Consider the following 1,072,500-nt stretch of genomic DNA (forward strand, 5'->3'; position numbering starts at 1 on the left):
CCGCAGGGATCTACCTCTGCATCTCCATTACACACATACACTTGTAAACAGACCTGTAAATAAATGTACAGAACATCGACATAGTTCAAAATATTCAAAGAACACAAAAATACTCTGATGCACAGCTATCGTCTGTTATCTGTCGAGATTTTAACTTGGTGGTGTGTGCATAAAGTATGATTGTGTGTGAGATTGATCAGAACATTTGCTCTCCCATCAGATCCCATATGTGCACTGGGCCAGTATCCGTCCATCCGATCAGTGATCATATTATCTCTGTTTACAAACCATGTTTTTTCCAGGGCATCAGCAAGAGGAAATTAATTTTCAGGACTCTCAATTTCATTGACATGGCTAATTTGGGTGAGAAACTAGCAAGTCCAAATAATGTCAATTGAAGCTCTCTCTTCAGATAACAGGAGGTTCAGGAATGTCTCGTTTGATTAACCGACTCACTGCCTCATTTAATTCCTCCAAAACAGCCGTGTGTGTGTGTGTGTGTGTGTGTGTGTGTGTGTGTGTGTGTGTGTGTGTGTGTGTGTGTGTTTTAGTCTGTCTGAGTGCCAGTGTTATCAGAGTGATTATCTATCCGTCACTGTCTGCTTCAAGGTGCTTGTACTCCCAGCATTCCTCAAATCATCTATCAGTTGTTAGCTACTGATGTCCTCTGACTAATCTTTTACCTGCTCATTACAAGTTGTTATTCTGCTCTTAACAAGAGTCTTTTAGTCTAAATGTACAGTAGATGCTTGTGGCCTTGATTTTTGTCCATAGTGATTTCTATCCTTTAACCACTACACCACAAAACATTTTACATGGCAGTACCATGGTACTTTAAAACATACCATTATACTGAAAGACTATTCATTAAACATGGTACCACCTCCAAAAAAATAAATTTGAAAACATTGTCCATGGTCCAGTGATGAGGAATGTCTCACTAAGGTCCTTTATAGTATAGCATATTTATTGGAACCCCCACCAATAATATTTTTTGTCCTAAGCCCTGTGAATTTTAATGACAACTATTTTCTTGCCCCTAGACCTCTCTTGTTCTCCTTGTCTCTTCCTAGTTCTCTCTTAGCGTGCGAGTGTCCTTGGCGTCTCTTAGTCACGTTTATTTTCAGTCTTTTCCCTGGCTGCCAGACCGATAAAGCTCTGCTTGCCTGGCCATGGTGGTGGAGGGATGTGCGTGCGTGTGTGTGAGTGTTGTGTTTGTGTGTGAGATGTGAAATGTCTGCATATGCGAAGTGGTTTCATGCTATGTTGGGGTCTGTTTTAGCAGCAGAATTATGATGTTGACCCCAACTTCCCTCAAGGGATGGTGTGTGTGTGTGTGTGTGTGTGTGTGTGTGTTTTGGGGGCCAGGGGAGGGGATTGTACAGTACTTACTGGGTTACAGTAGGCACATTGCTGACATCTATGTTGTGTTCCATTTTGTTCAGTCTGTCAGGAGTTCCTGAGGAGAAGAGAAGTCTCATCATGCAGAAGGGTAAAATGATGATGGACGAAGACCCAGAGGTGCTCGTAAAGGGTGAGAAAGAAATTCTGATAATTAATAATTCTCTTGCACCATAGTTGTCATTATGGCTATAAGACCAAATGTATTTTTTGCATGCATTGGTGCATTTGTGGGTATTAACAATATCCATTTTTAACAACAATTATGGAATCAGATTGATCTGAAGCGTGAAGAGTGCAATTTCGAAGATGGCGTGAAAATCGAAGATTTGAAGATAGCGTGAAGATTGCAATTTCTAAGGTTGAATTGGTTTTAACTTTATGACATTCTGGTAGCTTTATCTGCAGTGAGATTATCTCAAATCTGTCTCACAACTATCTTCCTATAAATCAGAGTGCAGCAGGCTAAACAAATGTACACACACACACACACACACACACACACACACACACACACACACACACACACACACACACACACACACACACACACACACACACACACACACACACACACACACACTCTCACACACACACACACACACACACACACACACACACACACACACACACACACACACACACACACACACACACACACACACACACACACAGACACAGACTCACACACAGACACACACGCACAGACCTTAATTGGGGACATACCATAGATTTCTATTGTTTTTATATAAAGGCATTTATAGGCTAAATTAATATACTGAACAAAATTTTAATTGTTTTAAACATAATCATTATTGGTAATTATCAGGTTTACAGATATTACCATTCAAAAGTCTGGGTCGGTAAGATTTTGTAATGTTTTTGAAAGAAGTCTCTAATGCTAAGGCTGCATTTATTTAACCAAAATTACAATAAAACAAATTTTATAAAAATATTATTATATTAAATATGATTATTTTAAATAAATATTATTACAATTTAAAATAACTGCTTTCTGTGTAAATATAATTTATACATGTGATGGTGATCTGAATTTTCAGCATCATTACTCCAGTCTTCAGTGTCACATGATCCTTCAGAAATAATTCTGATATGATGATTTGCTGCTCAATAAACATTTCTTATTATTATCAATTTTGAAATATAATCGGTTATTGAACACTAATAATCATTATTGTTATTTGATGTGGAAAAAATATTGATCAATCTGACACAAACCCTACCATCAAAACAATTATTATGCATATTTATAAATAGATTTTCGAATGAGTAAGAGTACCCAAATTATGTTTTTGTCATCTTTAGCTCACTTTTGTGTACAGTTTTGTCCCCAATCTATAGGGAAATCCACACACACATGCATCAGTTATAGCTTGCAGTATTATCAGTGACACACAGATTGGCAGACACACTGCACACCAATTGAGACAGTTAGACATTGTTAACCAACACCTAAGTTGCTGTCCACAGGTTTAAGTGTGTGTGTGTTATTCAGAGTTGTCTGTGATCTCAGGGTGTGTAAATGTGAGCACTGTGCAGTATTTGCTGCACTGGAGTGGTAATAATACTTAATCACATGTAATGAGTAATAATAAGCCAGGCAGAGTAATATTAGTGTAGAGGGGTCCAAATACTCCGCCAGCCTGTCTCATGCTGGCCCGTGGAGCTGCTAAATAAGACAGTCTTCCCCCAGTCTGACACACACACACACACATACACACACACACACACACACACACACACACACACACACACACACACACACACACACACACACACACACACACACACACACACACACACACACACACACACACACATTCAACGGGAAAGGTAGCAAGTGCAGTACATCTGCAAGCAGCAGCGGAAAAAGGTAACATGGTCCGGGTGTCATGAGGGTTTCCCCAAAAAAAGCAGTTTTCCCATGAAATGTCTTGATTATTGGCTCTGATACACATTTGCGCATAGCCAACAAACTTGGTTTGAAGGTCTGGAGGGAGATTTTATCCCCAGTGTGACCTTAACACAACCCTTTACTAAGATGGGTGAGCGGTGGTTTGGTACGCTGCTCTCGATTGGATGTGGACGGGCTGGTTTGTGCTGTCATGCCTTTTTCCATGAGCACTCAGACTGACTCTGCACGAGCGCTGTGATGCTCTGGATCTCAAAAAAGTATATTTCAAATTAAACAATTTATTTCTGTTAGGTTTTGAAATGGAGCCCTCATATTCTCAGATTGATCTGTTGGAATATTTATCATGTATAATGTGGGTATTTTTCTCGTTCTTTTTCAGGCTGGCTCCTGCGAGAGGTGCAGGGAGGCTGGCTCCGGCAGAGGAGGTTCTGGTTCGTGTTAACAACCGACTCTCTCGATTACTACAGCGGCTCGGACAGAGATGCTCGCAGACTCGGCACGCTTGTACTCACGTCCCTCTGCTCAGTGCTGTGGCCCGATAAACACACCTACAAACAGACAGGTGACGCACCTGCAAATAAACTGGGACAGTCACAGTCACCATTCCCTTTCATACACTCTCTAAAAATGAGTTGCACAATAACTTGTCACTGGAGCAGTCCCCTTGAAGGGACAACTGTGTGCCTTTCCCTAAATGATACATAGTCGTACCTTAAGGCAGGAACACACCAAGCCGACGGTCGGCCATCAGGCAGTTTTTGTGCCTCGGCCGACTAAGTTTTCTCAGTGTGTTTCGCACCGTCGGCTGAAATTGGTCCTTGTCGGCTTTGTAACAGCCGATTCGACATGTTGAATCTGCGTCAGGCCGTTGGTGAGAGAGAGAACTCTGATTGGCTGTTCAGCTTAGTGAACGAGTCAGTGCACGAGAATAATAGCAAAACAGAGAGCAAAGAAGTCAAAACGGTACAGATAGAAGGCTGCTGTTATGTTACGTCATCTTATATGAGTGTTCCTTGGCAAATATTTAAATATTAACATGAGTGGAGTGGAATAAAGAAAGTGTTTAACAGGATTGATATTCAAAACGGTAAGCACACACTGCTTTGTTTATGGTTTGTGTAACGTTATCTGTAGCCTGCAGCGTCGGTTTCTCTTTTTGAATGTCGAATATAGATGAATATATCTGCAGAAATAGACAGTTGTCTCATTGACACGCAGGCGCAGAGCGCGCATTCTAGCTAACAGTCGGCAGTAGTTCTCTCGGTGTGTTCAAGTACAGATGTTTAACCCGACGCGAGGCGACAACACAGTTGGGTTTCATCAGCGCTAGTTCATCGGCGTCGGCTTGGTGTGTTCCTGCCTTTAAGGGTACAAATTACTTTTCTAAAGTACTAAAAGGCACTTTTAGAGGGTTCACCCAAAAATTAAAATTATCCCTTAATTTATTCACCCTCAGACCATCCTAGGTGTATATGACTTTTTTCTTTCAGCCAAACACAATTGGAGTTATTTTAAAAAATATCCTGTCTCTTTATAATGAGATGGAATGTTACCTTAGATTTTGAAACCCAAAAAAGCACATCATCCATCATAAAAGTAATCCATATCCGTCTTCAGGGGGTTAATAAAGGCCCTCTGAAGCGAAGTGATGTGTTTTTGTAAGAAAAATATCCATATTTATAATATAACTATAATCACTGGCTTGCGTAACGGCCGTACGCGAGTCGAGTTCAGGCAGAAGAATGACCTCTGACCCGACTCATGGCGTATTGACGCATGTGGAAGCATGGAGGATAGAGCAGAACAAAACACCGATGACGAATTAGATGAGAATTTTTCAAGAGAAATGTCAGAGGATTTCGATATAAGAGAAGAGGAGCTTGAGTTTGTTGCACAGCCCAATTTGTTTAATCCGCGAGAGGCGTCTACTCTCACCTAAGCTTACGCTACTCCTACATCCCACATCATACATCGCGTCAGGGATTACTCTTCAGCCGGAAATTGACTCGCATACAGCTATTACCAGAAAGTCAGTGATTATAGTTTATGAAGTTATACATATGGATATTTTTTCTTACAAAAACACACTGCTTCGCTCCAGAAGGCTTTTATTAACACACTGGAACCGGATATGGATTAATTTTATGATGGATGGATGTGCTTTTTTGGTCTTCAAAATCCCATGTACCATTCACTCCCAATATAAAGCTGGGAAGAACCAGGATATTTTTTAATATAACTTTGATTGTGTTAGGCTGGAAGAATAAAGTCATATACACATAGAATGGCTTGAGGGGGAGTTTTTGGATTAACTACCCCTATAAGGGGTAGATAAGGTACAAAGTTGTCTTTTTAAGTGTTTTGCCCTAGTGATAAATGGTACTTATTGCATATTTTCTTTCTGAGTATATGGAAAAATATTTTCTGGTGAACTATTTAGCATTTTGTGGTTTATAAATGTTTTTTTGTTTTTTTTTACATTTTATTTGTGCATCATTTTTACCTTTGAGTATGTCTTTAAAAGAAGGTTAAAAACAACCAATCAGAGCAGTTCTCTCTGTTTACACTGAAAGAGTTTCAAACTAAAAATGCATTCCCTTGTATTCATATCTTCTGAAATGCTGTCATCATTTGGAACAACATTTATCATGCTATTCCAAACCCAAAAGACCTTTTGTTCATCTTCAAAACATAAATAAAAATATTTTAAGTGAAACCTGAAAGGTTTCTGTCCCTCCATTCAAGGTCAAGGTAACAGAATCATCCAAAAGATCCAAAAGGTCATAAAGGCGAAGGACAACTAATCTATATGAATTGAGCAGTTTCATTCGCTTTCAGTCTCGTGAAGAGATATGATCGCTTTATATGAGGACATTTACGTTTTATTTACATCTAAACAATCATCGACACGCATACATAGAGCACGTTACATATGGTAAACATGGAAGCCCATTGGTTATGTGAGAACCAATGTGGTTTGTTTAAGCATGTGACGCACATACAAGTTTCCATGGTTATCATATGTGATGTCCTCTATGTATGCGTGTTTATATGTGAATTAAAGCATATGTTCGTATGTAAACAAAGCCTAAATGTTACAAAATTGTAATTTTTGGGTCATCTATCCATTTAATCCCTTTAAGGTTGTCCTTTACTGTACAATATTCAACATTTTTCAATCTCTCCTCATCCATGTTTGACAAGAAATATTTTTTTGCAGAAATATATTTGCAAAATCGCTTGATACTTTTTGGTATCTCGGTTTGTAAATGGTGTGAACTTGCCTTTTAAAGTCCAGTGTAAGATAAACATAGTATTTCACTCACTATTTTAGGATTTGCCCTCACAATGAAATGCATTTTTTTCAGAGAGAGCAGATCTTTTGGTGAGATCACAGGCACAGAGCAGCCGTGTGACTGCTGATCTCTTTTCAAAATTGGCGTGAAATCTTTCTTGTGGGAAGACTTTGATCACAGAAATGAAATGCAGGATTGTTTGAGAGCAAAAGCGAAATGAAGGCAGACAAATGTCATGCATTGTTGTCTGAGGAGTTGGTAGGCAATGACCAGACAGACTCAAAGACTTAGTCATACTGTAGTGTGTGTGTGTGTGTGTGTGTGTGTGTGTGTGTGTGTGTGTTTTTGTTTTTGTACATATTCAGCTGGATTTCTGAATCACACACACACACGCACACGCACACACAAACTTTCAACCAGCACAGTCCACAAAACTCTAAACTTTTCCCAGATTAACTTTCCTAGATAAAAGTATGTGTGTATATGTCTGAAAGTGTGTGTACAAGGGCAGCAGTTGGTCAGGAGTCATTCATTATCCAGCACAGCGGACAAGATGGAAACGGTTTCTTCTTTTAACAAACAATTCGTCATATAATATCATGTCTAATGGCTTGTCCACATAGTAAAACAGCTCTTTTAAAAAAAAAAATTTCAACTGCTTATATACTTTTTCAAAACTTTACACACAAATCCAAGAATTGCACACACAAAATACAAAATGCCTCACATCTTTTGCAAAATGAAGTACTGCATTCAAAATATCACAAACACATCTCAAAAGCAAACATTTGTCTTACGTTGCAAACATCTTTCTTTTGGATATATCATATACACAAACAGTTATTCAAAACCTAAAGCTCTTCTTTCATGAGCTTCTATGTACATTTCTGTACAAGATTGAAAGTAATTGGCAGAGAGATGTTGAAAAATTCACGGTAAACACAAAAGCAAGATGGATACCAAACTATTTAATTTTTTACAATAAGCGTTTGTGGTTGTGAATACAGTATAACAAAGTCCGAAAAACCTATAACTTGACCTTTGGCCTATTTATAGGCCTATTCTAAAGCCATGATTGGTTGGTGTTAAGTAAAGCAATGAGTGTTTGCACATGTGGGGAGTGTGTGTTAGGCACTGATGAATTACTGTGGCACTTTGATAGGTTGTGTTTGAAAAAGGAAATCAAGTTACTTCCTGTTAAATTTTTGTGTGTTACATGGAGAATTATGTTGTGGTTTGCAAACAGTGTTTTATGAAATTGAAAACTGAGTTGAAGGCTAAGAATTGGCGTATGGTTTTGCAGATTTGGTGTGTGGTTATGGTGTCAGGTTTCAGAAATTGTGTGACAAGTAAGGATTTTGTGTGTAAGCAGTTGAAAAAAACTGTAATGAAAATGTTAATGAGGTACATTTTCATGGCCAAGAAATTCAAGAAATTGAGTTGTTTACAGTGGACAGCGAATATTTTGGCCTGCAAATCTTATAAACACAGTGGTCTTGAAATACCTTGAAATATCAAGGAATTTAACCAAAATTAATTACAGGAAAATTTCTACTGTGAATATACATTGTTCTGCTCTAAAATATTTCATTGGCTATATATTGTGTAGAGCGAAATCTTGCCTAGTCTAGAGAGATTGGTGGTGGGCTTTATGGAGTTTGTAAAGAATTGGTGTGTCTTTTTATATTATTCTCAGTTTTGAACCAATGCTTCATTCTTTTGACTGCCAAAGTTAAAGGTGGGGTATGTGATTTGAAAAACGGCCGGCAGATTTTGAAAATACACAACTCATAAGGTCCTACCTACTTCTCCTCCAACGCTGGCTCTGACTCCACCCATTCGAAAAACATGGACGCGCAATCAAGCACGAGCGAAAACTCAGATGCCTATACATAAATACAATCGCTCACATCAGCTTCCTCCCCAAACAGGTTGTTTAGCTAGCTAGTTCTACATATTGCTGGGCTATAACGTTAGAACAGCTACAATTCTCGTGCGCATATCGTCTGTAAAGACAGTTCCCTGATTAGTAGTAAATACTACAAATTAATCGGCTTCTCACCTGTCAGAAAAAATGCCACAGCCGCATCTGTTGGTAGTCCTTCCTGGTCCTTCAGTTGCCGCCAACGTTGAAAAGCATCGCCTAGAATGACCCTTGTTTTAGACCTTTCTCTTTCGGCCGTTTTGTTCGCAATTGCTCTCTCGAAAATAGATTTCCTTTTCTGTGATGGTGTCTTGTCTGACATTCTCCAAATGAAAGCAACTATACCTTCTCCTTCTCTCTCTCTCTCTCTCTCTCTCTCTCTCTCTCTCTGTACCGGGGCGACTTGCACTTCCTGTGACTGGGTCACGAGCTTTGAGTATGCACACGAACGGGACACGCGCGCGAGGGGGGTGGGGGGAGGGGGGCATGGTAAGACCGTTTGAGTGACGCATTCTCTGTCCAATGATTCTAGACGGTCTTGAAAATGATTGGCTGGAGTTTTTCGAGTCCTGCTTGTCCACAGATGATTAAATTGCTTAATTTTCATTTCAGTGCTTCTAATTTACAGCCAGCAAGTGGGTCAGGAATAGGATTTCAAGTGATTTTGAAAAAATGGTCAAAAAAGAAAATCACATACCCCACCTTTAACAACAAGGGAGAAATTATGTATTAGTAAGATCCTCATAAAAGATCCAGATCTGGCTTTAGGAACATCTAAACACATTTACTGCAGACCAGGCACGTGAAGTATGAAGCTTTCAGAATACTGGAGCTCTAGAACATTTGTCTTTAATTAGAAATAGTATAAGCACATATAAGTTTTATTGCATTTTTTGACTTTTCTTTATGTACATACTCTCATTATTTGTTAGGAGATACTATTTTTGCATTGCACAGCTTCTGTGAACTTTTTTTGAAGAGCAGCACTAAAATATTTGAAATGTGTGTGACAGGTTACTGGAGTCTGACAGTGTATGGCCGCAAGCATTGCTACAGACTATTCACAAAGCACTACAATGAGGCAGTGCACTGGGCGTGTGCCGTGCAGAAAGTCATCGACAGCAAAACGCCGGTGGAGACGCCAACACAGCTCCTCATACGAGACATCGAGGTAAGAGAACACACCTACATAAAGCGATAATAAATAGAGGGATTATAAATGTCAGCTTTGTGTGTATATATATATATATATATATATATATATATATATATATATATTCAGTGTATAAATTCAGTGAAAAAATGTTACATTTTATTAGTTCATTCAGCTTAGCTCCGAAACAGTCCATGGTCAGGATGGCACACATACACAGACACGGTGTGTAAACCGTCTAAACCTCACCCACTGTCATCTCTCAGGCCCAGTATATTATTATTAGTTTGTTGGCTAGGGATTTTACACTTATAGATGTGCTGCTTGGTATTTCGTGTCCCTGGAAATAGTTTTGAAAGCAGCGAGTAGCTCTTCAGAATAACCCTGTTGTTATGATGTAATGCCGGCTCTCTCGGAGAGATCTGTATTAATAGGATGTTAGTTGCTAGCCCACAGAACTCCCTGGAATCCCATTGAGGTTGCACTTAAACAGACATACAGGCGTGAAAACCGCAATGGTTGAAATGTTAAGTGGCCAGACCCCAAAAATGATCTTGCTAATTGCTATATTACTCTTAAAGATAAGTTATGTATGGATATTAAATATTGAAGCAATAAGGCATGGGAGGCTGTGCTATATTCTCAATATAGTCATGACTAAAAGACACTATATTCTTGCCTTATTTAAAAAAAAAAATGAATAGTTAACATGTAAATATAAATATAGAAAATTTAGTTTTGATGAAGATATGGTTCCTGACATGGATACTGTAAAATTGAGTTTACTATACTATTTATACTATTATTTTATGATACTATTTATTTGACTTCTCACAAACACAAACGCAAAGTACATAGTGGTAATGGCAGGATATCTTGTCATGTTTAACTGCTCTTGGGTTGGTTTATCAGGTCTGTTATAAGCAAACATCCCACAACCAACATTAACAGGCCTTATTCACCCTTGAAATGTACACAGCAGCTTTCATTAACACACACATACACAGAGCAGACATTGACCAGGGTCTATAAGCTGAAATTCATTTCCCTTTCCTTCATTTCTCTCATCCGTTTCCCCAAACAAAGCATTTACATTTGAAACATCATTTCATGATCGACCCCATAACAAAGATCTGTTTATGGGGACATAATGGTACACAGAAGATATATCTTTCTTGAGTTTATTTATTTCAAGATGTTTAATTGTCCTTGCATTACTATATGTGTGTTTATGAGCAATGTTTTTGTATAGGAAAATAAATTCAATCCAGAGGTTGTGGAGCACATCTATCAGCATAATCCCATCCTGAGGTACACGCAGAGCCCCCTCTACGCCCCACTGCTGCCTTTCCCCTACGGCAGCTTCCACCACACACGTGAGTCAAACGTTGGCTCTCTTTATTTAACTCTGTCTTCCTATTTCTTTCACTTCATCATAAAATAAAAATGGACAATTCTTGTTTTTTATGGAAAAACATAAACGTCCCCTTCCCCTCGCAAGGCCATCTCCAGCAACCTGTCAATTACATAAGGTTGCAGCGATTAGCAAACAATAAAGATCTACTGATCAAGTAGTTTACTGACGGAAGAACTCAAGTCCAGCCCTGCATTTTTTAGTCTAAGAGAAGCGATTTCACTCAGCTATACACTGATGAGCCAAAACATTAATGACCACCTGGCTAATATTTTGTTGGTCATCTTCGTGCTGTCAAAACAGTGCCGACGAGACTATTGTCAAAACTCTTCAAAACCCTGAAGATGTCCTGTTGTATCCGGCACCAAGACATTAGCAGCAGTTAGACATATGTGCACGTTCATGTGGACGTCAATTTCACATATACCACCTAAACATTGTTGTTGACCAGGTACACCTCTTCATGACAATGTTGTTCCCTGGTGGAAGTGGCCTATTTCAGCAGGAAAATGCACCCTGCCATATGGCACTCATTGTTCAGGAATGGTTTGAGAAACATGATAAAGAGTTCAAGGAGTTGCCCTGGCCTCCCAATTCCCCAGATCTCAATCCAGTTGAGCATTTGTAGGATATGCCAGATCAACAAGTTTGATCCACGTGTGAAATTGACGTCCACATGAATGGCCGGACCCAGGGTTTCCCAGCAGGACATTTCCTTGAGCATCACACTCCCTCCACCGGCTAGTCGTCGTCCCACAGTGCATCCTGGTGCATCACTTCCCCAGGTAAACATATGTACACGGCTGTCCTTGATTTGTCAAAGAAAGCAGGACAGGCAACCTTCTTCCACTGCTCCAAAGTCCAGTTTGTGGTTTGTCGCTCTCGATTGTTGGCTTATTATCTAATCTAACCAGACCGTAATATGTGGTCCTGTTAGGAGATGATCAACGATATTCGCTTTACCTGTGACTGGTCATAATGTTTTGGCTCATCAGTGTATGTCACAATTGAGAAAGACAATCACAATGTCAGTTTCATGCCAACTTTAAGGACGTTTGGCTGTGTAAGCTGTTCTTGACACATTTTGTATCCTCCAAACTCATGAAGTTTATCTATCAAGCTTTCAGCATCTGGCTTAACAAATATAGACTGCCGCTCTGAATGTGCATTAGACTAAGGCTTGATATTCCAGGACATTTATTGCAGTTTTGAGGTAGTTCTGCCTTCCATAAAATGTTTACTTTTTTAAAATAAACTGAATCACATCTGATTTTAAATCTATAGATATTTTTGAAAGTTGAAACACCAAACATTTATTTTGACAGAAAACTGTAGGGAGTCCTTAAAAAGGTTTATATTATCCTACTCGATTTTTTCCTGTCTCTCTTCTTCTTAGATATGGCTGGTAAAGGCTACACATCCGTCCGCGAGGAGGCGGTGAGGCTGTTTAACTGCCTCCAGCAGTTAGAGTCGGCCCGCGAGCCCATTCCTCTCATACAGGGAATCCTCCAGACCTGCCTCGACCTCCGGCCGCTCCGAGATGAACTTTACTGCCAGCTCATCAAACAGACCAGCGTCACCAAATCATGTGTGCAGACGCAGCCAAACCCGCAGCTCAGATACTGGCAGCTGCTCACCTGCATGAGCTGCACCTTCCTGCCCAGCTGCAGCATTCTCAAATACCTGCGCTTTCACCTGAAGAGGTCAGTTACACACGGATAATACAAAACTCTCAGACAGCAGGGCTATTCTGAAGAGTAACATCAACATAACTCCTCTGGATGTGTATGCTCACACACCCACCACAATGTCAAAATGACTTTTTGAAGTTGTGAATTCATAAAATATATTTTTTATATGAAGTTTTATAAGTAAAAAGTAAATTTTATAAGTAAATACAAGTTCAGGTTTTCTACATTAAAATATCACTTTTAATTCAATGTGTTTCTTGCCGTTTTTCTGGCAATTTCTGAATGAAAATTGTTTCTACACCATTTTGTTTTTTCAATGGACCTGGATCTCAACATACACATATAAACATTACCTAGAAGGTAATTTACCTTGAGTATAAAGATGCACAACTGTGGCTGAGTGTGTAGGAAATATGGGCTAATTGACTCTTAAAGTACTGGCAGGCCAGAGGATAGACAGGGGAGAAGGGCAGAAAATAAGAGAATGGCTAAATAAACGAGTGTGCCTTGAGGAAATGGTGTGTTGACCACAGGGCTTTGATTAGAGGCGGCTGGTGTAATGGAGACGGAGGAGTCTCTGTTCTCCTGAGGCCTCCGGACGCGTCCCGCATGTGTTTACTTAACACAATTAGGGCCTACGCCATGCATGTGATTACCAAGTGGCTGACACTTCATATCGCAAATAGACAAACTAAACAGAGAGGCCACACAACTTCCCCCTGATTTTTTTGGAGGGAAATTTTGTGGTTTGTATGTGAAATTCTGTAAATGGTCCCAATAAAGTTTAAAATCTCTTTCTTTTATTATCTTCCCCCATGTATCAGGGTTCAAAGTTTGAGTGCGGACTCAGAGGTGGAGAGCTACGCGTCCTTCATAGCCCAGGCTCTAGAGAAGACACGCGGCCGTGAGTGTGTGCCCTCTTGGGAGGAGATCCAGGGGCTGATGGGAAGGCAGGAGATACTGTGTACTGTGCACTACCCTGGACCAGGCTGTTGCCAGATACCAATCACCTCGCACACTACAGCTAATGAGGTATTACATCAATCGTTTCCTCTACAGCAGGGCTTGGGAACCTTGTGCCGCTCATGTGTCACTATTGGCACACAAAGAAGTAATCCTTAGCATACAAACCTAATAACGAGAGTTTAGTAGTTAAATTTTTTTATTAGTTTTTTATTTTATTTTTTTATTCTCTTTTAGCAGTTATCCTTCCACAAAAATGTATTGATTAATTCATTAATAGAGGTAAATGCATTTTTTGTTGCGTATATTCATTTAAGAAAATATTCGACAATCTTTCTTCAATTGTTTTTTGTGGTCTTAAATTGTTTTTGTCAAAAATGTTACCAACCAACTCCATACCAGGCAACTCTACTACCACAAGTAGAAGTGATATGCTTACTGTACACACATTGTTGCATTTTCAAATAGAAACAAAGCTTTGTGAACTCTTTGACTGTGTTATTTTAACATGGATTTTTCTTTCTTTTTCACTAATTATTAAAATAATTAAATGCTAATAAAAATTGTTTTTACTAATTTAAATAAAGCTGAAAATAAAATTTTAATAAATAAATATATATATATATATATATATATATATATATATATATATATATATATAACAAAATTACCAGAACTTAAATAAAAAAATTAAATAAAAACTTAAAATATACAAATAAAAACTAAAATAACTCTCTTTTTTTTGTCCAGGTTGTGAGGAAGATGGCGGAACGCCTCGGACTTCAGGACAGCCGAAACACATTTGCTCTTTTTGAGCAGAACACATGCTGGGAGAAAGCTATCGGAAGCAGCACCATAATTGCTGATGTCATCACCAGATTTGAAAAGTAACTCAGTCTAAATTTCTTCAATCAGTTATATTATGTGGAATACAACAAATAGCTAAATTTACCAAACCTAAAGTACCACCTCAATACCATAGTTGGACATTGTACTAGGGCATTACAATGTTTTTTTAACATGTACCATGGTAATACTATGGTATTTTTTAAGTACTGTGTAAAGACCATTTTACATGAATATGGTAATCATTCAGTACCATAATATACATCAAGGTACCATGATATTACCGTCCACGATTGCGCCACAGTACAGTACAGTGCAGGTCTGTTTTTTCTTTATCTTTGATTTATTCACTTACCAACACTTTATCACACTTTAACCAACCCACCTGATACACACACACACACAAACTGTGAGAATGGACAAGCAGCTCTTTATTAGTATTCAGTAAGCCAACAGGGATCTCAAGGTGAGACTGATGTCATCGCGTTAACTGATGTGGAAAGCAAACTGAAGGAGAGATAAGCCCAGCCAGCCAGAATTCAAGGCATCAGCTTTATTCTGGGAAGTGTGTTTGTATTTGTCTGTGTGTGTGTGTTTTTGCACGTCTCCGTGCCAACTCTTCCCAGAAGTGGGTTCATGGTCACACGCCTAGTCTTTCTCTCACACTCATCCATGTGTGCAGACACAAACACAAACCCACGCGGGCAAAACTGCACATGTAGCAGGAAAAGCTGAGTGAATCAGGGTGTCATGTGATTGAGAATGATAACTTCGCTCTGTTTGGGTGATTTTAGTCGTGTGTTCAGGGAGCATTTTTAGGGTGCTTGAGAAGGGTTTAAAGGGATAGTTCACCCAAAAACTGAAAATTATGTCATGTACTCACTCCATATTTTGAAGAATTTCAGTAACCGAACAGTTGGTCAGTGGGTTCCATCAACTGTTCGGTCATTTTTCTCAGTATTGTTAAATTAAGCCATTCTTTGTGATGCACGTTGGACCCCTATAGTGTGGTGTGCATTTTTTTTTGTTGTAGCGTACAGAGTTGTATCTATAGTGCAAAATGTATTTCTGATCCATATGCATGTTCCATTAACAAATCTCTGTCTTTCTGTCTTCCAGCTTGTCAGCTAAAGATCCAGACTCTGACTGCCAGTGCCGACTCTGCTTCAAACTCTATTGTCTGTTGGACACCGATAACATCAGTACCGATAGCATTGAGTACCTCTTCTTCTATGAGCAGGTAAAACAACACGAGACAGGCAGGGACGAGCAGAAATGAGAAAGTTGAATAGATTATTAAGTAAAACTATAGGCCGAAAGAGAAGACTAAAAGAGAAATGACCTTCTTGTGGAATTTGTTTTATAAAGACCTAATAATGGATGCCTTCTTCAGATCATTTATATTACAAGCCATTAATTCCTACTGAATAATATAAACAGGGGTAGTGTAACACGACTGCTGCCAACCTAGTTTGGATCTGTCCGCAAACGTCCATTTAAGACTTTTTATATGTGCATAAAACAGCAAAGAGTTCCAGTTCTTCCTTTCTGTTTGTGTTTAATGTTGACTAGTTTCACACTTGTGTGGACAGATGTGTGCTATCGTCTTTATCAGTCGGATGAAAAGCAAACAAGCAAACACAACACACTAGTGAACTCAGTAAACTTTCCCTTGCTTGACTTCCTCCCTCCCTCCCTCCCTCTATCTTTCTGTATCAGTGTCATGAGATGGTAGTGCGTGGGCAGCTGCCAGCCTGTGAAGATGACCTTCTTTCTCTGGCCGCACTGAGACTGCAGTGTCTGCTGGGAGATTTCAGCGCCCTCTCTCCGTACCCACCGTTGGAACAGCTCTTTCCGGCTGAAGTGGTGGAGGCCCGGGCCCTGCTGGCCCCCGTCGATCCCCCTGGCTGCCCCTCCTTCCCCGGGGGTCTGCTGGCTGGGACATTGTGGGGGCACAAGCGACGTCAGGAACAGGACCAAAGACTGCGAGCCAGGCTGAGAGAGGAGGGAGCCGTGGTGATGTCGACCATTTTAGAGCACTGGAAAGCCCTAGTGGGATACAGTCGCAGAGACAGCATGGCCGCCTATCTCACCATCGCCCGGCAGTGGTCAGGGTTTGGCTGCACGCTCTATGAAGTGGACTTCTACATTGTGAGTGGATAATTGTTACTGGTGAAAATTTGGGAATCATTAATTCTTTCCCCACGAGCCACCGTCAGCCGTTTTGATTGTTTTCACAAAATTTGCATGGCCTCCTGAATATTTTGTTGTATGAATATCTGAATATGCAATATATCAAAAGAAAGAACAGACCCTCTTCTTTAAACAAAAAAAAACATTTTTTATTCTAGTTTAATACATTATTTTTCTATCAACACTTGAATGTGGGTATAAGTTACATAAAAAAGCTGCAATTCGAGCAAAAAGCTGAGAAAATAACGTTTTTGTCAAAGACTTGATTGAGAAAGATGATCAAAACATATATGGAGTGGATCAAGTCCATCAACACCCCAAAGCTTGCACAGTCATGTAGCTCATCCTGGGTCGACATTTCATTTCAATAACATTAGGCAGTTTTGATTTATATGCGGTTTAATGTTGATGATCGCGCTATTTTACATATGCATATGCTTACATATGATATTGCTTGTTTCTGCTTCTTATTCGCTTGTTTTGATCATTCAGGAGATTCAGTAGTCTTTCAGAAGATGTGTAATAGCGCCCGCTACCGTATAACAGTGAAAACACAGAAAGCCGGAAATGTCCGTCAATGGCGGGGGAAGCGTTGTCTCATAGTTGACGGACATTTCTGTCAATTGCGGGGAAAGAGTTATGATTCTTTTATGTTTTGTAAAAAATAAGTCTCTTATGCTCACCAGGTCTGCATTAAAAATACAATAAAAACAGTAATATTGTCAAATTCCACACAAATATTTAGCAGCACATCTGTTTTCAACACTGATAATAATCAGAATTGTTTCTTGAGCACCAAATCAGCATGATAGAATGATTTCTCAAGGATCACGTGACATTTTGACTGGTAGTGTAGAAATGGATAATTTTTCCAGAGAATCACAGCTGTGCCTAACAGCCTTGTGTTTCTTGTAGAGCTCGACAGGAAGCTTCTCTCAGAAGTTGTGGCTGGGTGTGGCGGCTTCCTGCGTGTCTCTGTATCGTCAGGGTGAAGCTGAAGCGTTGGAGTCTCTACCGATAGGTCAGATCTGCTCCTATGGCGTCTCTGATAGCAACACATTCAGGATCACTGCTGGAGATCGAGACCTGCTTTTTGAGACCACAAAGGTAAGCGAGCTCGAACTGGTATCGCAATGTTTGTGCTATGGACATGAAATATTCTTCAAAATATGCAACTTGTTGAAAATATTTTTTTTGAAGTGGCTGGAGTTACGATATTAGTCTGTTAAGCAATTAAAACACAACATAACTATGAGCCAGGAATTATGAGCCATACAAGCCAGATATTCCTGCCATAGGTTTACTCTAGCAATAATTTGCAGATGCAACTTGGCCTTCATGTTATCACCATGCGTGATACTGTTAGGCCAAAACACAAGAAATTATAGGGAAGGCATATACCCCTAGCCGAGGCAGAGTGTTAACATGAATCGTGATGCTTTTAGTCCTAAAATAGAATGACGTTGATGTCAAAGGGTTTTTATCATGTATACTTTCCAATACTCGCACAATACAGGTCAGATCAGCTGTGACTTTCAGTGTGCACACATGTAGAAACACTGAGGCAACCAGTTTATCTTCTCCTGATATCAGCTGCAGGCTCACACCCATCCTGTGCCTTCAGTCCTATACGTTTGAACCTGAAGAATCTCTTCAGTTTTCATGCCAAACTACATCTGCCTGCCTCCTGAGTGATGCATGAATGTGTCTGCTAGCTCACACATACAATATTAATAACATCTAGTCATTGACAGTCATCAACCATCGCCCAGAGTTGTTCTGAACCCGAATAACTCTTCAATGTGACAAATTATAAAAGTTAAGATATGACCAATTAAAAGTGAGGACATCTGTCAGTTGCTGTTTGATTTAATTTAAATTCATTTATATAGCACTTTCCACTATATTTACCAAAAATATTGCCGCTTATAAACTTTTTTTTTAAATTATATATATACTGTATTTATTTGTGTATTTTTTAAGATTAATATTTATTTTGTTAGATTTAATTTTAATTTTGTTTTATTTAATGTAGCAATTATATTTAAATACATATTTTTTATTTAATATTTATATGTAATTATGTTAAATGAGTAAAGCATTTAGTTTATGATTGGTTGCCTCTTGCTAAAAAATAGCTTAAACATTCTACCGCATTATTCCACACTACATACAATACCGAATTTTATTAGAAATGAATACTTTAATTCATCAATGATGCAATTTGGTTTCCACAAAAATATTAAGCAGCACAACTGAGTTCAACACTGCTGCTCAAGAAACACATCCGATTATTGTCAAATTATCATATAAGAATGATTTCTGAAGGATCATGTGACACTAAAGACTGGAGTAATGATGCTGAAAATTCAACTTTGCATCACAGGATCTTAAAGTGCAATAATATGTGCGTTTTTTTAAAAACTAATAAATAGAAAAATAAATGCAGTTTTTGGATCATATGAAACTTTTTTCAAAAAAGTCATACTGACCTAAAAACCATGTTAACCCAGGTTTAAGTGTATTGTACAAAGCCTTCTTGAGCATAACAGAGTCATTGTACTAGTGTAAAGTGCATAGCACTGACAAAAATATCTGTAACAAATTTTACAGTGGAAATTTACTAAATCTCTCTCTCTCTCTCTCTCTCTCTCTCTCTCTCTCTCTCTCTCTCAGCTGACTGAGATCATGCAGCTGATGAATGCTTACTTCAGTGCCACCCGTCGCCAGCTAGGCAAAGATGACTGCATCTCCATAGAAACAAACCCTAAGCTCCACCCCTCCCTACTTGAGCTCCCCTCTCACCCGGTGTGAAGAGAGAATGACTCGCTCGCTCGCGCACACACACACGCACACACTGACACTGACTCTGACTGATGTGCATATGCAGTCCTGGCTGATTGCTTCCCTGCGAGGAGCTTTGCAACGAGGACGAACTCCGATGAGACTGAAAGGAGCAGATGCTGTGGAAATGGAAGAGGAGTGGAAGGTGTCCAGGGAGTCACAAACAGGAGAGCATGTTCAGGAACTCAATTGCTACACCGCCAGCCAAATCCAGAAAGGACACGGGGCCCTCAACAGCCCCTGCCACCTGGGAGCGCGCCAAATAGCACACAGAGGAAAATAGCGTGACTTCAGATATCAACAGTGCAAAAAATCATTTTCTTAAGGAGAATTTTGGTCTTGCTTTTTAGTATTTAAATGTTTAAACATCCTTCAGACAACATGAATACACTTAATTTGAAAAATTAAATCAATTTAAATAAAAGTTTTCAAATCAAGTTTTACGTCAACTCATTAAATATTAAGAATCATTTTTAGACCCTCTTTTCAAGGAATTTACCTCGAATTAAGTTCCATTTCTCATCTTGCTTCCCATTATAGTTTAACATGTTTTAGGGATGTTCATATATTTTTTTATTGGAAAACAAGACTAAAATATTTTTCTTTTATTTAAATTTTTTTGCAGCAATGTCTTTGTATTGCACTACAGGAAGACTACACAAACATGCTGCCGTTGCACTCATACATACGCAGTTGCTGCGCTTTAAACGTTCATTTCGAGACTCCTGCCTGGCTCGCTGTTAAACTCATTCATCAAACTCTACATGACTTTGAAATGAAAGCAGGTGGAAGTCACTTTCACACCGACCTTTAGAACTGTCCATTACCGAACTGATGGTGGTGCATGTGTGCGTGAGAGACATATTTGAATATTTTAAGCTGTAGAAACCAAAGGATCCTTAGCTCATCTGAATGATGCAAGTGTATTTGTGAAAAGCTTTGAGCCCGACCTGGTGCTGCTTGACTGTGCTGTTAGCTTACGGTAACTCTGCACTGTTCGCCCTGTAGCCACAACAGCCTCAGATCTTTAGATCTGGTTAAAACCAACTACCTTAGGCACCCTATTGCATCCTCGTACCTGTGAGGGTAAATGACATTTTGACAAAAAAAAAAGACAATTTTGGTTCAAATCAAGCTTCCCAGACCTCTCAAACACTGAAGATAGACAAAAAATCAACACTATTGATATGCAACATTATCATCCCATATTCTAAAGAAATTACAATTCCATTAATAGGGATAGTTCATCCAAAATTTACAATATTGTCATCATTCACTTATGCGCATGTCGTTCCAAAGCTGTATGACGTTCTTTTATCTTGCTGAACACAAAAGAAGACATTATTTTTTTTATTGGTTTTTTTTTTTTTCATTTAATGGAAGTCAACGGGGTCCTAAACGTTATTGTCTGGACCTCATTGACCTTCATTGTATGGACACAAAAAACACTGAGACATTTTTTCAGAATATCTTCATTTGTGTTCCACAGAAGAAAGAAAGTCATACAGGTTTGAAATGACACTAAAGTAAGTAAATGATAACAAAATGGTCATTTTTGGGTGAACTATCCCTTTAAGCCTAACCTGTAGCCTCTGTCTGTTGTGCTATGTTATGAAGCCTTATGTCGGCTTTATGACGGCTCATTGTCTCCTTTAATGTGTGTTAGTTTCTACTAGTTTTATTTATGGCTGTCTGTTGAATACATTGTGTGAAAGTGAGTTTTTTATTGTCCTTTTTACTTTTGTTTTATATATCTTTCATAAAGACCTGTATTTGTATTTTAGTGCTTGCATTGAAATAATTACAAAAGAGCTGATGATGTCATAGGTAAATTATGATGTCATAATGTTTATTTACTTTTTTGGTTATTTGTTTATTTCCCCCCGTCACGAATGACAAATAACTTGATAATAATCAGTTTATTATGTAGATCTAAGAATTTTTGAGATTTTGTCATAACCAAAAAAATGAAGAGTCATTCGCCCTTTTAAAGTCACATGGACCAAATTTCTTGGGGTCTTTTCCTTTGAATGACTGCCGAACTATCACAGTAGCAATAAAACCTGCCCAGTTGTCCTGAGCATGAGCCCATGTTCAGTATGATGCTTCAGGTTGCCTTTGGAGGAGCCACTAGTGCCTGTCAGTCTGTACAATCTTTAATTCACTCATACTCCATAATCAGGCTCAGTGTTTCTGTATTCATAGAGTATTTTGGTTCTGCACTATCTTTGCTCTACAGCAGTTTGTCTGCCTGATTACAAATTTGAAAAAAAGGTTGCCAGCTACTTGAAGTTCAAAGGTGGGGGGCAATCACGTCTTCAATGTTTATATTGTTTAAAGAAGTTTATTTTGCCCAAACCATGTTCCTCCTACAGCCCCTGTGACGGCAGTAGTGGTTGTCACATATGCTTGTCTTCTTTTCATGTCACTCTTTAGCTGCAGGCAGCTCTGACCCAATGTCATACATGTAACAAAACTTGACAAACTCTGATGCTTTGGTTTGTATGCTGCATGGTACCTTTGTTATGTTACATGTGTACTAATCAATTGCACTATTGTTTGTACAGCTAACTTAAATGTGCAATAATGCAAAATGATGAATACTGTATGTAATAAAAAGCAGCACCATTACATCACTTGAGTGTCTGTTATAATATTGGTGGGAATAAAAATCTATATTTACACATATCCTGCAGTGTTTAGCTCCAGTCCTAATTAAACACACCTGAACAGGCTAATCAAGTTCTTCAGGATTACTAGGGCAGGGCAGGTTGGAGCCAAACTTGGGATAGTTCACCTAAAAATGAAAATTCTGCTATAATTTACTCAAACTGTTCCAAACCTGTAAGAATTTCTTTCTTATGCTAAAAACACAAAAGAAGATATTTTGAAGCATGCCAGAAACCAAACTGTTAATGAGCTCCATTGATTTCCGTCGTTTTTTTTTACTCTCCATACCGTTTAACGGCATTCTTCAAAATAACTGCTTTTGTGTTCAGCAGAAGAAAGAAATTTGCAAAGGTTTGGAACAACTTGAAGGTGAGGAAACAATGACAATTTTCATTTTTGGGTGAAATATCCCTTTAAAGGGTTAGTTCACCCAAAAATGAAAATTCTGTCAGTATTTACTCACCCTCATGTCGTTCCAACCCCGTAAGACCTTCGTTCATCTTCGGAACACGAATTAAGATATTTTTGATGAAATCTGAGAGCTGGATCACTCCTCCATAGGCTTCAAAAGGATTGAAACTTGCTGGCCTCGAAAAGTTATTAAAGACATTGTTAAAATAGTCCAAGTGACTACAGTGGCCGAATCTTAAGTTTATCAAGCGACGAGAATACTTTTTGTGCGCAAAAACAGACAAAAATAGCGACTTTATTTCAACTATACATTTCCTTCTCTGTTGGCCTCTAGTCAGTTAAACTAATGTAATTGCGTAGAGCTACGTCACACGTAGGCTCACTATTGGCCGACGCTGGTCATGTGTGTGATGCGTGTGACGTACTACAACAGAAGCGTTATGCTATTACACTAGTGAACTGACTCGAGGCCCACAGAGAAGGACATGAATAGTTGAAATAAAGTCGTTATTTTTGTTTTTTTGCGCACAAAAAGTATTCTCGTTTGATAAACTTAAGATTGAGCCACTGTAGTCACTTGGACTATTTTAACGATGTCTGTAATAACTTTTCGGGGCCTGCAAGTTCAATCCCTTAAGAAGCCTATGGAGGAGTGATCCAGCTCTCAGATTTCTTCAAAAATATCTTAATTCGTTTTCCGAAGATGAACGAAGGTCTTACGGGGTTGGAACAACATGAGGGTGAGTAATTACTGACAGAATTTAATGTTTGGGTGAACTAACCCTTTAAGGAGCAAGATTGGATTCAGTATGTCCTTGATTCAGTTTATCAGTATCCATCAGCTGGTTAGGTCAAGAGATGAAGACCAGTTATCAGAGGTAATAATCTGTTGTGAGTGATTCTGACATGACTGCAGATGGTCTGTTAGTAATCAACACAAATGGAAATGTTCTTGTACAAAAACATTTATTCAGTCTCATGAACTTCAAGTAAATGCATCAAGTCTGACAGCAAACTATATACACAGTATAATATTAATAAAAAGAACATGTGGTAACTGAGGAAAAGAAAGCACTGAGAAATGAATCTGGCATGAGAGTTTCATGTGAAGGTTCTATCACTTCCCAATACAATACAAAATATAAAGAGAGACCGGAGCAGAAGAATAAATTATTCAAAATACGAAATGTGATATTTGTTGGGATTTGTGTATTATTGAGTCTGCCAGACTTTGAGGTAACATCACTGATTGAATTGACTAGAAAAAGAGCCCGATGAGGGTTCACTGATTGGATGGGATTGAGGTACAGCACAACACTTGACTTACTGATCATCTCTCAAAACTCTGAGATAATCTCCTAGAGTGATGCATGACAATAAGACAGAGGAAAATTGATTCAATCACACAATCTTAGTCTATCCCCTGAAAGCAAGCGCCTTGTGTCTAAAAGCATGCATGCGTGAACGTGAGGGAGTTAGATGGTGTATTCATAAGCTGCTTCAAGTCTGATCTTTTCTAAGAGGCTTAATCTTTCACACTCCCTCCTACGGTTACATTCATCTGAGACCACCCAGTCTTATCGGTGTAGACGTACAACGTGTGTGTGGTCAGGGAAGTTTGTGTGCAGGCCACCTTGACATAGATTGATGTAGATTCTGTGCAGAAGAGTGCCGAGTGCAGTACAAAAATAGATTAAGACGGAGCCATGAATTCTCTGATCAAAGATAGGAAATTTACAGCTCAGGATAGAGGCAACAAATCATGAAGAACTTTTGATAGGCTTCTAAACATGAGAAATCACATTACATAAATGAGTGTCTCTTACCATAGCAGTAATGCAGAAATAGGCTCTGGAGGAACAGTATGACGAGCCATAAAAGATTTATTGACACGAGCCTTAAGAAGTGCATTCACTACTGAAATTCTATTGTTTGCTCCTGGAGTCATTCTTTCTCTGCTGTTTAGGGAGTGGGCGGAGGGGTTTTTACTGCTCTTGTGTGCCCCAGGAGATGTAGTCGGGACGCGTGGCGGCGCTGTACTCATCCACAAGCTGTTGAACCACCTCGCGAGAGTTATCCAGCTCGTCAAAGTTGTCCTTGAATATGTCCTCCTTCCTGAACTGCTCGAGGAAGGCCTCCCTCTTCCTCAGCTTATCATACTGACGACAGGTTCGCTCAAACAACTAGGAGTGAGGGAGAGGAGAACAGAGATTAGAAAGTCTGCCCACATTTTGAGCAATGCATTTCAATGACTTTTTTCAGTTTTGTAGTCCATGTGAAAATGGATTTTAATGTTGAAATAGATTAGACAAAAAAAAGAAAAATCAAAGTTGTCTAGTGCATATTCTTTCTAGCATTAATATTACGCTACTATAGCAACATTTTGGTTAAGGGCTGTCTGTTTCACAAAGTCGCATTTTGATGGCATCGTACTTTTGCCACATTAACCTACGAACTTCCCGTGTCATGAAGGACGCAGCTCTACTGAGTAGGCTAAAAGTTCAGGCTGTTCTAAATTACTATAAAATGATGCATCTGTTAAACGCATCACAATGAGTGTGTTTTACAGTAAAGCAGACAATAACTTTTGGTGGTGGTGGTACTTAACTCTATTCATGGTAAAACAGCTGAAATTGTGTATCTAAAATGTATATACGTATATCTTTTTGTCTAAAATGTGTACATATGGATATCGATGAGTCCATTTTTTATTTTTTTATATGTTGGTCTAGGCAAATTTCATTTTTTGTTTTAGGGAGTAATATTTTACAATGCTCTGCCATCTGTATTTGCTCAGTAGCGTGTAGTTTCTTGTAGGAGCGACAGGTTTGTATATGGTCCAACAGATATAATGGGCCACATATGTTTTTCTAGCTGGGGATAGTTTCTGACTTTTCGGTGATTAGCTGGCGCTGGCTCTGCTGAACATAGATTTTTTCAAACATTTTATAGCAACTGCACTCATGAATAGTCTAGCTGATGAATTAATCAGAAATGCTTATATCTGCTAGAGAATTTTCCAGGCCTGGATATCACAAGTTTAAAAATTCACTGATATTTCCTAGTTTTCCATACACATGGAAACCCTGTTCAGTGGTGTTTTGGGATTCTGAGAGAAGAACTATGGGTTGATTAATTATAATTAAATAATAATAAAAGAGGAATACATTATAAATAAATAATTAAAGGGTTAGTTCACCCAAAAATGAAAATGATGTCATTAATGACTCACCCTCGTGTCGCTCCAAGCCCGTAAGACCTCCGTTCATCTTCAGAACACAGTTTAAGATATTTTAGATTTAGTCCGAGAGCTTTCTGTCCCTCCATTGAAAATTTGTGAACGGTATACTGTCCTTGTCCAGAAAGGAAATAAAGACATCATCAAAGTAGTCCATGTGACATCAGTGGGTTAGTTAGAATGTTTTGAAGCATCGGAAATACATTTTACGACTTTATTCAGCATTGTATTGTCTTCCGGTTCTGTTGGGGATCCGCGTTCAGTGACGCTGCTGACGTAAGACGCTACTGACGTGTGTCTGGTGCGCCCGAGCTTCGTTTACAGTCTGAGGGAGACGCACGCTGGAAACAAAACAATCTTCACAAACATGTCTAAGGATTTCCACACAGAGGAAGACTTGCATTTTTTTGCCCAGCCATATTTATTTGAACCCGAATACACGGACGCACCAGATACACGTCAGCAGCGTCTTACGTCATCAGTGTCACTGCGGACTTGCGAACGCGGATCCCCAACAGAACTGGAAGACAATACAATCCTGAATAAAGTCGTAGTTTTTGTTATTTTTGGACCAAAATGTATTTCCGATGCTTCAAAACATTCTAACTAACCCACTGATGTCACATGGACTACTTTGATGATGTCTTTATTTCTTTTCTGGACAAGGACAGTATACCGTTCATACATTTTCAATGGAGGGACAGAAAGCTCTCGGACTAAATCTAAAATATCTTAAACTGTGTTCTGAAGATGAACGGAGGTCTTACGGGTTTGGAACGACATGAGGGTGAGTCATTAATGACATCATTTTTTACATTTTGTAAAATTGATATTTTGAGATTTGCTAAAGATTTAATAGTGTTATTTAACAGTGTTAGATAGCTAAGGCCCTGTTCACACCTGGTTTTAAGATGCATTTTGGTTGATCGGATCACAAGTAGACGAGGGAGACGCATTCCTGTTCACCCAATGTGTTTCAATCTGTCTCTTTTGTTCAGTTTCAACCACTTCTGTCCTGATTTCTTTGTGGGGAGAGTCCACGGGCGGGTAAATTGATGGGCTTTTTCAGATCCTTCTGCTTTGTTTCTGCTCTGATAGCCACAGTGAACGAAGTGAACATTTTCAACTACCTCTGGAAGTGGTTAAAAGTTGACAAGCTCAAATCTATTTAGATCCCATTAACACCTCTATTTAGTGTCGTCCACTTGTGATCCGATCGACCAAAACGAAAGAGTCCTCTTTCAAAAACATTAAAAAAATCTTACTGATCCCAAACTTGTAAACGGTAGTGTACATCCAATACAGATTCATCCTGATAAACTATTTTTTGAGCAGTACATAAATTAAGGTCAGCGCTTACTGAAGAGATGCTGGTGTGATTAGCCATCATAAGTCCACTGACACGGTGAGCTGAGGGCAGGTAGGGAGATCTGCGGGACAGTGCCACCTGGATACTAGCTGGACCCCATGGGATGAAATTAGCTAACTTCCTCTCCCTGATTCTCTGCAGACTCTTATGGACCTGCAAGGACACATAAACATAAGGGCATGCACACCTAAGGCTCAGAATGTGCTGTGTTTATCTAGCAAGCTCACACCTGTGTGGGGTCCACCTCTCCCTGGATGATGTTGAGAATGGCAATGTAGCAATGAGTGGTCTGGCGGTCTCTGCCTGTGGACACCATGACATTTTTAGGCTGCAGGAGTCTCCTCATCACATCAAGAACGGTAGTCTTCCTCACACTTGCCACCTAAAAAGAAAGGGAAAAATTTACAGTATGATTTAAAGCGCATTCATTTTTAAGAAAAAATATTAAAACCAAGGCAGTGGACACAAAGTAAAAAGAAATTAAATTAGATTTTTCATCCTTTATTAATAATGAAAGGGACAGATGAACAAATAGAAAGAACAACCGACATAGATAGATAAACGACAGATAGACAGACAGACAGATGGACATAGATAAATAGATAGATAGATAGATAGAAAGAACGAAAGACAGAACAATAGCTGTATAGAATGACAGACAGATTAGATAGTTCCATGTAATTAAAAATGGATCTTTAGCTTAGCAACATGCTAACATAAGACTATTGGAGTCAACAGTGAGTTAAAGGGGCATTCGGCAACCCTAGCTATTTCTTCGCAGATTTTCACTTTTGTTGTCGCATGTTTGCTCAGCGAGCTCCCCTACAGCTGTGAGGCGTTTATTTCACAACGATGTCGTAAAAAAACTCACTTGCGGCCCCTCCTCCCCCTTTCTACCACTGCTCATGTGCATTTGTTATTATCGGAGCCGGCCAACTTTATCGTGTGGAGTATGTCTACCGAGGTGGGTAATACATCATACACACTGAGGGCGGCGTGTGTGTTTATGTCGAATTGCCGTAAAGCAGTTTGTGTTTCTCGCTCGTTCTCGCTTCTCACGAGACTTCCTATTTCCAACTTACCGGGACGTTAATCCTCATGTTGCAAGGTTGGTTTTCCGCCTAGGAACGTTGGGGGGAGCGGGGAAAGTCACCATTCTCACCAGAACAGGTTATTAAACCATCCAAATGATTTTTAAACGGTTTTATTAAGTTGTAATAGTTGCCGAATTCCCCTTTAAACAGAGAACTGCCAATGAAGAGAGTTTCAAATCAGTCACTTATGAGGCTCCATTTTGGTTTGGATGTTGCCTAAGGAGGTAGTTGCATATATAGACTGCAGACAGAAGCTTACAGTACTAGACTTTAGAACAGAGCTACAAAGCTTGTTTGCATTTCTGCAAAGAATCTTTATGCATAGTCTCATATTTGAACAACTTACGGACTGATCGGTGGTCAGTGGTGTGTATCCAGTCATGAGGAAGTGGAGGCGGGGAGTGGGGATGAGTGACGCAATGAGACCAATCAGATCATTGTTCATATATCCAGGGTAACGGAGGGTTGTTGTGCTTGCTGACATTATGGTGGACACCTGTTGGAGAAAAGGAACACTTGTCTTTTGACAGTCTAGGTGGATGGGTGACAAGAAGAATGTGAAAAAAATCAATCAAGTTTTAATTTTATATTGTGTCGTCTTAATTATGTGGGTGTGCTAATGGTACATTTGAAACCTGTTCTGTATGTAAATGCAGCCGGTGTTTAAGAACACAATAGCCTGGACTGGTGAAACAGGTTTTCTTATAGCACCCTTCACAGAAATCTATGCACAGTACTGTGAAAGTTGAATATGACATATGACACATTTCTATTAGAGGCGATAAAGACAGTGATGGATGAGTCGGCAAAGTGAACTATTCACCATGGAGCAGGGTGCTGTAAGAATGGTGTATAAGAACAAAGCATAGATGAGCTCTGAACGGGATGTCACTGGTTATTTATTATCTCCTCATTAGAATGTGACATGACAGCTGTCAGGCTCCTAAATACAACTTTCAGAACAGGCAACTCCCCATGTTGCTTCCTCCTGAAACTGTGCTGTTTCAAATTTTGTGGTTTAGCTTATTCACTTTCTTGACAGCTGCGTATATATATTTTCCAACCTCATGCTTTCATTTGTCTCGTTACCTAATAAACCCTTGGTGGTTTCACAGTTAGGTTGGTTTTCTGATGTGCTGATGTTTCTGTTGTCTGAATTTTGAAAGTGCATGTCTTATCGTAGGAGAGCTGCCAGCGCCCAACTGTGATAAATATATGAGGAGTGACTGTACTGTCCCAAATCGAATCACACCAGGCCAGTCCCTCTCTGCTGCAGGGAAGGGCTTTAAAATTAAAAAGACACTAATATTAAATTGACAGAATGGCATCATGTTGGGGCGGTTTATTTAATTGGCAGAATGGCGTCATGTTGGGGACGGTTTAAAAATGTTTAGGATCGATGTCAGTGAGTGTGTTCATCAATGATGCCTAAAGGGGTCATATGATGCTTTTTAATGTTTTCCTTTTCCCTTAGTGTATAACGTATCTGTTTTTGCATGTATACGATCTGGAAAGTTACAAAGTTCATCCAATCTGGGAAGATACAAGTTATCCTCAAATTTTTCCCTAACGTTATATTCTAAGAGGGTTTCACAGAGAACAGAGGAGGAGGATAATAGAGTCATGGAATTATTTAATATGTATTTGTTTTAAATAATAAAATATTGGTAAATGCTCGAAACGAATAATGGAAAGTGGCATGTTCAAGCGTGCCGCACAAGCCCTGAAAAGTGAAGCCAAAGCGTCTCGATCACCCCCCGGTGACTGGTCCTAGTATAGCTCATAAACCCCGCCTCCCCGTGTTATTCAATGGGACGTGAGACCAACTAAACAATTAAATTACACTTCACATAATCACATATCTTTTTTCCAAAGATGGTTTCTGTCATTTACTGTAGTTTTCATCACGCTGATGTAATTTCAAGTGTTTGTTTTTAAAATAAGTTTGTTTTTAGTTAGTTATTTGATGCTATAAAAACGGTGCTGTGGCGTACATGATTGACAGCTGTGATTGACAGGTTCTCTGAGCAAAGTAGTCACTGAAGCAACAACAGACTTTTTTCGGGATCTTTGGAGGACTGAGGAGATTGGAGCTTTAAATTTAATATCTAAATTTCTATAATTAATTATTTCACACCGACATAATGGTTTGTTCTGCAGCAGAGGCGCATGCTTGCGCTTGATTCAGCGAGAGTGAGGGCGGTACCAGAGCGGGACGTTGATTTCGCGGCTTTACTTCCTGCTCACTACAGCGCATGTCTGGTCCCGAAATCGCAACTGCGCAGACTCAAGTCCCAAGATGTCAGCGCCATATCGGGACAATGGCGGCTTCACTTCTCATTAATAGAAGAGAACGAAGGGGCGTTGTCCATCTTTTTTTACAGTCTATGGGCATGTTTAAAACATTCTCGTCTTCTCAGATCCATGCTATAAACATCCATAATCGCATACTTCAGAAGGCAAAACTGTTCAGAGATTTACAGTAAAAGTTTATCAGTGGTTGTGTCCTCCTAAAAGAGAGATCCGATACAGGATGTCTCTTAAAACTCACCAGTTGGTTGATCTGAGAGAATGAAGGGTTCTGAATGTGCAGCCGGTCGGTGGCGATTCTGTTCAAAGCCGTGTTGTCCAGCACTACCTGAAAGAGACATGGAGAGAGAATGAAAAGGAAAGAGATAACTATGTCAGGACTGTGTGTTAGAGGTGTTCTTGGGTCCATAACGTCGTTATGGAATTATTGAGTATGTATTAGTTTTAAACCATAAAATATTGTTAAACGCTAAAAACAAATAATGGTAACTAAGTTGGCATTTGTAAAAAAAAAAAAATCAGGTCTTCTTGGGTAAAAACATTCATTTTAAATTACCCGAGACCCAAGTGGAGCCAGGAGGACCTACTATCGTGCTATTACAGGATTTGAATCGAAGTAGCAAACAGGATGCAGACTAGAGAGAGAATCTTGCAGAACAACTCAACACTTAACTGGAAGAGCATGACACTAACAACGGTGTATTGCCAGAAAACACACAAACAAACATAATGTATACCTTAAAAACACTGCAAGTCTCTTTAAATTAAAGGGTAACTAAATCCTAAACCAACTTTTTTTAGTTAATGATCTGTAAGAATGGGGCTTTATTAGAGATGTTCATTGTTTCGAGTAACTTTTTTGACATTTGGGTATAAAGTGTTTTAATTCTACAATATATGGTGTAAAAACATCTATTGAGTGCTGCCCTCTACAGTGTTGGGAGTAACGCGTTACAAAAGTAATGCATTACAGTAACATGTTACTTTTTGCTGTAACTCAGTAGTGTAAGGCATTACTTTTCAATAGAGCCCGACCGATATATCGGCGGGCCGATATTATCGGCCGATTTTAGGCATTTTCCTAACTATCGGTATCTGCATTTATAATGGCCGATAAATGAATATTTTAAAAAATGCGGGTACGGTGATTCATGTAAGGGTGCGCTGCCAATAAAGCACCTAAAAGCTGTCACAAGAATTGGCAAAAATAATGATTATGAATACAACAAATATAGCAAGGAGACATTTTAATTGTTTATTAATAAACAAGTGTTTTCAGTCAGTGTCAGCCAAAGATGAAGTTGACGATGCTGACTCGCGATCTTCAGTGAGCGCGCGCCAGAGAGAAATGCACATTTCATACGATTACATGAGTCTGTCTGTCTTTCGTTTTGAATTGTTCTGTTTAAAAGTAGACATTTCAATATAGATATATTTCAATTCTCAGGTCTATACGCTGAGTTTCGGTTCATGAGACGAGCTCCAGTTCACCCGCAGGCGCCTCCGTGTCGAGATTATCTATCGTCTGCTAAATTTACTTCTTATAAATTAAATCCAGGCAAATGGCTGATGAAACATTGATTAAAATTAAGATACAATTAATACAAAACGAAATTCACTTTGAAACGAAAGGTTTTGTGCTTTCTGTTTGATGTCTATGTGAAAGTTTCAAAGCATTAGTGCCGCTTTCAGAGCGCTCACGTCCGTAGTGCTGAACTGTCGCGTCTGTAACATTGTTTTTTCCTCATAAATGCAAACACGAAAAATAAAATAAAATAAAATAAAATGAATATTTTATGTAGCCTGTGGAGACTGAGAGCCAACCCTTCTTCATCCGGTGGGTAGTAGCCTACTTGTGATTTGCGCAGTGTAATTCACAGAATTGATTTCTCTGCTACAAGCCTCTGTCACGTATTGTGTGAGCTTGTGACTATTGCAAGCGCGCAGCTGAGAAGTCCTGATTATATTGTCTGCTATATTTAGGCCTTCTTCTTATTTATTAAGGCAATTGGTTGATGAAACATTGATTAAAATGCGTGGCGCGAGCGATCTCCGACAGTAAACTGATTCTGCTTTGTCTAGGGTAAACAGCTGTTGCGACGCGAGCAGTAACGGCCGCGTCCGGTGTAGACACAGTGTTAAAGCTCATTCTGCCTGATAACGCTACGTTACAACATCAAGCAATATTCCAAAAATGTATATAATTATAACACTTTATATAGGGCCATTTTGCATTAAGAGTAGCCTAGTTTCACTTTTAGTACATTTTGCTTACTAATTATTTAAAATAGTATAAAAGTACTGTACATATGTAATTAAAAACGTTTTCATTATGATATTATTCATTTTACTTTAGTAAAAAGATCTGAGTTCTTCCTCCACTGGTAGAGATTAGAGGAACTAAGAGTAAAAACAGAAGATAATAAGGTTTTCTCAGTGACACTTTTTATATATTTATTGATACAAGTTATGACTAAATTAAAAGACAAAGTCGTCGTTAGTGAAGATTATGCAACAGTATTTAGAATTTAATATAATATAATATAACATGCAATGCAAACTAGTTTGGTTACAGCTCAGCTGTATAATTCTCATTCTATCATTCCCCCTGCCTCCATTACATATCTGTGTCAGACAAGTGTTTGATTACCACATTTGAGTGATCATTGCAAAACGTGTTTATAAAATATATTTATTCTGTTTATAGCTACTGTGTAAAGTACCCATCAAAAGTTTGTACACACCAATAGGAAAGTGTCCAAACGTTTGACTGGTATACTGTACTATAATACACATAAATAATATTGCTACTGTATTATAATATACACATAAATAATATCGGCCGATATATCGGTATCGGGCTTTTTTTACTCCCTAATATCGGTATCGGCATCGGCCCCCAAAAATCCATATCGGTCGGGCTCTACTTTTCAATTTTCAGTAATATTTTACTCGGTACATGTTCAGTAAGGCTTGCGTTACAACAGACTTTTAGTTTTAATTGTAAAACAAACAACAACAAAAAACAGCAAGACCGCGAGACATTAACGAATGAAAAATGCAAGTAGGCTAAATTACCTGTTCGTGGTCAGTCAATAGCCGCGTGTGGTGTCCAAGTCTGTAAATAAAGACTAAATGGCAGCGTCTGATATATTTGTATAGCGATTTTTTTTTTTTACAGGAGTGCCGTGAGGTATGATTTCGGACTCTGTGCTCGCGCTGGCCAGAGGAAAAGCGGCTAATGGTGAAGATGGCATGAAGAAGACTATACATTCGCGAGATGGACGTATGCGCATTAGGCTATTCGTTCTGTGTTTTCTTTCTAAACAGTTAGGCTATGTTTATTTGGTATTTTTCATGTTTTCATCACGCAATCATGTTTTTGATGCGGTGGTGACGCGTTCATGTAAAGGCGGCGGCGCTGCCAATAAAGCACCTAAAAGCTGTCACAAAGAACCGGCAAAAGCAATGATTATGAATATGTCAAATATAGCAAGCAGACATTTTAATTGTTTATTAATAAAGTCAAGATGAAGCTGACGATGCTGACTCGCGATCTTCGCCGTAGTGAATGCACCAGAGGAGAAATGCACATTTCATTTCATAAGCAGAGAGCATGTTTTCTTTCATTTTGAATTGTTCTGTTTACAAGTAGGCATGTCAATATAGATATATTTTTCAAGTCCGTGAATAGGCTATACTTATACGCTGAGTTTCGGTTCATTTATGAGACACACTCCAGTTCACGCGCTTAAATCCAGGCAATTGGTTGACGAAACATTGGTTAAAATTAAGATACAATTAATACAAAACGAAATTCACTTTAAAGAAAGGCTTTGTGTGTGTAAGGTCTCTGTGAAAGTTTTAAAGCAGTCTTTTAGTGCCGCTTCAGAGTGGTCGCGTCCATAACGGAGAACTGTCACGTCTCTAACATTGTTTTTTCCTCATAAATGCGAACACGAAAAATAAAATAAAATGAATACTTTATGTTCTGTGGAGAGCCAACCCTTCTTCATCCGATTTGCGCAGTGTAATTCACAGAATTACAACAAAAAAAATAAAAAAAGAATAATAATCGTTGCCTCCTAAAAGTTAAAGATTTTTTTTGTCACGCATGACTGTCTATTTCCCTAATATTAAATATAAAACGCATGTGTAGACTGATATTTTTCTAATGTCTGGACTCCTTTCAGGGAGGAGCCTATGGATAAAAAGACGTTTCAATATTTTGGTATTAATGCATTTTCTGAGAATTTAAATTTCAAGTTTTGACTGCAAATGTCATGTCCATAACGCTGGAATTCCCAAATTTTAAATAATTCATCCTCAACTAGTTTTGTGGTGTAGGTCTACGTATTTTATAATGTTAAGTTAACTTCAGATAATACTAATAGTAATTTAAAGATGTGGTAGCATTGGATCTGGACGGTGTGGATAACGCTGGGAGTTGGAAGGGGTGTGTCGCGATTCTGCAGGTTCATGGATCGGAGTGTCGCGATTTCGGTTTCATATGATTTGGCATATCCTTACAGCCTTAGTCATTTTAGAATGTTAAGTTCTACTCCTGTATAGTTATTTTGGTGAAAGTAACTCAAAAGTAATACAGGAGTAATGTAACAAATTACAATTCTGAGACAGTAATATTGTAAGGTAATGAATTACTTTTAAATAACAGTAACAAGTAATATATAATGTATTACAGTTTGGAAGTAACTTGCACAACACTGGTCGCATAAGGTGTCTTTTTCCCGCTGCTTGCAAAAGGAGATAGTGGATTTCCATTAATTTGTTGCCCTGATTCTTGTACGCACTACCCGCGAATACACTGCAGGATCGATCTTGCTCGTATCCAAGGTAAATCATCAACACTATAATCCCTTACATGTGTTTTATTTAACTAAATACATCATAATCGGCTAAAACGCATGTGCAGGATACTTTTATTCCTGAACAAGTGCGCACCCGCCGGGTCCGTGTTGCTTTCACATACACGCGAACCGCAGCACGATTCGGGAGCAACCGAACTCAGACCACCTCCTCCAGGTTCGGTACCCCAGCGGGCACCCGGGTCCACATGACAGCGTTCACATTAGCGATTTTTCATACAAACCGTGTCCCGTTCCGAACTTAACTGGCAAAAAACTGTGTGAAAGCCCCCTCAGAGTCTGACAGCTGCTGTCATAGAATCCGTCACTGCGGGTCTCACGTGCACGCCCCCCCGCTCAGCCCCGCCCTTGAATCGTCCCCTTTATCTCCGCGGGGCTCTGCCCACTTTTCCAGCATTTTTCAAATATTGCCAGTGGGTGGAGTTACGCTCTGACCAGGTGTTTAGTTACCCTTTAAGGAACTGGAATCAAAATGTAAGAAATTCAAAAAAAATTCTGTAAGAGTTTAATCTAGAATTGCCATCTCACTTGCAGTCAGTGTAGAACAATGTCAATATTATTTTTACCATAGTATTTAATATCAATATTTATATATATATATATAATTAATATTTTTAAATAAAGTCATCTGAAAACAATGTGGTGAATGTGTTATGCTGTACGATCAAAACCCGTAAGACTTTCGTTGATCTTCAGGACACAAATGATGATCTTTTTAATGAAATCTGAGAGCTTTCTCCATTGACAAATACACAACTACCACTTTCAAGCCCCAGAAAGGTACTAAAGACATCAAAAAAGTAATCCCATGTGACTCCAGTGGTAAAACCTCAATTTTATGAAGTGACGCAAGTGTTTTGTTTGCCTAAATGTTTTTTAATTATTATACCACTTTATGTACAAAATATTCATCTCCAACACACGTCCAGAAGAGCATGCGTGTTGTGTTGACGCAAGAGCAGACGTTGTTGCGTGAATGCGCATCGGAGATTAATATTTTAACATTTGGGTGAACTGACGCTTTAAAGGTGCAATGTGTAAATATTTTGGGTATCTATTAACAGAAATGCAATATGACATCCATAACTATGTGTTCAGTGGTGTATAAAGAACTTACTTAATAAGCCGTAATGTTTTTATTACCTTAGAATGAGGCATTTATATCTACATAGGTGCGGGAATCCCCTTCTATGAAGGTCGACATATTGTGACGTCATGTTTCTACCGTAGCCGACAGCGAACAAACAGCGTTACAGAGCGCGTTTCGTCAATACCTTGAAAGAGAAGCCGCAGAAAGCTAGAAGCTGGCCAAAAACACCGTGAGTAGTGACTTTACCCTTGTCAGTGGTGTAAAATATGTAGTTGGATTGTTTCATGTAACTTAATTCTTCTCCCTTGCTGTGTTATGGCTTTGCTATGTGGGGATAAATGTGCTGGTTACGTTCGTGAGACAGCTGATTAGTACTCTTGTCATTGACCGTAAAACAGTTACAGGAATCACCAACCCGTCGATCTTGGAAGCATTTTAAGTCGATCGAGTTTCCAAAATCAGAGAAAAAAGCCTATTGTGTGTAGTAAATGGTGTCTAGGGGATGCGGAGGCGCGCGCTGTTACAATCACGTTATTTTTGCCGCACGCACCTTTGGGCTCATGCGGACGCGTCCAGTATAAACAAGGCTTAACGCTTTAACCAGCTCAGCCACAGTAACAGCTCATATTAGCCAGCTAAACTTTTACTACCCTGTTAGAAAAAATATATAGTTGCATAGTTTCATGTGGTTCTTCTCCCTCACTGTATTATGGGTTTGCTATGTGGGGAGAAATGTGCTGGTTACGTTCGTGAGACAATCAGCTGATTACTATTATTATATTATATATTAAGACCCTTGATCCTCACCTGACTATGGCTTTGTAAACTTTATCCATGATGTGGTTTATAATGGACTGTGGTACAGAAACTTGGTTTACTCTGGCTATTCTCTGCCGTCTCAGACGACGATGTTTGTCCCGTTTTAGCCACCGTAGCTTCTTCGAAAGGGAGGGGTGAGCGGTGGGCTGAGCCCTTAGTGTAAACTTGCAACCGAACTGCTAGATGTTGCTAAAAGTCACACACTGCACCTTTAAGTGTTTTTTTTTGCAAAACTTGTTGAGTACTACTGTAATTCAACTTAAGCCCCTTTCACACAGAGATTACAGAAAATACAAGGATAAAGTGACCTGGGATTTGACCCGTCCACACTGCCAGTGATTTTCCAGAATCGGAGAGTGCGTTCACACACAACCCGTAAAAATCCCGTAAAGACACGTGACATCGATGTGACAAGTAATGTCTCAGCAGCATCTATAGTTTGCTTATGAGCTGAAACCATGCTTGTTATTTTTTTTCTCTGATTCGATCATAAACTAGCACATTACGTACCATTTCACGCTGGCGAATGATCCCAGATTCAGCGCCATCATCATTACGACACGGCATCGATTACGGCTTTTGTTCACACAGCGTGTGTTCCGGGACTGATCCCGGGAATGTTACTAGGTCCCCAACCCGGCATCGATCCCGGCATCAATCCCGGGTCGTGTTCTGTGTTCTGGCAATTTCCCGGCAATTACGCGGGATCAATGTGCTGTGTGAAAGGTGCTTTACAATAGTTCAAATTTCAGCTAATGAACTGAGAGCAAACCGGTTTTTAAAATAAAAGTTGTCCCTAGTTTGTATTACATTGACACAATACTTACGCAATATTTTTTGAACAGAAAGGATCACTGCATATTTTGTACGACTAGAGAATGTTTTCCTCTTAAGAGTAAAAGGGATAGTTCCCTTTAAGACCTTTACAAACTTTTTGAGGCCTGAATGTTTTAGTGAAATAGACTTTCAAAAAAATCTTTCATTTTAAAGGTGACCAAAAGTCTTATGGGTTTAGTGGTGAATAAATGAAATTTTTGTCATCAACAAATTTTCATTTTGGGATGAACTATCTTTTTTAATTAAAAGTGAAGCTGGCATTATTAACGTATGAGACTTGGAGTTAAGTCTAGATCTGTATTCTCAACAAAGAAAGACAGAAAGTCATCTACCTCTATTAACCTTCTCATCTTTTGTGCTGACTCTCTCTTACTATATAAGCCAGAAAAGAGAATGAAGCTAGCAGACAGCTGCAAGAAATACTTGCTCCACTAAAGCTCAATCTATTCTGAACCGCGGCCCTTACACATGAATATTTGCTGGTGATATGAATAATGATGTATTTACTGGGGTGATCAAACCTAGCAATTCTTATAAAGCTCAAATAAGGATATAAGTAATTATTGGCCCCTCAGAGAGTCAACAGCATGTGTTGATTGTCAAATACATATCTGCTTAATCATGTGCTGATGGTTATCAGTCAGAAACCAGCAATTGTTGACACATCTATAAACTTCCATTCCACATCTACAGATATGACAGCACTCTGCATGGTTTATGGAATGATTCAATAGCTTGGTCCATGTTAATAAGGAGGAAATGGAAGGAGAGATGTGGATAACCACATAAGACTATCCTCCTTTTCTCCACCTGCTGGTGTTTGGGGAATGAAAGCAGGAGAGAAAGAAAGAAGGTCTGTTTGAGGAGGTGGATTGTGTAACTGTGAGGAAATGTGCAGTTAGAGTAGCAGGCTGTGTATGAGAAGGGCTCTGTTTCAAATAGAAACACATTCATTTAAGAACTACAACCTAGGAGTGTGAGTGTGTGTGTGTGTGTGTGTGTGTGTGTGTGTGTGTGTGTGTGTGTGTGTGTGTGTGCATGTGTTCATTCACTCACCACACAATCTGCATTCTGGGTCAGTCTCTTTAGTGTCAGAAGAGAATTATATGGCTGTACGACAACATCACTCATCTCATCCTGGTTAGGAAAGACCGAGTAGGTCTGAACTAGTTTTTTAGGATACCTAAAAAAACAGAAGATAGCTAAAAGTTTAAGGCACAAGAACACGTGCACTTGAGGTTGCACACGCAATGGTATTAAACACATCCCTAAAGAGACGTAATTACACCCGGCGATGGCTGCTGCCTGCATCTCCCTCTAATTACACTGACTGCCACCCAAACGCTTCAGGACTGCAAGTCTAGACGAACAATGCGAAGGGTGTGGATTTACACTTCATGAGAGGGACTGTAGACAGCAAAAATCAGTCAGAGCAGAGGGATACAAAGTCCTCTTGAGACCTATATCAATGAATTGTGTTTTCTCACCTGTCGTTCAGTCGTTCCAGTAGGTAAGATCCCAGACCAGATCCTGTTCCCCCGGCAATAGAGTGGCAAAGCACAAACCCCTAAAAATAAAAAATAAAACCCCCACAAAAACAGAATGTTAAAAATATACACAAAATACATGTATATGACTAAGGTGCCATCTAAACCCAGAAAGAATAGTTAAAGTTGTGCTGCCCACTATCTAGTGTCAGTTTATCAAGTAGGAATATTTACCATACAAGAACTTTTTACCATTCTAGAATTAGAACCATACTAAGGGCTTTTTAGCCTTTACGAGGGCATTTTCTTTTACACCATATTAAAACACACAGCATTTACAGTACTGTACAAAAGTTTGGGCCAGTACTTTTTTTTTTTAAATAAAGCAATACTGCAAAAAAAAAGAAGCAGCATTAAATTGATAAATGGTGAAAGTAAAGACATTTTATAATGTTACAAAAGATTTCAATAAATGCTGTTCTATTCATTCAATAATCCTAAAAAAAGAATCATGGTTACCACCAAAATATTAAGCAGCATAACTTTTTGTTTTTTACATTGATAATAACAAGAAATGTTTCTTGAGCAGCACATCATCGTATTTTAATGACTTCTGAAGGATCATGTGACACTTAAGACTAGAGCACTGATGCTGAAAATTCAGCTTTGACATCTCTGGAATAAATTATTAATAATAAAAAAAACAGTTTTCAAACAGTATTTTAAACTGCAATAATATTACACACTATAACTGTTTTTAAATTATTGCATTTAAATAGATGAACATGGTGAGCTGCTTTAAAAAAGAAAGAAAAAAAGAATTAAAAATCTTCCTGACCACAAACTTTTGAACAGTACAAGTCAAATAATTGAACAGAACTTTTAATTCATTTAATAATAATAATAATACATTTATTTTGTATAGCGCCTTTAAAATTTGCTTTCTCAAAGCGCTTTACAGACAAACATAACAACAGAAAAGAAAAGCAACACACTTTAAACACAAAAATAAGCAGGTAAAATAAATAAGCAGGTAAAATAAGTAATCAGATAAAAGCAATCCTAAAATAAAATGTTTTAAGAAGAGATTTAAATTAATTAAGCTATGCTGCACACACGTGCATGCAACTAACTGACTTTTAACATCATTCTCCAAACCACTCCCTAACCTCCACTTAGATTCAAGTCACACACGCACACACCAGTAATTGTGGGTAATAAAGTGAACGACACAGATTACGCAGAGAGGCCCGAGTCTGTTGTTTTAATGGGAGGAACATCTGTATCTTGTATATTAAGAGTGCAAAATAAGGCATTACAATAGCACTTTTGTTTAACCCTCTATGACTTTCACACACACATATATATGTATATATATATATATATATATATATATTTTTTTTTTATACACAGTTCTATGTAATATAGCAATCTAAACGAGAGTAGACAGAGCACTGTAAAAAGGGGTAAAAGAGAGAAAAAAAGGGATGGGAAAAAAATGAAAGTACGTCAAATAGTACGTCACTTTACCATCTGGAGATCATCAGAAAGCATTTTACTTTGTTTAAAAATATAATCTGTTTAAAAACCCAAATATTCCCAAAGTCAGAGAAAACAGTATTAATGAATGACAGAATAAAAGGGTAAAAACCAACCTATTCATAATACATCATTACTTTCAACATTTACTTTAAGCTACTTTTTCAGCATTCATTTCTACACTAACTACATTTAAAATTGTATGTTAAATCACTCAATCACCGAAAAAATAAAATAGCATCCAGATAGCGAAGTGTACAGTAAATGGGAGTCATACCTCAAGACTGTCACTGCCATCTGCCTCTCTGTCAATGATGTCAAAGATGTCCTCGTGGATTTTTTCTCCCTGAAATGAACAATTATGTTGACAACATTTTAATTATAAGACAAAACCTAAAAAAGTTGTCAAACATGACAGTTTTACTGTTTTGGCTTGTCCAGTATTTATGGGTAGTTGATATAATTTTGCCAAACAGTGACAGCTGTGCAATCATGTTAAAAAAAATAAAATAAAAAAATAAAAATAATAATATATAATATATTATTGCACAGTTATATATGCAGTTTGTATGACCTCATTGTAAATAAGAGACTATAATGAGTCTGTATAGCCAGTATTAGTATCCGTTAAAAATGTTTTATTGTCACACTATATTAAGGGTGTCCAAACTCGGTCCTGGAAAGCCACTGTCCTGCAGAGTTTAGCTCTTGCCTCAACACACCTGCCAGCTAGTTTCTAGTATGCCTAGGGAGACCTTGATTGGCTGGTTCAGGCGTGTTTAATTGGAATTGGAGCTTAACTTTGCGGGACAGTGGCCCTCCAGGAGCAGAACTGGACACCCCTACACAATGTGAACAGCAAATAAAGTGGTTAAACATAGTGAAAAAGAAACGATAACCAGTTATAGAACCTAAAATATAACATAAGTTTAATCTAAAATCTTGATAAAGAAAAAAAATAATCTGATGTCTAACATTACTGTACCTGAGAGAAGCCACTGGCCCAGTTGTTACCAGCTCCACCGCCGTGCTCCGACAGGTAGATGTTCTCCGGGTTGTACAGGTTGGCGTAGGGGGAGTTCAGGATGGTGTGGATAACACGGGGCTCCAGGTCCAACAACACAGCACGAGGAATGTAGTGCTCATCATCCGCCTGAAGGGGGTGAAACAATAGAAAAAAGGATCAATGGAAATTGCATTTTCCTTAAGTGCTTCTCAATACTCATTACAAGAAAAAGACGATGCACAATTTAAGAAATGAGAAGCAGCTCAGGTCTACTCAAGATGCTTGTGCAGTTTAGGCCTGCAAAATAACCTTGCAATGTGTGATATCAGCAGTAAACTGACTACTGCTGCTTTATACGAGTGGTCGACCAATATATTGATACGGACATATTGGCCAATATTTGGCATCTTTTTATTATTAGCATCAACAGCATCAGCATCTAGCCGATAAATGTCAGAAAAGGAACTTTTATTTTGACCGCGCTGAGAAAGCGGGCTAATTATTCATAGGAACGGTGAACTCCATCTTATTAGGAGACTTTATTAATTGATAAAGTTATTTGCTGGCATAAAGTGTGGTTGTTACCACAGAAGTTTTACATTACAAATAAGGTTAAAGAAATATATTTTAAACTCATTCACCAATTTTACCCAGCTAACAATTATTTACAAAAATTTAAAAAATATATAAATTTAAACTCTACGTTTATTTTGGCATTGTACTATTCTGTTATATTGTGGTGTAAGGCACAGAAATGAATTAATGAAAATATTCCGTGTTCAAGACCTGTCTCTCTCTTACAGCAAAATGTTCTCTTTGGTTTCATGGATCATCCTGAAGATGATGAAAAATGCTTTTATTTAATTAATTAATTTAAACTTTTGAAAAAATTTTATATTCATAAATATAAGTTTACTAGTCAGAAACCCAATTTTATTATTTTGTTGACTGAAGTAATGTATGTAGACAGTATTAGAGACTCTTTGAATAAGAAAGCTGTCAAAAAATCTGAGCTTTACAAAATATTTATTTGATATCTTTATACCCCAATGCACCTTTATTCAGATCTTTATGTTCTTATCTCCTTTGTCACACTTTTCATTTCTTCTTTATATAGTTGTTTTTCTCTTTACTTTTTTGTGTTGTATGCATAATGTTTAATACTTGCATTTGTACAAAATGTATGTTGCTTAAATAAAATAAATAAATAATAATAATAGAAAGGCAAATGTAATAATACTTTCTCATATAATGTCATCATTCAGGAAATTCATATCTATATTTTTTAAACAAGTCTTTGAATATGTAATAAATATCTAATTCCACCAGCCACACAAACTTTAGTGAATTCAGCTCAAAGTGTGCATTTGTACCCTGCATAAAAATGTGGCCAGACTATTGCTGATGTGTTTTACAGTCTCTTTATCACTATAATATGATTCCATCAAGATGATATCTATTCTAAAGTATAAATCTGTTTATTTTACATGTTAATTTTATATTACGTTCAAATATTTTTTTTCATATTGATTCATTTTGAAGTTATTTGTTTTAATTTAATAAATAATATATAAAAAATAAATATACATTTATTTGCAGCTTGTGTTATTTATTTTCTATAGATCTTCAGCATCACCATAAAAATGGCAATAATACAGAGGAAATTACTATAATACTGTGACTCACACAATCCGTGAATCAGTGACAATTCACATCAGAAGAGCTGTAACATCAAAAGTCTTTTATTAAGATTTCACCGCAGTTTCACTGAAACATCATTTAGGTCTTTAATTAGAATAATCTCTTAATCTGACTAATGAAACTAGGAGCTGAGCTATTTATTTCAAATTAGTTGTCCATCAGATGGTGAAAAGGCCTCCACATAATGACTGCAAAGAAACAATGTTGACTTATGACAACTGAAAACGTTTGAACATGACTCCACCTGGTGGTAAACTATGTGAACTCCTCACTAACAATGTTGAAGGGATATTTCACCGAAAAATTAAAATTCTGTCATAATTTACTCACCCTCAAGATGTTCCAAACCTGTATGAGTTTCTTTTTTTTCCTACTGAACACAAAATATGATATGTTTAAGATTGTCGGCAACCAATCAGTTGCTGGGCCCCATTGTATGACAGAATTTTAATTTTTGGGTCAAATATCCCTTCAAGTTATTTACATACTGTACATATATTTGATTATTTTTTATATTATTTTAGTCATTACATAGCACATAATTTTAACACTTTTATTGTTATTTATTATTAAATAAATATATGTATTATTTAATATTGTATATTTGTTTTTAATTGTTACTTGTTTTGTGTATAATGGATTCTACCATGTAAACACAATCATGCCAATAAAATAAAAATCGTCCACACTGGCCATAATGGCCCAGCCAGAAGCCAATGTTAAGGTCACAATCAGTATTTTGGCTGATGCCATGATGATACTGCAAGTTTCTAAATAGCAACTCCATGATTCATATATAATGATAAATAAAATTTTGACTTTAAAGTAGCATTCTTGATATGATGTGATTGTGGCTGATGATTGGCACGCTCTGAATGTATAATCAGCCTGTATTTGTGTAACTTACCTGATAGAAAAAGACATCTTTCCGGTCAGTGCCCTCAGTGGCGAACTCCTCTACGATGCCCTCTGGGCTGATGCCATGCTCAGCACAAAGCTGCTTCCAAAACTCAAAACCAACTGCACAGAGACAATAAAGACACGATTCAATTCAGTCCATTAATGCAGGATGCTTAAGAGCACTTGTTAAACAGGATCCAAGCTTCGTCAAATGCCATTATATATTGCTGATTGAATGTTAATAATATAATGGCAATTGTATCACATCTTTGTTAGAAGTTACAAAAAAACTTGCAAAATGAAATGATCACAATCAATGATCATTTGCTGACCGGATTGCATGAACCCCATCTTTCTCAGAGTAAAACGATAAACACAAAGTAAATATCTCAATCTAAAACTATCAGACGTGACGGTAAATAATAAAAAGCAACGTTTCGAATTATGCGCATACGAAAACACAGTAAGTTAACTTTAGCGGGCCAGGTTAGTTAACTTACACTAAAATTGTATGTTAGCCTATCTCCAACTGACAGCATGAAATATTTATCAGTATTGATTAGCAAACAAAAACGAATAGAAATCATTAATTAAAGAGTTATTGGTTTCTTGCAAATGGGTATAACATAATAAGCCCCTGGTCATATTAAATGTGTTTATTAATTGTGTCGTTTTAAAGCTGACCAGACTGATAACGTTAGCTAGCTAGCTAACTGTTTATGTACTGCTACTGCTAGAGAAGATGGCAATCTTAATAGCAAACAGAATGTAATAAAGCGAATGTCTCACTCTGATTCCCGCACTGCCCGAGCTGCAGGGTGATGATTTCTCGAGGCATGCTATCCTGTTATTTCAGCTGTATAATCACTAAAGAAGAGAGATGTGCTGCTGTCAGTCAAACACAATCCCAGGCTGTGCGTGTTCCCGCTCCAACAGCAACGGCCTGGCGGAGGCAGTGCGCATGCGCAGACTCCGGCCACGCTAAGGCCAGCAAACATGAACGGATCAATATTTGTTAAAATGTACCAAAATAACTATTTATCGAAAAGAGCGAAAAATAGATGATACATACACAGAAAACAGAAAGAACAGACGTAGAGAGCATAACTAACGTAACGCATGACGTAGTACGCGTTTACATTAAACAACATCAAGGCTGCGCGTCAGTTGCGCAAACAGATGGAAATGTGCCTATCCAGGCCATGTTTACATTTTAATTTTCCTCTTGCCTAGTAAAATATATTCACAAAGAAAAACTAATTACTAATTAAACTATTTCCCTAATTTACTTGCAAAATTATTGTGCACTAAAAGGTGCCAAAATTATTGTGCAATTTTTCATGCCAAGATCTCCCAAATATGACGATCTCACTAGTGAAACGCTTTCTATTGTTTATCTATTTATTAAAGCACACACACACACACACAAATTATAAATAGGTATAAAGATACCCATTTATAATGTGTGAGAAATTTTCTTAAATATTGTTTCTAATATTAAATAATCGGATGCATTAAATATATGATCATTGTACTAAAACCAAAATAAATTACTAAAATATTGTCTGGAGAATGGAGAATGACACTTTTTGACCCTCTAGAGTAGACTAGCCTATATTTGTATGAACATAAATAACAAACAAATAATAATTATAAAAGTTATTTTGTAAATAACTTCAAATGATTATAATAAATATATTGGGTTTTCTTTTGTATTACTGTTTCATTAAAAATAATACAGTAACATATTTCCTATTCTGAAAAACCCTACTTTATATAACCACAAACATTGCTATGACAATAATTCAAATGACATCTATTTATACATTACAAACTGCCCTTATGACACGCTTTTATAACATAATAAAAACATTGGAGCTGGGACATTTGGAAAGTGATTCATTATGAAATATCAGTGAAGGCATTTGAAGAGAGATTTCGCTGATGTGTTGTTTGTTATTCACCAGCTCTGACTGTAATAATCCTGATGCCATTGGCCAGATCAAGCCCGTCCTCCATAGCGCTCTCTCTCCCTCTCTCTTGTTGCTCCCGTGACAAAAACAACGATTGGACATGACAGCTGCACAGTGACAACATTAAAGAAGACCCGTCCTGATCCATCCTAGTATTGATATTGCAAATTAGACCCAATAATGGGTTTTATTTCACGTTTGTTCCGTATGGACGGCGGCAGCCTCTTGAAAACACGAGGTCTGCCTACACTTGCTCAGTCCTGAGCGGCTTCAGGCTAAGCTAGCTCGCGATCTCCAAATTATTGCTAAAGCTCGGGTTTTATTTCTTAGCATTAACCTAAAGTATATTTTGCTGTTGTTCTTGCCGTCTCGTGTTTAAAACACGCGAGTATGGCTCATACGGGTGGAGCAGCGGAATACGCGACTGAAGGCAGCGCCAGCGTCGGCCTCAGGAGCGGCTCGTGCTCCGACGAGAGGCTCGAGCAGCACCGCGCGGTGAAATCAACGCTGCTTGAGCGGCTGGGACCGCACGAGCGCCTGCTCACCTATCTGCAGTCTGTATTGTTGTGGGAGAGACCCTTTCACAGCGTCCTATTGTACACGGCCGTCAACGTCATGTTCTGGTGAGTGGATGAGCTTTATCTCCATGGATTTATCTCTACTCGGGCTCTGTTTACAACCCGGTGCTTTCAGTTGAAACGTTTACATTATTCATGAACATTTTGAGGATCTTGTATAAGCCTTAATTGTTTTTATCTTGATGCATACGTTTCTTGGTTGTTCCAGACGTTTTCCCCTTTATTTAAGATAAGTAATAGATGGTCAGACTGAGTGTCATTCTCTCTCTGGGTGCTGCCTATATTTAGACAATGGCTGTGGTGGTGCTACTGTAATCACAATGCTGTCATTGCAACACTTTGTACATCTGAGTTGTGATTCACCGAACCTTGTATTGGTTACCATGTTTGACTGCCTTTACTAATGCATATAGAGCAGAGATAAGTTTGCACTGTTTAAAAAAATATATATCAATAAAGTAGTACTGTGTTTCTTATATAATGTTGAATAGCTTGTCTTCCACCTCCCACTGTCAGTTATTATTGCAGAGAGTAGATTACTACATAGCACCATGACAGAGACGCTGCATATACACACACACACATACTGTATATATATATATATATATATATATATATATATATATATATATATATATATATACATACATACATGCATGTATATTAAAGTACTATGTTCGCAAACCGATTGGTTGGGCCTGGTTTTACAGGGGTGTGATCTTGTTGGTCACCGTGATTTGCCAAGTAAGACGTTCCTGGATTAACATGTTTTGTTGTTCCTAGAATAACATTCCTGTCCAAAAATTGATCTGATATAGAAGCATCTTATTCTGGTTGTAATCGTAAACTTATCATAAACTGTAATCTTGCCCATCAAATCTGATTGGTTGATTGTAATGTTGTTCCACCAGGATCAACAAAGATGTTATTCTAGGATCATGTTGTACTTTGTGAAATCACTGTTCATGCCTTAAGTTTTTTCATAGGCCAGCCTAACATAGGAAGCCATGTGATATGTGTACACACTATGACATCTGTGCTTCTAAAATCAATAACAATTCAAAATGGACCCTATTTACTTTCTTAATACATATCCGGGTCTTATTATGAGTGATTCATCTGTGCATTTTATTACAGGGAAAAGTTTCAGTTTTGTACTGTAATCTTTAATCAGAATGTAATAACTTGCTTGTCCTCTTAAATTACCACTGCCCTTTTCTGCTGATAATAATAATAATGTTAATCAATAGCCAATAGCTATTTAAGCATTTGTTATGCAAACTTGCATTCAGTCTCCATTCTGATATTGAACTCTAGTTTTCACCCAGATCATTCCTTGATGGATAAAGTCCTGATTATATTTCCTTTTTTCTGGAAATATGTGACAGTAAAGAAGTAAAATGGGCTGTGAACGAGATTTCGTGTTGACTAAATGCTAAGAAACTATTGTTAAAGGTTGAATGTCCCTCTCTTTTTCTTCACTGTTCAGGCATGCAGTCTTCATTCACTTAGTGCAGTCACCCTCTCCATCAGAGGAATATTCCCCCTGATCTTAGTTTCTCCTTTTATTTGCCTCAGTGAGCAGCAGAGGAACACTGCTTGTGGTATTTCTGTGCCTGTAGAGGCATTTATTTATCTTGGAGAATGGATACTGAATGCACTGACTGATTATTATCTGGGGATAAATGGTGTACTCTATACTTTTTTATGATGAAAGACATTCGTTTTTCTTTCATTCACTAAATGATAAAATCTGCCTTATTTCTCTTTTAATATTAGGTCTTGGTTAGATCTTGCCATTTAAAAATCATATTCCACCCAGACTGGATGAGTCCAGTCCATTCAGAAATAAAGAATCGCCAGCCACAGTCTCAGAATATTTCAACCACCCTTGGTTGTAATGCTTTTGACAGGTCATGTGGTTTTGTTGTTTGATCTAGTCATCAAACAGCATTAGCTGTCTTATTTCACACCGAGTGATCAGTAGGGTTCAGTCTGGTCTCAGCGCTTGCTCACCTTTTGGTCAAGTAATGTTGCACATACATAGCTGTAATTGTCCATGCTGCTGTGAAACTGTCAGAAATCACAACTGCTCATGCAGCACATGCCGTCCCTGAGATTTGCACAGGAAAGACACCGGGGGCCGGAAACACCTGTGGAACAAAGGTTTCCTCACACGTGACAGATGTCATCACAAGGTTTTGGTGAGATAGTCCACAACAGAGAGGTAGTGTTTCAGAATAAAGTGTAATACTTTGTAATTGTTTTTTTATTCAGGTTTTTTGCTCTGAGCTCTTTGAGGTCGCTCTTTCTGCTGGCATCAGGTCTGGCCCTGGGAGTTTGTGTCGACACATGGAGGAATAAGATCTGGCCTAAGATCAGAGGTAAAATTGACCTTCCTCTCTTGCTTGTGTACAACTATTACCCACATATATAAGACTTTGTAGTCTCATCTTTCTTCCATCTGTCTATCTTAATATTAATACTGGCTGTAATTAAATCCTCTCTATTCCCTGTGCTGTGACCCACTCAAGTTTCATTTTCTCTCTTCCCATTCACTCAGCTCCTAGAGAGTTATGAAACTAGTGACGTTTCCTAGCAGTGCATTTCCAGGAGGTGCACAGTATCGACCTGAATCAATATTTTGCATGCTGCCGAAGCCAGTGGCTTATTAGCATTTGATCTACACTCTGGGACAACTTTAATAGAACTAAAACCAAATCCTAAATCACAAGTCAATGTTATTCTCTGAGAACTTGCTAATACACTCATCTTTTTAAAGGAAGTGAAAAAGTAATTAAGCAAATGTTTAAAAACTAATAACTGAGTCTTCTAACACTCACAATTGTGTCTGAAATTGTTTTTAATCTCTTGCAGTTAAAAGACCAGATGAGAGTGAGAATGAAAGGTAATGTCTGGTGTATATGTTTACTCTTTGAGTTTTTTCTATGGTGTTTGATACAAAATTGTTTAATTGTTAATTCTCTTTGCTCGTTTCTGATTGGTTCACAGCTGGGGTCTGGTGCAACCTGGGACTTTGAGTGTGCCTGAATTATGCCACCACCTGGCTGAGATTTGGGTTACAGGGTCTTCCTTTGCAACAGATATTGTGCAGTTCAAACGGCAAAATCCAGGGAAGGTGAGATTACTCCCAACTAGCAACACTGTTAAGCAGGGGTGTAACCATACCCTAATGTCACAATTCGATACATATCACAATATTGATACAATAATCCAAGACATATGGTAAAAGGTTAACAAAAATTTACTGTTGATTAAAATGCTAAATTTGGTATTACATTGGGGGTGGAAATGAATATGTTTGGACTTAGTGAAGTAACCCAATGCACAGGACAACAGGTGACACCAGATTAAAAATATTCAGGATTCTGAAGCTGAAAATACAGAATTATTTTAGACGAATACGCTTGCTCTCTGTCACTGGCTAGATACATTTAAAATAATGTAGGCCACTTTTTACTGGTAACATAAGAAATTTGCCATTATCAGGACCCCCAAATATTCCATCATTGCATTATTATACATGATATATACTAGTTTAATGTAGTACTGACACTAAAACTCTGTAAACTTGAATTTTTTTCTAACACAGAAATTACAATATACTATTATACAATATATATTGATGCATGTTTGTATTGCAGTATATTGTGACACAATATATTTTTACACCCCTACTGTTTAAGATCAACTGTTAAAATTGTATAGTCATATTATCAAGTCTATAGTCTTGTGTAGCTAGACATTGGACGTCTGGTCCAGTTTGCAGGTTACTCTGGACAAGAACTGCCCGCTTAGACATGGAGAGACTTTCTGAGCATGTAAACATGTAAAGTGACCAACCACAGTGTATTTTGTTTTTACATGCCATATAAGGCCTATAATTATTATTATTGCTTTTATGACTTGTATATTATTATATTGTTAATTTATAATAAATTGATAATACATTTCATTTTCATTTCATTTCATTTATAATAATTATTATTATTGCTTTTATGACTTGTATATTATTATATTGTTAATTTATAATAAATTGATAATACAAAGGCTTTTGTTTTAATTCTAAATGTTTTTCAAATCCTAAAACTCCATTCTCTTCCAGTTTTGTGTGCTGTTTTGTGGCCTGTTCTCCTTAGTGGCCATGGTGGGGCGCCACATCCCTGGACTGGTGCTCTCATACGTGGCTTGTGAGTAGCAGAAATCCTTCAGGGCCAACTTAACTTCTCCAGTGCCTTAACAACTGCAAAATATTTACTTAAATGTTTTCTCTGTCTCTCTCAGTGCTGGGTGTGTTGCTGTGCCCACTGGCATTGTATTATCGGCTATGGCAGCGTGGATGTGTGAAGCTGGAGCCAGCGCTGCAGTGGCTGGACTTCAGCGCCAAAGGCTACATGATGTTAAAGCCCATAGAAAACCCGTGTAAGTACATGGCAGATCTAACAAGGCGTGGACTGATGGTCATGCTGAGAACAGTTCCTGCCTTTTTAGAGTTGTATTTTAAAGACTGGATTGTTCTTGTGTCATAGGGCCTGTTTACACCTGGTCACTAATGCGTTTTTACTGATCGGATAACTATCGGTTTTGTTAAAACTCTTCCATTTACACATGGCCACATAAATGTGTCTCCGCAAAAAGGACATAAACCCTATCTTCAATTCCCGCCCTATTTGCAAATTCAAGTTCACGTTAGTGCTGCACGATTAATCATATCGAAATCGCAATGTCAAGCGATCCTTTGGCTAGTGTTACATTATCCCGCTCTTATTCGTGCACATGCCTTTAAACCATTCATACGCGTGAAGACAAAAGAGAGAGCGCTGCCTGAATGTCCTGACTGTGACTCGCAGAAAGACGCACGCCAGTATCATGCGTGCGCACAAGACAGCACGCCAGAATACAGTTCTCTTTCGCGGTTGAACGAACATTAACACACACAATTATGCCAAAATGTCGTTTTGTCGAGTATCTTCATAACATAAGAGCAGTCTTATGATGAACGTAAAGAGTTGTGAGAGAATGACGCACGTGTGGGATCCGCGTCTCTGTCAGCAGCGGCTGCTCTTAAAGGGCCATCAGCCAAGAAAGCTTTCTGTCAGTAAAGTTAATCAAAGAACAAAGGTAACACAGAAAATTACTCTCTTCTCCTGACTAAAGAACATTTGTAGCTTTAATAAAGATTAGTCTATATATAATTTATAATTTTATGCAGCACAGACTGTTTGATAACTTTATTAAATTTCTACCTGTTAGTCAGGAAGGGCACAGGTAAATATGACATTTATTATGGGTTTATGTGAGGATTGTTTAAAGTTCACTTAAATTAAAAGCTGTTATATTTTTTGAAGCCTAATAAATGTTTAAAAATTGATAGCTTTCAATTGTAATGACGGAATCACTGTAATGTTGGATGGCTTTATATTACCAGTAAAAAGATGGCTCATTTTTAACCAGACATCAATGGCTTATTGATCATTATAGGTGTTATCAATCATTTAGTTGTTGTTGCTAGTTTGAGTTGAGAAATAGACATTATATAAATTATCACTAATCTGTGTGTGCATTTTGCTTTAGGACCAAGCAAGTTGACTCATGAAACCATTTGTTTAATGTATCGCTATCGCAATTGCAATATTGACCTCAATAATCGCAATATGACATTTCCCCCAAATTGTGCAGCCCTAGTTCACGTCAACAAAAGCAACAGATGTGAGCTGCAATTTATTTATCTTTAGCTGATTTCAAGGACAAAGACTGCAACAGGAGACACACAACTAGATGTGTGTTGAGTTTCAGAATGCAATACCAAACTTCCAGTTTAATTTGCTGCAGTCTTGCTGAAGTCATCTGCGGCTGGCCATATCTGCAGTGATGTGTGTTGCAGTAGCGCTCTCATATCTGGCTACCGGGAGCTAGTAGCCTATATGCCCTCTCACACATTTAGTATTTAACATTTTGGGAGTAAAATTTACATATGTGGCTTCAACAACCAGATGCGTTTACTCTTGTCCAGTTTCATTCGGAATGCGTCTCTGTTTTCGTTTGAGCAATTGGATTTAAATCTCTCAAATGCATTTTGGAGGGTATTTACACCTTTTTCTATTTTTTTTCTCGATCCGATTGATATCCGGTCAGAGACAAAGCATTAAGTGACCAGGTGTGAACAAGCCCTTCCAAAATGTTGGAATTTTGCCAAATTTGCATTAACATTTTTACAATCTGGTTAAATCTTTCAGATCGTGTGGATTCCTATTAGCAAATCGAAGTGTTGTTTAGCTGATGCTCTTTTTCTACAAATCAATGTAGGATTTGTTTCTAATGATGTATTTATAATGATGTATTTTTTTGTTGACATGAAGAATTTGTGATCCGTCGTTAACAGCATATTACAGCTTTCAGAAGTTTTGATAAACCCTTCTGTGTTTGTAGTTCTTCGTAAGCCGATCAGGAGGGGGACCTCAGATGATGCTAGTGACAGTGAAGAGGAACTGGCTGCGTTCTGCCCAACGGTGAGGCCAGATACAGGGGTTATTTATTACATGGGGATTTAAAGCAGCTGCATGGTCATGAGGTTAGAATATCTATAGAGGTTCACGATGGTAAAAAGCAAGTTGGAAGATCTCATTGTTTTTTTTAAATAAGCTCACACTTCTCTAAATATTCCTCACCTGTAGTTTGATGAAGCATTGGTTGCTAAGGAACTGGCACTGACTGACTCTGAGCACTCGGATGGAGAGATGTCGTACATGGATAACGGCACCTTTAACCTCTCCAGGGGTCAAACACCCCTCACAGAAGGCTCAGAGGGTAAGACACTTTGAGCTCTTCTACTCTTTAACTCTTTTCTCATTCTCTGTATACATATAAGTGTGTCTAGAATAAAGAAAATTCTTAGAAATATTCTCTTTTGTATTCATGATGGTTTTGAAAAACCTTTTACCATTTTAAAGAAAAGTTTTAGTTTAATGATTCTTGTGGTGCAACCAAGTAAAAAGAACACGCTAGTTTACACATCTATTCATAATCATTATTGTAGTGTAATTGAAGTGTAAATATATTTGTACGTTTAATCTTTCTAGATCTTTAATCTAATATTGAAGTTATTGTATGTATGAATTCCATTTGTAATATAATACTGTTAAAATTAATTTTAGGGACAGGTCTATGAGAGTAAAGAAGAAATTTTAAAATGACAAAACATTTAATATCACACATATATTAAGTAGCACAACTGTTTTCGATATAAGAAATGATTCTTGAGCAGAAAATCAGCATATTAGAATGATTTCTGATGGATCATGTGACAGAGTAATGATGACTGGAGTAATTACATTTTTAAAATATATTAAAATAGAAAACAATTATTTTGAATTGTAATAATATTTCACAATATTACTGTTTTTACTGTATTTTTGATAAATTAAATGTCTCCTTGGTCAACAGAAGAGACTTCTTTCAGAAACATTTAAAAACCTTACCAGCCCCAAACTTTTAAATGGTAGTGTATATTGTTTAGTTAATTAGTAAATGGGGATAAAAAGTGTCAAATAGTGTCACGTCATTGACACGTGTATCATCTTTATTTATTCACCGAAAAGATTTAGACAGGCACAGTGATCCAGAGGAATCATTTGCCTGTGGGCTTCCAGACTTTCCCTCCATCAACCCAGATGCCACCCTGATGGAGGACGATGATGATGCCAGCTTCGGGCTGCCCAGTCTCAACTCAGCCGGGTTCTCCGGCCCTCGCGGCTCTACTACCTCCGCACTGCTGGATCTGGACACCCAGATGGACTCTGATCAGGAAGACCTCGACCCCGAGATCTCCCTAGGCTCCCTAAATACTACCTCTGACCTCGCTAGTAACCTGGCAGGGGTCATAGCCAGCAACATGATCCAGGCAGCCATCGCAGGAGCCATGCAGCCCCGGCCACCGCAAGGTCCTCGGAGAGAGAGCGGCCCACGGCCAGGAGCAGCTCCGAGGGGATTCAGGAAGCAGTCGAGCTCGGAGCTGGACACAGACCTGGACTTTGATGGAGAGGACTTTGAGATGTTGGATCAGTCCGAGCTGAACCAGTTAGATCCTTTGGGAGGTGGGCAGGGAGGTCAGAACAGAAACCAGGGGTCGAGTTTCCTGTCCAACTTGCTGGGGAAGCCACAGTGAGCCCATCTTACAGATGCTACCTCTGTCTGTCTGCTCCTAATGTCCTTGCACCTTGATCCAAGTAGAAGTTGTTTGCAGTGTTGGTTTGAATGTCTACTGAGATGCTTTCAATTTATTGGAGCGAGTGAGAAAGAGAGAGGGAGAGTGTTTGTTTTGCACTGTTAATGTAATATTAGATTCTCTCGCCCGGGTTTCCTCCAGGCTCCAGTTGATATCACTGTGAAGTAATCTAGTCTGGATCTTCTCCGTTTATGCTCCGTGAGCTTCCTTCCTTGTCCTCTCATTTATGTGAGTGTGTGTGAGACTTGTGTGTAAAATACTCTGATTTACTTTGTAGGCTAAGCAATAGCACAACAATCAGAAACATTTAAAATGATCCGAAATTTCTTTAAGTTCTTATAAACCAGCAAACTGCATACAAGTCTTATAGATCTTTCACATGTTTCTTTTTCATACAGACTGTATTGTTGTTGTCTTCAATAATAACACATGGGACCAAATCAGACATTCCACCATCAATGCTGAGTCAAGACAATTAATGTATACAAAATATGAAGTTGCCTGTAAGGAAGGTTGTGAAATCTACAGTCAAGACGTCGTTGAGCAGAGGAGTCTAAAGAAGTAGCAGTGACATATTATCTCATGCTGTTATTATAGGGGATAGTTCACCCAAAAATGAACTTTCATTTACACATCCTCATGTTGTTCCAAACCTGTATGACTTACTTTCTTTTATGGAAAAATTTTTTATGATTTTTTTTTCCACAGAAAAAAGTAAGTCATACAGGTTTGGAACAACATGAGGATGTGTAAATGAAAGTTCATTTCTGGGTGGACTATCCCTTTAAGACTCTGAGACATGAGTAATAAACAGCAGTCAGGTCATCTCACTTTGCCATGGATTTGCTCCTGAGGTTTTTTTCCAGCCTCAATTAAAAACATTTTTTACATACTAACAGCACATTCTTTTCATCAGGTCTGTCTGATGGCAATGAAAATACATATTTCTTAAAGCAGGAATAGCATGAAAAAAGTACATAGTCATTCATTGCCTGGTCATTTCAACCTTAACATGCTTTTAAAAACTGAGTAGTCAAGAAATGTTTCTATGTCATTTGGCTCACCACAGTGACATTTACATGTAAGTTCATGTGGGCTGGATTTTCTTTCTGCGTTTCTTGAAAACCAAGGAATAGGGTTAACAAATGACAGTAACTATTTCCTAATGAAGATCTTTGTTGTAAAATTAGGGCAAATTTACAGTATATTGTCTTTCAAATGTCTGTTCATCTGTCAAAAAAAGAAGAAGAAAAACAACAACAGCAATTCTGTCCATCTGGATAGTACGGCAGTACATTGATTTTGTTTGTAATGACTCTACCTCAAACAAGACAGAGCTGTAACTGCCACCTGTTCCAACACAGCCTCCTCTCTTCAAAAACACCTTTAACCGTTCTGACTTTATACAGGAACTTTTATACAGGTAGCAGCAGGAAAACTGTAGATCTCCTCTGCACCCTCTCTTCTGGTCTGGTCTGATATGAGATTTAACATTCAGTACATTACTGAAGCCCAAAAGGATTTGAGAAACTACCTTTCTTACTTCCTTTCTTGTGTTATGATGGAGCTGGTGGAATTAAATCAGTTGAATTTGCTGTTTCTTTAGTAGATGCTGACCTTTTTCCCAAGTTCAGTTTCTGTTTTTGACCCAATGCTAATAAAGACTCATCATTGCTGGCTTTGATCATTGTGTACACTGGAAAGTAGGAAACACACTGGGAAACTGCTGTACCAAGAAAAGGCATAAAGTTACCAGGGATCAGTGAAGTGTTTTCTATTTTCCAAGCGTACCATTTTTTTTCTCCCTCATTTTAATTTAAAGTAGTGGAGCGTTGAAGAAATATAATGAATCTGCTTTTATCTTTCTCACGGTCTGTCACTTTCTGCTATTCCAATTTGTTTATTACATTTCAAACAAGTCTTAATCCAGCCAACTTGAGTTGGGTTAGAAGTGTTAGTACTGTTTATTGGAATGTGTCATCTTTTGCAACTTTTCATTTGTCTTTTTTTCTGTCTTGTTTTTGCTTGGTTGTGAGCCCTAAGATTTTGAATTGCTGATATTTTTTTGATTGCTGTGTTTAAAAGGTTTGAATTTGAAAATTTTGATTTCAACTTTCAAAAGTTTTTTATTTTGTTGAGGCAATTCATGTGTAATTTGTGGGATACTTATTTTTGGAAAAATGGTTGAAGTATAATGCATATTTTCCCCCTTTTAACTTTTATGTTTATTTATCATTATTAGTAATGATTTACTACTTATATGGACACACTTTTCTGTTGAAGTTTTTTTTTTTTTTGAAAATTGATTTGATAAATTCTCCATATTTATTTTGAAAAAGCATCAAACTAATTTTTTTTTGTAAGTGTGTCAGTGTGAACACCATTTAGTGGGAAAAATCTCGGGACATTTTAGCCTGTCTGTTCACCTCTTTGTGGTCAATTTAAGCAAACGTCACCAGCAATTCAAATGGGACAATGTGGTGGTTTATACATAGAAACAAAATTATGCCCAGTGTCATCTATTGATGTTGTATTGATGTTAGTGATTTAAAAATAAATCAGTTAGCAGTCTGCCATGTTAGGGAAAAAATGTAAAATACAGAATCACTCATCTTTTCTTTCTCTGTGTGAGCGTTACCGGAGTCTTTCTGTAGCTGGATTCTGCAATGTCAGTGAATTTTAAGACAATAAACAAATGAATGAATATATTTATAAGTACAATTTGTAGTTATTGATGACTTAAACAGATATTTTGTGACCTACTGAGATAATCAAAATTAGTCTATAATTTGTCCTGGTAATAAGGACTTATTATAATAGAAAAACTAATTTTGATAAAATATATATTTTTTTCATTATACATTTACAACAAAACAACTGGTCAGAATGACATTAAAAAGTTGTAACAAATAGAAGTTATTTGATTATAATTTGTACAAAAAATAATTTGCTGTAAAAGCAGGGCTTTCACTACTTTATTTTAATATATATATATATATATATATATATATATATATATATATATATATATATATATATATATATATATAAGTAGTGAAAGCCCAGCTTTTACAGCAAGTTATTTTTTGTACAAATTATAATCAAATAACTTCTATTTTTAATGTCATTCTGACCAATTGTTTTGTTGTAATTTGTTTCTAAATGCGCAGACTTGTTTTGAAAAACGTACATTAATAGATTCAATGTTTTACCTATATCGTAATATTATAAGCATTCTTATAGCCTGATTATTAAATCAATTTATAATATTTTTTCTTCTATCCAATTCTGTTGTCTAAAAATCAACTAACAAAATTTAAAGATGTATAGGAGTTACAGTGGCAAAGAGCACTGTTCAATAGGGATTTGTATGCACATTAGAAGGTTATTTATATTTCATAGTAATGACAAAATGTTTTCTTGGGTGATTTCTTAGATAAGCTTAACTTTGGTATATATTTTTAATTGGAAACAGATTTAAGCTCACAAATGCACCTATTACACATAATCATAGAAAGAAAATCCAACACGTTGCACGTGGGCAAGTTCCAAACGGCATTTTTGCGAGAACGACTGGATCCCTTCACGAAGGGCCCTTCCACAATATGGTCATGTGACCCAGCCTGTGATTCATTTTAAAGCCAGATGGCGGGAGAGTTCGAGTTAACTTACAAACAGAGCAAAAGTTGTTTTGTCACATTGTTTAAATACGTTTCATAAGTAAGAAATGTGTTATTTAATGCAGGCAGTATCTAAAGATGGGACGGTTGAGAGCTGAGAAATACACACACACACACACAACGCATATTTAAAAAGCTTTTTATATATAAAATGTATATTTATTTGCAACAGTTATGTTACCAGCAATTAATACATGTACATGTATGTCGTAAGAACAGCTGATGGACACCCATATCTATGATGGACACCGATCAACAACTGCGTTGTCATGGGAACATCCCCCTTCGCCAAGTGCGTTCCAAACACGAGACTACACTTTAGTCATCAGACTCATCATCATAGAACATAGGTTCCAAATGGCACGCAACTGACGCAAGAGCCCCCTAACGTACTCATTTTCAAAGTCCCCACTTCAAGGAAGTGCCCATCGAAGGGAGTTAGGGCATAGGGACAATATTATGCTTATGGCTTCCACCCACAATTTGTTTTACTGGACAAATGGCGCCTTCGAGATGACGTACGTGGCGTCATCATCGGTAGACCCACAATTCAACTCGGCGCGCGAAAGCTGACTGAAGTAAACAACATAAGAGTGCAGCAGATCGTTGACAGATCTAGACTGAATAAACAATGAGCAAAAAAGACAGTTCAGGTACGCGATGTTTCTTTAACTTACACGAGTTGACGTGGAATGTCTTTATTTGGTTGTAATTTAATTAACGATATAGTACTAACGTTACGCAGTTAGAAAATAATAATCTTTACATCCGATTTGCATCTTTGTCTCTTTCTCTCTCTCTGACACACACAGGTGTCGCACAGATCCTCGCTTACCTCAATGAGAAAAACAGACCCTATAGTGCTCAGGATGTTTTTACCAACCTACAGAAGCAGTGTGGTCTGGGTAAAACGGTAAAAAAAAAGCAACATTTCGGATTAAACACTTTTGTCCAGTTTTGTTTTGATGACATTTGTCCAGCAGTTAATAGTCTGTGATATCTCAAAAGCTCTTTGTGGTATTCACTGTATGCGTTAAATGTGGTCATTTGTGCAGTTGTTTGATTGAGTGTACTGTATGATCACTATTGGTCACTATTTTTTTGCCTGCACTTACACAGGCTGTGGTCAAAGCGATGGATCAGCTTGCCCATGAGGGAAAGATTAAAGAGAAAGTCTATGGAAAGCAGAAGATCTACTTCGCAGATCAGGTCGGTGTGATTCCACATATAATATAATTCCAGGATGGAATAGTGGAATAGTGTTTGTGAATCAGCCTGACGGATGTCCCTTCTGTCCCTTCAGTCTCAGTTTGCAGATGTGAGTGATGCTGAACTTAAGAAGATGGACAGTCGTATTGCGGAGATCAGCACTGAAGTACTGACCATCTCACAGAGCTGCAGGCAGCTTGATACAGGTGTGCACTTAAATTGTAGCCTGGTTGTACCAGACTCTCGTACATTTCATTTGTACAGAGTCTGGCACCGCTCCATTGACAAGCGTTAACTTCCTTGTAGGCGGGTATTCTATTGAAGTCTAAAACTATTGGATCTGCCCAGAGTCACTCTATCTGCCATAACCAATCGCTAACGTTTGGTCGTGACATATGTCTTTTCTCGAACCCCGTGGGAGGATAGCCATAAACACAAAACTAAGCAAAGATTGTTCTTGCTCCGGCTTTAACTTCTTGATATTCGGCAGCGTTGCCACAACGGACCGAATGGCTTCGCTCGCATCTTTCTTATTTTGAACTACAACTCAAAATAACGCACGAGTCGACATCAACGTCATCGTTCTCAGCCACTCCCTCTGTTCGCTGATTGGCCCGGTAAAAAATTGATCGGAGAAAACCAAAGTCTACAGCGCAATCCCAGACTTAGTACTGAAGGAAAATGAAATTGAGCGGAAGTGCGTAGGAGGGCGGAGCCAGGCTACTTAAATTGTGCTGCTGGGAAAAGATGAATGGTTTGAACTTGTGCACAGACTGCCAGTGTTTGATAAAAAAGTTCATATTTTTGCCCACAGAGCTGAAGGAGTTGAACAGCTCATTAACCACAGCAGAGATGAAGGCACAGATCCAGGAGCTGCAGGCAGAGTGTTCTGGGTACAGAGAGAGGCTGGATAAAATCAAGTCAGCTACAAACCATGTGACCCCTGAGGAGAGGGAGAAGGTTCGAAATCACTGTGTTCTTTAATGTCTGCTGATCTTTTGGCCTTGGCTTGTCAAATGCACGATGCAGGATCTAGTCTGGGATAGGCCTGCACTATTAATCACAATTAACATGAAATCGCGCTTAAACCGATTTGGTTTATTGCGATTGTGAAATTGCAAAGGCTTGTGATAATTTGTTATGTGCAGCTTGTCAGTGACGGACGACTCTGTGATCAGTAGTAAATGCTGCTTCATCTGTTTATTCAGCTACAGCATTAGTATGATGCCCATAGGGATTTCCTGGAATGATGTGTGTTGTGTACTAGTGGTGAACGAATCGTTCTTTTTAGTGAACCGGTTCTTTTTAGTGAACCGGTAGTGAAACAGTTCGGGTCTTGAGTCAACGCTGATCCACAAGTTACTAAAGTTACTCAATTTCGGACATGCCAGTCCCTCCTACTCGAAATAAAACAATATCCCGGAGTATATTTTACTCCAGTAAATCCAACAGTTCAGTGAACTGAACATGCACGAACTACCGAACGCACAGGTACAGCGGTTCTCGAATCACCAGTACCGAATCACCAGAAATGCGTGCACATTTTTCAGAGGGAAGAAATGCATATTTTGTTGAACATCAATAATTGCAATAAAATAAAACATGTTGGAAACATGTTAATCACATAATTTCTTATCTTATCACTGTATTATTTTAAAGATTGGAAACACAATTAATGGATTGTAAAACTTTCAAACTAAACATTTATTATTATACTAAAACATTATTTATAGGAACAGCTAATTTAATTTCTAAGTAAGCTGATATAAATCTTTGACGTAAACTCTTGCCAAGGATTTAAGGGTGCAAAGTAAATGTTTATAATGTGTTAATCAAAACATAACGTATTAAACATACTGGAGACATGCATCGACTTTTTAGTTTTGTCGACTGAATTAAGGTTTCAGCAGTTCTCAGCAGCAAACACAGGCCTACCGGTTCTCGTGTCAATAACTGCAGTTGTTGCAGCAGTTCTCAAATCACCAGTACAGAACCGAGACCAGTTTCTTTCGGACTCGTTCAATACGGAGAACCGATGAGCTGGAGATACTGAGCATGCTTGATGGCACTGTCTCTGACCGAACTTTCTTTCGGCCAACTTGTAAGTTTATTTAATAACAAATGAAATTAAATTGATGAAGACCAGTGTATTCACTTTATATCTTTAAGACATGTTAAACATCTGCGTTTGCACATCACCTGTTAATTTGCAAAACGTAAATGTAAGAAACTTATCCAAGATGATTATGATGATGTTTACTATTATTGAAATGTTTGTTATAAAGTTATGATTACAAATGCCTTTATTTGAATGGATTTTTATCTGCCGGGATGATGGAATTGACGTCATTACATGAGGATGTAAAAGAACTGGTGAAACGTTTTTTTGACTTCCCATCACTATTGTCTACTTCTCTGGCGTGGCATATTTGGAGTTTCTGAGTGAGAGCGCCCTCTGGTGTTCAGATGGAGCACCATTTACTACTGATTACAGAGCTGTACTTCACTGACAAGCTGCACATAAAATAATGTCAGCCTTTGCCTAATTATGTGTGGTTTCATTTCGATTGATCGTGCAGCCCTAGTCTGGGATCAACAGTAAGGATTTTGTCTGCTAGCAGACTAGTAGTTCATATTTTTACTTACCCTGCCAGCATTTTTGCTCTTAGACCCCCCAAAAATGGATGCATTTTATTTTTAGGAACATGCATTTTTTAAAGAAATAACTATCATTCAAAAGTTGATCAATATTTTATTTTATTTTATGATTAATTTGAAAAGAAGTAATATTTAATTTAAATAAATTAAGTTTTTATTCAGCAAGGATTCAATAAATTGATCAAAAGTGACAGTAAAAAATTGATATTGTGACAAAAGTTTTGTATTTCACATAATCAAATAAAATCTTTCGAACTTCCTATTCATCAAACAATCTGAAAGAGCTTTGCCATTACATGAATAAATTGCATTTTAAAATACATTCAAATAGTCATTTTAAATTGTAATATTTCACAATATTACTGTTTTACTGCATTTTTGATCAAATAAATGCAGCCTTGTTAATAAGCACAAGATAATTCTTTCAAAAACATAAATCATCCAATCCCCAAACTTTTGAATGGTAGTGTATATATTTTAACGTTAACTTTGCTTTACAATAAAAAAAACTAATGTTTCTGTAATAGTGTAACTCCATGACAGCTACAAATTCTTTCATGCACTTTTGCGTGCGTCAGTCCAAATCTGATTATTTGTGTATCCGATTGGAATCTGATCTAAATTATTGACTGTCCATATTTTGTATCGCAACTGATTTGTATGTCCCATGCCGCTCTTTCGGTTTCCGGAATATCTGCATTGGTTTCTATGACAATGGGGTCGCGTTGGTTCTGTAGATATACCCCAAAAAAAAAAAAAAAGAAAAAACGCAACATGGAGGGGTTTGTAATACAGATGCTGTCTTATTTACAACATGACAACGTGTAGCCGCTGTGCTGGACTACTGCATCTTATGAGGCAGCAACAGAAATGTAGGACACTGGTATGCGTGACTTAATTCTGTGCTGTCGTCTCAGACGTTTTCAAAACATGTCTCCGTTATTATATAAGTTTCTGCTCGTCCGGCACTTTGCAACAACATAGCTTTTCTTTCAGCCACTTTCAGCGTGTTTGCTAAAACAACGTTTTACATCACTAGAAATCCGACCAGAGCAGTCAGACTGAAACGGATTTCCATAAATGCCATCTAAATTGTATTTCAAACCACATGTGAATGTAACTCGAAAAGGATTTGTAAAAATCGCATTTCATGTCTTTTTTATTTTTTATTTGCCGTTCACACTAGCTAAATCTGATCGGATTTCAATCGGATAAGCACAAAAATCGGTTTTGGACTGAAAGTCTGGACGTAGCCAAAGTTTCGACATTTTTAAGCAGTTACATGTCATTACCTTAGTGACATTTGAATTAGCTGATTCTACAACAATATTCAATACATGACAGAAAACCAAGTGTTGTTGCAGCAATTGGCAGCCTTATACATGATTAATGAACTCAAAATGTAGTGCCGAATCAGTGCAAATGACTGTTGCATCCACCAACTTGAATCTCTCCCACACTGGCCCCAAGCCAACCTTTTTATTGAGGATTGCCCATTAAATGTTTTTTTTGTTATTCAAAAAGCCCAAACTAAAGCCTTCTAGCATCTCTGGAATATGTTTGATTCATTAGGTGAAATTTATGACGATAATGTTGTCTTGAGGCAGTCAACAATATATTATGTTTATGTTGCTGACAAATGTATTTCTTGCCCCCCAGGTTTCCAAGGAGAGAGAGACTTACGTGAAAGAGTGGAGGAAGAGAAAGAGAATGGTAATGATCCATAAAAACTTCAATTTTCAACTTCAAATTCTGCGCAGGAGACAAAATGCCTGCTAATTTTTAATGATTATGCCTTTATGAAAGTACAATAATTTCCAACTTCCTTTTATCAACACCATAGTTCATTAATGTACAAATGGAAACTGCACACGGGCCTCAACTGAACTGTCCTAGCAAACAATACCTGATACTCCGGTGCTATATAACCTCCTACACTATCCAGCTATTTAGCTTGAAAGGCTCTTGTACCCTGAAATGAAACTCCAAGCACTGCTTTTGAGTAATTTTTTTGTCTTTTTACCTACCAGGTTTCTGATATGGTTGGAGCTATTTTGGAGGGGTATCCAAAAAGCAAGAAACAGTTTCTGGTGAGTCATTGCCTTTGAGTATTGTTTTACTGGCAAATGAAAAACTTTTTTTTATTGTTAATGTTGCCTACCTGAATCTTCCCTTTTCATCTTGTGTATGTGTTTGAAATCAGGAGGAGGCTGGGATTGAAACAGATGAGGACCATAAAGTGACAATGCCCAACATCTGATGGAGGACTCACTGTTTAAATTCAGATGCCGTCGCTGGGACGCCAGACTTTTGGAAAGGTTGGAAAGTATAGCAGAGAATTCTATGACACGAAGATAACTGTTTTGTTAAAAAACAATTGATTAAAGTTATGTTGAAAAAGAAAGAACAAAAGCGGTACATAAGTTTGTATATTGTTTATTTTTCAATTAAAAGTACACTGATGGAAAAATATTTCAACTAGATTCTCTCGCTGGAGTCAGAAATGCAGAAGCACAGGTCTAGTTTAGCATGACGTAGCCTCGTTTCTGTGAGCTAGCATTTCGCGTCACTGTATGGCTTAACTTGTAAAGAAGTCCCTTATTCCAGCACAGTTCAAACAGTTGATTTGTACAATCATCTGTTATTTAAAAAAAGATCTCGATACATACAAATAATCTGTGTCCTGAGTAGACTTTGATTCAAATTTGTATCATGCCTAAATTAACATTCATTAAAACACAAATAGAATTGGGCCGGTCACACCATGTGAAGTTGCTACAACGCATGGAAGCGACTGTGTCTTCAATGATAGCTTATGCAGCACAAAACATACTGATCACAAGAGCTCAAACCATTAACAAATGTAGAATAAAACACTGGACATTATTGCGCTACATACAGCTGAATAAAAATGTACATAAAATAAGAGGTTTATCTTCCATTATTTGTGCTTCGACACTGCAATCTTTGGTCACAGCATCCCTAAGGACAGTGGTTTAAAAGATGAACAAAGATGGCTCAGCCTTGCCTAACTTTAAATATATTAAAGCATGCGGGACAGCTGTTTTTGGGCGTAAAAACCAACTGACAGAGATGCATCACAGTGTAACTACTGTAGACCTCTCAGCTCCCCTTTCAGCACTAAGCTATTCGCAGTGGTGAAAATGTAGTTGTGCTTTGGAAAATGACTTAAACATGAGGTAAAGATAATAACTGAATGCAACACGCCAAGCATATGCAATACAATGCAGCAAACTGAGACATCTCACACCTCGGTACTTGGGGCGTGATTATGTCGGACATATTTGTATTCCTCTATTCCTCATATTCAGCATAACAACTGCATACTTGTGAAAATATGAATACTGATGAAACTGTTCTTGCTTTAGATTATACAAATATGTATGATTAAACTTTAGGACTGAGGTGTGTTTGACAACTAAACAGAACTTGCATGGTAGGTGAATGAAGGTGTATGAGGAAACAACATGCAATATCGAACATCCCCTCTTATTAGAGGAAAACCTCTTACTCCTTATTAAATTATTGCATTTCCACACTTATTGATTGGAATCACTGCTATAAACACTTCACAAAATCAGTCAATACTTGAGCAAGCGCTACTTCATCTCTTCAGAGTTCTTGAACGCAGTCCAGTCCAGTTGTGTGTGTGTGTGTGTGTGTGTGTGTGTGTGTGTGTGTGTGTGTGTGTGTGTGTGTGTGAAAGAGAGACTGTGTTCTTGAATGAGAGGTTAGCCTGAGGGACAGACAAATTGCCAATTTCAGTAGAGCTGACTATTGACCTGCTGCAGCACAGTCACCACATACTCTCTCAGCGTCTGTCAACGATACAGAAAAACATGGTCAGTCAGGGAGTTTTCAAGGTTTATCTAACTCTGTGCTGGTGAATGACAGAAAAAAACGAAGCTATCTGATCATAAAAATAGCAAGTGTAAATGTCCTATAAGACCTCTGTGAAAAACATCTATGGAACCTCAAGATTAGTGATTTAAAATGAGCTAAAACAACACCAAAATGTGATATTTCTTATTTAATTTACCCCCTCAACAACTTTTTTTCTTCATCAAGGTTCCCACTATCTAGAAAAACCTGGATATATGAGGAAGCCTAATTTTAAAAGTGTGATTTCAAGACCCGGAAAAGTCATGTAAAATATAATCAACAAAATTTATATATATATATATATATATATATTACGTATTACGTAACTAGTGGTGGGCCGTTATCGGCGTTAACCATAGACAGTATAAGAAGTGGACGGAGCCATCTCATTGGAACTCAGTTGAGACAGTTGAAGCCCATTTTTAGCAATTTTTGAGCACTTCCGTTCCTGACGCGCAGACTCAAACCGACTCAAACTAAGCTTGATGACGTGAGCAACCTGTCTGACAGACGTAAATCTTCTAGTAGCTGTGCGTGAAAATTGCCAACGTTAATCACTTCGTATGCATCACTTGCCACATACCGAATTATTTCCAATTCCCCAAAAACGTTGTTGTATTTATTTTTTCCCGTTGCTTTTATGGACTCATTATCTATGGGCTTCTCCCTTGACGGGACGTCCCCCCGATCGCCTGCGAGCTTCTCCTCCTGTCTATACGGTAATGTCTCTATTGTGCGACATAAAGTCGCGTGGTTATGACGCAATCGTTAGCCTGTTTTTAACAAAAACGGCTTCTACTGGGCCATAACGTAAGATACAAAGTAATGGAGCCTTTTATACATTGTCGTGTTTATTTAGAAATAAATAATAGACAAATTAAGTCTTTGGACGCCTCAGATGTAAAGTTATTCGCTGTCAAAGTGACGCCAAAATGAATGGGAGTCAATGGAATGCTAACAGCAGGTGAAGTTCTGCTACAATGGCGGCTCCCGCGAGGCTTCAACTTCCGGCTGATGGATTACCCCCTTGCTAACGTGCTGCGTTAACGTGAGACTCTTATCGGGCGACAAAAAAATATCGCCGTTAATCTATTCTAAAAGTTGGGTTGGGATCATAAATCAGCTTTTTCGAATATAGTTATATTTTCGCGCAATTCCATTTGTAGCCTAGTATATTTGACATAATTGACGCCGCGCCTACTGTCACAGATCGCTCAGCAGGGTATTTTCCTGTCAGGGACACATGGTGTATACTTTTACATGTTACGTTGGGCGACGTTCCTCTCGTTGCTTTATTTTAATGCAATTACATGTTGTTAAATGAGTTTATTCCAAGTGCGCTGTATCTTTTTATGGGCATGAGCGATGCTCAATTTACAAATGAATCACTCTTTTGAGTCGATTCTGTTCAAAGACTTCATCAAACAAGATGGCAGATCTGTCTAAATCGGTTCGCGAATCAGTCTGAATGATCTTTTCAGTTCCTCACGCACTGAATCGTCTGAAGCGCGTTCAATCACACTCGACTCGGATTCGTAACAGGAACATTTAAAAAACATCAAGAGCGTTGGATGAAGTGGCCGTGGCCCGTGGATCTACAGTTTAGTCTAGTGAAAGCAAATCTGCAAATGCATCATATTTTTGCCAGCGATGAAGATCTTTATTAGTTGAACATCTTCGTATGCCATCTGTGAATGAATGATTCGAGAAGACGATACATTCGATTTCATTTCATTCAGGTAATACATTTTACAACCAAACAGATTATTACGCCATGATAGCACTACTAAAAAGTATGACATTATCCGTTTTTTGGACATATACATTAATTTATAGGCTACAAAAAAACGCTTCAGAGCGTCGGCTCACTGGCAAAGGTTAACAGGTTAAATAAGCTACCATTGTGTACAGTTTATGAATTGAACACCCGCCATCCCGGGGTAATGTGTGTGTATTGCGCAGGGGCATAGTCAAAAGAATAGTTTACATTGATTGAAAACTAATTTGTTTAAAAAGGAGGAGGCTATTGCCGGTAAAGGCAGGTTCACATAAAATAATTATGACATATGACATTATTTTATATTATCCAATTAGTCTACTACGTTAAAAAAACGGCGAAAACATGTTACTTGTTCAATTAATAAACAGTTTGTTTGATGACAAATCGCTAAAGATGAAATTGGCCTCCCTTTCTGTCATTGTGAGTGTGTGGTTTTTTCCCACGAACGATATTAGACTTTTGCTCCTCTATTGTCGAATGGCATTTTTGGCAGAAATTCACATCCCTACCCGAGGCGAACTTTTCTCAAAGACTTACTTTTAGTCATTATTTGGGTAGCACACATATTCTGAATGCTTTCTGCAGAATTCAAATGAGCCATTTTAATCTAGATTAATTCCAAGATTACAGTGACATTAATCTAGATTTAAAAAAATAATCTATGCCCACCTCTAGTAATAACGCTTATATACCATGGTCAATTGCCATCATTGACAACATAAATCTGTTATTGATGTTTGCAGCGCAATATTTGACCAGAAGAGCAAAATTGATGGTTATTTTCATCAGTTACGGCTCTTTAGATCTAGCATTCTTCCCATTTTGAATCAGACGCAGAGATAAATAGTGTGTAAGATTACATTTATTTTAATGAATTATAGCATTTATTTGAATTAATTGTTGAGAGAGAGATGCGTACCTGCATCTCTCTCTCTCTCTAGGAACAACGAAGCTGTGAGTTTAATTACTTAAATAGCGAAGCAACCCACTTGTTGCTGAGAATATAATGTAGCAATTCAGTAGCGAAGCCTTTTTTTTATAACTGAAAGTAGCTGGGCAGCGTTGACAAGTTTCTGTGCTCCTAATGTTTCTGTGTGTGTGTGCAGCACGGACTCTGTGTGCGAGTAACGCATCTGTGTGTGCGTTTCAATGAAAACAGCACATTAATATAGAACGGTGATTCAACTGACTTGGAACTACATGTGCATTAAACTGCACACCTTCCAGCCATCAGAATCGAGTATTATGACAGATCATGATCATGGTCATACCAAGCTCTAAAATATTTTATCAAGTAGAAATTCTAAAAACTATTTAAAAAAATTCTTAATCCTTATCAGTAAATCAAATCACTAGAAAAGTCATGGGGCCTTTGAATATTGTTGTGGACAATGGTGGGCCTTAGAGTCAAAAATGTCGGAGCCCCTGCTCTAAGACACATTCAAGACAAAATGGTGCTGTGCAAGTCATAATTCAGCTGTGAATAGGCCTTAAATGTGTGCTACCTGTGGCTTGCAGTGTTCCTCGATCCAGCTGAAGACGCAGGCAGAGAGATCCTGAAAGTTGGTGACTGACACTGCAGCATTGAAGGACTGGAATAGAGAGTCCATGATGCTCTGAAACACGCTGAACTTCACCTGATCTGAAACCTGCTCGCTGCCCTGCTGAGGGTTATTCTGATGGGCCTTCACAATGTGCTCATAGTTCCTGAAACAAACAGCACAGAGTGTCTATTAGGCCACATTTTACATGGTTCAAGTGACCCAATTCAGATTTTTTTCCCCTCCCATGTGGCACAGATCGGATATGACCCACGAACGTGTGTTTAAGAAAAAAGCGCAAGGATTCTGATATTCTCAGATCAGCCTTAGGCCTCATTCATATGTGGAAATAAATTTGATCAGATATTCCCGTCAATGCAAGTTATATGTCAACTCTGGTGGACACCAACCATGATCACATGACTCTTTTCAATGGCGCAATGGAGGAGGACGAAGGCTCAACCCAGTGGAGTGAAGTTTATGTCTTTTGAGCAACTTTTAAAGATGGTACAGAAAGCAAAAGCTTGTATTATCATTTAGTCTGCATCCATTGCAAATCACGCCATTTTAATTTGCTTTTCAACCTAAGCTTTTCTGGGCCAAGTGTGTAGTGTAAATGCAGATATCAGAAATAAGTCACTTTTAAAAGATTTAAGCTGGTCGTTGAAAACCCCCCAAAAAAACTCTAGTTTCGTCAACACATTGGAATTGGCCATCAACACCTGCAGTTTGCCTTAGTGGTCACTGGTCACATTAGTTCGTTTGGTTGTTTATTAAGTTTTTAATGCCATGTCAGCATCAGGGCTGTTTGCATGGCAAACACAAGGTCAATATCACAATCCATAAAATTTTAATTATTATATAAAACATTTTAACCTGACAAGTTAGAAATTGTAAAATACATTCGGGTGATACATTCTGAAATAATCCATGTTTTCTAGCAGTTTCATAAAAATTACAATTCATCAGAATATGTTTAACAATCGACGCTTAACAGTCAACACAAAAGACATAAAAGAGGGACTTCCACATTAGAATGTGAAGACTTCTCCCTCTCTCAAAGGTCTTAAAGGGTGTTATCTTTCTTGGCAGAAGAGTGACAGTGTCAGATAAAGCCCTATGTCACCCAAAAACAGCCCTGCAGGAGAACTAATATATACTAAATATAATAAGTGGAACTATATTTGTCAACTTAAACAGCTAAATATGTTTTCGGCCCCCTCTGAATAACCAACCACTCACGTTTTCATAATTTTCAGCGCCATCACCTCCTTCCTAAGTGTGGAAACATCCTCTTCCTGCTTCTTCTTTTCTTTGTGGAGAAACTGAATGTAGTCGATTGCTGTAAACACACACACACACACACACACACACACACACACACACACACACACACACACACACACACACACACACACACACACAGAGTTTTGAGCTTTTCCATTCCAGACTAAAAGACATGTTACAAGGAAATATTAATAGGCAACAATGAAGGTCCTCACTCTTCTGCAGAACTGTAGCTTTGCTGATCTTCTGTGTGGCCATGGTGAAGTCAGACTGCTGCTGGCACGTAGGCACTATAGACTGCAGGTCATCATAGCCTTTCTGTGGGATAGAGATCCATACGAGACACTTTTGAGTGATGAGCTGAACATGTGAAACATGGCACTGAGTACTTTTACACATGGGGAGCTCATGATACACTGTGTTTAGTGGCTCGGTTCACAGTATCTCTGCATCTGCTCTGAGTTTGGGTCGCTTATAACGGGCATTTGGGAAAACAACATGTGCCTACCACCTTCCACCGTAAGTGCAAGAAGCGCTTATGAACTGGCTGTTGAAAACAAAACAGAAGGGCTCCCTGTGGTTTTCCGTCAATATATTTAATGTTAGAAAATAAAGAAATGGAGACCATAAAAAAATCGCATTGTAATTTTAAATTTTTCTTAAATAAAAGCTGCAGTCCACGCTGGTGTGGATACTGTCATTCGGAATCACAGATTCTATTTTTTGGAAGTATGACCAACATAAGAATTTTCACCGTCATCTGAACAAGTAAGTAACATCCACTTTTGTTCTGACCAACTAAGGGGAAAAAAGCATTGCAGTAAATCATGCTTTTTTTCTTTTGCATTTTACAACGGGTGAATCTCCACTTGTCACTGGTGATTGTCGTTTGAACCGTTCTGGATCCGCCATCAAATTGATAAGTTTAATTATATCAAGTGCTGTGAGAAAAGGCTATAAATCTCCACCTCCAACATCCTCACACACACTATAGCCTACAAGCCGAGACTCCTTCTTTATGTGTACAGATGTGACGTGATGATGCAAAGACATGCTTGAATTTCCTGTGGAAATCCACCAGTACCACTGGGCTTAAAAACATTATTACCGTTTTGAATCAAGCTAAGGCAAGAAGATAGTTTTGAACACAGGCTGGTTATGTACTCGCTCAAAATTTTATTTTGGACAATTTTAACCCAAAAAAGTTACGGAATGCAGCTTTAAATATATTTATTTTACATTGAATTATTACAAAAGTAATATTTCTTATTTTATTTTGTTTAATTTTGTATTGTTGTTATTAATAATTATTATTATTATTAACAAAGCCCACAAAATTCCATTTGCATTCGATATTTTCCCCATTGAGAGCAGCATTATTTAGTCAATGCAAAGACAGACATCATTGCAGTCTTCTGCCATTTGTTTTAAGACATGTCAAGTTAAACATACCGTACTTCAACTTTTAAAAACGCATCTCAAGGCACGGTCCCTTTTCATTGCATCAGGCTCGCTCTTTCTCCCATTTTTTAAACATAACGTGTCCCATATTTACCCTCTATAAACAGATTTGTGAACACCGTTGCTACCCTAAACTGTGAGTCACCGTGTACATCTGCTGTCAGAGAAGCAAATCGAAACAAGACCACCATCACAATATTAAAAATGAAATGTTTTGAAGTAATTGTGCTTTTATGATTGATCATTGCCGTAACTTCCAAGTACTTGGGTTCCCGTGGCATCTGTAATATGAAATCAGAAAAGATGTCCATGTCTTGTCTGTTAGCCTGAAAACAATCTGCTCTTCTCAGTCTTACCTTGATGGCATCCCTGCGTTTCTGCTCTGCCTGTGTGTGTGCCTGTCTCCTCCGGTCTTTATATGACTCCTTATAGGGCGTCTCATGTCTGTTGTCACTGTCTTCATCATCTAAAGCAAAGGGAAGAACAACCATCTGTTAGCAACTAGCCTAGTGGTTATGATTTATTGACTGTCTTTAAAGTATCAACACATCTTTTTTTGTATTATGATGTACATCCAAGTCTAACAGATTATCGAAAAAGAAAAAATATAGGACAGAGACTTGGCTGATTGGATCAGAAAAACGGAGGCAATCAAATGCTAAATGATTAGAAAAATCCTGCATGTGTCAGAGAGAAGATACAGTTTATTAAATGTTGATACAGTTTATCAACATTTATTAAAAATTACAAGGTCAAAAACAAGAAGAATGAAATGTATAGATGAATTGTTCACAATAACGATTGACATGCATTTACAAAATAGATGAATTTCGATTTCTTGTCAACTGTAACAGTGGAAAACCATCCAGAGAAGGGGAGCAATTTTAGAGCAAAGGGTTTATCAATGTTAAAAAATGTCCATGTTTGATTTGTAGTGTCATCACCTGTGTTTGGTACTGAAGAGGCACTTGTGGATCCAATGCTGTTGGCTCTTGACACCAAATTTCCTTTGCAAGCATTTTCGGCAAAGAAACCTAAAGATAAGGAAATTTAAATATGTGTAAATATATAACCTAGTGTTACTCATTGGTTACTTACTACAATATTTGACTCACAGTGCGAACCAAGTAGTTTCAGTTTGTCAAATCCGCCTTTGAGGTACTTACGTTTATATAACTGTCCCCATATAACCTATCCTGAAGTCTAACCTTTATCTAAAAAAAACACAATGTAGTCTGTAACTGTGTAGTTGAGTACTCACTGTGATCGAAGCCGTTGTCGCTGAAGGCGCCATCTGTCTGCTGAGACATGGTGACAGAAAGACAAACAGAAGCACAGTCAAAGCCAGAAAGACTAAACATTCAGAGACCAGCCAACTAATGATCACATATGCAAACAGAGTCTGACCTGTCCTGCCTTTTAGTAGGACACCTCTAACTCCCCACTGTGAGGTGTCCCAAATAAACCCCTTTGAAAGGTAATATTTAATCTACATGCATAATGTGTCTCCAAACTCTCAGATTGAGCAATCATTGTCATATTGTCAAGCTGTCATTACAGTTTGTGGAAAATAGGGCATATTTTATTCGTTGCTTATGAAAATGCGGCAGGAACTCAAGAGAATAAATATAGTGAGGAACAAAAGACAACTGAATCGAACCGTGTCCCTCTGGAGAGTCGATTCAGTCGTTCGATGCCCAAAAATGATCTTTCTAATGTATGTTATGCGTTTTGAAACAGTCAGAAAAACAGTCAATGTAACGTTATCCAACAAGCAAGTTAGCTTAGCGGATTCAACTCTTAAATATCTATTACACAGCTTCCACTCGATAATTTACAACATGAATGGTTATTTTAAGCACAGGAGCGTTTTTGGCCGAGTTTCTGCAGTGATTTGTTGTCTAAATCACCGCTAAATAATATACTACATTTAAAGATCACGGACATGTGAGAAGCTGTAATTCTTCTTTTGACTTGCTGAACTTTAAGGCTAGCAAGCTGAGCCAGAAAGTGAAACCAACCGTTGCAGACCTAAATAGATGAATAGAAACACACGATACGAAGTCGATTTTGAAGGAAACGGCTGTTAAAAATCAACAGACGGTCTTTATTTGAATAGTTTTTCTTACTTTAAGCCAGGGATCCTCCGGCGACGCGCTGTTTTCCGTCATTTTGGAATAAACAATGACGGGATATTATTACGAACTGTGCCCCCTAGTGGCCATTACCTGATCCTCATTCAAGACTCATCCTTCAGTCTGTCCATCTCTCTTTAACCCCACGTTTCCTTGAGACTTTTGATAAACTTGATAAGTTAATTGATAATTTAACGAAAATGATTATTAATTCTTTTATTCGTTCATTTTTTTTAACATATCGCATTCTATGTTGCTATTGCCCATAACTTACTTTGATCCATCTCCTAAACGAGTAAGATGAACACAAGGTGTGTATGTTTAATCATTCCACATGGTGGTGCTATAAGATCGTTTATCGAACTGCGTGTTAAGAAAATATTGGCAATATGACTTAATAACGGGATGGATGGATAGATAGATGGATGAATAGAATTATGGATGGATGGATAGTCATGGGCTAAATCCGAAATCGCCCCCTATAGGGCGTTATTTATACTTATTCAATCCCACAATGCACCGTAATAACGAGTGTAAAACCAATGTACGCTCAACGGCTGTCCGAATTCGCTCACTCCTTTTCATTTACTCCTTCAAGTGAACAGCATTAGTGGACTAACGAAGGGAATAGTGAATGAGGGGCTTAGGGGCTATTTCGCATTCAGCCACGGTTTTCTTTGTAGGCTACTGTTTTGTCTGTGTTCATCTTTAGTTGTCATGGTTTCTGATTAGTCCTCACCTGATCCCTGTTTTGTTAATGATCATTCCTTGTGTGTTTAAGCCCTCAGATTTCCTCAGTACATTTTCTTATGTTAATGTTGTTGGAGTTTGTGTAGTTTTCTCGCTCGCTAATAAATATTGAGTTTAATTGTTCATTCTGTCATGCGTCATCTTTCTTGTATTATCTACATAGCTCACCATGACAAACTTATACATAAATTCACACATGAGTAAAGTGTGATGCGTTGCAGGACATCTTATTTTTCAAATACAAACAGAATCTAAACTGACACACCCATGCAGTGCTCTGTCTCTCTTTCTCAGTGCGAGGTGTTCAGGAAGCTTGATGCTTCTGCTTTTTTCTGTGGTTTCCTCCTGCTCTCAGACGGCTTCTCTCTCATTTCTGTAACACACGCCAGTGTGCTCGGACAGGTGCCTTCGTAAAAATTTACCAACATCTGTTTTTTCTTTGGAAAGAAATTTCTGTAGGCTTGATCTGAGGGAGTGGAGTTGTGAGAAAGATGCTCCAACATCTGAAGCACTCAAAAGAGAGGCAGACTCGTGGAGAAAAGGCCTGTTACACCGGTAATCAACACACTCAGCCGTACTGAGAGGCTAAAGGAGCTGAGCTTTTAAATGACTGGATTGTCTTTAATGTGAAAGTATTAGCAGAGGCCTTTCTTGTTTCTTGTTCCTTTTTTTGTCTAAGCAAGACTGAGTATATCAGTGTTTTTTTAGCAATTTTCTGATAGTGAGTTGGATTTTTTTGTGAATTTTCATCTTTTTCGAAATCAGTTTTTGTTCAAAAGGAGTTCGTATTTTCTGACACTATATGTCCCAATGGAGTCTATGTGCTTCCACCTACACTGGATCTAACTGACTAGAAAACTTTAAACACTTCAGTGGATTTTGACCTGTGGATTGCGGAGAGATTCGTCTGGGTTTCTCCAGAGTTTGGCCTATTGGAATTGTCAGTGGTTGATCCAGAATCAGTTCAGTATCCTGGAATTTCTAAGGAAAGTTGTGATGGGTAACGCAGCTGGTGGGTTGGAGCAGATGGAGGGGCAGGAGGCCAAAGGCTCAACAGGAGGGTCAAACCCTATACCCTCCACACCTAAAAAGAAATGTGCCCCTCCTAAACTACCCATGCCCCCCGAGGAAGAGCTAGAAGAACGCTTCAGTGCGGTTTTGGTGAGCTCTTTATACACAGACATGTAAACAATATATAGCAACACAACTAAAGCAGCTAATCTTGACACTTCCTGTCAGCCACTATGTTAGGACGTTAACATTGGTTTGTCAGTATTAAATTCTCTGTCTTTGCATTTTGGAAACATATATCGTAGCTGTAGAAAAATAAAAGAGTGTTCTTGTTGTGTAGACAATGGGCACAACGGACAATCAAAAAGATCATCAGATTTAATATGAGCATTTCAAAGCATGCAATCTTCGGTTACACTTTAAGGTGTCTTTGGTAATAATAATTAACTCAAGGATAGGGTTAGTTGCATGTAATTATGCACAATTTATAGTAATTACATATGTAACAAGGACACTAAAATAAAGTGTTGCCCAATCTTCCACCTGAAATGCACAAAGTCACATTTGGAAAAACACTTCTGACTTAATGCAATCCGATTAGTCACATTAGTTCCACATGGGATTTTGGTACAGGAACTGCTAGTGGTGGGATGACAAATTAGGCAACTTAAGAGAAGTCATAAGACAAAAAGAGGCCCTTTATTCTTGTTGATGACTGACCTTTGATTCGACTTTCATTTCAGTTTAAGACACCAGTGTCAGTTGGCTATCCTCTGTAGTGTTACAAATTTATTAAATGTTTTAATTTAGGTTCCAGGACAATAGTATAGAAACTAAGAAAGTTTAGTAGACTGAATTTAGCATTTAAGGTTATGATCGTGATGATATTTGCTGTGAAACAGTTTCCAGCAAGAGAGTCCGGCAAATCCTGTTTACTGTCAGATTACTGCTCTCTATCGAGCCTGCCATTCCTGTCTCTCTCTATTGTAAGTTAAATGAATCAGATTACTGAAACTCTTGGTGGCTCTTGGGAGCTTTTGTCTCAGCGGGAGAGTCCTGCCATTCCTGTTCTCTAGTCTGATTAGATTGGAATTGGTAACCCTCTCCGTATAGGGCAGGTTCCTAAACCTGTATACATCATTTACATGCTTTGTTCATCACAATGTTAAGTCCTGCCTCTAAATGTATATAAATTGTAAGAGAACGTTTCCCTTAGTCAGAATCGAGAAGACTTGGGAATACTACAGCGATGAAACAGCAATAAAGAACTCTGCTTAACAGATACCCCCTGAGTCTCCTGCTCTTCGCTTCTGAGTTTCCTACACTTTAGAAGAAAAAGATATGTATCAGTATGAAAAAGTATGAAAGCTCTGTATGAAAAAGATATACCAGATATGTCATCGCGTTTGTTGGGCAATTGGTTGTATCAATTAATTGATGCTGAATGAAAGCTCAGTTGTCTTCCATGTGGTTCCACTCACTTCAACTACAAAAAATGTAAGCCTGTTGCCATCTCAGAGTAAATTATTGTGGCTTTTCATAAATGCAACTATGTCCCAACATTTCTTGTTTTGAACTTCATCTCAAAGTTTCTCTGAGCTAGAAATGGGCTATCAAACGACCATATGATCCTTCTGAAAATACACAATCAGGTGATGAGGGGGACATGCTTACACTAAACCTGGCATTATACTGCTGAGGAATCGGGAGAGTAAGGGACATCCTACTGTATTGTCCTGGACCTTTTAAATTCGAGCGACAGCTTTGGTTAGAATATGAGAATGTAAAACCATTGCATGCCAATGGATATCACATTTTGCAGTCATTTCCTCATCACAGGCTATACTTCCATAAGCCCTGAACTTAACATTCGGTGCATAATTATCAACTTAATCTAGTCTCCGCTTTATTCACACTGTTGTTAAGTACCAGTAGACCACAGTTAGTCCCCCACCCTACCCTGTACCCCACCCTTCTCTCTGTTCCTCCAGTAACCGCTCAAAGCATTTCGCTCTTTGCGCACATGAAAAAAAAAAAACCCTACTCAGAGCGGAAACGTCTTACTGCTTTAGGAGGAAACACCCAAGAACACAGTGTTTCTACATTCAACACCCTTTCTTTTTTTGACAAACTCACCCTCTTAATTTAGTTGACAGAATCAAATTTCAGGTGCAAAAAAATTAGGTGTAAAACCTGTAAAATAAAACGTAGAACTAATGATAGATGTTAGTTGCTAATAATGTGTTTAAGTGCAAGACATGAAGCAACTGTTCCATCTTTTCAGGAAGTCACATTGCGTCAGACATGACAGCATATGATCTTAAAGAGAAAAACATAAACTTGAGGGTCAATTATTTAATAAGATATGTACATAACCTGATAATTCACTAAAATAAAAATATATTATTGACTAACCGTCATGTTGTTCCAAACCTGTTTGACATTTATTTCTCTCTTCTGTGAAACAACACAGAAGACTATTGACTTTCATTGAGACATTTTACAGATTTCCACAAAAGTCATACAGGTTTGAAATAAAATTAGGGTAAATAGTAACCTAGATAATGACAGGATTTTCATTTGGTTGAACTATCCCTTTAATATCTGTAGTCTAAAGAAGGAACAATAATTGCATCATAACACATTTTGTAATGTAGACGGTCACATTTCCTTCTCATGCATTAGATATAAATGGCAATCATCATTGTTACATATTCATGATGTAAATGGCAAATCATATGGTATTCGAAACTGTGTAAAGAGTTCATCAGCTGCACTATACTTGTAAATGTCAGTCTGCTTCATAAATCATCCTCAGACTTTGCCATGCTATTACTCCAGAATTCAGATGTTGTCATTAGCATCACAAACTAGTTAGTATTATAACATTGACAACAACTTCTTTTCTTTTTATTGCACAGTTTAAACCGGATTCTGGATTAAGTATCACTGGCGGCAGTTATTAAACGATTTTGATATCCAGAACAATGGATCCGGCGTTTTGTTTGTGATGTTTTTTTGTTGTTTTTTTACTTGTAAGCTTCAAACATTCATACTGCAGTCATTTGAATGCGTCTGCTGGCATGTTTGTACAGTTCTGCTAGAGTTTTGACCTGATGTTCTCTCATTTCTCTTCTCAGAGCACCATGAATCTACCTCCTGATAAGATGAAGCTTCTGAGTCAGTATGACAATGAAAAAAAATGGGAGCTGGTTTGTGATCAGGTGAGATACTAATATTGTCATCTGTCGATCAACTTTATGTTTTTTGTTTTGTTTTTTTAAGATTTTTAATAATGACAGAAAAGTAGAATTGAGAGTATGCCTACATCTTGATCATTTCTCCCATTTACTTCTCATTTACGGAGTGAGTCATTATTCATTCTGAAATACGTAATGCATGACTCATATTGAAATATGTAAGTCACTTTATTTTTGAGCAGTTTTTCTCTTTGAATTTCTATAATACCTCATGTCTGTATAGGTGATCTTTGAGAGGAAGTTGTCTGGTAGACTATATTGAGATACATACCAGAAGCCCATATGAGAGCTGTACACTGTGATAAAAATGTCAAGTTATATGAGGACTGTAACTTCATTTGTACATATTATTTTTGGGGGTATATTGCATGATATTTAGCAATATGAGCAGTTTATACAAGCGCTTGAAATGCAATGAGTAAAACAGCATTTTTTAGTTTGAAAAACTACAAAGAGATTACCCAAAAATGCATCCAAAAATAAAAAGTCTGTCATCATTTAGGCTACTCACTCTCAAGTTCTCCCATACCCCTCTCCCTCCCAAACCTGTATGAGTTTCTTTCTTCAGTTGAAACACAAAAGATGATATTTTGATGAACAGTTGATGCCTTCCATAGTATGGGAAAAAATACTATTGAAGTCAATGGGGTCCATCAAACGTCTGGTTACAAAATATCTTCTTTTGAGTTCAGCAAAAGAAAGAAACTCAAAAAAATTTTGAAACAAGTTTAGGGTGAGTAAATGATGACAGAATTTCCTTTTTGGGTGAACTATCCCTTTCATTTATCCATCCAATCATATATCAGAGAAAATATTAAAGACCCAGTTTTTAAAGTGTCTCTAGTGTTTATTGAAAGATGCTTCTCATTTCAATGATCTATCCTGTTTTTATTGTTCTGTTCTGGGAGAATTCAGTTAAAATACAGGTTGAGGCATTTACTGATCTTTTTTAGAGAATGCATCAGGCTTTAATATAGCCTATAAGAAGGGAAAAAACCCCACAACAGCCTCTTTATGTAAATGTATATTATGTAGGCTGAAAAATATGTTTTTTTTTTCAATGACAGTAAAACATGATTGCAAGTGTGTGGTTAAAGCGGATGATGTAAAGGTTGATAGTGATCAAGACACCTCAACAGGAGAGAAAGAATTAGATGTAAAATATGAGCAGCGGTATGAGGTCAGACTCTTAATGTGGTGAAACCTTGTCTACGCACTTCCTGTGTTAATATTTGTGTCTCTATGACAACTGTGGGATGCAAGCTTTAGCTATGCAGAGAGTTGTTATGGTAGCGTTTGCACACAGCAAAATTTCTTACCGTGGGCATTATGTAGGCTATATTCCACCTTCAGTTACAAAAATAAATGAATACATCTGTCGCACTTATATAGAATCTTAGATGGATATAAACTACCGTTCAAAAGTCTGGGGTCACTAAGATATATATATATATATATTTTTAAAGAAATTAATACTTTATTTATAAGGATCCATTAATCAAAAGTGACAGTAAATACATTTATAATCTTCCAAAAGATTTCCAACTCAAATAAATGCTGTTTGATTGCTTTTGAACTTTCATTTTATCTAACAATCCTAAGAAATGGATCATTTTTTTCACAAAAATGAAAGCAGCACAACTGTTTTCAACATTGACATTAATCAGAAATGTTTCTTGAGCAGCAAATCATCATATTAGACTGATTTCTGAAGGATCATGTGACACTGAAGACTGGAGTAATGATGCCGAAAATTCAGCTTTGATATCAGGAATAAATTACAATATCACTGTTTTACTGTATTTTGATCAAATAAATGCCTTGATGAGCAGAAGAGACTTCTTTCGAGGACATAAAAAATATCATACCAACCCCAAAATTTTTAATTGCAATGTATATAACTGGAATGTATTATTTTATGGTACTAATGAGCATTTAAATATCTTCTAAAAGTCCCCATCAACATGGCTGGAAATTAGTTCATTCATAGTTTGTCTTTCTCCCAATGTCTCTTAGGAGCGTTTTCAGGTGAAAAACCCTCCCTCGGCTTACCTGACTAAAATCAAGAGCTTCTACCAGGACCAAGGTGGAGTGGCGCGCAGGGTCAGTTCTTTCCCTCAACACCTCCGTACACTCTCATTTCTCTTTTACCCCATTTCAGTGCTGACACCCACCTGTCAAAAAGTCCAGATGAAAACACGTGAATGATTGTCTGTCACTCTGTGATTCATTCTCCACAGTTTAAGAAGCGTGTGCAGGAGTCAACTCAAGTCCTGAGAGAGCTGGAGATCTCTCTTAGAACCAATCACATTGGGTTAGTGGCAGCTTGATTTTCTAGTAAAGTGCAATGATAGACTTCATTGCTACTCCTGAATAAAAAATTAAAGATAATTTTGAACTTGAATAATAGAATACTTCCATAGGGACATTTCGAGATAGGGCTACATGAAAGTGGTTAAATTAATCATGATTATTTTGGTTTTAGGTTAATGTTTTTTTTACCTTATTTGGTAAAACCAAAGATAGTTCACCCTTAACTAAACTTAACAACCTCACTAACTATTAATAAGCCATAATTAGGAGTTTACTGAGTCAAAAGATAGTTAATTGTTAGTTAATAGTGAGAATTGGACCCTAATCTAAAGTGTGACCGAAACACATGAACATAATTTGGAATAATTGTAATTCTTAATAGGAATTTCACAGTTCTAGCTTTTGAGAGCAGCTTCTCAAAGGGATAGTTCACCCAAAAATGAACTATGAAAGTCTGTCATCATTTACTCACCCTCAAGTTGTTCCAAACCTCTATGAGTTTCTTTCATCTGTTGAACTAAAACTAAAAATAAATAAATAAAAAACTACCATCAACTGTTTTGGGACCATCAACTGTTCGATGAACATCAACTGTTCGATGACCGAAATTCTTCAAAAAAACCCTTTGTGTTCAGCAGAAAAAAGAATCTCATACAGGTTTGGAACAACTTGAGGGTGAGTAAATGACGACATAATTTCCATTTCTGGGTGAACTATCGCTTTAAGGAGCTGCTCCAAAAGCTAGAACTGTGAAATTCCTTTTAAGAATTACAATGATTCCAAATTATGTTCATGTTTTTCGGTCACACTTTAGATCAGGGTCCAATTCTCACTATTAACTAACAATTAACTGTCTTTTGACTCAGTAAACTCCTAATTATGGCTTATTAATAGTTAGTGAGGTAGTTGTTAAGTTTAGGTATTGGGTAGGATTAAGCGATGAAGAATATGGTCATGCAGAAAAAGGCATTAATATGTGCTTTATAAGTACTAATAGCTAATATCCTAGTAATATGCATGCTAATAAGCAACTTAATAGTGAGAAGTGGACCCTAAACTAAAGTGTTGCTTGTTTTTCTACATTAAAAACAAAAAGTACTTTGTATTGTAGCACTTCTTCCTATCGTGATATTACTTTTATTCTTTATAGGTGGGCTCAGGAATTTCTGAATGAGGAAAACCAAGGCTTAGATGTCCTGGTGGACTTCTTGGCATATGCTCAAAGTGATGCACCGTATGTTTATTCTGTATACTAACATTCCACATGAACACCATTATTGTCATCTAATGAGTTTGCAATAATTGTCTAAGAAGATTTTATAACTAAATCATAGATTCTGAAAAAATATGTAATTCACTCACCACATTAATCGCATAGTCTCTCTGCAACAAAGAAATGACCTCAGATCCTGTGCTGGCGTGTTTCTCAGGTTTGAGTTGGAATCTATGGAAAATGGGAGCTCTGTATTAGACAACAGGAGGTTGTCAGAAAGATCAGTGGAGGATCTAGCCAAAAATGTCAGCCATTCTCCCTCACACGGGATGACCAGAGCAGCACGTGCACTCACTGTCCGGTGAGTCAGAACACACCCTAAATTACAGCGATTACATGTTTAGATGTTCTTCTCATGCAGATAAGTGTATTTGTTAATGTGCTCATCTTTTGTTCATTCTGTGCTTTTCCACATCAGAATAACTTCTTTGGCCCATAGCAGAAAAACTATGCGAAATGCCCGATTGGCCAGTCAAAGAGACGATGTTCACCTCTGTATTATGTGTCTGCGTGCGATCATGAATTATCAGGTACGTAGAAGTGAGGAGCACATAAACACGAAAAGGCACAGTTACTCAAAAGATCATTTTAGAAAAACCTAATGTGACTTGTCTGTTTTTTAACAGTCTGGGTTCAATTTAGTGATGACGCACCCCAGATGTGTCAATGAAATCACACTTAGTCTCAACAACAAAAACCCCAGGTAAGGGTGTCTGTACAGGGTATGTGGTTTGTGTGTGTTTGTTGTCTGAGTTGGTAATAAACTGCAATACACTGTCCATAGGACTAAAGCTCTTGTGCTAGAGCTGTTGGCGGCAGTGTGTCTGGTTAGAGGAGGACATGACATCATTATCTCAGCCTTTGACAACTTTAAAGAAGTAAGATGACTAGCCTTTTACACATTTACATACACACTTTTTTTATAATGGGATTTTGCAGTTGTTCAAGAAATTTCATTTCAATATCTGCCCAAATATATTCCTTAAAACATTGAAATAACTCTAATCTTTTACTTCTACTTAATATATTTATGTAATATTCTATACACTATCATTCAAAAGTTTGGGTCGGACTATAAGATTTTGTAATGTTCACAAAGGCTGCATTTATTTGATCAGAAATACAGTGAACACTGCAATATTTTAAAATATTATTACAATTCAAAATAACTGATTCTATTCAAATATATTTTAGAAATGTACTTTATTCCTGTGATGTAAAGCTGAATTTTCAGCATCATTACTCCAGTCTTCAGGGTCACATGATCCTGGAATAGAAAATTCAAAAGCATTTATTTGACAGAAATATTTTGTAACATTATAAGGCCTGGTTTCACAGACAGGGGTTAAATTAAGCCATAATTAAGCCTTAGTTCAATTAGGACTTTAAGTACACATGCCTGCTGTAAAAAACACTGCTGTGCATCTTTAGACAAAACAATGGCACTGGCATATTTTAAGATAGTTACATAAGTTACATATATATCACAAATTGTGCTATCAATACTACACAAATGCCTCCCACACACAAACAAGTCTATACATTTTGTAGCATAGAATAATGTGGGTGTCTTGCTCAACACTTACATCTATGTGTGGCCCACCTTCTCACAGGTGAGTGGAGAGAAGAACCGCTTTGAGAAGCTAATGGAATACTTCATGAATGACGACAGCAACATAGACTTCATGGTAAGCTTTGGCGTGAATCACATTCATTTTCAGTTAAGAAGATGACAACAATTGATGAAATATGAATGATTTTGTACTATATTTATTTAATCTTTTTCTTCAAAGGTGGCTTGCATGCAGTTCATAAACATTGTGGTCCACTCAGTGGAGAACATGAACTTCCGTGTGCATCTTCAATATGAGTTCACCCAGCTGGGTCTTGACCAGTACTTAGAGGTCAGTCTAGTGTTACATACATCTTACACATACTTAACACAGTATTTCAAATGTTTTCTATGCAGTGTGTATTCATGAAGCTGTGCATGATCCGTCTGACGTAACTCACAACTGCTTGTTTGTTTGTATGGGTGTGTGTCAGCAGTCCTTAAAGGAAATGGAAAGTGAGAAGTTGCAGGTGCAGATTCAGGCGTACTTGGATAATGTGTTTGATGTTGGAGCTCTTCTGGAGGATGCTGAGAGTAAAGGGGACATAATGGAGCATGTAACAGAACTGCAGGAGACCAATGCACAGGTTAAATATACACTTTCCACACAAACACATTTGCACATAATCATCTACCGCATGGCACACATGCCTCATAATGTAGGTAAGCTGTACTTTTACTCATAAGTGTGTGTATATTCTTGTGCTGTAGCTGAATGCCAGATTGCAGGAATATGAGAATGGAGCTCTGGAAAAAATGTCAGAACTGGAGAAACAACTAATGCAGGCCACTAAAGAATCAGCACTGCTGAAGGTATTAAACTGCATTTATCTATGCTTTGCAGTGTATATATTTAGCATGCCAAGTGCAGTACAAACATGTAATGTACTTAAAAAATAAAAATAGCGAAACAGTCACTGACCCACTCTAAACCTTTACCTGTGTGTGTTTGTGTGTGTAACAGGAGAGCTTGCGAGAGTCCTGTACCCAGGTGAGCACTTTGCAGCAGAGAGAACGAGAACGAGAGATACAAAGGGAGAGAGAACGAGAGCAGGAGCATATGTCGCAGCCCTCGCAAGTTGAGAGAGAGAAAGTGAGTGAAAAGGAGTCCAAACTGGAGGTGAAGCTGGGGGAACTGCAGGAGAAAGGCTTAGTCCGGCTGGAGCGCACAGCCTCTGGAAGCCTGGATATTGAAGTCATTCCAGTCACCATAGAAAAAATTGTCACTCAAACAGGTAGGAGCACTTCTGCAAAAGTTCTGCTAGTGGTTGGCTTATAGTGAACTGAAAATGTTTACCTTTAGCTAGCTACATTGATGATAACATACCATCTGTTTAATGTTCACAGTGACTGTGTCAGATCCTGCTTCTCAAGCCACGCCCCCTCCAGCTGGAGCACCGCCTCCACCTCCTCCACCTCCTCCACTGCCTGGCGCTGCAGCGCCTCCTCCTCCTCCACCACCACCACCGCCACCTCCTCCTGGAAGTGGAGGTATTCCACCTCCCCCTCCTCCCCCCCCTCCTAGCGGAGGTCCCCCACCACCCCCGCCCCCACCTGGCTTAGGGCCGCCACCCCCACCAGGAGCTCCTCCTGCCCTTGGGGCTGAGACAGGTAAAGGGACAAAACTTTTTACAATTACAGAAATAAGCATACAGACAGGCAGCTTGAGCTGGGTGACCATATACATTATTCATCTTTTCAATTGTTCTACACAGGACCCAAGGCACGCAAACCAATTCAAACAAAGTTCAGAATGCCTCTGTTAAACTGGCAGGCTTTGAAGCCCAATCAAGTGACGGGAACGGTGTTTAACGAGCTAAATGATGAGCAAGTGTTAGAGGTAACAGCAAAGAAATCCTGCACACAAAAATGAACATTCTGTCAGCATTTATTCACCCTCATGACATTCCTGTATCACTTTCTTCAGCGGGACAAACAATTATTATTTTGAGGATCCATACAACTGTTTTTGTTCATGCAATGAAAGTCAATGAGATTAAAAAATGGCACTGGACCCCATACACTTTCATTGTTTGATAAAATATTATTTCAAAATACCTTTGCCCAGAAGAAAGAATGTCATACAGGTTTTTGAACGACTTTCAATTAATCTATTACACTTTCGCTTTCTAAGGAGATGAATATGGATCTGTTTGCGGAGCAGTTTAAGACCAAGGCTCAAGGTCCTGCACCAGATCTTTCTAAGCTCAAGGTTAAGGTGGCTGAGAAGGCCCCCAGTAAGGTGTCCCTGCTGGAGGCTAACAAATCCAAGAACCTTGCCATCACCCTCCGTAAGGGAGGCATGAGCCCCAATGACATCTGCACAGCCATTGAAAGGTAAGAATTAGCTCAGGTTTTGCACCAACAAAAATGGACTAGCATGTTAACTCAGTTCTCTCTTTCTTTCTCTCAGATACGATCAACAATCTCTGAGTCTAGACTTTCTGGAGCTTCTGGAACGTTTTATCCCATCGGAGTATGAGATGAAGTTACTCCAGAACTACGAGAAGGAAGGGCGGCCACTAGAGGACCTGAGCGTTGAGGACCGTTTCATCAGCACCTTTGGTAAAATCCCACGCCTTGCTCAGCGAATCAATACCCTCACCTTCATGGGCAACTTCCCTGAGAGCATGAAACGTCTGCAGCCGGTCAGTTCGCATCACAATTTGGCTATTGTACCTGACATAATGCTTATGTTTTATTAAAAAAAAAAATCCTTTTGTCCCACCTGTTTCTGTAGCAATTGGATGCCATCATTGCGGCTTCAGTGTCCCTCAAGTCTTCATCAAAGCTAAAAAAGATTTTAGAGGTGAGCAGACCTAATTTGTGCACAGATGATTTAATTGGGCGCTCCTTCAGTGCGACTCACTTTTCAATCTCCTGTTTCAGATCATCCTGGCTTTTGGGAACTACATGAACAGCAGTAAAAGAGGAGCAGCGTGTGGGTTCCGTCTGCAGAGCCTTGACCTGGTGAGTGAGCCTGGAGATTGTAACTTCAAGGGTCATGTTTCTGTTACGCAGGGCTTCAGTATTATGCATGCAGAAAGTTAAAGGCCTAGGTGAGAGTTTTGGGAAGCTCTTTTTGTATTAGTTATGAGAGATGGCTGAACTTGCACATATTGACCTTTGATGTAGAGGCATCTGAAACAGAAACAAAGAGGCTAATGGATTCTAAAGAAAACTTAATCTATCTCTGCATCTGTCTTTAGTGGCAATAGTAAAACTCAGCGTCCTCACTGTCTCACTCTCTTGTGTCTTTCAGCTTTTGGATACTAAGTCCACAGACCGCACACAGACTTTGTTACACTTCATTGCGAATATGGTCCATGAGAAATACCCTGAGCTCGCCTCCTTCCACACTGAACTCCGTTTTGTAGACAAGGCTGCGCTAGGTAAGACATACAGTATGAATGGTACAACATAGTTACATCGCATGATATACTTTACATACAAAATGTGCAATCCCTGCTTATCAATAATAATGTAGTGTCTCTTTTCTCTTTAAACTTTGCTCTCTCTCAGTGTCTTTGGACAGTGTGCTACAGGATGTGAGATCTCTGGAGAGAGGGATGGAAGGGACCAAGAAGGAGTTCCTAGTGCAGGATGACATCCCAGCGCTGAAAGAGTTTGTTAAGGCCAACAGTGACATATTAGACTCACTTGTTAAAGATGGCAAGACAGCACAGGTGAGACCACAGGACCATGCATGCACACATGCACATGAACAAACTATTTGACAAACTAATTCTTGCTGACTTTTTTTTCTTTTCTGCCAACAAGGAGGCATACATGTCTGTAGTTGAGTACTACGGAGAGAACCCAAAGACAACGCAGCCTTCCATGTTCTTCCCACTCTTTGTCAGGTTCATCAAAGCTTATAAGGTGAGATACAGTAACATTTACCAACAGGCTTTTGAACATGTTCATGTCAAAACATACCATTATTTAAAGCTGTTTGATCGTTTACATGCTTAGAGGAATTCTTTGAAGTACATAAAGGAATAAAAAGTTAAACAAACATTTTAAATGAGCTGAGCTCTATACAAAGATCTGCACCATTTGATTATTAATTACCATGATGGCGTATTATTTTTTCACACAACAGCAAGCAGAACATGACAATGAACAGAAGAAAAAACAGGAGATTGCAGCAGAAGAACAGGCAGCAGCCCCTTCCCCAAAGAAAAAAGATGCCACCCCTCAAAAGGTTTATTTACAAAAGACATTATATATATCAAATGTTTTAACCCCCATTGCAAATCAGGTTTATTGGCAACATTTACAGACTTCAGCTGTTTGCAATAAACAAATCTAACAAAAGTAAAATAGCTCAACACAACAAATGTTTCAAGTGGTTTCCCCAAATTTAAAAATGCAACTTTTAATGACTTCCAGTCTCAAAATTATTCAACTCCTTAATGGCAAGCATCTTTAGTACTTACTAGAAACATCCTTTTTCTGTTATGACCTGCTGCAAACAAGATGAATAAGCAGACACCAGCTTCTGGCAGCGTTTCTGAGGAATCTTAGCCTCTAGTTCAGTAAAATCCTTGGTTTGCATGCAACCGCAACTGCAACCTTCAAATTCCACCAGAGATTTTCTATGGGGTTCAAGTCAGGTGACTTTGATGGCCACTGTAGAATCTTCCAGAACTCCTTCTGCAACCAAGCCTAGGTGGAATTTGAGTTATGCTTGGGATAATTGTCCTGTTGGATGGTCCAATGACACCCAAGCTTCAGCGTCCTCACTGAAGGCATGATGTTTTCTCCTAAGATTTCCTGATACTTCAATGAATCCATCTTGCCTTCCACACGCTGCAGGTTTCCAGTGCGAGAGGATGCAAAGCAGCCCCAGAGCATCACCGAGCCCCACCATTTTGAACTGTAGACAGTGTTCTTTTCAGCATATGCTTCAATCTTCTCATCCAGACATACCGCTGATCCATAGGGCCGAAAAGATCCAGTTTTGCTTCATCGTTAAACAGAACAGAATCTCAAAACTTCTTGACTTTGAGCCCTTTTCTTGTGCTTTTGGGTCAGTAGTGGTGTATGTCTTGGAGTTATGTTATGGAAACCGCATGCGTGTAGTACGTGTCTTACTGTATAAGCTGAAACCTGTTGCCTGTTGCCACCAAGTCTTGCCGCAGGTCCTATGCTTCCAACGGTGTCTCTAGGAACATTTATTGCCTTCACTATATTTTTGTATCCTCTTCCTTGTTTGTGAAGGGCGACAATTTCTTCTTTTGAAACATTCTTTTGACTTTGCCATACTTCTAGAATGTAGAAAAAACCTGAAACTCAACAAACCTAGCCAGTTCAGATATTTCATGTGTTTTAGCTCAAGCACACCTGATGCGACTAATGAAGCCCTTGATTAGTTGCATCAGATGTGCTTGACAACACCTGTTTTGCAGATTTGTTCTGTTTTGAAGGAATCTATTCAGGGGGTTGAATAATTTTGAGACTGCATCATTAAAAGTTGCATTTTCAGTTGAATTTGGGGAAACCAATTTAAAGGTTTGTTGTGTTGTGCTATTTCAATTACTCTTGTTTGATTTGTTAATTGCAAACAGCTGAAAGTCTATCAATTTTGCAGATAAACCTGATTAGCAACAGGGGTTGAATAAACTGTATATATATATAGCAAGACAGATGGGGATTCCCGCTGTAACTTTACCCAGTTTAGAAAAAAATAATTTATATAATCTCTTGATTTATATATACTTCTTTGACAATTTGTAATATGTTGTTTTATTTTTGTAATATTGCTTCTCATCCCATTTTTTGATGAAGCACTGCCTCCCCTGCTTCCTCAGAGGAAATTCCCTATATATATATATATACTGTATATAAACTATATAATTTGATTTAATTTAATTTAAAGCAATGATTAGAACTGCACAACTGAAGTTATTCCCCTGAAAAACTTTCTCCTACTTCGATCAGGGTCCCATGATGCCCAAAATGCCTCAGATGGACTTGATTGCAGAGCTAAAGAAAAGACAGGTGAAGCCCCAAGTCACAGACGGGGCCATTGAGGGCATTATCACAGGTAAAAATGTGTTACGAAAGTTGTGTGTTACAAACCATAAGCACTTTCCTTTAGGTGTAAACTGGGGTGATTTGCCACCTACTTCAACTATTCTATATTTTAGGTCAGGTAGATTGAATATCTAATATATAATGTGTAATAACCTGAATGGTAAGACTCTATGTTTATGTGTGTTATTAGATTTAAGAAATTCACCCTACAGAAGAGGTGATGGTCGGAGAGCAGCTCCACGACAAGACAACTGAGGGTTACCTTAATATACTTCTCTCCTTCCCGCTGGACACTTCTGTACATAAAAACCTGGTCTTATTCTTTAAATATTAAACTATTTTCAATCTGTGCAGTGAGAAAATAACTCTGGAAAACACATACATACAAACACACATTCGCAGAAAATGCACACACACAAACAAACACACTAACACAGTGGTTCTCAACTCCAGTCCTCGGGACCCACTGCTCTGCATATTTTGTATGTCTCTCTTATCTGACACACTCAGTTCAGACCAAGGAGTCTCTCCTAATGAGCTGGTGATCTGAATCAGGTGTGTTAAATAAGGAGACATAAAACATGTGCAGAGCAGTGGGTCCCGAGGACTGGAGTTGAGAACCACTGCACTAACAAACACATTCCATGCTCTTAAAATGAGAATCTGTTAAAAGCCATCATAATATAATTGTACATAAGGCGTAAAAATAATTTTGTGAACGTGAACAATTACTTGAGCTTAAATTTTCATAATTTTGCTAATGAAATTGTGCTCAAAGATGGCAACAATACTTTTATACAGCCTATATATGAAACACAAATCGTTTTTTTGAACAATTCTTAAAGTCAAAGGTTAAAAAAATGTACAGTAGTTTTATATATTGTGTGCTCTCAAAGACAAAAAAAAAAGACTCAGTGTAAATGTTGTCGTAGAAGAGAGCTTTACTTTATTAGACACACAACCACAGCAAGTATGTACAAAAGGTCTCAGCTCTCAACATTTTCTCACAGGAAAAAAAATAATAAAGTCACATTTCTCACAAAGTTATCATGGCATCCACACTGACAAATTAATTTCATTTTCTTCTGTATCTATAGGTGTTTATATATCTTATTTGTATATAGAGCGATTCTCAGTTGGTACATTACTCTAGTCTATATGGGAGGGTCACAGCGTGGGAAAAGGGCTCGCACCATTACTGGAGCGTTGATGGTTAGAGCTGAGTTTAAGTCATTGAGCTCAGTCATTCAGTAAAACACACTCAGAGCTTGCCAATCAAGTCTGGTTACCACATCACCACAGGTTACAGTAAGACTGGACATGCCTGAGCCACAAAGATATCAGACATATAAAAAGTCATTTTTTCCTACTTGGACACTACAACTGTGAACCTCAAATCAGTGCACTTGATCTCACTATTCTCTCCGTTGACTCTTTTAAAAAAAACATGTAGATAACTTTGTTTTTTAAAATCATCTGCACCGTGCGATTGCTTTTAGTATGTACATGCATTGCTATAATTCTTGTTTTTAGTATTTTAAAACTTTTAATATATAGCTTATAACTCCATCTTTTAAATAAAACTTTTTTTTCTGGACATAATTTTGTAGGACTCTAATAATTACGATTTTATTTACATGTTATAGTCTTATTATGTTTCTTTTTTCTTTTACTGTTTTGTAGTATTTTATTCTTCTTCTTTGATGTCAGAATTTTGTAACATCCACACATCCATGTAGAAAAATCCCATTTAAGGGACTAAAGAGCTCTGGTAAAATATTCTACATAAAGTCGTTCCATCATAGAGCATTTAACAAAGAATGTGCTTTCTACAAATTACTATTTTTGGCTAAGTAAACCAGATATACATACTATAACTAGCAGAAGCATCCAGCTCTTAATTCCTGCTGTCTTTCCAAAGGGGGAAAACTCCAACCTGCAAGTCAAAATTTGCAGATTGTGTCAGAAGCACTGAAGTTTCACTGACCAAGGCATTTGAACATTGACTCAATTTAAACATCTGTTTGTCAGTAGTGTCTCACTGAGGAACTACACTATAAGCAATGAAGTTGCAGACTTAATCCCTTCCACTAGAGGGCAGACGAGTGCTCTGCCATTTCATGTACATGCCATTATTTCCAACTTTTTAATTTCACCCAAAGCAACAAATTAACAGTTAGAAAATAACATTCTCAGGTCACAATACAGATTCATAAGTATCAGCAATAAACCAGATTCCACCTGGATCACATTACTTCAAAATTCTTTTGACTGGCTGGCTGGATTTTTTTTTTTTTTCCAGATTCACCCAACACTTAAAACAACTCAAAAAAATTATAATTAAGAAAACTGTAAACCTGTGGTTAAAATGCAGCTATACATTGTACATGAACTGGGCTGTACAGAGTAATATTTTCAACTCAATATACAAAACACTTCTCTTATGAATAAATAATTTTCTAGTGTGCTATATATTTCCTCAGGATTACAAAAACAAAAATATGTACAAATAAATCTCAGTTATAAAACCAATGAACAAAAAATATACAAACGCAAATCTTGCATCATACATTTTTACTGTGTTGAGTGAAAAATAAATGACTAACTTTTAAGATGTACATATCATGTGTGAGCACATATCATGTGTGAGCTGATGTCTTCGTATGTTTTGAGAGAGAAAGATCCTATTTTTAAAAAAGGGAGACTTCACCACTTTCCTACATGTGTTCATCGCAGTCTCTGAGAGGGTCAAGAAAGTATTTTCTTAGCTCACTTACTAAGAGGAAGTACTGTAGATTCTTAGCCTCTCCATTCAAGCATGAAAACCACTTCTCGTTTCTGAGAAATCGTAGCCACAAGGGTAACATTTTGATCGTTTGAGTGCGCTCACTGCAGCATGAATTGCTAAATTCGTCTCATTTGCTATTTTGTACAAGTAGTTTGGTCTGGGTCTTTAAATAGGCCCTTAGCAGAAGAGCTGTGAATATGTTGCTTAGCTTTCCAGACAGGACTTAAAAAGATAGAGTCTGAAAGATCTGGAGCAAAAATCAAGAAAAGTATCAATCTTTTTGGACAAATGTGATTTTAAGAAGTTAGCAAACCAGTGAGCCACCTGATTGTTCAACTTGTAATGTAACTAGCAAATCCAGACATGAATTACAAATATAGCATTGCTTTTCTCTTTCATTCACAGATGTTCAATTAAATTCAAACAACACTAGTCAAGCCATGCCTTAAACGAAGACGTTTCCATGCATGTAACAGCCTACGCGTGACCTTTTTGCCTCTCACAGGACCTCCCTTGTGAATCATTGTGAACTTCGGACATTAATTACTGGCCAATTTGGCTGCTAGACACGGAGTAATACCACTAATCTCTCTCTCTGGCCATTTACTCTCGCTGTCGACCTAGTGCTTAAGCCATTATTTTAAACCCTGCACCACGAGCAATCAATTTCACACATTAATTTTGTCAGAAAGTTGGAAAAATCTCCCATTTTCCTCTATTCAAACTCATTCTATTCTGCTTTCACTCACCTTTTCAAATTTAAATTCACTGCGCTCATGAGGAAACCTGCAGGTTGTGGCACTGACAAATTCACAACATAGGAATACCCTTATGAGAAGGAAAAAAAGCTTTAACATTGTGAGTGCGTGTGTGTCTGTCATGAGAACTGGAATCATAAGAAAAGATGAGTGGGAATAAGCAGAGCATCAATGAAAAACAACAACAAACACTCAGTATGAAACATAACCAGATTACATAACGTATGTGACATTTTTTTTATCCCCATAGCTAATCATAAACTGGCACACAATTACCTTCCTAAAATGATTTGTGTCTGTGGTTTTGATAGAAAAGTAATCAACGGTTGGAAAAAGGATTGCTCTGTTGGAATGCTCTAGCGCACAGATGTCTTTCACTCGATGGTTCACTTCCACTGGCATTCATGCTGTGGAATTACCCTCAGTTATCTTGCTTGTGCAACCCCTACACGGTGAACCTAACCATCTGTTTGTTCATTTTATATTGGAATTAAATTTCGCAATCCGGGAGGCCAAAAGGTTAAGACAGCTTGTGCCGAACGTTTGATGATTGTCAGATCATTGTACTTTAGCCTCTAAAACCTGTTGTGCTTCTTTAATGACAACTAGGGATATATCCTAAATATATCCTTACATAGGGAAACTTTGACTGTTAAGAACTTGAAAAAACAGCACCAAAACCATCCCGTAATATACTATAGAAAGTAAGCAGGCTTCCAGTTACCAACAATTCTTCTTTTGTCATGCCAAACTTGTTAAAGTAAACATGTAAAACTGCTGTATGAAGACCTATTTGAGAATAAAATTTGAATCTTAGGCAGTGCATGTGCATTAAAAGGATATTTTACACAAAATTTAAAATTCTGTCATTTACTCACCCCCATGTCTTTCTAAACCTGTATGACTTTCTTCTGTGGAACACAGAAGATGATATTTTGAAGAATGTTTTTTGACCGCACAATGAAAGTCAATGGGGTCCAAAACAACACCCATTGATTTCCACTGTACGGACAAAAAATAAAAATAGAAATTCGGAAAGAAAGTTTGGAACAATGTAAGAGTAAATAATGACAGAATGTTCATTATTAGGTGAGCTATCACTTTAAGGGAATGTATAATCAGCAAAAATGTTAATCATAGCACCAATTTCAGTTATTTTCTTTTAGCAGTATGACTGATAGCCAAAATCTACAATTAGAACGAGTGATGTTGCCTTCACATTAAGTTTTTGCTGTATTTTTTTTTAACATTCCTTTTGTTGATATAGATAATAGCAATAAAACGTCTCAACAAACACCAACTACTACAGTACTCACTTTCGATTATTGCAACTCTACTTGGTTTTACATAGTCTTACAGTCTTGATTTTACACTTGATGGACATCTATCGAACTCAGCTAGATCTCCAAAATGTGATATTTGGCAAATGGATGAGGGTTTGGGTAAAGAGTCCTTCCCCAGGCCTCCCGTGGGTGGTGTGATGCTGGCTGCGCGGTGGAGCTGGAAACAGGCTGGTGGTGAGTGTCCAAGCCCATCTGTTGGTTCTCTACTTGGGGAACTGGCAGAAATGTATGGTAGGTAGGGTTTACAGTTTGGATTTGCTCACAAACTAAAGAAAAGGGAACCCACGAGGCAGAACGGTAAGTAAGTTATCTGTCTCAGTGCACCACATCTCTGTTATCCACAAGTTGTCTTGGTAAGGATAACCAAGGAACAGGGAGTCAGAAACAAAAGCTACAGAATCTAAGCCCCACAAAACTTTCTTTTAGGTCAGTTGCATTTCATTTCATCTACTTGTGCTGTCTGCATCCTATATATGAAACAATTCCAGCAACTTCCTTCCTTATTCCATGTCATCCCGAGTCACCGTCTTGGGTTCATTCTTGTCCCGTTCCTTGTCAAACTCTAGGCTGTGGATGGCGGAGGGTTTTAGGGCCAGTGAGGACAGACTCAGAGAGGTGGGAGCCGAGGGTGATGAGGGCGAGGAAGAAGACGTGGGTGAGGTCGGAGAGGGAGGGGAGCGGCCATTGGAGATGGGAAGAGGAAGGCTTGAGGAGTCGAAGTTCTTCTCTCTCAGTAACCGGTGGTGTCTGAAGGTGGACGAGAGGAGGAGGGCCTCGGCTGAGAGGCTGGACGCGGAAAGGCCAGCCAGAAGTGCTTTGGCCTGGTTAGAGGAGGCAGTCAAGGAGGACAGCGCCACCTCCTGGGGGTACTTCCGTAATCTGGAAGGCAGGTGGCCAGAGAAGCTAGCGGCTCTGTTGCTTGCGAGGAGCGACTCTGTTGCTCTGGCTCTGCTGATGTTCAGACTTAGAGCCTGAGGGAACGGATGGCGAAGGCAAAGTGAGGGGATAAAGGACAAAAGAGTGGGTAGAGAAGAAAACAGAGCGTAAAAAAAAATTGAATAAAGACATTTTGTGAGATGTTTAAGGTTTGGTTTAGCTGTATTGTGCCATTAATCGCTCCCACAAGACAGTTTCTCTAAGGAATGAATCAGGCTCTGGAGAATACTGACAACTGCATGATGTTTTAGGCCATTTAAACCTATATAGGATCGACAAGGAGGAACTGGGTAAAGGATTGTAGGCTTCAGTCAGGAGATGTTGATAAAGAAGTTGTGGTGAAGACGGCAGAGGAGGAGGTGGACAAGCCTTGGTCAGGTCAGGTTGGTTTGGGTTGCTAACTTCTGCTCACTGGATCGAGGGGTTGGACGTGAATGGTTGCCATGAGGGCCGACGAAACGATGGCAGGTGACACGCAGGCAGGTAGCGGTGACAGAGGACAATGCAGGAAGAAGGGGAGGATGGGAGGAAGACAAACACAGGACAACGTTATTCAGGTTAGGATCATTCATGCATGATGCTAGCCTGGTACACAATTCTACGTGTGGATTTCATCACATAAGGGCGAATCCACATACATTTAAAACACTCACAATGCACTATGCTAGAAGAAACTGACCATTCACTTGGTGGGTTTATTGAACATGAGCATATACACATCTCTGTTTCCATCAGTCACTCACAAACACTCTTTCGGTTCCTCTGTGACAGGAATCTGAAAGTGTTCGACTGAGATCTGCTCAAACTCTAAGCAGTTGTGAGGGAGATGGATGGACAGGGTGGGTAAAAGGAGTGAAGAGGAGAGTGATGGGGGTGAAGAGAGAGCCCAGAGAGCCTGGGTCTTTCCACATGAAGTGCCAATTATTCCACCCTGATAGAGCAGAAAAAGACTCTCCATCCCTCTCTCGCCTGTATCTCTCTTCCCCTTTAACCTTCTCCCTCTCTTTTATTTCTCTCACTCTTTTCTTTTTCACCCAGCCTTCTCAAAAAGTCCCCGGAGAACACAACTATGGTTGGAGATTAAAATTTGCAATCTGAATAAAACAATTTGAGATATAAATAAATAAAAAACATTAAAGAAATATGTGTAACAAGGATTTTGTACTAAATTTGAGAAAATTCCTTTTATTTTGCTGTAATGTATTAGAGTTTCTACACAAATATTAAGCAGCCCAACTGTTTTCACTATTGACAATAATAAGATGAAGGATCATATGATACTGAAGAGTATAATGGCTGCTAAAAATGTTAAAATATATTAAAAAAGAAAACAGTTGTGTTGTTATACATTGTATAGAATATTACTGTTATTATTATTATTATTATTATTACTGTAGAACAATAATACTATAGTGCTGATCAACTAAATTCAGACTTTTTTGAAAAATCTTACTGAGCCTAAACTTTTAGTGTACATTTAATTTTCACTCAGTTCACACTTCACCATTAGTCTAAAAAAGACAAGGTCAGAAACAGCAAGTGAATTAGACCAATAAAGACTGTATGAAGTATTTGTGGAGCAATGATGTGTTGAATCACTTTTAATCTATGTGATCAACCAGGGGCCGCAATCATTTGAAAGATAAAAGTCTTTTCAGAGAAGGCTAAAGTAGAAAACTGAATTAAATGTGGATCAAAAGCATACAGGATGCAGAAAAAAAGGAATAAATGAAATGAGTGTGTACAAAGTACATAAATGTTTGTATCCATTAGCAGCTAGAAAGTTAAGAAAAAAAGGAGATATATGCAGTCCACTTCAAAGGGAATAATTAGTTGTTACACTGACAAGTCTAAACCCTGATCATATCCAGCTTAGCAGGAGTGCCTATAACATCAAATATGTTCTCCTGTAATTATAGTAGCACTGAACCCTCTGATCTCACTCGTTCTCTTGCCAATATCTGTTTCTCTCTTCCTTCCCCATAAAAGATTAGATTATTTTCTAATATTCATGGCCTGTTGAACAGGGGCCAGATTTATTAAAGTGAGTAAGGAGATTTACAGCACACCAGCATATCTATCTTCTCCTTACCTACAGCACACAGGCCCTCAGCTGTCTGTGTATGTGTGCGTCTTTTTCTCCCTCTAATCCATCTTTCAAACCTCCCCTGTTTTCTCCACCTGTCTCATTCACTTGGCTTATGTTTTAGAGCTCACATTTCCCAATTCTCTGGCTTCATGCTTCCTTTCTCCCCCTTCTCCTGAGGCCCACCTGTCTCTGGTTTCTTTGTTCTGTTAGGGGGTTTTAAGTGCACTTTAGAGTCCCAACTGTCTGTGATTGACGCACCAATTCAGCTTTTTCAAAGCGCCACTCCCATCACTGCTACAAAAGTTCCCTCCCAGCCTCACTTGACTTGTGACTGACACACACAGACATATGCACACATGAACACACACACACACACACGCACGCACGCACGCACGCACACGCAAGCGCGCACGCACACACGCACGCACGCACACCTCCTAAAAGCTCTTGGAAGTAGTGTGAGCTATGGACTGTTACTGAAATGCCTTCAGACAAACGTTTGAAATTGGTTTCAAGCAGAAAATTATCTATAGCTTTCAGCATACTATTTTAAGTAATACAAACTAACACAGCAGTAAGTCTAAGAAGAAGACTAAATCCGTTTAAGACTGAGTTAAGTTAAGACAAAACTAGGACTAAGACTTAAAACAAGAACTTAAATATTTTAACTTTGATAACTAGGCCTAAATAGATAGAATGTTAGACTGCAGAATGATAGATAGAGCGTTAGATTGATAGAATGTATAGAACAATAGAATGTTAGATAGAACAACACAGACATACATGATAGATGGATGGAACCCTAGATACAACTATAGAATAATAGACAGAACCATAGAACAATAGATAGAATGACAAAATGGTATAGAATGATACAATGATAGAACAGTACAGTTTATAGAAATAACTATAGATAGATAAAGATCATACCTGTTGTTGACCTTGGTTCTTAAGGAATTCGTCTCTCTGTTTGCTTGTTTTGACCTTTTCTGATCCGCTTTGCTGCAGATGCTTGAGACGAGACAGCGCTCTAGCACCACCAGTCTGAGATTGACAAGAGAAAAGAACAGATGTTCTGTTCACTATATTTGGTAATGATTTCCATCAAATTTCCAACAGTGTTTTTGCAATCACTGGCAGTCAGAGGAAGTGCAGGAGGAGAACAGTGCAAGAGGGTGATGTGTTTTTAGAACACATGCAAGCATCTCGGCGCAGTCCTCTCTGTCTTTCATACGCACACATACACATATTATTATTACCTGTGATTTCTTGTATTAAATTCAGAAATTATCAATCCTATTGCTTCTGCACAAAGTTTTCAAAAACTCTCAATAATCACTAATGACCACTTTCTCTAGTCCTTCCTTGCTCTTCATATATTACATACACAAGATCATACACTAGACAAGAGTCACAACCAGCCAACAGTCCTTTTAAAGCTTCAAGGAGGTCCATTAGCTTTGTGTTTTATGCAAATGTTCGTATCACTGAACGAGGGGCTTTGTAAGAGGATCTAATGCCTGCAATCATGTGGACCTACGGTTGCCAGGCTCCATCTGTCCTACGAAAGCAGCGTGCATCGACCTAGAGCTAGGGGCTCGAACACCATGGTTAGGAGGGATGATGCAATGCTGGCTTGTGTAATGTGTGGGCTGAGAGCAACACAGTGGAAAACACAAGTGGCATCGTCCAAATCCTTCCCTTCTGTCACTCACAGAGATCAGCCGTGTTCTCAGCGGAGCTGAGTAATACACATGACGTCTGGTGGATTGCTGCTTTGTATCGTGCTCACTCAAAGGTGGTTTACCCTGACAACTACTTTCCAAAGACAAATGCGAGAGAAGACAATAGCACATAAATTATGCAACAATATCACTTGAGTAGTTTTGAAGAGCTATCCTGGACTTTATCTTTTTATTGTAAGAGAAAACCACATGAAAATGTCCAAAGTACCAGAGAAAAATAAGACAAGGGGGAAGTAATCAAATTGCAAACTCATTTTAAGGGGGGGGGGGGGGGGGGGGGGGGGGATTGGGAGAGTGTGCTAATGGAGAAGAGGAGGAAACAAGAGAATTTATTGTGCGAAAGATACAATAAGTTTTTCTGCAGATGCTGGAGGCAAACAATTCATCAAAGCATTTGCAAAAACAGCACAAACTGATCTAGTTGAGCAACCCAGCAGAAGCGACCAAAATCTTCCACCAGAGAGGAAGAAAGATGGCTGAGAAGATTGAAAGAATGAAAGAAAGACCAGGGATGAAGGAGATACTGAAGGCTATAGGTTGAACCTTGGCTGTGGATGAACTGATGCAGGACGGTTTGGGTGGGACAATGGGTCTGTTTGTTTCTCCTCCGTCTCTATGGTTTTGTTCTGTATGTCGAGTGCTGCCGGATCTCTGGGTGGAGGAACTCTGCGTCTGGGCAGACATGGGCAAGATGTCTCCTGTGTGAGGATCAGTGTTGAACTCCATCAGGCTGAGCTCCAGCTCACGGATGGTTTCCTCCAGACTGTCCAGTCGACGGTACGTGCTGTGGCAGATGTCATCCTTTTCCTCTCCAACGCCTTGAGTGCGGATCAAACCGACTTGAGATGTCTCTACGGGCCCATTTTGCTGCAAGACAGACAATGTAGTGTCCGACTTTCTCTTTTGCTCCTCTTTCGGTTCTGTCGCCGCCTTGAGAGACTCCTGAACCCGTGGCTCCCTCCTCAGGGGCTGTTTAATTGCTCTCTCCCTTGTTAAATGCGAGCACGACTGGGTCAAATCCTGGACAGGACTCTGGAGTTCCCTCTGGGCAGCATCCAAGTCTTGTATCCGACAGACTTTTTGGCTGGTTGTCAAGTCTTGTTTCCACAGCGACAGACGGGGAGTCCTCACAATGTGGCTGAAGTAGCTTACTCTGATGTCGTTTCCAGTGTTATTGTCTTTTATTGTCTGAGCACTGTCAGATGGTCTGGTCTGTGCTGAGTCCTCAGAAGGAGACGTGGGGAGAGAGTTACATTCAGTCAAGACTATCTGGGGAACTGGACTGGAGGTCATCTCATGCTGCATCTGAAACATACCAGGTGTTATTTGTATAAATAACCCTAAAATGTGATTCATAAAAGTATGAGATTCTAAAGTTAATGTAAATGTGAGCCTCTTACCAGAGGTTTCTCTGTAAAATCACTGGAGTTTTCATGTAAACCAGACTGAGGTGCAATCAGCTGCTGGTACATATATAGCATAGCACACATAAAGATACAAAATTATATAAAAAAAAACCACATAAATATGCAAACACATAAGGGAATAGTTCACTCAGAAATAAAAACGGTGTTATCATTAAATTGCGTTCATGACGGTCAAAATCAGTGGTACACATTCTGAAGACTGTTCTAGTCACTCTATTTTAAGGCAATTATCATGTCTTCAAGCTTCGAAAAATACAATAGAACCATAAAGTAGTCCAAAAAGGGTCCATTTGACATGCTATAGTCTTGTTTTGTGAGGAAATTTCTAAAATCTACACTGTTGTTCACTGATAATTTTTCCCTCCATTGCGATTGTATCATTGAGTCAGCGTGATTTGAGAACAAATCATTCATTATTGACATCTAACTTTCTAGTATTAAAAGTATAATGGATTTAGAAGACTTGAAATATAGTGCTTGAGTCTTATGGACTACTTTTATGATATATTTTATGCTTTTGCATACTTAGTTTTTTTTAACTTTCAGTCCCCAATCATTTTAGCTATACAGGTCCTTCTCAAAAAATTAGCATATTGTGATAAAGTTCATTATTTTCCATAATGTAATGATAAAAATTAAACTTTCATACATTATAGATTCATTGCACACCAACTGAAATATTTCAGGTCTTTTATTGTTTTAATACTGATGATTTTGGCATCAGCTCATGAAAACCCAAAATTCCTATCTAAAAAAATTAGCATATTTCATCCGACCAATAAAAGATTGTGTTTTTAATACAAAAAAAGTCAACCTTCAAATAATTATGTTCAGTTATGCACTCAATACTTGGTCGGGAATCCTTTTGCAGAAATGACTGCTTCAATGCGGCGTGGCATGGAGGCAATCAGCCTGGCACTGCTGAGGTGTTATGGAGGCCCAGGATGCTCCGATTCCGGCCTTAAGCTCATCCAGAGTGTTGGGTCTTGCGTCTCTCAACTTTCTCTTCACAATATCCCACAGATTCTCTATGGGGTTCAGGTCAGGAGAGTTGGCAGGCCAATTGAGCACAGTAATACCATGGTCAGTAAACCATTTACCAGTGGTTTTGGCACTGTGAGCAGGTCGTGCTGAAAAATGAAATCTTCATCTCCATAAAGCTTTTCAGCAGATGGAAGCATGAAGTGCTCCAAAATCTCCTGATAGCTAGCTGTATTGACCCTGCCCTTGATAAAACACAGTGGACTAACACCAGCAGCTGACATGGCACCCCAGACCATCACTGAATGTGGGTACTTGACACTGGACTTCAGGCATTTTGGCATTTCCTTCTTCCCGGTCTTCCTCCAGACTCTGGCAGCTTGATTTCCGAATGACATGCAAAATTTGCTTTCATCCGAAAAAAGTACTTTGGACCACTGAGCAACAGTCCAGTGCTGTTTCTCTGTAGCCCAGGTCAGGCGCTTCTGCCGCTGTTTCTGGTTCAAAAGTGGCTTGACCTGGGGAATGCGTCACCTGTATCCCATTTCCTGCACACGCCTGTGCACGGTGGCTCTGGATGTTTCTACTCCAGACTCAGTCCACTGCTTCCGCAGGTCCCCCAAGGTCTGGAATCGGTCCTTCTCCACAATCTTCCTCAGGGTCCGCTCACCTCTTCTCGTTGTGCAGCGTTTTTAGCCACACTTTTTCCTTCCCATAGACTTCCCACTGAGGTGCCTTGATACAGCACTCTGGGAACAGCCTATTTGTTCAGAAATTTCTTTCTGTGTCTTACCCTCTTGCTTGAGGGTGTCAATGATGGCCTTCTGGACAGCAGTCAGGTCGGCAGTCTTACCCATGATTGCGGTTTTGAGTAATGAAACAGGCTGGGAGTTTTTAAAAGCCTCAGGAATCTTTTGCAGGTGTTTAGAGTTAATTAGGAGATTCAGATGATTAGGTTAATAGCTCGTTTAGAGACCCTTTTCATGATATGCTAATTTTTTGAGATAGGAATTTTGGGTTTTCATGAGCTGTATGCCAAAATCATCAGTATTAAAACAATAAAAGACCTGAAATATTTCAGTTGGTGTGCAATGAATCTAAAATATATGAAAATATATTCTAAAATATCTAAAATATATCTTATATATATATAAGTTGAATTTTTATCATTACATTATGGAAAATAATGAACCTTATCACAATATGCTAATTTTTTGAGAATGACCTGTATATAAAAGAGCATAATAAAACAAAATTTCTTATTTTTTTCCTCAGAAGTCATACGTGTTTGGAACGCCATGAGAGTGAGTTAATGACAAAACATTCATTTTTAGATGAACCTTCCCTTTAAAGATCACAGAGTTTTGCCTCTGTGCTCATATACAAATTTAAAAACAGCAAAATACAGAAGTCTGGGTGAGTGCTACCAGAATAAAATATCAAACAACCTTTAGCTTCAGTGGAGGAAATTGGGCATTTCAACACACAAAGTAGACATGCACTGGCAAGGCCACACACACACTTTATAGGTGGTGAATGTTTAATTGTGATTGTGCTCACTGTGATGTGGGAATATCTTTCTGGTTTGTTTGTGTGTGTGTGTGTGTGTGTGTGTGTGTGTGTGTGTGTGTGTGTGTGTGTGTGTGTGTGTGTGTGTGTGTGTGTGTGTGTGTGTGTGTGTGTGTGTGTGTGTGTGTGTGTGTGTGTGTGTGTGTGTGTGTGTGTGTGTGTGTGTCTGAGAGCATCTCTCTATACATGAACATGACTAACATTTCAGAGGGACACATTGAGCATTTGGTGTAAACTATAGATGCATGTGTGAGTGTGCATGAGTGTACAACAGCAGTCCACAATAGCTTGCAGTAGTGGCTGTTACCTGTCCAGCTGAGGGTAGATGGGGCAACAGCTGTAAACTAGAGGGAGGAGGGTGTTTCCTGGGAGAGGGCAGGGGGGGAATCAGATATCGCTCAAAGAGCTGAGCGTTCAGGGAGATTGAAGAGAATGAACGAAAAAATATGGGATGCACAATATCAGTTCAAACAGGATTCCTCATGAAAAGTTCTAGAGACTCTGAAAGTCAATCATTAAGGACAAACACATTTACATACAGGGTTGTAAATCCCATAATTCAAAATCACTTTAACTGGGTGGAACATGTTCTTCCATCAGAAATTACACACTGTACCTTGTAGCTCAGATATTTATTCATCAATGCTGAATGTAGAGTGTGGGTGAGTATTGTGTTATTGAGTTATGGGTTTGTTTTGAGACGCAGCTTGTGAGGCTCATTAGGTTTGAGAGGGAGGTCGGCATGGTGTCACTGCAGCAGTGCTCAGATCTCCACAGGTCTCCACAGGGTTTCCAACAGAGAAATGCAGTGGGGATGGAGTACAAGAGACATCTGCTCGCTTAACCTGTCATCCACTCAACCAAGATAACAAAATCGGTGTTAATGAGCCTTGCAGTTTGTGTGTCAGTGTTTGTTTGTGTTTCTGCCCTGAAGCAGGTCAAGGAAGCTTAAAATCAACACCAAGTGGAAATGCACTGTAGTGAACTCCTGGCTAAATAATAATATGTAAATGAGATGGCAGGGGAGAAAGTTTAGAATTTAATTGCGCATCAATTAAAAAATACATTAAAAGATTTGCTGCATGTTCTGAAGTAGAATTGGGCAAAAGTTGGAATTTGAATTGGTAGTAGTAGTACATAGGATGCTAAATTGGAATGATAGTTTTGGAATTGCAGTTTAAAGAAATTTAGCACAGTCCTTTAAAAGTTTTGTGATGAATAACTGCATCATTACATATGTGTAATTTCTCTAAACTAAGGTTAATACCGTCAAATCTTTGAAAAACAGAAAAATACAATTTTCCATACAGTTTATATTACATCCAATGAGTGGCAGAAAGACAAAAAAAATTTGCCGTACACAATATTAATAATTATTTATGATTATATATATATATATATATATATATATATATATATATATATATATATATATATATATATATATATACTTTATAGAAATAAAGTATATGGGTGAGTGATGTGGCATATTTTAGGTTTTATGGTTTTTGATTCAATGTACAGTTAAATTAGACACAAGCGGTATCCCACAATACACTCACTAGTGCTTAACTAACAGCACTTTACCTCAGTACAGCACAAGACATTGTCAGACCACTCATTTGAGCTTAATAGGTCATGAGCCAAAGAGCACAGACAGAAGTTCACATCTCCTACCTGCTAATGTGTGCTTAATGAATGAGCAAACCATCCAACTGGTAGAACTCGCCTATGTGTGTATGAGTGTGCGTGTGAACGTAATTGCATTGCTCTGTGGGTGTACAGCAGACACATCTGGTGCTTGTGGCATATGGACATTAATCAGCAACATTAACACTTCAGCCGTTAGGGCACAGACGGTCTGATGTGATTCCTCAGGTAAAACATGTGCTCACCTCCAGCTCAGCTGCTAACTTGTCATCGTCGCCCTCTTCTCGTTCTCCACCAGCGATAGTCGGAGGGGTGGAGGCCGATCGGGGGGCTTCAGATATACTCCTCCGAAGCTTAACATGTGGCTTCAGAGACTCGCTCTCCTCTGATTCTGACTTCTGTTTACATACACAAATATAAAAAGGACAAATCTGAAAATACAGTATGCACCTTAAAATGTAAAACACATTTTTTTCTTTTGAAATAAGTTTGATGGAGACATTCTCTTTGTATATACATAAACAGTGACCCCAAAAATTATTTTATATGGACTCTAAGTCTCAATAAAAAACACCCGAACAAGAAAATATTGAATTAAATAACTAATCAGTTAAATTTTAAGCAATTAATAAATGAATTGACCAATATTATGAAATATAAATATTTACCGATTTATGTATAAATGTATGCATGAATGAATCTTGTTAAACTCAATTACGGTTGTTTTGAGTAACATTATAATTGACTTCCATAAAATAATAGCAAAACGCCTGCACTAGTGCACAATATGTCCCACTGTAATGTAATGATTAAATCCTAATTAATAATAAACACAAGGGAAATTAACACACAGAACAAACTAAATCTTTCTCAATCTCTCTCAAATTCACCTGTTACGATCAGGTGATTTATCACCATAGGAACAGTTAGGGTGATAAAGAAAATATCAACCATAACTAACACACCCACAAACACAGGTGGCTTTTATGAGTTGCCTGACATTTTTGAGACCCTGCACTCAAATAAAAGTGATGTAGTGTGTTCCCCTGATTCCTCTCTGTGTGTTTCTCTTGCAGGAATAGCTCGCATATAAATGTTTGAGCAAGTTTGCATGCATAAATGCACACATGCAACATAATCTGTGTGTGTGTCATGTATTTCTGTATGTTGCCAGTCACCTTCATACTCTTTCCAGGAATGATCATCTCTCCGCTGCGTGTAGTAAGCCCAGGGGAGGAGGGGAAACTCCGGCGGGGAGGTGGAGGAGGGGGGGATTTTGAGGGCTTCTCTGTACGATACCTTGCCACTGTCAGTTCATCCGAGCCTCTTCTGGATCCGCCATCTTTACTGGAGAGTTTATGCTGAGGTTTATTAGGCCTGTGTTCAGGTGTGGCATTGGTGCTAGATGGACTCTGGCTCTGGTTTTGGTTTTGGTTTTGATTCTGGTTCTGAGCAGGTTTGATCTGCTTGGCGGCAAAGTCCAAGTCAGGAATGGCCTTCATGAGCTCAGCCTGAGTCTCCTCCAATAGTCGATTAATGTCTTGAGCACTGTACTGTGTTAGACTGGCCCTCTTCTCTTCCCAGTCCCGCTCTGCTGCCTGAGGAGACACAATGATGACATTTTATAAGATCATTAGTGTTTTAAAACAGCTAGTAAACAAGCTCTTAAAGCCTTTTCATACCAAGAGTGAATTTTCAGCTCTAAAAACATTTAAACGATTTTAAAAGCAAACTATAGATACACTACTGTTCAAAACTTTGGGGATTGTAAGATGTTTTAATGTTTTTGAAAGGAGTCTCTTATATTCACATCAAGGCTGCATTTATTTAATCAAAAACACAGTAAAAACAGTATTAGTGTGAAATATTATTACAATTTAAAATAACTGATTCTATTCAAATATATTAGAAGATGTCATTTAGTTCTGTGAATTCAAAGCTGAATTTTCAGCATCATTACTCCTTGATCCTACAGAAATCGATCTAATATACTGATTTGATGCTCATTTCTTATTATTATCAATGTTGAAAACAATGGTGCTGATTAATATTTTTGTGGAAACCGTGATAAGTGATTTTTTCAGGAGTCTTTGAGCAATAGACAGTTTTTTTAAACAAATCTTTTGACACTTTTGAATAATTTGATGCATTCTTGCTCAATAAAAGTATTAATTTCTTTCAAAAGAAAAAAATCGTTTGAATTGTAGTGTATCTCTATGAGCCCCAAACTAAACGCAAGTTCTGTCACTTTTGCACAATGAGAATTTTAAATCAAAAATTTAATCGTTGTCATTCTTTTCAGCAGCACAAAGGTTCATTTTTACTTTTCTGAATACTTTATTCAGAATGATAAAAATTTGACATTGGAATAAATGCCTTAAATGTTACAGATATACCTTCAATCAATTCAGACTCGGACTTTACATATTAAAACAACATTACTAAATTAAAAAAGGTATTGATATTCCATACATTTAAAACGCACTTATTCAACAGATAAACAATTACTCGCATCTTAAATCTAATTCCTTACCAGTCTCACTTCCACAGACGAGGCCTTATCAGACCCGCCTCGCCCCCCCAGCTCCTCCAGGCCCCGTCCCTTCAATGAGCCCACCACCCCATGAGAATCTTTCTCCCGCTGAGCATGAGACGGGTTAGAGTGGGCGTGGCATTGACCCGAGTGAGGGCTCCAGTTAGCCAGGCTGGTCTCATTGAGGTTTAGCGGCGGGCTGGTTGGAATGTCAAAGTCTGAGTTCTTCCTGTAATCGTCCCCTCCACCGAGTTTAGGAGAGGGGCTGGAATACTCATCCTGGGCTTTCCATACTCCCTCATTCACCTGCCTGATTAAACCATAATACAGCACTCAAAATGATGAAGAGCAAATTGAGACAGAGTCAGACCATGTGGCTAGACTAGGAATGATTCAACCATTGCAGTCAGTAAGTGTTTGTCTACCTCCTCAGCGTGGTGAGAGTTTCTGTGATAGATTTGCAGCGTTTAAGTAGGGCGTCCAGTCTGTGTGGCTCCTCTTTCAGGAATTTCACGGCTTCCACTTCCACTCGCAACACCACCCGCATTTTACTCTGGAGCCCTGGGAACTGATCTGAATGAGAGAGACAAAGAGAGAAACAGTGAACGAGCATCGCTGACTCTCTTCTGTAACTAAACAGAGCTGAGGTTCAAGTGTCTGGATGTGAAGGACAGAAATGAGTCTCACTCTTCAGCTCCGTAAGAGTCTCTCCCAGTTTCCGCAGCAGCGAGCTTTTCTCCTCCAGCTCCTGCACTGTCACATGTCGGTGACTCACAGACATCTCCTTTTGTATTTCCTCCACTGACTTTTCCAGATCACTGTCAACACAAACATCCTCTCATTAGTTTTATGACATATTGATCGTTTCAGAAAAAGCATAAACCCGCATGGTTTGTTAAATGTCACTAAATTAATGACTTATTACTGGAAGTTATTATAAAGGATCTTCGTTTTATTACACAGAAGGGAATCTTGGATGTTTTGAGGTTTATGACATTTAAAAAGTTCAAAAATGTAGAACGAGATGAGTGAAAATCCCAAGCCGGCTACAGCGTCGGCACACATTTGAATAAGTGTCAGTGCAGCAGGGTGTATTAGCACTAAACGACAGAGACACAGTCAGAGTGTTTACACTCAAAATCCAATTTAACCACGTCAAATAAATCCAACCCCCACAAAATGGTTTGTTACATACAGCATCCCGTTAATAATTGAATCACATCAACTGGCAGTTAGCTATACTTAATAAGCGCTATCAATTAAAAGCAACACGACTGATCTGGCAGTGAGTTGAAGAGGAGGATTTAGTCACCCCGCTGCTTTTAATTGGAACAAAATAAATCAATGAAATGCTGTAAGTTGTTGTGGGTCTGCAGGTCTTTAACTGAGACTGTTTATACCTCATTGTTATGCATCTTTTCACTTTCAGGTATGAGTTGATCACAACCTGTGCAATAAAAATAACTGGGAAATATTTTTTTTCGCCCATTATGCAGTAATGGCACTACGCTAGCACCCCAGAACGGCATTATCAGCACATTATGAGCACATATTTTGTGTGAGACGCACTGCAGTTGCTGTATAATGAGTTCTTCCTCGTTCAGGTACTTGAGTCTCTCCTCTTCCACTAGGAGGCGCTGTCTCTGGAGAGGGTCTTCCTGTTTCCTCAGCGCATCAGACAGGCGGAGACTCAGCTCTGCCTCTGTCCTCTTCAGCAGACTGCGTATGGAGTCCTGGTTCTGCAACTACACGCAAACACATAGACATTTTAAGAATGACCTACAACATCATTGCATTTGCTTAAAGGGATAGTTCATCCAAAAATGACAAGATGCAAACAAACACAGTTTTTGTCCATACAGTGAAAGTCAAAGACGGGCACAACAACTTTGAAGCCCACTTTTATTGTACAGACAAAAAACAGTGGAAACATTCTTAAAAATATCTTCTTTTGAGTTCCAGAGAAAATAAATCCTTCGGAAACTATCACTTTAAAGCAGTGGTTCCCAACCAGGGGGCCTCAGCAAACTTTATAATGGGGCTGCAGGATGACTTTAAAATAAAAAAAATAAAAAAATAAAAATGTAAATGCTTAAAAACAAACCATTAAATCAATAACTATACATCTATTTATTCTCCATTCTCCTTTGTAGGCGTGTAGGAAATCAATAACTAAATATGAATAACTATTATTTTACTGAAGAATATACAGTTCTTGAAACTTCTGTAGTCACAAAACGAATCATAGTTAATTTGTTAAATACATCAATATTCTTGGTTTCTGATAATAATGTTTGAAAACAAGCAGCTTTGCCATAATTACAACAGGAATACTGTAAATATTTCGCTTATGTTGGGTTGGACAGTGGAGGCTTTCAATTCAAATAGTTTGAGAATCACTGCTTTGAACTGATTTATACAATGTAAGACATGTTCCTGGATTAACTTCCTATGTTGTTCCAGGAGCAACATTGTTGTCAACCAATCATGTCCCGTCTAGGGTAAGTATAAGGCAATAAATGGTTGTTCAGCATTACGGTCTTCAGATGTTTCAAGTCTATCAGTGTGAGAGCTTTCATGGGTGGCTATGTTGCTTGGGAGTTCAGCATTTTACAGAAGGTCAGCTGTCACAATCTTTCACAACACAGCCATCAGATGACTCATATATGAGCGCATACGTACCATTGACCTGTCTTTGACCATATGCAGCTGTCACATTTAATGTGAAGGTATGATATCATAGAATAGTCTGTTCGCACAGCATGTCCTTGATAGTGGATATTATTCGTTTAAGGTCTCTTGAATGCCGCAATGACTTTTTGTAAATGCGTATCCATTTCCTTGAGTTTATTTTCTAGTATTTTACATCAGTGTATGTTGAAGAACTTGTGGTAGTTAGAATGCCAGACATTACCATCATTTTGTGATGCGTAAGCATTCTGCACACAGTGTTTGTTTGCCCTGAGAGGAAAACCCGCTGGACTTTGTGACTTGCATAGTGCCGATAATAAGAAAAGTGTGTGAAACTGTGTTTTTGTACACTGTACGTGTGTGTGTGTGTGTGCGATTCGATTTTAGTGCCGTTTGGTGGTAGTTCCTCCTCAAGCTGAATTATTTATGAGTCTCATGCATTATTCAACAAATTCATGTCTCCTAGGTAACGGGATGAGGGCAGGGGCCGTGTCTCGAGCTCTGGCATTCAGGCAGGTAATTGTCTAACTCAGCAATCTGCTGTTGTCATGACACCAGTGGCTTGGCTCTCGACACCAAAGCAATTGACACCAATCTCGCCATCCCCACGCGGCGTGCTCCCGGACTGTCACAACATCTCCTCTACTCTTCCATCCATTTGCCCCTTTGTCTTCCAACTCACATCCACCCTAAAATTGGGGTCGATTATTATACGTTCCTGAACTGCAAAAATTCATCTTAATGAGTTTAATCAGTCTTTGGGATTTATTTTCCCATTTAAAAATCTCTTAAACTAAGACCAGTTTACAAGAGAAGTAGCATTGCATAAGATATTAAGGCATTTCATGGATTGTATCTTTAATGCATTTTACACTATAAACTTCTTTATACTTACTGCACTGGCAGATTTTTCACTTGTTTTAAGACAAAATACACTATTAATTTAAGTACAATCAACTTGGATGGAAGTCAGTTCAACTTAAATTGCATTAAACTGCATTAAAACGAGTTGAACCTTGTATAACTTATAATGTATAACTAAAAAGTTGAAAATTGCATAACTTATTTTGGTGAGTTAAAGCTATGTAAAAACATGTTGTTATAACTTATTGGTCATATCATTTTTTACAGTGTACATTAAAGATATAATTTATGAAAAAAAGTCTTAATATCTCACCTAGTGGTGCTTCTCCGGTAAATGTACCTTGTTTTAAAATCTTATTTTAACTGAAAAAATAGTGCAGTTTTTGCAGTGTGGGGTTGTGTTTCTTTTGCAAATGCAGATTCTGAATGGCAACATGGACAGATGGATTTGAAATTAATAAGACCTTTTTTTTTTCTTCAGCATTCCATGAACTGAAATCATGCAATCAAAAATCAAAAACGTTTAGAAATACAGTAGGGTCCAAAAGTCTAACAACACATTAAAAATCTCATGGTTGAAAATTCCATATAAACCTGGAAATAAATGATTTTAGGCTTTTGAAAAAGGGACATGTAAGAAACAATCAGGAATATTTAAGATTCTGCACGCTTTCTTTTCACTAATCGAATATGCAAATTAGTGGCATTAATCACGTGAACTCTGTTGTACAAAAGATCAAATTTCCTTGCTCCACACAGTCTGTAGAACCTTCATTTCCAGTTTTTCTACTCTGTTTATTTAGAGAGTTCACGGGTGAGATGCAGGTGTTCACTCATGAATCACACCGGTTGCTATCATTCCACAGTCAGTTTTCATTAAAGCACTGCTGACTGAAAAGCTGACCTGATTTCAGGCCGGCTCCCTCTCTTTCTCCATCTTTGCATCCCTGCTGGCCCATACCATTTCATCATTGAGTATGATATTAAGAGTTATCGCCTGCCCCGCTATAGGAGTAAATCACACACAGCAGCAGCTGGGAAATTGATGACTTGTTGAACACATGCTCGCTTACACATAAACACACACACTCACGCTTACTTATACACAGTAGAGTAATAAATACTGCGTTCCTACACGTTTTTGATCAATTAATTTTTACTTCAAGATTTTTACAGTCATGGTTCTAAAATATGCGTATGTATATACCCTACTGTTCAAATGTTTGTGGTCAGTAAGATCTTTTTAATGTTTTTGAAAGTCTCTTTTGCTCACCAAGGCTGCATTTATTTGATCAAAATACAGTAAAAATAGTAATATTTTGAAATAGTATTATATTTTCAAAATAACTGTTTTCTATTCTAATGTATTTCTAATGTTTTCAGTGTTACACGATCCTGATCCACGTTCTGATTTATTACTCGACATTATTATTATTAATGGCGAAAACATCCTTTCTGAATTCAAATATATTCTGTATATATACATATATTAGAAAGGAAAGAGTATGACAGGCACACAATTCAATAGGATCTGTCAGACTGTAAGTGTGCCGTTGCTTTCAGTCCTCCCTAAAGCTCTCTGCGCATTCTCCCTTTCTCTCCTTCACACATTTACTAACACAAACATTTCCCTTTATCATACTGTTCAACATGTCACCATGGTAATCTGACAGCTGTCCGTACAAGGAGTTTCAACAGTTTACAACAGTATACACATATATTTTATTTAACATATTTCGTCCCAGTCGGACATCAGATTTCTACATCCATCCTGCTCGTATGAGACGACTGCTGTCTTGGGCTAGTTGGTCTATATCTGAAAAAGATTTATATACATTATATCTGTCACTATATGAGCTATATGACTAGAAAACATTTGCCAAAAAAACATCTGTTGATCTGATTGTCCATGGGCAGGAATACAAAAATGTAGAAGTCTGATCTGTATATTTAACAAAAGCCATAGCTGTCAAAAGTCCACTGGATGATTCAAAATGACTGGCTTTACATATACTGGAGACATTGTAACAATGCAAAGCTGTTTAATAAATAAGATAACTTATTCTTTTAGTCATTTAGTGTTATTTTGGATCCAATATTTCCAATGTGGTCTTTTGCAAATTTGTATTAAAAACATCAGAAACCCAATTAAAAATGCTCAAAAACATTTGAAAAGGTTTGATTTTATCATCCAGTCTTTTGGTTTTTAATCTAGAAGTGTGTAATGCACACCAACTTTCCATACTGAACTCTAAACATGACAACTCAATTTCTTCCTCCGCACCACACACACACACACTGAGCTCTAGGGGTGGTTAATCTGTCTGATTTCCCGATTCAATTCGATTACGATTATTGAAGTCCCGATTCGATTACAGTCAATTTTCGATTATTAACGATTCTCGATTAGCGATTATTGATTTTCCATTTCACAACAGTAAACGAAAATACACTACAAAGTGATTGCAGTATAAAAAAAAGTCAGCTGCTGAATTACTTAACTCTTTTATTGAGTAAGAACAACTCAAAGCACTTTCTGTGTCGTGTAGTTATAACTTAAGAATTATTTGTATGTAGCTTATGTTCTGTAGAACACAGAAATGAATACATCACATTGTGTTGTGACTCATCAAGTTGAACTAAACAATAACAAATAAATGAAAGGCTTATTTCCTTTAGGAAGTAGATCAGAACCAACATACTGTAGAAATTGGACAATTTTCTTCTAGAAAGACAAGGTGTTGTTCAGGTGGAGGAAGACTGTAGGTTGCAGTCGAAACATATCAAGGTAAAGAAAAGGTTTTCTCTCCACCTGAACACCTTTCTAGAAGAAAATTGTCCAATTTAATCATTAAGAAGACAAAATGAACATTTTTGAACAACTTACTGTAACTTCAGTAACACCTATAGGCCTGTCATGATAACAAATCTTGCTGGGCGATAAATTGTCCAAGAAATTATTGCGATAAATGATAATATTGATAATAAAGTCGTTCTGAGACCATTTTCTTCTAAAATAATGATAATGGCATAATAATGAAGGTACACCTTTTCAAAGATCAATAAACTTTTATTTATAAAGACTATTTAAATGAACAAAACAACCAAAAACAATAAAAGCAATGGACTCTGTCTCTGTTAACAAAAAATGCACTTACCAATGTGTGATTTCTGTTCACACTGAGAATCATATCATGTACTGTGTGAGCATGCGTCTCAGATGAGTATGTGCGCTAGTTTGTGTGTGTGTGTGTGTGTGTGTGTGTGTGCTCGCGTCTCATATGAGTATGTGCACGGAGAGTTTGTGTGTGTTCCGTCTCATTGAGTTTGTGCTTGAGTTTGTGTCTCCGTCTCATTGAGTTTCTGTGTGTGTGTGCTCGCGTCAGTATGTGCGTGGAGAGTTTATGTGCGCGCGCGCGTCTCATATGAGTGTGTGCGCGCATGTCTCATGTGCGTGGAGAGTTTGTGTGTGCCACGCGTGTCTCATATGAGTAGGCTATGTGCGTGGAGAGTTTGTATGTGCGCGCATCTCGTGTGTGTAGAGTTTGCGTGTATGTGCGTGAGCGACTTTAGGTGTGTCGTTGTGCATTTCATATGTATTTGTTTGAGCATTCATCAGTATACATGTATGTTTGACTACTTAATATATGTGTATGCAAGTGTTTCATATATGTGTGCGTGAATCAAGTTTGATATAAGCCCTAAACGGCGCCTCATATGAGGGTAAGAGAGCGCGCGAGAGAGAGAGGAACGAGCGAGAGGTAGTGCTTGCGCTACGGCCCTCTGCAATCAAATACGATTGTAAATAGGCTCAAACAGGCTTTTACACACCTGCTCTAACTCGCTCTGGCTGGTTACACCATAGACAGTGCGTTACACGCGCTTGCTAACTGGAACTGGGCGCGTTCGTGACGTTCAAGTTCCGGTATAATTTTTTTTACAAAATAAAATAATGATTTTTTTTTAAAAATAAATAAAAAATCGATTTTTGAAGAATTAATTATCGATTCATACTCGTCCATAACATATTCGCGATTAATCAATAATCGATTTTTTTCACCACCCCTACTGAGCTCCAACTGGACATAAAGTAACAAATCTGCCTTAAAAACCAGGCCATTCAGCACCGTCCTCTTTGTTTTGCTGCTGTGTGTAAATAAATTACACTGTGAGATATCTGAAGACTACAAATCAGTGCTACTGTTCCTGCTGTCTGTACCACATTCTGTATTACCTCCTTAAATCGTCCTCCATGTCACAGGCAAACATCGAGATGGTTTGCAGTGTGACGTGCAAGTTAGTACAATCCTTCATACCTCAGCATTACTCAATTCTTGATTCTGATCGATTACACATTTCAAGGTGCTGATTAATATGGCTACAAAGTATTTCCAGGTTTGCTGACCACATTGCAGTTAACTTCGAAGAACGTTTTAGGGATGGAAACCAAAGTCTAGAGATAAGCACATGTACAAGTGATTTCCGTGGGATAATTGACTCTGAACTGCTTGAGTGTTGAAATTTCAATGCACACCTGAGGTGTAACAGCCAATTTGATTTGCATCATGCCACATTACGACCTCAGGTATGCATTAAGTTTTCAATATTTCAGCGGTACATCATCAATCAGTCCAATTTTGAAAGGTCTTGTGATAATGACAATGCGTGACCTTCCAACTGTGCCACAGTGTGTTTCTACAATTGAGCAGTTAAAAAATACAACTATCATAATCTATAGCTATCAAAATAAAGTGATTTGGTGCAGGATTTTGTGCATTGAATGTGTCACCATTTGCATTGATTCTGTGAGCGTTGTGGTCAATAGACAGGAGTGAAATTACAAAGTTTTGAGCATCAGGAAATGTTTGTGTCCTCAACACTGAGCTGAATAATGACACAATTGTCTTCTGTAGAGCTGCTTGAAGCTGAATTGAATTTGTTTCATAATTGATGAATTATGCAACATTAACGCTGTTATTTTCTTGTTTATTATTATCAAATGTGATATGACTTTGTTTGACTCCCTGAAAGCTAAATGCCACAATAAGCCATAAAACGACAGCCAATCAGAAGACCTTTGAGGTTTGATGAAATGTTTTAATATCCAGCTATGCGGAGCAGGATTTGGACGGTCACCCGCAGTGAAGACAAAAACTCAGATTAACATGAAAGAGATGTATTTTATTGCATGCTGCTTTATCTGGTCATGTCTGTTTAGTGCACAACATTGCCTGCTGTGTGTAGAGATGCATGAGATTGTGTGTTTGCGTGTGAAGTGTTACCTGCATTTTACGGAGCTGTGAAAGCTGTTTGCGCAGATCGGTGGCGTTCTGTTGTAAGTCGTGCAGGTGAAGCTGCATCTGTAGCCTGGAGACGGTGGAGGCCTGAGAGACCCCAGATGAAGGCGGAGGCATCAGTGCCAGCGGGGCAGATGGAGTCAGTGCTAATAAGCACAACACAGGAAAAAAGAAAAAAAGGAAATCAACACTTTGAGCTCGAAAGACACACTCAATTAAATTTGAATTAGTTCGCACTTACCCATCTACACCTTCTAAACCAGCATCGTTTAGTCCTGCTTCTGGAGATCGACCTTCCAACAGAGTTTCTGCTGCGTTCATGTTGCAATGAATGTGTTTAAAAGTTGAGCGTATATGAATGCAACCATAAAGTCATATTTAATAGATTTTTTTGGTAAATAATGCCTTCAAGTGCACCTGGGAAGCTGCTACAGCCATTGCTATTGCGAAGTCACACATTCAAGGTAAAAATATGGAACAACTGCAAAAAGCTATTTTTTTCTGTTGAATCAGTGGATAATCATATGTAAATACCCCTGATTTACTTTTACACAACTTGTATGATGCAAGCATGAATCTAACAAACAATTGGCATGCGAAAAGCAAAGATAAAAGTGATAAGATTTTAGTTTTTGAAAGAACTACATTTATTTGATCAAAATACAGTTAAAAATGTTTTATATTTTTTTGATCACATGAACCTTCAAAAATACTTCTAATATGATGATTTGCTGCTCAAGAAACATTTCTTATTATTATCAATGGTGAAAACAGTTGTGCTGATTAATATTTTTGTGGAAACTGTGATATTTCCCACTTGAAGGTCACATAAGCCCAGACATTTCAAGTTGAGGTTAGGTCAATTAAATAATTACAGAAGATATTTATTATTCATAGTAAGCTTTGAATGTTGATAGTGCAATATAGTTTCTACATATTCTGCATACTAAAGTTGAATAATTATAAAGCTTGCCAGAAAAACAGTTAGCCGGTTTACAAAGAGATCAATGTACTTTTCCCATCATTCTCCATGAACGCACGGAATGATAAAATACACAGATAAATACACTATTACACACCTAATGTGCATCCTTTGCTCTTTATTTTGTTTCATTATCTCTAAAAAATCTTTCTGTCTAAGTTGGTAAGTGAAAATAAATAGAAAGAAATATGAAATTGCTCAGCGAGTTTATTTGACCAAAATCACTTCATGTAATTATTACAATTTCCGAACTTGTAAGAAGGAACTTCCCAGGAGAAATGAACACATCATTATTTCCAGCCCTGTTTTAACACAGCTGGCTGTAATTTACAATCAAGTGAACCCCATGACCTTGACTAGCTAGATTGTGTGCGTTTGATTAGGATTGAAGCTAAACTCTGCGGGACGGAAGATCTCCAGAAACCGGATTTAGCACTTTTGCTCTACACCCATCCGTCCTTGTGTTTTCAGACAGAGATACACTAACCCGCACACACACAAAGCATGTCGTCACCTCCAGGGTCCACTGAGGAACATGCTGTTAGTGAGGAATACCAGCACTCTCCAGTCAGTAGTTTTTAACAAAAGGGTACATGTGCTGATTCCCTAAGATTAGGGAAATCTTTCATTGTGTGAATGTGCCAAGTTTAGGAGTGAAAACAGACTGAGGGAGAGAAATATCTAGTGCAGGCAGGCCGTAGAGGATAGATACCATAAAAAGCTGCAGTGGGAACAGGCATTAAATAAGCAGAAGGATCACATTTTCGTAAAAACAGACACGCACACTACATACACCGGGAAAGACACGCCAATGCACATTAAACATGAGAGAGCAGAGACAAGGCTACCTTTCTTCTTCAGCCGGCCAGCTGTAACATACAGTAGAAGCTGTCAGCTTGTTCCAGTTAACTAAATAGGCATAATGAAGTAAAGAAACAGAGTGCTGAATGGGACCTGTTGTGGATCAGATTCAAAGGGGGAGACACATGGGAAACCCTCATGGGATACCCTTTCGATGGCCCTTTACTGAGGCGCGAGTCGATTTAGACTCACCTCTCAAACCTTGGAGAATCTTCAAAGACAAATCTAGCAAATCAAAACTCTAGCTGCAGCCTTTGAAGGGCTGACCACTCAGAAGACATTCTCTGAGGACGCCCGTTACAGATTTGAGAAGGAGAACGAGAGAAAATAATTAAAAACAAAGAAAAATAAAAAGTACTGAACTCTACTCTGTCAGAATAAACTTCATGTTTTCACGGATAAAGAAGAACAAAGGAGTGAAGACAAAGTAGGGTCCTTCATTCAAGTGAACTCTGATAAAGAATGTAATGTGTGTTTGTATTAATACATCCAAGCCTAAAGGCCTGTATGAGATCATCAGTGTTTCAAACTTGGGCCAGCCTGATCTACTAAGAACACAGTATTAGAGATATCAGACATTAGTTTTGCCTCACGACTGTTCTGGACAACCATAGAGAAGTAGCTGGACTCACTTCCTGTGGCGGAGCCGTCGCTGGTGGATTCGGTCTTCTCGCTGGAAGAGAAAGGGAAGGGCCGTGAAAAGTCCGCCCCCTGGTCCGGAGGGCAGCCCGCCATCATGCAGAGACGCAGCAGGCCGCATCTGAGGATCATACAGCCATGATACTACCACTGTACTACAGCACCTAACACTACACTGACACTACACTACTCTAGCATGCACTGTTCTACAGCTATAATACACTAGCCTCCGCTGTGCCTGATAATGGGTTACGCTATACTATATCATGTTTTATGCTACTACCAAAGCACTGCTACTGTGCCACACTTTACAATTCCTCTGAGGAACACATCTTTATTTAACCAATAAAACTGTTGAAACACGTTCACTACCATTCCAAAGTTTGTGGTCAGTAATTTTTTTTTAAATTAATAATTTTATTCAGCAATGATGCATTAAATTGATCAAAAGAATCAGTAAAGACATTTAGAATGTTACAAAAGACTTTAATTAATAGAAACGTCAATATAATTAATTCGAAATTGAAGAATCCTGAAAAAGCAGCGCAATTGTTTTCAACAATAATAAGAAATGTTTCTTTAGCAGCAAATCATCATTTTAGAATGATTTCTGAAGGATCATGTGACACTGAAGACTGGAGTAATGATGCTGAAAATACAGCTTTGCTATGACAGGAATACATTACATTTAAAATATAGTAACATTTATTTTTGATCAAATAAAGGCAGCCTTGATGAGCATAAGAGACGTATTTCTAACACGTTAAACAGATCCCAAACTTTTGGATGGTTGTGTATTAGAACTGAGGTATTCAACCCAATAAACTACTGAACTATATTGAACTAGCTACCTTTATAATCGAAAACACTTCAAATGCTATGCTCCACCACAACTGGCTTTGATGATGTAAAAGAATAAGCAATGGACTCTCACATAACACTATCTTTAAGACCTACTGTATTCACATAAAGTCACAGTTATGAGCACAAAATTGTAACAAAGATTTGAAACGAAATCCTTCTAAACAAAAAGTGAAACAGGTTTGCACTGTGATTGTCTGATGTATTTCTATTTTAAAAAATAAAATAACTTCACTAAGCAACAGTATTTGCATCAGGAGTAGTGTCAACAGCTTCTACCCTAACTCTACCTAAAATTAATTAACCCTATTTACTGAATTTTCTCTTTATACAATGCATTTGTTTCTTTACTCTTTACAAATCTCTACTCAACACTCTATTTTGGAGGTAATTATCTAAATAATATGAACTTCCTTACATACTGTAAAATATTCCGTAGTTGGCGTGAATGACTTGTCACATCGAATAATGACAATAAATGTCCAGCAACATCAAAGCACCAGTACAAAGAGACTCACCACAGGACAAAAAAGAAAATACCACCAGCACACACAATTTCAATACAAGCACTTAACATTCAGCAGGTGAAGACATATTTGCAAGCTTTTGAAACATAAGAAAAACATAGCAAACATGAGAGCTTATTACTGCATGAAAGAAAAATGGTTCCATGCCAACAACACTGAGTATTTGTGAAATGGTTGAATGCATTATTTAAACTGGTATTATTGTTAAGTGCATTTCACAAGGTTCGCAGGTCCACATGAGAGGTAGTATGGAATGTGTTAGCATAACAGTACTCACTACTGCTTTAGCTCTATGCTAGAGAGCAAAGACACGCTGCATCTCTGATTTATTTACTGTAAATAATGTTTTTCATGTTGCATGACCAAAAATGACTTAAAATGCCATTTATTAGTGCCATTAATCTCCATAAAAGTGATATTTCCCCATAAAATAAGTTGACCTGGGAAATCGCAGTTACTGCGTACCAGTACCATGTTCAATGGCCTTTATGTGTCAAATGTTTAATGTGATTGGCACATCAGAAACCTGTCATGGCTGATGGTCTGTATGAGTGCGATGACTTTTATAAGGTTGGTTTTGTCAATGAAAATGAGCATCAGATTGGCTCTGGTTTCATGTAAATAAATCATAGATGGCTCTATGGGTGTAGTGACATCTTACGTGCTGTCGCTGTCTGGTGCTCGGGTTAGGACGCTCTGAACCAGTCCAGTCAGACTGGCTATCTGCTTCTCCATTGCCTCCATACGATCCCTGCTAACAAGACAGACAAAAAACTCACCTTTTTACATTGGCCTTCCCGGCATCTTAATTGTCTTATTCTGCTAGGTTTATAATTAAGTGTTTGTCTCGTAATGTGGATTTAGCCTAAATCACTGATTTGTAATTGTATTTGACTTTATTTTATTACCCTGTTGCTACTGCGCTATGTACAGCACTTTGGTCAGTGCGAGCTGTTTTAAATGTGCTATAGAAATAAACATTACTTACTTACTAAAATGGATGTGTACACTTTTAATCATACATTTTCTAGGGGTTTTCACTTAAACGTTCTCCTAAATATTATGTCCTGTAGGCGCGGGTTAGTAGATGATCCATTACCTATCGGTTCAGAGACAGCAACATTTCTCCTAACCATGGATTGTTTAGGGGCATCACTCAATATGTCTCAGTACACAAGTTTCATAATAATTGTGAAAAAAAGTTGCAAATTAAAGACTCTAAAAATGTAATGTGGTGTAACCATCAAGTAAACAGCAATAGTTTTTTTTAAATGTTTTTAGGTTTACAGTTCAAAGAGTCACGCCATGTGATATTTTATAACCTAATAAACCTAAACTAACCTTTTAATAAAAAGACTGAATTATCTTATAATTTAAGAGACTTCCTGGCTTTGACACACAGTCATGAGGGTCCCCTCTATGATATCATTTCCTGTTTTTTTGGTTGCACCAACTTTTTGAAAAACCTTTTCCCCCCAAATATTAATAGGCAGTGAAGCGGTTTAGTAAAAAACAAAAAAGTTTTAAATGTTCCTGCATTACTACACCACAGTTAAAAAGTTTGGTGTCCGTAAATTTTTTTAAGAAATGGCCCTACAATTCTGATTAAACCATCACAATTTGAGGAAAATACTTTAAATATGAGGGAAGAACAAGGTATTCATATGTCAAAATTTTTGTTAATGCTTCCTTTTACAGTCCTGTTCCCCATGTACATACTATGTTCTTATTATAGTAATTACCATAACTGGTTAATAACTAGGTACTAACCCTGAACCTACCGCTAAACCTAAACTTAACCCATGTACTTACCTTATATAACCCAGTACTTTCTTAGGTAAGTACACTGTGAGTACACATAAGTTAACGCACTGTCAAATTAAGCATTATTACCCAGTACTTTCTTAGGTAAGAACACTGTAAGTACATGTAAGTTAACATACTGTAAAAGGAAGCGTTACCAAATTCTTATTTTATATGAAAATTCGGTAACGCTTCATTTTACAGTCCTGTTTCCCATGTACATACTATGTACTTATTATAGTAATTACAATAACTGGGTAATAACTGGGTAATAACTAGGTACTAACCTTGAACCTACCCCTAAACCCATGTACTTACCTTATATTACCCAGTACTTTCAAAGCTATTTTTTTTTTTTTACAAACACCAAACTTTTGAACAGTCGTATGCTCAAGGATCTTTCTATCTGGCATTTGCAGTGATAAATTTTGCTTATAAATTTGTTTGTTTAGAGTCTTTAGACTGATATACACTTCTTGGCAATTAAATTTTTTTTTTTGACCCTTATTTAACCAGGATAATCTCGATGATATTAAAAATCTCTTTCACAGAGGTGTCCTGGCCAAGAATGGGCAGCAGTTACAATCACAAACTTACAGATCAAAACAACAAGTATAAAACACTTAAAAACAATTGCACATAATCTTCTTCAAGTGACTGAATAATAGATTTAAAATGTTCCATAGACACCAGAGTTTGTAATTTCAATTTCGTTTGGAGTAGATTCCATTCAAATGGAGCTGCATACATAAAAGCCCTTTTCCCCAGTACAGTTCTTACGACTGGAACAGAAAGAGTATAATAATTTTGAGACCGGAGGGAGTATTTCCCAACACTTTTCTGTTGAGTAAGACAACCTAGATACGAAGGCAACAACCCCAGAATAGTTTTATAAATAATTAGGTAATAGTGTATTTTCCTTCTAATGGACAGAGAGGGCCAGGCTACTCTGTTATACAATATACAATGATGAGTTAAAGGTTTACAATCTAGCATCCAAAGAAGAGAGAAGATGAGAAGGAGCAAATTGATACACCACATCACTGTAATCAAGTACAGGCAAAAAAGTAGCAAAAACTAACCTCTTTCTTACATTAAATGAAAAACAAAACTTGTTTCTAAAAGAAAAAACCCAAGCTTTATTTAAATTTTTTTCTTTAATCGAGTTATGTGAGAGCCAAAAGATAATATATCATCAATAATGATGCCAAGATATTTATACTGTTTTACTAACTCAATCACATTACCTTGTAAAGTCTGGAGAGGAATAAGATTGTCTACTACCTTTTTTGAGCTTGAAAATTAGCATCCTGAATATCATAATCAAGACTATTTATGTAGATGGTAAATAAAAGAGGCCCCAACACAGATCCTTGAGAAACACCTTTAACAATCTCCAATAGTCCCGAATGTTTACCTTCAGCCTGAACACATTGAGTTCTTTCACTTAAAGGAGAACTCCGGGCAATTTTTAAGTTAATCTTGATCGTTAGAGCTTTGTGAGTACTGACTATAGAAAAAAAAAACGAACCGGATTGGTGATTGCTACGCGGAGCTGCGACCGCGAATGCCCAGAGCTCCCACCCAGCTAAAACGGCAGCTATGGGGGCATGGACATAAAGAGCGTTTTTGAGCCTATTAATAGACACAAAATGCAATTAAAATGTCTGTCCAACATGAACAGGGACCCTACATGTGAACAAGATGCGTTTAGCAACTTAACCATTGTTTCAACTCACCTAAATAGTCTTTTAGACGGCAAGCTGTAGTCTCGCGCTGCAGTCCCGTGCTGTAGCCGGAAAAGGTAAACAATGTCCAGGTGGGAGGAGCGTTGATCATGTGCGACGAGTCTTCGTACATGGAATGGCATTTTTCTTCAAACGGCCCCGCTGTGTTGAGTGTGTGTAGTCATCCTTGTCAAAGTGTTCACTGCAAATGCGGTAATCTTTAGCGCGTAGTACTTCTACGGGAGTTTGCACATCAAGTTGAAGTACAACTAGCCACAACTGCAGAATCTCGAGGTCATGGAAAGGAAGACGATGAAAATTTAAGCTCTTATATTTTCGCATTCGGTTGCCACAATTCGGAAAGGCACAAACACGAACCATTTCTTCTTCACTTGTAAGCAACTCTGATCATAACTCGTCGCACATGATCAACGCTCCTCCCACCTGGACATTGTTTACCTTTTCCGGCTACAGCACGGGACTGCAGCGCGAGACTACAGCTTGCCGTCTAAAAGACTATTTAGGTGAGTTGAAACAATGGCTAAGTTGCTAAACGCATCTTGTTCACATGTAGGGTCCCTGTTCATGTTGGACAGACATTTTAATTGCATTTTGTGTCTGTTAAGAGGCTCAAAAACGCTCTTTATGTCCATGCCCCCATAGCTGCCGTTTAGCTGAGTGGGAGCCGATTCGTTTTTTTTTCTATAGTAAGTACTCACAAAGGTCTAACGAACAAGATTAACTTAAAAATTGCCCGGAGTTCTCCTTTAAATGATTTTTAAACCAGAAACTAACATGATTTGATAAACCAACAATCTCTAGTCTATGCAGCAATATTTCATGATCCATTGTGCATTTGTCAAAGAAAAAGTGCATAAATGTCCTCACATCCACAAACTCACAGTTACCCTGTACCACATACATGCATATACATACATACATTTCCAGTGCTTACCGTGCGTCCGTCTCGCCCCCAGACAATTGCGACCCAAATCCAGGTCCCTTACTCCCATCTCCTAGTGGTTCAGAACTGGAGCTGGGTCTGGACTTCGGACTCTCTACAAACACAGAAGAGGAAGCGGAGTCCTTGCGGAAGGTCGTTCTCACAGGTGACCCTCGGCTTGGAGATCCGGTGAACGAATCCCTGTCACGCAGCTGCACATCGGGAATCTTCTGCGGCGAGGAGGGCGGCAAACGAAAGCCCATGCCGAGCGTAGAGCTGCCATATGTATCAGAGTATAGAGAACCTCCAGGTTTATACAGGCTGTCCTCTAGGTCGTTTTGCAGCGCTGCGGCTGAGTACGTACTGAGAGACCGGACTGAACCTCTGCGGTACAGCCCTCCTGACACAGGGAAGCCGAAGGGGTCAGCGATGGTGGCCAGGGACTGAGTAGAAGCGATACTAAGTCGACCCTCGTGCATCAAGCTGTAGGGATCAGCATAAAGACCTTCATTCTTCAGGAGGACCATGTTTTTGCCAGACATCTCCTCGTCAGGTTTGACATCACGGCGCTCCAGGATGGCCGAGGAGGAGGCGGTAAGGCCTTGAGCCTGTCCGTGAGAGGGAGAAGGGTGGTGGGAGTGGGACGGATGCTGGGAGCCCTGAGGGTGAGGGTGACCCGGGCCAGCGAAAGACGGGGGACGACCTCCGCTGTAGGAGAGACGGGATCGGGAAGGGGAGCCGGAGGAGGGTGAGGCCGTGGAGGAAGGAAGAGTGTTGAGGCGACGGGTAGGTGACGAGTCTCTGGATGTGTAAACCATCTCTCTCTAAAACAAGACAGAGAAAAAAAATTATAGCATTTTATGACTAAATCACACGTTCTAGGAGAGGTAAAAGACTGAATACATGAACAAAGAAATGACGTAGGGAAGTCATTCCATTTGTGTTCATAACATTTTAAATGACATTATGGAGAGGAAGTGACATCATTTGTGTTTTCAGGGCAGCCAAGTTCATAAATTGTCCAGTTCTAGTCTGATTTAACATTTAGAATTTGTTAAATTCTTCAGACGATCTGTCAAGCAGAACATGTTTATTTAACTTTTTCTAAAAGTGTTTGTTTTCTACTATTTATAAGAGCAGAATGATTTAACATATTAATTTGTATTAATTTACATTCAGATTGCAGAATAAAATCTATTGGCACTTATAGATATTATTTGTCTGATAGAATGGTTAAAATCCTACAGACATTTACTGTAAAACCTTTAAAAAATGGAAAAGGCATTACTTTAATAGATTGTTAAACTCATAGTTAGAAGTGTTAAAGAGGAGTGGATATGTGCCAAAAATAATTTAAACGTGGAGCTGACAAATTAAACGTCTCAAAGCAAAAGCAATCCTCTGAAGTTTAGCACGAAACCAAGAGCAGAGCTCTAGACTCATTGCCCCATTCTCTAGTTCTCTCTCACTCTTTCTTTTCACCGGTCTGTAATTCAACTCCCGGGAGCTCTATTCACCCTATTCACTCCTTTCACCCAGCCTAGCTAAAGCTACTGGCATAACATTGGATTACATGACACTGTATTCAGATTTCACCACCACTTCTGAGTGAGCGCATATATTTTACTAAGCTACAATGAGCAGAAGAAGAGCTTTTAAACTCTCCATTCACAAACACCAGGAAACCCACACTCATCTATTAGATCCCTTTTTCTGCCTGGCTGCATCTCAGTACTTTTTCTTTTCACCTCTTATTTCCAATCCTGCATATCATTTCATAACTTCTACATCTGCTTGTTACTTAACTTGCATTTACTGTACGCCACAGCTTGTTTTGTTTAATCTTAAGGCACTCATCCATCTTTTCTTTATATACTTTGCTTCTTTTCCCCTCTTCCCATCTCTGTTCCCGTCTCCTACTCTGTGAGTAGTCAAACGTATTGAAGCATTGTTAGCTATACATAGATACATTGAAGTAAACGCAACTACTGTACACACTCCAGGGAGCAGTTGACATGTTCTGTCCAGAGTTCTGCTGTATATTTTGTCCCCCTACACTAACTCTATCCATAAATCTAGGGGTATGTGTCATTATACACATTGTGTCCTCATACATCATAGGAACACACGTACACATAAACAGCGAAGGGCTGTAAGGGTTTCAACTCGAATGATAATTTAAATCAATTTTAAGTAGTCAAAAGGCGAGCAAGAAGGTGGCTGGCCGCACACTGGATTCAGTACAGACAATTAAAAACAACTGAACAGAAGCAAACGTTACAGCACATTGGTATCTTCAGTGCTCGTAATAGTCAAAAGGCACAATGAACTTGTTACTGCCGTTTGACAATTTCGAATCACTTTTATTTAATTTAAAAAATAAAAGCAGCAAACTAACCTAAAAAAATAGGGGTTTTCAAACTAGGGTCATAGGGTTATAGAAGGTCAGTTATTTTTGGACTAGTAAAACAAACATGTTTACTAAAAATATTAATTACATGTTGTATTTATTCATTTTTAACACACTCAAACAGATATTAATTTTTAATCAGAATTACTTTATCCTATAGACAGACGACTTATATAAAAATATATATATTTTCATGATTTAATTTTAAAACATTTTAATTTTAAAAAATTACAAAATATATAATTCAAAAACTTAAACTTGAGGGGAAAAAACATTTCATTTTAGAAACATGTTGTCTTTATTATTCTACTTTCCCAACCCTCATAAATAAAAACAGAATAAAAAAAGAAAAGAACAAAGAACAGAATAAACACACTCAGACATGATTGTGCACTCATACACCCCCACAAACAGACAATAAGCAGAAATGTTTGCATACATTAACAGACTCATTTCATGTCTAATGTTAGCTGAGAGTGAGCTTGACACTCTCAGAGAGTATGAAATGGTAAAGACGACTCGCACCAGAGAAGAAAAAATGAACATTTGATCAACAAAGTGACGCAACATGATTGCATTTCAAAGTCAATCCACATCAAACTCCTGTGGTAGCACAGCGAGCTCACAAAGTGAAACCAACTCCCAAGTGATATGCCAAAAACTGAGCATAATTCAAAAACCTCTGGGTTCAAGAACATCCAAATCTGAAAGACGTCACTCAATGGATCAACACCGGGTACTTCCCTTTAAATATTTAACACGCAAAGAGGACCGCGACGTCGATTTGAAGGTTAGGTTTGCCTCCGATTTTGATGCATACTGGGATCTAAATCCATAACCTTGTAATTTCTTATTTTTGACTTGGAAAAGAAAACATTCTTTAAATATAAATCATGCTCGTGCCTTATTTTACCCATAAGCCCATGCTGGGACAATGTAAGATGTTAAACAACCTGAATCATTGAATACGGTAGAAATATCTCACCCTGAGGTCTCCGTTGGCCAGATGTGCCGCAGGATAGGAGGCATAGATGGGCTCTTTGCGATAGATTTTAATGATACTGCGGTCCTGTATGTCTCTCACGTCCTCCAGCTCGTAGAAGACGTTCCTGGCTTCATCTTTGATCAAGATGGCCGTGTTCGGGGACTTGAGCATTCCGGCTGTCAGCTTCTGAGGGAACATGTGCACGATGAGGGCGTGCAATGTCTCTAAACTGTTGAGTTCATGAGTGATATGAACACGCCTGGTCTCATCTCCGAACTGCAGGAAGAGGACACCTTAGGAGACAGAAGGAGAGCGGTAAGAAGAAAGTCAGGAAAGAACGCCATGATTAAGATTATGTATTTGAATTGCATATAAAATCTCCATCCATTTGGATTACACAGTTTTAACAAACTAATAAACTGGATGTTATGCATATTTGTAAGTCATACATAAATGAAAGGGTAAGAAATAAGTAAGATTTCTTGAACAGTACTAATAAACTGAAAATCTAATTTGTCAATCTCATACATATTTGAATATGGCTTGTTGCACAACTAACCATATTTCAACCATGTTCATACTGAATAAATGTAATTGTTATGCTGATTCTAAGCAATTTGAAAGAATGCATTTTGATCATTTCACACCGATGCAAATAGTTAATAATAAACTGTGGAGTTGTGTGACTAACATATATTAAGTGTGACAAGCATCACATTAAGTTTATTAATTTATGTTAAAACTGTGTTAAAACATCCTAATGGATGGACATTTTATAGGCAATTCACAAACATCCCTTGAATATTTTTTGAGTGCACTCCAAACCACTGTGAGAGAGAGTGACAGAGTCTCATGTTTACGGCTGCTGAACTTCTCCTGCAGACATTTTGTCATCAGTTTCTGTCAGTTTATCTCGGCACACTTCACACTTTTAAACTTCCTGCTGATGGGACAATAATCTCTCTGTGGGGAACAGTTCAAATCGAATCACTTTCAGCAAATACTGTGCGCTTTCTGCTAACACGCACACAGAGTGAAAGTTCAAGACTAAGAGATTTTTCACACCATGGAACCCAAAGCTAAAAAACAAACTGTTGAAGGTCAGTTTATGTGAATGCATTGTACTTCTGTAATTAACACACTGCAATTAACAATCAAAAAGTAGAAGCATTTCACACTATCTAATTGCAGAACAGTGAAATGTCATCTTCAGCCGAAAGAAAATCAGTAGGCTACTGTGGAAATGATTTACATGAATTATCCAAACAAAGTGATTCAATAGAATGAATCAGACTTTCCATCGCAATTAATGTAAAACACGAGAATGTGTTTAATATTGTGTCATGTCACTTGACTGTAAAGCTGCTTGCATAATACAATGTGACATTAAAACAGTGATGTAGCACTGTCTCATTAAAATAAAAAAATAGCTTATCATTTAAAAAGCTACAGTACTTTATAGCTGAACTGAGAAAACACTTCTGACAAAATGCATTACTTTTAGCTAGTTACTCCCCAACAGGGATAATGAGTCAAATACAAGAGGTGGTCTACAAACTTTCATTTATCCTACACATATTTCTTGAGGTTAATGTGCTGATGTTTGATTCATTGCAACATGAAAAAAAAAAGTTCTGTGACTGAGTTATTTACAAGGAAATGTTTATCACAATGAATACATAATTGTCTTAAACTTCCAATTTCTGCATAACCTTTGGGTTAATGTGCACATATTAACAAAGCTTCTTGCTTCTTAGTTGCACCCTGAAATAGTTTCTCGAAAGGCTAAAATGGTTTTCTGTGATTTATATTTGTTTATTATTAGTTACAGCAAGTTATACAGTGGATTGGATGAATAAGAGGCGCTAGTGAAGTTGTCTATTATTTATGGACTCTGTGAGTCATTACATGACAGGACAGAGGGGGAAAGGAAATTAAGTATAAAACCCATGTATAAAACTCTAGTTCAGCCACTGCTTATGCTCGCCAAGGCTGCATTTATTTGATCAAAGTACAATAAAACAGTCATATTGTGAAATATTAATACAATTTAAAAGAACTGCTTTCTATTTGAATATATTAATCCAGTCTTCAGTGTCACATGATCCTTCAGAAATCATTCTAATTCTGAATATTCTAATATGATGATCTGGTGCTCAAGAAACATTACTTATTTTTATCAATGTTGAAAACAGTTGTGTTTCAAAACAATAGTTTTGCAGGTTCTGTGATAGAATTTTTACATTATATACACATCTTTAAAGTCACTTTTGATCAATTCCGCATCCTTGCCAAATAAAAGTATGAATTTCTTAAAGAAAAAGAAAAAGCTTGCTGAACTGAAACCAGGATGCATTTCTTCAGTATTCTTTGATACATAGAAAATTCAAAAGAACAGCATTTATTTCAAATAGAAATCTTTTGCAACATTATAAAATCTTTACTGTCACTTTTGATCAGTTTAATGCAACTTCCCTGCTGAAAATCCAGCATTAACCAGCATGAATTCCATGCTGTACCAGGCTGGTTTGTGCTGGTTTATGCTGGTTGGTGCTGGTTTATGCTGGTTGGTGCTGGTTTAGTGCTGGTTTAGCTGGCGGACTATCATAACATGCTGTTCTCAAGCAAAACTGAGCTGGTGAAGCTTGTCTCGCAGGGTTGAGTGTGAGCAGGCCAGCTGTCTGTATACAAGCAGTATTTTGGGGACAACCATGGTTTTTGCTTGTATATTTCTATATGTAAGATATTAATGATGTAAATGAATAATTATATAATATTAGAACATATGATTTATTGAAATAAATAATTATAATTAAATTGCTGTCCATGGAGGGGTCATTTTTCAACAGGGCTTGCATAATAATATTAATTTCTTTCAAACAAAAAGAAAAAATCGTACTTTTGAACGATAGTGTAGGTCGGACTCAAATCTGCATAACCATTGGAGAACATGTTAGTCGTGACAGCACCACAGCACTGTCTCAAGTAAAGTTGCTACTTATTCTTGTGTGTATGTGGGGATAAGTGTCAGGGTAGTCTTTTGAGTGTAAGGTAAAAGGGGTCATTTACTGTAAACGGTCGTTTAAAACTCAGATAAAGTGTGTATATGTTACCTGGAGAACGAAGTTTATTCTGGCTTGCAGAGCGGGAAAGGGGGAGGCTCTGACGGAAACGGTTCATGCGGTTGAATCCCAGCGGCATGTCGGCCTCTGACATGGTCTCCAGAGACTCAGCAGATGCGAAGGACAGTTTAGACGCCTGGTCTGCCAAACCTGACTGAGTGGACTGGGAGTGACGTGGACTACGACTCTAAATGACAGAGACAGAGAGAGAGAGAGACAGAGAGAGAGAGACAGAGAGAGAGAGAGAGAGACAGAGAGAGAGAGAGAGAGAGAGAGAGAGAGAGAGAGAGAGAGAGAGAGAGAGAGAGAGAGAGAGAGATTTTCAGCATTTTAAACGGCATGATGTAAAAGACAAACATTACTTACACAAGGAGAAACCAATAGCAAATTCCTCCAACCAGAGGAAATTGCACCTAAATGTGTCAAGTTTGTACAAAACAAGTCTCACAGAACAAAACCTCACTGCTCAATTGTGAGAAAGCAAAGCAGATAATGTGTACCTGATTCTGTGTGTGTGTAATGATGGGAAAAACAGAAATGCATTGATAGGAAAAATCACTCACAGGACAAACAAGTCTCTGTGGATACATCTCAACAAACAGACTGAGACGCTAACAATTACACAGAACAAACCTGTCTGCCTCACTATAGCATATACAGTAACTGTAAACCGCACACCTGTGGACTTGTCAGATGTTTCAGTATTTCAGTATTGCTTGTTTTGTAGTATTTAATGAAGAAGGTTCACACAAACGCATCGTGGTGTGTTTCACAAGCTCAGAGACACCTGTAATGCGCTCCCAGGGTGCACTGGGAAAAGACTGGCAAGCTGGTTTGTAGAGAAGGACACATCCACAGAGCAACACCGCCATACATCAGAGCAATATCCTCTGTGCTGCAAAAAATCACTCTCTTAATTGGTATTTTTGTCTTGTTTTTCAGTCAAAACAGCCAAACATCTTTAAAACAAGATACATTTACTTGATAAACACATTTTGAGTAGCATATATTATTTTCAGAGAATAAACACATCTATTAAAAAGTTTGGGTTGGTAAGATTTTTTATTTTTTGGAAAGGAGGCTCAGTAGAGGAGCCATAGGAGTGTCCATGCATTTGTGACTGGACACCTTTGAATTTCATTCGCTATACTGGCAGTTTGATGCTGATTAAAATTTGATTTCACCTTTTGTTGAACGAGGCATTTATTTTGACATGCGACGGCATGAAACATTGTTAATGTTTATTAATTGTGAATATTAAGAAAAATCTCGTGGCTATCACTTCTACCTCTAATCAGCCATCATAGGATTCATTCATGATATATTTGATGCTAGGTTATGTTTACACGCTAATTTTCTTTCATGGTCTATGGACCACCTTATGTAGCCTCGGTCACTCCATGTTTAAAGCTCTAGTTTTGCCACTGCTTATGCTCGCCAAGGCTGCATTTATTTGATCAAAAATACAGTAAAACAGTCATATTGTGAAATATTATTACAATTTAAATAACCAATTTCTATTTTAAAATATATGGTAAAATGTAATTTATTCCTGTGATCAAAGCTGAATTTATTCATTACGCCAGTCTTCAGCGCCACATGATCCTTCAGAAATCAGTCTAATATGATGATTTGTTGCAAGAAACATTTCTGATTATCAAGGTTGTAAAGTTTTTGAGAAAACAATGATACATGTTCAGGATCGTCTGGTGAATAAGAACAGCGTTTATTTGAACATTGATGTAAAGGTTTTTACTGTCAATTTTGATCATTCATCCTTGCTGAATATTAAAAAATATATATATTTATCTTACTGACCCAAACTTTTGAACAGTACATTTTTATAGTTAAACTTATTGGCAAGTATTTTTCTTGTTTTAAGCATAAATCAAACAACATTTAGAAACAAATAACAGAGTGTGTTGTTTACACACAGAGTTCGTTCACTCACTCACTCTCTCTCTCTCTCTCACACACACACACACACACACACACACACACACACACACACACACACACACACACACACACACACACACACACACACAAATGGTGAGGCACAGCGGCTGTGGCATAGTTGTCTGAGCACAAAGGGCCAGAAGTGAGCTGATGGATGACCCCCCAGTGTGACTATAAAGGGGTCATTTGTCCACAACAGTGAGCAGTCCAGGTGCTACACGCACACAAACGCACATACATACATCTACAAAATAAGAGGATGTTTATCTACACAAAGAGACACTGCCAAATTTGCCATAGCTATTCTATGCTAAGCTAAATGCTATAAATAGAACTAACCTGCACCAGCTATCAGGTTTGACTGCACAGTATATGAGGAATTTTGTAAAGAGAATCAAGATCAAAATAAAAGAAATGCATTTCAGGGCGAAGATGGGTAAATATAGAGCAGAGGCAAAGGAATGAAGGGGTAGATTGCTGCAGGTAACAGGCACAAACAGACCTAAATGTGTAAACTTCAGATAATTACCGTACAGATTAAATACATTTGAGCTTTTCTACGTACTTTGATGAATTCTGACCCTTGGAAAACAAAATGCAAACTCTCCTTGTTTTGGTGTGGTTACAAACCCAGACTGCAGGGAGAAAACACACCACGTTGCTCTAAACAAACTATGAGTGAAAACACCCTTAAGACCATCCATGTAATCAAGATCTCCCTCGCTCTCTTGCGCTAATGTGCTTTCAAATGCCTTTTTGTCAAATGCAATAAACACACAAGCTCTCACTTTCGTTTCAAATGTGTATTTGCGTCAATAAACGTGTCAGCTTGTGTGTCATATTACCTTCCTAAAGTGCTGTATTGTCTGAATTAAACAGAATCAGGGATCCCTAGGATTCAATGCAATAAATCTCCACCTTCATCGCAGACACGCGCACTTCTGTTCTGTTCCAACATCTGTTCCAACGTGCCAAAATTCATCTGACTACAAAATGAAATGAAAGTAACAGAATCTGACAGGACTGTAGTGTGAACTGCATACATTTATGATAAATGCATACAAACCTAGGAAATCCACTTCAACAATAAAAAGCAGTGATACTGAATGCAACATGAGAATGAATAGCCTACATGTATATGAAATCACTTAGTTATTCGCTCATTCAGTATAGTGAAAACCACGCATTCTTTAGTTGTTCAGAGAGATGTGCATACTGGAACATTTTAATACACAAATATTACTCTTAGATAGTTCAGAGGACATGATCAAATTCTCCGCTTGTGTTTAATTCACCTGTTTTATAATCCTAAGGTGTGATAGTGGTAAACAGATGTGGCTTGCTGGATTTATTATTTTATTACTATTATTATTGTTTGGCTATATTATATTATTGTATTATTATATATGATATTATAATTAGAATAAATGTGTAATAGGTTGGTGAAGGCATGTTGGATTAATGAGGTAAGCAGATAGGTGTTATTGTAATATGACTGACAGGATTAGATTAACAAAATGAACCTCCGAAAATGTAGTATAAGTACAATAACTTAAGATGTGTATCCTAAAGTTCCTTAGGAGAAATTAAAATACACAAATAAGACAATTGCTGAAATACAGTAGAAGCATAGTGCAGTAAAATTAACATGGCTATCATAGTCCAAATCAAGTATTTGATGCAAAAAATGTGCTAATTTTGAAATCTGTATTCTAACACAGAGATTACTACTATCTATTTTTCATGAGAAAAATACAAAAAAAAATTTGAAATCTGAGAAGTATGGACACTCCAGCAAAAAGTCTCCGTTAGTTCTCCATTTAATTTCATGCCATCTAGGAGTAGCAATTAAGATATTACAGAAACCGCTTTTATGTGTGTGAAAAAAGAAAGAGAAAGAGAGAGGCATATTTTCTTTTCCATATTGAAAGAAGTGTCAATTGCAGATAAGTTGATGGAGACATAATATATAATATAATGCATAATGTGCACAATTTTATTAAAATAACGCTATTAACTATTACAAAGAGACAGGCAGATGAAGAAAAGCAATGATAGAGGGAGTGAGAAAGAAAGAAAATAATTGCTCTTGAGAATAATCTTCCTCTCTCTCCTGCTATTGTTAGACGCAGGCTGAAGGCATAGCAGAAATTGCTCCGGCAAATTGCAGTAGATTGCTGTCCTATTCTGTCCTATGCTGAGAGAAGCAGAGAAAGCAGGGAAAGGGTAAGCTGGTAGGTGGTCATAAAATGGCGGCATTCTCCGCAGTTATCGTTGCGGACTAATAGCGATGATGATGACTGAAATGATAAGAGGAAGAGACGGGAAGAGGAAAATTGATTAGTTTAGCGCACCTTTACTGTCTGTTGGAAGACAGGCTGTGAGATATCTCCCAAAACAAGAGATAATGTGTGACACTGTTTAACAAAAACATCAAAAAAACTATGCTAAACTGGATATCCAGGCAATGCGAAGTGTGTCCGTCCGGTGTGTTTCTCTGTTTGTGTGGCACATGAGTTTTATGATTACTTGAATTCACTCAACAGGGCAATCTGGTAATGACTATTTGTGGAGAAGCTATTTTAAATTGCAACTACGTTGTAGTTCGCCATGTCACATTACTTTAGTTACCCTTTGGAAAATAAATAGGCTAATTACATTGAATCTACATAAATAAACATTATTATTTCTTCAATTCCCTGTAGTTTCCAGTGGAAATGACCACTAGTGGCAGTAAGACACCAACAACTTTTATTCCTTTTCACACTAATGATTACAGGGGAAGATTATCGATTATTTAAGACTTATTTTCCTTGCAAAATACTATGCTATGACCCTTAAAACATTTTTAACTATAGAGCATGATTTGTCAAACTACATATATTTTACATTTTGGCAATTGCATCACACAACCATCTCTATAAGTATGGCTTTTCTGATATAGTAAACTTGAGATACGAGTCCCGTGGTACGAGTCCCATGAAACGCGAGTCACAAAAAAGAGCTCAAAGACTCTGAAATTGCATGGTTGCTTCATCAAATGCATTTTTTTTATCTCACATTATCTTTTGTTAACACTACCGATTAGGTTTAGGGTATAGGGTTTGGGGTACGTGGTAGATTATTTTCAAATGTGATAGAGCACTAACCTTTTAATGCCACTCACCAGACATTTCATTTCTGAACTGCCATGGTACGTACAAGAAAAAACATAATAAAATGTTTAATTTAAGTTTAAAACATTCATTTTCATCTGTTTCAGATAAAACTAAATGTGCTTTTTGCGCCACTCACTAGACATTTCACTTTAAAAATGTTGTGAAAAGTGCAAGAAGCAAAATAATACCTGTAGTACATAATACTTTGCAGAAATGTTGTCACACGTACGGTTTTCCAATGAGCCTGAGTTGTATCTGAGAAATATATAACCTGATAACCTAATCATACAAATCACTGTGACTGATAAGCAGCAGAATTTAGCAAAACATTTCACACAAAAAAACATGTTATGTTGGAATCCAGTAAATCAATTGTGAATCCTCTCAAATGGATTAACTAATGAATCAGACTTCCAAGAGCTACCTGAAAAATGATAATTACTTGAAAAGCTAGACTAATTGGAATACAACTGAAGTATTGTCAAGCTACTGAATGTTTATCTTCATAGCACCGCAGCTACTCCCCAACACTGTCAACGACAAGCTTTGGGCCCTCTCTTCACTGTTAACATATCACTAGCCCCAACGATTTAAACCTATGATAGTAAAGAACAAGGCACCAAGAATGAGAGAGAAACCAAATCGACAAACCACGACTCTGACAGTAATTTCCAGAGAGGCTAATTTTATATGGCGTAACCAGCCAGGGGAGATGTTGGCTTTTAACGGGCATCTGTTTAAGGCTCAGCATCAGCACCTAAAGGAAAACGTCTCGGTTACGTATGTAACCCTAGTTCCCTGATAGGGAACGAGACGCTGCGTCAAACGCTGCGGGAACGCCCCTGCGTTGTGCGTCATGAAGCACGTATGGAATCAGCCCAATGGAGAGATGAAACGTCATAGGCGGGTGACGTCATCGACCAGGAAACTATAAAGCACCCCAAAAACACAAGCGCATTAGCTTCTGATAGGCTTGAAGGAAGCGCTAACGGGAGTGCCGGGAGTATGGCGGAGCGACGCAGCGTCTCGTTCCCTATCAGGGAACTAGGGTTACATACGTAACCGAGACGTTCCCTTTCAAGGGAACTTCGAGCTGCGTCAAACGCTGCGGGAACGCGAATACCCACGTCGCCATAGGACCAAATGACCGTCATGTGAGACTAGCGCACAGAGGACGAGGGCACCTGTGCCCCAGGGGTAGAGCTTAAGTCTAGGTCATAGAACTTAATAAAAGTATGCGGTGAAGACCATCCAGCCGCATCACAAACATCACTCAGGGAAACCCCCGACAAAAGAGCTTTAGAAGCAGCCATACTCCTGGTAGAGTGAGCTCGGACAACCAAAGGTGAAGGCTGGCCAGCCGACTCATAAGCAAGTGAGATAGCCTCAACCACCCACTTGCTCATTCTCTGTTTAGACGCCGGACACCCTTTCCTGGGTGGCCCGAAACATACAAAAAGTTGTTCTGATTTCCTCCACAGGGCAGCTCTGTGGACATAAGCGTCTAATGCCCTAACAGGGCAGAGTGAATTAAGTTTCTCCTGGTCCGATGACATAAATGGAGGAGGACAGAAAGCCTGCAGAACCGTAGGTCTAACAATATTAGTAGGAACCTTAGGAACGTAACCTGGTCTAGGATGCAGAAAAGCTTTAACCATGCCAGGTGCAAATTCCAGGCACGAGGGTGAAACCGACAGAGCCTGCAAATCTCCGATTCTTTTTAGTGAAGAGATAGCAAGCAAAAAGATAGTCTTAAAAGTGAGAAACTTCTCGGGAACTTCTTCGATAGGTTCAAAAGGAGCTAGGGAAAGACCTTCTAATACAATGGCCAGATCCCAAGTCGGCACCCTCGTACGAACTGCTGGCCTCAGCCTCAAAGTGCCACGGAGGAAACGAGTTATAAGCGGGTGTCTCCCAAGAGAAACTCCACTGAAAGGGACGTGGTAAGCAGCTAGTGCCGCCACATACACCTTTAGTGTGGAGGGGGATAACCCTGTGGAGAAGCGCTCCTGCAGGAATTCCAGCACTGCACCCACTGGGCAGTTAACTGGGTCCTGCAGGTGTTCTCCACACCAAGAAGTGAAAAGTTTCCACTTCAAGGCATAAAGCTTCCTCGTGGATGGAGCTCTGGAGTTAAGAATGGTCTCAACAACCTCGGTTGAGAGACCGGAGTCTATGAGCTGGGCCCCCTCAGAGGCCAAGCCCACAGTTTCCACAATTCTGGGCGGGGGTGAAGTATCGTGCCCCCCGCCTGGGAGAGTAGATCCCTCCTGACCGGGAGCTCAAAGGAGAACCGTCCAGGAGAGAAATCAGGTCCGCAAACCATACTCGGGCCGGCCAGAACGGGGCTACTAGTAGTAGACTGACCCCGTCCCGGCGGATCCTCTCCAGAACTCCTGGTAACAGAGCAATCGGGGGAAAGGCGTACAGACGTGACCTCGGCCACGGCTGCACCATAGCATCCAACCCCAGGGGGGCTGGAAGAGTGATGGAGAACCACCGATGACAATGAGTGGTCTCCTTGGAAGCGAATAGGTCCACCTCGGCGCGACCGAAACTCAACCAAAGGAGCTCCACCACCTCGGGGTGGAGTCTCCATTCCCCTGGCCTCGGCCCCTGCCTCGACAGGGAGTCTGCTACCACATTCAAATACCCAGGGAGATACATTGCTCTCAGAGATAGTAGCTTCCCTTGGGACCACAGGAGGATCTGACGGGCCAACTTGTAAAGCCGGCGAGACCGCAGGCCCCCCTGATGATTTATATAAGAGACCACCGACGTGTTGTCTGATTGAACTAACACATGATGGCCTCTCAGGTCTGTTAGGAAGTGTTTCAGAGCCTGAAACACAGCCAACATCTCTAGACAATTTATGTGCCACGAAAGATGATGATCCTGCCACAGACCTTGGGCTGGGCGACCACTCATGACCGCCCCCCACCCTGTGAGGGAAGCATCCGTCGTTAGCGTTATGCGACGACAAAGAGCCCCCAGCACAGGACCTTTGGATAGGAACCAAGTTTCTCTCCACATGACCAGAGCACGAAGGCAGCGCCGCGTGACTTTGAACGTGCGGAGCGGATTTCCCCTCGGGGAGAATCCCTTGGTCCTGAGCCACCACTGTAGCGGTCTCATGTACAACAGGCAGCAAGGTATAACGTTGGACGCTGCTGCCATCAGACCCAACAGTCTCTGAAACTGCTTGACAGTGAGTAGCTGGCCTAGCTTCACTTGTTTGACAGCTGAGAGAATCGAAGCGATGCGGGTCGGAGAGAGTCGCGCCCGCATCGATACCGAATCCCAAACGACACCCAGAAAAGTGGTCTTCTGGGAAGGAGATAATACACTTTTCTTTGCGTTCAGCCTCAACCCCAACTTTCTGATATGAGCGAGGACGACATCTCGATGCCGAACCGCCATCTGCTCGGTCTGAGCTAAAATCAACCAATCGTCGATGTAATTGAGAATACGAATGCCCTGAAGCCTCAGAGGCACTAGTGCTGCAGGCCAAACGGAAGAACCCTGTACTGGTACGCCTCGCCCCCGAAGGGCGAACCTCAGGAACTTCCTGTGTTGTGGAAGGATGGACACATGGAAGTATGCGTCCTTCAGATCTATCGTGACAAACCAGTCCTCGGACCTGATTTGAGACACGATCTGCTTGATAGTGAGCATCTTGAATTTTAGCTTCCCTACCGAGCGATTCAATATGCGCAGGTCTAAAATTGGACGCAACCCCCCATCCTTCTTTGGAACGATGAAATATCGGCTGTAATAACCTGACTCCAAACTGGGAGGAGGAACCCGTTCTATAGCCTCTTTTTGAAGGAGCGTTTTCACCTCTTGTTCCAATACCAGAGCCTGCTCGGGGCCCACCACTGTGTGCAGAACCCCTCTGAATTTTGGTGGACGACACCTGAACTGGATAGCATAACCCTTTTCTACTGTCTGCAGGACCCAATGAGATATTTTTGGAAGGCTTTTCCACTCTGCCAGAAATTCTACTAAGGGTACCAGCCTCTCGAGACTGGCCTCTGGTGTAACTTGAGCAGCAGACGCAGCGCCCTGTAACGGCGCACCGGCAGGGAACAACTGGTCTGACCGCTCTGAGACCCTCCTCAGAGGGAGCGAGCGTCCCTCGGGAAAGCGCTCGCTGGGATCGTCTGTGCCCCGGCATAAAGGCGGGGTTGGCAGAACGAGCCCCTGAGGGCACCGAGGAGGAATGGGCACCGTAAAAAGAGGTGAACACCTTTCCGCCTCGGTGGGGACCACCCTCAGCATCCTGAACGGCTTGGCGTCAGGACTTCTTCTTAGCCGAAGCCTTCTTAGCCAATATAACTGTCCTCAGATCAGTTCTACTGGGAGAAGGCTTCGGCTGAGAGTGTCGCGGCTGAGCCCACTGTCCAGCAGGGGGAGCACGAGACGCGACACTCTGCCTCTGCTGCGCTCTATGTGATGAGCTCGAAGACGGCCGGGGCTGCTCCCGCCCAGCAGCCCCAGGGACATGAACTTTAAGGGGAAGAAACTTTTTAAAAGCTGCAGTTTGTTTCTTTTCTTCTTGGAATTTATCGATAACTGAATTCACAGCATCACCAAACAACCCCATGGGAGAAAGAGGAGCATCTAAAAGAAAAGCTTTTTCTCTCTCTTTAATATTAGTCTGATTTAACCACAAATGTCTTTCTGCGGCCACCAGAGCTGCCATAGAACGACCCATTAATTTGGCCGATTCTCTGGTGGCACGCAGGGATAAATCAGCAGCCTGACGCAGTTCGCGAACTACGTCAGTACTGACCTCCTCACTCTCACTCATGTCCCTTAGCAGATCAGCCTGGTATGCCTGCAAGATTGACATAGTATGCAGACATGACGCAGCCTGACCTGCTGCCGAATATGCTTTACCCACCAAAGCCGAAGTGTTTCTTAAAGGCTTGGTGGGTAATGCCGGTGCCTTAAAAGATGATGCTGCTTCGGGGGAGAGATGGCTCGCAAGCGTCTCTTCCACACGAGGCAAAGCACCATAACCATGAGCCTTGGCTCCCATAATATTAGCGTATGTTGAAGTCTGGGGACTAAACACTCTATATGACACCGGTTTTCTCCATGATTTCGACACCTCGGTGTGGAGATCATGGAAAAACGGCAGGCACCGGCTGCACACGTGACGGCAAAAATCTCTCATCCAACTTTGATTTAGAAACAGACTCCTGTCTAGTCACTGGCCATTCAATATTAAGTTTTTCAACAGCTCTTGTTAACACCTCCATAAGCTCATCACTCTCAGGAGTGTGGGGTGGCGAATCCTCCACATCTCCCTCAACACTAACAACATCAAGTTCCTCAGAACTGGATAGCTGCAGCATTGGTGCCTCAGCCCGAGCGGAAGAAACCGCAGCGCGTGCTTCCGAACCCGGGACTGAGGCACTGGATCTCACAGGTGAAGGGAGAGATAAGGCAGAGCCCGTCTCAAACCCCGCTGTGAGATCCATCTGCGATCCCCACGATAAGCGCCGCCGCTCTGCCTCGGCAGAAGCGGGACCCGAACCGCGGGGAGCGCGCACCGAACCGCTCTCCTCAAAGAGCGATCGGCGGGAGCGGAGCGTCCTTAACGGCAAACGCTCGCAATGCTCACAGTCTGCTCCCTCGAGAGCAAACTGGGCATGCTGAACTCCCAAACAAACAACACAAAGATCATGTGTATCCCCGCTCGTTAAATAACGCGAGCAGGGAGGAACACACTTTCTAAACTGCTGTTCGTCCGCCATAATCTCTCAATATATATATATATAGGGATAAATTGTTTGTGTGGTGCAGGGTATGTAAGACAGACAATATCACACAGGGACAGATTCACATGTAGCGCGACTGAAAGCACAGAAGCTAATGCGCTTGTGTTTTTGGGGTGCTTTATAGTTTCCTGGTCGATGACGTCACCCGCCTATGACGTTTCATCTCTCCATTGGGCTGATTCCATACGTGCTTCATGACGCACAACGCAGGGGCGTTCCCGCAGCGTTTGACGCAGCTCGAAGTTCCCTTGAAAGGGAACATGTTCTGAAAGCATCTGACAATCCATCTTACCATGACAAGAACAAGCAAATAAGACCTAGAATAACCCTAACCCCTAACATCAGGAGAGGAGAGGATTATACATGTCCGAGTATACATAACCTCGAGTATCTAGAGCAATCCTGCTCCTGCCGATCGACTGTCCAGCACAGTTCATCTCCAACCCAAATCAAACACACCTGCCTTTCATTTTCAAGTGATCCTGAAGACCTTAATTGGTTGCTTCAGGTGTGTTTGATTAGGGTTGGAGATGAACTGTGCAGGACAGTCGATGGGCAGGAGCAGGATTGGGCACCCCTGATCTAGAGTATCTGGGTATCCCATAGGCGACAACCAAAATTTCCTCCTGACATTTCTCACAGAATGCCCATATTTCTTGAGGGCATTAATAAAACAGTAAATGTTAAGATCAAGTATTGGATAAACGAGAGTTTGAGGTGTATAATGTTGCGGTGGGTCAGATCAGAGGAAGTCCATTAGTCTAGAATGACAGACACAAATAATATGATTCACAAACCCTGACTGAGACACACAACACGCAGACAGACATTGGCATGAATACACAGCTAGACCTGATTAGTCCCAAATCAAAGTTGATATGCACTCAAACATGCTGTTTGCATGTTATAGTAGCTGGATTTTTCATGATAACAGTCAAATTCCCCCCAAAAACATTAATGCTAAACATAGAGAATGAGTGTCTGTCTATTGACAGGAGGAGTGTAACACAAGTAAATAAGTGTGAGAGTGAATAAGAATGAACGGAATCAGGAGGATCCGATTACCGAGTCTCGATCTAACGACACGTTTATCACAGCCTGAGGCCACTTCCTGTGTCCTTGTACAATTACACAGACCCATCTCTAATCACATAACATATAATAGAAATTTCATCCCTGTTAGAATAAATATCTTTCACAATATAATACAGGTTTAACAACAAGGGATTTGATGGAGTGAGTAAGTAAGTATATATGTCTGTTTCTGAACCAACATCAGCGTACTCACTGTTGTGGCTTCCTGATGATTTTTTCCTAGAGTCTTGTGCCATGGGTTTTTAAGATGCTGTGACAACAAAGAAGTTCAGTTTTTAAAAACATCTATAGAGACCCATGTGTTTGTTCTATTAAGTTGACTTCAGCTGTAAGGCTTAATAGTTTGATGGCCAGGTATGTAAGAAAATGGAAGCAAGTAAAAGAGAGATAGATGGAGATAGAAAGAAAGAACAGGGCAATGAGATTTAGAAGATAAAAGCCAGTGAAGCAGATCATCACAAATCAGCCTCAGACCCGCATGACCCACAGATCAATGACCTTGATTTATCTCACTTTTGGCTACAATTTTGTCCTTATAGTACAGCTAAATAATCTCTCACACACACACACACACACACACACACACACACACACACACACACACACACACACACACACACACACACACACACACACACACACACACACACACACACACACACACACACACACACACACACACAACACACACACAAACACACACACACACACAGAAATGATACAAGAAAGCCCAAGAAAGTAGACAGTTGGATACTTACTCATCTCAGCATAATCAAATTAGCTAAAATATTTAATAAACAAACACTCAAAGTGGGATGTATAGAACTTGGTGCGGATTCAGTGTGGGCCTGCAACAGACGTCGAATCACGTGTACATACAAGAACATATAAGAACACAAACACATATTACAAGAACAGAGCTTTTGTGACAGGAACACACAGAAGTAGTCAAAGCACTGACCTTAAAGCTCCAATAGTTTGGCTGTTGCTATGGAAAGGAGAAACGAGAGAGCGTTACTCAGACATTTATCTCTGTGTGTGGTGAAACCTTATACACAGTCACAATCTCCAACCATGTGACATCTTTTGTGATAAAAGAATGTGAAGGAAGATATGAACAGAGAGAGGGCACATCCCAGGAAGGATATTTGTGAGAATTTTGTGAGAATTTGGACAAACATTCACTTCAAATCACTCTAAATAATATTATTTTTATTTTAATGTTACTCTTTTATTTATGCCCAATTTATATGTACATTTCATATTTTCATTTAACATTTTTAATGTTTTTGAATTAAATCTCTTATGCTCATCACGGCTGCTTTTATTTGATCAGAAATGCAGTAAAACAGTAATATTGAGAAACATCATAACAATTTAAAATAGTTGTTTTGTATATGAATGTATTTAAAAATTACTGTATCCCAGTGATGGGATAATATGATGATTTGATGCTCAAGAAACAAAAATACTTTGATGAATAGAAAGATCAAAAGAACTTGAAATAGAAACATTTTGTAACATTATAAATGTCTTTACTGTCACCTTTGATTAATTTCATGTGTCCTTGCTGAATAAAAGTACTAATTTCTTTATAACAAAAAATACCCCAAACTTTTGAATGGTAGTATACTGTATATGTAACAGACTTTTCACAGCACATATCCAGCTTCAAATGCAGATTAAAGATGGCATTAAAGCACATGGTGACACAGTGACACATAATTCCTCTAGTCTGGTCGTCATATGGAGCTGTTCTGAATGGGCTGGACCCTATAAATGAGCCAGCATGAAGGTATTTGGAGGTTTTCTCTCCTCCGTGCATCAGCTGTCCTGCCTGAATGACTAACTGACTGGATTTCCGCAAATGAGAAAAAAATTAATTAAAAAGATCCCCTCTGTGTCAATGCTTGGCAGGCTGCCCAGACCTATCAATCATACCGAAATTGGTCAACTGTCAGAAGCTTTCACCTATCTTTCCCATTTCATCTGAGAACTTCACTTTTACAGAAAGTCAGAGATGTCACCAGCCAAATCCGTTGTAGTCTTTTTTTCTTGGTCACTTTCTCAACTTTCCCTGTAACTCATTTGGTTACATTGTTAGAAGACAAATTAAATAAACTAGTGAGAATGTGAGTTAATTTTCTTAATTCAGTTTATTAAAGCCACGGGACCTAAAGTGCCCAGAGGTCCTTTATATTCTTTGAATAAAATTCAGACTGCCGGTTATTTGATGAACCCTACCCTAATCGATCAAGACCTTTCAATATTTAATGTGCAAGTGTAGACTACATCATCAGCTGATTAAAAGGGTGTGTGTGTGCAAACATACATTTGGGGAGGAAAACATAATTAAAAAGCTTGAAGCTTATAAACATCAGCTAAATATTTCCTTCTACACAAGGCTAAAAATATGTTGAACAAATTCCCTTGAACCAGGATGTTGATGTCAACGGTGTTCATATAGCAGTAGTTCAGCATTATATTTCTAGTAAAATAATATTAATATTCTGTGTATTCATTCACCTGCTTTAAACTTTGTGCAATTCGTCCTGGTTATGAGCACTGCCCTAGGGATCAGCAATATGAAAAATATTTGCAGCATGAAACACTACAGCAAACCTGTTTTCATAGACTGACAAATACACAAACACCCACAAGCTGAGGTTAAGGCACCAGCATACACATTGCATCAGTCAGTTCAAAAAGGAAATACCTGGTACACACACACACACACACACACACACACACACACACACACACACACACACACACACACACGTTGGGTTTTCATGTTTTATGGGGAGTTTCTATAGACATAATGATTTTTATACTGTACAAACTGTTTATTATATCCCCGTACACTAACCCTAAACCTAACCCTACCCATCATAACAGAAAACTTTGTGTATTTTTACTTTTTTCCCAAAACATGTCCCCACAAGGTCAAACATATAAAATATTTCTAATGTATTACATGCACACACTTATACATATATATATTAAAAGTGTATATATATTTTATATAATACTTATATTTCAGTGTTGGTCAGTGTATCTCTCTGGGAAACCAAACAACCCTTCTCAAATTATCCTATGTTTTTTTCTGTTATGGAGCAGGTTTAACTGGTTTCTTTGTCTGGGCTGCTTTAATGATTGATTCAGCATGCTCCTCCTGACAGAATTGGCCAGATAGAAGTGCGGGGCCTCACCTATGGGGCCTGATTCTGGGTTACCTGATGTCAGGTACCACTGAGCGGCAGATGGACCTGCATTGCTGCCAGGAGGTGTTCTGGTACTGAACTTCAGCCTAAAGCCAAGCATTTTGTGCAGTCGATGGTCAATCCAGGGGATAAACTGTACTTTGAAACAGCTTGAAGAGCCCGCTCATTGACGTAATATAAAATATTCCCCAGCAACATTTTCAAACCAAAGCACTCTAATATTACGTGGGACATGATTGTCTCAAGCATAAAATGAACGAAAGTGTAGCCAGTCTATACAACACTTACATTCAATACACTTACAAAACATTTATTTAAATCTAAATGAAATGGACATTAAGTAATTTTGTGTTCAATATTCATTGGACGATAAAACAGTGGACCTTACCCAGGCAGCAACATAGTGTCGGCCCAGATACGGGCCACATCTGGTACATGTGTATTCAACGCGTACCAGATGTGGGCCGGATATGGGCCGACACTAGGTTGCTGTCTGGGTAAAATGACACCTATCAGCATAGATACAATGCAAACGCTTTTGGCTATTTCTATTCCTATTACTATTTCTTTATCTTTAAACCCTACTCATAAAATGCAACTGTATTTCAAGTTAATAATGAAAAGTCTCTTTATGAATCTCTTTTTTTTCTATTGTAAAAAATGCCATATTTTTAGATAAAATATCAAAATAAATGAGACTTATCCTCAAATTCATAGTAGAATCTACAAAAGCAAAGTAAATATGTAAAATAACTATACATGCATATATATATATATGGTCCTTCTCAAAAAATTAGCATATTGTGATAAAGTTCATTATTTTCCATAATGTAATGATAAAAATTAAACTTTCGTATATTTTAGATTCATTGCACACCAACTGAAATATTTCAGGTCTTTTATTGTTTTAATACTGATGATTTTGGCATCAGCTCATGAAAACCCAAAATTCCTATCTCAAAAAATTAGCATATTTCATCCGACCAATAAAATAAGTGTTTTTAATACAAAAAAAGTCAACCTTCAAATAATTATGTTCAGTTATGCACTCAATACTTGGTCGGGAATCCTTATGCAGAAATGACTGCTTCAATGCGGCGTGGCATGGAGGCAATCAGCCTGTGGCACTGCTGAGGTGTTATGGAGGCCCAGGATGCTTCGATAGCGGCCTTAAGCTCATCCAGAGTGTTGGGTCTTGCGTCTCTCAACTTTCTCTTCACAATATCCCACAGATTCTCTATGGGGTTCAGGTCAGGAGAGTTGGCAGGCCAATTAAGCACAGTAATACCATGGTCAGTAAACCATTTACCAGTGGTTTTGGCACTGTGAGCAGGTGCCAGGTCATGCTGAAAAATGAAATCTTAATCTCCATAAAGCTTTTCAGCAGATGGAAGCATGAAGTGCTCCTAAATCTCCTGATAGCTAGCTGTATTGACCCTGCCCTTGATAAAACACAGTGGACCAACACCAGCCGCTGACATGGCACCCCAGACCATCACTGACTGTAGGTACTTGACACTGGACTTCAGGCATTTTGGCATTTCCTTCTCCCCAGTCTTCCTCCAGACTCTGGCAGCTTGATTTCCGAATGACATGCAAAATTTGCTTTCATCCGAAAAAAGTACTTTGGACCACTGAGCAACAGTCCAGTGCTGTTTCTCTGTAGCCCAGGTCAGGCGCTTCTGCCGCTGTTTCTGGTTCAAAAGTGGCTTGACCTGGGGAATGCAGCACCTGTAGCCCATTTCCTGCACACGCCTGTGCACGGTGGCTCTGGATGTTTCTACTCCAGACTCAGTCCACTGCTTCCGCAGGTCCCCCAAGGTCTGGAATCGGTCCTTCTCCACAATCTTCCTCAGGGTCCGGTCACCTCTTCTCGTTGTGCAGCGTTTTTTGCCACACTTTTTCCTTCCCACAGACTTCCCACTGAGGTGCCTTGATACAGCACTCTGGGAACGGCCTATTTGTTCAGAAATTTCTTTCTGTGTCTTACCCTCTTGCTTGAGGGTGTCAATGATGGCCTTCTGGACAGCAGTCAGGTCGGCAGTCATTCCCATGATTGCGGTTTTGAGTAATGAAACAGGCTGGGAGTTTTTAAAAGCCTCAGGAATCTTGCAGGTGTTTAGAGTTAATTAATTGATTCAGATGATTAGGTTAATAGCTCGTTTAGAGACCATTTTCATGATATTCTAATTTTTTGAGATAGGAATTTTGGGTTTTCATGAGCTGTATGCCAAAATCATCAGTATTATAACAATAAAAGACCTGAAATATTTCAGTTGGTGTGCAATGAATCTAAAATATATGAAAGTTTAATTTTTATCATTAGATTATGGAAAATAATGAACTTTATCACAATATGCTAATTTTTTTAGAAGGACCTGTATATTCTTTGTATTATATTATACATAATATTATTTATTTAGGAACAGCTTCCGCTTTTGTGGACATCCCTAAAATGAATTTTGTCAGCTTTAGCTAACTCTCTCTCTCTCACACACACACACACACACACACACACACACACACACACACACACACACACACACACACACACACACACACACACACACACACACACACACACACACACACACACACAGCCATTTTTTCAATTTGTGCTGTGGTCTCCGGGCCAAACCACAGAGGAAGTGAAAAATTCACAGCAATGAAAAGTCTCCTAAATCATTTCAATGTGACAGCCCTAAATTTCTCTCTTTGACATAGCTTTTGATAAATAACTGAAATAACAATAACTATCAACACCATCATATTGGATCATAATTGAGGGGCGCTTCAGCTTCTTATGGATTTATGCACTGCAAGGTACCGGTGAGCTGTGGCTTGATGTTATTTTCCCCTAACAAGCAGAATTCCATGGAGCAGTTTGAGGCCCGCGTCCTCAGTTGCTAAGAAACAACTCTAAATGGGGGATAATTGGCTGTCTAAGCTGCGGCTGCTTTTGCCAGCGGAAAATCAACAGCATACTTAAGGGTTAATAGATAATACAGCTGCAACTGAAAGGAAACAATTAAAAAAAGGAATGAATCATGAACAACATTTTTTTTCCAGTACGTTAAGCTCCTTCCCTACATCACACAGACTGGTACTGGCATTCATTCTATATGGACAACTACAGCAATAAAAGAGGGTTCAAATAATTCAAATCACTTATGGAAGCAGTCAAAAATGCTAATCTGCTCTAAAACAGGTGTTTCTTTGCCACTCATGTAAAATAACGGTCTAACTTTCTCCAAATTTGCCTGACATCAACATGCAGAGACATAGATCACATAGGCACAATCCAAGGTACATTAATTCAGTTGTTCAGCTAACATAACTGAAAATTCTGCTTGTTTCTTGTGAGATTTAAATTAGGAAGTACATTTTATAACAATATTGTGCCTTTCTATCAACATATGCAGTGAAGCTCTATCTTAAAGAGTAATTTATGTAGTCACAAAATCAGAGACCCTCATTACAAATGGTCACAAGAAACGCATCAGCACTGAATTGCTTTGGTACATGGAACTTAACCTATCAGAGTTTATTTACATAACCCAACCCTACATTCTTAAAGGTACAGTAACAAGAAAAGCTAAACTGTTTGATGTTAAATGCTAAGAGGGTTAAATGATATTGAAATACAAATTATGACTGTTTTTTTTGTGTGCAACAATCCTTGACTAGCATTATTCAAGTGGAAAAATAAAATACTTCAAAAGTGCATTAGAGCATGTCCCCTTTAAATCCACCTCCTGCATGCATCTGAAACGTGGTAGCATTTGTTTGCAAGTCAAATGCCCCCATGTGCACATATACATCAGCAGTACAACCCAATGCATTTTTATTAAAGCAAAAGCACATCCTCATGTGCACTAAACACAACAATCAGGCCTGAATACTAGTTGGATCTGATCCTGGGGATTAGTCTCCATCTCTCAGAAACATGTGTCAGCCCAGCAAGACTACCGGAGCTGTACACCACCTGACCTGCATGCAAAACAGCTCTTACCTTCCCTCTCACATGAACAACATGCACGCACGCATACAAATATTTTCACACATTCACACATGCTCCCTCTCCCTGACATGCACATTCACACACACACATACACTCACACTAGTCACACACATGCAGTTAGTGTCCATCTGCATGCAGTCACCATGTCAACCAATCTCGCAATAACCAAACAAATGAAGTCGTCAGGTTGAATCTCACCTGCACCTGCATGCGTGTACGCTAGTGAGTGTGCGTCCTCCCTACACACACACACATGCACACTATCTAGATGCCTTCAGTCTTAGCAGCTGGCTGTCAGGTGTGCAGAAAACTCATTCTCTGATTCCTGCCCTCTCTCTCTGTCTCCAGCACATGCGACGGCAGGTTCTTTATTTAATTCATTACAGCATCGACTGGGTACTGGCTGCTGCTTTAACTCTTCCGTGCTGGAGTCTCGGGAAAAGGCTGGCAGAGGGTAATTAACTCTCCTCCTGCCGGTTTACACACCGTTGCACTCATCTGTCGGCTCTTGTCCTCCTCTTCCCCTCCCCCTTTCCATTATTCCACACAGGCTGCAGATAGGCAAATAAATAAGGAGGAAATTCCTGTGATGCGTCTTCCTTCAAGGTTGAGGATATTCCAAAACCCTTCCCCTTTTTCTTCGCTCTGTTTTCTCTCTCTCTCTCTCTCTCTCTCTCTCTCTCTCTCTCTCTCTCTCTCTCTCTCACACACACACACACACACACACACACACACACACACTGTTCATTCCTTGTTCTCTTGCTTTCTCATTCTCTCCAGCCTGACCTTTGCAATATGATATCACCAGTTTCCATATAAGGACGGTGTTGCCTTGGCAACTATGGACTCCACCTGTCTCTCACCCAACCTCTCTCTCTCTCTCTCTCTCTCTCTCTCTCATTTGATCCTATCATCTCACAAACTCGCCAGGTATTACGGTCACACACAGGTATATACTGTGATGGGAATCAGATACATGAGGATGAAAGAGCTGTAAAATAGGTGATAAAAAGACAAAGAGAGACTTTTGAAACAGAGCTGCTGAACAGACTAGCTTTCCATGTTTATGCTGGTTTGGTGCTTTAGTTTAGATAGTGGACTACCATAGCCATGTTGTTTGCCAACAAAACATGCTGGTCAACCAGCTGATCAAGCTAGTTAAAAGAATAGTTCACCCCAAAAATTTTTCAAACCTTCATGAATTGCAGTGTTACAGAAGGATTGTGTTGTTCGCTATATGGGTGGCTTTCAAGCGTCAAGTAACGATTTAAATTTCAGTCATGTAGTAGTTTCAGTTTCATGTAGTAGTCAGTCATGCAGTAGTTTTATGATCTCTTACTATTGTAAAATATAGATATAAAATATAGATGCCTTGCATCTTTTTTTTATGCCAGTCAATGTAACTGCATGGAAGAGAGTAACATTTAAACTATTGGTCAACAGAAATATGAAGTGTTCAGAGCCAGACTTTTATTTTGGCAACATCTGGACTTTCATTTTGAAAGCTTCAAGAACTTTCTCATTCTTCATCTTCATTAGTTTAATGTCTTTTTTTTTTAACTGTTCTGTCTAATAAATTAGATTAAACAGTATATGAAAAAGTATTATAGGGTTTGCCTTTCTATTTTTAGTAATAATACTTTCTAATTTATCATCAACATTCAGCAAATACACTTTTATATAATTTCAACAAGCCATATAAATATTAATTCCATGAACAGTGTTGGTTACAGTGTTTACTTTCTTTGTAGTTATGTTCTTAACAACAACAAAAATACTATAATAAGATTAGAGTAATAAAAAGTTAGACTTTCAAACATTTTTTTTTCATATACATATGAAAGTTTATTCATTTTCAAATTATTTAAAATTTTAATTGTAAATAACAAACTTAATTATAGCATGTTTTATTCTTTCAAATAAATAATGTAATGTATATCGGCTTTACATCGACCATTCTGCTCTCTGAATGACATGAGAGTAAATAAATAAATGGTAGAAATTTCATTTTTGGGCTACCTATCCTTTAAAACTAGGTTAAGAAACCTGGCAGGGACACCGTTATACAAGCTACCACAACAAAGTATATGCTGGTGACATAAGGCTTGCACAGTAAATAATTTTCTATATAGAAGATATATAGATGGAGAGATAAAGGTCTGATGAGTATAATTAGAAGACTGAAGCAATAGAGCCTCTTTTTCAACACTCATCCCTCTAAAAATATCAGCGCAGGCGGGTTTTGACAGACTGGAGTGTAACGTGTCTGTTACCTGCGTCTCTCTCTCTCTCTCTCTCTCTCTCTCTCTCTCTCTCTCTCTCTCTCTCTCTCTCTCTCTCTCTCTCTCTCTCTCTCTCTCTCTCTCTTGATGCAGTGACATCATCCATATTTGAATTCAACATTACGTCACCCTCCTCCATAAGAACCAGTTGTTCCACTCACAGAGTGACTGCTGTTTCGCTGGCATACAACTGCCAATTTTCTATGGAGAGTACAAAATGTTTCAATGACAAGCTGTGTGAAAGCTGGGAAGATGGGGGTACATTAAGTCTATGCCACTAGTGACTGAAGTGTTTATATCTACACGTCAATGTCTCCTTCAGAAGACCTCTTAGATAGTTAGAATTTCAAAACACTGTGTTGAGCATCTTGTGTGTGTGAAAGTGTATCCATGCATGCTTAATGTAATTTACATCAATTACATAAAGCAGCATATGTTCCTGAATCAACATCCTGGAAAGATATTCCTATTAACCAATCAGAGACTTAATCTTAAATAAAAAGGCAATAACAATAACTAATCACAGCCCTCACCCTTACATCACCTTAAATCAGACGCTAACACTTGGTTGATAACAGTGTTATTTTAGGAACAAGCAAGGATGTGGAAAAAAAAAACATTTCCGATGTGTGAAAATTTTTCTGATTGCATGTACACGGACTATCAACACTGATAATAATCAGAAATATTTATTGAGCATCAAAGCATCATATTAGAACGATTTCTGAAGGATCTTGTGACACTGAAGACTGGAGTAATGATGTTGAAAATTCAGCTTTGACATCACCGGAATAAATTACATTATAAAATTGTGGTGACATCATATTTCACAATATTTCTGTTTTTTACTGTATTTTTTTTTATCAAATAAGTCTTGGTGAGCATAAGAGACTTCTTTCAAAAGCATTACAAAAATAAAATAAAATAAAACTTTTGAACAATCTAACATCTAATATGCTATTCAATGACATCCGCTTAATAAAAAATAGATTGAAAAAATGTATAAAAAATAAAAAGCTAAATTAAATAAACATACAAAAATGTTTAAATATAACTACATGAATAGAACATACTGCATATCCAAATTTTTATTATTAAATAATCAACTAAAATGAAAAACTTGATTCAACAAAAATAGTCATAATAACATTAATAACAGTTATTAGTAGTAAGAAAATAAAACAAATAAAATGTTATTAAATAAAAAAATACAAAACTAGACAAAATAATGAAATATAAAATAAAATAAAATAAATATTGAATTCAAATCTGTATCCCCAACCATTAACCATTAACTACTTCTACAACCATGCGGGTTTGATATGATTTTTGTTCAAGCCCCAGCCCTAAACTTGACCCTGGAATATGATTTGTGAATCAGGATGTTGTACCATCACAAAAATGTTTATCCAGCAACATCATACAAGGGAAGCCTTGTACATACCTGTTCACGTGCGCTTCTCTCTGAGGTTCCCCTCATGCTGCCGTGTGAGGGGGATGGAGAGGGCGGTAGGGAGTGCTGGGGTGGGTACTTGTTCTTCAGGTGGTCCATGAAAGCGTCCCGCTTGCGTTCCATGTCGGCCTTGTGCAGGTTGGTGAGAGCCTCCAGGCTCTGGGCAGCGATGACCGTGTGCCGGTGCTCAGAGGTGTGGACCAACCCCACGTTGGAGAAGCGGCGCGTGCTGTTTCCCAGCGTGCGATATTCACGCGGGTACTCCAGGTCATCGGTGGAGATCATGTGACCTCCGCCACGCTCCGGGTCTGGTTTGAGAGAGGGGTGAAAGGGGGACGAGGAGTTGAGGAATGTGAGAAGTGTGGCACCAGCACACACGCATTCATACAGTCATGCACGACCACACGCACGCATGCAACAGCGCAAATGCATTCACAGAGACAGATGGTGGAGGAGAATGGGATGAAGGGGAGGAAGAGAGAGAAATGGGATGAGATGTTAGACTTATTACAACAGAAAAGAGCACAAGAGCGAGTGTCTGATCCCTGCAGAGCTATTGATCTCAGGTTCAGTCGAAAAGAGGGAACTAAGGAAAAGTAAAAGCACTGAGCTATATATCAAAGAAAAGAAGGGAGACAAAATTTCTCTGTAGGAGATTACATTTTGCTTTGCCTGTCGGTTCGCCTTTGTCATCTGAAGTGGCGTTTCTTGCCTTCTGAGGACACATGCTAGATCACAACCCTCCGCATGCACAATCATGTATACACACACGAAAAAATATGTTTATATATGCTGGGAGAGAAAGGCATTGAAAAATTTAACTACACAGGGAGTCATGTACAATTTTTTGAGAGGGCACCGGTGGCAGTTCTGGCTCACTTTGTGGCCTAGGCCAGATGGGACATGGCCAAAGGAAAAACACACAAAAAACAAACAAACTTTTGAGCAATTTTAAGCAACTTTAGGATAGTTCACCCAAAAAAATTTAACTTGTCATCATTTACTCACCTTCATGTCGTTTCAAACCCATATGACTTTTGTTCATCTTTGAAACTCAGTGAAGATAGTTTTAATAAAACCTGAGAGATTTCTGTCCTTCCATTGAAAGTTCATGCAAACAAAACTTTCACGCTTCAAATTAATACAATGCAAAAGTAACCTTGTGCATGTGTTTACCATATTTGATGTGCTCTATGTATACAGTATGTTAGTTGATCAATGTTTATATGAGAAATTAAATCTGATCGTCATATAAAGCGATCCCGTCTTCTCAGACGACTTAATTAAATCGCATTCATATGGATTACTTTTTCAATGTCTTTTTGTACTTTTTATGCGTAAACGTTTTGGTCGCGTGGACTTTCAATGAATGGGCAAAAATTATGAGTGAATATTGAAAATAACTTCATTTGTGTTCTAAAGATAAAAGTCTTATGGGTTTGGAACAACATTAGGGTGAGTAAATGATGAAAGAATTACATTTTTTGGGTGAACTATTAATTTAATAATTCACTTAAGAAGTGTAAGATGGGGGTAAAAAACATACATATGGCTACTTTTCAAAAACTACTATGACACTGAATATAGTGAAATATCTGTGACTTAAGGCCTCATTATGCTTCTGCGTCAACTCCACGGCGTAGCTACGCTGTCAATCCTACGGCGTCGTGGCCGTTTTATGGTTCTGTGTCAGGTTGAGTTGCATCGCGGTGCATCTGACCAATCACAGCCCTTGTGGTCTGCGTCGCCTCGACGCGTAGTTACAATTTTTTGGAGGTGCACGTCGAGCTACGCGGAGGGGTTCGCGGCGAAGCAGAGGGGTCTGCGGGGGTACGTCGTCGATTCGACGCAGAAGCATAAAACAGGCTTTTTTCTATCAGAATCCACAGATACTTCCAAATGGCCATCAGTGAAGAAAGATGCAGTTAGACTGTGTAGTTCCAGCATCTACCAGCTAAACCATGCTAACCAGCCAAAACTTGACACATTGGTTTACGTGCCCCCTCAGTTTGAATGTGCATGATGCCTCTGACAGAGCAGCACACATACATTCCCAAACTGCCTCCAAGCGGAAGAGGCACAACCTAATGCACATTTACTTTAACGCCCCTCTGCAATTTCTCCTTCTTTCCCCCTCTCTCGTTCATAAAGACGGCCCAGGAGAGCAGCTAACGCACATGACACGCAGACAACACCCATTCGTTGTGGTCGGGCAGTATATGGAGACAAAACTTTGACATACAATTGACAAAACCAGAGGAACAAAATGACAGGCCAACCTGATTGGCCAGAGGCAGGCCGACATGAGGAGATATGGGAGTGGCTGGTGTGGTTACCTTGCTTCGGAAAGCAGGCCCCAACATTAGCTGGAAAAAAAAGAACATCGACCATGGTTAAGCTCCTCATTCTCTCCATCTTTTGTGCTCTCTTTCATTCCCTTTATCTCTCTTTCATACACATGCACAATAATTGCCTTTGGTGCTGTTGGAAAGAATTGATTCCCAAATCATCTCTCTCTTTTGTATTATGCCAAAGGAATAAGAAACATTGTTCAGTCAGTAATACAAAAAAATGAAATGTTACAGCGAGGCACGATTCCCCAATAGAAAAAAAAACGTTTCACATTGCTGGTGTCGTTTTGTGTGTGGTTGTGTGTGTGTGTGTGTGTGTGTGTGTGTGTGTGTGTGTGTGTGTGTGTGTGTGTGTGTGTGTGTGTGTGTGTGTGTGTGTGTGTGTGTGTGTGTGTGTGTGTGTGTGTGTGTGTGTGTGTGTGTGTAAACAGAAGCTTTCGGTAAACATCCTCAATATGATAGGGGTTCCAAGCGAAAACCTTCTCAAGAATTCTGTCAAGAGTCTCACTGTCAGATTCCTGAACGCCTGAACAAACAAATACACACACCCACACAAACACTAAATTTAAAAATATTAACCATTCCTCTAGCCACTGCCCTTTACTTATTTTCTCTTTGTTAACAGATTCAAACATAACCTCTCATGAGCAAACCTTCAGTATATACATCTTAAAATAATTGAGTATATATTTTTGATCTGTGGTGTTTGTGTGAGTGTTGGAAAGTCAGAAAAGTTTCCAGCAGGGAGTGAGGTCAGAAAAGTATGTATTGGTCCTGATCGCTTGAGTGGAGTAATTTTGCTAATAAAATGTTCATGAAGTTCCTGAATATTTTAGTGGACTAAAATCTAGCCTCTAGTGATGTATAATTACTGCATAAAAACCCTGCATACACAGAGCATAACAAAACTGCTGACAGCTGCAGGTGCCTTGATTTGATACGCTATATCTTCATTGATTTGTCTGTTCATATTTTCATTAATTTATTCATCTTGACTTTATAGATTCATTAATTCACTTATTTATACATTCCACAGTTCCTTAATAATAAATGACTGTTGGTTTTCCAGCTTTTCTGCAATTTGCCACCATTGACAAATTGTTCTAAGCTAAATCTTTTGCCAAATATACAGAAAATGTCCGCCAGGCAAACAGCTCTATGACGAACTATTAGCAAGTATACACACTACTGTTCAAAAGTTTGGGGTCGGAACGTTTTTTAACGTTTTTGAAAGAAGTATGTATTTGATCAAAAACACAGTGAAAACAGTAAGATTGTGAAATGTCATTACAATTTAAAAAATTATTTGAACATTTTTAAAAAATTGTCTTGTGATGTCAAAGCTGAATTTTCAGCATCATTACTCCAGTCTTCAGCGCCACATGATCCTTCAGAAATCATTCTAATATGATAAGTTGATGCTGAAGAAACATTTCTTATTATTATCCATGTTGAAAACAGTTGCACTGCTTAATTTTTTTTTTGTTGGAAACTGACACATTTTTTCAGGATTCTTTGATAAACAACAAGTTTAAAAGAACAGCATTTATTTGAAATAGAAATCTTGTGTTGTTTTGACTGTCAATTTAATGCATCTTTATTGAATAAAATTAGGCATTTCTTTACTATCAATCTTACTATGCAGACTTTTGATTTGCAGTTTAAATATATGCCACAAGTAGCAAATGGCACAAATTATTTGCAACAACTAATTATTCATCAGTTTGTCAAATTGAAGTGTGATTATTCATATTCTTTTAATTTTGTGAATGTAATTTAAGTCAAAGCGAGAAACATTTGAGAGCTTGCCATTAAAAGTAACCCTTGTAAAATATTTATTTGTGATGAAATGACACTTACACGCTTAATAAATTAGATTTAAATATGCGCCATTCTAAACTGGAGATAATAGAATGAAGACACAAAGTCTCTCTCTCTCTCTCTCTCTCTCTCTCTCTCTCTGAAACATCATATCATGTACTTTCAACTCAATGGGATGTGAATCACTCTTTTCACCGTCTCAACTGTCTCCATAGTCTCTCAATTGCCCCTTCACCCCTTTTCAGGAAGCTTGGGGCTAAAAAATACAGAATTAATTATTCACATATTATTTAAAGCATTGAATCTGAAAGCAGCTGGTATGTTATTAAGCAGAGCCTGATGCTTTAAACAAACATCAGGGTTGTTCTGGAGTAATAGACAGCAGCAGTGCTCCTGAGAAATGGTTAAATTGAATGACCTTGTGGTTAATGTTGTTAGCATTGAATTCTTTAATAGCACTCATACTTTCCCGAGAAGGAGCATTATCTTTCAGACAGCAGCCTGTTGAAGGACAGACGGAACTGATACCGACTTACCATAATACTTGCTCTAGGGAGTTTTAACCACTAATACACCCTGACAATGTGACTAAACTGTGTTAGCTTTAGCAATAAGAGCTTTGAATGGAAGCAAGAAGGACATGTTCAATTCACTTAAACAGGCTGCATAATTGAGTGATATCACTTTGTTGAAGATGTTTATTGGTATTCTGTTCAAAGAACATTTGCATATTGGTGACTGCACTAATAAAACACAGCCAATAGTGGTTTGATGGTTGATTGCTGATTTAAACTGGTTTTGATGGCATAGATAGATAGATAGATAGATAGATAGATAGATAGATAGATAGATAGATAGATAGATAGATAGATAGATAGATAGATAGATAGATAGATAGATAGATAGATAGATAGATAGATAGATACTAATAAACTACAATAGTTGAAGTATGATTACTATGCAATAAATACAGTATTAAATTTACTATTATGTATGATAAATAATACATAGATAGATACTAATAAACTACAATAGTTGAAGTATGATTACTATGCAATAAATACAGTATTACATTTACTATTATGTATGATAAATAATACAATCACATAATGCTCTGCTCTTAGCTATATTACATTAAAATACGGCAGTTGCAAAGGGGACCGCTTTGGCTGAATTTAAGACCACAACGGACCAGATTAATGCAATAAAGTCAAAAGCCTTGAAGCATTGATTCCAAGAAAACTGCACCCGTTGTCTCATTCTCTCATCTCAGATCATATAATCTCTGCTAACTCTTCCTCCTAATAAAGAAAAAATGCTGTAGCAAAAATAACCATCCTGAGGTTAAAAAAAGGAGAGGGCATTGATTTGACCTGTGCATGGAAGCAGATATCATCAGCAAAGAAAGTCAGCCCATCTGACGTGCTAAAGCAGGTAACTGCCGCAGGCAAAGAGAAAAAGAGAGAGAGAGAGCACATAATGCCGGAATTGGAGACAAGTTGTTTGCCTCCATCCATCACAGAAGCCAAGCTAGAATTACCCTGACATGCTAAATCAATGCAAAATAACAGCCTGAGAATGTGTTAGCAAGACCTTTTCAAAAAGTACAAGAGAACAATGATGTTTAGCGAGCAAGAGGGAGTGAGTGAGAGAAAATGAGAGTGAACAAACACTAAACACTAAAGCCATCTTTATCCCACTGTTATGAACAACTACTGTGTGCAAAGGCAGTACTTCTGCTGAATGTGTCTTCATAGAAAACATTGCATCACTGTGTATTTATTCAAGAGACCTTGTTGTATCACAACTATCAAAGACAATGGCGCCGCGTCAGTCCCATCTTTAGCATCTCTACAAAACGACACTGTAAAAAAAGAAATCAGTGAAATTTATGGTAAAAAAAAGTCAGCTGTGGTCGCCAGAAATTTACCGTAAAGATTTTGCCGCAACCGTTTTACTGATTTACTGATATTCATTAACATGTGTAATGCTAATATACCAACCTACTGAAGTACTAAGTACATGTAAAAATCAAACATCACAATTAGCTTTTCCACAAGCTGGGGAAAATATCTTGTTCAGTTATGAAACTCTAGAGTGCACAGGCTGATAGGTCCTTTACATGCAATCAGCAAGCAAACACATTAATACGGCATGGAACAAACTGATTGAGATTGTTTGCTCAACATTTAAATAGTCTGGTTTAGTGTTTGCTGTAGAGTATTCCTGCAGCAAGCTATCAGAGTTCCTCTGAAACCCTCCACCTCCACCAGCTCCACCTGCCTAATCTGCTAATGGACTTATGTATGTCTATTCATGCAGCAGCATATCTTACATGTTCACAGCAGCGTGTCTGTGTATCTAATAGCAGTAGCAAGTCCATACTCGCTCTGCAGCAATAATCAACAGCAGCAGGCAGCAGCGTAGCAGATCTACAGTAGTCCGCCAAAACTAAATACATTAACATTGCCATATTCAATAACATGCTAAAACTATTTAAGAGAACTTCCCATGAACCAATTAACAGGTTTTTACCATATAGCCTTTTTATAGATTGTAATTAAAATTACAATAATTTTGCAACTGAAAAATACTAGAAGTGATTTTCTTTTATAATCTGCATTGTAGTAGCCACACTAGCATGTTAACACAATAACATTATTTTGGTAAGAGTGCATGACTTCTAACTACAGTAATTGGAACTGAATGGTAGCAGCTGCATGCATTCATTCATTCATTTAAAATAATGAGAGAAGAGATAACTCCTGGCACATTCTAGGACACTGGCAGTGAAGAACCAGCAATAACTAAGGCTACATACTTTGCATTGAAGCACACAAACAGTACTTTAATTTGAGCAACTTGAACGTACATTCTTTAATGCCTCCCTTCTCATCTTCCCCTGTCTCTTCTTTAAACCACAGTGAAATGCACTCATGCTGCCATTAGGGAGACAAGCTGGCTTCTGCTCACCTGGGAGCCAATCAGAAGCATATGGAGAGGAGAGAGGAGGAGGTGGAGCTTATGAATGATGGGGAGGCAGAGGAGAAACAGGAAGGAAACAGGCGGAGGCGTCATGCACTAATTGGTTTTGATGGGACATCAGTGCTAGTCCTGATATACTTGGACATTGGCTAGATTGAACATATTTATATAGTTTAGGCTTAGTCATTTTTTAAGGAATACTTAAAAACATTATTTCACACAAAGCCAGTACTAAACATTGGAGGCTGTTGTTTATCTGTGTTTTAGTGCACACACAAAAGCAACAGTCTGTTTTACAATGGCCTCTAGAGTGAACAATCACCCCCCGTCAACAAAACCGGACAAGCAACAGCCCCCCCCCCCCCCGAAATTCCCTTTTCGCTTTAGCCATCACAACCAGAAAGAACAGTAAGAACTATTTGAATTAAACTAATTCAATCCAATGGTATTGTAAAAGCTGCACATTTCACATTCAAAACATTATTTTTAAAAGCCAAAGGGATACTCTAAATGGAGCCCTATCAAGTGTAATGACTAGTCTGGTGGATATACACAGAGAATAATCAGTTGAAACAAAAACAACAACAACAAAAGGCGACAAATCATCTAATTCCAAGAGATATGTAAAATCCATCCAGTGGGAAAAGGTGTCAGTGGTCAGATGTTGTTAAACAAACTAAACCACTGCAACTGTTCAATCACTCCACACTCTCTGTTTGTCTCTCTTACTGCGGTTGCAGACAGAGCAAAGAGACCTTTCTTCGCTGTTGTATAATTGCTATTACCGCCTAGGGGCCATCAAACTGACTGAGAAACAACTTTTTCTCTAACAAGTCCATTATGGATGAGTCACACAATCAGAAACACATTCACAGACATACACGGACTGAGAAAAGCAAACAAAAGTAGCAGCACACAGTGACTTCTCAACCTACTGCATGCAATTCTGTCTCCCTGTTTTAAACATCAGATGTTTGAGAAGAGTTCATTATTTAGATCTGCCCTGGAAGATTTGATCAGACTCAAACAGTGAGATTGAGAATCAATCTGGTTTTACCACTGATGTTCACAATACCGTTACACAAACATTCACTTACCATGGTTGGGGCGGATAACCAGCTTGTTTGCTTCCCCTAGTGTTAATAGCAGCCTCTTTAATTAAACTAAACAAGAGATCGCCATCCCCCGTCTCTCTTTCTCAGTTACAGCGGAGACTCATCCCACAAGTAATTACAATAACAAGACTGCTAACTATGTCAATGTTTGATGAGATAAAGGCAGTTTTAAAACCAAAAAATGAATTTTAATACACATAAATGTATATGTGTGTGTGTGTGTGTGTGTGTGTGTGTGTGTGTGTGTGTGTGTGTGTGTGTGTGTGTGTGTGTGTGTGTGTGTGTGTGTGTGTGTGTGTGTGTGTGTGTGTGTGTGCGTCTCTATGTGGGTTTTATCTTTAATATGCTTCTGTAAATCATCAGAGACACCATTAAAGGATCAGTGAAAGAGAAACATTTCATCTGCTGGCAGATTTGCTCCACAGATCTCCAGGCTAGCAGAACACTGTTGTTGCAGAGTGGTTTCAGATAGCAGTCAATCAGAGATGTAAATTAATGTAAAATCAAAGTAAATCTGACATATAATAAATGAAATATATAAGTAGACTGTACCTGTGACCTAATCACAGTCGAGATTATATGCTTAGACCTAGAGCGCAATCGCCAGTGTGATATTTATACAACAGTTTAATGAACAAGTTAATATTGAGTACCATGTATAAGGCTACGTTCACACTGCAGGCTGAAACAACCTAATTCTGATTTTTTTGCCCCTATGCGACGTGTATCTGATCTTTTCATGACAGTCTGAACGACACAGATCCGATCTTTTCAAATGCGACCCAGGCCACTTGGGCACGTGGTTCAAATCCATTATGTATCCGATCTTTTGAAATGCGACTTCAATCTGAACGGCCAGGTCACATGTATCCGACCCGCATGTCATTGATATGCGACAAACGTCATAATTCTGCGTTGAAGTGAAACAACAAGTGATGCGTTGACCGTTGAGTACTCTTCTGCGCATGCGGGTCACTTCTTGGTCATTTCACGTTCACGTTCACACAGGAGATCACAAAAGGTCGCATTTAGTTGGAAATGTGAACGGCCTTGCAAAAAAATCTATTTTTTTCAAAAAATCGGAATTGAGCATTAAGCCCCTGCAGTGTGAACGCAGCCTAAGCATATAACCAGTTATTTTGTACCTTTTTGCACTGACGAATCTCTGATCAACACATCTGTAGTGATTCGTTTGTGAATAAATTAGTTTTAGAATAAATTGGTTGAGTGAATGATTCAGTGACTCACTTATGAGGGCAGTCACTTGTTTTGCTCTTAAATTAATCATTGTTTAAATGGACAGATTGAGTGAATGATTAAATGACTCACTTATGAAAGCAGTCACTTGATTTGTTCCTGAATAAATCAGTGTGTTTCACTGGCGTAGCCACGGGTGTGCCAGGGTGTGCCTGTGCCACCCACAGTGGCAGCTGGCACACCTAAAATAGACAATAGTATCCAGCTGCAGACCCGCAGCACCACCAGTTTCAGAACCCCAGCGCCAGAACCGGAAGTAAGGGGCGGACCTTACGTTCTAACACCAGCGCCAGGACCGGAAGTGAGGGGCGGAGCTTACGTTCTAAACCGAGTAACGCCACCTAACGTTTTGGAGCGTAATTTGCTTAGACACGAAACGTCATTATTACACACGAAATGTCATACTTTATACCTATTATAATGATACATTAAGGTATAGTACAATAAGCATTTAAAACATTGATTTTGTGTAATATAATTCTATATAGTTATCCGTTTTATTGTATTATGAGAGTTACTTCCTGGTCGTGAAAATAATGCTTGAAACTTGTGGTCATTTTATATAAAATATACTTTATTTCACAAGAACATGTGCAGCATGCATTTTTCTTTATGTAAAATAATGTCAAAAATCTAAAAAGAGAGAGAAAATCCGGCATTGTTTTAAAAGAAACCATAAAAATGTACCGTACTTCAAATAATAGCCGAGTCCCAAATAGACGATTGTCTCTTTTCACGCCTGGTGTGGCTGCAGGTCTGGGTAAATATAAGTCCGGTCTCAAATAGAGGTCGGGTCTGTTTTTTAGTTTCAGGTTGTATTAAATCTTCTAAAACCCGTCAGATCGTCCGCTTTTTGGCGGAATAGAATGACTGCTGCGCATGACAGGGCGCTTAACGAGCAGAGAGTGAGAGAGCCCCGGCCGCGCGCGCGCACTCTCACGTCTTCAAACAACACGAGCACTGTCTTGCTCTTTATTTGTCACATACCAGTTATAGTTCATACAACGAGCAGTGACTCACTGTGTAATAAAAACATACCCTAAATATTATTTAAAAGGTGCAACAATTTTTTAATATTTTTAAATACTTGCAAAAATAACCATGCTTGTGTCATTGTAAATAATTCCGCCCCTCCCTCACTTCCGGTTCTGGCGCTGGGGTTCTGGCACTGGGGTTCTGAAACTGGTGGTGCTGCGGGTCTGCAGCTGGATATATCTCAAAATAGATGCAGAATTATTTTTTAAAGTTTTAATAAAAACGTTTCCTAAACTTGGAATATTGTTGTTTACTTAAAATATTTGTACATTTAAAATGTATTTTAATTTTTAAATTATTATCGTTAAAAAAAATATCTGCCGACATTCTGACTGCCAAGTGCCAACCAATCCGTAAACAGCCGCTGACTGGTAATACGGTTGTGCTGTTGAGGCTCGCGCAGCTCATGAGGAGAAATGGAAACAAATGAGCGCAGATCACACAAAGAAACTACTCGGTTACTCACGTAACCTCAGTTCCCTGAGTTAGGGAACGAGTATTGCGTAGCTATACGCAGTGGGGGAAACTCCTTTTCCTCGATTTACTGAAGCCTTTATGTAAAGCGCATTTGCAGCTGCACAGCTAGAACATGAGCGTCTGGCTCGCTCATAGGCTGCGCTGCGGCAACTGCACATCCAATGGCGCAGGCGCCTCTGACGTGCAACCAATGAGATAACTCTGCGTCATACACGTCAGAGCCCGCCAAGGGGGCGTGACCTCAGTCTATAATAGCCCCCGAATTCGCCATTATAGCAGGTTTAACGACTGAAGCGACAACTTGCCATGTTACCATAGTGCGGCTGGCTACGCAATACTCGTTCCCTAACTCAGGGAACTGAGGTTACGTGAGTAACCGAGTAGTTCCCTTTCGAACGGTCACTTCGTATTGCGTAGCTATACGCAGTGGGGACGCCATGCAAAACGCCGCACTGAGTAACTGGCTGTCACTGCAACTCAGGACCCCTGAGCGTACAGAACAAGCCATAACCGCATAATTTATGTAAAAATAGACCAGACACCGTCAGATCTCCGTAGTATACATCAGTAGAAATACCCAATATACTACACCAATGAACCCAGACTCTGTCGGGGTTATTAGTATACGAACATATACCCAGTCAAGTGGGTTTATATATGAAATCTTAACCAGCTAAAGCGGGTTGATATCTGTTATGGAATATAACCGGCCGAAGCGGGTTTTATATATGTATGGAATTTATATATGTCATATAACCGGCCAAAGCGGGTTTTGTATATGTCATATAACCGGCCCAAAGCGGGTTTATATATATATAAATATAACCAGCCACAGCGGGTTTATGTATGAACTACAACCGGCCAGCAGCGGGTTTCATGTATATATGTGAATGTGATTGTGCACAGTAATATATGACAAGACCGGCCACCCACGGGTCTTAATCATACCGAAAGCACCTTCGCCTGCAGGGAAGGCACTTCCATATTATAAAAACTCATAAATGTGGAAGGCGAGGACCAGCCGGCCGCATCACAAATATCACTAATGGGAATGCCAGATGACCAAGCCCATGACGAGGCCATACCTCTGGTTGAATGGGCCTTGACGCCTATAGGGCAAACTTGACCCGCTGCGGTATAAGCCATAGAAATAGCATCCACTATCCATCTAGACAGTCTTTGCTTAGTGACTGGATCCCCCTTGGATCTACCACCAAAGCAGACAAAAAGCTGTTCTGATTGTCTAAAAGACGCAGAACGCTCCAGATAGATTCTCAGCGCTCTGACAGGGCAGAGAAGATTAACCTCTCCATCCTCTGCAGAAGGAGGGAGGGCTGATAACGTCACCACCTGTGCTCTGAACGGTGTTGAGAGCACTTTAGGAACGTAACCATGTCTGGGCTTGAGGATGACTCTGGAGTCATCTGGACCCCACTCCAAACATGCAGGGCTCACAGAGAGTGCCTGCAGATCTCCCACTCGCTTGATAGATGCCAAAGCCATAAGGAGAGCGGTCTTCAGCGAGAGGGGTTTTAGATCAACCGATTGGAGCGGTTCGAAAGGTGGACCTTTCAGAGCCCTCAGGACCGTGGAGAGGTCCCAAGATGGCACAGATGGAGGTCTGGAGGGGTTCATTCTCCTAGCACCTTTAAGGAATCTGACGACCAGGTCGTTTCTTCCTAGTGACTGGCCAGCCACCAGAACATGATGTGCTGCTATGGCTGCCACATACACTTTGAGCGTGGACGGGGAGCGACCCGCATCCAGCAGCTCCTGTAAGAATGAGAGAACTACAGATATCTCACATGACTCTGGGTCAGCCTGATTTTTCGAGCACCAGCTGGAAAAACCCGACCATTTCGAAGCGTAAAGGCGCCGAGTCGACGGGGCCCTGGCTTCAGATATAGTGCTTAAGACCTTCTCAGGAAGGTCTTTGGGTACCCGTTGAGGGGCCACACATGGAGGGCCCATAAATCGGGTCTCGGATGCCACAATGTCCCGTTCGCCTGTGTGAGGAGGTCTTTCCTCAGTGGGACAGGCCATGGGATTGTGTCCGATAACTGAACCAGTTCCGGGAACCACGGTCTGGTTTTCCAGAGAGGGGCCACCAGAAGGACTGGGCACCCGCTCTCTCTGACCCATTTGATGACTTGTGGAATCATCGAGACGGGGGGAAAGGCATAAAGGGGACGGTTGGGCCAGACATGGGCCAGCGCGTCCCTGTCCTTCGAGAAGAACAATTTGCAGTGGGTGTTGATTCTCGAGGCGAACAGGTCGACTTCGGCCTCGCCAAACACCTTCCATATCAGACTGACCGTCTGTGGGTTCAGGGACCACTCGCCGAGGGGAGTGTTGCCCCGTGAAAGCATATCCGCGCCCACATTCTGGATGCCCGGTATATGCGCTGCTCTCAGAGAGCTCAGGTTGGTTTGTGCCCATAAGAGGAGGTCTCTCGCCATCGCATGCAGGTTTCCTGACCTGATGCCCCCCTGGCGATTTATGTAGGCCACCACTGATATATTGTCTGTGCGGACTAAAACGTGGTGACCCCTGAGGTTCGACAGAAATGCTTTCAGGGCCAATCCAACTGCTTTCATCTCCAGGCAGTTGATATGTAAGCTCTGCTCCGTGCTCGACCAGAGGCCGGATGCAGGCATGCCCTCGTGCAGCGCTCCCCAACCCAGGTTGGACGCATCTGTAAGAACCATTTTCCTTCTGGAAATTGTTCCCATTGTCACCCCCTCGTGGTACCAGTTCTGCGCTCGCCAGGGAATCAGGGTTCTTAAACAACCGTGATTTACCATAATGCGCAAGTTGCCTGACTGCCATGCGTGAGTTGGCACACGCCGTTTCAGCCAGTGCTGCAGCGGGCGCATGCGCAGTAATCCCAAGCGGAGTACTGGCGATGCTGCTGCCATGAGACCAAGCAGTTTCTGAAATTTCTTCAGTGGCGCGTGCTCGCGCGCTCTGAAAGTGCCTGTAAGCGCTCGCACTGAGAGCGCGCGCTCTGGTGTGAGTCGCGCTGTCATCGCTCTCGAGTCTAAAACTGTACCCAGAAAGATCACACTCTGGCTGGGGGTTAGTTTGCTTTTTGACACATTGATTGTGAAACCCAGGCATTTTAGATGGCTGAGAATCAAATCCCTGTGAGCTAATAGCTCGGTTCTCGACTGTGCCAGCACCAGCCAGTCGTCGAGATAATTTAACACACGCACTCCCTGATGTCTCAGGGGAGAAAGCGCTGCATCCACACACTTCGTGAATGTACGGGGTGCTAACGATAGACCGAACGGCAGAACGGTGTATTGATAAGCTTAGCCCTCGAAGGCGAATCTCAAGAATGGCCTGTGACGAGGGTTTATCTGAATGTGAAAGTAAGCGTCTTTCAGATCCATTGTGACAAACCAATCCCCCGTGCGCACTTGCGCGAGGATATGTTTGATAGTTAACATTTTGAACGGCCGTCTCATGAGAGCTTTGTTCAAATGTCTCAAATCTAGAATGGGTCTGAGACCGCCGTCTTTTTTCGGAATCAGAAAATAGCGGCTGTAAAAACCCATGTGTTTTAGCGCGGGGGGGACTAATTCTATCGCCCCTTTTGCTAATAGATTCTGTACTTCGGTGCGAAGCACGTGACCCACGTTGCTTCTCACCGAAGTCTCGAGAACCGCCTGAAATTTCGGGGGTCTGCGAGCGAATTGGAGCGAGTAACCTCGCTTTATAGTGTTTATGACCCAACTCGACACACCGGGGATAGCTTGCCAGGCTAGAACACGTGTGGCTAGGGCTTGACACACTGACTGGGGCTGGTCGCCTAATGTAGGGGGACCGGATACCCTTATCATGTGATTTGTGCATACATTGAGTATTGGACTGACTGTACAGGCATTCGCGTGTGGGGAAGTCAGTGTTACAACAGGGGAGGGGCCGCCTAGTGAAGGGGGACCTGATACCCTTATATTGTGATTTGTGCACACATTGAGTATTGGACTGACTGTACAAGCATTTGCGTGTAGGGAAGGCAGTATTATAACGGGGGAGGGGCCGCCTGATGAAGGGGGACCGTGAACCCACGTGTTGTGTTTGTGAAACATACTCTTTTTGTGCTTTATATGGGTCGCCGTGAAAACGGCGTTTGTTTGCAAGAACGCGCTTACTGTTGCGGGCCTGTTTGCAGTAATAAAATCCCCAGCCACCTGAACTGAACAAGGGGCTGTGGGAAGTTTTGTTGACTTCTTCGAGGGTGGTCCGGCGAGTGCGGGACCCGTGCCCTCTCTCTTTCCCCTGCATGCTAGGACGACTTTGGCGGCGCTGTGTGAGGCGCGGCGCTTGGTCTGGGGCCTTGGCGTCGGGGAAGCGGGAAGCGCTTGGTTGCTCTCGGCTGGCGCTGGGCATCAGCCGCAGGGCGGGGCTGAGAGGCCTGCTTCGTGGGCTTTGTTGGCCGAGGCGTCGGCGGGGCTAGCTTGTGAGCACTCGACGCCGAGCTAGAGCGCTTAGGCAGGAAGTGACGCATGGCCTGGGACGCTTTCTGTGCCTCGGTGTATCTTTCTGAGAACCCCTTCACTGCCGGGCCGAAGAGGCCGGTGCTGGATACTGGGGCGTCGAGGAACTTTGTTCTCTCCACGTCCTTAATGTCGGTGAGGGTAAGCCAGAGGTGGCGCTCGAGCACGACCAAACTCGCCATATTCCTCCCGATAGCCTGCGCTGTGGCCTTAGTAGCTCTCAGGGCCAGGTCTGTGGCGCTCCGAAGGTCCCGAAAAGCCTCAGGGTCCGGGCCAGCCTCGTCCATAGACCGGAGGAGTTTGGCCTGGTAAACCTGCAGCACGGCCATCGTGTGCAGGGCCGATGCAGCCTGACCGGAGGCGGAATACGCGCGTCCGGCGAGGGCTGAAGTGCTACGGCACGGCTTGTTGGGATGCACAGCTCTAGTTCGCCAGCTAGCAGCTGTGTTCGGGCAGAGATGAGCGGCCAACGCCTCTTCGAGGGGCGGCAACGACTCATAGCCTTTTTCCGCTGCTCCGTCCACGGAGGAGAGCGTCGCGAAAACTGCGGGGCCTCGTGTGGAATAAGGAGTGCGCCAGGCCTTGGTAAGCTCCTCGTGTACCTCAGGAAAAAATGGCGCTGGCTTGTGACGAGGGGCCTGTTGGTGCCCTGGCAGAAACCAGCCATCCAGCCGACTTCGAGGGGGTTCAGCGGGCGCGGCCCACTCGAGCTCGAGGTCCGCTACGGCCTGCGTCAGGATCCGAAGCATTTCCGCGTCGGAGTTAGTCCTGGTAGCTGAGGCGTTGGGCGTTGGCTGGGAAGCCATGACGGGGTCGAAAGAGCCCGGCCATTCTTCCTCAGACGCAGCGATAGACAGGCTGTCGTCGTGCTCGCTAGGCCCGCCGAAGGAGACAAGGCCCGCCACGTGGGGGGGGGCGCTGATCTCCCTCGAACAGGACCGGAGATGAACGGGTTGGAGAGAGTGAGGCACGCGGGGACGAGGCCGGCGTGCGTTCACTAACATCCATGTTCTCCGGCTGCCGTTGGCTGCGGCGCTTCTTCTTCCTTGGCTGAAGTAGGGCCGGAAAAGGAAGCGCGGGAGAGGCGGCGTCGCCGTCACGGGAGAGGGCTAGCCGATTTCGCAGCACGGAGATGGGCATGCTCTCGCAGGCCGCACATCCGCCGGCAGATAGTGCATTCTCCGCGTGGTGAAGTCCCAGGCATGGAATGCAGCTAGCGTGTTCGTCCGCCTCGTGCAGCTTGCATCCGCACGTGGCGCAGGTCTTAACACGATGCATTTGAACAACGCTCGTACAAATAATACAATATACAAAGAGCAATGAAAAGGATATCGCCGGATAGCCACAGGAGAGACGGCGTCAGGAGAAACACGGTGAAATGTGTCGTCTGCTGAACTGTAGCTGGCTCAGGCTGAAGGCTTGTTCGACGGCGAAGGCTCAATAAATGGTCAGAGACGTGAAGTTTGTCGCTGAAGGAGTAAAATCTGCTATAATGGCGAATTCGGGGGCTATTATAGACTGAGGTCACGCCCCCTTGGCGGGCTCTGACGTGTATGACGCAGAGTTATCTCATTGGTTGCACGTCAGAGGCGCCTGCGCCATTGGATGTGCAGTTGCCGCAGCGCAGCCTATGAGCGAGCCAGACGCTCATGTTCTAGCTGTGCAGCTGCAAATGCGCTTTACATAAAGGCTTCAGTAATTCGAGGAAAAGGAGTTTCCCCCACTGCGTATAGCTACGCAATACGAAGTGACCGTTCGAAAGGGAACTTAATGAACATAGAGCGGTTAAAAAATTAATGTGGAGTTTTTATATTTATAATATATGATATGATACAGTTAAGCAACATCACAGTGACCAAGAGTGGTGAATACCATCACGATTGAAAATATGACACTGATTTCATATGACAGTTCAATAAACAAGTAATTAATATGAACGAATCATTTGAATAAATGACTCAATAACTCACTCATCAAGACGGTCACCTGCCGCCCCCTACTGGTGGTTTAGTTTCGAGTTTAAAAGTAGGCTATCATTCTTTCCAATATGTCATGTTTGTATCTTCAAAAAATATTTAAAACAATCTCATAACATTATTTAATGCAGTTGTAATTTTTCAGTGTAAATTAATTAATTTGATTGGTAACAGCATAGTGTCTTATTATTTCAATTGAATACATTGATCAAATCTAAGAATTTAAAATGAAAGATGAAGAATACATTTAAACCGATTTCTGGATTTTTACTTGGACATGAGAATGGCCGATTTACTTGTTCGAAGGACAAGCACATGTAAAGCCTTAATGTTGAGCCCTGAGTTATATTTTATATACTGTAGACCTAGTATTATGTTTATGTGGCAAGCCAGTTTTACACACATCAGCCCAGTCTATTCTGTAAAGTTAGTGATAAGCCGGGTCCGAGTTTTTTTGCACATTAATTTGACAATAAATGTGGCACACCCAATTTTTCTTATGCACACCCAGAGACGCTTTTCTTGCTACGCTAGTGTGGATGAATCAATTAAATGATTGACTGATTCAACAAACATGTTAACTTTTGTACAATGTGTACTTTTAATGGGATCTGACTGGCTTCGCTAGGATTCTTGCAAAATGCTTTAAGAACATATCCTAATGTTTATTTGACTCTTACAACCAATGTCAAATAAGCTACATAAACCAGAAAACAAGAAAACATCCACACAAGTAGCATGTGTTCCTGTTTCTATCAATTTACAATTATAAAGGTCTGCTACAAGACTCGAGCCAAAGGGTACCCTGTAACTGTACCAATATATAACTTCGGGTTTGTAATTAAAGAAAAACTAAATTGATATTGTAAATATTTTATGTTTTAATTTTAACGTGTTCAATGCGCATGCACTCACACCTTAATGTATTGTTGAGTTTAGAGAGCTATTAGCTCGCTAAATCATGTGTCTGGGTCTATTAAAGAGGAAATAAAATATTGATTTATTCTGGTCTGCAAATTTGACTGTACCAGTCAATCTCAATGAGTTTAGGCTTCAGATAATGCCAGCACAGAATAATCTCTCAAATCAGAAGGAAATGATTGCATTCTCACACACTGACATCAACCTTTTCCCACCTGCATGACTTAAATTCAGTTAATCACTGTCTACATGAGACTTTATAAGCTTGAACCTTGCATATAAAAAAAGATAATTTCCTGAAACAGATCTACACGGATAACTTCTCAAACTTCATGAAAGCAAGCACAGACAGGAGAGAGACATGAGCATGTGTTTCATGCAAGTTGAGTCACACAAGGTTCTGCATCTTATTTAACCGTTATACAAGCAAAGAGCAGGAAGGTCTAGCATTAAAACAGGTTTATTTTGGACAGGATTGATACCAGCAGCAAAGTTTCTTTCTGCTTCTTTTCCTCTCACTCCCTCTCTCTTTGTAACATGCTGAAATAACAGGGTCTGCCAGGTCAGACGTGTTGGAGTGCACGCGTGCTTCTTCCCTCATCTCTTTACCTCACAGCGAAGAAGCAGTCGGAAGAATCGACCCAATTTTTAAAGTTCTCTCAAAAAAAGACAAGTGGTCCCGCTCCATGCTGCCCACTTCAGACGCACACACAAAATGAGCACTGAATTTTTAATTTAGGCCTCCATAATTCCTTTAAAAATCCTTGAGATTTCTCAATACCATTTAGACATGCATCATTTTTCCATCCAATAAGTGATGGATTTAATTTTAAACAACTGAAATGAATAAATCAAAGTGGATGATTAGTTTATTCCTTTATTGGATGTGAGGCGGTAGATATTAAGCTTGTTACAGAAGGCTGAATCTTTATAATAATGATGTCATAATGATGTATAACTTGAGGATAAAACCTGATTAAGCTTTATACTGTGGAATTAAATTAAATTAGTCCCGTGAATCTATACCAATTAATGATTATAGTATGCTATTCTATAACTATCATCTCACACACAAAATCCATTTCACACATTTCATCACTAATATAATGTAAACATAAACATGTAAGACGATGTTTAATAATTAGAGCTGAACAAATCACACATAAATTTGCATCATAAATCACCCTGCAGTTTTTCTGGCTGACCTCTGAAGGAGAAAGGTCGCAGTGAATTAGAATAAAACTAAATTTTACCTTTCTATTGATGCACACGGTTATGAGAAATGAGTGGATGTAAAGACAATAAAATCTAATCTAAATATAGAAACCAGTGTAATTTTAGTATTTTTATTTGTAGGCCTATGCTATTTTGCACTGTAAAAAAAATATTTTTTGAAGTTGTAAGTAAAACAAAGATTGTTGGAGTGTTTTACAAGAGAATACTATTTTAGTCTTTCTACTTGAAAATTTCACATTTAATTGTCAAGATTTCCTCTGAATTGTGTGTGTTCTTTGTTCTAGGACTTTTATTTTGAAGTGTATTTTCTGTTTCCATTGTTCCCTTCTTCACTGTTCATTGTTCCAGTGGTTTGTTCCTGTTTGTCTTTGTTTCTATAGTTACCATTGTTTGTTTCCATGACAATTCATTACCTGTTCCTCATTTTAGCCTCTTGTTATCAAGTATATATATATATATATATATATATATGTTCTCCCATCACGTCAGAACCTAAACCTCTGGGTAGGAGAGGATCCCTCTTGTCCTTTGTGTTCATCACCTGCCACATTAAGGCACATTTTGACAGGATGTAAGGTGGCTCTTAGCCAGGGTCGGTTTACTTGGCGCCATGACCAAATATTGCGATGTTTGGCTTTAGCATTGGAAGGCAAGCGTAGTATGGCCAATAAGTTGCCGCCTGTTCTAGCAAAACATTACACGCAGAAGACAATATTCCGCCACCCAGGCGAGCAACCACCAAGAAAAGGTGCTAACACCAATACTCGCCAAGGACAACTGGAAGCTGCTAGGGACTGGAAGATGCTGGTTGATCTTGATCAACGGCTTATTTTTCCACCTGAGATTGCCACCACTAACCTACGACCAGATATTGTTTTGTGGTCTGGATCAGCACGCATTGTTCAACTGATAGAGTTAACAGTGCCATGGGAGGATGCGGTAGATGAGGCATATGAGAGGAAGAAACTGCGGTATGCTCATCTGGCAACTGAAGCAGAACAGCGAGGATGGAGAGTCCAGGTTTATCCAGTGGAAGTGGGTTGTCGAGGTTTTGTGGCACACTCTACAACCCGGTTCCTCAGAGACGTCGGATTCAGTGGACGGATTCAAGAGTTGCGTCGTACAGTAAAGAACTTATCTGAAGCAGCAGAAAGGAGCAGCAACCGGCTGTGGTTGAGACGGAAAGATACTAGCTGGCTGTGTACAGGCCGCCATGCTACGGTTTCGTAGATTTCTTTGAAACTTGAGGAGTCTGTTGGTTTATTTGTAGAGGTTGTATAGTATTTACAGTCATTACGTTCCTGTGTATATTGTGTGAATGACGGGTGGTTGGGCAGATATTGTGTTTTGCGGTAGGTGGTATGCCATACGGAACCGTTGCCACTGAAACTGCATATTAACGCACCAGTGGGGCTCGACAGCCTTAGTCAAACGGGTTGGCGCGTATGGTTGGGTTGCGGAGAGATTGTGAGATTGTGGTTAGGTCTCAGCAGCAGGAGGGATGTAGAGGTCAGTAAGCTGGGCTGAGTTGAGTGGGGGACGGAGGGGGGTGACTCTGGGACGCCAGAGTCACTGTCGAGCCCTCTTGAGGTGTCGTGGGCTAGTCGACGAAACACTGAGGACGGAAGGTGCCCACTTGAAGACCCTAGAGATGTTCCCTACTCCGCTCAATCCAGAGGGTTGTTATGGGGGGACCGCACTGTGGTTGCAGCCGTTGTGTGTGCTGACGCGCAATACACTGTATTAACACCAGACAGAAGGAGATTCACGTCACCAGATGGAAAGAAAGGTAAATGGATGGAGAAGCATAGGTTACTGTAAAGCTACGTCTTAGTTGGTGATTATCTTGCGGAAAGCCGAGTACAAATCAGCATGAAGTTTTAACACCTACTCACGTGTAATGGAAATCATATATATATTGTGTTTATATATAGTGTTTCAGTTGTCTTTACATGTATGTTTGCATTTCCATTCCTTAGTTGGATTATTGTCTCTTTCCTTCTCCTGTTTGGATATATGTTTCCCTGTTTGCAGAGGTTAGATCCTCACCTCTCCTCTTCCCTGCCAACTGTAACATTTATTCAATTTGTTACTTGCATTTTCTTTGTAATTAATTGGGATAGGCTACTAGCAATTTCTAAATGAAAATTGTAACAAACCAATTTTTTCAGTGTAGTATTTATTATTATTTTGAATTAGCTTTTATTTGTATATTTTCAGATTTTATTTTAGTATTTATTTTTTTGTAATTTTTTGTCATGTCATTTCCATTTGTTTTTCTATAATTTATTTTCATTTTTAATTCAGTTTTACTCATTTTGGTAAAATAGTTTCTTTTAGTTAGATGCGCAGGTATATTCAGTTTCAGTTTTTCTTCCAATATATATTTTATTTTATTCCAAATTTACTTCAAGTACCGAAATTGATTTTAATAGCTTTAGCTACCATAAACAACACTGCTACAATCTTTAAAAACAAGCACAACAGAAGGAGCTCAGATTAGATTGACTCACTGTGAACTTAGAAAAGGCATAGGGAGAGTAGATGAAATGAAAAACCTGGCAGAATTATAAATAGGAAAAAGCTGAGGCAAATATTGCATAAAGTGGGTGTGCAGAATGCTTGTGACCTCAGATAACATCTGATATCAGATTTGCACAATGCTCTAGTAAACCCGTATGCACAAAAGAACATCTTAATTGAACATAATGAATGCATGATTAGTCATATATTCTGGGAAAAAACTAATACTAAAGAAAAAAGTTGTTTGCTGCCTAAGAAATTTGTTCAGTCACCCACCCTGACCACCCACAGATTCAGAAATACTTTTCTATGCCACCTTTCATGCTTACACACAAACAAGCCTATGAAGTCAACTATTATGAGTCAGCACGATTAGACTCAGGTAGACATAGGTGTAGATCGGGTGAACAAAGTTCTTAAAGGGACAATTCATCCAAAAATGAAAAATCTGTCATCATTTACTTTAAAAAAAAGTCAAGGTGTGAACTGCCCCTTTAAGACAGACTCCTAAAACAAAGTTCCCAGGTTTGATCCCAGGTTCTGCCCTTTGACCACTGTACCCTTCCTGCTATTAAAAAAAAATATATCTTATTAATAAACATTATACTGTTTATCAACTAAATGAGGAGATTAGTTTAGAAACAGAATCCTTTTCCAAGAAAAGTAACTAAGGGACCCTTTGACAACTGACAGTTTGATAACTGACAACTTTGAAAATTACAGTTTTAGGAATTGTCATCAGCGTCAGCAATTCACGTCACACATTTGCAGAAGAAACAATGATGAGTCATTGGTGGCTGATGTTGTTTTATCCAGGATGAGGGCACTGTGTGTGTTTGCTCATTTGTTTCTGGACAGAGAATGTTTCCTCCATTGATCCAGTTTTATTGACTTTGGCTCTGAGACTCCAAAATGATATACATGAATGCCTCATGTGAATATATTGAAGTCGAACAGAGGTCATTTTTAGACAGACAGCAAAAGCGACTTATGCTTTTATTTTATGTATTTGTTTTATTTTATTTTAATTTTAAATATTTTATGCTTTTTTTAATTAAAATGTTGGGTAAAAGGCCATAAACAGGGAGGTATAATGTAAGCTGCTTGGCTGAGCAGGAACCCCTTAAAGCAAACATTTCAAAATTTGCCATCATTTACTCAGTTCTGGACAAAACTGTTCATTGTTTCTTGGGCACTGATAAAATAAAAAATAAAATAAAATATAAAATAAGCTTATTAAATACAACAATAAAAAAAATGAAATTAATAAAATAACATAAAATGGCTGTCACTGGACAAAAGGGTTTTGTTTTTCCCTGATCACAGAAGTGTCTGTCAATCTATGTGGAAAGATTTAACAGAGCCTGAGTACCTAGAGGCCACTTTAAATTCTTATTCTCATTCCCTCTGGCTCTTGGTGTCTCTCTCAGTCCCTCATGGTTGCCCATAGGGAGTGGAGCATGGAAGGAGGAACGGGTGGGGCAGCCTCACAGATGGGCTGGTGGGAAGGTTTCTGTGGTTACAGGAGAGGAAGAAGAGGAAGACGAGCCATCTGGCAGTGGTTTGGTGAGATGACGTGTCTTGCCCCTCACCCACAACACCCACAATCCATGGCAACATGCCTACCGCTCCACCAACTGTTATACAAACTACAGGTAGCAGAACTACAAGTACAGCTACAATTAATGAGAACACTTGCTCTAGCAACTGGAAGGAATCAATTACCAACTCGCTTTGTAACCCCAGGCTTTTAAATAAACCACTGAAAATATCTATCTAATACTGGACTACCCACAGGTGATCACAGCGGCACGGGGAGTTAACCAGCATGCACTGCAACAGTGAAATACTGTCATCAGCTGACATCAGTTGTTACTCTAGTATATTCTCGAAATAATCACAATCAAAAATGGGTCACACCTCCATTCTGATAAGATCATAGAAAGGCAGGAGAAAACAATGCTAAATACAAATCATAAAATGCCACTAAATCATAACAACGCATAGTTTGGACAGCAGTAGTTTTGTTTTGTTTTATCTTAACTTACCTTATATTACATTTAAGCTTTTAAAATGAAAGAACAAATGCTCACCATATATTGACATCAAAGGAGCATCCAATCAGATACATAATTTGGCACAAATTAATGTGTCACTCGTTAATATGGTTAATAGTTATACAGTCCAGTGTAACCTTACATACACAAGTCAATCACTTCTGCTGTTGTTTAGATAGAAGACATGATTTTCCTTATGTCATGTTATTAATGCTGCATATTGTTAGGCACTTCACGATCATTTTAATAAACTTCATTTTTTGATTCTGAAGACATTTTTATTTACTGTTGTATGCTAAATAATTTTGGTAAAGTTGAGATCTTATATCTATCAATCAATCAATCAATCAATCAATCCAGGGTTCATACAGATACTGTAAAATGAAATTCCAGGACATTCAAGGAGTTTAAGCACTACTTTTTAGGATTTCAAGAACTACAATCACAGATCTCAATTATCAAACATTATCTTTATCTTTCAAATAAGAAAAGGTAAATAGATAAATAGAAACAGAATAATAAAACAGAATGGTACAAATAAAGTGCAGCACATGCAAAGTATGCAATGACTGTGGCAACTTAAAAGCATGGAAGCATTAACAAAGCCATTGAATTTTCATTGCATATGAGAGAAAATAGAAAGAGGGCATACAACTTCTTACACGATTCTTATTAAAAGATGTAATGAGAGAAGAAAACAAAGGATTTCATTTGTAAAATGTTACATTTCGTTGTAACTAATTCAAGTAATTATATTGCAATTAAATTACTTGCACTAAAAATATTGTTGTTTTTACTCAAATGACAGATTATCCAACTTATTTAATATTAAATACAAAGTTTATAATGGCTATTATTGTAAAAATAAATAATATTTTATGTTAATATTATTATTGTTTTTATTATTATTGGTGTACATGGTATTAAGAAATGGTCTGAGTGGGGTTTATCAACGACTTCAGTGCGAGTTTCACAGTTACGCCAGTAGTTGGCAGCAAGGGACTGACAGTCATTAATTCATTAAAAAAAAACTGTTCAATTCTAGAAGAAAGCAAGGTTGTAAACAAAGAAATAATTTTAACTTTGAACAACAAGGTGCAACCAACAAAAAAAGCAGCTACAGGGTAAAGCTGAATCTGACACATCACTTCAAAGAGATCAATTCATTAACCAGCGCTGTCAGTCATGGGAAAAGCACTTAAACATTGAAAGGATACTATGACAAAGATATCACTTTCCTCATTCAAACTGATTTTCCCCCCATGAATATATGATTGACCTGAAGAATGAAAACTGTATCATTTACTTGAAAATATATGAGCAATATTATGCTCATAGACATGTGAAATGATTCATTATCTATTTTAGACTGGCTGCAGCATTAACCCTCTACTGCACGCATTATTATGCAATCATGGAAAAAAATTTTACAGTGTTTTTTTATATATAAAATAGACTCAAATTAACATTTCTTTTTTTTTTTTTTTTTTTGGGGGGGGGTACTTTTGGGTGCGTTGCCATATGGCAACATTGTGCGACAATGGAACAGCCTGATGCGTTTTCTCCCAAAATGACATGAAATTCATAGATGATTACAGACCTGTCTTTTAGAAATGAAATTGTTTTTATTATTTAAAATGTTTTCAAGAGCTTTGTGTACAAAATATGAAACTAATTTTCAAAGTATTATTTCAACAACATTTACAAAACATCTGACGCAAACTCATAAGAACTGTTCAAGTGAAACTACTCAATGTGAAACGATTATTTCAACAACATTTACAAAACATCTGACGCAAACTCATAAGAACTGTTCAAGTGAAACTACTCGATGTGAAACGCCTTAAAGCAGTTGTTCTCTCTGTTAAAGGTGGGGTATGTGATTTTCTTTTTTGACCATTTTTTCAAAATCACTTGAAATCCTATTCCTAACCCACTTACAGCCACTGAGTTAGAAGCACTGACATGAAAATTAAAAAATTTAATCATCTGTGGAACGGGCAGGACTCGAAAAACTCGAAAAAACTCGAAAAACAGCCAATCATTTCCAAGACCACCTAGAATCATTGGACAGTAAGTGCGTCAATCAAACGGTCGTACCATACCCCCCTCCCCCATGCCCCTCTTCGAGTGGGTGGAGTCAGGGCCAGCGTTGGAGGAAAGAAGGTAGGACCTTTTGAGTTGTGTATTTTCAAAATCTGCCGGCCGTTTTGCAAATCACATACCCCACCTTTTAAGCAGAGGTGCACCTTGCACTTAGAGCAAACCCCTCTGACGATGCCCTTGCAGCCAGGATTCTTGCACCTTCCTTTTGGTGCACCCATCTCTGGCCAGAGATCAAAGCGGTCAAGACGGATATATATTTTACTTTTATACTTTACTTTTACTTTACTTTATAAATATATAAAAATATATATAAATATATGAGTAGAATACAACCATCCAACTATATCAGTACATCCATACATTGTCATTCATACAAAGCTACTCTGCATTAGAATGGGCAAAATATTGTTCCATTACCGCACAATGTTGCCATATGGCAACACACCTATTTTATTAAATAAAAAGGTAATATAAGTATCAAAACAATGTGACAATGATTGAAATAAGATTAGGACTTACCCCAGATGCTTGATGCATTTTTTTATTCCGAAGAAATATGAAAAAAATGAGGAAAATCTTCACCTATACACAAGCACTTTTTCAGCAGCTGGAGTCATCAAAAGTGTGTGAAAAGAATGACGTTGCAAGGGTGTGTGTAATGTCGTGATGTCATCAAAGCATATCATTGGTTACCACCAGGTTCTACCATGAATTTAAGATTAATCAGAGCTCATATTTATTTTCAAATTTCAAGAAATGTCCAAAGAAAGGGTATGTTGCCATATGGCAACACCGTGCAGTAGAGGGTTAATTTTATTTGTGTTTTCCAGGATTTACATTTCAAAAAGTCAAATTCAAATATAATAGAAAAAAAAGATTTATCCTTGTTTGCGACTCCACACACACCAACATGTCCAAACCCATGATCAAATATACGTGAGCAAATTATGTTACATAGTGTCTGTCCAGCAGAATGCCTATCCTCTTCATCCATGACATCCCTTTCAGCATGTTCGCAAATGGACGGAACAGAATTGCCCCCCAGAAAGCTGGGAAATGTCAAATGGCCTGTTTGTGCATGTATGTGTGTGTGTGTTTGTTGGGAAGTTAACCGCTGTGGTCGTGGCTAGAGCAGAGAGTACACTTTTATACGATTTCCCAAACAAAATCCCAATCTTATTTCAAAACAGATCATGATCTGTGTTTGAGATTCTTCAACTAACGTGAATAAAAACAAGATGTTTTCAGCGCAAGTCAAAATGTCAGATCTGAATACACACGATTCAGGATTACTGGAGAAAGTGTGGAGTAAAGAGAGAGAGAGCAAGGAAGGCAATAAAGAACATGCAAAACTGGGACAAGAGGTGGTCAGAAGAGAAAAGTAAGGAAATGGGAAGCAAAACAGAGAAGAATGTGTCATGAAGGTAATGGGTGAACCGAAGCGCAGACAGTATGTAACACTCTCAACATTAATTTATTGACAAAAACAGGGAAAACAAAACCCACGAGGGGGCAAAACAAGACTGGAACAGGAATCACTTAACTAGGCTTGAGACTTGACAAATAACTAGATGAAAAACAAAACAGCAAACATAGAATCAGGATTTCTCTCTGGACAATACACTTGACAAATACTCACAGGGACTCTCACAAAGTTTCACACGCAGATTAGAATCACAATGAACCAGCACAGGACAGCAAACACAAGGGGATAATAAAGGGAACACTAATGACAAAGACAGGTGAAGCTGACTAGACAAGGACAGGTGAAACTGACTAGACAATAATGACGAGACGAGGATAACAAGGGGGCGGGGTGACGTGACGAGACAACACAAGCACATGGCTCAAAACACAAGACCATGTGCTTGCACACAAAACATGATTCTGTCATGATCCTGCCTCAAGACTAGAGAAAATCAAGGACACGAGGGCAGAATCATGACAGAACCCCCACCTTAAGGAGCGGCTACCAGACGCTCCTCAAGGGGACATCAAACACGGGACATGACAGACTGAGACATCGACACAAACCAACAAAACATGACAAATAACAGTAATGGCAAACACGAAAACACAACAACCGGGTTAGGATGAAACATTAAAAATAACAAACAAGGAAGAGGTGGTGGAGGAAACACAGAGTTTATGGGGGGTGGTCCAGGGTGAATGGGTGTGCTGGGGGTCTTAGGTCCACGGGATGAGGACGGGGAACGAGGAATCCGGGCTGGCTTGGAGGGGGACACACGAGGGGGGGACTTGGACAAAACAGTACGGGGTTTAGTGGCGACAGGGGAAACAGTCCGGGGACTAGTGGAGACAGGGACGAACGGGGAAACAGTCCGGGGACTAGTGGAGACAGGGGGTACACCGAGAGGTAGAACAGGAATCCGGACGGGGGAAACAGTAGAAGGCATAACAGGACTCATGACAGGGGAAATAGGTGACCGTGGAGGTGACACTGGGACTGAGCTCAAAGAAGATGGCTGGGATCCCATGCTCCACATCTCCGAATCTGGTATGGCGCTCTCGGCAGCTGACTGGGGTACAGCGCTCTCTTCAACAGTGGGCATAAGACTGGGGGACAGAACAGGACTGGACGGAACTTCTAGGATCTTTGCAAGACTAGACAAATAATCAGAAAGGGTCTTAGCCGCAATGAAAACCGGCATCTCCTGACGAGCAGAAACAGCCCGCAGAACCTCCTTAGCAGCTAGATCGGCCACAACTCTTTCATCAGTTACTGGGACGGGCTCTGTGGCTGGAGCGGGCTCTGTGGCTGGAGCGGGCTCTGTGGCTGGAGCGGGCTCTGTGGCTGGAGCGGGCTCTGTGGCTGGAGCGGGCTCTGTGGCTGGAGCGGGCTCTGTGGCTGGAGCGGGCTCTGTGGCTGGAGCGGGCTCTGTGGCTGGAGCGGGCTCTGTGGCTGGAGCGGGCTCTGTGGCTGGAGCGGGCTCTGTGGCTGGAGCGGGCTCTGTGGCTGGAGCGGGCTCTGTGGCTGGAGCGGGCTCTGTGGCTGGAGCGGGCTCTGTGGCTGGAGCGGGCTCTGTGGCTGGAGCGGGCTCTGTGGCTGGAGCGGGCTCTGTGGCTGGAGCGGGCTCTGTGGCTGGAGCAGGCTCTGTGGCTGCAGCGGGCTCTGTGACTGCAGCGGGCGAAGAACGGAAGGCTCCCCTCTTCCTCCTCTTTCTCCTAGGCCGCGAAGCAGAGACCATCGCCGGAGCTGAGACGGGTTGGGGAAGCTCAGCGGAAAACACCGCAGGTACAGCAGACTCTGCGGAGGAGGACTCTGACGCCGACTCCCACGACAGCCGTCTTCCTCGTTTTCCACAAAGACTGAAGGGGGTAGATGAAGTGCCAGGAGTCGTGAGGGAGCCAGCCTGGTCCCCAAGCGTCGCGACGCCTATAACACGACCCTCCGGGATCACTGACAGCTTGGGTGATGGTGACGACAAGGTGGAACCCCGCGACTCCCTCCGTGACAAACAATCCACCATCTCACCAAACGGGCAGCAGACCAGCTTCTCCCGTTCAGCCAGGGGTGGAGGAGCGTTGAGACCCGCAATGAGGTAGCGGTTGAGGAGGATATCAGGTAGGAAAAGCCTCCTCTCGTTTGCAACCTGGGCGTACTCCCTCAGGGACCGGTCTCCCTGGGGAGGAATTGGCAGCTTGCCATTACTTGCATCGGAAATAGTCCTCCGCCACCATTGTGCAAGGTCATCCGGGTTATGCTCAACAAAAGAGGACATACTGTCTGCTGGGTTCTTTGTTGGCTGGTTCATTCTGTCATGAAGGTAATGGGTGAACCGAAGCGCAGACAGTATGTAACACTCTCAACATTAATTTATTGACAAAAACAGGGAAAACAAAACCCACGAGGGGGCAAAACAAGACTGGAACAGGAATCACTTAACTAGGCTTGAGACTTGACAAATAACTAGATGAAAAACAAAACAGCAAACATAGAATCAGGATTTCTCTCTGGACAATACACTTGACAAATACTCACAGGGACTCTCACAAAGTTTCACACGCAGATTAGAATCACAATGAACCAGCACAGGACAGCAAACACAAGGGGATAATAAAGGGAACACTAATGACAAAGACAGGTGAAGCTGACTAGACAAGGACAGGTGAAACTGACTAGACAATAATGACGAGACGAGGATAACAAGGGGGCGGGGTGACGTGACGAGACAACACAAGCACATGGCTCAAAACACAAGACCATGTGCTTGCACACAAAACATGATTCTGTCATGATCCTGCCTCAAGACTAGAGAAAATCAAGGACACGAGGGCAGAATCATGACAGAATGACTTATGGGCGGCCCGAGCTGGAGGAATAGGGTGTGACAGAGAGAGGCATGAGGGATTTGGTGGAGCACTTGATGTCTTGTTAGTCTCAACCTTCCGTACACTGTGATTGGCTAAAAATATCACATAGCTCATGTCGAACATGGTGCATTCTGGTTTGTGGCACTGGGGCATTTATCATCACATAGCCCCTAAAGTGCCAAACGCAACCTTTCTCTCTTTCACTCTCTTCATCTCTGTCTCTCTCGCTCCCCTAAATCAAACACAGCCATATGCCTCCTCTGTTTATTCCTTCTGAAATCTAGCGCAAACCCAGTGCTAATTGCCTGTTTTGTGCTAGACTCTATCTTTTAATAAAGCCCCATTCCTTTCCCTCTTTTTCTTTTAGCATAACCATGTACCACACCCTTTCTTTCTAGATAATTCATCAGGTAATAATCTGCTTAAAACATCCTTGATCCTTTTATATCTACATATGACAAGAGGCAGTGTTGTCTGTACACACACGCCATATATCCTTACCCTCTCCTCTTCCTCTCCATTCCCCCTTTCCTCTATCTATATTTTGTCTTTCTTTTGCTCAAGATTGTCATCTACTCTTTTTTATTATGTTACTTCCATATGTTCCTTTTTCCCTTTCCTTTCCACAGCCTCCCTCCAGCATCAATGCTACTTAGCTTCTGTCATTTCTCTAAACACTCTGATTGGTGGGAGGGGAAATGGACTATTTCTTTCCACAGATACACACAAAACCCTCAGAGGCAATTTGAGTCTTTCCTCGACCCCTCTATAGTGGACAACAAGACAACATGCAAATATAATATGGGCTTCATAAAAAATAAACAAAATAAACAAAAAACAAACAAACAATTAAATAAATAAATACAATCCTTCAATTGACTTCCATAGCAGGAAAAACATGCTATGGAAGTCAATGGATTCCGTCAACTGTCAGGTTACCAACATTCTTCAAAATATCTTCTTTTGTGTTCAACAAAAGAAAGAAACTCATTTTTGGGTGAACTATCCCAAATTAGTTTTCATGACACTCATCATGTGACTGTTTGTTTGCACAGACAGGTTAGATATTTTTCCATTGAAGCTCAGGACGCTTTTTGGATCATCTCAAATCATAAACACCAGTTTCATCAGGTTTGACAAAAACTTCAGTTTGTGCAGCTCTAGTCCTGCTGTCATTAAAGCAAAAAAAAATAAAAAAAATTACCTAAACTTTTTTTTAATTCTACTTCGGTTACATTTTATTTAAAGGGAACGTTGTTAAATTACTGCTTTGAAACAATCTGTATTGTAAAAATATACATTGTACTTATTTAAATAAGTACCGATTAATATTAGTTCATTACATGTACTTACTATAAAGTTACGGTAAGGGTTTGGTTTAGGGTTAGTTACTTGTAATTATGCATAATTTACTGTTATTACTGTAATAACTACATGTAGTAACATGTAACTACATCATCTTAAAATAAGTGTTACCCAACTTTTCACTATAACATGCTGTAATCAAAAATGTTATATTAAATTATAAAATGAATACAAAATAATAATTTTCATTAGTGATCTCAGATTTTGGACCCCAAATGAACACAAATAATCTTCACAAATAATAAATAGGTGAATAAGAAGCGAACATTTGCAATCCAACCTGGCTCTTCTTGTTCTTCATTGCTCATCACTTTTCCTATCTCTTCTGTCCAGGTTTATCCCGCCATCATTCCAAACCATTCCCAAAACAGTCAACCATATGACTGAAAATTTCTAATGCATTGACAGAAAGAGAGAGAAAAAGGGAGGGAGGACGCGTTGGCTCTAGTTGGTTGGGTTGGTTACAGAAATCTCTACTTCCTGACAATCTCTCTCTCTCCCTCTCTCTCTCTCTCTCTCTCTCTCTCTCTCTCTCTCTCTCTCTCTCTCTCTCTCTCTCTCTCTCAATATCCAAAGCTCACTGCATGAAGAACAGAAAAGAGGAAGAAAAGAGCTTTTCCCCTCCTAAAACTCCAGAGTTATGTGATTATGAGCATGTGTGCGGGAGAAATATTTAATGTGGGTGCGTTTGTGTCTGTGAGAAAATGAGCAGACGGTGGTGTTGTTCAGTCAGTGGGTGATGGATAAGGTGGGATGTGTCACTGAGGCATCAGTAATATCTAACCTGGCTACCTGACAGTCTTACTGAGAAAACAAACACACACACACACACACACACACACACACACACACACACACACACACACACACACACACACACACACACACACACACACACACACACACACTTTCCATCATAGTGGTTACTTTCCATTGACATCTACTGTGTTAAATCGTGACCCACACACAATAACTAAGGCATACTGACAAACTGCATTATTATTCCCAAACTTTCAGAAAAAAAGTGAAAAAAATTGCATCTTTAGGGGTACAACAGCTTGTCACTGGGACATTGCCTTCAAAGGGACACATTTGTACCTTATCAACTCCTAAAAGGTGTATTTTAATACCTTATAGTAGTATACAACATCTTTAATTTTCTCCGTTTTTTCTATCTTCCGCAGAAGATAGAAAGTCATAGAGGTTTGGATCAATATGAAGGTGAGTAAATGATGAGAGCATTTTCATTTTTGGGGTGAACTGTCCCTTTAAAGTGGATGTCTTCATTGTGGTCATGGTCACTAGGCACAGTGATTTGTAAAGCACTTTGGTCAACACCAGTTTTTTTTTTTTTAAACGTGCTACATAAATAAAATTGTATAGTATTGTATCCCAGGTAAATCTCCACAGTCATCTGTCATTCTTTGTGAAACACTGATTTTTTTTCTCCCAAGGGAAATATTTCCAAGTATCAGAGGGTCCCCTTTATACCAGCAGCCTTTATTAACAGAAGACAAGTACAGGCCTATAAAATGTGATCTTTCAGCGCAACACAACAAAAGCTGATCAAAGAAGGATAGTTTCTCTGAATTTCACTTTTCTTCAGACGGCAGCTCCACTGAGGAACTGACGTCCATAATTAACGAGCCCCAGACACATTGTTGCCCTGATTTACCTGTATGCTTACTAACTGTTCCATCACCAAAACTATCTTTTTCAGATCTTCTTTAAAAGAAGCAAACCTTCTGCTGGGTGTGTACACAGGGCATCTTTATTGATGAACGTCTAGTGCGTGGGAGGCTGCAGAGGCAGCGTTTGGATGTCACTAACAGTGGCAGATTTTTTCCTCCTCTGCTTAAAGCAATAATTTCTCTTTCCATCACCACCAAACTCACTTTATTCTGCGGGAAACATTGCCCAGCATGGAGGAGAGCAAACACACTCAAACAAGCACACACCAGACCCCAAATGTAAACATATAATATGTGAAAAGTATGAGAACTGCTTTAGCTAAAAGGCCAAAACACCCATACAGCAACGAGTGACTGATACTTCCTGAAACTTTTCAGCAGAATGACTTTTTTTTTTTGCCCACACTTGACTGCTCTCAAAAGATTCCCACTTTGAAATATTTATGAAAGGTTTGTAATAAAAAAAGAAAAAAAAGAAATCGGGTTGGTTAGGGAACCCTCTTTGCAGCTAAAGAGGTTTCAGTAAATTGGTTAATGATTTTTTTTTTTAATGTTGGTTAATTTACTCTAGGTCTATCACAAAAAGGAGTATGGCATATATTAAAGGAATATTAGGTGGCTAAATAATTTTTTTTGCCACTTTTAAGCATGAGTGCAGGTGTCAGCCGAACATGTACCTAAACATACATTTATATATTCCACAAACATTTAGAATAATTGAAATTAAAATCAGCACATTCGAATGATTTCTGAAGGATCATGTGACTCTAAGGCTTGAGTAATGATGCTGAAAATTCATTGCCCTCACTGGATCTTAAAATATATTAAAATAGAAAACAGATATTTTAAATTGAAATAATATTTTGACCAGTAGTGTGTGCGTATTAAATATTTACAATAATGCTAATAAAATATATATATAAAAATAACTATTTTTCTGAAGTGCATTGTACATAAGATATTTTATATCTGTTTGTGTAAATGAGAGAGTTTTTTTTTGTCTGTATAGAGACAGAAAATAGAAAGAGACAGACTTCAAAAGTTGTGCTTTGAGAAACTAGTGATTAAGTGTTTATTTTTAATTGGGTTGGAGACAGCGAGAACAAAAGCAATGATTTTCAAACGTTGAACTTGAAGAAAGTCTTGTATGTGTTTGTGTTGTGGAGACAAACCATCTTTGGTAAGCACCACTCATACGTTTTCCTCATAGCTCCACAAGAGAATATTGCTTTAGGGAACGAACACTCACACAGAGCGTTTCTAAGGGTCGTTAGATACAGAATCTCATGATTTTCATCAAAAAAAACATTTCTGTTTGCATATTCATCAAGTGATATACATCAAGTGGAACACCCCGGAGGTGGCAAGAGTTAATGTAATTTTCTGTAATTTATATGCATCCTCTTTGAGCACTGAGGTCTGCAGTCTTTCAGCAGAATTAACAGATGATTCTCTAATTAGTGCATGGCTAAAACAGTGTGAGACCAAACTAACAGCCATTTAATTACCACTCACAAACACGCAGCACGGATGCACTGAACTTTAAAAGAGTGAGTGTGTGTATCTCTGGATATCTGATGAAACATTGGCTTTCTTCAACTAAGGCACTTTTATGTCCAAGGGCTTGATTTATATTCAGACTAACAGACAGAGTCTCCAATGCATTGAGTGACCTGAGTTCAGCTCATGGCTCTGCTTCCTGTCTGCTCTCTACAAGGTCCCTTATAAATAAAAGAAAAAATAGAAAAACTAAAAAATTGTCCCACTTTATATAAAGTGGCTTTAAGTATTATGTACTTACATTGAAAATATGTACAAATTACTTATTGTGTTGATGTTGTATTGTAAAACACTTGTGCTGCTATTGAGGTGTGATACGGGTAAGGTTAGGCACTGGTGTGGTGGTATGGGTCGGTTTAAGGGTGGGTTAAGGTGTAAGGGAAGGGTCAACAGTGTAATTACAAATGTAATTACATACATTAATTACAGCTGTAATTACATGCAGGTATTTTTAAAATATAAGTACAATGTAAAAACATGTATATACACAATAAGTCCATTGTATCAAATTATTAGTTTCAATGTAAGTGCATAGTACTTAAAGCCACTTAATATAAAGTGGGACCCAAAAAACAAATGCCTTTTTTTGTCCCAGGCTGATCTTAAAATATGCAAATCTAGAATGCAATGATAAAACCAATAAAATAATTAATACAAATTTAAACAAACAACAAAAAATATATAGAACTTATTTTACTATGAACATCTAATCTAAAGTGAGATCATATCTAAACTTTATAAAAAGTTTAGTTTTAAATTAATTTATTATACTATTATATATATATATATTATACTTTCTCTCAATTTGGCATAATGTCTACAACAATTAATTAAATTTGCCACAAATAAATTGGAATCAATGTGTATTTGTTCACTGTAAAGCTGCTTTGAAACAAGATATTGTTAAAAGCGCTACAGTATATAAATGAAGGTGACTTGACAAAGGAGACAACGGTGTGAAGATCATGCTTGAAATTAATGACATATAACACGTAACGTGAATAACATTATTACTTTATGAACAGAATGATACATAAAATGCAAGCTATGAAATTACCTTAGCAAAATAAATGAATCAGCCATTTTATGCAAAAAAAAATTTAAACTTTAAATAACTGTAATTTCCACAATACATAATTTTATTTGTGATGGAAATAGCATTTTGATGGAAAACTTTTTAAAAAAAAATATTCCAGAAAAAACATTTATTTTTCTAAAAGTGCTCATAGTTGAAGAAACATGTGAAAAAGGAACGTTTCCATGTGAGAGAAAGAATTAGGGACGTAGAGGGAGATATACAGTGTATCTAAAATCTAATGTGTTTTCATGGTTGTTTTCCTTCCTTGGCAAGCTCTCAGGGACCGATAACAAACTCAGAGATACACACACTCACACCTCACCAGACAACACTGTGAGACCACGAAGACTCCCAGTCAGCCCAGACGTCTAGATCCAAAACCGTGCTGAATAATTTAGGGCTACACATGGCAAGGCTTAAGCTTTTCTGTGGACAACAGTGGAGCTTATCAGAAATTTTACCATAGAGCAGCACACGAGGAAAAGATAAGAAAACACGGCTGTGGCAGTGACTAAAATAAATAGCAGCACCTAAAAAAAATTGCATAACACTGCAAAGTTACTGACCATACAGATGACTGTCCAGCAGTCTTTCTAAGATGTGCGTGGGAAGGTTTAACATCTAAACAGGTCTACATACGCTGGCTGATTTATAAATATATAATGGTGTGTGTGAGAGCATATCTCTGTATGCATCTCAGTAAGTTATAGGCCTACACACCATAGATCAACACCTATGAGACTATTAAGGGTAAAACGGGCTTTCAGCCGACAGCCAGTATAGCTCTCCATTTCATGCCAGAGCAAATGGGAATTGAATTTTGGGGAAAAATATGCAGCATAAGAACAGCATGTAATTATCTACAGCTGCCAGGCGCTATCATCACATACAACAATTACGAATTAAATCAGCAAACGTAAAATGGCATTTTGTGAGCGCATCTGCATGGCAGTGCATTATGGGTAAGTGTCTTGGCTGATACAGATAGGCCGAATGTGTTCTGTAATGTCTCATCCTTCTTAAAATGTTTTTCCAAGAATTTTGTTGTATTAACATTAAACATTTATGGCGAGTTGCGCACACACACAAACAAGCACAAAGTGTCTCTGTGCTAAGAATAACAAATTCAGCACAGAAAAAGAATGTCACACATGGAAATCTGTCATGTAATGCATCAGACACACATAAAAACACACATTCCCAAGCATGCACTCTTACGCACACATCCAGACAGCACAATTAACAGGACTGGACATTTTTAAACAGATTTTTACAGTTTTTTTTTAAGGTTAAGGTTGGAAGCTCTCTATTTAAGAATCTGTGTGCGTGCGGTGTGTGTTTGTGTACAAAACCATGTATGCATTACATGTGTCTATGTGTTCTCTGAAAAATAAGGCCATCTGGTGAGACACAAGCTTTAATCTGAAGCCTACAGACTCGAGCCACACAACAACGTGATAAGAAATCATAATTTCTCAGGCCACCAGCATTGAAAAAAATAAGAGTGGCAGTTTGGCACTAATAGTGAGTTGTCATTGTCGGAGAGCTGCACTTGACACACATAAAGCTCAAAATAGTTGAGCTGAATTACCAAAGGACCAAAAGCACACACACTAGAGTTTGTTCATAGTGTCAGATAGACAAGCTCATACAAACACCACAAAACATTATATGGCAGCAAAATAATTAGCCGTCTAAAATATAACACGTCTTGCACATTGCCAAAGACATTGTGCTCATTTAAAAGTTACTTTGGTTTCTTAGCAACAAAAAGGCAGTGATAATGATAATAATATATAAATCAAATTAAGATTTACAGAGTATTTACAGAGTAATAAAACAGATAAATAATAGACATTTTATTTTACAGTGTCATTGATATTCATGTTGCATGTACTTACTATAATAATAATAACAACAACAGTAAATTATGCATAATTACAAGCAAGTGGCCCTAAAACAAATGCTAATCCTAACCCCATATATTATAAATGTCAATTATATTTATACAGAAATATAAAAAATCTGAGAAATAATAAGAGTCAGAGAGCACAAGAAATTAATAAATAGATAACAACATAAGTTGAGAAATGAGTGCTATAGCCAAACCGAGAGTCAGAAACGACTGAGAATGAGTGACACTGATAGAAGTGATTGATGGAAAGAAGAGAGGATGAAAAAATCATAAATACATATACAAGCTTACATGCAAATGCATTACTAAGAGATTGACCACATGCTTGTAAGTTTAGCATAACAGAACGCACCTCTAAACACACTGAGAAAAGCATTTAAGAAACAGGCATCTTTGAAGAAGACTGCTCTGTCACTTACTCATTTGAACCGACAAGGATGATAGTTAGTCCATTAGCTTAGGACATGCTGGAGGAAGCCAGCGTAAAGAATCCATTATTCCAGCGGTGTCCGGCAGCACTCATGAGTCTGTGTGTGTGTGTGCGCGCGCATGAGCGTGCATTAGAGTGTGTTTAAACACTCATGTGAGGATGCTGCCGGTGCGTGAACATGTGAAGAGGGCAGAATGTGACACAAGCGGAACGGGCAGCCAATCAGAGCGTGCGTTCAGACAAACAGGGCACTCTCTCTCATCCCTTACCCTTCTTTCACCTGCTTTCCCTCTCTTATTTCCCTCTCTTGCTTTAGGGGAGAAGTGAAGAGGGTGATAATGGGAGACTGTCCGTCATGTTAGTGGATGACCCAGATTCAGAACAAGAGAGGGAGAATGGAAGAAGGGTTTGGACGGAGTAAAAGAGAGAGAGCATGAAGTGTGGAGAAAGAGACGAAGAAGTGGGGATGATGATTAGATTAGACCCGCTGAGCATGGAGTGGAAGAGATGAGAGATCCTCATCCGAGGAAAGAGGGAGGAGAGAGAAAGAGGAGAAAGGGACACGGAGAGAAAGAGTGTGTAGAAAGGAGGAGGAGTTCTGTGGAAACACACAGCGCCTCACTGTGGCAAGCACACGATACATACACAAACACCTCCTGCTAAATGAAGGCGTAGTATAGTCTTCTGCTGTTTTCATATTTTTACAGCTATTTATAATGGCTACAGTACAGACTAACTTGACGCTTATCTGAAAACGGTGTATTATTTTAATAATTGTTTTTATTTACTTTATTTACAAATAATTAGTACTTTTTATTGACCTCATATATAGAATAATAATTTGTACTTTTAAAGAACTTTGTCACACTACAGGACATTCATAATGTTATTTTAGGACATTTTATATTTCATATAACAATGATAATACTTGTCATCTATTTATTGAATATATTAAACTGTAATTTAATGTTATATATTTTAATGTTATATATATATATATACACAGACATTATATTATATTTAATACTAGCAGCCACATCATCCTGTAGCCCAAGACTGGTTGCCCACTGAAGCTAAGCAGGGCTGAGGTTAGTACCAGGATGGGAGACCTCCTGAGAAAACTAGGTTGCTGCTGGAAGAGGCGTTAGTGAGGCTGTCAAAGATCACCGTCCTTCGGATGAGGCGTTAAACAGAGGTCCTGACACTCTGTGGTCATTAAAAATCCCAGGATGTCCTTCGAAAAAGAGTAGGGGTGTAACCCCGGCATCCTGGCCAAATTTGCCCCATGGCCTCTGTCCATCATGGCCTCCTAATCATCCTCATACACTGATTGGCTTCATCGCTGTCTCCTCTCCACCAGCAAGCTGGTGTGTGTTGGGCGTTCTGGTGCAATATGGCTGCCGTCGCATCATCCAGGTGATACTGCACATTGGTGGTGGTGGTTGAGGAGATTCCCCCTTCCATGTAAACCACTTTGAGTACCCAGAAAAGCGCTATATAAATGTAAAAAATTATTAATTATTATTATATTTTATTATTTATTATATTAGATTTATTTTTCCTGTAAACCAAATTTTGTTTACAGGAAAATAAATCTAATAAAATGTACACTTGAATGAATACATTTAACTGACTATTTGATTATAATTTGGTTAAACATTTTTTTTTACATTTTACGCATTAACAACAAATTTACACAAACCCACTAGAGAAGTTACTTATTTTGAATGATTTGGGCAGTAAAGGAGCAAGCATTAAAATGGACATTTCCCTCAACAGTCAATTATTAGAAAGCCTCAGTCAGGTGGGACCAACACTGACCTCTTCCAACACGCTGAAGCTTTAACTTTGATGCCAGAATGTAAATGTCTAAAAGAGATGAAGGAAATGAGGCAGCAGTGAGACCGCATGACTGCATAATGTTAAACAGAAGCAATGCAGCACTCTTCACCAACACCTATACTGTAAGACTTACATTAAACACGTGCTCTCAGAATGGCATCACTGCATCCAACACAATCTGTGCCATTTTAGACAGCAACAATGCATAATATGCAGTAAATGCAAGCCTTTATGTTAACAGAAAAGTCAGCTTTATTTTCAGCAGGTTAGTCTAGTGTATCAGCACCATGGACAGCGCCCGTGTACCTCTCAATGTAAATAGCAGTTCTATCAAACAAAGATCTTGAAGATCAACAAATGTTTGAGGCATTTTGTATACACAATGCAAACATCAAAGTCCTCTTATGCAAGGGGTTAATAACGCACAAATATGGTGATGGCAAGCATTCTGTCTGGCATGCACAGGATCAGGAAACATTCCCATGAAAATGGGAATCTGTTAGAGGGATGAATGAATAATAGAAGTAATGGAGATTCAGATTGGAAATTCACAGTACGCATGTATGATCATGTAAAGATCGAAAAGATTGCACTCTCTGTGGGACAGGAAGAGAGCAATCTTTCTCAAGCGCCGTCCTTCACTTGCCCTTCACCCGTAGCATCTTTTGTTCTCTTTCATTAAGCGCTTTAAAGCACTTTTTTAAGGGAGGAAAAAATCAGGATTTTGCTGGCTCTTTTGAAATAAAACAGATTGATGTACTAGTACAAAAAAATAACCCAAAGCTTCCCTACCGTTTATCAAAATTAAGCTGCAAAAAGGAGTTGTTCAATGGCATCACTGTGAAAACTCCCTATAGAACCTTTGTTTTTTATGAGTGTATAGATGCGAAATGAGAAAAATAAGTAATTTTATAGTAAATTATGATTCCTTTGGAGACTTGAGATGTAAAATCATGTTAACATGAATAAAAGTGTCTGGGTGAATTCAATAACAGATGTTTTCATGTTCACTGTAAGAGAAAAAAAGACCACAGCAGTGGAAGTGATTTAAGGCTGGGGTTTTTAAAATAAAATGGAAGGTGTATCTGATCGATTCTTTCATTTCCAGGTTGTTCTCTTCCACTCACTTTTTCTCCCTCTTTCTCTCTTTTCTAGTAGGTAGTACCTTTATACTGAGAAAGGCTCCATCACCCTCTCTGATTGTGCTTATCTGTATCTCACATACTTCTGCCTTCTTCTCCCTCCTCCCCTCTCTCTCCTCATCTAAACCAAATATCGCTCCTTACATTTTTCCTCTCATCCCTTGCTTTGTTTTTTGTTCACTTTGGGGACAAAGAATAAGTAATCTCTGCATCTTTTCAATCTGTCACTCAGCCGGAGAATGGCAGAGGAGCGGAAAAAAGGAAGGGAAAAAACACGACTGAGGAGAAAGGATGGATGGGGTCTTTTGATTTTCGAGTGCTTGTTAATTTTCCCCAGCTGTCGTTCACACAGAACGGCGCACGAACTGCTATAGATAGATGCCGAAGAGTTTAGTTACCGTCGTGAGTCACGTTGAAAAGAGCAAAAGAGTTCTTAGAAAGTTGATGAATCTTTTGTGACCTTGAAACCATTGATCTGACATTAGCAATTTATAGCTTCAGTTTGATGTAATGAAAAAGACTAGGTTTGTTTTCTGATATATTTAAGATAAACAATCAACAACAATAGCAATAGGCAATCGTAACACAGTATACACACACATATCACATAAGGAGTGAGTTAGAGGAGGATAGAAGGGAAGAAATATCAGATTGGCAGATGATCTGGTCTAAATTATTCTGGCCAAGAACCACCCACTTAGACAAGAGGCCGTCAGACTAAAGCAACAAGCCACAGCGGGGAAAAAAAGAAAACAAAATTGCTGTGCTGTTTGGAGGCAGATTTGGATTTAGGTGCTGTAATAGATTATAATAAAATATTTTAGACATAATAAAATGACAACATAAAATGTATTCAAATAATGATGCAGGAGTCTCTGTAAACTGTTATGCAGGAAACAATTTGCACAGAATGCTACTACTAAATTATTATATTATATTATAATAAAACAACATTTTTTACACTACCATTCAAAGGTTTGTGGACGGTTAGATTTTTTCTATGTTTTAGAATGAACTTTTATGCTCACCAAGGCTGCATTTATTTGATCAAAATACACTAAATACAGTAATATTGTGAAATATTATTACAATTTTAAAAAACTGCATTCAGCAGCCATAACTTCAGTCTTCACTGTCGCGTGATACTTCAGATACCTCAAATTTGCTGATTTGGTGCATTTCTTATTATGATTAATGTTGAAAACATTGTGCTGCATTTTATTTTTTGTGGAAAATATTTTTTTTTCCAGGATTCTTTATTTAATATAAAGTTCAAAGTAACAATTCTTTTCTAACATTATAAATGCTTTTATTATATATAGATTAGCTCACGACAGTCCTTATTAGTTTCTCTCCGTTCATACATGAAGTCCCCAGGAAGGGACTTTAGGTGGAGGAACAATAGCTAAGTCTTCCTGTGCTCACTAATGTTCTCTGAAAGTCATGACCAGTCTGTTTCCTGTCATCGAATCCCACATGTGACTCATTCCACACAGTCTGGATAGACCGCAGAGCACATAAGAAGAATATAACACCATTCAGATTCAGAAGTTAGCTTAAAACACTTCAAATCATGGGATCCGACAGGGCCTCCAACAATGCTTGGTTATTTTTAATACATAATGAATGCATTTACAATATGCCACTGGTGTCAAGTGAATTGTCTGCTTCACAACACCTGGCACCAAATATTCACCATACAGTTCAGAAAAACATGAATTTTATTTGAAAGCTTACAGTGTTTGCTCCGCCGGCTATATAATATAAATCTCATTGTAAGCAGATCTCTGAAAGAAAACACTTTTACCTATGCAAAGACCGCAGCTCTATGAATGATCTAACTCAATAGGAAGCAGTGGATTGCTTCATGGTTTCCCCTGGTAGTTTGGCTCTGGCATGCTCTTCTGTTGTGCTGCTCTAATTGGCCTGTGCTGTCAAAGGCCACAGAGCATAATATGAAAGAGGAAAGTGCCGGCTTCAAAAGACATCAGCCAGAGCGCTTGTAGTGCGAAGGCTACTCCATCTCTCCTCACTGTCACGTTCATTCCATCATTCTTCCAGATCACTGTTGTACATATTTTATTTCCTCCTTAAAAGGATAGTTCACCCAAAAATTCTGTCCGTATTTACTCACCCTCATGTTGTTCCAACCTCGTAAGACCTTCGTTCATCTTCGGAACACGAATTAAGATATTTTCGAAGAAATCTGAGGTCGATCACTCCTCCATAGGCTTCTAAGGGATTGAAACTTGCCGGCCCCGAAAAGTTATTAAAGACATCGTTAAAATAGTCCAAGTGACTACAGTGGCTCAATCTTAAGTTTATCAACCAAAGAGAATACTTTTTGTTCACAAAAATAACAACTTTATTTCAACTATTCATTTCCTTCTCTGTGGGCCTCGAGTCAGTTCACTAGTGTTATAGCGTAAGCTTCTGTGTTGTACGTCACACGCGTCACACACATGACCAGCGTCGGCCAATAGTGAGCCTACATGTGACGCTCTATGCAATCATACTAGTTTAACTGACTAGAGGCCAACAGAGAAGGAAATGTATAGTTGAAATAAAGTCGCTATTTTTGTCTGTTTTTGCGCACAAAAAGTATTCTCGTCGCTTGATAAACTTAAGATTGAGCCACTGTAGTCACTTGGACTATTTTAACGATGTCTTTAACTTTTCGGGGCTGGCAAGCTTCAATCCCTTGAGAAGCCTAGGAGGAGTGATCCAGCTCTCAGATTTCATCAAAAATACCTTAATTCGTGTTCCGAAGATGAACGAAGGTCTTACGGGGTTGAAACAACATGAGGGTGAGTAAATACTGACAGAATTTTCATTTTTGGGTGAACTAACCTTTTAAGTTCTCAATCATATAATAAATGGGTTTCAATGCTTTTGAAGCACATCAGATTCAGCAAATAATCATTTGTGCCATTTACAGTGGAGTTCATTCTCTAGTTTTTTTGGAGTTATATGCTATTATAGCATCTTCAGATTGATTTTTATTAATAAATCAATAGCACATACACAGTTGAGTTCAAAAGAATGAGACCACACTGAAAATTTGAAGATCTTTTTGTATTTTATAACTAGGAATTAAAAAGAACAGAAACGTTTAAAATGAATATTTTAGATTCTGCACTATTTCTAGGTCTCTAACCCCCAAAAAAGTGAATTAGTGGTAAATTAGGGATATTGATCATATGACTCTTTGTACAGACGTTCAGAACTTCCACTGAAGTTCAAGGTGCTCCTTTGGATCATCTCAAATTATACTGAGAACATGCCGCTCGAGTGCTGCTGTCATTAAGCAAAAGAGGGACAGACCAAATATGGATCCAAACATGTATTTCCATTATTATTTTGTTTATTAGAAAAATTATTCCATTTTAAAGAACACTTTAATGCTTGTGAGTGAGTTAAACCGGCTAATGTTTGACCTTCATCAAGATCAAAATCAACACAGATTGATGCCGGAATGTACGTACTTGCGCGTACACACACACACACACACACACACACACACACGTTGGGTGTTCATGTTTTTTTTGGAGACACACACACACACGTTGGGTGTTCATGTTTTTTTTGGAGACACACACACATACACGTTGGGTGTTCATGTTTTGCAATGCACACAGTCACGCGCACAAACACCCACACGCGCATGCATCAACAAACACCCATGCAAACACACACAAATAAGGAAAATGCCATAGAGCACAACATTTATCTCAGGCCTGCTAATGATGTGTGCAAAAAATTAGGAAAGACAAAAGCTTTTCTATTCTTTGTCTCGCAATAAAAACACAGCACAATCTAATCTGCACAGCAGACAGAGAGAATAAAGCCGCTGTCTGCATTAAAGTTCCTCTATGAATTAATCATATTTCACATTCCAGCACAAACCAAGAAGTAAAACCTCCAGTCACCTGGACCTGATCCAGAAACGCCCTGGTCAAAACTTACTGCATGGAGGCGAGTCCGGTGAGCAAAAGCCCTCCCCATCAAGCCCAAACAGCAGGTAGTCCTCCTGCAGCATGACTATCAGTTCAAGAAGAACAGGATGTGATGTTATGCTACAGCTCACTGTTCAAATGAACACATTTAATGCTCCATCCTCCCCTGTTGTGGCCACATGTATTAGGAAGGGGCTATTCATAATGGTGCTATACATAATGGTGTAGACACGTATATAATTTAAGCACTTACATCTGCACTGTACAGCACGGCTATTCTGAATTGAAAAATGCACCAGAGGGCACAGAAGCACTCAGGTTAAACCCGGTCATTTCTTTCAATAGGACGAGGAAAGGATGACAATTGAAAAGAATGAACAAGGTTATGCTAAATGCATCATATTTTAAATGCTAGATTCACATTTAATTCAATAATTGCAGCAAGATGCACATTTTAGGGACAGTATACTGAAAAAGAGTTCTGTGCATGTCAAACCACCTGCAGTAAAATGGCAGTTCACACACTCACACACGTGCTAAAGGTTGATCCTTGCTTTTAAATGACAGAATTAACCTCTATTCAACCCCAGAGACAATACTGAAAACACATCAACAAAACACAGCAGCCAAAAGCCAGTCATCAGTCGCTCAGTAAACACAGCTCTTCAATCCTGTTCTTTTTATGTTTTTTCTCTCCTCTTCCGCTCGCTGCCAAATTACCTCCTTTCTGCTGCCTCCAATTAAAGTGATTATGAGACTGTGGCGTGCTGCGTCTGTGTGTGCAGAGAAAAGAGGAATAACATGCTGATTACAGCTAATAGAAAATGTGCATGTGGCTGCGGTAGTCAGTGTCTTGAAATGGTGTATCAGAATTTGCCCATCTATCATTTCTACGCATTTATGTGCATGCATAAACTTCTGCCTGTGTGTATGTGTGTGTTTTAAAGTGTGTATGAGTGTGTGTGTGTGTTTTAAAGGCAACATAATGGCATCTTCAGCACATACATAATGATACGAATCTGAAGGAAAATAATAATTGCATAGGACTTCATTTCATCTACTGGGATTTGATTGGATCGTGGAAACATTAGGCAGTCCATTAGGCTATGAAATTATTAGTTCATAGCAGCCTTGGTTATATCATTTCAGAGGCAGACAAAGTTATTTATAAGTGGTCAATTTACCGTAACATGCACTGATGAACACCCTGGACATATATTAAGAAAGTAAATATGGTTTTTAAAGATCTACGTGAGTGTTAGATGACAGCAAAGGCAATCTAAATGTAAAATAGGGAAAATAAGCATGCGTAATTAAATATCTAATACCAGTAATCTATTTTATAACTCGCTATAATATCAGATTTATTGGTATAGCACAGATTTATCGACTTTCTTATATTCGAGCTAAACATGCAGAGAAAACTAAGTCACTAAAACATTGTCATTATATTTACACATTCACTTGGTGATGCTAGAGGCGCATAAATTAAATACGTCACTTCCAGCAGCTTCACAGGTATAAAACAAGTAAAGCAATAATAACTTTAGAGAACACATTTACAGCATAGAAATGACAGGCCCCTTTCACTAGAGCACTGTGCATGCTGAAGGTCGAGTTGACAGAGCACAGCTCACTGCCATGTAGAGAACAGCAGGATCTGTGGCTCAAGGCTCTATGTTGAAGAGTGGGCGGACATTGGCTGTCAATAGTCTTTATGTACACTGAACAAAAGATGGAAGGAACAATCCAGAGGGTAAGAGGGAAGAGAGATGGCAATATCACAGCAATTCTTGTGTCAAATAGAGAGAAGAACAGGAAGAAGGGAGCAGGGAAAGAGAGCTAAATCAATACTGTTTTATATGCCCTGCATGTAAAAGTCAGATCATGCAGGACTGGTGGGGGGATTGCAGACACAAATAGGTACAGTGGTATTGGTGTCCTTGTTTGTTACGAGGAATTCATTCTCACTTACACATTCACAGTGCTCAGTGCCTATGTGTACAGTATATCACTGCCTCAATTAGATCTTTAATTATTCACTAAATCCCAACTGCAAAAGCAATTGTTTAATATTACTACTGTTATTTTTAAGTTGTTACCAATGATTTTGAGGAAGGATTTTGACAGTGAAAATGTGCTGGATATTATTAAAAGGTCAAGTGTTCAGTTTTTATACAGCGAAGGAAGTGAGGATGAGGTTTAGGTTTGAGCTTGCGTACTGTAGTGATGGTTAGGTTAGCACTCAGACAGTGTTTAAGTGTTTTAACTGTTTAAGTGAACTGCAGTGACATTAGCATTCAGAAAGTTTAGGCTCAGTGCAGTGATGTTTATGTTAGTGTTTAGATGATGTTTAGGTTCAGTGCAGTGATGTTTATGTTAGTGTTAAGATGATGTTTTGGTTCAGTGCAGTGATGTTTATGTTAGTGTTTAGATGATGTTTTGGTTCAGTGCAGTGATGTTTGTGTTAGTGTTCAGACGATGTTTTGGTTCAGTGCAGTGATGTTTACGTTAGTGTTTAGATGATGTTTAGGTTCAGTGCAGTGATGTTTATGTTAGTGTTTAGACGATGTCTTGGTTCAGTGCAGTGATGTTTATGTTATTGTTCAGATGATGTTTTGGTTCAGTGCAGTGATGTTTATGTTAGTGTTTAGATGATGTTTTGGTTCAGTGCAGTGATGTTTATGTTAGTGTTCAGACGATGTTTTGGTTCAGTGCAGTGATGTTTATGTTAGTGTTTAGATGATGTTTAGGTTCAGTGCAGTGATGTTTATGTTAGTGTTTAGACGATGTCTTGGTTCAGTGCAGTGATGTTTATGTTATTGTTCAGATGATGTTTTGGTTCAGTGCAGTGATGTTTATGTTAGTGTTTAGATGATGTTTTGGTTCAGTGCAGTGATGTTTATGTTAGTGTTCAGACGATGTTTTGGTTCAGTGCAGTGATGTTTATGTTAGTGTTTAGACGATGTTTTGGTTCAGTGCAGTGATGTTTATGTTATTGTTCAGATGATGTTTTGGTTCAGTGCAGTGATGTTTATGTTAGTGTTTAGATGATGTTTTGGTTCAGTGCAGTGATGTTTATGTTAGTGTTCAGACGATGTTTTGGTTCAGTGCAGTGATGTTTATGTTAGTGTTTAGATGATGTTTAGGTTCAGTGCAGTGATGTTTATGTTAGTGTTTAGACGATGTCTTGGTTCAGTGCAGTGATGTTTATGTTAGTGTTCAGACGATGTTTTGGTTCAGTGCAGTGATGTTTATGTTAGTGTTCAGACGATGTCTTGGTTCAGTGCAGTGATGTTTATGTTAGTGTTTAGATGATGTTTTGGTTCAGTGCAGTGATGTTTATGTTAGTGTTTAGATGATGTCTTGGTTCAGTGCAGTGATGTTTATGTTAGTGTTTAGATGATGTTTTGGTTCAGTGCAGTGATGTTTATGTTAGTGTTTAGATGATGTCTTGGTTCAGTGCAGTGATGTTTATGTTAGTGTTTAGATGATGTTTTGGTTCAGTGCAGTGATGTTTATGTTAGTGTTTAGACGATGTTTTGATTCAGTGCAGTGATGTTTACGTTAGTGTTTAGATGATGTTTTGGTTCAGTGCAGTGATGTTTATGTTAGTGTTCAGACGATGTTTTGGTTCAGTGCAGTGATGTTTATGTTAGTGTTTAAATGATGTTTTGGTTCAGTGCAGTGATGTTTATGTTAGTGTTTAGATGATGTTTAGGTTCAGTGCAGTGATGTTTATGTTAGTGTTCAGACGATGTTTTGGTTCAGTGCAGTGATGTTTATGTTAGTGTTTAGATGATGTTTAGGTTCAGTGCAGTGATGTTTATGTTAGTTTTCAGACAATGTTTTGGTTCAGTGCAGTGATGTTTACGTTATTGTTCAGACGATGTTTTGGTTCAGTGCAGTGATGTTTATGTTAGTGTTCAGACGGTGTTTTGGTTCAGTGCAGTGATGTTTATGTTAGTGTTTAGATGATGTTTTGGTTCAGTGCAGTGATGTTTATGTTAGTGTTTAGATGATGTTTAGGTTCAGTGCAGTGATGTTTCTGTTAGTGTTCAGACGATGTTTTGGTTCAGTGCAGTGATGTTTATGTTAGTGTTTAGATGATGTTTAGGTTCAGTGCAGTGATGTTTCTGTTAGTGTTCAGACGATGTATTGGTTCAGTGCAGTGATGTTTATGTTAGTTTTCAGACGATGTTTTGGTTCAGTGCAGTGATGTTTATGTTAGTGTTCAGACGGTGTTTTGGTTCAGTGCAGTGATGTTTACGTTATTGTTCAGATGATGTTTTGGTTCAGTGCAGTGATGTTTATGTTAGTGTTTAGACGATGTTTTGATTCAGTGCAGTGATGTTTACGTTAGTGTTTAGATGATGTTTTGGTTCAGTGCAGTGATGTTTATGTTAGTGTTCAGACGATGTTTTGGTTCAGTGCAGTGATGTTTATGTTAGTGTTTAAATGATGTTTTGGTTCAGTGCAGTGATGTTTATGTTAGTGTTTAGATGATGTTTAGGTTCAGTGCAGTGATGTTTATGTTAGTGTTCAGACGATGTTTTGGTTCAGTGCAGTGATGTTTATGTTAGTGTTTAGATGATGTTTAGGTTCAGTGCAGTGATGTTTATGTTAGTTTTCAGACAATGTTTTGGTTCAGTGCAGTGATGTTTACGTTATTGTTCAGACGATGTTTTGGTTCAGTGCAGTGATGTTTATGTTAGTGTTCAGACGGTGTTTTGGTTCAGTGCAGTGATGTTAAGTTAGTGTTCAGACGATGTTTTGGTTCAGTGCAGTGATGTTTATGTTAGTGTTTAGATGATGTTTAGGTTCAGTGCAGTGATGTTTCTGTTAGTGTTCAGACGATGTATTGGTTCAGTGCAGTGATGTTTATGTTAGTTTTCAGACGATGTTTTGGTTCAGTGCAGTGATGTTTATGTTAGTGTTCAGACGGTGTTTTGGTTCAGTGCAGTGATGTTTACGTTATTGTTCAGACGATGTTTTGGTTCAGTGCAGTGATGTTTACGTTATTGTTCAGACGATGTTTTGGTTCAGTGCAGTGATGTTTACGTTAGTGTTCAGACGATGTTTTGGTTCAGTGCAGTGATGTTTACGTTATTGTTCAGACGATGATTTGGTTCAGTGCAGTGATGTTTACGTTATTGTTCAGACGATGTTTTGGTTCAGTGCAGTGATGTTTACGTTATTGTTCAGACGATGTTTTGGTTCAGTGCAGTGATGTTTACGTTAGTGTTCAGACGATATTTTGGTTCAGTGCAGTGATGTTTACGTTAGTGTTCAGACGATGTTTTGGTTCAGTGCAGTGATGTTTATGTTAGTGTTCAGACGATGTTTTGGTTCAGTGCAGTGATGTTTACGTTATTGTTCAGACGATGTTTTGGTTCAGTGCAGTGATGTTTATGTTAGTGTTCAGACGGTGTTTTGGTTCAGTGCAGTGATGTTTACGTTATTGTTCAGACGATGTTTTGGTTCAGTGCAGTGATGTTTACGTTATTGTTCAGAAGATGTTTTGGTTCAGTGCAGTGATGTTTACGTTATTGTTCAGACGATGTTTTGGTTCAGTGCAGTGATGTTTACGTTAGTGTTCAGACGATGTTTTGGTTCAGTGCAGTGATGTTTACGTTATTGTTCAGACGATGTTTTGGTTCAGTGCAGTGATGTTTATGTTAGTGTTTAGATGATGTTTAGGTTCAGTGCAGTGATGTTTACGTTATTGTTCAGACGATGTTTTCGTTCAGTGCAGTGATGTTTACGTTATTGTTCAGACGATGTTTTGGTTCAGTGCAGTGATGTTTATGTTAGTGTTCAGACGATGTTTTGGTTCAGTGCAGTGATGTTTATGTTAGTGTTCAGACGATGTATTGGTTCAGTGCAGTGATGTTTATGTTAGTGTTTAGATGATGTATTGGTTCAGTGCAGTGATGTTTATGTTAGTGTTTAGATGATGTTTAGGTTCAGTGCAGTGATGTTTATGTTAGTGTTTAGATGATGTTTTGGTTCAGTGCAGTGATGTTTACGTTATTGTTCAGACGATGTTTTGGTTCAGTGCAGTGATGTTTACGTTATTGTTCAGACGATGTTTTGGTTCAGTGCAGTGATGTTTACGTTATTGTTCAGACGATGTTTTGGTTCAGTGCAGTGATGTTAAGTTAGTGTTCAGACGATGTTTTGGTTCAGTGCAGTGATGTTTACGTTATTGTTCAGACGATGTTTTGGTTCAGTGCAGTGATGTTTACGTTAGTGTTCAGACGATGTTTTGGTTCAGTGCAGTGATGTTTACGTTATTGTTCAGACGATGTTTTGGTTCAGTGCAGTGATGTTTATGTTAGTGTTCAGACGATGTTTTGGTTCAGTGCAGTGATGTTTCTGTTAGTGTTCAGACGATGTATTGGTTCAGTGCAGTGATGTTTATGTTAGTGTTTAGATGATGTTTAGGTTCAGTGCAGTGATGTTTCTGTTAGTGTTTAGATGATGTTTTGGTTCAGTGCAGTGATGTTTATGTTAGTGTTTAGATGATGTTTAGGTTCAGTGCAGTGATGTTTCTGTTAGTGTTTAGATGATGTTTTGGTTCAGTGCAGTGATGTTTACGTTAGTGTTTAGATGATGTTTTGGTTCAGTGCAGTGATGTTTATGTTAGTGTTTAGATGATGTTTTGGTTCAGTGCAGTGATGTTTATGTTAGTGTTAAGATGATGTTTTGGTTTAGTGCAGTGATGTTTATGTTAGTGTTTAGATGATGTTTTGGTTCAGTGCAGTGATGTTTATGTTAGTGTTTAGATGATGTTTTGGTTCAGTGCAGTGACATTTACGTTATTGTTCAGAAGATGTTTAGGCTAATAATTGCAGTGATGTTTATGTTAGTGTTTAGATGATGTTTTGGTTCAGTGCAGTGATGTTTATGTTATTGTTCAGACGATGTTTTGGTTCAGTGCAGTGACATTTACGTTATTGTTCAGAAGATGTTTAGGCTAATAATTGCAGTGATGTTTATGTTAGTGTTTAAATGATGTTTAGGTTCAGTGCAGTGATGTTCATGTTAGTGTTCAGACGATGTTTAGGCTCAGTGCAGTGATGTTTATGTTAATATTCAGATAATGTGTAGGTTCAGTGCAGTGATGTTCATGTTAGTGTTGTTCAGATTATGTTGTAGTTGAGTGCAGTGACGTTACGTTACGTTAGTGTCAAATGATGTTTAGGTTCAGTGCAGTGATGTTTATGTTAAAGTCCCCCTGTGGTGAAATTCAAGGTTTTAATATTGTTTATATGTCTATGTGGTGGTTTCAATATCTTTTAAGACAAACCATGTGTAAATTTATAAGTTAACACCATTGCTGAGTATTTAAAATGCGTTTTGAAATCGCCGGTGTCTCTGACGTCACAAACTACATTGTAACCAATTACGTCAATGTGTGACCGTCAACGAATGGATCTCTGAGCTGGTGTGAGTGAGTGGAGGAGGGGCTAATTTGCACAATCACAGAACCGTGTATACTAAATGAGGCAATGGTGTAGAGTTACATTCAAGATATTTTAAGGCATGAAGATATTTTGGTAATTTTGGTGATTAAAGATGAGTTTTAATTCATTTTATGATTGACTACAGGTGGACTTTAATATTCAGATGATGTTTAGGTTCAGTGCACTGTGCAGTGATGTTTATGTTAGCATTCAGAATGTGTTAGGTTCAGTGCAGTGGAAATTATATTAGCATTCAGATGTTTAGGTTCAGTGTAGTAATGTTTATGTTAATGTACAAAATGCGTTAGATTCAGCACAGTGGCATTTATGTTAGCATTCGGAATGAATTTATGTTCAGCACAGTGATGTTTATGTTACCAGTCTGGGTTTAGGTTTAATACACTTAGTCGCTGCGTTCATGCATACAGGAATTAATCAGGAGCTATTAGCATTATGAGGGAACTTATGGCGCTTTTCCACTGCATGGTACAGTTCGGTATCGCTCGTTACGGCTCGCTTTGGCGCTTTTCCACAGTATGGTACGGTTCGGCTCACTTTTTGGCTCTTTTCCACTGCATGGTACCATTTAAGCAAGCCATACCAAGCCGTACCAACTCGGTTGAGGTTCCAAGCATGCCGTACCGATACTAAAATGTGACGTGTAAACATTGCAGATCACTGATTGGACAGAGAGAATAGTCACTACCCGCGTCATTGGATTTGCGAAATGATACACCAGACCCGCTAGCAGTAACAGCCACCGCAGTATCATTTGTTCACACAACTTTTTTAACCAACTTGCTTTAAATGACTTGAAACTTGAAAAAAGCAATGGGTGAATCGTGGTCAGTAAACGAGGTGCAGACGTTCCTCTCGTTGGTAGCCGAGGAGTGGATGATGTCACGGCAGTAGGCGACGCAACTACTATAGCGATCCCACCCAATTTGACGCGGTACTAACTGCAGTGAAAAAGCAAGCCGAGCCAAAGCGAGTCGAGCCGAGTCGTACCGTGCAGTGGAAAAGCGCCATTACATGAACCTATGTTAGTTTAGTTTGTTTATACAGAGTTTATACAGTGTTTTGGTTTAGTGCAGTGAGAGATGAATTATGTTCTTATTCAGTGTTGTGTTGATAAAAAAAAACTCATGTAAGTTTACTCTATAAATCAAAAACTCCTGATCAGCTCGTGTATGCATGACTTTCCATTCCGTCTCTTCTTCATTTCTGTCTTTTCCTTTAGTTGCCTGTTCATAGTGGTTTAATTCTACTGAAACGACTGCAGATGGAATCTCATAAACTGTGTCTGGCAAGCACTTGTGAGACCTTGTTTCTCAGTGGACAAACACACACATAATCTAATGCACATACTTTCACACTCTCTGGCATTTCATACAGACCGGAAAAACAGGCTGTTTAAATGAAACCCGTAAAACACAAAAGCCCTCCCACGGGAAACACTCACGCAATGCATCAATAATTCCAGAAGTTCATGAATATTTGAAGATTCCAAACCTGAGATGTGGCAGGAACAAAGAATGGATGAGAGAAATGCAACTGAGATATTTAGAGCCTGAGTGTGTCTGTGTGTGACAGAGAGAAAGAGAGATTGGAAATGCCACTACTTTTGTCATCTAAGTGGATCTCTAAGTTACAAGAGTTTTGAACAGATATTGATGTCGTTCCAGGATGGCCAAAAAAGAAAAAAGGAGGAGGCAACTCTTTGAAAAGTTCCAGAAAGTTCACAGAAACTCACCTAGAGCATCTTGCCCAGGCAGATGCCAGCCAGTTGAAAAGACATCACTTTGATACCTGTCCAACTATGATGACATCACATCCAGTCCACACAGGAGGGGGCAACAGATGGTTTGTGTCATCTGCTTTCTACATCGGGTGCTTTCTAAATCATCTTCCGCCCAGCAAAAGCTGTTATGATGGAAGATGAAAAGATGAACACGTGAGGAGCAGAAATAAAAGTGAAGGAGGACTCTTTCAAATGACGACATGATGACAGCATCTGCCTGTCTGAATATGCGTGTTTGAACAATTAAACATGATTTGTTTTCTAAAAGACATCTGAGATACAGTTATTAATATAGGCCATCTGTGATTTTATGCTATCGAAAAGATTAGGATCTCAGCAGTTTTTACTAAAATTGGAGTGTTAGTAGTCCAGATATGAGATCATATGATCAGGATGTGTGCATCACAAAACAGACTCAAATAAAACTTGAGATATGCAATTTAATTATAGTATAATGCATATATTTAAGGGAAGGAATTAATTGAGATGATACAAAATATGAACATGAACAAAATATGATCAACATATGATCAACCACAGATTATACTTGAGTCGAGCATATTAGTGGAATTTAATGTATTATGGCAGAATGTACTTATGTAAATAAACATAATATAAATGATCATGCATTCACGTAATATGCAAGATGAGTATTTAATACATTGATGTGCATTTATGTATTAAGTTCTTATTTTTTTATCCGTATCAATTGTCATTTGAAAATGCTAAACTGAATTATAAATGTCTGTTGTTGATGCTTAATATGAAAATAACATAATTTGGTTATATTAGATGTGTATTTTATCTTATTTAACCGTAATCATAATAGTTGCATTGTAACAGTCACATCTCTCACACCTTATACCTGAGAACAACTTTGTGCAAACCACTCTTGGGATAAATTAAGCTTGATACAAACAACTGGAGCCTCAAAAAATTTTCACTACCCTTATTTCACTATAACTTCTTGCAGTACTGGGGAGTGATACACAAAGACTGGTGAATAAATTTCCCTCTTCACTTACTCTGAAGGGATGTTAACTTATTCCCTATGCCATTTGCAGTGCTTCGAACTGAACATGTTTGCTCCTTTTGGATTGGAATCTCATTTAAGATGGTGGAATACCCTGTGAAGTTCACTTTGCAGGGTACTTACTATTAATTGGAAAGCACCTTAAGCCTACTCAAGTCTCAGCCTGGATTTGGTCTTGAATGAGCTGGGACGACACTGCTTTTTCCTTTTACATCAGATGGTATACTGTTAGTCCACAAAAAGTTGGCAGAAATAACTAAATCCATAATGGAACTGCACCAGGAACTGAAACAAGAAATTTAACTTTACTACAGAAAGTAATTTGCGCTGTAATTTTTTTTCCCAAGGTTGTATGAGAAAAACACACAAGTGTTTGATAAGGACAGGACTACAATAGATGCAAAGTATAATTCTGAAACATGAATTTACCTGACCTCTGCAGGGAAAACTAGTCCAGTTCTAATAGGGCATTACTCCTGCATGCATACACACAAATACACACCACAGAGAAGGAAATACAGTGAAACTGGAGAAGTAAATGGATGGACAATGCAATAACTATTTTCAGAAGCCATCTGATGTAGCTTAATTTAATTGATTTGTGTGTGTGTGTGTGTGTGTGTGTGTGTGTGTGTGTGTGTGTGTGTGTGTGTGTGTGTGTGTGTGTGTGTGTGTGTGTGTGTGTGTGTGTGTGTGTGTGTGTGTGTGTGTGTGTGTGTGTGTGTGTGTGTGTGTGTGTGTGTGTGTAAACGTTCTGGAATCAATCTGTGTTGCACTCCTTATGATTTCGATCTTGACAAAGGCCAAACATTACCTTTCTCCATTCTAATGTCACAAATCCATGGAGAGCATAAGCAGTTTAACGCCACATTACCATAATGCATTGGATGCTAAAGCAGAACATTACCTGACTACCACTTGATCCAAATTTACATGTAACATTTTTTTTCCAGTCATTCACTACACTGCACCCCTATAGCTTTGCTTGTAAACAAAACCCTGGTATCCTTCCTTATCACTGAGCTCAAAGACCAGAAATTACATACGACAATCTGATCTCACAAACAAACAGATTCTCCACACACATGCTTCACTAAATGATTGAGCATGTCACAGTGAGATATGACCGTGATTAGACAGACCGGCTGGGTGGCAAAGGTGAACATTTTAAAAGAATGCGCAAAACAGTATTTAAGTATCTACACAAGAAGCTTTTAATCATTTCAATCAACATTTAAAAAAAATGTAACATCTCAAAGTGCAATTCAGTACCGGGTTGCATATTGTTGTGATAGAAAAGAGAAAATGATTTTCTTATGAAGGAAGATTTAAAGTGCTCCTATTATGCTGTTTTAAAGGTTCCTAATTTTATTTGTGTGGTCTCCAAATAGGTTCCAAGGTCAAAAAACACTTTAATTTCCTCATAAATTAAATGTGTCTAAAAAAATTTTATAAAGGATTCAATCTCTCTAAACCTCTCCTTTCCGAAAGCCTACTCTGCTCTGATTGGTCAGATGGCCCAGTCTGTAGTGATTCGTCAAGCACATACAGCGCTTGTCGGAAACAAAACGTCCATTACCATAACTGAATTTCAGCTCCAGAGGCTTCCTCAGCACGTGCATATACAGTGAAACGAACCGTAACAACGGTGTCAGTTTTACCGTATCAATTCAAGCACGAGTCCTTATCCTTTGGATGTGCTGCAAAGTAGATTTACTTTTGCAGCACAGAAAAAAAGCATCTTCTCGACAACATGAGCCAAACTCTTCCAGGCCTGAGCTTCAACTGCAGTGTTTGATAGTGGATCAAAGTAGACGTTGCTATTTTGACCGATGAAGACCATAGGGTGGCATTATGTACATTTATTACAAACCTGCAGCACAATTGCGAACATAAATGGACAACTTTAAAGGCAATTTTCTCAATGTTTCGATTTTTTGCACCCTCATATTCCAGATTTTCAAATAGTTGTATCTCGGCCAAATATTGTCCTATCCTAACAAACCATACATCAATGGAAAGCTTATTTATTCAGATGTCATGTGATGTATACATCCGAATTTCAGAAAAATGACCCATATGACTGGTTTGTCTTCCAGGGTCACATATCTGAAAAAACATAATAGGGGCACCTTAAGTATTACTAGCAAAGTGTCATGAGTGCATCACCACAGCCCTACCCATAAACCTCTCCGTCCCACACACCTCCCACATCATCTCCACCTGCTTTGTATTCTGGAGCGGCTGCTGTGTACGTTTTTCTCTCTCTCTCTCACTCTCTCTCTCTCTCTCTCTCTCTCTCTCTCTAGCAGTGATGGCTGAAGAACAGAGGGAGGGAGACGAGTTTCAGAGGGAGGACAGGCGATTACCATTTCAGTGCAAACACATTTTCAGTTTCAGAGTGACACAACCAACTTGTGGACATATTCACGTCTATGACGTTTCTGTGCCAGGAATACCCATGGATCCATAACCTTGTGCTGAAGGCCACTATTTAAACATTTACAGATCTGATTCAGCTGTGTGAATGTGTGTGTGTGTGTGTGTGAGTCAAGCAAATCCATGAGTGTTTAAATATGCAGCTGGGGCTGGATGTTTCCCTCCCTCTATCACTCAATATTAAACATCATCCTGCAAAACAAACAGACTAGATGAGTAACTTTGCTCTCATCCTCATCTCTATACTATGACCTCATACATGACAAACAACTTCCAATCATCTATTGGTGGGGGAATTGTTTCATGCAACAATCAAGCATGAAAACATATTCTAGTACACCCTAAAAACAAAATCAAGACGTCGTAAAAGGGCATAATAGGACCCCTTTAATATTTTTGTGGAAACTGTGATATACAGTATGTTTTAACTTCATACATGTCTTCACTGTGCCTTTTGATCAATTTAATGCATCCTTGCTGAACTTACTGACCCCAAACATATAGTACATAATTTGAGATATACTGGAAATGTTCATGAAGGGGGTAAAAAAATGACAAAAAAAACCCTGTTAGAATTGTTAATGGACTATTTAAACAAACTTGTGAGACTTAAGAGTGAGAGCAGGGATTGGTGAGACCCCTCATGGGGTGCTTTTAAAAGCAAATATTTGTCTGCATGGGATGCTCCACTGAATTTGTTCATTTAATTGAGTGATGGAGCGCGGTGTCAGTGGAGCCTCATTGTCTGGTACTAATGGCTAACAGCAAACAACTGTGGGCTCCTCGGACCAGACAAAGTGGTGATTGCTCGTTTCTGTCTGCAGGCTCAGACACAGGCTCCAGTCTGACCTAGTTCAGCTGCTGACAGGAAGAGAATTAAGACTAGTCCAGCCACAAATCGCAGCACTACTTCCAGTCCCGACAGCTGAACAGTCAATCACAGATGAATGACATGGAGAGGGAGAGAGAAGTGATTAAATACATGCATAGAATGGAATAGAATAAAATATGTACCAAATGTGTCTAGCCTTAGCAATATGAGTGAGATCAAGGTGAACCTAGAAGCTCATGTGAACATATTATTTAAGATAAATACATGACAATGATGTGCATGTTTTTTCTACTGAGATCGACAAAGGAACAAAAGAGAGAAACAGTGAGAGAGACGGTGCTCCATATGTTTATATTTAAATATGTAGCACAGTGGTCCTGCAAGGCATGGCATTTTGTTCCACTGTATGCCTCCACGTATAGCAGAATAACAATAAAGCTCACTTGACTTGACTTGACTAGAATATGCAGGTTGCTGCCAAAGTGGCAGTGAGTCTGAAAAAGCCAGTGAGCACAATGACCGCAGGAGAGGAAGAAGAGGCTCAGGCACCTGTGTGGCGTCCGTGGTGCTGTGTGATTGCCTCACTGTTGGAATTATATCAGGTAATGATAAGAATCACTGAAGAATGACATGAGGCGAATATTATCAAGAAGTAACAGCTTCTGAAAGCCTGCTTTCATATTCAGCCGAATATCAGAGACCATTAAATCAGAGCAATAATGGTTTGCACATAATTTAATTTTATATATGGGTGATTCTTCAATTAGAGGAACTTTTCTGTCCTCTAGGATGATTTTAAATAAAAAATCATTATAGGTTTAAAGAAGAGATTACATTAGCTTTTATTGCATCTCTTTACTTACTTTTGGAGCCGGTTTCACAGACAGGGCTTAGATTAAGCCAGGATTAGGCCTTAGTTAGCCTTAGTTAATGGTTAAAATGGTAATAGTTAAAAGGTAGTTTAAGTATAGCTTTTATAAACGTATCAGGAAAAAACATTACTAATGTGCATCTTGAGACAAAACAATTATCAACAATTATGCTTAATATTTTTGTGGAAGCCAGGATACAAAATGTTTTTCAGAATTCTTTGATGAACAGAAATCAGAAAAGAAGAGCATTTCATTTAAATGGGAATCTATATCATTATAAATGTCTTTACTCTTACTGATCCCAAACTTTTGTACAGTAGTGTATATATACTGTATTTACATATATATGTATTCATTTGGTATTTATAGACTGTAAAATGTGGTAATGTGCAATTTTAAACTAACAGTGGTGTAGTGCAGGTGAATTCAAACAAATGAAACTTTTTTTTTGCATTATTTTCCTGTTATCGCTGTAAAGCTGCTTTGAAACAATCTGTATTGTAAAAAGCACTATATAAATAAATGTGACTTGACTTGAATAAACTTCAGTTACAGATAAATTGAAGAATCACCCATAGCTAAATATAGGTCCTGTGTATGGTATTAACTTCTGTTTTAAGTAATCTGATCACAGGTAACTGAGAATACGTTTGCCGGTATTAACATGCATCTCCTGTTTCTACTTGTGATTGAATTTCTAAACTTTGCAAACGAGACTTTAAGCTGAGTGTCCACTCTTATTACAGTGTATTAACAATTTGAGTGATCGGATCAAAAAAATTATTGGACGCCATTTGGACCAGTACTTAGCGCTGTCTATTTGTGTTCGGATCACCCAAGACGACTGTTAATACTAAGTACTAATCGGGGCTATGATTTAATCCAGACCAGTTGAACAAAACAGTCAACAGAGCATCTGAAGGAGCAGTGTTCTGTCCTGACAAAGCAATATGATTGAATTATCATTTGCAAGTTCCAGTCTACGTGTACAAATACAGACAGATGAAGAGAGAGAAAGATGCACAGAGTGGCAGGAGGGGGATACAGAGGACAGGCGGGATGTCAAAGAAGATCTGGCTGTTCATTTGTAGACTAATCGATTCACAGGAGGAAAGTGCTAAGAAAGCATCTGCAGGCTTTCTCTGCTTCCAACAAATTACACACTAACTGATATGGATCCTATAGCCACCTAGATTCGGATTTATGAAGTAAATCTGTACACACACACACACACCTCTGTTCAGGGATGTAATTTTCTGATTTATTTTATGGTTTATCTTGTGAGCCAAGACCTAAAGGCTCATAGTAAATCCTTGTTTATACACAAAGACTAACACATACACTCAAATAGACTGACTCTGACAACTTAGTAAGAGATTTTAGGGCCTTAATTAGCATTACTGCGGAAACACAGAAAAAAAACCTAAGAGAAATCTACCGTCTGCAGAAACAGACAGCGCTCCAATTAATTCAGATTGAGCCAGGAAAAAAATAACTGTCATTTAAGCACTCCTGCTGTTATAAAGCCCAAATGGATACCAGCATGCACCTGTTTGTGTGTGTGTGACTGAGAGAAAATAGAAGAGAACGAGTGAAAGGATAGATGGACACCCCTCAAGGTTACCTGTCACAGCAATGTCATTGCTGGAGGATGGCGTATCCCATGTTGCCATATACACCGGATTAGATCTCTGGCTGATGTTTACACTCTACTTTCCTTCTTTAATAAAACCCTCTGTCCAATCATCAACACACTGTCACAGAACCATCGTCACCGTCAGCCAATCACGGGACAGTTCACATTAAAATATGTGTACAGTATGATGGCAGAACTCTCCTGAGGTTAAATGCACTCAGAGTAATAAGCAAAACATTTATTTAAAATAGGAATATTGAGGTAGTATCACACGGCAATCAAAAATTCATAAGCTGCAGTTATAATGGAAATATGTCCCTGATGATTTTACCGTTACAGTTATAAATTGCACAATTTAATAAGCTTGGTGTTTTTTTAATACAGCCCGAATTAAAGTGCTCTCTAGACCATAAAGTTGTTTTTTTTTGTTTACAAAACTGCTCAAAATTTTGGGGTCAAGAAAAATTTGTGTTTTTGTGAGAAAACTGTGCTTTTATTCAGCATTAAATTAATCAAACGTGACAGTAAATACATTTAAAACAAAATTATTATTTTTCAAATAAATGCTGTTCTTTCGAAATTTCTATTCATCAAAGAAACACAAATAAATGTATCATGGTTTCCACAAAAATATTAAGCAGCATAACCGTATTCAGCACTGATGATAAGAAATATTTCTTGAGCATTAAATCATCTGATTTCTGAAGGATAATGCTTCAAGGATAATGATGCTAAAAATTCAGCTTTACCATCACATGAATAAATCACATTTTAAAATATATTAAAATAGAAAACAGTTATTTTAAATTGTAACTTTACTGTATTTTTGATATGCAGCCTTGGTGTCTTACAAAAACATAATTAATCTTACTGACCTCAAACTTTTGAAGAGTACTTGTAAGAGTGTAAGAGATTACACTTAATTGGTAACAATCGTTTTACAATTAATAACACACAAGTTGGTTTTGCACAGCAGTACCCTGACCTGTTAATCTTTGCGTCACTCTGAAAAAAACATCATTCTGACACTCTAAATGGAGGTTTAGTAATTTCCCGTTATCATTCTGTCATCTACAAAATGACCACCGCTCATCTCTCATTTGAGACTGTAAGTGTGGTTCTATATGATAGAATCTCACTATTAAATAGAGCCTATTTCTCAAACGCTGCTACACTAATTCAAAAATTCATACAGCTATGAAATGACATGTGAAGAAGGGGCATAATGTAAACCCTTTCTCAATCTGTGGCTTTATATTCAGACTGTAATATAATTTAAGGGTTTTTTAAAAACACACTGAAAAATATATAAAGCATCACCAGTACACTATTACAGGTCTTCGGGTTATACTCACGCAGCAGCAGAAAACAGCTCAGTCCTGTTTGGAGTGCTAATGCTGTTCTGCTCATAGACATTTTACAACATGACCACATTTTTAACCAAAGCCACACTAACAACCTTACATTTTCAGCAGTCACAAACAAATTTTGAGAACACGTTGGATGTGCTTTGTGGGTTAAATATTTTTAATTATAAAATATTTATATTTTTAGCTGTCAATAAATATGATTAGGGAATGGGGATGTCAACTTCTTTCAGTTTATGAAGAAATTGTGTGACAAAACTCTCATTAACATTTTAAATGTCCCTGCAAGAAATCGTTAAAGTGCACATTTTATGGTTTTTCGAATATTATCTTTCATGCACTGTGTAATAGCTGTTTGTGAAAAATAATCTGCAAAGTTGTAAAGTCGAAAGTGCACGATAAATAAGGTTATTGTCTTCCAAAAGAATCGACTATGAACCACCAATAAAAGTCGTTTTTTATTCGAATCCTACTGTTTTACGTCACTAGAAGATACATTTGCATAATGCCCGCCTATGTTGTACGTTGTCCGCACAAGAACAACTTGACCAGCGCTCAAACATAATTTTACGGACGTTTTCAGTTCAACGCGGGATTCGCAAAAACGCTTGCCCTTGAAAGATGGGTCAGTACCCAGTTTATTTGAACCAGCTCGCTCCTCGGAATCAACATGCAAGTATGTATATATTCTCTACTGGGTGTTCAAAATATGTAGTTTTGTATTGTGTAAGTTTCCGGCTAACCGGCTAACTCGCGTTATTACTGTCTTACTGATTTACTTCTGTTAAGCAGCTGTGGGCCACTATTACCTAAAACTGTGTCTATTAATGCAGATTGGCTGTCGTTCTTACTACTTTGAGTAAAAACTTGCACCTTGTTTTACAAGTGTCTATTACATCAGTCATTCACGCTAGTGCTGGGCGAACATATGCACCGTTATTAATACAGTTATAAATTAGAAATATGCACATCAGTTTGTTGATGGACGAACTCTTGTTAATGCTGATGATGAGGAACTACAGCTGCAGGAATTAGAGTAGCGTATCACTGAGAAACGTCCTGCTCGAGTCGTCGTTGCGATGGAGGTTCGGGTTGAATAAATAGTTCTTCCAATGACGTCATCGTTACTGTCTTTACAGTTCAATCGCTGAGCTGTAGGAAGCCTCCGGACAGGGCTGACGTCCAGTTATGGTAATGGTTATGATGTTCAGCGGCACTTTAAGGGAAAAAAATCTTCTTCCTGTCAGTGATATATTAGTTAATTGCTTCTTTTCCCATTCTGACCTTAATGAAGAAAATGTTGGACTTGCTGATTAATATGTGATATTATGAAGATTCTTAAAAGAGTCTCCTCGCAATATGATGATGTTCAAAAAATCCAAATAACAAGATGGTTTCCTGCTTAATGATACAGAGGGTAGGAATTTAATTATCATGGATCAGAAAAAGAGCTAATTTGAGCTGGGTCTGATTCACATGTTTTTTATACACTTTTACTCCACTGCCAAACTGTGCTCTATCAACTGGTATCCGAAAAACAGATGCGGAGAGTTTCTGACCTCATACAGATGATGAGCTGTTTAGAGTTTAAAATAAATATCGAACTGTTAAAGAATATTTATTACCGTTGTTTGGCACTAAGAATAGAGGCATTACATGATACGTCCCTCTTCCATGATACGTCCCTTTTGGTGGAACTGTAAAAGGTCATTTGGAAACATTCCACTACCGGACATTCACCCCAAAAACATTTTCTGCACAGAAACACCTCAACAGCACCTAAACAATGAGAAGGGAGGCAAAACTGGTGTGGTTTCAGGACGGCTATTTTAACCTACACTACACTTCACATGGGTAAGTGAAGACACTTGTGACGGGTACTGTATGTTTTAAGTGTATTCATGTTTCAAAAGTAAAAATTGTGAAGTTCTTACAGCTGCAAATTGTATATACTTAGATCCTTTGTACAGAATCTATGATACTTTGGACTTGTACAGTATCTATGATACTTTGGACTTGTATAGAGATTATGTATTCTAGATACTTCAATATATGCTTTCGGAAACATTATGCAACAAGCACATTATACACAAAGTATCACACAACCATCATCATGCATACTCAAACTCTTACCATGAGAATGAAACTAGATCGAACAAGATATCCTAAAGTCTTCAAAGTTTCATCCAGGAACTCTATCTCCATCTCTCTATCCCTTCCTTTCATCCTAGTAGTGCTTTCATCCCCCTCTTTTCTTTCATCTCCACTCTATGTTTTCGTTACACCCACCTGTCTTTCTTGACACCTATGTCTCCTTTTCATTCCTAGGAGCACTGCTGTTACTCTTTCCATCCTCCACATCTTCTACACCTCCACTTTTTGCACTCTTCACTCTATTTAGCTTTTTCTTCATGTTGTTTCTGCCATATTTTACTGTGAAATGGGTAAATGAAAGGACCATGGTAGCTGGTTTCTAGCTGGTCCATGCTCCTGGTCATTAGCTAATTGTTTACTTATCCAAGCTGGTCATTAGCTTGTCCAAACCGGTCTGATCATTACATGGTCCAAGTTGGTCAATAAAATGTCAAAGCTGGTCATTACCCATAATAGCTGGTCCAAACTGACCGACCAGTCAAAATCTTTCAAAAACAGCTTGAACACATTGAATAGATAAAGTATCTGCTTGCAACTGGTTTGTTACTGGTATAAAAGGCATGTAAAGAAATAAAACGCCATGGTTATGTTTATACATTTAATGAATATAATTTTTTCTCGTTATGCCAAGGTCTAAAATATTTTATAGAGTATAAATTGTGTGTACAAACTACTTTTAAAAGTTCTTTTTTTTTTCATCTGAATGACTGGAAAAGTCATGGGGCCTTAAAATTGTTGTAGACAATGGGGGTCACAGCTATACATTTAGGGGATTTAAGGAAAGAGGGAATAGAAGGATTGAAATTGCTAAATGTTCTCAGACTCTTGCTCTCCTGTTCTTCGGATTATCTGTTGTGTAGTTCATGCAATGAAGCATCAGTGTTCTCCATCCTCTGCAATTCCTTCTTTTTTAGGCATATCGGCCCTCCCTTTTGTGTTTACCAAAGCTGGTCTGTCCCAAGAGAGTGTGGGTCTGCCTTCAGCAGCCAGTCTCCTTCTTTCTTACTCTTTGCCTGCCTTCCTCAGTCTCACTCCAAGCAAGCATTTCCCTGGTTTCAATCCATCTCTCATCTGCTCTGTATATGCGTTTTTCTCAGCTGAAGATTTTTCTTATGTTCTCGTGTAGTATTTCTGTCTCAGGCCTCATGCGAAATATTTCTATCATTCTTGTGATGCTTCTCCCAGCTTCTCCCCTTATCATTCTTCTCCCAGCAGACTTCAGGGACAAATGCCTCTAAGCTCCTCTTTGTCCATCTCTCTTTCTTTGGCTTTTTCTATCTTTTTTTTTGCATCCATTTTGCAGCCTCCTCTCCGCAGAAGTGACTTTGAAACTGTGATACAAGACAAAAGAGGAATCTAAAACTAGATTTTTATATTTTCTCAAGAAAATGCAAGTGCTTATCCAGGCAAAACTCACCATCACGATGCTACACTGATGTGGCTGGTTGCCAGGGTGTTGCTATATGGTTGATAGGGAGTTCTGGGTGGCTGCTTAGTGACCTAATTCATAAAAGGCCTTTAAGGGATAGTTCACACAAAAATGCAAATAATATCGTCATATACTTACCCTCATAAACACAATAGAAAATATTTTGAAGAAAACTATGAAGACTATGACAATCAATGGGGTTCCAGTGTTGATTTGGACAAAAACAACTGAATTGTTTTTAAAAATATCTTTTTTTGTGTTCCACCGAAGAAAGCCAGTCATACAGGCATGAAACAGCATAATGGCGAATTTTCAATTATGGTAAAACATGTGAATATGTTTTTGATTGTTTGTATAGTCCAACAGGTAAGTCCAAATGCTTGTAGTAATAGCAACTTCTAAATCAACAAGCCACATTATTTGAGGTTCGTAGCGCAAACAATCCAAGGTAAGTTGCTCAGCTAAGTTTATTCATCAGGGTTCATCAGTAATTATATTCACAAGCACCACAAAATTCTCTCTCAGCACTTGCTCACACCCTCACTCCAACTTTAATGGGTGTGATGCTTCCAACTGTTATTCTTACACGGCCACTGAAAGCTAAAATGCAAAACCACAAATATACACACACTCACAAACGTTCACGCAAAAGCATCATTAGAAGACGGTTGTTTTCCCCCTCTCCCTCTTTCCCATCCTTCTGTTTCTCCAAGCATGAATCCCTCAATTCATCTCTGAGCTTCCACACCCATTGAGCCAGCCTTATCACTCCCATCCCTGGATACCCTGCTCACCAGCAGAGCCTTTAGATCCCAGAGATACTGAGCAATTGGCATGAACCACCAAAGGATCACTATGCACACAAAAACACACACACACACCCTCCAACCCCACCTTGCCCCACCCCCCCACCAAAAGCAAAAGGGGGAAAAAAGCAGCGAATGAGGAAAACAACAAACACAGCAAATAACAAAATACCTGCTACATAAGAACAGATAAATACAAGGTTGACATACCTTGGGATGGTGCATTTCCCATAATGCCTTCACTGCGCTCTGCTGCCTACAAGAGAGAACCACCAGCCTGCTTCCTGATCCACCCTCCTGGTCCTCCTCCTCTCTCGTCTTCACTCCGTGTCGTTAACCTCTCCCAGAGCTGGCTTCTGTTCGCTCCTTTTCTCCGTCCGTCGCTGACTTCCTTTGTCTTGCTCTCTCGCTCTTGTCCTCTGCTCCTCTCCCTCTCTCTCGGTGCGCGAGATGGGCTCGTTCTCTCCAGCTGGTTCTTCCAGGCAGCAGCGTCGTACGCGTGTGAGGCGATGTGTGTGTGTGTGTGTGTGTGTGTGTGCGCGAGTCAGGGAGAACGAGCGTGTGTGGCATGTGTGTACGTCCTTGCTGGCTCTGTGCAATTGAGCTGGCTTACAAGTGTTGGAGAAGCTACAAAGAGCTTTTACTAAACACACAGCTTGTACTAAGCAAAAAGAAAAAAACAGTCAGTGATATGATAGATTAACATGGTTTTGTTGTTCTCCTCTTGCTCTCTCTCTCTCTCTCTCTTAAAGGTACAGTCTCTTATCTGCAGTGATTGTGCTAATCTCTTTTCTCTTTGCCCTTTTCTCTTTCTCGGTCTCCGCAGACTCCTTTGTGGAGGAATATTGTGAGCTCTAGGGATCTGAGCTCTCCGTGGTGCTGAAAGTCACGGGAAGGGCCCTAGAGAGTGATGTCGGCTGGGGGAGGGAGGGGGAGCCACGGAGGTCCCTCTACATACTCAGAGAAACCACCAGGAGGGTAAGGTGACCAAATTTAACATGGTCACAAATAAATGTGGGAAGAACTTAAAGGGATAGCATCCCTTTAAATGATTTAAGATAATGACAGTAATTGAATAAGTAATAATAATTAGTAATTAGTAAATTGAAGTATGAGTGAAAAGCATAAGGAAACACATTGTGATAATGATCCTGTTTGCATGAGGGTTTGGCAAGAGCCCGTCGTGGAAGTGTCAAGGAAGTGTAGCATGATTGCGATGAAACATGACGAGGTTGCCATGACAGCAGAATGTCCTTCTGCATGGGAAGGGGCGTTTTTTTTCTCCCCAAGTTAGCAGATGAAGCTGATGAAGGACAGGACTCTGTGTCCATTAGGTGCAACGCACACAAAAGTCCTTCTCTCATACACACGCACAAAAACATAGGCATACAATAAATATGTCAATAAACAGTCACACTCACACTCTTTAAAATCAGTTGTTTACCTCTGCCACCTTCTCTAATGTAATGACCATTAAAATCATCAAGGTCTTCCAAAGGTCACACAAAAAAAATGTGTCCTAAGGGTGCAATTCAAGAAGTTTGAATACAAAATAGCCACACATTGTGCCACACACTGCAGGTGTGTGACAGCCGGTCAGAAGATATTTGTTGTTTATTGTACAGCAATGCCAAGCAAAACCTTTGGACTAATGAGATTTCACTGTGGATGGGGCTACCCAACGCTGCAAAAATAGAAACCAAGTGATCCTGTCACAGTTGTAGGTAGTTAGGACAAAACCAGAGAGCTTTCATTGCTTGTCATAAGGCACATGTAGAGGACATGGTGTAAATGTGACATCATGCACTACGGGAGTAAAGACATGGAACAGATGGTGGAAATACATGCAGAGAACACATAAGCAAGCACATGCTAAGACAGCACATCATGGTACAAACCAGGGACAACAGCACTGGGTTAACATGCATAATATTAGGGTTGCTTAACATTATATTGAAGGCCATACATAAGTTCTGTTCATACTGCACTGTAAAAAAAAATCCCGTTGTATTTACGGAAAAAAACGGCAGCTGTGGTTACCAGTGCCCGGTTGCATAAAGCACCTTAAGTGTAATTTTCCCTTAAGTTCGCCCTCATGTTTCCCTTAAACATAAGGGTTTTGCAGAAAAAAAACCTTAAGTGTTACTTAAGGGTTTCTTTAAGTGAAACGTCATAAACACTTAGAATTTCCCTTAAATGCTGTTTTTTCACTTAAGTAATCCCTTAAAAAGCGTTAAGTGTTGCATAAAACCCCTTAACGGTCATTTCCCCAAGTATAACTAAAGGTTTGGAAATCGTAACCTTAAGAGTAACGCGGACAAAAATAAGTCGACATGGCTGAATTTATGTAATTTTCGTCTGTCAGCAGAGTGGTTCACCGGGTAGCGGGGGCTCTTTCCCGTCATTTAAACGCAACGGCCAAGCTGTTGGTCAGCTTTGAAACAGCAATAAAGCGAACTCTTCACCACGGTGCGGTGCATACAATCTTAAAAGCGTAGTCTTGCTTAATCTTACCTGTTTTTTGTTGGCTTCTGTCTTATTCAATTCAATTCAATTCAATTCAAATTTATTTGTATAGCGCTTTTCACAATACACATTGTCTCAAAGCAGCTTTACAGAAAGTGCATTTCGGAAATGTACATAGAAAAATACAGTTAGTTAATCATGTATTAATTTATGGCATAACATATCGCCGGCTTTGAGTCGTCTCTTCCCTGGTGTAGAGTCGTCTCTTCACAGGCGTTGGGGCATCTAAAGTCTCCGTGAGAGGCTGGATACAAACTGGAGCTGACGAACGCTATTTCCCTCGGGACTAGCGTCCCGAGATAACAGCAATAAGGCAGATGGGAAATAATTAGCATAGCTGATGTTCATAATGTTAATGCATTCGAACTGATTCAGCAGTAGTATTAAAGGTTAAGCATTAAGTGAATGCTTGGTTAAAGAGATGCGTCTTTAATCTAGTTTTAAACTGGGACAGCGAGTCTGAGTCTCGGACAATATCAGGAAGGCTATTCCAGAGTTTAGGAGCTAAATGCGAGAACGCCCTCCCTCCTTTAGTGGACTTAGATATCCTAGGAATGACCAGAAGCCTCGAATTTAGTGATCTTAAAGAGCGCGATGGATTGTATGGCGATAGAAGGTCTGTTAAATACACAGGAGCTAAACCATTTAGGGCTTTATAGGTCAGTAGGAATACTTTGTAATTGATACGTAACTTAATAGGTAACCAGTGTAGAGATGATAAAATAGGTGTTATATGATCATATTTTCTTGATCTAGTAAGAACTCTAGCGGCTGCATTTTGCACTAACTGTAGCTTGTTTATTGAGGATGTAGGACAGCCAGCTAATAAAGCATTACAGTAATCTATTCTCGATGTCATGAATGCATGAACTAGCTTTTCTGCATCAGAAACAGATAGCATGTTACGTAGCTTAGCAATGTTTCTAAGGTGGAAAAAGGCTGTTCTTGTAATATATGAAATATGATTTTCGAAAGTCAAGTTGCGGTCTAGTATAACACCCAGGTCTTTTACTGTATAGTGGATAAAGTAACAGGACATCCTTCTAAATTAAAGTTGTCTTATAAGCGTTCAGCTCTTTTTTTTGGTGACCAAAGAGATGTTTTCGTATTTTTGAAGGACTTCCTGAACCGTCCTCTTCACGTCAAGATTCATTGCATTGATTTTTTCCGTTATTATTTCTTCCCACTGTTTCTGTTTTTTTTTTGTTTTTTTTTGCTGCAGTTACATTGGGATTTCGTTTACTTTTCAAAATTGTTTTTCTTTTATCATATTCATCAAGAAGAATGCATCTCTCCTCCTCTGTCCAATTAGGCCTTCCTTTTTTTGTTTTCTTTATTCATTCCGATATCCTAGCCTAGACTACTGTACTTTATTTGATTAAAATGCGAAATTGCTAGTGTTAGTGTTTTGCGTATCTATGGCAACAACAGACGTTTATAACGTCAATCCAGGATCGCTGTCGTGAAACACTTAAATGTTTCCCTTACCTAAGAGAACCGTTTAAGAGATTATATGCAACAACCTTAAGTTATTCTCTTAGGTAAGGGGAAAACGCCCCTTAAGTGTCATACGTAAGGGAAAAACTTAAGGTGCGTTATGCAACTGGGCACAGCACTTTACCATCAAAAATACGGTATCAACGTTATTGGTTTTGCAGACTTAACGTAAAATCTACTGTAATAAACCGTATTTCATTATCTGATATTTTAATTTACCAACCTATTGAAGTATTAATATCTGTTTTGCACCATTGTAATACACTGACAACCAACTATCACAGCAGCGATGAAAGTCACATGATAAATTAAAGCTTATCACAAACAATTATTCACAAAAGAGTTAATACTGTTATATAGAAGCTGCAGTGTCATTCGCACAAACATTAAACACCATCATGGTAACACACATGAAATTTTAAAATGCAATAAACATTAATTTAACAACATTAAATGTGACATAAAACCCTAATGTACATAACTGATTAGAAAAGAACTGAGAAAACTAAGAAGAAACAGTTATTTCAACAAAAAAACATCAAATGTGAAGTGTCATGCAGGGAATTGTGGGAATGTCAATTTACGTTTTTTCACTGTAAATTATACGAGTTGTTCTTTTTCACTTTCAAAAACTGTAAATTTAACGGTATTTTGCAGTAAATTTACATTAAATGTACCGTTAGACCTATCACAGTTATTTACCGTATAAAGTAAGGAAACTTTCTGTTAACCAATTAACAGTTTTGCACTGTAGCATTTTTACAGTCTTTTACCGTTAAAATTACAATCATTTGTCAAACTAAGGAGTAAGGACATGATATGAATCTGAGACCACATTAATGATACACCACATCGATATGGATCCATACATCGATCAAATCACAAATTATACGATCAGAGGCGTCATGCTCATTCAAAAAGGATTTTTGAGCCAAATAGATTTTGAATGCAGCTTCCATATTTTGTTACATTTGATACGATCACACAGGTGTGATTAGAACGTTAAGTGCGGTACATTATTAACTGCTGAATTCAAATCTGCATTCGCACTCTGGCCTGCGCAGAACCATAGACGGACACACTCACCTGTCATGAATAACGATCATAGGTCAACTGTTTTCAACCATATAATGTTTATTTTAGGTTTCTGATATTTAAATACACAGTACTAGAAAAAAGGTTTGTAAAATACACACTGATGATGTCTATGAAAGTGCCAATATTAAACCTTCCAAATGGCTTTAATTTAAAGACATGTTTTAATAATATTAGATATAAAGTTTACTATATTCTTTTCCCAGTTAACCACCCACTTACTTTCATGTCTTTTGGGAGAAGTGAATATATGCAACCTACGTGTAAATCCGACAATTCTGAATTGCAGAGGCACCCATCGCCAGTTATAGATCAACTAACATTTCATTAGTCAATAAACTGGTGTTTAAACGACAAAATAGATTTATTTACACGTAGGCCAATTTGAGAATGGGAATATCAGATCTTTCATGATATAGTTAACAAATGTTTTGAATAAAAAAAAGGAAAATGAACTAAAAACGTTATAATAGGACAAATTTGAAATATGCTACTTAATTATATGTAAAAAAAAAACATAAAAAACATAACTTAGTTAGTTACTTTTTGTTCAACGTAATATGTTACGTTAATTTTACGTTACTCTTACTTAACTGGGCTGGGCCAGCCGATCTCACGGCAATTCGTACGAATTTTACGAGGTGGCTAATTCGTACGAACTCATACGACCTCACTCGTATGAATTAGCACGATTTTTGCTAAATCGTACATATTTTACGAGTTGCCCAATTCGTATGAATTTGTACGAATGACCTACCCTGACCCCGCCCCTAAACCTACCCATCACGTGGGTTCAGACAAATCGTACAAATTCGTACGAGTGAGGTCGTGAGATAGCGTTGGCTGGGCTTGCTTGTTTGAAAAAAAAGTGCTGTTTTTGGCAAATGTAAAGGCCCTTTCATGCCAAAAGTGAAATGAATAAGCCTCAGGCTAAAAGAAAAGTGCAAATTCACGCCTGTACAGTTGAGAACGCAGCTCAAACAAAACTTTCAGTTGTGCTGCCAATTCTGGATCACAGACGAATAGAACACAGGAGAATAAAGTTGAACACTCCAACTTCAGCAATAAATAAATAAATAAAAAATGAAACACAATTGTGATGTTAAACTAAAGTCATTTTTGCTTAGCATTGTTGGATCATCGAAGGTCAGCAGCAAAGACATTTGTTAATAAAGTGAGATTAAATACATAAAGGCCCGGTTTCACAGACAGGGCTTAGATTAAGCTAGGATTAGGCCTTAGTTAAATTAGGACATTCAGTGGCTTTTTTGTGCAAGTAAGATGATACATGGTCACATTTAGTCTAGATCTATGATAACCATCAAGTTCACACGGCCCACACAACGCCACTGCACCTTTACTCCCGATTTCTTTCAACATGAGTACAGGAGAGCTGTCAGTCAATAAATGGGAGACCAAAGTAACTTCCGTTACTTATTTGAAACAATAACTACGTTTTTTTTGTTGTAAATTTTTTTAAAAAAATTTACTTTACTAGTTACTTGAAAAAAGTAATCTGATTATGTAACTTCTGTGTATAAATATATATTATAAATAAATAAAAACAATAACAAAGATAATAATAACAACAACAATACAATTTTGAATATGTAATTATTTTAAAAACAATAATAGTAACAACCATATAATAATAAAAAATACATTATTCGTTTTTATTATTATTGTTATTGATATTATTATGTTTAAATCATAATACACACATGGATAAGGAACTGGTTTAAAAATCAATGGCCAAGGGCTTTTTAGTCATACTTCAATCCGGCTAAAGAACGTGCTATGAATATATGAGAGCACATTAATGACACGTTGTTGAATCATGGGTCAGAAATCCTTCTGATCATAACAAAAGACAGAAGAAGAAACCATGGCATGTATGTGTGGGTGAGTTGAGCATGTGTTTTTAAGGATGCTTCACAGAAAGGGCTTGTAAGACTGACAGAGATGGCAAGGGAGAGAGAGAGTTCTTAATGATTTGTATCATTAATAATGTATGGCCAAGCAGGCTCAGGGAACATGACGGCCTTCCTGCAGTCCATCTGGTAAATGACAGGGAAAAAAAGAAAGGAAGACAGGATCCAACCTGCTGCTATACCTCTATTCAAAAAAGAGGGAGATCATAGGAGATCTAAGGCAATGTGCCAGGTAGTTATGCATAGCTCAATATATCACTTGCAGGTCCAAGATTAGTTTAGCCAACAAACTCGTCGCCGGGTTATAATGAGATGAGTCGGATCTGATTGCAAATCAACCTCAGTGCGGTTTCTGTTCGTGGTTCTTACAGAGCAAAAGGAAGGATGAGTCAGATGAGAAATGCACACTCATTAATATGCAGTACCGCACGCAATACAGTTGGGCCACAGGAGTCCATCACACTCAAACACAAGTGCATGATTAAATACACTCAAATACACACATCTTTCACCGTCTCTCTAATCTAGCACATGACGATGATGATGGGGATGATTATAATAGCCAAGTAATTCTCAAGGTCATCATTATCATGATGGAGAACTAAATTGGGGAAAGGGGAACAGACAGTGAGTGTGAGAAAGGGAGAAAACAATATGGATTTATCGGAAACAGCAGAGAGAAAACTGTGAAAGGGTCAGTTTAGTCCTTGAACCCCCTACCAAGTTTGGAACAAACAGGCAAAACCAGCAGAAAACAATGCAAAACAAGGGAGATATTGATGGGGTGGAAACAGCACTCATTATTTGCTATATAAGGACTCAGCAAAAACCGAGCAACTTTTTAGGGTGTTTGTTACTGCTTGTACTTGTGTTTTTTACATTGCAATTCAACTTCTGAATTTCAATGAAGGAGCATCCAAACTGGATGCTCGGCCAAAAAAGCAGATAAAGCAGTGTGCCGTGTTTTTATAATTATTATTAATTTAAATTAACATACGAGTAAGTAAATCTGATCATTTACAAAATGAGAATTCATTTTTTATTATAATTTTTTTTTTTACAAACGGAGTATTTGAAGTGTGTAATGAGAATCATCCTGCCAGCATATGACAAACCTGCAGTGCCCTTTTCAAAATGTATAAATGATCAATGACTCAAAACAACACTAAGGCGGCATTAAAAATGTCAAATGGAATGTCAGCCCAAGCAGCTTTTCCCTTTGAAAGCAACCGAATCATCACAAAGCAAATCTTACAGTGACTTTTGACTTGACGCTAAAGGCATTCATCTATAAAGAGATGTTTAAGGGCCTTTTCTTTCTTGCTTATTCAATCAATGTCATCTGAAGAATACCCATTCCTAAAGGCAGCTTTGATGACGTTATGAGAAAATTACTCAGAACTTCCTCTCTCTAATTCTTTGTGAGATCTTTGCTTGAAAACACCCTGTAATTGCCAGGGAAGCAGTGTTCAGTTTAAGACGACTAAATAACTCAATTTTCAAAGACCCTTTTCTCAAAAAGTCACTGTGGTTTTAACATCATCACCAGTGATATAAAGTTGTCGTTTGAAAGCAAAATGTAGACTAGATGTTTATGATTTTTTTGTTGTTGTTTTGCTCTCCAAAAATGAATGTTTTGAATTAGTTCCTGTTTATGCCATTTAAAGTATCAGTATTAGGCGGTCTTGATATTAAAACTTGTGTGAGAACACAGAACTAAACTAACACAGCTGTCCAAACTTTTATGAGATATTTTATGATTTATTCCAGGGAAACAAATTACCATGGAAAAACTCAGCATATTTCAGCCTATTTGATTCTGGACAGTAATTTGTACCCTTAAAAAGCATCTGTGAGCGGTAATCAGTGGAGGCATGCTGAGACCAACTGAGGGATTTGATTACTGCAATTTAAATATCGCCAGGGCTTTTGAGCTCTACCAGCAAGCACCGAAATTATTTTCTCTGAGAATTTTAGCTCAGAAGACTGAGTGGTTATGACATTCTTTTCTGAGGCAGAATGTGGAGATTCACAGTGTTTAATCCCTTCCTTCCAAAGCAGCACAAATTATAAGGACGTGCAAAGCCGACAGCGCTTGGCTGGCAGAGACTGACCACCGCTGATCATGTTTATTTCCCATGCTGCTCTTTAACTATTCATGTATTCTCAGTGCATCTCACTGAGTTAAAGGAAGAGGTTCCTGGGTTGTTTTAATCTAATACAAATATACCTTTTGCTTTCCATATGGGTGCAAGATATATCCGATTTTTTTATTTATGTTTTTACATAAGCAAACGTACATACACTAGAGTTCAAAAATTTTGGCTCAGCAAGTTAAAATTAAAAAATTTAAAAAAGTATCTTATGCTCACCAAGGCTACATTTATTTGATCAAAAATACAGTAGAAACAGTGAAATGTTATTACAATTTAAAATAACTGTTTTCTATTTTAATGCATTTTAAAATCTAATTTATTCCTGTGATGCAAAACTGAATTTTCAGCATCATTATTCCAGTCTTTAGTGTCACATGATCCTTCAGAAATCATTCTAATATGCTGATACCAATTTTGAAAACAATTGCGCTGCTTAATATTTTTGAAGAACGTTTTTGAAGGATCTTTGTCACTTTAGATCAATTTAATGCATCCTTGCTAAAGAAAAGTATTAATTTCTTCTTTTTTTTAAAGAGCAGTGTGTGTATATATATATATATATATATATATATATATATATATATATATATATATATATATTTATATAAAAGTTTGACTTCTTAATTCAATGCTTGTTTGTTTGTACAATAAATATACAAAAAGCCATATTGATATGTACTTTTTTTATGCTTGTCTCATCCATTGGTTCAGCATAAATGCTCCTGCTCACGTGGTCTGGGTTTAACAACAATCAATACAAGAGCAATTGATGTGCACCATTACATGATTTCTCTCGTTTCTGTCACCAAACCTCCATCTTTCCTTTGCCTGGTTTCCCTGACCCATATGTGTGTGTGGGTGTGTGTATGTCTCATTAGGAAGGTGGTTGTGTTCAATAAAGCACAGAGCGGGTTCCTCCCTCAGGCACTGTGCTTCAGTCTCTCTTTCCCTCCTGCCTTCTAATAACAAGCCATCCCTCCTTCACTGCTCTGACAGCACAGTGAAGCTGATGAGGACAGATTTGAGTGCCTGTGTTTCTTTAACCTTCCTCATCTCTGCTCTCCTCTCCTGATCTACACTTGCCACGATCAGCTCAACACGGATGCTCTCTGTGAACGTGTATGTGGGTGAGCAACTGTTTTCTACTAGTCCAGTGTTTCCAGTGCTGGCCCTCTGAAGAGCGCTGCGCACTAACACAGAAACCTTTGGAGCGGACAGCAGCTCAACTAAAAGAATTTCTCCTTCGCTCCAGTGACAGCATTGCTATGGCAATCGTTAGCCCTCTGGAGGTGGAGACGCTAATGTGAAATGCTGGCCTAGTGGCTTGAGAAGACTGGATCAGACAGGGCAGTTGCATGGGACAGAAATCACTCTCTCTCTCACGGTTTCCATGTTATATTCATTTTCAAAAAACATCATTCTGTATGATTTATAAGCTGCTTTCCTCATGGGGACCAAATAAAATGTCCCCACAAGGTCAAAGATTTCTGGTATTACCATCCTTGTGGAGACATTTTGTCTCCATAACATAGGGAAAACCTGAACCACACACACACACACACTTCTCACAATATGAATAATGATAATACAAAAGGCCCAAAAATATTTTTTTAACCAATATCAAGTGTCAATATCGCCAATATTATTGATACTGATACAGAAGAGTATATTAAACAGAAAGTTGCTTTCTGATAAAACAAAAGGGGTTAACAATCCCTTTTAATCAACATTTAAAAAAACATTGTGACCCTGGGTTTTCCATTTTATCGACAGCAATTTTAGAAATAAAAAAATCAACATATATTGCTTATCCTACACAACTATTTGCTAACAGTCATAACAGAGCAAACTAGAGCCATACTAGACTCAGAACACTTGTTTTTGATTAAGAATTTTGACCTTCTGAATATTCAAGTTCACATTTATTCATTTAGAAATTGTATTAAGGATAATTTTGGAAAGTTATAAGATTGCATTTTTTATATATATTTAGACTCAATCATAAAATTCATAAAATGATATTATTTTTAAATATGTTGTATGTGTATGTGAAATTATTTATTTTTCAAATAGCCTATTGAAAAAGGAGTGGTTCAACTTCTAAATAATCTAGAGCATGAAAACGTGTTCATTTTAATGCTTGTAAATAGGTTTAATATTTTTATTTATTGTATCTTTTTTTTTGTATTTAGACAAATGAGTAAAAACTGTTACACTCAAATTAGTGGCTACATGTGTCTAATTATAATGGCGTTCCCTACAGATACGGCGGAGTTATTAAAAACAGATTACTGCCATTACACAGACTGTGATTTAAAATCATTAGTATTAAACACACACAGAATGTTATCTGTACAACAGTGCATCAGTATGCCATCAGTGTCAAAAGAAATGATACATCAAGATCAATCACTAGTGCGTTAGAGAGAGAGAAAACAAAGCATATTGTGCATCTATCACAGCTTTACCCAGTACAAACACACCTACACAGACAACATGCCATGCGCACAACAACATACATTTGTTTTCACACATCCCTGGGCCACTGCAACAGGCTTTCAATCTTTGCACTTCATTGACATGCACAAACTAGTGAACGTCTCTGGTTTAGCCTTCACATTTTTGCTTATACTATTAAGGCCTTATTGCTTTGTGCCATGGTACAGTGATGAAGAGCCAGGTTGATTGATAACTGTAGAAAAGCACAGTGAGAACAGAGGATTCAATAACCTCAATTCTTCATCACACATCTTCTCACCGTCTGGATTTTTACTGAAATAAGCTTCTCCCATACCAATAATACTCTCTTGTTTAAAAACCTCTTCCAAAAATGGTATGCCATTACTAGCTAAATCCTGCTTTTCACTGGCTTCAAAATTCGTGTTAAGGAATCCGTTTTTGTTTTGTGCTGTAATGGATGAGAATGAGAGCTGTCTGTCTTTTCTTGTGGACCAATAAAGCAAATTATGATGTGCATATTATATGCAATTAGTCTCAGGTCTTCCCTAAATGATAATTACCTACCCATCTCTGTTCAAGACTCATTCATATGCAGTCACCTCAGTTCCCAGTACTGCATTACAATTATTATTACCTTGGAAAACGTATCTCTATAGATTCAAGTCTTATAGTACTCTTTTTGCTATGTAAAGAATGCATTTCCCTCAAATCATAACCCTAAAGCACAGCACACATCATCACCCACCAACCCAGACCTTTGGGTTTCCATGGTGACGGAGATGATGGTGAAAGAAGGGGTTGCTGTATTTTTTTATTATTGCGTGAGACGAAGAAAGTAAAGAAACTGTGGGGAGCTGTGTTTACAGGGCACTGATGAGGTCTGAATGTGACAGGCTATTACAGCATCCATAGCACTGGAAGTATTAGGAGAGGACAGGGAAAAAAAGACAGAGCAGAGACAGAGTCTTGTTTAGTGTACTTGTATGCATGTAAAACCTGTTCACTATTTTCAAGCAAAAATCAGTATTCCAAAAATATATTTAGTCTTAAAGGGGCTTTAGAAACATGGAATCTGTTGGGTCAAAATTTTCATTTTCCCTACTTTGACACTGAGAATACTTTTCCGCCATCACACACTTGACTCACGTACAGTTATTCTTTGAATACACTAATAAATTAACAACTGTTGCAAATGTCAAAAACATAAATTTTCATAATACATATTGTAATGCTGTGATGTCAAAAAACAATTGCAGCATTTACATTTTCAGCTATTATTTATGTGCTTATATACATACACAAATTATAAATTAAATATAGATTAATCCTTCCTAAAGCTACAACCATTATTCAGTCAAGAGAAGTAAGTGATTTTTTATCTCTTTTGTTCTTTGATTAACATTAAATGACATCACAGCGGCGGGTTTAATAGGCTGTTGTCACTTTAAGAGTTGACGCACACTCTATTTTTTTCACAACTCTTTCTTTACGTACATTTAAGACTTCATTTAACTCAGTTAACTGTGTTTGCGAGGATAGACGACAAAATATTATATATACACACACACACACACACACAGGTTGTGCACGAGTGAGAAAGAACCATCACTCAATGTCCCTAGTATAGCTTGCGTGCAAGTGATTGCGTGTGAAGCTGGATGTGAGCTGTCGATTTGATGCAGAGAAAAAATGATTCGATACCCTGAGAGGTCAGATAACCGATGAAATGTTCACAGATGCACACAAATACTCAGACTGAACCAAAGAGCAAAAGCATGTTCCTATAATGTCTATTATAGAAACACAAAATGCATCAAACACTTTATGCATACAGACGAGATCACATGCATATTTACACATGCGTAAACACAATAAATAACTAAAGTGGCACTCATGATAAAATAGGCTTTTCTCTACTCTTCCACGAGACTGAAATTCTTCTTAATTATTAAAAAAAACCTGACTGCCCAATATGGAAATAAATTGGATGGATGAATGGATGGATGGATGGATGGATGGATGGATAATGTGCACCTAAAATGATAGTCAAGAAACTATTTAGTCTTCTAAAACTGAATTGATACTTTATGGCTTTACTAAAAAAAAATAAACACCAATTAAATAAACTCTTTTAAATATGTATTTTATTTTACACATGTATTTTAATATTTTAAATCTGAAAAAATATGTATTAGTTTATCGTTTTGTTATTTTTATTTAACTTCATTTTTCGCTTAATTTTTAAAAAATTGTCTTATTTCCATTTTTATGTTTGAATTATTAAACTGATAACTTATTTGTATCTTCATTGTATTTTCAAGTGTCACTTCTAGTCCTCCATAAAATGAAGGCATGATAGAATTATGAACTGAAAACGTGACAACATGGCCTTTAACATATTTCGATCAGCTATAACAAAACGCTAACTTCGCAAAGAAATACAAAGAAAAATGTCTTCTCAATTATGGTTTGTTCCTTTATGGCAGTGTGGGGAAAGGAGAAATAAACACTCAACCATCCATCGTTCCTCAATTGACGATGGCCTTCAAACAGTCCTTTGGGATTTAGAGGGGCGTTAAGGGAGGAGGAGAGATGCTCTATGTGAAGTTGTCGAGCATGTCAAATGAATAACTGCCCTCAAATTTCAGGACCCATAGGTTGAGCGATCAATGCGATTAATGTCGGGTGAGTGCATGTGTGCGCCTGTTTTCTCTCCTGGGAAACATGGGGGGAATATTTTAAGGCTGTTGCGTGGGGTTAGGTTACTATAGCACTGAACTAGAGGTGTGTGATGCTGAATTCGATGTGAATATTTAAGAGACGTAGCTTACCGATCAAACACCACCCATGTGTGGAGGAAAAAGAAAGACAGGAGCTTTCTCTTTTTTTGTATCTCTTCCAGCTCTCTTCTCTCTGACTCTATAAATAAGTAAGGTTCCGTTTCCAAGGTAACATGTCCCCTGAGACTTGGTCCCTTCTACTATTAGGGGGGAAATGTGTGCAATGAACCAACAATATTACACAACAGGTCTCACAGTCCTTGCAACTTCCACACGTTATCTACTATAGCACAAATAAGCTAGATTCATAAATCTATCTACATGCCCCCTGTTTCCCATCATTCCCAACTGCTGTGTTTGTGTTGCCACCAAAGCATCGTTCCCCGTCATCAGCCCCCGGTAAATTACAGCATATGGGGATGGCTTTGTGCTGATATGCATGAATAAGTGCTCATAAACTGGGTGGAAAATTTACAAGTACACTGCTAGTGCAACAGCATGTCAGGAACAAATGAGAGCAGATACCAAGAGATTTTAATAGCTGCTTCTGCCGTTAAATGTTCATTGCGGTTCATATCTAACTGCTGACTTTGCTCAAATCAGCATTGTAAAGTAAAGCAGGGAAGCTTGAAATAATTTAGGAATTAACACGAATCCTAGTTGTATTTAACTAGCTAGGCCTCTTACCTGCAGGTGTTGTGAACGGCTCCCTCTTGTGGTGGTTTTGGATTTTGGAAGCCGGGCTGTCTCTGGCCTACAACAACAATGCCATTTGGAAATGGACAACCAGGAACAATGATTTGGCTTCACTGGCGATTTGAAAGTCATCTTTACTTGGCCGAAGCCCTGTAAAACACTATAGAACTCATGATAGTCTCATGACGGTCCAGGGAAATGTGCAGATAAGGCATTATGTGACAAGTGATGTTTCCGAATAGCGGGCGTGTAAGTTACGTCGATTGTTTTGAATCAGAACTAATACTGATTCGCGAATGAATCACTCTTTTGATTTATTTCAGTGCATCGGAGAAAAACGTTTAGCAAAACTGTATGGCTCGTTTCGCGACACATTCTGAATCATTCGGACAGTCACGTGCTGAGTCGTTGGAGCGGGTTAACTGGGAGAAGAAGAAAAAAAGAAAACAAAACAACGCTCATTTTGAGACAAAACAATGGTACTGACATATTTTAACCCTCTATGGCATGGTGTTGCCCTCAGGCAACAAACTACCTTTTTGGACCTCACACCGCCCGTTTACCATATGGTGCATTCAAGTTCTCTTGGGAAGTTTGTTTTTACAAATTCAGAAAAATCAAAGAATATGTATTTTATGTGTCATTTATGTTTTGTTGTTATTATTATTATTATTATTATTATTATTATACTGCCACAGAGAATGATGGGAAATGTATTTTGGAGTACACATAATGCGTACAAACTACATTGTACTGTCAGCATTCAGAAATAAATTTATCATGATTGAAAACTATAAAGACTTTGTGGTGGCAGTCATGTGCATTCAAATCGTAATTACAATATTTCTGACATGACTTGAACGCACCAATAGGCATAGTTCATAATGTTTTTGCGATCTACTGATACTTGCAGGGAATGTACACAAGAACATTTTATGGGCGACAGGAACATGATTAGGGTCGTTCCTTCTGAGTGTGAGGAGGACAGTGAGTTTGAGGAGAGTCAGGAAGAGTGGATCCCTGAATCAAGTTTGAGGTACAGTTAGGAGGTCAGGGGTCAGTCAGGGGTCAGTTAGCAAAGTAAGGTGTGTGTGCGTGCACGCGCATGAATATGTGTAGTGCACGCGCATGAGTATGTGTAGTGCACGCGCATGAGTATGTGTAGTGCACACGCAGAGTATGTGTAGTGCACGCGCAGAGTATGTGTAGTGCACGCTAATGAGTATGTGTAGTGCACGCGCTGAGTATGTGTAGTGCACGCGCATGAGTATGTGTAGTGCACGCGCATGAGTATGTGTAGTGCACGCGCATGAGTATGTGTAGTGCACGCGCTGAGTATGTGTAGTGCACGCGCATGAGTATGTGTAGTGCACGCGCATGAGTATGTGTAGTGCACGCGCATGAGTATGTGTAGTGCACACGCAGAGTATGTGTAGTGCACGCGCAGAGTATGTGTAGTGCATGCTAATGAGTATGTGTAGTGCACGCGCATGAGTATGTGTAGTGCACACGCAGAGTATGTGTAGTGCACGCGCAGAGTATGTGTAGTGCATGCTAATGAGTATGTGTAGTGCACGCGCTGAGTATGTGTAGTGCACGCGCATGAGTATGTGTAGTGCACGCGCATTAGTATGTGTAGTGCACGCGCATGAGTATGTGTAGAGCACACGCAGAGTATGCGTAGTGCAACCGCAGAGTATTTGTAGTGCACGCGCATGAGTATGTGTAGTGCACACGCAGAGTATGTGTAGTGCACGCACAGAGTATGTGTAGTGCAATCGCAGAGTATTTGTAGTGCACGCGCCGGATATGTGTAGTGCACGCGCATGAGTATGTGTAGTGCACACGCAGAGTATGTGTAGTGCACACGCAGAGTATGTGTAGTGCATGCACAGAGTATGTGTAGTGCAATCGCAGAGTAGTGCACGCGCATGAGTATATATAGTGCACGCGCATGAGTATGTGTAGTGCACGATCATGAGTATGTGGGCTCACATTTTATGATGGATATATTATCAGGGACCTGCAAGCTCCCAAAAAATTGGGTGAAAGATTTTTTTCCCAAGAAAATAAAAAGTCATGACTTAGAGGGTTAATATATATCAGTTTAAGTTGCTTTCAGTTAAAAAGCTCAAAAAGCCTTGTCTGGGAAACTGGGGTAGGGTACAACGGCGCTAAAGTCATACGACTCACAGCTTAAGAAAAATGATGTGTGTGTGTGTGTGTTTATTGAACATTGATGGAGCAACAGGTTATGTGTGAAAATAAATCATAAAAGTGGTTTGTTTGCTTAAAAATCATATAAATGTATTAATGAGGTTAAAAGACTCACCAGCATGGGGCAAAAGGCACAAATTAAGGATACACATTCTTTAGCTAAATGTTTTGAATACAACTTGTTAAAAACAATCACTTTAGCAAAAACAAATTGGCCTATTTTTATAAATAAAAGAATAAAAAATTTTTCAGTAAATAATATAGGCTACTATCGTTAAAATATGTTGATTTTAAAAATGCAGAAACAAAATTATTTTAAAAAGTAGCAGTAGTAACAAATAAGTGTTTTATTACATGATAAGATTAAAATAAAAAAAGATTCATCATTGTTCCGATTATCTTTAAGTTGGACACCCAATTTGATTTACAATCTGAATCCAACCATGTTGTGTCAACAAGTGGAAAAGTCAGCCATTTTCATTTTAATTATTGTGCCTTTTACCCTAAATACCATACTTTTACATATTCTTCCGTTATTGAAAAACTGTTGCTTTAATTACCTTGAACAAAACTGAAAATCATTAAGACCTTTGTCTCAAAATATAGTCAATAATTTGTTCGATTCTAATACGCTTCATGAATCTACAACATTTTATAAAACATTGTAAATATTAGATCAAATTGTCGCAGAATCAACTTTGCGCTGCTGCCCGTGATAGCGTTAAGGATCAGACAAATTTCCATAATCATAATCAAATGATGCATAATCAAAACTAGTTGTTAAAGACCCCCTGTGGTGAAAGTCAAGTTTTTAATGTTGTTTATGTGGTGTCTTTCATATGCTTTAAGAAAGGTACACATTTGCAAATTCATGTCAACACCATTGCTGAGTATTTTTCTCTTGAAAAAACTGCAGTGATCTCAAGACTACGGAGCCCCGCATATGACATGCAAGAAAAAAAAGTAAATCATGTGCATGATAATTTACTTATTTGTTGCCTCGATTTATAAATTGAGGGAGCGAAATAGTAAATCGAGGCAAAGAAATAGTAAATCCTGCTCACGATTTTGCCCACTATTTTTTTCCCTGCATGTCATGAGCGGGACTTCGTAAAAGACAGTCTCAAAAACGTGGTTTGAAATCGCTGGTGTTTCTAATGTCACAAACTACCTTGTAAGCAATCACCTCAACGTGTAGGCCTTTAGCATATCATTAACTGCAAAACAGGAGAGTCTCAAGAGAAGCCAGGTTATCCCGGTATATTTTTCTGTTGATATGAAAAATCTTGTACATTTAGCAATATAGCGGGTGAATTATGTACACAGTGAACGGGAACTGGTTTGTGTAACATTAGCAACACATTATAAGCTGTCTGATAATATATTCAAGCAAAAGGCTAATCATATTAATTACCGTTATGTGTCTGACTTTGTATAGAGCGAAACCATTTAGCAGCGAATTGGCTAATGAAGCAACTCATTACTAAATGAATAAAGGGTGTAGAGTTACATTCAAGCTATTTTAAGGCATGAAGAATATTGAAATATGTCATTTTGGTGATGAAAGAGGAGTTTTAAGGGATACAGTTGTTGATTACAGGGAGACTTTAAGAAGAGTGCTGAGCTGAATGTTTATTCCATTTAGCGGTTTAAAAGAGAATAAAGTCAAATGAGCCTTTTACCCCGGTGCGCCTTCTGCCCCGTTGTACCTTTGAACACCGTTTTTAATGTGATTAGAGCTAAAGAAGCTGAATATATCATTCCATTGCTGTCAAATTTTAAATAATTTTATTTAATATTAACAGTTTTGGAATTTTTAGGTATTTTCCCATTCAGTTGAATAGGCGCTATACTTGTATGACTAGAAAATAGACTGCAGAAGGCATTAAGATGGCCGCTTGAGTGAACTGACTTTACCTGAACTCAGTAAGTGTATTGAGGCTAAACACTTTCCAGCACTGCCGATTAATATGTGCTTCAGTCAAACAGACTATGTTAAGGTGTTAATGGAGCACACTAGGGAGTATTAGAATACAGCATTAACCTTCTGATTACACACACCAAGTCTAGTGGGAAGAGTATCTAGCGTTAAATCCCTCCTTGTCTCTCCCCTTTTTGATAATGCTAATTAACATCTTTTAGCTGAGCAGATCCCAGGAAACATCAAAGCATACGATTAAATTATCACAATTAGTCCACTGAAAGTCATTATCCAGCGATCATCCTAAATATCAGTCATGGGGATTGGGAAATGGAGGGAGGAGAGATGGGTGGAGAGCCGTTAGGGCGTCAAACAATGCAGTAGAGACAAAAAAAATAGAGATGGAGACGAAAGGGATGGTTCTTCGCCTCAGCTAATGCCTGAGTGACATGGGGAAGCCTTGTACAGGAATAAAACATTCACACTGGATCTATTCAGAGCAACACACACCAGTCAGTGTGAGTAATGAATCCACTGGCTGCATCCAAAATCGCAAAATAGTTGGCGAAAAACAGTATGTGACAAAAGAAGTATGTCCAAATTCACAGTACTCGTAAAAGACTAGGCAAAAGGTACCCGATGACCTACTTCTTCCAGCGAGATTCTGATGTGTGCATACAATGGACACTACTATCCCATGAGGCCACGGGAGAGGATTTATAAATGGCAGTGAAGTGACATAACTGACACTGGTAGGTCACATGATAGTAACAACAGGCAAATGTAGTACATCCGGATTACATTCATACTATATAGAACATACACCTCATACTGTATATGCAACCTGCACCTCATCGTGGTGTGGGGGTGAACACCAAGTAGGGGATTGCTCATTGAGCCTATATTACCAGTGAAGCCTGGGATTACAGGCCTAACTGCAGAGCAGTAATAAAGCGGATAAACTCTGTGGTGACTGACTCGACAGGTTCCTCTAGTAGAGCACTTGACAGACAGGTGAACTGAATTGTTCAAGACTCAACTGCTCGATGACATCATTCATTTCAGATTGAGATTTTGTGTGCTCTTATAACTGAAATAGAAACACACATCAATCTTGCTGTCTGTGGAGTGTTGTGATGAATTTGTAAGGGTAAAAAAAAAAGATGGTAAAAGCCTTTAACAATCTTGCCTGAAAAGAAAATTGCTATATTAGGTGCAAACCAAATATAGTTCAACCTCCATGAAACAATGTGGTGACAGCATGTATTCATTTGAACTGGAGGAACTGGAAAGCTTGTCATTGTCGACCTGAATGGAACCAAATATAGGTAAATCATTTCTGAAGAGCTTGTTTCAATCAGCCAGAGATCTGCAGGATAAAGCCCGGAAGGGTTCAGAAGGGATTCTTTTGTGAATAACCTTAAATTCCAGTGTTGGCTGGTTAATGAATCTATCAGCACCAGTTGTTTGTGAAATGGTTGGACTGCTGGGTTTGCAAGGAATAGAAGAGAATAAGTAACTATATCTTAACCATACGATGTGGTGAACATCAGGCTGTTTCCACAGCATTAGATCCTTCCATCAAAGCTTAAGTTTATATGCATGTTTCATCTGGCTTTTTCCCTTTGAATTAATGAAGGACTTTTCTCAAAGGATATATGGATGGCTAGGGCTATTGTCATGCTGCACTGTTCCATTTGCTGCGAGCAAAAATTAGAATTTCTCAATGCCACATAACATTCCCCCTCCACACTTATCACAGTTAAATGGCCTTCATTTAGCGTGAGTATTACTACTATTCAAGCTTTTTTAATTTTATTTTCTCCAGGCTCTCTGCTTGCAGCCATGCTGTGGGCTTCCCTACATAATCTGCTGCAATTGTGGCCCAGTCTTTGAAGCAGATGGCTGTTAGGTCTGTGCAACTGAAACGTTATTCTATTGACATCGTTTCTCTTCATTCAGTTCTTGGCTGCCAGTTTCATAGTGGACTGCAACAAATGGCAGTTTTTCATATTTTTTAATCCCTTTAATTCATACTTCCAAACTGCTGGTCCTTTGTAAGGTCTCTGGAATGCTGGAGCTTAACCCATCGTCTCAGACCATAGATTATAGTCACTAAATCACTATCAACATGAATCGAGCTATATCTTGTCCTGTCAGCATCAGTTCCACAGCACCACCTTATGATTAACTAGAGTAAAGTGCTCCAACAACAGCAACCATGCAAATATCTGAATATTTAACAAAAGTTCTAAAATAAAGGCACAACAAAAACAATTGTAATAGAGATCTCTTTATTATAGTGCATTTATCAGATGTTACAAGATGGGTTAAAAAAAAAAAAAGAAGCTAAAAACAAAAACCATTTCAGTGAAAGAAAAAAAACATCTGCACACATTCCTTCCTCCTATTATTTTACAGATTTTTTTGAAATTAAAGCTTCACATCTCAACATAGGATAGCTAAATGAAATCCGAAAGCTAAATACATTTTCATACTCAAGTCCATACACTTTAATTACTTGTCATTGATGATGCTTATTCAAATAAATCTATCTACTACAGTTAGATCTGTATCATAACTAAAAGGCCAAGAAAAACATTATTAGAGTTATGAAACATGAATTTTTGGTGACAGACAAAGGGGAAAGAAAAAAAATTAAGAAAATGCATTCATGTTGCCATCAAGTTTCACACAAGGTGAAACGTCAGCTTTTCCCTTGTGAGAGGTCAGCACAGGGGTCGGACCACTGGGATCTTTACAGCCGAATGCTCAATGCTGTATTCAGCACTGCAGTTGCCTTTGGAATATGAAGGGAAGCAAAGCGTTTGTCAGTTTTGGATTATTAGGCTGTGTGTACACGTTCTCAAAGTGAACATCTCTCTGCTGGTGCTTGTTTCTATCAGTGACATGTTTAAAAATGGACCGGTGCATCAGGTAGAGCAGCCATCGACAGATGAAGAGAAATGAAGGAAAAAAGAAATGTGAAATATGGAAAAGGGAGGACTATAGCAGGCTGGAGGAGTTTGCATTTTGACCTGCAGCTGTTCTGTATTTCTCTCATACAAAGAGAACATACCATAGAGACAACCACTGGATCTTGTTGGCAACACTGGATCAGCTGCAGACTTGATTGGATGTTAATCAATATATCAGGGATCTCATTTTCAGATTACAATAAGGAAACCGAATGCATCCCAAAAAGCCCTTAGTGGCCTCACCAGAACACTCATGTGATTCTGACTGTACACATGATGCAGGACACCTTGAAAGAGACCGTAATAACAACAAAAATAATCATCACAACAATAAAAATAAAGAAAAAGAGCTAAAAGAAGAATCACTGGAGTGGGAGCAGCTCGCAAAAGGCCTTACTGCACCAGCAGAAGGCGCTCACTCCCTCCATACTCCCACAAACACTCATCACTTCGGCAGTCGCCTCTTACATGCCAATCAAAACACATGTAGGACTGTTAGTTAGTGCCTGGGATCTGACTGGATGATCATACTACAACAAGACCCAAGAAAGCAGACACACAGGGTCACATGATTTGTTCCCCACAGGCAATAGTTTAAGACGTTTTACAAGCTGACTTTGTGTAAAACAAAAGATTTCACAGGCTTGTGCTTGAATGCGCTTGACTGAGGAAAGCGAGCTGGTGTTCACATGGAGAGTGTCATGTGACGTACCTGAAAGCATTAGCATGATTTTCAAATAACGCGAAGAAGAATGGATGAAAAACAAATGTCACTTTATTGTCTGATTTTTTTCCTTCTTTTTTCCCAACCTGATGCAGGTTACAATGAGTTTTATCAAATGTGGGGTCAAAGGATGGCAACTCACACCTTGTAACATTTTAGTCATGCGTGATTGCTTTAAACATTGGGAAAGGGAAAAATCAGGCCTATAGTCTGGTTTCAGTGTATTAGGTAACAGAAATATTTAACATCCTGGGTCATTCTTTGCGTGCAGAAAACCACGGGGAGAGGAGGGAGAAAAGAGAGAAAGAGAGAACCGTGCTGTACGCTGAGTGTCTATTTTGAAAGGCACAGCAAGGCTACTCCCACCCTCAGTTCACTCACACACACACACACACACACACACACACACACACTTGCAAGTGTATTTTAGACAGCACTGGGCTAAGTCTCTGATGTATACAAGACTGGACAAGAGAAAGATATGAATAAACTGGGCGAGACTGAAACTAGTGCTGTCACCCTTTACACACTCATACACACAGCGCTGACAGAAGAGGAGAGGGTGGAATGGATCATTTAGCGTTTTTGAGCTGGTTGGAGAGCCAGTCGAGCCCTTCGTACAGGCCATCCCCGCTTGTGGCGCAGGTGGCCTGAATGTACCAGTTACGATGACGCAGGGAATGAAGGCCCAGCTTATCTGTGATCTCGGCTGCGTTCATCGCATTGGGCAGGTCCTGTAGGAAACAGACGGTGAGAATGATGCAGTCAGTTACGGAGCTTTGTAAAAACAGATTTTTGATTTGAATGATATTGATTCATAAAAGTCAAGATCGAAAATGTGTTTGTACAATGCTGACCGTCACTTGTGCAGCTTAATACTTTTGTAACAGCATAACAGCATTTATTTGAAAGTAAAATCCTTTGTAAGAATGTATTCATAGTCACTTGATGAATTGAATGCATCCTTGCTGAATAAAAAGACTTTCGAACAGTAGTGTATGTCAGCAAAATCGATAAAAGTGAAATATACCCAACTTAGTCTGAAACATTTAAAATCAGAACTGGATGAATAGCTTGTGAATCAGAATAAAATCAGGAAAACTGTATCGATACCCAGACCAATCAAAGACACAGTCATACATGATGTCAGTCATAGCTGAAGACTGAAAACAAACCCAATAAATACTGGAGCTGCTGATGCTCCTCCTCTCTCTTACCTGTTTGTTGGCAAAGACGAGCAGCACGGCATCCCTCAACTCGTCCTCCGCCAGCATCCTCGTCAACTCCTCTCTTGCCTCGTTCACTCGCTCCCTATCGTTACTGTCCACAACAAATATCAGGCCTGTGAAAGAGACAATGGGAGACTGAGTATGTGCTTAAGAGTAGCTTGATACCTGGTACTCTGTGTGTATGCATAGACACGGACCTTGTGTGTTCTGGAAATAGTGCCTCCAAAGCGGCCGGATCTTATCCTGACCGCCCACATCCCACACCGTAAAGCTGATGTTCTTATACTCTACTGTCTCAACATTAAAACCTGCACAAAGTGAAAGGAGGCAAGTTAAATAAACATTGGCACAAAGAAACAGGGGCAGGAGGAATGAGGGTGAAAAGGCATGAACTGGTCCCGTCTGACATTGAGGCCCTGCTCTAATAACACTATAGCAAGAGGGTAAAAACTTTTTGCCAGAGACCAGAGAAAGAGGGATAAGACTAGACACACCATGATGGAATAAGAGGGGAGACGGATAAAAGTAGAATAAAGAGGTTTTTTCCTAAATGCAGGAAAACTTTAATTTCTGCAAATTAAAGTCTCTAATGTCTGAATTGATTGATCTCACATCTGGTTGGTTTGATTGATGGCTTACAACTATTCATTGATCATTTTTTAAATGCCAATTAGAGATGCACCGATTGATCATCTGGTGATCAGAATTGGCCGATTTTCACGTGATTGGCCATGACCAGCGACCGGCCGGTCAGTCTGACGTATTACGTTTTTATGCCGGTCAAATGCATTTGGGCGCCGCATGATTAACATCGCGCAACATCAGTATCCCAGGTGCACACGGAACGCACATGTAGGGAACCTCGTGAATTACGGCCATTTCACACCGCAAGCGTGAGCAGCGCGTTTTTTCTTTCTTTCGCCGTGCATATTTTTAATCAATGAGTGCATTCACAGGAGCAGGAGCTATGCGTGAGCGTCAAGCAGGAGCAGCGTGTGATCAACAGTGAAGTTTCAACGGCGAACAGTTTCAGCGCAGAGTTTTTTGCCGCGCTGCTCACGTTCAATTAAAGTGAAGCACACTTTTGATGGAAAAAATAAATATGATTTTCCACAAAAAGTGCCCAAAATGGGCAGAATTTGCATGTCTGGTGTGTTTTAACAAGAACTGGAGTAGGCCATGTCAGAAAAGAAAATGAAGACTCAAAAATATTTATAGAAAATGTACCCATTTAAACCGGTTTTTATTATTTCCCAATCCTCGAGCTTACCTCTCTGCACCATGTACAAGCGTTGACTGTGAGCACTTGTTTAGTCTGGCTGGACATGTGGCAGAGAGAGAAGAAACGGATCTGGTGACAAAGTAGAAATGCTTCTGTTTGCGAAGAAAAACTTGCCATTGATGTACAAGTTATTGCAATAGGGCTGTGTGTGTGTTTTTAAAAATATCTTTATACTGCAAGGCTATATTTATTTTATTTTTATTTGTTATTTATATATTTTCTTATTGCCATTACCGGTTTTCATACAGATGTTTAGTTTGCTAAATATATATATATAAAAAAAATTAGTTGGATATTGGATGTGAAAAGAAGGAAACAGTTCTTCCATAACACTGCACTTAAGATGTCCCACACCAGGAGTATATAGTTCTATTTTCTATGCAAAATGTAAAATGTTCTATTAAAGAAAACATAGAAAATAAATATTTGTGTGTACTGTAAAGTGGTTAGAAAAAATTAAATCGGAATCGGCTAAAATCGGTATCGGCAGAAAATTGGCCGAGAAAATTGAAATCGGTGCATCTCTAATGCCAATGGAATATTTATAGAACCAAATCCACTGAAAATAAGGGCTGCATTCATGAGCCGTATACATGTTGCAAAACTAGCATATTTCGCTGTTTCACACCACAAGCGTGAGCGGTGTGTATTTTTTTCGATGTGCATGTTAATCAATGAGTGCTTTTACACCGGGAGAAGGAGAGTCGTATGAGTGTTTTATAAATGATTTACTCATTTAAACTTGTTTTTTTAATTATTCAGTTTGGGTGAACGTATGGTGTATTATAATAAAAAAATAAATTAAACTGGCCAGAAAATATGATATATAAACTTTCTTTTAGTTTATGTAATACAGACAGGTATATAGGCTAGCACTACCCAAACCAAACCTGAGTGTGCGTTTGCTGTCTTGTAAACATATCGAAGTATGACAGAAACGACAAGATCGGAGCCGTTTTCTTGGTTGTGTTTGTTGTTAACCATTTCCATGCGAATGTTGTATACCTCCCCATCTTAAACTTTCAAGACCATTAAGTTGATAAATGACCAACTTCTAAAAACAAATTTATAGTTGTCTTTGAAAATAAATGCTCTCTTATATGTAGCCTTGGAGCCGCTGCTGTACAAAAGCTTCCAGTGTGAATCCTCTTGCGCAGCTGCATTGACGACGTAGTTACGCTGACGCGCTGCTCAAGCTTGAAGTGTGAAACACCCATTAATCTGAAATGTCATCTGAAATATGACTGAAAAAGAATGAATAGTAAATGTGAAAAAGTCACAAACCGATAGTGGGGATGGTGGTGACTATTTCTCCCAGTTTCAGTTTGTACAGGATGGTGGTCTTTCCAGCAGCATCCAAACCCACCATCAGAATTCTCATCTCTTTCTTCCCAAAGAGATTCTTAAAGAGGCCTGCAAACATGTTCCCCATGGTGGCGGATCTTCAGGAAACAATAGAGAGGGTAGATAAGGGTTATAGAGCAAGCAAAAACATATAATTGAGGATGGTGTGACAGTGGTAAAGATCAGAGGTGGAAATAAAATAAAAATATTTAAAAAGAGGCTTAAACCCTTCAAAGGGGTGATACTCAAGCAAAGCACTTAACCAAGTCACTCTGCTGTAAGTTTCAGATACAGGCATCTGATAAACCGTGATGGGAATAACAGCGTTATAAATAAACGGCATTATTTTTTTCAGTAACGAGTAATCAAGCAAATTACTTATTCCCCCGTTACAACGCCGCTACCGTTACTGACAATAAAATGTGGCGTTACTATAATTGAGCTCACTGAAGCGGTTTTCATCCGAGTAGGCTCTCTCTCAACCATAGGCTCTCTCTTTCCATACCTGCAAAGTATGAGGCGCCGGACTGGACAAAAGCGAAGCGAACGCCTCGACAGCGCTCGACAGTGCGCGAGAGAGGCCGAGGGTGTCCGAGCATTATATAGTTTGTTTATAAATAAATTACACATTTCTGCATTGGAATAATCTCTGTAGCCTATTGGTATCATCTGCAACGTTTTAATAAGTTTACATGGTTATAAAAATAAAACCTAAAAATAACAGGGAACGTTCTCTTTTAGGTTATAAAATAAAACCCCAAAATATCATATTTTATTATTATTATTATTTATTTTGGGAACTCTGTTCAGTATTATATTGAAAGCACATCTTGTTAAACTGTTTACTTTTGTGAGGAAGAAAATACTTCAAGTAGGCTACAGTATGTCTACCAGTGGTGAAGTTTTTGGTACATTTCTTAAGCATTATTTATTTTTAGACTTATTTATTGCACGGACCACAACTGGCCAACAAATATTAAAATTTACATCTATTGTGTGTTATTGTTCCACTATAGTAATGATAATATTTTAAATAATATATTGAATTTAATAGGTCTCTCTAACATTGTCCCATAACACAAAAAATAGTGTAGCCTAGATAGATACAATGTTTTATCATAATTTATTCTATTTAGGGTCCATTTCATTAATTTAACATTTAATATTGGAGGCATCCAAGTTATTTGACATATTTTAACTTCTTTTCTTTTTTTAAAGTAACGCAATAGTTACTATTTAATGATGTAGCATGATAATGTTACTTTTTATGAACTCAGTTAGGCTAATATTTGTGATAAGTAACTAGTAACTATAACTAAATTACTTTTTTAAAGTAACATGCTCAGCACTGCTGATAAATAATTACACATTTTTCAAGTTATTTGAAAGAAAGTAAAGACTCAAACGACACAACCCACAATTATTTACACAGGAGCTGATTAAGTGTTGAATGTGCCATGAATGCAGGTTATGCTTGAACCAGATCTGACTCTGGGTAAACAAGTATAGTTCAAGGCTGATTCACATGTGAAGAGAAAGGAGGGAGGATAGTCACAGAGAAACAAAAGGCTCAGTGATGAGGTGAATGCAAGATTCCACCAGTGGAAAGAAGAGTACAGGAGGTAACCAGACACCTGACAAACCTGTAAGAGGAGTCACCTGCCCTCTGAATTAATCAGAATAGGTTAATAGCAGAGAGAGAGAGAGAGAGAGAGAGAGAGAGAGAGAGAGAGAGAGAGAGAGAGAGAGAGAGAGAGAGAGAGAGAGAGAGAGAGAGAGAGAGAGAGAGAGAGAGAGAGAGAGGTCCCCATCGATTGAGTTACACTCTAGTCCCAACTGTAGCGTAAGACATAAACTACTACACAGTTTAGACAATGAGGCCACTACATCCCTATACAGACAAAAGACAGTCAATACATCTCTCCTATCTCGTGTCTAAACAATATAGGACATGTTTGAAAACTCTCCGAAATTATAAACAGCCAATCATAATAATCTGCTTTAAAACCTGTAGTGTTTGAAATGTATACGAATGAAAATCTTCCAAAGGGTAACCATGGCCACGTACACACTGCAGCTAAATTTGGTTGTCTGTTTTTAATTGCGGTTAATCGTGAAATCTGTAATTCGCTGCATCCCTATGTGGAGTGTATCCAACGACAGAAACATAGATTAGCGGAACTGTCTGTTTTACATGTTGAATTTTTCAACAAACCTGCGGCCTGTAAAATCTTGCGTTACCAAGTCAACGACTGCCGCATTTGTATTCCATTCCAAAGAGCTGCATTATCAGTCCCACAGTGGAAAATGAAACCATATCCAGCTGGGCCAGATCGGTAAAGAATGGACCGATTAAAGGGTAAGTTCGGTGTTTTACAAGTAAAAAGCCCTGTTTTAAGAGCGTTTCTGATGAAATCGAACGGTTAAGATTACAATTTGGACACATGCTGCTGCCCCGAGAATTTTAGGTTTTTGTGTTAGCACCCCCCCACCTACACAATGGTTTCATCGGGGCACTGGAACAATCATTCATATAAACGCATTAAACTTTAGTTTACAAAGACGTGAAACTCACCGGTGGTCTGGGGTGTTCACTGATGTGCTCACGCAAAAATCGCTGCAAAAGATGCTTTCCAACAGGTTTTATTGTAGTTTTAGGAAGAATGTCCGGTTGTGAGGCGTTGGAAAAATAGGTCCACAGTTTTACAACGAATGGTAAAACACCTGTTGGAAAGCATCTTTTGCAGCGGGTGCTAACACAGAAACCTAAAATTCTCGGGACAGCAGCATGTGTCCAAATTTTATTCTTAACCGTTCAATTTCATCAGAAACAATCTTAAAACAGTGCTTTACATGTAAAACGCCGAACTTACCCTTTAAACAAAGAAAACAGTTTGGCCCGGCAGCGGAAAAGCGGCTATAGTTTGTTTTAAACAAATGTATGGGAGAGACAAAAACTGATACGACAGATTCACTCTCATTGACATGGTGAATGTATTGCATGTATTTTACTCATGATCCAATTATAATTCCATGATACACTGCAACATTTTAAACCATAACGTATCAGGATGTGTACGGTATTGTGAGGTAGTTAGTGATACCCTTCCCTTTACAAAATGTTTGCAAAAATAATCTAAAAGACTACAGTAGCCGAAATCATAAAAGCAAGTTTGTTCACAAGTAATTAAAGATCTGAAGGAATGTACTCTGTCTGTCTAACGGGTCTAAATGTCTCAAAAGTTAGGTGCCAGGAATTGGTGTGAGAACACACCCACTAAGATGCAAGAGCAGTGTCCTTTGGGTAAAAAGAACAGAGGTGGGTCTTTAGAAGAACAAACCTACTACATAATCCTCAAACTATTTGAAAAACAGCCTTTTTGTAAAAAAAAAAAAGTGCTCCAGAAGGGGCCACATCACTGGAAGACGTCCTTGCAAATACAAGGAAGTGCTACAAAAAACTGACTCATTCTGTGACTTACACATATTTCCACAGGTTGACTCACTGATCAGTCAGATGGGTTGCATTATGGTCAGTGTATGCGTTTCAGATAAAGAAAGAACAGGCAAGTACGGTTTGTGAAAATAATGGAGGAGAAAAAACAAAGATGTAAATTCAAATAGAACCATTTTTTAAATCTGCCATAGGGTACGTCAGCCACAAATTAAGCAACATCAATTATTCAAGGAACCAAAGAAGTTGAATTATTGAATAGAAAAGGTAAAACGAGAAGCTCTTGCTAATTTTGTTGTAGTAATCATAACTGCACACTAATCTCTGTCTAGTGTAAATAGAACTACATTACAAATATTATACTGACCTCTGGTTTCACAGACAAGGCTTAAAGTACTAGCTCACTTCAAAGTGAGAATTCTTCTGTCAGCATTTACTCACCCTAAAGTTGTTACAAACCTGTTTGTGTTCGTTTCTTCTGCTGAACATAAAAGATATTTTAAAGAATATTACCAACATTCTTCAAAATATATTTTATGTTCAGCAGAAGAAACGAACTCAAACAGGTTTGAAAAACCTTGAGGGTGAGTAAATGCTGACAGAAGAATTTTAATTTTGAAGTGAGCTAGTACTTTAAGCTAGTCCCAGTCTAAAATGAATGTTTGAGGTGTTATAACTAAAAGCAACTTGCACTGATATTTCTTAAAAAATGTCAGTGCAATTGTTTTGTTTCAAGATACACAGCAGTAATGTTTTTTTTTCCAAGGCATGTTTATAAAAGCTACTAACAGGGATAGTTCACCCAAAAATTTTAATTAGCCCATGATTTACTCACCCTCAAGCCATCCTAGGTGTATATGACATTCTTCTTTCAGACGAATACAATCTGAGTTATATAAAAAAATGTCCTGGCTCTTCCAAAGCTTTATAATGGGAGTGAATGGCCATTTATATTTTGAAGTCCATCAAATGGCGCTTTTCCACTGCATGGTACGGCTCGGTACGGCTCAGTACGGTTCGGCTCGCTTCGCTTTTCCACTGTGTGGTACGACTCGGCGCGGCACCGCTCGCTTTAGCTCGGTTGCTTTTCCACTGCAGTTAGTACCGCTTCAAAGTGGGTGGGATTATGACTGATCGTTATAGTTTATCCGCTCCTCGGCAACCAACGAAAGGAAAGTCTGCACTTCGTCCACTGACCACGATTCAGCCATTTCTTTTTTGGAAGTTTTTTTTCTTCAAGAAAGTAGTTTTAAAACAGGTACTACAGCGGTGGATGTTACTGGCTATTTAAATCCAGCGGGTTTGATGTCTCGCAACTACAATGACGCTGGTAGTGACGATTCTGTCTGACCAATCAGTGATCTGCAGTGTTTTCACGTCACATTTTAGCATCGGTACGGTACGCTTGGAACCTCAACAGAGGTGGTACCATTTAAAGCGAACCGTACCGTACCGTACCAGGCGGTGGAAAAGCGACAAACTTTATCGACTAAAATAACTAGCTTCCAGCAGGCGGCCAGTCTGGCATAAGTCGACTTACGCCAAAATAGTAAAACTTAACACAGTAACTCCGAAAGCGTGCATGAGATATTCAACGCAACACAATTTCTTTGTCCGTTTGCAACACAACAAAATTTTAATTTTAATTACAATGGTCATGTTTGTGCTTTTTGATTAGGCCTATTATGTGCAACATTTAAATTAATATTCAGAAACAGGTCAAATTACTTACCATTTGTTTTTCTGATGAACTTTTATTAGCCTGCAAACCAAAATAAAATAGGTCTAGGCTACTTTATTATATATATATATATATTTTTTTTAATTGGATATATCTCTGCTGTTGTGAATTAACAGGAAAGTTTCATTTTTGTCGTCTGCACATAAAAACGTATAGCATACGAATAAAAAGAAAAATCATATAAAGATCAAGAAAACCAGAAAAAAGTAAGGATAGGCTATATGATGTTTGACAGGGAACGCATCTCAAGGTCGCATACACAGACTCATGTTGCCGTTGGAGCAGTCAGCACCGAACAACAGACAAATAAAATATTAAGCTAATTAAAGTTACAAAAGTTCAGTGAGTGATTTTCTTTTTCTTTTGTTCTTTGATCAACATTAATGGTGGCAGCGAGTATAGGCTGTCAATGCACTGACTCAATAGACATAGGCCTACTGCTTTTCTTTCTCAACCGTTTAAGACTAAACCGACTGTTTATTGGGATATTTGAACTTGAAAAAAGGTGTGAACTGACGTCTTTCTGTGGTTGAATCAACAATTCTTCTGATGTTTATTCAGGTTTATTTGATGATATAAATTAACTAGGATCATTTTGAGACATAATTGTGTATGTGTCAGTGAGATGCTGCTCTTTGTGCGCTTTGTGAGTGTGCAGCACTGAAAACAGTGCGCATGCAGATGTGTCCTCTCGCGTCTTGCGCTTAAAGAATATTATCAAGAAGAATTGATTTTCTATTCCTAATCCTATTAACTAGCCTATAAAAAAAATGTTTCATTCATGTTATTGCATATGAATAAATATGTGTATAACTATAGGGCTATGTGAGAAATTTCATTTTTTTATATTGACAATTATCGTCTGGAAACAGACTGTTATAATCGGCATCGCGATACTTGCGAGACATCGTCGATATATGATAATATTGTCATATCGCCCAGCCCTAGTCTGAAAGAAGAATGTCATAGACCTAGGATGCCTTGAGGGTGAGTAAATCATTTGGTAATTTTTATTTTTGAGTGAACTAATCCTGGCTTAATCTAAACATTGACTGTGAAACCAGCCCTAAAAAGAATACCTCAATCATCAGTTTACAAAGTCTATATCAGTTTATAAATTATGTTGATTCCAGTAACGGCATTCAATGACTGTCTTAACATTTCAAGATGTCTGTTCTGTTAAGTGAAAGCTTGTTCTTTTTTCCCCACTGTTATTCACTTTGTCCCCGTGTGCAGCAACACAGTAATAGTTTACTTTCAATGTTGATCAAATTAATGCATCCTTGCTGAATAAAAGCATTGATTTCTCCAAATCTAAAAATTAGCTGATCGCAAACTTTTGAACGGTAGTGTACAGTGAGTGTGTTGCTTTAATGTTATGTTGCTCTTTATTTTTCCAGCAGAGTAGCAGCAAACATCATTCCTGACATTTGAAAGAAAAATAATAGTAATAATAATTATATTATATATATATATATATATATATAATAGAATTATTATTATTAAAATTATACATATATATACATATATATATATATATACATATACATATATATATATAATGTTTTATTCTAAATAAAACATTCACAGCTTTGATCAACTGAGATTAAACGGTACATGTAGGATACTTCCCCTATATGAAATTAAAATTATGATCAAACGTGCACAAAGATCAAAGACCGTAATGGTTAAGACAATCCATTTATCAGGCATACTAGGAAGTGAGAGCGTAACAGAGGCTAGAGAAAAATCACATGACAACATACGATCCCATCCACAGTTACAATGTTGCGACAGACACAGCCAATTATAGCGAGAATTGCTTCCTAACTAGAAATCAACACGCCAGTCATTTATGATCTGGGTGACTGCGAGGCTGTGCTTGCTTACAAAACACCTTACAACTCAACAGCAGCACTACAACCACACTTAGAAAAACGGCAATCATCCGACAACATATCTAGTTCTACCATCTGACCAGGAACTGAAGGGGGTTAAAATGAATCATCACTGAAAGCGAACTAAGATTACACTTTCTCTGATTGAATCCATCCATTCATACATCACTGTGGTCACTCCGGGTGTTTGACACCTGCTAGACAAATGAAATACGTCATCAGATCACCGTTTAGCGTTATTACAAATGCCAATTACCGTTCTCTAATGCCAATGACGGTATCACTACTGTTCGCACTTTTCAAATTGCAACCCACCTTCGACCTACATAGAGCATGTTGCCAACGATTTTACATGCATCACTTCTGGTGAACTAACGTTACCCAAAACACCCGAAATAAAGCGAAAGACAACGTCTGCTGTTTCATTCACCAACATTAGAAACGCGGCCTAGCAATTATTCACAGATGACGCACAGTGACTGTAAATGACTCGGAGTCACTGTGATCTAACGTAACAGTCTGTTTATTTCCTCAATCGAATTAAGAGTAAAACTAGATCGCCTAAATAATAACCAGTGTAACGTTAGACTGTTAGCGCAGGAGCCGTTCTTTATCGGGGAGCGTTCAGCTTGTGTCGCGAGTGACGCCTTGTCGTCTGCTATAACTTATGTGCTAAGGGCGAGGTAACTACATCACTCGACTGTTTACATCACTCCTTATTTTACTCTGGTCAGGCCTGAGCATCTATATAATTTGTGTAGAGGGTAAAACGCGTTTAAACAGAAAAATGACCGCTGAAAATGTCTGTATATTCGGATAAGTAGGGGCGAACTGGTTATGCAGTTCCACATCAGCTAAGCAAACATCCGTTAGTTAGCTTGTTAGCCTCCCTGACTGAGATAACCAATCATAACCGAATACCCGTTTACTGTTAGCTACATGTGAACGACAGGTAAATTAAAAGATCCCGGTACAACTTAGGTCAGAATGACAAAGCAAAATGTGTCGTTTCGCAGTATTTACCTTTTGGTGCAGTTTCGCTACAATTTTTTTCCGGTTCTCCTCCTCACCGCTAAAAACAAAATGGCGTCTTTCTCTACTCTGAGGACGGTGGCGTCATGTTTTCCGCCCTCGCGTAAGTACTGTCCAATCACATTGTCTAAAGTGTATACGAAACCCCACCCCTTTACTGTCGTCGTCCAATGACTGTATGGTGGGCGTGAGTGCATAGGGACGCGTGTACAGGCCGCCTCTTCCCATGCAAAATGAAAGATGAGTCGACCTGAATATGTTTAACAAATTTATGCTTCTAATGAAAACCTCTTTTTTTTAGAACCGCGCTAACCAGCGAGTTGAGTAAATAAGAAGTAAAAGGATAAAATTGACTGAAGGTTCTGTTGGAGGAGGACTTTATAGTATGACAGATTAGCTGTTTCGATGATTGCATCGTCTAACACCATTAACATGTATGAGGTTAACGTTACCCTCTAGCGGCAAAGATACTACAACGTGTCAGGTGCCAATAAATATAGTATGATTTATCTTTTTTACCATTTGTAATATCTTGTTGCACTCAATAAAACAACGTAACAAATGCAAATACTTTAAATTATTTTTTTTAAATTATAAAAATAAATCCATACTTGAAACAAAAAAAAACTGTAGGCCTAAACATACTATCTTTAAAAAAATAATTTTCATTACTTTTTTATTAGGCATTTTGTCCTAAATTAGCTTATTATATTATCTTATTATATCTTGTGCATTTTTTCCTAAATCATGACCTACTTGTCATGAATATGAATAGCCTTAAATCAAAAAATCAATAGTCCACCAGATGGTGTAATACATTCTCATTGATCAACTGAGCTGTAGGCCTACTACATAATTCTGCAGATAGACAGAGTATGTTCCAGTCAGCAGAGGGTGCTGCAGATAAGACAAACCAAACAATTGCCCATCCACCGAAGCACAACGCTAAAACTACTGGCAATTCATTGAATATCTTTAGCTACTTTTTGTTGTTAATATTTTTTTATCATTATTATTTGAACTTGTACTTGGATAGCACATAAAAAAGTAATTGTGGGACAAGGTAAAAGGTCATTAATGATTTGAAAGTACTGAGTGCTAAAATAAAAGCTGGAGGAGAGTCTGCCCTTAAGTTAATTAAACTAATTCTATTCATTTAAAATTTTAAGCTTAACAAGGTTTTTTATTTTTTTATTTGTAGGCTACCAATAGTGACAAGAAACATGACCAAACAAGGACTTTTCGAATTCAGACCTGAAAAATCCCTAAAATGTAAAATACATAAATGGATTTCATTTTAGAAACATATAGTAAGTCCTAAAAGTTTACTTCTTTGTTTTGGGAGGTGTGAAGAATAAAATTATCAAGGACTAACTGCCTGAAATATAAGATATAATCTAACAACATTAATATCAGTGGCAGTGTGGTATGCATGGTTTTACTGTCAACAAGATAAAACCATTTTAATAAATACACATAAATTCTTTCAACTTAAGTGTTATCTACTGTATCATATTTTTAAAGACCTCAAACAATTCTGAAATGAACAAATGTATCCCTATTCAAGAATTCAACATGAATGATAGAAAGATGATTCTCAAATGTATTTTATACATATTTTAGGGGCAGAGAATGTCTCCTCCATATTGTTTGGATTGGTCACCACAAGCTGGAAGTGCACCTGACACACCTATGTCATAAAGGTGGGTGTCTTAAACAAAGAAGGTGACATCATAAGGGAAATGCGGAGCCCAGTTGGTCAGTCACTGATGGAGGCGAGAGGAACTGAGATGAAAGATGAGCCATGATTAGCTCATTAAATCTTGTGCTTGGTGATGACAACAGCATCAAAGTCGTCAGTGCGTTAATGATGCTGAGGAAATGAGAATGGAGCCACAGTTTGTAAACAAGGTGTTGGAATTAAACAAGAGTAAACAGACACTCACTATTCCAATTCTGAACTCAAAAGACTTATGCTGAACCGTGTTAAAAGAATAGTATAACAAGTGATGATGACACACAAAAGTCTAAATTATTCAATGTTGTATTCATCAGAGAAAACAAAACGACTAATGGAAACGTCTCTTTCCTATTCACTTCACTTCTTAATTTCCTCTCTATTTACTTTTTATTTGGATTACAAAAGCAGACAAACTATACGTGAAGAAGTGTTGATAATTATTGAAATGGCACATTATTAGTTTATTCACCTAATCTATTTGTTTTGGTCTTGGATGATTAATTAATTGTCCATCCATGTCTTTCATAATCAGAAGGGGGAAAAGTTGGCTGAATCAGCTCTAAGTATAGCCTAAATGTGATCCATTCAGCACTGCAGGGAAGCGCACCTGCCAATCTGTCGGAAATAAGAGTCGTTTCCTTGCATGGCACAATAGGCGGAGTAAATGACTGATGATCCAATAAGTTCGGCGCTCATGCCTCACCCCTCTCGGGACCGCGCCTCCCCAAGGTCTGAAATGAGTTTCTGCCCCTTTAAGAAGTTGCTCTGTCCAGCACAGCTGGGATTTCAACAAGGACAGATAGCGCAATGAAGAGCAGCGTCGACCCGTCATCATGTGCACCGGGCTTCCAAGGACTGCCTGTCCGCTGCGACTTATTGCCCTCTGCATCCTTCTCTCCCACGCAGCAGCCTATTTCGGGTCAGCAGAGCCTTTTATATCCTCCATCTTCTCTGAAGTCTTGGAAATAGCCTCTGAGTGCATTATTGACATATTTTGCATGGAATAGAGTCATTTGAAGTGGTGTCAACAGGTGGAGATATTTGGTGATGTTGGACATCTATCCCATGCGCAATTACGCATGCCTTATTGTTTTATTATGTTTAACAAACATGTTTTAAACCTAAATTGCAGGCTGTCTGTTACAAATAATCATACCATACAGACTAAAATAATTATTTAAAGAATATGGTATTTAAAAATGTTCTAAAATTAACTATTTAACTAAGAAAACTTTTGGCTTGCTCTCGAAAAAGTGCCACCAGTAACACCATTAGATTTCGTTTTATATATTTATTTGTTTTTTAAACATTGATTTGTCTTAAATATCAAAATAGTGTGTTGTTCGTGCTGATTATTGCCATAGAGAGCAGCGCAGTGTATGGATCCAGATGTCTTCCGATGGTTTGGCACCGCGTCCTGACACTCGCGCTACCTGATCATTATGATCTTTCTGGCTTACGCTCACAGGACGTTGCCCCACTGGTGTTTATATTAAGAATCCTATAAACACGTAAAAACTCTCTCCAGTGGGTTTTAACTAAGAGTGCTTACTGAAGATTGTTATGGGCCGCAGGAGTGTATCCAAAATCCAAGGGCGCTCACTGACCAGGGAAACAGCACGTGTAGTTATGAGCGTTCTCTATTCAAACACGACTATTCAAATCAGGTATTTAAACATAGGCTATATTCAAAGCACGCGTGCCATCGCTAGTGCATTCTAATTTGTTGATTTGCTGCCTTTAGTTTTCAAATACAGTAAAAAATAAAATAATTTAAAACAAAGATTTTTTATAACATGATGATTAAAACATTTTACAGTGTAGCCTATCTGATGTTTTAAAAGTTATTGAAGGCTAATTGTATGGACGGTGTGTGTGTGTGTGTGTGTGTGTGTGAGTGAGTGAACTAATCAAAATTAACATCCTTAAAAGTAAATTAATATTTCAACTGTACTGTAGTTTTAGTGACTGTATTGTGTGTGTTATTGTTAGGCTTACAGGTCGCGAGCCCTTGGTTTTACTGCCTGGTCCATTTGCCAACGAGCCTCCGAACGGTAAAGCGCACCTGAAGCAATGCGAGCAGATGACTTTAACGCGCCGGCAAAAGCGATTGTGCCGACGAGAACCGGGGCTGGCGGAGACTCTGAGGGAATCTGTCCGCCTCAGCCTCCTCGAGTGCCGCTATCAGTTCCGCAACGAGCGCTGGAACTGTAGTATGGATGGTCGTGGAAGCCTTTTAAAACGAGGTAAGATTTGCCAGGTGTTTTTAAATTTATTCAGAATATGTGATTTTTAAAAGATAATGTTTTTGAAATATGAAACAAATAGTATTAAGTGTCATTAACATTCCATTTTTCCATCTCAACGGAGGGCAAATGTAAATATTTTAATATAGGTCTGTTTTATTTGAGTCACATTTTTATCCTTTCGTTCAAGGTCATACAATTACAAGTTGTTATTTATGAAATTGTCCAGTTCATAATTTTCCCATCACAGGTGGTTTTTTTAAAATAATCAAATTGTTTGACCACTAAAATTCTATTAAAAACGATAGATAGATAGATAGATAGATAGATAGATAGATAGATAGATAGATAGATAGATAGATAGAAAACTAAATAATAAATTAGGCTAATTAAAATATGTTAAGAAAAAGTAGGCCTAACTGCTGGAGGGAAAACTAACACACAGTAACTGCTTTTTATTGTTAAAGTCGTTTGCGCTTTCGTAAAGGCACAACAAAAAAAACAGACAAATATTGTGAGTTTAAAACACAATTTTACAGTTTGTTGTTTGGTAGTCTTTAAATGTCCTTAAATTACTCAGTGCTAACTTATATGTCAGAAAAGGAAATGTTTTAATATTAACAACGATGCAGAAACGGCCTGTTTCCAAACGGACATGTGCGTAATGTGCAGGATGTGAATGTTAAAGCCATGCGTAGGTCAGTTCGCTGGTAATTAGGGAGTTGGGAAGCGCGGAATCCCTGTGCGGTGAGGCCTCGCGGGGCCAGTTGAAGTATTTTTATCTCGCGGAAAAGCGCCCAGTTCTCAGAGGAAAAGGGCGGCGTGATCGCGCGCTTTAATCTGACAGAAAACCTAGTCAAAATAATAATTAATTGGATTAAAATACACGCCTTGTCTCAGCTCTGATCTAAACGAACAATAATACGAGGATGTTGCAAGGGGGATTATGGTTGAAGGATCATGACACAACGCTGCACTTAACACTTAATGGGAAAAGATATAGGTTAAGATGGATGATTTTTATGTTAGGGAACGCCATTAGAGCGGCACGATGGACTTTTCTTTTCAAATTGCTCAAACTAGATTAAGTGATTTTAAATAATGAACCTAGTCCTGGAAATTTTCTTCAAAAAACAAAGATCCAATAGCCCTTGTTGTGGATATATCAATTATGCTCATACTATATGGACATTTGGTGTATAGGCTACTAATTTCCACTTTTTTGTTGTCAGTATCAATGCTGTCATAGAAATTGTTATTATTTGCAATCAAACATGATTGATTTATTAATTTGTTTATATTAAATAATTCCAATAAAGTGTTTAGTATTTAGCTTTTCTTAGCTAAGCTCCTCATGTCACCCCCATGATGCAACCCACTTCATGTAAAATCAAACAGCTTTTATTATGCTCCTAATATTGCCATCTCCTTTGAATGTACCTAATTTAAAAAGTAAGTTTTTTAAATAAGTTAAATAAGTAAGTATTGTACTTTTTAAGTACAATACTCATTTAAAGCAGTTTTGCACCGTGCTCATTAATAAATGCATCATTTCATCAGGTTTTAAAGAGACAGCATTCCTGCTTGCGGTGTCCTCAGCAGCCTTGTCTCACGCGCTGGCCAAAGCATGCAGTTCTGGACGCATGGAGCGCTGCACCTGCGACGATTCTCCTGGTCTGCAGCACCGCGAGGCCTGGCAGTGGGGTGTATGCGGGGACAATCTGAAATACAGCACCAAGTTTCTCAAGAAGTTCTTGGGGCAAAAACGAGTCAGCAAGGACCTGCGTGCCCAGATAGACTCTCACAACATTAATGTCGGCATCCGGGTAAGATGCAAAAAATTAAAAATATTGTCATGGTACATGGTCCAATTGGTGTTGGCATGGGGCGAAAAACAATTGAGTATTTTCATATTAATGGCTCTATGAAATAAGGGATCCTTTCAATCTCCACCAAAGCTTGTAAGAGAACATCTGTAAGGGTTAATTTCTCTCATACCTTCCTGTTCTCTCTTGGCTGGCGGGTTGTAGTCTCCTAGTTCATTGTAGCCCAAAGGAGAGTTCAGCGAGTGGGGTGAGGCAGGTAGGTGAGCAGGTATTGGCCAGCTCTCTAGAGCCAGGTGTTTCTTCCCCTGGTCCAGGCAAGACAGCGCTTGCTGTGGGGGCCCTTTTCAAAATTAGAGGTCTCCCAATGAGGGCGATTATACAGAGAGGAGGCCTCTGTAATATACAAGCATTTTTTCCACCTACTGTATGCCTCCTGCTCTACCAGTCTCACTGCTGCCGCCATCGCCGCTGCTCTCCCAGACTTTCATAAATCCTCATAACATCCCTCAAAACAGTCCTGTTACCAGGAGACTGGTGGCCTCAGGGAAAGACAGAGGGAACAAAAAAGGGGGAGGGTTTACGAGGTTCGCAGAAAGAGTTAGAAAAGAACGGCTGGACAAACTCGGATCTTATCTTATCAGTCTCCGGTTTTGTTGTTTCCCACAATTGACACCTCAGGCCACAGATGGCAGTTAACAACAACAAGCAAAGGTGGCTGAGGTCTTGTTATCCCCTCCCCTTTCAGATTCTCTCCATTTCCTCACTTCTCCTTCTCTGTATTTCTCAGGTAGCCCTGGGGTGGGAGCTCATACCTATGTAGGGTGGAACACCCCCATCGACCATTTGACCTCCCCATCTCCCCCAGGGCCCTTTTTGATAGACTGATCTGTTCTGCAGCCTCCACCCCATTATGTTAAATAAAGAGAGGAGCCTGAATAGAAGAAATAGATAAACAGTAAACAAGTAAACAATATGATTTGGCTCTCAAACTCAGAGATGCAACACATTTGAAATATTAAAAGAGAGAGAGAATGAGAGAGACCAATAGAACAAAAATGGAAATGTGTTGATAGGAGCATAGATCAGGGATGGTGGTCTTCAAGAGGTGCAGGTCAGAGTTGAAAGACGGCCAGCTCAGACATTCCCTCTGCATCCATCATCTACATCTACACCATGTCAACCTGATTTATTTATTTTTAGCTCAGGGCTATGAAGTCCTTGAACATTCACTCAATTTCTTGTAAACAATTTAAGATAGCATGCGGTACCACTTTTAGAAAAGTCTATGATCATCTCCCTTACCACTTTTGGGGAGATAATCAATACCAATATATTAATGTGACCCCCTAAGTGATCCTCAGTCTTTCTGGTTACTGGATAAGGATTAAAGAGAAAGATTATGTTTTAATCTTGTCTAATAAAGCAACAACAACAACAACAATCAATCAATGTTTTCTGGATGAATCTTATTGGATGACACGTTTTATCATTGTACAAAATAAATAGCCACAATCACAGAAGTGTTAATAGTTCTATAGGAATAAATTGTTTAAAAAATCTTCTTTACCTCCAAATATTCACAGGGAAATTGTCTTAGGCAATCAAAATGTAGGGCCAACTTTCAGCATCCCATTTCTCATATTTATCAATCCTCTCTTTCGTCTTATTTTCACAGGACCGTAGTGTTGTATTTGGCATACTATGTTCATGTCTCCACCTCTGTCTTTCTTTACCTCTCAGGCGGTGAAGAGTGGACTTAAGACTACTTGTAAGTGTCATGGCGTCTCCGGTTCGTGTGCTGTGAGGACATGCTGGAAGCAGCTCTCCCCGTTTCAAGACACAGGCCATCTGCTGAAGTACCGCTATGACACGGCCGTTCGAGTACACATCGTCACTAACTCCGCCACGGGGGAGACGGAGCTGGCGAGTCCTCGGCGCCACAGCAATACGGTTCCCCGTCCGCGGCCCACTGAGCTGGTATTTCTGGAGGAGTCGCCCAGCTTCTGCAGGCCATCACGCTACTCGCCTGGGACGGCTGGCAGACCATGCTCCAAGGACACCAGCTGCAGCAGCCTGTGCTGTGGACGAGGCTACAACACGGCCCTCCACCTCACCACCCTCTCCTGCCACTGCCAGGTCCGCTGGTGCTGTCACGTCGAGTGTCAAACCTGCCTCAGAGAGGAGGAGGTCTACACCTGCAAGAAACATTGACAGACCATGTCCACAGACCATGCAAGAAGGAGACTGGGAGGAAGAAGCGGAAAGTGAGGAAGGTTGAGGATGCATCTACTAGTCAACTAATGAGAGATTTGGAAGGGTTTGGATGTTTTGACCCAGGTTGTGCTAAGGGGAAATTTGAAGGATGATCTGCCAGTCTTACCTGATTCAGAGTGGGTTAGATGACATGGCTAAATGGACGAGCTTCTGGGCTCCCACATGGAGTTCCTAACTAAAGTTCGGGAGGAACATTTTCATTTAATCTGACCTATCAGCACCTGAACAAGAGTATACAAACAGCTGCTTAGCTCTGTCCTACAACAGTCCTTCTACAAAATAGGACATTCCATGTTTCCCAGCATCTCGCAAGAAGTGTAGGTTTGAATTGAACCAGTCTACTCTTTTCTTCTGCAGTGATAAACCAACCTCTCCGAGAAGGCTGCCTTTTGAACAGTCTGTGTTGCACACACGCTTATGTCAATGGACTAGTGATCTGCGACATTTAGTTATACTCTAACTAATAAGTGAGATGGCGGTCTACTCACTTAGATTTCTGACTGCTTGTCTCTCTACCTGTCTATACTGTATATCTCTATTGCTCTGAGAGTCCACATATGGCTTCAAAATATACTGAAAGTATGAAGCACTTATGAATGCATTTATTTGTGAATATTATTGTAGTCTTTTATTTGCGAGGAAGAAAGTAATATGTGTCTGTCATGGTAGTTGTGTTGTCAGGCTTCACAGTTATATTACAAATGGGTGGGGTGGGGTTATGTTGATAAACTGGAAATTTACTTGGACACAGTCTGCTTTCATAGACTTTTAATGAATGTTAGAGCAAGTTATATAATCAGAAATGTTATGTTTTAAATATTGAATGGCCATTAAATGGCTGTATCTGGTATAGATAGGAATGTATTTATTGCAATAAGACATCCGATCAACTGCTGTACCAATTTCAAGTACACTTACTACATTGCATTCATGCAATTACACTTTTTTATGTTAATTTTTACACATTGCTGCATGATATCCAGCTTTTCTATGCAGAAGTATGTCAAAAACACAAGCATTCGACCATAACAATGTGTGTCATTACAGCATGACCCAAACATAACCTCTCCCCACAGCTGCATACAGTATGTGCAAACATCTGGGCTTCTGAGTGTGTAGTCTTTGCTATCCTATCAAGGGCATCATCAATGATAGTGAGCATGTCCCATCCAGAACAAAGGAAAACATCTCCTTCCCTAGTAAGCAAAGCTCTCTGCCCTATAAAGTCTGCAAGCCCTTTCATGTGTGTGAAGCCTTTGATAAAGTCCATTCCAGTCCCTTATTAGCCCATTACCAATCAGAGAAAATAACAGTGCTTTTTTCCAGGATGTGCCTGAGTCGAAAGTTTGCTGGATTCCTAATAGAGAGGCCTTTGTTACAGAGAATTTTTTAATTCCTAGTAAGCAACAAAACCTTTTTTAGATACAAAAAATGTTTTCACACAAAGTGCAAAGTATATTGTGAAAGAGACCAAATAACAGTGAAAATGTTAAAAATCAGTTGTATTGGTGCACTGCACAAAGGCACATTTTAACCTTCAGATGCAAAGTATTACTCAAAAATATTTTCTGTTAAAACATCATATGCTTTTCTTCACTTAACAATAGAAATCTGAATTGAAAGTATGATAATGTGAGCTTGTACGTGCCTACTTGTATGTACGTGTGTATGTGTGCGTGCATGTGTGCATGGTTTTTCTGGGAAGGGAGAAAACTGCAGTAAAATTGGCCACATCAATCAAGTGCAAGAAAGTCCAAGCATTCAGTGACATGCCATTCGGCTGAAGCGTTTGTAATGTGTAAAACATTTGCTGTAAAAGGGTTTCACTTTGACTACTTGAAATTCATATGCATATTGTATGGAAGTTTTGACCAGTAATCGATCAATTTTCTATCAAAGAGACTAAAGAAAGAGAGTTTTCACACTGAGTCAGCATATGCAAATACCTGAAACCCCAATGGTGGCCGTGAAAATCCAAATGAGATTGTTCCCTTCTGAGTGTATGTGCATGCGAGTCTCTTATGTCTGTGTTTCTCTGCTGCAATTGCTGAAATTACAACATTTATAGCATAGACATCCATAATGAAACCTCTGTCAACCTGGAGTCTATGTGTTTCTTTGTGTTGTCATAGCTTTCACAGTTAACAGTGTACTGTTTCACTTTGTGATTTCACGCCAGGGATTTTTTCTACTACCTCACCTGGTCTATGGGGGAAATGAAATACTAAGATTTTTTTTCTTACTATATATTTAAGACAATGCTTCTTTTAAAAGCTTCATCCAGAAATACAAATGCATTTACTCCTGTTTTTATATTGTGACCTATTTACTTATTTAAGAACAAATTTATCATATTCAAATAAAAGAATACATTTGTATGACATTTGTCAGCAGGTTTATCTCTTCAACTTAAATTTTAAAACACAGATTTCCTTTCTGTCTCTTGCTTTCTCTCTTTCTCTTTCTGTGTTTGTGGTCGCACACCTGTCCAGAGCTCTGCACGCAAGCACCTGCTCTCTAGTTAAATCACAGCTAATCATGGAGCTGATGGATCCTGACCTGCAGTATTTTCCTGTCACTACTCTCAACCGGAGCCTCATTCTCATTTCACTCACCCAAAACATATACAAATAGTTGAGTTTGCACATGATGATTTACCACACTACATGTACGCCCACACAAAAACCTAAATAATGGACACGGGTTATCTGGCATGAGCCAAGTGAGAGTCTTGACTTTGTAGTTTATTTGCTTTCATAATAGTGTAGCTTTTTTCAGAAATAAACTACTTTATGAAACCATCGCTGTTTTTAATGTCTGAGCTGAAAGAATAATCAAACTGGCTCACCTCAACGGTCCTCTATACCTCTGGAGTAGTTAAAGGGGTAGTTTGCCCAAAAATGAAAACAATTGTCATTGATCACTCACACTATTGTTGCTCCAAACCCGTAAGGCTTTCGTTTAACTTTGAAACAACAAATGAAGATATTTTAAATGAAATCTGTGAGATTTTTGTCCCTCTATTTACAGCTACACAACTGCCACTTTGACGCTTCAAAAAGTTCATAAAGAGATCACAAAACAAATTCATATGATTGAAGGTTTAGTCCAAATTAGCTCCAGAGATTCAATCGCTTTATATGAACAGATTGAATTTGGGCTTTAATTCGCATATAAACATTGATCAACAAACATAAACAGAAGCTCAACAGTGCATGCTTGATTGTGGAAGCTCAAACGTGCTGCGTAACACACGAGAATAAACCTCATTGGTTTTTCACACGTCAAGCAAACATGCTTGAGCTTCCATTTACCATATCTGATGTGTGCTGTCTCTCACATGAGATCACAGCAATAGCAAACCACAACCACCCAAACATCCAATCAATTTCCTATAGACAAATAAAGTCCTGCCCTACATTTTGCTAGTTTGAAAAGCCGTTTCACTCAGATATACCTCACAATAGGGAAAAAAGACTATTGCAACTTCCGAATTTTGTGCATCCTTTAACAGTCCTTAACTAAAAACCAGTCTTAAGTAGCACGGGTATATATGTGGGAATAGCCAACATTACATTGTATGGGTCAAAATTATAAATTTTTCTTTTATGCCAAAAATCTTTAGGATATTAAGTAAAGATCATGTTCCATGAAGATATTTTGTAAATTTCCAACCGTAAATGTAAAAAACATTTATTTTTGTGAGTGAATGCAGCACAATCGCGAACATGAATGGACAACTTTAAAGGCGATTTTCTCAATGTTTCAATTTTACTGCACCCTCAGATTCCAGATTGTCAAATAGCTGTATCTCGGCCAAATATTGTCCTATCCTGACAAACCATACATCAATGGAAAGTTTATTTATTCAGCTTTCATGTGATTTATAAATCTGAATTTTAGAAGAAATGACCCATAACACTAGTTTTGTCATCCAGGGTCACATATGCAGTGCATGCAATTCATTCTAGTAAATCAGTTCATAACAGTTTCCTCTCATATGTAGCCTGGGAAGTCTGACTCATTCTTGGTTCATGCTAAATGGTCCTTATATTTTAGGAAGTCCGATTCGTTCTAGTGAATTGGTTTATGATCAATGTTCCTTACTCTCATAAAGCGTTGGTAAGCCCACATTTATTCTAGTAAATCAGTTCATTCTAAAGGCTCATTACTCTGATATGTAGCGTGCACAAAAGATTTACCATTTTTAGTCCCTGTCATGTATGTTTTCAACTCAGTTTTGATAATTATTGTGTTTTGTTGTATTGTTGTAATGACAGACTAATTTAAATTGCTTATTGATTGTAACCCTTCATTGTTTTTATTGAGACCAAAATTATTAAATTATTTGATAGTTTTATTTATTAATTATAAAAGCATATCCCCCCCTTAAGTATCTTAAATATAGTTTACTTTTTTGTAGGTTGTAGAGCAGCTAACTCTTCAAAACAGTAGTTTGACTAAAGTGAATATTTCCACAAAGCTAGAATGACCATCATTCATGAAGTTCAACACCTTACCTGCCCCTTTAATGTTAATTTATTAAATATTAAATATAGCTAAATATTCTGGCTAAAATGTCTCCAGATACCGTCTGGGTCTGGTGATATTCATAAGCTGACTCATCATAGAACTAATGTACACATACACTTTATTGTCTGAACATTAAAGCATGCGTGTATTGCTGTGTTTGATGTGTGTAGAGGTAATAGCCCTAATAAGACTCTCTCATTCTCTGTTAAGACGTAATGAGAGTAATAGTTGTGCTCCATCAAACAGATCTGTGCTTTCACTGTCTGCCCAGATCCTCAACCCAGACCTCGTCTAATGACTGTTTATCAGTACTTACCTTTATTAAAGACACACAGAAAAAGGTTGGAGGTGAAGCAGGCCAGAGAATTCATGTTTACAAGACAACAGCCACGTCATGTGGCGGCTTTGCGAATAAAAGCTGATTTGGTATTAAACCAAAGTCTAAAAACAGTTAACTTAAGCCTCGTTGACTACATATAAGCACACACACGCACGCACGCACGCACGCACGCACGCACACACACACACACACACACACACACACACACACACACACACACACACACAGATGCACGCATGCTTCAACAAAGGAATTTCTATCCCTTGGGGCATGTCAAGGAGGTAAAGTTCAGACAGAAGGGAGGGATAAATAGTGAGTGAGTGAGCATATGGATGAATAAGTGAAAAATGTGCAGCAGAGAGATGGCTAATGTGAATAAGTTACTGTTTGACATTGGTTTCACACAGAAGCAACAGACTGCAGATGAATATGCTGCTGGTGAACCGCAGGGGGTCTGTGAGGGATGATACAGCACTAGTTTAATAATGAATCCTAAAGCCTTCATTTCCCCAAAGCCTAGCATCCACAGCCTTCTTCTCACGCACACATCCCCTAGAGAGGCTGCGACGGGGGAGAGAGTGTGTGTGTGTTCCTCAATGCCTGGCTTTGATGTGTCTATTTTTTTTTTTTATCCTTATCATTTTTCTTTTTCATTTGCATATGCAAGTGTGTTTGTCTTTGTGTTGCTGTATATTCAAATATTCAATATTCCAGCGTGTTTTAATTTAATCAGAATGTGTGAGTGAGGTGTGTTTGGTCAGGGAGGTCAAGCAGGTAGGTCTGTTACCCTCTGGGGACAGGACACTTTATCTGCCATCTTCAGTCTGGACAGAAAACAGACACACTACCATAAAAATACAAGTTGGCTCTTTTATAAATTGGAAGTAAATTAAATCTCATTTTCAGGCTCATGACAAGATGAAACCCTGCAGGTCAGCCTAGGACAGTGATATGTACATGATCAGATATTTCTATTTAGGAACATTCTTGTTTTGTGATTTTGTAACACAAAAATAAATATATTTTGAGAAATGCTACAATGAAAGTCAAAACAAAACAACAATAACTTTCAGTGTATGGACAAAATCTTAAAATGTTTTGTTCCACAGACTAAAGAAAGTCATACAGGTTTTGGATGAGAGTGAGTAAAGGATGACAGAATTGTAAAATTTGGGTGTAAAAAAATATTTCATAATCATTATTTTCTGTTGCTTAGCAAATGTCCTTTATCCATAATGGCTTACATAGTTTTACATTGATTACTGGTTTATGCGTTACCTATTGGAACACACAATGATGCTTAGCTCCGTTGCCTTGAGCAAGAACACATTTCTATGAATTTGCTACCTTATATTTAGCTATGCACCCTACAAGATCATCATATGAAATATCAAAGGAAAGGAAAAAAGAGAATTGCAGAAGTTCAGAGGAGTGTTTTCATTTGAGAAGATATGGAGCAATGTAATAAAAAAGTATTGTCTTTAAAAAAAATGTGAGTGAGTGAAAGGGGGTTATAGAGAGAGAGGTGGACGATGGCACAGGGTAAGAATTTGGAATGTGAAATGAGTAATGTTATTGCTCAACCCACATCACAAAGCCACAGTGCCTGGAGCTATGACAAGCTGTGTGCACCATCCATCCCTTCATTCCATCATCTATCTGTACTTTTTACATTCTTTATCCCTTCATTTTTCCAACTGTCTATAATTATACTGTTTTAAGTTAAAGATTGAATCTCTTATATCTGTCGATATAATAAGGCAGGTAAGGGGATCGGTCCATAGAGCACGTTACTGGGTGAAATAAAGCAGCGACGTTCTAAGAGCACTAATATACAGCCCAACAGCAGCCCTGGAAATTTTCACTGTTTGAATCACGCCGCTTGTCCATGTTTGAGTGTTCAAGACAGACTATTAGTTTCTGTATTTCAGTGGTGTAGACTTGATTCTTTCTGTCGGTTACATAGTTATGCCAGTAGGTGATGGCAAATGACTGTCTTTATGAGTGATTCATTTAAATCATTCACTCAACCGATTAGTTCAAAACACTGATTCATTCAGGAAGGAAACACCACTGTGTTGCTCTGTGACAGTTCATTCTGCTTTGAGTTCCTTTGAAATAATTTCAATTGGTGACAATAAATAAATAAATAAATAAATAAATAAAATAATTAGTCAGAGTAACCGGCAATATTGTGCATAAAATGCAAGTTACTCAGTGCTGACTTCTTGTTTTTTTAATTGTTATTTATAAGCAATATTGCAACATCATACCTATGGCAGTTGTGCTGTCAGTGATTTCAAGTCAGCATGAAACTGAAGTTTCATCATCTTTACTTTCCTTTTGTGATGTATATCTGAGTGAAATGGCTTCTCAAACGAGAACAAATGTAGGGTGGCACTTGATTTTGTGCATCGGGAATTGATTGGATCTTTGGATGGTTGTAGTTTGCTATTGCTGTGATGTCATGTGAGTGACAGGTTGTCTCGCCCTCACGCCTGTAAACACGTAATCTGAGAATAGAGGAAATGCTGCTGCAAGAGGGAGGGGAAGTTATTTTGATTATAGATTATGAGGGTACATGAATTAGTAAAATTGAAAGTGACGGAGTCACCCATACACGGAATTTGTCCTCTGCGTTTAACCCATCCAAGTTGGAACCCATCCACCCGGAACAGTGGGCAGCCATTTATGCTGTGGTGCTGTGGTTTACAAACATTTTTGAAAAAAATGGGTCATTCTGAAGAGCTCAGTGAATTCAAGCATGGTATTGTGAAAGGATGCCAGCTTTGCAATAAGTCAAATTGTAAAACTTCATGCCTGTGCGATATATTTTTTTAGGGTTAGGCAAAGACTTAGTTACTTGTACTGTTCAAACTGTTCAAAATTTTAATTTAGTCAATTGCCACCACTGCATTAATACAAAGGGCCCTATTTTAATGATCTAAGTGCATGTTCTAAATCGCACGGCGCAAGTGCAGTGTCCGAATCCACTTTTGCTAGTTTAAAGACGGGTAAAATGGTCGGTGTGCCCGGCGTATGGTCTAACAGCTGTTGTCCCTATTCTCTTAGGGCAGGGGTAGGCAAGTTCGGTCCTAGAGAGCCGCTTTCCTGCAGAATTTAGTTCCAACCCTTATCAAACACACCTGAACAAGCTAATCAATGTCTTCAGGATTATTAAGGCTATAGGCAGGTCAGGTTTTTTTCTGTGTTGGAACCAAACTCTGCAGGACAGCGGCTCTCTAGGACCGAACTTGCCTACCCCTGTCTTAGGGAGTAATGGATGAGCTTAGGGCATATCGTGCAATAAACCAATCAGTCTTATCTCCCATTCCCTTTAAATGCCAGTTGTGCTGGCAGATTTTCTATTTACATGCCGGAATTTGCAAGCGGAAAAACTGAACGCTTCTCTAGTGAGGAAACGGATCTGCTCGTGCACGAGGTTAAAGACCTGCCTATAGGCGCATATTACTAACTTGCTCTTTAAATAACAAAAAAATATTGCGCCATTGACTGTAGACCAGGTTTTAGTTGGTCACTGGCACGGTCTATTTCAGTTCCTCAAAAGAGCAACGTAAGCCTGAACACACCTCATTTTCAGACCAGCCCGCAGAGGGGCACACAAATGGGCATTGATATTAGAACTCCATTGTGTAAGAAACAAGGGGGGAACGGAATAAGGCCGCAAACAATCCAGCTGTTGGAATCCATTCCCCCCCTCCCATGATGAGAGATGTTGATTTAGTGATTTAAAAGATGCTGATTCTGTCCGGCATGTGTATGGAGCATCAGTTTGAAAATTATTAGAACCTCCTTGTATAAGAAACATGGTGGGATTCGGAATCCGACAGCAAAAAATCCAGCTGTCGGAATTCATTCCCCCATCCCCATAATGAGAGATGTTGATGTAGTGGCTTAAAAATGTTGATTCTATTCTGCATATGAATGGAGTTTAACCAACATCAGATTAAAGATCAAATTCTTTGGTGTTTTTGCACCTTTTATTGTGATAGGATAGTATAGGACAGGATGCAAAAACAGAAAGAGAGAGAGGGGGACAGGATCAGGAAAAGTTAACATGCAGGGAATTGAACTCAGGTCACCCAAAGTACAACAGTGCTATATATATCAGCGTGCTAACCACGAGGCTATCGGCGACAACTAAACCGTTTTGGTTTTGTTAATATTAGAACCACATTGTGTAAGAAACATGGGGGGAACAGATTCCGACGGCATACAATCCAGATGTCAGGATCCGTTCCCCCACGTCTATAATGAGAGATGTTTATGCAGTGGCTTAAAAGATGCTGATTCTATTCTGTATGGGAATGGAGCTTAACTAGCATCAGATTAAGGAGTTATTTTTTAACGTTTTTGCCTTTTATTATGATAGGGCAGTATGTAGGTGTTGGTTTTCTTTTTTTTAAATTTTTGTTGTGTTGTTAACTACTAGGCCACCTGATATATTCCTGTTATGAATGCCTCAAACATGGATAGGCGAAGACTTGTACTCAAACTCCTATATTCACTGTGAAACATCCGTTCAGCACTATTGCTTCAAATGCACTAGCCCACAATGCATTACATACTGTCCATACAAAACCGTAATACATAAATAGAATAGTGTTGAAAATGGTGTTGTAAATTAACATAATTTGCTTAACATTCAAAAAATTGGCCAGAATGCATTATTTTTATTGACATCTGCTGTAAGAAGCTGTATAAGGTTTCTAGATCAGTTTTCCACCGCTCATGTTGTCTAGAGTTTTTTGTCTATTTCTTGGAAAGATATTTTTGCAGTGTTCGTCAGCAGAACATTCCAAAAACACATGACATAATACAACCCCCTGAAGATCCCTCTTAGCCTTGCTTTAAGCTCCTGTTAGAAATCAAAGCTGGCGCTGCTGTGAATTAGGTGTATAGGGTTGTTTTTCAGGGGTTGGGCTAGGCCCCTTACTTCCAGTGAAGGGAAATCTTTTTGGATTCAACCCCATTGAACACCTTTGCGATGAACTGAAACAGATCTAACATCAGTGCCTTACCTCACAAATGCTCTATTGGATGAATGGGCAAAAATTCCTACAGAAACACTCCAAAATCTTTAGGTAAGCCTTTCCAGAAGAGTGAAAGCTGTTGCAAAGGGGGGACCAACTCCATATTAATGTCTATGTATTTAGAATGTGATGTGCCTGTTAGTGTAATGGCCTGGTGCCTAAATACCTTTGTCCATATAGTGTATAATAAATACTGAATTATTCCATGAAAAAGGTATTATCCATTTTGATTTCAGGGTGACCTTTCAGGGTGACAGCAAGAAATGAAAATTCAACTTAACAATTTTAATCAAAATGTCATAACTTGATCTTCCAGTGAAATGATAGACTGTAGACGTATGCCAAACTTCTCCAGTCATTTAGTTCACTTAAACCCAGCCGCTTTCTAACAATCGACCTCAAACTCACCTTTAATATTTCTTAATATTTTTAAGTTGCCCTTTTCAATTGGATGTTGTATATCGCAATACAAGCGATCAGATCTGCACTACTTCTGTTTCATCACGAGTTTAAGAATAAGTAAGTGAGCGAATAGTAAGTGAATGATGAGGAAGTTGTCTCTTTGAATAATGCTTAGGCATGTTTTGGTCTACAGACACAGACTTTATTTCTCTCTCACGTGTACACTTTACACAAGAAGCTTGTGTAACTTCTACAAAGACCATAAGTGTAGACGAACAAATTAAATACCTTCTCAACCTGCGTTGTTCTGCCTTGCACGCACACACACACACACACACACACACACACACACACACACACACACACACACGCACACACGCACGCACGCACGCACACACACACACACACACACACACACAAAACCACTTACCAGGGTTTCATCTCCTCTTGATCCTGGCTTGGTGGCTGAGGGCTGGGAAATCTGTGAGGGAGGATTTCCCATGAGCCTTGGCATGGTGTTAAAAAAACACCTGTAGGGTTAAAACTCAAAGCCACCCAGGATAACCTTCATTCCATAATATCACACACTGCACTGCTTCACAAGCACAGAAATATGCTGTTTAAACAAAGATATAAATAAAGCTCACAAAACATCATATTCAGTACCTGTATGATCAGATCCAGTCTTGGACCTGACCTCCATTAGTGCAAAACAAGAGTTTCCCAGACTGATCAACAAGTGCACTGAAGATAACGACAGATTGGAGACAGGAGCAGCCTTCACTCCTCTTCTCTTCACATCAACATTCTCTCTGTTTCATACACATACAAGACATGTGTTCACCTAAACATCTCATGTGATTAGAGGTTTTTGTGTGCTCCCTTTCGTTCCCAAGCCTATCTGTAAAGCACCCATCTGTACTCTTTCTGTGGACAGTCAGCCATCTGCACACTATGCAGATTTATTACATGAGCAAGGATATGAAACATTTTTAGCGTTCATGTGTCAGATTTTGCTATGTTAATGACTTAGCACAAGGTGCTTATTGCAAAGTTAGGGGTGATTTATAAGGAATGAATTTTAAAATGTGAAACAGGGTAGTGGAATGAAAACTTCTAACTTGAGTACTGCATTTTTATAATGTTGTGTTGTGCGCAAGATGCTGCTAAGATGCAAGTGCAGCAGTCAACCGTGGAAAAGCAGCACAGTGGGATTCAAAAATGCATTTTGAAGCAGCTTTACCCGGCCTGTCCACACCATGGACTGTAACGATAAATTCTACTTTTAATGATCGTTCTAATTCTATGAGAACAGGGAAGTCCACACCACAACTTTATCGACAAAGGGCAGCAATGCTGTTGAAATCCCTTTCAGAAATCCCTTTCCCTTTTTTTTCCAGCTGATGAACAATAAAACTTTGACAACCAGGATGTTTGAGCTTTCAAAACAGCAGCTATAACATAACTCCAGCATGAGTTTTAGGGATATACACAATGTTAACGTGCATTAGTTTAGATGCTAATATACATCACTAGTTATTTTTCTTGGTGTGAATGGGCCTTTAGTCTATTCTATAGAGATAAAGAAGTAAAGTTTTTCAATTCCAGCATAAAGCTGTATAGGGGTCATCTTAGATCTCTATTATTGTTATTACGTTTATAGAGATAGATGAAATGGGTGACATGTTCATCTTCAGTAGCAATGGTGCTTTTTTTGGAAGGTGGCATGACCCCACTGTATTTGTGTGTGAATTTGTTCGTTATCCACTGCTGCAAGTTCATCATGCTCCTTAAGCTATAGAAATCCAGACAGAGTGTAAGAGATGTGCAGGCAGAGTTCAGGAGGAGGTGAAATATAGGATTTCAATATAGGATGCATGTATTCTGTATTGTGGTGCAATCAATCACATATTTAAACATAAACAAATGAATAAACAATGCGATGCTTATTTCATAAATGAAACCAGATATGAAAAGGTAAGATTTCTTCACTCAGAAACTCATGGCATAGTTTATTATTAACTATTTGCATTGATTTTATTTAATTTAAATATTCATTTTCAAAATGTATTTTCTCAAATTGCTTAGAAACAGCAAATATCATTGCGCATTTTTTTTGTATTTCTTCAGTTAAAAGTATGAACATGGCTAAAATATGGCTAGCTGTGGAACAAGCAATATTCAATTTGTTATAAACGGAATTGAAAATATATTGGATTTATTTTTTATAAATATATGGTTATTGTGCATTTAAAACACATTCAGTTTGTTAGTATATTAGGCCTACAGAAGTCTTACCCGTTTCATTTATGTATGACTGACAAATATGCATCTGTAACACTCAGGAAGAGAAAAAGGACAAGTTAAGCCAAGCGGATCGAATAGCAGTGTAACTTTAAGAAACAAAACAACAGGAAGTAATCCAACAAGAGAAAACAGTGCGCAATGACAATAGCTATGTTTCCATCACCCTGTTTTAATGGACATTTGGAAGTATTGCAACAAACAAGTGATAGAAACGGCAAATTTCAAAGAATTGTGGAAAAAAAAGGTTTGGGAATTAAGAAAAGCATTTTCCAAATAAACGCTGATGCAGAGAACATTAAACCACGAGACTAATCGGCTGTTTCAGCTGATGATGTTTTATTTTCTGTTGGTTACTACTACTAGCTTACCACTACCACCATCATTCGCTCAAACAACTTGATGGAAACACCTAATTCGGATTTGTGTCTTTGTTATTTCCTTTTTTTGCAAACTTGGAAAAGATTCGCTTCATGTTTGGATGGAAATCCAGCTAATGAGCAAACTGACCTGAGGGCAAATATACAGTGTGAACTCAATGAACAAAACAAGAATCAGGTGTGTGAAATCAGTCAAACAATGAATAACCATGACAGCTAATGAAAACATACTAAGCAACCATGATGACCAAGGAAACACAGAAAACAATGAGAAGCAAACTAAAAGTCCATGAAAGTGAATCTGAAACAATAACAGAATGTGACAGTGTCACATTAATTATTTTTGTATACATGGTTTTGTTTATGTGAAAACTGTGTAAATGGATAGAACTTTTATATGCAATTCAAATACAGAGGTCTCAAACATTATTTTTTGGTTGTGTTACATCACTCTCCACCCCAAGTCGTTCAAAATCGCTCAAAACCGGTGTCATTCGTATGTGCTCGGTTTGTGCTGGTTTGTGCCGTTAAAACAAACATTGTATCTGCTTTCCTTTCGCAGCTATAACAAATTTAATTCGGGAACTGTGACGTCACTCTCCACCCCATTTCTTCTAAATCGCACAAAAACTGTGTCATTCGTTTGTGCTTGGTTTGTGCCGATTTGTGCCGTTAAAATTAACATTGTATCTATATCCCCTCCTTTAGAAATAACAAATATAATTCGGGGCAGTGACGTCACTCTCCACCCCACCTCATCTAAATCGCACCAAACCGGTGTCGTTTGTTTTTGCTCGATTTGTGCCGGTTTGTGCCGTTGAAAGAAACATTGCAACTGTGATCCCCTTTTAAACATAAAAAAATAAACTTCTTAAATACAGTTACATAACTGTCCACGCCATATGGTCTAAATCGTTCCAAAACTGAGCCGTTCGTTGGTGCTCGATTTGTGCTGTTACAATGAACATCATATCTTTTTCCCCTCCTTAGAAATTACACATTGGATTCGGGACAGTGACGTCACTCTCCACCACATGCCGTCCAAATCGCCCCAAAACAGTGCCTTTTGTTTGTGCTCGATTTTTGCTGTTTTGTGCCGTAGAAAAAAACATCATAAATTATTCCATTCTTCAGACATCACAAAATCTTTGGAGGAGTAGTACGTGACGTCACCTAAGCAAGCCACGCTCTCCATCCATCTCGTCTACAAACCTACTGGTGCGTTTGTGCTCGCACAGGGCCTCTGCTGTCATTGTTCTATTATTTTTTAGATACGGAAATGTTTTAGTTTAAATTTGTGCTAGATATTGACATTTGGTCTTTATAAAATCACCAGTGCATTATGATATGTAATGTAGGCCTACTGTCAATACTCCAGCTCCAGGCTACGTGTGACTGATGCTTTAATGTTGTCCAATACATTTAAAAAAAGTTGTGTACTGTCTTAAGTTTTCTGAATAATTAAGCTTCAGCTTATGCCGGGCGTACACCAAAGGATTTTCACAGTCCCAGACTAAAGACCGGCAGTCTTTAGGAATCTTACTGGAGTCTCAGCGCGCTCCCGTCGTCTCGGTCGTTAAATGTGAGGTGAAAATCTGCAGTCAGCGACTCGATTTATGCCAGTCTTTCTCTAGTCTTTCATATCAAACATGTTTGATATTATCGCAAGTCTTTAGTCTGAGACTAAAAACTGTGAACCCAAGTCTTTAGATGTGAGCTGATAATCTTATAAAGTCTTTTCTAAATCTTTTCAAAGTCTTTAGGTGTACAGAAAGCATTACAGACATTTAAAGTCCTTTCTGCCCCCTTAAAAACATTTGTTTACCCTAAGCACTGCATAGTGGGAAAACAAAACAGGAAAAGGCATCTGGCTGTGAAAAAGGTAAGCATGTGCTCTGAGATAAAATACTAAAGAAAAGTACTAAAATCATGTGTGCAGGTCAATATAATTTACAGGATAATTTGAACAAATAAGAAATTGACAGACACGTCAAAGATGTGAAACTTTTATTAATTAATATGGGCAATCAGGTAAATGTATCATGTCCAAATGATCCTCCATTGGTCACATTAATAAGTGTAGACCTATGACATTCTTATGCCATGCAATAAAATACATTAAGTTATTAGTTAAGATATACAGCAAAGTACATTTCATGGCAAAAAGCTTGATGTTATGCAGAGGTAATGACAAAAAGCAATATACAAGTGGAATATATGTTCCATTTAATCCTCTGAAGTCATTGAATTAACTTTACATTGTGAGCAGACTCAAATTTAACTAATTCACAGAAAAGATTGTCACCCATACTGGCCAAGTTCAGTTATTGCTACTTTTCATATAGAGAATGTGTTGTCTTTTCAAGCTCTTTTGTAATGAATTAGTTGATTTAGTTCACAAAAGGATTCTTAGTAAATCTTTTTCTGAACTCATTGACTTGGTGATCCATATCACTGGAATGAAAGATTAACAGAAAACAATGACTTTGAGATTAGATTTTTACTGAAATATTGAAAATACAGTCTGTTCTTTAAAGCAGAACTAAGTAACTTTTTTACCTTAACCAAACAGCTTTGGAGTCATTGTAATGTTTATATTACTGATTTCGTGTTGAATGGTGGTCGTCTCGCACCCCCCTGGTGCCTGTGAGCCACAAAACCACCCTTGCAACTTTGGGCCGGCGGGCCGCCGGCCTCAGTGTTAGGAAGTATCGTGTGATATCAGGTCTCGCGAGGTAACGAATTGCTTTACCGGCACTGCTCGCGTACACGCCCCCATCCAGGATACGGCTAGCTATAAGAACAACTATCGTCCCATGGCAAAGCTGGCATATAAGAAGCTGAAAGCTAGAAAAGCATTGTCGGAGGAACAGAGAAAGAGGAAATGGCAGACTGACCGAGCGAGGAGTCAGACACGAGTAAACATCGTACCTGCGTTTTCAGAATGGCGGAAAAAAACAAAGAAAGCGCGGTCGGAAGAGTCTAGAAAAAGCCTACATGTTGTAAATAGTGTAAATGAGCGCAATTTGCAAACTATTATGATAAATTGCAATAATCATGTCTAACAACATCATAACGGAGATTGTTATGAAATCAGGGCTCTCAAGTGTCACGCATTGAGCGTGACAGTCACTCATTTCGGTCTTTTGTCACGCTCTCCCGCTACACATTGTATTTCTCACGCTGAAAAACTATTTGTAATATATTTAATATGCCAAAACTCTGGCCGCGCCACTTTCACTGTGGAACCGGCAGGAAGCGCGTCTCCTCTGGTGCTGTGCTTCGAGCTACACAATAGCCAATCAGAAAATAGCACTATTGTATCTAGATTTAACGCAACAACCAATGACAAAAAATGTATCTGTCGGCTGGATGTCACTCTTGCCTGTCTTCAAAACTAGAGAGCCCTGCGAAATAATGCGACGTACATGATACACTTTATTGGTGTCATCTGGCATTTAGGTTGGCTCAGGTAAGCCTAACGCGGTAGGCTACTTTATTATTATGAAGTGCAGAGGCCGTGAGTGCAGATACGCTTTGTGTGAGTGGTGTTTACGACAGTAACGTTAAATACAAGTACTCTACAGCGACTCTAGTGATCGCTGTTTGACAAAAACAGAAATCCTGCATAGAGCCGCTTTAAAGCCACCAAATGACAGATTCTTTTAGTCATAAAAAGTAGCAATATCTAAACAGGGCCAATATAGGATGGATGACAAGATTTTCTGAGGTAAATCTAATTGAATGACCTCGGAACAATTGGACTATATATAAGTTATATAGCCCACATGCTTTTATTTCAGGCATTATTTACTTGAACTGATTTGCAAAAAAGATGCAGTTTAAGTGAATATCGAATGAATGAAAAAATATTTGTAAATTCTCCACAGAAATTGCTCTGTTTTTTTTTACATTCATCTTTGCATTTAAAAGGAAACAAGTTTGGATATGTTGTCTGTTCAGCTGAGAGAGAGTGAGAGAGAGAGCGAAAAACTTTAACAAGGTGGTTTGCTGGTATAAAATTAATAGCCACTTCACCCAACAATGAATAAAATCTCTATGACTTTGTTTGTTTAGTACGAAATTACAGAATCCTAAACTGTTCAAAAAGCGGGAAGACGTTAAACCAGCTAAGAACCGCAAACTAACAAGTAACAGTCCTCGATTATTTGCTTTAAAAACATTTTAAACAAACAGAAACCCTGCTCACCTGTCCTTGGTTCACTTTCTCCTTCAGAGATAAAATCAGATTATTTGATCATCTGCAATATAGGCCTAGATAAGGCATTAACACTTTTAAAACAAACTACAGTAGCCTAAACTTCAATCTGATAAATTAAGCTCGATTTGAATAAAAGAACATAGGCTAATAATAACAAAGGGGATTAACTGACGGACAAGGGGCGTGCGTCGCAATGTTCCTACATGCTACAAAGTTCAAAAAGCTGACAAACAACAAGCATTTTTAAACACGCGTCAATCAATCACATACCGTTTTTTAATCTTGAGCTTGAAGAAGTCATTGGCAATAAAACATTTCCGTATCTAAAAAATAAAAGAACAATGACAGCAGAGGCCCTGTGCGAGCACAAACGCACCAGTAGGTTTGTAGACGAGATGGATGGAGAGCGCGGCTTGCTTAGGTGACGTCACGTACTACTCCTCCAAAGATTTTGTGATGTCTGAAGAATGGAATAATTTATGATGTTTTTTTCTACGGCACAAAACAGCACAAATCGAGCACAAACAAAAGGCACTGTTTTGGGGCGATTTGGACGGCATGTGCTGGAGAGTGACGTCACTGTCCCGAATCCAATGTGTAATTTCTAAGGAGGGGAAAAAGATATGATGTTCATCGTAACAGCACAAACCGGCACAAATCGAGCACAAACGAACGGCACAGTTTTGAGCGATTTGAACGACATGGGGTGGAGAGTGACGTAACACAACAAAAAAAATTATGTTCAATATCTCAAACACCAAACCAGCACACGTTCGTTTTTGCGGCACAAATCAGCACAAACGCAGCAGAAACCAATGGCATAGTTTTGGAGATTATTTCGTTTTATGGGGTGCCAACTTCACGGAGGTCTCAGACCTAAATATTTCTTTGAGTGTGCTCAACGCTGAAGAACTCTTACAAATACAGTCAAAAGCACAAAGCCTTTAGGTTTTTACTATCTCAGTAGGCCTAACCTCTCATCAGCTGAAACACAAGTGCGTTATTCTTCTCCTCAAAATAAAAAAGCGAATGAATGAGAAGACCTACGTCTGGCATCCAAAAATGTCTGCCCCTGGAGCAATTTCAGCACCATTCATGATATTTATCGTGACATCATAGATTGCCACTTTTACCTGTTGTCAAGATAAAAGACACCGACAGGAGTTCTTTCCACCAAACATTAAACTTAAGTGGTTTAATAACATATTATTTTCTCTTTATGCATGAGAACACCTTGTGATGTTAATCACCACAGAACAGCAGTGTTGTTGCTATGGTGTCTGTTGTAACGTTGAAAAAATAGACAATTAACCCAATGTTTATTTTGTAGTATTAATTTCTTAGCAAAACAGGTCATCGGGGGCATTCACAAATCACCAGCACCTGACAAAACCCCCTGCCTCTGGTTCACAGGTGCGTGAGTTTGTGTGATGGCAGAAGGTTGAATGATGCTCTGTCGCTGGAGGACAGATTGCTTTGACATGTGTAACCTCTGAAAATATGACCGAAAACATCAACCAGCCTCATTGCTCTTTATCTACTTCCTCTTCCCAGAATAATCATTCCTGTTTCTCTCCACCTCCATTTCTCATGACTCCTGTCTGCTTATTCCTGTTAAAATCTCTCTTTCCTTCCCGAATATCCCTCTTGGCCTCAGGAGGTGTTATGACAGTAAGGATGGAGTGTGTGGAGAGCAAGAAGGAGCATGAAGAGAGATAGTGCTGGGGGCGAGCTGGATGGAGGGTAGACGAGAGTTAAAAAAGGGGCACTGTTTCAGAAATGTAGCCTGGAGAGACAGACATCAACCGCCATTCGGCTTCCATTCAGACCTGCTCGTCTCACCCACCACACTAATGTTTTGGAGGGGGGGCTAAACATCAACACCAGTCAAAACAGGTAGCTGCCCTGATCTTGGGTAACACACACACACACACACACACACACACACACACACACACACACACACACACACACACACACACACACACACACACACACACACACACACACACACACACACACACACACACACATTAATGAACACATACCGACACCCATAATTACACACACCTCACCACTATACACCTCTGAGAGTGAATGACTGAATCATATTGACAGTGTCATACTATGCAGTACAGATAGTGCTGTATTCTTTTATATACAATTATACACATTTCAAAAGCATTTTAAAACATTTTAGTTTTTACAAAAGTTAGATAAAAGCCAGTGTGCTACTCATAATCATAAGCTGTGTTCACTGGAGGAAGTAACCATAGCCAAAAATATTTTTTTAGGTGCTTTCAATAGGATGTATGTTAAAAAAAACATATGCACTGGTATTTTTTTCTATTCTGTGTAGATTATTACACTTTATTAAATTACAACACCGACAGTATATACAGGTATAGGTAAGCTATAAACTAGGAATAATCCGACTGTAATTCGGTATGAAACTGTCACACAGACCTGTCTCTAAATAATTCAGCGATGACATTGTTGAGGTTTTACCACAGGGCAAAAAAACCCCCAATGTAGCAAAATCAATGTCACTTGCATCCACTCACTCGCTTCAAACTGTAATAAACAGGTCAACAAACAACCACCTTGTCTGTCTGTCTCTCTTGTGGAAATTTTGATATCATTATTCTTTTGTCTGTCTCCAGGCCTGGGAAGCACCAGATCTGACTAGTGTTTTCTTATACTGGGCTGCGGAAACCAACATAATTAGACAAAACTGGGATGAGCGAAAGGAGTTGACAAAATCTAGCCCCAAGAAGTTTTGTCATTATGTTCTTCATGTCTGACGCTCCATCAAGGGATGAAAGTCGACACACCTTCCCCCAGGCCTCAAGCTGTAACCATAAGAGTGATGGAATTTGCTTTCATAAAACTAAAATTGCTGTGTGATTCATGTTTTACATTAATGATGAATGGGATTGAGGTTTACATTAATAGCTGTCATTTAAAGGGTTCTACGGAGCAGATTTCTGAATGCAGAGATCATATGGGGAAAATACCTTAATTCACATGATTTAAGATTTAAGCTGCTTGCTACTAATTGCTGTTCACATTCTAATCTAAACTTTCAGATCTTCCTTACAAAAACTTATCACTGTGTTAGTTTCCACCAAAACACAGGGCTGTACAGTGATGTGAATAAGTTAGGACACCCATTCTAAAGTTGCCTAAAAAGAAGAATAAAAAATCATCTTTTGGAAATTGATCTTAATGCCTTAATTAGAAAAATGAGGAAAAATCCAACCTTTAAGGACACCAATTTTCTTTGTGTATGAATAATGTATCATAAAAAAATAAATGTTCTTCCTTAAAATACAGGGTGCATAAGTCAGGACACCCCTGTGTTAAATTCCCATAGAGACAGGCAGATTTGTATTTTTAAAGATCAGTTATTTCATGGATTCAGGATACTATGCATCCTGATAAAATTCCCTTGGCCTTTGGAATTAAAATATCCCACATCTTCACATTCCCTTCACCATACCTAGAGATTGGCATGGGGTACTTTCCATAAGATCATCTCTCAATGCAAATCAAACCAGCTATTAGGCTAACTGAAATAAAACCATGCCAATCTCTAGGTATGGTGAAGGGAATGTGATGATGTGGGGCTCTTTTAATTCCAAAGGCCCAGGGAACTTTATCAGGATGCATAGTATCCTGAATCCATGAAATAACTGGTCTTTAAAAATAAAAATCTGCCTGTCTCTATGGGAATTTAACATAGGGGTGTCCTGACTTATGCACCCTGTATTTTAAGGAAGAACATTTATTTATTTATGATACATTATTCATACACAAAGAAAATTGGTGTCCTTAAAGTTTGGATTTTTCCTAATTTTTCTAATTAAGGCATTAAGATCAATTTCCAAAAGATAATTTTTGATTCCACTTTTTATGCAACTTTAGCATGGGTGTCCTAACTTATTCACATCACTGTATTTTTGTATGGGGACAACATTTTATGAGCCTCAGTCAGCCACACAATATTAAAACGCTGTGTTTCTCTACCATTTTATTGAATGAATGTCTCGTCTTCATTCATTTCAATCACTTTCGGCATTTTAATAATATCTTCTATTTTTAACGTCTTTTTTAGTCTGTAATTAGAAGTTATTAGTGTTCATCTTTTAGTTATAATTTTAATTCATTAAATAAATCTCCATTATATAAATGTATTGCTAAATTTTTATTTAGCTAAATATCATGTAGGACCCTGTAGAGCTGCCTCATCTCTGTCACTGTCCTCTGTGATCTGGTGAGCTGCTGAGAGGCCTACATAAATGTTAATAGGTCTGTAGTAGGCTAACCAGGGTTTTTGATCCTTGAACAAGAGATTAAAATATAGGCTATACCAGGACTATTCTCCAGTCATTTTTCCATATGAGAATCTTTAAATTGAGCCTGTTTTCTTTGTTTAGCCTAGGCTATATGATTGTAGTTCTGAATGTAATTTGACCTTGTTCGGTGTGTTGTACTATCCAGGAATGAATGAATGAATGAATGGACGAATGAATGAATGATTAATACGATGCTGAATATCATCCTCCACAGCTGGCGCTGTTCTCTCGTCTAGTCGTGTTTTTACAGTCAGGCGGTTGAGAGGGCGCCTAAAAGAGGTCCTTTTTCTTGGTGACGTGTATGCTTGATAGCGCTATGTGAAACTAAACGAAACGGATGACAAAACATTGCATAACTTTCGGCTTTTTCCCTTTTTTACCGTGTTTTTGGTGGCGTCTTTAACCGTCTCTGAAGATGGAGATGCTTTACCATCAGACCAATAAGTGAGTTTGTTCATTCAATTTTGAAATAAATTAGCTGGCTTAGCAGTAAACAGAGCTATTAAATGCCGAACGTTTTCATAAGTTAAAGGTTAAAGTTAAATAAAAGGATCTTTGAAATCTATTGTATAGTACTGTGACAAGCTGCTTTGGTCTGACAGCATCTGTTTGCCTTAATGAAGAAGATAATTTTTCTATGCTTTCTCTGTTTTCTTCTTTCTTATGAATTTAATATTTTTGGTATTATTATTATTATGCTTAATTCTGGTCTTTCAGCCGTTAAGTGTGCCAAAAGTGAGGTTAAACTCACTAGAGAGAGACTGTTGTATAATGCTATCATCTGTCTGACAGCAGAGACGTCACACTAGATAGCGGACATCCATATGAAGCTGAAGTCCCCTAATGTTTCTAACACAAGTGAATAATGTAACTTACAGTGTGTTTAACCTCTCTCTCTTCTCACACATCCGTGACTTTCACTTCCAGACAAATTCAGGAGGTTCAGTCTCAGATGGGACGACTGGAGACAACAGACCGACAGTCAGTCCACTGTAAGTCAGTGTGTGTGTGCTTACAATAGAACGAATAAAGACCCTTAGTCCCACTGAGACGATAGGATACAAATAAGACACATACTCTTAATCATTATGATAGTCAGAGCTTGGTAGTGTGGTTTATGAATATGAATCTCACCTAAAAGCTGCTTCCTTATCCTCGATTGACAATGTGTCTACCTGATATATATATAATATAGCCTATATAATAAACCATAAAGCAGAGTCTTAACTGCTAAATGTGACTAAAAGACATGAAGATATTATAAACATTAACATTGACTTTTAAATCCGTACATGACCAAGTATATACCAGGTGTCATATAGGCCGTACTAGACTGACTTATGGGTATTTATTGAACCAGAATGTCAATATTGTAGCACTACATTTACCTTAAAAAATTTTTGACAATTAGACAACTCTTTTTTTTAAACTTATTTCATATCTTCCTACTCTGAGCTGTTTGATGTTCCTGCACTCAGAAATTAGTTGTTTCTGTGGCAATGCCCATAACTATGCCCATTTTTTTGTTGATTTTTAATCACTACATACATTTGCATCTTTATTCTCTTGTAACATATTAAAGAACTGAGAAAGCGCGCCAGGTAACACCAGTTATAATAATGTGGCATACCAGTCCTAGGCCTGGTTTACACCTGCGTACCGAATAACATTTAACTCCACGACCTCTTCGCAAAAATGTATTGACCCCATTCACACCAGTATTTTCCTCTTGTGATCGGATAACCTAGATGTAAACCCACATGCAAACTGTGTCCAGTCCTCGAGCAGCAGGCAAAGTCATTGTGGTGTCACCGGGTGCCACTGACCACCTGATTGTTTATTGGAGGTGGAGCTCATGCAGGGAGCCATGCTGGTGCCACTTCAGGAAGGACAGGGAGGAGTGATGGGGTGGGGGGCATGGAGAATGAATAGTGGATAGGAGGGCGAGAAGTGTGGACGGGTATGGTTTGTGTTTGAGGTGGTGTTGTGGCTCTGTGGTGAGTCTGAATGAGATAACCGTCTCCTACCCATACTGATGACATCATATGAGATGTCATAGGCGGGAAGGATGCGTAACACATGCGTACGTTTGTCTGTGTGAGAGCGACTGTGAGATTGTATTGTCTAAGTGGGTGGGGGTCAGGGTAGACTGTCTGTGTGATTAAACTTTCCCACCAGTCTGTGGTTCTCTCCAAGGAAGCTGCACTCATTCCCAATCATTGGATCTGCATGTCAATGCTTGATTCCATCTGTACCTGTTACTTATTTTAAGTCATTGCAACTTCGTGCTACATTTTCATGTATTTACACTTGTAGCATTTAAAATGGCTAATTGTAGCTTTTAGTGTTTGGTTTAAAAATTTAGAAATAAAAAATAGTTATCACTCACACACTTACAATTTGTTTTACTCATTGTTTCATAATTATTTGTATATCACTACAATATATTAGAAATTAATAATTGTATTCAGCAAGCCTGCATTCAATTGATGTAAATTGGAATTTAGATATTGTTACATAACATTTACATTTTCTATTTTAATTTTCTATTCTATTTTTCTAAAAAAAAATGTTTTCTACAAAATTAAGCAGTGCAACTGTTTTCAACATTGATAATAATAAGAAATGTTTTTTTAAGCAGCAAATCATCATATTAGAATGATTTTTGAAGGATCATGTTACACTGAAGACTGGAGTAATGATGCTTTAACATCACAGGAATAAATTACACTTTAAAATAAATAAAGATAAGTAAAGAAAGATCATTTTAAATAGTTATAATATTTCACAATATTAGTTTTTACTGTATTTTAGATCAAATAAAAGCAGCCTTGGTAAGCAAACCACCCCCAACATGAATGGTAAAGTATGTGAAGTACTTTATGTTCTTGATATGATTGTTATTTGTGTACTTATATTTTCTGATGCTTGTGTTTCTTGCAGTACTTGAGAATGAACTTCAAGCCAGAATTGATCAGATCTTTAATCAGCTGGAGCGACTGGAGATACTAGCCAGTAAAGAGCCACCAAACCGCCGCCAAAATGCCAAACTGTGAGTGCATTAGTAAAAATATCAACTAGTGCCTTCTTGAATCCAGTCCTCATCTTGATCACAGGTTGGTTTCTGGAGAATTGCCAACTAGAGCAAAATATCCTTCCTGTCAGAAGATTAAATTAGATTCCAATTCAATCTTTAATCAGTAAGCACAGACTGATAGCAGTCCAGTATGTGAGTAAGTGGAAGCTGGACTATAGGACTGTTGGATGGATGACTACCTCAATGTTGTAGGTTCAAAGATCAGGAGATTCGTAAGCTTACGCACAACGACAAGGCATGTCGGAAGATTGTCCCTGTAGTAAGTAGTAAGTTGCTTTGAATAAGAAAGCCACTGCCAAATGAAGAATAATGTGATGTGATGCGAGCTGATGAAGGTTAGGAGTGTTTGTGTTGTGTGCGCGCCCTGTGGCAGTGGGATCCAGTGAAAACATTCCTGTAGTCTGCAGTCACATCATCACCAACATTCCTGTTGTGTGTGGCAAAGCTTGGCTAAAGCACTGCACAAACACACCTGAGGCCTACACACCTGTTACTAACTCACAAAACACTGAATATCGTACAGACACTTCCTGAAGAGTGCCTGTCTCACAATGTGAGTGTACGCAACCAGGTTAATGTTGGTAAGTTGGTCTAATCAATGGGAATCCTAGTTTTAATGGAAGGAGCTTCAGACACTTTTGTAATTTAAGTGATTGTTAGACCTATATTTATTTGAATACATCAATGTTTTTCTGTATTTTGTCTGTTGGCCTAGTCAGCCCATTAGTTCAGATTGGTTTTGTCCTGCGAATATTATTATTGGCCATACAACAAAATCAATATTAAAAATATTTTTTTAATATTAGTTTTAAAAATATATAGTATATTTCTTTAAATGTGTGTATGTAATTTTAATGGTATTTTCATAATTTTTAAGAAATAAATACATTTTTAGCAATGTAATTTAAAAACCCATGTAAATGCATACAAAATCTCTAAATATAAACAGATATAAATTAATTATACCATTATTATTTTTAGAATCATTTTCAATTATAGCTTGAAACAATTCCAATAACTGGCCTGGAAATTTCTTTTATTAGCCCTGAGCCTTTGTATCATCCTTACTGTTGAGTTCTAAATTGTGTAAATAAATTGCGAAAAGTTTGATTTGGAATAATTTTTTTAGCCATTACTGAAAGCAAAACCTCTTTATACTTAAATGAGCAGGTACTCTACAACTATTGCATCACCAGACAATGCCTGCGGGCTGCTGTGTGGTCCAAAAGACACTCAGTGTGTTTTTCTTTCTGTAGGCGTGTTGATCAGTTAAAGTATGATGTGCAGCATCTTCAGACAGCCCTGAGGAACTTCCAGCACAGACGTTACGCTCGCGAGGCTCAGGAGAGAGAAAGAGAGGATCTCTTGAGTCGAAGCTTCACAACAAACGTCAGTAGACCACACACGCCTTCTGCATAGTTTCCCAAACTCTTTCACAATCACTCATCAGTCTATAAACGTACATCACACTACAAAGAAGCCATGATTTTGACAACAGTTTTTTTTATGTAGGATGCAGACACCTCCATTCCTATTGATGAAACCCTGCAGTTTAGTAGCAGTCTACAAAACGCTCACAGAGGAATGGACGACCTGCTGGGCTCAGGCTCCAGCATCCTAAACGGCCTGAGAGACCAGAGGAGCACACTTAAGGTCCGTGTGACACACAGAATGCAGGGCGGATTGCATTTGGAGACCAGGAAGGGGAATTTTTTCGTCCTCTTATCAGGGTGTTTCTAAACATTTCAAATAGTGCTTGACTGATTGTTGATAAAGTGCCGATCGCTGGTAATACAGTTTAATGATAGACAAACGAAGTGTTCACAAGATTAAGGAAAAACAATAGATCTATTGATCCATTTCAAATTAAATCATAACAGTTTTAGGCAGTGATATTCTGGCATTATTTATATACAATTATATTAGTAGCTTTTAATTTGAGTTGTTTTAGTAATTTTGTTGATTTTATATATTTTTTTTATATTTCTATTTTTATTATATTTTTTGTTAGTTCTAGTATTTTAACTTCAACTTATTTTATTTCAGTTTGTGGCCACTTTGTTTAAAAAAAAATTCATATAATATTTATTATATTATTTTATATCAGCTTTATTTCAATGCAGGGTTCCTACGCAGTTTGGAAAAGTCTGGAATTTGATTTGAATAATTTCCAGGTCTGGATAAGTATGGAAAAAAGAAAACTATTACCATACTATAAACCATACTAATAACAAAATATTTGTGTTTCCAGACTATTGCCTCTATTCAGTTTTCTAAAATATGAAAATAATTATTTCTAAAAATAAAGGTATCATACAAGCATAGTTTTCATGGCGAAAGTTTAGAGAAACACGAATGAATTCAAGGCACACATTTTCATTACGCAAAACTGTTTATCTTTTATCATAAGCGAGTCTCTTTTGAACTTCACTAAATGAATGAGCGTGTGCCACTCAAACCAGCAACAGAGAAAGCAAACGATCATCTAAATCAGACTGTATTTTGCTGTTAGGTGATCATGCAACATCCAGCCTCATGTACAGCATCAAACTGATACAGAGGTGAATATATGCAGGTTATAAAGTGTTTGAGGTTTCTTATCATGTAAGCGCATGTTATCACTTTGACTAAACCAATGAAAAAAAAAAGAAAAGATTATTACAGGTGACTGTACTATATGCTGAAAATAATGCTGTATGAACCATTTATGTTAAATATGGTCTGAAATTTGAGACTGGAAAAGTATGGAATTTAAATGGAAATCGTGTAGGATCCCTGTCAATTAATGAAAATGTTTTAGTTGACAATAACAACACTGGTTTGAGGTCATGCATGCACATTTAGACGCTGACAGTGTGTTTCCAGGGAGGGGTATGTGTTCTTCCTGAAGCTCGTCTGATTATCACAGAGCGTGAGAGACCGTCTCTGACTGTGGTTTTGGGGAAATGACGGGGGTGATGTGTACCTCAGATGTTTTACTGAGTGAATGAATGTCTCTGTTGGTCACCGTGTTAAAAAAAACTCTGTTCAGAAAACTGCAGATTCTTGGTTACATCTTGCACCTTCTCTCTCTCTTTTTTTAGGGTACCCATAAAAAGATGTTGGATGTCGCAAACATGTTGGGTTTGTCGAACACGGTCATGCGTTTGATTGAGAAGCGAGCAACACAGGACAAGTTCATCATGATGGCTGGAATGCTCGCTACTTGCTTTGTCATGTTCCTGGCGGTTAAATACCTTAGCTGAACTTTCCGAAACTCTAGGCGACCTTGATCACGTCAGTGGCTCATTCCGCTTTTCATGCCACTTGCATCACATCTATAAAAAATTGCAGAGGTGTGCCTAAGGAAATCACACAACTGCTTCTTTGCAGGATGACTGTCAGTCTCATCTTCACAAATCTTTCTTAATCTACTGTATTTTGAAAGACAGTGAATCCTTTCATAACTTTCTGCTCAGCTGACTCTCAAATAAGCAGTTTGAACATTGGTCTCTGCTAGTCTGAACTAAAAAGATCAGTCCTCCTGTAGTTCAGGTGGTATCGAGAGCAAATAGTCATTAAAATATACTTTTAAAATTGTTTAGAGAATTGGTCTGTTATCTGGCTCTTCATCGCAATCTTTTGGAGAACAAACCAAAAACGTTTGGTCGTTCAGTGCTGTGTTGGTTTTGTACTGTATTCCTGACACTTCAAACCCGTAAATACAGATTCTTAGACATTTTTGTGCAATAAACTCATCATCCATATACATCCAACGGCCTTTAAATGTAAAACTTGTTTCGTACTGTTAAACTGTCTTCGCCTGAATCTAAGCAGGAGCCACAGCCCCTGGCAGACAGGAAATGAGACGTCTTATTGGACATCTGCTGCATGGATCTTGACGCTCTGTGTGCACATATTCACACATGCTCAGGACCCCAGCAGCATAATCACCAACAATGTCCCCCTGGAACTGTCACAACAACATTTATGTTTTTGCCACTGTTGACAAGTTCGCTGACCAAGACGAAAAAGATACCATAATGTGACATCAGTTCCTAATATAGGCTTAATTGTAAGTTACTTTATTTTAATTATTTGTTCATAATAATGCTAAATAATTATGCTTTTTGTTGTGAGTGTGAAAATGAGATAAAAATGTGAAAGTAGAAAAAAATGTCACCTGCAGTTCTTTTCCACGACAGTACACAAATTTACAGACTTGAGAATTAGAAACATGTTACAAATGTAGATAGTCATTAATGCTTATATTTACTTAAACACATTTTAAGCTATTAAAACCCTGCCTTGTAATTGAAAGAACTTCATATTTAACATAGAATATTACTTCCGCTGTTTTCTGGTGAAAAATTTGCAACAAGACTCGGCGTTGATAACTAAAGCCAATCTAAGGCAAGTGAAGTACCTTCCAACAGCGCCATCTAGTGTCATTTGGGTGAACTTTGGGGGTGATAAATTAGGGCCTATTTTGCCATCACTAAAATCTACCTATAATAAAGAAACCAGTGTTAGAAGTTCAGGTTAATTTATATGGTTTCCATAATAAGGTAATCCATCCCAGAAGGTGCTCTTTTGTGTGGGTTTTGATCATAGTGTGTTCATAAATAGTTCAAGCACTTTAGTACAAAATTTGAAATGCCTTAGTTTGTTTGGCTAGTAACATTGACAAAAGGTAATTAATCAGTATACGGCCAGTAGAACCTTTCCTAGTGGGTGAGGATACGCATAGGCTACTTTTATTGTCACGTGACTGGCTAAACAAAGATTGATATTTTTCAGGTTATTTCTACGTATACCAGAGCTTATTTATTTTCCCAAATGAAGTCAAATTCAGGCACAGATGACCTTGCAATTTGTCTCACTTATTGCCACTTTCTGATGGCTTGCAGCTGGTTTTGCAATTCCCAGGGTTCGCCACTAAACAGTGAGGGACAGGTCATGGTGGTTTGCAAAACAAATAGCCTCATGTTAAAGTGGAATTTTATTTATTTATATTTCTACATATTCCTGTTTTTTTTGTGCAAACCAAGGCTTTTTTTTGGAGAGAATGTTATAGGTTAACCTTAAATGTGAATGCAAATTTCTGCAGCTTCTAGTATAAGACTGTGAGGGGGTGGTTTGCTTAAGGAACATTTGTAAAATGGTTTTAGTACTACTTCATTTAAACATGGATAATTTTTAAAATAATAATCATCACACCTGTACACCAGAATTACAAGTCAGTCTTTATTTGCTGATGCATCAAGGAGGAATTAAAAAAAACTAATGTCATTTCTGCCATTTACAGTACGTCACCAAAAGTTTTGCCACATTCTGCTGTCCCTCCACAGTTCAAACACACTCCTAACCTCTGTAGTACCAGCCCTGATTAAGTTTCCCCCCACATTTTTAATGTCATTATTTTTTTATTAGCATTTTTAAATGGGTGTTACAAACCTTTATTTTACAGTTTCACTACGTTAACTTTATTTACATTTAACTAAGTGTACAGAAAGAAAACATTTTCCAAAGAAAATAATTTAAAATCAAATAGAAAATAAAATTATTGCAGAATACTACAATCATACAGTTGTTACAAGATGCAAAAACAGCATCTCAATGTACATTTTTTCAGTGCAAGATTTCACAATTTCCATAAGGGATGGGAACCTTCAAATCCCAAAGTGTAACTTGTTATACAGTTTCAACAGCCTGTGACATTATAAAAACTTTTGACATCAACATGTGTGATGTCGGTTTCATCCACTATTTTCAAATAATTTATATTGATTTACAACCAATCAGCAAAAATAGCTTAACACTGTTCAGTGCTGAGTATGGCTTTTATTTTAATCATCTTGTTCATGTTTTTTGATACCCTTTGATCAGAGTATAGTACAATAGTTTTTGATAATTGGTATGATCTGAAAATTACCAAATATTATGATAATCCTACAACAAAACCAATCAGTTTATCACAGCCTGGTTTTTGAATAGCAGGCTTAATTGTATATTTGCATATTGTATCAGTTAATTCATAAACTCTGCAACTTTCATAAATGCTTAGTACACAGAAAATCAAGTCTCCAAGAGTGACCCTTAAAGACCACCCATTACAAACTGTATACAACCACGCTAAAAGCCCACAACAAATATTTTGATTATGGCTTCAGCAAGAGAGCTTCTGGATAAAAGAAACACATCAGAAAAATGAGCAAAAATTTGACATACCACACAAAATGAAACAATACGTCAGCAGTGGTTTCCTAGTTGTAAAGGCTGTCTTGGCCTATAAACCAACTCATACTCCTTGGGAGAATATATATATATATATATATATATATATATATATATATATATATATATATATATATATATATATATATATGTATGGTGTTGCATACCTCAACCAACCATCCTAGCTCCTGGTTCAGGACAAACAATTTCATAACATTACAATCTCAAAAGGCAGACAAGATCTTTTTCTGTCCTCAATTTAAATGCACTCTTAAACAGCCCTGTTGAGGTCACCCTAAGGTAGCAGAGGATGTTGAGGACAGAAGAGGACTATGGGTCGCCAGACTGTGCCACTCATTAGCTAAAACTCTTCAGCCATTCATGCTGCTTGGCCAGGCCCTCTCTTTGAGAGAAGCCTGTATTCAGGAGCCATGGTTTGGAGGGTGCTGAAGGTCCTGCCCTGCAAAAATAGGATGCAGAAGTGGGTGTAACTGTAGGGCAGCTGCTGCCGCAGCAGAGGCTGGCCGAGGGGCAAAGAGCGTTGGGTAGAGGGCAGCATGGGGGAAATGGTGCAGAGCAAGAGGGGTGTGATGAAGGGCAGAGGCTGGTATAATATGTATGGGTTGGCCTGAAAGGAAGGCAGTGTGGTGGGCTGGAATCAGGCCAGTGTGTCCTAAAGAGTGACCCAGTGAATGGCCCAGTGAATGGCTCAAAGAATGGCCCAGTGGTGATAAGGAGATAGGGGTTAGATGATGTTGAGGTATGTGGTGCACCTGGGCTAGCTGGGCATGGGGGTGATGATGATGATGATGTTGGGTATGGGGATGAAGGCCCATGGCAGCAGCGTGGTGCTGCAGGATGGCATGCTGTACTGTGGTAATAGAGGTAGCAGAAGCAGCAGAAACTGTGGGTTGCTGGATGTGCATAGGCTGCAGTGCAGCTGGTGGTGGCGGCGGTGCAGGGGCAAGGTTAGCCGCTGCTGCCAAGTTAGCTGCAGCTGCAGCAGCTGCAGCTGAGGGGAAGCTCTTCACCTGCTTTGCCAACAGTTGCTGTTGAATGTGCTGTTGAGCTGCTTGCTGTAACTTGCTGTATTTCTCCATTTCCTCTGGGGTAAAGGTGATTGGTTGACTTTCTAATGGTGCAAGACCATCCTCTTCAGCTTCCATGCCCATGTCCCCATCCTCCATTGTGGGAGGGGGGTAACCAGGGTAGGCGTGGATAGTAGGTTGCCGTCCCATGTCAGGCCCCATTAGATGCCCATCCAACATGTGATTACCGGAGTCTTGTATTGGCTCCGCTTGGTATTGTGACATCATCATTGCTGGATCCTGTTCATATTGTGGCTGAGACTCATGGAGGGCTGGAGGGTCTGAGGGTGGATGTCTGGTCTCATCAGACACTGCAGCATTTGATACAGCCTCTTCCAATGGCTGCTTTTGTTGTTGTGGTTGCTGTTGTTGAACTGGTGGCTGAGGTGGAGGAGGTGGTGGTGGAAACTCACGAATGGGTTCTACCAGGATTACTTCATTACTATCAGAATGTTTCCCCTGTTCAGACTTTGCGCCCTCAGTTGAACGTGTAAGAGGAAGAAATGGTGACTTCTTTCCTGCTTGGAGCTTGCCAAAAAGAGACAACATACTTTTGTTTCCAAGGGTAGGGGGGAGCTTGGGCCCAAAGTATCCCTGTGGAGGGTCCTTGATCTTGATGCCTGTCTTCGTGCCAGTACCAGATTCATCCCCTCCTTTTCTAGATTGGATTTTCTCCAAGAGTTGTCGAGCTGTGAATGAATTTCGATGTTCTGCAGCACCTCCACCCTCCTTTGAGGAAGCTCCACCACCACTTCTAGTTCCTTGTGCCGATGAAGAGTTGCTGTTTCGGGTATGTGTGCGGGAAGAGGACCTAGGAGATTGGGAACGATAGATTCTGGATCGGTTAAAATCCCGTCGCTGTGTTGAGCTGTCAGATCGCCGGCTGTGACCATGTCGATGTGGAGAGCCCTTGGTGGAGATAGATGAACGACTGGCAGAGCTACGGCTGCGACTGTAGCTGCTGCGTCTGTAGGAACGGGCGCTGCTACTCCTGCTACTACGACTGGAGCTGCGACTACTGCTCCGTTGGTGTCTCCGCCGATGATGTTTCCTACGGCTGTGTGAGCGTGAACGTGAACGCGAGTCTTCCTCTGAAGAAGAGGAGGAGTAATGCCGCCTGTGAGATCGCCCACTATCACGCCTCTCATAGTCTGAGTCCGAGGAGGGTATTCTTGATCTGTGGCGATGTTTTTCATCACTGTAGTCACTGTAACTGTCAGAGTAGCTACGGCTACGGCGACTGTAAGCACTGCTCCCTGCTGAGGAACGCTCTGAGCTACTTGAGTAGGATCGACTGCGTGACTTTTGACCTCTGTGGCGTCTATGGTTGTGGTCTCCTCGACGTGATGACCTACTACGTGATCGTCCAGAATCATCACTGCGGTGTCTGCGCTGCTCGCGTGGTGGTGTGGAGCGACGTCGAACTGGTCGAGAACGTTGAGAGGATGATCCACCATCCTCCTCACTGTCACTGCTTGGAGGTCGACCTCCACTTAAGCTCTTTTGAGCTGAGGCAGAGCAGGAAGCAGCTGGTGTGTTGGTGTCAGATTTAAGACGTTTAGTACCATTGTGTTCCTCTTTAGAGCTAGGCTTTCCTGCACTGCTTTCCTCAACTCCAGACAACTGAGAAATTTTTTGGGACCGTTTTCTCTTTCCTCCCTCAAGGGATGTGCTTACTTCTGATGACTGAGCAGTGGACACTCCATCTTTGTCATCCTTGTCTTTCTCTTTTTCCTTACTTCCAACTCCCTCTGCTTTAATTTCATCAGTGCCACATGGTTTATTTTTGCTTTTCTTTCTTTTATGTTTCTTCTTTTTTTTTGTTTTCTCTCCCGGTGTCTCATTCTCTAACTCCCCCTCCACTGCTGCTTTTTCTTTACGCTTGGAATGCTTGCTTGACTTCTTGTGTTTCTTCTTCTTTTTCTTTTTCTTAGACCCTGCAGACACATCTTCATTACTTTGTAATTTCTGCTCAATGTTCTCGCTCTCAGCACCCTCCTCTTTTAAGGATGATTGTTCTTTTTGAACAGTACTGGGTCCTGCAACCGCTGTAGAAGTCTCTCCACTAGTGTCAGGAGTACTGTCTGTGTGTTCAGACTTAGAGCCCTCTTGTCCATCAGTGCTAACTGCCTTGGCAGGTTTGCTGTTTTTGCTTGCCCAGTTTCCTTTGTTTCTTGACAGTTTGAAGTCAAAGTAAAGAGGATTACAACTGTAGGAGAGAGATGGCTGAGCCTTGGTAAATTCCAACAATTCAGAAGGCCATTGCAAGGTAGTGCTTTCATCCTTACTTAGCACAGGAAAGAAAGGCCCAGTTGCCATGCGTGGACCTGTGTCTGGAGACTCTGATATCCCTGGCTTGTTATCAGCTGGTTGGTACGTGCCAACTACTACTGCTGTTTCACTTTGCCCTGCAGCCGTATTACCTGGTTCTTCCACTGTCTTCACTTCAGCTGATATGGGAGAGGGATTTGTGTTTTGGGCCCGTGTAGGTTCATTCTCAGTGTCTTTTTCAGATGTGCAGCTGCTGACTTGCTCTCCAACATTACCTGCTGCTTCCTTCTCATCTTTCGCTCCATCCTCCTCCTCCTCCTCCTTGCTATCACACTGGTCTGTAGCCTTCATGAAAAGCAGAAACTGGAAATGGGGCTTGACCCGACAATGTGCAGGAGGTACATAATGGTAATACTGTGGTTCCTGTCCAGAGTAACCTTCCTCCTTTTTCATCATCATCTTCAGCTTGTTCAAAGTAGAGGCCAGGGCTGCTCCATCATCTGGTTGTGACTGCTCTTCTTCACCCTCACCCACCCCTCCACCAGCTCCTCCAACTCCACTGCCACCTCCTCCTACTCCACCACCACTACCTCCTGCTTGGGGGATATCAGTGGTAGATGCCACACCTACGTCTTCTCCTTCAGTCTTTTCTCCTCCCTCTTCCTGACCTTCTTCACCTTCCACTGTCTCTTCACCATGGTCTGCAAAGAAAGCTGCAACTGTCTCAAGTTTGACTGGGGCTTTCTTAGCAAAAGAGAAGGATACACTGACTTTGGGAGCCTGAGAGCCTCCAGAGGGTGTTGGAGAAGAACTAGTCTTGTTAAACCCAAAACTGATGGTAGGGCCTGTTCTAGGGGAGTCTTGATCACTAACACTACAGATTCCTTTATCTTCAATAGCCTCTGTGTTGGTATCCACTGTCATAGGCACACCATCCATGGAGTCTTCCCCCTTTTCTCCATCTACTGCCACTGTGGTGGTCTTAAACATAGGGCCACTACCAGCGACACTGCAAAAAAAATAAAAGAATAAGACTCTGTGCTATGACTGGCAACACTTCCAAAAAAAAGATTAGAAGACAGACTCAGAATTTTACTTACTATTCTTGCTGTTTCCTCTGTTCGGCCAGTTCATGAAGCCGCCGAAGCATCCTCTCCTGTTTTCTGCAATCTTTTTTGGAACGGGAAGACACATTTCGAGCAAATTCTCTCTGCTTCAGCTCCTTCAGTCTCTATCGGATTAGACAGAGAGGAATAAGAGGTTACTGAAAATGTTACGAGCTGCAGCTGCACATGTGAAAAAGACATGTTGAATGTTAAGAAAATGATGGCATGTTTAAATGTTGTTCAGTACAGTCATGCCTATGTGAATCTCTCCTACCTGCTTGTGTGCATGATCGTAGGAGTTGATGTGATTGTCAAACTCCTGATGTTTCTGGTATTGCTTATCACACAGTTCACAGTAGAAGTTGGCCCTCAGTTCCTCTAGAGCTTTGGCAATAGCTTTTTCCTTCTCCGCATAATCCTACAAAACAGAACAACATATCATAAAACATTAATTGAAATTAAGGCCCAATTGTAGACTACGCATCGGTTTTCATTTATGTTTCTGCGTCGTTGTCCACGTTGACGTGCAATTACACATGCAGAGGGAGTATGTGAAACCCGAGGGAGGAGTTTTAGCAGACCAATCACAGTGCTTGAGGTCTGCATAGAATTGTTACATTTTTGGAGAGGTGCACGTTAGGGTACGGCGTAGGCTAACCGTGCTACACACAGCCTACAACACAGCTATGGCATGAGTTCGACGCAGAAGTATAAATTGGGCTTTAAGTTGATTGGGTGTGGAAAACTGGCTTGCATAGGCAACATTGGCATTTGGGAGAACGGAATATGAACTTTATAATGTGCTGTACATGTAGGATAGTTTGTCAAGAAAGACATCAAGTTTGTGTGAAGGAGATTAATAACATCATATTAATTATAAGTATATTAAATATTAGTATATTAACATGCTTATAACCTCAAACGGCTTTAGAGAATTACGCAGTTATCCTCAATGATGTTTTTGTATGTTTGCTTGTATTTGGTTGAGCACCAGATGAACGAGAGTAGCTTTGTATCCGTACAAGAGTAGTAACTGTGACAAATCAATCTCAAACTTTCACAAAATTTTAACTAGATAAGACTTGCATTTGATTTATGGAAAATCAGGGTATTGGGAAGAACTGTAAGGAAAGAGAAATTATGTGTATAGGATGTTTAAGACTAACAGAAAAAGACATTGAACCCTGTTCCTGTCATAGAATTTCACCTTGTATTTTTGACGGAGTTCCTCTGTGTCTTCTTTTTCCACTTCCAACACCCGGCGCTTCTCTGTGGCATCTTCTGCATAGTCCAGCTGTGGGCAAACATGTGTACACACAGGTTAGAAGTGAATAAATTAAAATTAACATTCAGAAAGAAAAGAAAGCACAAACAACAATCTTGTCACCTCCATTTCCATTCGCCCCATTCCCATGACGTCATATTTGAGAACGATGGGCACTGGGTCAGTTCGTCCTATGAGGTTGGGGTTGGGGGGGGGGGGGAAGAGGCAAAAAGAGAGAAACATAGGACAGAGGTTAGACTTATGTTCAGATATAAGAGAAAACTTGGGGCGGGACAGCCTGCTTAGAGCACAGGGTGCTGGGTTAGAGAGACTGCCTTCAAGTGCAAGAGACCAGAAAGCTACAGTGAACCAAACTCTAGCCATTCTCACAGCTTCATGTGCAGCTCTCCTCTAAAAAGCCATTCCAGGTGCTGCAATATACCTTGCAATATGAACTGAAGCTAGTTTTAATTGTTTACTATTTGAGTTTGCTGCCAATTTATTTTGTAATGAACAGCATACACTGAAAAAGTACAAGAAGCTTCCACTGAAAGAAGCAAGGGACAGAAAACAAGGAGGGGAAGGTTGGACTGAAGATTTCACTGAATTTGCCGCAGTGTCCCTACAGTGACCTGTCTTATTTCTTACTTTCTTTCTTCCTCACTTTTTTGTCCTGTTATCGCCCTCCCACTCTTTTTAGTCAAGTCTCAATGCTGTATGGATTGTGTTCTGTCGTACTCATGATCTTAACTCAGATGACAGAGGCATGTGGGTTGCCGGAAGGAGTACTTAAGAGAGGGAGGAGATATCAGCATTCACTGCATCTTTTCAAAGTACTGTGGCAACACTGACTACCTGATCCGAAGTGTGTCTCATATTATTCTCCTCTTTACACCCATTTATCTAGATCTAAACCCTCTCTGAGCTGCTCATCAACTTTCCTACCTGGCTAAGTCACACCTGGAAGCAAATGAGGTTTATGTCCCATAAGATATCCTGAAATAGTACTTTCTTTTAGTGATCATACGTTTTATATACACAAGCTGTGAAAAGACCTAGATCAGAGGAAAAGTAACATCAGAAAAAATGAACACAAATCAGAATGAAACAAAAAAGACAATCAAAACTACATTGAAGATTGACACATAATTGCTTAATCCACTCATAACCAGCCAAACGAAGCAGAGAGAGAGAGTGAGAGAAAGAAAGATACAGGGAGTGAAAGACGGAGAACAGAGAGAATAAGGACACAAGCACTGAGCTACAGCAGCAAAGTGACGTCAAAGGCCAGAGGTTGCCATGGTGACAGTGCAGGGTTGGGGAAAGGATGTACTTACCTGGGAGAGTGTGGGGATGGGGTGGGGGTGGCAAACATACAGACACAGAGACAGGAAAGGGTGGGGGGTGGGGGTGGGGGGGGGGGGTCAAATAAAGGAGAAAAGGCACAAAAACAGAAATCATACTAATTTGCGGCTGCACAGGCTAGCACCATGGTCACAGTCAATCAGACTCCAATCAATCGTTTGGATTTCAGTTTTTTTTATGTCAGTCTTCCTCTTTTTTTGTCATTTTTTTGTGGGGAGTTCAAGTTTTAAAAGCAGGATCAGATCATACCCTTGGGCTGATGTAATAATGACAAAAGGCAAGAAAAAAATTGTAAATAACATCAGGGGACAGTTGCATGAACTGCTAAGACTAGTCTTACAAGTTAGTCATCAACTTTTTTTTAAAGTTACATAAAAACATAGATTGGTCAAATTTGATTCCAAAAAATAAGACTGATTACCCCGAACTAACTAGTTGTTCATACTAGTTCTTAAGACACAGTCTTAACATAATGGCTTTGTTTATGCAACTGGCCCCAGGAGTAACTTAATGTAACAAAGGGCTAGGAATTTGACAAAAAAAAAGTAATTATATTAGTGATTTCTTAAAATTATCTATGCATTACCCATGCAAATTGCAATTGTGTGATGCCTAAATACCCTTAAGCAGTGAAAAACAGATTTGAAACTGACAAAAACAGCCCTTGAGCAGAAAGAGACATTACAATTTGCACATTTAAGATTCTAATTTGTGAAAGACTGGAGCTTCAGCCCAGTGGTATAATTGTTCCTGTAAGAAAGTGATAAAGGAGTATGTGCGGAATGATAAGGTCCCGAAGGGATTCCAGCCCCCACCAGAGCCTCCAGGAAAGTGCACTGAGGGATTCATACTACCACCAGGGTGCACAAGAGTGTTTATTATCAAAACAGAGAAACTGTATATAATAAATGAGACAGAAGCAGGCCGTTAAAAGACACTATAACCTGATACCTAATAGGGGTGGGAATCTTTGGTCACCTCACGATCCGATCCGATTCCGATTCTAGGAGTCACGATCCGATTTCAGAACGATTCTTTACCTACCTTTCTCCCCGTTATTAATTCATTAGTTTACATAAGTAATTAAGTACTTTTTAAAAAATAATTACAAATTTTTTTTTTTTTATTAAAACAGTTGTATGTTAAGAATTTATAATATAAAAAATAATAAAGAGGAGCATAGAAAAATATAACAACAAACAAAAAGTGCTTTCAGTAGCCTATAGATTATCTGAACGTTTTTCATTCAAGAACTGTTAGTGATTTTTCTTCATCTTTACTGTTGTTTTTTACTATGACATCATAGACTGCGGGAGATCTATTAAGCTGCATTCACGCACGCATCTCTTTTGAAATAAAATAAGTAATGCGGTGAGTCCTGTCCGTTTAATCCCTTTAGACATAACTGGCTGTGTTTACGTTAATTTTGCACAAGTACATTAAACCACTACACGGAGTCGCACAGCCGTATGCGCGAGCAGTCTCACAAACAAGGCGCGCGTCAGCATTTGAAATTGAAAGCAGCCTTCTGTAGTGAGGTTCATATTTTAAATATATAAGTCCACTGCATTCCAAACCACATAAATGATGACTTCGTAGAGCATTTGTAAGGAAAATACCGACGGGCGAGACAGCACACTTCAAGTGTAACATCAAAGAAAGCGCGCGTCTCTCACAGCGTATCCTGTGCAATGAAGCCCGTGAATGTCCTTGTAATTCGCTTCAACCTTTCCGAACTTTATGAAAGATTATTTTACGGCAGGTTCGAGTGGTGTATGTGTGTGAGGAATTGGAAGCAAGCAGAATACGGGTGTTTCTAAAGCAAACTCAACGTCATCGCACATCTGGTTAAAAACTAAGCTCAGAATCGATTCTGGAATTCTCAGAATCGATCCAGAATCGTTGGAGAGAGAATCGCGATGCATCGATGGATCGATTTTTTCTCCCACCCCTAATACCTAATATCTGGTTATAGTGTATTTTAACATTCTACCATATCTAATTGGAAATTCTTGTATTTCTAATTCTAATTCTCATGTTCTTGTAATGATTAGCATTGATTATCTCGGAATATGTTAGAGTATGTCTGAGAATTCTCTTTAAAAGGTAGGGGGGGGGAATCCCAAAACCAGGCCCCCAAATCAACGATCATTTCCCTTCCCAAACAATCAGTCTTTGGGAACAACATGAGGTCAAGACTAACATTATGCATTCCAGTGAAAGAAAATAGGGAGACTGGACAAAAAAGTGCAATGCAACAAAAAAGGGGAAGTGAATCTAAATATCCCCCAAAAAACTGAAAACAAACAGAATGAGAGTGTTCTAAAAGAGTGCATATTGAACACTAAGAGACGGGCAGCAGAATGAAGACTAATACAAAGAGAGGTATAGACAGTTTAAGCCTATTAAACACTGGTGCTCTGATGATGAGAGTCATATCAAAACAAGAAATGGGGGAAATGTAAAATCAAACAAAAAAACAAAACAAAACAAAAATGAAAGAATAAATCAAAAGAAAATAACCAATTCAATCAGGGGTAAAAATAACATTTACCACTAAGTTTACCATCAGCACAACATGGCCGGGATCATAATGCTGCAAAAAAGAAACACCAATTGGTTAAGCAGGAAGATTGAGGCACAAAGAGAGCGTTCAGGGGTAAGGGGTGGGTTTGGGGGCAGGGGCTTTGGTGTACCCCATACCAATGGGCCTGGGTGATTACAGGGATACCCTCTCACCATCCCTGACTCTCCTCCTATTTTACTGCTAATTTCCAGTACTTTTTGGCTTTTGGGTTCCTCTGACAAAAAAAGGAGGAGTTTCCACTCTCTTCGATGATTGTCTTTGAACATAAATGTAACAAAACCATCACTCAATCCAAAAAGGAGCACTCTCCTTCCCATTTCCCCCTTTCTCCAATCCCCATGCGGGTCCAAGTCTCCACGTGAATGTGTTTCTGAGACAGAGAGGCTGTTGTATACATACTTCATCACGCAGCTGTACGAGCTATGAGAAGCATATGCTGTGAGTGAGCTTTTAGCAGCGCATCGTTCTTATCGGCCAGCAGGACTCTGGCCTCTTAAGAAGACTAGATCTATTTCACAGTCATTTTCATCTCGCCATTGATCTAGAATCAATTCCAATCCGTTTTGTGGTCTATTGCATTGCTTAAAACTCAGCTTCACAAGACTGGGTCTCTACAGACAGCATGCTCTGCAGGAGAGGGGGAAGGAGATGGGTCAGGTCAGGTGAGGCTTTCACAAGTACGTACATTTATAAGAGAAGTGGGATGCAGGTGGGATGGTGTGAAGACTTCTCCCTGCAAACTAAAACACCTGAGCCCCCACCCCTTGTTTTGGTGACACACACACACACACACACACACACACACACACACACACACACACACACACACACACACACACACACACACACATTCCATTTCCACATGTACCACATGTGTACATTCACTTCACGAAAGTGGACGCAGGCAGATAGACCGATCGAAGGCGGAAGGAGGGGGGAGAATGGGCAGGAAATTGAGGCTCATTCTGGCAAGCCATTCAGGGGAATCATGGGAAAGAGGCAGAATCATGTTCACAGCCAATCAGAGGGCCCGATCTCATCTTCTCAGCCAATCAAAACACCCCCATCGCAGCCAAACATACATTAAACTAATATATACAAGTACTATTCTAACATGGGTGAATTCGGAACAATCAAGAGAAAAAAATGGGAAATTAATTTCTTCAAAATATTTACTGATTCCATTTTGCTATGAGTTTCAAATCGTAGCGCTGGTATTTTGAGCAGAGAGCGTTTAGTGATTGTAAGCGTATAGAGAAGAACTAAGTAAGGCCGTTAGCCTACACTGTAAAAGGGGGAAGAGTTATTTTGTATTATTTACAAGAAAAAACATCCACACGCACACTCAAACATACACACAAACATACAGTGGGGGAGGTCCTACAAACCTTACCTAAAAACAAGAGTAAAAAAAAGAAAGAAGAGTAAAAAAACAGAGTCAATACAATGGAAACTCAAAGCATTTGGGGAGACATTTCAGTAAATTCACACTCAGTACCAAGGCTCTTTCCAAAAGATAGAGAGAAAAGGAAAAGGATAAGGTTCAAACACCATGGCATGAGCACCATAATGGGTGAACAGACATGTGTTTGCTTTTTTGTTTGTGTGTGGGTTTGTATGCAGCTGAGTCCTTTGCACTAAGAGTGAGTGTTTTCAAATAATTCCCAACATAACCACTTGACTGGGTCAAAACCTATATGGTCCCTTTTTTCTGAGAAACAGAGTCATTTTCTTTGCAGATTCCACCAAAGCAATTTGGCATGCAATTTGGAGTCCATGCTTTTCACAAGCTCTCACTCTACCCCTCCTCTTGTTTCTCTCCTGCAAGATGGAACTAATCTACTTCCTCAAGCTCGCTGAAAGCTACAGGACTTTATCTGATCTGGAAAATCTCTTTCACTGCAAACAAACTTCAGACACTCAATCTGTGCTGTGTATTAAACACAAACAGTGCGATGAAAGGAAGATGACAACCAAGAAAGGACAAAACTCTGATCTTTTGAGCGTCTTGCCAAGCTACAAAACAGATGGGTGGTGCCGGTGGAACACTGGAAACATTCCTAAACTGTCACATACTTGACTTGGCTGGGATGACAACCTCTGGCTTCGGCTACTTCCTCTGGGTTCTCCGCACTGCGAGTTCTAAGAAAGCAGCCAATGGAGTGTGAGTTGCTATGGCAAAGGCGAAAAAGAGAGCTGCTGTTCTGGTTTCTGCTATCACCGCTTAGGGAAATGCTGTCTCTCTGTGAAGTAGTGCTGGCAATATAAAATTAAGAAATATGGTGAACATCACAATGATTTTATTGGCCCATTAAGCTTCATAATGGTCACTTTACGGTCACTTCCAATCAACTAAATGCATCTTTGCAACATAAAAGTATTAATTTCTAAAATGAATGTAAAAATGACCCTGTTATTTAGTTATTTTTCCTACTATGGTTGAAATGGGATGTTCATGTCCATGGGAAGCAGATGCAGGGAGCAATGAAAACCGATATTATGCCTTTCCCATTTATGCACACTGAGAACTGGATTAAGATTTTGGGCTTTTACACAACGCTGACTTCAGCACTTGAATAGCAGAGCTTAACAGCTGCAGGCCAGTGGTCTAGAGTGTGCGCGTGTGCAAATATTCACAATAAAAGCAGTCTCTAGGGAGAGACTAAAATACTTGCCTGATGGGCCGAATGACCTTGCAAAAGTTAGCTGCCACAAACCTTCACTGTTTGCTTTCAATAGAAGTCCAGAGAGAGAGAGAGAGAGAGAGAGAGAGAGAGAGAGAGAGAGAGAGAGAGAGAGAGAGAGAGAGAGAGAGAGAGAGAGAGAGAGAGAGAGAGAGAGAGAGAGAGAGAGAGAGAGAGAGAGAGAGAGAGAGAGAGAGAGAGAGAGAGAGAGAGAGAGATTCATATTCCTATCATTGATTTATGAGAGCAATTTTACTTTGAATCTAAACCTTTCTGCTAAAATGATTTGTAAAGGTAATTTTAACAAGGCAGCGGGTCAGAAAGGTGTCAGCTGAGATCACCTTGTTGAGAACATCTCATACTGATTTACATGGGGGCAGATCAATTTACATGTTTGTGTGCAAACATACAAAACATCTCATTGCACAGAAGTTGCAATGAGGAATAAAGAGAAAAAAAACAAAAGAAAGATCTAGACCTAAAAAAAAAAAAAAATCACTGTTCTTTTGAAATGTGGTCAGAAATCGAAACATTCTTTCAGGCTATGATTCACTACATTTTGTTCAGCTCTTACTAATGCACTAAGAGGATGACACATACTAGCATTCCTCATTGTGTGCTTTATTTCCTGCAGGCTTTGCAGCGTGACTGCTGCACACATGCATCCTGCTGGGATGATAAGGTGCATATTTGCGTGTGTCTCAAAAATTTTCTATTTTCTACATTTTCTAATTTCTATATAGACCTAAGTATGCCAATGATTGCATCAGCATGAAGTAATGACCAAAAAGAGAGCCTCTTTAAAGCTAACTTCACTCTCTATCTTGGGGGAAAATTTTAACGTTTACTCTGTCCATGAAAAGAAACTCCCTTCTAAGTAATTGTGTTTCCTTACTCAGGGTGTGAGTATTTTTATTTTGCTCCACAAGTCCCAAAATGTAACAAGTACAATTTGCTTAATAAAAAGTCAACATGAAATCTAACACTTTGTACTTCTTAGCTCTGCTCTTATCGCAACAAGAGACAAAGTGATCTTCTGCAGGGAAGAATGGCTCATATGCATGTTATTCTACCAAACAACCACTAAACACAGACAACAATATTGCATATCGCCAGGCCATAAGTCAAGTGCAGGGGAGAAAGTAGAGGGGGAACTGGGTGAGGACAGAGGGATGGAGAAAGAAATCAGTTGCTCAGTTCATTTAATTTGTATAGCACATTTACAACAGCCACTAGGCTGACCAAAGTGCTTTACAGAACAACCAGATTCAAATATAGTAAGACCTGCATAACTTCTTTAGCAAATGCACTAACAAAAGCACAGTGAATGCTTTTATCTGGTGTGACCCAGAGGATCTCATGACCGTTTCGGTTTCTCTTTGATACGGGGTTGCATGATACAATGCATGATACAACTTAATTTTAAGAATTCTTTAATTATATCAAAATCTTATTGCTTTAACCCTTCGGAGTCTTGGGCTATTTTGGCCGTTTTTGAGTGCTTTTTTTTTTTTTTAATTTTGCGACAAACAAATGTTTACCATACCAATGTTTGGTATTGTTTTTTTCAGCACAACATCACCTATATAACCAGACAATTAGTTTTTCACTTTGATGTACTGTATCAACATACTGGACCAAAAATCACACAAAAAACACAAAATCCGAATAGAAAAATTATAGCTTTTCTACTACAAAAAAAACACAAGCATGCTCATTGAAGCATTTTAAAAGGTTTAAAATGTAAACACAAGTTGTAAATATCAACATATACAGGCACAATTCAGATATAATCAAGCTATATACAAAAAAAAAATATGATTTACAAAAAAAGCCATAGGCTTTTTTTCTTTCTTTTTAGCTCAGCCACTTTTTAAAAAATGTTGTGCACACAATTATTTAGTGAGCTATATTTAAGCCCTTGCATACCCAGAGTATGAGGGTTACCAAATAAAAAATGTAAAATGTAAAATTGAGATAAAATGAAACTATATATCACAAAAAGGAGGTGTGGCAATAGGCGTTTTTTCTTTACTTTTTACTTAGAAACTCTACAAAACACTTCATGTACAATTACACTGATAGCTACATTACAGGGCTTTCATTCCTTGAGTAAGAGGGGTTCCTCAATAGTGCAAATATACCATAAAAAAGGTAAAATTAACACAAAACTATACATACAAGTATTTACAACAAATATCAGGTGTTTTTTATTTAGTTTAATTTTTTTAATTAAAAAATTTAAATTACGGGGGGGTGCGGACGAAGACACCTTGCACACGGTCTCTCGCTCGCTTACCTCTCTGCCGTGCGCGCGCACGGTTTGAAGCACAATATCGGTCTCGCATGCATGCTCGCTCTAGATAGATTACGGGATATTTTTCCTAATTTGCAGTATAACTAGTCGATCACGAGTGGCTCAACAGGTAGATATATAGATAAACTCATCTTTCAGGCATTTGACTGACCGGGTTGACACTTCAGCGTGAGAAATCGGGGGTGTGGCCTTTAAGAGCAGCACGGATCCAATATACTGTTACACATAGTGTTTAATTTCTCAACTGTTTATGTTTACTTAACCCCCTGGGGTCGGTGGTCCCGCCGGCATGACCAGCTCGCTTTTTTTCTTATCAGTGCAATAGAGACTCAAAATACTCTGGTAATTTTGATTTTACATATATGTGTTATACATCATTCGATCCTGTTAAGTGTCTATTTTTTGTGTATACTCACAATAAAAACAAAGTGTTGTGCTTTTTGTCAAATAAAGAAAAATAAACATGCGAGTTTTGCCTTCTCTTTGTCAGTGAAGTCAATTCTAAAACGCGTCCGAAAATCAACTGTAACTCTGCGAATAATAGTCATACAGGCACGAGAGATTTTTCTTTATGAAGCTTGAACTCTCTTCTTTTAAATGAAGTAATATATATAAAAAACAAATATTTTAAGTTTATGTAATCTGTATGAAAAGAGAAAGGTGTCAGTCTTTTTCTTTTCAGCTCATTACGTTTTAATTTGACACGCCCACGGAGAGTGCGCGCTATTCAAACGCAAATGATCTGAGGCAAGCCATGCAAACATGCCAACGCCCAAATCAGCTGGATTATAAAACAGATCAAGTTTAATAAGAATCATGTATTTACCTCGTCTTGCTGCGCTGTACGGAATAATACTATCTAATAATCCTGGAACATTACCTCAGAAGTGCTAGTGGTTTCATTTCGAGGAGCAACTGATCCAGCTGATGTATTAAGTCATTTATTCTAAAGTGCTTTGTTCTAATCGCGATACTGAATAGTGTCTGTAAACCGCAAAAAGACTGTTTAAATATGAATTGCGTGTCTGTGTGTGAATGATAAATGATCGACACAGGCGTGCGCGCGCTGTTGTTTACTTCAGTTATACAGCGCGTGTCTGTCATTCATTCACTCTCGCACCTACATTAGTAAACATGTTATTTTTACATTAACACATCCAAACTATATTGCTATAGCCTACTGAGATGAGTAAAAATAGACTGAAATAATGTTGAAATAAAATGTCTGTATATAAGCAACAAACTGCAAATTAACATGTATATGCTATCATAAACATGATATGTTACAGACTAAATATGAATGTTTATACAAAATTTCATTGATTAGTTTTGGATAGATTATAAAGTTTTTACTGTAAAAAAAGACTACTGCCACATTAAATAGGTTTTTGGCGAACTTTTGTTCGCCAATTTCTGCTCATATGTTAAATATACTATAGTATGGGATGTTCTGTCAAAAATAAAGTAGGTATATTGAATTATCAATTAAGATGTTATAGTGTTTGTTCCAACATTCAAACAAATGAATCCTTACCTTTGAAATACGTATGATAAAATGTAGGCTATACTTTTTACAAAGAAAGAATACACTTGAAATATTGTTAAAATTGTAATTGTTGTTGCAATTGTATCCTATTTGTATTTGGTTACAATTTCTAATTGTCATATATATATATATATATATATATATATATATATGTCTTGTCAACCAAAATTTGGTACCCAGTGACACAGCTGTGTGAAAGACTCATTATGCAGCTCATTAAGGGGCTCATTTTGTAGGTCTTTGTCTTCTCAGGTGTGAACAGCCCTTCAGGCATATTGCCTTTCCAAACAAAAAGTGTCTTGTAAAATTTAAATCAATGTACTTTTTTGTGTAAATGGTTAGGCAGGATGATTTTCAGATCATTTTGAAGCAAAAACTCTAGACGACAAAATCCATTAGTCAAAAGTCTTGTGGACACATTTACTGAAATATGAAAAATTTTCAGTAAATTTTCAACTGAAAAAAGCACAAATGTCAGGGCATTTCAAAACATCTCAAGGACCCCAAAAACACCTTAGACCCCAGAGGGTTAAGATATAATAGACTGTTTCTTGAATACTTGCTGAGATCAGCATTTTTTGATGTAATTTTATGTGAATATGTCCGTTCAAGCGCAAGATGATGTGAAAGAGAGCTCAATTCAGCATTAGCACGCTATCTGAGAAGCGGCTTTCTTGGCACGCACTTCAGATGTGTACGCAAACACAACCTTTCACGCTATTTAAAGGGGTGGTAAAATGCCCTTTTCACAAGATGTAAAATAAATATCTGATGTCCCCAGAGTGTGTGTGAAGTTTTAGCACAAAATACCCCACAGATATTTTTATATAGCATGTTAAAGTGGTCACTTTTTGAGGGTTAGCAAAAACACACCGTTTTGTGCCTGGCCCTTTAAATGCAAATGAGCTGCCTCAGTGGGCGGGGTTTCAAGAGCTCTTGTGTGTTAGCAGCTGCGATTACGTCACGCAGACACACTAAAATGACAGAAACTGTTCTGCCTTTAATGTTAAAACAGAGTCAGGCAAAGATGGAGAGACTCAAGAAGTGACAGCATGTAGAAAGCAACAGGACGTCTCTGAATGGTTAGTTCATGAATTTATGTTGCTGATGTGGAGTTAACTAACTTCAATTGGCATATTCTGTCATGATAATCTATAAATAGCTCGTATAGGAACTGTTTTGAGATGCACACAGAGTGACTTTTTATTGCATGTGAAAAGGATGCTAAAGTTTGCGCTGACTCAAAAATGTACTCGTATACAACAACTTTTCCTCTTCTCAACATGGATTTTAGTGTTCCTGGGGGCGGGGTATATGTACATTTTAGTGTTGCTGATGTCACTAACCCAGGAGGAATGTTGTGTAGTCCCTACCAGCCGTTTGTTGTAGTCCTTTTCTTTATCCCTTTCACACGTAAGTTTAAAATATTCTAACTGACCCCCCAGCGTGAGTTTTTCAAGGAGACCGTTATTTAGAACTTGTCACTTTAATGTTTCCATGGTGACGCGACATTGCTTGTCACGTGACACAGCGCAACCACAACACAGCACTGAATGAATGATGATCTGCTTTTATGTATTTTTTTCCTTTTTTATTAAAAATATACACAAATGTATTAGATATAGCATGAAACTGATATTCCGATTGTCAAATATGTGCAAGTGGATGTGTTTTGTTGTTTAAACACCGTTATAACGATCACGTTATTTGAGCTGTATGGGCGCCATGTTAGTTTGTTTCACAGTTCAGAGAATCGGATCTGTTGGATTTACAACATGTCAATTCCTCAACTTCTCACGAAATACATGAAAGTGGCCGGTGAACTGGGAGAAGAATAGGGTAAAATGTAAAGCTACTTACACAATGTGTATCTGATATGAATGAAAGTGTCGTCTTATTATAATGGAAAGGATTATTATTGCCGCTTCCATAGACGTCAGTGTGTATTTTACAAACTCAAAATTATTGTTTTGCTAGTACTTGTGTGTATTTAAGTGTCTGAAACCTAAAATAAACATTATGTGGTTGAAAACACTCAATAGTTGTGATATATGACAGCACTGAGTGCGTCCGACTCTGGCTCAGCGCCAGTCAACACGCGAAAGCACGTTTGAATTTAACAGTTGATCACGTGATGCAATAACCGTTCTAATCACACCGGTGTGGTCGTACGCTCCACGGACCAGCCAAGACTGATCACACCGGTGTGATCGTACGTGCGAAAGGGTTAAAAGCAAATATCTCCCTTTGCTTTGAACTATGAGCATTGTAACTTTGCCGATGTTGTTTATGCTCAAACAGCAACATTTCACACTAGCTAAAGTTAGATAAGTGAAATCGTGTTTTACCACCCCTTTAATTAAGTTCTCTTTTGAACTTAATTTTAAATTGGCATGGCTTAAAAAAACGTGCAATTGGTCAACTTTCGTGATGCAGCACTGGCTCAATTGGGCAAGTGACAGTTGCGTTAACAGTTCTGGTTGACGTTTACGCTAACTGTCCCGAGTACTTTACGCTGGCCCCCGGCCATCGGATAGTCCTTATTGTCAAGCCCTGCCCTCTGTTGAAATAAAAGAGGCAACTTCATCTATACCCAAGGTCTAAAATAAAACAAATGTAATATGGATTAATATCAATTCTGGAATTTAAAAAAATATATATTTTAAAATTGTAAAAATAAAAGTAAATAGATTTTTTTCCCAGCCCAATTAATGACACAGACAACAGCAGGTTTATAAGGCTGATGTCACTTTGAGAGTTGACACATGACGCAGATCTGGGACGCATCTATTTTCTCACAACTCTTTATGTTCATTTAACACTTCTTTAACTCATTTAAGACTGTGCATATGAGGACACTCGAAAAAAAGGGGAATTTTGACAATTTTGAGTTTTTGTCCATTCAAGTGCAAAAGATAATTCAGTGCTGTTTGAAGCGGTATTTTGTGTGCAGATTTCGGGTGTTTGTTCACAGAGAGCTGGTTCACAGACAGTGCGCCAGCACAGTTTTGAGGTGTTTTTTTGCGCATTATCACGCTTGAATGAATGATAGTGTGATCATATACTGTAGCTTAGCCAAAGGATGACAGAAAAAACAGATGCCGCGTTAATTGTGTTACATTTTTAATGCTGTTAAACTGGAGGAAAAAAAAAACGTTTATGTTTGTTTTTTGCAAAGTGAGTGAATGTCATCTCCCACATAGTTAGAAAAATTAAAATATACCATCCTATAAAATCATAAAAACATCTACATTTTTTTACAGTAATAACTACAAAATCACTCAAATACACATCTTTTGTCCATATCAACTCAATACTATAATTCTCCATAGAACAGCTAGTGCACTCAATGCTTATCGGATGTCACCTCATGACAGTCTACAAACTTCTTCATGTCTATCCATCTCACCCTGTCTTCCCCCATTCACTGTATCAACACTGTCCAAAGAAATTAATTCCTCACAGACATCCATTAATGTCAGTACAAATGAGAAATACAAATGGTGTGCTGGAACAGAATAGAGAGAGATCAGAAAAGTAAGAAAGATTTTTTTTTTTTTACAACTGATCAAACCATAGGGCATTGATGCTGTTGGGTGGAAATCAAGAGACAGAAAGAGTGGGAGAGATTGAGCTTGACAGTAAAAGGTGCTTGCTTACCCTGCATGGTTTTGCCCAGGCCTTGACCCAACTTCCAGCCATGTTTCTGAAGGAGCCGGTGCCCAATGTTATCCTGATGTGAGGAAGAAAGGAAAGAAAGACCACAATATTCCAATAATAAGAAGCGCTTTCCTCACACACGCACACACCCACACTGAGTCACAAGTACACATGATAGGCAGACAACTGTCAAAACATCCTCACTCACTGTCATCAACATTAGCAACATCTGCTACACCTTTAAACTCCTTGTCTGATGGGGAGCGGAAGGGAGAGAGAGGGAGATAGATAGAAAGAACAAGAGGAGGAAAAGTCATTGGGCTCTGTAATAAGGTATATATCTGAAGCCCTTACAGTCTAGTGTTTGTTGTGGTGGAGTAATTGAACCCAACTTAATTCTAAAACCTATAGTGTAAAATCTAAACTACAGCTTAATGGGGCATTCCTCAAATGAACAACTAGTTGAGGTAACAGCTAAAAGGGATGTAAGTTTACACTACCAACCTCTGAGTTTACTAACTCGCTTTCAGTGGAGGGAGGAACCTACGGTTATATATGCATCATGACACACAAATACATACATAAACCGTCTCAGGGAGAAAGATTAATGCACAAACAACTAAGGGGGAAGGAACGGCACAGACAGAGTTTGCATACACATACAAACCAAAAACTTTCACAAGCTTTTTGTGAGTTCATCATCATGACAACAGAGCCACCACAAAAAAACACAGTATGTAGCTGTAACGAGAGTGAAAGGAGGAGATCGAGGAGTGAGACAGTCAGAGATAGATTGATAGATTTATAGAGTGACAAAAAAGAAAAGTAGAGAGGGAGGCCTCGGTTACCATTGAGAGGCTCGATCTGCATGTGTGAGTGTGTTTGCATTTTATAGACTGATCTAATGCTTCATACAAAAAAATAACAAAAAGAAAAACGGAGGGTACACTGAAATACAAGAAATACGCATTTAAAAAAATCAAGCTTAAAGTCACAAACGAAAATATAAACAGCTTTAATCTGATCCAAGCATAAAAAAGAAGTAATAAAATATAAAAAATGTGAACACTAAAATATTTTTATCTACAAACACACACACACACACCACAAACAAAGGCTAATATGAACAAAAATAAATAAATAACGAGGTGAAAACCAAAACCATTAACCAGCATGCAGCTTTTTGTTAAACCACTTTAACAAAAAGAGACGGCGGTGTTAGTGGTGTCTATATAGTAGTAAGCATATTCAGGGAGGGAGAGGGCAGCAGAGAACTCATGAAGTTGTTAGAGATGAGGGCGAGCATATTACAGTGGTGATGCATAAGGTCATCTAAACAGATGTCAAAACCTACAGAGAGTGAGCATAAGATGGAGCAGCCATGAGTGGAGTGTGAGGGGCAAGGAGTTGAGCAAGGTTAGAGCATTATGGGTAGGGAGGGAGTGGTTACCCCCACAAGACACACCCACTTTCCATTAGCTCTGCCAATTGTTTGTCACGCCCACGCAATAGTTTGGCCAATTTGGATATTGAACCCTGAACTGACAGCCCTAAATATCCATTTTATAAATATAAAGCCATCAGTCTTACAGTCTGTTATTAGAGATCCGTGAGGCTCGTTTTTAATAGTGCTTCAAAATAGCTACTCAATTTCTTTTCCTTGCTTTGGTGTTAAGACTGCTACTGGGATTTGATCATATTTTCCCATTTATTTAATGGGGTTATTGCAACAGGCCTCCTGAGATGTCCCTAACTCTTTTAAATGACTTAGGACTGAAATGAGAAAACTTGTGGCAAATTTGAGAAGACCATTTACTCAGTTCATTTCACTTTTTGAAATTAAACAAGGTAGAAAAAAATAGCTGTTACAATTTTCTTTCTTTTTTTTCTTTTTCTTTTTTTTTACAGATATTCACACTTTTCTACTTTCTCAATAGGTCTCTAAAGATTTTTTGAAAGTCTCTTATAGTCACCAAAGCTGCATTTATTTGATCAAAAATACAGTAAAAAATTATATTGTGAAATATCATTACAATTTATTCTTCCTGTGATGACGAAGCTGAATTTTTAGCAGCCATTACTCTAGTCTTGATATTAAAAAAAAACAAAAACAAAAAAACAATATGATATATAATTTCTTATTAGGGCTAGGCAGTATGGCGATACCATTTGATTTCAGACTTTGGCTAAGGTATTTTAGAATGACTATTCTACAATTTCAGACGCTGTGCAAAAGGATTGGTCCGCTGGTTAGTCCAGTTATGCTGTCCCATTACTTTTATTCAGTAAATGGGGTTTTCCACATAGTTTATGCTCATGTTTTCATCTTGGATTAAAATAACTGATCAGCCTCAATTGAGCGCATACGTTTTTTATGTGCATTTTTAGAATTTGTGCATGTTTTTTTATGTGATATCCCAAAATGCACATAAAAATAGGTGGATGGAAATATAGCTATTGTTATTATATATGTATTTTAAAGGCTTAGGTCTTTGCTTAGTTCCATTTTTATTACCACAAAGAAATATTCAATCACTCTATTAATCGTCAAAACAATCGACCAATTACTTGTTTACCAAAATAATTGTTAGTGAAAGCCCTACTCAAAACTACAGTAATATTATTGTTACTCAATTTTATTGCGTCAAAAAGCAGAGCTAACAATAATTACAAATCAGTTCTGCTTATTGGTTATCATACCCATACAAAAACAATCAATATTATATCGGTCTCATAAAAGGAATATTGGTTGCGCTCTCTTTATATATATATATATATATAAGCTGCACTAATTCTTATCTTTCACAAAATCCCCTTTGAGCCTCTGGACATCCAAACAGTTATGTGCATGTTCTTCCGTTAAAATTACAGGGATGAAAAAAGGAACTAGACCGTGGGATAACGATCATTTCCTTTTCTGTATTTATAGTCAGCAGAGGAGGCCACAGAACACACATTAAAACCAGCACAAGGCCAATTACAGCTTGCATGTACCTCTAAAGAAATGATGGCTGAACAGAATTCATCATAAGACACATAAGCTCATTGCGTGCAGATGTGAAGAAAGACCACAGGATCAAAAGAGAGCAGGTCCCAGGATCTTTCGTTTACCAGCAGTGCAGATGAGCCTGCAGTAAGCCCAACCCAAAAGGCCTGCAATGCAGTGGCTCTGCAGCATCCTCTGCTAACAACACACAGCATTTCATCATTCTGAAGACTGGCGGAGAATCTAAACAGGGTGCGGATAGAGCTGACCTTACATTACCTCTTCCTGCTGAGTGGAGCACTTTACATAGCAAATGTGAACTCTCTTTCCCAAACAGGAGACCATTAGATCAAGAGAACTTGGGGAAGAAAGCTGTCTTTGCCTAGTTTAATTCTTCATATGAGTCAATCAGAATCAGTCGAGTGTGGCCCAGGGCCAATCACCGGCCCCGTGGATGGCGTGTAAGGCAGACGTGGGAGGCGGGTGGGTTTTGTGGGGACAAACGGATGAATGCACTAAAATAAAACAGACAGATGAAGAGCAACAACGCCGAAGAATCCAACAGCAGTGCAAGTGGAGTGAAAACATGTCCATACGAACCTGGCTTTTAAACCCTGGGCTGTCAAAAGAACAGTCAAACGTCACACAAACTGATGAAACTGGCCAATCTCTACAGCTTTCTACTGGTCACACTGACTCTTTGATCCACTACATTACCACAGTGAATTCACACATCTACACAGCCACTAACTGGCAGTTAATTCATTTAAATTATTAAAAAACAACAACAAAATGTTATATTGTCCAAACATATACACTCCCACAAGAAAAGAGTGATAGAGGGTGATGTTATCAACATAGTAATAGCAGGGAATAGTGAGAAAGGGAGAGGAAGGTGGGATTAAATTAAAACCAAACAGAGACGTGCAGGGCAGCGAGTGGTTTAACAGTGTTTAGGCCTTTGATAGCTTCATTAAGACTGATTTAAAAATTGAGAATGAGCTACACTAAATTTGACGTTTTATACTGTGCAATACTGAAGCGTGGAAAATTCACAGTACCGTCGTAACAAAAACATGTCACCTTGTAGTTAACTTAAATAAACGCACCTCTTTCTCTTTTTGAAAGAAAAATGTGAAATGTAAAATGTGAAAAATGTAAATACGAAAATAGAAAGGACTATTACGTTGATACACTGAGAATTAAAAAAAACATCTTAAAGTGACTAGGAATTGATGGTCTAAGCGACTAATGGAAATGTAAAAATCAAAGAACTATAAGGGCTGTGACACACCAAGTAGACGGTCAGCCATCAGTGCGAGTCTGTCGGGCTAGTTTTCACAGTATGTTCTACACGTCGGGGACGGGGAGGGGAGTTCACCCAATTCAGCATGTTGAATTGGCAGTCGGCAAAAAAGATCCCTTTGGATGGCTGTTCAGTTTAGCGAACGAGTCAGTGCATGAGAAAAAAAGCAAAAGTGATTAAAGTGAGCAAAGAAGTCAAGACAGCAGAGAGAGAAGGCTGTTCTAATTTTACATCACCTTACCTGGGCATTCCAATACGCAAATATTTTGATAACAACATGAGATGCCTGGAATGAAGAAAGTGAGCAGATTGATATTCAAAATGGTAAGCAAGCGCTGCTTTGTTTAGGGTTTGTATATCTGTAATGAGTCCTAATTTCAGTTTATTTTTTTGAATGACGAATATAGACTATTGATACCTGCTGACATAGGCAGTTATTTTCATACATGCAGGAGCAGAACACATGTGCTAATTTGCAGTCGCCTGTAGTCCTTTTTGACTTTGGCTTGGTGTGTCACGGCCTTAAGAGCCAGTAATTGGTGGCTAATGACGAAACTATTTATGAGGTGACAGTGTTCCTGCTGACCTTCATGCTCTAAAGCAGGGGTGTCCAAACTCAGTCCTGGAGGGCCACTGTCCTGCAGAGTTTAGCTCTAGCCAGACTCAACACAACTGCCTAGAAGTTTCTAGCCTATACGACCTTGATTAGCTGGTGGTCCAGGTGTGTTTAACTGGGGTTGGAGCTAAACTCTGCAGGACAGTGGCCCTCCAGGATTGAGTTTCGACATCCCTGCTCTAAAGCGTCTGACATTTTGGTGTCCAGGTACAAACAGAGAGATAACCAAAAACAGCCAGAGAGATCAGAGCAGGGAAGATTTATCAAGTTAAGGTGGGTGGGGTAATGAACTATTCAAGGTTATTTTTTTGGGGGGTATGTTTGTTTGCTAGGGGACCTTGACAGCTGGTGTTGAGTCATTGTGCTTATGGAAGAGACGGAGAGAAATCTAACACATTCTCTTCCTTACTGCCAGAGAATGTACACTACTCAGGTCCAAAAGGGAGGACAGCAGGGAGGCTTTTTAATGTCACAGTGGCACAGTTTTCTTTTGCGCAGTGGCCACAATTGCATTTAGCCACACTTATTGTCTGAATGTCACTGCATTTGAGAGCAAAACAACAAACCAAGAGACATCTGATGCTAGACAATGATGCTAAAGACATTTTATAATTACTTTTAATGAACAACTCGTCTGCAGTATATCTCTGTATAATTTAAATCCCAACTAACCTTTGTTCCTTAATTCATTCACCCTTGGGTTGATATTTTGCCTTTTAATGCAATGACATTAAGTATGGCTAAAGTGTCCAAACACCTTTTGGTGCCACTGAGTTCCTGGAAAGTCGTAGTCTTCAGTATTTAATCCCCGAACTTAATAATAATAAAGAAGAAAAGGAGAAGACCGTGATGATGGAAAATACACCTCATCTATAGGATCATGTCTAAGGGTCAGGGTTCTTTTGAAATGGCAAACCTTGACCTTTCTATCACAACATTTCTCAGTTTAACTCTCACACAGAAGATCAAGAGCTTCATTAAGATAATGTGTGTGCATGTGGTTGCAAAGCTAAACTGTGTGGACTGAATGTTTTGAATAATGTATGTACCATTTTTTAAGGCCTATTAGGTTGGAAATTGTTGTACCAGTGAGATATATCAGTCACTCATAGGCTATGTTTACAGTCAGCATTTGGGATTTACAATCATATTCAAAACCAAGACATTTTTTTCACTGTGACTGTCAATTAAAAAAGGGGACTTGCAGAACACTGGAAAGTCTTGTGTCAAATAAATGTGTCCAATCAACCAATCTCCCACCAATCTTGATTAACGTATATCATTTTTTAAAATATTTATATTTACGTGTTGAGCACAGCGCTTGAGTCTCACACAGATCACAAAATTGATGGGAGACGTGCCGGTGGAACACAGTGATTGGATCTAAAACCTTGGGATATCAAACAGCTTGTTTAACCATCTCTGTGAGTTACCAGAGCTCCAAAAGAAAATAAGCGCAATACACTGACTGATAGACAACTAGTTTTCCAGTGTGGTTTTGTTCACATAGCACAGGTTTACCGAGTCCACTCTAGATGCGGCTGTCCTGAACATTTAAGGGAGTGATGCTGGTCATAAATGCTTTTGTGACTCTCGTCACAACTAAATAATGTGAAAATAACCATATTTAGCGGTGCAAAACAGGACGGACAATAGTATTTCCTGATGTATCAATGCAGTCATGATGCATTCTGAGTTTCCTACAGTATTCAAAGTAAAGCCTCTAGGGAAGTCAGTTACACACCATGGGTAGTGATGACAATCACGTTATGTGTGTGATTTACGTGATATTTGTCATTTGACTTGGTCACTGCCCAGTGCACATCTCCTTGGGTTGGGGGGTGAGAAAAGGAAGATGAGAATTACGCTACATAGTAAGATGAAGGGGAGTGTGTGTGAAAGAACCTAATGCTACAGACTTAACATGCAAACAGACAAACAAAGGTGTTAAGAGAGCAAGGAAAAGGGAATAAGTAGATAAAAGCATATGGGAAAATAAGAGAAGATCCCGATTACCACAAACCTCTAGCTGCCTACAGATCACACACAATGATTGGCAGAGGAGAGGCAAGGGAAACAAGAGCGTGACAAACACAGCGCTCAAACACAAGACGCACACACATTCATGCAGCGATGGCTGTCACCGTCCATCCGGACCAGCTGCTAGGAGTTCTGCGATATAAATACACCAAATGGTGTTTGATGGAAAATAGCCCTGACACACTAGATCTAGAAAAGGAAAACGGGGGGCAAATACACCAAAGCTCAGATATTGCTGTGTGTTTGAGGAAATATTATGCACTGTATACTATGTTCTAAGTGTAAAAAATAAATTGACAGTGATAGCCATTGCTTCCTGCGGTGTGTAACGTCACTGCTCTTCACGAACACTGTGTGTGGCAGTTCTGCTCTCCACACCCCTCCATAGACAATAGTGCAGGAGCAGGAATCATTTGGTTCAGGCAGGCAGCCAGGCCACCTCTCCTGCTCTCTCTTGTGTCCTTCTGACCGGCACTCTGGGACGGTGGTTGCTCCAAACAATACTGAATAGATCTGACCACGAGACCTGAGAAATCTTGATGAAAAGATCTGACCCGTTCATAACTAGACACATGAAAAGATACTTCTACAGCTTGTAAAAAATTATTGGACATGAATACATGATTCAAAGTCATACTTAAAATAATAAAAGCTATTAACATGGTAGATATTTTTTTTAAATTTACTTTTAACAAAACGTTCACCATGTCCAGTATCACACTCAACAATAAGGATTTATTTTTCCAGCCAGTCTGATTGTCCCACTGCACTTATCTTGCTAATATTTACAATTACCCCATAACAAAAACAAATATAGTTTTTATTTAAATAAATTTCTTGCATTGAAGAAATATTTAAAACATTTCTTTACTATTTTAATTTTTTTTGGGGATACTGTCACACTGGCCCCATGCCACTGGGCTATCCTTATTGTTGAGCCCTGACACTAATGTCAACACATGGAAAAGTGGTCCTTTTAATACGAACTGGTGGTTTTTATTAAACCAATGACCAGGGAGAGGGAGAGGGAGAGGGAGAGGGAGAGAGAGAGAGAGAGAGAGAGAGAGAGAGAGAGAGAGAGAGAGAGAGAGAGAGAGAGAGAGAGAGAGAGAGAGAGAGAGAGAGAGAGAGAGAGAGAGAGAACATAATAGAAAGACATACCTGAGAATCTGTTTTTAGTGAATTTACCCTAAAATAAAGTTGCCTTAGTGTAACTGGAGCAGAGAGGACAGCATGGAGAGGAGGAGAGGCATCCGGCATGCAAGCCTCTGGAATACAGGGCGAACCAGACAGAGACGAGAGCTGCCTGCGATATTATCTACATGCCTAGTCAGCGAAAAATGCAGTCCCAGTTGCACAAGCACCATGCCAGCACATAATGACAGAGGGTACTGTACACCGAATCACTGTGTTGGACAGAAAGAAGGACAGAATGATGAGAGAGACAGAGAGAGATATTGAGAGAGACAGACAGAAAGAGCAAGAGTGAGAGACAGAGAGAGTGAGAAAGCGTTACAAGGAGCCCCTAAAGAGACAGGAGGAGGAGAGCAGAGCGTGCAGATACAAACCGGGTCAGAGCTGCTTAGCTAATTGGGGCCAATTCGCTGCAGGAGAGAAATGTCGAACACCCCAAGTTGTGTACAATACTGAAAATATCTGAAATGAACTGTCCTACACAAACACTTACACAAAAAAACAAAAACACACAAGATACTGGGCACTAGTGTGCTCATACACAGTTACACACATACACCACTTCCTCTCAATCAAAAGGCACACATTTCCTTTAGCTCTCCACTATGTGAGGTGGATGACACACTGAGTGGTTCATATCTAAATCAGGTCAGTTTAGCTTGAATTAAACGGAGCAGACACACAGACCAGTTGTGTAATTAAATTGGTAGCTTGTCTGCGTATCAAAGGTCTGCCTCCACGTCTGTCAAATCAGACTAACTCAGAGTGAATGTAGTGATGGAACGCTTTATTTGAACCACTAAATGTCTGTGCATAGATGTATTATTCTAGCTCTGAGAGTTGACACACATGCGCATATTCTAAAGACGCTTTTTTTCTGTCTTTTTCTGTATGCTTAGAGGACTCCATTTGCAAGATAGAGTGAACTAAACAGCCTATTGTGGTTCAACGTCAAACCTATAAAATCTATGCAGCTATGTGTGTTTGCAGCTTGTGTTGGTCAAAACACTAATTACTGATTAAAGGAACAAAGCATAAGCAGATTTGTTTTAACTACAGTTAATAATCATTTAGTGGGAAACTCCTTCAAATCTTAGTCATATTTTGACTGATATTATTGACATTTAAACACCATGTCTAAGCCGGATGCGAGCGGCTCAATGCGACATCAGTGATGCTGTCTACACTGGATGCGGCGCGAAACAAATCCCTGACAGTAAAATGATGCCTCGTTCTATTTCTCAAGTACTCCAAGCACTCTGCTATTTCTGACACAAAGGAGAAATTAATTTTTGAAATGATTAAAATATATGTTTTTTGATCTCTGTTCAACATGTTGCATATGTAACCAGCCTCACCGTTTTCATTAACTAACTTAACTTTTAAAGAAAGAGGGCTAATTGTATTGTGGCATATACTGGATATACTGCGGCTATCATGAGGGCCCTTGGCATCCTCCTACACTGAAGCTGAATCAACGGAGCTCATCCAGGACAACACCCAGAGGAGCCTGCTAATGTATAAGCGGACAAACATTCCAGGTCTGCACTTTGAAATGGCCTTGGATAGGGCAAATGTTGAATTGTATATTGTGACTGCATGTCTGTTTCTACCATTAACCTTTTCTACAGTGTGCCATCCACTTCACATTTTAAACACAAAATAAACTTATTTCATTCAGGAATCCCATCTAACATTCACACAAGCACACAGCCATCCTCACTCACATCTGTGATCCAAAACAAACAAACAAAAAAACAGCAAGCTGATCACAGTGATTGGTACAATCCAACAGATCTGCTTCATCTGTGTCTTTATTATACATTCACACAGGTGATGACACCAGATGTGTTCATTGAAGGCCTGAGTGGAGAACAGGGATTACGTTGGTCTCCAGAAAGGGAGTGTTGACTTATTTATCAAAGGATATGATTTGACTATCTCTAAAATAAGGGTAGGGGCTGACCATAAAGGTGGTGTGGCTATCCCTGACTGGACCAATCATTCACACTCTCACACACAGGAAGCAGCTGTTCTAGTCAATAGTACCAAGTGAGGTGTGCAGGCTTACCGGTTCTATAGGCTTGTCCAAAGAGGCCTGTTCCAACTCCAACTGACCTTCCTCATACTGGTCAAAGTGATTTCCACCCTGAGAGGAGAGAGGGAAAGGAAAGAGACAAGGAAAATGATAGATTAAAGCAGAGCAAACATTCCCTGTAAAATTATTTATGTGCTAAAATAAATGATGTTCCTCAATGTTTCCCCTATAAAAATTAAATTGCATAAAAAAACAGATACTGCAATGTTTCATTCTTAAAGGAAACAGGATCGAAACATCTAGTTTTAATGAACTGATTCTTGGCATCATGCTTAATGCCTAATGCCAAAATCCTGACAAACGGGATCATCATCTGCCTCGATTCCAACAGTAGGAATTTAATCAGCTGAGAAAAATGAGGTCACCTTGAAAGGGAGGAGGGGGTGATTTCCAATCCACCTGCTCATCTTTTTCTCTATGAAATATAGGTCAGTTAATCTAGTAGTTTTCCCTCTTTATTCTAATGTTATTTTTTATCTTTTGCCACTTGCTACTGATTAGAGGAAATTTGCAGGCAGAGGAATGAGAATGGGCTGGAATCAAACCCGTGTCTGTAATATGAGTGTCACAACTTAAAGCCTAGCCATTGGCTTTACAATTGGTCTATTACAAAAAACCAGAGACCAGTCTTAAAGTAAGACAAAAGGTAAAACAACAACAGAAGAAGTAACAGATCTTTTCTTCCAAATTGTGATCTACATCCTAGTGTATTGAGAAAAAAAAGTGGGAAGGGGACATGGAATTATCTATCGGTTGTTGATCTAAATGTGACCTTGAGGTTGATTGCCAGAAAGGAGGAGGGTTTAACCCTTGTGCGTCAATTAAAAAAAAGTTACACATAGGTGCATAGAGGACCAAAATGTCTGTGTCTAAAATCTGTCAAAACATTTTGAAGCTTGGTAGCATAGACTTAAGTTTGGTCTAATTTTAAAGACCCATGGCAGATTATTGTTACACACATACAAACCACACTCTGACATCCATACCAAAACACCCACACAATTATAGCCGCATAATTTATCCAATTTGCTCTATAATATGCATAAGCAGAAAACAAGAATTAAAGCGAGTATTTGCTTTACAGGCCAATCCTGGGAAAATGGCACCATCTGGTGTAGTAAAATTTTTAATTTCGAAGCCTTACCAACAGAATGAGATCCTATTCACAAAGATTGCATCATTTTATAGTTAATTGGCCCTGGGATTAAAAATTGCAGTTTTAATGGATTTCAATGAGGACAATTTTGTCCTTAAGGTTCTGACTGGAACTATTTTGTGTACCTAGTGGAAAATAGAGTTATTAAAGGAAACGGGAGTGAAATGGTAAAAATCCAATAAAAATACACACATGTGCCAAAATTGTTGCAGTTGGCATAAACAGGCAAAATTAACAAAATAACTAAACTGAAAAAGACAAAAATGTCCATAAGGTCGCACAAGGGTTAAGCAGATGATCCAGGCATGTCACCAGAGAGACTTTGTCGTCTTGTTCACTGGAAGAAAGAGCTGTTTTGATTAAAAACAAGCTCAAAAATGAAACAAATAGGTGAATCATTCACGATAAGATGCATTTAGAAAATAGACCAGGTGAATTTACATTTCATGCTAACTTGAAGCTTTGATTTCACCTCTTTGAAACCATTCATCTTAAGCTCATGAAGCACATGATCATTGCAAATGAGTAGACAGAAAATTAATTTTTTTATACAAACAGAAAAAAGACTAACAACAGCTAAAACTGGTTAAGCTGTCAGCTGTTGTTGTTGTACTCTGTGTGCCATCAGAAGCCTCTGCTACAGGGAGTCAACACCTCCCAATGACAGGTCATTGACACCAACACTCAGCCACCTGCATACAAACAGTTTAAACCAGAACTGCTACTACAAGATACTGAAGAACACAGCTATATATTCACTCAACATAGCTTTTGCACTTGACATTTATCTTTTTTTGAACATTTAATAGCAGACACCCACATACATCCAATGGGAATACCATGTGCTCTTACACAAGCAAACAAAGAAAAACTCGCTCTCAGCATTGTCACGATTTGACATGCGCATGCCCTCTAATACAGATCAGCATATTGTGGCAGCAGGAATGCAATATTGAGAGAGCAGAGTGAGATTTGTAGGCAGAAGGATTATGCAGAGGAGCAATTGATGCAACACCATGTATGACAGATGCATGTGGTGTGTTCCCTAAAAGATGGATATCCCTTTATAAATCCGGTGGCTCTATGGCTGTCTTTGTTTAAGCAGCTGCCCCCCTGATAGCTTGCTTTGAGTTCACTTGAACAGCTGATGACAAGCGTCAGGCTCATTATGGGAGGTCTGTCTGATCCCAATGCTTACATTTTTACTGATGATAATGTAAACAAGGAAGGTTGCGCTAATGTATTACACGGTTCTCTGGAATACTTGATTCTTATTGGTCAGTTGCTGCACTAAGCAACTGAGCAGTCAAATATGACCAATGAAAGTAAACATGTTACAATTGACAGCAGTTAAATATCACTGATACTTTAAAGCGGCACTATGCAGGATTTCTGTTTTTGTCAAACAGCGACCCCTAGAGTCGCTGTAGAGTACTTGTATTTAACATTACTATAGTAAATACAACTCACGCAGAGCGTCTGCACTCACGGCCTCTGCACTTCATAATAATAAAGTAGCCTACCGCGTTAGGCTTACCTGAGCCTAAATGCCAGATGACAACAAATAAAGTGTATCATGTATGTCGCATTATTTCGCAGGGCTCTCAAGTTTTGAAGACAGGCAAGAGTGACATCTAGCCGACAGATACATTTTTATCATTGGTTGTTGCGTTAAATCTTACCCAGATACAATAGTGCTATTTTCTGATTGGCTATTGTGTAGCTCGAAGAACAACACCAGAGGAGACGTGATTGCAATTTATCACAATAGTTTGCAAATTGCGCTCATTGACACTATTTACAATGTGTAGGCTTATTTATGTCCTGAAAATTATGTGAGATATTGACAACTGTTCTCATGATAATCGCAGGAATCAACTTTAACAGTGAAAGCCTGACTGAGTGGGACTCTTGTCCGGTTCCTCGCACTGTCAGATTCACGTTACCTTTTTCTAGACTCTTCCGACCGCGCTTTCTTCGTTTTTTTTTAGCCATTCTGAAAACGCAGGTCCGATGTTTACTCATATCTGACTCCTCGCTCGGTCAGTCTGCCATTTCCTCTTTCTCTGTTCCTCCGACAATGCTTTTCTAGCTTTCTGCTTCTTATATGCCGGCTTTGCCATGGGACGATAGTTGTTCTTATAGCTAGCGGGATCCTGGATGGGGGCGTGTATGCGTGTAATTTGTGCAGTGCCGTAAAGCAATTCGTTACATCACGAGAACTGAAATCACGCGATACTTCCTGACGGCGGTCCGCCGGCCCAAAGTTGCAGGGCGGTTTTTCCACTCACAGGCACCAGGGGGGGCGAGACGACCACCATTCAACCCGAAAAGAGAGTCATATAACCATTCCAATAACTCCGAAGCTGTTCAGCTAAGCTAAAAAAACTGCATAGTGCTGCTTTAAAGTAACACCAGTTAACTTTTGCTCTAGGGGTCCCCCTACAGTTGGGAAACAGTATTGTCCTCTACAACTGTCGTAAACTCGGTCATCGTGCATTTGTTGACAACCATAATAGCCCTGAACACTGTAGGAGGAGGTCACATGCAGGTGTTCTGCTTGCGTCGTGTGTGAAATGTCTTCATCCCAGGTACAGTGGCATATATTTCAGCATGTCATATGAATATAATTTCATGGGTTTTACTTTTTTTCTAACGACAAATGATCGCGATCATCACGTTTACAAGCCAGTGTCATTATAGTAGCCTAGTCTATTGGTTACCGTTTTACTGAATCTATATGATACTTCAATGCAATGTTTGAGTGGTAGATAATAACCATATATCGTCAATATTATAATATCAAGCTATCATTAATAAATCTGCAAATTGTACAAATCGATTTGCATTATAGCTTGAGGCAAGACAAATAATCATTACCTGATTCATAAAGATAAACGGAGGATAAGATAGCTTCCGTAACATAGTCAGGCAGACAAAAAAACACCCCAGACTACGGGGTGTCATTGGTTGTTGCGTTAAATGTTACCCAGATACAAGTGCTATTTTCTGATTGGCTAACAACACCAGACGAACAACACCAGAGGAGACGCGCTTGAATTCCTGCCTGTTCCACAGTGAGAGCGGCGCGGCCAGAGTTTTGGGCGCTGCGGCATATTAAATATATTACAAATAGTTTTTCAGCGTGAGAAATACAATGTGTGGCGGGAGAGCGTGACAAAAGACCGAAATGAGTGACTGTCACACTCAATGCGTGACACTTGACAGCCCTGCGATTTTAAGGAAGTGGGGGTTGTGATGGAAGTAACGTATACATGAATATCAGATGATGTCACCAACGTCTCCTCACTGACGTCACTCAATTCTAAAACTTGTCTTCCGCCATCTTGAGTACCTGATCCGGCAAGATCGATACGTCAGTCGCAAAGGAAGTAGAGCTTATTCTCTGGCCGAGGCCGAACTTGCGGGCCGATATTTCCCGTCACTATCCTCGGGCCGGGCTCTTGATCTAGAGATGTGCACTCCCAATGCAAAAGAGTGCGGCGCGGGACTAGATTTGATGGCGAGTGCGAGCGGCAATGCACTCTCTGTATGTGTGTGCGTTGCAGGGAGAATAAAACGATTCGCGGGACTCCCGCAAACTAGAAATATCTATGAATAAAACATATAAATCTAATACATTTTTGCAGAAAAGCAACAAGAACTAAAACAAAATAGAAACGATTTACAGGCCAGAGTTTCCTTTTAAAACACGTTTGCAGCGGTGAGCAATGTAGCCAAAAACAGACATACGTGTTGATTTCTTCAACGCAAAGGCCAATCAGAAGCATTTAAGATAGACTCCCCTCACTGCTCAAAACCTCTATGCTCAAAACTGAATTTTTATTCAAAGCTCTGTATGCTGACAAATCCTCTAATTGTAACAAACAAAGTGTATATATTATGAAAGATTCATTGTGCAGTCAGCTTAATTGATATTAACAGAGATGTGAGATCGCGATTAACTGATGTCCGCTTTTTAGGAATTATTAAGGGAGCGCACTTTGCGCGCATTCAGTCAAAATCCTTCAATCATATCATGCCCAACCATGCACGCAGCTGCTTGCTTTTATGTTATAACAGTGGTTTGTGTGTGCAAACACTCTGTGCAGTGTTCATGTTGTCTGTGGTGAGTGGATGTAAATGATAATGAGCTTACGGTAGCTTAGGGCTGTGCGATATCACGATTTATGATCGTGGATTAAAATATATCCACCATCTGCTTTTGAAGAAATGTCGTAGTATCGTGCATTCTATTAGCCTGACTACGTCAGACTTCCTACTTCCGCTAATTTCATTTCGCTCCTGTAGTCAGTCTGAGATAGCAGCCTATCTTTCTGTTTTCCACCGGCCTGAAAACAGCCTGGCCAATCAACGAACAGAGGGCGGGCTGAAAGCCGTGACGTAGTCGGTAAGCGCCGTGTTTAAGATTAGGTCAGGGAAATCGAAAACGACCGCTGATATGGAGACGCGGATGCAATTCGCTCTGTTGTGGAGAATATTCCCGGCATTAGCAAACTGAAGCCCGAACACGAAGAGTGTGTATTAAACATTTTGAATGGAGGTGATGTTGTGGCCCTACTCCCTTTGGGAAAAGTTTAATTTATCAACTATTACCGATCGTCAGCGAGAGACTGGGGAGCCTTTTGACAGGTCAGTGTCTCTTTTCTTTTCCAGGTCTTAAATACCGTAAAACTTCAAATAATAGCCCGGGCTTTTATTTGCCCAAATCGTCGAACTGCACCGGCTTGTACTTGAGATAGGCGTCTAACTTATATGAGACAGGCCTTTATAGTTGAGATGTTGTTCATTGAGATGTTGTTCCTAGAGTCTATAATCTCTAAAAATCTCCAAATGCTCCACGTGAAACCGCGGTCTTCCGACCTCTTACTATCTTGTCAATTGATTTTTATGAATATGCGCGAGGGAGAGAGAGCAAGACAGCGCTCTTGTTGTTTGTAGACGTGGGAGTGCGCGCGCGCGGCCGAGGCTCTCTCTCTCTCTCTCTGCCCTGTCAAGCGCAGCAGTCATTCTATTACATCACTCACAGATCAAAAAAGTCGTTTACAGCCATGTTCACTCGGGTATTTCGCTCGCATCATCAAGTGTTTACAGTGGAAGTTCGATCATAGATTTGAGTTCGATGCATGATGTCTGTGGTTCGATGCGGCTGTGTCGGCGCATAACATACGTCATAAACAAACTTATCTGATTGGCTTACGGGTAACCAATGATTTTAAACTTCAGTACGCGCCCCCTAGCGAGAGAGAAAACGCTTCTCTATTATGCTATCCCAGACTCTGTGTACGAAGCAAAGTGAAGTAGCAGAGTCTGGTATTACCAGGCTAGCATTCTATCAGTTGCAGTTGTCAAATGTTAACGCAAAGGAACGGGACAATGCAGTTCACATAAGTTCATTATTTGCATGTGCTAACAAGTCATTCAAGTGTTGATGCGCGGTTCTAACGAGCGCTTTTCTGAGCGCGTACACCCGAAGCGCACGCGCACTAAGCCTGTCTAACAACAGCGACAGGTTACTGAACAAAGTTATTTTTCTAGTCTTATTGCGCGAATACTGTCAAATACACACAGGGTTTACATAAACAAAGTTGGTTATGTATAAAGTGAAATCTGCTTCTTAGCTAATGCCGTCAGTATTGTAGACAGTAACCGGCAGGTACTCAAGATGGCGGCAGTCAACTGGAAAAAGAGCGGATGACGTAAGAGGTCATGTGACTGATATTCATGTATATGCCGTAAAGCAGTCGAGTTTTGTAGTTCTCTTTGTTCGCCGGTTACTACCCGAAACCCGAAGTTTAAAAGTACGATTAAAAACGCTACAGACCCTGTCAGGCTATGGCAGACGTGTCACTCAACCTATTGTAAGTCGATGTACCATCACAAGAGACTTGGAAATATATTATGAAGGTTGAAAAGTTACCTGGTGTTACTTTAAAGGACAATTCCGGCCAAAAATGAACCTAGGGGTAAACACATGGGTACCGAGTCGACAGTTCTCTGGGATGCGTTTATGATAATTTAATGTACCCAGTTTTATCTTTAGTTTTTAACATAGATTAGCTTATAATGCTAGTATATAGGGCATAGAATAAGTACAAATAAAAATCGCTAGTTAATACCACTGACAACCTCAAAATAGCCCCACACTAACACGGCAGCATAATGAGGGTCTCTACCTACAAACCGAAGCATTGGGAAACTTTGTAAGTTTACAGACAGATTAATAAGGAGATACTTTCTAAAGACAGTACACATCACCTATATAGGCAGGAGCCATCTTCGGAAAACAGCCTCGACCAGTCGAACCACGAACGCCATCCTATGCAGGGCTCGCAAAATCGCTAGCCCGACGTCCCGGGGCAATTGTGTTTTCAGGTCGGGCTACCAAAATGCATAACCGGTCTGCCCGACGGGCTATCTGAAATAGTGTAATCAAATTCCCCTAAACTTCTGCCTCGCCCCTAAAAATGTGTGATTAAGTGTAAGCTACACAAATTCGTGTTGCTTCAGTCTTGTTATAATCAGATTCAGCACGTTCATCTTCAATCCGCGGCGCGCGAGCAGAGTGCACGTCAGAAAAAGAGGACAAGGGGTGTGTGAGTGTGTGTGTGTATGTGTTGATCTTAGCCTCATTGGTCTGTCACTGCTCGTCAATGTCAGAATATTTGAGATGACCAATCAAATAGGCGGGCTTTATGTCACAGAAGCTGCTGAGCGCGAATTTTAGCAGAGTGACTTACGCTTCAGTTTATGGTCAAGTGCGAGATAAGATGTAAGTGGCTAAACTAAACATTTCATATTTGACAGGTTTTTTTAGGTCATAAATGTTAAACGAATGACAAAAATAATCAGGCAAACTAATAGGCTTATGTAACGTGATTCATGTCATGTAATAATTAGTTTACTGTCATTGTGAGGTGACAAGAAACATTAACAAAGCCGTTTGCATCATGTAGGGCACAAGATTAATAATGAATGTGTACATGTTGAGAATTAATAATACAATTTGTAGCCTTCAGTAAATTAAAAAAGTTCATTTTTCGGAGGGGAAGAGACTGGGCAAAATGAAGAGACTGAGAGAAAAAGAAAGAGTGATGGAGATGAGAGAGCAGGTATTGACAATCTACTGCCACTGACATGGTTTTAAAGCTATTTAATTTCTTATCCTTTTTTGGCCTTCAAATGTCTTGAAATGCACACATCAGAGAAATAAAAAATTTGAACCCCCGGCAACCTTAAATTTAGGACCTCTTTGATAATAAATCCCTGTCTATTGCCCTGTGTTAGGAATAAGATCAATAATGAATGTGTATATTGTGAATGAATTTAATAAACTTAGTTAGGCTACCTAGCTTTCCTAGTAGCTTTCAGTAAATTAACACTTCATAGCATAAAAACCAGAGGATCTAATTAGTGCCATCACTTTATGAGACTGTATGAGAGAAACATGTGACTGCAGACTAATGTTAGCTAACTAGTCTAGAGCTGTAATGTGTATTTTTGATTGACCTGTTTTATTTGTGTAATCATTTGTCTATCCTCTAGGGGCCAGAAGTGTTCTTGTTTATTTGAGTTCTTGTTTTATTAGGAACTGATTTCCTGCACCTGTGAACCTTGGTGAGAGGCATATAAAAAGCCTTGTTGACATGTCTGGACGGCGGGATTTCGACTGCGGTTCTTCTCGCTTATGTCTAGTCCGTTGCCTCAGTCTGCCCCGCTCCGCGCTCAACTCAACTTTTTTTTGAGTGGCATTATAATTATTGACTGGCATAAAAATCGTGCGACACAATGAATCGATAATGAAAAAAGCACACTCTTTTTACGACTAAAATAACAGTAAAGGGTAAAAAAAAACTGAATTCCCCAAAATGAAAACGGAAAAAACTGAATTTGCAAAAATGAAAACGGAAAAAACTGAATTTGGAAAAAAATAAAATTGAATTTGGAAAAAAACTAAATGGATTTTATAGGGCCCTACAACAGGCTAAAAAATCCCAGCGGTCCAACATAGGACAAGCGATTTGAAAAATGGATGGAAAGTGGTCATGTAATAAGCAGGACAACGTACAGCCAGTTGCCCATTCTCACAGTCCTCTCCAAATTACCCTGTTGGGCTTTATTTCTTGACAATGGATGATTGTTAATTATCCTGTACCTAACTAAACAAAGTCATGTCACACAGTCTAATCAGTCTCTGATGTGAAAACAGTCTTCCCCCAGAATCCGTGTTGTAACATAAAACATAAACAAAGGACAATAAAGACAATGAAAACAACGGGTTTGAGGAGTCTGAGGAGAAATTGTTCTCCACATTTGTTCTGGAATAGAGAAAATAATAATACAATTAAAAAAGAGATGATCATCAACACCTAATGATATAAATGAAATAATTCCAGATGGAAAGGAGAGACAGACTGTGACACCCCTCTGGGAGACCTTTCTTGGGAAATACACTTCCATCCTGCACACATTCTACTTTCTACCCAACAATCTACCCGTCTGCTAGTAATGAAGTCATCTGCCTGACGACAGCAGGATCAGTGACAGTTTGAGTCCAGTCCTCTCATGGCAAAAAAGTTGTTTCTATGGTATTTGTTATGAAGAACAAATAAAAAATAAAAAAAGTAGCCTAAAGACATTTAGTACAATACAAATGCACAAAAACTTCTATAGCTTATTAGCAAAAAAAACCAACAGTAATTGCTCCTTTAATACATTCATTGCTCCTTTAATACATTTAGGCCCTGTATCACAGGGAGGGCTTAGATTAAGCCAGGATTAAAACAGTTTTTGCAGTTAAAAGAGCTCAAACATGCATTTTAGTCTGGGACTATCTTAAGCCTTGTCTGTGAATCCGGGGTAAATGTCTACATTAATAATATTAAACATCCCACATTTCTGCCACAATCCCAAGGTATCAGTTCTCAGTAAATCGTGGTAAATGTTGGTGACTTGTGGATTGAAAAGCCTTCTCACTGTATCATTTTGGCACAATATTTCCCCCGTTTTCCATGTCAATGATGTTGAGAAAGTCAGCGCAGTTTTATCTGGCTTTAAACTACTTTAAATCACAAGGCATTTAATTTGCGGTTTGTATGGGAGAACTCTGCGCAGAATCAAACACTTTTCACTGGATCTCACAGCGCTGTTTAGTGATTGGGTGATTGAAATGGACTAATATGCATTCAGTGCGGTGAATTTTGAGCCAAGCGGATAAATGTTCACTGTGGCGTGTGGTTCAAACGTGTGGTTCTTTAACAGCTATGCTTTGTTCAACTTTTGGCGCAATTGTCGTTTAATGTTTCTCATTCGCAACAGAAATGACAGCGCTTATCAGTTATTGCCTGCAGTGCGACGTTCTGCAACAAGCATGTGCAGCATTATTTGCAAACTGCATAAACATTATATCCAGCACTTATTGAACCTTTGCTATAATTTTATCGAGGAAAATTATACTGTGATAATTATTGTTGTTGTTTTATCGCCCAGCCCTACAGCCAAGACATGACTACAATGCAAAAATATGACAGAGAGTTCGTCTGTTGTGGACCAACCAAACAGAACATGCACCTCAGACCGTGCAGCATGATTCATCAGACTGTAAGCTCACCCCACGACCCAAGTTCTGCGACTCATCACAGAGATCCTGTACATACCAGAAAACAAAACCAAACATGGACAGAAACAGTCACAGCAAAGATAATCCCTCTTCATCATCCAATAAAAAACATTCTGCAGAACATCATGCTGAAATTATCCACACATATTGCATGTTGTGATGTGCAGTCATGTACAAGGATAAGCTTGAGTCTAGCCTAACCCACACAACTACTATTCGGGAATGGTGGACTTACAATCAGAGTAAAGAAAGTACTAGAGTTCAACTGATATTGATTCATAACCGATATGATAAATTATTTGCACGTTTATGTGCCCGATAACCGATACAGAACCAATATTTATTGTTTTATTTCTGGTTTTGACTATTATATCAACAGATCAAACTTTAACACTTTTTATACTGTAATTTCTAAAATTTCACTCCCATGTTGCATACAAAGCACTTTACACAATATATATGTCTGAAAGAATGCAAAAAAAGCACCGTCACTAAAGTGTCTTTTATAAATAAAATCTTTGATCAGGAAAAACAATCGTAAGGTTTCTCCCCGAATAAGCTTGAAAGCAGTGAAGACTTAAATTTCTTTTCTTGTTGCCCTTCGACTGAAAATTACAACCAAAAGCTGCACAATGTGGCATCGTATCAGCATTTTATTTTCCGAGTTGTGTTGCGGTAAAAAATAGCAAAAGGTAGTGCCAATAACTCACCGAGTTCAACCATTTGACATTGACGCAGAATGCACTGCGCACCTAAAATGTCACCCCCCATTGTCCACTATGTTTATAAAACAATGTGTATTTTTTAAATAACGTAAATCTTTGATGGGTTTTCTACTTATTTCAGTAAGAGACATAATTTACGTTATATAAAGCCATACAAGTCTTAATAGCCGGGGTTCCCTTTAATAATCCCAGTTGCATCTTTTCATTAATAACAATAGCATTAATTTAACAACAGACAAAATACATTTACAAAGTCTTATGTTTTCATATGGACAACATTAACAGGCTACATGACAGGAGAGTTTATCAACTCCCTATAAAAAAGCATAACGTCATTTGTTTTAAACTAAAGTTTTAAAAGGTTTATGTGTTTAATAGGCTAAAGAGTGACGAGAATGGAATACACTGGAATATTCAATGTAATACGTATACATCCGCTGGAATACACAAAGATAGTCAGAAAAATGACGAAACATCACAATTACCGGGTCCATCTCTTCTGGCATGTTATCAGAATTATTAATACTGTTTTTGTGGGTCTCTAGATTATGAAATACCTGCTGACAGAACGCTGTTTTTATATAATCGTTTACACTGAACTTCACTCACCAAGATAATTAATTTCCAGAGAACTGTAATTATTTAGATGTTAATTAGCAAAATAAAGGTTATGGGTAATTCCAGCGTTATGGATGTGACATTTGAACTCATAATGACAGGTGAAATGTCTCAGAAAAAAAAAACTTCTTACAATATTTAAATTGGAAATGCATATTCTCAGAGCACCCAATCTGGGGAATTGATAGGCAAAATATGTTTTTCTAAAATATATTTAAGCACCCCCAAAAAAGGAAAATATGCATGCGTTATGGATGTGACGGAAAATGACAGAGTTTTTGGTATACTGTTCGATTTCCTTTAAAGTCTGTGAACTTTTAAATCCAATGTATAAATATTGCTATCCACATGATGAAGGGGTCTTAGCTGAACATAAAAAATATCAATGTTTAAAATATATATATTTTTATGAAGTGTATTATGAGGAAAAACCACGTTATGGATGTGACAAAAACCCTGTTATGGATGCGACGCGTCTGAAATACATAGAATCTGTTTGGAAAATCAACAATCAAACCATCATGGCACTTTTGTTGACGCATAATGGCTGTGTTTTCACATTGTCACACCAAAATCATTTCTGTCTTGAAACAGATCACAATAGTCATATGCATGATTTAATATGAAGCGTCCGTAACGGTCACGTCCGTAACGCATTATTATGGTTGTTCAGAGCAAAGTAGTGTGATGAATTGTCTATCCTAATAAGCATAAACATAATTTAGCTTTGTAAATAAAGTTTCAAGTTATTTGCATTTATATATGTCATATTAAATAAACTAAACCTTTAAAACGTTATGGACGTGACAGTGCATTGAAGCGTCAAGACCTCTTTATTATAGCCATTATAAATTCAACAGGCAGTGCTGTTATGACCAAATTAGTATATTTATTTCTCAGGCATGCCTCCATCTTTCTGCAAAATGCTTAATGTTAAAATAAAGTTTAAAAAGGGGGGTCTTTGATACCTTTTTTTTGAAAGCATGAAATATGGCTGGTTGAAAATGTAATTTAAGCATTGTTGCTCACCTCATATCTGGTGGATAAACAAGGCAATTTTCTTAAAAATTTTGTTAAAGCACATTAATACAGTATATTACAGACCTAAATGGACAACTTAAAAAGGGTTTTGTTCTTTTGGTTAAAACTTTATTTTTTCATGGTAAAGATGACCTTTGCATGGAATTGCCCTTATACAGAAGACGTTAATATAATTTAAGGAGTTTTAAACAAGTGGATCTTGTTAAAAGCTGCATATGGTGGCCATGCTGGAGCATTTCCTGATCATCAACCTGGCTCTTGCTTTTGCTCTGGTTGATGTGTGCAAACGCTCTTCCAGGAGAAGTGCCCATACAAGGAATTCCACCCTTTATGACGTAATACAGGGCCATACTCGGAATAAATGTTCCAAAACTTATACGAATCTTGAAGGAGTGTACTTGGCACAGAAATATCATACATCCAACTCGTTTGCCAACTTTGGCCATGTTTAGCATGAGAATCCAACTTTTTAACAGTGTAAATAAGTAGGAATGCATGAAATAGCATGCAGTTGTATTAGTAGGTATATTTGATTATTAAATAAGTAATTTAATTAAATGATCAATCACATCGAAACATTTTACAATCCTACTAGCCCTTTATTTAGATTAAAAAACCCTCCTCAATAATTTGGTGAGGAACATGGCGTTTAGAGCAGCATTAAGGCTAACGATTAATTGATCGTTAATTTAAACGACGATCGATCATGGGAATATGTGAAAATTGACATTAGAGCCCAACCGATATGGATTTTTGGGGGCCGATGCCGATACCGATAAAAAAAGCCTGATACCGATATATCGGCCAATATTATTTATGTGTACAGTAGCAATATTATTTATGTGTATTATAGTACAGTACCAGTCAAAAGTTTGGACACACTTTCCTATTGGTGTGTACAAACTTTTGATGGGTACTGTTTATAGAATACTAAGTATTTAAACAGAATAAATATATAAACGTTTTGCAATGATCACTCAAATGTGGCGATCAAACACTTGAGTGACAAAGACATGTAATGGAGGCAGGGGGAATGATAGAAAGAGAATGATACATTTGAGCTGTAACCAAACTAGTTTGCATTGCATGTTATATTATATTATATTCTAAATACTGTTGCATAATCTTCACTAACGACTTTGTCTTTTAATTTAGTCACGTTATATAAAACAACTTGTATCAATAAATATATGAAAAGAGTCACTGACATTATCTTCTATTTTTAGTCTTAATTCCTCTAATCTCTACCAGTGGAGGAAGAACTCAGATCTTTTTACTAAAGTAAAATTTATAATATCATAATGAAAACCTTTTTAATTACATAATGTACAGACTTTTATACTATTTTAAATTAGTAAGCAAAATGTACCTACTTAACGTGAAACTAGGCTACTCTTAATGCAAAATGTCCCTATAAGTGTTATAATTATATAAATTATTGGAATATTGCTTGATGTTGTAATGTAGCGTTATCGGCAGAATGAGCTTTAACACGGTGTCTACACACCGGACGCGGCCGTTATTGCTCGCGTGAGTCGCAACAGCGGTTTACCCGAGACGCGGAAAAGCACCCGTTACAGAGCAGAATGGGCCATCCGTTTACTGTTGGAGATTTGTTGCTCGCGGCACGCATTTTAATCAATGTTTAATCAATCAATTTCCTGGATTTAATAAATAAGAAGTAAATATAGCAGACAATATAATCAGGACTTCTCAGCTGCGCGCTTGCAATAGTCACAAGCTCACACAATACGTGACAGAGGCTGGCAGCAGAGAAATCAATTCAGTGAATTACACTGCGCAAATCAAAAGTAATAGTCTACTTCCCACTGGATGAAGAAGGGTTGGCTCTCAACAGAACATATAATATTAATTTAATTTTATTTTTCGTGTTCGCATTTATGAGGAAAAAACGGACGTGACAAGCTCTGAAAGCGGCACTAAAGTGCTTTAAAACTTTCACATAGACCTCGAACAGAAAGCACAAAGCCTTTCATTAAAGTCAATTTCGTTTTGTATTAATTATATCTTAATTTTAATCAATGTTTCATCAACCAAATGCCTGGATTTCAGACAATAGATAATCTCGAAATGGAGGCGCCGGCGAGTGAACTGCAACTCGTCTCATAAATGAACCGAAACTCAGCGTATAGACCTGAGAAATATATCTATTGAAAGGTCTACTTTTAAATAGAACAAATCAAAACGAAATACAAACTGCTCTCTGCTTATGTAGGCCTAATCCTTCTGAAATGTACATTTCTCTCTGGCGCGTTCAAAGACCGCGAGTCCGCAGCCTCAACTTCATCTTTGCATCCCACAATGACTGAAAACACTTGTTATTAATAAACAATTAAAATGTCTACTTGCTATATTTGATGCATTCATATTAGGGCTGAACGATTAATTGCATTTGCGATAATATCGCGATATGATGAAATGCGATTTTGTAACCGCAACAGCTGCGATTACACTGGTCATGTGACACGCGAGAGAAAGGCAGTCTGCAAATCAAGCATCAACTTGGCACGCTACGCATAGGTCTGGCATACAGGAAAGAACAGTTTCTTTTTTATGTTAGTGATATTGTGTTATTTATTCTCTCTCCAACAATTCCGGATTGATTCAGAGAATTTCAGAATCGAATCTGAGCTTAGTTTTTAAACACAAATGCGTGATGACGCTGCGCGTGCTTTAGAAACAACCGTATTCTGCTTGCTTCTAATTTCTCTCTGTCTCTCTCTCTCACTCACACACACACTCACACACACACTCACACACACACACACACACACACACACACACACACACACACACACACACACACACACACACACACACACACACACACACACACACACACACACACACACACACACACACACACACACACACACACACACACACACCACTTCCGAAAAATAAGCTTTCATAAAGTTCGGGGTTTAAGCGAATTACAAGGACAGTCACGGGCTTCATTGCACAGGTTTTGCAGCTTTGATGTTACTCTTGCAGAGCGCGGTCTTGGCCGTCGGAATTTTTCTTAGAAATGCTCCACAAAGGCATTATGTCTTTTGGAATGCAGTTGGCTTATATATTAAAATTATGAAAATCACTGAGAAAGCTGCTTTCATTTTAAAATACTTACGCGCGCTTTGCGAAATTTATGTAAACACGGTCAGTTATATCTTAAACCATGAGCTGCCTAAAGATTCCCATCCCTACTGTACAATGATTTATTGCTTGTCTTTGTCGACTAATACAGAAGGTAAAGAACTTAAAGTAATCGCATATTAAATCGCAATCGCAATATTGGTTAAAAAAAAATCGCAATTAGATTATTTTCCATAATCGTCAGCCCTAATTCATATCATTGCTTTTGCCAGTTCATTGTGACAGCTTTTAGGTGCTTTATTGGCAGCGCCACCCTTACATGAATCACCGCACGCCGCATTTTTTTTATATTCATTTATCGGCCATTATAAATGCCGATACCCATAGTTATGAAAATGCCTAATATCGGCCGATAATATTGGCTCGCCAATATATCGGTCGGGCTCTCATTGACATCCCTAGACTGTATCTGTCACAGAAAAAGAAAGACATAGATTGATAGAAACATACCTCATGAATAAAAACGAATCAAAGGCATAAAGGTCAAGCAAAAAAACATACAAAACAGACAACTCCATCAAGATCTGAAAGACACACAGAGCAGCACATTGGTATGCTGACCAGAGTCACCAGGATGCACTGCTGTTCAAAGATAGACACAAAGCATTTGAATTCATAATGCATTGCCTCACCTAAGACAAAGATGAGTAAAAAATATGGGGGAAAATCCAAAGAAGTAGTAGAATGACCACAGATATACACATTTGAAAGTGAGTTCTGTAGAGCATCTATTAAATTTACTTTCAGCTTTCCAACATTTCGTGGGCTTTATAGTTGAACATTTTCACCTGAGATTTGGAGCCAAATTACAGGGGGGCAAAAATTTCTTTAGAAAGATGGCAGCACAATTATTTTATATTTACACAGAGATTTGTAGGTATATTAGTAAAATCTTCTGACTTTAGCAATCTTTGTTACATTAGGCTATATGCCAACAGTAACAATTAAAAATGGAAAAAAGCACTTGTGTTTTTTTGCCCCAAGTTTGAATATCTGTAATGCAAGAATTATTAAATATATCTTAATATCTTTTAGTTTCTTCTTCTTTCAAACATTTAATTTGGTATCTTCATTTTAAATGCCCCATTGGTTCAATCCCATAGGCAAAATATGGAGAGATCTTAATGTGCCCCTATTATAGATTTTTTAAAATGACTTTCATGTAGTGTGTAACATAGCTCTAAGTAAATGAAAACATACTGCAAAGTTTTAAATCTGAAAGTGCACCGTATATAAAGTTATTGTCTTTCAAAAGTAAGAGTCGACTCGGAGTCAATGAAATTAATCCTTTTTCAAACGAGTTTCGTTGTGACGTCAAGACGAAACATTAGCATATTGCCCGCCCACTTATTGAGCGCGCAGACACCAGGGAAAACTTAAACCTCAAACCGGCAGCTGGCTTTGCTCCCGAGATACACCCGGTCAAACTTCCAGCTTGACCCCAGCTACAACTCCAGTCAAGCCGACTTTAGGTTCCAGACCACAGGTCATCTACCCATCCCACCCAGGGCTCCAAATCAAACATTAGCAAAACATATATTTTTTAATACTTACCTGTCACTGAATAAATATATTGATGTTTTACTTTTTCTAAATCAATACTTTATTATATTTTGTGAACCAATGATGATGTGGCCTTATTTGGAACACATGCAGCAGGGCTCGACATAAGCAATGGCCCGATGGCCCGGGCGGGCCAGTGACTGGCCATCAGCAAAACAAACAGCAAACGTCATATACAGTGGCGCGAAGAGTGTCAGTGTTACTTCAGGTTATTTATAACGTGTTAAAATGTCAAAGAACTACGAGGCTGATACGAGAAAGAGGACATTCCTAGTAGGGCTGGGCGGTAAATCGAGTTTGTACAGTATATAGATTTTTTTTTAACGATATGGAATGAGGCAATACCGTTTATATCGATACAGTAGTTTGATACGAGCACATCTGAAAAACAGTGTGAGCTCCTGTACTGAAAGAACATAGTACAAGTTGTCCTAAACATGACACAAGCTTATACAGTATTAAGCGCTTCAAAATAACTGGTAAGATATAGTTAACAAGTTTAAAGCAGCTTGCCCTGCAGATGCTCATTTCACTGGTATATTCTCCATCTGTAAATGTTAGAAAGTCAAACAAATACGTACATTTCACTGTCAGGAGATGACGAGCTTCTGCAAGTGAATCTCCGCTAATATTCAAGTTTCCGTTAATGAGCGCCGCCGCGCATGCGCAATAGAATAGTAGTGCAATAATTCTGACTAAAATATGCATATTCCTAAAATATTTGTTGTTGGAGACAATAAATGTGCCATATAGGGCTGGGTATTGTTAGGAATTTCACAATTCGATTCGATTTCGATTCTTGAGGCTTCGATTCGATTTCGATTGGATATTGATTTATTAGCTTCGATATCGATTCAATAATAAGTAAATACACAAGTAATTATAGTACCTGAGTATATTTTAAAATAATGTGTGCAGTATTACCGAGGTTTAAGAACAAATTGACCCCAGGATGTTTCCTGTCATGGTTTATATAGCAGAACAAACTGTACAATATTGTACAAGTGTTGAATACAAACCACAACTGTAACAAACAGGTGCTTTATTAACACCTCTAAAGTGCATGTAACTGTAAGTAGTAGAAAGTATATTCCTTTCTTCCTATACATTCAAGTTCTAAAAGAAATGTAAACAGAAACACAAAAAACGCTTCGTGAGGCACACCGTGCACATTTGCACACACACGCAAGGACTCTTCCTCTCTGTCGTGCGCACTCTACACGGTTTGGAGCTCGTGAGCTCGTGAGCTCTAGATTTCGGGAGATTTGAACGGACATCAGGGAGCCGCGCTCAATATGCGGGAGACTCCCGGATACTTATTGTTGTTCTTATTATCATTTAGGGGGGCTTAGGAACATGTTGGGGTAGCTTCAGCCCCCCTAAAATAGGCCTAACGACGTCCCTGTTTGGTGGTGCAGGCTTGAACGGAGTGCAGTTACTGTCCGTCATCTTACTGTTTTGGTAAAGCGCGTCTTGTACAACGCTGAACGCTCTCACTAGAGTGTTGCCCACAGTGCCGCCACTGGCCGGTGGGCTGAATCGATTCATAGGATTTGATGAATCGATATTGAATTGAGAAACAGATAATTGCAATGCATTGATGAATCGATATTTTTACCCAGCCCTAGTCAAGTCAAGTCACCTTTATTTATATAGCGCTTTTTACAATACAGATTGTATCAAAGCAGCTTCACAGTGATAACATGAAAATAATATAACAGAGTTTGTTTCTAAAAGAAAATTGAGTCAACGTCCACCTTAAGTAAGGCAGATCAATAATATTATTGAATATTAAATGTCCCCAACTAAGCAAGCCAAAAGCCAAGGCAACAGTGCCTTATTGGGAATTTTAAACCTACAAGTATGTTTTTATGAAAGTGAGCATTATAATGGGGTAATAGTTTAGCCTCTAGTCATTTTAAAAACAAAAGCATTATTTTTGTTTTTAGATTGTAATGTCACAAAGTTAGAATGTAAAGTGATTTTAACCACCTTTTTGCACATAATATATTGCATAGCCTACATTACATTCCCCATATTTGTTTCCATATCCTTCAATATCAACATTGTTGGATATCATTGAGCAGGATATGAAATAACATTTCAATCTTTGAATTAAATGTTAAATGTGTGTAGGTCTAACACCAGTATTCAGAAATACTACAGAAACATAATAAAGTAATCAAATGTAAAATAGCATCATAGTCTTTTAGTTCTGTTTCCTGATTAAATTAAATACATAGGCTAATAATTCTCATTCATTACAATTAAAGCTATCTTTTGTTGTTTTGACGACAACATTAAAGCTGCAGTAGGGAGTTTTGAGAAAATGTTGACTTAGCCTGAAAATTTGAACAAGCACAACTTACAGGTCCAACCCCCTTGCTCTCTGCTGCGCTACAGCCCTCCCTCCACAGCTCCCCCCCCCCACAGCGGAGCCTGCCGTGAACGCGCAGGCTAGTAAGCAGGACCACCGATGACGGCGGATTATAAACAGTTATGGAACATTCACTAATAGGGACGAAACATCAACAATATGCTTTACATTGACTATGACCTTTCATACTTTGACTACAGACTTGGTCCTCAAATCATTATGTATTTTGCAATACATGTAACTTTATAAGGTTGCACTCTTTCTATAAGTTATAGCTACTAAGATAACGTTAAAGGATTAGTTCACTTTAAAAAAAAACTTTTGCTGATAATATACTCACCCCCATGTCATCCAAGATGTCCATGTCTTTCTTTCTTCAGTCGAAAAGAAATTAAGTTTTTTGATGAAAACATTCCAGGCTTTTTCTCCATATAATAGACTTCAATAGGACACAAACGTTTCGAGGACCAAATGACAGTTTCAGCGCAGCTTCAAAGGGTTTTAAACGATACCAGACGATGAATAAGGGTCTTATGCAGTGAAACGATCGGTCATTTAAAAAATAAATAAAAAACTTTAAGTTTTATAAGCACAAATGCTCGCCTTGCTCTGTTCTGTGATGCACGTTCGTGATCCTGTTCGAACTCGTTCATCCAAATGAACAAATCTTTTTTCGAGTCATTCGTTCATTGAATGAACGAAATGACTCCGAAAAAGACTCGTTCAAAATGAACAAATCTTTTTTCGAGTCATTTCGTTCGTTGAATGAACGAAATGACTCGGAAAAAGATTTGTTCATTTGGATGAACGAGTTTGAACAGGAGAGTCACGAACGACGGTACGCGCTCGCGCTGTGCAAGAGAGGGGTGATCAGCGCGTACACGAGCGTGATTGACACTGCTAAGACATTCCTCCAGGCTCTGATTGGTTGTTTCTGACCGGGAGCGGTGTATTTCTGCAAATGGCAGTAGGACCACAAGGAGGAGCCAGAGGAGCTTGATTTTTTTCACAGATTATCTGTCTCATATTCTACTTTCAGGACATAATGAAAGTTAACAAATATTTGTTTACAAAAGCTACCTACTGGAGCTTTAATGACACTTTTAATGTCACTTTTACAGCTAGTGCACGGATCCATTTGCTGTTTTCATTATACTGTCTGTCACACTGTCACGTGCGTTTTATATATAACCGACTGTGTTTATGAGTATACTTACCAAGACCGGAAGTTTTACACAATTTTACGTTTTCCCCCCATTAACCCTCCGGGGTCGTGAAACGCGCCGGCGCGTTTTGCCTTTTTTTTCCACATAGCAGCAACATAGACTTAAAATACTCCGTCATTTTTGGTCATATAAATGAAATCAATACATGATTATAAACTACAGAGGGTCTTCTTTTTTTTGTGTACACTCACATTAACATCAAAACCGTGTGCTTTTGTAAAATGAAGAAAATAAACAGGGTGTGCTTTCTGCCTCTCTGTCTCCGTTAAATTTTTTTCTGGTGCACGTCTCTAAACTTAAACAAAGCTCAGCGAATAATATTCACACAAGCACGAGCAATATATCTTTATAATCATTTAAGTTTGTACTTTTAAAATATCTAAATCAAAACTAAAATAAATATTCTCCGTTTATGTAATCTATTAAAAAAGAGAGAGGTGTCAGCCGATCTCATTATCGTTCTCTCAGCTCATTATTTTGCTAATCTGACACGCCCACGGAGAGCGCGCGCTATTCAAACGCAAATGATCTGAAGCAACAGATGCAAAGTGTCAACGCCCCTCATAAACGCGATAACACAACGAATGTAATCATCAGATTAATGTACTATTTCTTCTTGCGAGGCTGTGTGAGGAATAATCCTGGGACATTTACCTCAGAACATGTGCTGGTTTTTTTCATTTCGAGGAGCAACGGATCCATCTGATAAGTAAGTTCTTTATTATTATTGTTCTAATCGCGATATCATAGTGTAAGTAAACCGCAAAAAGACTGATTAAATATGAATCGCGTCTGTGTGTGAATGAATGAACTGAACAGTTTTTACCAAACCCTATTGCTATACTGAGATGAGTGAAAATCGACTGAAATATGTTGAAATAACGTTAAAATGTCTTTGTATTAGCAACGTATTAAACTGCAAATTAATATTTATATGCCCTAATATAGGCTATCATAAAAACAACAAACGATATGCCTATGTTACAGAAGAAATATGAAAGACAACATTTCGTTGACTAGTTTTGGATAGATTATTAACTGTTTACTGTAGTCTAAACTATAGACTACACTACTGCCACCATTGAATAAGCTTTTGTTCACCAATTTCTGCTCAAATGTTAAATATATTAGGCTATGTTTGTTTTGTCAAAAATAAAGTCATCAACTAGGATGCTATTATAGTGTTTGTTCCAATGTAGGCTTTATTCAAACTAATGAATCCTTAACTTTGAAATATGTATGATAAAATGTATACTTTAGTTTTTACAAAGAAATATTACACTTGAAATATTGTTATTTTAATTGTTGCTGTAATTGTAACCTTTTTAATAAAATAGCAAATAATATATTTACAAGGTAGATGTAAACAAAATCTTAAAAGGTCAATATAAGCCTTCTCTTCAAATTATTTGTATTGTGTTTTATTAGTGACATATTTGGGGAGAGGATACATATCCAAAACTTTCTGAAAATACAGTATGAGAATTAACTACACAATTACTAGAAATGTTCACCTTGGATATTATAAAATTTGCAAGCAAAAATACAAGTGGAAAAATACTATTTTTTTTTAGATGTTTCTAACTGTGAACCAATTATGTAGTATATATACACATTTATTTTCTTGTGTCCTTGTATTCTTTCTTGTGGCTCAGTGACACACCTGTGAAAAGCTCATTATGCAGGCTCATTAAGCAGGTCTTTTGCCTTCATAGGTGTGAATCAGACCATTATACATGAGTCACGCCCATTTCGCATATTGCCTTTCCAAACAAAAAGTGTTTTACTAAATTTAAATCAATGTATTGGTTTATGTGAATGATTTGGAAGGATGATTTTCAGATCATTTTGAAGCAAAAATCCAAGGCGAGAACATCCATTAGTCAAAAGTCTTGTGGACACATATTTAGTATGTGTTTTGTGGCCTTATTTCAGAGACTTTAAGTTTTAGTTTTTTCAATAACCATGCATAAACAATATTCTCTCAAAAATACAGGAGCCAGAGGTACTGTGACTACTGTAGCCTACTGTCCTCGGTTATGAACTCAGTCAGACGGCGGGCCGCGGGAGTGGAAGCGGGATTGAGCGGGATTCTTTATTGCTGCCGATTTTCAGTCTCCTTTTAATGATTGGTCGAACTCCGCTTCTTTTGCTGTTGCTTGATTTGAGGACTGCGCATGCACAGATGCGTGACCAGGTTTTTGCGTAGTTTAGAGTGACAAATTGTACCAGCGTACTTTGAGGTCAAAATGCGTATCCGCTACGCAAAATGCGTACAGGTTGGCAGGTCTGGGTAGTCAATGGCGAGAGACAACAAATATTTGGATCCCGTTTGAATTGTGCCCTGAATTACACATATGATGTTTTTCAATTTAAAAGATACATTTTAAAGTCAAGAAAGTCACAGTCTGCTGTAAAACTGTTGAGGTATAAGACTGTGAAAATACTTAATTACAAAGACTACGAACCCGAGAGGCGCACATGGGACGTCATACCTTTTCTCTCAATGAATGAAGCTAAATTTACTGTCATTTTTTCTATAGTCTAACGTTATAATCGTAACGTTACTTCGCCATGCCTGTGTTTGGTACCAGACTGCACACATACGAGCTTAGTGACGTACATGGTGCGAGACGAGAGATGTAGTTCATTGAGCGATTTTCACATAAAACTAAATGTTACTCTTCTGTTTTATGACAAACTGTGACTTTCTTGACTTTCATAATTATCTTTTAAATTGACAAACATCATTTGTGTAATTCAGCCAGGGCACAGTTCAGATGGAATAAAAAGATAAGTTGTCTCTCGCCATTGACTACCATACACATTTTTTCCAAAATAAGGTCCCATGAGCCGGAAGCGGAGGGGAGAGACTTAGGCTCTCTATAGGTTAGGGCTGGGTAAAAATATCGATTCATCAATGCATTGCAATTATTTGTTTCTCAATTCAATATCGATTCATCAAATCCTATGAATCGATTCAGTCCACCGGCCAGTGGCGGCGCTGTGGGCAACACTCTAGTGAGAGCGTTCAGCGTTGGTGGTGGGCGAAAAAATCGATTCTTAGATGCATCGCGATACGGACGTGGACGATTCTGAATCGATTCAAAAATGTCAAAAATCGATTTTCAAAAAAAAATTTTTTACTTTTTTTTTAGATATGTAGCCTATTTATAATGACGTAATATTGACGGAACGCAAAAGACGGAACTCTGAAGCGCGGAAGTGTAGTGCCAAGACCATCTGTCTGTGGCGTGTGCACATAACACAGACGCGATGGCTGAGCGCGAAATCCAAACACCCTCCTCGTTAAAAGCTGACGTGTGGAAATATTTTGGCTTCTATGAAGTTGAAGGGGGAAAGGAGCTGGACAAGAGCCACACTAGTTGTAAGCTTTGTAGAATAAAACTAAAATATTTCGGCAACACGACAAATATGAGAAGCCATATGACACGTTTCCACCCAGAGGAGGAAAAACACTTGGCTGTACCAGAGACGTTTCTCTCTATGGCTCTGGGCTGTACCGGTGTTCAGACGATTTCTGCTGCCTTGTCGCAAAATGCTACCCAAACGCGAATCGATCACAGATAATGTTGATTCATTCTCTATTGTTTCCATAATGGTGTAAATCTCACAAATATTATGACATCGTTATTTCATTTTAATCAGGGTAAGTGTATGGGGGGCATATTTTGATATTTTAAATGAACTAGCAATTATCACATTTGATATAACAAGTAAAAATGATATTATTATATGAAATAAAATTATAATACAATTCGAAGTTAAGAGTACAGTATAATGTACTGTTTTTTATTTTTAAAACGGTGTGAAAAGTAAAAATTATCATCAAATACTCATCTTTGACCTGTCAAAATTTCCTACAAGTCTCCACAGCAAGGATGCATAGATTTATGGGCGTGGTAAGCAGAAGAAAAATGAGTCTGCAGTCTGCACATGCGCATAACCAGTAAGTAGCACATCTCGATGGGTAGCATGAATCGTCAGAACACCTGTTGTTGTTCTATTATTAATTTACTACAAGTATGCTCATGCTGCTAGTTCAAACACATATTTATTTTCCTGTTGGTTCTTTGCAATTTTAATAAAATATATTGTACATTAATTCTTTATGGGTCATTACTTTGTACTTTTAAAGCAAAGTATTTATATTCACACACTCACACACACACACACACACACACACACACACACACACACACACACACACACACACACACACACACACACACACACAAAAAGATTCAGATAATCGATAATCGTTTTAGAATCGAATTGCAGGCCTCTGAATCGTAATCGAATCGAATCGTGAGGTGTCTCGAGATTCCCACCCCTAGTTCAGCGTTGTACAAGACGCGCTTTACCAAAACAGCAAGATGACGGACAGTAACTGCACTCCGTTCAAGCCTGCACCACCAAACAGGGACGTCGTTAGGCCTATTTTAGGGGGGCTGAAGCTACCCCAACATGTTCCTAAGCCCCCCTAAATGATAATAAGAACAACAATAAGTCTCCGGGAGTCTCCCGCATATTGATAGCGGCTCCCTGATGTCCGCAAATTATTTCAAATCTCCCGAAATCTAGAGCTCGCGAGTTCCAAACCGCGTAGCGCGTGCACGACAGAGAGGAAGAGTCCTTGCGTGTGTGTGCCTCACGAAGCGTTTTTTTTATGAGAATGCACTTTTGTGTTTCTGTTTACATTTCATTTAGAACTTGAATTTATAGGAAGAAAGGAATATACTTTCTATTACAGTTACATGCACTTTAGAGGTGTTAATAAAGCACCTGTTTGTTACAGTTGTGGTTTGTATTCAACACATGTACAATATTGTACAGTTTGTTCTGCTAAATAAACCATGACAGGAAACATCCTGGGGTCAATTTGTTCTTAAACCTTGGTAATACTGCACACATTATTTAAAAATATACTCAGGTACTTAATTACTTGTGTATTTACTAATTATGGAATCGATATCGAAGCTAATAAATCAATATCGAATCGAAATCGAATCGAAATCGAATCGAATTGTGAAATTCCTAACAATACCCAGCCTTACTATAGGTACACTTACCCTATTAGCTGTCAGACATCTTTGGAGAAAAAAAAATCCATACAACGGCTTGCCACTTGGCTGGCAGTGTATAGGATGAGCACGTAGTTGCACATAAACCACTACAGTGCGCACTACGCCATCAAAACTCATGCATAAACCTAAAAAAAATATTGCCGTCCACTGTAGTGACATCTATGCGTGAAAGGGTTCATTCTGACAATTGAAAAATTGCCATTGGCAAAGCTCTCAGTTTGACTGTTGGCTCTAAACTAAGGGGTTCACAATGTTTGTGGGCACTCAAATAAAAGCCTGTTAGTTCCTGTCAAAAAATCAAGAGCAGCCCAACTGCATGGTTTTAGAAACTCTTCTTTCAGAATGGGGGCTGAACTCTTCTTTGATAACATGGCCCACCAGTGAGGGACAAAACTTGCTCAGGCTCCGCTCTAGTTAAAGCAGAAAACCTTCCCAGAAGGACCATTAAGGATTATATTAAGAAACCCTCATGACAAGCAACATATCATTTGTCAAGACAAAAACCACATACCTTATGCATTGCCCAAGAACATCTACAGCAGGATTTCTCAAGAGATGCACAGAAAATTGTATATAATATATACAATTTTCTGTGCATCTCTTGAGAAATCCTGAAAGCATATTATGCATCACTCGATAAACATACACAGACAAATATTAATCAAGACATGTCAACAACACTCCAAATGACCAAGCAGTAAAGATCCCAGATCTGGAATCAGCATAATGCAATAAACATTGTATCTCTTTTATCGCATTTTGTCCAAGCATCAGTACTCCAGACGTTGTAATTGACATGAAAGTGTTTTTGTTTTTTGTTAGCTGGCATAACTTGCAAATCGTGTATGCAAAATGCAGCACAAACATGCCATTGTGCTAATTTAGAGTCAGTATGAGACAAAAACAAATCAAACAATGGCTGTATTATTCGCATATAGTCACAACCGCGAGCAGACACAGGACATCACGGCTAACGTCCTAGCAAAGATAAACTACAAAATGGTGATTAAAAAGAGCTTTAACTAAAAAACTCAACCTTTAATTTTGAAGTTTCACAAGTAAATGCGAACATTTTACATTCAACTCATGCATATTAGAGTCAGGTTGCCGTTAGTCAATGAAATATTTCCTCATATTCTCCTGACTGAGGCGTAATGCCAGGCCGTGTCCAGCCTGCGGTCATCCCACCAGCGTCTCAAATTAACAACATACCACTGTCAACCACAAGGGGTCAAATAACGACACGTCTCATACGTCAATGGCAATTTGGATATTTTTTTAGAAATTCTTAAAAATGTATGAGGTAAACTGGAAAGCGACACGGACACCTCACTGGTCTCGAGCTTGTCAATGCTAAACTGGGACGATATCGCTGTTCTAGTGTCACAGTTGCAGCGCGAGCTCAGCGGTTTAAACAAATAACACCAAACTGCATAGCGCACGACTCTCCAAAATATACAGTGATCCAGCAAGGTTTGGATACGTGCATTTCCTGTAGCTTTTTTTACCTGGAAATCACGTTCTTCGTTGAATCTAGAGAATCTGTCGGCCATTTTCTCTCCTGTTCGCCTCGTCTCCTGCGTTGCGACTTGTTCCTCCGTTGATTGAAACGCCCAGTGAAGTAGGCGGATGAGCGATAGACCAATGGCAGTGATCCATTGTGGATTGATGTGCTGGCTGTCCAATCATCTAAGCGCGTCGTACTCTAAACGCATTGGCTTTAGAAGAGATTGTTTTGAAGCATCGCTGGTGTTTGTTGTTCATAGTATGAATGGTGCAATGTACGACAACTGTGCGCAGAGAAGGGCATTGGACACTTTTACAAATTTTACACATAGCCTACTACGGTTTAAAATGTGTCTTGAATTTGTCTAGTAAGTTAGGCCTACTAGTTTACATAAAACCTCCGTTGATGAATTAACTAATTGTAATTCAACCTCAATGACAACACACATATTTACTTAGTATGCTTTTATTTTATTATTTCTACACATACAGCATTTATCATTCATGTGATTCTTTTTATCAGCTGTCTTTTGTTAGTTATTGTGAGGGCCCCCTCTGGTGCGGGGGGGGGGGGGGGGGGGGGGGGGGGAGGGGGGACATCCATTTGGCTGACAAGCCTGCCAAAAAGTTAAAAAGCATTTGAATCAAATGAAAAACTCTTGAATCTCAATCCACAACTATAACAGCATTATGAAAAAGTAAAAGAAAATATATAGGAAACTTGTGTAGTATTTTAATATGATATATACAACATTTATCCAATACATAAAGGTATTTTCAAAAGCAAATAAGGGGTGAAATTGTAGCAGAAATTATCTATCTTATTAACTGTCTACCTCAAAAAGCAATGAAGTTACTCAACATCATAAGGCCTCTCATATCTAAAATATAAGAGATTTAATTGTTTAGATAAGACAATATCTTGTTGTTAAAAAAACTAAATCAGCACCTCTGGCAAGGTTTGTGACTTTTCAACAATTGAAAGTCAAACAAAGTTTTTTTTGTGGTTTTAGTTTAATCAAAAACACAAAATAAGAAAATAAATGTATAAAATAGATTAAATAATACGGTTTTACATCATTTGATTATAGATCAAATTCTGCATAAACCTTTCCAGGGTCCTTTTATCTGTATTTCATGGGATGGAATTGTTACAGGAGTTGGACATGTTTAAAACATTCCTCAGGATTCACAGGCTGGTGGCTGAGTGTGGCCCATTTTCAAAATTCTATTGTTTTAAACTCTATAACTTTTTTCCACAACCGGATATTTCGTTTCCCAACTTCTATGCAAGTATTTATGTAGCCTACCTACCTGCCAATATGCCAGTAGATGGTGCTGCAGACCAAAATATTGGCAAAATACCACTAAAAACTGAAGATTTATGCACAGATGAAAACAACAAAAACGAACAGAAGTATGGTTAGATAAGCCCATTTCACATTTACATTATTTCACATTACATTCTATAACTACTACTACTACTACTACTACTACTACTATTACTACTCATCATAATAAAGTAATACAAAAATAATTAACACAATTTTCTACATTGTTTGAATTGAGATGCTGAATTTATTATGGTTGTATAGTGGCTATGCTATGGATGTTCCACACAATATGTATTTTTATTGCACTGCTGTGGCGGAAATTCACAAAACAAATTAGAAACAAACACAACAATATGGCCATTTAACGTAAACCTGAAAGCTGCTTTTAGGGAACTTTCTTTCGATATGACTCTTCAGCCGTGCTGTCACATTCTGTGTCTCACAAACTAGTGAACTGCCGCTTGAACGCGATTGGGATGCCAGAACATGCTGTCTAGGTAGGCAGCTCACTAGGGTTTGACACGCAGCCTCAGTCTTCCTGTCTCAGGCTATCAGAAGAGCTCGACACCGTTCGACACAAGACCATTTTCCTTACTTGATTAAGCACAACTAAGGTAAGTCCCCTTAACTTTACTGAATTACCCTTATAGTGTCCATCAGGAACGCCTGTCTTTAATTCCTATATTAACTGAATTCACTAAATTTAGTTTCAGAGTATTTCCCCCCTGATTTGTGCGAAATGGCGGCGCGAAGGAGGAAGTTAAAGCTCTTCTTTCTTTCATCGTTTTAAAACGTATTATGTAAAACCTCATGGCGGCTTTCAAAATATTGTTAATATAACGTTAAATGTCTAAAAGATAACTGAGAAACAATAGTCGTTCATTTTTGAAACATTCACAAATCTGTTGGATGTAAAATGTTAGACAAGTAGCTTAACGTTAGTTTTGTTTTTTTTCCATATTATGTGAACATATTCATTATAGATCATATATATTAAATTGATCACATTTAACAGTTAACGTTATATTGAGTGTGCGAGCGAGCGCGCGCGCGTAACAGTAATACAGCTCACATTCCCTTCATATACAGTAGCTACAAGAGTGCAGATCTCTATTATCATGTGTTTAATGTCTAACAAGAAACTCATTTCTGTAATGCTATGGAAATAGTGTCTCATAGAAACAGCTCTTTATGCATTCTGTGTCTTTTGGTGGCAAGGGGGCCCCTGACAGTTATTCAGGGGGTCTGTTTGCAGTGGGATGATCAACAGATCCAAGTCTTGCAGGCCTCCAGTCCCTTTAGTTTAGTCTTTTGAGCAGGACTTACTCAGGCCAAAAGCATCCTGTTCATGTGTGGGGGCGTGGATGAGTCACGCCTAATCTCTAAAAAATAATGTGTGTGTGTGTGTGTGTGTGTGTGTGTGTGAAAGGCAAGACACTACAGGCAAAAATGTGAATGTTGACATTCATGGAGTGATACAAAGAGATATTTGAAATGATCTTCTCTGTAAACACCTCTATTTTGAGGGATCTAATATGTAAACAAAATGAAATGAGAATTCTGAACCTGGCTTTATGTTCAGATTTTTGTTGTGGAAATGTATACAAATTTGTGTACAATTCGATACCTCCTCATTTGCATAATTAAGCATAGCATTTCGGAAAACTTGTAATACAAAATGTAATGTCTCAATCTACAGTGATTGAGGAAGTATGGTGATATATAATTTATTAGTTAGCCTATTTGTTATTTTTTTCTCTAATCACCTGTGTGCATTATTCTTTGATTTTCATGTTTGCACTTCCGTCCAACTTATTTTTGAATGAGTAAACAAGTGAAAAGGCAGGTTTAGTGATAAAGTGATAAAAACTAGAAGGACTTAAAGGTAATTGGTTTGCAGTAAACAAATACACTACAGTTAATGGTGTACTGTAGTACTGGTCTTTCAAACACAGTCATTGTGAAGTGGACATTCCCGTTGGTTAAACCGATTTGTTTTGTCACAGACTTCAGCGGTTAAAGGCTGTCATTATAGCTCTTAGCATGTGTGTTTTCCTTCTCGGCCCCGTCCTTGGCCTCAATACCACACTGTTACTGTTGAACATCCACACTTCCGTATGCCCTGGCCCGTTGAATCCACTGTCTGTCATTTTGTGTATTGTTCCTCATCTGCCTGTCATTCTGCGCTCTCACTTCTGCAAAAAAACAACAACAACCTTTTATCCTGTTGATAATTACAGGTTATATATGTTGATAATAAACAGTTTGTTTACTAAAAGTTGTCCAATAAGGAGTTTTTGTCCGTTACAAGCCAAACCGAAATTTCCCTGCATGAACTGTTAATTAGTAAAGACAAATTCAAGGTGTGGCTTAACTCCCAGTACTGTAGTAGCCTGAATATAATTGACTGTGACACATGTTTGCAGTGTGAAATTTTCTTTGCTAGTTATATTTTCTCACTTTCTGTGGCTTTGAATAATAGATAAATGGGTGACTATTATGCAGATATTAGAAAGATATACAAAAAAGTTGGGGTTGTTGGTCAGAAGTTTTTGAAAAAAGTCTCCTTTGCTCACACCAAGGCTGCATTTATTTGATCAAAAATACAGTAAAAACAGTACTATTATGAAATATTATTACAATTTAAAATAATTGTTGTCTATTTTAATATATTTTGAAATGTAGTTTATTCCTGCGGTGGCAAAGCTTAATCAACATTCTTATTATTATTAATGTTAAAAACAGTTGTTATGTCGAAATAATTTTTTCTAATAATTTTTCTTTGATTAATAGAAAGATCAGAAGAACAGCATTTATTCAGTTATTTAAAAAGAAAAATCGAAACACTACATTTGAACATTTCGATAGTTCACTTTAGACATTCTACTAATTGTAGGTATACCATTGCAATGATATTTCAACTAACTCTCATTAATTTGCAACTACACATCAACTAGGCTAACTCTCATTACAGTATTAATAAACTGTTAGGTTAGGGTCAGCGGAACAAGTTAACGTGTAATTTCAAGATTCAGTAGAATGTCTTTTAGATGACCATCAAAATAAAGAGTTAGCAGATATTCAGCAGACAGTCTACTTATACTCTAATGACTGCTAGTTGGCATAGTTGCTAAGTTACTTATAGCCTAGTCAACATAATGTCTAAAGGGGATCATCAAAATCAAGTGTTACCAAAAGTCTTACTGAATTTTAATCGGTAATGTATCTTCTGAATGTGTTTTTTGCCATAAAAATGTCTCAGCTTCATTCCCTTCAAAGAGAAAATAGTGATCTGTAATGTAATGAGGTTGTTTCAATATGCAGTAGTGTATTGACATACTTTTCACCTGACAAGATTATTTGTAATTTAAAGAACATCTGGTCAAACCGGTTATAAAAAACAAGAAGTCACAGAAGTCATTCAGGAACTAAAGTTTTCTTTTAGCTGCTACGTTTGTTTGTAATGTTTTAACTATGACTTTGACTATGATATGTGTGAAAACAATTCTAATTCAATTATTAAATGATATCATACTCAAAATTTCTTTAAAAATGCATTAATTGTTATGAAAAAAGAATAGGCCTACTATTAAACATTTGCATTTAAATTACAACTTTTGAATGTATAGAAACAACATTCAAAACAAATACAATCTGAATCTGAACAACATAATAGAACCCATATTAAAGAAAAATAAATAACTGAAAGGATTAAACTGGTCCCACTTTTCCTCTCTTCTTTATTGCCATGTTATAACCAGCATGGACTATCTCACTAGTTATGTTATGTATAACTAGCATGAAAACACGCACGCACGCACGCACGCACGCACGCACGCACGCACGCACACACACACACACACACACACACACACACACACACACACACACACACACACACATTGCTGACCATATATTTATTTTATGAGATTTTTATGATTGACCTACAGAATATTAGGCTGATCAGACAGTCGAAATGAATATAGACCTATACAATAATTTTTTTGTTCTTTGAATTAGTCAATTATTTTAAATAAAATTAAAATCATTCATTATTTCATTATAACATAATAATTTAACTTCTATAGGCTATATTTTTAATGTCAAATGGCAGCAGCTGCGTTTGTATGAAACAAGAGATAGCGAGTCCATGAGACTGGGTGGCATAGCCTAATAAAATAACTGTACACAAAATATTGATTCGACTGAGTTTTAATATTTTATTAGCTCACCAAACGCAAAACTTCCACGAAGAAATCCCGTTCCTAGCAGGCATATCTGAGAATAATTTACCGCTGGATGGCGCTATTGACCAATCCGAATTTTCAATCACACGGGATTAAGTTCACAGACAACCTCCGCAATTAGTACAAATCACTAAGGGTCATCAGGTAATCCTGTGCGAATAGGTTTTAAGTCATATAAAGCCCAAAGTAAACTTTAATTTTGACACATAGTATACTCCATTTAATAGCATGCACGAACACAGGCGGTAAACATACACACTAGAAAGTTTCATCATTGTCCACTCTCTGTGCGGTTCTCCAGAAATTATGACAGATTAAAATGTCTCTGTACTTGTTTAAACTCAAAGTTGTGGTTATCTCTTAACCAGTTTAAACAAGCAAGTCATCAGCATGAGCGTATTTGGTTTGTGGTTGTTCTCTCTCTTTTTTTTGTTGTTGTTGTTATATTGCGAAACAATGGGCTGGGGCAGTGTTTCCACCTTGTAGACAAACTAATTGGTACAAAAAAATTCAAGCCACATGTTCAAGGTAAGCATAGATAATTAGAAATATGGCTGCGTGTTTACAACATGCGTATGCTGATGGCAAAAATGACGTCATGCACTGTACGCATTCCAAAGCGCATGCATAAAATATGTTTTAGGCTTTAGTCTTTGAACATACAGCTTTTAATGTTGAGTTGTCTATTACACTGGTGGGCAAAATTCTGGATGTACTTGGGTCAGATATGGAAATCCATCGACAAATGATTGCCTTGATATCAGCGAATGACTTGTTTTCAGATTTCCGGAGTTCTCTGAAGCTGAAGTCGTCATAATTGGGTAAACTTCTATAGTGCTGAACGAAAACTACAATAAAAATATTTTTTGCGTTCCTATGGCTACAATTGCAATAGAAAAAAATGACGCAGCAGTGTTAACTAGTGTTCTGTCATTTAATGCCAAAGTAAATAATCACAAGGTATGGTGTTATATAGTGTACATTATGAATGTACATTATATTTTAAATAGTAATATTTCAAACTTTGATAGATTTACGCTGTTGAAATGTGTGATTATGGTCTGCGAAAAGGGTCTATTGTGAGGTTATAGTAGATGAGTGCATCACGATGAGCTCTTAAACACCTCTACATACAAATTTTGACATTTTAAACTTCAAAAGCTTTTTGCTTGAGTGATGCCTACCTTCTCACAAGAAAGAATTGTGTAAAACACTTTGAGAGACAATTCTCACAAAAATGAACATTCTGTCATCATTTACTCACCCTCACATTGTTCCAAACCTGTATCACTTTCTTTCTTCTGCAGAACACAAAAGAAGATATTGAAGTATGTTGGTTTCCTTAAAATATTTAATTTAATGTTCCGCAGAAGAAAGAAAGTCATACAGATATTTGAAATGACACGAGGATGAGTAAATAATGACAAAATAAACATTTTAGGGTGAACTGTCCCTTTAAGGTGATAAATGTCACAAAAGATAGATAAGGAGACATAAATACAATCTGTTAAAGACTGTCAGTTAAAGAACAAGAGTCTTTCAGGCAGGTGAAGTTACTGAGAGCCTGACTGCTGTCTCAGGAGGAGGAGGAGGGGAGTGCAGCTAGGGGAAATGCGGATGATTTCCCGTAAATCAGCCCCATCCAATCAGAGCGCTCAGTTTTGACATGGCAGACAGCCAGCGGGATCAATTGTCAGAGGTGCAGCTGACTAATGGAGAGAGAGAGAGAGAGAGAGAGAGAGAGAGAGAGAGAGAGAGAGAGAGAGAGAGAGAGAGAGAGAGAGAGAGAGAGAGAGAGAGAGAGAGAGAGAGAGAGAGAGAGAGAGAGAGAGAGAGAGAATGGGAGGGACCAGCCTCAATAGAGTGTTAGTAAATGATTTCTCATGCTTTTCTCTCTGCATTTGAAGCTGTATTTAAAAAGAGGTATGTTTTCTTCTCTCTCTTTGGCTTTTTCTTGTCTGCAAGATAAAAATTATACTATTCAATTTTCTAATCACCATTGAATACAAATGACTATATTATAATGAAAAGGACTGTCAGTCTCTGCTAGGATTTCATGTGATCATGCTGTGTGTGTGTGTGTAACTGGTCGTGGTGTGAGGAACATTTGAGGAACAACAGGTTACTCGACTGCATGACTTTGTTGCAGCATATTTTCCATTGCTTAAGTTTGAAACGCTATGGGATGATTTTTATGTTCCCACAGTGCTGTTAGTGCTCTCTGAAGTCATTTCGGTGATGTAACAGCTTCTCCATTAGCTATCAAAATGGAGGATTCAGCTCCTTGCAGCCAATAAGCCGTTGGCAGCATCTACACAGTACACACTGTAAGCAGATGACGTTGGTTTTAGACGGAGGCCTGTTTTCTCTTAGTTTAGAGGTATAAAACCTGCAGAGAGAGAGAGAGAGAGAGAGAGATGGGAAAGGGAAAGGGAAAGGGAGAGTGTGGGACAGATTAACTGGGGTCAAATAAAGGCATACTGATGCAACATGCTGCAACTGCGTGAGACCTTGCAGAGTTTCTTCAGGCTGTGAAGATCTTTCCAGCTGTACAGAAGAAAAAGACCAACTTATGAATACCCTAAAATCTGAACATGATTAAAAGCTTTTGGGATAATTGTTTCACTGTGATGAAGAAAATACATTTATTTGCATGTTGGACTAATTTGATAAATGTTACATTACTTAGCTAAATGATTGCACAGTAACAAAACTAGATATTTTTTGTTTATGAAAATGTGGTTGCTGCTTGTAAAACTGGCTGCCACAATGCTAGAGTGCTGAGAGTGGTTGCCAGGGTGTTACTATGCACTTGCTAAGGTATTCTAACTTCTGAGTAGTTTTAGCTTGTTGATGTCCAGTTGCTTAGGTGTTTTGAGTAGGGATAGAGCCGATAACCACGTTCTATGACTCGATCCGTAGTCACTAAATCTGGCCGATCTAATGCCATATCTTTTGATTGCTTTGTGATATCAAGTTTGTCCCAGATGCAGTCGACATAACTGAACAAGCCCAAACTTGATTTTAAGTCCTGTTAAATATTTGAAAGGTTTTCTATCAAATTCTATCAATTGACAGAATTTTAATTTTTGGGTGAATTAATTAAGGCAAGGCACGGCTGATATTACTCTTATGTGCCACCAACAAAATTACTGTATTTCCAAACAACAGGGAAGTAGAAGAAGGGAAAAAAAAGTAACCACACCATCTGCATTTGAAAATGTATCATCGACCAATCAAACAAGGGAAATGATTGTCTTGATACTTCCCACATATACTCGCATTGAAGTAGTGAGAAATAGTCGCTGACGTTAGATTTATGATAACAACCCAACTTACTTTTGTAACTCATCAGAGATACAGCTCTGATATAATGTTCTAAATTAGGACTTTTTCATTACCAAAATGAGTCCTTAGTTACAGTCTGATTATAACTGGTTCGCTTCTTTTAATGTGGATAATCATCTCGTCAGAGAGTGGTGTGAGCTGCACAGAGCACACCTTCATTTTGATAAGCAGAAGACTCATGTTACGCCCTCACAGCAGCTCCTCCAATTCCACAGATCAAGCCTGAGGAGCAGGAAGTGTTAAAGTGAAGAATAGAGTCTTTGTGTTCACTGAAAATACTTAGAGTAGTGTCCTCTATCACCTTCAACAGGTACAAAGTTCAGGCTCAGTGACCAATCACTGCTAGGATGAAGACTAAATTAATTTGTATCACCTCATTTTACATGAAAGAAAATACCCTCCCCTGCCAGTTAGCGTACCCAGCACCAGTTAGTGAGGGCCAGGTGTGCGGGATCTTTTTCCACGGAGCAGTTACGATCTTACTATGTGTGTGCGTGAGAAAAAAAGAGAATGAGGGACCCTATTTAAGATGCACAAGGTTTAGTGATACGCATTTAATGTTACTAGGGAATATGAGACTTATAGATTTATTGATCTATTTCTTTGTTTTGTAGAATTTCAAGATGCTGTCTCAGAGAATTTGTAACTCCACTGTCCCGTTCTCCCGCATGAATCAAAGTGGTAGAAAAGCTCTAAACTGCCTCGGCTCGAACACGGTCTCTCACACAGAGAGCAAAGAAGGAGAGCTGGAAAAAATGGATCGGTTGAAAAATACCTTCTTGTGGAAGGTTATTCATCAGGGAACTGCCGAACCTGAGTGGAGACACGGGACAGAGAAACAGTCCATTATTGCACAGGCAGAATGTAAGTACTGATTTAAAGAATGAGATGATCCATTCTGATGATAATATTTCCAAATATATTTGGGCTTAATTGTGTCTCTCCTTTTTCATAGGTGAGACCCAGGATTCGCAGGAGTTCTGCCCCAATGGCAGGTAAAAACCTGTGACTGTCCCACAAACACGTTTCATTATGTATTCTTTAAATACCAGAAATTAATATATCACTACAACTTGCATATATTTTCATAATTTCAGCCACAACAATGGGCCACGTGTTATCTCCTCCACATCGCCTGTTGGCTCTGTTTCTCGAAGTCTTTCCAGAAAGAAACGGCGTAAGAGACCGCGGCGGAGACAGGTTGAGAAGGACAGTCGATCGAGCGAGTTCGTGGGAGTCACTGGAGTGCCCGAGCAGGATAGCGGCGAGTGCCTGTCATCATCTGTCTTTCAGGTTAGACTGAATTAATTGTAATTTGTGTAATTATTATATTCGATATACGCAACAGTGTGTTGCCATGATGTTTGCTGTCTAGATAGGCAGCTACCCTCAAAGAAAGCATCCAAATCCTCTTTCAAGGGCACATCAAGGACTATTTGCCTCTTAAGTTGTGACATATCGAATACTGTTTCCGCCTCCGCCTGCACACTGTTTCAAGTGAGAATACCATCTGAAACAGCAGAGAATGAGCAGAATTCATTTAAAGCACACGTTTAAGAAAAGCATTTAAAACTCTGAACATACTGTGTACTGAACACCAATATTTTAACGGTTCAGAAAAGATGATTCGCTGTCTGGCCAACTGAGATGTCACTATATAGAAAAAGATGAACATCATGATTTTTTTGGTAGTAGTACAGCACACCGAGTGTGTTTATTAGACTGTTTGTTGTTTGCTTTTGGCATTTGATAGAGCGTTTGAAGCCGAAAAAGATGACATGAAGTCAGACAAAACAAGCGGATTATAACTATAGCTATGCTGTTTTAATAATCGGTTTAATTCTTTGAGAACACTGTAAAAAAGATATGGTCAGTAAGTTACAACAACATATGTTTTAACCTTACTTTAACTCATCAAAATAAGTTAAGCAATTTTCTTTTTTTTAATAAGTAATTCAAGATTTATCTCATTTTTTTTAAGTCATTTTAATATAATTTAAAGTAATAAAAAAAAAATGAATGCAGCAACTCAACTTAATTTTATTTTGGTACAGTGAATAGAGAAGTCCATACAACAACTATACAACTAACTGCAGTGCACACTTATAATAATCAAAACGTTATTGCTTGTTGGTGTGGACACTAAAATAGTTACCATTATTGTTATATTGAGTTTTCATTCTTGGTGTAAACAGCCTGTTAATGCACTAAGCAGTTTAATCTAGCAGAATCTGACATTTGCAGATTCTTAGCAGTTGCTAAAACAACAGCTTGAAAGTAATAAGCACTACAAAGCTAATAATATAATATTGACTAAATGTGTGCATTTTTTAAAAAATGGCACATTTTATATTTTTTGTGCATTTTTTAGTGAATAAAAAATGGATATGATGTCTAAAAATGTAACCTAGGCAGGAAGCTCACTATGTTTTTGAACTGAATTTATATTGTCTTTTGATTTAATTTAAGACTTGGCTGTTGCCTCAGCTGTTAGTTGGTTATGTCCCAGAGGAAATCCAGGGATTAGCTAAATACTGAGTCATGTCTTTAGCTCTCCCTAGAGGCTTGAAGCACTTAAACTAAGGGACACTTTTACAGACCCAAACAGATTTCCCCCCATTAATCCGCATTGATTTGATGTATTTTCAAGTGTTTTTCTCACTAATCCAGTCCAGTCACCTTTGTTGTGTCCTCTTGGTTTAGGTTAGAGACCCAGTGTGCATCAGCAACTGTAGCAGTACATACAGCAGCAGTGGCCTCAGCACGGAGAGGGTGTCCGTGCAGGAAACAGAGGGTCCGTCGTTCTCTTATCAGGAGACCTCCTGTCAAAGCTATGCGCTAGAGAGTGAGGAGCTGAAGTCTCCACTCAAACTCCTGGCTGTAACGGCCCTGAGGGACTACGTTACAACCGAAGATCCCTGCTTTGCATATAGCTTTTTCAAAGATGTGCAGAGAGAGGGGAGGGAGAGAGATGAAGACGAAAGAGAGGAGAGCGACAAGAATGAAGGGATCCTGTTCAAAGAGGTGATTTTAAATGCCAATTAAAACATATGGCGAAAGGCATGTTGAAATTGACACATGGATGAACCGAAAGTGCGTGATGCATAGGTTTTCTTGCACACTAAGATACAAATTTACATACGAAGACACAGCCTAAAAGTCATAAAAGCACACACAACCCGACAATACAGATAAAGATAACATAAGCGGAGAGGAAGAGAGAGAGAGAGTGAGAACCACATGCACACTTGCCTGCATGTACACAGCCAGAGGTTGACTTGCGGTCGTCGATTTCCTGTTTTTCTTGCGTTCAGCAGTGTTTCATGTTTACCTCACCAGCCTAGTTCTGCTTAGGGAGTTTCCTTTACAAAGAGAAATAAGCAAACAGTAAAAAACATCTTCACACACATACTGTGCTAGTCATGTGATTTAATATGACATTTAGAAATTCTAGACATTTTCAGTAATTCTATTGAACCATTTAATTATATAATAAAGATACATTTGTGGATATTGAAGCATGGTCGTAAAAAAATTCATACATATACAGTACTTTGTTCAAAAAATTTAATAAAACACAGAAATAAATAATTGTAGTTTAAGAAGTAAATTTAGGCATTACAATTGTACATTAGGTACATTATGAAAGATGGATAAAAAGTCTTAAGTGAAGAGTTTTATTTAAGAAATTCACTTTTTATTTTTTATGCACAAATGCACATAATTTAGCTATATAATACCATTAAAAAAGTTTGAGGTCAGTAATTTCTTTAAGAAATCAATATATATATTTTTATATATATATATATATGTATGTTTTTTTTAGCAATGATGCATTAAATTGATCAAAACTGTCAGTAAAAACATTTATAATGTTACAAAGGATTTATATTTCAAATAAATGATGTTCTTTTGGATTTTTTGGTAATCAAAGTATCCTGAAAAAAATGCATCACAGTTTCCACAAATTAAACTGCTTTCAACCTTGATAATAATAATATTAAATGTTTCTTTAGCATCAAATCATCATATTATAATGATTTCTAAAGGATAATGTGACACTAAAGATGAAGTAATTATGCTGAAAATTTACATCACAGGAATAAATTATACTTTAAAATATATTCAAATAGAAAACAGTTTAAATAGTAATAATATTTCACAATCACAATATTATTACATTTTCTACTGTATTTGTATCCATGGGGGTATTCTACTGTATCAAGTAAAGGCAGCCTTAGCATGAGGATGAGAAACCGCTTTCTATAATTCTATACTATTTTGTCTTAATAAAAAATAAAAGATTTTTAAAGATTGACTTAAAGTGAATGTTAGATGACGACAAATATTATAACCATATATATAGTACCATGGCTGGAAGAACACTGTATTGCCCAATCAGCATTGATAACGTCATTGTGTCATTTTTTAGGGGCTACAACCGGTGAATTATGAGTACAGAGAGGGACGGGAGTACGAACGCTGTCGATTTGTCAAGCAGGGTTCGTATGGAGAGGTCTACAGCATTAAAGACAAAGGCACTGGGTTCAAGTGTGCTGCCAAAAAGGTATTTCCGACCTCCTTTGTGTCCAGCTTATTCCTCTGGCCGATGGCACTGCTGATATTCAGATGCCTTTTGTTTTCCATTCATTGATCCCTTGATCCTGTGTTTACAGGTGCCGTTGGCGAGTTTCAGCAGTGAGGAGGTGGGCTCGTGGAGTGCCCTGCAGTCTCCTCAGGTGGTGGAACTTTTTGGGGTGGTTCGTGAAGGTCTGTCCATCATCCTCTTCATGGACCTCAAATCCAGTAAGAACTCAGAAGCGCACTTGTAGACACGCAACACACAACATCCTTATTTCCTCATCCATTTCTTATTTCATTATTGGGCATCTCTGGTGTTCTGCACACTGGAAATCTCTAGTGGAGGGATGGAAAGTTTGATCTGCTCTGTTTCCACAGGTTCTCTAGGACAGCTGGTGGAGGAACGAGGCCGCCTGCCAGAGGATCTGTCCCTACACTACCTCCAGCAAGTACTGGGGGCGCTAAACCACCTGCATAGGAAACGCGTCCTTCACCTGGACATCAAAGGTACGTGCAGAATGTAGGCTGGATAGCTAAAAAGGCCTTGAAGGATTTGATTGGTTGATAAGAGTGGAAGCTAGGTGGAGTCTTATAAACAAGTCTAACGCTTTAGCATTTATTCTGTCCTCTCTTCACTAAGCCAGACTGTCTCTTATTTAATTTATGTGGAAAGATGACATATTAACATTTAACATTAACATGTCTTAACATCATTTATGTGGAAAATGGACATCCCTTTTTTGATCTCACTTCCTTCAGTGGATTCACAGTTCTTTGGAAACTGCATACAGGAATGAAAAATCACAAGTGAGATGTCCTTAATATCGCAATTATTTTCTTCTAGACAGCAATTGAAATTAAATGCTGAAGAAATTGAGACTTTTGCTTGTGTCTCCTATTTTAAAGATTTTTTCCTACGTAAAATGACCAAATGACCCTGGTAATCTCACATGTCTCCACATGTGTTCAGATTTTCCAGGATACCAAAAGTCAGACACCTCAAAATGAACTAGTTTCTCATAACTGAACAATAAAAAGTTTCCAAAATTGTGCAAGTTCTTCAAGTTACCTTAATGTAAATTTTAGGAGATACACTTCAGACTAAGTTGATACACACGTGAACCAGTGTTGTTATTGTTAGCCAAAACTATTAAAAATAGTTTTCTGTTATCAAAATAAAAATTGAAATAAAATAATAGATAAATATTAGATTAAAACCGGCAGCTAAATGAAATTAAATAAGTACAAAAATTACTAAAACTTAAATAAAAAAATTGAAGTGAAAACTGAAAATAAAAAAATTAATGCTAATTAATAAATACTTTAATAGTATATAAAAAGTAAGTAACATAATACAAAATAAAATAGTATAACATTTAAATGAACTATAACTGATGGACTTCAGGCCTCCTTATCTAAAAAAGAGCAGTATATGAGCAATAAAATTGCCTTCTGGGTTGTAAGAAACATGTTTTCAAAGAAATCGTCATGAAGCCATAAGCAATCTGAACAATTACAGATATGCAGTTGAAGAAGCTTATTCTAATATTGTGTTTGTGGCTGGGTTTAGTTGTCTTTCCATAGAATGGGGTGAGGCAAACAGCACTTGTGGTGAGAGAGAGAGTACAGGTTGTGAGCAACCCGGGGCTGGGAATTTCCCACAGCATGACTCATGTGGTTCATACTGAGGGGGGGCACTGAAGAAACAAGACACTGACCGAAGAAGTGACCATATTTAATGAAAAAGGACAGAGATTACATGAGCAGCTTTATGTCTTTGTAATCCATTCAAATTGATTAAAGGGCGGTTAAATTCAAGCAAACAGTAAAACCAACCTTTCTACTCTGATACTCTCTACAGCGCCATCTGCTGTCCAAATATTCTGCATTTCATTGATTATCAGAGTTTTAAGCTTGTTTTTTTTTATTTTCTTCAGTCAACAAGTTGTGGTTTGCAATTTAGAAACCGAAAGTTTGTCGCACTCCAATTTTAACTTTTACTGGAACCGGCCAATCACCCCTTTTAGAGCAGAGACTTATGGGAACAGATGTGCCCATTGGAAAACAGCTTGTTATGCTGCTTGATACTGCAAACTGGTATTTCTTACCACATTATTTTAATGTATGGTCGTAATTATAAATACATAAGTTTGTAGTGGAAATAGTTTTATCATTTTCTGCGCTTTGTTATTCGGCTCATGAATCTGAAGTCTTGTACATTCACAGAAAATAGCTTACTTTTGCATTGGCAGGTACTGCTCCCATTCTGAAATCTTACCAATAGTTAATTATTGCCCGGTTTCACAGACAAGGCTTAAGCTTAGTCCCAGACTAAAATGCATGTAATCCTGGCTTAATCTAAACCGTGTCTGTGAAGTTTAATGTCAATGTACTAAAGGTTACGGAAATAAGAGCAAAGTATGATCAATTTAGATAAAATTTAGTAAAATAGACTTTGGGCTAATTCTGGCATATTTACATTGCTGCAAAGCTAAGATGTCCATTAATATGCACTGTCCCTTTTAAATAAATAAATAATTTTACGCTGAAGCACTATCATTGTGATGCATCATCATGATATTCTTGAGGATGATCTTAAACTTAAGTCTCCATTTCTCAATCAAAAAGACTCAAAAGTGGGTGCTGGTGGTGTTTCGGGAGGCGAGAAATATATTTGAATAGCTTGTTTCACTCAAATACACTACCGTTCAAAAGTTTGTTATATTTTGTTCATGCTTTTGAAGGTCTCTTATGCTCACCAAGGCTGAATTTATTTGATACAGTAAAAACAGCATTATTGACAGCATTTATTTGAAATAACAGTAATGCGTCCTTACTGAATACAATTTATTTCTTTTGAAAAAACCAAAAACAACACAACTTACTGGTCCAAGCCCTTTTGAATGCTAATTTAGCTTTTATGTATTTCTCAGGGCTTTCCAAGTTATTATTCAGATTTGTGTGTGTGTTCTCATGTTTGTGTTTTATTTTCAGCGGATAACGTTTTGCTGTCAGAAGATGGGAAAGATGCGTTCTTGTGTGACTTTGGGCATTCAGAGAGATTAGGCAAACAAGGGCTTAGTGAGGGTCAGGGTAAGTACCTCAAACATATTTCAAGTGAATATAGACACATGCATGAGTTGAGCAACTAATTAGGTATGCGTTTAGGGCTGAAAGGCACAGAGACCCATATGGCACCTGAGGTGGTGCTCAATGAGCCCCGCTCTTCAAAAGCAGACATCTGGAGCAGCTGCTGTATGCTTCTGCACATGCTCAATGGCTGTCATCCATGGACCCGCTACTATTCCCGCCCACTCTTCCTCAAGGTAGGCTATGATTGTAAATCATTTAACGAAATGAGGCCAAATAAGGCCCTAACACTTTTAAAGTCACATTTAATTTTAATCAGTGTTTTATGCTCCCTATATGATTTATATTCACTAAACACTTAAGGAATATTGTTTGTTTGCACGGTGACAGATATCAACAGAGCCCCCACCACTGAGGGAAATCCCACGTGACTGCAGTTCCAATACGGTTAATATTATAAAAGCAGGACTGCAGAAAGATCCAATCAAACGAGCTTCTGCCAAAGAACTCGCTGTTAAAACTGCTAAAGCACTTAAAGAAGGTACCAATGAAGAAGCATGCAGCACATACAAATGTCTGAATATTAAATATTATACAATTAAAAATGTCTTCAATTTATTCGCAGTCGGGGGACTTCGCAGCCCTGTGAAAGGAACCTATATGAAGCCACTGGGAAAGCCAGAGAAATTAGACCCCGCCCATTCAGCCACACCCACCCCATCCCACCTCGCCACATCCTCTCATAACTCTAAGCTGCAGTGGATGAGCTCAGAGCAGAAGAAAGAGGGTGATGATGGGGAACGTAATGACAAACCACACAGGGTAAAGCAGAGGAAAAACACAGAGGAGACAAGAAACGATGACCACTCTCCTCCGAAGTCACTGCATCACAATCAGCCCACTTCACCTGAGCTGCCAATCATCAATAAAACCAAGCCAGAACAAGAGATGCGGAGACTGGAGATAGGTGAGCAGCCCATCACATCCGATCATGTGATATTCAAATGAATTCAGACTTGGTGAGCATAAAAGAACTTTCAAAAAATCGTACCAACCCCAAATGTTTGAACAGTAGTGTGTAATACATTACTTGTGGTTTCAGACTAACCATAAAATTCCAGATGAGATTTATTTTATTTTACGTGCATCTAGTATTTTATTCCGTAAATCCGTTCCGTAAATGTTCATCCAGATGTCTTTGTAACAGATAAAAACTGATCCACCTCAAAAGAACATTTTTTATGTTTGTTTTGGAAATTGAATTTGCATCTTGGTGTCTCCAGTGGGGGTTTTTTCTATACCATATCCCAAAATTAGCATCAGAAATACGTGGATGGAAACAAGCTGCTTGTTAATATTCATTCGGAACCGTAGCATTGCAGATTATAATTGTAACATTCAGTTTGTTCTCTCTCTCTCTGTAGATTTTTTCTTGAGTAGTCTCTCCCAGCCTCATTCTGCAGAGCTACAGGAGCAGCTGCTCTCTTGTCTCAGTAGCGACTGCCTCTCCACTAGAGAATATGGGGACAAAAAGGTAAACCCAGGCATCAAGTTCAGAATGCTGGATGTGAGGCAGCCTGTATTTCCTTCTAACCTGATGCATGTCAAGTAAAGACTGTAAAATGTTATTAAGACTGATTGTTAAGACCAAACTTCCTGTCAACTCTCAGCTGTTGGTTGCTAGTGGAGAATCTTACTTTGATCAATTACAGCTTATTTGAAATTCAAAGGGTTTCCCGCTTATTTTTTCTCCAGGATTCAGGACGTTGGTCAGTCGGCACTGGCGATGACGACAGCTCAGGCGTGTTTTCCTACAACAGCCAAGATGTCCAGAGCTTCAGCAGGGACTGGCTCGCCCCCACGCATCAACCTCCGCCCCGCTGCTTTGAGGGTGTGTGAACAAATCCTATTTACTTCAGAGAAATGAAAAGCATCATTACATAACAAACGGTTTGGCAGTGGAATTTTACAATACTCAATATCACTGCAACAAAATATTATGCTATCAAATACACTTTATTTTAAAGTTAAATAAAAGTATAAATATTAACAAATTAACTTAAAACAATGGCATGTACACTACCACTCAAAAGCATGGGGTTGGTAAGATTTTTGAAAGAAGTCTCTTTTATGTTCCCCAAGGCTATATTTATTTGATCCAAAATACAGTAAAAACAATATTTTTACAAAATCACTCTTTACTTTTTAAAATATATTTTAAAATGTAATTTATTCCTGTAATTCAAAGCTGAATTTTGTGCATCATTACTCCAGTCTTCAGTGTCACATGGTCCTTCAAAAATCTTTGATATTCAAGAAACATTTCTTATTATCAATGTTGAAAACCTTTGTGGTGCTAAATATTCTTGTGCAAAATATGGTACATTTTTCTGTCAGGATTCTTTTAATATAGAAAGTTCAAAAGAACATTATTTATTTGAAATAGAAATAATTTGTAACATTATGAATTTCTTTGCTGTCACTTTTGATCAGTTTAATGCATCCTTGCGGAATAAAATTAATTTGTTTAAGAGGCAAAAAGTTACTGGTCAAAAACATATGAATATTCTGCCATTAATTACTCATCCTCATGTCGTTCCAAATCCGTAAGACTCTTTCATCTTCGGGACACAAATGAAGATCTTTTTGAGGAAATCTGAAAGATTTTTGTCCCTCCATTGACGGTTTTGTCCAAATTTTCTAGAGACTCGATCGCTTTATATGATGAACAGATTTAATTTAGCATTTTATTCACACAGAAACATTCATCAACTCACACATCAGTTGTGGTAAACGGAAGCTTAAGCATGTTCGCTTGACGTGCAAGAACCAATGAGGTTCATTATCATGTTAGGCAGCACGATTGAGCTTCAGCAAGAACCAATGAGGTTTGTTCTCTTGTGTCAAGCAGGTTCGGATGAACTTCTGTTATGTTAACTGATCGATGTTTCTATGTGAATAAACGCCTAAATTAAATCTGTTTATCATATAAAGCGATCGAGTCTCTTCAGAAAATTTGGACTAAACCGCTCAATTCATATGGATTAGTTTTACAGTCTCTTTATGAACTTTTCAAAGCATCAAAATGGTAGTTGCGTAGCTGTCAATGGAGAGACAGAAATCTCTCAGATTTCATTTAAAATAGCTTCATTTGTGTTCCAAAGATGAAGAAAGTCTTACGGGTTTGGAACGACATGAGGGTGAGTGATAAATGACAGAATTTTTATTTTTGGGTGAATTATCCCTTTAATAAAGATTTTTTATTTTAAATCAACAGCAGTTTCAATATTATTAACAATATCAGGTCTAGGTCTAATGCACATGTTCCATTTTTAATCAAATGCTTTTTTTTTTGTATAAACCAGTGCTTTTGTCACATATTGGCACATAACTCAGTGAAGCTTTAAGAACATTCACACATTTTTAGATATCATTTATCGTGGCTATTTGTGCCATGCTCACATCTGTTCTTTGTTTCTTCAGGCGTGGATGTTTATATCAGGGACTTTGATGGGAAATGTTTTCATATTCGGGAGACGCCCAGGGTGAAAGTAGGCCACATCGCAAGAGGAATCAGCGATCAGGTAAACAGTGTGTGTGTGTGTGTGTGTGTGTATATAGTGTTTATGCAAAACCTATTTTTTTCTGCATTACTCTTCGTGTTTGCTAGAGAATAATATCTTCTCTCTCGGGCAGATCTCAGAGAACGTGTTCAGTATGCAAACAGAGGATGGTTGCATGGTGCCCCATGACAAAGAGGTCCTAGAGAACGGCCTGTTTCTGCGTTGTGTCCCTGCCCCTGACTCCTGCCACTATCGTCAGTATGGACACAAGCCTTGCTGCACCCTCGGCCCCGACTGCAAACTACCGTGGAGCTGGAGGATCAGGGAGGGGGTGCTGGAGACGAGAGACTGATCTCTCCATCCTCAATCCGTTTCTGTTCCAGTCAAAATACCTTTACATTGAAGTTGAACTGAACTTGTATTCATGAATCTCATCTGTTAAACTTTTGAGCCATTGTCATATTATTGGTTTACATTATTATTATTTTGAAGTAGTTTTGACTGACTATGCAGGTATTTTTTGTGCTGTGTTGTGAAGATCATCATGGGCCTTTCATGGAGTCATTTCATGATTAACGGCAAGATTTAAAGGCCTTTAGCCAGTCAAGTTTATGCCTTAAACCTTAAGCTCTTACGAATTAGTTTACAATGTCAATATGGTTGAGCTGTGGGACATTAAGATGCACATTAAAATTCGAAATAATCTACTCGCTATTAGTGGTTTATCTACATTTTAAAGATTCAATAAAAAACTAATTCTTTACATTTTTTTGCAGTTGTCTCTATCTCTAATTGATAATAGATGTGTTCAGTATTGTGCTTGAAAGCATTACTTGAAAAGCTTAGACTTTCATATATTATAGATTCATTGCACACCAACTGAAATATTTCTGGTCTTTTATTGTTTTAATACTGATGATTTTGGCATCAGCTCATGAAAACCCAAAATTCCTATCTCAAAAAATTAGCATATTTCATCCGACCAATAAAATAAGTGTTTTTAATACAAAAAAAGTCAACCTTCAAACAATTATGTTCAGTTATGCACTCAATACTTGGTCGGGAATCCTTTTGCAGAAATGACTGCTTCAATGCGGCGTGGCATGGAGGCAATCAGCCTGTGGCACTGCTGAGGTGTTATGGAGGCCCAGGATGCTTCGATAGCGGCCTTAAGCTCATCCAGAGTGTTGGGTCTTGCGTCTCTCAACTTTCTCTTCTCAATATCCCACAGATTCTCTATGGGGTTCAGGTCAGGAGAGTTGGCAGGCCAATTGAGCACAGTAATACCATGATCAGTAAACCATTTACCAGTGGTTTTGGCACTGTGAGCAGGTCGTGCTGAAAAATGAAATCTTCATCTCCATAAAGCTTTTCAGCAGATGGAAGCATGAAGTGCTCCAAAATCTCCTGATAGCTAGCTGCATTGACCCTGCCCTTGATAAAACACAGTGGACCAACACCAGCAGCTGACATGGCACCCCAGACCATCACTGACTGTGGGTACTTGACACTGGACTTCAGGCATTTTGGCATTTCCTTCTCCCCAGTCTTCCTCCAGACTCTGGCAGCTTGATTTCTGAATGACATGCAAAATTTGCTTTCATCCGAAAAAAGTACTTTGGACCACTGAGCAACAGTCCAGTGCTGCTTCTCTGTAGCCCAGGTCAGGCGCTTCTGCCGCTGTTTCTGGTTCAAAAGTGGCTTGACCTGGGGAATGCGGCACCTGTAGCCCATTTCCTGCACACGCCTGTGCACGGTGGCTCTGGATGTTTCTACTCCAGACTCAGTCCACTGCTTCCGCAGGTCCCCGAAGGTCTGGAATCGGTCCTTCTCCACCATCTTCCTCAGGGTCCGGTCACCTCTTCTCGTTGTGCAGCGTTTTTTGCCACACTTTTTCCTTCCCACAGACTTCCCACTGAGGTGCCTTGATACAGCACTCTGGGAACAGCCTATTTGTGCAGAAATTTCTTTCTGTGTCTTACCCTCTTGCTTGAGGGTGTCAATGATGGCCTTCTGGACAGCAGTCAGGTCGGCAGTCTTACCCATGATTGCGGTTTGAGTAATGAAACAGGCTGGGAGTTTTTAAAAGCCTCAGGAATCTTTTGCAGGTGTTTACAGTTAATTAGTTGATTCAGATGATTAGGTTAATAGCTCGTTTAGAGACACTTTTCATGATATGCTAATTTTTTGAGATAGGAATTTTGGGTTTTCATGAGCTGTATGCCAAAATCATCAGTATTAAAACAATAAAAGACCTGAAATATTTCAGTTGGTGTGTAATGAATCTAAAATATATGAAAGTTTAATTTTTATCATTACATTATGGAAAATAATGAACTTTATCACAAAGGACCTGGTATATATATCAGTGACTTTTTTGGTCTAATATTTACATCTTATTTCAGCTTTATTGTAACTTATAAAATGTTTAATAGTTTTAATTAAAAAACACTACATTACATAGTCAAGCTAAATTTGTTTTTCATGATTTCAAAGATATTTTAAAAGGCAAGGATTATTCTTAAATGCTTTCAATTATTTTTCAGACAAATGTATGGGAAATGTATTACAGCTAACAAGTGTCCAGCATTTTTGGATGCACCTCAAGAAGTCTCCTAAAATAAACCCAGAGTGAATACTATATAGTTTTCTTTGTTTAATATTCACTACATAATTCCCATACTTTAGTTTGTTATTTCATAGTTCTGATGCTTTTACCATTATTTTAAAATGTGGAAAATTATAAGAAAGAGACGCTGCGTCAAAAAAATCAAAACACACACCACACGTTTAAATCCATAAAAACAATTTATTTTTTCATTTTACATCTTACAAAACAAACTCATGGGCTCACAGCACGCAGACTGCCTTAGGGTGCACAATTTGATACCATTTTACAAAGATGTAGAAAAAGATGAAAAAGGGGTGGCTAGTATCATAAAAAGGCCAAGGCACTGTCAACGAAAGAATCAAAAATAAAAGAAACCGTATCCAAACAACCAAAAGAGAAAGAAACAAGTGTATAAAAAGAACAATTGCATGTAAAGGTAGGACTGTGGGTCTGACGTGGTTAAAATACAGTACTAAGAAGACTTTGCTGAGGGAAAGAGCTCAACTGATCTGTCTGTTAAGTCTGAGATGAGTCTGCCCATGCGCTATCACTTAAACACAGAATGTTTGCACCGCGCAAGGGAAACTAACTGCTTTTCGCTAAGTCTACATATGTGGAACAAAATTTTAGGTGTTTTGATAGTCAAGCAGGACCCTCCACTATTCGAAAAGGAAAATATTTGGTTCTGTAAAAAACGCTGTCTTCATGGCTCAGAGAAGTTTAATGGATGATTCACTAGTATTGTCCATCCCTGTTGTAGGAGGGGCTCAGCATTCACGCAAACTAAGACACGCCCACATACTGCAACCAGAGTGCTGATTGGTTAGCTAGACTGCTCAAACGCTGCTGCAAACACTTCATAAACGGCTAAAATTGTACCTTCAAGTATAATCAACTTCATAGACGTTTCTTAGCCCACGCTGTGATGAACAGGCGAACTATGAAAGAAGAGGAGGAATGAGGAAGAGAAGAAATTCAAATAGCAGAAAAAACAGCCTGAGCCCATTCCAACTCTTTCAGATGACAGATATGCTCAAAAAAAGAGAGACAGATATTACAATAATTCAACACTTATGAGCTATTTTTATTTAAGTCACTGTGACTGTCATTACTCACTTTGAAAATAAAATAAAAATATGACTCCTTAACCAGAACAATGTTAATAAATTAAATCAAATATCAATAAAGTATTTTATATAACCTAGATACCCATAACCCCATACTAATAATAAATAGCTAAAATTAAGCCTAAACCTGAAGTCTTGCGCATTAATCTCTCGTTTTTCAGTGCAAATGTTATAAGTTGTAGATGAGAAAGGGCACAGGCTCAGGAGTAACAAGAGTGGTTCAAGACATCTGCATCATGCTCTCTTTCTTTCCTCCTCTTCTCTCTCTTTCAGTGAGTTGATGTCAACTCTCTTATTTGTCTTTCAAATTTCTTTCTGCCCCCCCCCCCTCCCTCCGTCATCTTTCTGTTCTCTTTTGCTGGTCTGGTTCACCCTCTGTTCACTGTCTTAACCCTCTCTTCTCTCAATCTCCACCTTCTTATAAGTCCTCGTGCTCACATCTTGCGGATCACCACTACTGTGGTGAGAACTCCGGCCAGGAAAACCCCGATAGTTTGCCATGTGGGGGTCCCGAAATAGGAGCGGATTCCCTCCTGAAGGAGAAGAAATGGGATGTTTGAGATGGCAAGAGTGGAAGAGCATTTCATACGGAGAACATTACATCAGCTTTTAAACAAACATTTTTTTTATATATAAGAGTCAATAACAGATAAGAGTGTATACAAGGGAAAAGGGTACAAATATAACACGTCAAGTTCTTAGAAATGTTATTCTTGTATTCATGATTACCTATTTACATATATATATATATATATATATATATATATATATATATACACGTACACAAACATACACACATTTCATTTAATGATTTAAGACATCTTAAAAACACATATTCATCAATATTTTACATCTTTCAAGGTAACTTAAAAAAAGAAAAATGTATTATTAATTCAGAAATTCCATTACATTTCTATGCTGACATAATCAAAGACAAATGGGTGTGGTAAATAATATTAACCAATAAATTCTGTCAAATAATTAAACCAAATCCAATAAAATTAAACTACTATTCAAAAGTATGGGGTCGACATCATTTTGAAATGTTTTTTTATGCTCAGTCACCAAGGCTGCATTTATTTGATCAAAAATACAGTAAAAACAGGTGTTTTATGATTAATTGATTTCTATTTGAAGATATTTTAAAATGTAATTTATTTCTGTTATGCAAAGCTGTGATCAATTTAATGCATCCGTGTGGAATAAAATGATCATCCTTCAAAAAAAAAGAAAGAAAAAAAAGAATTACTGGCCCCAAACCTTTTGAACTGTTATGTATGTGTACAGTACTGCCTGAATACTGAGCTTCAGATTACGGAAGTTAAATGTTCATGTTGTTTTGTGTCTTTTGTTTATCTCGGTATCAGTGTTTTTGGTAAAGGTCATTGTGGCCTGTGTGGAAATATCACATCGACACTGACATTTCACATGATTTTAAGGAACTGATCGAGTGAAGAAGTCACTGTCATGGCTTACCCATCCACCCTGTTCCCTGATCCAGTTGACAACATGTTCCTGAATGTAGGACATAGTCCAGTTTATGATGGTTCTGATGATGTCAGGAACCTTGGTTAAAATAGCCTAGGAGTACAAGAATAAGAAAGACGAATATTTAAAACGTCAAAACAATCTATTTCAATATGAGACTTAGCCTGCGTAGGTCTTTACCTTGATGACAAGCCGGCACGCAAAGTAGAAAAGCGCCACCACCCTGCCCCAGTTGAACTTCCCATCAGAGAAGATCTCACGGGCCACTTTCATGAAGACGTCTTGAGTAGGTTGAAGAGCAGAGTCATTTAACATCCTATAGCAAAACGACAGTGAAGATGTATGGATGAGTTGCAGCACACTGCCATCCAGTGGGCATTTCTGAGCACAGCAGGAGATAGTGGCAATGTCACCCACAAGCTGGAACCCTAACTTACCCTTGCAGTTGCACATTTCCATCCAGCTCATCTCCAATCTTCTGCAAACACTGCGCAAGACGTTTATGGCTGGGGTCACACAGCTCAACGCCACCCAACTGACTCCGGGTTACTTCAGCATCACTGTCAGCGTGGCGAAGAACCCGTTCATAGACGAAGCTGCAGGACAGGGGCGAGATTACTGAGGTAATGAACAAAAACAAAGAACATGGGAAATGAGAAGTGGAGAGAAGATGATACTCACTTAGTGAGCAGTGCAGAACCCAAGGCAAGTACCTGGTCATTGCCATTGCCTTCAAATGACGGGAAATAAGAAGGATTAAAAACATGATATGAGTAAAAAGACACTTTTATTAAAAAAGGGAGCAAAAAATATTTGACTTTTATTTTGACTTTTGTTTCCGCCACAGAATAAAACAATTCAAAAGATAATTGCGACTTTTTATCTCACAATTCTGAATTCTTTTCTCAGAATTGTGAGATATAGTTATAAAGTCCAATTCTTAGGGCAAAAATACTTTTTTTTTAAATCAGAATTGCGAGTTTATATCGCACAATTTTGACTTTAAAGTGACAATTGAAACTTTATGTCACACAATTCTGACTTCATAACTTGTAATTGCGAGTTTATATCATGCAATTCTGAGCAAAAAAATGGCAGACTTGCGAGATAAAAAGTCGCAATTATCTTTTTTATTTTTTATTCTGTGAAACAAGGCTCCATAGAAGTATCTGACAGTGGAATTGTTCTAGGCCTATATTGTTTGTTACATGACTCAGCACAGCAGTGAATAATTCTGCACACTTGGTTTCAGTTTTCTAGTGAGTAAAGTTGATGTAATGAAACTAATATGCATGAGCTGTCCTGTGGAAAAAGAGACTCACTTAACCTAAATCCCTTGAGCGCATTTCTAAAATAATTTTTTGACTATTAGTTCACATATTTGAATATTCAAATAAAACATAAACATAACAACAAAAAATATCTTACAACTGTACGTATAGCTGACCTTAAAGGGTCATCCAAAAATGAAAATGAATCATTCACCCTCATGTCGTCGTTCCAAACCCTTAAGACCTTCGTTCATCTTCAGAACACAAATAAAGATCTTTTTAATGAAATCTGAGAGCTTTCTGTTCCTCCATTGACAGCTACACAACTTTCAAGACCCAGAAAGGTAGTATAGACATAAAAGTAAGAAATGGTTCAACCTCTGTTTGTGCATAATTTACACATTTTCTTACAAAATATTAATCACCGACTCGAGTTCAAACAACCACGCATGCTCTCGAGTCAACACAACACGCATTCACCTGAACACGGGTTGGAAATTTAGTAAATAACGTGGTAAAAAAAATAGTTTTTGCACAAACAAAGCACTTGCATCGCTTCATAAAATTGAGGTTAAACCACTGGAGTCACATGGATTATTATAACAATGTCTTTTCTATCATTCTGGGGCTTGAAAGTGGTAGTTATGTAGCTGTCAATGGAGGGACAGAAAGTTCTCAGATTTCATTAAAAATATGTTTATTTGTGTTCTGAAGATGAACAAAAGTCTTATGGGTTTGGAATGACAGGAGAGTGAGTAATTAATGACAGAATATTCATTTTTAGGTGAACTTACCCTTTAAAACTTCATATGATGACAAAAACATAACAAATACAGGCTGTGTCAAAACTAGTGAGCTGCCTACCGAGACAGCATTTTGAGCGTCACAAACATACCAAGAAATGATACCAAGAAATGATGTCTAAATAAGCAGGTTGGAAACAAAACCCATTTCTGGTCGTATCTAAGTATGTAACCCTTCTTTTGTGTTCGGGCCAATTTGACCCATAATAAACTGCTCGAAAGACTGGTAGTTGAGATTGATACTTTTTTTCATTTGGGCTCATGAATATGCATGCAAAATTTCTACACTTAGATGTGTTTTGGAATGGCTGTACAAATATTGTGTCTACGATGGTATTAAAGGTCAAATTGAGTTTCCATGCAATTCACCAACAATCTAAATTACCCTCTTGCCGATTATTCACGCAAACAGTCAGTTATGTCTTAAGGGAACATAAGAAAAAACAAATCATGATGGAGATCTATTTTATTAACACAGCGGGAGCGTTTTAAAAGGATAGTTCACCCAACAATGAAAATTCTGTCATTATGTTCAAACCTGTATGAGAAGTTAGGGAGAATGACAGCCTCAGTGACCATTCACGTTCATTATACGGAACAAGATGCAATGAAAGTGAATAGTGACTGAGGCTGTTACACTGCCTAACATCTCTTTATGTGAACACAGAAGAAAGACAGTGATACATGATTGGAACAGCATACAATTAAGAGTCAACGATGACCTAATTTTCATCTTTAGGTGAAATATACCTTTAAGACAGCAACCCAACTCGAAACCTGTATAATATGGCAGGCTATCACTGAGATGAGTGTTTACTACCCCCTCCTAAGAGATCATCACTGAAACGATGATGTCACCTCCACTCTGGAAATCAACAACATCGCGGTATCGGGCATGTGAGCACGGAGCAGCGGTATCAACACACGCGCACGGAGGCTGTCTAAAAACATAGTGTGCTACCTATCTAGACAGTATTTCTAGGCATCATATCGAAAGTTTGGAACGCTCCAGTATATGATGCTCGTACATTCGTTCGGAACGCGGATGATGCACAAACATACTGTCTGGGTCGGCGGCTCACTTTAAAACAGCGAAACAAGACTGTGGTTTGCTTATTCACTTCAGGTCATTGTTGTCAATAAGTAACGTTAGCTCTGTGCGGCGGATCATCCGCTGGTCGGTATGTGTACAGACATGTCTCAGACAAACAGCGGTGTTGTGACAGTGGACGGCACTGAGCAATCTCACAGTTCACCTTATAAATAAAGTCGAATCTACATAAACACGGTAGTCTAGATATTCTGTAGGATATCTGAGTTACGAATCGGAAAAAACAGGCGAATATCATTATTTTGACATAAAAGCGGCTCTTACCAGTATCGCCTCCACCCGACGGCGCTGCCATATTCGCATGAAAACAAGCGTGAACGCTTCCGCTGCGTGACGTCAATCAGTGATAGACAGGAAGTCAGTCACCGGAGTCTGATGCAGCCTTCTTTTACTGTCTATGGATGCAGCACGCTTCAATTAAACAACGATTTTAGAGGAAACGTTCTTGGCCTGTAATAAACATCTCATTGATTTACATGACAACATCTACAAAATTGCACATTTCTGTTAATTTGGGGTGTTTTTCCTCCTCGAGTGTGTGAGCTCCATATTCTCAGTTTCTCACCATGAGCCATAAAAGTATCAAATACGATACAAAACATAAATGCATACTTTTTATATAGGTTATACAAGTACTCCCTTGTTACTGGTAACATTCTATGTGGATATGTGGTTCAGATGTCAACTATTCATTTCAGACTATGGTATGATATGAATTACAGTTATTGCGGTTTGCCAGTAGAACTTACTACTAATCGTCCAATACGTAGTTGTTTAAATGTAAAGAATGAAATAATCTCGGTTTAAAATACATTACATTCTGCAAACCGTTTGGTTGAAATGAAGATTAAACGTTAGCTCAGTCACCACGCCCACAATTTGTCGTCATATCCGCGAAAGCCTCTCTTCCGTCCGTCTCGCGCATGTGTAGCTCTCTTTACAACTCGGGTGGCGAAGATGGCGGACGCTCAGGTATGTGAGTTCAAACGGCGTGGTCATGAAAACTCATTTGATTTCATGTTAAACTTCAGTTGAAAGCCACAAATTCGGGTTGATGAACCGTGAGGAAACTACAACGAAGACAATGATGTCGAAATGGACCATAAATAAGACTAGAATACGCAATTTCCATCCCCGGCTAACTGGTAGCAAGCGTTGCTGAACGGAAACGTGGGCGGCCTTTCTTAACCATATTAACAGAATGTGACTTCTTAAACATACAACTGTTTATATGGACTACAGTTGTTTTAGTACTCTGAATCAAGTTCGTTGAGTGATTGAAATAACTGAATTTGTCTGCAAAGCACTCCAGCACATGGAAAGCTTTGCATTTAAGGATGAGGATATTCTAAATCTGATGATACTGCCTTATGGAGATACTGATGCATTTAGATATGCCACGATTTTACAATGCCATTTTAGTCCAAAATCACTTTTTTGTGGATTTGAACCCGTGCTCTAAATGGGCATCAAGCTGCAAATGATGATATATCACGACGGTCTTCCAAGTCTGTGAGGCTCTGACGACACTGCCTTATGGCATTACTCTGATGCAGCATAAAATCCCTTTTTGATCCTTAGTCAAAAACATCGAAATGTCCATTATTCAGGATGTTTAGGTCTGTTATGTTACTTGAACATATCAACATCCGTTGGTTTGTAAGGAACATGACTGACTGCGCTTGTGTTCTGTTTCAGAACGAGAGGTCTTATCAGAAACAGCCCACCATCTTCCAGAACAAGAAGCGGGTTTTGGCTGTTGAAGGAAGTAGCAAAGAAAAGCTCCCGCGTTACCACAGAAACGTTGGCTTGGGCTTCAAAACCCCCAGAGAGGTGAGCTTGTGTTTGTATGTAAGCGCAACTTTTCACTGCAGATGATGTTATTTCATGACGGTCTTCCTAGACTCCAGGAGAGCTCTGAGGATACAGCCTTAAGGCAATGCTGATGCAGTTGAATATGCTTCCATTATGTACCCTAAATTGATTTCAAATGACTAAACCACTTGTGCTTCACTTCCACAGGCTATTGAAGGCACTTATATTGATAAGAAATGCCCTTTCACTGGAAACGTATCCATCAGAGGCCGGATTCTGTCCGGTGAGTCTTTGTAGTTCTTTGTGGAGTAATTGTAGTTTTATTGGGGTGCAGATGATGTCTTATCACGATGGTCTTCTGAACCGTTTGGGTTTTGAGGATAGTGCCTAATGGCTTTACTGATGCCTCCCTGTATATCTTAGTCATTTTGGTAATCAAAGAGATTTTTAAAGGGATAATTCACCCAAAAATTAAAATTGTCATTTACTCACCCTCAAGATATTCCAAACATGTAGGAATTTATGTCTGTGCTGAACACAGATATATAACAAGATATTTGGAACAATGTCAGTAACCAGACCGTTACTGACGTTCTTCAAAATATCATCTTTTGTTCAGCAGAAGAAATCAATTCTTATAGGTTTGGAGCAACTTGAGGGTGATTAAATGACAGAATTTTCACTCTTGGGTAAACTATCCCTTTAAAGACTGTTTGTTTGGCCATCGATATACTGCATGTGTGAACTTATTTACCGTCACATTTTTCCAGGTGTGGTGACCAAGATGAAGATGCAGAGGACCATTGTCATCAGACGGGACTACTTGCATTACATCCGCAAGTACAACCGTTTTGAGAAGAGACATAAGAACATGTCTGTCCACCTCTCTCCATGCTTCAGGTAAAATTCCTCCTGTGACACTTCCTTTTAGGTGCCTAAAACCCTTTGTGAGAGCTGCAAATGATGATTTATCATGACGGTCTTCCAAGTCTGTCAGACTCTGACGACACTGCCTTATGGCATTACTGATGCAGCAAATAGTAGTCCCTAAAATGCTGCTTCACACGTGGTTTTTGTGTTGAGTAGTTTAGTTTGGAAAATTACTTTACAAAGCTTGTTTTCTTCTTGAATGTTACTAATGTTCTCCATATGTTTAGGGACGTGACTGTAGGTGACATTGTTACAGTTGGAGAATGCCGACCTCTCAGCAAGACCGTGAGGTTCAACGTCCTTAAGGTCACCAAGGCAGCTGGAGCCAAGAAGCAGTTCCAGAAGTTCTAGAATTGTTGGTTTAACAATATGGCTCCTCTGCATTGTTTTTGGAAATGATAATAAAATCTGTTCTTTAAATTTTCTGTATAGTGTAGTCTATAATGAATGTCACTTTGCAAAAGCATCCTGCTCCAATATGCCCCCCTCAACGTTTCATATTTTGTATATCTCTAAGAGGCCCATTTAAAATGATCAGTGGAGGTTATGTACTTTATATTTGTATACATGTACTTAAAGTGTACTTGCCTAAGAAAGTACTAAGGAATATAAGGCAACTACATGGGGTCAGGTGTAGACTCAGGGTTAGTACATAGTATGTACATGGGAGTGGGAACAGGACTGTAAAATAAATTGCTACTGAATATAGTATTGTTTTAAATTTTAATTCTACTGATATGTTTAAATTGTCATAATCTATCATGAATGACACTTGAACAAAGTTTGTGTATATTTTATATGTATATATATATATTGGCATGTCCCATCAGTACTGAGTAAAGTCAAAAAACATTCACATTTAGAAATTATGCACATCCTCACAATTTATGAGTACTCTACATCGGATTGTATGTGGTAAAATCTATTAGGCTTAATCAGGGCCGGACTGGTACAAACACTTTGGGAATGAACCTCGACTGAACGGACATCACATTTTTCTCAAATTACAACGTTTATTCCAAAGTTTTGTTCGGCGTATGTATACGTGTATGCACGTCTAGGACACATCCAGCAGATGGCGCTACTTTACTGCTGCTGAACGCGGCAACAAAATGCGTCACTTGCCTACGTCACGCACGCCGTCCGTGTTTGAACGTGGCGGCGCGAGGTTGTGGAAATTAGAGATTATACACTATTCGGTGATTTCCTTGTCTGCACATATAATGAGAACAACTTTAAACGAATATTTGCATACAACAATAATTAATGGTTGTCGTGTTGCATAACTGCTCTAATGATTGACGGAACAGACATGACAGCCACGGTAAGCTAACGTTATGTACAAACAGCTAACGTTAGCGTTTTTGTCGTAAACTAAAAACGGATTATTGTGTTTTTTCTTTGATGATATTATTAACTCTTTGTTTATACAGGCTTGTAAGAAATGGAAGGGGCTGTTCAGTCTTGGAGAGGAGTTTGATGATGAGGTTTGGAATTTACTTTTAGTTTTGACGTGTTTAGTATAGTTTACAAAACAAACAAAGATTACATAGAATAATGTGTGTGTGTGTGTGTGTATATATATATATATATATGTATATGTGTGTGTGTATTTATGTATGTATGTATTTGTTTCATATATTACGTATATATGTGTATAATGTGTTTTATATTGTTATGGTTTTTCATCTGTAGGATTTGCTTGAACCTGATTGGACCTGTCCATCAGAGCGCACATCTTCTACTGCTCCCTCTGTAGCTCCACCATCTGAGTCCTCGCATGTGTTGGCTGAAATATCCACTCATGTTCAGCAGAGAGCTGTTAGCTTGTCATCAGGCCCTGGGGAAAATACGTCAGGATCTGGTGGTGGGGCAACTCTTCGAACCCCTACATGTGGCACTATAAATTCCCCTCCAGACTTCTCCATACCTTGCCATCAGACACTTTTTTCCCTCAGAGCACCTGCGTCATCCCTGAAACCCTCCTCTAACCAAATAAACCATCCACTGCCAGCATCTCTCGGTGTCCCGCAGAGAGACCTCACTCCTCAAGATGACTTTGATGACTGGGATGTGGATCTGGAGGAGCTGGATAGCATTCCTCAGGTGGTTTCTGAGCCACAAAATATTTCTTCACCACTGGACAACCTTTCACCCGTTAAACGCATGAGACATTCAGCACCAGAGGTGTCCTCCCATGGCAGGTTCGGTGCTATCTGCTCAGAGTCAGTTGCAAGGCCCTTAATCAACAGCTCATTCGCTTCCAATGTCGAAGGCCCCAGGTGTTCATCTACCCCTATGCAGAATCCAAATCACAGGCGTATCCCCGCTACATTAGTCTCACGAGTCCCCAGACCTGTGACTACAGTTGTGTCTCCTCAGTGCCACAGGGGTACTTCGTCACCGAGGACCCCGCTGCAGCCCAGAGGATCACTTTTCCACTCTGTATCATCTGCTATTGATTCCTCTTCCACATTTACACCTCGTCCTCTCAACACACCCGTCCTGACCAATCACTTGGTCCAGCTGGTGTCCGCAGCCAATAAGACACCTCAGAGACCACAGAACTGTATGATGACAACCAAAGCACGTCGTTTCCCTGGCCCAGCAGGAGCACTACCACAGCAGGTCAGCCAAGCACTAATCTAGCTGATAACTGTTAATGGAACACAATATGTACTGCCCAGATCTGTTATTTAGGGTATTGCAAGCCTATTTCTCCCTAAAACCTGTTGTTGATATTAATTACTGTTCTATAGACTGTAACTTGGAGATTTCCTTTGTTTCCTTACTATTTCATTACAATATTCCTATTATGTTGTCTTGTAGGTCAGTGGGGGGAGTCTTGATGATATTGTTGTGTCAGTTCCTCAGACACCTGCACATGGAGCAGTTGCTCGCTTAAGAAATGAGGTATGTGAAATTACAAAATTACAGTCGATGGATTTGAGGCTTTGTGGGTCATTTCATCTCAACTCAACCAGAGGTCTCTGGTTAAAAATTATAGTATTGATTAAAAAAAATTATGGTGAAAGAAATGCGTAAATGAAGAAGGAAGCTAAATGCCTTTGATTAACTGATCATCAGCAAGTGTGACCAACTCTATAAAAGCAGTAGTTTGGGCATTTTCCTGCTCTGGAGCCTTGAGGTGTGTGTTAACACAATGCCAAGGAGGAAAGACATCAGCAATCTTAGAGAAGCAATTGTTGCTGCCCATCAATCTGGTAAGGGTTATCCGGACATTTCCAAACATTTTGAAGTCCTTCATTCTACAGTATGGAAGATTATTCACAAGTGGAAAACATTCAAGACAGTTGGCAATCTTCCCAGGAGTAGACGTCCCAGCAATTCACTCCTAGGTCAGATCATGCAGTGCTCCGAGAAACTGCATAAAACCCAAGGACTATATCTCCGCCTCGACAGGCCTCAGTTAGCATGTTAAATGTTAAAGTTCATTGCAGTAGAATTTCAAAAAGACAGGACAAGTATGGCATGTTTAGAAGGGTTGCCAGGAGAAGGCTGCTTCTCTCTGAAAAGAACATGGCATTCAAGACTTCTGGAACAATGTACTTTGGACAGACGAGACCAAAGTGGAGATGTTTGGCTGTAATGCACAGCACCACGTTTGGCTGAAAACCAAACATATCACAGTATATCAGCAAAAACCCCTCATACCAACTGTCCATCACGGGGGTGATGATCTGGGCTTGTTTTGCAGCCACAGGACCTGGGAATCTTGCAGTCATTGAGTCGAGCATGAACTCCTCTGTATACCAAAGTAGTCTAGAGTCAAATGTGAGGCCATCTGTCCAATAACTAAAGCTTGGCCGGAATTTGGTCAAATCTACAACAAACTAGCTGAAAAAGAAAAGAGAGGTGTTTCACTGACCTTTTGAAAGTCCAGACCTCAACATAATTTAAATGCTGTGATGAGACCTTAAGAGACTGTGCATAAACAGTGCAAACAGACTGTGCATAATGAGTCGGAAAAAAGTCATAATTATCAATTCAAGTTATTGCTGCTGTGCTAAAGATGGTTCTACAAGCAATTCACTCATAGTCTGTACTGGTGTGTGTTGGGCATTCTGGCGCACTGTGGTTGCCGTCGCATCGTCCAGGTGGATGCTGCACATTGGTGGCGGTTGAGGAGATATCCCCTTTCCAGAGTGCTGAGAAAAGCACTATATAAATGTCACTCATGGCATCTCTATTTTGGCTTTATTTTTTTATATAAATGATTTTGTTGTTCATCTGAGGTTGTATTTACCTAATTTTAAGACCTGTTAAAGACCAAATGATTTTTTTTTTTGTCCTGATACGTATGAATAAGTGCTCTAATCGTATTTAAATAATACTAAAATATCACTGATTTATTCCCAGTGTATGGAGGAGACCCAATTTATAAGAATATAATTTAAAAGAAAGGACAACTAAAATCAGTCATTTTATATGCTACAGGTGAATTAAGGCATCACAAAAATATAAAAAGGATATTCATTTTGAGATTTGCTAAATATTACGTTTAACATAATTGTATTAGATGTCATCTAAATGAGCATCAATGTAAAATCCAATTCCGGCCAATACCAAAAAATTAAAACAGTATAAAATCGGTCGGTAATTGAAATGATATATTTTTTTCTTTTTCTTACCTTTTCTTTGTCATACACTGTAGAATTGTGTGGATTCGCTGACACGTTCACTTTCTCACACATACTCTCAAACGTGCACTCGTCAGACAGGGTGTCCATTTCTCTCAGCAGGTCTCCAGCTCTCAGGTGAGCGAGGAAGAGGAGTTCAGCAGGGGTCCGTGGGCAGTGATGAAGTCTGAGATGGGATTGGACGAGAAGAACCCTTCTTGCTTTCTGCATTTGTACAGTATTGTCATGGTTCTCCGCAAGGTGAGCTACTTGAATCTCACAGCAAACTGTATTTAAATTAGATTTTGAGTGTTTGTGCTTAGGATAGAACTTTGTTAGTTTGCAGATTTGTTCATTTTATCCAGATTTGTACGATAAATATTTGTATTGCTTTGCAATGCCAGAAGTGGAAGTCCATGACTATAATCAGAACAAATGAGAAGTCTCGGCTCCCTAAATGATTAACACAAACATAATCACCGTTGTCATCAGTCACCTTAAAGTGATTATTAATGTAATTTTAATGTGTTTTGCCCAGTGTGTCATAACGATCCTCTGCTAATGGTACACGTGTGTTAAATATTCATTAGGCTGACAAATGCTGATTAGCTTTTCACTTGATTCATTACCGATGGCCTTGAGGCTGTGCTCCAACTTATGTTTTTTCTTTTCTGTTATTCTCTTGTTTTTTTTGGTGCTTATTTGTGACTTAAATCTCTCTCACTCCTCCAGGCTGCTCTCAGGCAGCTAACTAAGAATAAGGTCCCTAACATGGCTGTTGTCTTAAAGAGTATCACACACACGCATGTAGACGCAAAGGCCATCTTCAGAGATCCCACAGGTACTACAAATAATTACAGTGTAATGGTACATTAACAGCCAAAAGTTATTAGACAAAAAATATGTAGTGTCTAAACAAAATTCTATCCGTCCGTCCATCCGTCCGAAGGTGAGATGCAGGGCACAGTTCATCGCCGCCTGGTGGAAGACAGACAGGGAGAGCTCAAGACAGGAGCTGTGTTACTACTCAAACAAGTAACTATCTTTTCTCATTATAAACTATACCATGAATTAATATGCACTTAAGATTACACCAGATATTGTTTTACTTTACTCAGTACTATTGTAATATATTACTCCGAGCCACGGCTTAACGGATAGCTCATGTTGAGCCGTAGTGCTTATGTGGGCCTTACAAGATCAGGCTTACAATATTTGCAGATCCCATTGTGCACTATTCTCTATCATTTCCAGTCCGCCACTGTGTGTCTAATAAAGAGGCAATGAGTCCATAGATTTCTAATTATTTTTAAAGGTGGGTGTGTTTTCACCATCACACCGAAATCACTACCTGAATGTCACACCCAATAACCTTCTCAGGATATACCCACCTGATGGGGTCTTCCATAACTCCCAGCCATCCCACCCTCCACTGGTGAGTTGCCTTGTTCTGTTCCCCTTTGTATGCATCATTTTTTTTATAATTCTGTTTTAAGTCTTTCTCCAAATTGAGTCCAATTTGGTGGTCTCCAGCATTTTGCTTGTCCGTTGTGGAAGTACCTTTACTTAGGAGATGATTCCTTTACCTAAATGTTTCTCTATTAAACTATTTGTGTTTTGTCTTTATCATTTGTTTTGTTTTCATTTCGCTCCCTGTTGTGCCGTGTGCAAGCAGGAGTTTGCATTGGGTAGCGAACCCAGCAGGCCTGCGGGGGGCCCGGTCTCTCAGATGGTGCTCCACTTTGATGACGAAGATGAAAATACAGTGGAGGAAAGTCGGGCTGCTGATGGTTTAGACACTGCAGCTGGCTCTAATGAGCTCTGTCAAGCATCTACAGTGTTGGGGCCAACAGAGGACACAGCATGGGACACAGGTGTGTATGTTGGTGTTTCGAAAATTAAGCAATATCACACAAGCAAGTGCTGTTGTAGTCACAAAGCGACGTACTGACTGAAAGCTGATCTGGAACATTGTATGTGAGTGGAGTGGAGTGACATTTCTTTTCCCTGCACTAAGTCTTCTGTAAACACTCCAGCTTTACTCCAGGTTTTTAATTTCCACAACTGAGAAAACCCTGCTCTGGGGTGTTTCCTATACAATGACGTAACTTGCTGATTAACCACCCTAATGCAATAGTGGTTAGTTGCTTATTGTGCTCCAGGGCATGATCCACATGTTATACTAACAAGAATCTGTTGTTCTAATCACAGGTGATATATAATCTGTAGTTCCAACCACACAAGTTTGCGATGCTGTTTGTTGAAACTTTGTTTTGTGGAAACACTGAATCGCTGAACTATGTTGGTAACGACAGAATTTTTAACCATAGTTGTCTAACAATGGTTTTGGGAAACACACCCCTGCCGTAAGCTTTTCTGGAGTGATAGGGAAACACAGTTGGAAAAAAAAAAAGTTTTTGCTGCAGGAGAAAACAGATCTTCACCAAAACCAAAAAAAACACTGCTCTACTTCCACACTCACATACTCTAGTTTGGAATGGCACAGACAAGCAAGTGATACTAACAGTACTCTTGTGTTAGCACTATTGAAATGGCATTTCACCATTTAAAATAGACTCGGAACAATCAATTTGATATTTTCATAAATTTACATTTCATGAATTGTATCAGTCACATGTTAAAAGCATCAGGTATGAAGTAACTTTGAGGAAAAGGATCTAGGCTGGATGCCAGACTGCGACTAAATGGAGGCATTTTCTGAAATCCATTTAGATTTGTACAGATTTTTTTTATTACTGACTCCTTTCTGACCCCTTGATTGACTCAATACTTAAGCTCATGTAAGTCCTATTCAACTGTCTTGACATTTTAAGCAGCATTGCGGAGGAAAACAAGAGACATTGTGCTGTGCATAGCGGTTCAGAAGCCAGAAAGCTTTTGATTAACATCCTTTGAAAAATGTTTTTGTAGTATCATTAATGTTAGGGAGTTTGAAGGTCTGTCAGTCCTAGGATGACCTGATGTGATTTATATATTGAACAAAATTGAGCATATCGTGATAAATTCTTGCTTATCGCACACCCCTAAGCTGGATTAATTTTCATTCAGAAATTTGTCACATTGTTTACGCTTTATTTGAACATACAATGAGTTTTTCAGATCAGAATAATGCAATTATCTCAGGGGCTTTTAACTCACTAGACTCTTAAGAAGTTGCAACAAAAAATGTTTTGTCTTCTAAACAGTGGGTGGTATGCTGTGCTCTTATCTTTTTGGAATTAGATGGGAAAGATCATTTAACTTCTAATTTTCAGAGAGTGCATGCATTTGAGTATTAATCTTTGTATGTGAATGTTTCTTTTCTTAAGATGACCTTGATGAGCTGCTCGGGGAGTTACCTGTGGAGTCATATGATGGATTATGTTGATCGCACAGTCACTTAAAATACAAAGTATAATTGCAGAACATGTCTTATATTAATACATATTATGACAAAACCCACTATTGAACAAACAACACCTACTAACCAAAGACTTCACTACTTTTGTTTAGGTTTTGTGTAAACCTTTGTAAATATGTACATAAATCACTTGTCTCATGCATAAATCTTTAGGAATAAATTCCAGATGAGACCCGTAAATGACGTGTTCATTTCTTGAGTCTTGCTGAAAAATGCGACATGCTTTTGTAGCTAGTATTAGATGTGTGTGAGGAAGGTTTTTAATTGTCCTGCAATTAGCCAGTAATCTGATTTAATTTTTTGGCAAGCTTTCCTTGTGAATTTAAATCAGCCATTAAGGCTACAGTTTTGCCAGCTGGATTCCTCCTTAAGGGTCTTGAATGGCATAATAAGTAATTTTTGGTGTGCTAGCGGAGTGGCTGGCATAATGGGGTTCGTTCACGCTGTTTAAAAGCTTTTTCATGGCTTACATTGTGGTTGACATTATTTGATCATTTCATTGATTATAATTGTGAGTCCCAACCTGTTACTTTGTCTCTCACTACCATCTTTTAATTTACATTCTTACCTTTGTCTCGATTAATCTTCATATTTTAAGAAGTGCTCTGTACTTTCTTGATCTCACTGTCTCAACAGCATGTCACTCTGTGTGTTATTGATTTTTTGATTAGGATGATTCACTGAATCATTATAAAGTCATGAAGGTGCAATTACTTATTCAGTCTTCCCCAGAGTATCGTGTGTCTAATAATTAATTGGTTAAATATTAAATCCCTTGTCCTCTCTGCATAACTTATCATTTGGTGTGGAGGAGGGTTAGATCCATTAGCTGAGTCTTATGGCCATATGTTTTATTTATTTAAATATTATTATGATTTGTGTGTGTATAGATAGATGGATGGATGCATATATACATATGGCTGTATATGTTCTTTTTTTGAGTGAAATGGATGTATATTTATATAGGTACACACACATCTTTCCATCCTTCTATCAACAATCCTGTGCGTATATGGGATTTATTTTTTAAAGTTCAAACTTTTTGCCCTTTTTTTGAGTTAATATCTCACCATCTACTGTAATATGTGATTTAGCAGGTACAGATTTAGTTCAGTATTACCTGGCTACGTTTGCTAGTGTTAATTGGGTTCCAAAAGCTCTGTTTCATCAAAAGCTGCATTATCTTTAAATGGCTAAATGCAGCATCAACAGCTTTTGATTTGAACCTTTAAATTCTCATAGGCATTTTCGTCCATTAATAGGCCTGTTCTTGAGTTTTTGACATTGCTTTAGTATTAATCTCAGAACAAAGACGGGATCTGATCTAATCTGTCAGCATGTCACAGATGTCTCTTGTTACTTGGAGAATGAATGTGTGAGTTTTATCCGGGGCCCAGAGGAGGAGTAATCCATGTTTAAACTTTGTTCATTACTGCAGCTGAAGGGGCACAGGGACCTTGTCTTATTCGCTTCATTAAGTCATTAACAGTCTGGAAGCCCTACAGCTGTCAGCACTATTGGTGGCTTCCACAGAGATATTGGTGCGAGACGAGCTGTGAATGACATATGTGATGGAGGATGGGGATTATCAGTAAATGTAATATGGCAGCCATCGTATCTAAAATATCCTCTTTCATTTGAACTCTTTCCCCCTATTTAATAGTCATATTACTTCGACTTCTTTTATAAAACGAGATTTGTTCACTTATCTTCAAGACTCTTGGCTCGTCTAGCTTCTGTCAGATGAATCACCCCAATAATCTCTTTTAGAGATGGTTATACAGGCATTAATGTATGTTGTAGGATGTGTCAGTCACTAGGGGGCGACGTGCGCACTAATGATCAGCCTCAGATTGAAGCGTGTTTTTATTTATTCATTACTGAGCTTAATTGTGCTTCCACAAGATCTTTAGCTCCAGTCCACAAAGACGTTAATACGGTTCTGTCCTTTTTATTTACGCCTCGAGTAATTAACTGGCACTTGAACGGAAGTCAGATTTAATCAGTATTATTGGGTCAGTTTGAAATGCTCTTCATTGTTAGGCCTATGGAGACACTTGAAGGATCAATCACCCAACTCTTCAGCATTGATTTGAAGACCTTCACCATGGACATCAAGTCTCTGTCTTGCCTCTGAATGCGCCAAGTATACACATTTCTCATTTATTTTCGCGTAGTTAGAAGAAGTGCTTGTGGTTCATCTGCTGGTCTAAATAATTATTCTAACTAGACAGGTGTGTCCTCAATACGTTTTATTTTAGGTCTTGTTATGTGCAGTTGAACTCCTCCTGGCTAAGAGTGCTGTGAGTGAACCTGCCTGCTGATTACTTGCTGTTTTAAACTACTTGAAAATAACAGGTACTCGTGTAAAATACAGCTTCTGTCTTCATACTTGCAGAAATGATCATGATTATCAGCAGCTAGAGCAATACCTGAAAAACCCTGTCCTTTTTGTTTTGTTCAATCCTACATCAGTAATTTAATATTTGCGATATTAATCAGAGTTATTAGGTTACCAATAGGGGATTGAAAAGTTACATCAAAAACTATCAGACATTTAAGTGTGACTTAATTGCACTGACAAAGAGTGATGTTTGCAATAGCATTTTAAATATAAACAACCAAAAGTTTAGTGTCTGTGTGTGTGTGTCTATATATATATATATATATATATATTATTATTTTTAAAAAATAAATTAATAATTTTATTCAGCAAGGATGAATAATATTGATACAAAGTGACAGTAAAGACATTTATAATGTTATAAAAAGATTTATATTTCAAATAACTGCCGTTGCAGTTTCCACAAAAATATGAAGCAAAACGCACAGTGTGTCCAAGACTTTTGGACAACGACCTGGAGTCAAGAAGGGTAGCAAAGAAATACATCAAGGACAGACTAAAGTTCTGTCAGCAACTACAAGAATTCGACCGCAGAAAACTGGTTATTTTCTCATATGAAGCCCCTGGAGAAGACTAAATGAATGCTACTATGAGTCCAGTGTCGTGCCAACAGTAAAGCATCCTGAGACCATCCATGTGTGGGGCTGCTTTTTATACAAGTTAATGGGCTCTCTTACAATGCCAAAAAAACTCTGCCATGAATAAAGAATGGTAGCAAAACATCCTGCAAGAGCAAGGGTGATCGTGAAGTAACTCGGAGATCATCACATTGAAATTTTTGATCCGTGGCCAGTCAGCTCGCCAGATCTTAATCCAATAGATAACCTTCGGTCAATCCTCAAAAGGCAAGTGAACAAGCAAAATCCCACCAATTGTGATCAACTCAAGCACTGATAAGTCAAGAATGGATCGCCATCGGTCAGGATTTGGCCCAGAAGCTCATGCTAGAGCGAATTGCAGAGGTTATGAAGAAGGGTCAACTGTAAATATTTACACTCTTCTCGCATATATTAAATGTTTTGAATTTGGTCAATAAAAGCATTTAAAACTTATGAAATGCTTATTGTTTTCCAGTATACTGTAGAATCGTGAAAAAATCATTTACAAATACTAAAGCAGCAAACTTTCAGAACCACAAAATGTGTCACTGGCAAATCTTTTGGCCATGACTGTAGAATGATTTCTGATGGATCATGTGACACTTGGAGGCTGCTTTGGCATTACACAGTTATTGTATATATTTCACAATGTTACTGTTTTTACTGCATTTTTTTTAATCTAAATGCAGCCTTGGTGAACATGAAAAGAATTCTTACAAACCCCCAAATTTTGGTTTGTCATGTAAACCTTTCTTTTTTCTACCTGCAATAACACACACATGTTAATTTTTCAAAGATACCAATAACTTATTTTTTGAAAGTTGCATTTAATATCCAATCGGGTGAATCGGCATGATGCTTCAGGCAGTATGTTTATTTCTGTCAGGTCATGACTGTGTGTCTTATATGCCCTTTACTCTTCCAAATGGCTTTAACTGAGCTTGTGTCATTACATGCTGTCAGAGCTCCAGTATAAACTTCCAGCCTCACCTATTGATCTGTGTGCCAAAAGCTCTCCACACTTAGAATCAGAGCTCTCTCTGTGTGTGTGTGTGTGTGTGTGTGTGTGTGTGTGTGTGTGTGTGTGTCCCATAACCCGTTTTGTGTAAATGTATTTGCAGAGGTTCATAAATTACCTCTTTGCTCGTTCCCCTTTTCTGTTCCTCACATCTGCGTACCCAGGGCTAAAACGGATGAGAAAATCAGGGAACTGGAATGAGGGAATGAAAGTGTGCGGCAGAGAGGCTGATGAAGGAAAGAGAGGGAGAATGAAATGGGTGTCAAGGGCAATGAAATGGAGAGGAACATTTTCTGCACCTCACCTAACCCCCCGAAAAGGCAACTAAAAAAAAAAGAGAAAGATGTTTACGGTCTGTTGTGAAAGATAAAACAAGCTTCTTTCTTGTCTGCTTGATCTGGGCTGGTTTATGAGAGGTGAAGGGAGCTCAAGTAGCCGTCCAGTTCCTCAGGCTCTGCTGTCTTGATGCGGTCTGGCGTCTCCGGTCAGATGAGCCGTGAAAAACGTGGCATAGACTATGCCATTTCCGAAGATTCACGACTGTCAGGAGGAAAAATGGAAGGAGAAATAAATTCGAAAAGTATTGTCGAATGATCTTCTACAGTGCACTCAGACATGGAGGAATGACATATTTTTTTTATACATCAAATTTTTCACCAGCTGCACTCATACATTTACATTTTATTTTTATCCCCTTCTGGCAAATCCGCACTTTACTCCAAATTCAGCTCTTGCTGTCATCTTATTTTTCATCACTCAGTCCCTGCGCTCTCCCTCTCTCTCTTTTGTCCTGTCGGCTTGCATTACAATACACACTTGTAGCATCTCTCTCTCTCTCTCTCTCTCTCTCTCTCTCAGTCTCTCTCTCTCAGTCTCTCTCTCTCTCTCTCTCTCTCTCTCTCTCCCTGTTTGTAGGCTATATCTCTCCTTTCCTTGTCTATCTCTTTCAGTCTTATTGCTTTTCTCAATCCCCCTCCCTCAAGTGTTTGCGCCTTGAATGTGCAAGCATTAAACTTAAAGATGCCTCACACAGTTGCTATTACACATTTTCAATGTGTTGATAGTCGCCCGCCGGGCACCAAATACAGTATCTGTCATCTCTCCCTCTTTTCTCTTTTTCTCACTCTGTGTGTTCCCCTCCCCTTTTCAGTGTTTGATTCTTTCCAGTTTCTGCGTTCCTGCTTTAAACCACAATTTGCTTCTTGTATCCATTCATCACGCTCTAAGCGGAGAGGAGTGTCAACGCACGCGGGAGGAGAGGAGAGAAAAGCGAGCGCGAGAGGGAAGACTGCACAGTGTCTCGCGAAGAGCAAGAGCGAACGAGCCCCTCTCTCTCTCTCTCTCTCTCTCTCTCTCTCTCTCTCTCTCTCTCTCTCTCTCTCTCTCTCTCTCTCTCTCTCTCTCTCCCTCTCTCCATACCACAGTTTGCGTTTTTACATGTGACTGTACCGCATCTGTACCGGCTCAGCTGTCTTTTACTTGGATAAAGCGAGAAGAAGAGCGGAAGCGCCGGACGCGTGATGGTTTGACTGGACTAGCGCGGGAAGCGCGCGACTGGGATAAGATCGCGCTCACACACTTCGTCGACTCAGAGTCAGGATCAACGACAACATCTCCGGCCCTCTCTAACCCGCCTAACCTCTCTCTCTCTCTCTCTCTCACTCACTCACTCACTCACTCACACTCACACACACACACACACACACACACACACACACACACTCATGGACGGCTGGATGTTGTGTCCTTAGGCTGCACGTGAGGTGCTTAGAATTGCCATTGGATGTTCAGTGACCGTGTGTGCACGTGCATGTGCATGAATTTGTTTATGGGGAATGGGATAGTTTTTAAGCTCTTGTGTAATATTTTTAAATTTGAGGTCAGTATAGCTTTATCGGCGTGTCTCTAAATAATACAATGTTGCCAAACTCTTTTGGAAATATCTTTGGAAAACATTACTGTATTTGCAGTTCTTGAACAAGTGGAGAAAGTTAAAGAGAGAGATTGATGTAGCCTAAAGGTAATGGAGGAGGGAAATTGTGTAGAGAGAGGGAGGATCCTGGGATGTGGAGGGGCTGAACTTGGTGATGGAGTGGGTGGAGAGACAGACAGAGGGAAACCCCTGGGCAGCATCTTCCACTCCATTGCCACCTCTCTCACACAGCTTAACTGGAGCAAGATCTGTTCTTCCTTCATGCTCTGTGATGTGGTGTGTGTGTGTGTGTGTGTTTATTTATAGGAGCAGCTCTGAAAACTAAGTGTTCAATGGACCCTGTCTTTTTCCCTGTGTATGTCGCTTTATCTGATTGGACAGGCGACAGTTTGACTACAGTTTCAGGGAGTGTGTGTACCTTGATTTGTCTCAGTTTGAGCATAGGTGTCAGTGTTGACATTTTTTTTCGTGCTTTTTCTTTTTTCTTAATTCATTCTTTGCTTTCTTCCTCCTTCCCTCCCATCCTTTTTTTTTAATTCCACCCTTTTTTCCTTATCATGTTTCTTTCTCCTTCCTTCCTTCTAATTTTTCATCTCTCTTATAGTCCTCTCTATTTTTCACTTTCCTTTCTTACATTCTTTCTGTTTTTCTTCTTTCGTCTGTGTCTAAAACTCTTACAGTGTCTTTGGTCAGTAGGGTTCGTGTTACATAAATCCTCTCTCTCACTAGTGACTACATTCAGTTTTATCTTTTTTCATAAAGCCTTACAGCGTCTCTTCATGTTTGTCAAACCCGCCGCTTCAAGAAAGACACTGTATATCATGATACGTTATTGATGTGTCTGAAACTCTAATGAAGTGAAATCTAGCCAGAATCAGATGCCAGGAGGTGCCTGGGCTTAAGCTGACAATCACTTTATGCTGATCTACCTGCAGGTGTGTGCGTGTCAGCCATGGACCTGAAGGAGGGCTGTGGAAGCGAGGCCAGTCGTGAGACCGAGAGCGGAGGCATGGGGAGCCTGGGAGGCCCCTCGTCTTGGCAGTCCTTTGCCCACCGAAGCACCCTGCATGGTTTGCGCTTCATCTTCCCCTACTCTTCCTCCCCTTACCGCTCCACTTCGCGCCGTCTGCTCTGGAGTGTGGCCTTGCTGGCCAGCCTAGTCCTACTGGCTCTGGAGAGTGCCGAACGGCTGGCCTATTTCCTCTCCTACCCCCACGTCACCAGCATGGATGCTGTGGTTTCTGGCAGCCTTGTCTTCCCCGCCGTCACCGTCTGTAATTTGAACGCCTACCGTTTCTCGCGCCTCACGCAGAATGACCTCTACCACGCCGGGGAACTATTGTCCCTGCTGGATGTGCACCTGCAGATCCCCGAGCCGCACCTGGCCGAGCCCCATGTGCTGGCCTTTCTCACAGAGAAATCCAACTTTACTAACTACCGGCCAAAGCCCTTTAGCATGCGGGAGTTCAGTGAACGAGTAGGACACGATCTGAAGGAGATGATGCTCTACTGCCGTTTCCAGGGCCAGGAGTGCAGCCACCAGGACTTCAAAATGGTGAGTGTCTGCAAGATGTTTCTTTCACAAGGTGTTTCTTTAAGGGCTCAATAGGCTCGGAAGAAGTGTGTTTCGCTGCTGTGGACTAAAGCATTATGGGCTCAGTGTTGTTAGCTCTAAAGATTATCCTCGTTGTTGAGCTGTTTCATAGGTTTGTAAAGAAATGATATTGATTCTTACTGATGGTGTAGTTCTGGATGCTAAGCTGTGGTGTGTACTGTGAAGAGTTTTACTGCTCCATCAACTACTCTCGGACTCTGTGTTCGACTGGAAAAGCTATAGCTTTCATTCTGAAGGTGCAGCTGTTTTCACCTTAAAACAGTGATGTGATGCTCTGATGCTGTTCTTATAATATTTATGTAATGTGATGGGCTGATTAATTATGTGTTGAATGTCTAATGTGCCTTTTTCCAAAATACTCCAAGGATTTCAGAACAGATTCTACCTCAGTAACTCTGATATATATATTATGAATTTCTCCAAAAAATATGCTTAAGACTTTTGACTCTGCCTCAAACTATTGTCGCTGTCTAACACCTGACCACATCCTGAAACAAAATCTTATAAGCCACTGATTTGAGACTCTCTTCACATGCAGCAACTTTATAAACAGCCACTCAAGCATGCCCCGTGAATAGTGGTCCTCATGTGAACCTCACGAGATTCACTGACGCTCGCTTCTCATTCTGTTGTTTACATGTAGCCTGCTAATGATTCCGGATTAAAATATCTTTTTTATGTAGCTATTATCAGCAGCTCCCTTGATCCTTCAACCACATTTTTCGTTGAGCTCCTCGGAATGCCTTTTTAGCCACAAATGACGCAAACAAAACTGTTTCAAAGTATCTTTGAAAGCATTATTTGCTGATTACAACTTGAAGCTGTCAGCTGCATGCCTGCGACAACAAGAAATGGTCGTGAGACAGAGCCATTTGCTTTTACACATCAGAAATGTAATTGACTGTTGCTCTAAATATTTCAAGAACACTCCCAACACTCTAGAATGTTCTCTGACTGGTAAAAATGTTTTTGGTGGTTTACTGGAGTGGAGGTGTAAAAGCTGTGTGTGAAGAATGTGTTTTTCTCAACACTGAGGGCTGAGATGATGAGGTTTGATAGCTGGTGTGATACTCAGTTGGAGTGCTGCTAATTCTCCTCAGGGGTTGAGCTCTGTTTATCCCCCTTAGTCGCCACACGTGTGCTCTCAGTGTTTCCAGCCACACAGGAGAACATTAATTTAATCTTGCACACACGCCACTTGCTTTCTGTTGCTTTGTGTGGTCTCTTCTTGTTTTCAATGATGATGTGTACAGTATGAATCAGTGTTTGCAGCAGACAGGCATTATAGTGTTCTTGCTTTTATATTTCCTGGTTAAATAGTGCTGTTATAGTATAGATAATTACGCTAAAGGTAACGACATACATTGATGTAATTTAAGGGTGCATCAGAATATACTGAATTTGCGATTGTAGCAGTATCTTCTACAAAAACTGTGGAACTCAATTAAGGTGGAAGCAGTGGATCAGATAGTTTACTATAAATGCAACTAATGGGACATTTTAATTTACATAACTAAGTTGAAAGTAAGGAACCTCCGTATTTAACTTGATATTTTACGTTAAAAAAAATGCAAAATACCATGCGGGGACTTTCTGGCCCCCGAATCGGTGAATATTTTTTGTTAAACCGGTAAGTTGAAATTAACTGTCAAAACAAACCAATTTGCTAAAATGTATTGGCCTTTCTGTTTAGGAGAGAGAGACATAGGGGAGTTTGTTTGATTGCTTCAGCTAGCTTGTGTTCAATACAGTGTGACTTTTTAGGTTAAAGTACCTTGTTACTGTGGGTTTGGGAGTGCATACGTTTTGGTGCCATCATCCAATTAGTATTTTTATGGAAGTGTTATTAATCACATCACATGTGATTGTTTCGTATCACATTATTTTAGGGCTGCCACCAGCTAAGTAACAGCAATTGAGATGCATACACTGTAAAAAAAAAATTATATTTAGAAAAAATATAAAAATGCACAAGTAAAAACCCTTTAATTGGTCAACTCTATTTTAGTGTAATGGTGTTTTTTTCTTTGTGTGTATGACACTGTGTATGTGTCTGAGTTGGCTATGTTTTCTTGGACAGGCCACTTATAATGAACAATTTACCATGTGGCTTTCTGTATACCATCTGTGTTATAATGGTGGTTGTCTGTACATTTTGAGGTAAAAATCACATTTTGATACTTCAAGTACTGGTAAATTGGTAAATAATCATCATTACTATGACTGTACAAATTATCACCGTATAATGAAATATATTGTTAGAAGTTGTATTGTCAAGCTGTAAAGATTCATGCTTCTCTTTATGTATCTTCAGAGAGAGAAAGAGAGAGAGAACAAACATATTATCACACAATCAAATGCACATTCTGTCTATATTGCTATATTGCCCTTGCTGTATTGTTATGACCCTCTGTCCACCGACTGGCCGTGTGTTCACACACCGAGAGATAGGACATCAATTGCCTCTGCATGCTGCTTTACTTTAAACATAGCCTTAATTTTAAAGATAAGAAGGCCTACTTCATGTGTAGTCAGCAGATATCAAAGGCAGGAGTGAGTCTGGCATGGCATGACCTGATAAAGTTCTTCCGACCGTGAACACGATAGTGTGTGAATTCTGTCTGCATGTGAGCTGATTCAGTGTTAATGTATGGTAGACTAGCACCAAAGAATATAGAAACACAAATTCCACAAGACATACTTTCTTTGTATTAATTCAGTGCTTTCTTTGCACAAACATGGCCAGAGTGTGCTATCCCTAGAGAGGATGAAATTGAAATAAAGAAAATGTCAACCAATTATTTTACTTTAAACTAGTAAAATTATATATATACTTCATATACAGTTGAGTTAAACTCTCAAGCTTTATTTTGACAGAAAACTGCAGGGGATCCTATTTTTATTTTTTATTTTATTTATTTATTACAGCTAATAAAATTAGTATTTATATTAGTGGTGGGCACAGATACATTTTTTTAATCTAGATTAATCTCACTGGAATCTTGGAATTAATCTAGATTAATCTAGATTAAAATGGCTCATTTGAATTCTGCCGAAGTCATTCAGAATATGTGTGCTACCCAAATAATGACTAAAAGTAAGTCTTTGAGAACGGGTTTCTAAAGCCAGGTGGCGCATTAGACCAGGGGCTCATCTCCAAAATGCATCACAAACTGCTTGAGAAAGCTGTTCTACTATGATAATTGGTGATGAAAATAAATCATGTTCAATCAGATGTACTTGTGTTTACTATTGGATACCTCTTTACATCTAACAGATAGAGCTGTGCTGACGGGCTTGCCTCGGTTACACTCAAACATAGTAGTTTGACGACGACTCTTCCCCTGCGCTACATCAGTGCTTGGCCCGGCATCTAACGTCAACGGCTCCCACTCAGTTGCTGAGAGCCAGACAAGCTCATTTTCTGGGGAAATTCCCATTGGAGGATCTATTCTTTGATTGATGTCTTTGAGACCAATAGTATTTGAGAAAAGTGGGGTAAAGTACCTCCTCCGCCTGGGTTCGGATGCTCACAGACGTTAACGGTGTTCCGTACAGAGCGCATACCTTGATTTCAACTGCAAAAATTGACTTTAAAATGATAATTTGTGATATAATATAGTAAGTTTTAGTAAGTTTGCTAGGTGCGCTCACTGCTCCTGCAAATGGAGGGTGGGCAAGCTACAGCCCAGATATAAGCTTTAGGTGGGGAGAGTTAATCCAATTGAAATGTACATTTTCACCGCTGTAGTTGTCTCCCCACCTAAAGCTTATATCTGAGCTGTAGCTTGCCCACCCTCCATTTGCAGGAGCAGTGAGCGCACCTAGCAAACTTACTGAAATCTCTCTGGAACAAACTGCGGGGGTTTCTCTTTATTAGTTGGAGATAAAAGAGGGAGAAATGATGATAACACACATACATAGTTTATGTATAATCTGAAAGTATTTATTTAGCGATCGGCGGGAAAAGGTCATCTGTACGGAATATCGTTGTGTACGGAACATGGTTAGTCTACGTTACAGCATTAGCTAAGGGATGCTTTGCGTTTAGGTGGTACTTGAGACCATAGACATCATATAGAGACTAGATGCCCTATTGGCCGCTGTGGCCCAAGAAATGCGGCCGCCATCTCAAACCGGTCATACTCCTATTTGCGTTGCATAGCAACAGTAGATGCCAGAGCACTGTGCAGCATATTCCTGCTCAAATCGGCGGACCATCACTCGGGGATTATTTTTCACAAGTAAGATTTAACATTTAACATAACCGTACTATTGCTTGTATTTTGTGAACAAAATATTCAATGTGTCCTGTATCGTAGCTACGTGTATGACCTTAGCAGCAAAAAAACCAGCGTGAAAATCAGTTAGGTATTCAGTGAGATATGATTAATTAAATGCGCTGGCAGCTCATTGCACCTGCCAAACATATTACACTGAGCGGAGTGGGTGACCGGTTTAAGATGGCGGCCCCACGGCTCGTCCGCGCCAATAGGCAGTAGCAGTCGATAGGGCGTCTATCTATATGATGTCTATGCTTGAGACTGTCAGCTGAATGTGTGGAACGCTTTTCAGAGAAGATAAGGGAACTTATTTTAGCACAATTCACACCCAGCGGTAATTCGGGAAAACAAAATCTCCGAATGCTCCACATGAAACTTTGGTCTTCCGACCTTTTAACATCGTGTGGATTTATTTTGGTTAATATGTGTAAGGGAGAGAGAGCAAGACAGCGCTTAGTGTGGAGATGAAGTCGCCTGGCTTCGAAGTGAGACTGCGCACACGCGACCGGGTCTCTCTCTCTCTCTCTCTCTCTCTCTCTCTCTCTCTCTCTCTCTCTCTCTGTGCCCTGTCACAAATGCAGCAGTTCATCTACATTACTCACCGGTCAAATAAGACTTTGGTGGGACAAAAATTCGCTTTGGCGGGCGATAAGTAATAAAATAAAGCCAAGCTTTATTTCCATGTTTACCTCCTCTGCTCAAATCGCTTTGACATCATGAATGACGCACCGATGCGTATAGGACGTCACGCTATGGTGCCCGATAAAGGACAAAAGGGAAAGTTGTGAGTTCGCGGTCTGTATATTATGGCTGGGACTCGGAGCAGGAGCATCGATAAGAGGAACCGTTGCGTCGAGGGCATACAATATCGATGGTTCGTAAAACTTTGAACCGGTTCTCGAGTGGAACTGGTTTTCAATTCCCATCCCTACCCCCTACAGTGCAATTCGGCTAGGTATACATCCGCACTAAAATATCAAGGTGAAAGTCATCATAGCTTGCGTAGTATAGACTAGAGGATGACACGGGAGTGGATTTTCACTCCTGTCCCGTCCCACTCCCATAGAAAGAAATCTTGTCCCGTCCCACTCCCAGACCAAAGTTTAAAAAATAATCCCATCCCATCCCGCTCCTGGTAAATTGACTCCCAATCCCATCCCGCTCCTGTTTAAACTGACTCCCGCTCCTGTACCGCTCCCATATACGGCAATTTTCGCTTGATGAACGAAGCGATGCTTGCCTGATTCTTTCCCGAATTTGCCTTGCAAGTGTGCCTCTTCAGACCGCTCGTCCCTGAATCACTTGCGTACTTGACTAAGACTAAGCATGTCTTACAAGCAGCGTACATTGTGCTATCACCGTCACATTCTACTCTCATAAACTTAATTAATATTTCAGACTTTCCGACCAGTTCTGTGAACTTAATAGACATGTCATTACTTCTGACTTTGCGCTGTAAATCATTTTTTGCCACATCGACTTCTCCGCGGCTGTTAGCTCCCTCCATCACTGCTCTTTGAATTTCGGCGGTAAGCCGTGACAAAAAGCACTGATGGCTTCTGGGACGGCTGGGTCGTGTAGTTATTTTTTAATTGCGTTACATTGTAGGCGTATTAAAAGGAAACTACAAAATGATGCATTTACTTTTTTCTTTTTTTGTCGTCTTTGCTATTGGTTGATTCCCGCTCCCGTCTGCTCCCGTTAACCATTTATCCTGTACTGTCCAAATCCCGTGATTGATAGCAAAGATGACTCCCATCCTGCAGGAATCCCACGGGAATCCCGTGACCCGTGGGATTCCCGAAAAAATGTCAGCCTCTAGTATAGACCCAGCTCCCAACCCAACTTTGTGAATAGATTAACGGCGATATTTTTTTTATCGTCCGATAAGAGTCTCACGTTAACGCAACACGTTAACCCCAATAACGGCCCACCACTAATTTATATACTGGTGTTCATAATCACATGTTAATGCTGTCTAGGTCATCTTTTCAGTTTTTTTAACCTGGGAGATGTTGTGTAGTAGTGATTATATGCAGGTGACCTGAATTTGACCCTAGCCTTTCTCGATTGCACCCTCTAGTCATCAACCTGTAATTTCCTGTCACTGCTGCACTTCAAATTACAGGCAATACGGGAATAATTTCACTGTTGGGTAAAAGCCAAGGCAGACTGTGCGACATCAACTATCCTTTATCACATGGTGACAGCGTTGACTCAACATTTACCTATCTATGTCCGTTCTTCTGACATCCTCATTTACATGTGAAATTAAAATTACACTGTGCAAACCCAGTCATGCTTTTGTACAAATGCTGTAAATGCATTGCCTAAAAAAAAAAAGAGTTGTTACTTGGTAAAAAATTGTCCTTCTTTTTCTGAGCAAATGTGAAGTAATTTTGATTGAACAATTATAACTAGGGGTGGTGCACCAATATAAAAAATCTGACCGACATAGATAAGACAATAATTATTTAAATTTTTTGACCAATAACCGATAAATAATAAGGACTTATTATTTATTATTTTATTTATTTATTTGGTCATAATAAATTAAAATAAAACACTAAATACAGTTGTTTTTAAATGCTACAAGTGAATTTAGGATTCAAAACCTTATAATGTACAGTAGGGGAAACAATTTTTTTTTTGCAATATCTGCGGATATGGACACATTAACAGCTCTAATATCATCCAGTAATAAATATGGTCAAATGAACCGTTTTGTTTGATATAGTTCTTCTGTATCATTTCCTCTATCACCATCGTCTACAGTCAGAATGGAGTAGGACAGTTTGAAGTCAGCTGCAAGTCTTATAAAAGCTCCCTTCACAAAAGATCCTCAGTAAAATGCGTGGGAGAGGACAGTCATGCTGGTAAATATTTCCCTCTTTTTGATTCTTCATATGATTGTGTATTGACCACATCAATGCTCCGTAATTGTACCGTTTCGATCGTGTATTTCAGCTGTGGCGAGTCACAGTGCTTCCCTGTGGCGCTGTCTGAGATTTGACTTGAACGCGGCTCTGTGCCCTCCTGCGCTCCTCTCTGCTGTGATTCATTTGTAGTATGTAGATGCCATGAGTATTGAGTTTTCACTTACATTCTGCAATGACCCTGCTCCGGGGCTCTCGCTGCCGCATGATGCTGTCGTCGGTTGGGGGAAATGTGTTGCTTTCTTAAAGTGCTTTTTTTCATAGAGTGCCAACAGTTGTATTTAACGAACTCCTTGGGTTGTAACAGCTGGCGGACGGCTCCATGACTTCACTTTTTTGTAAAACTAGAGCAAGGGCTTACTGTTGTAGCCTCCACCTGAGGTTTAGTCTGTTCTTCTCAGATAATTGCTAAAGGCTTAAAAGCTTTACAAAGCAAAACGGACTGGTGAAAATAGCCCAGTGAGGAAGCTCCAGGGTGCTCTTTATATCTATGGTAAGACTCTTGTCTGGATTTACAATGTTTGATTTTGCTCTAGACTTTAAAGTTTTAGTGCTCTCCTCTCAGGAGCCACATGCAAAGTCGACATCTTCCTGTTTGGTGCGTTGAAAACCACTTTTAAACATGTTTGTCTTTTAATCTCCTCTTTCTTTTGTTCTGTGCCTCTCTAAATCTGTTTGGGACACAAAAACAACCATTTATGTCTTCAGCTGACACATCTTGTACTCTTCCCAACCTTAGAACATTTAAATTTTTACTGACTTAAACATTGGATTGGATAGATGGTTGTGCTTTTAAAAATACTGCTTTATTTCAAACTGATATACGAAGTAAAACTTTGAAGTAAACTTTTCTGCATGAATGTGTGGTGTGGAGGCACCATTGTTTTAAGAAATTTAATACATTTTCATCCACATACCATGATGTGCGGGGGGAAAAAAACATATTTTACAATACAGAAATTTAGAATTTGAATTAAGAATTTATTCCCGTAGCTATTTATGGCCACTTTTTATTAATTTGATCCCTTAGTTTAATATTGTTTAACCGTGGCCACAATTTAGGGATGCACCGATCTTGATTTTTCATGGTTGATTCTGATTGCCGATTTTTTTTACAAGAAAATGAGCCGATTCCGATACCAGTTGCCGTTTTTTTTCTTTGTGTAAGCAAATTTGTTTGTGTAAGCAAATTAATTTGTTGTTTATTTGCACTAGCTATTACAGGCAGAAATGGTCTAAAAACAACAACAACAACAACAACCACAACAACCACAAGAACAACAAAAATCTGTAGCCATTTGAAATTAGAGGCAACTACTGTATTTTATTTAGGATCCTACACACATGTAGCATGAGAAGTTGTTTTTTATTTAAATCAGACTGTGTAATTTTAAGATTTAAAGCAAAAACAGCATGATTTATGGCCGGTCGACAGGTGCATCTCTACATTTTCCCAAAAACAAGGGAACAAATTAATAATTCGTAAATCCTAATTCAATGGCACAATGAGCTTCCCCCCTTTTTATTTGCATGTCCTGTTCAGGGCTCCATAGATAATCATCAAGATATGATTGCGAAATGTTTTTTGGGACCATGTAAATAACATGCTTCATTTATATGGTAGTCATTTATTTACCTTGGTATATCCATTGGTATATTTATAATATAGATGGATTTCACCACTGCTGCTCATTGGACTAGATTTTAAAGCAGTAGAGGGTATAAAGCAGCAAACAGCAGGAAGTTTGAATGTCAGAAAGAGAAATACTGTTAAGGAACAGACATTTCTCTCATTTTTGCTTTTAGTCTGTAGTACAAAGAGTAAAGCGGGACGGTAGGGCAGAAGAAATTCCTCTGAATTTGTTATATTCTCTAAATAATGTTACAGAGAATGTTGCCCTTGTAGCAGCAACATTGTAATGACAGTTTTATACATGCTAGTGTTTGTTTATTAGGGCTCTAACTGGGCTTTGATGATCACATCTCTGCTGATTTGAAGATGATGTGCCACTCAGGACTATCTTCACACACATTGTGTTCCTCCAGCTGAGTTTAGCATTTCCTTTGGTTGGCCTTTTAGAATAACCAGCACTTTGTGAAAATCTTAACTTGCGTGAATATCAGTCCCCTAAGGGCGAGGTAGACAGATCCAGCTGTGCTCTTTTTGCTTTCTAATAATATTAGATTAATAACTAATTACCTTAGTTAATAACTAAGGCCGTTAATAACCTCACAAAATAGGATTTAATTAGAGTTTTTGGAGATCAGATCTAAGTTCAATACAGTCCTCACACACCTTCCTTTAAAAGATAAGTGTGTCCTAAAGCACGCACAAGGCTAAAGTCATAAAAAATGCATGCTTGCTTGATCTTAATCGCCCTCTGTTGCACGCAGTGCGACGTATAAAGTATGTTTTTTTGTTTTGTTTTTTACATTGTGTTTTTACTCAGCTCTATAAAACAGCATTAGTGGTATGCTGTTGCGCTCTATACCACTTATTGTAATGTTCCTGAACATTTCACAGTCTCAAATAAAACAATTTTTTACTGCTCCATGAAGCATTATTTAGTGTAGGCTAGAACTTAAAGAAGGTCTGGGCTGTTATTAGGAATGACATATTTAACGATTTTTGATCAGATTTACAGTGAGTCCTTTTAGTGTCTTTCAGGGAGCTCAAGTTATACATTTAGACATAGTAAGAATTCTATGTTTATTTCAAGTTGGACATGAGGGATGTAATGAGTTGTGATTCAGTGGGCATGAGTTGGACATGAGTTGAACTTTGCTTGTTAAAGTCCGAACTTATGAAACCATACATGGACATGGGTGCTGTCATGTTTCCAAGGCTTTATTATTTATTTATTTGGACCTCATATTGTGGTCTCTTATTCTGATATGGATTCAGATTAGTTATTTATATTTCAGGTGAGCTACTGAGTCCTGCTATACTTGTGTAATTGCCAGGTAAAATGGAATTCAATTCAATATATCAGCTTTCAGGCAAAATTTGCAGCTGTCAGGCAATAAACATGTTCATGTGATGTGCTAAGAATAGCCTGCAACTGGAAAAAGGAGAGAGGTTGTCTTGATGGGGAGATTCTTTCTGCCTGTCTTCAGAGAACCTTTTCACAGAGACGAGAGAAAGAGACTGATTGAAAAGAGCTGAGATTCCTTCCTTGTCATTCTACCGAAAGACAAGTGGACAGGCAATTCAGACTCTTGCATTCATTTCTGCTGGAATCAGACAAAGAAAGTGGAGAAAGGCAAGTAAAAGACATTGGGAGAGTGTGTGGGGAAGAGGTGATGAAACAGACTGGGAAAAAAAATTGTAAGTGGTGGGCAGGTTTTATTACAGAATGCAATTTTTGCATCAAGGGACCCCCTGGTCTAACTTCATAGCACCTAAAAATTTTCAATTCATAACTGATCACAACTACAAAATATTAAAATTAAGAATACTATTTTTTTGTAATGTATTTAAAGTTGTTGGGGTGTAATTTATTGTTTAATGAATGATCTATTAACATAAAATTAAATATCACTGATTATACACATCTGCAAATCCTTAACTACACATGTTGGATTATTATTTGTATTATTTTAATTATTGGGTGAAGTAAAGAATTTCTGAGAAACACTGTTAATATTTGAAATCAACCCAAACAAACACGCCCTCCCTTCATTGCCCCGCCCCCAAAATGCACGAACATCCAATGCAAGAGTGGATGAATCTTTATCATAGCTGAAGCAAAATCATTATTCACTAAAAATAAAGCGAAGATGACGAACAAACGACGAGGAAGAACAAAAAATGAACACACAGTACACAACAGCAAGGGTTTGTTGTTAGTCGCCAGCAGCTCCAGACAAACAATGACACTCAAATGTGTCCTGTTTCTGTAGCTAACATTACATCAACAACATATCTTGGTTCAGTGAAAGATAGGGAAACCAATGCTACTCCTCCTCGGGTCTCCCCAGCACTGGAAAGTTTTTCTAATATTATCACTGGTCCTAAAGCTCTTTCCTGATCATAACTCTACTTTTTCCAGTGATATTCCTCTGACCTTTTCTCTTTTGTAATGTTTCTCAGCCTTCTCTCTTTCTACAGTCTTTTCTTCAGATCTCTCTCTCTCTCTCTCTCTCTCTCTCTCTCTCTCTCTCTCTCTCTCTCTCTCTCTCTCTCTCTCTCTCTCTCTCTCTCTCTCTCTCTCTCTCTCTCTCTCTCTCTCTCTCTCTCTATCTATCCTTCCCCATCATGTGTACACACCCCCAACTGCTGATTGGCACACAAGTGTGTTGTGGAGCTCGGTCCGATCCACTTTCAACAGTGTTTCTCACATTTAACCTTTTACAGTAACAACAACAAAACACATTATTATATTTACAATAGTAAAAATTACTTTTCTCCTGCCTATCAAAGCAAGGAACTTCTGAATGCAATTTCAATATATGAGGCAATACAGCGCAACAGTGACCGCCCACTTTCTCAGCAGCCTTGGTTCTGGAAGTATTTTTCTCATTCATCTCCACAGGGATTGAAAACAATCTTTCATTGAAGAGTTATGAATCAGACTCACCAGCTAAACATTACTGGAAAACTGGAAGAAAGACTTTTGTGAGGGATTAAACTAATATCCAAACCTCAATGATGTTTTGCACTCAAAAATCATGTTTTTATCAATCACATGAGAGTCAATGTTACAATGAAGAAGGCCAGATTGCTAAAAAAATGTGGTCTTTATCCCTATGTTAATAAACTAACAATAAATGTAAATGAGTGTGAATCACTATTGAGGTTTTGTTCCAACTAAGTTATGAGACATATTATATGGGACATGGCTTTTAATGGTCATGGCTTTTGTTTGCATAATCAGGCTCTTAAATTCTAAAAAAAAATGTATATCTCAATATATCAGTTATCGGAGTTATTGGTATTGGACAAAATGTTCATATCGGCGCATCCCTACTATAAAACAATTAAAAAAACAATGGGCTGTATTGTCAAATATTCAGGTATATACAAATTTAAGTTGTTGAGATAATCTTAGATTGAGAATATAGGGATGATCGTCTGCCATTTAACACTTCATAGGAGTGGAGGTCACAATTTCACAGTGACCTTTCTCTCATCAGGATTCATTGGCATTGTAGGCACTGAAATCACTTTGACTTGTGGCTTCATGGTAGGTCTGCTTTGAAAACGCTTTTATAAATTATGGATAAAAAGCAATTTCTATATGGAGAAAATGAAAGTCTTTTTGGTTTTCTTCTGGAACCCGGCTGTTACGCTCTACTAGAGTATTTTGGCACCTGCACAGAAATGTTTTCCATGGAGTCCTGGAAAACACTGTAGCCCATTATCATAATATGTGCCATAGTTTTGTAGTTGAAGAAAAACCTGAAAATTAAATGACAACTCCAAAGATAGGTCAGAAAAAAGTCACTTAGTGTTTTTTATATCCAGGACACAGCTGTCTCACCGGACACCGCTGTCTCATAAACAACCTAACTCTCTTTATTACAGTATATCAAATACAAAAAAAAGAGATGTAATATTACTCCAGTGCCCCAAACATGTGTCTCCACCCAACCTATGCAGTTAAATATCTTTCTTGACACTTTTTCAAGGAGATACATCAGTTTCTGATGACCCAGAGGAACTAAAGAGACACGTAACATCACAGTAACATCATAACAATACTGTATTATGTATGAGTGCATACTGTGCCATTTGAATGACTTTTCAGTGGAATCTCAAGCACTCAAGCCTATGACATTTTTCTCCAGATCTTCTCCTATCTCTGTCTCACTTTTCATTTTCAGTTCCTACCACTCTTTTTCTCTCTCTCTTTGAGGTCTCTCTCACTTCACGTTTAAAAGGAATATGTAATTGAAAGAGGCAGAGCTCTATTGTACACTTAACTATGCCTGTGTCCTTAACCGTGTAAAGTCTGACATATGAAATAACAGTTTGAAAAATCAATATATTTTTAAAATGAAACCTTTATTGAAGCTTACGACAAAATATAAAAGTTTTAAAATATAGAAGTTTTTTTATAGCATATATTATATATCAGGTTGTAATGGCTTATAGCATGATATAGGAGTATATGGAGCTCATAATTATGCGGGGTAAAAAATAACACCTAAATTTTATTCAGAGTCCCAAACTCAAAAATTTGCAATTTGGAAGATATTGAATGGATAAGCAAGCAAACTAGTCGCTTCATTCCAGTAAGTGTTCATCTTAAAATATTACACACAATATAAAAGTTATTCTTACGTTTACTTCAAATCATTAAATATTTCACAGCAAAAAGACATAAAATATCCAGATGCAGAAAATGTATTTCTATATTTGGTCAAGTCAAGTCACATTTATTTATATAGCGGTTTTTACAATTACAATACAGATTGTTTCAAAGCAGCTTTACAGAGATAATAGGAAAATAATTCAAAAAAGTTTGTTTCCAGAAGAAAATAGCGTCACAGTCCAGCCAGTTAGTTCAGTGATGTTTCATTTTTGTTTTTAAAAAAGTTATTAATTTATCAGGTGGCAGAATGGAGAAAAAAACCTTGGGAGAACCCAGGCTCAGTCAGGGGGCCAGTTCTCCTCTGGCCAATGAATGTACAGTGTATGATTATGATTCAGGCAGCATTATAGGTCAGAAGTCAGATTGGTTTGGATCAATCAGAATATTATCCAGTTCCATCTGGTTGAAGATCTGAGTCTGAAATCGGTATGAAATATCAAATATCAATCAATATAAAATATCGGCATTTAATATAGGCCTATCTATTATTATTTTTTATAATTCTCTCAATTATTACACTTGTATATATTAAATATGCAGAGCATATTAATATTTGTTCATTGTTATTAAATATTTTTGGTCATTGCAGCCTACTTTCTGTCACACTGTTCTGTGTGGATTTTTGGCCCAATTGTTTTTGGGAAAAACTAGATTTTAGAATGAAGCCATGCATCCCTGTGGACCTCTTTACACCAAATGCATAAATGTGCACTGCAGTGATGCAGATAGGATGTAGGTCTTTTTGTTGGTTCACATTCTGAATCTCATCAACCGATGAAATGTAAGATTTTTACTTCATTTAGTGGTGAGTTGTAATTTTCATTAAATGTGAATGACCTGATGTGAATAGTTTTGGTGAGAAAATAAATGTTTTGCGGTTTTGTGTGTATCATATTGTCAATATCATGTGGTCACTGTGAGTAATAGAGACCGGCATTATGATGTGGCATCAGCAGGTGTTGCTTAAAACATGTCGCTGCCATTTTAGTCAACAGTGTCAAATTGTCTGATTCTCGTTCACGTTCAGCCTCAATTAGATTTTTGACAGAACTACAAATGGTGGGAATCAAGACTAATCCTCAAGTGACATCAGTCCTGATGCAGCAGACTGAAGCCAGCACACATGGCTTAGGACACATACTAGGATTGTTTAGACTCTTGATATTTGACTCTTGATTTGACACTTCATCCTGAGCAGCGTCTTGATTGTGATCTACAACTCTTCAACCTTGAAGTTTGTAGGTCATTAACCATTAGTCTGCTTCTGCCCCTATATGCAATCTATTGCTTGTCTAAGTTACACCAACAGCTGATCAATCACAGACATCCTGTGTAATCCGTCAGTCATAAACAGGCTCGCAAAGAACCTGCAGATTGTTTCGCATTATCTGAGCTGATTTTGAAAGAAAATCTCCAGAATCGATTTAGCAATAATATGTTAAAATGTGTTAAACTGAGCTGAAGGTACTATACGCTGCGATCATAGCTGAATGCATGAACAAATTAGCCAAATTTTACGGAGATTCTATATGGGTCTGGTCATGAGGTCATATCTTACAACCCGAGTCTCAAGTCAGACTTGTCATTACTGATAAGATTGGATGAGGCTTTTATTTTTTTTTCCTACAAGGTGATTCCACAGCAGTCATAAGAGCTCAGTGCCAACAGTTGTGTCTAAGCACCTCAAGAATCAGCCATTTCGTTTTTTTTAAACTCCAGAGACATTAAACAGAATGTCAAATCAGTGTGCGCGCATGTATGCAGCTGACATATTGAAACAGAGAGCATTAATCTGTGAGTGTGTGTGTGCATGCATTTATGAGATAAGATAGACAGAGAGGGGGAGAGAGTATTAATCTGTTTGTGTGTAGAGCAGGTAAACAGACCAGCTGTGAGATGAGCGAGATGCTTTTCATACAGAGGCTTGATCCTCTGTTTATGTGGACGTGAGAAGAGTAGCAAGAGAACAGACTGCGTCAGTTCGCCACTCTAAACGTTACATCAGAAACACGGCATTGTGCACCTGCGTTTTTTAGGGGTGCACAAATGACAGTCCTGGCTGAGCCATGGCCAAAAAAAACCCCCAAAAACGAAATATGTCTTAACAACTTAAAAGCTAAGTATCTGTGGTGGTAGCATCCAAGGACACCAATATTTAAATGTAAATGTGTGTGTACATAACAGCATTAACGTCATTATTACGTTTAGGCTATATAATAAACATTTTAATAAACCAGTAGGTCCTGATAGCAAATGCTCATGGTGTATTTTGATAATTCATTTTGTGTTCCGCTGGATAAAAAACAACAACTTGAGATTGGAGCAACAGTGATTACAATTTAATTTTCAGTTAAAAGCAGATGATCTGTGGAAGGAGCGGATTGGAGTGTGTGATTCTGTGATTTCTGGTAAAGTGTGTTAAGCCAAAAACTTTTTTTGTGTTATTTTTTTCCAGGGTTGGTTAGTTTTTGTGTTACCCAGCCATTGGGTTAGTGACGAGGTCAACTGGGTTACACTTTAAGTAAAATGTTACTTTTAAATGTTTATTTTCAAAATGTTTGTCAAATAAGTTTAAATGTGTAATATTGTATTAATGAATAAAAACTTTATGAAATAGGCTGAGAACTGTATTCAGTATGTAATCAGTGGTTGTGTAGTGTATTTTACATAATTTTACAGGATTTAGTTAATATCTGGAAATATTAAACCATGTATGAGGTAAAAATAAGAGTCAACAGACATGAAATGACTATAGCGGAGCAAACAATGGTCAAATATAATTTTTAAAAAGTTGAAACTACATTATATGATCCACAAGTGTAGACAAACCTTTTAGTTATTTAGGAAGATCACCTATTTAGGAAGTTTTCTCTCGGGACAGGAGCTATTGTTACCGTCCGATCCAGTTTAATTCAGTTTGGCAAAGCAGCAGTTGGTTACTATAACCCAGCAGGCTGGGTAGTTTGTGAAGAGGGTGTATAATATATATTGTCAGTGAAACTTAACTTAGCAGGGGGTTACACACAAAACTACCCTACACTGTGAAAATAACCCAACAAAGACTAAAGACTCCTGCTTTACCGTTAGTCTGGAATGCAATCTCCAGTCCACTTTTTTCCTTTTTGTACAAATGTGACAGTTTCTTTCCTCCTCCCTCTCCGCTCCTTTGCCTCAGTTCCTCCTTTTTTCATCCTCTCCCACTGAGCTGTTTTTGTTCAGAGGTTTGTGGCATTAACACAGAGTGTGGTGCTCAGGACACTTTAGTGAGGCCGTAACAGGAGGACTGCAGAATCCCTCAGTACGTAGATCAATAATCCACTGAAGTTTGAGAGACACTCCACAGCCTCTCCTTTAACGCATCACCATTTATTTGGGCTTCTGTGAGAACACTCCACACAACAAATTTTCAATTGCTTTGACTGTTTGTTTTCAAACTGTTCTTTGAATACATGTGTCTTTGAAGGTTGGAAAAAAGCCTGCTGTGGTGTTTTGTTATCTTTGAAATGTCCCTTTAAAACGGAGGCACCTGTGGAATACATAAGCAGTTGGACATTGTTGTGGTCATAATTAGGTTTTTCAAATTGAAAAAAAAAAAGACAGAACAATAACAATTTGACAGAAGTTGACAGAACAATAGATATGTTTACATGCAGTTTCAGATTCTGAAAGTTATATGTATCTTAAACATTTGAATCCGATTCACATATTCATTTACATGCATTACATGTATCCCAAACTTTGAAATGCAGAAAGCACTGAGATAATGTCACCAGAGCTACCGTGAGCATAACTGTGTCTTGATCCATATATACATATATACAAATATGTCAGAAGAGTTTTTCTTTAATATTGAGTATATAATATTTTTGACCAGTTCATAAGAAATAAATAAATATACACATTAGTTAGACCTATGTAAACGTACTAATTGTGTCACTGCACAAATGGACAGATATTTTAGATATTTTTTTAAAACAAATTGCCATCTCACAAAGCAAGGTCATTGAAATCGACACTGTAACCAACCACAACATTGAAAACGAGACCACATTTGGCATGTTTTACTAAATTGGGATCAGTGTGATATGTTTCAACAAAAGGTCAAGTCATGCAATTATTGTCTTATCACGATCAATCTTCACTGTTGCTTTTGAGTTCCATGAGTTCCCTCACGCCCATCCCTAATTCCCAGTGATTCCTGATCAGTGGATGCTGCCACGCTTGGCCTGGATTCTCGTCTTATTCCTTATTCAGCAGACGCTGTGGCACACAGGGACAGAATCTGGATTAAGGCTGAGCCCCAAAATATCTCACAGCTACATTTCCATTCTTCACATCGGAGGCCCAGACCACCGTAACACAACACAATAATCATAGTCACAAGCTGGATCCTCCGTGTGAATGAGCGGCAGTTCAGACTTTGGGATTTGAATAACAAAACGTCTACGTTTTGGCCTTGTGCCACAGTGAAGATTGAGGTTATGTGTATTATATGCATGGCAATGTGTCACGTTGAGCGATTAGAGTGTACAGACAGGCTTGTCATTCTAAACCCATTAAGATAGCAGGTGTTTTATGAAAATTAGAAAGGAGTGTTTTCAGATAATCCCCGTAATAATCCCAGATAATTATTAAGCCATACAATTCTATAAAAAAGCTCACATCATTGTGAATAACCAGCCTTGAGACAGACTCTGTCTATTGCTTGGTTTATAAATAGTCTCCTCACAAATTCTTTTTGGTGTTCCTTATAGAAAATAATATATTGGAGACGGTTGGCCAAATTCACTGATGACAAAGTTCATGTGTGTTGCGTGTTTATTCTGACACCTTTAGTTCCACTGAAGCTCACAAAAAACAGTAAACAATCTTTTCATCTAAATTTAATGTTATGTTAATTAATGTTTATCAAAATAAATTGTTGGCCCCACTTCATGGTATTAAAGTAGTATAGGCTTATGTGAAACTTACATTCAGGAGCTGTATTAAGAAGTATTGAATGAAAATGTATTTGACAAATATTGCATGTAATCCACTTCATCATCTGTGGTAAAGTACTTAAACACGGCATGAGCATCACTATGGGACGCAGAAAGTTTTCAACTCCTCCCCGACTGCAAGCAGCAAATCTTGTCGATCGGTTAAATCCAGTCCTAATGCCTGATGAAAAGGACCACAGGGTATTACTAAAAAGCTTGCCTTAGCCAGTCATAAAGCATACAATGTGTATGCTCATTTCAGTTATTGGGGTTTTATGATAGATCATTGCTCGCTGTCACTTCCAAGTACACTGTAAAAAAAAAATTAAGCTTATACAACAAAAAAAATTCTTGGTACTAATTTCCCCTAGCTTTTTCTTGTTGACTCAACTTTTATAAATAACAGTTATAGGAACTGAAAATAAGTTGTCTGTGACAAAAGCAAAACAGAAAAAAGTTTAGTTTTTGCAAGTAAGGTGTAGCTATTCTGTGACAAATCATTTGTAGGTGAGCCAATTCAACATTTTTTGTCTATTGGAAACAGAAGTTCTTAAGAATTATCAGGTTTAGATGTTGATTTTTTTATTGAAAATAAACCATTTTGGTGATGAGCGTTTCCTCTGGTTGGTCAGTTTGACTCGTGGCTTTTTGTGAGTTTGTAACAGTGTTTAGAAAAACACATAATTTGTTGCTAAGAAAGAAAGAAACCAAGATGATCAAGTTTTCAGCCTCATAAACTAGAATATCCCTAATTTTATTTCTGATCAAAAGTGATTATTTTCTTTATTATAATTTTACCAGCAAAACTTTCTTGCAGCAGATTAGACATTCTGAATTCTGAATTAAAATACAATATGGGGAAAAAAGTCTTTTGACACACACACAGACATCAAAATTCAGCATATGATTCTCAACAATCGTGACATGCGTCATGCTGGAATGCATGCTGGGAGCCACCATAGTATTAAAAGCATGGCTCCCAGCATGCATTGTCCCATGAAACATGTCACCATTATTGAAATTCATTTGCTGATTCTTGATGTCTCTGTGGGAAATTTTTTTTAGAGACACACACACAATGTATTTAAAAATCAAAATTCAGAATGTCTGATCTGTTGCATAAAGGTTTTGTTGGTAAATCTAATATATTATTCATGAATAATATATTTTGATCAGGAATAAGAGTAGTGAACTATTCCCTTTATGATGCTGTTATCTAGATCACCTGATCATTTTTTATGGCTTTCTTTGCAACAAATTATGTGTTTTGCTACACACTGCTAAAAAGACCACAAACTCACTTAAAATGCCAAGAGTCAAACTGACCAACTCAAGGAAACGCTCATCACCAAAATGGTGACCAAACATTTTCAATAAAAAAGCTACATCCGAACCTGTTTATTCTTAATAAGACTTTCTGATTCCAATAGACAAAAAATTTTGAATTGGTTCAACTACAAAAGATTTGTTACAGAATAGTTGCATCTCTCCAGAAAACAAATAATGTCAAGTTGACTCAACTAAAAGTTTTTTTGTGTGTGTCACAGACAACTTATTTTCAGTTCGTATAGCTGTTATTTACAAAAGTTGAGTCAAAAAGCAAAAGCTAGGGGAAATTAGTACTAAGATTTTTTCAGTGTGGATTTTTGCTGAACCAACACAACAAAATCAGTCATTTCAACTTTTTTCAAGTTGTGTTTTTTATTCCCAGTGAGTCCTGATTAGTGGAAGCTGGCACACTTGGCCTGGAGTCTTGTCACATTCGTTCCTCAGTGGTTGCTTAAATAATTGTTTGTAGCATTTTGTAATAGCTGTTTTATGGCAGCTAGGGCTGGGACGGTTACCGCATTACCGCAATACCGCGGTCACGTGACTCCAACCGCGGGTCTGAGCTCGTCACCGTCATCACCGCAAAAAAATAAAAAAAATAAAATAACCTTGGCCTGCACATGTGTGCACGTTGTGTCTAATGACATGGATTCATTGATTCTAATGACATGGATTATGTCTAATGATATAGTGGCTTACATGGATTAAAGGTTTTCTAAACAAAACTTATCATCAAAAGATGGAGAAAATCCGACCTTTCGCGAGTTGAGGAGCGCAATCTTCCATGACACATAATAACATTCCATTCGTATTAGAGATACGCGGATGGGCTATTATTATTTCATCCGCAACCGCATCACAAAAGTCATCATCTGTCCGCCATCCACCCGCACCAACATTTTTTGATAAATTTTCGAAACCGCATCCGCGGCGCTGACTGTTTTAAGGTCTATGAGCAATGCGAGGCGCTGCTGTCGCGAGGCTAGAAAGCTCTTGGCTGTTCTAGAAAGATCCAATGCAGCAAAGATATTTAAAGGCTAAAGTCCCTAGTATATTGGCTATGTTGTATCCCCAGAATATCAGCAGTTCATCAGCAGTGAACTCCGTCTCCGATCGGCGCACATGGTAATAGGCCTATATATAAGTAAATAGCCTATAACGCACATCGGCAAACCTGACCTTACCGGACTAGGCTACTGTAGACTAAAATGTTATCATTTCGTTTTGAATTTTGTTTAAAAGTAGACATTTAGGCCCAGCCTACGCCGAGTTTTCGGTTCATTTGAGACGAGCTCCAGTTCACCCGTAGGGGGTGGGGGGCTGGCTATTTAAAGCGGTTTACCGCCATACCGCGGGAAAATCTTGCTTTTCAACCGCGATTAGAAAAAATCCATACCGCCCCAGCCCTAATGGCAGCTATATGAGACCCTCAGTTGAGTGTCAAAGCTGATGCTCAACATCACTGAATGACTATGGGTTAGAACTTAAATGTGCAATTATAAGTTCTTCCCAATAGTCATTCAGTGATGTTGAGCTTCAGCTTCGGCATATTTCTAAAAAAAAAAAAGCTCACATCATTGTGATAACCAGATAATTGCTTGGTTTATAAATTGTCTCTTCACACATTCTTTGTAAGGGTTTTGATATCATTATTATTTTGTTTCTGTCTGCAGATTTTAGAGCTTAGACATCTTTGTTAATCAGCCTAGTATAGATGGCCAAATATCATCAAATATCAAGCCTCGATGATAAATGGATCTGCCACTTCTTTTTACAGCAATGCACAGTGTGCTACATACTCGCTTCATAGCTATAATCTCAATTAATTCATTCTCCTCAGACTTTCTCCCCAGAACGACTTTTCCCTGTCCAAGCTCTTGCATGAATTCTAGCCACAAAATGTTTACCAGCATACTCAGTGACCCATATACACATACTTACAAAGCTAAAGATTTGAAAAAGAGCAGCGGTAGCAGATATTTGGCTGCAGGAAAGCAGAGATCGGCTGCGAGGTGTTTGGCAACCTATTACGATGCTTAGATATGATATTGAGTTTGCCATCTGGGAGCAGTTCTCCTGGCCCTCGTGAAATATCTTTGTCAGCTTTTTTTCCTCTTGCGTTATGATTGTGTAAAACTTTTGAAATATGTAATATTTTAGACATACAGACAGAGAGAGAGAGAGAGAGAGAGAGAGAGAGAGAGAATAAAGAAAACAATACAAAGTGAAACGGATGTTTACATTTCTATTTACAGCATTAAAATCCGCACTTTGGAATTGCGTTCTATCCAATAGGACATTATACAAACTGTAAAACTGACAATGAAGAATCGTTCTGTTAATACAAGACTGCGAAATTCCTGCAAAACAAATAATATTCATTTGCAAGTGAGTATTCAAATAGACAGGGGTGCATTATTGCACAGGCTTGCCTGGGTCTAAACCAAGGCGATATGCACAGACTCACACTCCACTTCTCACTTATCCATGGCCACTTTTCGTTCCACTCGACCTTGCTATTGAAAATGAAATGTGACCTAGCGTGTAACTATCTCTGAACAGCTCTCTGAGCTTTACTTCTATGCCCCCTCTCACTTTGGCTGCTATTCATCTGTACCTTAGAAATAGGATAGGAGTTGCTCCATGAAAACTCTTCACCTGCTACAGCCTGAATGTGCATTGACTCCTAATATATATCACACAGGTAGTTTCATTTATACTTTTTTTCAAAAACTCTGAACTTTACAGTCATGTGATGCCATCAGTATATTTTTATAGTTTAATTTGTGTGTGTATACTACCGTCCAAGGTAACACTTTATTTCAATAGTCCACTTTAAACATTCTACTATCAGGAAGTTACTTTGCAACTACATGTCAACTAGCAGTCATTAGAGTATTAGTAGACTGTCTGCTTTATACCTGCCAGCACATTATTTTGATGGTATATTTTAACAGTCTTGTGTGTACAGTATATAGGCAGTAGGTGTGTGCATAGTCTGCAGAATAAAGGTGTATAGGATCCCCTCCAAAAGTCAAAACCCTGGGGTCTTTGTAAGTTTTAATGTGGCCCTAGAGAAAAAAAAAATGGATGGGAAAGTAATAAGGTTGGACAGAGCCAGAGAGCACATATGCTGTCTAAACTTCTGTTGTGAATTTATTTGATTTAATCTGAGACACCCAAGCATAAATAATGAATTAGTTGAAAAAGGAGAAATTCTTTTTCGATTTGTTTTTTTCTTCTAATGTTCACTGAGGGACATGCACGTTATTACATTTATTAAGAAAGAGTTCATCACATACAACTGAAATTGTGGTCACATTTAATGAAATTTTATAAAAATTTCACAGGCAAAATAGATCTACTGTAAATACATAGCGATTTCAAACCAGCAGTGAAATACATGTAACCAACCCTGCTGAACCTATTGCAAAATCTGATTTCACCAGTAAAAAATCACAGAATGAAGATAAATGAAATGCACTCCTTAACGTCCAAATGCAGGACAATCGGATTATACTACAATACTACTGCTATTACAAAATGTTGCATTTTTTTATTACTTTTTTATATTTGATTTAAAATAATCTGCATATTAAACTTTTTCCTGACTCGTTATTGTAATTAATGTGCAGAAAAAATAGGACTTTGGAAAGGGTTGCATCAGTAAAAAGTTTTTTTTTTCCCTTGTTTGTTCATATTTGTATTTGAACTATAAATAATCAAAATCAAATTACCCCTGAAATAACATAGGTTGTGTATCAGTGTCACTGATGTTTTTTTTCCATTCTTTTTTTGTTCAGTCATATTTCTTTGGCCCTCATTGTTACAGCTGACATCCCAATTTTGTTTTTGTTGTATTCGTTTTATCATTTCATATCTAATTTCCCCCCCTTTAAAGGACAACTTCAGTTAGAGGTGGCACAGTTTACCCCACCCTCCCCCATGCACCCTAATGAGAAACACAGTCAGTGACAATCTTCAAATATTCATCACACAATCATTCAAGGGATCAGAACAAAGATCCGCTTATCAGGTGGGAGGAGATGCTAATTTACTGTAATTTAAGGTGAAATAAGTTGGATGACCTCTCAGGAGAGAGCCGACTGTTTATTACAGTTAGAGAAAGAGAAGTATTGAGCAGCTAAAGATCAGTACCATCTGAATATTTGTTTACAGGCAAAGCCAATTGAACACCCACGACTATTTATTTAAATCCTCTTTATTTGCATTCTGTGTTTATTCCTACACCTTTGTGAAGAAATGTCATCTCCACACCTGTGCCTTATTAGTTTTTCGCTTTCTCGCTCACCATCTTTCATCTTGTGCTAATGTGACGATTTTAGATTACACTTCGGAACTTATTTGGACAGTCCTATACCTCCAAAATGACTTTCCATGCTGATTGGTCGAGGCTGACATGTTTGCAAGAAAATACGTGACCTGATCTCAGTTCATCAGACTCGGCTGAGAGAGCGAGGCATCAGTCGCTCCTTCTAGATTGATTGAAAGTGGCCACTTGAGAGGTGCCAAGGCGTAAAGATTTGGTCTTCTAGTCTGATTAACTGCTTTCCCAGTGTAATTTGCATAAGCAGGGGCCACTGCAGAGTCTGGAGCAATAGTGAATTTTTTTTTTTTTTTGAGGAATCTGTCAGTGGCACTGACACATTACCCATTCCGGTGCAATGGTTTCTTTTGCAAACCCAGACAGCGGCTCCATCAAGGGACTCCATTTAGAGCTACTAATGTAATCAAATTCATCCAATGACAATGCCTGCAAACATTTCACTAGGCACATGCATATGAATGAACATTATGCAAAGGGAGCACTTGATGCCAGCTGTTGAAAAATGGGACTTTTTCTTTCTTTCTCTTAAAACAAAAAATTGGTCCTCCTCTCTCGTCTTCTCTTTTGTCAATTATCTGCGAGAAACAAATGTAAATACGCGTAGCTCGAAGTACAGTCTGATCTCCTCTTGTGGTTTTTACAAGGCTGAGTGATTTTGTATTCTTTTTGATATTACGTTCTCAACCCTCACCTCATTAAGTGTCAACTCATCCCACAATCCCTGATTTTCGGTTCCTGTCTGGTTTAGATTCCTGCATCTCCTACCCAGGACGAATCTCGGGCTGAGTGGTTTTGGCCGCTTGCCATTGAACATCTCTCTTCACCGTAGGATGGGCTTCAGACACTGTGAACTAACCACACAGGAAACAAGTTGTTTACTCACCAACACCCCCTCAGGAGCATTTATTATGAGCATAGGTGATGAGACATGGAGCTCGCCTGCTGGGGAGCTTGGCTGTGCCGCCTGTTGCGTCGGCTGCGTTCACTGCCGGAACCATTGATCTTCAATAGTTAATCATGACTATAGGCTTGTAGGAGCTGGCGAGACAGGCATGATGTTGCAGTATTACTAAATTATATTTTTTGACTGCATCAACATAATTATTGCAGCTCACTATATTACTGCATTACTTTTATCAAAGTTCCTTTCAAGAAAAAATCATTTCACTCGGTGGCCATATTAGCAGCGCTTAATTCATCAACTCCTACAGTATATACTTGAATGGGGAAATAGCAAAATCTCAAAAACTGCTTTCCCAAATTCACATTTAAATAATATATTTCAAATCAGCAACAAAATCTGACATGAACTGTCACATAGATCCACCATATTGTGGATTACTGCAGAGAAATTACTGCAGTGGAGTAACACTTACGGTTGAGTGAACGCTAGCGCATTTTGGCTGCTGCTACTCACTGGTTCCTTTTATTTATTCCTATTTCTCTTATGTTTGAATATTTTAAGTTGTTAAGTTTTAAGTCATTTCTGTTTTTTATTGAACTGTTGCCTATATATCCTGGACCTCGTAATTCTGTGGCTGCTGTCTGATATGCAGTATACTGCTGCTGATTTATTGTAACTGTGGTTTGGCGTCTGCAGCTTGGCTTCCATTGCTGTGTAACTTGCCTGTCCTAGCGCTATGAGATTGCACCATGTGGTTCCTCAAGCTGCTGTAATGCATTATTCTGTTCTGTTCTGATCAACGCTGTCCCACATCTGATGTATTCGGCGGCAGACCTCTACAAAGTTAGACCTGCAGTCAAATCTCCACTGTCTTTGCTTAATCACCCGGATTTGTTACGTCGACCGAAATACATTCATCCTGGATCCTGTTGGAATATCCGAATCAGTACTGCTAAACCTGGACAAATTAGGTATCTTTGGTATACTAACTTCAGACTGTCTAAAAACGCTGGGAGGCCTGTCTATTATGTTGTGCTTATGTTGTGTCTATTATTAAGTGCTGACTAGGTCAGATTTGACATATTCTGCACCCAGTTTTTCTTTTTTTAATGTTCATTCACTCAACAACAACAAGCCTTCTCTTATCTCATGAACTCATTGTGGACCAAAATATAGATTTTGTATTACTGAGACTTGGCAAAAGCCTAAAGATTTTCTTCATTTAAATCAAACAACACCATCTGGATATGCCTATATATATAAACCTCACTGTTCTGGTAAAGGGGGCGGCCTTGCACTTATTTATTATGACAGTTATAAAGTAGCAGATGCTTCATCTTTTGAAATCTTGGCTGTAGAACTTAAAGGTTCAACTCCCACAATTGTTGTTATGATTTATAAACCTCCAAAGTTATCTACTTTGGCTACTTTTTAAACTGATTTTTCGACTGTTTTAATAAATCTATGTACCCTGTCTCCGAATATTATTTTAATGGAGATTTTAACATTCACTAAGACAATATTACTATAATGTAATGACTTCCAATCAGTTTTGGATATTGCTGTCCTTGTGCAGTTTGTTTATTTTACAACACAACAAAGGTCATATTTTAGACCTAATATGTTTTTCTTTTGTCATCCTTTTTAATTTTAATTTTACTTCTACTTAATCTCCTATTTTGGATCACAAGCCTGTATTTTTTAATGTTCCTTTAGCAAAAGTTAAACCACAACGCTGTTTCATTTCATGATATTAAAAATATTTATCTTAATGTTTTGGATGGACCATTCTGTAAATTAGTGCTGTTTTAATTCTTCCACGTCTGACTTGGTAAATTTGTATAATGAAAGTTTTTTTTCATTTTTTTTTCAAATACTTAATATAGTGGCTCCTGTGAAAACTTGTACTGTATAATTTGTTCACTCTTCCCTTTGGCATACTTCTGAACCCCCAACAGGCCATATGTCGTCTATTAGAGAGACTGTGTAAACTAACTGGTCTTGAAGTACACAAACAGTGTACCCTGACCATCTGGAATTGTACAAGGCTGCACAAATCATCTTGTTATGCAAATATCATTGCCAATGGACAGAGAAATACAAATAGGCTACTTTGTTTAGCACTGTAAACAAATTGTCGAAACCTGTTGGTACTGTTGTATTTTCTTCCAATCAATGTTCATCTTTTTCTTAATTTTTTAGATCTAAGATTGACAGTATACATCAAGACCTGCTTAACTCTGTTTCAGTGTCTAATAATTATCAAATTAGAAATAATAAATGTTTTGGTTTGCTAGTATTCTTTATATATTTCAACTGCCTTCAGTTGATTTCATTACTACAGTAAGTTGATTATGAGGTCCAAGCCTTCTACTTGTTCACTTGATCCTCTACCCACTATCTTCGCTAAGTCCTGCATCCATTCAATTGTCCCTATTATTACAGCTATAGTGAGTTCTTCGTTATCTACTACTGTTCGTTCATCATTAAAATTAACTTCTATCACAACATTTCTTAAAAATTCTTGTGCGGATTGTAATAATCCCCATTTCTAATATTCCTTTTATTTAAAAAATACTTGAAAGAACAATAGCAACTTAACTTAAAGCGCATTTGCAAAGTAATAACCTCTATGAGCTCTTTCAGTTAAGCTTTAGACCCAAACATAGCACAGAAACAGCTCTTGTTAAAGTTACAAATGATCTTCTCTTTGCAGCTGATTCTGGTTTCCTGTCTATCCTTATATATATATTTTTTTTAGATATGAGTGCTGCCTTCATTAGTCATTCAGTATTACTGGACCGATTGGCTTGTATTGGAGTAGCTGACAATGCGCTCCTTTGGTTTTCATCCTATTTAAGTGACGGGAAACAGTTTGTCCAGATTAGGATTGCTCAATCAGAGTCTGTGACAGTTGCTCACGGTGTTCCAAAGGGGTCCGTGTTGAGTTCGCTTTTATTTATTATTTATACTTTTGGTCATGTTTTTCACACTTGACATTAACTTTAATTTTTATGCTGTTGACACACAATTGTACATATCTACAAAACCTAATGCTTCCCACCCCCCTTCAGTACTCACTAAATGTTTCCAGGATGTTAACATAATAATGGCTAACAATTTTTTAAAGCTAAATATCAACAAAACTGAAGCCCTTCTTGTTGGGTCTAGGTCTGTTTTATCTAAAAATCCTTCAGCCTGCTTATTGATAACTGTCCGGTTAATATGTACACCCAGGTGAAAAGTCTTGGTGTCATATTTGATGGTTTGCTTTCTTTAAGTCCCCATATTAATAATATTTCATGTACTGCATTTTTTCGTTTACGTAACATTGCTAGACTCCGTCCATCACTTTTTCAGCATAGCACTGAAGTCCATATTCATGCTTTGGTTACAGCATGGATTGATTATTGTAATTCTCTTTTATTCTGTCTTCCTGAAAAACAATTCCATTGATTCAGTTAATTCAGAACTCAGCTGCTAGGATGGTTACCCACTCATATACTTCTGATCATATAACTTCATTTCTTTTATAATTACAGTGGCTTCCTGTTCGTTATCGTATTGTAACGCAAAGTTGAGATGTTGTTGCCCAGAGAGAGAAAAACAATATGTGGTGTCAGAGGAAAAGATGCATGAGAGACGAGAGATGGTGTATTTTCCCCGGGTTTAATAAAATGACTTAAACGTCACACTCGTCCGCATACATGGGGATTGAGTGACAAAAAGTATACAAATAAACAGTCAACTCTGGTCACGAAAGGAAATAAAAGAAAGAGTACTAAAGTCAGTAGAGCGGTTATATATTCTCCTCACCTGTCAAATCTATTACTGACACTCTACGCACATGCGCAGTTCTCATTTTACCTCAAATTACCATAAAAGCACAAAGTGACCTTTACAGTATCCATTACAAAATTGTGCTGCTCATCTGCAAAGCTCTTTATAATTTAGCTCCTTTTTATCTTAAATGTTATATTCCTTCATGTTCTTTGAGATCATCTTCTGCAGATTTATTGACAGTTCCAAATTTCAAGCTGAGTTCGGTCAGTGCTTTTAGCTCTGCAGCGTCAAAATTATGGAATTCTTTACCATTGCACATTTGCCAGCTGGATTCTATTTTCCTCTTTAAAGCTTAGATTAAAACGTATCTGTTTAGAATAGGTTTTAGTGACTTGATTATATGTTTGATCTGTATGTCTATGTTTTTACAGCTTTGTATTTGACTTGCTTGAGTGCTTTGAAAGGCGCCTAAATATTAATAAAGTTTTTTCACATGATAGAATATTTTTGTGTTCAGAGGTGTTATGGCCATTTAAACTGCATGTTTGAAGCAAAGTGAATTTAGAAATTTAAAGACAATGTTTAATTGGTAGAGCTGGGCACAAAAAAATCACTGCAGGAAATAAAATGAATTCTCTGTTATCAAGTCGAAAATTGAGAATCGAATCAAATCGAATTGAGATCTTGTGAATCGAATCGAATCGGGACATACTATACCCAGCCCAACTATTTGGTCAGAATTTCTCCAAAGAGTTGGACACGAACAAAGCATTAGACGAGATCAGATCAGATCAGATGAAAATCGGTTAAGACAGAGTTTAAGACCGAACAACTTCATGCAAGCTATTTAGGTACTCTCGTCTCACTTATTTTTCTTTTCCTTCTTTACTGGTCTATCGCCTCTTTCGCAGTTACGCTGCCGTTCTGCACTGTCACGAAAGCTTATTATTTGCATAGGTTTTTAACCATTGCAGTTTTAAAACAAGTGATTTTAAACCGTTGAAACAAGACGCGAAAGAGAACTCATTTCGCTATATGCGTTTGCTGTCTGAGAAATGGTTTCTGAGCGCTGTCTGTGGTGCACGCACATGAAGCCGCTGCTCATAGAGCATGAGTACTGACCTGAGTGCTTTTTGACACCTAAGTGGGCTTGAACGGTTTTAAACTGATACTTATGTGTCCAAATGCTCGTCTTCGCAAATATACATATCCATACAGCTATATACCTGCTGTCGTCTGTGTTATTAATGTTTATCAAAGAACAAAAGAGACAAAATCTCTCACTGATCTTAGCTGAATCATTTTCTTTAACTTTAATTATAATAAATGTATATTTAATTCACACATTAAAGACTATGCTGTTAATGTATACATTTGAATACTTTATTCAATTTATGTTTATACAATATATATATATACATATACATACATACATACATACATAAAAAATACATATACATACAATTTCTGTTTATACAATTTATGTAGTATATTTTAATTTCTAGTGCTTGAAGCTTTTCGATATTATAAATGTTTTTTATGTCCCTTTTGATAAATTGAATGCATCATTGCTGAATAAAAGTATTAATTTCTTTAATTAAAAAAAAAACGAATCCCAAACTTTTGAACGGTAGTGCATAATGTTACAAAAGCTTTCTATTTATGATAAATGCTGGTCTTTTGAACTTTCTATTCATTAAAGAATACTGAAAAAAAGTGTACATAACTGTTTTCAACACTGATAGCAAGAAATGTTTCTTGAGCAGCAAATCAACATTATAATGATTTCTGAAGGACACTGAAGACAGAAGTAATGATGCAGAAAAAAATTACATTTTAAAATATATTCAAATAGAAAACGGTTATTTTAAATTTACAAAAATATTTCCCAGTATTACTGTTTTTGCTGTATTTTGGGTCAAATAAATGCAGCATGGGTGAGCAGAAGAGACTTCTTTTAAAAACAAAACAATCGTACCAATCTAAAACTCAGCAGGCTTTGTGAGCTACACGGTCTATAACAATCAGTTAGATCAAATTAGTTTGCATCCTCTGTCTAACTTGTGTAGCCTATAGGAGAGTTTCAGTCTCAGATCAGTCAGAGACATGATCATCAGGGATGATCATTTTTAATTAGGATCCATTAAGTGACTGTACTCATACATTATGCATGCTTCTTTAATCGCAGTAAACAGCCTATGGCATGACAGGTTCAACCACAAGGGCATGACAGAGATTGCTGTATCACTGGAATGAAGAGTTATTACTGTTAGTAAGCCTGAGGTGTGAGGGGGGGTCGGATCCCTCCCAAGCCCCTTTATTAGCTTATTTAAATAACAAGAACATGCTGTTCAGAAGCGACAAGAAGCATTGAGCACTCCAGCACTTTAGCAATACATACATATAAACACAAAATTAGGTGATCAGACAAATGACAAAATGAACGCAACAGTTTGCATAGCTTTTTTCAGTTCATTCCATGTTGAATAATAGTGAACGTCTTGAATGGTATTAAAATGTCAAGTCGCCATGAATTGCTTAATAATCTGCATATCATTATACATTTTTAGTATCTCAAAAAGGATTTTTTTAAGTCTGGCTTACAATCAAACAATCAACCATATTAATAATTAGTCATGCCCTTGTGCATGCGGTTAAAGGGAAATGAGCGTGAACCATAAAACGATACTCGGTTACTAAACGTAACCTCGGTTCTCTCTAGAGAGGGAACGAGTATTGCGTAAGTTAAGCTTACGCTACGGGAAAGATTCATCTTCTCGAGATATTGAAGCCAAAAAAATTATCCTTAATTTTGTATTCATTGTCAACGCAGTGCAGCAGCTAGCAGACCTAGAGCAGGCCATCTCGCGTGCTCATTGGCTGCCCTGCGGGCAACTGCTGCAGCCTACCAGTGAGCCCGGCGTGACGTCACGCCCAATGAAGGGCGCCCGCACCTTCATAGCGTCACAGCCCGCCGGAATGGGCGTGGCTTAGCGTATAAAAGTAGGGGCTGTAGGCTGACTTCCCTGTTTTTTTTCGTTGACTGAAGCGAAGTCGCTCGTGGCGCGAGCACGGCCGGCTACGCAATACTCGTTCCCTCTCTAGAGAGAACCGAGGTTACGTTTAGTAACCGAGTATCGTTCTCTTACGAGAGGTTATCTCGTATTGCGTAAGTTTAGCTTATGGAAAGGCTTTCAGGTCCTCGAGGACCAATGAAAGATCCCACATAGGAACCGACGGGGGGTGCAGCGGGTTCATCCTTCTAGCTCCTGTAAGGAAGCGGATGACCAACTCATGTCTTCCCAGTGAATGGTCGTGCGTCGATTCTGCAAACGCTGCCACGGCCGCCACGTATACTTTGAGTGTGGATGGGGACCTCCCCTTATCCAACAGCTCTTGTAGGAAGGTGAGCAGATGCGCCACCCCGCATGTCCGTGGGACTAGACCTCTGTCGGTGTACCATCCGGAGAACACTGACCATTTAGACGCGTAGAGCCTTCTCGTGGAAGGAGCTCTAGACTGCGTGATCGTGTTCATCACTCCATCTGGCAGGGCAACGAGTACCCATTGATCAACCATGCGTGCAGAGACCAGCGCTCTGGATGGGGATGCCAGATCGCGCCGCGAGCCTGAGAGAGGAGATCTGCCCTCACCGGAATCGGCCACGGAGCTGTAAGTGACAGCTGTGCTAGCTCCGGGAACCAAATCTGATTCTCCCAACGCGGGGCTATGAGGAGCACCGAGTGGCGCGTTTCCTTGATTCTCTTGATCACCTGTGGTAGCAGAGAGACCGAAGGGAAAGCATATAGCGGGAGGCTGGGCCAAACCTGGGCCAGCACGTCCTCGTCCTTCGAGAAGAACGTCGGGCATTGAGCATTGTCTTTTGACGCAAATAGGTCGACTTCCGCTCTGCCGAATAGGCGCCACAGCTTCTGGACCGTTTGGGGGTGCAGGGACCATTCCCCTGGGGGAACATTGTCCCTGGACAGTTTGTCTGGGCCGTCGTTCAAATGGCCAGGCACATGCGCCGCCCTCAGCGAACGCAGGTGCATCTGAGACCAAATAAGGAGGCGTTCCGTCAGATGGCAGAGATTTCTGGATCTGACACCGCCCTGACGGTTTACATAGGATACCACAGACATGTTGTCCGAGCGTACAAGAACATGTTGGTCCTGTATGAACGGGAGGAAGCGCTTCAGTGCGTTCTAGACCGCTATCATTTCCAGACAGTTTATGTGAAAACACTTCTCTTGGTCTGACCACTGGCTGCTGACCGGTCTTCCCTCGAACAGCGCGCCCCAACCCGAGTTGGACGCATCTGTCGAAATGACTTTCCGATAAGAGATGGTTCCCATCATCACTCCCTGCTGGTTCCAGTCGGCTACTAACCAGGGCTGCAGAGCCGCTATGCAGGTCTGAGTCACTCTGATTTTCTGGCCGCAAGAAACCCAGGCTCGGCGGGACGCGCGAGCATTCAACCAGCGTTTGAGCGGGCGCATGCGCAGTAGGCCCAGCTGAAGCACCGCTGCAGCTGATGCCATACAGCCCAACATCCTTTGAAATGTTTTCAAAGGGAGAAAGCTACCCTTCTGGAAAGATGAGGCAAGGTGGCGAACACGGTGCGCGCGCTGTGTCGATAAACGAGCCGTCATGGTCACCGAGTCCAGTTCTATTGCTAAAATTGACTGGCTGGGCAGTAATGAGCTAATGACCCAAGCTTTCCAGGTGACTGAGAAGCACTGTTCTGTGAGATAGCAGTTCTGTCTCTGACTGTGCCAATATCAGCCAATCGTCCAGATAGTTCATTATTCGCAGCCCCTGACTTCTCAAGGGGGCGAGCGCCGCGTCCATGCACTTCGTAAATGTACGGGGTGCTAGGGACAGGCCGAACGGCAGGACGGTGTATTGATATACCTGACCGTCGTAGGCGAATCTCAAAAATTGCCTGTGACGGGGTATTATCTGAATCTGAAAATAGGCATCCTTCAGATCTAGAGAAATAAACCAGTCCCTCGGGCGAACGTGCGCGAGGATTTTCCTGGTCGTAAGCATTTTGAACGGTCTTTTCGCAAGCACTTTGTTCAAATGTCTCAGATCTAGGATAGGTCTGAAGGCTCCGTCCTTCTTGGGTACAAGAAAATATCGGCTGTAAAAACCTGACTCGCTCAGAGAAGGCGGTACCTTTTCAATAGCCCCTTTGCATAGCAGCTTTGCTATTTCTGCGTGAAGTGGGTGTGCTACTTCCGCATTCACTATGGTCGCGGTCCGGGCTTGAAAGCGCGGGGGACGGCGAATGAATTGAAGTGTATAGCCCTGCTTTATTGTGCTCAGCACCCATTCTGAAATCCCTGGGATAGTTTCCCACGCAGCTATGTGAGCTGCTAGGGGGTGAATGGCCTCCGGGTTCAGATCGCCGCCATTTGCGGGCTTGTGAAACTGAATCGGAGCCGAAAGCGCGGAGCGCGCGTTCTCGGTTCTGGGCAATGGCTGCTCGCTGAAAGCCGAAACCGGCTGATTTATGTGAGATGTCCCAATCATAAGGGATGGGGAACATTCTTTTTTTCACTTTTTGACGCGCGAGCAGCGGGCACAGACCTGTGGACACATTTCTTACATTCAACACTCGAGCGGCTTTTCTGCGCTTTATGAGAGTGTGCTCTGTGAGTGACACGAGATTCGAAATGCTTGTGTGTAGGGGTGAACACTGGGGCGTGGGCACTTTCACTACACTTAAAACACAGACGGCGTGAGCCGGACCAGACATTATACTCTTTTTGAGATTTCTCTGGGTCGCCGTGAAAACGGCGTTTGTGTGCAGGCGAGAGGGTGAACAAACCGGCTCATTGGCTGCTAAATGAACCACTGCAGTAGCCTGTTTGAAGGGGACTGACAGGGAAATAAACTTTGACGGAAGTCCGGCCGCAGCGGGACACGCGCGTCTTTTCTCTCTCTTTGAGGCTGGCTTTGTCTCTCGCGAGAGCGTCCTGTAGCAGAGCTCGAGCGTTGCGGCAGGAAGAGGTTCATGGCCTGCGTGGTCTTCTGTACCTCAGAAAAACGGTCAACGATCCCGTTCACCGCTGGGCCGAAGAGACCAGTGGGGGAGAGCGGTGCGTTCAGGAAGTGGCTCGCTCAGTTTCCCTCATATCCACGAGCGTCAACCCGAGGTGCCTCTCTGTTACATTCAACGCGGCCATGGCTCGTCCAATGGCTTGAGCTGCGGTTTTAGTGGCGCAGAGAGAGAGATCCGTCGCACTTCTCAGGTCTGTAACCGCAGCTGGATCCCGGCCCTTCTCATCCCATTCACGGAGGAGGTCGGCTTGCAGGATCTGTAGCACAGCCATGGAGTGGAGAGCAGACGCGGCCGACCAAGGCGGAAGTGGCTCTGCAGGCTTTGACGGGAGGGCTGACCGTGACCGCCATCTCGCGGAGGGCGGGAAAAGGTGCGCTGCGACCGCCTCTGCCACAGGGGGAATAGCCGTATACCCTTTCTCGGCGGCGCCGTCCACTTGGGAGAGCGACGCGGAGGCCTGGGACTGAAGTCTCGAGGAGAATGGTGCATTCCATGACTTCGTCAGCTCCGAGTGTAGTTCCGGCAGGAATGGAGCGGGCCTGCTTGCTGAAGCTGCACGGCGGCGACTTTGAAGGAAACAGCCGTCAAACCTGTTCAGCGCGGGTTCCTTCGGCAGCGACCACTCGAGCCTGAGACGGTCAACAGCCTGCATCAGCAGGCGCATCAGTTCCGCATCAGCTCCAGCGCGGGTACGGGTGGATTCCTGGATCGACGAGGAGTCGGAGTGAAGCGACCATTCCTCGCTGTCTGATGCCAGGATGGAGCAGCAGTCTCTCGTGGCGTGTCCCTCAGCCTCATCCTCAGATGCGACGGCAGTGAGGCTCGAGAGTGGCAGCTGCGCGTCTGTGAGGAGGGGCGGGGAAGGCGAAAGCGAGACTCGAGGAAGGTTCTCCGGCGAGCGCGTCGCCACAGGTTCCGGCTGTCTCAGGGAACGGCGCTTCTTCCTGCTAGGTCCCACAGAGGGCGGAGTGACTGCTGCGGTGTTGAAGGCTTCGAGTCGAGCCCGCAGGGTCGAGAGCGGAATCGCTTCACAGAGCTCGCAGCCCCCGCACGTGAGGGCGAGCTCTGCATGTTCCAGGCCCAGGCAGAGTGCTCAGATCAAGTGGCGGTCTCCGGCGCTGAGCGGGGCTCTACACGAGCCGCAGGAAGCGCGAGGCATCTTTAAAAAGACACTCGCTGCTCTTTTAGAATAGGTTAGCAAGGTAAAGGATACGTCGCCGGATAGCGTAGCTCGCACGAATGGCTGAAGGTGGCGAAGACGGCCAGCTTCCTCAGCGCTGTTCTAAGCTGGCTGTTCGCTGTTCGACGGCGGCGGATCCAGCGATGCGAAGAGCTCGCTGAAGAGAGAAAAATCAGGGAAGTCAGCCTACAGCCCCTACTCTTATACGCTAAGCCATGCCCATTCCGGCGGGCTGTGACGCTATGAAGGCACGGGCGCCCTTCATTGGGCGTGACGTCACGCCGGGCTCAATGGTAGGCTGCAGCAGTTGCCCGCAGGGCAGCCAATGAGCACGCGAGATGGCCTGCTCTAGCTCTGCTAGCTGCTGCACTGCGTTGACAATGAATACAAAATTAAGGATAATTTTTTTGGCTTCAATATCTCGAGAAGATGAATCTTTCCCGTAGTGTAAGCTAAACTTACGCAATACGAGAGAACCTCTCGTAAGATAACTTCAATTATTCATCCATCTCACCTGTGGTGCTTGTTTGTTTGACATTAAAAAATCTAAGAAGAGTGGCACTGAGGTGCATTACTTGCCTACTTTTAGCTGTATTTCCTTGATTTAAAAATCAGGTTTTCTTTTTACAGTGTATATTTTATTATCAGGTCCACAAAGTCTTGTGGAATTTGGCATTTCCGTGCACTAATTTTTGTCAAAAATTCCAACATAGTAGAAAGCATTAAATGGACTCGAGAGTACTTACTGAAAGCATAGTTAAATAATGCAAATGTTTAATAATGAACATACCAGGGATGGGATGTGAATGATGGCTGTTCCAATTCTGCAGATTCTGTGTGGGTCTGTTTATTATACCAGAGGACTGCGTCACACGTTTATGAAGTCATAGAAACACAAGGAGTGGATGTGTGTTTCCCTCAGCGGGAATAACCTACATTAGCCAAACTCAATCAATCAGTCTCAAACATTACACTGTACTTTTCCTATCACTGTAACTCAGTAAATAGTCTACTTTGCCATAAGCTAGTAATGTTAACTCAGATGAATTCATTGGACAAATGTATTCAAGCTTACATTTGCTGTGTGTGTGGATAGAGAGGAAAAGAAAACTCTTCTCACTCTGTGGATTTCACATATTTTTTGTCTGTATGCAGTGTTACGGCATAGCTCAAACCTTAACTCTGAAAGTACAGGGCTTTGACTGGTTAATAGGAAGTTAAAAAGGATAGTTCACCCTAAAATGCAAGTTCATTTGCATGTTTTCATTTACTCACCCTCATGGCACTCCTCTTCAGAACACAAATGGAGATATTTTTAATATTCTTTTATCATTTTTCTCCATCAATTGAAAGTCCATGTATAACCAAGATGTTCAACCTTTTGAGAAAATGTTGACTTAGCCTGAAAATTTGAACAAGCACAACTTACAGGTCCAACCCCCTTGCTCTCTGCTACGCTACAGCCCTCCCTCCACAGCTCCTCCCCCACAGCGGAGCCTGCCGTGAACGCGCAGGCTAGTAAGCAGGACCACCGATGACGGCGGATTATAAACAGTTATGGAACATTCACTAATAGGGACGAAACATCAACAATATGCTTTACATTGACTATGGCCTTTCCATACTTTGACTACAAACTTGGTCCTCAAATCATTATGTATTTTGCAATACATGTAACTTTATAAGGTTGCACTCTTTCTATAAGTTATAGCTACTAAGATAACGTTAAAGGATTAGTTCACTTTAAAAAAAAACTTTTGCTGATAATTTACTCACCCCCATGTCATCCAAGATGTCCATGTCTTTCTTTCTTCAGTCGAAAAGAAATTAAGTTTTTTGATGAAAACATTCCATTCTCCATATAATGGACTTCAATAGGACACAAACGTTTCGAGGACCAAATGACAGTTTCAGCGCAGCTTCAAAGGGTTTTAAACGATACCAGACGATGAATAAGGGTCTTATCTAGTAAAACGATCGGTCATTTCAAAAATAAATAAAAAACTTTACGTTTTATAAGCACAAATGCTCGCCTTGCTCTGTTCTGTGATGCACGTTCGTGATCCTGTTCGAACTCGTTCATCCAAATGAACAAATCTTTTTTCGAGTCATTCGTTCGTTGAATGAACGAAATGACTCCGAAAAAGACTCGTTCAAAATGAAAAAAGTTTCGTTCATTTGGATGAACGAGTTTGAATAGGAGAGTCACGAACGACGGTACGCGCTCGCGCTTTGCAAGAGAGGGGTGATCAGCGCGTACACGAGCGTGATTGACACTGCTAAGACATTCCTCCTGGCTCTGATTGGTTGTTTCTGACCGGGAGCGGTGTATTTCTGCAAATGGCAGTAGGACCACAGGGAGGAGCCAGAAGAGCTTGATTTTTTTCACAGATTATCTGTCTCATATTCTACTTTCAGGACATAATGAGAGTTTTAACAAATATTTGTTTACAAAAGCTACCTACTGGAGCTTTAATGTAGTTGTCTATTCGCATTGATCAAAATGATGAAAGAATATTAAAAACATGTTCGAGGATGAACAATAGTGTTATGTGTTTGTTGATGACATGAGGGTAAATGAGTAAAGATGACAGAATCTAATTTATGGGTGACCTACCACTTATAATGTATCAAATATATACATGCAGTTAAATAACATGTTGTTTTGAATGTGTTATTTTGTCTCTTTCAAATTGCAACTATTGCACCACCTAATGCACTTCAAATTAACAAGCTATATACAGTACCCTATTAGCTTATAAGAAAAGAGACAGTAAAATGCATAAAGATGAATGATTTGAATTTACTATTGTACATTTATAGAGGATTAACGGAAGTTAATTAGCATTAGACTCATATTAAAAGTTACTATACCTTAGCTCAACCAATAAAGCTAGCAGTACTAGTACGTTTATGATCTGTCAGAGAGTAGATCATTAACATCTGGTACTTGATGCAGGTAGTGCAATTTGAAATATGCTTAATATGTATAAAAAACAACTTTGCACCTGGCTACTTTCATTGCTCCCAGCCAATATATTATTTTTGATGAAATGCAAATGCATAGACTAATTTGGCCTTCAAATTCCTGACTATTTTCAATCAAAGAAAGTCTGAAATGAAAATATAAGTTGTCAAAAAGAAAGACTCAGGGGCCGGTTGTATAAACATAGCCATTATGTTAAGACAGTGTCTTAAGGTCTAGTGTGACCCACTTGCAGTTAGTCTGGGGATGTCAGTTTTACTTTTCGGTATCAAATTAGGCTAATCTACGTTTTTATGTAACTGATTTAAAAAAGCTATGAACAATTTTAAAGAAAAAAAAAACTGGTGTCTAACTTGTAAGAATAGTCTTAGCGGTTTATGCAACAGGCCCCTGAAGTGCAGTTTACTACAATCAGATGTAAGGAACTCTAGTTATCAATGATATTACAGCTCTGTTTGCGTCAGTGTCATTTTTTGTTTTGTTTTTGTTTTTTGGCAAATCTGTGCTTCAAATAAAGTTTCAAATCGGAAATGTTTTCTGCAAGCATTTTCCATTATCTGTTCCTGTGACACCAATTCTGTTAAATGAGATGCAAGTGAATGAACAGTTTGCAGCACATGAATTTTCATAGTTGATCAATTTCTCATTGTCTAAATATTCAAATGATTGGAGTACCTTTTTTTTCCCTCTGGGATATGTAACTTCACTGGCTGCCATTCAAGATTTTATGGATGTGGATCCACGAAATTGCACTTCAGGCTTTTAAGGTAAATTTGATTGAACAGCAGCGCATGCAAATGAGAAAACATCCAACTCAAATTCTGCAAATTGTAGTCGTTACGTAAAAGCGAAAACCTTCTCAGGTCAATGCTGTTGAGCAAACAAACCTTATTATTACCGCGAGACTATTTATCTTCATATTTTAGACAGAATACTAGAATTACATTTAATTCTCAGATTTACCGACAATTTTGAAAGACTTTCTTGAATGAAACAAGATCAAAGTGACGGAAAAGAGGCAAGAGGGCATAAGCAAACAGATATCCCTTTTGTATAATAAGTGCTTGTATGTGTGTGCAGGTCTCATTGGTTAGCAGGGGTAAAGCCTGCTTGAAGGCAGTGTAAATCAGACAATGTTGTCCTTTATTCCCTATTAATGATGACAGGCCTTAACCCTGGTGCATTATTACTGAAACCCTGTCTCTCTGTATCAGTAACCTTTAAAAGAGAGGCAGGCTGAGGATAAGAGAGGTGAACTGAACAATTTTATAATGAAATTGAATTTATTTTCTCTGAAAATGAGGCTGTCCCATGTCCTTATGTAAAGAGCGTGTGTTTGTGTTTGTGTGTGTGTGTGTGTGTGTGTGTGTGTGTGTGTGTGTGTGTGTGTGCTTGAAGCACTTGAAGATGATGGCTCTCTGAGCCTTTTGGGAATTCAGCTAGACAATTTCAAACAACTTTCCTCCCAATATCTCACCATCAAATAATAACCTTGGTCTGGCTGAGATTGTGCTCCTCTCCATGAACCTCGATGTGTGTGGTGTATTTGTGATTTTTTTTATTTGATTTCTGTATGTACCTCTTTTTTGTGTTTTCTATTTTTTAATTTTTTTGTGATTGCAAAAAAGATTTTGCAGCTACAAAAACTTTACAAAAGCTTCTGTTGACATTTTTAGACACATAACCATATACACACAATCACACAAGCACAAATATGCTCTCTACATCCAGGTTAGGTTATAGTCCACTGGTTTTTATGTACATTTAATTGGGGAACTGTCTTTTTCTCCTTTGTTGTGCCTGGTTGTCCATTTAATGCTATTTTATGTTGTGCTGGCTGATAAATATATTGGACTTTTTTGATGAATATAAATACTAAATAATGCTGCAAAATATTTTCACATATACTTTTTTTGATAGAAAATACTAATGCTGCTTTATATTTACATATAAGCACCCATTTAAAAGTGGATTTAGTAGATTCTTTAGCTATTCTGTTTTTGTACTTTAGGTACCAATACCACAATGGCGTTAGACGCAGCACTGCCATCTGAAGTGGATCATCATGATCGTCTCTGCGATTTATATAAATTACACTATTTCAGGGTTTTAGAGAGCAGTTTACACAATTAATTCTCTTAGCCATCCAACAAAAATGAAGCAACTACTATTTAGGATTTTTTTCAAATCTTTTTACTGTGTGCATGCCGTAGCCAATGTTTACACCCGTATTTGCCTTTGTGAATCTGTCTTCTGGCTTCAGTTTTATTTGGCCGTACAGGTACTGATTCTCCCCTTCTCTCCGTTGGTAAAGCACAAAAAAAAGTGTCTGAAATTGTATTTCTTAGCATCACAAATATATCTTAGCGTATATACAGAGCGTGAGGATTCTCTCCGATGTTTAGTGAAACACCTCCGGTAATGGCAATTTCATGGTGAATTACTGTACACTGAAGAGTGCCCGCATCATAAATAATTGAAACACTTTTTATAGAAAACTATTATGAGATCAGTCTTCATCTCTCAGATGATTCTTTACAAAAACACAACAAATTTCTTAATTTGTAAAACTTTGATTTGTTGGTGCTCACGGTCTTTTCGCTCTTTAACCCCATTTTAACAATTCTGCTTAAACAATAGCTTAAGATTTGGGATATAAATCTTTATTTGACTTAAATACATACATACACACAGATTGTACAGGAAGAGAAGTTTAAAGGAGCTGTATGTAAGAAATTTATTTAAATTAATCATAAAATGGCCCTGATATGTCACTAGACATTAAGAAATCATGTTCATTTCAAATACTTATATCACTGACAACAATAGTCCGGCCAGGATATTGTCATTTAAAAAGTGAAGTTGCAGCCCTCAAATGATGTTGATGTTGTCATGTTGTGTTTTGGTCTGATGCGTCATCCTTCACCTCTCTAACAATCACGAAGTCAGTAGTGTTGCGGCATCCGGGTTGCCAGCTCTGCTCTAGTTACCACAGCTGCAGCTACAACCGTGTCGGAATTGGATAAAAAAAAGTCTAACGTTGCGAATCAGATAAACTGATAAACTCATAAACTCTTTATGAATCCGAAATACTTCGTGACAAAGTCCGAAATAAAACAAGGATCTGTATAGGAGATGCCTTTGAAAGATGGAGACGGCTGAAAACGGAGAAGAATTTCTGGACAGGTTTCATCTATGTTTGGCTGACTTGTACTTGATGTAAATGGACATATATTCAAATATTCATGACAGTCGAACAAAGTTATGCATGTTCGTGCAAAGTAACGTTACGTTAGCTCATATGGAGGAGGTGGGTCATCGAATTGGAAGCACTATAGGCGCAATTCCACGGTAAAATAATGTTTTCTAACGTCCATAACACCAATGAAAAGCACATTGTAGCCTATGATGTGAATATTGTGTCCCACTTGGAACGTTTTGTAGCCTACTTGTTTATCATGCAAGTTCTACAGCCAAAAATAATAGAATGACATGTAATCTTTCACATCACATATTTTTGCGTTATGGACGTGTACTGCAGAGTAAGTTAAAAAATACAGCTGGTCGCTTTCACTTATAGTGTCAGCTAAATGAATAGCTGTATCTTTGATATCGATTACACACAGTGTACGATTTGATATCAATTACACACTTGTGCCTGTACTTACGTTAATGACAGATACCTACCGTTAGTATACTAACAGCTAATGTTCTAACAATGTACTGTCACATAATATTATATTTGGCTAATCGCCATTAGTAAATTTTTGCGATATATAATTACTTTGCAAAACATCTCTCATTTGAAGCATAAACATAATTAACAGAAAAAAAAACTTAGCCCCACTGTATAGGACTCGTCACTTGCCATTGGAAGCTTCTGTAGCAGCCTACGTTCCTGCTGTATCCTGCAGCCTATCTGGCAACCTCGAGTCAGGGAGGAGGGGAAGGGGATACACCGCTCTACAGTAATTTGAAGGTGATTGCAGTACCAGTTTTGGCCACAATCCTACATACTGCTCCTTTAAGGCTATGATTAAAGGGGTGTTTTTGGATCAATACATTGGTGACATGAAAAAGATGAAAAATTGAGGCGCTGGAGAAAATAGGACAACACAAATCAGGACCAAGAAAACAAAGTCAAACTCTCATTAAAGGATCAACTCCTGTCTCTAAACCTTAGGGAAATATGGATTCTCCCTCTACTGTGCTTTTATTATTGGAAATAACAGGCTCCTTCAGCAGAAAAAATATTGTTTTGCAAAATTTAAGATGAGAACTAAAAAAACAAATGGACGGCACCTGCTGTTTACAGTCTGCAGTTCAAGGTCTTTCAACTGAAAATATGGCTGTGTGAAAAGCGTTGCTATACAGTCGGTTAAATAGGTTCATAAAACGTGCCATCAGAATTTATGTAAATTGCTTTAAGCATTTAATGACCTCATGGGCTTAAAATAGAATGATTAATCTTTTTTCATACATCTTTCCTCATTTTAAATATTTAGCTGTTTGTGACATGATATTAAAGACCATAAAAGTAAAGGAAAGTTGCTGCAACTAGCTTAGGCTGTTTGTGGATTGTTGTTGACGTTTAACATTTCGCTCATGTGAAATACGACTGACCAGATCTGCTCAGTTTCTCAGCTTTATGCTCTTCTCTTCAGGGTGAATAGTTGTGTTTTGGCGGGGTAAAGCAGGGATGATTAAGAACACAAGGCTTTTTCCGGGCCTCTCTCAGAGGAAGGAGAGCCGCTCTGACACCGTATGATCCCTCTAAGTGGCTGTGCTGGCGGGGCCGACGTGTCTGTGTTTAAGCGATTCAGCTTGTCCACACTTCAATGGGTTCAGGGATCTCTGGGACTGGGTCACTGTGGATGAACCTGGTTTGAACTCTCACTACGTCTCTACACTTTGTACAAAACTGAATCTCGCTATACTCAAAAAAGCTGTTTATACATGCAAGGATGGGATGTTATTATTAATTTGTGTTTGTTGAAAGCTACAATACCAGATATTACAGTATTTGTTGAGCATACCATTTTATAATAAATAAAAATGCCTGTAATAAAACAATAAATCCATGTAATGTAAAAAATCCATCTGGCTATAATTTACACCGTTCAAATATTTTGGGTCAGTATTTTCTTTTTTTCAAATTAATTATTTTATGCTGAAAGTAAATAGATCAGAAATGACAGTCAAGACATTTATAATGTTACAAAATATTTTTATTTCAAAATGTTCTTTTTATTTTTTAATCATAAATAAATGTATCACGGTTTCCACAAAAGTACTAAGCAGTACAACTGTTTTTAACATTGATAATAATGTATATTTAGCATCAGATCATCATATTAGACTGATTTGATGATTTAATGAAGACTGGAGTAATGGAATTTTTAAATAGAAAACAGTTCTTTTAAATGGTAATGCTATTTCACAATATTTCAGTTTTTAAATGGATACCCTTCCCCTTTTTCACAATATTGTACGTATAAGTGACTCATTATTTTTATACGCAGGGCAGGCAAAGATTCCCTAAACATCATTCATTTCTTGTACACTCTTCTCTATGCGGGTACTGATGCAAAAATATTTTGATTTTGGTAAAAGAGCTGGATTGTTTGTGTTAGCTTGATATAACAGACCAAAGAGAAAGTCTAATAAGTGTCATGAATTATGGATGGAGAAGGATGTGATTAAGTTGTTAGAAGAGACAAGCAGAGAACAAGAGGAGAAACGCGATAGAGAGAGAGAGCAGGTGACTTCAGTAAGGTCAGATACAGACAGGCTATATATTTAGTGAAGTGTATCTGTAATCTGTATTGTAAAAAGCGCTATATAAATAAAGGTGACTTGACTTGAAGTGTAACCACATAGATAGTTGCTTTGATGGAATTAGTATCCATGTGTGAGCACAAAACACATAATCAGACATCATTCAGAATGACACAGAGGAAACTGTATAAAAAACTGTCGCCTGAAGTTTTTCATCGCCTGAAGTTGTTTTGTTTTGGTTGGTTTATATGTAACTTAGTCCAGTGCCCAGTGTTTACAATCTGACCATCTGAGACTTTAAACGTTGTTTTGATACTTGTCATCTGTACTAATGAATTGTATTGTAGTTGTCACAAGGGGGAGTTGTAACAAAGGTTGCACTATACAGTTCAAACGTTTGGGGTTGGTAAGATGTTTTTAATGTTTTTGAAAGAAGTCTCGTATGCTCACCAGGGCTGCATTTATTTGAATAAAAAATACAGTAAAACAGCAATATTGCAACCACCAGAGCAACAAGACAGTTTTATGCCATTAAACAGTGAAGAAGTGTAGAATTACAGGTATTATTTGGTTAAAATCTACCTTCATTATATTAGTCTATATCAAATATTTTCTAAACAAGGAAAATAATAATACTGGAATTTTATTTCAGAGTAAGAATTCACAAAAATTAAGTTTTGAAGATGATGTTTGGACCGAACATACACAACTGCTGGAGAAAACACAACACAAATGTGTTTAATTGGACTTTGTCTCTGTTTCGGATTGGTCTCTCAATAACCTATATATACAAAATTCCAGTATTATAATGTTCCTTGTTTAGAAAAAATATTATAATGAGGGTAGATTTAAACCAAAAAGTATCTATAACTGGCTGTTTAATGGCAGGTTCTCATTGCAATGATTTACCCCATATTGTGTGACAACATGGTACTACTATTGACAATGTGTGTTCAATTGACTCTTTTGCATATGGAAATGTTCCTTAGCTTGTCTATAAAAATAAAAATCCACTGGAGTAAAAAGTTTGTTTGTTATTCTTGCTAGTGTGTTTGTTTTTCGAATGTTTTTATTTTTATGTTATTTTTGCACAAAATTACTGTTTGTATTTACAACAAATGTGAGTTAGCTGAACATAGCATTCTCTCTGGAGTAATCTGGGAAATATCTCCAGGGAGCTGGTTTTGTTGGCACAGACCTGCTGGAGCTCATGTCAACAGTAATGATTGAAATTCAGAGGAAGGGTAAATGTCAAACCATGTTTGCTGTCTGCTCTTATTTAGCATTCATGTGCAATACTAAAAAGAGAGAGGGCTGGTGAAGGTCTCAGTGTTGCTGTCTTCTTCCATCCATCTGGTGAATGATGTTGAATTAATCATTTCTATAGTTTAATATTCCATTCTTCCAGATATGCAGGAGTGTGTATATCCGTTTGACTCTGAATAGTGTGTATGTGTGCAGGTAGGATTAGATCATTTTGTCATTTCAGGATGTTTCAGGTCTGTCTTGTCAGGGTCTATTTAAATACACAGAGTAGAGACAGAGAATAATGTCATTTCACATCCTCAGCCCTGATAGATTACTTAATCCAAAAATGAACCATTTTGTCATTTGTCATCATTTACTCACAACCTGTATGACTTTCCATGAATGGAGAAATTCTGAAAAATGTACTAATCCCTCTTCAGTTCAAAATGGACAAAACCATTCAAAAGGTCAGTTTTTGGTAAGCTTTTACAAAGAGGTCTCTTATGCTCACATCAAGGCTGCAAAAATGCAATAAAAACAGTAATGTTTTGAAATATTATTTTGATTTTAAACAACTTGAACTTCCAAGCATTATTTCAGCATCATTACTCAAGTCTTCAGTGTCACATGATCCTTCAGAAATCATTCTAATATGATGAGTAGATGCTTAAGGAACATTTATTATTATTATTATTAGTGTTGAAAACAGTTGAAACAGTGATCATTCATAATCAGTTCTTCTCTAAATAATGCTAATAAATGCAAAACTAAGAGTTACAGTGGATGGAGTCAGTGAATAACCGTATCAGAAGACTTGAAATACAGTGTACAAATCATCTCGATTACTTTTATGTTGTTTTTATATTGCTTTTTTTTGTAATGTACTTGTTTGTTTTACTGAGTGGTCAATATGTTGTTAAAAAATCACCTTTTGTGTTCCATGTAATATGGCATTTGTAGGGTTTGATCCAACATGAGGGTCAGTACATGGTGGAAGAATGTGCTTTAAATGAATTTCATGATCTCATATCTTCTACTACACCATATAGTGTCGGATATAATTGCATCTCCTGAGACATAGATAATTGTGTCTCCTAATTGTTAGTCATTTCCTTTCAATTATAAGAGCTCTGAGTTTGGCAGCACATCCCAAACAGTCTTGATCTTCACTCAATTGGTGACCTGCTAATGGAGCAGAGGATCATGGGATAACACTTTATTTTACAGTGTCCTTGTTAGTGCTGGTCATATAATTAGAATAACATCAAAAAGTTGATTTATTTCAGTAATTCCATTCAAAAAGTGAAATTTGGATATTATATTCATTCATTACACACAGACTGATATATTTCAAATGTTTATTTAATTTAATTGTGATTATTAAAACTGACAACTGATGAAAATCCCGAATTCAGCATCTCCGAAAATTAGAATATTACTTAAGACCAATACAAAAAAAAAAGGATTTTTAGAAATGTTGGCCAACTGAAAAGTATGAAAATGAAAAGTATGAGCATGTACAACACTCAATATACTTAGTTGGGGCTCCTTTTGCCTGAATTACTGCAGCAATGCGGTGTGGCATGGAGTCGATCAGTCTGTGGCACTGCTCAGGTGTTATGAGGTTACTCTGATAGTGGCCTTTAGCTCTTCTACATTGTTGGGTCTTGTTGGGGATTATTACTTATCATAGTAATAACAATACATGATGCATAATTACATGCAACTAACCCTCAACCAAATCCTAATCCTACCCTAACCCTATAGTAAGTACATGTAGTTGCTTTATATTACTCAGTACTTAAATATATAATTACACTGTAACAATGACACCTTAAAATAAAGTGTAACCGATCATAGAAGTGTGCACTAAAGATATCCTGATCTGTCTGAATCAGTGACAGAGCAAATGAGAGGTTCTGTGAGCACATACAGTATCAGCTCTTTGTCTTCACTTTACATGCACTTTTATTCTGCCCTTTATTACGTAGCTAGTATTTGATATTGATTGGTCAATGCAGTGCTAAGCAGTCAAACCTCAAACCAAACCATGACCTCAAATCAGTTGACCAGTATCCATGGCAACAAACAGAGTCTTGTAGCACCGTCAAGAAAAATGAAAGCATATTGATACTTCTGTTAAGCAGGGATTAGGGCTGTGACGATACACTTCGTTCACGAGACGAGACGTTACATAATTTTGGGTTTCTGGGAATGAGATAAAGATGATATTTTAACACTATTTATAAGAAATCTTTAATGACAAAATATATGAATGTAAAATAGCCTTTCATTCCACTGAAAGTCACAAAATGCAAAACAATGCAGGTGCATTTTGAAATGTTTTAACTATAACCACCTTGTAATTACACTTCAGTTCTACTTTCTAATTATGAGTTATATACATTAAAGACAGAACATGCATATAGTAGTATAATGCAAGCTCTGTGAAAGTTTGTGCCACAAAGTCAACCCCGTTTTAATATCGCAAGATCTCGGAGCACAAAAATATTGAGAAGCACCATTGTTTTCAACATGGATAAAAATAAGAAATGTTCTTTGAGACCAAATCAGCATATAAGTATGAATTCTGAAGGATTATGTGACACTGAAGACTGGAGTAATGATGCTGAAAATTCAGCTTTGGCATCACAAGAATAAATGACATTTTAAATGTAGTAAAATGGAAAACAGCTCTTTTATTTAAATCTGTTTTTACTGTATTTTTGATCAAAGAAATGCAGCCTCGTTGAGCACAAGAGGCTTCTTTCAAAAACATTAAATAAATCTTACTGTCTATATATTACATTACAGTACATTAACAAGTTTATTCAATTTAGAAATGGCATTTAACACCAAAAAAAGTAATCTTTAAAGGTCATGTCTGGTATAGGAAAAGCTCCTTAATGTAACCATTACACATTTTCACAGTGCACTTAACTATGCAATGAGGGGCAGATGTGGATAAGCAGGAGTGAATTATGTATTCAGAACATTTGTTCTCTGCTGAAATTACTGAGGACAGATTGACAATACAATGAGGGATGGGGTGCGAGAGCGAAAGAAGAGAGACAGTGAAGACAGATCAATATGCACACTCAATCCAGACAGTTCTGCTGATTGTTTGATAAATGTCATTCTCTCAAACTTAGGCTGAGCAGCTGGTGCAGAGCTCTGTGGGTGTGTGAGTGCACTTGTTTTCTAGGCTGCTTTGTAAGAAATATGAAAATTAACTGAAAACCACCAGTAGAGTCATTAGGGATCTGCCCCTGACAACACAGAGAGTGACTCTGATTGGCTGAGGGTCAGGCAGAGAGAGCCTGAAATTTAATTTGACTGGTTTAAATTCAGAAGCTCCTTTGGGAGAGTGAGACTGATGAGGACTTTATTGCCGATGACCCCAAGAGCTTTCTTGCTTCAGTGACAGCAACAGGGAGCACCGTATAGGCCAGTGAGAGGTGAAATCTCTGTCTGATGGATTGATCAATTGGACAGATTACTCTGAAGGACTGCTGTTGAAGTCTGACGCTGGGAGAAATGTGATTTGTTTAGGGCTTTAGTGTACAGTTGGTTTTTAGAGTAGAAGTTTTCTATTTGAATTGGTAGGGCACATAACCCTAGATTTCCCTTCAAGCTTTTTTCTCCTATCAGACGTTTCCTGCCGAGTATATTGATCATTTGCATTCCCTGAACAATCCAGTGGAAGGCCTTTTACTTAGAGTCCATTAGAAACACTCTTAACTCACTTTTTCGGCTTACTATTTTCAGTCTTCAACATCGTTTCCATGTGGGTGGGTGTTAAGAGCCCCAGCGACTCAAATCCCAGCTGGGTTAATGGATTTGCTGCCTCAAAATAAACTTCTGTATTGTCATTCAGTCAACCTGAAGAACTGACAAACCATTACCTGTCAGGGATTGGGTGTGATGAAAGTAGCCAGGACTCAAGTGCAGGACAATGGGTTTTTAATAATAACAAAATAAAACAAAATACAAACAAAAACAGACAGACTTGAACAACTTAACTTGACTAGACTTGAAAGAAGCACACAGCAGGAAAACAGTGTACATACGACGATGAACCAGCACAGGAATGAAAACACAAGGAGAATAAATAGGGAAGCAAACAAAAGAGGGTCACGAGGGAGGACAGGTGGGGCAAATTAATCATTAATCAGGTAACAAGATGGGTGGGGATAGACAATGGACAGGAGAACACATGGCACAAGGAAACATACATGACAAGCCATGTGCTCACACCAAACATGACTTGAACACAAGCACATGGCCAGTAAAACAAATCACAAGCCATGTGCTAACACAAAACAGACATGAACATGCAGCCAATGAAACACTCATAAGCCACGTGTTCACACGAAACATGACAACAAGAAAGCACACAGCTAGTGTTAAACACAAGCTGTGTGCTACACAGTACAAGACAAAACAGGAGTGTCAGGGCTCTGTCACATAACCAAGAAATAGACTAGACAGGAGTGACAGAACCCTGACAATTGCCGTTCTCCCATCTGACCATAAAGGGATAGTTCACCCAAAAATGAATATTCGGTCAGTATTTACTCACCCTCATGTTGTTCCAACCTCGTAAGACCTTCGTTCATATTCGGAACACAAATTAAGATATTTTTGATGAAATCTGAGAGCTGGATTACTCCTCCATAGGCTTCAAAAGGATTGAAACTTGTCGGCCTCGAAAAGTTATTAAAGACATTGTTAAAATAGTCCAAGTGACTACAGTGGCTCAATTGAGGAGTAATCCAGCTCTCAGATTTCATCAAAAATATCTTAATTCGTGTTCCGAAGATGAACGAAGGTCTTACGGGGTTGGAACAACACGAGGGTGAGTAAATAGTGACAGAATTTTCATTTTTGGGTGAACTATCCCTTTAATGTTTCCTTGGCAATCACAAATCCACATGTCGTAAATGCCTGTTTTCAACCATCTTGATTGTGTAAACTGTTTTCTGGGGTTCTCTTCGACTTTTGACTAATTAAATAAAAAAGCAGGGGAAGAGCAGTTTGTTTGTAGAATTTTAGTTTTTTTACAGATGTTTTTTTCTTTTTAATTGTCAGACTACACTATCGTTGGAAAGTTAAGGGTCAGGAAGATTTTTTTTTAATTCAAACAGGATGCAATAAAGTGATCAAAAAGTCATTTATAATGCAAAATATTTATATTTCAAATAAATGCTGTACTTTTTAACTTTTAATCAGAGAATCCTAAAAAAAAAGTTTCACATTCCACTTTCATGTTTCCACAAAAATATTAAGCAGCACAGCTGTTTTCAACATTGATAATAGTAAGAAATGTTTCTTGATCAGCAAATCATCATATTAGAGTGATTTCTGAAGGATCATGTGACACTGAAGACTGGAGTAATGATCCTGAAAATAAGATTTTTCCTAAAATGGTCCTGAAAATAAATTACATTTTAAAATAGAAAACAGTTATTTTAAATTGTAATAATATTTCACAGTTTTACTGTTTTTACTGTATTTTTGATCAAATAAATGCTATCTTAGTGAGCAGAAGAGACTTCTTTTTTTTTATAAACCTTACCCCAAACTTTTGAACAATAGAGATTCAACAACACCCCATGGCCAATTAAACAGACATGGCTTTGCAATATACAGTTATATATATAATATATATTTTTATTTAAAAAAGCATTTAATCTTAAATTTTAAATAATTTAAAAGTAAATATAATTTATTTTATGTACAGTATTAATTTTTTTCTCCCTTTGAGGATGTCCTCTGATGTTTCCCAATGAAGTTTTTTTTGTCAAACTTAGCTCATACACACACACTCTCGATCCCTGACACAATCAATCTCACACACAGCAGTGAACATACAGCAGACCATTTATGCTCGTCTTTCCATCACTCATGTGCTCTGGCTATTGGCTTTGAGTTGCCAGCACACATCTGCCTTCTGGCAGAGGTCAGCACAAATACATCACCATGGTTATCATCAGCGCTGCGGGCTCCTCTTAACATACTCCATCTGTAATCCTCCGACCAGGTTTTATTCTTGACCTTTCACCTGCTCTGTTTCTCTGGAAATACAGTAGGCACTGTCTCTCTCACTCTCTCTACTCTGTTTACTCGATTTATCTCAGCGCTTCACTTATATTTGCTGTCCTGGCTAACTTACTGCCTCCTGACGCTGCAGCATGAACTGAAGTGGCAGCTCCCATTCATTCTCTCTTTTCAGAGCTGTTGGACACAAGAAATGTTATCAAAAGATAATCGCATTCAACTGCCAAACGGCATGTGTAGACTGTCAAATGCGGAATGTCTTCCTTTTTTGATCCACACTGACAGATACACTGTGCGTGGGACTAAAAGTTTGTCAATGTGAGCCTTGTGGGTAAAACTGAGGAGTAAAACCCTTCATACACATACATACCCCCCTCTCTTTACCTCCAATTCTCACCCTTTCCCCATCTTACCTGAAATTTCCCCTTTAACCCTCCGCAAATAGATAGCATCAGAGAGAGAGATTACATGAAGATGAGGGAGTAATTGCTGTAATGTGGAGAGTGCTTTGCATCCTTACAGCTCTGGACTTCCACACAAACTCACTTGCATTGCTCGATTTTCTCCATCTATAATTCATTCCTCTGGGGCTTTGTGGCTCTTTGTGAGTCTGAAGAAAACTCTTATTTACACTACAGCATGGATCAAACAAAGAGGTCTGCATTTTCCTGGTTAGTTTCGTCCCGTATATCCCTGCTGGTGGATGCTTTAACTAAAATATCAGGGGGCAAACGCATATTTCTTTATTGATGGTCCTGCAACACACTCACATGGCAATTTGTAAATATTTAACTTTTGGTAAATCAGTGGCTAAATCATATGAATTGGTAGGCCTACTGCCTCAGTATATTTTCATGCAATCGCTTTACACCCCATTGACTGCTCACACATTTGCTATACATGCATTGTAAGAATTCATATGAAATCACCACCACGTAAAATATTTAGGTTGTATCATGAGACCGTGTTGGCCATTGACAGAAAATATTTCTAGAATCTTAAATATTTAATTATATTACAGCATATATATGTATGTGTATATTTATATAATGACTATAAAATTATTTTTTAATTTTTATTCCTGTGATAATTTCTTAGAGCAAATGAGTGTACAATGGACTTTTACCTGTGGACAAATGGCACGTTTCCTGATTGTGAGTGTTTTCAGAATGTGATGTGATTCACTCTGCTTTCAGTCATTACTTAAAGGGATAGTTCACCCAAAAATGCAAATTCTGTCAGTAATTGCTCACCCTCATGTTGTTTCAACCCAACTGTAGGTCAAATATGGATTAATCCAGCCGTTGGGTTAAATTTTTTAATTACATTTTTAACCCAACGTTTGACTTGGTCCATATTTGACCCAAAGTTGGGTTGAGGCAAACCAGCATTTTTTAGAGTGCACCCCACATATATGACCGGAAGAAGCGGAAGAGGCATAATAAATGCTTCACTACTCTCGAACCGAAATCATGGCATCATCAAGCTACGCCTTAGTTTTGAATAAGCGACCTCTAGCGGTGAAAAATTACATAGTGAGGTAAGTTATGTCTGAAATTCAGTTCAAGTTCAAATTCCCTTTTCTGCACAGATAACAACTGGGATGCATGTTTGCTATGTCAGCAGAATTTTGAGAGAAACAAAAATGTCTTAGCATGTGTTATTCATTATGTCATGGCATTCATTCCTTAACGGAGCAGCTGTTGTCTTATGACAAAGCAGTCTTGCATCTGTCATGTCTAATAGCAAGACCATGCCATTAAAGGTGAACAAAGTAGTCTGAGCCTCAGTCTATACTCTCAAAGTTATCTAGAGCTCATCACATCTCAGAAAAAGTTAATAAGAGCATGAATAAGAATAATGAACTTCATTAAAAAGGTGTTTTAAAAGGATAGTTCACCCAAAAATGAAGATTCTGTCAGTAATTACTCACCCTCATGTTGTTCCAACCCCGTAAGACTTTCGTTCATCTTAGGAACCCAAATTAAGATATTTTTGATTAAATCTGAGAGCTGTCTCACTCCTTCATAGGCTTCTTAAGGGATTGAAACTTGCCGGCCCCGAAAAAGTTATTAAAGACATCGTTAAAATAGTCCAAGTGACTACAGTGGCTCAATCTTAAATTTATCAAGCAACGAGAATACTTTTTGTGCGCAAAAATAACGACTTTATTTCAACTATTCATTTCCTTCTCTGGGGGCCTCGAGTGAGTTCACGTATTGTAATAGCGCAGTGCTTCTGTGTTGTACGTCACACGCGTCACACACATGACCAGTGTCGGCCAATAGTGAGGCTACGAGTGACGTAGATTCAGATTTAATCAAAAATATCTTAATTTGTGTTCCGAAGATGAACGAAAGTCTTACGGGGTTGGAACAACATGAGGGTGAGTAATTACTGACTGAATTTTCATTTTTGGGTGAACTCCCTTTACTGTATATAACACGTGTTGGAGAATTTGGGAGTCCTTGGGGTCTACTTTCAATACTTATAATCTTTTCATTCACATGTGCATAAAAAGTGCTTCAGATGCTGTTACCACATTTTCCAGTCTATAGAATATTCATGTCTTTTTTGCTTGTTGAATGTGATGAATGTAAATTTAGGTTGCGTTAGGTTAGAGAAAAGGAGAAGGTCAAAATTATTAATTTATTCAACAATCCCAAGGTGGGCTATAAAATGAAATAAAGGAAGGAGGAATCATGTATGTGTGTATATGTCTAAGTGCGTGTGTTTGTCCATGTGTGTGTTTGAAGCTAGGGGTGGTGAGTCTTGTGCTCATTAATTTTCTCATTTAGGCTGAACAGCGAAGTGTGCAAACAGTAATGTAGGTCCTGCCTGCTAATGAGAGAGAGAGAGTTTCATGTGCTTATGCTAAAATAACCAACATTTGCAAGGAAGCTCTTTGATGTGTTTTGCTAATCAATAGTGCATCTGTAGAGAACGCTAGCTGTTGTAAACATCACTCGGCCTGATACACTCTGATTCAATTCAGCTCTGTGCAGCCTGAAAACCCCTCCATGTGTCTGTGGCTCTTTATCTCTGCTGCCTGTGGAGCTCTAACTGTCACTTTCTTTCACTGCTCTCTGGGCTTTGGCTGGAGTTGTGTGTATCCACAGAAGTGCTTCTCTCTTACTCAGTTTATGTGCACTGAGAGTTCAACTCTATGGGGAGGATTCACTAAAAAATTGTGGCTGCTGATAGTGCTGTTTATTTTCACAGACTGTCTGCTTTGTTTTGCCACTGTCTGAATTTTACATGTAATTATCCAAATCAGGTAACTAGGGAAAAGTGCTGATAAATCTAGGCTGTTTGCAGAGAGTAATTATTTAAAAATATACACTACAGTTCAAAAGTTTGGGGTTAAAAAAATATATTTTTTGTTATTTAGAAATAAATCTGTAAAAAAAATACTTTACAATATAATCCCATTAGTTAACATTGGTTAATGCATTAATGTTAATGCAACTAACATGAACTAACAATGAGAAATTGTGTGAGACTGGAAAAACTGGAAGAGCTGGAAGAGAGGGCTACTCTCTGAGAAAACAAAGGAAATTAACATTTGAATGCTGTCTTGAGAAGCTAACATCCCCATCCTAGACGCAAGTCACACCTCAGTATCACCCTAATCTACATATCTTTCCCTTGACCCCCTCTTTCCCCATTCCTTCTGTCTCTCATGCTGAGATCACCAAAATTGACCCAAAATCGATATGGTTTAATGTGAATACTTATCATACTACACTATACATGGCTGGTATCATTTGAAATGTCTCAGTGTGACTGGTACAATGGTCTCGTCTCCACAGAAGCAAAAGGTAATAAAGTGTTTAAAGGGGTCATATAATGGTACATGCACTTTTACAAGTTGATTGTACTGCAATGTGTGTTGGCAGTGCCTGTACACAAACATCATATAATGATAAAAATTCATCCAGTGTTTTTGTTTTAATCTCCTTATATGTATTCCCCTCTCAAATCGAGCAGTTTCACCGTGAGACGTCACACAGGGCATGACGCCCCTCCCACGGTTGTTGATTGACAGCAGTGCTTCAACACAGCTCCGCCCTGAGCGAGCTGTCATCATAGTCCGTCATTGTTAATACACTGGAGCAGAATGGCGTCTAAGCGATTGTGTTGTTCTGTTCTTGGGTGCAATAACAAACAAAGAAATCATTTTGATGTTCCTAAATTTGAACCGCTGAAAACGCAGTGGCTGAGTTTTGTTCACGATGGGAATATTCCCCACGATCAACGTAAATGCGTTCATGTTTGCGCGAATCATTTCTCACCAGACTGCTTTTTAAACGAGGGTCAGTATAAAGCTGGTTTTGCTAAGAAGCTGCTCCTGAAAAAGGAATCGGTACCAACTATTCGTGTTCCTTCTGCACCTCCTGAAGAAGTAAGTAAGTTATAAGGTTATATTAATGTTTTACGATACATATTAATCTTTGCAAATCGCTTGCACGCTTCACGATGAATGCGGCTAATGTTTACACTCATGCTACATTACGGCATGTATTCTATGTAACGTTATGACGTTCTCAATATAATTCATAATCCCAGGTTTATAATGAACAACGCGTTATGGTTATTGTGTTATTAAAAACTGTGTATGCAGGTGTTACAGTTAACGTGCTAACACTAAGTTATACCTGGTTTACTTGTATGTTACTGATTAAGAAGTAACAGTACATACAAAAATAGATTAAAGTGACATTACGTTAACCAACCATTCAGAAACGTCCTGTTTAAGCCTTAATGGTCGAACTTCTTCGGGGCCGTCATCTCATCTTGTTCCGGGTCCGACTCCGGTTCAAATTGGTATGGCAACACTACAGATGTGTCCTCAAAGACTCCCGCTGCCATTCTTTCGCCAAAATATACCATCAACTGTTGTCAAGGCAACACTCCGCGTGTGTTGTGTCAAAAACACCCCACAGAACAGAGGGGCGGAGCAGAGGGGCGGAACAGAACATCAGCAAGCTCATTATCATTTAAAGGCATATGCACTGAAACGGCGTGCTGAAAACCGAGCTGTTTTTGGGCAGGTAAAATTAGTGTAAAAGTATATTACAAAGTTTTCATTTAGACCCTAAAGATTCATATTAACTTGTACAAAAATGGCATTATATGACCCCTTTAAGAGTTTGGAGATATCTTGCTAACAGAGGAGGGTCTTTCATGCAAATGGAATTCTGCCCTCAAAAGGTGTAAACTCTGAACTAAACTCCGCAATTTCATTAGCCAGATCAGCCCGTGATGCTGAATGTCCTCAAGATACTCAGCATCATGTATTTTTCTAATGTCAGGTATATGCATATTTTACTCTTTATCTCTGAGCATTTGATGTTATTGTATTTATGTTTGAATTGATTATATAATTGGCATGAGACATTTACCTGACTAATAATAAATTGTTACATTTGATTTTATTCTGACCTACTTCTGAAATTATTAACTTCAGTAGATTACGTTGGGTTAAGTACATAGATCCCAGGTTAGATGGAGCACATCTGGTGAGATTCAAGATTCCTGACTAACTGCTTGACTTTCACTAGTTGTTATGCAGTCACATTACTATAAGGGGCTAGATAAAAATACTATTGAGGTAATAGCAAGCATTGGAGCTGTATTATCTTAATGTACTAGCAATAACCTCTGGTATTCTAACCTAAATTCGAAGTCGTGATAAAATGGAGTCAGATAAAAGTTTAATTGGAATTAAATTACTTTGCCACGCTGAAAAGACAGTAACCTGCAGTAAACCCTGACCCGCTTATTGGAAACTGTCATTGGACCGATTGGGCAGGACTTACAATTTTTTGTTAAAGTATTTAGCAAAAATAAATAAAAATGCAACTGTTCATTGTTTGTACATGTTAGCTCAGGTTAATATTAAATAATATTTACAGATACAACTTTTGATTTTAAAAATGTATTGGTTAATGTAGAAATTAACTTTAACTAAGATTGGTAAATGCTGTAGAAGTATTTTTTCCATTTTAATTAATGTAGTAATATTAACAAATGGAACCTTTTTGTAAAGTGTTACCGAATTCTCTTATGTTCACTAAGACTGCATTTACTTCAGAAATCAGAAATACAGTAAAACAGTAGTATTGTGAAATAATATTACATTTTAAAGTAACTTTTCTATATTAATATATTTTAAATGTAACTTATTTTTGTGATGCAAAGCTGATTTTTCAGCATCATTACTTCAGTCTTCAGTGACACATGATCCTTCAGAAATCATGATTCTGATATGCCGATTTGATGCTCAAGAAACATTTCTTATCATTATCAATGTTGAAAACAGTTGATTTTGAACAGTTGAACACTGCTTTACATTTTTGTGAAAACCGCACGATACATTGTTTTCAGGATTCTTTAATGAACAGAGTTCAAGAGAACAGCATTTATTTGAAATAGATATCTTTCGTAACACTAAGTATTAATATATTTACTGGCATATTTGCTGAACAAAAGTATGGATTTCATTTTGAAAAAATTGAACGGTGCAGTATATTTTCATAATTTGTTTTTAAAAAATATGTTTACCTCTTTCCCCACCATTGAGAGCCTAAGTCCCTCCCCTTGCGGTGGACCACCATGGGACCTTATTTCGGAAAATTATTGTATGGTAGTCAATGGCGAGAGACAGCAAATATTTGGATCCCGTTTGAATTGTGCCCTGAATTACACATATGATGTTTGTCAATTTAAAAGATGCATTTTAAAGTCAAGAAAGTCGCAGTCTGATGTAAAACTGTTGAGGTATAAGACTGTGAAAATACTTAATTACAAAGCCTACAAACCCAAAAGGCGCGCATGTGACGTCATACCTTTTCTCTTATGAATGAAGCTAACTTTACTGAAGCTAATGTCTGTCATTTTTTCTATAGTCTAACGTTATAATCATAACGTTACGCCATCATGCCTGTGTCTTGTACCAGACTGCACACATACGAGCATAGTGACGTACATAGTTCGAGACAAGAGATGTAGTTCATTGAGTGATTTTCACATAAAACTAAATGTTACTCTTTTGTTTTATGACAAACTGTGACTTTCTTGACTTTCATAATTATCTTTTAAATTGACATTGATTGGTAATTCAGGGCACAGTTCAGACGGAATAAAAAGATAAGTTGAACTGACTACCATACATATTTTTTTCTGAAATAAGGTCCCATGAGCCGGAAGCGAAGGGGAGGGACTTAGACTCTCTATTGGCGGAAATTTCCGGCTTTGCGTGTTTTCACTGTTATATGGTAGTGGGTGCTATTATACATTTTCTGATGCGATCATCAACATTAAACAGCATTTAAATTAAAACTGCCTAATGTTACTGAATGAAATGTCAATCCATGATGAGCTACAGGACTGTGCAAGCTTTAGGCCTGTTGATGGACTCAATCTACTTTGAGCTTTTTGTTCAAAATGTTCCTTTTTTATGTAACTTACCCACATTCAAGTTTTGATAGAAAAATAATTAATTAAGCTAGAATAAAATAGTTTTTTGTTGTTGTTTAAAAGGAGAGGGTCTGTTCTTTCTTTTGATATATTGAATGTTCAGATATTCATACAATATTCTGGGGTCCATGAAAATGTTCAAAAATGCTGGCACTGGCTAGCAACTATTTTCAAAAACACTGGCAGGGAAAGAAATAAGTGACAAAGGATTTTATAGAAATAATATATTAGCATTTTTAGCCAATTTTTTTTATTTTTTGTTGCACACGCTGAGTTCTCTGATAAAGTACAATCTATAATTAGGCTATAGAAAGGACGCATATGCTGAAAATAATGACTACATTTTATATACAGCTTTGTTTCAGCATGTCTAGCTCTAGTTAAACTGGGTTGTAGGGGGTTAGTAAAAAAAGTACTGCAAAAGTGACACAGCTGATTATTGTGTGTGTGTGTGTGTGTGTGTGTGTGCGTTTGTATGTGCGTGCGTGTGTGGAGGGGGGGGGGGGGGTTATTATGGTCAGTTTAGCTGGGGACCTCAGGAGTATAATAAAAATCTGAGCCAAATTATTACAGAAAGATAGAAAGAGAGACTATTTCTTAGTATGGGAAGTTCATCTTTCATCTGTCTTTCCTTTCCTCCGTTCTCTATTCTATCCTTCAGTCCTTCTCACTCGCCTAAAAAAACACACACACATACACTGCATTCCAGTTCCTCCGTCACTTTATCAGTCACTTAATTCTGCTTATCAGTTTTCCCATGTGTCCATCTCTATCTTGCTTTCTAGACAGCATAATATGAATTTTACACATGCTTAGTATTTTCCAAACAGTAGACAATATATTCTGCTCCCTTATGAGGAACCTTGTTTTGGCAAAAATCTCAAAAGTCAGCACCACATGTATTATTCACAGATAACAGAATCCCAGAATGCATTGTGATAAACTGAGTGAAAATGTTAATTGAAGATGGCTGAAAAGGTCAAAGGTTTATCAATATGAAGTTTTGAATTTGTTTTATTAGCACACAAAAAACTTAAAGTGTAGCATAGTATATCAGGCAGCATCACAGCTTGTCATTTTATTTTACTTTATTTGAGAAGTTCTACTATTTTTTTGGTGAAAATAATTGTACTTCTTACAAACTTTTTAAGAACTTCCAGGCCAGGATCATAGCTACATTCAGGCAGGTGAATGGTCTTGCAAGTGACAAATGCAATCTGTGAACAGTTGCGTAAAGTGCACACCAACATGACTGCCAAACGGCCATGCAGAACGACAAGCTTTAGCCGCCGGATTCACGAAAATCTTACAATAAATTCCTAATAAAAGCTTGTAAGAATGTTGCTAAGTGCAAATTCCTAGAATTATTCAAAATTTCCTAGAGGGACAATCCTCCCCAAAATTAAAATTCTCTCATTAACTGACCCTCGTTCCCTCCCAGATGTATGACTTTCTTTCCTCAGATAAACACAAACAAAACATTTTTAGAAAAAGAATCCATCTCTGTGTTCATATAATGTGATGTGACCTCCACAGTTAATGCCTCGAAAACTACGCAACATGAACTCGTGAAGTGAAGTTAAATCAGTGAGTAAATAGTCAGGGAATTTTCATTTTTGGGTGGACTAACCCTTTAAGAATTTCTTATTTTTAGAAGATTTGTTTGTTGATGGTTCTTGTGGATCAAGTCTAGCTGATGCACTCAATGAAAAACACCTCAAAAGCCGCATGTAGATTACCATGATAATCATCATAAGAGTTGATAAAAAGTTGTTAAAAAGTACCGACTTTGAGCGCTGTTAAGCGGAATCGTAAACACTTCTGATTGCCCATTGTACTAATGCACTCATCGGATTTGTCTGTGATTGACTACAATGATCAGCACTTCAAAAACATCTTGTAAATATACATCAATGACGCTCTTCACCGAGAGCTTACACAGATTCAGACGGGAGCGTTTTTTAAAACACTTTCAAACACTTCCGTGTGCTCTCAAACGCTCCCGTGCATTGATCATTGTATACATGTCCAATGCGTGCATGAACACAATGGCCAATCAGAGGTGTTTACGATTCCGCTCAACAGCGCTCAAAGTGTCACAATTTTAAAATTTCAGTACCGTTTGGCACCGAAGTCGGTACTTTTTGACAACTCTAATAAGCACGCACACTATTTTTATCATAACTTTGAAGATGGCAAGCTCACATGGTATTAGAACAGACCCACACTATCCCCTCAGCACCTCGCAATGTGTTTCCCCCCATTTGTTCGAGCATTAAAATCCGTGTTTTGTCAAACTTCGTGTTGTACCAACCTGTATAATGTGACCACTCACCTATGAGATTTATCAGGCCTAATGACATCAATGATGACAGCAATCACACAAACACTGGCACGGCGATTGGTTTTCTGGTGTTCTTGGGGCACACTTATGTTTCAGTCTGATGAGTGGAGCAGCGAGGTCCTGGGTTGCCAGATACTTCTGTCCGTTTTTGTCAGATCCCAGCAGAGCTCCTCTAGCAGGGGATAATGAGGGGTCTTGGCACTGACTGGCCACCTGCTGAGAGAGTTTGATTTTAATGATCTTACTGACAGCGCCCTGTTAATGAGCTCTCTTCCCTGCGCACGCACACATGCGGTCACGCTCGCCCCGTGTTAATGAGCTGTCTGCCGGGAGAGTGGGTGGATAGCAGGTTTAGCGCTGTTGCACATCCATAATGACTTGCACTTCCTGCCCCTCTGCTCTCTAGCAAATCACACCGTGACTACTCAGCTAAGCAAAGACACTCAGTATGTCCCTCCTTGGAGTAAGACACATCAGACAGTGTGAGCAAAGCTGTGTGGGCCACACACACACGCACACGCACACGCACACGCACACGCACACACACACACACACACACACACACACACACACACACACACACACACACACACACACACACACACACACACACACACACACACACCAAACACACACACACACACACACACACACACACACACACACACACCAAACACACACAGCCGGGGACGTATACACACAAATACACAGTTAATCATGACCAGCCACACCATTAATCTTAGTTAGTTCTGTCAAGATGCAGAAGGCCTGTATTTGCATCTGTGTGCGTCTGTGTGTATTCGCCTTCAGCAGAGTGTGCCAATGCTAAACAACCTCCCACTGATTGAAACCTAAGGCAGTTACACACCAACACTGATTATACACGTCAAAGAGAAGAAATAGAAAAGGGAAGAGGAGTTGTAATTACACTGGAAGAAAGGCATTGAGAAAAGAAAACCCATACAATGAGATTTTAGGGTTCTTACAACCAGTGCTGGGTCTTAACTGATTATATGTAATCTTTGCTTAGATGCCGGACACCCTTTCTTAGGTGACCCAAAACAGACAAACAGTTGTTCCGATCTCCGCCACAGGGCAGCTCTGTGGACATAAGCATCTAAAGCCCTAATGGGGCACAGCAAATTAAGTCTCTTCTGGTCAGACGTCAGAAAAGGCGGAGGACAGAAAACCTGCAGAACTATAGGTCTAACAAAAGTAGTTGGTACCTTAGGAACATAACCTGGTCTCGGACAGAGAAAGGCCTTAACCATACCAGGTGCAAATTCCAGGCACGAGGGAGCCAACGAAAGTGCTTGAATATCTCCAATTCTTTTTAGAGATGAGATAGCGAGAACAAGGATAGTCTTTAGCGTAAGAAACTTTTCCGAAACTTCCTCGATGGGCTCGAAAGGAGCTAGGGAGAGACCTTCTAAGACGATGACCAGATCCCAAGCTGGTACCCTCGTGCGAACTGCAGGCCTCAGCCTCAAGGCGCCACGAAGGAAGCGAGATATAAGTGGGTGTCTCCCGAGAGAACCTCCGCTCGAAGGGGCGTGGTAAGCATCTAAGGCCGCCACGTACACCTTCAGTGTGGAGTGGGATAACCCTGTGGAGAGACGGTCCTGCAGGAAATCGAGCACTGTACCAACCGCGCAGTTAACTGGGTCCTGCTGACGCTCTCCACACCAATCGGTGAAAAGTTTCCACCTCGCGGCATATAACTTCCTCGTGGCGGAAACTCTGGATTGGAGGATGGTGTCAACGACCTCAGTCGAGAGACTAGAATCTATGAGCTGGGCCCCCTCAGAGGCCAAGCCCACAGCCTCCATAGTTCTGGGCGGGGGTGAAGGATCGACCCACTCGCCTGAGAGAGTAGTTCTCTCCTGATCGGTATCTCCAGGGGAGAGCCGTCGATGAGAGACACTAGGTCCGCAAACCATACTCGGGCCGGCCAGAACGGGGCTATTAGCAGAAGACTGAGCCCGTCCCGGCGAATCCTCTCCAGAACTCCCGGGAGCAGAGTGATCGGGGGAAAAGCGTACAAAGTGACCTCGGCCACAGATGTACCATCGCGTCCAACCCCAGTGGGGCTGGCAGGTTGAGAGAGAACCACAGTGGACAGTGTGATGTCTCTCGGGAAGCAAATAGGTCTACCTCGGCACGACCGAAATGTTCCCATAGGAGCTCCACCACCTCGGGGTGAAGACTCCATTCCCCGGGCCTCGGCCCCTGCCTTGACAGGATGTCTGCCCCCTGATTTAAATACCCCGGGAGATAATAGCTCTCAGAGAAAGAATTTTCCCCTGGGACCATAGAAGGATCTGACGTGCCAGTTTGTAAAGTGGGCGAGAACGCAGACCCCCCTGATGGTTGATATAAGAGACCACCGATGTGTTGTCTGACCGGACAAGAACATGGTGGGCCCTTAGGTCTGGGAGGAAATGTTTCAGTGCCTGAAACACTGCCAACATCTCTAGACAATTTATGTGCCATAGACGGTGATGGTCCTCCGACAGACCCTGAGCTGGGCGACCACTCATGATCGCCCCCCACCCCGTGAGAGAGGCATCTGTAGTTAGCATAACGCGACAACAAGGAGCTCCCAAAACAGGGCCTTGGGACAGAAACCGAGGATCTTTCCACATAACCAGGGCGCGATGACACCGTCGCGAACTCATGATCATGCAAAGCGGATTTCCCCTCGGGGAGAATCCCCTGGTTCTTAGCCACCACTGTAACGGTCTCATGTGCAGGAGGCCAAAAGGTATCACGTTGGACGCAGCTGCCATGAGACCTAACAGTCTCTGGAACTGTTTTACAGTGGATGACTGGCCTAGCTTGACCTGATCTACTGCGGCGAGAATCGAAGCAACACGAGCAGGTGACAACTGTGCCTGCATCGTCGTTGAATCCCACACTACACCGAGAAAAGTGGTTCTCTGTAATGGAGAAAGAACACTCTTCTTGGCGTTGCGCCTCAACCCCAACCTCTTGATGTGAGCAAGAACGACATCTCGATGCCGAACCGCCTGTTGTTCTGATTGAGCTAGAATTAACCAATCGTCTATATAGTTCAGAATATGGATGCCCTGCAGCCTCAGCGGGGCTATAGCCGCATCCATACACTTCGTGAACGTGCGGGGTGACAGTGCTAGGCCGAACGGAAGAACCCGATATTGGTAAGCTTCGCCCCCGAAAGCGAACCTCAGGAACTTCCTGTGTTGAGGGAGGATAGATACGTGGAAGTAAGCGTCCATTAGATCTATCGTGACGAACCAGTCCTTGGATCTGATTTGACACGATCTGCTTGAGAGTGAGCATCTTGAATTTGAGCTTCCCTACAGCGCGATTTAAGAGACGCAGATCTAGAAAGGGATGCAGCCCTCCATCTTTTTTCGGAAAGATGAATTACCGGCTGTAGTATCCTAACTCCCTGCTGGGTGGAGGAGCCCGCTCTATAGCTCCTTTCGCCAGGAACTCTACTAAGGGAACCAGCCTCTCGAGGCTGGCTTCTGGATGAACATCCCGAGTGACAGACACAGCGCCCTGTAACGTACTGGCAGGGAACAGCTGGTCTGGGCACTCCACAACCCTCCTCGGAGGGGGCGAGCGTCCCTCGGGAAATCGCTCGCCGAGTCTCTCTACGCCCTGTATAGGCAGGGTTAGTAGAGCAGACCCCTGAGGGCATCGGGAAAGACAGGGCACCGTGTTTTTGTGCAGTGAACTCAAGTCTTCCACGATGGTGACCACCCTCAGAGTCCTGACGTTCAGCACGTCAGGATTTTTTCGACGCGACCTTCTTGGCGATAATGACTGTCCTCAGATCAGCCCTACCCCGAGAAGGTTGCGCCGGAGAGCGCCCCGCCTCGTCCCTCCAGTTTCTCTGCGGGGGGGGGCACGAGACGCGACACTCCGTTTCTGCTGCGCTCTTTTTGAAGTACTCGGCGGCAGGGACTGCCCTCGCTCAGCAGCCCCAGCGACACGCACTTTAAGGGGCATACATTTCTGAAAAGCAACCGCCTGTTTCTTCTCTTCCTGGAACCTCTCCGTGACAGAGTGAAGAGCGTCACCGAAGAGGCCCCCAGGCGAAACTGGAGCATTTAAAAGGAGAGTTTAATCTTTCTCCTTCATAGAGGTCTGACTCAACCACAAGTGTCTCTCTGTGGCCACCATGGCTGCCATAGACCGGCCGATAGATTTAGCGGTCTCCTTGGTGGCCCGGAGAGTGAGATCAGCAGTCTGCCTGAGCTCATTAACCATATCCACAGAAATTTCACCCCCCCCTCACAAGCATCTTTAAGCAGGTCAGCCTGATAAGCCTGCATAATGGCCATAGTGTGTAGACATGCAGCCGCCTGACCCGCCGCCGAATAAGCCTTCCCCATTAACACAGAAGTATTTTTTAGTGGCTTAGAGGGCAGAGCCGGTGCTTTAAGTGAAGATGACGAAGCAGGAGAGAGAGAGCTAGCTCTGTACTGCTTTTGCACCAAAAATGTTTCCATAAGCATTAGACTGGTTAGTATAAATTCTATTTGAAACAGGTCTAACCCAGGCTTTGAAACCTCAGAGTGAAGATCTGGGAAGAATGGTAAGCACCGGCGAGAAGGCTGAGGACGTACAGACAGAAGTCTATCATCTAATTTGCTTTTATTTCTAGACTCCTGCCTATCAGTTGGCCACTCGATGCTGAGCTTTTCAACAGCCCGAGATAACACATCTATCAGCCCCTCTTCAGTAGTATGCTGGAGTGACGAGTCAGTTTCTTCTGATGCAAAACTTTCGACATCGAGCTCCTCAGAACTGGATAATCTAAGTTCGACATCATGTGCCTCGACCCGGGCAGAAGTAACCGCCCCAGCGCGTGGTTCCAGAGCCGGGTGAGAGGCACTAGATCTCGCTGGAGATAGCTGAGATAGGGCGGAGCCCGTCTCAACGTCGCCAGTGAGATCCATCTGCGAGCCCCAAGACAAGCGCCGCCGCTCTGCCTCAACAGAAGCGGGACCCAAGCCTCGGGGAGCTCGCAGCAAACCACTCTCCTCGAAGAGCGATCGCCGCGAGCGCAGAGTTCTCAAGGGAAAACGCTCGCAATGCTCACAATCGACCCCCTCGAGAGCCGACTGGGCATGCTGCAATCCCAAACAAGCAACACACAGCTGATGTGTATCCCCACCCGTGATGTATCGTGTACAGTGGGAAACACACTTTCTATATTGCTCGCTCGTCACTTTGACACTCATATTGGTTTTTTATATATATATATATATATATATATATATATATATATATATATATATATATATATATATATAGTGAGAAACTCCTGTCTAAACAGACAAACACAATCGCTAGATTTCAGACACACACAGAGCTTGCTGAAGTAACAAAAAGCTGGCGTATTGTGTGCTCAGGGGATATTTGTAACTTCCTGGTCGATGACGTCACTCGCTATGACGCTCCATCTCTCCATTGACTGATTTCATTCATGCTTCAGACGCGTTACGCTGGAGGGCGTTCCCACTGCGATTACACGCAGCGGTAGTCCCTGAAGGGGAACCACCTTTTCTAATGCCGTTTTTTTTTTTTTTACTTTTTTTTTACTTTATTCATTTTTGAAAAGTGCAAAAACACTTGAATGTCAGTTTTGTCTGTCTGGTGATTAGATTCAGACATCTTGAAGCTCATCAGGAATTTATTTTTGAACTTGAGTCTGAACAATAAAAAAACAACACTTTATGTGTGATGCCTGTTTTATGCTTTGACACCGTGTACGATAGTGCTAATGCTGTATTGCATCTTAATGCAGAATTTGCAGCAGACAGTTTGTTTCTTTTTACAGTGTGGGGGGATGATAGAAGAAAGAAGACTGAGACTAGACTGGAGTGTGAAATAAGTTTATAACGCAGAATATCAAATAGGTTTCTCCTACAAATGCTGATTAGAAACAATGTCTGTGGCTGTTTCATATGAATAATGGAAGAGTAGGTTCTAGGCGAGGGGAGATTCAGAGGAAAAAATGGTGTAAAAGAGTCAGAGAATGAATGGATGTACTTAAAGGCTACAGAAGTGAGAGCGTGCACACATACACGTAAAGGAATGAAGCACGGAAATGAGAGAAGCAAATGTAGCAAGTGTGAAAGATGACAGGAAATGGGGAAAGAGAAAAGATGAAATGGAAAGAGAATGAGGATTAAAAAAGCAACCGAATGTGGAAGATAATTGAGATGGTTTGCATAAGTGGCGTACTGTGAGATTGCTGGTGGGGACTGCTGTTCACACTAATGTTCCTAAACAAAAATACTCACACCCACCAACCTTCCAGTCTTCAAGGACAGGTCATGGTTGAAATCAAAAATATATATGTAATTGTTGTAAGTGAATAAGTGAAAGTATGTGTTCTAGATATGCCTGTCCCATAATATAATATAATATTTTGTATTCAGGTTATATCTCTATCTACACTGAAAAAAATGTTTTCATTCATCCAATTAAAAAAATGTAGGGTAATGGTTCACATTTATTTTATATTTTATAAACCTAAACAATATTTTCTAAATCTATGAATTTTATAACAATGTTTCCTTTATTTGGGCAAACAAAGATGATTAGGTGATATAGTTTTCATCATAATAAAGTAGAATAGTTCAATAATCTTATCCCTGACCAAAAGTGGTTATTTGTTAAAAATAGATTATATTCACCAACAATACTTTCTCGCCATAGATCAGACATTCTGAGTTTTGATTTTTATCATATTTGAATTTTTTTTTTAGACACATACACACACACACACTAGAGGTCTGCACGGGCTTTAAACTGAAGCCCGAACCCGGCCCGTACCCGCGATCATTTAACCCGACCCGACCCGACAATTACATTTACATATTAAGCCCGAAACCGACCCGAACCCGAGGTCCATTCTGTTTTCACAGCAAATACCATTTTTGCAATATGCAAGGTTTCAGGTCCGTCCTCCTCTGATTGAAAGTTAGTCCAGCTGCACTGAATTTCCTCTCGCTGCTGCTGCTACTTGCAGGGATGCTGAGGATACTACGGGGCCAGTTTTGACAGTAATGGGAAAACACCGCTGTTGTTTTTCCACCAACCCAAGCGATCCCGCTCTTCTTTCATGTCTTGGTTGCGGCTGGAGTATTGCGTAACTTCATCTGTGGTTTCACCGTCAACACCCACTCCTCAAACTCTGCCACTATCTATCTATATATCATTATCATTATCATTATATTTGAGAGAGAGAGCCTGTGTGTCTGACTGTGTGTATGCACATATTGCACATCTGCGCACGTATGTACTTTCTCTCTCTCGCGTGCCGGTCACCGCAACACAGCAAGCAGGCAAAGCACACGGCACGCAAACTATATATAGCCTATTTAGTTTTTCTTAGTTAAACCCGAACCCGACCCGAACCCGAGGCTGTTCATTAAACATTAACCTGAACCCTACCCGAAACCCGCACATTTTTCGGGACCCGTCATGCTCGGGTCGGGTAGCAGACCTCTAACACACACACAGATATCAAGAATCACCATATGAATCTAAACAATGGTGACATGCTTTATGCAATGAGTTCTCTTACGAGAGTATCTCTCGTACTGCATAATATCTTACGCTATGGGGAAAACCTCTTTTCCACGAGATATTGAAGCGAAAAATTATCCTTAATTTTGAATCAATGTAAAACGCTTTGCGGCAGCATGCAGACATAGGCAAGACGGCTTGCGCGCCTATTGGCTGCCCTGCGGCAACAGCAGCAGCCTATCGAGAGAGGCCCTGCGTGACACCATATCCAATGGGGGCACTTCGCGCCCATTTTGTCACGTCCCGCCAGATAGGGCGTGGCCTCATCCTATAAATATAGCTCGATGGGCTGATACAAACTGATTTTCATCTCTTCAGCGAAGCTCACGCATCGCTGGATCCAGAGTGAGAAGCCGCGCCGTCGAGAACAAGCCTTCTGCGGGACAATCCTTGAACCTGAAGTCGCTGGCCTTCAGTCGCCGTACCTGCTACGCTTTCCGCCGTCAATATCCTTTTACTCTGCTGAGAGTGTGTGTTCGCCGTCGCGACTCACATTCTCCCTCTCTAAAAGAGCTAGCGTCTTTTTCAAGATGCCCAACATTTCCTGTGACTCAGTCCGAGCCGCATTCAGCGACGGGGACCGCCATGTCATCTGCGTTTTCTGCCTGGATGAGGATAACACGGCTCTCGCGCTCGCTGAATGCGGATGCCCTCATTGCGAGCTGATGCCCATGGTGACTCTGAGGACTCGCCTGGCATCCTTCTCAGAGCCTGCTCTTCCGCCAGCTGTAGTGCCGCGCCGTAAAGCGCCGTACTCAGCGGGTCCCCGAGCCTTCTCCAGCCCGTGAAAGCTCGCCGGTTCGCCCGCCAGCTTCACCAGCTTCACTCGAGTCGCTCATTGACGGACAACGGCCGCGCGCGCCGCAGCTTCCGCCGTTAATGACGACGAGATAGCTGCATCTGTAGAGAAGGCCAGTTGTCCCCCTGTGGCTCAGTGGTGAAACCCAAAGCCTTCGCACGAAAGACCTGTGTTCAATCCCAGCTCTCGCAGCAGATAAAAATTTAGTCTCGCCTCGGCCAGACTTCCACCGAAACTTTTCGCTCGTTCAGTTCCAGAAAATTCGACTGTTCCAGTGTATTTCGCAGTAAACAAGCCGGTACCATGGCCCGCTTGCCTGCACACAAATGGCGTTTCCACGGCGACCCAGGAAAATCATATAAGCAGTGTATTTTCTGGTATTCCGGCCACAGCCGATGGTGTTGAGTGTAATAAAAAATGCCCACAGCCCAGTGTTCATTTCTACACACAAACACAGCCCGCCACAGTGCAGGGGTTGCACAAATGAGATCGACTCATGTCAATTGTGCATTAAATGTAGTGAATGTGCCCACAACCCAGTGCCCACAAACACTACACACTGCATGTACCACGGTTTCTGTAAAACGAAACCAACACACATATAGTCAGCTCAGGCCGACGGTGTTTTCAGTGCAGTGAATGTGCACGCTGACGACGGTGTTTAAGTCTCGCCGCAGCCAGACTCCACCGAAACTTCTCGCTCGTTCAGTTCCAAACAATGTGACTGTTCCAGTGTATTTCGCAGTAAAGAAGCCGGTACCACAGCCCGCTTGCCTGCACACAAAAGGCGTTTTCACGGCTACCAAGAAAAATTCCATATGAGTGTATTTTCTGGTGTTCCGCCCACGGCCGATGGTGTTATGAGTGTTGTAAGAATGCCCACGTCTCAGTGTCCATTCCCACACACAGACACAGCCCGCCACAGTACAGGGCTAGCACGAATAAAATCGACTCATGTCGATTGTACATTAAATGTAGTGAATGTGCTCACGACACAGTGCCCACAAACACCACACGAAGCATGTACCACGGTTTCTTTAAAACGAAACCACCACACATTCAGTCAGCTCAGGCCGACCGTGCTCTCAGTGCAGTGAGTGTGCCCGCTGTCCCGCGCCCACATTCCCTCACAGACATGCTAAACCCCACAGGGTTTGTCCCGCTCGCCCTCTCTCCACAAACTGTCATAGAGAAGTCGAGCGTGGCCAGGCTGCCCGCTGTGATCAGCGCGCCCCCCGCCTCGTACACTGCAAACACAGTGTTTATTTCTCAGCCCGGATTTCACGTGGCGGCCATAGCAACGTTGCAAAACCTATGTCTGGCCAGTCACTGGGGAAAAACGATCTAGTCGTGCGATTCCTCAGGGGAGCTCGGGAGGCTGAACCCTCCCAGACCCCTTCAGTCCCGGTGTGGGACCTTTCTACGGTTTTGGAAGCCATGAAAGGTGCCCCATTCGAGCCAATCCATTTGTCAGACATGAAGCATCTGTCTTTCAAAACGGTGTTTCTTATGGCTCTTGCTTCAATGAAGCACATAGGGGACTTACAAGCGCTTTCAGTAAGCGCGTCATGTATGGAGTTTGGGCCTAATGACTCAAAAGTCATACTCAAACCAAGGCACGGGTACGTGCCCAAATCCCTCAACACACCGTTCAGGGCCCAGGTTATTTCCCTGTGCGCCCTCCCGGTTCATGATGAGGAGGAAGATGCGAGTCTCCTTTGCCCTGTCAGGGCACTGAGAGCTTATGTGACCCGCTCGTCTGTCTTCAGACAGTCTGAGCAGCTCTTCGTTCTGTTTGGCGGACACTCCAAGGGACTGGCCGCATCAAAACAAAGCCTATCCAGATGGAGAGTCGACGCCATAGCGCTGGCTTACACTTCTAAGGGTCTGCAGTGTCCTTTGGGTGTCAGAGCGCACTCCACGAGAGGCGTGGCCTCGTCGTCGGCGTGGTATAGTGGGATTACCCAGCAAGATATCTGGACGGCAGTGGGCTGGGCCTCGCCGTCTACATTTATATGGTTTTATAACCTAGAGGTTCCAGGCTTACAAGCCAAGCTTCTGTCGGTCTAGAATTCAGTGGCCCTGGCTGCGTGGTGCGCTATTAATATGATTAGCTCCCGTGGGATGCTACTTTATAAGGAATGATGCTTCTAGCCTCTCTTCCTTCACTCTCTGTGAGTCTATGGTGGTTATGCACTACATGAACCCCGGGCTTCTGCCCTTGGGACTTTGGTGTTGGATCCCAGTATGCACGGCGTGTTACACTGTGTTCCCCATAGCGTAAGATATTACGCAGTACTATTACGCAGTACGAGAGATACTCTCGTAAGAGAACATACTCGGTTAGTAACGTAACCTCGGTTCTCTCTAGAGAGGGAACGAGTACTGCGTATCTTGCCATGATTACGACACGCTCTGGTTCGCTTCGGCGATGAAAACCAGTTTGTATCAGCCCATCAAGCTATATTTATAGGATGAGGCCACGCCCTTTCTGGCGGGACGTGACGAAATGGGCGCGAAGTGCCCCCATTGGATATGATGTCACGCAGGGCCTCTCTCGATAGGCTGCTGCTGTTGCCGCAGGGCAGCCAATAGGCACGCAAGCCGTCTTGCCTATGTCTGCATGCTGCCGCAAAGCGTTTTACATTGATACAAAATTAAGGATAATTTTTGGCTTCAATATCTCGTGGAAAAGAGGTTTTCCCCATGGCGTAAGATATTACGCAGTACTCGTTCCCTCTCTAGAGAGAACCGAGGTTACGTTAGAAACCGAGTACGTTTTATACTATGGTGGCTCCCAGCATGCATGGCATCATGAAACATGTCACCATTGTTGAGATTCATATGATGATTCTTAATGTCTGTTTGTGAAAAAAAAAAATCCTACAATGTATTTAAAATTCAGAATGCAAGAATTATCTGTAGCAAGAAAGTAATTTTGGTGAACATAATCTATTAATAACAAATAACGGCTCTTGATCAGGGATAAGATTAGTGATTTCTTCTATTTTATGATGCTAAAAAAGGAATCACCTTATCATCTTCTGGATTTCTTTGCAACAAATTCTGTGTTTTGGTAAACAATATTACAAAGACCACAAACTAACATAAAACGCCAAGAGTCAAACTGCCCAACTAAAGGACACAATGATCACCATAATGGTGACAATATTTTCAATAAAACCCTCAACATCTAAACCTCTGTTAATTCTCAAAAGGAGCTTCTGCTGTGAGATTGTATTGTTATTATATTATTTTATGTGCAGTTGATTTCAGGCTGTGTGGCGCTAAGTCTGTTGTAGTTGTTTCATTTTCTGAGAGTGCAAATATGATGTTGAACCAACATCACATTGTAACAGTGATTCAATGCCATTACCATTATTTTTAGATGACATTTCAATTTTTTTGGATGTTGATTCAATGCAGTTAACGTTGACACATTAACACTGATTTAACATTGTTTCGATGGTGGCTTGCTATCTGGGTTGTTTTCTAAGGTCAATGTTTGCCAGCTCTTAGAAGTGAAAAATCTGACACTTCGAGTACTTAAATTGTAGATGTGTGAAGTAATGTATAATAAGTTAATAAATATTGATGTAATGAAAATTATTTATGTCTTTTTGCATTAGATTCTGGATAAGATTAAATATTAAGCAATGTTTCTTAATGGGAAACATGTTTTATTAAATCCAGGACTTTTTGTTTGTTAAAACAAATATTTTCTATTAACTTGTATTTTTAAAATTGAGAAACAATGAATTGAATTGAATTTGAATTGAAAGCCTTTGAATCTATATAACCTTTATTATAATCTATATCTATTTGACTTGATAAAACAAATAATTTCTAACACATATTATTTCTTAAATGATAATTTTTGTTTTGATTAAATCTATATCGTTTTGGTTAGATCAAAAATAGAATTTAAATTAATTGACTTTCTTTAACAAGAAAAGTATACTTTGTGCCAGGTTTTATAAAATAGTTTTCATAGAAATATACGATATTGTTTAGGGCAAGTTATGTATTTTTCATTGGCTCAAGATATAAAATATAGATGTGAATATTATTTTTTAATTACTGTAGATGAATGAAAAAAAAAAATCAGTGTAAATTTGTTTAGTTGGATGAATGATCTATCTATCTATCTATCTATCTATCTATCTATCTATCTATCTATCTATCTATCTATCTATCTATCTATCTATCTATCTATCTATCTATCTATCTATCTGTCTGTCTGTCTGTCTGTCTGTCTGTCTGTCTGTCTGTCTGTCTGTCTGTCTGTCTGTCTGTCTGTCTGTCTGTCTGTCTGTCTGTCTGTCTGTCTTCTTGTCTATATATCGGTTTGGCCGTCACTTTCTCTATCCATTTCCCACTCTTTCTGACTGTCTGTCTGAAATATTTGATGTTTAAAGCTTTATACATACTGCACATGGTCACAAATATGCTTTCCTCTTGGTCTGATTGCATTATAAATAAATAAGTGTGTGTAGATGTAAGATTTGTTTTTCTTGTTTTTAAGCACAGAATGGAGAGAAGGGACAGACAGGTAAAGAAATACATCCTTTGATCAATGTAACAGTAAATGGCTTACTGAATGACTGATTCAGAGATTTAGCCCTCAGATAAATCAGTGTGGAGATGCAACTTGTATGCAAGGTGCAAGTTGTATTTGTGTAGGTGTGTGTCTGATGCATGTGTGGTTTTAAGTTCCTACAGTGTCAGTGGGTCCGCTTGGCATATTTTGCTGTTGTCAGCTTGGCTTTCTGCCCCACTGCAAAATAACTCTGTTATTCTCCATTCTGTTTGTTAGTGCGTGTGTGTCTGTGTGTGTGTGTGTGTGTGTGTGTGTGTGTGTGTGTGTGTGTGTGTGTGCGTGGTTTGTGAGTGTGACATCTTCACACTTTTTCTCACAATAGTTCCAAAAAACACAAACAAACCTAATGATTTTAACCTCAGAGTAATGCAGAGAATGAAAGAGCACAAGCAGAAACATCCTTTGCTCTTGTTTACTGCATTTTGAAAAATATATTCCCTCTCATCTGTCACCTGTTCATTTGTTTGCATTCTTACTTTCTGAATTTGCTGGGAGACTTAGTAAGCTCAGATGAAATGGAGTGTAGATTCCTCCTCGTTCATGAGGGAAATGAACTGTCATTATAACTGAACCTCGCAGAGATTAACTGTAAATATATGCGAGTGGAAAGATGCCGCGTCTGCCTCCATATGTGTGAGAGCCCTTCAAACGGCAAAATGAGATGGAGGAAGCGTGCAATTAAACAACATCAGCGCCTGCCACTGTTGTCTGACATCCTGGTGTGTTTATGTTTGTTCATAGCCACATGTTTCTTCAGATGGGGATGTATTAGATGCTCACATGCTGTATGCTCAGGCATACTCTTACACTTCAGTTACACTTGTTACTCATTCTCACAGTCTAGTGGGTGTTCATGTGTGTCTGTGGTTATTTAACTATAGTTTGAGGACAAATATCCCTTTGGTGAGGACATTTTAAACTGGAACAATGATCATAAATAAAATGATTTATTTATTAACAGTGGTTCTCAGCTGGTTTTGCCACATGACCCAGATTTTACATACATTTTAACTAGCAATGCTACACAGTACCATAATTGTTTATCACACAAATCTAACTAATCTAACATCTAACTAATCTAACTAATCTAAATCTAACAAATCTAAAGTATGTTCTTGAAAATGAATATTATTCATATTTTTTAATATCTTGTCCTGACTAGCACAACTATGAAAAAGCATGGGCTGTCTAGAAAACCGTCTTTTGGTGGTTTAATACTTTTGCCAGCCAATAATTCACCACTCAAGACGCATTGTGTTCAGCACAAATCATGTTTATTCTCATTGCAAATTAACTTTTATTTATTGTAGATTGGGTCATGTTTTCTTTTACCTTTCATGATTTTGTTCATGGTTGTTAATCCTCAAAACAGATTACAACTATGGAATTGGAATGAAATTTTTTTGAGGGTTGCGACCCGGTTAACTCTTTCCCAGCCACTGTTGGAAATTTCCGTCATTTGCATGACAACACTTCCCAAATAAATGGGTCATTCCATGTCAAATCAACCAAATTTTGGAAACTCGAAATTTCGACTTAAATTTTTAATTTTGGGAATATTTTTTCTGAAGAAAGACAAACATGAATAGTGATGAAAGCCAAAATATTAAATGTCTTGGATAAATATTTATTGAGTAATCCACTATTTTGTAGAGGGGGGTCAAAAAGACAATTTTCACCTGAAGTTTGGTGCCAAACTACAGGGGGGTAAAAATGTACTTTAAAAATGGCAGCATCATTATTTCATCTTTTACACAGAGATTGGTTGGCCTATTAGTAAAAATCTGTTGAAGCTAGCAATCTTTGTTGCATTTTATGCCAACAGTGACAGTTCAAAAATGAAAAAAAAGCACTTTTTGCCAAAAGTTTGCATGCCTGTAACTCAAGAAGTATTAAAGATACCTTAATATTCTTTTATATTTAGTTTTTTTTTAACAAACATTTATTTTGGTAACTTCATTTTAAAGGCTCCATATGGTACAATGCCAGATATATGGAGATCTTAATGCAGCTCCATGAGTACATTTGTCAATTGTACAAATTTTCAGTGGCCAAAAACCACTTTGCATACAGTTGATTTTTTTATTTTATTTTAAAGATAAATATTTGAACAACAAATAATGTATAGTGCATAGAATATACCTGTATGTATAATGTATAGAATGTATATGCATAGAATATACCTGTCTATACATTAACTTGCTCACAAAAATGTATTTATAAGAATCTATATTTGAATCAGTTTGAAAGATATTTGAAAGAAAGGATTTTGTTAATTTTATCAGCTTCTGAAGCTAGCAAGAGTTCAAATACACAGTATCGTAACAACATGTTACCAAATTGACATCCTAATATCTCTGGGACTGAAAACGCTGGCGGTGGCTGGCAACTTAAAAAAAAAAAAATCGCTGGCGGGGAAAGAGTTAAGAACCACTCCATTACAATATTCACATTATAATTAAGCATTTCAGTTTTAACGTGTGAATTAAGTACAATAATTGCAATACAATCCATAGGAATAACAAAATTAGTAGCTATATTAAAATAGTGAGTGGATGTGTACAGCTGCCTGAGCAGAGATACAGCATTGGGAAGTTGTGCTTGATTTGGATTTGTTTAAAATGTTTCCCAGGGTAAAGCTTTTGGAGCAGGTAATATACAGGGTGGGCAGGATCTTTGATCCTTTTTAATGTCCTCGCACTCTTTCAGAGATGGAAGCTTGCCGCTGTAAGGCTGGAAGCTTACCTGCTATTTTGAACCAATAATCGGAACAAAAGGCAGTTGAAGGATGAAGTGTATAATTCAAATATTTATCTGACTCCAATATAATTAATCTGACTCCATTAAAGTTGTTGTTATTCTTTAACCTTTTATTCTTTAAAGGTAAAGGTCTTTCTTAAAACTGATAGGAAAACGTAGGATTTAACCTGAACGTTTAGATAACGAAAGTTATAATCACTTTACCTTTCAACATAATCAGTGATTAAAAGGAAATATTCTCAAAGCCTTTAATGCAGGCAAAGTTATTTTTTAAGTTACATGTTTAAATATACAGACAGTAGATTGGAACAACATACTGTATAGAAAACTTAGTTGTAACAAATAATGCAATGTTGTGCAGAAGAACAAAAAGCCTTTCTTGTAATACGAGGTTACGCACCGGTGTGCGGGAGTGACAGGGTTAAAGCCTTCCTCCTAGATCAACAGTTACAAAAGCATTTTTAAACATGAGTGGAATACCAACACCGAAACCAACCGACAGGAAACCAAAAGATGAGGCAAATGGGAAGTGATCAACAGGGGGAGAAGAACATTAACATATTCTCCTCAATGTTTAACCAATAGTACCTAGATTGTACATTAGGATACTTTAATATCTCTATTAAATTCACCACCATTCATTTTAGTTTATAACATTAGAACACACTAGTAAATAAACAGTTTGTAGTGGAAAGCATAAGTCATCTGAAGCAAATGGTACAGACGTGTCATTGAGGTGCAAATGACTCTGTCTCTCCCGACAGAAGCATCCTGTGCCTGGAGTGTCCAAACACTCCTCAATCAGCACATTGGTGAAATCCCTTGCACTAGATAGGCATTAGCATACTGTGATGATGAAGGCCATTGTGCCACGTTTAATTCACATGTATACCTTTAAAAGGCTTTTTGAAGTACTAGGGCAGTAAAGAGTTCTGCCCATATTTTCTCAGAGTCAGCCCTACACAGCAATAACTTTTTCACCACACCTGATAATGCACTATAGCGGTTTCTTACATTAGTGAGCCAGATGATCCAGACAATGACAGAAGAAGATTAGACCTTCAATAATGGTCCAAAAGTTATGCAATGCAAGCCAGGTGTGTATGTCTGTAAGGTGCATTTTTCTGCATGACATCCAAATTTCCAAATTTCTTTATTCACATTATGAAAATAAGATCAGAAGGAAATATATAGTACTCCATGCTTGGAATATGTTTTTTCTGCATTAGCATTTTGTGTGTTGGTATGTGTGCATATGAGTATAACGCATCCATTTCCATTCTCTGCCACCGTACCCCTGTCGATCATAGCGTGACACCATCCAAACTGGCTCATTACTATCGATTCTCTCTCTCTGAGTGTGCTTACTCACACTATATCTGATTTATCTGATATTATTCCTGCGTGCACATTGCATAAATCACCTGCTACTGTACGGATCTGGAGCAGACAGCATCTGAGCATTGATTGATAGAGCTCTCTTTCTCTCTGTCACACACACACACACACACACACACACACACACACACACACACACACACACACACACACACACACACACACACACACACACACACACACACACACACACACACCATTAAGTTTGAGGATCTCTGTGATCTCTCTCTTGTGCATTAGTTCCACATTCTAATATCTCCAATACATCAGAATGAATATATTTGTCCTGTTTGTCCCCTCACAAAACCAATCATGATCATATTTAGCATTTGTAATACAATTTTCCAATAATGACAGCAGTAATCATGATCATGTTCTCCATGATAATCTGAGATGATCCAAATAACATCTATCTATCTATCTATCTATCTATCTATCTATCTATCTATCTATCTATCTATCTATCTATCTATCCATCCATCCATCCATCCATCCATCCATCCATCCATCCATCCATCCATCCATCCATCCATCCATCCATCCATCCATCCATCCATCCATCCATCCATCCATCCATCCATCCATCCATCCATCCATCCATCCATCCATCCATCCATCTACAGTAGGTTTTGGGTTAGTAATCACAATTAGATTTATGTTAAAACAATAGAAGTGTGTATTAGAATTTTAATGATGTATAAGTATGTACAGTACCTTGGTTACATATTGAATCCCATATTTTCAATATCTCAGGCATTTGTAATATTTCAGTAGTTTATAATGAATTCAAATGAACTTTCTTGCGCCACAATATTGAACCATCACAGACATTTCATTGTGTCCATCATAGACTTGTTATTATTACACAATAATTCAAATACCTATACATAGAATCTCACACACATGGCGGGTTGTTGCTGGTGAGTGTCGCAGCTAATATAATCCAAACTTGCCGGGAGATAATTGCATTTCTAAACTCATGAATAAACATGATACTGCAGCATGAACAACCAGTGGACTCCAGAGCCAACGTCAGGCCGATAAATCAGATTTGGGGCACTTGTAATGAAAAAGCGCCAAAGGACGCTGACACCAGGACTGCATTTCCCAGGGGGCCCGGCAGTTATCACCTTAGAAACAGACACGGCCTGAAGGTCAAAGTTCTTAATTGAGTTTTTGTTTGTTGTCAGTCTGAGAGACTCAGAATGATAAAACATCATTGAGGAGCTGTGTGGGTATAAAAGAGAGAATATATCTTATCTCGTCTCAGTTTCTATTACACTTTAATTATGTCTTCCTTCCTTTTAACGATTCATTCTGTTTTCTTGTCGTACATGTATTTCCCCCCTCACTCTCCCTCTTTTTCATTATAAAATCATACGAAATGCTTTCCGTCTTTTTGGACGTCTTATTTCCCTTCTTTTTTCTTTCCTCCATTAGAGCTCCTGAGTTCACTACCTCAGTATGACCACTGCCGTCAAACTACCCAGAAATGGACTGAAATATGCTCACACTTGTTTTCATGTCCCATGATTCTTTGCTCCAGGCATGACCAAGACCTCTTGACATATTTTCCCCTAAAGCATATAGAAAACTTTGTTGCTCTATATGAACAAAATCAGTCACTAGATTTGCTGTTCCACAAAATTTATAGTTTCAATTTACATTTCCATATCTCTGAGGATTAAGCCATGATATATTCATAAATCATCATAATGCGTCTGTCTTTGCGAGAGCGGGTGATTTTCAGCAAGTATAAGGTTGTTATTGAACCAGTTCTCAATTTCTGTAACAGAACCCTTTAGTTTCCCAAACATAGATCAAAAAGAAATGTGGCAGACATGCAAGTCAGGTTTAGGGAACATTAATTCGGATGTTTCCTCAGCGTGAGGAACTTAACTGTGAGAGAAAGGGGTTTTTGGGAGGAAATATGCCTGATGAGAGGAGGCTTATCACCTTCATCCACAGCTCACTCTGATCTGAATCTCTCTCTCTCTCTCTCTCTCTCTCTCTCTCTCTCTCTCTCTCTCTCTCTATCTATCTCTCTATCTCTCTATCTCTCTCTATCTCTCTCTCTCTCTCTCTCTCTCTCTCTCTCTCTCTCTCTCTCTCTCTCTCTGTCTCTCTCTGTCTCTGTCTCTGTCTCTGTTTCTCTCTCTCTCTCTCTCTCTCTCTCTCTCTCTCTCTCTCTCTCTCTCTCTCTCTCTCTCTCTCTCTCTCTCTCTCTCTCTCTCTCTCTCTCTCTCTCTCTCTCTCTCTCTCTCTCTGTCTCTGTGAAGGCTTATGGGGCTTCAGCACACATGCGTCCCTTAGGGAGACTTGTGTAACTGAGTTTGCCTCTCATCACTGAGCAGCATTTCAGAAACTCTCTGAAACAGACTCTGGATTTAAAGAGCTCACACTCTTGTGTCTAGACCTTGTTCGTTCTTTCTTTCTTTCTTTCTTTCTTTCTTTCTTTCTTTCTTTCTTTCTTTCTTTCTTTCTTTCTTTCTTTCTTTAGTTAGTTGAAAGTTTCAGTTGAAGTTCATACATCAGAAGAAATGTGATTTTTGATCATAGAATAATTGTTGTTTGAGTCGTTTACGTGCATTTTTCATGATTTAAAAGTAATACTGTATTACGAATAAAAGGTCATTTTTAGGAGTCTAGGAATGTCATTTTACTAAAAGTTCTTTCACTGAATTATATGAAATAAATTGTACTTATACTGTCAGTATTTTACAGTAAAATTACATATAATGTGATATTCAAACATCACCATATACTGTATGATTAACAGGTTTTTACTGTAGCTTGTTTACAGTATTTTCTGTAATATTTACTGAAAATATGCTAGGATTTTAATAATTCACTCTGGTGATGATTTTTTAAATGATAATATAGAAGTAATTTTATCCTTCATAAACAATTAAGGAGGATATCATGTTTGTAATGCTGTCGTGGTGAGCTGAGTGGTTGGTGTCTCTGGTGATCATTTAGTTTGAGTTATCAGTCAGGCACACACTTAGCATACAAAACTCATCAGTGCAGACAATCATCTACCATCATTTTAGATGAAAAATGAAAATTAGAACGCAAGTATCCTAAAGTGGTATCAAAAACAACAACAGCCAAAAAGCTTAACATTTTTAAAACACTGGAACTGCATAATTTATTGATGCCACAAAACAAGTGATATCTTATTACTGTGTACATAACACTACAGTTAATGTATACATACACAAAAACTTACTGTAATGCAGACACAGATAATCACTGTGATTCTTTAGCACATCCGGCAACCTCATACAGTACATTTCCTGCTCCTGTTCATTGTGAAGCCATACTGTAAATTATCAACTACTATAAAAAAGTTATACTTGTAAATTATTAAACTACTATAAAACAGCAACAGGTAGCCAGAAATATACTGTACATTCACACTAAGAAGTATTACGTTTAGGATTTTCATGCACAACAGCCTGTAGAGTTCAGAGAATTACTTGAAAAACAACAACAACAACAAAAAGCTGTGAGTGACAGTTCTGTGGGCGAAAAAGGCTTGTTATGAGAGAGGTCACAGAAGATCGCCCAGACTGGTTCAAGCTGACAGAAAGGCAACAGTAACTGAAATAACCGCAAAATTGCACAGTGACATGCAGAAGAACATCCCTGAACGCACATCACATCAAACCTTGAAGGGGACAGGCCACAGCAGCAGATGAAAACATTGGATTCTTCTCCTGTCAGCTCAGAAGAAAAAAAAAATTAGTCTAGTGGGCACAGTTGCAAATGGACAGTAAGACTGAAAAGTTACCTGGTCAAGCTTTGACATTAACAGCATGAATCCATGTATCTTTTCTGTCTTGTTTCAATGCTTTAGGCAGTTGGTGGTGGTGTAATGGTGTGGGCAATATTTGTTCGGCATACATTAGGCTGCTTAAAGGGTTAGTTCACCCAAAAATGAAAATTATGTCATTAATGACTCACCCTCATGTCGTTCCAAACCCGTAAGACCTCCGTTCATCTTCAGAACACAATTTAAGATATTTTAGATTCAGTCCGAGAGCTTTTTGTCCCTCCATTGAAAATCTATGTACGGTATACTGTCCTTGTCCAGAAAGGCAATAAAGACATCATCAAAGTAGTCCACGTGACCTCAGGGGGTTAGTTAGAATTGAACTGTGTTCCGAAGATGAACGGAGGTCTTACGGGCTAGGAACGACATGAGGGTGAGTCATTAATGACATAATTTTCATTTTTGGGTGAACTAACCCTTTAACAGCAGTTCAGAATTATTTATGTCACAGTCTAAGTCTACCTTAGTATTGTTGCTGACCATGTACCACCGTATACCTGCTGGAAAAAGTCAATTTGTCAGTTACTCCCGTAGTGACCAGATGTCAACACAATTGAGCACATTTGTGGTGCTGTGGAATGGCAATTTCACAGCATAAATTTTCAACCAATATCTGGAGCAATGTGTCATGCTATCATGTCATCATGGACCTGAGTGCTCATGCATATTGTTGAATTCATTGCATGAATATTTCAGTCTCTTCAAGTGGCAACTGATTAGAAAGGTACGAAATGTTTCTTGATTGCATCATATAAGAATGATTTCTGAAGGATCATGTGACACTGAGGACTGGAGTAATGATGCTGAAAATTCAACTTTGCATCAAAGGAATAAATTACATTTTAAAATATCTAAAAATAGAAAAGTTATTTAAAATTATAATAATAATATAATAAGTTCACAATATTACTGTTTTTGTTGTATTTTTGATCAAATAAATGCAGTCTTGGTAAGTGACTTCTTTCAAAGATATTAAAACATCTTATTGATTCCAAACTTCTGACCAGTAGTGTGTGTATATATTGCTCTAATATTACGTCATGTTTTGTTTTTTGGTTACAGAATCCTCTGGGAATTCATTTGTTCTTATGGACAAATCAATTTAAACACTGCTGTTACATCTTTTCTTTCCATTCAACCCATAAATCCAGTGCATTGTTTGCTTCGAATCCTGTTAAACTACTCTTTTGTATACAAATGTGTACTTGTGTTTTTTGTTTGTTTTGCTCGTTTTTTATTTGCATTCATCAGTGGCCACTGGATCCTCAGCTCTTTTGTATAAGTGCAGTCTGTTTATTGCCTTTACAATGTAATTGGCAGCACTCCCGGGCAGTACAGATGCATACGCACAGGCATACACACACACACACACACACACACACGCAAAGAGCCAACCAGCTGATGTTATGGGTTTAATTGTGCACAGTGTTTATTCATAATTGAATTCATTATGGTTACAGGACGCCAGATCACCCACAATTCAACAGTTAATCAGCGAAGAGGACAAGTTCAGTCCTTGTGGGAAACAAACATGCACACATGCCAAACGTACACACACGCACACTTTCTTGTACAGTGGCAAGCAGATGCCATGGCAAAGCAGTAATTAATGACTAATCACAAATGCATTTGTATGTGTGTGTGTGTGTGTTCTGTAGAGGATGGTGGATTACAACCAGGGGCGTAGCCATCATTTCAAAAGTGAGGGGGACAGAATGTCAAGTGTAATACCAGTTTTATTTTTCCTCGGACTTTTGTTGACAGAATTTTGCTTAATTGGCTTAATATGCTATTTATTTTAAAGCAATAAAGCAGAAAAAAAGAAAGAAAGTTGTCCAGTACTTTAAATTGCACATGCAGGGTTTTTACTGGCTTAAAATGAGGCGAAGGTGGTAAAATCCTGATCATGTATTTTAATAAGATAATAAAATGTGTATTTTTCATAGACCATCATATAGTCTACTGTGTTACCACAGTATTTTCGTAGGTGGATCTCTGTACCTCTAGGGGGGTCCTGGGGCATGCCCCCCTGAAAGAATTTTTTTTATATTTTAAAGAAAAAATCACTACTCTGGTGCACTCTGAGTGCCCCGAATCCGCTGTTAAAAATAAATAATCCAACTGCCCAAACATATGATATTCTCTGATTTAGATATCTGATCCTCGCATTACAATTATTCAAATTATCAGTGCTAAGCATGATAATATGGTTAAATATCACATTGAAGCTGATTTAAAAATAACATTTACTTAAAATAAAAGTTCTTGTTTTGGCAAAATTACATTTTCTTACTAGCCTAAACAAAGTCTGTCTTACTAAACTAAAACTTTCCAATTGAAAACCTTCAAACTTCAAGCTTTTAAAACTACTACAAACTTTCTAGTTAGGCTTTTTCAAGAGAACTTAAAGTTTGTCTACAAACTTTTTTTATCTAATTGTAAAGTGTTACCAAATTATGATAAACATCATGTACACATGTTACAACGCTGCCTGATTCAAGCAGATCTTGGCTGTTAATGCATGAAAATACAAATTCAGCATTAACATTCACCATGTTTATTCTAATTTGAAGGGCTTTGATAACATATTTGTGAAAATAAAATGCATTACGAGTAAAAAAAGATTGAAAATATTGCATGTTTGTTCGGGTAGTGAATTTACAACAAAACCTGTTAATTATTCAACAAGAGAAATAGGCGGAGTTATTCATCATTGTGCAACACAATTCGGATACTACATGACAACTTACTTACAGTGCTTGACTTTTTCGTGAAAAAGGAGTGAAGAGTTTTTTTGCCATTTTGAACTCTATGAAACTGATGGATTCTGCGCGGGTGCGGGCGTGTCGTAAGCTAATGCACCAGTGACTGATTACCATGGAAACGTGAAAGTCATGTATAGACTATCCTTGACTCTTTTGATTTTAAATATCGATGTATACACACCCGTGAAAACCTCAGCGTGTCGTTGACACACTTGCCCTATGAAAAAGTGCGGGGGATGAATTTACATTGTATAAAAGGTGTATACGTCCCCCGCGTAATCTACGCCCATGATTGCAACATTATATGCCAATAGATCCACACACAAAAACAAACACACAAACTGATCTTCAGTTGAACAAATGCATTCTCCACTCTTTATGTGCCTCTAGGAATCCTTCTCCATCTGAAACCTTCAGGATCACAGTCATAAATATTTAATCCAGATGGGAGATTTTACCAAAATATCTCTTTCAATAAAAAATGTAAACATCCTTTATTAAATTATTTTACTTTACTATAATTTGCATTAGTTACAGTCCATACTAAGTGTCACTTCATCACAGCCCGCAACTGTTGAAGTAAACAAGCTGCACTCAACTGAAATGCTTCTGAACAAACATTTTTATCGAGTTACTCTGTAATTTGGCAACTGGAAAAGACATTTAGCTCTTGAACGCTTCATTTTAAGAGCCAATTTCTCCCTAGTCATATTTTATCTGGAGCCCTGCCTTGTAACTGTTTGAAGCATATAACCTTTTAAAGCAAACCTCTTCTCTGTGCAGACAAATGGCATTTTGATATTGCTGTACTGACAAATGTTGCCTTTTGTGCCAAAATCTTGTCTAAAATTCCATCAATGGCAGGGAAGCGTTTTCTCACAAATGATGGAAATTTTCGTCAATGATGGGGAGAGAATTAATTTAGAATAGTAGATTTTATAATTTCAACATAAACTCATTTATTTGGGTTAGTTGCCAAGGCAACATTTTTAAGGCAACATTTAAGTTTTTCATCTAATATTTATATTTTATTTAATTTTAAATTAATTTCAGTTTCCAAAATCGTTTTTCAATAGTATAGACCTTAGCGCCAGCCGCCAGAGAAAGAAGCGTGCAACCATCTTTCGAATTTTGTCTTCAAACTTCCATTCAGTGGTAGCTCTGTATATTTCTGTGGCATCGCTATCGAAGAGTAATTAGCTGGGGAAGTGGATTTACTTATTGTAGAGTAAACGAAAGTTATCATGAGCATTGTAATGTTTGAAGCGGATAACATAACAAATGTCAGTTGACCAAGAAGATTTTAAAACGAGCGGTTCATTCATTAATCCATTAGATCTTACCTTCATGCTGTGGAAATACAAACTGAAAGAAAGAACACAATGAGTGCATTGCTGAAAAGGGGTGGAGCTACATAAAGTCAATTAGTTTTGGTTAGCAATAGCAACACTGATACCATCATCATGCTGTCAATTTCACTTTAGTCTTACAGCCTGATCCCAAACGATGACTACTGTAGTACAAATGAAACCTCCTTCATATGTCTGTGTGAAGAGGCTAAAAGCGAGTGAGGGTTGACGAGATGGGGAAAGAGATGGAGCTGTTATATGCTAGAAGGGAGGTCAATTTGACATTCATTTTATGTGCAATGCACCGGAGTCGGTCAGAGGAGCAGGGTGCTGGTTTGTGTTTGTAGTTTCATTGTGGGCATTTCCACACTGCTGTGCTTTTAAAATGTGAAATGAGAGATAGCAGGAAGGAGAGGCACACAGCCAGGGATCAAGAGGTGTTTCAGAATGAAACAGGAAGGGAAATATTTAGGATTAGGATGGAATTATTGCAGTTGTTAAGTTAGAAAGTTAGTATGTGTGAGGGATGTTAAAGGAAATGGACTAAGATACAGGAAAGGAAATTACCCAGAAATGAAATCTAGATTTATGGAGGAAGGGGAAAAAGAGAGAGGGAGAGTTATAGAATTATCTTTATAGAAAGAAGTTGCTAAGCAACCCCCTCCTTCAGATCGCATTTGGATGGTGAAAGAAATAAAGAAATAAGAGGCCATGTAAACTGGGAGAAAGAGGGAGGAAATAGGAAGAGAGTAGAGGAAGTGAAATTGTGGAATACAGTATGAGACATTATCATTCAGGGAGATTTTTTTTTTTTAAAACAAACTGAGTGAGCAATGGGGGGATATGGAGGTGAGATGCACACCACTATGAATGCGCACACACACACACACACACACACACACACACACACACACACACACACACACACACACACACACACACACACACACACACACACACACACACACACACACACACACACACACACACACACATTTAATTCAATCCCTTTCTGCATCATATTCCCAGACTTAAGTCCCACCAGTGAGCAGTGCTATTTTTAACTGACCTAGCTAACACAAAAAGGTCCAACTCCCTTCAACTGATGGATAATGTTCTTCAGCCGTGTTACTGAAGCGCTCCTAATTATTCAGTCAGGTGTTTAACATACTGTCATAATTATAGTTTGGGAAAAAGTGCCTATTTAAATGTTGCACTGCTTTGTAGCACTTTCATGACGCCTGTTCCCTTAAAATATATTCTTACTTCCGTATAGTACACATCCTGCTATTTTATTTTGTCAGTAATTCTATCTTCTGTTATAATCTATTCATGGTTGCACATTTAAAGAGCGTAATACATACATGATGACACATGATTGTTATGCATGAATGTGCTGATGATAATGTCTTTAATAGAGGAAAATATTATAATTGTCTAATAATGTCTAATTATATAGAAGCAGCATTAAAGAAGACCTATTGTGTTTTTTGTTTTTTTTACATTTTCAGTTTTCTTTAGTGTGTAATGTTGCTGTTTAAACATCTGGAAAGGTCTGCAAAAGTTATAGTCACTCCAAAGGGAGTTATTCTCCATATCAGTAAGCACCATTTCTGAACTCTCTCAAACGCCTGGATTGTATGTTGAGTTTTCTTCTGGGAACGTACATGTCACAATATTCCTCATTTAAATAATATCCGCACAAGGTATAAGTGAAAATAAAAGGGGGCCAGACCTGGTTGATTTGTGTTAGTAGTGTGTTGAAACTCTCGGTTATGGTAAGGGGAATTTACGAAAATGTATGGCGAATCGAAAATATGCTCAAACGTTTTCGGAAGTGAAGAATCTCCATAAGCGCTCGCGGGTGTAGCTAGCGAGCCAACCGGCCAGTCATGCTAAAAACTCGTTTTACCCCACAGTCAAGAGACCATAGCAGCAGAGCAAAAATGGCAGAAGAAAGCCAGACCCACAACTGTAAGAAAGTTTTACTTTTCTTACCGCTGTTATTATATAATTGCATTCTAATTAATGTGATAAAATTTTCATTTAAACCAAGGGACATCTGAGGAAACCGCTGCATTGATTGAATGGCGAGCGGCCAACAAGGCTCTCTTTACTGGTCGGAGGAATTCCAAGTAGGCTTTGGCGATAAAACCTGGCTGTTATCATCAATAATTCTTGTTATGTCTGGGTACTGAAGACGGCGCTGTGCGGGGGTATTGCGCAATACCAGCAAGAACACATCGCCTCAAACTGTCAGCAGCGTTCTGTGTGCTCGTCACCTTGTAAGTTCATTCTTCCAAGAACAACTAGCAAGAGCGTTCTCCCCAAGAACACAAGTCCGTTCTTTGCATACTTGGTTTTGAGAAACGGCCACAGTCTTTGACCTCGGCCTGGATCTGCGTTACTGAAGCTTGGCCTGTATGAGAAAGCTGAACTCCAAGCACTACGAAGGAATGTTTAAAGACATTTAAACCAGTTCTCATTTTTTGTTTTGTACTTTATATTTAGTTGCAATAAATATCGACAACATTCAACAACAACACTCTTGGATTTTCTTGGATCCGGGTTGTGAGTCTGACCCGGTATTCGCATTCTCCAGATGGTTCGAAACAATAACAGGGGGTTACAGGAAAAACCCAACAATGTTTTTGCCACTACAATGCATCATTTTAAAATTGAAATACAATAGCATTTAGTTCATTTACTCAGTTGCTTCAGCTCATAGTAACTTATTTGGCTTGTTTTTCCCTATTCTTTGTGAACCTCTGCTTGTGCGATTGAGAGACAGACAGGCGGATCGCTCTGTCTTGCATATTTGTTCATAAGCAGTGTTGACACTTATCGTCATCCCATAAATTCTATTTGTTCTCCACAGCACACATGGTATTATGAAAACGTGTGTGTGGGTATTTGTAATGAAGACCAGGATCAGTTGAAAATCTTTTTTAACTTTTTCTTTATAGCTCACAGGCTACTTCAAATATACACGTGATCTCTTGGTATTTCAAACATACACTAGCGTTTTTGTAAGATATTAAAATGTATTTTATTCCGCAAGGATTAAATTGATCAGAAGTGACAGTAAAGACATTTGCAATGTCACCAAAGATCTATATTTAAAATAAATTCTGTTCCTATGAACTTTCTAGTCATCAAAAAATCAAAAGTATTACAGTTTACACACACACACACACACACACACACACACACACACACACACACACACACACACACACACACACACACACACACACACACACACACACACACACACGCACACACATATTTTTAATATATTTTAGTTAAATATGTGAATATATTTGTATGTCAATATATCTACTGACAACATATATGTTCATATGTTTTAACTTTTGCAAATGGTTTCATTTGAAATATATTTTCAGAATATATTTTTGTTATATTTGAGAATATATTTCAAAATGATAAATATAAGTGAACAACAATGCAAATATATTTCAATGTATTTGGAATTTATGCCACATATATTTTTGACACTATAAAATATATTTCAATATATTTCTTTTGTGTATGGGACACGCACACACACACACACACACACACACACACACACACACACACACACACACACACACACACACACACACACACACACACACACACACACACACACACACACACACACACACACACACACACACACACACATTAATTGATAATAATAAGAATATAATTGTATTGATGCATATACAGTTGAGGACAGGGGGTAGAAAAAGAGTGATGGATTGGATGTCATTTGGCACATCCTGGCCCATTTAACTCTGAAGTTAATCAAAAGCAAAACCAAAAATCTTACCAACATCAAACTTTTGAAAGGTAGTGTGCCAAAAACAGTGCCATTCAAATATTTACACTATTAAAGTGTTACTCCGCCGATTCTCAACCCGCTTCGTATTGTTACAGTATTGCTTGTATGTGCAAATTAACAATGTTTACTAATTCTTTGTGTTACCTGGGCCAAGAAATTCACATTTTTTGTCAGCAAAAGTCCACCTGATTAAGTGTTTTGTTTTTGACAGTTTTTGTTTTGTTTTTCAGATTTCAAAATGTGGAGTTTTGAAGTTGCTCGCAATCTTACTGCCATTATAAAATATTCATGCGTACAGTAACTATTGATCAAACTGCTTAAGTAAATGCATGTCAAGCATAGTTGAGGCAAAAGTTTATTTGTATTTTATACTAATTGTCTATTGATAATTAAATTACAATGACACACCAACGATTTTATCTGACGACTCAATTTACCTTGATTAAGGTGCTACCAGAAGGTTTGTACTGTTAATCATGGCGATGCTAATCAGTCTCACATTACACCCCAAGAAGAAAGCACGTCTAAATAAATAAATCAGTGTGTGCCTCCTTTACAGCTATTTGTGGCGTGTTTGTTTAAGCATATGTAGATGTTTTTAGAACTTATTTGTCAGAAAATCTGTTACTGCTGGCAAAAATGTAATTAATTTTCTCAAAAAGAGTGTCTATGAAATCGCAGTGAATTGATAGTGAAATATGAGATGATTAGCGAGCTGTGAGGTTTAGTTTGCAGTTGACTGATCTCAGATAAGTCATTTGGAGGAGAGTGAGTCTTCATGATCCTGCATGAGTGATTTACAGCTCTGGTCGTATTGTACAGAATAAGTAGTTTCTCTCTCATTGAGCTTGTTAAATTACTACAGTAAATCACTGTAAATGTCAACGAGGCTATGTATCTCAGCCATTTGTTGTAGTCTTCGTCTTGTGCTCACCCTGGAGAATGTTTTGGGGCATTTTGTTTTGTGTGTGTGTTGTAATATGTAAGGGAACCAATGTGTTTGGTTTATATAATGGGGACAAACTTGAAAACTTTTGGGGATTTCTGTCCCCGAAATCGCTCCCATACCCTTAAATAAGGTACTATTTGAAGGGACAGCCATTTGTAGTGGTGTCCGAAACCATAGTGCATATTATTGAGTGCACTCAATCCCACAATGCACTGCAATAATGAGTTTACAAACAATGTAGGATGTACACTTAACGGCTAGAGAATATCCATAATGCACTGAGGGTTGTCAAGTCAAGTCACCCTCATTTATATAGCGCTTTAAACAATATACATTGTTTCAAAGCAGATTTACAGTGATAATAGGAAATTACAGTTACAGAGATTGTTTTGGCTTTACAGCAGCTCTAGAATAAAGTTATTGTCCAGCCAAAGTTAGTTTTGATTGATTGATTCAGTTCCGTTGCAAAGATCATTAGTTATTAACTTATGGGCCGCTTACACTTCACTGCTCTTTTTTCATTTTGCCAAATTAATTCCCACGTCTCTCCCGAAAATGGCGCAGCACTGAATCATCCATCCATTTTTCAATCTGCTGGTCCAATGTGGCTTCATTGAATATCATGTTGGTTCCTTTTTAATTGATTATTAAATTGTTTAATTAGGGTTTATAAATAGTTTATATGCAGAGTTCAATATAAATATTTTCATTACTACTGGAGCTGCCAATTGGTTAAGTGTCAAATAATTTTTAAACAGCAAGCACAAACTACGCAAAAGCAGCAGCCCTTCCGGCACACTCAGTGTCCGAATTTACTCACTCGTTTTAATTCACTTCTTCACTTCTTCAACTATATGAGTGGAGTAATGTAGGGACAAACCACAAACCGACTGGGTTTTGTTAAAGGCTGGGTGATGTCCAAGGCTCATCGATGCACGAGGGCAACAAAGGCTATCCCGTCTGTTCCAAGCCATCAGAAGGTCTACTGTGGCACAAGTCACACAAAATTATAATGATGGCTATGGGAGGAATGTGTCACAACACAGTCCATCGCTTTGTACTGTATATGGGGCTGTGTACCCGGAGACCAATCAGAGTGCCAAGTACAGGGGTAGCAAACCCTGCTCCACACACTTACCTGTTATAGTTTGAAACCCTTGATTAGCTTGTTCTGGTGTGTTTGTTTAGGTTAGAGCTGCAGGATGTTAGCCCTTGAGGAGCAGGGTTGGAGACCCCATGGCCTATGTTGACCTTGTCCACGGTCGAAAGCGCCTACAATGGGTATGCGAGTTTTGGAAATGGACCTTAGAGCAGTGGAAGAAGGTTGAATGGTCCCATGAGTTACATTTTCTTTTACATCCCATGGACGGCCATGTACCAATGCGCCGTTTACCTGGGGACGTGATGCAACAAGATGCATTGTGGGATGTTGACAAGCCAGTGGAGGGAGTGTGATGCTTGGGAAATGTTCTGCTGGGAAACCCTGGGTCTGGCCCTTCACATGGATGTCAATTTGACACATACCACCTACCTAAACGTTGTAGACCAGGTACACCCCTGGAAATTTGGCCTCCAAATTCCTCAGATCTCAATCAAATTTAGCATTTGTGGGATGTGCTCGACCAACGAGCTTGATCCGCGGTGGCTGCACCTGGCAACCTACAGGACTTGAAGGATCTGACTGCAGTTAATGCTTTGGTGCCAGATACAACAGGACATCTTCATGGTCTTGTAGAGGTCATGTCTCGGCGGGTCGGTATATTAGCCAGGTGGTCATAATGTTTTGGCTCATCGGTATATATTTTGATAAAGAGAAAAGAGATGAGACAATTATTCTATCATCTATCTGTCTGTCTGTCGTAAATGACAGACAGATATCGTAAATGTAAACATGTTAGTTGACAGACAGCCCTACCTTATCAATAAAACAAATGGAGTCTATCCTTTCAATTTAGATGGGTAAACTTGTGTTTGTGTGGCTGATGCTGTCTTGGTGCCTAACTGTTACTAACAGGGCTGATTTTTGTTGTTTTTCTAGGACATTGCTTGTTTTTCTGGGACACACAGCAATGCTTTTTCTTACCTGCAGATGAATTCTACAGCCACTATTTCCCATACAGGAGAGATAATTGAGCTGTCAAACAACAACATCTTCACACGGAGCACTGATGGGGCTCATTAACACTTTCATATCCTCTACAAGCCCAACTCCCCTGCATGCCCACTTGCTCTCAAAGCCTCTATGCCCCCTTCCTGTGTATCCTGCATGCATGATTAAGCTGAAATAGCCTTGCCCTAGATTGTATGGAAACTTAAGACCAAAAAACAAGCAGTTTGAGCTTGCTATAGCCGCACTGCTTTGAAAGTCAAATATATTCTTTAACAGATTTAGCCCTCATTGTCCTCTGGAGAGTGATTGCATCTCAGCTGTGTTCATTCTGCATACATCAAAATTACTGGGGTCTATACCATGAAGCCGTTTTAGGTGGCTAGCCAGATATGTTTCAGTTTGGTTTGTGCCAACCCTGGGTTTTAGGCTTTAGCGTGTTCATTAGTATCTTATGCTCCATTGCTAACCTGCTCCGGACCAAGTTATGTTCTAGGTAAGAGATCTGAGAAACTGAAATTGGACCAATCAGCTGTGAGCAAAGTAACTCATCTCTGATGCAATAAAATCGCTCTATGTTTCTCTTGCTCCAAATCAAAGGTGACTGCAGATTTTTAAATACAAAATAGTCTGGCTATAGCTATGATTATTTAGTATTTATTATACCTATAATCCATTCCATTTTAGCAATTTTTATTTAACAATTATTAAGCATTTAGTTTAAATTAATATAATACAGATAATATGTAAAATAAGAATACTACATAAAATCGCTCTATGTTTCTCTTGCTCCAAATCAAAGGTGACTGCAGATTTTTAAATACAAAATAGTCTGGCTATAGCTATGATTATTTAGTATTTATTATACCTATAATCCATTCCATTTTAGCAATTTTTGTTTAACAATTATTAAGCATTTAGTTTAAATTAATATAATACAGATAATATGTAAAATAAGAATACTACATATTTTTCAATCGCTTAATCTTCTGCAGAAGTGAGAGATGAATCTCGCTGATTCCCTCACGAGAAGGGAAATACATTTTCTCTATGTTTGCATGCGACTGACTGTTCGCTACTGATGTCACACTTTCTTGTGCAAACGCTCCATGAAGTCCGTATCAAAGTCTGAGTTTACTGAAAAATTTGATGATCATCGTCATGGTACAAACAAAGCCTGATTGAATTGGTTTGGTTTTGTCAACTTGAAACTAATCATGTAATCCTGAGGTTTTTTTTTCAACTACCATCATAGGCCCCTGGTCACTTCAGTGTTTTAAATGGCATTACCTGCACAATGTGGATTTATGATCACTATGGGTCTATTTACACCTGGTCATTTCATGAGTTTTCCCTAATTGGATAGCTATCCGATCGTGAAAATACCATGTGTAAATGCGCTCCGAAGCGCTTTTGAGGTGGATTTAAATCTGATCGCTCAAATCACTTCAGGAGGTGAGATAGGAGGAGACGCATTCCAGATGAAACTGGTCAAGTATAAATGCATCCGTTTGTTAAAACCGCATGTAAATATTACTCCTGCCAAAATGTTAAAAATAAATGTGTGATAGTGTTTTATAGGTTATATGACATATTATAGCCAGATATGACAGTGCTACTGCAACACGCATCGCCGCAGATGAGTAGCTGTGTATCTGTTTTGCAAGCCGACGTGCAAACTGCCGCAAATGTAACCGACAGTAACTCGAAGATGCTTAAAACACAATCATCTTCATTTAAAGTACTAAGTAAGAGACTCAATTATCTAACCATTTCATCTGATGCCACTATCTCTTGTGGTCTTTGATCTTGAAATAGCTGATGATAAATAAATTGCAGCTCATATCTGTTGCTTTCGTTGAAGTGAAGTCCGTTGAATTTGCATATAGCGTGGGAATTGATGATCCGATTTATATCCGTTTTGCAGAGACACAATTATGTGGCCAAGTGTAAATGGAACAATTTTAACAAAGCTATCCGATCACGCATGAAGTGATCAGGTGTAAAAAGGCCCTATTTTTGATTCACTTACTCTGCCATCTGTTCCTCGGAGCTAAAGGTCATCAGTTTACTCCTGTGATAAAAGAAAGCCTGTGATTCGCTGTGATTGGATGTACCAAGGTTCACAATGCTTGTTGGAGACAAGCGATGTTTAAAAATGAATTTTATTTCATTTTTGTTAGATTGAATACATGCAAATGTATGGAAGGCAAAGTGAAATAATTATAAACAGCAGTAAAATTTCAATGTTGACTTATTAAATTTTTTTTAATAATTAAATAACAAATTATGGTTCAAAGTGGTGTCATGGGTAGTATGCACACAAGATAGATAGATAGACAGATAGATAGACAGATAGTGATAGACAGACAGACAGACAGATATATATATATATATAATACAAGATATATAGATAGATAGATAGACAGACAGATAGACAGATAGATAGATAGATAGATAGATAGATAGATAGATAGATAGATAGATAGATAGACAGACAGATAGAAAGAGAATGAGAATTAATGAGAATGAGATAAAGCTGAGTGTTGGTCTATGGGCTCTCTAAAAGCTACTTGGAGGCTGGAAATGTAGCGCGTAATTTCAGAATGTTACAAAGAGCCAAATGTAATTAGAGAGAAAAGCTAGAGGCTGCGATGTTACTGTGTCATTAATGACTTCCTCCCCCTCCTCCTCGCTCTCACTCCCTCTTTCTGTCACTGCACCCTCCTGTTCTCTTACAGTCATTCTGATAAGCTCAAACATGCCGTATGCCCTTTGCATTGAATAATGACACGTAATTGGCTTTGTGTAGGAGTTTGAGAATGAGAATTTCCTTCATTCTGAGGCTTGTGGGGTTTGTGTAAGGAGCTGCTCTGTTTTAACTGTGGCTTTAAGTGGACTGGGAGTAAAGGGAAGATTGTTAGAGAAGTTGGGAAACACTTGGACTGATTCAGGGTGAGAAAGAAAAGGAGTGCATCAAGAAAGATGAAAAAGAATATTGAACCAAAGATAAGGAGCAATTCATGGATTGAGGTTGAGTTAGAAAAAAAGGACTGAAATTAGAGCTTTTTCGTGAAGAGGAACTCTTGTGGGTCTGTCGCGTGTTTCATTTGTTTAGAACACTTGATAAAGGCAATTTTCATTTCATTATTTTTCATTCTAAAATGCTTTTCTTTCTTTCTCATTTTTTGTTCTACCTTTGCTTTCCCAATACAACTCAAATATTGAAAAGGAAATCCTGAAGCCGCCTATTCAATCAGTGTTTGGTGTTTCTTTCATTGAAGATCCACATGGAGAAATCACTGTGATGGAAAATATGTTTCCCTTTCAAGGGAACTCGAGCTGCGTTGAGACGTGGTGGGAACGCTTTGCGTGATTGCGTCGTGAAGCACGTGTATAATCAGTCCAATGGAAGAGCTAGATGTCATAGGCGGGTGACGTCATAGACCAGGAAGCTATAAAGCACACCTGAAAACAGACCGCAACAGCTTCTGTGCCTTCAGCAAGCGATCTGTGTATTCTGTCCTTGTCATATTTATTGTTGTCTGTCAAGTTGAAATATATATATATATATTATGACAAAAGAGAGCAAGCAGCTTCGTGTTGTTCCTTGCCCACGTTATATCACGGGGGGGGGGGGCACACACATCAGCTTTCTGGTACTATTTGGGAGTGGAGCATGCTACAGTCAGTTCTCGAGTGGGCTGACTGTGAGCATTGCTAGAAGCTGTCCGTGCGGACGCTACGCTCCCGCCGGGCGTTCTTCGAGGAGGACAGTTCGGTTCGCGCTCCCCACGTGGGTCCCGCTGTTGCCGATGCACGGCGGTGACTCACATTTTGGGGTTCGCAAATGGATCTGACAGCGGGGGTTGGGACGGGCCCCGCCCTATCTCAGCTTTCACCTGCCAGATCCAGTGCTGGCGATTCCAGTTCCGAGGAATTGGTATCGTTAGTGTTTTGTTTAAAAAAAGAGAACAAAACAAATAAAGATATTAAGAAAAAGACAGATGTTTGAGTTTTCAATAAATGAATAAATAAGTCTGCTCATAAGCTTTAAAAGGAGGTTTATCTAGTGCTGTTGCTAGTTAAATATTTTCTGGCCAGCTGAAAATTATGAGAGTGAAAAAGAGAGTTTATTAGATAAAATATATCTAAAAACAGAAAAACTCTGTATCTCAGCCTAGTTTTTTCCCTATCTCCACACCACACTGAGGTGTCGAGATTGTGGAATAAGCCGGTTTCTATTTTATGTGTTTAATGCTCAAACGTCTAACTATAGTAATGCTATGGGTATTAAGTATTATGGTATGACAGTTCCTCGGGTTAAAGAGACGCTTGCTAGCAATCTCTCTCCCGAGTCGGCGTCATCATTTTTAACCCCGACGTTACCCACCAGCCATCTTAAATAAATAAAGAAAAATTTTATTAGGCAGCGCGGGTGGGTGAATTATAAATATATATATATATATATATACGTTTTTCTGATTTAAAAATAAAGAAAAATAAGATAAAATTATGTCTGTTCTTCTGGACGCTCCGCTTTCAAAAAACTAAGAAATAAACCATTCAGCGGCGTTCCAGAGGTTTCTTCCTCACCAATCTAATGTACCTGAGACTGCTGGGCGGAGCAGTCTCGGTCTACTAAGCTCCTCGCAGCACAGAGTGCAAAACGGGCATCGCCATTTGGGTCCTCCACAATCGAGGCGGACTTGGGTGGCGGTAGCAGTCTAGCCAGTTAGAGATATGCAAGATCTGAGGACTATTTTATCTCTCAAAAAGCTTGGACAAATAGGAAGCCCTGACGCCGAGGCTATCAGGCTTCTAAAGGGTGGTCCTCTCCGGGGTAGGGATAGTTTTGAGAAATCGTTTCCCCTCGGCGCCCTCTGGGGTGCGACTCTCTGAGGAGGGTCGCAGCGCTGCCAGTTCGGTTATTCCCTGCCGGTTCGCCGTTCAGGGCACCGAGGTGTCAGCGTCCCCATACGATCCTCCAAGTAGGGTCGTAGAACGGTCAGTTCGGTTGTTCCCTGCCGGTTCGCCGCTTCAGGGCAATGTAGTGACTGTTCAACCAAATCCAGAGGCCAGTCTTGAGAGACTGGTTCCCCTAGTAGAATTTCTGGCAGCGTGGAAACTACTGATACATATTTCTCGGTGGGTCCTGCACACTATAGAAAAGGGTTCAGAATTCGGTTCTTGTCCGCCCAGATTTCCTGGGGTCCTCCCCACTGTGGTGGACCCCGAGCAGGCTTTGGTTATTGAGCAGGAAGTACTGTCACTTCTGCAAAAGGAGCTGTAGAAGGGGTTCCTCCATTACTTTATTGTTCCAAAAGAGGATGAGGGGTTGCGTCGTACTCTAGACCTGCGTCAATTAAACAGCAGGTTTCAGAATCTTAAGTTCAAAGTAAGCAAAAAATGCTTACGCTAAATATGATTGTGTCACAGACTCATTCCGAGGACTGGTTTGTCACAATAGACTTAAAGGACGCTTATCTATCCATCCTCATCACAGGAGATTCCTGAGGTTTGCTTTCAGGGGCGAAGCATACCAGTATCGGGTAGGGCTGTCGCGGTGAAGGAATTTCCCTTGCGGTAATTTTGAGTGGCTCAATAGCGCGATATGCGGTTTTACCGCCATTTATTTATTTATATTTATTTGTTGCTATATAAATACGTGTTATGATGTGGTCAGCATACACAAAAACAATGTAACCAATGTAACTGAAACTAAACAGCGTCTCTGCGCATTGAAAGACTGTCACTCAGCGCGCAGTTGTTATGCCAACGGACTGTCTTTGAGTGAGTCATTAAACCGTTCATTCAACAAAAACGTTCAAAAAAGCTGATTCCTTAAATGATAGATGTAATGAAACAAGGTGTTAATTATTTTTTAACTTTGAGCTCCACTTTTCAAGGCTCAGCTGGCCAGCAATGCTTCACTTTTGGGCAAAGCTGAAGCAATGCTTCACTTAATAGAGACCAATGGCATTGATTCATGCGTGACTCGCTGCTTTCCCCCCACGGCTTTCTCGCGCTGTGTAATGCTGACCAGCGCTGACGCCATTCATGGTAAATACCCTTACACGTTAAAAGGATGATAGCCTACGACATATATTTCGCTTTCCTTGGAAACGGCAACCTTTTCACGATTCACGAATGTCCTTGACTTCAAAGACAGACGCAGGTAATCGCACGCGCTCAGTCGAACACATGCACTGTTTAGTGTCTGTTTAGGCTTAGGTCCAAATCCACGAATCCTCTGTACAAATCACCATGATAAACAGTCTTGTTATCATTATTAACTTATTTAACATTCAATACACATGGTACGAACTACGAAGGGTGGCCTTATGAAAAAAGAAAACGCGGTTCGCTGTTGCTGCGGTTACTTGCATTCCTCTGCGGTTGGCCTGTCAGTAGCGCGGTACTGCGATATTGCGGTTATCGCGACAGCCATAGTATCGGGTTCTTCCTTTCGGCCTAGGTTATCACCCCGCACCTTTTACAATATGCGTGGATGCAGCTCTGGCATTCGCGTATTAAATTATATCGACGATTGGTTGATTTTAACTCCGTCCGAGCTTTTGGCAGTTCAACATCGAGATGTCGTTCTGTCCCACATAAGGGGGTTGGGGTTGCGGCTCAACACCAAAAAGAGTGTACTCCTCCCAGCTCAGAGGACCACTTTTCTAGGTGTATTATGGGATTCGACAACAATGTAAGCACGTCTGTCTCCTGCACGTATTTCTGCGATTCTCACAGCCGTAAAGAATATAAAACTAGGTCAGTCACTCACTGCAAAACAGTCTCTGAGACTGTTGGGGCTCATGGTAGTTGCGTCCAACGTAGTTACTTTTGGCCTTCTGTACATGAGACCCCTGCAGTGGTGGCTCGGGACCAAGGGGTTTTCTCCGAGGGGAAATCCGTTTTCGCATGATCAAGGTCACGCGACTAAGCCTTCGTGCCTCGGTCATGTGGAAGAAACCTTGGTTCCTCGCCCAGTGCCCAGTTCTGGGGGCTTCTTGTCGATGCGTCACGCTATCGATGGATGCTTCCCTCACAGGGTTGGGGGCGGTCATGAGTGGCCGCTCGGTGAAAGGTCTTTGGCTGGGGCTCATGGCAGTTGCGTCCAACGTAGTTACTTTTGGCCTTCTGTACATGAGACCCCTGCTGTGGTGGCTCAGGACCAAGGGGTTTTCTCCGAGGGGAAATCCGTTTTCGCATGATCAAGGTCACGCGGCTATGCCTTCGTGCCTCGGTCATGTGGAAGAACTTTAGTTCCTCGCCCAAGCCCAGTGTTGGGGGCCTCTTGTCGACGCATAATGCTATCGACGGATGGTTCCCTCACAAGTCGGGGGCAATCATGAGTGGTTGCTCGGCGAAGGGTCCGGACAACACACTGATGGTCTCGTATATCAGAGCAGATATCCTGTTGAGGCAGGGGCTCTGGCCCGGGGAATGGAGACTTCACCCCAAGGTGGTGGAGCTTCTTAAGGAGAACTTCGGTCAAACTACAAGTCGACCTTTCGCATCGCTTGTACAATGCATTGCCCTTGCGGTTCTCCTTCCCTGGGCGAGGAACCTCTGAGGGGGTGCAGGTCATAGATTCAGGTCTCTCGGCCGAGGTCGTGGAGACCATACTCCAGTCTAGAGCTTCCTCCACGAGAAGACTAAATATGCTGTTCTCTGCCTGGTGCAGAGAACGCCTTCTGAATCTTGTTTCTGCCCCGTGGGTACAGTACTTGATTTCTGTATGAATGTTTCTTTACTGGGTTATCTCGGAGGAGAGATCCTTAATTTCATCTTCTCCGTGGTACATGAGGCTGAGGCCTGCACGTACTTGGATTTGCACCTGCTATGGTGCTAGTATTTCTTCATCCCAGGTCGGGTTGTATTTCTAGGTCCCTACTAAATGTGCGGGTCATTTGTGCAGCAGGCCTTCTGTTCTCCACCTTTAATACCCCAGATCAGGAAAAACGTAATCTGTTACGCCCTGTCCGGGCTTTGGATGCGTATGTCCACAGAGCTGCTCAGTGGCGTTTATCAGAACAATTATTTGTCTGCTTCGGGTCACCTAAGATAGGTTGCCCGGCATCTAAACAGATGATAAGCAAGTGGGTAGTTGAGGCTATCTCACTTGCTTATGAAGCGACCGGACAGCCTTCACCTATGGCTGTTCAGGCCCATTCTACAGGAGTATGGCTGCCTCTAGGCTTTAATTTCGGGTGTTCCCTACAGGACATTTGTAATGCGGCAGGCTGGTCCTCACCACATACATTGTCAGATTTTATGACTTACACCTCTCCACTCCTGGGGCTAGGTTGCTTGCTTCTTAGTGTGCGCAAGGACTTCACACAGAGCGGGCATTTGTCTTTATGGCGTAGTGGGTATGGGGTTCCCACCGCGTCTCAAGGCAGCTCGAGTTCCCTTGAAAGGGAACGTCTCAGGTTACGTATGTAACCTTGGTTCCCTGAGAGGGAACGAGACGCTGCGTTTTCCTGCCATACTTCCTGCATGCCCTGATCGACTTGCTTCAGGCTTTTTCAGAAGCTGTCGCGGCCTGTTTTCAGGTGTGCTATATAGCTTCCTGGTCTATGACGTCACCCGCCTATGACGTCTAGCTCTTCCATTGGACTGATTATACACGTGCTTCACGACGCAATCACGCAGAGCGTTCCCACCGCGTCTCAACGCAGCGTCTCGTTCCCTCTCAGGGAACCAGGGTTACATACGTAACCTGAGACGTTTTGGTCTTGAAAATAAAGATGTAGATGTACTGCTTTCTGAAAACCCCCAAAACCCCACCACTCTTTAAATCTTATGTACTGATTATCCCAAAATGATATACAGTATAAGATTACTTATTTTAAACAAATCAACCACTTAACTTTTAGATGTGCAATTAATAAGTTGTTTTTTTCACTGAAATTTCATACTTTTACTTTAAAGTAACTATAACTAATATAACTCACCCATCTTCTCACTGTCGGACGTAAACCTTGTATGTCCAAAACCGTTACTTTTCAGGAAATGAAAACTGTATTTTTTAAATAATTAAACACTGGGTTGTGTCACGGCTGGCTCAAAACCGTGGCAAATGAAATAGAGGACATAGTGATTGGTTTGCAGAAATAAATATTTATTAACATAAACAGGAAAATATATTAAACAAGAAAACATGGCCATCTGTAATGTCTGTCCGGTGCATGGATGTAAGTGTATCAACCACAGAAAACAAAATCCTAAACCAAATAACAAAGCAAATTTAACCTAAGAACAAACCGGAGCCAACTCAAAATCAAAGTAACCCAGAGTAACCCCTAAAATCCACTGGATCCGTCTACGGCGCGGAACGTCAGCGTCGCGGATGCCGGAGCTAATCGCGGCCATTATAGTCAATGCTCTTTACCCCTAAAATCCACTGGATCCATCTACGGCGCGGAACGTCAGAGCCAAGTTTTTGATGCGTCCCTAGCTCGGCGTCAAAGTCAACTGGAAGCGTCTCAGACGCGTTTCAGCAGCGGAGCGTTGGTCTCCACAGGGTGTTTTATTTTGAAAATCGACCGGATCCTCTATGCCGTTCTGTGTCTGACTTCCTGCCCGGTACGATGTATTCTGTGCTGCTTGACGCGGCAAGCGACCAAAATTGACCTGCTACCTATTCTCTGCGGAGTGGAGCGGAGAGACGTTTCTGGGACGTTTCTGAGACGCGCTGCATCCGCAGCTGGTGGACTTAAGAGCATTGACTATGATGGCCGCGATTAGTATCCGACTATGATCCGACTATGACTATGAGTATCCGTGACGCTGACGTTCTGCGCCGTAGACGGATCCAGTGGATTTTACCCCTAAAATCCACTGGATCCGTCTACGGCGCGGAACGTCGGCGTAGACTATTTTCGCCGCTTGCCGCGTCAAGCAGCACAGAGTACATCGTACCGGGCAGGAAGTCAGACACAGAACGGCAAAATAAAACACCCTGTGGAGACCAACGCTCCGCTGCTGAAACGTGTCTGAGACGCTTCTAGTGGACTTTGACGCCGAGCTACTGAGAAGGCTTGGTCACCTTTAGTTTTTAACCTTGATCTCGGAGCATCGAGGTTTGTAACACTGTCAGTTTAACAAGTCAGAAAAGAGATGTGATGATGTCATTAATATCGTACACTTCCATTACTTTTTTGAGCTCACTGGAGAAGTGGCATGTGACTATAAACCACATAGTTTTATGACCAAAAACTGATTTTCAGGAAGGAAAGTAAAATTGACTAGCAATCATTGCATTATATAGATAAACTATTTGACTTACATAACTTAAAGTAGCTGTTTCTCTAGTTTTAGTTTGATACTTTGCATTCATGCTAACTTCAAACCCACTTGCTAAAACAGTTAACTATGGCTGTTTGGGCAGGGGATAGTTGTATCAAGGCAAGGCAAGTTTATTCATATAGCACATTTCAACAGTATGGTAATTCAACCTGCTTTACACAGAAACGAATTAAAATAATCACAAAAAAGCAAGAAAAATTAAAACAATTATAAAAGGAATTAAAATAGATATAACAGTTAAACACAATTTTTTTTACAACCAACCCCTTATAATGATTCCAATGAGTCCAGTTATCAGTCACATCCTCTGTTATGGCAAAATAACATGGATTTTTTGTTTTACATCAAGGGATTTATGTGGTAAATGTGTTTTCATCATAGTTTATGCATATATATATATATATATATATATATATATATATATATATATATATATATATATATATATATATATATTGGTGCTCCATCTTATTCCAGTGTTCAAAGATAGCTTTGGCACATCGTTGGACGTCGGAGGTGGCAAGTGCACATGTGGGCGGATGCCTGTTGAGCCTATATGGCTTACTGGCTGCTTTCTTTTCTTTGACTCGCTCTCCAGCTTGTCATCGCAGAAGCCAAAAGCATATGTGTCACCGGCCGCACTCATCCCAGCGTTCACAGCAGAAGATCTTATACAGTGGGCACGTCCTATCTTTCTTGGGTCCATCCTCTGACTGGCTCTCCAGCTTTCTAGCACAGTCTACTGTCTCCTTCCAACCATTCCATGTACTCCATTTGACATCCTCATTCCATAACAGTAGACTGAGAAGAGTTTGATGCTAATAAAAGACTCAGCCATTCTGGCACTATCTGGGATCCATGGTTATCGTACTTTCACAGAGCGACTCCTGACAGGAAGCTCTTTTGGTCTTGATCTATTCTCTCTGGGGTTGACCTTCCTTCGGACCCCAGTCTATTAATTTGTCCCAGTTATTCCACGGCATACAGACGTGGACTTGTTGACACTATAAAATGCTAGCTTCACAACTTTACAGCTGCACAACTCAGACATATATCATGAAGAAATATGAATTATCTGATCAGAGCAGTAATTGTGCTAAATTTATTCACCTTATTTTTAACGGAAGGGGATGTATCCATTTTTTACTTTAATGTGCGAGGCTTCCTGTGTCAGCCGGTTCCAGTTGTTTTAGCTATAAAAAAAATTAAAAAAAGGCCAACAAATAAAATTAAAAAAACAGCCCAATATGCTGCTTAATATTACAAACTGGTATTTCTCTTCATATTATTTATTATTTATTATAAACACTCTGGTTGTAGCGAAAATAGTTTTACCTTTTACTGCAATTTGTTATTCTTCGAATTATTTACCTATACTGGCTAATGAATCAGAAGTCTCGCACAAATACAGAAAAACTGCTCAATTCCACTTTACAAAATAAGGCGGATAGTGTTCTGTGGAATCCAGACCACCAGGTTTCACAGGTCACTGTGACATTTGCATGACTGCAATATACTGTAAGTTCCATTTACAAAAAGTAATTCTAGTCATGTTGTAAACTTCCTCTGTGTAAACATGAAAAGGATTTACACTACAAACATCCAACTAATTGCTTGATTGGCAAATCTGTTAAATGACAAAACTGGGATCATCATCAGCAGGTTCCATTTGTTTCAGTTTATTGCCCATGTTTTACATCTACTGTAAACTTAATCTAATTGAATTTGTAGCAGCCAAATACGAGAATATTACTCTAGTCAAAATTTCAAAATATAGTGCAAAACACTAACAAAATTATATCTAATAAAAGTTTTATTTTGTCTAATTTCAAAATGTGCCTAATATGTAGAAGACATTGACATAGAGGTTATTAGGTGAATGCAAAATGGATTTATTTTTACATATTATACAGATTATACGGAAGTATTTCTCAACATGATTAAGCACTAAAAGGTGCACCATAATCATGAAGTGATTATCGAATTTAGCTGCAGTGTGCACGTGTCCTGAATACTTAAGACGGGTGTGTATATTCGAATATTCAACCTGTAATTAACATTCGAAAATTTTACTATGTTGCTTTGCTGTAGGCGTAAATGCAGTGAATCCATGATAGTTCAGAGATTCGGATCTGTTGGATTTACACGTCAGTTCCTCCACTTCTCACGAAATGCATGAAAGTAAGTGACCGGTGAACTGGGTGAAGAATAGGGTCAAATGTAAAGTTACTTACACAATGTGTATCTAATATGAATAAAAAGTGTCGTCTTATTATAATGTAAAGGATTATTATTGCCGCTTCCATAGACATCAGTGTGTATGTTACAAACTCAAAATCATTGTTTTGCTAGTACTTGTGTGCATTTAAATGTCTGAAACCTAAAATAAACATTATGTGGTTGAAAACACTCAATAGTTGTGATATATGACAGCACTGAGTGGGTCCTTCTCTGGCTCAGCGCCAGCAAACGCGCAAAAGCACGTTTGAATTTAGCAGTTGATCACGTGATGCACTGACCGTTCTAATTACACCGGTGTGATCGTACGCTCCAGGGACCAGCTAAGACTGATCACACTGGTGTGATTGTACGTGTAAAAGGGTTATATAGTTCAACATGATGAAATATTAGAATATGATCTGTATGTTATTCTAATGTTGATCTACAGTAGCTTAGGCTACTGCTTGTCTCATACAGCCAACAAACTAACTCATAGAATAACATCATAAGTTTCGACACACTCAAATGCAGTTTAGTGTGATAGTGTAGACCAAGTGAAACAGTGCTGCGTTACCTCACAAGTTTCATTTGTCTAATAAACTGACCTGTGTGAGTATTAATACAGCACTTGCAGGTAGTTCGGTAGAATGAATATCCTTACTCCTTTATATCCGCGGGACTCGCGTGTGGCGCTGAGATCTGTCTCTTATTAACAATCGCGCCATGCTTCATACCACAGTCATGTTAAAAACATCAATGTATTCACTCATCCATAAGCATTATTAGATCCATTAGCTTGACAACAAGTTCCATAATTCCGCTTATGCATCATCAATTTACGCCTTTGTTATTGTAAGGGATTAGAGGCTAGACGCCCCTAGTGGCGAGAATATAAATAAATATTGCTGCTTTAATCTAAAAGTACCTGTATTTTTTTGTTAAGATAATAGATATAGAATAGAAGATGAAGTGTTAATATTAATGGATCAAGTGTTGCCAAAAAAGATGCGTCTTCAGTCGTTTCTTGAAAATTGACACGGACTCAGCTGCTCTGGTTGAGTTGGGCAGGTCATTCCACCAGCATGGAACAGACCAGGAAAAGGTCAGAGAAAGAGATTTAGTGCCTCTTTGAGATGGCACCACAAGACGGCGTTCACTTGCAGAGCGCAAGTTTCTGGATGACACGTAAGTTTGAAGTAATGAGTTCAGGTAAAAGGGAGCAGAGCCAGTGGTTGTTCTGTAGGCAAAAGTCATTGACTTGAATTTGATGCGAGCAGCAACTGGCAACCAGTGCAATTTTGTGAGGAGAGGAGGGACGTCTGCTTTCTTCGGCTCGTTAAAGACCACTCTAGCTGCAGAATTTTGGATCAGTTGCAGAGGTTTGATAGTGCAAGCTGGAAGACCTGCCAGGAGAGTATTGCAATAGTCCAGTCTGGATAGAACAAATGCTTGGACAAGGAGTTGTGTAGCATGCTCTGATAGGAAGGGCCTGATCCTCCTGACGTTGTATAAGGCTTAATCTGCAGGACTGGGCAGTTCTAGCAATGTGGTCTGTAAAGTTCAATTGTTCATCAATCACAACTCCAAGGTTCCTGGCTGACCTTGATGGAGTTATGAATGACAAACCTAGCTGAATGGAAAGGTTCTGGTGTAGTGTTGGGTTGGCCGGGACCACAAGCAACTCAAGGCAAGGTTTAGTTGAAGTTGGTGGTCCTTCATCCAGCCAGAATTGTCTGTCAGGCAGGCTGAGATACGAGCAGCTACCGTTGGATCATCAGGCTGGAATGAGAGGTAGAGCTGTGTGTCATCAGCCTAGCAGTGATAGGCAAAGCCATGTTTCTGAATCACAGATCCTAGTGATGTCATGTAGATGGAGAAGAGAAGTGGTCCAGGCACTGAGCCCTGAGGCACCCCAGTAGCTAGATGTTGGGTCTTAGACACCTCACCCCTCCACGACAACCTGAACGACCTACCTGAGAGGTAAGACTTGAACCATTGGAGTACGGTCCCTGAGATGCCCTTCGTCTTTAGGATTGACTGGAGGATCTGGTGGTTAACTGTGTCAAAGGCATCAGATAGATCTAGCAGGATGAGAACTGAGGGTTTGGAAGCTGGCCTTCCCAGTCTCAGAGCTTCAATTACTGAGAGCAGGGCAGTCTCAGTTGAGTGTTCGCTTTTGAAACCAGACTGATTGTTGTCCAGGAGGTTGTTCTGTGTAAGAAAGCAAGAGATCTGGTTGAAAACAACTCATTCAAGTGTCTTCATGACAAATGGAAGAAGGGATTCCAGTCTATAATTTTCCAGATGTGCTGGATTTAGTCAGTCTCTTAAGCAGTGGAGTTACCCGAGCCTGCTTAAATGCTGTGGGAAAAGTACCCGTGTGAAGAAAGGTGTTTATGATGTGCGTGAGTGCGGGCACAACTGAGGAAGAAGTGGCTTGAAGTAGATTAGTGGGAATAGGATCAAGCGGACAGGTAGTAGGGCGATTGGAAAGGAGGAGTTTGGAGACTTCTGCCTCTGAAAGCAGAGAGAAGGAGGGTAGAATGTGTGTGTTATCTGGTAAGATTTGTGTGTCAGAGTGAGCGTAGGTTCCACCGAAAGGTGGCCTGTGGAGGAGTGTGTGTTGTGTTCTGAGGCAGGTTGAAGTTGAGAGTGAGGAAGAAGTGATCTGAGGTGTGCTGTGGAGTGACCAGTGTATGGTCAGTGGATCTTACAAAATGGAATTAATTGATCAAATGAATTAACAAAATGGAGTTATCATAATATCACCAACATTATGATAAATCACATGAAATCCAAACACCAGCCGAATTTGGAAAGACAGCAGTTCATTCATGACTGCAGGTAAGCGAGGCTGTATCCCGAGTTAGCCGAGATGATGCCTTATTTCGATAGCAAAATGATCTCGAGACATATGCTTACTTTTGTCGAGGGAGACAGAAACTATATAAACACGATAACCATATTCTGACTCGAGAGTAGGCTATATGTAGGCCTACCTACGTTCTGTACGATAGGTTAACTGGCGCAGTTTGCTTCATTAGCGTTTTTTTGTTCGCTCTGCTTGAGCTTAAATGCTTATGCTCTTTATATTTTTTGTTTACACATATTGTTCCATGTTTTCAATTAAAAGAAAACCTTAAGATATATAACGCAAGCTTGACACTTCAAAACGTTCATAAAGAGATTGTAAACTAATCCATATTAATTTGACCAAATTTAATGGGGGAAAAAAAATGACCGGTTTATGATGAACAGATTTAATTAAAACTTTTTGAAGCAACAGTTGTGTAGGTGTCAAGATTTAATTTAAAATATCTTCATTTGTGTTAAGAAAATAAAAGTCTTACGGCTTTGGAAAAATATGAGGATGAGTAAGCCTAATTAACGCAGAAACAGAAACATATATTCGTAAATCTTCACTCTCTGCCGAACTTTGATGTTGATTTTTCTATTGTCTTCTGGGTAATCATGAAATAGATTTCTAGAAAACATGCTTAAAATATGCAACAGATGAGAGTGGAAAAGTGCTGCTGAATAAACGCTATAGGACAGCACAGTTTGTTTAGCATTCAGAAAGGACAATTACCATTTCCTGTGAGTGGGCCGGTTTTTCTACTCACTGCCTGAGTTTGATTAGAAGCAGCATACAGTAGACTTTTATAACATTCTGTGAAGTCAGGTCTCTTTTTTTATTTGTCCATTTGGGGAAATGTTTTGGAATACAGATTCTAGGTAGAACCCAAGAAACCTGTCAGAGCACTGATTTGATCAATTTTTGGTTTCATTATTTAATTTTGTGTAAATAACAGAAAGGGGGGGGGGGGGGGTGGGGGGGTTAAATGCTAAATGCTAGGTTTTTATTTTGTGTTTCTGAACACTTGCCTTTCTGAATCCAAAATAATAATATTGTCTGATTCATGTAATAAAGATTTATGTGGTGAAGACTGTGTAGCTCTACTCTACGATTCTACGATACCCTAATCTCAATCTATTTTACATTACTGTAAAATTAATGTACACTTCCGTTCAATAGTTTGAGGTTGGTTTATTTAATCAAAAATGCAATAAAAATAGAAATACTCTGGAATATTATTACAATTTAAAATAAGTTAAAAAGTATATAAGTTAATAATTTTGAAAGTTTCTTATCCCATAGAGGAGATTACAATTCATGAAGTCAATTTTATTATCACACCCTTAAATTGCTTTTGGGATTAACAAAACAACAGTTGGATGCTAATTACAGGCTTTTCTGAATCCTTTTGCTGTTAGTGGAGTGACCACTGGAAACATTAATGAGCTCTTAGTTTGTGTGTTAAACAATTTAATTTCATTTCCACAGCAACTTTCCATGGTGAAGCTGTCATTTCCTTACTTCTGATGAGGCTTACATCACTGAGGTCTGTCTCGATATTTCTGTGCAGTACTTCACCTTCTTGAAAATGTCACCCAGGCATGGAAGAGTATGTAGAGCCCACGCATGGTTTTGTGTTTACTTGCACAGCTGCTTGAGCTAGTTTTTATATATTAGTGTGTGGGAGTGCAGGTTTGAGTTTTACTCCAGGTGAGACTGAACTAGAGGTGTTCAGGACCTCGCTGTAATTACTGCATGCTTTTATAGCCTGGAGTGATGGCTATGTGATGTCTCATTTAACAAACACCTTTTTTCTTGCAAAAAACAAAGTGCTATAGGTCAGTCACATGTTGGAGTTTGAATATAAAAAAATCAGATCTTTTGAAAAGTGGCAAATAGTGACATATTGTTAAAGGATATTAGAACAAAATGTGATTTTGAGTAAAATAAAAACATATTTGAGGTGAATCAAGTTGAACTCATCTCTCTGGTTCTTAAGGATATTGCATTAGTGAGAATCGTTTCAAAACTGATAATTAGTTCCTCTAGTCTACATCACTCTGATAAACATGATAACACAAGCTTTATGATTCTAAGTAACAACTAGATATGCTCCACATTGTGTTACAACATACAGAAAGTGCACATGCAGCAGAACAGACAAAAAAAAAGCGGGAGCGAATATTTGAATATCTTAGGAAACAAAAATGTGCCTGGTTTTTTTGTATTGTTGAAAAAGCATTTAATGGCGATAAAGTGAATGTACTTGTGTACTCAAACATGAAAAAAAAAAAAAAAATCTTTCGGTAATCATTTACACACCCTCAGAGTTGGACTTTTCTCACCTGGGCTGGGCTTTGTTTTTTTAACGAATAAGCCCTAGGCTGAAGGAAGTGCAAATTGACACCATGTGTACTACTAGAGGGCTTGTCTCAAACAAACCATTATAGATCACAGAAGAATAGGTTGTATGAGAATACATTTTAAGCTCTTACTTCAGCAATTTAAAAAAGAACATGCACAAATTTGATGCTAAAGTCATTTTTGCTTATTTGTATGGCTGAATGGGGTCATCAAAACTCAGCAGCTAAGACAGTGGTTAATAAAATAAGAAATACATAAAGTGTATTTGTCTTATTTGACATATTTATTTATTGCAGGTTTGTGTAATATTCTGAGTTTGCATTTCACTGTTTCTATTAATTTTGAGGAATAATGAATCTGCTTTTGTGCCAGTGTCAGTTTCCCAGACCAGCATGTACATTGCTTGCTAAGTAGAAATTAAATGTATTGTGCTGAAAGGTGCTGAACATGGCCAAACCATTAGTCTCTCCAACACGAAAACAGGGAAATAATGCTGTCAAATGCGCAAATTAAATGTTATCTTGTTAAAAGATTAAAAAAAGTTATTAAGCATTACTGAATATATTAAGAAGAACAATTGTGGTTTTGGTTTGAAGGGTCTGAGAAATGTTATTGCTCAGCTATAGAGATAAATCAATGTGCGTTCATCTGTGGTTTTTTACCACTTGTAAGCAGATATCACAAACATGACACTTCTAAAAATCAAGGACCTTATCTGGCTCTTTGAACTTTGTGTTTCATGCACTTCCTTTGCTGAGAATTAGCGGTTGTTCTTTAATTATACACACAAAAAATGATTCTAAAACAACACAGATCTTCGGTTTTTTACTTAATTGTCATTTGCACTAAATTTTATTACATTAAATGAAATGAAATTTGTAAAATGTTAAGTTAACTTAAACCATTTGTGTTGGGACTACATGAATCCTTTGTGTTGCATTGACTGAAACTGGGCAGTGGATTTCTAGTTCCCAGCATGATTTGCATAGGGATAGATCAGGAGAGTAAATGTTGAAATTAAGTGCTGTTCAATGCGAAAAACAAGTGAAAGACTTGTTCAAGTTTGATGTTCAGTTATATTTGACATTTAAAAGAGTTTGTTATTTCGATTTTTGAGTTTACCATTATGCTGAAGTGTAGACCTTGTGGTTAGGTTGTGGGTGGCTAAATAAAATCAATTTTTGTTGTTCTCAATACTGTGCTAATGCCAGTGATGAGACATTTTTAACTTGATCATAACTTGCATACTACAAAAGTTACACTTAGCATATGAACAAGTGTTGCGTTTGTTATTAGGTAAATAAAAATAAATTAGTTAGAGAGCACATCATTTACACAGTCTAAATGTGGTCATCAGTTCTACCCCTCTCTATTAAACAATCATGCACATGTAGCTACTCACAACCTAAGCAAGCTCACCTCTTCACCACAATGGTAACCAAAAAAAATTTTTTTCATTATTATTTCATGTTCTACAAATTCTTTTAAATGTTCAAAATAACTAAACATTAAAAACTTAAAGTCTAACAGGTCTTTCCATTTTCTTAAAAACACAAAACTCACACAACGCTGCACAAGGGCACCAGTCTGAACAGCAACAGCACTGGTTGGCTCAACAAGAATTAGGCTAATTATGTTCAGAAAACATTCACAAAATACGTCAAATGAAGTTGATCTCATTCACTTAGGATGAATTTTACTCATCAGTGCAATTGACCTAGTTTAAGTTCAAATAAATTAGTTCAACTGTGTGGAAATTGGTGTCATAATTGAATTAAGTTAGACCAACGAGGTATTTTTTTAAAATGTGTACTTCATAAATGAAGCGTCAGGAGAGTGTATGTTGATAATCAGTTCAATATGATTAGGCATTGTAGGTACTTGTGACATTACATCCAATTGACATTGGTATGAGATGAAACTTTTTTTTTTTTAGATTAAATGCATATTTTTTTGTGATTCAGTTGTTGCCAATCTAATGTGTTTTTCTTGAGGTGATTGTGATCAAGTGTTGCTGATGTCTGACAGTCCGTGTAGAAGGTGAATTTTAAAGAGATTTTAAAAGATTACCATATCAGTTGACTTTATTTTCTAGGGTTTTTAAAACAATGTTCTGTAATTGAAAATGTCGCATTTTTCAATAAAAAATGTCGTATCCTTATTGAGTGCAGGACATGCAGTATAATTATATAATATATAAAACGGTTCATAATCATATTTAGTAGCATTTTACTTGAGCCAGGATAAATTTTATACCCTGTCTTAAATTACAATGTAAAACATATAACTTTATTCATAATTAGCCTATACTAAGCTAAAAAAAAATTAACCTCATATAAAAAAGAAAAAAAGGCACAATATGTAATATTTTTGGATTCAAATATCCAAAAACCACTAGAACAATGTTATATATTTTGTTTACTTGTGTACTTACATTATCTCAAATATTTCCAACAATGTTTAAATCCAGAGGAATCAGTGTTACAGACCTTGTCCTTGCGTCACCTGTCAGTGACGTCATAGCCGTGTTACCCTCGAAGACACTTTAATATATTAGGCTATGTGTTTTATTAGACAGGTGATCAAGATACTTTTATCAACAAATAAAAACAAAAAAATTTTTTATAGTTCAACACGGTAAGTCTTATTGTTTGAATCGCTTGTTTTCTTGATTTACCACGAGTAACATGTTTGTACCATAGACTGTAAAAAAGATGGACCCCCCTTCGCTCTCTTCCATTGATGAGAAGTGAAGCCGCCAGTGTCCCGATATGGGGCTGACATTTTGGGGCTTGGGTCTGCGCAGTTGCGATCTCGGGACCAGATCTGCGCTGTAGTGAGCAGGAAATAAAGCCACAGAATCAACGCCCCGCCCTCATTCTTGCCAAATGCACTCTCACAGTCCCTGGATTTTTTTTAAGTGGCCTATGTCTGCTCCGTTCCTCCGTTCTGCTCTAATTTTTATATCTGAGACACGATCGAGACGCTTTGGCTTCACTTTTCAGGGCTTGTGCGGCACTCTTGGTTTGTACCACAGAGACAACACTATTGTTGTCAAGTGGCTAACATAGCATATTCAGAGAGAGCTTTCTCCATCAATATATTTAAAAATGTCACAAGTCATCCAGTTTTTATTATAATAATATTCTAATATCGATCTAGATTACTGCAAAGTGCAACAAGTGTCTCATACCAACCAACGAGCAAAGGCACAAGTAACGTAACACTACAACATAACTTTCAACAAACTCAAATCCATTTAATATGATTGTTTTAACCATGTAAAACAGCGCTGCACTACCCCTCATACGCAACGTAAAGAGCGGAAGCTGTCGACATTAGTATGAGCACAATAAAAGACCAGTGTGAATCGCTCATTAGCATTCGCTCCAGTGACCTTGCTTCGCTCCACGGATCTCGGCCCGCCCTGCTTCATACCACAATAACGTTAATAAAACTATAATACATTAGCTCATCCATGAATGTATTTCTGTCCCAAGTATACAATGTCCATCCAACAAATTGGACATGTGTTTGTGTGTGCTCACATGTGCTCCTAAGTTGAAAAATTTTGTAGAGCAGTAAGATCTATAGGGGCGCAATGGAAATTTACAAAAAATGTGTTTTTACTTAATGAAGGGATACGAGGAGACATTTATAAGCAAAATTATTTTATACCTTTGAATGCAAAAAGTACAATCAGGTTTTTTTTCCTGCCGTAAAACAGTATTTAAAGGCCAATATATATCCAGGATTGTACGAAGACTTGGATTTTACTCCTTTCTTGTGATTTTTTTTCTTTCTGTTGATTTATGAAGTGCTGTTTCTGAGTTTTAAAATGTATTGGTGAATTTCTAATGCTGTAAAGAGAAGTTGATCACATTGACAACTATTAACTAATCCGATTTTTTAATGAATGAAACTGTTTGCACCTGAGATTATCTCCCTAAAAAAAGGCATGGGCCAAAACGCGTCGGAGAGTTTTTAGATTTTTTGTATTTAGCCATCTAATAATAAAGACTTTTTAATTTTAAAGAGTGATCATCCATCCTTAAGTTATCCTTAAGTTATCCAAAAAACCCTAGACCATAGATATGGTGGCCAAGTAGTGCACAACACAACGAAATTTAAAAAGCAAACATAAGTTCACAACACAACGAAATTAAGCCACAAAGAAATGAATCCACAATACAATGGAAAATGAGCCACAACACAACAGAAAATGTACAACACAACGGAAAATGTACAACACAACGGAAAATGTACAACACTACGGAAAATGTACCACACAACGGAAATAAGCCACAACACAACAGAAAATGTAAAACACAACGAAATAAAGCCACAAAACAACGGAAATGCTCCCGACCACTAGAGAGCTCTCGGAGCGCGATAAAGTTAGTTCCCTTTCGTTGTCACTCCGAGTTACGTCGGATCACGACGAATAGGGTTTCGCTTAGAACACCTATCGACTTCGAGTATTACAAAACGAGCCAATGGCAAAGAAATGCCATGGGTCTGCGGAATTTGCATAGCGTATCTCCGCCTTACCTCGTGGGTATAAAAGGAGGACACCAGCAACATGCAGATATGTTTTCGCTTCGGAGCCAAGAGTATTTCTTCACTCCACAGCCATCTCTGACTTCGCTCTACGAGACGAGCTTCTCTCTCCGGTGTTGGTGTGACGGCGGTCTGCAGCGAGCTCACAGTGCCTGCTGATCTGTGCAGTGATCTGCCAGTGTGTGGGTGTCTCCCTGTGCGCTTCAACATCGCGGAGTTTTTTCTCCTCTTATAAAAGAGTTCGCACGCGGCACGTCTTTTTAAAGACAGCTCGCCCGTGCATTTCTGGTTGCAGCGGACTGGTATTGGACTCTGATGGGCACGAGTGCTGTCTAGTGTGTTTGGGCTTTGATCATGTTTGAACAGCGCTCGTGGATGACTCATGTTCTCTCTGGGAACGTGATCATCGCATCATATATAGGTCGAGACTCGGTGAACTCGCAAGAGTGAGAGTCCCCTTATCCACCACCCGATCTTCGGCTGGTGGCCAGGGTGACCTGAGGGTGTTGGTCTGGAACAAGGCGCCGACTCTGTGTCCACGCCCCAGCCCCCCCTCTTTAATGACGGTGCCCGCTAGCGAACTGATGATTCCACGAGTCTACCCTCGGGTGGCCTGTGTGTTTTCATTTGAAGCTACAGAGGATGATGCTGTGTCTGTTGCAGCATCACTAAGTGGGCTTGATTCTTTTGGAAATGATGACTCGTCACAGCTGCCACCTTCTGGTGTGCATACGGCTGTGCCTGAGTCTGATCCGGAGATGACGGCCATGCTTTCCCGGGACGATTGGTTTTTGGGTGAGGCCGCCGACCCGCGTCCACGGCAAACCCCAATATCTTTCCTCCCGGACGTGCATGATGAGATCACGGGTCCTCTCGTTGGTCTCATCCGCCTTTCCTCCCCTCAGGGGGCGCTGCCCATGGGTATACTGGGGTCCCCCCGGTTGAACGCTCTGTTGCCATGCTACTGTGTCCTCAGAGTGCTTCCCGGCGCAATCCTAAGCACCCGTCCAAAGCCTTTAGTTCTCTTCGTCTACACTAATCTGTGGCGAAATCCTATAGTGCCACAGGACAGGCAGCCGCCTCACTGCATCCCATGACCATTCTGCTGGTCTACCTGAGCCAGATGCTCATGGACATGCAGGAGGGCGGGACTGACCCGAGGCTCTTCAGTGAGCTGCGCGCTGCCACTGACCTTGCTCTCCGAGCGACGAAAGTGGCCGTACGCTCTCGGAGTCAGGTGATGTTCACCAGTCTGGGGCTGACCGGTCTGATGTGCACGATGTCGGGCGGACCCGTCTGCTCGACACCCCCATCTCCCAGGTCGGCCTCTTCGGCGGTGCGGTTGAGTGCTTCTGCCCAACAGTTCCGACGGCCCCGCCGTCCGCTCAGATCCCTCAGTCTGCTCACCGCCGAAGGCGCCCTCCCACGGTTCCAACCCCGCCCGTTCAACCGGGCCTGGCTCTGGAAGACCGTAGGGGGGATGCCACAGCCCTCTCAAGCCCCGCCCCCCGCTAAACGCCGGGTTAAGCGGCACTTTTGAGATGGGCTGGTCAGAGATGAGACCCAGTTCTTTCCGGGAGTTGGTAGCAGGGGCACTCCTTTCCCCGGTGGAGGGCTGGGCAAGAATCCTTATTCAGAAAGAGCTGACTCTCTCGTCTCTGAGCATACAGAGTTCTTGACACGGCGTGCCGTCCACGTCCACCTGTCTGAAGCTCACTCCTGAGACCAGGTTTGCGAATACAGGGACCCAGTGCTCCGGCACCTAGCTCGTCTGGGCCTTCGGGTCAACTGGGAAAGGAGTAAACTTTGCCCCGTGCAGAGGAGCTCTTTTCTCGGAATGGACTTGGTCGCTTTCTCCACTCAGCCATTGCTGACTTGCCTGAGACTATCAAGCGCAAGAGTGCAGTTCCACTGAAGTTTTTTCAGAGCCTCCTGGGGCATATGGCATCTGCAGCCGCGGTACGCCGCTCAGATTGCTTCATATAAGACCGCTTCAGCTTTCAGCGACAGAGTCCCGAGGTGGGCATGGCAACACGGCACCCTCCGAGTACCAGTTACTCCGACCTGGAGTCAGTACTCACCCCGTGGTCGAACCTCAGTTCTCTATGGGTCCGAGTGCCCCTGGAACGATCTTCCCGGCATGTTGTTGTCTCAACAGATGCCTCCACGGGCTGGGGCGCCATGCGCAATGGACATGCTGTCACACTCTCATATTGAGCAGAAATGCTCCTGAAAAATTCAGTGAGATTTATCACACCAAGGTGTTGAGCAGAAATGCTCCTGAAGTTCAGTGAATTTCTTCACACTTAGGTGTTGAACAAGGTTGCTCCTGAAGCTCAGTGATTCTCGCATGTAGTGTTGAGCAGTTTGGCATGTCTATTGCCTCGAGTTGCTGGCAGTACGCCTTGCCCTGCACCGCTTCCGGGCGTTGCTCAGGGGTCAACACGTACTAGTCCGATTAGACATTACCGCCACAGTAGCGTACATCAACCGTCAAGGTGGTCTACGCTCGCGCCGTATGTCGCAACTCGCCCGCCACCTCCTCCTATGGAGTCAGAAGCATCTGAGGTCGGTTCGAGCCATTTTCATTCCCGGGGTCCTGAACTGTGCAGCCGACGAGCTCCCACGGCTTCAGCCCCTCCCTGGAGAATGGCGACTCCATCCCCGGTCGGTTCAGCTGATTTGGGAGCAGTTCGGGGACGCACAGATAGATCTGTTTGCCTCTCACGACTCGACCCATTGCGACCTGTATTATTCCCTGACCGAGGGCACGCTCGGCACGGATGCACTGGCGCACAGCTGGCCGCGGGACCTCAAATAGGCTTTCCCCCAGTGAGCCTTCTTGCGCAGGTTTTGCGCAAAGTCAAGGAGGTCGAGGAGCAGGTCCTTCTGGTTGGGCCCTACTGGCCCACCCGGACCTGGTTCTCCGAACTCAAACTCCTCACGACAGCACCTCCTTGGCCCATCCTCTGAGGAAGGACCTTCTTTCTCAGGGACGGGGCACCCTGTGGCACCCTCCTCCCGATCTTTGGAGCCTCCACGTGTGGCTCCTGGGCGGGACCAGGCAGGTTTGAGTAGCCTACCACCTGCGGTGGTGGCTACCATCACTTCCGCTAGAGCGTCGTCCTCGAGACACGTTTACGCATTGAAGTGGAACCTCTTCGTCAGCTGGGTCTCTTCTTGCCGAGAAGACCCCCGGAGATGCTAGGTCGATGTCGTGCTTTCCTTCCTTCAAGGAGGGTGGAGCGAAGGCTGTCTCCCTCCACCCTCAAAGTCTATGTTGCCGCTATTGCCGCACTCCATGACTTGGTAGAAGGTAAGTCCTTGGGAAGCACGACCTGATCATCAGGTTCCTGAGAGGAGCGAGGAGACTGAATCCTCCTCGCCCTCCTCTGGTTCCCTCTTGGGACCTCGCGGTGGTTCTAACTGCCCTGCAGAGTGCTCCCTTTGAGCCTTTGCAATCAGTGGAGCTTAAGCTCCTGTCGATGAAGACAGCACTCCTGGTTGCACTGGCCTCTATCAAGAGGGTAGGGGACCTGCACGCATTCTCCGTTGACGAAGCGTGCCTGGAGTTCGGGCCGGCTTACTCTCAACCCTTGGCAAGCCACCTTGCCACCCCTGGGGTTGAAATATTCCACCTGCGGCTGGACACCCCAGTGTTCTCCATATGCATCCTTCGGGTCATATGTGTATTCTCTAAGTTCCCCCCCGTTTGGGCTGGCTATATTTGCATATTTCTTCTAAACTATGGGATATGCTCCCCAGTGTACCTTGGTATTCCTGTGTTAAATAGGAGTCCTTGCTAGTCTTACGACAGGGATCTCAGATTTACGCAGGGCACTGGAAGACAGTTGTGAAGGTGGCGTGATTAGACTGGTAACCCCATTCGTCGTCATCCGACGTAACTCGGAGTGACAACGAAAGGGAACGTCTCGGTTACGTATGTAACCCTTGTTCCTTGAGTAGGGAACGGAGACGTTACGTCTTCCTGCCACTTTCCGCTGTGCCGCGGGGATCGCCTGAGTTCAGTCTCGGCTCCTCTGCGAAGAAACATATCTGCATGTTGCTGGCGTCCTCCTTTTATACCCACGAGGTAAGGCGGAGATACGCTATGCAAATTCCGCAGACCCATGGTATTTCTTTGCCATTGGCTCGTTTTGTAATACTCAAAGTCGATAGGTGTTCTAAGCGAAACCCCATTCGTCGTTATCCAACGTAACGTCTCCGTTCCCTACTCAGGGAACGAGGGTTACATACGTAACCGAGATGTTTTCCTTGTCATTGTTCTATAGGCAGTCTTAATATATCAATTCCACGATTACTTTTATTAGTATATAACCATATATCGACATAAGATATAATTCAAAATCACCTACATGAATTATAGCTGCGTACTCAAGAATATTTTGACACGCTACCACAGCGCATGATCCCTAAGGGAACGTCTGGCAATTCAACCGAGTGGTTAAAAAGTATAATTTATTATAATATAATTTCATAAATAAAAAAATAGGTTAAAATATAATAAAGGTGAATTGCAGAATTACAGGAAGGTATTGGCACAATTGTATCTGTAATAAGTCAGTCTGGTCACTAGGAAACTACCACAGGATTTGGGACATGAAAAAAAAAACCTTTAGGTGAATTACAGTAGGCCTAATGTTTTTATAAAAAACAAATTGTCTACTGTGCATAGAGGGAGCTATTGGCACAATTTCACCTGTTGTAAGTCAGTATGGTTATGTAGCAAATTAGCTCTAAGAAATATTAATAATCAATAACAACTTGTTATAATTGATTATGAATATTTGGATCAGTTAATAGAATTAACTTAATGTAGTAAAATTAATATTACAATCATCCATCCATCCATCTTCTTCCGCTTATCCGGGACCGGGTCGCGGGGGCAGCAGTCTAAGCAGAGACGCCCAGACTTCCCTTTCCCTTGACACTTCCTCCAGCTCTTCCAGGGGAATACAGAGGGGTTCCCAGGCCAGCCGAGAGACATAATCCCTCCAGCTTGTCCTAGGTCTGTCTCTTTCCGATGGGACGTGCCCGGAACACCTCCCCGGTAAGGCGTCCGGGAGGCATCTGGAACAGAGGCCCGAGCCACCTCAGCTGGTCCCTCTCGATGTGGAGGAGCAGCAGCTCTACTCTGAGCTCCTCCCGAGTGACCGAGCTCCTCACCCTATCTCTAAGGGAGCGCCCAGCCACCTTGCGGAGAAAGCTCATTTCGGCCGCCTGTATCCGGGATCTTATCCTTTCGGTCATGACCCGCAGCTCATGACCATAGGTGAGAGTAGGAACGTAGATTGACCGGTAAATTGAGATCCCAAAGATACTTGAACTCCTCCACTTGAGACAGGAACTCACCACCACCCTTTTCCGACTGATATTGTGCCGTGAACACTCAGTGTTAATTGTTGATCAATTCTAAGAAATTTACATTTCCGGGGCATGGGAAATGTCTTTATTACTCCAGTATATGAGCTTGAGGTCACTGACAACTTTACGTGTGACATGAACAAGACTTTATTTTTACTTTATTTTTCAAGACTTTAAGACTTTAAGTTATAGCATTGTTTGAAATTCAGAAGATCAACAGCCTTGAGAAAACCATCAGTTTAGTTCTAACATGCCCTTCTTTAAAAGGTGTAAGGATAATTAATGTATCAAATAATGAGAGTAAGTTTGATTCTTGCATGTCTCTCCCATTTGAATTAAACCGTTCTGATGAAATTTGTTGAGGCTCCAGTTGATCTTTGCTGATGTTGTCTTGATGAGAGAGAACCAGTGGGAGTCAGAGGATCTTTAGTGAATGGAAAGACAAGGCCGCAGTCTGGCACAAGCTTGGGGGTCCTTAGAAAACTTCTAGTTCAGCAACATCTTCATTAGGATTTCATAAAGGGACTAAGAGACTAAGAGGGGCGTGATCTTGTGATCAGTGATTTTTAAAGCGTTAGGATGTCACACCCTCTGGAGAGTTGTGAGCCAATAAGAAGGTGTTCCCTATGGAGGGAATTTCTTTTACGACCTTTTGTTCAAGCAGGCATTTGAACATGTAATTTGATTAGGTGTTTAATCATATGGTCTTCGTTTCCTGTTTACAAATCTTGGCTTTGGGGTCCATATGACCCCAACAATTGATAGAGTAATTGTACAAAAAAATGTACATTTTTAATCATACAAATAGTATATCATTTTTTTGTTTACTTCTCATCTATTCATTAATGCTGTGCTTTGGGAGATATGAAGTACTTCTTTACCTATTTACTGCAGAATTCCTCCACTACACCATTAGCATATGTATGAAATATTAATGTTTTATGAAAAAACACATTAATGATGATCAAATTTAAATAGGAGTTGTTTCTGGATATTGATATAGGTGTTAGATGCATAATTCTGCCATCTGCTGGTTAGCTGTTTTTTTTGTAGATAATATATTTTTAGCCTGGAAGTGTAATTACTATATGCATCCATCAGAGGCCTTATAGAGATCCATTCATTTTTCTGGATGTGACTTACTGCTCTTATAACAGGTTTTGTTATGAATATATATATTTAAACGTTTTAAATACATTAAACCAGTATTTTGTCAAAGTTTAGAATTATTTTAGTTGTTGTTTGGGGTCTTTTGAAGTATCTTGTTATTGCAATAATGCTATATAAATGTGCAGTAATGCCAAATAAATTTGCAATAATGCCACATAAGTTGCCACTAAAAGAAAATACTTGATTGCAATTACATATTATTTCAATAATCAAAATGTATAAAATTATTAACTTTAGAATAAGAAATTAATTTTTAAAAAGTAAATAAAAACAAAAAACAAACAGCTAGGTTGATATGAACAGGAGTGAAGAGTAAACACACCTGTATGTCTGTGTGTGTTTGTGTGGGCGCACATGCATGTGTGTGTGTAATCATGCTCACTCCACGTTGTTTTTTTCTCTAATACCAGGCCTTCATTTATGTGTGAACAATTTTAGATTTATGCAGAAATTATTGATTTTATTTCCCAATTTCTATAAAAATGCTCTCTATTGCAGTCACATCTCTCTCTATCTGTGTGTGTATTTGTGTCTGTGTGTGTGTGTAGGCACACATGTGTGTGTGGTAATGTTCATTCCACATTGTATTAGTGATCTAGTACCAGGCCTTCATTTATGTGTGAGAATTTTCAGATTTATGCAGAAATTATTGATTTTATTTGCCAATTTCAATAAAAATGCTTTCTATTGGAGTCCCACCTGTGTGTGTGTGTGTGTTTGTGTGCGCGTGCATGTGTGTGTGCAAGTGATCATGTTCGTTCCACATTGCATTTGTGCTCTAGTACCAGGACTTCATTGCGGTATGGACATTTTCAGATTTATTCTGGATTTATTGATTTCTTTTGACAAATGAAAAATAAAAAACATATTTTTTTCGATTTTCCCATTCATTTCAATGTTAAGTCATATTGACCCCGAAGACAAGAAGCGTAACAATTTTTTTTACATGCCTATAGAACAACCAAATCAAGCCCAGTTTTTGTGTGTGTGTATAGATAGATAATGTAGGAAAAGTCACAAAATCTTATTCCACTGAGATGAAGGGAACCATTTTTTTTTACTAAGGAAAAGTCGATTGGGGTCATATAGACCCAATGACCAAATTAAAAAAAGAATCCTCAAGATTCTACTAATACTAATGCGTCAAAATTTCGAAAAATGTAATGTAAATTAACAAATGGGGGACGAAGATTGGAGTTTATAGAGACTAAACATGCTACACATATGATTTAGGTTAACCATTCAAGTCTGAAACATTAATCCAAAAGAGTTTTTATGAGCTAAACCACATAAAAGGAAAATTATGAGTTGAGAAAATTAGACTTGTTTATACTGTACATTTCTCAAGTGGTTATATATAGAACATATTGGATTAAAAGGGTTTATTTCTCCTTCTTAGCAAGAATTAAGTGAGCGTCATATAAAGGATATATAGGCTCTCTGCAAATTCCTTTTGGGGTCATAAAAAGTCATATCAGTCTTAATGTGTCCTGTAACAGGACACCGGGTTCTGCCAGTGTGTTAGCTTCATTTGGAATGTTAGTTTTGGTTGCATTTCCGCTGTGTTGCTACTTTATTTCGTTGTGTTGTGTGGCTTGTTGTGTTGTGGATTCATTTCCGTTGTGTTGTGGATCCATTTTGTTGTGATGTGGCTCAATTTCATTTTGTTGTGAACTTACAGTATGTTTGCCTTTTTAATTTCGTTGTGTTGTACACTACTGGGCCACCGTACATGAAGCACCTTGACTGGATACTTCTCCTTAAGATCTACTCTCTTCTATTGGACTTTATTTGAAGGGATACTTCACGCAAAAATTAGAATTCTGTCATTTATCACTCATGTTGTTCCAAACTCGTAAGACTTTAATTCATCTTTGGAACACAAATGAAGGTATTTTAATGAAATCTGAGACCTTTCTGTACTCCCCATACAGCTACGCAACTACCGCTTTGATGCTTCAAAAAGTTCATAAAGAGATCATAAAACTAATCCATATGAATTGAGTTGTTTAGTCCAAATGTTCTGAAGAGACACAATTGCTTTATATTACGCGTTTTAAGGGACACGATATGATGCGCTGCGCTGTGAAACACATTTATTTAAGGCACGTTTGTGTGGATCACGTGATAATAATTTTTTTTCAACAGACAACATTGGTTCAGCGCAGAGACAGTGTCTTTAAAAAGGTTATAAATCTCCACCTCCAACATCCTCACACACACTATAGCCTACTAGCCGAGACACCTGCTTTATGTGTACAGATGTGACGTAATGACGCAAAGACATGCTTGAATTTCCTGTGGAAGTCCATTTCACACCACTGGAATTAAAAACATTATTACAAGCTTATCGTTTTGAATCAAGATAAGGCAAGCAGACATTTTGAACACTGCCTGGTTATGTACTTTTTGGACACAGTCCAAAAAAGTGACGGAATGCAGCTTTAAAAAAAAACTTTATTCGCACACGTGCACCTAAATACATTTTACAGTTCGCTCACATCTATTTTTAGTCGCAAATGCGAGTGAAATGCTCGCACTGTTAAGCCCTGGCCCTGGGTATAGTTTAATGATACACTGACATGTGCAAGCGCATTTCTCGGTCTATTCAACATCCCACATGCCAACATCCAAAAAGCCATTGAACTGTAGAAAGTATGCAGGATGTACTTGGCTCCATCTCTAAACCTATTCACACTGCAGAAATGGGGAACCATTGCAATTCCACACTCCCTTTATATCAGAATCATAGCTGAGCTCATTCAGTGGCTGGAAGAAGAATTCTCAACCTTCGCAAGGATTCTGAAGTGATGTTCTTCTTATCAATGCAAAGGCTGTCTCTTTATTAACTCGACTGCTTTTGTGCAGGTTGCTCCTGACCTTGCCATTAGAGTGAATAAAAAAGGTTGCTCTGTTTTAATGAGGGCCTGACCGGCTGCCTGGTATATTGTTGCCGTACGATAACAAAATGAGGTGACTTGGCTCGCAAGGTTAAAAGTATTGTTCTCCATATTCAAGTGCACTTATTTGCACTTCTGCAGTATGACAGTGCAGATATCCAGTAGGAAGAAGGCAATCAAAGTGGTAGAGAAACCAAATTAAGTATCTGGTTCAAAGAAATACCTCCCAAAAATGTTTAAACACAACCTTTTGCCAGATTCAGTTTTAGAAACATCTCGAATGGGCTGCGGTTACTTCCATTGATTAATTCGTATTTTTACAAACTACAAGTGCAGGCTTGATGCTGTGGGAACCATAAGCAAAAAAATGCTAAAAAAAATAAATAAGAAAAAGAAAAAAAATAGAAAAGGTTGAACATCAGACTTCAGCCAGGCTGTTAAAAATGAAAGAAAATGGTGAGACAAGTGGAAATAATTAATCTGATAGATAAGTCCTCCATGATATCTCATCTGTTTTCTCTGAAGTGAGGCGCAAGTCACTTCACTTCAGATGACGGAGACGGAATAGTAAGAGGTAATGGTAGACCAACACGTATGATATTGCCTGCACTCGTGTTCTTTGGAGAAAAACACATGTGTTCAGATCCAGGCTCTGAAAACACATTTGTTTTGATGTTATGGATTTATTTTTCTTTGTAGTGGTATAGGATGTAGAGGTCACTAAATCATACAATTATTATATGTTTCATAAATAGTTTATCTCAGTTCGATAAAGGGTTCTCTGTTAGGCATTGACTTTCGCTGGGTCGCTAAATATAGTGCTGTTTACAGAATGAAGTCACGTCCCAGCGTGGCTTTTCCTTCAAGCAGTGACAGCTCAAGGTGAAAAAGGGGAAAGAACCTAATTTGTTTCCTTTCAGTTTCCATTGTTTTCGTTCAGAAAAGCTTTTGGCCCAATAGACAGATGTGAATACTGGAGAAATGGTGGGATCGTATGTTGATAAGATTCTATCTTATACATCATAACACATGATTCTTAGATCAAGTAAATAATGCATATCCAAATATTTTCTTGATTTTTGTTGAAATGATTGTGATAACATTTTACTCGTTTGATGTGATGTGAGAAATAGCCTTTGGACTTTATAAAGTGATTTCTTCTGGCCACTGGTACGTGTACGTGTACGTAGTAAACATGCTGTGTACATTTTGTAAAAAATCACCAATTGAATGTTTTCAAATACAGCAGATGCCTGTTTCTGTTTTTATTTTTTTAAATTATTTTCACCATAGCAAAAAAACTGTCAAACCGTATAACACAATCAATACTGACCTGGGGAGAGAGGAAAAAGAACAGACCGGGCAGAGGAGATGATGCAAAAGAAGAAAACATTGACGTTTACAGTAAATGGCTCATTGAACAGTAACACACACATACATTCATTGTCTTTCTGTTTCTCCTCCACTTCACTCTTTGCTTTAGGCTGCTGGCTCTGTAATATCTCTCCCAATCGTTACATTACTAACTTGGACAGGAACGTCTGGATTGAGGTTAAAGTATTATTATATTAGTGTTATATTAGGATGGATTTATACAAGTAAATTCCCATTCACACCAAGGACGATAACCATAACATTTTAATAATGATTCTGCACCTCAGATATAACAATGATGATTATTATGATATAATTGGAATCACTTTCAAAATATATATATTTTTTTCTGGCTAATGAATGATAAAAACATTTACAGTTAATCAGAAATCCTCCTGATTTTGAAATCTCAAGCATTTCAAAGGCTGACGACAAAACTTCAGTGTGCACTTAAACATTTATATTAAGCTGTTATTGTCCATTTATGTGGATCCGATTATGAGCCTTAAGTATCAGCCCTTCATATTTCATTTTCTGTTTACAGAATTTTTCAGTGTCCTTCTGTCTATAGTGTAGACTAGAGAGGCCAGCTTCAATCTTCAGAAATTCAACAAAATAGTTTCCAGTTTCACTAAATAAATAATAGTACATAAGAGCAGTTCAAACTCTGAAATGTATCTTAGCAACCAATTTGTCTTAAAATATTCATAATTTAAATTGCCAGCATGCCAAAATCAACCAACACAGTTGTTTTGGGTCAAATTAAGCAAATCTTTTGAGGAAGCATTTGACATGTAATCTTTTGTTCACATCTCTGAACATACAGTATTTAGTGACAGAAAGAAATGGCAACATTTCCCTGAATAAATAAATTATAAGATTTTTTTTTCTCTCTTTCTCTCAATGTTGCAGATATACAGCTCCAGGCCATGGTGAACGTGATTTCACCAATTACCATATGTTCCTAGATCAACATCTTTGTTGATCCTGGAACAACTTTCAGATCAACCAATCAGATATGAGGGAGATATTACAGTTTATGTCAAGTTTAGGCTTAGAACCAGGGTAAGGTGCTTCAACATCAGTGTTATTCACCTATCATTTCCCTCTGATTTTAGGGAAAAGGTATGGGTAGGGTTAGGTTTAGGGGTAGGGATAGGGTAAGGACTACATTTTGGGACAGGAATGTTATTCCAGGATCAATAAAATAGGTTGATCCCGGAACATGTCTTACTTGGCAAAATCACAGTGACCCTAGGCCATAGTGGCCAACAACTATTAGTTTATTCACGAAACAGATCCTGCTTGGTAAATGTTAAATAATCTCCTACAAATGTTTTTAATGACTTGATCAAGTTTCAGAGGGCTTATTAATGCTCTAAAATTAACATACTGTGCTTTCAGCCTTCAAGCGCACTGTGAAGTACGTTGACCTTTTATAAAGGTCGACTCAACTGTACTGTAGTTCTGTAAATGTGAGTTTTTCAGGCATTTACAGGGAGGCCAGAGAGGTGCAGGAATGTTTCAGGATCATGAAACAGTGTGCATGAGAGCTGATCTGACACTGTCTTACTGAGGTTTCAGCCTATAAGACTCTTCATAATGGTCAAAGCATCTGTTCTTTGGGCCTCTCAATGTGCATTTCTGAGGGCCAGTGAGGTTCTCCGATCATGAAACTTCAGAGATTGGCAGAGGAACGCTCTGAGATGAACATCTCCAAATGTGCAAATCCATTTTTTGAAAACAATTTATTTAATAATTATTTGTTTTGCACTTATAGAAATTTAAGTGAAAACGTTCAACAAATGGTTTCTTAAAAACTTGTTAAAAGAAGGAATAATACATCTGAATCAATGCTATGTCTCTGAGGGATAATAAAACTATTAAGTTTCTGAGATTCAGAGTGCCTCATAAAATCACTGAGATGATTAATTGTCATTCTTCATTTCTGAATGTGTCCTGCTTCTTAATTGCACTCAGTGTCTTTCTGTTCCCTGTTCTTCCTTCCATTATCTGTCACGTTCTCTGCATTGCCTGTCCTTGTTTTCTCAGGATCAGGGCAGTGGAGTTAGCAACAATAGGACTGCTGTAAGCTTTCATTGCTTGTCTCTCAGCGAACTGTCTTTATTACACAGGAAATGTTTGCTCTAATATCCTCTCTCATCACTTCTACTTTGTCTTATTTCATTTTTGTTGACAGTGCTGATGATGAAACATCCACACACATCTATTACAGGGCCATTTCGTGATGCAACTGAATGTTGTTCAGGTCATATTAAACAAATTATAACAATACTGCGTACTACTTTATCCTTATTCAACTCCTCATAAAAAATATGATAAGGTTTGTGTTAGAAACAGTTGCTTGATTTAGTCTCACATATACATATTATCATGTTATAGGACTAATTGGACTAGTTACTGAAATACAGTAGAGCCTCTTTGACAACCAGCTCCAGTCTCCTTTATACAAATCTTTGATTTCCACACAGTTGTTGTTATTAACTGAGGTATTAATAGCTACATTACTGAGCATATTTCATTACAGTGGCGGTAATGGTGCGTATAATTCGGTAGCGTTAGTGTGGATTATCCACCTCACACACAAAATGACTGTGTTGCAGTTAAATCACATGATTGTATTTGTTTACACATACTCCAAGCAATTTACTGTAATGAATCCAGCTGAATCGCACAGTCTACTTATTTAAACAAAACAAAAAAACTAAGAATGACTGTATTTAAAATTTTAGGCTCTCTGTTTTTCAGTGCCTGAGCTGAGTAGTAATTTTTTAAGAGATGTTTTTAAATTTTATTACAACTTGCCATACTAATGTAGCATTATGATACTTCATATGTTGCTCAACCAATCAGCATGTAGAATCAGAATCTGAGTTATGTTATTTTTAATAATAGGGGTTAGGGTGTCTTTTAACATGTTTTTGCATTCATGCCATATACACTCACTGGCCACTTTATTGGGCACACCTGTTCAAATGCTCGTTAACGCAAATATCTAAACAGCCAATCACATGGCAGCAACTCAGTTTATTTAGGCATGTAGACATGGTCAAGGCGATCTGCTGAAGTTTAAACTGAGCATCAGAATTGGGGAAGAAAGCAGATTTTTTAAGTGCAGTGATGGACAAAGTACATATCATGTACTTGGGTAAAAGTACAGATACCCTAATAAAACATTGCTCGAATAAAAGTTTACAAGAGAAAATACAGAAGTACTTGTTTTTTTAATGTACTTTAGTATTGAAAGTTAAAAGTACAGTATGTTTATTTATTTTGCAATTTTATATTCTACAATTTTATATATGTCCTACTGCTTTAAATGGGGTGATGGAGCTTGAATAGACTCTCTCTGACTGGATCATTTGAATCAGGGAGTTGTTGACTAGAGAAAAGATGCAATCCAATTCACAAATGAATCATTCAGTGTGATTTAATCCGTGTATCATTAATGTAGTTGCAATAAACGAGTTAAAGGGATAGTTCACCCAAAAATGAAAATTCTGTCAGTATTTACTCACCCTCATGTTGTTCCAACCTCGTAAGGCCTTCGTTCATTTTCGGAACACGAATTAAGATATTTTTGATGAAATCTGAGAGCTGGATCATTCCTCCATACTAGTCCATAGGCTTCTTCAGGGATTGAACTTGCCGGCCTCAAAAAGTCCAAGTGACTACAGTGGCACAATCTTAAGTTTATCAAGCGACGAGAATACTTTTTGTGCGCAAAACCCCCCCAAAATAACGACTTCATTTAATTATTTATTAATTTCCTTCTCTGTGGGCCTCGAGTCAGTTCACTAGTGTAAAAGCGTAGAGCTTCTGTTGTTGTACATCACACGCATCACCCACATGACCAGCATCGGCCAATATTGAGCCTACGTGTGACGTAGCTCTACGCAATCACACTACGTTAACTGACTAGAGGCCAACAGAGAAGGAAATAAAGTCGTTATTTTTGGTTGTTTTTGCGCACAAAAAGTATTCTCGTCGCTTGATAAACTTAAGATTGAGCCACTGTAGTCACTTGGACTATTTTAACGATGTCTTTAATAACTTTTCGAGGCCGGCAAGTTTCAATCCCTGAAAAAGCCTGTGGACTAGTATGGAGGCGTGATCCAGCTCTCAGATTTCATCAAACATATCTTAATTCGTGTTCCAAAGATGAACTAAGGTCTTACGGGGTTGGAACAACATGAGAGTGAGTAAATACTGACAGAATTTTCATTTTGGGGTGAAATATCCCTTTAAGAATCGGCACATCAGCTGCAGGAGCGGAGGACTCTTATTCTGCTGTGCAGAACTGAGGTAGAACTAATGATGGAACAGTTTGATCTTCCTGCTGACGAATCAGAGGAAAGGGGCGTTTCATTTCCCGCCCACGTGTAGAAATGGAATATTCAAGCTATTTATTCATTTTTCTACCTCAGAACGAGGTAAAAACAATTCTTGTTTTTCGTTTTCGTGGAAAAAATGAAAAGACGAAAAAGGTCAAAAAACGACTGAACGAATGATACACGGATTTGATTTGCGAACGAATTTAACAGGTTGATTGAAAAGAATCAGCTCGTTCATGTATCGGACGTGCTACGTGTTTTCACTGTTATACAGTAGGGGGCAATATTACACATCTTCTAAACGAGTACTGAATCTCCTGGTTAAAAGACATGAAGAAGAAGCAGAAACAAGCGATAGTGTGTAAGTAGATGCATATGTAAAATAACGTGACCATCAACATTCAACAGCATAAATTGAAGCCTAATGTTATTGAATGAAATGTCGACCCAGGATGAGCTACAGGACTGTGCAAGCTTTGGGGTGTTGGTGGACTCGATCTACTTCATATACGTTTCTGAATACCATCCAGACGTAGTCTTTGACGAAAACGTGATTGTCTCAGCTTTTTTTATTAAACTCGCCCTCATTCAAGTGTTGATAAAAAAAGAATGTATGCATTTCTGTTTAAAAGCAGATACTCTGTTCTTTCTTTTGAAATATTGCATGTTCAGATATTCATATAACAAAATATTCTGGGGGCCATGACATTTTTGTGCAAATGATCAAAAATGCTGTTGCTGGCTGGCAACTTAAAAAAAAAAAACGCTGGCAGGGAAAGAGTTAAGTAAAAATACATTTTTACTGTCCACCCCTGTTTAAGTGGCTTTGAACGTGGCATGGTTGTTGGTGCGGGCTTGTCTGAGTATTTCAGAAACTGCTGATCTACTGGGATTTTCACACACAACCTTCTCTAGGGTTTACAGAGAATTGCCACAGTGTGTTCAGCACCATGGATAATGCACCATGTCACAAAGCTCAAATCATCTCAAACTGGTTTGTTGAACATGACAATGAGTTCAAGATCAAATGGCCTCCACTGTCACCATATCTCAATATAGACTAGAAGGCTTAAAGCAAGTTACTGAAGTTCATAACAGTTGTAAAACTACAAGTTACTCGCAGAGGAACATTGTTTTGACAATTTCATGAGTTTGTTTTCAGCTTAGCTCTTAAGCATATAGGTGAATATGATGGTTTGAGTAACGGTGTATGGTTACAGGTGATAATTTTATCAGAGCGAATGTCATTAATAACATCAACTCAAACTAAAAAAAAGTAAAGAAAATAAGTAACATAACATTATGTTTTTTATACTTTTTTATATTGAAAACAATGGTTTTAAAATAAATATAATGTTTAAAATTATTAAAACATTTTTAAATAAAAAATATTCAACTGGAAGTGTTTATAAGTGTTTATAATCCATTTAATTTATTAATTTCACCAGATTAATACTGCAACTTTATTTAATTTACATAAAAAATTACTTAATAATTTAAAATATATCTTAATATATAAAAAAGATTTTGGTCCTCTACCCAGATCATGAAGTCCTAACATGACACCGGAAGACATTCACCCAGCATTGCATGCCAACAGGCAGTCCATCATCTGGCTTTGCATTTATATTCATATCATGAAGCTTCTACAGTATTTGGCATGCTTAACTATGAGAGAAGGTCACAGTTCGAAAGCATTTGAATCACAAGAGGTTGCGGTCATGTGACTTGATTCCTTTAAGAGAGGCATGTGATGCACATGTCATACCCATGACTATTGTTTTCAAAGGGCAAGAGACCATGCCCTCCCCAGTTCATCTTGACTTATATACCCGCTGACAGGAAGGATGTTATGAGCTCGGGGACAGTGTAGTTTAGTTTGTATATATATGTGTGTGATTTGTGCCATCAGCCAGCCTAACTGTATTTAAGCATAACAGTGCTTGTGAGAGCTGTAGCTGTAGCTGGTGAAGATGCTCAAAAGTTATGTGCTCACACATGAATAATGGTGCAAATCTAGCCTGTGTCATGTCCTGATCCCGTTGCTGTCTCTCTACTTACATGTCTACTGTCCAAATCTGTAAATTAATGTAATGTTTGTAGAACTAAATGAAGGCATATTTTTTTCAAGAATTCTTAGTTGAATTCATTTACTACTTAAACATCTAAGTACAGCAAATTGATTCAATTAACAGTGATAACTTCTGTAATTACTGTACATATTTTCTTTTACATTTATCTAAATAAAGTAAAAATGTTTTATTTCATGTTCCTTTCTTTTCTCTTCCATTAAAATATTTGGGTTCAGTAAGTTCACCAAGGATGCATTAAATTGATCAAAAGTGATGGTAAAGACAATGTTATGAAAGAAATGCTGTTCTTTCAAAAAATGTCTCATGGTGTCCACAAAAATATATAGCCCTGCATGACTGTGTGGATGAATAAGCTTATCCTACTGCTCATAAAACATTCTCTACTAGGCTTAAGAGATATAATATACAGTTTAGATGGAAAGGATCTTAAGCTGACTAACTGAAGTTACTGTAGCTGTACCATTAATAGACACGATACATCCTAGAAAATAAATTCCAGCACAGCACTACAACAACCAAAGTGAAATGACCCTTCACAGATAATTCTTTACTATGTATGAACTCTGTTAGAGAGCTACATATGGCAATCTATCTGTTCAATAAAATACCGTACTCACCTGGTGAGTAATAAAAATGCTATCTCCTTTTATCACATTTGAAATCCCTCAGTTCTTGCCATCTCCGAAAAGCCAAGCCAATGTTGATTCTTGTTTTATTACGAGTCTTGTTCTCTTTTTGCCAGCAGACTCTCCCTCCTTTTTGTTTTTAAACGGGTGATTCTCCGGAGGTTTGAGGTTTAGCCGCCCCATGTCAGCCTTTTTCACTCATTATGACAACTAAACTATGCCACTCCCACACCAAAGTAGCCGGAGCAGGGGCGCTGCTAAGGATTTTGGGCCCCATGAAAAGAATCTTGACAGGGCCCCCAACACAGCTGAGACTTTTTTCATATTAATTTACATAAAATCATGCGCTTTTATGGTATTTTGACTATCATTCTCATATATTTAAGTCAATCAGACAATTGAACTCCATGTCCTCACCCGTAATTTGTCCTCTGTAATACAAAGCCGTGCACCCGCTGCACCCTGTCGAAACGTGCTAACTTGTCGAAAAATGCTACCGTAGAGACCTGGGGCCTCATGTACATGTAGTCTGGCTGGGGAGATTGTAGGAATTGATAAGAAAAGTAGAACGGAAAGAGAAACGGGTAGTGTAAATAAGCAATCAATTTTTATAAGAGGAACAGATGGAAAAGAAATAATTGATATTGTCAGATCATTTAAAAATAAGAAGTCAACTGACTGGAATGACATGGATATGTCTGTAGTAAAACATATTATTGAGTGTGTTGAGAAACCCCTGGTACATATATGCAATTTGTCTCTTCAAAATGGCATATTTCCTAAAAAAAATTAAAATAGCTAAAGTTATACCTATATATAAAACTGGAGATAGACATACCTTTTCAAACTATAGGCCCGTTTCTTTGCTTTCACAATTTTCCAAAAATATTGGAAAATTTATTTTACATAAGATTAAATGATTTTGTTATAAAATACGATATACTAAGCAAGCAACAATATGGGTTTAGAATTAATAGAACAACCTCACATGCATTAATAGATTTTGTGGAAAAAATATCTAACGCAATAGAAAATAAACAATGCACAGTTGGGGTATTTTTAGATCTTAAAAAAGCATTTGACACCGTCGAACATGACATATTACTAGAGAAACTGAAAAAATATGGAGTAAGAGGGGTAGCTCACTCTTGGATAAGTAATTACTTAGAGAAAAGGCATCAATATGTCAAAATAGATAATTGCAAGTCACAATTGGTGCAGGTAACATGTGGGGTTCCCCAAGGCTCTGTGCTGGGCCCATTGCTTTTTCTGTTGTACATTAATGATATATGTGAGGTTTCCAAAGTATTAAATTTATATTATTTGCAGATGATACAAACTTATTTTGTTTTGGTGACAATCTGAAACAACTTCTGGATACAATGGAAAAAGAAATGGTACTGCTAAAAAATTGGTTTGATTCGAATAAACTAACATTAAATATAAGGAAAACAAAATTTATTGTATTTGGTAATCGTTTATCGAATACAATAGGAAAATTAATGATTAATGAAGTTGAAATAGAAAGGGTGTCAGCTATTACATTTCTTGGAGTGATTATAGACCATTTAAATTGGAAGCCCCATATATCTGAACAAGATATCAATTCAATCGCAATATTGTATATAGTTAAAGATCTCTTAAATGAAAAATCATTATATACTTTGTATTGTTCCCTTGTGCTTCCATACATTACTTATTGTGTGGAAGTATGGGGAAATACATATAAAACAAACACTGACCCAATATTTATGCTTCAAAAGAGAGCCATACGAATAGTAAAGAAAACCACCAATAGGGAGCCAACAAACTCCCTTTTTATTGAATTAAAGGCTTTAAAGTTTAAAGAATTAGTAGAACTTAAAACATGACAAATCATGTACAAAGCAAAAAAACATCAATTGCCAGAAAGTATCCAAGGGTTGTTCACAGAAAGAGAATGCCAACATGACTTAAGGGGAACTTGTATATTCAAAAAGAACCAAGTGAGGACCAATGCAAAATACCATTGTATTTCAGTTAAAGGTGTAAATCTATGGAACAGCTGTGATGAGGAATTAAAAAAACGTGGGACACTTAGCAAGTTAAAGAAATTATTTAAAAATAATGCAATGAAACTATATGAAACAATTTAAAGAGTGATAAATGAACAAACTGTTTTTGTTGTATTTTGGATGGTGCAACTGTATTTATAGGAAATAAAGAAAATTGTATTCTGTTTAGATTTGTTTGTCAAGATTATAATGATAATTACTTTTATTTTTTAAATATGAGAGGTTTTCAAAAAAGGGTATAAGCAAGAGCTTCAGCCTACACCTGTTTCAGACTGCTGTAAATATGCTGCTGTTTGTCAGCTCAAATGTGTTGAGACTAAGTTTTTTGTCTGAAACTATCTATCTACAAAGCGTCCTTTCTTTTACTGTCTATGCAAAGCGTGCGTACGCCATAGCTGTCAACATTGAAAATAAGGGAGATTTCCCGGAATCCATCCCCAAAATAAGCGATTTTTTTACACGATTCTTAACCACAAACTTTAAAAATAAAGCACTAATCATTAAAAGTCTAAAGAGTTTATAACTAGCCTACATATGTGTGAGAGAAAGAGAATGTGTGTGTATGAGACTGAGAGAAAGAGACTGTGTCATTTAAAAAAAATTATCATAGAGAATGTTTAAATACTAATATCAGCTTACGAGGGAAACGGAGGCGGAGGCTGAGTGCTGGAGATGATTCGGGAGAGGTCTGTGCACCTTTACCGATCAGAGCGCGCGCTGACACGGAGTAAAGTTTATAGCGTCCGCACGAGCGCGGCAAAAGTGACAAGTTCGGTGCGCAAGACCTCATTTCGCTTAGCGGCACCGCATCCGAGAATGAACGACTTCAAGCCGTATCTGTCCTACCGTGTAACTTACGTCTCACACAATCAGAGCGTAAAATACGTTGCCTGAATACAATTTGGGCGGACTGAACCATTTTAAGATAATCGAGAGGGGGAGAGGGGCCCACGGACTTTTTGTGTTTCCTAAACAAATACATTTTTTGACACCAGGAAACAGCAAATAGAATAATTTAAAGTTAATTAGTTTTACTATCAAATATATTTTTTTAGCACCACAATTTTATTGGGGGCTTCTCTGGGCCCCCTCTTAGTCATGGGCCCCGAGAATCGTCATCGTTTACCCCCCCTTTACTGCGCCCCTGAGCCGGAGCAACTTTTCTCTATTTAAGGAAATGGCAACATATCATATCGACAAATAACATAAATTTATCGTAAAAAACATCCTGACTGGTCTAAAATATAAAAACTCATACTCGGCTTACCATAGTGAATTGTGGCTGACACCTCTCACCCTGGACACAAACTTGTGGAGGCACTCCCCTCCGGCAGGAGGCAGCGGTCCATCTAGACCAAAATCACACCACGAGAACAGTTTCTGCAACTGACCTCATCAACAATACCCAGAATCCCCACTTCAACATTCTGCACTAGTCCATAGCTAAATGTTTCTATTTTTATTTTCCTAAATTGTTATATTTATGCTCATAGCATGTGTCTTGTTGTCAGTTGGCACTGGACACAAGGGTCAAAAAGATCACTGTGTAGGTGCGAAGTGGATAAAGAGTGAATTTCTGTAAAAAAGAACAAACAGAAGTAGGCCAGAAAGAGAAATGGCTAGTTATACAGTTTTTTTTTTTTTTTTTTTTAAGAATCTGACTCCTCTCTGATATGTTCTGCTCTCTCTGTTGGTCTGTCAGCACTGATTTTGATTTGAACGCGATTAGACAAGTCTGCAATCATAGATGGCTTTTCTAATGATGTGACTGGACAAAGCATTGGAAGAGAGGATTTTGTGGATGATTCGATTGGCCAGTGACAAAGGCACATTGCAAAAAGTTAACGAAGGTCATGTATTGAGCCAGAATTAATAAAGCTGTGTGGATTAGTTTGAATAGTTTGTTACTCACTCTTGATAATGAGATATCAGGACCAGAGGAGTTCTGTAATAATTGTGGGAGTTGTGCATGACGCTAAGAAATATCTTATCTTCTTATTTTCTTGTTATATAATTGTATGTATATGTTGATCCGGGTATGTGTAATATATCTGTCCAACTCAATATCCTTAATACTGTGGACCCTTTGAGTTGTCTCTAAGAAAAAAGGTGACCTGATTTTTCTTTAGTTTACTAATTTGTGTCCTCTACATCTAACTATCTATTTTTAATTGAAATGAGGTTGTTTCTATGGCAACAACATGAAATGTATAACCATTGTCTACAAGGGCGTCACCAATGATCTATTGCAGCAGAGCTTTTATGCAATTTGTGAAATCCTGCTGGCAAGCACATAAACAAGTGTTACATATAAACAAAAATGATGATTACTGATGCCAGCATCAGTCATGTATTTCCAACATGGTGTTAGTTCATCACATTGACTAATCGATGAATTTTTGGCATTCTTTATTCTCTAAAAAAGCCATTACATTGCAACAATTAGCTCCACTTATTTCCCTTTTTGTGTCATGTTTTGATACACACTTTGGTTTAGTTCATTCATTCACTATTTACTTAGCATTATTATAATGCTTTCAGTATTGGTGTTCTGACCTCAACATCACTTTCACAGGTTCATTTTGACTTTTTGACAAATGAAAAATTCTTCTATAAATCTTGCCGAAGAGGCCAGGAAAGGAAGCTTTTGACTATGGCTGAGGAGGAATGACAAGAGCTGGGGTGCTGAGAAGCCTCAAGGCATAAGGACCTGAGATCTAAGTCCAGCGGCAGGAAACGTCCCTGTCCACTGCCCTCACACCCTGAGATGTTCTGGGACTAAAGGGGCGAAACATCGGTGAAGGGTGGCTCCCAGCTGATGTCCCTGCGGCTAGCAATTTGGCACCGGTGGAGGTGCGTCAGGCAGTAATGCCCAGCAGGTTTACCATCAACCTGTTTCTAATCATCTTGCTTGCTTCAAAAAATGTGCTATTTATCTTTTCTTTTATTGTTTTCTCTCAGTTTATTTAATTGTTTTGTTGTTTTACATTTGGTCAAGAGGTACACTACTGTTCTCTACAGTTTCATTTAAAATAAATTAATGCTTATTCAGCAAGGCTGCATCAAAATATTCAAAAGTGACTGTTAAGACTTTTATTATGTTACCAAAGATGTTTATTTCAAATAAATGTGGTTCTTTTAAACTTTTTATTTATCGAACCAATATGAAAAAAAGTCATGGTTTCCACTAAAATAGCAGAAACTATTTCACTATTCATTTTCAGCAATAATAATAAAAATACATGTTTCCTGAGCATCAAATCAGCATAAAATTGTAATACAATATTACTGTACTGTACTAAATATTACTGTTTTACTGTATGTTTTTATCAAAGAAATGCAGACTTTGTGAGCCTGAGAGACTTCTTTCACAAACTTAAAAAAATCATTAACAACCCCAACCTTTTGAAAAGTAGTGCAACTTCCTAAGATGGTTCTATTGTAAGTTATATTTTACAGTTGTACAATTTATTTTGTTGTGTTGTGAACGGTATTGTTTGCATGTAAAAATCTCAGGGTCAGTTGGTCACTTTTTGAGAGTCTCTGACTAGAGATCTGGCAGGATTGCAAGAGAGCAAAAGTGCTGATCCGAAACCTGTCTTGAGATTTAATGAACAACTTGACCCAGCTACTATTTGAGAATACACTGAAACTGCTGATCCAAGACTTGTTGTAATATAGTATCTTCAGAACGTGGTTTGATTTAATGGAAAAGTATATATTTATAGGGGACATGGGCAGGTTCATCTATATCGATCTGCGGTATTGAGAAATAAATTTGCACACACATTACTCATGATGAAATGTGACATCCAGGAAGGTTACAGAGATGCACGCGTATATTGACCCAATTTATGGGTCTGGAAAATAACCTGTCCCAACACACACCCACAAAACACTGGCTCCCTTTTAATGGTCTGTGTGTGTGAATATAGCCTCAGGCTGTGGACATTTTACTCCAAATCTTTGTTTGTTTACCGTTTGTTTGCTTGAGGATCTATTTATTGCTCACAGGCGGGTGTTTAAGTCCACAGATAACAGTGCAGGCTTCATTTCGCTCAGTCCTTAATGCTTTATCAAGAAATCACAGAGAACATTTCATGGCTTTTTACAAACAGTTTGCTCATTGAGTCTAATCCTAAAATTCAGTCCAGTAAAATTGCACTTGTGATGCAAACGAATAAAAGCTTGGGAGAAACACTTTCAACTTGAAGAAAACTTGATGCAGACAGGATGGCATCTATCTGAATCCAGTGGTGGTGAAGTATTCTGTCTACCCAGAAATAAGTATTGTATCATTAAATATTTAATTACCTCTAAAGCTCACTTCGATTTGTTGTAGATCATTAGACATGATGTTATGAAGCTGGTCTGAATCCAGTTTCCTTAGGAGGTGCCTTCATACAAAAGTAATTTTATTGTCAACAGAAGGTAAATTGATGAAAGAATAATATCAGATAAAATTATAGTATTCAAATGCAACAGTTCAAAAAGCTCACGGTTCGGTTTGTATCACAGTTTTAGGGTCATGGTTTTGATATGGTTTGGCATGTTCTATGTTAAGGGAAAAAAAAGACTACTGTCAAATAAAATAAATAAAATAAGAACAAATAATCTAACCACAAGCAAAAGCACAAATAAATACAATAGAGCAAATATACTAATAAAATAAACTATGCTTTTCAGGTAGGTCTAACATTAGTTTTCAGGTACAGAAATTGAATAAAATAATCAAATGCAAAATAACATTGCATTTTTGACTGTATAAATTAAAGATTAATCCTTATTAAAGTTACAAAAGCTATTAAATTCAGAGCTGATTCAGTAGGCCTACACTGATACTGTGAGTTGTCTTTCTTGACCGTATAAGTTCACTTAAGGCATAACAGTATATGTCTGCTAGGTTACTCATCAAGACGGACATGTTGACATACTTTTTGTGTCAATTTGTCCATTCAAGTGCAAGACTTGAAAGAGAACTCAATATTTGTGCCTGTCTGAGATGAGTAGGCTACACACACACACACACACAAATCTTCTCACAGCGCACGTGAGTTCTCTTTCGCGCCTTGCATTGAACAGGGTTTACAAAGAGTAACCGTTTTGTTCACGTTCACTCAAGGGAATTTATCGACAGTGGAACTGTCTGTTTTACGCGTTGTTATTCTCAATAAACCAGATTATAGATACGTCATCAGTTTTGAGATCAACCGCGTTGCAAGCTGGTGGAGAACGGTACGGTTCGATTTTTTACCGAGAACCGTTACACCCCTAATTCAAAGCAATGCACCATACAAGGTTGTGTCATGGTGTAGTCACATTAATGAATGTTTTGTGAAATTGTGCGGTCAAAAAGGGCAATTTGTAGCGATGTATGAAGCACAGTTCACACAAGTCACTTTCAAATCTGGTAAATCCGCTTGACCAATCTGGACCCATTGCAAAACAGTTGTTTAGTGTTTTATTTATTTAGACACAATCATATAGAATCTTAATATCAGACATTTTTCAGTTATCGACCACGACCATCAGAATTTTAATCGCCTTAGCTATATTGCCTTACTCTGTCCTGTGCGCTATCCTGTGTTTCCTCCCTCTCCTCCCTGGCTGTCCAATTCTTCTTAGTCATTTTGTTACTTCCTCCCATTCTTTCTCTCTCCATCCCGCTGCCCTTGTCTATTCGACTGTGCTCAGTCACGTCGGATGACAGAGTAAGTTGTTGTTGCTCTGTAATTGCTGGGCTTTTTGGAGAAAATAGGGTTGATTTTATTGGCTGGCCTTTTTGTCATCAGCCTGGCTGGCTTTCAGCATCTGGCTCCAGTTCTGTCTATGGATGAAAGGTGGAGGAGTGGTTAGGGCCAACTCGACAGAACTGTGCTAAATGAACCACTCTATGGACTCTCACACCATTTAGTTTGGGGTAATTTTGTATATTATTGCTTTCCCTAATCGCTCTGGAACATTGTTGGTTACTGCTTTCATTAATATCATCAGTAGGTTCCAAGAGTATAGTAGCCTGAGAGTTTTTACTCAACTTAACAGTCAATGATAAAGGAGAAAGGAGGGAATTAAAGTGATATGTTTCTACTTTTATTAGTTCAATAGCATATAGATGATCTCCAAACATGGTTGCAAAAACTAACATTTTGATTACATGGGAATCAAAGACAAATAAAGAGAATCAAAAATTATGTAATTTGGAGCATTATCATGCAAAGGTCAGTCTCTACATTCAACAGCTCTGTTCACTTCCATGTCCTTCAGAACCTATTAGCTTCTTTGTTTTATATGCACTTTTACTGAAGACCCCAACAGCCCGATAAAGTCATAAAAGCCCTCAGGCTTTCAGCCTTTCAGAAAAGCACATTCTGACCAAAAACATTGTGTCTTCTTTGAATTATAGCCTAACATTTAAATATGGTTGAATATGTTTTTTTATTCCTGTGGAAATCATATTCTCAGTGGCCGTGGACTTTGAATATAGAGCGTAATCATAATAATTTATGGTATGACATTATATGTTCTGTTTGGAGCTGTGAACTATCGTTGTATGAGAAGTATTGTGTTAAAAATGAAAAATTCTCCTTTATGTTCTCTTTATATAGAAAAATAAATAGTTTTTTTTCTGAACTAATAGGGTAAATAATGGCAATTTTCCTTTTAGGTCAAGTTCTGGTATTATTTTACTTAAATAATAAACTATAAACAAGTACGAACAATTTGCGACAGTTACAGTCTTTAATTGATTAAAACGATAAATAGAGTTAGTAAATTACAATATATTGACATCCTTTCAGCAATTTAATATTTTATTACACTTTAATGCTCTACTGCTCAAACAGTAGAGCATTGGCACTTGCAACACCAAGGTCATGGGTTCGATTCCCAGGGAAAGAAAGAAGTACTGCATAGTGTTCACAGTAAAAAAATAAATATAGATTAATCTTTTTTAAAGCTGTTTTGTAGTTTGATTAACATTAATGACAGACAGCGGCAGGTATGTTAGGCTGCTGGGACTTTAAGACAGAATGCACGGATGCAATATAAAGATACACATCCGATTTCTTTCTCAACGGTTCACATAAGAAATAACCAACTCTGTTTACGAGAATACCTCCAGAGAAGGGTATTTTGACATAATTTTGTGTGTATGTGTCTATTCAAGCCCAAGGAGACTCGAAAGAGGAATCAATTTGATGTTCGTGCTGAAATGCGGATTGTGTGTGCACTTCGGGTGTGTGCAGATGTGCACACGGATAGATGCACGCGAGTACCAAATTGAGTTCTCTTTCACCTCTTCTTGCACAGGAATCACTTGAATGTGTTAATTACAAAATAAAACATGTGCAAATAATAAACTTTCTCTCTATGGTGGTTAAGCCTTACAATTAAGCCACAAATCACATGCGTGCCGCAGTGGCGTTGCAAGAATTTATATTTTTGGGGGGTCCTTAAAATAAGGCGACCACAATATATACAGTCATGGTCAAAATTATTAGCATCCTTTGTAAATAGAATCAAAGAAGGCTGTGAAAATAAATATGCATTGTTTATCCTTTTGATCTTTCATTAAAAAAAATAACAAAAATCTAACATTTGAAGTAAAACTAATGAATGTGGGGGGAAACTCACATTATGAAATAAATGTACATTTTCTCTAATGGCGCTTTTCCACTACATAGTACCAGCTCGACTCGACTCGACTTGCCTTTGTTTGGGTTTCCACTGTGTAAAAGTTGTACCTGTACCTGCTTTCGGGTACTTTTTTTCGTATCACCTCCGGCGAGGTTCTGAGCGAGCTGAGGCGATACTAAAATGTGACGTGTGTGTGGGTAGCGGGTATGTGTCGCGTAGAAGATTACTTCACGACAGTTTCCCGTGGCGTCGCTATGACGACCAGGTACTATTGTGGAGGTACTATCTGTAATGGAAAATGGAGCGAAAAGCGAGCCGAGTCGAGGTGAGGCGAGTCGAGTTGAGCTTGTACTGGTAATGGAAAAGCGCCATAATACACGTTGGCCACAATTATTGATACCCCTTGAAATTCTTATGAATAAAATATATCTGGACTATATTTCTCTTGACATTTACAGTTTTTAGCACACCAGGGTGACTAGAAACATGAAATTATTCAGCCATGACTTTCATATGAGTATAAATATGAGGAAACACAAAGGCCAAATTCCATGATAATGAGTAAAACCCAAAAGAATCAGTATACTCTAGTTCTGATTTGAAGCAAAAGATTGTTGAAATTCACAAAAAAGAAAGTGGCTGTTAGAAAATAGCTAAAGCATTGAAAATTCCCATTTCCATCATCAGGGCAATAATTAAGATGTTCCAATCAACTGGAAATGTTTCGAATCTGCATAGACGAGTGTATATTGTCTTAATGCACAGCGAGGAGGAGAGTTTGAGTGGCCAAAAACTCTCCAAGGATCACATTTACATTTATGCATTTGGCAGACGCTTTTATCCAAAGCAACTTACTTTGCATTTCAAGGGACACATTTTACATTCTTATAAGTTCTTGCTTTCCCAGTGAATCAAACCCATGACCTTGGCGTTGCAAGCGCCAACGCTTACTGTTTGAGCTACAGGAAAGATCGCAGCTGGGGAATTGCAGAAAATAGTTGAGTCTTAGGGTCAGAAAACCTAAAAAAACAACAACAGCAGCCCATTTTCTTCAGCATATTCAGTTGTCAGACACTACTGGAACTTCAAACGGGACCGACTTCTATGGTCAGATGAAACTAAAAAAATATATGTTTTGGCAGCAAACCCATTGCCCATGTGTATGTAAATATACTGCTGGATCTTATATGTTGTGGGCCTATTTTTCTGCTGGAGGTCCTGGACATCTTGATGGATTCTATCAAATACATACAGATATAAAAATCAAAACTTGACCACCTCTGATAATCTTACAATGGGCCGGGGTTGGATCTTCCATCACGACATTGATCCAAAACAAACATCAAAATTAATACAAAAATGGGTCAACAATGTTTTGTTTTATTGTGAATGTACAAAAATAAAAATATATTTTGAATGACATCTTACCCTTACCCCTGTAAGGAGACAAAATCATTTGGCGTTGTGCCGATCGTGGAAGTCTAACCACTACACTCCAGTCATGAAATATGCATGTCTGTGTCCTGGAAATGGGTACCACTTCACTCACTGTCTCCTCATGGAAAGGTGAAGTAGGCTCAGATTGAGATGGCACTTTTTCTCCTCGCTCATCTTTCCGTGATTTCTTGAAAAAGCGTAGGCTAATATTGAACTTTGTGCACCAGCCATTGTCACCACCTCTTAATGAACTCCCACGTGCAAAGAAAATGACAGTGTTGTCTATGCACAAAACACGACATAATCAAACCAATAAATTTGAAAATAACCGTTACATTTTACTGTGCAGGATTTTAATTGGTCAGTACAGGTGAAACTTGAAAAATTTGAATATCGTGCAAAAGTTCGTGTTTTTCAGTAATTCAAATTAAAAGGTGAATCTAATATATTAGTATATATAACTATATACATATGCATGATTATACTTTTCAGAGGGCCGACATTTCTCTATTTAAATAATTTTTTTAAAATTAATTTCGTGTAATATTCTCATTTTCTGAGATTTTGAATTTGAGGTTTTCATAAGCTGTAAGCCATAATCAACAAAATTATAACTTTTGCATGATATTCTAATTTTTCGAGTTTCACCTGTATATCAATTAGAGTAGCAAATATAAAATTTCTTCATTTTTTTATTTGAAGAAATCAGAAATCTGGGGGGATAGAGGTAAATTAGGGGGCATACCTGTGTGTGTGTGTGTGTGTGTGTGTGTGTGTGTGTGTGTGTGTGTGTGTGTGTGAGAGAGAGAGAGAGAGAGAGAGAGAGAGAGAGAGAGAGAGAGAGAGAGAGAGAGAGAGAGAGAGAGAGAGAGAGAGAGAGAAACATCGTGTTTGAGGGCCCATGTGTCTGTATATTTGTAATACACTAAAGCGTGAATAATACAACAAACTATTTTCTCAGGGTTTGTGTTATAGGTTGTTGTTACATCATGCAAGAGTGCCACCTGCCAGAGTGAATATCCCAGATTATTCATCTTTATCTAGCCATTAGCCATTGTTCTTTCATGCTCTCTGTTATGACTCTCTGAAAAAGGAAATAAAAAACCCTGATGATTTCCACTTAATCACTGTGAGGTTACTCAGCTCACTTAGACATCGTTTTTCTCAGGTTTTCTTGTAGGAGCAGCTCGGCACACAATAACTCAGACCTCTTCATCTAATGATGTGATGATCAGTTCAGAGGGACAGGATGCACTTCAGTCCTGCTGTCTATACACTCTGCGTGAAAGCATGATCTTAATTGTTGGTTTAAAAACCTGTGTGAAACCAAAGTGATTAAAATCATTGTTAGTGATAGAGTAGATTGACTTTGGATTTTTTTTTCATCATTTCAGTGTTGCTCTGCAAATTGACTTTATTTATTTATTTATTGGATTTATTTTTTGACTTAGAAAAAAAAAATTCCTAGAGGATATATTTGTTTTACAGGATGGATCATCTTATCGGCAATGTTGCCAAACACCTAAGGGCCTTGACGTGGCGAGAGCCCTGACATACACCATCACAATGATCTAAATGGACTGAAGAGCTAATAAATATAAATATTCTAGACACACATGGACGGTACATCCTGGGAACTCAAGTAGCCCTACACCATCAATCACAACTGTGACGTCATGTGTTGGTGATTCAGTTTAATTTTGTTTCATATATCAAATGTCAGCCATAAAACATAAAGAATAGTTCATAACAAAATGTAAATTCTTTCATCATTAACTCACCTTCATGTCATTTCAAACATGTGTGACTTTTTTTCTTCTTCTGTGGAACATAAAAGAACATTGTTTTTGTTCATTCAATGGATGTTAGTATTTTTTTTGTTTTCTGCTGACAAAATAAAGTCACACAGGTTTGAAATGACATGAGGTTGAGTAAATGATGTCATAATTTAAATTTTTGGGTTTACTGTCCCTTTAAGACTTTATGATCATATGAAAATAAGCTTAATATTGTAGCTTAATAGTTTTCTTGTTTCTGGCACATTTATTCTTTTTCACACAGCAAACCGCAATGCTGAAGTTAAATCGTACAGCATAAGTAAACACATTAAACACTGGAACTCTTTGCAAAATGAATGAATCAAATAGATAAAAACAAACATGCTGGTATACCATTTGGTACAATTAACGTGTGCGTGAGATGGCACTCAGGAGACCACTGTATGTACAGTATGTCTGTGTGGATGTTCGTTCTGGGAATGTCTCTTAACAGACTGTGAACAGATTGGAGATAGAGTGTGAGGTGTTTTGTTCACAGCTAGACAGCAATATGGTGAGTGTGAACTTACTGCCTTCTTTTCAGGGGCACATACCTGTTAAACAAAAGCCAGGTTGTTAGGACACACTCACACAACTTTTTAAATATCATTGTACGGAACTCCCATTTGACTTCTTAAAGTGAGCTTATTGTAAGCCAAACCCTACATTTTTGGCATTTTAGCATCTGAAACTAAACATTGCCTAGCATCGTCATCATAAGACAGGTCCCTACAAAGTCAAATCTGACTCTCAGTATTGTGGATGTTTATTATTAAGCTACTGTTGGTCTATAAAAGGTCAAATTTAAAGGAATGTTTTAGCTTTACCTTAAGTGTTTGTGTTTCCTCACATGTCGCAGTGGCACGCTGCTTTTTGTCTTGCAGCAGCTGTTCCAAATTCCAACGTGTATTTAGTATGTCAGCTGATCAGAGCCGACCCCTCCTCACAAAGCCAGAAAAACAAACAGCTTAATTAAAGAGACCTCCCGTCCTTGTGAAATCAGACACATCCATTATGCACAGCACACTTGTGTGTTTCGACACGAGATTCTTTGGGTGAAAGCCAGGAACTTTCAAAGCCTTTGCTTTAATTTACAATGACTCTTAAGGCCTGTTCATCCCAAGCATGTTATTCTGCCGTGACAAGAATTCTGCCGTTATTCTGCCTTGTGAACCCTTTCGCATGAGTGCAAAAATTGCAAGCAACTAAAAAGATATTTTTATGTTCTTTTTTTTACTCACTATCTGACCAACTAATAAGTCATTATGGCGTGTTCCATTTGTCCTGGGAAGAGGATAATTCCTTTTTACCAGTATGGTTTTAACATGGAAAGCCCCCTCGAGTCACAACAACCCATACTTCAGAGTCCAATATGGCATCTCAGTGCTTCAGCCGTTGTGAAACAGTAGTGATTGTTTATTTGCATTTCTGTTTATTTCAATAAACTTAGTGGTGCACACAGTACTATCCAACCTCTAATTTCTGACTCGAATTCTGACTCGAATTCTGCAATTCGTTCGACGAATCAATGAATGAAAATGAGCTTATCAATGCATATCTAAATTCGTGCCTACGGTATCTTTGTAGAACTTCAAAAAAAGAAACAAAAAAGATGCTGCAGTCTATGAGCAGTTGCTGCAGGACGACTCAACCTCCACGAACAGTTTTTAAAGTTTTATCAAAACTAATAACTAGTAATAATAGTAATAGTAATTTTGCATTAGTATAATTTCGGGGTCAATTAGGGCCGGATTCGGGATTCTTCGGGACGTCTGGTCACCCTAACAGTGGTCCGAGGAGGGACGAACCATAAACCGGCGACTGGGTTTTGGGTATCCGTTGGGCTATCCCGTGTGGTCGAGCCTACAAAAATTCTACCCTGGCTCAAGTCACACAACATTTGAATGATGTTTATGGGAGGAATGTGTCACAACACACAGTGCATCACATTCTCATCAAAATGTGTGTTACTTGATGCAAAAAGTTTTAATGCAAATGTTCACTGTTGCTTTGTTGCGTTGCTCTTAGTCTGCAGTCAGTGTGAAAGGCCTTGAGTCGTTTTCAGAGAATTTTAAATCTGATGTATAGTTTGCTTTAAAATGGGAGGCTGTTCGCCGCTCTTTCTGCAATTCGCTCATGGCCTGTCCAGTTTATATGGGAGATGTATGTGATGTGAACTATACATTATGACAGGATTTACATTTATGCATTTAGCAGATGCTTTTATCCAAAGCGACTTCCAATAGAGACGAAGAAGCCATTCATCATTTTAGCCTTATTGATTCACTTTATAACATGAACTGATTCATTAAGAAATACACCATCTAACTGTGCACTGTGAGGGATGTACACAACCTCATCAAAGCAAATGTCTTAATTAATAGACCCATTTGAATCAATCATGAGATTAGAAAAGAGTCTATATAAGGCTGTTGTTCTGAATAGTAATGTACTTTTTTTTTGGTTAGGGTCTAATAATCTGCTTGTATACAGTTTTCCCACTGACTGGGTGATGTGTCGATCCTCTTATGTGTCTTTGTTTGCTTGGCAACCGCAATGGAAATTTGATTTATATAGCACTATTTACTACAACCAGAGTTGACCAATGTGCTTTACAACAAAATGACCAAAAAACACCAATAACACAAGGATATAAATACAAAGCATAACATAATAAAGATGTGGCAAACGTAAGACAAAGAACCAGAGTGCTTCAACCTGAATTAAAAGCATTATTGAACAGATAGGTTTTTTAACTTAGACTTGAAAATTGTAGAGAAAGCGCGTCTTTCAACATCAAAAAGAGTCTCTGGTTAGAAGACCGGAGAGATCTTGTTACTTGGTCAATATACACGAAGGAGCAATACCATTTAGTGATTTGTATACAGTAGGTAAAATTGTAAAAATCTATTTTGTAACCAGTGCAACCAGTGTAAGGATCGTAAAACCGGAGTAATATGATCCCGTTTATGTACCCCCAAAAAGTCTAGCTGCAATTTAAACCAATTGTAACTGGGACAAAGCTGTTTGACTAATACCAGCATAAAGTGAGTTACAGTAGTCATGTTTAGACTAGAGGTAATAAAAGCATAAATCACTTTCACAAAGTTTTTAAAAGAAAGAAATGACTTAACTTAAGACCGGAGTCGCAAATGAAAAAATTCTTTTTTGACCGCAAAATGTATCTGTTTATCAAACTTCAGATGTTAATCTAACACAACATCCAGATTTTTTACACATTGCTTAACACATGAGCACCACCCCCTAAGATTGGGACTGGGAGCAGTTAAAGAATCTGAGGGTCCAAATACGATGATTTCCGTTTTATTCTCATTGAAATTCAGGAAGTTTAGCACCAACCATGCCTTTTTTCATCTTTCAAACAGGCCAAGAGAGCATCCAGTCCATCCACATTTTGCTTTTATAGGCAGATAAATTTGTGTATCATCAGCTTAACAGTGGAATGACAACCCATATTTTCTAAAGATGGAACCAAGTGAAAGCATGTATAAATAAAAAAGAATGGGAACCAAAATGGATCCTTGGGGAACCCCACAAGTTAACACAAAAATGTATTTTTCTGGAAATGATCATAATTGTTACTTTAATGAAAAATGATTTACCCTCATGTGATTGTTTTTTTTAGGAGTATACATTTGTGAAGAGTCATTACATAGCTATATAACAACATTTCAAAGTGACCATATTGTCCTGCCCTCACGCCGATAAATATGGAAGTAATTTTGGTTACAGATTACGAGGGGACATTAATTAAAAAAATATATATTATTTGCATGGATAAATCAGTAGAGCGTTGGCGCTTGCAATGCCAAGGTCATGGGTAAAAAGCCTTTAAAGTTAGAGCTGCATAAATATGGAGGCTGAAGTGCCAAGGCAAAGTCTTGTGTATTACTGGCAATAATAAAATGATTTCCATTACACGAGAGTAGATGTTAAAACTTCATGCTGATTTGTACTCGGCTTTCGCCAAGATAATCACCAACTAAGACGTAGCTTTACAGTAACCTATGCTTCTCCATCCATTCTTTCCATCTGGTGACGTGAATTTTCTGTCTGGTGTTACAGTGTATTGCGCGTCAGCACACACAACGGCTGCAACCACAGTGCGGTCCCCCCATAACAACCCTCTGGATTGAGCGGAGTAGGGAACATCTCTAGGGTCTTCAAGTGGGCACCTTCCGTCCTCAGTGTTTCGTCGACTAGCCCACGACACCTCAAGAGGGCTCGACAGTGACTCTGGCGTCCCAGAGTCACCCCCTCCGTCCCCCACTCAACTCAGCCCAGCTTACTGACCTCTACTTCCCTCTTGCTGCTGAGACCTAACCACAATCTCACAATCTCTCCGCAACCCAACCATACGCGCCAACCCGTTTGACTAAGGCTGTCGAGCCCCACTGGTGCGTTAATATGCAGTTTCAGTGGCAACGGTTCCGTATGGCATACCACCTACCACAAAACACAATATCTGCCCAACCACCCGTCATTCACGCAATATATACAGGAACGTAATGACTGTAAATACTATACAACCTATACAAATAAACCAACAGTTGCTGCTGAGACCTAACCACAATCTCACAATCTCTCCGCAACCCAACCATACGCGCCAACCCGTTTGACTAAGGCTGTCGAGCCCCACTGGTGCTTTAATATGCAGTTTCAGTGGCAACTGTTCCGTATGGCATACCACCTACCGCAAAACACAATATCTGCCCAACCACTCGTCATTCACGCAATATACACAGGAACGTAATGACTGTAAATACTATACAACCTATACAAATAAACCAACAGACCTTTCAAGTTTTCAAGAATTCTACGAAACCGTAGCATGGCGGCCTGTACACAGCCAGCTAGAATCTTTCCGTCTCAACCACAGCCAGTTGCTGCTCCTTTCTGCTGCTTCAGATAAGTTCTTTACTGTACGACGCAACTCTTGGCCACTGAATCCGACGTCTCTGAGGAACCGGGTTGTAGAGTGTGCCACAAAACCACGACAACCCACTTCCACTGGATAAACCTGGACTCTCCATCCTCGCTGTTCTGCTTCAGTGGCCAGATGAGCATACCGCAGTTTCTTCCTCTCATATGCCTCATCTACCGCATCCTCCCATGGCACTGTTAACTCTATCAGTTGAACAATGCGTGCTGATCCAGACCACAAAACAATATCTGGTCGTAGGTTAGTGGTGGCAATCTCAGGTGGAAAAATAAGCCGTTGATCAAGATCAACCAGCATCTTCCAGTCCCTAGCAGCTTCCAGTTGTCCTGGGCGAGAATTGGTGTTAGCACCTTTTCTTGGTGGTTGCTCGCCTGGGCGGAGGAATATTGTCTTCTGCGTGTAATGTTTTGCTAGAACAGGCGGCAATTTATTGGTCATACTACGCTTGCCTTCCAATGCTAAACCCAAACATCGCAATACTTGGTCATGGCGCCAAGTAAACCGACCCTGGCTAAGAGCCACCTTACACCCTGTCAAAATGTGCCTTAATGTGGCAGGTGATGAACACAAAGGACAAGATGGATCCTCTCCTACCCAGAGGTTTAGGTTCTGCGGTGATGGGAGAACATCATATGTTGACCTAATAAGGAAACTGATCCTACTCTATTCCATTGACCAAAGGTCTTGCCAGCCCATTTTGCGTTGTTCCACACTCTCCCATCTCATCCACTCTCCCTGCTTGGCCTGGGAAATGGCCTTTATACATCTCATCCTCTCCTCCTGCTTTCGCACCTCGTTGACTACCAGCTTCCTTCTTTGGGCTGGGCCTGCCTTGTGCCATTTAGGAGGAGCTAAACTGAGCCCAAAACCCCCTCTTCCATGCTGTACCTGTCCCACGATATCCCCAATTTGAAGGTCAGCCTTTGCCTCTACTACAGATTTCTTTGCTGACCACTTTCTACCAGTTTTTACCACAGGGGCTGTCTCCCTTACACATTTGTCGCGTGACTCTGCTAAAGTCATTATATCTTACATTTTTTCCCTCTCTTTTCTGTCTTTATCTTCATAATGTCTTGAGTCTTTGTTCCTAAACTTACCTTGAAGCTTTTTTCTCTTTGTGCCTTCAGTTTATTTATAGTCGGATTTGTTTGTGTACTTTGGCCACTTGTTAACATTGTCAATTGTGTTGTATTTACGGACATTTTAAAAACCATATGCTTGTGAGGTCATTAACCGGCAGCTCTCAGATGTTTGCTTTTCTTTTTGAGAATGATTTTGGGTCAAGCTCAAAATAACTTTTCTTCCTTTAAGTTTCTCCTCAACAACTGTACACCTCTGGTTTGAAACAAATAACGAAGCTCCTGTTGTTCATCATTTTTCAAACCATCAGTATGCATCAGCAACAGCTCAACAGATGTTAACACACTCGTCTCAGAGTGACTCATGATGATTAGCTTCATCAGGGGATAAACAACAGTAATTTTCTTAAATTCGTGACTTGAACAACCTGTTTTTAAAAGTGTGCTTTTGTGTGGTATCATTTGGCTGCCTACAAAGCTATTATCCACTTTTCCCATTATACCTCTTGTCAGTGATTTGGTCAATCAGTCAGGCTGTGTGTGGCTGAACAACTAAACTATATAAATGACCATTCAAAAGTTTGGGGTTAATACTTTACACTACAGGCTAGAGGTTTGAAATAACAGTAAAACTTTTGTAATATATTCTACCACATCATATTACATTATGTCCTTCATGTCGTAACTTCTCAATGAACTGTTTTGGTTTTAAGTCAAACATATGTTTCATATCACTGAATCACCCTGACTAAATTAGGTTGCACCGAAAAAGTACCTGTTACTAAATTTAACAGTGCATTTTTATATGCATACCATAGTAAAATGTTTGTGTTAAATCTGTGTATCTCAAATCTGTGTGTGCATAATGCTTTAATCAAGGAGGGAAATAAATCCCAATCTATGCCATCTAGTGACAACAGAACATGATATTACACTCACACATGATTCATGACACATGTGACATTTTGTGTGTCTGCAACAACTCTTATTTGTTCGGAAATGTATGCAAACAAGCAAATAATCTGTTTGTGCATGTCAGATTTGAAGTGCACTGGCAGGCATGTTTATGAGATGAACTCCCATTTCCCTTTTCCCAAAATGCTTTCAGAGAAAAAGAAAGTTAAGGGTTTTATTGTTTAAAAGAGGTTGCTGTGTGTTTTGTAGAGGGATCTTGTGTGGATGGTTATTTTGACTGGTTGGGAACAGCTGTAATGACTCTGTCTGATGGTGGCACAATAACTGACGTTTGGCACATCAATAGTTCGGCTCTTCCACACGCTGCTCTCCTCTCCTTGTAATTTCTGCTGTCATTGTCTCAGGCGATCTGAATGAAAAAAACATTAGGAATGAATAATGATCAGTCAGTAAATCTCACCCGCAGGTCAATCCTTTATCAAATCATCTTTCATTACATCCTCTGACCTAGGAGGACTCTGGAGCAGATGAATCTGAATTGGAAGTGGGAATCAGAGTGGCTTTGAACTGAACCGGAGTGACTCAGACACATACTCAACACTGTTCGCTAATCCTCTTTCCTGTAAGGCGTCCGACAGAAACGGTGTTCAGAAAAAGAGCAGATTAAAAAGACAAGCTACTCTTGTTTGAGAGTCTTGATGTTCTCATGCTTTCATGTGTGTGAGGTTAGTTTTTACACACTAAGGAACGATCTGAAATATGCTTGTTCATTTATTATTTTTATTAACACTAAAAAATGTGTTTTTACCTATAGCATTTTTATTATTTATTGAGCCTAAAAATTAATGTTTATCAATGTAAAAAAAAAAAGAAAAAAAAGGCTGGGTTGCGTAAGAAATATTTCACCTTTTGTTTTTTTCTTAAGGAGCATAAGTGCTGAGAGACAAACATAGCATGCATATATAATAGTCATTTCAGTTATAAACTGCTATTAGAGATTTTGGTAACACTTTAGTTCAATAGTCCACATTCTACTAACAAAGTAAGTACTTTTGCAAAGTAACTTTGCAACTAAATGTAAAATGCCAGTCATTAGAGTATTAGTAGACTGATTTAAATGAAAGTTTTTGGTATTCAAATGTGTTGTCAAATGGCTATAGCTCATTTCATCCTCAGAAATTACAGAAACAGTTTCAGATTATAGAAGCATCAGTAATGGTATCAATATTGGTCATATGGGTCTAGTACTTGGTATCTCCCATCTCTATAACACCCCTGCTGTAGTTTACAGCTCTTCTGCTTATGTACTGTATGTGCACAAGGAGCAGTCATGCTGGAGGAAGACTGTATTAAGCTCTGATTTCAATGTTACAGTCAGCGTCTGTACACAGGTGGATTATTAGAGCATTACGATGAACGGATTTAAGATACTGTATTATGGTGTAGTTAATAAGTTTGTCACTCAGTGTGTGTAAAAGAGTAGAGACAGGGGGTGAGGGAGAGATCATTCATCCTTTTCTTTCACATCTCTTCTCATTGGGGAGAAAGTTCTTGTGTTTGCTTTTTTTCAAGGACGCTGAGATTAGTCTGAATTCAAACATGGGACTTGTTTTATGTATATATTTCCTCAGCAGTGCCACTGGGTATATCTGTGAGAAGAGGCTGGTTTGAATTGACGGGAGCAGAGAAACTCTCTTATGGAGCTGTATTGTTGTTCTGCTTCTGAAAGTTCCTTCTCACTAATGAAAGGTTTCCGCCTCTTCTCGAGTACTAAAGGAACTAGCAGTGCTTTCAGAATAAACTCTTAAAAAGGTTGTAGTACTCCTAAAAAAGTTTGCTCAGTCTAATGTAAGGGGATTATTATTATAATTTTTTTTTTTTGGAGTTACCTATATTCTGTCTGTTGAGAGGATTGGACTCAATTTGACATGACAAACATTTTAGAGCAAATTCAACATTTACCACATTCCAGGATGGAGACAGTATAAGGAGGAGATATATATCGAATCATATGATTATAAGAAACAGGTAACTAAAGGGAATAAAGTCCCATCAATCAGTATAAAGAGACAGTCGTCTTATTGGCAAAAGCACAACATTGATAATGCATGATGTATGATATATATGGTTGCTTTCTATTTTTTGGCTTTTTTTGTTGCTTTTCCCACTCTGTTCTATGAGTTTATTAAATAAATTACAGTAAATATTTTTACTGCAATAATAATTTACCGAATTGCTTTACTCAACCATTTTTAAGGTAAGTATTTTAAGGTATTTACAATACTGTAAAGTATTGTATGGTCTGTAAAGCTGATTAGAAAAATGTTTATGCTTATTATGTGTAATTTAATATTGTTATCTACTGTAGTAATACTGTAGTACCAAACTTTAATATGACATCAAACTCCATTGGTAAAGTTTAGCTTTAATGCTTTGCCAGCAACATGTCCAATCCATCATCACATTCGCCCGAGCAGATGGAACTTCTCCTAAACAATACATTTTCTTCAAATTCTCACTAGTGCGTTGTGCTCTGTTTCATTCTACCTCCTTCTGTCTTTTCCTTCTTCCCTATCCTCCCTGGCACACACGCACACACACACACACACACACACACACACACACACACACACACACACACACACACACACACACACACACACACACACACACACACACACACACACACACACACACACACACACACACACACACACACACACACACACACAGAGCCTGGTTGGCAGGTCTATCCTCCCAGAAGAGCTTTTGCTTTCTTATGCATTAGAAAGAAGTTTAGCAGTCTCCTGCCTTCAGAGGAATGGTTAAATCCCTGCTGTCTGACTTTTGAGGGTCTCATGGGATTCTGCTGGAACAAAATGAGACAGAGAAGGGCCTCACTGAACTCTACACCTCCAACACAACACACACATAGCTCCACACATTTATATTGTGGATTTGCTATTTTAACCTGTCAGTCGTTTTACAAGACGCAAATACATCTTTTGGACCCCCCTTGTACCATGTAGGTGAGTTGAATGGAAAGGAGAGAGTTATTCATCTCAGGTGTTGACAGCGCTTTCAGAAGTACACAATATCTAATCAACTTTTTGAGGCAATACGAAAATTATATTATGACAAAACTGATTGACTGATGGTTGATGTCCTGAGCGTCAGATGCAGCAGACAGACATTTCACACTTTTATGAATCCTCCAAAAAGATTTGGTCTCTGGCAAAATATCTACTATAAAATACTGAATATATACCGTACCATTCAAAAGTTTGGAGTTAGTAATATTTGTAATGTTTTTTTTTTTGTTTTGTTTTAAAGAAGACTCTTATGATCACCATGGCTGCATTTATTTAAGAAACAGTAATATTGTGAAATATCAATACTCTTTAAAATAAGTGTTTTCTGTTTTAATTTTAAAATGTAATTTATTCATGTGATGTCAAAGCTGTATTTTCAGCATCATTTCTCCAGTCTTCAGTGTCACATGATCCTTCATAAATCATTCTAATATGATTTGCTGCTCAATAAACTTTTTTTTTTATCACAATGTAAAACATGACTTTTTTTCAGGATTCTTCTCAACCCAAACGTTTAAATGTTAGTGTATAGTGTATATAATATCCTTTCTAAATTTGAATTTTAAAGGTAAGGAAGTATAATTAAAATGAATTGAAACGGATGAAATGAAATAATACATTCAATATTAATTAATATTAATTGTAATATTATTAAATAGTATTAGTATAAATTTGGTATATTTAGTAATCAATAATAGTTAAAATTGAAAAAAAAAATCAGCTGAAGTTAGCTGAATTGGAAGTTTAATGAGAATAAGAGGAATTCAAATTTCAACTCATGAACTGAAAGTGATCCAGATTCCAGATCCGAAGGTTTGCCCTTCTTAAACTCACTTTTTTAACTCAAAACAAAGAGCTAAGAGCTCATCACCGAATAGAAGCTGTGCAAGTACGTTTTGACACATCGCAGCAGATACAAGCTGTAGAACAAGATCATGTTTATTTTACATGACAAAATCAGACTTGCAGGGCTTTGATCATATGCTGCTATGTGTGCTCATTTCTAGCCGGCCTTACAGGCCAAGGGGCAGTTGATCAAAGGGAGCGTCAGAACAACTGAGTGTGAAAGCTCTAGCTAGTGCCCGCACTGGGACCTTGTGGTTGTCAATGATCACATTAGCATTCTGGAGCTGAGTTGACACCTGGAGGTGAAGATGGAGAGGGGTATGAGGGTACAATTCAAACCTGAATGAGGGATTTAGAAGGTGTGTCTGTCTCTTACCTCTCCATTGATTTGAGAGAGTGAGTGTATGTTCAATCAATGTTTCTGTTATCGCTTAGAGAAAATAAGTAAGGATCATGTGAGCATATACCCTCTTCATGCATGATTACCTCCTTCAGATCTGTCCTTAATTTAACCTGTGATAAATCACTAAATAACTTTTTCTTGACGTTGCTAATGTTTAACAATCTTTCAATGCAGACTTGTGCTGTTATTCTGTTATTCTAATCACTTTTTTTATCCAATAATGCTTCGACCTTGCAGGTCATGATGATTCTGTCCAATGTTCATCTTCGAACTTGATGTAGGGAGCTTGGGAAATTAAATACAGTTGAAAATTACTACATTCAATGTTTAAACCACTTTAGGACTGGGCATGTTGATTATTTACAATACATTAATATATATATATATTTTTTTTTCTTAAACCTCATTTGCAAAAACTGAGACAGAAAACGCATTTGTCATAAATGTTGTATACACACTTCCATGAGTTTTCAGCATCATTCCTCCAGTGTCACATGATCCTCCAGAAATCATTCTAATATGATATGATTTGCTGATCAAGAAACATTTCTTATTATTATCAATGTTGTGCTCCTTGATATTTTTGTGGACACCATGATTCATATTTTCACGATTGTTTGATAACTTGAAACTCAATGAAGCTTTATTCCCAAACTCAGGGTCCATGGTTGAAATTGTAAAAGAACAGCATTCATTTGAAATAGAAATCTTGTGTAACATTATTCAGTATATTGCCCAGTCTTAACTGATACCATACAGTCCAGTTTCACAGAATTCCTTTAACACGAACATGTTTCCCTATCAGTGAGAATTAGTACAATATTTTAAATGTGCATTATTCTCTGTTTTTTCCCCATGCTGGTAATACCCTCCTCCTTGACATCATTTTCAACACCTCTCTGAACCTGGACTCCTCCTCGGGCCACACAGGTAAGTTATATTACCTATTTGCCTTGGCAGTGCTACTATTGTAGATGAAGCCCTTGATCTGTCCTCTCGCGTGAACTCCCTGTGGAGGGCAGTGGCAAGACAAACCACTGTAGCTTTAGATAGCGAATTGTTGTACAACTGAGATAAAAAGTGCAAGATTGGAGATAAGGGTCAGTTTTTTTTTCATTTTCAGGGTCAGTTTTTTTTTCATTTTCAGGGTTGTCTTTTTTCTGCTCTTGCATATGCCTTTTATTTCTTTACCCATGATTAATCAGTCTGGGCTTTAAGGCTAATAATGGCATGTGTCCTGGGACGTTCTGTTTGGTTCTGATTTGTGGCACTGCATTCAATCTCTGCAGTCCTTTATCAGGCTAATACATTTTTCAATCTTTAGGTGACTCTGTTCACATTGTTCTCAAGGAGCTTGAAGCTGTGGTGTGTTATTTCTCTAGCACCATCAAACCAAATGGATAAGCTGAAAAATAATAATTCATGCAGGTTTCTACTCATCTGTCACAGAGTTGCTTTGTTGGGCTGCTTAAGGGCATAGCAATGTTTTGAAAGCAACAGTGTTTACATGCTTCAGGGAAATCAACCTATAAATGACTGATGTATAGTTCTCCCTATGGCTTATTTATAGTTGTCTGTACACATTAAGATGGTATCAGAGAAAGTATTTTTGAAATTATACATATTAGCTTAAGGATGAAGACAAATATGACAAGAGAGTGTGAACTGAGGATTAACTGTTTCTTATTTAAAGAGAGACAGAAGCTGCAACATGCCAGGAAGAGATGACACACCCATATATTAATTCATGTAAATCAAATCATACTTATTCTGTTTTTTAAAATATTTTTATATTTAAAAGTTTGGGGTCAGAAAGATGTTTTTTTTAAAAAAAATAATACTTTTTAATAATGCTTCTTTTTAAAAGGGTCCTATTATGCGTTTTCACTTTTTTCAACTTTAGTTAGTGTATAATGTTGCTGTTTGAGCATAAAAAGATCGGCAAGGTTACAAAGCTCAAAGTCCACTCCAAAGGGAGATATTTTAACAGAATAAAAGATAACAGAATCCCTTCTTCAAAAACTACAATGAACGGCTCGTTTGGACTACAATGCGATTTTGTGCTTTGTGAAGTCATAATGTTACTTATTTAAATAATCCCCGCCCATGAAATATGCAAAAAAAAAGGGTGCAAGGCCTGGCTGAGCTGCTGCTATGTCAAAGAGACGCCGTTTTTTCCACCCCTTTTCCAAAACTCATTTGTTTGACCTTCCTAAGGCTGACAAACTGGTTAAAGTGGTAAAAATGGATCTGTTCCTGAACATTATAACCCCAACGTTTATCTGTGTGCTTCACAATTTACGCTTCCAGAACCTAAGAGAGTGTGCAGGATACACACAAAAGCTTCCCCTGAAATGGAGCAGTTCCCACTTTTTGGGACAATCTGTTGTTTGTGGATCACAACTTGTAAGTTGTATTATTTGTAGTTGTGTTTTCTATTAACAGTTCCTATTATAAGTTTCATGCTGTTGCTACGATGTAAACAAAGGGCAAAGTTGTTTGGCTCTGCTCTCCTGCTAGCCAATATTAGTGTTGATATAGTATTTACTGTAGCTTTTGTAAGGCTGTTATCCGACCCTTAAGAAAATGAACTACTGTAGGTTTTGTGATCGATTACTGTTTGTACCATTACCAGCAAAAAAGAAAAAGAAAAAGAAAAGTCTGTGCTTGCAATCCATTCTTCAAGAGGAACGATCCTCTTGTTCATTAATATTCTTAAGTCTGAATCAGGCTGGAATTGGTTTGAAATTGTCACCATCCTTGTACACCGGAACAGATGAAACTCGCGATTATGGTAAGGGCTGTGACATTTCCCGCACAATCACAATACACTGGGCCGACTAACTAATCACAGCACATTGCGAATTTCGGAAGGAGGGGCTTTATCGAAACAGGAACTATTTTAAATCGTAATATTGTCGTATTTACTTTATTTTAATCAAACTGCATTTATTTGATCAACTGTATTTTACTCAAATAAATGCAGCCTTGGTGATGGTAAGAAACTTCTTTTAAAAACATTTAAAAAATCGAATCAACCCCAAACTTTTGAATGGTACTATATTATATACTATATATATGGTACCTATATTTATGGTCTCAATGGTCAGGTTAACAGATTTCCCTAAATTAAGGTTTTGTCAAATCACATACACTCAGACAACATGTAGTCGAACACATACATAGGAATGACAGATATGTGAAATTACAGATAAATTACTGTTTCATATGACATGTAAAAATAACATAATCCGTTTGAACAGAGACCTGGATTATGAATAGAGACATAAACAGAGCGAGACAGTATGATACACAGTAAGAGGACGATGAAGATGTTAACTCATAGTGACAGAGAGAGAGAGAGAGAGAGAGAGAGAGAGAGAGAGAGAGAGAGAGAGAGAGAGAGAGAGAGAGAGAGAGAGGCAGATAAAACAGTAAGAGGAAAATAACTACTAAGAGGAAGGACTTGACAGGGACACATATGGGAGAAGACAGAAAGGTTCCCTCAAGCTCAGTCCTTTGTTTTCATGTTGGATTTTAGGAGGTGGTTCAGACCTGTGGTTCTCAACTGGTTTTACTTCAGGACTCAGATTTCACACTGGACATAAAGTACCAGTTTTGTTCATCGTACAAAAGTAAATAAAATATCACACATTGTAAAATAAATGCACATTGTGGAACAAACCATGTTTATCCTCGGAGCAAGTGAACCGTATTTAGGACACGTCATCCAGCCTGTCTGTGTTGGCATCTGCCTAATTTGTGACGATGAATTTGCACTGAAATTCTGTAGAGTTTGATTGCCTGCACAGTCATTAACATCTATAAAAGATACGAGTAGAGTTTTCTTTGTTTTTTCATTGTAAAAAAAAAAGAAAGAAAAAACAAGGAAAGAAAGCAACCATTTTCTAGAAGGAAATCTTCCTTATTCTTATTCTGGTTCTTCTATTGCACTCTGGTGGTTGATTGTGGAAGTTAATTTAGACTTCTTTGACAAGATGCCTTAATATTATGTGATGTAGTAATTAATAATAATAGAACCGTACCAGAATCGTTAAAGCTTTATGATAAGACTCACTGCATGATAATGATGTCAACCTTGGTGTCTAACATTAAGTCAAGACATGTCTGTAATTTTAAGTTAATTCATGTTTTGGTTTATACCATTATGTTCTCAGTCATTATATTATATGCTAAACTGGTAGTGTTCTGCGCATATATGAGGAGAGATACAGCCTCTTCAATCCTGTAAAGATGATGCAGTCTTGTGGGTTTGTATGTAACGTTTTAAAAGCATGATAATGAACAACGAGGTCCTCTCTGTGTTCTGCCACAACACTCCACTAGATGGCAGAGCTGAACAAGGACTGCGCCGGTTCCTGGGAGTCAGGTTGGGATGGATAGTGAAAAATATAAACATAGAACAGTTTAAAGGGATAGTTCACCCAACAATTTTGTCATCATTTACTCACCCTCAAGTTGTTCCAAACCCATTCGAGTTTCTTTCTTCTGTTGAACACAAAATAATATATTTTAAAGAAAGTTGGTAATCAAACAGTTGACGGTAGCCATTGACTTCTAGGAAAAGAAATACTATGAAAGTCAATGGCTACCGTCAACTGTCTGGTGACCATCCTTCTTTAAAATATTTTCTTTTGTGTTGAATAGCAGAAAGAAACTCTTGCAGGTTTGGAACAACTTAAGGGTGAGTAAATGATGACATAATTTTCATTTTTGGGTGAACTAACTCTATATTAAACAGTTTTAATTGCAATCTAGAAATGCGGAGCTGAACGGTTTCCGTTCAGGTTAGATTTAGAGGTGTAATTTCATTAGCTTGGTATATAGCCTATAAAAACAAAAATGAATGTGCATGATATTTTTCTCTTCGTCCTCACTGTAAAACAGAGCTGTGAGCTGAACATATTTACCCTCAAGTTGTTTCTGATGTCTCATGTAAATTTATAGCCATTATCAAGTGATGGAGAGGCAAATAATGAAATACAAAACATTTTGAGATTCCCTTGCTTCGCTGTCATGTTTTTGGCTAAAACAATTAAGTGGTTTTAATGGCAATTTTAATACATCTATGTGAACAAATTACATGCGTTTGGCATGAATGAATTTCGATCAATCTCAGGTATGACTTTAATTTTGGGGGCTTTGTTGGATAAAGATCTGGTTTTATGTCTCTATCATTGTGCCCTTGTGTCAGGCACTGCCATGCATGGAGGGGTTTTCTTTTGTAATAAAAATAGGCTACATGTAGCTTTAAATAAATTTTTTACCACAGCAGCATTGTACACTTTTTCAAAAGCAACAAAAATGTATGTTATGCTGGCAAATTGTACTGTTGTGAAAAAGGGAATGGATGAAAACTAAATTGTTTGCAAGAAGTGAAACAGCTTTGAAGAAAGAGAAAAGAGGGTGTAGAAGGAAAAAGACAAACCAATACTGGTGTTTATGCCTGTTAAGCATGCTTATTTTAAACTTTTATTTGTCCTTCCCTGAGGCGAGAGAGAAGGAGAGAGAGAAGAAATGAGGGTGCTGAACATCTTAGATGATTGTTTATTTGACTTCTGTGACTTGAGACTCTTGTTTTGAGAAATTAGCCTACTTTTATTGTGCCACTGGACTGAGAACACACTATGTATACATACATTTCATACTAACATAACACATTTGTTTTGTGCAAATTTTAACACCAGTTAACACAGATACGCGTGTCAATGATTGTGTATTGTTTAAGTGTTGTTCCTGTCCTCACCATGTCCTTTTTCTTTAATTAACATTTATTTAGTCATTAATTTCACTATATTGATTTATGTATTGGATTAAGAACACAAACAAGACTGGTTACCATGTTAAATGTTTATTGTTTTCAATTGACCATTTGCAGAAAATAAATTGTCATACTTACGTACCAGAACATTTTACAATACCAAACAGACGAAACCCGGTCACAGTAACTGCCACCATTTTAAATATCTATTTCCCGCCAATAGAATGCAGAGTTAATAGTTCTCATGTCTGAGGGGGAGATTGGTCTTCTGTTTAAATTGTCGTTAAACATTGTTAAACCTTAATAATTAATTGATTTTGTTTTGTTTCCAATGTTTATATATTTTTGTATTATTCTTACAGTTTATCTCTGTGTTACTGTTAAATATATTTATTTTTTGTATTTCTTAAATTTGTTTATTTCCTTTAATTACTGAATGGTTTAGTCCAAGTGGGAGGGGCTAAAGGGTAACTAAACCCCTGATCAGATCCTGACTCCACTGGCAATATTTGAAAAATGCTGGAAAAGTGGGCAGAGCCCAGTGGAGGGGACCTGCACCTGAGACGCATCTCTTTGTATGGAACCTGCCTACGTCACCAACAACCGTTGTGTCACGAACCACCGCAAACATTCAATAGGAAAATTCAACTGCAGTAGCCACCATTCAACCTGAAGAGGGCAGCACTCAGACATTTTTAAACCATATATTGTCGAATTAAAACACTTTAAAACCAAATGTCAAAAAAATTACTGGAATCAATGAACAGCATTTATGAAGCTCCATTCTTACAGATCATTAACTAAAAAAAAAGTTGTTTTAGTGTTTAGTTACCCTTTAAGAGGGCCTCTCAGTGTCGGAAAGGAGCTCGTAGAGTGACTTGGTATTTGTTGTTCTACTTTGGGTCAATTTATTGACATAGCCGAAAGTTTGTTAATATCTTTTTATTTTACAGTTTATTTTTTAATTTTTGTATATATTTTTTTGGTTTTTGAGGATTTCCACTGTAAATTTCATTAGCACTCTATTGGAATAAACACTGAACTTTTTGACTTCATCTTCACGTCACTTAATTTTTTACGCCTTCATTGGCCGGTACATTCAGAGCAGTGGTGCTGCTACTGCTTGAACATCTTTGGGGCCTCTTGATGACAGAGACAGGCACACCCCTGTCTCTGTTAAAACTTCATTTGATAATTGTCACATACTGCTCTGAGACAAGATGGTTGACTATCCAAATGCAGTTTATTTAAAGCAGGGCTCTCCAACCCTGCTCCTGGAGAGCTACTGTCCTGCAGATTTTAGCTCCAACCCCAATCAAACACACCTGGACCAGCTAATCAAGCTGTTCAGGATTACTTGATAATTACAGGCATGTTTGTTGGAACAGGGTTGGAACTGAAGTCTGCAGGACAGTAGCTCTCCAGGAGAAGGGTTGGAGATCCCTGATTTAAAGGGTTGTCCACATCATAATCCAAATCCAGGCAAGGGTCATACACAAGCAAACAATCCAAACAATAGCAGTTAAGGGGTGAGACAAAGAGAGAAATCCGAGGGAACAGGCATCAAGAAAACCATGAACACAGGAAAAACAGACAGAATCCTCATTAGCGGCTTATGAAGCGGCCCATTGAAACGGCCGCTAATGAGGAATCTATGTATTATCTGTGATTTTACAAGCGGAAACCGAGGATAGCTTTAGGGTATGGACCAATCAGACACATACTAATTATTCATTATATACAAAGGTTTATGAAACTCCTCACACAGCGCAAATGAACAAACACAAGGGCAGAAACAGTGTCATGTTACAGGGCATGATAAGGAGATTTTACGACCTCCGAGGAATGTGGCCACATACTCAAGACAGAGACTATGAAACAGAAACCCTCTTTAAAACAGACTTTGCTGCATTAATCATAGACTAACTGATCTATAAATGAACATGCATAAAACTGTGAAAGAAACAGTGTAAATGGTTTACTGTCTCGTGTACTATTAGGTATATATTATAGTATGTATCCTGGTATACAACCAACTACCGATCAATGTAACCTCACCTGTATCATGCCTCCTACCTAATTAATCCTCATTTAATGACTCACACTTTGAGCTACATCACCTTCTTCTAGAATGCAGTGTGGATGTGTTATAGCTATTTTAGCATTAATGAAGGTATAATCATGCTAGGGACAAAGATCCGTAAATCAACTAAGAGCCACTTTCCCTCTCAGACATGTCACCTTTCTGATTGGTCGAGTTCAACCCTTAGGGGAGGATCTTTTCCAGGCCTTATTAGAGACAGTCCACATGTGACCTCCCTCTCTTAGTTCTTTCATCCAGCCGCAACACTGTTCTGTTGATTCTGGGGTACCCCCTCCCCCTCCACGGGGGCCCCAGGGCCCAGCAGGCCTCGATTCCAACCAGATATGGGCTCAGGCAGGAGAGAGATGACTCTCTCACAAAGAACCAAGGACAATCTCAAGAGTTTTGGAACAAAGACTCCAACCAACAACGACTCCAATCACCCATCCTTCCGACTTCCTCACTTCTCCTGGGTGCTCGGCGTGGCCTCAACAGAGTCCCAGGCCTTGACCAAACCAGTCATGCGTTCCTGGAGAAAGAGAACGCTCAACCAACTTCCACTTGACACTGCCGGAACCATCAACGACTTCAATTTTCAACAACTTCAAGAATTGTTCCCATTACAAATGCAAGTATTCAATTCAATGAAATGTGAAAATGAAATTCTGATGGTTCTTCTCATAGACCCTCTTCCGGTTTCCAATTTCATCCTAACACTAACCTATTTATGTGTTCATGTGTGTATGTTGTTTAGTTTATTTATATTCATATAAATATCTATATTTAGTTAATAAAACTTGTACATAATATGTATTTGGTTCTGTTTTGTTTGCAAAACAAGTCACTTTACGATCACGGTTTTTTCTACTGGCTCAAAGTACTGTACAGGCGAAGAAATAATTATTCTTCTGTGGCCATGGAAGATACCCTTTTCTTAGAATAAATTAATAATCAAAAGACTTCGTTGGAAGAACTGATTAATTGATTGTAATATTAATTCAGCCACATATTGACCCAAATATTTATAATTAATAATAACAAGATATTATTAATTATTAATATTTCCAAAAGCTGAGTTCCTTACATAGCGAAGACATTAAGTCATTGATAGGCGACAATGACCAGGGACGAGCCATTATTAAAGGGAACCTCGACTAATGCGGCATGTTGGTCTTATAAGATTATTGTGGGTGTCAGATATAAAAAGGTGATACAAAAACACTCCAAATGTTTTTGTTTTTATTACAAAAAGACGAAAATCTGTTCTCTCGTAGGCCACCATAGTTATTTACATCTCAATGCATTCTGGGTAGTGAAGTGTATAGGTTGTAGCCTAGCCGCTGTAGGCTACTTCGTTTATTGTTTTTCCAACGTACCGACTAGCTAGCTAAGTTTTGACAGGTAGCGAGATGAACACGTCTGCCGTTCAGCCTTTTCAGTTTGAACCTGAGCGGTGCGCGGTAGGCTTAAATCAGGAGAATAACGCGGAAGACGATAGGCCTCAAGAGTTACATGAAAATGAAAATTATCAGAGAGTTGAGGAAGTGAGAGTAGGGCAAAACAGATGGTGTCAGTGCGGCAACTGCTTGCCAATGCCAAGCGAGAACGAGAGCGTTTGCTTACCTTAACCGCTAGTTTGCCCTTTGTTGTATTATAAACAATGGCGTAAATAAAACCAATCGAACCCGTGGAAACGTTATTGAAGATGATCGAGCAGAACCTGTTCAAGAACATCTGTAAAAACGGCCTTTCAGAAAGGTTTGTTTTTCGTTTTTCATAACTTTTTAGATATGCTGTTATTTAATTGTACTAATTATTATAGAATTAAAAAAAATAAGCTTCTGTTTTTGATTTTTGATTTTTCTACCCTATTTTTGATGTCTAGGGAAATAAGGGCATAACACTTTTTAAAAATGGTGTGTGCACCTCAATGTACAGGACAGAGCAAGAAAAAGAAGCCGACCTCAGAACTCAGCTCACAAAAAGGATTTATTAATCCACAGTGCCGTGAGTGAATGAAGAAAATAATATTACAATATATACAAACAATGAATACGAACAATAACAAAATAACGACTTTAAACACAAACAAAAACGCAAGGTGGGAAGGCGAGCGCACGAGAGATGCCAAATCAAAGAAATCAATAAAACAAAACAAACTAACTAAAGTTAATTCGACTAACCTAACTACCAAACTAAAATGTAGAAAAGAAATCTTCGGCGTCAAGACGCTCTAACTAAACTACACTAACTAAATAACAAAACTTACAAAGTGGGCACTCTCCTAAACTAGTGTGTCTAACATAATCCAAAACATTCTAAGTGCAAAGTGTATGTCGCGCGACCTACTAACCTGCTCTCTTCCCAGCTTTACACACTCTGAGTAAACTGGTCAGGCTGAACAGTATCCTCAAAACACAATGCAACAATTAAACAGAACTCGAATGTTAGACACACAGACACATCACTGACAGCAAGTCAAACAAGCGCAACAAACAAAAAGTGAGCAAACAGCTGTTGACATGGAAGTGATCACGGGCATTTGAATGAAGTGGTGAGATGTGATTGGATGAGGTGAACCGAAACGTCATCATCCTTCATTAAGATTGACAGGTGGTAGATTGATTCAACGAAGACCTGAAACACACACACCACAACAACAACAACAACAACACCAAACTACACACATCTCCATATTGCAACACTTTGAATACGTACGAGTACGTAACACTTCCCCCCTAAAAGATTTCAATTAATTTTAAAGACAAGACATTGAAACGTAGACACAACCAAAAATATATATATATATACATACGGTATCTTAGTTACTTATTATGCTCTCGACAAGGCGTCAGCAACAACATTTTCAGAACCCTTCTTATGCTTAATGTTGAGGTTGTAATTTTGCATAAACAACGACCAACGCATGAGTCGCCGGTTATGATTATACATCTTTGACAAAAATACTAACGGGTTATGATCAGTATATACCGTAACAGGTAAAGCAGAAGAACCGACATAAACCTCAAAGAACTCCAATGCTAGAAGTCCAAGGGCTTCCTTCTCTATTGTAGAGTAATTTATCTGATGCTTGTTAAATTTTCGCGAAAAATAACAAACTGGATGATCTAGACAAATGTCATCTTCTTGAAGTAGTACGGCGCCAGTACCCAACGCACTCGCATCCACTTCAAGCTTAAATGGACGTGAGAAATCCGGAGCGGCTAGGACAGGTGCACTACTTAACAGAGTCTTTACGCTATTAAAAGCATGTTGGCATGATTCTGACCATATGAAATTAGTTGCAGGACTTAATAGATTGGTAAGGGAATGCACAACAGTTGAGAAATTTCGGCAAAAATTCCTATAATACCCAGCCATGCCTAGGAAACGACGTAACTCTCGTCGTGTGGTGGGCACAGGAAAATCAACAATAGCGGAAACTTTTGCACCCACCGGCCGGACTTGACCCTGGCCGACTACCTTACCTAAGTATGTAATTGTGGCTTTCCCAAACTCACATTTTGCCAGATTTATAGTTAAGGACGCACTTGCTAAACGCTTGAATACGGTTCTCAGGAGGGACAAATGCTCCTGCCAGTCGGAGGAATAAATCACCAGGTCATCAAGGTAAGCATTACAATTTGGCACTCCTGATAATACAATATTGACAAGCCGCTGAAATGTTGCCGGAGCGTTCCGCAATCCGAACGCCATTACCTTGTATTGCAGAAAATTATCAGGAGTTACGAAAGCGGATATTTCTGCAGCGCGTGGTGTAAGAGGGACTTGCCAGTAACCTTTAAGTAGATCTAATTTGGTTACGAATTTTGCGGAGCCTAAGTTGTCTATACAGTCCTCCATCCTAGGTAGAGGATAACTGTCCGGAACAGTAACAGAGTTTAACTTTCTATAGTCTGTACAGAATCGAAATGTACCATCTGGTTTTGAGACAAGAAGACACGGTGAACTCCATGGGCTGAAACTGGGTTCCGCTAGATCATTTTTTAGTAAGTACTCAACTTCTGTTTTCATCACTGATCGCTTCGTACTATTTACTCGATAAGCGTGTTGTTTGACTGGAAAATCACAGGTGATCTGAATGTCATGTTATAACACAGTCGTTTGGGATGGAACATCACCAAACAGCATAGGGAAATCACGAATTACTTTTATAACATCCTGCTTCTGGGCTTTGGACAAATCAGATAGAAACGGTGGTAATGACTGTAGTATTTCAGAATTAGACAGTCTGGCACACCCATGAGAATTACGAAAGGAAACGCCATCCTCAACGAACGACTCACCAGCAGATGGCGATATCACCTCGCAATCCTCGGCAGTGGGTGCTGAAACAACTGCAACAGACGTAGCAACAGAATTAGAATTCAGATTATCTATTTCCTCAATTCTCTCAGATGATTTTCTAGAACGATACAACTTTAACATATTTACATGACATATCCGAAATTTCCGTTTACGATCTGGAGTATGCACAACATAATCTGTCTCACTCAACTTTTTAGATACCACGTATGGCCCAACAAATCGAGCAGACAGAGCAGAACCAGGAATTGGCAAAAGTATCAATACTTTGTCTTCAGGTTTAATCTCACCAGTAACAGACTTTATGTCGAAATGCTTTTTCATACTCCTCTGAGCTACAGCCAGATGTTCTTTTGCAAACGTACAGGCAGTATGCAAGCGCTCTCTGAATCGGCAAACATAATCCAGTATATTTTCCTTTGGTGCGGCATCCTCACGCAACATTCCCTCTTTTAAAACTTTGAGTGGACCACGCACGGTATGTCCGAACACTAGATCCGCAGGACTAAAACAAAGAGACTCTTGAACTGTTTCGCGAACACCAAATAAGACTAACGGGACTCCCTCATCCCACTCTTTACCGGAGCTTAAACAGTATTTTCGCAGCATTGATTTTAGCGTTTGGTGAAAACGTTCAATTGCCCCTTGGCTTTCGGGATGGTACGGACTCGAAACTCTGTGCGATATTTCCAAGGTTTTTAACACCTGTCTAAACAGTCTGGAGAGAAAATTAGTTCCCTTGTCCGTCTGTACAATTTTTGGCAATCCAAATGTGGAAAATAATTTAATCAGTGCCTTTACAATTGTAACAGAAGTAATTTTTCTCAGTGGAATGGCTTCTGGATATCGTGTTGCGGAGCACATAATTGTTAGTAAAAACTGATTTCCTGACTTGGTCTTTGGTAAAGGGCCGACACAATCTAAAATGACATGCTCGAAAGGCTCTCCAATTACAGGGATCGGAATCAATGGAGCTGGTGGGATCTTTTGATTTGGTTTTCCCGTTACCTGACACACATGACAAGTGTTACAATACTGACAGACATCTTTCTTCAGACCAGGCCAAAAGAAATGTTTCAATATACGATTATATGTTTTCGTAATTCCTAGATGACCTGACATCGGATGATCATGAGCCAAACTTAAGACTTGCTGTCTGTAACCAGTGGGTAACACAATTTGACAGGTAACATCCCACTCACTATCCATACCAGCGACAGGTCTCCACTTACGTAACAGTAACTCATCGTCTATCACATATTCAGCTTTTCTGTCTTTTACAGATTTTGGATGTTCAGCAGCAGAAAACAACTTAGTCAAAGAAGGATCATCTTGTTGTGATGTTACCATCCGTTCACGTTTTATTGGTACTGTCAAAACTTCTAAATCAGTCACAACTTCATCAACCCTTTGATCTGGTTTCACAACCTTAGAACAATGCAATTCGGATGAAGAGTTCTCTTCAGCAAAGAGTGGCATCATGAATGAATCATTCAACGTAATGTCGTTGCCTATTCTTCGCTTTTGCGCGCGCATCACAACATTTGCGGGAAAAACATCCGGAAATGTATCAGCAATATCATTAGCGTTAACAAAGTCAGGCTTGTCAACCACTTCTACAACAGGTGTCACCTTTCCTCCAGCCAAATCATTGCCAAGAATAAACGTAACCCCTTTCACAGGAAGGGAGGAACGTACTGCAACCTTAACAAATCCTGAAATCAACTCGCACTGTAAATGAACACGATGTAGCGGAACCTTTATAATATCCATTCCAATACCCTGAATTAGTACACTTGAACCACACAATGTCTGTTCTGACAATGGAAGGACCTCGGATACAATAAATGACTGAATTGCCCCAGTGTCTCGTAAAATCTGGATCTCTTTTTGTTCCTCAGGTCTACCATTTATTGACAGTAAACCTTTCATCACAAATGGTTTAAATCTTTCATCAAACTCATTCATTTCTGACACATGATCAGAGCGCACGGGCACTGTTCTCACAAAACCAACTGGTTTTGGTGGTCCAGATTGTTTTCGTTGTAAAGTTACGATCGGCAATTACGTGTCCTGTTTTATGACAGTAAAAACATTCTCTTGTTTCTTTATGCTGTGATGTATTAACCTTAACACGGGGACTCACATTTTGTGGTGTAGGCAAAGACATCGATTTGTCAAATCGAGTCGAAACGAATACACTCTTGTGGGTTAAAACAAATTCATCGGCCAAAACTGCAGCCTGAGACAAATTTGACACCTTTTGTTCGTTTAAATAAGTAACCACACGTTCAGGTAAGCAATTCTTGAACTCTTCCAAAAGCATCAAAACCCCTAGAGAATTAAAATCTTTCGTCTTATTCGCGGCCAACCACTTATCGAAAAGAATTCCTTTCTCACGGGCAAATTCTACGAACGTTTGTTGTGCTGTTTTCTTCTGGCTTCGAAACCGCTGTCGATAAGCTTCGGGCACAAGCTCATACGCGCGGAGAATAGCGTTCTTCACCGTCTCATAGTGCAAGCTATCCTCTACCGGCAGTGCTGAAATAACCGCCTGAGCTTTTCCGACCAACCTACATTGTAATAAAAGAGACCATACGTCTTTCGGCCATTTAAGTGCGGATGCTAGACGTTCAAACGCTGAAAAATAGGTATCCACCTCGGTTTCTCTGAAGTGAGGCACCAAAGATATGTGCTTACTAACATCAAAGACAGCTGTTGAAACATCACTTGCAACATGAGAGGTAACCACAGGATTAGACATAACCGAATCAGAGACAACTTTCCTTGACTCCAACTCAAGTTTTCTCAAATTCACCTGGGTTTCAGCCTCAATCTCTAAACTGCGTATCTTGAGACGCATCTCCATGTCGGCCTTACGTGTCTCTGCCCGCTCCTGTGCTTCCATCTGCATTCGGGCGAGTCGGACCTTAAGTCGCACATCGCCACCGGAAAGCGGAGAAAAGGGAGAAAAGGGCGGCATGGCAGCCTTATATATGTAGAAAATGTAGAAAAGAAATCTTCGGCGTCAAGATGCTCTAACTAAACTACACTAACTAAATAACAAAACTTACAAAGTGGGCACTCTCCTAAACTAGTGTGTCTAACATAATCCAAAACATTCTAAGTGCAAAGTGTATGTCGCGCGACCTACTAACCTGCTCTCTTCCCAGCTTTACACACTCTGTGTAAACTGGTCAGGCTGAACAGTATCCTCAAAACACAATGCAACAATTAAACAGAACTCGAATGTTAGACACACAGACACAACTGACAGCAAGTCAAACAAGCGCAACAAACAAAAAGTGAGCAAACAGCTGTTGACATGGAAGTGATCACGGGCATTTGAATGAAGTGGTGAGATGTGATTGGATGAGGTGAACCGAAACGTCATCATCCTTCATTAAGATTGACAGGTGGTAGATTGATTCAACGAAGACCTGAAACACACACACCACAACAACAACAACAACACCAAACTACACACATCTCCATATTGCAACACTTTGAATACGTACGAGTACGTAACAGCTTCATAAACAAGAATTTTATTTAATCGTTCTAACAAATTATACTACAGTCCTCAAAGGGATTTTTTTGAGTAAAGACTGCTGATCTATAGTGATCGTTTCTGACTGTATGCCACCATTACATTTGTATTTTTAGAACGATTGTAGACAAATATCTGTCGACAGAACTATAAACCCAAAACGAACACTAAACATCGGCTGCCAAATCAAACACAGAACCATGTTTAGCATGCCTGTAGATAAACAAGCATGTAGATAAACATAACAGCTCTAATCAAAGAATAATTTACAATAATTCCAAGTTTGCAGTTGAAATGAAAAAATATTGTAACGTTAGGTGTTTGTCGGATAACGTTAGGTATGAATGAGCATTTAACAAACCAGCAGAGCGAAACAGCGTTGTCATTTGTTTACTTCCTTGCTACAACGTACAATTAACAATACGAACTATTACAGGAAAACACATCGACGAAAAAGAAATCACACTTACAGGTTGTGGCCCGTAAACAAATGCTTCTGTTTTTAAAGTTGGAACTGCTCCATCTTTCAGGACAAGCCGTTGTGCGAATCCTGCATTGAACTCGCCACGATTGTGGAAGCTTTCCTCCGTAACATGTGCAGCACAGAGAGCGAGATTTGGGTCATAATTATGAGGGACCAAGTTAAAAATAAATTTTAACCATTGATCCCTAACTCCCTCGTCCCTAGGAAGGCTGTACAAAGTGGCCCTGCAATCCGGATGAAAATAACAGCAGCGTTTTGACGGCATTGCGACAACTCATCTCCAAAACAGCAATATAAAATGGCCTCACCCCGCTTATTAACTATTCTCGGAGGAGGGGTTTATGTAAATAATGGGATATGCTGACGTCAGCATATCCCATGGAATGTCGTGTAGTCTAAAACCGGCTGTTTGCTGTAGTCCTTAGAAATCGATTTTTTAAAAAGCAAATATCTCCCTTTGCTTTGATGCTCAAACAGCAACATTACACACAAGCTAAAGTTAGGAAAGTGAAATCGTGTTTTACCACCCCTTTAAAACTTAAATCTCAGACTATACCGATTTGCACTATTTCTTCCCTCTCCAATTGTTATTGTATATTTTTTTGTACATTTCTAAATTCCATAGTATTGTTGTACTGCATACTTCAGTATTTTTCTATATATTTCTTACTGTCCTTTATGTTTTTATTCTTTATATGTTAAGTGAGTGTTGTACTTTGAGAGCAACGATTACCAGAGTCAAATAGCCAATAAAGCTGATTGTGATTCTGATGCGAATATATAGTAAAACGCTATAACAGGATGGTTTGGTTATATTTACAGATACTCCGTGTATCACAGCACACGGAAACTTTAACGCAGTTTGCCTCAATCAAGATGTTTTATGTGCTGCCCTTGACTGGCATAGTGCTGGTCTACCAAATCGCAACCAGGTCACTAATAGGCAAGTCAAACGTGAACATGGTTACCTAAGTATGCCTACATAGTAGCCTACACTGTAGCCTACAAATAATGAAAAAAAAGTTAACTGGACTGTGCGCTTCCAGTGAAGGTTTCAGCTGTTTTATTGGTTAAGACAAACAGCTTAAATCATTTTTTCCATTACATAATAGTATAATTGTTTTCAAATTCTGCCTTTTAGGTCTTACAGATATGCTTCATATTATCAGTTTACATGGTGGATGCATGGCTGGCTAGGGAGAAGAGTACACAGAGTCATTCCATCATGTGCAGTTAACACTATAAGAAACGTCTACTCTGAACAAAGTGGAATCTATACAGGGTTTGAATATGAAGACATTGATCATGCAGAAGTAGATGAGGCATGGAGGGATTTTAATAACATATAGCTGGATAGTTGACATTTGAAGGCCTTTTGTCCCGAGGACAAGCTATGCAACAAAATAGGGTATCATACCAAAATGTTAATGGTTTAAATAAAAATGTTGCATGTACTCCAATAGCAAATGTATGTTTGAAGTACTATGTGTGCTTGACTAGAATTCAAAATTGAAGATACTGTGCATTTGAACTATGATGGTGTGTACGTCATGTGTTCGTAATGATGCAGCTACTTGAAACGTGAAAACTGCTGTGTTTGAAAAATGATCTGTGATCTGGATAGTCTCTCTTGTGGAGCCATGACATGTGTTGGATTAACTCTCATAACCATGACCTGTTTTGAATCTAACACAGAGGAGAGAATATCTGCAATCATAGCTGGCATGTAGCTATCGTCTTTTTCAACAGGCACTGATCTTGCTCTGAATGTTTTGTGGACTTTGTTCCATGAGATTTTGAACTTGGGTTCACCAACACCCTCCCCATCTTGAAAAACTGCCTGTTCAAAAACAGAAATATGGAAAATAGATACAAGGTGTTAGATATGCAATATCCAGTGTCACATAGTGCTTGCAAGGGATAGGATTGATTACAGTTCACACACCTGTTTTCCCTGTTCACATTGTTGTTTTGATCCAGAGCAGCAAGCATGGAGGCATGGATCATCACATAATATCCAAAACCAAAAGTTTGACCAAAGTCAAGTCAAGTCAAGTCAAGTCACCTTTATTTATATAGCGCTTTTTACAATACAGATTGTATCAAAGCAGCTTCACAGTGATAACATGAAAATAATATAACAGAGTTTGTTTCTAAAAGAAAATTGCGTCAACGTCCACCTTAATTAAGGCAGATCAATAATATTATTGAATATTAAATGTCCCCAACTAAGCAAGCCAAAAGCCAAGGCAACAGTGGCAAGGAACCAAACACCATCAGGTGACAGAATGGAGAAAAAAATCTTGGGAGAAACCAGACTCAGTCGGAGGGCCAGTTCTCCTCTGGCCAACGAAGGAACAGTGCATGATTTATGATTCGGGCAGCATTACAAGTCAGATTGGATCGGAACATTTAGAATATTTATCCATTTCCATCTTTTGGAAGTCCAAGTAATCACGCCGGTGTTGAGACGAGTTGTTGAGGATCAGTGCCGTCCACCATAGAGGGTCCATATCGCTGGTGTTGAGTCGTCTCTTCACAGGATTTGTGATTGGGGTATCTGAAGTCTCCGTGAAAGGCTGGATACAAACTGGAGCTGACGAACGCCGTTTTTCTCGGGACTCGCTTCCCGAGATAACAGCAGAAAAGCAAAAAGGGAAAATAATTAGCGTAGCTGCTGTTCATAATGATTTCCATAACACGGGCGTAAATGATAAAAAACATGAAGACAGTGATTCTTGCGTCCCAGAGTCACCCCCCTCCGTCCCCCACTCAACTCAGCCCTGCTTACTGACCTCTACATCCCTCCTGCTGTTGAGACCCAACCACAATCTCACAATCTCTCCACAGCCCAACCATACGCGCCGACCCGTTTGACTAAGGCTGTCGAGCCCCACTGTCGTCGTTAAAGCAGGTTCAGTGGCAACGGTTCCGTATGGCATACCACCTACCGCAAAACACAATATCTACCTAACCACCCGTCATTCACGCAATATACACAGGAACGTAATGACTGTAAATACTATGCAACCTATACAAATAACCTACAGACTCTTCAAGTTTTATAATATTAAATGCATTTGATCTGATTCAGCAGTGGTATAAAAGGTAAGCATTATGTAAATGCTTGGCTAAAGAGATGCGTCTTTAATCTAGTTTTAAACTGGGACAGCGAGTCAGAGCCTCGAACAATATCAGGAAGGCTATTCCAGAGTTTTGGAGCTAAATGTGAGAACGCCCTTCCTCCTTTAGTGGACTTAGATATCCTAGGAATGACCAGAAGCCTCGAATTTATTGATCTTAAAGAACGCAATGGATTGTAGGGCGATAGAAGGTCCATTAAATACACAGGAGCTAAACCATTTAGGGCTTTATAGGTCAGTAATAGTACTTTGTAATTGATGCGGAACTTGATAGGTAACCAGTGTAGAGATGATAAAATTGGTGTTATATGATCATATTTTCTTGACCTAGTAAGAACTCTAGCAGCTGCATTTTGCACTAACTGTAGCTTGTTTATTGAGGATGCAGGACAGCCAGCTAATATAGCATTACAATAATCTAGTCTCGAGGTCATGAATGCATGAACTAACTTTTCTGCATTAGAAACAGATAGCATGTTACGTAGCTTTGTAATGTTTCTAATGTGGAAAAAGGCTGTTCTTGTAACATATGAAATATGATTTTCGAAAGACAAGTTGCGGTCTAGTATAACACCCAGGTCTTTTACTGTAGTGGATAAAGTAACAGGACATCCTTCTATATTAAAGTTGTATTGTAAGTGAGTTTGTGGGTAGTTTTTTGGACCAATAAGTAATACCTCCGTTTTATCTGAATTTAGTAGCAGGAAATTACACGTCATCCAGCATTTTATATCTTTGAGACACTCTGTCAAATTTGATAAGTTAGTGTTTTCATCTGGCTGTGATGAAATATATAATTAAGTGTCATCAGCATAACAGTGGAAATTAATTCCATGTTTTCTTATAATATTACCAAGTGGGAGCATATATATTGAGAATAGCAGAGGGCCTAACACCGATCCTTGCGGCACTCCATAGTCTACTGACGTTATCTTTGATTTTTCCCCATTTAAACAGACAAAATGATAACGGTCTGATAAGTACGATCTAAACCAGCTTAATTCCTGTCCCTGAACACCAGTGTAGTTTTGTAGTCCCATACAGAAATGTAATATATGTCAATATAAGTAAATTACATATATAATGTCAGTGCCCATGTATGTCTGCTGCCTATATGAGAATATATGCAAAATTCATATATATAAAACACATAGACATATATGAAACATATATTTCAAAATATAGCAAAAATGGCCGTTTTCATGTCAGTGGCATATATTTTCCCGTATATGCACATAAATGTTAAATATATGTCAGACGCATATATGTATGTCTGCATATATGTACTTATTTCAATGCATCAGTATCACATGCATGTATGTTTACATACATTTATTAAATGTGTGGGAAACAAATATGTACGTCACATATTTATACTTAATGTTGTCCATATATGTGAGAAACCAATACTATACTGTAATATATGCAAATATATGGTATCATATATGGATGAACTCAAATATTTTCTTCACATCTTTGGACACATAAATGTTCATAATGTTGCAGGCATATATTGTGTTCTCAGATAAGTCAAATATATGTATAGATATATGTCATGCTATTTAAAATATAAGTACATATATTGCCATATATTACATTTTTGTATGGGGTCGATCCAGGAGTATTTTATGATCGATAGTGTCGAACGCAGCCTTGGTCAGAAGCTAAAAGTAAATCATTTGTAATTTTAACTAGCGCAGTTTCTGTGCTATGATGCGGTCTGAATCCTGACTGGAATTTTTCATTTATTTCATATTCTTGCAAGAAAGAGCACAATTGAGCGGACACAATTTTTTCTAGTATTTTAGACATAAATGGAAGATTTGAAATGGGTCTGTAATTTGCTAAGTTATTTGGGTCTAATTGCGGTTTCTTAATGAGAGGTTGTATTACTGCCAGCTTGAATATTCTTGGAACATGACCTAAAAATAAAGACGAGTTAATAATATTGAGAAGAGGCTCTTCCACTACAGGTAACACTTCTTTCAGTAGTTTAGTGGGTATTGGATCTAATAAACATGTTGTTGGTTTCGATGCAATGATACGTTTATTTAGCTCTTCCTGTCCTATAGTTGTAAAGCGGTGTAGTTGTTCCAGAGGGGCGATAATTGAGGCTGAATCATAAGACACCATAAAAGAGTGTACATTTACAATTGTGTTACGGATGCTTTCTATTTTCTCATTAAAGTAGTTCATAAAATCATTACTACTATACTGTAACGGAATATTTTGCTCTGGTGATGTCTGTATATTTGTTAGTCTAGCCACGGTGTTAAATAAAAACCTTGGATTATTTTGGTTATTTTCTATTAGTTTGTGGAGATGCTCAGCCCTGGCTGCTTTTAGAGCCTTTTTATAACATGACATACTGTCTTTCCACGCGATTCTAAAGACCTCTAAATTAGTTTGATTCCATTTACGCTCTAAGTTACGAGTTTCTCTCTTGATAACATGCGTAGCACTGTTGTACCAAGGTGCTTTAGTTTTCTCTCTAACCTTTTTTGATCTAATTGGTGCAACAATATCTAATGTACTAGAGAAAATGGTGCTCAAACTGCTAGTCATTTCCTCTAGTTCATCTGTTTGTTTGGGTTCACTGAGCAGCTGAGATCGATCAGGTAAGCTATTTGAGAATCTATCTATAGTGGTTGGAACGGTTGTTCTGCCTGGTCTATAACATGGCGCAACATGACAAATTTCAGCAGTACGTATTATACAAGTTACCATGTGATGATCAGTGAGATCGTCACTTTGCGGTATAAAATCTATATCAGTTGGATTGGTTGCATATGATATAATTAAGTCTAGTGTATGATTTAGACGATGAGTGGGACCACTGACGTTTTGCTTGACCCCAAAAGAGTTTAATAAATCTGTAAACGCAGTCCCTAACGCATCATTTGTGTTATCTACGTGTATGTTAAAATCTCCAAGAATTATTGCTTTATCGGTATTGACCAATAGATCTGAGAGAAGCTCTGCAAACTCTTTTAGGAAATCAGCATAGGGCCCTGGAGGTCTATATACAGTAGCCAAGGCTAGAGATAATAGGGATTTCTTTCTTACATCTAAGAGCGTAATATTTAGTACAAGTACTTCAAACGAATTAAACCTGTGACCTGTTTCCTGAGTAACATTAAGAATATCTCTATAGATTGTTGCAACACCGCCGCCACAACCGATCAGACGGGGCTCATGCTTATAACAGTATCCTGGTGGACTAGACTCATTTAGACCGAAATACTCATTTGGTTTAAGCCAGGTTTCAGTAAGGCAAAGTACATCGAAGCTATTATCTGTGACCATTTCATTTACAATAACCGCCTTAGGTGTGAGCGATCTAATGTTTAGAAGACCTAGTTTTAGAAATTGTTTTTGTTCACTGATATTTCGATTTTCAGGTTTAATTACAATAAGATTTTTCCTAGATCCTACAGTAGATTTATTATATGGCCTCACTAAACGAGGAATAGACACAGTTTCTATATAATGTTCTACACTACTTATATCAATTAATTTGGCACAGCAAAGACTGTGATTTGGACTTTGATTTTCTAGTCATACGGTGTGTAACGTCTTGGAGATGTTGTCCGACAGAACAGCCGCTCCGATTCTGCTGGGGTGCAGGCCATCAGCACGGTAGAGCCTAGGTCGCTCCCAGAACAGATTCAGATTATTTACAAAGAGCAGTTTCTGTTCATTACACCATGACATTAACAATTCATTTAGTGCAAATAATCTACTGAACCTTTCCTGTCCTTGTCGGTACGTGGGAAGCAGTCCAGACACGATGATCGTTGCCTCAGGCGCTGTGCTGCGTACCGTCTCGATCAGGCTCTTGTAGTCCTTCTTCAGAACCTCTGTCTGCCGCAGCCTAATGTCATTCACTCCCGTGTGCAGCACAACAGCTCCGACGCGTTCGTCACCGTTCAGGATCTCGGGAACATGTGCGGCGACACAAGAACACGAGCACCAGGAAAGCAGTGAGTGCGCACCGTACCCTTACCTGAGGTAGCGCGGACATGACGGACCATGGAACTGCCGATGATCACAGCGTCGCCGCGTTCCGACTCGCGAAGGGGGGAGAAGCGGTTCCGGGTGGAGATCTCGAAGACCGGGAGGGGCGGTGAGGTTCTTGCTCTGGTCCTGGCTCGTGTCTTTCACTGTGGGATCACCCAGGGTCCATGGTGTTGTGTCGGTGCCGGAGTGAATGATGCCAGAGATGATCGCGTCCTCTTGGGCAGAGAAACGCACGGAGTAGACGAAGTCGGAGTCAAAAAGTTACTAACCACTGACTTATGAGCATCGGCGCGTGACGTTTCAAGCGCTGATAGCCGATCCCGCAGCTCGGCTTGTTTCACCAGCAGACCACGGATCTGTTTCTCCACCGATTCCAGCTCCAATCGTACCGAAATCAGCTCGAATGTGTCCTCACCTGCACTCAGAGGTAACGTTAGACACACATCCGATATGTTCGCCATTATAACAGATGAACAGTAAATTAGTAGTGATACTACCAATATCAGAAACGGGTGTAAAAAAGACGGTCGGTAAAGCTTGCTTCTCTGGCTCGTCTCAGCATGGGGCTCAAGAGCACATTGGCGATAGTGCCTGTTCCCTGGCCAGTAGTGTCGGTTGGTAACATGGTGTATTACAGATATCCACTTCTCTTTCAATGCTTCAGCATTACCCTCACAGGTTTGTGCACTCCACCACAAATGAGTTACAATGGATGGAATCCACTGTCCCAGGCCTTCACATTCCCTTCTCTTAGCTTCAGTGGATGACTGTCAGTGGAGATGGCTGAGACCTTCACTCCATTTTCTTTTATGGTTTTGAGAGCTTCTTTAAAACCTTTGATTTACATGGTATTAGAGCTCGAAACTTTGGTTGCAGCTTATTACCTTGAAGTCCACAACCTTTTGACTCCGTGCGTCTAAAAAAGTGCATGTACAGTATTTGGCTGAGTGCCTCGGAGAGTCACACCGGCCATCTCCACAGAGAACAACTTCTTCTTGTGATTTCATGGTAGTTAACACTGTACTCTACTCTTTAATCCAAGTTTTTTCAATGACAGGAAACACAAACTTCTTCCTCAGTGATTAAGGGTGTCACGATTTCGTTTTAAATCGAAATCGATCGAAATTAATTCACAATCTCGAACTTTGAATAAAAAAATGGAATCGTCGATGCTGCCACGCCCCCATGTCACGTCCGGTCGGCGTGCCAAACGGAAAAAAACACGCGTGTTGAAGTGCTGCGAGTCTATGATCAACCTCCTCTAACTTAGCTACAGCCACTCAAAAGATAGCATGGCAACTGCAGATGCAGGAGACCCATCGACAGAACTTGAACCCCCTCCTCTTTCATTGAAGTAGCAGGTGTGGACGTTTTTTGGATTTCCAGTGAGTTATGTTGACAATGTTCGCGCTTCAAAAAAAACAGTTTGCAGACATCCCAAGTCTCGCGGAAGTTCCGGGAGTCTCCCGAATATTGATAGCGGCTCCCTGAATTAGTTAAAATCTCCCGGAATCTAGAGTGAGCGAGCAAGAGCGCGCTTGCGAGACAGAAAAAACTGTGCTGCAAACCGTATAGCGTGCGCACAGCAGAGAGCGAGAGACTTTGCGTGTGTGCCTCATGAAGCGCATGTAAGACAGAGAGCATCCTGATTGGCCCGGTTTCGGCTTTAAAAAAAAGTAAATGTAAAAATCGAGAATCGATCGGTGACTAGGGCTTTCGCGGTGAAGGAATTTCCCTTGCGGTAATTTTGATTGGCTCAATAGCGCAATATGCGGTTTTACCGCCATTTATTTATTTATATTTATTTGTTGCTATATAAATACGTGTTATGATGTGGTCAGCATACACAAAAACAATGTAACCAACGTAACTGAAACTAAACAGCGTCTCTGCGCATTGAAAGACTGTCACTCAGCGCGCAGTTGTTATGTCAACGGACTGTCTTTGAGTGAGTCATTAAACTGTTCATTCAACAAAAACGTTCAAAAAGCTGATTCCTTAAATGATAGATGTAATGAAACAAGGTGTTGTTTATTTTTTAACTTTGAGCTCCACGAATCCTCTGTACAAATCACCATGATAAACAGTCTTGTTATCATTATTAACTTATTTAACATTCAATACACATGGTACGAACTACGAAGGGTGGCCTTATGAAAAAAGAAAATGCGGTTCGGTGCGGTGGTTGCTGCGGTTACTTGCATTCCTCTGCGGTTGGCCTGTCAGTAGCGCGGTACTGCAATATTGCGGTTATCGCGACAGCCCTAACCGTGATCTTAGAATCGAAAGTTTTATCGAACCGAGGATTTGGAGAATCATGACACCCCTATCAGTGATGTGTATGTCTTCACTTATTGTTTTGACGTTCATGTTACTACAGAAACACTCAAATTTAGCAAAATGGATGCCACTGAAGAAAACTGATGCTGTTAAAAGCAGGTTTCCTGTCCCTTTGGTCCCATTCAGAGGCTGAGACTGCCATCTGTAACTACAGCTGTTAGCAAATGTGAGCTCAAGTGTCAACTGTAATACTTCATTTTTTAGCTCTTTCACTTCTTCCTGGACAATCAGGGAGCCACACTTTAAACAACGCTGAAGCAATTGGTTTAACTGTTCCGCAAAAACTAGAAAAAGCCTAATTTCTTTATGTGTGTTAGTTGAAGCTTGTGATTTCTGGGTGCTTTAAGAAAACTCGGATGAACTTACAATGTATTCTGGATCAAATTGACTGTACTGTGGTTGACTCTATTCGCCAAGTTCATCATCTGAGAGGAACAGATCCCGGGAGTTATCAACATCATCCTTCTGTACACGTTTGCCCAACTCAATTTCATGTTTACCTGTGTAAGTATGGTCCTTTTTTAGTCCACATCAGCTGGCCACTGTACTGCTGCATCCGACTGGTTAACATCCATCTGCGTTGCTTCATCAGTCATACTTGGAGAACACTGTAGGCCTACAGTGGATTCATTAACAGCATCTGGTGGATTGTCGTTACCTCCAAGATCGGCGTAGTGTCCGACGATTCGTCTTCCGTGACTGCAACTGCAGGAGCGGGTTGTTTACATCCTAGCAGGAGAGTGTCCAGAGTCTCTTGCCTTTGACGTTTTTTAGCGCGGCTTTCACTCGCTATGAGCGGACGTTTATGCTCCTTGTGGGGGAAAATTGAAGGCACAGCATTTGGTTTTAGTCTTCGCTGGTAACTAGCTGCACCTGTGAGCTCTTTTAGCCGACTAAATGCCTCAAAGGGGTCTTTAAGGAGTTGTACTCGTCCACAAGCAACTTCCCACTCTTATTTTCTTCTCCTTTGGAAAGCAGTAGAGACGCTGCACAATGTGGCATTATATTCACTTTTAGGATGTAGCTACAGTTAAACTTAGCGCTGTTAGCTCACCTCTCTCTGTTCTGAACACAACTGACACAACCAATATACGTCATCGACCCAGAATGCATTGCGCGCACAAAAATAATGGCTGTGAGGATTTTTTAAATAACAAAAATATTTGATGTATTTCTAACTATGTATTTTGTAGGAGAGAGCAATTGTAGCATAAAAGGCCTATTTGTCTTAATAGTCGGGGTTCCTTTTAAAAACTGGAATTTCTCTGGATTTACAAATCCTTGGGAACTTTTGGGCTAATGTAAGTAAACTGCATGAAATATATCACACTGCGAAAGTGTTTTTTAATATCTTTTTTTTTTTTACAAAAATCTTACATTGTACCTTTAAAGCAGCAATCATTCATTCATATTATTTGTTGATTGATGTGTTGCTTAGCAACTGTAAAGATTCTACAGTTAATGAACTATGGCTACGTTCACACTGCAGGCTCAAACGACCCAATTCCGATTTTTTTTGCCCCTATGCGACCTGTATCTGATCTTTTCACGACAGTCTAAACGACACAGATCCGATCTTTTCAAATGCGACCCAGGCCACTTCGGTATGTGGTCCAAATCCGATATGTATCCGATCTTTTGAAATGCGACTTCAATCTGAACGGCCAGGTCGCATGTATCCGACCAGCACGTCATTGATATGCGACAAACGTCATAATTATGCGTTGAAGTAGGCGGGAATGAGAAGATAAACAACAACTGGCGGACGATGCTGAGACCAGTCAATGGAAGGGAAGCGAGGTTGCTGATTTAATCAATATTTGGACGTCGTTGACCGTTGAGTACTCTGCGCATGCTTGTCGCATTCACATTCACGTTCACGTTCACACAGGAGATCACAAAAGGTCACATTTAACTGGAAATGTGAACGGCCTTGCAAAAAAAATCGATTTTTTCAAAAAATCTGAATTGAGCATTAAGCCCCTGCAGTGTGAGCAGCCTATGTTACTTAAAAGAATTTACCACATTTGTCTACTTCATACAACTGCTTTTGCAATTTATTGATTATATAATAATCTTATGTTATTCTCATTATTATTTGAATGTTTATCGTTTATTGAATAATGATGGATTTTATAAAAATGCTGTTGCATTATTAATAATAATAACAATATAAGATTATTATATAACCAATAAATTGGTACAGCAATTGTATAAAGTACACACGTGTTACACGTTTATACTGTACATGTTCAAACAACAACAACAACAACAACAACAGTAACAATAATAACTATTATGATTTAATTAATCAAGGATAATGTTTAAACAACATCAGCAGCAATAATAATAATAAGTATTATTATTAATTAATTATTTAATGAACATTGCTGTTGCGCTATTTATAAAAAATATATTATAAAAACTTTATAAAATTGCTGTTGCACTATTTATAAAAGCAATTAGCCACTCAAACTGTGTAACAGAATTGTGCAATTCCTAGAATCACAGCCCTGACTGTGGTAAAATCATTGTAATACACCGTATCTCTGGGCTTATTGCATATTACATTTTGAATGCTATAATACAAAAAGCCTAAAACCATTTTTTTCTGTTTAGTATTTATAAAATATAGCTGAAGGTAACATTAATTCTCAATGCAATTTCTGCAAATGTGCTATACATAATAAATGTCTATAAGCACTTTATTGCATTGCACTCTCCTAATATAGCTTTATTGTATTGCTCTAAAGTCTAAACTAACTGATGACGTTCGTTTCAGCACAACCACCTTATACATGTATTTGCTATACAGTGAAATACAATAACACTCATCTCATTTGCCTTTTATCTTCCCACCCTTTTTCTCAGTCTGAATTTCCCCCTGTCACAAGAGATTTACTTCACTGGTCTGTTTCATTTGCATTCCCACCTTCACTTGTATTTAAATGTCTGTTCATGTATGTTTGTCCCATGTGTCCTTTCTGAAGGGCGGATAGAGAGCACTCTACAGATGTGTGCATTAAACTGACCCCTGTTTGCATCCAACCTAATTAGCTTCTGTCTCACAGCAGGACCCACCCTTCATACAGACACCCCTGCCTCATCCATCTCGCCTCTCACCAGCTGTGTGAGACCGCGCACGTTCAGAACATATAGTGCCAGAGACACCAAACAACCATGTTTCTCTGTGTCTGCTAGGTTAAAGTCACTGAAGCATCTAGAACTGAAGATTGTGCTGATATCCAAATTCTATCAAAACCTTTGTCTTTCACACAATGCATTTAATTAAAAGGTGTTCCTGTGATTGAAACAGATTGATATTAATATGCAAATCGGGAACATCGGTTGAATTTTAACTACATCAAAATCCACTTAATTTGAGAGTAATAACATGGAACCGGTGAGAAAAAAAAAATCTTGTCCTTTATTTGCACATGCTGACATAATTGCAGAAACCGATTTACTAAAGGAATCACGCAAATCAGGTTTTGACACAAATACGGCTGAGCACAGTTTGCATGCCACAATTCCCCACCTTCCAGTTTCGACTGGGAGGATGCAGCAGACTAACACAATCTACCATGTTTTACTGGGACTGTACAGCATCACTTTACAACACTGCAACCCAGACTAATCAGGCTCTTTAACATGCTGATCATAGTGCATTCATCTGGGAGTATGCCTGGTTATAATGCTGCTATCTATCATTGGATCATCATCATTGATGAATTACTTATGCCATGATCACTAGAAAATGGTCACAAACATGTCATCTGCTTTCCACAGGTGGCAAATGCGTAATGTTAATCACATTGCCAGTAGAGCAGGGGGTTGTAAATAAAATGCAGTATACATTTTCAATAAAAAGTTTGAGGTTTGTAAACCTTAAATTGTATCACTGTTTCCATGAAAATATTAAGCAGAACAACAACAACTTCAACTTCTAAAATTATTAATAACTTCTTAATAATATTAAATGTTTTACGGGCATAAAAATCATCATATTAGACTGATTTCTGAAGGATTGTGTGACACTGAAGACTGGAGTAATGATGCTGAAAATGCAGCTTTAACATCTCAGGAATAAATTACATTTTAAAATATATTAAAATAGAAAACACAACTGTATGTTTTACTGTATTTTTGATAAAACAAGAATGGCCTTGGTGAGAATGAGACTTTAAAAAACTTTAAAACTTAAAAAACTTAAATCAACATCAAACTTTTGAACATTGTTCAATAATGAGCCTAGTTTACATAGAAAGGAGTTGTTAACTAGTTTAATCCGGCATTATCCTGTGTACATTTGGTTTGTTTAGTGATTAAAATGCAGGGTTTTGCACTGAAATACTGTCTGCACACAAAAATGACTTTTTATTGATTTCACCCTTCGTGTTTGACAACAGCCGAAAGAAAACCAACGGCTCCTCATGAAGTATTGACAGAGAAGGATATAGCGATATCAGAAAGTCTCACTGATTTTTTTTTGTGCTTCAGTGGTTTATTTCTAGTTCTAATAAAGTGAATAAACACATTCACCAAATTCAGTCGTTCTTTGGGTAATCTTAGCTTTCATTCACATCCTCCTTCTCTTCGTTCCCTCACTTTTTGCTATAGCCAAGGACATACCTCCCCCTGCGGTCACTTTCATTGATGTCTTCACATGCTATTAGCTCTCTAATGGAACTCTTCTCTCTCCATACATTACTGCAATCCCTTACCAACTGGACGCAGTTTAGTCTGCCTGTCCTGTCAATTACGGTGTCCACTGAGGAAACCACTAAATGAGAGGTGGATGGAAGAAGAGAGAAGGATGGGGTGAAAAGTTAAAGATACAGAGGAACTGTGGGAGTGAGAGTTAAAAAGAAAGAAAAAAGGTCCATCTTTTGTCTCCAGAGGCGTATGTGTTGGCATCAGAGTGCTGGAAGTAAACTGTGTGGAAAAGCTTTCTTGACTGTGACACCCCCACAAACAGTCTTCTCTCTGTGCTCATTTACCTGCTAGCAGAGGCTAGCATACTTTTGGGATTTCACTATGAAGGTGATTCATACGAATGAGTGAGAGAGAGAGAGAGAGAGAGAGAGAGAGAGAGAGAGAGAGAGAGAGAGAGAGAGAGAGAGAGAGAGAGAGAGAGAGAGAGAGAGAGAGAGAGAGAGAGAGGGAGAGATTTTTTTATTTTTTTTTATACAGTCAAGCTGTCCAATGTCCAAATAAATTAGCTCACCATTTGTCATCTATGTTTATTATTCACTACAATCAGTTTAAAGGAATTCCTGTGTAAAGAAAGCCCAGTTTTCATGCTAAATGCCGGAATGTTTTTTTTTCATCTTTTGCCACTATGATAGGACAACATGATTAATAACCTGCATAAGTCAAGTGTGCAAGATGGCATGGGTTCAACTCTTGACATACCTGTATGATTAAACAAACAAACAAACAAACAAACAAACAAACAAACAAACAAACAAACAAACAGCCAATGGTCATGCCTTTTCATTGTTTGGAAAATACCAACTTTGACATTTCGGATAATCACTCCTTTTGTGTTTAATAGAAAAGAAACATTATGGCGGAATGATTATGACAGAATTTTTGGCAAAAAAAAAAAAAAAAAAAACAAACAAACAATGACCTGCAGAAAGTGTGACTAGATTGGAGTTTCAGCAGAAGAAAATACACCTTTTGTTGTGGCCCAGTCCGAGTCCTGAACTCAACCCGATTGAAAAGTTTCGACATGACCCCCGGAGAGTGATTCACACCAGACATCTCCAGAATATTGCTGAAGTGAAGTTTTTTTATTAAGAGGAAGGGTGCAAAGTTTCAGATGTCTTTCAAAAAAATCTATCCAACCCCCACATTTTAAACAGAAGTGTACTTTTTCCCACACTGCAGATCAGGTCAGATTTCATGACCAATTTATGCAAAAAATCTTCTGTAAGTTCACATACTTTATCCTGCAACTTTATCATTTCTAATACTTTACAAGCCCTCTACACTGAGCAAGCAATACGACGTGACAAAACTGGGATGCTCTTTTAGTTTTGTTGCGTTCTGGTGGTGTATAATCATAAGCACAGTTCAAAAGTTCTTGAAAACAAAGTTATAGTTTTCGCACACAGCATTTGTAGGACTATAACACAACAAATGAATGTGTGATCTTTAATGTGACAACAGCGAAGACTGAGAGCCTGTGAGACGAGAGGTGCATGACCTTCGTCATCCTCAGCCACCGGCAGGTGATTGACCAGAATACTGAACACTCCAGACACTGGACACTGAAAATGTCAGACTGTCTTTGGCTAATTTTAATTGCAAAAACAATACAGCTTCTCCAGCCAGGCACACAGGTGTCATGTTATGGTGGGTACTTAATTCAAATTGAATCATGAGGTAAACAACTCAATGCGATTAAATTATGCTAAATGTTGAATTTCCATACTTGAGGAGTTAAAGCAAATGTGGTTGGACGTAGTTAAAAAAATAAAAAAATCTGTGTTTTCAGTATTCTGGCCAAGCACCTGCCGAATGCAGGATGAGGAAGGTCATGTTGCTCACCTCTCATGCTTCCAGTGTTTTCACTGTTGTCACACCATTAATTTATTCTGTTACTCTACAGAAGCTCTGTGAGAAATGCATTTGTTTTCCAGGTCTTTCTGAACTGTGGTTATCATTATACAATGCAAGCAAGCAACCTGTCGGAACAAAACAAGAAGTGCTTTCTAGTTTTATCTCATTGCATTGCTTGCTCACATTGTAGACAGCATGTAAAAAATTGTAAAGTTTTGCAGTGTTCCCAGTCATGTCTTGGACTGGGCAAATGTCTACTGTCCATTTATTATGTATGAACTGACTGTTTGTTCTTTATTGTTATTGTGAAGCATCCTTTACCTTGGGAAAAGCGCTATATAAATTAAACATATTATTATTATTATTATTATTATTATTATTATTATTAAAGAACAGTTGCAAGAACTCTGATGTCTAATCTATTTCTGCTTAAATTGGTCATAAAATTTGCTGACAAAAGAAAAAAACAGTGTGACATAACACACTGCATACATTCACAGTTGGGGGGTGGTTGGGGGGTTCGTCCAAATGTTTGCTTTTGGAACAAACTCGCAAAAAAAGTACATTTTGCACCAATATCTGTTTGCAAAAGTGTTTTATTAGGATTACTCTGGTATTGTCTGGTGTGAAATGCACTCTCGAGGTCATCTCAATCAGATCGACATCAGAACTCTGTCTGGGTCTCTCCAAAAGGTGTTTTCTTTTGCTGACGTTCTTTTGTTCTCGATTTCCTTCTGTGCTTTGGGTCATTGTCCTGTTGCATCTCCCAGAATCAGTACAGTCATCTTTGCACGATGCCCACTCCTCAAGAGACTAAAACAGTGCTGACCTTTCTCTGTTTATCTTATTGTGAATGGATGATAGACAGCTGTTAGCAAGTCAACAAGTCTTAGATGTTCTGAGATCCTTTTTCAGACGATGCTTCCTTTGAAGCCTGACTTTGAATAGCTTTTGGAGGAATCGTTAATGTGGAGATTTCACTTTTTCCACTCTGCAATGTGAATGTTTACACAGTGTTGTAGCAGCAATGTATGTTTGTTGTTTAAATTCAGCATGAAATGGACATTGCGATCATTCAGATCCTCTATTGTCATAAAAGCTTCCTGAATGAGAAAAAAAAAATGTAGGGATGTGATTTTGATCAGAAATTTATTGGATCATTCATAAATCCAAGTGTGTGTGTGTGTGTGTGTGTGTGTGTGTGTGTGTGTGTGTGTGTGTGTGTGTGTGTGTGTGTGTGTGTGTGTGTGTGTGTGTGTGTGTGTGTGTGTGTGTGTGTGCAGTAATGATGCAGGGACATTCATTTTGTATAGCGGAAATAGTCTATGTTTGTGTTAGTAATACATTGGGCAGCAGAAGGCCAAACACTAGTTTCACCTCATCCCCTTATAAAATGGCCAGATTGTCTTCAGGATTTCAATAGCACAGTCAGAGAGATTGCAGGGTGTGCAGGTGTGCTTTTCAAAATTAATTCATTTTTGTAATATTTTCACATAATTTAATGTAGTATCATATTTATGCTGTCGGTGGAATTGTGGAATGATAGAGGGCATAACTGTCAAGTGCCAAAACATGAGGGAGTTCAATGACTTGTGTGTTGCTACTGTGCGCACACACACACACACACACACACACACACACACACACGCACGCACGCACGCACGCACACACACACACACACACACACACACCCTTAATAGTATTTGGCTTCTGCAGATGTTATTACTGTACTCTGTCATAAGTGGGTTTTCCACCTTAGGCCCTAATAGTTTGAGCATGCTGATGATAGAAAAACACATACAAACACACACTTGGATTTCAAAATCACCCGTTGGCGTTGTTTTCCTCTATTGTATGGCTTTTATTGCTTTATATGTTCTGTTCGAAGACAAATTGTCCAATACAGCAATAAAGCAGCCCCTGTTAGGCACATACAGCATTCAACCGCTCGCTCAGAGACCCCCATGACCACATATGTGTGTTAACGTGCAGAATCCCAATTCAGACAGATGACATTCTGATTTACATTATTACTAGCGATTCGAAACATTGTGTGTTTAATATCAAACCACAACGGAGGGAGCATCTTCCCAGAGATGCCATTTACAGCCCTTCTCAATCCTGTTAGAGATGTTTAGAAAATTATAACTAAGGATTTATAATCAATGTTGTATGAAAGCTTCAAGCGAGCTTTTAATCAAGTACAGTATCTATAGTTCCCTTTCGTTGTCACTCCGAGTTACGTCGGATGACGACGAATGGGGTTTCGCTTAGAAAGCCTATCAACTTCGAGTATTACAAAACGAGCCAATGGCAAAGAAATGCCATGGGTCTGCGGAATTTGCATGGCGTAACTCCGCCCCACCTCGTGGGTATAAAAGGAGGAAGCCGGCAGCAAGCAGATATGTTTTTCGCTTCGGAGCCAAGTGTATTCTTCTCTCCACAAGCCATCTCTGAATTGTCAGCTTTACAAACGAGTACCTCGAGTGTTGGTGTGACGGCGATCTACGGCGAGAGCGTGCTTCCTGCTGATCTGTTGCAGTGGTCTGCCAGTCGGTGCGTTTCTCCCCGGGTGCTTCAACACTTGAGTTTTCTCTCACTAAAAGAGCTTACACGTGGCACGTCTTTTTAAAGATGTCTCGCCCGTGTACTTCTGGTTGCGGCAGATTGGTATCGGACTCTGATGGGCACGAGCGTTGCATAGTATGTTTGGGCATTGATCATGCTAGAGCAGCGCTCGTGGATGACTCATGTTCTCTCTGTGGGAACATGACCATCGCGTCATTACGGTCGAGACTCCGTGAACTCGCAAGAGTGAGAGTCCCCTCATCCACCCCCCGTCCTGCGGCTGGTGGCCAGGGTGATCTGAGGGTTACGGTCTGGAACAAGGCGCCGACTATGTGTCCGCGACCCCAGCCCCCCTCTTCAATGACGGTGCCCGCTAGTGAACTGCTGATTCCCGCGGGTCTACCCTCTGGTGGCCCGCGGGCTTCAGTTGAAGCTACAGAGGAAGATGCCATGTCTGTTGCAGCATCACTAGGCGGGTTTGACTCTTCTGGAAGTGAGGGCTCGTCACAGCTGCCACCTTCCGGTGTGCATACGGCTGTGCTCGAGTCTGATCCGGAGATGACGGCCATGCTTTCCCGGGCAGCCGCGAGCATCGGACTTGAGTGGAGGCCTCCACCCTGTCCTGAGCGCTCGCGGCTGGACGATTGGTTTTTGGGTAAGGCCGCCGACCCTCGTCCTCGGCAAACCCCAATACCTTTCTTCCCGGATGTGCATGATGAGATCTCGAAGTCCTGGAAGACCCCCCTGTCTTCTCGGGACCGCTCGCTGGTCTCATCCGCCTTTCCTCCCCTCGATGAGGCAGCTGCCCGTGGGTACACTGGGCTTCCCCCGGTTGAACGCTCTGTTGCCATGCAACTATGTCCGCAGAGTGCTTCTTCTCGGGGCGAGCCTAAGCACCCATCCAAAGCCTGTAGATTTTCGTCGACCCTGGTGGCGAAGTCTTACAGAGCGGCGGGACAGGCGGCTGCTTCACTGCATGCTATGGCCACTCTGCAGGTCTACCAGGCCCAGATGCTCAGAGACATGCACGAGGGTAGGACAAACCCAGGGCTCTTTGATGAGCTGCGCGCCGCGACCGACCTTGCTCTCCGGGCGACGAAGGTTACCGCGCGCTCCCTGGGTTTGGTGATGTCCACAGCTGTGGTCCAGGAGCGACATCTGTGGCTGAACCTGGCTGACATGCGGGACGCTGAGCGGACCCGTCTGCTTAACGCCCCCTTGTCCCAGGCCGGCCTCTTCGGCGGTGCAGTTGAAGACTTTGCCCAACAGTTTTCAACTGCCCAGAAACAGACCGAGGCCATCAAACACATTCTGCCCCGCCGGCCCGCTGCTGCCTCCACCTTGCCGGCCGGGCAGACGCCTCGACCTGTTTCCCGCCGAGGGCGCCCTCCTGCGGCTCCCGCCCCTCCCGCCCGGACCACGCAGCAGCCTCCACCCAGGGCCGGTCGCGGAGGAAGCCGTAAGAAGGCGCCACAGCCCTCTCCTGCCCCGCCCCCCGCTAAACGCCGGGCCAAGCGGCGCTCCTGAGACGGGCTGCTCAGGGATGATGATTGTTTCTCAGGAGGTGGTAGCAGGACCACTCCTTCCCCCGGTGGAGGGCCGGGGGAGAATCTTTTGTTCTCCACTCCCCGCTGCTCACCCACGGGTGGGCAGCACCCTAATGTGGTTAAAGACAGAAACAATCCCCTCTTCCCTGAGCTCACAGAGTTCTCGGGCGACACAGAGCGCCGCCCACAAGCCGTGCTCTCCTCGCCCCCCTCTGTCCCAGAGGCGGTTGACACGGCGTGCCGTCCACGGACCGCTTCGCCCTTGTCCCCCTCTGTCGCCAGACCCCTGGCAGAGCAGGCCCCCGCGGGACGACCAGCCTGGTCCTCCCCTGGCCCCCTCTGCCAGGGTGCGGTTGCTAACTGTGCCCCCTCTCCGGGCCGCTATGCCGTCCACATCTGGGCCAGTTACTCCGCCTCGCTGCCCCTCCGGGGGGACGCCTGTGGCCCGCATGATCCCGTTGGTTCAGTTCCTGGGAGCCTGGCTAGAGCTTCCCCGTCTGTCCCACTGGATCGCGCGTACCGTCAGGCTCGGCTATGCGATTCAGTTCGCACGGTCTCCTCCCCGCTTCAGGGGAGTCCGCTCCACTTTGGTCGGTGGCAATGCCCCTATCATGAGAGCAGAGATTGCCACCCTGCTGGCGAAGGGTGCAATCGAGACTGTCCCTCCAGCCGAGATGAGGTCCGGCTTCTACAGCCCCTACTTCATTGTCCCCAAGAAAACCGGTGGGTTACGGCCAATCCTGGACTTGCGCGTGCTGAACCGCTCCCTTCATCGGATGCCGTTCAAGATGCTCACCGCCAAACGCGTTTTCGAATGCATACGGCCCCAGGATTGGTTTGCAGCGATCGACCTGAAGGACGCCTACTTTCATGTCTCCATTCTTCCTCGACACAGACCGTTCCTCCGGTTTGCTTTCGAGGGGCAGGCATACCAGTACGCGGTTCTCCCTTTCGGGCTAGCCCTGTCTCCTCGCATCTTCACGAAGGTCGTCGAGGCGGCCCTTGTTCCCCTTCGAGAGCAAGGGGTTCGCATCCTGAGTTATATCGACGACTGGCTGATCCTAGCTCACTCTCGAGATCAGGTTTGCGAACACAGGGACCTAGTGCTCCGGCACCTAGCCCGTCTGGGCCTTCGGGTCAACTGGGAGAAGAGCAAACTTTGCCCCGTGCAGAGGATCTCTTTTCTCGGTATGGACATCGACTCGGTCGCCATGTCCGCGCAGCTTACGAGCGAGCGCGCGCAGTCACTGCTGACTTGCCTAAGACAATTCGAGGGCAAGAGTGCGGTTCCACTGAAACTTTTTCAGAGGCTCCTGGGGCATATGGCATCTGCAGCCGCGGTCACGCCGCTCGGATTGCTTCATATGAGACCGCTTCAGCTTTGGCTTCGCGACCGAGTCCCGAGGTGGGCATGGCAACACGGCACGTTCCGAGTACCAGTTACTCCGACCTGCCGTCAGTTCTTCACCCCGTGGTCGAACCTCGATTTTCTCAGGGCCGGTGTCCCCCTGGCTCGAGCTTCCCGGCATGTTGTTGTCTCAACAGATGCCTCCACCACGGGCTGGGGCGCCATGTGCAATGGACATGCTGCTGCGGGCTCCTGGACAGGACCCCAGCGGCTGTGGCATGTCAATTGCCTCGAGTTGTTGGCAGTACGCCTTGCCCTGCACCGCTTCCGGGCGTTGCTCAGGGGTCAACACGTACTAGTCCGCTCAGACAATACCGCCACTGTAGCGTACATCAACCATCAAGGTGGTCTACGCTCCCGCCGTATGTCACAACTCGCTCGCCACCTCCTCCTATGGAGTCAGAAGCATCTGAGGTCGCTTCGAGCCATCTTCATTCCCGGAGCGCTGAACTGTGCAGCCGACGAGCTCTCACGGCTTCAGCCCCTCCCTGGAGAATGGCGACTCCATCCCCAGTCGGTTCAGCTGATTTGGGACCAGTTCGGGGACGCGCAGATAGATCTGTTTGCCTCTCACGACTCGACCCACTGCGCCCAGTTCTATTCCCTGACCGAGGGCACGCTCGGCACAGATGCTCTGGCGCACAGCTGGCCGCAGGGCCGCAAGTATGCGTTTCCCCCAGTGAGCCTTCTTGCGCACACTTTGCGCAAGGTCAGGGAGGACGAGGAGCAGGTCATTCTGGTTGCCCCTTACTGGCCCAACCGGACCTGGTTCCCCGAACTAGTACTCCTCGCGACAGCACCTCCCTGGCCGATCCCTCTGAGGAAGAACCTTCTTTCTCAGGGACGGGGCACCCTATGGCACCCTCGTCCCGATCTTTGGAACCTCCACGTGTGGCTCCTGGATGGGACGAGGCAGGTTTGAGTACCCTACCACCAGCGGTGGTGGCTACCATCACTTCCGCTAGAGCGTCGTCCACGAGACACGTCTATGCGTTGAAGTGGAACCTCTTCGTCAACTGGTGCTCTTCTCTCCGAGAAGACCCCCGGAGATGCTCGATCAGTGTTTTGCTTTCCTTCCTTCAACAGGGGCTGGAGCGAAGGCTGTCTCCCTCCACCCTGAAGGTCTATGTTGCCGCCATTGCCGCACATCATGACCTCATCGAAGGTAAGTCGGTGGGGAAGCACGACCTGATCATCAGGTTCCTGAGAGGAGCGAGGAGACTGAATCCTCCTCGTCCTCCTCTCGTTCCCTCTTGGGACCTCTCAGTGGTTCTAACTGCCCTGAAGAGTGCTCCCTTTGAGCCCCGGCAATCAGTTGAGCTTAAGTTCCTGTCTATGAAGACAGCGCTCCTGGTTGCACTGGCCTCCATCAAGAGGGTTGGGGACCTGCACGCATTCTCCGTTGACGAAGCGTGCCTGGAATTTGGGCCGGCTTACTCTCACGTGATCCTGAGACCCCGGCCTGGATATGTGCCCAAGGTTCCTACCACTCCCTTCCGGGACCAGGTGGTGAACCTGCAAGCGCTGCCCTCGGAGGAGGCAGACCCAGCCTTGGCACTGCTCTGTCCAGTACGCGCTCTCCGCGCCTATGTAGACAGAACGCAGTGTTTCAGGACCTCAGACCAGCTCTTTGTCTGTTATGGTGGGAAGCTGAAGGGAAAGGCTCTCTCCAAGCAAAGGTTGTCTCACTGGATAGTGGACACCATTGCCTTGGCTTACCAGCAGCAAGGTCGACCGTGCCCCCTTGGTGTGACTGCCCACTCCACCCGGAGTGTGGCGTCCTCTTGGGCTCTAGCGCATGGCGCCTCGCTAACAGACATCTGCAGAGCTGCAGGCTGGGCGACACCTAACACATTCGCCAGATTCTATAATCTCCGAGTGGAGCCTGTGTCCTCTCGTGTACTCGCTTCAACCAGCTAGTACCGGACCCGCTCAGGTGTCTTCGCTTGCTCGCCATTCCACTCCACGGACTGGATACGTGCGATATTTTCTCAGGTGAGCTTCTCCGAAAGCCCTGAGCTCCTCCAGCACTCCTGACGTCGGCGCCAGTGTCTATTGCCTGTGCGTCGGCTAGGTGCCTCCCGTGTGCATGGTCCCTCCTCTGAGCGACCCCCACATGTGTATTTCCACTGTAAGCCTCTCTGAGCGTGTGTCTTTCCCTTGGCAAGCCACCTTGCCACCCCTGGGGTTGAAATATTCCACCTGCGGCTGGACACCCCAGTGTTTCCCATATGCTTCCTTCGGGTCATATGTGTATTCTCTAAGTCCCCCCCCTCCGGGCTGGCATTAATTGCATACTTCCCCTAGCTTGGGATATGCTTCCCAGTGTACCTTGGTATTCCTGTGTTATATGGAGTCCTTTGTCCAGGCTGACAGGGATCTCGATTACGCAGGGCACTGGAAGACAGCTGAGAAGGTGGCGTGATTAGACTGGTAACCCCATTCGTCGTCATCCGACGTAACTCGGAGTGACAACGAAAGGGAACGTCTACGGTTACGTATGTAACCCTCGTTCCCTGAGTAGGGAACGGAGACGTTACGTCTGCCTGCCACTTTCCGCTGTACCGCGGGGATCGCCTGAGCTCAGTCTTGGCTCCTCAGCGAAGAAACATATCTGCTTGCTGCCGGCTTCCTCCTTTTATACCCACGAGGTGGGGCGGAGTTACGCCATGCAAATTCCGCAGACCCATGGCATTTCTTTGCCATTGGCTCGTTTTGTAATACTCGAAGTTGATAGGCTTTCTAAGCGAAACCCCATTCGTCGTCATCCGACGTAACGTCTCCGTTCCCTACTCAGGGAACGAGGGTTACATACGTAACCGTAGACGTTTTCAAAAAAGTATTTTTCAGGTGCTGCTTTCACACTACAAGGTTTGCTGTATTTTTTGAAAAGTCAAAGAGTTTTATGGGCCGGTAAGTGGGTTGGCATTGCTTTTATATTTTTTAAATAACTGCAAAATGCTGTTAGTAGTGGATTGGTCTTAGACGGAAAATATAAAGTGTTTTCCCATTGATTCAATGTCACATTATTTTCAATGTAAGTTTTCTTTCAGTTCATATCTTAGATTGGAGTAGTATATTTGGTCCCGACAAACATGATTAATGAACTTTAGGTAAGTTATTGAAAGTGCACTTTGCTGTTTTTTTTTTTTTTTTTTTAATCATCTTTCAAATATATTGCAAACTGGAATGATTTGATTTCATTTCTATCCAAAATCAATACAAGGAACATTATGGAGAACATTCTGTATTTTCTGTTTTGTGTGTGTGTGTGTGTGTTTGTGTGTGTTATTTTTCTTTTAGGTTTGTTCTAGTGCAGTATTTGTAATCAATCAGAAACCCAATCCCTATTACAGACACTGAAGAAACCCAATAGATTCCTCTTGATAATCCTTATATTGCTTTATTGACTGTCTGTTACCTTCACAAACACGTTGTTCCTCCAGCTTTCATATCTCCTGTTTTGGAGCAGGCAGAGCAGCTTTATTAGGTTCTGTTTTCCTGTAGATGCGCTGTGACTCTTTGATCACAGGGAGTTCAGAGACATTTCTGACAGCGTTGCTTTGGACTGTTTCATGTGCTCACGGCATCCTTTCAGATGTGTTCAAATGTACTTGGCTTTTTGAGCACTGCAAGAGATGGACAGATGTTTGATGCGGTGCAGCAGATTAAACATACTCTTTCTTATTCAAAGAACAGAAGACTGCAAGAAAGAATGGGGGTAAAAGGAAACAAAGCATAATACAAACACAAGAGCATGATTTGATTATGCGTTTGTTCAGCCATTCTGTTTTTTGATGGTTTGGTCAAGGATTAAACAGCAAGAAAAACAGATCATAAAAGAATTATCAGATCAGTCCAATCTTATTATCGCTGCACTACTTACCTGACAAACAACAGTTAACAAAAAACATTGGTACATTTATAAATTAACATTAACCTAGATTAATAATGCTGTAAAAATGTTATTCATAGCTATTTTATGATTCCTGATGCATTACCCAGCATTACTTTTATTGAACCTTTAATTTTTATAGACATTTCTTAGGTTGCCCATTCAGAGGTTAATTAGCTTCCTCTAATAAATTAGTCAATATTTTTATTAATTTAATCATGTAATACATTAATTCAAATCACCATTTGTGCATATTTGCATGTTTTACTCCTCTCAAGGTTTCTTCTTCATCTACATTAACGTCTTTTCCACTGTCGCCTTTGCCTGACAAAACCCCTGGCGAGCAAGTCAGTGTTCTTTGTAGCTGCTTTCGGGTGATGTAGAGAGTACAAAGTGCTATAGTATAACATTGAATTGAATTGAATTAAACTCCTTTCAGGCCAAGTGTGAATGGGCATATTAAACACTTAGACTTGTGACTTGAAAAGCGCCAGGCTCTTTCTCTTTCTCCCTCTTCCTGTCAGACAATAGCAAGTGGGTTGCTTTGTTTTGTGTTGAGAGCTTTGCTGCTACAGGTCTGCTTTTCCTGTTGTCACACATGGGCGTCCTCTCTGGCTCTGACCCTATCATCTGCCAGCGCATTCAATTAAAACGTGACAATGGCCACCTTCACCACATCCAGAACACCATCTACTGACTATCATTGCTGACTTACACACTCACACACGCTCCCATTCTGCAGTCTCAACAGCTCGAATCCTCATTGAACTCCCCAGGGAATTTTTCTCATTGGTTTTCTTACTCATTTCACATGTTTCACACTTTCAAGCCTTAATTTCCAGTCATATCAGCCTCTTTTTAATGTCATTGTGTCATTGAGTGTCAAACTGCACTAGCATTATTATGTTGGTAAATACAGGAAGTGCAACCAGGATGTTTATAGACTTCCATAAGTAGCTATTTTGGGGCACAGGCCTCCCATCAAAAACATATTCTTTTTTTTCCTTTTTTTTTTTTGCAGTTTTGGATAAGAATAACATTGTCATTGTCCACAAGCTACGAGCTACTTCAACATTGACAAACAATAGAAGAAAAGTACGTTTTTTTCCAGCAGTGAATTTTATGTAAATATCCACCCCATCCAGTTTTCTTTTTTATGAAGTATTCCGTTATTACTTCGAAGTGAGAAACCACTGGAATAGATTCAGTTTGTGACTGTCCGAATGAATCAAACTGAATCATAAACAATTTAAGATTAAAAAAAACAACTAAAAAACGGTTTGAACAATTAGATAAAAAGTTATTATTTTTTATTTATTTATTTGGCATCGCTTGTTCTGTTTCTAAGCAGCTGGTTGAAAACACAAAGGACATGTGTTACGTGTGGGTTTTTGTTGTGTCTTGTATATCACGTGATCCCTTGTTTGTCATGTGATCCTGCCATGTGTCTTGTCTTTTGTTTGTTGTTGCTCAGTGTCCACAGGTGTTCCTCGTCCATGTTTATTAGTCTCCCCAGGTGTTTCTCATTAACCACGCCCCCTTGTTATCTTGTTTAGCTTGTTTGTCTGTGTATTTAAACCCCTGTGTTTCAGTTGTTGGCTGTCGGTTGTTGTTTGATGTGCGTTGTTCCCAGTTTCCTTGTTCCGTGTCCCGTGTGCCTTATTCGGAGTTTACCCTGGATATTCTGTTTGTTGGATTATTAAAGTGCTTGCATTTGGATTCACTCTCCGCTTCATCCTTGCTGCAACGCAACAACATGACTGCAGAATATTATCAGGGAATATGATTCTAATGCTGGTATAAAGTAACCTGGACCATCAGACATGTATTTATCTGTAATATTTTACTAGGGCCCAGAGTTTTGTCACATGCTGTGATTAGGGATGGGTGATGATGGTCAATAAGTCATTCAAGAAGCTTGCCTAGTTTATTTAAATTTGGTGTTGTTGTTTTGATATTTCAACAGTGGTACTTAAATGAGTGTAAAACACTCTCAAAAGTTAATAATTCCCTTGATAAAAGCACATCTTTGGCCATTGTGTCTCTGCCATCTCATGCTGTTTTTTTTTTCCCAGGCATGTTGCCACAAGTTTTTTAAACAGACGTTTCAAGTTAACAATAGTTATACTTTAGAAAACCATACTGTTCCACTTCTACAAAGTCTGTCTAGTTGTTTTTGTGTTCAAGAACATGTCCGCTGAGAAAAGTGTCAAACTGGAGTCTTCCAAACCAGAAATCAACGTAATTATTCATGGCTTCCTTAAGACTACCAGTGGTTAAAGCAACCCACAGACCAGCATTTTGAATATAGTCTTACACATCCTTAATTTGAGTTGGAGAGGAAAGTATGAACAAGCAATTTGTTCACTTAAACCACAGGAGAGGGAAGCGAACCTCTACATCCTTCTCACTGACAGTGCTGTCAGATGGGCTGTTCCAGCTGCTCTGGTTGACAGAGAGTGACACTGAAGCCCATCTCTCACTCTTCGACTCTGTTGTCTGCTCTGTTCAACCAACCCATTAGGGTGCAACAATGCATCTGTGTGAAGTAAACACACCATTGTTTCCTCTAAAGACCTCTTCATCTTCCTTTTCAGAAACTCCTGTCTCAGTATAAAAGCCGGGTCATCATGGATCTGACACTTAGTCCTTCATGAAAACAGATTTTAGGGGGTAGTAATAATAATTATTAAATCAGACTGGCATCCACTAGCAACCTGTTGAGCACAGAGGTTTAGCCCCTAGTATACCAGCAATAATTTAACACACACCTTTATCCAAAGAACATTACAGTTAACTTATTACAGAAACAACCCCCTGGAGTAACTGCAGGATAAGCGCCTCGCTCAAGGGCCCATTGCTGGTGCTTTATGGCTCGCTCCTAGAATGGATCAAACCAGCAAACCTTTGGATATCAGAGTATCAATATCCTTTTATTCTAATAACCTATTAGAATAAAAGTATCAATTTCTGGTAACACTTTATTTTACGGTATCCTAGTTAAACATTATACATGTAGTTACTATTGTAATTACCATTAATTAGGCATAATTACATGTAAGTAACCCTAAACCAAACCCTAATCCTTACCCATCAGTAAGTACATGTAGTTAATTATTATTACTCAGTACTTAAATGTATAAATACACTGTAACAAGGACGCCTTAAAAAGTGTAAAACTTTATTTTACATTGTCATTGTTACATTTGTTACATGTAGTTGATATAGTAATAACTCTAATTTATGCATAATTACTTGCAACTGACCCTCAACCAAACCCTAATCCTAAACTGATCCTAAAGTACATGTAGTTACTTCATTTTACTCAGTCCTTAAATGTATTATTACAGTGTAACAAGTTGTTACACAGTTGTTACATTGTCAAAATAATGGGTTATACTTTATTTTGAGGTGTCATTGTTCCAGTTTAATTATATGTTACAGTTATATATAGTACTGAGTAATATTAAGTAACTACATATACTTACTATAGGGTAAGGGAAGGATTAGGATTTGATTGAGGGTTAGTTGCATATAATTATGCATAATTTACGTATGGTAAGTATATGTAACATATGTAACAAGTACACTGTAAAATAAAGTGTTTCCAAATGATGTGCAACCAAATAAAGTGTAACACAATTTCTTAAGAAAAACAGACTTTTGCATGGTATTCTAAATTGTATATGTAACTTGTGTAGCAGTCTAATTTAGATATACACATTTAAGAGAATTGCTGTTTGTTTGACCAGCCCAGCATGACTTTTCTGACCAAAGGTACTTGCATATTTAAATATATTGTTTGTGTTTAATAGCTATTACAGAATTATACAGAGAGACAATACGCAAGTTAAATTTGCAACAACGTTTGTAACAGAATTTAGCAATATAAAGGATAGTTCTACCAAAAAATATATCCATGATTCACGAAAGAAAGAAAGTCATGCAGGTTTGATGTGAGTTTTTGTGCATTAGGGAAGTACACGAGTGTCCCCCCCTAACCCTAACGAGTGTACATGATGTCCATGTGCTATACGTTTCCCTCCAACAACTAAGTACAAACCGCTAAGCAACATGCATCTCTGTAACCTGCACAGCATGCTTGGCCTGATCGCAATTCAGTGCTGAGCCCAGATGATCCATGCAATACAAACACTCTCTCAGTTGAGTTTCATCAGCGCAAACGACTGTCTGCGCCTCTTAATGCACTTCGTTTGGAATCATTTTTCATTTGTGTAATTATAAACACCACCACTATGAATCACACAAATGAGCCGCAATGTGTGATAGCCGGAGTGCTGCGCGTTATTAAGACAGTGTTTGGGTTTTCCACTGGTTTGTAAGAGGATCCCATTACGCAGATGTTAAAACCCTGTTCAGACAGCAGGATTAGGACTGGATTTGGAGCAGGGTAAAGTGTATCTGTCCTCAGAGAGGGATGATATACAGGAGAGAGAGAGAGAGAGAGAGAGAGAGAGAGAGAGAGAGAGAGAGAGAGAGAGAGAGAGAGAGAGAGAGAGAGAGGTCTGGCTGTTACAGGAAAAAACGATGGCATGAGTTTGCCAAACGTTTGTCACGTTCAGTTCAATGTGCTGTTCTTGTGTCACAGCAGAGCTCAACTCTAGAGCTGAACCCCCTTTATCAAGTGCTCTTAAATGGTGTGCTGGCAGAACTCTGTGCGTCAGCTGTTTCCAAAGGACCGTCTTGATGGGAGTTTAAAAATATTGTAAAACGTCCCTACTCTGTTTTAGAGGTTGTTATACGTTTTAAGTTCTCTTCTGTGACCGCCTCTGACCTTTATGGATGGCAAAATAGCGAAAGATTTTCGTTGTGAACCATTTGTGTGTGCGTGTTGGTGTGTGTGTGTGTGTGTGTGTGTGTGTGTGTGTGTGTGTGTGTGTGTGTGTGTGTGTGTGTGTGTGTGTGTGTGTGTGTGTGTGTGTGTGTGTGTGTGTGTGTGTGTGTGTGTGTGTAAAGAAATGATGTTTGGATGTTTTACTGCATTTAAAAAATAGTCAGAATTTTGCATGTGAAATGGTTGGCTTGTGCAGTTAATAGTAATATTAATACATTTACATTTTAACAACACTTTCATATGTTAAATAATGTTGGGTAACTTTACAATAAGGTTCAATTCATTAGTTAATGCACTAAAAATAAAACACAACCTTTTACATTATTAATGTTGGTTATTTTAATTTAATATATGATTGTTGAAAGTTAATTAATGCTTGATGCAGCGACTCTTATTAATTTATACAACTTGAAATGTTATTTAATATTACTATTATAGAAATCAACATGAATCAAGATGAATAAATTACATTATGTAAGAGTGTTGTTCATTGTTGTTTCATGTTAGCTATTAAATTAACTATAATGTTAACGTGCAGAACCTTATTATAAAGTGTTTCCATGTTTGTTTGTTTTGTTGCAAAAGCACTAGGGACCCACTCTGGTAGACCAAGCTACTTTACTTTTTGTTGGTGTTTTCAAGGAAACATGTATAAACAAGCAGTGACCTCTGACCTGCCCATTACTGTGTGAATGTGTGTGTAATGTTAGGCTCCTGTGAGACTCTGATCATTCGAATCTCATTACCAGGCTCTTCACCGGGTGAACTGACCTATATGGAACACAGGTACCCAACATTATTAGCCCTCATTTCTGCACCTCACCTCTACAACAAAAACAAACAGGCACACACAGGTACAGTTACATAAGGTGTAGTCTTTCCTTCATTAGAGAGCTAAACGTTCACAGCCGGCTCTGTTCCATGAGCTTCATGCCTGCGGTGAACGGTGGGTTTTGGGCCATGAACTCACACTGCTCATTATATACAACCAGCACACTCCCACATACTCACTGCACAGTATCCAGAAGAGATACACACTCATACCGCATTCAGTCATTCTGCTCAAGTATATACCTCTCCAAATGGCTTTATTTTAAATGAATCTTGTTCAAAACAATAACTGGTAATTTAGACAAACAAAACGAGTCTGGACACTATCCTGAAAGGACCTGTATTGTATACAAGTTTGCGAAGTTTGCAAGTTCTGTCTTTTGAGCTGTAAATCATAATATCAGAGTGATTTCTGAAGGATCATGAGACTGTCACGTTTGCTGATTAGAACCCAAGTGCAGACAGTACTTTCACACAACACGGTTTATTTACAAACGGAAAACAAGGACCCACGATGGGGCAGACGATAACTAGACTTGACAATAAATAGGAACTGGAAATCACAGTCAGATTACAAAGCTCACAGAACCGGATGATAACAAGACGAGCAAGCACTGAGAAACAAACACAGGGATCTTACATAGGACACATAATCACAAGGGTACAGGTGACACTGATGAACATCAAACAAGAGACAAGTACATGACAGAGACACTGAAGACTGGAGTAATGATGCTGAAAATTCAGCTTTGACATCACAGGAATAAATTACATTATAAAATACATTCAAACTTTTGAATGGTGTAGCCCTCATGTGATTCCAATCCGGTGCGACTTTCTTCTGTGGAACGTTATTTGTTATTCAAAACATACCGCAGGGCTCTATTTTGGGACCGATTCTCTTCTCCCTTTACTTGCTTCCTTTAGGATCTATCTTAAAGAAGCATAATATTAGTTTCCACCTGTACGCAGATGATTTACAAATCTACCTGCCTATAAAGAGTAAGGGTGAGGATTCGACAAAAAGGTTGTTAGATTGCTTTCACGACATTAAAGCATGGAAATGCTTTACAGTTTAATGAAAGTAAAACTGAAATTATGATTTTTAGACTTAGCAGTTCTACTAGCACCTCCAAATTGGACCTGGGACCCCTGACTCCCTACGTCAAGTCTATGGTAACGAATCTTGGTGTAAAGATGGATAGTGATCTTCACCTAGAGAAACAGATAAACTCTGTTGTAAAAGCTAGTTTTTTTCAACTTAGGCTACTCACCAAATTGAAGTCTTTTAAAGATTTGGAGAGGGTTATACATGCTTTTATCACCAATCCGCCTGGACTATTGTAATGCTTTATATATAGGAGTTAACCAGGCCTCTCTCTCTAGATTGCAAATAGTTCAGAATGCTGCCGCTCGACTCCTTACAGGAACCCGTAAACGGGAGCACATTATGCCTGTTCTTGCCTCTCTTCATTGGCTACCAGTTTGTTTTAGAATACAGTTTACGATTTTATTGTTTGTTTTTAAATCTCTTCATGGGCAAGCCCCACTCACTTTTATTCATTGGCTTTTAAACCAAGAGAGTTAATTTCTGCTTTTTGTTTAGTTTTATCTTGTCTCTTGTTTAACTGTGTCTTGTGCTCTTGTCATGTGTTTAAAATCTGTATGAAATTATGTCAGTGTTCAGCACTTTGGCGAACCTCGGTTGTTTTAAATGTGCTTTACAAATAAAATTGTATTGTATTGTATTGTATCTTCTGTGAAAGAAAGTCATACATTTATGGAAATGAAAGTTGCCAATTAGAAAAACATTGAAGGAAAAGTATTCAACCTAGATAAGCGATGTGGTGCTGGAGTGTATGTTAGGATATGTAAGAGCTGATAACTCAAAAAAAGCTATGAGTGATTCAGTGATTGAATGTTTACTTTTGTGACCTTGGGAAACAAAAGTAAACTAAAGAAATTAAGCCACAATACTACTGGAATAGTTTACAGCAAAATAGAATTAAGATATGAAATATGTATTTGTAAAAGGGCTGCATAGTCGCTCTAGGCGATGCATAATTGCTAGGGTTTCCACCAGAACTGAAATAAGGAAAATTTCCTTGCTCGCCTCTGCCTCAATAATAATAAATCACAAATTAATGTCGAGAGCGATGTATGTTTTCACATTGTAGCTGATTTTATATGTAGTCGTGTTTTTTTTTTTAAAGCAAACATCATTACTCGCACAGACAGACCTCAAATCACACTTTAGATGATAAAACACCTTAACATCATGCTTTACTCAGGCAAGCACTATTCACATTTTCGAAAAGTATTGTTCAAGACTGTAAAAAAAGTGTGTTTTTTATTTTTGTACTAAAGTTATGCAGTTTATCTGTTTTAGGAAAGAAAACGTGTGAGTTAAGTTAACTGTTTCAAGTTAAATCAGTTTTGAAGATACTCACTCAGTAAATAACATTAGCATTGTTATTTTCAGTCATTTTCATGAGCACATCTGGTTATTTTTATTTTTATCCCAAGAACATGATATTAAACACATGGCACCTTGGTAAAATTTGTAACTTCATTTTATTGGCTTCTGATTTCTGCAGGACATTGGGAGACTTATTTCTCTTGAACAACTCATGTTGCACATTACTTGTATTTTGCAACTTTCATATTATTTAAGAATGTATCATATATTTCCAAAACACATGGCTCACATGGACAGTTTCTTCCGGTTAGATTTTCCAGTTGAAGCCATTGTCTGTTGTCCAGTGCACTTCTTTGATTTAGATGAATGATTTCAGAGCCGGCCTGAGCCTTTTGGGGGCCCCAAGCAGAATTTGATTTGGGGGCCCCTCCCACTACGCGAAGTCACCTGTGCTTGACGATTATTGGCACAAATAATTCACGCAATAATGATAAATTATAAATGAATACAGTGAGGTTATGTATTAATACTAAATAAATACTAAATAAAAAATAGATGCCTACTTAAATAAAAAAGTTGAAACTTTTACTTTACTCTTTTACTAACTCTTTGAAACTTCTAAAAACAAACTGTCTCAAAACGTATATAAATTAAATTATTTGCGAAAAATAATGACAAAACTGAGAAATCAGATAATAATAAGAACATAAATAAGAGCAAGGGTTCAACAATGACAATTATTGTTGAAAACTGTAAAAATATTATTATTATTTCTCAACTGTCTCAATACAGTGTAACTGTATCGCGGGTTTTTGGAGTTAGTGATCTGATGTGTGGTATAATAAAGTGGAGAAGAGTTCAAACTGCTATGTTTATTATTTATTCAAACTGCTAACCTTACACCTAGAAGGTTAAGTTCCCCTGTGGCTATTTTCTCCAACTTAAACCGATACCTACGATACCGACTATGCTGTTGCAGTTGCGCACGAAGTGTCTATGCACTCGCGAGGTGTCTAGATTATGCGCATGACTTAAACGCTGGCAGACACAGCAGCAGTTGTTGGCAGGTATATTGATCATGAAATCAGAATTTTCTTGTCTTTAATTATTCATTCATTCATTCATTCATTCATTTATGTCACTTGTTTAAGTCATCAAAAAAAAAAAATTCAAACTCGATTGGGGGGCCCCCTGGTGGCCAGGGGGCCCCAAGCAGCCGCTTAGTTCGCTTATGCCTCGGGCCGGCCCTGAATGATTTGTAAAACAAATGTGAACTTTGCAAACCAGGTTTTGATCAGTTATTTGATTTTTTTTCAGTATTCTGCAGGCGTCTCCATCATCTCAACGTCATTTTCTTTTTGAGTTTTAAGTCTCTCGTTCACTGTCAATGGTAACATTGCCGGACAAGTAATTTAACACACCTTTCTGTGTCTACAACACCTCGCAATCACACCTCTACAACTGTAGTCTTTCTACAGTTGTGTTTCATTAACTTTGGTCTTGCCATTTTTCTATATCTCTGTCTGTATGTGTTTTCATTTTCCTCCCTAATTCAAAAACGTTTTAAAGTTTTTGCTCAAAGATATATTACTTTTCCATTATTTTCACTCTTTCTCTGTTGTTTATTTGCTGGTTTTTAAATGCTGTAAGTACACCACTCTGCTGCCAAAAAAATACAAAAATGTTTACAGTCATTCAGAATTACTTCTGTAATTGGACTAATAAAACATATTAAGTCAAACATAAATTATTTGTATAATTATTTCATTAATTTATAGTACAATATTTTCTGGAAAATAAGTCACACCGGGTCAAAATTTGCCATTTATTTGCAATCTGGGGCTTATCCAAACACAGGGGCTGTGTCCAAAATCACCCCATTATATCCTTAATAGGGCACTATTTGAGGGACAGCCATTTGTAGTGGTGTCTGAAACTATAGGGGATGTTATCGAGTGCACTCATTCACTGCCAGAGAATACCCCTCCATGGAATCATCCATCCGTCCATTTTCCAAACCGCTGGTCCAATGTGGCTGCAGCGTAATATCATATTGGTATACATTTCTTATTAAAGGTGGGTATGTGATTCTCTTTTTTGTCCATTTTTTCAAAATAACTTGAAATCCTATTCCTAACCCACTTACAGCGACTGAGTTAGAAGCACTGAAATGAAAATTAAGCAATTTAATCATCTGTGGAACGGGCAGGACTCGAAAAACTCCAGCCAATCATTTCCAAGACCACCTAGAATCATTGGACAGTAAAGGTGGTCGCACACCGGACGAGAAGCGCATCGCCATGTCTTTAAAATTCGAACACATTATTCTCAATGAGTGTACACACACAAGCAATTTTCATTCATGAATGTTGTTATGAATATGAAGTTATGAATGTAAAATTAAATGTATATTGCAGCAGAGGGTGAAGTCAGTATACATTAACGACGATATGAGACAAATAAATGTAAATTTAATATAAAACTATATATATGGCGCTCTGTGTCGCGGCAGGGTTTTGAACAAGGTCCTGAGCCGTTGCTGGGCGCCGCAGACAGACGCCGAATGGCGCCGCCGGTGTGTGTACACTGATAGAGAATAATGTGTTTGAATTTTAAAGACATGCGCTGCGCTTCTCGTCCGGTGTGTGCAACCCCCTTGAGTTCTCCAATAAAGCGGTCGTACCATACCCCCCTTCCCCCTAGCGTGCGTGACTCACTTTGTGCGTATAATCAAAGCTTGTGACGCATGCGCATCTTGTCAGTAAAGCCGGTTCCATGATTAGTAGTAAATCGTCATTACAGTCTCTCGACATCTGAGTTTTCGCTCGTGCATGATTGCGCGTCCATGTTCTTCGATTAGGTGGAGTCAGGGCAAGCGTTGGAGGAAAGAAGGTAGGACCATTTGAATTGTGTATTTTCAAAATCTGCCGGTCGTTTTCCAAATCACATACCCCACCTTTAATTGATTATTAAATTGTTTTTATTAAGGTTTATACATAGTTTCCATGACAGAGTTCAAGATAAATATTTTCATTTTACTACTGCCAGTTTACAAATAATTATTAAAAACCAAGCACAAACTATGCAAAAGCGCCAGCCCTTCTGGCACACTCAGTGTCCGAATTCACTCACTCTTTTTCATTCACTCCTTTAAGTGGACTATGTTAGTGGACTAGGGACTAGTGAACGAGGGCATAGGTAATAGACAAACAAGACACACCTTGACAGAATAGGGGAACTAATCATCAAGAAAACTACAAAGGACAACAAAATGTGGCACAGGAAACAGGAAAAAAAACAGGGCAGAATGCAACCTAAAGGTCCAAATAACAAAAACAGAAAAGGTACACAGGACCGGGAATACGTAACAGTATCGGTCGGTGTTAAAGTCGCATTGTATTATCACATTCATAAAAAATGTAAAAGATCGGTGACCAAAGCGGTCCCACTTTATATTAATTGGCTTTATTATGTACTTACATTGAAAAATATGTAAAGTACTTATTGTGTTGATGTTGAATTGTAAAACAGCTGTGCTACTATTGAGGTGTGATACGGGTAAGGTTAGGGACTGGTGTGGTGGTATGGGTCGGTTTAAGGGTGGGTTAAGGTGTAAGGTAAGGGTCAACAGTGTAATTACAAATTTAATTACATACAATAATTACAGCTGTAATTACACGCAGGTATTTTTAAAATATAAGGACAATGTAAAAACATGTATGTACACAATAAGTCCATTGTATCAAATTATGTATTAAATATAAAGTGGGACCAAAACGTGTCATATTTCAGAAAATACAGTAGATTTTAATTTGTCAGTGTGAAATGAACATATTCTTTCCCCTTATGCTGTCATTGATATTATTGCTCATGTTCTTGTGGTGCCATCAGCCAATCAGCATTAGTATGATGTAAGTTTCCTGCGGCTATGGGTTAGATGACTGGCTTGTGTGTTCATGAGGAAAGATGCGGGTTTGAGCAAATGCTATTGAGATGAATAGGAATGTTGAGACCAAACATCAACTGAATATCCCTATAGCTCTTCCCTTCACAGAACGACCAATCTCCAGTCACACATCCCTAACACTCCTCCTATTATCACCCTGCATCCAGAGCACTTCCAAGTGACAGCTTAAAAGTTGATTACACTCCTGAGTAGCATTAATAATTCATGTCTTTTGGCTGAAACAAAAGAATAAAAGGCATTAAACATGTATATTCATTCATTAAAACTAAAAGGATAGTCTCAATTTAACTGTATAAAGTATTCATGGTCTCTAGCGCCAGCCCAGGGCACTGGATCAGATGTTGATTTACCGACCTTGCTATGGTTGTGTATTGTGCTAAATGTTAGTCATTAATCAGCATCTCTATGGGCAATCACACTGTTATGAAGTCTCAACCACCTTCACTGCTGTGACTGCAGAAATACTTCACTGTAATCAGATGCATTTTTCCCCTCAGGATTTAATATGAAGTGGCAAATGGTTGTTGATGCTTTTGGACTCCTGTACCTGTGGCTGTAATTATCCCTGATTTGTGTTGGGCTTAAACTGTGATTCATCCAAATGGTTATTTTTCTCATTTCATCTTCTATGTTCTTCGTAATAAAAACTCCTGTTTTCATCATCTCTCCTCAAACCCATTATTGCAGCAGTCTTAAATGTGAGAGGCTGGGCTTTTTGCATCAACTTTAGCTTTCTCCTACTAGCCATTTGTATCATTTCTAATTGTCATAATATGAATCATAATGAATGCTTAACTTGCTTTGCCAATACCCTTGTAATAAAAAAGCTGGTTGCTAAAATAGTCAGTTGTGAGAATGGGCAATACAAGTTATTTTCTGTTCTGTCCCATTCTAAGGCAAATACACCAATAAAAATACCGTTATTAAACTGAAAGAATTATGGGAATAAAATTGCAATTTATAGCCATTTACCATTAAATCATTAAATTAAAGAATTAAATTGGCCTAAAAGGGAAATTGTCCTTTTTGTTTCTTTGTTTTTCCCCCATTCATGAACAATTATAGAACATTAACTATATTTAACATGAGAACATTAACATTTAACTATAATATATATTACTAATTTTAACAACTGTTATCAAACACCACAATACCTAGTAGCCTATAATAAATAGATGTATTAATTGAAGTGAAATACCTCCAGATCATGTTGCTTGTCACTGTCACTTGAATGTCTCTGTGAATCAGTCATGTGACTCTGTGTTAACATGTGCAGAAGAAGAAATAGGTAATATCCTATACAAAACTATTTGCAATAGGTAAGACTTTTAAATGTTTTTGAATAAAGTATTTTATTCTCAACGAGGCTGCACTTATGTAATCAAAAATACTGTAAAAACAGGAATATTGTGAAATATTATTATTATTTAAAATGTCACATGATCCTTTATAAATCATTCTAATAACTGAATTGGAGCTTAATACACTTTTTTAAATAATAATATTAATAGTAATAATAATTATTATTATTTTTATCAAAGTTTAAAACAGTTGTATTTAATATTATTGTGGAGGCCATACTTTTTTCCAGGATAGGCTACTTGATGAATATAAGTTCAAAATAATAGCATTTATTTGAAATAAAAAATGTTTTAACAACATTAATAAAGCAAGTTTATTATGTATAATTTCAAACTTATGCTTTAATGCTAAAAAATACAATAAAATTATATTGAAAACCACTTTAGATCAGTATTTTGATGTAATAATTGATCTTCATTTTAAGATATCGATTGAAAAGGAACCTTTTTCCCCCTCTCATTATTGTGCCTGTCATATTTTGAGGATTTACAGTTCATTTATCTTGTATGATTGTAATTCTTAGAGCAACTGAAGTCCATTAATTGATTCTGTTAACCTTTCAGAGCCTGGCCAAAATGTTTGATGCCTTCATCAGGAGTACAGGCATTTGTTTCGATGTCTGTGATGTCTTGTCCTTTATATCCATCAGTCTCAGTCTTTCTGGATGTCTTGTTTCTTTCAGATAATCTTTGATTTCACTGTTTTTAATGCTGTTCTAATGCCAGTTTTTAGTTTTCAAAGTACTAACCAAAGTGATAAAAGTACTTCAACGATACATGTTTTTTTGACTGTGTGATGTTTTTTGATACTTCTCATTCTTCAGTTTTAAAATATTTATAGTGAACAGAAACTTTCCAACTTTCACTGTGTATATACATGTGTCCAAACCTCTAAACTTGAACTCACCGATACTGCAGGCTTTAAATAATGATCACACAACTCTTAAAGTCACAATGCATGAAATTGGAAGGAGAGGACTGAGGAGAGTGAGGGAGTGAGTGAAGCATATGACTGGAAACAGAATGTTTGTTAAGAGGACATGTTGTTAAAGCGATGTAACGTTTCCAGACTAAATCATGCTGACTGTACCAATGAAAGACTTTAGCAGCAACTACAGCAGAAATAACTTTAGTGCATTTCTATTATCAGAAATCATAACCAACTGACAACCCAACAATCAATAACAGTTCTATCTTTGCCAATGAAATCAAATGTTATTTCTGTTAGCATCTAGGCCCTCCTACTGCTCCCAAATCTGTTTTTAGTCAATTTAAAACATTTAAAATGAACAGTCTTTTAAAATATTTTCACATGTATACCCCCCCCCCCAATCATACTCTGTCTAGAATGAAAATGCTCCTCCAATTATCACAAAAACGTATTTGAACTTACTCAAAGCTGTCCATATGGTAAATTTATAACCTGAACTCATTTGTGACCTGATTGAAATCTGCTGAGAGTTACAGTAGTTTCAGCAGATTTATATCTAGTAGTAAACTTTACCATCTGTCTATCTCTCTGTCTGTGTCTAGCCGCAGTCATAAATCAGAGCTTGTTATTAGCCCTAGCGTTGACCTCTGTGGATGCAACTGCTTAGCCTGTCTCCATATGTTCTATTTGTACACACTCTGACGGACTGGCCCTGTGTGCTTAAATACAGAAATATTGATTTGGAGAATACTTATGTGGAATTTACAACATATAGAGTACGGTCTGATCGATCCAGAGCAAAGTGACAGTGGCTGCATACACATCTCAGATCTATACAACTAGCAGATTGGCAGAATGAGTATTCGATCTGAATCCCAACATTTAACCAAAAAGCATTTGAAAGAAAAAGAAAGAAAGAATGTGCGGTTGGTTTTAAAGTCTCAGGAGTACTAAATGGGAGATACTGAATGAAATACGGGGCTTCTTTCAATGGCTTGATGCTTTCAATTTTCATACGTTGCAGCTTTTTCCCCCTGTATGATTGAGGTGTCATCTAATTGGTTAAGATTGCTGTAAATCTACATAAATTGACTCTACATGGACAGAGACTTTAAATGACTCTATTGAGTTTAAAGGGAAAGTGAACCTAAAAATAAAAATTCTGTCACCATTTTCTAAGGTTCATGTCATTCCAAACCCATGTGACTATCTGTCTTCCATTAACACAAAACCACTTTTATGTTATGTTTATGGTGTTTTTTTTGTAACTTGACAGCTCCAGTCCTTATTCACTTTCATTATACAGAAAAGTAGGTTTGAAACAACATGAGGCTGAGTAAATAATGACAGAAAGATTTTTTTTGGGGGTGAAGTAGTCCTTTAAGGCATTGCATATCCGTGCCAACCAGGATGCAATTTTTATTTAAATATATATTTCAACACACACACACACACACACACACACACACACACACACACACACACACACACACACACACACACACACACACACACACACACACACGCACACACACACGCGCACACACACACGCACACGCACACACACACACACACACACACACACACACACACACACACACACACACACACACACACACACACACACACACACACACACACACACACACACACACACACACACACACACACAGAGAGAGAGAGAGCATTTCTGTATCCCAGGCAAAGGCTTAAGATTACACCACATCAGCTGCCTAGCAACATATTGCTCTGAACCTTTTTTTTTTCTTGCAGGAACTTTAATACTTTGAAGCTGTCCAAAGTTATGGGTCTGAAATCATCCCTCAGAGGGGAACCTAAGCTTCAAATCATCACCTCGCTGCCAATCCTCTAACACAAACAAACACGGGTGGATAATACTAGATTTTAACTACAAAGCCTGAATGGCCATTCTTATGAAATTCAACAGTCCACTTTCTGTATGAAGGTTTGGATAATTAGAATTTCTGATGTATGGATCTGTTGCATTCATTTTAAGAACACTCCAAAACATATTGAAGTTTCCATGGTTATACAGTTTCATGAAATTTGCATTGGCATAACATATATCATGCATATAAAACTGCACCTTTATGGGTACAACAGAATGTTACTGGGGCTGTGCCCTTAAAGGGACAACTTTGTTCCATATCAACCCCTAAAAGGTGCATATTTGTACCTCAGAGAGTATACATACCCTTAAGATACTGCTATGAACCTTTAGGGGTAAATAAGATACAATGTTGTTCCTTTAAGTGTACTGCCCCAGTGACAAGCTGTTGTATAAATGTTTAAGTATCATAAATGTCTTTTATTCTTGCAACATTGTACAAAAAATGTTTTAATTGAGAATGAAGTGAAGTGAGAGTGAATTTGCCTTGCTTTATTGGACTAAAATTGTGAGTGATTGTTGAGACAGGAAATGAATAAAACACTCCATTCCGGCACACTAAACTTTATTTGAGAAAATAAATGAGTAAATGAAACATATCCTCTTCTCTTTCCAGAACGGAAATGTTCTATCTTTCATTACTGCATATATTTATCACTAAATGAATGTTTACGATCATCTGTCATTTATGTTAAAACTCATTTTCTACTGAAACAGCTGTCATCTCCACCTGCATATCTAATCATTCAGTCAAACATGTAACATTACATTTAATTATCTGAAACCTGTTCTTTTAGTAGAGAATCATTCCTTGTTCTCACCATATACGTCTCTGCCTGCTTCTCCCGTAAAGATTGCACCATAATCATCTTCATATTAGTTTTCAATGTTAATACTACATACCATCTCGTGTTTAAAGGTGATGTGTACAATTTCAGCATCAAAAGTAATTGCAAAACAATGTTTTCAAATAGCTTTCCAAGCCTTCCATTGTTTTACAGGAGGTCTGTAATACCTGCAGAGAACTACCCGGTAACATTCCCATTCATATCAATGCCATCTGCTCAGGTGGCATACAGGACCTCCTGGAAATTATTTGCAATGCGTTTTGGGTCCAGTTGGAACACCAGAAGCTAACAGCCTCCTTGGTTGTTTTGTTAGAGAAAATATAGGAAGAAATGACACTCATTTAATTGCAAGAAATTTAAAATTCCATTAAAAGCCATAGTTATGCTTATTTAAGTACAGATGAAAAAGCTGTGTGCCTTTATTATGTCAGCAGTCTTTGATAAATGAATTAAGTGCAACAGCTAAGTGCCTGTTAATTAATAATGCTAAATGGCTGATTGTGAGTTTGCAAATTTGTTTAAGGCTCATAATATGACGCTATACTGTTTACAGGCTTGTATGTCGTTCCATTCCATCTCTTTGTCAGAGAAGAGCATGTACAGCTCGTTGTTCACCTTGAAATTACGTGTATAATAGCATCAGACTGAGTTGACATCTTAATAAGAAGACTGTGAGACACCGCAATCAAAGATTTGTTTGCGTGTATGTGACACCGACAGTCAGGAAATTGGTGTGTAACTGATTTGATGGTAATGTAGCCGAGGAGGAGGGAAGTGTCTCTGTGGTGAGGATAAACACTGCCCATCACTCACATCAATGTCCCCTCAGAGCAGACATGAGCAATCAATATAACTGCAAGGGTCAGATGTCAGCACCCCTCCTTCTCCCCCGAGGATCTGAGAATGTGATAAAGCTCCTTTCACTAGATCTCTCGTGTTTGATTGTACCTGGTAATGCTGCTACAGCAACCTTCATGTTCTGTTTGGGATTCCAGGGCCATTTTAGGACAGTAGCTCCAAAAATACTGAACATTGAAGTGTCAGATTCTTCATGACTGTTCCTAATCTTACTGATTATAGACAGAATTTCAACAATTTCAACAAAAAGAAAATTAACCTTTAAATGTATGAATGTTTTGCCAGTCAGTATTACATATTCGGGTCGTTATCGACCCATATCTATATGGTATACGGGCTGATCTCTCTAACTGCCGCAATAGTATAAAACTCTCCTGATATTTTAACAACATTTACAAAATAATAAAACAAAGAGTATTTCGTTACCTTTTGGAACTTGGAAGGGTTCAATCTGAGCAGTCATCAGAGATTCAATTATTGTTGCACAGAAAAATTATACTTACACTATTACATGCCTAATGTCGCTAGAAAACACTATACATATTTTCCAAACAATTAAATTGATTTAATTTGACTTGTTATATTGTTTTTAATGAATAGATCACAGAATAATAAGAAGGTTGATGTCCAACTTAAAAAAAATGTAATCAGTGGGCAGGGTAGTAAATGACGTCCCGGTAGGATGAGACATGAGGTATGCTTTTAAGGGTTAAACTGTCACAGTGTTGTGTTATGTTCCCTGGTGTCCACAAGAGGTCCCCTCCCCCCACGGTGGGACCTTTTTGACCGTGGGGGGCCTTTTTGACATTTTGACCCTTTGCCTGAACTAGTTAATGAGTACGGATTACCTAATAAAGTCATTGCAATTGGATCTCTCTCTCCAGTGTGTGTTCCGTGACAGAAGGACTCTGTCACCATATAGATCCAGCGGTATGAGGGAGAGGAGACAGCGGAATGGGAATAAAGCTGAAGAGGAGGAGCCACGCATGACGTTAGATGAGTGTTATGCTTTGTGTGCTCGTATCAAGGAGGAGAATGCTTCGCCCTGGCTGCCCGATGGGTCGTCTGCTTCGCCCTGGCCGCCTGATGGGTCGTCTGCTTCGCCCTGGCCGCCCGATGGGTCGTCTGCTTCGCCCTGGCCGCCTGATGGGTCGTCTGCTTCGCCCTGGCCGCCCGATGGGTCGTCTGCTTCGCCCTGGCCGCCCGATGAACTGTCTGCTTTGCCCTGGCCGCCCGATAGGTCGTCTGCTTCGCCCTGGCCTCCCGATGGGTCGTCTGCTTCGCCCTGGCCATCCGATGGGTCGTCTGCTCCGCCCTGGCCGTCCGATGGGTCGTCTGCTTCGCCCTGGCCGCCCGATGGGTCGTCTGCTTCGCCCTGGCCGTCCGATGGGTCTTCGTCTTTGCCCTGGCCGCCCGATGAACTGTCTGCTTCGCCCTAGGCCACCAGATGGTCTTTCTGTTTCGCCCTGGCCACCGGCTAAACCATCACCCCCTGTTTCTGTTCCCTTCCATGGACCTGGCCCCCCGTCCCGCCCCTTGATCCTCCAGCATTCCACCCCCCGCCTGGACTCTTGTTTTGTTTGTGTCTAGTCTTGGAGCGTCTGGTAGCCGCTCCGTAGAGGGGGGGTTATGTCACAGTGTTGTGTTATGTTTCCTGGTGTCCACTAGAGGTCCCCTTCCCCCACGGTGTCATTCTCATTTGGAACTGCATTCCCCATAATCCCCGTCTGCACTTATCACAGTTCATTGCACTCAGCTGTTCCCTGTCATCATTTGTCCCAGCTGTTCTTTGTCTAGATCATTTGTGTCGGTGTATTTATACCCGGTCTGTCTTAATGTTTGGCACGGAGTCCTTGTTTAGAGTCACCGCACTTCGGTTGTTCTCGTTCTGTCTACCTTGTGTTTTGTTTCTTGTTTTGGACCGTTTACCTGGATTTTGACCTCTGCATGAACTAGTTAATGAGTACGGATTACCTAATAAAGTCATTGCAATTGGATCTCTCTCTCCAGTGTGTGTTCCGTGACATAAACGTCCTCCAGTAAAAATAATTCTACATAACTTACTAGTTGAAGTTTTGGGGTCATAAAACATGAGTTGTCTGATTCATGTCCACACACCTGCCTGCTTACATGTTATGTTTTATTATCTTTATCTATAATATATAATGCAAATATGCATACAGTTAAATTTATTATAAATTAATATGCAACTGTTTTATTCTACCATATAATAATATCTCTATAAAAATGCTTATAGATGAATAGTTTAAGTATTGTCTGACCACATTAAATGAGAGTATTCTGCTCTTTTTGCATTAATTTGCTGGCCTGCACATCCCCATTGTGCTAGGTTTGTAGCACTCAATTTTAAAACCTGCGTTGCAGCATTAGACTTTTTTTTTATATGTGTGCATTTGCTCTATAGGTCCTGTTGCATCAGCATTTCAGCATATATATATATATATATATATATATATATATATATATATATATATATTGTGTATGTACATATGGATTTGTGGATTTGAAGTGTAAATAATCACTGTTTGCATGGGAACTCCACAGACATATGAGGCTTTGGTTAAGCCATATCTCTAAAGCCGATGCATAGGCATTACTGGAGTACTGCTCAAGCTAAATCAATTTACAGCCTATGGCACGACTGACAGGAATGTATTCATCCTGTCAGTTATTCATAAAATAGTATTTATGATGCCAGATGTTTTCAGTTTACACTGTTAATCATTATGTTCTGAAGCAGAATCAGTGAGAAGCCTGTGTTCTATAACATATCATCAAACGATTTCACAACTGTTTTTCTGTGCAATAGATTTTTTTTTAATGCAATGATATATGCATTTCTCCTCAGTATTGCAATTGATTTAAATCAATGCGTTGAAAATATGAAATCTGTTTATGTATGTGCTGTAAACACTGATACTGAAATGGCAAAGTTAAAGGGAAATTCTGTCATCTTTTACTCACCCTTACGTCATTCCAAACCTGTATGATTTTCTTTCTTCTGTGGAACATAAAAGAAGATATTTTCAGAAAAGTCTCAGTGTTTTGTGCCCATACAATCCAAGCTAATTGGCACAAAAATGGTTTGGTTACCAGCATTCTTCAAAATGTCATCTTTGTGTTCCAAAAAATATATATTTTTTAATAATAATAGTAATACAGATTACAGTTGTGTAATATATGTATAATATATGTATAACTTTCCTCACTTATTATAAACCTTCTTTAGGAGCATTTTATTCATTTTAGTGAATCAGTTCATTAATGCACAAGAATCTGCTCAAAAATTATTAATTGACTCAAATTGGTGGATTTTTTTTATCAGATATTTGACATAAACTGCTGAATATATATATATATATATATATATATATATATATATTACACAGCATTTATATTCTCTTTTTTCCCTAATGAAATAGTTAAAGTCCATTATACAGATTAATAAAAAAATAAAAAAATTTATAATGCTGTCAACTTAATTAAGATCTTCATTGATTTGGTACCAGATAAATTCTGTGCTGAATGTAAAAATAAAATATATCATCTGCTGGTTTCATATTTAACAAGATATTGCCATCCAAAATAGCATGACTAGTTTAAGCGCTTTACAATATGAGTATCACTTTAAAAAAGTATAACTTGCAGTAGCGAGCTTCTTCATCACTGCTAATAGACTGTGCAAAATGACCCCACAGTGTGCAGCTAAATGAATGTCTCTGTTTAAAAACTGGATTTCCACCTAAAAGAGATTTTTAACCAGTTAGCCAATATTATGATGTAAATGATGTGAAGACTATACGCTCGATTCATTAATTCAGCTTTGAGCTGCATTAATTCACATCCACCGTTTAGAAGAGCATGACTGATACATCTTTCAAGATGGCAAAATATGCTTCGAAACCCTGAAGATTAAAAACTAGAATAACGTTATGGACTATCAACATCGCAAATGAGAAGTCAGAGGATTTTGAAGATGTCGGAAAAAAAAGATGGCTGTTCAACAGCGCTGAAAATATAGCGTTATCACTAAACAGACTCTTTGATCAAATTTTGACGAGGAAGGATGTTTTTTGCCCGTCGCTGTATTTGCTATCTGTCTCTTCAGATGAGTCTATTTGCACGTCTGGAAGCCGTTTTGTTTGTGGATTCGAACCTAGAGTAGCGATACAGAATCACAAGTCACATTAAACAAGTCACAATCTTGTCAAGCAGTTGAAATCCAGAGCCCAGGAGTCTTAGTCCAGCTTGTCTGCCTGAATTTCATAAAATATTCAAAAGCTGCTCCCCCTGAGGTGCTCTGTCCGATAACACTGAGTGTATTGAGTCCCAGGATATTTCCTGGTAGCCCAGAAACGGTCAGATCCAGACACCCTCACTCAATTTGCCCCTTTGCCTTCTCATGTTGAGTGTTGAAACAGATCCTTTAGAGAGCCTTTAAGCCTATACACAAAGACAAAGTAGAAGGCACTGAGTCTCCCCGTCAATAATACATAAGGCAAGTGTGGAAGAAAGCTGTCTCTAACAGTCATGTGAGAGAGCAGCGAGAGATGGACAGGAAAGCCCCAGAGAAAACCACTGCCAGTTGGAGAAGAGAAAGACAAATGTTTCATTTCACCTGGGACAGGAGGAGAGACAGATTGCATTTCAGACTCGGTGGATGGATGCTGACCCGGATCAGGTTTTTTTCTTCATTTTTTTTTCAGCTCGCTCATTAATTAGCATGGAGAAGAGAGGATAAGATAAAGAAAGGAGGGTCAAGTGTAGCTGAGATGCACATATGTGCTCACAGACGCTCTGTTCATGTCCATTCTCCCCCCGGCACAATTAGGATATGAACACAACATTTGTGGAGTGGAAAGATTGAAATTGTTCCTTTGAGAAGAAACCAATAATCAAATGCTTCTTTGTTACAATTCTCCCCCCATACCCCCCCTCCCTGCCCCCCCCTGCCCCCCCCCCCCCACCCCCTTAATTGTGTTGCCAAAAATACAGTTCAAGCTTGCACACAGGTTCTCTGGTTTACAATAACCGATCCATGAAAAGATTATTCAGTAAGTGGCCCATTCCACAGTGCTCATTCAGTTATTGTTTGTTTGATGTGTTTGAACGTATCTGGGCCACAAAGCCTGCTGTCGTTTAACTTTATTTTTATTGTTACTAATCAAATATGCCATATGATCTGATTAGTAATCATAGGTATTTGAAAGGTATTCAAACATTATAAAGACACTGACTGCATCGAAGATGTAGGCATTTTCCCCCAAAACAACTGAATGAAATAAAGGTGAAAAAATAATGTGAAGAATAAATGTTTATGAATACTTCTGTCAGGTATCGGTGTGGTTTTACAACACTCAGGGAAGCTAACAATGACAGGGAACTTAGGCAAACAGGAACAGATCAAAACCAAACTAAAACACAAAGAAACTAAACAAATTCAGGGTTCATAAAATATTAAATTCATGCAACTAATAAGTTTATTTTATTTTATTATTATTATACATTAAATATCTGTATACAATTATAATGTAACTAAACTATTATTACTGTACATCGACTGTTTTTATATTTGAGAAGTGATTGGGTTTATTACGATTTTGTTAGGATTTAAAAATATGTCTTAAATCCTACACAACTGTATTTATGACTAATATAATATAAGGGATTTATAGAGATTTTTTTAAAGCTGTGCATAGGTTAATTATTTTACCGTTTAGTTCAGTTAATCAGTTCTGTTTATTATCAGAAATATACAATTGAAATAATAATTAATATAACAGATTTTTATTTCAATATTTTTTAAAAATGTTTGTCCTGTGATGCAAAGCTGAATTTTCAGCAGGTCACATGGTCCTTCAAAAATAATTTAATATACTGATTTGCTGCTCAAGAAACATTTGATTATTATTATTATTATTATTATTATTATTATTATTATTATTATTATTATTATTATTATTATCAATGTTGAATATTTTTGTTGAAACCTTGATACATTTTTTGTCCAAGATTATTTGATGAATAGAAATTTTGAAAGAACAGTACCTCTTTCTTACAGTTTTTTGTAACTAAAAGCCTTTACTTTTGATCAATTCAATGCAACCTTGCTGAATAATATAATACATTAATACAAGATTTTGTTCTATTCTATTTACTTATTTATAAAATAACTTATATGAAATTAAATACAAGTACAGTGCATCTCTTCGAATACAGTACATATACTGGTTTGATTCAATACATGTATCCAGTGCTGTCAAAGTAAATGAAATGAGACATCAGCATGTCAGTTGAACCTCACAGTTAGATAAGATCTCTCAAAAGCCACATCCGCCAGCTCTGCTAACATCAACAGCGAATTACTATTTCATAGTCACAGAGATGGCTTATATCTACAGGCTTTTCTAGAAAGGTCACACCAAACAAAGTCATGCACACAAACAATACAAGCCAGGATCAATGTCGTACATTTGTCATGGAGCGTGGTATATGAAGTACATGAAGACGAGGAATAATACTAGGAGACAGACTTTAATAACAGAAGTAAATCACACGTGCTAATGTTAACAAGAACCGACAAAAACTAAGGGGTATGTTTACACGGCAAATGGAGAAGTTTTTCCTTTGAGTTTTCTGCGTAAAGACGACACCATTGTCAAAATGATCCCCATTCACACAGATTGGCGAAAATGACTAAAAACGCAGTATTCTGCTGCCACGCCATTAGATGGCGATGAAAAACTATAAACTGAACACGTAATATGCATGTGCATGACGTAATTTTTGTTGTTTACCCAGAAACGGTTTTCAAAACTTGCACTTTGAAACCCGTTTTCAAAACTTTGCGTCGTCAGGCACCCAAAATGCCGTTGTTGTGTAAACAAACGGCCAAAACGCATTCAAAGTTTTACGTTTTTAGTTGAAAACGGTGTTGTGTAAACAGCTCCTTAGCGAGAACTGAAAGCTTATAATCATGAACAACACATGGAACTAATGAGTTAATTAACAAGACACAGGTGATTATAATAACTCATTAAACAGACTGAGGAAAAGTAGATCACAGGACAGAACCAAAAACACAATGAAGGAGGGATCACAGAACATAGATGTTACAACATTGTTATAAGGCGTGCTATTTCATCCTAACACTAACTTTGTGTCTGGAATGAAAGTGCTGCTGGAATAGAAGGACAGTATAGTAACCAGAAGTCAAAAGTGCAATTGTATAAATGTATGTTATTTTCTTACTATGCTTTTGTGTGTCTGAATGATTTGAGAATTTTCTGCTCCAAATTAAAATATATCTGTTGCCTCAAACTCATAATTACTGCTTATTAATATTTAGTGAGTTGTTAAGTTTAGGTATTGGGTAGGACTAAGGGATGTAGAAGATGGTCATTCAGAAGAAGACATTAATTCATAATAATATGTTAGAACAGCTTTTCACTGTAAATGTAACATTAAAATTACATCTATTGCAGTTTTTCTCTTCCTATTGTAAGGAAACTTACCATTAACCAATCAGTCGGTTTTTTACCATAGCATTATTATAGTCTTGTACCTTTAAAATAACAATATTTTTTAACAGTGCAGGGTTAAAATTAGTGGGTGACATGAAAAACAATCGCAAAACTTAAATTTAATTATTAGTTATCTTTTGAAAAATGTATTTTAACTAAAAGAGAAAATGGTCCAACATTTTGGCTTCTCTATTTAATATAATTTCAGCCAGACTCTTCTCACCATCTTTATCAGCACATAAGCTGAATTTAGATCAAAGGCCGCTGGTTATGTGATTGTAATGCAGGTCTTTCCTCTCGGCTGCGGGGATAAAGGACCACCTGAGAACAGAGCTCTGGGCTAAAGCCATAGACAAGCATTCATTAACTCACCTTTTGTGAGTGCAGACCCTCCCGCTTCATTTTGCTTTTTGAAGAGCCCCCTTGATTCTTGCAAGCTGCTTTAATGAAATCTCCAGGTATTATATATTTATAAATTAATCTCATTATAAAAGAGAGAGAGGATAGGCTTCAAATTAAGTCAACGGAAGATCAACATTACAGTTTCATTTTGGGTATTAAAAGTGCACTTTAACTATTCCACTTCTTCAACTGAAAAATCTTCATACACAAAATGAAATAACCATTTTATAACGGTCACAAATTACAATGATTACATGAAATAAACCTCATGCATTAGGGAAAGCTATAACTGTAACCACGACTAAACTTTGGCAGCTGAAAGCCAGCGGTTAAAAAAAAGAAGAAAAAAAACTACCAATGCAAATGGTACTTGATGGCAAACTTTGATGTGCGATTCATATTAGCAACAAAGCTGTCTCTCTTTCTGAAGTGCCTGATGTGAAGGCCAAAATTAGTTTGCTCACATTAAGACGCAAATCTTAATTAGACTAATCTCCACGGGAACCATTTCTATTTGCGGCTTGTGTTAACTGTGCATGGGAAAGCAAAGAAAACAGATTTGTGGACAATGTGGTGCTAAAGAGTCCCTGTGGGCTGTATAATCATCACTGCTAATCATTTGATTTTTGCAGACATTAGGATCTGTCTCTTGTGTTCATAACATTGTTGACTACTATTTTGAAGTGTTGTGTAATGAAGTAACGTGCGAGAACTAAAGTGAAGAGTAAACAAGACGGATGAAGTTCACTACTCCTGTTTCATGTGTTTTATTGCTTACTAAATCCTGACAGATACCACAAATTGGAAGTGGACAGAGAAAAAAAGAAAACGGGACACAAGTGTTATTTACAGAAACGGCCATCACATTTGGTTTTGGTAAACAGAGTCTCTACAAGAAAAAGAGTGATTAAAGAGAATGTCAGGAAAGGTCATTCCTACTTGAAATACGGCTGGTATCTGAACCTTCAAAGTGGCTGCAAGGATCCAGTCATGCATTTAAACCAAACTCAGTCTCATTTAGCAAGAAAAAAAAGGCAGGGGTTTGCGGAAAAGAAGATATCCCTATCTCCAACACTAGTCTCATTCCCTAACACCCACTTAATTTGTTCTCTTCTGTGCAATTAAAATGAGGCTGCATGCATTGGCAGCTCTCGTACACTGGTTCTCCTGAGCCATGGCTATGGAAAATTACTGATTTTGGCAGCTCCCTCATGCTGAAGTCTACCTGTTACTTTGATCCTGTCATGGTGAATGAGGGCAAGCATTCGGAGGGTTGGCGGTTTAGCTCTTTGCAAGAATCATTTGCGGACGGGGACGATGGTGAGTGTGTGCTTTTGATAAAAGGGAATTTGGATACAAAGAAGTTTGCCTAACATTTCTTGCCACAAAAAGTCAATCAGGAAAAAGAAACAGAAAAATGTGAAGAAATGTCATTTACACTGAGTTTTTCTAAGTCTGATCTGCAGCCAGTATTACAAATGTCACTGGGTACAAATTATAAATAATAAAGAAAGAAAAAAAGGACACATATAATCCTTTGTTCAGTTTCCCCACCACTCTTTAGTTGTCATGGAGATTTATTTAATTATCACAGGTGTTTTTCATAATCACCCTAATTTGCCTTGTTAATGTTTTTTTTTTCAGTGCAATCACAGGACTCCAGGACCTTAAAAAAAACTTTAAAGGGGTGGTAAAACACGATTTCACTTTTCTAACTTTAGCTAGTGTGTAATGTTGCTGTTTGAGCATAAACAACATCTGCAAAGCTACAGCGCTTAAAGTTCAAAGCAAACGGAGATATTTGCTTTTAAAGAAATCAATTTCTAAGGACTACAGCAAACAGCCGGTAGGGACTACGCGACATTCCTCCAGGGTTGCTGACGTCAGTTACCCCAATAAACCCCTCCTCCGAGAATACAAAATAAGGGGGGCGAGGCCATTTTATATTGCGTTGGAGAAGAGTTATTGTGGTATAGGAGTGTTGTTGCCGCCGCAATGTCGTCGAAATGCTGTTATTTTCAGCCTTCCTAGGGTTGCGGGAGTTAGGGATCAATGGTTAATTATTACCCAAATCTCGCTCTCTGTGCTGCACATTTTATGGAGGAAAGCTTCCACAATCTTAGCGAGTTCAATGCAGGATTCACACAACGGCTTGTGCTGAAAGATGGAGCAGTTCAACCTTTAAGAACAGAAGCTTTTGTTTACGGGCCACAACCTGTAAGTATGATTTATTTAATAGTTTGTATTGTTAATTGTACGTTGTAGCAAGGAAGTAAACAAATGAAAACGCGGTTTGGCTCTGCAAACCAGCTTGTTAAATGCTCATTCATACTTAATGTTATCCGACAAACACCTAACGTTACAAACTTTTTTTAAATCTCAACAGCGAACTTGGAATTAGTGTAAATTATTCTTCGATTAGAGCTTTCATGTGTTGTTTATCGCTTGTTTATCTACAGGCATGCTAAACATGGTTCTGTGTTTGATTTGGCTACTGCAGTAAAGCCAATGTTTATTGTTCGTTTTGGGTTAATAGTTCTGTTGACAGATATTTGGCTACAATCGTTCTAAAAATACAAAAGTAACCGTGCCATACAGTCAGAAACGATCACTATAGATCCGCAGTCTTTACTCAAAAAAAATCCCTTTGAGGACTGTAGTATAATTTGTTAGAACCATTATATGAATTTCTTGTTTATGAAGCAGGGCTGTAGTCAAGACCACCTTTGTCGAGTCCAAGACAAGGCCAAGACCAGGACTAGTCGAGTCCAAGTCAAGACCAAGTCCAAAGAGGTTAGAGTCCAAGACAAGACCGAGTCCAAAAAGGTTTGAGTCCGAGTCAAGACCGAGTCCAGGACAGGAAAAAAGTCTTATGCATGACATTATCAAGACAATCATTTTGGGTTATTATTTGTTGATCTAAAAGCAAAAACGGTGTCACAACACCCATGATTTTTAAGTATAAACATTCCCCTTGATATCATATAATCTTCTAATCTAAAGAAAAAAGAATGATGACATATGGTGATACCTCATAATAGCAGTGTTAGAACTGATACAAACACCAACCCACTACTATTACCACTGCTAGGTAGGCTACTAGTAGCCTACTGAGCATTTGAGCAACTAAATGACAATATAGCTTCACTCCAGTAAAATATATCTGTGGTAATTTCTTCATGTTAAACCAAACTTTTATTTTGACGGGTTTCTGAGTGTATCTGACGATGAAATGCTGAAGATAAACATGTACTTGAGTATGTGTAGTTCACGAACCTGCTGCACTCATTTGCAGAGACTCGGTGAACAATCAGATTTGATAGCAGTCTTTAATATTCACAGTCACTAATCCATATAGCAATTTCATATTATGATCGGAAGTGAATAGACAGATCTGTTATTTCAGCTATGCGCCGGTATTGCAGTAGCAAATAGTAGAAAATAAATCACACAGGTCGTACTTGTCAATGACAGGCACTACAATCTGCGGTAATCTGCAGAGGTTTCTGCGGAAGTCTGCGGGTGCATACTACAATAATACGTTACTGGGAACATAATAAAGACACCTGGACTCGGTCGAGACCAAAAGCCATATTTGGCAAGACCAATGGCCGAGACCGAGACAAGTCCGAGTCCGAATACCAGCGAGTCCGAATACCAGCGAGTCCGAGACAAGTCCGAGACCACTTTATTGACGCCATCGTTTATAATACACCAAAGCACAAACTAGGCTACCGGTAAAGGTGCGGGGTGTGACGTTTCCGGAAAACGTGCACTAGTCGGTTAGCGAATCATAACACACTGGGCCAGCTAACCAATCTGAGCCCATTGCGTATTTTTGAGGGACTGGCTTCACAGAACCAGGAAACCATCAGACCGTTTTTACAAGGAAGGACAGAGCAATGTAGAATAAAGGTAAATTATATGAAAAATAATGCAATTTTTTTCAAAACGAAGCATGAACACGTTACAGTGCACCCCACAAACACAATCAAGCCTTTGAAAAAATGTGTTTTACCACATCTTTAAGATGTCGTGTGATCACTAGATAATGTATGAGGTCTCATAAAAAAGAAGAGAGTTTGGATCCTAATAACCTCCTAACAACAATCTAATCTACTTACATTATTATTCTTTAATAAGGAAGCTTGAAGCTTGACGTAGATTAAGCTTCTGTGATGGATGTATGAAGATATTTAATTGACCTGTCAGTGGGAAAACCTTCTATCATCTCTCCTGTATGAGGGTAGACCCTTATATAAGGATAAGTATTTTCGTCTATGAAAAAAATTGTCTCAGAGTGAAGGGCAGGCAATTACACTTTGGGCTGTTGCCCAATAATTATTTTTTTTATTATTAAAAAACCTTATATATTGATATGAACTCCCAGACTATTACTTATGGAAATAAGTTAGCATTTAAATGTGTCACACGTGGCTGATGTAGGAACACATGACGAAGGGTATAAGGAATAAAAGTCTTTATTATTGTCCACAAAACTCAGAAGAAGTATAGTCAATCACACAAACTGAAACGAGAACCAACAAGGGACTGAAGAAAACAGGGAGTTTAAATACAAGAACAACATAATGACTGACATTATTTTTGTTGTAATAAATTAATACTTTTATTCAGCAAGGGTGCCTTAAATTTAACAAAAGTGACCTTAAAGATATTTATAATGTTTCAAAAGGTTTGTATTCCAAATAAATGCTGTTCTTTTGAGCACAACTGCTCTCAACATTGATATATTTATAATGTTTCAAAAGGTTTGTATTCCAAAAAACTGAATGGAGCAGAGAAACAGGAACTAAACAAAACAATGAAAGTCCATAACCGTGACAAAATGGAGATCAAGTTTATTTCACCAACACTCTTCAAAACAGACAGTGACCCCCACCCTGACATCAGCCTGTTCTCATTTTCCATTAAAAAAGTTAGTGTGACAATTTATTAAGATAAATATGAAATCTATCTATCTATCTATCTATCTATCTATCTATCTATCTATCTATCTATCTATCTATCTATCTATCTATCTATCTATCTATCTATCTATCTATCTATCTATCTATCTATCTATCTATCTATCTATCTATCTGTCTGTCTGTCTGTCTGTCTGTCTGTCTGTCTGTCTGTCTGTCTGTCTGTCTGTCTGTCTGCCTGTCTGCCTGTCTGCCTGTCGTACAAAACAGATCCATCTGCATCTTCATACTGCAAAGTTTTCTGAAGAGTCCAAACAGGTCCTCTCTTTTTTCCCCCCGCCACAAATCTAAGGGACAAAGTGGCAAAAATTTGACCCAGAGGTTACTGAAGTGAAACCTCTAAGAGTGGCGAGATATTTTGTCTGTGAGAGTGATTTTAAGTGTGCACTTAGCAGATAGAGTCTGTTGCTACTTTGTTCTGAAATTTGCTGTATGAACCATTAACTCTGGTTTGTTAAGGTTGACTGGCCTAGAATCTTAATATATCAGCACAGACCCTGTACTGAGCATCCCTAATGTCTTCTGAAATTATGTGTCTGTGTGTGTGTGTGTGTGTGTGTGTGTGTGTGTGTGTGTGTGTGTGTGTGTGTGTGTGTGTGTGTGTGTGTGTGTGTGTGTGTGTGTGTGTGTGTGTGTGTGTGTGTGTGTGTGTGTGTGCGTGCGTGCGTGCGTGCGTGCGTGTGTGTGTGCGTGTGTGTGTGTAAATACATTTTCTGGTTTTAAATGATTTATACATTTTAAAAAGTGATCAACAGATGTTACTGAAAATAATTTATGAAACACCAGAGGATACAAGCAGAGGAACAAAAGACTCCACATGATGAACACCTTTTTTTTCTTGTTTCTCTTATTACAGGTTAAAAAATAATAGATTAGCTAAGAATAGCTTGCTTCTTTGCTTTACTCTTAACTAATATATACATATATTAAAAAAAGTTGAATCCACAGGCATTTTCTCTGTGATCTACCTTTAAATAATACATTATATATTTCAACACTGGCATAAATTGTCTATGGTTGAATTTGGAATAGCATAATAACGTATTAATATTACTTTTATAGATGTATGCTAGTATGCTATTCCGAATTCAGATATTAGTTTTGCTCAGTTTTTTTTTATGTATACAGTAATGTGACATGATCAAGTAACATAGTACTGTTGAAAAGTTTGAGGTCAGTAAGATTTTTGTTGTAATAGATTAATACTTTTATTCAGCAAGGGTGCCTTAAATTTAACAAAAGTGACAGTAAAGATATTTATAATGTTTCAAAAGGTTTGTATTTTCAAATAAATGCTGTTCTTTTGAGCACAACTGCTCTCAACATTGATAATAATAAGAAATGTTTCTTGAGCATCAAATCATCATTTTAAGCCGCGTTTACACTGCAATTACCCGGAACAATTTGTCCCAGGAACTTGTTCACCCAGACCTGTTGGTGTGTGCGTTTCCACCTCGGTCTAAACTAAAGTACCGTGAAGATTAGGCAAATTAGTCTGGTGACGTAGGACTGCGCGCTACTTTACAGTTCCTGCTGGATTTCATCCTCTGAATTTAATCTTAATAAAGCCTGAACCTCGTCGTCGGTCCATCGGTCGTATTTTTAAACTCCATTGTTGATTCGAGCAAACAACTGTTACTGCATGCACCCCAACAGACTTTTGAAAAATGGTGGTTGAAATAAAATGCTATGTGGAGTCAACCAATTAACATGCATTGTGAACTCAACCAATCAGCATGTTCAGCGCCCAAGTCCCACCCCTGAAAGTTCCTGAACTTTGAAAAAGTACTACCTCGCAAGCAGGGACTTTTGGAGGGGGAAATATTTCCCCGGAACTTGATTTAGACCCTGGTTTCTGCGATGGAAACACACCGAGTACCACCCCAAAGTCCCTAGATCCTGTGGTGGAAAGCTGCTTTAAAATGATTTCTGAAGGATCATGTGACACTTAAGACTCGAGTAATGATGCTGAAAATTCAAATTTGATTTGAGAATAGAAATACATTACATTTTTTACATGTGTATATATATATTAATATATATATATATATATATATATATATATATATATATGTATATATATAGATAAATATATATATATATATATATATATATATATATATATATATATATATATATATATATATACTTACTTACTTATAATATTTCACAATGTTACTATTTTTACTGTATTTTAAATGCAAAATGCAAACATCTCTTCTGTGAAAGTTTACCTCGTTTACTCTTACAATGGATACGATTTTTAATGGTGTTAGTTCACCAACTCTCAGAGTAAAATACTTGTAAAAATCAAAATGATGAATGATGAATGCAATATAACTGTTACTTTATGAACACTTATAAACAGGAAAGACAAGAAAAGCGCAATGAAGGATAAAAAAGCCCTGGGTCAGACTCAATTCATGTGTGCTTGTCTTCTTTAAACTGTGCGAGACAGAAGTGGAACGCTGTTGATCTAATGCAGCTAACCTTTAAAAGCCCTCATTACGGATAATCCCTCACCAGGATCACTGACCTTTTCCTGTCCCTCTCACTCCCCGGGGCCCTTATGGACCATCTGATGAAAGCAATAAGAAGCCTAGAATGACTGGAGACTATAGAAAAAGCCACCAAAAGCCTCATGAATATTCCTAAGACTCGTCCTCTCCATTTTAGAGAAGATTGCTGGATTAGATGCATCACGGTTATCAAAGAGCATAATGTCTTATGATACATAATGGCCAGCGTTTATATGTAGGCAGGCACTCATCTAGAGCATGCCAGAGTTATTTGCAAGATAGTGCTACTTCAGTCCATTCACTGTCTGTTGGTCGAAAGACATTTTGTGCATGTTTAATTCTGGTTTGCATGTCACCCAGGCAGAGATTTTGTGTCTGAAGCACCATACAGTGCTCCAAAAAAGTATGTTGATACCTAAGACACAGTAAAAACATACTAATGTATTTGTAATACAACAAAATCTCAATTCGAGTGTAATTCATTTAAAAGAAAGAACACAGACACATTCTTCAAGTGAAATGTTGGTCCATGCGCATTTATGATGGTTAGAGCTGGTATTGTGCTGGTCTCCATATGCTGGTGCTCAGCAAACCAGCAACCAGCATCCCATCCTGGTCCCAATATACAAAACATACCTTATGTTGGTGACCGGCAATGCTGGATTTTTGTACAGGGGTTACAAACATTTTTTAAGTGTCCAAATGTGACCAAATATTATATTCCTCTCAGTTCAATTTCAATTAAGCAGTTGATGCCCACTTGATCTATCAGATGGTACACACTCCACTGTTTGCTGCCTTTTAAGCTCTTCATGTGGGAGTGATTGTAGAGCATACCAGGGACATGCTGGGATTGTATCAGTTGTTACAATGAACAGATGAAGGTTCTGGTGGCCAGATTTAATCAGTTTAGGATCTGATACTTGGCTCTGACATCTAGATAACTGCCTCTCCCTTTGAGAGTGTCTCCATGGGAACAGTCTGATGGAAATCAAACGTCCAGGATCCAGTCTTCATGCCTCATTTGATCTTGTGCCATCTGTGCTAAGTATGGGTCTCACATTTAGCCCAAAGTTTTCATTGTCCTCAGTTGACTTCTACAAGATGGCTCCTATTTCAACACTGATAATAACAAGAAATATTTCTTGAGCAGCAAATCGGCATATTATAATGATTTCTTAAGGATCATGTGACACTGAAGACTGGAGTAATGATGCTAAAATTTCAGCTTTGACATCAAAGGGAATAAATTACATTTTAAAATATTTTAAAATAGAAAAAAATATATATTGAAATAATGTTTCACATATTTATTTTAAATAAATAACTTATGACGAAATTTTTTTTTTTATGACAGAGATTTACAGTATATTCATATAAACAAATAAAATGTATTATATATTTATCTATTTTTTGGCCTATTTTAAACCCTTGTTATATCTTTTGTCAGAACTTTCTGTGATAACTTTTGCTTGTCTACAATAGGACCTTGAAGCACTTCAAACCAAAATTGTCAAAAATATATGTTCATGCCAAATGAGCGGCTGATGCTCACAGGCTTCTTAGCAAAATGCAAATTGAAAATCTGTTCCAGTCAATTCAAGTACAGCTAGAATAATGTGAGCTCATCTTTTATTCATGGCTGTGTTTTTTCTTGGGCTGCTGCATTAGGGTGACTGTTTTAACATTAACACAGATGTCCGTTAATCCCATGACCGAGGAGGCCAAATCGGTCCCTTAGGGAAACGACTGAAAACCTGTGAATTCACCTGCTGCCTTCTTCCACTGTTTCTCTGTGCTTTTGATCTCACTCATTCCTTTTATACCTCCCATGTCAGCACTCTTTCCTCTCCATCAGTCCTGGTTCAGTCTTGACACAGCTCTGCATGATAGAAACATGGGAGATGTTGGTCATCGATCTTCACCCTGGGGATTAAAACCAGTTGTATTTTTTCAGCTGCCACTGCTGACTCCGGGCTTGATTGCATGGCATAAATATTTTATTTGAAGCTCTTGTTGAGCTATTCCTCAACATGATATCAGGTGCACCTGGACACCAAACAGGAAATGAAATGAAATACTGGGAGCACACCTTGCCTGACAAGATAGCATTTGTCTAAATTACCATATCCAGCTGCATAGTTTTCTGATGTTCTTTGTTTCAGACACTCATTCATCTTCTGTCATGTTTCTTTTTAATTTACTTTTACTTTTCTTTTTTTCTTTTTTGAGAATGGGGTGATGTCTTTTTTCAAGTAAATTATACAGTTTATTATACAGCTGTAAAATAATCTTTTGTGAAGTGTGCATTATTCTGAGCTCAAGGGTTTGTGCACTTAAAATAGGGATGTTCACGTTACATCTTTTAAATCAGTTCTTTTTGGGGGAATTGGTCGTACCAATTTACACACAGCATAGCATTCAATTGATATCTTAGTATTGAAGTGTCTACTGAGTTGAAATTATATTCAGTCATATCGAACTCGAGGCAAAAAACCTCATTGTTGAATATTTAAGGTCACTATTAAAATAACAACAGAAAACCAATATCATGTTATTATAGTTTTTCAATTTTTTAGGCAATAAAGAAAATGTCTTACCTATTTGTAACAATGTGCAAAAACTTTTCAATGTAACATTTCCTTGAGAAATGTTTCCACCCTTCCATTTCCTAAATTGCAGAAGAGCCATTAAAAGTAATCTATAAACATTATTGTTTGTCATTAAGAGTTCCCTGTCTTGTTGTCAGTTATTGACAGGCAAAGATTACACTATGACATTCCTGCTGATTTGGCATATTAGCCATCTGGCATGCCCTCCTCCTGAAGACACACACATTTGCACTGGTGGCACAAACCCACAGCAATCCATCTCCCCCTGTGTCTATTTAGTACACAGCTGAAAATGATGCCTGTTGACTAATGGTGTGCGTGCCTTCCTTTAGTTAGCATTAATAATCTCCTGTTTGATCAGCTCCCTGCTGAACGTCTAATCACTGTTTTCACTGGTGTGTTCCTGCGCTTCTTCAAGGGGGTGATCTGGTCATTTGATACATCAAAAGCATGCAGGGACACTACTTTATTTGATTTTATTTATTTTATGTTATTTTATTTATTTCATTATTTCACATTTTCAATTTACAACATAAAACCAGAACTATTTTATTTTGTATTTTTTTATTTTACACTATAACACTCAAAGTCACTGCTGGTATAGTTCATACAGTGTATAGCACTCTCACAGCATATTGCAATTAGCGTTTTTGGCTAAATATAATGTTAACAGCCTATTCAGACACAAAACAAAGGAATAAATGTACAAATTTATGATTTTTTCAGTATGTTTCTTTAACTGGATACAAGTTACCAATTTGGACAAGTGTTCAGTCTTTTCATGTTTTTGTAAATCTACACTCTTACACTCTTACATGACCCCTGACCATTGGCAGCGGAGAGAACAGTATGTGTACAATTACAGTGAGCAATTGCCATGGAAACATGCTATAAACTCTATATAACTAATGGCAAAGTACAATAAAAAAAAGAAAGCAAGCAAGAAAGAAAGGAACTGTGTGCTTCAGTGGAATAGGACAGGTTTTTCTGAGAAAAACCATGGCATTTATAAATCAAGTTAAATCAAATAAATTGTCATTCATCAAATTACAGGGCAAGTTTTGTGAAATCAAGGAAAAAGCATCGGAGTACTTTATAAGAATGTCAATCATTCCAAGCTATTACCTTCATCTGATTAGGCACTTACTTGCAGCGATATATGCCCTTTTGTCATTATGCTAAGGTACAGTCTCATGCTGCTAAACACCACTTGGGTACATCATTTAAATTCATTTCTGGAGCTTTCAAATTATTGCATAAAGAGCGTGTGTCATTAAATAAGAGTTGACATATGTGTCACAGTACCAGTTGATAATGAGAACAGTATTTGCAATAGTTGCATAGCTTGTTACATATAAAAGCTATCATGTTTCTGTATCGTGGACCACGCAGTAAATATGAATATTTTTAAGCTTTTCATTGTTTTTAAATAACCTTGCATCTCCATTTGTGCAAGGTAACATTATTAAACTTGTTTTATGACATTTGAGAAACAACAGTAATACAATAACAGCCAGCACTGTGTGCATGAGGTAAGTTGAGCTGGAAAAAGTTTGCTACCACATTGTTAGTGCTCTCTATTGTCATCACAAACACTTGTAATTTGCATATAGGCTCATAGGCTGTGGGGAGATTTTTTGAGGTGCAGGTGCGAAGTAAATCATATAAGTTGCCTGCCAGAAGAAATAAGAAAACCAACATGTTGTCCTTATTAAAAAGCTGTTCAACTGGAATCTTAATTGCCAGCTGAATAGCCAAGGATTTGAATGACTAATGGTAGATGTGTGAATAGGCAGTGGACTGAAGTCAAAAACACGGCTATGAGACAAGGGTAAGTAAGGAATGAGCCTTTATTAGACCAGGCAAATTACCAAAATACAATGAAATCTCTAAGGAGCTTTGCTTCTGACTTTAATTGTAAGGTTAAATGGAGGACTGGCCAAGAATAAGCTTTTAAAATTCAAGCAGGTGTTTCCAAACAATTAATGTCCTTCTACCATATGTTATGCAGAAACTTTAAATGATCAGGTATGCATAGTTCAAAATGTTACAACAAGCTCTAAAGCTCCAGTAAAGCTTATATGAAGATCACTTTCTGTAATTACTAGTTACAAATGATAAGTTCACATTGGTCAGAAGTTAAGTTCCCTTTCAGTCGATAACGTCGGACGTAGTCGACGCGACTGAAATGGGATCACGCTAGGGAGCCTATCATCTTCGAGTACTATTGAACGAGCCAATGTAATTGGCGTGCGTGATTCGCATCACACACTCCGCCCCCGCGGCGCGGGTATAAATACGGAAGTGGATGCACGCACTAGTTGCCTTTCGCTTCGGAGCCGATCGTTTGATGTCTCTGAGAGTGCTGTTGTCTACAACGAGCGAGTGTGTCGGTGTTCTTCAGGAAGACTCTCCCAGTGCTGGTGTTCTACAGCGCGAGTGCAGCGGTGATCGCGAGCTTTGAGCTCTCAACTGCTGTTTTAACAGCAACAAATTTCTAAATGTTTGTGTGTGTTGATGGCTGGTTAGAGGGCGGAAAAGTGAGTGCTTCACTGTTTCAGTTCTCTGTTCAGTGTTGCCGCGGTCATTTCCCTGTGTGCTCCGGCACTGGTGACGGTCCTATTTTCTGAAAGAGCAACACGGGTGCGTTTGCGTCTTTTTCAAGATGTCATTCCGCCCGTGCGTTTCTGGGTGCGGTCGTTCCCTGTCTCTCTCTGATGGTCACAACTGTTGTGTCACGTGTTTGGCTTACAGCACGCTGAGACAGCTTTTGTGGACAGCTCATGTTTTCACTGTGGGAACATGACTGTCGCAGTGTTGAGGGCGAGACTCGCCTTCGTTCGCGGAGAGCGAGTCCCCATTACCATGCCCCACCCTCGGGTGCTGTGTGGGATGGGTGACCGGAGGATAGTGTTGGATGTCCCGCCCGGTAACCATTCCCTGTGGGCTCCTCACTCCTCCCTTCCACTGCAACCACTGGAGCCTCCGGTGTTTTCTGCTGGTCCATCTGTAATGGGTGGGCCAGCGGTTTCACTCGGGGCTCCCCTGGAGGACAGGACGCCGATTGCAGCATCAGAGGGTGAGCTGACTTCTGGAGATGATGACTCGGCTGCATTGTCTCCCTCCGGGAGTTCAATGTTGCCCGAGCCGGATCCAGAATTATCAGCTATGCTGAAACGGGCCGCCGAGGCTGCCGGGCTCGAGTGGAACCTCCACCGTGTCCCGTTCAGTCTCGGTTGGAATCTGGAGTTTGGTATCTTGGGGCGGGCCGCGCTGGTTCTCAGCTCGCCGCCCCAGTGCCTTTCTTTCCCGAAATGCATGGAGAGCTTATCAGGTGGTGAACAGCATCTTTCTCTGCCAGAAACTGCCTGAATAGCTTTTCCCCCTCATTACCCTTGATGGAGGAACGGTGAAGGGTTGCGAGGTGTCCCTCCATTGGAGCGGTCTGTCGACACAGGTGCACCTGTGTCCGGCGGCCGCTGCCTTTTGGGGGGATCCTCGTCTCCCCCCTAAGGCCTGTGAGTTTCGTCCGTTCCGACGGGCAGAGCTTACAAAGCCTGTGGGCAAGCCCCTTCCTCTTGCGTGCCATGGCGTTGCTGCAGGCTAGGGCACCCATGGCATGCACGAGGGTAATCCAGACCGTGCGCTCATAGGTGAGCACCGCACTGCATCCGACCTCACCCTCCGGGGTACGGGTGTCGTAGCGTGCGTGATCGGTCTGGCGATGTCCACCTTGGTGGTCCAGTAGCGCCTTCGTTGGCTCAGCCTGGTTGGTATGGCGGATGCGGACAAGGTTCGGTTCCTGGTCTCCCCAATTTCCCAGGTTGGGCTGGTCGGCGACGCGGTGGAGAACTGCATCAAACAGTTCTCTGCCGCTCAAGCGCAGACGGAGGTCATCCGGCACATCCTGCCCCGGTGGCCAGCTGCTGCCTCCACCCGCCGCCGGTGGCAGCTCCTCCGCCTGCTCGTCGCCGTGGGCGTTCTCCGGCCGCCGCTCCTGCTGGCCCTCCGCAGCAGCCTCCACCCAGGCCTCAGCAGGGAGCCGGCCGCAGTAGAGACGCCCAGCCCGCTCCAGGCGCTGCCAAGCCAGGTGGCAAGCGACAGCGAAAGCATTCCGGAGCGGGCCGCCCAGGAATGGATGAGATGCTCTTGGAGTGGCACGATCACTCCCTCCCCCCGGGTGAGGGCCGGGTGGAGCCTTTGTTTGTGTGTGTGTCTGTTCCGCCGCTGGCTCCCTAAAAAAAAAAAAAAAAAAAAAGCGGAGCAAGCGGTACCCACACTTCAAAGAGAGAGCAATTTCATCTGTTCCTGGGTCCCAAGAGGGCCAGTCTGGCGGGTGTGACCCTGTATAGCCTTACACCCCTCAGCTCCCCCTTGGTCGCCAGCAGGCAGCTTGGTGCGTTCGAGGACCCGGTCATCCGCCTTCTCACGCGCCCCCTGCCGCTTGTGGAGACAGGTAAGTGTTGCACAGCACACTAACACCACTCTCTCTACTTCGCTGCCCCACCTCAGGCTCGGCTACCCCGCTCAAGTCAGTGATAGTCATCACATTAGGTGTTGAGCAGACGTGCTCCTGAAAATTCAGTGATATTCATCACACCGAGTGTTGAGCAGTGCTCCTGACTTGTGCGTGCTTATCTTATCCTGCTGGCGAAGGATTTGATATAGCCGCTCCTCCAGCCGGTACGAAGCCCAGTTGTAAACTCGTTCTTCGTGCTACTAGGTGGTGGGTCGTGACCATCTTGGCCCAAGATTGGTCTGCAGCTTTGACCTGAAAGACATGTGCTTCAGATCTCTACCTCCCGCACCGCAGGCCATCCTGTGTGTTGCGTCTAAGGGTGGAGTATCAGTACAGTGTCCTTCCCCTCGAGTGCTCCAGAGCCCGTTGGGTCTTCAGGTCAACTGGAAAAGAGTAATCTCGCCCACGGGCTGAGTATCTCTTTTCTAGTTTTGGAGAGGTACTCGGTCCAACATGTCTCTCCAATGAGAATGTGTTCAGCTGGTGTTGAAGTGAGAAAGGGTCCCACTGAAAGAACTTTCAGAGGCTCCTGGGGTATATGGTAGTCGCAGCCTTTGGCTCCCTCCATATGTGACCGCTTCAGCGCTAGCTTCACGATCGAGTCCCGAGGTGACCGTGGCAGAGCAGCTCACCCTGTGTGACTATAGTTCATCCCGGTCTGCTGCCAAACCCTCTTCAACAGAGCGGCCATGTACAAAGGGCGTGTTTTAACGGGGGCCTGGGCGACCCCCGACTACACGGGCATTCGTGCCTCGAGTTGTTAGACATTGCGACCGTTGCGCAAGCTTCCCTTGCATGTCACAAACTCACCCGTCACCTCCTCCTTGGAGTCAGACGCTTCTGAGGGCGCCTTATTCCACTCCTCCTGCTTACTCAATCGTGCCGCCATCGAGCCTCACGACAGTTATAGCCAGGGCAAGTGGAGACTCCATCCCCTGGGTCCGGCTGGGTCATGACCATTCCGGGGCCGCTCAGTTGCCCCCCCGGTTTTATGTTTCCGCCAGTGTTTGGGTAAACCGAGCGGACTACCCTTGGACAAACACTGGGACTCAGCGGCCCCAGGGGCCCGCAGAAATGCGTTTAACCCCAGTGAGCCTTCTAAAAGTGACTGCGACTCAGGGTCGCCTTGCGCCTGCAAGTCAGTGAAATCATCACTCTTCATGTTGAGCAGATTTGCTCCTGAAACTCAGTGAAGTTCATCGCACTCTGGTGTTGAGCAGCAATGCTCCTGTAGCTCAGTGAGTCCATCACAGGTAGCTCAGTGAATTCATCACACGCAGTGCTGAGCAGAAATGCTCCTGGTGCTCAGTGAAGTTCCTCGCACTCACGTGTTGAGCAGAAATGCTCCTGAAGCTCAGTGAGTTTATCACACTCAGGTGTTGAGCAGTAATGCTCCTGAAGCTCAGTGAACTTGTCACACTCAAGTGCTGAGCAGAAATGCTCCTGTCGCTCAGTGAGGTTCTTCGTACTCAAGTGTTGAGCAGAAATGCTCCTGAAGCTCGGTGAGTTTATCACACTCAGGTGTTGAGCAGGAATGCTCCTGAAGCTCAGTGAACTTGTCACACCCAAGTGCTGAGCAGAAAATGCTCCTGAAGCCCAGTGATCTTCACATGTTGTGTTGAGCAATGCTCCTGTCTTTTGCGCCCGTCACTTGCACCTACGTGCCATGTCAGGAGAGGAACAGGTCTTCATAGTTGCCCCTCATTGGCCCAACTAGACCTGGTTCCCTTCAACAGCCTTCCTGACTTCCCCTGGATTCGGGGACGGGGCTCGATGGCACACGCGTTCTTCCCCCGGAGATTCCGGGCGGTCTTACATCCGAACGCGGAGGTTCAGGTGGCTATCACAAGAACATGTGTTAGTTACCATCACTTCTGCGAGCACCCCCTAGAATTGGGTAGCGTGCTTACGCCTTTAGAAGTGGAACCTAGTCGTTGAGTGCGTCTTCTCCCCTGAGGAGATCCTGAAAGCTTTCGATCACTTCAGTGCTCTCTTTCCTGCAAAATGGGTTGCAGTAGGCTGTTTTCCTAAATCACCCTCAAAATGATGTCGCCTCGGTGTTTAAACGACGCTCATCGTGTTGCAGAAGTATGCAGAAGCACGTTCTGATCGTCAGGTTCCTGAGGAGCAAGGTCTTGTAAATCCTTGTGTCCCTCTTTATCCTCTTGGGCCTTGTCCCTGGTGCGACTGCACTGCAGAGACCGCCCCTGAGCCACTGCAGGTAGTGAGTTAAAAATTCTGCTATATCAGTTCTCCTGCTCGCGTGGTCTCTACTAGAGGGTAGGGACTTGCTCGCTTTCGGTCAACGTATTGTGCCTGGAGTCTGGGCCGGCTAACTCTCACAAGCTGAGATCCCGGCTCGGATTGTGCCCAAGGTTCCTACCTCTCCCGTAATAGGAGCAGGTGGGGAGCCTGCAAGCGCTGCCCTGGAGGAGGCAGATCCAGCCCTGGCTTCTCTATCCGATTCGCTTGGACGTGTACAGAATGCAAGTCATAGACCTCAGACCAGCTCTTCAAATATCTGTGGAATTCAGCAGAGAGGGAAGGCTGTTTCCATGCAAAGTTGCACTTAGTGCTTGCCTTCATTTCGGCAAAGATCCGAGATGCAACATGTCCACTTAGGTGTTGAGCTCCTCTATGATGAGTGTAAAGTGCTCCGCCTGGGCGTTGACGATATACTTTGCTAAACAGATTCTAGAGTTGGGGGCTGGACGACACCTAGTTGAACCGCTGCTTCCCGTGGGCTCCCTTCTCATGAAGCCAGTTTCACCGTGAGCCCGGTTCAAGTGTCGGCTTGCTGTGCCATTCCCCTCCTATGGACTGGATACGTGCGCCTTTCTACTCCAGTTGAGTTCCCTTAAAATTGAACCCTGTTGAGTTCCTCCACACCCCTCCGACGTCGGACGTGCGGAACGTCTGGTGTTAGGCCTACCACTCGTAAGCAGTGTGGAACCTGTGTTAGGCTGGGTCCATATGTTGCGGTCCCTTCGGTGACCCCATATGTGTATTCTTCCACGATACGGCTCCCTGCGGTGAGCCCGTGTCTCCCCTCGGCAGAGTCTCTCTGCCGTCACTGTCCGGTGTGTCTCCCCCCGTCTTAGGCTGGAGCCTCCCCAGTGACATTCCATATGTTAGACTGCCCGGTTTCCGCCCAGTTCATATGTGTATTCTCCACATTACCTCCCTCTGGGTTGGATGTGGCTTCCGCAGCGTCCCTTCCTTCCAACGTACGGGGAACGCTTTCCCAGTGGTCCTGTAGGAACAGCAGTGACTTCCCTGGCCTAAGCCCTGTCCTTCCCCGCCTTAAGTTTGCGGGGGCATCAGGAGGCTTTGGTTTAGGCACTGGAAGGTGGCAGCGTCAGTGGCGTGTTCAATGGTTGATCCCATTTCAGTCGCGTCGACTACGTCCGACGTTATCGACTGAAAGGGAACGTCCTGGTTGCGTATGCAACCCACCGTTCCCTGAAGGAGGGAACGGAGGACGTAGTCCCCTTGCCACTACCGCTGGACCACCGCTGACCCCGGGTTACTCTCGGCTCCTCAGCGAAAAGCAACTAGTGCGTGCATCCACTTCCGTATTTATACCCGCGCCGCGGGGGCGGAGTGTGTGATGCGAATCACGCACGCCAATTACATTGGCTCGTTCAATAGTACTCGAAGATGATAGGCTCCCTAGCGTGATCCCATTTCAGTCGCGTCGACTACGTCCTCCGTTCCCTCCTTCAGGGAACGGTGGGTTGCATACGCAACCAGGACGTTTCGTTTCAAATGCGATAAAAAATATTTTTCGAAGTTGTAACAAAGATTATTGAATTGTTCTTTACAGGCTTTCTACCTCAAACCCTCATTAAATAGTTTAATTCAATGTGTTTCTTGCAGTTTCTTTGAAATTATTTACATTTTTCAACGAAAAAAAAAAACCTGAACATTTGTAGTATTTATACTGGTATTTAATGTAATAGTTCAGCCAAAAAATGAAAATTTGTGGTCATGGTCTGTCTCTGTTTCTGACTTTCTTTCTTCGTGGTGCTGGTGATCATTAAGAATCGTTCAGTATTGAAATACGAATGTTTTCTCTTAGTTAGTACCAACCTTTGACTGAAATTAAACTCACCCTTTATGTTCTGCATGAGTTTGCCGTTGGCTCCGAGGAGGGGAATTTAAATCAGATCTAATCTTTACGGACCATAGCTTTCATCTTGTTTAGGGCTGATAATTTAAGAAAGTGCAATGCTGCATTTGTTGTTTACAGCAGTTTCCTGAATCTATAGTGGAGCATGTGCATGTTGTTGTCTGAGTTTTGCTCCATTGGTGTTCTATTTGTGAACACCAATTTTATTCAATGAATGTGAATTCATTGAGAAGCCGTGGCTATATGGCTCAGATTCTGCATCATCTAACCTCTATATTTCGTGGTGAATGCCCATTTAATGTGTCTTGGACCTCAAGAGTATGTAGTTTTGTGCTGGCACTGGCTGTGGCTTTACTCTGCAGTGATTAGTCACTGCTGAGTGTGTGTGTTTGAGGGGGAATAAATAACCCGGTTGGTAATTCAGGTCACGTCAGAATCACTCTTTACAAACACATACGCACATTCTGAGCAGTACCACAGCTTGGTAGGCGGCACTGGTCACCAAAACAACTGACCAAAGGGAACATTCATGCAATTGTATTAGTTCCAGAGAGGCAATGACACCACATGTGCACAAAAAGCTGAATTTAAGTATTTTTACAGACACACTCCGACACATTTTATGTAACATTGAGCTTTCTGCTTTCATCATCTAAGGTTGGGGGGTTAGAGAACGGGAGGAAGAGGAAGTAAAATACCACACTGTGCAGAAATACTGCAATGATTTTATTGCTTTTCTGAAAACAGGAAGCAGCTGAATGTGAAATGTGCCACTTCCTTGGTGATTTGAAAAGGTCAGAGATGTTGGAAGCTTGCGTGTGCACAGATAGATTTCTTTCCTGACCTTCCAGTGTGGAAAGGAATAATCTCCCAACACCAATAACATTTCACTATTGTTGGAAATCTTACCTCAAAATTTTCAAAACCCCAAAAAAGGATCAGAAATTAGTCACTTTAGATCTATCTATCTATCTATCTATCTATCTATCTATCTATCTATCTATCTATCTATCTATCTATCTATCTATCTATCTATCTATCTATCTATCTATCCGTCCGTCCGTCCGTCCGTCCGTCCGTCCGTCCGTCCGTCCGTCCGTCCCTCCATGCAGCTATATTTGTATGTATTTTCATACTATATCAGTGTCTGGACTGAGTCTGAAATTGCATTAATTGTTATAGTCAGTTTAAGGGCTATTCTCCCTTTGTCCCAAGGCTCTTAGAGCTCTGCCAGCGGCTGAGATTTCAAGCCTGTAGAATAGATGAGTCAAAGTGCAGTGCCAGTGGCATTATAACACTTCATCCCTTCTGAGATTCATCCTGCGTGATCGCTGTGTTTTCATTGTTTGCTTTTTTTGGGGGTATGACTATATATGTCTTTTTGCCCAGTCTTGAAAATCCTGACCTTAAAAATGGACGGCAATAACAGTTGCATTATATATTTGTATTGAAACTACGACATTTAAGGGTAACATACAATGCTCAGAGATGATACCATAATCGTGCTGATAAATTTGTTTAAATTGGATAAAAAAGCATTTTTGTGGTACAATCAGAGAGGAACATTTTAGTCTGGTACTCAAGACAAATTAAATTAAATAAAAGTGACAGTAAAGATATTTATAATGTTACAAAAGATTTCTATTTCAAACAACGTTTCTATTAAGGAACTGTTTTCAACATTGATAATAATAATAAATGTTGGTTTCACTTTATTTTGATGGTCACTTTAACACATTCTGTTGACTTTAAGCAATGTTGCACCTACTGTACATATCTACTTGGCATGTACCTGCGAAGTTACTAATAGTCAGTAGAATGTCGGTTGGAGGAGCATCACATTAAGGAGTTAGCAGATATTAAGCAGACAGTCTACTAATACTCTAATGAGAGTTAGTTGACATGTCGTTGCAAAGTAACTTATAGTCAACAGAATGTCCAATAGGGTACCTATTTATAGTAAGTTATAAATAATTAACAATATAATTAATATAAATTGAACAATATTCAGAGTATAAACAGTAGTGCAGCCACAATATAGTGTTGTAAAGTGAGGAAGTTCAAGAGTACTTTAAAACAGCATCAGTATTGCATGCATGAGCGTAACTGTAAACAGTGTTCAAAGTATAACAGTATTTACAGTATATTATGATGGTAAACAGTGCAAGCATATATGCAGCAGCAGTATAATATATATAATAAAAAATAAAAAATCTGTGTAAACAGTACGCATTAGCAGTTAATGTAGGATGATTAGTTGCCTTTTTGATTTAGAGCGGCCACAGCTCTAGGGAAAAAAAACTGTTCTTCAATCTGGTTGTGCGAGAGTAAATGACTTTGCAACGTCTACTTGATGGTAGCAGTTCAAAAAGATGGTGACCTGGGTGTATAGAGTCCTCACAGATACTTATTGCCTTTCTAAGACACCTTGTGCTGTATGTGTCCTCCAGCGTTGGTAGTTGAGTCCCGATCAGTGTTCCCTCTAATTTTCAGAGCAAAACTTTTTTCTATTTGGCGGACATATTTCGCCACCTGAGCAAAAATATTCTTTATTCCTGACCTGTACAGCATACGTAGAAACACAATGGTTTCAACATTCAGTTGTAACTTTTAACTTGAATGTGGCATTTCTATTTTATTTGACCCTTGATGTAACTTATTGGTATTAAATCATATTTTTGAAAAATAAGCAGTTAATTAAGAAGTCACTAAATGAAGCACATTTTAGGTTACCTGATATTTTTTGTTCACAGTGCTGTTAACTGTACAGTCTTTACCAAGAAATCCTATGAAAAATAATTTACAAAATCTTCTGCAGGACAGTTCAATTCTTTACAATAATAGTATGAAAGAAAAGTAAGCTGTTACACTGAGATGGTTTGGGAAAAACATAAAGTGTTTTTGTACAGTCAGTTAATTGTGTACAGGAAGCATTAAACCATCAAAGTTAAATGATTGTTTATTTCTTATGAATTTCCAATATTTTCTTTAGCAGGGGGTTTCAAACTTTTTAATGGCAATGAGCCCGTGAGATTGTTTATTTAGGCTTATAATATAATAAAATATAGGCCTAATATAATATAATATAAAAAAAAACGAATCGAAGTATTTGAAGTGATATAATATATCAGTTTAAATGCTTCAATTTGTTTACATATTATATTATTATATTATTAAATATTTTTAAAAATACCCCCCCCCCCCCACACACACAAAAACATAGATTTAAACTAATGATAGCCTATTTTGAATTTGCACGCGGGTGGGTGTGTAATTGTTACCGTTCTGTGTCCATCAACAGTTATTTCTACCACTTTAATCAAACCACTCTTCTTTAAAACATTATGATGTGATTTTCTGTCACATGTCTGCGTTTCTCGTTGCCTCTCGTATTGAGCTATTTGGTCCGCACGCAAGACTCACTGCCAATCACACGTGGTCACATCATTCTCTTTCTATGAAACCTGTAAACTGCGTTCACCAGTTTTCACTCTATAGCGGTTGACCAGAGCACTGAAATTATTTCTCACTTACGTAAACTACAATCAAATGGATTTCCCGACACATTTCGCGTCAGTCCTCTGCGTGGCATTTTAATCTTTTCTGCAAGGTCGCGGCTTCAGAAGTGCGCAGCCTCAGCATCAGAAGTGCGCGGCCGCGCACGCACGCAGCTTAGAGGGAACATTTGTCCCGATAATCCTTTATTTTGGTTATGTTGGTTAAGTCCCTGGTTATGTCCCCACAGTTTTGTTCACGTCCTTTCACTCTCAAGTGGTCATGCTTCATTCTTTCTGTCCTCCTCTTTTCTCCTCCACGGAGGAGACTCCATTTGCTTTGCCCTTTTCGGTCTTTAAAAGTGTATGTGGGCCGCTCTGGCCTGTATGCTTTGGGGCCGGCCGCAAAGGGCTCGCTGCCTCTAAGCACATGATCTCTCATTGGGTGAGAGACGCCATTTCTTCGGCTAAAGAGGCGCAGAACCTCCCTTCACCTCTGGGCGTTAATAGGAGTATTGCGTCTTCCCAGGCTCTTTTTAGAGGAGTCTCTCTGGAGTGTATTTGTGTGGAGGCAGGTTGGTCCTCTCCACACACGTTTTATAACCGGGATTTGGATGCAACCCCTGGTTCCCAGATTCTTCCCGCATGTACTGGTCGCTTTTCTCCTGGTTGAGTTCGGTCTGGCCTAAATGCGCTGAGGAGGCGCCTGCGCCATCAGCCAATGAATTGGCGTGAATCTATAGGAGTTCAGACAATTAGCACCATCCAAGGTCATTTCCCATTGCGTCATTGCTACACACTGCCTCGTTTCCTATTCAGAGAACATGGGTTACACAGTTAACCCAAGACGTTTTGAACATTTAAAAAACATTCAGAAAATAAAAAGTTTTCATAATTTAATGGAAATGTTAGCAAAACATTCTAAGAACTTTTTTTGTTAGCTGCAGTAGTTCTAGACATGCTACAAACAGCAAAAGTGATGTTATTTTAGATAATGCTCTTGCATTTTTCCGCTTGCAGGGTACCAGGCAGGCAGTGATTGCAATAGATTGAAAAGTTGTCATACAGTATATGTTTGCTGCCTGCTCTGCTTCCATCCACCATTAAGACCACAAAGCACCCATGCCATTTTAGGTGACATATACACACTTCCTCTAGTTGGCCCACATTGTTTGATTGAAGACACTTTTTCCTTGCCGTTTTCTTGTTTCAGTCCCGAATCACTCAGTTGTCTTGGTCATGTGACATCTGTGAAGATGTCAAAAGGGCAGTAGTTGGCCAAAGAGTTTAAGATTAAATTGTCTCTGTACTGATGGAGTGTGTGATGATTTTAGTCTGTATTAGTGTGCCTGAACAATAAATGCTCAGTTTCCATCACCATCAGCAGAACACTTGCACACAAACAGGTTGAACATTTTTTGTCTGTTCTGCTTTAGTCAAATATAAAAGATGCACTTTGATACTCAATGCTAAGAATCACAGAGCATATATTGCATCTTCCTCCTGGCTCTCATTAAGTCATTGGTATCCATTTTGTTGTTTACTCTCTTTGGACTTTAACTCTTCTGTTGTCCTCTGCTTTCACCCATTTGATTTGGTCCTCTATTAGGTGCCCACAGTCACGATATCTCAGTTCACCCCCTTTCGTCCTCTCCCCCTCTCTAATCTGTCCTTTAATGAGTTCATTGTCAGTGGCTTTACAGCAAGACAGACTGCTGTGGCATCCTGCTGGTCACCCACACAGTGAGAACAGAGCCGAAAAGCTTCATTATGACTTAAAGTACTATATATTGCAGCATGTCACAGACTGCATCACATGTTATCACACATTTATAATGATTTAACTTTAATTGAGCTTCACTGTGGAAACAACATACTATTGTCGTGTTGGGACAGAAATAAGGTTGTAGTATGCACACCTGCTATTCTACCATCTAAATATGTGAATGTTTGTATAGTCTTCTTATATAGTTTCCTGATATTCAAACACACCCTGATATAAACTGACTTTAGCGGTCCTGCCAACGCCATGGAAACTAACATGCACGGACATGAGAAGGGCTGTGATTTGTGATTACCTGCAATTTTTGAAGTGAATGTGTTAAATTGTTCGGTTGGTTGTTAAGGAAAGAAAACAGTGTTAGGTTCAACAATTTGAGAGGATTGTGACGATTTAGTGTGTAACAGAAGGGGTGCCAGTTTTTTATGTGATAATTTAGTGTGTACCTAAAAGGGTGCCAGTCTATGCACAATTTTTCTCCATACACTGCTCCAGCGGGAGATTCAAACATTCCATACATGACGGGAGAGCAGGACATCAACTAGATTAAGTCAAGTTGAGCCATGTGAAACGCCGCCGTGTCTCCTGACACTGGACCCTTTTCTTTCCACTATGGATATGATATCACATTTACCTGCTTGTTATTTAAAGGAAAAAAAAAACTTTTATTAGCGGAGCTCATTTACTCTCATTTACAGAGCTATAGCAAGTAATGACTATGCCACCCCAGCATTGAACTAGCTGGGCAAACACCAATTAAGGGCACACATGTTCAATCTCCTTCCCCCAATCACAAAACAATGAGGCTTGGATACGTACAAAATAGATCTTTATTAAGTGATCATAAATAGTTTAAAAGACCACCTGGTAACAGTAAGACACTAGTGGTTGCAAACAAGGCCACTGATTTATATATGAGCAAATTGGTAAAAAAAAGAAACAGAAAAGCAGCCCCTCACCACTGATCTGGGGTGCACCAGTTGGTAGGGCAGGCTAAGCAGTGGGCTTCAAATCAGCCCACAATGAGTAACCTGTGCACCAAATCTCAAAAGCACAAATACAGTGAAATTCACTGCAAGAAACCTACACTGCACACTCTTGGAAAAGGAGAGTTTCCATGCACTCTCCAACGATAGCTAACCTGCCCGCTCTGGGTCACCCCTGCTCCTGAAAAAAAGAAGAAAACAAAAGCAATTAATAAAATATAAATGTGCAAGAAACAACACCATTAATTCTTAATGTTCACACCAATAATCAATTAACACAAAAATAAACTCACTGAAATAAATTAAATTTCGCTTACCGACAATAAAGGCAAAAGCACAAAACAAATAAATTAATCTAAGGCTCCAAATCTAAATGCAAGCCAAACCAAAAAAACAAAAACAAATAACACTAAACAAAATAAGCCAAGGGAGACAATTACAAAAATATTAATAAATCAAAAAGAATTCTGAAAATAATAACAAAATTAAACTAAAAATCATAAACCTCACAATATGAGCTAGCGTCCAAAAGAAAAACAAAAGCAAAACAGCAGCGTCCAGACTTAAGGCCAATTTATACTTCTGCGTCGAGTGTACGCTGTAGTGTACGTCGTGCGTAGCCGACGCCGTTGTGAGCATTTATACTTCTGCGTTATGTCTGTGTTGCTCTGCAGTTACAGCGCCGAAACACTATGGCGGGGGAGGGTTTTAATGTTCAATATTCCTCGCGGCTGTTTTGAGTTGGCAAACCAACCCCTCATACAATTCATTGAACAGAGAAATAATGCGTCATACATACACCAAATAAACTCAATAGTCCCGTGCACGCAAATGAACAACAATGAACATACCGAGCTGAAGAGCAGCAGTCACTCACAGCACTCTGCGCTGTACATGCAATCGATTTTCTTTCCCAAACTGGAACTATAACAGCAACGCAGGAGAACCAACCTCTTAAGCAGTTCAAAAAGTACCCACAAACAGACACCAGCTGAGCAGAAAAGTTAGTGAACAAACAATATAGTAGTGATGGGATGGTTGATACCGGGGCTGGATGCTCTGACAAAGTTTTCAAAGCACTGTTGTGTACCTATTCTTGTATCGAAATGACAATACTACATGATTGATGATGTTGAAAGCTTGGAACGTCATGAAGTATCGGAAGGTCGGAACAGGTGGTTTGAAAAAAATTGGCGCTTCGCGACCCTACCTGATGCATTAAAGGGAAATGATTATCGAGAGGAGGCATTATTTATTTAAATGATTTAACACTAAACTTCCCTATAACATAAACTTTAAAAAAACAGAACACCCAAACTATTTTTTAACTACTCACACCAATTAATTATGATCACATAGCCTACTTGTATATTTTTTATTATTGATCAAAATGTGAATCCGTTGATCAGGCTACATGACACGAGTTGAGGTCTCATTGACACAAATTATTTAGATGAGATTAGATCAGAAGATAGAACTGTATTGATCCCAGATTGATTCCACCCATGTCACAGACTTCAAAGCTTTGTTTGGTCACGTCCCCTTTCTGCTCTGCAGTGATTTGTTAGATATGGTGGAAAAAAAATAGTCTGACCGCCGGATGTGCTAATGCGCATTGTGTTAAAAGCTTTGAGTAATGAACCGTTTTTCGGTTCATATTTGATGAAAGCCTGAAACGCTTCAGAAAGCCTTGGTTTCCCATCACTACAATATAGACACCCGACCGTAGCCATGCCAATACACCTACCTCAACCACAGAGCAGTGGAGTACCGGCAACCATGACGCCCAAATGATGCAATAATGACATGATATCCCGCTAATCTGGGGAGGTCCTTTATATACTCTAGATCAGGGGTGTCCAAAAACGGTCCTGGAGGTCCACTGTCCTGCTGAGTTTAGCTCCAACTCTCCTCAACACACCTGCCTGGAAATGTCTATTATGCCTAGTAAGACCTTGATTAGCAAGTTCAGGTGTGTTTGATTGGGGTTGAACTGAACTCTGCAGGGCAGTGGCCTTCCAGGAGCAGGATTGGACACCCCTGCTCTAGATACCGCTCGGTAAATAATCATGGGGCAGAGCTATCCGTAAATGGCACTTCACTACAATCACATGAAGTTCGCTACAGGATGACACTCAAATGTGTGTGCATATAAAGACACCAAAGTGCACCCTTAAAAATGGTTTACATTTTTCCACACATTCTAGCATATTGAAACTTAAAATTTACTAGTTTACTTGTATATTTATTAGTTGCCATAAACACTATAGAGGAAAAATGTGCCAAAAAGATATCATTGAACATTTTAGGCTATTTAACCAAAACAAGTGTAGATTTCTTATTGAAGTTTAATTTTCACCTCGGTTTTTTAGTGTTTATTTAAAAGAAGACAAATCTGCTATTAATCTTCAATTTTGTCATTAAGCAGTTTATATAGTTCTTTAATTCTTAGCTAACTAGCAGAAGACACTAGCCAGGTTTAAATCCGAGTTGCGAACTTTCGAAGGTAACAACGTTCATCGCTATTAGAACTATGTTGTTCCAAGAAGTTAGTGTTGTAATTCACATATATAACTTCTATGAATGACATTAGGTGTTATGGCTTGGGATGGTATAAAAAGTTGACAAGTAGTTGCCAAGTTACTTATAGTCATTAGAATATCTGATGAGGGACCACCAAAATAAAGTCATGAACCCAGGTCTGACACTTTTAAATACTTTTTTGCTTTTCTATAGTAAACTTACAAATTCACACTCCATGTACCATTCAAGTGGTTTTAATGATCACATAAAGCAGCAGCATTTTATTAAGCAAATCAAGGAGTGAATTACTCACCCACTGGCTGCTTTAAAATAGATAACTGTTTGGCATGGTTAAAGTTAAACTCACATAGCAGACACACAAACACTTCATATTTAGTAAATCTCACTGAAAATGGCAGATTAAGAAGTTTGTATTCTAAAATCTTTTTATTCTGTGTAAATTATATATTTTGTTCTGTGTAAATTGCATTCTGTGTTAAATAACATTTGGATGTAAATGGTCCTTTTCCTGACATAAATGCAAGTGCCGCTACAACAGAACGTCCTGCAGATCACCTTTACGAGATTGTCCTGGTCCAGAATCATCAAGCATGGCACCAGCATCGGTATCTTCATCTGACTTTATTTGTGTTAGGTCCAGATTTCTCTGCAGTTGTTGTATGTTGTAAACCCCACCGATGCATTCATTCAACTGATTAGTTCAAAATCACTGATTTATTCAGTAACAAAACACAGCACAATGGCTTTATTGTTGATTTATTTCTCTACTATCTTTGCCGTAGCACAAATATTTCCACAACTTGTGTTTAAAATGTAAGTTACTCAATGTTATCTTCTTGAGCTGTTGTGTAAAAGCACAAGCACAATCTTAGTCATGCTGTAAATTTGTTTATCAGCACGTATTCCCTTCTCGTCTCGCAGTAGTAAGTGTCGATACGTTAGTGTGAACATGGCCGTGTGTGTTTCCCAACATATATAGCAACCAGCTTAATAAATATAGCCGTTTGTTGCAGCAGTATGAACTAGCAGGGTGAATAGCTGCCTGTTGTTCTGTAATCAGCCCAGTAAATGCTTACTGATTGAGATGGCCACCTTTCCTTTTAAAGTCAGCTGCATGCTTTTTTCAGGTGATTACCATCACTTGCTGCTTGCTGCTTTCTAATTTGGTCTTGCTGGTCAGCCACACCTCCCTCCATCGCTATCAGTATCTCCTTCTCTTATGATCCTTTGCAAAAACCCACTCAATAATATCAGAGCATTGTATAGTAAATGAGTGTGGATGACATTGAGAATATGCGCTATTTCGAATTCCCCCTCTCGCACAAACACTATTAATTTCCTTTCCTGTCTGATGAGGCATGGCCCTTCCATTAATTTCAATAGTCTCCTGCTTTTAAAGCAGTTATTCTGGGGTAAAGGTAATTTCTCATATCAGGCACGTCTGGCGATGCCTTGATTAAAAAACTCATTGTGCAGACTGAGGTCATTGATAAATAGTGCTATTGGAGTCCTTTTTATTCAGAATACTATCTGAATGATCACCTTGACAAAAGGCATCTCTTTTTTTTTAATTCACCATGACATCAAAACAGACCATTCTTATTTTTTTAATGTAATTTTGCGGGAATTTTTTAAACTGATTTATCCTTTCACATCATTATTATATTTTTTTAATTCATATGTCCTCGTAATGATTAATCAAAATATCCTCCTCTCCCTCTTGCAGCGACAGCTCTTCTCTTCTCTGCATGACAGTCATTTACAGGCGTGAGGGCGGGACAACCTGTCACTCACATGACATCACTGCAATAGCAAACCACAAACATCCAACAATCCAATCAATTCCCCATGAACCATAGACTATCGCAACTTCCGTTTCATCCCGAATTTAAATATTGATCCATTCAGCTAGCGTTTAAGCAGTGCTTTGCTCATTTCTGCAGTTTTTTCATGAAATTCTGAGATTCATGAACATGTCCTGATAAATTGAGAGACGTCTGAAAGAATCTCAATCATCACTTATTCTAGATTGTATGTAAATTAGGGAGGATAAATCTGTAGAGAAATAGCTATAAAAGCTCATCTCCCTTGATGTATCACAGCAAATTTGGTGCACATTAATACCTACAATTACATCTCTTTTTGCATTGTTTTGATATGCCTAGTCCTTACATTTGACAGTAATACTCCCATTGTGCAAATACTCATACACAGCATTACCCAACTTTTTCTAAATGACATTTTTTAAATTGCAAGCAGTGTCATGCATCTTTTACTGCACTATCTTGCTCACTCTGCATAGCCAATTGACTGCTATCTGCCATTTTTCTAAATCTCAGTCTGTGCCTGTGCTATGCATACAGTATTCTATTCCACAGAAGCCGTCTGTTGATAGTGGGAAAAGTGAGAAAATGACTCAGTTTGGCAAGGTTGTGCGTGTTTCTGCTTGTTAGTTTCAAGAATGGCTTTTGTTGTTTGTAATAATGCTGCCTCATAACAGACGACAAACACTAAGCAATTCCCTTTCATACAGATTCGGACACTTTCAGGGGATAGATCAGACTTCTCAGGTTATCCCCATGTCTTGAGTGTGAATCTCTATGCATTCTAAGTGGGCTAGCTGGTGTGCAACCGACTATGCAAATGGGATACTACATCACTGCATTACTGAGATCACAAGACAGGCTTGGATAATGTCAAAAAGATGCCATGATATGTGGGATATGTATATATATATATATATATATATATATATATATATATATATATATATATATATATATATATATATATATATATATATATATATATATATAAATTGTTGCTTTGAACTAGTGATATCTTTTGTCCTCTACCCATGTTATGTTCATATTGTGGTTTTTGAGTAATTGATCAGATTTTCAGATCAGCAAAAAAGTGTGTGTGGGAGCTAGAAAAATATAACTGCAAATAAAATAATACAACTTTGCTTTCCATTCATTACTTCAAGAGCACTTTAAGTACTTTGATACCACAGCAAAAGTTATTGGCCTAACTAATAAGGTTCAAACATTATTAAAAACTAGGGAGCATTCAGTAATAAAATAATAACAAATTGCAAGCATCAATAAATACAATAAAACAAAGATACAAATTATGTAATAATGAAACGGTGCTTTTTCAGGTAAGTCTAGTATTCATATACAGAAATTGAATAACCAAATGTAAAATAACGCTGCATAGTCTTCAATGTAAAAAGTAATTTATCTTTATTAAAGCTACAAAAATGATTTTCTCTTTTGTTGTTTGATTAACATTAATGACGGACAGAAGCAGGTATATTAGGCTGCTGTCACTTTAAGACCCAAGGCACATCCATACAAATCCGTTTTCTTTCTCAAATGTTGACATTAATTTAAGACATAACTGACTGTGTTTACGAGGATACTAGCAGATACAGATATTTTGAGATAATTGTATGTGTACGTGCCCATTCAAGCACAGAGACATGAAAGAGAATTTAATTGAATTGTGATCAAATTAAGTTCTCGTTCATGTTTTTTTTTGTTTTTTTTTTGTTTTAAAAACCCGCCTGTCCAGGGCCCCGCCAAGAAGGGCGGCAATGGTTTAAAATCGCTTTAAATTGACTAAAACACATGTAAATGATAAAACTATGATGGTAAACTTTCTATTGGGGTCCATTCTGATCACAGTCCAAATTTGTAAGAAAAAAAAAGGTTTCACTATTTTTGAGAACATTAAAAAAGAAATAAAAAAGAGGGTGGTGGGTGTTATCTAATGTAAGAAAAAATTATGAGTACATCGAAGATTTGCAGCGCAGCAGTGAAAAGTACATGTACAGTAACAGAGGGTTCAACAGAGTTGGATTGTACCCTGAACATCCAAATCACAAACCTTTTATCCTGTGATAGTTTACCACCCCTAATGTAAAAGTTGCTCCTGTTGTAACAGCTGTGGTCTGTATGTTAATGAAGTTGGGACACCCCATTATCTGAGATGGTTCCCAGGGTCCCTCCCCTGTTCCCATTCTACAATTGATGACCATTTGCTCATGTGATCAGCCCAAGTGGTGCAGAAACAACAAAACCATTGACTTCGTTCGTCTCTAGACATTTTGGGGAATGAGCTTGTCCTAACACCTATCTTGGAGTGGAAAGGGTCGAGGCAGACATTTTCAGTTCTTATACTAATTTGCCTAATTACAGCTGGATTAGCTGGATCAATAAAGCGATTCATCACGTTAGCATGTGGGAATAGCCTACCATTCAAGAGAAATACATATATCTTACAGATTTAAGACCGGTGCGTGTGCATCTACAGTATCTAACACCATCTCTGGCTGTGTCTGGCTGACATACGGGAGACCGACAAGCTCTGATGGACTGGGAGTTTCTTAACTCCCCCGTGTCCCAGACCGGTCATCGGCGACGCGTTCGAGAACTTCGCCCAGCAGTTCTCGGCTTTACAAAAGCAGACTGAGGCCATCAAGCACATCCTGCCGCGGCGGTCAGCTGCTGCCTCCACCCCATCGCCCGCCAGTCTGCTCCTCACTGGGGGCGTCCACCTGCGTCGTGGAGCCGATCACAGGCAGGCCGGCCCGCCTGTCCAGGGCCCCGCCAAGAAGGGCGGCAAACCCCGGAGCAAGCGGCCCTAGGACGGGCGATCCAGAGATGGAAGGGACTGCTCTCCAGGAGACGATGACTGCATCGCTCCCTCCCCCGGAAGAGGGCCGGGTAAAAAAATCCTATGTTTCGTTTTCTTTGTGTTCTGCCGCTGGCCTTAAAACCAGCGGTACCCAAATTTTCAATAAAAGAGCAGTTTCTTCCATCTCTGGGTCCGAAGAGGGCCCGGAGAGCAGTGGGGGGAGAGAATCCTCACCACTCTCATCCACCTCTTCTATCGCCAGCGGGCAGCAGTGTGCGGTCCGAGAACACCACCGAGCCCCCTCCTGCACCTCCTGCCCCGTGGAACCAGGTAAGTGTTGCACAGCCCACTGAGATCCCGCTACGGACCGCCTCCCAAAGAGAGCCTCCCGAGCCACGTCCCTGTGTTCCACCTCGCTGCCCCACTCTGGGTACGCCTGCGGTCCCTTTGGTCCCGCTTGTACGGTCTCTGCGAGCCTGGTTAGCGCTCCCCAGTCCATCTCCCTGGCTCATTCGAACCATCAGGCTCGGTTATGCGATTCTGTTCGCCCGGCGTCCCCACAAGTTTCGATATGGGTCAGGGCACTACAGTCCCTACTTCATTGTACCCAAGAAAGGTGGTGGGTTACGACCGATCTTGGATCTGCGAGTTTTGAATCGGAGCCTCCACAAGCTACCGTTCAAAATTCTCATTCAGAGACGCATTTTCGAATGCATCTGTCTCCGAGATTGGTTTGCAGCGATGGACCTGAAGGACGCGTACTTTCATGTCTCGATTCTTCCTCGACACAGGCCATTCCTGCGCTTTGCGTTCGAGGGTCGAGCATATCAGTACAAAGTCCTACCCTTCGGGCTGTCCCTGTCCCCCCGTGTCTTCACGAAAGTCACGGAGGGGGCCCTTGTTCCCATGAGAGAACAGGGCGTTCGCATCCTCAACTATCTTGACGACTGGCTCATACTAGCACACACTCGAGATCAGCTATGCGAACACAGGGACGTCGTGCTCAGGCACCTCAGCCAGTTGGGTCTTCAGGTCAACTGGGAAAAGAGCAAACTCAAAGTTGGATTCGGTCGCTCAGACAGCGCACCTCACAGAGTAGCGTGATCAGTTGGTGCTGAACTGCTTGAACACGCTCAAAGGCAGGACGGCGGTCCCACTGAAATTATTTCAGAGGCTCCTGGGGCATATGGCAGCGGCAGCAGCGGTGACCCCGCTCGGACTTCTTCATATGAGACCGCTTCAGCACTGGCTTCACGGCCGAGTGCCGAGATGGGCGTGGCATCACGCCAATCACCGGGTGGCAATCACACCGGCATGCCGCCAGACTTTCAGCTCGTGGTCAGACCGCCCGTTCCTGCGGGCAGGAGTCCCCTTGGAACAGGTGTCCAGGCATGCTGTGGTATTCACAGATGCCTCTGCCACCGGCTGGGGAGCCACGTACAACGGGCATGCAGTGTCAGGGGTGTGGACGGACCCCCAACTGCATTGGCACATCAATTGCCTCGAGTTGCTAGCAGTACATCTCGCTCTGAGCCGCTTGAAAAGGCCGCTACAAGGCAGGCACGTGCTGGTCCGTACGGACAACACTGCGACCGTTGCGTACATCAACCGACACGGTGGTCTGCGCTCCCGTCGCATGTCGCAACTCGCCCGCCATCTCCTCCTCTGGAGTCAGAAGCATCTGAGGTCGCTTCGAGCCATGTATGTCCCCGGCTTGCTTAACCATGTGGCCGATGAGCTATCACGAGCTGTGCTTCCGGGAGAATGGCGACTCCACCCCCAGGCGGTTCAGCTGATCTGGAGAGAGTTTCGGGAGGCTCAGATAGACCTGTTTGCCTCCTCGGAGACCTCCCACTGCCAGCTGTTTTACTCTCTGCCCCGGGGCCTCCGCAAATAGGCCTTTCCCCCAGTGAGCCTTCTTGCGTAGACACTGTGCAAAGTCAGGTAGGACGAGCAGCAGGTCCTTCTGGTGGCTCCCTATTGGCCCACCCGGACTTGGTTCCCAGAACTCATGCTCCTCATGGCAGTCCCTCCCTGGCCCATTCCTCTTAGGAAGGATCTACTGACTTAGAGACGGGCCACCCTATGGCACCCGCGTCCAGACCTCTAGAAACTCCATGTCTGGTCCCTGGAGGGGACGCGGAGGTTCTAGGTGACTTACCCCCAGAGGTACTTAACACCATCACTTCAGCACGGGCGCCGTCCACGAGACGTGTTTACGCCCTGAAGTGGAACCTGTTCGTCGAGTGGTGTTCTTCTCGCCGAGAAGACCCCCGAAGATGTTCGATAGGGTCTGTGCTTTCCTTCTTGCAGCAAGGGTTGGAGCGAAGGCTGTCTCCCTCCACCCTCAAGGTACATGCTGCAGCTATTTCAGCGTATCACGACCACATAGATGGCAAAACAGTTGGAAAGCACGACCTGGTCGTCAGGTTTCTTAAGGGGGCGAGACGATTAAATCCTCCTCGACCCCCCTCCATACCCTCTTGGTACCTTTCCCTGGTGCTTCGAGCACTTCAGGATGCTCCCTTTGAGTCTTTGCAATCAGTAGACTTAAAGCTTCTTTCCATGAAGACTTTGCTGCTGGTTGCACTGGCCTCTGTCAAGAGGGTATGAGACCTGCACTTATTTTCGGTCGACGAATCGTGCCTAGAGATCGGGCCGGGTGACAACCTGTTCCATATGTGTGACCCTACGAGGATCCCATATGTGTATTTTCTCTACGGATACTCCTATCGGAAGCCCGTGTCTTTCCCTTGGGCTAAGTCACCCATTATTTCATAGGCAGTACAACCTTCGGGTTAGTCCATATGTACTTCCACATAACTCTTTGAAGAAGTGGCTTCCGCAGCGTTTCCTTCCTAAACAAAGGGCACGCTTTCCCAGTGTTATCCAATATCTCACTGTATGGGTTATCACGGAACAACAGTGTCAGGTTCACTCTGTGTAAGCCTCCTCCTATCGTCCTTCCAGGCAAGTAGGTGTAAAGGCTTGCACGGGGCGCTGGATGGGGTGCAGCGGCTGTGGCGCTTTGGTAGGGATTCCTATTGGTCAGTCATGACCTACGTTGTAGTGACTGACCGATAGGGAACGTCTCGGTTACATATGGTAACCCTCGTTTCCTGAGGAAGGGAACGGAGACGTAGGTCCCGTCGCCACATCTGCAGCCGCCCGCTGGGGCGACCAGCTTTTTCAGGCTTGGCTCCTCAGCAAAAAGCTAGTGTGCAATCGCACCAGCTGCTTATTAAATACCCACGCTGCAAGGCTGCACAGCTGTTGTAAATGATTGCACGTCAATGTGTATTGGCTTGCTGTGAAATTAAACGCCCCACAAACTGGGGACACGTATATGATAAGCTAAAGTAGCCTATTCGTCTGTCCTTTTTATTGTACTTAGCACAATTTTATAATGAAAAGGATGAAAAATACAATCCATATGCAAACGTTCTATATTGTACTTACTGAAACTGAATCATCCAGCAGTTAATAGATTCACTGATGTCCATGAGGCTTGAATACTGGAGGATATGAGATCCTAGGGGAAGTGTGATGCTAACTGATAAGTAATGGCTGAAGGGCTCCAGACTGAAGTTGTAGATTAAACTTATGATATGAGGACAATGAAGAGAATATGAATCTCTCTCCTGTTGAAATGAATTAAAATGTGTTTTATACGAGGCTGCGCACCAGTTCACCGCTGGCCTTACATCATTGCCAATTTCTCTGTTTTTTGCTGCTTGGTATTAGAATGACCTTTTACAAATTATTTTAATATTTTTTTTCTTTCTACTATATTGTAGTAGTCCCTCAAAGAACATCCAGACATTTGTCAGACGGGTCCAAGACAATTTTTACAAGACAAAGTCAAGCCCCAGGTCTGAATCTTCAAGTCACTTCCCAAGTTACAAGGTTTCAGTAAAGTCATGAATCTGACTTTAGCTATCCAAGTCTTTCCAATGAATTATAAATCACATTTATTGTAATTTTATTAGGTCTTATAAATAATTCATACTACTTTTTTTCCCAAAGAAACAAAGGCATTACATTTGTTGAAGATATAGCTGTGATTAATGTGCTATATTCCAATTCCTTTGAAAACACAGGTTTGTGTGATGAACAGACAGAGTTTCATAATTTTTCAGTTATACTCTTCCCATCCAGTGAATTGTTAACTCTAGAACTGCTGTATTGTCTAGGGTTGTAAATCAGACAGTTCATCACGATACGATACGATATCGATTCTCTCAGCCAGCGATACGATATTTGCCGATACCTCAAAAAATTCTACGATTACGATTCGATTCAGGGCTATATCAATCGATTTATCGATATTTGGGTATTATGTGCCAAGTGTACACAACCAGTTACTACACGCAATACAGAGAGGTTTTCCCTCACCACTAACGAACTGTTTTAACAAGATTCCGTGAAATAGTTTCAGCTTTTATTTTCCTTTTACGCCTCGAAGAAGATATCACGCAGGGACGTGCACAGGTAGGGCTCAACCTGTGCAGAGCGCATGCCCTTTTTGCCCTACACTCCGGAGTGCCCTTTTTTTTTTTAAATCAATGCTATTTTTTTACCCTTAACGTCTCTCAGTCTGTTTTACAAATATTTAGCCAATGAAAGTTCTTAAAACGAGCTTGTGTAAATCTTATTCAATGCTCAAGCTGTCAGTAAGCTGATAACTCCGCCCCCTCTATCGTGACTGAATCAACTGAAGTTCCACAGCAGCCCCACAGCAGCTGAACAAAGTTTTGCGAAGGGTAAATAAATATCTTGTTGTTTGAATAAGTACTACTAAACACTATCTATAAATTCTCCTATTTTATTTTTTTGATGTCTGACTCACTGACTGAAACATGTGGGACGTCGCCTGAGAGAGAGGTGTAGGCTAGCATTTGCCATCTAGTCATAGCCAATACATTCCCACAGGCCAATTAATGTCACGTGACCTCCCCGGGACGCCATCTTTGATGGCATAAGCTGCGGTGTTTACAAGGTTTTACAAGCAAATTTAGAATATTTCTTTCTGTTTATAATGTTACGCAAATCATGAAGAGACAACATGACAGAGATTATAAAGAGACTATATTAACACAAGACAGAGAGTACAATGCGAAAATTTCATTCATAATGGTTTGGATCCGTAAGCGCTAACGAAGGAAGCACTGAGCACTGATTATGCAGGTTTGCCTCAGATACAGTATTTTCATGTGTACCATTATCTGGTATTGGCTAGGAGTTTTTACAAATGTGAGCAATTCCGAGCCTGGAAATCACTGGAGGCGTACAATCAGTTTGCCGAGGGTTGGGTTGGGTTGGTGACATTTGCTCAAGTGCAATCAATGGAAAATTAGTCATTATAGCAAATGTAGCGTGATGCTAGACTATATGTCTATTAAAAAGCCATAGCCTCCAGAACTTAATTCCTATGTTCCCCTTAAAACAGTCATCGGTGCTTTCTGTTATATTTGTACACTGAAGAATAGGGGTGGCACGGTACATGTATTCGTATTGAACCGAAACAGTACGGGCGTCATGGTTCGGTGCATGAATATAAAAATAAATAAAACTAGCGTGCAAATTTAATTAATGTAATGCGGAACTACTTTATACACGGGTTCTTTAGGGACATAATCTGAGATTGCAATGCTGGAATGTGCGCGTGTGTGTCTGTGTGCGTGAGAGAGAGGCGCGATCGAACAGTGGAAACAATGTTGTTTTTGTATGTTTTTAATACCTCGTCATTTTGTTCATACAAGACATAATTCAAACTGCAAAGTGTTAACTTATATTTGTTTTGAGGGAATTTCTTTCCTGTTTATCCTCGCCAGCCATAACCTCCGTCATTGTTCTGACAAAAGCTTAGTCTTCTCACATTCATGAAGTTTAATGACGGGTATACTGTAAAATCCAAATTTAACTGAAGCTCCAGCACGATTTGAACATCCATTGACTTTTTATCACGAAATTAACTCGTTTCAGCTTCTTCTTCTAATGTTCTGCTCACAGCATGCCCACAGAAATGGCGCCAGGTCTGCAAATGCCCGTATGTCATGGCGTCATGTAGGAACTATGTATACATAGCTTACACTTAAATAGCCTGTGCATACAGAGTAGCATTTCATCTTTTATAAAATGCGATTTTGGCCAAATATATTTTACAACAGGAAAAACTGAGCGCATAGCTACAACAACAAACTAGTTTGTAACCTGTTGATGAAAATGTAATGTGATGCCGGCAGTTTTAATGACGGGCAAAAGGCACATTTGCACACATTCGCTGGTCAAAAACTATATATTGATAATTAAGTAATACAAAAACATATAATTTATTTATACCTTTATACCATTGGAAAATCATTAGCACAGGTGCGCCCCCACGCTGTTTCGTACTGGAACTTAAACAAAGCAACGAGTGATCCTCGTCACCTAGGTAACATATTTCTAAGAAACTTCTTCTTTGATTTATTATTGCTGATACACTTAATTTATTAACATTTAGGCTAATCATGTTATGGTAATAATATTAAATTATGGTTAATTCAAGGCTGTTAATATGCAAGTGTACGCTATCTAGCTAATTTTTTAATCTATAGTATTCAATACTCTCTGCTCGTCCTCACATGTATAAATGTAGTAAAACATGGTTTTACTACAGTAATTGTATAGTAGTAACTTAAAAAAACATTACAGAAGATCACTGTGAAGTCTTTATATTTTATCATGCAGAATGTAATTCATGATTTAATTCATTCGCAGGCTTCATTTATTTGATCCAAAATACAGCAAAAACAGTAATATTGTGAAATATTTTTTACAATTTATAATAACTGTTTTCTATTTGAATATATTTCAAAATGTAATTTATTTCTGTGATCAAAGCTGCATTTTCAGCATCATTACTCCAGTTCAGTTCTCTTCAGTGTCACGTGATCCTTCAGAAATGCTTTTCACTGCAACTGTACTTTTCACACTATTTTTTTTTTCATTGCTGGCTTATTTTAGGGAAAGTGTAGTGAATAAGAGACCTTCAAAGAGACCAACATCCCTGGTCCTCCACAGTATACAAATTTTTGCCAGGTAGGCGTATACATGTTGGATATGCTATAGTAACGGTATGGCTATAGTTTCTTATAATCTGGAATGGAGTTGGACATAATTATTGAAATTATATTTCAAAATAGTTTGTCAAAAATACTTGACTCATTGCTCTACCTTCCCCTCTTCTCAATGTCATGCATAATCATGTTAACCAAATACAAATTAGCTTATAAAACCAAACAGAATAGCTAAAAAAGAGATTATATATACATATATATATTTTTCTCTGCTTTGCTGACATAAAGTTCAATATTTTTTTTTTTTTTGTTAGCTATTCTGTTTGGTTTTATAAGCTAATTTGTATTATTTGGTTAACATGTTTATGTATCTGTCAAGCATTTTTGACATACATTTATAAACACAACTTAAAAAAAAAACAGAGAGAGTACAAAAGCAATTCTCAAACACAGGACCCTACAAATAATACTTACAAAAAAATTTTTTTTGGGTCCCACTTTATATTTAGTGGCTTTAAGTACTATGTACTTACATTGAAATTAATAATTTGATACAATGGACCTATTGTGTACATACATGTTTTTACATAGTACTTATATTTTAAAAATACCATCATGTAATCACAGCTGTAATTAATTTATGTAATTGCATTTGTAATTACACCTTAACACCCTTATACCTACCCATACCACCACACCTGTCCCTAACCTTACCGGTATCACATCTCAATAGCAGCAAAAGTGTTTTACAATACAACATCAACACAATAAGTACACTGTACTTATTTTTCGATGTTAGTACATAGTACTTAAAGCCACTTAATATAAAGTGGGACCCTTTTTTTGTACCTATATGAATTTTGATTACTTGGTGGTTGCAGTGCAATGCCCCGTAAAGACCATTTCTTCCTTTTATGTAGGTTTACTAAATAATCTTGATATAAAAAAAGGGAGGGGGGTGCCCTTTTTCAGTTTCAGCACATGCCCCTCAAAAGGTCCGTGCACGGCCCTGATATCACGGGTTCATCAAGTTCGTTGAAATCCATCCTCGATCACTTTAACCCTCTGGGGTCCTTCATTTCAGAGTCACACTCAGGACCTTCGGGTCCAAATGGGCCGGAAGGGTGGGATTCATATTTATTAAAAGAAAATCATAATTTTTTTTTTACTTGTTTTTTATAAAAAACTTTTTGAGAATGTTTTGAGAATTGTATGATTTATAATTAATATTTATGCAATAAATATGACTCATTTCCCCCCAGTTTTCCCCCCATTGAATATAATAGAAAATTATAAAAAAATATATTTTATTTTTTATTTTTTTTAAAGCTGTATTTCATTTTAGAGTCAAGCCTAGACCTCATGAAAGCAATTTTTGAAATGAGATGGATGCCATCTGGTGGACAAACTGAGCATTTTAAAAATGCAAAACACATAGGTAATCTGAATTTATTAGTTTGTTTATGTATAAAAGTGTGTTTGTGTGTGTGTGTGTGTGTGTGTGTGTGTGCCATTTTTGCCATTCATTTCCTATCCGGGTCCATTTGGACCCGAAAGTCCTGAGTGTGACAATTTTTTTTACAACCACTTAGATTATTCAAATCATGTCCCCAATTTTTTTGGATGTTCATATACCAAGTACCAAAAAAGTCACCAAATTTCAGACCATTCCGATGAAGCTATGATTTAAAAAAAAATTTTTTTTAAATGCGTCGGGTCCATTTGGGCCGAAGGACCCCATAGGGAATCAGCTTTGACGAAACTCCTCTCAGCTAGCGCGTCTTTTCAAAGTGACTAGCAGCCTTGTCACCTGATCTGAATACTGCGCACTGTTTCGCTAAAACAGACTTTTCGGGTTGTGTTCACAAACAACAAGGGTGGTTGTCGTTTCTGCTGTAAAACATGAACTCACGATGCCTTGACAGTGGAAAATACCTGCTTTTGTGATAAAGGGTTCAGGCAATCTTGTCAGGCATCTATTTCAGCTGAGAAAAGTTACGTGAGGATGCGGAGATTGTCAAAATAAAGGTACCGTTTATCGATATTTTATGTGTGGCATCGATGCATCGTATCTTTAGACGTTTGATCGATGCATCGATCCATATGTATTGTTACACCCCTAGTATTGACTCAGTAAATCATTAACTAGATCATCCTGAATAAATTGTTCAATCCGATTTGTAAACAAGATGATTGTGTAATTTGTGTTCATTGAAAAAAAAAAAATCTCACAAGACAATCATACAGAGAAAATTGAGAAAATTAATTTTTTGGTCAATTCTTCTAAGAAAGCCCTTATTTATCAGTAGACTGTGTTGTATGGCATCAATATCCAATTTGCATCTCCCAATGACTCATTTTCATGTACAGAGCCCATGTGCCTTACGAAAGCGTCTTCATTAATTATACTTAACTGAGAAAGCAGCTTTGGTTAAATATACATTTTTTAAATTGGATTTTTTCTTTCTCTCTCTCTATTTTTTTTTTAATCCAATACTTGCAATAACAAAAACACAAATAGATTATTGGCTAATTAGTGAAACATTTCAAGAGATAATGTGATGCGTCACATTGTGTGTGATGTAGTGTGTGATGATTTAGTTTGTGATTAAAGAAACTTCCATCCAACTCTCACTCCAACTGTCCCTCTCTAAATATTTGGTGATCTGTGTCCTGCCACTTAGCCTATGTGGCAAAGACTCTGACTGTTCATTTGGAACCTGCATGTGTGTGAAGATTGAGTGAGTGAGTGAGTGAGTGTGTGAGTGAATACACTGTAAAAAGTGGTGCTATTGTTACCTTGTTTGTATCTAGTTTGACCCTTAAATTACATTTTGCTGGTGTAACCTAAACACTGAAACCAAAATGTATTTAAGTTAATCAAAATCAGTTCATTTAAATATTAGATTTTTTTTAATTGTAAGCATTTAACTGTAACTGTAACAGGCCTTATCATACAGTTTTCTACTAGTTTCATACTAGTTTCAGTTATCATTTTCACGTCCTGCGCCACGTTATTTAAATAGCATAATAGAATAATAGAATACAAATAGAATAATTGTATGCCTATGGGCGTGCTGGTCTGACAACGAGGTGTGTTCAGGTGCATTGTTGGCACGTTGCTATTTTGAGGCAACTGAGATAGACTGCGCTAAAAATATTGACCAACTGAAACCTAGTCTAAAGTCAATGGCGCAGTATTGTTTTGTTATTTAAAGGGCGCATTAGCTTATTACATACAGGGACGCACAGCAGCACACGTAAACATGCCAACTATTAAAAATAAAAGGATTACAATGTAAAAGATTAATATTGTATAAATAAAGATATAGTGGAATTCGGCTTGTCCAGTAGATGTTCTGCTTGCGCGCTTTAGCCTTGCACACGAGCAGATCCGTTTCCTCCCTGGATAAGTTTTCAGACTTTAGATCATTAAAATAGGGCCCTAGGAATCATGTTTAGGTATAAAAGATTTTCAATCTAAGAATGAGAAGTTGAGTTATCATTAATAAATAAACTTCCCTTGTACACCTAGTTGGTCGTGAGCTGGTAGGGAACAGAAAGTATATGGACAACATTCTCCACACTGTCAAGTTAATCTTAAATAATTAACGTTTTTGGCCAAAATCTTTTTATTAAACAGGTTTGGCACTTTTGTGTAGCTTGCAAAGAGAGAAAAGGACCAGATACGTATGTAAAATACAGAAAAGAGGTGACATACTGTAGAATATAAGTGTGAGAGAAAGGAAGTGTGAGCTCTTTTGGCTTTTCTACCTACGTAAAAGCAACCCTCCTACACAATCACACACACCATTTTACATTGTAACAAGCATATGAAGAGAAACATTAGAGTGACTCTTTTGTTTCTTTTCAGCCTTGTTCAAGGAAGCAGGCAGTGAACAAAATATAGAGGCAAATAAAGAGAGAGAGAGAGAGAAAGAGAGAGAGAGAGAGAGAGAGAGAGAGAGCGAGAGAGAGAGACAGAGAGCAAGCAAGTAAGAGAGTGAGAGAGAGAGAGCTGGCACAGGCTGAGCCAGGCACTGACTGTGTGGACACGGAGGAGTGCGGAGAGAACAGAAACGACAGAGCAGAAGGAGGAGTGAATAGATGGAGTGACCCAGGAGGAGGAGAGGAATGCTGAGCGAACAGACCGACAGAGCGCAAAAGGGAAGGCGAGAGTGCCGTGGCAGCAACAGCAGAGCAATTAAACAGTGCAAAGGAAAGCAAAGTCTCCCATGCCGAGCAGCTACTGTCGCTCGCTCTCTCTCTTTCGAGCGACCAAAGAGGCAGAAGTGAATCTGTCCAGACAACGATAAAGGACAAGAGGAGGCATGCGAGAGGCAGGGGGAGGAGCAAGAATGCTTTGATTGACAGAGTAAAGAGGCGGGACATGGATGCAAATTGAAGAATTTAATTTTCCGGGAATGGATATTTTTAGCAAAGGAAAAACAAAGGAGAAGAAGATCAAGGATGCTGTATCAGTCTAAAAGAAGGATGGGAAAAGGGAAGGAGAGAGAGAGAGAGTGAGATGCTGAATTCGGACCATGTCAGAACAGATTCCACATCAGCGGCATTCAGCCCGCCTACAGGCAAGAGTCAGCGTGTGTGCGTATGTGTGTGTGAACTAGCACGAAGAACGACCTCTGTAACACCAAGCTTTTGGCCATGTGCCCCCATTGTTGAGGACAGAGACACAGAGAAATGGGAAGGTGAAAAGTCAGTACAGTATCACTGTCAAAGCCAGAGAAAAAGAGGTAAAAAGACAAGATGAGTGTGATCAGGGTGTTGTGGGGTCAGTTGTAGGTAGTGTTCAGGAAACCCTCTCTCCAGGGATTGTGGAAAAAGGTCCATTTTACCAACAGGACAGCCTGCCTGGAGACACTCTCAGATCCTTCTTTCTTGTGACTCAGCTGGCGTTGCCTTCCACAATCCATCTCTTTTTCATTATTCTCTCTTACAATCTGTCTTTTATTGAATTTTTGTTTCTCATTAAGATCGGATTCACTTGGCTGAACTTCAAGAGATTCTGCGAGAATCTCAGATGCAGATTGCACGCTGTCTGCTAACCCAGACTAAGTCTTGGCACCCTGGCCAGATAGACTGAGGAGGGAAGCGAAATAGATCTAGAAAGAGAAAGGAACAAGGAAAATAGCCTGGGGATTTTGCCTGAGGGTTTATAGAGAGCTGTAAGCGGGTATAAAGACACATGGTGAATTTTGTGTACCTTAGGGAGCAGTGTGTTTGTGCGTGAATGTGTTTATTCAATCCAGTAATCAAGTTTGCTTACATTTGACAGGATATTAAAGTGGAAATCAAAGTAGAGTTGGGATTGTACACTTCAGTTGAACATTGAGTAGTTTTGACGGTGCTATAATAGTGTGGGACTTGATTGCTGGACTCTAAAAGTGAGATTAGTATTCAGGAAATCAGTGTTGTGGCTCTCTCTGTGCTCCTGGAGCCCCATGAGGGCCCCGGCCGCGGAGGCCTGGCTGGGAGATGAAGGTGTCCCCCCTGCTGCTCTAGCAGCCGTGTGGGCCCTCATGGCTCTGGAAGGCCCCTGTCTGCGCCCTGCCTCGCCCTTACCAGGCCAAGGCAGGGCCTGTCGTCGCCGCACCCGAACCAGAGTACCAAGAAACAATCTGTCCCACCTCACCATGGCCCTCCTAGCACAGACTCGCCTCCACGGATTGCGGCACATCTGTGCCCCATCAAACTCACTCAGCCGCCGGGCCTTTTGGATGCTGGCATTCTGTACATGTCTGGGTCTTCTGGTTTCCTGGTCCTCGAATCGGCTGCTTCATTGGCTGGCCTTTCCCACTCATACAAGAATCCACACAGAGTGGGCGAGAGAACTCGCTTTTCCCACAGTCACCATCTGCAACAATAACCCCATTCGTTTGAATCACCTAACTAAGAGCGATCTGTACTTTGCGGGTCACTGGCTTGGACTGTTACTGGCCAACCGCACGACCAGACCCTTGGTGTTGGACCTGCTTCAAGATGACAGGCGGGCATGGTTTAGCAAGCTGTCAGATTTCCGTCTTTTCCTGCCTCCACGGCGCTTCGAGGGCACCAGCATGGAGTTCATGGACCGACTGGGCCACCAGCTGGAAGATATGCTACTAGCCTGCAAGTACCGCGGAGAGCACTGTGGAGCCCACAACTTCTCCACTGTGAGTCTGAACAAATGACCTCCACCTCTCTCTTTCTCTTCTGTCTCTTTCTCTGTCACCTTTTCTCTCTAGTGTTTGTCAAATTCGCTATGACTTATTCTTTCATGCAGCACATGCAGAGACTCTGCTCTGACCTCTCGGTAGCTCTCGCCCTTTGTTGCCCTCTCCGTCATGCTTCAGATATTTCACAGCGCATTTTGTACACCCGTATCAGAACTTTCTGACCTCAATTCATGAAGACAGTTGTTGTTTTTTTCTCAGGGAGTCCCATGTTGAACCCCAGCTTTTTACAAACACATCAGGTGCACCGATCTTCCAAGGCCGATTTTCATTATACGATTATGATTGAGGATAATGTGCTATTTGCATTTGTGTTGCTCATAAAGACCTCCAACTCCAGGATGTTCAACCTATTTCCACATAGATCTGGTAGTGTAGCAACTGTCTAGCCTATTAGCAAACACAGATTTTTTTCATTCCAATAAATAATTAGCCAGGCGTGACATGATAAGATTATGTCGATTTTTCTACCCTCACCTAAGATAAAAGTCCAATCAGTATCAACAGTTTGCGGATGAATTCTCTCTTTTTGCTCACCTTCTTGCAACTGTACAGCACTCAACACTTGTTTTAACATGAATATTTATTTGTGCTTTTCAGTAAAATCTCTTTATATTCATAGAAATTAGTGTTGCTTTATGTTTCTATACATTGCAATACTGTCACCAGTCTCAGATTTCTATTGTTAGTGCATGTCTTCTCCTCGTGCTCATCCTGTTTCTCCACAGTCACTACTGCTGTAGCTGCATACACTCGCTCATTTCTGTGCAAACACATTATTTTGAGAATTAAAACTATTATCACTATTATGAGCACTATTATAGACCTTTAAAAAGCCTTTAAAATCAGTGAATACTCAAAAGTATAATAGTTTAGAGTTTTTATAATGCCAGAAAAGTATGAAGATGTATTTAAATGCAATGAAATATTTGAATAGGGTTTTTCTAATCAATATTTTTAAATGATTAAAAACGCTTTATATTTGCAGTGTTTGATTATTTTCTGTTTGTGTAGCAAATTAGCTCTATGAAATATAAATAACCAATCATAACTTGTTATAATTGATTATGAATATTTAGGTCAGTTAAGCGGATTAACTTGATTTAACTACATTGACATTACAACCAATTTCTCAGTTCATACTGTGAACCATGGGCGTAGATTACGCGGGGGACGGTGGGGACGTGTCCCCCCCACTTTTTATACAATGTAAATTCGTCCCCCGCACTTTTTCATAGGGCAAGTGTGTCAACGACAAGCTGACTGGTTTTCACGGGTGTGTATACATCGATATTTAAAATCAAAAGAGTCAAGGATAGTCTATACGTGACTTTCACGTTTCCATGGTAATCAGTCTTTCGTGCATTAGTTTACAACACGCCCGCACCCGCGCCGAATCCATCAGTTTCATAGAGTTCAAAATGGCAAAGAACTCTTCACTCCTTTTTCACGAAAAAGTCAAGCACTGTAAGTAAGTTGTCATGTAGTATCCGAATTGTGTTGCACAATGATGAATAACTCCGCCTATTTCTCTTGTTGAATAATTAACAGGTTTTGTTGTAAATTCACTACCCGAACAAACATGCAATATTTTCAATCTTCTTTTACTCGTAATGTATTTTATTTTCACAGATATGTTATCAAAGCCCATCAAATTAGAATAAACATGGTGAATGTTAATGCTGAATTTGTATTTTCATGCATTAACAGCCACGATCTGCTTGAATCAGGCAGCGTTGTAACATGTGTACATGATGTTTATCATAATTTGGTAACACTTTAAAATTAGATAAAAAAAGTCTGTAGACAAACTTTAAGTTCTCTTGAAAAAGCCTAACTAGAAAGTTTGTAGTAGTTTTAAAAGCTTGAAGTTTGAAGGTTTTCAATTGGAAAGTTTTAGTTTAGTAAGACAGACTTTGTTTAGGCTAGTAAGAAAATGTATTTTTGCCAAAAGAAGAACTTTTATTTTAAGTAAATGTTATTTTTAAATCAGCTTCAGTGTGATATTTAACCATATTATCATGCTTAACACTGATAATTTGAATAATTGTAATGTGATGATCAGATATCTAAATCAGAGAATATCATATGTTTGGGCAGTTGGATTATTTATTTTTAACAGCGGATTCGGGGCACTCAAAGTGCACCAGATTAGTGAATTTATCTTTAAAATGTACAAAATTTTCTTTCAGGGGGGCATGCCCCCGGACCCCCCTAGAGGTACAGAGATCCACCTACGAAAATACTGTGGTAACACAGTAGACTATATGATGGTCTATGAAAAATACACATTTGATTATCTTATTAAAATACATGATCAGGATTTTACCACCTTCGCCTCATTTTAAGCCAGGAAAACCCCTGCATGTGCAATATAAAGTACTGGACAACTTTCTTTATTTTTTTCTGCTTTATTGCTTTAAAATAAATAGCATATTAAGCCAATTAAGCAAAAATCTGTCAACAAAAGTCTGAAGAAAATAAAACTGGTATTACACTTGACATTCTGTCCCCCTCACTTTTGAAATGATGGCTACGCCCCTGCTGTGAACCCTCAATATTGGTTATTAATTAATTAATAGAAATGTACATTTCCGGGGCATGGGACATGTCTTTCTTACTAAGTACTGTACCGCTAAGAGCAAGTAGTCAAGATCGATATGATTAGGGACGTCACTCCAGATATGAGCTTGAGACATGGGCAACTTTACGTGTGGCATGAACAAGATTTTATTAACTACTAGACTAAACACTTAAACTACTCTAACATATACATACATACATGCATAAAGGAAAGAGAGCTGAAGCAGAATACAGGAAAGCAATAAGTTATAGCATTGTTTGAAATTCAGCAGATCAACAGCCTTGAGGAAACCATCAGTTTAGTTCTAACACGCCCTTCTTTAAAAGTTGTAAGGATACTTAATTTATCAAATAATGAGACTAAGTTTGATACTTGCATGTCTCAGCCATTTGAATTAAACTGTCCTGGTGTAATTTGTTGAGGCTCCAGTTAGTCTTTGCTGATGTTGTCTTGATGAGAAAGAACTAGTTGGAGTCAAAGGATTTTTGGTGAATGGAAAGACAAGGCCTTGTCTTGAATCTGTAATTTCATTGGGTGTTTTAACAGGACACTGAGTTCTGCCAGTGGTGTTAGCTTCATTGTGATGTTAGTTTCAGGGGAAGTTACATAGACCTTAAGTCCAATTTATACTTCTGCATTGAACTCACGCCGTAGCTACGTCGTAGGCTGTGCGTAGTGCGCGTACCCTTCGGCGTACCCTGATGTGCACCTCTCCAAAAATGTAACAACGCGTCAATTCCACGCGGACGCCAGCGCTGTGATTGGTCTGCTAGAACCCGTCCCTCGGGTTTCACATGCTCCCTCTGCATGTGTAATTGCGCGTCAACGCGGACCACGACGCAGAAGTATAAATGAAAACCAACGCGTAGTGTATAGCGTAGAGGCTCCGGCGTAGGTCCGACGCAGAAGTATAAATCAGCCTTTAGTTGGGAGAGTGAGTTTGCCAGACTATTCATTAAATATAATTAATATTTTGTGTGTGTGTGTGTGATTTGTCCAGACGCTACATTTGTATTAATATTATTATTACTGTTTACTTAATTTTTATTATTTAAAAATAAAATGTCAGGTTTTCATTGTGACAATTAACCCCATTTAGTATAGGGTCAATAATAAAAGAAATGTTTAATCACTTTATAATGTTTTTTTTTTAAACTGTATCTGTAGCACAACATTATAAATTTGGCTCAGAAGTTTAATTTAATAAAATATTAAATTACAAAGTCACTTCTAACCACTGTACCACAGCTTCAAACACCATTATTAGATTTTAAACTGAGTCTTGAAAATTTTACAGAATTTTATTTACTGTAAATTACAGAATATATAGCAGACTATTCATTTTCAAGTTTATGTGTCATTAATAGGCCACTGTTAAATGTTTTGTAAGGAATTGTGGGATGTTGCAGTCAGTATCGGAGTGACAGCAGGATGCACTATTATGTTGACATTGTAAATTAAATAATGTTGTGGGACTGGGAGAAGGACTTTTTGGTTCTGTCCTTCCTCTCTCTCCTTTTTTAAGTCTCATTGTGTAGTTTACCACTCTGTTCTTTCTCTAATTCTCTTGATGTGGGGAGAGGAGCGTGGGCAGATGTTCTCTCAGCAGAGATTCTAGCTGCTTTTGTGTATCTGTGCGAGACTACTTTGCAACTCTCTCACAATAATTCTTAATTAGGGCTGGATGTCACTGAGGTGTTTTTCACTGTGTTTAGGAATGGCACTGCAGTTTGTGGAAAATTTTAACAACCCATTTTACAATAACTAGAACATATGTGCCTTGTATGCATTTTATATTAGCCCTCAAACATGCCTTATGTCTTCAAATGGCAAGTATAGCAATATTTTGAGACGTGATGATTTATGTGTCTGTGCAAATGAGTGTTTGTTTATCGTACTTCTTACTCAACAGCATCCGTTACTTAGCTCATATAGTAGTCACTGGAGGTTAAATACACCCATTTTAAGAGTTTAGAAAGTGGAAATCCCGTGTATGATGGCTAATTTTCTTCTTCCTCATCAGCTCAGTTTTTCTCTCCATTACATTAGCTTAACATTATCTACTCATTACAAAGTGTATTAGAGACCCAGTAAGACAATCGGAGAAGCCCCAGCAGGAAAAAAACTAATGTCCAGCTTTGGGATGTTTCATATGGCTGCAGTTTATCTGTTGGATGTTACAGAAATAAACAAATTCTGGCTTACTCATAAATATTACATTAAAGTAAGATATTTGAAATAATTATATGAACAGCAGAGTTTATCTCAATTTATTTGTAACACATTTTACTACTACTTCTACTACTAACCATGCAGTACTACTATAATTGAACTTAAGGAAGTTCTACTACTAAATAGTAGTAGTTGGACCAGTAGTAGTAGTGGAACCAATTCATAGTGGGACCACAGATGGCTTAGAAATGCAGACTGATTACATTTGCAAACCTTTGAGCTTGGCTATCTATAAATTCATTATTGTAGTTATAAAGACAAATATTTCCATCACTGCATCGCCATGGTAACACTGTTAGTCTGCCATGTCCATCACTTGATGGAAATGGATGAGTTTCATTAGCTCCAACACTGCGTTGATTAGTTTGGTCTGGCACTGTAATGATCCTTGAGGTTGAACCTTTCCGTCAGGGGGTCTCACTTCTGGAACAAGAGCGAGAAGCCGTGCCTCCCTTCTCTGGTCTTTCTATTGTCCTCGAGAATATCTGTAGATTTCTAGGTTATGTAGCCAATATATTTTGTTGTGTGACAGGTGTTTAGCTGAAACATTTGATAAATGCAGTATACTGTGTGAGATTTTGTGGTTTGGGGGATTTGCTATGGAAGTGGCGACCAAGGCTCTGGAATGTGGTCAACCAGTTACCAAGCCCAACACAAGGTCATTTCAACAAACAAGCAAAAAATATTCCACGTTCAAATTGACAGTCAAAATGTAATCCATGTTGTGTGTATTATTCAAATTTTATTATCAGAATTAAGCCAGACCAACTCACCATTAATGAAGTTCATAATGATCTGTCATTTGTGGATCACTTGTATCAAGAAACTTTTGAGATCTGGCTGTCCATGAAATGATTCATTTGAAAGCATCGCTAAAACATTTAACCTTTCAATGTTTCTGTCATTTGGAGCACTTTAACATTGTAAACATGCACATGAATATTATGATATGAATGGAAATGTGCTCATATTTGTTCAGCTTCAAGCACACATTTTTTTTTTATTTTAAGCATTAGAGAAAATTTACATAGATCAATATACAGACGGGTAACAGCACTGGAACAGCTTTATATTTAAAAAGGTTTCTGGCCTGCATTTCCCAGTTCATTCTTTTTCTTTTGTTAATGACATGAATAATTTGATTAACAGTTCTAAAATGCAGCGTAATTAATAGCTAAAGCGACACAAGACAATATAAAAAAAAGTCCATGTCTTAGTTTTTCATATACTCATTACCATGACCAGTTTTACAATTACTTACTCCCCTTTATGCCACTGGCACGTAGGGCAGCAACAAAAGTAATTTTTACAATAATGACAGTTCCTAATTGGTCAATGATCCAAACCACAAGAAAAAGAGATGTCTCGGTTACATATGGTAACCCTCGTTCCCCAAGGAGGTAACGGAGGCGTTAGTTAAGACTGGCGAATGGGGATCGCTTGCGAGAGCCTATGTTCTTTGAGTGAAACTAAATGAGCCAATGCACATTGGCATGCAATAATTGCACCAGCTGCTGTGCAGGTGCGTCGCATCCTTGTCTTTCGCTTCAAAGCCAGACGGTGTATGCTGTTCCTGCTCTGCAATCTTATCTGAGAGTGTTTTAACTTCAAAAGATGAGCCTGTTTCTACAGGAGAATGCCTCTTCAAGCTGGTGTTAGTGTTACAATGCAGACAGCGCTGGCTGCAATCTCACAGAGAGCAAAACAACTGTTTTCACTGCTCAGAATGTTGCGCCTTCAATGACAATGTGAGTGCTCACATCATGCTTGCACTATCGTCCTGTTTGTGTAGCTGCGATCATCCCTGGGTGCTTTAGCACCACTCTTTCCTTGTTTTTCCACTGAGGAGCCGGACCTATGACTCGGCCGTACCGCGGAAGCTCAGCACCTGTGGCGAGGGGACGTCTCCATTCCCTCCTCATGGAACAAGGGTTACCATACGTAACCGAGACGTTCCCCTTCGTCAGTCACTAACTGAAGTCTGACCAATGGGGATATCTACCAAAACGTCACAGCTGCTGGCCCTTCCAGCGCTCTGCTTGAGCCTCCTAGCCTGACCGCAGTGTTGGGCAGAAAGTAGGAGCTCTAAGCAGAAAAGATGAGTCCCAATACACATATGAGGTCGGCGCAGGGACTGCTACATATGGACACCCAGCCTAGCACAGGCTTCACAATGCATACGAGTGTAGCCTGGTGTCAGATGCTCCGCAATGTTGACTGCCGCAGGGGTGACGCAGGAACTCACAGGGTTAGCCATTTCTGGGGAACACAACTGGAGCAAATAGATGCACGTATCCGGCCCATGGGGGCGGGAGTGGCGTTGCAAGCCGACATTAAGAATGGGTCCTTTGCGCTACTGGCCACTGGGGGCGAGTGTACGGGAAGATACCGGCTCTACGCAGAGAATATAGAATCTAGCAAACACATTAGGTGTCGGCCAGCCTGCAGCCTTTCCCTTCTGCTGGCCTCCGTAACAGACGAAGAGCTGATCTGAGGTCCTAAGCTTTCAGTCCACGTATAACCGCTAGGATTGGATGGGACAGAGAAAAGCCAAGGCTGGGTCTGCCTCCTCTGAAGACAGCGTTTGCAGGTTCACTACCTGGTCCCTGAAGGGAGTGGGGTCTCAGGACAACGTGAGAGTTGGGCAGCCCGAATTGTAGGTACGATTCGTCGACTGAAAATGCTTGCAGGTCCCCTACCCTCATGATAGAAGCCAGAGCAGGCAGGAGCAGTGTCTTTAGTGACAGGATCTTTAACTCAGCTGACTGCAGTGTTTCAAAGGGAGGTCTCTGCAGTGCGCTGAACAACAGAGACAGGTCCCAAGAGGGTATAGAGGGGGGGCGAGGCGGATTCAGTCTCCTCGCTCCCCTCAGGAACCTGATGATCAGGTCATGCCTTCCCAATGACTTACCTTCAACTGCATCGTGATGTTCACCGATAGCGGCAACATACACTTTGAGGTTGGAGGGAGACAGCCTTCGCTCCAACCCATCTTGCAGGAAAGAAAGCATGACTCTGATCAGACATCTTCGAGGGTCTTCCCAGTGAGATGAACACCATTCAACGAACAGGTTCCACTTCAGAGCATAGAGGCGCCTCGTTGAGGGGGCTCTAGCAGAAGTGATGGTGTCTACCACCGCCTGGGGTAGGTCACCTAGAACCTCCACGTCTCATCCAGGGACCAGACATGGAGTTTCCAGAGGTCTGGACGTGGGTGCCATAGAGTGCCTCGTCTGTGAGAAAGCAGGTCTGTCCTCAGTGGAGTGGGCCAAGGAGGTACTGTCGCGAGGAGCATGAGTTCTCGGAACCAGCTCCGGTTGAGCCAATACGACTCAACTAACAAGACCTGCTCCTCGTCCTCCCTGACTTTGCACAGTGTTTGTGCAAGAAGGCTCACTGGGAGAAATGCATACTTGCGTAGGCTCTGGGGCCAGCTGTGCGCCAGTGCATCCATGCTAAGGGTCCCCTTTGTCAGGGAATAAAACACCTGGCAATGGGTCGAGTCTGGAGAGGCAAACAGATCTATCTGAGCGGCTCCGAAGAAGTCCCATATCAGCTGGACCACCTGGGGATGGAGACGCCACTCTCCCGGAAATGTAGGTTGTCATGAGAGCTCGTCGACTGCACGATTGAGCACGCCAGGGATGTGAATGCCACGAAGCGACCTCAGATGCTTCTGACTCCATAGAAGGAGATGGCGGGCGAGTTATGACATGCGGCAGGAACATAGACCACCTTGACGGTTGATGTATGCAACGGTCGCAGTGCTGTCTCTACGGACCAGTACGTGCTTCCCATGTAGCGGCCCTTTTAGGCGGCCCAGCGCAGGGCGTACTGTGAGCAACTTGAGGCAATTGATGTACCAATGCAGTTGAGGCCCCTTCCACAGACCTGAAACTGCATTCCCATTGTACGTGGCCGCCAAGTCCACAACATGCCTGGACACTTGCTCTAAGGGAACAACTGCCGGTAGAAACGAAGTGTCCGACCATGGGTTTGCGGCATTTAATGGTCAAAATATTAATAATTAATATTCAAATATATTCGAATATTAATATTAATAAACAAACAAACTTCGAATATGATTTTTGGGCAAAAGTCAAAGCCCTACTCGAGCATTCAACCAGCATTGTAGCGGGCGCATGCGCAGTAGGCCCAGCTGAAGCACTGCTGCAGCTGATGCCATACAGCCCAGCATTCTCTGAAAGGTTTTCAGAGAAGCGACACTGCCCTTCTGGAAAGACGCGGCCAGGTGTCAAATACGGTGCGTGCGCTGTGTCGATAACCAGGCCATCATAGCCACAGAGTCCAGTTCTATTCCCAGAAAGGAAACTGACTGATTGGGCAGCAATGAGCTCTTGGTCCAGTTGACCATGAGACCCAGGCTTTCCAGATGACTGAGGAGCACTGTTCTGTGAGATAAAAGTTCTATCTCTGACTGCCAGAATCAGCCAATCGTCCAAATAGTTCAGAATCCGCATGCCCTGATTTCTCAGGGGAGCGAGAGCCGCCTCCATGCACTTCGTTAATGTACGGGGTGCTAAAAACATGCCGAACGGGAGGACGGTGTATTGATATACCTGACTGTCGAAGGCGAATCTCAAGAATGGCATGTGACGGGGTATTATCTGAATCTGAAATTAAGCATCTTTCAGATCGAGAGATATAAACCACTCCCTCGGATGAATTTGCGCGAGGATTTGTCTGGTCGTGAGCATTTTGAGCGTAAGCGGGCACGAGACTGACATTCATAACCTGATCGATATGAGGCTGTTCTGGCCGTGTGACAGAGCGGGCAGCGAGTAGGCGTGGGCACAGGGATGTGGACATGTCTTCTACATTCAACACTTGAGCGGCATTTGCCAGCTTTATGAGAGTGGGCTTTGTGTGAGACACAAAGTATGTTACTTGTGTTTAGGGTTGTACACTGAGATGTGGGCACAATTCCTACACTTAAAACACCAACGGCGTGAGCCGGGTAACCAGGCATTATACTCTTTATGAGATTTCTCTGGGTCTTCCGATCGCCTGGGCCGCAGATTTAGTAGCACGAAGAGAAAGGTCTGTCGCGCTCCTTAAATCCATGACGGCGGCTGGGTTCCTGCCTTTCTCGTCCCATTCGCGGAGGAGATCAGCTTGCAGGATCTGTAGCACATCCATAGAATGCAGCGCGGAGACAGCTTGTCCGGCGGCTGAGAACGTGCGGCCGACGAGAGCTGACGTGGTCCTGCAGGCTTTAGACGGGAGGGCAGACTTTGAATGCCATCCCGCAGAGGGCGGACAAAGGTGCGCTGCTACCGCCTCCTCTACTGGGGGAATAGAGTAGTACCCCTTCTCGGCGGCGCCGTCCACTTGAGAGAGCGCCGAGGAGACGTGAGAGTGGAGTCTCGCGGAGAATGGTGCATTCCACGATTTAGCAAGCTCCGTGTGGAGCTCCGGCAGAAAGGGTGCAGGCCTGGATGCGGGCGCTTGGGGGCGGCAATGTAGAAAACAGCTGTCCAGCCTGTTGAGCGCGGGCTCTCTCGGCGGTGACCACTCTAGGCCAAGCCGGTCGACGGCCGTAGAGAGAAGGCGCATAAGCTCCGCGTCCACACCAGCACGCGTGTGGCTGGATTCCAGGGCAGAGGAAGAGGCGGAGTGGTGAGAACCCGACCAGTCTTCACTGTCCAAGGCCAGGAGAGAGCAGATGTCACCTGCGGCGTCATCTTCCGCCTCGTCCCCTGAAGCGGCGGGACGAGCAGTGAGGGCGGGAGCCGGCATCTGCGCGTCCGGGAAGGTGGGCGGAGAAGGCGAGAGAGAGGCTCGAGGGAGGGGATCCGGCGAGTGCTTCACAGCCACATCAATCTCCGGTTGCCTCTGAAAACGGCGCTTCTTCTTGCACGGTTTCACGGAGGCCGGAGAGACAGCTTCAGGGTTGAAAACTTTGAGTTGAGCCCACAGGGTCGATATCGGAAGTTCCTCACAATGGACGCAGCCTCCCGACGAGAGCGCAACGGCTGCGTGTTCCTGTCCCAGGCAGAGAGCGCAGATCACATGGCGGTCTCCGGGGCTGAGGGGAGCTCGGCACGAGCCACAGGAAGGGCGAGACATTTTTTATAAAAACGTCTCGTGCTCTTTTAGGAAAAGTGTCGCAGCGGCGAACACGCACAGTAGAGCTAAGGATACTGTCACCGGATAGCGTGGAAGGCACAGATGGCTGAAGGCGGCGAGTTCGACCGGCTTACTCAGGTGCTTTCCTCTGTTTGCAGTCGCTGGTTTCAACGGCGGCGGCTTCTCTCAGGATCAAGCGATGCAAGCTTTCCTGAAGAGATGAAAATCAGAGTTGCAGCCTCCGAGCCTGACTTATATACGCTAAGCTACCCCCATTCTGGCGGGCTGTGACGCGTAGAGGGCGCAACGTCACACCAGGCTCGGCAGTAGGCTGCTGCCGCAGAGCAACCAATGAGCACGCTCTAGGTCTGCTAGCTGCTGCACTGGGATGACAATAAATATAAAATTATCAATATCATATTCAATATCTCGAGAAAAGATGGCTTTACCCATAGTGAAAGCAACTTACGCAATACGAGAGAACCTCTCGTAAGAGAACACTATATTACCTGACAGTACAAACCCAGTAAAGTGCTAAAGTCAACCGTTGTTTTCTCTCTCGCTCTCTTTTCCTAACAATAAGAAACAATATATTGCTATGGGAATACTAATTGGTTTCCACCAATCATTTATTTCAATCAGCATATTTATCTATATAAAAACTGAAAGGGGTCTTTAAAAAATGGTTATGTAGGAATACAGTAAATTTAAAGAAGAAACAAAAATTACATCAAAATGGAACTAAAATGTTTCAACTACAACTATTAATTATTCATATTCAGTGACATAACTATAAAACTAGCAGTCTTATCCCAAGGCTAAATCGTTTTTTTAATGTTCCTCTGGTGAGCGGTTTCTCACCAGAGTATTGAAACTCATATCCAATATTTTCAGACAAGTTTAAATCCTTCTGCTTCCAGCAGTTTTGGAAGATGCATCTTTTGATATCATGTGGCTACTGTATATCAAGCTATGGTCTGGAGTCCGATGGGTTGAGGGGCTGTTCAATGAGTTCACTGGCAGATGAATTAAAATCGTTGTGCTATCGCCTGACCTCTCAATACTCCCAGACCCTGCAGAGATTTTAACTTTGAGATGTTCTCGACACTTTGACAAAATAACATTAGTGAAGTTTTTTTTTTTTTTGGCACAGTACTGCTATCATTCTCACAGTGTGCCAAAAGGGTTTGCACAGTGTTTTCTTTCATTAATGGGTTATGCCTCCATTTGTGCTCACACATTTTCTGCCAGGTGAGGCAATATGTTACTGTGTGTGTGTGTGTGTGTGTGTGTGTGTGTGTGTGTGTGTGTGTGTGTGTGTGTGTGTGTGTGTGTGTGTGTGTGTGAGTGTGTGTGTGTGTGTGTGAGAGTGTGAGTGTGTGTGTGTGTGTGTGTGTGTGTGTGTGTGTGTGTGTGTGTGTGTGTGTGTGTGTGTGTGTGTGTGTGTGTGTGTGTGTGTGTGTGTGTGTGCGCGCTACCTTTGGCTCTCCTGGCTCTTATTGAGACTGTGTGTGAATGCTGGTCGATAAGAGTTGAATACGAATAGCTTCACTTATAGTCTTACCACGGAAATAAACCATGTTCCATTTCAGTAAGCAAAGACAGCTGCCAGTATGCTCATATAAATGGCTCATCATTCAGTGTGACATGATCTACAACTTTCTATTAATTGTGTCATGTGTATGTCCATTGATACACATACAGTTTCTGTCTCTTTGTTGGCCAACATTCGGAATTGGATCCTTTTCAATTCATGAGATGGAGTTTAAATTTGATTGACAACGGACAGTGGACTTTCCTTATTTGTAATTCCAAGAAATTCAACATATAATGGAAATCTGGGACATTAACTGCTCTTTCACTTTAAAAAAAGTTTGTAAGTTTGTAACTTAAGACTTTTTTTAACTTCAAATATAAATTCAATTGACATTCAAAGTTTCTTCACAAACCTTATTTTATCTTATTTACACTTATTTGGGTTATTTTCTTTTCTTTGAATTTAATTTAGTTGTAATTCTACTTTTTTCAGTTCAAATTCAATTAAAGGTACACTATGTACCTTTTTTGTTCAAAATTTACTAAATTTAAATAATGAATCAATACATCATCGATCCTCATTCCAAAACACATTTTTTGTCTTACCCTGATTCACCCTTGTAAGCCAAGTGTTTCTAATTTGTTATATAACCTGTTGGAATGGTTTTCGCAGGCAATGCATGTCCTGTGTGTGTCTTGTCATATCTGTAAAAAGAAAAAAGTTGGTACTTTGATGCGTTTATGGTTTTGTCACGTTAGTAGGTTAGTAGTCACGAGTGAGAAAGGTTGAGATGGATTACTCTGAATCGCAAACCTCCGGGGAATCACCTGTTTAAAAAAAAATGCTACAGAGCTCGTAATAAAACGATAATCAAAATTGTCTTGTCTTATCAGAGATGGCAAAAACTGAAGGATTTAAAAGCGACATAGAGATGCCACGTCAACAGGTGAGTAAGGTATTTTATTGAACAGATAGATTGCCATTTGTATCTCTCTAACAGAGTTCATTGTAAAGCATTATGTATTGTGAATGGTTATATTCATCCACACAGTCACACAGAGCCTAACCAAAATTAAAATCTTAAGTATTTTAACTGTATTTTTACTCTTAATATTATACGGGCGGGATAAATGTCACATTCACCATCTAGTTGTCTTCGTCTTTGTCTTTATCACGGTCATCATCACTGTCTAGCATTTATGCCTGTCTGCACTACAGCTCCCAATATCCTCCTCGGTCCACACCTGAACCCCATTCCCCATTCCCCATTACCGGCACCTGCAACCCTTTATCATCTGTGTCACCTGGGCTCTGTTAATCTGTGTTCATTAGGATGTGTATTTAAGTTCCTCTCAGTTCTGTGTTTGGGGTTGGTTATTGTTTGTGTTTAGCGCACGTGTTGGTGCCACACATACTGTTTCGTAATGTTGGCTTATGTTCGTTCTCATAAATAAACTTTGTTACCCTCATCTTTGTCTTCTGTGGATCTATAGCCTACGTTACAAAATGACTCTTGCACCCAACGCAAATCTAAAATGGGTTGGTCTGAAGTAGCTACATTACTCATAGGTGTGGTTTGGGCGCAACGTGAAATAAACCAATCAGAGCGTCATCTCACATTCCCTTTAAAAGCAGGCGTGCTTGTTCCATGGCGGATTGCTATTATGATGGCGGATTTGCCAGGCGCACACCAGGAGCGGCTCACAGACGAGGAGACCGACGTTCTCATCAGGGCCGTAAAAGAACTGACCTTGTATGGGGATGGGAGAAACCCACCCAAATTAGCTTTGGTTAAACAGGCGTATAATAATTTGCATAAATGTGTAAGCTAGATTTATGCCTATTTTTTCCTCATCTTCAGGGACACCACAATGATTTCCCTCGTGTGGTAATATTTTTCCTTGTAATTATGTATGGTTTGCAAAAATGGGAACTGCTGTATAAATGAGAGAAGCAAAGTGTATGCGCGTTGTGCACACACTACATTATGGCCAAGCATGCGCCCTTAAAATAGCATCTGAATAACGCGCCACTGACTTTAGACTAGGTTTTTGCTGGTCTGTGGCGGAATTGTTTTCTGAAACTGCAAAATAGCACCAGGGAACATTTGCACCGGAACACTCCTACTCTTTTCGCTGAACCACTCCGGGAGCGCAAGTTCATTTCCTAATTTACCGACATGCGTCTGTAGAGGGAAAAGTCCGCTGTGCGTCAGGTGCAAAATAGGAATGATACATGCGTCTTGTACAAAGTCAATTTCGCTGGGTGCAAGATAGGGCCCTCAGTCACATCACTGCTTTTCCTCACATATAAAGTACACGCCCACATACCTATGAAGATTCACAGTGGCCCAGTGTTTACAACATCACTATCACACAAAACATCAGCGCATTAATGAAAGAAAGAGACACAGTTGCTTTGGGTCTTTATGGAAATGCTTGTGCATTGCCATCTTGACGAACATAAGCTGTGACAAGTCCAATAGTGCTGAGAAGCCTTTGAACACAACAAGTGAGATGTGAAGGAGAGAGAGGATAGATGACAGAGAAACTGTGCCATAGTGACAGTCTGACACGCATGAAAAGAACAATAAAGGAGCTGTGTGAGGTTACAGGTTGCAACGCTGAGCTGCTGGTGTTCTCACTGTGTACGTAGACATACTGTAGAATAAAATGAGAAAGGATCTGAACTGTGGTAGGATGCGTAGAGCTCTGTGTGTGCATGTGTTTGCTTGTGTCTATGTCTGGTTAAGGATTTGGCACCAAACAGAATTCTGAATTAACTAAAGAGTTTCTGAGTATATCGTATAAAACAAGGTTTCAAGGTTTGACAATGCTTAAGTGAATTTTCATTGGTCTGTGTGCTACTCTTCTTTTTAGCACTTCACACAAATGTAGACACCACACAATTCCCAGCCACTGAAAGGATGTAGTGTTTCTTCTATAAAGTGTGAATTTAAACATAGTCTATAATTTAACAAACCCAGATTTCTAATCGAAAAGTCAATTAGGCAAGCAAAATTGGCAATCAATTCATTGTGATTAAGTCTTCTCAAGGGCATATTTAAATATGTTATATTGTACAGTATGTTGACAGATTTATCACATGCCAATGCTTGCCTCCTTCTTTGCATGCATGTGTGCCACCATGTCTGTTCTTGTTTGAGCTATTAATGTGGACTTGATATTGATTTCTTTTTTCTTTTTCATCGTGAGTCATTTATCTATGATTACACTTGAGTGCAGCAGTGGCCTTCATCAATAATTACTATCACTCCAGTCGCAGTATGAACTCCTGCTGGTTTTAAAAGAACTACCTCACCAAAATAAAACAGACCGCTGCCTTAAATTCAAAACAAACCTGACCTGTGATAATATAAAATCCATTCTTTGCAAAAATATATATTATATTTTTAAATGTATAATATATATTTTTGTTTCTTTTCTGTGGAGGTCCTCCCCCACTGTGCCAGCTGCAGGTTTATAGTACATTTTATGTGAAGGCCCTATTTTCAATGGCATGCCGAGTAAAATCTCACGGCAGAGGGTTTATAACCATTAACAAATACCACTTGCGGAGCGCAATGGTTCTGTGTTGTGGAAATTGCCAATGGTATTTTAAAAGCTCTGCGTAATAAACTGCACCGCTCTTGTTCTCGTTTTTTATTGACCTTCTGTGGTGTTTTGTACGTCAGGGTTGTAAACAATCGATCTGGAGCGGACCAAATGGAACATGGTATCACCGCAGAGATCGGGCAGGGGGTCGGTGGTCTGCTGGATCTACAACAATCTTATTAACACATGGCTCAGATCTAATTTACGCTCTGTAAACCCACAGAGTAGGGCTTACGCTATTTAACAATCTATAACATCACTATCTCTAATCACAAAATAGGCCATTGCAGATATTATCAGGTCCTTGTGAGAGTGTGTTACTGTGGGGAAGGAGGGTTTTATTCTCAATCATTTGGAGTTTGAGCAGTGTGCTTCAACCATATTAAGTGGAAATTTCCAGACTTGCTTCACTAACACTTGGTGCATATGCTAGCAATAATCAGCTTGTTGATATTCATGAGGATCAATCCAAATGAGAATGTTTAACGCTTGAGATGGAAAAGCTCATAGATTGTTTGGGCCCATGAATACTATTAGCGTTGGCAGCATGTTTGCTCACCTTAACAACTCAGCAGAAGTCTTCATTTGTTTCATTAGAAAGTCAGATTGAACACTACAGTTGGAAGTTAGGAGTGATTTCTACCAAACCTAGACATTTTAAACCAGTGCACGCACGCACGCACGCACGCACGCACGCACGCACGCACGCACGCACGCACGCACACACACACACACACACACACACACACACACACACACACACACACACACACACACACACACACATATTAATCTTGTTTAAAGCTGTGTTTTGTTGTTTGATTTATATTAATGACAGACAGCAGCATGTATTTATGCACTTTAAGACCCAAATGCATGGATCCAATAAAATGATACACATCCGATTTCTTTCTCAACTGTTTACCTTCACTTAAGAAACAACCGTCTGTGGTTATGAGGATACTCGCAGAGATGGTAATTTTTGGCATAATAGTGTGTGTATGTGTCCGTTCACGCGCAAGGAGACGTGAAAGAGGAATCAATTTGGTGTTTGTGCGCGCCAACTTCGGGTGTGTGCAACTGTGTGCACAACTGTGTGCACAGATAGCTGCGTGCAACTGCCAAATTGAGAGATCTCTTTCAGGCTCTTTTTGTGCACGAAAGGTTTAAAATCACATGTGTAAATTGGCAAGACAAAACATGTGCAAATGATAAACTTTTTACTCTATGATGGTTAAACTTTGCAATTAATTTGCAAATCACATGTGTTCCGAACTGTGGCGCCAGGTCCGCACGGATCATTGATCAACTACGATTTGTTACACACCTACTGAATCCTGTTCCACTTCCTGGATAACTGGAAATTAAGTGGACATAATCCAGCCCTCTTTACCCCGCTACTGTGAGGCAAGAGTCCCTCCACAGCCAAGCTGCTCTCACTGCCCCAGCACAGCCTGCTAAAGCCATCAGATTCTGGCCAGGGAACCAACCTCAATGGACTTACTTCTCCAAATGGAGCCACTCATCCATCTGCTCAGTCCTATTTCTGACTTGAATCTCAGTTAATCAGAGCTGCACAATGTCCAAGTCTTTCTTTCACCAAATCAGTTGTGGTAGCTCTGGAGAAAGATGGAGGCTTTGGGGTCAATACATTAAGCAAAAGGTTACAAAAGCAGAGTTATATTTAATGTCAGGAAACAAGACACAACATATTTTTTCTCCTTTCTCTCCCTCTCTGGAAAACCTGTCAGGGATGAAAACAAGATCTTGTTTGGTAGCATGACAAAGACTTCTTAAATATTCCTCTCAAGGAAAGCTGATATTCTGAGATCACAAGCAGGTAGTCTGGAGAACTGAATGCTGGAATCACTCAAGGCCATTCACCAAAACTAGCAAAAAGCTTCTCTTTTATTCATGTGTCTGTTGGCTTTTCCAGAGAAGAAGGTCTCATTGAGCTTCACAAGTAGAACCACTGAATATTGTTGTTGTGTTGATACAGATGGAGAGAGATTGTAATTCAGAAAATGAGGCCATTTAGTAATCCCAGATATACAATCTGAAATGATGTTTTAGAGAATATTTTGAGCTTGCCAAGTAAAGCACGAGAAAGGATCTGGGAGCAGTCATCTAGTGATACAGGTTATTGTATTTTTGGCATTACACACGGAGTGCTGTCAGAGCCAGATAACAGCAGGCCCAAATGATATAGCCATATGTTATTAATGTCTGTGTATAACAGCTGACCTGCATTCAGAGCCTGTAACTGTGAGAATAACTTCTATTTTGTAGTCACAGCGCACATAGGTGGAATACAAAAAAATTGTATCCTATAATTGCATTTACCTTTTAGGTTTTTGTGTTTATTTCAAACAACATGAGTTAACATTGAATAAATTGCCCCTTTAAGCGTTTTACAGAGATTTGAGAGGCTCTAACTTTATTCCTCATAAAATCCATTCTTTGAGCAGGGTAAGACTTTAATTTTTGGTTTTTCAGTCAAATATACTGTAGGTGTCACTTGCAAGGATAAAGAGATAAAATAGCCAAGGGGTTGTATAGTGAGATTATCTAAGCTCACTTACAAAAAAAAAGTGTCACAAAATTTGCATAATGGAGTGTTTTAAAAAAATTAACGAAAAAACAACAACAAAAAAAACAACAATAAAAAATAAAAATGCAGAGGATGATAACAAATATGAATGGTTTGCTATTACTCTCTCTGAATGTTCTCGGCTGAAGTTACTGTGGTTGTTTAATGTCTGTTTAGTACAGCTGAGCAATTTTAAGATGTATGATGCTTGTGAAGTTGGCAAATCTTATAGCTCTCCAAGAGTTAGGCTGTAGAGGTGTGTAAGGCTCTTTACAGTGAATCACCTTTTTATTGATTTCGCTTAAGACAAACGCACACGCGAGGAACACTTCACATCAATTTCCCAGCCACATGACTCTGACCTTGACCTTTGCATCTGCTCTTGAGCTGTGCCTGAACTCCTACAGCATTTCCTCCTCCGCATTTCTGTTCTTTTCTCTGATCTTCCACCAATAAAAATACATGTATTTGTCACAACAATATATGTAATATATTTATACACAACAATATATGTAATCTTCCTGTCAACAATACATGTATTTGGAAACTTTTGGTTTCTAGAACTTCATCTGGTCCCCTTTCTTTATGCCCATTAAAATCTGATATTCCCAAATCCAATGAGATTTTATGTAACTTTGAGTTTCCGAAAAGTTTGCTGTTCCCCGTTCCTCTGCATGGGTTGGGTAAAATTCAGGAAGTTCTTGAAAATGTCAGACAGATTTTTTTTTAAAGTCAACATTATATGAAAATTTAATGCTGCGTAGATTAAATTTTTTAACAATTTTGAATCCTGTTTGCTACAATACATCAACTCAAATTCATGAATTATTATTATCATTGTTATTATTATCATTATTATATATTTTTTGTGGTCTACATGTAATTTATTCTGAAGCAATATTCTCATCAGTGTTCTCATCATGTTTATGATATTTTCCCCTTAAATTGATTTCCAGAATATTATTTTTTACCTAGCATTTACCAGGGAATTCATGGAACACCACAAAAAAGTGCCATAAAAATAGTTCACATTACTAATGCTTCCCTGCTCCATCATTTTGAGTCGTTTTGACCTAGTTTCATGCACTGAATCCAAACAATGCTCTATTTGGTTTATTCAAACATATATTATATAATTAAAACATCTGTAAAAGGTTAAGAATATAGTGCATTGATTTCATAATTGGGCAATTACATGAGATGTTGTACTTAAGATCATTGCAACTTGCTACTAAAAATTATAGGGTGCGTCGCATATAGTGTTTTAAAGTCATACAGTAACTTTATATGTGGTACAGACTGCAATTTAAGTTATTAATCACTGGTTGCAAAAGCGGAGCATATATCTTCCCCAGCCACGTGCTTGTGTCTGGTGGCTGTCCATGGTGCTGAATATATTGTTGTGCGTATTCATGTATGTGTGCCATCTGTGCTGCTGAATGCTTGCTTGCCTTTATAATGTCTTTGATTTCTGAGAGCCGCTCTACAACAGCACTCAATCTGCCATTATCATCCATTTAATACAGTAAAATCACATATTGAAGCTCAGCCTATATAATTCGCAAGCTATTAGTGCTGATAAGAAAAATGTCCTCCAATGTTTAACTATATGGATAATAGTGGTCCATTTTCAGGTTTCTGAGGAAGGCACTTTTGACTGTTTGAAACAGTGGCATTTTGCTAAGGCCATTAGCAGGGCTGGTCTCTCACATTGTCATATCTCTGTTTTTCTACTGATCTATTTTTCCCCTCTGATGGTGGTACTGTACTGCATCACTGCAAACTGTGGAACAAAAAAATAGCTTGACTGACTGAACTAATTTGTACGAGATAGTGAAATCATATGATCCTGTATGTCTTGAATTGTATAAAAATGTACAGCTTGTCCCGCCTATTTCAGTAGGTTTAAGAGTTGGGGTTGATATTAATGCTTAGCTTTAGGGTTTGGATTGTAAGTTTTCATATGATTTCACCATTTCGTTCAAATTATTTCAACTTCTAATGAGACCAGGGGTGGTTGCATAAACTGCAAAGACTAGTCTTACAAATTAGTCATCACTTTTTTTTTTTAAAGTCTGTTATATATGAATGTAGAGTGGTCTAATTTAATACCAAACAGTGAGACTGATTACCCCTTGACTAAATGCTAATTGGTTATACTAGTATTTAAGACACAGTCTTAACATAATTGCTATGTGTATCCAACTGGCCCAAGATTGTAAAATAAATAGAACAATATAGTCAATTTTTTTGTATTGTTTGTTTTTTTGTGATGTTTTAAATAGTAATTGCTTATGTATTCCAATATCATAATTTTAGCAAATTATTTTAGTCATGAGTGACTATACTTGTCGTACTGTATAATCATTTGTTTAAGCGTGCTAAATTTGCAAACAGTCACCTCCACAGATGTTAAACACTGTGGGATTAGCATTGATTAACATTACATTCATGTGAGGGAAAAGTGAGAAATTAACATCTTTCCTCTGGTGTCAGTTGAAATAGACAATAAAGGGCTGTGTGTGTGTGTGTGTGTGTGTGTGTATGCGAGCGTGCGTGCGTGTGTGTGTTTTTAGCTGAGGTGTTTGAACATCCACTATCCTTCAGAGTTGATGAGTGTGTCATGTGAATAGTTTTTACTTATTCCAATCACATTCCTGGTTCATTTAAACCCATAACCTCACTTCCCTCTGCAGAATGTGACATGCATTTCTATAAATACTTTAGTCTCCTCCACAGCTGGGTTGTTCTGATATAAGGACAATCAGATGTTATTGTGTTGCCAGAGCAAACATCACACTTTCACACATAACATTAAACCTAAGACGTATGAAGAGATCACGCCAGCTTACTTCCACAGATGTTCTTTTCCTTCCTAAATAGTTGAGGGGAAATTCAGACAGCACACACACAAAGACAAGCATTACAGAAAAATACTGTCAATTTGACAGTGGCACCTTCTGTGATCTCGTTGCTTCAAAGTTTTTCTTTGAGAGGCAGTGAGGGATAAGCAAGACCAAAGGCCTCCCAGAGATTTCACTTTACGCCAACAAATAGAAGTTCAGTAAGGAAAATCAATAAGTAATACACGTCTAGGCTGCTTTTATTAGCTTATATATGAGGGGCAAGTACTGATTTGTCTGTCAGCAAACATTAGTGGCTTTTGATGGAGCTTTTGATGGGGACATTAAATTGAAATGAGGTCTTTTGACTTATTTAAAAGACATGCTCTCAAACTTTACCCTGCACAAACATGTGTACTGCACACACACACACACACACACACGCACACACACACACACACACACACACACACACACACACACACACACACACACACACACACACACACACACACACACACACACACACACACACACACACACACACACACACACACACAATTTATGATTGCAATACAGTCTCAGGTGGCTTCACCCTATTAACCAAACCTCTCTCAGTGGAGCCTCTGCTTAAATCACAAAAATAATGTCTTTATTTGTGCTTTTGCTATTTTTTCCACCATGTTTCCTCTTTTTTACTGAAGCAATCAAGCATGCCAACTATTACTATAATCATTTAACTTTATGACATATAAAATTGTACAAATACAATTTTTCATGCACTGTAAAAAAGAAACTCCCTATTGGTTAATTGTAAATGACCTTACCATATATGGTGAAAATTATGAACATTGCATTGTGCAATTTTATTAGGTAAATTTACCGTTGGAATACTGTAAATTATATGGGTTTGCCAGTAAACGAGTAAGCATTACCATATAATTAGCATTGTGTATGATACTCAAGACAATACATGCAATTTTATGGTAAATTACTAATAAAATTAAGTAAAAATATGAGCTTCCTAATTTAAAGTAAAAGATAAAACATGGTTTTATCAAAATAGTTTTGCTCCTTTTTATTTTTGTTATCAGTTAGTGTTTTGTGTCGCATTTTATATAAATGTAATGGGGTTTTATTTGTAAAAACAATTTATTCAGTGCATGGTTTATACCGAGGCTGAGGATGTTTGTTGTTTAGTGCATTTTAAAGCGGCACTATGCAGGATTTCTGTTTTGTAAAACAGCGATCCCTAGAGTCGCTTTAGAGTACTTTAATTTAACGTTACTGTCGTAAACACCACTCACGCAGAGCGTATCTGAACTCACGGCCTCTGCACTTCATAATAATAAAGTAGCCTACCGCGTTAGGCTTACCTGAGCCTAAATACCAGATGACACCAATAAAGTGTATCATGTACGTCGCATTATTTCGCAGGGCTCTCAAGTTTTGAAGACAGGCAAGAGTGACATCCAGCCGACAGATACATTTTTGTCATTGGTTGTTGCGTTAAATCTTACCCAGACACAATCGTGCTATTTTCTGATTGGCTATTGTGTAGCTCGACGAACAACACCAGAGGAGACGTGATTGATTCCTGCCGGTTCCACAGTGAGAGCGGCGCGGCCAGAGTTTTGGCATATTAAATATATTACAAATAGTTTTTCAGCGTGAGAAATACAATGTGTGGCGGGAGAGCGTGACAAAAGACTGAAATGAGTGACTGTCACGCTCAATGCGTGACACTTGAGAGCCCTGATTTCGTAACAATGTCCGTTATGATGTTGTTAGACATGATTATTGCAATTTTTATTAATAGTTTGCAAATTGCGCTCATTTACACTATTTACAACATGTAGGCTTATTTATGTCCTGATAATTGTGTGAGATATTGACAACTGTTCTCATGATAATCGCAGGAATCAACTTTAACAGTGAAAGCCTGAGCGAGTGACTCTTGTCCGGTTCCTCGTGCTGTCAGATTCTCGTTACCTTTTTCTAGACTCTGCCGACCGCGTTTTCTTCATTTTTTTTCGCCATTCTGAAAACGCAGGTACGATGTTTACTCGTGTCTGACTCCTCGCTCGGTCAGTCTGCCGTTTCCTCTTTCTCTGTTCCTCCGACAATGCTTTTCTAGTTTTCTGCTTCTTATATGCCAGCTTTGCCATGGGACGATAGTTGTTCTTATAGCTAGCGGGATCCTGGATGGGGGCGTGTACGCGTGCAGTGCCGTAAAGCAATTCGTTACCTCGCGAGACCTGATATCACACGATACTTCCTAACACTGAGGCCGGCGGCCCGCCGGGCCAAAGTTGCAAGGGTGGTTTTGCGGCTCACAGGCACCAGGGGGGTGCGAGACGACCACCATTCAACACGAAATCAGTAATATAAACATTACAATGACTCCAAAGCTGTTCGGTTAAGGTAAAAAAAGTTACTTAGTTCTGCTTTAAACTGGTTGCTTATTGGTTTGTTTTATGATGCAAATGTTTATAATGGTTTTATGATGTCTTGTTCCTCACTATCTGCTCATTAAAGTTTTCAACTTTGAAGTTTCATAAACTGAGGTGGTGTCAAACACACATAGGTGACATAATCATGTCATAGTGGGAGACCGTCACTGGTCCACGCTTGTGTTGTCTGAATCATATCTGTTCCTGTCATTGTCAGTGTCTTGAAGATTTGACACGCCTGGCTAGGATTTTTGGTTCAGAGTCTTCAGTTGAAGCATAAAGAAACAGTAGATGGATCACTTCTCTTGCCTTTTACACTTAATTATCTTGTCAGCTGCTTGTGCATATGACAACCAATCCTACGTTTGACATCTTGACTCTCACTTGTCTGATAAATGTCTCATGAGTCCAGTCTGAGATGAAATGAGATAAGCCTTTTATTCTGTGACTAATATGTTCACCGTGTAAGTGTGTCTTATACCTGCATCCCTCTCCTGCTGTTGACGGTCCACTGATGGCCAGAAGAATCTCATTAGAGCGTATTTTAATTACATCAGACCTGAAGCTGCACGTAGAAATGATCAATCAGTGCTCAATAACATCGCTGAGAGAGGGTGAGTCTCTAACCAAATTCCTCCAGTGTGCAGAGTTGGCGGCTTGTTTCGCCCTCGACGGTTCAGGTCAACAGGGTTGATGGATCAATGGCTCATATGTTGAAATGATCGATTGGTGTATAGTGAAGGAACTAACTCCTGCATGCATCTTGCTTTCAGATATGGAGTTGAATTATGGACTGTGACTGATGTTAGTGGGTGAGTGTTTGAGCTGTAATGACCCACAGCGTGGCCTGGTTCATAGCCGGGAGGTGTGAAGTGAGCTGTGTAATACAGATCCTAAAAAGTGTAGTGTGGTTCCAGTCAGATGAGGTCATGACGAGAGGAGAAAGATGAGACAAGATAAGAAAAGTAGAGGTAAAGAAAACAGATGAGTAGTAGACATGAGAAAAGCAGAGTTGAGATTGAGTTGAGACTAGAAGAGAAGGCAAATAACATGAGGCAAGAGTTGCCTGTTGATCTGTAAATAGGAGCAGGGAGCAAACGGGGGCATATTTTTATTTGTGTTCTCTGCTTCTCTGCAGATGTTTTCATATCAAAGCATATTACAACAAAGTGCATATGGAGTTTGACAGTCAAATCAGCAGACAGTTGCTTTTCTAGGTTCATAGATAAAATCACATGAGTCCAGAAACACTACTTTAAATGCAATTGTAATATTAATACAATTCCAGTGCTATCAAAAGTATCAAGTTGTTAAAAAAGGTTAGATTGTTTGAGTGATCAGATATTTTGTTTTTTTCATCTTATTCAAAGCTGTTTTTGTTTTATGTCTGTACTTAAATATAGATAACCTGCTGTTCAACATTCTTTTCTCTGTTTGATTTTGATCAAGATCAAGATCAAGATCAAGATTTGAATCCTCACCTGTTCTCAGTTCTGTTGATAACCTTCCTGTTTGTATTTTACATCAGTTCTCTCAGTTATATGTCTTGCTGAGAGAGAGAGAGAGAGAGAGAGAGAGAGAGAGAGAGAGAGAGAGGGGGGGGGGGGGGGTGTAAGAGAGGGAGTCATGGTCCCATGAATCCCAATGTGAGGGTTAATCAGTTTCTTCAGTACCCGGTCACTGATAGCCTGGACTTAACACACAATGAAGTCATATCCCTCCCATGAGCAAATCCACACACCACTGCTTAGAAAGCTTATTTGATCAATTGTATTTTTGTTCTTGGTACAAATGTGAATTATTAATGGTGTTATAGAGTGAATGTGTGAAAATGTGCTGAATTTACCTGCTTTTTTTTATAGCCTTGGATAAGACTGTGCTCCAGTTTTCACCTTTTTTTCCACTAAGCCAGGAAAAAAAAAACACCACAGAGACACACAAATAGCATTTTTGATTTAGAGACGTCTATCTCTTGTCTTTGTCTCTACCATTCTCTTCTCAGCCCCCCCCCCCCCCCCAACTCCCTTCAACTCCCTTCAACTCCCTTGTATATTGAAATCTGTTTTGGCACAAAGACATTTCAATATCCCTCTCACTCGTTTTCAAGCTTTGGCTATAACTCAAGGGCCCTGAGCGTCCATGTCTCAGGGAGCCTTTTTTGATAGCAAATAGACATGCCTCGGCCTCTAGTGGCTTTCCTTTTTTTTTATCTCTGAAAAGTCCGTCCTGCTCCAAGGCCCTGCCATGGACTATATTGATAAACACATTTGTCAGTCATTGAAACTCTCGGTTTTAGGTTCAGACCAGGAGAGCTTATTAAGGGTACAGAAGTGTTTTGTTCTGAAACACTGCATGATTTGGAGACTGCACACAGGAACTCACTTAAATCGGGGGTAACAGATTAATACTGAACAGCTTGCACAGCAAATACATTTTTCTTTGCATAAATTTAGTTTTAATATGTTGTGTATTATTTGGGATTGTTCATCCTAAAATGCAAATTCAGTCATCATTTCCATCACTGTCATGTCGTTCCAAACCTTTATAACTTTCTTGAAGATTTAATGATTGTTTTATAATAATGAACTGGCTACTCATTTCCATTAGATAGAAAGTGAATGGTAATCCTTTTTCCACCTTTCTGCTCATGTCCAAACTGCACATTTGTCTGACTGTTGTTCTGTGTTGTTCAGTTTGTTGGCCTCATATTCTTACTCCTGCTGCGACACTCTCTCTCTTTCTAGCCATTGTTTTCCTCTCACATTGTAGGTTCCAATTTTCTTTTGCATCCTCTCACCTTACATTGTTTTTTTATATCTCCACTCTCACTTTTCTGTTGTCATTTTTCCTCTACTTCTTGTGCCACCTTCCAGCAAACTAAATAATATGCTCTTTATTTCAACTCCTACATGTTTATCACAAAGCATAAAGATGCCACATCTCTCCCCACATAGAGCTCTTGCCAACGAGCCTTTGGTCTCTCTCTTTCTCACTCTCTCTATGTGTGTGTGTGTGTGTGTGTGTTTCCTATGGATTCGAGCACTGAGTATTCTCCAAGAGGGTCAGTTTGGTCAGTTATTTCATGAGGACTTTTTGAAGACCTTTTGAGTGATAGATTAAACGAAAGTGTTAAATGTTACTCAACAGTATAAAACACTTGTGATGAGTGTGTAAGTTAATTATATCTCATCTTACAGGCCTGCAATATCAGTAGATATTTTCATAGGACCATCTGCTGCAGATGTATTTGCGAGCGGGCTGCCACTGAGGACATGGCATGTTTTGCATAGTAACCCATTGTTGTACCTTCTGACGTCTGGAGTTTATGATTAGGACGAAGCACAATACCCTCCCTCTCCAGATGCGGCTGCAGCGCTAATGATGGATCATTGTGGCTGGACTATAAACTATATCTGTTCATAAAACATTTTGTATAATGGGGTGATTGTGCTGGCTGTAAATCTGCTCAATTGGGAATGGTAAAGGTTGTTTCATTCTTCGTGGCGTTTGCTCATGGGGGTGTCTTATGTTTGCACCACATGTGTGTGTTGTAGCAGTCATTTCCAATGGTCAGCTGCTAATCATAAATCAGCCATGGCTAAACACGCTACGGTCAACCTTTAACACTGAAAGAAACATGGCTTCATTAATAGATCATTTACCATTGGAAAGCTTGAAGGGTGCATGACAGAGAGTGCAAAAGGTAGTGGTATTCATGGTAAAAGATATCTTTGAACCTATATCACAGTCAAAATCACAAAGTCTGTCTTATGGCATAACAAGATTCATTGGCAACTATTGTATGTTGTGATGCAGCAGTCCATTTTCCATAAGTTTATATGTTTTTAAATATATATATGTATATGCTTTTTGCTGTCAGATGGTGTAGTTACAGCATCTATCAGCACAGACTAATGGGGCCATTGTTAACCTTGACCCTGTGGTTGAACCGCACTGGGTTTCGCACCAGAACCCCATGACTGCACAGTATTTTACTTTCACTGAAGAAAAAAAGAAATACATACATCTTAATGCTGAAAACATTGCTGACGTGTCAAATCGGGTTAGGACACAGTACAAGACACTAACAAGGTCCCTCTCGAGAGACCTTTCAGATGATGGTTAATTTCACTGTGGGTCAGTATTCTAAAGACTGACAATCAGTTTTGAATATTCATGAGAACATTCCTATTGTTTGATGATGATATGAGTGTGTCATGAGTGTTTGAAGTCAGAACACACATTCAATTTATTAGTCACGTCATTCAATTAGTCTGCATTCACTGTCATTTTTTCCTAAGCCATTTGTGCTTATTGCATTAAACACTGTGGTAGAAGAAATAAAAGAGCGGGAAAGGAAAGGGAAAGCTGAGTCACTCAGTGTGTAGCTATGTATAAGATATAAGACCATGGAAAACTGTTTACACTCATCCCCTGAAACAATACCACAACTGCTGCTTTTCCCATACCCACACATGTTCACAGACAGCCTTTCCCTCTTCCGTGAATAATTAAGCAAGGTCATTAAGCTGTAAGATGATGTCTGTTTTAAAGGGCAGGCGAATCAAGAGAATAAATCTCATTAGAGATTAATTACCCTCTTAATCATTCAGCCCAGTTCTTTCTCAACACTGGCCTGTTCCCCATTTCATATTTATGATTCCACGGTTATGCTTTTATTATGACACATCCATTTTCAGACTTCTCCGTCATTCTGCGAGTTTTAATAGACACCGCTTGTTTTCCGTTTGATTAGACACCGATGTCCTGAGACACAGATGACGTTTAATTAATGCAGTGCTCATGGGTTTAAATACAGGGCAGTGTGGTGGTGAAGGGTGGATTTAATCATATGTGAGTCAGAGGTTTTCTTTTTCCTCTGTAAGTGGGAATTAGAAGCTCTAAATGCTTTTATGGTGCATTTATGTTTCGTATGCACAGTTTTGACAGGTCTTTAATGCATTTAAGGGCTGATGCTGTGAAACTTTTATGAATGTGCACATTTTAGTAGAGGAAAGTTATAGCAGCTGACCAGAGTCAACTATAAGAAAAGTATCCAAGTCTTAAAGGAATAATTCCACCTCCACAAAATGAAATGTATCATTGTCATTTACTTGCCTTCATGTTCCAAACCTTTTTTTATGTTGAAGATTAGCCCAAAAGCTAAATATGTATAATTGACTATGATCAGAAAAAATATTAGGATCAAGTAAATGATTTGAGGAATTCCTGATGTCCGGCCAACACCCGTCCAGCGAAGTGAGGACATGTATAGACTATCGTAGGATACTTCTCTACTTGGCTATAGACAACAATATCCTAATACCCAGTGTTGGGAAAGTTCACTTTCTACATGAACTAGTTCAAAGTTCAGTTCACAAATTTTAAAATGAACTAGTTCAGTTCATAGGTCATACTTAAAATTGTTTAACTAGTTTATAGTTCTTTTTTTCCATATGTTGCTGCGAGCTATTATTTTTCAAAATTATTGCCACAGCACATATAGAACCACAGACAGCAATTATTTTATCGGCGGGCAAAGTTTGCACAGAAATGTAAGATTTTTCCCATCCTCACCGACCTTGTCATAAAACTCGTTTAAATGATGATACGACGCCTCCTTGCTGCTTCTTGTTTTGATTACGCATGTGACGGTGCGACGCTTGTGGCTGGTGTTGCCAGATTGCCTGTTTTTTTCCGCTATACTGTATTAAGGCCTGTTTACGGTTTGTTTACCCGGTGTGCAATTTGTTGAGGCTTTTGTTGATCTTGGCTGAAGTTGTATTGATGAGAGAGAACCGTATTTCAAATTCAGAAAGTCTTTGATGATTGGAAAGACAAGGTCGCAGACTGCCGAAAAACTTATGTGTCTTTCAAAGACTTCTAGCTCAGCATTTTCATCTTCAGAATTTAATCCTGATTAAGTATTCAATTCTGAATCAGAAGCTACTCTAAAAGAAAAATGGTAACCAAACAGTTTTAATTTTTAAAAAAAAATTTTTTTTAGCATTGACATTTCTCAAAATATCTGATATCTTTAAGTCATACATGTTTGGAACAGCATGAGGGTGAGTAAATTATGACTGAACTCTTTTTTGAGTCTTTAAAATAATTAGCTTCTGAATTAGTAAATTACATTTTGAATTATGGTCAACCAATTTTTTATAACCTTGCTATTTATTGGCAGGGTTATTGTAGGTTTCACTTTTCAGTTCTGTTTCATTATCAATTTCTCTTTTCAATTCTCTAACTTTTATTAACTAACTAACTATTTATTTATTTATTTAAGTTCTGCAAAAGTCAATCTCATTTAAAACCATGTATCAACAATTAGGCCATGTTTATTTTATGTTACTTTTTGAGCCATGAAAATGTATTTTATTTTTTCCTATTTACGCTGAAACTTATTTTTATGTGTTAAAAAAAAAGCGATCGTGTACGTTTCGTTTGTGACTATTGATTTATTCAGAGTCTTCACATAATCAAATTATTAAATTATCTGTGTTATATTTATTGGCAGTATAACATTGCGAAACTTTCTTTAGCTACTTTTTGTCATCTTTGATTTTTCTCCCTTTCCCCTCATATACACACACACAGCAGCAGCAGAGAATCAAAGGTTCTGAAATAAGCTAAATGCAACACACATTCAAGGTTACCTTCCCTGTCTCCGAGAACAGAGCCAAACACCGATCGATACCTCGTTGCCGCAGTGTGCAGCATCTGTCCCCTAGTTGTGTGGATCCAGTCTATTAGTTGAAAGCATCATAAAATCACAAAAGGGAGTGTGAGAGATGACATGGGAAGAAAAGAAGCTGACAGAAAGATAAAGGTGGAGAGGAAGGGAGAAGGAGAGAGAGGAATAAACAAAGGATGCAGGAAGTGACTGAAATGAAGAAGGTGACACACTGGTAAAGTGGACCTGGAGGGCCGCACAGACAGGAAGTGAAATTGTTCTGGAGTATTACAGCTCTGTGTCCACTTCCAGCTTCCTAATCCCTCCATATAATTTCCTCTAAGGCACTATATTTTCTATTTTCTATTTTCGTTCCTATACATCTTGAGAGTGGGCTCTGAAGAGGGTTAGAGCTTAGCTTCATTTCATACCCCATCAGTGGTGTATTTGCAACCTGCTTAACTTCGGATATTCATCTGGCGCCAATAAAATCTGATGTATGCCTTTGCACCAATCAAGAAATCTGCTTAATAACTTTTCCCTGTGTGTTGAATTTAATGCAGATTGCATTGTGTTGTTTATGCACTGCTCCTCTTTTTTTATTATTATTATTATTTTTTAATCGAATTAGATCATAAAGTGTGGTACTTGAACTGTCCTGTGTTACAGATACCGGAACAAATGGAAGACTGTCTGTACTGTGACTTTCAGTGATTGTCCTGTCATTGCAACAGGCCATCTCTTTCACCAAACCACCCATTAAAACAATTGACCAATCATTTCACTGACTCGAAAATATTCACTACAGAACACTGGGTGTGTGAAGAGGCACTATGGCTTAATCTCATGAAAAGAGCAAAAAGCCATGAGCTAACTGCTCTTTCAAAACAAGATCAGAAATCCAATTCATGGCAGTGTGTGACACACACACACACACACACACACGCACACATACACACACACACACACACACACACGCACGCACTCATGCACGCACGCACACACACACACACACACACACACACACACACACACACACACACACACACACACACACACACACACACACACACACACACACACACACACACACACACACACACACACACACACACACACACACACACACACACACAAAATCCCTATAGTTCCCTAGTGTTTATAGCCCTCCTCCCACTCACCCTGATTTCCGTCCCTCTTGGGTTCTCATTTCATTAGGCTCAGTGAGGAAAAACCTTGAGTATGTAAATAAAGGCTGTATCGTAATGACTTTATCACTTGGTGGTTTATCACCATGGTGACTGAGACTAAGGAAATGGCAGGAGCGATAGTGACAGACTTTCTAAGGGAAGGAATGAAAGACACGTGCTAAATCTCATGTTTGAGAGTCAACAATGATGAACTTTGAGCTGCAGTCGTAGTTGTTAATGCTGTCAGACAATTCAGTAAATTCTGTTCTCAGACAAACGTTTCACAGCTGAAAGGTAAAGATGATGGTGTGTGGTTTATTCAACTATGGACACTTTTGGCCCCTTTGGACCTTTAAAAATAAGCACTTAAATTATACTTTTAACACTTTTCTTACATTTTATTTCACTTGTCTTTTAACAATGCCCAACTGTGGACATACAGTGCTGGTCAGAATTATTTGCCCCCTTGGTAAATATGATCAAAGATGGCTGTAAAAAATGAATCTGCATTGTTAATCCTTTTGATATTTTATTAAAAAAAAAAATCAAATACCAACAGATGAAAAATCTAAAACTGACAGCCTGTGCTAGAAATCTTATAACGGGCCATGTTTGGATCTTCCAACAGGACAGTGATCCAAAAACAAACATCAAAATCAAAACAAAAATGGGTCACTGAGCACAAACCCATGCATCTGCAATGGCCATCCCAGTCCCTGACCTGGACCCTATAGAAAATGAGTGGGCTGAACTGAAGAGAAGAAGCTCCAACATGACCTTGTGAATCTGAAGGATCTGGAGAGATTCTGTATGGAGGAATGGTCTCTGATCTCTTGTCACTTGTTCTCCAAATTAATCAGGCATTATAGAAGAAAAATCAGAGCTGTTCTTGGAAAAAGGAGGTTGCAAAAAGAATTTAATAAAAAGGGGCAAATAATTGTTCCCAATGTGTTTTGGAGAAAAAACATTTATTTTACAATGTGATTTTCCCCCCACTTTCGATTATTTTACTTCAATGAAAGGTTCGATTTTAGCAATTTTTTAAAATAAAATATCAAAGTTATTTACAGCCATCTTTGATCATATTTACCAAGGGGGAAACTAATTCTGACCAGCACTGCACATACAAATGCTGTCATTTTTTTCTTTGTGAAGGGATATGGTGTCATTTCATATCTCAAATGGTGTATTATGTTTATAAGTATTTTGTGAAGGAAATTACACTTTTGAACATTGTTTGAAACAAATGACTGCTAATGGAAATTTTGTAACTTGAAGTTGCAACATGATTTGCATAATTTTAGAAAATCAAATGTTATGTGAAGAATTTTTAGTTCAATTCTTCTGAAATAATATATAAAAATGAGATGAATTGTAAACTTAAAAACTTGACAATTAATTGAAATATGTTTAAGATGGAGTACTAAAATGACAAAATATAAACAAAAATAAATTAAAGCTAAATAGAATATATATATAAAAAAATTAAATCACATAACAAAATTAATAAACCTTAAGCTAAATTCAAATAAAAACTGAAAATATAAACCTAAAAGCTAATTCAAAATATTATTAATTCCAATTACACAATAAAATGCACAATAAAATTGTTAAAATATCTATTAAGTATTACTTAACCTGATATACCATAATTTTTACAACTTATATTTAATCTCCTTAGTAACACTTATTTATTTATTTTATTTTATTTTTATGTAAATGTCCATTTATGTTTTATGTCCATAATTTTATTAGGGACAACTTCCCACTTGCTTTCATCAACATTTTTATAATGAAGTTTTAGTTTTAAGATTGAAAGTTTTGGTCTGGGACCTAAAGTGTAAAACATCTATTTATAAAAAAGCATTTGAAAAGTAGCTAAAATAAATGGCGGACATGGTACAAAAAAAGAAGTGTCCAAGTTTCAATGCAAACTTTAGATAATGAAAACAATTCTAACCTCTGGGACATAGCAGTATCCAAAATTGAAGAATCATCCATGAACAGAATGTGACCCTTTGTTAAGTGCTATAGAGGTCTTATTTTTTTTTTAAGTAATCTGGTTTGAGGTCACGGCTTCTGTGGACTGTGGTCCATTTACAGGGCAGAGAAAAAGCTCACAAGTCTGACACATCAAGGCCTGTGTCAGGACGAATCTCATCAGAATGATCTCCACAACGAGGCTGGTAAGGGGACGACAGAGAGTGAGGGATGACTTTCAAAGGAAGTGCTTTGTCAGACCTGGTTTTTGTTGTGCCTCTTCCTTTACTCTCTCCCTGCCCTCACACGTTTTCTGCCCCTCTGTCTACTTAAATCTGTGCTTTTCTTGAAGTCTCTGTCATGATCTGTTGGCCCATCCGTCCATCATGAGACCAGATCTTTCCTTTCTCTATCGAGCAGGTCTGCACCTATTGTCTCGCTCATTTACGCCTGCTTATCCTGAGTCTATTCCACTCATTCTCATTAAATCTGTCCTGAAATCGTATCTGCCCCCCGCATACCATCAATATTGTGCTGTATTGTAAAGATATCCCTCGATGTCAGTCATGCTGGGGACTTTCCAATCACTTTTGTTGTCATTTTTACTTTAGTTCGTTTTTATACTGAGCCAATGATAATTTCTATCCCCTGCTCTCCAAAAAAAGTTGCAGCATTTTAAGATATTTCTGCACTGCCACTATACTGCCACTATTAAGGGCCAGTGTACTTGTTGTTGGATCAAATTGGCCCTGCATGACAAATTACAGCTCAAGAGTCGCAATTTGCTGTTTGTGACTGAGTGTGTATTAGAGACATGGTGACAGAGAAAGCATTTCACATTGATATGTGCAAATCACATCTGTCGAGCATGGCAGGAGGTTTCAGGCTGAAAAGTTTAAATTAAGTTACAGTGCTAAAATGGTTAAGCTGAACCATAGCTGAGACGAAATGTTATTTAGTACATGGCTGTTCAGCATTGGCTGGAGGATTGATTTTCAACCCTAATCAAAGACACCTGAGAAATGTCTTATGGATTACTTGAAATTACAGCAGGTGTGTTTGATCAGAGTTGGTAGTAAACGGTGCCTTACATTGCTGGGGTCCATTCTTCGTACCTCGCGTAATACATCTGAATCCCTATTCGCACGGGATTAGTACTATCTGGGGACCTCGTGTGATTTAGAAATTACACCCCCACATCTGAATTTCATGTGGCGCATTCGCACGGGATAACAGAAGCCTGTGATTTTACTCAAATTTACTGACTTATCTCCCGGATATGACATCAATAGGATATTGCTTGGAAATGTCTTTTCGTTATAGGTCTAGCTGTATGATATATTGTGACATAAACAGAATAAAGTTCCTTACCGCATGCTGCTACATTCATCTTCATCTGATCATTCTTTTTGTTTTTTCTTTTCGTTTTGATTTTCAGCTTTCACTTTCTGCAAATTGTGTAGTTGTAGCGATATCACCCAGCAACCAAAATACTAAACACTCCAACACAGCCTCCATTCTTCGTGAAAGATGGATAAAAAGGCGCACATGAAACAAAAACCTTGAAAAAAATGATAAACGATCCGGCCAAATCACAGAGATCTGATTCGCACGGGACTAATATTATCACAGGATCTCGATGTTCGGAGAAATATAGTATATAATTTGCGGGGGAATTTTTACTTTACACATTACAGACATGGCCGATTCGCACGGGATTAAGATCTCAGACAAACTCTGCAATTATTACAAATGACTAGAGGTCACCAGGTACGAATAGGGCTAAAGATGATTTGACAGATACCAGATCTTCAATCGTGATAACTGATCTCTGGCTAATATGGTTCTTCGAATGAATTTGCGGATTTGATTAAAATATCTGGTTTAAGCTGTCTGAAATTACTGCACGTTCATGTGTTCATTGGAAAGGCTAATTAACTTCATGTGTGTAAGACTGCATTAAAATTATCAGGTAATTATTATGAATAAAACTCTCAATGAGTAAAACTAGCTGTGTCTAAATTATGACAGTCTACACAACATTATAATGTTATTATCAAATTCATTTATTTTTTTTTATTATTTTTTTAATTATTATTGTCCCTGGTTCAATAGGGTACTCTTGTAAGAAAGTAAACTTTATGTATCACCTTCACTTTAAAACATGCAATCTAATCCTGTGTAAATGAAATAAGCCTGAAATGAAATGAGCTTACGGACCTGTTGCTATGACAGCAAGACAATCCTGGATCATGTCAAATCGTAAATCGGAACAGTAAAATCCAGACAATTGAGTATTCCACATATGAAGAACAGGCCCCTGATTTAGTTTGTTTATAATGTGGGTTTCCACGTGGGGATTGTTGGCTGGTCAACCTCATCACATTCATATCTTGTCATAAATCACACATAATCATGGCAAAAACATATTTGTGGTATTACATTTTACATGAAGAAATGAACAGAACAACGGAACTAGAGAAGACAGAGATGAACATTTGGAGAGAGAGAGAGAGAGAGAGAGAGAGAGAGAGAGAGAGAGAGAGAGAGAGAGAGAGAGAGAGAGAGAGAGAGAGAGAGAGAGAGAGAGAGAGAGAGAGAGAGAGAGAGAGAGAGAGAGAGAGAGAGAGAGAGAGATGGTAATGAGAAAAGGAATGGTATGAAAGTAGAGGGAAGACTGTTTTGATTAAAATAAGCTGGAACTGTGGCTGCACCATCACTCAGCCTGTCATCTGAACAGGTGCTTCTGATGTGCAGAAAACAACAGAGCGCTACTCAGGGCAGGGTGGGACCTCTTCTCCTGCTGCTTCTCTTCCACCGCTGTCTGCTCCTGCTGCGCTTCTAATTTCCCCATCACATGGTGGTGACGCATGAAATACATTTCAGAATGAAAGGACGATCACATAATTTGATGGCTGGCACACACATTACAGTATGTGTTTGTATAAAAGTATTAGTGTGGTGGTTTTAGTGTGCAATAGATTGGTCTAAATAACCTTTATGCATTATCTTTCATGCTGTTTTTTCACACAGAGATTTAGACTGGTGTCCCAGTCCTCTAGAGATTAGAATGTATCAAAGCCTGTGATTATGGAAGAACTGTGGGACACGATCTATCTCCACTTCAAGAAATTTCCACACCTTGATCTCAAGTATGGTTGAGAATCTATAACTGTATATTATTCAGAACTGGTTGCATCTTGCTGGTTCCATTGATGCTTTAGCTGAGTTGTGAGCTTAGCACAACAGGTGAATGTTTTGAGAAAAGACTAGGCATCGTAAAATAATGCAATGAAAACACATGTTTATATGCTGGTTGCACACAACAACCAACATACAACATGACTAGTGTAGTGTTATTTGTAAATTACTGAATTACATAACATCATAATGTCTTGTTCTAAAACAAATTTAATTTAGAGATTTAGAGATACAGTTATGCAAATAGTTAATGACTATGATGCTTATTTCTCCATAGAAATTGAATCATATCTTGAAAAAAGGACTAAATACTACTTTCAACCACTCCTTCAGATGGCATTATTTTTTCATTCCACCAAGCAGAGGATTGTGAAGCACACATCTACTGAGGCATTCAAAAACTGAGTAGATAAAGGCAGTTAAGTAAACAGAATATGATGCAAAAAGTAAATCCAGTCTTGCCTTGTTGCTATACCTCTGTATACTGCCTGCGAAGGACACAGCCTCAAACAAACCAACCCACCCCAATCCATCCAACTCAAAATATACCAAGAACTATTATTATACTTAAAGGGATAGTTGACCAAAAAATGAAAGTGCTGTCATTTACTCTTCTGCATGTTGTTCCATACCCTATGACTTTCTGTTAAACACAAAATAAGATATTACATAAAAAAAAAATTATAATAATTTTTTATCTATTTTTTCATACATTAGACAAGGGGGACCCCACTTAAATTTTTTGGGACAAAACTATTCCAAAAATATGCTTGTGTAAGTAATTATAATTTCCTTTTTTTTTTTTTTTACTATACCTTAAATGCTTGTAAACTTAAATCAGTACACTGTAGTTATTAATAGCTTGTTTCTATGACAATATCACATTAATGAAACGCATCACAAACATAATTTTGTTTTAATAATTGTGAGGAGAAAAGTATTTCAAAGTTCCTGAAAATATCCAAAGAAGTACTTAATCGGTAATGAAAACAAAACAAACATTGTGATTCTTATATTCAGTGCATTGAGAGGAAATCAGTTCAGCTCTCAGATGCTGAACTCGGGTCATGTGATGGGGCACATGAGGTCAGGTGAATGACACATGAAACGCAGTGTGGTCTGGCCTCTTCAGTGCTGTCTCTGTTTCTGGCCACTGCACATCAGAATATAGTCCAAATACACACTTGAAAAGAGATGCTTTGAACTGCATGTGCTTTGAAGCCCAGTCAAGCTTTTGACTAATACTGAGGAGAAAGAGAGAGATAGAGAGAGGAATAAGGAGTTGTGTGTAGTCTAATCTCAGACGGATACAAGACTTTTGCTTGAATTCATGGGACCAGGGACAAAACCCTTCCACAAAAAGGTGGCCCTGGTGAGTGTCAAGTCAAATAAAAAATAAAATCTGTGCACTGTGTCCAGAATTAGAATTTCCTTTCATCATACTATCTGTGTGTTTACTCTAAAGCAGTGCTTCTCAGGCTGCGTTTACACTTGACATCAACATGCGATCACCGTGATTCGATCAAGCAGATCGGATCATTAGCCAATCAGAACATGGCGCGTTTACATTTGCCTCTGTATCTGGATAAATGGCGTGATTTTTCCCCCCAAGCCACTTCAGCGGAAATCCCGCCCTGCAGCCGATCCTAAAGTTTTCATTGGTCATGTCAATCACGCATTAGCGTGCAATGACTATATTGACAGAAATGGGAGATTGATAAACATGCTAAAACAATAAAAAACATTCAACATTTAAAACATTGAATTCCGTTTCCGATTATTCCTCTGGCAAAGCAGCGTGCAGCTCTTCATTAAGATCTAATGACTGACTTTGATTGACTGGCGATCGCCTCGTTCAGATAATTTACACAATTAAAATGAAAAATGACACATTGTCATGTAAGTCTAAATAAACTGTTTTAAAGATTGACGTTTATGGTAAGGTTCAAATAAGTTTAATTTCTTGTCTAAACTGCGTCTGGACATTATTTTCTGACAGCCACGCGGGGAGACTGGGCGGGGATTTATATGACGTCCACCTGTGAATGCAGACACGATGGCTGGATTGCATTTACATTACACTGAGATCCGATCACAATGCATTCTCCACTATCTCCGAACCTGGACACGCTGATCAGATAACATTCCGATCAGAAGCGCGTTTACACTTGTCTTTTCAATGTGTATGTGGACAACATCCGGATGCAGGTCGCATGGCAATGCCAAGTGTAAACGCAGCCTACGTCTGGTTTTCAGAGACCCCTCCAGCACTGCACATTTGGGATGTCTCCTTAATCTAGCACACCAGATTCTATTCATCAGCTTATTAGATGTTCCGAGACCTGAAATGTGTGTCTAATAAGGGACAGATCCTGAATGTGCCGTGCTGGGCTGGGGCACTCCAGGAACAGGGGAGACAAACACTTCTCAGAACATTAGCAGCATTCAGCAGCTAAACAACCCTGCGCTTGACAGCTGAGTTCAGGCATGATTATAGAGCTTCTGTAGCCAATCTAAATAATAGCCTAAATGTTATTTTTATATATACAGTAGTTAAACGTCTGCTTAAATAGAATTATGACATTAACTTGTATTATATTATTGCTGTAATTACATTGATACACTTTGACTTGAATAGTTATGTAGCTTATGTCATTACACAAATTAAGTGATTCATTACTGATACCCTTTATTTCTTTATAAGTTATACTTTTCATGAGGAAAAAAGGGAGTAGTGTAGAGATGGTGTTTGGCTCCGTTCACACGGTCAGTTTCTTGGGATTGACAACCACATTAAGGTATGAATTTTGAAGTTAAGTTATACAGTAAGTCATTTCAGAAGCTGTACACCCATCTAATCTTCAAATTAATACAAAAACAGCCCCTTACTTCTTCCCGATTTTGCCTGTGTAATAGGGGTCAAATCGGAGCTCGTGTAGAATATCCTGTCTTTAGCAAACAGCAAATCTTTTTACCCAAATCTTTTTACCATGTATGCTAAGATTATATGGTCACACAAACTCGTGAAATGTCCCGTTCAAACAGTAACTTACAGTAGCGTCCGTGACCAAAAGTAGCCAAAGTGTGTGTCCTGAAAATTTACGGATGTGAGTTTGGCTATAGAATGCGGTAAACTGAACAGTGTGTGAAAGTTATATGAAGGACTCAAATACAGGACTGACAACCGTGGCCTGTCTCGTTCGTATTAGGGTTTTATCCTTTATTAAAACTGATGTAATGATTTTGATTTATTGTATCTTCTATACATGACCTCCTTTTATTCTGCCTAAAACTATTCTTCTTATTATTATGTAGCATAGAAAAGATGACTTGTCCAGAACAGAAACACATGACATGAACACATTAAACTGACAATGAGGGATTTCAATAGTTGCATACAGATGTTGGCCATAGGGAACACTGGGACTTTTAGGTTCAGTCAGTGCAACAGGGAAAGTAAATTAAAATACAATGTGAATATCAAAGGAAAAAGTCAGAGAAACTCAATAAGAACGTCCTGGTTGCGTATGCAACCCACCGTTCCCTGAAGGAGGGAACGGAGGACGTAGTCGACGCGACTGAAATGGGATCACGCTAGGGAGCCTATCGTCTTCGAGTATTATTGAACGAGCCAATACACATTGGCGTGCGAGATTTGCATCTCACACTCCGCCCCGCAGCGCGGGTATAAATACGGAAGTGGATGCACGCACCATTTGCTTTTCGCTGAGGAGCCGAGCGTAACTCGGAGTCAGCGGTGGTCCAGCGGTAGTGGCAAGGGGACTACGTCCTCCGTTCCCTCCTTCAGGGAACGGTGGGTTGCATACGCAACCAGGACGTTCCCTTTCAGTCGATAACGTCGGACGTAGTCGACGCGACTGAAATGGGATCAACCATTGAACACGCCACTAACGCTGCCACCTTCCAGTGCCTAGACAAAAGCCTTCTGATCCTCCCGACGTTCTAGCGGAAAAGGACAGGGCTTAGGCCAGGAAGTCGCTGCTGTTCCACAAGACCCACTCAGTTAGACTTGGTAACACTGGGAAAGCGTGCCCAACATTGGAAGGAAGGGACGCTGCGGAGCCCAACCAACCCGAAAGGGGGGGGGAAATACACATATGAACTGGGCGGAGAGCCGGGCAGTATAACATATGGAATGTCACTGGGGTGGCTCCAGCCTAGAGAGGGGGGAGACACACCAATTTACAGTGACGGCAGGACTCTGCCAAGGGAAAGACACGGGCTCACCTTGGGGAGCCGTATCGTGGAAGAATACACATATGGGGTCGCCGTAGGGACCGCAACATATGGACCCAGCCTAACACAGGTTCCACACTGCATACGAGTGGTAGGCCTAACACCAGACGTTCCGCCACGTCCGACGTTGGGGGGGGTACGGAGGAGCTCAACAGGTTCCGGACAAGGGAATTCCACCGGAGCGAAATGGCGCACGTATCCGGTCCGTAAGAGGGGAATGGCGCAGCAAGCCGACACTGAACCGGGGCTCACGGTGTTACTGGCTTCTATGAGAAGAGAGCACACGGGAAGCAACCGGCTCGACACGTAGGCTATAGAATCTAGCAAACGTATTAGGTGTCGCCCAGCCCGCAGCTCTACAGACATCTGTCAGCGAGGCACCCTGCGCCAACGCCCAAGAAGCGGCAACACTCCTTGTGGAGTGAGCTCGCAGTCCGGGGGGACAGGGTTCACCTTGGGACTCATACGCCAAGATGATGGCATCCACTATCCAGTGGGCCAACCTCTGCTTGGAGACAGCCTTTCCCTTCCGCTGACCTCCATAACAGACGAAGAGCTGCTCTGAGGTCCTAAAGCTTTGCGTTCTGTCCACGTACAAGCGCAGGGCGCGAACGGGGCAGAGAAAAGCCAGGGCTGGGTCTGCCTCCTCCGGGGGCAGCGCTTGCAGGTTCACCACCTGGTCCCGAAAGGGGGTGGTAGGAACCTTGGGCACATATCCAGGCCGGGTTCTCAGGATAACGTGAGAGTTAGCCGGCCCGAATTCCAGGCACGATTCGCTGACCGAAAATGCGTGCAGGTCCCCTACCCTCTTGATGGAGGCCAAAGCAAGTAGGAGAACTGTCTTTTGGGACAGAATTTTTAACTCTGCTACCTGCAAAGGCTCGAAGGGCGGTCTCTGCAGTGCGGTTAGCACCAGAGATAAGTCCCAAGAGGGTATAGAGGGGGGGCGAGGCGGATTCAACCTCCTCGCTCCCCTCAGGAACCTGACGATCAAGTCATGCTTCCCTAGGGATTTCCCGTCTACTGCATCGTGTTGTGCGGCAATAGCGGCGACATACACTTTGAGGGTGGAGGGGACAGCCGACGCTCCAAAGCCTCTTGCAGGAAAGAAAGCACAGAAATGACCGAACACCTTCGGGGGTCTTCTCCTTGAGAAGCACACCACTCAACGAACAGTTTCCACTTCAGGGAGTAAGCAAGCCTCGTAGAGGGGGCTCTCGCTGACGTGATGGTATCTACGACTGCCTGTGGTAGACTACCTAGAACCTCCGCGTCCCGTCCAGGGACCACACATGGAGTCTCCAATAGTCTGGACGCGGGTGCCATATGGTGCCCCGTCCCTGAGAGAGTAGGTCCTCTCTCAGAGGAATAGGCCAGGGAGGAGCTGTCGAGAGGAGAAAAAGTTCGGGGAACCAGGTTCAGTTGGGCCAATAAGGGGCAACTAGCAAAACCTGCTCCTCTTCCTCCCTGACTTTGCACAGTAGTTGTGCAATAAGGCTCACTGGGGGAAACGCATACTTGCGGAGGCCCCGGGGCCAGCTGTGAGCCAGTGCATCCGTTTCGAGGGAATAAAACAACTGGCAATGGGACGAGTCCGGAGAGGCAAACAGATCTATCTGTGCGGCCCCGAAGTGGTCCCATATCAGCTGGACCGCCTGGGGATGGAGCCGCCATTCTCCCGAGGCCACAATCTGTCGTGAGAGCTCGTCGGCGGCACGATTGAGCAGGCCAGGGATGTGAACGGCACGAAGCGACCTCAGATGCTTCTGACCCCATAGGAGGAGGTGGCGGGCGAGTTGTGACATGCGGCGGGAACGTAGACCACCTTGGCGGTTGATGTACGCAACGGCCGCAGTGCTGTCCGTCCGGACCAGTACGTGCTTGCCGAGCAGCGTCGTCCTGAGGCGTCTCAAAGCAAGGAGCACTGCTAACAACTCGAGGCAGTTGATGTGCCAATGCAGGTGGGACCCCGTCCAGGTGCCAGCTACTGCATGCCCGTTGTACGTGGCCCCCCAGCCAGTGTTGGAGGCGTCTGTGAAGACCACAGCATGCCTGGACACTTGTTCTAGGGACACACCGGCCCGGAGAAACGAAAGGTCCGACCACGGGCTGAAGGTTTGGAGGCAGGCCGCGGTGATTCTCACAGGGAGCGTGCCTGTCCGCCACGCCCACCTCGGGACTCGGTCGCGAAGCCAGTGCTGGAGTGGTCTCATATGAAGCAGGCCGAGCGGCGTAACTGCGGCTGCGGCTGCCATATGCCCCAGGAGCCTCTGAAACTGTTTCAGAAAAAACACTGTTCTGCTCTTGATAAAATTCAGGCAGTTCAGCACCGACCGGGCGCGATCCTCTGTGAGGCGCGCCGTGTGTTGGACCGAGTCCAGCTCCAAACCGAGAAAAGAGATCCTCTGCACAGGGGCGAGTTTGCTTTTCTCCCAGTTGACCTGAAGACCCAGCTGGCTGATGTGCTGGAGCAGCAAATCCCTGTGTTCGCATAACAGCTCCCGAGACTGAGCTAGTATCAGCCAGTCGTCGAGATAGTTGAGAACGCGAATGCCCTGCTCTCTCATGGGAGCGAGGGCTGCCTCCGTAACTTTCGTAAAGACACGGGGTGACAGGGCCAGCCCGAAGGGTAAGACTTTGTACTGATACGCCTGACCCTCGAACGCAAAACGCAGGAATGGCCTGTGTCGCGGCAGGATGGAGACATGAAAGTACGCGTCCTTCAGGTCGATCGCTGCAAACCAATCCTGGGGACAGACACATTGGAAGATGCGTTTCTGCGTCAGCATTCTGAACGGGAGCTTGTGAAGGGCCCGATTCAGGACTCGCAGGTCCAGGATTGGTCGTAACCCACCCCCTTTCTTGGGTATAATGAAGTACAGGCTGTAAAAGCCGGCCTTCATATCGGCTACCGACACCGGCTCTATCGCGTCCTTCGCCAGCAGGACCGCGATCTCCGCGCGCATGACAGGAGCAGATTCGCTCGACACTGAAGTGTGGCGAATGCCACTGTACCTGGGCGGACTCCGGCGGAACTGAATCGTGTAGCCGAGCCTGATGGTACGGAGGAGCCAGCCGGACGGGTTGGAGAGCACTTTCCAGGCCTCGACGAACCGAACCAGGGGGACCAAGGGTAACACAGGCATACCCGGGGTGGGGCAGCGCGGTGGAGGGCAGGGACCCGGCTCGGAAGGCCCGTGGGCGGCCCGAAGCGGGGTCTGAGAGAGCCGTGCTGCACTTACCTGTCTCCACGGGGCAACAGAGGACGGGAGAGAAGGCGGATGACCGGGTCCTCGACCGCCTCGTGTTGCGGGCTGGCGAACAAGAGGGGGCTGGGGGGAGCAAGGCTGTTCCACAGGGTCGCAAGCCGCCAGCCTCGCCCTCTTGGGACCCAGGGACGGAGAAATTCGCTCTTCTGACAATTGGGGTACCACTGGACTCCGGAGAACCAATGGTGGAACGGTAACCATCTGAAGAGTGAGTCCCCCCATCCCTGGGTGGCCTGTCTCAGGAACGTTTCTGACACTCGCCCCCTGGCTGGGCGGTGACTGAGACAGACTGGGCGGCCTGCCTGCTGCTGGTTCTACGCTGGGGCCTGGGTGTAGGCTGTTGCGGAGACCCCGCGGAACCGGAGGCAGCGGCAGGGGGGCGCCCTCGGCGACGAACGGGCGGAGGGACTATCCCTGGCGGCAGGGTGGAGGCAACAGCGGGCCGCCGGGATAGGGTGTGTCGGGGAGCCTCCGTCCGAACCTGGGTGGCAGAGAACTGTTGGGCGCAGCTCTCCGCCACGTCGCCGAACAACCCAACCTGGGAAATTGGGGAGTCCAGGAACCGAACCTTGTCCGCATCCGCCATCTCAACCAGGCTGAGCCAACGATGGCGTTCCTGGACCACCAAAGTGGACATCGCTAGACCGACCGCACACGCCGCGACACTCGTACCCCGGAGGGCGAGGTCAGTGGCGGTGCGGAGCTCACTCACGAGCGCCCGGTCCAAACTACCCTCGTGCATGTCCATGAGTGTTTTGGCCTGGTAGACCTGCAACAACGCCAAGGCATGCAAAGAGGAAGCGGCTTGCCCGCAAGCTCTGTAAGCTCTGACCGCCAATCCTGACGCGAACTCACAGGCCCGCGAGGGGAAACAAGGATCCCCCACCCAGGATGCAGCGGCCGTTGGACATAAATGAGTCGCAACAGACCGCTCCACTGGAGGGATAGCCTCATAACCCTTCACCGCTCCTCCGACAAGGGTAGTGAGGGAGGAAGAACTACTCAAGTCGTTTTCAGCAGTAAAAGGTGCCGTCCACGACCAAGTAAGCTCTTCATGCACTTCGGGAAAGAAGGGCACTGGGGCGGCGGGCTGAGAACCAGCACGGCCCGCCCCGAGATACCAATCATCCAACCGAGACTGAACAGGACACGGTGGAGGGTTCCACTCGAGCCCGACAGCCTCGGCGGCCCGTTTCAGCATAGCTGATAACTCTGGATCCGGCTCGGGCAACATTGAACTCCCGGAGGGAGACAACGCAGCCGAGTCGTCATCTCCAGACATCAGCTCACCCTCCGATGCTGCAATCGACATCCTGTCCCCCAGGGGAGCCCCGAGTGAAACCGCTGGCCCACCCACTACAGATGGACCAGCAGATAACACCGGAGGCTCCAATGGTAGCAGTGGAAGGGAGGGGTGAGGAGCCCACAGGGAATGGTTACCGGGCGGGACATCCAACACTACCCTCCGGTCACCCATCCCATGCAGCACCCGGGGGTGGGGCATGGCAATGGGGACTCGCTCTCCGCGGACGAAGGCGAGTCTCGCCCTCAACACTGCGACAGTCATGTTCCCACAGTGAAAACATGAGCTGTCCACAAAAGCTGCCTCAGCGTGCTGTAAGCCCAAACACGTGATACAACAATTGTGACCATCAGAGAGAGACAGGGAACGACCGCACCCAGAAACGCACGGGTGGAATGACATCTTGAAAAAGACGCAAACGCACCCGTGTTGCTCTTTTAGGAAGTGAAAACCTCTCACCAGTGCCGGAGCACACAGGGGAATGACCGCGGCAACACTGACACAGGAATGGTGCACCCTGTGCCAGTGAAGCACTCACTTTCTCGCCCTCAACCGACCGTCAGACAAACAAACACAAACAGAAATTTGGTTGCTGTGAAAACAGCAGTTGAGAGCTTGAAGCTCGCGATCACCGCTGCACTCGCGCTGTAACCACCGACACCAGGAGAGACTTCCCAAAGAAGCGCCGACACACTCGCTCGTTGTACAACAACACTCTTCAGATCCAGACATGAAGCTCGGCTCCGAAGCGAAAGGCAAATGGTGCGTGCATCCACTTCCGTATTTATACCCGCGCTGCGGGGCGGAGTGTGAGATGCAAATCTCGCACGCCAATGTGTATTGGCTCGTTCAATAATACTCGAAGACGATAGGCTCCCTAGCGTGATCCCATTTCAGTCGCGTCGACTACGTCCGACGTTATTGACTGAAAGGGAACTCAAATATTTATCATCAAATTCCTAACAATTGTCTCATTGGTGTGAATTTCCGGTGAAACATCAGAAACGTACATCAAATAGTCCATATGAAAGCAATAAACCCTTCCTCTGGGACCTTTCTTTATTTCTGTTTTCTTTGACTTTGATGCGTGACTCCCAAGTATTACTCTTTGATTTCATCGAGTAAAAAGGGGACATTCACAATATTATAAATAAGAAAAAACAACAACATGATATGAGGCAGCAGACTCAGAAGTGAGAGAGTAATTCATGCAGGAGAATGACGCATATGCCCTTGTGTCAGAGCCGATTAGACAGACAAACTGTTGCCTTGAGTCAGTACCTTGCTGTTGAGGCAGTACATCGCCTCATGGTTCTCATCTGGCTAAATTAACCTGAAGAGTCTTTCACCCATACAAACTGATGTTTTATCCTTGAAAATCTTAGAAAAATCTCAAATATTTGTTTTGTGTGGAACAATAGATGGAAATGTTGTGATGTCACGGTTATCTCGGTTAGCGCTGGAGCTAACATGACACGGCAATGCTGTCATCCGATGTCATCCTAGTGTGTCATAACATTCCCTGTCATTGTGCTCATTTACAAAGTGTTCACACGTTTCATGCAGCTTTACGATTAGTGTTGTGGGCAGAGGATTAATGATTAGCATCCCACTTGTGCTGGTGTAATTGCAATGTGCTTGTCTTGCAGCTATACCTAAAGCTGCTGAAAATCTGCTTCTGAATCCCGCCGACCGCAATCTCCACCAAGTCCCTGTCAGGGAACGTTTGAGATTCAGTCCTCAGCTAGTCAGGCTAATCAACACTCATCCCCAAAGTCTCAGTGTGCAAATGATTCCTCTTTTATCTGGTCTGAGGAGGGAAGGCCTCTGAATAGTTCACAGGAAATCCGATATGTGTCTGGAGATTTTTTGGCTTTCTCCCTCCTAAGCTCTATTGGGTTATTTACTCAAAATTAATTGTGGATGCTGATAGCTTGGTTTATTTGCACATGCCGACTGCGTTGTTCAACCCGATCTCCCGATGAGAAAACATGAATACAGTGGAGATAAAAAGTCTACACACCCCTGTTCCACACTTACATTTAAAGGTACAATATGCAAGGATTTTTCGCCACCAGGGGTCGCTAACCTCTTACAATAACAAAGGCGTATATTGATGACGTATATTCCGCATTAAGCGTAATTTTGGATCTTGTCAAGCTGATGGATCTTTAAAAGATGAGTGCATACATTGATATTTTTAACATGACTGTGGTGTAAAGCAGGGCGCGATTGCTAGACATATACCAGCGCCACACACAACGTGAGTCCCGCGGATATAAAGGAATAAGGACATTTCATTCTACCGAGCTACACGCAAGTGCTGAATTAATACGAGAACGCACTTGCTCTAACAGTTCCACTATCACACTAAACGGCATTTGAGTGTGTTGAATGTTGTTAGTTAGGTTGTGTGTTGGCTGTATGAGACTAAGTAAGCTAGATCAACATTAGAATACCATACAGATCATATTCCAACATTTCATCATGTTGAACTATATAACATTGTTTAGTTTTATGTACATTTGCTCACCTGTCCAATAAAGTACATGCAACACTCGTGTATCTGTCAAGTTGAAGTTAGTCGCGGACGTGGAGCTCGTTTTAGTCATTTTTTTGTCAAAATCTGCTTGCCATGGTCCATAATGTTTGAACAAAACAACAACAGCGTGAGCGTCCTGCTAGGCATAATGGGCATAACCCAGTTGTCCACGTCTGTAGCCATGGTTACTATGGCAGTGCGAGGTCAAACCTGGCAGAAACCGAGGGTAACGCGGATTTGACGTCATTGACTGGCGACTCCTCACCCTTGCTCACACGTCCCGTTTCCTTGGTTGAAATCGCAATTTTCTCACGATTTACAAATAGTTGTAAATATTTGGGATATTGTAAGTAATCAACTAAACAAAATATATAACATTGGCCTAGTGTTTTTTTGATATTTTACTGCAAAATTCTTACATATTGTACCTTTAAGAGAAAAAAATCCCGAATAACTAATTGTGTTACGATTTGGAAAGTCCGTATGAAGTTTTATGTATTTATTGATAAAAGTATGATTTTTTTTTATTTTAAAAAAGTGAAGCATGAAGGTCCACACCTAAATCTAACCACCAGTGGGAGTAGATTGTACAAAGACGTTCAAATGAAATTTTGTATGAATTTGTACAACGTAAAATAGTTAGAAATTGCCACTAGAGTGTGTCGTAGCAATGGGTTCAAGTCATTGTCCTACGTGCAAATCACATGCAAATCAAGTCATTTCATTTGCAAGAAATAAACCACATGTGCAGATATAATTTTAGAAAGAAAGATAATTTTTCTGTAAATGTCCATCTCTTGTTCTTTGCAAAATACATGTTCAAGAATAGTTTTTTATTGAATTTTTTTTTTTATTGAATTGAAATCGTTTCTCTTGAAGATACGCTGTTACCTTATAAATGTTTCCAATATTTAAATAATTTGTTGTAGCTAGTAATGAGAATAATCATTTTAATTTCAGAAAAAAAAGTTTGAAAAATGAAGCTCAAGTGGTGTTGAGATCAATTCAGAACTGCTCTATTATCCCCCCTTCATCTCTCGCTCTTAAGAAATGTGGGAATATTTTACTCTGACATCCTGTAATATATTGAAAGATCTATCTATTAATATGGGTTTTGATTAAGGATTTCATCTGTGTTGTACTGATCCCAATTCGTGCTCTTGCTGAGCTCTGTGAGTTTTTTTTTAACTGCCAATGAGGACATGTTGAATTACAAATCATTCAGCCTATAAAATAAGCCTTTAAATCATTCAGATCAGAGCTTTTTCACCTGTTAAGAAATTACAGTCTTATTTTTCTTTAGAAACTCTCAAATCTGCTTTGAAGGAAGATAACACCTGTTTCCGCTAAGCTTTCTTCCAGATAATTAGCTTCAAGCTCAATATGCTCTTTAGGAATTTGATTATGCGTGCATATGTGTTCTCAAACTGTTAAATTTTTTTGTGATTTTGTACGTTTCAGGCTTTATATTAGTATCCCTCTGACAGTATAATTCTTTTAAAAAGTGAAAAGAAATAGAAAAGAATGAGACAAATCTGTGTACTGTATGTAAACAACAAGGTCTATTATACCTGGAGAAAACGATCTGTTAGCACTCCCATTCATCTCAATGGCCGATGTCTCAAGGCCTTCCTGTTTCAGTGTGTCCTTGTCTTGCTGCCTTCATTGTGATGGAAGGAACAGGAACAGGAGGATTATTCTTATCTGTGTAGCTGGATGTGGCAACATTGTAATACAGCTGAATTGATTGTAAGAGGGTCACTCTTGAAAAAAAAATAAAGCCCAGCTGAAATTGTTTCAGTGGAGTCAGTGATTAATAAAAATTCTAGAAATGATCTCAGTGGCATTATGGGTACGTTCAAATGAATGAAGTGGCGTGAACATTATTAAGTGGAGCAAGTGTCCTACAGTATGACTTAGGCATGATTTGCTTAGGTATGTGTCTGTTTGTACCATATCACTTTGTTTTAACAGGTTAAATGTCATAGACTATTACTACTTTGTGTACATTAGTGGTTCATTTGTTAGATGTTGGTTCATAGTTCATAGCGGATTATAATTGAGGCCAGAACTTGTAACCACCTTAACCTGGTTTTCACGGAGGTCTTCTTTCACAGTACAGAGCTATATTTAAAGCTAATGTAGTTCATGCTCATTGGTGGTTAATTAAGAGATGTGAAGCCGTACGCAGTATCTAATGCTGACATAGAGGCTAATGGGATCATGTTCATAGGCCACTGAGAAAACTGGCAGGGTTTAAACACATCAAAGACACATGGATATCTATCTATCTATCTATCTATCTATCTATCTATCTATCTATCTATCTATCTATCTATCTATCTATCTATCTATCTATCTATCTATCTATCTATCTATCTATCTATCTATCTATCTATAGTTTGTACAGTAAAAAAAACATTATGTCTATGGAATGTCCCCATAAAACATGAAAACCCAACATGGTTCTCGCGTGTGTGTGTGTGTGTGTGTGTGTGTGTGTGTGTGTGTGTGTGTGTGTGTGTAATGTGTGTGTAATGTGTGTGTAATGTGTGGAGTATTATAAATGGAAGTACCTGTACATGTATGTGAGCCATGAATTGTAGATCTGTCACCATGTCAAAGACCCTTCCCAGAGTATTTGGACCTTGTTTTCTTTGTAATGTCTTTCAGATCCAAATAAAAGCATTCAAGAGAGTGTGTGTGTGTGTGTGTGTGTGTGTGTGTGTGTGTGTGTGTGTGTGTGTGTGTGTGTGTGTGTGTGTGTGTGTGTGTGTGTGTGTGTGTGTGTGTGTGTGTGTGTGTGTGTGTGTGTGTGTGTGTGTGTGTGTGTGCGTGTGTGCGTGTGTGCGTGTGCGTGTGCATGTGCGTGTGTGTGTGTGTGTGTATTTCGTCCAGCCAGTCCTTTTTGAACTTGAGTGGAGTGCCCCTGATCGATTACAGGGCAGTAAAGTTTAAGCACATCCTTCCTCACACTGACTGGCCTTGATCATGTGACTCATTAATCACCTGTAAGATGTTCTTAGTTCTTAAAACGATCAGATTGAACTGTACGAATCGTATGGAAGAGCAATAGAAATGAAGCCAGCAACTTTAATGAGAACAGAGAGATACAGGCCTTACGGAAACTTGTGCACATTCTTAATTAGCTCATTCTAAACCCCCTTTCCCTGGTTTGATCTCTCGCGGACTATCTCTAATCTACTGTGGCTCACATTGTCTTTTAATTTTTTTTTACTCTTTCATTATGCTGATATTTTCTCCGCCAATGGTCTCTTTTTGTAGTCTCCCTTCCTACCACTTATTTTTCCTTCACCCTGCCTCACCTGCATAAAAACAGAGACGTCTGTATGCATTTTCTATGCATGTTTTGCGCTTTGTTTTTTATACTCCTATAATAAGATATTGTGTTAGTAAGTCATGTCTCAGGGCATGATGACACAAAACACTCTAGCTCCCATGTTCACAGACAAGGCTTAAGTTAGTCCCAGATTAAAATGCATGTTTGAGCTGTTTTAACTGCAACAACTTGCACTGACAAATCTTAAAATATGTCAGGGCCATTGTTTTGTCTCAAGATACACTTGTTTTTGTTGTTGTTTTTTTACACATTTATAAAAAATGGTCAAAACCTTACAAAAAACTCAAAAGCTTGCTATGATTTCAGTCATTAGAGGAATCATGCTTTTTTTACTTTAGAATACTGATCCAAATAATAAGTAATTCCTTCTGAAGGATTTGATAATAACTGAGTTATTACTGATAGGTTCCCATGATATTTACTTTAAAATGAATGATTAAACTACCAAATTCAACTGAGCGCTATTACTTACTAATTCATTAATCAGAGTTTCTTGTTAGTTAATAGTAGTTATAAGAATGTTAATATTGCATTACTTATTTGTTCCTGTGTAGTTCTTCATTAATGACGGAACAGTATTCTAAAGTGTTACCCAGATTTTTATTACGCCAAAATGCTCTGTCTGGCCAGCTCTCACCATGGTGTGTGTGTGTTCCTTCCTTCCTTCCTTCCTTCCTTCTTTCCTTTCTTTCTTTCTTTCTTTCTTTCTCGCTCTCTCTCTCTCTCTGTCTCTTTCGTCTACTAGCAGCATCTCCGAGTAGCTATCCACTTTGATGGAACATTCTTGTGAGCCACCATGATGAATGGATTTGAGGCAAACAGGAGATGAAAGAGGAAAAGGAGCAACGATAGACAGGAAGTGAGATGATTTAAATTTGACCGAACAGATAAAAAGAGAACAAAAGACCTGTGAAGCCCGGAGGTGACCCTTCAGGGTCAAGACAGTGTATGATGGATTAAGACACTTTGGGAATACAAATAGGCTGATAGAAAATCCCAGAGACAGAGCCAGAACAAGTGCAGCACTAAAGTTTCAGAAGGTTTCCTTCCTATTTTCTCTGCTTTAGCCTCTCGTTCCCAACAGTAAACACTGCTTTAACAGGAAGGAACATGAACATTTTCCATGTTCACTCAGTGGATTTTTGAGTCCTCAACAAGAATGCATAATTATTCACAATAAGAATTGTTAAGTACATCCAAAACACCAGGGAGGGAGACTTTAATAAGAAAGGAAGAGCAAAAGAGGAATTGGGAAAGAGAAAAAAGTGATTTAAAACGAGAAAGTGAGGCAAGATTTGGAAATCATGGTCTTTATTCTTCTCGGCCATTCACGGTACACATATCTAACACACGGTACACACGGTACACATACGTTTGCAAATAAACCCAAGATTTATCTGGAGGTCAAATGACAGAAAAGGTAATTTTTTGTAAAACTTTGTGGGGAGAAAATCAATTATCTCACTGCTTTGAAGCGCTGAAACTTTTTATTAAATCATAGACCAGTACTGATCTCATAAGCTCATCTATACACTCACTCTTCCTGTCTATTATCATCTTCTTTATCCATTGTCACTCTTCCCTGACTCCTGTACCTACTTCTGTATACTCCTTATTACGGTCATAACTATGGGCTATTAAAATCAGACAGACCTCTTTGAACTGTTCTGTATAACATTTAATCAGATTATTAACTAGATATCCCGAACAGATAAATCTCATACTGCCTCTCGCCAACTCCCTGCAAGTCAAATTAGACTTGACACTGTGTGCAATTCATCTGTTTTGTAGCCAATTTAAAAGTGCAGTCAGTCATTTTTTACCTCATTAAATAAGTTTTACACAGAAAGAAGTGAATAGGTCTTTTAAATGTTTAAAAACCTTGGAGAGTCAAAAAGGTTGTTCCAAACCTGCATACCTTTCTTTATTCTGTGGAACAGAAAAGAAGATATTTTGGAAAAAATAGTTCTTAGTTTTTCTGTCAATATTGTGATAGTTAAAGCAGGGCTCACCAAATTATGTTTGGCATAACCAGCACTTGTTTTCACAAATGCTTTTATTTCACAAATAAGCACAGTTACTACTAATAATATTGCATTATTTGTCTCATGGAAATTGTTATATGACACTAACGCACTGAGTTGGGGTTGAGATGCCGATGTAATGCAAATTTATTTATATTTACAACAGAAGCATATGTAAGGAGTTTACAAACCTATTTTTATAGGGACAATTTTCAATAGTCTGACAGTGCTTCTGAGTTAGGGACAGTACATCTCTTGATTCGACTATGTGTTTGCTTGTTAAAATTGATTATTGTTATTCCATAGCATCATACAGATCATGGGATCCATGGTATAACCATGCATGGTTCCTTACTACCACAGTAAAATATATTCTATGATATTTGTTATGAAAAACAGTAGCCTAAACACATTTCGTATAAATATAAATGCTAAAAACTAACACACACACACACACACACACACACACACACACGCAAAATACAAAGTATATAAATACAGAAAGCAGGTATAAAGGAAAAAGTGGGTTCAGCCCTTGTCCCTCAAATAATGGCAGGAGGACACATACTGTGCTGCCAGGTGAATGCACTCTTCTTTCTCTCCCAAAATATACAGTATGAATGTTTGTCTACGAGGCTTCTAACATGTCCTGACTCAGGGGTTGGGAACCTTAATCTTGTATATATATATATATATATATATATATATATATATACCTGTGCTGGTCATATAATTAGAATATCTTTAAAAAGTTGATTTATTTCAGTTATTCCATTCAAAAAGTGAAACTTGTATATTATATAGACTCATTACATGCAAAGTGAGATATCTCAAGCCTTTATTTGTTTTAATTTTGATGATTATGGCTTACAGCTTGTGAAAACCACAAAATCTAAATCTCAGAAAATTAGAATAGTACATGAAAATCACCCAGTAATTACACAGTAATCCCATGGTCATTGAACCAGGTTTTGGTTATTTTGGCAGTGTAGGCAGGTGCAAATCCTGCTGGAAAATGAAGTCAGCATCTCCATAAAGCTTGTCTACTGAAGGAAGCATGAAGTGCTCTGAAAATGTTGTGGTAAACGGCTGTGTTGAGTGGACAGCACAGTGGACCAACACCAGCCGATGAGATGGCTCCCCAAACCAACACAGACTGTGGAAACTTCACACTGGACTTCATTCATCTTGGATTGTGTGCCTCTCCGTTCTTCCTCCAGACTCTGGGACCTTGGTTTCCAAATGAGATGCAAAATTTGCTCTCATCAGAAAAGAGGACTATGGTCCACTGTGCTTTATTAAATCCAGAGTCAACGCAGCCGTCTACCGGGACATTTTCAGAGCACTTCATGCTTCCTTCATTTTCCAGCAGGATTTGCACCTGCCCACACTGCCAAAAGAACCAAAACCTGGTTCAATGACCATGGGATTACTGTGTAATTACTGTGTGATTTCATGTAATATTGAAATTTTCTGAGATTTTGATTTTGTGGTTTTCACAAGCTGTAAGCCATAATCATAAAAATTAAAACAAATAAAGGCTTGAGATATCTCACCTTGCATGTAACGAGTCTATATAATATACAATTTTAACTTTTTTAACGGAATTACTGAAATAAAATCAACTTTTTGATGATATTCTAATTATATGACCAGCACCTATGTATATATATATATATATATTTTTTTTTTTTTTTTTTTTTACAACTAAAAACAAATGTGAGTAAAGAACAATGCACAGTGCTTTCGTCATCTGTGTGAATACTCATGAAGTCGGACATTTTGATATGTTTGACCATTTAGGAACGCAACCAAAGACAAAGGCTTGGCGCACAGAAAGCATTCTAAAACCCTTCAAATTAGAGTGATTAATCAGGTGGAAGATAAAACAAAACTCTTGCAGTGGAGAGATATATGCTCTAAAACAGCAGTACAGACTAAAACTTCATGCTGATCAATAGACACAAGCTGAAAACAACAGGCGGACCCCATTAAAACACAGCAGCAGCGAGAATGTGCTAAAAACAGCAAAACATTCTTATCTTCAACAAGGATGTCAGTCTCAAATGTTTACCCCATAAGCAAGAGGAACGAGGGGAGGGCGATTATCCTCTTCTTAAACCTAAAAGACCTGCAGACAGAATGACAGGTTAACGGTTTGCTGAGCGTTGGTAGCGCTGTGATTGAAATGCGCTTCGGGCTGCGGTTTAGCTTTGCTAGCATTCTGTCGCTAGTTTAACTCAGTTCAACTGCAGTATGACCAAGCTGTCCATCAAGCACCTCATATTGTGTCCACTAAGCACTTGCGCGTGGTTCGCTGTGCTCCATCAAGTGCAGATGTCTTTTCCATGAACATGGAGGAGCAGTCCAGATTTTGTAATGCTTTCTATACGGCAGGCATTCATAAAGAAATATTGAAATGTTGGTTTTGCCTGCTTTACCATCTCTCAGTTGACCCAAGTCGTGCATAATCACTAATCCAATTGAAGCTATTATGCGGTTCATTCTCAACAGAGGAAGTGATATTATGTGAGGTTTGAATCTCTTATGTTGCAGACCCATCAGATAAATTGTAATGCGATCATACATTTTCTGACATTCGTACTCTGAGATCTCTGTACATGCTTCAGGTCTCTTTTCTTGTTTGGACTGGTAGGTGTATATATGGGGGATAGACAAAGATTTGTAGACTGTAATGCACAGGGGAAATCAGAGCCGTTATTTCTGTATCTGCTGCTGGAGATCGCTCTATTCTCCCTTGACCCTCCCTCTACATTTCTCTCATTCTCTCTGTGAGACAGGAATATACGATTAGTTTGCAGGTGCTGAACTTTTCGGAGGTGAAAGACTCAAGTTTTGGCATATCTTTGCTTCAGTTCTTTTTCCGAGCATGATATTATGTACATAACCATTCAGAAGTTTGGGGTCAGTACTCATTTCTTTTGAAAGAAATTAATACTTTTATTTAGCAAGGATATTGATATATCAAATATATGAAAATATTTATAATGTTGCAAAATATTTATTTTTCAAATAAATTTTGAATTTTATTCATCAGACAATCCTAAAATAATGTATGACTGTTTCCACAAAATATTACCGTATAGGCCAGTAAGAGCTGTGCATGTAAACCTCATTCCCTTGACTCAAAAAGCGTGTGAGCGACTGACACTGCGGCTGCGGTCTTTATCATCATTGTTAGCATGCATGCCTCCCACTCTGGAGACGCCGGTTTGACTCCCGCTCAGAGCGGATCGAGTAGGACCGGCTACATTTGGTGCCATGAGCCGGATGGGAGTGAGGTTTAGGGGCGTGAGTGTAATGTAGGCCGGTTAGAGCTGTGTGTGTAAACCTTTCTCCTCTCTCTTGCCTCAAGAGGCGTGCTAGCGCATGTGGCTTTTAGTGTCCTTGTTAGCGTGCCTGCTCCCATACTGGAGACCCCGGTTCGAATCCCGCTCAGAGCGGGTTGTATTGGACCGGTTGCAGCAGCATAACTGTTTTCAACATTTATAGTAAAAATAAATGTTTCTTGAGCATCAAATCATCATATTAGACTGATTTCTGAAGGATTGTGTAACACTGAAGACTGGAGTAATGATGCTGAAAATTCAGCTTTGCCATCACATGAATAAACTGCATTATAAAATGTATTAAAATAGAAAACAGTTAGTAATATTTTACAATGTTGCTGTTTTCACTGTATTTTTGATCAAAGAAATGCAGCCTTGATGAGCATTAGAGACTTCTTTCAAAAACATAAAACAAAATTGAACTGACCTCAGACTTTCTAAAAATTATCACAGTTGATTTGGTGATTAAATATCTAAATTCATACATTTTTATTTTACATTAGGTTAAATACATGTAGATTTTTGAAGGACAACTGAAGTTATTTTTTTTTGTGTTAAGATCACAAACTGAACATTTTAAACCCCTAAGCCCAAACCCAAATATTGTTTGTATTACCACAATTATTTTGACAGAGTATAACTAAGACAACCAGTCTCCAGTGAAAATCAATCTCAGCACCTTCAGCTCCTGCGTCCCTCCACTGTCTACATCTGTGTTTATCTGATTGTGTTTGGGTGCATGTGTTTAAATGCCTCTGTCTGTGTCCTTAAAGGCAGTCTTTGATCCAGTCTGCATGTTAGCATTTCACACATCAAGGGTGGGGGTGGATGTGCTTGTAGAGAAGGGGACACAGCAGAGAGAGATGGGAACCCATGAAGCAGGAAATTGCTGTTTCTATGTGTCAGTGGTCTATTTGTTTGAGGACCCCCTGCATGCACAGAGACCAAACACCGTCATTACCAAGAGTCCTGAATCCTTTTAACTGCACCAACAGATATGTAAAGACCACTTTATATCAGCTTTTTTTCAGTTTTACCAATTTATGCAGTATTCCTATACAGTTTTCGGCACTGTAAAAATAATGTGATAGTTGAATTTTAAAACCCCTTGAGCCGCAGGGATCTCTGGTGATCCCGAATTTTACATTCAAAAAATTGTGCATTGTTTTTGAGCTGCTTTATCTCTCTATTAGTAATTGCTAGAGCAATTCTGAGTATTGCACAGTAAACTGTCAAGTGTTAGCTTTTAAATGATACCTTGGTTTTGTGTGTAGTCAGAAGGACTCCTTAGCAACAACCATTTTATTATGGGTATGTCATTTTGCACTCAATTGCCAAAAAGGGGGGCGACTGGTAAGGGGTTAAAAAATTAAGGCATTTTGTACATTATGGTGTCTTAATTATTAAGTGCTTGACAGGACAAAATACAAAATACACAGTACTAGACTACCTGATAAAATGTTACTCCAGTGAATGTTTAAATACTCATTTTTTATTTTACTTGAGTAAAAGTACTTGATTTTTAATGTACTTAAGTATTAAAAGTAAAAAGCAGGATTCATGAAAAATGTTTATTATTTAGCCAGCCTTCAGACTCAGACTAATTAGAAAGATTAGTGCAGACTATTTAATATGCAGTGGTCTGCGCAAATAAGCAAACTTTTTATTTAATTACCAAAATGTATACGTTATTGAACAATAAACTAACATATCAATTTAACTTACTGAGAATTCAAGTGTGCAAACATGTGAAATATAGTATTTTTCAATTGGATATTATAATTGGATATAGTATAAGAGTATGCATATTTGTCTTGTTGTCTGAGGGGAGGGCTCCAAGCTCGGAATTTGGCCCAACCCGGTATACTCCCCCCCTCCCTGGTTGGGATAGGAAATATTTAAGAGTGAGGAGTTGGGGTGGTGGAGGGATACTGGAAAATTGTCATGGGATAGAGGAAGGTTATCCCACTAGTATTTATACAGTACCTCCTCTTGTGCTAATTAGGTTGAATATCTGAACGTGGTCCTCCCAAACTTTGTTAATAAAACATCATTAAAAATTAGGAAAATCGAAATTTGTGTAAATATGTGGCTACAAATAGCCTAATAAAAAAATAATATGTATGAATGGACGTCACGTCACATGGGGCAAAATGCATTCATATTTTAAGAGGAATGCTATGCAAACATACAAGTTTTATATCATTTGTAACTGCTACGACAGCGGCAAGATGCATGCATTAAGTGGTGATTTTAGGAGAAATAACACCTACCCCGCACACACTTGGTATAAATGCCCACAATGTCCACATTAAAGCATTTCAGTGGGGTTAAATGGCTCGTACTTTTTTCTTTTTTTCTTTTTTTACAGCAGATTTACTTAACAAATAATTGACCATCACAACATAAGTATGATTTTCATTTACTATAATCAGTACTAAAATTCAGCGTTAGTAGCCTACTTTCCGTGCCATCCAAAATAAGCCCCGGTGATATCCCAGTTCTTCACTCGTTTTGACCAGATCATTGAATCAGTTAATTGTTGATTAAAGAACAGTGCAATCGGATCAGTACCATTAATGAATTAATTGTGGTGATTTCTTCAGCTCAAAATAACAAGTTATTGGAGTAAAATGCTAAATGATGTTATACTTTAGAATGTAGTGAAGTAAAAGTAAAAGTCCCCTCCAAAAGTCCTGTAATCCTCCCCCCAACCCCCCCAAAAAATAAAAAAAATAATTATACTCTGATAATATACAGATACTTGAAATACATTACATAGTAAAAATACTTTGTTACTATCCACCATTGATTTAAGTTCATGTAAACAAGTCATTCTTAAAAAATAAAGATATCGGTATGACCATTTTTTTAAATCGGATCTTTCTCATAAAAGAAGTTTTAAAGACATAAGTGAAATGACCTTCGCTGACAACCGATTGATATTATGTCACAGTGAGTCTTTATTCCCCGCAATCAAAACTTTTGTCGGTGATTGTTCTTAGACTTTGATTGCAGGACTGGGCTTTTGGAGTGTCATTGAGGTTTATCTGTTCTTCGCATCAAATATTTTTTTCTTTTCCTCTACCTTTCTGGCTTCTTATGTCTAATAAGGAAATGGTAGTTGATGGAAGTCCCTGCATAGGAGGACTCTGGAGACCTGCATAGAATACCATCTCTTAAGGACTTTAATTACCCTTTTGGATTTAATCCACAGGTTTGTGAAATAAAATTTTACCATATTGTGCAGTAAAGCTCTTTCTAACTCACATAAAATATACCACCCTCTGGTTGTACATGCTTTTAAACATAAAGCCACATACATCCATGTCGAATCTCTCTCTCTCTCTCTCTCTCTCTCTCTCTCTCTCTCTCTCTCTCTCTCTCTCTCTCTCTCTCTCTCACACACACACACACACACACACACACACACACACACACACACACACACACACACACACACACACACACACACACTCACCTAAGGTAATGTATTACATTTTCCCTCGAGCTCTCTTTGCTTTTATGAGAGACATGCCTCCCTGAGAGTGGTAATGACAAAATCGTGTGAAGGACAGTTAGCTGTTGCTTGTGGCTACATTACTCCCTCTGGACACACACACACACACACACATGAAAGTAAATGAACAGTTTCAATGGGGATCTGACTCTAATTAAGAGCCAATTAGCAGCAAGAGCAGCACATAAATGACCTACTAAATCATCCAGGAGTTAGGGGTTCATGAGCTTCCTCTGAGCTTAGCTAGTTCCACATCCACGCTCTCAGTCTATGCTTACTTCCAGCTCGGAGAATACACTTTCTTTGAGTGAACTGCCCTTGGCCAAAGGGTACTTGTCTTAAATGCCCTAACAAACACCATCAGTAGCACTCAAGGGCTCACAACGCTGCTGCACACCCACTCCCCATGATCAAGGCGAACACGTGTCTGGAGGATATGTGCCTTCCAACAGGTCTCACATCAGTCTTGCATCTGGTGACCCTCATGTTAAAGGCATAGTTTACCTTAAAATGAAATTCTTAAATTCCTCACCCTGGTGTTGTTCTGAATCCGTATGCACTTATTTCTTTTATGGACCACAAAAGGAGAATATTTTAAAAATGTCAGCTCGTGCTCGTCCATAGACAGTATAAGAAGTGGACAGAGCCATCTCATTGGAACTCAGTTGAGACAGTTGAAGCCCATTTTTAGCGATTTTTTAGCACTTTCGTTCCTGACGCGCAGACTCAAACCGACTCAAACTAAGCTTGATGACGTGAGCAACCTGTCTGACAGACGTAAATCTTCTAGTAGCTGTGCGTGAAAATTGCCAACGTTAATCACTTCATATGTATTCACTTGCCACATACCGAATTATTTCCAATTCCCCAAAAACTTTGTTAAAATATTTTGTCCCGTTGCTTTTATGGACTCATTATCTATGGGCTTCTCCCTTGATGGGACGTCCCCCCGATTGCCTGCGAGCTTCTCCTCCTGTCTATACGGTAATGTCTCTATTGTGCAACAAAAAGTCGCGTGGTTATGACGCAATCGTTAGCCTGTTTTTAACAAAAACGGCTTCTACGGGGCCATAACGTAAGATACAAAGTAATGGAGCCTTTTATACATTGTTGTGTTTATTTAGAAATATATAATGGACAAATGAAGTCTTTGGACGCCTCAGATGTAAAGTTATTCGCTGTCAAAGTGACGCCAAAATGAATAGGAGTCAATGGAATGCTAACAGCAGGTGAAGTTCTGCTACAATGGCGGCTCCCGCGAGGCTTCAACTTCCGGCTGATGGATTACCCCCTTGGTGCTCGTCCATATAATGACAATGAACTGTGACCAGCATCGAGCTTTTTAAAATGATGCAGAAAGTATCACAGAATGATCCAATGCAACATGTGTCATATGTTCCAAGTGTTCTGGGGGCATACGATATGAAATTGAATGTATTACTTAAAGATAATCATGACCCCGGCTGTTGGTCTGCTCGTGTGACTGCAGTTCACTCCATCTCATCCAAAAACAGCACACAAGGTGCGAGAAATCAATATTAACAAGAAATACAATGCCAAGAAATATTATCCGTGTACTTTCTTCACTGAGTTAAATATCTCTGTTAATATCTTTGTCTGAAAGTCATAATGAAAGTCATAATGACAACTGACAGATGTGAACACGATAACTTCTTGTTTCAACAAACACAACGATTATATTCACCTCAGAGAAGAGGGTGCATGGGTTGGATTTTGTGCAGTGTTTTTGTTAATCTTATTCTCTCACACCGTGTGTGCTTTTTCTGGGCAAGACAGAGTGAACTGCAGCGCTAATAGAGTCACATGAACAGGCACGTCGTGAAGCAAACACAGAGCCTGCCGTAGCCTGTGCAATTGGCTGGATTAGGTTCTGTCCTCACAAATGGGAATTCTTATATGTGCCAAAGGACTATAGCCTATACACTCAGATAAACCAAGTGTTCATGCATCAACTGCCTGATTCCCATTTGAACACCATGCCAATAAAATATAACAGTTCTGAATCAAAGAAACATATATATATATATATATATATATATATATATATATAGAGAGAGAGAGAGAGAGAGAGAGAGAGAGAGAGAGAGAGAGAGAGAGAGGGGGGCATTTCAAAAAGGTTAGAAGATTAAAAAAACATGGAGAGGGATTTATTGTGTTTTATGATGTAAATATGAGTGGTGTATGTGTAAATGAAAGCTGTGCTGGGACTCAGAGACCCAGTTATTATTATAGTGCGTTGGAATTATTTTAGTACATACTTCGGCTAAAGTAGTTTCAGGCAGGTTTGACCGCATTACAGTTCCATATCACTGCGCGTAGTTAACTGTAATAACGGAAAATAGGATACAATTCATAACAAGATAAAAATTTACAGCCCCATGCCCTTGATCTGCAATTTTCGATGTCTAACTTCACAATCAATACGCTGATTTCACGCAGCCGTTATTTTGAAATCGAAAGCGAGCCTCCGGTGGGAAGAAAACCAGAAGTGTCGCCTTAAATCAGGAGAGTCGCGAATGCGATGGAGTATTGTTGTGTTTAATGTAGAAATTAGTTATTCTAAAAATGTACATACATTTCTTTCATACTTTAGACTATATATAGTGAAATTCAATTATATATTCTTTTTTTCAGAAAGTAAAAAAAAGAAGCAGGAACGAACTATATACATATCCTATATTGGATATTAATATCCAATAGTGCAAATCGCGGCAGCAGGTTCAGGTTGGTAGTTCAAGGCATTGTTGTTTATCTTTACTTCCGGGGTTCTTCCCATCGGAGCCTCGCTTTCGATTTCAAAATGGCAGCTGTGTGAAATCAGCGTATGGACACATAGAGTTTAATTTTAATAAATAAAGTATATAGGCCTATCTATAATAAATAGAAAATTAACTGAATATATAAATAAATTGATAGTCCTGCTGCATGGGTTTTCGTAATTATTCCAGATAGGCTAATATAACAAATAAATAATTATTGATAGGCCTAGGTACTTGTTAAAAGGGCTCTGTGTGTTTCATTTATTAGGTTATCTACAGTCAATAATAGAAAAAAAGAATGAAAAAATTAATTAAAACGCATTGAATTAATAAATAAATAATAATAGGCTATTGCCGAACATGCTTTTCTGTCTAATTATTGCAACATCTCTCTCTCTCTCTCTCTCTCTCTCTCTCTCTCTCTCTCTCTCTCTCTCTCTCTCTCTCTCTCTCTAATAACTGCATTAATAACTGCATAAAGCCGGGGACACACTTATAAGACCAGTTATGAATGTAATATGATACTTATGACGAGACGTGTTCAGCGCATTCAGTCGGTGTTCACAGTCTGTGTTTAAGACCTGCTACAGTCGATGGAAACAGTCAGTCTTCGAATGTTTCAGCAAGTCGTAAGTGTGTACAATCATTAGTCTGCTATCAGTGGCTCAAACCTCCGTTACTAACTCTAAAATTACGTTTTGGAATTAGCAGCGGAGGCATGGGATTAGATGCGTAAGAAATTAGTCCTACAAGAGCGTTTTAATGACAAAATCTTAACAAACGTCTTGAAATGTATCATCTGAACATGTTTCGAGGTGTGGTAACTGTAGTATAAGCGGAATAATTGACTTCAGGCCGTTGAATTATTAGAAAAATAATGCACACCCGAGGTGTATTCCGCTCCGCTTCGCGTCGTGACCGCATTACCACCTCGGGTGTGCATTATTTTTCTAATAATTCAACGGCCTGTCGTCAATTATTCCTTACATATTCAACTTTACTCCATTAGGCCTACTTTATTCAATGGAATAAATGGAATAAAACAATTAAAGAAATAATAAAAAAAATCTCCATATATAAAGTTTTTTACTGAAACAAAACGTCACAATTTTATATTAAATTATTGAAAATGATATTTAAATGTCACTGTGATGCCATATTCAACTTTACTCCATTACTTTATTCAATGGAATAAAAGGAATACAAAAATTAAAGAAATAATATAAAAAAAACTCCATATATATATTTTTTTATTCCTTATTATATTTTTTATTCGCCTGGTGCCTCCAATACGACACATCATCAGTTGTGCACCCCAGCCTCATTGGGTGTTTTGGCCTTTTATCACAATACACCCTCACCCGAGGCTGGCCAACCACAGGCCTGGGTGTGTGTTGCACTGGAGGCTCCATGATGTCACTTGGCAGCCCATACAGTCTCCTTCCGCTTCAGCCACAGCCAGTGACTGCTTCTTTCGGCAGCAGTTGCAAGGTCTTTGATGGTCTTCCGCTGAGCCTGTCCTCTAATTCCAACCTCATTTAGTAGCCTTGTGGTGGAGCTAGCTACAAAGCCCCTGCAGCCCACTTTCACTGGACGCACATTTACCTTCCAGCCCCATCCGTTTGCTTCGGCAGCCAAATCTGCGTATCGCAACCTTTTCCTTTCAAATGCCTCATCTATGGCTTCCTCCCACGGGACTGTCAGTTCCACTTTAAAGACACGTCGACATGATTTGGACCAAAGGGTCTGGGCGCACGTTGGTCGTTGCAATTTCGGGTGGGAAGGTAAGCCTCTGACTTAAGTCAACCCGCATTTCCCAGTCCCGGGCCATGTTCAGTGGGCATGAGTCTGGAGGCGATCGATTGGCTGACCGTTTCTCCCCTTCCCTGACGAAGGATGTTGGTTTCCGTGTTGGTTGCCGGAAGGTAGTCTGGGCTTCCAGGGGCATGGCGTTGACGGTTACCCTCTTACTCTCCAGTGTAGCAGCCAGGCACTTCAGCACTTAGTTGTGGCACCAGGTACATCTGCCTTGCGTAACGCAGCCCACCAGGATGTGTTTCAGGGTTGCTGGGGCAAAACACTGGAGGCAGGCTGGATCCTCTCGAAACCAGAGATGTAGGTTGGTTGGAGACGGCAGGAGATCATATGTGGCTCTGATGGTAAAGCTCAGCATTTTGGACTCCGTGTTCCACAGCTCGCTCCAAGTGATCTTCCTCCTCTCCACACCTTCCCACCTCATCCAGCGGCCTTGCTTGGCTTGGGACACCGCTCTGGCACATCTGTCCTCGTCCTCCTGGTGGCGCACCTCCTCAACCACCAGGCGCCGGCGTTCAGCTGGAGTAGCCTTCTGCCATGTGGGTGTTGTTGCTCCCAACCCTAGGCCTCCTCTGCCTTGTTGGACTTGGCTCACCATGTCCCGGTGTCTCATTGTGGGCTTTGCCTGTGCCACTGTTACACCTGGCCTCCACCTCCTCCCCGTGGCTAAGGCGGGATCAGCCCCTCTGACGAAGGGATTCCGGGATTCTGTGAGGATTCTATATATATATATATTTTTTTTATATGGAATAAAAAAAATAAAGTTTTTTTTTTAAACTCCATATATATGTATATTATACTATGTGTATATATATATATATATATATATATATATACTTTCAAGGAATAGCAACTTCGTAGCAATCATTTTAATTATATATAAATATGATACTCATTCAAACATTCAAAATTTACCAAGAAGCAATGCGACAGTTTTGACATCACTGATTGACTCTTGCGTCTCATGACTTTTGTGACAGGCAAAGTGTAATCTTTTTGAATGAGATTTGAGAGTTGCAGCAAGCTGAGATGCGACAAATCACTTAAATGTTGATTCCGTGTGACTTCAGAAAATTTAGAAGCTCTTATGGTTTTTTTTATTTATTTTATTTATTTTGGATTGTGCATTTATTTAATTGCATGTATTTTATACATTTTTTACATGGATTCTTAAAAAAATATAATCTACATTCTTGTACCCGACTGTTGTTGTTTTATATTGTTTTTCAGCAGTGGTTAGGGGCTCAAAAATATTTTTACAATACTATAATTATTTTATATTATATAAATAAATATACTAACACTTCTTTCTTTCTTTCTTTCTTTCTTTCTTTCTTTCTTTCTTTCTTTCTTTCTTTCTTTCTTTCTTTCTTTCTTTCTTTCTTTCTTCCTTCACTCAATGTCACTACAACAATAGATGTGAAATGTTAGATTAGAAGCAGACCCTTTCAGTCAATGAAACAAGTTGAAATTTTATCCTATTAATCAATAGTATAAAAGAGCTTTTGACTTCAGCTTTTGACACATCATTATAACATCTACTTAAACTGAGGAGAAATAAATTAATAAGGCCAGTTCAGACTAGAGAATAAAATAGGAACGAGAGGAGGTGAGACTTGAAATATGAAAGCAAGACAGCAGCAGAGGATGTGAAGAGATAGAGAAAGAAGGAGCAGAGAGAGAGAGAAAGGGGACAAAAATAAAAACCAAGAGAAGCCGTTCATAAAACCTTTAACATCAAACTGAAGTCAAATTGAACATGCACTCAGTCATCTCAGACGAAAGGCTTAGCATGTTTAGCATTTCACCACAGTTAAAAAAAAATAAAATAAACGGAAGGGTTTTGGAGATTTTCCTGTGACATAGGGCCAGATTGGGGCTCTGATGGTACAGAGCTCTCGGTTGTCAAACGCAAGCGAGTTTCTGACTCTGAAAAACTAAGGAGGGCTGCTTTATTATTGATGATTCATTCTGCTTGGATCCTTTTTAGCCCTAATACAGTTTCTCATTTTCTGTATTAATATTTCACAGCCTGGATAATATTGATGGAAGAGAAGCCTGCTCTTATCCTGGCAGCTTATATGAGTTGCAGCCTCATGAGTTTCAACATGCATAAGCAGTAAATTCATGCTTAAAAAATAAAACACACAGTGCCTGATAGAATCCTGTGCATGTTCCTCTCATCTCCTTTTCATGCAGTTGTAATAAATCATTCTCTTTTTTAAATAGCATTATTCAGATAATCCCTCCCTCAGTTTTCACGCTGGAGCCTCCTCTCGGTCCTGTCTATTTCTGACATGACGCCCTGAAGGCCATTTTCTCCCCATATTTCTTGCTTTACTGTGATAGAATGAATATTGTCCTCGGCCTTCCCAGCATGCACCTGCTGATGATGATAAAGGTTAGTTGTCAATGAGGGACTGGACACTGTCAGAGGTCAAGGAATATCATCAAGCTTAAAGAGAAATGCATTTTTAAATCCATCCAGTCTTTCTAGCTGCATTGCTATCTATCTATCTATCTATCTATCTATCTATCTATCTATCTATCTATCTATCTATCTATCTATCTGATTGTCTGTCTGTCTGTCTGTCTGTCTGTCTGTCTGTCTGTCTGTCTGTCTATCTATCTATCTATCTATCTATCTATCTGTCTGATTGTCTGTCTGTCTGTCTGTCTGTCTGTCTGTCTGTCTGTCTGTCTGTCTATCTATCTATCTGTCTGTCTGTCTGTCTGTCTGTCTGTCTGTCTGTCTGTCTGTCTGTCTGTCTGTCTGTCTGTCTGTCTGTCTGTCTGTCTGTCTGTCTGTCTATCTATCTATCTATCTATCTATCTATCTATCTATCTATCTATCTATCTATCTATCTATCTATCTATCTATCTATCTGTCTGTCTGTCTGTCTGTCTGTCTGTCTGTCTGTCTGTCTGTCAGTCTGTCAATCTAGCATTCTGTTTATCAAAATTGACTCACCTCTGCTATAGTATTGTTCGTACAAGCAGTGATGAAATGATAGGTTCCTCAACCTAATCAAAATATTCATTATAATCTTTGTATGACTCTAAGAGACTTGTTTACTTCCTGCCTTTCTTTGTAAAATACCTGCTGATCATCATTCCACCCATGTAATTAAAGACATGAAAATAGATTAATCTAACCCTGAATGCCTCTCTTCGGGCCCTATCTTGCACCCAGTGCAATTGACTTTGTACACGACGCGTGGATCATTCCAACACGTTGAACCCGACGCACAGCGGACTTTTCCCTCTACAGACGCACGTCGGTAAATTAGGAAATGAACTTGCGCTCCCGGAGTGGTTCAGCGAAAAGAGTAGGAGTGCAAACGTTCCCTGGTTCCCTATTTTGCAGTTTCAGAAAACAATTCCGCCCCAGACCAGGAAAAACCTAGTCTAAAGTCAGTGGCGCGTTATTCAGATGCTATTTTAAGGGCGCATGCTTGGCCATAATGTAGTGTGTGCACAACGCGCATACACTTTGCTTCTCTCATTTACACAGCAGTTCCCATTTTTGCAAACCATACATAATTACAAGGAAAAATATTACCACACGAGGGAAATCATTGTGGTGTCCATGAAGATGTGAAAAAATAGGCATAAATCTAGCTTTTGTAAACACATTTACCCAAATTATTATACGCCTGTTTAACCGAAGCTAATTTCGTGGGTTTCTCCCATCCCCATACAATATCACTTCTCTGTCTTTTACGGCCCTGATGAGAACGCTGGTCTCCTCGGCTGTGAACGCCGGTATAATAGCAACAGTGCCCGAGATCCGCCCACAAAGTTACTTGCGTTTTGCCTTTGATACTCTCGTTTCAGACGGTTAAAATGTTTGCTGTTACACTAAATTGTATTTCCCCCCATGGACTTTTTGAAGTTTCAATTAGCAAACCTACCAATCTGCAAAGAAAACCCTTTTGCTTAAGGAAGTTCACTGTCCATAAACTTGTCATGTTGTTTAATTTTTTATGCCTGAACTTTTTCTTTTCATGACATTCACATTTCTTTCTGACCAAAACAGACTTCTTTATAATGCATACAATATGTTAGAGTTACAAATACCCCAGCAGGAAGAACAAAATGCAATTCAAATACACAGATAAAGGTCTGAGGAAACACAGAAAAGATATATTCCACAGTGAGAGGAGAGAGAATACACTATATTCTGTGTTTGGAATAAAACAAACATTCTGTTATTCTACGGTATAACGCAACAGCGTGCAGAATAATAGTGCGTAGCAGCAATTAGATAATTTAATTCAATAGCACAACATCACGAATAGAGAGTAGATGATGGTTCACAGAAACAATAAAAGATATAATTTTAGACAAATGTATTATGTTAAACAGGATTTTGCTTTGTCTTTTCATATTTGTAGACATATTTGACAATGCAAAGCTCCTTCGCCAGTCTACCCAGCATGCCAGATTTCACAGTAGGAGTGCAGGAGAGAAATAAAGTTAAACAGCATGAGAAAAAGCACTAATGAAAGAAAAGAATGAGTTACGCTGAGACACAAGTGAACAGAGGGGAAATATGGCAGGGACCAAGGGCACAGAATGGTCAAAAGTATGTTCCTCTCCATCTGAGGCTGTGACACAGCAAATGTGGCTGGTCTTTGTTCCAAGAGATATCTATTAAAGGTCTTTTCACTCTAGACACTCCAAAGCACTTTATAATCACAAAAGTATTCGGTCAGGTCAGTCCTCCTCTTAAAGAGCATTTTTCTTCACTCCAGTGTATGTGTGAGTGTTATACTGTAGGGCCACCAGTGTTATAGGGAGAAGTGAAGGCTGACAGGTTAAGTGTGTAATTTTCACTAGTGGTGCCAGATTGAAATACGGTTCTGGCCCAGACATAACAACAGCTCATCCAATGGCATGAGTTTGTGGACAGAATTTTTTTCCCAAGCAATGGAAGATTAGGTCAACTATTTGAAACTTCAATGCTATGAAAAAGCGGTATAGATATGCTGATATGCCATATTCAGATCATAAAGGAGTTGAAATGTCATGCCCACTTGAGTTAAAGATTACAAAGTGTTTTAAAAATAAAGGTACATTTTTGTATAGGATGCATTTCCCTTATGCCTTTACGTTCATAAGACCCTGATCTCTGGTATTTTGACCATACAGTTTTGCAGAATGTTTCTCACCACCTTTCGCTGAATCAAACCTGTTGCCTTTGCCTTTAAAGAAACCTGACATGCTGAGTTTATGTTTGTGTGCACTTGTGTGTGTTTATCTCAGAAGAAGAATGACTTGCCGTTTCATCAGTTTCTTTATTCTGCTGGATTTCTTTGCACATGTGAATTTAAGCATCTATTAGATTTGAAAATGCAGTGGACGACAGAACTAAATGAAATTCTGTCGTCCACTGCATTTTCAATCTAATATTATCTCTAAGGTACTGTAGAAATGCTGAGAGTGGCTTTTTGGCTGTTTTTGATCGTTTTGTTGGATCGGGAATCTCAGCATTTTCCCTGCGTCATCATAACATATGCTCACCAATTAGAACCCTGCTGCCTCCTGCCATCAAGAAGCCAGGTTCTCTTCTTTCCGTCTCTCTTTGATATGTCACCATGTGTCACAGCACACTGTTCCATACACTAATCATTCAAAGATCTATCTCTGTCTACCTTGCTTGGGGCTGATGCATAGATAGAGTCTCGGGTTTTGGTTTAGTTGAATATCTCACTCAAATACGGATCGATTTAGGTTGATTCATCTGATATATCTCAAAATGGCAGCTGTGTGAAATCAGCGTATGGACACATACAGTGATATATCTCTGGACACACTCTTACAATTAAAGGTTCCAAAAGAGGGGTTTCACTGTGATGCCATAAAATAAACACTTTGGGTTCCCAACAGAACCTTTCAGTGAAAAGTTTTTAAAAGAACATTTTTTTTTCTTAGTGTGAAGAACATTTTAATAATCTGAAGGACCTTTTCCCATTATTAAAAACCTTTTGTGCACTGGAAAGATTACATGGATGTTAAAGGTTCTTCATGGAACCATATGTCAATAAGGAACCTTTGTTTTTAATAGTGTACTTCAGTCTTCATTGTTACATGATCCTTAAGAAATAATTCTAACATAGGAATGTGCCCTTGCTAATAGTAAGGTATCAAAATTATCAAATGTAATGTATTCCTGTAATGGCAAAGCTGAATTTTTAGTTACTTCAGTCTTCAGTTTCACATGATCCTTCAGAAATATGCTGATTTGCTGCTCAGCAAACTTCACTACACAAAATCAGATGGTCCCTATTGTCACTCCTGATAAAATCACCTACAAACCCCTATCAAATACAACATAATAGTTTATTATCTATGACTGTGACGTAACTAAAGCCGATTGAAACTTCCTTTTTCAGCTGGGAATACTGATGATGCATTTGTGATGCACCTTATTTTTTTAATGGAAGAAAAATAATGAAAATATATTATATTTAATATCGCCCAGCAACAATCACAACTTACTCTATTAATGTCATTCATTTTATCTGTTCTTGATTCCAAATGCAGAGTCATGTCCAAATAATTTCTTCTCTTTCTTAGAGAAATCTCATAGAAATCAATCTGAGAGGATTGAACACATCTGAGGGAGAGCAAAAATAACAGCTGATGCTTATTCTGTTTATTCGTTTAGTTTATTTGCTCCACAGTGTTGATTTGACAAGTCAGCACTTTGAATTTGCTTTCACTCTGTGATTTATTGCATATGAAATTCATGTTCAATTTTAGCTGATGTGCCACATCCAAGACAATACAAAAAAGAATTTGCCCCAAAAAATGGGATTTGAAGATTTGACCATCTTCCCAGTAATCCTTCACTATATATACTTTATATATAAATTAATATTGATGGGGTGTTTTTCACGCTCTGTCAGAGTTTTGAATTTTTGTATTTGCTTTAATGCTTAATGCTTTTAAGCTGAAATGCAAAAGTTTTAACTTATGGTTAACCTGCTATTCAGAATGTCACAACAAACAGAGTCTGCTAATGTAACCAAAAATACAAGACAAAAAGGAAATAGAAGACATATATATATATATATATATATATATATATATATATATATACTCCGTCTGCAGAGAAAGTAATGGGAAAGAACACAGAGAGGTTTTCTTGGACAGGTGTTAGAGAGGTTTAGGCCCGGTCTGTGTGCAGTGATGCACACTGACTGTATTTATTAAAGCTGAAATGTGCAGGATAGCACTAGGCGCAGTCGTCTCAGGAATACTGAATACAGTTTTCTCCCCTTCACATTATTGCACAGAAGAATAGCACATTCCTAAATCTGTGCTTGTATGCATCTCTCCAGAGACGCATCGCCATGCCTCCACAGTGGACGTAATAAGATTTTTCTGAGGCTTGTATTCATACTTATTCACTTGGGAACATATAGGGGCAGTATTTTCTGAAAATATGGATGTGTGATTAATATTGCATATGAACGCAAATAGATATAAATGTGTATTGCAATGGGAATTAATGCATGGCTGGATGGTTTTAAGCAAAATTGTATTCATTTATCAGAGACTGTGTGATGCATTGCATTCATATTGCATGAATTAGTTTTTCAATGCTTCCGGAATCCTCTTCCCAGGAGTCTTGATGCTGTAGTTATTCATTTAATTCTGACTAGAACTGGCAGCAGATGGAAAAGACGTGGAATATTTTTATGTAGGTCCCCCTGTTTTATATTATCAGCCAGTTATTCATCACCTGTCATTTCCTGTCACTTACCAGGAAATTTAACCAGATGATTAAATTAACATTTCTAGGTTTGTCCTTAATGCTGGAGAATGGGGTGTTAAATGATGGAAAAAAGAAGATATTTAACTAACTAAATAACATATTTTCTCGCTCTGAGACAGCTGAAGTGCTTCGTGCCAACATCTAAAGTACGCTAATAAACCACTTAAATATCAAGGCATGTGTAGAAAAGTATTAGTGAGATAAAAATATTTGCTTACAAGGCAAACTTTTTTTCTTTTCTTTTTTTTTCTTGCACTAGATAATTCTCCATGGAGACTAAATCATCTAGTAAGTGCAGATTACATTTTCATAGATTAATGTAATAGATGTGGCATTGCTATTAATATACATACGAATGCACAGAGTCACTATCGCAAACTATCTGTGTTGTGATACTGTATGTCACTAAGCTAAACAAACATTTGCATTATTGGCCGAAATTTCACTTCTAACCAAAGTAGTTCACAGCTCAGTGCCTAAAGTCATCAATGAATAGGAAAGGTCACTGTCTAATAATCTTCATCTCCATCTTTTATGGTGTGTTATTGTACAGTATGTGATAGATCATCCTATGGATCTTTGTGTGTGTGTGTGTGTTGGTGTGTGCACTGGACTGCACAGCATTGTAAGTCTCTTGGCCTTAAACAGAACCAAGGGCAGACAAACAGCTCAGCCAGTAGGGGCAGGTGCAATGCCTTTGACTTTAAGAAAAATGGTAATTTATCAGTTTCATTCCTGTAGTAAGTGTAAATGTAGATCTGAGATGAATCATCTTGTTCACAATATTTAAGCTTGATCTCATTCATAGATATGCATATGTAAAGTGTGCACACATTTTTATAGAATATCAAATAGAATATATATTTATTAAACAAAGAGAGCACTACACATAATCACATAACGTTAATGAGAGACCATGAACTGAGGAGAACTGAGGGCTTAAATACAGTGGCAGATGATGATCAACAGAACGGGGAACAGGTGAGGACTAGAAACCATCACAACAGATTAATGACATGAACTCAGGCAAAACAAACAATAGAGCTGCACGATTAAAATATTGCAATCTTGATTCAAACACCCACACAATCTCAATCCTAAATGAGAACAATTTGCATGTGTCTAAACCTTTGACAAAATCACTCCAGGATATTCAAATCTGCGACACCGCTGCTGCTGACCCACAGAGAGCAGTTGTCATGTATAGGTGAAACAGCTGTCATGTATGAAACAGCTTCACAATCAGTCTTTTCAAAACAGTCAAACACACAGTATCATTATTTCTGTGTTATAAAAATATTCATATTATCTTAGCTCTTTTTATGCATTTTGGCCATTCATTTACACAACAACGATTACATACAAACTTTTGAAAATGAGTTTCAAAGTGCAAGTTTTTGAAATACAGTGCATGAGTATTACGTGTTCAGTCTACAGGCACTTAGTTTTTCTTTGACATCACCAACTACTGGCCTGGCTGCATAATACAGCCTTTTAAAAGTTTTCACGAATCCTTGTGAACAGGGATCATTTTGATCTTTCATCGAAAAACAGAAAGGAAAAACTTTTTCCGTTTTTAGTACACAGTTGTGTAAACGTACTCATTATTATCGTATTAAACAAGGCAGAGAAATAGAACATAACTGTGACAAAAGGTTTATTTGGTTTTGTTTATGCAGAACGAATTTAATTGAATATGTTTAACATGTATAGGCTAGTGCAGTTAACATTTACCTAATTTTTCAATCTGTTATTTGTCATTTAAAAAAAAAAGTGATGGCACACACACACACACACGCACACACACACGCACGCACGCACGCACGCACGCACGCACGCACGCACACACACACACACACACACACACACACACACACACACACACACACACACACACACACACACACAAGTAAAACAAGAAGTTAATGTTAAATCATTAGTGTTTCACTTGTATTTAATGCTAATTTGCAATTGAAAGATCTTTCTTGTTTAGTTTAGGGATAGAGTCCTCCTTTAAAGTTGTCAGTTTCCTGATTTAATAAGTTTCAGTGTCTTTCCAAAAATTCAAGAATGTAAGTGTACATCTTATGTATGAAAATCTACAAATGAGATCCCTCTGAATATTTTTACGAGTCTGGTGTAGCTTCCACCGACTAGGTGGTTTTAGAGGGCAAAAAACTATGAATAAAATACTTGTGCATTTGAAAGACAGCCAGTGGAAAGAAAAAATGATAGGTTAACGGCATGTTTCCAGATCAAGTCTCTAGTCTCCTGGATTATTTTTCTTTCCTTTTACAGCCAATTGACCCTTCGCAGGGAGTTTGATTGACAGGCGATCTGACCAATCCGCCATATCCACCACTTTTGTCTGACAAAGCAGTCAGGAGAGTTAGTAGATTAACACTGGAGGATTTGAAACTTGAAAAACGGTGTGTACTGATGTCTTTCCGCGGTTAAAACAACTTTCCTCCTTATGTTTATTCATGTTTATTTGATTCTATAAATTAACTAGAAGAAAGAGATGATTGGTTAACGAGCAGCTTCAACTAAAGCTCTACAGCGATCTGTCACGACAAATTAAAGAGCCACAAAACGGTATGTATTGTTTAAATTTCGTTAAAAAAAAAAGACCAAATTTGAAAGCTGAGACTTTGTTTCATATCAAAAGTAATCTGGTCTGTCCTGTCTGGCAGCGCATTGTCAGTGTCCTCTCTGCTCCGCGTTGTATTTTTCACTGCGTGAGAACATGGTGAGGTGTGAGAGCGGGATGGCTTATCGGACATAACAACAGTAACTAAAGGGGGCGGGTCTTTGCGAACGGTCAATTCCCCCCAAAACCACTTTGCTCTGCATTGTGGAGACCACCAGTTTGAGTTCCAGCAGCACCAGGTTCTCAACAAAGCTTTACACATGTATTAGATGTGTAGTTTCCAGTTAAACTGCTGCCAATCAAAGCCAATCAGATTTATTGTTAATTGTACAGTTATATAGAACTAAGATTTTGGACCTATAAGATTTCACAATGGGCAGGGAAACCAAGCTACAGTTGTGTCTAGTTAGGACAAAAACATATTTACAAGGTTGAGATACAATTTATGTCTTTTTGCTTCAACATGTCTGGTAAAGGTACGTGAGAGAAGGTGCCATGGGTAACCTTTAGTCGATCTATTACAGTTACCATGGCAGTGGGCAGCAGTCACAGGTGAATTTTAATGAGAATCTGAGGCATGTACTGATATCCCCTTTGATACTGATAGATGAAAAAAGTGAATGCTAGACTTTGGGTTGAAGAAAATCATACTTGCTAGTCTTCAACCTGTCAGATGTTGTGACATTGGTGTTATCAAGTTATTGTCAGTCATCCAGCAGAGTAAAACGAGACCGTTTCTTCAGTGACTTCAGACACTTAAAGGAGAGTTTAAGATTACAAAAAAAAAAAACGATCATCTCAATAGATCTCACAGCAGACCAGAATTCTGCATACAAAATGTTTTGTTCAGTGTCATTTTAGTATTATATATATATATATATATATATTGTTAATTAATTGCATTAGCTAGGTACGTACATGCCTCCCGCAGAGCTGCGTGCGCACATATACAGATGCGATTGTAACGATGCATACCAAAGGGGCCTGAAGGCCCTGAACTCCCGCTTAAATTGGCCAGGGACTGCCACCAATAGGTAGATAAACACCCATCATTCATGTGACAACCACAAATAATAGGGCGGGATCTAACCCGCCTTGCCACATAAGGGTTAGATTTAAAACAAACAACTTACAACTTACTTATTTCACTTACTCAATTACAACATTTTGTAACATTAAATGAACTGGATTTATTCAAGTCAAGCATTTTCTTTAATATGACTGAAACAACTGAACTCTTTCCTATGAAGGTCAATTTTAAAGTTTGTTTAAATACAAATAACCCTCTTAAGGTTCCAGTGGTGTGTAGTGCACGTCATTATTGTACTGCTGGGGGAAGCATGGACTGCCCCGTGGAAGGTTAAACACATTCACTGTCAGTGCACCACCTCTCAAATCGGTGGAAACGGGATGAAACAATCAGGCAGATGCCAAGCATCTTTGAGCCATTGTGTGTACAGTATGATGGAGGTTTTTGTATCGTGTCCAAGAGGAGCAGTGGAGCAAAATGTCTATAGGAGGGGTAGTAGTTGAGCTTCATTATTTAAACTGGTTGGTGTGAACATCAGACATGAGGAAGAATAGATCCAGTACAGCTCTAGGGGTTTTCATTTTTAGTCTGAACACTTTCCACAGCAAACACTGCATTGCAGATCATGATGATCTCAGCAACACTTCTGTTGAAACTAATGAAGATCAGGACACTTGTGATGGATGGCCTTTGCTGGAGTGAGTTTCTACAGTAAATAAGTAAATGACAGTTGAGCAAATTGAGGGAAAGGGGGGATAACAACAGTAAGGATTTGGCAAGTTAGTGAGCTTCAACTGAAGTGACCCTCAAAACAACTCATCAGAGATGCATGCAGTGTCTCTTCAAATGTCTGTGCTTATGTTTGCTAGACTCTTGGGCTTTCATGCTTAACATTTTCTTTCGTTCAACATGTTCCTCTAACACTCACAGCCTATATCATCACCGACAAGCCCAAATCCCTCCATCCCTCCATCCCTGAGCTCTGCTGTCTTGCTTCCCGTCATGCAGTCTCTTTCTTTAGTCTGGGCGTCCATGGACGAATGGGGAGCTCTTACCTTTTCGTCTGCTCTATATTTTATTTGTATCTGATGTCATGTTTTCCATCATGCCTGAAAAATCTCACAGAATTTTCTTTGACATATACAGAAGCTACTTTCTAATTTAAGAACTACCTTTTGTGTATCAGTGTTGGGGATTAGTGTTACTACTAACAAAGATGTTTTCAGAGGCATTATATTCATTTTGTTTCCCATCAAGTAGCTGTGTAGCATGACCAAATATTAGCATGCTAATATTTACTGCCATGCGAGCTGATGCAATAATCAAACACACTCACTTCTGTCATGGAGCATTGCGAAGTATGATTCATTCCATTTTATTGCTTTGCCCTGAGCGGCCTTCAAGTAAAAAGCTGCCATTCATTTTTGTTTTTGATCCTATAGTGTATAATTATATAAATTATGGTACATTGTAGGTTCAAGTTATATTTATTGTGGCACATTTGATGTCATCTCCTTAATTGAGATTTTTTTTTCCTCCATTCAAATGTATTTATATTTTTGCTATTTAAAACACAGCTTTGATTCTAAATGATATTATTGGATAGTTAAATTATATATACTGTGTATAAACATTGTCATTACTTACCTCATGTTGTTTCAAAGCTGCGTGAAATTTTATTTATATATTTATATATATGACAATGAAAGTCAATGGGATCCAGATTAGTTTCGGACTCCATTACCTTTTATTATATGGACCAAAGCAGTTGAAATATTCTTAACATCTTCATTTGGGCTCCATTGAAAAAAGAAAGTCATAAAGATTTGGAACAACATGAGGGTGAGTAAATGATTTTTACATTTTAAAATGTTTAGGGTGATGTTAATGTAACTTGTTGTGTAGCTAACTACTCAAAAGTTGTGTAAATATAAGTGTGTGTGATGAACGGCTTTGATTAAGATAGTAAATTACGCCACAGGTTAAGCATGGTGATTGATGAGCTTAAATCAGGGTCATCGCCTGTTGCCACGGCAGCAAGACTCCTTGACTGACAGCTGGGATAGAAACGTACTCGAAGGGGTGGTGTCAGGGCTGAAATGTCTTTTGCACATAAAAACGGAGAGGAAGAGATGGAGACAGGTAGAGAAAGGGAAGATGATGGTGTTGTGACAGAGGATGGTCTATTTTATAACCCAAGAGAGAGAGTGAGTGTGAGAGAGACTGTAGAACAGAATATGAAAGACGGGCTATTAATTTTCTATTGAGGGCTTGGTATGTCATGGTTGTAATGTCTGGACGTTGTCACGGGCTCTAGCTGTAATGATTACATGCCTGCAGAATACCTATTGAGCTGCTTCACTGGCTACTGCCTATGGACACAAGCAGCTTTCTTCTAATGCTCTATAGCAACTCAATGGCTATTGCAATAATGACACAACATGAGTTGACTCACAACTGATACAGCAGTAGAATTTGATGTTAGCAGCATTCTGCTTGGCTAATAACCACAAAATAAAGAGCACACACAATTATGGAGTGAACGAGTTTATTGATAATTTCAATAAACATCAGTAAAATATTGTTATCAGTACTTTTCAGTGTTGCACAAAATATAATTTATTTATAATCAACATTTCATTATAATTATTTAGCATTTATCTGAATTTACCTTCATTCAGCAAGCTTGCATTGAATTGATCAAAGGTGACAGTAAAGACTTTTAAATTGTTACTACAAAAAAAATACATATTTCTAATAAATGCTTTTCTTTTTAACTTTGTTCATCAAATAATCCTGAAAAAAACATGGTTTCTACAAAAATGTTTAGCAGCACACCTGTTCAACACGTTTCATGAAGGTTTTTAATCATCGCCCTTTGGGCAATCACAGCAAATTCTGCTGCATAATCCATTTAGGTCTGGTCTTCTGTTAGAACGGTTGCTGACAGACATATGAAGATCAGGATACAATTCAAATGCAGAGTCTAATAATAATCCAACATGCAAAATAACAGAAGGTAGTAACAACACATTAACAAACACTAACTCAAACGACACCGTACCCCAAACACAGGAAAGGGATGAATTAAGTAGTATCACAAACAAGGTAAATTAACAATACATAGCCTGAAACAATAAACTAATCATGTCATTAATCATAGAGACAAAGTAGTGGGAAATTCAAACAAAGAAACACATGTGACTGATGAAAACAAACTAAAAGTCCATGAAAACGAAACTAAGAACAAACTAACTGAATATTTGTAACCGTAATTCTGTTTTTGGAGTTGTTTAATCATCCTTCATGAGATTGTGAGATTTAATTACTTTTTATCTTCAGTTGATGTGAGCTGTGGCTGGTAGTCAGTTGTAGTTCTTGTGTTTCTCTGTTTTATGTACTTGTTGTTTCTGTTTCCTTCAGTGATTCTGCTTGTTAACAGCAGGTGTTTATCAGTGTCTGAATTCACTCATTTGTTTTCATTCACTCTGTCAAAAGGACTATATTAGTAAACTAATGTAGGGAATAGTGAATATAAGGTGTGATTTGGGACACAGCCTCCGTGTAACACTTTTATCAACAAAGATTTATTATGAACTCAGAATAACAAGCCAACATATGAAACAGCATGCTAATGCACAGACAACAACCAACAATGAACTCAGGGACCAAAGGAAATTAAATAGTGGCACAAATAAGGTTAATTAGGAGACAGCTGAACTAAGAAGACTAATCATATCAGTAACCACGGCAACACATAAGTGGTGGAAAACTAGACAAAGGAAACACGTGACTGAGTGAAAACAAAACAAACTGAACGTGACTGTGGCACTCTGAGTGTCAACTTTGTGCACCTTTAATTCACAGTATATTGCTGCAGACTACTTTATCGAATACTATAAGGATACATGCAATGCTGACCTAGAATTTGACAAAAAAAAAAAAACAAGGTATTTTAGTAGGCTGTATAATTATGCTGTCAACCTTTTGAACTAGTCTCCGTGTCTGGAGTGTGCCTATTAAGCTTGAAATACTGCCTTCGTATGCAGCTCAGAAGGATTTGGAACAGAGCTAGGGTCTCTGACTCATAATGACTATACTGAGTGATGTCTTATGCTGCATTTTAAAGTGCAGTATTATGATATTTTTAATGAAATCTTTTCAAATAGGCTGTTGCTGCAGTGTCAGCTGACTATGTGCTGTAGTTGAACTAGGAAAGATGGACAGAAACAATAATTTGAGTTACTTAAAATAGATAAATAAGCAAAAAATGAAAGAGGGCATTAAATGAGTGGCAGAGAGTATAAATAAATGATATATGGATGAATCCACACGGACACTGTCTGAATTCACAGTAACACTGAATGCACAGAAATAGACAAAAATAATGAATGTTAGAAAGATTATTTTTTTGTCGACATTTCACTATCTTCTTCTGTCCAACCATTAGGCTTTATTGGCTATATTACTAGTTACATTCCCTCCTCAGAACCTTAATTAGAACTATAAGCACATATAACTGCAATAACATTTATGAAAGAGGTGATACAAATTCAATTTGTATTATGTTGCATGTCCAGTAAAGTTATTTGTTTAATTGGATGTGAAGATGAAGTTTAACTAAACCTGTCTTTGACTGTGTCTGCATGTGACAGTGTGAATTTGTGTGTCTGTTGTGTTCCCGTTTCGTCAGTGCTATATTATGAATTATTTACCCCATCACTGTTAATGCTCCGTGAAGCAAAGTGCTCACCCTGCAACTCTACAGATTTTTATAAACACAACTGCCGGTAAACACCCTGCACATACTCCCTCCTTTCAATCCTGTGACAATCCACTGCAGAACGGAAATCGATTCAGGGGAACAAAAGCAGGACCACATAATGATAAAGGCGGTCAGAACGCTTCAGTCCTCTTTGGCTTTGATAAAAGTGCTTAACTGGTACTTAACGGTCCTGATTTGAATTTTCCCATCATTGCTCCATCCTTTGGCGAGCTGTTGGGGCGGAATGGGAATTTGTCTGAGGATATAAGTGTTGTATCACCTGTTTATGTCATTTTAGTTGAAATGGTGGTCTGGTACAATACTGTGGTAATCAGGAAACTGGTTTCCTACTTAGTCTTTTTTATTCTATTATGTGGGATAAAGAGGTGCATTTCGAGATATTTTCTCTCTGTAATTTTCACTGAAGGCTGAAAGTTATACTTTCTTCTCACTGATGTTTTAAGATTTAAAAGAACTGACAGCTTTAGACATGATGGCTGTTGTGGAGGTGTTATGGCCGCAGCATTTTAAAGTGATATTTCACACAAAAATGAAAATGCTGTCATCATTTATTCACCTTCATGTTGTTCCAAAACTTGTGTGATTTTCTTTCTTCTGTGGAACAGAATTTTTCCATTTACTGAAGGTGCAGTGGTTAAGTAACTTTGGGGAGTTGGAAGGAGGCCTACTTGTAATGTTGAGTTGAGTTTGTGTGTGAACGGTGATGCCATAAAAATGTCAGCATGTCATTGATTTTGTGATGGTGTGATTGACCGTGTGAAATCATGAGGCCGAGCAGGTTTGGGTGGCTGACTGTCAAAAATATCCTGGCATTATGCCATTAGCCGCAAGGCACTGGCACTCGCTGTCCAGAGTAAGGATATAATGCGTCTGGACTCACTTCTCTTCCACTCAAAGATCGAATCAACAGCCAAGAACTTTTCTGCTCTCCTCTGCTCATTGTAAAAAAAATAATAATAATAACTTAAATAAAAACTTTAAAATAAAGACAAAACTTTTTTTGTTGTTGAGTTGAATTAATTTGATGAATTATTTTAAGAAAGTGCCTTGAAAGACCTTGAAAGACTTAAAATATCTGGTTGCCATGACTTAAAAACTTCCATCATTGTAACAATTCCAATTCCAATTTCATTGTAAAAATGTAACATTAATACAATTAATTAATGTATCCATAATAAGATTTCTGTGCAAGTTGTTTGCAGTGTTTTTTAATTGTTTTCATTACATGCCTTAACAGTAAATCAAATGTGAAAATGCATTAATACTAATGTTCTTGTTAAACGATATGAAGTATATTATAATAGACATGCTGCATTTGAAATGATTGTGTTTTGTTTGGAAAGGTAAAAACAACAATAAAACAAGCTGCATTTGAGATACTTGTGTTTTTTAGTTAAAAACTGCAATAATAAAGTTTTTGTATTTGATTTATTTGATCTAAGAATCATTTTTACATTGTTTTTTATTTCTAACTCGCTCTTGTCCTAGAATATGCACAGTAATAACTTAAACTGAGATTTTATCCTATGGAAACATAACAGAAACTTCATGGTGCAAAAGCCACTTTAGAGATAAACACCCATTATGGAGTGGAATAAAAGAGTGGAGGAGGGGCCTGGAGACAGCAAATGCAATGAGAAAACGATGGCATGTCTGAAGAAGATAATCCATGTGGCAAGCGACAAGGGTGCAAAAAACCCACCAGGCCGGTGACTGATAAGACATCATAGTGCACTTCCAGATCTTCAGATGAAAAAAGGCAAAAACATAATGCTTCTGGCACACCAGTTGAAACTTCTCCAATTTTGAGGATGACTTAATGTGAACATTTGCAGAAAAGACCACATTTCACTCTGCAGGATTAAGACCCCTGGGGCAAAGTCTTTATTTTCACAATATCCTGTCATTCAGAGAGACGATCTGCATAATACATGATCAGTCAGTAAATAAAAAAATTTAGGGCAAGAATAAAAGGTGATCAGCTCCACAGGGTGCGTTCATAACGTGCTCTGTTAACATGGTAGTTAGCAGTCGAAAAGATGGTCCAAACCACTCCAAATTGCATCTAATCATGGACCCCATCAATATTCAGATTAACCTGATTTATTCATACATCTATATTCTTAATCCAATCCTTGAACGAGAGAAGAGAGAGAGAGAGAGAGAGAGCTGCTAGATGTAAATTAACATAACCTTTTGTGAACATCAAGTTGTGCTTTATCTCCTACTGCTTTGCCTAAATATGATTATCATGATGTATTCCTCATATTCTTACAGTCAACCCGGCACACATTCACCTGTCAGAGATTGCACAAAAGAGCCCTGCCACAGTCAAGCTCCTCTTGCCTACAGCCACACAAGAGCCTGCACTAATAGCGCCTCTGTCTGTGTCATTAAATGCAATGGGCATCATTCAAACCAGGTCACGACATTTTGTTCTAGAACACTCAAACCGCTTCCTTTCTTTGAATGTTTAATGAGATTTGTATTTATTATTCACAGAAGCGCACAATCCAGCAAATGAGCTTGATTTACCTCACACAGGAGCGTATGCATAAACATTCGGATCTCAAATAGGCGCTCCTGAAGATGTCACAAATGTGACGTGGTAATGAGCTTGCAAGTTAATTGAAAGTGAATTCATGTGTTTTATAACATATCCTGTGTTTCAACAGGAACCTGCTGACCTCGAGGTAACAGAGGTTGTCTAATCTTGACATGAAAACACCAAACTTCAGGACTAATGGAAGATTTATTTTCTGTGGAAAGTGAAAATGGAACCTTTTTGAGTTTCATTACTCTTCTAAATTAGTTTAATCACGAGTTTTAAAGGCTATTAAGAAAGTATTTAATTTGCTTCCTTAAATGTTTTGCTGTTTGCTGTTAGTTCGAAGAAGCATCCTTGGTCAATAATAGCAAATGACTATTGGCATGTTTACAATGATTCTGAATGTTAACATGCTAATCGCTGAGTGGTAATGATAGTACGCCTTTATTCCAAACAACAGCTGGCTTATTGACTATTTTAAAGGGTGATGTTTATTGTGTGCTTCATATATCTCAGTATTCTGTGAGAATTTTTAGTAGATGTCATTTTGCGATGCTTAGTTCTTGTTATAGCTTCTGCTAACTCCTGCTAAAACCTAATTTTGTAAGACTGCGATTACTAGACACCCTCAAATTGCGTCTTGTGTAAAGGTGGTTTTAGTTATTTGGATTAAATTGTTTCATTATTAGCTCATTGTCAAAGCTGTATGGTTTAAATCCTAAAACGATGGTCTGGTTCCAAAGAGACGTCTTCGGTTTTTATGAGGAAAGACAGCTTTTAAGTTGCTGGTGCTATATCCCTATTTAATAAGCCGCAAGCCTTCTTAAGCGGAAATCCTTGCTACTGTTTGTCTTGTCAGTTAAAATTAAATTGAATTTAAAACAGAGAGCAAGAAAAAGAAGCTGTCAGTCATTGCAGCAAATGAGGACTATGTGGCCTACAGCGTCTTAAACATTCCTTTCCCTCAGCCCTAACTCTCTCTCTCTTTATCTTAGAAGGGTGATCTCGGCTAGCGCTAGCTCAGGCATAAAGGATGAGACTGAATATTCATGTCGATTTTGTGGGCTGTGGTCTGGCAGCTGCAGGCTATGGTGATTTATCTTGAATGTCTCTGCGTGTGTACATACATGCTGTAAGAAGAAACCTTCTCAATCATTCATCCATCCATCAAGCTCCTACACTAGACAGAAGAAGCTCTTTTGCAGATCTTAGATCAGGTGGGCAGCGTTCTCCACACAAGTCTTTGGCAAGACACGGTTTCAAAGCAGCTTTCCCAAAAACAGCTTCACGCTTAAATTTAAGGAAAGACCAAAAACGTTCAACACTCACTTTTGAGCCAATAGTTTGCAGCTCTGATTGAGAGATCTAGTACCACCATGTATATCCTTAATTATATGTCAACTAGGGTGACCACCAACAAACCAACCAAATGTGGGACGATTACTAAGTTTGTGTGGGACAATGTGGGACATGTTACCAACACAAAACATAACCTGAAACTGTTATATAATGTCTATTTAACTTAATAAAAACATTTGTATTCTGCATTTCGGCTGATAAAAATACTTTGTTATTTAGTCCCTTCCAGACAACACAATTACACCACAATGTAACATAACATGTCTATTTTACATGACATTTAAATTAAAATTTGTATATCTCGTATTTGTATATATATATACGTACAATTAAAAATTAAAGTTAAAATCCAACAAAATAAGTAATGAACAAATAAAATATAAAACAACATGAAATTAGTTAATTGACAGTCTTATATATTAAGAATATATTACACCAAAAACTTTCATATTTTTAGAAAGGATGTGAATTAAAACAACCACAGCAGGCAACAAGTTGATAAATTCTGTTAAATTAAAATGTTAATTTACTGAATTATCCATTTGTTTTCTGAAAGGGAACACATGGATCGAATCACCGCTCCACATTTTGATTGACAGCCGTCACAACCTACTTACTCCTTTCTTTTTAACCATTGGATAGGATTTAAAAAAGTCTGTTGTATTTGTACATCTGACGAAGCGCTGTTAAATATAGGTGAAAAACTATGGCGCAAAAATAATAAATAATATGCTTTCTTAAAAAAGCAAAAGAACGCATGCATGTTTTCTCAATAGGATAATTAAAAACAAACAGACTGATGAAAATGCGGGACATTTTCTTAATATGCGACGTGGGGGACAAGGGGTGAAAATGCTGTGCCGTACAACGCAAAGCGGGACGGGTGGTCACCCTAATGTCAACTTGCTATAAAATTAGTCACACATTTTAGCTAAAAGCAGAAAGAAAGGGATATAGGTGTTTAGATAGGTTTTGTAAAGGTGGTGCATGGTCTCTTTTCACCTCATTACTCTGAAATGCCTATATTTGTTTCTGCTCAGTTCGCTGTGTAAAAAAACCTTCATTGGCAAATTAATATAAATGCACCCAACCCTCCGTCCTCTCTCTTCCATGTCAGCTGAATGGGGAACATTGAGGTTGTTCTATTGCTCTTTCCTCGAGGGCTATAATGTGGAAGGGCTCTGAAGGGTGACGGAGAGATTCACTTTGCATCCTGGATAATGAATCAGATGTTATCTATTTCTCGCAGACTCATTGTATTTTCTCTAATAATCTAAGTGTGAGCCAACAGGCATATCTTAAGATAAAGATGCTGCACAGTTCTAATCCTGTTCCTCAAACAAACAAGCCAAGAAATCCAAGTCTGAATGATGTTAAAGGGGCGTTTCATCTACCAAAAATTCACAATGTCCTTCCAAACCTGTAGTTTCTTTTTTCTGCGGAACACAAAAGGATAATGCACTGGTCGCTCTTTTCTGTGCTGTTATAATGCATGGGGACTAAAGCTTTGAAGCTTCCAAAAGGACTAAAAGGCAGCATTAAAGCAGTATAAAAGTAGTCCATATGACTTGTGCACAATATTCAAAGTCTTCTGAAGTCATATGACAGCTTTGTGTGAGTAAAATACTTTAAATGGAGTAGAGCCCCCCCCCCCCCCCCATTTTCTTCATATCTACATCTTCAAAATAACTTCCTTTGCATTACACAGAAGAAAGCAAGCCATACAGGTTTAGAAAAACATAAGGGTGAGTGCATGACATAGAGTATAACATAATTGACCCTTCACTAAGCCCCGCCCTCCTTAGTTACTGTTGCTACGCCTGTCAAGCTTTCGCGTCTAGCACGTACAGTGTGTGTGCACCGGTGTCAGACATTCCCAATGAGATAATTAGTCATTTTTGGCGAACATGTGAAATATCTGAGAGAGCAAGACAAAAGGGAATGCAGTGTGCATTCGAGGGATATATCCACGACATAATATGCAACAGATTAGAGAATAATTTCATAAAAATTGAAGCTAAAGCCTATAGTCGCATCAGCAGCGCCACAGACGCCGACCATTCATATGAGAAACAAAGAAATCGAGGAACAGCGATGATCGTGCACAGCAGGGTAAGTGAAATGTGAAACTAATCTAATAATTATAAATCAAACGGTTTATCCATAAATCTTGTGGAATAACACTAACACCGGGAGAGCCGCGATCGGATTGGGTTAAAGTGACTCAGTCAGGGGAAGTAACTGTTACTTCCCCTGACTGAGTCAATTAACAAAATGCTGAAATATATTTTAAAGTATGTCAGTGAGCCTCCGTCTTGTCTTTAATCGTCTTATTTCACGTTAAAATATGTGCATTATGAACAAAGAACCGTCATTATTTCCAAGCAATCGGTGATTTTGTTAATCCTGTGGACAGGGACGTGCACAGGGGGGTTGCTCAGGTTGCCCGGGCAACTGCCCATATGCCCTTCTCGACTCAAGTTGCCCTTCCGAGGAAAAAAAAAAATCGTACAATGGCTGCAGAATTTCACATAGGCCTAGATAAATTTTTTATTTTTTATTTTTTTAAATCGCAAAGCCTCATTCACTTCCATTCGTGCACCGAACTTGAAAGTCAGTAAGGGAAGGGCAAACTGTTTACGTGGCTGCAGCGCTGCACGCGACCGGTGCGTAAGACCCCACAAATTACTTAAGGCCCCGCCTCCATCTCGTGTCATAGCGTGTCAATTAATGTGTACAACATCCATGACAAAATGAAGCGAAACTATCCTTCTGGTCACGAAAAGAGGAAGAAGAAAAAACCCATGAGAGTGAATTGCGGGAACAACAATCAGGTAAACTTGTGTTCTCTCCTCTCTAAGTTTGATGTCAGCAAAGTTTGATGTTTTTCGGTCTTGCTAACCTAGCTGGGCAGGCAGTGCATCTCTTGCATCACTTTGTGCCTGACAAAAGTGAGAGTAAAATAAAAAAATGTATTACGTTTGTTTTTGATAAACGACAAAGTGCAACGGTGTTTGTTTACTGCAGCTCGGAAAACATAACCGCGTCGCGTGTGTTATCGTGCGTTCATATGCGCGTGCACGAAATGAAACTCGCATTTTTCAAGCAGAAATATGTGGAGACCAGACATACTGTACAATACATGCACGTGAATGATGGCACTCCCAATCAAAGTCACATTTATAAAACAAGAAACTGATTATCTAGTCTCAGTGTAGTTAAAAACTCTAAACAACTGCACTAATTATGCAAGATAGAAAGCAATGTATTGACAATTTGACATTGATTGACTATTGATTTATAGGCTATATTGAATTTAAAATGTTGATTAGCTGGACATACTGGTCAATATGGATGCACATCCCTCAGTAAATAATAACCATAAATCAAGAATTGCTTCAACATGCATAATAATAAATAAATAAAAATCATACTGATGCAGAAAATACCCAGGCTGTAGAGAGAACCAAAGTTAATCCCAAAAGCCAAAGCTCAGGGTTATAATTTATTATTTTCTTCTTATTTATGTTTACGCTAATATTCACTTGTTATGTTAAAGGTGCATTGCGCAACAATTCATGTTAAAAATACACGTTTTCTAACCCATACATGCATAAACAATTGCCTGATGGGCTGAATGAGTCCTTCTCTGATCACTGCAATTGCCTCTATCATCCTGTACAGTAAAATAAATAAGAGGGATTCGGGTTCGAATTTGAGACTGGGCGTGACCTCATGCGCGTTCACGCTCACCAGGCTATGTCTCGCAGGTTTGTGTATTCGCCGGCGCCGCCATTCTCCGCATCAGCGAAGACAACTCATGCGTCAAAGGTAGAAGATGGATTCAAAGAGACCGGCTTGTAGTCCGTTCCAAACCCCAACGCAAACTCCACGTAAAGTAAAGAAAAGAAATGTTTTGTCTAGTGCCACCAAAAGGTCCAAATTGGAGTCAGACAGGCGTCGGAGTAAGACGAGAGTCAACCTCGGGAAGGCATTCAACAAATGGAGAGATCTGCGGTCTGCTCTTGGTCTCAAACGGGATCCTCAGTTGGCTTTTTTCTTGATAAAACGGTAAGATATAGCCCAGTCTCTAATGTTTGATACGGCCAATCTATGTATGACAACAAATGACGATGCGTAAAATGTGTAATGCTTTAGCGTAACCTAGATACACGTACAATCAGAATTGGTTTTACTACCATTGTTAGTGAACAGTTTCATAAACTAGGAATTGTGTTCGGAAGAATAGTACAACATGAAACATAAAACATATCCAATAAAAGATGCTAACTATGTTTTTGTGTATGTCCTACCGGTAACGTTAGCCTTGTGTCCATTGCTAACATGCTATGGTGTTCATGTCATTGACCAACAAGGAAGAACCCCGTTGCATTGGCTATATTGTATTTTTCGGTAAAAATAGCAAATTGTTCCCGTGAATGTGGTACATTTTGTATGTAGTATATATGAGGTATGTGGGAGCTCGTATTCTATCAAAACGAGGAAAACGTAAAATATTTTGGTATTGTGATTAAATACATGTTTTATTCTGAACGTTGCAGGAAGGGAAATACAATGGTAAAGGGGTAAATATTTTTACTTTACTCATACTGTTTAGCAGACTAACTATTTACTAAATAAAGTATTGACACATTTCACATTAATGTTTGTCAGTGTGTATTGTCCCTGTCAAAATATCTACTAAATAAATCAGCGCTACATGTAGTTTAGTGATTAGCAAAACAGTTCAAGATTCTTGAGTGTGATATAACATGCTGAAAAAATGACCGATAATTAGACAGAAATTTTGAGTAAATTATTACAGAAAAAGGATGTATTGTTATTGGAATATTCTACTTAGCAGATCAATAACAGGCTGAACCCCGCAAGTCTGCGGCGGATTAGCCTGTTTGGCTTTTATGAAAACGTCATGGTGACATTTGATTGTTTATTACCTTGAGACATTTGAGTGAACGTTGTTGACCAACCGTGTATGGTATGATTATTATTTTGAGCTTTTGCGAAGTAATCAATTATATTGTTTATGAATGTGTTTCCATAACAATACAATCATAGGTGGATACAGTAAAAACATAAACAAAGTTTACTACTACCCCCGTTTTTCCCCTCACACATAAGAGTAATTTACTCAAATGTCTTTCCTTCCATATATTTGAAATGACTTGCAGATTTATAACTTTATTACCACTGAAGACATTTTGGCTGTACACCAAAGATCTGCGCGGCAGATGCTCCTTCACTTATGAACAGCTCGTTCTCGTGCATGCGTGCGTGTGCGTGTGGTCCATGAGCGTGCACAACTCTGGTTGCAGTTTCGCTTGTCGCCAGAGGGGGCGTAGTTCTGCAAAAACTCAGAGACCTGCGTTTTGCACCTTTAACATTCTATAGAAAATACTCTATTCAATAAATATTGTTTGTTTGAACCTCATTCTGTTCTATATTGTTGTACTTATTCTTTGACTGTTTTGTTTAAAGGAGGGAGGATTGTATTGGGAGCACTGAAGTGTCAGGTGTGATTGTGTGGCAATGGCAAATGGTTTACATAGCTCACGGCGTCACAGGTCAGGTAGAGGGCCCCTTTTGCTTAGGGCCCAAGGGGGAGTTCAGGATCGGCCCTGGTTTTAGCAGTCGATTCTGTTGCCTACCGGAATTCCTGTTCCCTTTACGCAATCATACTACAAATCATGCGTAGTTGCCAGTAGCCTACCATCAGAACTGAATACGAGCAAGAAGCACAACTGAATGTAGGGGAAGTAGGGCTGTCACTTTTGTGAAAAAATCCTGTTCGATTTTTGAGACATATGTGTTCATTGAATCGATTGTAAAATCGATTTTTCCATGTCTAAAGACGTTTCCATTTTCAACAGCAAATATTGACAAATCCACGGACAACTAACAGGCATTAGGACGAAAGTAAGGAGGGCGCTTGCACAAGTCAGCAATATTTCTGATGATTTACTGGCGTGAAGTTTTTTGCAAGGTGACAAACAGGAGTGCAACATTCAAGGATTGAAATGGACACACGCCAAATTCGGATAAAAATGAACTTTGGCGGGTAACGCTGTCATATCACGAGCCAATTTTGCGTGTTTCTATGTTTACTCACTTTGCTGGGGAAGTTCGTGTAAGCCAAATCTGCGTGGATTTAGCGCAAATACACAACTCGTGAGTCCTCATGATATATTAAATACAGCGTATTGCGCAGAATCTGCGCATTTCTGGCTTGCTTGAAAACACACACGTCACTAAGCAACAAATAACGGTAACAACGCGCTTGTTCACTTGCACTGAAGCAATAGCGAATATTAAAAAGCATTTGGTTAACAGAAAAGACATTGTTATTTCCCAACATCCTACATGTTCTGTGCACTGTATTGATCTGTCACACTAAAACACATTTTTGGTAAAAAAAAAAAAAAAAGGCAGTTAAAATCGATTCCCTATTTTCGTTTTCGAAACTTGTGTTGGTTGATCCGATTGATTGTGCAATCGATTTTCGAACGTAAAGTGACAGCCGTAAGGGGAAGCCCTTTTTTCAGGTCAGAGCAACTGCCCCTCATAATTCCTGTGCACGTCCCTGCCTGTGGACGTGTAGTTGTGAATCACACACTGCTGATCCACGCACATCATTTCTCCCCTCGGCTTTTAGATTTTAGGGAAGGAAAAAAAAATCCACTCTCCCGTCCAAACTTTTATGATACCGGGTATCAGATTTGCATAATCCATACGCACAGCGCTTCGGCAAGTTTCCCTCGCTCGAAAGCTTGCGAGACCTCCCGCACCTAGTTACGGTTGCTAAGACACGATTGGCTAGTGGCAGTTTTCGGGCGTGGCTTAGCGAAGGGTCAATTCTAATTTTTGGGAGAATTCTAAAGGAAATTTGTGGGTTATTTCAAACTAATTTCTTTGTACTGCATCTGTGGCATACTGACTGCTAATTACCACAGGGAAACACATTATGCTATACAATACTAATGGCAGCCTATAAGGCCTATGAATATTGAAGCCTATAATTTGCAGCAATGAAAATACATGTTTCAAAATGCAAACGTCAAACCTTTTCAAAAGTAAACAAAGCGCTTACAAAAAGACTCAAACCTTGATAATTACTCTTGACTCTTGTGACAACTATAGCCTAATATGTTAATTATAGTTACAGGTTATATATTGTTAACGTTATATATTTTAACTGGGCTTGACAACTCTTGTCATGACCAGTTAAAAAAAGTATATCCACTTAGTTTTGTTTGGTATCTGGATGAGGAATACCAGGGGGCACATTAGGGACACGATGTAAATATTGTATGTGAAATGTAAACCACTGTTTATGTGGAGCTGCATGGTTTCTGCAAATCCCACCCACAGGAATTACATTAAGTTCATCCGCCTAGAAGAGTATTCCCATCTCAGGAGGATGATTCAGACAACTTTACAGCTCAATAAATGCATATTTTTGATACAAAATTATTCATGTAAGTTTAAAAAATATACAAGCTTCACATTAATGCTTAAACACTCTGGCCAATTTGCTTGCCAAGCTTTCGTTATATGCATTTCATAGTATTTAAATACACTTGCAAAATTTATTATTGTCAATATCAGTGATTGTCTATGACAATCAACATGATACGAATGAATGAATAATAAAACAAATCAATGAAGTCCACTTTCTTTCTCACTCTCCCTCTTTCCAGGTGTTTACACGATATGGGAAATGTTACATGTTTAACGCTGCCGAAGAGGGGAAGACTTTAAGGACTACAATGAAAGGAGGCACAGGCAACGGCCTGGAAATCATGTTGGACATCCAGCAAGATGAATACCTGCCTGTGTGGGGAGAAACAGGTACACACACAAACACAGTCAGCCCTGATCACACCATGTACACTTGAGCTTTCCCAGAGCTCTTCCATGTTAAACATCTCTCCTCATTTGCAGGAGAAACTCTGATTGTCTTACAGGTGTTTGATTAGGGCAAGGTTTTGTCAGCGCTTTCAGCGTGATTCCATCCCCGGGGATACGGTGAATATTTGCAAGAGACACACACCTTGAAGAACAGCTGTGATGCTGTAATGGTGCAGACAAATCCAATTCCCTTGTAGTGTGTACAATATTTCAAAGAAGATGAAAGCATTCAGGATTTAGAGAGCAGCACTGAGAATTTCCAGCAAAAGATTAATTAGCATTTGAAAGGTTACAAGTTTAGCTGAGGCTGAATTCAAATTTATTCAGTGAAATATCGACTTTTTTCAATGAACAATGAACAAAAGGAATAATGTACATTTTATCAGCTCTTTTGGAAGAATGCCCTTTAAAGCAATTGACCTTTCGCAGGGAGCTTGATTGACAGGTGATCTGACCAATCATACTTTGACATCCGCCATTTTGTCCGACAAAGCAGTCAGGAGAGTTAGTAGATTAACATGGGAGGATTTGAACTTGAAAAACTGAATATACTGACGCCTTTCCGCGGATAAAACAACATTCCTTCTTATGTTTATTCATGTTTATTTGATGCTATAAATTAACTAGAAGGAAGAGATGATCGGTTCACGAGCAGCTTTAACTGAAGCTCTACAGCGATCTGTCACGACAAATTAAAGAGCCACAAAACGGTATTTATTGTTTACATTTTTTTTTAAATGACCAAATTTGAAAGGTGAGACTTTGTTTAATATGTTTAATATCAAAAGTAACCGAAAAGTTACTTGGTCTGTCCTGTCTGTCAGCGTATTATCAGTCTCCTCTCTGATCCGCTATGTATTTTTTACTGTGTGAGAACATGTTGTGTGCGCGAGAGCGGCGTAGCTTGTCGGACATAGCAACAGTAACTAAGGGGGGCGGGTCTTTGCGAAGGGTCGATTGCACAAATTTTACCACAGCTTTATCCTGTGAAGGATATGGACAATAACCAGATATATCTTCTAAAATTCCTTTATTCTGACGATCTGACCGATGGCTTATTTTATGGCCCCAAGTCCATGTGTTGTCAGATCAGCTATTAGGGTAGAGTCCCTCTGGGAGATTTTTTATGAGTGAACATTGAAATCTCGTTCTCTTCCTCTCATTTCAATTTGCCACATTGATGATGTATGCGGGAACCAATTAAGTTTGTGCACAGTTTCTTTTCTCCTCCTCTTTTCTCCTTACTATGGTGTCCATTGTGCTAACTGCACTGCTCTTATTCTCATGATTTATTAGCTATGTTTCCCTCCAAAGTTGCGAATTTAACTTAATGTCATAAAACATTTGTGCACCGTTTCCATCTGTTGAGCCGAAGAGAACAAAATTGTCACTTCCTGATAAACTGGCGCTAAATATCAATGAGAAAAATGGAAGTTGCTCCAGTAGGAGAAGCCACCTATAATAATTTTCGTATATAATCAATTACTTGCACCTCAGAGCACGCCGACAAAATGGAATAAACGTGATCATGTTATCTTGCTTTTGGGTGTCTGCTGTTTGGGAACGCAGTCGTGTAAGACAGTTCTGGCAGGTAATTATACCGAACCACTTTGACGACAGACCAAAACAGCATTTCAGATGTTTGCAACAAGATTGGCTAAGCTATGCCATCCCAGTGCGCAAAGTCACATGACTTTTTTTTGTGCGCAATGAGGACTTTATTCAGTAAATGTGTTTTTTCTATCTTAGTTTATGTGTATGTTTCTTATTGGATAAAGATTTAGAATTAATGTTTATCTTGGCGTTTCCATCCAGCGTTTATCGCAATATTGTTTTTTTGCGAAATCCCAAAAAGCACATACAAATAGGTCCATGGAAACTGTTCTTTGTACAGGAAATAAGAGAACAGTATAGGCTTACTGACAAAAAAAGTTATTTATTTAATGAAAAGTCTAAAAAAAAATTATATTTTCAAAGCAGAGCCACTGCATAAGAGGATGTTTAAGGAATTATGTACGGTAGCTGGGATTCCTCCTGTTCCCATTGGAAGGGAGGGATAGAAGGAAAGGCATAAAGATCACCTGCTGTATTGTTTACTTTCTGCATTTTCATGATCAGAAAGTCTGTCTACATCCATTCCATCTCTAACACTCCAAAGATTTTGGAGGGCCATGGGGAAAGAGATAGAGAAATTGGAAATGGTGAAGAGGAAGTGTGCGCTTGCATATGTAATATTATAAATGTGCTACGTTGCACTGAAAAATGTTGGCACAATGCACAAGAAAGATGACACGTCTGGAGCAGAGAAAGAGCCAGTGATAAACTTGCCATCATCTTTTTCAAATTTAAGACATGGAGAGAGATCCCTAAACCTCACTGAATAAATGTGCAGCCAATCCGTCATTCTGTCTGCCGGTTTTACAACTCTGATGAATACAGAGTGATGAAGAACTTATTCACTTTGAAAAAAGAAATGGGGAGATAAACAGTATATTATGTAGAGCAAGATTCGGTGTGCTTGAACTGCAATATTTATGTGTTTATTGTTTTCTGGATCCAGTGGTGAAGCTCAGCAGTACCATAAATCCAGTCAAAAGATTGCTACTTTGCTTTTTTGTTTCAGTACATTTTGCATTCCCTTCTCTCATTTCCCTTCTCCTCCCTCCTCATGTTTGTGTCTTTTTTACTAAATCAGTGCCTTCATATTGAATACAATTACTTTAATTATCTCTCCTTATAGTAATCTTGAATTCTGAATTACTTTTTCAATTCTGGAAGATGAACATGATGACATCATCTTTCTTACTATATGTAATGGTAGTCCACAACTAGGTTTTAATTAAAAGATTTTACACGAAGTGAGGCAAAGAACTACCTGATGTAAAGCATTTACTGCATAGCCGTAGATTATCTCGCTAATAGAACATGGTGCCAACTTGGACAAGTTAAATTTGTCATTGATGTTTCCAGCATAAATTTTGACTGAATGGATAAAAATGATAGTAACTGTAATATGGTTAGATACATTCTCTAACCGACACTGATTAGTTCTTTCAACGTTGCCGTGGTTAATCAGAAGTACTTCCAAATCCGTGTAACATACATATCATACCCTTGCTTGTGATCGGCACGCTGCGTGAAGTGAAAGCTTCTGTCATCCCTCCTCCTCCCCATCACCACCTGTAGAGATCTGCTATTTCTGTTTATTTCTTGCAGCAGCCTTTCCTTTGTTTTTTTTGTATTGACTAAGCTGAACAAATGATTGCATTTGCTCAGGATCAGCAGCAGCATAGCACATCTCGTCTGCCAAAATCAGTTGTTATGACTGAACTTTTGTTAGTTATTTTATCTATTGGTTGTTACATCAAGAATTCTGAAGTAAAAAAGAAGCGCTGTAAGATTACATTTTCAATGAATTGGGAGAAAGAGAGACACGTTGCATGTGTAAATTTCCGTATATGATATTCAGACAGACCATAGTACAAAATGGTTTAATTACTGCACATCTTTGGATGATGTTTTTCTGAGAGATGCTTTTGATTCAGCATCAGTTCAAGCACAGTGCCTTGCCATATTCCAGCTTTACCAAAAGACCATTTCATGTTTGTCTCCATGCAGTGTCTTTCTTTTATGGGAATGGTTTCTCTTTTCTTTTGTCTTTTTTAGCCAGGGATTGGCTTTGTTTGTGTGTCTGTGTCAGGTTTGTGCACCGTTAAGAAGTGATTTGTAAATGTGAATTCAATCTGTAGTGCACAGGATGTGTCATTATAATTCAAAGTGAGTTTACTTAATGAAGTTAAAAGGAAATTCGAAGAAATTCCTAAATCTGCTGTAATTGTAGGTTTTAATATAATAATAATAATAGTCAATGCTTAAAATGTCACCTATAGAAATTTGGTATGACATTTATATATTTCGTTAATCTAGCATTGCTCCAACAGCATAAGGTATGTTTGTACTCTGGGACCAGCATGGGATGCTGATTGCTGGTTTGGATGATCCCAGTATGCCATGCTGGTTGCTGGTGGACCAGCATAAGGTATGTTTTGCATGCTGGGACCAGCTTGGGATGCTGGTGTGCTGGTGGACCAGCATATGTCTTTTGTACAAATTAAGACAAATTAGACCAACATGCAACTTATATTGCAGCCAATCAGCTTTGATCTTTCGTGTTATTGGCGCGATTCTCTCGGATAGTACCACAGACAGACATAAAACGGATTTTATTCTTCAGCTATGGGGAAGTGCAAGTTTAGCGATACTTGGCGAAAATCTAAATTTAGTGCTTGGTTAAAGGCACACTATGCAGGAATCCCATTTTTGTCAAACAGCACCCCCTATAGTCGCTGTGGAGTACTTGTATTTAACGTTACTGTCGTAAAAACCACTCACGCGGAGCGTCTCTGCACTCACAGCCTGATACCCCCCCCAGACTCCGAAGATGTCCATTGACACAGGTAATGTTTCACGATTTCATACAAATATTAGGCTACTGCATAATTGTATATATTGTGCTATCGAAGATGAACTACTGACGATGTTAATAAGATAATAATAAGTTAGCCAAGCGTTAGTCTACTTTATAGTAATAACGTTAAAGTAGCCTACCTCGTTTGATGGCTTATAACGTTTTTACATGGTTGCAGTTAAATAAATAAGTAAATAGCCTAGGCCTACTCTATAATTTCATTTGTGTTTTTTTTGTGTGTAATGTAAACATTACAAAATGCCAGATGACATCAATAAAGTTAAATGTACGTTGCATTATTTCATAACATTGGCCGTTATGATGTCGTTAGACATGATTATTGCAATTTATCACAACAGTTTGCAAATAGCGCTCGTTTACACTATTTACAACGTGTAGGCTTATTTATGTCCTGATAATTATGTGAGATATTGACAAATGTTCTATGATAATCGCAGGAATCAACTTTAACAGTGAAAGCAGAGCGAGTGGGACTCTTGTCCGGTTATCAGAGCCAACACTAAGACCCCCTTGACTTCCATAGTTTTTTTCTTACTATGAAAGTCAGTGGGGTCCGTCCACTGTTTGGTTTGATTTTTAATGAACTATCAATTCAATTCAATTCAATTCAAATTTATTTGTATAGCGCTTTTCACAATACACATTGTCTCAAAGCAGCTTTACAGAAATTGCATTTCGGAAATGTACATAGAAAAATACAGTTAGTTAATCAAGTATTAATTTATGGCATAACATATCGCCGGCTTTGAGTCGTCTCTTCACAGGCGTCGAGTCGTCTCTTCACAGGCGTTGGGGCATCTGAAGTCTCCGTGAGAGGCTGGATACAAACTGGAGCTGACGAACGCTATTTACCTCGGGACTAGCGTCCCGAGATAACAGCAGAAAGGCAGATGGGAAATAATTAGCATAGCTGATGTTCATAATGTTAATGCATTCGAACTGATTCAGCAGTATCAAAGGTTAAGCATTAAGTGAATGCTTGGTTAAAGAGATGCGTCTTTAATCTAGTTTTAAACTGGGACAGCGAGTCTGAGTCTCGTACAATATCAGGAAGGCTATTCCAGAGTTTAGGAGCTAAATGCGAGAACGCCCTCCCTCCTTTAGTGGACTTAGATATCCTAGGAATGACCAGAAGCCTCGAATTTAGTGATCTTAAAGAGCGCGATGGATTGTATGGCGATAGAAGGTCTGTTAAATACACAGGAGCTAAACCATTTAGGGCTTTATAGGTCAGTAGGAATACTTTGTAATTGATACGTAACTTAATAGGTAACCAGTGTAGAGATGATAAAATAGGTGTTATATGATCATATTTTCTTGATCTAGTAAGAACTCTAGCAGCTGCATTTTGCACTAACTGTAGCTTGTTGATTGAGGATGCAGGACAGCCAGCTAATAAAGCATTACAGTAATCTAGTCTCGAGGTCATGAATGCATGAACTAACTTTTCTGCATCAGAAACAGATAGCATGTTGCGTAGCTTAGCAATGTTTCTAAGGTGGAAAAAGGCTGTTCTTGTAATATATGAAATATGATTTTCGAAAGTCAAGTTGCGGTCTAGTATAACACCCAGGTCTTTTACTGTAGTGGATAAAGTAACAGGACATCCTTCTAAATTAAAGTTGTATTGTAAGGGATTTTGTGGGTAGTTTTTTGGACCAATAAGTAGTACCTCCGTTTTATCTGAATTTAATAGCAGGAAATTACACGTCATCCAGCATTTTATATCATTTAGACACTCTGTCAATTTAGATAAGTTAGTGTTTTCATCTGGTCGTGATGAGATATATAATTGAGTGTCATCAGCATAACAGTGGAAATTAATTCCATGTTTTCTTATAATATTACCAAGTGGCAGCATATATATTGAGAATAGCAGAGGGCCTAACACCGATCCTTGCGGTACTCCATAGTCTACTGACGTTATCTTTGATTTTTCCCCATTTAGACAGACAAAATGGTAACGGTCTGATAAGTAAGATCTAAACCAGCTTAATGCCTGTCCCTGAACACCAGTGTAGTTTTGTAGTCGATCCAGGAGTATTTTATGATCGATAGTGTCGAACGCAGCGCTTAGATCGAGTAGAACTAGTATTGAGATACAGCCTTGGTCAGAAGCTAAAAGTAAATCATTTGTAATTTTAACTAGCGCAGTTTCTGTGCTATGATGCGGTCTGAATCCCAACTGGAATTTTTCATAGATATCATTTTCTTGTAAGAAAGAGCACAATTGAGCGGACACAATTTTTTCTAGTATTTTAGACATAAATGGAAGATTTGAGATGGGTCTGTAATTTGCTAAGTTATTTGGGTCTAATTGCGGTTTCTTAATGAGAGGTTTTATTACTGCCAGCTTGAATATTTTTGGAACATGACCTAAAAATAAAGACGAGTTAATAATATTAAGAAGAGGCTCTTCGACTACAGGTAACACTTCTTTCAGTAGTTTAGTGGGTATTGGATCTAATAAACATGTTGTTGGTTTCGATGCAATGATAAGTTTATTTAGCTCTTCCTGTCCTATAGTTGTAAAACGGTGTAGTTGTTCTAGAGGGGCCATAATTGAGGCTGAATCATAAGACATCATAGAGGATTGTATATTTACAATTGTGTTTCGGATGCTTTCTATTTTCTCATTGAAGTAATTCATAAAATCATTACTACTATATTGTAATGGAATATTTTGCTCTGGTGATGTTTGTTTATTTGTTAGTCTAGCCACGGTGTTGAATAAAAACCTTGGATTATTTTGGTTATTTTCTATTAGTTTGCGGAGATGCTCAGCCCTTGCTGCTTTTAGAGCCTTTTTATAACGTGACATACTGTCTTTCCACGCGATTCTAAAGACCTCTAAATTAGTTTGTTTCCATTTACGCTCTAAGTTACGAGTTTCTCTCTTGATTGCATGCGTAGCACTGTTGTACCATGGTGCTTTAGTTTTCTCTCTTACCTTTTTTAATCTAATTGGTGCAACAATATCTAGTGTACTAGAGAACATGGTGCTCAAACTGCTAGTCATTTCCTCTAGTTCATCTGTTTGTTTGGGTGCACTGCGCAGCTGAGATAGATCAGGTAAGCTATTTGAGAATCTATCTATAGTGGTTGGAAGGATTGTTCTGCCTGGTCGATAACGTGGCGCAACGTGACAAATTTCAGCAGTACGTATTATACAAGTTACCATGTAATGATCAGTGAGATCATCACTTTGCGGTATAATATTTATATCAGTTGGATTGGTTCCATATGATATAATTAAATCTAGTGTATGATTTAGACGATGAGTGGGACCACTGACGTTTTGCGTGACCCCAAAGGAGTTTAATAAATCTGTAAACGCAGTCCCTAACGCATCATTTGTATTATCTACGTGTATGTTAAAGTCTCCAACAATTATTGCTTTATCGACATTGACCAATAGATCTGAGAGAAAGTATGCAAACTCTTTTAGGAAATCAGCATAGGGCCCTGGAGGTCTATATAGGGTAGCCAAGGCTAGAGATAATATGGATTTGTTTCTTGCATCTAAGAGCGTAACATTTAGCACAAGTACTTCAAATGAATTAAACCTGTGACCTGTTTTCTGAGTAACATTAAGAATATCTCTATAGATTGTTGCAACACCGCCGCCACGACCGATCAGACGGGGCTCATGCTTATAACAGTATCCTGGTGGAGTGGACTCATTTAGACCGAAATAATCATTTGGTTTAAGCCAGGTTTCAGTAAGGCAAAGTACATCGAAACTATTATCTGTGACCATTTCATTTATAATAACCGCCTTAGGTGTGAGCGATCTAATGTTTAGAAGACCTAGCTTTAGAAATTGTTTTTGTTCACTGATATTTAGATTTTCTGGTTTAATTACAATAAGATTTTTGCTAGATCCTACACTAGATTTATTGTTTGGCCTCACTAAGCGAGGAATAGACACAGTTTCTATATAATGTTCTACACTACTTATATCAATTAAGTTGGGACAGCAAAGACTGTGATTTGGACTTTGACTTACTAGTCATATGGTGTGTAACGTCTTGGAGATGTTGTCCGACAGAACAGCCGCTCCGATTCTGCTGGGGTGCAGGCCATCAGCACGGTAGAGCCTAGGTCGCTCCCAGAACAGATTCCAATTATTTACAAAGAGCAGTTTCTGTTCATTACACCATGACATTAACCATTCATTTAGAGCAAATAATCTACTGAACCTTTCTTGTCCTAGTCGGTACGTGGGAAGCGGTCCAGACACGATGATCGTTGCTTCAGGCGATGTGCTGCGAACCGTCTCGATCAGGCTTCTGTAGTCCTTCTTCAGAACCTCCGTCTGCCGCAGCCTGATGTCGTTCGTCCCCGCGTGTAGGACCACAGCTCCGACGCGCTCGTCACCGTTCAGGATCTCGGGAATCTGTGCAGCGACATCAAGAACACGAGCACCAGGAAAGCAGTGAGTGCGCACCTTACGCTTACCTGAGGTAGCACGGACATGACGGACCATGGAAGTGCCGATGATCACGGCGGCGTCACGTTCCGGCTCGCGAAGAGGGGAGAAGCGGTTCCGGGTGGAGATCTCGAAGACCGGGAGGGGGGGGGAAGTCCTTGGTCTGGTCCTGGCTCGTGTCTTCCGCTGTGGGATCACCCAGGGTCCGTGGTGTTGCCTCGGTGCCGGAGTGAATGAAGGCAGAGATGATCGCGTCCTCCTGGGCAGAGAAACGCACGGAGTAGACGAAGTCGGAGTCAAAAAGTTACTAACCACTGACTTGTGAGCATCGGCGCGTGATGTTTCAAGCGTTGATCGCCGATCTCGCAGCTCGGCTTGCTTCACCAGCAGAACGCGGATCTGTTTCTCCACCGACTCCAGCTCCAATCGTACCGAAACCAGCTCGAATGTGTCCTCACCTGCACTCAGAGGTAACGTTAGACACACATCCGATATGTTCGCCATTATAACAGATGAACAGTAAATTAGTAGTGATACTACCAATATCACTACTAATTTAGGACTGAAATGATGGATATAACACGTATCCTTTCAGTCAAACGGGTGTAAAATGAGAGGGTCGATAGGCGCGAGGCCACGCGTGAAATGCTAGCGGGCTAAAGGCTAGTAGCCGAGATTCGGAAAGTTGGATCTAAGTAGCGATATCAAAGCAATCCGATTGTTTTTTATAAGGAATAGTGTCGAGGATAAGTTCACATGATATAAAAATAGAAAGTGCTTGTTTATAAATGAGTGGTAAAGAAGAAAATCAGGGATTAATGAATCAATTCGACGGAGCTCCAAACACAAACACAGATCGCACGCGCATGCGCATGCGCAAAAACTATCCCTTTAAGTAAAGTGTTACCTGTCTTTATAACTGTGCTGAATTTCTTTGAATTTAAATTCAGTACATTCCTCTTCAAATCCAAATTTAACATCATCTGTGACTCAAATCAATTCAAACTCATGAACTGAAAAGAGACCCATTCAAAATACAGAACTTTGCTCAACCCTGTGTGTGTGCATGTGTGTGTGTGTTTAAAGGCAAAATGTCTTTGTTCTACAACATGTAATATATAGTTAGTCTTAGAACAGAGTTTAGGAGGAGGCCCCCTAAATATCTCTTCATACTCTCTCTCTGTCCTTCATATCTGCATGTCAGTTCCTGATCAAAGCCGGATATTTATGCATTCTGCTCAGCATTTGTTGTTTTTCCACTTTGTAGCTGTGGAAACGCTAGCAGGTTTTGGCGGGTGATCACTAAGTCTGGAATCAACAGCCTCAATCTGTAAAGATATTACATTTCACATGGCAAATATTTGATTGATTTCTTTCCGCTTTTAAACTTTAATTAAACCAGCTTACTTAATTATTGAGCTGAAAAGCCCAACCAGGAATCAATAGTCATTTTTAACCAACAATTGTTTGGTCATGTGCAAATATATTGATTACTGCGATAGCAGCAGCCCACATAGTAAGCAGTCTTGGCCCGAATGTTGCCTCAGTCTGTCACTGCTGGCCTCTTGTCGGCAATAACATGTATCCTGTCAGCCAGAGCTGGGCCTTGTGTGGCAATGATGGCACAGCATGGTGCAGGGCAAAACACACGAGGGCCGAATGTTGGTGGAAGGAGTGTGGCCCAGATCAGTCGATTATCTGGCCCAATCAGGCTTGTGATCGAGGTTTCTTCTCTTTTGTTCAATCACTTCTCAGAGATCTTTAATGCCAGACATTTTAGATTTTTTTTTTTTACAACAAAGCCGAGGACCCTCTGCAGAAGGCTTCCTGATCATTGCCCTGCATAGGAAATGCACACATAGGAAATGTTATTATACCCAGCTCTGCTCGACCAAACCCCTTTTCCCTCTGCCCACATACCACAAAAAATGACGGCCCTGTAGTGGCCCAGATCTGGATTTAAGACTAGGACCACAAATGGGCTATAACTGGCTCGATTCTCAGCCAATTAATGACCCATTACTGTCCCTGCACTGGGCCTGAATAGGTCTTAGTATTGGTACAGATTGTCCTGAAAATTTGGAATACAGGACAATAATTAAATACTTGTATGATCATTTGATTGTGTTTGCAGTGTATTTTACACCACATGATAAAATTATGAGAGAAATTGCAGTTCTTTTCATTCTGTTATAACTTGTCAATTCAAAGATTTTTTTAAACAATACTACACTTTAACGTTTTTTACTGATTAAAATCTCTGTGATCATTTCACCATTATCGTGAGGTATTTTATTTATTTTGTTCACCATGAAGTACATCCTTTTATTATATGTACAAATACTAAAACCTATTCAAGCCCATTGCAGGGGGCCATTTACGGGTGATTAATTGGCTGGGACTCAGGCCAGTTATAGCCTATTTGTGGTCCTAGTCTTTAATCCAGATCTGGGCCACTACAGGTCCGTCATTCTTTGTGGTATGTGGGCCGAGGGAAATGGGGTGTTATGTGGACCGGGACTGAGCTATGTGGGATTTAAAAGTGAACTGCTGAATATCAATATTTATGACCTGTAGATGGCAGTCTAATGCAGTTCAACCTAGCTTCAAAATCAGCAAAGAAGAACCTGTTGTTTGTGCAAGTGGAGTCTAGTCTCAGCCTCAGACGACATGCCCACGGACCGTTGGCTGAACGTCTGATGCATATTGCACACTTTTCTGGAAACACTTCAGGAGTTTCGAAGTCGCGATCTGATTGAATGGTTGAATTCTACAGGATGATCGGTCCGCGTAGAAACGAATCCCGTGATGCCAAAAACCCTCGTAGAAGAAAACAGCCGTTGTGTCTGTGACAATGAGCGCTTACCCGGATCAACTAAACGCTGGATTTTCAAAAGTATATGTGAAGTTCGCGGCTCCATTGTTAAAGTGAACATTCTTGAATGAATCATTTATTAGATGCATGGCAGTCTGATATTGTAGGGACATCAACATTATTGTAGCAACTGAGACCAATCAGACACAATTATTTGTTATGGTTAACAGATAATCTTTAAAACTCACTCTGGGACCTGTGGCCCCATCCCCCTAGTGGGTGCAAGAGGGGCCTTTGGGTTACCATGAATACGATCAGATAAGTTGCTTTTTTTGCTGTCAAGGAATGTGGCCACATGCGCAAGAGAGAGACAATGGGAAGATAGAAACAATCTTTAATACAGACTTTGCTGCAGTAATCATAGACTAACTGATCTATAAATGAACCTGCGTTCCAGAAACTGTGTGAATGATTTACTGTCTTGTGTACTATTATGTATATACTATACCCAGACCGGGGCTGGCGGATTAATGCGTGCAAAGAAAACGGGCTTAATTTTAGAAACATAAAAGACGGGATGAATCCTTCTGTACACTGGAGGAAGATTCAGGCGGACTGTCACCGGACTAATGATTTTGGTGACAGAAAACGGGCCAATGAATTTAGGTGCGAGTTTATTCGAAACGGAGCGGAGAGGAATGTCCTTTGTAGAAAGCCACACTTTAGAACTGACGACGTATACGGGAGGCCTCCGCCGGTGGCGATCGGCTTTGGCCTTGATGCGCGCCCCCACTTGGAGTAGAGTCTCACAAGCTCTAGTCCAAGTGCAGTGACACCTCTGGACGAAGGTGTGGGCGGAGGGGACCGCGACTTCGGATTCCAGACTAGGAAAAATAGGTGGCTGGTAATCTACGCTACACTCAAATGGTGATAGGCCCGTGGATGACACTGGCAATGTGTTGTGGGCGTACTCCACCATAGACAGTTGCTGAAACCAAGAGGAAGGATTCTTGGACACTAAACATCGCAACGTTCGCTCCAAATCCTAGTTGGCTCGCTCAGTTTGACCATTGCTCTGGGGATGGAACCCAGAGGACAGACTGACAGTCGCCCCCAGAAGTTTACAAAACCCTCGCCAAAATTTGGACACAAATTGGGGTCCCCTGTCAGAAACCACGTCTGTCGGGAGGCCATGAATCCGAAAGACGTGATCAACGACAATCAACGCTGTCTCCTTGGCTGAAGGTAATTTGGGCAAGGGAATAAAAAGGGGCAGCCTTCGAGAACCGGTTCACCACGGTCAAAACTACCGTGTGACCCTGGGAGGGTGGGAGGGCGGTGATAAAATCTAGTGCGATATGGGACCAGGGTCTCGAAGGTACCGGCAGCGGTTGGAGTAACCCATCTGGAGGTCGACTGGCAGACTTACCCGTGGCAAAAACTGAGCAGGCCAATACAAAATTGTGAACATCACGAGCCATGAGAGGCCACCAGAATCATTGCTTGACTAAGAACATAGTACTATTAACTAAGTACGAGAGAGTAAAGTCAAAGCGTCCGAAAAAAAGAGCCCACCGAGCCTGCCTGGAATTAAGTCTTTTAGCCATACGAATGTATTCCAAATTTTCCTGATCGGTCAAGACGATAAAAGGTACCCCGACCCTTCTAACCAGTGGTGCCACTCCTCCAATGCTAGCTTGACCGCCAACAACTCTCTGTTGCCAATGTCATAATTTCTTTCGGCAGGGGATAAACGATGAGACAAAAACGCTCAAGGGTGCATCTTGTCGTCTGAAGGAGAGCGCCGGGATAACACTGCACCTACCCCCACCTCTGACGCATCGACCTCCACCACGAACTGACGTGATGGATCAGGGGTTATCAGGATGGGGGCTGAAACAAAGCAACCCTTCAGTTTGGCAAACGCAGCTTCTGCTGCGTCTGACCACCTGAACGTCGTCCTGGGGGAGGTCAAGGCGGTCAGAGGCGCGGCTAGTCGGCTGAAATTGCGAATAAAACGCTGGTAAAAATTGGCGAACCCCAGAAACCTCAGTAGGGCCTTACGGGAATCTGGACTTGGCCAATTTACCACAGCCTTAACTTTGTCAGGATCCATGTGCATTCCCACAACCAAGATGATGCGACCTAGAAAAGGAGCAGACTGTGCATGAAACACGCATTTCTCCGCCTTGACAAAAAGCCCTTTCTCTAGCAACCTCTGAAGCACTTGTCGGACGTGTTGCACGTGTTCCTGGAGAGACGAAGAAAAAATCAATATATCATCCAGGTAGACATATATGAATTGATCGACCATGTCTCGCAAAACGTCATTGACAAGTGCTTGGAAGACCGCTGGGGAGTTGGAAAGGCCGAACGGCATAACCAAGTATTCAAAGTGCCCCCTAGGGGTGTTGAAAGCGGTTTTCCACTCACCCCCCTCCCTGATGCGGACCAAATGATATGCATTTCTTAAATCCAATTTCGTGAAGATAGATGCTCCTTGCAACCTCTCGAAGGCTGAAGACATCAAAGGCAAAGGATAAGTATTCTTTACCGTGATGTTGTTCAACCCCCGGTAATCAATACAAGGTCGCAACGATCCATCTTTCTTACCCACAAAAAAGAACCCCGCCCCCGCTGGAGAAGAGGAAGGGCGGATGAATCCCGTTGCTAGAGAATCAGAAATGTATTTCTCCATGACCTCTCTCTCTGGAACAGAGAGTGAATATAATTTGCCCTTGGGCGGAGACGTACCTGGCAATAACTCTATAGCACAGTCATAGGGACGGTGTGGAGGAAGAGAATCAGCCCGAGACTTACTGAACACCTCCTTCAGGTCCCGATACTCCGTGGGCACGTTAGATAAATCCACTGTCTCCTCCTGCAACACATGAACAGAAACAGACGGACAGTCAGACACAAGACAGGACTTATGACAAAAATTGCTCCACGCCGCTACAGATTTGAGCTGCCAGTCTATTTTGGGGTTGTGACGAGTGAGCCATGGGTGACCAAGAACGATGGGTGCAAGCGGAGTGTCCAGGATATAAAAGGAGAGGGTTTCTGAGTGGTTGCCTGACGTGATGAGGGTGATGTCTTCAGTGACCAGAGATATAGTGGGGAGTTCTTGGCCATTGAGGGCGTGTACTGCAATCTGATGGGTGAGGGGTTTGAGGGGAACTTGGTGGTTGAGTGCAAAGGTGTGGTCCATGAAGTTACCTTCGGCGCCCGAGTCCAGAAGTGCGTGACAGTCGTGACGATGGTTGGACCATCGGAGTCTAACCGGAAGGAGAGTCGATGTTGATGAGGTCTTCTCGGCGGAGATCCCACCCGACAGTAGCCTCATACTTACTGCCGGGCTGGGCCTTTTAAAGGACAATTGTAGGCGAAGTGTCCGGTTCCTCCACAGTACATGCAGAGGCCCTGGGATCTCCGCCTTTCCTTCTCCTCCCGGGAAAGCCGGGCTCTACCCACCTGCATGGGCTCGGGATCGTAGACATGGCTGACCGCGTCCCTGCAACCAGAGCGTTGGCCTTCAGATTCCGCCAAAAGAGCAAATAGTGGGCACTCGCCATTCCGCTCGTGACAGCCTGGCGTCCACTCTCAATGCTAAGGCGATTAAGTCGTTGAGTTTAGGGGGTAAGTCCATGGCATATATCTCCTTCTAGACGTGGTCAGCCAGGCCGTGCAGGAACATGTCCCACTGCGCCTCCTCGTTCCATTGGCTCTCCGCCGCTAGAGTCCGAAACTCGATCGAGAAGTCCGACACGGATCGCTGTCCTTGGCGCAAATCGGCCAGCACTCTGGCTGCTTCTCTGCCGGCCACTGCACGGTCAAAGACTCGCTTCATTTCGTCGGAGAGCGCTTAGAACGAGCTGCAGCAATCTTCCTGGTTTTCCCACACCGCCGTTCCCCATAGAGCCGCTCTCCCAGTCAGTAGTGTTAGCACGAAGGCGACCTTGGTTCTCTCCTCGCGGAAGGTTCTGGGTTGAAGAGAAAAATGCATTGAGCATCTAGTTAGAAAAGCTCGACAGAAGTTGGATTCACCTGAGTATGTCTCCGGGGTTGGTAGGCGGGGCTCTGACTGGGAGAGGTCCGCTGGTGGTAGTTGGGGAATCGGCGGTGGGGTGGGCGCAGCGGGAATGTGCAGCTGTTGGACTTGCTGGGTGAGCCCGGACACCTGCGCCACTAACGCCTGATAAACGCGAGCTGTTTCGTTGAGATTTTTCTCTTGGTTCTCCATCCGGCGTCTGCTGTTGTTGACGAACTCGTCCAGGCTCTCTGCAGGATTACTCGCTGCTTCCATGTTGAGGTCAGATTGTTCTGTAACGAATAAAGTTCGGAAGCAATAGCAAGTAAAACTCTGTTTATTTAAATGAAAGTCAGTAATAGAAGGTCCAAGGGCGGCAGGCTAGCGGCGCAGGGACTCCGATGGTCAGATGTAACCCAGGTGCAAGAAGTGGTGAGAGTGACGATCAACACAACAAATCCAGGACATCCACGGGAACACGACAGGAACAAAGAAGGACTGAGACTGGAACGTAGAGGGATCAACACCGAACACCAACAAACAACGATCTGTCAATGGAGATGAGAAATTGATGAGAATATATGCACAGGAATGTATAGACTGCAGCTGGTGATGAGGTAATGAGTGATTGCTGAACGAGCGCTGATGAGCTGTCATGCCCCTCTTATTAGCGCACACACATACAACAACAGAGACACGAGACAAGAAGAAGACATAGGATTTACCAACCGTGACAGGTTCGACTTCACTGCTTGCAAAAACAACGTCTCTTATACGATTTTTGATCTTGTTACATGCTCAAAGTGCTGTACATGCTAAGAAATAATTATTCTTCCATGGCCATGGAAGATACCCTTTTCTTAGAATAAATGAATAATCAAGAGTTTGTTGGACGAACTGATTAAGTGATTGTAATATTAAGTTAGCTAGCTCAAGTTAATACAATTAACTGTCCCAAATATTCATAATTGATCATAACCAATTGTTATTGATTATTAATATTTCCCCTCTGAGCTGACTCGTTACATTATATTGTCACACCCCTAAACATCACGCAGAACAAAACGAACTGTGATTGGTTGCATTACATGTCAGTCAAACATCCTCTTGGGTGGTCCTTGACCAAGAAATGCTGCGATAGAGGCCAGACCATCTGCCGTCAGTCTGAAGGTCTGGCTACGCGAGACTATGTGAAGTTCACCTGTGAAGCATTTGATTGTACTGCTTGCTGCTGAACTCAAACGATCGATCTTTAATTCTCTCGTCCTCTCCTGTCCATCAGGTATTAAGATGCGTTTTAGTCAATCTGATCACAAGAAGATGAAGACACATTTCTGTTTACACCTGGTCTCTTTTGTTCACTTTCTACCACTTCTGTCCTGCAAGGTGTTGTTGACTGTCCAGCAGTGAAAACCTCAAGAAGCTTTATGACAAGTTTTACGACAGTGATATCAAATGCTTATTGGTGGTGTGTTTCAGATAAGGTGCATTTGAATGAGAAATGCCTTCAACGAATGGATCTCACAAAGCTACCTTATAAAACCAGAGAGGAACAGAGCATGACTCTAACATTCTTGCAGATAAAATCAGCCCAAACACACACGCATAAAAATCAATACATCACCCATGGAATGGGTGTCGTTTGAAGTTTCGAACAAAAAGTTGACCCCCAGTTAAATTTGTATACAATCCCCATTTCACGGAACATTTTCTCAAGTCCGCTATGCTTAGCAGTATCTCACATAATGGCTTTCTGCTGCTGTATAAACATAATACTTAATCGCTGCTGCTTACTGTATATGCTTGTAATTTACTCCTATATCAAATGCAAGACTGTAAATAATGAAGCTTAGTTTTAAACTATTTTATACAGTTCCATTCATTTTAGCAATATAAACACTCTGTTTCATTATGCGATACGAAAGAGAAAGCCTGTTTCATTTTAAAGAATACACAGCATACTTTGTCTCTGTATCCTTACGGTAACTACATTTTCTGCTTCCTGCTGCTGCTATATAATCGCAAACTTGCATGTTCACTAGCTGCTAATATGCTTAGTTACTAATTATAAACATAAAACGGGACTGTTAACATGACACTTAGTCAGGAATTGACAAAGCAATCCATGCAAAAATGTATTGTGATATGGCATAATAAAGACTGTTCTTATCTTAGATGTTGAATGGATGTCTAATAGGGTGGGGATAGTCCAGCTCCACCTCCCTGGATGTCTAATAGGGGTGGAACGGTACACAGAAGTCACGGTTCGGTTCATACATCGGTTCAGACATCACGGTTTGGTACGAGTTCGGTACAATGGAGGGAAAAGCAAAACAAAAATGCAGAAGGCAATTATTTTTATTTTATTATTTTTTACACCCAGTTCTTGCGTCTAAATTAGTTGCTTACATTGACAAAATGAGCCAACAATAGCAGACATAAGCCCTTTAAATAAAAATAAATTGCCATGTAGGGTATGGACCAATCAGACACATACTAATTATTCATTATATACAAAGGTTTATGAAACTCCTTACACAGCCCAAATGAACAAACACAAGGGCAGAAACAGTGTCATGTTACAGGGCATGATAAGGAGATTTTACGACCTCCGAGGAATGTGGCCACATACTCAAGAGAGAGACTATGAAACAGAAACCCTCTTTAAAACAGACTTTGCTGCATTAATCATAGACTAACTGATCTATAAATGAACATGCATAAAACTGTGAAAGAAACAGTGTAAATGGTTTACTGTCTCGTGTACTATTAGGTATATATTATGGTATGTATCCTGGTATACAACCAACTAACGATCAATGTAACCTCACCTGTATCATGCCTCCTACCTAATTAATCCTCATTTAATGACTCACACTTTGATGTACATCACCTTCTTCTAGAATGCAGTGTGGATGTGTTATAGCTATTTTAGCATTAATGAAGGTATAATCATGCTAGGGACAAAGATCCGTAAATCAACTAAGAGCCACTTTCCCTCTCAGACATGTCCCCTTTCTGATTGGTCGAGTTCAACCCTTAGGGGAGGATCTTCTCCAGGCCTTATTAGAGACAGTCCACATGTGACCTCCCTCTCTTAGTTCTTTCATCCAGCCGCAACACTGTTCTGGTGATACTGGGGAGCCCCCTCCCCCTCCACGGGGGCCCCAGGGCCCAGCAGGCCTCGATTCCAACCAGATATGGGCTCAGGCAGGAGAGAGATGACTCTCTCACAAAGAACCAAGGACAATCTCAAGAGTTTTGGAACAAAGACTCCAACCAACAACGACTCCAATCACCCATCCTTCCGACTTCCTCACTTCTCCTGGGTGCTCGGCGTGGCCTCAACAGAGTCCCAGGCCTTCACTAAACCAGTCATGCGTTCCAGGAGAAAGAGAACGCTCAACCAACTTCCACTTGACACTGCCGGAACCATCAACGACTTCAATTTTCAACAACTTCAAGAATTGTTCCCATTACAAATGCAAGTATTCAATTAAATGAAATGTGAAAATGAAATTCTGATGGTTCTTCTCATAGACCCTCTTCCGGTTTCCAATTTCATCCTATCACTAACCTATTTATGTATTCATGTGTGTATGTTGTTTAGTTTATTTATATTCATATAAAAATCTATATTTAGTTAATAAAACTTGTACATAATATGTATTTGGTTCTGTTTTGTTTGCAATACAAGTCACTTTACGATCACGGTTTTTGCTACTGGCTCAAAGTACTGTACAGGCGAAGAAATAATTATTCTTCGGTGGCCATGGAAGATACCCTTTTCTTAGAATAAATTAATAATCAAAAGAGTTCGTTGGAAGAACTGATTAATTGATTGTAATATTAATTCAGCCACATCAAGTTAATCCAATTAACTGACCCAAATATTTATAATTAATAATAACAAGATATTATTTATTATTAATATTTCCAAAAAGCTGAGTTCCCTACATATATGGTGGAGAATTTTAAGGCATCATATTAAACATTGTATGCAAGCAGACAGTAATCAATCATATGTTGTCCCATAAGTTTTTATTAACATCTCATACATGCACGTACAAGTTTCTGGGTAAATCAGCAAAACTATAGCTTGAATATGCCTTCCTACGAATGGCAGAAAGTTCACAAATGCTATAATGCATATTTAAATCGTACGATAAGAAACTCCTGATATTAGCGAAGAAAGCCTAATTTCAGATATAAATCGAGCATAAGCCTTCTCTGACGAAGAAATCTCAGATTAGCCGCGCGCATAAATGGTACCAGAACTAATTAACCTGATATGGACGAAGAAATCTCCATTTTCAGCATTTTTGAATGTGATCTGAGCGATGTTCCTCAATCACCGATTAAGGCCTTATTATGCGTTACGTCATTGTATTCATATTAAACCGCTGAAGCGCTCATATGAAGCAATCGCGTCGAATTCGTATTAGAACAATCAGCTAACTAGTAATTTGCCATTGTCTGTGAAAGAACGGTGCTGTTTTGATTTGTTAAAAAGAGTCACTCACACGCAACGTCGTGTCTAAGCGAGAGACTCAGTGCAAACTGTCAGCACAGCTCGCACGCTGCTCCGGCCGATCTGTGTTGTTGGTTGGCATTGCATCCGGAACGCGAGCAGGCGTTCCTATCTAGTTTTTCTGACAACAGCACCAATCTCACAGACCCTCGTGTAAACAAGCGACGGTTGTAGCCAATAGCTCCCTCAATCCTAACTTACAAGTAAAACCCTCTACCTCGAGTGATAGTTTTAGCACCGCCTAAAAACTTAGACACGTTAGAGCGTAAAGTGTAACCTTTGTAAGGAACTCAGCTTTTTGGAAATATTAATAATCAATAATATCTTGTTATTATTAATTATAAATATTTGGGTCAGTTAATTGGATTAACTTGATGTGGCTGAATTAATATTACAATCAATTAATCAGTTATTCCAACGAACTCTTTTGATTATTAATTTATTCTAAGAAAAGGGTATCTTCCATGGCCACCGAAGAATAATTATTTCTTCGCCTGTACTTGTACTTTGAGCCAGTAGCAAAAACCGTGATCGTAAAGTGACTTGTATTGCAAGCAAAACAGAACCAAATACATATTATGTACAAGTTTTATTAACTAAATATAGATATTTATATGAATATAAATAAACTAAACAACATACACACATGAATACATAAATAGGTTAGTGATAGGATGAAATTGGAAACCGGAAGAGGGTCTATGAGAAGAACCATCAGAATTTCATTTTCACATTTCATTGAATTGAATACTTGCATTTGTAATGGGAACAATTCTTGAAGTTGTTGAAAATTGAAGTCGTTGATGGTTCCGGCAGTGTCAAGTGGAAGTTGGTTGAGCGTTCTCTTTCTCCAGGACCGCATGGCTGGTTTGGGCAAGGCCTGGGACTCTGTTGAGGCCACGCCGAGCACCCAGGAGAAGTGAGGAAGTCGGAAGGAAGGGTGATTGGAGTCGTTGTTGGTTGGAGTCTTTGTTGGTTGGAGTCTTTGTTCCAAAACTCCTGAGATTGTCCTTGGTTCTTTGTGAGAGAGTCTTCTCTCTTTTCCATGAGGCCGGATCTGGTTGGAACCGAGGCCTGCTGGGCCCTGGGGCCCCCGTGGAGGGGGAGGGGGCTCCCCAGTCTCACCAGAACAGTGTTGCGGCTGGATGAAAAAATTAAGAGAGGGCGGTCACTGTTGCCTGCCTCTGATATACCCTGAGAAAAGAACCAACCCCTAAGGTTTGAATGGACCTATGAGTAAGGTGACATGTCCGAGAGGGGAAGCGGCTCTTAGTTGATTTATGGTCTTTGTCCCCAGCATGCTTAGACTGTTCATTCAAGCTCAAATAGACATAACAAATTCACATTGCATTCTAAGAGAAGGTGATGTACATCAAAGTGTGTGTCATTAAATGAGGATTAATTTGCTAGGAAGCATGATACAGGTGAGGTTATATTGACCGTTGGGTGGTTGTTCAACCACATACACCCCAATCAAACATACCATGTTGTTATACCTAATAGTACACGAGACAGTAAATCATCACAGTTTCTGTGAGGCATGTTCCTTCATAGATCAGAGTAACACCGCAAAGTTTATTTAATTAAAGATGGTCTCTCTCTCTTAAGCATGTGGCGCATGTGGCCACATTCCTTTGAGGTCGTAAAGTCTGTTATCAGTCTTAAAGTGTTCTGTAACCGGACACCCGGCTGACAAAGTAACTTCATTTGTGAAGTTAGTTTTGGGGGAGAGTTTCATAGACCTTTATATTCATTAAATATAGTGAATATGAATAATTAGTGTGTGTCTGATTGGTCCAGACCCTACATCCCCCCCTTTCGACCGTTGTTGTCCCCCTCAAGGACAACCATGATCGAAGTTGAAAGTGTCGACAGATCAGACACACCTTTGTCATAGAAGGCTGGAAGGCCATGGTGGCCTCTGGTTGCTCGCGTCTTCTGGAGTGGTGGTCGTTCCACGGCGGTTGATGTGGACAGTAGCCCAGTACAGGTCTCTGCAGCAGGTGTTGGGGCAGAAGGTGCCTTGACTGGGTATCACCTGTCATTCTGGAGTTAGGGTGAAATTGTGGTTCTTGAAGAAGGATGAGGTTTCCAGCTTTGATTCAGGTTTGGCCTCAGCAGGGCAGCGTGTGTCTTGGATCAGAGACTGCAGACCAGCTGAGTTTGAGTAAAGTCATTCTGGAAGACAGTAAACAGCTGTTTCATGGAGTTCACTGTCTGGTTCAGCCGAACGCTGTGGGTGTTGAGAATTACCACAGTTCCCTTCGATGTCTTGCCGATGGACGGCAGGGAGGCACTCTGTGTTGTGAGTTGCCCTTTTAGCTGTGGGATTTCAGTTTGAATTTCAGCCACACGTTGTCTCACGGTGGCTAGGTTCAGTGCGTTGACACTGGACATGCCAATGTTAACAGAGTTCCGACGGCAGTGGCGGTTGTGTCCATCTGGCTCTGCTTGTGTGACATTTTTTTTTCAAGTTGGTTGAGCATGTGTTCGACATTGGCCTCAGCGTGGGCGAGGGAGTGGAGTCGAACATACACTCTCTGGTTGTGGGTCCTGCAGTTGGTGATAAGGAGTCCCGGTTGTTCCTTCGGGACGCTGCCTGATACCGGACCTGGTGAGATGACCGACTGCGGCTGTCCTCTGGTTGGCTGGAGGCACAGGAAGACTAACCACAGCAGCATCCTGGAACAGACAAAGGGGAGGGGGAGAGAGAAAGGGAGGAAAGATCTCAGCGACTGTCGTCCTTTGTTGGCTAGGACAGTCTTTCCGCTTCGAGGACGCCGGTATGCCAATTGCTTCGGTGTTCTGGTGCTGCGGTGTGCAGCACATGCTGCGTCATGGGCATACACTGGCATGAACCCCCCTTTTGCACTGTGGCACCACAAGCTTTGGCGCAGCGATGTCATCAGGTGCATAACACAGAGCGTTGTCCTGTGCACGCAGCGTGTGCTTGTTGATTTCAGTTGTCTGGGGCACCGGTTGTCGGTGGGTGCAGACGGCGTTCGTGGGTGGTTGGAGGGGTTAGAGGTGGTTTCTCATAGTGTCCATTGGTTTGTCATAGTCTTTGGTAAGCTGGAAGGTTGGGGTCAGGTTAAGCAGAGGCTCTGTGACATTTTGGCACACTTGTGGTGAGAGACTAATTCATGACCCTAAAAGTTCAGAACCACTGTTTAATGGGTTCGCTAGATATGTAGCATAAAGTTAGGTGTTTCATGTGTATCTAGCTAGTGATGTACCTCTTGTATCTTTATCATCTTAGCTGTGGATGTTAGGAGGCTAAGACTTGTGTGGTTCCTAGAGTATTTCCTGGAAAGGGCATAGCCGAGATGAAATAAATGACTTAAGATGGTTCTTATGACTAAATTATTTCTCTGGACTTAAATGGTGGTTCACTGCGGCTTGACGAAGTGAAGGATAGGAGGAAAAGGGACAGCTTTCCTATTCAAATTATGCTTATTATCAATCCTCAGGACTATAGTTATGCCCTAGTAATTGTTGAAATTACTTGTGTCGCAGGGTCACAAAAATGAGTGCACTTGTTGAAAATAAACACAATCACAAATAAAGGTGTCTCTGTTTCGTTTCTGGGCCCAATGGGAAATAGAACCACATTCGAACAAGAGAGGAAATGGAATTAAATCATATAGATGACCGAATAGACAAGGGAATAGCTGACTGCTATTATTATCAAAGTGGAAATAAAAGAATAAAAAATAAAAAAAATAAAGTAAGTAATCAAAACAGCGGTAATGATCTGAAATTGAGAATAATCAATAGCACTAGTGACTAACCTTTAGATTTGCCTGGACCAACACTCCCTAGTGGGTCACAGCTGTTGCATGTTTAAGACCACACCGTGTGTGTCCCTCCAAAGGTTTAGTCAATATGCTGATGAAAATTCTCATAACTATAATAATTCTTCTCTAGCTACACAGCTTACATGTAATTAAACTTGGGTTTAATTGCCAGGGCATCTGCAAATTTAGCCTACAGCGCTCAGCAAGGACTATGCCTAAACTAGTGAAGGTGAAATTCAGCTGAGAAGAATTGAAAGTAAGGAAAGAGAAAAATTAGAAACCCTAAATGGGGTTAAAGAAAGTATTTTAGAATACTTTGCGCTGTATACATAAAAGCTGTAATTAAGGCTTCAAGTAAATGATGCTAACCGCTAACTGTAGAAGTTATTATGTAGCTTAGCCTAAGCTGGATGGATGCTAGGTTAGCTTAGCTTAGCCTAAGCTGGATGGACGCTAGGTTAAGTTAGCTTAGCCACCTAGGCTGGTTTGATTACAAAATGACGTCACGAGTTAGCACTTCCTGTGACAAGTCGTTGTCATGGGAACCAGTGCATGTCAGAACAATTCAACAGTACCTGAAGAATGTCTACACATTTTACTGAGTTATGCATGTTTAAACGGGTTAAAAGGGGGCGCCTATACTTTAAGTCTTTCAAGAACTTGATGTTACATTCAGTAAAATGCTAATGTGTTTTGGCATTTGCTAATTTTACTCATGGAACTCTTCTCTTTACTTTACACAACTTATTCTATTCGTTTACAAAGTAAGGAAATAGATTTGCTGTAAGTCAAAGCTTGTCTAATCCTATATAGTTACGTCCCTCTCATGCATAAATGCTGACTTTTCAGCGAGTGAACAGTTTTGATCGCTAGGTAGCTCTCTGCTTGTGGATGCAGCTAAAAATTTCGGTGAATTACATCAATCTAACAATAATTTGTAAGGCCTTTACATTGTAGAAAGGGGAGCATCACCCAGGTCTACGTGTATATAACACTGTCCTGAGCTTTCTTTTTCAGAAACAGGTTTAGCAATACTGCAATTTGGATTTCTTTAACCAAAGCAGGATAGATATCGGTACAGTTTACAAGCTGCTGAGATGAGATTCCTTTGTCAAACAGACTTACGCTTTAATGCTGAACTTACTGATACCAGTTGGAAATCTAAGACTCTTTCACTTACAGTAGAGATGTCAATTCCCGCTATCGTTTTATCTGCATTTAGACAAGCCAGCAACCAGTGATCAAAATGCGTATCGCATGTTGTGTTCCAGTTGGACCGCAATGGTCAAATGCACGCCTGTAGGTTAACAGTAGTTTAAAACTCAGGTGGTTTTCCTACACTATGGCGTCAAGGTATGCCCTATTTGGAGCTAGTGTTTCCTGTAACCCTTCATTGTCATGGAAACTAATGTAGCAGTGCCAATTCAACCAGCATGTAGCAAATGTTTGTTTCAAAAGAGTTGTGCATAGTCTGTTGGCAGGTGAGGCTTACACGTCCATTCAAGATTTTCTTTATATCAGTAAAATTCTATTTTTACTAATGCAGAGTCTTGCTGCTCTTTGAGCACCCATTTTCATCTACTTTAAAAGTTTTATGTCCTATGCTGACCAGGGACTTTTTAGCAGAGTCTTGCATTGTGTTCATGCTGTGTGGCTTCTGGTTTTGCAGTTCAGGATCAATGGGGTCTTAGGAACCCTTTCTGGGGAGGCCTTCTGTGTTAGAGGCCTTCCGCATCAGGTCACACATCGTTGAGTGGGCATTGCGTGGGGGCAGGTGAAAATATGGTGACTAACTGGTTTTGGAGGAAAAGTTTCTTGAAGCTGGTGTCCTCCTCCGTCACAGGTTCGTTGTAAGTTCCACAGACAACTCGTTCGGAGTTGGTGGTGGTAGCACAGGGCCTTCTAGGTCTGTCCTGCTTGGTGTTTGGGCAGGGCCCAGCTGGGCTGGATGTGTCCAGATCAGATGGAGTCTGTCTCGGTGTGCCATACCGGTTGGAGACTGCAGGTGAAAATCAATGTCTCGTAGATTGGCAGGGATGTTTCTGACCTTTCACTTGAGATTGTTGAGTGTCACTTCATGTGCCATTTCAGGGTTTGTCTGATTTACCTTTTCCTCCTGCAGCTGCAGGGGCTCTCAGGGCACTGTCTGGTGAAGTGTTAAGCCGAGGGCTTTGGCTCCTCCCCCCTTTGTGCAGGGCTGGGGAAGCTTACGCTGCTAATGTGAAGGTCAGCAGGGTCCATCTTTCTTGTGTGGTCCATTTGCAGTGGGTTGGACTGTTGCAGCTCTCTTTGGACCACATGGAGTGCGTCAATAATGTTACAGCATCGCTAAGTCAGTGTTCGGACTTCCGCTGCACATTGATGGCTTTAGCTCTCTTTGAGTTCAACCATTTCTTTAAGTTCTTTGAGTGAAACAGTTCTTTACCCGTCGGTTTGCAGGTGCTCAGAGCTGTCGTCCGCCTGAAAACTGATGATCTCTTTCAGTTGCTCTGCTCTGTCAGGGTCCTTGCATCTGTCCTGTGCCTTCTCCCGTTGAGCAGGGTTCGTTCTCTGTGGAGTCCTGTGGCTGGCAGCGTTAGTTCATTTACCTCCTGTTTGAGGCCTGCGGGAGCATGGCCAAGGAGAAGATAATGCTGGTCAGCTCTTGGTGGCTCAGGCTGGGTGTCAGACGTCTGCTTTCATTGTTGCCTAACTGTTCCTTCCTCTGCCGTGGCAGGTCGTTGCCTGCTTCAGGCTGAAGGATGTCCATGACACTGCTCTGCCGGGTCTTCAGGTGGTCCTGGTGGCAGGGCTGGGTGTCTGAGGCCTACTGGAACACTTGTGGGAACACGAGAGAGAAATGGCAAAGGCAAATGCAAGTTTCTACAGAGGTGGTGAGCTATCTGTGTGGGAGAATGGCTATGTGGAGCAGCTAAAATGTAGTGTTGGTGAGCACACACAAAAAAAAAAAAAAAAGTTTTGAGTATCTTAGTTGACGTGCTTTAAGCAGCATCGACTGATGACTGGGCTCTTACATGTCATAACCTATTACTCAAAAATGCTGATGGTTCTTCTCACATGTTGTGCTACGAGAGTAACAGATAGAGCAAAACCAAAATAAAACAATGGGATGAAACCAGAAAAGAAGAGGAAGAAAGGAGTGTTTTACCTATTTAGGTTTAGCTAGGAGACATAGGTAAACAGGAGTCACTTATGGGTTATGCTGCTGTTAGACTAAGCTACCAGGGACACATCAGACATCTCAAGGTCCAAAAGAAGAAGAAGAAACAATGGGAAGTGTTTCCAGTTCTGTCTGGGGCCTACTGTGCGTTTGTGTTTAGCCGTACTTCATGTACTTAGCTTGGTGCTAAGGAGTGAGGATGGGTAAAACACAGACAGGAAGTAGGATATTAATGACCTGTGTAACTCGCTATGGAAACAACAGTCGCTAGATATTGTAATCCTATAGAGAGAGAGAAGATGAGGATAGTGACTAGTGATCTAAAATAAGGTAAAGGTAAAGTTAGAACGTCCTTATAGCTCTAAGAAAACTAAAAGGAAAGGGAAGCGTATCAAGTAATTTAATTAAATTTCAAATTTAGTTAAGCCCTTCTTTTTTCTTTAGCTGAATATAAGAATTCAGGCTGAAACAAACGTAAATAACTAAATTGAAATAAAATAAAATAAAATAAAAAAATGTATGTAAACATTGTGTGTTCTCATAGCTCTGGTAACTAGAGGGGAACTTGACTAAGCAAATTGATTTAATTAAATTCCCAATTTAATTAAATTCAATTTAACTGAATAGGACTATTCAGGCTCAACAGGTGTAAATACACAAAATAAAATAGGGGTAGATTTAAGTAAAAATAACAGAAACACAAATAAAAACCCAAAGTATCTGGGTTTCAATCTGAAAGTGAAACCAAGAGGAAGGGGTCGAGAGAGAGAAAGAGAGAGAGAAGAGGGTGGTTTAACCCTCTTATGAGACGTGCTTCGTGAAGCTCTGACACCAGGGTGAATCATTCGTCTCAAATCATTCGGAGTGTATCACTGCTAAGGTTACGTGATTTTATTAAACTGGGCTTCGTTACGCGTCATAGCTGTTTCGAAATTATTTTAAATTTCAACGGTTCGTGAACCATTGTGTATCTGGTCTCTATGTGATCTCGTATCACTTTATAGATTCGTACACATTTAATGACGCATTTGATAAAGGGTCTGATTGACTTTCAAGTCAAGCTTTCATAAAACGAGCCCTACGGTTTACTAAGATATTATGCCTTGAAAGACACCTCATATTAAACGATATTAGGTAGCTCGCGGATTGCCAGTACCTGATTACACCTTTTGATAAAACCTTTGCGATTGGTTTGTAAAAGGTGTTCCGTTGATTTGAGTTTCCGCTACACTTCCACTGTTTTGACCAGCAGGGGTCGCCAGCGAGGGCGCTTCAAACAAAGAGTCATTTGTGACTCAGTTGACTCCTTTGATTCAAAGCCTCGAAGAGCTTTGACTCTCATTACTCGTGTTCAAATCACTCAGTTCAAATCACGCAAAATCTATAGTCTTTGGTTTAAGGTTACACTTTACGCTCTAACGTGTCTAAGTTTTTAGGCGGTGCTAAAACTATCACTCGAGGTAGAGGGTTTTACTTGTAAGTCATGCGTGTAAGTTAGGATTGAGGGAGCTATTGGCTACAACCGTCGCTTGTTTACACGAGGGTCTGTGAGATTGGTGCTGTTGTCAGAAAAACTAGATAGGAACGCCTGCTCGCGTTCCGGACGCAATGCCAACCAACAACACAGATCGTTCGGAGCAGCGATCGAGCTGTGCTGACAGTTTGCACTGAGTCTCTCGCTTAGACACGACGTTGCGTGTGAGTGACTCTTTTTAACAAATCAAAACAGCACCGTTCTTTCACAGACAATGGCAAATTACTAGTTAGCTAAGCTAGAATTTATACCACTAATTCGACGCGATTGTTTCATATGAGCGATTCAGCGGTTTAATATGAATACAATGACGTAACGCATAATAAGGCCTTAATCGGTGATTGAGGAACATCGCTCAGATCACATTCAAAAATGCTGAAAATGGAGATTTCTTCGTCCATATCAGGTTAATTAGTTCTGGTACCATTTATGCGCGCGGCTAATCTGAGATTTCTTCGTCAGAGAAGGCTTATGCTCGATTTATATCTGAAATTAGGCTTTCTTCGCTAATATCAGGAGTTTCTTATCGTACGATTTAAATATGCATTATAGCATTTGTGAACTTTCTGCCATTCGTAGGAAGGCATATTCAAGCTATAGTTTTGCTGATTTACTCAGAAACTTGTACGTGCATGTATGAGATGTTAATAAAACTTATGGGACAACATATGATTGATTACTGTCTGCTTGCATACCATGTTTAATACGATGCCTTAAAATTCTCCACCATTATGTAAGGAACTCAGCTTTTTGGAAATATTAATAATCAATAATATCTTGTTATTATTAATTATAAATATTTGGGTCAGTTAATTGGATTAACTTGATGTGGCTGAATTAATATTACAATCAATTAATCAGTTCTTCCAACGAACTCTTTTGATTATTAATTTATTCTAAGAAAAGGGTATCTTCCATGGCCACCGAAGAATAATTATTTCTTCGCCTGTACTTGTACTTTGAGCCAGTAGCAAAAACCGTGATCGTAAAGTGACTTGTATTGCAAGCAAAACAGAACCAAATACATATTATGTACAAGTTTTATTAACTAAATATAGATATTTATATGAATATAAATAAACTAAACAACATACACACATGAATACATAAATAGGTTAGTGATAGGATGAAATTGGAAACCGGAAGAGGGTCTATGAGAAGAACCATCAGAATTTCATTTTCACATTTCATTGAATTGAATACTTGCATTTGTAATGGGAACAATTCTTGAAGTTGTTGAAAATTGAAGTCGTTGATGGTTCCGGCAGTGTCAAGTGGAAGTTGGTTGAGCGTTCTCTTTCTCCAGGACCGCATGGCTGGTTTGGGCAAGGCCTGGGACTCTGTTGAGGCCAAGCCGAGCACCCAGGAGAAGTGAGGAAGTCGGAAGGATGGGTGATTGGAGTCGTTGTTGGTTGGAGTCTTTGTTCCAAAACTCCTGAGATTGTCCTTGGTTCTTTGTGAGAGAGTCTTCTCTCTTTTCCATGAGGCCGGATCTGGTTGGAATCGAGGCCTGCTGGGCCCTGGGGCCCCCGTGGAGGGGGAGGGGGCTCCCCAGTCTCACCAGAACAGTGTTGCGGCTGGATGAAAAAACTAAAAGGGCGGTCACTGTTGCCTGCCTCTGATATACCCTGAGAAAAGAACCAACCCCTAAGGTTTGAATGGACCTATGAGTAAGGTGACATGTCCGAGAGGGGAAGCGGCTCTTAGTTGATTTATGGTCTTTGTCCCCAGCATGCTTAGACTGTTCATTCAAGCTCAAATAGACATAACAAATTCACATTGCATTCTAAGAGAAGGTGATGTACATCAAAGTGTGTGTCATTAAATGAGGATTAATTTGCTAGGAAGCATGATACAGGTGAGGTTATATTGACCGTTGGGTGGTTGTTCAACCACATACACCCCAATCAAACATACCATGTTGTTATACCTAATAGTACACGAGACAGTAAATCATCACAGTTTCTGTGAGGCATGTTCCTTCATAGATCAGAGTAACACCGCAAAGTTTATTTAATTAAAGATGGTCTCTCTCTCTTAAGCATGTGGCGCATGTGGCCACATTCCTTTGAGGTCGTAAAGTCTGTTATCAGTCTTAAAGTGTTCTGTAACCGGACACCCGGCTGACAAAGTAACTTCATTTGTGAGGTTAGTTTTGGGGGAGAGTTTCATAGACCTTTATATTCATTAAATATAGTGAATATGAATAATTAGTGTGTGTCTGATTGGTCCAGACCCTACACCTTAAACCAAAGACTATAGATTTTGCGTGATGTGAACTGAGTGATTTGAACACGAGTAATGAGAGTCAAAGCTCTTCGAGCCTTTGAATCAAAGGAGTCAACTGCGTCACAAATGATTCTTTGTTTGAAGCGCCCTCGCTGGCGACCCCTGCTGGTCAAAACAGTGGAAGTGTAGCGGAAACTCAAATCAACGGTCAATCAGACCCTTTATCAAATGCGTCATTAAATGTGTACGAATCTATAAAGTGATACGAGATCACATAGAGACCAGATACACACTGGTTCACGAACCGTTGAAATTTAAAACAATTTCGAAACAGCTACGACGCGTAACGAAGCCCAGTTTAATAAAATCACGTGACCTCAGCAGTGATACACATTACACACTCCGAATGATTTGAGACGAATGATTCACCCTGGTGTCAGAGCTTCACGAAGCACGTCTCATAAGAGGGTTAAACCACCCTCTTCTCTCTCTCTTTCTCTCTCTCGACCCCTTCCTCTTGGTTTCACTTTCAGATTGAAACGCAGATACTTTGGGTTTTTATTTGTGTTTCTTTTATTTTTACTTAAATCTACCCCTATTTTATTTTGTGTATTTACACCTGTTGAGCCTGAATCGTCCTATTCAGTTAAATTGAATTTAATTAAATTGGGAATTTAATTAAATCAATTTGCTTATTCAAGTTCCCCCCTAGTTACCAGAGCTATGAGAACACACAATGTTTACATAATTTTTTTTTGATTTTATTTCAATTTAGTTATTTACTTTGGTTTCAGCCCGAATTCTTATATTCAGCTAAAGAAAAAAAAGGGCTTAATTAAATTTGAAATTTAATTAAATTACTTGATACGCTTCCCTTTCCTTTTAGTTTTCTTAGAGCTATAAGGACGTTCTAACTTTACCTTTACCTTATTTTAGATCACTAGTCACTATCCTCATCTTCTCTCTCTCTATAGGATTACAGTATCTAGCGACTGTTGTTTCCATAGCGAGTTACACAGGTCATTAATATCCTACTTCCTGTCTGTGTTTTACCCATCCTCACTCCTTAGCACCAAGCTAAATACATGAAGTACGGCTAAACACAAACGCACAGTAGGCCCCAGACAGAACTGGAAACACTTCCCATTGTTTCTTCTTCTTCTTTTGGACCTTGAGATGTCTGATGTGTCCCTGGTAGCTTAGTCTAGCAGCAGCATAACCCATAAGTGACTCCTCTTTACCTATGTCTCCTAGCTAAACCTAAATAGGTAAAACACTCCTTTCTTCCTCTTCTTTTCTGGTTTCATCCTATTGTTTTATTTTGGTTTTGCTCTATCTGTTACTCTCGTAGCACAACATGTGAGAAGAACCATCAGCATTTTTGAATAATAGGTTATGACATGTAAGAGCCCAGTCATCAGTCGATGCTTCTTAAAGCACGTCAACTAAGATACTCAAAACTTTTTTTTTGTTGTTGTGTGTGCTCACCGACACTAAATTTTAGCTGCTCCACATAGCCATTCTCCCACACAGATAGCTCACCACCTCTGTAGAAACTTGCATTTGCCTGTGCCATTTCTCTCTCGTGTTCCCACAAGTGTACCAGTAGGCCTCAGACACCCGGCCCTGCCACCAGGACCACCTGAAGACCCGGCAGAGCAGTGTCATGGACATCCTTCAGCCTGAAGCAGGCAACGACCTGCCACGGCAGAGGAAGGAACAGTTAGGCAACAACGAAAGCAGACGTCTGACACCCAGCCTGAGCCACCAAGAGCTGACCAGCATTATCTTCTCCTTGGCCATGCTCCCGCAGGCCTCAAACAGGAGGTAAATGAACTAACGCTGCCAGCCACAGGACTCCACAGAGAACGAACCCTGCTTAAGGGGAGAAGGCACAGGACAGATGCAGGGACCCTGACAGCGTGGAGCAACTGAAAGAGGTCACCAGTTTTCAAGCGGCTCTGACAGCTGCTGAGCACCTGCCAACAGACGAGAGAGGAACTGGTTGAACTCAAAGAGAGAAACGCTGAAGCCATCGGCTTGCAGCCAGAGCTGAAGTCCCAACACTGACTCAGCGATGCTGCAACATTATAGACCAGCTCGATGTGGTCCAAATAGAACTGAAACAGTCCAACCAACTGCAAATGGACCCCACGAGAAAGATGTACCCTGCTGAACTTTGCATCAGCAGCGTAGGCTTCCCCAGCCCTGCACAAAAGGGGGGGGGGGGGGGACAAACCCCTCTGCTTAACATGTCATCAGACAATTTCCTTAAAGCTTCTGCAGCCGTGGAAGGAAAAGGATTGATTCAGAAGAATCTTGAAACGACGCGTGTAGTGACACTCAAAGACCTCAACCGAATGGCCAGACAAATCCCTGCATTTACACCAGAGCTTGCTAGACTCTATCTGATCTGGCATTCTCGGCAGCCAGAAAACATCCAGTCTAACTACCAGCAGCTGGAACAAGCCATCACAACAGGATTCTCAGACTTAAGAGTCTGAATGTAGACTGGGCGCGGTCCCAGACACCAACCAGGGTAACCCTGAAAGTCCCTGTGCTACTACCACAGACATCAAGCGAGCTACCTCGGAGCGTGCAACAAACCTGTGATGGAGGAAGACACCAGCTTCAAGAACCTTTTGACTCTGAACTTCAAAACCCAGAAGACACACGGCATGACCACAATGCACGACTCTGCTACAAAGTTCCTAGTCAGCATAGGACATAAAACTTTTAAAGTAGATGAAAATGTGTGCTCAAAAGGAAGCAAAAGTTTGCAGTAGTAAAATTTGAATTTTACTGATTTAAAGAAAATCTTGAATGCAGGTGTAAGCCTCACGTGCCAACAGACTATGCACTGCTTTTTGAAACATACAGACATTGTGCCACCCGCTGGGTGAAATATACACTGCTGCACATTAGTTTCCATGACAATGACTTGTTACAGAAAAAACATACTCCAAATAGGGCATTTGTCACCCTAATGCTAGATAGTAAGCAAACCACCTAAGCTGGGAAAACTAGCATGACCTAGAGCCCCTTCGTAACTACTGTTATCCTAAAAGTGCTTATTTGATCATTCCGATCCAAATGGGACATGATATGCGATACACATTTTGATCACTAGCTGCTGGCTTGTCTAAATGCAGATAAAACGATAGCTGGAATTGACATCTCTACTTAAAATAATAATAATAAAAAAAAAAAAAGGGGTCTTAACTGGTATCGGTAATTTCAGCATTTAAGCGTAAGTCTGTTTGACAAAGGAATCTCATCTCAGCGGCATGCAAACTGTACCGGTATTTATTAGTCTGCTTTGGTTGAAGGAATCCAAATTGCAGTATTGCTTAATCTGTTTCTGACGAAGGAATCTCAGCACAGTGTTATATACACGTAGACTTGGGTGATGCTCCCCTTTCTACAAAGTAAAGACCTTACGAATTATTGTTAGATTGATGTAATTCACCTAAATTTTGGCTGCATCTACAAGCAGAGAGCTACCTAGCGATCAAAACTGTTCACTCGCTGAAAAGTCAGTATTTATGCACGAGATGGACGTAACTATATAGGCTTAGTCAAGCTTTGACTTACAGCAAATCTATTTCCTTACTCTGTAAACAAATAGAATAAGTTGCGTAAAGTAAAGAGAAGAGTTCCATGAGTAAAATTTGCAAATGCCAAACCACATTTGCATTTTACTGAATGTAACATCAAGTTATTGAAAGACTTAAAGTATAGGCGCCCCCTTTTAACCCGTTTATACATGCATAACTCATTTAAAATGTGCGGACATTCTTCATGGACTGTTGAATTGTTCTGACATGCACTGGTTCCCCTGACAACGACTTGTCACAGGAAGTGCTAACTCGTGACGTCATTTTGTAAATAAACCAGCCTAGATGGCTAAGCTAACTTAACCTAGCGTCCATCCAGCTTAGGCTAAGCTAAGCTAACCTAGCATCCATCCAGCTTAGGCTAAGCTACATAATAACTTCTACAGTTAGCGGTTAGCATCATTTACTTGAAGCCTTAATTACAGCTTTTATGTATACAGCGCAAAGTATTCTAAAATACTTTCTTTAACCCCATTTAGGGTTTCTAATTTTTCTCTTTCCTTACTTTCAATTCTTCTCAGCTGAATTTCACCTTCACTAGTTTAGGCATAGTCCTTGCTGAGCGCTGTAGGCTAAATTTGCAGATCCCCTGTCAATTAAACCCAAGTTTATGTAAGCTGTGTAGCTAGAGAAGAATTCTTATAGTTATGAGAATTTTCATCAGCATGTTGACTAAACCTTTGGAGGGACACACACGGTGTGGTCTTAAACACGCAACAGCTGTGACCCACTATGGAGTGTTGGTCCAGGCAAATCTAAAGGTTAGTCACTAGTGCTATTGATTACTCTCAATTTCAGATCATTCCCGCTGTTTTGATCACTTACTTAAGTCCTTTTTATTTTTATTTTACTTCGATAATAATAGCAGTCAGCTATTCACTTGTCTATTCTGTCATGTATATGATTTATTTCCATTTCCTCTCTTGTTCAAATGTGGTTCCATTTCCCATAGGGCCCAGAAAGGAACCAGAGACACCTTTATTTGTGATTTTGTTTATTTTCAACGAGTGCACTAATTTTTATGACCCTGCAACACAAGTAATTTCAACGATTACTAGGGCATAACTATAGTCTTGAGGATTGATAATAAGCATAATTTGAATAGGAAAGCTGTCCTTTTTCCTCCTATTCTTCACTTCGTCAAGCCGTAGTGAACCACCAGTTAAGTCCAGAGAAATATTTTAGTCATAAGAACCATCTTAAGTCATTTATTTCATCTCGGCTATGCCAGACTAACAGCCACACCGGGGTGATCAAGATTCTCATCTCCTTACCCCACCTTATGGGTATAAAACAGAAGGTAAACAACCTCACATAATAGATCACAGCGTCCCACAAGGAGCGGACCTGTGCCCAAAGCCTTACAGACCAGCTAGACACTGAGGTTCGAACCAGATTCAATGCAGCTGGACTGAGCATGCCCAGGACCAGCACAGAACTGTCACCATGGCAACAACCCAGGTACCAGCCAAGCCCCTTGGAGAAGCCATGGAGGACAGCACCCTCAACCTGCAAACACCACAGGAAGACCAACGGCTGTCAACGACAGCATCCTCTTCCATACCCTTCACACAGGTGTCAATCTGAGGCTCCGCAAGGACAGCTGGACGCACCTGCCTCAGAGTTACTGGAGCCGCTGACACACGCAAAATAGCTCCCTGCACAGGACTCACCCGAGGAGTCCTGTAAGGTACAAGCTTCCGACTCCTTGCCCACCCCAGCTTAGGCAAGCTTGCGTCGGCACCACCATAAGGACAGAACAACACTTCAATCCTTCAGACCTCTCGTGACTGAGAGGCTAACAACCACCTTCTGACCTCCGGCCATCAGCACCAGGTCAGCTTGAAAACCTCTCTATGCTACATAGAGGCCTAACCACTTCCTGCAACCACAAGGAAACACCTGCCCCAAAACTAATGAATTTCAGAATGCCCCAACACCTGGTGCCTCAACACCTGCTTGGCTACTGTCCACATCACCAGCCGTGGAACGACCACCGCTCCAGAAGACACGAGCAACCAGAGGCCACCATGGCTTTCCAGCCTTCTATGACAAGTGTGTGTCTGATCTCTCTGCACTTCCAACTTCGCTCGTGGTTGTCCTTGAGGGGGGACAACAACAATCGAAAGGGGGGATCTGTAGGGTATGGACCAATCAGACACATACTAATTATTCATTATATACAAAGGTTTATGAAACTCCTCACACAGCCCAAATTAACAAACACAAGGGCAGAAACAGAGTCATGTTACAGGGCATGATAAGGAGATTTTACAACCTCCGAGGAATGTGGCCACATACTCAAGAGAGAGACTATGAAACAGAAACCCTCTTTAAAACAGACTTTGCTGCATTAATCATAGACTAACTTATCTAAAAATGAACATGCATAAAACTGTGAAAGAAACAGTGTAAATGGTTTACTGTCTCGTGTACTATTAGGTATATATTATGGTATGTATCCTGGTATACAACCAACTAACGATCAATGTAACCTCACCTGTATCATGCCTCCTACCTAATTAATCCTCATTTAATGACTCACACTTTGATGTACATCACCTTCTTCTAGAATGCAGTGTGGATGTGTTATAGCTATTTTAGCATTAATGAAGGTATAATCATGCTAGGGACAAAGATCCGTAAATCAACTAAGTGCCACTTTTCCTCTCAGACATGTCCCCTTTCTGATTGGTCGAGTTCAACCCTTAGGGGAGGATCTTCTCCAGGCCTTATTAGAGACAGTCCACATGTGACCTCCCTCTCTTAGTTCTTTCATCCAGCCGCAACACTGTTCTGGTGATACTGGGGAGCCCCCTCCCCCTCCACGGGGGCCCCAGGGCCCAGCAGGCCTCGATTCCAACCAGATATGGGCTCAGGCAGGAGAGAGATGACTCTCTCACAAAGAACCAAGGACAATCTCAAGAGTTTTGGAACAAAGACTCCAACCAACAACGACTCCAATCACCCATCCTTCCGACTTCCTCACTTCTCCTGGGTGCTCGGCGTGGCCTCAACAGAGTCCCAGGCCTTCACCAAACCAGTCATGCGTTCCTGGAGAAAGAGAACGCTCAACCAACTTCCACTTGACACTGCCGGAACCATCAACGACTTCAATTTTCAACAACTTCAAGAATTGTTCCCATTACAAATGCAAGTATTCAATTCAATGAAATGTGAAAATGAAATTCTGATGGTTCTTCTCATAGACCCTCTTCCGGTTTCCAATTTCATCCTATCACTAACCTATTTATGTATTCATGTGTGTATGTTGTTTAGTTTATTTATATTCATATAAATATCTATATTTAGTTAATAAAACTTGTACATAATATGTATTTGGTTCTGTTTTGTTTGCAATACAAGTCACTTTACGATCACGGTTTTTGCTACTGGCTCAAAGTACTGTACAGGCGAAGAAATAATTATTCTTCGGTGGCCATGGAAGATACCCTTTTCTTAGAATAAATTAATAATCAAAAGAGTTCGTTGGAAGAACTGATTAATTGATTGTAATATTAATTCAGCCACATCAAGTTAATCCAATTAACTGACCCAAATCTTTATAATTAATAATAACAAGATATTATTGATTATTAATATTTCCAAAAAGCTGAGTTCCTTACACCATGTTTTATAAAAAGATTCACAAAAATAAATAAAAATGTTTAGAAAATATGTAGGATAACGTTAATTTAGTTGTAGGTTACGTTCTCGTATCCATTTTTTTTCTAATGTCACAAGGAATAATCTGGTTTACTGCTTTACACGATTCTTTAGTAGTGTGGTTTGGGAGTCCTAAAGTGTTAGTAGAGTACTAAAGTGCTAAAATAAACATTCACGAGTGTACCTTACTTCTTACCGCTGATTCCTGATGGTTTAGAGGACAATTACACAGAGTCGCACACTGTCGTTTCAAAGAATAGTACACCGGCGAGTGCGAAGTATAAATCGAAGTACTTATATATCCCAATATATAAGTACTTCGTACTATAAGTATAACTTATATATCCCAAGTTCAGGGGAAATATGCAATAACTGCCAACCCAGAGGGGGGGACTTAGAGAATACACATGTGACCCGAAGGAGACATGGAGAACACTGGGGTGTCCAGCCGCAGGTGGAATATTTCAACCCCAGGGGTGGCAAGGTGGCTTGCCAAGGGAAAGACACATGCTCAAGAGGCTTACAGTGGAAATACACATGTGGGGGTCGCTCAGGGGAGGGACCATGCACACGGGAGGCACCTAGCCGAGGCACAGGCAATTGACACTGGCGCCAACGTCAGGAGTGCTGGAGGAACTCAGGGCTTTCGGGGAAGCTCACCTGAGGAGAATATCGCACGTATCCAGTCCGTGGAGTGGAATGGCGAGCAAGCGAAGACACCTGAGCGGGTCCAGTACTAGCTGGTTGAAGCGAGTACATGAGAGGACACTGGCTCCACTCAGAGATTGTAGAATCTGGCGAATGTGTTAGGTGTCGCCCAGCCTGCAGCTCTGCAGATGTCTGTTAGCGAGGCGCCATGCGCTAGAGCCCAAGAGGATGCCACACTCCGGGTGGAGTGGGCAGTCACACCAAGGGGGCACGGTCGACCTTGCTGCTGGTATGCCAAAGCAATGGCGTCCACTATCCAGTGAGACAACCTTTGCTTGGAGAGAGCCTTTCCCTTCAGCTTCCCACCATAACAGACAAAGAGCTGGTCTGAGGTCCTGAAACACTGCGTCCTGTCTACATAGGCGCGGAGGGCGCGTACTGGACAGAGCAGTGCCAAGGCTGGGTCTGCCTCCTCCGGGGGCAGCGCTTGCAGGTTCACCACCTGGTCCCGGAAGGGAGTGGTAGGAACCTTGGGCACATATCCAGGCCGGGGTGTCAGGATCACGTGAGAGTAAGCCGGCCCAAATTCCAGGCACGCTTCGTCAACGGAGAAAGCGTGCAGGTCCCCCACCCTCTTGATGGAGGCCAATGCAACCAGGAGTGCTGTCTTCATAGACAGGAACTTAAGCTCCACTGATTGCAACGGCTCAAAGGGAGCACTCCGCAGGGCAGTTAGAACCACTGAGAGGTCCCAAGAGGGAACGAGAGGAGGGCGAGGAGGATTCAGTCTCCTCGCTCCTCTCAGGAACCTGATGATCAGGTCGTGCCTTCCAACAGACTTACCTTCGACCGGGTCATGGTGTGCGGCAATAGCGGCAACATAGACTTTCAGGGTGGAGGGAGACAGCCTTCGCTCCAGCCTATCTTGAAGGAAGGAAAGCACGACACTATTCGAACATCTCCGGGGGTCTTCTCGGTGAGAAGAGCACCAGTTGACGAAGAGGTTCCACTTCAACGCATAGACGTGTCTCGTGGACGACGCTCTAGCGGAAGTGATGGTAGCCGCCACCGCTGGTGGTAGGGTACTCAAACCTGCCTCGTCCCGTCCAGGAGCCACACGTGGAGGTTCCAAAGATCGGGACGAGGGTGCCATAGGGTGCCCCGTCCCTGAGAAAGGAGGTCCTTCGTCAGGGGAATCGGCCAAGGAGGTGCTGTCGCGAGGAGTACTAGTTCGGAGAACCAGGTCCGGGCGGGCCAGTATGGCGCGACCAGAATGACCTGCTCCTCGTCCTCCCTGACCTTGCGCAGGGTCTGCGCAAGAAGGCTCACTGGGGGAAACGCATATTTGCGGCCCCGCGGCCACAGACTTCCCACCGATGGTGCAGCAGAGCGGAATGACTGGCCCGGACGTGGACGGCATAGCGGCCCGGTGTGGGGGCACAGTCATTAACCGCGCCATGACAAAGGAGACCAGGGAAGGAAGAACGTTCCACGGGGGTCTGCTCTGCCAGGGGGCTGGCGACAGAGGCGGAAGAGAGCGGCACGGTCCGGGGACGGCGCGCACTGTCAACCGGCTCTGGGACAGAGGGGGACGAGGGGTGCACGGCTCGCGGGTGGCGCTCCGTGTCGTCCGAGAACTCTGTGTGCTCAGGGATGGAAATGTTACTTCTTTCTTTAACCACATTAGGCTGCTGCCCACCCGTGGGTGAGCAGCGGGGAGTGGAGAACAAAAGATTCTCCCCCGGCCACCGGGGGAAGGAGTGGTCCTGCTACCATCTCCTGAGAAGTAACCTTCAACGTCCCTGAGCAGCCCGTCTCAGGAGCGCCGCTTGGCCCGGCGTTTAGCGGGGGGCGTTTAGCTCATCGAAGAGCCCTGGGTCCGTCCTACCCTCGTGCATGTCCCTTAGCATCTGGGCCTGATAGACCTGCAGAGTGGACATGGCATGCAAAGAGGCAGCCGCCTGTCCCGCCGCTCTGTAGGACTTCGCCACTAGGGTAGACGAGAACCTACAGGCCTTGGATGGGTGCTTAGGATCGCCGCGAGAAGAAGCACTCTGAGGACACAGCTGCATCGCAACAGAGCGCTCAACCGGGGGGAGCCCAGTGTACCCACGGTCGGCTGCCCCATCGAGGGGAGGAAAGGCAGATGAAATCAACGAGCGGTCGCGGGAAGACATGGGAGTCTTCCAGGACTTCGAGATTTAATCATGCACGTCCGGGAAGAAAGGTATTGGGGCAGGCTGAGGACGGGAAGCCGCAGCTGCACCCAAAAACCAATCGTCCAGCCGCGAGCGCTCAGGACAGGGTGGAGGGTTCCACTCCAAACCAATGCTCGCGGCCGCCCGGGAAAGCATGGCCGTCATCTCTGGATCGGACTGAGCCACAGCCGTATTCACACCCGAGGGTGGCAGCTGTGACGAGTCGTCACTTCCAGACGAATCAGACCCGCATTGTGATGCTGCGATTGACATCGCATCTTCCTCTGGAGCGCCAAAGGACACCCGCGGGACCTCAAAGGACGGTCCCGCGGGGATCCCCTGAACGCTCGCGGGTTGCAACACTGGAGAAAGTGCTGCAGGGCACGGACGAATAGTCGGCGCTTTGTTCCACACAGTCACCCTCAGATCACCCTGGCCACCAGCCGAAGTAGAGCCTCTCGAGGAGGCGCTAGATCAGGGTGTGGATGAGGGGACTCTCACTCTTGCGAGATCATTGAGTCTCGATCTAAGTGTTGCGATGGTCATGTTCCCACAGAAAGAACATGACTCATCCACGAGCGCTGCTTTAGCGTGATTAAAGCCCAAACACACCAAGCAGCGCTCGTGCCCATCAGAGTCAGACACCAGCCGACCGCAACCAGAAGTGCACGGGCGAGGCATATTTAAAAAGACGTGCCGCGTGCAAGCTCTTTTTGTGAGAGAAACTCAGTGCTGAAGCGCCCGCGGAGAACACACTCGCTGGCAAACCACGCTCAGATAAGCAGGAAGTGTGCACTCGCCGGGAGATCGCCGTCACACCAACACTGGAGAGTTGCTCGTCTCGTAAGAAGCTGACAATCAGAGATAGCTTAAGGAGTGAAGAATTACACTTGGCTCTGAAGCGAAAACATATCTGCCTGTTGCCGGCGTCCTCCTTTTATACCCACGAGGTGGGGCGGAGTTACGTCATGCAATTTCCGCAGACCCATGGCATTTCTTTGCCATTGGCTCGTTTTGTAATACTCGAAGTTGATAGGCTTTCTAAGCGAAACCCCATTCGTCGTCATCCGACGTAACTCGGAGTGACAACGAAAGGGAACTAGAGTTTTTTCGCATTTCATGGAATGAGAGCATGATTGCGTACAGAGAGGACTTAAAATCGTCTAGATCTGCTTATTTTTCAACCCTATTAGAAGAAAATAAACAAAAACCTTGGTATTTATTTGAAGCAGTGGCTAGATTGATAATATCAGGGAGAAAATTATAACTATGCATCTGTCTACTACAGTATCGCACCAGGCAGTGCATTGTAGTCTCCCTGAGGAAAAATTTTATTCATTCATTGCTAAAGGAGAGGAAGAATTTTCTAAACTCGTTAAATCATCTAAATCGACAACATGTATGTTAGACCCTATACCGACTAAGCTATTGAAAGAGATGCTTCCAGAGGTTATAGATCCTCTTCTTAATATCATTAATTAATCTTGGTCATTAGGATACGTACCAAAAACTTTTAAGCGGGCTATGATTAAACTGCTTGTTAAAAAAACGTCCTACAGAATTAGTCAATTACAGGCCGATTCTCGAATCTACCTTTTCTGTCAAAGATACCAGAAAAGGCAGTATCTTCACAACTATGTTCCTTTTTAGAAAGAAATGGTATCTGCGATGATTTCCAGACCGGATTTAGACCTTACCATAGTACTGAGACCGCTCTCATTAGAGTCACAAATGATTTGCTCTTATCATCCGATCGTGGTTGTATCTCTCTATTAGTGTTACTTGATCTTAGTGCTGCATTTGATACCATTGACCACAACATTCTTTTAAATAGTCTTGAAAATTATGTTAGCATCAGTAGAATTGTATTAGCATGGTTTAAATCATACTTATCTGACCGTTATTGTCATGTTTCAATGTGTTTAAGTTCTGTTTTGTGATCTGGTTTCCCCCTGTCTCTGTGATTTTGGTTTAGTCCTGTTATTAGTTCAGTTTTGAGATCTTGTTTCCCCCCCGTCTTTGTGATTTTGGTCCAGTCCTGTTAGTTTTCCCGCTCCTCGTTTGTGTTCAGTTTCTTCACCTGTGTTCTGTTAATTATCCCATTAGTCCCAGTTCTTTTAAGCCTTGTGTTTTCCCTCAGTTTTTGTTGGTCGTCGTCCGTGTATGGTTGTGTCTCTGAATTCCTGGAGTTTGTTATTTTGTTCCTGTATGTTCCTGAAGTTTATTTTGTAAATAAATCAACTACTTTGAAGTTCCTGCATCCTCATCTTCAGCTACCTGCACACAACCTGACAGAATGACCAACCCTCAAAAAACAGTAAAAGCTCCAACCCTGTCCCTTCGGCATCAAGATGAGTTGGGATCAGATCGCAGCTTTGGCCATGAACAGCCGTGATCTGATTGAATTCACGGGCAAGTTTTGTTTGCTGTTGGCGGACAGTACACAGGGAGACGACACCATCATAGGGTGTTACAAGATCGCAGCCCAGTATATTGACCCGCGACCGTTACCTGACGTCACTGGGATGGACTGGAGGGATGCAATCGCCACATGTTGGGATAGCTTTATCCCCACCTGGGCTATCTCCAATCCCAAGTCTGCCCGTCTATCCAGCCCAGCCAAACCCAGGCATCCAGTCAGTCCAACCAGGCCTGGAAAGGAAACGGTCCATCACAGCTCCGGACCCGTAGCTGAGATCACCGCTGAGATCACGTGGCTTAGATCACGGAAGCTGGTGTCGAATAGCGCTGATCTGGCTTTGAAAATGTTTGATCCAGCCATTATGTCTGTCCGTGGGTCCCACAAGTGTGCTGCTTTTGCCAAACCCGCACATTGTGCCGATCCAGTCGAGCCCGTCGCCTGCCCGTCAGCACCTGAGACCATTACATGCCCACCAGCGCCGGAGCCCGTGTCTGTTGTCCCATCCAGTTCCGAGTCCCATGATGTGCTGGCCCCGTCCAGTTCCGAGTCCCATGATGTGCTGGCCCCGTCCAGTTCCGAGTCCCATGATGTGCTGGCCCCGTCCAGTTCCGAGTCCCATGATGTGCTGGCCCCATCCAGTTCCGAGTCCCATGATGTGCTGGCCCTGCGCCAGAGCCCGTTGATCCTGCGCCAGAGCCCGTTGATCCTGCGCCAGAGCCCAGTGATCCTGTGCCAGAGCCCTCTGATCCTGCACCAGAACCCCCCTTTCCTGTCAATTTCCGCCATTAAAATTTTGGGGGGGCGCCCACCCAAAGGGTCTTCACCGCCTTGGCCACCCGAAGGGTCCTCACCATCTTGGCCACCCGAAGGGTCCTCACCGCCTTTGCCACCCGAAGGGTCCTCACCGCCATGGCCACCCGAAAGGTACAGCTCCGCCCTGGACGCCCGATGGTCCGACAGCTCCGCCCTGGACGCCGAGGGTCCGACAGCTCCGCCCTGGCCACGCCCACAGCCTGCTCCGCCGTGGCCACGTCCACAGCCTGTTCCACCCCGGTTCCCCGAGCTACCAGCTCCGCCCTCCCACCCCGTTGGATGTTATATGGCGCGAGGACGCGCCTTCGGGGAGGGGGGAGGTACTGTCATGTTTCAATGTGTTTAAGTTCTGTTTTCTGATCTGGTTTCCCCCTGTCTCTGTGATTTTGGTTTAGTCCTGTTATTAGTTCAGTTTTGAGATCTTGTTTCCCCCCGTCTTTGTGATTTTGGTTCAGTCCTGTTAGTTTTCCCGCTCCTCGTTTGTGTTCAGTTTCTTCACCTGTGTTCTGTTAATTGTCCCATTAGTCCCAGTTCTTTTAAGCCTTGTGTTTTCCCTCAGTGTTTGTTGGTCGTCGTCCGTGTATGGTTGTCTCTGAATTCCTGGAGTTTATTTTGTTCCTGTATGTTCCTGAAGTTTATTTTGTAAATAAATCAACTACTTTGAAGTTCCTGCATCCTCGTCTTCAGCTACCTGCACACAACCTGACAGTTATCAGTTTGTAGCAGTGAAAAAAGAGATGTCTTATCGATCAAAAGTTCAGTATGAGGTACCACAAGGCTCAGTACTAGGACCGTTGCTGTTCACTCTGTACATGCTACCCTTGGGAGATATCATTAGGCATTGGCATGGCATTGCATTAGTTTTTACTGTTATGCTGATGATACTCAGCTCTATATTTCTTCACGCCCTGACGAAACTTGCCAATTCACAAAATTAACGGAATGCATAGCTGATATAAAACATTGGATGACTAGTTATTTCCTACTACTTAACTCTGAAAAAACAGAGATTCTAATTATTGGACAAAAAACGTCCTCACGTTATAACCTAGAATACTGTCTAACACTTGATGGCTGCTCTGTCAAACCATTATGCTTGTTAGGAACCTAGGTGTGCTCTTTGATACCAATCTTTCATTTGAAAGTCACGTTTCTAGTATCTGTAAAACCGCTTTCTTCCATCTTAAAAATATATCTAAATTACGTCATATGCTCTCAATGACAAATGCGGAACAATTAATTAATGCGTTCATGACATCAAGGCTAGATTATTGTAATGCTCTTATGGGTGGTTGCGCTGCACGCTTAATAAATAAACTACAGCTGGTCCAAAACGCAGCAGTTAGAGTTCTTACTAGAATCAGATTAGCCCGGTTCTATCAACAGTGCCTTGGCTCCCTTTTAAACATCGTATACATTATAAAATATTGCTGATTACTTACAAAGCACTAAATGGTTTAGTTCCCCAGTACTTGAGCGAGCTCTTAACGCATTATAGTCCTTCACGTCTATTGCAATCTCAAAATTCCGTCCATTTGATAATACCTAGAATATCAAAATCGACTGCTGGCGGTAGATCATTTTCCTATTTAGCACCAAAACTCTGGAATAGTCTTCCTAACATTGTCCGGAAAGCAGACACACTGTGTTACCTCAAATCTAGACTAAAAACACATCTCTTTGACCTAGCATACACATACCACATTATAGACCTCTATAATTCAATGTAGGGCTGCATAGATTAGGTCAGCCGGAACCGGGAACACTCCCCATAAATCCTGATGTACTCGTTACATCATAAGAAGAATGGCATCTACGCTAGTATTAGTCTCTCTTTTTATCCCAAGGTTTACCGCAGTCCGCCGGATCTAGGCATTATCAGGATCTGATGAAGGACCTGCGCCTGGACACGACGACAACGCAGTCCTGAAGTCTCTCACCTGTGAAGGCCCCCTTCTCCTTCCCTTTACCTCTGTACAGATAAAACGTTGTCAAAATAGTTCCGGTTCACATGGCTACTCGGAAGCGATAAATAATTATGCGAATGAGCAAGCCGGAGCACGCTAAGGGTTTTCTGTTAGAACGGTGTCGTGTAGGCGGCACCCCTAAGTTAATAGCGATCTTTTCGATCAAAATTAACTTTAGCTGAACAATAACTTTATTCTAGAGCTGCTGTAAAGCCAAAACAATCTCTGTTATTTTCATTAAAGCTGCTTTGAAACAGTCTTTGAAACATTGTTCAAAGCGCTATATAAATGAAGGTGACTTGACTTGACTGTGCCTCATGCATCGCTTCACAATAGACTGTGGAATTTTTTTTTTTCTGTGAAATTTCACTAACATGACCAAACCTTTCTTTCTTTCTTTCTTTCTTTCTTTCTCTCTTTCTTTCTTTCTTTCTTTCTTTTGCCACACAAAAGGGGGCATTTTGAAGAATTAATTCAGCTCTTTTCATTACAATGACAATTCATTATGATAAATCATGGCTACCAAATTGAACAAAAATAACACCATAAAATTATATTTATTCTAAGTATTCCAAAGCCATAAATGCTGAAGAAATTAGTTACAAGCTGTTTTAATTACACTGTATTTGTATTTAGTGCAGTGCCATTCAACCAGTGATGACAACACAATAGTGTTGTCAGTTTATTGGTTTTGTAGTATTTCATAGCACTCTTCCTTAATGTGCTGGAAGGGTCATTCTTTCATCGCATTAAGGACACAAGAACACACCTGAGCTAAAAATTATTTCTCATGTCGTGGCACAGTAGATGCAGTAGCAGCGCCGCCGCTGAAATATAGTTTTTTTTTTCTTCTTTTTTTATTGTTTGTTGTTTTTGTCATTTTAATAAATACTGTTGTTGGCAGAGGACAGAAAATGATTGAAAGACAGACGGGAAGAAAATCAGGAAATGTTGCAAGCTGGATTCAAACTCATCACTCGCATAAGCACTACAGCTCAATGTGTGAGCTAGAATTCTCAACGGGCCGGGACGGCCGGGTTCGGGTCGAAAATATAAGCAAATGACTCGGGTCGGGTCGGACCTCGGGCTTAATCTTTTCCGTTCAGTGAAAAAAAAAAAATTAATCATCGCTGCTGTTCACCGTAAAGAAAGTCTGGCTGCTGTATGCAACGTGCATCGCTGGGGCAGACCTGACGCCGCTGCGAGCATGCCTTTAGCCTGGAGAAGAAGATAGAGTAGGTGAAAAGTAAACTTGCCACAGGTGAATTCACCGTCGCTACCACAGGAGTGGGAAAATCAGAGGTCTGGAAAGTGTTTGGAGTGGTGCTGGATTCTGATGGAAATTCTACAGGTCATATGCAATGCTCAAAATGATAGGTGCTGATGAAATATGACAGCAAAAAAACAGGGTCGTCCAGAAGATTTTTATTTGAGGCATATTTAGTAGCCTATAAAGCCTATTTATATATTTAAAGTTTGTTTCAGTTGTTTGTATTGTTCGTAGGCTATTGTTAAAAGACGTGAACATTAAAGGTTGATTTGAATTCCCGTCTGCTGGTCATGATGATATGTGTATGAGAAAAAAAAGAAAAGAAAATCGGTGTCGGGCCGCGGGCCGGGTTCGGGCAGATAATTGTTGATGTGTCGGGTTATATCGGGTCCGGGCTTTAAAAGCCACGGGCCGGGTCGGGTCGGGTTGTAATTTTCAGGCCCGTTGAGAAATCTAGTGTGAGCACCTAAGTCATGGTTCTTTCTTTCTTTCATTCTTTCTTTCTTTCTTTCTTTCTTTCTTTCTTTCATTCTTTCTTTCTTTCTTTCTTTCTTTCTTTCTTTCTTTCTTTCTTTCTTGCTTTCTTGCTTTCTTTCTTTCTTGCTTTCTTTCTTTCATTGCAGAACACTTTACAATAATCAATTTACAATCTGGTCTGTGAACTTGTGTCCACTTGTCTCTCTGAAATGTTTTGAGCTTTTAACTGTCTTCTGGAAACTAATACCCATCTTTTTTGACAAGCTACACTTTGGTATGTTTGATATGGAACACACACACACACACACACACACACACACACACACACACACACACACACACACACACACACTGCTGAAAGTATTGACTGGTCCCAGTGTGTATGAGGCTGTTTGCAGCTGCTGTCATGGTGTGTTTCCATCAGTGCTTTGGCCTCTGGAGTGTGAGTGGGGGTGAATTTGAGACTGTGCTCTCCTGTTATAGATGGCTGTTAGGATGCCTGCAAGCTTGTGGGGGTCCTGAGGACTGAATGAGGCCTCTCTCCTCACCAGGCCTTTGAGAACGGATGAGGCATGCGGGGGGTAAATGAACACATCTCTCGCAACCAATATTACAGGCTAGCGAGGCACGGCTAATCAAACAAAATGACAGATATTAAATGTGTGAGTGTCCTGTGAGGCGTGACAATGCATTTGAAAGAAAGAAAAACAGAGGAAGCTATGGAATAAGTCTGATTTCCTGACACTTTTTCCTTTTTTGAAATTAGATATAAGATTGTGCTCTAGTGTTGAATTAAGGTTAATGTTACTAAAGCTGGTTCTTTTTCACATTTACACTCTGAAAAATAAAGGTTTCAAAAGGGGGGTTTTGCATACCATTTTGATACCATTTTCAGTTCCCTAGAGAAGCTTTGAGTGGACAGTTATTTTTATAATAATTGTCTTTTTATTGGTGTAAAGAATTAAGAACCCTGGAATGGAAAGGTTCCATGTATGTTAAAGGTTCTTCATGGAGCCTCATGTAAATAAAGAACCTTTATGAAGAGAGAATATCTGAAATATGGGAAGATCATGCAGAATTAGATCATATCTCACTGCGGGTCTCATTCACTAACTGCTCATGCATTCATGACTGTGTAAGCGTATTTTCACAAAATCAGGATCAATAAATGTTTTTTGGGGTAATATTTTTGGTTTTATTTTGATAAAATAGTGTGAGAGGATGCAATGGGAGGAGAGAGGGAAATGGGATCCAGGAAGGACCTCAAGCCAGGTCACCCAGAGTACTACTGCAGTTAATGTTGAAGCACGGCCTAAAAGGCTATTACTATGATTCATCAATAAGGTTGAACTGATTTTTCCCCTAAATTAAGTATAAAAATGTTAACCAACTCTAACCACACAATACAGTACTCAAAAATAATAGACTAGTGTCAGTAAAAACATTAACAATGTTACATAAGATTTCTATTTCAAATAAATGCTTTTTAATAATCAAAGAATCCTGGAAATTGTTAATTACATTGATAATACTAAGAAATGTTTATTGAGCAGCAAATGAGCATATTAATATGATTTCTGAAGGATGATGTGACACTGAGGACTGCTCAAAATTCAGGTTTGCCATCACAGGAATAAATTACATTTTAAAATGGATTAAAATAGAAAACCACATTAAGTCTTGCTTGTCTCATCATAGCTCAATGTTGGTTCTTCATTTAAAAAAACATTTATCATGCATAGTCTAGGCCTAAATAAATTGTGTATTTTGTTTCAAATAATTTTGAGAATGGCCTACTTGTTATTACTTAAAGTTCTTGCTGAGGTTCTTGCTGAGGCCCATCTGTAGACAGAGGAATTAATGCCTGTAGAAGTGACATTGTAAAACCCTGATATGGAGATGTTTGTGTGTGTGTTATGCAAATTATTAACAGTGAGCATGCAATAGTTCATTTTAAAATAATTTGTATTACAACAAGGTTACAAACAAATATGTATGCGCCAAACTTGTTGTTAATATTACATTTTTTGTAAAAAATAAAATAAAGCTGGTCACCAGCTGAATCAGCTAAGGTGGTCTAGGCAACTTTTCAAAGCATTAAAGATGCAAATGTCTTCATTCAACACTACTTTTGCTTAACTCTATTGTACTCTAATGAATCACAACTAATCTTTTAATTTCTCTCTTTTTCTCTATGTTAGAAGAGACAGCCTTTGAGGCAGGAGTGAGGGTGCAGATCCACAGTCAGGCGGAGCCGCCCTTCGTACATGAGCTGGGCTTTGGAGTCGCTCCAGGCTTTCAGACCTTCGTGGCTACCCAGGAGCAGAGAGTAAGTGAGCTTTGACCTCACCTCAGACCCGCTTGATTTTCATCTCTCGTTGCCACAACTATATATTTGTCCTCATCATATTTATCTCATTTATACCTGTTATTAGCATCCATAGGGTTATACGATCACAAGAGATCAGTGCTAGTAGCGGTATTCAAACTGCTTTCGAAAGTAGTCAGAACAGATGCCACCACATCTTATTGGTAGTGTAATTGCTAATGCATCCTGATGCACCACACACAACAGCAAAGGACCACTGACTTACCAAACCAAAACAAGATCACCCAGGTTAATAATTGGGACCGTTTTATCCATATCAATGTGTTCAGAGTCCTTATTGCTCCACGTTTGTATTCAGTTTCACTTGCAATGTTTGTATTTCTTCAACCTCCTCAGAGTGCTCAATCTTAAAGACCCTGTGTGGTGAAAATCAAGCTTTTAATGTTGTTTATATGTCTATGTGGTGTTTTTAATATGCTTTGAGACAAACCATGTACATATTCATCAGTCAACACCATTGCTGAGTATTAATATGTTGTAACCAATACTGTCAAAGTGCGGGCGGACTTTAGCATATCATTACTATGCTGCGAAGCAGGGGAGTCTCGAGAGAAGGTTAGCCAGGTATATTTTTCTGTTAATATGAAATATCGGGTACATTTAGCAATATATTATGAATGTGATGTATATTATGATGTTATGATGAATAGCCTACCTTTCTCAACTGACGTTCTAAGTTGTTCAAAGCGTTTCTAAGGATACAGATTTTTAGAAGGCTGTAATATCTCTGTGACCTTGCTGGCAGTTTGACGACCGTTTGTTTGCAATCACTTTCACTGAGTCAGAGTTTTACAGTGAGCGGAAAGCAAGCCGTATATATATGATTTGCAATAATAATGGTTGGTTTAAAGGTGCATTTATTAGTTTAGTGCTAATTTAAAAAGTTTTAATTTCTAGTTGCTAAATTTCTAACGATTTAAATTGTACACCTTTTTTTTCAGTGTATACATACACTTATTATTGTGCTTTACCAGCAGAGACAATGGGTGAATGTATGGCCGCAGAAGCAGAAAAGCTCTGAAGCCAGAAGACGGAAAGACTGAGAAAAAAAAAACTTGATTCCCAAGTTGCTTCTTTTTTATTGGGTATTGGTAAGGGAATTAATTGTGTAAACTGCTCTCTAATATCAGTGAAATTTACATAAAACTCAGAGACGATCATGCTGATCCACGTCAATAGATTGCAGTGCTGCATCTAATGCCATTGTGGTATCGGTACTTAAAATACACAAAGAACAGTGATGCAAACACTAGCTAAAAAAATGGCTAAATGCACCTTTAATTAGGGTTGTCAACCGTTCCGTACAATACAGAATCAGTATTTAAGGCATCAATAAAGCGTTCTGTATGAAAGCTAGACTGAATGTAGTTTATCCCGTTCACGAAGGCGTACACAAAAGTCTAGACCATACGAATAACAAACTCTAAATTGAGAATTAATCATTCCTTTGGGTCAAATAATTGTTTGATTTGCGAACATAGCCATTCGCGGAACGCTTTAAGACCCTGCAGTATATAAAGATATACACCATGAAAATGGAAATGAGAATGAAAATGGACTGCATAGTATGAATGACCCAACTGGTTAAGTAATAATGATTCTTTTTAAACAATGAAAGTCACAGAACAAGATGCCAAATCATATTTCAGGTTACTACAAGTTTATTTGGTGCTTCCTTGTTGCTGATTGTGTTTATGGATGATTACTGGTTTTGTTTAATTGTGTTAATTGTTGTGTTTAGGTGGCTGTTAAACTGAAATACAGGCTAATGACAGTGTGCTAGTAATCTCAGTCCTCTAGTTAATTGCATCTGCCTGGTCATGGCAACCCCATAAGTGTTTATAGCTGTTGTGGATGATACATATGCAGCTGGTGTTTCTGTCAGAGATTTTACAGTCTTCACCCTCCCTGCTGTTATCTGAGAGTGTAAGGTTGATGTTCATTTATCTGCTGTAGTGTCCAGGTTAGGGAGGGTATCAACATCTGTCCTCTGGGCTGCTTTTATCTGTCAAGGCCTCCTGCTCTCTTGCCGTGTGCTATCTGCTCTCTCTCTCTCTCTCTCTCTCTCTCTCTCTCTCTCTCTCTCTCTCTCTCTCTCTCTCTCTCTCTCTCTCTCTCTCTCTCTTTCTCTCTCTCTCTCAGGTCTTTTTTGACAGGTCTTTTACAGCACAACAGCACTTATTAGATCATTTTTAGATAATCATTCAGCGAAATAATTTAATCGTGAAATAGAATTTGGTAAAATGAATTTCTATATTATTCATTAAGGCAAGACATATGGGTAAAACAACTGTGTTTTTTTTTCGCACTGTTATTTTGTTTCCGTAATATGACTTCTTTCAGACTACAATACACACAAATGTCAGACCCAAATACATGCTCATTTGTTTTTGTTTTTATTACATTGTATATTTGCATCTGTAAATTTCAGTCGCAACAGACATTTTTAAATGTCAGCATCTGCGAACTCATGCGTAAGTACCGATCTTTTATACTGCAAGTATTAGCACATGATTGGTTAGATGTGAAGGCAATAAGTGACGTAAAGGTCGAGTCTTCCTGGCAGTACTTACGCTATAGCTTTAATTTCAGTTGCAATTAACACCAAACTTTCCAGTTTAATTCCCATCTATATTCCAAGCAGTTTGTTCATATCATTTATCTGATTTATGACATTTTATTCCTAAAGCATAAACCATAACATTTCAGAAAACGTGTTAAATTGCTTTAATGCATTGTGATTAATTAACTGGGTTAGTATGGTGCATCTCAGTGATTTTTCAAAGTAACACAGAATATTTAGCCATAACCCTATCCCTAACCCTACTCATAACTTATCACTAAAATCAGAGTGAAATGATGAATAACTCTGTAGAAGCACCTTACCCTAGTTCCTAGACCTAATCTTGACATAAACTGTAATCTTGTCTCTCAAATCTGATTGGTTGATTGGAATGTTGTTTCAGGATCAACAAAGATGTTGATCCAGTAACATGTTGTACTTGGTGAAATCCTGTTCACCAAGTGGGGTGATAACTATAATTTGACATTTTTATCCAAATCACCTGTCTTCAGCCAAATCACCAAATCGTGCCTTAATTTGTGTAGACATCCGCCTTTTTGCTAGTTGACAAAGTTTATAGTCTGCGCATTGTTATGACTTGTTGACATCTTTGCCTATACAGGAAAAGTATCAGCAGCCCTCCATAATGCATGTTGCAGGTAGAATTGTTTCAAAAACTCCAGGGGATGAAAGGCTGTATGTGCGAGTGATTTACAAAGACTAAAACATCCAAAACACCCAAAAAGCTCTCATTCACTGAAAGTCTAGTGTCAGAAAATATGTAATGCACGCACATCCAAAGCTACTACAAATGGTTGGCTGAAATAACAATGGGAAAACAGTTACATACTAGAAAAGTGAAAGGTATATATATATATATATATATATATATATATATATATATATATGTATACATACAAGTCCAGGCAGCATATGCTGCAGCAAAATTTATAATTATTACAGAGCTTTCAGCAGGATTAAATAAGCATAATTTATTTATTTTTATTTTACTTAAAACTGTTTACCGTTGTCCCTGAAAATCCCCTACATTATTAACTACTGTACATGTCTCTTGTTGCACTCCACAATATTTTTTTTCACTTGATAAAGTAATTTGAAGTCAAATCAAATCATGTCCATTTCATGTAGAACAGCTAAATTATTCCTGACCTATTTTTACTGGTTCATAAACAATGCACGCTGACGTGCATCTACTCCTGCACTAATGCAATCAGGCACTTTATCATGAAAAAAGTGGTGTCAGTGAGGACCCAATGAAGTGAGAGGAGGCATTGATGTGTTACTGTGGATGAAGTATTGCGTTGATGCATTCATCTGTGTGAAGTATTAAACATTAGACATTATATTAATATTCGTAATTAAACTTCTCTTAACTTTAGTTGCCTCTGTGTTTCCACTTACACTGCACTGCATTTATTTGAACAAAATATAGTAAAATTTTACAGTTTAAAATAACTGTTTTCTATTTGATTATATTTTGAAATATAATTTATTCCTGTTATGCCTTGAAAAAAAAGCTGATCTTTTTTAGCATCATTAGTCCAGTCTTCAGTGTCACATGATCCTTCTGAAATCATTCTAATATGATGATTTGATGATCAAATACCAGTATTATTATCGTCAATTTTAATATTAATATTGCTGCTTAATATTTTTGGGAAACCTGTGATATATGTTTATGGGTTCTTTGATGAATAGAAAGTTCAGAAGAACAACATTTATTTATAATTTTTATAAATTTACTACAGCCTTGATGATTAAAAGTATTGATTAAAAAAATAAAAAACTGACCCCAAACTTATGTTAAACTACTGCTATATGTTAAAAGGAATATCCAATGCAAGCAGATGGTTCTTCCCGAAAATGGTGTGGAATGTGTGGTAGTTACGATTTGTCTATCCCCTGAAATGTCTTTTAATGTTGTAGTATTATATAGGCCACCTAACGAGAAGGATGCATTTTTCGATATGTTAAAAGATGTTCTCAATGTCTGTGGCAACAAGGAGACTATTCTTATGGGGGATTTTAACTTAAATTGGTTGGATAAAACACGTTCTAATAAGTTAAGACACCTTGCCAAACAGTTTAATCTAACTCAAATGATAAAGAATCCAACTAGAAAAACTAGCTCTGATTATAATTTCACCAACAGTAATTCTGGATTGCCTCCACCAAACAAGTAAATTGGAAATAAGCAAATCAGAACACTGCGCACCAAAACAGCAGTATGCACGCAAGCGTGAACCACTAGTGTTTCTTCCACTAGCTCGTGTCCTGAGGTAGCTCGTCAAGGGGCCGCACGAGGATGGCATTGTGCACGCTCACGGTGCAGAAACGCGCCCGCGCGTGGATGGCATTCTGCGCGCATATACTGTTTTTTGCCCTCGTATTCTGTTCGCGAGTTTTGAGACTAAATGAACGCCATAGGGCCGTTCACATATCGTGTCTTTTACGCTCTCAAGTTCGTTATTTCAAATGTTGGCGCGCGCTCATAATTGAAGCGATTTTTCCATGCGCAGCGAGATGAAAAAACTTTTCAAACTTTTCAGAATGCCGCAAACGCACCGCAGGTCATGTGACAAGAACCAACCAACCAGCTTCACCCTTTCCATAACAACATTGAAAGCTCAGTCAATATGTAGGATGGGGGTGCACCCAAACACTACAGGTGTTTTTCTCTTCTCCGTAAATAAATCTTGTAGCAGAGCTACAGCAAGCATTTTTAAGTGGTGAAAATCTAATAGCTACTAAAACTTCTTTGTCGTTATGGAGAGCACAGTGCATGGTTGCATAGCAACGACAGACGCCATGGGAAAATCTGACAGAATTTTACTATTAATAATAAAAGATAAGCTAATATGCATTCATGTATATGTCAAGTTTTTTGTTTTGTTTTACTCATTCTTTTTATAAAAATGATTTAAAGGCTGAAATATGTGAGGTTTATCTTTTTATAAAACCTTTTTTTTTGTGAAAAATGATTTAAAGGCTGAAATATGTGAGGTTTATCTTTTTATACAACCTTTTTTGTCAAAACTTTAATTTAATTTCATTTTACTATATGTGCCTATAGGGGTGGGCCGGGGATGGCAGGGGTTGGTGGCAATGTAAGTATCTGGATTTTTGCCGCGGGGCGAGGGCTTCGATTACCTCTCTCTTTTTTGACCAAACATGTGTTTGCATCCCTGTCTATTGACAATCTTTCTGGGAAAGAGCGGATTAGAAATTGAGCTATTGAACTTAATGTAAACATTGATAACAATGAAACAATCGCACCTGGAATGCAAGTTACTGCAAATGACAGCTTAATGATTGCCAACATGTTTAATGAATACTTCATCACTTCATTTCTGGAACTGAGTAAACCCTTAGAGCTGCTTTTAACACCATTTGCAGCCATTGGTGGGGCCTCGGTTGTTGGGCCCACAGAAGGACCACAAACCCACTCTGGTGGAAGTACTGGACTTTGAATGTGTAAATGAAGGCAAGGTCAACAAAGTTATTACATCACTCTCTAACTCGAGAGCAAAGGACTTATGGGGACTTGATTCGCTGTTACTAAAAAAATATAAAGAGGACTTTGCAGAACCAATTACGCACATAATTAATCGTTTAGAGAATGTGTATTCCCTTCGTCTTGTAAGAATGCAATTGTCACACCCGTTTTTAAATCAGGAAACAGAAAGGCCTTTAGAAATTATAGACTCATTAGTATACTCCCGGTAGTTTCTAAAGTTATTGAAAAAATTGTAGCTGAACAGCTGATTGAGCACCTCGACAATGGAAATATGTTACACCCTATGCAATTTGGCTTTCGATCCAAACACTCCACCGATACAGTTTGTTGCTATTTACTCGAGGTGATCAAATCCAGTCTGGAGAACGGAGGGGTGGTTGGGGCCGTTTTTCTGGATCTACGTAGGGCATTTGACACCGTTAACCAGTGCTGCTGACAAAACTGTGGAATTTCAATCTCGCCGCAAACACTATTAGCTGGCTTCAATCATATCTAGCAGGCCGTTACCAGTGCATAAGAATAAATGATAAAACTTCATCTTTTAGATCCTGTACCTCAGGGGTACCCCAGGGGTCTATTCTGGGGCCATTGCTCTTCAGTTTGTACATCAATGACCTACCTTCCATATGCGATGACGTGGAGATCTTGATGTACACTGATGATACGGTTTTATATTCTCACGGTTCTAATGCCGATTCAGTAGCTGCTAAACTATCTGTGGCAATGAACAAAGCAATAGAGTGGATGAACAAGTCCTGCCTTACTTTGAATACAGTGGAAACTGTCACAATGTATTTTTCAAACAAAAGAATTCAAAGTGCTCTCCCAAATATCTATGTGGATGGTTACATGATCAAAAATGTGGAAGAAGTTAAATACCTAGGTGTGATCTTGGACCCTGTACAAAATTTTAAAAAATCATGTTGAAAGGGTATGCCGTGTTTTGAAATTTAACATCGCTAACTTCCAGTACATCAGAAGCACTTTATCATTGGAAGCAGCAAAATCATATTTCCAGAAAATGATTATATCGTATATATTGTACTGTATGTCATCTTGGTCTCAAGCTAAACAAACTGTTTTAAACCCCCTTAGATCATTACATAATCAGACTTTGAAAATCCTTGATAAAAAGCCTCGGCGGTACCACCACTTCAATATACTTGAAAAGTACAGTATATCAAGCTTTGACAACCTGATCAGGCATTCTCATATCCGGTTGGTTCACAAAATCCTTAATGATGCTGCCCCACCCCCTTTAAAAACATATGTACAGCTACGCTCTGAACTAACGAACAGAGCGTTGAGGTCTGTATCCAGGGGTGATTGCAATGTTCCCAAAAGAAAGTCTGTCTTCTCTCAATCAGCCTTTTCCTATAAAGCCATCAAAGAATGGAATGGGCTTCCAGACAATCTAAAGAACAATGCAGATTTTCGCAGCTTCTCACGGGCAGTCAAAGACTGGCTTTTAGATCACCAGTCTTGTTCACACTAAAAGCACCAGACGGGTATTTTGTCGATCGGATGATACCCTTGTGGGTACCATTTGATGGTAAGTTGCCTTAGTAAGTTGCCTTTTTATATTGTATCAACTATTTTTGTTATATATCTTTTATATGTTAATTGTCTTTGTTATGCAATTTTATCTTTGTCATGTAATCTTAATTGTGTAGGACTACGTATGGAAATTAGCATAGTGCTAAATCTGGTGCACCCATCTTTTTAATGATCTAATAAAAATCTTTTGAGCGGTATGTTCCATTGCCTGTCGTCTAGATTCACTCTATTCTGTATGAGTATTGTTGGGGAACACAACGAGATGTTTGGTAGTATCTGTGATGAGACTGGACATTTTTTTTAAAAAAAAGATCAGTGGAAATATTAAATTACCCTCCCTGTTGAGCCTTACAAGATCAGGATTTTTTTTCTCTGAAACAATTTGTTGACAACTATGGCTGGCCCACTGGGAAAAGTCCCATTGCTCTTTATTGCCAGTCCACCCTGTGTGTCAGGGAGACCCTTTAACAACACGTTCATTAATAGTTGTTTTCTCAGGCCTGGTTGTCCCTCAGGATATGGCTAGATGCTACAAATCTCACTCTGCACATTCAGCTTCCTACTAAGAGTGAAACAGATTTTAAATTGGAGAACATTGATTAAATAAAGGAAGTGTTGTTTCTTGTGATATTTTTGGGAATTGCATCTCAATCACTCCAGCATGCACATAGAGCATAAACTGTTCTCACATGTTGTCGAAATCTCTCTCTCTCTCTCTCTCTCTCTCTCTCTCTCTCTCTCTCTCTCTCTCTCTCTCTCTCTCTCTATCTCTCTCTCTGTCTCTCTCTCTCTCTCTCTCTCTCTCGTCATTCTTGTCGAGAGCATACAGATGGGCAGCATTAATTATGGATATTTACATTAACAGATCGAATATGGGATTAATATATTTAAAAAGAAAGTTCAGGAACAGAACTTTTTGCTGTAGATTTTAGAGAAAATGTTCTGGATTTGTTTTTAAATATCCTCTGACCATGAGGGTGTATCTCCAACTAATGATCATTAACCCTGATGTCCTAGCCAGGGGCCGTAATGACTCGCTGATGCAGTGTTGCAAGAAACCCATTAAGAGAGACCCAGAGAGAAGGAGAAAGAGAACAAACAAGGTGAATGTGGCCAATTTCTGAAGTCATGCAATATGAATGCAGCTAGTGGGGTGAGTTGCAATGGCTTTTCATTTGATTGAAGAGTCCTGAGTTCACAGATTGAGTCTGAATGACATTTTCCTCTCAGAAATGTCATTTTCATTCCTCTCTTGTAGCTTCGTCTCAACTGGGAGCTCTGTAAATTTAGCACTGGTTAATTAACTTTACTTTAGGCTCATAGGACCCGCAAAAACACTTAAAATCATCCAGCAGCGGGATATTTTTCCACTCCCTTCTGTCTATCTCAACCCTCGCTCCTTCATTTGAGAGTGTCTCTAGTGACCCCCCCCCCCCCCCCCCCCAACACTCTACCAGTAAATACGCTAAATTAGGTCTTCAAACTAGTTTTAAAGAAACAAACTGTCATTCCCAGCATTTAATTATATAAATGCTGGGAAATCATAGTCTCTAAGTCAAATGAAAAATATGCTATAGAGAATAAACATTGCTTTCAGGTTATTTCAGTTCAGTCTGTGTTAACGTATGGCATGAGTTGAGTTTAAACCAGATGTTTTTGGAATGGTTTGTTATTACAATTTAATCAGAAATATTTGTATTGTCATGGATGTAATATGGTTTGTATATTTAACTGGAATAACATCCTTCATATTCATGTATCTTAACAAAGCCTAATTACTCTTTTTGTTATTAAGATAAAAGAGCAAGAAGTATGGCTGAACAGGATGGCTGAAACTGCCTGATCTTTGAGAACATATACATTAATTTTTTCTTGCCAATTTTCCTTAATTTTGAAGAAACTGCAGAGCGCGTACAAGAAAGACGCTTGTTACTAACTGCAGCATTCTGTGATATAGTATAAATGTGAACTAGAGAACTCAACTGTTCTTGTTACTCGCCAGTCATTTGAGCTTACTGTTCAATGGTTTAGGGTCTTTAGTGATCTCTTCTGCTCACAGAGGATGCATTTATTTGATAAAAAATACAGTAAAAACAATATTATGAATTTTCAGCATTTCAGAAATCATTCTAATATTCTGATTTGCTATTCAAGATCCAAACAGCTGTGCTTAAAATGGTTGTTGAAACCATGAAACCATGATTTTCAGGATCATTTGATGACTTGGAAGTTTAAAAACAGCATTTATTTGAAAAAGAAATATTTTCTAACATTATAAATATCTTTACTGTCCATGTTTGATTGATGTAATGCATTTAATGAATAAAAGTATTAATAATTTATAGTATATATACAGAAGGTGGAAAGTCTCTACCTTTAGTGAGTGTTGAGTGTGATCAGAGTAGTTATGAGCCACACACACACACACAAACACACACACACACACACACACACACACACACACACACACACACACACACACACACACACACACACACACACACTGATGGTCGAAGGGAAGGTCAGTACAAAGGGCAGAACATTGTGTTAATCATTAATGAATAATTAATGTAAATAGAACATCATCATTTTCTCAATTGACTAATGGAACACAACCATGTACTGATTTTAATTAATATTAAAAATAAGAACTGATTGTAATGTGTAATAATTAGAGTTGTCAGTGTAACATTAAGTTAAAAAATGGAATAAAATGAATGCTATTTGTTTTACTGTATATCCAGATTTAAACAGAATGAAGAGGTCTTGACATGTATTTTTGTCTTAAAATTGAGTGAGACACTGAAAAACAGTGTTCATTGCTTGGAAATAATACAGCAAATTATATATTGACCTCTAAATCATATGTGTTCATTGCTCTCATCTGCCACAATAATGTAATATCTTTGAATTACCCTCATTTGAGGGCTTTTTCTTAGTAATGATCTTTAAAATATTTAAAATATTAAATTAAACATATTATAAATATATAAATCTGATTTCTACTATTTATACTCATATTTGTAATCATTTGATGTTGGAATTTACTGATGCAATCTTGTATCTACACGGCTACAAGTAATACACAGATGCAGTCTGATTTTGAGCAAGACTTAATTAAGGCCGTTTTTCATTCAGTTGAAAGAGAGTCTATAGGCTGCAATATGTCTAAAGGCAAGCTGGAGAAATGCTAATTAAGTTATTATAAGGCTGTTTACTAAAGAACCTGTCATTGAGTTTGTTTTGAAGATATCGTTTGTTGCGCGAGGCTTTTGTCACTGTCAGATCTGGTGGCTGGGTTTATTTTTGATTCCCGGAGCAGAGGTAAGACGGCGGCATATATGGCGGTAAGTCTTCCCATGCCAACACAGCTTTGATTTTATCTCCACTGACAAATTTAATTTGCCTGTCAGATATCTTTTTTGCCCATCAGCAACAGTGTGAAATCGGCTGCTCAATCTGTGCCTGATGCTCAGTGGTTTCCAGACGCAGTTGGAAAGAGATTATGTCCCTTCATAATGTCCCCTCTAAGTCAGCTCATTATTCACATTTGGCTCTTTCAGTCTTAAGTCTGTATTACCCATGATGCCTCCCGTTGAGACTAAATGAAGCTGACCTGCATGGAAACTTTGGTAACGTATGCTTGGAGAAGTGTGAATGTGGGCAACCTGTTGTTTTGGGGCAGATGGGATCCTCCTCCTCTCCACCTGACATTTCCTGTGCCGTGTCTCTTCCTCTTGTTGTTTACCATCTCTTTTGTCATTCCCTCTTAAATCCTTAATCCCGCTCCATATTTCTCACTCCCTTGACATTCACGGCCTTCCCTCCTGTCGCCTTCCCCATTCGTCTGCTACCAGGTTCACTGAGATGAGAGCCAGTTCTGGGTGTTTGCTCATGAAGGATTGTTGAGTCTGAGTGTGTTGGAAGTTAGGGTTAGGGTTAGGGTCAGTAAGCACTTCTAACACAGTAAGCACTTCTTCCAGCCAGTGGACACATGCCAGCAGGATGTGTGTTTGTGTGAATTGCTTAGACAAAGACCTCTCTAAAAAAAAGTTTTCATTATTATTATTATCATGTGATAAATTCATATAATTGGAATTGTTTTCCACAGAACAGAGGGCAGGGACACTGTGCACTATGTTTGCCAAACTGGAACTATTTTACCCTTTTCCGATGATTGTAATGTCATTATTTAAATGTGCGCTAAGTACTTTTTAAAAAAACAACAACAATGGTTTTGAATTGGCATGGATACAGCCTCACACCAAATGCCAATGTAGAAATATCCAGAGGATAGAAAATGTATTATTTATTTATTCAGCATGTTAAGTGTCCAATAATACGGGGTAACTTGCAGAGCACCTCCTATTTAAACATAAAGAGACTGCCTGATCAATTTGATGTCAAATGAAAAGCAACAGACCACAGTTGTATTGCTAAATATTCCCTTAAATCGTATCTTTACTTTGTAACTTTTTAGTTTATAATGATGTCTTTTTATATTTTAAATTGTTTGCTCCTTTTTCTTTTTTATGAACTGTACAGTTCATTTTGGATCAACTTCAGTCGTTGTTTTGTAAATAAACTTTGACTTGAATTTGACTTAATAGTTCATTTTGTTTTTTACTTGCAGTTTTGAGATGTACCAGAAAAAGAACAAATTCATGAAGATGCATTATGCGGCAGTTTCTGTGAACGATTGAACAGAAAGCAGAAAAGGTCAAACCAGACATAACTGGTTTGTACAGAATATCTGTTCCCTTTCGAGGGAACTCGCACTGCGTCGAGAATCGACAAATTAGGGAATGCCTTCGGCATGAAGCGTCTGAAGTCAACTATTCAATCTTGATTGGCGTAGCCTAATTACGTCACTCGTGACGTCGCATGTGGCGTCGATGCAGAAGCTATAAAAGGACGCCGAATCATAACAGCGTCAGCTTCTGGTCTTCAGCAAGCGTTCTGTGTCAACCTGTTTGTCTTATTTGGTGTTGTCTGTCACTCTGAATATATATATATATATATATATATATATATATATTATGGCGAACAATAAGGAGAAACTATTCAGTCAGTGTGCGTCCCCTTGCCCGCGTTATTTAAGCGAGGGTGACACACACTCACTGGCCCTCATTTATCAAAAGTGCATACACCAAATTTCCAGCGTACACCTGGCGTACACCCAAAACCACGGTGACTTTGATATTTATCAATATGGACGTTGGCGTACGGCATGCTCAAATCCTACGCCAGGTCAGGAGGTGGTGTACATGTATGCACGTTTTGAGTTAGTGCGGAAATGCGCAGAAAAACAATTCCTAACACCACAAAATGCACTGACAAACTAAAAGATATGAGGACCTCTTTTCCAAAACGCGATAAACGCCATTTTTTAAAATAAATTTGTATTTTATTTCTAGGTGTACGCTGGAAGTGTTGTGTCTGCAAAGATGAAATTGATGATCACCATCTCCGTAGTAAACGCGCCTATAGAGAGAGTAGCCTATTTATTTTCGTTTATAATTGTTTCGTTTAAAGACATTTCAAGCTTTCTTTATATATTTCTCATGTCTGTGAGGCATATACTGGGTTTTGGTTAATTTGTGATGAGATGCGCTCCAGTTCACGTGCAATGCAAGGGACCGCGCCCGCGCCTCCATGTCATGACTCATGATTATATTGTCTGCTATTTGCTTCTTATTTATTAAATCCAGGCAATTGATTGATGAAAAAAATATTAAAATTTAGATACAATTTAAACAAAATGAAATTCTCTTTAAAGAAAGGCTTTCTACAAAACAAAACTTAATTAAGTGGCCAAAATCATGTCTGAGCATGTCTACCGATATATTGCGCATCCTATCTTAGCCTATTTTCACTTTTCATAATCAACATAGATGGGGAAAAAATAACATTATAATTTTTTTACAAATATGAAACTAAATGCACTTAGTTAATGGCTACAACACGTAGCGTAATAGTAGGCCCGAATATTGTTATCATTTTTTTTTCCAAGTTCGGCACGAATGAATATTAGCCTAAATGTGTTACTAAATAATTTTTGAAAGTATTTTTAACATTGTTGTATTTAAGGACTGTATTTGTGTGTTATTTTTAAATTATTTGTTTTATGTGGTGGACAATATTGGAACGTGACATTGGAAATATTTATTTTATTTTTACTATTTAATTAATTGTACTATTTATTTTGTTTGGCTTTTATTTATTACATGCAGTTGCACTTATTTAATTTATATTCATTTATAGTATGAGTCCCTGATTATATGTTGCATGTTCTCTTGTTGTTGTTGTTTTGTTGTTGTTTTTTACAAAAAATGGATGGATTTATAGCGTTTTGAAAAAAAATACAATTAACTTTGAATTTATCATCAACAATATTGTTGTTTGATTTAATAATAATTTTTCATGATGGTGATGGTCTCGATCTCCACGTCGGAGAAGTGTGTCCTCTTTGCCGTCTTCCGTGTGTCCATGGCATAAAATGAGGGCGTGGGGGAAGCGGATACTTGAATATATAGGGGTGTATTATTCTAATGACGATCGTATTCACCCGCGGCATTTATCAAGGGCAGGTATTGCGTACACCTGGATTTCAAAGGTACGCACAGCTTCATAAATCAGGCAGTGAGAGGAGTGTAAGCATAATCTTACGCGAACATATACGCCCGTTTCTACGCAAGAATGATAGATGAGGGCCACTCTGTGTAGTTTGTCTGGGAGCGGAGCATTCACAGGCAGCGCTCGAGGGCGCTGTCTGTGCAAACTGTTTTTTATATGAAAGAGCTCCGCTCACGTTTGAGCCTGTTCAATCAAATAGATCAGGCTTGCGTTTCCAGTGCATCAGGTCTCGCGGCTGTCGAGGCAGCGCGTCGCTTGTATGCATGGGATTCGCACGTGGGGCTGGCATATATAATACTGAGACGGTTGCGACCCTTTCTCAGTGTTTATTTACCAGCTCCACTGGTCTCGCACACGGTTCGGAAGCCCGCGCTGTGGCTTCTTCCGACCGTGTTAAAGACCCGGTGTTCGATTTATCTGGCTCTGAGGAGTTAGATATTTTCAACACAGGTTCGCCATATTCCCATTAATAAAAAAAAAAAAGAGGAGTTGCTGGAGGTTGTATCCAGGGCAGTGGCTAAATTAAATGTTGACTGGCCAGACTGGGTCTGCAGGAAGCGCTCGTTCATTTTATTTTTCTTTGTCGCTTCCTGCAGACCCAGTCACAGTCTTCGTGTCAGAGCCTTCCCTTTTTCACTGATCTCCATACTGAGGTATCGAGATCGTGGGAAAAATCCATGTTTATCTCAATTATTTTCCCCCATGTATATATTTACTCATACATTGGGAATCTAATGAGAATGGTTATGAGGTGATGCCTCGGGTAGAGGAATATTTTGCGAAATATTTCTCCCCGCCATTGCGTCACCCATGATAGCTCAGACACTTCCCTCCAAATCTCGTTCATCGAATTTGTTAGGGAAAGCATATATGGCGGTGGGTCAAGCCGGTGCATGCCTACACTATTACTGTCATACCAGGCTGACCCTCCTCAAAGAGGTGGATGATAATTGGGAGGTCTCACTCGACTGTGTTACTGAATTTTGTAGAGTGGCTGACTTATCTCTCCGTATTATTAAAGAGACTGATTGCTCTGCTCCCTGGGGTTCTATAAAGGGTCAGGATGTACGGTGTGAGCTTAGTCTTGGTAGCCCCATACTGGCCGGCCCGAATTTGGTACTCGGACCTTATTAGTCTCTTGGAGAGTCCTCCCTGGCATGTCCCTATTAGGAGAGATCTCCTATCCCAGGCCGGTGGTACAATATTTCATCCACGGCCAGAGTTATGGAGACTATGGGTCTGGCCCCTGAGAGGGTCCAACCCGTAAATAGGTGCCCTTTCCACCAAGGTGGTTAGGTCATCCATTCTAGAACCCCACTCTACTAGGAACTAAATATTTGTTAGGGACGGCATTGAACCCAGTTAAATACTGCCCACTGGCTTCAGTACTTGTGTTCCATCCTGTTCTCTATCGGGATTACCCGTTCACGTTTAGGTAGGAAATTGACTGTGAATGGTTGGTGGGCATGATGTTGGTGTATGAAACTAGGTGATATTGAGATAACGTAAAATAGATTTACATTGATCACTGGTGTTGTAAAAAATATTCCCCCCAAAATTACTTGTGTAAAAAAATTTTATGCACTAAAACCTCTGTTCTATAACTCACCTACACTGTTACATGTGAATGCCAATCATATGCTAATCAAACTATCTAATGAGTAATAATCCTCTCTCCTCTTTCAGCTGACGTACCTTCCTCCTCCGTGGGGCGAGTGTGTGTCCAGAGCCCTGGACTCAGGCCTCTTTCAGGTGTACAGCGTGTCTGCCTGCCGTATCGAGTGTGAAACGCGCTACATTGTAGAGAACTGCAACTGCAGGATGGTCTATATGCCTGGTACGTCCCAACCTAGTACTTTATACCTCTTCTTTTTACTCATGCGAATCCACTTTTGCTAGTTTAACGACGAGAAAAAGGTGGTCATGGTCTAAAAGGGTTGTCCCTATTCTCTTAATGAGTAATGGGTGTGTTATGGGCGTAATGTGCAATAAACCAATCAGAGTCTCATCTCCCATTCCCTTTAAAAGCCAGTTGCGCTCACACCATGGCGGATTGATATTTACATGACGAAATTGGCAAGCGAAAAAACTGAACACTTCTACAGAGGGGAAACGGATCTGCCCGTACGCAAGTTTTTTAATAGTTGTCTAGTTTGTGTGCTGCCACGTGTCCCTGTGTGTGTAATAAACAGAGTGTACGTACGTTGTGAACACTGAACACACCTTGTATTCAGACCAGAACGCCAATGAGCGCAACTGCATTTGATATCTAAACAATGTGGCGCAGGACGTGAAAATAATAACTGCGTCAGGCTGATACTAGCAAAAAACACTTGCGTTGCGCCTAGTGCTGCATTGCAACGGGTGTATGATTGGGCCCTTAGAGTTAATTATCAATCTACATAAAATAAATAAATAAATAAATAAAAGATTTGCCCTGTAATGTCCTGTCATAATACATTGGTCCAAGATGGTAAAATACTAGTAAATATTGTGTTCAAAGCAGTAAGTGTTTATATACATATGTCATAGAAATAAATTACAGCTTTTATGATGTGCAAATAAATAGTTTGCATACAAATTAGAACAGATCCAACCCTTTATTAATGTAATCAAAAGGAAGACATGATGAAGACGTCACTTATAATGTCTGTGACTGAATAGTAAGGACGAATAGAGTTTGCACTGTCAATCACGAAACCTGTAGGGACTCTGTTTCCATCTTTCCAGCTCTTTAATTCTTGAAGAACAGTTAGCCAATGAGGTCAGATTTCATATGCTCACGGATAGCATGTCAGCATGAGGTTGTGTTTTGCAATAACTTAATGGCTTGTGGCCTTTGTGGTTTGCAGTTGGCTGTCGAGTTTTGCTGGTTTAGGAGAGGTCAGAATATAGAAAAGAATTAAATTTTCTGTGGGTCAAATGTGGTTTGGAACAAGCCCACAAACTGACAGCAAGGGCTTATAAGCAGGAGCCATGACATATTGTGTAATTTGAAAAGTGTGGAAGAGCTCTTCCCAAAATAGTCTTCAGAAACATTCAGTTTTAATTTAATTTCACTGATAAAATGGTAATTTTGTCCCATTGATAAATAGTCATCTTTAACTGTGGCTAAATGGTCTTTTTAAAGACGTAATATATTTGCAAGATTTCATAATATGATTTCATGGACTTCTCATTGTGACTCAGTGCCCTTTATGTCCCGTTCTTAACGCCAATTTATGCTGCCCCGTAATAGCTGATATTTAAAGTTAGTGCTGAAGTAGATTTCTTTGTCAACTGGTCTCTTTTAATGACACTACATAGTCTCCATTTGCACAATTTTCTAAATTCTTTAATCAAATAAAATTGCACTTTTTTATCATAAAGTTCCCTATTAATTCTAACCCATAAGTGCCAACCTCAACCTCTTGCTACTTCAGTAGGTGCTCGAGACAGAACAATTATCTCATAGATGATTAGTCCTTCATTCACACAGGCGCCCTGCTCTAATAATGTAATTATAGATTAATTAACTGATTGTGATTGGCCTTTGATGTACATTCGGGATACATCTAATATATTTTGACACGTACAATTCTCTCTTCCATGCGCACTCACACATGCACTCACTCTGTTGAGTTTGGCTGGGTGATGGTTGGGTCTGTTTTTCCTCCTGTTAAGAACACAATATCAGGGTTTCATTATTAATTTAAGAAGGCTGAATAAAGAAGAACATTTTTTTCATTTTATTTGTTTGTTTCTAGGCGATTCTCCGTTCTGTACTCCTGAACAGTATAAGGACTGTGCTGAACCTGCTCTAGGTGAGTGTGATCTTCACACACACACACACACACACACACACACACACACACACACACACACACACACACACACATTATAAGCTTGTTTAATTTATAAGCTTGTTTCCTCATGGGGACCTCCACGGTGACACAAGTGCCCATGAGTCTGTGTGTATTCAGGCTGAAGTCCCCACCGGGAAAGAAAAACATGTACACACACACACACGTTGTGTTTTCATGTTTTATGGGGACTCTCCATAGGTGTAAGGGTTTTTATACTGTATGAACTGTTTATTCTATCCCCTTACACTAACCCTACTCCTAAACCGACCCATCACAGAAAACTTTCTGCAATTTTACATTTTCATAAAAACTTCACTTAGAATGATTTATAAGCTGTTTTCCTGACGGGGACCAAAAAATGTCCCCACAACAACAAGGATTTCATTTTGTCACATTTTGTCCCCATAATGCTGGGTTTATAAGGCCACACACACAGAGAGCAAGAGAGAGAGAGAATAGAGAGAGAGAGAAAAAAGAGAGAGAAAAAAGAGAGAGGGGGGTTAAATTGGGTCCGAACAATCCAGAAAGACATTCCATCCCCTTCAATTAAAGAAATATTGACAGTTTGGGCCCGAATACACCCAGCGCAATGCAGCGCCAAGCGCAACGCAAGTTTTTTTTTGACGCACCCATGGGCGTGCTGGTCTGAAAATGAGGTGTTCAGGCACTTTGCTATTTTGAGGCAACTGAAATAAACTGCGCCATTGACCAACTGAAACCTGGTCTAAAGTCTATGGCGCAATAGTTTGTTTTTGTTATTTAAAGAGCGCGTTAGTAATGTGCGGGTCCAACACGTGCTTACACTCTGCTTATTACACACAAAGGGATGTGCAGCAGCACACAAACATGCCAAATAAAATGATTTACAATGTAAAAGATTATTATTGTGTACATAAAGATATGGTGGAATCCGGCTTGTCCCATAGATTGTCTGCTTGCGCGCTTTAACCTCACGCACGATCAGAAACGTTTGCGCTCTGGAGACGCAAACGTTCAGTCTTTCCGTTTGTAAATTTCGGCATGTAAATAGCAATCCGCCATGGCATGAGCGCAACTGTCTTTTAAAGGGAATGGGAAATTACACTCTGATGCACGTGATACTTTATACACGTTACGCCCAAAACACATCCATTACTTATTAAGAGAATAAGGACAACCCTTTTAGACCATGCGCTGAATTTGGACACGCCCTAAGTGCACTTGCGCTCTGCGCTTTAGACCATGCGCTTAAATCGTTAAAATAGGGCCCTATATTTGCAAGTCCATTAATATTACTCTTGAATTATATTTGAATGAATATAAAAATAACAATTGAAATTCAGTAATATCTATTTGACTGCACTGACTCTATCGGATGAGAACAAAACTTGAACTCAATTGAACTCAATTGAGTTGGATAATGACAATATTATCTTCTGTAGAGCTGCTTTAAACCTGAAATTTAATTTGTTTCATAATTTAATTGAATAATTGAATATAACTGAATTGAACTCGTTCCATAATTTATGTTGCACTGTTATAGATCTGAACTGAGTATAATCAGTCCAATAGAAAAACGAGACGTCATAGGCGGGTGACGTCATCGAACCAGGAAGCTATAAAGCACACCTGAAAACAGATAGCGCTAGCTTCTGTGCCTTCAGCATATGCTCTCTGTATACTGTCCCTGTCATATTTATTGTTGTCTGTCACAATAACTATCAGTATCTTTATCATGGCGAAACAAGAATTCAAGCGTTGTGTTGTTCCCTGCCCTCGTTTCATCACGGGTGGAGACACACATCAGCTTTGTGTGGCTTGTTTGGAAGTGGAGCATGCCCAGTCAGTTCTCGAGAGGGCTGACTGTGAGCATTGCGAGAAGCTGTCCGTGAGGACGCTCTACTCCCGCCGGGCGTTCTTCGAGGAGGACGGTTCGGTGCGCGCTCGCCGAGGCACGGGTCCTGCTGTTGCCGAGGCACATCGTCGATGCTCATCTTGGGGATCGGAAATGAATCTAACAGGGGGATTTGAGACGGGCTCTGCCCTATCTCTGCCTTCACCTGTTAGATCCAGTGCCTTATCTCAGGGTGAAGCACGCGCTGCGGTTTCTTCTCCTGGGGATGAGGCACCAATGCTGCGACTATCCAGTTCCAAGGAACTGGATGTCGTTAGTGTTGATCCAAGTGAACATGAGAGTACGCCATATCATACAATTGTTGACGAGGAGCTTATGGAGGTTTTATCGAGGCAGGGGCTGAGGCCCAGGGAATGGAGACTTCACCCCGAGGCGGTGAAGCTCCTGTGGGAGAATTTCGGTCAAGCTCAAGTAGACCTTTTCATTAGATACAACTCATTGTCACATGTGGTTTTCTCTCATGCACCCAGCCCCTCTCGGGCTGGATGTAATGTTTCAGGTATGGCCGAGGTTACACCTGTACACTTTTCCCCCGATATCTCTGCTTCCGGGAGTTCTGGAGAGGGTTCGTTGGGAGGGGCCCGTCTGTTATTAGCCCCGTACTGGCCGGGCTGAGTTTGGTTCTCGGACCTAGTGTCCCTTCTAGACGGCTCTCCGAAGGAGATTTTGATCAGGAGGGACCTGCTGTCCCAAGCAGGGGGCACGATTTATCACCCTCGTCCGGAGTTGTGGAAACTGTGGGCCTGGCCCCTGAGGGGCCCAGCTCATAGAGTCAGGTATTTCAACTGAGGTCGTGGAGACCATACTCCAATCTAGAGCTCCCACCACGGGAAGACTTTATGCACTGAAATGGAAACTGTTCTCTAATTGGTGTCTAGAACGCAAGTTTAATCCTGTTATCTGCCCTGTTGGCTCAGTACTTGATTTTCTGCAAGAACGTTTCTGTGCTGGATTATCCCCTTCCATCTTGAAGGTGTACGTGGCGGCTATATCTGCCTACCACTCTCCTCTGTGTGGGACATCATTGGGGAGAGATCCTCTCATTGTAGTTCTCTCCGTGGCACTCTGAGGCTTAGGCCTGCACTACGTACTAGAGCACCGGCTTGGGATTTGGCCGTTGTATTGGAAGGCCTGGCGTTGGCTCCCTTTGAACCTACTGAAGAGGTTTCAGAAAAGTTCCTTACACTAAAAACTTTATTTGTCATTGCTATTTCTTGGAGATTGGAGATTTGCAAGCCTTGTTGGTTGCTCCTTTGTGTCTGGATTTTGCTCCTGGCATGGTGAAAGCTTTTCTTCACCCTAGGCCGGGATATATCCCCAAGGTCCCTACTAATGTTTCGGGTCCTTTCGTGCTGCAGGCCTTTTGTCCTCCACCTTTTATCTCACCAGATTAGGAAAAGCTTAATCTGCTGTGCCCTGTTCTGGTGTTGGATACCTATGTTCACAGAGCTGCCCTGTGGCGTAATTCAGATCAACTGTTTGTCTGTTTTCATACTGCATGTCTTCATACAGAACAGGCCTTTGTCATATGGCGTAGTGGATATAGTGTTCCCACCGCGTCTCGACGCAGCTCGAGTTCCCTTGAAATGGAAACGTCTCAGGTTACGTATGTAACCGTGGTTCCCTTAGAGGGAACGAGACGCTGTGTCGCCTTGCCATACTCCCTGCATGCCTGTGATCGACTTGCTTCGGCTTTTCAGAAGCTAGCACGGTCTGTTTTCAGCTGTGCTTTATAGCTTCCTGGTCGATGACGTCACCCGCCTATGACGTCTCGTTTTTCCATTGGACTGATTATACACGTGCTTCACGGCGCAATCACGCAGGCTAACCCCACCGCGTCTTGACACAGCGCCTCGTTCCCTCTCAGGGAACCAGGGTTACATACGTAACCTGAGAGTTGTGTTGCTTCACTGGCATTCACAAATGCTCTCACGTGGCCTCATGGGATAGTCAAGCGTCCATTGGATGGGCGCTTCAAAAACTCAGTGGAAGTAGTAGGTCATCTGTGTACTTTTTGCATACTATTTTATAAATAATGTGAATTCAGACTATATTGTAGGAAAGTATGCATATTCTGATGCAGCTAAAGTGATAATGCATTTTACCTAGACATAAAAACCCCATAATTGACATGGCACGACGCAACTAAACAAGAAAAATCCTGTAGTAAATAACAAAGCTGTCTACACAGGCAGGTTTTGTTGTGTTGCTCACTTGTATGGTTTAAATCCGGGTGTATTTGTCATATTTTCAGGTGAGACCGTGATCAATGAGACGGGCTGAACGAATAAAGTGTGTTTGGAATTCTGATGTATTACTAGGCTCATTTTAATTAATCTAACACACTACTGGGGCATAAAATAAATACGCACAAGTTTCTGTTCAACAGGTTTTCATGACTATAATGCCACTGACCCTCCACAAAATTCAATTACATGGAAAAAAACTAGCAGCCATCGTCCCTCTTTCGTTCTCTGCCCTGCATTGTCCTCCTCTGTAGCAGTGTTTCATTCTTAAGTAGCATCCTTAAAGAGGATAAAAGGGCAAACGGTAGAACAAAAAGTTAAATAAATATAATAGAACACATCTGTTTGTTTATATGTGTGATTTTGTAGTGGGTGGCAGTAGACTTTAGACATCAGAATGTATTATCTGTAATATTCACCAGCTTCACCAAATTAGACTATATTAACTCTGCGTGGAGAAACTTTTAAAGTATGCCTCAGTTCTCTCTCAAAATAATTGCATTTTTCTTCGCAGATCTTGATTTTTCTTGACACAGGGACTTCTTTAGTGAACTTTAAATTCCCTCAAGAACTTGTTCAAATTAAGTCATTATTTTGGAAATGTATTCAGGGAAAAACAAAGACTTTTTTTGTGCAGTGTCTCTACCGACAGAATGCATTCTGGCCCTCATTAACTCCCTCTCTACGTACCATCTGACAGTATATACCAAACATAATAAGCAACTTGGCTCCATGTTCACTAATTTTCTTCCACTAATGAAGAAATTCAAATTAGAGCACAGCTAGGACTGTACATTTTCGAACTTTTCAGGTATTCAGCACACAAACTGCTTCCAAAGACTTCCTTGGGTTGTTAACATGTCTAATTTCACACACTTTTACCTTTTAGAGTTCTGTGTGTACAACCAATCGAGATGAAGCCAATTTTTATATTTAGAGAGGCATAATTTCAAACCATTGGAAAAGTATTAGTGGGATAGCTCTAACCTCAAGGCACAGCACAAGAGGCTGCACAGCTTGTCTTAAACTTCAGCTGCTGGCTTCAAAATGCTTGACAGCTGGTTCCTATCTTTTGGCAAAGTGGAGAGGAAATTATTACCAACTCCAACTTTCTGTTTACAGCACCCCGAGGAGGAAAGAAATGTGTACTTTCAGTTTGACCAGTCCAGAACAATATGCAGATAACATTTAGACATGAATGAGAGGCTATTAGAATGGAAAAACAGGATCCTCTCAAATGTTCGAGATAATTGAGATGACAATGATAAAGAACACTCAGAGACAGAAGAATATTACAAGCAGGATGTTAATCAAGACATGTTCAGAATTGAATAATAATATACTGCTTCCTGCACACTGTGTACTATAGTGTATATAAAAAATGTGATAACACTTTATTTTGATAGTCCACTTTAGATATTATACTAACTATAAGTAACTTTGCAACTACATGTTAACTTACTCTCATTAGAGTATTGGTAGACTATGTTAGGTTTGGGTTAGTAGAATAAGTTGACATGTACTTGGTTAAGCTATTTATAGTCAGTATAATTGGATGACCATAAAAGTAAAATGTTAGCAGATATTAAGCAGACAGTGTGTGGACTATTAAAATAAAGTGTCACCAAAAGTCTTTAACAGTATGCTATCTTAAATAATAATTATAAAAAACAGTAGTACCCTTAAGAACAAAAAATGACTATTTTGCCATTTAAATGCAATTATTTTAATCCAATTAACTTTTTTTTGTGGTCCAATCAAAAGAAATACTGTGTAAAGAAGGAAATATTTGTGGTCAGTGCCATTGCCAAAACCTGGTTATTAGCACTTATACTGCAGCATAGTATATTCTTTGAAGCTCATGTGGACAATGCAAGTTTGAATCCAACATTTACGGATCCCATTTTTGCCCTCTTTTCTCCATCAATCAAGTCTTCTCTATACTATACTGTACTATACTATACTATACTATACTATACTATACTATAGACCTTATGTAGCCACGCCCCTTTCAGGCGCTGGGCTTGTTGTCTTTTGACTTCCGGTCTGTATTTTCACAGCGATCTTGCGTAGTTTAAAAAAATTCCAAGGTCCATTTGTTAAGACATATGCTTTACAATGCTTATGATAAACATTACAATGCTCATGATAACTTTTGTTAACTCTACAATAAGTAAATCAACTTCACCAGCAATTACTCCTGGAGAGCGATGCCATAGAAAAATACAGAGCGAACGCAAAAACGGAAGTTCAAAGACAATATTCTAAAGATGGCGGCGCCATCGTTTCTCTGGTGCATAAGGTCTATACTATACACAAAAGGCTTAAAGTAAAATAAAGCAGGTTAAGTGGAATACATTGTGAGATATGAATCTTGAATGCTTTGGTTGTACTATGTTGGTCATTTTACTGTTCACTGTTTACACTGTAAAACTAGAACAAGTAGTATGGTAGGATGAAACTCGGCATAGGATTTAGCAGAAGATTATAGCAGATTTATTTGGCCGTGTGTGTGTGTGTGTGGTCCAGGTAAACCCTATGTTATGAGGACAAAATGTCCATTACACATGAAAACGCAATGTGGGGTGGGGATTTGTGTGTGTGTGTGTGTGTGTGTGTGTGTGTGTGTGTGTGTGTGTGTGTGTGTGTGTGTGTGTGTGTGTGTGTGTGTGTGTGTGTGTGTGTGTGTGTGTGTGTGTGTGTGTGTGTGTGTGTGTGTGTGTGTGTGTGTGTGTGTTTGTTTGTGTGTGTGTGTGTGGTTGAATCCTGTTAATTTGTCTATGAGTGTTAACTTGTCTATGAGTCTATGAGAAGGTTAAATCTGACTTAATTCTCCAATTAATTGATATGACTTTAGCTTCGTCTCCAGTGGTAGGGTTTGAGAGGGGATTGAAGTGAGGAGAAGAAAGCGAGATGGAGATAGAAAAGGTCAGGGATGCATGCATTTTAAAATGTTTCAGTGAAAGGTCAGATTCCATCTCCAGGTCATGCAAGTTATGAGGTGATTAGAAATCTGTGGAAGGCACAGCCAAGAGCAAAAGAATTCAGGTCATGGAAACCAGTAAGAGAATGTATCTCTTTTGTTTCTTTACATGTACAAAAAAAAGGGTAATAAGAAACAGTATTAAACATTAAGGAGTCGGATATGAAACAAATTTGATTCTAGTTTTTTTTTTTTTTTTTTTTTTGCAGTAGCCAATCTCTCTAAAGGTAACCAAAAGTACAACACATCATATTTTTTTGAAGCGTCAAGAGTTGACAGCAGCGATTTAAAAGTGTTCTGACAAGGCCAAAAGTTGAATTAAACTCCAATCTGTGTAGGTGTTTGAATGTGTGTGTATGTGAAGACACTAAAAATACCCTCTATTTGCAAAAAAGGATAAGACGACCTCATGTTCTTTACACTATCATTTGTTCAACAGGGGGAGGCCATTATACTGTAGAACCCAGTTCAGGAATGCCACCTGCTGAAACAACAGACATATATTCTCAATTCCTTCCCTCTACCCTTTCCTGTCTCTCCTCATTTTCTTTTTCTGTTTTCTTTTTCCTCTCTTCTATTCCCTTTTTTGCTCTCTGTAGCTGCTCTGTCAGCAGTTGAAGGCACAAACTGCATCTGCAGGAGCCCCTGTAACATGACTCGATACAACAAAGAGCTTTCCATGGTCAAGATCCCCAGTAAAACCTCTGCCCGCTACCTGGAGAAGAAGTTCAACCGATCTGAGAAATACATCACGTGAGTATGCACCTCACAACCCTTTTAAAAGCCACTTTCCTTCACATCAAAACGGCTTTGAATTCAGCATCCAAAGGTCTCTGAAGTGTTTTTTTTTTTTTTATGTTTCAACTTTACCACTTTCCAAACTTTTTAATTGTAGTCGCTCTAATACCTTTCACATTCTTTAACTTTACCTCATTACTGCCACCAATTCGCAAAATTACCAGTTAATGTACCACCTCATATCCATGATGCGGAGCTTGTTAATGATCACAAGTCTGCACTTTTCTGCCAAGGACGAGCTGTGGTGTTATTAGGACTGAGAAAAATTTGGAAATCAAGAATTGGCTTCATTATATTCACAAGGATGGTGAAGTGATAAGAGAAGGGATTTACTTAATTGCAATCCAAAGTCACACTACAAATCAGTTTAAACATTAATTGGTTTACAACCGGACAAAAGTTTGGAGTCAGTATGTTTTTGAAAGAAGTCTCTTGTGCAATGCTTAATTTATTTGATCAAAAATAAAATTCATATTCATTTTTGAAATATTATTACAATTTAAAATAACTGTTTTCCATCTGAATATATTTTCAAATGTAATTTATTCCTTGGATGTTAAAGCTGAATTTCAGCATCATTACTCCAGTCTTCAGTGTCACAGGATCCTTCAGAAATCATAATAATATGATGATTCGGTATTCAAGAAACATGTATAATTATTATTATTATTATTATTATTATTATTATTATTATTATTATTATTATTATTACCAATGTTAAATGTTAAACAGTTGAGTTGCTTTAGAATTGTATTCCATTTTAATTTTACTTGCAATTTTTAAAAATTTCAAATACCTGTACAAATTGAGGTAGTTAATTATAATTGAATTGACATTGTCAATCAGTTATGAATGGCACACAGGCGTGGTTGTGACACTGTACAGGAGAAAATGAACACTGGATTCTGGGAGAAAGCTTTACTTGTTTCAAAGGAACTCCCCATGTGTTTTCGTTCGTAATGTGCGTTTGAAATGTTGCCTCATAGATGGGCTTCTCTACAAAAAAAAAAGCAGCATTAGGACACCAGGACATTTGATGTGGCCCTCAGACATATTTATATCTCCTCCAGACATTTGGCTGACAAGTTGAGAACACTTTTGCTTTGTGTCAGGAAAATTCAGTGAGTTGTTCTTCAATATAGTGACAGATATCACATCCTCTCCATTCATTAGTTCATCGTCATAGCGATAAGCTTTTGATTGATGTGTCTGAGACGTGGAGCTATTGGGAATACTGACTCTCTCTCTCTCTCTCTCTCTCTCTCTCTCTCTCTCACACACACACACACACACACACACACACACACACACACACACACACACACACACACACACACATGTTGCTGTGTGCAGAGTCAATTATATTAGCATAAAGTAGACAGAATATCATCACTCTGGTGTCCCACTAGAGAGAGATAAGCTAGTCTGCTTCATTTTATGGTGATAGAAAAAAAAAACTTGTTTATGTTTAACTCCTCCACACATTCTCACAAATTATTGGTCATGCCAAGATAATTCATCTCTGCAACATAATAGGAGCGTAATGAATGGTTGAGATAATGCTAGTTTTGTTAGGGCTTGGAGGGTGCAGTTTAGCCACTAACATCCAATAACAACCAATTTGCCTTTAGGCCAGCCTTGAGACTGCTGTCAGGTGTGTGTGTGTGTGTGTGTGTGTGTGTGTGTGTGTGTGTGTGTGTGTGTGTGTGTGTGTGTGTGTGTGTGTGTGTGTGTGTGTGTGTGTGTGTGTGTGTGTGTGTGTGTGTGTGTGTGTGTGTGTTTGCGTGCGTGTGTTAGCAAAAAGCGCTTGTGAGGATAAAACCACTCTTTCATTTAAGTAATCCACTCAAGTACCAACTAAAACACCAGAATAACTAGAACAAACTGACATGATACAGATATGTTGTTGGGTACAATTTATTTGATCTAAGTGTCTGTTCTAAGCAGCCACAACATTGTATTGGTCCTTTGTTTTTTATTTCTGTTGCATCATATCGAGTAGCTCTGCTCACAGTGAAATCTCATTGGTCCAAATTCCTGCTTTACTTAGCTTAATATGAAGCATCAAAAATCTTCTACTTTGCTGTGATTGTGTCATGTTGCACAACATTGTTTTGGGTATGACCAACACAAATTACTTTTTACGTGAAAGGTTTTTACTGGTTTTGCCATGAACCAAAATATCTGAAAATCAAAACATCACTCTTTGTTCTGTTGTTGCAGGGACAATATCCTAGTTCTGGATGTGTTCTTTGAAGCTCTGAATTATGAGACCATTGAGCAGAAGAAAGCATATGAGGTGGCAGGTCTTCTAGGTAACACAACATACTGTAGTATGAATACTGTCTCTTTCATCTTTTCTCTTTCTCCATTCCTCTAAATCATAAATATATTTATGTTGCAGGAGATATTGGTGGTCAGATGGGCTTGTTTATTGGTGCAAGTATCCTGACCATCCTGGAGCTTTTCGATTATGCATATGAGGTATGTCAACATCTAACATGCCATGATGTAACATCATTCTCTATTATAACAAAAATTTACATTATTGTCATTATGACAATTGTATTATTTACTTGCTTTTTCTTGTGTATTTGTCACAAACACACCACTTTCAGCATCATATACTCAATCCTTCAAATGTTTGGGGTCAGTGAGATTTTATATTAATTTGATTAATACTTTTATTCAGTAAGAAACCATTAAATTGATTAGAAGTGTAAAGACATTTATAATGTTACAAAATATTTAGATTTCAAGTAAACACTGTTCATTCTAACTTTTTTTCCATTAAAGAATTATGAAAAAATGTATCATGGTTTCAGTAAACTGTTTTCAACATTGATAATAATGAGAAATGTTTTTGAGCACTAAATCATCATATTAGAATGATTTCTAAAGGATCATGAGACACTGAAATCTGAAGTAATGATGCTCAAAATTCAGCTTTGACATCACATAAATAAATTACAGTTTAATATACATGTATATTCAAATAGAAAACAGTTACTGTTTTTATTGGATGAACATTTGACTTTCAAAAACATTAAAAAAAATCTTACCTACCCCAACATTTTGAGCAGTACTGTATGCATCTCTCGGTTAAATCACAGTTGTCACAAAAACGTTTAAGCCTTTTGTGGTTACTTCCCCCAAATATTTTTATTTTGCTCTATCATTCTTAAATTTTAACCAGTTTCCAGCTAATATATATTAGAGGTGGGCATAGATTAATTTTTTTAATCTAGATTAATCTCACTGGAATCTTGGAATTAATCTAGATTAAAATGGCTCATTTTAATTCTGCCGAAGGCATTCAGAATATGTGTGCTACCCAAATAATGACTAAAAGTAAGTCTTTGAGAATAGTTCGCCTCGCGTAGGTATGTGAATTTCTGCCAAAAATGCCATTCGACAATAGAGGAGCAAAAGTCGAATATCGTTCAAAAAGATATATAAAATAAAATAAATAAATAAAACGCACAATTACAATGACAGAAAGGGAGGCCAATTTCATCTTTAGCGATATTTCATCAAACAAATTGTTTATTAATTGAACAAGTAACATGTTTACGTCGTTTTTTTTTTACATAGTAGGCTAATTGGAGGAAGAAAAAAACAATAAGCACGACGTTGCTACAGTCCGTTTTTTCATCGCAAAACCAGATGCTCGTTAGATCAAAAAATAATGTCATATGTCATAATGATTTTATGTGAACCTGCCTTTACCGGCAATAGCCTCCTCCTTTTTAAACAAATTAGTTTCAATCAATGTACCGGTAAACTATTCGTGTGACTATGCCCCTGCGCAATACACACACATTACCGTGGGATGGCGGGTGTTCATTTCATAAACTGTACACAATGGTAGCTTATTATTTTGTAGCCTATAAATTAATGTATATAATGTCATACTTTTTAGTAGTGCTATCGTGGCGTAATAATCTGTTTGGTTGTAAAATGTATTACCTGAATGAAATGAAATCGAATGTAACGTTATCATCCATGTGGAATCATTCATTCACAGACAGCTTACGAAGATGTTAAACTAATAAAGATCTTCATCGCTGGCAAAAATATGATGCATTTGCAGATTTGCTTTCACTAGACTAAACTGTAGCTCTTGATGTTCTTAAATCTTCCTGTTACGACTCCGTGTCGAGTGTGATTGAACGCGCTTCAGAGTTCAGACGATTCAGTGCGTGAGGAACTCAGTGTTGCCAACTATTTTCAAAGTAAAGTAGCTAACGCCTTACTTAAAAGTCGCTAAATGTCGCTAGATGACGTCATACGTCAATTAGCATATTCGTGACGTCATCACGTCGTACTTGCGTTCTGCTTGTCTAATGTGTTTTCTCTATAAATTAATGCTCAGCTCACATACTGTATTTAATATATTATAATATAATATAGCCGAATGTAAAATAAAGCTGTTCTCATTTCCTATATGTTTTGTCAGACAATAGAACGAGAAGCTATGATATAGGCCTAGTGAATGACTAACTTTTTTTATAGGCCAATGTGGAAAATTATCTGAATTGAGAGAGTTCGGGAGCCGGATGAACAAAAGCTTTGTGATAGCACAAGAAAAGGAAGGAAACTAAATTATTTAATTAAAATAAAAAAGAAAAGCAGATAATAAATCCGTGGAAAAACACTGCTCATTCACGTCTCTCAGCGTGCGCTCAACAGATGAATGTGCTGCTGCTGCTCCTCTCAGTCATTTACTGAACAGGGTAGACGTAGCTAGAGTGAGTAACGTTTGAAAAGTCGCTAAAAATAGCGACTCATTTGTGCGATTCTTTTGCAGTCTGTACGCGGAGGGGTGCTCTAACTGCAGCTGGGAGGGGACTGGGCCGCCTGTGAGTGCTTTGGGATGGGGGTGGGACCCACGGCAGCACCCGCTGCTCGTTGAGAAGAGTAAGAACGATATGTGCTTTCACGTCAGAGAGTTTCCAAAAGTCTCCAATAACACCAGAAAAAGTCGATAGATTTGTCGCTAGTCGCTTTTTTGAAAATGTGTCGCTAGAGGGTTCTAAATACTCGCTAAATATAGCGACAAAGTCGCTAAGTTGGCAACACTGGAGGAACTGAACAGAACTGATTCGCGAACCGATTTAGACAGATCTGCCAACTTGTTTGATGAAGACTTTGAACAGAATAGACCCAAAAGAGTGATTCATTTGTAAATTGAGCATCGCTCATGCCCATAAAAAAGATACAGCGCGCTTGGAATAAACTCATTTAACAACATGTAAAGTAACGAGAGGAACGATCGCCCAAGTAACATGTAAAAGTAGGCTACCTTGTGTCCCTGACAGGAAAATACCCTGCTGCGCGATTTGCGCGAAATTATAACGATATTCGAAAAAGCTATTTTATGATCCCAACCCAACTCTGAGAATAGATTAACGGCGATATTTTTTTATCGCCCGATAATATATATATATTTACTTGCCAAAGCCAATTTTTACACGTATTTGGTGCTTGTCAAGTGACCCTGTATGACACAGACAAAAACATCCCATTTAGTGTCCGAACTCAGAGGCACAGTAGAAGCCATACGCACTGCAATAATCATTTAACACGCTGAGACATTAAAATTTGCAAATTTATTCAGAGAATCACACACACCCACATTACTCCAGACACTGTGATGGCTGTTGAAAACTTGAGTCTGTCTGTCTCTGGTGTAGAATGAATGAATGACACTAATGGAGAGTTTCATCATAATGAGCCTTCATTAATTCTTCATTGCTGCTGGTCTCTTTGCTCCGTGGACAGCAGCTAGCAGAAGCCCTTACACCACTCATACCCTTGGGAACACACACACACACACACTCATTTTGCATTCTGCCCTGTCCTGTTTTAATAGATTTCTTGCAGGATAGCTTTAAATGGACAGATTTCATCTTAAAACTTAGACCTTTCTGGATTTTAAGCCTTTTGGCCGCTGTTAACAAAGCACATAAAAATAAAAGAAACACTAAAGTGTTTATCTTAATTGGAAATGCATGAGACTATATGTCCACTGAGATTTTAAGTTTAAAAACGTGGTCATCTTAAGAACATATTAACCAGTAAACTTTAACAAAGAGAGAGACTCAATAATATCCACAGGTCATGTTAAACCTCCTCAGGTTCAGAACAAAGGCACCCCTCCTGGTGTGTGATATAAGGAAGCTAATGAATATTGATTAGGCCAGCCTCACATTTCTTGGTAACCTCCTAGTGCAACCCAGTAATGTGACCTAATTAATATTCATGACGTCGGCCTTACAATAGTGGGTTTCGAATTGCACATAAATGTTCACGTGACCAAAAAGATGCTACCAACAAAAGCACACCAGACTGAACAATGATAAACAAGCTGCTTACAGCTTGAGGATCTGTGGAGCCAGTTTGGAGCTGAAAACCAGAGCAAAATGCATGAATGTCCCAATCAAAATGGCCATTTTCAATTCCTGTGTGGTTTCCAGTTCCTGGGATCCCCCGGTGGTCAGTGCCCTGGGCTGCAACCCATGTTGCTGATTTGATTAATGCAGCGCTGGCAGAGCTACAAAGCTGTTCTCAGGCCAGCAGTTTGAGACCTGATTTGGCAGTGAATGAGATGGTGGTTTGTGATGTGTGCTGGCAGGTGGTGAAGGAGAGACTGCTGGACCTGCTAAACCGTGAGGAGGAGGAAGAGAGTCATGGAGAGAATGTGGTAAAAAAACAACCGCCTGCTAAGCTTCAAATAATTTATTTAGATATCAGGAACCCATTGCGCAGACTTGTGCCTTAGGCATACAGTTCTGTGAACGATGACATATGTTTTGTTTTGCTTTCCCTCAGAGTACATGTGATCCGGTGGTAAACCATTCCGAATCGATTAGCCACACAGTCAGTGTTCCCCTGCAGAACACCCTGGGCACCCTAGAGGAGATTGCCTGCTGAGCACCGTTCCCCTCCACACCACCAGGGGGAGCCGGGCCACTCCACTCCAATGGGTGAAGGACAGAGGAAAAAGAAGGAAACAGACTCTTTTTCTTTTTCTCAATATGTCATCATTTGGCACAACCATGAGAACTAGAAGCCAAGAAGCTTCTCGAGGAACATGAGGACCCCAAAATTTTCTCGCAAACACCATCTGTTTGTTCTAGACTCATGAAGGACAGCAGAAGTTTGTGGATCTTTCTGGACAGTGACTTGTAAACATAAGACAAACATGAAAACACGAGCATGTGAGGAACTGCAAATGTACACGGCCTCGGCGTGTTCTCGCATTCTCTCTCTCTCCCCCCAGCCGCCATTTTGAAGTTTACTGCCAAAACACTGTAAAGTATTAACAGAGAAAATGTTGTGAAACTGTTCTAACTGTGCATGTGTCAGTTCCATGCGTTACAATGCGGTTTTCTCGAAAATGTCATCCTCTATCATGTGTGGAGACGATTTTATCTTCTTGTGCTGTTCGTTTGCTATGTGATTCTAGCATCTCAGTTGGCTTTTTGATGTATCAGTGATGCATAACCGAGAGCCCCTTTCTTTCTCCATTTCTTTTAGTTTTCTATCCTTCATAGAAAAGCTGAATGGGTCACGGTACAATGGCAGCCATTATGAGCCCATTGTGCCTGCGGATGGTTCTTCTAAATGCTTTCTGTATCCCATTTGAAAAATTATGAACAAAGAAAGTACAGGAAAATAAGAGTTTTTGTTGCTTTCTGGATAAGATTGTAGTGATACAAATAGCAGTTTTCATTTTTTCAAATGTAAGAAGTGTTACTTTGTCATTTAAAACTGATATTAGAAAGCTGATTCCATGCTTTTAATTCAGAATTGAGAGATATATTAGCACTTTTTAGAGATTTTTGACCGCCATCATGATACCACATTCCCATATACATAAAGGATTTAGAGGTGTTCACAGTGATTTATTATGTGAGTTTTTATCTCATCTTATCATTTCAGAGCTATTCATCTGTTCTGTGGTTTGTAATACTGCAATTGCCATAAGTTATCAGATGTTTACTATGTTCCCTGTCCCACTATTGTTCTTTGATGATGGGTGATGGACGGTTCAAAGGTGTGATTGTGTCTATACTGTTCTCAAACTATAAATGAGGTTCTCAGATCACTATACATCAGTATGAATGAAGTATCAACTGACCTATGCATTCTTCAACATGTACAGCGTTTCAGCCAAAATTCATTAACTGAGGCAAAATCATACTCACAGAATGTGCTTTGGCTGAAAATAATGAAAAGGGTCAGTTCTGGGTGACGAGAGTGAGCTTGATTGCATTTCTCAATTTAACTTACTTCAATATTCAATTTAAGAATACTGACTGGCACAAAATTCAGTCACAAAAATGAAAAATAAGAAAAAGAGCTTGTGTGTTGAAACTGTAGGTGAAGCTTTTGAACAAATTGTTCTGGGACACTAAGGCCCCTGGCAGATGTGTTACACCGTGAATTTGTTGACAAGCTTCTAAAATCTGCATATAAATAAATAAAAGGTATTTAATCTGGTTTAATAAGCCCAGGCTTCCAAACATGACCTAGGGCTCCCTTGTCCAGTCAGATTTGAGGTTAAAGCCAGTATGCAAATATCTGTCATAAATATCCATGCTAAGATATTTTTTTGTTTCAGGATAATTGTTTATTCATGCCCCCTTCTGGGGCAACAGTATTAAGAGGCGTGATTTGCACCTATAACACAATGCAAAATGTAATAATCAATAACTTTAAGAGTGGAAACACTTTAATTTTGCCACAGGGAATAGAATAATGAATGTGTACTCTGGGTTGTTTGTAACATGTGAGAGAGCCATGTGAATGTTAATACAGACAAATGTTGCTTAATGTGTGTTGTTTTATTCTATAAAAAAAAATAGTTGGGAAAATCATGCAATCTGGACACTTTCCTGATTTGTTAAATATCTGTGACCAAATGTAGATGTTTTTAGTTGTTTTATTTGCAATTCAGTTTGCTAATTAAATGTAATGGGCTGCAGAGGAGGAACGTCTTATCCTTATTTGCCCTAAAAATGTGATGATTTCTTCTAAATCTGTGTCAAAGAGAGATCTGTGAACCTCAAAGGGTTTCAAGCACATGCAGAGAAACAAATAACCAGACATGTCAAAGTACAAAAGCAGAAATCCATTGCCGTCCATATTATAAAACCATGAACTAAGTCACTCAAAGTGTTAAACAGTAATTTTAGTAGACAAACTCTTTCTTGCAATGTGGACAAACACCAAAGGGGTGTCACATCACCTTTGCTATTTTCTCTTATATTAGCATAAACCAGAGGGGTTGATGGTTTCCATTTTCAAGGTAATTACTTCAGTACCTCAAACCTTACATGAAAACAATAAAAGATAAATGAGTTACAGCACCTGTCTTTGCATATGTCTCACTTGCATCTATCTATCTGTCCGTCCGTCTCGTTTCTCTTGTATACGTTTCCCCGTTTGCAGCTTTAGATAAAAAAGACAATTTGATTGAAATGTTTTTATTTCATACTTGCTGCCCCTTTATCATTTCTTCTTACTCGATTACACGGCTGCTCTTTTATCTTGTGTGTGAGCACGGATGAAGGCTATGCGTGTCTGTCTAGGTTGCCAGAAACAAATGGTGAAATACAATTTTGACAGCATATGATTATTTGTGTCTCTACCTAGTAAAGAAAAAAGAAAGAAGCGAAGATGCAAGAAACGCAATTTCATTTAAGAAAAAACAAATTCATTTCCACCGCCCTTATAAACAGAGATACACGCAAACAAACATCACGAAGAACAAAAGAGCTGTCTTTGAGCTCAGAGATAATGCATGAACTCAAGTGCGGAGGCTCTGCATGCCATTTACTTTCAAGAAAAACTAGCTACCGCTCCAATTAACTTATAAGCTTCAAAAGTTGTCCAGAAATTGCGTCACACGGCCTTCTAAAGTCACGTTGCATAAGATGTTGCTGTTTATTGTCATCACTGCATGCAACATTAATTATTTAAATATGGTTTATAATACAATACTGGGTTATGAATACAAATGTTAGCTGGTGTGGTTCTTGTTGCTGATTTGTCAACTTTTTTAAATGATCTATTTATTTGATATGTAAAGTAGGGTAAGATCACAGGCCCCTACCCCCACACTTTGATTATACAGATGGTCATAAATTCCATGAGAATGTACTTTTCATAAATATTCACTATTCATTAAAACCTATTGGCTAATTTATTGAAATCATTCAATTTTAATTAATAGTATTGCTATTATGACATTTCAATTAAAATATGGGCAATTAAATATGAATTCCAATACATTTATTTAAGTCACAGAACAAATCTATACCTTTCAGATGAATCTCTTTTACCTGTATTCTGCCTTGCCTGTCATCAGTTATTCATTTATTCAACTAAATTGTCAAAACACAATTTTAAATAGGGTAGTTGATTTAGTACTTAAAAAAATGCACATTGTTCTTAAGGGGGCATCTTTGCCCATAAGAATAAATTTGATTAGACTAACACAATACAAACATTTTGATTCAATTAGTTGTAAAGAAGTTACATTGACATTACAATCATGTTGAATCTATATTGTGTTCATATAAAATATTCAAAGTAGTCCAAGTTTACTTGATTTGATAAGATGCATAATGGGTGCTACGATTAAATCTCGTTCATTCAACAATTTATTTTTTTGAGTGTGAGCAGTAAAGCACTTCAATTCAATAAAATTCTGCCTTGTTACATAAACTAGTTAATGTCTTGTTTTGGTAGTTTAATGAATATCTATCTTGTTGTTTCATTACATTTGTTTTAGATGACAGCACTATAAGCATGACATTACCAAAACTAAGTAATCTACTAAAAAAGCACAGAAAACATGCAAACAATTTAAATATCAATATCAATATCAAGGATGCAGAACGATGAGACCGCGCAAAAAACTTCCATCCGCCTAGAGTGGAATGGACCCGCGTGGCGCGTGCTCCCGAACTTCCCGCGCAGTGCTGAGCATGTGCCAGAGAGAATTGTTGATATGAAGTCTCGTTGAATCAACAAGTGCTGATCTAATTCATTGAAATATTTCTTAATTTAGTTACAAACAACAAGAATAAATCATTTAACAGAAGTAAACTCGTTATATTCTTATCGTCATGAAATCCATATCGACCCTATTAAATTTTTGGTGAACCATTCATGTTAATCCTCTTGTCAAAAAAAATCGTGTTAAAAATCTTTCCCCTCTAATGCCTTCCTTTTCTGATGACATCAGTTTGACGGTTTGGGTAGAACATCCCCTCCAACTGTCAGTCTGCTGCGAGAATCGACAGCGAACTGAATAAAACGCCCACTTTTCTAGATCCAATCAATTCCCAGAAGGGAAAAACAAGCCACAGCCTCTTTTTGTCTCATTCAATGGCAGCGTCCGAAATCCCAAAATCTTGAGCTAAAAAAGAAAGATGGCATCTGAAAGTTGCGGTTGGTTGTCAAGTTTTTAACTAACCTTTTCCACCTCTGATGTCATTTCTAGCGAGAAATTACTATTGTAGCCAGGGTTTAAATACTTGTTTAGTTATCACCAAAGCTCACTCTATTTTGCTGTAGATTATTAAACCATTGCACTGCCTCATGCAGAAGTCTGTCCGAAATTAGTTTCATGAGGTGCCTTCGTGCACAAACACTGCCTACAAAGACATTGTCTGATAAGGAAGTGAGGCAGCAAGTCAGCTGCCTAAGTTTTCAGACAAAGCCATTATTCCGTTTTACTCTGAAAATACGTCACAATACTGAAGTCAGTCACAACTTCCGGTTCACACGGACTGCTCTTAACGCTAAAAATTAACTCTGTGTGAGGTGTGAGGCTGACACGATATTCTCATGATGCTTGATTACAGTAAATTTTAGTTTAAGCTCACATTTATTCACTTCCAGTTCCAAACTGCTTATCTGGTAGAAAATGCTTTCAGGGCTTTAGCTGTCAGTCCCTTTCCATCACAATAGTAATCAGAATTAGTGAAAGAGTGATTTCATCCATTATTTCCCCACCAAAATATCAGTAATATTTAATGTGTTTGTTAAGCCGTTATGTTGAGGGCAAGTCATATGCAATCACTTGTCGCTCTTGTTTACTGCCTCCAAGAGACTGCTGGCTAATTGAATAGTGTATACCCTGATGATTAGGGTGCTGAACTGAAAACATAACAAGGCCTGGGGAAATCAATGGCATTTAAACGGTGGCTCAACAACTAATGATGAAGGTGGCATTGGTGTCAGCCATGTGGACCCATGTGCTCCTTTCTGTCTGCTGACAAATAATAATCTCAGTATGAGGCATTTACAGCAATTCTATGAACCTGTTCTTCCAGGACTTAATTGTGCAGGTTTGGGTTGGCAATTTCCGAGAGGCTAGCAATAGCAAGCTAGCTTTGTAAGCATTAGATCCAACCCTCCCAAAGTCACGCCTCCTTCAAAACACATGAACCCATTCTGCAAAGCGTCATGAGATGAAAGGAGAGACAGCGTTAAATTACCTCATTTCACGAGTTCACACTTACATATACTTTGAGGGAGTAAGATTTTAATGCGTATTTGGCGTGCTGTCCGGGGGGAGGGCTCCGAGCTCGGTATTCAGCCCGAACCCAGAGTACTCCCCTCGCATGTAAGTGTTTTTTTGAAACTAGGAGTGTGGAGTAGGTGTGGAGGGGGGATGCTACAAACTGTCAATGGATCGAGGTAAGACTGCTGAGTCTATATATACCCTCTTAACATTGATTGCTAAGTGCTGTCCACTCGTGTTAATTATCTGAGCGTGCTCCTCCCTAACCTAGTTGATAAAACTTCATGTCTCAGAACACATAACATTACAATAATAATGATCTTAAACAATTTACAGACCGCTAGTTGTAAACTTGACTGCTGCAAATTTATTTTGCACGTGAACCCGGTACGAGTTGTGTCGAGCCATTCGTTAGTCTGGTTGTTTGATGAGAAAAAGGTGAAATGTAGCTGCAATAAACGAGTTAAGAATCCGCACATCATCAGCAGTGGAGGACTCTTATTCTTCTGTGCGCTGCCGAGGAAGGACTGATGACGACACAGTTTGATAGTCGGCTGACAAATCAGAGGAAAGGAGCGTTTCATTCCCGCCCACTTGTAGAAATCAATTATTCAAGCTGTTTATTCATTTTCTACCTCAGAACGAAAAACGAAAATCCAGCTGAATTCTCGTTTTTAGTTTCTTTGGGAAAAACAAAAAAAAAACAAAAAGGAACTGTTTTCTCATTTTTCTACTTTCAATATTAAAGTAACACCAGGTAACTTTTGCTCTCGGGGTCCCCCTACAGTTGGGAAACAGTATTGTCCTCTACAACTGTCGTAAACTCTGTCATCGTGCATTTGTTGACAACCATGATAGCCCTGAACACTGTAGGAGGAGGTCACATGCAGGTGTTCTGCTTGCGTGGCGTGTGAAATGTCTTCATCGCAGGTACAGTGAACATTACATATGAATATAATTTCATGGGTTTTATTTTTTTTCTAACAACAAATGATCGCGATGATCACGTTTACAAGCCAGTGTCATTATAGTAGCCTAGTCTATTGCCATTAAATGCTATTTACCATTTTACTGAATCTTTATGATACTTCAATGCAATGTTTGAGTGGTAGATAATAACCATATATCGTCAATATTATAATATCAAGCTGCCATAAATAAATCTGCAAATTTTACAAATCGATTTGAATTATAGCTTGAGGCAAGACAAATAATCATTACCTGATTCATGAAGATAAACGGAGGATAAGATAGCTTCCGTAACATAGTCAGGCAGACAAAAAAACACCCCAGACTACGGGGTGTCATTGGTTGTTGCGTTAAATGTTACCCAGATACAATAGTGCTATTTTCTGATTGGCTAACAACACCAGACGAACAACACCAGAGGAGACGCGCTTGAATTCATGCCTGTTCCACAGTAAGAGCGGCGCGGCCAGAGTTTTGGGCGCTGCGGCATATTAAATATATTACAAATAGTTTTTCAGCGTGAGAAATACAATGTGTGGCGGGAGAGCGTGACAAAAGACCGAAATGAGTGACTGTCACGCTCAATGCGTGACACATGACAGCCCTGCGATTTTAAGGAAGTGGGGGTGGTGGTGGAAGTGACTTATATGCCGCAAAGCAGACGAGTTTTGTAGTTCTCTTTGTTCGCCGGATAGGCTACTACCCGAAACCCGAAGTTTAAAAGTACGATTAAAAACGCTACAGACCCCATCAGGCTATGGCAGACATGTCATTCAACCTATTGTAAGATGTACCATCACAAGAGACTTGGAAATATACTATGAAGGTTGAAAAGTTACCTGGTGTTACTTTAAATCAAAACACGACTGAACGAATGATACACTGATTCTAATTATTAATGTGTGCACAACTACCCATTTATTTGACAAATTCACAAATGTGCGTCGCTACATTTAAACTAATACAATACAACTTGTGTGTGCAAAATCCAGAATCACATGAATGTGCAGCATTTTGTACAAATAGAGTAGTTGTTATTACAAAACCTCAATTTTGTGTTAATGTAGGCCAGAATTTGTGCATGCAACAAGTAAGATGTCAATTTGTGGATGAGGTGACGCGCGTACATTCATTGACTCGTTTCTGAGTCTATCATTTGGATTTTGAGACTTTCATTTCGCCGGTTTCGCCTTTCACGATCCACACACACACACACTGTCTGAGAAAACCTGCACTAGATGGCAATATTCTGCTAAAACAGACAACGGCAGCGTAATCAGCGTGATCCCCATTTAAAATGCATAATGTGAGTGATATTAAATTGAAGCACCAAATTAAGTAGGCCTACAGAATATAGGCCTACTACCTTATTAATAAAGCATACTTTATAGAGGCAATCAGATTATGAACAGCACACATAGAAAACCATTATAAAACGCATCACGTGTTCCAGGGGCGTAGAATTTAGTAGGGACGCTATAGGGACGTGTCCCTACCAATATCCAGTGACACTGATTTGTCCCTAGCAATAATTTCGATCAAAAATGCTAATATTTACTGTTGCCAGTGTGTGTTGCGTAGTTCTTATTTTATTTAACCAGGAAACATCTAATTTAGATAAAAATCTCTTATAAGAGCGTTCTGAGAAAAATGCGCAAATCCTGGAACACAAACGGTTAATAGATCTGAGTCCGGCCTCCTGAACACACATTGCTAAACTGATTGGCTTTGTGTTTTCTTTCTAACTTGTGAGAGGCTGTAGTCTCTATATGATATCTATGGCTGTAGCTACATTTGATTGTGCGAAGCGGCAATGCACCTCGAAGGAAACCTCCTCGATGCGGTAAACATCACGGAGTAAACATCACTTAAATATCATAATAATGATCAGTTTTCCAAAAAAAGGAAGAAAATACCCAGAAGGACAGGATTTTCGTATATTGCCATTTTTGTAGGGACAAAGACAGAATGTCCACACAAAGATGGCAATTTCCGAAATCCTTCGGGGGATTTTTTTTTGTTGAAAACAGCTTATAAATCATACTAAGTTTTTTGTTTTGAAAACATCTTATAAATCATACTAAGTTTTTTGTTTGTTGAAAATGCAGAAAAAATTATCTGTGCTAGGGTTAGTGTAGGGAGAATACACTTTGTACAGTATAAATCATTACGACTATGGAAAGTCCACATTAAACATGAAAACACAAAATTGTTTGGTCTGTTGAAATGAGAAGTCTGTTTGATCAAGTTGAAACCCTTGTCATCCCAGTCTCAGCTGAAGCTGAAATAAGTTTCATTGCTCTTAGGAGACTGAAAACATGGTTCAGAACAATGGCACAAGTTGTTGTGTGTTATGTCCAACAGGACAAACTGGACAGTAAGGATGTGAAAACAAATATGCTAAAAGTTAATTTCTGTTAACGGGATAGTTTCCTTAAAAAGTGAAAATTCTGTCATCATTAAGTTGTTTCAGACCAGTTTCTTTCTTCTGCTGACCACAAAAGAAGTTATTTTGAACAATGTTGGTAACTAGACAGTTCATGGGCCCCATTGACTTCCATAGTATTTTTTTTTCTTACTATGGTTGTCAATGGGGTCCATCAACTGTCTAGTTACCAACATTCTTCAAAATATCTTCCTTATTGTTCAGTAGAAGAAGGAAATTTATAAGGGTTTAAAACAACTTGTGGGAGAGACCGAATTTTCATGTTGGTGAACTATTCCCTTAACTATCCCTTTAATGACAGATACAGATGTATTTGGCTTCTTCAAAAAGCAAGGAACAAGACCGCATTGCATTATTGCACTGCACTATGAATGGAGGAAAGTTCAGTCTCTGTTAAACTCCCTTCTTGTCTTTAATATTTGTCCTAACATTACAGAATTCATTAACGTATTGTTAAGGTCAATATAGACTAAAAACCTTAATATTATCCTATTAATTTCCTGATTCCCCAGCTTCTGGGAATGTCCCCACCAATCTCAAAACCAAACCTACGCCCTTGACGTGTTCAATAAGGTGTATCGGGTACTGAGTTTTAATATCACCGTCTTACTGCATTGACGTTAAGCTTTTTCGTAATAATAGGCTCTATGGGAGGAAAACTACTGCATATAGCCTACAGACAAGAGCCTATTATGAACTCGACGCGCAACGTTTCACGTTAATGGCATTTCCTTCCTGAGCCTGTGAAAAAGAAGAAAAAAACTTAGCATGAAATTTCGTAGTTGCGTTCTAGTATAGGCTTATTTTTTATGACTACACATTGTAGCAGACATTTTCAAAACAGAACAAAACAGACATTTTTAAATTCCAAAGCAGCTTTGGAATTTGAAAATGTCTGTTTTTAAATGTTAAAAGACGATTTTCGCAGGACATTTGTTTTCCCTTTACCCTTGGCCTGCCACTGTTATATAGTCGTACTATAGCACGATGAGTTTTAAAAATATGCAACCATTGTATATCGACATTAAATATTAATTGAAGATCACGTAGGCTACTACGGTAATAATGTGTATAGCTGCATAGCCTACATGAGAATGCTTGACGTGCTACCACAGCTCTGCACAAGGGAACGTCTGCCAATTCCACTATCTGCGTTAAAACGTATACGTTTTTTAATTAAAATAACTTTTAATATTTAAAAACAGACATTTTAAAATACTTCCCTCCTATGTAGCCTGTATTCTGCAGAAAAATAATGTAATTCACCAAAAGGGTTTTTTCATGTTCAAAATGGTTGTAGTATGTTCCTACCCTTCTGAAAAAAAAGCTAAAACCAGCCTAGGCTGGTTGGCTGGTCTTAGCTGGTTTAAGCTGGAAGTAACTGGTTTTAGTTGGTCTCCCAGCCTGGCTTAGCTGGTCAAGCTGGTCTCCCAGCCTGGTCAAGTTGGTGGTCAGCTGGCTTAGCTGGTCTCCCAGCCTGGCTTAGCTGGTCTCCCAGCCTGCCTTAGATGGTCAAGCTGGTCTCCCAGCCTGGCCAAGCTGATGAACATCTTACCTAATTACAAATTAATCAGATTTCATAGTCCATATACAGATAAGGTTTTAGCATCATAGTCAGGCTGGCTAGATGGTACAGCCTAAATTATTATAGTTGTTAATACAACAGTATATCTGAACAGTATTAAACAAAATTATATTAAAATTATTAAATTAAATTATAATAAATTAAGTATTAAAATAAATTATAGCATAAATCTGTAGCATGCCCGGACTCGATTCAGATTCAAATATCGTTTGAACAAACACATTCACCATAGTTGTCTGACCAAGTATAGTCAGCTTTTTTATTTTTAATAAGTGTTTCAGTTGTGAATAGACTTGTTCACAAATTACAAGTGAAACAATGTCTCTATACAATGACCAATTTAATGTCATATTTAATCGCAAAACTAGATAAGCTGTACAATATCTTAAGACACCAAACACATGATACACATAAAGCCTGATTTATACTTCTGCGTCGGACCTACGCCGGAGCCTCTACGCCGTAGCCTACGCTTTGGTTTTAATTTATACTTCTGCGTCGTTGTCCACGTTGACGCACGCAGAGGGAGCATGTGAAACCCGAGGAAGCGGTTTGATCAGACCAATCACAGCGCTTGCGTCCGCGTAGAATTGACGCGTTGTTACATTTTTGGAGAGGTGCTCGTCAGGGTACGCCGAAGGGTACGCGCGCTACGCACAGCCTACGACGTAGCTACGGCGTAGTTCGACGCAGAAGTATAAATTGGGCTTAATCTGATACAGGTTTATTTTACATTTAGTTCCATTCACAAATTCCACAAACATAAAACTGATTGTGTCATTGAAGACTGCAGTTAGGGGAGAACAACTGACAGTTAGACAGAAACACAGCAGCACTACACCAAAACATCTGCACTGTGGCACACCTACATTTACATTCCCCCCACACCCTAGACACCCCCTCTTCCTCATCGACACCCCCTCACCCAAAACTTGTGTGTCTCCTTAATACTTTCCACCTTTAAAAAAAATAAACAAATAACATTTTAAATTGTTACAATGTGATTTTCTTTATGTATGTCTGAAAAGTAGTTTGACACTTAAGTTACACTATGAATGCAATATATATATATATATATATATATATATATATATATATATATATATATATATATGTATGTATATATATATATATATAATACAAATAAAATCAAAAGCAAAGTGATGGTATAAAAAATATTGCAAGCACGTTTACAAATAAAATAAAGAGGTTGTGTTAAATTCTTAAACTAAGTGCCACTTTGTCCCACTATCACCTGCTGCAGGGGTGGCATTTTGCACGTTAATGGGTCATAGAACTATACACAATGAGTTTTAAATTCATGATTTAATATTAATGATATTTTAAATTATATTATATGTTTTAATTCTAGATGTTTATTTATATGCTGCGTCAGCGTGCCCTTTGAAGTGTTTTAATGCGCGTGGGCGTAAACATTCGAGTCGCATTTAAAGACTGGAGCGCGCGCGAGAGCACATGGAAACGAGGAAACGTCATCAACTGACAAACATCAAAACTCCCGTCTCTCGCTGTTGTTTTCACTGCTTTTAGGTAAGTTTAGTCAAAAAAAAAATCACACAAATAATACATACAAACGTTCCTGACACCTTTCTTAAGTGTAACATACGCTTCTGTTGAATATTTACTTTATAGAAATGGTTTTGTGTCTTCGAAAAAGTCCGTTAGCATCTCAACCGTTTTCAGAAGAGGTAAGTTAAGGCTAACTTAACTCTAACGTTACAGACTTAGCTCTTGTTTATATAAGTTTGGGGTTTTAACCACATCTTTGTGTAGATAACAGTTTTTGATAGTTTTGTTTCGCTGTTAAGCTGTTAATTTGTTAATGGGTGATTGGAAGTAAGCTAATTTATTTAACGTTAGCTAATAGAATGCACTGTGCTGTTAATCAGTGACGTCACTTACAAATATTGATTAAAAAAAATGTGATTTCAGGAGCGACAGAAAAAAAACTACAATAAAGGGTGAATTATTGTTTAATCATCATCATAATAATTTCATTTATGCATTTATTTCACTATCTATTATCTTAAGATTATATATATATATATATATATATATATATATATATTTCTTTCTCTTTTCTGCATTTCACCTCTGCCTAGCTTGGTTCCTTGTAATAAACCCTATGTTCTATTGTAAATCCTATTTAACATCGTTGGCTCTGTGACAAATTGCATGTTATGTTCCTAGATCATCATGTTGATGGCCTGCTGCACCCCCTGTCCAAGACAATCTCCACGGCTATGAACCATATGATTAGTAAGCATAACCTCAAACATAGTGCTCTACTGTTCAAAAGTTGGGGGTCTGTAAGATTTATGGTTCTGAAAGAAGTCTCACATTTTAGAAATCACTAACCCCAGTTTTTTTCAGTGAAATTGTCCTTGAGAAGCCTGAAGGCTAGATAATCAGCTAATAATAAGTGACAAATATAATGGTCATAGTTATAATAATTCATTTAAATATTATGATAATATCATGGTCATTGGTATGTTTTATTTTATTTATCTAGGTCTCAGACACCATACTGTCCAACTCAAAGGTATTTATTTATTTGTATGTATGTTTTATTGATAAATACTGAAATTCTTTTTACTTATAAATGCTGAATGTTGGTCAGGGAGTCGACAACTTTAGGCACGTAAGTTATTTTTCACAGATATCTTGCCAGCGTACTCGTGGCTCATACTCTTAGCCTTTAAAATGTTTGAATTTATATCCTCAATGCAATATCAGGGGTAAAGATATCATTAAGTTATGGCTATGCTCTTGTTACCAGATGAGATATAATCCCTATTGTTTGGCCCTGTGATTCTTCAGGACAAGATCTTGATGCCATCCACACTCAGTAGATGAAGAAGGTGAGTTTCACAATAGCTGCCACTATCACAAATCAAGAGACCGAACACAACATGCTTTCATCCGTATGAACTCATCCATATGTAGGGATCGGAACCGAAACCCGGTATTAAACGGGCCCTGTGGCCAAACTAAGGAAGACCGCAGTATCGATAAGCTTGGACGTTATCGGTTCTTCATACCACGTGTGTTTTTCTGGCTGGTTGTTTGTAATTTTGTAAGAGTAGGGAGAGGCTGTACCTCTCATGTGTGTGTCCTGTGTACTATAACTTTACAACAGGAGCTGGTACTTGATTGAAAAGTTTAGAGTTGTTTTTTTTCACTCTCTATTCTCAGTATGTTCATTTACATGCCAACAGTTCATGATGAAAATTTTCTAGCATTTATATACTACTAATAATATTGTTGATATTAAGCAAAGTTATTTACAAGATCTTAAAAAAATATATAATTAAATGTCTTTATTATAATATGACTCGACTATGAAATAGTTTTACTGTTATCTGTGTCTTTCCTTTTACTGTACAGCACATCACTGACAGGCTTTCCTATGTGATTGATTCAAGTTTTCTACCATTGTATTTATCCAAATGAGGGTTGTAAATGCATGGACATTTTATATTTGCCATTAACTGTTAATCTTAGTTCTCTGGACTTCTCACAAAATGCCATATTAAAGGAATATTCAGAGGAGTGAAATGAAATAATTTCTTTTGGGCAATATCATGCCCATCCATAGACAGTATAAGAAGTGGACAGAGCCATCTCATTGGAACTCAGTTGAGACAGTTGAAGCCCATTTTTAGCGAATTTTTTTTTTTTAGCACTTCCGTTCCTGACGCGCAGACTCAAACCGACTCAAACTAAGCTTGATGACGTGAGCAACCTGTCTGACAGACGTAAATCTTCTAGTAGCTGTGCGTGAAAATTGCCAACGTTAATCACTTCGTATGCATCACTTGCCACATACCGAATTATTTCCAATTCCCCAAAAACGTTGTTGAAATATTTTGTCCCGTTGCTTTTATGGACTCATTATCTATGGGCTTCTCCCTTGACGGGACGTCCCCCCGATTGCCTGCGAGCTTCTCCTCCTGTCTATACGGTAATGTCTCTATTGTGCAACAAAAAGTCGCGTGGTTATGACGCAATCGTTAGCCTGTTTTTAACAAAAACGGCTTCTACGGGGCCATAACGTAAGATACAAAGTAATGGAGCCTTTTATACATTGTCGTGTTTATTTAGAAATATATAATGGACAAATGAAGTCTTTGGACGCCTCAGATGTAAAGTTATTCGCTGTCAAAGTGACGCCAAAATGAATGGGAGTCAATGGAATGCTAACAGCAGGTGAAGTTCTGCTACAATGGCGGCTCCCGCGAGGCTTCAACTTCCGGCTGATGGATTACCCCCTTGTGCCCATCTCGGCAATCACCCCCCATCAACAAAACTGAACAGTCCAGACCTAATGAAGATTCACTTCTCTACAAAATCTGCCCAATTATTCTATGATAATTAATTATTTTCAAATAGACCTAAATAAATATTCTGATGAAATTGTTTTTATATCGCTATATATATAGCAGAAAAACAAAATATGTATTTAAGTTTTTCAATATCGTGCAGCCCTAATAGTGAGCATATCTTAAATTGAACCTGGGATGATAATTTGTGATACCAGATGAGATGTATGTATGATAGATTTTTAACTGTACTATGTTTGTATTGCAGGTTTTCTGGGATCCCAGCGGAAGGCATCAGATGTTGGCCTGGACAGATGTACCTGTACACCACACGACCTCTGCTTTTGCATGGATGGCTGATTACTATCATGTTCTGTGAGGGTATTATTATAGCAAAACTGAGCACCTGTGGCAGTGGAGTCTGTAGGTGTAAAGTCACACATCAGTAAATTTAAAGTCACCGAGAAAGGTTTTTTTTTATTTTTTTTATAATAGAAGTTTCAAACTTTTTTCTCTCTCACAAACACAGAAGTTACAGCTTTTCAAATTCTTCATTGGAGGTGCACAAATACTATTTTACAAATCACAAATTAAGAAATGTATATGCTCACATTTAAGCCGTGATCACACAAGGGGTTTGAGCATATGACTTTACAACATAAATATCATTCTTTTAAGTCAGCCAAGAGGTCACACCTTCATGTATTGATCTTCTACTGGTCACACGTTATCATGTAGAGCAAAATTGTACTGTTCTAAACAAAAATATGACCCTGTGAGTTCGGTAATTTGTAGAATTTGATTTGTGCACCTGCAATGAAGAATTTAAAAAGGTGTAACTGATGTGTTGTGTCTGTGAGAGAGAAAGGAAAAAAACTACATGTTTGCAACTCCTAAAACATTTTCTCAAAGACTTGACATCTACTCTGTTTTGCTTCAATAATACTCGATATAACACATAATTTGAGTCGATATTCTGATCATGTTTTTTCAAGCACAATCTGTCAATGCCAAACCACATCAATCTTATTAACTATAATTTATTTTGTATAAAATTAATATACAGTACCGGTCAAAAGTTTGGAAACATTACTATTTTTAATATTTTTTGAAAGAAGTCTCTTCTGCTCATCAAATTAACATTTATTTGACAAAAAAAAACAGTAATATTGTGAAATATTATTATAATGTAAAACAGCTGTTTTCTATGGGAATGTATAGTAAAGTGTAATTAATTCCTGTTTATAATATATCTTGTGACACTGAAGACTGGATTAATGATGCTGAAAATTCAGCTTTGCATCACAGGATTAAATTATATTTTAAAGTATATTAAAATAGAAAACCATTATTTTAAATTGTAATTATATTTCACAATATTACAGTTTTTTTTCTGTATTTTTGATCAAATAAATACAGCATTGATGAGCAGAAGAGATTTCTTTCAAAAACATTAATACTAGTAAAGTAATACCATCAGATCATCTTTTTTCTTTGTTCATCTGGCTGTTATAACTCATGTACAACAGCATAACAAAATTTTAAAGTTAGTGATTTAAGGGCCAAGAGACCAACTAAAACAAACACTGATCACCATAATGGTGACTTAAAATTCCAGGGGTGGGTTTCTCCTTCAGTGATTCTGCTTGCTACCATCAGGTGTCTTCAATAATACCTAATCATCACTCAATCACAAAATTATCTCATTAACTTAAACACTGCTTCAGTGTTCATTTAACACTCTGCTCAGAGTTTATATAATTCACACTGATTTTGCTGTGCCTTTACAGTTAAGTCAGTTTTTAGTTTTTTAGGACAGGTTTTAGCATTTTAATCATTTCAATTAATAATTGTGTACATAACTGTTACCATATCACTGGTTTGTTTTAAGGGGCTGAAATATCAAATAAAAAAGCAATTTGTTTGAATGGTTGCCTGTGCTCCTGAAGATTATTTAAAGTGTATTTGGAATTGTTTACTTTCTTTGTCACAACAACCAGTGGCAGGAAAAAATGAGAAGACATAGTCAGCCAGCCTGACCAGCTAAGACCAACACAGACCAGCTAAGGCCAACACAGACCAGCTAAGACCACCACTGACCAGCTAAGACCACCACTGACCAGCTAAGACCACCACTGACCAGCTAAGACCAACACTGACCAGCTAAGACCAACACTGACCAGCTAAGACCAACACTGACCGGCTAAGACCAACACTGACCAGCTAAGACCAACACTGACCAGCTAAGGCCAGCTAAAAAAGTGTTCAAAACCCCTCTAAAACCAGCCTGATAAACCAACTATGACCAGGCTGGGAGACCAGCCAAAACCAGCCTGACCATCTTAGGCTGGTTTTAGCTGGATTTTTCAGCAGGGTAGTGACTAGACTGGCTTACTACAGGTGAAATAGTCCCAATAATTCCCTTCATGTAGCCTATTTACAGTAAACAATTACTTTTTAATAATTAAATACTGTAATTCACCAAAAGGGTTTTTGGTACTACAGATCAATAATGCAAAATCTCACCTGACTATCACTAGGAACGTACTACAACCTTTGGAACATGAATAGAAAAACAATTTACAGTAATTATTTTTTTGTTACTGTTCAATCGAGATATTGGCTGGACATACAGTAGGCTAAGTCAGTCTGTCCACTAGGCATTTACTATAACCTTGCATAGTTAATTTGAATGAATGACTGGACGTTTATATATATTTTTTGAGTGTTAGTGGAATTTGCAGATAGTCCCTTTAGAAAATCCGGCGAATATCCAACATAAAACTTACTTTACTGCGCTCTCGGACCGGTTGCTCTCCCCTACCCATGCAAAATTAAACGCAACTGCAGAATTTCATGTTCAGTTTTTTTTAATTTATTTATTTTTTAACCGGCTCAGGAAGGAGATGCCATTAATGTGAAACGTTGCGTGTATAGGCTCTTGTCTGTAGGGTAGGCTAGGCTATATAGTTTTCCTCCCATAGACCCTATTATCACGAAAAAGCTTAACGTCAATGAAGTAAGACGGTGATATTAAAACTCAGTAGCCGATTCACCTTATTGAACATGCAATGCGCTATTGCACGTGAAGCGTTTTATAGCGGTTTTCTATGTGTGCTGTTCATAATCTGATTGCCTCTATAAAGTATGCTTTATTAATAAGGTAGTAGGCCTATATTGTGTACTAAATTTGGTGCTTCAATTTAATATCACTCACATTATGCGTTTTAAATGGGGATCACGCTTGATAACGCTGCCGTTGTCTGTTTTACCATAATACTGCCATCCAGTGGTAGCAGGTTTTCTCAGACAGTGTGACGTGTGTGGATCGTGCAAGGCGAAACCGGCGAAATGAAAGTCTCAAAATCCAAATGAATCAAATAGGATCAACTCAGAAACGAGTCAATGAATGCACGCGTGTCACCTCATCCACAAACGCACATCTTACTTGTTGCATGCACAAATTCTGGCCTACATTAATACAAAATTGAGGTTTTGTATTAAAAATTATGTCTCTATTCGTACAAAATGCTGCACATTCATGTGATTCTGGATTTTGCACACACAAGTTGTCAAGTCAAGTCACCTTTATTTATATAGCGCTTTTTACAATACAGATTGTATCAAAGCAGCTTCACAGTGATAACATGAAAATAATATAACAGAGTTTGTTTCTAAAAGAAAATTGAGTCAACGTCCACCTTAAGTAAGGCAGATCAATAATATTATTGAATAATAAATGTCCCCAACTAAGCAAGCCAAAAGACAAGGCAACAGTGGCGAGGAACCAAAACTCCATCAGGTGACAGAATGGAGAAAAAAACCTTGGGAGAAACCAGACTCAGTCGGAGGGCCAGTTCTCTTCTGGCCAACGAAGGAACAGTGCATGATTCGTAATAGCTAATATAGCATTACAATAATCTAGTCTCGAGGTCATGAATGCATGAACTAACTTTTCTGCATCAGAAACAGATAGCATGTTACGTAGCTTTGTAATGTTTCTAAGGTGGAAAAAGGCTGTTCTTGTAACATATGAAATATGATTTTCGAAAGACAAGTTGCGGTCTAGTATAACACCCAGGTCTTTTACTGTAGTGGATTAAGTAACAGGACATCCTTCTATATTAAAGTTGTATTGTAAGTGAGTTTGTGGGTAGTTTTTTGGACCAATAAGTAATACCTCCGTTTTATCTGAATTTAGTAGCAGGAAATTACGCGTCATCCAGCATTTTATATCTTTGAGACACTGTCAAATTTGATAAGTTAGTGTTTTCATCTGGCCGTGGTGAAATATATAATTGAGTGTCATCAGCATAACAGTGGAACTTAATTCCATGTTTTCTTATAATATTACCAAGTGGGAGCATATAAATCTAGAATAGCAGAGGGCCTAACACCGATCCTTGCGGCACTCCATAGTCTACTGACGTTATCTTTGATTTTTCCCCATTTAAACAGACAAAATGATAACGGTCTGATAAGTACGATCTAAACCAGCTTAATGCCTGTCCCTGAACACCAGTGTAGTTTTGTAGTCGATCCAGGAGTATTTTATGATCGATAGTGTCGAACGCAGCGCTAAGATCGAGTAGAACTAGTATTGAGATACAGCCTTGGTCAGAAGCTAAAAGTAAATCATTTGTAATTTTAACTAGCGCAGTTTCTGTGCTATGATGTGGTCTGAATCCTGACTGGAATTTTTCATATATCTCATTTTCTTGCAAGAAAGAGCATAATTGAGCGGACACAATTTTTTCTAGTATTTTAGACATAAATGGAAGATTTGAAATGGGTCTGTAATTTGCTAGGTTATTTGGGTCTAATTGCGGTTTCTTAATGAGAGGTTTTATTACTGCCAGCTTGAATATTTTTGGAACATGACCTAAAAATAAAGACGAGTTAATAATATTGAGAAGAGGCTCTTCCACTACAGGTAACACTTCTTTCAGTAGTTTAGTGGGTATTGGATCTAATAAACATGTTGTTGGTTTCGATGCAATGATAAGTTTATGTAGCTCTTCCTGTCCTATAGTTGTAAAGCAGTGTAGTTGTTCCAGAGGGGCGATAATTGAGGCTGCATCAGAAGACACCATAAAAGAGTGTACATTTACAATTGTGTTGCTTTCTATTTTCTCATTAAAGTAGTTCATAAAATCATTACTACTATACTGTAACGGAATATTTTGCTCTGGTGATGTCTGTATATTTTTTAGTCTAGCCACGGTGTTAAATAAAAACCTTGGATTATTTTGGTTATTTTCTATTAGTTTGTGGAGATGCTCAGCCCTGGCTGCTTTTAGAGCCTTTTTATAACGTGACATACTGTCTTTCCACGCGATTCTAAAGACCTCTAAATTAGTTTGTTTCCATTTACGCTCTAAGTTACGAGTTTCTCTCTTGATAACATGCGTGGCACTGTTGTACCAAGGTGCTTTAGTTGTCTCTCTAACCTTTTTTGATCTAATTGGTGCAACAATATCTAATGTACTAGAGAAAATGGTGCTCAAACTGCTAGTCATTTCCTCTAGTTCATCTGTTTGTTTGGGTTCACTGAGCAGCTGAGATAGATCAGGTAAGCTATTTGAGAATCTATCTATAGTGGTTGGAACGATTGTTCTGCCTGGTCTATAACGTGGCGCAACATGACAAATTTCAGTAGTACGTATTATACAAGTTACCATGTGATGATCAGTGAGATCGTCACTTTGCGGTATAATATCTATATCAGTTGGATTGGTTCCATATGATATAATTAAGTCTAGTGTATGATTTAGACGATGAGTGGGACCACTGACGTTTTGCTTGACCCCAAAAGAGTTTAATAAATCTGTAAACACAGTCCCTAACGCATCATTTGTGTTATCTACGTGTATGTTAAAATCTCCAACAATTATTGCTTTATCGGTATTGACCAATAGATCTTTTAGGAAATCAGCATAGGGCCCTGGAGGTCTATATACAGTAGCCAAGGCTAGAGATAATAGGGATTTCTTTCTTACATCTAAGAGCGTAATATTTAGTACAAGTACTTCAAACGAATTAAACCTGTGACCTGTTTCCTGAGTAACATTAAGAATATCTCTATAGATTGTTGCAACACCGCCGCCACGACCGATCAGACGGGGCTCATGCTTATAACAGTATCCTGGTGGACTAGACTCATTTAGACCGAAATACTCATTTGGTTTAAGCCAGGTTTCGGTAAGGCAAAGTACATCGAAACTATTATCTGTGACCATTTCATTTACAATAACCGCCTTAGGTGTGAGCGATCTAATGTTTAGAAGACCTAGTTTTAGAAATTGTTTTTGTTCACTGATATTTAGAATTTCAGGTTTAATTACAATAAGATTTTTCCTAGATCCTACAGTAGATTTATTATATGGCCTCACTAAACGAGGAATAGACACAGTTTCTATATAATGTTCTACACTACTTATATCAATTAATTTGGCACAGCAAAGACTGTGATTTGGACTTTGATTTTCTAGTCATATGGTGTGTAACGTTTTGGAGATGTTGTCTGACAGAACAGCCGCTCCGATTCTGCTGGGGTGCAGGCCATCAGCACGGTAGAGCCTAGGTCGCTCCCAGAACAGATTCCAATTATTTACAAAGAGCAGTTTCTGTTCATTACACCATGACATTAACCATTCATTTAGTGCAAATAATCTACTGAACCTTTCCTGTCCTTGTCGGTACGTGGGAAGCGGTCCAGACACGATGATCGTTGCCTCAGGCGCTGTGCTGCGTACCGTCTCGATCAGGCTCTTGTAGTCCTTCTTCAGAACCTCCGTCTGCCGCAGCCTGATGTCATTCACTCCCGTGTGCAGCACCACAGCTCCGACGCGCTCGTCACCGTTCAGGATCTCGGGAACCTGTGCGGCGACATCAAGAACACGAGCACCAGGAAAGCAGTGAGTGCGCACCGTACCCTTACCTGAGGTAGCGCGGACATGACGGACCATGGAACTGCCGATGATCACGGCGTCGTCGCGTTCCGACTCGCGAAGGGGGGAGAAGTGGTTCCGGGTGGAGATCTCGAAGACCGGGAGGGGCGGTGAGGTTCTTGCTCTGGTCCTGGCTCGTGTCTTTCGCTGTGGGATCACCCAGGGTCCATGGTGTTGTGTCGGTGCCGGAGTGAATGATGCCAGAGATGATCGCGTCCTCCTGGGCAGAGAAACGCACGGAGTAGACGAAGTCGGAGTCAAAAAGTTACTAACCACTGACTTATGAGCATCTGCGCGTGACGTTTCAAGCGCTGATCGCCGATCCCGCAGCTCGGCTTGTTTCTCCAGCAGACCACGGATCTGTTTCTCCACCGATTCCAGCTCCAATCGTACCGAAATCAGCTCAAAAGTGTCCTCACCTGCACTCAGAGGTAACGTTAGACACACATCCGATATGTTCGCCATTATAACAGACGTTCCGAAGCTTTGCGAGATCCCGAAGCAAAGATGATTCGAAACACTGATCCGAAGCGTGATTCAAAACACCCACGTCACGTGACAACGGCTAAATGAAGCGTCTAAGTGTTTTATCAGGTGGAGTGCTCCTCCGAATCAGGGTTTCATTGATTGGTCGGTTCGGGAACAAATCACACAGTATAAAAGTTTTGTCAACGCATTTTCATATCGTGGGTTTTTGTGAGAGGAGTTTGGTTTTGAGATAGCGGATTTTTGGTGATATAGTGACATTTATACTATAAACCTGTGATGGGTAGATCGAGGCTTCGTGAAGCAATGAAACAGTCGAAGCAAATGTGCCATTTTGTTTCGAGGCTTCGAATCAATCCGAAACCCGTCTCCACGGTGACACCTAGTGGTCACTTGCAGGTGTTGATCTGAAACAACCTTTACAAAGAGCTAATAAAAAAATGTGTTGGTTTTTTTTTTTTTATTATTGTATTTTTGTAATATATGAAGCTTGTAACCTGTAGTCTCTTCACATTGCATAATATGATTTTGGTCATGAAAAATGAATATTAATAAAAATAAATCAAGCCACAATGTCTCCCTTTCTTATAGATTTTTATTCAAAAATATTAATTTCTCTGCTGTTGAAGGACTCAGCCTACTTCTTTTTTTACAGATAATTTCTCCAGCCTTTGAAAAAATTCTCTCACAAGGGACACTTGTTGCTGGCATACAAAGATATTTTTTAGCTAGGACATACAAATGAGGAAAGATTACTGCTCTCTCTTTCCAGTAAGTTAGAGGATCATGAGTTCTGGGCAAAAACGCATCGCTGAGGTATTTTTTCACTTCCACTGTGGCATCAGCTGTAGGATTGTGTATCATCTGGGTCTCACGGATACTATTGTCAAAATGTTCCCATAAACTGTCTTGTGTTTCAACTGGTGTTGATGATGATGGGCCTGATGTTGACATTTGTGGTTCTGAATTAAAAGAAAACGGCAATTAGTAACAAATCATAAACTGACAACACATATGAAGTATAAATTTCATGAATCACATTACATAAGATAACATAGACTGAAACTCACCAGGAGTTGTGTTTGAACGCATCAGTGAAGCACACTCCAGTGTGATGTGCTTTTCAGCATCCAGGGCTTTGGCAGGATTTCCAAAAGCCACATTTTTAAACCTTGGGTCCAGCAGTGTAGCCAGTGCCAAGGCTCTAAAAGTCTCGTACCCTCCACATCTGGAGTGCAGACCTTCTTGTAGATGTGAGCCTATGAGCCAACACAAGAGAAAACCATATTTATTAAAATAATGACAACAATATGAGAGGTATGGCCAATTACACGTATGGTCATAGTGTCCTACCTAATTGTACAGTTGATTCCTGCGTTGCATTTCCTTTTTTCTGTGCAAGCTTGTGCTGCAACATCCTGTACAATGGTATGAGCTTTGAAGCAGACACTCTCTGTTCCTCTGACATCTCTGTTTTTGCTAGTTTGAATGGTTGAAGAAGTGTCAATGACTGTTGAATAATGTCATACTCAAGACTTGTCAGGGGAGCAGTATCACTGTTTAAATTGGCAAGTGCAGCACCCACTGGCTCACGTTGCTCATACAAGCGTTGTAGCATGTCGAATGTGCTGTTCCATCTCGTTTCAACCTCCAGTATCATTTTCAGACTTGGTCTGCCCATCAAGCTCTGCATCTCCACAAGCTTGTCCTTTGCTTTGCAGCTGGATCTGAACAACCCCACTATCTTTCTGGCTTTCTGGCGAATTTCATTGATTACTGGGGTTTGATCCAGGGCCTTTTTCACTATCAAATTCAAATTATGAGCAAAACATGGGACATGGCGAAGGTTGAGTAGCTGGGCACTTAGGATCATGTTGGATGCATTGTCAGTCACCATGCAGTGAACTTTGGAGGTTATTCCCCACTCAGCCATTAGCAAGGCTTTAGCCTCCATGAGATGCTGGGCTGTGTGGGTTTGGTAAAACCTCCTTACACCCAGTAAAACAGTTGCCATTGTTGCCTCTGGTGTTATGTAATGGCATGTTACACCAAGATATCCATCCATATTAATGGAAGACCACATGTCAGCCGTAAGGCTAACAAATTCCGCCTTTTGTAGGTCCTCCATTGTCTTCTCCTTGGTTGTGTTGTACCTTTCGCTGACCATTGTTTTAAGCACCTTCCGGGATGGGAGGACGTGGCTTGGATCAAGCTTGTTCACAAAGGCCCTGAAACCCTCATCCTCCACGATGGTGAAGGGCTGCAGATCCTTCACCACCATGTTCAGAAGAGCCTCATCCAATTCCCTCTGTCTGCCTTTTAAAAGAGAAGATAAAACATACTTTCAGACAAATATATTGGAAAAATAGTAGCCTACCATGAAAGTAGTCTACTGGTTCATTTGGAAACCTTCCTAAACAAAGTTATGTTATGAATATTTATGCTCAGTGTGCAGAGAAAGATAAAGTGCATTATAGAAATACAACAATTACAAAAAAACAAAATGATGTCTTGGCTGTAGATTGGGTACTCATATGTAGACATATAAAATGTATATTCACAAAGTATAATATTATATTGACAACATTTGTTTTTAAAGTGATTGGCAGTTGTGATTGGGATGTTAGGCATGTCTTAGCCCATGGCCTTTCTAAACAATGGCCCAACACTTAGTTATTATATTTCATTATAATTAGCCTATATTTCAAACAATGCATACCTTGCTTAGATGGCCCAGCAGTGTCAGTAGCAGGCCTTGGTACAGGGGGAACAGTACCATCCTCTGCACCCTGCAGAATGGCAGGATGAATGCTCCTCAAATGGCGCATCATGGATGATGTATTGTTGCAGTAGGCTAGCTGCCGATCACAATACACACATCTCACTTTATTTGGGGTTTCCAAATGGAAATGCTCCCACACCACAGATGTACGGCATCTCTTCTGTGGAGCCTCCATTTCTATCTATCTATCTATCTATCTATCTATCTATCTATCTATCTATCTATCTATCTATCTATCTATCTATCTATCTATCTATCTTATATGTAGCCTATCTATCTAATAATCTATATGTATCTGTAATATATGTATCTATCTATTAATCTATCTATCTATATATATATATATATATATATATATATATATATATATTTCTATCAATGCATCTATTAATGTGTCACTATATGTACTCTGTGTGTCTCTAAGTCAATGTGTAAATGTAAATTAAATCCTAAATATAACTAAAAAATCGCACTATAAATGTCACTATATCACCAAAAATCCGCTATCTCAAAACCAAACTCCTCTCACAAAAACCCACGATATGAAAATGCGTTGACAAAACTTTTATACTGTGTGATTGTGTGATTTGTTCCCGAACCGACCAATCAATCAAACCCTGATTCGAAGGAGCACTCCACCTGATGAAACACTTAAGGCTTGTTCGACTTGAACCGGCGCTGCGCAGACTGATCGGTTGATGACATCAAAGTACCGCGAGAGCGATTCAAAAGCATAAGGAGCCGTCTGCTCTCTAATCGCTCTCGCGGTACTTTGATGTCATCAACCGATCGGTCTGTGCAGCGCCGGTTCAAGTCGAACAAGCCTTTAGACGCTTCATTTAGCCGTTGTCACGTGACGTGGGTGTTTTGAATCACGCTTCGGATCAGTGTTTCGAATCATCTTTGCTTCGGGATCTCGCAAAGCTTCGGAACGTCTGTTTCGCGCCAGCCATCCTTAATTTATAGTGCGATTTGTTTAGTTATATTTAGGATTTAATTTACATTTACACATTGACTTAGAGACACACAGAGTACATATAGTGACACATTAATAGATGCATTGATAGACATATATATATATATATATATGTATATATATATATATATATATATATATATATATATATATATATATATATATATATAGATTAATAGATGGATACATATATTACAGATACATATAGATTATTAGATAGATAGGCTACATATAAGATAGATAGATAGATAGATAGATAGATAGATAGATAGATAGATAGATAGATAGATAGATAGATAGATAGATAGATAGATAGATAGATAGATAGATAGATAGAAATGGAGGCTCCACAGAAGAGATGCCGTACATCTGTGGTGTGGGAGCATTTCCATTTGGAAACCCCAAATAAAGTGAGATGTGTGTATTGTGATCGGCAGCTAGCCTACTGCAACAATACATCATCCATGATGCGCCATTTGAGGAGCATTCATCCTGCCATTCTGCAGGGTGCAGAGGATGGTAGTGTTCCCCCTGTACCAAGGCCTGCTACTGACACTGCTGGGCCATCTAAGCAAGGTATGCATTGTTTGAAATATAGGCTAATTATAAGTGAAATATAATAACTAAGTGTTGGGCCATTGTTTAGAAAGGCCATGGACTAAGACATACCTAACATCCCAATCACAACTGCCAATCACTTTAAAAACAAATGTTGTCAATATAATATTATACTTTGTGAATATACATTTTATATGTCTACATATGAGTACCCAATCTACAGCCAAGACATCATTTTGTTTTTTTGTAATTGTTGTATTTCTATAATGCACTTTATCTTTCTCTGCACACTGAGCATAAATATTCATAACATAACTTTGTTTAGGAAGGTTTCCAAATGAACCAGTAGACTACTTTCACGGTAGGCTACTATTTTTCCAATATATTTGTCTGAAAGTATGTTTTATCTTCTCTTTTAAAAGGCAGACAGAGGGAATTGGATGAGGCTCTTCTGAACATGGTGGTGAAGGATCTGCAGCCCTTCACCATCGTGGAGGATGAGGGTTTCAGGGCCTTTGTGAACAAGCTTGATCCAAGCTATGTCCTCCCATCCCGGAAGGTGCTTAAAACAATGGTCAGCGAAAGGTACAACACAACCAAGGAGAAGACAATGGAGGACCTACAAAAGGCGGAATTTGTTAGCCTTACGGCTGACATGTGGTCTTCCATTAATATGGATGGATATCTTGGTGTAACATGCCATCACATAACACCAGAGGCAACAATGGCAACTGTTTTACTGGGTGTAAGGAGGTTTTACCAAACCCACACAGCCCAGCATCTCATGGAGGCTAAAGCCTTGATAATGGCTGAGTGGGGAATAACCTCCAAATTTCACTGCATGGTGACTGACAATGCATCCAACATGATCCTAAGTGCCCAGCTACTCAACCTTCGCCATGTCCCATGTTTTGCTCATAATTTGAATTTGATAGTGAAAAAGGCCCTGGATCAAACCCCAGTCATCAATGAAATTCGCCAGAAAGCCAGAAAGATAGTGGGGTTGTTCAGATCCAGCTGCAAAGCAAAGGACAAGCTTGTGGAGATGCAGAGCTTGATGGGCAGACCAAGTCTGAAAATGATACAGGAGGTTGAAACGAGATGGAACAGCACATTCGACATGCTACAACGCTTGTATGAGCAACGTGAGCCAGTGGGTGCTGCACTTGCCAATTTAAACAGTGATACTGCTCCCCTGACAAGTCTTGAGTATGACATTATTCAACAGTCATTGACACTTCTTCAACCATTCAAACTAGCAACAACAGAGATGTCAGAGGAACAGAGAGTGTCTGCTTCAAAGCTCATACCATTGTACAGGATGTTGCAGCACAAGCTTGCACAGAAAAAAGGAAATGCAACGCAGGAATCAACTGTACAATTAGGTAGGACACTATGACCATACGTGTAATTGGCCATAACTCTCATATTGTTGTCATTATTTTAATTAATATGGTTTTCTCTTGTGTTGGCTCATAGGCTCACATCTACAAGAAGGTCTGCACTCCAGATGTGGAGGGTACGAGACTTTTAGAGCCTTGGCACTGGCTACACTGCTGGACCCAAGGTTTAAAAATGTGGCTTTTGGAAATCCTGCCAAAGCCCTGGATGCTGAAAAGCACATCACACTGGAGTGTGCTTCACTGATGCGTTCAAACACAACTCCTGGTGAGTTTCAGTCTATGTTATCTTATGTAATGTGATTCATGAAATTTATACTTCATATGTGTTGTCAGTTTATGATTTGTTACTAATTGCCGTTTTCTTTTAATTCAGAACCACAAATGTCAACATCAGGCCCATCATCATCAACACCAGTTGAAACACAAGACAGTTTATGGGAACATTTTGACAATCGTATCCGTGAGACCCAGATGATACACAATCCTACAGCTGATGCCACAGTGGAAGTGAAAAAATACCTCAGCGATGCGTTTTTGCCCAGAACTCATGATCCTCTAACTTACTGGAAAGAGAGAGCAGTAATCTTTCCTCATTTGTATGTCCTAGCTAAAAAATATCTTTGTATGCCAGCAACAAGTGTCCCTTGTGAGAGAATTTTTTCAAAGGCTGGAGAAATTATCTGTAAAAAAAGAAGTAGGCTGAGTCCTTCAACAGCAGAGAAATTCATATTTTTGAATAAAAATCTATAAGAAAGGGAGATATTGTGGCTTGATTTATTTTTATTAATATTCATTTTTCATGACCAAAATCACATTATGCAATGTGAAGAGACTACAGGTTACACGCTTCATTTATTACAAAAATACAATAATAAAAAAAAAAAAACCAACACATTTTTTTATTAGCTCTTTGTAAAGGTTGTTTCATATCAACACCTGCAAGTGACCACTAGGTGTGACCGTGGAGACGGGTTTCGGATTGATTCGAAGCCTCGAAACAAAATGGCACATTTGCTTCGACTGTTTCATTGCTTCACGAAGCCTCGATCTGCCCATCACTAGGGTTCACGCATTCAAGAAAATCGATGGCGGCCGCCAAACTTACGGGGAAAACCCCAACGAAATATCCCTCCCAGTCTACTCGCACGTGTCTATCTCCAACCCACATCCCGGCATGGCAGCCTCGGTAAAGAACTCAGCAGCAGCCACAAAAACCGTCCCAAACAACAAATTCATCATACCTTTATGGCTTTGATCCCTGATTGCTAATGGAACACAGGTGTTTCTCTTCCCTGGCTCATCATGAGGAAAACACTATGGACGCTATTAGCGTTGCCACTCCCCTTATTTGAGATGAGCAGCTTACACTTGCACGTGTTAATCATTTTGATACTATATTCATCCCATACATAAATCATATTGTTTACATAATGAGATTGGCCCACTTAAATGTAATGTGTCATAATCATTGTGTCCAATCCGTGTTGGTGCCATGTCTATTACATGTAATTTTATAGCGTAATCGACTGCACACAGATTATGTCAATAGAATTTAACTCGTATTTACTCAGACCTTTATAATTGACGGATAAATTGCGCCCCCTTCGATACTGTGATAGTGCTATAGTTCAGTCTCGCCAGTCCATGAAAGAACATACCAGCCAATGGCTCTGTGATGTTGACAGTCTGTCTGGAACGTTTTAGTCCTCAAATATGTGCTTTTTATTCATTATCCTTCTTTTAGAACTTGATGACATAAAGCCAATCTGTAGTAGAAAACATGTTGTCTGAATAAGCCCCCTGAGGCTAAATACAACATGCAGGGAAGAGAAGATGTTCTGCAGCAGGTAATTTATCCAAATCCTTCAAAGATGACATAAAGCTTTTAGTTTCCTGCGCATACAACACAGAATACTAATTCCAGCTAAGAGTGTTTAAACACACACACACACACACACACACACACACACACACACACACACACACACACACACACACACACACACACACACACACACACACACACACACACACACACACACACACACACACAAGTTTGGGGTATGTAAGATTTTTAATGTTTTTAACCCTTTGATACACAACATGGATCTAAAGTGACCCAGGTATTCCAGGTATTCTTCAATTAATTTGTTTTTGATAATCACAAATCCTTATTTTTATTTTTCCTTTCTTACTTTTTTCCTTTTCTTACGCTCAATTGTGCTCTTTCTTGCAAGAAAATGAGATATATGAAAAATTCCAGTCAGGATTCAAACCGCATCATAGCACAGAAACTGCGCTAGTTAAAATTACAAATTATTTACTTTTAGCTTCTGACCAAGGCTGTATCTCAATACTAGTTCTACTCGATCTTAGCGCTGCGTTCGACACTATCGATCATAAAATACTCCTGGATCGACTACAAAACTACACTGGTGTTCAGGGACAGGCATTAAGCTGGTTTAGATCGTACTTTTCAGACCGTTATCATTTTGTCTGTTTAAATGGGGAAAAATCAAAGATAACGTCAGTAGACTATGGAGTGCCGCAAGGATCGGTGTTAGGCCCTCTGCTATTCTCAATATATATGCTCCCACTTGGTAATATTATAAGAAAACATGGAATTAATTTCCACTGTTATGCTGATGACATTCAATTATATATTTCATCACGGCCAGATGAAAACACTAACTTATCAAATTTGACAGTGTCTCAAAGATATAAAATGCTGGATGACGCGTAATTTCCTGCTACTAAATTCAGATAAAACGGAGGTATTACTTATTGGTCCAAAAAACTACCCACAAACTCACTTACAATACAACTTTAATATAGAAGGATGTCCTGTTACTTTATCCACTACAGTAAAAGACCTGGGTGTTATACTAGACCGCAACTTGTCTTTCGAAAATCATATTTCATATGTTACAAGAACAGCCTTTTTCCACCTTAGAAACATTACAAAGCTACGTAACATGCTATCTGTTTCTGATGCAGAAAAGTTAGTTCATGCATTCATGACCTCGAGACTAGATTATTGTAATGCTATATTAGCTGGCTGTCCTGCATCCTCAATAAACAAGCTACAGTTAGTGCAAAATGCAGCTGCTAGAGTTCTTACTAGATCAAGAAAATATGATCATATAACACCTATTTTATCATCTCTACACTGGTTACCTATCAAATTCCGTATCAATTACAAAGTACTATTACTGACCTATAAAGCCCTAAATGGTTTAGCTCCTGTGTATTTAATGGACCTTCTATCGCCCTACAATCCATCGCGTTCTTTAAGATCACTAAATTCGAGGCTTCTGGTCATTCCTAGGATATCTAAGTCCACTAAAGGAGGGAGGGCGTTCTCACATTTAGCTCCAAAACTCTGGAATAGCCTTCCTGATATTGTTCGAGCCTCTGACTCGCTGTCCCAGTTTAAAACTAGATTAAAGACGCATCTCTTTAGCCAAGCATTTACATAATGCTTACCTTTTATACCACTGCTGAATCAGATCAACGATCAATATACACGTTCCTGTGTATATTGCGTGAATGACGGCTGGTTGGGTAGATATTGTATTTTGCGGTAGGTGTTATGCCATACGGAACCGTTGCCACTGAACCTGCTTTAACGACGACAGTGGGGCTCGACAGCCTTAGTCTAACGGGTCGGCGCGTATGTTTGGGCTGCGGAGAGATTGTGGTTGGGTCTCAGCAGCAGGAGGGATTTAGAGGTCAGTAAGCAGGGCTGAGTTGAGTGGGGGACGGAGGGGGGTGACTGTGGGACGCAAGAATCACTGTCTTCATGTTTTTTATCATTTACGCCCGTGTTATGGAAATCATTATGAACAGCAGCTGCGCTAATTATTTTCCCTTTTTGCTTTTCTGCTGTTATCTCGGGACGCGAGTCCCGAGAAAAACGGCGTTCGTCAGCTCCAGTTTGTATCCAGCCTTTCACGGAGACTTCAGATACCCCAATCACAAAGCCTGTGAAGAGACGACTCAACGACGGCGATATGGACCCTCTATGGTGGACGGCACTGATCCTCAACAACTCGTCTCAACACCGGCGTGATTACTTGGACTTCCAAAAGATGGAAATGGATAAATATTCTAAATGTTCCGATCCAATCTGCCTTGTAATGCTGCCCGAATCATAAATCATGCACTGTTCCTTCGTTGGCCAGAGGAGAACTGGCCCTCCGACTGAGTCTGGTTTCTCCCAAGGTTTTTTTCTCCATTCTGTCGCCTGATGGAGTTTTGGTTCCTTGCCACTGTTGCTTTGGCTTTTGGCTTGCTTAGTTGGGGACATTTAATATTCAATAATATTATTGATCTGCCTTGCTTAAGGTGTACGTTGACTCAATTTTCTTTTAGAAACAAACTCTGTTATATTATTTTCATGTTATCACTGTGAAGCTGCTTTGATACAATCTGTATTGTAAAAAGCGCTATATAAATAAAGGTGACTTGACTTGACTTGACTTTTTTAATAAAAACGGTTTTTGTATCGCAACCCTTTAATGCACAACATGGGTCTAAAAAGACCCGTTGTAATAAAGTCCCTTGTTGTGTGAGTGTGAAGGAAGGAGACCGGGGTCAGCTGGCTGAGACTCGTGGGTATTTTATTTAATAACTCAAAGCTCTGGCGCCACATGCGCACGTCGAACAGAAATCTCATTCACAGTTTTCAGGATACTCGATCAGGTTCGTCATAAAGACCTCTTTCCATTTCCCACGAGACCTCAGCCCTCCTCTCTCCTCGATCGCTGGTTCCAGTCTGCTTTATACGGTCTCCCCACGCCAATTACTGCAACGAGACACAGGTGTCAGTCATTTTGCACTTGACCTACTTACCGCCGCTCGTCTCTCCACTCTCTCTCTCGTCGCAGACCTCGCTGAACCACGCCTCCCCCGCCACATACCCGCACCGCCCGACTCAGGCCGGGGAGCCATCCGGCCTGCAGCACCCCCCCCCCCATTCCTAGAGAGGAAATCAGCCACAGCCATCTGCACCCCCGGCCTGTGGATCACCTTGAACTTAAAAGGCTGTAAAGCTAGATACCAACGGGTGATCCGCGCGTTGGTGTCCTTCATGCGGTGGAGCCACTGCAGGGGGGCGTGGTCCGAACAGAGGGTGAACTCCCGCCCCAGGAGGTAATAGCGCAGGGTGAGGACCGCCCATCTGATGGCCAAACACTCCTTCTCTATGGTGCTGTACTTAGTCTCTCTCTTCGAAAGCTTACGACTAATGTACAGCACCGGGCGGTCCTCCCCCTCCACCTCCTGGGACAGGACAGCGCCCAGCCCCCTGTCCGACGCGTCAGTCTGCAACAGAAAAGGGAGAGAGAAATTAGGAGAGTGCAGGAGCGGGCCACCACACAGAGCAGCCTTAACCTGGGTAAAAGCCTGTTGGCACTGCTCCGTCCACTGGACCGTATCTGGTACCTCCTTTTTAGTGAGGTCAGTCAGCGGGCTGGTGAGGTCCGAATAGTCAGGAATAAACCTTCTGTAATATCCCGCCAGCCCCAGGAACTGCCTCACCTCCTTTTTGGTCTTAGGTCTAGGACAGGTTGCAATTGCTGCTGTCTTGTCAATTTGGGGACGCACCTGCCCATGACCCAAGTGGAAGCCCAGATACCTTACCTCCACCCGCCCAACTGCACACTTCTTCGGGTTGGCCGTTAACCCCGCCCGCCTCAGCGCCCCGAGGACGGCCCTCAAATGCTCCACATGCCGCTGCCAGTCATTACTGTAGATGATGATATCATCCAAGTACGCAGCGGCATATGGAGCATGAGGTCGCAGAATTCAGTCCATGAGCCGCTGAAACGTGGCCGGGGCCCCGAACAACCCGAAAGGAAGTGTCACAAATTGGTGTAACCCGAACGGCGTGGTGAAGGCTGTTTTTTCTTTAGACATGGGAGACAAGGGGATCTGCCAATATCCTTTCGTTAAGTCCAGCGTCGAATAAAAACGAGCCGTGCCTAACCGATCAAGCAGCTCGTCAATCCGCGGAATTGGATAAGCGTCGAATTTCGACACTGCATTCACCCTGCGATAGTCCACACAAAACCGTACCGAGCCGTCCGTTTTAGGAACTAAAACTATCGGGCTTGCCCAGTCACTGTGGGACTCCTCAATTACTCCCATCTCCAGCATTGCCTCTAATTCCGTCTGAACCACTTTTTTCTTGTGTTCAGGCAATCTATATGGCCGGCCGCGAACCACCACTCCCGGCTCGGTCTCAATATGGTGCTGGATCAGATTAGTACGACCAGGCAGGGGTGAAAACACATCTGCAAATTCTTTTTGTAACCTTGTGATGTCAGCGAGCTGCGAGGGCGAGAGGTGATCTCCCCCCGGGGCCAGGGCGAGAGATTTCCCTTTTATGATCGCTTCTGGCCCGAGATCCTCCTCTCCACTCACTGCCATCGCAAGCAACACTGACTCCTCCTCACTCCATTTTTTAAGGAGGTTGAGGTGGTAAATTTGCCGTGAATCACCCCTGTCTGTCCGTACAACCTCATAATTGAGATCCCCTATCCGCTGTGTGACCTCAAAGGGTCCTTGCCACTTCGCTAACAATTTAGAGCTGGAGGTTGGTAGTAAAATGAGCACTTTATCTCCCGGTGCGAACTCTCGAAGCTTAGTTCCCCTGTTATACAGCCGGCTTTGTCTGTCCTGAGCCTGAAGCAAATTCTCCATAGAGAGCCGCCCCAGTGTATGGAGTTTTGCTCTCAGGTCCATGACATACTGAATTTCATTTTTGCTATCTGAGCGTCCGTCCTCCCAAGTTTCCTTTAGGACGTCTAACACCCCACGGGGCTGACGTCCAAAAAGAAGCTCGAAGGGGGAAAACCCCGTGGAGGCTTGCGGGACCTCTCGCACGGCGAATAAGAGGGGTTCTAGCCACCTGTCCCAATTTTTCGCGTCTTCTTGTACGAATTTACGAATCATTGTTTTCAACGTGCGATTAAATCGTTCGACCAGTCCGTCCGTTTGTGGGTGATAGACGCTGGTACGCACCGATTTAATGCCCAATAATTCATATAATTCGCTTAACGTGCGTGACATAAACGCGGTGCCTTGATCCGTGAGAATCTCTTTCGGGATTCCCACGCGGGAGATTAAACGAAACAGGGCGTCTGCGCAGCGCCACTGCTTCGGGATATCGCGTTGCGTAGTCTACTATAACTAACGCAAAGCGATGTCCCCGTGCCGATCGTTCTAATGGCCCGATGAGGTCCATACCAATTCTCTCGAAGGGGACCTGCACAAGAGGTAGAGGGCGCAATGGCGCTTTTGGGGCGGCCGGTGGATTTACCAACTGACATTCCCGACACGACGCGCACCACCTGCGTACGTTCTCGTGAATGCCCGGCCAGAAGAATCGGGTCATTAAACGACTTAATGTTGCTGTCATCCCAAGATGCCCCGCCATCGGATTACAATGTGCCGTCTGGAAAAGCATTTCCCGACGGCCCCGTGGTACTAACAATTGGGTTATATCTTCTTTTGTCTGAGTGTCTTGGGTCACCCGATACAACCTGTCTTTAATAACGGCAAAATAAGGATAGGAGAGAGCGCGGTCAGGTTGGAGGATCTGCCCATCGATGGAACGGACCTGTTCAAACGCATGTTTGAGCGTCTCATCGTGGGACTGTTCCAGGGGAAAGTCATCGCGACTGGAGAGGTTTAACCTCGCCAAGCCGCTCGGTTCCTCTGAAACAGTTCCGCTGGGTCCAGGAACAGCCTCCCCAACCTGAGCGCTCGCCCCCCTTCCCCGCCTTTTCTTTTCCCCAGAGGCATCCGTTGTTAAACATCCCAATAATTGTTTAAAAGCTGGCCAATTCGTTCCCAAAATTAACGGATGCCGGAGGTGCGGGCTAACTGCAACCTCCACACAATGATTTTGTCCCCTGAATTTAATAGTGATGGCCTTTAAGGGGTACTCCACTATATCCCCGTGCACACACCTCACCTTAACCATGCGGCCCGTATCCAATGCCCCGGACTGTATCAGGCTTTGATGGATGGAGGTCTGGTTACAACCTGAATCCACCAAGGCCTGATAGGTACCCCCCTTAATACTCACAGGTATTTGGTATAACCCGGCTTGATCGGGGGCGGCCTGTGGAACGTCCGGGATCCGGACCAGTGTCCCAACCTCCATGACCGGGCAGCGGTCCACGAAATGGCCCGGATCCCCGCAACGCCAACAGGCCGGCCCAGGCTTCCCCGCCGCTCTAGTGGCAGGAAGCGGGTCAAGGAATTGGCGTGGGGAGAGCGCAGGAACCGCGTCGAGCCCTTCAGGGTGTCCCGGCCCCCCTCCCCTGACGAATCCTCGCGACCCGGCTGGGCCCTCGGCTCCAGCCTTCCAGCGGGGAGGTGGCCTTGGAGGTCCATTGGAGCGGGTCCTGGGGAATGGAACGGGTTTAGGGGAATGGAGAGAGAGAGAGACAGGGGGAGAGAGAGAGACAGATGGCAGGGGTTCGCTGACCCCGGAGCACGCCGCCAGTTGATCCTCCGCCAGTTGGATGGCCAGATCCAGCGACGCCGGCCGGTGGCACTGGACCCACTGGGCAGTCCTCTTCGGCAACCTGGAGATGAACTGTTCCAGCACCACCTGGTCGATGATGGCCTCGGCGTCGCTTCCTCCGGCCAGGAGCCATTTGCGGCACGAGTCCCGGAGCTGCTGCGCCAAGACAAAGGGTCGGCCTGCTTCCGTCAGTTCCAGCGAACGGAAGCGTTGACGATGTTGCTCGGGGTTGAGGCCGACCCTTTGGAGAATGGCTCTTTTCAAATAGACGTATACCAGGAGGTTCTGGACGGGCAGTTGTTGAGCGGCCTTCTGGGCTTCCCCCGACAGCAGCGGAATGAGCCGAACCGGCCAGCTGGTTACTGGCCACTCACATGCCTCGGCCGTTTTCTCGAACAGGTCCAAGAAGGCCTCGGGATCATCAGAGGTTCCCATCTTCGTCAGAGACATGTGAGTGGCTGGGTTGGAGCTGGGGGAAGCCCGCTCCATCCGAACCTCCCGGTCCAGCAAGCTCCGGAACAGCTCGCGGTCCGCCTGCTGGGCTTGCATCAGGGCTTGGAACCGACCTTCCTGATCCGCCCGCAAGTCCAGCAGGGCTTGGTGGTTCTCTTGATGCAGTCCCGCGAGCGATGTAATTATGTCCGCAAATGGCGTCCCCGATGTTGCTGACGGAGTTTGCATCCTGGCGGCGGCGTCCTCCTTCCTTCCCGGGTTTCGGCACCAGTGTAATAAAGTCCCTTGTTGTGTGAGTGTGAAGGAAGGAGACCGGGGTCAGCTGGCTGAGACTCGTGGGTATTTTATTTAATAACTCAAAGCTCTGGCGCCACATGCGCACGTCGAACAGAAATCTCATTCACAGTTTTCAGGATAGAGAGTCCTGAGTCAGAGAGTCGCACCCCAGAGGGCGCCGAGGAGAAACGATTTCTCAAAACCGTCCCTGCCCCGGAGGAGCCCTCAGAAGCTTTATTAGAGATGACAGTCCTCAGATCTTGCCTCCCTTTAAATAACTTAGTTCCAATGACCCTCCTCGGAGGATCATTGGAAAAAGCAGGCACCTCGGCACCCTGAAACGGCGAACCGGCAGGGAAACCGAACTGACTGCTCTACGACCCCCCTCGGAGGATCGTTTGGGGACACTGACACCTTGGTGTCCTGAACGGCGAACCGGCAGGAAAACCGAACTGGCAGCGCTGCGACCCTCCTCAGAGAGTCGCACCCCAGAGGGCGCCGAGGAGAAACGATTTTCTCAAAAACCATCCCTACCCCGGAGGGGACCACCCTTTAGAAGCCTGATAGCCTCGGCCTCAGGGCTTCCTATTGTCCAAGCTTTTTTAGAGATAAAATAGTCCTCAGATCTTGCATATCTCTAACTGGCTAGACTGCTACCGCCACCCAAGTCCCCTTTGATTGTGGAGGAGCCCAAATGGCGATGCTCGCTTTGCTGCGAGGAGCTTAGTAGACTGAGACTGCTCCGCCCAGCAGTCTCAGGAACATAGATTGGTGAGGAAGAAACCTCTGGAACGCCGCTGAACGGTTTATTCTTAGTTTCTTGAAAGCGGAGCATCCAGAAGAACAGACATAATTTTATCTTATTTTTCTTTACTTTTAAATCAGAAAAACGTATATATATATATATATATATATATATATATATATATATCAGTCCGTGGCCACCAGCAGGAAAACAACCGAACTGGCCGTGTGCGACCCTCCTCAGAGAGTCGCCACCCAGAGGACGCAGAGGAGAAACGATTTCTCGAAACCGTCCCTCCCCAGTATAGTTTATCTGTTTTTGCACGACGCAATTCTCGAATAGCGTCAGTGCTGACAACCTCACATTCATCCATGTCTTTATAATTTACCCACCAGCGTTGCCTAAAAAATTTTTTTTTATTTTTATTTAGATGGCTGGTGGGTAACGTCGGGGTTAAAAATTATGACGCCGACTCGGGAGAGAGAAAGCTAGCAAGCGTCTTTTTAACCCGAGGCACTGTCATACCATGATACTTAATACCCATAGCATTACTATAGTTAGACGTAGGGCATTAAACACATAAAATAGAAACCGACTTATTCCACGATCTTGACACCTCAGTGTGGTGTGGAGATAGGGAAAAACGGCAGTCCCCGACGAGGAGGCTGAGATACAGAGTTTTTCTGTTTTTAGATTTATTTCATCTAATAAACTCCTTATTTTCACTCTCATAAAGTTCAGCTGGCCAGAAAATATTTAACTAGCAACAACACTAGATAAACCTCCTTTTAAAGCTCCTCTTTATTCAACAGAGTTATGAGCTGACTTATTTATTCATTTATTGAAAACTCAAACATCTGCCTTTTCTTAATATCTTTATTTGTTTTGTTCTCTTTTTCTAAACAAAACACTAACGATACCAATTCCTCGGAACTGGAAATCGCCAGCACTGGATCTGGCAGGTGAAAGCTGAGATAGGGCAGAGCCCGTCCCAACCCCCGCTGTCAGATCCGTTTGCGAACCCCAAAATGCGAGTCGCCGCCGTGCATCGGCAACAGCGGGACCCGCGCGGGGAGCGCGAACCGAACCGTCCTCCTCGAAGAACGCCCGGCGGGAGCGGAGCGTCCTCACGGACCGTTTCTCGCAATGCTCACAGTCAGCCCCCTCGAGAACTGACTGTGGCATGCTCCACTCCCAAATAGTAACAAAAAGCTGATGTGTGTGTCCCCACCCGTGATATAACGTGGGCAGGGAACAACACAAAAGCTGCTTGCTCTCTTTTGCCATAATATATATATATATTGCAACTTGACAGACAACAATAAATATGACAAGGACAGAATACACAGATCGCTTGCTGAAGGCAACAGAAGCTGTCGCGGTCTGTTTTCTGGTGTGCTTTATAGCTTCCTGGTCTATGACGTCACCGCCTATGACGTCTCGCTCTTCCATTGGACTGATTATACACGTGCTTCACGACGCAATCACGCAGAGCGTTCCCACCGCGTCTCAACGCAGCTCGAGTTCCCTTGAAAGGGAACAGTCGCTTCTCAACTTCATAACCACCTCATGTCGAATTGCATCTACGAGCAGTTTCAATCTGGCTTTCGTCCCATTCATAGCAGTGAAACCGAAGTCATTAAAATTTCAGTTGACCTGCTCATGGCTTCTGATTCTGGGTTACTTTCAATTCTCATTCTTCTGGACCTAACAGCAGCTTTTGACAGCATTTCTCATCCCACCATCCTCAGTCAATTATCATCTGTTGGTATCACCCACACTCCCATAGCCTGGTTTACTTCATTCATTTCTGATCGCATACAGTTCATACAACTAAAAACCCAGAAATCCGTTACCTTCCCCATTTCCACTCGAGTGCCCCAAGGATCTGTATTGGAGCCTCTCCTTTTTATTATAGACATCCCCCTCTTGGTCACATCCTCCGTAAACATAACATTAAATTCCATTGCTACGCGGACGACTTCTTTACTCCCACCAACCTCTCTTACCCTCTGTCTCCAAGAAAGTCATTCTTGGTTTTCATCCAACTTTCTCAAACTGAACAGTTCAAAAACCAAAATCCTCTTGGTGGGCACACTTCACACCCTCTCCAAAGCTAATAAAGTTTCCATTACCATTGATAACTCAACTGTCCTTCCCTCCCCTCAGGTTAAGAGTCTGGGTGTCGTCCTTGACAGCACATTATCCTTCCACTCTCACATTAATAGCATCACCCGGTCAGCCTATTTCCACCTGCGTAACATTTCCCGCCTCCGTCCCTCTCTTACTCCCAAAACCACCGCCATCCTGGTTCACAGCCTCATCACATCTCAGTTAGATTACTGCAACTCACTCCTGTTTGGCCTCCCTAATAAGTCGCTCCAGAAGTTGCAGCTCCTACAGAACTCTGCTGCATGCCTGATTACTCAGACCCCCATTTTTCATCATATCACTCCCATCTTGCAACAACTTCACTGGCTTCCTGTCAAACAGAGGATCATCTTTAAAATACTTCTCATTACCTTCAAAGCAGTTCATAACATGGCTCCTCCATATATCTCAGATCTTCTCCATTTAAACATCCCTACTCGTTCACTCCGATCCTCTCACACCTGCCAGCTTTCTGTTCCCCCTGCTCGTCTTGTCACAATAGGGAGCAGGGCGTTTAGTCGCTCTGCACCACATCTTTGGAATTATCTCCCTCCAGATCTTCGTACCATGGACTCATTTAATTTTTTCAAATCCAAACTCATGATTTCCATTACACGAGAGTAGATGTTAAAACTTCATGCTGATTTGTACTCGGCTTTCGCCAAGATAATCACCAACTAAGACGTAGCTTTACAGTAACCTATGCTTCTCCATCCATTTACGCTTCTTTCCATCTGGTGACGTGAATCTTCTGTCTGGTGTTAATACAGTGTATAGCGCGTCAGCACACACAACGGCTGCAACCACAGTGCGGTCCCCCCCATAACAACCCTCTGGATTGAGCGGAGTAGGGAACATCTCTAGGGTCTTCAAGTGGGCACCTTCCGTCCTCAGTGTTTCGTCGACTAGCCCACGACACCTCAAGAGGGCTCGACAGTGACTCTGGCGTCCCAGAGTCACCCCCCTCCGTCCCCCACTCAACTCAGCCCAGGTTACTGACCTCTACTTCCCTCTTGCTGCTGAGACCTAACCACAATCTCACAATCTCTCCGCAACCCAACCATACGCGCCAACCCGTTTGACTAAGGCTGTCGAGCCCTACTGGTGCGTTAATATGCAGTTTCAGTGGCAACGGTTCCGTATGGCATACCACCTACCACAAAACACAATATCTGCCCAACCACCCGTCATTCACGCAATATACACAGGAACGTAATGACTGTAAATACTATACAACCTATACAAATAAACCAACAGTTGCTGCTGAGACCTAACCACAATCTCACAATCTCTCCGCAACCCAACCATACGCGCCAACCCGTTTGACTAAGGCTGTCGAGCCCCACTGGTGCGTTAATATGCAGTTTCAGTGGCAACGGTTCCGTATGGCATACCACCTAACGCAAAACACAATATCTGCCCAACCACCCGTCATTCACGCAATATACACAGGAACGTAATGACTGTAAATACTATACAACCTATACAAATAAACCAACAGACCTTTCAAGTTTTCAAGAATTCTACGAAACCGTAGCATGGCGGCCTGTACACAGCCAGCTAGAATCTTTCCGTCTCAACCACAGCCAGTTGCTGCTCCTTTCTGCTGCTTCAGATAAGTTCTTTACTGTACGACGCAACTCTTGGCCACTGAATCCGACGTCTCTGAGGAACCGGGTTGTAGAGTGTGCCACAAAACCACGACAACCCACTTCCACTGGATAAACCTGGACTCTCCATCCTCGCTGTTCTGCTTCAGTGGCCAGATGAGCATACCGCAGTTTCTTCCTCTCATATGCCTCATCTACCGCATCCTCCCATGGCACTGTTAACTCTATCAGTTGAACAATGCGTGCTGATCCAGACCACAAAACAATATCTGGTCGTAGGTTAGTGGTGGCAATCTCAGGTGGAAAAATAAGCCGTTGATCAAGATCAACCAGCATCTTCCAGTCCCTAGCAGCTTCCAGTTGTCCTGGGCGAGAATTGGTGTTAGCACCTTTTCTTGGTGGTTGCTCGCCTGGGCGGAGGAATATTGTCTTCTGCGTGTAATGTTTTGCTAGAACAGGCGGCAATTTATTGGTCATACTACGCTTGCCTTCCAATGCTAAAGCCAAACATCGCAATACTTGGTCATGGCGCCAAGTAAACCGACCCTGGCTAAGAGCCACCTTACATCCTGTCAAAATGTGCCTTAATGTGGCAGGTGATGAACACAAAGGACAAGATGGATCCTCTCCTACCCAGAGGTTTAGGTTCTGCGGTGATGGGAGGACATCAAAACTCTGTTGTTTAGACAATCATATTCCACCTGACCCATATCACTTTAATGTTGTCTTGACAATTTTATTGATTACTGTTTTAATGTTTATTTTTATTTTTTATCTGCTTTGTACAGTGTCCTTGGGTGTCCTGATAAGGCGCTCTAAATAACATGTATTATTATTATTATTATTATTATTATTTTTATTACTAACATGCCCCATAGGTGGGGTACATTGTAACATGTGAGGGGCACATTGTAACATCACCATATGACAGCTTAAAATGGTATCTGATCTAATAAAAAAAAGATACAAGTCAAACCGAAATATTTTCTTAATAAAATACAATTTTTAACTTTTTCATATAAAATAACTTCCTGGTTGCATATGCAACCCACCGTTCCCTGAAGGAGGGAACGGAGGACGTAGTCGACGTCGACTGAATTGGGATCTCGCTAGAGATCCTATCCTCTTCGAGTACTATTGAACGAGCCAATGTAATTGGCGTGCGTGATTCGCATCACACACTCCGCTCCCGCGTCGCGGGTATAAATACAGAAGTGGATGCACGCACTAATTGCTTTTCGCTGAGGAGCCGAGAGTAACCCGGGGTCAGCGGTGGTCCAGCGGTAGTGGCAAGGGGACTACGTCCTCCGTTCCCTCCTTCAGGGAACGGTGGGTTGCATACGCAACCAGGACGTTCCCTTTCAGTTGATAACGTCAGACGTAGTCGACGTCGACTGAATTGGGATCACCCTTTGAACACGCCACTAACGCTGCCACCTTCCAGTGCCTAAACCAAAGCCTCCTGATGCCCCAGCAAATTTAAGGCGGGGAAGGACAGGGCTTAGGCCAGGAAAGTCACTGCTGTTCCTACAGGACCACTGGGAAAGCGTTCCCCGTACATTGGAAGGAAGGGACGCTGCGGAAGCCACATCCAACTCAGAGGGAGGTAACGTGGAGAATACACATATGAACTGGGCGGAAACCGGGCAGTCTAATATATGGAATGTCACTGGGGTGGCTCCAGCCTAAGACGGGGGAGACACACCGGACAGTGACGGCAGAGAGACTCTGCCGAGGGAAGACACGGGCTCACCGCAGGGAGCCGTATCGTGGAAGAATACACATATGGGGTCGCCGTAGGGACCGCAACATATGGACCCAGCCTAACACAGGTTTCACACTGCTTACGAGTGGTAGGCCTAACACCAGACGTTCCGCACGTCCGACGTCGGAGGGATGAGGAGGAACTCAACAGGGTCAAATTTTAAGGGAACTCAACTGGAGTAGAAAGGCGCACGTATCCAGTCCATAGGAGGGGAATGGCGCAGCAAGCCGACACTTGAACCGGGCTCACGGTGAAACTGGCTTCATGAGAAGGGAGCCCACGGGAAGCAGCGGTTCAACTAGGTGTCGTCCAGCCCCCAACTCTAGAATCTGTTAAGCAAAGCATATCGTCAACGCCCAGGCGGAGCACTTTACACTCATCATAGAGGAGCTCAACACCTAAGTGGACATGTTGCATCTCGGATTTTTACCGAGATGAAGGCAAGCACTAAGTGCAACTTTGCATGGAAACAGCCTTCGCTCTCTGCTGAATTCCAACAGATATTTGTAGAGCTGGTCTGAGGTCTATGGCTTGCGTTCTGTACACGTCCAAGCGAACGGACAGAGAAGCCAGGGCTGGATCTGCCTCCTCCAGGGCAGCGCTTGCAGGCTCACCACCTGCTCCTATTACGGGAGAGGTAGGAACCTTGGGCACAAACCGAGCCGGGGTCGGAGCGTTGCTCAACACAACATGTGAAGATCACTGGGCTTCAGGAGCATTTTCTGCTCAGCACTTGAGTGTGACAAGTTCACTGAGCTTCAGGAGCATTCCTGCTCAACACCTGAGTGTGATAAACTCACTGAGCTTCAGGAGCATTTCTGCTCAACACTTGAGTGTGATAAACTCACTGAGCTTCAAGAGTATTTCTGCTCAACACTTGAGTGCGAAGAACTTCACTGAGCACCAGGAGCATTTCTGCTCAGCACTGCGTGTGATGAATTCACTGAGCTACAGGAGCATTTTGCTCAACACCTGAGTGTGACGAACTCACTGAGCTACAGGAGCATTGCTGCTCAACACCTGAGTGCGAAGAACTTCACTGAGTTACAGGAGCATTTCTGCTCAACATGAAGTGTGATGATTTCACTGACTTGAGCAGGCACAAGGCGACCATGAGTCGCAGTCGCTTTTAGAAGGCTCACTGGGGTTAAACGCATTTCTGCGGGCCCCTGGGGCAGCTGAGACCCAGTGTTTGTCCAAGGGAAGTCCGCTCGGTTTACACAAACACTGGCGGGAAGATGAAACCGGGGGGGCAACTGAGCGGCCCCGGAGTGGTCATGACCCAGCTGGACCTAGGGGATGGAGTCTCCACTTGCCCTGGCTATAACTGTCGTGAGGCTCGATGGCGGCACGATTGAGTAAAGCGGGAAGAGTGGAACAAAGCGTCCTCAGAAGCTTCTGACTCCAAGGAGGAGGTGACGGGTGAGTTGTGACATGCAAGGGAAGCTTGCGCAGCGGTCGCAATGTCCAACAACTCGAGGCACGAATGCCCGTGTAGTCGAGGGTCGCCCAGGCCCCCGTTAAAACACGCCCTTTGTACATGGCCCCTCTGTTGAAGAGGGTTTGGCAGCAGGAACCTCTGAAAGTTCTTCCAGTGGGACCCTTTCTCACTTCAAACACCAGCTGAACACATTCTCATTGGAGAAACGTGTTAGACCGAGTCCATCTCCAAAACTGAAAAAGAGATACTAAGCCCGTGGGCGAGATTACTCTCTTCCAGTTGACCTGAAGACCCAACGGGCTCTGGAGCACTCGAAGGGAAGGACACTGTACTGATACTCCACCCTTACACGCAACCCACAGGATGGCCTGCGGTGCGGAAGGTAGAGATCTGTTTTTAAGCACATGTCTTTCAGGTCGGAGCTGCAGACCAATCTTGGGCCAAGATGGTCACGACCCACCACCTAGTAGCACGAAGAACGAGTTTACAACTGGCCTTCGTACCGGCTGGAGGAGCGGCTATATCAAATCCTTCGCCAGCAGGATAAGATAAGCACGCACAAGTCAGGAGTACTGCTCAACACTCGGTGTGATGAATATCACTGAATTTTCAGGAGCACGTCTGCTCAAAACCTAATGTGATGACTATCACTGACTTGAGCGGGGTAGCCGAGCCTGAGGTGGGGCAGCAAAGTAGAGAGAGTGGTGTTAGTGTGCTGTGCAACACTTACCTGTCTCCACAAGCGGCAGGGGGCGCGTGAGAAGGCGGATGACCGGGTCCTCGAACGCACCAAGCTGCCTGCTGGCGACCAAGGGGGAGCTGAGGGGTGTAAGGCTATACAGGGTCACACCCGCCAGACTGGCCCTCTTGGGACCCAGGAACAGATGAAATTGCTCTCTCTTTGAAGTTTGGGTACCGCTTGCTCCGCTTTTTTTTTTCTTTTTTTTAGGGATCCAGCAGCGGAACAGACACACACACAAACAAAGGCACCACCCGGCCCTCACCCGGGGGGAGGGAGTGATCGTGCCACTCCAAGAGCATCTCATCCATTCCTGGCCGGGCTGGGCGTCTCTACTGCGGCCGGCTCCATGCTGAGGCCTGGGTGGAGGCTGCTGCGGAGGGCCAGCAGGAGCGGCGGCCGGGGAATGCCCACGGCGACGAGCAGGCAGAGGAGCTGCCACCGGCGGCGGGTGGAGGCAGCAGCTGGCCACCGGGGCAGGATGTGCCGAATGACCTCCGTCTGCGCTTGAGCGGCTGAGAACTTGCACCTGTGTCGACAGACCGCTCCAATGGAGTAACACCTCGCAACCCTTCACCGTTCCTCCATCAAGGGTAATGAGGGGGAAAAGCTATTCAGGCAGTTTCTGGCAGAGAAAGATGCTTTTCACCACCTGATAAGCTCTCCATGCATTTCGGGAAAGAAAGGCACTGGGGCGGCGAGCTGAGAACCAGCGCGGCCCGCCCCAAGATACCAAACTCCAGATTCCAACCGAGACTGAACGGGACACGGTGGAGGTTCCACTCGAGCCCGGCAGCCTCGGCGGCCCGTTTCAGCATAGCTGATAATTCTGGATCCGGCTCGGGCAACATTGAACTCCCGTAGGGAGACAATGCAGCCGAGTCATCATCTCTAGAAGTCAGCTCACCCTCCGATGCTGCAATCGGCGTCCTGTCCTCCAGGGGAGCCCCGAGTGAAACCGCTGGCCCACCCATTACAGATGGACCAGCAGACAACACAGGAGTCTCCAGTGGTTGCAGTGGAAGGGAGGAGTGAGGAGCCCAAAGGGAATGGTTACCGGGCGGAACATCCAACACTATCCTCCGGTCACCCATCCCACACAGCACCCGAGGGTGGGGCATGGTAATGGGGACTTGCTCTCCGCGAACGAAGGCGAGTCTCGCCCTCAACACTGCGACAGTCATGTTCCCACAATGAAAACATGAGCTGTCCACAAAAGCTGTCTCAGCGTGCTGTAAGCCCAAACACGCGACACAACAGTTGTGACCATCAGAGAGAGACAGGGAACGACCACACCCAGAAACGCACGGGCGGAATGACATCTTGAAAAAGACGCAAACGCACCCGTGTTGCTCTTTCAGAAAATAGGACCGTCACCAGTGCCGGAGCACACAGGGGAATGACCGCGGCAACACTGAACAGAGAACTGAAACAGTGAAGCACTCACTTTTCCGCCCTCTAACCAGCCATCAACACACACAAACATTTAGAAATTTGTTGCTGTTAAAACAGCAGTTGAGAGCTCAAAGCTCGCGATCACCGCTGCACTCGCGCTGTAGAACACCAGCACTGGGAGAGTCTTCCTGAAGAACACCGACACACTTGCTCGTTGTAGACAACAGCACTCTCAGAGACATCAAACAATCGGCTCCGAAGCGAAGGCAACTAGTGCGTGCATCCACTTCCGTATTTATACCCGCGCCGCGGGGGTGGAGTGTGTGATGCGAATCACGCACGCCAATTACATTGGCTCGTTCAATAGTACTCGAAGAGGATAGTCTCTCTAGCGAGATCCCAATTCAGTCGACGTCGACTACGTCTGACGTTATCGACTGAAAGGGAATGGGATTTTTTAATAATTAAAAATAAACAAATTTTTGAGTTTGACAACAAACACATCGGAAAACACAGTTAACTGCATAGTTCAAAACAAAATAACAATTAATAATTTCTGAAAATTGACTTTCAGTCTTTATTTACATATTTCTCATGTTTTCTCAATAGAATTCATAAAAGTATAGAATATATTAGCATATTTCTAATAGGGGCACATTGTAACACAGTGTTACAACATGCCCCAACTGCACAACTGGGGTTTAAACCCTGCTAGTGTCTTCTTCTGGTTAGCAAAGCATTAAATAAATATATCAACTGTTAAACAACAGATTGGAGATTAAAATATCACATTTGTCTAATTTTAAATGAACAAAAAATAGAGATGAAAAATTATCTTAAGTAAGAAATTTACTTTTGCTATGGTTAAATAAATTTTCAGGGTTATCTTACAAAGATTTCTGAATTTTGGCGCAATCTTTTCTCTATATAGTGTTGATATGGCAACTAGTAAATACACTAAGTTTCATCCTGCTGGCATGTGTGGAAGTATTTAAAACAAGTGTGTAAAACACTATTTTTTTCAGTGTACTGTAAAGACAAAAAATAGGACACCTTCTGGGCTTTCAGCTGAAATTGCTATTAGTTGTGCCCTTTCAAGGGAACTCGAGCTGCTTCAAATGTTGTGGGAACACCCCTGCGTTGTGCGTCATGAAGCACGTATGGAATCAGCCCAATGGAGAGATGGAACGTCATAGGCGGGTGACGTCATCGACCAGGAAACTATAAAGCACCCCATAAACACAAGCGCAACAGCTTTCTGTGCCTTCAGTCGCGCTATATGTGAATCTGTCCCTGTGTGAATATTGTCTGTCTTTACATACTCTGCACCACACAAACAATTTATATATGTATATATATATATATATATATATATATATATATATATATATATATATATATATATATATGTATATTAAGAGAGATATGGCGAACGAACAGCAGTTTAGGAAGTGTGTCCCTCCCTGCTCGCGTTATTTTACGAGTGGGGATACACACGTTCTTTGTGTTGTTTGTTTGGGAGTGCAGCATGCCCAGTCAGCTCTCGAGGGAGCTGATTGTGAGCATTGCGAGCGTCTGCCTCCGCTCCCGCCGGGCGCTCTTCGAGGAGAGCGGTTCGGTGCTCGCTCCCCGCTGTTCGGTGCTCGCTCCCCGCGGTTTAGGTCCCGCTCTTGCCGAGGCAGAGCGACAACGCGTATCGTGGGGATCGCAGATGGATCTCTCAGCGGGGTTAGAGACGGGCTCTGCCTTATCTCTCCCTTCACCTGTGAGATCCAGTGCCTCAGTCCCGTGTTCGGAAGCACGCGCTGCGGTTTCCTCCGCTCGGGCTGAGGCACCAGTTATAAATGAGGGAGATGTGGAGGATTCGCCACCTTACACTCCCGAAATTGATGAGCTAGTGGAGGTATTAACAAGAGCTGTAGAAAAACTCAGCATTGTATGGCCAGTGACTAGACAGGAGTCTGTTTCTAAATCAAAATTAGATGAGAGATTTTTGCCGTCACGAGTGCAACCTCCACGCCGGTGCTTGACGTTTTTTCCCGATCTCCACACTGAGGTGTCGAAATCATGGAAAAAACCGGTGTCATATAGAGTGTTTAGTCCCCAGACTTCAACATATTCTAATATTGTGGGGGCAAAATCATATGGTTATTCGGCTATGCCTCGCGTGGAAGAGACGCTTGCGAGTTTTCTCTCCCTCGAGGCTGCGTCATCTGTTAAGGCATCGGCATTACCCACCAAGCCTCTTAGAAATATTTCGGTTTTTGTGGGTAAAGCGTATTCGGCGGCGGGTCAGGCTGTGTCATGTCTGCATACTATGTCTATTATGCAGGCATACCAGGCTGACCTGCTGAGGGACGTGAGTGAGAGTGAGGAGGTCAGTGCTGACGTGGTTTGCGAACTGCGTCAGGCTGCTGATTTATCCCTGCGCGCAACCAGAGAGTCGGCCAAGCTAGTGGGTCGATCTATGGCAGCTCTGGTAGCCGCAGAAAGACATCTGTGGTTAAATCAGACAAATATAAAAGAAAAAGAAAAAGCTTTCCTTTTAGACACTCCTCTCTCCCCCCTGGGTTTATTTGGCGATGCTGTAAATTCTGTCATCGATAAATTCCAGGAGAAGGAAAAGCAAACAACAGCTTTTAAGAAATTTCTCCCTTTAAAAATTCATGTCCCTGGGGCTGCTGAGCGGGAGCAGCCCCGGCCGTCTGTGAGCTCATCATATAGGGCGCTGAAGCAGAGTGTCGCGTCTCGTGCTCCCCCCGCTGGACAGTGGGCTCAGCCGCGGCACTCTCAGCCGAAATCTCCCGGTAATAGAACTGATCTGAGGACAGTTATATTAGCTAAGAAGGCTTCGGCTAAGAAGAAGTCCTGGCGCCACGGCGCGCAGGACACTGAGGGTGGTCCCCACCGAGGCGGAAAGGTGTTCACCTCTTTCTACGGTGCCCATTCTTCCTCTGTGCCCTCAGGGGCCCGTTTTGCCAACCCCGCCTTCATGCCGGGGCGCAGACGGTCCCAGCAAGCGATTTCCCGAGGGACGCTCGCTCCCTCTGAGGAGGGTTTCAGAGCGGTTAGACCAGTTGTTCCCTGCCGGTGTGCCGTTACAGGGCGCTGCGTTTGCTGCCCAAGTTACACCAGAGCCCAGTCTCGAGAGACTGGTACCCTTAGTAGAATTTCTGGCAGAGTGGAAAAGCCTTCCAAAAATATCTCATTGGGTCCTGCAGACAATAGAAAGGGAGTATGCTATCAAATTCAGGTGTCGTCCACCAAGATTCAGAGGGGTTCTGCCTACAGTGGTGAGCCCCGAGCAGGCTCTGGTTATGGAACAAGAGGTGAAAGCACTCCTTCAAAAGGAGGCTATAGAACGGGTTCCTCCTCCCAGTGTGGAGTCAGGCTATTACAGCCGATATTTCATCGTTCCAAAATAGGATGGGGGGTTGCGTCCAATTTTAGACCTGCGCCTATTGAATCGCTCGGTAGGGAAGCCAAAATTCAAGATGCTCTCTATCAAGCAGATCGTGTCACAAATCAGATCCGAGGACTGGTCTGTCACGATAGATCTAAAGGACGCTTACTTCCACATTTCCATCCTTCCACAACACAGGAAGTTCCTGAGATTCGCCTTCAGGGGCGAGGTGTACCAGCACAGGGTTCTTCCGTTTAGCCTAGCTTTATTTCCCCGCACTTTCACGAAATGCATGGACGCAGCACTAGTGCCCCTGAGGCTTCAGGGTGTTCGTGTCCTCAATTACATCAACGATTGGTTGATTTTAGCTCAGACAGAGCAGATGGCGGTTCGACATTGAGATGTCGTTCTCGTTCATATCAGGAAGTTGGGGTTGAGGCTGAACGCAAAGAAAAGTGTATTATCTCCTCAGAAGACCACTTTTCTGGGTGTCGTTTGGGTTTCGGTTTCGATGCAGGCGCGACTCGCTCCGACCCGCATCGTTTCGATTCTCTCAGCTGTGAAACAAGTAAAGCTAGGCCAGCTACTTACTGTAAAACAGTTTTAGAGACTGTCGGGTCTGATGGCAGCAGCGTCCGACGTTATACCTTGCGGCCTGTTGTACATGAGATCGCTACAGTGGTGGCTCAGGACCAAGGGATTCTCCCGAGGGGAAATCCGCTCCGCACGGTCAAAGTCACGCGGCGCTGCCTTCGTGCTCTGGTCATGTGGAAAGAAACTTGGTTCCTATTCAAAGGGCCTGTGTTGGGGGCTCTTTGTCGTCGCGTAACGCTAACGACGGATGCTTCCCTCACAGGGTGGGGGGCGGTCACGAGTGGTCGTCCAGCCCAAGGGCTGTCGCAGGACCACCATCTATCACGGCTTATAAATTGTCTAGAGATGTTGGCGGTGTTCCAGGCTCTGAAACACTTCCTAGCAGACCTGAGAGGTCATCATGTGTTAGTTCAGTCAGACAACACGTCGGTGGTCTCTTATATAAATCATCAGGGGGGCCTGCGGTTTCGCCGGCTTTCAAGTTGGCCCGTCAGATCCTCCTGTGGTCCCAAGGGAGGTTACTATTTCTGAGAGCAATGTATCTTCCTGGGTATTTGAATGTGGTAGCAGACTCCCTGTCGAGACAGGGGCCGAGGCCGGGGGATTGGAGACTCCATCCCGAGGTGGTGGAGCTCCTTTGGTTGAGTTTCGGTCACGCCGAGGTGGACCTATTCGCTTCCAAGGAGACCACGCATTGTCATCTGTGGTTTTCCATCAGCCATCCAGCCCCTCTGGGGTTGGACGCTATGGTGCAGCCGTGGCCGAGGTCACGTCTGTTCGCCTTTCCCCCGATTGCTCTGCTACCTGGAGTTCTGGAGAGGGTTCGCTGGGACGGGGTCAGCCTACTATTAGTAGCCCCGTTCTGGCCGGCCCGAGTATGGTTTGCGGACCTGGTTTCTCTCCTGGACGGCTCTCCCTTGGAGCTCCCGGTCAGGAGGGATCTACTCTCTCAGGCGGGCAGCATGATATTTCAACCCCGCCCAGTATTGTGGGCTTGACCTCTGAGGGGGCCCAGCTCTTAAACTCTGGTCTCTCAACCGAGGTTGTTGAGACCATTCTTCACTCCAGAGCTCCATCCACGAGGAAGCTTTATGCCTTGAAGTAGAAACTCTTCACTTCTTGGTGTGGAGAGCACCTGCAGGACCCAGTTAACTGCCCAGTGGGTGCAGTGCTGGAATTCCTGCAGGAGCGCTTCTTCACAGGGCTATCCCCCTCCACACTAAAGGTGTATGTGGCGGCACTGGCTGCTTACCACGTCCCTTTCAGTGGAGTTTCTCCTGGGAGACACCTGCTTATAACTCGTTTCCTTCGTGGCACACTGAGGCTTAGGCCAGCAGTTCGTACGAGGGTGCCGGCCTGGGATCTGGCCATCGTATTAGAAGGTCTTTCCCTAGCTCCTCTTGAACCTATCGAAGAAGTTCCTGAGAAGTTTCTCACGTTTAAGACTATCTTTCTTCTTGCTATCTACTCACTAAAGAGAATCGGAGATTTGCAGGCTCTGTCGGTTTCACCCTCGTGCCTGGAATTTTCGCCTGGCATGGTTAAGGCTTTTCTGCATCCTAGACCAGGTTACGTTCCCAAGGTCCCTACTAATGTTGTTAGACCTACAGTTCTGCAGGCCTTTTATCCTCCTCCATTTCTGTCCTCTGACCAGGAGAAACTTAATTTACTCTGCCCTGTTAGGGCGTTAGACGCCTATGTCCACAGAACTGCCCTGTGGAGGAAGTCAGAACAACTATTTGTGTGCTTTGGGCCACCCAAGAAGGGGTGTCCCGCGTCTAAACAGAGAATGAGCAAGTGCGTGGTCGAGGCTATCTCACTTGCCTATGAGTCGGCTGGTCAGCCTTCACCTTTGGCTGTACGAGCCCACTCTACCAGGAGTATGGCGGCTTCTAAAGCCTTACTGTCAGGAGTTTCCCTCAGTGACGTTTGTGATGCGGCTGGATGGTCTTCACCGCATACTTTCATTAAGTTCTACGACCTAGACTTAAGTTCTACCCCTGGGGCACAGGTGCTCTCGTCCTCTGTGCGCTAGTTCTCACATGGCGGTCACTTGGTCCTATGGCGACGTGGGTATTAGCGTTCCCACAGCGTTTGACGCAGCTCGAGTTCCCTTGAAAGGGAACGTCTCGGTTACGTATGTAACCCTAGTTCCCTGATAGGGAACGAGACGCTGCGTCATTCCACCATACTCCCGGCATTCCCGCTAGCGCTTCCTTCAGGCCTATCAGAAGCTGTTGCGCTTGTGTTTATGGGGTGCTTTATAGTTTCCTGGTCAATGACGTCACCAGCCTATGACGTTCCATCTCTCCATTGGGCTGATTCCATACGTGCTTCATGACGCACAACGCAGGGGCGTTCCCACAGCGTTTGACGCAGCGTCTCGTTCCCTATCAGGGAACTAGGGTTACATACGTAACCGAGACGTTTTTTATTGTTATTTCGTTTTATTGTAAATATTCTGCTAAGATTTTATATTTCAATATAATTCCAGCAGAAATGCACAGAGTTTGCCATCCTTCTGATTTGAATGTGCTTTTATCAGTTGTGAAAGCAGTGTTAGCATTTGAAAAATGTTTTGCAACTAAATAGTGTTTTGCAGATGAAGTATGAATGACAAAAGTGTTCATGGATTTTGAAAAATATAGTCATTGAATGCATTTTGTTAAAAAAGCAATGGAAAATGATTCACGGTTTGGTCCGCATAGACAATGTGTGAATAGTTTTAAACATGTGGCTTCAGTATTGACTGATGCAAAGTAAAAGTAATTTATTGTCATGTAAACAAGTGATCAAGTACAATGAAAAACTTTTTCCTTTTTTTTGTGCATACGTTCGTTGTCTGAATCACACATATATGCATATTTGAGGTATGGTCGTAAGATTAAATGTAGAACGGTTTCTAAGCAAAATTTCATAAATGAGACCCCTGGTCTTTTACCTTGGCAGTATTAGAACTGCTCCCAAAAGGAGGCTGTTCACTCATTTAGAATTAATGTAAACTGGAGAGAGTTGGTCAGCTGATTTTTCTGAAAGACTGTTGAGATTGTTAACATGTAGAGCCTCTTACTGTATCATCAAGGAAGAAACGTGTAATAAAATAAATTGTGTAAGCAAAAGATGAACAAGAATAACTAACACAACTACTAAATGAATACCACGAATGATAAAGGAATAAAGTGCATAAAACACATAAGATACAAGCGATTAAGTTAATTGTCTGGCTATGGAAGAGTTATGTTATCTTACGGAAAGATAAACTGTTGTTTCTCTGAAAACTGAAAAGGTGAAGAACCTTATTATATGCATCAAACAAATAAACAAAATATAATTTTTTATCCACTATAGCATCAGCTATATTAAATCTAGTGTAAATTTAAAAATCATATAGCCTACTGATAATATGCAACAATAGCCCGGTCCTACCAGACTCTCGTACATTTCATTTGTACAGAGAGTCTGGCCGCTCTCCATTGACAAGCGTTAACTTCCTTGAAGGCGGGTACTCTGTCGAAGTTTACAACTATTGGATCTGCCCAGAGCCACTCTGGATCTGCCATAACCAATCACTAACGTTTGGTCGTGACGCACGACTAGCCACGGCTTCAACATAATCGTTCTCAGCCACTTCCTCTGTTCGCTGATTGGACCGGTAAAAATTGCCCGGAAAAAAAACACGAATATACCACAAACCCAGGCGTAGTACTGAAGGAAAATGAAAATTGAGCGGAAGTACATAGGAGGAGAGGAGCAAGGCTAATGCAACAATGCCAAGGTCGCTGGAAAGAGGTTTGGGAAAGTGATATTATTTATTTTCCACGTGGTCGAGTAAGCAGTCTTATGGCGCTGACGTCTTCTACTGGTCGTGCTGGGGTAACAATGCAGTGGGGAAAGGAGCTGGAATCCATTTCAACAGCCTTTGACACAAAGCTCCTAGAGCACCAAAGGGCCCTTAAATATGGAACATGGAGATGAGGCCCTGAAGGTGCAGAAGGTCCTTAACAATCTAGAACATGCAGATGACGGTACCTTGAAGTGAAGATTCGCTCTCCTGAGCTTAACCTTCTCACGGACTGGAGGCTCAGAACGTGGTCCGTTGCTGCCTCACAAACTTTAGACCCAGATCATGGAATCTGTTGTCTCTCTGGACAAACCGGAGGCTCAGAACGGTACAGTTTATTTGTTGCTGCCTTCCCTGTAACAGGCCAGATGCTCAGAAAATGTTGATCTGTTTCTGTCTCACCTTTGCAGGCCAGAGACTCAGAACGAGAATGTATCTGTTAATGTCTCTCCCCTTCCAGGACTGAGACCCAGAACGTTGTTGATCTGTTTCTGTCTATCCCCTTTCTGGACAGACTCAGAACGGCACATCTGTTATGTCTCATCCGATTGAAGACTCAGAACAAGGAGTGTCGGTTGAAAGGGTACCTTTATCCCTATGCGATCCAGTTTGGTGCTTCTCCAGTCCAGTGCTGTGATTGGCTGCTGGCATCAGAGGGGAGACACACATTGTGGCCCACCCTTCTTTTCCCTGTGGAACTCATTTGCATAAAGCACACAGTTGGAAGTCTTTAAGTGTCTTAAATTTTTACCAATGAATTTCTCACCTTCCAAACCACCACCAGAATACTTTTGGCAATATTATAAACAAATAGACCAAACGGGATGGGAAAAGATTGAACTGTCAAGCATTCATACATTAACAGCTGAATTTGAGTTAGAAGTTGCACTACAATATAGCGATGACTGAGAATACTTATTTTTCTGAATAAGTATGAAATGGAGGTTTGTAGTTTGCATCAGGTTCAAGGTTTGAAAACATAGTTATGAATAGATTTGGATGGATCATTGTGGTCTTTCTTTGTTTTACTGCTGCTGCATCCGGAGGTCCTTAGGAATTTTTATGGCAGTCACAAGCCAAAACCTTAGGAAGTAATCTCTAGATGGGTTAAGAGCAGAAACTGCATGTGGACCAATAAGAAGTCCTGTCCTTCCCTGGCTTGGCCAGAGGTCTTCTTCTTGCCCTCTAAGAGGTGTCTGGCTGTTGTCCTAGCATCTTTATCTAATGGTGTTGGACAGTTTGCTTGTGTTAGTCCACCAAGATTCAGTCAAAATGTAGCAAACCTTTATCTAATGTTACGGACAGAGAAGGGCTCTGCCATAAAACTGGGACCTGGAATGTGCTGTTCACCACAATAATCACACATGCTTTTTATTATAAATTTTTGTTCTGATGAGCCAAACAGAATTCATTCATTTTTGTTTATGAAGTCAAAGTTATCCTCAGCCTCTTCATTGGTCACTTTACATTTGCATTGTTTAATTTTTAAGATAGAAAAAGAAAGACTTCACATATATTCAATTAGTTTTGAGCTAGAAAGAAAGGTGATTCTGCATCAATCGCAAAGAAAGTTTGCTGTCAGAAAAAAACAAAACATGTGAGCTTTAGGGGTACAACAGCGTGTCAGCGGGGCAGTATCCTCAAATACACTCATTGTGCCTGTAGTACATGTTAAGGTACTAATGTACCCTTTAGGCCACAGCGACAAGCTGTCGTTGTACCCCCAAAGGTAAAAAGTTTGCAAAAAAAAAGTACAGTATACTCATTAAGTTTTAACAAGTTATAATGCCAGCGGTGCTGTTTTCGTAAACAGACATCATTGCATGTCTGATGTAACAGGCTGATAGTCAAGCCTCAGGATGCTTGTGGTACATTTTAAATTGCTTCTATGTAATGAAAATCAGGAGTTTGGTGACTGAACAGCAAAGCAAAACTGCAAATGCTGATAGTCCAGGCTGCACTAAATAATGATACAATTAGAAAAAAAACCAGAGCGTCTTTGCAATATTAATTGCTTTCATGACATTCGGTGAACATAAATAAAGGTAGGCCATGAAAAAGCTGAACAGGCTACTGTTTTGAAAACATTATTAATGTTGGCCTTTGGCTGAGTTACATATTAGAAATGCCCTTAATTATACACAACACAATACAGTATAAATTAGCATGTCAGATGTATGCTACACAAAGTTCTCAGATAAATAAACTCGCTAATGAGAAAATTGTTACCTCGCAAGGATGAATTTCTATTTTGCATTTTTAGTACAGTAATGTTTTGCAGAAGTTAATCGCACTGTGTGTGTGTGTGTGTGTGTGTGTGTGTGTGTGTGTGTGTGTGTGTGTGTGTGTGTGTGTGTGTGTGTGTGTGTGTGTGTGTGTCAAATTAATGCAAGTGTGTTGTTGTCTTCAGCTTCTTTTGAAAATGTTGTGTTCATGACATTATAATTCTGTGCTGGTCATCCACTCCTCTTGCCAAGACTTCCATACTAATGAGATCAATCACCACCCATTTTAATTATTTTTTCTTCATCTTCCCAACTGTCTTATAGGGCAACCAAAATGTTCCAGAACTTAATTGCTTGAGAGGGAGAACGAGAATGAGACGGGTTTACTTCAAAGGATATTTCTGCCACCAAACAAATAACAGTTCTTCCCACACAATCAAACAAATGTCAATTAGCAAGCATCACATCCCTCCCTCTCAGCCCAATTAGGATGGAAGTCTATCACACAAATATACCACTGCTCAGGGACCTGTGAAATAAAGCTTGCTAAAGATAGCCAAGCTTTTACTGAGTCCTGGCCTTTCTGTCCATTTTCCAATTAAAGACCATGATCTACTAATGAATAAGCAAGCCTGACACTCAGAGGTCTCCAACAGTGGGTTGTTTGATCGGACGCCTGGCTTTTCTTTGACGTTTTTAAAATTATTAAAGGATGACTCCATTTGAAGAAACGTTGTTTGGCTGTTTTCTTCATTTTTCACCACTTCCAGATTGAATTTGGCAGAGCTAGCACCCAGTCTGATTGATGTGTATACCTTTTTGCTTGCATATTAGGTGAAATGATTCATCCATGTGTCGGGGAAATCTCAAATACTGAACTGAGATTTTTATTGAACAAATCTATTGAATAAATGTAACATTGTTTATTTCAATTCTGTTTTAGGACAGCAGCTGTCAAACTGTCATAAATGCAATCTAACATGAAGCAGAAAAAACAATAGCCTGTAGAGCTTGGAAATGGGATAATGCAGGCTCGGGTTTTGATTGCCCGCAGCAAAGAATATATTCATAATGTTAATGCACAATAGAGTGGCTGACAGAATAATCCGCAAAGACACGTAGTACTGCTCACTGTCATTTCAATCTGAATGCAATAGACAAATATGTAATAAGAGGCAGCATTTGTCATAATACTCACATTTTCACACATTCAAGACAGGCAACTTCTTGATAAGTTTTGTTTTTTACTTGCAATCAGTACATGACATACAATTAAGAATTGACACCAAAGAATGACAGCTTACAACAAAAGTGACAGATTTCAGTTCAAAAACGAGGTGAGGTAGGATCAACAAGATTTGTATGATATGTTGGGAAATGGTAGAAAGTTCACGAGAAATTGTGAATGTGAAAGTTGGTAACACTTTATTTTACAGTGTCCTTGTTACACAAGTTACATATAGTTACTGTAGTAATAACTATAAATTGTGCATAATTACATGCAACTAAACCTACAACAAACCTAATCCTAACCCTAGTAAGTAAGTACATGTAGTTAATTAATATTACTCAGTACTTAAATGTATAATTACACTGTAACAAGGACGCCTTAAAAGTCTGGTTTAAAATAAAGGGCCTGTGTATTACTGTCTCATCTCAACACGGTCTAAAGGTGATGATACACAGGGCAACATTTTGAGCGATTGTTGCTTGGGCACTTTCCCATTGAAAATGGGCAGTACATTTCTATCTGGATCATTTAGATCTGTCGTGGGCCCTGTGTCTCATCTGGTTGCCCGTTGACGTCAACATTGCCCCGCAACATTGCTCAAAAAGTTGCCCAGTGTATCATCCCCTTTAGTTCATCTACACCTAACAAACCTAAACTCCAGAACGCTTAGTTACATATTTACATGTCTAAATCTTATGTGTAGCCTAAGTGCTTTGGCGTGGCCCAAACCGTAACCCTCCGAATGAAGAAAATCTTTGAGAAGAAAAGCTTGGTGTATTGAGACAGTTGTTGGCACAGCAGGAGTTTAATATTTTCCTCTTAAACATTGATCAATCGGGCTCTTCAAAAATAACCTGATTTCCGTGATTCAATTAGACAACAAATTGTGATAGGCAACACTTTATGAAATTAAAACTTCAAATGATTTCAAACTTGAAGTAGTTACAGTTGCTAAATGAGATCCTGCATGAGTGTGCGTGGGAAAGGCTTACTGTGCATTGCAGAAAAATGTACATTTCAATCTGAAAATGTCCCACTTGCTATGGCCAGATGTGGATTTCTATGGAAACCACATTCAACTTTTAATACCTTTCTGAAAATATAATCTGTTCGCAACTGAAGTATTGCTTTAATGCACATGTCTACTGAAACACTTTATGTAACCTAAAAGGAAGCCACAAAGTATCAAATAAACAAATGTTATGACACAATAAAGCAAATAATAAATAAATAAAGTCATTAAAAAAACAATTATATAAGTGCTTATGTGCCTGCATGTCCTAGCTTGAAAACAAAATCTGTATCAAGACAGACACCCTCAATGGCCTGTTCCCCTCTTTAAATCTCTTGTTTAGTCTCTTTATGCTTTCCCTAGAGGTCTGCGGGACCTGACGCAACAGTGCGGCCCGGGCAAGTTTTGAATAGCTGTGTGCGTGCGGGAAGAAAGATTTTGATATGTGGCAGAACCGGATTTCACTAAATGCAACATGTTCCTGGATCAACATCTTTATTGATCCTGGAGCAACATTCCAATCAACCAATCAGATTTGAGAGACAAGATTACAGTTTATGCCATGTTTAGGCTTACAACCAGGGTAAGGTGCTTTTACATCAGTGTTATTCACCTATCATTTCCTTCTGATTTTAGGGATAACTTATGGGTAGGGATAGGTTTAGGGGTAAGGATATAGTTAGAATTTAATTTTCGTCCAGTAATGTTGTTCCAGGATCAACAAAATATGTGGACCCAGGAACGCGTCTAACTTTGCAAAATCAGGATGTGCTGATATGTGCGCAGGAAGCGGGAGAAAAACAATTACTCATGGGCTCCCTCAAAATATAATTATCTAATAATAACAGCACGCAAAATTCTGGAGATCTGAAGCATCGTATGAGTGTGCAACACCAGAACAAAACAGCTTCTAACTAGACTAGGACTGAAAAATCCACTTAGACCTCTTCCTACGGGCTTTTGGTTGCGGGAACAGGACAAAACGTGAATGTTTTGGCCGGGAGCGGGATCAAATATATCATATTTTTGGCGGGAGATGGCATGAACGGGATTGAAAAATCTATGCTGCCAAGACCTCTACCTTCCTTTACAGATGGTGGATGGCTGAAAGAATCCAGGCCCAGTCCGACTGCACCGTATGGAGGAAAAGAAGCCTTCAGTGGACTTCTACTTGGTCAACAGTCTGAAATAAAGCTGAGGGGCGGGTGGGGGGCCTAGGCCTTGACCCAGCTCATAGGAACCCAGAAGGTCTCCCGCTCCAGTCTTTCCAGGATGCTACGTAGTTCTGCACAGGCACTGGCAGTGTCCTCCTTAATCAGGACCCGATCCACTAGATGACCATATTGTTGATCTATCTGCTGTGCAGACAGACGCATTTCCTGCAGGTCCTCCTCCTGAAAATGAAGACATGAAAAAATGTAGGGCATGAATATTAATAGTGAGAATGAAATGAAAGAGATGTCTGAGGATGTGTGCAAAAATAATAATCAAGCTAGATATACCGTGCCTGTAGATTCTGTGATTTCCCCATACATTTTGCAAGTGAGACAAACCTTAAGCTGATTTTCAAAGCTAGACAATCGTGGCAATTTTATCGCAATTATTACTAAATTACGCAATTTCAAGGCTGATTTTTGAGAGGTTGGGAGAATTGTTGTTGATCAGTGCCACAGGTTTTCTTGGGAGCCGAGTGATGTAAACCTGTGATGAGACTCACTGTTATTCGCCCATGTTCACCTCCACCCGGCGAGGTGCCAGCACTGCGGCGTCTGCGACTCTCCGGGATTCTTGGTGTTACGAAAATGACATAAGGCTTGAATTCGGCTGTCCGCAGGGCCTTCAAAGCCTGTGGCAGGACAAACAACAAAACCAGTAATGTGAAGGGTTAAATGACACTATCTATATATGTACAGTACTGTTCAAAATGTGGGGTTAATAAGATTTTTTGAAAAAAATAAAATACTTAGCAAGACATTTATAATGTTACAAAAAAATGTATTTCAAATAAATTCTGTTGTTTTGTACTTTGAATTCATCAAAGAATCCTGATAATAATAAGAAATGGACCAAATCATCATATTAGAATGATTTCTGAAGGATCATGTGACACTGAAGACTGGAGTAATGATGCTAAAAATTCAGCTTGGACATCGTAGGAATAAATTACATTTTAAAATATGTTCAAATAATTTTCAATTGTAATCATATTAGTGTTTTTACTGTATTTTTGACCAAATAAATAAGAGACTTCTTTCAAAAACATGAAAGATCTTACTGACTCCTATCTATCTGACTCTTTCATAACCCTTTCTTTATTGAGATGTAACGTTTAAAAAAAGTAAATTATGAGGTCTGTATGCACTGATAAACTTCATGTTCAGTTTCGGCCAGTAGCGGTAAAATTTCACATTAGAAATGCATGAGAGCAAGTTTAAGTCAAATTTCCTGCCATGTCCATAAGAAGGATTCTTGCCATCAGGGTAAAGTGCTGCGTGTGGTTTTGCACAACTAATATGCTTTTTGAAATAGAAAAGTAGCTCCACCTGAAGGTGAAACCAGTCGGTACATGTCAGCATTCAAGAAAGACTTCCTTTTGGCCAAGTGATGGATGAAAATTGTAAATATAACCAAAGCAACATATTCAAATCTACAAAGTATGTAATAAGACATATAGGTTACACTTTAGCTTAGGGTCCAATTAGGGGTGGGCGATGTAGCAAAAATATCATATCACGATTTTTTTTCAGGAAAATCACGATTCACAATTTTATCACTATTTCTTTTCATGTTGGTTTTACTATTTTGCAAGTGAGTGAGCATTACAGCCAAACTGATGTCCCTATTTTAAAAACAAAGCCTTACAAGGTAACAAAATATAAAAGAAAAAAGAAAAGTGGTGAAGATAAAAAATCTTTGTCATTTTCTTTGTTATTAAAAGATTATTATAAGTAGATGTTATTATAAGAACAAAGATACACATTACATATACACAACATATAATATACAAATGTGTATTTAACAGAAACATTAAAGAAAGAAATTAAATGAACGAAAATAAAAATATAACACTTCATAGACTTTACTGTTTTTTTTTATTATACATTGTTACTTATTAAAGCTACTATTAAAGTTCTCAGAGCAGTGATTGATTTTCTCTTTGTTTTTGTTGTTTTATTAACATTTGAAAAATGAAAATTGCCATCATGTACACTCTTAAATTGTTTTAATCCCAAATAAGTTTCTTTATTCTGTTGAAAATAAAAGTTATTTTGAAGAATGTGCCTAACCAAACAGTTCCTTCTATGAAAGCCAATGGGGTCCAGCAATGGGGACTCTGCGTTGATATGTGATGTGAATGTACATAGCGTTGTACAGTATGTTGGGACGGAGGCGCCAGAACTGCAACAGATAGAATACACTGTAGCACTATACGATATTTCTTCAAAAGCAGATCGTGGAGACATTTTAACCGTCCACGATCAAAAATCGTGATATCGCACACCCCTAGGTCCAATTCTCACTATTAGCTAACTATTAACTATGACTTTTGCATCAATAAACTCCAAATAGTTAACAGTCAGTTAACAAGGTAGTTGTGAAGTTTAGGTATTGGGTAGGATTAAGGGATTTAGAATATGGTCATACAAAATAAGGCATTAATATGTGCTTTATAAGTACTAATAAACACCCAATATCCTATTAATATGCATGCATGGACCCTAAAGTGTTGCCGACATATGCTTTTGTGCATAATTTAAGCTGATCAGAGAATAGTTTTGCTGTTTCCATGTCAATTATAAATGATCACATTTACAGTAGTTCTTGAATCAACACCCAGGGCAAAAGCTGCAGTTATTTACCTCAGGCTGTACATCTACCAGACACATCTTGTTCTTGGCTTGAACGGAGCGGATGGCCTCTATACTGGTCCCATACAGATTCTCCTTATACTCTCCATATTCTATAAATCTGCAGACAAGTCAGGGTATGACAATTGGACAATATATATTCAAGTGGTAGTAGAAGAGCAGCAGTACAAGACACAGCAGCAGCACTCACTTGTTATTCTGTGCATCTGCATCAAAGGCCTGCTTAGTCACAAAGTGGTACTCCACTCCCTCCTTCTCATGGCTCTTTTTGGGCCGTGTGGTGTCTGTGATGGAGGACAGAGAGCCAAAAATGTCATGTGGTTTAAAGGGATAGTTGAAAAATGATGCTGTCATTTATTCACCCTTACCTGTATGTATTTCCAAACATGCATGACTTTTGTTTGTGTGAAACACAAAAAGAAACATCCCAAAGACTGTTTTTCATGCAATTATAATGGGAACCGAATCTTTCAAGCTTGAAAAAGAATGCAAAACGACCATAAATATATCATCAAAGTGGTCCATTTGTGTTTTTGCACCCGGTCCTATTTCACTTTCATATATATATATATATATATATATATATATATATATATATATATATATATATATATATGCCAGGATATTCTTCCAAAATTTGCATTTTGTTTCATCTGAAGAAGAACATTACGGGGAGTGAACAATGAAATTTTTTTATGATTTAAAATTTCACACAGATCATTTCTAAAGTCTAAAAACACTGGAAAGTTTGAATGTTAATGGTTTGAACTGTGTGTATAATGTAGCTGGTGTATTTATCAGGAAACTCTTTTCATTCTGAATAGGAAATGAGGCAAGACCTACGGGGCACAGCCACAGCGTAGCGATGGGGATTTTCTGCAATGACCTTTTGCTTCAGCTCATTGATGCGTGCTCCCAGAGAACCTGCGCAAAGATAAGCAGCAAGTTCAAATCAGAGTATTTATAGTAGCCTATGTACTTAAAGTGCAACGTACAAGAAAAAAGTATTTCAGAAGATCACTTAGATCACAGACACTTTCTGAAGCTGAGTAAAATAATTATTGCCACTAGAGGTCAGTGTATTAACAGAATGTGGGATGCAGTGAACTGAACTGTTGGCAAACATCTTACTGATACAGGCAGTGGTTTATGGAAGGAACAGTGTAGCTCCAGCCTAGTTTTTAAGGATAAATTATATATGTGCTTAGTTATAATACCACATCTGGTATATTTTCTGGAATTGCTAAGTATGCCGAGAAAGACACTAGTTATGGAAAAAAAGTTAGCTTTGTTCTATTGTAGCTGCCAATGGACACTTTTCACAGACTGTGTCGCATTTTAACGGTCATCAACATCGTAAATCCTGCAAAGTTTTTTATATTTTCATTTTTAAAAAATGTATGTACATTTATAACACTTGACTTTGTATTATATTACTATCAAATGACAAGAAACTTGTTAACGCTGGCTGCTATGAGGGTGTTTCAAATACAGCGGCTGTGGGAGTGATTTTAAAATTGATGTCTTTCACTCTTCTGCCTTCTTATCTTCTTATCAAAACGTTATCTCTTTTTGAAAGTTGTGAAAACACTACTGTGGTGTTTTCCTTTTGATATTTGAACAAATGGGAACTCAAAAAATATATTTAATGTTTTCTCTCATTCACATTGTTCCAAGTCTTATTTATAATTATGTTTAATAGGACACAAGGTTGACAGAACTGATAGGCTGTTGTTTACTTTGTAAAATGGCGAGGACTTAGATAACCGCCTTGCCTCCCATTTATATTTAAAGTTTTTTGCGTTTTTTTTCTTCTATATCTCATTTAATCAGTGGGCAGTTTATTCCACCAAAATTAAACATTGCACAATATACACAGAATACAAAACTGTAGTTGAAGTATTATGTTTTATATTATCTTACCAATGAGAACTACTAATCGGGGTCTCTCATTGGGCCTCTGCTGATAACGTGTCACTTCTTCATAGGTCAGGAACTCTGAGTCATTCTGGTCAGAAACATTGGCCTCTCCTGAAGAACCACGACGGTCCTTCCGACTTAGACGGAAACTTCTCCTTAAACCGGCTGAGAGAGAGAGAGAGAGAGAGAGAGAGAGAGAGAGAGAGAGAGAGAGAGAGAGAGAGAGAGAGAGAGAGAGAGAGAGAGAGAGAGAGAGAGAGAGAGAGAGTCACAAAATCAGAAAACATTATTTATTACACGTCTAAGAGAAGAAAGAAAAAAAAACAAATTACAAGACTATTTGTTTTATTTATTTTCACTTCCGTTTAAAAGTTTGAGTTCAGTAGGAGTTTTATATCTAGGAGTTATAAATAAAACTAGAAAAAGTAATTTATTCTGCTGAATTCTCAGCATCATTACCCAAGGTCTACACATGATCCTTCAGAAATGATTCTAATATGATGATTTGCTGCTCAAGAAACAATTCTTAAAAACAGTTGATAATAATTAATTAATTTTAGTTACTTATTACATAATATTTTAGTTAACAGCATTCATTTGAATTTTTTTTTGTATGCATTTAATGCATCCTTGCTGGATAAAAGTATTTTTTTTAATCTTACTAACCCCAAACCTTTGAATAGTAGTGTATATTTAATGTGTAGTTATCATGACAGAATAATGTGAAAGACAATCAAAAGTGTTCAATGTTCAAAAGTGACAATCATAGTTCAATTTAATTGATTACTCTATTTACACTCTTAAGAACTCTCACTTTCACTTTGTATAGTAATGATACGGAATACAGATAAAATATTGAAAGCAAGCAGTGATTATCCATAGTCTGACTCCAATGAAACTCCTGTAATCTTCACCCCACCCTCTAGCAGTATTGCTGATGTTATGAAAAATGTTGTAAATGGTTTTATATTTCAGGACATGGAGGTTAGTGGTGGGAAGATTGAGGACTGTACCTGAGTAAAACTCCCAGGAAAACACCTGGCCACAGGAGGGTGCCACTGCATTACACTTCGAAGAGACTACAATGCGCATTAGACCACCACACACTTGTGCATAAGCCACACTCTGCCTTCAACAACTGACCCAAAATCAGTGTAGACTTTCACTTCTGAGATCATTTAGAACTGACCGTGAATTCTGTTGAAGCCTGCATCAGCACTACCCCAAAAGTTGGCCTGCTCAAAATCTGCACATTTCATCACAAATCAGCAGGATTTAAATATAGTAAAATGTGCTAAATGTAACAGAGAGTGCAGCACTTCTAATGGCAGCTGAAAGCAACAACAAATTATCGAAACATATTTAAGAAACAGTTTGAAATAAGGGATAAGCAGAATGTTCTGACTCAATTTACAGGTGCTTTATAATATTCTGTGGAGGCAGATTCCTTGCTGTCAGTAAATCTGACTTTAAAATGATTATATTGAAATGATTCTAGGTCAGTGTCTAAGGGCTGAGAGTTGCCGTCACGCACATTAGCTATATCACACACTTGACTCAGTGAGTGAGTGCACAGCCAATCGTGCAGGGTGGAATGTGCAGAGTGTCCTATAGAAGGGCAGAAGCCTGACAGTGGTTTTGGAGGGGTGGGGTTTTTAGGGATGGAGGACTACAAAAGCAGAAGGCAGCAGAGAGGAATAGATTCACATAGAGACTGGGGCAAAGGGAAAGTACTATACCTGCCAGAGGGGAGGAAGGTAGGTCAATTATTCACATCTATAGTTTCAATGTAATCTAAGATTTGCTCATATTTGAACCAAAGGAAAAGTCTCACTAAGAATGATTTCCGCCTAATGATAGCATATTTGCACATGCTGACCCTGTTGTTGGTCTGTATACACTACTGGTCAAAAGTATCTTATGCCCTACAAGTTGTGGCTCAGTGGTTCATGTAGGTTATCTACAAACCGAAAGGTTGGTGGTTCAATCCCCGGTTCCACCTGACCAAGTGTCGAGGTGTCCATGAGCAAGACACCTAACCCCAACTGCTCCCGACGAGCTGAGTGGCGCCTTGCATGGCTGACACTGCCGTCGGTGTATGAATGTGTGTCTGAATGGGTGAATGTGAGGCAACTATGTAAAGCGCTTTGGTGGCCATTCGGTCTGTGAAAGCGCTATATAAATGCAGTCCATTTACCATTTATTTATATATTTTCAAATGTAATTTTCATCAGTCATTGCTTCAGTCACATGCTTCAGTGTCATATGATCTTACAGAAATCATTCCAATATGCTGATTAGCTGCTCATAAACATTTTGTCGTTGTTATCAATGTTAAAAACAGTTGGGCTGCTTAATATTTTTTCAAAAGTTCAAAAGTTATAAGTTAAAATCCGTTATATATAAAGTTATAAATGTTTTAGTCATCTTTGATCACTTTCAGTATATGCTGAATACAAGTATTAATTTCTATCAACATATCTACTGACCCCAAACTTTTAAAGACTAGTGCATATTCAAAGTTACATATTTGTCTATTATTTAATCAGTTACTACTGACATGATCAATAGAAACGTTTTAAAAGTTTTAAAAAAGAGTTTTAAAAACTCTTTAAAAAACTCTTTTTTAGTACAATGTTAATTTTCCAGGCAAACAGCAATCCATAACAACCATAATGTAGATTTATTTTTAAAAGAGGCGTCTTTGCACTAATTTAAATAATCACATCACATGCTATTTCAGCGTAATTACCACTTGGGGAAAATTTAATAAATTACAGATGATTGGTGAACAATAAGGTTTCGGTGCTGAAAATTTGCACCAGTGTTTCAAATATCATAGCTACTTATTCGAGCCACCCACTGAAAGTCACATAAATCTGAACTTTTTCAAGCTCATCTTCACAGATCGTGAGAAAGAGAGTGGTGTCAGAAAGTGAAGATATATGAGAAGCTGTCAGCCTGTTGGTCGTCCCCACTAACACTAACACATAGGCCTATTTATAAAGATTTCAGCATCTGCTACACATTCTGTAAATAGTGTGATCGCCTGTGAATGAAATATCTAACACTATCAAAGGGATATCACTTCCCTTTCTTCACTCTCTTAACAGCTCCACAAATTAGCGTCATTAACTAATGAGACTTGGTAGACATGTTTCTAACACTTTTAACTCAGAGGGATTACAAACCTTTCCTCTCTTTTTATCATCAGAGTATGTGAGCGTTGCAGAGCATGATTTTAGAGCTATGAAAGTTTTACTTGTATGTCAGAGTGTTGGAGTTCTCAATCCCTCCAAACACGTTTTAATACCACTCCATCATGGACATTACTGGTTTCAGACAAGGATATCGGTTAAAATATAAGTGATATTAAGTGAGGAGTTAATTAAAGTAAAAAGACTGGCTCTCTGAAAAGAAACTCTTATTGCATATATGGTAAAACAGAATTAATATTATTTGGGTCTAAAATGAAACTGAACAAGGTTCCTAACATGTCTATCAAGGTAGGGCATAGTGTAATATCAAACAGAAATAGTGTTAATTATCTTGGCTGTGTCCTTGACAATGATTTGAGTGGTGCAAGTATGGCTATGAAAACTTTAGGTATAAGGTTAATGCTAGAACAAAATGTCTTGCTAGATTTGTTAGTTTGAATGTTAAAAGTTGGTTATTAGATAGGTTGTTTTAGTGATTAATTTGTATTAGTGTATTGTGTGGATGTTTAATTGTGAATGTAAACTTTGCAAATGTGGAAACCTATTGTAGCTTTGTATTTATAATAGTAATCCCAAAGTAAACTGTCACTATGAGTGAAGTTTGTGCTTTACATCAAGGACTGCAATCGAAACAAGTTTTTAACTTTATTGTGTTATCCTTGACAAATGAGTGTATTTCACTATTTTTTGTCTTATAAATCAAATCAAATCAAATTACACTCTAACGTGTGAGCAAGAATTCACCATGGCAAAACCACTGCTTAAGTGCTATACGTAATTAAATGAGTAAAAACAAAATCATTATATTATTATTATTAATATATTATTGTAATCATATTATTTAAAATGAATATTATATTAATTGTATTATGGAAAGGTGTTAATCAAAATTACAAAATCTTTTGTGAAGAATAATGACAGACAAATGTGACAGGTGAACAATGCTTGTTGTCACTCCGAGTTACGTCGGATGACGACGAATGGGGTTTCGCTTAGAAAGCCTATCAACTTCGAGTATTACAAAACGAGCCAATGGCAAAGAAATGCCATGGGTCTGCAGAATTTGCATAGCGTAACTCCGCCCCACCTCGTGGGTATAAAAGGAGGAAGCCGGCAACATGCAGATATGTTTTCGCTTCGGAGCCAAGTGTAATTCTTCACTCCCTAAGCTACCTCTGATTGTCAGCTTCTTACGAGACGAGCAACTCTCCAGTGTTGGTGTGACGGCGATCTCCCGGCGAGTGCACACTTCCTGCCTATCTGAGCGTGGTTTGCCAGTGAGCGTGTTCTCCGCGGGCGCTTCAGCACTGAGTTTCTCTCACAAAAAGAGCTTGCACGCGCCACGTCTTTTTAAAGATGTCTCGCCCTTGCTCTTCTGGTTGCGGTCGGCTTGTGTCTGACTCTGATGGGCACGAGCGCTGTCTAGTGTGTTTGGGCATTAATCACGCTAGAGCAGCCCTCATGGATGAGTCATGTTTTCTCTGTGGGAACATGACCATCACAACACTTAGATCGAGACTCAATGATCTCGCAAGAGTGAGAGTCCACTCATCCACACCCCAATCTAGCGCCTCCTCGAGGGGCTCTACTTCGGCTGGTGGCCAGGGTGATCTGAGGGTGACAAAGCGCCGACTATTCGTCCGTGCCCCACTGCACCTTCACCAGTGTTGCAACCCGCGAGCGTTCAGGGGATTCCCGCTGAACCGTCGTTTGAGGTCCCGCGGGTTTCCTTTGGCGCTCCAGAGGAAGACGTGATGTCAATCGCAGCATCACAAGGCAGGTCTGATTCATCTGGAAGTGACGACTCGTCACAGCAGCCACCTTCGGGTGTGAATATGGCTGTGGTTCAGTCTGATCCAGAGATGACGGCCATGCTTTCCCGGCTGGCCGCAAGCATTGGTTTAGAGTGGACCCCTCCACCCTGTCGTGAGCGCTCGCGGCTGGACGATTGGTTTTTGGGTGCAGCTGTGGCTTCCCGTCCTCAGCCTGCCCCAATACCTTTCTTCCCGGACGTGCATGATGAAATCTCGAAGTCCTGGAAGACTCCCATGTCTTCCCGCGACCGCTCACTGGTTTCATCTGCCTTTCCTCCCCTCGATGGGGCAGCTGCCCGTGGGTACACTGGGCTTCCCCCGGTTGAACGCTCTGTTGTGATGCAGCTGTGTCCTCAGAGTGCTTCTTCTCGCGGCGAGCCTAAGCACCCATCCAAAGCCTGTAGGTTTTAGTCTACCCTAGTGGCGTAGTCCTACAGACGGCTGCCTCTTTGCATGCCATGGCCGCTCTGCAGGTCTACCAGGCCCCGATGCTAAGGGACATGCACTAGGGTAGGACGGACCCAGGGCTCTTTGATGAGCTGTGCGCCGCCACAGACCTCGCCCTCCGGGTGACAAAGGTGACCGCACGCTCCCTGGGTCTGGTGATGTCCACAGCTGTGGTCCAGGAGAGACATCTATGGCTGAACCTGGCTGATATGCGGGATGCTGAGCGGTCCCGCCTGCTCGACACCCCCATGTCCCAGGCCGGCCTATTCGGTGGTGTGGTGGAGGATTTCGCCCAACAGTTCTCCAACGCCCAGAAACAGACTGAGACTATTAAGCATATTCTGCCCCGACGGACCACCGCTGCCTCCACCCAGCCGACCGGGCAGAACCCTCAGTCTGTTCACCGCCGAGGGCGCCCTCCTGCCGCTCCCACCCCTCCCGCCCGGCCCAAGCAGCAGCCTCCACCCGGGCCTGTTCGTGGAGGAAGCCGTAAGAAGGCGCCCAAGCCCTCTCCAGCCCCGCCCCCCGCTGAACGCCGGGCCAAGCGACGTTCCTGAGACGGGCTGCTCAGGGATGTTGAAAGTTACTTCACAGGAGATGGTAGCAGGACCACTCCTTCCCCCGGTGGAGGGCTGGGGGAGAATCTTTTGTTCTCCACACCCCGCTGCTCACCCCGGACCGTGCCGCTCTCATCCGCCTCTGTCGCCAGCCCTCTGGCAGAGCAGACCCCCGTGGAACGTTCATCCTTCCCTGGTCTCCTCTGTCAGGGCGCGGTTATTGACTGTGCCCCCACACCAGGCCGCTATGCCGTCCACGTCTGGGCCAGTCATTCCGCCATGCTGCACCACCGGTGGGAAGTCTATTGTTCGTATGACCCCGCTGGTACAGTTCTTGGGAGCCTGGCTAGAGCTTCCCCACCTGTCCCGCTGGGTCGCGCGGACGATCAGGCTCGGCTATGCGATTCAGTTCGCGCGGTCTCCTCCCCGCTTCAGGGGAGTCCGCTCCACTTTGGTCAGTGGCAATGCCCCTATCATGAGAGCAGAGATCGCTACCCTGCTGGCGAAGGGTGCGATCGAGACCGTCCCTCCGGCCGAGATGAGGACCGGCTTCTACAGCCCGTACTTCATTGTCCCATAGAAAACCGGTGGGTTACGGCCAATCCTGGACCTGCGCGTGCTGAACCGTTCCCTTCACAGGCTGCCGTTCAAGATGCTCACTGCCAAACGCATTTTCGAATGTGTGTGGCCCCAGGATTGGTTTGCAGCAATCGACCTGAAGGACGCCTACGTCCATGTCTCCATTCTCCCTCGACACAGACTGTTCCTACTGTTTGCTTTCGAGGGGCAGGCATACCAGTACGTGGTTCTCCCTTTAGCGACTCCGAAAGCCCTGAGTTCCTCCAGCACTCCTGACGTCGGCGCCAGTGTCTATTGCCTGCGCGTCGGCTAGGTGCCTCCCGTGTGCATGGTCCCTCCTCTGAGCGACCCCCACATGCTTATTTCCACTGTAAGCCTCTCTGAGCATGTGTCTTTCCCTTGGCAAGCCACCTTGCCACCCCTGGGGTTGAAATATTCCACCTGCGGCTGGACACCCCAGTGTTCTCCATATGCATAACCATGTCCCTCTGGGTCATGTGTATTCTCTAAATCCCGCCCCCCCCCCCCCCCCCCCCCCCCTCTGGGTTTGCAATAATTACATATTTCCTCTAAGCTATGGTATATGCTCCCCAGTGTACCTTGGTATTCCTGTGCAAAATAGGAGTCCTTCGTCCGTGCCAGTCTCACGACAAGGATCTCAGATTTATGCAGGGCACTGGAAGACAGCCGAGAAGGTGGTGTGATTAGACTGGTAACCACATTCGTCGTCATGCGACGTAACTCGGAGTGACAACGAAAGGGAACGTCTCGGTTACGATTGTAACCCTCGTTCCCTGAGTAGGGAACGGAGGTGTTAAGTCTGCCTGCCACTTTCCTCTGTACCGCGGGGATCGCCTGAGCTCAGTCTTGGCTCCTCAGCGAAGAAACATATCTGCATGTTGCCAGCTTCCTCCTTTTATACCCACGAGGTGGGGCGGAGTTACGCTAAGCAAATTCCGCAGACCCATGGCATTTCTTTGCCATTGGCTCGTTTTGTAATACTGAAAGTTGATAGGCTTTCTAAGCGAAACCCCATTCGTCGTCATCCGACGTAACGTCTCCGTTCCCTACTCAGGGAACGAGGGTTACATACGTAACCGAGACGTTTCTGCCATGGAATAAAAAATGTAATTGAGATATCACACAATTCTGACTTTTTTCTCAGATTAGCACATTTAAATCTCTCAATTATGACTTTTTGCTCTCGATTGCGAGTGAGAACTTCCTATTAGGATTGTAAAAAGTCACAATTGTGAGATATTTTTTAATTTTATTCTATGTTGGAAACAAGCTTGCATAATTTTGCTCACAATGGTACATAAATTGCATAAATGTTGAGTTTCGAGTCTACAGTATTTACATTTGACCACTTCATGCTTTTTTACTGATCGGATAGCTATCCGATCCCAGTTAAAACTGTTCCATTTACACTTAATTTCCACTTAAATGTTTCTCTGCAAAATGAATATAAGTCCGATTTTCAATTCCCACGCCATAAGCGAATTCAAGTTCACATCACTAAAAGTAACAGATAAGCTGTTTAGAAATTTATTTATCATCGGCTGATTTCATGATCAAAGAGGAGAGAGAGCAGAATCAGCACTAGTGAGAAAATTTAGCATTCAACACTTTTAATGAAGATGACATGTGTTGAGCTTCAGGATGAGATGCAGAATGCTGAGTTGAATTTGAGGTAGTTTGTGCGTCTGCTTGCTGAAAGAGCCTATTGCTGATAAGAGCCATATGGAGATGCGTGTTGTAGCGGTGTCGTATCTACTCCTTTTCCTAACCTACACAATTATTTTTTACCATTTTGGGTCGGATTGCAATCTGTCTCAAATGCATTTTGAAGGGTATTTACACCTGGTCTTTTCACAATTCGATAGCTATCCGATCAGAGGAAACATGAAATTACCATAAACAGGCCCATCACTGAGTAAGGAGCGCGGAATGTAAAACCCGGCAGTGATTACTGAGGAGAAATTGCTGTTGTTCCGCTCCACTCACATACTCTTTTATGCAAAATCAAAGGTGTGAAAAAAATAGCAACCCACTTCTCAGTCTCTCTTCCAGGGAAACATCAATGCACCACTGCAAATTGGCTTCTTCACAGTCAAAGATTTGAGAAAGCTAAAATTCCCTTCATGCTGCCAAATACCCCCCAATCCGGCCTCCCCTCATCAAGGCCATAGCTCTTGGCACAGAGGCAGGCAGCAATAGATGCTCACTCAGGCAGAAGGTTAGTACATTTCAGATTTAGCAGGCACTGCCTGGGTACAGGAGAGGGCATGCAGTTTCTCACCTATGTACTGTCCATTGAAATAGCCCTCACAGTCACAGTCTTCTGTAGGGAGGCAAGCAGGGAGAGAGGGAGTGAGCAGAGGAGACCAGGAGAGAAAAGCAGAGCTGCAGAACTACAGTTACACAAGCAGGTTCAACGATTAGGTAGGTAGGCAGGCGGGCAGGCGGGCAGCAGGTATTTCGTCAGAATAAAATGACGGCAGTGGTCAACAAAGAGGCTTTGTTATTTGCCAGGAAGAAAATTATGGGGTGATAGAATGTAAATATTAGGCTTTGCTTTTGTGGTTGAGTGGGACTCAAAGGAAACAATGGGTGTTTTATAACCTACAAATAATGGAAATAAGGCCCTTAGATTGAAAAAGAGAGCAGAAAAGAGATTTAAAAAAAGGAAGAAAAAAAGAATGGAATATAACATCACCTGACAGCTATAGACAATCTGTGAAAGAAAACTGGGAATACTCAGTCATTTTGTGTTTCTGTTGTACTGGTCTAAATGCTATTCATATTGGACTTGTCTTATACTGACACCTAACGGTGTTAATGTAATATTATGCAAAAGCAAGAGTTGTCAGTTACTGATGCCATTGTAAAAATTTGTTATTTACAGTCAACCAGATTAATTTATTCCATATGCAAAAGTGTTACTGATAAGGTACTTGTATTTGGATGGTTGTGTGTGATGTGACTAGCCCCAGGTTAAACATAAAACATCTCGGTTACGTATGTAACCCTAGTTCCCTGATAGGGAACAAACGCTGCGTCGAACGCTGTGGGAACGCCCCTGCGTGTGTGCGTCATGAAGCACATATGAAATCAGCCCATGGGAGAGACAGAACTTCATAGGCGGGTGACGTCATCGACCAGGAAACTATAAAAGCACCCCAAAACACAAGCACAACAGCTTCTGATAGGCCGGAAGGAAGTGCTAACGGGCATGCTGGGAGTATGCCAGAACGACGCAGCGTCTCGTTCCCTATCAGGGAACTAGGGTTACATACGTAACCGAGACATTCCCTTTCAAGGGAACTCGAGCTGCGTCGAACGCTGTGGGAACGCTAATACCCACGTCGCCATAGGAGCAAGTGACTGTCATGTGGAATCTGAGCGCACAGAGGACGAGAGCACCTGCGCCCCAGGAGTGGAGCTTAAGTCCAAGTCATAGAACTTAATAAAGGTATGCGGTGAAGACCATCCAGCCGCATCACAAACATCATTTAGAGATACTCCTGACAACAAAGCTTTAGAAGCAGCCATACTCCTAGTGGAGTGTGCTCGTACAGCCAAAGGTGAAGGCTGACCAGCTGACTCGTAAGCAAGTAAGATAGCCTCGACCACCCACTTGCTCATTCTCTGTTTAGACGCGGGACACCCTTTCCTGGGTGGCCCAAAACACACAAACAGTTGTTCTGATTTCCTCCACAGGGCAGCTCTGTGGACATAAGCTTCTAAAGCCCTAACCAGGCAGAGTAGATTAAGTTTCTCCTGGTCTGACAACTGAAACGGAGGAGGACAGAAAGCCTGCAGAACTGTAGGTCTAACAACATTAGTAGGAACCTTAGGAACATAACCTGGTCTAGGGTATAGAAAGGCCTTTACCATACCAGGTGAAAATTCCAGGCACGTGGGTGCAACCGAGAGAGCTTGCAAATCTCCGATTCTTTTAAGCGAGGAGATAGCAAGAAGAAAGATAGTTTAAAGAGTGAGAAACTTCTCAGGAACTTCTTCAATAGGTTCGAAAGGAGCTAGGGAAAGACCTTCTAATACAATGGCCAGATCCCAGGTCGGCACCCACGTACGAACTGCTGGCCTCAGCCTCAAAGTGCCACGAAGGAAACGTGTTATAAACGGGGGTGTCCGAAGAGAAACTCCACTGAAAGGGACGTGGTAAGCAGCAAGTGCCGCCACATACACCTTTAGTGTGGAGGGGGATAACCCTGTGGAGAAACGCTCCTGCAGGAATTCCAGCACTGCACCCACTGGGCAGTTAACCGGGTCCTGCTGGTGCTCTCCACACCAAGAAGTGAACAGTTTCCACTTCAAGGCATATAGCTTCCTCGTGGATGGAGCTCTGGAGTGAAGAATGGTCTCAACAACCTCGGATGAGAGACCGGAGTTTATGAACTGGGCCCCCTCAGAGGCCAAGCCCACAGTTTCCACAACTCTGGGCGGGGGTGAAATATCATGCTGCCCACCTGAGAGAGTAGATCCCTCCTGATCAGAATCTCCAGAGGAGAGCCGCCCAGAAGAGATATTACGTCCGCAAACCATACTTGGGCCGGCCAGAACGGGGCTACCAATAATAGACTGACCCCGTCCCGGCGAACTCTCTCCAGAACTCCTTGGAGCAGAGCAATCAGGGGAAAGGCGTACAGATGTGACCTCGGCCACGGCTGTACCATAGCGCCCAACCCCAGAGGGGCTGGATGACTGAGGGAGAACCACAGATGACAGTGTGATGTCTCCTTGGAAGCGAATAGGTCCACCTCGGCGCGACCGAGACTCAACCAGAGGAGCTCCACTACCTCGAGGTGGAGTCTCCATTCCCCGGGCCTCGGCCCCTGCCTCGACAGGAAGTCTGCTCCTGTATTCAAATACCCTGGAAGATACATTGCTCTCAGTGATAGTAGCTTTCCTTGAGACCACAGAAGGATCTGACGGTCCAACTTGTAAAGTGGGCGCGACCGCAGACCCCCTTGATTATTTATATATGAGACCACCGATGTGTTGTCTGACTGAACTAGCACATGACGACCTCTCAGGTCTGTTAGGAAGTGTTTCAGAGCCTGGAACACCGCCAACATCTCTAGACAATTTATATGCCACGATAGATGATGGTCCTGCCAAAGACCTTGGGCTGGACGACTACTCATGATCGCCCCCCAACCTGTGAGGTAAGCATCCGTCGTTAGAGTTACGCAACGACAAAGAGCCCCCAGCACAGGTCCTTTGGATAGGAACCAAGTTTCTTTCCATATGACCAGAGCACGAAGGCAGCACCGCGTGACTTTGATCGTGCGTCCTCGGGGAGAATCCCTTGGTCCTGAGCCACCACTGTAGTGGTCTCATGTACAACAGGCCGCAAGGTATAACGTTGGACGCTGCTGCCATCAAACCCAACAGTCTCTGAAACTGCCTTACAGTGAGTAGCTGGCCTAGCTTTACTTGTTTCATGGCTGAAAGAATCGAAGCGATGCGGGTAGGAGAGAGAGTCGTGCCCGCATCGTGACCGAATCCCAAACGACGCCTAGAAAAGTGGTCTTCTGAGAAGGAGATAATACACTTTTCTTTGCTTTCAGCCTCAACCCCAACTTTCTGATATGTGCGAGGACGACATCTCGATGCCGAATCCCCATCTGCTCCGATTGAGCTAAAATCAACCAATCGTCGATATAATTGAGAATGCGAATGCCCTGAAGTCTCAGAGGCACTAGTGGTGCATCCATGCATTTCGTGAAAGTGAGGAAAGATAAAGCTAGTTCGAATGGAAGAACCCTGTAATTGTAAGCCTCGCCCCCGAAGGCAAACCTCAGGAACTTCCTGTGTTGTGGAAGGATGGAAATGTGGAAGTATGCGTCCTTTAGATCTATCGTGACAAACCAGTCCTCGGACCTGATTTGTGACTCGATCTGTTTGATAGTGAGCATCTTGAATTTGAGCTTCCCTACTGAGCGATTTAATAGGTGCAGATCTAAAATTGGATGTAACCCCCCATCCTTCTTTGGAACGATGAAATATCGGCTGTAATAACCTAGATCCAAACTGGGAGGAGGAACCCGTTCTATAGCCTCCTTTTGAAGGAGCGTTTTCACCTCTTGTTCCATAACCAGAGCCTGCTCGGGGCCCACCACTGTGGGCAGAACCCCTCTGAATTTTGGTGGACGAAACCTGAATTGGATTGCATAACCTTTTTCTACTGTCTGCAGGACCCATTTACCCCATTTCCACCAAAAAAGAACTGGTTCGGAACTGGTGCTGGTTCAAAGTTTGTTCGGAGTTGGTTCAACTTGCGAACCTCCTCAGAACCTGTTTGTTTTTCCACTGGCTAGAGCGCCCAGCGACCCGACATTGTTACGTCACTGTGTACGTCGCCATACGTCTTAGCTAGAAACGCTTGCAAGTACAACATTATACGTACCAATACGTGCGTGCGTGTGTGTGTGTGTGTGCGTGCGTGTTTTGTGCGTGCGTGCGTGCGTGTGTGTGTTTTGTGTGTGTGTGTGTGTGTGTGTGTGTGTGTGTGTGTGTGTGTGTACGGTGTAACAGCAGTTGTAGTCTCTCTCCAGGAATTAAAATAGATTAGGTGACAGACTGGCCTAATTTCCTAATCACTGTGGTACCAATACGTGTGTGTTGTGTGAATGTGTGAACTCATATCTCAGACCAACCTTTATCACATCCCTGGTCATCTGGTGTCAGCAGTAAAAGGAAAAGGAAAATATATGATGATGACGAAAGGAGACAAAACTGCAGACTTCATTTACTCTGAATGGAAAAAGATGCTACACTGGCCCTGGAGTTTATTTATTTAATAGAGATTGTTCATAAATGACATCACTCCCACAACATGCAGGTCCACAGTGAGTCCAGCAGTAAAGACCAACTCAGAGATGCAGTAATAAAGGAAAAAGCAGAAGAGGAGCAGATATAATACACGTAATGAGAGTCTGTGAGTGAGGGAGAGAGAGCGGGGCATGTTGCTAATCTGCAGATGTGTCTGTTCTCTAATCAGTTTTAGATTAGTGAACATGAAGCTCTCAATAATCACCTGGCCACTTCACACAAGCAAATTATACCTCCTGTTAGTCAACACTGATAAATAACTGAAGGGGTTTTCGGTAAGGAATGAAGAATCACACTGAAATACTCACAGACAGTTTTTTGGGGAGACTTGGAGTTTTGAAGAGTGCCCATTTTTATTCTGAAGGCTAACCGCCTGAGGGGGAAAACCATATGAGTAACATTTCAAACTGTTGAAAAACATTAGATCCCTTGGCAAATATATGTTGTATCGGTCTTACTTGAGACATTATATACTATTGAGCAAGATAAAAAAAGAAAAAACCTATATCAGTGTATCCATCCAAAATACACCCCGCTGAGATGAAAAGACAGACTGGCCCATCTCTGTCTAATAAGACCCACAGGTACCCCTTTTCCACCAAAAAAGAACGGGTTAGGAACTGGTGCTGGTTCAAAGTTGGTTCGGAGTTGGTTCAACTTGCGAACCTCCTCAGAACCTGTTTGTTTTTCCACTTCTAGAGCGCCCAGCGAACGACGTCGTTACGTCACTGTGTACGTCGCTTTACGTCTCAGCTAGAAACGCTTGCAAGTAAAACATTACTTTGGGATTATCTCTAACTCGTGAACCAAGAAGGCTTTAAAAACAATTGAAATATGTAAGTCTTTTAATCTTTTCCTTTGATATGTAATCTTTTCTGATTAGTTATGTACATCTGTCTTGTCTTTTTTTTTCTCTCCGTTTATTTGTTCTATTTTGTGACTGTTTTCTTCTTTGCTTACATAATGTTTTCAATAAAATTTTTTTAAAAAAAGCTAGAAACGCTTGCGCCAACTTCAAGCATAACAATTACAATGGCGGACTACATCGTGTTTCTGCAAATGTTTCTCCTGGCTTTGCGGTCAGAAAAGATGTTTAGGACACATCTAAACCCGCCCCCAGCCCCCGACGTAAGCATGACGTGGTAAAAGAACGGTTCTCTGGTTCTAGTCCAGCAAAGAGTTGGTGCCGCTTTGGAACCAGTTTTCCTGGCCGAGAACCGGTTCTTTGGCTGTCGAAACACAAAGAACTGGTTCGCGCGCAGGCACCGGCTCCGAACCGGCTCTCAAAACGCTTTGGTGGAAAAGGGGTAAGGGAGAATAATTTAGAATTCATTTAATTGATCATTTAATTTGATTTAATTTGTAACTATCAACAATGATTCAGCAGCCACACTGTCCATTTACACCTGATTACCAACTGCTCAATAACGTTGTACACAACTGTATCTCTTAACACATTACAGTTTATAGGTAGTCATGCTGATATTACAGACAATTGTTTTCAAGCAACCTAAGTTACCACGTGTTTAAAAAAAATGCTAGTCAAGGTTGTAATAATTTGAAATTAAAGTTTTACTCAACAATACATTTTAAATCATTATGTTTTAATAAGCTGGTTTCATGCTTTAAAGAAATATGCTTATTTTGATGTGTTGACTAACATTCTAAATCACATGTAAAGTACTTTGTTTTTGTGGTATGTTTTTAAATTTCAATGTCAAGTTAATATTGTTACTTCCTGTCATGTTTTCCCCATTTTGTCTTCAAGGACTCTTATGTTGAAGTGTATGTTCTTATTGTTCCTGTGTTTCACTTCCTGTGTTTTCCTTAGCTCCCTTATTTGTCTCCATAGTTACCCTCGCTATAGTGCTTAATTACCCTCACCTGTCCCTTGTTACCTTGTGTTTTTAAACCCCAGTTTTTTCTAGGCTTTCAAGGTTTTTTGTCTAGTCTGTTCATCGTATTTAAAGGGTTAGTTCGCCCATTTAAGACATGAAGTTGTATGCAATCCTTACCAGCACTATAGTGTATACACACTGACCCACTCTGTTGTCACTCCCCTGGTCCGAGTTCTGACCGCTGGAAGTTTTTGAATGAAGTAATCCCGGCTACTTTCCGGGGCCACAAAACTGTGCGTTTTTACGTGAAAAAAAGATTTGCGTTTCAAAGCTTGATTAATTTAACACAAAAAAAAAACACGCCGGGCAAAATTCATACCTCAGTTTTAATGCGGCACTATTTTCCTTCCGTTTCTATCAATCCGCGCTGCTGTCAATGTCAACAGTGCGCACGTGACGATTAGCTGTTGATAGCGCGACTCGCCGACAACATGTCCGACTACGAAACTTCAGATGATGAAACTAATTTTAGCACAGTGTCAGACGGATCAGATGAAGACAGTAATTTTAACTCAACGACAAAGGGATATCTTTATGAACCGGAGTATACCGATGCCGAGCTTGAGCAGATGGACAAAGAACGGGAAGAGAGAGAGCGAGAGGACAGAGAAGTTGTCCAATCTGATGCTGGGCCCACCACAGCTGTAGCAAGAGGCAGGATGAATGACAAATGGTGGTGCACTTGTTCCAATTGTGTTATGCCAACAGAGGTTGAAAGCTATTGCTGCCACGAATGGGAACTCATCATGCCACAGATGCAAAACCTTTCAATTGACGAGGACGCCAACGCACCGTCTGTCTGCATTACATCCAATGACGTGTTCCCTGCGATGCTAAATGCAGGTGTCCTGGAGACGTTCTTCTACATCCCTAAAATAAATTGGAAAAAGCGACCCAAACCAGCTGGACTTGACGGTCAGATGTCGGCAGAGTAAGTGTGATCGCTCATCTTGCTTTGTAGTTTTTTATTTATTAATTTAACGTTGTCTTGACTAGTGTTAGCTATATAATAGTCTATCTGACTATCAAATATTTTTCACAGCAAATTGTAACAATATATATATATTTTTTTTTTTACACATCTTTTCACGTGTTTTATAATAGAGTCTAAACATCATCTTGTTTACCGTACAGTTTAGACATGGGATCATAAAGTTAGTAAATAGAGCTTACCCGTGGTACTGGTACAGCAAAACTCTTTAAAATCATGTTTTTTCCTTTTCCTCCTTGGTTGGAGATGTAATCGTCTTCGCTGAAGTGAGCACTACACACACGAAAATCCTTTATTCGAGATAATTTAGCTCCCGCTGAGTAGCCGATGGCAACCAGCCAAAGCTGTCTCATATTCATATTTGATACAGGAAAACGATGAAATTTGAACTTTGATCCCGGCACATCCTTGTTGTCACAGCCTGGGAATTTACAAGTTCGCACCATTGTTAATTTAATATTTTTTACCTTGTTGTCGATCGATTGTGTAAACACTATGGAAGAGCTGATCGTCACGTGCGCACTGTTGACATTGACAGCAGCGCGGATTGATAGAAACGGAAGGAAAATAGTGCCGCATTAAAACTGGGGTATGAATTTTGCCCGGCGTGTTTTTTTTGTGTTAAATTAATCAAGCTTTGAAACGCAAATCTTTTTTTCACGTAAAAACGCACAGTTTTGTGGCCCCGGAAAGTAGCCGGGATTACTTCATTCAAAAACTTCCAGCGGTCAGAACTCGGACCAGGGGGGTGACAACAGAGTGGGTCAGTGTGTATACACTATAGTGCTGGTAAGGATTGCATACAACTTCATGTCTTAAATGGGCGAACTAACCCTTTAACTATATCAACTATATTTTCAATGTACTAAATAGCAACTTCATTATTGCAAATGAGTAATTACAAATATATTTAAATACAAGTGTACAGTATACTTACCTAAGAAAGTACTGGGTAATTTAAGGTAACTACATGGGTTTAGGGGTAGGTTTGGGGTTAGTACCTAGTTATCACCAAGTAATTACATTAACTATAATAACTACAAAGTATGTACATGGGGAACAGGACTGTAAAAGTGCTACCGAACTTATATTAAAGTATATTTTGGCTTATGCTGGTAAGTTCTGGTTTAGTACTAGTCAAAGTGTGGGACCAGCACAGCCAAGATGTTCACCAGCAAAATGTAGCTGGAGAGAGCAAAAAGGTTTTTTTTTAGGTTTTTTTGAGTGGAGCTCCTAAAATATTTAGCAGTTTCATGCAAACTAAACATCTCTGAGGTGTGTGTTTTATGGATGATTTGTCCCACCTCTCCTGAAACTGTTTGGATGGGATGAGTCCTGCACGCAGGCTGCAATCTCCCACTCTCTTGGCCTGCCACCACGTCTGATCATCCTGACTGACCACCTGCAGGACGTCTCCGCGTGTAAACGGAAGCCCTGCCTCCTGACACGGCGTGGCTTTGTCCTCCAATGGAGTGTAATCATACAGTGCCCGCATGTAGACCTGAAGAAGACACACCGTACAAACAAGATACAAACTCATTGGACAAGAAAAAAATACTGGAGAGATGCTGGGCTGCTAAATTACTAGGTGTTATGCTATTTTTATAGTCAATCACCTTGCTTTCTTTCAGCCTGTCCTCCTCTTTGATCGCTGGGATGATCTTCAATGTGATAGAGCCTTGTGATTGAGACTAAGAAAGAAAAAACTGCTCAAATGATTCTGTATTGACAATAAACGGGAATGATTAAGGTGATTATTTTTACTGTCAAGAGATTAAACAGGTAAATCAAATCATGTACATGATATGCCAATTAATTCATTTAATTATTCCCAATTAATGACAATATTTGCTGAGAAATACCCCAAAACTAAAATAATATAATTTTGTTATTAAAGGTAATGGTACACTATGTAACTTTTGGCGCTCTAGCGGTTAAAAAACAAAACTGCATGAATTTTCCGGCAGAACGTTGTTTTGGTTGTGCCTCGGCTCTGTGTGACTGTACATAAATATGGTTCTTACTCATAACTAAAAAGAGAGAGAGATTATCCTACTGATCATAAAACATTCACTACTAGGCTTATGAAATATAACCAGTTTAGATGGAAAGGATATTAAACTGACTATCTGAAGACGTTACTGTAGCTGTACCATTAATAGACACAGTACTTCCTTGAAAATAAATTCCAGCACAGCACTACAACAACCAAAGTGAAATGAAATGACCCTTCACAATAGATAATGCCACTGAACTCTGTCATAGAGCAAACATGGCAATTTATCTGTTCAATAAAATACCTTTCTAACCTGTTGAGTAATAAAAACACCATCTATGCGTCACATTTACTACATTTTAAATCTCTCAGTCCTTGCCATCTCCAAAAATCCAACCCAATGTTGATTCTTGTTTTATTACGAGCTCTGTCTCATTCTCTTTTTGCCTGCAGACTCTCCTCTGTTCAGTGCTCCTCTGCACGCGTCAAAGTAGCAACTTTTCTCTATTAATATAATACGGACATGATGAGACACGCACGGGCGAGTGACGTCTGTACCCAATTTCCTGTGAAAACCATCCCGCTAAGTCTAAAATATAAACACTTATAATAGGCTTAACATAGTGAATCAGAGTAAGACAAAAACTCGCTTTGGAAGAAGGAGCGATGATGTATGGACTCATTAATAAAATTTTGTCAATTTTGAAAAGCGGCACCTTCCTGTCTCTCTCTTGAAAACAACACGGAAGTGACTTAAACTGCAATTCATCGACTGACCGCTAGAGACAGGCTGCAAAAGAGAGTCAATCCCATGTTAAAATGCCCAACTTTACAGCAGAACAAAATGTGTTTACAGCCTGGTGCAAAAAGTAGTTTTGGTCTATATAGCAAAGTTTGCCCTTCATGACAACTGTGAGGGGGGTAAATTTTTTTAGAACTCATCCGTTTAAATTATATTAAGCCTTAAAGTTCTGCATACTTAAGGGCGTGGCCACTTGAGTGACAGGTGTATTGTCGCTGCTGTCACTACTAGCCATTTGTCTGCTGTCTGTTAGTCGTCATGTCATCTCAGCTACGAAAAGTACGGGTGACGTCACGGACACTACATCCATATTTTTTTACAGTCTATGTATTCTGAACAAAAAAAGTTACATAATGTGCTTTTATAATAATTATATTATTATATTACATGAGACAATTAAATTAAAATTGTGGCATGCAAATGCATTAAATAGGCAAAAAAAATGGTTTTACAAAGTAATATATTGTATGGACGCATTATATATATTGTTTTATGTTCAGCAGAAGAACCAAAGTCATACAGGTTTGACACAAAATGAAGGTGAGGAAAATTATGACTGAATTAGCACTATCCCTGGTGATAGGGTGAACTATCCCTTTAAGATATTTTGTCAAGCTTGAAATGCTTTGATGATAGAAACATACCTTAAAACAGAACTTAGGAAGTATTTGTTAATTTTGTGCTTATGTGTTTAATTGTTTTGTTTGTTTTTTATCATTATAATTAATTATCGCAAATAAATGTGAAGGAAGTCAGGAGGTCCTCCTTACCAGTAGTTGACTGATCTCATCTGGTCTCTTGTGCATTACAGAGCTGCCGTTGACTTCTCTCAGTTCATCACCGACATGCACCAGACCTGTGTAGAGAGGAAGGATTTACAGATTCACTACTACATGTTCAAGCTGCACCTTCTGTGTTTGATCCACAATACACTTTATAGGCATAGTTCAATGAATTTTTAATGACCAAGATCATTCCCACCACACACACACAGCATATATGGGTTATATTCCTATGGCAACTGCTGCGGTCAGGTGGTTAGTGAGTCTGTTTGATTCGGTTGATTGTGTCTCAGGAGACTCTCCTTGACCACACAGATGGGCCATTGCAGCAGACATGCAGCCCAGTGCCCATCAAAGAGGTGAAAATAACAAGCATATCTAGCACACTCAGTAAAGGTGCAGGGATATTCAGACACTTCAATGGTTTTAGTGATGAATACAGAACCTCTGAAGACTGCAATGGTTTTCCATTGATATACTCAATGGAAATTAAAATAAAAGATAAAACACATTTCATGAGTATATTTGGTAAAATAGCTTTGCATCATGATTATTATGGAATCCAGCATGGAGTAAAATGAGACATCTAGATTAAAGACAAATTCTTTGAAGTGTCACTCACCACTCCTGTCTGCAGCCCCACCCTTCATGATCCGAGCCACAATCACGGCCCCGGTGGACTCATCCCTCCGAATAGTGGCACCCTTAGAGACAGAGAAACACCAAACAACAATCACCTAAATATTCACATTAATTCACATAATTAAATGTTCTTGAATCCTGAGCAATTTATCTCTTAAAGGGGTCATTGGATGCTCATTTTCCACAAGTTGGTATGATTCTTTAGGGTATTTATGTAAAGTTTGTAACATGCTTGCATATAAAAACAACACCCTTTTTACCTAGTGTGTGTGTGTGTGTGTGTGTGTGTTGTATATATATATATATATATATATTTATATATATATATATATATGTGTGTGTGTGTGTGTGTGTGTGTGTGTGTGTGTGTGTGTGTGTGTGTGTGTGTGTGTGTGTGTGTGTGCGTATAAATATTTGTGCATGTATATACAGTATAATACACACAGCCATATATATATATATATACACTCACCCGAAGGATTATTAGGAACACCATACTAATATTATGTTTGACCCCTTTCACCTTCAGAACTGCCTTAATTCTACGTGGCATTGATTCAACAAGGTGCTGAAAGCATTCTTTAGAAATGTTGGCCCATTTTGATAGGATCGCATCTTGCGGTTGATGGAGATTTGTGGGATGCACATCCAGGGCACGAAGCTCCTGTTCCACCACATCCCAAAGATGCTCTATTGGGTTGAGATCTGGTGACTGTGGAGGCCATTTTAGTACAGTGAACTCATGGTCATGTTCAGGAAACCAATTTGAAATGATTTGAGCTTTGTGACATGGTGCATTATCCTGCTGGAAGTAGCCATCAGAGGATGGGTACATGGTGGCCATAAAGGGATGGACATGGTCAGAAACAATGCTCAGGTAGGCCATGGCATTTAAACAATGCCCAATTGGCACTAAGGGGCCTAAAGTGTGCCAAGAAAACATACCCCACACCATAACACCACCACCATCAGCCTGCACAGTGGTAACAAGGCATGATGGATCCATGTTCTCATTCTGTTTACGCCGAATTCTGACTCTACCATCTGAATGTCTCAACAGAAATCGAGACTCATCAGACCAGGCAACATTTTTCCAGTCTTCAACTGTCCATTTTTGGTGAGCTCTTGCAAATTGTAGCCTCTTTTTCCTATTTGTAGTGGAGATGAGTGGTACCCGGTGGGGTCTTCTGCTGTTGTAGCCCATCCGCCTCAAGATTGTGCGTGTTGTGGCTTCACAAATGCTTTGCTGCATACCTCGGTTGTAACGAGTGGTTATTTCAGTCAAAATTGCTCTTCTATCAGCTTGAATCAGTCGGCCCATTCTCCTCCGACCTGTAGCATCAACAAGGCATTTTCGCCTACAGGACTGCCGCATACTGGATGTTTTTCCTTTTTCACAGCATACTTTGTAAACCCTAGAAATGGTTGTGCGTGAAATTCCCAGGAACTGACCAGATTGTGAAATACTCAGACCGGCCCATACTGAGACCGGCCCGTCTGGCACCAACAACCATGCCACGCTCAAAATTGCTTAATCACCTTTCTTTCCCATTCTGACATTCAGTTTGGCGTTCCGGAGATTGTCTTGACCAGGACCACACCCCTAAATGCATTGAAGCAACTGCCATGTGATTGGTTGATTAGATAATTGCATTATTAAAGAAATTGAACAGGTGTTCCTAATAATCCTTTAGGTGAGTGTGTATATATATATATATACACACCAGAGCATGTGAGCGGAGCGGAGCGGAGCGTGAGCGGAGCGGTAATACTTCCTCCTGAGCGGAGAGCGCCTTTCTGAAGATTTCGCTCCGCTCGCTCCGTCCGCTCAGCGCCGCTCGCTCTACTCAGAATGCCCTATTGTTATTTGGTAGTTCGAGAATCGGTGAATTAGCTAAAGCAATAGTGGGTTGGTTATGGAGTTCAAATATTGTTTTAAGGAAGTTGCGAGCCTTATGCATAACATGCATCTTGTTTGTGTGTGCGTGCGTGCGTGCGCGCGCGCGCGCGTTGTAATATGCCTGTTTTGCAACTGCAGTTATGTTCACGGAGATATAAAATAACGAAAATCAAATATACCTTTTCAGTTATTGCATTTAATAAGCAAGTTTGCCAAAGGGCTAGACATGTTTTTTAATTAAGTTATTTAATGCATTTAAATGAATAAAAAGAACAGACTTTTATTGGTTATTAAATTATACATTTATTCCAGATATTCATTACAAAGTACAAACAGAAAGCAAGTAGCCTACAGAGACATTTTATGTCTGAGCGGGATCTGAGCGGGATTTGTTTTACCGGTGAGCGTGAGCGATTCATCAGTGGAGCATTCGCTTGGGACGCGAGCGACTGAGTGGAGCGCACGCGCATAGAGCAGAATATTGAGCTGAGCGTCACACCGCTCCGCTTCGCTCAAATGCTCTGATACACACACACACACACACACACACGTATATTATGTAAAAAAAGACTTTTATGTTAGATGCGAATTTGACAATTTGACAGCACTACTAGTATGTAATTAATACTAAAAACACACAGGTTCAAGTGTCCTAATATTTTCAGGGTCACTGTATTTGTCAAACTGGCATTGTTTCTTTCTCTCACCAGTGGCTCTTTGTTTTTGACAAGGCGGACGATCTTGACAGAGTCCTCATCTAGTTCATCCTCAAAGTCATCAGGAAGAGGAGGCAGCACAGGGTCAAAGTTCTTCTGCGCCACCGTGTCATGAACTGACAAAACCGCCTAACAAGCAGGGGGGATATGAACAACTACATTTTGTTTCTGGCCAACCGTTTTAACGAAGATCTAACAATGAAGGCATTGTTTGTACCTTGAGATGAGGTGATGTCAGCAAATGTAGCAGTTCTTTTTCCTCAACACTCATCGGTCCACTTTGCAACTCCTCTGCCACCTGCCAATCAATAAGGGTAGACCGTGATCAAAGCATTTAGCAAGCTTGCTTTCTTTAAAATTTAGTCTTCTAATTTCTTTAACCAACTTCTAGGGACATTTTTGAGCAAATTTGTCCTCAGATTATGGATACATTAAAGACACAAATTCGTATTAAATTTAATTTACTTTCTCAAGTAAGTGTAACAGAAAGCTGCTGTGTCAAGCATTTTAGTGTTCCCTCATTCCCCCCAGATACCATTAAACTCTAGTCTCACATATTATTGTAAAAGGCCATTAATCTTGCCTGAGGTGATGTGATATGACAGACTGCAGCACTTACATCCTCTGCCAGAGTGGAGGCACTGTGTAGAACTGGGGTGGGGCTCTGCCTTTCATACTGACGCAACTTCTCATGGATCTAAAAAAGACAAGCACAATACACATGTACACAGAGTTGGAGAAGATTGGTCTCTTACACATTTGCTGCCATACCTTAAAAATAAGCTAAGGTAAATAATGCATGTAGTGAATAATTTATAACATATGATGCTGCATGTGAATTCAATGCAAAACCTACACACCTTCATCAGGTAGCTGAGACTTCTCTCACTGAAGACATCCTTGAGGAAGACCATGTCCTCTTTGTGATTGGCATCTGGACGCAGCTGTGAGGTCAGCAGGGCAAGCGTCTCATGCAACCCTACATGTAAACAGAGATCAGTAAGCGTCATTGTGACTGTACATACATAAGTGTGTTTGTTTAGATGTTTACATTTGTGCAGCTCACCTGCTCCTGCAGAGAGGACTGGCATGGCTTCTTTCATCGATAAGGAAGGGGTTGCCCTAAAAAAGAGGTAACCATTATAACGTTAGCAGTATAGGCTATGCACCCCACAGTCCTGACAGTGTTTTCAAAACTATTAGTTTTCATTGTAGTTTTTAGTTTACGATAAAGGGCTTGGCACAAAGTAAACATTTGTGACACTAACTTTAAGTGTAATTACATCTTTAGTGTCCGCGTTTTTTTAATTTACTTTTACTGCAAACGATGTTTACTGCACGATTCGCGACTCATTGACTCATGACTCGTTAACTCTTATGATGAACTGGTTCTTTTTAACGAAGTAGTGAATCGTTAAGAGCCGTAAATTAGTTCACAATTGACTCCCTCGCTGAACTGCAATTTTTTTTCCCGGTCCAGTTCAAAGAAGATATAGCCTATGTGAGTCTACTAGGTGTAGTCAAAGACATCATTTTATAACCGATTTTTGTTGCAATAAATTAGTAAAAGATATTCTAGAACTAGAAAAAAAGCCTGCTTATAGCTAATAGCTGAAAATAAATCATAAAAGTAGTTTATTTTGTTTAAAATTGTATGAGGTTGCAAGGTGGGCCTTTTACTCCACACACGGGGTACAATTGGCTCACCAGCATGGGACAAAAGGCACAATATATTGATACTTTAGCAAAAATATTTTTTTAATAATGTATAATTAAAGTTAATACTTGTTCAAAACAATCACTTTTGTTAAAAACAATCACTGTAGCAAAGTTTCTTCTATTTTCTGTTTATTTTAATAAATAAAAAAGAATACATTTTTGTTCAATAAATATTCTGTCATTAAAACATGTTAAGATAAATATATATTTTAAAAATACAGAAACTCTGAAAGCATTGAAGTGGATACCATACTTATTTAATATAGATTTAATATAAATGAGTAACATTTAAGTAACATGATATGATTAATAATATCATATTTTTAAATATGATATGATTAATATAACTTTTTTTCCCATCACTGTTGAAGGATTTGAGGGCGAACCAAACACAAATGAATCTTCCAGGTGATTCGTTCAAACATAATTCCAAAACCAAAACCCACCAAGATAACGGCAGAGGTTGTTTGATCCCAAGACAAAGGATTGAAAACAGACCTCCTCCTCTGAATGACCCCATGGTGGAAATCTCTTAAAACCACAGAGACTGAGACTTTACATATACAATACATAAAATCATCCCAAAACAATTATTGACGGACTTATAATCAAACATTGTTCAACTACATAATCCTATATTGTATCTACAACCTCTGTATGTGTCTATGCTTAGATCACATACAAGTCATAAATTGTTATAACTATTAGATGTTTGAATGAAAGTGTGTCTTGTTTCCTATCAGTACGATCATTTGTTCTTAATTCAGGAGATGGCTTGATTGAAATCTGTGTAAAATGTTTCATGTTCTTATAATAGGAATCATGTCTAAACTGTATACTTTTGTACTCTGCTAAAGCCGGAGAGTAAAGCCCGCTTTCTAACTTCAAAGACTTTTCAACACACCACGTGATTGGCCGCCCGAGACATCTATCCAGGCACGAGGAGAACACCAGCCAATCAACGACCCGGGAAACCCCCTTTTACGCCGACAAAAGGAATCCCCAAAGGAACGCAAAGACAAGAAAGTAGCCTCCAGACTCTTAACTGAACTGGTGCTTTGATATAACATTTGATAACCCCGCCTAAGAAACGATAGAAGGGTTAAATGTGACACTAATAGTAACACTTTTTTATAATAACCCTGTTTAATTTTTCTTTGTTTTATCTCTAATTTACAAAATCATATTTTCAATGTATGATATTTTCAATGTATGATTGACCATCTATCTCTCTTGCTGATGTCTTCAAGGCTCTAGAAATCTGTTTAAATACCTGCAGTGGATCGGTACATCAATATCCCATCACTTTTAAGCTTGCAACTTTCATATACTACACAGTATTTCATATAGCTCTACTGAGTGTGCATTGCCTTGATAAGATTAATGGATATTCATCCATGATAAAGTGCTAGAATAGAGGAAAGAGAGTGCCTGGAAGAGATGAGTGATGCTCTTCTGTGGGTGCCGAGAGGCCGCAGCAGGAACACAAAGCTCAGAGTGCTGCCACTACTTCCTCTTTTACACTCTTTCTCCCTAACAAACACTCTCCCAGAGCAATTCAGATGTGCCATACTTTCAGAGTGCATGCCCAGTGAAACAGAAATAGCAATCCACAAGCACTGATCCGTCTAGAAAAGAGACGAGAGACAAAAAATAGAAACTCTACTGCAGGTTTTCTTCCTCGTAACACTCAGCATAAGGGGTGTTGTAACATGGGGTGAGCTTTATCAGTTCAACCAGTTAGAAATGAGCTGAAGCTTGCCTCTATGCTTAGACTGAGAGTCTAGAATGAATTTGGATCTAGATGTCAAGACTGAGGAGTGTATTCATTGTGAATAATAATGCATCACATTTGTGGCAATAATTAGATGAACATCTGTGACTAGTCCATATAGTGACACACAATATAACATCATATGCACTTCCTGGTTTGTCTGTGAAAAAAAAACTATAAATAGGGGCTGATATACTGTATGGCTGCTGGCACCATAATACCATAAAGCAACATTCAATTCTCAGCAATATCAGGAGAGTGAATATGAGATATAAACTAATAATCCAATCATGACTACCACAGATAGCAATCCACAATCACTTTTCCTCTAAAGGATGATGTCATTCCCACTTTATGCTGTTCTGGAAATGATGTAATTGGCAAAAGAGCTTTGTGGAATCAATACACAGGGGAGTAAGTTTGTGTGTGTGTGTGTGTGTGTGTGTGTGTGTGTGTGTGTGTGTGTGTGTGTGTGTGTGTGTGTGTGTGTTTGTGTGTGTGTGTGTGTGTGTGTGTGTGTGTGTGTGTGTGTGTGTGTGTGTGTGTGTGTGTGTCTAGGGGAATAGAATATACAATGTGTACAGCATAAAACATCTCGGTTACGTATGTAACCCTCGTTCCCTGAGTAGGGAACGGAGACGTTACGTCGGATGACGACGAATGGGGTTTCGCTTAGAACACCTATCGACTTCGAGTATTACAAAACGAGCCAATGGCAAAGAAATGCCATGGGTCTGCGGAATTTGCATGGTGTAACTCCACCCCACCTCGCGGGTATAAAAGGAGGAAGCCGGCAACAAGCAGATATGTTTCTTCACTGAGGAGCCAAGACTGAGCTCAGGCGATCCCCGCGGTACAGCGGAAAGTGGCAGGCAGACGTAACGTCTCCGTTCCCTACTCAGGGAACGAGGGTTACATACGTAACCGAGACGTTCCCTTTCGTTGTCACTCCGAGTTACGTCGGATGACGACGAATGGGGTTACCAGTCTAATCACGCCACCTTCTCAGCTGTCTTCCAGTGCCCTGCGTAAATCTGAGATCCCTGTCGTGAGACTGGCACGGACGAAGGACTCCTATTTACCACAGGAATACCAAGGTACACTGGGGAGCATATCCCAAAGTTTAGGGGAAATATGCAATTACTGCCAATCCAGAGGGGGGGACTTAGAGAATACACATATGACCCGAAGGAGACATATGGAGAACATTGGGGTGTCCAGCCGCAGGTGGAATATTTCAACCCCAGGGGTGGCAAGGTGGCTTGCCAAGGGAAAGACACATGCTCAAGAGGCTTACAGTGGAAATACACATGTGGGGGTCGCTCAGAGGAGGGACCGTGCACACGGGAGGCACCTAGCCGACGCGCAGGCAATAGACACTGGCGCCGACATCAGGAGTGCTGGAGGACCTCAGGGCTTTCGGGGAAGCTCACCTGAGGAGAATATCGCACGTATCCAGTCCGTGGAGTGGAATGGCGAGCAAGCGAAGACACCTGAGCGGGTCCGGTACTAGCTGGTTGAAGCGAGTACACGAGAGGACACTGGCTCCACTCGGAGATTATAGAATCTGGCGAATGTGTTAGGTGTCGCCCAGCCTGCAGCTCTGCAGATGTCTGTTAGCGAGGCGCCATGCGCTAGAGCCCAAGAGGATGCCACACTCCGGGTGGAGTGGGCAGTCACACCAAGGGGGAACGGTCGACCTTGCTGCTGGTATGCCAAAGCAATGGCGTCCACTATCCAGTGAGACAACCTTTGCTTTGAGAGAGCCTTTCCCTTCAGCTTCCCACAATAACAGACAAAGAGCTGGTCTGAGGTCCTGAAACACTGCGTCCTGTCTACATAGGCGCGGAGAGCGCGTACTGGACAGAGCAGTGCAAGGCTGGGTCTGCCTCCTCCAGGGGCAGCGCTTGCAGGTTCACCACCTGGTCCCGGAAGGGAGTGGTAGGAACCTTGGGCACGTATCCAGGCCGGGGTCTCAGGATCACGTGAGAGTAAGCCGGCCCGAACTCCAGGCACGCTTCGTCAACGGAGAATGCGTGCAGGTCCCCTACCCTCTTGATGGAGGCCAGTGCAACTAGGAGCGCTGTCTTCATAGACAGGAATTTAAGCTCAACTGATTGCAGGGGCTCAAATGGAGCACTCTTCAGGGCAGTTAGAACCACTGAGATGTCCGAAGAGGGAACGAGAGGAGGGCGAGGCGGATTTAGTCTCCTCGCTCCTCTCAGGAACCTGATAACCAGGTCGTGCTTCCCCACCGGCTTACCTTCGATGAGGTCATGGTGTGCGGCAATAGCGGCAACGTAGACGTTCAGGGTGGAGGGAGACAGCCTTCGCTCCAGCCCCTGTTGAAGTAAGGAAAGCACAACGCTGATCGAGCATCTCCGGGGGTCTTCTCGGTGAGAAGAGCACCAGCTGACGAGGAGGTTCCACTTCAACGCATAGGCGTGTCACGTGGACGACGCCCTAGCGGAATTGATGGTAGCCACCACCGCTGGTGGTAGGGTACTCAAACCTGCCTCGTCCCATCGAGGAGCCACACGTGGAGGTTCCAGAGATCGGGACGAGGGTGCCATAAGGTGAAAGAAGGTTCTTCCTCAGAGGAATCGGCCAGGGAGGTGCTGTCGCGAGGAGTACTAGTTCGGAGAACCAGGTCCGGGCGGGCCAGTACGGCGCGACCAGAATGACCTGCTCCTCGTCCTCCCTGACCTTGCGCAGGGTCTGCGCAAGAAGGCTCACTGGGGGAAACGCATATTTGCGGCCCCGCGGCCAGCTGTGCGCCAGTGCATCCGTGCCGAGCGTGCCCTCGGTCAGGGAATAATACAGGTCGCAATGGGTCGAGTCGTGAGAGGCAAACAGATCTATCTGTGCGTCCCCGAACTGGTCCCAAATCAGCTGAACCGACTGGGGATGGAGTCGCCAATCTCCCGGGAGGGGCTGAAGCCGTGAGAGCTCGTCGGCTGCACAGTTCAGGGCTCCGGGGATATAAATGGCATGAAGCGACCTCAGATGCTTCTGACTCCATATGAGGAGGTGGCGGGCGAGTTGCGACATACGGCGGGAGCGTAGACCACCTTGATGGTTGATGTACGCTACAGTGGCGGTACTGTCTGAACGGTAGTACGTGTTGGTTCTTGAGCACGGCCCGGAAGCGGCGCAGAGCAAGACGTACGGCCAGCAACTCGAGGCAATTGACATGCCAGAGGCGTCGGGGTCCTGTCCAGGAGCCCGCGGCAGCACGTCCATTGCACATGGCACCCCAGCCCGTGGAGGAGGCATCTGTCGTTACAACAACATGCCGCGAAGCTCGTTCCAGGGGCACTCCGGCCCGTAGAAAACTGAGGTTCGACCACGGGGTGAAGGTCTGACGGCAGGTCGGAGTAACTGGTACTCGGAGGGTGCCGTGTTGCCATGCCCACCTCGGGACTCGGTCGCGGAGCCAAAGCTGAAGCGGTCTCATATGAAGCAATCTGAGCGGCGAAACGCGGCTGCAGATGCCATATGCCCCAGGAGCCTCTGAAGAAACTTCAGTGGAACCGCACTCTTGCGCTTGATAGTCTCAGGCAAGTCAGCAATGGCTGAGTGGAGAGGGCGACCAAGTCCATACCGAGAAAAGAGCTCCTCTGCACGGGGCAAAGTTTACTCCTTCCCCGGTTGACCCGAAGGCCCAGCCGAGCTAGGTGCCGTAGCACTGGGTCCCTGTATTCGCAAACCTGGTCTCAGGAGTGAGCTTAAGACAGCCAGTCACCGAGATAGTGCAGGATGCGAACCCCGTGTTCCCATGGAGGAACAAAGGCAGCCTCAACAACCTTGTGAAGGCGCGAGGAGACAGGGCTAGCCCTAATGGGAAAACAGCGTACAGATATGCACGCGCCCTGACAGCAAACCGTAGGTATGGTCTGAGTCGAAGGAGAACGGAGACATAAAAGTAGGCGTCCTTCAGGTCGATCGCTGCAAACCAATCCTGTGGCCGCACACATCCAGAAATGCGTTTGGCCAGGAGCATCTTGAACGGCAGCCTGTGAAGGGAGCGGTTCGGACCAGGATTGGCCGTAACCCACCAGACTTCTCCGGGACAATGAGGTAGGGGCTGTACACCCGGACCTCCTTTCGGCTGGAGGGACAGTCTCAATCGCACCCTTCGCCAGTAGGGTAGCAACCTCCGCTCTCATGATAGGGCATAGCCATCGACCAAAGTGGAGCGGACTCCCCTGAAGTAGGGAGGAGACCGTGCGAACTGAATCGCATAGCCGAGCCGATGGTCCGCGCGACCCAGCGGAACAGATAGGGAAGCTCTAGGCAGGCTCCCAACTGTGCCAGTGGCGTCGAGAACCACAGACGTCCCCCCGGTGGTGCAGCGAAGCGGAATGACCGGCCCAGACGTGGACGGCATAGCGGCCCGGTGTGGGGGCAAGGTCAAAACCGCACCCTGACAGAGGAGGCCAGGGAAGGACCAGCGTTCCACGGGGGCCTGCTCTGTCAGGGGTCTGGCGACAGAGGGGGACAGGGGCGAAGCGGTCGTGGACGGCACGCCGTGTCAACCACGGCGCCTTGTTCCAGACCGTAACCCTCAGGTCACCCTGGCCACCAGCCGAAGATCGGGGGGTGGATGAGGGGACTCTCACTCTTGCGAGTTCACCGAGTCTCGACCTATATATGACGCGATGATCACGTTCCCTTGCGAGAACATGAGTCACCCACGAGCGCTGTTCAAGCATGATCAAACACACTAGACAGCGCTCGTGCCCATCAGAGTCCGATACCAGTCCGCTGCAACCAGAAATGCACGGGCGAGCCGTCTTTAAAAAGACGTGCCGCGTGCGAGCTCTTTTATGAGAGGAGAGAAAAAACTCCGCGATGTTGAAGCGCACAGGGAGACACACACACACTGGCAGATTACTGCACAGATCAGCAGGCACTGTGAGCTCGCTGCAGATTGCCGTCACACCAACACCGGAGAGAGAAGCTCGTCTCGTAGAGCGAAGTCAGAGATGACTGTGGAGTGAAGAAATACTCTTGGCTCCTAAGCGAAAACATATCTGCTTGTTGCCGGCTTCCTCCTTTTATACCCACGAGGTGGGGCGGAGTTACGCCATGCAAATTCCGCAGACCCATGGCATTTCTTTGCCATTGGCTCGTTTTGTAATACTCGAAGTCGATAGGTGTTCTAAGCGAAACCCCATTCGTCGTCATCCGATGTAACTCGGAGTGACAACGAAAGGGAACTCATTACACCTATGGAGAGTCGCCACAAAGATAGCGAAACCGAGTATGTGTGTTGGTACAAACAGCACAACAAAGCTAGTATTGAGAAAAAACGGGTTTTGTTGTTAGAAACTTTAAATAAATAAGTATATAGTCTATCATCAAATGAATACCAGTAAAGTATTAATTTCTTAAATAAAAAAATCTTACTGGCCCCTAACGGTAGTGTATAATTAAGCATAGCTGTAATACATTTCTTACTGTATTTTATCAAGAATAAAATCTGGTTATGCATAAGTTTAATGTTTGTGTTTTATGGCTTGTTCATAGACCTAAAAAGATAAATATATAAGTTTTGGCATAAATGCATGAACACGTCATCATGTGTGCTATTTCTGTCTGGAACAGCTTAGAGCCCTTTTCGTTTTCTGGCTTGGATGTAAGAAAGACACATACACACATACACACACATACACACACATACACACACACACACACACACACACACACACACACACACACACACACACACACAAACACGCACTCTCTCTCAAAGACCTCTCTGCAACCTTATTGGCTTTAAAGGTCTGTTTAGGTCACACAGTCTTCAGCAGATAGTACATCTGTTTGGCATTCCTAATTCTCACGGATGTGTGCTGAATTTCAGAACATCAAATCCAGTCTGGTTGTTCAAAACTTTTAAGGATGTATAAATCACATGTAATAAGTAAATGGTGCTGTCTGCTTGCTGTCTGGAGGATATTCAAGGGAACCATGTTGTATTTATCTCAATGTAAAATACATCCCCCGTTTTATACTGTAGGTTAATATCCCTGAAAAGTGAAACACGGGCTCTGTTGCACCATCAAACAATTAGTCATTGTTTGAGCAGTTTGACATGTCAATTTCTTGCTCAACCAATGGTTTGAGTTTGGGGCGGGACATCGTATTTTTTAAACAATGTCAGACGATTAGTTTAACAATAAACAAGCATGAGCTAACACACTCATGAATTAAAAGCTTCAAAACTCAGAATTTAATTTCAGTGATTGTGCCTGGTGACTGATGGGAAACTTATTAACAATAATCATAATGAATTGTTTGATTGCACAGCTGAAAGCAGGATGGTGCCTGCTGTCTAAGGGCAGGTGGGAGACTGCTCCTTTAAACTGGTATGATGGTGGAGGGATGTTGATCAGGTTATCGAAATAGATAGGTTTTCACAGACAGAGATAAAAGCATGTATGATTGTTAGAGGAGATTTTATATCCCTTAGGATGAATTTTGATCTGTGCTGGTGATGAATCTGGGAAGGCAAAGTGAGGTCTGAGATAAAGCATTACATTTTGACCTGGACAATTTAAGATACAAATAAAAAACATCCTTTAAAAACACTGAGTATATAGTATCATGGCTTTTTTACTAAATGATATATGTAGAATAGTAGTTACTTCTTATGTAATTGTATTAAATACTGTATTATAGAACAATTCTTTATAAAAACAATAGTGGATTTAACATCAAATTTGAACTTCTAATGACAAAATGTATGTTTTTAATGTAAACTTCTCCCTTTAAATACTTTGGTCAGCTCAAGAATAACTTAAACAATTTTATATTGTTTATTTGAAAGAATTAAAATAATTAAGTTTCATGTCTATTCTTGTGTTGTTCAACTGGTCGAGGTTTATATGGGATTTAGAAAGTAATTAGTAATAAGTAATGCAATAATTTATTAGAGTAATATATAGTAATTAGTAGAGTAATCTAATGACACTGTTGAATATGTAATTACTAGCTTAGTGATTGATTACTTACCCAACACTGGATATCTAACTTTTTTAGGAACAGAAACTAGTCTGTGGTTGTTGTTATTAAGGGGAGCATAAATTAGATTTGTTTTTGTCATTTAAACTACACTCACCTAAAGGATTATTAGGAACACCTGTTCAATTTCTCATTAATGCAATTATCTAATCAACCAATCACATGGTAGTTGCTTCAATGCATTTAGGGGTGTGGTCCTGGTCAAGACAGTTTCCTGAACTCCAAACTGAATGTCAGAATGGGAAAGAAAGGTGATTAAGCAATTTTGAGCGTGGCATGGTTTTTGGTGCCAGACGGGCCGGTCTGAGTATTTCACAATCTGCTCAGTTACTGGGATTTTCACGCACAACCGTTTCTAGGGTTTACAAAGAATGGTGTGAAAAGGGAAAAACATCCAGTATGCGGCAGTCCTGTGGGCGAAAATGCCTTGTTGATGCTAGAGCTCAGAGGAGAATAGGACGACCGATTCAAGCTGATAGAAGAGCAACTTTGACTGAAATAACCACTCGTTACAACCGAGGTATGCAGCAAAGCATTTGTGAAGCCACAACACGCACAACCTTGAGGCGTATGGGCTACAACAGCAGAAGACCCCACCGGGTACCACTCATCTCCACTACAAATAGGAAAAAGAGGCCACTATTTTTGCAAGAGCTCACAAAAAATTGGACAGTTGAAGACTGGAAAAATGTTGCCTGGTCTGATGAGTCTCGATTTCTGTTGAGACATTCAGATGGCAGAGTCAGAATTTGGCGTAAACAGAATGAGAACATGGATCCAGCATGCCTTGTTACCACTGTGCAGGCTGGTGGTGGTGGTGTAATGGTGTGGGGCAGTGGCGGTTCTAGACCATTTCAACTGGGGGGGCCAAGCTGGGGCCAGTTGTACTGTTAGAGGGGCCAGTTACATTTAGACCTTATTGTTGTCATATCATTTTCTGCACTGCACTGCAGGCATTAACAGGCAAAATACCATGTTTATAATCATTCAACAATGTATTTGCATTTCCATTATATTTTTACATTTGCATTACATATTCAGTATTAGTCACAGTAACTGTAATTGACATGATGTCCTTCTTTCTCTTCATTTTGGTGAGAACTATAGAGCAAAAGCAATGGGGACCAAGAAGCGTATTAATTCATTTACTGAAAATAACTGACTTGCTAGGTAACTACCAACCGTTTACAGGGTTCCTGCACACTTTTCAAAGTCAAATTTAAGGCTTTTTAAGACCTGAAGAAATCAAAATTCATACCGTACATTAGGGGTGTGCAATATTGACAAAAATATATCTCAATATTTTCAATGTTTTGTTGATAATTAGATGATATTTTACTGATTGTGTTTTTGTGCTGGTGCCATGGCTGGTTTAGGCCTGTTGTTGACAGCAGACTCACAAAGATATTCATATTTTTTAATATTCTATGCAGTGGTCAGTTAACAGCAGGGACCGAAATTAATTTTTTTATTCATTTTTTATTAATTTAATTTGCCACCTTAAATCGATTTCCAGGGGCATTTTCACCTATATATGGACATTCTTTCTAAACTTATTTAGAGTTATGAATCACCTTTTATGTCAAATACTAACATTCAAATTATACAGTAATTATACTTATTTATACAATAATACTTAATTATACAGTACCACTGTTACCAGTCAAATGAAATAATTTAATCAATATCCATTTTTGCAGTGCAGAGGTGACACAGAAGCGGCATTAATATATTTACACTCCATTTATAATTGCATAAATAAAGCTATGAGATTTTTTTTAAATCAATATTTAAATATGAAATGATTTCTAATTGTAATGTTCTAATTAAAGGGTACTTTAAATATGAAACTAAAACCGCCAGTAGGCGGCGGCAAGTCACGGTCTTCATAAGTGAGTTGAGGGATTCATTCATTCAACCAATTCGTTCAAACGGCTGATTCATTCGGGAAAGGAGCAAGTGATTCCTTCAAAACGCGGATTTCAGTCAATAAATCATCGCTGTCTGTTGCATTGAGACTCTGCTACGGTTTCATTTTGAAATTCTAGTCGGCGAAATAAAGGGAAAACAAACAATATTGACAATATTGTGTCCAGTGGCGGTTCTAGACCATTTCAACTGGGGGGGCCAAGCTGGGGCCAGTTGTACTGTTAGAGGGGCCAGTTATATTTAGACCTTATTGTTGTCATATCATTTTCTGCACTGCACTGCAGGCATTAACAGGCAAAATACCATGTTTATAATCATTCAACAATGCATTTGCATTTCCATTATATTTTTACATTTGCATTACATATTCAGTATTAGTCACAGTAACTGTAATTGACATGATGTCCTTCTTTCTCTTCATTTTGGTGAGAACTATAGAGCAAAAGCAATGGGGACCAAGAAGCGTATTAATTCATTTACTGAAAATAACTGACTTGCTAGGTAACTACTAACCGTTTACAGGGTTCCTGCACACTTTTCAAAGTCAAATTTAAAGCTTTTTAAGACCTGAAGAAATCAAAATTCATACCGTACATTAGGGGTGTGCAATATTGACAAAAATATATCTCAATATTTTCAATGTTTTGTTGATAATTAGATGATATTTTACTGATTGTGTTTTTGTGCTGGTGCCATGGCTGGTTTAGGCCTGTTGTTGACAGCAGACTTACAAAGATATTCATATTTTTTAATATTCTATGCAGTGGTCAGTTAACAGCAGGGACCGAAATTAATTTTTTTATTCATTTTTTATTAATTTAATTTGCCACCTTAAATTGATTTCCAGGGGCATTTTCACCTTTATATGGACATTCTTTCTAAACTTATTTAGAGTTATGAATCACCTTTTATGTCAAATACTAACATTCAAATTATACAGTAATTATACTTATTTATACAATAATACTTAATTATACAGTACCACTGTTACCAGTCAAATTAAATAATTTAATCAAAATCCATCTTTGCAGTGCAGAGGTGACACAGAAGCGGCATTAATATATTTACACTCCATTTATAATTGCATAAATAAAGCTATGAGATTTTTTTTAAATCAATATTTAAATATGAAATGATTTCTAATTGTAATGTTCTAATTAAAGGGTACTTTAAATATGAAACTAAAACCGCCAGTAGGCGGCGGCAAGTCACGGTCTTCATAAGTGAGTTGAGGGATTCATTCATTCAACCGATTCGTTCAGTGGCGGTTCTAGACCATTTCAACTGGGGGGGCCAAGCTGGGGCCAGTTGTACTGTTAGAGGGGCCAGTTATATTTAGACCTTATTGTTGTCATATCATTTTCTGCACTGCACTGCAGGCATTAACAGGCAAAATACCATGTTTATAATCATTCAACAATGCATTTGCATTTCCATTATATTTTTACATTTGCATTACATATTCAGTATTAGTCACAGTAACTGTAATTGACATGATGTCCTTCTTTCTCTTCATTTTGGTGAGAACTATAGAGCAAAAGCAATGGGGACCAAGAAGCGTATTAATTCATTTACTGAAAATAACTGACTTGCTAGGTAACTACTAACCGTTTACAGGGTTCCTGCACACTTTTCAAAGTCAAATTTAAAGCTTTTTAAGACCTGAAGAAATCAAAATTCATACCGTACATTAGGGGTGTGCAATATTGACAAAAATATATCTCAATATTTTCAATGTTTTGTTGATAATTAGATGATATTTTACTGATTGTGTTTTTGTGCTGGTGCCATGGCTGGTTTAGGCCTGTTGTTGACAGCAGACTTACAAAGATATTCATATTTTTTAATATTCTATGCAGTGGTCAGTTAACAGCAGGGACCGAAATTAATTTTTTTATTCATTTTTTATTAATTTAATTTGCCACCTTAAATTGATTTCCAGGGGCATTTTCACCTTTATATGGACATTCTTTCTAAACTTATTTAGAGTTATGAATCACCTTTTATGTCAAATACTAACATTCAAATTATACAGTAATTATACTTATTTATACAATAATACTTAATTATACAGTACCACTGTTACCAGTCAAATTAAATAATTTAATCAAAATCCATCTTTGCAGTGCAGAGGTGACACAGAAGCGGCATTAATATATTTACACTCCATTTATAATTGCATAAATAAAGCTATGAGATTTTTTTTAAATCAATATTTAAATATGAAATGATTTCTAATTGTAATGTTCTAATTAAAGGGTACTTTAAATATGAAACTAAAACCGCCAGTAGGCGGCGGCAAGTCACGGTCTTCATAAGTGAGTTGAGGGATTCATTCATTCAACCGATTCGTTCAAACGGCTGATTCATTCGGGAAAGGAGCAAGTGATTCCTTCAAAACGCGGATTTCAGTCAATAAATCATCGCTGTCTGTTGCATTGAGACTCTGCTACGGTTTCATTTTGAAATTCTAGTCGGCGAAATAAAGGGAAAACAAACAATATTGACAATATTGTGTCTAAAAAGTAACTCCCAATGTTCACTTATTGTTAATTTAACTGTTGTAAAACATCAATATCACAGTTGCAATTGTGCACGGGAAAACGGCACTCTTGCTGATCTGATATTGTAATATAAGAACATAATATGATATAAATATAAGACATAAACTAATTTGGGGACATAGCCTACCTATGAACCGCACACAGCAGTGAAAGGACGAGAGATAAACGCGATGTCAGCTCACAGTGCCTCGTATACAGTTAAAACATTGATTACAATATCATAATAGACAATGCATATCGCACACCCCATACGCACATAAAGAATGAACTTGCAACTGACCAGCTTTCTCCTTCTCTCCTCTCTCGCGTGCAGGAGACAGACGTTATTCTGCCGCGATTCCCGCGAATGTGATGCGAATTGTCACGTGAACAAGCAAATCCACAAAGATAGAATAATAAAAAAAATAATACGCATACAACGATAACAACGATAGCAAAAAAACAGTTTTGTAAAAATTATTTCACACTCCACATTTAGGGGGGCCACAAGGGGGGCCAAGCTTGTTGTCACAGGGGCACGGGCCCCCCTGGACCCCCCTCTAGAACCGCCACTGGATTCGTTCAAACGGCTGATTCATTCGGGAAAGGAGCAAGTGATTCCTTCAAAACGCGGATTTCAGTCAATAAATCATCGCTGTCTGTTGCATTGAGACTCTGCTACGGTTTCATTTTGAAATTCTAGTCGGCGAAATAAAGGGAAAACAAACAATATTGACAATATTGTGTCTAAAAAGTAACTCCCAATGTTCACTTATTGTTAATTTAACTGTTGTAAAACATCAATATCACAGTTGCAATTGTGCACGGGAAAACGGCACTCTTGCTGATCTGATATTGTAATATAAGAACATAATATGATATAAATATAAGACATAAACTAATTTGGGGACATAGCCTACCTATGAACCGCACACAGCAGTGAAAGGACGAGAGATAAACGCGATGTCAGCTCACAGTGCCTCGTATACAGTTAAAACATTGATTACAATATCATAATAGACAATGCATATCGCACACCCCATACGCACATAAAGAATGAACTTGCAACTGACCAGCTTTCTCCTTCTCTCCTCTCTCGCGTGCAGGAGACAGACGTTATTCTGCCGCGATTCCCGCGAATGTGATGCGAATTGTCACGTGAACAAGCAAATCCACAAAGATAGAATAATAAAAAAAATAATACGCATACAACGATAACAACGATAGCAAAAAAACAGTTTTGTAAAAATTATTTCACACTCCACATTTAGGGGGGCCACAAGGGGGGCCAAGCTTGTTGTCACAGGGGCACGGGCCCCCCTGGACCCCCCTCTAGAACCGCCACTGGTGTGGGGTATGTTTTCTTGGCACACTTTAGGCCCCTTAGTGCCAATTGGGCATCGTTTAAATGCCACGGCCAACCTGACCATGTCCATCCCTTTATGGCCACCATGTACACATCCTCTGATTGCTACTTCCAGCAGCATAATGCACCATGTCACAAAGCTCGAATCATTTCATATTGGTTTCTTGAACATGACAATGAGTTAACTGTACTAAAATGGCCCCCACAGTCACCAGATCTCAACCCATTAGAGCATCTTTGGGATGTGGTGGAACGGGAGCTTCGTGCCCTGGATGTGCATCCCACAAATCTCCATCAACTGCAAGATGCGATCCTATCAATATGGGCCAACATTTCTAAAGAATGCTTTCAGCTCCTTGCTGAATCAATGCCACGTAGAATTAAGGCAGTTCTGAAGGCGAAAGGGGGTCAAACACAGTATTAGTATGGTGTTCCTAATAATCCTTTAGGTGAGTGTATAAGGATTCATTATGTTTTTTATAATATAATTGAATCGTTTTAAGTCATCTTGTGCTCATCCTTGCTCAGAACCAGTGATCTAGAACAATATTACGCCAACAAGTGAGTCCTTATTCTTAAAGTATTTAGAGCATCTGAAAATAAAAGTGGTAGATGTTTATGACAATAGGGGAAGATTTTATAGTGCCAAATGGGATTCATGAATAATAATCTGACCCTAGGGGTGAAAGGTCAGCCATCACAACAGAAGCTCCTTTTGTTAGAGATTAAAAACACAGTGAGACAGTTTGAATGTTTTCCTGGACCATCTTCAAATATTTCAATCATGTGAGAGGAATATAAGTTGTCTGGAGGCTGTACTCATGTTAGACTCGTTATTTTACAAGAGCAAATTCATTATTAGTTCAACTGCCTGTTGGCATGAACCAAACTCAAATATGTACAGTTCTGGCACAAATAGCGGTTCTTTAACCCTGCACCCACCTCCAAACAGATCAAGACCATTAGAATTCAACTCGCAGTGACCTAATTCTGTTTCACTGACATTGTTGTACTACCATGTGCAACACATACAGGAACACATGCACCTTAGACAAACAATGAACATAGATGGACAATTACAATCAATAATGGAAACAGGTGTGCACGTTTTCCTCAGCAGTGCTGTGAAAACATCAGTACTTTCTCTTTCTCTCACTCTCTCTCTCCATCAGTCGTTCTCTTCCTCTCTCTTCCTCCATCTGCAGTGCAGTGCTGATTTGCACATATGCCACTGATTGGCTCAGAGAGAGCGATAAAGCCCCTCTAGAGGAGATAATCACCAAAACACACATACAATCGCACGCATGATCTCGTGCAGTGCATGCTGGGTCTTGCTTCGTGTTTAGCTCCGGTATAATGATGCAAATGAACGTAATAAAAAGGAGCAGCCTACCTCTGGTTCAGTCTTCCTCTCTGTTTTCTGTGTCTCTGGATCTGTCGTTCCCAGAAGATTGCCTTACTGATCCTTTCGCTGTGACTCTTCCTCCGGCTGCCGCCCCTGCCGTCTGTCGCTTCTCTGTCTGTCTCTCTCTTCCACACACATACACAAACCCCCTCCTATCTCATCCCTTTCTCTCCTCCGCTCATCCAGCACTGTATCCTCCAGCTAGTCTCTCTCTCTCTCTCTCTCTCTCTCTCTCTCTCTCTCTCTCTCTCTCTCTCTCTCTCTCTCTCTGCTGTTATTATGTCACCAGAGACAGAAGCAGGTGGGCGTTGTAAGACACGCAGTGGGCATCTCTCTCCCCTCCCATTCAGCCACTGTCTTTTTTCTCTTTAGATTATTGTGTTCACTTGAGCAGCTCTGAAAGCCTAAGCACTCATTCACTCAGTCAGATGGAAGAGAAAGAGAAAATAGGCTTTCCCCATCCCCCTTTTCTCTATTCCACAGGCATGCAGCATGCTTGTGTTTTGTGCATGTGAGATTGTTGCTGTTTCTTTGTTGTACATATATGTATATGGATTATTCCAGGCAGAGCTTAGAGGTCTGTGGGTTTCATTGCACATACAGTAGGGTTCAGAATATGAGACCATATATTTTTTTCCCCAATTAAACCTGGATGTGAATAGAAACTTTTAGAATTCTATTCATGTGAGAAAATAAATCAATAAATCAATAAATACAATATGATTATCGCTGTTTAGGTAATCAAAATTCTTATCAACTTCAACTTTGTAAAGATACCTTTTTTTCATTTATTTATTTTAAATCGTCTAACTTGTTTTTAAATGATTTGTCAGAGACAGTAACTGATGATATGATTTATTATAAAAAATGTATAATTTAAAAATTGATATTCTAATTTCAGAAAACATTTGTATTAAATTAAAAACTGGTCATTTTAAATGATATCATTTGTTTAAAAAAATCTATGGATAATATAATTTGTATTGAAATGTATACCATTAAAAACTGCTTTTTGTAATGAAACATTTTTATTAAATACAGATAATATACATAAGCCAGGAAAAATAGGGCTTAATGTACCATGTTCGTATGAATTAATTTTCTGTTTGTTTTCACATGTGTTTTACCTGTATTTTGAATTTTGTGTTGCATTTTGTTATGTTTTACGCTTGAGGTTCTGTAAACTTAACAGAAAAAGGTACTGGTCATTTTCATTCAGGACATTATCTGTTTTTCTAAAAAAAAAAAAAAAATTCTTACAGTGAAACGTGTAATGAAAAATGTTAAAAAAAATTAAAACGAATCATTTTCACAAGTAGTTTTTTTACATGCAGTATGTTTATGCTAAGGTGTGTTTAATTAAAATAAGCCATTAGAAACATGAACATTATAACATCAACATACTAAATTCCAAATCTCACTAAATAGAAGATTAAAGACTTGCAAGTTTATAATGGAACTCTTATTTCAATAACAGAATTATAGGTTCAAACCCTGTGTGTTTTGATAGGGCCATGTGGTTCTCTCTGACAAAGTAACCTTGCATAAATAACATGGATGTTCTACAGTCAGAGCCCTTCATTTTTTGAGTGCAGGTATCATTAAGGGTTGAAAGTGTTGCTTTGGGATGTCTGTCTAATTAATTCTGAGACATCTGTTAGACCTGATCTGACTCTTAAGGAAAAGATTTACAAGAGCCCTCTGTCAGTACACACACACACACACACACACACACACACACACACACACACACACACACATACACACACACACACACACACACACACACACACACACACACACACACACACACACACACGCACACACGCACACACACACACACACACACACACACACACACACACACACACACACACACACACACACACACACACACACACACACACACACACACACACACACACACATACACACACACACAAATGAATAAGGCAGAAATTTGCCCCATTTCTACAGTATTACCATATTGAAATATATACTGAATCTAAAAAAATCTAATTCTATTAAAGCAATTAGATGTAACACCTACACAAACATTAGTCTTTCAATTTCATTACCATCCATTCAAAAGGGGAAAACTTAGGAAGGATTTAGTACTGTAATGTAAACATGGACTGTTTAACATACTGCAGTGAAATATAAGCAGCAGACAGTGTCATTCTTATTTTGGAAAGAAATATTACAAAAGAAAATATTGTATAATGCTACCTGATGTTAGTGCTTTTTAGATCTGTGTTTTATGATTGACAAAGTTAGTTTGTTTGTTGACAACATTTGTTAGTGTTTTGTAAGAGTTAATTTGAGACATGTATCAAGTGTTTGGGTAGTTTTAGTGCATTTTAAATGTGAAAAAGTGACTTACCGCAAGAAATGAGAAATTTGCCACAGCAATTGTAAAAAAACTGTAATGAATTAAATAATGCACTTTTAAAACGATTGTTATCAAATAAACTAGACGGCGTATTATTGTGCTTCTGTTTATAAGCTAATACTAATATTAAATGTCTTCTTGCAAAATATCTTAGTTTGACAACAAAATCATTAAAATTACAAATCAAAAGAAATACATATGTGAATGCACGTGTGGAGACATACAAGGACAGCTAGACAAATATTAGATAACTACATTGTTATATTATTTTATTTCCTTTCAATATACAGAACAAGAAGAATCACTTTGTCTCAAGAGATTTTTTTTTATTTTATTTTTTTACAAAAGCCTTATATACAGATATAAAATCTCCCAGTGATGCATAAATAAGTATATATATGAAGCAAACAGATGGTTCAGTAAAAACAACAATGCCATGTTTTGATTTAAATAAATATGATTATTGGCACGTCTACAGAGGAAACATGGTTAAGAACTCCTCTTCAATGCATAAGTCTCCTATTCATAAGACAACATTACAATCAGGCACAGAAATAAATTTCTGGTGGCATGCATTGTCCTGGCATAAAATAAATTAATGCTTTGGAGAAGATATCAATGAAAACTTCATCATAATTTAAAAAACAAACATAATATGCTCTCTCCTACAAAGTGCATTTACTGTATCAGAATGTAGATTAGATCCAGATCTACTGGATTACACTGTATATTCTGCCCCTTATTTCTTCCACAGAATAGACAAATTAAATACATAATGTGTCGAAATGTGGTTCAAAATGACATCCTTTGTAATATAGTATTTAAAGTTGAAGACCCCAGTAACATGCATGACAGACAACAAAACACTGAATATGATGTAAATTGTGCAGACGAAACATGGTAAGAAATGACAAGAAATACAAATGAGTGGTTGTTCAATGTTCATCTCTCATTAACATACATAAGACACATCAGTCAAGCTTGTGGTAAAAGAAACCCAATCATCAATGCACTTGTAGGAAGTGACCATTTTATCCTGGGTGAAAGGGAATTACAATAAAAACAGTAAAATGTTACAAACAATGTATCTCTCAAATGCCATTTGTGTGTGTACCTTGAGGGATCAGCTGTACGGTTTTGAGAGCATTAACTTTCTTGAAACATTTTGATCCAAGGCCTTTTTATAATTCATGTTGTTATTGCACTCTTTCTTTCTCCTCTTACTTTTCGCTTGCTTTCCCTGCTTCTTTCCTCATCTCTTCTCATCTCCTTGTATGAAGTATGGATTTTCATGACCCACCAGATAAGAGTACCGTGTGGGGTTTGGGTCCTTAAAGGTCCTCATGCCATCTGCATTGAGATCATACGAGCCCTTCTGCAGAACAAATGAGTTCATATTAGCCACATACAGGTAAAAACAACCCACAACCCTTCACTCTCTCAGCCCATCTCCTCATGCAGGGAAATCACAATTATCTGCTTAAAAATGCATGCAAAGCTTAAAATGGCATGCAAACAGTTGAAAACAGAGATCAAAATCGAGATCTCATCTGGAATGTAACAGCAACTCCCCTCAGAATCAGAATGTATATAGGGGTTGTAAAAGGTCACAGCGAAAAGAAGTAATAAAGAAAAGTATAGTAAAGGAATATTCCTTCCAAGTTAAATACAGTTTAAGTCATAATTGATGTCGGTGCTGCGATTATTATTTTGGTTGATTAAGAAATTACACACTTAACCTTTAAGTTCCTCATCAGTCGGTCAGTCGACGCCATGTCGAATAGGAATCTCGCTAGAGAGGCCAACCTACTTCGAGTGAAACTAAACAAGCCAATGCACATTGGCGTGCAATCATTTGCATCAGCTCCTCAGCCTCGCAGCACGGTACATAATGAGCAGGAGGTGTGATTGCTCTTCAGCTTTTTGCTTCGGAGCCAAACACTTCGAATGCTGTTTACAGAGAGTGAATCTACGAGCCTTTCTAGACCTCTCCATCCTGGTGCGGGTGTTACAGCACAGCAGCTCGAACAATCTTTGTCTCTCTCTTCTCAGCCTTTTTTGTTTTTCTGGTTTTGAGCAAAAACAAAAAAGCTGTTATAACAGCTGGTAAGATGCGCCGTTTAGAGCGCTCAAAAACAGTTTTTACAACTGGTAAGACCTGCCAGCGAGAGAAAGACAGCGCACAGACAGGTGCACATTCCTGTCTGTGTTCGAAGTAACTGTTCCCCTGCGTGCTTCAGCACCAGTGAGAGAAGTCCCTAAAAGAGCTTACACAGATAGATCGCGTATTTTTCAAGATGATTTTCTGTCTGTGTGTTTCTGGATGTGGTCAGTACCTGGGGACACGGGATGGTCATGATTGCTGCCTCGTGTCTGGGCTTCAAACACGCTCAGGCAGCGTTCGTGGATGAGTCATGTGCCCATTGTGGGAAGATGAGCATCTCGGAGCTGCGGTCGAGACTCTCGTTCCTGCAAAGGGGCGGTGTCCCCGTCTCCCCAGAGGGTTGGTTTGGGCAGTGACGCAGGAGACCTGAGGATTATGGTGAGCACGCTTCCTTCGGAGAACCAACCCCCTGGGAACCCTCATCCCTCTCATGCTCCGCAGACAGTTGAGCTGGACCATCCTCGCTGGACCATCCTCGAGGTGTGTACCAGTCGTTTCCTTTGGTGCTCCCCGCGACTATCAGATGTCGATCGTTGCATCGGAATGTGGGTCAGACTTCTCTGTGGACGACGATTCGGCGCCGCTGCCTCCTTCGGGTGTGCCTAAGTCGGACCTGGAGATGATGGCCATGCTTTCCTGGGCCGCCAACAGGATCGGGCTTGAGTGGAAGCCTCCACCGTGTCCCGAGCCCCCGAAGCTGGACGATTGGTATTTCGGGGTGGCGCTCGCTGGTTCTCAGCAACCCACTCCAGTGCCTTTCTTCCCGGAGGTGCATGAGAAGCTCATGGGGAAGTGACTTTTACTGCCAGAAACCGTCTTGTTGGCTTCTCCTCCCTCACCACCCTTGATGGTAGAGCAGTTAAGGGATAGACGCGTATCCCGCCAGTGGAGCGGGCTGTTGCAATGCAGCTGTGCCATAACTCCACTTGGAGCGAAGAACCATGTCTTCCCGGTCCTTTAGGTACTCGTCGGACCTATCCGCCAAGGCTTACAAGGCCTGTGGGGAAGCTGCCTCTGCCATGCACACCATGGAGTTGCTGCAGGTCCATCAGGCCAAGGCACTGAAGGACCTGCACGAGGGTGGTCATAATCCACCAGTTCTCCAAGAACTCTGTCCCCCCAAATTTTCGGCCATCCACTCCACTACAGTGAGAGCAGCCGATGCCCATGTCTTGCATGTGGAGATCGCAGTCCTACTGGCGAAGGGAAACGATAGAACCGGTCCCTCCAGCCGATATGAGCTCAGGGTATTACAGTCCCTACTTTTGTGCAAGTTTTCAATCGGAGTCTCCACAAACTACCGTTCAAAATGCTGTCACAGAAACGCATATTCGAATGCATCCGTCCCCGAGATAGGTTTGCAGCGATCGACCTGAAGGACGCGTACTTTCATGTCTCGATTCTTCATCGACACAGGCTGCTTATCAGGCTTGGCTCCTCAGCAAAAAACTGAAGTGCAATCGCACCATCTGCTTATTATATACCCGTGCTGCGAGGCTGTGCAGCTGATGCAAATGATTGCATGCCAATTTGCATTGGCTTGTTTAGTTTCACTCTAAGTAGATTGGCCTCTTTAGCGAAATTCCTATTTGTCGGTCTCGACGTGGCGTCTCCGTTCCCTCCTTCAGGGAACGAGGGGTATCATATGTAGCCGAGACGTTGTATTTAATCCAGAATATTCCTTTACTTGGAAGAACTTGGACACTAAAGTCCCTTAAAGGTATGTCAGTTCACTTGGTGGCCATATTCGTATCGCAGCTATTTTCAGCTATACAAGCGAGCAGTATACATTTTCTTTTATTACATTTCAATAGCATACACTACTGTTCAAAAGTTTGGGGGCTCAGTCTGTTTTTGAAAGAAGTCTCTTCTGCTCACCAAGGCTGCATTTGTTTAATCAAAAAAGCAATAAAAACAGAAATATGTGAAATATTAATACAATTTAAAATTAGTGTTTTCTGTTAATATATTTTAATGTACTTTATTCCTGAATTTTCTGCATCATTACTCCAGTCTCAGTTACTTTGATCAGTTTTTGATCCATCAAAAATCTGAATCTGAATGCTGATTTGTTGCTCAAGAAACCTTTCTTATTATTATCAATATTTAAAACAGTTGTGCTGATAATATTTTTTGTGGAAACCGTGATACTTTTTTCAGAAATCCTTAATGAACAGAAAGTTCAAAAGAACAGCATTTATTTGAAATATAAATCTTTTGTTACATTAGAAATTTAGACATTAGAAAACATTAGAAACAAATTTTTACAGTAAATTGAATGCGTTCTTGCAGAATAAAAGTATTTGTTTATCGTTATAATCTTAATGAGCCCAAATTTTTAACGGTAGTATATTTTTCAAATCAGTGATAAAATCTGACAACAATCTTTTGCAATCTATTCTGTACCTCTTAAACTCAAATCTACAGAGCCCCTAAAGGGACAATGGTGGTGGAAAAAATATGGCATGGGAGGAAAAAATATTTTTCAAAACTTCTCGTTCTCTCGCAAAACTTTTGGGTTCTCTCGCAAAATATTTTTTTCCTCTCAACCCATATTTTTTTCACCACTATGTCCCTTTAGGGGCTCCATACAAATCTCATTCACAAATATTGTATTTTTCAGGCTGGTCCAGCTAATTTTGCATGTAGAGTAAACAAACACGTGATTGGCTATTTTAACTGTCAGGCATAACTTCCATGCCTACAGCCACCAAATTAAGCATTTCAATAATGTGACTGCCGTTTTTAAGGCAAAACTACAGGAGGTATGTTCATGTTGTGCATTTATATATGTACAAGTGGACCCTTTTTGCCTTTTACATTCCCTGACGACGACGGGGAATGTAACAGCCCAATTTTTTCCTCGGTGACTTACCTTTCCTCTAATCTTCTACAGTCATAGTGTTTGGAGTGAGGCAGTATCAAGTCCGTATACGGAACACCACATACACAACACAGCAACCACAAATACGTGCACAAACACACACAAAGAGGTTTGTTTAAGAGCTAACCGATCATAAAACTTGTACATCTTATATAATAATATTATGATTTCAAAAATTAAAATGATGAAATCTGTTTGTACTACTGTTAGCTTATAATTCCTTTCAATGCAAAGGCACTAATGCAATAGACCCTCTTTATGTGTAGCCTGGTTAGGACTGCATCTGCTCGTAATGGACTTCAGTCATTCAGTCAAGTAATACTTTGGTGAAATATTAGGATAATGTAATTTTTTTGGATTAATTCATAGTATGTTAGTGGAGTTCAGGCAGGCAGGCAGAGTAAAGATTAAGACATAGACTTGGGTCTTATTGAACAATATATTTGGTATTGGTTAGTGGTGTGATGACACTATTATTAGAGTTAAATAATGTTACATGCAGGGTTAATGGAAGAATTGGAGGGAACTGTAACTTACAGTGGGTTCATTTCTACAATTATTAAAAAGAGGTACAGTAATAAACAATTCAAAAAAATGTATATGAATATACACTACCGTAAAAATTTGGGGTCAGTAAGAATTTTAAATGTTTTTTTAAATAATTCACAAGGTAACACTTTACAATGAGGTTCATTAGTTAACATAAGTTAACTACATTAGTTAGCATGAACTAATAATGAACTGCACTTATACAGCATTTATTAATCTTTGTTAATGTTAATTTCAACATTTACTAATACTTTATCAAAATCTTGTTAACATTAGTTAATGCACTGAACTAAAATGAACAAACAATGAACAGCTGTATTTTTATTAACTAACGTTAACAAAGATGAACAAATATAGTTACAAATGTATTGCTCATGGTTAGTTCATGTTAGTAAATACATTAACTAATGTTAACTAATGAACCTAATGAAAAAAAAAATTACAAAAATATCTAAATTATTTATTTTATTTTATTTTACAGTGATATATTGTTTTATTTAAAAAGTCCACACATACGCTTTTCTTTGAATCGGTATGAAACCCACTGTAAGTTAAACTTCTCTGTGTAACTTCTCTGTTTAACAGGTTTAAATTACAACTTATTTGTGAAGTTTTGACTGGAAGGAGGTACTCACCAATCCATTACTGTGGCCTTTTTTGCCTGGCCCTTCAACCATCTCCAGGTTGTTGCCAAAGACATCATTGCTGGAACTAGATGTGAGAGTGACACGAGGAATATGGCTGATATCCTGAGAGGGCCATGTGGCAAGGATTTCCTCAGTAGGATATGGGCTGCCGAAATGATTGTTGTTTGAATTATTCCTGCTGAGAAATAAGTAATGCGCACACAAAAATGTCAACAAGTGAGAAATGCACATCCATAACTAAGCATAAAAGACACTGTAGGAGAGAGATTTAAATGCACGTCTACCTGACCTCTCATAAACACTCACCTATGAGTCACACAGATGTAGATGAGAACTGCCAGAATTACAATGAGCAGAAGTCCCCCTAACACACACGCCACCACCACTAGAGCTAACAAAGAGGCTACGCAGAGAGACAAAGGTCATTAGACACAAATATACACGCAAAATCTATAATTTAGCACAGTAAACAAGCTGATTAATATATTGGTGTAACTTAAAAAGACTATTGCTTTACTGGTTAAAAAACAAGAAATATTGTAATAATAATATCTTACGGTCATTACAGTTGAAACCAGAATAGCCAAATGAACATCTGTTAAAAAAGGGGGAATAAACGTTGAAACCTATCCACAGACATCTGATTTTAGCAATATTGCCACGACACAAGAGGGCAGTGGTTTCTATTACAAACACACTGAGCACACACTCAACCATTGAATAGAGCTTGTCAGTTTAAAACAAGGCAATCTGAACCATCACCTTTGAGGTATGTTTTTTTAAATGAAAACAGCTATTTTAAGGCCTTACAGGTTGGTGAACGAATGAACAGCTCTATTAAAAAGTTAACATGTTGTTTAGGTGTGTGTATTCAGAACAAAGAAATGAAATGGTACTCACCGAACACAGAAATTTCCCTGTGCTTTGTAGCCACTTGGACAAACTGTAAAAAGATTAGAAAGTAAATAGTTGGTTTTGTGTTTGAACATGACACTATAATAATAAAACTGTTGTTCTTTATACATTGGGGATTTTATTTTATATAATGTAGAAATGAAAAAATGGCATTTTTTAAATTTCTCTATCATTTTTGGTCAGTGTACTGTACATTCTGAACCCTGATCTTACCAGACCAGGATTACTGTGTCTGTTACCATGGATAAATCCACGTTCTGAACAGTGGATAAATCCACTTCAAAATCAAAGGTCACTGATGATTATGATATGCACACACACAAACACATAATAGAAGCTCATGTGTTTTTTTGTTTTTTGCCACACAGAAAGGGAGTACAAAAGACACACACTCACCTCTACAGCTTCTGGCATGGTAAGGGCTGGGTATGTAGCCAGGTTTGCAGGTACAGAGAGCGATCCCATCTTTGGCCTCACACACTGTAGTGTTAACATCACAAGGAGCAGGATCTTGCTCGCACAGATTGCTTACTAACAAGAGACAGACAGTGAGAGAGAAATAGAGTATAGTAGTGGGTAAATGTTAAAAGAGAGAAGTGTGTATCTAAGGTCCTTTAAGTTTTACAGCATGTTTGCCTTCACTGGTTAATTCTAAATGGTCCTGCGATGCAACCATGGATTTTTAAAGTATAAATATTTCATAGGCTCATTTAATTTTATGTAGTTTCATTTCATATGAATACCATAAAACAAACATAAGCAAGCATAAACATAAATTGCTGCCTTAAATTTTTAAGTACAACTAAGTTATTCAACTTAAAGTGATTTCAACTTAAATTACATTAAAATGATTTTTTAAAAATTGTTGAATGTATACTTATAAAAAAGCAGAAAATTCCTTAACTTATTATGATGAGTTAAAGCAATGTAAAAACATAAGTTGTCAACTTGTTGATTATATAGTTTTTACAGTAAAAAAAATTAATTAGTTTTAAATGGTAGCATGGGTGGCAAAGTGGTTATTTCAGCTTCTCAAATGTACTTAATGTGAATTACCCTAGTATAGTTTACGTATATAGAAAGACAATCTTTTATGTGATCTAAAACATTTCACAATTACAAAACATGGCCACATCCACGGCAAAACAATTCTAAACACCTAAAGTTCGGGCTCTGGCACTTAACTGTGTTCCTATTTGAGGAACAATCTTTGCCATTTAATACAACTGCTCAAAGAAACTGTTTTATAAATCTTTGATAAAGATTGAAATTAGCATAAAAAATACTACATGTTTTTGATATTAACATGTTACTGTGAAGGTGAATTTGTTGCCTAAACATGAATTAATGTGTTAAGAATTAATGTCAAGTAATGTATATATAAAGAATGTATTGTATTTAAAGAATGATTTATTATGTAAAATTGTTTTTAAAATTATGTGAAACCAAATATTGTATATTTATGTAACCAATATACTGTATTGTCTTCATTGATTATGTGGACATTAAAACATGTTTCACACTGTTCATACAGCGATGCTACATCTTTTCAAGATACTCACCATTGTATTCAGCACCAGCAAGAATGCCACAGTTTGTCGTTCCACAAGTCGTTGCATTTTTTATACCAGTATCAAAGGCCAATGCAAACAATTCCTGGGTGACTGGAGAATTGGGCTCAAAATAACTGTTTACTGAAGCCACTATACTGCCAGGCCTGGAAATATTTAGACATAGTTTAGTAATTGGCAAATATAATACAAAAGAGAAGAGCTGAACTGAACTGTTTGAAATGGACACTCACGTCAACCTAATGACTCTGCTGTTAATGTAGTTTGGCTGGTTATTCAGAATTGCATTTACCTATGGTGAAAGGGAAGAATGAGTATTGACTTTAGACTCACTGAAACTGAAGGATATTGATCCAGGATATGGAATATTATTAAGTATTTACTTTGGCAGTCCTAAGTTCAATAAAGCTTTATTAGCATGACTATTAACTATGACAGTCTGTACTGCAAAAGCAATATACAGCAATATTTTAACTTATAAAGAGAATATAGCTATATTATAAATAAATATGATTCTATATTTCTATAAATATGATTCTAAAATTCTATAAGATGCATGATAACAAAATGCACTACATGTATGATCAAAAACTTTATTTAAATTTGTATTAAAATATTTATTTTGCAGAGTTATTAGATTAATAATTTTATTCAATGCCTTCTTACTTAATAGTTATACAAACAGACTTCATAAACTGCACAGTTTTAGAGTGAATAAATACATCTTTGCAAGTAATAACTGAAATGTTAAAGCTAAAACACCTGATTTGTAATGTAAGTTTTTGACATACCGCAATAATGATCTCATTAGCAACGTCCCGGAATTCAGGTGATTTGGGATCATTCATTTGAGATACAAATGTGCGGTTCACCCTCAGTGAACTAGGGAACGATTTAGCTGGGAATAAGAGAGAGTGAGGGTGATAAATAAAGATTGATCTTAATAATCACTATAACCACATGAGACTTATTATACAAATTAAAAGACATAAGGACTTTCTGTAATGTCTCATGGTCCTGTGTAAAAAAGGTTATAATTGATTGACAGAGATTGGCATCAGATAGATACTCACTTTCCACACAGACATTATTTAAAGGAAATGTTCCTGTCAGACACTGACAGATGGAGTTCACACAGACACTGAGTGGTGGGCAGGGCACTAAAGGACAGGTAGCTAAAAGAACGAAAGGAGAAAGTATTAGGCATTTATGAAGATTATAATGCATGAAAATTACACTGTAATCCACAATCATACAACACATTCATTCAAACACACCTGGTGTGGTTGTGGTGTTAGTTGGGTTAGTAGTAGACACGATTGGTCCAATCGTTGAGTTGGTAATGGGTGGTGTGGTAGCATTTCCTGTTGTAGATTTAGGTGGTGTGGTGGAATTCCCTATTGTAGTGTTTCCAGGTGTAGTTATGGGTGGTGTGGTAGCATTTACTGGTGTAGTTGTGGGTGGTGTGGTAGCATTTACTGATGTAGTCATGGGTGGTGTGGTAGCGATTGCTGTTACATTATTCCCTGGTGTAGTTGTGGGTGGTGTAGTAGCATGTACTGGTGTAGTCATGGGTGGTGTAGTAGCGTTTGCTGTTACATTATTCCCTGGTGTAGTTATGGGTGGTGTAGTAACATTTACTGTTGCATTATTCCCTGGTGTAGTCATGGGTGGTGTGGTAACATTTACTGTTGCATTATTCCCAGGTGTAGTCATGGGTGGTGTGGTAAAGTTTACTGTTGCATTATTCCCTGGTGTAGTCATGGGTGGTGTGGTAAAGTTTACTGTTGCATTGTTCCCTGGTGTAGTCATGGATGGTGTGGTAAAGTTTACTGTTGCATTGTTGCCTGGTGTAGTCAAGGGTGGTGTGGTAAAATTTACAGTTGCATTGTTTCCTGGTGTAGTCATGGATGGTGTGGTAAAGTTTACTGTTGCATTGTTGCCTGGTGTAGTCAAGGGTGGTGTGGTAAAATTTACAGTTGCATTGTTTCCTGGTGTAGTCATGGGTGGTGTGGTAAAATTTACAGTTGCATTGTTTGCTGGTGTAGTCAAGGGTGGTGTGGTAAAATTTACAGTTGCATTGTTTCCTGGTGTAGTCATGGGTGGTGTGGTAAAATTTACAGTTGCATTGTTTGCTGGTGTAGTCAAGGGTGGTGTGGTAAAATTTACAGTTGCATTGTTGCCTAGTGTAGTCATGGGTGGTGTGGTAAAGTTTACTGTTGCATTGTTTCCTGGTGTAGTCATGGGTGGTGTGGTAAAGTTAACTGTTGCATTGTTGCCTGCTGTAGTCAAGGGTGGTGTGGTAAAATTTACAGTTGCATTGTTTCCTGGTGTAGTCAAGGGTGGTGTGGTAAAGTTAACGGTTGCATTGTTGCCTGGTGTAGTCAAGGGTGGTGTGGTAAAATTTACAGTTGCATTGTTTCCTGGTGTAGTCATGGGTGGTGTGGTAAAATTTACTGTTGTATTGTTGCCTAGTGTAGTCATGGGTGATGTGGTAAAGTTTACTGTTGCATTGTTGCCTGGTGTAGTCAAGGGTGGTGTGGTAAAATTGACTGTTGCATTGTTGCCTGGTGTAGTCATGGGTGATGTGGTAAAGTTTACTGTTGCATTGTTCCCTGGTGTAGTCATGGATTGTGTGGTAAAGTTTACTGTTGCATTGTTGCCTGGTGTAGTCAAGGGTGGTGTGGTAAAATTTACAGTTGCATTGTTTCCTGGTGTAGTCATGGGTGGTGTGGTAAAATTTACTGTTGTATTGTTGCCTAGTGTAGTCATGGGTGATGTGGTAAAGTTTACTGTTGCATTGTTGCCTGGTGTAGTCAAGGGTGGTGTGGTAAAATTGACTGTTGCATTGTGTCCTGGTGTAGTCATGGGTGATGTGGTAAAGTTTACTGTTGCATTGTTCCCTGGTGTAGTCATGGATTGTGTGGTAAAGTTTACTGTTGCATTGTTGCCTGGTGTAGTCAAGGGTGGTGTGGTAAAATTTACAGTTGCATTGTTTCCTGGTGTAGTCATGGGTGGTGTGGTAAAATTGACAGTTGCATTGTTTTCTGGTGTAGTCAAGGGTGGTGTGGTAAAATTTACAGTTGCATTGTTTCCTGGTGTAGTCATGGGTGGTGTGGTAAAATTTACTGTTACATTGTTGCCTAGTGTAGTCAAGGGTGGTGTGGTAAAATTGACAGTTGCATTGTTTCCTGGTGTAGTCAAGGGTGGTGTGGTAAAGTTAACGGTTGCAATGTTGCCTGGTGTAGTCAAGGGTGGTGTGGTAAAATTTACAGTTGTATTGTTTGCTGGTGTAGTCAAGGGTGGTGTGGTAAAATTAACTGTTGCATTGTTGCCTGGTGTAGTCAAGGGTGGTGTGGTAAAATTTACAGTTGCATTGTTTCCTGGTGTAGTCAAGGGTGGTGTGGTAAAGTTAACGGTTGCATTGTTGCCTGGTGTAGTCAAGGGTGGTGTGGTAAAATTTACAGTTGCATTGTTTCCTGGTGTAGTCATGGGTGGTGTGGTCAAATTTACTGTTGCATTGTTGCCTAGTGTAGTCATGGGTGATGTGGTAAAGTTTACTGTTGCATTGTTGCCTGGTGTAGTCAAGGGTGGTGTGGTAAAATTGACTGTTGCATTGTGTCCTGGTGTAGTCAAGGTTGGTGTGGTAAAATTTACAGTTGCATTGTTTCCTGGTGTAGTCAAGGGTGGTGTGGTAAAGTTAACTGTTGCATTGTTGCCTGGTGTAGTCAAGGGTGGTGTGGTAACATTTACAGTTGCATTGTTTCCTGGTGTAGTCAAGGGCGATGTGGTAAAATTTACAGTTGCATTGTTTCCTGGTGTAGTCATGGGTGGTGTGGTAAAATTTACTGTTGCATTGTTGCCTGGTGTAGTCAAGGGTGGTGTGGTAACATTTACTGTTGCATTGTTGCCTGGTGTAGTCATGGGTGCTGTGGTAAAATTTACTGTTGCATTATTCCCTGGTGTAGTCATGGGTGGTGTGGTAAAATTTACTGTTGCATTGTTCCCTGGTGTAGTCATATGTGGTGTGGTAAAGTTTACTGTTGCATTATTCCCTGGTGTAGTCATGGGTGGTGTGGTAAAGTTTACTGTTGCATTGTTCCCTGGTGTAGTCGTGGATGGTGTGGTAAAGTTTACTGTTGCATTGTTGCCAGGTGTAGTCAAGGGTGGTGTGGTAAAATTGGCTGTTACATTGTTTCCTGGTGTAGTCATGGGTGGTGTGGTAAAATTTACTGTTGCATTGTTGCCTTGTGTAGTCATGGGTGGTGTGGTAAAATTGACTGTTGCATTGTTCCCTGGTGTAGTCATATGTGGTGTGGTAAAGTTTACTGTTGCATTATTCCCTTGTGTAGTCAAGGGTGGTGTGGTAAAATTTACTGTTGCATTATTCCGTAGTGTTGTCATGGGTGGTGTGGTAAAGTTTACTGTTGCATTGTTCCCTGGTGTAGTCATGGGTGGAGTGGTAGCATTTACTGTTTCATTGTCGTCTGGAGTAGTTAGGGGTGGGGTGGTAGCATTTACTGGATTAGTGGTGGGTGAGGTGGTATTGTTTACTGTTGTAGCATTACCTGATATAGTTTGTGATGTAATTGTGACTTTGCTTGGTGTTGTAATTGGTGAAGCTGTGCTGTTGCCTGGTGTGCTATTGGGATGAGTAGTGTCATTGCCTCTTGTAGTTTGGGGTAGAGTTGTGGTGTTGCCTGGCTCAGGTGAAGGAGTAGTTGTGCTGTTGCCTGGATCAGGTGAAGGAGTAGTTGTGCTGTTGCCTGGATCAGGTAAAGGAGTAGTTGTGCTTTTGCCTGGATCAGGTGAAGGAGTAGTTGTGCTGTTGCCTGGATCAGGTAAAGGAGTTGTTGTGGTGTTGCCTGGATCAGGTAAAGGAGTAGTTGTGTAGTTGCCTGGATCAGGTGAAGGAGTAGTTGTGCTGTTGCCTGGATCAGGTGAAGGAGTAGTTGTGCTGTTGCCTGGATCAGGTGAAGGAGTAGTTGTGCTGTTGCCTGGATCAGGTGAAGGAGTAGTTGTGCTGTTGCCTGGATCAGGTAAAGGAGTAGTTGTGCTGTTGCCTGGATCAGGTGAAGGAGTAGTTGTGCTGTTGCCTGGATCAGGTGAAGGAGTAGTTGTGCTGTTGCCTGGATCAGGTGAAGGAGTAGTTGTGCTGTTGCCTGGATCAGGTAAAGGAGTATTTGTGCCTAGTGCAGTTACAGGATGGTTTGTTGCATTCCCCAGTGTAGGTACAAGTGGACTTGCGGTGTTGGATGTTGTAGTTACAAGGGCAGGAGAAGTGGTATTTCCTGATGTACTCACTGATGAACTTGTAGCATTTTCTGGTTCAGATGTGGAGGAGCTTGTCACGTTGCCTTGAGTAGATAAAGGTGGAGATGTGATATTTCCCCCATACGTTGACAGCAGCGGAGTTGTGGCATTGTTTGGAAATTGTGTAGTTGTATTCCCAGATGGAATGCTTGTTACAACTGTTGATGGCCACAAACAAATAATCACATGTAATCATGCATACATTTTTTAAAACCTTATCTAAACCAGAACCAGTGGCACCTGAAGCTGTACAGTCTGCATTCCAGGGTCACTCTGAGTGACGTTTTCCTCAGAAATATTTCAGCAGTTATTATGTGTCCCATATTTTTTTTCGACTGAACCAGCGATACCAGTCATTTGTGATAAAAAAATGTTGAGTCAGTTCTTTCTTTTCAGATTTTATAGATTAGATAAAAGATGTCCACTGGAATTAATGCTTGTTCCCTTTCAGTCGATAACGTCGGACGTAGTCGACGCGACTGAAATGGGATCACGCTAGGGAGCCTATCATCTTCGAATACTATTGAACGAGCCAATGTAATTGGCGTGCGTGATTCGCATCACACACTCCGCCCCCGCGGCGCGGGTATAAATACGGAAGTGGATGCACGCACTAGTTGCCTTTCGCTTCGGAGCCGATCGTTTGATGTCTCTGAGAGTGCTGTTGTCTACAACGAGCGAGTGTGTCGGTGTTCTTCAGGAAGACTCTCCCAGTGCTGGTGTTCTACAGCGCGAGTGCAGCGGTGATCGCGAGCTTTGAGCTCTCAACTGCTGTTTTAACAGCAACAAATTTCTAAATGTTTGTGTGTGTTGATGGCTGGTTAGAGGGCGGAAAAGTGAGTGCTTCACTGTTTCAGTTCTCTGTTCAGTGTTGCCGCGGTCATTTCCCTGTGTGCTCCGGCACTGGTGACGGTCCTATTTTCTGAAAGAGCAACACGGGTGCGTTTGCGTCTTTTTCAAGATGTCATTCCGCCCGTGCGTTTCTGGGTGCGGTCGTTCCCTGTCTCTCTCTGATGGTCACAACTGTTGTGTCACGTGTTTGGCTTACAGCACGCTGAGACAGCTTTTGTGGACAGCTCATGTTTTCACTGTGGGAACATGACTGTCGCAGTGTTGAGGGCGAGACTCGCCTTCGTTCGCGGAGAGCGAGTCCCCATTACCATGCCCCACCCTCGGGTGCTGTGTGGGATGGGTGACCGGAGGATAGTGTTGGATGTCCCGCCCGGTAACCATTCCCTGTGGGCTCCTCACTCCTCCCTTCCACTGCAACCACTGGAGCCTCCTGTGTTGTCTGCTGGTCCATCTGTAATGGGTGGGCCAGCGGTTTCACTCGGGGCTCCCCTGGAGGACAGGACGCCGATTGCAGCATCAGAGGGTGAGCTGACTTCTGGAGATGATGACTCGGCTGCATTGTCTCCCTCCGGGAGTTCAATGTTGCCCGAGCCGGATCCAGAATTATCAGCTATGCTGAAACGGGCCGCCGAGGCTGCCGGGCTCGAGTGGAACCTCCACCGTGTCCCGTTCAGTCTCGGTTGGAATCTGGAGTTTGGTATCTTGGGGCGGGCCGCGCTGGTTCTCAGCTCGCCGCCCCAGTGCCTTTCTTTCCCGAAATGCATGGATAGCTTATCAGGTGGTGAACAGCATCTTTCTCTGCCAGAAACTGCCTGAATAGCTTTTCCCCCTCATTACCCTTGATGGAGGAACGGTGAAGGGTTGCGAGGTGTCCCTCCATTGGAGCGGTCTGTCGACACAGGTGCACCTGTGTCCGGCGGCCGCTGCCTTTTGGGGGGATCCTCGTCTCCCCCCTAGGGCCTGTGAGTTTCGTCCGTTCCGACGGGCAGAGCTTACAAAGCCTGTGGGCAAGCCCCTTCCTCTTGCGTGCCATGGTGTTGCTGCAGGCTAGGGCACCCATGGCATGCACGAGGGTAATCCAGACCGTGCGCTCATAGGTGAGCACCGCACTGCATCCGACCTCACCCTCCGGGGTACGGGTGTCGTAGCGTGCGTGATCGGTCTGGCGATGTCCACCTTGGTGGTCCAGTAGCGCCTTCGTTGGCTCAGCCTGGTTGGTATGGCGGATGCGGACAAGGTTCGGTTCCTGGTCTCCCCAATTTCCCAGGTTGGGCTGGTCGGCGACGCGGTGGAGAACTGCATCAAACAGTTCTCTGCCGCTCAAGCGCAGACGGAGGTCATCCGGCACATCCTGCCCCGGTGGCCAGCTGCTGCCTCCACCCGCCGCCGGTGGCAGCTCCTCCGCCTGCTCGTCGCCGTGGGCGTTCTCCGGCCGCCGCTCCTGCTGGCCCTCCGCAGCAGCCTCCACCCAGGCCTCAGCAGGGAGCCGGCCGCAGTAGAGACGCCCAGCCCGCTCCAGGCGCTGCCAAGCCAGGTGGCAAGCGACAGCGAAAGCATTCCGGAGCGGGCCGCCCAGGAATGGATGAGATGCTCTTGGAGTGGCACGATCACTCCCTCTCCCCGGGTGAGGGCCGGGTGGAGCCTTTGTTTGTGTGTGTGTCTGTTCCGCCGCTGGCTCCCTAAAAAAAAAAAAAAAAAAAAACGGAGCAAGCGGTACCCACACTTCAAAGAGAGAGCAATTTCATCTGTTCCTGGGTCCCAAGAGGGCCAGTCTGGCGGGTGTGACCCTGTATAGCCTTACACCCCTCAGCTCCCCCTTGGTCGCCAGCGGGCAGCTTGGTGCGTTCGAGGACCCGGTCATCCGCCTTCTCACGCGCCCCCTGCCGCTTGTGGAGACAGGTAAGTGTTGCACAGCACACTAACACCACTCTCTCTACTTTGCTGCCCCACCTCAGGCTCGGCTACCCCGCTCAAGTCAGTGATAGTCATCACATTAGGTGTTGAGCAGACGTGCTCCTGAAAATTCAGTGATATTCATCACACCGAGTGTTGAGCAGTGCTCCTGACTTGTGCGTGCTTATCTTATCCTGCTGGCGAAGGATTTGATATAGCCGCTCCTCCAGCCGGTACGAAGGCCAGTTGTAAACTCGTTCTTCGTGCTACTAGGTGGTGGGTCGTGACCATCTTGGCCCAAGATTGGTCTGCAGCTTTGACCTGAAAGACATGTGCTTCAGATCTCTACCTCCCGCACCGCAGGCCATCCTGTGTGTTGCGTCTAAGGGTGGAGTGTCAGTACAGTGTCCTTCCCCTCGAGTGCTCCAGAGCCCGTTGGGTCTTCAGGTCAACTGGAAGAGAGTAATCTCGCCCACGGGCTGAGTATCTCTTTTCTAGTTTTGGAGAGGTACTCGGTCCAACATGTCTCTCCAATGAGAATGTGTTCAGCTGGTGTTGAAGTGAGAAAGGGTCCCACTGAAAGAACTTTCAGAGGCTCCTGGGGTATATGGTAGTCGCAGCCTTTGGCTCCCTCCATATGTGACCGCTTCAGCGCTAGCTTCACGATCGAGTCCCGAGGTGACCGTGGCAGAGCAGCTCACCCTGTGTGACATTAGTTCATCCCGGTCTGCTGCCAAACCCTCTTCAACAGAGCGGCCATGTACAAAGGGCGTGTTTTAACGGGGGCCTGGGCGACCCCCGACTACACGGGCATTCGTGCCTCGAGTTGTTAGACATTGCGACCGTTGCGCAAGCTTCCCCTGCATGTCACAAACTCACCCGTCACCTCCTCCTTGGAGTCAGACGCTTCTGAGGGCGCCTTATTCCACTCCTCCCGCTTACTCAATCGTGCCGCCATCGAGCCTCACGACAGTTATAGCCAGGGCAAGTGGAGACTCCATCCCCTGGGTCCGGCTGGGTCATGACCATTCCGGGGCCGCTCAGTTGCCCCCCCGGTTTTATTTTTCCGCCAGTGTTTGGGTAAACCGAGCGGACTACCCTTGGACAAACACTGGGACTCAGCGGCCCCAGGGGCCCGCAGAAATGCGTTTAACCCCAGTGAGCCTTCTAAAAGTGACTGCGACTCATGGTCGCCTTGCGCCTGCAAGTCAGTGAAATCATCACTCTTCATGTTGAGCAGATTTGCTCCTGAAACTCAGTGAAGTTCATCGCACTCTGGTGTTGAGCAGCAATGCTCCTGTAGCTCAGTGAGTCCATCACAGGTAGCTCAGTGAATTCATCACACGCAGTGCTGAGCAGAAATGCTCCTGGTGCTCAGTGAAGTTCCTCGCACTCAAGTGTTGAGCAGAAATGCTCCTGAAGCTCAGTGAGTTTATCACACTCAGGTGTTGAGCAGTAATGCTCCTGAAGCTCAGTGAACTTGTCACACTCAAGTGCTGAGCAGAAATGCTCCTGTCGCTCAGTGAGGTTCTTCGTACTCAAGTGTTGAGCAGAAATGCTCCTGAAGCTCGGTGAGTTTATCACACTCAGGTGTTGAGCAGGAATGCTCCTGAAGCTCAGTGAACTTGTCACACCCAAGTGCTGAGCAGAAAATGCTCCTGAAGCCCAGTGATCTTCACATGTTGTGTTGAGCAATGCTCCTGTCTTTTGCGCCCGTCACTTGCACCTACGTGCCATGTCAGGAGAGGAACAGGTCTTCATAGTTGCCCCTCATCGGCCCAACTAGACCTGGTTCCCTTCAACAGCCTTCCTGACTTCCCCTGGAAACTCTTTCGGGGACGGGGCACGATGGCACACGCGTTCTTCCCCCGTAGATTCCGGGCGGTCTTACATCTGAACGCGGAGGTTCAGGTGGCTATCACAAGAACATGTGTTAGTTACCATCACTTCTGCGAGCACCCCCTAGAATTGGGTAGCGTGCTTACGCCTTTAGAAGTGGAACCTAGTCGTTGGGTGCGTCTTCTCCCCTGAGGAGATCCTGAAAGCTTTCGATCACTTCAGTGCTCTCTTTCCTGCAAAATGGGTTGCAGTAGGCTGTTTTCCTAAATCACCCTCAAAATGATGTTGCCTCGGTGTTTAAACGACGCTCATCGTGTTGCAGAAGTATGCAGAAGCACGTTCTGATCGTCAGGTTCCTGAGGAGCAAGGTCTTGTAAATCCTTGTGTCCCTCTTTACCCTCTTGGGCCTTGTCCCTGGTGCGACTGCACTGCAGAGACCGCCCCTGAGCCACTGCAGGTAGTGAGTTAAAAATTCTGTTATATCAGTTCTCCTGCTCGCGTGGTCTCTACTAGAGGGTAGGGACTTGCTCGCTTTCGGTCAACGTATTGTGCCTGGAGTCTGGGCCGGCTAACTCTCACAAGCTGAGACCCCGGCTCGGATTGTGCCCAAGGTTCCTACCTCTCCCGTAATAGGAGCAGGTGGTGAGCCTGCAAGCGCTGCCCTGGAGGAGGCAGATCCAGCCCTGGCTTCTCTGTCCGATTCGCTTGGACGTGTACAGAATGCAAGTCATAGACCTCAGACCAGCTCTTCAAATATCTGTTGGAATTCAGCAGAGAGGGAAGGCTGTTTCCATGCAAAGTGCACTTAGTGCTTGCCTTCATTTCGGCAAAGATCCGAGATGCAACATGTCCACTTAGGTGTTGAGCTCCTCTAGGATGAGTGTAAAGTGCTCCGCCTGGGCGTTGACGATATACTTTGCTAAACAGATTCTAGAGTTGGGGGCTGGACGACACCTAGTTGAACCGCTGCTTCCCGTGGGCTCCCTTCTCATGAAGCCAGTTTCACCGTGAGCCCGGTTCAAGTGTCGGCTTGCGGCGCCATTCCCCTCCTATGGACTGGATACGTGCGCCTTTCTACTCCAGTTGAGTTCCCTTAAAATTGAACCCTGTTGAGTTCCTCCACACCCCTCCGACGTCGGACGTGCGGAACGTCTGGTGTTAGGCCTACCACTCGTAAGCAGTGTGGAACCTGTGTTAGGCTGGGTCCATATGTTGCGGTCCCTTCGGTGACCCCATATGTGTATTCTTCCACGATACGGCTCCCTGCGGTGAGCCCGTGTCTTCCCTCGGCAGAGTCTCTCTGCCGTCACTGTCCGGTGTGTCTCCCCCCGTCTTAGGCTGGAGCCACCCCAGTGACATTCCATAGGTTAGACTGCCCGGTTTCCGCCCAGTTCATATGTGTATTCTCCACATTTCCTCCCTCGGGTTGGATGTGGCTTCCGCAGCGTCCCTTCCTTCCAACGTACGGGGAACGCTTTCCCAGTGGTCCTGTAGGAACAGCAGTGACTTCCCTGGCCTAAGCCCTGTCCTTCCCCGCCTTAAGTTTGCGGGGGCATCAGGAGGCTTTGGTTTAGGCACTGGAAGGTGGCAGCGTTAGTGGCGTGTTCAATGGTTGATCCCATTTCAGTCGCGTCGACTACGTCCGACGTTATCGACTGAAAGGGAACGTCCTGGTTGCGTATGCAACCCACCGTTCCCTGAAGGAGGGAACGGAGGACGTAGTCCCCTTGCCACTACCGCTGGACCACCGCTGACCCCGGGTTACTCTCGGCTCCTCAGCGAAAAGCAACTAGTGCGTGCATCCACTTCCGTATTTATACCCGCGCCGCGGGGGCGGAGTGTGTGATGCGAATCACGCACGCCAATTACATTGGCTCGTTCAATAGTACTCGAAGATGATAGGCTCCCTAGCGTGATCCCATTTCAGTCGCGTCGACTACGTCCTCCGTTCCCTCCTTCAGGGAACGGTGGGTTGCATACGCAACCAGGACGTTCTAATTCATGCTTATTGCCTATTTTAATTTCTTTGAGAAAGATTTTAAAAAGCCAAATAAGATACAGCTTTAGAGTTTATTTCAACTTATTTTATTCATAAAGTTACTGAATCTAATTACATTCGATGCTGAAATGTCTTCTCAGAAGAACTCTGTACTGTTTCAGTTTATATTGTATACATGATTAAAACTGTATAAAATATGCTGTATTTATAACTGTATTATTCAAAAGAAAGGACATATTGTGTTAAAAGAGTGGTTGTGCACATTGCTACAGAAATAAGCATGTGAGAGTAAACATTCATCGACAAATATCTGAATTAAGCTGTAGATAAATAACAATGTTTTTATTTTGTCAAGACAAAAGGTCTTTATATCAAATAAAGTGTACTAATATTTATTTGTGGCTATAACTAGTTGCTGTTCCACTAAAAAGCTTAAAGCCCATCAGCCTCACTTCATTAAACATATGACAGACAGTGAAACCAGCATAAAAACATCAAGAAATTAAACTGTTTTCAGAAGCATATGCAAAGCTTGAATGACAAGTCTGAGGACTAAAAGTGACTTGAATGAGAAAATGAATGGAGAGTTTTTTTTACAAAATAGTTTTCATCACTTGTATCACATGAAGAAACATTGCTAGAGCTGCTTTGCTTCTGAAGCAGCAGTATATTAGCAAGAACTTTTCTTGAGCTAGCAGAGGTCGATGTGGTGTTACTGTTTTTATATATAGGCTGTACTAATAATGTCTGATATAATGACTTCATCTGCATTGTAGTGATTGTACTAGCTAATGTTTTGTATTGGAAGTAGAGAATGTGTCCTTACCTGCAGTATCAGTAGAGGTAGCATTGTTTGGGCCAGCTGTGGAATCACTGGTTGAATTTGTGCTAGATAAAACTAGTGTGGTTGTCAAGGCAGTCGTGCTTATTGTGGGATGAACAGTGGATGTGGCTATCAAAGCTGTGAGAACAGACAGAATTGTTCAGATGGCATGAGATGCATATAGTACAACGAATCCGTACAATCTTGGGACACAAATTTCAGTCTTCAATTGGTTTCCTGTATGTTTCTTGCAATCCAATCAAGCACACCCATAGCATTTCCATAGTCAATAAGGTACAATTTACCGTCAAACTTAAACTATACATGCATGGATCACATCCTCATAGTAATTTCAATATTTTCCGAGAACAAAGTCACATAAAGTGACTGTCTCCTGCAGCTATATACTGCTTGTGTTGATACCTAGCAACACATACAAAAGAGCAATTTATTAACAAGGAAAAGTGAACTCCAGAACACACACACACACACACACAGAGAGAGAGAGAGAGAGAGAGAGAGAGAGAGAGAGAGAGAGAGAGAGAGAGAGGTGTCATGTTTCTATACATATTGCTTTTATTGTTTGCTTTTTAAATTAAGTCAGAAATCCAAACACAGACAAATAACGTCTCGGTTACGTGTGTAACCCTCGTTCCCTAAGGAGGGAACAGAGATGTTACGTCCCTCTGCCACAACCGCTGTACCACTGGAACGGTACAGCGGTACTCAGCAAGAAAACATAATGCAAGATTGCCAGCATACCTCTTTTTATACCCATGTTGCATTATGCAAATTCGGCAGACCCATGGCATTTCCTTGCCATTGGCTCGTTTTGTAGAACTCGAAGGTGATAGGCTTCTAAGGGAAACCCCCATTTTGTCGGTCACTGACGTAACTCAGAGTGACTGAACGAAAGGGAACTGAATTTAATTAGATAGGAGAGCTAGTTTTTGGTCTTGGTGTGTGTGGTCACCATCATCACATTTGGATAGTTATCCATGGGAAAAATACATCAGGGTTTGGAACGACGTGAGAATGAGTAGATGATGATGGGTCTGTCATTTTTCAAGCAACTATCCCTAAGAAGTGAGCATAATTGAGAAATATTTTTCCTGATGATCCAGGAGTCCCATTAATTATCCGATTAAGGCATTTGAAAGAAAGAAAGAAAGAAAGAAAGAAAGAAAGAAAGAAAGAAAGAAAGAAAGAAAGAAAGAAAGAAAGACGTATCAGGCTATTTGCACAGCTGCCTGTTTATTTATTAACTTTTTTTCCACTCGCCTACACGCTCATAGATAGATCACAGTTTACCTAGCAATAAAGTCACATATTTCATGCTTAGTGGAGAGGAAAATGTCAACAGAATGGATTAAGATAGGCTATTACCACTTGTTTATAAGAACCATATGTCATAAGCAAAGTTCATGTATGTCTTAAGAGTGCTATCTGAATTCCCATTTATGAGTGTAAGTCATGTGAAATCAGTTATATTGAAACAAAGTAGTCTTACTAACGTTTATATATTTTTTTTTTTCTTTTTTCTTTTAATGTCTCACATGTTGAGCTTAGGAAAATCAGGTTTAATGGATCCCTTTAGATGGATACTACATCAGTGGTACACATTAATGTCTCACAGGGTACATGTTTTTTTTTTAACCAACAAAGATAGATGCTGATAGACATTCACTATCACATAAGCAGTTCTGCAATCTGCATTTCCTGAAGTGTTAAGTGGCTTCTTTAAAAGTAAAGATCCACCAGACTCAGAGGCACTTTGCTCAAATGAGAAACATCTGTTTCTCTTCATAGTTTATCACATTTGGAGGACAAAAAGTGAAAACATAACGGATACTCACAAAAATTAAATATATATTTTAAGTACTAGATTCCACAAAGGTACATGCTGTTGTATTTAAATGTTATACAAAAAAAATTGAATCTAATCTGCATTGTTTTATTAAAGAATGGCATTTATAATACATCTTGTGTGTTCTCCCAAGGGCAGTGCATGATTCAGGGTGATTAGCCTACTACTTGCTAATCCGTTCCAGACACAAAAGAGATGAGTGGGTTATGTAAGATCCAGTTCTAACTCAAAGCATCACCAGAAAACTAAGTCTGAATGAGGAATGAGGCTGTCTGGGTCAAAGAGCACATAAGACTTTACTTCTGAGCAGAGCAGAGGTCAGGTCAGATGTCATCTTAGTGGAATTTACCAAGTTAATTGAAATTTTTCTACAGATATACTTATATAAGGGTATACTTATATAAGGGTAGTGGTCTGGACAGCAAAGGTTCATATTTTTAATTTTATTTCTGTCAATTTAAATAATATCAATGAACATCAAATTGTTCATATTTATTTCCAGTGGATTTTATATTTACAATAAAATTTCTATATGTAAACCAAAAATATACATTGAAAAATACTGAAAAAGTATAAATAATTACTTAAAGTTTTGCAGTAAAAATATTAAATAAAATTTATTTTTGGTCAACTGCCATCAGCGGAAAAGAAAGTAATACATTTTAAATAAAGGTTACAAAGACATTTTTCTTCTTTATTAATAGTAGGACTGTCAATTCAAAGGTAGTGGTAAAAAAATATTGTATTGGATATTAATATTTTGTGAATGAAGTGGTAAATTATGTTTTTTTTTTTTGGCGCAAACAAGGCACTCGCGTCACTTCATAAACTTGAGGTTAAACCACTGGAGTCACATGTATTACTTTTATGATGTCTTTACTGCCTTTCTGGGGCTTGAAAGTGGTAGTTGTGTAGCTGTCAATGGAGGGCAGAAAGCTCTCAAATTTCATTACAAATATATTTATTCGTGTTCCGAAGATGAATGCAAGTCTTATGGGTTTGGAACGACATGAGGGCGAATAATTAAAGACAATTTTCTGGTGAAGTATTTTTGGGTGAATTAACCCTTTAACAACAAAACAAATAAGTTAACAATTCATTTAAAATCAACCAAATTATCAACATATATTTGATTTGTTTTAGATTTTGAATAATACAATAATTATTATTAAGTATATTTATGATAATTAACAAGAAACAGTAATGTCAGTAACTTTAAGGTCAATTAAAGTTAATCATCTAATGAATGACTACTAGTCTGCTGAGAGCAATCAAAGTATATTATTATTGAGGCCGCACTAGATTTCAACTACAGCATTCATTCAGGTCAAAGGAAGACAAGTTGCTTCTGTCCTGTTACCAGAGTAGCCAATGTCTCAACACCCTGTCCTCTAACCAAATTCCACTATTGCTATGTACAGTAGGACCTCTATTTCTGAATTAATATGTGTGTGTGTGTGTGTGTGTGTGTGTGTGTGTGTGTGTGTGTGTGTGTGTGTGTGTGTGTGTGTGTGTGTGTGTGTGTGTGTGTGTGTGTGTGTGTGTGTGTGTGTGTGGCAGGTATAAAATGACCTTGGAGCTTGTCCACACAGAACCTTGGAGCTTATCCACTGCTCTCACACAGACACACACACACTAGATTTGTGAACTATGTGGCAATAAGCTTAAGTGTAAGATATAAAGCCAATATTACTTTTTTTTAGACCAAACATACACACTGAGGGGCAGACAGTGTAAGAAAAACTAAATAAGATGGGTTATGCGTGTGTGAGAAAAAGTGAAACGTGGGGGTTGACAGGCAGATCTGAGATGCCTCAAGGCTGAAGTCTTCTGTAGTCGTGGCTCGCTGCTTCAAAGCAGCAAACTTGACGCCAGGCAGCAGAAAGACCTGAAAACTGTGAACTGCTTGCATCCCACAGATAAACACACACTCACACCCACACACAATCATCTATCACCCTGGCTCTCAAAAACACATGTAACCTTCTCATTCTCGTAACCCAACACAAAAACCATGTCTGACTTTCTCATGTTTGGCCTTTCTCTCTGTTTAATCATCTCCTCCATTCACTCCATGGCTCAATTAAAATCTTTTGTTAAATAATAAAGGGGACTTCGTCCCTGTCAAGCCAAAGCTGAGTTTTGGTTTTTGGACAATGAGTTGTTAAATATACTTGAATTAAAATGATAAATCCTTGTATGTATTTACTGTTTGCAGTTTGAACCATATATCCTTTTGTTTAGTGTCAATAGTACTGTTTTAGCTAGAACAGATTTGTAGTTAATATATTAATTATATTATATTATATTATATTATATTATACATTAATATACCTAACATATCCAAAAGTCTGTCATGAAACTAGATGGTGCTGATTGACAGGTCCGATTCGCAAACACGCACAAAAACAAGAGGTGGGATAAATCGCACCGACCAATCATATCCAATCATAGCCAAAGGAGGCATTGTCTCTTCTCACATGACTTTCCCTCGTTCATTCTCAATTATCCCCCAACATGATTCTCTATAGGGCACAGCTGCATCAGTAGCCAATAATCTTGCTGTTCAACCTACAAATACTTGGTCAGCATTTGCTGTAGCATTCTGCAGCGTGCTTTCAGAAGCCCTCCACCTTCCCCAGCTCCACATGTATAGATCTGCTATGGGTAATTCATATTTGCTTAACTGTACCGCATAAGCATGGCTTACATGCTCACAGTAGTCTTACTGCGATAGTCTGTGTTACCAGTGTTACACAGTGTTAGGCCGCACACCGATTACATCACTTGCCACTGAAGCGATTGGTCAGTGTGATAAATCCCGCATTTTGTTTTCGTGTGTTTGCGAATCATACCTAATGAACAAATTGATGCCGTTAATGAGAAGACTAATTCAAAAGTAAGTAAACAACTCACACACTTATATCACCGCTTTATGTCCCGTCAATATCAAACATGAAATGGCCCGAAAACATGATGACTGTGGGGGAGCAATCAGCTTGGTGAAATTAAAGGTAGGCCTACATCTTGATGTCTGTGACCACTGTTCACTGAGCTTGAAGACTGATGATCCAAAAATAATTTGACAACTGAAAAGAACAGCTAAACATCAGTTCACAAGTAAAATACATTGTTTAAATAGTTACTGCCTTTTTATTTATTTATCTATAGATAGATAGATAGATAGATAGATAGATAGATAGATAGATAGATAGATAGATAGATAGATAGATAGATAGATAGAGATTTAAATTTAATCATTTAGCAGATTGCTTTAATTCAAAACAACTTACAAATGAGGAGAGCAATAGAAGCAATCAAACCAACAATAGGACAACAATATGCAAATGCCAAAACCAGTCCCAGTTCAGCACAGCACACATAGCAAGGTTGTTGTTTTTCCTATAGAATAGTCAGTGTTAATATTAATGGGTCAAGTATTGCTGAAAAAGATGCGTCTTTAGCAGTTTCTTGAGAATGGCTAAAGACGCAGCAGCTCGGGTTGAGTAAAACAGGTCAGTCCGCCAGCTTGGAGCAGTTCCGATAAGGTCCGTGAAAGTGATTGTGTGCCTCTTTAGGATATGTTATGCGTGTTGAACAACTATGGAAAGAGAAATGACATTTGCATTTTGCACCCTTCCTTTTTACAGCAAGGGTGTGTGAGTAGAACTGCACATCAATCTGTGTCTGAACACAATGCTATCTGATATGTCTGTGAATCTGATATGAATGTTTTAGCGATTTAGACACATTTTCAACTTTACATGGTTTATGGGGTGGGGTTGGCATATGTTGTGCCTTTTTCTACTTAAAGATTAAAAATAAAATAAAAATTCTGTCATCATTTGCTTACACACATTTAACCTTCGAACAGTTTTCGTTAGCATTGACTTCAATTTGTATGGACAAAAAAAAAACACTGAGACATTTCTCAGAATATATTATTTTATGTTCCACAGAGAAGGAAAGTCGTATAGGTTTGGAACTACCCCTTTAAGTTGTCCTCTAGGTCAGGATAAATGAGATAATAAAATGAATACATCTAGTTATATTTAAGGATGTCTTCCATCAACTGGAATTATAAGATGTCACCTATGAGAGGGCCATAGAATTATGACTTCTCCAAAAATGTCATAGTGACACAACTTCACTAGGTTATAGAGACAGCCCACCTGTCATAAGCTGTGTCATTGTAATCAAAGTTGAATTAATGGGCAATTCCATTAACATGCTTGGAAACAGTTTAAATTAATCGAATTTAATTTGTAGTAAATTCATTTAAACATTTAATTTTGAATTTTAGAATCATAAAATGTATTACTGGTGCCATTAGTACTAGCATTTGAGCAAATTTAGAATACAAAAATTCTAAGGAAAAACAGTTCCTCACTAACATTGTTACACCCTTAGCCGTGACAATGTTGTTCCTCTATCTTATCTTTGTTTTCTCTCTCTTATGGCACAGACATGTTCTCCCATACTCAGTCTGTTCCTCATTCACACTGCCTTATCTGTAATCACAATATCAGTAGCATTTGGAGATACGTGACTTCTTGGACTGAAACTTCTTAATGCCAGTACTCAGACATCCTGGCCACGTTTAAGGCAGAAACACATCTGGTCTGTTAACTAATCAGAACAAAGCAATCAGGTCACAGATATGAAGTCACAATCTACGTTAAATCAACCAGCTTGGCTTAAAATAAGGGCCCATACATTGAATTGAAATAAAATAAAATAAAATATGAATATTAGATGAAAAACTTAAAAATGAGAAATTTTGCCTTGGCAACTAACTGGAAAAATAGATGCATATTCAAATTGCTAAAACTATTACTGAAATAAAAATAAATGAAAGATAATTACAAATATTTAAAATAATAATAATAATAATAATAATAATGACAAAGGCAAAGGCACATAAATATAAATTTAAAACCTAATTCAAAGTATTAATAAATACTATATCAGTACAAAAATAATACTAAAATAACACTGATTGCAGATTTCAAGTCATGTCATCATATTACTCTTATATATTTGATCAAACCTCTAAGTTATGAACATGTTCCGGACAATGCTGTTGACTCAAATAGTGGCCTGTTGGGCAAAAGGGCGTAATATTACCTTTCTAAGCAGCCTCACTTATGTACTTTTATTAGTCAAACAACCTACAACACCCTAGCAAACAAATAAAGCATTATAAACCATTAAGCAACTCCCTGGCAACCATTTACAACAACACCCACATAAGTTTTATTAAGAAGATGTACAAATTGAGAGTAGCTTTGATTTACATATAGCACAAGTGCTAAATACTTGTTTTAGATAAAATTCCCCTCTTCATTGTTCCTTAACCACACTTCCTCTTTCTGTGTAAAATTGGTTGATTTTGCCATTTATAGACACAACAGGCCATTATAATGCCATATAGGCCTACTCTCCCTTACTCTCGCTTGCAAAGGCTTACAAAGCTTTAAATGCCTCTAACAGATGGTTCCCTGGAGAAGCATTTCTGTGCTAGAAGAACACACTAGATAAACTCACACTCAATCATATCCAATTAAAACAAAGTCACCCTATGCTGTCCAATTAAAGGGGCAGATTTACAACCTCTAATCCCAATGGAAGAGAAGAGAAGAGAAGAGAAGAGAAGAGAAGAGAAGAGAAGAGAAGAGAAGAGAAGAGAAGAGAAGAGAAGAGACCTGGATACAAAAATATTTAATGTTAAACAATTACTAAAACCTAGAAATATCAAATGAATATATACTGATATATAGTTACTGATTTTTGTCACCTATATATATATATATATATATATATATATATATATATGTGTGTATATATAGGTGAAAAAAATCAGTAACTTAACTCCTTGTAGGTTTAGATGAAGCGTATGGTTAATTTGCAAAGCAGGCAGCATTAATTAACTATATTGACTGTATTAGAGAGCTTCTTTATCCCTCAGATGGCCAGATTAGCATTACAGCACTTTGCCTGGATTAGAGCACACTCTGAAACAAAGGCCTTATTCCAGAATCTTCCCAGCCTCACTTAATCAGACCTCAGAGGACCCAATATATAAATTAACATAATTTATAAAAAAATAATTAATAAAAATATATAGGCTATTTTTTTTACTTTTATTTCATAGCCTATTTTATTCTGCTACTGTTGCATGTACTATTGCAACAAACAACTGGACAAGGAAAAACCAAGGAGTGTCCTAAAGACCCTGTTTTGTTTAGATTTATTTTATTATGTCTATAGATACATGATCTGTAATTGCAAGATCGGAAGATTTGTCCAAGACTCATTACTAATTTGAAAACATCACCTTAGAACTAACAACTACACCGCCAAATTCTGACATTGCTTTTATACAACAGTTCAATTAACAAAAAGTTAATATTGAATAACTTACATTTTAGACACAATATTGCTTTTCATGAAAAAAAAATCATTTTTCATTTTTTCATGTTTGTTTTTGAAATGAATGATTCAGTGTTTTTTAACGAATAGGCTTAGCAAATGATTCTGACTCATTCATAGAGTCACTTATTTAGTTCCCTAATGAATCAACTTTTTGAACAAAATTATTAAATGTGTAAATGATTCAAATGGCAGTAATTTATGCAGTAAATTATGTTATCAAACTCTGTAAATAATATACATATTGGGCCATAACATCCTCAGCAGAACCTCAGTAAACCTCCATCAGTAATATGATACGCATGATGATTATGGGTTACTGAAGATATAAGGAAGATAAATATAAATACTGTCTCTCTCACACACATGCGTTTGTCATTTTCCTCACATTTGACATCTAGCCATCTATCTGCCATCCTGACATTCTCTCTTTAACTTGCTTTCTGTCTTTGACAGGTCCCCCGTTAGGACACAGCTGGACTTGGTGCCAGACAGAAAGGCAGGACATACCCACAGGCTATTCCTCTACAGAACTTAACACACACACACACACACACACACACACACACACACACACACACACACACACACACACACACACACACACACACACACACACACACACACACACACACACACACACACATACACACACACACACACACACACACAAACACACACACACACACACTAGGACTTACTTCATTAGAAACACAAACAAGCCCTAATGCAAATGTGATGCCGTATATATACACAGATTATTATGTTTAACTAGGCCTTGACATAATGGTAATTTCGTAACTTGAAATTTGAGAGGAATTTATTAAAGAAACTTATCTGTCTGTGGTCAGTGAGTATTGAATTAAGGCTGCGATAGAGTCATCACAATAGCAACACAAAAGCACATATCCTAAATGAAACATGTTATGTGATAGCCTATTTCTATGGTAGATTCTAAAATAAAGGATGTGATGAAGCAAATCCCCAGGAGTGCTTACTTACAACAAAGTGTGTGTGCGTGAATGAACACAGGAGAGTCTCAAAGTCATGTCTGACTGTGTGTGACACAGTGACTCACCACAGACTAACCCTCACACCACACAAAATGCCAAAATTAAACAGACACGTAAAAAAACTGTACACTTGAAAATAAAATAAACTCAATATCTTTTTAATATTGCGTTTTATGATAGAATTACAAAGAAACCTTTTATATGTTCCTTTTAAAGACAGTGTTGAATGTCTTTCATACTTTTCATGCGCAAATAAGCCTGTGGGTTTACTTAACTTTTTATATTTACAATTTTACTATTAGGCAATAATAGATATTGAATCAAAGAAAATAATCTAAGAATAAATTATTGCTATTGCTTGTTTCATTAAATGTAACCTACAATTTTATAATGTGAATCATTCAGTTACTTATTCAAAATGAGTCCGTTTCCCACTGACCACAAATGTGACCAATGACTTATTTGCATCTGATCATATTTTATGTGAGAAAGAGCAATCTAATACTAGAAAAAATACTACTAATAATAGACCCTTTCAATACTGTATTTAATCTATATTTAAAACAGTTGTGTTCGTAATAGCCTACTCCATGTTTTACGAAGCTTCATCAGAGGAACAACGTGGTCATGTGACTTTAAATTAGCCATAAAAATGTTCAGATGAAATCAAGACACTGCACTTTAATTTACAGTTAACAACTCTGTAAAATGCTTCATCGTCAGTTTTCACAGTCTTAAAAGTACATTCTGGACGCAAATGGTGCCTGTAGGTTAAAGTGAGTATAAGCTAAGAACAACGCTGATATATCATGACTATAAATGCTGTCTAGGTTGTTTTTAGAATCACTAGTTTTTAGATCACTAGTTTTGAATCTTGACACTATTATTTCATTTATTCCGCTTCAAAACCGGATAGGCTGTGAAAACTATTTTGTGCCCAAAGTCTTCCACGGAACCATTCAATTGTGCCTCACGTTTTCGACAGGCAAAAGTTTTGTCTTTGTCTACAAACAGACACCAACATTAGTAATAAAAAACGAAATGGAAATGTTCGCGTTTGTCCAGCACTCGAGACTGTCCATGGTCCTTAAAACAAAAACATATCCACGGCGCAAGTCAAATTAACACCAGTGGGTTAGTCAAAATAAAATTGCTATCACCTGTAGAAATAGCTATCTTTTCAAATATAGACTAGGCTACTTATTGTAGCTATATCTAAAATAAACCCGTCAGCACACAAAAACGCGGGCTTACCTGAGGTCGAGATTAATATGAAGAGTTGATGCGTCCGTAACATGGTTCTCTACTTAAGTGACGTTCATACAAATAAAAAAAATAGATAATAATAGGCTTATTGGTAAAAAAAAAAAAAAAATCAAATCAAATCAAATTCCCCAGAGGAAGAATTCCTTCTTGGCAAGGGCTTTATGTCCGTTAAATCGGTGTCTTTCGGAGGTTTATCTCCGTTGGAGGACAGATCCGCTACAGGTGGCTTCACAGAGTCCAGCCAGTTAAATAAGCCAGCAGGGGGAGGATACTTAGGCTACAACCTAGATTGCGAAACTGGACTCTTAAAATCAGTGTGGCATATGCCACCAGACAGATGACGTAGCAAATGGTTTAACGTCATGGGTCTGTTGAGAAAATGTCGTTTAAATGGGCTCCTTTATTACAAATAAATGGTTAACTTCCTATTTTTAAATGTTTATACCTGCAATAGGCCTCTATTGGTGTGGCTTTATTTGCATTCGTTAGGAAGATTTGCATCAATGTGCAGTTAATTTGAAATAACATGAGTGATGGGAAAAACTCTCAAAAGGTAGATTCATTTTCATAGAGAATCAAGTGGGAAATTAATCTTAAATATGTCTGGTTTAGGGTCAGTTGTGGAATTTTGCTGAAAAAGAAAAAGAAAATCACTTTAGTATTATTTTCACAAGCAGACATGGGCAGTATTTCAATTAAATGTATTTTAAATACGTATTTAATTACTTTAGTGTATTTTGTAATTTGTATTTTGCAGGTGTGGAAAAATTTAATATGTATTTTGTAACAAAATATTTTGAGGGAGTGTATTTGGAGTATTTCAAATACTTAAATACTTAAGAAAAATCACCATAGTAAATGATTTTGCCATATTTTCGGTCTGATGTTGGCAATGGCAATGTCCAGGTTAGATGCACGAAAATCACGTGACACCCTGTAGACCGGGCTCCCTCCAAGAAGTGAATGAGTTTTGAACTCTTAAAAATGGCACACTCATATTGCACACTGAACAGCATTATAGAGAAAGTAATTGTGCCTTATGAGACCAATGCACTGTGTTGTCATTCATAAAAGGACATCATAGGCCCTACCTATTATGAAACAGCGCGTCTGTCGTAACTCCACTGAAATCTCCATGCTAAGCAAGTAAAGCGTTCACAATATAACGTTCACCATCTGCAGTTTTTACACGTTTTTAAACGTATTACATGAGAAATATTGATAGTGATTTTGTATAAAATAATCATCAATCCTATTGTTTTTCAGTAATTGCGTACGCAGTGCGATTCTACTATGGAAAAGGCACACGGGGTCAGGGCAGTTAGAGTCTCGTGTGTAAAACAAACCAACACATATTATGATTAATATGATTAATCATATATATTATGATTAAAATGGAATTTTGATTTTGTGACGAAAATTCTCGGTCTGTTATTTTTACGCAAAAATCGCTGCAAAAGATGCTTTCCAACAGGTTTTATCATAGTTTTTGTCCAACTCCATTGACTTGTGTTGGATGTTCTGTGAGGTACGGTATTACTCCGCTGACGGAAATGGGAATGGGGTTGTTTGTATTATTTCTGTAGTTATGCAGTCGCAGTATCGTAGGCTACGCTATCCAAACATTGGCAAAGGTGCATTATCGCCACCAACTGGGCTGGAGTATCTATTATTCAAGCTCTCAACGGAAGAATGTCCGGTTGTGAGGTGTTTGGAAAAATAGGTCCACAGTTTTACAACGAATGGTAAAACACCTGTTGGAAAGCATCTTTTGCAGCGATTTTTGTATGAGCATATCAGTGAACACCCCAGACCACTCGGTGAGTTTCACGTCTTTGTAAACTAAAGTTTAATGCGTTTTATGAATGATTATTTGTTCCAGTGCCCTTATGAAACCATTGTGGAGGTGGGGTGGGGGGGGGGGGGTGCTAACACAGAAACCGACAATTCTCGTGACAGCACCATTTTTCCAAATTTCGATCTTAACCGTTCTATTTCATCAGAAACTATCTTAAACAGGGCTTTAAGTGTAAAATATCGAACTTGTTCTTTAAGGCACGAGTAGAGTAACGGTGATAATATGGCTACGTAGCTACATCCAACACGTTTTGCTATTAAGGGCAGCCTACCACACCATTGATGTGAACTTAGCTATACAAGCCATTTACGTCAGAGGGAGCTGTTTCAGGCCCTGTAGAGGTTTAGGGAAATGCCCATACTTTTTTATTTTGCTTCTTCGCCATTTTGAATTTACACATTTCTCACATTTGTGTTATTGCTACTATTTGTGTTATTGACCTTTCAGTAATAAAAAAAAGACTTAAGATTATTGTGGGAGTATTTTTCAATTTACTTATATATTTTCAAAATACTAATTACTTTTATTTTATTTAAATACATTTTTCACATCAGTATTTTGTATTTTATTTTGTTAAATTTTATGGGCCAGTATTTGTATTTTGTAACAAAATAGTGTTTGATGTATTTGTGCCCACCTCTGTTCACAAGTAAGGTGTCCATTTTCAAAACTCTGGACTGGTCACTGAGACATTCTTTTAAAACCTGATCTCATTCTTTCATTACATACACATGTTCAGTCCTCATAATCATCGTTTCAAAACAAGATTATTGCAATAGTGGTAACACTTTAGTTTAGGGTATAGTTCTCAGTATGAATTAGTTGCTTATTAGCATGCATATTACTAGGATATTTGCTATTTATTAATACTTGTAAAGCACATATTAATGCCCTTTTCTGCATAACCATATTCTACATCCCTTAATCCTACCCAATACCTAAACTTTTCAACTACCTTACTAACTATTAATAAGCAGTAATTGGGAGTTTATTGAGGCAAAAGTCGTGGTAATAGTTAGTTGTGCGATTGGACACTAAACTAAAAGGTGACTGTAATATTTAATAAGAACGTTTCATTTAATCACCAAAACACAACAAGTACTTCTTTCGATTTCTTTCAATGTAATACTTTTAACAAACAGTTCATTCTGCATGACAAACAGATGCTATATCAGAAAATACACTTAAATAACTTAACTTGTGTAATTGACATAAAAGAGTTTGCTGCCAACAGTAAATCGTCTCACTGTATATGACTGAATCAATACTATACAGTTGACCTTTTCAGATGAATGGTGAGTTACAGTAATGTGGCTCCCTTCTTCTGATGCATCTCTGATCAGTCTGATGTTACACAGCCATTGACTGTTTCCTCTAGTTTATACTCTATCCTGCTCTGTATTCACAGATTGCAAATTGCTATGTATGTCTCTCTCACCAAAATTCAATCAGTGGAATTCAACAAATTTATTAAACTGAATGAGAAGAGATGCTAATCAAAAATTTGATAGTAAGAGCTTTATGAAAGGCAGTTACTGAATAAAATGTTTATATACTGACGCACACATAGTTGATCAGTTGATCAGTTGATCCTTTTCATAAAATCGACACAAGTCTTGTATGATGTATTTTATGAGGCTATACAATTTTGAACTTGTCATATCTGAGAATGTCAACATTAAAGATATGTTTGATGTTTGCAGATGTCATGATGAAGCACAAGTAAACCCTAGTAACAAATATGACAATGTAAAACCTCGGAGAGGAAAATAAGAGTCTGACGTCAAAGTTTTATTCCTCTGATTCATTCCAAAACTCATTAAGTGCTTCACAATAAGGGTGGGAAGCACTCATATCTGCGATGGAAACGGTCTGTTCGATACCGTTTTAAAGAAGAATGTCTTGACATTTAGTGCCCAAACTCCTTCACTTTGTATCAAGTAGCTACAGACACTCCCTTCCTTCTTATCACTTTGGAAAATGTGTGGATTGCCAAGGACGGGATGGCAACACAAGCCTTTTGTTTAACCAGCAGTGATAAAAAGAAAGACTGTGAACGCTCCAAGTCCCAACAGATAAAACTTAGTAATGCCAAGACTCTGTGTCAACTAGCATCCAAAATGTAGCAAAACAAAACAGCTTGACTAGAATTTGTTCTTGTCACATTTATGCATTTCTAATTAGTATAAACCTTTTTATTTTCTCCTCAAACACCTATGTACAATCAACAAATAAAAATAATAGTTTTACAAGAGGGATATTGAATCTCCTATAGAGTGTTCATGATCAGAACATCATGTAATGAGAATATCTTGGGTCCTCCAGGTCTAATCTCTAATCTTCTGAATGTTCTACACACTTCATTCAAACATTATCAAAAGCTTCCTCTCATGTGCCATTTACTGAGTTGATGGAGACTGAACTGTGCTGGCATTCAGTCTATATAAGAGGGCGAAAGTTCAAGAGCTGTATGGCCTAACGTATTGTTAACATTTCGAAATGGTCATAAAGACAAATGGGGTCTGTGTCATGAAGAAGGCTTGAACTCTGATCTGTAGGAATGCAAAGTCATTCAGTGTTGAGTTTATCAGTATAGTCAGTAGCAATGGCACCGACAGGGATATACCACACATTTTTCCAAGTTGTTTTTACTGACAGAGCACCTAAGGCATAGTATTTTTAAATGTTTAATTACAGATTTTCTTCTGCTTTTAAATGTTTGGCATTTTCAAATAAGGCTGTTATTACTAGTAAATAAAATTGTTAGACTGAGATTTGATAAAAACTAAGGGTACATTTACACAACAATCATGTGCTAAAAATATAAAAGTTTTTGCTTTGTGTTATTCGCCAACAGATGTAAATGTCACAATGATGCCCATTTACACGGATCCACGAAAACGACTAAAAACGCTGTATTATGCCTGCCAGGCCAGTAGTTGGCGATGTAACGAAACTCTACGCACCTATAGACTGAACACGTAATACGCATGCACATGACCTCACAGTTTTCACAAATTTGCACTTTTATTGTTTACACAGAGACGATAACAGTATCATTTTCAAAAACTTGCACGTTGAAACCCGTTTTCGAAGGTTTGCGTTTTTATGCCCCCAAGATGCTGTTTTGCATTTTTAGTTGAAAACAGTGTCGTGTAAATGCTAAAAAATGGTTGTTGGAAATGCTGTTCAGAAACTATTAGAAAAAAGTAAACTATAATATATTCACAATTAGTGAAGAGAATTGGAACAACATTTTATAGTAATTCAAACAAGCTTTTAGAGCAAACTTAAAATTAAGATTCGGCATCACTTTTGTTGGACTCACAGGTTAATGCCAATAAATAAATACATGCTCAATAAATGCTAGAATTTTGGGTTAAGCATGATGATTATACACAAGTAGTATACAGAAGCTCATTTTGCCCTAGCCTGTATGTTTCGAGAGAACTCCATTATGTACTCATGAAAATGTGAGGGAATGATTTCAAACAAGTATTATGATAGGCAGGCAAATCATCATGAGAGGAAGGCAGATAGCTGGCCACCATCGTTCCAAGAATGGTTACAGAAAAGTATGCAGCAAGTTCGCAGCATATGAAAATGTTTTATTTTCTAGTTAAAAGAATAGATGTGGAAAGGGTAGATTTTATAGTAGGTACTGAAACATGACCTTTCGGTGAGACTCAATGACAATAGAGCATTACTTATTGGAGGACATTTTCAAATGACCCGTTTATTTGAGCAAAACGTGTATTAATTTGGCACATGTGTGAGTTTTATCATACAAAATATAACTTTTTTTAAAGAATCCTGTATTTAATGAGCATTTTGTACAAATTGTTCTCTTCGTCATCCATCATTTGTGAGTAATGGCATATAGTACCAGTGACTGTAGTAAGAAGTTGACAACTTCCAAACATGAAAGCTTTAATTAAGTACAAATGACTTCCTACCCACTGCATGTATTTACGAAGCACGTGGGAGTCCATTGTTACTGGTTATTGACGTATAACAGGAAGTAAAATGTGGAAATAGGAACTAAAATAATATATTAAGTGAATATAAAGCAGTAAATGGAAATTCCCTGAAATGTATCACATACCAGCACTGTCATTATTCTTTTATGGTGCTTATTGTCTCATATCTCTAGCTCAAATGCTCTCCATAGACACTGTGACCAACACTTTTGATGTCTTTTCCTCAAGGTGTTCTAAACCATCAGTAAACGTGTGAGTGCTAGTTCGGCAAGATTATCATGTTTCAATATGCTGCTTGTTCCTAAGAGACACGGGACAGAAGTTTTATGTCTGTTTTAAGGTTTTAAGGACAAGACAACTCCAGTAAATCTTTGGACCTTTAATTACAGCAGAAAAAAAACAGTTCTTAAGGTTATGGTAAACTTGACATGCTTACAGCTGCAATTTTGATTCAAATTTGGACACCCTACAAGAACCTCAATCAAGGAAGATTTTAGTACAATAAGTTATTTTCTCTTTTCTACACTGTATAGTCCCACAAACCAAATCAAATAGCTCTGGTTTCATCTTCTAAATTTAGAATGGTAATTACTGAGTAATAGGGGTAGTAGTACACAGTAAAATAAATAAATAAATAAATATAAAATAAAATGTGATATGATAAATGTAAATACAAATTTAAGCTTCATTTATTTTTAAGCTTTTGGGGTGAAGCTGAAGGTTGTTTTTGTTTTTGAATATAAAGTAATACAAGAAAAAAAACTTCCCTTTGTTTGTACACAATATGCATTCTGAGTTCAGATCCATGGGAAGTTGGTTGTTCCAGGACAGGGGAACCAGGAAGAGGAATTACTGTATTTTTACAGTAAAAATATCACTTCTTCATTGTTGTTCTGTTTTGAATGGAAGCTTGGATTCAAAATTACTAAGAAATAACAAATGAGCGGCCTACACCACTTTTCTTTTAATATAATGTCAATTTAGAAACATTGTTTTAAGGCATCCTCAAACAGTTGATAGAGACTGTACCACGTCTCTGTGATGCCAAACTAAGAATGCAATATCTTAAACACCACATTGAGTTAAAAGTGTTGACTTAATTTCTGTTGAGATATTCTATTATTAAAAAAGACTGAAATGCTGAAATGAAATAAAAGCACAAGAAAGTTGAGTATATGAGCAGCCTTGTCATGTGACTCAATACAGTCAAACAAAAGCCTCAAAGTAGACCAAGGATTTGCTCCAAATTACATCCTCACAAAACGGGAAAATGTGCATAATAAAGAACGAATGGATCAAATGAATTTGAACTCATATCACACCACCTAAACCACAAGGAGGCTCATACAGTCAGTAGATGCTTGGCTGAAATTCATGATGGTTCCCGTCCGATCAGAACAACTCTCTGTTCCCTTTCAAGGGAACTCGAGCTGCGTTGAGACGCGGTGGGAACGCTCTGCGTGATTGCGTCGTGAAGCACGTGTATAATCAGTCCAATGGAAGAGCGAGACGTCATAGGCGGTGATGCATAGACCAGGAAGCTATAAAGCACACCAGAAAACAGACCGCGACAGCTTCTGCTGCCTTCAGCAAGCGCTCTCTGTATACTGTCCTTGTCTATTTACTGTTGTCTGTCACAAGCACATTATCTATCTATATATATATATATATATTATGGTGAAACAAGAATTCAAGCGTTGTGTTGTCCCTTGCCCTCGTTTCATCACGGGTGGGGACACACATCAGCTTTGTGTTGCTTGTCTGGGAGTGGAGCATGCCCAGTCAGTACTCGAGGGAGCTGACTGTGAGCATTGCGAGAAGCTGTCCGTGAGGACGCTCCGCTCTCGCCGGGCGTTCTTTGAGGAGGACGGTTCGGTTCGCGCTCCCCGAGGTGCGGGTCCCGCTGCTGCCGAGGCACAGCGAAGGCTTTCATCTTGGGGTTCGCATATGGATCGCATATGGATCTTTCTCAACCCTTACCTGCTGGATCCGGTGCCTCTGCCCAGGAAGGAGCCCGCGCTGCGGCTTCTCCTTCCCAGGTTGGGCCACCATTGTTGCGGCTATCCAGTTCTGAGGATCTGGATGTCGTCAGTGTTGATATGGGGGATGTTGAGTCTTCGCCAGCTCATGCCTCCGGTAATGATGAGGAGCTTATGGAGGTTTTATCTCGTGCTGAAGCTAGATTAAATATTGAATGGCCAGCCGATGATTCTCTGAGTGTTACTAAGAAAAGTTTATTAGATGAAAGATTTTTACCATCTAAAACACAGCCTCCACGTCGGGGACTCCCGTTTTTTCCCGATCTCCACAATGAGGTTTCGAGATCGTGGAATAAACCGGCGTCATTCAAAGTATTTAACCCACAAACTTCCTGTTACAGTAATGTTTTGGGTGCATCTGATTATGGTTATGTGACGGTGCCTCGGGCTGAAGAGACGATCGCGAGCTATCTCTCTCCCGAGTCATCGTCATCATTAAAAACCCCGACGTTACCCACCAAGCCATTAAAATCTACATCTTCGCTGGTGGGTAAAGCATATTCGGCAGCAGGTCAGGCTGCGTCATGTCTGCACACTATGTCTATACTGCAGGCATGCCAGGCTGATCTGCTGAAGGATATCGTTGAACGTGAGGAAGTCAGCGCTGACGCAATTCGAGAATTGCGTCGCGCAACAGACCTGTCTCTCCGGGCCACCAAGGAGACGGCCAAATCAGTGGGCCGTTCTATGGCAGCCCTGGTGGCCACGGAGCGGCATATTTGGTTAAATCTGTCTGATATAAAGGATAAAGATAGGTCTGTTCTTCTGGACGCGCCACTGTCACCTTCAAGTTTGTTCGGCGACGCTATCAACTGTGTCGTCGATAGGTTTCAAGAAACGAAAAAACAATCGGCTGCGTTCCAGAGGTTTCTTCCTCGACGTTTCGATGTCCCCGAGACTGCTGGGCGAAAAATGATTATTAAATCCGAGCAGTCTCGTCCGAGTACAAGCTCCTCACAGTACAGAGTGCATCAAAAACAGAGTGTCGCCACTCGGGCTCCTCCACAATCTGGGGAATCTGGGTGGCGGTCGCAGTCCAGGCCAGCTAGGGGTAGGCAAGATCTGAGGACTGTCATCTCTAAGAAGACTTGGGCTAAGAAGAAGACCTGACGCCCAAGGCGTCAGGCTTCTGAGGGTGGTCCCCTCCGAGGAGGGACGATTTCGAGAAATCGTTCATCCTCGGCACCCTCTGGGGGGCGATTCTCTGAGGAGAGTCGCAGCGCTGCCACATCGGTTGTTCCCTGCCGGTTCGCCGCTTCAGGGCACCGAGGTGTCAGCGTCCCCATACGATTCTCCGAGGAGGATCGTAGAACGGTCAGTTCGGTTGTTCCCTACTGGATCCACTGCTACAACCGAATCCCGAGGCCAGTATCGAGAGACTGGTCCCCTTAGTAGAATTTCTGGCAGCGTGGAAACTACTGCCAAATATTTCTCAGTGGGTCCTGCATATAATAGAAAAGGGTTACAGAATTCAGTTCGGTTCTCGTCCGCCCAGATTTAAAGGGGTCCTTCCCACAGTGGTGGACCCAAGGCAGGTTCGGGTCATGGAGCTAGAAGTACTGACGCTTCTGCAAAAAGGGGCTATAGAAAGGGTTTCTCCTCCCAGCAGAGAGTCAGGGTTTTACAGCCGTTACTTCATCGTTCCCAAGAAGGATGGGGGGTTGCGTCCTATTCTAGATCTGCGTCAGTTAAACAGCAGAGTTCACAAACTCAAGTTCAAGATGCTTACACTCAAACAGATTGTATCACAGATTCAGTCCGACGACTGGTTTGTCACAATAGACTTGAAGGACGCTTACTTTCATGTATCCATTCATCCTCATCACAGGAAGTTCCTGAGGTTTGCTTTCGGGGGCGAAGCATATGCAATATCGGGTCCTTCCATTCGGCCTAGGTTTATCACCCCGCACCTTTACGAAATGCGTGGATGCAGCGCTGGCTCCTCTGAGACTCCAGGGCATTCGCGTATTAAACTATATCGACGACTGGTTGATCCTGGCTCGTTCCGAGCAGTTGGCAGTTCGGCATCGAGATGTCGTTCTATCTCACATAAAGAGGTTGGGGTTGCGGCTAAACACCAAGAAGAGTGTGCTCCTCCCAGCCCAGAGGACCACTTTTTTAGGGGTGATGTGGGATTCGACAACTATGAAAGCACGATTGTCTCCAGCACGTATTTCTGCGATTCTCACAGCCGTAAATATGGTAAAACTAGGCCAGTCACTCACTGTGAAACAGTTCCAGAGACTGGTGGGTCTCATGGCAGCTGCGTCCAACGTAATTACTTTTGGCCTTCTGCACATGAGACCCCTGCAATGGTGGCTCAGGACCAAGGGGTTTTCTCAGAGGGGAAATCCGTTTCGCACGATCAAGGTCACCTATGCCTACGTGCCTTGGTCGTGTGGAAGAAACCTTGGTTCCTCGCCCAAGGCCCAGTATTGGGGGCTTCTTGTCGACGCGTAACGCTATCGACGGATGCTTCCCTCACAGGCTGGGGGGCGGTCATGAGTGGTGTCTGGCAGGACCATCAGCTTTCGTGGCATATAAACCGACTAGAGATGATGGCGGTATTTCAGGCTCTCAAATACTTCCTGCCAGACCTGAGAGGCCATCATGTGCTCGTCCGCACAGTCAACACATCGGTGGTCTCTTACATCAACCATCAGGGGGGTCTGAGGTCCCGCTTGTTATGCAAACTGGCTCATCAGATCCTCCTATGGGCCCAGGGGAAATTACTGTCACTCAGGGCAGTTTATATTCCAGGGTGTTTGAATGTGGGAGCAGATATCCTGTCAAGACAGGGGCTGAGGCCCGGGGAGTGGAGACTTCACCCCAAGGTGGTGGAGCTCCTATGGGAGAACTATGGTCAAGCTCAGGTAGATCTTTTCGCATCTCACGATGCAACCCATTGTCCGCTTTGGTTCTCCCTCACATATCCAGCTCCTCTCGGACTGGACGCTATGGTACAGGAGTGGCCGAGGCTGCACCTGTACGCATTCCCCCCGATATCATTGCTTCTGGGAGTCCTGGAGAGGGTTCGCCGAGAGGGGGCTCATCTATTATTAGTAGCCCCGCACTGGCCGACCCGAGTGTGGTTCTCGGACCTAGTGTCCCTTCTGCACGGCTCTCCCATGGAGATTCCTGTCAGAGGGGACTTGTTATCTCAAGCAGGGGGCACGATATTTCACCCTCGCCCGGAGTTGTGGAAACTGTGGGCTTGGCCTCTGAGGGGGCCCAGCTCTTAGAATCCGGTCTCTCGACTGAGGTCGTTGAGACCATCCTTCAATCCAGAGCTCCTTCCACAAGGAAACTATATTCATTGAAATGGAAATTGTTCTCTACATGGTGTGGAGAACGTTTTTTAAATCCTGTTAACTGCCCGGTTGGTACAGTTCTCGATTTCCTACAAGACCGGGTCTCTGCTGGATTATCTCCATCCACCTTAAAGGTGTACGTAGCGGCTATATCTGCTTATCGCTCCCCTTTTGGGGCTTCTTCTCTTGGGAGAGATCCTCTTATTACTCGTTTTCTCCGTGGTACATTGAGGCTGAGGCCTGCATTGCACTCTAGAGCACCGGCTTGGGATTTGGCCATTGTACTTGAGGGTCTGGCCCTGGCTCCCTTCGAGCCTATTGAAGAGGTTTCAGAGAAGTTCCTTACACTAAAAACTCTATTTCTTCTCTCTATTTCTTCTATCAAGAGAATTTGGAATTTGCACCTGGTATGGTGAAAGCATTTTTACACCCTAGGCCGGGTTACATTCCTAAGGTCCCCACTAATGTGGCGGCCCCTATTGTGTTGCAGGCTTTTTGCCCTCCACCTTTCGTTACCCCAGATCAGGAAAGTCTCAATCTGTTATGTCCCGTTAGGGCTTTGGATGCCTACGTTCACAGAGCTGCCCTGTGGTGTAGATCAGAGCAATTATTTGTCTGCTTCGGTTCAACCAAGAAAGGTTGCCCTGCATCGAGACAGGTAATGAGCAAGTGGGTAGTTGAGGCTATCTCACTTGCTTATGAAGCGGCCGAACAGCCCTCACCTATGGCTGTCCGCGCCCATTCTACTAGGAGTATGGCTGCCTCTAAGGCTTTAATTTCAGGGGTTTCCCTTCAGGACGTTCGTAATGCGGCAGGCTGGTCCTCACCGCATACATTTGTCAGATTCTACGACCTAGACCTCTCCACTCCCGGGGCTAGGCTGCTGGTTTCTTAGTGTGCGCAAGGACTCCACACAGAACGGGCATTTCTCATTATGGCGTAGTGGATATGGGGTTCCCACCGCGTCTCAACGCAGCTCGAGTTCCCTTGAAAGGGAACGTCTCAGGTTACGTATGTAACCCTAGTTCCCTGAGAGGGAACGAGACGCTGCGTTCTCCTGCCATACTTCCTGCATGCCCTGATCGACTTGCTTCAGGCCTTTTCAGAAGCTGTCGCGGTCTGTTTTCTGGTGTGCTTTAAAGCTTCCTGGTCTATGACGTCACCGCCTATGACGTCTCGCTCTTCCATTGGACTGATTATACACGTGCTTCACGACGCAATCACGCAGAGCGTTCCCACCGCGTCTCAACGCAGCGTCTCGTTCCCTCTCAGGGAACCAGGGTTACATACGTAACCTGAGACGTTTGATCTGTGCTCAGGACAGAATACACCTTTATGGCTTTATGATATGCAGGTTGCCATGGTGACAAAGGCCACTTGGTCCTTCACTGTAAATCTTTCATAGAAAGCTTCTCCTTGGGCCTTTTTGCTTATTGGGACTGCTGTGAATTAAGAAACCTAACTTGCCTGAAAAGATGAGAGTGCTAATGTCATTTTTAAGAGTTGAGTTGCAGTGGCCTATCTAACGTGTGACGTGAATGACTACAAGCAAACAGTGCTTGGACTTTAAACCTTTTCAGTGATTGTACAATGTGTCTAATGTGTTATTACTATAAGGCTGTCAATCGATTGCATTTTTTAAATCTAATTAATTACACAATGTGATCGAAATAATTGCAAATTAAACACATAAAATTTGGCTGACAACAAGGGCTTTGGTTTTTTGTTTTTTAAATCTGCATCTGAATTGGTATTTAGATATATTTACAGACCAAGACATTTTGGTTACCAACATACTTCAAAATATCTTTTATATTCCGCAAAAGAAAGAACGCCATACAGGTTTGAAATGACATGATGGTGAGTAAATGTAAATTAACAGTATTTTTGGCCAAACCATCCCCAAAAAAGTGGTACAATAAGAAACTAAAACTGCCAGTAAGTAGTGGTAAATGTCTAAATGAATATGTAATCGAGTCATTCATCAATTCAATTAGTTGAAATGTCTGCTTCATTCAGGAATCATTTTTGCCCTGATATCTTGAATTTTTGGTCATATTGACTGCATTATATATGCAGCATCACGTAGAGCGCGCTGTCCTCCTTCATGCTCGTCACCAATCAATTGAATGAAATATAAGATGAACTTCATAGGTCTGGGGCATTAATAAGAACACAAAGTTATAAGAAAAATAACTGGGACAATATCAGTTCTCAAATCATTAGGCCTACAAGTTCATAAACATTAAGACATGGATATTTGAAAATGAGTAGTATTATGCCTGACGAAATGTAAAACAATAAAATAAAAGGTAGGGGGACAGGCCTATCCTCACCTAAAATATTTTTCATAAATTCAAACTTATTTTTTATACATTCAAATGTCTTCACTCCTCAAACAAAATGAACAAAGCATCTGTTGATTATAAAGCTGAATTTATTACCCTCAAACAAACAGAGCCATAAATATCTCCGTTGACTCTAATTGTATTAAAACTTCCTTGATGTTGTGAGATATGAGTAAATGCTTAAACTTGAAAATTACTTGAAATGTTTGATCAGCATTTAGCTCCCCACAAAAAAAGGCCAAAATCGACAAAAATGTGAAACGATAGTGATCTAAATGTTTCATCAACTCTTTTAAAATCATGTAATGCTATAGGACACAATTTATAAAGGTAAGACAATATCTTGTATTCCCGTTAAGATGGAAACTATTTCTTATCAAGCACGTAATATCAAAAATCTCATCTGCAAAACAATATTAGACAAATTCATACTAATTCAAAGTTTAATGTAACCAGACTAATCCACTAATGAACGTACAGAACAATATCTAGATCTTGAAAGATGGCCTTTTATTGTGTAGTTCTAGATGTTGTTTTAATCATAGACTGTAAAAAAAAAAAAGTTTTTATCTGGTTACATCAAAGTTCGAATTACTACCATATTGAAACGGGGGGGATTTTTATTGTAGGATGTTTTTGAAAGAAGTCTCTCACTAAAGCTGCATTTAGATGATTAAAAATATAGTAAAAACGATATTGTGAAATACTCTTCAACAATGTATTCCTGCAATGTCAAAGTTGTATTTCAACATCATTACTCCAGTCTTCAGTGTCACATGATCCTTAAGAAATCACTCTAATATGATGATTTGTCGCTCAAGAAACCGTCACTCAAGAAAATGTTGAAAACAGTTGTGCTGCTAAATATGTCTGCGGAAACTTTTATTGTAGATTTTTTGTAACTGTCTTTGCTGTCATTTTGGTCAATATAATGCATCCTTGCAGAATAAAAGTATTATATGTATAAGTGCAGGGTAGTGTTCATTTAACCTAAAAATAACTTGATTTGTCCATTCAATTTCAAGGACGGGTCGCTATCTGGAAATAGTTAACCTCAATGCACGTCTTATATATATAGTCACAGAGAGCATCATCATAACGGGCTGGGCAAAGAGTTATAAAAAGACCTGAAACTCACATACCACACTCCGCCCTGATACAGACATTACCTCATAGTAGGGCAAGCGACGAGATACCAATTGTAAAAAAAGATACTTTTAGCATTTATTGCTTGATTACAGAAAGTAAAGTAAATACTTTAAGTTATTAGAGGTTACTTGCTGCGATTGTAACTCTGGTAAGTACCTTGCTTTATGGTCAACATGATGAAAGATCAAGACTCAAGATTAGATTCAAATTCACCTCTACTTTTGCATCAGCAAAAAAAGTTCTTCAACTATCTGTTGAGCTAATAAAACAGGCATTTATCACACAAGATATGTAAAAATATCTCTATATATGACATGTCACAATGGAAATAAATCCATACGTCCAAACACACTGATATCAGCATTTTTATTGTTTTTCCTAATCAATAATAAAGTCAAAATGGACAGGTATAGCCCTGTGTATCAGATCACAAGAATCTGTAATAAAATAAGACAGGAGAGAAAAAGATAATTAGCTACAAATTTGGCATGGTGACAAAAAGGGGGCGAAAAAAAAAAAGTTTAAAAAATGTACATGCAAAAAAACAACAAAAAATAAACATCAAGGGAGAGGAAAATAATGTAGTGTTATTAACTGCATGTAAACAAAATAAATATTTTCAGGAATATACAGCAAGGAGCACCCCCCCCCCCCCCCCTTTACACATTGAACCAGAATTCGTCAAATTTCAGCTGTGCTTCACAGCAAATCATAAAACAAAACAATGAACATTACTGCAGGGCATGGGATGAGTTCAAAACACAAGTAGGCTGATAGGCAGTGCACAATCGGCATGTGATCAAAAACTTTGATTTTAATTCATAGCATCTTTGGAACTCCTGTCCTTACAGTTATTGAAACAATACAAAGTGAGCAACTTCAAGAACCTTTTGTGTTCAGAAATACACTGTGCGCACGGTCCCGACATCAGTGTCTTTGCCATTAGGCTTTGTTTTCAGAAAACTGTCTCCCAGGAGGAAAAAAGCAATTCCATAATGAAAACAAAAAATGATCGTGAGGGGAAGCGTTTCTTAGCGGTAGCCACTTCAGTCATGCTACATAAAGTCAATCTGTGATATCCCTGCTTCGGTCACCAGTGATAAGAGGTATAAAATCATCAGCTTTAATGATTTCATTTTAGTCAAGTCATCACACTCAATGCTATTATTACTACCATTTTTGTGAACGGAGTACCTCAACATTTCTAAATAAGTCCTAGTGGTCTGTTTGTGTTCCCAAAGAGACGGCCGCCTGTCAAACAATCTTGCATGTGGTTCTGTCCTTTTAGGTATTGGTAGGTACAAAAGGAGTAAAACACATGAAAGGAAGAACAACATTAGATGACAGTAATTCAAGGACAGTGTAACAGCAGCCAACAGCGCTGATGGAAGACAGTTATTGATAGTAAAAAATAAAAAAAATACAATTATACTTTTACAGTACAAAACCAAATGTATAAAAATGTAGTTCAAGGTAATACTTTGCCCTGCATGCACACTGCAATAAGTTGGCTGAATTCCTTTTGGACTGTAAGTCAGTATATTTAGGACCTATACTATATAAATTACTAAGAGCGGGACATTTTACAAGTTGCCTCTGGTAAAAGGCCTGAAGAAAAAAAAAAACACGGTAATGGGTACAACAGAGGCCATTTCAACACATAGCACATTTTCTAAACCAATACTTTTGAAATAAAAAAAATTACAAAATAAAATAAAATCCCCCTCTATAACCTGCCCAACATCCATGAGAATCTGGGAATAAAAGATAAAAAAAAAAAGACACCCTATGCTCCTACCCCGAGGAAAGCCCGCCCTTAATTCCAGCAAACACGTCCTATTGAAACTAAAGTTTTCCATCAGAAAGACCTTATCACTGGTCTTTTTGACATAACCTACACTTGCTAAAATAACAGCCGCCCCTTTTCTGTCTACTGTCCCCTTTTAAAAACAGTATGTCAGTTGCACAGCTCACATACTGTGTGATCATCAGCCTGGGTAGTAGTTTCATTCACCATGTAAAATAAACAGGTTCAAAAAAGTGCTAGATGGGATTCTTTCTGACAAAGAAGGTAAAGCAGAAGGGGACAGCGGGATAAAGGGATGAGCAGGCACAGAAAAATCCCATGATCTGGCCTGTGCCAAGAGGCACTTACACGCTCGCATGCAGCGCCTTCTAGTGTATAGCGCTTGGCATCGCAATCCAAGGGGAAAGAAAAGGGACAGAATGAAGGGGCTGTTGTGTGTTGTCAGTCACAGGCCTCCCTTCACAAACTCAATCCCTCTTTATCTCCCTCCAAGTCACCTGCCAGTCTCAAGAAAGAGTATATGTTATTTTACATACAGATATTCTTATAAATATATATTCATATATATATATGGCCCTTACTGAAAGAGAATGTGAGCATTTCACATTGAGATAGAAGTACCATAATCTCTATACAGCTAAGTGGAAAGTGGTGTCAGTGTAATTTAGCAGGCAGCGCTTCTGTCTTCTACTCGCACTCATTCAGAAGAATAAAAAAATATCTCCTGAAAAAGCTCTTTGTATTTGCAAAGCGTCTGCCTCTTCGATGAATGCTTGCTACCCCCTCTTATAGATTTGCCATCCACACATTTTCCTGAGTAATACTTGAATCATTGTAACAGACGATTTCAGTTCTGGGTGGCTCCCTGCCATTGCAATTTCGTAGTTATTTTTACATGCTTGTAAAGTCAATTACTAAAATGTGAGTGACAAAATGTGAGTGAAAAAGTAAACAACTATTTTCACTTGGTTTTTTGTCCCATCTATTGATTAACAGACTAGAACTAAAAGTATGCTGAGAATTACAAAAAAACGTGTTTCCTTATTTTCCAAAGGAAATTGGAGGGGGGGTGGGGGGGGCAATCGTGGAGAATGCTTCGCAGGCCAAAGGAGAGAGAAATTCCATAAGAACATAATGGCAGTAAGAAAAACATTACTTAAAAGCATTACAATTTCATTAAATGAGGAGAACTAAATAACAACAATAATAACAATATTATTAATAACAATAATAATAACAACAATACAAAATAAAGACAGCATGACAAAATAAAAATAGAGAACCTCCATCTGAGCATCTAGGCACAGGAGCCCATTCACCTGTAGCTTTGGCTTGTTGGGGTTTTGGAGCCACTGCTGACTGGGTCACTGGCATCAGCCAAGAGACTGCTATACCCTGAGAATTCGGAGACTGATGTCTGTAAGCGGTGATTTACCTCTCCCCCCGAGTCACTGCTAAAGGCCAGGGGCACTCGGCTCCCTTTAAACTGTGCCCCGAAAGCCTGGGCAAAGTTTTCAATCTGATATGAAGCCTTGGCTGGGTCCAGGGTGGCCAGGTCCTGCGAAGAAGCCAGGGCGAATCCTCCAGTGGTGGCTGCGGCTCCATTTTTCGGCCCTTGCGGTTCTTTTGAACCGCCCAGGTCGGGAGGCTGAGGTGAGATCTGGTAGGCGTTGGTGTTGGGGGTGTGTGGAGGCGGAGGGGGAGTGTGCTGCTTGTCCAGCTGTTCGGTGAGCTCCTGGGAAGGTGTAAGCTGCTGGGTGTGCGCAGACTGCTCCAGGCTGCTCATGTGGAAGCCCGTTGGAGGAGATGAGCCCTCTAAGAGACCAAAGTGAGACTTTGGCACAGACGAAAGGGAGGGCGAAGATGAGACTGGTTGTGAGAATGAGTACTCGAGAGGTGAGGAAGTATACACATGCTTGTCTGACAAAAGTGGGCTAGGCCCAGGAAATGGTCCTGTGGTAGTCACGGCAGAACCATGACTGGGACCCAATGGGAAGTTTAAGTTGTGACTGGTTCGCTCTAGTGCCTGAAGAAGAAAACGTGAGTACTCGTGCATGATTACGGCTTTGTCGCCACTGTTGGGACTTGACGGGGAGCCCTCGGGTCCCATTGGGTCTGCGGCATCCGTGCCGGCTGGCTGGAGCTCCACGTGATGGGGATCGGTGATGTCAAAAGTCACGTCATGCTTGTGAGCATAGTGGTCCAACAAGCTCTGGAGAACCTCATCTGGGATTCCTGACTTGTCCTGCTTTATATCTCCCAGAGGGGACGAGTCCAGAAGGCCTAGCCCGGCGTCACCATCTAGAACCCCAGAAACGACACCCTGAATGACCGTCGGTTGCGACTGCAGATGACTGATGCCTACGTCGTAGTCTGAAGCTCCAGAACCCGCATTGCCATTGTTTGTCACATTGAGGTATCGCCTCTTCTTCAAAAACTGCATGGCATCGTCATAGTTACTGCTGCTGTGACCAACTTTGGCCCCTGGACCTGGAAGAAGTCCAAGGCCTTCCAAGCCTCCTCCGGCAGGCAACTCCATGCCTCCTAGTTTGGATTGATCCATGTGGTGAGTATTCTTCTCCAGGGACTTCCTGTTCCCCTTCTTGAAGGCCATTTTGGGAGCCCGGCCATGTTCGCCATGCATGCTGGGGCCCGGCTGGACTGAAGATGACGTTGTTGAGACCCCGTGGTTCGCAGCAGAACTGAAGTCATCCACCCCGTAACCATCCGCCCCCTGACTATGCGTCACCCCCAAAGGCCCGGATGACTTCTTACGTTTGCGTTCACTCCCCTCACCAGCGTTTTTTGACTTGCCCCGTTTACGGCCAGGCGTGGCCGCATTTCCCTGAGAGATTCCGTAGCTGCCGTGTTCTCCGTCACCTGCTGCCCCCAACTCCTGCTCAGCTCCATCCATACCCTTTTTTATGGCATCTCCACACGTCCGCTTGTGTTTCAGCAACCGGTCCGTTCTGGAAAAATACTAAAGAAGGAAAAACAGTATAAGAAGACAATACAGGCAAAGAGAACTTGCTGAAACTGCATGAAACTCACCTGTTGGCAGGTGTCACACTTGTATGGCTTTTCTCCACTATGAGTTCTCTTGTGTCTTTCCATGTGATACTTCTGAATAAAACGCATGTTGCACTGGTCACAGCTGAATGGCTTCTCTCCTGGACACCATACAAGCAAGAATAAAAAAAAAAAACTTGCAGACCAAACAGGCTTTGAATTAATTTACACCAAAACCAGAACCTGCTATGAGGCATGATAAACATGTTGCAAACAAAGAAAGAAATAGGGAAATGAAAGCTGAAGTTTGTGCAAATTTGAGGAACTTACCACTGTGGATCTTCTCGTGTCTCTGTAAGAGGTATTTCTGAATGAAGCTCATGTTACACTGAGTGCAGCGGAAAGGCCTCTCACCTGTGAAGGAAATAGAGTCAAGCATAATGTTTAATGAATAGCCTCGGTTTCAGGTCGGGTTAGTAACTAAGAAAAATTAAATAGGCTATACATATAGTTCGCATGCCATGTGCTTCCAGTGTTGTGATCGTAAATATGAGCACGCAAGAGAGAAAGTACGTGCGCAGTTTCAGCACTACCGTCCTCCTCTGATGAGTGTTGTGACCGAAATAGTGTGCGTGGGAGCATATGCGCAAAACCATTTTGTAAAATGATATATGAATCATTTTTATTTTATCAAATATAATTTTACAAAACTGTCTTTGTAAAACACTAAAAACAGCGCACTATTTGAGTCACAACACTGTAATCAGAGGAGGACGCACTGAAACCAACTGTCGATGCTGTTCTCTTCGTAATAACTCGTACTGAGAAGGATATATTTATGTAAATAGTAGTGCAACTGCGCAAACATTGACTACGTTACATGCAGCCAATATTTGGGTTATGGTCGGCTTAAGGTCACCATTCGGGTTTCTGCAACATTAGGAATGACCCGTTTACATGCGTGAGCAGAGAGAGTTACTCCTGTATACATAGAATTGCAATATCCCGATGTAAACGGTGACGCACGGTTTAAAGTTGGTGCAGACCTCTACGCTGTACTGACATTAGTGTGCATATGAGTAAAAATACAGCAGTTACAAACTGAATTAATTACTTCAGAAAGACATTTGATGGGCCGAACTAAAGAGTAAAAAAGCAAACCAAAAATAGCATTTTCAATGAAATATTTGGAGCGATAAGCTTGTTGAAAACTGAAGCACTAGTATTTGGGTGCTATTACAGCAGTAGTTCTCGACCTTTTTGACTCCAAGGTTCCCCTTTGTTCATGACAATACTCAAAGGTTCCTCTATCCGGGCAGGTTCTTCTGTTGTAATAAAAATAATCTCCAAAATAGGATGAATTTAAAACAAATTGAATGTCTCACATTTTGTTAGAAGCTATTCTAGCAGTTATCGAAGTCAACTTTGGCAGGATAATTTGGCTTAAATGTACTGCAAACATTAAACTTTATTTTATACATTAACCAATTAAAAATATTTGCTATTGCTTGCACATCTTTTCTAAACGAATGTAAAATAAATATTTTTGCTATTCTGCAAACATTTTTCCTTAACAATTTAAAATATTTAATAATGAACCCATCCAGTTCACCGTAGTAAGTACCGTCTTCTTTGTGTAATAAATGGTTTTTTGTGAACTTGACAAACCAACTATTTTAGAATGCAAGTACACTTTTAATCGCTACTTAATACTGGCTATTAATCCTTGGACCAAATTGATTGTGTGCATGGGCCAATGTCTACTGTGTAGAACACACACTAACTTAAGCACGCTCGTGTGTAAGAGTAAACGCATGCTGACCTGTATGTATAAGCACATGTCTGCGTAAATGATAGGAGCTCCGGAACGCTGCATTGCAGTGCTCACATATGTGCGGTTTGGAGTTTGGAGACAAGCTCCCTCCATCTGGATCCAGCATCATTGACTGCAGACAATAAGACAATGATCAGCATTAGACAACACTAATATTATTATATGAAGGGAAATCTTTCAATTTTAACAATGAGCACAGCTGTGAATAATAACTATGTTATATGTAAAAGCTCTGCATGTTTGCACCTTCGACTCTCCTCGTTTCCTCCGTGTCTTGCCCTCCTGTCCCTCTCCGTTTGACCTTCGACCTTTCCTCCCTGAGGATTCCTTTACCAGCCGGCCTGACAGCTGGAAGGATAACAAAGATAGAATGGGATTGGGAGACGACTAAATAAAAGACATCAAACCCCCATTCATTCACACACCATTTGTGAATCGCAAATCTGTTTTTTGTTTTGTATGCATAGGAGGTTGAGACTTGCGTTGTGTGAATGAGACACTGCATGTGTGACACTCTGTGACATTTTTTATTGAAACAAAAGCACATACAGAAATCAGCCACAACTATTATATGCACAGAATAGAAGAAAGTCTAGTTTGAATATTAAAAGTATTCCCTAATGTGCATGTGGCAGAAGGCATGGTGGTAAATCTCTTATTTACGAGCCTCTATATCTATCCCTGGAGAATAAATGCCACTTTTCTCATTTTCGCAACCATCGATAAAAAAAATCACCATGTGGATTATTGACCAGCTGCACATCTGAATATTGTCTCACACTTAGGCAGTATAAAACAAGAGATCGCCAAGAAACGCACACAAAAACCCATCCTGAATGGAGATTAAAATATTAATTCCTTATTGAATATCCTTATTGTCCTTCTAAAGGCTATGGTATATTTGACAAAATAACAATGGAGAAAACTAGAGAGAGGGAAAAAAACCTTACTCTTTGCTCTATTCTGACTTCTTTAAAATGACCTCTCTTTCAACACAAAGAGCATGAGGAAAAGCTACTGGGATAGATTAAAACCAAGCGACCAGAAAACAAAAGACAGAACAAAGACGTTTTGCGTGTTATTTCTTGGCGTGCAGCTAGAAATAATTGCGAATTAGCATGAGTCATAATTTTATTAATGTAATCATAGCTGCCTTTGGCTACTGGAGAAAGACAGAGCCAGATGCAGTGTCTCAATGCATCAGCCCAATTTCCTTTCAGCCATCGGTGCGGATGAGATGATCAATAAGCCCTTATAATGATTAAATGGGATCATTGTCCTTACAACCCTGGAAAGGGCTTAATCACCACAGTATGAGAAGCAAAGGTGCTGTTTTGCATTTCCACACACATACACACACACTCACATCTGCATGACTCTTGTTAAATTTGACCTAGTCAAACCCCTCACTCATCCACAGAAACGAGATGACATCACGGACAGGAAGGACAATTTGTACCCTAAAGTATTATTATGGAATCTGCATTTAGCTCGGCTTGGGATAGAGCTATAAATCTGGCTTAACTCAAGTGTCTGGGGAATTCAGACATTTTGATTTTGTTTTGGTGTTTTTAAAATTATAATATAAACAACATGGCAAAAAGCATGTTACACATGCAACCCTAAGAGTATATATATATGTATATATATATATATATATGTATGGCCATTAGATCACTGGATGCAAAAAAAAAAACTTTCATAGGACCCACTGTAAATTAATAAATAGTGCTATAATTTACAAAGAAAAACATTATGAAAAATTCTTAGTTAAATATTTTATACTCTTTAACAATCTCTGAAGTTTTCTTTTTATTTATTTGCTTAATGCCATGCTGACACCAAAGACTGTGTGCATGTCACAAAAAGAATAACTAATAAATTGTAAAATGTCAAAAACAACAACAAAAAAACGCACTGTACAAAAAAAGCTATTTTAATTTTAATTTTCAAAAACCTTTTTCCACGTGAAATGTTTTTTTTTTTAAAGCATCCCCTAAAACCTTTCTGGTTAAAGCCATCTAGTGATATTAAAAGTAGGGAAGTCCAGTAAAACATTCCTAATGGAATCTTGGAAATGACACAATGGTGGTTCTTTACCTTTTAATAAAAACACGAGCAAAAAAATCTTTGAAGTAACTACCATCTAGTCCAAAATGTAACTTCAACGGAAATTCTACAGACAGACACCGGCACACTTACATTTCCCAGACTGAGGTCGTGCACCAGCAGGTTCTGATGGTTGCCCAGCGAGACCTCCAGCAACTCTCCTCCACTTCGTACTCCAGCTCCACCTACACCTCCACCTCCACCCCCCGGGTAGAGAGGAAGTCTGTAATCGTGTTCAGAAACCTTCTCCTGTTTAATGCCCATGGCATGGACATAATCGCCCACACTTCCCATCATCCCTCCCATGCCACCTCCGCCACACATGCCTCCAGCACTCAGCCCTCCGCCTCCACAGTCCGGCGAGTCCCTCTCCTTCTTCAAGATCATCTCGTGGGGCTGTAGGTCAGCCATAACTGTTTGACTGGCCAGACGGGTGAAACTAGTAACAGGGGGCAGGTGGCTGAACATGAGCATGCCTGGACCGAAGCCTGGCTCCATGCCACCATTGGAGCGGAGGAACTCATTGCCAAGTTTGTCCTGGATCAGGCTCATGTTGAAGGGGCAAGGCTCAGTTATCACACCGACACTGATGCTGGAATGGGGGCGATGGGGTCTGCTTCAATGCAAGGCCACCTCACTCATCCTAAAGACATCAAAAGAGACAAAATCATATTTTGACATTTTTCCACATGCATTACTAGTCTAATGCCAGCAACTGTGTCCAACTAGCCAAGTAGAAGGAATTACAGGTTTCGTACAGATGACGTCAAATGGAATTCGAGGACTTTTGAAGCACTACTTTTTTCGTTTTCAAGGACTACAATCAGAGATCTCACTTATCAAGCAATATTTGTATTATCTTTCATCCCTATTGTGTAATACATTGTGTGCAAAATAAGTGATTTTACTCACTGTTTTGCAATTTACAAAATAATATAGATTAATAAACACTACTGTGTGTAAGAATTTTTTTGATGTTCTTGAAATAAGTATTTTATGCTCACCAGTCACCAGGCTGTATTTATTTGATCAAAAATGCAGCAAAAACAGGAATAATATTATTACAATTTTACTAGGGCTGGGCGATAAATCGATTTTATCGATTAACTCGAATGTGTAGTTTACGCCGATTTTTTTGAATGAAAATCAGTTTTTTCTTTAACAACCGCCGACGCTCCCATCTGGGCTCCCGTAGTTCCGACCGGGCTCAGCGCTTGCCATGATAGAGATACACAAACAACATGGCAAATGAGCAAGACCGCGGCAGCAGAAGCACACCCGCCGAAAACATTTACAAGCTGAATCTGCAGGGCTCCCAACTCTCACGAGTTCACTGTGAGAGACGCAATTCTGTCACTTTTTAAACGCTCTCACGCCACACATCCATTTTCTCGCGCAGAGAAAAATCGCAAAGCAAAGAGAACACTGATACCGACAGACAAGACAGAGCAGGTTACTATCGATATGAAACAGATTCTCAGCTCTCAGATTCTGTCAGTTTTATTACAAAATTCAAACAATAAACACCGTTTTGCCGCTTGTAAATGTGACGTGAAAGAACGCTGACAGATCTCAGTTCAAGCGGCACGTGAACCAAACATCTGTTACTCTTTACTACAAACTTACCGAGATGTAATAAAATCGATCGATCAGTGTTTTTCAACAGCGGAAAGATGTCCATAAAACAGCTGGAGAACAACATATGCCACGTAACGTTATATTTACCTCAGGATGGCTTTTAATGACCCATAGCACGCATGTTAGTTAGACGCATTATAAAATAAAAAACGCATTATATTTAATTTGAGTTAGTTTTAACCTTTAATAATACCAGCTGACAGGGCTCTCTGTATGTTTACAGCATTAGGTGATTTTTTTTTTTGGGAGAACAATTAACACATTAACGTATCTACTTTTAGATAGTAGTATATACGATAGTTCTTAGGTAGTAGTACGTAGCCTACCTATTATCCAAAGGAATTTATATTGAATCAAGATCAGAATCAAATCACAAGAATTGAATTGAAATTGTGAAATTTGTGTTAAGCAATAATACAGTAGCAAACCAGTAAACTTAATAAAATTATGTTTAGTAACCAAATCATTTGACTATCACAATACACTTGTGATGCACATTTTTTGTTTTTTTACGCATCCCCCCCAATCCCAATCCAGCCATTTTATTTTATGTTACATTTTCATTGTTTTCAAAGACAGGGCCTGTCCTCTTGTCTTTTTGGCTTGTTGTTTCTGATTGCACTTTAATGGAGATCAAATCCCAGAAGGGAATATTAAAACAAAATAAAGTTAAAACTTGTTTTGAACAATTCGAAATAATGCGACGTACATGATACACTTTATTGGTGTCATCTGGCATTTAGGCTCAGGTAAGCCTAACGCGGTAGGCTACTTTATTATTATGAAGTGCAGAGGCCGTGAGTGCAGATACGCTCTGCGTGAGTGGTGTTTACGACAGTAACGTTAAATTAAAGTACTCTACAGCGACTCTAGGGATCGCTGTTTGACAAAAACAGAAATCCTGCATAGTGCCGCTTTAACTCTTCAGTTTCAAAAATCATTCAGATATTCTGATTTGGTGTCCAAGAAACATTTCTCAAAAGAACAGCATTTATTCTAAATATATTTTTTAACACTGTAAAAGTCTTGTTTAAATTGAATCCTTGCTGAAAAAAATATTTCAGTAAAAATATTGAAGTATTATTTTCTTTCAAAAATCTGACCCCAAACTTTTGAACAGTAGTGGATATTTATAAACCATTCTGCACTCTAAATATCAGTACCAGCTATTAAAAACAAGCCCATAAAAGCCGTTATTGCAGTTTATTTTTTAATTTTACTTAAGTTCCTAATATTTTAAAGTTACACTGCTAAGAGCATCAAATAATAAATAAAAACAACAAAAGCTTCAAAAGCTGCAAGAGTGTAAATATGCCATGGAGAACAAAAGTAAGCCATGTTAGTTTTAAGACCAGAACACTGAACACTGGTTTGTAAATCGTAAAGTTTTCAGGATCCTCAAAACCGGGACACTGTGACAAATGTTTGCAAGAAAACAATAATTGTTTGAGGTTCGCCAAATTAATGGAAATCTCAAAGCACTGGTGTGATGTGGAGATCTTTTGAGGACAATCTTAGGAACAGTTACGCTGTATACTCCTTTGATCCAACTAGTACTTAACTGGATTAATCAGAAAGGTTTGTGGGTCAGACACAAAAGACATATCAACTGCTCAACAGTGAACTATGGTTGCCATTCCCTTTTTTTTAACACAAACAACAACCCACAGGAAACAATTTGCTTATGACTTTTGAGGAGGAGTAATGTTAAGTACTTATAAAGATCAGGAGTCATTAAGATTAGAAAACGCAAACAGGGCTTCATCACAGACACACTTTCATTTAAAACGAAAAATGTCTAACATCTGTACATTTTTACATCTGTAAAAATGTGCTCCTGAGATAAAAATCAATGTTTGATGTAATGGACTATTTTATTATTCATTCTTTACTCTGTATTATAGAGTCATTATTACCTGGCTAGTTTCATGACACATTAAAACCTATCCATATTTTTAATTGTAAATAGATATAGGTCTAAAGCACATAGGCTACAAGACATCTTGCTCCAATTGATTTTTCCCAGCCCAGAGATGATTAGGATTAACCATAAATTACCGTTTAAAGGTCATTTACTGGCGAAGATCTTATTCCAATAGCTGAAAATTTTTTATTTTTAAAACTAGAATTGTTCGCAATTTTTTGTGTGTAAATTAAACCAAGAAGCAGGACCAATTGCATAAGACTAAATTTCTATTTTCAAGCTGAAGAAACCAGTATTTACACATGAACAGACATTCCTTTTAAGATGCCATATGCAAAACAAAATGGCTAGTGTTTGCTCACATGCTCTATTTTGAACGTTAAGGATTAAGAGCATGTTTTAAATATAAACACAGATGTTGTGCCCTGTGAACCTGTCTAACATTACGGATGTTGGTGGATTATGGTCTGTGGGATAATTCACCTAAACTTTTACGTCTTGAGGAAATAAAGCGTTATATACACATTTATATTTCCTATGAGGCCTACATTAATCTATTTTGGTGGCTATTTTATGTGTAGGCACTATCATGAGTTTGAAGACTGGGCATCCTACGCCAACTTACAGTCTGCTCTGTTTACAAAATTAACAGATTATTACCTATGCAAATTTAACCAGCCCTAATCTACTGTACATATTTCTGTGTGTCTACCTACACTGTGTCATATACACAACCTAATGATACTATAAGTTGAAAATGTAATATACAAAAATATATGAAGTGGCTCAAAGGGATAGTTCACCCATTGACAAATACAAATACGCAACTACCACTTTGACGCTTCAAAAAGTTCATAAAGAGATCGTAAAACTAATCCATATAAATCCACGTTTGAGCTTGCGCAAGAACCAATGAGGTTCATTCTCGTGTTATGCAGCACGTTTGAGCTTCCGCAGGAACCAATGAGGTTCATTCTCATGTTATGCAGCACGTTTGAGCTTCCGCAGGAACCAATGAGGTTCATTCTCATGTTATGCAGCACGTTTGAGCTTCCGCAGGAACCAATGAGGTTCATTCTCTTGTTCCGCAGCAGGTTTGAGCTTCCGCAGGAACCAATGGGATTTGTTTTCGCACATCAAGAAGGTTCGGTTGAGCTTCTGTTTATGTTCACTGATCAATGTTTATATGTGAATAAAAGCCTAAATTCAATCTGTTTGTCATATAAAGCGATCGTGCCTTCAGAAAATTTGGACTAAACCGCTCAATTTATATGGATTACTTTTAAAATCACTTTATGAACTTTTTGAAGCTTCAAAGTGGTAGTTGCGTAGCAGTCAATAGTGGGACACAATTTCACACAAATCTCTCAGATTTCATCAAAAAGATCTTCATTTGTGTTCCAAAGATGATCTAGCGGGTTTGGAATGATGACAGTAATTAAAGACATAATTTTCATTTTTGGGTGAACTAATCCTTTAAGCACACGAACACTGAAAGTAATGAAAGTGAGTCAGAATGATGATTCAGTAACCACTCGGATCTAGTGAGTTCATTTACTGAAAGATTTATCATATATAAACCGATAAAATGTGAGTCTTGCTTTATTTTGTGGTAAATAAATCCATAAACTCTGACTAGTACCTCTGGTAAAAAATGAACAATAAAAGATAGGCTATGCAAAATAAAGAAGATATTCCGAAAAATGCTAGAAAAACCAAACAGTTTTCATTATCACTGTCTTCTATTGTATGGACAAGAAAAACATCTCAAAATATCTTATTTTATGGTACACAGAAGAAAGTAAGTCACACAGGTTTGGAACAAAGTGGGGGGTGAGTAAATTATTTATATTTTCAGTTGAACTATCCCTTGAACTGTGGCATTGTATTACTCGCTGTCTGTTACTCAAAGAATAAATGAAAAAAATGACAAATGAAAGATTATCAGTGTAAATTAAAACTCAATTTATGGTAAAAGAAAGAGTTGAAGTAACTACTGTGCAGATTGGTATCCATGTCTGTCTCAATGCATGTGCGCACGTTTGCCGAAGGTACATGATGTTTCCTGGAAGTGAATGGCCAATTGCTTTTTGGATTCATGCGACATCTGATGATTCATACTATTCATTTTCCCTTAAAGGGCTGTTGGATTGAATCTGAACCAGATGCCCAGCATTAGTCAGAACCACTCCATCAGTGCCACTTCGCAGTCAAGGCAAAGAGGAAGTCTAACTACAAGGATCAATAGGAGCCCATTCAAGATATAACTAGTTCATATCCAACATTTAATATAATTATAAGGGGTTCAAAACATGTCCAGCTATCTACCGTCCCACTTTACATTAGGTCTTTGTAAAGGTGTTTCAATTATAAATTATAAACGAATAGGAATTATAAAACGTGTACACACTGAGCGCATTGTATCAAATTGCTTCAAATGTTAGTAGGCTATATAGTAGTTAAAGACACTTAATATAAAGTGGGTCCAAACATGTTGTGGAGTATTTAACAAAGGAATACTTCGTACCAGTAAAGGCGTCTCGTATCTCACGTAGCTCGCGTCTCTTTGTGTTGTGAGTGCGCGCAGAGAGCACGCGACGCAGATGGTATGTAAATAGCTCGTGCATTCGTTAGCCAACTGAGCTAGCTCATCAATCAGATACATACATCATTTATTTCAAACACTCAAATCAAATCGATCCTCAACTCGGGACGCAGTGGCCATATTGGAGAGAAAAGAAACATGACTCCGTGGCGCGGGACCCTGAAGTCAATACTGTGAAACGTAGGAGTTTAAAGTTTTTGTTAGTAAGGCATGACCGTTATGGTGGGATCCATATTAATAACTTCATGCCGACTCACAAAGGGCCTCGCTGCTAACGGGCTAGCTAACGTTATCCGGCTAAGCGATGCGTAATAAATAAATTACATTGGCGAAGTGCAGGGCATGCAATGTGCAATCATATATTGACAAATATAATAAAAAATACTTGTAATAATTACCTACAAAAACAGTTTAAAAGGTAAAATGTGATTTTGTTTAACATCACATGCTCAAAAAAGAAACGAAGACAAATAGAAGAGGCACAGTGGCTGTGCGAGCGACAGCCCTTTCCCATAATAAACAGCACCATGCAACTCCAACGAACAATTGATGCTCCGCGTCAAGCTACGCGGCTAATATGCTACACTACGAGTCGCTGCGCTTTGTTGTCTGCCCCGCTTGCGTGCACCTCTCCGGCGCATCAAACTTCACGCAAAGCTGATCTCAGGATTTCGCTTACCAGTGCATGTCCACCGTTGTCTCTCTCAGTGTGTATTTTCCCCCTCGCTCGTTTCTTTTAATGTTCAGAGTCCAAACATTGTTTTCCCGCAGCTGCTGCGTTCCTCCATCTTGTCTGAGCGCGGGGAACTGTGGGTAGAGCGGACGGGTCCTGCGAGGAGACAGACGCTCTGATCCAGGGCATTGGAGCAGCGTCCGATAGTGCACTGTCGCACAGACTACACTAGACCTAGTGGGTGCCATTGGGAAGATTTACATTTCAGCAGAATTCACGTTTGCATCACCAATTGTAGCAAGGCACCGATATGGAAGCCAATTTCCGCCACGTACTTTTGTAAATCATAATTATGACAAAAACGTCGAAATTATTACATAGTTTGTAGCCTACATAGCTACTTTATGAGATTTAAAAAATTCATAATTATGACATAGAAAGTAGTAATTTCTACTTTATCTCATTATGACTTAGTAGGTCATTATTTGACCTTTTTCTTATAATTTTGACTAGCTGTCAAAATTTTGTCTGATTAATTTCTACTTTTTGTCATAATTATAACAGTCAAATTGTCATAATTATGACTTAGCATGTCATAATTCTTTTTTTTATCTCATAATTATGACTTAGTATGTCATAATGACTTTTTTCATACATAAACAAATTAGCATATGATAGCCTACACCATACACAATTTTCAACTTTTTTATGAGGCAACAAGATTCAACTAATTTTTTTAAGTCAGTTACTAAAAAAAAATTTATGTCATAATTTGACATATGTAATAATTTAGGTACTATAGCCTATAATAATTTCAACTCAATATTCGTCATATTTTAAATTTTTTGTGTCATAATAATGACTTACAGTTTATAGGTCTGTGTTCATAGGCCTATATAGTTTGATTCTCACTTTTTAAATCATAATTTATACTTTTTTTTTTACATAATTATGATTTACAAAAGCTTTGTTTCCTATGTGGCGGAAATAGGTTTCCATGCAGCAAACTGTGGGTAATTCTCATAAATAAAAGTTCATGTTTTTTTTTCTTGTTTATTGAAAACTTGTACATCACATCTACATTCACGGATGAAACCATCTGCATTGACTGCTTTCATATTATTTTTCGTGACAATCTGTTGAAGTTTCCATTGCCCATCTGATTCTCTCAACTGTGTTTGTCTCTGAGAAATATGGTGGTATCCCATTGGGTCCTCCGAAATTAGGACACAGCACATCCTACCATTGTAATTTGGCTCTCAAATTAATAGGATGGCTGTGACACAATTCATTAAAGGGAAAAAAAATCCTCAAATAGCATCTAATTAACTACTTTATCCTAATTGTGAGCAAAAATAGTGATCCTTAAGAGAAGATCCAAAGAGAAACAAAGAAAGATAGAGACAACGAAACAAGACAAAACAATTAACAAACATAATTTAAGCTAAAAAGATGTGCTTACCTGAAATAGTTTTTCAGAACAGAGCCATTTAGTTGGTGAAATACATTTCTTAAAAATAGTTGGCCATGCCAGAAGAACCAGTCATGAATGCCCATCCCTAAAACCATCTGTGGGATGTAAGCAGATCATACAATAACATACATTGAGTTTAATTTGCCGAAACGTAAAGTAGATACAAATTCATGTGACAGCTGATGCAGCCACCATCTGAAGATGCTGTTGCTGCAACACTCTCTTATTCATAACAATTTTATGTTTTGTCAAATTGATGGATGATTTGTATGAATTCGTACGATCTACATTTGCCCCATTAACATTTAGGTTTACCGGGTTAGAGGTGGACATACAAATTCACAAGCAATCAGCACCTAATAAGTTATGTTTCCTCATGAAATCAGATTGGCTGCATCTCCTCGTCTATTTTAAGACCCAGTTAATCCAGATGAGAAATAATGGACATGGGTAAATTTAACGATGGAAAAGACATTTGACACATAAGATATTGTGGTTGCACTTTACGATAAAGTCCCATCAGTTAACATTATAACTATCTATTAACAATAAGCAATATATTTGTTACAATATTTAATAATTGTTCAAATTAGTTAATAAAAATACAACTGTGAATTGTTAGTTAATAATAATTGGAAAGTGTTACGACCTGTCTATTCTTCTTTTTTTCCAGTTTCCACAAAATGGCAAACAATTGCAGTCGTTTGACTCTATTTTATAATTGCTAGTTTGTCTTCACATGCTTTTTAAATGGCTGAAAATTCACTGAAATATTGCTGTTTTAATATACAGGTCCTTCTCAAAAAAATTGCATATTGTGATAAAGTTCATTATTTTCCATAATGTAATGATAAAAATTAAACTTTCAAATATTTTAGATTCATTGCACACCAACTGAAATATTTCAGGTCTTTTATTGTTTTAATACTGATGATTTTGGCATACAGCTCATGAAAACACAAAATTCCTATCTCGAAAAAATAGCATATCATGAAAATGGTCTCTAAACGAGCTATTAACCTAATCATCTGAATCAACTAATTAACTCTAAACACCTGCAACAGATTCCTGAGGCTTTTAAAAACTCCCAGCCTGTTTCATTACTCAAAACCGCAATCATGGGTAAGACTGCCGACCTGACTGCTGTCCAGAAGGCCATCATTGACACCCTCAAGCAAGAGGGTAAGACACAGAAAGAAATTTCTGAACAAATAGGCTGTTCCCAGAGTGCTGTATCAAGGCACCTCAGTGGGAAGTCTGTGGGAAGGAAAAAGTGTGGCAAAAAACGCTGCACAACGAGAAGAGGTGACCGGACCCTGAGGAAGATTGTGGAGAAGGACCGATTCCAGACCTTGGGGGACCTGCGGAAGCAGTGGACTGAGTCAGGAGTAGAAACATCCAGAGCCACCGTGCACAGGCGTGTGCAGGAAATGGGCTACAGGTGCTGCATTCCCCAGGTCAAGCCACTTTTGAACCAGAAACAGCGGCAGAAGCGCCTGACCTGGGCTACAGAGAAACAGCACTGGACTGTTGCTCAGTGGTCCAAAGTACTTTTTTCGGATGAAAGCAAATTTTGCATGTCATTCGGAAATCAAGCTGCCAGAGTCTGGAGGAAGACTGGGGAGAAGGAAATGCCAAAATGCCTGAAGTCCAGTGTCAAGTACCCACAGTCAGTGATGGTCTGGGGTGCCATGTCAGCCGCTGGTGTTAGTGCACTGTGTTTTATCAAGGGCAGGGTCAATGCAGCTAGCTATCAGGAGATTTTGGAGCACTTCCTGCTTCCATCTGCTGAAAAGCTTTATGGAGATGAAGATTAAATTTTTCAGCACGACCTGGCTCCTGCTCACAGTGCCAAAGCCACTGGTAAATGGTTTACTGACCATGGTATTACTGTGCTCAATTGGCCTGCCAACTCTCCTGACCTGAACCCCATAGAGAATCTGTGGGATATTGTGAAGAGAAAGTTGAGAGACGCAAGACCCAACACTCTGGATGAGCTTAAGGCCGCTATCGAAGCATCCTGGGCCTCCATAACACCTCAGCAGTGCCACAGGCTGATTGACTCCATGCCACGCCGCATTGAAGCAGTCATTTCTGCAAAAGGATTCCCAACCAGGTATTGAGTGCTTAATTATTTGAAGGTTGACTTTTTTTGTATTAAAAATCCAATCTTTTATTGGTCGGATGAAAAATGCTAATTTTTTTAGATAGGAATTTTGGGTTTTCATGAGCTGTATGCCAAAATATTGAAACAATAAAATACCTGAAATATTTCAGTTGGTGTGCAATGATTCTAAAATATATGAAAGTTTAATTTTTATCATTACATTATGGAAAATAATGAACTTTATCACAATATGCTATTTTTTGAGAAGGACCTGTAGAGAGAGAGATAATACATTCTTGCAATCTGAGAGTGTGGGATTTTACAATAGTGCTACTCATAACCAACCACAAAAAACTAATCACAGGCTTCTTTTCCTATAATACAGTGTAGAAAATGCAATTATTTAATGAGGCAGTGCTATATTTATGATTGCAGTTACTGTGCAATCAAGAACACATTTTTATACATTTATTATTAATCAAATTCACAATATTACTAAAATTCATTACATATCGAAGATATAGAAGCAACGAAATAAAATTTTGTTTGCCAATTTTTTCCAGTATAGTAGCTGTTAGAGTAACGCTGCTGTGGTCGTTGAAGGTACAAGACGAAGATGAGGGTAAATACAGTCTTTATTTAAACTAACTCAGGCAGGATAGACACAACCACGTTCAACATAAACGAGAACCGACAAGGGACTGAAAAGAATAGGGAGTATAAATACACAGGAGGAAATAAGGAAACTAACTAGACACAGGTGGAGAAAGATAAACTAATGAGGGACTAACGAGAAAATAATTGTGACAGTTAGTCTGTTCTCAATTTTGAACAAACAACTCAAGACTGTTACTAAAGGTAACTTGACAGGTCATGTGATATCATGTAGATGTCATCAATAGAGCTCATTCATTATTCAAGAGCGTGTATTTATGGTCACTGTCTGCCTTTCTCTTTCTGCTCCTTTTCTTCGCATCACTTTTTTTTCTTTTCATTTCCAAATCAGAAGGTCTGTGTAACAGCATCTGGTGTTCTTGTACTGTATTATATTGTTTATTTATCTTGGAGAAGAGTATATGTGTATATATATATACATATATATACATATATGTATAACAATCCACAACTTCAATGCGCCATCCAGATGGGGCCAGTGATCATCTGGAGGATGAGCAGCCCTGTCTCTGTCAATCACCAAGCATGAGCATAAGACCCTGATTCATTTCAATCACAGTTCAGACATGTAATCAGTTGAAACAATCACATAATCCATACTCTCTATAATATTGTTTTAGTAGTTTGCATTGAAAATAAAACAAAGTATCCTTTAATCATGTTCACAGAAATACACACAGTCCTACATAATGAAAATACCAGACCCGCTCAATATTTCATTAAGCTATTAAGTCATTCCCCTGATAAATGCATTTAATACTGCTTTAATCTCAGATGGAGAAAAGTACACAGTGCCTCCATCAACAAGAGAAGTGCTTTTTCATCTGTGTTCGATATTTCTCAGAGCCAGAAAAGTTGTCATTATGGGGACTGCAATCATTTTTAATATAACACACAAACAAATATACTGGCCTGGCCTGATGGCTGCCCATATATTTGAGATTCCCCAAAGGAAAAGCAAACAGAGAGAGGAAGAGAATGCGGTTTCAAATTTCTCTACCCACTGAATAACTGCACAACCACCAAAAATAAGCATGCCATGGTGGGAATATTAAGTGTTTAGAGCTATAAGTTAAGAGTATTTCGAAAAAAGACAGACATTGCCATCAGTAGTATTACAGACCTCCATACAATGAGATATAATTTTTTTTTTTTAGTTATTATTATTTCATTCAATTGCTAAAACTCTGGAAGACAATTCAATTATAAATTAAAATAATACGTAAAATATAGTTGTGTATGTCCATATCATCATTTTTATTTTTTAAATAAATCAATATTTCACCCTTTAGGTCTGTCTGTGGGTTTTGCAAATATTGAACCAATGAAAAGTATTAAAAAAAGCTTTTGACTAAACTTCGAAACTTCAGTGGCTCCTCACCCCTCATAACTCCTCCTGCCTCTATCGTGAATGAAGTGACACACACATTTGGACCGTCTCTGCTTGTTTGCAATGTAAAGGTAAATAAAGCACTGGTTGTTTATGTACAGTGTTTCCTTTATTCAATAAACTATATAAAGCTAATGTTATAAGAGTTTCTCTCTCTCTCTCTCTCTCTAGCCTGTGTGTGTGTGTGTGTGTGTGTGTGTGTGTGTGTGTGTGTGTGTGTGTGTGTGTGTGTGTGTGTGTGTGTGTGTGTGTGTGTGTTTTATTGTTAATATTAGGTATTTTATAATCATCCAAATACTTCTGTCTTTCTAATAAGAATAAAAAAAGAAAATCAACAAAACCCATAACTTCTGTTTTTAATTACTTTAATGTTAATTATTAAAGGGATAAGTTAATTTGTCCGCACAGCTTGATGCCCAGAAATAATAATACAACACATTTTAAACTGCTAAAAAAAAAGTTTTAACTGCTATCCTACGTTTTAGCGAAGTGTGTACTCGCGCACTTCAGTCGGCAGATGGCGCTGTGAGTTTGATTAATCGACTGTGGGGGAGCTTTTAACTTTGAAGGACAATTGAGGATGATTTTATTTTTGCCTTCAGTGACAAGAAAGATCATTTTAATTTTTTTTAATCAAATACTAACATGACAAAATAAGATATTGTGTCATCTTTACCAGGACACCAGACCGACCGAGCAGCGTATTGATTTCTACATTGGTCTAGAAATCCAATCTTCACACACACACACACACACACACACACGCGCGCGTTTTATTTTTTATTTTTTTTATGGTTTGTAGGGACTTTCCATAAAATGATTTTAGCTGTTCAAACTGTTATCCCTTACACTAGCCTAACACATATTGTAGGGTTTAGGCAACACACACACACACACACACACACACACACACACACATGCCACTATACACATATGTTGGGTTTTCATGTTTTTATGGGGACTTTCCATGCATGTTTTATAGCCTAAAAACTGTTCTCTATCCCCTAACCCTAAACCTTCCTATCACAGACAACTTTCATAATTTTTACATTTTCAAAAAACATCACTTGATTTATTAGTTAGCTATCTTTGTGGGGGACATTTGATCCCCATAACGTTCACCAGGACTACACACAAGCATCTTTTCCAGTGTAGAAATAGTATTTCGCGCACACATTAAGCCCCCTCCTCCCACCCGTCCGTCCCTCACACCCACTCTCTCTCTTCTTTCTTCTTCTGCTGTTCATGCCATATCATGTGCAGAAGAGCTGAAAGTGCACAGAGAACACAGCCCGTGCATTTGACACGGACATCCAGAGAAACCACCAGAAGAGAGACTAGTGCAATGATAAACTGGCATTATAGCAGGGGTGCCGTGCACCTTCAGCTTTCCTAAATACATTTTACAGTCCAGATTAAGGCTAGATTAAGGAAGGGGAAACATTTGGCAGAGATATTGCCCTGCCTGGCGACCTTGTCAACTAGGCTACTTTTGAAAGTGAAAAAGGCACCAAAGCCATGTTACAGAGAAAGTAAGTTTCCTTTTTGTTTTTTTTAACACCTTCCCACCGGTTTAATGAAACAAACGTGCTGAAGTTATGGCAGCGCTAAGGCGTAAATTTGGAGAGGACTACCAGGTGGTGAACACGAACAGAGCCGCAAATTTCCCCATCGCGCCGGTGAAGAAGAAGCGCCAGCGCTTCGTGGAGAAGAACGGACGCTGCAACGTCCAGCACGGGAACCTCGGCGGAGAGACAAGTCGCTATTTATCCGACCTGTTCACCACGCTGGTGGACTTGAAGTGGCGCTGGAACCTCCTTATTTTCATCCTCACCTACACCATCGCCTGGCTGGTCATGGCCTCGATGTGGTGGATCATCGCCTATATAAGAGGGGACATAAATCATGGTCGTGACGCTTCGTACACTCCGTGCGTCGCCAATGTTTACAACTTCCCATCAGCGTTCCTCTTTTTCATTGAGACCGAGGCGACCATTGGCTACGGTTACCGCTATATAACTGAGAAGTGCCCCGAGGGCATCATCCTGTTCCTGTTCCAGTCTCTGCTGGGTTCGATTGTAGACGCGTTTCTCATCGGCTGTATGTTCATTAAGATGTCACAGCCCAAGAAACGCGCGGAGACGCTCATGTTCAGTCAGGACTCGGTGATCTCACAGCGAGACGGAAAACTCTGCTTAATGTTCCGAGTGGGAAATCTGAGGAACAGCCATATGGTGTCCGCGCAAATCAGGTGTAAACTCATAAAGGTGAAAACACACACTGCACTCTTACAGCGCTACTCGGGATTTCATTGGCCTTTAGAATTCATTTACAGTGAAGCATCAAGTGCAAAATAAACTTTTTTTTTTCTTAAGAAATGCACAATTTTAGACTTGTGTCATCATATCTCCTTTTTATTAGACGCTCATTTTATTTACCCTCAGCCATACGAGTAGCCTATATAAGTATAAGATTAGTATATTTTTAGCTGGCTTTCAGACAGAATTACTGAGCGGAATTAGGTGATTGTATAGGCTACATAAATATTGTAGGCATAAAATTCAACTAAATGGCATAAAAATCAACATAAAACATCAACATTACACTCTCAACAAATGAAGGCTTCTGTGTATTAAATTAAATCGTGTGTTGTACTTGCCTTTCAGTTACAGTAACCAATTAACAGTTTATTTTATTAATTTATTGTAATTTTTACATTGTGTGGTTCAACAAATCGCATGAGTAAGGCGTGTTGCTAATTTTATATTTAAATCAGCAAACAATTCTTTTAAAGTTCCATTCATTAATTTATTCATTAATTAATTCGCAGATTATGTATATGTAGAACAACTCGTTATTAATCTTGTAGCCTACTAAATTGCCGATTTAATGTTGTTGTTTGAGTCAGTATGTTCATAAATTGTTTTTGGGACAGTTAGTTTACTCTTTACCTATTTATCAGTGTTGTATCATATTAATTGTTATCTATGTAAGATTTTCTTTGTTCTGTTAGTTTGGTTTCCACTGATGTCAGCAAACACAAACACTTAGGTGTTTTGGTATCTATTGGGATTGTAACACCTAGTCCTATTAACCGAATTGTTGTGTAATAGGTGATTCTTTTTGACTTTTCACTATAGCACAATTTGTCAATGAAAAATACTTAAGTGGTGTGACAGTATTGAACTGTAAAAGGAAAGTGGTTTACTAGTGGAAATGTATTCATTCATTCATTCATTCATTCATTAATATATCATTATATATCAATATATCATTCATAAAGTTAAAAATATGTTTTAAATATTGTGTAAAACATTGAATTGCAGAAATATCTGGGAGTTATTATAAGGATTTACTTTTCTTCTTTTTTTACCAGGAAAGGAAGAGGCCGTTTACAAATATTTTAATTTTAATCATATTTTGCATTGCTGAAATCAGTAGGAATAATTTGTCTGTTCCTCACAGAAAGTTTAGCAAGTTGTGGCATGATTCATTTCTCTCATATTGTCATTCGTTTTTGATGCAGTTGTATGGCAGTACAAATATTAATAGCATTAAGGATCTACACTTTAAAATGCCTCTGGCTCTGGATCAATTCTGTAAGAAGGGGTTTCCGAACCCCTATGGGTTAGTCAGGGAACTGCAAGGGGTTTGAGAGTTGATGAAAAGCTAATAATTACTTAAATCATAAAAAATTAAATAAATCATTTTAAAATGAAATCAAACAAAAATATGAAATATTTTATGTTTACTTGCCAACATGTTAAATTATTAAAACTAAAACGAGTAATGTTTTTTTATCCCAGAGGTTCAACTGACAAAAAGTTTATGAATCCCTGGCCTGCTGTAAGGCATAGTTCATTGAGTTAGTTCATAATTCGCTGTCCTCTATCAGAGAAAGCATGGCGAGCAAAGCTTGTTGAGAATAAGCGACAATCAAGAGACCTGTGAAATGCGATTTAGCGAGATAGCAGTGTAGCTGGAAATCCGAGACGCACAGGTACCCCCTTCATAACTGATTACCAGAGATACATGAAAAGGCATGAAATTGTATTATTGTAGCCTAATCTCGACACGGACACCCATTGTTACAGTTGAATGAGATGAGACTCCAGTGACAAAAGGCTCGGATAAAAGAGTTTTACAGACGACTAACTGTGTCCAACATCTGTAACTCTGTAACCGGTGACATTTAAAGTGTCCTGCTCTGTAATCGGAAGGCTGTTCCACGACAGCGCACGGTTCTGTTGGTTTTAGAGGGTTTGTTTCCAAATGTAGAAAGTACAGAAAATGTCTCTGGATTTTGAGCTCATAAGCCTCTCTAAGACTCCTGCGAGAGCTGAGGTCACAGCCAGAGAGATGCCGGAAAATCTGCATTTGCACACTTGTGAAGGAGGATTTTCTTTTCTTTTTTTGTAGCTTGTGGCCTCAAGCAGAGCCTTCGAAAATGCAGCAGAATAATTACAGATGTGCACGAGAGTGCAATGCTGGATTTTTACAAAATATATTCTGAGGGGGAGAAGAATCGTTCTTGTCAATGGAAGCTTTTTCTGGAAGAACAAGCTTACATAACAGCTCTAGTAGAAACATAGTATGTGTTCATACACTACGTTTGGAAGCTACTGTTTTAGTGTGTCTGTTCCACATCGGCTCGGTGAATGGAACAGGCTTAAAATTTAATGATTAAAGCATGGAAAGTTGACACATGGACAACACCATCACATATAAGATTTCTTCCCTTTAATTTTGTGATTGTCAGTCAAAGGCCGCTGATAAGGTGAACAAAGAGGTCATTGTAATAGAACAGAATTTTTATGGCTCATATGCCTTGAAATCGTGAGATAATCTGAATATATCCAGTATAATTATGTTTGGATAACGGATCTCAGCTCTCAGAACAATTTCAGAGTTAAAGCAGGTGAATATTCTTCAAAGATATGGATGGATGACTTCTCAGGCCCTCTCCAAAAATCTTTCACGGAGTTCACACTAATTATCTAATGCCAAGCAAATGCTGTGAATGATTAAGAGTCTTTGGTCAATGGTGTCTGACTTAATGAGGCAGACTGTCAGTTTATGCTATGATGAAGTTTTTCTCTCGATTAGAGAAGAAGAGGATGAAGAACAGATTATAAATAAAGAAGGTAAAGTAAGTGGGAGAAAAAGGCAGTAAAAGGTTTGCCAGAATAGTATAAGGTTGAGAGAAGGCATCAGGGAACACAAACAAAATAGAGAGGGAAAGAGAATTGGGTTTATTGGAAGAATAAGAAGGCAAAATAAAGAGCCAGAAAACTGACTCAATAAAGAGAAAGAGAGTGATGAAATGTGAACATAAATTGGAAAGAAGAAATTTCTCTTCGCCCCTCTCTCTCATAACCTTAACTCTGTTCTCATCAGTATTTTATGTTAAGCAATATGTGGCTTATTTAAAAGAACCCTAATACAAAATAGACACAGCAAATGATTAAAATATACAGTACCAGTACCAATATAAAATAAAATACTTTTTTTTTGTAGAGGCAGACGGTATGTCCAAACGTTTCTGCCGTGTCTACAGCACCGAACTTCACAATACCAGTCTCCTCCGTCGCTGAGTTTTTATTGTGTACATAAAAAGCCTGTGGCTCCTGCGTTCATTTTTATTTTTTTATTTTTTTATTCTCTCTCTCACTCACTCACTCACTCACTCACTCACTCACTCACTCACTCACTCACTCACTCACTCACTCACTCACTCACTCACTCACTCACTCACTGTCATTCCCAGTCACCTTTTGTCAGATCATACCTCATCCTGCCGTGTGTGCTTTGATAATATTGATCATGCATTTGTAATTTAATCTGTGAGATGCACACTAAAGAGGCACACTCACATTTTATGATTAAACATGAACATGTACAGTGGATTGAAGACATATTGTGTTGAGTTCTGTGAGTGTATATTATACACACATACACAAGTGATCATTCACATAAAAATTTAGATTCAGTCATTACTTACCCTCGTGTCATTGCAAACCCATGTGCTGTATTTTTTAAATTATGAAACTATTGAGAGATCTTTCCATGTTCTCTAATTTTAGAGAATCGTCACTATGATTTCCCCCCATCTGCTTAATGTATCTTCAGTTCCAAACAAATGAAATATATCTATCAACCTTCCTCTCAGCCTGAGTCACTATTGTCTCTATTGTTTGTGAATTAATAGACAGAGTACAGAGAGAAGAGGCAAAACGAACAGGTGAAAAGAGCAGAGAGATCAAAAAAGTCGTTATAATAAGGGACAAAAAAGAAAAAAAACAAGGAAAAGAGGAGACAGAGAAATTGAGTTTAGCCTTGTGTTTCTACACAAGAGCATTCTAATGCAACATGGAAGAAAAGAAGAAAACAATGAGAAACATGAGCGGGAGATGAGAGGAGAAAAATAAATTAATAGAATAGAATAGAATAGAATAGAATAGAATAGAATAGAATAGAATAGAATAGAGCACACTTGAGGGTACCACAAGAAGTTAGATTTTTACACAGTTTCCTGGTTAGAAGCTTGTAGAATGCCATACAGTGCTGGTCAGAAATATTTGCCCCCCTGGTAAATATGATCAAAGATGGCTGTAAAAAATAAATATGCATTGTGTATCCTTTTGACATTTTATTGAAAACAAATGCAAAAATCGAACCTTTTATTGAAGTAAAATAATTGAAGGGGTGGGGGGTTGGGGTCACATTATGAAATAAATGTTTTTCTCCAAAACACATTGGGAACAATTATTTGCCCCCTCTTATACTTTTTGCAACCTCCTTTTTCCAAGATAACAGCTCTGGGTTTTCTTCTATAATGCCTGCTGAGTTTGGAGAACAACTGACAAGAGATCAGAGACCATTCCTCCATACAGAATCTCTCCAGATCCTTCAGATTCACAAGTTCATGTTGGTGCTTCTTTTCTTCAGTTCAGCCCACTCATTTTCTCGTTTTGCCAAAGGTCCTGGACATCTTGTTTAGATAAGATACATGGCATCAGATAAAAAATCAAAACCTGACAACTTCTACTAGAAATCTTATAACGGGTCATGTTTGGATCTTCCAACAGGACAGTGATCCAAAAACAAACATCAAAATCAATACAAAAATGGAGGTTGCAAAAAGTATTTAATAAAAAGGGGCAAATAATTGTTCCCAATGTGTTTTGGAGAAAAACATTTATTTCATAATGTGATTTCCCCCCCACCTTCAATTGTTTTACTTCAATAAAAAGTTCAATTTTTGTAAAATATAAAAATGATAAACAATGCAGATTTATTTTTTTTACAGCCATCTTTGATCATATTTACCAAGGGGGCAAATAATTCTGACCAGCACTTTATATACAATATTTTTTAAATGGATATATTAACATACTATTCGGGTTCATGACGAAAATCATCAGAAAAACAAAAAAATTGGCTGACAAAAAAATTGGGGAATATATGATTTAAGTCATGTCAAAGACATTCATCATCAAATAAGTGTTTGTTATTTTTTATATGGCTCCAGAAGTACCGGTAATAACACTATAATAGAGTAAAAATCTTAAAACTAGTAAGTAATAGCATTTTGTGTTGCTCTTATTTGTTACTTCTTACTGTTGTTCAGTTGTGCCCCCTTAATTTAATTGAGCTGAGTAGCAAAAAATAGTTTACTAACTGTCATATCCAGCTCATTATGTTGATTCAAACTTGAAGTGGTTAATTTCAAGTGTGGAAAATTTTGTAATTTGTCTGTCCATTTTCAGTAGCTTTATACATTATTTTTTAAGGTATTGGCTTATTTTCCACCTCTGCGGATATTCTCACTATAGGGCTGCACTGATATGATCATTTTGGTCAATACTGAGAACCGATAAATCTTTATGTTTAAAGGCGATAAGCGGTATATCGGCCGATAAATCTAAATCCAAATCCGAATTTTTGGCTGATATATCGTGCATCACTAATTAGCACAGATTCGTTCTCAAATAAATGAAATTTACATTTACATTTTACAGCTGAACATTCTTGTCAGACCACACACACAATAGAGTTTAGCATGATAACAAACTGCTAATTGTACAAGTAACCTCATAAAAGCTGAGGAGAAACACGCTCCCAGTGCAATTCAGCTGGATTTGTTTGAACTCATTTAGCGTGTCTTACAGCGGAAACAAACAGATATTTGCTGTTGTGCAGACAGTGACATGTGCACTGTGATAAATGAGTTAATTGCAGATAATTTGATTACAGAAGTCAGGCTTTTACTCAGAAGTCAGTTTGTACAGAAGGTTGCCTGCGTAGGTGTGTATTGTGTATAGGTCTTTGTTCGGTGAAATGTCGATATATTTTGTGAGTGCATAGGTCTATTACCTCAAACCACATGAGTATTATGTTCATAATGGGGCACAGGTATGCTGGGAGTTATTTATACCTTATGTATGAATATATGTGTGTTACAGGGCTGGCAGTGATGCATGAAATGTGAGGTGGACAACATGTTATTTGACTTGTCACCGACAGGCGTTGGGGACAATGACCTAGCAGTGAAACAGATGGATGACTTTGTTATACACACACATTATATGTGTATGGCCTTCAGCAGTATAAGATACTCAGGGGTGCACATTACACTGTCTATATAATGTAAGTGCATTTAATAGAGGGGGAGAGAGAGAGAGAGAGAGAGAGAGAGAGAGAGAGAGAGAGAGAGAGAATCAAAAAAAAAAAATATATATATATTTGCATACTTAAATATGCTGAATAAATTGTTCAAAATAGATGGTAAAAACATTTCTAATGTTACAAAATATTTCTATTTCAATTAAATGCTGTTCTTTTTTAACTTTCTATCCATTAAAGAATCCTGAAAGAAAGCATGGTTTCTACAAAAATATTAAGCAGCAGAACTGTTTTCAACATTGATAATGATGTTTCTTGAGCAGCAAGTCAACATTATATATATTAGTAAATATATATTTTATATTATATATAATGTTATATTCTACTCTAGACCTAGTTCTATAGAATATTTTATAGATAAATAGATAGATAGATAGATAGATAGATAGATAGATAGATGTTACGATGCAGCAAGGAAGAAGCGGAGTGAGAATCCAAATGCAAGCACTTTAATAAAACAAACAGGTAATCCAATGGACTCAGGACAAGAACACGGAACAGCTACCAGCAACATCAAAACAACGACCGACAAACAACAACTGAAGCACAGGGGTTTAAATACACAGGCAAACAAGCTAAACAAGATAACAAGGGGGCGGGGCTAATTAGAAACACCTGGAGAGACTAAAAAACAAGAAAAACTACAAAGGATTACAAAACATGGCACAGAACAGGAACAAACAAAAGTCCACACAAGACAAGGAAAACATAAGACAGGAATCGTGACATAGCCCCCCCACTTAAGGAGCGGATTCCAGACGCTCAAAAAAACAAAAAAAACAACAACAACCAAACAAAAAAAAACACGAGTTCAGGAGGGTGGTGAAGCGGAGTTGGTCTTGGGGGAGGGATGGAGGGCCAGGTCCATGGAGAGGAAGAGAACCTGGAGACTGTGGCAGGATGGGAGGCCAGGGAGGAGCAGACCACCCATTGGGCGGCCAGGGCGAAGCAGACCACCCATTGGGCGGCCAGGGCGAAGCAGACGACCCTTTGGGCGGCCAGGGCGAAGCAGACGACCCTTCGGGCGGCCAGGGCGGTGAAGACCCCTCGGGCGGCCAGGGCAGTGGAACAGGCTGAGGAACAGACACCGGCTCAGGAACAGACACCGGCTCAGGAACAGACACCGGCTCAGGAACAGACACCGGCTCAGGAACAGACACCGGCTCAGGAACAGACACCGGCTCAGGAACAGACACCGGCTCAGGAACAGACACCGGCTCAAGCTGGGCAGTATGGGCCTTGATGGGTGGAATGGGCGGCGCCGGCAGGGCCAGGAGCTTGGGCTGCGCCGGCAGGGCCAGGAGCCTGGAGACAGCCTCTGGACTGACCGGAGGCTCAGGAAGGACCTCTGGGCATTGGAGGATGCAGGAAGTCCTCTTCCCCCTCCTCCATCTCCGAGAGGGTGTTGGGCTGGACGGGGCCAGCGGCAAGGGCTCTGGGCTGGACGGCGCCAGCGGCGAGGGCTCTGGGCTGGACGGCGGCAGCGGCGAGGGCTCTGGGCTGGACGGCGCCAGCGGCGAGGGCTCTGGGCTGGACGGCGCCAGCGGCGAGGGCTCTGGGCTGGACGGCGCCAGCGGCGAGTGCTCTGGGCTGGACGGCGCCAGCGGCGAGTGCTCTGGGTCGACAGAAGTGACGTTAACAGTCTCTGGGTCGGCAGAAGTGACGTCCACAGGCTCTGGGTCGGCAGAAGTGACGTCAACAGTCTCTGGGTCGGCAGAAGTGACGTGAACAGTCTCTGGGTCGGCAGAAGTGACGTGAACAGTCTCTGGGTCGGCAGACGTGACGTGAACAGTCTCTGGGTCGGCAGACGTGACGTGAACAGTCTGTGGGTCGGCAGACGTGATGTGAACAGTCTCTGGATCGGCAGACGTGACGCGAACATCAGACTGAAGAGATACTGTGGGCTTGTGGGGCTCCTCCTCTGCTAAACCCACAGAAAGAGGTGAACCGGCCAGCAAAAGAGCCTGGACAATATATTCTTCAAGACTCCAGCTAGGGTGATGGAGTGGCATAAGGGAGCTGAGCGGCTCAGATAGCCCTCCCCGGAAAAATATCATCAGGCACACCTCATCAAAAGGTGATAAAGGTGCCAGTTCAATGAAGTCTGTGATATACTCCCCAATGGGCCTGTCTCCCTGACGGAGATGCATGATCTGTGCTGCTGGATTCATCGTTGGTCGGTCGTTCTGTTACGATGCAGCAAGGAAGAAGCGGAGAGAGAATCCAAATGCAAGCACTTTAATAAAACAAACAGGTAATCCAATGGACTCAGGACAAGAACACGGACCAGCTACCAGCAACATCAAAACAACGACCGACAAACAACAACTGAAGCACGGGGGTTTAAATACACTGGCAAACAAGCTAAACAAGATAACAAGGGGGCGGGGCTAATTAGAAACACCTGGAGAGACTAAAAAACAAGAAAAACTACAAAGGATTACAAAACATGGCACAGAACAGGAACAAACAAAAGTCCACACAAGACAAGGAAAACATAAGACAGGAATCGTGACAATAGATAGATAGATAGATATATAGATGGATAGATAGATAGATAGATAGATAGATAGATAGATAGATAGATAGATAGATAGATAGATAGATAGATAGATAGATAGATAGATAGATAGATAGATAGATAGATAGATAGAAAGTAGAGAAACATTGCATAGAATATATAGAGTTAGATGCATAGAACATAAAAGACTGACTGGGTATAGAATAGATGTGTTATTCTGTTGAATGCTATTTTATTCTGATTACACTGGTCATAGCTTAATACGTTTATACCCGTTTAAATTAAATTTGGATTACATTGGCTCCTTATTAACAGTGTGAAGCCACATCTATTTACATGTGAGTTTTCACATGCACAGCCCCACAGCTCTGCTGTCAAAGCACTGTGAGTCAGAGGAAGGCAAAGCAGTGAAATCCCAGCTTTTATTCACCCATGCACATGACTGAGTCAAACGGATGGCTGCTGGTACCTGCTGCAGTGGAAAGAGGATTTGATCCACGTTTTCCTATTTCTCCTCTTCTTTCCTGTGGGATATGAAGAAGAATGACATGTTTGATCTGGCAGCTCTTTAGTATACAGGGCAATCATAAACAGATGAACAGTCACACAAACACATTTAAATGGCTACTTGAATAACAGCTTTTTCACTTTAATCATGGAGGTGCTGTTTTTAAGATTGCTTTGGATGTCTAGCTATGTGCCTTAAAACTCAATGCATACTGAATTAAGATGAGTAAAGCCTTTAGTTTGACATCAATCAGCATTAATATAAGCATTACAACTTATCAGACCCATGCAAAGATCTCATCACTTCACATCTTTATCAAATTAAGTAACTTTCTCATATTACGCATTTTAAGATTATCTAACGCATTCTCATCCTGAGATTTTGTGTGAATGTCTTTATTTAGCTGTGTTTTCCTGAAATGTGCAGGAAAGGTTATGTATGTGTAAGCTCTACTCATCTCCTTGAACTCAGTAATCTGTCTTTTCAAGCTTAACTTAAAGAGACAGGAGTAAAAAATACCATTGCCTAGAGTGGATTTAAAAAGTAGAGGAAAGCAACAGAATGTTCGTGTTGAAATGACCAGCTGAAAAACAGTGTAATGCCGTTCATACTCAATACCACAAACCTCCCAAATGAACCCCACATCATGTGTTGGACAATGATGGCTTGTGTTCCATGGGTTGTGTATTTTAGTTACATGCCAAACATGGGGAAACCAAAAATCAGAGCAACAATCAGAGGTATGGTGACAGGTTTGAAAGGGAGGTGATGTGGTTGACTCTTTCTAAACTTTTCTCAATACTACATTTCTTATACATATTTGTGTTTCGCTTTGTCATGAAAATCACTCTACTCTGTTCAAAATACATTGTTAGGTGAGGTTAATATACCTTTTTGTCCCAAAATACCAAAGATGCCACTATGTATGATGGCAGAAGTTTAGGCATTGTTAGGAAAACTTACAAGCTAATAAAAAATAATAACGCCACAAAGTAATATTGAAAGGTATTATTTGCGAAAACTAGGCCTAGTTAACTACAAGACATTTATGGTAGAGGTGTCTTTTTTAAATAAATAACTATCATTGTTTACAAAAAAGATTATTATATAATCAGCAATACTTATCTAACACAAAACAATGATGGTTAACTTAAAGGTGACAAAATAAATACAAAATGTAACATTTATTAAAGGGTTCAACCAAAAATGTTGTCATTACTTACCTAAGTTGTTCCAAACCTTTATGAGTTTCTTCTGTTGAACATTAAAGATATTTTGAAGAATGTTGGTAACCAAACTGTTGATGATAGCCATTGACCTCCATTGTATTTTTTCCTATGTAAGTCAATGGCTACCATCAATTGTCTGGTTACCGACATTCTTTATATATTCTTTTGAGTTTTACAGAAGAAAGAAACCCATACAAGTTTTAAACAACACAAGGATGAGTAAATTATGACATTTTTGGGTGAACTATCCTTTTTATAATTGAAGACTCAAATTACCATGTCTGACTTGAAAACAATTGTAAAAAGCAGCATTTACAAAAAAAAGACACTACCAGTCAAAAGTATGGGGTCAGTAAGATATCAGTTAGTCAGTTTTAATGTTTTTGACATTGATTTGATTTATTTGATTAAAAATAGTGTAAGAATAGATATTTAAAAGTGATTGTAATTGTGTTATTATTGATATTGTGAAATTGTCAGCATCATTACTCATAGCATTAGTGTCTTCAGTGTCACACGATCCTTCAAAAATCATTCTAATATGCTGATTTGCTGCTCAAGAAAGATTTCTTATTATCATCAATGTTGAAAACAGTTTGAAAGCTGCTTAATATTTTTGTGGAAACTGTGATTATTTTTTTAAGCAATCTCATAAATACATTGCAGGGATTTCTGTGCAGGGACTCAAATGATTTTTTAGCTATTTAATAATCTGTCCAATAGACAACAAAAAGGGGGGGGGGGGGGGGGGGGGCTGTTTACTCCCAAAAACCAGTCCATGCAACTGGATGAAATACAACCATGGGATAGAAGACTGGAGTGGTTCTAAATTAAAAGTAGTCGGCACATCGATATTTGGCAGGGTTGCGTGAGAGAGAGAGAGAGAGAGAGAGAGAGAGAGAGAGAGAGAGAGAGAGAGAGAGAGAGAGCTGGGATACACTGGATATAGGTAGTTGGTGTGATGAGACTTCACTGTGGAAGTGCTCCTTGTGGGTTGATAAAGAGTTGAGAAGACACTTAGTGCTGCGGCACCAAAACCTCTGTGTGGGTGAAGGTTGCGTATCCATGTGTGTGTGTGTGTGTGTGTGTTCGTGTGCACGCGCGCGTGCGCGCACGCGTGTGTGAGTGTGTGTGTGTGTGTGTGTGTGTGTGTGTGTGTGTGTGGGATGGTGTGATTTCAAAAGTATGTTTATTTTCTCCTCTTTTTCTGAGGTGGAAATGTGTGCACAAGTGTATCTACTGCATGTGTAGAAATTATTGTGTGTGTTAACACTCAATATGCAGTTTTGCTAATTGTTGATGTGTTAATTGCTCATGCTGTAATCAATAAACACAGTCAATGGATCACCCAGCAATACCAGTTACTGGATCAATCGCACATTAAAGCTTTAATCAAGTCAACTGAATATCTAATAAAATCTGATCCAAGGCTGGTGGTTCAACCACAAATACATTATGCCACCACTGTGTCAAAAACACCTGCTATGATGCCATGAAAACCAGACATATTTTCAGAGTTTGATCTATGTGTGTCGTCCTATGGTGAAATTTCCCTCATTGTCTCTGATTTTTTAGCCTGGTCAAGAATGTGTTTGCAAGAGAATGTACACGACAAGGAGAGAAAGAGCAATAAGAGTGAGCTGGAGAGAATAAAGGGGTAAGAGAGAGATAGAGAAATGTCATACTCTGTCTGTATGAGCACTATTAAATATTTCTGCTTGGGTGCACTGGATGTAGGAGTAATAGGCACTGTCCAGCCAGCCTTACTTTCAACAAGAGTTCAAAATCACCTAGCAACTCGATAAATTCATCAAATGCTTTATAAATACATATTCACCTTTCTTCACCTATCTGTTCAGCTACATACAAATTTGTACACAAAGAAGATTTGTATCTGTAATTGTGTAATGTCAGATTTTTACTTTTGGCATGCTTCATTAATTTTCATTAAATTTCTTCTATCATACCAGCCTCGATGCAGAAATGAAAGCACACCAGGTGTGAGTCCTCAGGGGAATTCTGCCGAGTTTGTGGATTGGGTGCTGGTGAACTGCGTATCCCCATGCACCATCTGCTCTGCTGAGGAGGATGTCACCAGCCCCTCTCCAGACCCAGAGCCCTGCTAGCCATCTTCATGCCTGAGCCCACCACAGTTTGAGGGCATGGTGGGAAGCCCAGCCCAAATCCCCGCCAATGTGGATTTGCTGTAGCTGGCCTCTGGAAATTATTTAGAGGAATTGGAGGAGGTAATTTCCCTGATTCTCCCATCTCTGCTCGTTCCACCCAGCTCGAAGTCACCTGTGTCTCCAGAGTGACCGCCCGGCCTCCCTCTCCCGTCTCCTCATCCAAAAACAGCCAGTTCCCCAGCCCCGCCTCTGCTGGTTCCCTTCAGCCCCTCGGCATCTCCTCTGACTCCTCTCCACGGTGTGGATTACCTCGGGCCTTCCAGTCTCCAGCTCTACTGAGTAAAGAGGATCCCTCGGCTCTGCCTCCAGCCACTGATTCAGTCACTTCAACTCGGTCTGTTTACCTAACTGCTATGCCTTGGCTCTTCGCTTGGCTCCACCATCGAACATCGTCCTTGCAGCTTCACCAGGCTCCCTCTGGTCAGACGTCCCTCTGGTCCGCCTTGGTCAGACGTCGCTCTGCCTGTGCGACAGACTTCTGATCCAACCGCTGCACTTTCTCTCTCCACCCATTTTAGCTCCATCTGGCTCCGACTTCCCTCCGGCTCCACCTCAGTCCTCTGGCACCCTGGCTCCACCTCGGACACTCTTTTATGTGGCTCCGCCTCTGCCTCATCGGTGTCACCCGATCTCGCTGGCTCTACGCCTGCGCATAGGGGTCCACTTCCACTGGCCTCGTCTCCATCAGACATCCGTCCGGTGTTGTCAGCCAAGTCTCCACCATGGCCCCTCCCTTCCTCGACTCCGCCGTGGGCCTTTGTCTTGGCTGATCTCTGGGTCCCAGAGTGGCTACTCCTGCTACTGGCTCCTCTCTGGCTCCATCCACCATCATCCCCTCCTTGGTATCTCCCACAACAACGGCTCTTAGTTCCTGCCTTTTACATGCTCGTAATGTCCTCCTCCAGACCCCCCCCCCCCCCCCCCCCCCTCCTCAATTGTACTATTACGGCATGAGGATGTGCCTTCCCAGTGTGTACTGTAACATGAATGTTCTGTTTTAATTTTGTTTTCACCCTGTTCCTGTTTATATGGGTTTCTATTTAGTTTCTGTAGTTCCTAATTCCACACACCTGTTCTGTTTCTGTTCTGTTCCTCTGGTATTTAAGCCCTGAGTTTCCTTAGTTCATGTTTCTGTGTCGTCAATGTTATTGTGGTTGTTTCTGTTTATATCTTCTACAATCTCCCGTGTTTTTCCATTGTGGATTTATTGATTAAAGACAGCCACAGCATGATATTATTATTATTATTACTATTATTATTTATTATTATTATTTTTATCACCAGATTTCAGCATCTTTGGGAGGACAGAATAATAAATAGGTAAATGGGCGTTTTTTTGTCACCATGTAGATACCATGATGTTAAAAAAATAACATGATGGTATCTACATGCATTGCATAGACAACCATAAAACAGCATAGACATACTGTACATTGCATCGTATTACTCTATCGTATTAAGTCCTAATCTATTCAGTAATCTAGAAGTATATGCCTGAAATTAAATTAAATAAAAAATAATTTTAAAACATTTTAACCTGAAGGAAGGAAGGAAGGAAGGAAGGAAGGAAGGAAGGAAGGAAGGAAGGAAGGAAGGAAGGAAGGAAGGAAGGACAAAATGACGATGACAAAGTTCTTATCCAGTCACCTCTGTAGGTCTAATGCACTTTGGCTGTATTTAGAGATTGGAAATGCCTAGACAGTTTTGTATAGTTTACATGTGGAATATGATTCCAAGTGGAAGCTTTTTAATGCCCCTCTGAGCTGCAGTGTTTTAAGTAATGGACCTATTTATAGAGGGTTGTTGGTTTACATCCCACGAGGCTGTTCTACTGTAGGGCCCTTTAGAGACACTCTTAGCCTAAACAGCTCCAGTAAGGCCACTGTACTGAGAGAGGATGATATGGAGACTTGGAAGTGAGAGGACATCTGCCAACTAACTGAATGTAAGAGTGATTTCTTCCACTTTATATTTACAGCAACATAAGAGAGTTTGTGTGTGTGGCTCCATCCTCTGCCTTTCCACACAAACACAAACCCCTCACTAGCCTGTGTAGAAAAACATATCCTTCTCATTGGAGTTTCCTTGTCTTTTTTAGTTTGACATCGCCCTGTAAATCAGTAGGTCTTAAACTTCACTCGCTCTCTGAAAAGACTCTCTTTATCTTCTTAAATCATGGTTGAAATGACACAGTGCTTTGTAGGCATTTTCTTATCTCACCCCAGCCTCCTCTTTTGCTCCGTGTGCGTTTTATTTCACTGTTCTGAGCAGTCATGCTTATCAAAATCCCCCATTCACTCTTCACTCTCTCTCCACTTGCCTAGAGAGGAATATTTTCCTTACACTCTAAACAGCATGAATTTGTCCCTCAATTTCAAAATATATTCTGTTATTTTGGGTTTGATTACGATTCAGTTTATACAGCATAAAAATTGTAAATACACATGCTGACATTCTTCTTTCAATTTCCTTTTCCATTTCCACCTCCATTTCTTACCATACTTGATTTTTTGTTTTTTAGATTGACTGTTCCTGCTGTAATTTGTCTCAGATATTGAAGGGCATAATTTTAAATTGAAGTTTTCAATGTAAAATGGATAAAGATGGTGACCATAATGATGATAATGTCTCTCACCAGTCTCGTCAGACCCCGGAGGGCGAGTTCCTGCCGTTGGATCAGTGTGAACTGGATGTGGGCTTTGGAACAGGTGCTGACCAACTCTTCCTGGTCTCTCCCCTCACCATTTGCCACGAGATCAATCCCAAGAGCCCTTTCTTCGACCTGTCCCAGCGCTCGCTCATGAACGAGCAGTTTGAGATTGTCGTCATCTTGGAAGGCATTGTAGAGACAACAGGTCAGTCGCATACTACACTGCACTCTCCATTTCTTTAGGAACATCATTTGGCTGAAGAATGTGATGTCACAAAAGTTAATTTACAATGCTACTTTAGTTGCTTCCTTCTAGCCATTTTGCACAGTAATTTTTTTCTCGTTTTCTTGTAAAAATACCTAAACATTACTAAAACAACATGTATTTCCTTAAGCAACTAAATTAAAATATTTAGGGTATTTTTCTTGTACTATGCTTAAATCTTAATTTTTTGATAAGAACAAAACAATCTACAGTTCAAAAGTTTTGGGTGGCTAAGATTTTTTAAATATTTTTGAAAGAAGTATTTTATGGTCACCAAAGGTGGCTGCATTTATTTGGTCAAAAATGCAGTAAAAACAGTAATATTTTTACAATTTAAAAGAATTGTTTTCTATTTGGATATATTTCAATCATGACAACTCAGAATAGTTTTAGAATGTTATTGGCCATGTTCATGGTTTGGTTTTTGTGAACTCGACCTGCTGCATTGCTGCTGTTGATTATTGCTGCAGATCTAGGCAGGTGGAGCTGGGGAGGTGGAGGATTTCAGAGGAACTCTGATTGCACGCTGCAAGACTAGCATACAGCAAAAAATGAACCAGACTATTTACATGTGGAGCAGGCAATCTCATTGGCTGCAGGATCAACAGTAGCCAATCAGCTTGTTCCATGTGGTAATTATGTGATTGCTTGCATATCGCATAAAGGACCAGCCTGTGCCCTCTAGGGTTACACAACTGAACTAGATATTTCAAAATGTAATTTATTCCTGTAATGGCAAAGCTGAATTTTCAGCATTACTCTAGTCTTCAGTGTCACATGATCCTTCAAAAATCATATACTTAATGCTGATTTGCTGTTCAAGATTAATTTCTTATTATTATCAATGTTGAAAACAATTGTGCTGCTTGGTATTTTTTTTGGAAACCATCATTAAAAGAAAAAATCAGGATTCTTTGATGAATAGAAAGTTCAAAAGAATAACATTTTATTTGAAATATAAATGTTTTGTAACATTATAAATATCTTTACTGACACTTTTGATCACTTTAATATGTTCTTTCTGAACCAAAGCAAAACATATTAGTGACCTCAAACTTTTATACCAATACAAATTTAATTTTCTCAAGATGAATTCTCTGAAAACAAGTATTGTCTTATGCAAATTCTCTCCTCAAGTAAATTTATTTTGTTTTAATGATGTTTTGATTTATATTGGAAACCATGAAACAAATACTAATTAAGAAAATGATTTTTTTTTTTTTTGCAGTGTTCATTTATCATCATTTATCTTCATTTATCAAATTGAAGTGAACATCACTTTTCCCACACTTACCCCCTAACCTTGATTACCTCTCTCTATTCTTCCACACATCCCTCAGTCCTGGTTTTCCATCTGAATGGCCATAATATACAGTCAGGTCAGTTGGGGTGTCGAGTGGGTTGTAATAAGGTGTCTTTCTGATTGCATTCATTCAGGTCTGTGCTTTAGCAGTGCTGTTAATGTGCCTTGTGCATAATACGTTTTTCAGTCACATGCTTGTCAGTTTGAGGTCTGAGCTTCAGACCTCACTCGAGTTCAGTCGGTTCCTGGTGTCTTTTATGCAGGCAGAGTGTGAGGAAGTTCAGTAACTGAGAAAGGCAGAATGGGATTTTCTTTTGAGGATGTAAGAGGAGTAGGAAGACGACAGCAGTTCTTTTTCTCATTTCATTTTTAGTGGTGTTTTCTAAACATCACTACTTCTTTTACTCATATTTAGGGTTAGTGATTTGACCATTTGCTTATAACCATAAGAATTAAACTTTGACATATAGCAAGAGTGACACCTTAAATCATTGGGATGATGCATGCTATTAATGCATTTCCAAATAATAGGATTTTTCTCACAATAAAATTAATTTAAAAATACAATAGATTCAAATTGAAGGAGTGACTTAATAAGGACCAGATTAGTGGCTTGAGCCAGTGAGCGACCTTGTTTTTGTATCATTTACACACTATTTTAGGATTTATTAATGTTGAATTATATTTTTTATATTTTTATTTTCATATTTTCACAAGTTTTAGTCATTTTATTATGTGATTTTTGTAATTTTTATTGTTGTTTTTTATTTATTTCTGTTTATCTTTAATTTATATATTTCAGTTTTATTTTTAGGATTTTTAGTTCTTCAAATTAAACTTATTTTATTTCAGTTAGTTTCCAAGGCAACATTTCTAGTATTCATAAAAGTTTTTCATCTAATATTTAGATTTTATTTCAGCTTTACTTTTTTAAAAGCCTTTTTAGCAACTTTAGTTAACAACAACAACCCTGGTAGATGACCAAAACTTGGAATACCGTAGCAACCGCATAGCAACTCCCTTGAAAGCACTGACATTTTTATCAGAAAATTCTATTTGAATTCTTTTTGTGACTTCTTTCACACCTTCTAACCTTTCAGAAGAAAACAGAAATTGAATTCAGTTATTAGTTGTTTTATACCTTTGATAAAATGGAATTACCATGCCGGGGGCCTTTCAATTTGAACTCTAGCTCTATCAGAGAGACGATATGAGATGGAGACAAAGCGAGGGAGGATATTACATTACGATGCGTCAGCAATGCTCATTATGCAGCTTTTACAGCAGTGATAGACACAAAACATATCAAGCCTACACTGTAAAAAAATTGCTGTAGTTATGCAGCTGTTTGCCAGTAACTTACTGTAGATTTAAATTGATGTATATTTACTGGCAACAGTTTGTTCAAAGTTAAATGAACATTAAACATTAACAAGTCTTTGTCTTTACAGAATAAAAAACATAACAATCTAATGCAAAGCATTCTGGGAACCAGAAATTTTCATCAACCTTTTTCTGTTTTTTTTCCTTCAGATTTTGGTTCCCAGAATGCTTTGCATGAGGCTGTTATTTTAGTTTTATTCTGTAAAGATAAAGACTTGTTAATGTTTAAAGTTCATTTAACTTTGAACAAACTGTTGCCAGTAAATAACATCAATTTAAATCTACAGTAAGTTACTGGCAAGCAGCTGCCAGTAATACCGTAATTTCTACAGGTTTTTTTTACAGTGTATCAGTGCACACCAGAGGAAGACTCCTGTGAAATCATCTATTAATTAACTTACTCTTTTAATTCATTAATTAATTTCTTGTCAGGCCAGTAATGTGGCAAACAGTCATGTGGTGATTTAACCACCCTGCTGTTGGGGAGCTGAGGTCTGTATACGTGCTTATTGACTTACTGAAGCCCTGGACACAGACAGAAATGTCAAGTTAATCATTTTACATACTCAATGTTACTCAACAAGACAAAGCTACGGCTCTGTTTTCCTTTTATGGCATATTAAGGGCTTTGCATGATCTTTGCACCTCACAAAATCAAAATGACTCACTTTAATTTGCATCTTCTCTTTGTATACCCTAATAAGAAATAGCAAAGTATGAAATATATGTGCAATTTGGTTAAATAGACTTAATGCATGTCTGAAATAGGCTTTCTTTAATCAATGCCATAGATCAGACTAAAGACGAAAGACAGACCCTAATTATGTATGCCGACAGAGTATTGCACAATCAAGAGTCTTGCTGTGTAGACTGAAAACTGTCTTGCTTTAAATAAGAGCTTAAAAAGCTGCTTTCAGCACAGTGAAGCCATTGATGCATTCGCAAAACTTCTTCCAGCATTGATCCATCATTTAAGCCTTTAGCTGAAGCCAGGCCACCCCACTGCGCCTACTCAGCACGACCACTCCGGCAGCAAAATATAGAATTCTCAGCGTGATTAATGTCACATAAACTGGCTTAATTACATGGGATGATGTAGTGCCATCAGAAACGCTCACAGAAAGCGAGTTGTTGGGATTTTCATCCATCATTTTTATGGCTTGTTCATGTTTTATATTAGGTGCTGCTAATTAGTAGGCTATCTTTAATGATAATTATTTAATCATGAGCAGACCCACACAGAAGCTTGGCAGACTTGGAACACCTTTCACTGATGAAGTTACATGCAGATCCCCTGCCCATGCATATTTGTTTATTACATATTTGACTAATTTGATGCTTTCAGTTATCTGTAATACTCTCAAGGGCAGTTTAATGGAAATAGTTTCAATTAAGTCACAGCAGAATTAGCGATTGTCCTGCAATACGCAGATCTGGTGTTTCATTCAAATTAATGAATTCAATTTTTGCACAAAAAATTTGAGTGAAGATGTGTTCGACTGATCAACTGGTGTATGACATCAAAGAACCATGGATACGTCTGCTCTCTAATCGCTCTCACATTACTTTGATGTCATACACAGCTCTGCGCAGTGCCGCATTAAGTCCAACACACCCAATGATTCAATGTCTCACCCATAATCACTTGTTTCGTTCATGAATAAATCAGTGATTTGATCAAATCACTTGAGCTGAAGATTCAATGACTAACTCAAATAATAATAAATAAATAAATAAACAAAATAAATAACTCTAATCATGAATGAACCAGTGTTTTGAACAATCGAGTAAATGATCTAATGACTAATGATCACTTATTTTGTTCATTATGAATCAATATTTTTGAATGAATCAATTAAATGAATGATTCAATTACTCATTCATAATCACTTATGTTTCATTCATGCACAAATCTGTGTTTTGAACAAACCATTTGAGTGAAAGCCTGAACAATTCATTACACTGTAAAGTTTAAACCCTAATACTAAAAATGATTCATTGGTTTGAGTAGAGTAAACTTAAATTAAACAAATTAGTTTAATCAAATTAACTTTCATGGGTATTTATAATTTTCTTTTCTTATGAGTTCACAAAACAGACATTTTAATTAATCCGAACTGTTCCATTGTTTAGGGTTGTATTGTATTGATTCCTTTAATTTAGGCAAATTTAACTGAAACTTGGCTAGGATTTATATTTCCCAGCATGCTTTGCCATGACACTCGAAAGGGAGAGTAAATGCTAAAATTTACTTACATTTTGAATTTCTTTACTTACAAAATTTCAAGTAAGTCTTAACCTTAACATATCTTTGAGTTTTGCCATCTTATTTGGGTTTACAGTGTACTTAATTGCAATACTTGATTCGGTTTACTTGTTTCAGTGAGCAAATTGGTTCAGTGACCCACTCATAAATCTAGTCATTTGTCGCCAACTACTGGCAATGTAACCAGCAGAAAAAGAGACACTGAAATATCCCCACCACTACACGGACTGACAGTCTCAGCCAATACAATTTGAGGACTGGAACTATTTCATTATAGAAGCATGTAGCTTTTTAAACACCATTCTGTTTAAAAAGACACAAAGGCTACTTCTGCATAACAGAATACATTTTTCATCTCTCTTTTGATTTATTGGTTTATCCCCATGAATATAATGACAGTACTACCCTGCAGAATAACAACAACAATGCATTCTTAAGGAACACCAATTGTTTAGTGATTGCTGTATTGATTTTATCGAGGAGTAGATTGGGTTTTCAGTCTTCCTGGCTGGGTTTGTAAGCGAAAGAGCACAGCTTTGTAAAGCTATGGCTGGGTGTGTTTATGACTCACTGAATGGCCTTCTGGCTGAATTATGATTGCAGGAGTCTTAAAACTCTGCCTTCTCACACACATTATGTACTGAGAGTCTTTAAATCACATTCTAGGAAGACAAAGGAATAGGACAGTATAAATCATTCTCATGGCCAGGCCAACCTGACGATGGAAACCATCTTATCTGAAATACGTTTCAACCGTAAACCTTTCTTCTCTATTGTAATGCTTGTTTATTATACGCCGTTTCTCACAGGTATGACATGTCAGGCTCGTACCTCGTACACGGAAGATGAGGTGTTGTGGGGTCACCGCTTCCTGCCTGTCATGTCTCTGGAAGAGGGCTTCTTTCGTGTGGACTACTCCCAGTTTCACAGCACCTTTGAGGTGCCCACGCCACCCTACAGCGTGAAAGAATACGAGGAGAAATCCTCGCTCCCCTCTCCCCTGCTCACGCCGCACCACGAGAGAGTGTTTTCCATGGACTGCCTGGAAACAGGTGAGGAAAGGGCGCATCCCGGAAGCGCTTCTTGCAAGCTGCCCAATAAACTCCAGAAAATGAGTTCGTCTGGCAGAGAAGATCTGCAGAGGAAGGCGCTACGCTTGAGCTCGCAGCACTCCGAAAAGGCTTCGAGTACCGGGGACCTTCCTCTTAAACTACAGCGGCTCAGCTCTAGTCCTGGGCAGGTTGACGGAGAGGCACGATTCCACCTCAAAGCCCTCAAGGTGGGTTTCCAGCCCATGGCCTTGTCCACTGGAGACCTCCACCAGAGGAGTCTGCCTCCCACCCCAATGGTCGTCCCACACCAGCACGCTCCTCCACACACGCCTGGTGGCCGAATGGAGGACAACCTGCCTGCCAAATTAAGGAGGATGAATGCAGATCGCTGACCTGGAAGTGCTTTTGGAACTTTGTACTGATCTAAGAGCAGTTTTTAGAGTTTATTTGCGATGACTTATTCACAACTACTTCCAGATTAGGGCAAAATTATTGTTTTGTTCTGAACTGAATAAGGACTGTTGTAGAGTAACGGTAATGTGAACTTTCTTACTGCACAGTGAATGAATTGTGGCTTGACCTGCATATAAAAAATTTATGTATTTTTAATTAGTATTTCTTGACTTCTTTCATGGTAAATTATCTAAAAATCTGTGAAAACAAAATATGTTTTGAAAGTTAAAATATCTAAAGATCGTGGAAACAAAATTAATTTAAAAAAACAACAAAAAAACGTCAAATTAGATAAATTTACTTTATAAACATGACTTAAATAAAAAAAAATTATACTGTAGATAAACTACCATTCAAAAGATTGGGGTCATTAAGATTGTATTAACTTTTTAAAGAGAAATTAAAACTTATTCACCAAGGATAATTTAAAATGATCAAAAGTAACAGTAAAGACATTAATGTTACAAAAGATTTCCATTTCAAATAAAGGATTTTTAACTTTCTGAAGAAATGTTTCTTGAGCATCAAATCAGCATATTAGAATGATTGATGAACATATGATGATTTCTGAAGGGTCATGTGACACTGAAGACTGGAGTAATGATGCTGAAAATTTAGCTTCACCATCACAGGAATAAATTACATTTTAAAATACATCTAAATAGAAAACAGTTATTTCAAATTGTAATAATATTTTAAAAAAATATTACTGTTTTACTGTATTTTTTATCAAATAATTGCAGCCTCTGTAAGACGCTAGCTTTAAAACCATTAAAAATCGTACTGACCTCAAACGATACATCATCATATTATTATTATTATTATTGTTATATTATATCTTGAATGTAAGTATACATTGTCTTCATTGGCAGATTTTTTTTACTTGTTTTTGTTTGTTTATACTTAAAATAAGTGTAAAGAATTGTCAGTGCAATGCAAAGGTCATGAGTTCAATTCCCAGGGTAAGCAAGTGATTTATCAAAACTGATATATATATAAAAAACCTGAATCCAATGCAAGTCACTTTAGATAAAAGTGTTTGCCAAATTCATAAAAACTACAGAGAAAATAAAGCTACATTCTCTGTAAACAAGCCTTAGGGTCTTAACATCTCATGCATTGCTGATTTACAAGTAAATTTATGTTTAACTCAAATTTAATTATCAATGATTTTTAGATATTTTAACTGGAAAATTAGGCAAAAAATACTTAAGAATAGGATGTTTTGCAGTGTAAGAACTAGTTGGAGGTATAGATTTCTAGTAGAAAGCATGAGAGATGGCATTGAGTTTTTTGTTCTTTGTCAATTTTCTGTTTTGTTTGCTTGTTTGTTTGTTTGTTTGTTTGTTTGTTTTCTTTGAGAAATCACGAAACTCTGGAAGTACTGTGATTTGAATTCTCTGTTTACTGGTGGCTATGTGGTCACCCAGCGTCTTTCACTCGCACACTTAGAAATGTCACTATTACATACAATTATAATATGTGCATGCCTACTTCGCATAGCTGTGTATCATACAACCCTCTGGTATCCTTAGTTACAATCAATAAATTCTATTTATAAAACTGCAACATGGTGTGTGTGTAGTAGCCTGTCTGTCTACTACAGAAGAGTAAGAGATATAGGAATTCAGTTTAATGTCTTAAGAAGGGCTATAATACATCTCTGGTAACTGCATCTGACTTTGAGTTTAGTCTATAAAATGCTCTTTTGTGAATTTTTTTAAATGCATAAAAGGCCATTAAATTGCCATTAAAGAGGACACATTATGTTGAATAAATCATTTCAAGTCCATTTCAAGTCTAAACAGCTTGCTCATTATTAATGTTAAAGAACCTTGTACTTTAATAAAACAACCAAACAAAAAAATGCATTTATACAATTGTTTAATGACAATTGAATCTGTCACCAGCAGAGAGAGAGAGCTTATGTAACAAATCATCAAATGGACAATGCATTCTGGAGGAGACATGACATGAAAACTGATGTAAAAGAGCTTCCATCAGAAAATGGAATTCATAAATGCAGTCAATACATTAAACTCTGACTGTCACGATACAATTTACAAAAAGTGGAGAAGAGGACTCAAGTGCAGTAAAAGGATATTTATTAATAAATGAAAACAAAAACACAAAGCAAAAACCCACAATGGGGAAAACATAATCAATGAAACATAAAACAGAACTGAACTAGAACGACAAACACTGACCAAGAACACGAAGACCATCACAAGGAACAGGGGTAACATAAGACAAAGATCCGACCAAGACAGCAAACAAGAAGAGACTTAAATAGGGAACAAATCAAGAGGGAACAGGTGGAAGAACTCAAACACTAATCAGGTAACGAGGGGGAGGGATCAAACAATGACAAGAGCACATGGCCCAACATAACAAAGACACCCATGTGCAATACGAGACAGGACAGACACGTGACATTACCCCCTCCCTACGGAGCGGCTACCAGACGCTCCATCAGGCGGGACTGGAGGGACAGACCAGGGCGGGACGGGAGGGACAGACCAGGGCGGGACGGGAGGAACAGACCGCTTACTCCTGGGAGGCCAGGGCGAAGCAGACAGTCCATCGGGCGGCCAGGGCGAAGCAGACAGTCCATCGGGCACCCAGGGCAAAGCAGACAGTCCATCGGGCGGCCAAGGCAAAGCAGACAGTCCATCGGGCGGCCAGGGCGAAGCAGAAGACCCATCGGGCGGCCAAGGCGAAGCAGACAGTCCATCGGGCACCCAGGGCGAAGCAGACAGTCCATCGGGCGGCCAAGGCGAAGCAGACAGTCCATCGGGCGACCAGGGCGGTGAAGACCCCTCGGGCGGCCAGGGCGGTGAAGACCCCTCGGGCGGCCAGGGCGGTGAAGACCCCTCGGGCGGCCAGGGCGGTGAAGACCCCTCGGGCGGCCAGGGCGGTGAAGACCCCTCGGGCGGCCAGGGCGGTGAAGACCCCTCGGGCGGCCAGGGCGGTGAAGACCCCTCGGGCGGCCAGGGCGGTGAAGACCCCTCGGGCGGCCAGGGCGGTGAAGACCCCTCGGGCGGCCAGGGCGGTGAAGACCCCTCGGGCGGCCAGGGCGGTGAAGACCCCTCGGGCGGCCAGGGCGGTGAAGACCCCTCGGGCGGCCAGGGCGGTGAAGACCCCTCGGGCGGCCAGGGCGGAGCAGACCCCTCGGGCGGCCAGGGCGGTGAGAACCCTTCGGGCGGCCGTGGCGGTGAGAACCCTTCGGGCGGCCGTGGCGGTGAGAACCCTTCGGGCGGCCGTGGCGGTGAGAACCCTTCGGGCGGCCGTGGTGGTGACTCCGGCTCAGGAACCGCGGCCACCGGCTCAGGAACAGCGGACACCGGCTCAGGAACAGCGGACACCGGCTCAGGAACAGCGGACACCGGCTCAGGAACAGCGGACACCGGCTCAGGAACAGCGGACACCGGCTCAGGAACAGCGGACACCGGCTCAGGAACAGCGGACACCGGCTCAGGAACAGCGGACACCGGCTCAGGAACAGCGGACACCGGCTCAGGAACAGCGGACACCGGCTCAGGAACAGCCACAAGAACTGAAACAGTTACAAGAACAGACACAAACACAGACACAAACACTGGGTCCGGAACCGACATGGGCTCCAGCTCTGAAACAGGCACTGGCTCTGCCTCCGGCTCAGGAACAGGCACTGGCTCTGCCTCCGGCTCAGGAACAGGCACTGGCTCTGCCTCCGGCTCAGGAACAGGCACTGGCTCTGCCTCCGGCTCAGGAACAGGCACTGGCTCTGCCTCCGGCTCAGGAAGAGGCACTGGCTCTGCCTCCGGCTCAGGAAGAGGCACTGGCTCTGCCTCCGGCTCAGGAAGAGGCACTGGCTCTGCCTCTGGGACAGGCACTGGCTCTGCCTCTGGGACAGGCACTGGCTCTGCCTCTGGGACAGGCACTGGCTCTGCCTCTGGGACAGGCACTGGCTCTGCCTCTGGGACCGGAACAGCAGGGACTGGCATCTCCAAGATCCGAGCCAGACGCTCCAGATAGTCCGTCACAACCTTGGCGGCCACGCCAAAGGGGATCTCTGGCTCTGTCCCAGACTGAACAGACGGAACGTGATCAGTCTCTCGCTGGGCAGACGGGACGTGACCATTCTCTCGCTGGGCAGACGGGACGTGACCAGTCTCTCGCTGGGCAGACGGGACGTGAACAGTCTCTCGCTGGGCAGACGGGACGTGAACAGTCTCTCGCTGGGCAGACGGGACGTGAACAGTCTCTCGCTGGGCAGACGGGACGTGAACAGTCTCTCGCTGGGCAGACGGGACGTGAACAGTCTCTCGCTGGGCAGACGGGACGTGAACAGTCTCTCGCTGGGCAGACGGAACGTGATCAGTCTCTCGCTGGGCAGACGGAACGTGATCAGTCTCTCGCTGGGCAGACGGGACGTGAACAGACTCTCGCTGGGCAGACGGGACGTGATCAGTCTCTCGCTGGGCAGACGGGACGTGAACAACCTCTCGCTGGGCAGACGGGACGTGAACAGTCTCTCGCTGGGCAGACGGGACGTGAACAGTCTCTCGCTGGGCAGACGGGACGTGAACAGTCTCTCGCTGGGCAGACGGGACGTGAACAGACTCTCGCTGGGCAGACGGGACGTGAACAGTCTCTCGCTGGGCAGACGGGACGTGAACAGTCTCTCGCTGGGCAGACGGGACGTGAACAGTCTCTCGCTGGGCAGACGGGACGTGAACAGTCTCTCGCTGGGCAGACGGGACGTGAACAGTCTCTCGCTGGGCAGACGGGACGTGAACAGTCTCTCGCTGGGCAGACGGGACGTGAACAGACTCTCGCTGGGCAGACGGGGCGTGAACAGTCTCTCGCTGGGCAGACGGGACGTGAACAGTCTTTCGCTGGGCAGACGGGCGTTTCCTCCTTCTCCGTCCATGACGGCGAGAAGTAGGTCCTGAGCTGTCCCTACAGATGGACGAAAATTGGGTTGACCCAAATGTGGCGATGGTGTAGTCCGGGCAATCCAAGTAATCGTCGTCCATATTATTATCATCAAAATTCACCCAGTTAAACTCCTCGTCCTCCATGCTGCTGAGTCCACAAGTGGTCGGATCTTTCTGTCACGATACAATTTACAAAAAGTGGAGAAGAGGACTCAAGTGCAGTAAAAGGATATTTATTAATAAATGAAAACAAAAACACAAAGCAAAAACCCACAATGGGGAAAACATAATCAATGAAACATAAAACAGAACTGAACTAGAACGACAAACACTGACCAAGAACACGAAGACCATCACAAGGAACAGGGGTAACATAAGACAAAGATCCGACCAAGACAGCAAACAAGAAGAGACTTAAATAGGGAACAAATCAAGAGGGAACAGGTGGAAGAACTCAAACACTAATCAGGTAACGAGGGGGAGGGATCAAACAATGACAAGAGCACATGGCCCAACATAACAAAGACACCCATGTGCAATACGAGACAGGACAGACACGTGACACTGACGCTGTCAGGATGAAATCATTAGGCTGGTGACATATTCATATTCAAACAATCTTTCTGTCACCTTGTTTGATGCATGGGGTGAAATTTTGATGTTCTAATCATTACCCGTAGTGAAAAAGAAACACATTAAAGGAACATTTTGTCTAAAAACGATCCATTAGGACCTTTAACTGTGATTGGTCTGTGGGCTTTACTGGTGATTGAAAGTGTAGTGGTTGATTGACAGAGTAAGTAATTAGAGGAGTCATCGGGTCAGACAGTAAATGGTAGTTCTATCAGAGCACATAAATATCTACACACACACAATTATTTTAGAAATGAAAGGTCAATGAAATAAAAAATAATGTTAAAATAGCATTAGGGCCATTGATGTAAATAATAAATCTTTTAAAAATCTACCTAACTGTCATGAAGATGGAAGGAGAACCCAGGCGCAGACAGCAGATGACACTCAAATTATTTATTTTGGACCAAAACAGAAAACAAAACCCACGAGGGGGTAAAACAGGACTGGAGCAGAGTATAACAAGACTAAGACACGATGACAAACAAAGACTCTGACTTGACAGGAAACAAACTCACAATACTGATTAAACAGGTCTTCAGACAATATACTCACAGGGATTAACACGCAAAGTTAGACAATGTACCAACACAGGACAGCAAACACAAGGGGATTAAATAGGGAGACACTAATGACAAAGACAGGTGAAGCTGACTAGACAAGGACAGGTGAAACAGACTAGACAATAATGACGAGACGAGGATAACAAGGGGGCGGGATAACATAACGAGACAACACAAGCACATGGTCCAAACAATTGGCCATGCGGTTGTACACAAAACATGACTGTCATGATCCTGCCTCACGACTAGGAAAATCAAGGATACTAAGGCAGAATCATGACAGAACCCCCACCTTAAGGAGCGGCTACCAGACGCTCCTCAAGGGGACATTAAACACGGGACATGACAGACTGTGACAAAGACACGAACCAACAAAACATGGAAAACATTAATAATGGCAAACAAGAAAAAACAATAACAGTGCTGGGGTGAAACATCAAATACAACATACAAGGCAAAGGAGGTGGAGGAAACACAGAGTTCATGGGGGGAGGTCCAGGGTGGATGGGAGGACTGGGGGTCTTGGGTCCACGGGATGAGGGCTGAGGACGAGGACTCTGGGCAGGTTTAGACGGAGACACACGAGGAGAGGTCTTAGGGGAAACAGTCCGGGGCTTAGTGGAGACAGGGAAAACAGTCCGGGAACTAGTGGTGACAGGGACAAACGGGGAAACAGTCCGGGGACTAGTGGTAACAGGGACAAACGGGGAAACAGTCCGGGGGCTGGTGGAGACAGGGACGAACGGAGAAACAGTCCAGGGGCTGGTGGAGACAGGGACGAACGGAGAAACAGTCCGGGGGCTGGTGGAGACAGGGACGAACGGAGAAACAGTCCGGGGGCTGGTGGAGACAGGGACGAACGGAGAAACAGTCCGGGAATTAGTGGAGACAGACTGGGATACTGCTTCAGTGGTAGCAGCAACAGATTCAGAGACAGAGGGTGAGGAAACGGGACTCCTGACGGGGGACATAGCAGGCGAAGGGGCAGGACTGGGTGCAGCGATCACAGCGGCAGGCTCGGGGGCTGGAGACAAGACGGGACAAACAGGGACTTCGAGGATCTTAGCTAGACAAGACAAATAATCAGAGAAGGTCTTGGCAGCAAGGAAGATCGGCATCTCCTGACGAGCAGAAACCGATTTCAGAACCTCTTTTGCGGCTAGATCGGCCGCAAGTCTCTCAGTAGATTCTGGGACGGCGCTAGCTGGAGCGGGCTCATGGACGGCGCTAGCTGGAGCGGGCTCATGGACGGCGCTAGCTGGAGCGGGCTCATGGACGGCGCTAGCTGGAGCGGGCTCATGGACGGCGCTAGCTGGAGCGGGCTCATGGACGGCGCTAGCTGGAGCGGGCTCATGGACGGCGCTAGCTGGAGCGGGCTCATGGACGGCGCTTGCTGGAGCGGGCTCATGGACGGCGCTTGCTGGAGCGGGCTCATGGACGGCGCTTGCTGGAGCGGGCTCATGGACGGCGCTTGCTGGAGCGGGCTCATGGACGGCGCTTGCTGGAGCGGGCTCATGGACGGCGCTTGCTGGAGCGGGCTCATGGACGGCGCTTGCTGGAGCGGGCTCATGGACGGCGCTTGCTGGAGCGGGCTCATGGACGGCGCTTGAAGTTGCGGGCTCATTGACGGCGCTTGAAGTAGCGGGCTCAGGGGGAGACAGAGACGGAGGACAAGAGGCTCCCTTCCTCCTCTTCTTCCTTCTGGGTCGCGGAGCTGAGTCCGTAGCCAGGCTTGAGACCGGTAAGGGGGGCGAAGAGGGAGACGAAGCAGGTGCTGGCGACTCCACCGCAGGCAAGGGGGATTCCGTGGAGGACGACTCAGACGCTGACTCCCACGACAAACGTCTTCCACGCTTTCCACGGGGGCTGACGGACACGGGTGATGGATCGGGAGTCAGGGTGGAAGACGCTTGGTCCTCCTGTGTCACGACGGCTAACATGCGACCCTCAGGGATGACTGGAAGTGTGGCAGGAGGTGAAAAACCAGGGGGACCTGGCTGCTCCTTCCGAGACAAGTAGTCCACCATGTTGCGAAACGGACGGCGGACCAAACTCTCTCGTTCAGCAAGGGGAGGGAGGACTTTGAGACCCGCAACGAGGTAGCGGTTGACCAGGGTCTCCGGCAGGAAGAACCTCCTCTCCTCAACAACCTGGGCGTACCTCTTCAGGGTCAACTCACCCTGGGGAGGGAAAGGAAGCTTGCCATTGGAACTGTCAGAGATAGCCACGCGCCACCACAGTTCCGGGTCAGAAGGCTGAAGATCAGCGGAGAAGGACTGAACGTCTGCTGGGTTCTTTTCTGGTCGGTACATTCTGTCATGAAGATGGAAGGAGAACCCAGGCGCAGACAGCAGATGACACTCAAATTATTTATTTTGGACCAAAACAGAAAACAAAACCCACGAGGGGGTAAAACAGGACTGGAGCAGAGTATAACAAGACTAAGACACGATGACAAACAAAGACTCTGACTTGACAGGAAACAAACTCACAATACTGATTAAACAGGTCTTCAGACAATATACTCACAGGGATTAACACGCAAAGTTAGACAATGTACCGACACAGGACAGCAAACACAAGGGGATTAAATAGGGAGACACTAATGACAAAGACAGGTGAAGCTGACTAGACAAGGACAGGTGAAACAGACTAGACAATAATGACGAGACGAGGATAACAAGGGGGCGGGATAACATAACGAGACAACACAAGCACATGGTCCAAACAATTGGCCATGCGGTTGTACACAAAACATGACTGTCATGATCCTGCCTCACGACTAGGAAAATCAAGGATACTAAGGCAGAATCATGACAGAACCCCCACCTTAAGGAGCGGCTACCAGACGCTCCTCAAGGGGACATTAAACACGGGACATGACAGACTGTGACAAAGACACGAACCAACAAAACATGGAAAACATTAATAATGGCAAACAAGAAAAAACAATAACAGTGCTGGGGTGAAACATCAAATACAACATACAAGGCAAAGGAGGTGGAGGAAACACAGAGTTCATGGGGGGAGGTCCAGGGTGGATGGGAGGACTGGGGGTCTTGGGTCCACGGGATGAGGGCTGAGGACGAGGACTCTGGGCAGGTTTAGACGGAGACACACGAGGAGAGGTCTTAGGGGAAACAGACACCTAACACTTTTTAAAATGTATTTTTTGTATTTATGACATGAATTTGATTAATTTGATACATTTTCACCAAGTGTCAAGTGTTGTTACTATTAATCATTAATTACACTTAAGCTTGACACATGCTCGTCATTTTTTTCAATAAATAAAACAAATCATAAATTAAGAAAGCTTTCAAGTCAACTTATTTCAATTCAGACATTGAGAACATTTATTACAAATTCAAGTCAATCCTTATCTTTCAACTGAATGAATTGAAAGATCATTTTTTGATATATTTGAATAAAAATGAGCATCGCTTCATTAGCTCAAAGAAAGAAACAAATAAACAAATAAACAAAGAAAGATTGTTGTTTCAGCACCATGGACAGGGCTCTGTGATCACTGTTTGAATGAGAAAGCCTGTCCATTTAGCACCTCTGCTAAAAAAGCTGAGTAGACACCGAGGAGGCTTGAAAGGTAAAGATTGAAAAACAGGAGGAACAGGGAGAGAAAAAGAGGTGTCCACAAACAGAGCTCATATGGTGAATAAGTTTCAGGTTTCACTGCAAAAGTGACATACTGCAGGGACACAGAGAGCTAAATGCTAGGAATGAAAAACAGAAGACCAATGTAAGCTGTGAAGTATTGAGAGAATAAGCTTTATATATAGAACTACACATGATTCTGTGTGTGTACAATCAAACATAGTATGTGTGTGCAGGGGGAATAAAGACAGATCACATATTAAATTTTCAAAATGGAAGAAATCACCTCTTACTGTAATATATGAAATAGACCTAAATCAGAGACTTGTGTCATGCTATTTCAAACCTTTATACCTGTCATATTAAAATGGATAACTACAGAACTCCCTTCCACTATTCAGTCTACATCATGCTACTCTTTTCATCTTTTCACATCAGAGTTTCAGAAATGACAGTTTTCTCCGGATCATTCCTCACAGTGTCTAAAAGTTGAGTTAGACTAATAACCCTGACAGGCTGCTGGTGTAAAAATACTTCTGACATTAAAGTTTCAGAAGAAATTAAAAGAGTGAAGGAAAGGAATAGGACATGAAGAGTCTCTTCATTCTGGACAATGAGACAACAGACAGAAAATCTCAGGCCTGAATGTCTAACAGGAGTAATTAATGATCATGAGCGGTAATGATTAAGTCCATTTATCAAGGGGTGCTCTGGAACACTCGACTCTGATTGGTCAGTCGAGGTATTCAGCGGTCTGATATTTCCTATATTCTCTCCATCGTCCATCATGGCAACGCTGTAAAATTATTGCAGTGTTGGTCTTGTTTAAGTGGATTTTCTTTAGCAGAAGCTTTAAGATACAGGTAAATTAAATAATATAATCTAAACTTAAAATAATATTTCAGCTCCACTCCACTTATTAATTTATGGGTAACACCAATCTATTTTGTGAGTAGCCTTGCAATATGCGGGACAATGAAGACTACTGGTCATTATCACAAAACATTAATGGCATCCACTGGGGAAAAACCAAAAACAATTGGTGCAGGTTTTACTTTAAAACAATTTTCACTCAGAAATCCTTGTCAATTTTAGAAATAATTACAAATAAACGACTACACATTGAATTAAATTTAAGTAGAAAGATTGAAGTAAAATTGTTTTTCTGAAAAAGTTTTTAAAGTACAAAAAAAAAACGTTTTTTAACGTGTAATTAAAAATATGTAATAATAATAACTATTAAAAGTAACTATATAAAACAAATGACAATTGCTGCAAGCTGAAACAAGTGAAATTCTAGATTGCCATTAGATTTAACGTCAGATGTAGCCATTATGATAACAATAAAATGAGAACACTGTTTTTTTTAACATGTTTATTAATAGTCCAAAATGATTTGGGGGAACATCATAGCCTCAGTTTAGAGCACAAAATCCACACGTTGTTCAGATGAACATTTACAGGGACCCTGTATTTGTATTTTCTTTCTTTGAAAATTGTCAACTGCGCACCCCTATACCACCCCCACCCCATCCCAAAACAAGTCTGATCATGTTATTTTCCTAGTTGCATGTGTTCACATTGATTCGATAGAAGAGATTTTATTTGAAGTGTACACCTTGTTAGATTTTGAATGTGCTTGTGTGTTTTTTGGAGAAAGCAATGAGAAATGAGCATGTCCACTCAAAGCAATGGCTCGAATGAGATAACATTAGGCTACACAAGTTAGTAAGACATGTTCCTGATCATTCATCGTTTGTTTTCTGGACCAAAACTTCTATCAACCAATCACAGCCTAACCCTAAACGCAATTTGATGATGCAACGGTGTATGTTGATTCATTTTGTGAATTGCTAGTTCTTACAACTAGAAATCTTCACGGTGAACTAAACAAGTTTCAGTTGGTGGTGTGCTGTAGCGGCTATATCGTCTAGCATCGTTTTTGACTCAATGGAATTAAAAAACTGTGCAGACTTGAAGCTGTTTTAAAATATAATAAAACATATATATATATAACACAACATTTTGTTAAGTGTCACATGTAAAATGTACAAAATTCAAATGTTTGCTGTATATCTACAGTTTCAGAGAATCAGGTCTCCTGTTATGACAACTAAAATAAATTCATGGTTGCAAGTTTTAAACATTATTTAACTAATAACTAATTTGTTGAGTTTTTGTTGGCATAGAAATGTTGATCATTACATTAACTTGATATTGTGTGTAATTTAAACTCAAATTTCTGTTAAAAGACCTGTTAGTGTTGAATGTGGTTTCTGTAATGTGGAAGATTGTATGGCTACCATTGTGCTGAAGAGTTGACGACATTAAGGAAAACACTACATTGACAAGCAATGACTGCACTAATGCCAGTGACAAGTATCTTACTTGTTAATTAAATGTACATGCTAAATAAGTTACATTTAGCATGTGTTAGGATAGCTGTGGATTTGAACTGAAATATAAGAGTAAATGGTTCTTGGGCTACAACTCATCTCATTGAAGCAACTTTTATTTTAAATAGTCAAATAAAATATGTGTGTTATGTTACAAATTAAGTTCCTCTAACTCAGTATAGTTTGTCTGTTGAACAATTTCATTTGAAGTTGTCATAACTGTTGTAGTTGTTTAATAACTTGCAGGGGGTTGACTTAGTCAAATTTGGTAAACCAATTTAAGGTGTCTCAGATTCTTGATTTAACTGAATGTCCTCAAGGTATATCTAGAAACTCTTTTCTCTAATGGATGACCTTACTGTTTGTCTGTGGCTGTGCCTAAATTAACAATGACCAGTGTCTAGAGTCAGTATGTGCTTGATGTGGAGAGTATGTCTGGCTCTGTCATTGGTGTCAAGAGATGCTTAACTTTATGGAAAAATCAGAGAAAATCAGTGTAGACTGAAGATGTGGTCTGTGTGAACACTCAAGATGAAATCACACTTCACTGAACAGATGGACTTAATGCAAAACGAAGCAAGGGAGATGATCCACTTGACATTTACTTGATTGCATTTGCCTGGACATGAGCAAACACATTCACACACACAAACATATATACACATCTTAAATAAACTGAAAGAATTGTGCGGCTACAATAAGGGCAAAAGAGCAGACTTTCTTATTTTCTGTATAGGTTGTAACCAAACCGAAACCTCCAGGATACTGACTAAACATCAGTCATGAATTATTGAACAGATTGACTGAAAACACTTTCCTGTATGACCCCATATATACATACAGTGAAGAAATACATCCATAAACAGATGATACTTTGAAATGGAGTATGCATATGAAAAAAAGTTTTAAAAAAGGGTTACTGTGAGAATACAATCATGATGTCTCATTGCGAAATGATTTCACATTATAAGAGACTGTCACAATTATGAGAAATAAAGTCATAATTACCTTATGTAATTGTTTTTAAATTAACCATTTCCTGTTAGTCAATCAATTTGTGAATTTAGTAACAAATACTGTAAACGACCAATTCATTAATTAATTTTTTTTTTTTTTTTTTTTTTACTTTAACCCTATGTTCATCATTGTTTTCAGCTCGGTTGTGTACAATTACGTACTTATTATGTACAGAATATGTACACTATTTTACATTTTGGCGAATTGGTGATGAATAGTACGATTTGAGTCATACATAAATTTACTATTTTTAGAAAAAAAAAACAATGAGAATCTAACCACCTGGGGCGTAAGCAGATCGCACGAAAACATTCAAATGACATTGTACAAATTCATACAACATCGTGACTAAAAATAGGCTACACACTGCCATTAGAGGGTGCTGCTTTTATTAACTGTATTTATCGCAAAATGTTTCATTTAATGTTTTTCTGTTATATCATTTTTTTTAGAATTAAATCATATCTAACTTTTAAAATATATTGTCTACTTAAATGGCTTCGATAGTTCGACTTTTTTTGTCCGTACCTTGTAGTGCTACCCACTTTTTCTACCGTTTAAAGTTCTCCCCAAACTCATCTAAACTTTGATTATAAAAAGGACAAGCCTGATGAAACCTCTGACTGAAATTTCAGAAAGCTCTCTGTTCGGGTTCCCACAAAAACAAGTTGACAGAGCCAATCAGGACTCATTCACTCAGAGGCAGCAAGTTAAAATGAAAAGCAGTGTGGTGCTAAAGAACATCATGAATTCTCTGATTACTTTCTTTTGGTCTTCCAGGAAATAAAACCTTTCCTCTCTCCCTTCCTCAATCATCCTCTTATTCTTTCGCTCCTTTGTTCTGTTGTTGTATTCCACTATCCTTCGCCCATTTTCTCTCCGCATGTGCCCGAGGAACTCAGAATACTCAGAGTTCCTCTCTGTTCGCTTATCCGGTTTCTCCAGATTTCTGCTCTTTCTTTTCCTCACTTTCTCTCTGCAGCAAATCTTGTGTGATAGCGTTGTTCCGTGGGCTCATGGTGTGCTCCACTGTTCTGCGCTCTCGGTGTGTCCCTAATCTCCAAAACACATAGGGTTTGCTTTAAATCCCCCTGTGCAAACACACAAACGCTCATACATCCACACACAGGCCAGAGGGCACTGTTTGAACATCTTCTCATTGTCGCATTGAGCCAAAGCACTATTTTTTCACTCATCCCATGCCATTCTTTCTAATTATTAACAGAAGAGATTTATTTCTTTGTCATTTTTACCTCAAATTGTCTATTTTTGATCCCTGTAGTCTTTTTAAAAGTGAAATGCATACATTTAACAAGCTCTCGAAACCTGCCGGACTAGAAAGGTGCGCTTCTGGCACAAATACCGTCTTAAAAATGTAGTACATACAATTATATCATATTCAACACGTCATTTTGAGCAAATGTTGAGATTTGCATGTCCGTCCTGGATAAGATGTTGCACTGCAAAAAATAAACTAGAAAGGAAAAAAAAGGAAAAGGTGATTTAGTCTGGCCTAGGGCGCCATGTGAGTCAGAGTCATATTTAAACATACTGAATCACTCAATGCTGCACAAGCTTTAGTAAACAATTACTCACTTCTTGTCATATAACGTACATCTTTTACTATCTTTCTAGTTTTTATTTGGACAATTAAGAAAAGTTCGCCCATGGGTGTGTACTGTGTTCCCTTTCGAAGGAACTCGAACTGCGTCGGTGACGACACTAGGGGAACGCCCTTCAGCGTAGCACGTCTGAATTTATGAATGAAACCGAATCCAATCCTATTTGCGTTGCGTGTGACGGCATAAGCGGATGTGTACAAAAGCACGCCGGTCCACAGAAAATGTCAGCTTTTTGCTATTCAGCAAGCGCTCTGTGTTGTGGTGAAATCAGTTTGTCCTATTTGGTGTTGTTTGTCTCAGTTCTGATTTATTGTGAGAATGAGCGAGCAGTTAAAAAATTGTGTGTTCCCGTGCCCTCGCTTTATCACGGCTGGGGACACACACGAGATGTGTGTGGCTTGTTTAGGAATGCAGCACGCCCAAGCAGCTCTCGAGGGGGCTGCTTGTGGCCACTGTGATTCTCTTTTTATGAGAGTGCTGCGTTCCCGTCTGGCTTTATTTTCTGAGGATGGCCAGATGCGCGCTCCCCGCGGTTCAGGTCCCGCATCTGCCGAGGCGATGCGGCGGCTTAGATCGTGGGGTTCGCAAAGGGAGCTTTCAGAGGGGATCGGGACTGCCGAGGCACTTTCCCAATCCTCATCTGAAAGCTCAGATTCCCCTATCCCCCGTTCGGGAGCCCGCTCCGCGGCTTCTCCCGTTCGGGATGCAGACCCAGTGCTGCAGCTGTCTGATTCTGAGGAATTAGATGTGCTCAGCGTCGTGGAGGGGGATCTGCATGAAGCACACACACACAAACTGCGCCCAGTTATAATGAGCTTTTGGAGGTGGTGACACGGGCTGTGACTAAACTGCATATTAGTTGGCCACGGGAGAGGCAGGAAGAGCGAGTCAGAAGTAAACTCGACGAGCGCTTCCTGCAGCACCGAGCACATCCTCCACGCCGGTCTCTACCGTTCTTCCCAGATTTACACAACGAGTTGTGTAAATCCTGGAACAGGCCCTTTTCAGCGCGCCTGTCTAACCCCCCGATGTTGAACTATAGTGACATTATGGGGGTTAGAGAGAACGGTTATGGGACGATGCCTCGGGTTGAGGAAGCTCTAGCCAGTTACCTTTCACCCGATCTTGCATCGTCCCTTAAGACACCGGCGCTGCCCTCCAAGCCATGTCGCACTACATCTGCGTTGGTGGGCAGGGCCTATATGGCGGCAGGTCGGGCTGGTGCGAGCCTGCACACGATGGCCATTCTGCAGGCGTACCAGGCCGACCTCTTAAAAGACATGGACCAGGGCGAGGGTCCTACTATGGAGGATATTGCCGAGCTTCGTAAGGCCACAGACTTGTCTCTCCGGGTTACCAAGGAGACGGCCCGCGCCATCGGCCGCTCCATGTCAGCTCTGGTGACCACGGAGAGGCATCTGTGGCTTAATCTCTCTGGCATCAAGGAGAAGACAGGGCTTTTCTTCTTGATGCACCCATTTGTACTTCTGGTCTGTTCGGCGAGGCGGTTAATGCTGTCGTCGACAGATTTCAGGACACTAAGAAGCAGAGTGAAGCGTTTAGGCAATATCTCCCTCGCCGGTCGAGGTCTAGGAAGTCGGCTGCTAGAGGGTCAAAACAGCCACAGCCGTCATCCAGCTCCTATCGCCAAGGCCAAAGAGGGAGTGTCGCTTCTAGAGGTCCCCCTCAAGCAGCTTGGGACCCTAGGCAGCGCTCTCACCCACAGCCTTCTGGAAGGACCGATCTGAGGACCGTCATCCAGTCCAGGAAGGCGAAGGGAAAGAGGTCCTAACTCCTGTGGGACCTCTAAGGGCCGCCCCCCCCCCCCCCGAGAGAGAGCGACCGAGGTCCCCTCTCTCGTCGGGCCCTCAGGAAGCTGGCGTCAGTATCCCGCCGTCTCTGACGCATCGGGACGTGCCAGCTTCCAGCGAGCACACGCTGTCTTCTCTGCCCCAAAGGCTTGCAGTCAGACAGCGTTCGCGCTCGCACAATGTGGGTCGTTGTCGGTTTTCCCCTGCCGGTCTTCCGCTTCAGGGTGCCGCCAAGGGCTTACACAAAACACTGGACACCAGCCCCGAGGGGCTGGTTCCCTTGGTGAATTTCGCAGAGGCATGGCAAAACCTCACGAATATTTCTCCATGGGTCCTGCGCACTGTGGAAATTGGGTACAGACTACAGTTCCAGGTCCGCCCACCAAAATTCAACGGGGTGGTCTGGACGTTAGTGCGCCCAGAGCAGGGTCTGGTGTTGGGACAGGAAGTCAACTCGCTGCTAGAAAAAGGGGCCATAGAGCGTGTTCCCCCACTAGTCAGAGAGTCCGGGTTCTACAGCCGGTACTTCATAGTTCCAAAGAAGGATGGAGGGTTGCGTCCAATTTTAGATCTGAGGCATCTGAATCGGTCTCTAAGGAGATTCAGGTTCAAAATGCTCACTATTCCCATTATCGTGAGTCAAATCCAATCCGAGGATATGTTTGTCACGATAGATCTAAAAGACGCCTACTTCCACATCTCCATCCTTCCATCTCACAGGAGGTTCCTAAGGTTTGCTTTCGGGGGCGAAGCTTACCAATATCGGGTTCTTCCGTTCGGCCTAGCACTCTCCCCTCGCACCTTTACCAAGTGTATGGATGCAGCTCTAGCACCCCTGAGGCTCGAGGGCATCAGGGTGCTCAATTACATCAACGACTGGTTAATACTGGCACAGTCGAGAGAGTTGGCGATTCGGCATCGAGATGTCGTCCTCGCCCACATCCAGAGCCTGGGGTTGAGACTCAACACGAAGAAGAGCGTGTTGACACCAGCCCAGAGAACCACGTTCCTGGGAGTGGTGTGGGACTCAGTCACGATGCAGGCACAATTGTCTCCTGCTCGGATCGAGTCTATCCTGACCTCAGTGTCCAGGATAAAGCTAGGCCAGGCCGTCACTGTCAAACACTTTCAGAGAGTGTTGGGTCTAATGCAGCAGCGTCCAGCGTGATACCTTCTGGCCTGCTGCACATGAGAGCCCTGCAGTGGTGGTTAAGAGCCAAGGGGTTTTCCCCGAGGGGAAATCCATTCTGCTTGATAAGGGTTACGCGCAGATGCCTTCGTTCCCTATCAATTTGGAAGAAGCCTTGGTTCTTGTCCCAGGGTCCCAGGCTGGGAGCGTTGTGTCACCGGATATCTATTTCGACAGACGCCTCCCTCACGGGCTGGGGCGCGGTCATGGACGGCCGTTTTACGAGAGGTCTCTGGCAGGACCAACATTCCTCTTGGCACATAAATTGCCTAGAAATGTTGGCGGTGTTCCGGGCTCTGAGGAGCTTTCTGCCAGACCTCCATGGTCGCCATGTCCTAGTAAGATCCGACAATATGTCGGTGGTATCTTACTTAAATCATCAGGGGGGTCTGAGGTCGTGCCCTCTGTGCAGACTGGCGCATCAGATCCTCCTGTGGTCCCAGCGGAGACTGTCGTCTCTCAGGGCGATGTATGTCCCGGGGGACCAGAACCAGGGAGCAGACATGCTGTCGAGGCAGGGGCTGAGGCCCGGGGATTGGAGACTCCACCCCGAGGTGGTGGAGTTAATATGCGAGAGGTTTGGCCCAGTGGAAGTGGACCTATTTGCGTCTCGAGAGACGACACACTGTTCACTGTGGTTCTCCCTCACACATCCAGCCCCGCTGGGGTTGGATGCCATTGTGCAGACGTGGCCGAGGCTGCGTCTGTACGCCTTTCCCCCAATCACTCTGCTCCCAGCAGTTCTGGAGAGGGTCCGTCAGGACGGAGTCAGCCTACTATTAGTAGCCCCGTTTTGGCCGGCCCGAGTATGGTTCTCGGACATCATCTTGCTTCTGGCAGGCCCGCCATGGCAGATCCCTCTGAGGAGGGACCTGTTGTCTCAGGCGGGGGGCTCAGTTCTCCACCCTCGGCCCGAGCTGTGGAAACTGTGGGTCTGGCCCCTGAGGGGGCACAGTACCTAGAAGCCGGCCTGTCAGCAGAGGTGGTTGAAACTATACTCACTTCCAGAGCTCCCTCCACGTGGAAGTTATACGGCCTTAAGTGGAATGTATTTTCCATTTGGTGCAGAGAGCGTGATTTGGACCCAGTTAACTGCCCAGTGGCTTCTGTACTGGAGTTTCTCCAAGACCGCTTTTCTGCCGGGCTTACCCCGTCCACACTCAAGGTTTATGTGGCTGCCATTGCGGCTTTCCACGCTCCTCTGAGTGATGGTCCTCTGGGGAGGCATCACCTGGTCGTACGTTTCCTCTGTGGAGCCTGGAGGATGAGACCTGCGACTCGCACCAGGGTTCCCTCTTGGGACCTGGCAGTGGTGCTCGAAGGGCTGGCCGAGGCCCCTTTCGAACCATTGGAGTCGGCTGAGGCCAAGAACCTTTCATTTAAGGTGGTCTTTTTGTTGGCTATTACTTCTCTGAGGAGGGTAGGAGATCTCCAGGCGCTCTCTATTTCCAATGAGTGCTTGGAGTTTGCTCCCGGCAACATTAAGGCCATCCTTCACCCCAGGCCTGTCTATTTGCCCAAGGTGCCATCTAATGTGGCACAGCCTTTGGTTCTGCAGGCATTTCATCCTCCGCCTCATGTGACGGCGGATGAGGAGAGACTTCATCTGCTCTGCCCTGTCAGAGCACTTTAGTATTACATCCAGAAGTCCTCCTCATGGCGGAAGTCGGACCAGTTGCTGGTGTGATTTGGGTCTCCCAAGGAGGGGCTTCCCGCCTCTAAGCAGACCATCAGCAACTGGATCGTTCAGACTATTTCCCTGGCCTATCAGGTGCGCAATTTGCCTTCACCTATGGCCGTGAGGGCTCACTCCACCAGAGGCATGGCGTCCTCTAGAGCCCTCCTTTCAGGGGTTTCCATACATGACATATGTGAGGCGGCTGGCTGGGCCACTCCGCACACATTCATGAGGTTTTACAGTCTGGACCTTCCCTCTACACCCTGTGCACGAGTGCTTTTGTCCAAAGTTGTGCCTGAAGACAGCTTCACACTAGGATGAGCGGGGTTCGTTGTGGCATAGTGGGTATCTCGTTCCCCTAGTGTCGTCACCGACGCAGTTCGAGTTCCCTCGAAAGGGAACGTCTCGGGTTACGTATGTAACCCTTGTTCCCTGAGAAAGGGAACGAGACACTGCGTCGGTTCGCCACAACTCACCCTGCTTGGAGCACTTGCTTCATAGCAAAAGCTGACATTTTCTGTGTGCCGGCGTGCTTTTGTACACATCCGCTTATGCCGTCACACGCTACGTCATCACGC

At 39.9% G+C, this 1,072,500-nt stretch overlaps 21 protein-coding genes, 1 long non-coding RNA gene and 4 other non-coding genes across 88 annotated transcripts in view; 16 read left to right on the forward strand and 10 right to left on the reverse strand.

Annotated features, from left to right (window-relative positions):
- plekhh3 (pleckstrin homology, MyTH4 and FERM domain containing H3) overlaps positions 1–22,297 on the forward strand; it is a 42,398-nt gene extending 20,101 nt beyond the window's left edge. For 2 of the 3 annotated variants that reach the window (XM_077213119.1, XM_077213120.1), the window contains 11 exons: positions 1,446–1,534; positions 3,717–3,899; positions 9,571–9,728; positions 10,963–11,086; positions 12,521–12,827; positions 13,640–13,847; positions 14,529–14,665; positions 15,744–15,864; positions 16,344–16,775; positions 17,733–17,924; positions 19,494–22,297. In XM_077213119.1, the coding sequence (XP_077069234.1) occupies positions 1,446–1,534; positions 3,717–3,899; positions 9,571–9,728; positions 10,963–11,086; positions 12,521–12,827; positions 13,640–13,847; positions 14,529–14,665; positions 15,744–15,864; positions 16,344–16,775; positions 17,733–17,924; positions 19,494–19,631 (2,089 nt within the window). In that variant the 3' untranslated portion in view covers positions 19,632–22,297. The remainder of the gene's footprint in view (positions 1–1,445; positions 1,535–3,716; positions 3,900–9,570; positions 9,729–10,962; positions 11,087–12,520; positions 12,828–13,639; positions 13,848–14,528; positions 14,666–15,743; positions 15,865–16,343; positions 16,776–17,732; positions 17,925–19,493) is intronic. The other variant, XR_013196824.1, reaches the window with a different exon arrangement.
- Positions 22,298–23,691: 1,394 nt separating this feature from the next.
- tubg1 (tubulin, gamma 1) lies at positions 23,692–46,180 on the reverse strand. The gene is made up of 11 exons (XM_077213122.1): positions 45,808–46,180; positions 45,026–45,138; positions 42,397–42,564; positions 41,689–41,757; positions 39,873–39,952; positions 39,442–39,568; positions 30,995–31,081; positions 28,790–28,939; positions 27,579–27,731; positions 27,341–27,502; positions 23,692–24,925 (listed from the first exon to the last, which is right to left on the reverse strand). The coding sequence occupies exons 1-11, from the start codon at positions 45,854–45,856 to the stop codon at positions 24,728–24,730; spliced, it is 1,356 nt and encodes a 451-aa protein (XP_077069237.1). The 5' UTR covers positions 45,857–46,180; the 3' UTR covers positions 23,692–24,727.
- Positions 46,181–47,017: 837 nt separating this feature from the next.
- Positions 47,018–58,522, forward strand: retreg3 (reticulophagy regulator family member 3). Of its 2 annotated transcripts, XR_013196825.1 has the most exons (10): positions 47,050–47,614; positions 49,847–49,953; positions 50,447–50,477; positions 50,582–50,708; positions 51,696–51,780; positions 51,875–52,012; positions 54,020–54,099; positions 54,265–54,397; positions 55,189–56,391; positions 56,592–58,522. XR_013196825.1 is itself a non-coding variant. In XM_077213123.1 (9 exons), the coding sequence occupies exons 1-9, from the start codon at positions 47,382–47,384 to the stop codon at positions 55,752–55,754; spliced, it is 1,500 nt and encodes a 499-aa protein (XP_077069238.1). In that variant the 5' UTR covers positions 47,018–47,381; the 3' UTR covers positions 55,755–58,522. The 2 variants fall into 2 exon arrangements, 1 of the variants encoding a protein (XP_077069238.1); XM_077213123.1 differs by having other exon boundaries at positions 47,018–47,614; positions 55,189–58,522.
- A 1,501-nt stretch (positions 58,523–60,023) lies between these two features.
- Positions 60,024–65,833, forward strand: psmc3ip (PSMC3 interacting protein). Its single transcript, XM_077213126.1, has 8 exons — positions 60,024–60,147; positions 60,307–60,407; positions 60,614–60,703; positions 60,798–60,909; positions 61,518–61,663; positions 65,021–65,074; positions 65,392–65,451; positions 65,565–65,833. The coding sequence occupies exons 1-8, from the start codon at positions 60,126–60,128 to the stop codon at positions 65,619–65,621; spliced, it is 642 nt and encodes a 213-aa protein (XP_077069241.1). The 5' UTR covers positions 60,024–60,125; the 3' UTR covers positions 65,622–65,833.
- mlx (MAX dimerization protein MLX) lies at positions 65,782–75,558 on the reverse strand. 2 transcript variants are annotated; one of them, XM_077213124.1, is made up of 8 exons: positions 75,463–75,558; positions 74,595–74,634; positions 74,278–74,367; positions 73,690–73,799; positions 72,088–72,190; positions 71,828–71,927; positions 70,550–70,751; positions 65,782–67,200 (listed from the first exon to the last, which is right to left on the reverse strand). In XM_077213124.1, the coding sequence occupies exons 1-8, from the start codon at positions 75,502–75,504 to the stop codon at positions 67,144–67,146; spliced, it is 744 nt and encodes a 247-aa protein (XP_077069239.1). In that variant the 5' UTR covers positions 75,505–75,558; the 3' UTR covers positions 65,782–67,143. The 2 variants fall into 2 exon arrangements, with proteins under 2 accessions (XP_077069239.1, XP_077069240.1); XM_077213125.1 differs by having other exon boundaries at positions 74,595–74,631; positions 75,463–75,530.
- A 1,013-nt stretch (positions 75,559–76,571) lies between these two features.
- Positions 76,572–92,078, forward strand: fmnl1a (formin-like 1a). 2 transcript variants are annotated; one of them, XM_077213167.1, is made up of 26 exons: positions 76,572–77,379; positions 80,370–80,453; positions 82,506–82,592; positions 82,730–82,803; positions 83,953–84,036; positions 84,233–84,376; positions 84,494–84,605; positions 84,702–84,778; positions 84,860–84,953; positions 85,689–85,763; positions 85,869–85,979; positions 86,122–86,274; positions 86,399–86,500; positions 86,652–86,922; positions 87,035–87,298; positions 87,403–87,527; positions 87,822–88,024; positions 88,101–88,335; positions 88,428–88,496; positions 88,577–88,657; positions 88,950–89,079; positions 89,210–89,373; positions 89,468–89,569; positions 89,793–89,894; positions 91,634–91,739; positions 91,920–92,078. In XM_077213167.1, exons 1-26 carry the CDS (start codon positions 77,215–77,217, stop codon positions 91,982–91,984), a joined length of 3,279 nt encoding a protein of 1,092 aa, XP_077069282.1. In that variant the 5' UTR covers positions 76,572–77,214; the 3' UTR covers positions 91,985–92,078. The 2 variants fall into 2 exon arrangements, with proteins under 2 accessions (XP_077069282.1, XP_077069283.1); XM_077213168.1 differs by having other exon boundaries at positions 86,125–86,274.
- Positions 92,079–92,650: 572 nt separating this feature from the next.
- srcin1a (SRC kinase signaling inhibitor 1a) lies at positions 92,651–195,062 on the reverse strand. 37 transcript variants are annotated; one of them, XM_077213133.1, is made up of 22 exons: positions 194,967–195,062; positions 156,233–156,549; positions 146,223–146,249; positions 145,455–145,511; positions 133,252–133,447; positions 130,139–130,431; positions 126,756–127,567; positions 122,932–123,024; positions 120,876–121,003; positions 120,231–120,251; positions 118,386–118,546; positions 111,118–111,293; positions 110,236–110,366; positions 109,974–110,121; positions 109,549–109,858; positions 108,194–108,613; positions 107,261–107,413; positions 105,673–105,771; positions 102,789–102,851; positions 101,932–102,693; positions 100,574–100,687; positions 92,651–97,589 (listed from the first exon to the last, which is right to left on the reverse strand). In XM_077213133.1, exons 1-22 carry the CDS (start codon positions 194,968–194,970, stop codon positions 97,119–97,121), a joined length of 4,956 nt encoding a protein of 1,651 aa, XP_077069248.1. In that variant the 5' UTR covers positions 194,971–195,062; the 3' UTR covers positions 92,651–97,118. The 37 variants fall into 37 exon arrangements, with proteins under 37 accessions (XP_077069248.1, XP_077069252.1, XP_077069243.1 ...); XM_077213137.1 differs by lacking the exon at positions 194,967–195,062 and adding an exon at positions 156,902–157,078 and having other exon boundaries at positions 120,876–120,916; positions 122,932–123,021; XM_077213128.1 differs by lacking the exon at positions 194,967–195,062 and adding an exon at positions 156,902–157,078 and having other exon boundaries at positions 122,932–123,021.
- Positions 195,063–245,311: 50,249 nt separating this feature from the next.
- arf2a (ARF GTPase 2a) lies at positions 245,312–258,875 on the reverse strand. The gene is made up of 5 exons (XM_077213169.1): positions 258,708–258,875; positions 250,532–250,689; positions 248,163–248,273; positions 247,954–248,078; positions 245,312–247,470 (listed from the first exon to the last, which is right to left on the reverse strand). The coding sequence occupies exons 2-5, from the start codon at positions 250,677–250,679 to the stop codon at positions 247,309–247,311; spliced, it is 546 nt and encodes a 181-aa protein (XP_077069284.1). The 5' UTR covers positions 250,680–250,689; positions 258,708–258,875; the 3' UTR covers positions 245,312–247,308.
- A 2,292-nt stretch (positions 258,876–261,167) lies between these two features.
- Positions 261,168–269,184, forward strand: wnt9b (wingless-type MMTV integration site family, member 9B). Its single transcript, XM_077213170.1, has 4 exons — positions 261,168–261,376; positions 262,450–262,703; positions 264,264–264,529; positions 266,270–269,184. The coding sequence occupies exons 1-4, from the start codon at positions 261,291–261,293 to the stop codon at positions 266,738–266,740; spliced, it is 1,077 nt and encodes a 358-aa protein (XP_077069285.1). The 5' UTR covers positions 261,168–261,290; the 3' UTR covers positions 266,741–269,184.
- Positions 269,185–288,629: 19,445 nt separating this feature from the next.
- gosr2 (golgi SNAP receptor complex member 2) lies at positions 288,630–295,243 on the forward strand. Its single transcript, XM_077213180.1, has 6 exons — positions 288,630–288,840; positions 289,324–289,388; positions 291,340–291,448; positions 292,750–292,882; positions 293,006–293,146; positions 294,577–295,243. The coding sequence occupies exons 1-6, from the start codon at positions 288,812–288,814 to the stop codon at positions 294,736–294,738; spliced, it is 639 nt and encodes a 212-aa protein (XP_077069295.1). The 5' UTR covers positions 288,630–288,811; the 3' UTR covers positions 294,739–295,243.
- A 2,751-nt stretch (positions 295,244–297,994) lies between these two features.
- gpatch8 (G patch domain containing 8) lies at positions 297,995–356,077 on the reverse strand. Of its 8 annotated transcripts, none has more exons than XM_077213174.1 (9): positions 355,974–356,076; positions 327,811–327,888; positions 326,114–326,149; positions 317,598–317,670; positions 303,562–303,629; positions 303,382–303,468; positions 302,449–302,592; positions 302,169–302,299; positions 297,995–302,077 (listed from the first exon to the last, which is right to left on the reverse strand). In XM_077213174.1, exons 4-9 carry the CDS (start codon positions 317,602–317,604, stop codon positions 298,132–298,134), a joined length of 4,383 nt encoding a protein of 1,460 aa, XP_077069289.1. In that variant the 5' UTR covers positions 317,605–317,670; positions 326,114–326,149; positions 327,811–327,888; positions 355,974–356,076; the 3' UTR covers positions 297,995–298,131. The 8 variants fall into 8 exon arrangements, with proteins under 8 accessions (XP_077069289.1, XP_077069291.1, XP_077069290.1 ...); XM_077213176.1 differs by lacking the exon at positions 326,114–326,149 and adding an exon at positions 307,358–307,399 and having other exon boundaries at positions 355,974–356,046; XM_077213175.1 differs by lacking the exon at positions 326,114–326,149 and adding an exon at positions 321,184–321,202 and having other exon boundaries at positions 355,974–356,032.
- A 1,706-nt stretch (positions 356,078–357,783) lies between these two features.
- On the forward strand, positions 357,784–376,899 carry map3k14a (mitogen-activated protein kinase kinase kinase 14a). Of its 2 annotated transcripts, none has more exons than XM_077213182.1 (16): positions 357,784–357,919; positions 365,515–365,764; positions 365,856–365,895; positions 365,998–366,193; positions 367,604–367,924; positions 369,333–369,467; positions 369,577–369,706; positions 369,860–369,988; positions 372,476–372,574; positions 372,650–372,807; positions 372,962–373,112; positions 373,197–373,538; positions 373,996–374,105; positions 374,327–374,462; positions 376,055–376,155; positions 376,268–376,899. In XM_077213182.1, exons 2-16 carry the CDS (start codon positions 365,524–365,526, stop codon positions 376,484–376,486), a joined length of 2,508 nt encoding a protein of 835 aa, XP_077069297.1. In that variant the 5' UTR covers positions 357,784–357,919; positions 365,515–365,523; the 3' UTR covers positions 376,487–376,899. The 2 variants fall into 2 exon arrangements, with proteins under 2 accessions (XP_077069297.1, XP_077069298.1); XM_077213183.1 differs by lacking the exon at positions 357,784–357,919 and adding an exon at positions 363,362–363,475.
- Positions 376,900–378,923: 2,024 nt separating this feature from the next.
- LOC143722063 (apoptosis regulator BAX-like) lies at positions 378,924–385,373 on the reverse strand. Its single transcript, XM_077213197.1, has 7 exons — positions 385,358–385,373; positions 384,810–384,936; positions 382,042–382,090; positions 381,798–381,956; positions 381,541–381,676; positions 381,349–381,453; positions 378,924–380,405 (listed from the first exon to the last, which is right to left on the reverse strand). Exons 2-7 carry the CDS (start codon positions 384,838–384,840, stop codon positions 380,307–380,309), a joined length of 579 nt encoding a protein of 192 aa, XP_077069312.1. The 5' UTR covers positions 384,841–384,936; positions 385,358–385,373; the 3' UTR covers positions 378,924–380,306.
- A 38-nt stretch (positions 385,374–385,411) lies between these two features.
- On the forward strand, positions 385,412–387,700 carry rps11 (ribosomal protein S11). Of its 2 annotated transcripts, XM_077213199.1 has the most exons (5): positions 385,412–385,517; positions 386,244–386,378; positions 386,568–386,643; positions 387,131–387,260; positions 387,518–387,700. In XM_077213199.1, exons 1-5 carry the CDS (start codon positions 385,503–385,505, stop codon positions 387,639–387,641), a joined length of 480 nt encoding a protein of 159 aa, XP_077069314.1. In that variant the 5' UTR covers positions 385,412–385,502; the 3' UTR covers positions 387,642–387,700. The 2 variants fall into 2 exon arrangements, with proteins under 2 accessions (XP_077069314.1, XP_077069313.1); XM_077213198.1 differs by lacking the exon at positions 385,412–385,517 and having other exon boundaries at positions 386,199–386,378.
- On the forward strand, positions 386,021–386,105 carry LOC143722506 (small nucleolar RNA SNORD35). Its single transcript, XR_013196914.1, has one exon. It is a non-coding gene; the product is annotated as a small nucleolar RNA SNORD35 (small nucleolar RNA).
- LOC143722504 (small nucleolar RNA SNORD35) lies at positions 386,415–386,500 on the forward strand. Its single transcript, XR_013196912.1, has one exon. It is a non-coding gene; the product is annotated as a small nucleolar RNA SNORD35 (small nucleolar RNA).
- LOC143722502 (small nucleolar RNA SNORD35) lies at positions 386,690–386,772 on the forward strand. Its single transcript, XR_013196911.1, has one exon. It is a non-coding gene; the product is annotated as a small nucleolar RNA SNORD35 (small nucleolar RNA).
- On the forward strand, positions 387,316–387,398 carry LOC143722505 (small nucleolar RNA SNORD35). The gene has a single exon (XR_013196913.1). It is a non-coding gene; the product is annotated as a small nucleolar RNA SNORD35 (small nucleolar RNA).
- Positions 387,701–388,404: 704 nt separating the features above from the next.
- On the forward strand, positions 388,405–395,531 carry hrob (homologous recombination factor with OB-fold). 4 transcript variants are annotated; one of them, XM_077213190.1, is made up of 10 exons: positions 388,405–388,614; positions 388,724–388,777; positions 388,986–389,918; positions 390,120–390,203; positions 392,051–392,191; positions 392,663–392,771; positions 392,880–392,965; positions 393,246–393,365; positions 393,606–393,804; positions 395,260–395,531. In XM_077213190.1, the coding sequence occupies exons 1-10, from the start codon at positions 388,585–388,587 to the stop codon at positions 395,316–395,318; spliced, it is 1,815 nt and encodes a 604-aa protein (XP_077069305.1). In that variant the 5' UTR covers positions 388,405–388,584; the 3' UTR covers positions 395,319–395,531. The 4 variants fall into 4 exon arrangements, with proteins under 4 accessions (XP_077069305.1, XP_077069307.1, XP_077069303.1 ...); XM_077213192.1 differs by having other exon boundaries at positions 388,418–388,614; positions 392,054–392,191; XM_077213188.1 differs by having other exon boundaries at positions 388,441–388,614; positions 393,603–393,804.
- Positions 395,532–400,562: 5,031 nt separating this feature from the next.
- On the forward strand, positions 400,563–853,787 carry asic2 (acid-sensing (proton-gated) ion channel 2). Of its 4 annotated transcripts, none has more exons than XM_077213195.1 (11): positions 400,563–400,965; positions 402,241–402,860; positions 767,656–767,806; positions 818,163–818,290; positions 834,331–834,481; positions 836,391–836,447; positions 844,212–844,365; positions 846,634–846,725; positions 846,815–846,894; positions 851,048–851,116; positions 851,245–853,787. In XM_077213195.1, the coding sequence occupies exons 2-11, from the start codon at positions 402,258–402,260 to the stop codon at positions 851,344–851,346; spliced, it is 1,587 nt and encodes a 528-aa protein (XP_077069310.1). In that variant the 5' UTR covers positions 400,563–400,965; positions 402,241–402,257; the 3' UTR covers positions 851,347–853,787. The 4 variants fall into 4 exon arrangements, with proteins under 4 accessions (XP_077069310.1, XP_077069309.1, XP_077069311.1 ...); XM_077213194.1 differs by having other exon boundaries at positions 400,597–401,135; XM_077213196.1 differs by lacking the exon at positions 400,563–400,965 and having other exon boundaries at positions 402,150–402,860.
- Positions 717,406–720,571, reverse strand: LOC143722468 (uncharacterized). Its single transcript, XM_077213861.1, has 2 exons — positions 718,808–720,571; positions 717,406–718,607 (listed from the first exon to the last, which is right to left on the reverse strand). Exon 1 carries the CDS (start codon positions 720,561–720,563, stop codon positions 719,325–719,327), a length of 1,239 nt encoding a protein of 412 aa, XP_077069976.1. The 5' UTR covers positions 720,564–720,571; the 3' UTR covers positions 717,406–718,607; positions 718,808–719,324.
- A 9,601-nt stretch (positions 853,788–863,388) lies between the features above and the next one.
- Positions 863,389–865,433, forward strand: LOC143722469 (uncharacterized). 2 transcript variants are annotated; one of them, XR_013196896.1, is made up of 4 exons: positions 863,389–863,505; positions 863,608–863,663; positions 864,755–864,836; positions 865,363–865,433. It is a non-coding gene; the product is annotated as an uncharacterized LOC143722469 (long non-coding RNA). The 2 variants fall into 2 exon arrangements; XR_013196897.1 differs by lacking the exons at positions 863,389–863,505; positions 863,608–863,663 and adding an exon at positions 864,491–864,517.
- Positions 865,434–909,856: 44,423 nt separating this feature from the next.
- mpp3a (MAGUK p55 scaffold protein 3a) lies at positions 909,857–957,910 on the reverse strand. 4 transcript variants are annotated; one of them, XM_077213184.1, is made up of 19 exons: positions 957,618–957,882; positions 940,931–940,986; positions 940,725–940,843; positions 940,484–940,561; positions 940,082–940,162; positions 939,856–939,993; positions 937,229–937,310; positions 936,595–936,680; positions 934,643–934,717; positions 934,331–934,527; positions 930,434–930,510; positions 925,579–925,620; positions 917,675–917,740; positions 916,665–916,826; positions 915,585–915,665; positions 914,932–915,025; positions 914,733–914,841; positions 912,590–912,718; positions 909,857–912,266 (listed from the first exon to the last, which is right to left on the reverse strand). In XM_077213184.1, the coding sequence occupies exons 2-19, from the start codon at positions 940,965–940,967 to the stop codon at positions 912,087–912,089; spliced, it is 1,833 nt and encodes a 610-aa protein (XP_077069299.1). In that variant the 5' UTR covers positions 940,968–940,986; positions 957,618–957,882; the 3' UTR covers positions 909,857–912,086. The 4 variants fall into 4 exon arrangements, with proteins under 4 accessions (XP_077069299.1, XP_077069300.1, XP_077069302.1 ...); XM_077213185.1 differs by lacking the exon at positions 917,675–917,740 and having other exon boundaries at positions 957,618–957,910; XM_077213187.1 differs by lacking the exons at positions 917,675–917,740; positions 925,579–925,620 and having other exon boundaries at positions 930,446–930,510; positions 957,618–957,893.
- A 2,354-nt stretch (positions 957,911–960,264) lies between these two features.
- LOC143722065 (uncharacterized) lies at positions 960,265–992,268 on the reverse strand. Of its 3 annotated transcripts, XM_077213201.1 has the most exons (15): positions 992,037–992,268; positions 981,474–981,608; positions 970,029–974,222; positions 969,825–969,926; positions 969,543–969,649; positions 968,985–969,043; positions 968,743–968,897; positions 967,577–967,711; positions 967,166–967,208; positions 966,823–966,860; positions 966,572–966,668; positions 966,254–966,443; positions 965,061–965,075; positions 961,246–961,396; positions 960,922–961,057 (listed from the first exon to the last, which is right to left on the reverse strand). In XM_077213201.1, exons 1-14 carry the CDS (start codon positions 992,077–992,079, stop codon positions 961,274–961,276), a joined length of 5,436 nt encoding a protein of 1,811 aa, XP_077069316.1. In that variant the 5' UTR covers positions 992,080–992,268; the 3' UTR covers positions 960,922–961,057; positions 961,246–961,273. The 3 variants fall into 3 exon arrangements, with proteins under 3 accessions (XP_077069317.1, XP_077069318.1, XP_077069316.1); XM_077213202.1 differs by lacking the exon at positions 965,061–965,075 and having other exon boundaries at positions 960,265–961,396; XM_077213203.1 differs by lacking the exon at positions 965,061–965,075 and having other exon boundaries at positions 960,265–961,396; positions 966,254–966,440; positions 992,037–992,228.
- Positions 992,269–1,007,085: 14,817 nt separating this feature from the next.
- znf281a (zinc finger protein 281a) lies at positions 1,007,086–1,022,462 on the reverse strand. The gene is made up of 7 exons (XM_077213204.1): positions 1,022,339–1,022,462; positions 1,015,586–1,016,135; positions 1,013,630–1,013,731; positions 1,013,372–1,013,495; positions 1,011,880–1,011,963; positions 1,011,592–1,011,710; positions 1,007,086–1,011,520 (listed from the first exon to the last, which is right to left on the reverse strand). The coding sequence occupies exons 2-7, from the start codon at positions 1,016,042–1,016,044 to the stop codon at positions 1,009,856–1,009,858; spliced, it is 2,553 nt and encodes an 850-aa protein (XP_077069319.1). The 5' UTR covers positions 1,016,045–1,016,135; positions 1,022,339–1,022,462; the 3' UTR covers positions 1,007,086–1,009,855.
- Positions 1,022,463–1,029,237: 6,775 nt separating this feature from the next.
- Positions 1,029,238–1,054,048, forward strand: kcnj19a (potassium inwardly rectifying channel subfamily J member 19a). The gene is made up of 3 exons (XM_077213862.1): positions 1,029,238–1,030,245; positions 1,045,746–1,045,962; positions 1,051,784–1,054,048. Exons 1-3 carry the CDS (start codon positions 1,029,577–1,029,579, stop codon positions 1,052,416–1,052,418), a joined length of 1,521 nt encoding a protein of 506 aa, XP_077069977.1. The 5' UTR covers positions 1,029,238–1,029,576; the 3' UTR covers positions 1,052,419–1,054,048.
- The last annotated feature ends 18,452 nt before the right edge of the window (positions 1,054,049–1,072,500 follow it).

The sequence above is a fragment of the Siphateles boraxobius genome, unplaced genomic scaffold (genome assembly GCF_051911475.1).
Source record: "Siphateles boraxobius isolate OS27281-9 unplaced genomic scaffold, OSU_SipBor_1 66, whole genome shotgun sequence".
NCBI classification, from domain to species: domain Eukaryota; kingdom Metazoa; phylum Chordata; class Actinopteri; order Cypriniformes; family Leuciscidae; genus Siphateles; species Siphateles boraxobius.

Bases quoted from the DNA above. Each gene is read 5' to 3' on its own strand.
- retreg3 (XM_077213123.1), top strand. From the start codon at position 47,382: ATGGCTCATACGGGTGGAGCAGCGGAATACGCGACTGAAGGCAGCGCC. The intron at 47,615-49,846 runs GTGAGTGGATGA...TTTTTTATTCAG, and splicing joins GCCGTCAACGTCATGTTCTG to GTTTTTTGCTCTGAGCTCTT. The intron at 49,954-50,446 runs GTAAAATTGACC...AATCTCTTGCAG, and splicing joins GATCTGGCCTAAGATCAGAG to TTAAAAGACCAGATGAGAGT.
- mlx (XM_077213124.1), bottom strand. From the start codon at position 75,504: ATGACGGAAAACAGCGCGTCGCCGGAGGATCCCTGGCTTAAA. The intron at 74,635-75,462 runs GTAAGAAAAACT...ACCATGTCTCAG, and splicing joins CGGAGGATCCCTGGCTTAAA to CAGACAGATGGCGCCTTCAG. The intron at 72,191-73,689 runs GTAAGACTGAGA...TCTATCCCACAG, and splicing joins AACGCAGGGATGCCATCAAG to AAAGGCTATGATGACCTGCA.
- LOC143722468 (XM_077213861.1), bottom strand. From the start codon at position 720,563: ATGGGTGACCGGAGGGTAGTGTTGGATGTCCCGCCCGGTAACCATTCC.
- gpatch8 (XM_077213172.1), bottom strand. From the start codon at position 356,018: ATGGCCGACAGATTCTCTAGATTCAACGAAGAACGTGATTTCCAG. The intron at 317,671-327,810 runs GTAAGCCTGCAC...TCCTCACATCAG, and splicing joins TGGACAAGCCTATAGAACCG to GATAACATTGGGCACCGGCT. The intron at 302,593-303,381 runs GTGAAATTCTAT...TCTGTTTTGTAG, and splicing joins AACTCCGTCAAAAATACAAG to GATTATGCGGAGAAGGAAAA.
- rps11 (XM_077213198.1), top strand. From the start codon at position 386,214: ATGACTGACTGCGCTTGTGTTCTGTTTCAGAACGAGAGGTCTTATCAG. The intron at 386,379-386,567 runs GTGAGCTTGTGT...TCACTTCCACAG, and splicing joins GCTTCAAAACCCCCAGAGAG to GCTATTGAAGGCACTTATAT. The intron at 387,261-387,517 runs GTAAAATTCCTC...CCATATGTTTAG, and splicing joins CACCTCTCTCCATGCTTCAG to GGACGTGACTGTAGGTGACA.
- znf281a (XM_077213204.1), bottom strand. From the start codon at position 1,016,044: ATGAGCCTGATCCAGGACAAACTTGGCAATGAGTTCCTCCGCTCCAAT. The intron at 1,013,732-1,015,585 runs GTAAGTGTGCCG...TTATCCTTCCAG, and splicing joins ACGACCTCAGTCTGGGAAAT to CTGTCAGGCCGGCTGGTAAA. The intron at 1,011,521-1,011,591 runs GTGAGTTTCATG...TTCCTTCTTTAG, and splicing joins AGTGTGACACCTGCCAACAG to TATTTTTCCAGAACGGACCG.
- map3k14a (XM_077213182.1), top strand. From the start codon at position 365,524: ATGCTGTCTCAGAGAATTTGTAACTCCACTGTCCCGTTCTCCCGCATG. The intron at 365,765-365,855 runs GTAAGTACTGAT...CCTTTTTCATAG, and splicing joins CATTATTGCACAGGCAGAAT to GTGAGACCCAGGATTCGCAG. The intron at 369,989-372,475 runs GTACGTGCAGAA...TTTTATTTTCAG, and splicing joins CCTTCACCTGGACATCAAAG to CGGATAACGTTTTGCTGTCA.
- tubg1 (XM_077213122.1), bottom strand. From the start codon at position 45,856: ATGCCTCGAGAAATCATCACCCTGCAGCTCGGGCAGTGCGGGAATCAG. The intron at 39,569-39,872 runs GTGAGAAAACAC...CTGTTTTTTTAG, and splicing joins CTGGAACGACTGAACGACAG to GTATCCTAAAAAACTAGTTC. The intron at 28,940-30,994 runs GTGAGTTTTAAG...TTTCTCCAACAG, and splicing joins TCTCTCAGATCAACCAACTG to GTGTCCACCATAATGTCAGC.
- psmc3ip (XM_077213126.1), top strand. From the start codon at position 60,126: ATGAGCAAAAAAGACAGTTCAG. The intron at 60,704-60,797 runs GTCGGTGTGATT...CTGTCCCTTCAG, and splicing joins AGATCTACTTCGCAGATCAG to TCTCAGTTTGCAGATGTGAG. The intron at 60,910-61,517 runs GTGTGCACTTAA...TTTTGCCCACAG, and splicing joins CTGCAGGCAGCTTGATACAG to AGCTGAAGGAGTTGAACAGC.
- wnt9b (XM_077213170.1), top strand. From the start codon at position 261,291: ATGTGCACCGGGCTTCCAAGGACTGCCTGTCCGCTGCGACTTATTGCC. The intron at 261,377-262,449 runs GTCAGCAGAGCC...TGTTATTGTTAG, and splicing joins CACGCAGCAGCCTATTTCGG to GCTTACAGGTCGCGAGCCCT. The intron at 264,530-266,269 runs GTAAGATGCAAA...TTTACCTCTCAG, and splicing joins ACATTAATGTCGGCATCCGG to GCGGTGAAGAGTGGACTTAA.
- mpp3a (XM_077213184.1), bottom strand. From the start codon at position 940,967: ATGAAAGAAGCCATGCCAGTCCTCTCTGCAGGAGCAG. The intron at 934,718-936,594 runs GTAAGGAGGACC...TTTCTTTCTTAG, and splicing joins ATGAGATCAGTCAACTACTG to TCTCAATCACAAGGCTCTAT. The intron at 912,267-912,589 runs GTGAGTCTCATC...CTTCATTTTCAG, and splicing joins GTGAACATGGGCGAATAACA to GAGGAGGACCTGCAGGAAAT.
- asic2 (XM_077213193.1), top strand. From the start codon at position 673,800: ATGAGGGCCCCGGCCGCGGAGGCCTGGCTGGGAGATGAAGGTGTCCCC. The intron at 767,807-818,162 runs GTACACACACAA...TCTCTATGTTAG, and splicing joins GCCTGTGTGGGGAGAAACAG to AAGAGACAGCCTTTGAGGCA. The intron at 851,117-851,244 runs GTAAAAAAACAA...GCTTTCCCTCAG, and splicing joins AGAGTCATGGAGAGAATGTG to AGTACATGTGATCCGGTGGT.
- LOC143722065 (XM_077213201.1), bottom strand. From the start codon at position 992,079: ATGTTACGGACGCATCAACTCTTCATATTAATCTCGACCTCAG. The intron at 974,223-981,473 runs GTAAGGACACAT...GGCCATCAACAG, and splicing joins TACCTCTACTGATACTGCAG to TTGTAACAAGCATTCCATCT. The intron at 968,898-968,984 runs GTGAGTGTCCAT...AAATATTTCCAG, and splicing joins AGCAGAGTCATTAGGTTGAC to GCCTGGCAGTATAGTGGCTT.
- srcin1a (XM_077213127.1), bottom strand. From the start codon at position 156,968: ATGTGTCCTCAGAAGGCAAGAAACGCCACTTCAGATGACAAAGGCGAA. The intron at 111,294-118,385 runs GTAACACTTCAC...GTTTGCGTGTAG, and splicing joins CACAGCTCCGTAAAATGCAG to TTGCAGAACCAGGACTCCAT. The intron at 102,694-102,788 runs GTAAGAGGCTCA...GGTATGTTTCAG, and splicing joins ATTTTACAGAGAAACCTCTG to ATGCAGCATGAGATGACCTC.
- kcnj19a (XM_077213862.1), top strand. From the start codon at position 1,029,577: ATGGCAGCGCTAAGGCGTAAATTTGGAGAGGACTACCAGGTGGTGAAC. The intron at 1,030,246-1,045,745 runs GTGAAAACACAC...GTCTCTCACCAG, and splicing joins TCAGGTGTAAACTCATAAAG to TCTCGTCAGACCCCGGAGGG. The intron at 1,045,963-1,051,783 runs GTCAGTCGCATA...CGTTTCTCACAG, and splicing joins AGGCATTGTAGAGACAACAG to GTATGACATGTCAGGCTCGT.
- fmnl1a (XM_077213167.1), top strand. From the start codon at position 77,215: ATGGGTAACGCAGCTGGTGGGTTGGAGCAGATGGAGGGGCAGGAGGCC. The intron at 77,380-80,369 runs GTGAGCTCTTTA...TTCTCTTCTCAG, and splicing joins AACGCTTCAGTGCGGTTTTG to AGCACCATGAATCTACCTCC. The intron at 84,037-84,232 runs GTATGTTTATTC...CGTGTTTCTCAG, and splicing joins TATGCTCAAAGTGATGCACC to GTTTGAGTTGGAATCTATGG.
- arf2a (XM_077213169.1), bottom strand. From the start codon at position 250,679: ATGGGGAACATGTTTGCAGGCCTCTTTAAGAATCTCTTTGGGAAGAAA. The intron at 248,274-250,531 runs GTTTGTGACTTT...CACTTTGTGCAG, and splicing joins CACCACCATCCCCACTATCG to GTTTTAATGTTGAGACAGTA. The intron at 247,471-247,953 runs GTAAGAGAGAGG...TGTTTCCTACAG, and splicing joins TCGTCTTTGCCAACAAACAG to GACCTGCCCAATGCGATGAA.
- LOC143722063 (XM_077213197.1), bottom strand. From the start codon at position 384,840: ATGGCAGCGCCGTCGGGTGGAGGCGATACTG. The intron at 381,677-381,797 runs GTAAGTTAGGGT...GTTTTGCTATAG, and splicing joins GGAAATGTGCAACTGCAAGG to GATGTTAAATGACTCTGCTC. The intron at 380,406-381,348 runs GTAAGCCATGAC...CTTCTCCTTCAG, and splicing joins TCAGGGAACAGGGTGGATGG to GAGGGAATCCGCTCCTATTT.
- hrob (XM_077213188.1), top strand. From the start codon at position 388,585: ATGATTGACGGAACAGACATGACAGCCACG. The intron at 388,615-388,723 runs GTAAGCTAACGT...TTGTTTATACAG, and splicing joins GAACAGACATGACAGCCACG to GCTTGTAAGAAATGGAAGGG. The intron at 393,366-393,602 runs GTGAGTTGCCTT...GCCGTGTGCAAG, and splicing joins AGCCATCCCACCCTCCACTG to CAGGAGTTTGCATTGGGTAG.
- gosr2 (XM_077213180.1), top strand. From the start codon at position 288,812: ATGGAGATGCTTTACCATCAGACCAATAA. The intron at 288,841-289,323 runs GTGAGTTTGTTC...TTTCACTTCCAG, and splicing joins CTTTACCATCAGACCAATAA to ACAAATTCAGGAGGTTCAGT. The intron at 293,147-294,576 runs GTCCGTGTGACA...CTCTTTTTTTAG, and splicing joins ACCAGAGGAGCACACTTAAG to GGTACCCATAAAAAGATGTT.